The sequence below is a fragment of the Haematobia irritans genome, chromosome 1 (assembly GCF_050003625.1).
Source record: "Haematobia irritans isolate KBUSLIRL chromosome 1, ASM5000362v1, whole genome shotgun sequence".
In the NCBI taxonomy this organism is placed as follows: Eukaryota; Metazoa; Arthropoda; class Insecta; order Diptera; family Muscidae; genus Haematobia; species Haematobia irritans.
In genome coordinates, this window is record NC_134397.1 from 55,827,773 (window position 1) to 56,838,978 (window position 1,011,206).

Consider the following 1,011,206-nt stretch of genomic DNA (forward strand, 5'->3'; position numbering starts at 1 on the left):
GAAAAAAGTGCCAAAATCAACCAAATTTAAAAATTATTAATTTTTTGGACCAATTTTGGTCCAATTGGCAACCCTGGTATGGAGCACCGTAGTAAATTTCGTACCTTTTACCACTACACAAAAAAACTCTGATTCAATTACGAAATTAATTGATCCAATTTATTTTTTTTTTATTGAAATGTCTGCAATCACAGAAATGATAGTATCAATTAAAAATTTAATCGATCCAATTCAAAATTTAATTGATACTATTAATTTTTGTGATTGATTTTTGTTTCAATTTAAAAAAAATTGCTGAATCAATTAAATTTTTAATTGAATATTTTTTAAAACTCAATTATGACTTTAATTAGAAAAAATTAATTAGAAAAAATTTCGTGAATTTTTTTTTTTTCTGTGTAATGTGCATAAATTAGTTTATCCATACGGGGAATTAGAACATTTCTCTCAATTCCAATAGAAATTTGTGAAAACCTAAAGCGTTTGGTGATAGATTGTCTGTGCGGAGAATATACAACATATAACGAGGATATATACGTCACGAGTCGGCCTAACTTTTAATGTCCACAGTTCACTTTAATTAGCGTCATCAACATGTCTATAAGACTTTAGTTCCAATTTTCATGATGTGGAAACAATCAAACAATATTTCATCCCAATTTTATGTCATTTTCACGAGTTATACTCGAGGGGCACATTCACAGAATGAAGCCGACCCATACATATATGTCGGCGGCGGCTGATACCAAATTTTTCCCTCCGGCATCGGAGGGCTAAGTTGATATAAATTTGTCTTTTCGGTGGCGCACAATTATTACATCTAAACATAGACTAGAGCAGCACTCATTGATAACTGAAAAAAATCGCCAATTACAGTAACACAGAGGTCTGAATTGAAACAGTTCAATAGCAATTGATATCGTATTGATCAATTTTTTTTTCAATTCGTTTCCAAAATAGATTGTTGTATCTTTCAATTTCCACAAATTTTCTTCCACTGTCTATTCTAAAACAGAAATCTAAAATCAATAATTATAACTAAAAATATTTTTTTTTATTATTTCTGCCAATTAATTGTTTAATTATCATTTGATTTAAATATAACAAAACAAAAAATAACAACAATGCATTTATTTACGAAACACTAAAGACAAGTATAAAAAAAAAAAACTGCAACATCAAAAACAAAACAATAAAGTAACAAACGGAATAACGAAAAAATTAGGCCATAATTATATAATTATAATCATTCAAATAGTATAGTGGTAAGAATGCATTTTTTTTAAATAATTGACACCATATGTATGTAATTATTTTATCTCACGGTATATATAAACACACACACATATATATATACATACATTTATATAATAAAATGATCAACTAAAACTCAGTTATATTTTTGAAAAAAAAAATAAATCAAATAAACAAATTGTAACTAAAAAAAACAAATTAAATCTTTACTCATGCTCTTACATATACATACATATATTCCACATATCAGCTATCGCTCTGTCTGTTTTTCCAATCCCCATCCACACTTGTAATTGATCAATGAATTAACCTTAGATATATCTGTGATTTAAGTTAGTAGAAGAAGAGTTTTTTCTCCAAAATCGATTGCATTGATAATTCTCATAATTTGCTTTGGTTTTTATTTGAATTTACTCATATTATAAATTTTACTTAAAACACCTCTGGCGAAAATTTTTTTACAAAAAATACTTTGGGCGAAAAATACTGGCGAAATATTTTCTGCCGAAAATACTTTGGGACGCTAATATCGATTGTTAACCGTTTCCTTAGAAAACATAAGAATTACATGGCAAAACTGTATTATTGGTACACGATAACGTCGTTCTATTAGAAATTTCGCTAGCAAAAATAGCTTATGCTTTTCGTATTGGAAACAAAAATTTTCGCTGGAGCTTAATGAAAAGTTTTTTTTTTTTATACAGAACGGGAAAATGTTTCGAATTGTGAGGAACAATATGGGTAACTACCCAATAAATACAGGAATGAGCCTTTGTCATGAGCAACCTTATATCAGTGTTAAAACATAACCAAACGATAGGCGAACATTTTTTCGCAACGGACAAATGTAATGTTGACAATAACCTTGTCAACAAAAATTCTTATTTTCGAGGGGTTTTAATGTCAATTAGCATGATTTTCAATATTCAACTTTGGAGTTGAGTTATTTGAAGATAAAAGAAATTCCACTTAACCAGGCAATAATGAGTTAAAAAATTTGTACGCATTGGCAACACTATTATTGTTTTCTTTTGGCGCCGCTAGCACGGTTGCCACTCGAGTCAAAAATAATCTACCACAATTTGGAGAAATTTTTACCAAAAAAAAACTACAAAAAAATAGATTTTATTTTGTCAAAATTTTATTTCTATAGAAAATTGTGTCAAAATTTTATTTCTATAGAAAATTTTGTCAATATTTTATTTCTATAGAAAATTTTGTCAATATTTTTTTTCTATAGAAAATTTTGTCAAAATTTTATTTATATAGAACATTTTATCAAAATTTTATTTATATAGAAAATTTTGTCAAAATGTTATTGCTGTAGAAAATTTTGTCAAAATTTTATTGCTGTAGAAAATTTTGTCAAAATTTTATTGTTGTAGAAAATTTTGTCAAATTTTATTTCTATAGAAAATTTTGGCAAAATTTTATTTCTACAGAAAATTTTGTCAAAATTGTTGTTACTATTTTGCCAAAAATTTTTGTCAAAATTTTATTTTTATAGAAAATTTTGTCAAAATTTTATTTTTATAGAAAATTTTGTCAAAATTGTATTTTTATAGAAAATTTTGTCAAAATTTTATTTCTATAGAAAATTTTGTCAAATTTTTGTTTCTATAGAAATTTTTGTCAAAATTTTATTTCTATAGAAAATTTTGTCAATATTTTATGACAACAATGAGTTAAAAAATTGGTACGCATTGGCAACACTATTATTGTTTTCTTTTGGCACCGCTAGCACGGTTGCCACTCGAGTCAAAAATAATCTACCACAATTTGGAGAAATTTTTACCAAAAAAACTACGAAACAAAAAGATTTTATTTTGTCAAAATTTTATTTCTATAGAAAATTTTGTGAAAATTTTATTTCAATACAAAATTTTGTCAAAATTTTATTTATAAGAAAATTTTGTCAAAATTTTATTTCTTTAGACAATTTTGTCAAATATTTATTTCTATAAAAAATTTTGTCAAAATTTTATTTGTATAGAAATTTTTTTTATAAGAAAATTTCGTACAAATTTTTTCAATAAAAAATGTTGTCAAAATTTTATTTCTATAGAACATTTTGTCAAAATTTTGTTTCTATAGAAATTTTTGTCAAAATTTTATTTCTATAGAATATTTTGTCAAAATTTTATTTCTATCGAAAATTTTGTCAAAATGTTAATTCTATAGAAAATTTTGCCAAAATTGTTGTTACTATAGAAAATTTTGTTACTATAGAAAATGTTGTCAACATTTTTGATAGTATAGAGAATTTTGTCAAAATTTTTGTTACTATAGAAAATTTTGTCAAAATTTTATTTCTATAGAAAATTTTGCCAAAATTTTATTTCTATAGAAAATTTTGTCAAAATTTTATTTCTATGGAAAAATTAGAATTCTACCAACTGTGGCAACCGTGGCCGCTAGCCGTCAGTTTTCCTGCCGGTATTTCAGGCTTCCCATAAGAAATGCATGCACGTTTTCGCCTATCGCTATGGTCATGTTTGGACACTCAATTTGAGGGTGAACCCCATCCTCAATATAAATTCAATTGGCCTTACAAATTCCTCACTTTCAAACAATTCTCAAATATGTTAGGAACATACATATTAATTTCAATTTGAAATATAAGTATTTCTCCATTGCTTGTGCTTATTGGGTAGGAACTAGCTATTGCTTAAGGCCGGTATACAGCTCTAGCGGAAATTGCAGCTACCCATAAAAATGCATTGCTATATATTAGCTAACGAAAATTCCTTGAGGAGTTATTATCGATCGCTTATATTTTGCAGCCATAAGAAATATACGGGAAACTGTGTTATCGGCACACAACAGGCATTTTCGCTGCATACCGGGATTTAAGATTAACACTTTTTAATACTTATATTAAAAAGTAACCTAATGTTTGATCGATTCACAATAAAACAATACTCTCAGCTTTCTCAGAGAATTAATTGGGTACTTGTGTTAAATTTAAAAATAGAAAAAAAATTGTTTGCCTAAAAATTTGATTAAATAATTTAATTAGACTCTTTAAGTTATTGTAAAACGATTTTATATTGAAAAAAAAATATCCATAGTGTTTTTCTAATGTATTCGATTTTAATTGTTTATTGAATAACATTTTTAATACAAAAAATATTTATATATTTACAGATTTTTTATACTAACACATTTAACTGACTACATTTTTATTTTCATTTCGTGCATTTTTTTAACTAAACTGTTGTTAGTGGTAAACAATTATTTTGATAAGAATTGAAAATATTAATAAAGCAAACAAAAGACGAAACATTGGCAATTTTTTTTTATGTGGATTAAGGTAAGTACAAAGAGCATTTAGTGTTAAAAAGCAATATTGTCATTCTGGAGACCTCTATCTACATAATATGATTAATGCGTCAAAGAGAAAATACTTTCCTCCGGAACGAAACTTTAGACAAACGAAATTCCGTTTTGACCAGTATTTTCTGTCTCTTGTTCCCAAGTTAGGACACTTTCGTACCCAAAACTCCCCTATTTAAACTTCCTCACAAAAATCCCCAATAAATTTTTGACATGTTTTTAGAAAAAATTAATAAAGAAATAGATTCTCCTGTAGAAAATCAAAAAGTATAATATTTTTCTCACACCCAAAACAAAAACAATGCAATAAAATCAAAATACCGAAACACAACACCAGGAGACCAGTGATTGTCTTCCAAATGCTTCCTTTCATATGTTGTGATATGACAATTCGCTGTGCTTCATTTTTAATAATATTAAAAGAATTTCATGTAAACCATTAAAAAAAATTCTGATTCAATCACGAAATTAATTGATCCAATTAATTTTTAATTGCAATGTTTTCAATCACAGAAATGATAGTATCAATTAAAAAATTAATTGAAAGTCAATTTAAAAAATTAATTGATCCAATTAAAAAATTAATTGATACTATTAATTTTTGTTATTGATTTAAAAAAAAAATTCAATTAAAAAATTTGTTGAATCAATTACAATTTTTATTGAATATTGTTTAAGCTCAATTAAAAATTTTAATTGGAAAAATTTTCGTGATTTTTTTCTGTATTATTTATTATACTGAACCTATTTCGAAAAAAATCCCACAAAAACCGACAAATTTACGGAAATTTCCCCAAGCTCAAAAATTTAGTCCCCATCTACGAAAAATATCCCCAATTTGGGGGAAATTCCCAATAGTGAATACACAGGCTTTGACCAGAACTGCCTAAATTATTGTATAGTTGTTAGAAGGCCTAAACCGATATCACGTATCAAATTTCAACCGGATCGGATGATTTTGCCAGGAGGCTCCATAATAAAAGTGGCGTTGGATTTATATGGGGCCTATACATTAAAATGCCTCGATTTGGCACACTTGCAAAACCATCAGACTAGGGCTGTCACCCGGGATAAATCCCGTTCCAAAATCCCGGGATCCCGAGTACCGGGATTTGAAATGTGGCGATGGGTTTATATGAGGGCTATACATAAAAGTGGCTCGATTTGGAACATTTGCAATACCATCAGACTAGGGCTGTCTCCCGGGATTTTTCGGGATCCCGAAAAAATAATTCCAATTTGTTATAATTGTGGCTTTTTATAATTGTTTATTCAGTGTAAACACAAGATCGCGTTTATCTGATAAAAATTTAGATGCCTTGATATATTTACTTAAATCGATGAAGTACAAAAGGATTATAACAAGTATACGAAAATACGCCTAATCCTTAAGATGTTTTGCTGAGTAAGATAGCGATATGAAATGGCTTTTTTATTTATTTTTGTCATAATATTTTTTTTGTTTTTGCTGAGTAAGATAGCGATATGAAATGGCTTTTTTATTTATTTTTGTTTTTCATTTCTTCACAATGTTGAGTTGGTCTAAGTTTTCGTTAAGTATGATAGCAATTTAAAATTGTTTTTTAATTTACTCTTATATTCTTTTGTTGTTGTTTTTGTTTTTTTTGTTAATAAAATTTTTTGGCGCTGTAGATTATTATTACTTAAAATATTTAAAGAATCCCGAAAATTTCCGGATCCCGAAAAAAAATCCCGGGATCTAAGGATTCTATATTTTGAAATCCCGAATCCAGGGATTTTTAAGAATCGAATGACAGCTCTACATAAGGCCTACATCAATAACAACTACTTGTGCCAAGTTTCAATAGGATAGCTAGATCGACTTAGAATTTTACTACGACCAGGAATGTATATACACTGGTAGAAAAATCGCGGTACGTGGCCATTACCGTGTGGTATTAACAAATTGATTCGCGTTACCTTTTAAATTTGATACCACATTGTATCAAATCATTTACATCAGGTATTATTATGGTATTAACAATCACATCGCCGTAAGATATGATATGTAGCCGTTGCGACCAAATGTAATTGGTCGCCTTGGTAGTTTATTTTTTCATATGGGTTGTAAAGAACTATATTTCGGGATAACATGGCTACAGAAAAAATTAATTCTGTGAATATAGCGAAATATAAGTAAGTATAATATTTTTAGCAATATTAATGTTTACGAATGTTCTTTTATTAGATGCCCAAGTGACATACCAAACCCATCCATATACCACAACAGACGACTTGTGGAATGCAGTGCCTGAGGTGTGACATGGAACTGAATTGGTACAAAAACTTTGCATGGAGAAATGATAAGGTGTATGTATGTATGTTATGTATTAAATGAATTAAAGAAACAAAGATTTTTACTTGTGTTTTATTAAACTAAATATTTATTGCCATAATTAATACTGTGTTTGTATTAAAACCCATTACCGTTTGGCATTATTTGGTAATACCGCACTGTTTATACATCAATACATTTACGGTATAAATATTAATACCGCTTAGGCTTTGTGTTTAATACCATATTGGTACTTTCTTAATACCGTATGGTACTTTCAAGCTTTGCGTACCGCCTGTACCGTTTGGTATTGATATTGCACCATACGGGGTTGGCTAACTATCAATAACGTACCGTATCGATTTGAGCCCATATGGTAATAATTTTTCTATGGGTGTACTTTATAGGGTCCGGAATTACAATGGAAAAGGCAATAAAATACCTCTATCGAAAGGCGAGAGGAAGATCTGTAAAATATAGACTATAATCGAACGATTTTTTTAGATACGGACTTTTTTCACAAAACCTTTTTTCTTCGTATATCTGCTACAGTTTAGTGTATATTTAAATAAAACAAGTAAGGAAAGTCTAAAGTCGGACGGGACCGACTATATTATACCCTGCACCACTTTGTAGATCTAAATTTTCGAAACCATATCACCTCCGTCAAATGTGTTGGGGGCTATATACAAAGGTTTGCCCCAAATACATACATTTAAATATCACTCGATTTGGACAGAATTTGATAGACTTTTACAAAATCTATAGACTCAAAATTTATGTCGGCTAATGCACTAGGGTGGAACACAATGTTAGTAAAAAAATATGGGAAACATTTAAATCTGAAGCAATTTTAAGGAAACTTCGCAAAAGTTTATTTATGATTTATCGCTCGATATATATGTATTAGAAGTTTAGGAAAATTAGAGTCATTTTTACAACTTTTCGACTAAGCAGTGGCGATTTAACAAGGAAAATGTTGGTATTTTGACCATTTTTGTCGAAATCAGAAAAACATATATATGGGAGCTATATTTAAATCTGAACCGATTTCAATCAAATTTGGCACACATGACTATATTACTAATTGTACTCCTAGTGCAAAATTTCAACTAAATTGGGCCAAAACTCTGGCTTCGGGGCAATATAAGTCCATATCGAGCGAAAAATATATATGGAAGCTATGTCTAAATCTGAACCGATTTCAATCAAATTTGGCACATATGACTATACTACCAATTGTACTCCTTGTGCAAAATTTCAAGCTAATCGGGATAAAACTCTGGCTTCTGGGTCCATATAAGTGATATCGGGCGAAAGATATATATGGGAGCTATATCTAAATCTGAATCGATTTCAACCAAATTTGGCACGCATAGCTACAATGCTAAATCTACTCCCTGTGCAAAATTTCAACCAAATTGGGCCAAAAATCTGGCTTGTAGGACCATATTAGTCCATATCGGGAGAAAGATATATATGGGAGCTATATCTAAATCTGAACCGATTTCAATCAAATTTTGCACACTTGACTATACTACTAATTGTACTCCTAGTGCAAAATTTCAACCAAATTCGACCAAAAATCTGGCTTCTGGGGCCATATAAGTCCATATCGGGCGAAAGATATATATGGGAGCTATATCTAAATCTGAACCGATTTCAATCAAATTTTGCACACTTGACTATACGACTAAGTGCTATGTTTGTACAAAATTTTAAGCAAATCGGTATTAAACTCTGGCTGCTGGGTCCATATTAGTGCATATCGGGCGAAAGATATATATGGGAGCTATATCTAAATCTGAACCGATTTCTTCCAAAATCAATAGGGTTCTATTCTGATCCAAATTAGGAACATGTGCCAAATTTGAAGGCGATTGGACCTAAATTGCGACCTAGACTTTGATCACAAAAATGTGTTCACAGACAGACGGACGGACGGACAGACGGACATGGTTATATCGACTCAGGGACCCACCCTGAGCATTATTGCCAAAGACACCATGTGTCTATCTCGTCTCCTTCTGGGTGTTACAAACATATGCACTAACTTATAATACCCTGTTCCACAGTGTCGCGCAGGGTATACAAATCGGTGATTGAACGCACTTGGGACAATGAACAAATTGGAGCATAACTGATTGGAGACATATACAATTTTTAATTGTCCTCCAATGGCTATATTTCAATACTCTGGTACTTCCCCTGGTAATTATTATTTTTTTCTGGAATCAGCACTCCAAATACATAATATACGCCAAATTAAAGCAAATCTAGTGAGAAGCCCATAAACATCTGTCAAGTCATTTTTAATGCAAAAGTGCGCGAATATACCTCATATGTATCCATTTATTAATGTGGCAACCCAGGGTTATAAGTGTATCCTAGTGGCAACCTGTCACATTCTACATCATATGTTTCGGAAACAAGAAGAAGACTTCGTTAATGGCAAATTTGGATTTTGCATTATAATTATTATTGCTTTTTGTTGTAAGTTTATAAAAATGTCATACAATAAAGAAGCAACAATGAAGCAATTTAACTATGACATCCTCATTGCAATTAATTAGAGATTGTCTTCAAATGAAATTGGCTGATAGTTCTTAAAAACAAGTCCCCTTTTCCCCGGTATCTTTTGTTACTAATTTGTTTATATTCTAATGTTTTTTTATATTTGTTGCTGTTCTGAATTTGCGACTGGCCATTCGCATATCTTACGTTACGAAGCTGTTATGCAATAGCAATACGAATAATTAGATAAACTGGTATTCTTGCTTTTAGTTTTACATTTTAATATAAACCACAACAACGAAGTGCATTTAATTCATTGTGATACTAGTTTAGAGAATCAAATGTAAGTCCTATCAGTGTTTAGTGGTCAGATCTTATCTCACAAAAATGCCATGTAAAAGTTTGAAAACAGTCAACTCACTCGAAATTGAGTTGAGTAGTTTTTTGTTGCTTGTTTTTAACATTACTTTCAATAATTTTCTCTTCCAGATGTTTAGACAACTTGTGAATAAGAGTAGAATATTTATAAGAAAGCCACATTGCCAACAAAACCTGTGCCATCGTTTGGTTTTAGTTCAACACGATAGTGTAAATAAACGCAGCTACAGTTCAAGCGGATCAAGCATGGATAAATTCGATTTACCTAAAAGATTGCAGGGGAGTGCTCCAAGCGTTTGGTAATATTATAATTATTTCATAATTTATAAGAAATATAAAATTCAATGTATTTTTAGGAATGAATATATTGCCCTTGCTATGGAATATAAACCCTTAAATTTGGGTCAAGGTTTCCCCGATGATGCTGCTCCCGAATATGTTACTAATGCTTTGGCAGATATTGCCAAAGATTCAAATCCCCTATTACACCAATATACAAGAGGATTCGTAAGTTTAACTAAAATCATAATCATTTTTGTAGATTAAAAGCAAGATAAAGAGTAGACGCATTTATTAGTAACAAGTATATACACTAGTAAGTTCGGCCGGGCCCAGTCTTAAATACCCACCACCATGAATCAAATATAATAGTTTCCTTTGAAAATTAAGGGGGGGGGGGGGGGGTTTTGATGAAAGATATTTTCCCAAGCAGATCAGATCAACCAGTACGCTTCCCACAGATAAATGTAAAGATTTTACCTATGAAGACTAGATCAGATTCTGAATTTATAAGAACCATTTTTTGTTTGAGTTTTAGAGGAATCATAAACATCTCTTGTAAGTGTGCAGGAATCATAAACATCTCTTGTAAGTGTGCAAGAAGGGAGCCACCATGGTGCAATGGTTAGCATGCCCGCCTTGCATACACAAGGTCGTGGGTTCGATTTCTGCTCCGACCGAACACCAAAAAGTTTTTCTGCGGTGGATTATCTCACCTCAGTAATGCTGGTGATATTACTGAGCGTCTCAAAACTTCTCATAGTGGTTTCACTGCAATCTGGAACGCCGTTCGGACTCGGCTATAAAAAGGAGGTCCCTTGTCATTGAGCTTAACATGGAATCGGGCAGCACTCAGTGATAAGAGAGAAGTTCACCAATGTGGTATCACAATGAAATGAATAGTCTAAGTGAGCCTGATACATCGGGCTGCCAGCTAACCTAACCTAAGTGTGCAAGAAAATGATGAAATAACGCCTTGATTTGAAATCTATAATCTGTGGATTACGAGAAGTAAAATCTTGCATTCAGTTTCAAGCAATTTTCATGATCAGTGCGCCTTCTATACCCTCAATAGTGAAATCGGTCTTACCAAATGGACCGATAAAACTAAATCATATACACTTTGTTATGGGTCTAAAATGCCAGTATATTTTCAATTTGTGGCAAGTCGGATAAAAACTACAATTTCTAGAAACCCTAGAAGTTAAATCGGGAGTTCGGTGTAATGGGGGCTATACCAAAACATAGAAAGATACACAGAGTATTCAGCACATTTAATTGTAGTTCTAGAATCTAGACCCCAAATTGGAGGGCCGGTTTATAAGGGGGCTATATCAAAAACTGTACCGACACTCAATATATTCGGCACACCCCTTTCCAATTTCAGGCAAATGGGGTAAAAACTACGGATTCTAGAAGCCCAAGAAGTAAAATCGGGAGATCGATCTATATGGGGGCTATATCAAAACATGGACCGATACTCACCATTTTCGGCACACCTTCTTAAAGTCCTACACTCATAGAAAAAAGTCTGCTAAAAACAGCAGTCGATGTCTGCTGTTACATTTTTGTACTTCAGGGCCTAATGAACAACAATTTATAAAATATTTATGTTATACATTTTTCCCCAAAGCATATTTAAGAACCAAAAATAGTTTTTGGTATATTTTTCTCCTGTAATATACTTACAAGTTCCTAAATACGATCAGCAAACATTTTGTTTGCTGTTATGCCTCAATTCGATAAATATTCCGATTTGTGGTCAAATACTACAGATATTCATAAAATATTGTTTTAATTATGTTAGGATAGCTCCCAAGTTGACATTTTTATTCGTTTTAACAAAAATAAAACATGTTTTAGTCTAATCGAGCTTAAAAAATAGCAGGAAATGTTTGCTATTTCAGCAAAAAATGACTGCTGTCCCTTTTTCAGCAGACTTTTCTGCTGTCCCTACTAACAAATTTCTTTGGGCGTAGAATACCTCTAGATTTCCGATTTGAGGCAAATTGGGTAAAAATTACAGACTCTAGAAGACCAAGAAATAAAATCGGGTGATCGGTCTATATGGTGGCTATATCAAACCATGGACCGGTACTCACCATTTTCAGCACACGTCTTGGGTCCTAGAGTACCTCTAGATTTCAAATTTCAGGTCAATTGGATTAAAAATACAGACTCTAGAAGCCCAAGAAGTAAAATCGGGAGATCGGTCTATATGGGGGCTATATAAAAACATGGACCGATACACCCCATTTTCGGCACACCTCTTTATGGTCTAGAAAAAGGTTTCTAGAAGCCCAAGACCCAAATTCGGGGGATGGGTTTATATGGGGGCTATACCAAAACATGGACCGATTCATTCAATTTTCGGCACTCCCATTTGTGGTTGACAAATCGAATAAAAACTACGGTTTCTAGAAGTTGCCGTTACTGGCACTAAAGAGCATCTTTTTTGGCCCTTTTCTGGCTCTTTTTTATTTTTTCTAGCCCTTTCCATATTGGTTTTTCATTTTATGGACTTAGCAAGGTCACATTAAAATACATAGCAGATTATGTCGAACAACTACAACGAAAACTTTCTACATATTTTAAAGGTTTTAAACGCCAATCACTGTTTAATGGCCACTAAACTATTTTCGAAGTCCCAGAATATAAAATCTTGAAACTTAGCGATAGGTTAGGTTTGATGTAATAGAAATTTTTTTCAACGATGAAGAAAAAGAATTAAAATCTTTTGAACCTCTCAAAAAAAAGCATGGCATACAAATGGGATTATGCCAACGCACAGGAGTGTTTATGCCGAGCTTGCTTTTTCTAAGTTAAGCATTATAAAGACTAAGTTCAAGTTTGTGATAAATGAATATCATCACTTAATATGGTTGATTCCGGCCTAGAATGATGGATTCTGCTTTCAGAATTAAGTGATAAATAGCGAAAATCTTTATCTGCAAAAGGAAAATTTCAAAAATCCAAACACAAATTATTTTATTACAAGTGAAATAAACGCAACTTTTTTCAGCAGAATGTAATAATTTTTTATATGCTTTCTTCTAACGAACTTAATTTTTAAGACTTTTTATGAATTTGTGATCTATGGATCTATTTCAAATGCTAAGAAGTTTTCCTTTGAGTGTTTCAAATCATTTCAAAGTTCTTTCATGGTTATCAGAAACGCCGTTTTGACTCGGCTATATAAAGAAGACGTCCCTTGACATAGAGCAAAATATGAAATCGGGCATTCATTTATAATAAAGAGGTTCCCCACCTAAGACCTGAATAGTCTAGTAAGAGAGAAATAAAGGGCTTAGGTGGCACTAACCCTTAGAATGAGATAAAATAGCTTAGTTATACAAAACTTAACCACTTGTGGTGTCACAATGATGATTATACTACATGTCTCTTTTTAAATATATTTTTATTTTTGTTCAATTATGCGCACTCAGGAAGTATATTTCTAGCGTAAGTCACCATATTATCAAGTCACAAACAATCATACTCACGATTTTATTCATGCTCTATATTCAAAAGCTCAATTTTGGGAACTTATGCAGTAATTTATTTCAAGGAAGAGTCCTTTTTATTTAATTACGCACATACATGAGATATAGTTTTAAATATTTTTACGGCCATTTTCATGTAGATCCGTTAGTCTTTAACTCCCAGTTAACATGAAGTGAATTGCTAATATCTTCTTTCCGGTTAACTTTAACTGAAAAATTTTCAGCAGTCAAGTTCCTAACTGGCAAATAGAATATATAGGCAAGATGACAGATATATCCATACAACGATGTAAAAGTTCGTAAACTATCGTAGCACTAACGGATCTTCATGAAACTGGTGGTTAATGTTATAAGAATTTCAAATCACACTTACAATTTTCTTCAGCTCTAAAATCGTATTTCTTTGAAGCCAGTTTCGACAAAAAAAAAACCTTTGGAGGAGCCGTGTGCGATCATGCCATCTAATGTTATTTCTGACTGCTATTTTTAAAGCTATTTTTTTAGTTTTATATATTTTTATAATTTTCAGGGCCATATGCGTTTGGTACAAGCCATTGGTAAGTTATATTCCAAGCTCTTGAAACGCGAATTAAATCCGTTGAGTGAAATACTTATTACATCTGGAGCTTATGAGGCTTTATACTCGGCCATAATGGGTCATGTTGATGTTGGTGATGAAGTAATCATCATCGAACCTTTCTTCGATTGTTATGAACCAATGGTTAAAATGGCAGGAGGTATACCAAAATTTATACCTCTAAAACCGGTATGTTTGTACATATAACGTAGACAAGTAGAAATATAAAATTATGATTTTTTTACAGAAAAAAACCGAAGGTACCATTTCCTCAGCCGACTGGGTTCTAGACGAAGAGGAATTGAAAAAAATGTTCACTAATAAAACTAAAATGATTATTTTAAATACACCTCATAATCCCATTGGTAAAATATTCAATCGCAACGAGCTAAATCTCATAGCAGATTTATGTAAAAAATGGAATGTCCTTTGTCTGTCGGATGAAGTCTATGAGTGGATGGTTTTCGATGGCAATGAGCATATACGCATTTGCACTTTACCAGATATGTGGGAACGTACCATAACTATTGGATCGGCTGGCAAAACTTTCTCCGTCACAGGCTGGAAAACTGGATGGGCTTATGGTCCAGCTAATTTAATAAGAAATTTACAAATGGTCCATCAAAATTCCGTATATACATGTCCTACACCTTTGCAAGAAGCTGTGGCCAGAGGCTTTGAATTGGAAATGACACGTTTGGATAGTCCTGAATGTTTCTTCCATAGCTTACCAAGGGAATTACAGATTAAAAGAGATTTCATGGCAAAATTTTTAACTGATGCTGGAATGAAACCTACTATACCAGAAGGTGGTTATTTCATGTTGGCCGATTGGACACAATTAGGTAGGCTCAAAATATTTCATATGCGAAAGTTCTTATTAATGATATTTCTTTGATTACAGAGAAGAAAATTGACATTAACTCGGAACCTGATAAATATCGTGATTATAAATTTACCAAATGGATGACCAAAAATATGGGTTTGCAGGGCATTCCCCCTAGTGCATTTTACAATGAAGAACACAAGAAATTGGGTGAAAATTTTGTTCGTTATTGTTTCATTAAAAAACAAGATAATCTCGAGAAAGCTTCCCAATTGTTGGAAAAACTGAAAAATAACTAAGACACTCCCTATATAAATAATATGTTGGTAGATGTTCTATTCATATAAATAGGAATTTATATATTTGCAATAAAATTGTGAATGGGTAATTTGTGTTATTTGCACTATATGTTTGTTATATCTTAAAGAAACACAATCAGATATTTGCCTTTCCCGTACACAAATGAGGGAAGAACCCAGTAGGTTCCAATTAAATGGGAACAAAAATTAAAGTTATTGGGTAACAAAAGTTAAAGTGGCAGTCCGATTTATTTTTAGGCTCACTAGACTATTCAGTCCATTATGATAGACAAAAACTACATACTGTGTAATTGAGTTATATCAATGGTAATATTCGTCAAGTCCTACAAAGAATAAAAGAGAAAGAAAAAACCCGCTTGGTCTGGAAGTCGAACGATTGAGCTCGTTCGGCATACAGAAACAGGATGTAAGTCACCACACAGACAAAAGTATGTTCTAAACTAAAATTTTAATTGAATTTGAAAATATTTTCAATTGTAAAATAATATTTTTAAATTTTAAAGCAAATTTTTTAGCCGCAAATAGTTTATTTGTATATACCTGGACTCTAATATCACTAAAAGCTCGCAAATGCGATCAACAGAACAGAACAATTTGCAATCGGCCATAGTTATATTACCATAGAAGATGACACTGAGCCAATCAGTGAATACAAATTGGTGTCTAGAACAAGTATATCTGGGAGGCACATTTTCATTAATAAATCAAATTAGTTTTTTGTTTTTTTTTTTTTACTGTTATACAAATATTTTTTAATTTTTCTGTCAAAAGAAAAAGTTATAAAATTGTTAACAAATATTGAAATGAAAAACTTAAATCCAGTAATATTGCCCCATGTTGTGGAGATTCTTAGCCATAAACCAAATTCATGTCAGTTGAGAGTAATTCAAAAGTGCAATCGAGTTATTTATCACATACTTGCAGGTGAAACCATCGAAAATTTGTGTATTGATGTTCAAAACTATTTGTCCAGGGCAACGGAAGGTTTCAATAGTATTACAGATATCCGCAAAGATCTCACCAATGCCTTACATGCGGGGAAAAATATAGGCGTAATTTCTATAGCAAATAATGTGGTACGTCTTCCTTTCAGTTTCCGCGATGTGGCTACAAAAGTAAACGACACAATACGAACATTCTCTTCGACGCCTACAAATCATAGTTTAACTAGGCGCAAACAGAGTTTGCCCAAGAAGGTTAGCTTTTGCTATTTCAAAATGTGAATCAATATTTATCTTCGCTTTATTTAGCTAGTTAATTTGGAAAGTAAAAGTTCTCGTTTCTTGATGTTGTCACCCAGGCGATATACAACGGTGTTATCCAAGGAAGTTTTGGATATCTATGGAAAATCTTCTACCGTTGGTCGAGGTTATATGACTCGTTCAAAATGGAAAAAGATTATTGGTAACGGAGTACATTTTTCCCGACAACGCCAGTGTATCTATAGACGGCCTTTCAAATGAATGCTTCTGATTTAAATTGTAACATCTCTAAAATCATTGCCTTGGAAAAAATAGTATACACACATATGCAGAAATTAATTTTTATATTTTGATAGCACAAGGAATAGCTCGAAACATATTTAGATGGAACCATCAAAAATATACTTTCAAAAAATATGAAGTACATTTGTTGACATTTTTATCCCTCCATTTTATATAAAATACTGCAAAGAAAACTTACCGGGAATTTAGTGTGGGAATGCGGGAGCAAAAAAATGAGGAATTCCCAGGAACGGGATCCCGAAAAAAACCCTATACATGCCTCCTTTTTCATATTTTTTACTTTTCATTTATGCCCATCAGGAAGTATATTTCTAATGTATGTTACTATATTATCAAGTCACAATCAATCATGCTCACGATTTTATTCATGATCACTATTCAAAAGCTCAATTTTGGGAACTTATGCTGTAATTTATTTCAAGGAAGAGTCCTTTTTATTTAATTACACACATATGTATATGAGATATATTTTTAGCGTTATATTTTGAAATATTTTTAATGTTTTAGGAATTTCAAATCACACTCACAATATTCTTCTAAAATCGTATTTCTTTGACGCCAGTTTCGATAAAAACCATGTTATATTATTTCTCATTGTGTTTTTGTTTTAAAGCCATTTTTAAATGGAACTTAAAAAATATACTTGCGAAAAATATGAAATACATTACTTTGTATCCAACAACGGGATGATTTCTATAACGTCCCTCAAAATTTTAAAATAAATATGAAGCGATTTGGTGAGAAATCAGTTTTTTTTTAAATTATTAAAAATTATTATTGGCAAATTGATCGGATGAAATATAAACAGATCCAAAAAGCAATCATATGGTTTGTATATACCGGTGACCTAAATATTCTAACGTTCGTTACTAAAATTTCATCGTTTTCATTCGACACTTTCTTAAAATATATGCAATTTTTACCTTCAAAATAACCATAGTAGTTAATAAAACTAATGTTTACTATCTTTAATAGAATTTGTCATAATCAAAACATAACCTTACTTTTTTAAATTTGCTTTTGACAAGCTTCCCATCAAGGAACACACAAACAAACCAACGCACACCAATAACGATTACATAAGAAAAAAACATTAGAGAGCTCCTATATGTTTTTACAGCCGTACGCTTTATTGTTTCCAGGATATTTTTTTTTCCTTTTTTCCAAAACCTCCTAAGCGTCTTTCCATTTTCACAAATTATTTTGTTTAATTAAACTAAATTATTTTGAATGATGATTCTCATCATCGACCATTCTCACAAAATTTTTACATGTCAAACACAGACTTAAGAGCCAATTCTGGTTTATCATAATTCAATTCTTCGGGAGTTGGAATACCGAGTTCGGTGAGGGTGGGACGAATGTGGTTTAAGATATAAGGATAAATTTCAGAGGTTTTGTCACCGCACTTGTCTTTAACGCCTTCCAACCATCTGATGGCCAAAGCGATGTCGTTGACACGACGGCAAGCCTTCAAACCAGCATCAACAATATTTGGAGCAGGCACCAAATCCATACCCAACAAATCATTCATGCCCTTGCGAACCTCCCAGCCATCGATATCTTTGCGGTTGAAGTAATCCTCATATTGCTTATCGAATTCCTCGGCAGGAATTTCATGATGGGAAGCACGTACAACACCAACACGGCTGGTTACGCCGATGGAGCTACGGGCAATGTTAGCAAGTTGGCTTGCAGCAAGACGGAACATTCTGTATGAAATAATTTTGATATCGAAATTATAAAAAAATTAATAATTTTTATTGAAAAATGTTAAGTAATCGGTGACTCTACCTGAGTAGTCTGCAGTTCGCGTTAAGAAAATTCCACACTATAGAGAATTAGAGAATAACAAATGTCAAAAAGACCTTCTGACAAAGGGAACGATGGAATTGAACGAATTTAATTGGAAATGTCGTAACGTAAGGTAAAGGAGCGTTGCGTAAACAAATCCTCAACATATTTATGTAATGTGGTGCTTAGATTAGAATAACAAAAGTGCAAATGTTATGAAATTTTTGACAAAAATACGGTTTATGATTCTATTTGAACATTATGTACATGTGTCTGAAGTGTATTCTGTACTGTGTATAATGCATCGTTCTATTATAAGTTTATTCGGACGACAGTGTTCGTGTGGCACATATACCAAATATCGATATTGCACGGAAAAACTTATAGTCAGGACGGCGCATAATGCGCCGTTCATTTTATAAGTTTGTATCGAATGAAATGTCTTTGTATTTAAAGAATTGGAGCGATCACATTAACAAGTTAAAGTATCGATTATGTCAAACATAATTTATGATGTGACCAACATTTGGTATATGTCTCGAAAATTTGGACTCAGGCGTTATCGTACAGATAAACTAACATTATGAGCTGCGCGTAAACCTTAAAGGTTGGTATTAAGTTCGAGTTTAGCCGCTAAAATCAAAAACAAATCAGTAAAAACAATATAAAATTATACTCACCTTAAACTCGAACTTACAGCCAATTTCTCATAACGCTTTCGTTCGACAGAAATGCCAAACAGCTAAATTTCATTCATAAATTCAGCTGTTTTGGGCATCTCAGACGAAAGAAAGAAATCGTTTCGGATATGAGAAATTGACTGTTAATACTCACCTTAAGATTAGTCTCGGATAAGTTCCAAATCGATAATTGCTTCATAGATAATATAGATTGGCCGCATTATCGTTTAAATTTTATATTATTTTGTTTGTTGGCAGTGAGTTGATTTATATGCATTTGCGATTCAGTTGTTCACATGTGTAGTACTTTACTGAATTGTGATCATGGCATTTTAGTATAAATTCAAAGGCTCATAACATAATTCGAGATACTCATATCCATTATGCTGTCAGAAATAAATTTGAGTGTAGTCACTTGACGTTACAGTCGAACGTAAGTGTTCCTTGGGAGTAAGTTCGTGTGAAATACCTATATACGTTAACGCACCACTTTGATTACTCGTCCTTACATTACGTTGAATTATGTCAGGTATGGTAGCCCTACACATTTGACAACAAGTTCAGTTTGACTCGGCAACACTGACGGGGTGCAAAATTCATTCTTCCCAACTTTAACAAAAGGCGTTGAATTTTTTGTTAGTTTTGGGCAAAAGAAGACTTTGATATTTCTCCAACAACACCACTCTAAATATTTTCCAATAATTGAAAATGGCTCCCACTGCAGGGTATGTATTTTATATAAAACACTTTAGAATTAAGATAACAATTAATCATTCAATATTGAAGACCTTTGTGCGTCGCTCAACACGATGATTTAAGTGCATATTCATTAATCAGGGCGGTAGGTTACTAAACCCTAATTTATGTTTCTATGATCGTTATTACTGTGCATGCGATAATCTAATTGCAGTCGTATTCATTAGGGATTTTTGACCCGGATAATATTGATAACTGGAGGCGAAGTTTTATGTTCACAAAATATCTCTCACCACCTCGAAATAAACGCGTGTTCTCTGTGCCCGGCTTCGATATATTGATTTTGCTCTATTTTACACATGCTTTTTGTTGTTGTTATACGATAGTAAAAGTGCCAGTTACAAAGTAACACACTTCCTGTTAATATATTTAAAGTCAATTTCCTTTGGATTTATATTGCATAGAAATTGAAATCGAAAATATTTTATGATGTTGAGGTTATGTTGTCTGTGTCATTTGGCATATTGTCGAATACCATTTGAGGCTGTTGTGCGGGTTCTTTATTTGTGTGTTTGCGCTAGTGTTTGGTGTTATGCCGCTATATCGTTTGTTTTTTTTTTCGTGCAGTGTTGCCATGACAAAACTATATGGGGATCCTCTATAAAGGACTATATTCAAATTTAAAAACTAGGACTTTCGATAAACCCTTGTATCTAGCGCATTGAAGAGGAATTTTAGGTTAAATTATATAGCGTGAAGGGTGTGTGTAATATTTTCATTTTTTTTTTGCTTAATTTTAATTCAATTACTTCAAACTATAGGTATATTGTACAAAAAGGATTACAAACGCAATAATACTGACTATTTTCTTCGCATTGTCAATACCATCATTATGAAGTCTGAGTTCCCACTCGTATTGAAAACTTCTAAAACACGTCCAATAAAACCAAATTACATTTCTAACGAATAATTGAACTACTGCCCATTTTGTCCAGGGTCGTCTAGTAGGTATTAAAGAAGCAGTTGATTGAACATTTGATATATAATTATTTACTTTGGAAAGTTCAATGTGGTTTCAGGACTACATGAAATACTTCTATTCCTTTAACTGGTTTAATGCTGGAATGATTTCATCGTAGTTTTACTTTCTCTAGGCCTAGAAAAAAAACAACTGGAGTACCCCAGGGCGCCATTCTTGGACCAGTGCTCTTCATCATATTTGTTTATAACGATGATAACGTGCAATTGATTTTCAAATACCTTTTTCTTATTCTATTCCTTTAACTGGTTTAATGCTGGAATGATTTCATCGTAGTTTTACTTTCTCTATACTTTAGTCACGGTTAGTAGTCCATTGTAATTTACATAAATTGGAAGCTATGTGGCTTCAAATTACATAATGAAAATAAAATAAAATAAAATAATAAAAAAACAACTGGAATACCCCAGGGCGCCATTCTTGGATCAGTACTCTTCATCATGTTTGTTTATAACGATGATAATGTGCAATTAATTTTCAAATATCTTTTTTAAATTTCTACAATAGTAGACATTAAAATTGATTCTTTTTGCCGATTTTATACCCAAAACGAGATTTATTCATTTTACATCAGCAGTTACAGCTATAAAAAAATATTCGTTAAATAAATCAAAATTCCAATTTCAGCAAAATTTTGTCAATTTACCATTTTTATTGTTTTTTTTTTATAATTATAGCACAGTACCACCACCAGTTTCTTGGGCCCAAAGAAATGACTTGCTTTTTGTAATTATCGATGTTGAATGCAAAGATATAGAACACAGGTAAAGACAATTTGACTTAATAAAATAAATATATTCAATTGAAAACTTTTCTTATAGCGTTACAGAAAACAGTTTCACATTCAAGGGCACCAATGCCTTGGATGCCAATAAGAAATATGAAGTCACATTAAACTTTTTGCATCCCATCAATCCAGAGAAAGTGTCGAGTAAAAACATTGGACGTTGCCTTGAATTTACCATATACAAAAAAGAATCTGGTCCTTACTGGAAATCCTTAACCAATGATAAAACCAAATTACACTTCCTTAAAGCTAATTTCACCAAATGGAAAAATGAGTCCGATGATGAAGATGGTATGTTATATAAAATTTTAATTAAATTGTAGTAATTATATTGGAAATTTAAAAAAAACATAATCGTGGTATACCAATTTTCGCTGCGAAAACAGAACATAGAGACGTAATTCGTGGAACTAAATGATCAATACGGTATTGCTAAATGTGATCTCAATAGTCTCTATTTAGTAAAGATTGGCTTTATTTTGAACCACAATTTTACATGTATGTGTATAAATTAATAAAGATTTTCTGCAGCAGTGTCTATTCGACCCGGGCGAAACTAGTTTATAGTACAATTAGGAGAGAATTTAAAAATTTTAAATGGTCGAATACGGGCGAATAAATTCTATGTGTTAATTAGACCTCGGCTAAAAGTTTAATGCTAGTTACTATTTTTGATATTAACTTTTAATAGCAGAACCCAAAATTATGACAAACTTTTCTCTCTATATTCGCAGATATGGGAGGTGATAACTACATGTTCAACGATATGCTTGCGGGCAGTGATATGGGTGCCAGATTTGATGATTTTAATGTAGATGATGATGACGATTCCGATGACAATATTCCTAGTCTGTCACAGAATGATGAAGATGACGACGACAATAAAGATGGAGAAAAGAAAGATGAACAAAAATAGTTTAACAGCCAAATTATGTTAAACATAAAAAACAGTCTTTATATACATAAACTTCTCTTAATATTAATAGCATGAACATTAATTGCTTTTAAATTAATTTTTGTGGGAATTTTCACTTTGAAAAATACATAAACAAAAAAATATGTTGACTACGGAAAGGAAAAGAAGAAAAAAAAATATATACACACATTTCTTAAAAACAAAAAGAAAACATACCAATCACTTATATAAATAAACAAGATATTTATATTTAAATTATTCTTACATAAGATACACATACATACATACATATATGCTTCAGCATTGTTCAATAACATCTTACATATAACAAAGGATCACCAAACAAAATTTTTATTTTGCAAGCATTTCAATTTGTTTTTATGTATGAATTTCTAAGTTCACATTTTTTTGTTTTACTTCTTTTTTTGTTACTAAAAGACATACTACATATTTTCTCAAAGGCTTTCTTAATTTGTATTCCTTAAATATTGTGTGTTTCCTGTAAATAAAGGAATTATTTTTATTAGCTGTTGCGAATCATTCGTGTGGTAACATTTTTACATATCAATCTAGTGCAATGACGTGACATTAATGGGCAGTTTCTTCTTACCAATGGTTTTGAAATCTTGAATACAAATATAAATCACACACAAAAAATATTTTTTGTCTTCAATCACGAAATTAATTGATACAATTAATTTTTAATTGAAATGTCTTCAATCGCAGATATGATAGCATCAATTAACTGATCCAATTAAAAAAATAATTGATCCAACTAAAAAAAAAAAATAATTGATACTATTCATTTTTGTTTCAATTAAAAAAATTGTTGCATCAATTAAATTTTTAATTCAATTTTTTTTTTCAAAACTATTTGAAAACATTTTCCGGAAATTTTTTTCTGTGTATGTTCTGATATCCAGAATTTAGACATTTCAGTCTTGAGGTTTGGTTGGTTCTCTTAGAGTAGCTCACAGCTACAATCCCATTATTAAATATATAATTTCCTTCAGTGTTTTAAGGTAGTTATTATATAAGTATTAAATAGGGTAATTAATACGTGTTTGAAATCTTTATTTTGTTGGCAAATGAAGTTTAACCCAGCTATGGCACCATTTTTTTTTATATGCGTGTGTGTCATTCAACTGAAGGCTGATTTGATTTGTAAAGAGAATCAAAAAGTCGCGTAAATGCTCCAATGTCGACTCCAAATTTCATTTTTTTTATTAAAAAATAAGGACCACCATATTTCAATTTAAATTTGATTTTTCGGTTTTGTTAATAAAAGTCGACTTTAGCCGACATCAAATATCGATGAGTCGATTTGATCTTCTGGAAGATTACAAAAGGTAGACTTGGGCTTTTTTAACCTAAAAGGTCGAAAATCGACCTAGGCTGATAGATCAAGAATATAAATTTATTATGAACTTTACATTTTCCGGGCATTATTGTTTTCTTACCCTTCGATTACCAGATTTCTAATTAAACTGTATCTATTATATGCAGATACATGTAGTTTTTCAAGATATCGCGAATTCAGACATTGAGAAGCTTTACAAGCTTTTAAAAATTCTAGAGTTTAAGAACGTTAATATATTTGTGAAAATGAAATAATGTAAAGCAATCCAAATAATACCTCAAATAAGATTTCTGTACGTCTGAAAGGCATCCATTAAACATATCTTTAATGTAGCATATTGTTAATGACCAACTTCTCACCGTTGAAAACACTTTTTTTATAAAAATAATCATGCTCATGTTTTTATTGTATTACCCTCAAATGATGTGAAATAAAAATATGGTATGAGAAGGATTGTTAGGTAATGAAGATTTTAAAATTAAGTAAATTACAGATTTTAAACAAATCGTTCACAATGTCATTTGCTATATTAATATTAAAAGTAGTAATTTATCAAACTCATATTTTTTTCGTTGTACCGTTACGCTCGAGGAAGAATTTCTTTGCCAGTGGAGGTTGGACTCATTTGTATGCCTTGTACTGTATTTATATATCTCGCAGCTTTCATATAGCTACAAGGTGGCAACAAGGGTTGCCATAACATTATGTTGCTAAGGTTACATACATATATTTGTTACCCTCATACAACCTCCTCCTCCTTTAGAAGATCATAAGACTCTAAAAAAGGAAATAAAGGATAATATGGTAAGATATATTGGCCAGGTTAAAAAGATAATAAGAAGATTGACTCTCATACTTCAATTTAATAAAAGAGTGTTTATTTTCTACTATATATTTAGCTGTGCTCCCAGACATTAAATGTATTTTTAAAAATATCTGAACGTTTCCGGGCTACATTCGACGTTAAGTGCCCATTATTGCTGCCTGATGCCCTTTACAGACTATCAGTTATTCCGGACGGCAGTGCTCGTTTCGAACATATCCCATATATTGTGCGCATTATCAGTTAAGTCCGAAGGCATAATCGATACTGCTGCATGTTTATAGGATCCATAACACATTTACCGATTATTTAGTCATCGCCGACAAGTCGTATCGATCCGACACACTGTAAGATTCTTTACAAACACCGACATTCCGTCCGGAATAACTGATAATCTGTAAAGCGCATGACTGGCGACGAAGAAGTTGAAGTCGCTTCATCGACAGGAATTCTGCAGCTGTTGTAATAGCAAATACCTCCGCCTGAAAATTGGGAAGTCGCATCTGCAGTTTTAAGTCCTTATCCACATTTTCGCCAAATATGTTAACCCGAATTGTGTTGTAATTATTTTTTTTTTTTCGAATTTTGAAATGTCAATGGTATGTTATCAGCGATCAACACGAGAAGATTTAGTGACGGTCTAATGTGTGTGGTCACGCTAGTACAGCCCGGGTTAAAGCGATGCTGAGCTCTATAAGCTCTGACGTTTTTTAAAGGACATTAACTGCCTGTTCGTGGATTTTTCGTTCGTCTCGAGACGAACGGTTCGTCAAAAATCCCGTATTGATATCTCGAAAACCAGAGTCTGTGGAATTGCAATTGTTTCGGTGTTCGATAGTAAATCATAAATAATGAGTTCATGACAAATTTCAGGATTTTCTAGCAAATATATCTAAAGTTATTTTAGTTTTAATTTAGACGAACGATTCGTCCCGAGTCGATTTTTTGTTTCTTGAACAGGCAGTAAATTTGCATTTTCCTTTGTTTTTTTTCAGTCTCGTCGTTTATCCTTCGTAGCGGATTGGTTCCAAGAAGAGGCTGGTATAAGTAAAACATTTACATTGAGTTATTATGTGGAGAGTAATTCTATTGAAATTGTAAGTTTATTTTAAGATACTGAACATTTGGACATATTTTAAATTAGACCATCTAAATCACAAGTTTGATGCAAAAACCAAAAAGTTATTCCTGAGACGTACAAAAATGCCCGAATTAACGGAGAAGGACTTTTTTGTGGGCTCCAAAATTAATATATTTGGCCGACAATTTGATATTGTAGATTATGGAGATGAATCTACAAGAGTTACTTTGGCCAGATACAGGAAAAAGTAAGCTAAGTTATATGCGATATTAAAATTAATAATTCTAATGGATATTTATTATTTTCAGAACATTTGTGTTGTTGAAGAACAGTATTATGCATCATTTGGGCAAAGTTTTGACAGCATTCAGTGATAGTAATTTTAGTTATAATAAAGCTATGATGGTACAATTCACTGCTGAACAATTAAGGACATTTTTAACTGAAGGTCAAGAAGATGTTCAAGTATCGTACGTAGCACATAGTATTTTTACTATAAGTTATTAAACTCCATCTATTTTTAGATCTCTAATGAATCAATTGTTATCTGGTCCTTCAATTGGTCTTGAATTAATTGCCGATAATGCAGTGGAAAAGCTTAAAATTTGTCAAAGTCAAGTCAAAGAATCAATGAATGAAGATACAATTCCAAGAGCTTTACGCTCTCTATTTCAAAATGAAGAAATTCGAAATGGAATATACTGTTCTCAATCGGATGAAAGTGCCGCAAGGGTAAGGGTATAGATTTCTTTTTCATATTAACAATAAATATACATATATCTATTTTTACTTTTAGGATAGCCATTTATTTTTCAATGGTAATTTAGATTTACAAAGCCCAGTGGCATTAAAAAACTCTACATTGTGTATCATTAAGCCACATGCGATTAAAGAAGGAAATCTTGGAAAAATCATCTCAGAAATTATAACGAACAATTTCAAGATAATAGCATTAAAAACGCATATTTTGGAAAGAGTAAATTGTGTGGAATTCTATGAAGTCTATAAAGGCATTTTGCCGGAATATATTGTAAGTATCTATTTAAATATTGGAGAAAATTTCTATTATCAATTTTTTCACAAATCGCGCGCCCGAAGGAAAACACTGCGACGAATAGGTTTTCATATTATTTTATAATTCGTAATATCTTAAAGATACCGTGCTCAACTACCATTCATGAAATTTACACACATAAAATTCTTGAATTACAGAAGGAATGTGATATATACTTATTAGCCCCAACCATGGAGCGCCTACAAAGTTCTTAAAAAAGTACAATGTGCATATATTTCATGAGTTTTGTAATGTTTGTGCCGTTATTATCTAGTTGACAGGGGATATAGGAATCTGGGATGGCCCAGTTCGAGCCGTATGTAGCACAGTGTTTAAGAACAAGTTTCAAATTTAATAATTCTGTTCGATTAGGATTTCAAAAATATTAAAAATTGCCTTAATCTGGACATTAGAAGTACAGGTGGGATTTTTTAGATATATATTTTTTTACAAATCGATTCAGAATTTGATGTAGATACTTCATACATACATGCAACGTCCGAAATGGAGTTTTAAAAATAAGGTTTTGCGCTGCATGGTATATTTATTGCCATTGAAAGTTAAATATAGTCTTTCTAACTGCTTAAAGATACAACTGAATTTGAAAAATAACTAACTTAAAAGTTCTTAATGATAGATCTTATTGAAAAACGAAAAATACTATCTTCACAGACTATTTTAAGCTAGTTTAAATTCTTGTGTAGCCACCTTGGCTCGTTGCCTCATAATTATTACGTTTCTTTTCAAGCTGGGCAATAACAACATCCGCTCGAAAATTCCATCACCCTGGCCACATATCCTACAATCGCTTTATTTGCGAACCTAGAAATGAAATGTGCTCCATCTTCTATAGAAAACTTTGTCAAAATTTTATTTCTATGGAAAATTATGTTAAAATTTTATTTCTATAGAAAAATTTGTCAAAATTTTATTTGTATAGAATATTTTGTCAACATTTTATTTCTATAGAAAATTTTGTCAATATTTTATTTCTATAGAAAATCTTGTCAATATTTTATTTCTATAGAAAATTTTGTCAAAATTTTATTTCTATAGAAAATTTTGTCAAAATTTTATTTCTGTATAATTTTTTTCAAAATTTTATTTCTATAGAAAGTTTTGTCAAAATATTATTTCTATAGAAAATTTTGTCAAATTTTTACTTCTATAGAAAATTTTGTCAAAATATTATTTTCTATAGAAAATTTTGCCAAAATTTTATTTCTATAGAAAATTTTGTCCAAATTTTATTTCTATAGAAAATTTTGTCAAAATTTTATTTCTATAGAAAATTTTTTATCTATAGAAAATTTTGTCAAAATTTTATATCTATAGAAGATTTTGTCAAAATTTTATATCTATAGAAAATTTTTTCAAAATTTTATATCTATATTTCTAAATTTTTTATTTCTATAGAAAATTTTGTTAAAATTTTATATCTATAGAAAATTTTGTCAAAATTTTATTTCTATAGAAAATTTTTTCAAAATTTTATTTCTATGGAAAATTTTGTCAAAATTTTATTTCTATAGAAAATGTTGTGAAAATTTTATTTCTATAGAAAATTTTCGTGTTCTTAATATCTTCTGTAGCTCCATGCTTTTGATCTCGTTACGGTTATGTCCATCCTATTGCCTACCCTTTTCTGTTTGGTAATTTTTGAAAAATTTCAGATTTTTTTTGGCCATTTTTTGGTCGTCATCATTCATTTTTATACCCTTCACCACTACTGTGGTACAGGGTATAAGTTTGTGCATTTGTATGTAACGCCAAGAAGGAAAAGTCTGACACCCATCGTTTAATATACCGATCGTCGATTTAACGATGTCCGTCTGTCTGTCTGTTCATGTACTTTTGCGCGCAAAGTACAGGTCGCAGTTTAAGTCCGATCGTCCTCAAATTTGGCATAGGGTAGTTTTTTGGAACAAAGACAATCGCTATTGATTTTGGAAAAAAATCGGTTCAGATTTATCTGTCATATATATTTATCCCCGATCTTGTCATAATTGGAGTGTTTATCAACCGATGTTCTTCAAATTCCGTACATACGAATATTCTATGAGTCTTGAAAAACTTGCAAAATATCAGCCAAATCGGTTCAAATTTAGATATAGCTCCCATATTTTTTTCGTCCGATTTGGACTCATATGGCAACAGTTTACTACCGATTTTCGTGAAATATTGCACAGAGAGTCGAATTGACATTCTACCAATGCTTTGTAAATTTGATTGAAATCGGTTCAGATTTAGATATAGCTCCCATAAATATCTTTCATCCGATTTTCACTTATATGGCCTCAAAAGCCAGAGTTTTGCCTTGACTTACTTCAAAGTTTGCGCGAGAGGTACGTTTAACGGTTTAGTTATGTGTGCCAAATTTTGTTAAAATCGGTTCAGATTTAGATATAGCTCCTATATATAACTTTCGTCCGATTTGGACTTATATGGCCTCAAAAGCCAGAGTTTTGCCCTAACTTGCTTCAAATTTTGCACAAGGATTACGTTTAATAGTATCGGTAAGTGTGCCAAATTTGGTTGAAATCGGTTCAGATTTAGATATAGCTCCCATATACATATATCTTTCGCCCGATTTACACTCATATGACCACGGGGACCGAAGTAATTCTTCCATTTACGTGAAATTTTGCAGAGATTGCAGAATTATTCTAACTATGTATGTCAAATTTAGTCAAAATTATTATATATAGCTCCCATATATACCAGAGTTGGGGAAATATGGTAGACTGTTTCATATTTTAAACCCATTTTCAATGGGATTTTCGTCCAATTGACTGGATAGTTTCCACAGAGAATTTATATAGCTCCCAGCAAATTTGAAGTAGTTGAGATGGTAACACGAATGTTTGTCTACATAGTGGTGAAGGGTATAATATAGTCGGCTCCGCCCGACTTTAGACTTTTCTTACTTATTTTACTTTCTAATTTACTGCCATTATAGCAATTATTGTATTCATAAAATATTTTTTATTAACAGTCAATGGTAGCACAATTAGCAAGTGGTTTATGTGTAGCTTTGGAAATTGTATGTACCGACCCCAATAAAAATAGCTATGAAGAGTTTCGCAAATTCTGCGGGCCAATGGATCCGGTAAATATCTTACTTTTATACTCTAATGTTATTGCTAGATTACATATATTAAATGTATTTTTTTAAAGGAAATTGCTAAACTATTGCGACCACATACCTTGAGAGCCAAATATGGGTCTAGCAAAACTTTAAATGCTGTTCATTGTACCGATTTACCCGACGACACTATTTTAGAGCTACAATATCTATTCAAAATACTCTGAGTTTGAAAATGAATAAAACCAAACACACAAAATTCCGTCCATAAAATAAAACAAATTTATTTGAATATTTTTTTTTAAATGTATAAAAATAAATAACAATTATTTCTAATAATACCATTAGACATTAATAAGAGTTGTATTACTAGTACTCGGTGTATCATCATTTCTTTCTCTTTCAGTAGGTTGTAAACCATTGTGTGGAGTTATTGTATCTCTTGAATTTAATTCTATTAAATTTTGGTTACTTCTTTGGGAAACTACACGTTCTTCCAATACATAAACATAAGCTAGATAAGTGTAGAAAATCACAGATACAATCATTAATACAGCATAGAAAAAGAATTCATCATATTGAGTAGGAAATATATTAAGTTCGGTTATTATAACTACAATTAAATTGCCAAATGCATTGTTCAAGAACCAAGCTGCTGTTACAACTGATTTCATTGATTCCGGAGCCTATAAGAATATAAACATTTTTTAATTATTACGAAATAAAATAAAGTCATAGATTTTTTTATTTCATACTAACTTGTGTAAATGCAAATTGTAGACCTGGTATCGAAAGCAAAAGCTCTCCTAGCATTATAAATATAAATTGTGGTATTTGCCATAAAACATTGACAGACCTATATGGCATAGTGTGTATATATCGTTGTAAAACTCCTGCAGAAATAAACGAGAATGCAGAAAAAATTCCTCCCCATGTTACACTTTGTAACGGTTTCAATTCAAATATGAAAGCCCATTTCAAAAATGGTCGTATAAGGTATTGCATTAAGGGTATTAAAATAAATAAAAATATTGGTCCCATAGCTTTTGCTTGATCGGGTTGAATAGTTATTCCATCTGCTATAGTCGTATTCATTAAAGATGCCTGAAATGTCCAACTGGAGTCTTGTTGTGCCAATAGTGCAAAATATATAGGCAAAGGAAGATACAATTTCACCAGCTAAAATAAAATAATAATATTTCATATGAATAAAACTAATGATGCGTATTTCCATCTGTAAAATATTGTTGCTTGTAATAATGTAATAAATTCGCGAGAATTTTGGGATATCGAAAAAGTAAAGGGTGGTTAAATTGTAAGGGCCGATGTTGAATGTGAACCACACCTAAACGCCAAGTTTTTTTCCGAATTTTATTTGACATTTCTCCATTTCAGACTTACTCAGTTTGAACCATGGAGAGATACACAATCCGTCAACGTGTTAAAGTTATCCAGAAATTTTCGAAGAAAATCATCTTCAGCGATGAGGCACATTTTCACCTCAGTGGATTCGTCAATAAACAGAATTTCCGCATTTGGGCGAATGAGAATCCAAGAGTGATTGTCGAAAAACCAATGCACCCACAAAGAGTGACTGTTTGGTGCCGTTTATGGGCTGGCGGCATCATCGGGCCGTATTTTTTCCAAAATGAGGCCGGTCAGGCAGTTACTATAAATGGTGTTCGCTATCGTGAGACGATAACGAATTTTTTATGGCCCGAATTGGAAGATATGGATGTGGACGATATGTGGTTTCAGCAGGACGGTGCCACTTGCCACACAGCTAACGAAACAATGATTCTTTTGCGCCACACATTCAATGGCCGTGTTATCTCACGTAATGGCGATGTCAATTGGCCGCCAAGATCATGTGATTTGACACCGTTGGACTTTTTTCTTTGGGGTTATTTGAAAGAAAAGCTGTACGTCGATAAGCCAGCAACAATTCAAGAGCTAAATGATGAGATAATTCGGCACATTAACGGCACAGAACCTCCATTATGCCTCAGCGTCATCGAAAATTTGGACCATCGGATGGAGGTGTGCCTCCGAGGTCGCAGCGACCATTTGGCCGATATTTTGTTCCATACATAATTGAGTAATACCAATATATCATAATAAAATAAAATTACATTAATTTCCTAAATAGTTTGTGTTTTATTCAAAATCAACATCGGCCCTTGACAATTTAACCACCCTTTATTTCCCCGTTGTTCCGATATTCGGAATCGCAAATCGCAAGAATTTATTTTCTTTTAATAAAAATATAGAAATGCTCTGGAACTCCAATACAATTTTAATTTGATCTTCTCATTAATGAAAACTACTTTACCAAGATTTAAGTTTAAAAATTTCAGGTTTAAGAATTGATGTCCAAGCCAAAGTTTTGCGATTCCAAATTTCAGAACAAGGAGGATTATCTATTTACACAAACAAAAAGAAAATTTTCCGATCACGAAATTAATTAATCCAATTAATTTTTTAATTGAAATGACATCAATCACCAAAATTATAGTATCAATAACAGTTTTAATTACTTGATTAAAGAATTAATTTTTTATTTTATTCAATTAAAAAATGTAATTAATGTTGTTTGCAAAACTCATTTAATTTTTTCATTAAAAACGTAACTTACTTTTTTAACTGAAAATTTATTTCAAAATTTTTAGTTAAAAATTAAACAAAAAACCATCACTTTTTTTTAATTGACTGTCTACCGAGTTTGATAAAAAGTTAATTGACTGTCTACCGAGTTTGATAAAAAGTTAATTGTATCAATTAATTTTTTCATTGAAAAATTTTCAATCATTGATTTCACAGAAAAAAATTTTCCAATTAAAATTTTAATTGATTTTAAAAAATATTCAATTAAAAATTTAATTGATTCAACAATTTTTTTTATTGAAGCGAAAATCAATAACGAAAATTAATTGTCTCAATTAATCTTTTATTTGGATCAATTTATTTTTTAATTGACATTCAATTAATTTTGTGATCCAAGACATTTCAATTAAAAAATAATTGAATCAATTAATTTCCTGATTTTTTGTAAGTTGTAAGAATTTTTTTTGTAAGTAGTAATCAAAGTAATCGAAAAAGATCGAATAAAAAACCAAAAACCACAAATATTCAGGACATTTAGATCAAAAAAACTTTCAAGCACTGTTGCCAGTATTGGGGATTTTTCCCCATATCGGGGATATTTTTTCGTGGATGCGGACGAAAATGTTGAGTTGGAAACTTGGGGATTTGATGGAAAACTTCCACAAATTTGGGGATTTTTGTGTGGAATTTTCGAAATCTGTTCAGCATTGTAAATAAATAAAGTTTGGAGTTATGGTTTATATTTTTTGCTTCTACATGTTTAAAAAAGGGCTTAAAGAAGTACAGAGAATCTTCAAAACATAAAACCTCTTTATTCCACAGCATTTATAATTTTCTGTTTCCTAAGAATTTTTTACTATTGTGAAATTATTTCGTTGGGGACACGGGTTGAAGTGTTGCATCCGCATCTGCGTACATCACTGATTTGCAAAATATATATATATATATCCCACGATCGATTTTTTTCTCATAAATACACATCATGTTGACCGAACTCCAAATTTCATTTAGAATACGATTTGCACAAGATAAAAATTCAATGACTCTTTATACCAATAATTAATTCTGAGGAGGGCTTGCATCGGATAATATTTTGAGCACCCGTCTCCTGGTTTTGTGTTTGGAAATCTTCATCTTATTGTAACTCGCAAACTGGTATAAAAATTTGTCCTTTTTTCCAAAAACATGTCAGAAATTTATTGGGGATTTTTGTGGGAAATTTTAAATTAGATCCGGGATTTTGGGGAAAGCGTTCTAGTTTGTGGACATTTCTTAACTTTTTTCAAAAAACATGCCAGACATTTATTGGGGATTTTTGTGGGGAATTTTAAGTTAGATTGGGGATTTTTGGTGATGAAAGCGTCCTATTTTGGGGACAAGAGCCCGGAATATTCTGGCAACATTGCATTCAGTTCATATAGATCGGATATCGTTTATATATGACCTGTATGAACAATTGAACACATTTAAATTGCAACGCCAATATTTCAGGCAAATCGAAGAAGTAAAATTGAGTAATCTAACCATATAGGGGCTGTATTAAAACTGAAATCATATTTTACCTTAAATATTTTAGCCACATCATTAACAAAAGATTCATCATATCGTCCAATTGCATAGTGCAACCAATAGGATTGAGAAGGTTTATTATCATTTGATTTTTTGTTCCATTTTTGACTCAAGGCATGTTTAACACAGCCATAGAACTTTATTAAAATATTTTCCTCTGCCAGTTTTTCGCTCCTATAGAATAGTTTTCCAATCGCAAATATAACTGTAAATTCCACACAATGTATATTAATATAATTTGGTATTGTAAAATAAATTATTGTTACATACACCATGCCATAAAAAACGAAGATCCCAATGTTCCAAATACAGCAGGATAGCAATCCGGTTTATTATAACAATGAGTATTAGCTCGAATCATGGGCGGTATTATTTTGCTTAAAAAGATACCAATGTAATAGATGAAATAGTACAATGAAAAATATTCGGCCAATTGTTTAGCCTGATCAGGAAGCTGGAACTGAATGGCCCCTAAAGATGTGACACAAGCGCGAGTTGAACCATTTCCGATAGCTATCAATAGTAGGGCCGTTGAAACTAGAAATCTAAAAAAGTAACGAGAAACGTATGAATATCGGATTTATGATAACTATTGCATTTTATTTTTATTTTATTATTGTATCTTCCTTACACTAACGAAACGCCTACATAGGGCAGTGATGTGAATACCAATAAAATCCATCCAAATCCGTATATGAAATAAAGCCTATTTATTGTACGTATATTGCCTATATAACTATCTGCTAGTATAGCTCCAAATATAGGACAGAATTGACCAAAAAAATTAAAAATATGTAAAAGTACTGTAGCGAGGCTTTCACTGAAATATAGGTCATCGCGCAGGTACAATGCCAATATTGCTGAAAATTAAATAAAAGATTTAAATCAATCGTGTTTATGCAAAGATATTCAACAATATTATTTGCCAAAACAAGACTTATCAACAAATTTTTATCAACGTGAAACAATATACTTCTGATCTTTGGCTTGAAATTTTTAATAAATTTTGTCTACGCTGAAAAATAAAGGTTAGTGATAATATAAAAAAAATGTTAGTTGTTTTAGCAGGTTTTTCCGATTCAGCTATCTTCTGAATTCAAAACTTAAAACTGGATAATTTGCTATCAATATTTTTTTGTAGAAAAAGATGTTAACATATTGATTTTCATTTGAAGCTGCGATCATTTGTATGTAAAAAAAGATTTTAACGTATTGGTATTGCATCGAAACTCCTCTCCAACTAAGAGGTACATCAGTTTTCTAATTTCTAAATAAAATTTTGAGAAAATTTTCTATAGAAATAAAATTTTGTGAACATTTTCTATAGATTTTTACTGTTGATAGATTGGTAGAATTCTTCAAGTTTTGGTAGAATTTGCAAAATATTCCTCTCCAACTAAGACGTACTTCAGTTTTCTAATTTCTAAATAAATTTTTGAGGAAAATTTTCTGTACAAATAAAATTTTGAAAAAATTTTCTGTAAAAATAAAATTTTGACATAATTTTCTATAGAAATAAAATTTTGAGAAAATTTCCTACAAAAATAAAATTTTGTGAACATTTTCTACAGAAATAAAATTTTGAAAAAATTTTCTATAGAAATCAAATTTTGAGAAAATTTTCTATAGATATAAAATTTTGTGAAAATTTTCTATAAAAATAAAATTTTGAGAAAATTTATTATAGAAGTAAACATTTGAAAAAAAATTTCTATAGAAATTAAATTTTGTGCAAATTTTCAATAGAAATAAAATTTTGAAAAAATTTTCTATTGAAATAAAATTTTGAGAAAATTTTCTATAGAAATAAAATTTTGAGAAAAATTTCTATAGAAATAAAATTTTGAGAAAAATTTTTATAGAAATAAAATTTTGAGAAAAATTTGTATAGAAATAAAATTTTGACAAAATTTTCAATAAATTTAACATTTTGACAAGATTTTCTATAGAAATAAGATTTTGACAAAATTTTCTACAGAAATAAAATTTTGAGAAAATTTTCTATTGAAATAAAATTTTGAGAAAATTTTTTATAGAAATAGAATTTTTAGAAAAATTTCTCTAGAAATAAAATTTTGAGAAACATTTCTATTGAAATAAAATTTTGACAAAATTTTCTATAAAAATAACATTTTGACAAGATTTTCTATAGAAATAAAATTTTGACAAAATTTTCTACAGAAATAAAAATTTGAGAAAATTTTCTATAGAAATAAAATTTTGTGAAAACTTTCCATAGCAATAAAATTTTGAGAAAAATTTCTATAGAAATAGAATTTAGAGAAAAAGTAAAATTTTGAGAAAATGTTCTATAAAAATAACATTTTGACAAGATTTTCTATAGAAATAAAATTTTGACAAAATTTTCTACAGAAATAAAATTTTGTGAAAACTTTCCATAGAAATAAAATTTTGAGAAAATTTTCGATTGAAATAAAGTTTTGAGAAAATGTTCTATAGAAATAACATTTTGAGAAAACTTTCTATGGGATTAAAATTTTGAGCAAATTTTCTATAGAAATACATTTTTGAGAAAATTTTCTATTGAAATAAAATTTTGAGAAAATTTTCTATAGAAATAAAATTTTGAGAAAAATTTATATAGAAATAAAATTTTGAGAAAAATTTATATAGAAATAAAATTTTGAGAAAAATTGCCTATAGAAATAAAATTTTGAGAAAAATTTCTATAGAAATAAAATTTTGAGAAATATAGAAATAAAATTTTGAGAAATATAGAAATAAAATTTTGAGAAATATTTCTACAGAATTAAATTTTGAGAAAAATTTCCTATAGAAATAAAATTTTTAGAAAAATTTCTATAGAAATAAAATTTTGAGAAATATTTCTATAGAAATAAAATTTTGAGAAAATTTTCTATAGAAGGAAAATTTGGAGAAAAATTTCTGTAGAAGTAAAATTTTGAGAAAATTTTCTATAGAAGTTAAAATTTTGACAAAATTTTCTATAGAAATATAATTTTGAGAAAATTTTCTATAGAAAGAAAATTCCGAAAAAAAAATTTCTATAAAAATAAAATTTTGGGAAAAGTTTTCTATAGAAATAAAATTTTCTATAGAAGTAAAATTTTGAAAATTTTTTCTATTAAAGTTAAATTTTAACAAAATTTTATATAGAAGTAAATATTTTGAAAAAATTTTCCATAGAAGCTAAATTTGACAACATTTTCTATAGAAATAAAATTATGACAAGGTTTTCTATAGAAAAAAAAATTTGACAAAATCCCAGAAGATGGTTAGTGGCACTAACCGAAATATTGGAAATAAATATTAAAACACATCAATAATCAATTTTTTCTATGACCTCTAACCGAACAATATTAATAATCAGAATAATCATAAAATAGGTCAACAATACTCAAAAATACGGAAATAAAATTTTGAGAAAATTTTCTACAGAAATACAATTTTGACAAAATTTTATAAACCCAAAAAATATTTATAAACCCAAAAAAATTGTCACTAATATGACAGATCAAAATATATAATATTGCAAATAAAATAATAAAACATTTCTTTCGAAGAAAAAAATTGTTTTTCATACTAACTACAAAAATTTCAAAATAAAACGATTTAATTTGGATTTTTTTTCTTAAAATTTTGGTACACTCATAGAAAAAAGTCTGCTAAAAACAGCAGTCGATGTCTGCTGTTATATTTTTGTACTTCAGGGCCTAATGAACAACAATTTATAAAATTTTTAGGTTATAAAATTTTCCCCAAAGCATATTTAAGAACCAAAAGTAGTTTTTGGTATATTTTTGCTCTGTAATATACTTACAAGCTCCTAAATACGATCAGCAAACATTTTGTTTGCTGTTATGCCTCAATTCGATAAATATTCAGATTTTTGGTCAAATACTATAGATATTCATAAAATATTGTGTTAATTCTGTTAGGATAGCTCCTAAGTTGACATTTTTATCGGTTTGAGCAAAAATAAAACATGTTTTAGTATAATCGAGCTTCAAAAATAGCAGGAAATGTTTGCTATTTCAGCAAACAGTGACTGCTGTCCCTTTTTCAGCAGACTTTCTGCTGTTTTAGCAGACTTTTCTGCTGTCCCTACTAACAAATTTCTTTGGGTGTAGATTATTTTTAGCACGAGTGGCAATCTTAGAGCAGATACCATGTATCGAAGATGGATGAAAGGATGGGAATGGGTGCATAAGTCAAAAAAAAAAAAACAAATCAGGATTCAAGATCACTTACAATTTGGCTGACTTTCTATTTCGAATAATAGATTTCCTCGAGTGTATGTTACTTACTTCGTATTCCATTTGCTGCGAATGCTTCAAACAATTTGGTTGCTAACACAAATACAATTGCAATAGGATATTTAGGTCGACGATGGGGCGGTAAAACTGTCACCAATCCATAGCCACTTGTTTTACTATTTCCCAGTTTAAGATTTAGAGAAGTTGTTATACCGGCAGGTTGTTTATCATCATTTATACTTAATAGACCCAGAGCAGGTAAAGCTTTATTATTTAGTTTAAGATAAATTAAACAAAACAAATTTGCGATGAAATATAAAAGATTTCGTTATCTTCTAGCACTATTTTAGTTGTTATCTCTTCCCCCAAAAAAACTTACTTTCCTCACTTGCCAGTTGAGTGGCCCGAAACATTTCGAATGTGAATGATGGTCTATCTCTGTCCACGATTAATTTGATGTAAATGTGTAAATGTACCACCTCAACCGCAAATACTATAATAATTTTCAAGTTGGATGGTTGCATACAATCGTTTTGCTGACTTCTCAAATTTCACTGTGGATTTTGTTTTAGAGAAAAATTCACTTGAACACATCAAGGTTTATTAACCCTGGACAGTCATCCTTCGTCAAAATGACGACGCGTAATTTCATTTTCGATTTAAAGTGCTTTTTGGTCGATTGGGAAATGTTAAATTTGAGTTATACCAATACAACCATTTTATGAATTTTTGTGTTATACTAATTAAAAACGGATTGAATAAGGAAATAAACTCAATTGTGGGTCTCATTTTTGCTCACGATGCAAATTATAGCGTCATGAAATAAGCCGTAGTCAAAATGACGAAGGATGACGTTTGTGTACAAAAAATAAGAATGACTTTCCAGGGTTAATCTACTTATGTATGTATGATTTATTCGAGAATTTAATCTATTTCATTTGTTTTTTTTTTAATTTGATTTTATGTTTTTCATTGATTTGATATTTTTAAATAATAGACACCTTTGTTACTTTGACCGTTACTTTGTATTATTGCGAATCTATTTGCTACATGTTTAAGTCGTCCAAAATCTCGCGCAATACTGAATTTAAAATTTTAATTTTACGAGATGCTAGCCATCATCTTTTGTAGACTTTACACTTCGTCTGACAGTGTGTTAATATTCAGTTTTCTTAACGATTGTTCCTTACTAACATCTTCAGATAGATTGTAGATGCGGTTATAGGAGGTCGGTATGCTCAACGTGGTATAAGAACGGAATAATATAAAAATGTCATTCATATCGTCTAAGATGACGTTTATATGACGATTATATATGTTTTAAAGGGTGATACGGTCAAAATTTGGTCAATATAAACTTGACGTATTTCTTTCAATTTTGCATTTAAAAAACCTGAACACCCCTCATTTTGAAGGTGTGTGTGTGTGTAGAATGTTGCTCCTATTTTGATTTTGGAATTCATTCTTCAGTTGTCAAAATACCGTCCAAGCAAGAAGAGCAGCGTATCATAATTTTGCTCGTGCATCGCGAAAATCCGAGCTACTGGCACGCAAAGCTGGCAAAATCGCTAAAAGTTGCCAAATCAACCGTTACAAATGTAATTAAAGTGTTTGGGGAACGTTTGTCGACAGCCAGGAAGTCTCGATCGGGGGGAAATCGAAAACCGGAAGCCGCTGAGACGACAAAGAGAGTTGCGGTAGTTTCAATCGAAACCCTAACCTCTCTCTCTGAGATGCCGCAAATAAGCTGGGTGTATTGTCTACAACCGTGCATCGAGCCAAAAAACGAGCCGGACTATCGACTTACAAGAAGGTAGTGACTCCAAATCGCGATGATAACCAAAATACGACGGCCAAAGCGCGATCCCGGAGGCTGTACACGACGATGCTGACGAAGTTTGACTGCGTGGTAATGGACGACGAAACCTACGTCAAAGCCGACTACAAGCAGCTTCCGGGACAGGAGTTTTATACGGCAAAAGGAAGGGGAAAGGTAGCAGATATTTTCAAGCACATAAAACTGTCAAAGTTCGCAAAGAAATATCTGGTTTGGCAAGCCATCTGTACCTGTGGCTTGAAAAGCAGCATAGCTTCCGGGACTGTCAACCAAGAAATTTACGTGAAAGGGTGATTGAATAAACGTCTGCTGCCTTTCCTGAAGAAACACGGATTTGGCATCTTACCATTACGGTAAAAAGGCCATGGAGTGGTACGCCGCCAACAACGTGCATGTGGTTCCCAAGGACAAGAACCCTCCCAACACGCGAGAGCTCCGCCCAATTGAGAAATACTGGGCTATTGTCAAGCGGAACCTAAAGAAGACCAACAAAACTGCTAAGGACGAGCAGCAGTTCAAGGCAAACTGGCTTTCTGCGGCGAAGAAGGTGGACAAGGTGGCTGTACAAAATCTGATGGCAGGTGTCAAGCGTGAGGCCCGGCAATTCGGATTTGGAAAAGCGAAAGCCTAACTGAATATTTTTCCTGAATTTTATACTAATTGAACTTGAAAAAGAAATTTAATTTGATTTTTTAAATAAACGATTTCACCGATTTACACGCGTTTTCCCTTGACCAAATTTTGACCGTATCACCCTTTAGTTAGGTCAACGACCTTCGTGAATTCGGACAACGTAAAGCCTGTTACATATCTCCAGCGGAAATTTCTTTTGAGTACCAATAAACCGGATTTGCCATATATTCCTTTTGGGAGCAAAATGTAAATAATCGAAAGCAATGTCTCCACTTATCATGGGATTCTCGTGTAGGCAAATCATATTCGGAGGTATTGTTGTTTTACTCTCGTTATTTAACTGATTTCATTTTCATTATCTGTGTTTAAATTCTCCCGTTCGAGCAATTCGTATTATTTTCGTTTTCTATTTATGTTGAATGGCCTTTGTGGGTTTTCGATGCCGAGGAAACATTGACGAGATCTGTTATCCATTTATTTCAGAGATGCAATGGACCATTGCATATGATTCTAAACAGATAATATAAAACACTTTTGTTGAACTGTGGTAAAATTTGCCACGAAATTTAGTTTGTATGCATATAAGGCAGATTTGTTACGTATTTCTATACGAAGAAGTTTAAACAATCGATAACTTCATCTTAGCAAAATTTCGGTAGCATGAAAAAACCATACATTTCATGCGATCAGTTTGCTGTTATGCCTTATTGAAAGAAAACTAGACTTTAAGCACAATGTTGAAGAAATGGCGATAAAAACCGCAATGGTTTTGTACTCGTTCCAAATGCAATAGCGAAAAAGTGTGGACTAAAACCAAAAATTGTGTGTAGAGTGGTTTCACACCCAGAAAAAAGTGACCCCTTCTTTAAGTTAAAATGAACACATAGTGAAGAAAGTTGAACTTCGTATAGCGCCAAAGACATTTTTATTTTTTTGAACGATGTGATTTTCGTTGAAATTAGGTAGAATGCATTCCATATATTAGTTAACATTTTCCTATATTTATGTACCCTTATACTACAAAATGAAAAAATTTAACTCAATTAAATTCATATATGGAATGATTTTATTGAACTTTTTTCATTCATTGGGACAAATCTTACATATTTGTGGTAAACCTTTTTACTTCAAAATTAGAACTGCTTACCTTCGTTTCTAAATACAATTGTATTTATTTATATAGGCAATTTTTTCTTCAATAAAATACACGTTTTATTAATATATTAAATATATTTGTTAAGAATCAACAGCATCGACTGGCCTTGAAATATTAGTTTATTATTACACTGTTTCCAATTTCCATGTAATGTCATCAACTGCAAAACGCATTTTTTCTTCTTCTTGTACCTCTCACTTTTATTAAGTTGCTGCCTAACGATTTTGTCCTCCTTTTACAATTTCAATACCTACAAGTATAAAAAATCATAAACCAATTTTTTTTCCAAGAGGTTGTTAGCCTCACTGAATGGTACACCCAAAGAAATTTGTTAGTAGGGACAGCAGAAAAGTCTGCTAAAACAGCAGAAAGTCTGCTGAAAAAGGGACAGCAGTCACTGTTTGCTGAAATAGCAAACATTTCCTGCTATTTTTGAAGCTCGATTATACTAAAACATGTTTTATTTTTGCTCAAACCGATAAAAATATCAACTTAGGAGCTATCCTAACATAATTAAAACAATATTTTATGAATATCTATAGTATTTGACCAAAAATCTGAATATTTATCGAATTGAGGCATAACAGCAAACAAAATGTTTGCTGATCGTATTTAGGAGCTGGTAAGTATATTTCAGTGAAAAATATACCAAAAACTACTTTTGGTTCTTGGTTCTGCTTTGGGGAAAAATTTATAACCTAAAAATTTTATAAATTTTTGTTCATTAGGACCTGAAGTACAAAAATATAACAGCAGACATCGACTGCTGTTTTTAGCAATCTTTTTTCTATGAGTGTACCTGATAATTGAAGATTCCAAAATGAAGACGAATGTAGGGGTTGGTATTCTGTTTTCTTTCTTTATACACCACGAACATAATTTTTTCTCACTAATTTAAAATAACAAATATTTTATATTATTTTATTTGTTATTTATTATATTATTTTTTAACAATCCCTCCGTATACCATAACAACGCGATTCCAACTAAAAAAACAACCCACGCGCAAAATATCGATTACATCGATGACAGGTATCGACTACAGGTAGATAAAAGAAATATAGGAAAATTTCCTATATTCTAACAAGTGTGTCTCCCTAAGTTTGGAAAGGATTGAATACTTCTTAGTACGAATGAACTAAAATATTATTCTATGCATTGGCGGAGCTAGAAATTTTCTCTGGGGGGGGGCTATGCCCCCCCAGACATCCTTCAAAATTTTGTCGAAATTTCCGAAGCGATAAATTACCCCTATTGATAAAACTATACATCCTCAATTTTATTGCGGTGTTAAAGGCAGCAAAATCAATCAAAAACAAAAAAACTCAATCACAAAAATTAGTTGTATCAATTAATTTTTTAATTGGCTTTAATGATTGATACTATCATTTTTTTTGATTGAATACATTTCAATTAAAAACAAGTAAGTAAAGTCTAAAGTCGGGCGGAGCCGACTATATTATACCCTTCACCACTATGCAGACACACATTTGTGTTACCATCTTAACTACTTAAAATTTGGTGGGAGCTATATAAAGGTTTGCATTTTCAGATACAAATACTTTTAATGGAAACAATTTTTTGTACTTCTGCAAAAACTCTAGAATTAAAATTTAAATCGGCTAACGCCCTGGGATGATACACAATGTTAGTAAAAAATATGGGAAATATGAAGCGAGAGAAATTTTAATGCAATTGTACAAAAGAGATTTATGATTTTTCAGGCGATACATATGTATTCGAGATATAGGACAATTAGAGTAATATTTACAATTTTTGCTACTAAGCAGTGGCGATTTTACAAGGATATTGGTTAGATCTCGCCAAGATATGTGTCGGGCGACTTGGACCCTTATTTAAAACTCATCCGTTCTATGGAAATTTTGGCATTACAGTGTGTAGGATATGGCTAAGATATGGGGAAATCATCACAGAATTTTGTGTAAACTGTGAGAATTTTGGCCATATTTGTATTCTCTGTGGAAACTATCCAGTCAATTGGAGGAAAATCCCATTGAAAATGGGTCTAAAATATGAAACAGTCGACCATATTTCCCCAACTCTGGTGTACGTATATATGGGAGCTATATACAATCTGAACCGATTTTGACTAAATTTGACATGTATAGTTAGAATAATAATTCTGCTATCTATGCGAAATTTCAGGTAAATGGGAGTATAACTTTGGCCCCCCTGGTCATATGAGTGCAAATCGGACGGGAGATATATATGGGAGCTATATCTAAATCTGAACCGATTTTAACAAAATTTGACACACTTAACGATACTATTAAACGTACCCCTTGTGCAAAATTTGAAGCAAATCACGGCAAATCTCTGGCTTTTGTGGCCATATAAGTTCAAATCGGACGAAAGATATATATGGGAGCTATATCTAAATTTGAACCGATTTTAATCAAGTGTACCAAGCATTGGTAGAATGCCAATTCTACCCTCTGTGCAAAATTTCATGAAGATCGGTAGTAAACTTTGGGCTCTGTGGTCATATGAGTCTAAATCGGACGAAAGATATATATGGTAGCTATATCTAAATCTGAACCGATTTGGGTGATATTTTGGAAGATTTGCGAGATTCATTAAATATTTGGATGTACGGTATTTCAAGAAAATCGGTTGATAAACACGCTAACTATGACCACATCGTAGATAATTATATATGACAGCTATATCTAAATCTGAACCGATTTTTTCCAAAACCAATAGCAATTGTCTCTGTCTCAAGAAACGGCCCTATGCCAAATTTGAGGACGATCGGACTTAAATTGCGAGCTGTACTTTGTGCACAAAATTACATATACAGACGGACGGACAGACAGACAGACAGACGGACATCGCTAAATCGACTCAGATTTTAATTCTTACCCGATCGGTATACTAAAAGATGGGTCTATAACCACTATTTCTTGGCGTTATATACAAATGCACAAACTTATTATACCCTGTACCACAGTAGTGGTGAAGGGTATAATTAATTTCATGGTTGAAGACAAAAAATATTTTATTGTGTGTGGGAGCCGGTTCCACGACACCGCTATAAATAATCAAATAGCAACTTACCATTATTTAATATAACAAAAAATAAAAGCATTGCTTTAAGTATGTGTTTGAAAAATATTGTTTGTAATTTATTTTTAATTCAAGACAACAAACATATGAATTTTAAATTTTATTTAAAATGTGTGTTTTAAAACAGGACTAGAATTCATAAAGCACAACATAAACTTAACATATTCATCGTGTATAAAAAATACTAAGAATAAAAAATTAAATAAAAGGCAAAAAATAAATTGAATATTATAAAACGTCTATCTTCGATTAGTTTTTAAAAATTCTCTGAGAACAGAATACAACGAAGCAACTGTCGAGAGCAGCGGTACCAACTCTGTGGATTTTTCGTGATTTTGACGATTTTAGATGGTAAATTGGGCATGTGACGATTTATGATTTTAATGAACGTAGTTATAAATTGACTATTTTTGAAAATGTGCGTCTCAAGTTTCCTTTTAGTGTTTTTATTACGTGTTTTTAGTTGTAATGTAAATATCAATCATACCTGTTCTGGCTCACACCGCATTGTGCACCACACTATACACTTTCTACACACCACACACAAAGTTAGTTGTTCTGAGTCACACGTGTGAACACTTTTTTCGGACTTCTAATCGAAAAATGTGGCAGCTGATTTTTTCTGCAAGCCATATTATTTGCAGACAGAAATTATAAACAAAACATATTTTGCCGGTATAAACATAAAAAATTAAAAGTAAGTGCGTAATTCAAAGCCATAAAATGCCTGCCGGATTTTTGTTAGCAGTGAATAATGTAAGGACAAGAGCAATTTATCAAGAACAAATAAGAAGGCGACAATTGCGTGATGCTTCAAATCTGTTTTGATTTGTTTTTTTCTATCCCTCCTCAATGTTACTCATGAACAAACGATCGCCGGGTCGTTCTCTTTTTTGTTTTTGACGGCGGAGAAGTTTTTATTTTGGTTTTGGTCAAACAGTTTTTAACATCCATACATTAAAGGAAATTTAATTATAGTGAGCATAATTAACTATTCTGTTAAGGTTTTTTCTCATTTGTATAGCTTAAATATTTACAATAATATTTCAAACAAATTTTCTATCGTGGCGGCCTCCATGTGCAGAAAGATAATGGCGGCGTTAGTTTTTTTTAATTGTTCAGTGATTTGTGCACCAAGAACACTTTGCAGAATTGAAGATGCCATATTTTTCATGCAATAAATTTGGTAAAATTCACTTTTCTTAGCCCATTGATTTTGTAAAAGTTATAATTTAATTACCTTATATTTTCAAAAAGACCTTTGATTTGTTTAGGAAAGCGGCTAGTATTCACAAAAATGAAAGATAATTTTGCTTAAAACTTTTTTTTTTTTAACTTTTAAAAATTGTGGCAACATTATACTTTCGAACACACTGAAAATCAGCTGATTAAAACAACCCCAAAATTTATACACCAATCAGAGGAAATTTCGGTTCAAATTTTAGATGGATTTTTAAAATCGTGGTTTCTGCCATATATAAGTGACTTCCTCAATAAAATTTGCAAATATTTATAAAAAACATAATAAAGATTCAGATTCTGTTATTTATTAGTTATAAAAACTTCTAACTTTGCATACGATGGCTGTACACTAAGCCTACACAAAAGAAATGTTCGTGTACATTTTTCAGGTCTATGACGGTGTATAGTGTTGGCCAGAACACCTTTTAAGTGTGACACCACACGAAAATTGTATATGTGTGTACCAGAACAGACACGAATATTAAAAAATATGCTTAACATACTCTCTCTGCCACAATCTTAATTGGATTAAACACATCGCAAAGCTTGAATTAAAATATAAAACAACTGTAGCTTTGATTATTCTGGGGGGGGGGCATAGCCCCCCCCAGCACCCCCCCAGCACCCCCCTAGCTACGCCAATGATTCTATGCCAAGTGTTATTCGTATGTATGATAAGCTTCCTATAATAAAGGAAGTCAGAATTATCATTTTATAAGAAATTTTACTAAATTTGAGGAAACTTGGTTTTAGTTCATATTTTGTTTATTTTTACGAATGCTTTGTTATCAGTGAATAAAATTTTCTTGTTCAGTAGTAAATTCTTATACCCAACGAAGAAAACAGTATTAGTAAAATTCCATGCCTTATTATAGTTAATGAACTATTCCTAACTGCTTTCAGTTTAGGATTTTTTTTACTAAAGCAAATAAATTTTATTATTTTAAACAAAAATTTAACTTAATGGAAATAAAATGGCTAAACTAAATTGATAAACATTTTTTCCTTTAGTTCCGAAGGCACTTTTTTTCTGGGTGCACCGGGAATATCTGGAAATGTTTATATGTAATAGACATGTTTGAACATTACATTGAACATTATCTATGTTAAGTAGAGAAGGAAAGTATTTTGTTACTATTTTTAACCTACACTGATATATGCTAACCATTATGTCATGACAAATGACATGACTGGTGACGGTTATAAATTAAAGTTCAAATTTAGCCGTTAAAATTGCCATTATTAAAGGGTGATTCTTTTGAGGTTAGGATTTTCATGCATTAGTATTTGACAGATCACGTGGGATTTCAGACATGGTGTCAAAGAGAAAGATGCTCAGTATGCTTTGACATTTCATCATGAATAGACTTACTAACGAGCCACAACGTCGAATTTTCAGTGAATGGGCCCTAGAAAAGTTGGCAGAAAATCCGCTTTTTTATCGACAAATTTTGTTCAGCGATGAGGCTCATTTCTGGTTGAATGGCTACGTAAATAAGCAAAATTGCCGCATTTGGAGTGAAGAGCAACCAGAAGCCGTTCAAGAACTGCCCATGCATCCCGAAAAATGCACTGTTTGGTGTGGTTTGTACGCTGGTGGAATCATTGGACCGTATTTTTTCAAAGATGCTGTTGGACGCAACGTTACGGTGAATGGCGATCGCTATCGTTCGATGCTAACAAACTTTTTGTTGCCAAAAATGGAAGAACTGAACTTGGTTGACATGTGGTTTCAACAAGATGGCGCTACATGCCACACAGCTCGCGATTCTATGGCCATTTTGAGGGAAAACTTCGGAGAACAATTCATCTCAAGAAATGGACCGGTAAGTTGGCCACCAAGATCATGCGATTTGACGCCTTTAGACTATTTTTTGTGGGGCTACGTCAAGTCTAAAGTATACAGAAATAAGCCAGCAACTATTCCAGCTTTGGAAGACAACATTTCCGAAGAAATTCGGGCTATTCCGGCCGAAATGCTCGAAAAAGTTGCCCAAAATTGGACTTTCCGAATGGACCACCTAAGACGCAGCCGCGTTCAACATTTAAATGAAATTATCTTCAAAAAGTAAATGTCATGGACCAATCTAACGTTTCAAATAAAGAACCGATGAGATTTTGCAAATTTTATGCGTTTTTTTTTTTTAAAAAAGTTATCAAGCTCTTAACAAATCACCCTTTATTAGCTACAATGCTAATTCTGCACCCTGTGCAAAATTTCAACTAAATCGGTGATAAAAATTGGCCTCTGTGGTCATATGAGTGTAAATCGGGCGAAAGCTATATATGGGAGCTATATCTAAATCTGAACCGATTTCAATAAAATTTGGCACACTTGACTACACTACTAATTGTACTCCTAGTGCAAAATTTCAACCAAATTGGGGTAAAATTCTGGCTTCTGGGACTCTATTAGTCCATATCGGGGGAAAGATATATATATGGAGCTATATCTAAATCTTAACCGATTTTTTCCAAAATCAATAGCGATTGTCTTTGTTCCAAAAAACGACGCTATGCCAAATTTGAGGACGATCGGACTTAAACTGCGACCTGTACTTTGCGCACAAAAATACATAAACAGAAGAACGGACAGACAGACAGACGGACATCGCTAATTCGACTCAGAATTTAATTCTAAGACGATCGGTTACTAAACGATGGGTCTCAGACTTTTCCTTCTTGGCGTTACATACAAATGCACAAACTTATTATACCCTGTACCACAGTAGTGGTGAAGGGTATAAAAAGTTTGCATTAGTTACCAATCCAATTTCATTTAAAATTTCTAAAATTACTTTTTCATAGCCTACATGAGATTTTTTAATCATTTCATAAAATAATGTTTCATCTAGCAACGTATTGAGTCCAATGGGACTCGGTTTGTTGATTAAATAAATAAAATGGAATATATCGATTATTTATAACTTCAAGGTTCCAACCATCAGATTGTTCACAATCACCTTCTTACCACTGATTGTGAAAACCGAAATATGCGCCCTGTCAAAAGATCTTGGGAATTTATTACATACCTACCTTGAGATAATGCACAACATTCGTTATAAAACTTACAAATGTATGAAACTGATGATCAGTCGCCAAAGTCACGCTTTGTTTTTTTTTTATTCCTGGATTATCATTACTTCTTTGCATGATTTGGCCTTTTTTTAATTCGGTTGTATTCGCATGTGACTTCAGGCTGATAACTCAAGAAAATATTCTTTTTGTAATGTCTGGCAAAGTTTGCCTCTTATAGCTGATACGAGAGGGACATCAAAACACCATTGTGTCACATGACATTACCTAGAGATTTGTATTTAATAATAGGATTGCCCTCAAAGAAATTTATAATAAAAGAACAGTATGCAAAAAAATGAGAAAAAAGATAAAGTAAATTTAACATTGTTTGTTAATTTTTTGTAGAATAGCTTTTAAAATATTTCAAAAATAGTTTATACACTCAAATGGAAAATTTAGTAATAAAAACAAAATCGTTTGCTTGCTTCAGATGTATCTGAATTTCCGTATAAAATAAACTTTAACCGTCAATATATTTTTTTAGTAAAGGGATTCTATTCATTTCATTTATTTTATTTGAAGTTGAAAGATAAATTAACAGCTCCTTTTTTAATATTTCGAAATACAGTTCGCTTTCTCGAATCAATTGATGAAAATGTACATTATTGGTCAAAATAGCAGTAATAAGTTTTCAGTTGTAGCAAGCGACACTGTTTTCCCTTTTTTATACCACACTGTGGAACAGGGTATTATAAGTTAGTGCATATGTTTGCAACAGCCAGAAGGAGACGAGATAGATGGTGGTGTCTTTGGCAATATTGCTCAGGGCCTGCCCCGTAGTCGATCTAGCCATGTCCGTCTTTCCGTGAACATATTTTTGTGACCAAAGTCTATGTCGCAATTTTAGTCCAATCGACTTAAAATTTGGCACAAGTATGTGTTTTGGGTCAGAATAGAATCCTATTGATTTTGGAAGAAATCGGTTCAGTTTTGGATATAGCTCGTATTTATATCTTTTGCCCGATATCTACAAATATGGCTCCAGAAGCCAGAATTTCAGCCTGATTTGCTTTAAATTTTGCACAAGGAGTGCAATTTATATTGTGCTAAGTTTGGTTGAAATCGGTTCAGATTTAGATATAGCTCCCATATATATCTTTCGCCCGATATGCACTTATATGTCCCCAAAAGCCAAAGTTTTGCCCTGATTTGCTTTAAATTTTCTGCATTTTCGATACGCATTCCAATTTTGATTTAAATTCGTTCAGATTTAGATATAGCTCCCATATATATTACACTCATATAACCACAAAGGCCACAGTTTTACTCTGATTTATGTGAAACTTTGCGTAGGGAGTAGAATTAACGTTCTCGATATGCATGCCAAATCGGTTCAGATTTAGATATAACTCCCATATATAACTTTCCCCCGATTTTCACTCATTTGACCACAGAGATCAGAGTTATAATCCGATTTACGTGAAATTTCGCATAGGGAGTAGAATTAAAATTGTAACTATACATGCCAAATTATATATGTATGTTTTCTGATTTTGGCAAAAATGGCCAAAATACCAAGATTTCCCTTGTAAAAATGCCACGCCTGTTCCTGTATATCGAACGAAAGAAATTTGATTTTGGTTTCAGGGCATTAAATTTTCCTATATTTCTAATAGTAATAATTCCAAATCTTTAGTTTTTTGGAATTACTTAGCGTATTTATTAAGAATATTGTATTACTAAGCCTAATTCGACAAGGATATTTGAGAACCTAATGTTCATATTAAAACATCAGCAATTTTTAACCAACTGCAGACTTTCTAGCGTGTGCCCGTCCTAGAGTGCTCGATTGGTCTTACTTTCTTTATAAAGCATTTCGGCATTCCCCAAATTGTGAGCCATTCGTTCTAGTTTACTTCTATGGAGATGACGCATTGGATTCTGTTGCGGTCACCCGAATTAGAATCAATTTGGTTTTTTTCTCAATTTTTAAATATTTGCAACTCCTACTCGACAGCAAAATTTTTTACCATTCGAAATAGAAGAAACCAAACCAAATTTCTTTCGTTTGAAATACATATGAAAGTATTCGTATGGGATATGGGAGCAGAGTTACAGAACAGCTAGCATAACTTTTTATTGACAATTAATGATTTCTTCGACGTACGTTTAATTTATTGGTCGCGCCTCGCATTCTCGGAACTAGTATTTGGTATTCCCCATTTTCATGTATTGAGTATATAGCCGGCAAATATGTACAGCTTATCAAACCTTGATATCTACGCGTTTTGTAAGAAAATGGTTTTAATAACACCGATGGTGCTTGCTATTTCACTATGGACGAGTCTCTAAAGGAGATATGAACACAAATATCAGCTGCATTAGATCTCTTTTCTGCTCAATACAAGCAAGCAATGCAATCCACAGTGGCTCTTCTGTGGACACCATGATCATGATGACCAATATCCACCTAGAAATGAGATCTTTTATAAAGATTTATTTAGTTTTCATTTTTTAGCAATCCAAACACGTTGACATATTTTAACATTCGCATAAAAAACGTTTTGTCGTTTTGATTTTGTTAAACCTTATCGTGACATATACAGTGTATTCCTTTATTGATTTTGATCATTTCCAAATACCATAAATTTGTTTAGTTTGGATCGGCTTTCTCCTCATATCGAAGACTAGAATTAAACAAATAAGCTTCGTATTAGAAAAAACATTTATTTAAACTAAAATTGTGGCAAATGTTATTATAAATTTCGATCGCACATTACACAAATCAATAAACTAATGTACTATGTGAATTTCAGTTGGGGTTTACTCAAAATAAAATTAAAAAATTAATTTTCTTTGCATTGTATACTGAATATAGTTTCTTATGATGCGTAAATCTGAATGAGAGAATGAGAGCTTTATTCAGTACTGTTGTTAGGGAGATGTATCCAATTTGGAATCCCATATGTGGAACTAAAAGATGAATATATGAAAAAAATCTTGTAGTTTATGGAAATTACTAATTACTGTTTGTTTTAACACAATCCAAAACATGAAAAACCCATTTGTGACTTTTACACCAATTTCTTTGCCTCAAAGAAACTCTTCAAATGTCTCATTTGCCAAAAGCCCATGCACACCAAGACAACTGTTTGGGCAACAGACCACCACAACACACGGGAGTTTGTGCTTTCACTGGTCTGACGGAAACGTTCTTCACGATAGCGTTGATAGTTTTGTTCTTTAGTGATTTGATCCACCTGATCCAACAATTGGCGAATACGCAATTGCAGTTCTGTTAACTTTTCCTTTTGTGCAACGCTGGCATAATCGATGGCATGTTCTCCGACTTGTATGTCCAAATGGACACGCAATTGAGCACCACTGAACCAGGAAGTACTATTCGAGTACATGCATATCACATGTTCACCGGGCGTGTGAGAGGTAAACGATATGCGGCCCTCTGAGCTATAAACACGAGAAAGAATAATTTTATCATCACTATCCCGTACTTCAACATGCATGCCAATTCCTGGAGAGGAAGGCATGAAACCATTAGAACGAGGATCATATAATTCCACTTTATAGTTGACTGTAACGAAGACAAAAACAGAGTTTTTAAGTATTCAGCGATTGGTTTTATTTGTGGCCTATTTACCTATGACGGTCGTCTCATCGGGCACTTCTTCGATAAAACATTTACGTTCCGTTTCGGCAATGTGGAAATACAAGCCAAATACGCTGTTACATGTACTTACAAGCACAAACAATGCAATTAATTGTTTTAACATATTTCTGATGTGTATTACAGCTAGTTTTCGGTATTTTCATAAAATTATTAATTTTACATCAACACACTCGACACGTCATGAGAAAAATACGATTCTAGAAGAAGAAAAATTTGCCAAAGTGACAGCAAACGAATTGAGAGAGCGTATTTAATATAAGCCGGGGATCTCTAAATAACGAAGTAGAACGATTTTATTATGGCGTATACGTGTGGAATTGATTTGAATTCATAGGCGAATAAATTATAGTAAATTATAAGCATGAGGAATATAAATTGAACTATATTTCGATTTTGAAAACAATAGACTTGTTATAAAATTTCACTTTAAGGTGGGTACTATGTTCGGTTTTCGAATTGAAAATCACTTTATTTTCGCGATTACTCTTCCTGAAATAATCAAAATTATAAATCAAGACAAACATATTCCTGTAAAGTCTAGCGAAATCTAGAGGTACAAGAAATTGCGTATCAATTGAGTTAATTTTACTGCTTTGTATTGAGCTTTTTTAATAAAGTAACCGTAAAAATTTCCACTCAAAAAGCGAACAAAGTACTGACCTTTAACCGCTAGCACCAAAAATAAATCTGTAAAAATTAACAATTTTAAATTGTTTGGTAAATATTATAACTTGGTGGAGAATGATCCAACGCAAAAACTGAAAAGTTTATTTTCTTTAAAATGAATTGTTAAGAAAAGTAGCCTTGAGTATGGCTATTTTAGCGCGATAATGCCAACTTAATGATTTATTTCAAGTTGTTCTAATGTTTCCATGAAACAGTTCCTCTGTATAGTGTTTTCAAAAATCATTCACACTAAGGCCGGAAAATAATTCGATTTTATATGTGAAATTTCATATAAAAAATTCGTATATAAATTTATTTATTTGTGGTGCTTTAGACTGTTTTCAAGGCGAAAATCTACATTTCTGTCATTTGATAAAAGTCGAGTTTTTCTCGAAACGATTTTGTGAACACTGTTTTAATGCTACAAAATCTGAATCACCCTGTGGGCAGCATATCTGTGTGAATGCGATGAATGTCAAAATATTTTGTTGACGTATTTGACGTCTCCATCTAATGGTCATTCATTGGCCACTTTTAATACTTTTACTAAAAACTTCACAGAACGACTATTGATTAATTTCAAAATGTCAATGGTATTATTGATCGGTGTAGCCACAGCTCTCTTAGTAGTTCTCGTGACTTTGCTTTATTTACAAAAGAAGAAAGCCCCAGAAGGTACGTTGTGTTTTTTAAGAGCCATAGCGAATATCATGCCAACTTAGCTGTTTTGCTATATTGCAGGAGAAAACAAACAGCCTCAGCAACGTGGGGTTCCACAGAGGGCCCAAGAAGGAGTGCCGAGAAGAGCTCAAATAGTAAGAAATCAACGCAATCGTCTGAGACAAAATGTGGCAGCTCCAGCTGCTGCCCAGGACAATGCAGCCCAACAAAATGAAAGTGATGATGAGAATGAACAAGGCGAAATACCACAAGGGCAGGTCTTAGATGAAAAAATGGGAGCAAAGAAACGGGCAAAAATGGAAGCTAAAGAACATAAGCGGTTAATGCGTGAGCAGGAAATGAAATTGCGTGAGGAAAAGAAAGCCAAAGAGGCTAAAGAGGAAGAGGAACGAAAAAAGCAAGAAGATCAAGAAGCCGAAATTGAAAGGAAAAAAGAAGAAGCTGAACGACTGGCACGGGAGGAGCAAGAACGTAAAGAACATGAAGAATATCTCAAAATGAAGGCAGCATTTAGCATCGAGGAGGAAGGCTTCGAGGAAGGAGATGAAGAAAAAGAAAACCTATTGGCCGAATTCATTAAGTATATTAAAGACAATAAGGTCGTTGTTTTGGAGGATTTGGCTACCGAATTTAAACTAAAGACACAACAAGCAATTGAACGTATACAAGAGCTACAAGCAAATGGTTCTATAACAGGTGTAATTGATGATCGTGGCAAATTTATTTATATATCTGAGGAAGAACTAGTTTCTGTGGCAAAATTCATACGGCAGCGTGGAAGAGTTTCCATACAAGAATTAGCCGAAAGTAGCAATAATTTGATAAATTTGACACCCGTTACTACAAGCTAGAGAACAAAACCTCTACAAAATTCAATGTAAAAAATGTAGTAGTTGTAAGGATTGTTCTTTTTGTAATTATTGATTTTATTGTATTGTTACAAAAATATTTAAAGTCTGTAGTGTACATTGTAAATAAAATACAATTGGGTAAACAGTAATTCATGTTCAAATTGTCATAAAAAAGAGTAACATTATATCATAACCGTTTGGGATTCACATTATTTCAGTGTATCGAAATAAATTCTAAGCTTTATCGTATTTAGTTGTATTGTTAATCGTCCATGTCGTCATAGTCGTCATTATCCATATCCATATCATCTTCCTCATCTTCACTTGTTTCATCTGGATCTCCAATTTGTTCTTGACATTTTGGACATTGACATAGGAATATATAGTTTTCTTTGAGAATCTGTAAAAGGGGGAAAATAAATCTTGGGGTCAATAAAAAGTTTAGGAGTGGCAAAGGGTTCGATTGGAGAGAAGAGTATTCACAACACCAATTATTTTAATTCATAAGACCCTGCTGAAGAAAACCTTAATATGTGTAAAAAAAAAATTGAAACTAAGTAAGACAAATCAGTTTGGGGTCAGAAATAAGCTAAAGTTAGAGATAGGAGCTCGATAAGTCAGAACGGGAGGTTTGTTTGAACTTAATTGGCCAATGGCCATGCACTTGGATCATTAAAACATCCAAAGAGCAGTGGCACGTCCCGACCATCTCCGATATACGTTTGTGGATGTTAGGACCCAATATATTGATGTCTTAAAAAAGGGTATGTCATACTTATTAACACCATCCTATGGTGGAGGAAATAAACTATTTTATATCCCTAATGTATTGATCTGATTTTTTTTGTTCTAACATACCTTTTGTCTCGAGTGTCTGCTACGTTCAAGTTGGCATTCATCCAGATATGAAATGCATATTTCTTCCCCAGGTTGTATGGCTTTGGTAGCCTTTAATACCACAATATCATTGGAATAAGGGAAAGTTGATTGGGCGTTTGGTATGCAACTATGATTTATCTTACTTTGCAATAAATATAAACCGGAACCTTCGTTATTTAAGAATTCGCCAGCAACTATAAAAAAAATAAAGTAACAATAGTAAATTTTCTAAATGATTTATTCGCTTATATATTATAATTCACTCACATTCCCCTACTTTATCGTATAAATCATCAATGTATTCATCCAATTTGGTTTTATCCGATTCCGACATAGGTAAATCTGATACTTTTTTGACCCATTCCGCTAATACGCTAGTAGCTACACCTTGACTATTTGTTCCAACCAAGCCCATTAAGCTTTTGAATGCTTGTGGTGTAGTGAACTAGAATAAGGAGATGACTCAAAATATATACATATTTTCGACTAATCACTTACCACTTGGAATTCTTCACCCTGGAAAGCTTCACAGAAGGCTGTGTATAACTGTTCCAATTGTTCTTCGAAATTTTCACCCAACATTTTGTGATGAATTTGTTGTTCTTTATTTATTATTAGCGATTGGAATGATTGTAAAGATTCCATAAACTCGGCTTTATTTGAAGATTGTTGGTACATAGCCATTAAGCGAACCAAAAGCATAATGGTAGCTGTCTCTGGGGGATAATGCATTTTCCTAAATATAAATATGAAAGGCTAATGACGAATCATGTATTTAATTTAAGAGCATCTACTCACTTCCATATTTCATTCAATTTGTTAATAGGATGTGAATCATCTTGTCTGTAATTACCCATACAAGCGACCCGGTGATATTTTTTCAATGCCTCAATTCGGCAGTCCTCAGAACAGTAACGTATCTTACAATTCGGGCAAACAGTAAATTGTTCAAGCCATTGTTTTGTAGGATCATGCTCCGTTAGGGGAACAACCAAAGCTGGTTTACTAGCAAGTCGTCTAACATTTTCTGTTAATGTCTCCAGGGGTCTCATACAATGATCGCAACAAGAATAGCCATATGCAGCATTCCATGAAAATTGGCAGGAAACAAATGGTTCTTCTTCAAAGATGGTATCCCCAGCATTAAATAGTTTAGTTGCCACCATAGAACGGCCCTATTTATTCATTTAAATTAATTCAAGGAATCATGCATTTCATTTAAGAGTTGTTACATACCTTTCCTGGTATATCTTTAATTTCAAAAGAATACATTATCCTAGTGTTACAACTCAAATGGTTCGAAGTTGAAAGATAGAATTCTATGGGAAAACGTTGTTTTGATTTTGTTGGTGTGTCAGCATGTGCTTGACAGTGATGCATAATTTTGTACTACATTTGAGCCAGTATTATACAACCTTGATAAAATACCATATGGTGATACGTCTGGGTACTGTAAATTAAACAGTAAACTGCTTGTTCAAGAAATTTCCGTTCGCATCGACTCGAGCGAATAGTGCATTAATTTCTCAACATCCAGGAATTGTCGGGTAAGTAATGCTATAGATTTTTTTTTAATTTATCACTTTCCTATACTTTAAATCGGGATTTTGTAAGAGATTGGGTATATTTCAAAAAAAGGGAGATATTTCAAAAAAGTAAGTATTTCAAAAAGATGATAATCTTCTTAAGTAAAGAAACAATGTATTGTTCCCCAATAAGATACATTAATCATTTTTATCGGTTGAAATTTGCTGCTCCAAGATGTTCTGCAAGTAAAATCAGAGGATCGGCTTGTATGGGTTATATATGGACCAATTTTTGCATGGTTGTTAGAGGGCAGATACTAACGTCATATATCAAATCGCCTGATCCGTGGATCTTCCAAAAGAATTCGAAAGTCAAAATGTAGTCTGATATGATCCATTTGCAATACCATTTGACTTTAGGTTAGGTTAGGTTGTAGAGGAGGACAGCAATTATTGAATTTTATTATTGTTCACTTAGACCATTGTAGTTCCATGGTGATTTTGGTCCATTTCTCAACTGAGAGAGCCTGAAAGAAAAAGGAGTCCAGTATCTTGTTTTTTTTTTTTTTTTTTTCTAAAGGATAATGCTGGAAACTAGCACACCATGTGCAAATGTCATCATCTGTAAGGTATTTGACTTACATATTGGACGTATTTTACCATACGTAAAAAACGTCGTAAACATTCCTAAAAAACTTAGTTTTTATCAATATAAGAATTTGTATGGTACAATTTTTATAGAATCATTTATTTCATACATACATTCTTTTTTTAATTATTGTATTTACGAATGTCTTCCTCAGACGGAGGATATAAACTCCACCATAGGATATTCATTCCATTTGTAACATATCGAAATATTAGTCTCAGACCCCATAAAGTATATATTCTGGGTCAAGGTGAGTACTAAGTTCGAGTTTAGCCGCTAAAGTGAAAACTAAATCAGCAAAAATGGCATAAAATTATACATATTTGTTGCAAATTTTATTACAATTTGGTGGGGAATAGCCCAAAGCAAATTTTCACAAATTTTGTCTTCCTTAAAATGAATTATTAAAGAAAAGTAATCGTGAAAACATTACGATTTTAGCGGCTAAACTGGAACTTAAATACCCACCTTCATGATGAAATTCCGAGTGGACCAATCTAACTTCCAAACGAAACAAGCTATCGACATGAAACTTGACACAATTTGTTATTATTCATGTAGATCTGATAGTATTGCAAATGGGTCATATTTGATAGGTATAACCCTATGTAAACCGGTCCCCAGATTTTTGTTGACCGCTCTGGAAAAGGAAATTTCATTCGATGCAATTGAAATTTGGTACGTGAAAATGGGCGCTCTAATTACCGTGTAAAAATTGGTTTATATCGCTTAATAAACCGGTCAAGAATTGCATTTTCTTATATAGATAATTAATGTATCATACAATTTAGAAGATAATGTTAAGAAGTTTTAAGATACTCTGGAATGGAAATTACTTCTGAGTAAAAATTTCAAAATATTGTTACGAATGTGATATTTCTTGATTTAAGTTTATTTAAATTAGTTTACGTTAATTTAAATTTCAAATTGTAACGATAAATTACGTCATAACTTGTTAGAGTCATTTCTTTATTTTCTAGTAATTTCTTAAACATCTTTTGTGTTTCCAATCGTTCATTGTAAAAGTAACGCCTTTTGTTTTATGCCTGCACGACATCTACCTAATCTAGTAGAATGCACTAGATTATTAGCATAAGCCTAAAAGTATGTGTGCCATATCACCTATAAAGTAACGCCGATAGAATATTCCAGATGGCTGTAGGCAATGAAGATAACCAGTTGAATATGTGGTGTTAGATAAATTGTACAAGATAGTTCTAGATGGTTGTAGGCCAGACTATCCAGAATTTTCGAAATCGTCAAATCACGGTATATAAGCCCCTGGCGGAGGGAGCAGTCAAGTCAGTCGTAAGCTAAAGTTTATACAGTACACATCGTAGAGCAAATAAGTGAAACCAATCAGTTAAACAAATAAATTGTAGATTAACGTTATTGAAAAGAACTGTCTTTTTAATTATCGGGTAATTAAATACGCCTCAATATAAAAACGTAACAATTGGTGTCGGAAGTGAAATAACGAAAAAAAATCTACAATGAAGTTTAATCAGCTCCGAGTGGAAGACTTGAAAAAGGAATTGAGCAAAATGGGGCAGTCGACTACAGGAAACAAGGCTCAATTACAAAAGCGACTACTGGAAGAGTTCGAGCGGCGCAGTATTGATATCGAAACACATGAGTTCGATTATAAGGAAGATCTTGACGAATCAGTAGTAGCCAGCGCCTTGGAAACTCCATCTGTAGCTTCTAATGTTGTTGATTACACATCGATGGTCAATATTTTAAGCAAAATGATGGAAGAAAATTCTCTAAAAATGCAAGAGAACTCAAGAAAAATGATGGAAGAAAATTCTCTAAAAATGCAAGAGAATTCTAGAAAAATAATGGAAGAAAATTCTCTAAAAATGCAAGAGAATTCTAGAAAATTGGAAGAAAAATTCGACGAAAATTCTAAAAAGATGGATGAAAATTCTAGAATTCTAAGTGAGAATCTTCAACATATTGCTGAAGGCATGGAAAAACGTGTGGACCATATCGAAAGCCAAATTGGGGAGCTGGATAAGAAGATTATTTCTGTGGATGAGAAAATTATGGTTCATGATGAGAAGTTTCTACACATTGAAAGAAAAATGTCAGAGCTGGAAATTAAAGGTGGACCAGTGCGCGTTATCGAGGGCTCGAAAACCAAACCTCCTGTTTTCGATGGCTCAACTTCATTTGATGTATTCAAATTCCAATTTGAAATGGTTGCTTCTAGAAATTTATGGAACGACAATGACAAAGCAATTGAACTTCTATTGGCATTAAAGGGCAACGCCGCTGATGTGATACAAAGCATTCCCGCTGCCTCTAGAAATAATTATAATGACGTAATAGCGGCACTTCAACGTAAGTACGGCCGAGAACATAAGCAAGACATCTTCAGAATGGAATTAAGAGGAAGAGTCCAGAAGTCAAATGAGACTCTACAAGACTTTGCAACAGAGGTTGAGCGGTTGGTGCTTTTGACATATCCAGGAGAAAGTCATCCACTTGTGGACCGCATCAAGATCGAGACCTTTGTGAATGGAATTAGAGACCCTGATATAAAATGCGCGACATATGCGTCACAAAAGGCTACATTCGCAGAAACAGTAACATTTGCACTGGCACAAGAAACTGCGAGATTGTTGGCACGACCTCAAATTCACAAGGTACGCAGAGTGGAGACCGAGCAAGATGAATCAAATTCCGTGATTGACTCAGTGAAAGAAGCAGTTAAGCAGGCAATGCAAGAAATGAAGCAGGAGACAACTAAATCCAGAATAAAGTGCTATAACTGTGATAAGCCTGGACATGTTGCTCGTGAATGTAAAGCACGTCGTAAGCGATCAAGATCGAAATCGCCTTCACCGCCAAACAATAGCCATATGTGGGTGAACCCACAGTCCAGTGATTCACATTTAAACTAAATCGAGCTAGTTCAGCGGGGCAAGAGCTGGCTCCCACATGTGATGGCCCCACAATCTCTATAGCAATAGTTCAACAGAAAAATAACAATTTGACTATTGCGGGTGGTATTAATGGATACAAGCGAACTTTGACGTTGGATACTGGTGCATCGAAATCTATTATTAGATCCGATTTAGTAAGAGGAAAAGTTACACCACTAATTGGAGTCAAACTACGCACGGCTACAGGTGAACCCGCAACTGTATATGGAAAGGTTCCTGTAAAGTTAACCATTGCAAACAAATCCGTTAATTATGAATTCATTGTGGCCGATATAGTGGACGAAGTTATAATTGGAGCGGATTTTATGATTGCTTTTGGTCTCAACTTGGATTTGAAGCGTCGTGTAATGACCTGGTGCGATATCGAAATACCGGTAAACGTGGGCTACAGTGAGAATACGCCTGTCAGATATTTGACAATGAGCCAGCCAGAGTCAATACCACCAAATGCCGAAACAATTATATGGGTTTCTATGAATGGAGATTGTGAAGTCGGCAAATTGTGGGTTGTTGAACCAGCAGAAAATAAAAACAATAACATCTTGATAGCAAATGCCCTGGTAACAACAAATGAAGAGGGACTTATACCAGTTCGAGTTTTGAATTTATCTGACCATCAAGAGCAAATTGGAAAATTTTCGGACATTGGCAAATGTACTCCTGCCGAAGCAATAGTCAACTTGGAAAGCAAATCTCCAAAGAAGCATAATGAAGTGATGAAACATCTGGAAGGTTATGTCGAAACTTGGACACGTCATCTATCACCGTCCGAGAAAAATAAAGCCAAGAAATTGTTACGGAAAAATGCCTCCACCTTTGCCATTGAGAAGAAAAATCAAGGGAGAACATCTGTGGTGAAGCATGAAATAAATACCACAGAAGAAAGACCCATAAAACAGGCACCACGAAGTGTCCCTCTAGCAAAACGATATGAGGTTCAAAAGCTCGTTAAGGAAATGGCGGAAAGTGGTGTGATTGAACCATCATCAAGTCCTTGGTGCTCGCCAGTTGTGCTGGTCAAAAAGAAAGATGGAAGTACCCGATTTTGCGTGGACTACAGAAAATTGAATGATGTTACCAAAAAGGACAGTTATCCGCTTCCACGCATGATGACACGTTGGACACACTAGCCGGAACAACATGGTTTTCCACGCTTGATTTGCAGAGTGGATATTGGCAAGTAGAGATCGCCGAGAAAGACAAAGAAAAGACAGCTTTTGGCGTTAATGGCGGTCTTTGGCAATTCAATGTAATGCCATTCGGGCTCTGCAATGCTCCGGCTACGTTCGAGCGATTGATGGAGCGGGTGCTAAAGGGGTTGCATTGGAAGTCCTGCTTGATATACCTCGACGATATCATAGTGATGGGCAAAACATTTGACGAGCACCTTAAGAACTTGAAAGACGTTATCCAGCAATTGTCAGCCGCTGGCTTACGACTTAACGCCAAGAAGTGCTCGCTTTTCCAGCGAGAAGTTAAGTACCTGGGTCATCATGTTACAGCAGAGGGCATATCCACCGATGAAGACAAAATTCAAGCAGTAAAAGATTGGCCACGTCCACGGAATCTCCACGAGTTGCGCAGCTTCCTTGGTTTATGCACATACTACAGGCGTTTCGTACCAAACTTCGCCAGCATCGCCGCAAGCCTCCATAAATTAACGCAAAAAGGTACGAAGTTCCAGTGGAGTGAAGAACAGGAACAGTCATTTCATCATCTAAAAGAACTTTTATGTTCAACTCCTGTTCTGGCGTATCCAATTCCTGGCGAAAAATTTGTTTTGGATACAGATGCCAGTGCTTACGGAATTGGTGGTGTACTATCTCAACAAATTGAAGGTAAAGAAAAGGTAATCGGATATTTTAGCCGAACGTTATCCAAGCCCGAGAAGAACTATTGCGTAACAAGAAGAGAGCTGCTTGCTGTCATAGAAAGCGTGAAGCATTACCACAAATACTTGTATGGACAGAATTTCTTGCTAAGAACTGACCATTCAGCTCTACGATGGTTGCTTCAATTCAAGAATCCGGAAGCTCAGCTGGCACGTTGGATAGAAAGACTCCAAAGCTATGATTTCAGCATCGAACATAGAAAAGGTGGCAAACACGGCAACGCGGACGCCTTGTCACGTCGACCCTGTAATGTCGAGTGCAAACACTGCTCGAAAGCTGAACATAAGGAAGAAATCGTGGATATCAGGCTGTTGCACGTCGAATCTGGAGTGGACTGGCCAGCAGAACAGCGTAAAGATCTCATTTTGAGCAAAATTATTTCGGCGAAAGAAGAAGATAAGAAACCCAGTAAGAAAGACATCGCAGCCGAAAGCCCACTTATGAAATCATACTGGGCTCAATGGGACAGTCTATGTCTGGTCAACGGAACCCTACAACGTAAGTGGGAAAGTGAAGATGGCAAGAATAGCCGCAACTTGATAATCGTGCCAGATTCCAAGGTAAAGGATGTTTTGACGGAATTCCACAATGGACCTAGTGGAGGTCACTTAGGAATAACCAAAACAGCCGAGAAAGTGAAGCAACGATTCTACTGGGTTGGATGCCAGAAATCAATTGCTGAATGGGTGGCAAATTGTGAGAAGTGCATAAAGGCGAAAGGGCGAAGACGAAAAAGTAGAGGTCTTATGCAAGAGTATAGGCCAGGAGCGCCTTTTGAAAGAATAGCAATGGACGTTGCAGGGCCTTTCCCAGTAAGTGATTCTGGAAATCGATATGTCCTTGTGGTCATGGACTACTTCAGCAAGTGGCCAGAAGTTTATGCCATTCCTAACCAAGAGGCGAAGACGATTGTAGATGTAGTCGACAAGAACTGGATATGTCGCTACGGTGTGCCGACCGAGATACACTCAGACCAAGGAAGAAATTTTGAATCGGCCATATTCAAAGAGATGTGTGACTCCCTTGGTATCAAGAAAACAAGGACTACGCCATTGCATCCGCAGTCTGATGGCATGGTAGAAAGGTTTAATCGCACTCTGGAAGAACATCTTCGAAAGGTGGTGGATAACGGCCAACGAGACTGGGACGATCATATACCAAAGTTTTTGCTGTCGTATAGATCAGCCATACATGATTCTACGTCACGAACACCGGCCAAGGTCCTATTCGGAACGGAATTGAAGTTGCCCGGAGATTTGATATTTGGCGCTACACCCAATGAGCTCGCCATGGAAGAAACCAGTAACGACATACCAAACACATTTCGTAAAGTTCACGAATCAGTGCGAAACAAAATAAAAATGGTTAGCAACAGAATGAAGGCGAGATATGATCGTGCAGCAAACACTGAGGGCTTTAGTGAAGGACAACTGGTTCTGCTATTCAACCCGCAACGAAAGAAAGGATTATGTCCTAAACTACAAACACAGTGGGAAGGCCCATATAAAGTCATCAAGAAGATCAATGATGTTGTATACCGCATTCAAAAAGACGACAGCCCAAGGTCAAAGATGAAAGTCGTTCACCTGGAACGTTTGGCTCCATACGGAACGGGTTCTGTGCCTATTCGGGACGAACAGGCTTAAGCGGGAGGCAGTGTTACGAATGTGATATTTCTTGATTTAAGTTTATTTAAATTAGTTTACGTTAATTTAAATTTCAAATTGTAACGATAAATTACGTCATAACTTGTTAGAGTCATTTCTTTATTTTCTAGTAATTTCTTAAACATCTTTTGTGTTTCCAATCGTTCATTGTAAAAGTAACGCCTTTTGTTTTATGCCTGCACGACATCTACCTAATCTAGTAGAATGCACTAGATTATTAGCATAAGCCTAAAAGTATGTGTGCCATATCACCTATAAAGTAACGCCGATAGAATATTCCAGATGGCTGTAGGCAATGAAGATAACCAGTTGAATATGTGGTGTTAGATAAATTGTACAAGATAGTTCTAGATGGTTGTAGGCCAGACTATCCAGAATTTTCGAAATCGTCAAATCACGGTATATAAGCCCCTGGCGGAGGGAGCAGTCAAGTCAGTCGTAAGCTAAAGTTTATACAGTACACATCGTAGAGCAAATAAGTGAAACCAATCAGTTAAACAAATAAATTGTAGATTAACGTTATTGAAAAGAACTGTCTTTTTAATTATCGGGTAATTAAATACGCCTCAATATAAAAACGTAACAATATTATAAAAATTTTTAAATTCTTCATCATGACATTTTTATGCTTTGGGATATTAAAAGCATAGTTTGAAAACAAATTTTCCAATACCTCTGATACATATCTATCGACCGATAATTCATAAAAGCTCTTTTGCCAATTTACCTAAATATTGCTTTAGATTTAAATATTTTTCATATTTTTTACATTGTGTTCCATCCCAGGGCATTAGCCGAAATTAATTCTAAATCTATAGATTTTTTAGAAGTCGAACAAATTTTTGTCCATATCGGATCAGATGTAAATATATGTATATGGTGGCATAAACATTTGTAAAGGGTGATTTGTTAGGAGCTTGATAACTTTTTTAAAAAAAAAAAACGCATAAAATTTGCAAAATCTCATCGGTTCTTTATTTGAAACGTTAGATTGGTCCATGACATTTACTTTTTGAAGATAATTTCATTTAAATGTTGACCGCGGCTGCGTCTTAGATGGTCCATTCGGAAAGTCCAATTTTGGGCAACTTTTTCGAGCATTTCGGCCGGAATAGCCCGAATTTCTTCGGAAATGTTGTCTTCCAAAGCTGGAATAGTTGCTGGCTTATTTCTGTAGACTTTAGACTTGACGTAGCCCCACAAAAAATAGTCTAAAGGCGTCAAATCGCATGATCTTGGTGGCCAACTTACCGGTCCATTTCTTGAGATGAATTGTTCTCCGAAGTTTTCCCTCAAAATGGCCATAGAATCGCGAGCTGTGTGGCATGTAGCGCCATCTTGTTGAAACCACATGTCAACCAAGTTCAGTTCTTCCATTTTTGCAAACAAAAAGTTTGTTAGCATCGAACGATAGCGATCGCCATTCACCGTAACGTTGCGTCCAACAGCATCTTTGAAAAAATACGGTCCAATGATTCCACCAGCGTACAAACCACACCAAACAGTGCATTTTTCGGGATGCATGGACAGTTCTTGAACGGCTTCTGGTTGCTCTTCACTCCAAATGCGGCAATTTTGCTTATTTACGTAGCCATTCAACCAGAAATGAGCCTCATCGCTGAACAAAATTTGTCGATAAACACATTTCGAACCGAACACTGATTTTGGTAATAAAATTCAATGATTTGCAAGCGTTGCTCGTTAGTAAGTCTATTCATGATGAAATGTCAAAGCATACTGAGCATCTTTCTCTTTGACACCATGTCTGAAATCCCACGTGATCTGTCAAATACTAATGCATGAAAATCCTAACCTCAAAAGAATCACCCTTTATATAGCACTGAACAAGTTTGAAGGATTTTAGATGGTATTGAAAATGTAGATCTACAAAGTGGTGCAGGGTATATTATAGTCGACCCCGCCCGACTTTCCTTACTTGCTTTCCTGATCAAATAAGAGAGCTAGTGTTTTTTCTACAAAAACAACTACAAAAGTATATATGGAATGGAAAAGATCCAAGGCATAGATTTTTACAATACTTTAACAACCAGTTAACAGAAAGTGAATTGCACAATTTCTTCTCATCGGTTAACTAACTGGCATATGCAAATTTAGACAGAATTACAGACATGTCTTAGCACGGTTTAAAAGTTCGTTAGCTAATGTAGTAGGCCTAACGGAACTTCATGAAAAAGGACGGTAAGACTATATATTATATTTGATGAAAAATATAAATATTTCTCAAATTAAGGCATAACAGCAAACAAAATGTGTGCTGATCTCATTTAAGAGCTTTAAGGAATTTTGAAAGGCAGGAATATACAAATAACTTTTCTTGGTCCTTGAAAATATTTTGGGTAACATTTTAATATTTAAAAATTTTACCAATCGTTGCTCGTGCTAAAAAAAACACTTAGTGACTGACTGCTATTTTTGCGGACTTTTTCTATGAGTGTAGTGATTCTAGATACAATGCCATACACCCAAATCCATGTAAAATTAACTTCTTTTGAACATAAAATTGATAACAAAAAGTGTTCTTTTTTTAATTAGCACCCACACATCTTTGTTCTAAATTGTGACAGTGATTGTCAACATAGGTATTTGAAATAACCCATAACAATTAGTTATTTTGTCTACAACTAACCCCGCCTGTATAGATATGAAAATTTATTCAACATATATCATTGGCGTAGCTGGGGGTTGTGGGAAATTTTTATTATACAGATCTTTTTCTGACTCTTAAAATGATTACAAATTACAAAACGTAACATGGTGCTCTTGAAACATGTTTGATGTGGTCATATTCCTTCTCTGGGTGTACATATAGAATAGAGTTCGTATCGTGACAACAATGCCTTTTGATCGAATACCCTATTTTATTTCTTGACTATTTAGAACTAAGTTTTAATTCATAAATGCGCATGTTGACCGAATTCCCATTTTTATTTCTCGTGCATTAAGAAGAAATTTGCATAGGATAAAAATTCAATGACTCTTCATCCCAATAATTAACTCAGATGAGTGTTGTATCGGATAATATTTTGAGCACCTGTCTCCTGATTTTGTGTTTCGAAATCTTTATTTTTTTGTAACTCGCAAATTGTTATAACAAAAATTGCATATTTTTCCAAATTTTAATTTCATCCAATTTTTAATTTATTACGAATTTTCTACAGCAGAGTCTATTCCTTTACTTTTTTGTAAAAAAAAACTTTCCAACCTTTTTTTGGGATTTTTGTGGGGAATTTTAAATTAATTTGGCGATTTTTTAAGAATAAAAGAGAGTTCCATTTCAAGAGCCCGGAAAATACTGGCAACATTGATAATAAATACAAATGTTATCAAACTAAAATACTTCGCGTAAGTTATTTTTTTGATTTTACTGGAAATATGAACATTGCATCGAATTGAAAACACTTTTATAATGTAAAGAGTTCATTTATTTATTAATGAGTGCTATCATTTATATTTGGGATTAAATAACATATGACACGAAAAAGAAGCCTTCTTAAACAAATGGTAAAAAAATATTCCAGTTACAAATCATAGGAATTCAATCCGAATATCATCTTGAATAATGAGGGTTATTTCCAACTCGGCACCTTTGCTAATAAGTGAAATTGTCGCATTTGAGACTCGGTGCCCCTCCATCCTCAACGTAAGACGGTTTATGATTTGCAGTTTATGGTCTATAGGAGTTGCTGGATCTATTCCATAGATATGGTTGGATCAACAGTACCAATGAATGGATGATGATTAATAATTTTTATGGATTATTTTATTCATTTTTTTATGGATTATTTTTAACAACTACACGACATACATTCAACCAAACCGTTGCTCCTTGGCAGGAAAAGTTTCCGGGCCAGGCTGTCATAATTACACTCAAGAAAAGGTTACCAACGATTTTGACCTTCCTTTAAGAATTTGGTATTGATTCCGAGCCCGGCTTCTTTAAATAAACATTTTTAGCAAAATATCTGGCTTTAAATCTAGGATCAATAAAATTAAAATTTGGATACGGATCTCATTTGTCGAATTTTCATTTCTTTTGGCGGTATATTAAATCTACGATCAATAAAATTAAAATTTGGATACAGATCTCATTTATCGAATTTTCATTACCTTTGGCGGTATATTAACAAAGTTATTCCCATACCAGTTTAAAAATCCAAATTATAACGGATACTTCAAAGTTAAAAAGGTTTTCTTAATTCGAAAAAACAAAATTTTAAACCAAAGATGCTAAATCCTCAAAATAATTATTAGCCTATTTTTGAAGCCTTTTTTTCCTAAATCTAAAGATTCAATAATACAGTTAATTTAAGGACGATTTCTTTAAATCAAAAATGTGTTTCTTTACCTTAAGGAAATTTAAACTTAGTTCAAAGAGATGTGAAGGACGAAAATTAACAAAATGTGTATTCTAAATTTAATGGAAAGAGCAAAGATTATAAACTTTATTTTAATTAAAATTTCATTATTTAAAAAAAAAAAAAATTCCTTATTATTTTGTAAATGGCGCATCCTGAATTTTAGGTTGCGTAATCTTTAATATCTCGTAAATATTTTTTTCAGTGTAGCCACCAAGATATTGTCATCAGAGAATGAAGCCGACCAATATTTGTCGGCGGGGGATGATACTACATTTTTGCCTCCGCCGCGGCGGATTAAAGGCTAAGCCGATATAGGTTAGGTTAAGGTTAGGTTAAAGTGGCAGCCCGATTAAGATTCAGGCTCTCTTAGACTATTCAGTCCATTGTGTTACCACATTACCTATTACATATGGGCACTTCTAGTTTAAACCGCTGAACCTTCTCGATTATTCTCTTCTGTTGAACCAACCAGATTGTTCCAAAAACATTAGCAGACTGCTTAATTTAACGTTTTCCAGGTCCGCCAGTAATCTGAAGCTATATGCTCAAAAAATTTGCTTATGCCTTACATAAAATGCAGGACACTCACACAAGAGGTGTTTAATTGATTCCTTTTCCTCCGCATCATGACAGCTCATACAATAGTCATTATACTTCGCGCCAATTGTTTTTGCAAAAACGTCTATCAGGCAGCGATCCGTTAAAGCAGATATCAGGCGTGAAATCTGAAGTCCTGAGAACTCTAGCATATCTAGTGTGCGGTTTAAGTTTAAATGGGGCCATATTTGCTTGGTGTCGTTACAACCCTTGCAATTCTCCCATCGAACATTTGCCATCATGACAACCTTATCACGCAGTAAGAGACTACAGGTAGCCAGATGCATACCAACAGATTCTAGTTCCCCTGGAATATGTAAGGTAGTTCCTAGCCTTGCTAGTTCATCTGCTTCGCAGTTCCCCGGTATCTTCCTATGGCCAGGCACCTATATTAGGTGAATATTGTGCTGCTCAGCCATCTCATTGAGAGATTTGCGGCAGTCGATGGCCGTTTTCGAGTTGAGGAGCACAGAGTCCAAGGATTTTATTGCAGGTTAACTGTCTGAGTATATATTAATCCCCACATTTTTTGGAACATTACTTCTCAGCCAATTCGCCACTTCTCTTATTGCTAATATTTCAGCCTGAAAAACACTACAGTGATCAGGTAATCTTTTCGCTATTCGAAGTTCCAGATTAGAATATACTCCGAAACCCACTTGTCCATCCAATCAGTGTAGAAACCTATATATATCTTTTATTCCCCGGGGTCCGTGTACACCACGCCTCACTGTTGGGAATTAGAGTTTCAAACTTTTTGTCGAAAAGTGGTTTCGCCAGAGTGTAATCCACTACTTTAGGCACATCTGGCACTATTTTGAGGACCGAACTGTGACCAAAACTTTTTTCCGACCACAGCGATAGCTGGCGCAACCGCACAGCCGTTGTTGCAGCTGACTGTTTGGCCAAAATGTCTAAAGGCAACAGATGCAGTATGACATTAAGTGAATTTGTTCCTGTCTTGCTGAATGCACCTGAGATACACAAGCACGCCATACGCTGAACTTTGTCTAAACTTGTCGGCTGATGAAGTGCCGGCCACCAGACTACACGGTGTATAGCAAATGCTATATGGTGTATAGCATTATACGTCTAACCACTGCCGTGTATAGCCAATGCACAATTTTTGGTTTTAGTCCCCACTTTTTCCCTATTGCCTTTTTGCACGAGTATAAAGCTACCGTTGCTTTCCTCGCCCTTTCTTCAATATTAAGCTTAAAGTTCAGCTTCCTGTCAAAATAACGCCAAGGTATTTTGCAAACTCACTAAAGGGAATTTCAATACCCCCTAAGGAAATGGGCCAAACCGTGGGAGTTTTGCGATCCTTGCAGTACATGACTAGTTCTGTCTTTGCAGGATTTACCCCAAGACCATTATCTTTCGCCCATTTCTCAGTCACCCGGAGGGCTCTCTGTATAATATCTCTAACTGTTGATGGGAATTTTCCCCTGACTGCTAGCGCCACATCATCTGCGTATGCCACCACTTGTATCCTTTTTTTCTAGGGAAACCAGAATGTTGTTTATAGCAACATTCCAAAGAAGAGGTGATAGAACTCCTCCTTGAGGAGTGCCTCTGTTCACATACCTTTGTACACCCTTACAAAAAATCGCTTCTGTAACATATACTCCCAAACATATTTTGCTTCAAGCATATACATTTTTGGGTATTGCCCAAACATTTATATGTTTGATCTCTTCCAATATATAATATGTTTGAAAGCATATTGGTCTAAACAATATATGTTTGGGTAGTCTAAGTTCCAAACATTTTGTATTTTTGCATCCAAATTCAATAATGTTGTCTTCCAAAAAACAATATGTTATTATGTGAACATGTTATTATGTTTGGAAGCATTTTGCACCCAAAAATATTATATGCTTAAAAAAAATTCTCCCAAACAATATTGTGCTCAAAATTTGATTTATTTATTTATATATTTACAATCATAATGAATTATGAAAATAAACAGGTAATATAGGTGCTAACAACATAGGTTTTCGACCTGAATGCTCAAAATTTTGTTTCTGCCTAATTGTATATTCCCCCACATCTTTCTCACTTCCACGAGATTTTTTAGTTCTTAGCACTTTTTTCTGTGATACAAACATTGTAGAAGAAATTATTCAATTTTATTTTTTTTTTTATTTTTTAATTTTACCCTTTGCCGGACGGGGATTCGAACAGCGGACCACACAGTTTGTAAGGATCAAAGAAGTTGCTGATCAATTGCCCAAGGAAAAATAAAAAAATGTTAATTTTGTAATAACAAGCAACAACCACCAACTTAATTCAATATCGCTCCCTGTTAAATAGCGCTCCAAGCTACTAAACACATATATGTTTATAGGCTATTTCTAAATTAATATATGTTTGATTCCAAGCATATTATATTTAAAAACATTTTATGTCCTAAACATAATATGTTCTAACATATTAACATATATGTCCCAAACATGTTATGCTAGTTTATGAACATTATATGCTTGCACTCAAAAATATTGTGTTTAAAAATTTGTGTTCCAAACATATAATGTTTATAGCCAAACATATGAAAAACAGTCTTTTTCATCCGTGTATGTTTGCTTGTGCTAGTGTGGCTGAAATGCGTCTCTTCCTTAGAAGTTCGTCTAACAGTCTGACTAGTTCATGTAATGCGGTCTCAGTAGACCTGCCCTTCGAAAAAAAAAAAAAAAAAAAAAAAAAAATATATATATATATATATATATATATATATATATATATATATATATATATATATATATATATATATATATATATATATATATATATATATATATAAAGGGTGATTTGTTAAGAGCTTGATAACTTTTTTAAAAAAAAAAACGCATAAAATTTGCAAAATCTCATCGGTTCTTTATTTGAAACGTTAGATTGGTCCATGACATTTACTTTTTGAAGATAATTTCATTTAAATGTTGACCGCGGCTGCGTCTTAGGTGGTCCATTCGGAAAGTCCAATTTTGGGCAACTTTTTCGAGCATTTCGGCCGGAATAGCCCGAATTTCTTCGGAAATGTTGTCTTCCAAAGCTGGAATAGTTGCTGGCTTATTTCTGTAGACTTTAGACTTGACGTAGCCCCACAAAAAATAGTCTAAAGGCGTCAAATCGCATGATCTTGGTGGCCAACTTACCGGTCCATTTCTTGAGATGAATTGTTCTCCGAAGTTTTCCCTCAAAATGGCCATAGAATCGCGAGCTGTGTGGCATGTAGCGCCATCTTGTTGAAACCACATGTCAACCAAGTTCAGTTCTTCCATTTTTGGCAACAAAAAGTTTGTTAGCATCGAACGATAGCGATCGCCATTCACCGTAACGTTGCGTCCAACAGCATCTTTGAAAAAATACGGTCCAATGATTCCACCAGCGTACAAACCACACCAAACAGTGCATTTTTCGGGATGCATGGGCAGTTCTTGAACGGCTTCTGGTTGCTCTTCACTCCAAATGCGGCAATTTTGCTTATTTACGTAGCCATTCAACCAGAAATGAGCCTCGTCGCTGAACAAAATTTGTCGATAAAAAAGCGGATTTTCTGCCAACTTTTCTAGGGCCTATTCACTGAAAATTCGACGTTGTGGCAGATCGTTCGGCTTCAGTTCTTGCACGAGCTGTATTTTATACGGTTTTACACCAAGATCTTTGCGTAAAATCTTCCATGTGGTCGAATAACACAAACCCAATTGCTGCGAACGGCGACGAATCGACATTTCACGGTCTTCAGCAACACTCTCACTATATATATATATATATATATATATATATATATATATATATATATATATATATATATATATATATATATATATATATATATATATGTATATATATATATATATATATATATATATATATATATATATATATATATATATATATATATGTATATATATATATATATATATATATATATATATATATATATATATATATATATATATATATATATATATATATATATATATATATATATATATATATATATATATATATATAATTGTCCGCTGCCAAATAGACATATTTATATATATATATATATATATATATATATATATATATATATATTTATATATATATATATATATATATATATATATATATATATATATATATATATATATATATATATATATATATATATATATATATATATATATATATATATATATATATATATATATATATAAATATGTCTATTTGGCAGCGGACAATTATCGATTATAAAATCCATTTGAAGTTATTCGAAAGGTAATGGGATTAGTTGTACAATCAATCTTACAATCAAATTTACATTTCATACAAATTTTCTGAGCTAAATTTTTGCAAAATTATTAAAGCAGCTTGAAATGCTTGATTTTAATTTTTTTTCGATTTAAACCGATATTTCTATATGAATGGCGACATATTCGGCGGCGGCAGAAAAGGTCGGCGGCGACTGAAATCGGCGGCGTGACTCCACGGCCTTATTTTCTAATTGCCATTTTAGCACATTCTTTTTGTCGCACCATGGGAAAGAAGCCATTAACCCAGCGTCGTATCAATATCTTAAAGACTATCGAGGACAAAAGGAGGTGCCCACTTTACGATTGTAAAATAACATGAAATAGATTTGGCTCATATAGTTTTTCATTTCTTTCATACTTTCTGCTTTATTATGAAACAAACGGCCGATCATTTATCTCAAAAAATTTAATTTTTCTTTGAACACAAAAATACAACCTTTTGTTCGAAATATCTTTACAAAAATTTAGAGTCCTTTGGAAGAACTTCATCGAGTTTGGTTTTACTGTGACCATTATTGCACGTGAAAAACTGCTAAAACAGCAGACAGTGTTTGCTATTAACCCTTTCACTACCGAATTAAACCTAATGTTAAAAACATTCATTTTCCCTCTTTTTCTACTTGTACTAACAGCAAGTAGAAAAAATATTGCAATTTGGAAGGCCTATCTCAATTATTTGTAAAGTTATATGTGTTTGTTCTGAAAACTTAATTCTTGAATTTTGACCAACTGGTCATACGAAACTAAACGCTATTTGGCCTGTAATATCTATTGAAGTGTTGGAAAAATTCAAAAAAAAAAATCTGAAATAATATAGGCTATAGTTCGATTAGATACTAGAGACGTACAGTAGAAAAATTGCCCCAAAACTGTGAATTTTTCGTTTACTGTCAAGAAATATTAAGAAAATTCATTTTAGCCCTCGGCAATATGGAAAATATTAATAGCATATTTAGATAAGACCCTCTACTTTAAAATATCATCGAGAAATAAATCGAAACTTAGTAGGGAATTAGAGTTTGGAGTCGTTTTCGAATGTCCTCTGTGGTGGACATCGGTGGTGAAAGGGTTAACATCAGTCTTTTTTCATTAAGTGAAGGTTGCGTGGTTCCTCACGCTCACGCACACTCACGACTGAAAAATCATACTCACGCACACTCACGCACACTCACGCACGATATTTTTTGGTAGGACACACGCTCACGCACACTCACGAAAAGAAAATTTGTACTCACGCACACTCACGCACGAAAACGTCGTGACTCACGCAAAATACCGTGACTCACGAAAAATATCGTGACTCACGAAGAATATCGTGACTCACGAATAATTTTATGATTAATTTACCTTACCGAAGTGTCTTAAAACATGAGCATTATTAAAATCGAGAGTGTTATTAAACTCTTAACATCCCAGGTTAAGAGTTTTATGTTGGTGAGCAGGAATATTTTCGTGAGTGTAATTCGTTACTCACGCACACTCACGAAGATATTATTTTCGTGATTCACGCTCACGCACGACATTTTGGTTTGTTAATCACGCTCACGCACACTCACGCTGTTGTCATTAGCGTGACTCACTCACGAATCACGAAAATGTTTCGTGTCACGTGCACACCTCTAGTTCCTACATACCAGATGACAATGTCAGCAAAATTTCTTAACTACGCCAATGCCTACAGTACCTCCATTTTACTTTTGGCAACATTTAGATAGCAAACGAAAATTGCATTTGGAGTTGAAATAAAAACTTTGCGCCGATTTGTATTACATTAGATAGTGGCCAGTAGTGGAGTGAATTAAATAAATACAATGCAAGACCAACAAAGAAGATATTTATTTCTCGATATAATTGAAAAATGGAATTTGAATCTATTAAATCTAATATTTATCAGTCTAAGTGCTATCATGTTCTTATTTTTGTTATTATTAAGTGTTATGGAGACTCCTTTGCCACCATGTGTGATGCAGTTCTTTCGTTATGGTAAATTCGCATATATTGCTAAAGATAAAAGTGGGCTCATGTTGAAGCTTGAAGTGCCCAAGTCTTGGTTTTCCCATTTCTATATCTTCGCAATGGTACTGTCGTGGTGGTCAATGTGCTTAGTGGTGCATGTTACACTTTTTAAAAATGATTTACCAGAATATGCTGAAAAATTACTGGACTATGTTGCAGGAGGTCAAAATCGTCCGGTCCTAATAGATTCCACAACATGTTTAGTGGCCGTGACACTTATATGTTTGCATTGTTCGAGGCGCTTCTACGAGAGCAATTTCGTACAAATTTTTTCCAAGAAGAATAAATTCAATATTGCCCACTACGTTTTTGCTTATTTACATTATTTTGGTGCAATACTTGCTGTGTTGGCAAATGCCGAAGGTTTCGTCAAAGGTAAAGTAGAATAAGGGTCGTTTTCTCAAACTCAGCAGGGTTCCCTACACTCAAAAAAAACAAAACATGCCCGGTTCCAAAGATTTTGTCTTTACTTTAAAAAATTTGTTATTGATTCCGAGCCAAAGAAACGGAGAATGCAAGTAAGGATACTTTTACGACATAATTCTCTTTTAAATTTGGGTTTTGTGTACTTGCTTCTAGGAAGCAAATTTAAATTTTTCGCTTTCTCAGCTTTTTTTCTTCATATGCTATCAAAGTCCTTTAAAAACGAATTAACGCAGGTTGGCTGATCAGTACCCGGTCTGACACATAGATGGCGTTGCTAGTATTAAATGCATATTATTTTTATATAGTCCCAACCTTCAACTGATTCATGTCAAAATTTAACGTCTGTAAGTCAATTAGTTTGTGAGATAGAGCGTCTTTTGTGAAGCAACTTTTGTTATTGTGAAAAAATGAAAAAAAAACGAATTTCATGTTTTGATAAAATACTGTTTTCTGAAGGGAAAAAATATGGTGGAAGCAAAAACTTGGCTTGATAATGAGTTTCCGGACTCTGCTCCAGGGAAATCAACAATAATTGAATGGTATGCAAAATTCAAGCGTGGTGAAATGAGAACGGAGGACGGTGAACGAGTTTCCGGACTCTGCTCCAGGGAAATCAACAATAATTGAATGGTATGCAAAATTCAAGCGTGGTGAAATGAGAACGGAGGACGGTGAACGCAGTGGACGCCCGAAAGAGGTGGTTACCGACGAAAACAACAAAAAAATCCACAAAATGATTTTGAATGACCGTAAAATGAAGTTGATCGAGATAGCAGAGGCCTTAAAGATATCAAAGGAACGTGTTGGTCATATCATTCATCAATATTTGGATATGCGGAAGCTCTGTGCAAAATGGGTGCCGCGCGAGCTCACATTTGATCAAAAACAACAACTCGTAACTCGTAATATACCCGAGTTTTTCCGTCGATATGTGACAATGGATGAAACATGGCTCCATCACTACAATCGACAGTCGGCTGAGTGGACATCGACAGTCGGCTGAGTGGACAGCGACCGGTGAACCGTCTCCGAAGCGTGGAAAGACTCAAAAGTCCGCTGGCAAAGTAATGGGCTCTGCTATTTGGGATGCGCATGGAATAATTTTTATCGATTATCTTGAGAAGGGAAAAAACCATCAACAGTGACTATTATATGACGTTATTGGAGCGTTTGAAGGTTGAAATCGCGGCAAAACGGCCCCATATGAAGAAGAAAAAACTGTTGTTCCACCAAGACAACGCACCGTGCCACAAGTCATTGAGAACGATAGCAAAAATTCATGAATTGGGCTTCGAATTGCGACTTTTTCTTGTTCTCAGACCTCAAAAGGGAAAAATTTTGGATGCAATGAAGAGGTGATCGCCGTAACTGAGGCCTATTTTGGAGGCAAAACCGAAGGAGTACTACCAAAATGGTATCAAAAAATTGGAAGGTCGTTATAATCGTTGTATCGCTCTTGTAGCGAACTATGTTGAATAATAAAAACGAATTTTGACATAAGAAATGTGTTTTTCTTTGTTAGACCGGGGACTTATCAGCCAACCTGTTATGATACCCATTTTTAAAATCACTTAATTATAAGGACAATACGACTTCATTGAAAAGTTTACCGACTTTTGGACAAGGAAAAAAACTTCATATTAGCGAAATGCGTCTTCTATGCTAAGCAAAATTTGCATTCGTATTTTAAAGACATGAAATCTTTGACCTCACGACAATATTTTTTTCAGTGTAGTAAAATAGTGGCATTCGAGAAATTTTGGAGGTGTTATAAAAAATATTAATTTACTTTCTATAGACCATATTAACCCTTAAATGCACAAGATCACCGATTCCTCCGAAAAAATATATATAATAGCCCAGCAAAAAAAAAGCTTCCAAAAAAGTAGTTTGGATCCTCAATTTCTGATCCGGAAGTAGTGCAAACTTGGACCATCTTTAATGAATTTTACATGGGGGCTTGTCATAGGACGGAAATACTCCATTTTTGGATCCTTTGCATTGCTTTAGAAGTTGTGCCTTGGAAGCTCATTTGGATGAAGAAATTGAAAAAACTAAAATTTTTTCCAATTTCACTTTTTATTTTTATCAGTAGTTGTTTTGCACTTTTATTTTCTTAGTATCTAATTTTTCAAACTGAAAAACTTCATCGCTTCCACCGGGGGTTGAACCTGGGTCTGTTGGCACCATAACAGAACGCCTTAGCACACTCAGCCACAAACGTCATTGAACACGATGCATCAAAACGTATATTCAAATGTTTGTGATATGAACCTAATATGACCCCACGACATGACTACTTCCTGAGATGTTCTTTATTATTATGAAAGAAAAAAAATAAAGAACAGCGGTTAAAATCTCAACAGCGGCAATGTTTTTATTAAATATTTTTCTAAAAAATTATTTTTGGTGTTATACATCGTTTTTATTTTGTTTTTTTTTTCGGCACATATTTTGTATAAATATATTTTTTTCATAAAAAAAAGTTAAAAATTATCGAAATTTGCAAAACCTCAAAATAACTTCCATGGAAGTGAAAAAGTCAAACGGCACAGGTTCAAATCCCAACGGGGATGATTTTTTTTATATTGTTACCTTTTTTTATTTTCTATTCTTTTTTGCGAAATTTAATTGTTCAAAACTTACATTTTCACTTAAAACGGCGTAATTCCATACTTTATAAGACTTGTCCAAAGGACTGCATATTGATGGGGGATTCCGGGAAGCGCTTTAAAAGAAATGTTTGTGGAACAACTTCCAATTTTTTTGCTGGGATGTAAAATGGTAAAAAAGAACATCTTCATACCACATTTTTTCAAAAAAAATGTATGTGTTTTTTTTGAAAAAAAAAATCATAGTACAGTGCGCGTTAAACTAAGGTTTTATTTACAAATAAACAATTTGATTTAAGTACAGAATATACAGGTATTTTACACAACACAGTTTTTTACCAACATTACTTCCAAATCTGGTAAATAATATTTAACTTAAATAATATTTTTTTTGGAATTTTGGTCTAATTTTGATTTTACATTTTGACTAAAGATTGCTCAGAAATACCACAAAGTTTCCGGAAAAACATATCTGGTAAATATTATTAAATTTCAAATTTGTAGTTTTTTGAATTTTTGGTCAAATTTTGATTTTCAATTTTGACTGCAGATTACTCAAAAGTACCACAAAGTTTCTGGAAAACATATTTTTAAAAATATCCTTATGATGTTGTAAATGCAAAAAACTTGATTTCATAGAATTCGATTCGAAATTTTAAGACGTACGATTTTTTTTCCGATTGTATCTTAAAAGATACAGTGTGCATTTAAGGTTTAAACAAAGTCGGATTTCACTCAAACATACATTCGCATATGTGTGAAAATTTCACATAAATTGGAGTCAATCAGTATTATTCGGGATCAGCTACGCTCCAATTTATTCCAGATTATTACACAGAAAAAAATTTCACGAAAATTTTTCCAATTAAAATTTTAATTGATTTTTAAAAATATTCTATTAAAAATTTAATTGATTCAACAAATTTTTTAATTGAAACAAAAATCAATCACAAAAATTAATAGTATCAATTAATTTTTTAATTGGATCAATTAATTTTTTAATTGACCTTCAATAATTTTTTTTTTAATTAATACTATCATTTCTGTGATTAAAGACATTTCAATTAAAAAATTAATTGGATCAATGAATTTCGTGATTGAATCAGAAAAATTTTTTTCTGTGTGTAGGAATCGAAGAGGATTCACTAGACGGAACTAAGAGAGTTTGAGAACACGGCCAAATGAAATTTGAAAGGTCTATAATATTTTATTTTATTTATTTTATTTTTTCATTTTTAGGCTCCACACCATCCGATATCAAATTATCAAAAATATCATGGACACAGTATTTTTCTATAGGACTCTTTCTATTCTGTTGGTTGTATCAATATAAGTCCAATATAATATTGGTAAACTTGCGAAAGGACGCAAAAACCGGACAAATTGCAACAGATAAACATTTACTACCAAAGGGGGGTTTCTTTGAATTAGTATCTTCACCTCACATGTTATTTGAAATTGGTCTCTATGTTGCTATTCTAATTGGATTCTTATTTGAAAGTTTTACCTGGTGGTTCGTTGTTATTTGGGTCGTTAGTAATCAGGTAATTTTTTTAATTTTTTATTTTTTAATTGAAATGACTTCAATCACACAAATGAAAAATTAATTGATCCAATTAAAAAAGTAATAGATACTATTAATATTTGTGATTGATTTTTGTTTCAATTAAAAAACTTGTTAAATCGATAAAATTTTTAATTGAATATTTTTAAAACTCAATTAAGACTTTAATTGGAAACATTTTCGTGAAATTTTTTTCTGTGTAGGTAACGGATATAAAAAAGTCAGAAAAAAAACGCATTTTTTCGTATATGCGTTTTGTAGGAATTTATTGTTTATAAGAAAAGGTTTCTTTTAAGCATACACATAACAGGTATAAGAAAATTCTTATTGGAATATACATATTTTATAAAAATATAAAATTAAGGAATCGTTTTATAGTTTTCAAATATTTTTATTTAATAACAAAATGGAAATTTATTAACTTCCCAGCAAAAAGTTCTTCCTATGTCATTAATTTTAAAGTACATCGAGAAATGCTCTTCTACCAATCAAAGTTGCCAGTATTTTCCGGGCTCTTGTCTCCAAAATGGAAAGCTTCCAAATCCCCAATTTAAAATTACCCACAAAAATTCCCAATAAATTTTTGGCAAGTTTTTTGAAAAAAGTAAAGGAATGGACTCAGCTGTAGAAAATCCGCAATTATGTAAACATTGGAAAAATATGCAATTTTTGTTATACCAGTTTGCGAGTTACAAAACGATGAAAATTTCAAAACCAAAACCAGGAGGAGGGTGCTCAAAATTTCATTCGATACAAGCCCTCATCTGAGTTAATTATTGGAATAAAGAGTAATCAAATTTTTATCCTACACTCAATAAAAAGTTTACTTGGATCTAAAGATTTTGACCTTCCCTTAAGGATTTTGGTATTGATTCCGAGCCAAAGATGCGGCTTCTTTAAAATAAAGATATTTTTTACGGACCTCTCTGGCTTTAAATCTAGCATCAATAAAATAAAAATTAGATATAGATCTCATTTAACGAATTTTTATTCTCTTTTTGCAATATTTAATAAAGGTATTTATGTACAAACAAATTCCAATTTAAAAATCGAAATTATACCAGGTACTTCAAGGTAAACACAGTTTTCTCAATGCTACAAAAAACTTTTAACCAAAGATGCAAATCCTTAAAATAAGTCTTAGCCTATATTTGAAGCCTTTTTATCTTAAATTTAAAAATTCAATATGTCAATATGACGATTTCTTTAAATTAAAAATGTTTTTCTTTATTTTAAGGAAACTTTGCCTTACTTTAAAGATATACAACTTCAGCAGAGAGTCGCAAAAGTTCAACATTTGTGTCCTAAATTGAATGAAAAACAATTTTGAAGCAAGGATTATAAACTTTCTTTTAATTAAAATTGCATTATTTTAAAGAATTTTGTCCTTAACATTGTGTTAATTTCGAGTCCTAAAATTTAAGTTGCCTAATCTTTCATATTAGGTCAATATTTTTTTCAGCATTTAGATGCAAATCAGAAGGCGATTTGCATCTAAATGCTCGAAAAATAAAAATGGGAGTTCGGTCATACACAGGGTCAAACCCAATTTTGACCAAACACTAAAAAGATTTTCAGCGGGGGATTATCCCACCTCAGTAATGCTGGTGATATTTCTGACAGTTTCAAAGCTTCTCTAAGTGGTTTCACTGCAATGTGGAACGCCGTTCGGACTCGGCTATGAAAAGGAGGTCCCTTGTCATTGAGCTTAACATAGAATCGGGCAGCACTCGGTGATAAGAGAGAAGTTCACCACTGTGGTATCACAATGGACTTAATAGTCTAATGGTGATTTCGATTGGTAAAAAATATGTTGCATATTTTCCACCTTAAGGTGAGTACTATGTTCGAGTTTATCACCAAAACACTAAATTAAAAGTGCAAAAATATATATGAAGACGATAAAATTTTTATCAAGTCTCTGCAAATTATGGATGGAAAAGATCCAAGGAATTGATTGCAAATAATTTTATATTTCTAAATTAGTTAATTAAAAAAAGTAACCGTGAAAACAAGCTGGTTTTCAGCTTGAAAACCGAACATAGTACTCAGCTTTACCCCCATAAATCGAAAATTTTTTGTTCGATTGGAAATTTCAGTGCAGCCTACCCAAAATGTGCACGTTCGATTGACGGGGTGTTACCCATCGCAAGAGCAAAAGTGTAACCCATTTTACACCGTAGCTGGTCTGCGGTGCAGATGGTTACACTTTCAATTAGATGTTGAAGACGCTTTTATTCTTCGACCTAAATAATAGCGTTGTTGAAAATACAAAAGAAAGTGCGTGACGCGTGTATTGCGGTTGCTTTTCAATTTCTTCAACACAGCTGATTAATTTACCAAGAAGAAGCATATCAATGGTTTAGTGCCGCGACAACAAAATTCGATATTAAATATTTTTAATATAATAACAAAATGCAAAAAGCATATGCCTTTTTTTGCCAACACCTTTGTAGATGCGCTATTGGAGAGTAGTTCTTCTGACGACGATGAAGAAGTTACAACATCATTGCTTGGACGAAATGACCAACGGCGAGTTAAAAACTTTGTTGACTTGTAGCATCATTATCCATTATAAAATAGCTGGAGGTTATATTTTCTTTAATGCTTAATTCCAATAATAGTTGTTAAAAATAATCGAAATATTTCCGTCAAATTTCTTTTGTTTTGATTTTATATCAGTGTTGCACCTTTTTTGTTCGTTTTCAAACGCAAACGGTGTGGTCTTTGCAAGGGGTTTCGGTAACACCATAAAATGTTGTACCATTTTTTTATGCAACACTTTTTTCCCCAAACGAAATCACCATAAGTGAGCCTGAAATATCGGGCTGCCACTATACCTAACCTAAACTTAGTTCTAAATAGTCAAGAAATAAAATTGGGTTGTTGTCCCGATATGATATGATATTCTATATGTATGGGATATATTTTCCAAATAAGTGATGTACGCAGATGAGTCCTTACGAAATAATTTCACAATAGTAAAAAATGTCTTAGAAAACACAGTAAATTGTAAAGTAGCTCTTGTGTGCCCAAATAAATGAAAAAACTAAGAGATTTTTTTTTATATTTTGGAGATTCTCTATACTTCTTTAAGCCCTTTTTTAAGCATGTTGAAGTAAAGAATTTAATTTTTTTTTATTATTTCGAAAATGCCCCACAAAAGATTTCGAAAATTCCGCACAAAAATGCCCAAATTTGAGGAAATTACCCACCAAACCCCCAAGTATCCAACTCGAAAATTTTGTCCCCTTCCACGAAAAATATCACTGATTTGGCGAAAAAATCCCCTATAACGTCAACACTGTCGAAAATTTCTGAATTTTACTGTGCAAAGGGATGAAAAATCAAATTTTTAATTTGTACAAACGCGAATAAAAAAATTTACAAGTTTATTTAGTTTATCGACCTTTTTCCTTAATTATTAGCTTTTGTTTTTTAATGGGCTTTCAAGGTCACTTTAAAATTCGAATAAAGCAAGAATTGAATTATTCCATTATTTCCATCCAACGTTTCGCTGGGATTATTTCCAGCCTCATCAGGGATGATTTATTTATTGGATCTGGCAACAACACATGGAATTACATTAGAGCTTAGCCTATATTCTGTTATTTTCCATAAAAGTTTAACTTACATTCAATTTTAGTCAATTACTTATGCAAAAAAATGTATACGTCTATTAATACGACACTATTACAGCACGACATAGAACACATATTTACTAATTGCAAGAATAATTAACTTAATCTAATATCATAGTCAAACTTGTGTTGTTATCACAGATGGTAAATGACAACTAAAATAATACAATGCTGTAGTTGGCGTTAGCATTGTCTTTGTCTTCTTTTCTGTTTATTGCACTTGTTGTTTTTTGTTGTATTCGTAAGCTCTCTAAAGTATATCTCTTATTCTCTCTTCGCTCTTTGTCCAATATTTTTGCATTTTGCAGATCTGCATTGTGTTTGTTTTCAATGCAGTGTTGAGCCAATGCTGTTGTCATCTTTTCTTTCTTTATATCTGCTTCGTGTTCAGCAATTCTGGTGGCTAAGCTACGCTTGGTTGTGCCGATGTAACATTTACCGCATTGCTCTGTTGAGTTTCCAGTACATGTTATTTCGTACACTACATTGCTTTGCTCATATTTTTCTATTTTGGTTTTTGTTTGTGTGTATAGAGAAGAAATGGTTTTGTTTGGTTTGTATGCTAATCTTATTTCTTGGTTGTTTATGATTTCTTGTAAGTGTTTTTGTTCTGTAAGTTTCGGTATGTAGGGAATCCCAAAATATTTGGTGTTGCCAGAAGGGTTTTTTACTTTTTGGGTTAAAATTGTACCAAATTTCAACAATAATGGATTAGAATATCGTAACCGGAAAAAAATATCAGCTTGTAAAATAACGAAGTCGCTATTTGTAAAGGTCAAAATTCAAAATCTGTTTTCTTCCAATGTGTTTGTTTTCAAAGCATTGATCATATTTTCGTATGAAAATATCCAGTCAAACACGTAACAAAATTGGGGATTTGAAGACGAGCGATCCTTGAAATACAATGCAATTTTGGTTTCAAAAATTGGAAATAAGACATTCAATATTTAAAATTAAGTGAGTGAAAACAAATTTTCTCTCAAAAGTTGTCCATGATCTGCCAGAAGTTTCAAAGTTTCGACATGACTTCAGAATCAAGATTAAAGTTCAATGGAAATGCTTCATAAAATCTTAATATATCGTTAGGTTAATGTGTAAAGGTGTTAAGTCAAATTTTTGAAATTTTACAGGAGAGACAAAAAACTTCATAAATTGTGAATTAAACCTATTTTCGAAAAGCTTTAAAAGTAGTTACCATAAATGCTTTCAATACAAACAGTAAACTTTCCGAAAAATCGCACACAAAAAAATTCTTTTTAAATTTTTTAGCAAATCCTACACACAAAGAAAAAAACGTTTGGAAAACGTGTACCGAAAACGGTTTTCTTTTGTTAGAGTTTTTTGAATTGCTTCGAAAAGTATACAATTTTATCATCAAAAAAATTCGTTTGTTACAAAGTGTTAATTTGTTTAATAAAAAAAGTTATTTTTGAACCAACAACACAGTCCATTTCGTTTATATCAAATACTGTTCTTTTCTTACTTTAGGTTTTTAATAAGACACATTTTACAGTTCAAATTTCAATATACTACAATGTAATGTTGAACATTTTTTCGGAATCTTCCTAACATATCTGGAATATATGTAAAAAAAAAAAAAACAAAAAAACTTTGGTCGAAGCAGGGATCGAACCCACGACCCTTGGCATGCAAGTCAGACGTAGCAACCACTGCTCAATGGTGCCCAACTAAATGTATTTTTCTGTGAAATAAACTTTGTTTAATCGGCTCGTGGGCGCCGCAAGCTATGCTATATATAAATATAACTTATATAGGTAATTGTCTGTTGATGACAATAACGGCTACATAGCTCAGTGGATAGTGTGTTGACTTACAAATTGCATGGTCCGCGGTTCGATTCTCCGTCCAGGCGAAAGGTAAAAAAATTTTAAAAATTTATAAAATCGTATAATTTCTTCTACATTGTTTGAATTACAGAAAAGGTGCTAAGAACTAAAAAACTTCGTGGAAGTGAGAAAGATATGAGGGAAAATGCAATTAGCCAGAAAAAATTTTTTTTGAGTTAGTCTTTATGAAATTGTTTTTACATCCTGGAAAAGAATAAACGTTTATCACAAAAAGTATATACTTTTCTTCCAAATACACTTCCTTTCAACGAAAAGCAAATGAGAAACCTTCCACCATGGATTGTGTAGAAACTTCTACGAAAGACTGTCATCCACAATCGAATTACCTGGTTTGTGGTATCTTAAAACTTCTTAACATCGTTTTATAAATTGCGAGTTTGTCCATACGTGTTAGAGCCAGAATTGAAATATGGGGGTCGCTTATATGGGGGCCATATACAATTATGAACTTGATATGGACCAATTTTTTGTGATTGGGGATCGATTTATCTGAGGGCTATATATTACTATGGACCGATATGGACCTAGTAAGGCATGGTTGTTAACGGCCATATACTAGCACAATGTACCACATTTCAACTGACTCGGATGAAATTTACTCCTCCAAGAGGCTCCAAAACCAAATCTCGGGATCGGTTTATATGGGGGCTATATATGATTATGGACTGATATGGACCACTTTTGGCATGGCTATTTAATATCATATACTACCACCACGTACCAAATTTCAACCAGATCGGATGAATTTTGGTTCTCCAAAGGGCACCGGAGGTCAAATCTGGGGATCGGTTTATATGGGGCTATATATAATTATGGACTGATATGAACCAATTCCTGCATGGTTGTTGGATAACATATACTAACATCACGTACCAAATTTCAACCGAATCGGATGAATTTTGCTCTTCCAAGGGGCTCCGGAGGTCAAATCTGGGGATCGGTTTATATGGGGGCTATATATAATTATGGACCGATTTCGACCAATTTTTGAATGGGTGTTTGAGACCATATATTAACACCACGTACCAAATTTCAACTGAATCAGATGAATTTTGGTCTTCCAAGAGGCTCCGGAGGTCAAATCTGGTGATCGGTTAATAGGGGGGCTATATATAATTATGGACCGATATGGACCATTTTTTGCATGATCATTAGAGACCATATACTAACACCATGTACCAAATTTCAGCCAGATCGGATGAAATTTGCTTATCTTAGAGGGTCCACAATCCAAATCGGGGGATCGGTTTATATGGGGACTATATATAATTATTGACCGATGTGGACCAATTTTTGCATAGTTGTTAGAGACCCTATACTTACACCATGTACCAAATTTCAGCCGGATCGGATGAAATTTGCTTCTCTTAGAGGCTCCGAAAGCCAAATCGGGGGATCGGTTTATATGGGGGCTATATATAATTATTGACCGATGTGTACCAATTTTGGCATGGTTGTTAGAGATCATATGCTGACACCATGTACCAAATTTCAGCCAGATCGGATGAAATTTGCTTCTCTTAGAGTCCCTGCAAGCCAACTTTGGGGGTCCGTTTTTATGGGGGCTATATGTAAAAGTGGACCGATATGGCCCATTTGCAATACCATCCGACCTACATCAATAACAACTACTTGTGCCAAGTTTCAAGTCGATAGCTTGTTTCGTTCGGAAGTTAGCGTGATTTCAACAGACGAACGGACAAACGGACATGCTCAGATCGACTCAGAATTTCACCACGACCCAGAATATATATATTTTGTGGGGTCTTAGAGCCCATGTGTTACAAACGGAATGACAAAGTTAATATACCCCCCATCCTATGGTGGAGGGTATAAAAATGGTCTATGTGGAGTACATATTTGATGTCATGAACGTTTTAAACATCCAGTTTGCATTTAAATTTCCCAAATGTTATATTTTATTGCCAGATACACATCGAACTCAAAATGTTAAATGAACATTTTTTATTCCATTCGATTGTAGTTTGGTCAGTACTAGTACCTAAAATATGTGTTCAATATCATTTATATTGGACTTCTCGAGCATTTTGAAGACGAACTGAGTATTTCAAATTGTACCAAAAAGGTCATTGTAGTACCATTGTACTTTTGAGAAGCGGAATGTACGAAATATAGTTCAATTGTAGCAACTTTTACATCCCTGACTGTGAATAAGGCACAGCAAGGACAAAAAAAAAATAGAAATTTCCAACAAAAAAATATTTGAATAGTATGCCGATGCATTTCTTGACTGACTTATAATTGGCGATAAAATATTGGCTAGTATTATTCAAAACAACTTTACGTAGTGATAAAAGTCGAAAATGTAAAGAAACAAATTATTTTTGTAATTTTTTAAAATAAAATCTGAAATATTGATATAGCATCACATCTGAAGAACTAATGCGAAATCAATGCAGCACATGCTTAAAAAGAATACTTGCACCCTATGACAAGCCCACACTGAAAAAAAGCATGAGCGGTTTCAAAGATTTTGTCTTTACTTTAAAAATTTTGGTATTGATTCCGCGAGCCAAAGAAGCGGAGAATAAAAGTAAGGATACTTCTAAGACACAATTCTCTTTTAAATTTTTGTGTTTTGTGTACTTGCTTCTAGAAAGGAAACTTTAATTTTTCGCTTTTTCAGCTTTTTTTCTTCATATGCTATCAAAGTCCTCTAAAAACGAGTTAACGACAACTTTATTTTCCAAATTAAGACTCGACTTCCAGTAGAAATTAACAGGTTGGCTGATAAGTCCCCGGTCTAACAAAGAAAAACACATTTTTTTTGTCAAAATTCGTTTTTATTATTCAACATAGTTCTCTTCAAGAGCGATACAACGATTATAACGACCTTCCAATTTTTTGATACCATTTTGGTATCCTTAGGTTTTGCCTCAAAATAGGCCTCAGTTTCGGCGATCACCTCTTCATTGCAGCCAAATTTTTTCCTGCGAGCATCCTTTTGATGTCTGAGAACAAGAAAAAGTCGCTGGGCGACTTTCCGTGGGTGGGGAAGCAATTCGAACCCAATTCCAGAATTTCTGCCTTCATTATCAAGCCAAGTTTTTTCAACTTTAAAAAAAAAATATTCATATAATCTCATGTGTAGAAACCCAGTGGTGTGAGGGATCAACGAAAAGCCTGTATATTCGCTAGCCCTTTAGGCACTACCCCTGGTCCTACACAATACCTTTTACATGCATTTGGGTGGCGAATTTAACATGGGCTTGTCCTAGGAAGGGGTCTATCGATCCCACATCGTTTACGGGGGACCACCTACGGCGGCACCTACTCCGTTCAGCTCATAGTGGTACCGCACATTGGTGCCCAAGGCACCTGTCTATTGTAGGCACCACATGTGATGGTAGCTCTTAGTAGATACCACAGGGGTATCGCCATTTAGCCATCGTATTAACCGTTTTCTTTTACCGCCCATTTATAAAATTATATTTTCATTGTTTAGTTTATATATACATTTATATTTTTTGTTTATATATTTAGTTAAAAGATTAAAATAATACAAAATTAATTCAAATTAAAGTAAAGTAGTAAAGTAAAAAACATATATAAAAAACAACAAAAAAACTATGTATACATAACAAAACAAAAATTCAATCCAGTATATTATAGAAAGAAAAATTAAAAAAAGAAAACAAAACCTAAAATAAAATCTTATGCTAATCAAATATTTACGAATATATTATTTAGGGCATTGTGGCAAATTTTTATTTATTTTTGAAATCGAAATACTTTTAAAGTGACGCTTCTTTTGCAGCTGTATTGCTTTCCGCAATTCCTCTTCCGGCTTTCCAGATCCACTACACTGAATAGAATCTACAAATTTGTGAGTTAATTAGTATACAAATAACTTTAAAAATTACCAAATAATTATAAAAATATTCAGTTACCTATTAATACACAGTAAAAATTACATAAACCTTTGAGAGATTTTTTCCCTTGCACTCCATCGACGTTGTAATCGTACGTTATCTGCGGCATTAAAATACTTCTCAAATTTTTCTTGATACCATTTGGTTCAATAAGTCCTTTCAAGGTTTGAATCTATTAAAATTATAAATATTATATTATATACAGTATTTTTAAATTTACCGGAAGATACTAACATATTCTTGTCTATTTTCTGCCAATATTGATTCGTTAACTTCCCGTAGCTTTTCTTCTGTATTTATCGGGAACATTCTTTTTAAGGCATCCACGTCGTTTTCTCTGGAGTGTATGGCCTTTAATATTGAACTTTGCTTGGCAATCTCTTCGGCCAGGAATTTCACTTGTTCTGCAATAAATTTGTAAAAATATAAATTTTTATTATAGTTGTACAAAGAAAAATTTGAAAAGAAGTACTTAAAAAATTAGTTGGTCATTATTTTTTTATTTATACTTACCTTGTAATAAAGCATCTCGTTTTTGAAGATCTTCTCTCAGCTTTTTTATTTGTTCTTTTAATTCGCCACAATTGCAATTTTTAAAGTTGATATGCCCGTAGGGGTCATTTACTTTGGATTTACCCTTATATCTTAAATCTAAAGATTCAATATTCAATATAAAAATGTTTTTTCTTTACTTTAAGGAAAATTCGCCTTACTTCAAAGACCTACTGCTTTGACTGAAGGACGCAAATTTCCAAGATTTGTGTCCTAAATTTAAAAAGCCTAGATTTAAAGTTAGAAAGCTCCCTAAAATTGTTTTTGTTTCAAAGAAGCAACATACTTACCTTCCATTAACAATTAAATTCTAATTACAATTTCAACGCAATAAAAAAGGGAAAATCCTCGACTATTCTTCTAAACAACATAAAATTAACTAAAATGTCTGAAAATTTTTATTTACTTGTGGTTACTATGGTAACACAATATTCTGTTTAATAAATTTAGATATCAGTCAGCACGTTTACCAGGGTCCACCTACGGTACCACCTACCCTTTTTATCTCCTAGTGGTACCCTTAATTGGTGGCCATAGCGGCCGTCCATTGTAGACGACATGTGGGTAACCCCATTTCGTTACCGCATTATGCGTCGTAAACACTACTTTTATTTGAATGATTTTTATATAACATTCCAAAAAGTCGCCCTACTTATCCCAGTATCGTAGGCGGTACTTACTGAGCCATAAAATAAGAAATTAAAAATGTGGTGGATGTCAGATATAAAATGCAAAACTAACTGGAGAGTATACGAACCAAATTCAGGGCTAAATATGATGATTTTGCTTCCACCGGTTTATCCCAAGATTCCTGAACCGATATTTTTGCAACAAAATGTTATATACCAATCATATGGTAGAAGTCTCAAAAATAAAATCGGAACGTTCGGCCAACGTTAGATCTGATAAAGCCTTAAGAATTTTATTTAACATGAAATACAAAACTCGAATGAACGTGTCTGCATTATGATTCATTGAAATGCCTATGCTCAATTTTGTAGATATTTTTTGATGATTCGTTGACAAAGAGGTAGGGAAATGCCACTCTAAAAGGGGTTTCTTTTAAATTCCGCCGCGTTATACCCCCGAATAAGGGATACCACATCCTCCTATAAATGGTATATACAAGACAATTGACAATTTCGTATCTCATTCGCGTTAGAACCATATCCCAACTATTCATACAAAAGAGAGAAATTGCAAAGCCAGCCTTAGGAAATGACGGTCCACATTGCGGTAGGGAATAAGCTCACGAAAGGTGGTGAGGAGTTATTACGAGGTCGAAGTTTGTCGTAGAAAAAAAATGGTTTTGTGCAGTACTATGAGGTAGCAATTTAGCTGCCGAATTAGGGATACCACCCGCTCCTGTAAGAAGTATCTACCAGTGACTATGAAAGGAGGTAGGAGTCAATGAGCATACCACTTCACCCGTCAAAAGTATGAATGGTGGCAAATAGGCGACCACTTCGTCACTCTTTTGCGGCAATGGAATATTTTTATACCACTGGGAAATTTTATTTATGCATAGGTATGTATACAATATTTTTATAATATTAAATTGAGCCGACGGGCTTTTTGGGCAGCAAATAAATCAATGACTTCTTCAGTCGGCACATTTATTCGGCGATGAACCGACATTAGTGCCAATCCATTGAGTCTACTCTCGCTAGTCGAATTTCTAAGATACGTCTTTAATCTCTTCATTGTTGAAAACGAACGTTCGGATGAGCACGTAGTAACTGCAGGGATGGAAAATGCAGTACGAAAGTACTTTTTCAATACTTTTTCACCCCGGTCAGTACCGTAGTACCCCCGCGAATGATTTCGTACCTTTTGTGTAGACATTTTTGAGTCGATATCAGATTTATGGTACAATAGCTATGACAAAATATTTTAATATTTTGAGAAAGTCTTTATCAATCCTATTTGCTAATAGTCTTTTACAAATATGGCAAAACAGACATGTTCATGTGGGAAGAAAATCTCGATTTTGTAAAAGACATAGTCAAAAACAGGATTTTATTGAACTTCAAGAATGTTTTAGTCGAAAAAAGAATGCGATTCTATATTATCGATTTTTTATTTCGGTAGAAAATGTTGTCAAAATTTTATTTCTATATAGAATTTTTGCAAAATTTTATTTTTATAGAAAATTTTGTCAAAATTTTATTTCAATTGAAAAGTTTGTAAAAATTTTATTTCTATAGGAAATTTTTGCAAAATTTTATTTCTATAGAAAAAATTTTGCAAAATTTTTTTTCTAAAGAATTTTTTGGCAAAATTTTATTTCTATAGAAAATTTTTCCAAAATTTTATTTCTATAGAAAATTTTTGCAAAATTTTATTTATATAGAAAATTTTGTCAAAATTTTATTTTCTTTAAAATTCAGTCTCTTGACAATAATCTTCCAGAGAAATTTTTGTTGAAATTTAGTAAAAAGTACCTTTCCGCTCAAAAAATACCTTTTTGTACTTTCTTAAAAATTGTATTTTCCATCCCTGAGTAACTGGCAAAGTGACCAAAATTTTTAAAAGAATATGCACGTTTGGAAATATCTCTTTATTGCACTCTCCAAGTGCTTCCATCGCTGAATTAGGCAGGTTCTTTTCGCAGGTTTTGCGCCATTTCATTTACAAACCCTGAATACGGCCTTGATCAGACCGGGGAATTATCAGCCAACCTGTTATGCTATGTTTCAAGTAAATAACGTAATTAAAATAAAGTGTTGAAAAACATGTCCTATAATTGAAAAAGACAACAAATTTAAAGACAATCTCATTAAATTTAAAGAATTTTTTCTGAATTATTAAAGCCAAGTTGACCTTAGTCCAAACATTTTTTCTTTCATGTTATGATACCAATTTTTAAGTGAAATCGCTTAATTATAAGGACAATACGACTTCATTGAAAAGTTTATCGACTTTTGGACAAGGAAAAAAAAACATATTGGAGAAATGCGTCTTCTATGCTAAGCTCAATTTGCATTCGTATTTTAAAGACATGAAATCTTTGACCTCACGACAATATTTTTTTCAGTGCAGGATTTTGGTATTGATTCCGAGCTAAAGATTCGGCTTCTTTAAAATAAAGACATTTTTTAGCGACCTATCTGGCTTTAAATCTAGGAACAATAAAATTAAAATTAGTATGCAGATCTCATTTATCGAATTTTCATTCTCCTTTCGCGGTATAAATTTCCAAAATTTGTGTCCTAAATTTAATGAAAAAAAAAATGAAGCAAAGATAATAAACTTTATTTTAATTAAAATTGCATTATTTTAAAGAAATTTGTTCTTAATATTTTGTAAATTGCACATTCTAAAATTTAGGTTGCGTAATCTTTAATATCAGGTAAATATTTTTTTGCATCACTTCCCGTTCTCAAAATAACATCTTCATTGCTTTTTTGGATACGTTTTTTTGCTGGGTTCATTCTGTCATAAAATAAAATTAACAGCCTGTTTCTGTATGTCGAACGAGCTCTATCGATCGACTGAAATGGGGACAAACAGCTGAATTTATAACCAAAAATCAGCTGTTTCTGTGCACTTCAGTCGATCGAAAGATCTCGTTCGACATACAGAAACAGGTTGTAATTGAAAAAAAACGTGTTGTAGTTTTAAATGTTCTTGTTCGCAAATCCACTTCCAGGAGAATCTCCATATCCGAAAATGGTCAAACGGTCATTGAATTCTCTCATTGATGCTTTGTTTGCTAATCAATTTCATTTCATTCATTACTCATTAAGTACTAAGTGATACAAAAGTCAATAAATAGACCTAAATTATACATCCCAAACATGTTTCAAATATACATATTTTGTCTTATACTTTTAGGTTTATATTGCTTTATGTACCCATTATTGGTATAAGGAAACATTTAACAATTATCCCAAACAACGCAAAGCGATTATACCTTTTATTCTCTAGGAAAACTTTCGATTTAAAAGCAATAAAACATTTAACTAAAATCCATGTAGCTGAGTGTTTTTCAATTTTTATGTTAGGTTACGTTCAGGTCTGTGAAGAATATAATCGGGTATGTTCTGGATTTCACATGAAAGACTTGTGGGAAATTATCCCCGGCAGGGTTGTTCTGCAATATACTTTTCCCCTCACAGATGGGAAAACTTTTAACGGCATTGTTTTTTAGTTGAATCTTTCTTATTTGCAAAAATAAGGTTTTGAAATCGAAGTAAAACTTTTATTTTCATTGTTTCATACGTTTTCTATATGCTTCGTAAGTATTGGGTTTGAAAATAGTATGAAAGTCCTCTAAAACCAACATTAAAAAATATACTACAAATTGTCGAAAATTTCTTTATCACTTGTTGCTAAAAATTGGCGGTTGTTTAAGTTGATTTTATATTTGTTCGAAACTATATGTTAGTAATTTTTGTAATTGAAATTTTTTTTGTTAATGCTTGATAGCTTACTCGTACAACGAAGTATGTATGAATACACACACAAAAATTGTTTCTGATTCAATCACGAAATTAATTGATCCAATTAAGTTTTTAATTGAAATGTCCTTAATAACGAAAATGATAGCATCAATCACATTTTAATTTGGTTAACAAATTAATTGATTTCATTAAAAAAATGTTAATTAATTTTTTAATTGAATCTCATTTTTATACCCTCATAGGATTAACTTTGTCATTCCGTTTGTAACACATCGACATATTGTTCTAAAACCCCATAAAGTATATATATTTTGGGTAGTGGTGAAATTCTAAGTTGATTTAAGCATGTCCGTCCGTCTAGCTAACTTCCGAACGAAACAAGCAATGGACTTGAAAATTGTTATTGGTGTAGGTCGGATGGTATTGCAAATGAGCCATATCGGTTCACTTTTACGTATAGCCCTCATATAAACTGATCCCCTGATTTGGCTTGCGGAGCCTCTAGGAGAAACCCTATTTCATCCGATCCGGTTGAAATTTGGTACATGATGTTGGTATATAGTCTCTAACAACCATGCAAAAATTGGTCCACATCGGTCCATAATTATATATAGCCCCCATAAAAACCGATCCCCAGATTTGGCTTGCGGAGCCTGTAAGAGAAACAAATTTCATCCGATCCGGTTGAAATTTGGTACATGATGTTGGTCTCTAACAACCATGCCAGAATTGGCCCATATCGGTTCATAATTATATATAGCCCCCATATAAACCGATCCCCAGATTTGACCTCCGGAGCCTCTTGGAGGAGCAAAATTCATTCGATCCAGTTGAAACTTAGTACGTGGTGTTAGTATATGGTCTCTAACAACCATGCCAGAATTGGTCCATATCGGTTCATAATTATATATATCCCTCATATAAACCGATCCCCAGATTTGAAGATTTGAAATTTGGTACATGATGTTGGTATATAGTCTCTAACAACCATGCAAAAATTGGTTCACATCGGTCCATAATTATATATAGTCCCCATATAAACCGATCCCCAGATTTGGCTTGCGGAGCCTGTAAGAGAAAAAAATTTCATCCGATCCGGTTGAAATTTGGTAAGTGGTGTTAGTATATGGTCTCTAACAACCATGCTAGAATTGGTCCATATCGGTTCATAATTATATATAGCCCCCATATAAACCGATCCCCAGATTTGAAGATTTGAAATTTGGTACATGATGTTGGTATATAGTCTCTAACAACCATGCTAGAATTGGTCCATATCGGTTCATAATTATATATAGCCCCCATATAAACCGATCCCCAGATTTGACCTCCGGAGCCTCTTGGAGGAGCAAAATTCATTCGATCCAGTTGAAACTTAGTACGTGGTGTTAGTATATGGTCTCTAACAACCATGCAAAAATTGGTTCACATCGGTCCATAATTATATATAGCCCCATATAAACCGATCCCCAGATTTGGCTTGCGGAGCCTGTAAGAGAAACAAATTTCAACGGATCCGGTTGAAATTTGGTAAGTTTGTTAGTATATGGTCTCTAACAACCATGCTAGAATTGGTCCATATCGGTTCATAATTATATATAGCCCCCATATAAACCGATGCCCAGATTTGAAGATTTGAAATTTGGTACATGATGTTGGTATATATAGTCCCTAACAACCATGCTAGAATTGGTCCATATCGGTTCATAATTATAGATAGCCCCCATATAAACCGATCCCCAGATTTGAAGATTTGAAATTTGGTACATGATGTTGGTATATAGTCTCTAACAACCATGCAAAAATTGGTTCACATTAAAGGCCTGCACAAGACGTCTTATAAGACATATCAAGACATTTTTGTCTATTGAGGGTCATTGTTTACTCTCATTTGTTCCCGCAAATCATTGTATTTTTCCCTACACATGAACTATTATCTTGTGTGTACAAATACAAAAACTCACGCCAAACACTATTTACATATTCAGCATTTGCAAACTTACACACATCTCGCGTATTTGCAAGTTTTATATGGTGTACCTATTGTATTTCCATCTCCACGCTAGTAAAATGTATAAAACCACCACCATTTGTTTGGAGTTGTGAGTAAGTGAGAGAAGGAGAAACTGAGAAGCAGAAGAGAGCAATATAATGTCAAGTAGGGATGCCATATCACAATAAAACGAATGCTTTTATAGCTGAAAGCAGGGAGATTGATGGTAATTGCGGTGGTAATCAAATTCCTAAATATTTTTTGGTTTAAACTGGTAATATTACTACTAATAACTGACTATTTTCAGACTATTGCACCAGCAACTAACAATGAAAATATAACGGTTCACATATGAATTCTCTCCAGTAGTGTTACCGCCTATTTTGCCGCTGCATGTAAATATAAAACTCCAAAATCGCAATATTTTCAATAAGCATAGAAAAGACAACCATATTATGTTATTTGAATTTTGATATATAACATAGGTACCTTTATGTTTAAATAACTAATAAACCAACATTCGTTATTTTTAAATTAAGTTTCTTTGCATTTCGATTAATAACATTTAATTAAAGGAGGTGATTCAGAGTCGATCGGTATATATTTTATGGGGTCTAAAATCAATATTTCTGGTAGGCACATTTTTTGTTTTTGTTGTTATTATACCCTGACCACTATTTAGGGTATAAAAATGAATGTAATTGATCGAAACACAGTCAAAAAATACCACTTTTTCTTCCTACAAGTTGGCAACTCTGACTAACAAATGCACCACAAAAGCATAGCAAAGCAAAAAGATGAATCTCTAGGAATACTCGGTCGCTATGCTTCGTGTCCCGAGTATTTGATGTTGTTTTGTGTTATTTATTCATTATCGATGAATGTGTTTATGCATTTTGCCTTTGCAAAGAGAGTATTTGAGTTTGCGGGATCAGGGCAAATATTGGAAGTACGAGTATTTGTTGAAATAAATACACACTATGTTTAATTTGCTCAGAGCTTCTTCGGTTACAAATACTATTTGTACTCTCATTTATACTCTCATGTCTTGACTTTGGCCGTAAACACCATTTGGTATTTGCCTGCCAAATACATTTGTGCAGGCCTCTAGTTCACATCGGTCCATAATTATGTATAGTCCCCATATAAACCGATCCCCAGATTTGGCTTGCGGAGCTTGTAAGAGAAACAAATTTCATCCGATCCGGTTGAAATTTGGTAAGTGGTGTTAGTATATGGTCTCTAACAATCATGCTAGAATTGGTCCATATCGGTTCATAATTATATATAGCCCCCATATAAACCGATCCCCAGATTTGAAGAATTGAAATTTGGTACATGATGTTGGTATATAGTCTCTAACAACCATGCAAAAATTTGTCCACATCGGTCTATAATTATATATAGCCCCCATTTAAACCGATCCCCAGATTTGGCTTGCGGAGCTTGTAAGAGAAACAAATTTCATCCGATCCGGTTGAAATTTGGTAAGTGGTGTTAGTATATGGTCTCTAACAACCATGCTAGAATTGGTCCATATCGGTTCATAATTATATATAGCCCCCATATAAACCGATCCCCAGATTTGAAGATTTGAAATTTGGTACATGATGTTGGTATATAGTCTCTAACAACCATGCAAAAATTGGTCCACATCGGTCCATAATTATATATAGCCTCCATATAAACCGATCCCCAGATTTGAAGATTTGAAATTTGGTACGTGGTGTTAGTATATGGTCTCTAACAACCATGCTAGAATTGGTCCATATCGGTTTATAATTATATATAGCCCCCATATAAACCGATCCCCAGATTTGAAATTTGGTACATGATGTTGGTATATAGTCTCTAACAACCATGCAAAAATTGGTCCACATCGGTCCATAATTATATATAGCCTCCATATAAACCGATCCCCAGATTTGAAGATTTGAAATTTGGTACGTGGTGTTAGTATATGGTCTCTAACAACCATGCTAGAATTGGTTCATATTGGCTCATAATTATAGATAGCCTCCATATAAACCGATCCCCAGATTTGACCTCTGGAGCCTATTGGAGGAGCAAAATTCATCCGATCCGGTTGAAATTTGGTACGTGGTTTTAGTATATGGTCTCTAACAACCATGCCAGAATTGGTCCACATCCGTCCATAATTATATATACACCCAGAGAAGGAATATGATAACCTCAAACATGTTTTAAGAGCAAAATGTTATTTTTGGGTGGTGACCATGTAACATGGTTTTCGCAACCATGTTATTTTCTCGGAAATCATGTTTCTGATTTCAGCAAGCAGGTTATATTTGACGAGAAAATAACATTTTAGTGACAAACATGTTACATTGTCACCATACAAAAATAACATTTTGCTCTTAAAACATGTTTGAGGTGATCATATTCCTTCTCTGCGTGTAGGCTCCATATAAACCGATCCCCAGATTTGACCTCCGGAGCCTCTTGAAGGAGCAAAATTAATTCAATCCAGTTGAAACTTGGTACGTGGTGTTAGCATATGGTCTTTAACAACCATGCCAGAATTGGACCATATCCGTTCATAATTATATATAGCCCCCAAAATAAACCGATCCCCAATCACAGAGAAATCACGATTGCCACTCGAGTTAAATATAATCTACCAAAATTTTATATTTCTATAGAAAATTTTGTCAAAATTTGATTTCTATAGAAAATTTTTGTCAAAATTTTATTTCTATAGAAAAAATTTGTTAATTGTTATTTCCATAGAAAATTTTGTCAAAATTTTATTTCTATAGAAAATTTTTTTAGAATTTTATTTCTGTAGAAAATTTTGTCAAAATGTTATTTCTATAGAAAATTTATGAAGCATTTCATAGTTGGAGAGGAATATTTTGCAAAATCTTCCAAAACATCAAGAATTCTACCAATCAACCAAACAGTAAAAAATCTGCCATTTTTGTTAGACTCGTGTTCATAATTGTATATAGTCCCCAAATAAAGCGACCCTCATAATTTCAATTCTGGTTCTATAATTACCACACAAAAGTTCATATCGGTTCGTAATTATTTCTTCCCTATATATACCGGTCAAGAACTGAATATATACGTATTTAATCGACCTTTCTTTTGTCCCACATAAATATTGGCACACCAAACAATTTTGTTTAAAAGCCATATTTTAAAAGTGATATGAAGCTATTTTAAATTAAAAAATATTTTAATTTGGATTGTAACTGCATTAAGAATATAGATCATTTTTTATTTTAGGAAAAAATTTGTTCTTTCAATATTTAAATTATAAAAAATTAAAACAAAGCACATTTTTTGACGAACAAAAGTATTGGCACAGGTAGTTCAAAATAAGTTTTTTTGGTACATTTAGTACTTTTTTGGCATTCCTTTTTGCTTGATAACATCATCAAACAGTCTAGACAATGAATGGACTAATTTTTTGTTTTATTTATACCTATATTCCCCCGTTCTTTCATCAACACTGTACCAAATTTCATTAAAATCGGTTAATAATAGTAGCCTGCGAACAACAAATACATGTTAAGGCGAACGGACAACAAGGGCTAAACTGACTCAGGACGTGGTTCTGAGTCGATTGGTATATATTTTATGGAGTTTAAAATCAATATTTTTGGTAGGCACATTTTTTTTTGCAGATATCCTAACCACTATGTGATTCAGGGTGCTGTGCCAATACTTATGTGGGGCACTGTATACCGCATGGACTAACTTACAATTTAGAAGATGATGTTAGGAAGTTTTAATATGCCTTGCCATCGGCCGTAACCCAAGTAATTTAATTGTGGATGTCCGTCGATGACCGTACGACTCAAAATTGAATAAAAATATTTTGGTATATACATACTTACAAAATTTTATTGGATGAACCACTGTTTACTCGTTTTTCGAGATGACCTCTTTGGAAATAAATAAAACAGCACATTTCGTTTTAAATTTCAACAATATGTTTCATTTTTTTTGTTTTGTTTCAAAATGTATTTTCCAATGTTAATGTTATTTGTATTTATCTTGTTTTGTTTTTGAATCATCGCCTTGAGTTAATTTTAAGAAACTACACTCTCATTATTTTAGCTTTAAGTTAAATATCACTTAATAATTAATAATATTATTATTATATGTAATATTGTATATATGCACGTATATGTATTGTTTATAGGTTACATTTTTCTTTTATTTATTTCTTTAGTTGTTTATTTTGTATTTATGAAAGTAGAGTAGATTTCATCATTTAAATTGTTTTAAATTTTCCTTTGTATAAGCGCTTTACTAAAAATTAAAAATTTGGTTTTATAATATTTTTTTTTTATTTTCATTGCTACAGAAGAATGAAATTGACAAAAAAATATATATATATTTGTAATGGTGTTTTCCTTTGCTATTGCCTGTGTGTATGCTACTATTAGAATTTGGAGTTTTTCGGTATGTTGTTATTGTATTTTTTTATTTAACAATATCGTGGCGGGATAATTTAATATAAAAATATTTTTTTTTATTAAGGTCTTGCTACTAAAAAAAACATAAAAACTATTTTAATGTATTTGGCTTTAAGTTAATATAATCAATGATCATTTATTTATTATTTTTATTATATTATCCGCTTAAAATAAAATATTTCTATTAAAAAGAAAAAAAAAAAAACAACTCACAATAGCTTTGTTTTTTTTTTAATCAATTATCCAATTTCTTTAGTATTTTTTAATTACAATTTCATAAAAAATGAATATGATTTCTGCTAGGCTTGAATATTTTTCAGTTTTCCAGCAAATCTATTTAGTATATATAATTTACATGAAGTATTAACCATTTTAGATTTTCTAGTTTTGTGTTTTTTTTTTGCGTTTCATCATCTTAAGAGAAGTAAAGAATTTAGTGGCTTTGACAAAAAAAAAAAAAATGATAATAGAAATTTGTAAATTGTTTGGTGGTTCTGGTTTTTGCATGCCATTAGATGTGTTTATTAATTTAGAATAATAAATAAAATGTTTTCATTTAGTTGTTGTTTTCTTTATTTCATTATGATTTGTGTGTGGTAAATAATAAATTCCTTTGCACTAAATTTAGAATTAAAATTAAACAATAATCACGTAAGGTAATAACCATTACTCACTAACGAGGGCCATTTCACGAGGAGCTGTTGTGTTTTGTGTTAGAGAAACAGCTGTCGATAGATCTTGTGTGGGGGGCTCTTCTTCTGTGCTGGATTTTTGTAAACTATCACAATTTCCGCTTATCACATCTTTTGCATCTTCGTCGTCGTCCTCCTCCTCCTCTTCTTCATCGTCTTCATTGTGGGGACTGTTTTCCTCCCCATCCTCTTCGGCCTCATCGGCAAATGATATTTCTGCTTGATTGGCATAGTTTGAAGATTTTACACCTTGCTCTATAACAATATCAGATGGCTTTGTAGGTGGGGCTTCCTCTTCGGGTATATCCTCAATTAGACTACGACTACCAGAGCCAACTGATGGTGATTTATTATCGGAATCTTCAGAATCGGTGGTCTCTTTACGTTTCAGCAGAGGATCTGTAGCACGCAAAGAACTTTCCGAACCGCCCATACCTTCTCCGCTGGGCCTTAGGACCAGATATAATAGAATATCGGATAGTGAAATAATACCAATAACTTTACGATTCTCATCGACCACAACCAGGCGATGTACCTCGGCGCGAACAATACGCTCTAGAATTGTGTATAGTGTCTCGTCCAAATTGCAACATTGAACACCTTCAAACCATTCGTTGCGATGTTCGTTGGCTTTGCGTAAGGACACATCGAGATCATTATAGGTTTTTTCCGCCGCAAGATTCTGTAAGTGAGATGAGATGTGATAAACGTTATTTGCATTTTCCAAAAAGAAAACATAACAAAAAAAATTCTAAAATATGGGTGAAAATAAGAATCGGAGCTTCTTTCGACAGATATATACCTAAACCCGTACTCGGTATGTAATGCAGAAAAATTCTCATTAGTAATAAATACAGCCGTTGGCTTACATACACAGTTGCCATAGTTGGTAGAATTTACAAAAAATGGTAGATTTGTTAATGATTGGTAGATTGGTAGAAAGTTTTGGTAGATTTAGCAAAATATCCCTCTCCAAAAATATATACAGAAACCAAATTTAGACAAAATTTTCTATAGAAACAAAATTTTGACAAAATTTTCTATAGAAACAAAATTTTGACAAAATTTTCTATAGAAACAAAATTTTGACAAAATTTTCTATAGAAATAAAATGTTCACAAAATTTTCGATAGAAATAAAATGTTCACAAAATTTTCTATAGAAGTACAATTTCGACAAAATTTTCTATTTAAATAAAATTTTGAAAAAAAATCTATAGAAATAGAATTTTGACAAAATTTTCTATAGAAATAAAATTTTGAGAAAATTTTCTATAGAAATAGAATTTTGACAAAATTTTCTATAGAAATAAAATTTTGACAAAATTTTCAATATAAATAAAATTTTGACAAAATTTTCTATAGAAATAAAATTTTGACAAAATTTTCTATAGAAATACAATTTTGACAAAATCTTCTATAGAAATAACATTTTGACAAAATTTTCTATAGAAGTAAAATTTTGAAAAAATTTTCTATAGAAATAAAATTTTCACAAAATTTTCTATAGAAATAAAATTTTGACAAAATTTTGCTATAGAACTAAAATTTTGACAAAACTTTCTATAGAAATAAAATTTTGACAAAATTTTGCTATAGAAATAAAATTTTGCTATAGAAATAAAATTTTAACAAAATTTTCTATAGAACTAAAATTTTGACAAAACTTTCTATAGACATAAAATTTTGACAAAATTTTCTATAGAACTAAAATGTTGACAGAACTTTATATAGAAATAAAATTTGGACAAAATTTTGCTATAGAAATAAAATTTTAACAAAATGTTGCTATAAAAATAAAATTTTGACAAAATTTTCTATAGAACTAAAATTTTGACAAAACTCTCTATAGAAATAAAATTTTGACAAAATTTTCTATAGAAATAAAATTTTGACAAAACTTTCTATAGAAATAAAACTTTGACAAAATTTTGCTATAGATACAATTTTAACAAAATTTTGCTATTGACATAAAATTTTGATAACATTTTCTCTACAACTAAATTTTGACAACATTTTCTATAGAAATAAAATTTGGACAAAATTTTGCTATAGAAATAAAATTTTGACAAAGGTTTCTAAAGAAATAAAGAATTTTGACAAAATTTTCTATAGAAATAAAATTTTGACAAAATTTTCTATAGAAACAAAATTTTGACAAGATTTTCTACAGAAACAAAATTTTGACAAAATTTTCTATTGAAATAAAATTTTCACAAAATTTTCTATAGAAATAAAATTTTGACAAAATTTTCTAAAGAAATAAAATTTTGACAAAATTTTCTATAGAACTAAAATTTTGACAAAATTTTCTATAGAAATAACATTTTGACAAAATTTTCTAAAGAAATAAAATTTTGACAAAATATTCTATAGAACTAAAATTTTGACAAAATTTTCTATAGAACTAAAATTTTGACAAAATTTTCTATAGAACTAAAATTTTGACAAAACTTTTTAATTTTGACAAAATTTTCTATAGAAATGAAATTTTGACAACATTTTCTATAGAAATAAAATTTTGGAAAAAAAAATTCTATACAAATAAAATTTTGATTACATTTTCTATACAACTAAATTTTGACAAAATTTGCTATAGAAATAAAATTTTGACAAAATTTTCTATAGAAATAAAATATTGGCAAAATTTGCTATAGAAATAAAGTTTTGACAAAATTCTGCTATTGAAATAAAATTTTGACAAAATTTTGCTACTGAAATAAAATGTTGACAAAAGTTTTTAAAGAAATAAAATTTTGACAAAATTTTCTATAGAAATAAAATTTTGACAAAATTTTCTATAGAAATAAAATTTTGACAAAAGTTTCTATAGAAATAAAATTTTGACAAAAGTTTCTTTAGAAATAAAATTTTGATAAAATTTTCTATAGAAATAAAATTTTTCAAAATAAGATTTTTTGTTGGTAAAATTTTCTCAAAATTGTGGTAGATTATTTTTGGGTCGAGTGGCAGCAACTGTGTCATCAGTTTCACAAAGCATGAAAATATTGCGAATTGTTTATCCAGTTTATCCAACAGACATCCACAAACGTTTGTGTTCTAGACTTTTCTTGAGTTTACGTGTTTTGATTAAAAAATATCCGAAAATCAGCAAAATTAACTGCTTCTATAAGATTGCAGTTGAATATTTAATAATGTTTGCTATTTCAGCGAACAATAACTGCTTTCCCTTTTTCAGTAGACTTTTTGCTATTTTAGCAGACAAATTTCTTTGGGTGCAAGATTTGTAAATATTTTTTATAGAAAAGGAAGATTTATAGCTGTTACAGCAAAACCCTGTTAAAATACCAAAAATTGTGTCAATATAATGTTTGCTGGTCGCTTCGACTTCGAATTCGTAGACCTGACAATGAAGTTCGCTTTTTTACATTTAGTAATACTTACAATCACATCAAATTTGGCATAAATATCAACAAGACGGCCTTCAGTATCCACCAAAGGTAAGGCTGAAACTCTTCTTTCCACAAATTTCTTTAAAGCTGTCAATATACTGGTGTTCTCATCGGCCGTTTCAATGTTGTTGTAGGTGCCAATTTTCAAATCACGCAATTTCTCTTGCATATACGATGGTTTGGGTAATTCATTAATCTGTGAAAATAAACAAAAAAACAATGAACAAAAAATACATAACATCAAGTGCAAATAAAAAACCTAATTAACTTACATATAAAAAGAGGAACCTTAAGATACGTTTATGGGTCAATATATAGAGAACATTGCCTGTCGCTGGATCGATGACGGGTAATCGATGTATACGATTGTGTATGAGTATCTTAATGGCATCGTACAATGAGGCATCTGGTCCAATGCTAACCAATGGCATTACTTCCTTGTGCAAAACGCCTAATTATGAAAATAAAAATAAAATATATGTAGTATTATGTTTAAGGTAATGAATGATTTTTTTTATTTTTTTTTTTTAATTACTTACTTCTCCATGTGTCCAATTTGTGTTCTTCCAATTGTTCCATTGAGGCATTCGGTGATTTATAATACATTCTTAAGATTTTTATAAAATCTGTTATGGTCAACATTCCAACAAATTGTTGCTTCTGCGAATCCCATAGAGGTGCAGCACGTACTCCATTATAGACCAAAGCATAGAAAGCTTTTTTCACCAATAATTGTGTATCAAAAACTACCAATTTTGCTGATGTTGGTATAAGATCGTAGCATTTGTGAAAACGGAAAAATTTAACAAATATTTGGGAATCATCTTCTTCTGCAATGATAAAAAAGAGAAAATAAATAGTAGAGGTTAATTTTCGAAATTTTAATTTTTGTATTATTTAATTTCATTAGATCTTAACGTTCATTTCATCTTATCTTAACTAAGGATTTTAATTTAAGGGTATTTTAAGAAATAAATTAAAATAAATTTTTATATATAAAGGGTGATTTGTTAAGAGCTTGATAACTTTTTTTTTTTAAAAAACGCATAAAATTTGCAAAATCTCATCGGTTCTTTATTTGAAACGTTAGATTGGTCCATGACATTTACTTTTTGAAGATAATTTCATTTAAATGTTGACCGCGGCTGCGTCTTAGGTGGTCCATTCGGAAAGTCCAATTTTGGGCAACTTTTTCGAGCATTTCGGCCGGAATAGCCCGAATTTCTTCGGAAATGTTGTCTTCCAAAGCTGGAATAGTTGCTGGCTTATTTCTGTAGACTTTAGACTTGACGTAGCCCCACAAAAAATAGTCTAAAGGCGTCAAATCGCATGATCTTGGTGGCCAACTTACCGGTCCATTTCTTGAGATGAATTGTTCTCCGAAGTTTTCCCTCAAAATGGCCATAGAATCGCGAGCTGTGTGGCATGTAGCGCCATCTTGTTGAAACCACATGTCAACCAAGTTCAGTTCTTCCATTTTTGGCAACAAAAAGTTTGTTAGCATCGAACGATAGCGATCGCCATTCACCGTAACGTTGCGTCCAACAGCATCTTTGAAAAAATACGGTCCAATGATTCCACCAGCGTACAAACCACACCAAACAGTGCATTTTTCGGGATGCATGGGCAGTTCTTGAACGGCTTCTGGTTGCTCTTCACTCCAAATGCGGCAATTTTGCTTATTTACGTAGCCATTCAACCAGAAATGAGCCTCATCGCTGAACAAAATTTGTCGATAAAAAAGCGGATTTTCTGCCAACTTTTCTAGGGCCCATTCACTGAAAATTCGACGTTGTGGCAGATCGTAAGTCTATTCATGATGAAATGTCAAAGCATACTGAGCATCTTTCTCTCTGACACCATGTCTGAAATCCCACGTGATCTGTCAAATACTAATGCATGAAAATCCTAACCTCAAAAGAATCACCCTTTACAACCAAGGTACCCTTAAAATTTTAACCAAATTTTTTTAGAGATATAAAATTTTTTACAAATTTTTCCATCGAAATAAAATTTTGACAAAATTTTCTATAGAAATAAAATTTTGACAACATTTTCTATAGAAATAAAATTTTGACAATATTTTCTGTAGAAATACAATTTTGACCAAATTTTCTATAGAAATACAATTTTGACAAAATTTTCTATAGAAATAAAATTGACAAAATTTTCTATAGAAATACAATTTTGACAAAATTTTCTATAGAAATAAAATTTAGCAACATTTTCTATACAAATAAACTTTTGACAAAATTTTATATACAAATAAAAAATTTTGACAAAATTTTCTATGGAAATAAAATGTTGACAAAATTTTCTATAGAAATAAAATTTTGATAAAATTTTATTTAGGAATAAATTTTTTTACAAAGTTTTCTATAGGAATAAAATTTTTTACAAAGTTTTCTATAGGAATAAAATTTTTTACAAAGTTTTTTTATAGAAATAAAATCTTTTACAAACTTTTCTATAGGAATACATTTTTTTTAAAATTTTCTATAGAAATAATTTTTTTTTACAAATTTTCTATAGAAATATTTTTTTTATCAAAATTTTCTATAGAAATAATTTTTTTTTTTTACAAATCTTTCTATAGAAATAAATTTTTTTCAAAATTTTCTATAGAAATAAAATTTTTTACAAATATTTCTATAGAAATAAAATTTTGACAAAATTTGCTATAGAAAAAAGTTGAAAAAATTTGCTATAGAAAAAAAGTTGACAAAATTTTCTATAGAAATAAAATTTTAACAAAATTTTAACAAAATTTTCTATAGAAATAAAATTTTTAAAAAATTGTCTATAGAAATAAAATTTGACAAAACTTTCTATAGAAATAACATTTTGATAAAATTTTCTTTAAGGAATAAAATTTTTTACAAAGTTTTCTATAGAAATAAAATTTTTACAAATTTTTCCATAGAAATAAAATGTTGACAAATTTTTCTATAGAAATAAAATTTTGACAAAATTTTCTATAGAAATAAAATTTTGACAACATTTTCTATAGAAATAAAATTTTGACAATATTTTCTGTAGAAATACAATTTTGACCAAATTTTCTATAGAAATACAATTTTGACAAAATTTTCTATAGAAATAAAATTGACAAAATTTTCTATAGAAATACAATTTTGACAAAATTTTCTATAGAAATAAAATTTAGCAACATTTTCTATACAAATAAACTTTTGACAAAATTTTATATACAAATAAAAAATTTTGACAAAATTTTCTATGGAAATAAAATGTTGACAAAATTTTCTATAGAAATAAAATTTTGATAAAATTTTATTTAGGAATAAAATTTTTTACAAAGTTTTCTATAGGAATAAAATTTTTTACAAAGTTTTTTTATAGAAATAAAATCTTTTACAAACTTTTCTATAGGAATACATTTTTTTCAAAATTTTCTATAGAAATAATTTTTTTTACAAATTTTCTATAGAAATATTTTTTTATCAAAATTTTCTATAGAAATAATTTTTTTTTTACAAATCTTTCTATAGAAATAATTTTTTTTCAAAATTTTCTATAGAAATAAAATTTTTTACAAATATTTCTATAGAAATAAAATTTTGACAAAATTTGCTATAGAAAAAAGTTGAAAAAATTTGCTATAGAAAAAAAGTTGACAAAATTTTCTATAGAAATAAAATTTTAACAAAATTTTAACAAAATTTTCTATAGAAATAAAATTTTTAAAAAATTGTCTATAGAAATAAAATTTGACAAAACTTTCTATAGAAATAACATTTTGATAAAATTTTCTTAGAAATACAATTTTGACAAAATTTTCTTTAGGAATACAATTTTGACAAAATTTTCTTTAAGGAATAAAATTTTTTACAAAGTTTTCTATAGAAATAAAATTTTTACAAATATTTCCATAGAAATAAAATGTTGACAAATTTTTCTATAGAAATAAAATTTTGACCAAATTTTTTATAGAAATACAATTTTGACAAAATTTTTTATAAAAATACAATTTTGACAAAGTTTTCTATAGAAATAAATAAGAAATAACATTTTTACAAATGTTTCCATAGAAATAAAATTTTGACAAAATTTTCTATAGAAATAAAATTTTTTATAGAAATAAAATTTTTACAAAATTTGTTATAGAAATACAATTTTGACAAAGTTTTCTACAGAAATAAATTAGAAATAACATTTTGAAAAAAATTTCTATAGATATAAAATTTCACAAAATTTTCTATAGAATAAAATTTTGACAAAATTTTCTATTGAAATAAAATTTTGATAAAATTTTTCCATAGAAATAAAATGTTGACAAAATTTTCTATAGAAATAAAATTTCGACAACATTTTTTATAGAAATACAATTTTAACAAAATTTTTTATACAAATACAATTTTGACTAAGTTTTCTACAGAAATAAATAATAAATAAAATTTTGACAAAATTTTCTATTGAAATAAAATTTTGACAAAATTTTCTATTGAAATAAAATTTTGACAAAATTTTTTATTAAAATAAAATTTTGAAAAAAATTTTTATAGAAATTCAATTTTGACAAAATTTTTTATAGAAATACAATTTTGACGAAATTTTTTATAGAAATACAGTTGTGACAAAGTTTTCTACAGAAATAAATTAGAAATACATTTTTTTAAAAATTCTTCTATAGAAATAAATTTTTTTACAAATTTTTCTATAGAAATAAAATTTGGACACAATTTTCTATAGAAAAAAAAATTGACAAAATTTTCTGTAGAAATAAAATTTTGACAAATTTGTGTATTAAAATAAAATTTTGACAACATTTTCTATAGAAATAAAATTTTGACAAAATTTTCTGTAGAAATAAATTTTTGACAAAATTTTCTATAGAAATAAAATTTTGACAAAACTTTCTATAGAAATAAATTTTTTAAACAAATTTCCATAGAAAAAAAAATTGACAAAATTTTCTGTAGAAATAAAATTTTTACAAAATTTTCTGTAGAAATAAAATTTTTACAAAATTTTCTGTAGAAATAAAATTTTGACAAAATTTTCTGTAGAAAGAAAATTTTGACAAAATTTTCTATAGAAATAAAATGTTCACTTTTCTTTGGAAATATACACTCAGAGAAGGAATATGATCACCTCAAAAATGTTTCAAGAGCAAAATGTTATTTTTGTATGGTGACCATGCAACATGTTTGTCACTAAAATGTTATTTTATCGTCAAATATAACCTGCTTGCCGAAATCAGATACATGATTTCCGAGAAAATAACACGGTTGCGAAAACCATGTTACATGGTCACCACCCAAAAATAACATTTTGCTCTTAAAACATGTTCGAGGTGATCATATTCCTTCTCTGGGTGTAATTTTGCGAAATAAGATTTTTTTGTTTGGTAGTTTCTTGCTAAAATTTTCTCCCAATTTTGGTAGATCATTTCGGGCTCAAGTGGCAACCGTGACTCTTATTCTTCAAGGGTCACTGTCAAAAGTTGGTTTAAGGACGTCCCACGTCGAGTTTTAATGAACCACGTTCAGATCCCCAAACGATCCTTTATTGGCAGGAAGATCATACGATAATGCCCGTAATCATAATTATTTACTGAGACTTTATCAAAGGAATTTGTATGGTAATAGTAGATTTGAAGTTTGCTGTAACTTTTATGAATATGGGGGTAAGTATTCAAAAAATCGCGTGGGTGATGGGTGTAACCTTTGTTTATTCCGGGAAACAAGCTCTATCTTGAGACTATTTAAGAGCAGTATTTGACGCCGGGCACCAATGACTGCACTGCGAGAACGTGTTCCATAATATACGAAGGCTGTGTCATTGGCCGTTTTGGGATTAATATCTAACATTTTCTGGGATTCACAAAATGTAATTCGCATCGAATACCTGTAGAAGGGTAAATGGTCATAATATACTATGGCAAATTATTTAATTCTAACATCTCTCTCCATCATATTCATTCTTTTATTTCAGGATCTCGGATTTTTTAACAAATTAAATTATTAGTTTTTGTTTTTGTTTTTTGATATTTGGTATTTGGACATGTTGTTTAACAAACATCGCCATTATAAAAATGTAATATCTTTTAATCGATATCTTCTCTTCTGAATATACACTTACTATTTTGAACACTTTTCTTTAAAATATCGGCTAGACAACGCTTCCAAGCTTCCGAAACATGTTCGAATTCTTTAATACTCTCTAGCGGATATATATCACACCAACTATCTGTCGATTTCTGACCGGCTCCGATAACCAAACGACCGGCATGATTTGAATAGAAATGAAGTTGTAACATGCGGACCCAATAGTAAGTGTTGAGGCGTTGGTAGCGGCGTCAATGGCGGCCTTACAGATGCCGTTGTTGTATATGATTTTTTAACGGCGTTTGTTGAAAATATCCGAAATGACTTGAGGAGGTGAAGATTAGTGAAAATGCGCGAGAAAAATGTTGCAGCACCATTACCGCCAATGTGATAAACTAAATTGAAAACAATTGAAAACAGCATTTGTTTACGGCGACGGAAACGTTGACTAGGATAATGGCGGACATAACACTGTAATTAAGATTTGTTCGTTGAGATTTTAGTGAACTTTTTTTATGTTCGAGGTGAGCAAACATGAAGACAATGCTTTTTCTATATCCGACGTAGATTTCTTTTAAAATTTATTTATTTTCTTTATTTTTGTTCCTTCCTTCTTTCCCTCAATTTAATTTGATTGCATAGCACTGGGATTCTAATCAATTACGCCATGTGAACCTTTGCAAATGATTTGGCCAATAATTCTTATTTTCTGTTTTTTTTTTGTTTTATTTTTTTTGCAAATGAGACGCTATAGACAATCCCTTTTGGCACAAACATCTAGAGAGGTAGGGGCAGACACACCAAGAGGAATGTCGATAGAAATACAGTTTAGTTCATATGTGAAAGTCTGCAATAAACGTTTTCAAATGTCAAGTGATGTAGCTTTTACTCTGGGGTTAATTGTTTATTTTCGTATACATAATTCGAGTGGGAGGCGGAAAATAAAATCTTAAATTGGAGCGGTTTGATTTTTGTGCTACTTGATAATAGTGACAATTCGCCGCTCTCGAATATGTCAATTATCTAAAGTTCTGGAAACGTTTACCAATATGAATATTTAAGGTTTTTTTGTAGGTACTAATCGTTTGTTAACGAAAGAAAGAAACATACTCGAAACCTTGAAAATTAAATAGGAATTAAAGGCTAAACGCTTTCGCATTTATCAAATGTAGTAAAAAAAGTGAGGGTTTTATGTAAGTACCCACGTATAAATAATATGCTATATTTCATACATTATACGCCCCAAGGAACTTGATATTAATATTACTTATAGGCCATATGGGATTTACATTCATTTTCATCAAAATTGGAATTCCTTATTAAAAAGAGAAAATTAAAGTATAGCCTGAACTCTAGCTAGCAATACAAAATATTTCAGATAATTATTGTCAATAAAATACATTAATTGGAATAGACGAGTTGGGGTTTAATCAGAGCAAAAAAGTCGACGTTTTAATCAGAGCAAAAAATCGACTTTAGACTTTTTCAAATTTAGAGAAAGTCGACTTTTGCGAAGTCGGTCGAAGTTGATTCAATTAAATTGAATTAAATATTATCGATTAATTTATTAGTTGGTTTCGGCAATAAATATTATAATGTCCGCGAATGAATAAATTTAAATTAAACATTACAGTGAATCCTCTCAGAACTGGATATCCACGATCCCTTTAAACTTTGAGAGTGTCCAAGTTTGATGAGTTTCACAGGAAATGTATCAGTTAATTGGCATTTAATTGAAGCCAAATTCTTTCTGTTCAATTAAAACAAAAATAAAAAGCCCAACTGATTATAAATTTAACTTTTTATTAAAAAAAATAAAGATATCTTTTTTTTTCTTTCTAAGGCTGTATCTTAAAAATTTTATAGATTCTATGTAAACTAAAATAGAAGAAAAATCTTCATAAAATTACTCATAATTGGAAGAATGAACTCATATTCATGTTTGAAGGTTAATGATTTCGGACCAAAGATTTTTTCTTTACTTTCAGTTCATTTTTCTTTTATGGGAAGGAGTAATTTTGTATATATAATTTCAATTTATCGCTATAAAATATAATTATGCTAAAGTACTTTTCCGGTACAGCCATTAGCGTCTTCTTTCCATTTCGTTTATGTCCTCACTCAGCGAGGAAATAGTTTCAAGTTCCCCGGAATGATGTCTTGAGTTTTGTGAACAGCGGGAAATCAAATCAGGCAATTACGGTGGTTGGGGAACCATATTGGATGAATTTTTGGCGAAATGTTCGTGATGGACGAGTAAAAGGGTGCAATGTCAAAGAAAAGAAATTTGAACCAGATGTCATCAACAGTCCTGCGAACTCAAGCAAAAATTGACTACCTCGAAAGGTGGGATTTACCTTTTAGTTTAACTTGAAAATTTTACCTTCCCAGCAAAAAAAAATGGAAGTTCTTGGAAGATAGACTTAATTTTCACTTCAAAAGAAGTTCTTTTGAGGTGATTATGAAAATGATTTGTTTTACACTGTTTTTAAATTTTCTAAATTTTACTGTGCATAAAACACAGCAAGGACAAATAAAACAATCGAAATTTCCAAACAATAAAAGTGTTCTGATCCATTTTTCGGTAGACTTTTAATTTGTAGTAAAATATTGGCTAGTATTATTCACAAATCTTTGTGTAAAGATAAAAGTCGAAAAAGATTATAAAAAAATTATTTTTTTTTATTAATTTTTTCCCCTAATTTTTTAATATGAATTCCGAAATCTGAAGAACTAATGCAAAATCAGTGCACTGTATGTTTAAAACGATTACTTCCGCCCTATGATAAGCCTATGTAAAATTCATTGCTTCTGAGCCAACTTTGCAACACTTTCGGATTCAAGCAAGAACATTTTAATTGCTTTTTTGGCTACGTATTTTTTTTGCTGGGTTACTTTTTATGAGATGTCATATTTTTCTACGAGGCCTCCTTTTTTCATTATATCTCTTTCTTTTTTTTACGAAAAGAGCGACTTCATATTTCATAAAAATAAAATTTCGATTGTTATGCAAACGTAAGTGCTTGCGTATAAATAACGTAATATTTCATACATCATACGCTCCAACGTACTTGAATTAATATCACTTATACCACATGTGGGCTTCTATATGGGCTTCTATAAAAATTCGAATGAGGTATTTTAAAGAAAAACCTTAAGTGAAACAGAAAAAATGTGCGAAATTTTCTTTTCATAGGACTCAATCCATTATCTCTTCAATGATAAAATCTTCAGTTAAATAAAAATTACAAAGAAAAAAAGTCAAACTGATGTTTAATTTAACTTATTTTTATTGAAATTAGAACATTAAATTAAACATTTTTTTAAATTTAATTTTATAATTTATTTTATCGAGATTTTCCACTACCCAAGACAATTTCCCTTATCCCTAGTATGTTTTACAAATTTTATGAACTAAATGTCGATATAAAAAATCATTGACCTTGATGCCATATAAGAAGAAATTCTTCGTAGATTAGTAAGAATATACTATGGCTTAGTCATGATTTGGAGTCACTGATGTTTTTTTTATTACTTTTAGTTAATTTCTTTCTTTAAGAGACGGAATAATTTCTGTGAATTGTTTTTGATGGGACCTGAGAACATTTTCTGTCCAATTAAAAGGGAGATCCCACCTTATAATTGAATAGAAAAAACTTCAAAGCTTCAAATTTTTAAATTACACAGAAAAGTCAATATGATGCTTAATTTCAATTTTTTTGGCAATACAAATATTTTGTTTTAATTTATTTATTTGTTTTTGTTTTTATCGAAATCCACAAACCAAAGAAATTATCCCTGTTATGTCTTACAAATTTCATGAACAAAAAAGAATAAAGTCTTCGTAGAATAGTAAATATGTTCTACGGTAAAATCAAGATTTAGCGTCAATGATTTTTTTATGTATTACTTTGTTTATAATAATTTATTTTAATTTAAATAACGATGTTTTTATTTTTTGTTTAGTTGATTTCTTTCTTTAAGAGACGGGATAATTTCAGTGAATTGTTTTTGGTGGGACTCAAAACATTTTCTGTCCAATTAAAAGGGAGATCCCACCTTTTTTATTGCAATACAAATATTTTGTTTTAATTTAATTTTATTTTTTTTTTATCGAAATCCACAAACCAAAGAAATTATCCCTGGTATGTCTCACAAATGTCATGAACAAAAAAAGAATAAAATCTTCGTAGAATAGTAAGAATGTACTTCGGCAAAATCTAGAATTAGCGTCAATGATTTTTTTGTATTACTTTGTTTATAATAATTTATTTTAATTTAAATGGTGATGTTTTTAGTCGACTTCTTTCTTTAAGGGACGGAATAATTTCTGTGAATTCCTTTTGAGGGGACTCAGAACATTTTCTGTCCAATTAAAAGGGAGATTTTACCTTATAATCGAATAGTTTTTTAAATTACACAGAAAAAAAGACAATCTGATGCTGAATTTTGTTTCAATTTAATGTTTTAATTTAATATTAAATTTTTTACCCAAAACCCAAAGAAATTATCCCCGGTATGTCTCACAAATTTCATGAACAAAAAAGAATAAAATCTTCGTAGAATAGTAAAAATGTACTACGGCAGATTTAGTGTCAATGATTTTTTTTATTTTTTTTATGTTAGCCTGATATCAACGCAGGCTCGTTTTTCGTCCAAATCAATTACTTTACATTAATTACAATTTTAACTGAGAGCTAGTTGGACATGAAGGTTAAGGAATTGGTATTATTATGCTATTGAAAAGAAAATTCCACATTTCCATAGTCTCCAGTAAGATCTGTCTGGGTGAGATGATTCAATTTGGGTCTTATATGCTAATTTCTTATGGAAATTACATACGAGAATCATTTCTCCCAAGTTGAATCATTTTTTCTCCACCACTGTGCATCATCTTCTCATTGTTTGTAGCTATATGAGAAGATGATGTACAGTGGTGGAGAAAAAATGATTCAACTTGGGAGAAATGATTCTCGTATGTAATTTCCATAAGAAATTAGCATATAAGACCCAAATTGAATCATCTCACCCAGCCAGATCTTACTGGAGACTATGGAAATGTGGATTAGCCAACACTGAAACATATGTATAGTCAGGCTTGTAAGATGGGTATCTGGCATTTTCTTTTCAATAGCATAATAATACCAATTCTTTAATCTTCATGCCCAATTAGCTCGCAGTTAAAATTGTAATTAATGTACAGATTTTTTTATTTATTATTTTCTTTATAATAATTTATTTTAATTTAATTAATTTAATTTTTATTAATTAACCCCAGTTTGTAAATAATATCTTAAATATTAGATACACCTTTTTCTTGAAAAATACTTATTGTACGATAAGTTTCCTCTCTTAAACTTATTTATATGTTTTGATAATAAGTTATAGCTGACCACACAAAAGGTAATGATTTATAGAAAATGTACAAAAACAAAACAAAAATTGGTTGAAAATGTAAACTAAGGCACACGAAAGCATATATAAGAAATTAATTGATACGAGAAAATTTCTATGTGTTGTACATATTATATTATGTAGAAAATTCACTTAATAATTGTTTGTGGCTAATTAATTTGTTGGCATTTGAAATTAGTGTAATTTTTCATCATCGTATACGGAAAACAGCAGACAGGACTAGTCCAAATACACTTGTCCTATCTTTAGTAATGAGAATATACAGATGTGAATAATAGTGCTGTTCGCTACTTTTGTGTTAGTTTTCAGCAAAGTTATGTTGAAGGTGTTGAGACGATTCGGAGGTGGTGATGCTGTCGATATTTGTTTTGGCACCCCCAATAGCACTTAACACTGTTCTATATAAATGTCTGCTACTACAGGTTTCATTAAAATGGTTTGACGCCGTAAAGAAAATCTCTTCTCTTTGTTTGCATTTTTATCTGTGAAAATCCCCTCTGACAAATCGAAAAACATCAGTGGAGGTCTATCGACAATCGCTTGCGTTGATTAACTTTCTTTAGATGTACCATTTGATGAGATGCATTCAACAGAAATATTATAACAAAATTTATATATGTATAAATTTTTTGGATCTTTACCAAAATCATCACTCGTCTTGGGGATCATTTGTTCGGTTCATATGTATCAAGTTTATAGTGCCAAATTTGAAGTGTGTATTTGAATACCATAGTTGGCTTTTTGTTGGGTTCTATTATAACATCAAAATATTTCGTAAAATATTTTGGAAGTGTATTTTCTTGTAATTTAAATTATTAAAGTCGTTTTCGGCTTAGTTGAGTGGTAGTCATAACATTTTCATATAATTCCATTTATTTTATGTATGCTGTGGGTCGTATAAGTATTGCAATAGGTATTCATTGATTATACGCAGCATTGGACTTCTATTAAAATTACTAATACGTACCAAGGGATTTATTATTTGTACAACCAATTACAGTGAAAAAAAAAAAACACTTTCCCGGCCAAAGATTTTGTCTTTATAATAAAAAATGATTTTGGCATTTATTTCGAGCCAGAGAAGCAAAGAATTGCGCATAGGATGCATTTGAGTTTTGTGTACTTTATATTAGGAAACAAATTTTAATTCATTAGTTTTTTTCTGCTTTTCCATCGTGTGGTATTCAAGTCGTTTAAAAACGTGTTAACCATAATGATATGACAATATAATTTTTCAGTGGAGAAAGAGGAAAATTCAAAAGAAAACATTAATATAATTTGATATGTTAAAAATATGAAGAATATTTAGTAATCAATTCAGATGAGGCCGAAAAAAACAAAAGAATAATGTTTTCAACTTGAAAATTACTACATGAAATTTCCATATCCATGATTATGGACATTTTATTACGCAACTAACGAAATAAAAATTAAGAGCTCATTGCTTGAATTAAAATTGAGAACGGGAACTTTCACAGTTTTAAAATATAGGTATCGATTTAGTACTTAATAGAGGCTTGCAAAATCTGAAGAATTCTACCAAATATGAGGATTTAATCTGAAGAATTCTTCCAAATATGATAGATTTTTTCTGTTTGGTAGATTGGTAGAATATTTGATATTTTGGTAGATTTTAAATTTAAAAAAAAATAAATATTTTCTATAGAAATAAAATTTTGACAAAAAATAAAATTATGGCAAAATTTTCTATACAAACAAAATTATGGCAAAATTTTCTATAGAAATAAAATTTTGACAAAATTTTCTATAGAAAAAAAAATTTGACAAAATTTTCTATAGAAATAAAATTTTGACAAAATTTTCTATAGAAAAAAAATTGAACAAAATTTTCAATAGAAATAAAGTTTTGAAAAAAATTTCTATACAAATAAAATTTTGTGAAAAATTTCTATAAAAATACAATTTTGACAAAATTTTCTATAGAAATAAAATGTTGACCAAATTTTCTATAGAATCAAAATTTTGACAAAATTTTCTATAGAAATAAAATTTTGACGAAATTTTCTATAGATTTAAAATTTTGACAAAATTTTATATAGAATTAAACTTGTGACAAAATTTTCTATAGAAATAAAATTGTGACAAAATTTTCTATAGAAATAAAATTTTGACAAAATTTTATATAGAATTAAAATTTTGACAAAATTTTCTATAGAAATAAAATTTTGACAAAATTTTCTATGGAAGTAAAATTTTGACAAAAATTTCTATAGAAATAAAATTTTGACAAAATTGTCTATAGAAATAAAATTTTAACAAAATTTTCGATAGAAATAAAATTTTAACAAAATTTTCGATAGAAATAAAATTTTAACAAAATATTCTATAGAAATAAAATTTTAACAAAATTTTCTATAGAAATAAAATATTGACAATACTTCCTATACAAATAAAATATTGACAATATTTCCAATACAAATAAAATTTAACAAAATTTAGCTATAGAAATAAAATTTTGCTATATAATTTTTTTTTTACAAAATGTTCTATAGAAATAAAATTTTGACGAAATTTTCTATAGAATTAAAATTGTGACAACAATTTCTATAGATTTAAAATTTTGACAAAATTTTATATAGAATTAAAATTGTGACAAAATTTTCTATAGAAATACAATTTTGACAAAGTTTTCTATAGAAATAAAATTTTGACAAAATTTTCTATAGAAATAAAATTTCGCTAAAATTTTCTATAGAAATAAAATGTTGACAAAATTTTCTATAGAAATAAAATTTTGACAAAATTGAATATAGAATTAAAATTTGGACAAAATTTTCTATAGAAATAAAATTTTGACAAAGTTTTCTATAGAAATAAATTTTTGGCAAAATTTTCTATAGAAATAAAATTTTGACAAAATTTTCTATAGAAATAAAATTTTGACAAAATTGAATATAGAATTAAAATTTGGACAAAATTTTCTATAGAAATAAAATTTTGACAAAGTTTTCTATAGAAATAAAATTTTGACAAAGTTTTCTATAGAAATAAAATTTTGACAAAATTTTCTAAACAAACAAAATTTTGGCAAAATTTTCTATAGAAGTACAAATTTTTACGAAATTTTCTAAAGAAATTATATTTCGGTAAAATTTTATATAGAATTAAAATGTGGACAAAATTTTATATAGAATTAACATTTTGACAAAAGTTGCTATAGAAATAAAAATGTGACAAAATTTTCTATAGAAATAAAATTTTGACCAAATTTTCTATGGAAGTAAAATTTTGACAAAATTGTCTATAGAAATAAAATTTTAACAAAATTTTCGGTAGAAATAAAATTTTAACAAAATATTCTATAGAAATAAAATTTTAACAAAATTTAGTAATTTTTTGGTAAATTTTTCCCCAAATTTTTGTAGATTATTTGTGGCTCGAGTGGCAACCGTGAACACTGACCCATAGTTGCATAGTTGTATTAAAATTTTTGATTGCAACATTTAAAACAAACGATAACTCATTACAGTCAACACAAACCAACCGATGACGATAAAAATTTTAATTACCAACTCGTGTAAGTAAGATATACAAAAAATTTCATTCCATAAACAAAAAAATGTAGCCATAAACAAATAATCTTCATAATACAATTCTTGCAAATCATAGACATACTAAAAACCATAAAATATTTCAATTGTAATAAAAATGTATTTTTAATTTCAAGATTTTGCGGAATAGCAAAATTTACAAAACTTTTAATAAAGCTACCCTCTTCAAATGATAATAAATGTAGAAAGGATTGTCATCTATCTTAAATTAAGGTGGTAGTCTGCAATTTTGGAGGCCTGGTAGCGTCGTCTTTGTGTTTTCTCTCTGTTTTTATTTAAAAATGTTTATGAATTTTGTTTTGTTTATGTGGTTGGTTTTCCTAAACGTATTTAAACATTTTACTTCTATGGTTATTTTGCAATTGATTTTCATTTTGTTGTTTATTGCATTTACGTATAGTATATTTAGAAATAAATCTATTGAAAAAAAATGCATAAGAAATGACGTTGCCAGAAAGGTCTGTTTTATTGGGCAAAAATATTTAACAAAAAAAAAAAATAATAAAAATAAAAAAGAAAACAAAAACAATCTAAAAGAAAAAATATTCTGGCTATTGATAGATTCTTGCTTATTGACATCACTAATTAACATGATCACCTTGCAAATGGGCATTTCTGCAAAACGACAAGTGCAGAAAGATTTTATTTAGTATTTAGTGCATATACTCAAAATATATGGACATTTTGATTTAGTTCTTATAAAAGACAATCCAATTAAGGGTATTTGTTGAAAAAAATGCGGGATTTTAGACTTTAGAAAAAAAAAATACTAATGTAACCACTGTACAGTGCACTAAACAAAATATCGAACAGTTTTTGAAATATTATACAAACTAAATTTCAGGATACACAATATTAATTAATATTTTTTTTCGTTAAATTTTACTTAGCTTTGCGTTAAGTAAAAAAAAACGCCTTTGAAGGTCAAAATCTTTGGGTCTAAGAAAATTTATTCTTGAGTTTGTGTAGAGAGTTTCTATTTTTCTCTTTGGATATATTTCTATAGAAAAACTTTTCAAAATTTTATTTCTATAAAAAATTTTGTCAAAATTTTATTTCTGTAGAAAATTTTGTCAAAATTTTATTTCTATAGAAAATTTTGTCAAAATTTTATTTCTATAGCAAATTTTGTGAACATTTTACTTCTATAAAAAACTTGTCAAAATTTTATTTCTATAGAAAATTTTGTCAATATTTTATTGCTATAAAAATTTTTGTCAACATTTTATTTCTATAGAAAAACTTGTCAAAATTTGATTTCTATAGAAAAGTTTGTCAAAGTTTTATTTCTATAGAAAAACTTGTCAAAATTTTATTTCTATAGAAAATTTTGTCAAAATTTTATTTCTATAGAAAATTTTGTCAAAATTTTATTTCTATAGAAAATTTTGCCAAACTTTATTTCTATAGAAAATTTTGTCCAAATTTTATTTCTACAGAAAATTTTGTCAAAATTTTGTATCTATAGAAAATGTTATCAAAATATTATTTCTATAGAAAATTTTGTCCAAATTTTATTTCTACAGAAAACTTTGTAAAAATTTTATTTCTATAGAAAATTTTGTCAAAATATTATTTCTATAGAAAACTTTGTCAACATTTTATTTCTATAGAAAATTTTGTCACAATTTTATATCTATAGAAAATTTTGTCAAAATTTTATTTCTATAGAAAATTTTGTCAAAATTTTATTTCTATAGAAAATTTTGACAAAATTTTATTTCTATAGAAAATTTTGTGACATTTTACTTCTATAAAAAACTTGTCAAAATTTTTTCTATAGAAAATGTTGTCAAAATTGTATATCTATAGAAAATGTTGTCAAAATTTTATATCTATAGAAAATGTTGTCAAAATTTTATTTCTATAGAAAATTTTGTCAAAATTTTATTTCTATAGAAAATTTTGCCAAACTTTATTTCTATAGAAAAATTTGTCAAAATTTTATTTCTATAGAAAATTTTACCGAAATGCAATTTCTTTAGAAAAATTCGTTAAAATTTGTTCTTCTATAGAAAACGGTTTCAAAATTTTATTTATGTAGAAAATGTTCTCATAATGTTATTTCTATAGAAAATTTTGTAAAAATTTTATTTCTATAGAAAATTTTGTAAAAATTTTATTTCTATAGAAAATTTTGTCAAAACTGTATTTCTATAGAAAATTTTGTAAAAATTTTATTTCTATAGAAAATTTTGTCAAAATTTTATTTCTATAGAAAATTTTACCGAAATGTAATTTCTTGAGAAAATTTCGTCAAAATTTTATTTCTATACAAAATTTTACCGAAATGTAATTTCTTTAGAAAATTTCGTCAAAATTTGTTCTTCTATAGAAAACGGTGTCAAAATTTTATTTATGTAGAAAATGTTCGCAAAATGTTATTTCTATAGAAAATTGTGTCAACATTTTATTTCTATAGAAAATTTTGTCAAAATTTTCTTTCTATAGAAAATTTTGTCAACATTTTATTTCTATAGAAAATTTTACCGAAATGTAATTTCTTTAGAAAATTTCGTCAAAATTTGTATTTCTATAGAAAACGGTGTCAAAATTTTATTTATGTAGAAAATGTTCTCAAAAATGAAAAATTTTACCAAAATGTTTACTTTTATAAAAAATTTTGTCAAAATTTCAAATTCTATAAAATAGTTTGTTAAAATTTTATTTCTATAGAAAATTTTATTTTAGAAAATTTTCTAGAAAAATTTTAGTTTTCTTAGTCTAATAAATATTACTTATACGCCGCAGTATACCATGATTTTCTCAATTTTCACAAGATGCTCTTACGAGTAAAAAAAAAAACAAACACTATAATCTATCTCATTTCAATTATTACATTTTATTTAATTATTTCAAAAATTTCAAAGTATCCCATATATTCAAATATTAATTATATGCAACAATGTATTTTGCATGCCATAGCATTTTTTTCTAGGTATGCCAATAAATCGTACGTTCAATTTGCAGGGCGCGTCTTAACCCAATTAAAATCTTTAAATAATATCTAAATGTTTAAAGAAATTAAATAAACAAAAATAGACAAAACAAAAGATAAAGAGAAAAGAAAAGCCAGAGACCATGGCAATGAGTATGAACTGATTTTCGAACAATTTATTTATGCAAACATAATAATATTGTTTTTTTTTTTTTCACTACAAATCGAAAAACAAGGAATGCTAAATGGTTATATTTTAGGAGCAAACAAACAATAAGGAATTAATATTAAGCTATCTAAATAAATATTTTAGACTTCAGACAAAATAAGAGAAAATGGAGGAGAGAACAAAAAATAAAAAATAATAAATTAAATTAAAATAGAAAAGAAAAGAAAAGAAATGTGCGTGATGCTTTCATTTGCATTCGATGTTTTTGAAAGGAAATTCAGAAAGCAAGGAAAAATGTAAACAAAAAAAATTATAAATGTTTTGGCGTGGCTAAAAGACATCAGAAGTGCCAGAAGTACGCCCACCAACATAAAGTAAAATTCATAATTTATCATCATTTATTATCGCCCTCATTCTGGGTCGAAGGAATTATTGTTTTTCTTTAACTTGTGAATAATGTGGGAGATTATTAAACTACATTAATATTTAAGAATATAAACTTGTTTGTGTCTCTAATATTTCTATACTTATATTATTTTTACGTACTAAAATCTAGTAAAACCAGGAATATAAACAAAAACCGTAAATTCTTTGGTAAGACTAAAAGAAAAGGAATATGTTCGAACTAAGAGCCCGTCCAAAAATATATACATTTGTATTATTCACCTGTTGGCCATATATATTTTTGTTTTTTTTTTCTGTTTTAGTGCCTAATTTGACAACAATAAAGAAAATGTTCTATACACTCAAAAAAATCAAAAAATGTTCTGATTCAATCACGAAAATAATTGATCCAATTAATCTTTTAATTAAAGTGTTTTCAATCACGAAAATTATAGTATGAAATAAAAGATACTTGATTAAAAAATGAATTGACTTCATTACGAAATTGCAATTAATTTCTTAATTAAAGTCATACCTATTTTCACTTAGTGTTTTTAGTGTGATTTAAAAATTAATTGTTTGAAATAAATTTTTAATTAAAAATTAAAAAAAAAAAATCCTTCACTTTTTTACCTTTATAAATTGTTCAATCATTGATTTAATTAACCTTATGTTTCTATCTTAATTAAAAAGTTAATTGTATCAATTAATTTATTAATCGAAAAAATTTTCAATTTTAGCTCTTTGTAATACTACAGAGAAGTAATTTCCTCATAGGACATGCCCTTGCAAAAGAAAACAAGATTTCCATTAATTAGCAATGGGTTACTAATCTACTTCACATTATCGTTGTATTATAACATGGCGTATACGCAACAATAAGGTATTCATCATACGTCACCCTGGACAAATAATTAATATGACTTATACGCACGGTTGCCACAGTTGATAGAATTCTACCAAAAAATTATAGATTTTTTTACTGCTTGGTTAGGTTAGGTTAGGTGGCAGTCCGATGTATCAGGCTCACTTTGACTATTCAGTCTATTGTGATACCACATTGGTGAATTTCTTTCTTATCACTGAGTGCTGCCCGATTCCATGTTAAGCTCAATGAAAACGGACCTCCTTTTTATAGCCGAGTCCGAACGGCGTTGCACATTGCAGTGAAACCACTTAGAGAAGCTTTGAAACCCTCAGGAATGTCACCAGCATTACGGAGGTGGGATAATCCACCGTTGAAAAACTTTTTGGTGTTCGGTCGAAGCAGGAATCGAACCCACGACCTTGTGTATGCAAGGCGGGCAGGCTAACCATTGCACCAGGGTGGCTCCCTGCTTGGTAGATTGGTGGAATTCTTGATGGGCTTCGGTAGATTTTGCAATATAACATATATTTGACAAAATTTTCTATAGAAGTAAAATTTTGACAAAATTTTCTATAGAAATAAAATTTTGACAAAATTTTCCATAGAAATAAAGTTTTGACAAAATTTTCTATAGAAATAAAATTTTGACAAAATTTTCTATAGAAATAAAATTTTGACAAAATTTTCTATAGAAATAAAATTTTGACAAAATTTTCCATAGAAATAAAGTTTTGACAAAATTTACTATAGAAATAAAATTTTTATATTACATGTTAGCCTGATACCGAAACAGGCAATTGACGTCCAAATGCATTATGTCTAATTATACAATTATTTTTCGAGCTTTATGGACAGATATAGATTAAGGAACATGGTTAATAGAGCCATTGAAAAGAAAACGCCAGATACCAATCTATACACGCCTGGACTGTACATGTTTCGGTTCGGGCGAATGAACCTTTCCACAGCCTTTAGTATAGATCTGGCTGGGAGAGATAACTCAATTTTGGGCCCTTTATGCTAACTCCTTATGGAGAAAACATTTGGGAAATTTCCTCTTACAAATTGAATCATCTTTTCTCCCACTGTACATCATCTTTTCATATAACTTACAAGTCCCTTAATCTTATTTTTATTTCGTTTTGTTACATAGTAATGCAACAACACGAAATTTATTTTTAGAAAGCTAATTTGTTAGAATTCACCTAAGTGGTGAACAGTCGAACAATGCTTATTGTTTCTACAGTCAACTACAACATATGACAATTAACAGAAACTGGTTTCCAGGATACAACAACAATTCTAACGCGTACATTAGTCGTGTTTTTCCTAGTTTTACGACGGGCTCATCGTTGCTTATTATATTACATGTTAGCCTGATACCGAAACAGGCAATTGACGTCCAAATGCATTATGTCTAATTATACAATTATTTTTCGAGCTTTATGGACAGATATAGATTAAGGAACATGGTTAATAGAGCCATTGAAAAGAAAACGCCAGATACCAATCTATACACGCCTGGACTGTACATGTTTCGGTTCGGGCGAATGAACCTTTCCACAGATTGGTATCTGGCGAGATCTATACTAAAGGCTGTGGAAAGGTTCATTCGCCCGAACCGAAACATGTACAGTCCAGGCGTGTATAGATTGGTATCTGGCGTTTTCTTTTCAATGGCTCTATTAACCATGTTCCTTAATCTATATCTGTCCATAAAGCTCGAAAAATAATTGTATAATTACAAATAAAATTTTGAAAAAATTTTCTATAGAAATAAAATTTTGACAAAATTTCTCATAGAAATAAAGTTTTGACAAAATTTTCTATAGAAATAAAAATTTGACAAAATTTTCTCTAGAAATAAAATTTTGACAAAATTTTCTATAGAAATAAAATTTTGACATTTTCCATAGAAATAAAATTTTGACAAAATTTTCTATAGAAATAAAATGTTGACAAAATTTTCTATAGAAATAAAAATTTGACAAAATTTTCTCTAGAAATAAGATTTTGACAAAATTTTCTCTAGAAATAAGATTTTGACAAAATTTTCTATAGAAATAAAATTTTGACAAAATTTTCTATAGAAATAAAATTTTGACAAAATTTTCTATAGAAATAAAATTTTGACAAAATTATCTATAGAAATAAAAATTTGACAAAATTATCTATAGAAATAAAAATTTGACAAAATTATCTATAGAAATAAAAATTTGACAAACTTTTTCATTGAAATAAAATTTTGACAAATTTTTCCATAGATATAAAATTTTGACAAAATTTTCTGTAGAAATAAAGTTTTGACAAAATTTTCTATAGAAATAATTTTTTTCGCAGAAGTGGTAACTTTCCCTTTTGGCGCAAACTAAATTCGTTAAAACATTTTAAATTCTATACATTTTAAAATGCAACAACAGAAATTGTAGCCAAAGTGCATGATATGGTATATATGAATGATCGACGAATAAAAGTCCGTGAAATTGCTAATATCATGGGCATCTCAAATGATCGAGTCCATTTAATTTTGCATGAAGAACTACAGATGAAAATGCTTTTTGCAAAATGGTGCCGCATTAATTAACAGTCAATAAAAAACGCATAAGAATGAACATTTCTCAAGCTTGTATGGATCGTAAGCAAAATAAAATGGAGTTTAAGCGTCGTTTCATAACTGTTGATGAGACATGGATCCACCACTATACTCCAGAGACAAAAGAACAATCCAAACAATGGACTGAAGCTGGAGGAATTGCCCCAAAGAAAGCAAAAACAATTCAATCGGCTGGTAAGGTTATGGCAACAATTTTTTGGGACTTCAAAGGTATTTTATTGATTGACTATCTGCAAAAGGGTAAAACAATAAATTCCTAGTACTATTGCAACCTTTTGGATCAATTGGATTTGGATTTGGATTAAATGTACAAATATGAGAAAAACATCCTGGCTTACAACACAAAAAAATAATTTTTCATCAAGACAACGCACCAGTGCCCAAGAATGTTTTAACAATGGCTAAAATCAACGAATTAAAGTACGAGTTGCTTGACCACCCACCTTATTCTCCTGATTTAGCTCCCAGTGACTTTTACTTGTTCCCAAATCTAAGAAAAAAAACCTTGCTGGCAAGCGTTTTACCTCAAACGAAGATGCAATTACAGTTGTAAACCACTATTTTGAAGACCTTGAGGAAAACTATTTTAATCAAGGGATATAATTGCTAGAAAAGCGTTGGACTAAGTGTATTGAAGTTTCAGGAGATTATATTGGAAAATAAAAATATTTTTGAAAAACTAATTATTCTCTTTCATTGATAGGCTAAGAAGTTTCCGAACCGCCCTCGTACATTGGATCCCCAAAACGAAGATGCAATTACAGTTGTAAACCACTATTTTGAAGACCTTGAGGAAAACTATTTTAATCAAGGGATAGAATTACTAGAAAAGCGTTGGACTAAGTGTATTGAAGTTTCAGGAGATTATATTGGGAAATAAAAATATTTTTGAAAAACTAATTATTCTATTTCATTGATAGGCTAAGAAGTTTCCAAACTCAAGTTGTAATAGTTGTTATTTATAAAAATGGCTTTAAAATCCCGAATATTCTTAGTTTGTGTGCTTGAGAGTGGAATAATTTATAATTTATATGTAATGAATTTTTTGTTAATAAGAAAAAATCAAATTGAAACACTAATCATATATATTTCACAGATTCATTGAATTATATTATGACGTATACGTAACTTTAATACGGGTCACCATACGTCACCCCAGACAAATAATTAATATGACTCATACGTGCATATATTTTAGAAAAATTTGATTATTAATGGAATTAACCAATTTCTTAGTTTTTGTCAAATACAAAGAACCCTTTTAAACTAGTGATAGTCACATATTTTTTACAAACACCCCATAATGGACGAGCGCAGCATATTCAATTTTCATCCGAATAACAGAGGGCAAACTTTGGGTAACAGATTACGAAGGACATACAACTCATTGTTAGCTACACCCTTATAAGTTTTTACAAGGCTCTACCAAACACATTTTTTTTTTGAAGACATTCGGTCCCCAAATTGAAATTCTATCAGTTGTTTGCATTTCGTAAAATTTGCCTCAAATTTTTGTTGGTCGCGACTAAAACGGTACATATTGTGTGCATTCGAAACGATGTCATAAACTATCCGTAGCATACCGTCCTGATCAGAGTTGGCCTGTCACAAACTGTGACTTTTGCGACATACATTTGCGACGGTATAATACGTATGTCGCAAAAGTCGTAAGCCTACTGTAGAAAACCTAATTTTGAATAGGAGAAATCCTGAACATTTTTTATCTTAGTTTGACAGCATTCGCTGAGAGTTTCTGCAGAAATTTGTGAAAGTTTTCCCACGGTCAAGCCTATTTCCTTAGGTGGCATCGAAATTCCCGTTGGTGGGTGTGCAAAATATCTTAAAGCTAAGAAAGGACGAGAAAATCCACGGTTACCCTGTACTCGTGCAAAAGGCAATGGTGAAAATGTGGGGACTAAAGCCTTCTTTTCGCACATACCATCGTCTTGGATATCATCGAATTTGCTGCCTAGCTGACGCGACTAAAGTATTTCGAGTTTGCGACTTTTGTTACTTTTTCTACATTTACGACACGTATGTGACGTATACGACGTTTACAACTTTGCGACAGTCGCAAACCTAAAAAAGTTTGATACAGACCATCTCTGGTCCTGATACAAATCGTTACCATCTAAGGTAAAATGGTAACAAAACGTTAGTAAATGATCATAAAACATAAAATTGTTGTGAGTATATCAAAAAAAAAAAAGTATTGCAAATGTACCATATACTGTGGCGTATGAAGTATATTAATTAATATCACTTATACGTAACCATATATCTTCAATTAAAATAAATCATACGTCATACGGCATAAATAAACCTAATGAAAGATAATCTCATAATCTTGGCATATATAGCGAATTTGCAAAAACAAAAAAATCATGAAAAAACCCTACGCCTAAATCCCATACTAAGTAATAAATATTCATTAAAACCAAAGGAAGTATTGAATTAAATTTCTTAGAAAAAGCATTGTCATCATGTCGTAGTTTAAACAATTGCCTTTTGGTACTTATTGTTCTATATACAAGTGAGTGGAAAGAAGAAAAAAAAAATAATAATTGAAACTAATTCGAATTCATTTACAAGTTAATCAAACAAAAACGAAGTGAGAAGAAAAAAAATTGCACAAAAAAAGCGTCACGCCGTTCATCAGTGAAATACCATATGATAGACACACGCGAAAATTATTTTTTCTTTGTATATACAAATTATTTTGATTTTTTGTTTGGATTATTTGTCTTTTTATTTTTTTAGGGGATTATAACAACACTATGTCCACCAAGCGATCGTTTTTTTTCAATTTTGATTAAGTTCTTAATAAAAAATGATTAGCTTATATACAATTTAAAGAGATCATTTGAATGTTAAGATACTATTCACACTTTTTGGCTTTGGATATTGAGGATTATTTGCAAATATATTATTAATATTGTATTATTATATTTTTTTTTGTATATTAATATCACTTTGACCCCGTGGATTTTTTTCTTTGTTATAAACAGAAATTTTCGTTTTGTTTCATTTATTCATAGTGGATTTTTCTTTTATATTATGGGACAATTTGTTTTTTTGTTATACATGGCATATGGAGGAAATTTAGATTTAATTTCGCTTTTTTTATTATTATTTTATATAATACATTTTTCCACACGCGTATATTTTTTCTAATTTGGCTCACAACGATATCGCTCTAAACATCTCGAAAATTCAAAACAAACTGAAAATAAATTGTTTTCAGCATTGATGTTGGCGATTTGTTGTTCTTTATTTCTGTTTTCATATTCAACTATTCTCGTTGTGGTCTGTGATCATTGGAGAGTATAGGTGAATGGGTGGACGATAGGTGGGTGGTAGGACGAATCGTTGGCTACCTTCCCGAGGCGACAAAATAGACGAAAAAATTCTGTCTGTCTTGTGGTGAATTTTAGTGGTTCCTTCATTAATGTAGACACGGACAAATTTCATTGTCTCTGTTTTGAGATTTTTTGTTTGCAAAAAAGCAAAAGAAAGGAAATCACTTCGATAGTCTGGGTAGACAATTTTCCCTAAATTAGTGGACTATATTATTGAATTCAAGTAAACAAATGAAACAATCAACATCAATCGAGAGAAAGAAAGCGAGAGAATGAGAGAGAGAGAGAACATGTTGTAAAAGATGCGATTGTTAATAACATGAGATTACATCCTCAGTATAAGTATGTAGGTCGTCTCAAATTGATATGGACTGATAGCTTTTATTTTGAAATGACATAGAATTAGTCACACAACTATAATGTTAAGTTACAGCGGCTGGTGCGAGGTCTGTAAAATCACCTTTATGTCACGCAATGACGACCAAATGGTTGCACAGTGGGTCTTTATCAAAATAGAAGCCTGCTTTGGGCTTCAAAAATATTGGTTCCAAATAGGAGAATTTTGTTAAAGAATTGATTTATTGAAAATGTTAATTTCATTTGAAATATTTAAGCACTTCGTTAGGTTATAATGACTAAATATAAAAACGAAATCATTGGTCCCTTACGAAATTATAAAGTATTTTCTCCTAGAGAGATTCCATCCGATTCATTACACAAAAAAAAATTCACGAAAAATTTTCCAATTAAAGTCTTAATTGAGTTTTAAAAAATATTCAATTAAAATTGAATTGATTCAACAAATTTCTTAATTGAAACAAAAATCAATCACAAAAATTAATAGTATCAATTATTTTTTTTATACTATTTTTTTTAATGATAGTATAATTTCTGTGATTGAAGGCATTCCAATTAAAAAATTAATTGGATCAATTAATTTTGTGATTTAATAAGAATTTTCTTGTATGTACAATACAATTAAACTTAATTTGGTTAATCTCTATACACAAAAAAAAAAAAAAATTCTGACTCAATCACGAAATTAATTGATCCAATAATTTTTTAATTGAAGTGTCTTCCACCACAAAAATGACAGTATCAATTAAAAAAACAATTGAAGGTCAATTAAAAAATTAATTGGTCCAATTAAAAAATTATTGATACTATTCATTTTTGTGATTGATTTTTGTGGTTCAATTCAAAAATTTGTTGAATCAATTAAATTTTTAATTGAATATGTTTTAAAACTCAATTAAAATTTTAATTGGAAAAAATTTGGTGAAATTTTTTTCTGTGTATTTAATTCAGTTTAATTTTATCTGGTTATTGCAGTGTAATTTAATTTAACTGAAATCATTTTTAACAATTTAGTTTAGTTTAATCCAAACTAATTCTATTCAAAACAACTAAAATCAATTGCCTTTATTTTTAACAATTAAATACGATGATCAAATTAATTATAATCAATTAATTTTAGATTTTGATAATTAATTTATTTATTTAATTTAAACAGATTTCTTTATATGTAATTTAAATTTATTAATTTCATATCATTAATTTCTCATTTTATTGATTATAGTGGATATTATAGCAGTTTAATTTATTTGATATAATCAAACGATCAATTTCATATTAATGAAATTGAATTTATAGAATTAAATTTAATGTAATTTAATTTAATTAAAATTTCGAATTTAATTTAATTTAGTGCAATTTATTTCTATAAAATACAATTTAATTTAATTGCATTATTATATTATTTATTTTATTTTAAATTAATTTTGTTTATTTAATTTTACAAATTGTTCAAGGAATTTTATTTCTTAAAATTCATTTAATTTAAATTTTTTTAAATTCTTTCATTTACATTTATTTCTTTAATGTATTTTATCCTAAGACGCTTTTATAAAATTATATTTAATTTGTTGTCTTGGTATTGTAGCTATAATTTTATTTATAATCTAAATTATAGTAATTATAACTGGAAACATATCAAGTAAATTTTAATTGATTTCAAATGAAATTTATTAATTTCATTTAATTAATTTCTCATTTTATTGGTTATAGTGGAATTTATTGTAGTACATATTTATTTGATATAATCTAACGATCAATTTTATATGAATGAAATTGAATTTATCGAATTACATTGAATGTAATGTAATTTAATTTAATAAAAATTTCGAATTGAATTTAATTTACTGCCATTTATTTCTATAAATTATCATTTAATTTTTGGGTTTAAATATTTATATTTATTCCATTTTAAATTAATATTGTTTATTTAATTTCATGAATTGTCCAAGGAATTTAATTTGTTATAATTAACTTAATTTAAATTATTTTAAATTCTTCACACAGAAAAAATATCACCAAAATATTTCCAATTAAAAAGTTGATTGCAGTTGAAAAGGGTTTCAATTAAAAAATTAATAGATACAATTAACTTTTTAATCCAACTCGGAAGACTAAGTCAGTTTAAAAAAGCGATCGTTTTTTTAATTTTTAAATAAAAATTTATTTCAAACAATCAATTTTTTAATCAAACTAAAAACACAAAGTCAGATAAGAAAGTAATTGAAAATAGTTACGTTTTTAGTTCAAGAAATTATTGAAGAAGAAGAATTGAGTCAATTAAAAAATTACAATAAAATCATTTCTTGCACACCTTGCACATAGAACTACAAAACCTCCAGATTTTCAATTACAGGCGAATTCAAGCCCAAAAAGTAAAATCGGGAGATCGGTCTATATGGGGGCTATACTAAAACATTGACCGATATTCACCATTTTCGGCATATCTTTTTATGGTCCTAAAATACTTCTAGATTTCCAATTTCAGGCAAATTGGAAAAAAAACTACGGTTTCTATAAGCCCAAGAAGTAATATCTGGAGATTGGTCTATATGGGGTCTATGTGAAAACATGGACCAATACTCACCATTTTCGGCACGCTTTTGTATGGTCCTAAAATACCTCTAGTTTTCAATTTGAGGCATATTGGATAAAAACTACGGTTTCTATGAGTCCAAAAAGTAAAATCAGAGACTATACCAAAACGCGGATCGATACTCACTATTTTTGGCACACCTCTTTATGTAGGACCATATACATCTTTATGTAGGACCATATACATCTAGATTTCCAATTTCAAATTGGATAAAAACTAAGGATTCTATAAACCCAAGACCCCAAATCGGGAGGTCAGTTTATATAGGGACTATATAAAAACCTGGACCGATATAGCCCATCTTCGAACTGGACCTGCTTGCAGACAAAATACGAGTTTGTCCAAAATTTCAGCACGATTGCTTCATTATTGAAGACTGTAGCGTGATTACAGCAGACAGACATACAGATGGACATGGTTATATCGTCTTAGAATTTCTTTCTGATCAAGAATATATATATACCCTACAGGAAATTGGTGCAAACTGCCACTGACGGACCTATCACAGAACTGGTACCGGTGCTCCAGTTAGTTGCAATTTTTAAATAGTCGTAATTTATTGATTTCCGCACTCGCTTGATATTAAAATCTTATTAGATCTACACATTTAGTGAAATAAAATTATCAATGTGAGCTACTGTTCGACATATTTCAATAGTTTTTTATTTCGGATGCGATTCGGTTGTCCAAAATAAAACAGATTTCTAAGAGTTTGTCCGGGACTGGTTCCTGAGGACCTGTCTATGGAATGCTCCTGCTAAATTGTCGCAGGACGTGTCCTTTGGAATGAATCCAAGACGTGTCGTCAATGGGATCCACCGTGGTGCAATGGTTAGCATGCCCGCCTTGCATACACATGGTCGTGGGTTCGATTCCTGCTTCGACCGAACACCAAAAAGTTTTTCAGCGGTGGATTATCCCACCTCAGTAATGCTGGTGACATTTCTGAGGGTTTCAAAGCGTCTCTAAGTGGTTTCACAGCAATGTGGAACGCCGTTCGGACTCGGCTATAAAAAGGAGGTTCCTTGTCATTGAGCTTAACATGGAATCGGGCAGCACTCAGTGATAAGAGAGAAGTTCACCAATGTGGTATCACAATGGACTGAATAGTCTAAGTGAGCCTGATACATCGGGCTGCCACCTAACCTAACCTACCTCGTCAATGACAAACCCATGTTAAAGTGACTGGTCCCTTCCATACGGTTTGACCAGAACTGGGACTGGTCCATACACACCAGGGACTAGTTCTGTAGCGATCCTGTGGTTGATCCATTTCCCGTAGGGTACTTTATATAGTCGGAAATTGATATTTCGATGTGTTACAAACGGAATGACAAACTTATTATACCCCCGTCACCATTCTATGGTGGTGGGTATAAAAAAGATTTTAATACAAACATTGTGTAATTTCTTGTAATTAAATCCTTTATTTTAAAGAAATTTGTCCTTACTGCTGTGTAAATTGCGTATCCTAAAATGCCTATGCCCATATGCCTATTTTTTCAGTGTAATGTAATTTACTATTTTATTAGTTTTTAATTGGTTAAGTTTAATTAAATTAAGTATTATTTAAATGAATCGTTTATGATTTTAATGTATTTTATTTTAGTTTATTTTAATTTAATCTAATTTATAATTTTATTTAATTTTAAATATTGTTTTTTTCCCCCGCACATTATTTGATTGCTTAGTAGATACAACATACAACTAATATTTTAAATAAACTTTCATTATGTTGTGCTAAGATTAATGTATTGTTTTAAGATTTTATTTTTTGTTGTTTCCCTAAAATCTTCGTATGTTATATACATACGAAGATTTTAGGGAAACAACAAAAAATAAAATCTTTTTTTTCTATTTCGTTTCAAGAGGAGCAAACTGATGCACATAAGGGTAGAACAAAAAAAAAAAAAATAAAACAGACATTATTCGTATTGTTTGCTGTTTTTGTATTATTTTATTTTGAAGGTGAAATACGATTTATGGTGGAAATAAGCGACAATGATCAATGAAAAATTCGATGTTTGTATATATTTGTGTGTGTGTTTTTTTGTTTTTTGAGAAAATTTAACGACACGCGTCAGAGATAAATGGACGATTTCCATTGAATTAAAGAAGACATATAGCTTAAATTTGTGTGTTTTTAAGTACATGTATATTTTGTTTTGGGTTAAAGAATCAAATTACTTAAAAAAAAAAATATGTATTTATATTTATATACATATATATTTTGGAAGTAACAAAAATTTCGAAACAATTGAAAATTGTATTTTGGAATTTATCTATGAAATTTAACCCTTTCACTACCAAATTAAACCTAATGTTAAAAACTTTAATTTTTCTTCTGTTTTTACTTGTACTAACGCATGTAGAACAAATATTGTCATTTTGAAAACCTACCTCAATTACTTCTAGAGCCATATGAGCTTGTTCTCAAAACTTGATTCTTGAATTGTGACCAAATGGGCTTACGAAAATAAGAGCTATTTGGTCTATAATATCTTTCAAAGTGTGAGAAAAAATACAAAAAAAGAAGCCAAAAAAATATTAGCTATAGTTTTTGTACAAATGTCCATTTACTAGAAACATACAGTAGAAAAATTGTCTCAAATTTTCGTATTTTTTGTTTATAGTTAAAGAAGTTTATAAAAATGTATTTTAGACCTCACCAATATGGACAATATTTATAGCTTATTTAGATTAAAGCCTCTACTTTAAAATAACATCGAGAAGTAAATCGAAACTAAGTGGGAAAATAGAATTTGGTGTCTTTTTCGAATGTCCTTCTAAGTGGACATCGATAGTGAAAGGGTTAATGTGGTATTTAAATATAAATAACAGTAAGAAACGCATTAAATATTTCCACAATAATAATGTGACGATTTTTCTAAACCACCATTCACTTGTTTATAGTTTCTTGTTTTTTTCTTTCTTTTATTCACAAACAATTTGTGATCGTAAAATAAATTTATTAAAAAACAACAACAACAAAAATAAATACAACGACCACCTACTCACATATTAAATGCATGGCGTGCGAACAAGATATAAATGAAATTTCCATTTCAATTATATTCATATGTAGATGTATTTATCACAATATATATAAGAAAAGAAAAACAAAACTACTGCGAAGAAAAACCCATCAATTCAGTGCAAAATAGACAAGTTCATAATGTCTTAAGTGAAATTGAACTGTTTCAGAATTTATATAGAGTTTAAAATCTGAAGACTCATATTTTTCTATTTCTTTACAGAAAAGGGAGAATGAATTTATAAAGTCTACACTGATATAAATTTAACACAAATTATATAAATGTAACACAAATTTATTTAAAGATTTGTTTATTAGAAATAGAAGCTTTTTTTAAAGCCAGGAAAACGATGTTTAATCAAAAATTATCTTTCGCATTTTTTTAAGGAAAACATTTAAATTGATATAATGAAACTTTGCGTTGCATTACACTTGAAGTGAATTTTACACACTAAAAAATCATATATTACTTAGGCCTAAGCCTTTTGATCTTCCTTTAAGGATTTTGGTATTGACTCCAAGTCAAAGATGCGGCTTCTTTAACATAAGAACATTTTTTTGCGTAGCTATCTAGATTCAAATCTGGGCTCAGTGGTTTGATGACAGATATTCTCCTAAGCAGATCAGTTCGAAGATCAATTTAAAGATTCTACCTATGAAGACAAGATCAGATTCTGGATTTATAACAACCGTTTTTTGTTTGAGTTTTAGACGAATAATAAACATCTCGTGTAAGTATGCAAGACAATAATGAAATAAGGCCTTGATTTGAAACCTAACTTTGTCGAAAATCCGAAAATTTTATTTTCAAGTTTCAAACTATTTTCATGATCAGTGCGCCTTCTATACCCTCAAGAAGTGAAATCGGTCTATATGGTTACAATACGTTACAATTTCAGGCAAATCGAAAAAACTACGGTTTATATAAGCCCAAGGAGTTAAATCGGAAGATTAGTCTACTATATGGTTGCTATGGTAAAAACATGCACCGATACACACCATTTTCGGCACACCTATTTTTGGTCCTAAAATACCTATAGATGTCAAATTTCAGGCAAGTTGGATAAAAATTACGGTTTCTAGAAGCCCAAGAAGTAAAATAGGGAGATCGGTCTCTATGGTGGCTACATCAAAACACACAATTTTCGGCACGCGGATTTGTGGTCCTAAAAAACCTCAAGATTTGCAATTTCAGGCAAATTTGATAAAAAGTACGAATTTTAGAAGCCCAAGAAGTAAAATCAGGAGATCGGTCTATATGGGAGCTATATCAAAACATGGACCGATACTAACCAATTTCGGCACACATCTTCTTTATGGCCCTAAAATACTTCTAGATTTCAAATTTCAGGCAAAATCGATAAAAACAACGGTTTCTATAAGCCCAAGACCCCAAATCGGGAAGTCGGTTTATATGGGGACTATATCAAAACCTGGACCGATATAGCTCATTTTCGAACTTGACCTGCCTGCAGACAAAAGACGAGTTTTTGCAAAATTTCCACACGATAGCTTCATTATGGAAGACTGTAGCGTGATTACAACAGACGGACATGGTTATATCGTCTTAGAATTTCTCCCTGATCAAGAATAATTTTATACCCCTATCACCATTCTATGGCGGTGGGTATAAAAACATACGATTTTAAGGGGGGGGGGGGTAAATTTCAAAAATTCATGTCCTAAATTTAAAGAAAAATGTTGGTATTTTGACCATTTTTGTCGAAATCAGAAAAACATATATATGGGAGCTAAATCTAATTCTGAACCGATTTCAACCAAATTTGGCACGCATAGCTACAATGCTAATTCTACTCCCTGTGCAAGATTTCAACTAAATCGGAGCAAAAATTTGGCCTCTGTGGTCATATGAGTGTAAATCGGGCGAACGATATATATGGGAGCTATATCTAAATTTGAACCGATAAAATTTGGCACACTTGACTACACTACTAATTGTACTCCTAGTGCAAAATTTCAAACAAATTGGGGTAAAACTCTGGCTTCTGGGACCGTATTAGTCCATATCGGGCGAAATATATATATATATATATATATATATATATATATATATATATATATATATATATATATATATATATATATATATATATATATATATATATATATATATATATATATATATATATATATATATATATATATATATATATATATATATATATATATATATATATATATATATATATATATATATATATATATATATATATATATATATATATATATATATATATATATATATATATATATATATATATATATATATATATATATATATATATATATATATATATATATATATATATATATATATATATATATATATATGGGAGCTATATCTAAATCTGAACCGATTTCAATAAAATTTGGCACACTTGAATATAGTACTAATTGTTCTTTTTGTGCAAAATTTTAAGCAAATTAGGGTAAAACTCTGGCTTCTGGGCCATATCGGGCGAAATATATATATATGGGAGCTATATCTAAATCTGAACCTATTTCTTCCAAAATCAATAGGATTCTATTATGAGCCAAAACACATACTTGTGTCAAATTTGAAGTCGATTGGAATAAAACTGCAACCTAGACTTTGATTACAAAACTGTGTTCACGGACAGACGGACATGGCTATATCGACTCAGGAGCCCACCCTGAGCATTTTTGCCAAAGACACCATGTGTCTATCTCGTCTCCTTCTGAATGTTACAGTGTGGCGTAGGGTATACAAATGTTGAAGCAAATACTAGAAACCTTGTTCGAATGTAAATTTTTATATTTTAAAGAAATTTGCCCTTTATCTTGTGTAAATTGTGTGTCTTAAAAAAAACTTCCATAATCTTTCGTATTAGCCCAATATTTTTTTCAGTATACTAATTGTGATATTTTAAAGATTTTTCTTAAGAGTTTAGGATTGCTTGTAAAGATGCTGTTTTTTTGTAAATGTTGCTTTATTATGAGGATTCGGTTAGGAAATGTAAATATATTTTTTTAAATTAAACCCTAAATTAAAACCAAAGTTTTAGCAATGAAGGTAAATTTCATTGCAGCTGTAAGAAAAGTTTATGTTTTTAATATGATAATTTGAAATGTATTCAAGTCGACCAGTTAACATATTTGATTTCTTAGTCTCACTACGATTTTAATGGCGGTACGAAAATTTCAGAGAAGGGTATCCTAAATTTTAAGATTTTTTTTAACCACGACAAAAAGTTTTTTTTTATTTTAAGTTAAAAAAATTAAATTAAAAATTCTTAATTTTAAATAAATTTATCCTTAATATTGTGTCTTAAAATAACCTTTCACATCGCTTTTTTTTTTTTAATTTTACTTATTATTTTATAATATTATTTTGCGACTTAGTATGTTTTTCAATCAGTGTTTCCATCGATGTATTTAACACATGAAAAATATATTGGTTGATTGAAATCATTTAGCATATAAAATGGTCAATTAATAAATCATTGATAAAAATTGATTAACTGATGAGTAGCAAATTATGGCAAAATATATAAATTTCTATATTTTGAATATAAATTTTAAATAGATTATATAGATTAAACTTACCATAATCTGAAAGTTTGACTTTCTCTAGGAACGGATCGGCAACAGGTAGCTAAAATAAATAAAAGAGAGAATTAAAATGTGCTTCAACCTTTATTTAAAAAATATTACATAATTGATTAAAGTAGTGTAAATGTTTGATATCACACATCTGACTTGAAACCACAAATAAATAAATATAATAAATGTAATATATTTATATACGGTTTAGATATTTTTAATGTATCTTCCATAGATACATATGGGTCAGCTGTAACAATTAATCAAATGAAGCAAATTCCATAATTAAACTCCTTTAAAATTAGTACAAGATATTCTTTTATGATATTTGATATCATTAATTTTTTTCAAATAATTAAAAATAACAATAAACATAATAAAAACAATTATATACGGCCGTAAGTTCGGCCAGGCCGAATCTTATGTACGCCCCCACCATGGATTGCGTAGAAACTTCTACGAAAGACTGTCATCCACTTGGGTTGCGGTAACACTTGCCGATGGCAAGGTATCTTAAAACTTCCTAACACGGTCTTCTAAAATGTAGGTCAGTTCATACGTGGTATATATTAAACTAAAAAAAGGCCGATTAAATACGTATATAATTCAGTTTGACAAAATTTTCTATAGAAATAAAATTTTGACAAAATTTTCTACAGAAATAAAATTTGGAAAAAATTTTCTACAGAAATAAAATTTTCACAAAATTTTCTACAGAAATAAAATTTTCACAAAATTTTCTACAGAAATAAAACTTTCACAAAATTTTCTATAGAAATAAAATTTTGACAAAATTTTCTAGACCGATATGGACCAATTTTTGTATGGTTGTTAGAGACCACATATTTACACCACGAACCAAATTTCAACTGAATCGGATGAATTTTGCTCCTCCAAGAGCTTCCGGAGGTCAAATCTGGGGATCGATTTATATGGGTGCTATATATAATTATGTACCGATATGGACCAATTTTCGCATGGTTGTTAGAGACTATATACTACACCACGTATCGAATTTCAACCGAATCGGATGAATTTTGCTCTTCCAAGAGCTTCCGGAGGTCAAATCTGTGGATCGGTTTATATGGGGGCTCTATATATATAGTTATGTACCGATGTGGACCAATTTTAGCAAGGTTGTTAGAGACCATATACTTACACGACACGTTCCAAATTTTAACCGGATCGGATGAATTTTGCTCTTCCAAGAGGCTTCGGAGTTAAAATCTGAGGATCGGTTTATAAGGGGGCTATATATATTTATGGACCTATGTGGACCAATTTTAGCATGGTTGTTAGATACCATATACTAACACCACGAAGCAACTTTCAACCGGATGGGATGAATTTTGCTCTTCCAAGAGGCTCCGGGGGTCAAATCTGGGAATCGGATTAAATGGGGGTTATATATATTTATGGACCGATATGGACCAATTTTATCATGGTTGTTAGATACCATATACTAACACCACGAAGCAAATTTCAACCGGATCGGATGAATTTTGCTCTTCCAAGAGGCTCCGGAGTTAAAATCTAAGGATCGGTTTATATGGGGGCTATATATAATTATGGACCAATATGGACCAATTTTTTCATGGTTGTTAGAGACTATATACTAACACCACGTACCACTTTCAACCAGATCGGATGAAATTTGCTTCTCTAAGAGGCTCTGCAAGCCAAATATGGGGGTCGGTTTATATGGGGGCTATACGTAAATGTGGTCCAATATAGCCCATTTGCAATAATATCCGACCTACATCAATAACAACTATTTACGCCAAACTTCAAGGCGATAGTTTGTTCGGACGGCTGGACAAGCTTTGATCGTCTCAGAATTTCACCACGACCCAGAATATATACTTTATGGGGTCTTTGAACGATATTTCGATGTGCTACAAACGGAATGACAAAGTTAATATACACTGAAAAAAATATTGTCGTGAGGTCAAAGATTTAATGTCTTTAAAATACGAATGCGAATTTTGCTTAGCATAGAAGACGCATTTCTCTAATATAAAGATTTTTTCCTTCTCCAAAAGTCGATAAACTTTTCAATGAAGTCGTATTGTCCTTATAATTAAGTGATTTCAATTAAAAATGGGTATCATAATATAAAAGAAAAAAATGTTTGGGCTAAGGTCAACTTGGCTTTAATTATTCAGAAAAATTCTTTAAAATTCATGAAATTGTCTTTAAATTTGTTGTCTTTTTGCATCTTCACTACAAAGCAAAAAATCGTTCAAATATAAGACATGTTTTTCAACACTTTATTTTAAAGACGTTTTTTACTTGAAACATGGCAAAAATTCTACTGGAAGTCGAGTCTGAATTTGGAAAATAAAGTTGTCGTTAACTCGTTTTTAAGGGACTTTGATGGCTTTTGAAGAAAAAAAGTTGAAAAATCGAACAATTAAAATTGGCTTCCTAGAAGCAAGTACACAAAACCCAAATTTAAAAGAGAATTGTGTCTTAAAAGTATCCTTACTTGTTTTCTCCGCTTCTTTGGCTCGGAATCAATACCAAAATTTTTAAAGTAAAGACAAAACCGGGCATGCTTTTTTTCAGTGTACCCTCATCCTTCAATTTACACCTGTTAGGTTAATTTATTTTACGGATTATTGGAAATGTCTTTCTTTCTCACTCTCTCTCAAAAAACAATCCCTCAAATTTCTCAATGTCATTTCAACACTAATTCAACTATGTTTCCAATGTAGGGGTAGACACTGTCTAGATCACAAATTACAATATATGAAAAATAAATCTATAATTTATTCCTAACGCAAAAACAAAGTGTCACATGGTTTTTTTTTCGCAAGTACATTTATATTGCTACGTTTTTCCTGAGCCCAATAAAGACTTATTTAACATTTTACATTGTGTTTTTAATCACAAACCTCAATATTTGTCGAAGATAATTGGAAAAGTACCTGGTGGCACCATAAATGAAAAGAACAACGAAGAAATGAATCCAATGTATAAACAGAAAAATAATAAATATTAACAATAAAATTAAATAAAACTGGGTTGTCGAGTAAACTAGACAACAAATAATCAGCAGCAACCGATAACTGTTTTGAGAACGATAAACTTTACTGCGACATCGAATAATCATAAATAAACAATTTTTTCACGTTATTCTGTAAGTTGTTTTTTTCAATCTCTCGAGAGAAACCTTTTTACTATAGATATTCTCAAATGAAAATAAATGGGCTGGGTTTTACTATGTCGCATTTAGTAGAAATAAAAACCCAAAAAAGGAGAGCCCAACAAATTATATGGTGCCTATTTGCAAATGAACAGTCGGGATAGGGAGAACCAGGGATGGAAAATGCAGTACTATAGTACTTTTTTCAATACTTTTTCACCCCGGTCAGTACCGTAGTACCCCCGCCAATGATTTAGTATCTTTTGTGTAGACATTTTTGAGTCGATATCAGATTTATGGTACAATAGCTTTGACAAAATATTGTAATATTTTGAGAAAGTCTTTATCAACCTTATTTGCTAATAGTCTTTTACAAATATGGCAAACCAGACATGTTCATATGGGAAGAAAATCTTGATTTTGTAAAAGACATAGTCAAAAACAGGATTTTATTGAACTTCAAGAATGGTTTAGTCGAAAAAAGAATGCGATTCTATACTGTCGATTTTTTATTTCGGTAGAAAATGTTGTCAAAATTTTATTTCTATATAGAATTTTTGCAAAATTTTATTTTTATAGAAAATTTTGTCAAAATTTTATTTCAATTGAAAATTTTGTAAAAATTTAATTTCTATAGGAATTTTTTGCAAAATTTTATTTCTATAGAAAAAATTTTGCAACATTTTTTTCTACAGAATTTTTTTTGCAAAATTTTATTTGTATAGAAAATTTTTGCAAAATTTTATTTATATAGAAAATTTTGTCAAAATTTTATTTATATAGAAAATTTTGTCAAAATTTTATTTTCTTTAAAATTTAGTGCAAAAAAAACAGCCGAAAGTGCGAAAAGGCTTCGAATTCTGTTGTGAAAACAGTGCCACGCGTAGAGGTAAATGGCATTTAAATTGGCATATTGCATTTTTAAATTTAAGATAAAATCGCTTCAAATATAGGCTAAGACTTATTTTAAGGATTTGCATCTTTGCTTTAAAGTAGTTTTTTTTTTAACATTAGGAAAAATGTTTTTACTTTGAAGTACCTGTCATAATTTGGCTTTTAAATTGGAATTTGTTTGTACATAAATACCTTTATTAATATATCGCAAAAAAAGGATAAAAATTCGATGAATGAGATCTGTATCTAATTTTAATTTTATTTATCCTAGATTTAAAGCCAGGGAGGTTAGTCAAAGATGTCTTTATTATAAAGAAGCCGCATCTTTGGCTCGGAATCAATACCAAAATCCTTAAGGGAAGGTCAAAATCTTTGGATCCAAGTAAACTTTTTGTTGAGTGTACCTAACCTAGCTTTAAAGTCAAATTACAAAAAAAAAAAATAATCGAATTTAAGACAACGTCAATAATTTAGAATATTTTTACCCAACTTTGTAGGCCGAAATGATCTCAATGAAATAGAATTTTCTTTTATGTAAAGATACCAGTTTTAAAGTCGAATCTCTTCATTTCATTTCATTTTTCAAATTCTTCTTTATTAATTTGATTTTTAAATACAATTCATTTAATGAGATTTTATCACAGTAGATATTACAACAAATGAGACGCTGGCTGGCAATATAAGCTATGTCATTTAAGATACATATTATTAAAGGCAAAAACAGGTTAAAGACCTTTATATGAAATTAAACAAAAGTCAAATATTGTTGAAAATTAACATGCATGCAGAAGATTATCTAATTCAGTAACCTAAAACAAACATATATTTTCAATTTGATAATTTAATAGAAAAAAAAGAAATATTTTAATATACATGCTCTACACAAGACCTTATCAAACAATAAGGGGAAGTTTCAATTTTGGAATCTCTTAACAAAAACGCCTTCTTTGAAAAGTTAATCGAATTTGGTCAAGGAAGAAATTTTTGTATCGGAGAAATGCGTTTTTTTATGTTAAACACAACTAGTATTTCTACTTTAAGGACAAACAAATCCTTGTGCTCAAGACAATAGTTTCTCCAACGATTTTTTCTTTATTCCAATCATATCTCAAAAAAAAAAAAACTATATGAAAGTAAAATTTCAATATTATAGAAATAAGTTCAATTCTAACTAATGCTTAGTACTAAGTTCGTTTCTGCGAAAATATCTTCATATATCTCCGTAAATAATAGTCTCAAACCCAGGGATGTTAACTTATTTATATGAAATAATATGCCTGCCTATTTTTTCGTGGGTAGTATAAATATATGTCTGAAAATGCTCAAAACAAAGATTTCGCATTTATTCCGCTCTAACGTTTTTTATATGGAGTGTAACAGTTTTTCGTGCGAAAACGTGATCTTAGTACTAGGCTTAAAACAGAAGTTTTTCGCACACTTCTCCAAAATAGTAAGAATGGCGCCTAAGACTTATTATTTGTTTTTAGTTCATTTTGGTTTTTCGAGATGGTAGTTAATGGTAGTTAAAAATCGAAAAATTACGGAATTTTTTTTCTTCTCTAAAATGGGCTTTCAAGGTCTCTCAATATCCCAGCAAACAAATTTGGAAGTTCTTCTAAAGGTAGAACTTTAAAAGCACTTACAAAAATGTCCTCCCAAAGATGTTCTTTATTTTAACTACAAAGGAAGTTCTTTTAATTCAATTTTTTATAACTCGCTTTTTTCACATTTTTAATGGGTAATTTTAACTTTTTTTGTTTCAAATAGATTAAAAACAGAGTAAGAATTAATAAAATGGGACAAATTGTTCAAACTTTGTCGATAAAAATACTAGAAAAATTGTGAATTTTTGAAAATAATTGAGGTCAAACGTTTCAAACAAGCGTTACACTAAAAATCATACCAAAAATTCATAAAAAAAATATAAAAATTATTTATTTCATAAAATATCACTGAATTTTTTAATTTACATCCAAAACATTGAATTCGGATCACACCTAAAGAAGTGATGCAAATTCAGTGCAACGGCTGTTGAAATGGTGGACTACCGTCCTATGACAAGTCCATGTTAAATTTATCGCTTCAGCGTCAATTTTGCACCACTTCCGGATCCGAAAAGAAAATTTTCATTGCTTTTTTGGCGACGCTTTTTTTTGCTGGGATGTTAAATTCATCGCACCAAAAAGAACATTTTCACTACTTTTGACGCCTTTTTGCTGGGATGCAAATAAAAGACTTTATTCCATATCTACATCCGACGTTTCGTTGGTGATTTCCAATTTCTTCTGAGATGATTTGATGATGATTTTTATTGAAATATTTAGTCTTTTGTCATATTTTTGATTAGTTTGAAATTGTAAAAAGCAACGGCACAGGAATACCACGACATTAAACAAATATTTTAAATAATTACAAAACTAAATTAAAATATCACAGATGTTTTTCCTTACTACGATCACAGATGATTAAACGTAATTTAATGAATCTTAAAATTTGGAATACAATCTAGTTCAATTTTCTCACGATAGTATATTTCTTCCATAACATAGTTTACTTTTGTTTCGGTGCAAAGCTATGACAAATCCTTTGTATTACAATCGAAATCGCCATTAGTTTAAGCTAAATTAACCAAAATCAGTTATCAATTTTAATTAAATTAACCCTGGACAGTCATCCTTATTTTTTGTACACTAACGTCATCCTTCGTCATTTTGACTACGGCTTATTTCAAGATGCTATAATTTGCACTGTGAGCAAAAATGTGAACCAAAATTGAATTTATTTTCTTATTCATTTTGTTTTTAATTAGAATACAACAAAAATTCATAAAATATTTGCATTTGTATAACTTAAATTTATCATTTCCCAATCGACTAAAATGCATTTTAGATCGAAAATGAAATTACGCGTCGTCATTTTGACGAAGGATGACTGTCCAGGGTTAATTCTTGTCCATTTAGCTTTAATCAATTTAGATTGATTTAAATTGAACGTTGTTATGGTGGAAATTGAATAAATTATAATATAATTTATTCAATTCGCATAATCGGAGTCGTATTAAATTAAATATGCTTCCATTTCTATTAAATTCTAATGACACTTTTTATATTTCCATATTTAGATCTTAAGAAAATCGCTAAAGTGGTAACACTGTTCTCCACGTTGCCCGACAACCTACCTTCAAAGATTGTTGTAAAGGGGGGCAATCGGCAAACGATGGATCATAAAATTCACTGCGTCGTCTTACAAGCAAACAACTATGAATGGGTGAAGAGGCACGACGTTGTGGTGATTTAGCCGAACTATTGAAGACAAGGGGTTGTAGTGGTTTCTGTGTCTGTGGCGATAGTTCGCGTGCAGCAGTGTCATAATGTGAATGACCCCTACCATTAACTGCACTATTGCCATTTTTGTCTTCGTTCAACAAACGTTTGTGAGGCGTTACACCAATACTATTGCCAAAAGTATGTAAATTATTTCGACGAGTCTTGTCACGACGACGGCTTACGTGATGTGAATATCGTAAGCCATCCGTATTGTCATCAGTTTGCGACATTTGATTATAGTTGCTGTCATTTAGAGTATTTGTTTGATGATTAACATTTGAATTCACGTTATTGCGAAGAGGGGAATGTTGATGATGATGATGATGATCTCCGTCATTGGCATTATCACTATTTTGCACCTGCCCATTGTCGTCATAATCATAATAATGATCTATTAATTTGGGTAAATTATCATATTTCTTTTTACGATACACTGGCGAATTGCTGAGTGACCGCGATTTACGCTGTTGTTGTAGAATTAGGGCAATGTGTTTGGATTGTGGCAGCATCTGTTGATTTTCGGGTACCATACCGAGAGAATTTTTACGTATTGCAACATTTTGTTGCATAGGTAAGACGGACATGCGTGGTGCAGCCGATGAATTTTCAAATGCTGAGTAACGGCGAAACATTGTGCAGCTCTAATGCTTTATTTTTCTTTCTCTCACACTTTTTTTGCCTTTTTTAACTCTCTCGTTTTTTTTATCTATGAACACAATATAAATGGCTACACGATGTTAATGATTATTTTTCTTGTATACGTATCTGACAAGTACTCAAAAGTACTTTTAATGGAATATATTTTTGTAATGGAAATATATATTTCTTTATTTTGTATTTATTTTTCTTCTTCTACTATGATCTTTTTTTAACAAAAATTTTCACACACACACACACACACCGATGAAGACTTAAATGCACAAACGCGCAACCGACATAAGTACTCCTTGTGCAACACTAGTCGATCTCGGATGCTATTTTTCTTTATGACCGATCAGTAGTAGCAGTAAATCGAAACTGGTTTCATATAACGAAACCAGATAAACTCATACTCTCACTCTGCCACCATCAACAATGATTAAGCATTGTGCAAAACCTATTGCATGGTAGATAGGTAGGTAGGTTGCTTTACATCTCCCCCCTCCACTATAAAATTGCAAACGATGATTGTGATAGGGAGAATAAGAAACACAAAACAAAGCGTTCACCATTCATGCATGGCATGGAGAGTAATATGAACGAAAAACATACGCAGAAAATTATTGAAAACAGCAACAACAGAAACATAAAAATTATTAGGTGTTGGGTGTGTGAAATGGCCTCTAATTTAAAATTTCAGTCATATCGGATTAAAAACAACCAAAAAGTGACTACGAAATTTTATTTTTACCAAATAGAACGAAAGTACGATTTTTCCCCATACAGTTTTTTTTTAACAGGAAAAACGGAAGTTTACTAATGTATATTTCTCCAAACATTTTATATCGAAAATTTCTCTTAGTAATTTCTTCATGAAAGATAAATGTCTTAAGGTGAGTACTATGTTCGGTTTTTTCACCAAAACACTAAATTAAAAGTACAAAAATAGTTATGAAGACTATTATATTTTTATCAAGTCTTATCAAATAATGGATGGAAAAGATCCAATGAATTGATTGATAATCATATTTCTAAATTAATTAATTAAGAAAAATAACCGTGAAAAAAGCTGGTTTTCAGCTTGAAAACTAAACATAGTACTCAGCTTTACTTACGGAAGCAAATGTCTTACTAGTGTCCTCGGTGGGTCTATTCAGAGATTAAGAAATATCTAAAAACCGAAAGCTATTTCTGTTTAAATAAAAATTATGATCGCCCAGATTTTGAACCTTTAGTTTTAAAGTCACCGGCTCTCCCTCTGTGCTACACACGCTTGTTGGTTGAGTGGCTTTTTTATACCCTCCTCCATAGGATGGGGGGTATATTAAATTTGTCATTCCGTTTGTAACACACCGAAATATTGCTCTAAGACCCCATAAAGTATATATATTCTGGGTCGTGGTGAAATTCTGAGTCGATTTAAGCATGTCCGTCCGTCTGTTTAAATCACGCTAACTTCCGAACGAAGCAAATTTCATCCGATCCGGCTGAAATTTGGTACATGATTGAGCGCTTGACTCTCCCTTATGACTTAAACTCTCTCTCTCTCTCTCTTTCAATAACTGTAATAAGAAAAGTCATATTCTTAACAGACCCCTAATACAATATTTATTACCAGACAAAAGAATGAATCGGACGACACAATTCTGATGCAAGAAAACGCATTGTTAAGAAGGAGTATACGCAGAGTTAAGAGGATTGAAATATGAACCGGTTTTTGTAGGGAAATATTGATACAACCATTCTTTCATTTAATAAATTAAAAAAAAAACGAATACAAAAAATAAAAAAACCTAGGAAATAAGTACTCTCTCATTAGCATTTGTTTATTTGGAATTATTCGTTAAGAGAAAGGTTTTTTTTTTAACTTGAAATCTCCAAGCAGCTACACCCATTTTTTCTTAAACACTACCATATTCAACAATTTTAGCACTTTTTTTTTTAAATTTTGAAAAACAACAACATTATTAGCATTCTTAACTATGTTGAGTCATAGCAGGTTTTTGTTTTTGTTTTTAGCCATAAAACGAAATCAACGCAATCACACTTACCTATCTAACGATTTCTTTGCCATTACGTCAATGTTTGTTTTTGTATACAGTTATACGAATTGGCAACACTGACCTTATACCTCTCACAGTGTTGCCAATTCGTATAACACATTGTATTGGTGTTAATATGTATATGCAGATGTGCGAGAATCCAGAGGGAAGAGGACGATCGTTTTAATTGGTTTTGCAAATGTTGTTGTCATTTTTTGAAACTAGGTGAACATGCTATTCGTAGTTCGGTAGATAATGATAACAAATCGTTGTTGTTTTGTTTAAATTGTTCACAAAAATGTATTAATTGTTGTTGATCATTTTCTGTACGATGAGAGAACATAGAATGTGGAGCAATATTGCCAAATGCTTTTGGAACCTTCCCCTTAAATATTAATAAAATCCTAAATTGTTCTATAAGTTTTATATTTTATATTCAAAATTTTGTCCAAATTTTATTTATTTTATTTACTTCTTCGAAAACCACAATATTTGTTTAATTTTTTTAACAAAAATAATTATCTAATATAATTTAGATGTAAAATATATCTACATTTATTTTCATAGTAAGTTAGCTTTTATTTGAATGTATGTGATTGTTTAACATATACGAAGCGCCATCTATATGTGGAAAAATTCCATGTTAATTCCATCGTTTCTCCTACAGCTCTATAATACATTTAACATGAATGTTAACATTAAAAACTTTTATGTTAAAGTTCTCATATGTTAATCACACTCTCGCTCGTTCACTCACCCTCTCATTAAAGCTTAGCAATGTTCATCTCATGCATACGTGCAGACATGACTGTATTTAAGTACATGATGATGATATGTACACATCAAGGAGACGTATTATTCAACCAAAAGAAAACAAAAAACAACAACGTATGTATATCGGTGAGGATAAGGCATTTTGTTTAAATCAAGGCTATTATGGATCCCCTAGTACTCTCATCATTGAATCTCCAAAGTTTAATAGTTCGAGGTTTATCGGTAGGTACCATTGCCATACTCAATGCAGTTCAAACATTTTCACATTGCAAGGGGAAAATAATTAAAAAAAATAAGGGTATCGCAATAAAATCTAAATAATCAAGGACAAACATTCACATTTTGGAAAACGTTATGTACAAAATATCATTTAGCCAACAGGTAGGGTGAGAAAGAAAAAAGCTAATGAGTTTCTGACAAGGGTGTCTACAGCAGTTACAGATGTTCGTAGATAACACATTTACAATGGCCTATAAAACTATTGCGGTATAGTGCTGTAATTACAATTGAATTGACGTACTCACACATACACATTTTACTGGTTCACGTTGAACTGTAAAGAGGTATGAATGTAAGGGGTAAACTTGACATGTGCAAATTCAGTTTTAGCCGGCATAATAGCATGAACCCTAAGGTTAATTTTTGTTTACTTTCTGGACAAATTCTTGACTGAACTTAATTTTTCTATGTGCTTTCAATAAAAGGAAAATTTCATTATTTCAAGCAATAAATATCGAAAATAAATGTCAAATTTTAGCATCTGTATAGATTTGTTCGAATTGGATATCTTTGGCGCGAATTGTGGCCTTCAAACGACCGACAAAGTCATCACATGCAGTACGAAAGTGGCCCTGCGGTATTTTGTTCCATTCTTGACAAAGAACCGTCTTGAGATGATCGATACATATTTTTTATTGACAGGCGCAAAAGTCTAGCGAACTAAGATCCGGAGATTTTGTTGGCCATTGTTCGAACGAAATGCAACGAAGAACCTCCTTTTTATTCCATTCTTGGTTGACACATGGTGAGTGCGATGCTGGAATGGTCATGATCAGCGGCCGAAGTGTTTGTCTGCCCAGGCAGTGTTGCTAGTATTGAGGATTTTAGGATATTTTTTTCGTGAAGGGAAACGAACATTTTAGTTGGAGACTTAGGGGTTTGGTGAAAAATTTCCTTAAATTGGGGGATTTTATCCAAATGAGCAATAAATCCGGTTTACAATAATGATTTACATGAAATTCTGTTTTTTTTGTACATTATTAAAAAATATATAAAACGGTGCAAATGAAGTATTTGGACAAGAAACGGACACAGAATTTTATTTTGGGGGTCCAAGCGCTAATTTATAATTTTACTCAATTTGTTTAAGGCATTTTTCTACAATTCGAAAATTTTAAACCTTTATCACCAAAAAATTCGTTTATTACAAAATTTTTATTTTTTCAATAAAAAAAAATATTTTTGAACCAACAACACAGTCCATTTCGTTTATATCAAGCGCAGTTCTTTTCTGTCTTTAGGTCTTTAATAAGACACATTCTACAGTTCATAGTAAAAATTTAATATAGTAGTATGTACGACGACCCTTGGCATGCAAGGCGGACGTAGCTACCACTGCTCCACGGTGCCCAACTAAATGTATGTTTCTGTTAAACAAAGTTTGTTTAATCGGCTCGTGGGCGCCACAAGCTATGCTATATAAATATAACTTATATGGATAATTGTCTATTGATGACAATAACAGCAACATCGTTCAGTGGATAGTGTGTTGGCTTACAAATTGCATGGTCCGCGGTTCGATTTTCCGCCCAGGCGAAAGGTAAAATTAAAAAAATTATAATATCGAATAATTTCTTTTACATTGTTTGTATTACAGAAAAAGGTGCTAAGAACTAAAAAACCTCGTGGAAGTGAGAAAGATGTGAGGGAAAATGCAATTAGCCAGAAAGGATTGTTTTTTTTTTGAGTAAGTCTTTATGAAATTGTTTTTACATCCTGGAAAAGAATAATCGTTTATCATAAAAGAAAAGAATCCAAATAAAATTCTTTACAGTGAAAAGCAAATGAGAAACGAACTTTGTCTAAACTTTCGTTTAGCAGGAAAGAATTATTTTTTGCGTGTATTTTTCATAAAAAACTTTTAAATGTTTTTGGGGATTTTTGTGGAGAATTTTAAATTAATTTGGGGTTTTTGGTGACGAAAGCGCACCAATTTGGGAACAAGAGCAAAAAAAAAAAAAACAAGTATATACGGCCGTAAGTTCGACCAGGCCGAAGCTTATGTACCCTCCATCATGGATTGCGTAGAAACTTCTTCTAAACACTGCCATCCACAATCGAATCACTTAAGTTGCGGTAACGCTTGCCGATGGCAAGGTATCTGAAAACCTCCTAACACCATCTTCTAAATTGTATGTAAGTCCATACGTGGTATATATTAAATCAAAAAAGATCGATCCAATACGTATATAATTCAGCTTGACAAAGTAGACATAAAATTTTGACAAAATTTTCTACAGAAATAAAATTTTAACAAAATTTTCTATAGAAATAAAATTTTCACAAAATTTTCTATAGAAATAAAAATTTTGACAAAATTTTCTATAGAAACAAAATTTTGACAAAATTTTCTACAGAAATAAAATTTTAACAAAATTTTCTATAGAAATAATAAACTTTTGACAAAATTTTCTATAGAAATAAAATCTTGGTAGTTTATTTTTGGCTCGAGTGGCAACCATGATTATGAACCGAATAAAATTTGAACCAAATTTTCTATAGAAATAAAATTTTGACAAAATTTTCTATATAAATAAAATTTTGACAATGATGAAAATTTTATTATGAACCGAATAAAATTTTAACAAAATTTTCCCTAGAAATAAAATTTTGACAAAATTTTCTATAGAAATAAAATTTTGGTAGATTATTTTTGGCTCTAGTGGCAACCATAATTGTGAACCGATATGGACTAATTTTTGTGTGATTGGACCAATTTTGGTATGGTTGTTAGCGACCATATACTAACACCACGTTCCTAATTTGAACCGGATCGGATGAATTTTGCTCCTCCAAGAGGCTCCGGAGGTCAAATCTGGAGAACGTTTTATATGGGGGCTATATATTATTATGGACCGATATGGACCAATTATGGCACGGTTGTTAAAGATCATATACTAACACCATGTTGCAAATTACAACCGGATTGGATAAAATTTGCTTCTCTTGGAGACTTCGCAAGCCAAATCTGCGGATCGGTTTATATCGGGGCTATATAATTATGAACCAATGTGGACCAATTTTTGCATGGTTGTTAGAGACTATATACCAATATCATGTACCAAATTTCAGGCGGATCGGATGAAATTTGTTTCTCTTTGAGGCTCCGCAACACAAATCTGGGGATCGGTTTATATGGGCGCTATATATAATTATGGACCGATGTGGACCAATTTTTGCACGGTTGTTAGAGACCATATACCAATACCATGTACCAAATTTCAGCCGGATCGGATGCAATTTGCTTCTCTTTGAGGCTTCGCAAGCCAAATCTGGAGATCGGTTTATATGGGGTCTGTATATAACTAAGGAGCGATGTGGACCAATTTTTGCATGGTTGTTAGAGACCATATACCAACATCATGTACCAAATTTCAGCCGGATCGGATGAAATTTGCTTCTCTTTGAGGCTCCACAAGCCAAATCTGGGGATCGGTTTATATGGGGGCTATATATAATTATGGACCGATGTGGACCAATTTTTGCATGATTATTAGAGACCATATACCAACACCATGTACCAAATTTCAGCCGGATCGGATGAAATATGCTTCTCTTAGAGGCTCCACAAGCCAAATCTGGGGATCGGTTTATATGGGGGCTATATATAATTAAGGACCGATATGGACCAATTTTTGCATGGTTGTTAGAGACCATATACCAACATCATGTACCAAATTTCAGCCAGATCGGATGAAATTTGCTTCTCTTTGAGGCTATGCAACCCAAATCTGGGGATCGGTTTATATGGGCGCTATATATAATTATGGACCGATGTGGACCAATTTTTGTATGGTTGTTAGAGACCATATAACAACACCATGTACCAAATTTCAGCCGGATCGGATGAAATTTGCTTCTCTTTTAGGCTCCGCAAGCCAAATCTGGGGATCGGTTTATATGGGGGCTATATATAATTATGGACCGATGTGGAATTTCAGCCGGATCGGATGAAATATGCTTCTGTTAGAGGCTCCACAAGCCAAATCTGAGGGTCCCTTTATATGGGGGCTATACGTAAAAGTGGACCGATATGGCCCATTTTCAATACCATCCGACCTACATCAATAACAACTACTTGTGCCAAGTTTCAAGTCGATAGCTTGTTTCGTTCGGAAGATAGCGTGATTTCAACAGACGGACGGACGGACATGCTTAGATCGACTCAGAATTTCACCACGACCCAGAATATATATACTTTATGGGGTCTTAGAGCAATATTTCGATGTGTTACAAACGGAATGACAAAGTTAATATACCCCCATCCCATGATGGAGGGTATAATAATGGCAACACAATGCTGAGAGCTTCATGATTGTCTTTGGGACTTTTGCCGATAATATTTGGCTTTTTTATATCTAAAGAAAATTTTGTCAAAATTTTATTTCTATAGAAAAATTTGTCAACATTTTTTTCTATAGAAAATTTTGTCCAAATTTTATTTCTATAGAAAATTTTGTCAAGATTTTATTTCTATAGAAAATTTTGTCAATATTTTATTTATATAAAAAATTTTGCCAAAATTTTATTTATATAGAATATTTTGTCAAAATTTTATATCTATAGAAACTTTTGTCCAAATTTTATTTCTATAGAAAATTTTGTCAAGATTTTATTTCTATAGAAAATTTTGTCAAAATTTTATTTCTATAGAAAATGTCCAAATTTTATTTCTATAGAAAATTTTGTCAAAATTTTATTTCTATAGAAAAATTTGTTAACATTATATTTCCATAGAAAATTTTGTCAAAATTTCAATTCTATAGAATTTTTTTTCAAAATTTTATTTCTATAGAATATTTTGTCAAAATTTTTTCAAAATTTTATTTCTATAGAAATTTTTCTTAAAATTTTATTTCTATAGAAAATTTTGTTAAAATTTTATCTCTATAGAAAAATTCGTCAAAATTTTTTTTCTATAGAAAATTTTGTCCAAATTTTATTTCTACAGAAAATTTTGTCAATATTTTATTTCTATAGAAAATTGTACCTCTTAATTGGAGAGGAACATTTTGCAAAATCTACCAAGACATCAAGAATTCTACCAATCTACCAACAAGTAAAAAATCTACTCAGCCGACTACTTTGTTCGAAAACGTTCCAATTTGGGATGGCTTCTCATTGGAGAAACCCAAATTCGATAACTGATTAGCATGGCCGACTTGTTCAATCCCAGTTTCGACCAACACCAACAAGTTTTTCAGCGGTTTATTATCCCGTCTCAGTAATGCTGGTGACATAAGGAGGTCCTTTGTCACTAAGCTAGACATAAAATCGGGCAGCATTCAGTGATAAAGAAGAAGAAGTTCACAATGAACTGAATAGTCTAAGTGAGCCTGAAATATTGGGATGCCATTGTACCTAAGCCAACCTAACCTAAAATCGTTAACTGGCCCCTTTCGTGCAAGGGAAGCAACTCTTTTGCTCTTTTTAATCTAAATTTTATGTGCATTCTTGCACATAGGCCCACAAATAAGGGGCGACGCTTCACAATGAAAATGAGCCTCATGAAAAAGAGCCCCAACAATATGTATGTTAACCTTTTGATTTAAAATACCGTGTGAAAATGAATCCTATCTGGGGGAAAAGAATATCATGTTTTAAGAAAACATGAATCTCTTTCGCGCGTTAGCCCACTGTGGACTCCACTGTGGTCCAGAGGAGAAAGCCCCACTTAAAACTCAAATGTGATGCTATTCAGAACACCAAAAGTGTGTATAGTTCCCACCATTTTAAAATCCCAGAATGCGAAAATAAGCCCCACATGAAAACGAAGCACAATCCCAAAAAGGAAAATTGGATTTTATTTTCATTTGAAATATTGGGGTTTATTTTCATAATGCAAAACGGGGCCCAAAAATAAAATGAAGCGAGTCCCCAAAAAACATAACAATTTGGTGTTGTTGTTTACTATACATTTTTTAGGATTCTTCTTTTGAGTTTTGGGTCTAACTTTCATGGAGCCCATATTACATTTGTGATGTGAGGGAGATGTTGCTGGTAATTATGTGCTATTTCTTGGAAGATTTTAGTACTATAGTGCGTATGATAATTATTATTTTCTGGTATATGCGGCGTATAAGTAATATTAATTAGAATTTAGGGTTTACCAACAAGGCGATCAAAATGGACAAAATTGTATAAGTGCACCTGAAGTAGCAAACTTCAACTATAAGGTTTCTTTGTGTACCTCTCCATTAAAACTTATTCAGTAAAAACTTGCAAGAGAGTAACAGGTTGGCTGATAAGTCCCCGGTCTGACACATAGATGGCGTCGCTAGTATTAAATGCATATTATTTTTATATAGTACGAACCTTCAAATGATTCGTGTCAAAATTTGACATCTGTAAGTCAATTAGTTTGTGAGATAGAGCGTCTTTTGTGAAGCAACTTTTGTTATTGTGAAAAAATGGAAAAAAGGAATTTTGTGTTTTGATAAAATACTGTTTTCTGAAGGGGAAAAATAATAATGAGTTTCCGGACTCTGCCCCAGGGAAATCAACAATAATTGATTGGTATGCAAAATTCAAGCGCGATGAAATGAGCACGGAGGACGGTGAACGCAGTGGATGCCCGAAAGAGGTGGTTACCGACGAAAACATCAAAAAAATCTACAAAATGATTTTGAATGACCGTAAAATGAAATTGATCGAGATAGCAAAGGCCTTAAAGATATCAAAGGAACGTGTTGGTCATATCATTCATCAATATTTGGATATGCGGAAGCTCTGTGCAAAATCGGTGCCGCGCGAGCTCACATTTGACCAAAAACAACAACCTGTTGATGATTTTGAGCGGTGTTTTGCAGCTATTAACTCGTAATACACCCGAGTTTTTCCGTCGATATGTGACAATGGATGAAACATGGCTCCATCACTACACTCCTGAGTGCAATCGACAGTCGGCTGAGTGGACAGCGACCGGTGAACCGTCTCCGAAGCGTGGAAAGACTCAAAAGTCCGCTGGCAAAGTAATGGCATCTGTTTTTTGGGATGCGCATTGAATAATTTTTATCGATTATCTTGAGAAGGGAAAAACCATCAACAGTGACTATTATATGGCGTTATTGGAGCGTTTGAAGGCCGAAATCGCGGCAAAACGGCCCCATATAAAGAAAAAAAAAAGTGTTGCTTCAGCAAGACAACGCACCGTGCCACAAGTCATTGATAACGATGGCAAAAATTCATGAATTGGGCTTCGAATTGCTTCCCCACCCATCGTATTCTCCAGATCTGGCCCCCAGCGACTTTTTCTTGTTCTCAGAACTCAAAAGGATGCTCGCAGGGAAAAAATTTCGCTGCAATGAAGAGGTGATCGCCGAAACTCAGGCATATTTTGAGGCAAAATCGAAGGAGTACTACCAAAATGGTATCAAAAAATTGGAAGGTCGTAATAATCGTTGTATCGCTCTTGAAGGGAACTATGTTGAATAATAAAAACGAATTTTGACAAAAAAAATGTGTTTTTCTTTGTTAGACCGGGGATTTATCAGCCAACCTATTAAGTACGAAGTTTACTCTCATCCATACCAGAAATACAGCTGGTAATCATGTGAAGTATTTACTGGGTTAAACATTTCCTGCAAAAACTTGAATTTTCTCTATTTCTCAAATGTCAAATTTGATTTCTTTTTGATTTTGATCTTTGGCTGGCTTTTTGAAGTAAACGAACGACTTTCAGTAAAAGTTTGTGACAAATATTAAACTATATCGGGTACGCGAACTAGGCTATTGTAAGTTTTAACCGTTACTTTAATGTTCCCCCCTTATAAAGTCTAGAATAGTTTGGACACTTACCCCTCTTGAATCTCTAAATAATATTGCAGCATGGTGTGGATCCAGAGTACCATCACCACGTAAGCCTCGACTACCAGCACCAACTGAAGCCCGACGTTTTTCTAGATCAGCAGAAGCACGTCGCATATGAGCACCTAAACGATGTTAAAGAAGACCAAAAAACCTGGTTAGTAAAAATATCCAAACAAATCAAACAACAGCAAAATTTTCAAGAAACGAAAATTCTTAATAGTTTGCAAATAAAAGCAAGTACCAAGTTTTTTTACAACATCAAACGCTAGCGCATGTGTTTACCTTTGACATTACCTTCTTTGAGAATTTTATCATAAATTTTATAGGTAGCTCCACAATCTTCCAAAATTCGATTGGGCCTTCTCAATGTATTGACATCCAAACTTTTCGATCTTGAACGAAAATTTTCCTGTGGATCATTTTGGGGTGAGGTGCAAACACTATTTGTTCTATCCGAATCATGATGGGGTTTTCGGGGCCAAATGTGAACCTTTTTACCAAAACTCTTTAGCATTTCCTGTATTGAATTATGGTGATGATGATGATGATGATGGTGTTTGTGCTTATGCTCTTTGGGTGAGGAATTACTCTCGTTGTCATCCTCATTAATACTTAGGGATCGGGCAAAACTGCTATTATCGAAACGATGACGCATATAGGCTCCAATACCACCGCCACCATCCAAGGAGTGTTTCATCGGACTCGAACCATATTCATCAAGGGCTGGAGCTGCTCCAACTCGATGAAATATGGAATTAATTGTGGGTCTTTCCGATTGGCGATGATTGTTCGAGGTACCCGAATAGGTAAAATACTGATGATCATTTTGACCCTCATATATATCGTCCAAATCGTGTGGGAAAAATCCACCCACAGTGGGAGGTGAATTGCTGTAGTCTGCATGGCTCGGCTTTCGCAAACTCTATTCAATGTCAAATCATAAGAAAATGAAATCAGAAATCTCCTTCGGGAAACCATAAGTACCATAAACTTACACTATATACTGCTGGACTATGGGCTCTATCAAATATAGAACGTTTCGATGAGGGCGTTCTCTTAAAACTAGAACTACAGCTGTCATAGGAACTGCGATAATGATTTGTTATAGACCTTTGAGAATCGGGCACCGGCTGTGGACTAGACGAATTCACCCAATTGTTTTCGGAAACTTTATCTAAATTTTATAGAAATTTTTGAAAGATCAAATGTGAGCGATAACTAAGTAGAAGATCGTTTCGGTTAGTATCGAATGACACATGTTCTTCACCATGGATACTGGTGAGGGAACTTCAACAATCTTACAGTCTTCATGAATGGAAATTATCTTTGAAATTCAATCAAATGGATTGGTTAATATTGTCAATGAATTCCAGAACATATATTTCATTATTTGCACACCATTGGAAAAGAGAATACATATAAAATTTCCAATAATTTATATATTTGGAAAGGGAACGCGGAATATCTTAATTTGAGTGATGATTATTGGAAATGAAATTATTTGGGATTTTTTTAAGAGTTTGGGGATTTATTAATTTAATTTAAATTACTCTAATTTAATATGAATTAATGGAATAAAGTATAGTATAATTTAATTTTTTTAATATTCCTTTAATAAATTTATTTTAATTTAATAGAAGCTAATTTATTTAAATGTATTTATAAATTGATAATCAAATTAAACTAAACTAGTTATTTAAATTAGTTAAATTTGATATTAATGATATTAATTATTTAGATTACAAATTAATTTTAAATCTACTTCAAAAAATTTAATGTAAAATAAAAAAATAGTTTAATTAAACTCAATAAATTAAAAAAAAAAAAACAAGTATATACGGCCGTAAGTTCGGCCAGGCCGAATCTTATGTACCCTCCACCATGGATTGCGTAGAAACTTCTACGAAAGACTGTCATCCACAATCGAATTAATTGGGTTGTGGTATCTTAAAACTTTTTAACATTGTTTTCCAAAATTGTGAGTTAGTCCATACGTGGTATATATTAGACAAAAAAGGTATGTATAGGTAAGTCTACAAATAATTACGAATCGATATGGACCAGAATTGAAATATGTGGGCTATATACAATTATGAACTTGATATAGACCAATTTTTGTGTGATTGGGGATCTATTTATCTGAGGGCTATATATAACTATAGACCGATATGGACCTAGTTAGGCATGGTTGTTAACGGCCATATACTAGCACAATGTACCAAATTTCAACTGACTCGGATGAAATTTGCTCCTCCAACTGGCTCCGAAACCAAATCTCGGGATCGGTTTATATGGGGGCTATATATGATTATGGACTGATATGTGACCACTTTTGGCATAGTTGTTAAATGTCATGTACTAACATAACTACCAAATTTCAACCGAATCTGATGAATTTTGCTCTTCCAAGGGGCTCCGGAGGTCAAATCTGTGGATCTGTATATATAGGGGTTATATATAATTATGGACCGATTTCGACCAATTTTTGCATGGTTGTTTGAGGCTATATATTAACACCACATACCAAATTTCAACCGAATCGGTTGAATTTTACTCTTCTTTTGCTCCGGAGGTGAAATCTGTGGATCGGTTTATATGGGGGCTATATATAATTATGGGCCGATATGGACCAATTTGTGCATGGTTGTTAGAGACCATATACTAACACCATGTACCAAATTTCAGCCGGATCGGATGAAATTTGCTTCTCTTAGAGGCTCCGCAAGCCAAATCTGGGGATCGGTTTATATGGGGGCTATATATAATTATTGACCGATGCGGACCAATTTTTGCATGGTTGTTAGAGACCATATACTAACACCATGTACTAAATTTCAGCCGGATCGGATGAAATTTGCTTCTCTTAGAGAATTGGCAAGCCTAATTTGGGGGTCCGTTTATATGGGGGCTATATATAATTATTGACCGATGTGGACCAATTTTTGCATGGTTGTTAGAGACCATATACCAACACCATGTACTAAATTTCAGCCGGATCGGATGAAATTTGCTTCTCTTAGAGGATCGGCAAGCCTAATTTGGGGGTCCGTTTATATGGGGGCTATATATAATTATTGACCGATGCGGACCAATTTTTGCATGGTTGTTAGAGACCATATACCAACACCATGTACTAAATTTCAGCCGGATCGGATGAAATTTGCTTCTCTTAGAGAATTGGCAAGCCTAATTTGGGGGTCCGTTTATATGGGGGCTATACGTAAAAGTGGACCGATATGGTTCATTTGCAATACCATCCGACCTACATCAAAAACAACTACATGTTCCAAGTTTCAAGTCGATAGCTTGTTTCGTTCGGAAGTTAGCGTGATTTCAACAGACGGACGGACGGATGGACATGCTCAGATCGACTCAGAATTTCACCACGACCCAGAATATATATATACTTTATGGGGTCTTAGAGCAATATTTCGATGTATTACAAACGGAATGACAAAGTTAATATACCCCCATCCTATGGTGGAGGGTATAAAAAAAACTTAATTGCATGTGATTTTTATTTGACTTGATTTTTTTTTAATGAATGTAATTTAATTTAGTTTATTTTAATTTAATTTATCATATATTATTTTAAATATTATTAGTGCTTGATTTAATTCAATTTAGTTTAATTTAATTATTTAAAATAATGATTATTTATTTATTAAAAACAACTGAATTAATTAAATGTATTCAATTCGATGTGTCTTTATTATGATGACTATTAATATTAAATCTATTTATTAAAAATTCTGTTTAAACAAATATATACACAGAAAAAAATTTCACGAACATTTTTTAAAACTCAATTAAAATCTTAATTGTGTTTTAAAAAATATTTAATTAAAAATTTAATTGAATCAACAAATTTTTTAATTGAAATAAAAATCAATCACACAAATTAATTGGATCAATTAATTTTTTACTTGACTGCCAATTATTTTTTTAATTGATACTATCATTTCTGTGATTGAAGACATTTCAATTAAAACATTAATTGGATCAATTAATTTCGTGATTGAATCAGAAAAAATTTTTTTGTGTGTATTTAATGTAAAATAAATAAATTTTGTATAACTAAACTTAATTGAATTAAAAAAAATTCATTTATATAATTTAATGTTTTTTTTTTATATTTTTAAATTTTAAATATTTTGAATTAATTTAAGTTGACTTTTATCAATTTATTTTATTTAAATTATTAGTTAAAATTAATAAAATTTCGTCTCAGTTAGTTCAATGTAATTTTAAGAAATTAAATTAAAAGTAGTAATCAATTCCTAAATTTTAATATTTAGATATCAAACTGTTTTTGTAACGTAGTCTACATATAGTAGTAAGATATATACTTAGTATTAAGGTGTAATTATATGTCAAGTTTTTGCAGTCCTTGATTGTAGTCCTAATTATTTTTATAATTTTTTTAAGTAAATTTAATGTAATTCTTTATTTTGAGTATCCCTGTAACCGTATACGGCCATTTCGGCTTGGTTGTAAAATGAGTTAAATTAAAAAAAAAAAAATAAAAAAATAAATTAATTAAATTTAAATTCCATTTCTTTATTTGGTTTTTATCTTAGATTAATATAATAAATTAATTTAATTAAATTTTTGTTATATTTAATTTGACTTTTATAATTTGTTTTATATAAATTATTAGTTAAAATTAACAATATTTTGTCTAAGTTAGTTCAATTTAATTTTAATAAATTAAATTAAATTTAAATTTAATATTTGTGCTTGGATTAATATAATAATGAATTCATTTGTTTTAACTAATAATAATTAATAATAATAATTGATTTTTATGTTGTTATATTTAATTTGACGATAATCACTTAATTTATTTTACACTGGCTGGGTTACCGAATTATTTCATTAAAATTGGGCCAACGAAAAAAAATCGTAAATATAACGAAATTATTATGAAGAATTTTCTGTTAAGCAATGGAACGTTTCGTTATATTAACGAACATTTCCATTATCGTAATGAAAATATTCCGTTATGTAAATATTAATTTAATTTCATTAGATTTAATTTAAATCTACTTTGACTTATTAAATAAATATACATTAAATTGAGATCGGTTTTCATAAGTGAACAATTCATCTTTCTGAAATATGGACAACACGAATTTTCTCACATATAACTCAAATAAAGGAAAAGTCATCATACACACATACAGTCATGCGAAAAATTTCATGCGGTTTTAAATTGATAGCCTTTCGAAAATCTTTGTTCTAAGAAATAGAGAAAAACTCAAATCAAATTGTATTTTTTTTTACTTTTCCCAAATGGAGATAATTCTATCTTTCTATATCTGGGATTTCCTTAGTAAACTGCGAAAGTATTAAATAATTTGTTTAAATATTCATATACATATATATTTTTTAATTTAAACAAATTTACACCTGAACTTTATTTAATTTAATTTATTTTAATTAATTTAAATTCATTTAAATTTCACTCAATTGAGTATAAATCCTTTTTATTTCTCCCTAAACAACAGGGAACTTCATATCTATGTTTATTTCAATTTTCCTTTTCACACTCCCTCTTTCCCTTTTCCAAGGTGCACAATTTTATTTACCACATTATTTATGTATATAGTTCTTCTTACCCTGTGACCAATTGGGCGATTTGGAATTTGTCGATGAACTTGAACTGGAATTTGAGTTGGTGCTATTTAAACGATTAGAACCACCACTTTTCAGGGAACCATTATTGCCATAATCATTGGCTGAGGTATTATTTGTTGTACTGCTGCCCAAGGAAGAACCATTTAAGCTATCACTATCACGACTATAGCTACGTCCATATGACGTATGATGCTGATGGGGGACAGTGCCACCATTTTGCCAACAATCAGCACTCAGCTGTTTTTCAATGGCATGTTGCCGGTATAAATGGGTAATGCCGTGCATGATGTCACAGCGTATGGTACTTTATCTTATTTTTACTTTTGTTTTTCAATTTAAATATATAACAAAAAATTTATTCACAGCCTGCTGTTGTTTGTTTGAATTTTTTTAACAATATTTATTTAACACAGAATTTATATGAATTTAGCACTTAATTATAAATTTAATGAATGCAACACGAACACTTTATATTTATAATTTTTGTTTTCTTAATTTAAGAGTTTCAACAGTTTTTTATTGTTTGCTTTTTTTATTGCGAAATTTAATAAGAAAGTCACATTTTCTTTGATATTTAAAATATTGTCGTTGTCTTTAATTTATGACTGGTTAATATGCAATGTAAATGAAACTATAGTGTCCAGCTGTTGGACTGATAACGAACGCAACTGTTTCAAGACTAAATCCATGCACGCCTATATTTCTGGCTGTTGATGAATGCAAATAAAAACTTACAACAACAAACTTCTCTCTTACACAATCACTCTCTTGTGTGTAGTTTTGTTGCTTCTTATAAAGAAGAAATTCTCTTATTTGTTGTTGGGTTTTGGGGGGCCGGTTGGCTAGGGGGGATAGTAGTAGTGGCTTGCCAGCTTTATGGGCAATATATTGTTTGTATTTTTGGCATATAACTAATGTTTTTCTTGGCACCAAATGGAAGAAAGAGTGATGGACTTCAGTATGTAATAGTTGTTGTTTTTTTCTTCTAATTTTGCTTGGTTACTTTCTCTCTCACTCTCTTTCTCTGACCAATGCTCTGGCTTCTCTAAAGCTATCGTTTACTCAATGCACTGCAAATGTAAACTTAATAGCCTCACTACTGAATCGGGTATACCCGATTTAGTGTTTTTGGGGATTTTGTTGTTATTCTTTATTATGCTATTAACTATAACAACAAAAACGCAAACAATGTCTTGTGTTGCTATTATCACATCATCAGTTGTGGGTGGCTGTGGGGGGTATGTGATGGCTTAAGCACCTAGTTTTTCTTTTTCTTGCTAAAAAAATTGTCGTCTATGCAAAAAACTGCTTGATTTACTTGATGCCTTTGTAGTTGTTGTTGGCGATGGTGTTGCTGCTGCTGCTTACTTGTGTGCATAGACGATGCAATCCCTTGTAATATAGAGAACGAATGTTTGTGCGTTCATATGTATGCCCCAGCTTTGGAGCTGTGTGGCTAAAGACGAGACGACTACGACAACAACAGCAACGACTATGATTTGTATGACAGTTGAGCAGTCGAACGGTGAATGGCCTGTAAATAAGTCAAAGTTGTTTGTTGATGTGTTATACATTCATTGTTGTTATTGGTATTTTTATTTTTCATATTTTTTTTTGTTGTTTTGCAGAATTTTGTTTATCACGAACTCACACATGTGATGCCTTTGCTTATATTTTTATCAAATTCATATTTTGCCGGTTGTTGTTATTGTTGCTGTTGATGGGTATTATTATTATAGCTGTGTTTTCGTTTGTGTGTTGTCTATTTTGTCTACTAAATATATTTTTAGCATTGTCTTGTGGTCATGGGGGAAAAAGGCAAACGTACCTCGAAACTCAACAAATCAGTTATCTATGCGAAGAAAACATTAAAGTGGAATATAAAAATACCAAAATATAACGAAGAAAACATCAAAGTGGAATAAAAAAAAAAAAAATAACAAAATTTAACATATTTGCTCACTTTACGTTGAGAGGTCAAAACTTTTTATAAACAAATACATATTAGGTTTTTTGTGTAAAATAATTTATAAAAATATATATTTCATAGAATATTGTAAATAAATAAAATTAGTCTTTACGAAAAGCTGTGTATATATTAATTAATTTTATTGTAAAGCTTAATTCTGAATTTCTCTATCTTACATCAACTATTTCCAGTGATTTTTCGACAATCTGTGTCATTGTGTATTGTCAATTTTGAGTACTTTTCGGTATCTCAATCACGGTTGCCACAGATGGTGGAATTCTACCAAAAATTGTAGTTTTTTTTTGCTGTCGAAGATTTTGCAAGTTATTCCCCTCCAACTATGATAAAAATAAATTTTTTTATAGAAATAAAATGTTGACAAAATTTTCTATAGAAATAAAATTTTGACAAAATTTTCTACAGAAATAAAATTTTGACAAAATTTTGTATAGAAATAAAATTTTGACAAAATTTTCTATAAAAATAAAATGTTGGCAAAATTTTCTATGGAAATAAAATTTGACAAAATTTTTTATAGAAATAAAATTTTGAGAAAATTTTCTATAGAAATACAATTTTGACAAAATTTTCTATAGAAATAAAATATTGGCAAAACTTTCTATGGAAATAAAATTTTGAACAAATTTTCTATAGAAATAAAATGTTGACAAAATTTTCTATAGAAATAAAATTTTGACAAAATAATCTATAGAAATAAAAGTTTGACAAAATTTTCTATAGAAATAAAATTTTGACAAAATAATCTATAGAAATAAATTTTTGACAAAATTTTCTATAGAACTAAAATTTTGACACAATTTTCTATAGAAATAAAATGTTGGCAAAATTTTCTATAGAAATAAAATTTTGACAATATTTCTATAGAAATAAAATTTTGATAAAATTTTCTATAGAAATAAAATTTTGACAAAATTTTCTATAGAAATACAAATTTGAGAAAATTTTCTATGGAATTAAAAATTTGATAAAATTTTCTATGGAATTAAAATTTTGATAAAATTTTCTATAGAAATAAAATTTTGACAAAATTTTCTATAGAACTAAAATTTTGAGAAAATTTTCTATGGAATTAAAATTTTGATAAAATTTTCTATAGAAATAAAATGTTGGCAAAATTTTCTATAGAAATAAAATTTTGAGAACATTTTCTATAGAAATAAAATATTGAGAAAATTTTCTATGGAAATAAAATGTTGACAAAATTTTCTATAGAAATAAAATTTTGACAAAATTTTCTATAGACATACAATTTTTACAAAATTTTCTATAGAAATAGAATTTTAACAAAATTTTCTATAGAAACAAAATTTTGACAAAATTTCTATAGAAATAAAATATTGACAAAATGTTCTATATAAATAAAATTTTGACAAAATTTTCTATAGAAATAAAATTTTGACAAAATTTTCTATAGAAATAAAATGTTGGCAAAATTTTCTATGGAAATAAAATTTTGACAAAATTTTCGATAGAAATAAAATTTTGACAAAATTTTTTATAGAAATAAAATTTTGAGAAAATTTTCTATGGAATTAAAATTTTGACAAAATTTTCTATAGAAATAAAATGTTGACAAAATTTTCTATAGAAATAAAATTTTGACAAAATAATCTATAGAAATAAAATTTTGACAAAATTTTCGATAGAAATAAAATTTTGAGAACATTTTCTATAGAAATAAAATATTGAGAAAATTTTCTATGGAAATAAAATGTTGACTAAATTTTCTATAGAAATAAAATTTTGACAAAATTTTCTATAGAAATCAAATTTTGACAAAATTTTCTATGGAATTAAAATTTTGATAAAATTTTCTATAAAAATAAAATTTTGACAAAATTTTCTATAGAAATAAAATTTTGACGACAATTTTCTATAGAAATAAAATTTTGACAAACATTTTCTATAAAATTAAAATTTTGACAAAATTTTCTATTGAAATAAAATTTTACAAAATGAAATTTTTTTGTTTAGAAGTTTTTTGGGAAAACTCTCCAAATTTTGGTAGATTATTTTGGGCTTGAGGTGCAGCCGTGATTCCAATCCAAGCGACTTTATTTTATGACCACCACTGTCTATCTAATTACTAGTATAGAATATATTTTGAAAATATATTGTCAGATAAAAAAATATATATACCTATACGTAAATATCGAGATTAAAATTTTCACAAAATTTTCTATAGAAATAAAATTTTGACAAAATTTTCTATAGAAATAAAATTTTGACAAAATTTTCTATAGAAATAGAATTTTAACAAAATTTTCTATAGAAATAAAATTTTGACAAAATTTCTCCTATTATCCTATTAGTAGTCTAGAATATATTTTGAAAATATATTGTCAGATTAAAAAAACAAAAATATACCTATACGTAAATATGGAGATCAAAGTCGTAATTTTATTTATTTTTCTATGGGAAATTATCAACATCTTCGTCACGGGTTGCAATGTTAGGCATTATTAATGATAATATATGTATATAAATGACTAAATTGAATATTTTAATTTTATTATATGGAATTGTTTTTTTTTTTATTTCATTGGAAATATTGATGTCAATCTAGGTTTGGTTTTAAATTTAAAACAATAATAATAATGACAATAAAAATTTATTTATTAATTTAATAGGTTTTTTAAATTAATAAATCGTGAAAAATCTTAAAAAAAAATAAAATAAGTAAATTTGACATATTCTGAAAAAAATCGTACCCAGATCTTGTCTTTATTTCAACTATGTTGGTATTGATTTCGAGCCAGAGAAACTGGAAATTACACGAAGGATACATTTAACACTTTCACTACAGTATATTTACCTAATGTTTGACACTTCAATTTTTAGTCTTTTTCCCCTTGTACTAACAGCAAGTATAAAAATTTTAATTTTGAGGGCCTACCTCAATTAGTTAAAAATTTGTATGAGTTTGTTCTGAAAACTTAAGTCTTGAACCAAATGGTGACCAAATGACCTTACGAAAAAAAAAAATACAAAAAAATTCAAAAATAATATCAACTATAGTTTTTGTATAAATGTCCATTTATTAGAGACGTACCGTAAAAATGACATGAATCTGATAGATATCATTTCAAGATCAAACTATATTATTACAAAAATATATTGTAGGTATATTAAATTGATTAAACAAAATCTAACAACTATGTTCCATTTCTCAAGCAGCGGAATTTAAAAAGAAAAAAAGCAATCCAACCGGTTGTTTGACAATTTCTGTCCAGCGTTAGTTCCACCTACCCTCACAACACAGTCATTAGGGGCTGCTAGTAAAATCACAATCTCTATAGAGTTGCTCCATAGCACTCCCAATGACTTCGCGCTGACTTCACTAAGAAGGTGTCTAAGTTACTGTTAAGCAATCCGTCAGCCACAAAAAAACTACAACAATTGTTGCTTTTCTTATTGTTGTAGTTGTTATTTTTTTGTGTTTATTATTAAACAATACTATAAGTAAAGTGAAAAAACAAACACGCCAACAACTAAAACAGTTCAACAAGGCAAGCAACATGACTGATAAAAGCCTTGAAAGGGGGGTACATGAGTAAATAGGCACAATATATATGAGCCACAATACACTATGAAAATTATTTACGTTTGAGACAGAAAAAAAATACTGATTTTTTATATTGTTGGGATTTCCTATGAAATGTTCAATTTACAAAAAATAATATATAAACTAAAAAATAAATAAAAATAAAATAAAACTAATTTCATTTAGATTAATTTGTTGTAAATAGATGTAAATAAAGCCTATGAAAATCATATTTTTGTTTTAAACAAATATGAATTTGATGAGTAAAATATAAATCTATATTGGAATTTTTGATAAATTGTTTACTTTGATAATTCTATATTCTCTTACATATTTTTTTATATATTTTTATTTTGAATTTTATAAAAAAATCACTTCAGTTGAATACAAATTTCTAAAAGAATTTTAAATTTCATGATATTACAGTAAAACTTCGATTTATACTGAATTTTCACTCTTTGAATTTTCTAAAATTAATTTGAATTATAAATTAAATAAAATTCAATTGACTTAAATCAAACCACTTAAATATTTTAAACTAAATTTAAATAAATTATAATACTTATAATAAATAAATATATAAATATTTTGAGTAAAAATTAATTTTATTTTAATTAAAATCAAAATCAAATTAAACTCAGTAAACTAAAATACATAAAAAAATCACTTAATTTAAATTAAAATAGAATACATTCAATTTAATTTTAATTTGTAATAAAACCAATTTAATGTTAATTCAATTGACTTCAATTAAAAAAAATCACTTAATTTAAATTAAAGTAGAATACATTTAATTTCATCTTAAATTGTATTAAAGCCAATTTATGGTTTAATGTAATTTATTTCAATCAATTGAACTTTATTATTTAATTTTTTAAAACAAAAAAAAACTAATTTTTAAGCTAAAACATAAATAAAACTAATTTTAATTATTAATTAAATAATATTAAATTAAATAAAATTCAATTGACTTCAATTAAACCACAACATATTTTAAATTAATTAAATTAATCTCAGTAAACTAAAATACATAAAAAATTAAGTGATTTTTTATGTATTTTAGTTTACTGAGTTTAATTTATTTAATTTATTTAAATTTAATTAATAATTCATATTAGCTTTTAATTTAATTTTAATTTGTATTAAAACCAATTTATGGTTTAATGTAGTAATTTTAATTAATTACACTTTATTATTTTAAAATACAAAAAAAAACCAATTTTTAAGCTAAAAAATAAATAAAACTAATTTGAAATATTAATTAAATAATATTAAATTAAATAAGATTCAATTGACTTAAATTAAACCACAAAATATTTTAAATTAAATTTAAATAAAGTAAATTAATCTCAGTAAACTAAAATACATAAAAAATCACTTAATTTAAATTAAAATAGAATATATTTAATTTAATTTTAATTTGTATTAAAACCAATTTATGGTTTAATATAATTAATTTCATTCAATTGAACTTATTATTTTAAAATAAAATTAAATAAAATTCAATTGAATTAAATTAGACCACAAAATAATTTAAATTAAAGTTAAATAAATTAAATTAAACTCAGTAAACTAAAATACTTACAAAACCACTTAATTTAAATTAAAATAGAATATATTTAATTAAATTTTAATTTGTATTAAAACCAATTTATGGTTTAATGTAATTAATTTCATTCAATTGAATTTTATTATTTATTATTTAATTTTTTTAGATTAATATAATTTAATTTGTTATACAATTGAGTTATTTTTTTAATTAATGTAAATTAAATTTATTTACTTTCGATTAAATAAAGTAAAGATCCATTGATTTAAATTAAGGAAATTTAATCATAAATTCGTTTAATTTCAATTAAAATAGAATAAATTCATTTAATTAGACAATTTATTTATGTATTTTAGTGAAAAAATAGTGAAATAATTGTGAATAAATTTATTTTATTTCGTATTGAATTAAATTAAGTTCAATTGATTTAAATTAATTAAATTTAACCATAAATTAATGTAAAGTAGAATACTTTTAATTTAAATTAAATTCAAGCTTTAATGTAGTTAATTTAATTTAATTTAATATATATACATTTTTTATGTAATTTTGTTTACTTTGAATTGACTTTAATTTGATTTTAATAAAATGTACATTTATTTTTTTTTAATATTATTCAATTTAATTCAATTTACTTTAGACTTTGATTTTTTATTTTTCCATGAGAAAATCCTCTCTTTTTAACTCGATTCTATTTTAATGTAATTGATAAGGTATCACATTTTTTTGCAGCACAGAAATATTCAAGAATACCTTATTCAAAAAAAAGCATAGCCAAAAAAAAAAAAAAAACAATGATCCGGAAATGGTTCAAAATTGGCTCAGATGCCATGAATTTTACATGGGCTTGCCATAAGGTGGAAGTCATCTTTTAAAGCATCCGATGAATTGGTTTCACATTAGTTCTTCAGACGTGGTGATATTTCGGATTTCATTTTGAAATAAACAGGAAAAACTTTTCTTTTAATTTTTTTTTTTTACTTTTATACAAAAGTCATAAAATTGATTTAAATAATACTAGCATATATTTTAGTGCAATTTCCACGTATGGCTAGAAATGGTATTGGTACACTATTCAAATATATTTTGGAAATGTACATTATTTTATTTTCCTTACTAACATATGTTTTATTTACAATAAAATTCAGAATATGTAATTTTTTGAACTGCGTAAAATAAAGGATTTTTATATATCACCTCAGAAGAACTTCTTGTAAAGTGAAAATAAAGTCCAATACTAGAAGAGCTTTTTGGTCAATTATAGAAAGTTTTTTTTTAAATTTTTTTTTGCACGGTTATGCCGATGTTCTTTAGGCAAAAATATTCAAACATATCATTGAAAGGTTCATACATTATTAAAAATATTTATTTGTATAGGGTAAATATTATAAAAATATATATTTTTCCATGTGTACAACTTGCTTTTATGTATTACTTAAATGCCTATATAAATGTAGTTGTTTTTTATTTATATGCAAGATATGACAAACGGTGTAAAGTGTCTACGCTGTCTCGAGCGAGAAATGTTTTTTTTGAAATCATACTCGTGATGCAGCGATGTTTTTCATATTACGAGGGTGGTATGATAGGAGAAGACAATAAATGCAATATCATTACATATTAGCGCTAATATATTATTATTTTAAAAATATTTTTTTGCAATAAATTATAATAATAATTATTAATTTACATTTTTATAAAAAAAAAAAAATTTCCCACCCAAGAATATTATTATTATTATTAAATATAATATTGATTAAAATAGTATGTTAATTTTTTTTGGATGTGTACTTGTTAAATACTCTTTCTTAATAAACAATCCCTCCTAAATTTTGGTCTTTAATAAAACATATGTATAAAATAATACTTGATTTGTTTTTTTTTTGAATGAGATAAGAATTCCATAATGTATTAATAATGAATTTAATATGCAGCTTAAAATGATGTGAAGACAAAAGTTCAAAATATATACATTTCATACAGTAATACGTACTACTTTAGGCATACAATAAAAATATTGTCATACATATTATATTAAATGCCAGACAGAGAAAGTCAATAAAAAAATACAAAGTAATAGGCGGAAAACCTGAAACTGATAATTTATAGAATCTATAAATGAAATGAATTTTTGGCCATTAATAAATTTTAATTCGTAATAAATGATCGAAAAATGATTTGGTTAAGTATTTATTTTTATTATAATATTCGAATGTATATAAAATTATTTTCTTATTGATTTTTTATCGCAGAGTCATCTTTCGCCAAACATATGAATTATTGATTGATTTTTTTATAAAAGAGATATCTTTAGCAAGTCAAAAAAAAAAAAAAAACAATAATAATAATAATAATAAGTAGCTTATAATATTACCCTTCAATTTGTAATATTTATTGTAGCTTTAAAAAATTGCCCAGCTGATAGTATTAGTTTTTAATTTGTAATATTTTGTGTAGTTTCTCGACCATCATTTTTCCATTTAGTTTTGCGATCATTCCATATTTTGTTTACATTTGATAAGAATTATATTTTACCTTTCTAATTGTCATAGTTTTATTTTGCATTTATATATAGTTGACCCCTTTGTTGATAACATTTTGGAATTCCTATACATAATCTTCATTAGGAAAAAAATCTTTAGATTTAGGTATTTGTTAATGAGACGCTTCATTTGTGAAACAAGTAAAATCTGGAATTTATTTAAAACGTCACATGGTTTGGACATTTGTTCTAATCGAAATTATTCGTAATATATAACATGTAAAAATTCAGAACGTAATTTACTATTATGTATAATGATTAGTTTTCATAAGAGGCAGGTACAAATAAAATGATGTGAATTTTCTATTTATAATAGCCAAAAGGTTATCGAATGTATGTAAATCACAAATGTTTTTCTTTTTATATACTGTAAAAGAAAGGGGAAAAATAATACTATTTATTATTTAAGAATATTTATTTTTAACTAAAAAATATTTAATTGGCTTTCCTTTTTGAGGTTAGAGTTTGAATTCAATTTGAAGTAAAATAGGATAACTGCATCTAGCGGGTATTGCTAGAAATACTTTTGGTATAGCATGCGATAAATTACTTATCAGTTAACGTATACGCATATTCGATTAGGTAAGGATGTTTTTAACAGATGTGAATAAAGTACCCTAAAAAAATATTGTCGTAACAACAAATATGTCATGTCCTAAAAATACAAATGCTATATAGTATAGAAGACGATAAAGTTTTTGTTTAAGGATTCTTTTTTATATTCAAAAATTTTAATTGGCTTTCCGTTTTTAGGTCAACGTTTGAATTCAACTTGAAGCAAAATAAGATAGCGCCGTCTAGCGGGTACTTATCACGGTTGCCACTCGAGCCACAAATAATCTACCAACATTTGGAGAAGATTTTACCAAAAAACTACCAAACAAAAAAATCTTATTTTGTCAAAATTGTATTTCTATAGAAAATTTTGTCACAAATTTATTTCTATAGAAAATTTTGCCCAAATTTTATTTCTATAGAAAATTTTGTCCTAATTTTATTTCTATAGAAAATTTTGTCAACATTTTATTTCTATAGAAAATTTTGTCAACATTTTATTTCTATAGATAATTTTGTCCAAATTTTATATCTATAGAAAATTTTGTCAACATTGTATTTCTATAGAAAATTTTGTCAAAATTTTATTTCTATAGAAAATTTTGTCATAATTTTATTTCTGTAGAAAATTTTCTAAAAATTTTATTTCTATAGAAATTTAGTCAAAATTTTATTTCTATAGAAAATTTTCTACAAATTTTATTTCTATAGAAATTTTGTCAAAATTTTATTTCTATAGAAAATTTTGTCAAAATTTTATTTCTATAGAAAATTTTGTCAAAATTTTATTTCTATAGAAAATTTTATCAAAATTTTATAGTAAATTTATTTCAGCTTAAAACCATACATTGACTAAACTACTAGTGTAGCTTAACCAACAGAGGAAAAGAAAGATTGTTAAATTTATTTGGGCAAAGCCCTATAGACTGCAAGATGGTTGGATGGACGCACGTTTCGGAATTACCACATTCCTCATCAGAATCCTCTACTTGCAGCAAAACTATCAACCAATTATCAGAATAAATTCAGGCAGTTCATTAAACCCAACAATGAACCACACTTGAACCTTCCGAAAAAAGGTTTTGCATGATAGCCGGCATCCAACCATCTAGCAGTCTATAGGGCTTTGCCCAAATAAATTTGACAAACATTCTTTTCCTCTGTTGCTTAAGCTACACTTGTAGTTTAGTCAATGCTAAAATCAAAAAACAACAACAAAATTTTATTTCTATAGAAGATTTTATCAAAATTTTATAGTAAATTTATTTCTACAGAAAATTTTGTCAAAATTTTATTTCTATAGACAATTTTGTCAAAATTTTATTTTTACAGAAAATTTTGTAAAAATTTTATTTCTATAGGAATTTTTATCAAACTCGTTATATCTATACAAAATTTTGTAAAAATGTTATTTCTATAGAAAATGTTGTCAAAATTTAATTCTATAGAAAAATTTGTCAACATTTTATTTTTTTAGAAAATTTTGTCAACATTTTATTTCTATAGAAAATTTTGTCTCAATTTTATTTCTATAGAAAATTTTGTCACAATTTTATTTCTATAGAAAATTTTATCAAAATTTTATTTCTATAGAAAATTTTGTCAAAATTTTATTTCTATAGAAAATTCTGTCAAAATTTTATTTCTATAGAAAATTTGTGAAGTACTGAGCTAGCAAGGCTAGGAACTACCTTACATATTCCAGAGGAACTAGAATCTGTTGGTTTGCCTCTGGCTACCTGCAAGCTCTTACTGCGTGAGAAGGCTGTCATGATGGCAAATGTTCGATGTTCGAGAATTGCAAGGGTTGTAACGACACCAAGCAAATATGGCCCCATTTAAACTTAAACCGCACACTAGATATGCTAGTGTTCTCGAGACCGCAGATATCACTCCTGATATCTGCTATAACGGGTCGCTGCCTGATAGGCGATTTTGCAAAAACTATTGGTGCGAAGTATAATGACTATTGTATGAACTGTCATGATGCGGAGGAAAAGGAATCACCTCTTGTGTGAGTAACTGCATTTTGTGTAAGGCGTAAGCAAATTTTAGGAGCATATAGCTTCAGATTACTGGCGGACCTGGAAAATGTTAACTTAAGCAGTCTGCTAATGTTTTTGGAACAATCTGGTTGGTTCAACAGAAGAAAATAATCGAGAAGGTTCACCGGTTAAAACTAGAAGTGCCCATATGTAATAGGTACTTTTAGTTAATGTGGTATCACAATGGACTGAATAGTCTAAGTGAGCCTGAATCTTAATCGGGCTGCCACTTAACCTAACCTAACCTAAGTACCTCGTAGTTGGGGAGATATATTCGGCAAAATATACCAACGTACCAAGATTTCTTCCAATCTACCAAACAGTAAAAAATATTCCATTTTTGGTAAAAATCTACCAACTGTGGCAACCGTAGTACTGATAGAGATACATTTGGGTGAGGATGATCTCAACAGATGCCAATGAAGTACAATGAACACAATATTGTCGTAAGGACAAAGATTTCATGTTGTAAAATGCGACCAAGTTTTTTTAAGGATACCTTATTCTATCTTCAAAAGATTTAATTGGCTTTCCCTTTAGGTTAGATTTTGAATTCAATGTGAAGTAAAATAGGATAACTTGCTGATTAAATAGGATAAATTTGCTGATTAAATTTAAAAGTGAAGTATATCTTATATATCCTTAATTATTGGCTTCTTTGGCTTGTAATCAATACCAAAATTAATTAAAGACAAATTCCTTGCAACTGGGTGGGCGTGTAGAAAATCTGGAAAATCCGTTGAGAAAATCTATTTCAACGGTTTTCTATTTCACAGTTTCTCACCTTGCACGACGCTAAAAATTTGGCTACTGTGCTTTTTCTATACTTTTAGGCCCCCAGCAACTAATATAAGAGCGAAGTACATCCATCATAACTATCACTCATTTTCGAAATAAAAAAAAAACATATTTTAGCACATCGTTAGTCTCCTTTGTTTTGCCAAGACGATGAGTTAACATTTTTAAAGTTTAATTTCATTATTTTTTTTTATAGTTTTTAGAAACCTTAACATGAAAGAACATTTATCTTGCATACTTATAGGCACCTTAAAAGTCCTCAGCAACTAAAGTAATAGTGAAGTACATCCACTAAAACTATTACTCATTTGAGAAATAGAAAACAAATATTAAAACCTTAACATAGAAGAACATTTATCCTGCATACTTATAGGCGCCTTAAAATTCTTCAGCTATTAATGTAACTTTCCAGAGGACTCGATCGAAATCTATCTTTTGAAGCAAGTATTTTAGCACATCGGTCTACCCGTACTTGTCTTGCGAAGATGATTGGTAAAATTTAAAAATGCTTGTTTTAAAATCTTACTATAAAAGAAAATCTTGCATACCTATAGGCGCCTTAGGTTTAATAAACACAAATTTATATAAACCTAAAAAAAAAAATTCATCCACATTAAACTGCAGCCATAAATATTTCAATACGAAATATGAATAGCAATGACTTTTAAAAATATTTTATTGCTCCCAAAGTAATTTTTCCCCAAAAAAACAAATCCATTAGATAAAAGTCCTTTATTCTCTTAACCCACATAGAAAACATATTTTACGATATCTTTCACTTTCGATTAATATCTACCAACATGCCATTCACATATATATTTTTAGTCATATATCAACATTAGGGAGTTTTGGTATACACACCTACTTTAGAGAACATCATTATTAAGTTGCCACAAAATCTATTTCATTCATGCTACTATGGGTTTTTTGTCTAGTATACATTTGGGAGTTTAGGTTTGTGTGTTGGCAAATAGCATATAAATAGGGATGGCTAGAGTAGTATAGTAAATAGCACGTGGTTTTTATCGTTTTCATGTGTATTCAACCGTCCAGAGGCAATAGATAAATGACTTTTTGGGTTTTACTTTGTGTGAAGATATGTGGGTAACATCTCTTTTTTGCCAACTAAAAAACATTCGCAATTTTATTGTTTATTTAAGAATTTAACCTCAAATGACCCAAAGAAAAACTTATAAAGTAAATGTTGGTTGGGAATTTAGGTTTCGCATCATGTCAACGCTTGGGGGAATGCAAAGAGGAATGTACAAAACAATTCGACACATGTAGAAGAAACTAATTGGGTTGGTTGAATGGTGGAAAGTAGAAGTGGATTTCACATCATTTAAGTTAATTTAATTTAATTTAATTTAATTTAATGTAATTTAATTAATTTAATGTAATTTAATGTAATTTAATGTAATTTAATGTAATTTAATTTAATTTAATGTAATTTAATGTAATTTAATTTAATTTAATTTAATTTAATTAATTTAATTTAATTTAATTTAATTTAATTTAATTTAATTTAATTTAATTTAATTTAATTAATTTAATTTAATTTAATTTAATTTAATTTTAATTTAATTTAATTTAATTTAATTTAATTTAATTTAATTTAATTTAATTTAATTTAATTTAATTTAATTTAATTTAATTTAATTTAATTAATTTAATTTAATTTAATTTAATTTAATTTAATTTAATTTAATTTAATTTAATTTAATTAATATAATTTAATTTAATTTAATATAATTTAATTTAATTTAATTTAATTTAATTTAATTATTTAATTTAATTTAATTTAATTTAATTTAATTTAATTTAATTTAATTAATTTAATTTAATTTAATTTAATTTTAATTTAATTTAATTTAATTTAATTTAATTTAATTTAATTTAATTTAATTTAATTTAATTTAATTTAATTTAATTTAATTTAATTTAATTTAATTTAATTTAATTTAATTTAATTTAATTTAATTTAATTTAATTTAATTTAATTTAATTTAATTTAATTTAATTTAATTTAATTTAATTTAATTTAATTTATTTAATTTAATTTAATTTAATTTAATTTAATTTAATTTAATTTAATTTTAATTTATTTAATTTAATTTAATTTAATTTAATTTAATTTAATTTAATTTAATTTAATTTAATTTAATTTAATTTAATTTAATTTAATTTAATTTAATTTAATTTAATTTAATTTAATTTAATTTAATTTAATTTAATTTAATTTAATTTAATTTAATATAATTTAATTTAATTTAATTAATTTAATTTAATTTAATTTAATTTAATTTAATTTAATTTAATTTATTTAATTTAATTTAATTTAATTTAATTAATTTAATTTAATTTAATTTAATTTAATTTAATTTAATTTAATTTAATTTAATTTAATTTAATTTAATTTAATTTAATTTAATTTAATTTAATTTAATTTAATTTATTTATAATTAATTTAATTTAATATAATTTAATTTAATTTAATTTATTTATTTAATTTAATTTAATTTAATTTAATTTAATTTAATTTAATTAATTTAATTTAATTTAATTTAATTTAATTTAATTTAATTTAATTTAATTTAATTTAATTTAATTTAATTTAATTTAATTTAATTTAATTTAATTTAATTTAATTTAATTTAATTTAATTTAATTTAATTTATTTATTTAATTTAATTTAATTTAATTTAATTAATTTAATTTAATTTAATTTAATTTAATTTAATTTAATTTAATTTATTTAATTTAATTTATTTAATTTAATTTAATTTAATTTAATTTAATTTAATTTTAATTTTAATTTATTTTGTTGTAATAACGAAGCAGATCCACTTTGTTAGTTTTAAGTACTTTATGTTTTTGTTTGAATCACTATAGCGTTGAATTTCAAATATTGCTTTTCATGTATATGTCAAATATTCAATATACACATTTTTCATTCTCATATTTAAACTTCAATAAAATAACTTATATTCCAACTGCCGTTTAAACATTTTAATAGGTTATGGGCCCAGAAAGGCAAGATTAATTGGAATTGTGTAATAATAAGAAAGCGGAAAACGCGAAGTTATTTTAAATCGTCTAATCGCGAAGTTTTGTTGTTTAAATTGAGAAAATGGCTGGTGTAGTTCGTATAGAGCCGTTGAACGCGGAAAACTATGACACGTGGAAAATGCAAATGCGAGCAATTTTAATCAAAAATGATTTGTGGTCATACGTGGATGAAAGTACTACATGTCCAGCGGATGCTGTAGAAGAAGCCAAATGGAAAAGGCAAGATCAGAAAGCAGCAGCGGATATAACTCTTGCGTTGAGTTCTTCCGAATTGGGGCTAATTACAGAATGTCAAACAGCAAGACAAATATGGTTAAGGCTGGAAGCTACATATCAGTCGAAAGGTCCAGCGAGAAAGGCAACTTTACTAAAGAAAGTCGCATTATCTCGGATGCGTGAAAATGATAAAGTTCGGGAACATCTTAATGAATTTTTTGACGCTGTATCAAAACTTAAAGAAATTGGTGTTATAATTGGTGATGAACTTTTGGCTATTTTGCTATTATATAGTCTTCCGGATTCCTACGAAACTTTTAGGTGTGCTTTAGAAACGCGTGACGAATTGCCCAAACCGGAAATTCTTCGAGTGAAAATTTTGGAAGAATCTGAATCGCGAAAATCAAAAGAGGAAAACGATCAAAGTAATGCAATGTATGCCAAGAAAATAAATAAAAACCAGAGTCAATCAAAAAAGAAATTTAGCGGTAACTGTTTTAAATGTGGAAAAACCGGTCACTTTGCGAAAAATTGTAAATTGAGATTCGATAAAAATACACAAAGTGCAAAAAACTATTGTAGAGGGACATAAAGATCCAAATGTGAGTTTTACATCTACCGAATCGGGATTAATGAGTTTTAATGACCAAACGAAATGGTGTTTAGACAGTGGATGTACATCACATATGAGTGCTAGAAAAGAAATTTTCAAAGATCTGTCAAATGTAAATAAAACGCTTAATTTAGCTAATAATGATTCTACAAAAATTAGTGGTGTTGGCAATATCGAAATGTTAATAAACAATGACGGTACTAATACAAATATGAAATTAAAAGATGTTTTATATGTGTCGGATCTACGCACAAATTTATTGTCAATTTCGAAAATTACTGCCAATGGCTATGAAGTGAAATTTCGTAAGAAAGATGCTGTAATAACCGATAATAAAAATAAAGTGTGTCTTCGTGCCGAAAGAGTGGGAAATTTATATTATCTCAAAATTCTGAAAACATTGCAAATTTTGCGGAGCCAAAAACCGAAATAGACTTATGGCATAACAGAATGGGACATTTAAATGAAAATGATTTGAAAAACATGGCAAAAAGTGGGGACATTTATGGATTAAATTTTAAATTAGATATGAAATTATCGACATGTGAAGTGTGTATAAGCGAAAAGCAAACACGAGCTAGTTTTCCAAAGAATACTGATCAAAGGAGCAGTGAAATTCTCGACATAGTGTATAGCGATGTTTGTGGTCCTATGAGATGTGTATCCAACGGTGGTGCAAAATATTTTGTCACATTTATAGATGACAAAACACGATGGTGTGAAGTATATTTTCTGAAAAATAAGTCAGAAGTTTTCTCCGTTTTCAAAAAATACAAAGCTTCAGCAGAAAATTACACGGGTAGAAAAATAAAGGCACTACAGACAGACAATGGCCGCGAATACTGCAATCGTGAATTTGATGTTTACTTGGAAACAAATGGAATTAAACGTCGTTTAACAACAACGTATACGCCACAGCAGAACGGAACGGCGGAACGTAAAAACAGGACATTAGTTGAAATGGCGCGTTGTATGATGAAATATTCTGATTCTCCGCCATCATTCTGGGCAGAAGCCATACATACCGCATGTTACATTAGAAATAGATGTGTTACAAAGGCAAATGGTGAAATACCATATAAATTGTGGACTAAGAAAAAACCGTCGGTACAACATATGAAAACTTTTGGTACTAAAGGATACGTTTTAAATAAAAATCCGTCGAAAGGAAAATTTGAGTCTCGATCTAAACCATGCGTACTAGTCGGATATTCGTCAGAATCAAAAGCTTATCGAATGTGGTCAAATGAAATGAAAAACGTAATTATCACTCGAGATGTGAGATTTATAAACGAAAGAGGATTTAAAGGAAATTTTGAAGAGTTTTACGAAAATATTGAAGTAGAACTTGAAACTGAAATGCAAGAAACTGAAAATCAAAATGAAAGTGAAAATCGTTTTGAAGAAAATATCAGCAATGAAGAAGAATGGAATGTTGAAGATACCGAACCTTCTGAAAAAATTGTTAAACGTGGTAGGGGACGCCCGAAACTACAAAAGTTAGGTCTTCGTGGACGACCAAGAAAGATTTTTCAACCTGCAGACAAAGTAATAGAAGAAGAAGAGAACATTTATTCTGAACAATCAGAAGATGACTTCGAAGAATGCGAATTTGCTTATTTATCAAATTTGTCCGATCCTATGAGTATAGAAGAAGCTATGAAAACACCAGAATCTAAGAATTGGATGAAAGCAATCGAAAACGAATATTTAGCTTTAATTCGTAATAAAACTTGGGAAATTGTTGAACGTCCAAATGATAGACAAATTATAGGAAATAGATTAGTTTTCAAAACAAAAAATGACGGAGCTGGTGGTACTAGCAAGAAAGTTCGTCTTGTTGCTAAAGGCTATGCACAACGTCCTGGAGAAGATTTTCATGAGACGTACTCTCCGGTTGCAAGATCATCCTCTATACGTTTGCTAGCAGCTTTAGCGGCAGAATTTAATCTGGAAATACATCAAATGGATGTTATAACAGCTTATTTGAACGGAAAGCTTGAAGAAAGAGTATATATGGAAGTACCAGACCAACTGGAAACGATATTAAGTAAGCTAAAGTCAGGTAAAATAAATGGTTCAGTATTAGAAAAAAGTCATAAAACACAAGTCGAAGAGACGGGAAGCAAATGGTTAGAAGCTCTCCAGAATATGAACAACCCTGTATGTCTTTTGAAGAAATCTTTGTATGGTTTACGTCAATCGGGTCTTATGTGGTACAATGAACTTACCAAAGAATTAATTAAATTTGGTCTAAATCCAAGCAAGAAAGATCCATGTTTATTCTCGAAGAGAGAAGGTGAAAAAATTCTAATTTTATCAATATATGTTGACGACTTACTATTAGCAAGTAACGAACCCGAATGGATAAGAGATATTAAGGTATTTTTATGCAAATCCTTTGAGATGAAAGATCTTGGTCCGGTTTCACGTTGTTTAGGAATCCAATTCAGGCAGGATATTAAATCAAAAACAGTTTCCCTATCTCAACGTAAATATGCGGAATTAGTTTTGGATCGTTTTGGTATGAATGAGTGCAAACCTGCATCGACTCCTATTGAAGCAAATTGCAAATTGTGTCTACCGGAAAAGAAGGACGAGAAAATAATGTCCAGATTTCCTTATCAAAAGTTAATTGGAGCTTTGATGTATCTGGCGGTAACAACACGGCCAGATATCGCATATGCTGTGAATTTTATGAGTCAATTTAACTCCAACTACAAAGAAGAACACTGGAAAGCGGCAAAAAAAATTTTGAGGTACATTCAAGGTACTCTAGACTACGGCTTATTATACAGAAAAACTGATACGAACTTATATGGAGTAGTTGATGCCGATTGGGGCGGAAATATATCAGATCGTCGATCCTATACCGGATATGCATTTATGCTGGGTGAATGTGCTATAAGCTGGGAGGCGCGAAAACAGCGTACCGTTTCATTGTCAAGTACTGAAGCAGAATATGTTGCAATTACGGACGCAGTTAAAGAAGCTCTTTACATCAAAAGTATACTCAATGACATCGGAATTGAATTTGATGAAGTCACATTATTCAACGACAGCCAGAGTGCACAAAAACTAATAAAAAATGTTGGATACAGTGCAAGAACCAAACACATCGACATTCGACACAATTTTGTACGAGACTGTATTCAAACCAATAATGTATCAATTGAATATTTAAGAACTGAGCTTATGCCAGCTGATGTACTGACGAAAGGACTCAACAAAAACAAGCATCAATACTGTTCTAAAAATTTAGGATTAACATCTTTACAACAGCCGAATTTGTAGTGTCTCTACTTCGAGGGGAGGTGTTGTAATAACGAAGCAGATCCACTTTGTTAGTTTTAAGTACTTTATGTTTTTGTTTGAATCACTATAGCGTTGAATTTCAAATATTGCTTTTCATGTATATGTCAAATATTCAATATACACATTTTTCATTCTCATATTTAAACTTCAATAAAATAACTTATATTCCAACTGCCGTTTAAACATTTTAATAAATTTAATTTAATTTAATTTAATTTAATTTAATTTAATTTAATTTAATTTAATTTAATTTAATTTAATTTAATTTAATTTAATTTAATTTAATTTAATTTAATTTAATTTAATTTAATTTAATTTAATTTAATTTAATTTAATTTAATTTAATTTAATTTAATTTAATTTAATTTAATTTAATTTAATTTAATTTAATTTAATTTAATTTAATTTAATTTAATTTAATTTAATTTAATTTAATTTAATTTAATTTAATTTAATTTAATTTAATTTAATTTAATTTAATTTAATTTAATTTAATTTAATTTAATTTAATTTAATTTAATTTAATTTAATTTAATTTAATTTAATTTAATTTAATTTAATTTAATTTAATTTAATTTAATTTAATTTAATTTAATTTAATTTAATTTAATTTAATTTAATTTAATTTAATTTAATTTAATTTAATTTAATTTAATTTAATTTAATTTAATTTAATTTAATTTAATTTAATTTAATTTAATTTAATTTAATTTAATTTAATTTAATTTAATTTAATTTAATTTAATTTAATTTAATTTAATTTAATTTAATTTAATTTAATTTAATTTAATTTAATTTAATTTAATTTAATTTAATTTAATTTAATTTAATTTAATTTAATTTAATTTAATTTAATTTAATTTAATTTAATTTAATTTAATTTAATTTAATTTAATTTAATTTAATTTAATTTAATTTAATTTAATTTAATTTAATTTAATTTAATTTAATTTAATTTAATTTAATTTAATTTAATTTAATTTAATTTAATTTAATTTAATTTAATTTAATTTAATTTAATTTAATTTAATTTAATTTAATTTAATTTAATTTAATTTAATTTAATTTAATTTAATTTAATTTAATTAATTTTTTTTTTTTTTTTTTATTTTTAATTTTTTTTTTTTTTTTATTTTTAATTCAATTTTAAGTTACATTAATTTATAAATTTCATGTATGTGTATGAGTAAATATAATAATAATTATATTATATTAACCCCGCGAAGCTAAGCTTGTATGCAGGGATTGAAGCGAGATCATTAATACTTTTTATTTTATATTACATTAGAGAAAGGTACAATTGATAACAAAAATATGTAGATTTGATATGTTTCCATTTAGATTGAAGAGCTTCATTGCGTAGATAATAAATGCTTTTTTATTAGCTTTTTTCGTATAAATTTGTTTTTGTTTCTAATAATGTCTATTGGAATTGAGTTTAGAGTTTTTGGTAACTGAATGATTAAAGAATTTTTCCCATATTTGGAATTGAATGCTGGTATTTTAAATCTTCCTTCTATTTGTCTTCGAGTATTATATCTGTGGCTTATAGGCTCTAGAAATGATTCATTTGAAAATTCATTTACAATTGATGACTTGTATAGGTTTGTAACAGTTAAAATTCCATGTTCCTTGCAAAATGTAGAAATGTTCAGGTTGTTGTCTCTTGATCGGTGATTTGTTCCTTCACCCAAATTCTGTTGACTCTGTTGAATGTACTCTCTGTTGTTCATTAGGATCTTGTGCAATCTGTTCTGTGTTTTTTGAATGATTTTTATGCTCGGAGAGCTGCCATATGCCGTAATACCATGTCTTATGGACGATTCGGCGATTGAGAAATATACTTGTTTCACCACCGAGAATGGGGCGCAATTATTTAGGTGGTAAAGGACATATGTAGTTTTTCGAAGTTTTTGGTTTAGAAGATTTACGTGCTCTTTCCAGTTGAAGAACTGATCCAATGTAACTCCCAAATATTTGAAAGAATCTACAGTTTCTACATGGTCGTTGCATTCATCTTCGTCGTTTGGATTGGTGTGTTTGTTAGTGTGTAGGCATTTGTGATTATGGATTTTTATTTGTGTATTTGTGATATTCTGATGTGGTCTTCTAACGTGCATGATTTTGGTTTTCTTGACATTAATTATTAGGCCGTTATCGTGGCACCATCTTGTTAACAAATTGGTCTCTGACTGCATTACCTTCTCAGCTTCAGCTAGGTTCTCGTTAGACACTACAACAGCTGTGTCGTCGGCATAAGCAAATGTGCGGCTCCGAGTCAGTAGGCCAACCAATTCATTAGTGTAAATCAGGTATAAAATGGGTCCAAGTTTGGAACCTTGGGGTACCCCATGGGTGATTGGAACCGCATTGCTCAATGCATTACCGACTTTAACTCGATAACTCCTGTCCACTAGATAACTTGAGAACCAGTCTAGACATTTCCCACGAATTCCGTTTCGTTCTAGCGATTCTATGATTTTTATATGCGAAAGCGTGTCGAACGCTTTGCTAAAATCAATGAATAGGACTAAACAGTGTTGTTTGCTATCCAGACATTGATTGATGTGTGAGGTAAAATTTCCAAGCAATTGGTTTATGTTTTTCTCTTTCTGGAACCCATATTGGTTTCTATTAATGACTTTATGCTTCTTTAAAAACTTTTGAACTCTTCTTACCATAACTTCTTCCATAACTTTTTCAATTGATGGCAGTAAAGATATTGGTCTGTAGTTGTTATAATCACATTTTTTACCATTTTTATAAATTGGTCTTACAATTGATGTTTTGAGCGACTCGGGCACGCATCCTTCGTCAATACTCGAGTTTATTATATGTGTAACGATTGGTGTTAGTTTCTCGGCATTATACCGTAAGTGTTTTGGTCGAATACCATCATTTCCGGGGCCTTTTTGTATGTTTATAGATTTTAGGATATTTGATATCTCAATTTCACTAGCGGGTTCAATATATATTGTTTGGTTTATTTTATTGTCATTAGTTGGTAAAGTTCTAAAGTCACATTCATGTAAAATATTTGTAACATTTTGATTGAAATTTGTAGCAAATGAGTTGCTTATTTGGGAAACATTTTCGGATTTAAAACTTTTTATGATGCTGTCATCAATATTCATCGTTTTTTTACCTATGATTTCACTTATTAATCGCCAGGTCCCTCTTATATTGTTACGGTTCTTCTCAAACTCTTTTTTATGATATTCATTTTTTGCTCTATTAATAATTATATTTAAATGGTTATTGAATGTTTTGTACTCTTTTTCTTTGTTTGCGTTTCCTTTGCTTTTTCTGTATTTTTGATAAAGCTTATCTTTTATTTCACACAGGCGTAATATTTCATTTGTTAACCAGGGATAATCGTTCCTTTTTTTATTTTTTGATTTAATATTTTGTGACTTGTTGTAAATTTCTAAAAATTTTGACTGAAATTTGTTACAGACGTATTCACATTTATTGTTTGTTTGCACAATGTTATTCCAATCGTATTTTGAAACCAATTCACTGACTTTTTTTGAGTTTATGGATATGCATGCATCACTTTCTTGATTTTGACTCGCATCGTTAGCATTACTTTTATCGCTTTTTACATTTATAATTGTGCTGAACAAGCTGTAGTGGTCAGATATTGACGTTGTAATAACAGCTGATTCACCCACTGCAATAGCTTTATTTGTTCTCACATATAAGTGATCTATACACGTCTTTATGTTTTTGTTTACTTCTTCTCTTGTTATTTCTTTTATCATACATGCAAATCCATGGGCAGACATCATGTCACAATAATTTCTTGTTACAGGTTTTTCGTTGAATAAGTTAATATTAATGTCACCTATGATTATTGTTGGCTTATTTTTGTTTATTTTATTTATATTTTGTTCTAACTCTTTTACAAAGAGTTTTGTGCTTGTGCGGGGGGGTCGGTAGACCGGCATGAGCATGATTTGATTTTTGACAAAAGAGAGATCAATGTTAATTGACTCGTATGTTTCTGTATTTGTATTTTCATTTGTGAAGTTTATGTTTTCTTTAATATAAACTGCGATTCCACCCCCGTTTCCATCTCTATTTTTAAACAAACAATTAAATCCGTTTATATTATACAAATTGTTTTCATCATCGGTTATATTTGTTTCTACCAATATTATTATTTTTATTTTATCAAGAACAGGATTTATTGAAGCTATAAAACTATTAAAGTTTTTTCTAAGGGATCGAATATTCATGTAAACGATTGAGAGCGCTAAATCGGTAAATTCATTTTTTGTTTCTTTGAAACTTTCGTATATTTTGTTAGAAATTTCATTCATGTTTTTTGGTATAAATGTATATGTGTTTTATTTGTTTTTTGTTTGTTTGTTTTTTTTTTTTTTAATATATGTGTTGTGTTCAAGAGTCTATTTTCTCCAAATTTTCAATGGATTTTGATTTTATTTAGCTTGTAAGGTATAAAAGTGATTTTAAGTATATGTATATATTTTAAGTAAGTATTTAATTAAACTTTTTAACAAATTAAGTCAATATCACTCTCATTGTTGATTTTAATTGACTTTTCTTTTTCTTCTTTACGCGCAAAAATTTCTCCTTCTCGCACCCACACAAACTTCCATTTCATTTCTTTAGCTTTGTTTTTAGCTAACCATAGAATTCGACGTCTATATGGAGTTAGTTCATCATTCAAATACACGTAATTGTTGTTTTCATCGTCTCCGTTTATGTCCTTCGCGTCTATTCGGTGTTTTTTGACTTTATTCATTATTTCTCTCTTCTTAGTGAGGGAGCAAAATTCTATGATTATTTTGTTTTTCCCCTTTGGGCGATATATGTTTTCTATGTCGTTTTCTCTTATATCAATATTTATGTTTTTTGCAATTTTTTCAATTACTTCATTTGTACTTATGTTATTGTTTTTTATATTATTTATCTCTATGTTTTTTCTTATAAGCTTTTGTTCCAATATTTGTACTGTGTTTTCTAGATTTGTCAACCTTCTTTCTTTTTCTTTGTTTTGTTGCTGCAAATCCGATACTTGAGTATTCAACATCATAAGGTTTTCATTTATTGACGTTAAGGTGTTTTGTTGAAGTTGTAGATGAGTGTTTATTGTTGCAAGCTGTGTTGTCATATTTGACATTGTTTGCATCATAGCTTTCATCATTTCATTGCTATCGTCATTTGTTAATTGTTGTCGTATTTTTATTGCTTGTGGTGTTTCTTTGTTTGGCATATGGTTTTTGAAACGTTTATTACTTTCTTCGAAAACTTCTTCATCTTCAGTATCCGCATCACTTCGTTTTTGTTTTTGTGCAGAGTTTTCATCGTTAGAAACAACAACAAGATATGCCGTGTTAGAGTTTTTTCTTTCCCTACACTTTTTACATTTCCATTCGGATTTTCTTGTAGCGCTCATGCCACCATATGATGAGTGTTGGACAGAACAACAGGGGGCTAAATGGTATTTTGCTTCACAATTATTACATATCATATGTTTTTCTTTTTCTTTAATAACAACTTTGCATTGATCGCATTTGGGCAATGTTTGACCATCATCCATTTTTATTGTTTTTTTTTTACTCTGTTTTATTTATCAGAATACACAAATACAAAAGCGCGCGTCTCGTTTGTACGTCCTTTCTCTATGACAGCAGAAGCTAAACTGAAGCTAATTTAATTTAATTTAATTTAATTTAATTTAATTTAATTTAATTTAATTTAATTTGATTTGATTTGATTTGATTTGATTTGATTTGATTTGATTTGATTTGATTTGATTTGATTTGATTTGATTTGATTTGATTTGATTTGATTTGATTTGATTTGATTTGATTTGATTTGATTTGATTTGATTTGATTTGATTTGATTTGATTTGATTTGATTTGATTTGATTTGATTTGATTTGATTTGATTTGATTTGATTTGATTTGATTTGATTTGATTTGATTTGATTTGATTTGATTTGATTTGATTTGATTTGATTTGATTTGATTTGATTTGATTTGATTTGATTTGATTTGATTTGATTTGATTTGATTTGATTTGATTTGATTTGATTTGATTTGATTTGATTTGATTTGATTTGATTTGATTTGATTTGATTTGATTTGATTTGATTTAATTTTAATTTAATTTAATTTAATTTTAATTTATTGTAATTTAATTTAATTAAAATTGTATTTAGCATAAACTGTTTTATATTCATATACCAACATAACAGCCTGCCTAAGGCTCATTGTCTTCACAAGGATTCATAGACATCATCCAAATAATATTAAACGACATATGCATACCAATGATATCAAATGTGATATGTAATCTTATATTGCTATAAAAAAAATGGAATTCTTGTCATGGCCTTCAAAGTATTAACTAAAGGCTGTACTGAAGAAAAGGATATCATCGTAAAAAACTGTCATGGTGCTTGAAATAACCAAAATAGCATATAATGAAGAAGAAAATAAACTATTTTAGCCTCAAGCCTATAAATATGCAAAGGAATGGTAAATATTTACAAAAAGGAACTATAAAAAGTGAAATATCCTTCAAAACATATGTCATAACTAAAAGGCTTTATTTGCTGGTTGTGTGACAAAGACCTTGAAATGACAAATAGAAGGTCTTAAAATACCATTGTAAGATGAGAATGTATCTAAGAAATGACTGCCATTGAATTTTTCATTCAAAGCCACAAAATAGGCTTTAAATTTTATGTCTATCTTTTTTTGGGGGGTTTTTGATCATGCGCAAACCGTAGATCCTACACAAAAGGAAAGAGAACAAAAGAAATTATATCATTAACAGTTGCTTTATACAATTCTGTGGTATCTCACATAGCCATCTGATTAATTGAAATTTATCAGGTGATGGTGTGAGTTGGGTGTTGGCCCAATAAAAGGACAGTTTGTGTAGGGTCTGCTGTATGTGCCAAAAGAAATTCAAAAATCATTTTATTCTTTATGTGTTTTTTGCCCTTTGTCTTTGAACGACAATAAATGCTACAAGTCAAGAACATTGGCCGTTTTTTTGTTTGTCAACAATTCGGCCAACAAACAAACTGCGCAAAAGTAATTCGATATTGCTTTGAACCACTTTAGCTTGGAAGATAGTAAGTAGAGAATGGTGGTTGGTCATAGTAGTTTATCAGTTTAGTTGAAAGTGTTGAAATGTGAAATTCTTCGAATTTTTTCTCTTCTCTTTGTTTTTAATTTCAGACTTTTTGCTATAAGCCCTTGTCTTCTTTCCAGCACCATTATGTATGGGGTGGGGAACAGTCATATGAGTTAAAAAATCATGTTTCAGTAATCCGAACTTTTGTAAGTCACAATATGGGAGGGCTAACCGTTTGGAGGAAAGCTGAGGCGGTAATGGTCTTAAAGAAAACACTATACTTACTGAGTTTGTGAAGACGTTGCTGAACTTAAATGTGTCTGCCTCATCATATTCACCTTGGGTGTAAAAAAAACATGACTGTACAAAATACCATGCTATGCTGATTATGGTAATTTTTTTTTACCTAAAACTATTGAGAAATATCTAAATGCGCAATTAATATTTTTGCACACATTATAATGAGATGACCTATTTTGTATTGAAGTTTTTTTAATACAACTTTTTCAAAAGCAAAAACCATTTTGAAGAGTAAAAAGTAAAGAGGATTCAGTTTTATATAGATATCGAGACATCGACATTAATAATAGCAATTAATAGTTTTCTTAAATTAAATGCACAAGAACACCGATTCCTTCGAAAAAATAGAATATGCAAAATGGTAAAAAAGAACATTTTCATAGCACATTTCTTGTTCTATTTTTAATTTTAAATTAAATTAAATTAAATTAAATTAACTTAAATGAAATTAAATTAAATTAAATTAAACTAAATTAAATTAAATTAAATTAATTAAATTAAATTAAATTAAATTAAATTAAATTAAATTAAATTAAATTAAATTAAATTAAATTAAATTAAATTAAATTAAATTAAATTAAATTAAATTAAATTAAATTAAATTAAATTAAATTAAATTAAATTAAATTAAATTAAATTAAATTAAATTAAATTAAATTAAATTAAATTAAATTAAATTAAATTAAATTAAATTAAATTAAATTAAATTAAATTAAATTAAATTAAATTAAATTAAATTAAATTAAATTAAATTAAATTAAATTAAATTAAATTAAATTAAATTAAATTAAATTAAATTAAATTAAATTAAATTAAATTAAATTAAATTAAATTAAATTAAATTAAATTAAATTAAATTAAATTAAATTAAATTAAATTTTTGTAAGTTATATGAAAAGATGATGTACAGTGGGAGAAAAGATGATTCAATTTGTAAGAGGAAATTTCCCAAATGTTTTCTCCATAAGGAGTTAGCATAAAGGGCCCAAAATTGAGTTATCTCTCCCAGCCAGATCTATACTAAAGGCTGTGGAAAGGTTCATTCGCCCGAACCGAAACATGTACAGTCCAGGCGTGTATAGATGTGTATCTGGCGTTTTCTTTTCAATGGCTCTATTAACCATGTTCCTTAATCTATATCTGTCCATAAAGCTCGAATAATAATTGTATAATTAGATATAATGCATTTGGACGTCAATTGCCTGTTTCGGTATCAGGCTAACATGTAATATAATAAGCAACGATGAGCCCGTCGTAAAACCAGGAAAAACACGACTAATGTACGCGTTAGAATTGTTGTTGTATCCTGGAAACCAGTTTCTGTTAATTGTCATATGTTGTAGTTGACTGTAGAAACAACAAGCATTGTTCGACTGTTCACCACTTAGGTGAATTCTAACAAATTAGCTTTCTAAAAATAAATTTCGTGTTGTTGCATTACTATGTAACAAAACGAAATAAAAATAAGATTAAGGGACTTGTAAGTTATATGAAAAGATGATGTACAGTGGGAGAAAAGATGATTCAATTTGTAAGAGGAAATTTCCCAAATGTTTTCTCCATAAGGAGTTAGCATAAAGGGCCCAAAATTGAGTTATCTCTCCCAGCCAGATCTATACTAAAGGCTGTGCAAAGGTTCATTCGCCCGAACCGAAACATGTACAGTCCAGGCGTGTATAGATTTGTATCTGGACTTTTCTTTTCAATGGCTCTATTAACCATGTTCCTTAATCTATATCTGTCCATAAAGCTCGAATAATAATTGTATAATTAGTTAAATTAAATTAAATTAAATTAAATTAAATTAAATTAAATTAAATTAAATTAAATTAAATTAAATTAAATTAAATTAAATTAAATTAAATTAAATTAAATTAAATTAAATTAAATTAAATTAAATTAAATTAAATTAAATTAAATTAAATTAAATTAAATTAAATTAAATTAAATTAAATTAAATTAAATTAAATTAAATTAAATTAAATTAAATTAAATTAAATTAAATTAAATTAAATTAAATTAAATTAAATTAAATTAAATTAAATTAAATTAAAATAAATTAAATTAAATTAATATAAACTAATATAAAATAAAATAAAATAAAATAAAATAAAATGAAATAAAATGGATTAGAACAAAAGAAATTATATCGTTAACAGGTGCTTTATACAATTCTGTGGTATCTCCCTTAATTTATCGTGTGATGGTGTGAGTTAGGTGTTGGCCCAGCAAAAGGACAGCTTGGTCTGCTGTAATTGTAAGGAATTCAAAAATCATTTTATTTGTTATGTCTTTGTCTTGAAAGACAATAAGGCTACAGTCAACAACATTGGCCTCTCTTTTGTTTGTCAACAATTCGGCCAACAAATGAAATGATTGAAAATGTTTAGGTTTTTAATTAAAATAATAATTATCCAAGTCAAAAATATTTTCACTTAAAAATATAATTGAACAGTTAGTTTCTAAATATATACCATTCATTGGTTTATTAAATTTTTACTTAAATCCAAAGAAAAAATCTTATAAAAACACAGGAAAATTATTTCATTCAATGCTAAAATAATAATAAATAAATAAATAATAAAACAATAACTAAGTGATTGCCACAATTAAAAAATTAATTTAGTTTTGCTACCAAAATCAATAAAATTTGTAATTGAACCAATTTAAAATGCAATTGAAAATGCCAAAAAAATCAATTAATTTTTTTTCCTAATTAAAGTTTATCATTGAATCTATCATTTTCGTGATTGAAGCAATTTCAATTGAACAATTTCATTTATTTGAAACATTTCGAGATTGAATCAGTAAAGTATTATTGCATATATATTATTGGTATGGCAATCTCTGTCTTTTCTTCCTAAAGGACATAATGTATTTTAATGAGAATAATTTCCTGTTTGTGACATCTCGAAACCTGGCATTGAAAATGCTGTTGGTTACAAACTATTTCCGTTGAAAAAAACTAAGCAAGCAATAATGTAGAAAGCAAAAAAAATACTAATAATTAAAAGTATCCTGAATATGATGGCATTTTGATCGATATGAGAAAAACCAAAGGTCAAAAGTTATACCCACAACATAAATAATGCTAGTGATGGGTTTGAAAGACAACATGGCATACTACATAGGAAATTGTAAATGTCCATAAACGAAAAAGTTCATGGGACCTTAGGTTCTTAGGAATTTATTTATATTTTCCAAGAACATTTATCAAACTGAATTGTTTCTTATATAAATTAGATTCAGAGACCATCGAAACCTTTCGAAAATGGTGGTTTCTAAAAGATTTTCATAAAAATAACTTAAGTAGCCACTGAATAAAGAACTTTTTGAGCAATAACCTTTCGATTCAAAATCTTTATGTATGAAAAAGGTATTACCACCTCTTGAACATTAATACATTTTAAAATACAGTCATGCTCTTAAGTTTTCTAATATAATAGACCTTTGTTCTTTCAATAATAAAACCAAAACGACATCATACAAATTTATACGAAAAACTTTTTCAAATGTAATAACTTTCCATTGCATTGCCATGGTGATGTTTTAAAAAGTTCATGGCATGGAATAATATCGTAGATTAGATGCTATACATAAGCATCCATTCATACTATACAACTACTTTATGTTGACAGATATTCTACTAAAAGATATAATTTAATATAGATCGGTAATTACAATTACCAGTAGAGTAATTATGAAAAGTTTTCTACTCTTGACTTATTTTGCTAGGAATATTCATAGTAGTTTTTAATATATGCACTCTGAGAAAAGTTTGATCTCGGTCGTCTTAAGCCTTTTCTTCCTTCTCCATATAAAAATCATTTGTCGAATTACATCATAAACCATGATATATTTACATTTTACTCCTACAAACGATTGTGTGTCAATAGAACAAAAAAAAAATTAATTATGCGAATTCAAATGCATAAATTATTGCTACATGTTGAGTCATTTTTAAAAACAGGAGACACAAGAATCAAAGTTCACCTCTCAATAGGATGACGTTATAGAAATTACATACACAAAAGGCATTCGAATATGTAACGAAAACACAAAAGTGATGAAATCAGACAACCAACAAACACCACGCATAAATAAAAAATTTACCCAGACAGAATAAGAATATATACAGGCATTTTGAGGTTTTATTGACATACATATTTTAGAGTTTGAGTTGGGATGGAAATATATTTTTGTCTATAGAAAACGCTTTATGGTTCCAATAATATAGAATATAAACAAAATAGAAAAACAAAACGTCTAGAAAAGGTAAATTTGTTTTTACTAAAATGGTTAAAATTGTTTTACGTACGTCTACCCTAATATACATTCGGCTGCAATAAGTGTTTTTTTTTTTTGCATTCGTAGTCTATGTATTTTTTTTTTTAGTTTTTGTTTTAATAAATAAATGCTTTATAGTTCCAATATTAAAAAAAACACGACTCCTAAAAGTATATGTTTTTTTACAAAAATCCTTTAAATATTTATTTTTTACATCTACCCTAATATACATGTTGCAATAGGCCTTTTTATTTCATTCGTAGTTTATGTATTATTATTTTTTATTAAATAAATGCTTTGTGTAACTTCAATGTCATGAATGAATTGCTAAGGATGGAGACGATAGTTGAAGTGTTGGAGGAAATAACGCGATGCCGGTTAGCGTAGTTTCAATTAAGGTTTATAAAGTCATACAACTATCTATATTGTTATCTATATATGGTACTATCTATTATGCTAGTGGAGAATTCTTTTTAAACAATTTGCTACTTTAACTAGAGGGTAAACCAGATTGTAAAATATAATTAATTGCAATTTAATTGAGTTAAACTGTAATGCCATACTTTCAAAGGTTTTTTTTTGACGAAGAAAATAACGAAATTTAATTGAGTTAAACTGTAATGCCAAAGGGTTTTGTTTTGTTTTTTTTTTTTTTTTTTTTTTTTTTTTAATTTAATTTAATTTAATTTAATTTAATTTAATTTAATTTAATTTAATTTAATTTAATTTAATTTAATTTAATTTAATTTAATTTAATTTAATTTAATTTAATTTAATTTAATTTAATTTAATTTAATTTAATTTAATTTAATTTAATTTAATTTAATTTAATTTAATTTAATTTAATTTAATTTAATTTAATTTAATTTAATTTAATTTAATTTAATTTAATTTAATTTAATTTAATTTAATTTAATTTAATTTACTTTAATTTAATTTAATTTAATTTAATTTAATTTAATTTAATTTAATTTAATTTAATTTAATTTAATTTAATTTAATTTAATTTAATTTAATTTAATTTAATTTAATTTAATTTAATTTAATTTAATTTAATTTAATTTAATTTAATTTAATTTAATTTAATTTAATTTAATTTAATTTAATTTAATTTAATTTAATTTAATTTAATTTAATTTAATTTAATTTAATTTAATTTAATTTAATTTAATTTAATTTAATTTAATTTAATTTAATTTAATTTAATTTAATTTAATTTAATTTAATTTAATTTAATTTAATTCAATTTAATTCAATTTAATTCAATTCAATTCAATTCAATTCAATTCAATTCAATTCAATTTAATTCAATTTAATTCAATTTAATTCAATTCAATTCAATTCAATTCAATTCAATTCAATTCAATTCAATTCAATTCAATTCAATTTAAGTTAATTTAATTTAATTTAATTTAATTTAATTTAATTTAATTTAATTTAATTTAATTTAATATAATTTAATATAATTTAATTTAATTTAATTTAATTTAATTTAATTTAATTTAATTTAATTTAATTTAATTTAATTTAATTTAATTTAATTTAATTTAATTTAATTTAATTTAATTTAATTTAATTTAATTTAATTTAATTTAATTTAATTTAATTTAATTTAATTTAATTTAATTTAATTTAATTTAATTTAATTTAATTTAATTTAATTTAATTTAATTTAATTTAATTTAATTTAATTTAATTTAATTTAATTTAATTTAATTTAATTTAATTTAATTTAATTTAATTTAATTTAATTTAATTTAATTTAATTTAATTTAATTTAATTTAATTTAATTTAATTTAATTTAATTTAATTTAATTTAATTTAATTTAATTTAATTTAATTTAATTTAATTTAATTTAATTTAATTTAATTTAATTTAATTTAATTTAATTTAATTTAATTTAATTTAATTTAATTTAATTTAATTTAATTTAATTTAATTTAATTTAATTTAATTTAATTTAATTTAATTTAATTTAATTTAATTTAATTTAATTTAATTTAATTTAATTTAATTTAATTTAATTTAATTTAATTTAATTTAATTTAATTTAATTTAATTTAATTTAATTTAATTTAATTTAATTTAATTTAATTTAATTTAATTTAATTTAATTTAATTTAATTTAATTTAATTTAATTTAATTTAATTTAATTTAATTTAATTTAATTTAATTTAATTTAATTTAATTTAATTTAATTTAATTTAATTTAATTTAATTTAATTTAATTTAATTCAATTTAATTCAATTCAATTCAATTCAATTCAATTTAATTCAATTTAATTCAATTTAATTCAATTTAATTCAATTCAATTCAATTCAATTCAATTCAATTTAAGTTAATTTAATTTAATTTAATTTAATTTAATTTAATTTAATATAATTTAATTTAATTTAATTTAATTTAATTTAATTTAATTTAATTTAATTCAATTTAATTTAATTTAATTTAATTTAATTTAATTTAATTTAATTTAATTTAATTTAATTTAATTTAATTTAATTTAATTTAATTTAATTTAATTTAATTTAATTTAATTTAATTTAATTTAATTTAATTTAATTTAATTTAATTTAATTTAATTTAATTTAATTTAATTTAATTTAATTTAATTTAATTTAATTTAATTTAATTTAATTTAATTTAATTTAATTTAATTTAATTTAATTTAATTTAATTTAATTTAATTTAATTTAATTTAATTTAATTTAATTTAATTTAATTTAATTTAATTTAATTTAATTTAATTTAATTTAATTTAATTTAATTTAATTTAATTTAATTTAATTTAATTTAATTTAATTTAATTTAATTTAATTTAATTTAATTTAATTTAATTTAATTTAATTTAATTTAATTTAATTTAATTTAATTTAATTTAATTTAATTTAATTTAATTTAATTTAATTTAATTTAATTTAATTTAATTTAATTTAATTTAATTTAATTTAATTTAATTTAATTTAATTTAATTTAATTTAATTTAATTTAATTTAATTTAATTTAATTTAATTTAATTTAATTTAATTTAATTTAATTTAATTTAATTTAATTTAATTTAATTTAATTTAATTTAATTTAATTTAATTTAATTTAATTTAATTTAATTTAATTTAATTTAATTTAATTTAATTTAATTTAATTTAATTTAATTTAATTTAATTTAATTTAATTTAATTTAATTCAATAACAAAATAAATTTAAATCAATTTGATATAAATTCAATTAATTTATTAAATCTATATAATTTAATCTACTTTAATTATGTATTTTGTATTGATTTAAAAAGAAACACGCAGTTGCTACATTGCTTTAAATGTGTTTTTTTTTATTATAATTTTCTTAAAAAAAATGGAAATGTTTCCGCCCGTAAATATGTCATAATTTATTAAAGTTGATATGGAACTTCACTACAAATTTATGACATTTATTTTTATTTTATCACACAATTATGTGAATATATTCTTAAGATTTACATTTTACACTTCATTGAACCAATGAATTACAACATGAAATAAGCCATTAATTCTTTGAAGTGTCTCTGTGTAAATAACCGCACATAATAGACGTTTAGAGGACATTGTGCCATAGATGTCTTTAATGCTTGACTGATTTCTAAGTCTAACGAATGAGCACTCAGTTTTGATTAATATTGTATAAAGAATACTAAATGGATATATAAAGAAGAATTTTTAAAGTCTTTGTGGAATTTAAGTAATTTTTTATATTTAGCCTGAAAATATGCTGGATTTTTTTTTAATTAAAAAAAATAAATAATATTAAGGAGTTCTACATTGTAAATTTGATTTTATTATTATTTTTTTATTTTTTTTATTATTATTTCATATATAGCCAAAAATTTCAAATATTACCATAGATAAATATAGCAAATTTTACAAATTAAATATTTTAAACTGCAGTCTGATTTAAATTTAAGAGGCCATTTTTGGCATAAGCTTTGTTCAACAAATTTGCATCATCTTAACTGCCAAAAATATGCTTCACTTTTCTCAACAAGCCATTTACTTCAAAGTACCTTAAGTCTGTATTGATTTCCTTGACATATTTGGCAAAGGTTTTTAAAATTCATGTGGTGGTAGAATATTGACAAACAAATTTCAATAAATATTTTTTTTTGGAATTGGTCTGATCTACTTGGGTTAAGTTTATAAGTAATATAAACTGATTACTATTTGGAATATGAAATATTTCATATTCTAATTTAATATATTTTTAATTTTTTTTATTTAAATTGTTAAAAAAAAAATGTAAAGCTCAATTTGCTCGCTCCTAAAAGTATGCTTCATTTTTTCACAAATGCCATTGACACTATAGCACCAAATGTATGCTATTTTCCTTGACATACTTGGCAAACATTTACTAAAATGAAAATAGCAACGAATATATATAAAATAAATTCTAAGTAACAAAGACCTAATGATTATTTCCCATTGCTTAAGGATTATCACTTTTGAAGGATTTACAATGCAGTAAACAAATGTTATTGCATTGAAGGTATAAGGTAATAGAATAAAAGGGTCATAGTTCTATACACATAGCGGACTATAGATGAAAGGTCTTATATTTGTTTACAAAGAAGCTAAATAGATAAACAATTGTCACCCCATATGGTGTATAGAATGTTTCGGGTAAAATTCCAGTATTCGCTACGCAGTAGTTGACTCACGTTGTGGGGGTTACCTATGGGTCAAAATTACACTTTCTTCTATGATGTGTGATATGCAAATACATATTGTCACACGTGGATTAAAAATAGAAGCACAAAAACCATTACATGCAATATTTAAATTATTTAATTTACCCCCTCCCCAGCCAACACATAGTAATTATGAAGGGGTTTTGAGGTTTCCACTACCAACGTAATGTGGTTTAATGATAAAATAAAATAATTTATACTCGTGGCGAGCCTTCTTTTTTTCTATACTATGTGTCTACATATTTTTTTACCACACAAATAAATAGAAACAATTAAACGAAATTTATTTATTTGCCACAATATTGTTTTATTCATAACCCTTCAGTTGGGTAAGAGAATTCCATAACCAAAGTTGTTATCACTGCGCAGTTTGATAGGTGTCCAATGTGTTACGTAGTTAAGGAAGGAATATATAACTTTTAGATCAAATTGCCAACATCGGAAGATATTCGCAGCTACATGAATTTTTAAATTCATATCGCTTACTGAAAAAATATAACACAGAAAAGAATATCACCAATATTTATTTCGATTCTAAAATTCACTTTTTGCTTTAGTGTATTTTTAAAATTTTAAAGAAATTTTCCTCAGCCTAATGAAATTTTCTTTATTCGAAGTAAGCAGATTATTTTCGTATACTTAAAAAAATATATATAGAAATGAACTATGGTGTTTTTAATATGTAATATAATAATATGGTAATCAGTGTTACTGTTGTGCCACTTTAATGGCAAATTTGCCACTTTTTTCAAGCGCTGATACAGTTGTGCCACCTTTTTTGTTGTACTAGTCTACACCACTTTTTTGTCATGCTGTGTCACTTTTTAATTACATTCATTTATACTGTAATATATTTAACACATTTCGATTGAAAAATTACCGATATGATTAAAATCTTAAATAATTCAGTTTACGAGTTGAAGATGATATTTGTTTTTTTTATACCCTCCACCATAGGATGGGGGTATATTAACTTTGTCATTCCGTTTGTAACACATCGAAATATTGCTCTAAGACCCTGTCGAGGTGAAATTCTGAGTAGATCTGAGCATGTCCGTCCGTCTGTTGAAATCACGCTAACTTCCGAACGAAACAAGCTATCGACTTGAAACTTGGCACAAGTAGTTGTTATTGATGTAGGTCGGATGGTATTGCAAATGGGCCATATCGGTCCACTTTTACGTATAGTCCCCATATAAACGGATCCCCAAATTTGGTTTGCGATTACTCTAAGAGAAGCAAATTTGATCCGATCCGGCTGAAATTTGATACATGGTGTTAGTATATGGTCTCTAACAACCATGCAAAAATTGGTCCACATCGGTCCATAATTATATATAGCCCCCATATAAACCGATCCCCCGATTTGGCTTGCGGAGCCTCTAAGAAAAGCAAATTTCATCCGGTCCGGCTGAAATTTGGTATATGGTGTTAGTATATGGTCTCTAATGACCATGCAAAAATTGGTCCACATCGGTCCATAATTATATATAGCCCCCATATAAACCGATCCCCAGATTTGACCTCCTGTGCCTTTTGGAGAAGCAAAATGCATCCGATCTGGTTGAAATTTGGTACGTGGTGGTAGTATAGGATATTTAACAACCATGCCAAAAGTGGTCCATATCAGTCCATAATCATATATAGCCCCCATATAAACCGATCCCGAGATTTGGTTTTGGAGCCTCTTGGAGGTGCAAATTTCATCCGAGTTGAAATTTGGTACATTGTGCTAGTATATGGCCGTTAACAACCATGCCTAACTAGGTCCATATCGGTCTATAGTTTTGCATGTTTTGTGCTACTTTTTTAAAACAAATGTGCCACCCTTTGATTGCGAATGACACTCTTTGTGCCACTTTTTAACAATATTCCGGCGTACGACTCTTACATTTTTTTGTTAGTGTGTTAGACTCATTCTTATAGGTAAGCACACACAAAAAAATATTTTTGGTCTTCAATCACGAAATTAATTGATCCAATTAATTTTTAAAAGAAATGTCTTCAATCACAGAAATTAGTGAAAAATTAATTGAAAGCCAATTAAACAATTAATTCATACTATTAATTTTTGTGATTGATTTTTGTTTCTATTAAAAAATTTGTTGAATCAATTAAAGTTTTAATTGCTTATTTTTTAAAACTCAATTAAGAATTTAATTGGAAAAATTATCGTGACATTTTTTTTCTGTGCAGGCATTGGAGAAGCTTCTTAATTCCAGAATTAAGTCCTAAAACCAAACTAATCTCATTTTGGATAGAACTTTAATGTTTTTCAATTCACTCAATAACTTTTCTGAGATTTCTTAAAAGAAAATGATAAAAAAGAAGTAAAAAAAGGAATCGTTTCAAACTCCAAAGGTCACACATGTTCATAATCAACCTCTCAAAGTCAATACTTGGGTTCCGAAAAAAATATATTCTCAACAAAATAAATCCATAAAATCATTTTCTTGTATCCATTATTAATCTCTTGTTCATATTAATTTTAATTTCTCTATTATCATTTTACTATACTACGACTTGCCTTTACTATATATACATATATTAGAGCATTCTATTTATCCAAGTCATAAAAAGATATTTGTTAATTTAAATACTCATGCCAGTCGTTAATTTGAATCCAAATATAAGTGCTAAATTGTATGGAGCCCCGTCAACGACATATAAGTACACTTTGATTGATGCAAATTAGCAATTGAATATGTAATGAACTTTGAGCATATATTGTTCGTTGTTGTGGCGTTGTGTCAATTTTCTTCTTGCCATTTGAATATTTTTCGTAATAAATTAATAAATAAATATGAGCTTATATTTTGTTTATTCGCAAAAAAAAAAAAAACAAATTGCAATTAAAACAAGTACATACAAAAACATTGTATTGGGTGTACAAATATCCCTTGAATACGTTGTAATTTTAAATATTTTTAGGCAACAAGGGAAAATAACTACTTCTACAAAAAGGGAGTACTTCTTCACAATGGACTTTTATTTAGAAAAAACAAGTCTCAACATTTTATTCTATAGAGGAAATTTTGATAAACGTTTTTTCCTACAAAAATTTTTTTATAATATTATTTCTATAGAAAATTTTGTCAAAATTTTATTTCTATAGGAAATTTTCTCAAAATTTTATTTCTATAGAAAATTATGTCAAATTTCACTCCTAGAGAAAATTTAATTCATATAGAAGATTTTGTCAAAATTTTATTTTTATAGAAAATTTTGTAAGAATTTTATTTCTATAGAAAATTTTGTCAAAATTGTATATTTATAGAAATTTTTTTCAAAATTTTATTCCTATAGAAAATTTTGTCAAAATTTTATTCTATAGAAAATTTTGTCAAAATTTTATACCTAGAGAAAATTTTGTCAAATTTTATTCCTATATAAAATTTTTTCAGAATTTTGTTTCTATCGTAAATTTTGTCAAAATTTTATTCCTAGAGAAAATTTTGTCAAAATTTAATAATAATTTAAATTTTGTCAACATTTTATTCTATAGAAAATTTTGTCAAAATTTTATACCTAGAGAAAATTTTGTCAAAATTTTATTCCTATAGAAATTTTTTTCAAAATTTTATTTCTATCGTAAATTTTGTCAAAATTTTTTCCTAGAGAAAATTTTGTCCAAATTTCATTTCTATAGTAAATTTTGTCAAAATTTTATTCCTAGAGAAAATTTTGTCAAAATTTTGTTTCTATAGTACATTTTGTTAAAATTTTATTCCTAGAGAAAATTTTGTCAAAATGTAATTCCTAGAGAAAATGTTGTCAACTTTTATTTAAAAACAAAAAAAATTATTAAAATGTTATTTCTATAGAAAATGTTGTCAAAATTTTATACCTAGAGAAAATTTTGTCAAAATTTTATTCCAATAGAAAATTTTGTCAAAATTTAATTCATAGAGAAATTTTTGTCAAGATTTAATTAATAGAGAAAATTTTGTAAAAATTTTATTTCTACAAAAAATTTTGTCAAAATTTAATTCATAGAGAAAATTTTGTAAAAATGTTATACCTAGAGAAAATTTGGTCAAAATTTTATTTCTATAGAAAATTTTTTAAAAATTTTATTCCTAGAGAAAATTTTGTAAAAATTTAATTCATAGAGAAAATTTTGAAAAATTTTATTCTAGAGAAAATTTTGTCAAAATTTTATTCATAAAGTATTGTCAAAATTTCATTCCTATAGAAAATTTTGTCAAAATTTAATTCCTAGAGAAAATTTTGTCAACATTTTATTTCTATAGGATTTTTTTTAAATTTAATTCTATAGTAAGTTTTGTCAAAATTTAATTCCTAGAGAAAATGTTGTCAACATTTAATTAAAAAAAAAAAATTGTCAAAATTTTATTTCTATAGAAAATTTTGCAAAATTTAATACATAAAGTTTTGCTAACTTCAGGGCCCAGTGGACGGGTATCGACTGGAGTTATAAATCTGGGCAATGACCAAGAGTTAGGCCCAATTAGTCGACCTGTCGACAGGTGGCGACACTATGACAAGTCGAACTTTTTCTAAGGTAACGACATCAAAAGGAGGTAATCCCTCACGAAAGAGATTCAAGGAACGCAGAAATGCTTTGTTTATCCTAAAGAAGTTAGGATCAGTCGACCCAAGCACGCTGTCGGCTAAACAAAGCGATTCCTTAAAATGGGCTCAAGGAATTCTTGAAACTGGAAAAAGGGAACGATCGCCGGATGAGCTGCCATCCTCCAAAAGGGATCAAAGATCGTTTGCCTCAGTTGCTAAAGACAGCCTTGTGATGGCTATCATTAATAAAGGAGCATTGGACGGTATGGTTCCAAAGCAAAAATGGGGGGAAATTGAGAATGCTCTGTCTGTCGTCTACTCACAGGTGCTGGAAAAGTTTCCCGGCCCAGATCCTCGACACCAAGAGGCTGGTTGGTATCAAGGACGATTTAAGCTAGTCGCATTTGAGGACCAGAGGTCTATAGAATGTTTTAAAGCTGCTCTGATACTAATTGGTGAAGTTTGGGAAGGAGCTGCTCTAGAGTTAGTCGAGAAGAAAGACATACCGGCTAGACCTAGAGCACATGCGTGGATACCTGCAAACCCTTCTGACCCTGAATATATTTTAAATAGACTGAAACGATGCAATCCAGATCTTCCAACAGCTGATTGGAAGGTTGGCCGTTTGGATGAAGTGGATGGACCAAGACGGCATGCAGTGTTTATATTGAACACTCAGTCTTTGCCACATCTAGCAATGTCCCAGGGCCGTGTATGTTATGGCTTTCATTATATCCAAATGAAGGTATATAAAAACGATCAGCTAAAGGATTCAGAAATGGACAAGCCTCTGTCTGAATCAGAAGTAAGTGGATCCTCTGGCGAAGTCGAAGGAGATACCAAAGTTGAAGACATGGATAGACACCGTATGCGAGAGGAGGTTTCTATAGCCTCAGAACTCACCAAAGTTGAACCTATGGTTATTGCGAGAGTCACCGAGATCTCTGACGAGTACATTCTTGATGACTCGATTGAAGCGGCTGATGTGACAGTTGTTGAAAATCTCGATGGTCCTACGGATCCTCCAGATAAATCTTCATCATTGTAAGGCTGCATGTGCTGCCTTAAAAGTTCTCCTGATGAAAGGGGACATAGATATAGTTCTTATTCAAGAACCATATGTTTACAGAAACAAAATATGTGAATTAAGTACTCCGGGGTTCAAACTATTGCAGTATACTGGTAATGATGTAAATCGAGCCTGTATAATTGCTAAAAATGAGCTCAACTTGTTTCTGCTTCCTTCAATGTGCAATGCAGACACTGTCGTTGCCAGTTTAGAAATAGCCAAATGCAAATATTGGATATCTTCGGTCTACATGGGACATGACAGGGAGATGCCTCCATATGCCGTTAAGACCTTAGTGGAGGAGTCACTGAAAACAATGACGAAACTCATTATGGGATGCGAAGCGAATGCACATCATAGTATATGGGGAAGTAGTGATACTAATGCAAGGGGAGAGCCGCTAATAGAGTTTATTTTGCGTACTAATCTGGTAGTTTGCAACAAGGGAGATGCCCCAATGAGAATACGTCCGAGGCTTCCAGACTACGGAAGGTTCTAGCATCCACCAAAAATTTATTTCTACAGAAAATTTTGTCAAAATTTAATTTATAAAGTTTTGTCTAAATTTTAGAAAATGTTGTCAAAATTTTATTCCTAGAGAAAATTTTGTCAAAATTTAATTCCTGAAGAAAATTTTGTCAACATTTTATTTTATAGAAAATTTTGTCAAAAATTAATTCCTAGAGAAATTTTTGTCAAAATTTAATTCATAGAGAAAATTTTGTAAAAATTTTATTTCTACAGAAAATTTTGTCAAAATTTAATTCATAGAGAATATTTTGTAAAAATTTTATTTCTGCAGAAAATTTTGTTAAAATTTAATTCCTAGAGAAAATGTTGTCAGCATTTAATTCCAAAAATAAAATTGTGAAAATTTTATTTCCATAGAAAATTTTGTCAAAATTTAATTCATAAAGTTTTGTCAAAATTTTATTCCTATAGAAAATTTTGTCAAAATTTAATTCCTAGAGAAAATTTTGTCAAAATTTAATTCCTAGAGAAAATTTTGTCAACATTTAATTCATATAGAAAATTTCGTCAAAATTTAATTCATAGAGAAAATTTTGTCAAAATTTTATTCCTATAGAAAATTTTGTCAAAATTTTATTCCAACAGAAAATTTTGTAAACATTTTATTCCAAGAGAAAATTCTGTCAAAATTTAATTCCTGATAACCATATATATTGGTTCATTTATTAAGGAAAATACTTTGTAGGTTAGGATTACCTATACTTTGTAAAAATTTGTTTCGTTTTAATGTACTATTTTGTTGTGTGTACATAAAACGTTGCCAATAAAAACTTCAATTTGTTGTAAGGCCAAAAAGTCAATATACTATATGATTCAATGTGTAATTAATTAATATTTTCAAACTAAATTTGCAAAACATTACACACAATAAAAAGTCTACTTTTTTTAATCAACAGACACCATGATTAATAACGAACAATATTAGCAACATCAAAGTTGTACTAAAGAGAATAAAAAAAATTAGACTTTATGGGCCGAAATATTACCAGCTATCACAAAATATAAATAAATTTTTAGCTATATTATTAAAAATTTATTTATTATTTGTTACAATTGGTATTATTTATTATTTGTTTTGTACATATTAACATAACCATCTAATGCCCCAATTTTTTTGCCAGCTGATTAAATTTTCAATGTTAACGATACGAAAGCAAGAAAAGTAAACAAGAAAAATTTATACGGTAAAATTCAGTATATGCTGCAAAGCCTCTTGAACAGTTTCAACTAAGATTTCTTTTTATATTACCCATTTTTGTTGTCTTAAGGTGTGTTTTACTAAAAGCTTCCTTATTAAATGAAGACCGCCTAAAGGAGGACTTGGGCATTAGAGGGTTAAAAACATTCAACTACAATTAATACACTTTAATTACATAAAATTAATTTAATTTTTTGTTTTATGTATGTTCTATGTCTGGAAAAAATGTTAGAGGGAATATAAATAAAAACATTAAAATTTGAAAATAATCCTACATTTACGAATTAAATTATTTCTAATTTATTTATAATTATTTTTCAAAAGTATTTCAAGGTCTTTCAAATGAAAGAAATTCAATATTGACACATTGTGTTGGTGCAAATTTTATCTGACGTTTTCCCCCATAATTGTTTTGACATGAGCATTTAGCCAAAGTATCATTCATTACATTTGGATGGATGATAGCAACATAAAACTTCCGTTCAACTAATTACGCATTTCGATATTTTAGCCATTAATTTGTAGCAATTTTTTGTTTTTGCAGAGGAAGCGGAAGGAAATAAGAGTCTTGTAATGCTTTCTTTTTTTCACAAGTTGACATTTTTCTTGTTTTACTTTTGCTTTTCTTGCCACCATTGCTTGATTTCAGTTGTTAGTTGGATAAAGAAAATACAAAAACAAAAAGAAATCATTTAATATATACAATTGCTTAGTTTATCTGCTTTGTGTCTTTTATTTTTACTAATTAGCTAAGAGAAATGTATTTGCTTTCTTTGGGACATGAATGTGTATTTTAATGAATAAATGATGCGGAAATTGAAAATTCGAGGTAAAACTTGATGTATGTCATTCATCAGGTCCGGCGGATGTTTAATATATCCAATAATGAATACACCTACACATATTGTTGTTAGTTTTTTTTACCACAAAGTTTAGAAAAAATATTTACATTCATCTATGTTAATGATATAAGATATTACATGCATCAAGTGTTGTGGTTTAGAGAGTGGAAATATAAAAAAAAGTAATTATAAAACACTATATATGCAATAACTGAAAATTAATAAATCACTCAAATAAACCCTATTCAAATTGAGACTTTACGCTAGGTAATGGTATAACGTAGCAAAATAATACAGATACAAATGTGGTTTATTTATAACAATATTTATTACATGTCTAATTGATATGATAATAACAATTTATGTAAATACAGTTTTTGTATAGAGAAATCATGAAATAACTATAGGTTAGTTAGATAGTTGTACTTAATACGATTATCTATATAGATAATCTACTAAGTTTATATAAAATTCTTTGCCAAAGAAGAAATCTGCCTCAATGTGCTTCAACTTTTTTCCAAATTAAAGGGGGAAAACAAGTGAAATGTTTTATTTTTTTTTAACAAAAAGTATATTTGAAAAATTTAGTTCGTATCTAAACCTAAACTTAATATGCTTGAATATATAATAAAACAATTTTATTGCAACGCAAATGTAACCCAATTAAAAAACTCCACATTTTATAAAAAAAAATTTCTCGTTATAATTTAAAAAAAAATAAAAGATTATACAGTATACACACCTGTTATCATAGAAATCTTCTTGGGAGTATTTCTAAATTTATTGTTAAGGATAAAACAGCTTCCAAAACAAACATAATGCCGAAACATTTTATATGTTAATGCTGTTGGCTAAAATAATTATCATGTACGATGTCTTGTGTTATATTTTTTAACCTAATCAAGAAAACGTGCGGTGAGAAATACATCAGATGTGCTTACGCTTTAGTTGGATAAACAGTTTTTTTTCGCACATTCATCAAAACTTAAATGAGTTTATGATCTAAAAGAAATACTGCTTAACAAAAACCTTTATTACCAAAAAATATTGTAAGTAACTTATTTTAAAGATGATGATCAATTTTTTTTTTATTATTTATTTAAGTTTATTTCAGAACATAATATCAAATTTCGTAGTGCCCCAGCGCCTTATAGACATTTTCGGGGCGAGTTGGCAATGAGTGTTACAACAATAAATATATATTATACAATTTGTAGTTTTTCAGATATTACAGTTCATTTACTTTCCAGTTGTTAAATTACATTAGAAGCATTTCAATATTTTGAAGAAGATATTGTCTTAATTGTGTTTTAAAAGAGGATATTGTACATATTGACTTCAGATGAAAAGGCATCTGATTATATTCTATAGCACCAATGTGTCCAATTCTTTGTTTCGTTAATTCAACGTTCTGATATAAGGATATTGTTGAGTACATACGCGGAAGTTTGTATACAATTCTAAGGGCCTTATTTTGCATTCTTTGTAAGGATTTTAAAGCGCCGCTTTTCCTGTAGGCGTAGACAATAGGCAGGTAGTTCAAGTGGCTATGTATTAAACTATTATATAACAGTAAATTTGTTCTATCACTAAATTTGTTCCTAAATTTGTACAACAGACCAATTGCCGGAGCAATTTACCCCTTAATACTCTGTATGTGTAAATCCCATGCCAAATTGCTCTGTAGATGTATACCTAAATATTTTACAGAGCTACATTCTAGGACATCCCTCCCACAGATCGATACACTCAAATAATTACCCGCTGAATGTGGTCGAAAACGAACCACCTTTGTTTTCTCCGCTTTCAGTACCAACCTATTTATCGTGGCAAATTCCCTGAGAGTCTCCGCGTCCCTTTCAATCTGAGCTCTTAAAATAACGTCGTGATTATAAGGGTAAAATAAGCTAATATCATCCGCATATGCTACCAATTTGCCAAAAAGCTTAAGATTCGCAATATCATTAATATAAAGCATAAATAACAGTGGTCCCAAAACGCTGCCCTGGGGTACCCCATATTGGACATAGGCCATCTCACTTCTACTCTCCTTTATCTGTACGTATTGCTTCCTATCACTCAAAAAACTTCTTATTAATGTCAAAGAATACCCATCAACACTGTATAGTAACAATTTCTGCAACAAAATTTCACATTCCACTAGGTCAAACGCCTTAGAAAAATCGTAGAAAACTCCCGCAACACCACCAAACCCACTGTCCAAACCGTCGCATATCATATCAATCACATTCACAACGGCCTCTTGTGTCCCGCAACCCTTTCTAAAACCAAATTGAAAATCTTGAACAACTTTATGTTCAAAAATGACATCATCTGGCCATACAAAATCCTCTGAAAAATCTTGTCAACCGAAGACAAGAGCGCAATAGGCCTGTAATCCGCGGAATTCTTTGCACCCTTTTCCTTTGGAATAGGGATTACTTTGGCAATCCTAAAAGCTTCTGGATATTGAGAAGTAGTTATCATTTGATTAAAACCATAGGTAAGCGCCGGAACAACTAGTTCCCTACATTTAACTAACATTTTACCTGAAATCCCATCATGGCCAGGCCATTTATCCATTTCAAGAGCTGAAAAACTAGCCGTAACTTCATCCTCTGATATAGTTCTGAAACCGAAAATATGTGGGCTTTAAGTCAAACTATTGAGTAAATTACAGTGATCCCCTGAAAATCGCACAACTTTTTCTTTTAGTAACTTCGGAATCTCAATAAAATAGTCATTGAAAAGTTCGCACATTTGCGAACCCTTAGCTACAAACTCCCCTCTGTCAATTCATTTCATCTTTTTCCTCTTTAACATAAAATTTGTTTAAACTCATTTACAGTTTTCATGTATATGCATCCCGCTTTAAGTTATCTTTCTTAAGGGATTTTATTTAAAACTGAAATTTTTTATTACCAAAAATTCTGCACACCTGAATATTCAAAATATTCAAAAAGCTTATAGCTATAGATATAAAACTCATATTTTGAATTAATAATATCAATTCGTTTCATCCTTAATATCAGTTTCCATAAAATACCCTTCTCGAAATTTGTTCAGTTGGGAGTTTCAATTACAACTGAAATATTTTCATACTTATATTTTGCACACATCTACTTGCTTAAAATATCCAAAAAGCTAATAGACGTACAAATAATACATATTACATACATTATCCATATCAATTCGTTACAGCTTTTAGTACAGGTATTATTAAAAAATTAACTTTAAAACTGACATATTGTTGAAATTTTAAGTTCTGCACACATGGATTTGTTAAAAACATACAACGAGTTCATAATCACAGGAATTATATGTTAATTTTAAATTTCCTATATTAATTCGTACCAGTTATATAACTGTTGAAATGCAGACATAAATCTTGAAATTAATTTTAGAAACTCCATTTTCTATAAAAAATTTCATAACAATTTGATATGAAGCTCTTCAGAAATAATTCAGTGAATTATTTAAATCCATTTACAGTTTCCATGTATACACCTTGCTCCAAATTGGCTTTCTTAAGGAATTTTATTTAAAACTGAAGAATTGAAGTATTTTATTGCTAAATATTTTGCACACATGCACTTTCTTAACACATTCGAAAATATCATAGCTGTAGCTATTGAACACATTATTTAGATTATTGATATCAATTCGTTTCAGGCTTTAGAACAGTTTCCATAAAATAGCCTTCTCTAAATTTGATATTTATTTAATATCGGCACACGTGAGTTTGCTCTAAGAATTCAGAAATCTGTTGCAATTGTATGCATAACATATTAAACATATTACATTATCCATATGAAGTTGTTTTTTCAATACTCAGCAAAAACTAATTATAAAATTGGAAACACTTAAATATCAGTGTTCTTACTGTAGGCACTACTATTCTGCGCAAAATTGTAAGTGCAGAATTCAGCGCTACTTCTTCTAAAGGTGTAAGTAAGTTCTTCGTTTACAGCGGACGACGCACTTAATATTTTTTTATTGAACGCCCGACAAAAAATTTGTTAAAATATGAAAGTGCTGAAATTAGCGCAATTTCGTTGTACTTGATTAAGCAGGTACTTCCTCCTTCCCTTACCAAGTTGCAATTCTGTAAGCAAGAGTTTTTTGTGTTTTTTTTTATCACGACTCCTTACGAACGAACGATTTTTTGCGAATAGATACTAGTAAAAATAAATCAGTTGATGTATTGTGTTTGAAGGATATAGACGTGTTCTGCGGACGATTCAATTCATTTTGTGTGCTCTTGTTTTTTGTATTGTTGCTAGCAACGCGGACCGGGTCCAGCTAGCATAATTATAAAAAAAGGGGGACGGTTACAAATGTGTGTTCATTTCATAATTTTAATGGTATTATATTACCGCTATCTTTACCACCAGATAGCTATTTAGCGCTGTAATGGTTCCAATATTCGAAATTATTATGTGCTTTCTTAAGTATACTAAAGTTGCAATGATTTCCTCATGTAAATGCTTCTGCTTCTGAAAGCGTTGCATTTCATACAAAGAAGAAGCGCATTTAAATGGGACATTTCCTTATAAATTCATCAGTGAATTGACTGACTGACTTTGTCTTCCCTTACAAAGTTGCTTAAAATTCAGCAGGTTTTTTTGCTGGATATGTATAGTTTTAATTAAAAACCCCTCTCCAATTGTGCTTGTTTTTGGTCGCTCTAATTAAAACTGAAAAATTTTCACATTATACTGCACACATAGAAATGCTAGTAACAGTCGAAAAGCTCATAATCAAAGCAATAATAAGCCGTTTTTAAAATGTCCATATCAATTCTAATCAGCTTTTATCTCAAATGTAAAACAAAAATGCCCAAATTTTTATTACGTGTGTGGTATACGTAATAAAAATTTGGGCATTTTTGTTTTACATTTGAGATAAAAGGCCAATAATATTTATATAAATAAATACCAGAGGCTTTTAACCATTTATTCAGATAAATAAGTGATAAGTGTAAATATTTTTACAATTGAAGTGTTCGACTATTGAAGAATTGTACTGTAAAAAAATAATTTTTTGTACTTGAAACGAAACAATATTTTTAGTACATTGTGCTAAAAATTTTCCATTACAAATCGAATCTAAGATAGGTAATGGCAAATGTTAATCACTGTAGAAATTTTTACAATCTTATGTGAAAACACAAAGTGTTTATATAATTTTAATCATTTTAGATTAAGAAACCCTTGAGAGAAATGTGAATAGGGGCCCTTCTCCAATTAGCAGTTCTATCATTTGCTTGTGGAAAGTTGGTATAAATAATGATTTACTGTTCTTAAAAGCAAAGAAGATAAATATATTGGTACATCAATGTGACGCAAAATTCAACTTTTTGACCCTAAACATAAAATTACTTATCTTAGCCAAAGTACTCGATGAGAGAAGAAAAGTATTTTCTGGATTTTGTTAGATTGGTTGCCGTTAGATTTTTATGCTCTTTTAAGGTTTTGTTTTCGCTAAATTCGATTTTAGGCACCTTTTTTGCAATTTTCGCATGGCCATAGTTCGAAAAATGCTGTGATTTTTGTTTGCAATCTTCAGCAAAGTTGTAGCTCTTGAATCGGCCAACAAAAATGCTGAATAGTCGGAAATTTTTCATCTTCATTCTCAACCACAAGAATTTCGAAAAAATTACCACTTTTCCGTTTTTCGACTACAGCTCTTGTTGGCATTTCAGAAGCCCTTAATAAAGAATTAAGAAGGGAGAGATTTATTGTATATTATATAAGTCTTGGAGTAACAAGTTAACAAAATTCGCACATGCCTTTTGTAGTTTTGTAATAATAAGAGTAATTTATTTTTTCTTTCAATAGTAACTTTCGAAACTATTTTTAGATTGCAATAAATTGTAAAATTTATTTCATTATAAACAATCACACAATTTCTGTTTTCCAGCCATCACATTACCATGGTAACCTTTGAAACTAAAGATAGAAGACAATAAGAATAATAAAAATAATCTTTGAATAAGAACTTGTATATTGCGTAGTAATGTTAATATAAATAATTATTCTTTAGATTACAACTTTAATTTAATATGTCGTTCTGGTTTACTACGCAATATATTTTAAAGATGTTCTTAAATATTTCTTAACTCTATAAATGTTTTTAGTGTTTATTAAAGTGTTTTGGCCACGTACTACCATCAGCAAAAAATAATAAAAATAAATCAATTTCTCATTATATTCTTGATTACTATTTAAATGCATTTTTGTAAACCTCATAAGATAAAGAGTATTTGTGCAATTATCTACTTATTAATTGAGTTAAAGCAATAGGTTCTTATCACTACAAATTGATATCTTATCAGTATCTTGGAAAATATGGAAGCTGTTATTGGGTAAATAAATTTTATTCTTAAATTCCCGTCAAGCTTAATAATAAATGACTTTCCATAAGACATTTTATAAAATTCCAAATACACACACCTGTTATCATAGAAATCTTCTTGGGAATCTTTTTAAAATGTATTGTTAAGGATTTAAAACGGCTTCCAAAATAAACATAAAGCCGAAAAATTGTATATACTACGAGTATGTTAATATTGTTTGCTATAATAATTACGATGTCTTGAATTGTTTGTTAACCTAATCAAGAAAACGTGCGGTGAGATGTATATCAGATGTGCTAAATGGGTAAACAGTTCTTATTCGCAAATTTAAACAGTTTGTATTCGCACATTCATCGAAACTTAAATGAGTTTATGATCTACAAGAAATACTGTATAATTAAAACTCTCATTACAAAAAAATATTGCAAATAACTTAGTTTAAAAATTATATCAATTCGTTTCATCTTTAATTGTCAAAACTTGGTTTAAACCCATTTACAGTTTCCATGTATACACCCTCAGCTTTAAGTTATCTTTTTTAAGGGATTTTATTTAAAACTGAAAATTTTTATTACCAAAAATTCTGCACACCTGAATTTGGTCAAAACATTCAAAAAGCTTATAGCTATAGATATTAAACTCATATTATGGCTATAGATATTAAACTCATATGAATTAATAATATCAATTCGTTTCATCCTTTAAATCAGTTTCCATAATATCCCCTTTTCGAAATTTGTTCAGTTGAGAGTTTCAATTAAAACTGAAATATTTTCATATTTATATTTTGCACACATCGATTTACTTCAAATATTCGAAAAGCTAATAGATGTACTAAAAATACATATTATATAAATTATCATTATCAATTCGTTTTAGCCTTTGGTACAGATTTTATTAAAAATACCCTTAAAACTGACATATTTTTATAATTTTAGCTCTGCACACATGGATTTGTTAAAAACATTCCCAAAGCTCATAATCATAGCAATTATATGCTGATTTTAAATTTGACATATCAATTCATATCAGTGATCTATTGAATGACAGACGTAAATCTAGAAATCAATGGCAAAAACTCATAATGATACATAAGCGTGTGAAAATATTGGGATACTTAAATATGATTAAATTTCAAAATTGATCCCTTTAGATGTATGCAGATTTATCCAGATATGAGACCAAATTCGATGTAAATGTATATATAATTCCATATATATTACTAGTTCTAACATCAGATCCAACTATGCCTAGAAATAGATATAATATATGCCTATGCCTAGAAATAGATATAATTTATAGATATATATTTAAGACATTAGATCTAGACCAAGACTGAGATCTGATCAGATCTAATTCCATAGTAATTAGATATGATTAGATATGATTACCAATTTTCGTATCTACTCATATCTAATTGAATCAAATTATATATCTCAATTTCAACTTAGGTGCATTTATTTGTATAAATTTATATTTCAAGATCTGGATTTGGGCCGCCCCAAACGGCAGATGGTTGCCTTCGCTCGTATTCATCGATCGTGGGGTCAAAATAAATGCCGAACGAAAAAACATCCTATAGACAGAATTGAAGCCCTGGATAGGCACAAATTCGGTTGCATACGATGGATATTCCAACAGCGCTAAGCACCATTGCCCTCAGCATGCGTTAACCATGAAACAAAGTTCGCCTCGTTTCATTTCTACCGCACAATGGTCACCAAAATCTCCGAATCTCAATCACGGTTGCACTCTATCCAAAAATAATCTACCATCGTTTGGAGAATTTTGGTAGATTATTTTGTCAAAATTTTATTTCTATAGAAAATTTAGTCAACATTTTATTTCTATAGAAAATTTTGTCAAAATTTTGTTTCTACAGAAAATTTTGTCAAAATTTTATTTCTATAGAAAATTTTGTCAATATTTTATCTCCAAAGAAAATTTTTTCACTATTGTTTTTTTCTGTAGAAAGTTTTGTCAACATTTTATTTCTATAGAAAATTCTGTCAAAATTTTATTTCTATTGAAAATTTTGTTAAAATTTTATTTCTATAGAAAAGTTTGTTAAAATTTTATTTCTATAGAAAATTTTGTCAAAATTTTATTTCTATAGAAAATTTTATCACAATTTTATTTCTATAGAAAATTTTGTCAAAGTTTTATTTCTATAGAAAAATTTTGTCAAAATTTTATTTCTATAGAAAATTTTGTCAAAATCTTAATTTTATTGAAAATTTTGTCAACGTCTTATGTCTACAGAAAATTTTGTCAAAATTTTATTTCTATAGAAAATTTAGTCAAAATTTTATTTCTATAGAAAATTTTGTTAAAATTTTAATTCTATAGAAAATTATGTCAAAATTTTATTTCTAAAGAAAATTTTATTTCAATAGAAAATTGTGTCAAAATTCTATTTCTATAGAAAATTGTATCAAAATTTTATTTCTATAGAACATTTTGTTAAAATTTTATTTCTATAGAAAATTTAGTCAAAGTTTTATTTCTATAGAAAATTGTGTCAAAATTTTATCAAAATTTTATTTCTATAGAAAATTGTGTCAAAATTTTATCAAAATTTTATTTCTACAGAAAATTATGTCAAAATTTTATTTCTATAGAAAATTTTGTCAAAATCTTAATTTTATTGAAAATTTTGTCAACGTCTTATGTCTACAGAAAATTTTGTCAAAATTTTATTTCTATAGAAAATTTAGTCAAAATTTTATTTCTATAGAAAATTTTGTTAAAATTTTAATTCTATAGAAAATTATGTCAAAATTTTATTTCTAAAGAAAATTTTATTTCAATAGAAAATTGTGTCAAAATTCTATTTCTATAGAAAATTAAGTCAAAATTTTATTTCTATAGAAAATTTTGTTAAAATTTTATTTCTATAGAAAATTTAGTCAAAGTTTTATTTCTGTAGAAAATTGTGTCAAAATTTTATCAAAATTTTATTTCTATAGAAAATTGTGTCAAAATTTTATCAAAATTTTATTTCTATAGAAAATTGTGTCAAAATTTTATCAAAATTTTATTTCTATAGAAAATTATGTCAAAATTTTATTTATATAGAAAATTTTGTCAAAACTTTATTTCTATGGAAAATTTTGTTAAAATTTTATTTCTATAGAAAATTGTGTAAACATTTTATTTCTATAGAAAATTTTGTCAAAATTTTATTTCTATAGACAATTTAGTCAAAATTTTATTTCTATAGAAAATTTTATCAAAATTTTATTTCTCTAGAAAATTGTGAAAAATTTTATTTCTATAGAAAATGTTGTCAAAGTTTAACTTTTATAGAAAATTATGTCAAAATTTTATATCTATAGAAAATTTAGTTAAAATTTTATTTCTATAGAAAATTTTGTTAAAATTTTATTTTATAGAAAATTTTGTCAATATTTTATTTCTATAGAAAATTATGTCAAAATTTTATTTGTATAGAAAATTGTGTCAAAATTTTATTTGTATAGAAAATTTTGTTGAAATTTTATTTCTATAGAAAATTTTATCAAAATTTTATTTCTATAGAAAATATTGTCAAAATTTTATTTCTATAGAAAATTTAGTCAACATTTTATTTCTATAGAAAATTTTGTTAAAATTTTAAATCTATAGAAAATTATGTCAAAATTTTAGTTCTAAAGAAAATTTTATTTCAATAGAAAATTGTGTCAAAATTCTATTTCTATAGAAAATTTAGTCAACGTCTTATGTCTACAGAAAATTTTGTCAAAATTTTATTTCTATAGAAAATTTAGTCAAAATTTTATTTCTATAGAAAATTTTGTTAAAATTTTAAATCTATAGAAAATTATGTCAAAATTTTAGTTCTAAAGAAAATTTTATTTCAATAGAAAATTGTGTCAAAATTCTATTTCTATAGAAAATTTAGTCAAAGTTTTATTTCCATTGAAAATTGTGTCAAAATTTTATTTCTATAGAAAATTATGTCAAAATTTTATTTCTATAGAAAATTGTGTCAAAATTTTATTTCTATAGAAAATTTTGTTAAAATTTTATTTCTATAGAAAATTTAGTCAAAATTTTATTTCTATAGAAAATTGTGTCAAAATTTTATCAAAATTTTATTTCTATAGAAAATTGTGTCAAAATTTTATCAAAATTTTATTTCTATAGAAAATTATGTCAAAATTTTATTTGTATAGAAAATTATGCCAAAACTTTATTTCTATGGAAAATTTTGTTAAAATTTTATTTCTATAGAAAATTTAGTCAAAATTTTATTTCTAAAGAAAATTTTATCAAAATTTTATTTCTATAGAAAATGTTGTCAAAATTTTATTTCTATACAAAATTATGTCAAAATTTTATTTGTATAGAAAATTATGCCAAAACTTTATTTCTATGGAAAATTTTGTTAAAATTTTATTTCTATAGAAAATTTAGTCAAAATTTTATTTCTAAAGAAAATTTTATCAACATTTTATTTCTATAGAAAATTGTGTCAAAATTTTATTTGTATAAAAAATTTTGTCAAAATTTTATTTCTATAGAAAATTTTGTCAAAATCTTATTTCTATAGAAAATTTTGTCAAAATGTTATTTCTATAGAAAATTTTGTCAAAATTTTATTTCTACAGGAAATTTGTGAAGTACCTCTCAGTTGGGGAGGAATATTTTGCAAAATCTACTAAAACATCATCATTGTCGGACGTTTGACGGCCATAAGTCGTGGTGTTTTTATTAGATATACAATTCTTGTGAATCTGTGAATTTAATTTAAATATATTTTCAATACAAAATATTTCCCAGTTAGATAATTCAAGTTGATATTTTATTCTATTTGTAAACAATTTTTATACCCACCACCATAGAATGGTGACGGGGGTATAATAAGTTTGTCATTCCGTTTGTAACGCATCGAAATATCGATTTCCGACTATATAAAGTATATATATTCTTGATCAGGGAGAAATTCTAAGACGATATAACGATGTCCGTCTGTCCGTCTGTCTGTCTGTCTGTCTGTCTGTCTGTCTGTCTGTCTGTTGTAATCACGCTACAGTCTTCAATAATGAAGCAATCGCGCTGAAATTTTGCACAAACTCGTCTTTTGTCTGCAGGCAGGTCAAGTTCGAAGATGGGCTATATCGGTCCAGGTTTTGATATAGTCCCCATATAAACCGACCTCCCGATTTGGGGTCTTGGGCTTATAGAAATCGTAGTTTTTATCCAATTTGCCTGAAATTAGAAATGTAGAGGTATTTTATGACCATAAAGGGGTGTGCCAAAAATGGTGAGTATCGGTCCATGTTTTGGTATAGCCCCCATATAGACCGACCTCCCGATTTTACTTCTTGGGCTTATAGAAACCGCAGTTTTTATTCAATTTATCTGAAATTGGAAATCTAGAAGTATTGTAGGACCACAAATACGTATGCCAAAAATTGTGAGTATCGGTGCATGTTTTGGTATGGTCCCCATATAAAAGGACCTCCCGATTTGGGGTCTTGGGCTTATAGAAACCGTAGTTTTTATCCAATTTGTCTGAAATTGGAAATCTAGAGGTATTTTAGGATCATAAAGAGGTGTGCCGAAAATGGTAAGTATCGGTCCATATTTGGTATAGCCCCCATATAGACCGATTTCCCGATTTTAATTCTTGGGCTTCTAGAATCCGAAGTTTTTATCCTATTTGCCTGAAATTGGAAATCTAGTGGTATTTTAGGACCATAAAGAGGTGTGCCGAAAATGGTGAGTATCGGTCCATATTTTGGTATAGCCCCCATATAGACCGATCTCCCGATTTTACTTCTTGGGCTTATAGAAACCGCAGTTTTTATTCAATTTACCTGAAATTGGAAATCTAGAGGTATTGTAGGACCACAAATACGTGTGCCAAAAATTGTGAGTATCGGTCCATGTTTTGGTGTGGTCCCCATATAAAACGACCTCCCGATTTGGGGTCTTGGGCTTATAGAATCCGTAGTTTAAATACAATTTGTGTGAAATTGGAAATTTATAGGTATTTGAGGACCATAAAGGGCTGTGTCAAAAATGGTGAGTATCGGTCCATGTTTTGGTGTAGCCCCCATATAGACCGATATCCCGATTTTACTTCTTGGGTTTCTAGAATCCGTAGTTTTTATGCGATTTGCCTGAAATTGTAAATATTATTTTAGGCTCCCAAAAACGTGTATCGGATTAAGTTTTTATCGGTCCTTTTGGTAATGCCTCCATATAGACCGACTTCATTTCTTGAGGGTATAGAAGGCCCACTGATCATGAAAATTGCTTGAAACTCAATGTAAAATTTTACGATTTCAGATACTTCTCGGGTGAAAATCTACAGATTTAAGATTTCAAAGCAAGACGTTATTTTATAATTTTCTTGCACACTTACAAGAGATGTTAATGATTCCTCTAAAACTCAAACAAAAATGGTTCTTATAAATCCAGAATCTGATATAGTCCTCATAGGTGAAATCTTTAAATTTATCTTCGGGAAGTGTCCTCAAGTCCTCAATCCCTCCTGAAATTTCAAAGGAAACCCTAATATTTGGTTCATGGTGGTGGGTATTTAAGATTCGGCCCGGCCGAACTTAGTGCTGTATATACTTGTTATTCAAATATTTGTCAAAGAACAACACAATGTCTCTAAAACAAATTGGAGCAATTATACACAGAAACCACTTTGTGGTACCTCTTGAATGAAAATCTGTTTAAAAATTTGCAAATATCTAAATACCCATAAAATAATGCTTAAGAATAAAAATAGGTGATATATACAATTGCTATTATTTGTTTTAAAATTTTGCAACTAACTTTGGAGAGCTTCTTTACAGTGAAGTGGAAAATTGGAATAGATTTTGTTTTTTTTTATTTTTACATAACCCCAAAGTAATAAAAATATCTTAAAAGAAAACAAAAAATAAAAAATCAAGTAGATTTCATTACCAGATATCTTATCTAACATTCAATATGGTCTATGGAAAAATTTCTTGCTTCTTCACGAGCCTCTAATCGTTGTCATTGATAATTATTGTATGTGTTTTGTTTTAACATTGAAAAGGTTCATTTTGAATCTTTAGAAAAAAGTCATTATATTTATTGCCATATTTAAAATGTAAAATTATATGAGGTGTTGTAAATTATATTACTATATGTATATTAGAACGATAATACACCAAGCCATAATAATAAAGTTAAATGGTTATTTTTTGACCCTCAAGTACGTTTACTATATGCACCGAACAAAAAAAAAAAAAGAAAACCCTTCATAGTCGGGTCAATTTGTGGGCTTTTTTTTAGAAAATTTTAACTAAAATAATTTATTATTAATTTCAACATAATACAAATAAGTTAATATTTTTCTCAAAGTGAAGAATAAATTTAAAAAAATATTTAAATTAAAAATAATACATGTTTCTATTGTTTAGGAAATTTTCATATTTTGATGGAAAAGATTGGAGTTAAAAAATATTTAAAAAAATTTCAAGACACATAGAATTTAAGTAAAATTTATTTATTTTAGTAAATTAAATATGAATATAATTTAAGGAAGATTTATCTTTTAGAAAATGTGAACTATTTTGCACGAATTCCGATTTTTGGTAAAATTGTCTACTTCATTTATATAAAATGTTTATTTTTTTTCATTTTTATAAAAAAAAAAACTTGCACACATAAACATCATTCCCATAATTTGAATATAGGGTTCATAGAAATCTACTACATCTTATAACCCTTGCCGTATTAATTCGCAGAACGTTAATAAAGATGAAGATATTTTGTTAAACATGATAGTTAATCAAATTTGATTATATTTCAAATTGTCTTTCGCACACATAATAATATCCTACAATGATTGATAGTTGACCCTATAAACTAATAAAAACTATTGCCATATTTTCTATATGAATTCGTTTTTCCTTATGGGAATCTACATTATCCAAACGCCGTGTTTATTTATTTGAAAAATTTTGTGTGAATTTCGATTTTTAGTAAAAATATCTACATCATTAACAAAAAACTTGCAAATATTAACACCCTTGCAATAATTTGATAATAGGGTTCATAGAAATCTACTATATATGATAACCATACCCGTATTAATTCGCAGATTATTACTAACGATGAAGGTATTTTGTTAAACTTGATAGATAGTCAAATTTATTAATTTCATTAAAAAATAATTTGCACACATTAATACTCTTGTAATAATTTGAAAATAGGTTTAATAGAAATCTACTAAATGTTGTAACGATTCCCATATTAATTCGCAGAATGTTACTGAGGATGAAGATATTTAGTTAAATTTAATAGTTAATCAATTCTTTTTTTATATATCATAATTGTCTTTGGCACACATAATCATCTCCTGCCATGATTGATAGTAGACACTATAAATTAGCTAAAACTATTGTCATATTTTCTATATGAATTCGTTTTTCGTTATGGGAATCTATATTATCCAAACGCAGTGTTTATTTATTTCAAATATTTTGTGCGAATTTCGATTTTTAGTAAAAATCTCTACATCATTAACAAAAAACTTACACCCTTGTAATAATTTGATAATAGGGTCCATAGAAATCTACTATATATGGTAACCATACCCGTATTAATTCGCAGATTATTACTAAAGATGAAGTTATTTTGTTAAACTTGATAGATAGTCAAATTTATTAATATCATTAAAAAATAATTTGCACACATAAACACCCTTCACATAATTTGAATATAGGGTTCATAGAAATCTACTAAATGTTGTAACGATTCCCATATTAATTCGCAGAACGTTACTAAAGATGAAGATATTTTGTTAAACTTGATAGTTAATCAAATTTGTTTATATATCAATAATTGCATTTCGCACACATAATCATATCCTACAATGATTGATAGTAGACACTATAAACTAACTAAAACTATTGCCATATTTTCTATATGAATTCGTTTTTCGTTATGGGAAACTAAATTATCCAAAGACCGTGTTTATTTATTTGAAATATTTTATGCGAATTTCGATTTTTAGTAAAATTATCTACATCATTAAAAAATAACTTGCACACATAAACACCATTCCCATAATTTGAATAAAGGGTGCATAGAAATCTACTATATATGGTAACAATACCCGTATTAATTCGCAGATTATTACTAAAGATGAAGATATTTTGTTAAACTTGATAGTTAAACAAATTTGTTTATATATCAATAATTTTCTTTCGCACACATAATCATCTCCTACCATGATTGATAATAGACACTATAAACTAATTAAAACTATTGTCATATTTTCTATATGAATTAGTTTTTTGCTATGGGAAGCTTAATTATACAAACGCCGTGTTTATTTATTTGAAATATTTTATGAAAATTTCGATTTTTAATAAAATTGTCTACTTTATTTGTATGAAATGTTTATCTTTCTCATGTTTAGTACATGACATCAAAGTTAGTAAAAAATATAATATATATAAATATAAATATAAAAAATAAGCAAAAAATTTCCCAAATTTGGTAAATTTAAAATAAAACCTAAAATTTAATTAAAATTACAAAATATAGCAATTTTTGTTGTATTTTTTCTGAGGGTATAAAAATGAAAACCTTAATACGTTGAAAAAAATTATAAATGATTTACAATAAAATAGTCAATAAAAAGTTTCCAATTTTAGTTTTTATATTTATAGTGCAATAACAATTTGAAAATTTATATTTATAAAGGAAATATTGTGCAGATGATTTCATAATTTTTACAGGGAAACCTCATAAAAGTTGCCACCCACGGTCGTCTACATTTTGTCCACATTTGAGAGGTATCTACTTATTAAAGGTTATTTTTAATGTGGTAATATAGCAAAATTCTTATAAACATTTTTTGAGAGGTGTCCCCTTTTAAGAGTGTCCGATAAATATAGTCCTTGAAAACTATTGTAGAAATATAGTCCTTGAACACCATTTTAATATAAGCCTATAAAATCATCTTGTTTTTACTTATTTTCAAATTTCATACATTTTTTCTTTTCATAATTTTTGCAATATCCTAGCCTTTATGGAAATTTAAAATATGGTCTCACCCTAATATATTTCAAAAAAAAAAAAAATGAGTGCGCTCATAAAGGTACTATAAAATAAAAATCTCCAGACAAAATCGATGAGGAAAAAGTATGGCAATCAGACGGTGAGAATTTTAGAACAAAAAAAAAAAAATAAGAAATAAATAAGAAAAGTTATAACACAAAATAATGCGCAGTTGTTTTGAGTTTGTTTTTGGTTTGTGTTTGTGCCAGTAAAATTATGTGTGAGCAACAGATACTTAAGAAATTCCATGATATTTGATTGGAGGTGGGCTAAATGTTGATTACTCTGTCTGGCTATGAATTTGAACGGACGTCTGTCTGCATGTTCTGAGATATGAAAGTGAAATACTTATGTCAACATTGTACGGCTGGTTGGCTGACTGGCGGAAAGACCAAACCGGCAAACATAATGGTAAAAATAATAAAAAAAAAAAATAAACAAGAATTTTTAATAGAAAGGAAAAAAATAAACACTAGTTTGCAAAAACAATTTTGTGGTAGATAATAAAATATGTTGTTGTTTATTTTAAAATAAATGGAACTATAGGACTTTATTATAGGTAATAAAAAATATATATATTATAGTATATAGTGCTTGAATAAAAATAATAGAGAATATTTTCTCGAATAAAAACTTAAAAAAAAACTTAAGTTAATAAAAAACTTTTATTGGGAAGAAATAAATCAATTAAAATTTTAAATGAATTTGTACACATTTTGTATTTAATGATTATTTAATTCAATTCATTTTTAAACAAAATATAATAAGAAACAATGTCTATATATTTTTGTGAATTAAATTTGAATTTAATAACATATTCAATTAAAAGATAAAATGATTCAATTTGATTTTTCAATCAAAAAAAAAAATCATTTACAAAAATTATTCAATTAATATTTTAATTTGGATCGGGAATAGATATTAGCTAAAATTAGTTAAAAACAAGTCTATACGGCCGTAAGTTCGGCCAGGCCGAAGACTACGTACCCTCCACCATGGATTACGTAGAAACTTCTTCTAAGCACTGCCATCCACAATCGAATTACTTGGGTTGCTGTAACGCTTTCCGATGGTACTAAAACCTCCTAAAACCGCCTTCTAAATTGTAAGTAAGTCCATACGTGGTATACATTAAATTAAAAAAGATCGATTAAATACCTATATAATTAAGTTTGACAAAATTTTCTACAGAAATAAAATTTTGACAAAATTTTCTATAGAAATAAAATTTTAACAAAATTTTCTATAGAAATAAAATTTTGACAAAACTTTGTATAGAAGTACAATTTTTACAAAATTTTCTATAGAAATAAAATCTTTCTATAGAAATAAAAATAAAATTTTGACTAAATCTTCTATAGAAATGAAATTTTAACAAAATTTTCTATATAAATAAAATTTTCTATAGAAATAAAATTTTGGCAGATTATTTTTGGCTCGGGTGGCAACCATGATTATGAATCGATATAGACTAATTTTTGTGTGATTGGGTATGGGCTATATATAACAATGGACTGAATAGTCTAAGAGAGTCTGAAACTTAATCTGGCTGCCACTTCAACCTAATTAAAAAAGATCGATTAAATACGTATATAATTAAGTTTGACAAAACTTTCTATAGAAATAAAATTTTGACAAAATTTTCTATAGAAATAAAGTTTTAACAAACTTTTCTATAGAAATAAAATTTTGACAAAATTTTCTATAGAACTAAAATTTTAACAAAATTTTCTATAGAAATCAAATCTTTCTATAGAAATAAAAATAAAATTTTGACTAAATTTTCTATAGAAATGAAGTTTTAACAAAATTGTCTACAGAAATAAAATTTTAACCAAATTTGTTATAGAAATAAAATTTTGACAAAATTTTCTATAGAAATAAAATTTTGGCAGATTATTTTTGGCTCGAGTGGCAACCATGATTATGAATCGATATAGATCAATTTTTGTGTGATTGGGGATGGGCTATATATAACAATGGACTGAATAGTCTAAGTGAGTCTGAAGCTTAATCTGGCTGTCACTTCAACCTAACCTAACTATAGACCGATATGGACCAATTTTGGTATGGTTGTTAGCGGCCATATACTAACATCACGTTCCAAATTTGAACAGGATCGGATGAATTTTGCTCCTCCAAGAGGCTCCGGAGGTCAAATCTAGAGAATGGTTTATATGGGGCTATATGTAATTATGGACCGATATGGACCAATTCTTTGAGGCTGCGCCAGCCAAATTTGGGGATCGGTTTATATGGGGCTATATAAAATTATGGACCGATATGGACCAATTTTTGCATGGTTGTTAGAGACCATATACTAACACCAAGTACCAAATTTCAACCGGATCGGATGAATTTTGCTCCTCTAAGAGGCTCCGGAGGTCAAATCTGGGGATCGGTTTATATGGGGGCCATATATAATTATGGACCGATATGGACCAATTTTTGCATGGTTGTTAGAGACCATATACTAAAACCAAGTACCAAATTTCAACCGGATCGGATGAATTTTGCTCCTCTAAGAGGCTCCGAAGGTCAAATCTGGGGATCGGTTTATATGGGGGGCTATAACAGGTTGGCTGATAAGTCCCCGGTCTGACACATAGATGGCGTCGCTAGTATTAAATGCATATTATTTTTATATAGTACAAACCTTCAAATGATTCGTGTCAAAATTTGACGTCTGTAAGTCAATTAGTTTGTGAGATAGAGCGTCTTTTGTGAAGCAACTTTTGTTATTGTGAAAAAATCGAAAAAAAGGAATTTCGTGTTTTGATAAAATACTGTTTTCTGAAGGGAAAAAATACGGTGGAAGCAAAAACTTGGCTTGATAATGAGTTTCCGGACTCTGCCCCAGGGAAATCAACAAAAATTGATTGGTATGCAAAATTCAAGCGTGGTGAAATGAGCACTGAGGACGGTGAACGCAGTGGACGCCCGAAAGAGGTGGTTACCGATGAAAACATCAAAAAAAATCCACAAAATGATTTTGAATGACCGTAAAATGAAGTTGATCGATATAGCAGAGGCCTTAAAGATATCAAAGGAACGTGTTGGTCATATCATTCATCAATATTGTGCGGAAGCTCTGTGCAAAATGGGTGCCGCGCGAGCTCACATTTGACCAAAAACAACAACGTATTCATGATTCTGAGCGGTGTTTGCAGCTGTTAACTCGTAATACACACGAGTTTTTCCGTCGATATGTGACAATGGATGAAACATGGCTCCATCACTACACTCCGGAGACCAATCGACAGTCGGCTGAGTGGACAGCGACCGGTGAACCGTCTCCGAAGCGTGGAAAGTCTCAAAAGTCCGCTGGCAAAGTAATGGCCTCTGTTTTTTGGGATGCGCATGGAATAATTTTTATCGATTATCTTGAGAAGGGCAAAACCATCAACAGTGACTATTATATGGCGTTATTGGAGTGTTTGAAGGTCGAAATCGCGGCAAAACGGCCTCATATGAAGAAGAAAAAAGTGTTGTTCCACCAAGACAACGCACCGTGCCATAAGTCATTGAGGACGATGGCAAAAATTCATGAATTGGGCTTCGAATTGCTTCCCCACCCACCGTATTCTCCAGATCTGGCCCCCAGAGACTTTTTCTTGTTCTCAGACCTCAAAAGGATGCTCGCAGAGAAAAAATTTGGCTGCAATGAAGAGGTGATCGCCGAAACTGAGGCCTATTTTGAGGCAAAACCGAAGGAGTACTACCAAAATGGTATCAAAAAATTGGAAGGTCGTTATAATCGTTGTATCGCTCTTGAAGGGAACTATGTTCAATAATAAAAACGAATTTTGACAAAAAAAAATGTGTTTTTCTTTGTTAGACCGGGGACTTATCAGCCAACCTGTTATATGCCACAGTTTTTCAAATATATATACTTACCAGGACTTGCCCTTATTTGCATTTGAAGAATTAAGATAACTCTGTGCAATCCATACTTTTGTATTTTTTTTTTCATTTTTGTTGTCTAGTGTTAAAAAAAAAAAACAACAACATTTCAAATTATTTTGCTTTGGCAAAAAGATTTGCATATTCTTTATGGCAGATACCAACAAAAAATGTCTATAATTTATGTTTTCAAGATTATCATTGTTAATTCACATGGTCTGCATGGGATACTATAAATGGAATATATCAACTGTTTTTTACCGGCCGGTATTATTCTTTTTAACAACAATCATCCACATGTGTTAGACAAAATATTATTGTGCATAACTAATGTGATAAACAAATGTTGGATATATTCCTTCAGTCATTTTCCAGAGATAATTAAATTTTTCACATATAAATACTTTGCACACATTGACATGTCTCTTACTTTTTAAAATAAGTTTTTATAGAGAATTTATATTTTGAAATCAATTTTCTGTATTAATTCGTAGTATTCTCTAGGAAAAGAAATATAACCTACAAACTGAAAAACATGTGAATTTTCCCTTTTTACTCAATACAGTCATAATGTAATATGCACACATAAAACTCACAATGAACATTGGAAAGCTGGTTTCCTAAGTGATTTCCTACTTTGGTCCAAACATCTCCATCAATTAGATTTCCAGCAAAAAAAAAAAATAAAAGTTCTTCTTAAGTCATTAATTTTAATGTACACACCAAAAATGCTCTTATAGAGATGGACCTGATTTTCATTTCAGAAGAATTTCTTTGTGGTGATATTTTAGGTTTATTTTGTTCTTAAAGACAATATCTTATAAAAAAGGGGAATTTCATTTGCCTAAAAATTTCGTACCGACAATTTTTTTGGGTATAGAAAATAATTAAGAGACATCTTGCTGGTGAATCCACAATTTTGAAAAGGCGTTTTTTTTTTAATTTTGTGGTCTGGTGTTTTTGAAAAAAAAACGACATAAACAAAAGTTTCAAAACAGTTTTGTTTTTGTCCAGGAGACTTGCATATTCTTTATAGCAGATTCGCACAAAAAATATCTATAATTTATCTTTTCAAGATTATCACTGTTAATCTACATGATCCACATGGTATGCTATAAATGAATATATAAACTTTTTTACCGTCCGGCATTATTCATATGTTCGATAAAATATTATTGTGCAAAATGTGATAAACAAATGTTGGATCTATTCCTATAGTCATTCACCAGAACTATTTAAAATTTTCACATAAAAATACTTTGCACACATTTACATGTCTTGTACTTTTTAAAAGAAGTTTTTATAGAGAATTGATATTTTGAAATATATTTTCTATATTAATTCGTAGTATTCTATAGGATAAGAAATATCTTCTAAAACCTGAAGAACATGCAAATTTTCCCTTTGTACTCAATACATTCATAATGTAATATGCACACATAAAACTCACAATGAAAATTGGAAAGCCAGTTTCCTAAGTGATTTCCTAATTTGGTTCAAAGATCTATATCAATTAAATTTCTAGCAAAAAAATTTAAAGTTCTTCGTAAGTCATTAATTTTATTGTACACGCCCAAAATGCTCTTCTGGAGATGGACCTCCTGATTTTCATTTCAGAAGAATTTTTTGTGGTGATATTTTAGGTTTATTTTGTTCTTAAAGACAATATCTTATAAAAAAGGGGAATTTCGTTTGCCTAAAAATTTCGTGCCGACAATTTTTTTGGGTATAGAAAATAATTAAGAGACATCTTGTTAGGGAATCTACAATTTTGAAAAGGCGTTTTTTTTAATTTTGTGGTCTGGTGTTTTTGAAAAAAAACCGACATAAACAAAAGTTTTAAAACAGTTTTGTTTTTGTACAGGAGATTTGCATATTCTTTATAGCAGATTCGCACAAAAATATCTATAATGTATCTTTTCAAGATTATCACTGTCAATCTACATGGTCCACATGATATGCTATATATGAATATATCAACTTTTTTACCGGCCGGCATTTTTCATATGTTCGACAAAATTTTATTGTGCAAAATGTGAAAACAAATGTTAGATCTATTCCTATAGTCATTCACCAGAAATATTTAAAATTTTCACATAAAAATACTGTGCACACATTTACATGTCTTGTACTTTTTAAATGATGTTTTTATAGAGAATTGATATTTTGAAATATATTTTCTATATTAATTCGTAGTATTCTATAGGATAAGAAATATCTCCTAAAATCTGAAGAACATACGAATTTTCCCTTTGTACTCAATACATTCATAATGTAATATGCACACATAAAACTCACAATGAAAATTGGAAAGCCAGTTTCCTAAGTGATTTCCTAATTTGGTTCAAAGATCTATATCAATTAGATTTCTAGCAAAAAAATTTAAAGTTCTTCGTAAGTCATTAATTTTAATGTACACGCCTAAAATGCTCTTTTGGAGATGGACCTCCTGATTTTCATTTCAGAAGAATTTCTTGTGGTGATATTTCGTGCTCTTAAAAACAATATCGTATGAAAAAGGGAAATTTTCGTCTAAAAATTTCTTTCCGGCATATTTAAAATTTTCTCCATATAAATACTTTGCACACATTTACATGTCTCTTACTTTTTAAATTATGCTTTTATAGAGAATTGATATTTTGAAACATATTTTCTATATTAATTCGTAGTATTCTATAGGAAAAGAAATATAACCTACAAACTGAAAAACATGCGAATTTTCCCTTTGTACTCAATACATTCATAATGTAATATGCACACATAAAACTCACAATGAGAATTGGAAAGCTGGTTTCCTAAGTGATTTCCTGATTTGGTCCAAACATCTCTATCAATTAGATTTCCAACAAAAAAAAAAAAAAATAAAAGTTCTTCGTAAGTCATTAATTTTAATGTACACGCCAAAAATGCTCTTATAGAAATTGACCTCCTGGTTTTCATTTCAGAAGAATTTCTTTGTGGTTATATTTTAGGTTTATTTTGTTCTTAAAGACAATATCTTATAAAAAAGGGGAATTTCGTTTGCCTAAAAATTTCGTACCGACAATTTTTTTGGGTATAGAAAATAATTAAGATATATTTTGTTAGGGAATCCACAATTGTGAAGTGGTTTTTTTGTTTTTAATTTTGTGGTCTAGTGTTTTTGAAAAAATGACATAAAAAAATTTTTCAAAACAATTTTATTTTTATAGCAGATTCGCACAAAAAAAATATCTATAATTTATCATTTCCAAATTATGGCTGTTAATCCACATGGTCTTAAGGGATCCTATATATGGAATATATCAACTTTTTACCGGCCGGCATTATTTATTTCAATAACAAGCACCCACATGTGTTAGACAAAATATTATTTAGCAAAATATGATAAACAAATGGTGTATATTTTCCTACAGTCATTCTCTTCCTCTTTCTCTCTCTCTCCAACCATAAAATTTGTACACAAAAATAGCATTTCAGAAATATTTTGATCAACACACAATAACCATAATTTCGACATAGCATTTATCCAATTATCTCATTTTCTGAATACTAATTAAATAAATAGATTATTACAAATCTCATATAGCCACTTGTGTAGTAATAAATAATTAAGTGTTGTTTTCTTCTTTTAATATATATATATATATATATTTTTGTGCTTACGTCAGTATGAACGTGATTTCGAAGAGTTTGGTTTATATAGATTACAAGTATTGTATATGTATTTAATTGAAAAAAAAAAGAAACAAAAATTTATATTCGATTTATGTAAATTAGATGAAGAAATCATGGAATTTTTTTTCCTAAATAAAATATTGGGTGGTTCTACTTGAAAATATGAAAATTTGTTTGGGATTATTTCAATGTCTTGTCTAAGAGTTACAATAACTTGTAGGTATCATAAAATCAAACTCATTTAGTAAATGGCAATCACTTACGGTTTACGATGTTGTTTACAAACCAAAGACAAAAAATATAAAAATTTAGGTATAAAACAAAAAAAAAAAAAAAGAAGAAAAAAAAAACTGAATAAAAAAGAAGAGAAAAAAATGGCTTCTGATTAGAATATAAGAAAATTCTAAATAAAACTGGAAATACATAAAATAAGTTTTTTTTTTAATGAGAATTTGTAATACAGATACCAAATTTAAAATATTCAGAGTTGATATATTTTAATATTCAAATATACAACAAAAAATAATTTGCATATAAATTTGTAAATTTTTAAAAATTTAGGGACTATTAAAATTGTAATACAAATGGCATATATAAAATATTCAGAGTTGAAATATGTGATTCAATTTATATATTTTAAAATTCAAGAAGAAAAAAAAATAAAATAAAATATGAATTTTTACATTTTTAAAAATTTACGGACCTATTATGTGTGCATAATTAGGGCGAAAAAAAAATCCGAAAGAAAAAAGGAATGGTTACATTTAATATATGTGGCATTTTCGGTAAATATTATTGAAAAGTAATTATTTTTGAATATCGCAAGAAATATATATTTCATCTATAATATAAAACATTTTATTACATAATATCCCAGCAAAAAAAAAATTAAGTTATTATAAAAGCTTAACTTTAAAATCATTCTTTATTTTAACTACACAGGAACTTCTTTAAAATCAATTTTTAAAAACTCACTTTGTTTCATATGTATTTTATATTATATTTAAAAATATATATATATTTTTAATTAATTATTCTAATTATTTTTTATTTTGTTTCAAACACTGAAAAAAATTTTTACGTGGTATTTAAGATTACGCAACCTCAATTTTAGGATGCGCAATTTACACAATATTAAGGACAAATTTCTTTAAAATAATTTTAATTTATTTTTATTTTATTTTTATATTAATTTTAATTAAAAGAAAGTTTATAATCTTTGCTTCAAAAAATTTTTTCATTAAATTTAGGACATACATTTTGAAAATTCGTTAAATTTACATATCTTTAAACTAAGGCAAATTTTCCTTAAAGTAAAGAAACACATTTTTGATTTAAAGAAATCATCCTTAAATTAACTGAAATATTGAATCTTTCGATTTAAGATAAAAACGCTTCAAATATAGGCCTTAGCCTACATTTGAGGATTTAGCATTTTTGGTTTTAGAATTTTTTTTGGAATTAAGAAAATATTTTTTACTTCGAAGTATCCGTCATAATTTGGATTTTTAAACTGGCATTTGTTTGTATGTGAATAGCTTTATTAATATACCGGAAAAATCTATTGAAAATTCGATAAATGAGATCTGGTATCCTAATTTTAATTTTATAGGTCTTAGATTTAAAGCCAGATAGGCATCATCGGGCCGTATTTTTTCCAAAATGAGGCCGGTCAGGCAGTTACTGTGAATGGTGTTCGTGAGATGATAAAGGACTTTTTATGGCCCGAATTGGAAGATATGGATGTGGACGATATGTGGTTTCAGCAGGACGGTGCCACTTGCCACACAGCTAACGAAACAATGGCTCTTTTGCGCAACAAATTCACTGGCCGTGTTATCTCACGTAATGGCGATGTCAATTGGCCGCCAAGATCATGTGATTTGACACCGTTGGACTTTTTTCTTTGGGGTTATTTGAAAGAAAAGGTGTACGTCGATAAGCCAGCAACAAGTCAAGAGCTAGAGGATGATATAATTCGGCACATTAACGGCATAGAACCTCCATTATGCCTCAAGCGTCATCGAAAATTTGGACCATCGGATGAAGGTGTGCCACCGAGGTCCATTTGGCCGATTATTTGTTTCATACATAATTGAGTAGTACCAATATATCATAATAATATAAAGTTACAATAATTTCCTAAATAGTTTGTGTTTTATTCAAAATCAACATCGGCCCTTGAAATTTTAACCACCCTTTATTACAGAAAAAGGTGCTAATAACTAAAAAAGTTAGAAAGATGTGAGGAAAAATGCAATTAGCTAGATTTTTTTTTTTGAGGTAGTCTTTATGAAATTGTTTTTACATCCTGGAAAAGAATAAATGTTTATCACAAAAAGTATATACTTTTCTTCCAAATACACTTCCTTTCAACGAAAAGTAAATGAGAAACGAACTTTGTTTCGTTTGGTAGGAAAGAATTATTTTTTTGTGTGTAAACCTACACCTATCAATTTGTAATATTAATACATATACCAAAATTATTATAAAATATTAAAGACTTGAAATATGTGATTAAAGTTATACGAAATACAAATTTATAATATATTAACCAATGTTGAAATTAAATATTCAAAATTTAAAATATGTGATTAACAAGTTACATATTTTAATATGTAAAACAAGTTCTTAAAAACATTTATCTTATTTCGTATAATTTACCTTTAATAAATGATATAATAAAATCTTAAATTCAATTTAAATTAACATTCATATTGGAAAAAAACAAACTTAAATATGAAATTTAAAATATTTCAAATTTCTTTTCAATCATAAATTCTCAATTTTATTTCACAAAAAAAAACATCAAATATTCACAAAAAACTCGCCAGTAGCTGTCAATTCTTCACTATTTGACTTCATAATTTTCCTTAATAGCATTCAATTGAGTATAGTTTTTTTGAATAATGTCTCAATATATTAACTGAGGGCCACTGTGAGTCAGTCAGCCAGTCACATGTCTCAATTTAATATCATCTAAAATAACAATAACAAAAATCAACTCACACCTCGGTCAGTATAATAAATTATTTTAAATTTCTCAAAAAAAAAAATGAAATGAAAACGTAGTTTTTAAATGTGGCATTAAGAATTGTCGAAACCACTTAGTTGAGGCAAAATATGCAAAAAAAAAACATATTAGACGAGAAAAACAAAACTATAACACTAAAATTTTCCGCTTGTTCCTTGAATAATTGTCATAAATAAGCTCGTCGTTCGTAACTAAATCGTTGAAAAAATATAAAATTTTCTTTTTAGTTTTAGGAAAATTATTGCAATGTCTCAGACGGTCTCTTGATGTATACAAAATTATCTTAAAATTTGTAATGCTAAGTAAAACAAGAAAATCTAAACGTTTTTTTATGGAAAAATATCGCCATATAATTCGCCTATATACACCGAGCAAAAAATACTATATAAACCCAAAAACAAAAAATTCTGAAAAAAAATTTATCGTGAGTAAAAAAGATTTTGAATAGAAGACGCATATCTCTTACATGAAGATGTGACTTAAAAATGTGTATCATTACTGAAAAGAAAATTCCATAGAATTGAGGTCAATTGATCCTTACAATTGGAAATAAATCTTAAATACGATTCAAATTGTCGTTTGATGAGTGTTTGACAAAATCTATGAGAAACCGAGCAGGTTTATATGAAATTCCTATTAATCAAATTGTAAAAAAAGCAAACTAGAAACGGACTTATGATTGCGAAATCATTTTGTGAGGTCACGTGCCCTCTCGATAAGTTTTCATTTCTGATTTGGACAACATATCCCATAAATAGAGAAATGATGAAGATGGTTCACCTTTATATCGTTCTACCACCCAATTTAATTACCTGCATATTTAGAAGTAAATTTTCATTCATAAATACATAGTGACCGAACTTCCATTTTCATTTCTGTAGCATTTGAAAGACGATCACCATAATGTGTTTCGAAATCTTGATCTCAATGCAGCCGGCAAGCTGGTATGACAAAATTTTTTCTGTTTTTTTTTATGAATTTGATATGGACCAATTTTTGTGTGATTGGGGATCGATTTATCTGAGGGCTATATATAACTATAGACCGATATGGATTTAGTTAGGCATGGTTGTTAACGGCCATATACTAGCACAATGTACCAAATTTCAACTGACTCGGATGAAATTTGCTCCTCCAAGTGGCTCCAAAACCAAATATCGGGATCAGTTTATATGGGGCCTATAAATGATTATGGACTGATATGGACCACTTTTGGCATGGTTGTTAAATATCATATATTACCACCACGTACCAAATTTCAACCAGCTCGGATGAATTTTGCTTCTCCAAAAGGCACCGGAGGTCAAATCGGGGGATCGGTTTATATGGGGGCTATATATAATTATAGACCGATATGAACCAATTCCTGCATGGTTGTTGGATACCATATACTAACATCACGTACCAAATTCAACGGAATCAGATGAATTTTGGTCTTCCAAGAGGCTCCGGAGGTCAAATCTGGTGATCGGTTTATATATGGGGCTATATATAATTATGGACCGATTTCGACCAATTTTTGCATGGGTGTTTGAGGCCATATATTAACACCACGTACCAAATATCAACAGAATCAGATTAATTTTGGTCTTCCAAGAGGCTCCGGAGGTCAAATCTGGTGATCGGTTTGTATGGGGGCTATATATAATTATGGACCGATGTGGACCAATTTTTGCATAGTTGTTAGAGACCATATACTAACACCATGTACCAAATTTCAGCCGGATCGGATGAAATTTGCTTCTCTTAGAGGCTCCGCAAACCAAATCGGGGGATCGGTTTATATGGGGGCTATATATAAGTATTGACCGATGTGGACCAATTTTTGCATGGGTGTTTGAGGCCATATATCAACACCATGTACCAAATTTCAACCGGATCAGATGAAATTTGCTTCTCTTAGAGGCTCCGCAAGCCAAATCGGGGGATCGGTTTATATGGGGGCTGTATATAATTATGGACCGATGTGGACCAATTTTTGCATGGTTGTTAAAGACCATATACTAACACAATGTATCAAATTTCAGCCTGATCGGATGAAATTTTCTTCTCTTAGAGTGTCTGCAAGCCAAATTTGGGGGTCCGTTTATATGGGGGCTATATATATAATTATGGACCGATGCGGACCAATTTTTGCATGGTTGTTAGAGGCCATATACTTACACCATATACCAAATTTCAGCCGGATCGGATGAAATTTGCTTCTCTTAGAGGGTCTGCAAGCCAAATCGGGGGATCGGTTTATATGGGGGCTATATATAATTATTGACCGATGTGGACCAATTTTTGCATGGTTGTTAAAGACCATATACTAACACAATGTATCAAATTTCAGCCTGATCGGATGAAATTTTCTTCTCTTAGAGGGTCTGCAAGCCAAATTTGGGGGTCCGTTTATATGGGGGCTATATATATATAATTATGGACCGATGCGGACCAATTTTTGCATGGGTGTTTGAGGCCATTTATTAACACCATGTACCAAATTTCAGCCGGATCGGATGAAATTTGCTTCTCTTAGAGGCTCCGCAAACCAAATCGGGGGATCGGTTTATATGGGGGCTATATATAATTATTGACCGATGTGGACCAATTTTTGCATGGTTGTTAGAGACCATATACTAAGACCATATACCAAATTTCAGCCGTATCGGATGAAATTTGCTTCTTATAGAGGCTTCGCAAGCCAAATCGGGGGATCGGTTTATATGGGGGCTATAGGTAAAAGTGGACCGATATGGCCCATTTGCAATACCATCCGACCTACATCAATAACAACTAGTTGTGCCAAGTCTCAAGTCGATAGCTTGTTTCGTTAGGAAGTTAGAGTGATTTCAACAGACGGACGGACGGACATGCTCAGATCGACTCAGAATTTCACCACGACCCAGAATATATATACTATATGGGGTCTTAGAGCAATATTTCGATGTGTTACAAACGGAATGACAAAGTTAATATACCCCTATCCTATGGTGGAGGGTATAAAAATTTTGTGTGTATCAGTCACTCTGTATAGATGTTTAACACGTACGTTTTTGGTACGCAATTGTACAATACAATACTATGAACATAGACTAACAAAACCATTTTTTACAAAAATCGTTTAGAAACAAATCTAAAGTTTTCCCTATTCCAATATCTTTTTTAATAATGCTTTCTAAAAAGAAAAACTAATCAGCATATTTCTTTTTTATATTTTTTTTTTTTTAGTTGAGGACATGATTGCTTATAATATTTTGTCTTTCCACAAAATATGTCATGGTGTAAACAAAAATAGACAGATATGAAATAAACGAAATATGGCAGCAATTCCTGCATGGTTGTTGGATACCATATACTAATATCACGTACCAAATTTCAACCGAATCGGATGAATTTTGCCTTTCCAAGGGGCTCCGGAGGTCAAATCTGTGGATCGGTTTATATGGGGGCTATATATAATTATGGACCGATTTCGACCAATTTTTGCATGCGTGTTTGAGGCCATATATTAACACCACGTACCAAATATGAACGGAATCAGATGAATTTTGGTCTTCCAAGAGGCTCCGGAGGTCAAATCTGGTGATCGGTTTGTATGGGGGCTATATATAATTATGGACCGATGTGGACCAATTTTTGCATAGTTGTTAGAGACCATATACTAACACCATGTACCAAATTTCAGCCGGATCGGATGAAATTTGCTTCTCTTAGAGGCTCCGCAAACCAAATCGGGGGATCGGTTTATATGGGGACTATATATAATTATTGACCGATGTGGACCAATTTTTGCATGGGTGTTTGAGGCCATATATTAACACCATGTACCAAATTTCAGCCGTATCGGATGAAATTTGCTTCTTATAGAGGCTTCGCAAGCCAAATCGGGGGATCGGTTTATATGGGGGCTATAGGTAAAAGTGGACCGATATGGCCCATTTGCAATACCATCCTACCTACATCAATAACAACTACTTGTGCCAAGTTTCAAGTCGATAGCTTGTTTCGTTCGGAAGTTAGCGTGATTTCATTAGACGGACGGACAGACGGACATGCTCAGATCGACTCAGAATTTCACCACGACCCAGAATATATATACTTAGAGCAATATTTCGATGTGTTACAAACGGAATGACAAAGTTAATATACCCCCATCCTATGGGGGAGGGTATAAAAATTTTGTGTGTATCAGTCACTCTGTATAGATGTTTAATACGTACGTTTTTTGGTACGCAATTGTATGATGGTCTACATAATGGTCTATGAACATAGACTAACAAAACCATATTTTAAAAAAATCGTTTAGAAACAAATCTAAAGTTTTCCCTATTCCAATATCTTTTTTAATAATGCTTTCTAAAAAGAAAAACTAATCAGCATATTTCTTTTTCATATTTTTTTAGTTGAGGACATGATTGCTTATAATATTTTGTCTTTCCACAAAATATGTCATGGCGTAAACAAGAATAGACAGATATGAAATAAACGAAAGATGGCAGCATCCACGTAGCAGTGGAAAACGTGCCGCAAAAACACACAAAATTTTGACACTACCAAAAGGCAGACAGTGAATTCAGTGAAGTGAGTTAACAAAAATAAAAGCGGTAGCAGAATAGAAGAAAAAGAAAAACGAGACACAAATCAAAGTAGTTTGTTTTTCCGCATAGAAAACGAATGTGTTGATATGCCGCTCAAAAATGTAGAAAAACCACATACTCTCATACATGTGAGAGAAGTGAGGTGAGTTTTAGATGAGAAATGAGTGGGGGAGTTGAAGAATTTATATTCGTCACAAAAAAAAAAAAAAAAAAAAAAACAACAACAGAGTGTGAAGAACTTGATTTGGAGAAAAGTTCATTAAACGTTTAATGATTTTTTAAATTTATCATTATTTTCGAGACAAAAAAGGAACGGGGGATATAAATATTTAAAAAACACATTTTGTTTATTTTTTGTTTAGTTCTGTCAGTAATACTCCATCAACATAGTCTGATTTTTTTTTTGACAAAATATGAAGAAACAAAAACACCACATGTTTTCAAATATATGGATAACTAGGAAAGAGAAAAAGAAAAACAAAACTTACGTAATTTTTTGTTATTGTCATCCAGTTTCTCTGCCAAGCTCCCAGTTATAAATCTAGTAGGAAACCTATTTTGAAACTCAAATCTTAGGTTCCTTTCAAAACAAAAATTTAATTATAACTTTTTTTAGATTCTATTTTCTTTACCACTTGATTTTTATAGACTTGTTGGGATTTTGTTGGTTTCTTGTTGTTGTTTGTTTTTTTTTTGTTTTGTTTTAATTTCTGAAGCACTGACTGGAATTTGAACACTTTTGGATCATTTCACAAAACCGGTTTTAAGAAAGGGAAAAAAAACTTAAACTTGAAACATTTGGGGCTAAATTTTTATGATTGTTTTTAATTGATGTGTTTATATTATATTTTGTTTTAATAAAGCTAATTATGGATTTTTTTTATAAAATTTATAATAATTCTCATAAATTATTAATTAATTCATTAAAATATATTTTGTTATATTAAAAGAAAGCTTACACAATTTTTCATAATTTTTTTTACAATTCACATTATTTAAAATAATAATTTTTCATTTTTAAATTGATTTTTTGTATTTATTTTTTAATTTTTTTTTATTCATTAGTTTCCACACATTTCACAATAATTCAAATAAATAATTCATTATTTAAAAAAATATATATAAAATTATGTTTTTAGTAGATGTTTTTATTTTTTACTTCTCATTTATTACTGATTTGATATTCCAATATTAAATATAATATTTATTAAATTACTAAATTATTTGTTGTTTTTGAGTCGATTGATTATTTAATTCCGATATTCAAACATTAGGTTTTATTTTATGGAGTACAATATTAAACATTTCATTATTTTTTCATTTGCATACGAAGCATTTTGCTATAAAATTTCTCAACATTGTTACATGGAATCACAAATTCTCTGGTTTGGTATTACACTGAGATTACAAAATATATATGTGTTGTTGTTGTTGTCGTTGTTCTTGTATTTTACTTCACCCCATAAGCATTTGTTTATGGGTACATTTAGAAGAGTAGATTATTCTTCTATATTATGGATTTTGTTTTTCTCCCTCTCCCTTGGTATTCTCCACTTTAGAAGAAAATATATCCTTATAAAACTTTTATTTTTTTTATTGTATTCTTTTATGATGTTCTTTCTCATCTATTCTTCAATAAGAATTTCTTTGTTAATTTAATGTTGGTTGGTTTATGTGTATTTTCTCTTTTATTCTATTTTCTTCCAGGCGGTTCACAAGTTGTTTGATCGAAATTTCGAAATCGACTGATTCGTTCGTATTAGTGTTGATGCGTTTTGTGATATCAAAACACACAGTAAAAGAAGAACAATATATGAAGAAGAAAGAAAAACACACCCATACATCATGGGTAGGGGGGGCTGTGTGGCAACATGTATACAAGCATATCAAGCAGACTGGCTCGCATGCTGTGCTGTTAAATTACTCTCTCATTCTGTGTAAACAACAGAAAAGTGTTACCAGATTTCGAAAAATGGTGATTTCGTAAAATATACCACAAAATAAGAATGGGTGGGATGTGGCCGAATCTTATATATTGTTCTTTATGGATTTGAATTATTACACTGAACAGAATTCCCAGGAAGGGTTATAAAATAAAAGTAAACCGATTTATATGATTTTCGTAAGGCAATTTTTCCAGTCTTAGCATATTTTGCTAATATACAGTGTACATTCATTGAACATTAACTTAACTCTCTAATGCCCAAGCCCGCCTTTAGGAGGGCTTTATTTAATAAGGAAGCTTTTAGAAAAACACACATTAAGACAACAAAAATGGGCAAAATAAAAACAAAACTTATTTGAAACTATTCAAGAGGTTTTGAAGCATATGCTGAATTTTACGGTATAAATTTTTCTTGCTTAATTCTCTTGCTTTTGTGTCGTTAACATTGAAAATTTAATCAGATGGCAAAAAAATAGGGGGCATTAGAGGGTTAAGGTAGGAAGAAGAAGCAATTGATAAAAATTGGTTAGTGATTACTGTTAATTAAAGGAAACTAGTTTTCTACAGCATTGCGAAGATGTAAGCGTGGACAAGATATAAGCAAAAGTGTTAGTTTACGAAAAATTAACAACAAATGTATTTACTGTGTGCAGTGCTGCCAGCATTGGGGATTTCCCTCCAAATTGGAGATATTTTTTTCGTGAATAGGGACGAAATTTCTGAGGGGGATTTTCTGGGGAATTTCCATAAATTTGGGGATTTTTGTGGGGATATTTTTTGAGAAACAGTTTTAATCTTTCTTAACAAAAATTTATTTCTATAGGAAATTTGGTCAAAATTCTATTTCTATAGACAATTTGCCAAAATTTTGTTTATATAGAAAATTTTGTTAAAATTTTATTTCTATTGACAATCTTGCCAAAATTTTATTTCTATAGAAAGTTTTTTTGTCAACATTTTATTTTTCAAATTTTTCAAATTATTGTCAACATTTTATTCTATAGAAAATTTTGTCAAAATTTTATAACTATAGAAAATTTTGTCAAAACTTTATTTCTATACAAAATTTTGTTAAAATTTTATTTCTCAATCGAAAAATCTACAATTTCTGGTAGAATTGTACCAACTTTGGCAACGTGTCTACCACCCAATTTTACTACTTTAACATTTAAACGTAAATTTTCGTTCCTAAACATGTATAGAACATTTTCTCAAAGTTTTATTTCGATATAGAAAATTTAGTCAGAAGTTTATGTCTATAGAAAATGAAGTACCTCTTTGCAAAATCTACCAAAATGTCAAAACTTCTACCAATCTACAAAACAATAAAAAAAACTACAATTTCTAGTTCACGCAAAGAAAAAAAAAAAACGTTTGGAAAACGTGTACCGAAAACGTTTTTCTTTTGTTAAAGTTTTTTTAATTGCTTCGAAAATGTTAAACTTTTATCACCAAAAAAATTCGTTTGTTACAAAACTTTTCTTTTTTCAATTATTTTTGAAACAACAACACAGTCCATTTCGTTTATATCAAACACTGTTCTTTTCTGACTTTAGGTCTTTAATAAGACACATTTTACAGTTCAAAATTTAATATACTACAATGTAATGTTGAACATTTTTTCGGAATCTTCCGAACATATCTGGAATATATGTAAAACAAAAAAAAAAAAGCTTTGGTCGAATCAGGGATCGAACCCACGACCCTTGGCATGCAAGTCGAACGTAACAACCACTGATCCACGGTGCAAAACTAAATGTTTGTTTCTGTTAAATAAACTTTGTTTATTCGGTTCGAGGGCGCCGCAAGCTATGCTATATAAATATAACTTATATGGATATTTATCTATTGATTACCATAACAGGTACATAGCTCAGTGGTTAGTGTGTTGGCTTACAAAGTGCATGGTCCGGGGTTCGATTCTCCGTCCAGGCGAAAGGTAAAAAAATTTTAAAAATGTATAAAATCGTATAAATTTTTCTACATTGTTGGTATTACAGGAAAAGGTGTTAAGAACTAAAAAAAACCTCGTGGATGTGAGAAAGATGTGAGGGAAAATGCAATTAGCAAGAAAACAATGTTTTTTTAGTTCGTCTTTATGAAATTGTTTTTACATCCTGGAAAATAATAAACGTTTATCACAAAAAGTATATACTTTTCTTCCAAATACACTTCCTTATAGCGAAAAGCAAATGAGAAACGAAATTTATTTGTCTAAAATTTCGTTTGGGAGGAAAGAATTATTTTTTTGCGTGTAGAATTCTACCAATTTTGGCCACACAATTTTACTACTTGAATATTTAAATATAATGACAGAGGGAATAAAAACACAAGAGAACGAAACTGTGAAGCGAAACTGCGTCAGTAGGTGGAAGTCATGAGGAAAATTTCTCTAATATCATGCAGTTTTTGTCGGCGCTTCTCTCAAATATCATACAGTTTGCGTCGGCGTCACACAGTTCAGTTCTCTGCCGACTTTACGAAACGTAAAGGAAATAGGATTTAAAACTTTGTAGTAGGTTAGGTTAGGTGGCAGCCCGATGTATCAGGCTCACTTAGACTATTCAGCCCATTGTGATACCACATTGGTGAACTTCTCTCTTATCACTGAGTGCTGCCCGATTCCATGTTAAGCTCAATGACAAGGGACCTCCTTTTTATAGCCGAGTCCGAAAGGCGTTCCACATTGCAGTGACACCACTTAGAGAAGCTTTGAAACCCTCAGAAATGTCACCAGCATTACTGAGGTGGGATAATCCACCGCTGAAAAACTTTTTGGTGTTCGGTCGACCATTGCACCACAGTGGCTCCCACCGTGGTGCAACATTGGTAGTAACAAATGTTCTTTTTTATAAATGTTTTCATTTTTTGGCAGACAATTTGAAATTATAACTGCCGATGCCTTTATAAACAATTTATCAAAACAGCGCTTCGACCGCAACATCTGTAATACCAAAGCTGCAGGCATTGTGCGACATCTATACGGTTGACATTTGTTGTTTTTGTAGAAGAGAAACTTTCGTCCTCTTGTGTTTTTATTCTCTCTGTGTTACATTCAAGACAATGTGATGAATTGCAATCAAAATTTTCCGGTGATGGCAAGTCATTATTGTCAAGCATACGGTATTGCTGGATGACGGCAAACATTTTATTAGTAAACAGTTTTTCACCACAACTATTATGCATGTTTTTTAAATAAATTTCTATAATATTTTACACGATAGTAAATTGCTCTTATTCTTGCATTAGACAACGAAGATACATATGTACTTATTATATCTGAATATTCATATAGGGGTTTATCGTCTTACATTAAAAACTCATCCTTCAGAAAGCTAAAAAATATAAGTTTCAGGGCAATATGTAGATGTCTTCAGAAATAAAGATAAATTAACAAAACGAAGAGATAATCCTATTGTGAATGGCATAAAAAAGTTGACAGTATAATGGTATCGTCACACTATGCTAATATTCGTCGAAAATTGATGTCAAAATTTTTTCCATGGGTGTTTTCGAAATATCTAGTTACAGAATCACCACAACACGTTTCATATGTTTTCATATTTTTAAAACACCTCAACACGTTGAAAGCAGAATACAAATAAAGCAAATGAACAAGAGTACAAACGACAGTGAAGAGAAATGTCAAAAAATTGAAAGAGGAACGGAAACCGTGAAATTTTTTCTACCCCCTTTGCTTCTCTACACCGTTTGCCAACAAACAAGAGTTGTATGCAATTATTGCACGAAGAAATTGCATCGTGTAAAAGGCCGCTTTTAAAACAATTTTGCAGTGTTTTTAATCGAATCCATTTTGTACTTTAAATTATCTAGTGTTATGGTCCCATTATGTTAGCTAAATTCAAGAGATTGATTTTATTTAACATATACAGCTCTCTGTAAATTGCGTTTGCTCTTTGATACATAATTCTGTTAAAGAAAAGAAAGAGACCGGCAGGTATTCGAAGGTTGGTTTAGTGTGTGTGTGTATGCATGTGGCCGAATAACATTAAATAGTATGGGTGGGATGCGTTAACGTTAACAGTACAGGGGTACTCGTATGTGCAATATTGTTTATATTTGTGGAAAATGTTGTTTTATGTTTAAATTATATGGGTCACTCTACTATACATAAACAAAACATACACAATGATAAGAAATACAATGAAAGTGAAACGGAGAAGGATAATAATAAGTGAAAGAAAACAAAGAACTTGGTTTAATTCTTATTGTTATGGAATATTAAGAGGGAAGGTATGAAGATAACAGAGTTAAGTAATAATGAGATGTAGTTCATAGTCATTTAAAATGAAAAAGGGTTAAAAAAAATTGAAGAAAACACATAGTGTAGTTGTCACAACCCAGTAAATAAAACAAAATTCAAGTCTAGAATTAAAAATGTTCTCAACTTATTATACATTATAAATATTTGGTCACGATCCAACCTAGTAAACAAAACAAAATTCAAGTCTAGAATTAAAAATGTTCTCAACTTATTATACATTATAAATACTTGGTCACGACCCAAATACGTATACTTTAACCTTATGGACCATAGGAATTTCTTTGGGTATTTTGGCTATAATCCAATTATTGGATAAATAAATTTGGACAAATATAAAAAAATATTACCAAAATCACGTAATTCAAATACAATTTTTTTAAGAATTCAATTCATTTTAAAAGCTCATGCTGCGTCATAGCAATTGTTTTTTTTTTCAATATATGCATATCGATTTATTTACATAATATCATACTCTTTACTTTCACCATTTATTTTAATTTTTATTGAAGTGTTTGCTTTTTTTTTTGTTTTTTTTTTTTGTGGTGTACATTTTTCAAGTGATCAACGTCAAAGTGTATAATCACAAAAATAATAAAAACCAAAATACAATGAAATCAAATATTGAAACAAACTAAATAGCCTTGGGTGTAATATAATAAATGGGATGGAATATATGTGTACATTCATAGGAAAAAAATTCTGTAGTTAAACTAACGTTAAATTTAACTTATTTTTATTGGAAAAAAATTATTAAATTTTCCACAGCTTAAAGAAATCTTACTTTTTTTAAGTATGTTTCAAAAATTTTATGAACTAAACGTGAGTATAAAGTTCAATGACCGTACACATAAGTTCAATATGAACTAAAGTAAAAGAAGATTTTCGTACGATTCCCAAAAATAGTAAGAATTAACTACTGTATGGTTAAAATGGTCATGATTTGGCGCCAATGATTTTCTTCTTTACTTTTACTTAATTTTTTCTTCTATGAGATGACTTAATTTCGTGAACTGCAGTTGAAAAGTACAACAGGGCGTTAACATTTCCTGGTTTTAACAATGCTTTGTGGAAATCTCAAAATTTGGCGTAAAATTTAGTTCAATTTTCGTGCGAGGTAGTTCATTCTTCCTATAAAACAATTCACTTTTTTTCGGTGTTTCTTTATGTTTAAAATAAAAATAGTTTGAAATTATTGTATTTTTATTTGAAATTTACCGTGGGAAGATCATACATGTAGCCAGCCAATCAACTACATTCAAAATGTCAAAATATCTTGAAAGCATTAAAATGTTTATAGTATTTATATTTTTTGTTTGTTTTACAATTTGTCTACACTAATTGCCACGTGTTGTATTAAAACATGTTCATGGCACATTATCACCACACACTATGTTAAGTACACATTGTCACAAGGCAAAGGGGTTGGGGGTCTACTATAAAGGGAATGTAACTGTAACTGTAATTCACAATTTCACTTTCATTCGATTGAAGATATGAGAATTATTACATGGAGATGCTGTAACATTTCACACGTAGTAAACAAAGGGTTGGATGTTAAGAGAGTGCGAGAGAGAGAGAGAGCCACAAAGTAGTCATACCAAAAAAAGTACTACAATTAAAACAAGTAGGTGATAGAGAATTTGGCTTGTCTTTCCATTTGTTTACATTGTAAACTGTGGCGCTTTACCAAGTAAATATGTATATGTTTGGTGTACACATAACAAATATTACGTTGAAATTAGCACGTAGACCAAGAACCAACCGCCATAATATATCTTCGGATATATACACACTTTCGTGGGGTCAAGTAATAGTTCACAAAAACAAAAGTTTTTCTATTGCGTTCTATTTAAAGCTATAAAAGGGATATACAATGTTTATATTTGGTTCAATTGTCCTAAACATTGTACATATATTAGTCACACAATTTTTTATAAAATTTACCAATACATATACACACATATAAATTAGCTGTACAATCTAGGACAAATAGACTCCTGTATTAAATACTCCATAGTATGTCATCACTACATTGTATACACATCCCAATCATATTTACCTACAATGTTACGATATTATTTCTCACTTGACATTTATGTGGCATAGGTTAGGAATGATGATAACACGATGCGTAGATACACAGCGGTTGACGTAATAGTATTTTCAATACGAAGGGTTCTTAGTAGCAATGATAGTAGTTGTATATGTTATAAATTGTTGCCGGAAAAAACATTCAACATAGAATTATGTAATACATCATATATGGATATATATGTATATTATGTGTATATGAATATATGTATATTTAGAAGTATAACTCTGCAAATGCTAAGGCTATTACTACTACAACACGGGAGCATGCCTCGACTAATTCACCTCATTTCACCACGTGTTACAATGCTTAGAATGGTCACCTTAATTCAATTCAACTCAGGCAAATTCACTTAGTTTTGGATTAATTCAATTATATTTAAATTAATTTATATTAGATAATCTTTAGTTAAGAACGAAATGATTGAAAATTTTTAATTAAAAAATAATTTGATACAATTAACTTTTTAAGAAAACTCGGAAAACTAAGTCAGTTAAAACAAGTAAGGAAAGTCTAAAGTCGGGCGGGGCCGACTATATTATACCCTGCACCACTTTGTATATCCAAATTTTCGATACCATATCACATCCGTCAAATGTGTTGGGTGCTATATATAAAGGTTTGTCCCAAATACATGCATTTAAATATCACTCGATTTGGACAGAATTTGATAGACTTTTACAAAATCTATAGACTCAAAATTTAAGTTGGCTAATGCACTAGGGTGGAATACAATTTTAGTAAAAAAATATTGCAAACATTTAAATCTGAAGCAATTTTAAGGAAACTTCGCAAAAGTTTATTTATGATTTATCGCTCGATATATATGTATTAGAAGTTTAGGAAAATTAGAGTCATTTTTACAACTTTTCGTCTAAGCAGTGGCGATTTAACAAGGAAAATGTTGGTATTTTGAGCATTTTTGTCGAAATCAGAAAAACATATATATGGGAGCTATATCTAATTCTGAACCGATTTCAACCAAATTTGGCACAAATGACTATATTACTAATTGTACTCCGAGTGCAGAATTTCAACCAAATTGGGCCAAAACTCTGGCTTCTGGGGCCATATAAGTCCATATCGGGCGAAAAATATATATGGAAGCTAATCTAAATCTGAACCGATTTCAATCAAATTTGGCACACATGACTATACTACCAATTGTACTCCTTGTGCAAAATTTCAAGCTAATCGGGATAAAACTCTGGCTTCTGGGTCCATATAAGTGCATATCGGGCAAAAGGTATATATGGGAGCTATATCTAAATCTGAATCGATTTCAACCAAATTTGGCACGCATAGCTACAATGCCAATGCTACTCCCTGTGCAAAATTTCAACCAAATTGGGCCAAAACTCTGGCTTTTAGGACTATATTAGTCCATATCGGGCGAAAGATATATATGGGAGCTATATGTAAATCTGAACCGATTTCAATCAAATTTTGCACACTTGACTATACTACTAATTGTACTCCTAGTGCAAAATTTCAACCAAATTCGGCCAAAAATCTGGCTTCTGGGGCCATATAAGTCCATATCGGGCGAAAGATATATATGGGAGCTATATGTAAATCTGAACCGATTTCAATCAAATTTTGCACACTTGACTATACGACTAAGTGTTATGTTTGTACAAAATTTCAAGCAAATCGGTATAAAACTCTGGCTGCTGGATCCATATTAGTGCATATCGGGCGAAAGATATATATGGGAGCTATATCTAAAGCTGAACCGATTTCTTCCAAAATCAGTAGGGTTCTATTCTGACCCAAATTAGGAACATGTGCCAAATGTGAAGGCGATTGGACTTAAATTGCGACCTAGACTTTGATCACAAAAATGTGTTCACAGACAGACGGACGGACGGACATGGTTATATCGACCCACCCTGAGCATTATTGCCAAAGACACCATCCCAATAAACACAGGATGAGCGTTTTTCAAATGCAACAACTTTTCAGTTTGAGGGTAAATATAATTTTCAACATAAATTCAACTTGACTTGAAATAGCTCATTTTCAATACATCTTCAAATTGTTTGCGAATTACTTCCAATTTGCCAAAATGTTGACGAAATCTTTGAAAAGGTGTTGAAGATAATATGAGAAAACTTTGACAAAACACTACCCTAAAATTCAACGAAAAAACCATGTGGTTTTCAATACTTATTTGTGCAACGAAGTTCGTGGTCAAGTGCAAGAAATAAAAAAAATGGAAAATTTTAGACAAATAACCAAATAGTTTATAAAAATGGGTAAGTGAAAATAAAAAATGAAATAAAACTTTAAGGAAGTCACTAAATGTATATCTCTTTGCAGAAAACTAAAATTATGGATTCTACGTTCTTGAAAACATTAAAAAGCTGACCGGTGAAAAAATGGTGGACAATTAACTGGAACTGCTTCAAATAGTTTATAATAATTGGTACGTCAATATGAAAAATTAAATCAACACTTTAGAGAAGTCACTAAATCTAAATCTCTTTGCAGAAAACTAAAATCTTTGGATGCTACATTCTTGCAAACATCATGACCAATTAAAAATGAGTGGCTTATCGACAAGAAAAAGTTTCCAGAAACATTACAAGTGCAACCAATTAAAATTGTTAAAAACAACTAATTGTTGAAATCAACAACTTCTGGATGAAAATGTGCATCACATCGTCAGTTTAATTCATATGCTATTATCAGTTTAAAATGGATATTTTGTGAATTCCTTCTGCTGGAAATCAATTCTAACACGCGGTCCAGTACGTTCCTAATTTTAAATTACACGCATGTAGTGTAGTGTATTATTATATATTATTATATATTTTATTTTGATGAAAATGAATAAATTATACAAAATTCATAGAATTTTGGCTTTGACTTTCGATTTGAAGTGGGGATATCATTCATACAAATTTAGGTTGAAAAGTATTTGCAACGATGTTAATTTTGAATTTGACTCGCATCGAAAATTGTTTGACAAATTATTGAGTAGCGATGCATTTCAATTTGAGGATAACACTTGAGATATTATTGCTAATGTGTTGAATTTCACTGTTGAGGGTAATGTCTGTTTTTTGTTGAGAACGCGATTTTCTCAACAATTTCTCAACTTGAATATTACCCTAATCCTTTGAAAAAATGTTTGAAAAATTGTTGAAATTTAGCATTTTTCAAACGTTTGTGTTTATTGGGATGTGTCTATCTCGTCTCCTTCTGGGTGTTACAAACATATTCCACAGTGTGGCGCAGGGTATAAAAAGTGATGAAGTTTTTTTTTTTTTTTTCATTTTTAAATAAAAATTTAGTCCAAATAATCAAGTTTTAATCAAACTAAAAACACAAAATCAGATGAGAAAGTAATTGAAAATAGTTACGTTTTTAATTCAAAAATTTAATTATGTTTTACAATCAACGTCAATTAAATTTTTAATTAAATCAATTCCATACATAGCTTTGATATTCTGTATGTAATGCATCTAAATATTGGTCTCAGACCCCATCTATATGAAATCCGAATTATGTTTCAATGTTCCGGGTAACGTCTGAGCCGATTTATTTGAAATTTTTAGATAATGTAGATAATGATCAATCATGTGGTGAAAATAGAGTAGCACATTATTTGATATCTTGTCGGGGAGGGGGACCATCCTTTTGACCGAATTTTTAAAGTACAGTGAAAAAAAATCTTTGATTTACTTGAAATTTACAGAGGAAGTAGAGGAGGTTACGAATTTAATATGGGGCAACTGAGGGATTTAATATGGGCTACCTCCCCTTGCCCGAGATTTTTAAAATTGAAGGAAAGATTCCCGAATTGATTGAAGTTTTGTGGTAAGGTTGAGGGTGATCTCTAAAAAAAATCTCTTCTTTATTTTTTGACCGTCGAAAAGAACAAAATCTAAACTTCTTCGACTTACTTGAAATTTGGAGGGAACGTGGGAGAAGGTATTTAAATTAATACAGTATATATGATTTTGTCGATACCTGGTCGGGAAGGTGAACACCATGTTCCCAATTTTTTGCGCTATGAATTTTTACATAACCTTTCAAATTTGTCTGTATTTACGAAAAAAAAACAAGTTTTCCGATTTGAACCCTGGGGCGAAAATGGGGTAGTACCTGAGTTTTTTGTGCCAGTAAGGGTGTTCTTCGGATTATTAATTTCATGAGCGCTTCATGTTAATAATTTTGCATATCTTTTCTGTTATAGTCAAAAAATTTTAAATTTTCCTTGAAAGTGCTCCAGTGATAAAAGCAGGGTACCATATTGTTCGAACAATTTTACTTTGAATTTACATTTTATTAAAGTTTTTATCAATATTTTATTAAATACCGGTCGCAGAAATTTGAATATACGATATATGAAAGTCTTCCATGAGTGAAGCGGGTCACGACAATTTCGTGTCACATGCACACCTCTACGCTGAGTTAAATAAATAAAATCAAATCAAACTTCAATCGCCAACAAACAAAGAGTTTTAGGCGCCGTTCAGACTATAAGTTTTCCGGAAGAAATGTATTTGTAAAAAATCTTACAGTGTGTCAGACTATAAGTTTTCCGGACGAATTGTGTTTGTAAGAAATCTTACAGTGTGACCAATCGCTATAAATTGTCGGTCAATGTGTTATCGATTATATTAAGAAGCTACAGTTTCGATATGTCGGAAACTGTAGCACGGGCATTATCATCGGGATAAATTTATACCATAAACGGCGCATAACTCACTTCAAGTTGAACAAAAATCTAAATTTTTTCTAAATATTATTTCAATATACATTAGAATTCAATAAATCAAAACGACTTTTTTACGTGTTCCTTAATCAAAGGTCATACTTTAAAATTTTTGTCTGCACCTATAAAAAATTTGATTTGATTTGCACGTTTTAGGTTTTCGATGATATTTCTTATCTCCCTCACTTTAGATGACGTCAATTGAACATGGATGGTAAGGTGCAACAATATAACCCAATTTGATTTGCATCGTGAACATGATGGCAATTTGAAGATTATTAAAAACAACCCAGCAAAAAATTCTGGATGTTATTCTAAAGGTACAATTTTGAAAACACTTTTTAAAATCCCTTTCATTTTAACAACACAGGAAGTTCTTTTAAATCGTGTTTTTTAAACTCGCACTTTTTCATATTTCTAAGCATTAATTCTAACTTTTTTGTTTCAAACATGTTTTGCGATGGCAATCAAGCACGTAATTGAGGTTAACGTTCTCTCATTCGAGCCATTTGTTAGAATCATATACAAATTAAGTAAATACGAAAAAAGGAATAAAAATTCATGTGACATTTTATCCGCTCAATTGAGAATACGTCAAAGCTGTCTCATGACTAAACAATGTGATATGATTTTTGTAATTAAAACAATATTATTTTTTAAATTTTTCAGATCAAATCTAGTCTAGGTTATTACCTTTGCGGGGAATTTATAATTGACCTGCATAGTCAAATTTTTTATCACTTAAATTAAAAATCTGTATATTGAAATCCATCTTTTTTTAATCAAAATTCTACGATCGATGTAAAAAATTAAATTTTCAACTTATATATTTTTTTAAATTATTTTTTTAAGGGAAAAGATCAAAACCAATTGGCAACACTGCCTTAGAGTAAGGTAATTCGACTTTTGAAAAAATAAAATTCCATCCAAAGCAGAGAATGAAGCCGCCGAGTCGCGCCGCCGATTTCAGTCGCCGCCGACCAGTCACAAACATTAATAGTATCAATTAATTTTTTCTTTGGATCAATTAATTTTTTAATTGGCCTCCAATTAATTTTTTAATTGATACTATCATTCTGTAATTGAAGACATTTCAATTAAAAAATTAATTGAATCAATTAATTTCGTGATTGAATCAGAAACATTAATAGCATCAAATAATTCTTTAATTGGCCTTCAATTAACTTTTTGATTGATACTATCATTTCTGTAATTGAAGACATTTCAATTAAAAAATTAATTGAATCAATTAATTTCGTGATTGAATCAGAAAAAAAATTGTGTGAACCGAAAACAATACAATTGTAGTTCTTTAATAAAATATCTTTTCAAGCTAGGCACATTTTTCTTTTTCTTTCACTCGATAATCATTGTTTTTTGATCAGCCGATATGAAAACGAGACGTAAATTTTTGTTTTTTTTTTTTGTTTTTTAATCTTAGTGTTTGAACGTGGTATTGGAGGTTACGATTAAGGCGTTTATGATCGAATTTTAATACAGGGCGAAAATATACAGAAGAGCAACTAAATTAAGACTTCTCAGTGTAGAGAAGGTGACAATTTCATTTTATTTTTCAACTCATAAAACAAAATAAAAAAATTGTACAATTTAAAAGAAGAAAATAAAATGCATTTTTATCAGTAAAATGTCTCACATTAAATACCCCGTTCTTTGTTTTGCTTCGTCCCAGAAAAAAAATAAAAAACAAACAAATGAAATGCCTCCTACAAACCATGATGATAGGCAATGAAAATTACGAGATTCTTGTGAACGAGGAGTAGCAACAACTGTTAAATTCGGCTTGGGCTGCTAAGCAAAAGTAGCCACCCATGCAAACACACACACACTCACAAACGCAATGCCAATGATTAACCCCACCAAAATGCAAGGCAAAGCTTTATTTCGATTTATTAGCACAAAACACACATGTGCATGCACCTACCACCCTGCAAACATTTTCTATCGAAAGTGTATCGAAGTAGTTTCACCCTGGAAGATAAAACTTTCATAGGCGATATCATTTTCTTATCGAGTAAGTGTCCCCGTTCGGGAACAAATGTCCCACTACGCGATAGTGTTCTCGGGGAATCGAACCAGTGACCAAAAGAAGTCAAAAAAGCGATAGTTATTTTTTAAACAAGTATATACAGTAGTAAATTCGGCCGGGCCGAATTTTAAATACCCACCACCATGAATCAAATATAATAGTTTACTTTGAAAACTCTTCGTCGTATTGGGTTACTTGATAATATATAGAATTATAGGGGGTTTGATGACAAATCTTCTCCCAAGGCAGTCAGCTCCCGAAGCCAAACTTTAAAGATTCTACCTATGAAGACCAGATAAGATTCTAGATTTATGAGAACCAATTTTGTTAAACATATCGTGTATATGATTAAATTACGCCTTGATTTGAAATCTTAAATCTGTAGAGTAAAATCTGGAAATTTTACTTTCAGTTTGAAGCAATTTTCATGATCTATTGAGAATTTTATTGCTATTTTAGAGAATTTTAGAGTTGAATAAACGAAAATATTTTTTAAAGGAAAGGAAATTTCGTTTGTCTAAAATTTCATTATAAATTACTAATTTCCAGCAAATCGGATAAAAACTACGGATTCTAGAAGTCCAAGAAATAAAGCCGGGAGATGGGTGTATATGGGGGCTATACCAAAACATGGACCGATAGGTACCATTTGCTACTCACATATTTGTGATCTTAAAATACCTCCAGAATTTCAAACAAATCGGCTAAAAAAACATAGTCTCTAGACGCCCAAGAAGTAAAAATCGAGAGTTCAGTCTATATGGGGGTTATACCAAAAAATGAACCGATATACCTCAATTACGGCACCCTTATTTCTGGTCTAAAAATACCTCTAGATTTCGAATTTCAGGCAAATCGGGTAATAAATACAGTTTATAGAAGCTCAAGAATTTCAGACAAAGCGGATGGTAAATATAGTTTCTAGAAGCCCAAGAAGCAAAATCGGGAGATCGGTCTATATGGGGGCTATACCAAAAAATGGACCGATGGACACAATTTTCGGCACACCTTTTTATAGTCCCAAAAGAACTCTAGATTTTCAATTTCAGGAAAATCGGATAGAAAATATAGTTTCTAGAAGCCCAAGAAGAAAAATCGGGAGATCAGTCTCTATGGGGCCTATATCAAAACATGGACCGATGAGCACCATTTTTGGCACACCTTTTTATGGTCCTCAAATACCTCTAGATTTCCAATTTCAGGCAAATCATACTGTAAATATAGTTTCTAGAAGCAAAATCGGGATATCGGTCTATATGGGGGCTATACCAAAACATGGACCGATGGGCACTATATTCGGCACACTTTTTTATGGTTCTCAAATACCTCTATATTTCCAATTTCAGGCAAATTGGATAAAAACTACGGTTTTTATAGGTCCAAGACTCCAAATCGGGAGATCGGTCTATATGGGGGCTATATCAAAACATGGACCGATACGGAACATTTTCGACTCACCTCTTTATGGTCCCAAAATACCTCTAGATTTTCAATTTCATACAAATCGGATAGAAAATACTGTTTCTAGACGCGCAAGAAGCAAAATCGGGAGATCGGTCTATATGGGGGATATACCAAAACATGGACCGATACGGACCATTTTCGACACACCTCTTTATAGTCCCACAATACCTCTAGATTTCCAATTTCAGGCAAATCGGATGGTAAATATAGTTTCTAGACGCCCAAGAAGCAAAATCGGGAGATCGGTCTATATGGGGGCTATATCAAAACATGGACCGATACGAACGATTTTCGTCACACCTCCTTATGGTCCCAAAATAATTCTAGATTTTCAATTTCAGACAAATCGGATAGAAAATACTGTTTCTAGTCGCCTAAGAAGCAAAATCGGGAGATCGGTCTATATGGGGGCTATACCAAAACATGGACCGATACGGACCATTTTCGACACACCTCTTTATGGTCCCAAAATACCTCTGGATTTCCAATTTCAGGCAAATCTGATAAAAACTACGGTTTTTATAGGCCCAAGACCCCAAATCGGGAGGTCGATTTATATGGGGACTATATCAAAACTTGGACCGATATAGCCCATCTTCGAACTTGACCTGCCTGCAAACAAAAAACTAATCTGTGCCAAATTTGGGGACGATAGCGCCATTATTGAAGGCTGTAGCGTGATTACAACAGACAGACAGACAGACAGACGGACATGCTTATATCGTCTTAGAATTTCTCCCTGATCAAGAATATATATACTTTATATAGTCGGAAATCGATATTTCGATGTGTTACAAACGGAATGACAAACTTATTATACCCCCGTCACCATTTTATGGTGGTGGGTATAAAAATAAAAATGATGATCGGCCGCACCGAGCTTTGAACTCGAAACCTTTCGTTTTCAAATCAGAGGCTCTCCCTCTGTGCCACCCACGCTCGTTGGTTGATAGTGGCTTTTTACACACATGTACTCTCAGAGAGGTGCTATTGAAAAATTTGCTATGTCGATGTATGGAGTCTATATTTAGATTTTTGATCGCTGTTAGAGTCGAATTTGTTTCGAAACGGAAACACCCCACGCGATAGTTGTTTTTATTGTTGCTGTGCTTGAGTTTTTACTACCAGAAAACTTCCTAGCGTTACGAAATAGTGACATCTTAGCGAAAGACGATAAAACTATCACCCAAATGTTGGCAGGGGCATTCACAGTAAAAAATGCATTCTTTGTTGTTGTAGTTTGTTTGTGTGGGGTGATTTTGTTTTTGTATAAGTTGTTGCATTTGAGATTCATTCTTGTTGGTTTTTGGTATTTTATTGTTGCGTCTGCGGTTGTCGATGCCACAGCCTGTCTCTGCTACTTATTTCTCAATGCGCAATATTTATTCCATTTCAAGGTCAACACAAGGTTAGCAGTTAGAAACAATAAAATCCAGGAATCACTGTAGTGAGGGGGTGGGGTAGAGGGGGTAGAAGAGGTAAATATTAAAAAAAAGGAAGGATGCAAAGGAAGAGCAAGAGCAAGTAAAGGCAAAAGAAATTATACTAAAAATGTCAACAAGAAGTTTATGAGATGAGTTGCAGAAAACAACTAATAACACAAGTCTCTCATCTGCTAGTAGTAGTGTATGTAGCATTTCTTAATGGCAATTACTGCAATACACACACTATGTCTATTAAAAATCCGCCAAAAATATCCATCACAAGAGCTATAAGAGATGTTGTCATACAATGCGAAACAGAAAGCAAGTGTTGCATATATAGAAAATGTTAAAAATGCCGGTATTAAAGTGAATAACATTGATTATTATGACATTGAGGTACAGTTAGAGAAATTTATTTGACAATTCAGCGAAGAAAAATATTATATTAAGACAAGTTATTGATACAATGTTAAAGTCATATCTTTGGTACAACTATTGAGGATTCTTTCTAAAATCTGTAAACACAACCCCAGCGACTGTCGGTAGGCTAGGTGTTGTCACGTTAATATCCTTTCCTTATCGCTAATTAAATTAGTGCTGCCATAGTTTATTAATTTTATAAACTCACTGGTATACATTACATATGAAAATAAGTTAAAGTGTACAATTTGGATCTCTATACACATATAATGCGATTTACGAAATCAAAAAATTCGTTATAAAGCATTTTCAAAAATGCTTGAAAGAAATGCACAAAAGTCTCATTAAATATTATTTGTTTTTATTTTTAACCCCCAGACATTGAAAAAAAAAAAACAAATAAAAACAATTTGACATCCGATAAACAAACACTTGATTCTGATGATTAGAAATTTCATTGGCACAGTAAAAAGATTTCTAAAATTCTTATGGGTTTCAGGCGCCAAAATCCCATTCCCAGTATAATATAAATGAAAATGAAAGAAAACACGTATTATATACGAATAAAACTTATTTTTATTTTTATTTGGGGAAAAAAGAATTTTGTAATTACATCGAATGATTACAGCCAGGTCAGATGTATGTCGCACACCCCCAACAAAACAAAGAGTATATGGTAGATTGTAAACAAAAAAATAATTTTTTTTAATAGATTTATACTAAATATTGTGTAAATTTTGTATATCAAAATTAAGTTGCATAATAATTTATATTAGATCTATATTTTTGGTTTTAAGTATAGGTTAGGGGAAGCAAGTTTGAATCTCACTTGCATTTTTTGTTGTTAAAATATTTTTCTTTTTTGAAAAAATTATTTTAATTGAATAAAAAAGGAGAAGAAAACTTGGGAAAAAATTAAATAAAAAACGATTTTTTATTTGTATGATATTTTTATTATTTTTTATGAAATTACTTTTTTTTAACTTTCTGCCAAGAAGTATTTCACTTGCGTTTTTTTTGTTGTTGTTAGAATATCTTTTTTTTTTGAAATTACTATTTGACGCAAAAAAAAATAAAAGAGGAGGGGAAATATAGGGAACAAATAAAATAGAGAAAATTTTTTTATTTGTATGATATTTTTCTTATTTTTTGTAAAATTATTTTTTTTTTAACTTACTACAAAGAACTATTTCGAATATCTCGAGAAATACTTTAAAAAGGATGCCTTTTTTATAATTTTACTATTTGACGCAAAAAAATAAAAGAGGAGGGGAAATATAGGGAACAAAAAAAAAAAATAGAGAAAAATTTTTTATTTGTATGATATTTTGTATTATTTTTTGTGAACTTATTTTTTTAACTTACTACCAAGAACTATTTTGAATGTCTCGAGTAATATTTTGAAAAGAATGCATTTTTTTTATAACTTTGTTTTATTTATTTTTAATTTTTCATTTATTTAAGCTGTTCGAATCCTTTAAGAGGCCGATTTAGCGAACTACAATGTATTATGGAATTTTACAATCTGTATTAGATTTTTTATATTATCTTTTATGTAAGTATTTTTATTCATTGTATAAAAAAGGGAAAATAGGGAAAAATAAAACACAAAACTATGTTTTGTTTGTAAACTATTTTTTATTCTTTTTTGTATAATTATTATTATTTTTTTAATTTCTAAAAATAACTATTTCGAATATTTGTAGAAACATTTCAAAAACAATGCCTTTGCTAGAAATTCCATACAAAATTCGTTTCGATTTTTAGCTCATGTACAATTGTTTTATTCACGGTTGCCACTGGAGCCAACAAATACTATCCAAATTTGGAGAAAATGTTACCAAACAAAAAAATCTTATTTTGCAAATTTTTATTTCCATAGAAAATTTGGTCAAAATTTTATTTCTAAAGGAAAATTTGTCAAACTTTTATTTCTATAGGCAATTTTGTCATAATTTTATTTCCACAGAAAATTTTGTCAAAATTTTATTTCCATAGAAAATGTTTCAAAATTTGATTTCCATAAAAAAATTTTCAAAATCTTATTGCCATAGAAAATTTTGTCAAAATTTTATTTATATAGAAAATTTTGTCAAAATTGTATTTATATAGTAAAGTTTGTCAATTTTTTTCTATAGAAACTTTTGTCGAAACTTTATTTCTATAAAAGAAATTTTGTCAACACTTTATTTTATGGAAAATTTTGTCAAAATCTTATTTCTATAGAAAATTTTCTCAACATTTTATTTCCATAGAAAATTTTGCCAAAGTTTTATTTCTAAAGAAAATTTTATCAAAATTCTATTTCTATAGAAAGTTTTGTCAAAATTTTATTTTTATAGAAAATTTTGCCAAAATATAGAAAATTTTGTCAAAATTTTATTCTCATAGAAATTTTCTCAACATTTTATTTCTATAGAAAATTTTGTCAAAATTCTATTTCTATAGAAAATTTTGTCAAAATTTTATTTCTATAGAAAATTTTGTAAACATTTATTTCTATACAAAAATTTTGTCAAAATTTGTCAAATAATCAGAATAAAATTTTATTTCTATAGAAAAATTTTTTAAAACTTTTATTTAGAAAGAAAATTTTGTTAACATTTTATTTTTATAGAAAATTTTGTTCAAAATTTATTCCTATAGAAAATTTTGTCAAAAATTTATTCCTATAGACAATTTTATCAACATGTTTTTCTATAGACAATTTTGCCAAAATTTTATTTCCATAGAAAGTTTTGTCAAAACTTTATTTCTATAGAAATTTTTGTCAAAATTATATTTCTATAGAAAATTTTGTCAAAATTTTATTTCTATAGAAAATTTTGTCAAAATTTTATTTATATAGAAAATTTTGTCAAATTTTTATTTCTATAGAAAATTTTGTCAAAATTTTATTTCTATAGAAAATTTTGTCAATATTTTATTGCTATAGAAAATTTTGTCAAAACTTTATTCCTATAGAAAATTTTGTCAAAATTGTATTTCTACAGAAAATTTTGTCAAAATTGTAGTTCCAAAGAAAATTTTATCAATTTTTTTTTTCCATAGAAACTTTTGTCAAAATTTTATTTCTATAGAAAGTTTTATGAAAATTTTGTTTCTATAGAAAATTTTATCCAATTTTTTTTTCTATAGAAAATTTTGTCAAAATTTTATTTCTATAGAAAATTTAGTAAAAATTTTATTTCCATAGAAAATTTTGACAATAAATTATTTCTGTAGAAACTTTTGTCAAAATTTTATTTATTTTGTCAAAATCTTATTTCTATTGAAAATTTTCTCAACATTTTATTTCTATAGAAAATTTTGTCAAAATTTTAAATTTTCGAAAATTTTTTCGAAACTTTATTTCTATAGAAAATTTTGTCAAAACGTTATTTCTATAAAAAAAAAAAAAAATTGTCAAAACTTTATTTTATAGAATTTTTTTTTTCTATAGAAAATTTTGTCAAAATTTTATTTCTAAAGAAAATTTTGCCAAAGTTTTATTTCTAAAGAAAATTTTGTCAACAACCTATTTCTATAGAAAGTTTTGTCAAAATTTTATTTTTATAGAAAATTTTGCCAAAATATAGAAAATTTTGTCAAAATTTTATTCTCATAGAAATTTCCTCAACATTTTATTTCTATAGAAAATTTTGTCAAAATTCTATTTCTATAGAAAATTTTGTCAAAATTTTATTTCTATAGAAAATTTTGTAAATATTTATTTCTATACAAAAATTTTGTCAAAATTTTATTTCTATAGAAAAATTTTTTAAAAGTTTTATTTTGAAAGAAAATTTTGTTAACATTTTATTTTTATAGAAAATTTTGTTCAAAATTTATTCCTATAGAAAATTTTGTCAAAAATTTATTCCTATAGACAATTTTATCAACATGTTTTTCTATAGACAATTTTGCCAAAATTTTATTTCCATAGAAAGTTTTGTCAAAACTTTATTTCTATAGAAATTTTTGTCAAAATTATTTTTCTATAGAAAATTTTGTCAAAATTTTATTTCTATAGAAAATTTTGTCAAATTTTTATTTCTATAGAAAATTTTGTCAAAATTTTATTTCTATAGAAAATTTTGTCAAAATTTTATTTCTATAGAAAATTTTTTCGAAACTTTATTTCTATAGAATTTTTTTTTATTTTTTTTCTATAGAAAATTTTGTCAAAATTTTATTTCTAAAGAAAATTTTGTCAAAATTTTATTTCCACAGAAAATTTTGTCAAAATTATATTTCTCTATAAAATTTTATCAAAATTTTATTTCCATAGAAAATTTTGTCAAAACTTCATTTCTATAGAAAATTTTGTCAATATTGTATTGCTTTAGAAAATTTTGTCACAATTTTATTTCTATAGAAAATTTTGTCAAAATTTTATTTCTATAGAATATTTTGTCAAAATTTTATTTCTATAGAAAATTTTGTCAAAATTTTATTTCTATAGAATATTTTGTCAAAATTTTATTTCTATAGAAAATTTTGTCAAAATTTTATTTTTATAGAATATTCTGTCACAATTTTATTTCTATAGAAAATTTTGTCATAATTTTATTTCTATAGAAAATTTTGTCAAATTTTATTTCTATATAAAATTTTGTCAAATTTTATTTCTATAGAAAATTTTGTCAAAATTTTATTTCAATAGAAAATTTTGTCAAATTTTTATTTCTATAGAAAATTTTGTCAAATTTTTATTTCTATAGAAATTTTTGTCAAAATTCTATTTCTATGGAAAATTTTGTCAAAATTTTGTCAAAATTCTATTTCTATAAAAAGTTTTGTCAACCATTTATTTCAATATTAAATTTTTGGTAGAATTCTACCAACTTCGGCAACCGTGATTGTATTACCAAAAGAACACCCTAATGTATAAAGAACAAAAATTTCCTACCATAATTCTAAGATTTAACAATTAGCGTAATTTGAACAAATATTTACTAATAATTTAAAATGATAAAGGCTGGCTCTGTTGTATTTAAAAAAATGTATGGGGTCTGAGCACTGCTTTCTCAAAGGCATGCAATAGGCTCGAGGAATGTTTTCAAAGTCAAAATTTATTTTTATTGCTTGGTTGGTAGTCATTAAAAAAATACAAATAAATAAATACAAATGTATGACAACAATTAAATTTTTTGTTAACACTTGGTACTTGCTTTTGTTTGTATATACGAGAAAAATAAATAAAATAAAAAAAAATACAATATGTACTTACTTTGTACTGCCAATTGCTGTTGATGCGCCGCCACACGCTGAAAAGACAAAAAAAAAAAAGAAAAATAAATAAATTTTCAATAATTTTACAATTGTACAACATTATTATTGTTGTTGTTTATTAAATAAGCTAATCATATTTGAGAAATTTACATTTTGTAACAGCGTTCTTATACCACTTCTTTCCAAGGATTGAACATCCAGGGATTGACTACGTCCACGTTGATTTTTGGTTTGTGGCGATGATGGGGCCGATGAGGAGTTTGATGATGATGCTGCATGAGAATGAGCATGTCGATAAATCCAACGTTTGACAGCAGACATTTTGTTGTTGTTTTTTTAAAACAATTATCTATTTGATTTAAGAGTTCTATTAAAAATATTTTAATTTTGTACTTTTGTTTTAATTTAACACAGCCTATATTTCATCTATTAACGTTTTTTATTTCTCTATTTAATTCGTTTGTTTACATTTTGTTCATACGGTAGCGTAATAACATTTCTGTTAATTTAAAAGGGAAAGAAAGAGAAATTTTAAATGTTATCTCTCAATAGCTTTCACTTTATTTGATGTGAAGAGAACGAGCTAGAGAGATAACGTATAAACAAAACAAGAGCTTTTATTGTATAGCGTTTCCAGTTCGTAGATATTTATGAGTTTCGTAAAAACTCGGGAATTATTAATCATATTTTCATAAATAAATTGCAGGTATTTGGGGATTTTTTATGGACATTTGAGGCCATAAATCTCTCAAGATAATCTGTTCAAATGGTACGATTTTCGAAGATAAAGTTACAATTTTGTGACATGCGATTTTAGATTTGCAGGAAAATTGTTTGTTTATCTTCTAGAGAGTGTCTTAAATTTATGTCTAAACGTCCTAAAAATGTAATGAAAACACCGCCTGAAACCACTTAGAGAAGCTTTGAAACCCTCAGAAATGTCACCGGCATTACTGAGGTGGGATAATCCACCGCTGAAAAACTTTTTGGTGTTTGGTCGAAGCAGGAATCGAACCTACGACCTTGTGTAGGCAAGGAGGGCACGCTAACCATTGCACCACGGTGGCTCCACAGAATATATATTGGTCTGAGACCAATATTTCGATGGTTTACAAGCGGAATGACAAAGGTAGAAAAACCTCTGAAATTTCTATCAAAAATCCATTTTAGGGATTTTTTTTTGGGGAACTTTGGCAATATTTCTTTAAACATTTTTTTCTGCAAACCCTAATATAATGATACCATAATTAGTTTTTAAAGGTTTCAATTCACAAAAAAAATTGTGTTAAAAAAATAAAACAAAAAAACAGAAACGGTCCTTCGAGGTCCAAAATAAAAATTTGGAAAACAAAAATTAATTGCAAGGCCATACATTATGAACTATTAGCGATATTTGCACATTCACGACATCTTTTTTATACACTCAAAAAAAAAGTTTACTTGGATTCAAAGATTTTGACCTTCCCTTAAGGATTTTCGTATTTATTCCGAGGCACTCCAAAAGCGTTTACTTGCATCCAAAGATTTTTACCTTTTCTTAAGGATTTTGGTATTGATTCCAAGCCATAGATGGGGGTTAAATAAATTAAACATTTCAGTTAATTTAAGAACGATTTCATTAAATCAAAAATGTCAAAATTTTATTTCTATTTATTTCTATAGAAAATTTTGTTTAATTTTTATTTTTTTTAGAAATTTTTGCCAAAATTTTATTTCTATAGAAATTTTTGCCAAAATTTTATTTCTATAAAAATTTTTACCAAAATTTTATTTGTGTAGAAAATTTTGCTAAAATTTTATTAATATAGAAAATTTTGCTCAAATTTTATTAATACAGAAATTTTTTTCAAAATTTTATTTCTATAGAAAATTTGTCGAAATTTTGTGAAGTACAAACCCACAATGAAAAACAAAACACGAATGAAGTAAAAGGAAGCACGCTCAAAATAAACCCAGCCAACTGCACTCAAATCGATGATTTGATGGTGGCAAAGGAAAAGAGAAATGTTTGCATGAATTTATTTCGGCATAAGCCGGCTATCATAAACCTTTTTTCGGAAGGTTCATGTGTGGTTCATTGTTGAGTTTAATGAACTGCCTGAATTTATTCTGATAATTGGTTGATAGTTTTGCTGCAAGTAGAGGATGCTGATGAGGAAAGTGGTAATTCCGAAACGTGCGTCCATCCAACCATCTTGCAGTCTATAGGGCTTTGCCAAAATAAATTTGACAAACATTCTTTTCCTCTATTGGTTAAGCTACTCTTGTAGTTTAGTCAAAACAATGGTTTTACAGCTGAGATCAAAACAACAAATAAAATTTTGTTTCTATAGAAAATTTTGTCAAAATTTTATTTCTGTAGAATTTTTTATCAAAATTTTATTTCCATAGAAAAAATTGTCACAATTTTACTTCTATAGAAAATTTTGTCAAAATTTTATTCCTACAGAAAATGTTGTCGAATTTTTTTTTTCAATAGAAAATTTTGTCAAAAATTTTATTTGTATAAAAAAAATTTCAAACTTTTATTTCTATAGATAGTTATAGAAAAATTTTATTTCTATATAAAATTTTTAGAAAATTTTCTTCCTATACAAAATTTTTGCATAATTTTGTATCTACATACATTTTTTTTACAGTTTATTTCTGCACAAAATTTTATGTCTATAGAAATTTTTGTCAAAATTTTATTTATATAGAAAATTTTGTCAAAAATTTATTTCTATGGAAAATTTTGTCAAAATTTTATTCCTTCAGAAAATTTTGTCAAAATTTTTTTTCTATAGAAAAAATTTTATTTCATCAGAAAATTTTATTAATAGAGAACATTTTGCCAAAATTTTATTTTAAAAAATATGTTGTCAAAATTTTGTTTCTATAGAAAATTTAGTCAAAATTTTATTTCTACAGATAATTTTTTCACAGTTTTACTTCTATAGAAAATGTGGTCAAAATTTTATTTCTATAGAAAATTTTAACAAAATTTTATTTCTGGAGAAAATTTAGCCAACATTTCATTTCTATGGAAAATTTTGTCAATATTTTATTTCTATAGAAAATTTGTCAAACTTCTTTTCTATAGATAGTTATTGCAAAATTTTATTTCTATATAATTTTTTTTACAAAATTGTTGCATAATTTTTTTTTTACAGTTTATTTCTGCACAAAATTTTATATCTATAGAAAATATTGTTAAAATTTTATTTCTATAGAAATTTTTGTCAAAACTTTATTTCTATTGAAAATTTTGTAAAAATTTTATTTCTATAGAAAATTTTTGGAAAAATACCGATTTTGTCAAAAATTGTATTTCATCATAAAATTTTATTAATAGAGAACATTTTGTCAAAATTTTATTTAAAAAAAAATTTTGACAAAGTTTTGTTTCTATAGAAAATTTAGTCAAAATTTTATTTCTATAGAAAATTTTTTCACAGTTTTACTTCTTTTTATTTTATTTCTATAGAAAATGTTGACAAAATTTTATTTCTGTAGAAAATTTAGCCAACATTTTATTTCTATAGAAAATTTTGTCAATATTTTATTTCTATAGAAAATTTGTCAAACTTTTATATCTATAGATAGTTATTGCAAAATTTTATTTCTATATAAATTTTTTTTCAAAATTTTTGCTTAATTTTGAATCTATATAATTTTTTTTACAGTTTATTTCTGCACAAAATTTTATATCTATAGAAAATATTGTTAAAATTTTATTTCTATAGAAATTTTTGTCAAAACTTTATTTCTATAGAAAACTTTGTCAAAATTTTATTTCTATAGAAAATTTTGAAAAAATACCGATTTGACGAAAATATACCAAAATCAACCAAATTCCATTTGGTCCGACCATCGAACCAAATTTAAAAATTAATAATTTTCTGGACAACACTGGTTTAGGACACAATTTTTGATTTGGGGACTTGGAGATTTAGTGGGGGTTTACATACATTTTGGGGAGTTTTGTGGGGATTGTATTAAATTATTTTTATTTCTACATTATTAAAAAAAAGAATGACAGGGGGTCCAAGGGCTTATTTTTAATTTTAGTCAGCTTTACTAAGACATATTTTTACAAATGCGAAATCATTTCGAAATCATTTCATTTTGCCCCCTCATCAGTGTTCATTACTGTTTTGGACAAAAAAAGTCGTATTTTGAAGTTTTTGGTCAAAATTTTGTTTCTCTAGAAAATGTTGTCAAAATTTTATTTCTATAGTATTTTTGGTCAAAATTTTATTTCTACAGAACATTTTGCCAAAATTGTATTTCTGTAGAACATTTTATCAAAATTTTATTTCTATTTTGTAAAATCTACCAAAACACCAAGAATTCAAAAGTTACAGAATTTTTCCATAAAAAAGCGATTTGGAACCACTGTGCGATGGTGGGTATCCCCTTGCGAGAGGTTTCACTGTATACCCCCCGTCCTATGGTGATGGGTATACAAATATTTTGTAATAATTTAGTACTCATTAAACACTTGCTGGCCGGGATTTGTTTAATTTCATTATTTACATTTCAAAAAACAATATGGTAACTCTCTAAAGGAAAAGCTTTCCTAAAAGCTTATCATCACTTACAAACAAATGGCAAAATAAACAAACACAACAGATGGCGCCACAATACTTCATTGCTAAGATAAAATTTCGCTTAAATATATAAACAAATAATTAACAAAAAATATTTCTATATTTATATGTCTGTGTAAATATTAATACTTTCATTTATTTTATTTAATATTTGTACTCTTATTTATTTTACATTTTTTTGTATTTATTTGGTGACGATATTTACATATTTTAATTATAAAAGAAACTTTAACCAATTTCCCACGATATGAGAGTGGCTACATAATAACAGCATGTGCGAGGTAAATTTGCTTTCATAAAATATGACGTTTGCGTATTACTTAAAGTATTTAACGGGCTATATATTAATTTATTATGTCAGCTGATAATTGACATTTCTCTTTCTTTTATAGTTAGGGGTTTGTTTTCTTGCCATGTCATCGTAAGCATTTTGTTTATTTTGGCCACGTCGTATGGCAAAAAAAAAATATATATAAATAAAATAACTGTTGAGTTATGAACTTAAGTCTTCATTAAGTTTTTATATTTTATCAAAGCATGCCATGACTTTGAATGTATATAGCATTTGAACTAACATTTTCATATTACTATTTAAATATACTTTATTATTTTGACTTTCTTATTAAGTATCAGTAGGCTATGCTTATGTTTAATATTTAGTTATACATAGGGCTGTAGGAATTTGTAAAGAAATGTTACGAAAATCGTATAACAAGGAAGATTTATATAACTCGTTGTTAGAATACCGAAATACCCCTGTGAAAGATTATAGATATTCACCAGCTCAGTTAATGTTACATAGGCGCATGAGGACTCGCATTCCAATTACAGATAGTTTAATAAGACCAGATAGTAGATATATATTCAACAATTATATAAGGGATGATATAGAAAAGAAAAAGTTAAACTCTCAAAAATATTATAACAGAACCTCACGGGAAAGAAGGATTTTGAATATTGGAGAAGATGTATTTTTCAAAAATGAGGGTTCTCGTGTGTGGGTTCCAGGGGTTGTCATTGGTCATCATGGAACTCCAAGATCGTATATAGTGAAGAGTTTGCTAGATGGGAAGATTTACAGAAGGAATTCCTATCATATAAAGGAAAGAAAATGTACTGATTGCCCTGAGGGTGAGAATGTGAATCCAACGTCTGACAGATATGATGTTGTAGGTCCAAGAAGATCTTCTCGTTTGCAAAAACTATACACTTAAATATTTATTATTAATTATGTAATGTCTCTGAATTAAATTTATGAATTTGCTCATTGAATGTTATTTTATATGTATATATATATAAATACATCTTAGCTTATATTTAATTGGCTATTGGTTGAATTCTTAAAAAGAGGGAGGTGTTGAGTTATGAACTTAAGTCTTCATTAAGTTTTTATATTTTATCAAAGCATGCCATGACTTTGAATGTATATAGCATTTGAACTAACATTTTCATATTACTATTTAAATATACTTTATTATTTTGACTTTCTTATTAAGTATCAGTAGGCTATGCTTATGTTTAATATTTAGTTATACATTTTATGAAAATAAAGAATAAGACAGTTGTTGTCTAAAAGTCAATTATACTACAATAACAGTCCAAACAAAATATTAGCAACACAATGTTAATTTAATTTGTATTTAGTATTTGCCCCCGGCATATGATAGAAATTTATATTCCAGAAAAAAAATCGCCTAGAATCCCTTGTGAATAAAATTTATTTTACAAATAATATAAAAGACGCGAAAATTTGGCTGGGGAGGGGGTGGCAATACTTTTCGAAATGCCATAATTTTGTCTTAATGAAAATGCTAATGAATCCATCAAATCATGGGACAATGAGCAACGAGCACAGAAATCAGTCTCATGTCCAATGTTATGACGGCCTTAATTTGTTTTAATTAGACTTTATGCAAATTTTAGCTACATAGGTTTTCTTTTTTTCTCGTTATTTGTGAAAAAAATGATTGCCTTTATTGCTTTTTATAGGTTGATAGATTTGCTTTTAGAGCAATTAAAAATTTAGCCGTGCCTAAGCAATTATGAGATTTATTTATTTAAACGAAAAAAAAACTTAATTTTTCATTCTGCAATAAGAGAATATTGAGATTTCAATGAACTCAGCCCATATGGAACGAAATATTGAAATAACTGGAAAGGTTTGGTATAGCTAAGCTACACTGATAGAAAAACCCTTCATGATATTAACGAAATTTGTCATTAAGCCAACTAAAAAAATTTCATACACGAAAAAAAATTTTCCTGCTTTGGTAGATTTTGCAAAATATTCCTCTCCAACTAAGAAAATACAGTTTTGACAAAATTTTCTACAGAAATAAAATTATTACAAAATTTTCTATAGAAATAATATTTTGACAAAATTTTCTTTAGAAATAAAATTTTGACAAAATTTTCCATAGAAATACATTTTTGACAAAAATTTTCTATATAAATGAAATTTTGTTGTTGTTTTTATTGCAGCTTAAAACCATACATTGACTAAACTACAAGTGTAGCTTAACCAACAGAGGAAAAGAATGTTTGTCAAATTTAGTTGGGCAAAGCCCTATAGACTGCAAGATGGTTGGATGGACGCACGTTTCGGAATTACCACATTCCTCATCAGACAAAAATTTTCTATAGAAATGAAATTTTGACAAAATAATTCTTGAAGTCTTGGTAGATTTTGCAAAATTTTCCTCTCCAACTAAGAAAATAGAAATAAAATTATGATAAAATTTTCTATAGAAACAAAATTCTGACAATTTTCCGTAAAAATAAAATTTTAGCAAAAATTTCTACAAAAATAAAATCTTGGTAAAGTTTTCTATAGAAATAAAATTTTGACAAAATTTTCTATAGAAATAAAATTTTGACAAAATTTTCTATAGAAATAAAATTTTGACAAAATTTTCTGTAGAAATAATATTTTGACAAAATTTTCGATAAAAATATAATTTTGACAAAATTTTCTTTAGAAATACAATTTTGACAAAATTTTCTATAGAAATAAAATTTTCTATAGAAAATTTTTGACAAAATTTTCTAAAAAAAATAAAATTTTGACAAAATTTTCGATAGAAGTATAATTTTGACAAAATTTTCTATAGAAATACTATTTTGACAAAATTTTCGATAAAAATATAATTTTGACAAAATTTTCTTTAGAAATAAAATTTTGACAAAATTTTCTATAGAAATAAAATTTTGACCAAATTTTCTATAGAAATAAAATTTTGACAAAATTTTCTATAGAAATAAAATTTTGACAAAATTTTCTACAGAAATAAAATTTTGACAAAATTTTCTGTAGAAATAATATTTTGACAAAATTTTCGATAAAAATATAATTTTGACAAAATTTTCTTTAGAAATAAAATTTTGACAAAATTTTCTATAGAAATAATATCTTGACAAAATTTTCTATAAAAATAAAATTTTGACAAAATTTTCGATAGAAGTATAATTTTGACAAAATTTTCTTTAGAAATAAAATTTTGACAACATTTTCTATAGAAATAAAATTTTGACAAAATTTTCTATAGAAATAAAATTTTTACAAAATTTTCTATAGAAATAAAATTTTGACAAAATTTTCTATAGAAATAAAATTTTGACAAAATTTTCTATAGAAATAAATTTTTTATATAGAAATAAAATTTTGACAAAATTTTCTATAGAAATATAATTTTGACAAAATTTTCTATAGAAATATAATTTTGACAAAATGTTCTTTAGAAAAAAAATTTGACAAAATTTTCTATAGAAATAAAATTTTGACAAAATTTTCGATAGACATATAATTTTGACAAAATTTTCTTTAGAAATAAAATTTTCTATAGAAATAATATTTTGACAAAATTTTCTATAAAAATAGAATTTTGACAAAATTTTCTATAGAAATAATATTTTGACAAAATTTTCTATAGAAATAAAATTTTGACAAAAATATCTATAAAAATAGAATTTTTACAAAATTGTTTATAGAAATATAATTTTGACATAATTTTCTATAGAAATAAAATTTTGACAAAATTTTCTATAGAAATAAAAGTTTGACAAAATTTTCTATAGAAATAAAATTTTGACAAAATTTTCTATAGAAATAAAATTTTGACAAAATTTTCTGTAGAAATAAAATTTTGACAAAATTTTCTATAGAAATAAAATTTTGACAAAATTTTCTATAGAAATAAAATTTTGACGAAATGTTCTATAGAAATAAAATTTTGACAAAAATGTCTATATAAATAAATTTTTTTCAAAATTTTCTATAGAAATAAAATTTTGAAAAAAAATTATATAGAAATAAAATTTTGACAAAACTTTCTATAGAAATAAAATTTGGAAAAAGATTTGATATAGAAATAAAATCTTGACAAAATTTTCGGTAGAAATACAATTTTGACAAAATTTTCTTTAGAAATAAAATTTTATATAGAAATAAAATTTTGACAAAATTTTCTATAGAAATAAAATTTTTATATAAAAATAAAATTGTGACATTTTCTGTAGAAATAAAATTTTGACAAAATTTTGTATAGAAATGAAATTTTAACAAAATTTTCTATAGAAATAAAATTTTGACAAAATTTTCCATAGAAATAAAATTTTGGTAGATTATTTTTGTCAAAACCATGATTATGAACCGATATGTACCAAGTTTTGTGTGATTGGGGATCCGCTATATATAACTATAGACCGATATGGACCAATTTTGGTATGGTTGTTAGCGGCCATATACTAACACCACGTTCAACATTTGAACCGGATTGGATGAATTTTGCTCCTCAAAGAGGCTCCGGGGGTCAAATAAAATTTCGACAAAATTTTCTATAGAAATAATATTTTGACAAAATTTTCTATAGAAATAAAATTTTGACAAAATTTTTTATAGAAATTTTTGTCAAAATTTTCTATGGAAATAAAAGTGAACAAAGGTTTCTTTAGAAATAAAACTGACAAAATTTTTTTTTAGAAATAAAATTTTGACAAAATTTTTGTATAGAAATAAATGTTTACAAAATTTTCTATAGAAATAAAATTTTGACAAAATTTTCTATAGAAATAGAATTTTGACAAAATTTTCTATAGAAATAAAATTTTGACAAAATTTTCTATAGAAATGAAATTTTAACAAAATTTTCTATAGAAATAAAATTTTGACAAAATTTTCCATAGAAATAAAATTTTGGTAGATTATTTTTGTCAAAACCATGATTATGAACCGATATGTACCAAGTTTTGTGTGATTGGGGATCCGCTATATATAACTATAGACCGATATGGACCAATTTTGGTATGGTTGTTAGCGGCCATATACTAACACCACGTTCAACATTTGAACCGGATTGGATGAATTTTGCTCCTCAAAGAGGCTCCGGGGGTCAAATCTGGGAATCGGTTTATATGGGGGCTATATATAATTATGAACCGATGTGGACCAATTTTTGCATGGATGTTAGAGACCATATACTAACACCACGTTCAACATTTGAACCGGATGGGATGAATTTTGCTCCTCAAAGAGGCTCCGGAGGTCAAATCTGGAAAACGATTTATATGGGGCCTATATATAATTATGGACCGATGTGGACCAATTTTTGCATGGTTGTTAGAGATCATATACCAATATCATGTACCAAATTTCAGCCGGATCGGATGAAATTTGCTTCTTTTTGAGGCTCCGCAAGCCAAATCTGGGGATCGGTTTATATGGGGGCTATATATAATTATGAACCGATGTGGACCAATTTTTGCATGGTTGTTAGAGAACATATACCAACACCAAAGCCGGATCGGATGAAATATGCTCCGCAACCCAAATCTGAGGGTCCGTTTATATGGGGCTATACTGCGTAACATAACATTTAGAAATTTTTTTCTACAAAACTTTAATTCTTAGAAAATTTTCTTTAGAAACAAAAATTTTGAAAAAAATATCTATAAATTAAATATATTTAAAAATTTAAAAATTGTTAATTTTCATGTTAGATCATATTATGAAAATCCGTTGTGAGTAAGTTATCCTTTTTTGTAGAAGTAGTAACTTTCTCTTGATGGTGTAAGCTAAGATCCTTACATTTAAAAGGCAATACGTTTACAATTCAAGGGATTTATACACACACAATTGTCGCTAATAGGAGAGATCAAAATATATAATAAATAAACTTCTAAAATAAAATAATAAAACATTTCTTGCGAAGAAAAAAAAAAAAATTGATAAACTGCTCAAAATAGGATTATTTATATTTGGTAGATTTTTGTTAAAATTTTCTTGAAATTGTGGTAGATTATTTTTGGCACAAGTGACAACCGTGGTTCTGGTATCATTGGGATGAAAATAATATTGGATAGCAGTCAATGATATGACAGATTCTACCTCTGGGGTGTTTGTGGTATATAAATAATAACCATTTTAAAATTAGGAAAGTAATATACAAAATTCCCTATTTATTCAAAATGAATTTCTTACCAAAACAATTTTAACTCTCATAACCTTGATGATGTGGCCATGAGTCAAAATAGATATCAATTTTTTTGTAACTATATCAAAAGGAGACCTTAATGAAAAATAAACGCAACATTAATTTATTTATTTTTTCCAAAAACCTTGATTACAAATATTTGTTAAGAAATTTATATTTTAAATACAGATAACAATCTGGGCATTTTTATCAACAACTGTGCTCGAGACATACTATACACATAGAGTATAGGGGAATAATTTCACCGCAACCCACCTCTAGTGCAAAAAAACAAACGCTTCGAAAATAAGTTAAATATCAAACGATGGTAAATTATTTTTTATACTCATACCAGATAACTAACTAAATGTTGTTGGTGATGATCGTTTTAGACGACGACGTACAATAAATATTCGTATACTTGAAAACGTAAGTGAATATTTTAAATTAAATTGAACTAATGCGGAAATAATTGAAGTGTTTTAATCTAGCGTAAAACAAAATAGAAAATTTTTAGCCATTTCTAATTATTTTGTTCCGATTTATTGATGTTTTTCTAAAATAGGACGGTGATATAATTTAGGATTATATTCGTAGGGAAAATAAGACAATAAATAAATATAATGGAAATTTTCTGGAATTGGAAATTGTTATCCCAAGACTAATACCTTACCATGCCGTATCAATTTAACTACAGAGAATCCTGCCAGAAGGGCAAACCGCCTGAATTTTGTCTATACTAGGGAGATATATGAAATGTCAATTTTAATGTAATGATATATCACTGGTATTCAAGATATATGCCCACTTTTGTGAGGTTTTCGCTTTTAAGAGTGTAGGACATAAGTTAAATTAATTTAAAAAAAAATTGACAAAATTTTCTATCGAAATAAAATTTTGATAAAATTTTCTATCGAAACAAAATTTTGACAAAATTTTCTATGGAAATAACATTTTAACAAAATTTTCTATAAAAATAAAATTTTGAATTTTCTATGGAAAAAAATTTTTGACAAAATTTTCTATAGACATAAAATTTTACCAAAATTTTGTATAGAAATAAACTTTCGACAAAATTTTCTATAGAAATAAAATTTTGAACAAATAGTTTCCAAAGAAGTAAAATTTTGACAAAATTTTCTATAGAAATAAGATGTTGAAAAAATTTTCTATAGAAAAAAAATTTTTTTGACAAATTTTTCTACACAAATAAAATACTGATGAAATAAAATTTTGACAAAATTTTCTATAGAAATAAAATTGTGACAAAATTTTCTATGGAAATAACATTTTAACAAAATTTTCTATAGAAATAAAATAAAAAAATTTTGAAAAAATAGTTTCTTTAGAAATAAAATTGTGGTATAAAAATAAAATTAATTTTGCAAAAATTTTCTATAGAAGTAAAATTTTGAAAAAATTTTCTATAGATATAAGATTTTGACAAAATGTTGTATAGAAAAAAAATTTTGAAAAATTTTCCTCTACAAATAAAATATTGGTGAAATTTTGACAAAATTTTTAAAGAAATAAATTTGTGACTAAATTTTCTATGGAAATAACATTTTAACAAAATTTTCTATAGAACTAAAATTTTGACAAAAGTTTCTATAGAAAGAAAATTTTGATTTTGACAAAATTTTCTATAAAAAAAAATTTGACAAATTTTTCTATACAAATAAAATATTGATGAAATTTTCTATAGAAATAAAATTTTGACATAAATGTTTATAGAAATAAATTGATGACTACATTTTCTTTTGAAATAAAACTATGATAAAAATTTATACAGAAATATAATTTTAACAAAAATTTCTATAGAAATAAAATTTTGACAAAAATTCTATAAAAATAAAATTTTGACAAAAATTTCCATAGAAATAATATGTTGATAAAAGTTTCTATAGATATTTTGACAACATTTTCTATAAAAATAAAATTTTGACAATATTTTCTATAGAAATACAATTTTGACAACATTTTCTATCGAAAAAAAATTTTGAGAAAATTTTCTATAGAAATAAAATCTTGAAAAAATTTTCAATAGAAAAAAATGTTGAAAATTTTCTATAGAAATAAAATTTTGACAAAATTTTCTATAGAAATAAAATTTTGACAAAATTTTCTATAGTAATAAAATTTTGACAAAATTTTCTATAGAAATAAAATTTTGACAAAATTATTTATAGAAATAAAATGTTGACAAAATTTTCTATAGAAATAAATTTTTTATCAAATTTTGCTATAGAAATAAAATGTTTCAAAAGTTTTCTATAGAAATAAAATTTTGGCATAAATTTCTATAAAATTTAAATTTTTCAAAAATTTTCTACAGAAATAAAATTTTGACAAAATGTTCTATAGAAATAAAATGTGGACAAAATTTTCTATTTAAATAAAATTTTGACAAAATTATTTATAGAAATAAAATTTTGACAAAATATTCTATAGAAATAAAATTTTGACAAAATTATTTATAGAAATAAAATGTTGACAAAATTTTCTATAGAAATAAAATTGTAACAAAATTTTCTATGGAAATAACATTTTAACAAAATTTTCTATAGAAATAAAATTTTGATAAAATTTCCTATAGAAAGAAAATTTTAACAAAAATTTTTATAGAAATAAAATTTTAACAAAGTTTTCTATAGATATAAAAATTTAACAAAATTTTGTATAGAAATAAAATTTTGACAAAATTTTCTACATAAATAAAATTTTGACAAAATTTTCTACATAAATAAAAATTTTGACAAAATTTTCAATAAAATAAATTCTGAAAAAATTTTTTATAGAAATAAAATTTTGACAAAATTTTCTACATAAATAAAATTTTGATAAAATTTTCAACAAAAAAAAAATTTTGACAAAATTTTCAATAAAAAAAATTTTTGACAAAATTTTTTATAGAAATAAAATTTTGACAAAGGTTAGGTTAGAATAGGTTAGGTGGCAGCCCGATGTATCAGGCTCACTTAGACTATTCAGTCCATTGTGATACCACATTGGTGAACTTCTCTCTTATCACTGAGTGCTGCCCGATTCCATGTTAAGCTCAATGACAAGGGACCTCCTTTTTATAGCCGAGTCCGAACGGCGTTCCACATTGCAGTGAAACCACTTAGAGAAGCTTTGAAACCCTCAGAAATGTCACCAGCATTACTGAGGTGGGATAATCCACCGCTGAAAAACGTTTTGGTGTTCGATCGAAGCAGGAATCGAACCCACGACCTTGTGTATGCAAGGCGGTCATGCTAACCATTGCACCACGGTGGCTTTGACAAAATTATCTATAGAAATAAAATTTTGACAAAATTTTCGGTGGAAATAAAATTTTGGCAACATATTCTATAGAAATAAAATTTTGAAAATTTTTTCAATAGAAATAAAATTTTGACAATATTTTCTATAGAAATAAAATTTTGACAAAATTTTCTATAGAAATAAAATTTTGACAAAATTATTTATAGAAATAAAATTTTGACAAAATTTTCTATAGAAATAAATTGTGACAAAATTTTCTATGGAAATAACATTTTGACAAAATTTTCTATAGAAATAAAATTTTGATAAAATTTTCTATGGAAATAAAATTTTGACAAAAATTTCTACATAAATAAAAATGTTGACAAAATTTTCTATAGAAATAAAATTTTTACAAAATTTGCTACAGAAATAAAATTTTAATAAAGTTTTATATAGATATAAAATTTTAACAAAATTTTCTAAAGAAACAAAATTTTGACAAAATTTTCTATACAAATAAAATTTTGACAAAATTTTCTTTAGAAATAAAATTTTGACAAAATTTTTTATAGAAATAAAATTTTGACAAAATTTTCTATAGAAATAAATTGTGACAAAATTTTCTATGGAAATAACATTTTGACAAAATTTTCTATAGAAATAAAATTTTGATAAACTTTTCTATGGAAATAAAATTTTGACAAAAATTTCTACATAAATAAAAATGTTGACAAAATTTTCTATAGAAATAAAATTTTTACAAAATTTGCTACAGAAATAAAATTTTAATAAAGTTTTATATAGATATAAAATTTTAACAAAATTTTCTAAAGAAACAAAATTTTGACAAAATTTTCTATACAAATAAAATTTTGACAAAATTTTCTTTAGAAATAACATTTTGACAAAATTTTTTATAGAAATAAAATTTAGACAAAATTTTCTATAGAAATAAAATTTTGATAAAATTTTCTATAGAAATAAAATTTTGACAAAATTTTCTATAGAAATAAAATTTTGACAAAATTTTCGGTAGAAAGAAAATTTTGACAAAATTTTCTATAGAAATAAAATTGTGACAAAATTTTCTATGAAAATAACATTTTAACAAAATTTTTTAGAGAAATAAAATTGTGAAAAAATTTTCTATAGAAATAAAGTTTCGACAAAATTTTCTAGAGAAATAAAATTTATTACAAATAAAATTTAAATACAATAAATCATATAAATTTAAATATAAGTAAAATGGTACTACATTAAATTAACATAAATCAAAATAAATTAAATTAGTTTATATGATTTTAAATAAATTAGCTTAAATTATTATAATGATTAATGGAATTTCATATAATTTTTTTTCGCCCCAACTGAGTTTAGTATAAATACTAATACTAAAAAAAATTTCTCCGATATTATGGTCATTATATTTCTTTTATCAAAAATTAATAAAAGCAATTATCTTATCTTAGAAATGGATGGTACTTATTATTAAATGATTTCAACCTTTAAAAGTTCTCAAAATGTCTGGAGGTGTTTATATGACTCGTGTTGGCCAATTCATTGTTTTTTATTTTGGTATTTTTTTTACTTTTGTTTAGTAACAAAAAAACTCTTACTTTAAGGTTTTTAGAAACTGAAAACTACAAAAACTAAAAAAGAAATCAAATGTGCTATCACTTGTCAGTATTTATGAAATTTTTTATTATGCATAGCTATTTCGTTGTTGTTTTTTTTTTGTGGAAGTTGAAAATGTTTATAGAGCTTATCTGACCAAGATGGAGAAACCAAAAGATATTGATTGAATTATATAAATATTTTCTTTTAGATTTTTGTTTGTTTCTTTCTTTAATTTCCCAATTAAGTATTTATTGTATTGGTCTATATTCTTAGACTGTATGTAAGTGGCAACAAAGAATAAAGCACTTTCACCCCATCTATATATTGTGCATATATTTTTACGCAAAAATGAATATGACTGTGTCAAAAAAAAAAAAAAACAATTGATACCAGGTAACAAAAAATTTTAAAATCGTGTATATAGAAATTTTCATTAAATTTTTTTTTTTTGGCATAAAAAATTTTTAAAATTTAATAAATATTAAAGCTGAGATGCATATTTTGTTAACTTGCCAATTCTGAAGATGGTATTTGCTTTCCACAATAATAACACATTTTAACAAGTGTTCTTTTTTTGGGGCATTTGCTAAATATACTTGTCAGACAATATACAATGAAAAATATTGGTCAGTTGATGATGACGTTATTTTCTTAAACAAAAAATTAAGTGATTTTTTATCGATATGAGCGATATGATTTTTATGATTTTTTTGTTCTTCATACTTAATGTGGTAGAAACATGAAAAGAATGGTATTTATTAATTTAAAAAAAAAATAAATAAATCCCAAAAAATAAACAATCGGACAGGAAAATTAATACTGGCTACACTCAAAAAAAGTGAATTCTCTATTTCACCAACGCCAATTTAAGTTTATTTTATTTCATGGAATTATTATGTTTCGAAAAAGTTTACTCTACTAATAAGTTAAATGGACTAAAACACGGGAAAAATTATACACAAATAGAGCATGAAGATTTCCTAAATTAATTCAGTATTTCTTTAAATTTGTAAATTTTACCTTGAACTTCGTATGGTACTAAAGACATTTTTTTTGAACTACAAAATTTTCTTTATATATTGATTTATTCATTTTTGTGGCATCGGCGTGATTTGAGCGTTTGTAATAATTTTTTTAGTTAAAATTTTCTAAAAATAATTTAAATTTTCTATAATTAACCAGAATTGGTCTTCGCGTTGAGTTCACTGTTTTTTTCAGTGTAGTAGTAGTTTTTGGTATAATAATAAAAAAAAAAACATTTTTGTTTGTTTAATTAAATATCGTCAAAAAGATTAATTAAAACATATAAATTAAATTTAATTCAATCTAAAGAAAAATTTAACACGTATATACAGTCAGGAGCCGGAAATCATACACTTCTACAAAACAAAATTATTTGTATCCAAAGATATTGACCTTCTCTAGAGGATTTTGATACGCGAAAATTTAGACCAACATCGGTTCTTGTTGTTGTTAGTTTTTTCTTTCACACTAAACAAAGTTCGATGGGGAAACAAAATAAAATTGACAAAATTTTCTATAGAAAGAAAATTTTGACAAAATTTTCTATAGAAAGAAAATTTTGACAAAATTTTCTATACCAAGAAAATTTTTACAAATTTTTATATAGAAATAAAATTTTAGCAAAATTTTCTATTAAATTTTTACAAAACTTTCTATAGAAATAAAGTTTTGACAAAATTTTCTATAGAAATAAAATTTAGACAAAATTTTCTATAGAAATAAAATGTTGACAAAATTTTCTATAGAAAGAAAATTTTGACAAAATTCTTACAGAAATAAAATTTTGACAATTTTTTCTATAGAAAGAAAATTTTGACAAAATTTTCTATACCAAGAAAATTTTTACAAATTTTTATATAGAAATAAAATTTTAGCAAAATTTTCTATTAAACTAAAATTTTGACAAAATTTTCTATAGAAAATAAAATTTTGACAAAATTTTCTATAGAAGTAAAATTTTGACAAAATTTTCCATAGAAATAAAATTTTGACAAAGTTTTCTATAGAAAGAAAATTTTGACAAAATTTCCTACAGAAATAAAATTTTGACAAAATTTTAGCAAAATTTTCTATTAAACTAAAATTTTGACAAAATTTTCTATAGAAAATAAAATTTTGACAAAATTTTCTATAGAAGTAAAATTTTGACAAAATTTTCCATAGAAATAAAATTTTGACAAAGTTTTCTATAGAAAGAAAATTTTGACAAAATTTCCTACAGAAATAAAATTTTGACAAAATTTTGACAATTTTTTCTATAGAAATAAAATTTTGACAAATTTTTCTATAGAAATAAAATTTTGACGTGTTGTTGCATTACTATGTAACAAAACGAAATAAAAATAAGATTAAGGGACTTGTAAGTTATATGAAAAGATGATGTACAGTGGGAGAAAAGATGACTCAATTTGTAAGAGGAAATTTCCCAAATGTTTTCTCCATAAGGAGTTAGCATAAAGGGCCCAAAATTGGGTTATCTCTCCCAGCCAGATCTATACTAAATGCTGTGGAAAGGTTCATTCGCCCGAACCGAAACATGTATAGTCCAGGCGTATATAGATTTGGATCTGGCGTTTTCTTTTCAATGGCTCTATTAACCATGTTCCTTAATCTATCTGTCCATAAAGCTCGAAAAATAATTGTATAATTAGATATAATGCATTTGGACGTCAATTGCCTGTTTTCGGTATCAGGCTAACATGAAATATATAAGAAATAAAATTTTGACAAAATTTTTCGATAGAAATAAAATTTTGACAAAATTTTCTATAGAATTAGATATAATGCATTTGGACGTCAATTGCCTGTTTTCGGTATCAGGCTAACATGAAATATATAAGAAATAAAATTTTGATAAAATTTTCTATAGAAAAAAAATTGATAAAATTTGCTATAGAAATAAAATTTTAACAAAATTTTTTATAGAAATAAAATTTTGATAAAATTTTCTATAGAAATAAAATTTTGAAAAAAATTTCTATAGAAATAAAATTTTGACAAAATTTTCTGTAGAAATAAATATTTGACAAATTTTGCTATAGAAATAAAATTTGGACCAAATTTTCAATAGAAATAAAATTTGGACCAAATTTTCTATAGAAATAAAATGTTGACAAAATTATCTATAGAAATAAAATTTTGACAAAATTTTCTATAGAAATAATATTTTGACAAAATTTTCTATAGAAATACAATTGAAATAAAATTTTGACAAAATTTTCTATAGAAATAAAATTTTGACAAATTTTTTTATAGAAATAATATTTTTACAAAATTTTCTATAGAAATAAAATTGAAATAAAATTTGACAAAATTTTCTATAGAAATAAAGCGTTGGCAAAATTTTCTATAAAAATAAAATTTTGACAAAATGTTCTATAGAAATAAAATGTTGACAAAATTTTCTATAGAAATAAAATTTTGAAAAAGATTTTCTATAGAAAGAAAATTTTGACAAAACTTTATATAGAAATAAAATTGTGACAAAATTTTCTATAGAAATAACATTTTAACAAAATTTTCTATACAAATAAAATTTTGACAAAATTTTCTATAGAAATAAAATTTTGACAAAATTTTGATAAAATTTTCTATAGTAATAAAATTTTGACAAAATTTTCTATAGAAAGAAAATTTTGACAAAATTTTCTATAAAAATAAAATGTTGACAAAGTTTTATATAGAAATAAAATTATGACAAAATTTTCTATAGAAATAAAATTTTGAAGAAGATTTTCTATAGAAACAAAATTTTTACTAAATTTTCTATAGAAAGAAAATGTTGACAAAACTTTCTACAGAAATAAAATTGTGACAAAATTTTCTATAGAATTAACATTTTAACAAAATTTTCTATACAAATAAAATTTTGACAAAATTTTGATAAAATTTTCTATAGAAATAAAATTTTGACAAAATTTTCTATAGAAATAAAATTTACTACAAAAATAAAATCTTGACAAATTTTTCTATAGAAATAAAAATTTGACAAAATTTTCTATAGAAATAAAATTTGGACAAAATTTTCTATAGAAATAAAATTTGGACAAAATTTTCTATAGAAGTAACATTTTGATAAAATTTTCTATATAAATTTTTAAAAATAAAATATTTTTGTTTGGAAGTTTTGTGGTAAAAAATTAAATTTATTTAAACTAAAATTAACTAATATTTAATTTAAATTAAATTATTAAATTGAATCAAATGTGATTAAATTAATTTAAGCCATCTTTGCTCTCTGCGTACCGATTTTACATAGCTTTATATTTTACACATTATTTTCTCATTACTTTCAGACAAACTAAGGAAGCTAGTAAATACGACTGCCCTACCCTCTTGTATTGTATTGTTGTACGATAAAAAAAATTAATTCTGACGAATATTGTGTGCAGTTTTTTATCTATAAATAAAAAAAAAAAACAATTTTTACCGTTCATTTTCTTTGTTTGTTGTTATTTTTCTTACAAATATTTATTTATTTTTTTTTTCGACTGTTTCAAAAACTCAATCATTCTCTATTAATTCGTCATTTATTTGTGTATTTTTTTGTTTTTGTTTTTTGCCCATTTATACAAGTCCATTTCTTCAGATACAATTTTTAATGACAGACAGATTTGCTCTCACTTTGTTTTGTTTATTTGATTTATTGTTTTGAATTGTTTTTTGTGTCTAATTTATTGTTGTTGCAGAAAATTTAATTTATTTTATATTATTATGCCGTTCTATACTGTTGTATTTTTAATTTTCAATTTGGTTTCTCTTAAGGTCATCCACTTACAAAATGGGGAAGCTATCCCAATTATGGGAAATATAATTTATAAATATTTTGATGTATTCCACCATTTGGCAGTAATTTAAAAAAAAAAAATGATATATGCATTTGTAAATTTTGAAAATTCACACGTTTTGTTTATTACAAAAAAAATATATACCCTAGAAATATCAATATTAAATATGGTTTTCTAATGACGAATGTAATGAATTTTCAACCAGCTATTGCTATTGCGAGGCAAAAAATTGAAATTATGGCAAAATGAAATAATTTTAATTTGGTGTAAATAAATTTCACTGCCTCAATATTAGGAAGATACACCATTTAATATAGTAAATTTTAATTAGATTAAATTAAAAAAAAATAGATTCAATCTAATTTAGCTCAATTAAATTTGTTTAATTTTATTTAAATTTGTAAATAGAAATATGACCAATTTGCGAAAAATTATTGGTGGACAAATTTCATTTCCTTAATATGAGCATTCAAATGATCAAATTTTAATATAATTTAACAAATTTAAATAATTTAATTTTAATAATATTCTACGTCAGAGGCAAAATTTATTGTCATTTATTTTAACAGTGTGTATGTTATACCCGTATATGGCACACAATCGACGATACCGGCTAAAAACCCATCCCCCTTTCCACCCTGATTACACATAAAGAACTTTTTCTGATTCAACCACGAAGTTAATTGATCCAATTAATTTTGTAATTGAAATGTCTTCAATCACGAAAATGATAGTATCAATCACTAAAAATACTTAAATAAAAAATTAATTGCTTTCATTGGCAAATTTTAATTAATTTTTAATGGAATCAATTAAAACTTTAATTGATGTTGAGTACAAAACTCAATTAATTTGTTAATTAAAAACGTAACTATATTAAATTACTTTTTTAACTGACTTAGTGTTTTTAGTTTGATTAAAAAATTGTTCGTTTGAAATAAATTTTTAATGAAAAAACTAAGAAATTTTCCTTCACTTTTTTAACTTACTTAGTCTTCCGAGATTGATTAAAAAGTTAAATGTATCAATTAGTGTTTTTTAATTAAAAATTTAAAAATGTTCAATCAGTGACTTTATTAACTTAAAAAGTTAATTTTATCAATTAATTTATTAATGGAAAAAATTTTAAACTTTTTTTTTTTTTTTTTGGTTATATTTGTTTCTGTGTACCACCTCGGAACCGCTTACATTACTCATGTGATCGTGTCCTTGTCAAAAAATTTCTTGCTGAGAACGCCTTCAAGCCCTCTTCGCTGTTCTGACCACCGGCTACATCTAAAGCATGTATGCTCGGCATCATCGGAGCATACTATTATTCTTCATAAATACAATTTTCGAAAGAATTCGTGACCAAAGATTCGCCATAACTGTATGTGCTCTGTCTCGTTCCTCCATTTTTCCTGCCATTTATCTCTCGCCTCTTGTTGGATGTTCGGTATCAAGTCGCTCCTTTTTGTCACTCAATCGCCTGGAGGTCTATTTGGATCGTTCCTGATCACCCATAGAAAATCCAAAATTCCACCCAAATTCCAAAAAATAAAAACCTTTTTTGCTCATATCTCCTAAATCTAGATCGAAAAGGACCGTAATTCGAGATCACCCGTAGAAAATCCAAAAATTTCACACAAATTCCCAAAAAATCGAAATACGACAAGCTTCTTTTGCTCATATATCCTCGTATATCATATATAAAAATGCGTCCCAGACATGGTTGCCACTCGAGACAAAAATAATCTAACAAAATTTGGAGAAAATTTTACCAAAAACAACCAAATAAAAAATCTTATTTTGCAAAATTTTATATCTATAGAAAGATTTGTCAAAATTTTATTTCTATAAAAAATTTAGTAAAAATTTTATTTCTATAGAAAATTCTGTCAAAATTTTATTTGTATAGAAAATTTTGTCAAAATTTTATTTGTATAGAACATTTTGTCAAAATTTTATTTCTATAGAAAATTTTGTAAAAATTTTATTTCTATAGCAAATTTTGTAAAAATTTTATTTCTATAGAAAATCTTGTCAAAATTTTATTTCTATAGAAAATTTAGTAAAACTTTTATTTCTATAGATTTTTTTTTAATTTTATTTCTAAGAAAATTTTTCCAAAATTTTATTTCTAGATTTTTTTTTCAAAATTGTATTTCTATAGAACATTTGGTCAAAATTTTATTTCTATAGAAATTTTTTGAAAATTTTATTTCTATAGAAAATTTTGTCAAAATTTTATTTCTATTGAAAATGTTTTCAAAATTTTATTTCTATAGAAAATTTTGTCAAAATTTAATTTCTTTCATGTTAGCCTGATAATGAAACAGGCAATTGACGTCCAAATGCATTATATCTAATTATACAATTATTTTTCGAGCTTTATGGACAGATATAGATTAAGGAACATGGTTAATAGAGCCATTGAAAAGAAAACGCCAGATACCAATCTATACACGCCTGGACTGTACATGTTTCGGTTCGGGCGAATGAACCTTTCCACAGCCTTTAGTATAGATCTGGCTGGGAGAGATAACTCAATTTTGGGCCCTTTATGCTAACTCCTTATGGAGAAAACATTTGGGAAATTTCCTCTTACAAATTGAATAATCTTGTACATGTACAGTCCAGGCGTGTATAGATTGGTATCTGGCGTTTTCTTTTCAATGGCTCTATTAACCATGTTCCTTAATCTATATCTGTCCATAAAGCTCGAAAAATAATTGTATAATTAAAAATTTAATTTCTATAGAAAATTTAGTAAAACTTTTATTCTATCGGAAATTTTGTCAAAATTTTATTTCTATAGAAAATTTTTTCAAAATTTTATTTCTACCGAATATTTTGTCAAAATGTTATTTCTATGGAAAATTTTGTCAAAATATTATTTTTATAGAAAATTTTATCAAAATATTATTTCTATAGAAAATTTTGTCAAAATTCTATCTCTATAGGAATTTTTGTCAAAATTTTATTTCTATAAGAAATCTTGTCAAAATTTTGTTTCTATAGAAAATTTTGTCAAAATTTTATTTCTATAAGAAATATTGTCAAAATTTTGTTCTATAGAACATTTTGTCAAATTTTATTTCTATAGAATTTTTTTTCAAAATTTTATTTCTATAGAAAATTTTGTCAAAATTTTATTTCTGTTGAAAATTTTGTCAAAATTTTATTTCTATAGAAAATATTGTCAAAGTTTATGTCTATAAATGAACATTTTCTTTTGCTCATATATCCTAAACTGTGTGTCCTAGAGTGAAAAGGAGGTTAATTCGTGATAACGTATGGAAAATCCAATATTCCACCAACATCCGCAGCTTTTTCCGTTGTGTACTCTATCTGTTTGCTAGTTTTGAGTCCAGTCTTAGTAGGGAGTAAGACTACTTGATTGAGTGCTTTGGTGGGATTACCATGTCGTCTGATTTTTTTCGGGTGTATGGTAAGAACTAATTTACTACGCTCTTTGTAAATGCGGAAAGAGATAAGGCCCTAGATTCTCATATTCTATTTCATTGAACTTGAATATTTCCCTCGATTTTCATATAGTGGTGATGTAAAGTCAAAAAAAAATATATATTTTGCAGTTTTATTTGTGATTCTGATACAAATGTCCTCAACTCATTCGAACCACCGCAATGGATGGATGTACTTAGTATATGGCCGGCCTCATTCACCACCCTCGTCATTAACGTATTGTTGTTAAATTGCTTGAATTATGAACTTAATTAGATTTAAAGCCAAAAAGACTCGTGTGCATAACAAAATACATCATCTATGCGCTGATTGTAAGAATAAACAATTTTTCACAAAATATATAACGTGGCGTTGCACTTTATGTTCGAAATAATAGATGTGTTTTAGCTGAATGACAAGAAAATATAGAGGGATGAAGATTGACTTTGAAATATTTTCACCAAGTGCAGTTGTAGAGATGACTTCTTAGACAGGAGGTAAATAGTTCAGCCTCTAAATTCGGAGAGTAATTTTAGCGGCTTCGCTGAGTAATTCAGTATGAACTAAATTATCCATGTATCTTTTGTGACACTTATAAGTGTCTTTAGAGTGAGAGTTTGCATATTTGGTTTGGAATTACTGCCAAAATCATTAAAATGGAGAAAAAATTAGGAAATGCCCTTGAAGCATGGTTGGGGTAATCATATTCCTTCTCTGGGTCCCTTGTCATTGAGCTAAACATAAAATCGGGCAGCACTCAGCGTTTAGAGAGGTGTTCACCACTGTGCTATCACAATGGACTGAATAGACTATGTGAGCCAGAAATATTGGGCTGCCACCTAACCTAACCTGACCTAATCTTCTCTGGATATGGCAGCGTTATAATTTTTTGTTAAAAAACATCACTATTATTATTTGCCAACATTTACACCAAGCAAGTTAAGGCATAATCGTAGCAAAGAAAAATATTTGTAAGCGTGGAAATGCACATTTTATGGAATAAAAGTATTTTAAGTGAATTTGTTATTTCGCCTCACAATAGAAACGACCTTTGTTGGACATTATGAATGTCTAGTTTACGTTTTGCTTGCAGCTCATTTTCATAGCAAGTATAATGATTATTATTATTATTATTTTTTTTGCATACTTTTGTTTTTCTTCACTGATTTGTTTGTTCATGTTAATATTTGTGTAGGCGGCGATAGCACGTGATATTAAGGAAGTGTAAAATGAGAAAGAATGCTTAAAAGACAGATTACTTGAACAATGTAGGTGAATTACATAGTTCAAGTTTAAAATAGGGTTGTTACACAGAGAAAAAATTTGATTCAATCCAGAAATTAATTCGAAAAAAAAATATTTTTCAGATATCTGGTATTTCGAGGGTGTTGAGGCAAAAATTGAAGATATGAGCCAGAAACCTAGTACCATTTTCTCCAATGGGCTTCACCATTCTCGTAGCCTACTATGTGGGCCAATTGCGGTGGAACTTTTGAGGTCTTTATCGCCTGGCTAATGAGCATGGGGGGACTGGCCTAAATATACGGAAGACTAGGCTTGCCTTCGGCTTGCACGGTCTGCAGTCTGGAATGCGTGGAAAATTATCTGCAAAAGTCATTCACTATATGAGTCTCGTACTTCGGATTTTCCCCAAATGAAATTAAGATGTTGTCTTTCCGTTAGGGGTTCGAAAGTTTCCGAATCTGAGACCGCAACCGTTCCAAGATCGGACACCGTCAAATGCTTGTGCCACTTCTCTCCTTCAAATGCTGATGCCACTTCTCTCGTTTATAGGGTGCCAAAAGCCAGTCGATCCCCTCAGCGAGACTCCGTTCTCTCCAATATGCCTCAACATCCTCGTAAGCAAACCATCTGGGGCAATGGCGATAGAAATTTTCGATTAGAACTATTACCACTCTAAGCTGATAAACACAAGTCTCGCTTTTGCCTTCTACTTGCACAGTCTGCAGTCTGGGGGTGCTCGGTGAATTGTCTGCAGAAGGCGCTATATGTGTTTTGTACTTCGGATTTTGGCTCCCAAATTAAATGGAGAGTTTGTCTTTTCGTTTGGGTTTCGAGAGGTTCGGAAACATCGACCACAACCGTTTGGATCCAAGAATGGAATCCTTGAAATGCTTGTGCCATTTATCCCGTTTATAGGTGGCCAAAAGCCAGTCGATCCCCTTAGCGAGACTCCGTTCTCTCCAATGTGCCTCAATATTCTCGTAACCAAACCATCTGGGGCAATTGCGATAGAACTTTTCGATTAGAACTATTGTCTGGAGTACTCACTCCTAGCTGATAACCACAAGTGGGCGGCGTCTGAATTGAGTGCACGGAAGCCTTGCTTTTGCGAGGCTTCCCTGCCACCAATTCCGTGGCCACCACTAAGGATTGGTTCTAATCGAAAAAAAACCAATCGATCCCCTCAGCGAGACTCCATTTTCTCCAATATGTCTCAACATCCTATGTTAGTAACCAAAACCATCTGGGGCAATTGCGATAGAACTTTTCAATTAGAACTATTGCCTGGAGTACACACTCCTAGCTGATAAAAACAAATGGATGGCGTCTGATCTGAGTGCACGGAAGCCTCGATTTTGCCTTCTGCTAGTACAATCTGTAGTCTGGGGGTGCTCGACGAATTGCCTGCAGAAGACATTCGCTATATGGGTTTCGTAATTCGGATTTTGGCCCCCAAATTAAATGGAGAGTTTGTATTTTTGTTTGGGTTTCGAGAGGTTCGGAATCATCGACCACAACCGTTTGGATCCAAGACTGAAATCCTTAGTATAGCATGTACACTAATTGCAATCATACTTTAGATCATAAGTGTATTTATAAACAAAACGTTGTGTGTATATGTGTATTTAGTATTTAGCAATAAGCATAACAGGACTACCGCTCTTGAGTGAATTGGCATTTTGTCATTTTTGCCCTTCTGGCATTGCACACATAATTTTGGGATCAGTCTTTTGAGTTAACTGACAGAGGTTGGAAGCAAGAGCAGTGGTTCTGCTAGTAAATAAATAAAACAAAGAGAAAGCCATTTTAAATTGTTCTTTCAATCCTACAATCTCAGAAGTGGTTCTACCCACGAAGGGCCATTAAAAAACACATAATAAAATTTCTTAATAATAATGGAGGATGTACAAAACTTGACGGAGCTCTCATTAAAAGAGCTCAAGGCTGTTTGCGCACATTTTGAGTTACCGGCAACTGGTACAAAGGCTATGATGGCAGCACGGCTACAAAATGTGCCGCAACATGAACTAAAAAAAATTATTGAAGAAATACAATGTGAAGATATGCCGTTACTGGAAGGAGAAACCCCAATAAACAATACAGAAAAACAAGGTACAGTCGAGTTCTTACAACAACAACAACAAGCTATTAGCGGTGAAACAGAAATTCAAGTAACACAAAATGCCGAAAAAGTTTATGGAGATTTTCAACAACAACATTCTGAGTTCGATGTGCAGCAACAACAAACACAACATGCAGACAAATATCCAGATTGTGATCGACAACAACAAACTATTAGTGCTGGTAAGCGTCACCAAGGTGCAGTCGTCAATGTCGGCAGAGATAATATTCAGTTATATTTGAAGGAAATAGAATTGTTAAAGAGAGAAAATGAATTATTAAAGAGAGAGAACGAACTTCTCAAAACATCTTCATACAGCAGTATGGCAGACGATACTGTTCCACTTAAGTTCGTTTGTAATTTTATGCCCGACTACGATGGAAGCAGCGACGGCCGATTTTGGGTATCACAACTTTGCGACCTGCGGCACCAATACAAGTTGTCTGACAACATGCTTCGAGCTTTGTTTGCAACCAAACTGTCGGGTCGAGCACAAACTTGGTTGCACTCCAGACGATGGTCGGTAGCAGAAAACATAGACGATTTGTTCGAACAATTTTGTCTTGTGTTCGGTGCCAACGAAAGTAAAATGGAATTACGCAAAAAATTCCAGTGTCGATTGTGGAAGTTTGATGAAAGTTTTATGGATTATTTTAACGAAAAGTCTAAGCTGGCCGAAAGACTTTCGCTAGAAGAAGATGAGCTGATGGAATATGTAATTGACGGAATTCCTAATGTACAGATTCGCCGCCAGGCAACGATGCAGCAACATGGGTGCTGCGCAGATTTGTGTAAGTCGATGGCGTTTGTGAAACTTCAACCACCAAAGACAACTGTAACAAATGTTAAGACAGATGTGTCAACGAAAATGAATGTTCGTTGCTACAATTGTAACAGTGTTGGGCATTATGCAGCAGATTGTAGCAAACCAAGACGTACGCCTGGGACGTGCTATGCATGTGGTGTGAGTGGCCACACAGTAAGCGAATGTAGTCAAAACAAAAAGAAAACTGCTGCAGAAAATAATTATGTAAGGTATTTTAATTTTAGTTTTAATGGTAGCAATAATATTCCGATTTCTTTAGAATGCCTAATAGATTCTGGTAGCCCAGTGAGCCTTATTAGACAGGATGTTTTACCGTTCGGAACCCATATTCACAACTCAGAGGGTCAAAGTTTTTTTGGATTAAACAAATCTCAACTAATTTCTTTTGGAAAATGCCTCACTTTCTTAAATACAATAAACAAATCTTTTGAACTTGAACTCATAGTTGTTGGTATAAACTCGATGGGATATTCTGTTTTGTTAGGCCGAGATTTTTTGGAAAAGACTAATAGTAAAGTGTTATTGTTTGATGAAGGTTCAATTTATAAACAATGTGCTGTTGAACGGGGTGATGTAGGGAACAGGGGCGATAATTCTAAGCCTGATGAGACAAGTATTATGCTGGCTGGTGACTACACAAACTACAGTGAAACGTTAGAAGATTTTCAAAATCAGATTATGGCCATAAATCTATCGCAACAATTTACCGAGTTGGACTTAAAAGTTGGTGAGAAAATACCGAACAAATATATAGGCGTGTTAGAAAAAATTTTTCGAAAAACTTATGTTGCAAGGGAACGTCCCATTTTACCAAAAATACGGAGTGAAATGAAACTTGTTTTAGAAAACCCTAAGCCTTTTAACTGTCCACCTCGCAGGTTGTCCTACACTGAGAAACAAGAGCTACAGAAAATATTAGATGATTATTTGGAAAAGGGCATTATCAGAGCTAGTGAGTCAGAATATGCTTCCCCTATTGTGTTAGTGAAGAAGAAAACTGGCGACTTACGAATGTGCGTGGACTTCCGAAATTTAAATAAAATGACAGTGAAACATAATTATCCAATCCCTCTGATTGACGACCTGTTAGAGAGGTTGGGAAACAAGAAATTTTTTTCAAAATTAGACCTTAAGAATGGATTCTTCCACGTCTTTATGAACGACGAGTCAGTCAAATACACCTCTTTTATAACGCCTTTAGGACAATACGAATTTTTGAGAATGCCTTTTGGGCTAAAAAATGCACCCTCCGTTTTTCAAATGTTTATCAACAAAGTTTTTACGGATTTGATTAGACAGGAAAAGGTTATAGTTTACTTGGATGATATTATGGTGGCAACTAAAAATATTACAGATCATTTAGAAATTTTAGAGGAAGTTTTCAAACGAATTACGGACAACAAGTTAGAGCTACGTTTAGATAAATGTGAGTTCCTGCAGGAGAAAATAAGTTATTTAGGTTATACTATAAGCGGTAATGGTATATGTGCGGACAAAAGAGGGTTAGAAGCTATAGAAAATTTTCCTGTACCTGAGAAAGTCCGGTCAGTTCAGAGTTTTTTGGGCTTATGCTCTTATTTCCGACGGTTCATTAAAGACTTTTCTATTTTAGCTAAACCGCTCTACGATTTGACAAGAAAGGACAAGAAATTTTCATTCGGACTGCAAGAGTTAGAAGTGTTTGAAAAACTAAAGAAAAAGCTCCTAGAATCCCCAGTGTTAGCTTTATATGACCCCACGGCTGAAACGGAACTCCATTGTGATGCAAGTGCGTTGGGTTTTGGTGCTATTTTGATGCAAAAAAAGACGGACGGTAAATGGCACCCCGTGTTTTATTTTTCGAAACGGTCCACTGAAGCAGAGTCTAAATTTCACAGTTATGAATTAGAAACGTTGGCCATAGTTTATGCACTTAGAAGATTTAGAGTTTATTTGTGTGGGAAAAAATTTAAAATAGTTACAGACTGCAACTCTCTTATGCTAACTTTAAACAAAAAGGAGTTGAATCCTAGAATCGCTAGATGGGCTTTGGAGATGCAAAATTTTGACTACATAGTGGAACATCGTGCTGGTAAAAGAATGCAACATGTTGATGCATTAAGCAGATCTCAGGAAATTATGTTGGTTGGCACGAATACTTTCGAGGAGAATTTAGTGATAGCGCAGAACAAAGACGCCAATATAGTAAAGATTAAGGACAAATTACAGAATGGTGAGCATAAATATTTTGAGATGAGAGATGGTGTGGTATATAAAAAATTAGATCGTGAGAACTCGTTATTCTATGTACCGAACTCAATGGAAGCGCATGTACTTTATAAATATCATGATGAAATGGGGCATGTAGGTATAAACAAGGTAGTTGAGTTGATTCGTAGAAGTTACTGGTTTCCACATATAAGGACTAAGGTTGAAGAGCATGTCAGAAATTGTTTACAATGCATAGCTTTCTCATCGAAAAATGGAAGGATTGAGGGATACCTTCACAGTATTCCCAAGTCTGATAAGCCTTTTGAAATGATACACATAGATCACTATGGTCCAATAGACAAGAGTACTGCGAAGAAATATCTACTTGTTGTGATAGATTCATGTACAAAATTTGTTAAATTGTATTCGACCAAGACAACTAATACTAAAGAGGTGGTGAAATATTTACAGGAATACTTCAGGTACTACAGTCGGCCGAAATATATTGTTTCGGACAGGGGTTCAAGTTTTACGTCGCACGATTTTGAGAATTTCGTCCAGAGCAGTAATATTCAGCACATTAAGATAGCTACCGGTTCGCCTCAAGCGAACGGCCAAGTTGAACGAGTGAATCGGAGCCTGGGCCCAATGATCGCAAAACTACTTGAGACGGATAATGTTTCTAGATGGGATAGTGTTATAGAGACTGTAGAGTTTACCCTAAATAATACTAGGCACAGAACAATAGATGAATGCCCGAGTGTAATGCTGTTTGGCATAAGTCAAAAAGGAAAAATTTTAGACTGTCTTAGAGAAAATATTATGAATGAAAATAGAAAAGAGTTAGTTGAAGTTAGAGAAAACGCACAATCTAAAGAAAGGAAAGTTCAGAAATATAATGAAAAATATGTGAATTCGAAGAGAAAGAAACCAACGGTATACCAAAAGGGAGACTATGTATTTGTACGAAACTTTGATTGCAGTGTAGGTGCACCTAAGAAATTAATACCAAAATATAAAGGCCCGTACGAAGTGAAGGAAATTTTGGAGAATGATCGGTATGTGTTAGAAGATGTTGAAGGGTTCCAAAGGACCAGAATACCATATAGAGGCATTTGGGCTATACAGAATATGAAACCATGGCGTCAGGTCGGCCGTTTAGGAAAAGATTATGATCTCGATAATAATTTTAATTTTGAATCTGAATGTGAAGATGATATTGATAATGAGATACTGACTTGTGATTTAGGAAATGTAGAGTATACCTAGATTATTGTTATTACAGAAGTATCGGGAGATACTAAATGTCAGGACGGCCGAATTATAGCATGTACACTAATTGCAATCATACTTTAGATCATAAGTGTATTTATAAACAAAACGTTGTGTGTATATGTGTATTTAGTATTTAGCAATAAGCATAACAGGACTACCGCTCTTGAGTGAATTGGCATTTTGTCATTTTTGCCCTTCTGGCATTGCACACATAATTTTGGGATCAGTCTTTTGAGTTAACTGACAGAGGTTGGAAGCAAGAGCAGTGGTTCTGCTAGTAAATAAATAAAACAAAGAGAAAGCCATTTTAAATTGTTCTTTCAATCCTACATTAGTGGTGGCCAAAAACCAGTCGATCCCCTCAGCGAGACTCCATTCTCTCCAATATGCCTCAACATCTTCGTAACCAAACCATCTGGGGCAATTGCGATAGAACTTTTCGATTAGAACTGTTGCCTGGAGTACTCACTCCTAGCTGATAACCACAAGTGGGCGGCATCTGAATTGAGTGCACGGAAGCCTCGCTTTTGCTTTCTGCTACTACAATCTGTAGTCTGGGGGTGCTCGACGAATAGTCTGCACAAGGCATTCGCTAAATGGGTTTTGTACTTCGGATTTTAGCTCCCAAATTAAATGGGAGCTAACAAAACTCGTCTACATTAATCACATACGGAGCTCATGTTCATTCCATTTTCAAATAAATGAACCAAATGCAAAACATTAGTTACACAATTCCCTCTGGGGATATTATGGAATTTAGTAGTAGTCGCAGTAGCCACCAAATGCCACTATTAGTAATGTGGAATAGATTTTGCAAATGAAAAATTTATTATTGTCTTTTTTAAGAACACTGGATTTTTGCAAGATTTCAAATCTAAATTTTTTATTGCAACAATAAAACTTTCGCTTTCATGAATAACAAATAAAAACTCTTGTTTATACCTAAAAAAAATACAAAAACGAAAAACAACTAAAATTGCATTTATATTCATACTTTTGCCCATTGAATAATTTTATTGGTTTTAAAGAGGCAATTGCACTAGAATTTCCTTGAATATATTTGGTTTATTATATGGATTTTTTCATTTATTTTTTGTTAATTATTTTCTATTATTTTTCTTCATGGAATTTTTTTTCATAAACAATTTGTTTACACATTTGTATATTATTATTTTTATTTTATTTTGTTTTTTTTTTTTTACAGAGTACACATTGTATATTTTCTCAATAATAATTCATTATAGTTGTCTTGTGTTATGACATTTCTTTCATTTCGTTGTTTTAATTTAATTCATTTAGTTTTGTATAAATGTGCATATAGGCGACACACTGTTTGGTTGGTAAATATTTTTTTTTATTAATTTTCCATATTTGTTTATTTTTCACCAAGATGTTTTCTTTCAAGAAACTATTACATTTATTGTGGAAATGAAAATGAAAAACAAAAACAAAACAAAATAAATTTAATATAAAAACACCAAAAGTCTCGTCAATATAATTAACACAAAATAAAACAGTATATCACAATTTAAATAAATTAAAAAAACAAAAAAAGATATTTAATTTACTGCATAAAAATATATCGAGAAAAAATTAACGGAAAATAAAACGAAATCACTCAATATTTTGTTTTTAATTAATTAATTTGATTAAATGTTTAATATTTCAACTTTTTGAAGAAAAATATTTTTCTTTATAATTTTCCCTCTAAATAAAATATGTATTTTTTGCTATATTAATTTATTGCATAGTTAACTTACTGAAAAACAAGTTAAGCACAGAATAAAACCATATCACAAACTTAATAATTATTTCATTCAATTTAATCGATTTAATTAAATTATAAAATATATAAAAATAAAACCATATCACACAATTAACCCTTTCACTACCGATGTCCACGTAGAAGGACATTCGAAAAAGACAACAAATTCTATTTTCCCACTTAGTTTCGATTTATTTCTCGATGTTATTTTAAAGTAAAGGCTTTAATCTAAATAAGCTATAAATATTGTCCATATTGTTGAGGTCTAAAAGACATTTTTATAAACTTCTTTAACCATAAACGAAAAATACGACAATTTGAGACAATTTTTCTACTGTAGGTTTCTAGTAAATGGACATTTATACAAAAACTATAGCTGATACTTTTCGGGTTATTTTTGTATTTTTTTCTCACACTTTGAAAGATATTATAGGCCAAATAGCGCTTATTTCCGTAAGGCAATTTGGTCACAATTCAAGAATTAAGTTTTCAGAAGAAGCTCATATAGCTCTTGAAGTAATTGAGGTAGGTTTTCAAAATTACAATTTTTGTTCTACATGCTGTTAGTACAAGTAAAAACAGAAGAGAAATAAAAGTTTTTAACATTAATTTTATTTCGGTAGTGAAAGGGTTAATAATTTTTCATTTAGTTTAATTAATTAAAAATTTTTAAAATTTAAACTTCAGGAAGACAAATTCTTCCTTTACTATTTTCCCTATCTCAAATATTAGCACAAACTACATAACAATAACTTTTTCGTTAAAAATATTTTTTTTATGTTTAAAATTTCACATTTAAGAAGAAAAGTTTCTTCTTCTCTTTATAATTTTTCTTCTCTAAATCAAAACATATACAAAAATAATTAATTTAGTGCAAAAAAAAAAAAAATATATTAAAAAACTCAGCACAAAATAAAACTATATCACACAATTAATAATTTTATCATTTAATTTAATTAATTAATTTTTGGAAAATGTTTAACATTTAAACTTCAGGAACAAAAATATCTTCCTTTATTAGTTTCCGTCTCTCAAATATGTATTTTGTGATTTATTAATTTATTGACAAAAAATTAGCACAAATTATATCACTCAATTAATAATTTTTTCATTAAAATTAATGAATCATTAATGAATAAAATTTCACATATACGAAGACAAGTTTCTTCCTCTCTTTATAATTTTCCTTCTATAAATCAAAACATATACAAAAACAAATAATGTAGTGCATAAAAATATATCGAAAAAAAAATCAGCACAAAATTTTTTTAAATTAATTTGTTTTAATTAATTTGTTTAAATGCTCAATATTTAAACTTTACGAAGAAAACTTTCTTTAGGGCTGTTTTCTTTTAGCACTGGATATGCTAAGCCGTTAAGAACTAAAAGAAAACAGAGTACTCGTTTATCCAGGACATCTCCAAAAATATGCAACACTGTCATCAGCTGTTTAAAAACAATCACAGAAAATAAGTGAAATCTTGCATTTTTAATGTATCAAATGCTTCAATTAGTAATAAATATTTACTGCTGCGATTATTTATGACACTGTATCACTTTGAATTTCATGTTTTTCGATAAAATAGTAACAATAAATTGCTATTGTAAATCGAAGAAGCGTCACTTTATCCAAATACAATCTGGCAACATCGGCGCGACTTGCACTGATGAGATGTTCTGGATAGAACACCAGTGCAACGATGTTCTGGATAGCCCATACAAATGTTGCATCCAGTGCAAAAAGAAAACAGCCCTTTTATTATTTTGCCTCTCGAAATCAAATATGTATTTTTTTTTTTGATTTATTAATTTATTGCACAAATTACTTCACTCAATAAATATTTTTTTCGTTAAAATTAATTAATTATTTATGTTTAAAATTTCACATTTACGAAGAATATGTTCTTTTTGTCTTTATAATTTTCATTCTCCAAATCAAATTATATACAAAAACAATTAATTTATTGCAAAAAAATAGATAAAAAAATCAGCAAAAAATAAAACCACTCAATTAATAATTTTTTCATTTAATTTAATAATTAATTTTTTTTATAATGTTTAAAATTTCACATTTAGGAAGACAAATATCCTCATTTCTTTATTATTTTCCCTCTCCAAATCAAATAATTTACACAAATAATTAATTTATTGTACAATTATTTTATTGAGAAAAAAAATTAGCACAAAATAACACTCAATTAATAATTTTTTTCATAAAATATTAAAATATTTTTCGTAAAATATTCAAAATTTCACATTTAGGAAGAAATATCTCTTTCTTTCTTTATTATTTTCTCTCTCTCTTAATAATTCATCACACTATAGAGAAACACACGAGCAAGAGAAATGAGACAACCGAAAATGAGCAAACCGTATTATAGATCAATGCAAGTAACGTTATAATATACGCGCCCGCTTACTGTTGGCCATCGCATGGATGCAACAGTTGGACTAAAATTTAAATGGAACGACCGCTAACAACCGCTACCACTGCTCTATTTTAGCCCCAAAGGAAGTGTGTCTGTCTGCGTGTGTGTGTCACAAAGTTGTGGATATTATTGTGGGCTAGAAGATTGTGGTAGAAATGCTAAAATGCCAAAATGTTATTCGTATGAGGCTCTCTTTTTTTGCCGACTGCCTATTGTCTGTTGACTGGACTGTGTGCTTTACTCTGTTGATTGTTTATTTATCGGCCGTATGCCTATGTTTTTCTAGTCTTTTCATAGGGGGGACACCCCGAAGATTTCTTTCATTGCTATAAACTCAAAGAGTACTTAGTAGCTAGAAAGCTATTGAGTGCCTTTGTTTTAATGTTGCTCTAAGGCTTCTCTTTGTTAGGTGGTGTAAAAATTTTGGGAAAAAACACATTTTCGACGAAAAAACTCACACTCAAATAAAATTAATTTAATTTAATATAAATTAATATACTTGTGCAAAATTTAATTTAATATAGAATTAATTTAAATTTTAATTAATATTATAAATTACATTAATTTATTAATTTAATTAAAAATTCACATTATATTTAATTTAATTTATAATAATAATTTAGAATAATATAAAACACCTTAATTATATTCAATTAAATAACCTTAAATATTTAATTAAATTAAGCAAAAATATTTATTTATATTGTTATAGATTCATTTTATTAAAAAATCAAGTTTATTTAATTTAATTTATAACAGTAATTTAATATGATAATAAAATACTGCAATCATATTATATTAAATTCAATAAATTTAAACTTTTAATTAAAATAAACAGTTTTTTTTTATTATTATACCCTTCACCGTAGGATGGCGGGAATATAATAATCAAAATTTATTAAATTTAATATAAATTATTTTAAAATTTAAAAAATATTATAATTAAAAACAAATTAAAGTGATGTAGTTTAGTTTAATTAATTAAAAATTCAAGTTTATTTAGTTTAATTTATAATAATAATTTAATATAATATTAAAACACACTAAATATATTTTATTATATTAAATAAACCTATATTTTTTTATTAAATTAAGCAAATATATTTTTTTTATTATAACCTTCACCGTAGGATAGTGGTTATATAATAATAAAAATTAATTTAATTCAATATAAATTAATAATTTTTTTCTAATTTAATTTAATTAAATTTACAATTAATTTAATTTTTAATAAATGTTTCAACATAAAATACATTCATTTATTTTAGCTTAATTTAATTAAAAATCAAAATTTATTGAATTTAATTAATAATAATAATTTTATTATGATATTAAAACACCTTAATTATATTATGTTAACTTGTATTTCTAAATTAAATTAAGCTAAAATATTTTTTTATTACGATGGATTGCGGGTATAAAATAATCAAAAAATAATTTAATATAAATTAATATATACTTGCTAAATTAAATTAAATTAGATTTTTATTTAAATAACAATTTATTTAAATTTTAATAAATATTATAATAAATTTTCAATTTTTCAATTATAAATATTATAATAAAAATTAGTTTATTTTATCTTAATTTAATTAAAAATTCAAGTTTATTTCATTTATAATAACAATTTAATATAATATTAAAACACTCTTATTAAACTATATTAAACTAAATAAACTTTTAATTATATTAAACAAAATACCCTACACCCTAGAATGGTGGTTATATAATAACAAAAATTTATTTAATTTAATTTAAATTAATTAAGATATTTTTGCTAAATGTAATTTAATTTTTTTAATTTACAATTAATTTAAATTTGAATAAATATTAAAATAAAAGAAAACAACATGAGTTTATTTTAGCTTAATTTAATTTAAAAAATCAAGTTTAATTAATTTAATTTACATCACGCAAAAATTAGTTCCCTTTAAATAATTTCTCGGTCCTCCTACTGCAGCAAATGTCAACCAATTCGATTGAAACTTGCAATGTTTTTTTTAGTCAGTACACAGCAAAAAAAATATCACCAAAATATTTCCAATTAAAAAGTTAATTGAAACTGGAAATTGTTTCAATTAAAAAATTTATTGATACAATTAATTTTTAATCAAATTCGGAATACTAAGTCAATTAAAAAAAATGTGTTTTTATACCCTCCACCATAGGATGATACCCCCCATCCATATCTTTGTCATTCCGTTTGTAAAACATAGAAATATTGCTCTAAGACCCCATCAAGTATATATATTCTGGGTCGCGGTGAAATTCTGAGTCGATCTGAGTATGTCCGTTCGTCCGTCTGTTGAAATCACGCTAACTTCCGAACGAAACAAGCTATCGATTTGAAACTTGGCACAAGTAGTTGTTATTGATGTAGGTCGGATGGTATTGCAAATGGGCCCCCATATGGCTTGCGAGGCCTCTAAGAGAAGCAAATTTCATCCGATCCGGCTGAAAATTGGTACATGGTCTTAGTATATGGTCTCTAACAACCATGCAAAAATTGGTTCACATCGGTCCATAATTATATATAGCCCCCATATAAACCGATCCACCGATTTGGCTTGCAGAGCCTCTAAGGGAAACAATTTTCATCCGACCCGGCTGAAATTTGGTACATGGAGTTAGTATATGGTCTCAAACAACCATGCAGAAATTGGTCCATATCGGTCCATAATTATATATAGCCCCCATATAAACCGATCCACCGATTTGGCTTGCGGAGCCTCTAAGAGAAGCAAATTTCATCCGACCCGGCTGAAATTTGGTACATGGTGTTAGTATATGGTTTCTAACAACCATGCAAAAATTGGTTCACATAGGTCCATAATTATATATAGCCCCCATATGAACCGATCCCCCGATTTGGCTTGGGGAGCCTCTAAGAGAAGCAAATTTCACCCGATCCTGCTGAAATTTGGTACATGGTGTTAGTATATGGTCTCTAACAACCATGCAAAAATTGGTCCACATCGGTCCAAAATTATATATAGCCCCCATATAAACCGATCCCCGGATTTGGCTTGCAGAGCCTCTAAGAGCAACAATTTTCATCCGATACGGCTGAAATTTGTTATATGGTGTTAGTATATGGTCTCTAACAACCATGCAGAAATTGGTCCATATCGGTCCATAATTATATATAGCCCCCATATAAACCGATCCACCGATTTGGCTTGCGGAGCCTCTAAGAGAAGCAAATTTCATCCGACCCGGCTGAAATTTGGTACATGGTGTTAGTATATGGTTTCTAACAACCATGCAAAAATTGGTTCACATAGGTCCATAATTATATATAGCCCCCATATGAACCGATCCCCCGATTTGGCTTGGGGAGCCTCTAAGAGAAGCAAATTTCATCCGATCCTGCTGAAATTTGGTACATGGTGTTAGTATATGGTCTCTAACAACCATGCAAAAATTGGTCCACATCGGTCCAAAATTATATATAGTCCCCATATAAACCGATCCCCGGATTTGGCTTGCAGAGCCTCTAAGAGCAACAATTTTCATCCGATACGGCTGAAATTTGTTATATGGTGTTAGTATATGGTCTCTAACAACCATGCAAAAATTGGTCCATATCGGTTCATAATTATATATAGCCCCCATATGAACCGATCCCCCGATTTGGCTTGGGCAGCCTCTAAGAGAAGCAAATTTCATCCGATCGTGCTGAAATTTGGTACATAGTGTAAGTATATGGTCTCTAACAACCATGCAAAAATTGGACCATATCGGTCCATAATTATATATAGCCCCCATATAAACCGATCACCAGATTTGACCTCCGGAGCCTCTTGGAAGACCAAAATTCATCTGATTCAGTTGAAATTTGGTACGTGATGTTAATATATGGCCTCAAACACCCATGCAAAAAGTGGTCGATATCGGTCCATAATTATATATAGGCCCCATATAAACCGATCCCCAGATTTGACTTCCGGAGCACCTTGGAAGAGCAAAATTCTTCCCATTCGGTTGAAATTTGGTACGTGATGTTAGTATAGGGTATCCAACAACCATGCAGGAATTGGTTCCTATCAGTTCATAATAATATATAGCTCTCATATAAACCGATCCCCAGATTTGACCTCCGGTGCCTTTTTGAGAAGCAAAATTCATCCGATCTGCTTGAAATTTGGTACGTGGTGGTAGTATATGATATTTAACAACCATGTGAGTTGAAAATCCGTTAATTTTTTTAATCAAATATTGTTTTTATGTCCAATTAAAACTGCGATACTATCATTTTCGTGGTTGAAGACATTTCAATTAAAAAATTAATTGGACCAATTAATTTCGTGACTGATTCATATATTTTTTGTATAAGCCTTCGAATTTATTTTGTAATTTTCTAATTAAAAAAAGTCTTCATGATCGTATATCGACTACCAGGTGAATATGAATCAATTCCACAATCTTGGAGTTCTACACAGAAAAAAATTTCACGAACATTTTTCCAATTAAAATCTTAATTGAGTTTTAAAAAATTTTCAATTAAAAATTTAATTGAATCAACAAATTTTTTAATTGAAATAAAAATCAATCACACGAATTAATAGTATCAATTAATTTTTTAATTGGACCAATTAATTTTTTAATTGATACTATCATTCTGTGATTGAAGACATTGCAATTAAAAAATTAATTGGATCAATTAATTTCGTGATTGAATCACAAAAAAATTTTTGTGTGTGTACTTTCCATATTCAACGGAATTTGTTGTGAAATTAATTAAAAGTCGAATTATGTCTAAAAACAATAGACATTTTGGAAGATTTTGTTTATATTACAAGAGTTTTATTAAAAAAATACATTACATTTAATTAAAAAAATGATTAACAAAGGCTTATTTATATTTTCATTCTAGCGTTTTTTGTTGATTTGAGCAACCCAGCTGATTAAAGTTAAAAAAGACCATGGTATTTAGGACCCCAAATTTTCAAATTTGTGGATTTGTTGTGAATAGTGGAAATGGATTTGAAGTGGTTATTTGAACATAGGTGTAGGTTTAACCGTAACTTCTGCTCTATATACTTGTTTTTATTGTAATATTATTTAAAATAAATTATTCGAAGTAAATAAAATTTACCAAAAGTATTAATTTTTTGTTTTGTTTTGTATTATGAAATATATTAAATAAAAAATTTATTTTATTTAATATAAATTAATTTTAATTTAAATCAAATTAATTTAATTGACAAGCAGCAAGACAAGGGTCAAGCAGTGTTAGCTTACAATTATATTTTTAATTTTATTGTTAATTAAATTAATCTATAAATATATACATTTAATTGAATGCAATTACATTCAATAAAACTAATTGAATTTTGTAAAATTTATTTATATTTTATTTAATTTCAGTTAATTCCATTGAATTTATGTGAATTAATTGAATGTAACCGATATTTTCATACTTCCCGCGAAGAAAATATTACGCCAAATATCTAAGAAATAAAAACAAAAACAACTAAATACTCGGGCATTTGTGTGCGTCGCTCGCTACCACCTTCATTTAAAGCCGGCTGGCTAATTGCAAAAAAAAAAAAAAAAACAAAAACTACACAAACCCATACAGAGAGAACAACAAGGCAAAAACGACGAAAGCTCTTCGAAAACAGCTGCTAATGAAAATACTAACGAGAAAGAGAGAGGAAGAGCAAATACATTTCTACTATACATTGGCCTACGATCATATGGGAAAGCCGGAAGTAAAAAGCTCAAATACACCACTATTATGTTTTACTCATTTCGTTTAGTTTTCTTAGTTCACCGCACTCTATTTTGTCAGAGGCTAGGTGTGATAACGGTAAACAGCTGAGATTAGAGGAGGTGTTTTTTTTTTTTTGTTCAAGCTATGGATTGTGAAAATAAATCGCATTGACAGCTGTCAGAAACGGTATTTTTGAAATGATCAATGCATAGAATAACGATAACATTAAATATATAATACACTGTTAGAAAAAATTATATAAATTATAGAATATAGAATAAATAAACATAGAATAAATAAATACATACTGTTGAATTTAAATGGAGAAACCCAGGACATTTAAAATTCTAACAAGACTTTGTTAGTACATATTCTAAGTGCTCAGTGCATCATAATAAGTTATGAGAAATTAGCATATGCATTCCTTTCAGGGTTGCCAAGAGTTTTTTGAACTGTATCTAAAACCTAAATTGTTCTAGATTTGTTTTTAAAATATTCTAATTTTCAGAGATAAATGAACGCCTACAATATGGTAACTTGATGGATATACCACAGAACGGAAGCGGAAGAATTGTTGGGTCATATCATTTAAATGCTAGAATTACGATTCCGTGATTTTTCAAGGAATATTTGACATAACTTTCACAAATTGATTAAGTCAAAGGGCTAAAATAAATATAGCATAGCAATGTATCCTTAGCTTTTAGGGTAATATCAGCAGTATCATAAATAAGATATCCAAGATATACAGATATTCACAGTGGAACTGAGATATATTTATAAAATAACAAATTGTTGTTGCCCCACGTTGGGCGCCAGGAACTATATTTTCAATGATAACATTGAAAATAATAAAAATTATATTGTGGTCACTTTGACGGACAGGTTAAGAAGTTCGTTGTCCGGCACCGATCTGTGCAATCTTAGATATTTCCGAAATTCCACACGAACTGCTCAATCTCCAGATAGATAATGTGGCTCACCTTCAAAAGGAGGTAACATTTTTCAAAAGCTCAAAAATAAGAAATCATATACACAATCTGTTCTTCGGCATTGTCAATTTATCATCAGGAACGATTTGAAGCAATATCCCCATAAAAATGTTAATCCAACACAAAATAAAAAATAAAAAAAAAAACAAGTATATACGGCCATAAGTTCGGCCAGGCCGAAGCTTATGTACCCTCCACCATGGATTGCGTAGAAACTTCTTCTAAACACTGCCATCCACACTCGAATTACTTGAGTTGCGGTAACGCTTGCCGATGGCAAGATATCTTAAATCCTCCTAACACCGTCTTCTAAATTGTAAGTAAGTCCATACGTGGTATATGTTAAATCAAACAAGTAAGGAAAGTCTAAAGTCGGGCGGGGCCGACTATATTATACCCTGCACCATTTTGTAGATCTAAATTTTCGATACCATATCACATCCGTCAAATGTGTTGGGGTTTTGTCCCAAATACATACATTTAAATATCACTCGATCTGGACAGAATTTGATAGACTTCTACAAAATCTATAGACTCAAAATTTAAGTCGGCTAATGCACTAGGGTGGAACACAATGTTATTAAAAAAAATATGGGAAACATTTAAATCTGAAGCAATTTTAAGGAAACTTCGCAAAAGTTTATTTATGATTTATCGCTCGATATATATGTATTAGAAGTTTAGGAAAATTAGAGTCATTTTTACAACTTTTCGACTAAGCAGTGGCGATTTTACAAGGAAAATGTTGGTATTTTGACCATTTTTGTCGAAATCAGAAAAACATATATATGGGAGCTATATCTAAATCTGAACCGATTTCAACCAAATTTGGCACGCATAGATACAATGCTAATTCTACTCCCTGTGCAAAATTTCAACTAAATCGGAGTTAAAAATTGGCCTCTGTGGTCATATGAGTGTAAATCAGGCGAAAGCTATATATGGGAGATATATCTAAATCTGAACCGATTTCAACCAAATTTGACACACTTGAGAACACTACTAATTGTACTCCTAGTGCAAAATTTCAACCATATTGGGGTAAAACTCTGGCTTCTGCGACCGTATTAGTCCATATCGGGCGAAAGCTATATATGGCAGCTATATCTAAATCTGAACCGATTTCAATAAAATTTGGCACACTTGACTATAGTACTAATTGTTCTTCTTGTGCAAAATTTTAAGTAAATTAGAGTAAAACTCTGGCTTCTGGGGCCATATAAGTTCATATCGGGCGAAATATATATATGGGAGCTATATCTAAATCTGAACCGATTTCTTCCAAAATCAATAGGGATCTATTCTGAGCCAAAACACATACTTGTGCCAAATTTGAAGTCGACTGGACTAAAACTGTGACCTAGACTTTGATGACAAAATTCACGGACAGACGGACATGGCTATATCGACTCAGGAGGCCACCCTGAGCATTTTTGCCAAAGACACCATGTGTCTATCTCGTCTCCTTCTGGGTGTTGCAAACATATGCACTAACTTATAATACCCTGTTCAACAGTGTGGCGCAGGGTATAAAAATACCGATTAAATACGTATATAATTCAGTTTGAAAAAGTTTTCTATAGAAATAAAATTTTTAAAAAATTTTCTATAGAAATAAACATTTTAACAAAATTTTCTATAGAAATAAAATTTTGATAAAATTTTCTATGGAAATAAAATTTTGACAGAATTTTCAATAGAAATAAAATGTTGACAAAAATTTCTATAGAAATAAAATTTTGGTAGGCTCGAGTGGCAACCGTGATAATGAACCGATATGGACCAATTTTTGTGTGATTGGAGATCGGCTATATATAACTATAGACAGATATGGACCAATTTAGGTATGGTTGTTAGAGACCATATACTAACACCATGTACCAAATTTCAACCGGATCGGATGATTTTTGCTCCTCCAAGAGGCTCCGGAGAACAAATCTGAGGATCTATTTATATGGGGGCTATATATAATTATGGACCGATATGGACCAATTCTTGCATGGTTGTTAGAGACCATATACTAACACCATGTACACAATTTCAGCCGGATCGGATGAAATTTGCTTCTCTTAGAGGCCTCGCAAGCCAAATCTGAGGGTCCGTTTATATGGAGGCTATACGTAAAAGCGGACCGATATGGCCCATTTGCAATACCATCCGACCTACATCAATAACAACTACTTGTGCCAAGTTTGATAGCTTGTTTCGTTCGAAAGTTAGCGTGATTTCAACGGACGGACATGCTTAGATCAATTTCACCACGACCCAGAATATATATACTTTATGGGGTCTTAGACCAATATTTCTATGTGTTACAAACGGAATGACAAAGTTAATATACCCCCCATCCTATGGTGGAGGGTATAAAAAATTATACTAAATAGCAGACAATTTATCCATAGTCGTTTCGGATAATATCAACAGCATCATAAATCAGATACCCAATATATACAGATATTCACACAGAAACCGGGATGTTAATTCGTAATATAGCAAATTGATGTTGACCCACGTTGGGCGCCAGAAACGATTCGAATCAATATCCTCAGTGATAACATTGAAAATAAGTAAAATTGTAAACATTGTAATGATATTAATTAGCAGTATCATATGTATCATATACCCGAGATATACAGATGTTCACAAAGGAACCACGATGTTAATTCGTAAAATAACAAATTGACATTGCCCCACGTTGGGTGCCATTATTATTTATAAAGTAACCCATCTTTTGTAAAATCCTATACCGTAAGTGCGGATACTACCTATGATGCCTGCCGTGTTCGGACCAATGAAGAATGTTCTTGCCCATGTCGGATGGCTCGACTTTATTCTTTTTTCCTGGTGCGATTCGGATGCTCAAACTGAAATAGGTTGTTAACCTTTAACTGTCGACGTGGTGGTAAAATTTACCACCTCCACGCGTGTTTTTTTATTAAGAATAAGACATGTGAAATTAAGTGCCTGTTAATTTGGGAAAGAATATATATCACAAAGTACGCAAAAAAAAATTCACCGCACCAGTTAAAGGTTAACCCTTCTATGCGTGATGAGGTCCCGCTGGACCTTTTTGATTTTTATTCATGCATAACTTTATTCTTTATATGATTTGCAGCGTGATGGTTTGTAACTTCTTATATTAAAGTGTTTTAAGTTGAAAACTTTAAATTTTTATGTGATTGAATCAATAAATCGTTTTTTTATAGGTATTTGAAAATGTTTAGTGCGATTTAGTAGGTCCTTCGGGTATCGCTTCGGGTGTTATCACATACACAAGGGTTAAGAGGTTGTTCCAGATTGATTCATGAGGACCTGTTTTTAGGGTAGTCCTACTTAACCGTCCAATGACGTGTCCTTTGGAATGAGCTCAAGTCTTGCCTTAAAGTGTAAATTTACCCCGTCAATGACAAACTCATGTTAACGTGACCGGTACCTTCCATACGTTATATGGGGATTGGCCCATACACACCTGGGACTAGTCCTGTATCGGTCCTGGGGTTAATCCCTTTTCCGTAGGGATATAGATAGTTAAAAGAATCCGGATGTTAATTCGTAAAATAACAAGTTGATATGCCCCACGTTGGGCGCCATTATTATTTATGTAACGGCCATGCTACCTATGATGCCGGCTTTGCCCAGTGTAATGGGGGATGTTCTTGCCCATGTCGGATGTCACCAACAAAAATGGGTCGGCTTCATTCTCTCCTCATTTGTTAAGAAAATATAATGTTTAACTTCAAAATCGATTTTTAGACGCGAAACGATGAATTGCTGACTATGGACAGCAACAAAATTCGATTTCGATCACTACAAAAAAATTCGATTACTCGAAATAACAAAAGTCAATTAGTCTTTTGAGTCGATTTTGAAAAACATTAAACGTCATTTAATCGATATTAAATATTAAAAAAATGACTTTTTGGGAAAGTTTAGCTTAAAATAAATTTTGGCGGTTTTGACTTTGAGCCTAATAACTACTAAACATTTAAAGAAAAATTTACCAAAATTTTGATTCAGTGTAAGTATATATTGTGTTCATATAAATAAGTTATGGGGAAAAGTACAGAGATAAAATTGGCTAATATAAATCAACATTATGACATATCGATAAACTCTCTGGTTTTGATACGCATGTGATTCCCTGAGATTTGAAATCACATGTGAATTTAATGTAGTGTCACAAATAGACGATTAACTTGTATTTCCTTTTTGGAGTAATTTCTCGCACATTTTCATTATTTCTGTTTTTGTAGATTTTTCACAACAAAACATTTAAGGTAATACTTGAATTCCTTTAGTCTTTTGAGATTCCAAAAAAATGTTTATGGTCAAAGTACATAAGTAATAGCAGGAACTACGTACGCAAGCAATTATCTGCCAAAAAATTTGTCATTGTTTCAATGGCATTGTATTGAGATTAATGCGATAATCGATTGCTAACGAATTGAAATTTATAGTGTAAAAAAATGACGACGTATTATAGTTTGCAAGCAACCTGAAGATAAGGCAACATTTTTAATGATTGATGTGTTTTTTCTATAAATGGCAAAAACATAAGATAGGATCTTTGTGATTAGATTTTGTGACCTACCTTAAGTAATCACTTTACATTTGTTTTCTAGGAATTTTAATGAATTTAAAATCATTTGTATGGAATGGTATCTCATTCTGAGAATGAAGCTGACCTTTTTTTTGGCGGTAGATGGCGGTAAATTTGTGCTATCGGCGGCTGCGTGACGGTTGAGCCTACGTATATACTCGGTGTCAGTCAAATATCCAATTAATTAGCCGTTCATACTATCAGTTTATCTGTACGAAATGTCTGCATTTATGAAAAATCTTACAGTGCTGCCAAACACTAAGCATTGTCGGCGATAAATAAAATATTGATAAATGTGTAATCAATCACATTAATAAGCTGTAGTACCGATTACCGATATAAATAAAGAGTAACCCATTCAACGGTAGCGGGTTATCTTATACCGGATTGACTCGATGTATCCTACTCATCGACCAGCTACTGCCACATAAGTGTACATGTTGTTTTGTCCGCAATTTTGTGTTGGAGGAGGGGCATCCCGGGGAGCCTTCTCCGTTTGCTGTTAGTTCGAGCCCGGATAGTGGAAAACCCCCGGGCCAAGGTAATGTTAAGTCTGCCGAAACCAGTTTCACCACCGTTCGATTTCGTTGAGGTGTAACCGGTGCCCGGTGCAATTCTAATTCAGTTGCAATTCCTTAACATGGACGCAAGGAATTCTTGAATCTGGCAAAAGGGAACGATCGCCGGATGAGCTGCCATCTTCCAAAAGCGATCAAACATCGCTTGCCACAGTTGCCAAAGCCTCAGTTGTGATGACTATCATTAACAAAAGATATTGGACGGAATTATTCAAAAGCAAAAATTTGGGGGGATATTGACAATGCGATGCCTGGTGTCTACTCATAGGTGCTACAAAAGTTTTCCAGACCAAGTTCTCGACGCCAAGAGGCTGGATGGTACCATATAATCGCATTTGCGAGCTAGAGATTTTATGGATTGCTTTAAAGCTGCGTTGATGATAATTGATGAAGATTGGGAAGGAGCCGTTTTGGAGTTAGCTGAGAAGACCTACAGAAACATACATAGATACCTGCAAGCTCTCCTGGTCCTGAATGTACATTAAACTAAAGGAATATAGGTTAGGCTGCCACCTAAGGCAGCCCGATGTATCAGGCTCACTTAGACTATTCAGTCCATTGTGATACCACATTGGTGAACTTATCTCTTATCACTGAGTGCTGCCCGATTCCATGTTAAGCTCAATGACAAGGGACCTCCTTTTTATAGCCGAGTCCGAACGGCGTTCCACATTGCAGAGAAACCACTTAGGGAAGCTTTGAAACCCTCAGAAATGTCACCAGCATTACTGAGGTGTGATAAACCACCGCTGAAAAACTTTTTTGGTGTTCGGTCGAAGCAGGAATCGAACCCACGACCTTGTGTATACAGGGCGGGCATACTAACCATTGCACAACTATGGCTCCCCTAAAGGAATATAACACAGATCTTCCCACCGCCGGCTGGAAGATTGGCCGTTTGTCTGAGGGGGATGGAGCAAGACAACATGATATTTTTATATTGAACATTGAGTCTTTGCTAGATCTAGCCAAGATCCAAGGCAGATAAGAAGTTCGAAACGTCACCTTGCCTCTCCAGAACTGAATGATAAGATATCTGAGTGGCAAGCGCGATACTTCAGGCTTAATTAGACAATTCAATCCATTGTGATACCAGAGTGGTGAACTTCTCTCTTATCACTGAGTGCTCAGCTCAATGACAAGGGATCCCTTTTTTATAGGCGAGTCCGAACGGAGTTTCACATAATGGTGAAACCACTAAGAGAAGCTTTGTAACATTTCGGAAATATCACCAGCATTACTAAGAGGGTATAATCCAAAGCTGAAAAACTTTTTAGTATTTGGTCGAATATGGCCCAAAATAAATTGCGGATGTCTAGTAAAAGCTGCTCTTTCAATTAGTCCAACAATTCGAATCGGGAGATTGGTATTAGAGTGATCACAACCGGCGGATAAAAACTGGTGGATCGGTTTTTATCCGCCGGAGCAGAGCAATTTCGGAACTGCTCTGGCTTAACATCGCTGCAATATTATAGTCATAATGACTACGGAGCAGGATGCTGTGCCAGCGACACCAGCAGATTAGGTGATGCCGTAGCATCTGACACCCAATATTGTTGTAGTCTTTATGAATTGGAAGGGAAGTAGGGTTGCAAGGATCCAAGAGACGACGTTGAATTCCACCATCGTGATGGATACAATGTGTTATGTAAGGATCGCATAAGAAGTGAAGGCTGGCTTTCACAAAAGAACCGGGATGTTAATTCGTAAAATAACAAATTGTTATTGTCCCACTTTGGGCGCCAGCAAAGATTCGAATCAATATCCTCATAAAAAAAGGTTAATCCAACTGTGGTGATAACATTGAATATAAGTAAAATTATAAAAATTGTACTAAAGTCATAGCAATGTAACCTTATTGCTGGTATTAATCAGCAGTGTCATATGTCAGGTACCCTAGATAAACAGATATTCACAAAGGAACTAGGATTTGAATTCGTAAGATAACAAATTGACATTGCCCCACGTTGGGCGCCATTATTATTTATGTAGCAATTCTTCTTTTGTAAAATCCTATACCGTAAGTGCGGATGCTACCTACAATGCTGGCAGTGTTCGGAGCATTGGGGGATGTTCTTGTCCATATCATTAGTTAAAGATCGCATAAGAGGTGGTGGCTGGCTTTCGTATTGCTTAGGATGCAAATCTGGGTCTGTCTAGAATAGAGACATACCACCGGTTGGTAGCGGTGCTCCAGATGGACTTAACTGATTGGTTCAAAGTCCAACATGAACTTTGACAGAGCATATTGATGACTCCATATTTTGAACAGTGAACGAAGTGGCCCGCACTTGTAATATGGGTGATTGCAACAGTTCCCCAGACTGCGCCTGGTTTTATAAATGACGTGCTAAACCGTCAGTTCACTGGGATCAGACCACCTTCCCATAATACCCACCATTGATCGACCCTCCGATTTCATAAACTCTGAACACCGGATGTTTATCAACTAAAAGAAACCCAACTGAGACGACTTCAGAGAATATACAGATCGCCTCTTCAGAGAGCTCCCGTTCCCAGAAGTTGTTCTAGGGCATCATCAATGGAGCATCCGCTCGTTCTTGAAGTGAATCTTCAACTAGGATGAGAGTGATTTGGTGGTATTTTTCGGATAATTTTTGACTGGTCAAGCGCATATCATGTGGCCCTTGGAATTGACCACATGTCGGCTACTCTGCTACCAATCACTTATAGGTAGAAATTGAGGTGGCTGCACTTGCCGTGGGATGTCTCTTTCCTCCTGTGCTATGGCTGACTCGAATAAGGGAGATTCGTACAGACTGATCTCCTTTCTCTCGCTAGTAGCCACTTGAAGCACTACTCCTCCTGAGCCTTAGGTTAAAGTGGCAGCCCAATTTAGTTTCAGGCTCACTTAAATTATTCAGTACATTATTCAGTCCAGTCTTATGCAGAGTTTTCCATCTGCCAACCATCAAAATAGATATGAGCCAACTTAATTGGGGGCGGTGATAAGTCACCATTGACTGACCTTCCGATTTCATAACCTCTGAACGACCAACTTTTATCAACCAAAAGAAAGCCAACTTGGACAGCTTCAGAAAATATACAGATCACCGCTCTCCAATTCCCATGTTGCCCATAGGTTGTCCCGGGCCATCATAATCGCAGAAGCCGCTCGCTGCTCTGCGACTAGGATGGGATGTGTCCAGAGTGATCTGGTGGTGAGTTGGATAGATTTAGCTTGGCTAGCGAAAAGGTGAATCATGTCATGTGGCCCTTGGATGCAGATGGAACACTCTTCAGCTGCTCTGCTATCAATCACTGATAGGTAGGAATTGAGGCTACTGCACTTGCCGTGGGAGATCTCTTTCCTCCGGTACTATGGGTGACTTAAGTAAGGTTATCACAATGGGCTGAATAGTCTAAGTGAGTCTGATATATCGGGCTGCCACCTAACCTATCCTAGATAAGGGTGATTCGTACAGACCGACCCCCCCCCATTCACTACCTTCTCATATTGTTATCACCAGGAAGGCAGCTAAGGTAATACTCATGAGCCTTAAGAGCCTGGACTCCCATGGAAACGCGAAATTCAGGCACACAGAACTTGTTGCTTCAGTTGGGCAACACTTAAGGACTGACTATATGGCGAATCGGTGTGTATATGAGGGCAGGTTGAGATTGATCCTAAGTATAGGCGATTGGGAGATCTGAACATTTATACGGACGGATCGAAAATGGTTTAAGGCACTGGAAGTGGTATTCACTGCGACGAGTTAGAAATCAGGGAGTCATAAAATGAACAGCCCAAGCAGCATCTTTCAGGCGGAGGTATTTACTATTGCAAAAGATATGGAGCTCCCGTTGATGAGGCCGATATTCAGAAGCGATATCTGCTTCTTCATCCACTCTCAGGCACCAATAAAGGCATTCGATAATGCAAACATAACGTCGAAGGTAGTCAGCCGCTTAAGAGCTCTCACTGAACAGGGTACTATTACTCTGAGCTGGGTTCCTGGAAATTACGGAAAAAGGGTTAACGAGGAGGCAGATGTGAGGCTGGCTAAGGAAGGTACACGCGGCACGGATAACATCGTTACGGACGTTTTCCCCCCGATATGTTTATATACGAGTACTTACAGAGTCAATGTCAAATTCTATGATGGACGATGGACATCCTCTGCGGGCTCCGAGCAAACCAAACTGATATGGAACGACAAGGGTAGCAGAAACTCTGGATTTCTAATGACGACGCATAGGAAGGATTTGAGACCGTTAATAGGTATCATAACAGAACATAACGGGGAAGCACACGGTAAAGGTTGGCTTAATGACTGATGATATTTGTAGATGGCGCCGGAGGCTACTCACCATTTTCTATGCCAGTGACCGGCATCATCATTTAAAAGAAATAAGATACTAGGTTCCCCTTTCATTCAGGATATTACTGATGTTTCGGACTGTAATTTGAGGGATATACTTGCCTTTATCAAGCCTTCTGGATGGAAGATCTATAAACCCGCTTAAAAACGCAAATATGACGGGATTGATCCTGGCGGAGCAAGAAGGCTAATGAAGAGGAAAGAAACAACTATGAGGAATTTGATGTCATCCTCTATAACCCAACCTACCTGACCTATTGTAATCTTGAAAGACACTTCTTTATTGTAAATTATGTCAAATGGCAGTACTCCTGAATAATTGCTGTATGGTAACTCATTACTCACCACCATACGGTGAGTGGAAGTAATGATTCTTATAAAATCTCACCGAGATTCCGATGAGATAAAAATGATTAGATTTTTGCCATCATTTTACTTTTATCGAAATTTTATACAAAAAAAAAATCAAACATTATGTTAATTCACTTTTCTTCGAGTTTACTAGGAAATCATCTAAGATGTTTTTTGAAACAAGTGAAATGCTTGTGGCAAGTGTTCCCATTTTAAATATTCGAAAACATTGAAATGAATTTTGGCGCGTGTGGGTGGACAGCCAGCTACATACTTGTCCATTTATCTATGGCTTGTGTAGCTTAATAGTAAAAACTAATTGACAACAAATTCATATTGGAAATCAATTTCAATTGGTGTTTGTTTTTTGTGTTAAAACAATAAATTTGAATGTTAAGTATATCACCAACAATACATAATATTGTTCAATGTCTATTTTTGTTTTTTTTTTTTTTTGGTTGACAATGAGAGTAGCTACTTTACGTTTACCATTTATGGAAGAAAAAAAAAATAAAATTTAAAAATAAATGTGAAATAAGAAGGACGATACTATAATCTCCCTATAACTTCATTGGTACCAAGTATGTAATGAATATATGACTGAATATACACCCAAAAATTAAATTAATTAATTAATAAGTACTATTGATGATGTCATGTTGTAGGTTTGCGGAAAAATTTAGTAAACAAACTAATTGAGATTTGAAATATCAATGGATAGTATACAATAAATTATCACCAAATTTTTGTCAAAATTTCATTTCTATAGAAATTTTTGTCAAAATTTTATTTCTATAGAAATTTTTGTCAAAATTTTATTTCTATAGAAAATTTTATATCTATAGAAAATGTTGTCAAAATTTAACTTCTATAGGAAATTTTGTCAAAATTTTATTTATATAGTAAATTTTGTCAAAATTTTATTTATATAGATAATTTTGTCCAAAATTTTATTTCTGTAGGAAATTTTGTCCAAAATTTTAATTCTATAGAAAATTTTGTCAAAATTTTATTTATATTGGAAATTTTGTCAAAATATTTATTTCTGTAGAAAATTTTGTCAAAATTTTATTTCTATAGGAAATTTTGTCAAAATTTAATTTCTATAGCGAATTTCCTCAAAATTTTATTTCAATAGAAATTTTTTTTCAAAATTGTATTTCTATAGAAAATTTTGTCAAAATTTTACTTCTATGGGAAATTTTGTCAAAATTTTATTTATATAAGACATTTTGTCAAAATTTTATTTATACAGGAAATTTTGTCAAAATTTTATTTATATAGATAATTTTGTCCAAAATTTTAATTCTATAGAAAATTTTGTCAAAATTTTATTTATATTGGAAATTTTGTCAAAATTTTATTTATATAGGAAATTTTGTCAAAATTTTATTTATAACATAACATATAGATAATTTTGTCAAAAATTTTAATTCTATAGAAAATTTTGTCCAGAATTTTATTTCTATAGAAAATTTTCTCAAAAATTTTATTTCTACAGAAAATTTTGTCAAAATGTTATTTCTATAGAAAATTTTCTCAAAATTTTATTTCTATAGAACATTTTCTCAATTTTGTCAAAATTTTATTTATATAAATAATGTTGTCCAAAATTTTAATTCTATAGAAAATTTTGTCCAAATTTTATTTCTGTACGAAATTTTGTCAAAATTTTATTTCTATAGAAAATTTTGTCAAAAATTGTATTTTTATTGGAAATTCTGTCAAAATATTTATTTCTGTAGAAATTTTTGTCAAAATTTTATTTCTATAGGAAATTTTCTCAAAATTGTATTTCTATAGAAGATTTTGTCAAAACTTTTATTTCTGTTGAAAATTTTCTCAAAATTTCATTTCTATAGAACATTTTCTCAATTTTGCCAAAATTTTATTTCTATAGGAAATTTTGTCAAAATTTTATTTCTATAGGAAATTTTTTCAAAATTTTATTTCTATAGGAAATTTTTTCAAAATTTTATTTCTATAGAACATTTTCTCAATTTTGTCAACATTTTATTTCTATAGAAAATTTTGTCAAAATTTTATTTTGTCAAAAATTTTATTTCTATAGAAAATTTTCTTAAAATTTTATTTCTATAGAAAGTTTTCTCAAGTTTGTCATAATTTTATTTCTATAGAAAATTTTGTCAAAATTTTATTTCTATAGAAATTTTTTTCAAAATTTTATTTTTTGTTTCTGTAGAGCATTTTGTCAATTTTTTTTTCTGAAGGAAATTTTGTCAACATTTGTTTTTTCTATAGGAAATTTTGTCAAAATTTTGTTTCTATAGGATATTTTGTCAAAATTTTTTTCTATAGAAAAATTTGCCAAAATTTTAGTTCTATAGGAAATTTTGTCAAAATTTTATCTCTATAGAAAATTTTTTCAAAATTTTATTTCTATAGAAAATTTTCTCAAAATTTTATTTCTATAGAACATTTTCTCAAGTTTGTCAAAATTTTATTTCTATAGAAAATTTTGTCAAAATTTTATTTCTATAGAAATTCTTTTCAAAATTTTATTTCTATAGAAAAATTTCTCAAAATTTTATTTCTATTGAAAATTTTGTCAAAAATATTATTTCTATTGAAAATTTTCTCAAAATTTTATTTCTATAGGAAATTTTGTTTCTATGGAAAATTTTGTCAAAATTTTATTTCTATAGGAAATTTTGTCAAAATTTTATTTCTATAGGAAATTTTGTCATAATTTTATTCCTATAGAAAATTTTGTCAACATTTTATTTCTATGGGAAATTTTATCAAAATTGTATTTCTATAGAAAATTTGGGAGCCACCGTGGTGCAATGGTTAGCATGCCCGCCGTGCATACACAAGATCGTGGACTCGATTCCTGCTTCGACCTAACACCAAAAAGTTTATCGGCGGTGGATTATCCCATCTCAGTAATGCTGGTGACATTTCTGAGCTTCTCTAAGTGGTTTCAATGCAATGTTCCATATGTTCGGACTCGGCTATAAAAAGTAGATCCCTTGTCATTGAGCTTAATATGGAATCGGGCAGCACTCAGTGATAAGAGAGAAGTTCACCAATGTGGCATCACAATGGACTGAATAGTTTAAGTGAGCCTGATACATCGGGCTGCCACCAAACCTAAACTAACCTAACCTTCTATAGAAAATTTTGTCAAAAAGTTTCTCCAAATTTTATTTCTATAGAACATTTTCTCAATTTTGTAAAAATTTTATTTCTACAGAAAATTTTGTAAAAATTTTATTTCTATAGAAAATTTTGTCAACATTTTATTTCTATAGAAAATTTTCTCAAAATTTTATTTCTATAGAAAATTTTGTCAACAATATTGTTTCTATAGAGCATTTTGTCAAATTTTTTTTTCCAAAGGAAATTTTGTCAACATTTTATTTCTATAGGAAATTTTGTGAAAATTTTTGTTCTATAGAGCATTTTGTCAAAAAATTTTTTTCTGTAGGAAATTTTGTCAAAATTTTGTTTCTATGGAATATTTTATCAAAATTTTTTTCTATAGGAAATTTTGTCAAAATTTGATTTCTATAGAAAATTTTGTTATAATTTGATTTCTATAAAAAAATTTGTTTCGTTTTTGATTGTTGGTTTGTTCTTCAATCATATTTGTTGTTTTGATTTCAATTTTTTCAAAATTTTATTTCTATAGAAAATTTTGTCAAAATTTTATTTCTATAGAAAATTTTGTCAAAATTTTATTTCTATAGAAAATTTTGTCAAATTTTTATTTCTAAACAAAATTTTGTCAAAATTTTATTTCTATAGAAAATTTTGTCAAAATTTACTTCTATAGAAAATTTTCTCAGAATTTTAATTTCTATAGAAAATTTTGCAAAAATTTAATTTTTTCAAAATTTTATCAACATTTTTATTGCTATACAAAAATATTGTCAACCTTTTATTTGTATAGAAAAGGTTGTAAAAACTTTTATTTCTATAGAAAAATTTTGTCAAAATTTTACTTCTATAGGAAATTTTGTCGAAATTTTTTTTCTATAGAGCATATTGTCAAAAAATTTTTTTCTAAAGGAAATTTTGTCAACATTTTATTTCTATAGGAAATTTTGTCAAAATTTTGTTTCTATGGAATATTTTGTCAACATTTTTTTCTATAGGAAATTTTGTCAAAATTTTGTCATAATTTTATTTCTATAAAAAAACTTGTTTCCTTTTTGATTGGTGGTTTGTTCTTCAATCATAATTGTTGTTTTGATTTCAATTTTGTCAAAATTTTATTTCTATAGAAAATTTTGTCAAAATTTTATTTCTATAGAAAATTTTGTCAAATTTTTATTTCTAAACAAAATTTTGTCAAAATTTTATTTCTATAGAAAATTTTGTCAAAATTTACTTCTATAGAAAATTTTCTCAGAATTTTAATTTCTATAGAAAATTTTGTCATAATTTTACTTCTATAGGATTTTTTTTTCAAAATTCTATTTATATAGAAAATTTTGCAAAAATTTAATTTTTTCAAAATTTTATCAAAATTTTTATTGCTATACAAAAATATTGTCAACCTTTTATTTGTATAGAAAAGGTTGTAAAAAATTTTATTTCTATAGAAAAATTTTGTCAAAATTTTACTTCTATACGAAATTTTGTCAAAATTTTTTTTCTTTAGAGCATTTTGTCAAAAAATTTTTTTCTAAAGGAAATTTTGTCAACATTTTATTTCTATAGGAAATTTTGTCAAAATTTTGTTTCTATGGAATATTTTGTCAAAATTTTTTTCTATAGGAAATTTTGTCAAAATTTGATTTCTATAGAAAATTTTGTCATAATTTTATTTCTAGAAAAAAACTTGTTTCCTTTTTGATTGGTGGTTTGTTCTTCAATCATATTTGTTGTTTTGATTTCAATTTTTTCAAAATTTTATTTCTATAGAAAAATTTTGTCAAAATTTTTATTTCTAAACAAAATTTTGTCAAAGTTTTATTTCTATAGAAAATTTTGTCAAAATTTACTTCTATAAAAAATTTTCTCAGAATTTTAATTTCTATAGAAAATTTTGTCAAAATTTTACTTCTATAGGAATTTTCTTTCAAAATTCTATTTATATAGAAAATTTTGCAAAAATTTAATTTTTTCAAAATTTTATCAAAATTTTTATTGCTATACAAAAATACTGTCAACCTTTTAATTGTATAGAAAAGGTTGTAAAAAATTGTATTTCTATAGAAAAATTTTGTCAAAATTTTACTTCTATAGGAAATTTTTTTCAAACTTCTATTTATATAGAAAATTTTGCAAAAATTTAATTTTTTCAAAATTTTATCAAAACTTTTATTGGTATACAAAAATTTTGTCAAAATTTTACTTCTATAGGAAATTTTTTCAAAATTCTATTTATATAGAAAATTTGTCAAAAAATTAATTTCTATAAAAAATTTAATTTGTATAAGAAATTTTATCAAAATTTTTATTGCTATACAAAAATTTTGTCAAAATTTTATTTCTATAGAAAATTTTGACAAAATTTTATTTCTATAGAAAATTTTGTCAAAATTTTATTTCTATAGAAAATTTTGTCAAAATTTTATTTCTATAGAAAATTTTGTCAAATTTTTATTTCTAAACAAAATTTTGTCAAAATTTTATTTCTATAGAAAATTTTGTCAAAATTTACTTCTATAGAAAATTTTCTCAGAATTTTAATTTCTATAGAAAATTTTGCAAAAATTTAATTTTTTCAAAATTTTATCAACATTTTTATTGCTATACAAAAATATTGTCAACCTTTTATTTGTATAGAAAAGGTTGTAAAAACTTTTATTTCTATAGAAAAATTTTGTCAAAATTTTACTTCTATAGGAAATTTTGTCGAAATTTTTTTTCTATAGAGCATATTGTCAAAAAAATTTTTTTCTAAAGGAAATTTTGTCAACATTTTATTTCTATAGGAAATTTTGCCAAAATTTTGTTTCTATGGAATATTTTGTCAACATTTTTTTCTATAGGAAATTTTGTCAAAATTTTGTCATAATTTTATTTCTATAAAAAAACTTGTTTCCTTTTTGATTGGTGGTTTGTTCTTCAATCATAATTGTTGTTTTGATTTCAATTTTGTCAAAATTTTATTTCTATAGAAAATTTTGTCAAAATTTTATTTCTATAGAAAATTTTGTCAAATTTTTATTTCTAAACAAAATTTTGTCAAAATTTTATTTCTATAGAAAATTTTGTCAAAATTTACTTCTATAGAAAATTTTCTCAGAATTTTAATTTCTATAGAAAATTTTGTCATAATTTTACTTCTATAGGATTTTTTTTTTCAAAATTCTATTTATATAGAAAATTTTGCAAAAATTTAATTTTTTCAAAATTTTATCAAAATTTTTATTGCTATACAAAAATATTGTCAACCTTTTATTTGTATAGAAAAGGTTGTAAAAAATTTTATTTCTATAGAAAAATTTTGTCAAAATTTTACTTCTATACGAAATTTTGTCAAAATTTTTTTTCTTTAGAGCATTTTGTCAAAAAATTTTTTTTTAAAGGAAATTTTGTCAACATTTTATTTCTATAGGAAATTTTGTCAAAATTTTGTTTCTATGGAATATTTTGTCAAAATTTTTTTCTATAGGAAATTTTGTCAAAATTTGATTTATATAGAAAATTTTGTCATAATTTTATTTCTAGAAAAAAACTTGTTTCCTTTTTGATTGGTGGTTTGTTCTTCAATCATATTTGTTGTTTTGATTTCAATTTTTTCAAAATTTTATTTCTATAGAAAAATTTTGTCAAAATTTTATTTCTATAGAAAATTTTGTCAAATTTTTATTTCTAAACAAAATTTTGTCAAAGTTTTATTTCTATAGAAAATTTTGTCAAAATTTACTTCTATAAAAAATTTTCTCAGAATTTTAATTTCTATAGAAAATTTTGTCAAAATTTTACTTCTATAGGAATTTTCTTTCAAAATTCTATTTATATAGAAAATTTTGCAAAAATTTAATTTTTTCAAAATTTTATCAAAATTTTTATTGCTATACAAAAATACTGTCAACCTTTTAATTGTATAGAAAAGGTTGTAAAAAATTGTATTTCTATAGAAAAATTTTGTCAAAATTTTACTTCTATAGGAAATTTTTTTCAAACTTCTATTTATATAGAAAATTTTGCAAAAATTTAATTTTTTCAAAATTTTATCAAAACTTTTATTGGTATACAAAAATTTTGTCAAAATTTTACTTCTATAGGAAATTTTTTCAAAATTCTATTTATATAGAAAATTTGTCAAAAAATTAATTTCTATAAAAAATTTAATTTGTATAAGAAATTTTATCAAAATTTTTATTGCTATACAAAAATTTTGTCAAAATTTTATTTCTATAGAAAATTTTGACAAAATTTTATTTCTATAGAAAATTTTGTCAAAATTTTATTTCTATAGAAAATTTTGTCAAAATTTTATTTCTATAGAAAATTTTGTCAAATTTTTATTTCTAAACAAAATTTTGTCAAAATTTTATTTCTATAGAAAATTTTGTCAAAATTTACTTCTATAGAAAATTTTCTCAGAATTTTAATTTCTATAGAAAATTTTGCAAAAATTTAATTTTTTCAAAATTTTATCAACATTTTTATTGCTATACAAAAATATTGTCAACCTTTTATTTGTATAGAAAAGGTTGTAAAAACTTTTATTTCTATAGAAAAATTTTGTCAAAATTTTACTTCTATAGGAAATTTTGTCGAAATTTTTTTTCTATAGAGCATATTGTCAAAAAATTTTTTTCTAAAGGAAATTTTGTCAACATTTTATTTCTATAGGAAATTTTGGCAAAATTTTGTTTCTATGGAATATTTTGTCAACATTTTTTTCTATAGGAAATTTTGTCAAAATTTTGTCATAATTTTATTTCTATAAAAAAACTTGTTTCCTTTTTGATTGGTGGTTTGTTCTTCAATCATAATTGTTGTTTTGATTTCAATTTTGTCAAAATTTTATTTCTATAGAAAATTTTGTCAAAATTTTATTTCTATAGAAAATTTTGTCAAATTTTTATTTCTAAACAAAATTTTGTCAAAATTTTATTTCTATAGAAAATTTTGTCAAAATTTACTTCTATAGAAAATTTTCTCAGAATTTTAATTTCTATAGAAAATTTTGTCATAATTTTACTTCTATAGGATTTTTTTTTCAAAATTCTATTTATATAGAAAATTTTGCAAAAATTTAATTTTTTCAAAATTTTATCAAAATTTTTATTGCTATACAAAAATATTGTCAACCTTTTATTTGTATAGAAAAGGTTGTAAAAAATTTTATTTCTATAGAAAAATTTTGTCAAAATTTTACTTCTATACGAAATTTTGTCAAAATTTTTTTTCTTTAGAGCATTTTGTCAAAAAATTTTTTTCTAAAGGAAATTTTGTCAACATTTTATTTCTATAGGAAATTTTGTCAAAATTTTGTTTCTATGGAATATTTTGTCAAAATTTTTTTCTATAGGAAATTTTGTCAAAATTTGATTTCTATAGAAAATTTTGTCATAATTTTATTTCTAGAAAAAAACTTGTTTCCTTTTTGATTGGTGGTTTGTTCTTCAATCATATTTGTTGTTTTGATTTCAATTTTTTCAAAATTTTATTTCTATAGAAAAATTTTGTCAAAATTTTATTTCTATAGAAAATTTTGTCAAATTTTTATTTCTAAACAAAATTTTGTCAAAGTTTTATTTCTATAGAAAATTTTGTCAAAATTTACTTCTATAAAAAATTTTCTCAGAATTTTAATTTCTATAGAAAATTTTGTCAAAATTTTACTTCTATAGGAATTTTCTTTCAAAATTCTATTTATATAGAAAATTTTGCAAAAATTTAATTTTTTCAAAATTTTATCAAAATTTTTATTGCTATACAAAAATACTGTCAACCTTTTAATTGTATAGAAAAGGTTGTAAAAAATTGTATTTCTATAGAAAAATTTTGTCAAAATTTTACTTCTATAGGAAATTTTTTTCAAACTTCTATTTATATAGAAAATTTTGCAAAAATTTAATTTTTTCAAAATTTTATCAAAACTTTTATTGGTATACAAAAATTTTGTCAAAATTTTACTTCTATAGGAAATTTTTTCAAAATTCTATTTATATAGAAAATTTGTCAAAAAATTAATTTCTATAAAAAATTTAATTTGTATAAGAAATTTTATCAAAATTTTTATTGCTATACAAAAATTTTGTCAAAATTTTATTTCTATAGAAAATTTTGACAAAATTTTATTTCTATAGAAAATTTTGTCAAAATTTTATTTCTATAGAAAATTTTGTCAAATTTTTATTTCTAAACAAAATTTTGTCAAAATTTTATTTCTATAGAAAATTTTGTCAAAATTTACTTCTATAGAAAATTTTCTCAGAATTTTAATTTCTATAGAAAATTTTGCAAAAATTTAATTTTTTCAAAATTTTATCAACATTTTTATTGCTATACAAAAATATTGTCAACCTTTTATTTGTATAGAAAAGGTTGTAAAAACTTTTATTTCTATAGAAAAATTTTGTCAAAATTTTACTTCTATAGGAAATTTTGTCGAAATTTTTTTTCTATAGAGCATATTGTCAAAAAATTTTTTTCTAAAGGAAATTTTGTCAACATTTTATTTCTATAGGAAATTTTGTCAAAATTTTGTTTCTATGGAATATTTTGTCAACATTTTTTTCTATAGGAAATTTTGTCAAAATTTTGTCATAATTTTATTTCTATAAAAAAACTTGTTTCCTTTTTGATTGGTGGTTTGTTCTTCAATCATAATTGTTGTTTTGATTTCAATTTTGTCAAAATTTTATTTCTATAGAAAATTTTGTCAAAATTTTATTTCTATAGAAAATTTTGTCAAATTTTTATTTCTAAACAAAATTTTGTCAAAATTTTATTTCTATAGAAAATTTTGTCAAAATTTACTTCTATAGAAAATTTTCTCAGAATTTTAATTTCTATAGAAAATTTTGTCATAATTTTACTTCTATAGGATTTTTTTTTTTCAAAATTCTATTTATATAGAAAATTTTGCAAAAATTTAATTTTTTCAAAATTTTATCAAAATTTTTATTGCTATACAAAAATATTGTCAACCTTTTATTTGTATAGAAAAGGTTGTAAAAAATTTTATTTCTATAGAAAAATTTTGTCAAAATTTTACTTCTATACGAAATTTTGTCAAAATTTTTTTTCTTTAGAGCATTTTGTCAAAAATTTTTTTTCTAAAGGAAATTTTGTCAACATTTTATTTCTATAGGAAATTTTGTCAAAATTTTGTTTCTATGGAATATTTTGTCAAAATTTTTTTCTATAGGAAATTTTGTCAAAATTTGATTTCTATAGAAAATTTTGTCATAATTTTATTTCTAGAAAAAAACTTGTTTCCTTTTTGATTGGTGGTTTGTTCTTCAATCATATTTGTTGTTTTGATTTCAATTTTTTCAAAATTTTATTTCTATAGAAAAATTTTGTCAAAATTTTATTTCTATAGAAAATTTTGTCAAATTTTTATTTCTAAACAAAATTTTGTCAAAGTTTTATTTCTATAGAAAATTTTGTCAAAATTTACTTCTATAAAAAATTTTCTCAGAATTTTAATTTCTATAGAAAATTTTGTCAAAATTTTACTTCTATAGGAATTTTCTTTCAAAATTCTATTTATATAGAAAATTTTGCAAAAATTTAATTTTTTCAAAATTTTATCAAAATTTTTATTGCTATACAAAAATACTGTCAACCTTTTAATTGTATAGAAAAGGTTGTAAAAAATTGTATTTCTATAGAAAAATTTTGTCAAAATTTTACTTCTATAGGAAATTTTTTTCAAACTTCTATTTATATAGAAAATTTTGCAAAAATTTAATTTTTTCAAAATTTTATCAAAACTTTTATTGGTATACAAAAATTTTGTCAAAATTTTACTTCTATAGGAAATTTTTTCAAAATTCTATTTATATAGAAAATTTGTCAAAAAATTAATTTCTATAAAAAATTTAATTTGTATAAGAAATTTTATCAAAATTTTTATTGCTATACAAAAATTTTGTCAAAATTTTATTTCTATAGAAAATTTTGACAAAATTTTATTTCTATAGAAAATTTTGTCAAAATTTTATTTCTATAGAAAATTTTGTCAAATTTTTATTTCTAAACAAAATTTTGTCAAAATTTTATTTCTATAGAAAATTTTGTCAAAATTTACTTCTATAGAAAATTTTCTCAGAATTTTAATTTCTATAGAAAATTTTGCAAAAATTTAATTTTTTCAAAATTTTATCAACATTTTTATTGCTATACAAAAATATTGTCAACCTTTTATTTGTATAGAAAAGGTTGTAAAAACTTTTATTTCTATAGAAAAATTTTGTCAAAATTTTACTTCTATAGGAAATTTTGTCGAAATTTTTTTTCTATAGAGCATATTGTCAAAAAATTTTTTTCTAAAGGAAATTTTGTCAACATTTTATTTCTATAGGAAATTTTGTCAAAATTTTGTTTCTATGGAATATTTTGTCAACATTTTTTTCTATAGGAAATTTTGTCAAAATTTTGTCATAATTTTATTTCTATAAAAAAACTTGTTTCCTTTTTGATTGGTGGTTTGTTCTTCAATCATAATTGTTGTTTTGATTTCAATTTTGTCAAAATTTTATTTCTATAGAAAATTTTGTCAAAATTTTATTTCTATAGAAAATTTTGTCAAATTTTTATTTCTAAACAAAATTTTGTCAAAATTTTATTTCTATAGAAAATTTTGTCAAAATTTACTTCTATAGAAAATTTTCTCAGAATTTTAATTTCTATAGAAAATTTTGTCATAATTTTACTTCTATAGGATTTTTTTTTCAAAATTCTATTTATATAGAAAATTTTGCAAAAATTTAATTTTTTCAAAATTTTATCAAAATTTTTATTGCTATACAAAAATATTGTCAACCTTTTATTTGTATAGAAAAGGTTGTAAAAAATTTTATTTCTATAGAAAAATTTTGTCAAAATTTTACTTCTATACGAAATTTTGTCAAAATTTTTTTTCTTTAGAGCATTTTGTCAAAAAATTTTTTTCTAAAGGAAATTTTGTCAACATTTTATTTCTATAGGAAATTTTGTCAAAATTTTGTTTCTATGGAATATTTTGTCAAAATTTTTTTCTATAGGAAATTTTGTCAAAATTTGATTTCTATAGAAAATTTTGTCATAATTTTATTTCTAGAAAAAAACTTGTTTCCTTTTTGATTGGTGGTTTGTTCTTCAATCATATTTGTTGTTTTGATTTCAATTTTTTCAAAATTTTATTTCTATAGAAAAATTTTGTCAAAATTTTATTTCTATAGAAAATTTTGTCAAATTTTTATTTCTAAACAAAATTTTGTCAAAGTTTTATTTCTATAGAAAATTTTGTCAAAATTTACTTCTATAAAAAATTTTCTCAGAATTTTAATTTCTATAGAAAATTTTGTCAAAATTTTACTTCTATAGGAATTTTCTTTCAAAATTCTATTTATATAGAAAATTTTGCAAAAATTTAATTTTTTCAAAATTTTATCAAAATTTTTATTGCTATACAAAAATACTGTCAACCTTTTAATTGTATAGAAAAGGTTGTAAAAAATTGTATTTCTATAGAAAAATTTTGTCAAAATTTTACTTCTATAGGAAATTTTTTTCAAACTTCTATTTATATAGAAAATTTTGCAAAAATTTAATTTTTTCAAAATTTTATCAAAACTTTTATTGGTATACAAAAATTTTGTCAAAATTTTACTTCTATAGGAAATTTTTTCAAAATTCTATTTATATAGAAAATTTGTCAAAAAATTAATTTCTATAAAAAATTTAATTTGTATAAGAAATTTTATCAAAATTTTTATTGCTATACAAAAATTTTGTCAAAATTTTATTTCTATAGAAAATTTTGACAAAATTTTAGTTATATAGAAAACTTTGTCAAAATTGTAGTTATATAGCAAAATTTTGTCAAAATTTTATTTCTATAGAAAATTTTCTCTAAATTTTATTTCTACAATTTTGGTAGAATTTTACCAACTGTGGCAGCCGTTGTGGTACATTAAACTAAACTTCTGGTTCTCATAAAAGAAAAAGTTTTAGTTTTAAACGGCCCTAACTAGAAAATTTTACTCTTAGAACCAGCGAGATCGCAAGATATGCTTTAGTGACATCTAGTGGTAGATAGTATATTAATCACCATATAACAATTAATATTGCGATGTGGTTATGTCTCTACTATAAACGATGTAATAGAGGCACGAGAACGACGGAATTGATGTGTGGTGTAACAACGGCCACAAGTTAATAATTATTAGCGCCACGAACCCAATCGAGGTGAAATATATTTAAATACGTTGTTAGCGTTAATGGCATAACCCAAACATATTAAAAAGTAACCAAATGTCTTGTTTTGTTAGGATAACATGATTCATATTTATGTTTATGGTCTAGTGATACTTGCTTAATAAACTTTAAGAGTTTCAATATAACCACAGTCAAAGAAATTAAATCCATCAGGGTACTAAAGCAAATTTAATTTGATTTTATTTCATGAAAATTATTATGAATTAGTTAAAATTTCTCAAATATGAGAAATAATCTTTGACTTTAATAATTTTGTTGTGTGCATTTGTTAAATGATCCACAAAAAAGGGGGAAATTATACACAAATGAAGCATAAAAATTTACTAGATTTGTATTTCCTACGAAATAATTACAAATTTCAGCATAAAACAAGATCTACTTTATGAATATTGTCTAATAATTGGAAAAAAGTAGTTTGTCCAATAAACTAAACTGATAAGCATGATGAAGAAATCCCAAGCAGTCTTCCCTCCCATTTCTACAAATTTGTACGATTTACCAAGATTTTTTGTCAAGGTCTAGATTTTAAGTTCTCTCAATTTGGAAAACTCGTCGGTATTTGATGAACTTAGTGTTTAACTAAAAACAAGCTCTGAATAATAAGTTCTTGAGGTAATTTTTTTAAGTCACACAGGACATAAGGTATTTTTTAATAGTGGCTGACTCTGTGAAATAACAAAAAGGATTCAAAATTAATCAATAATGGTGACGTCAATAGCACGTAATTTCCAACAATCTTATTCTAAGTGATAATTATTCCGTTTATATTTCTCCCCTGTTGCTGTTGACATGTCGCCACTGAATCTTTGTCAATGAATTACATGCAGTGTAATTAAATAATCGATATTCTATGGAAAATGATTGTAGAAAGGTTTAAGACCGATTCTCAAGGAGTCGGAAATGGTGGGGTCAACATCCAACCATCGATATGAATGAACGTGTAAGCGCGAAACCATCTAAGGCGCTGGACCCCGACGGAATTTCAATGCTAATGCTGAAGGATCTGGGAATACTGGGAGTTGAGTACTCATTATACCCGATGTCTGGAAGATGGGAAGAGTGAGTCCACTACTGAAGCCAGGCAAAGATTCGAGTAAAGGCGAATCGTACAGAACCGATATCCCTTCTCTCGCCAGTAGCCAAGACACTTGAGGCACTACTCCTCCCCAGCCTTGTGGAGAATTTTCCAGCTGCCCACCATCAAGATGGATTCCGTAAGGTACACAGTACGACGACAGCCTTACATGCCATTTCGACACATATCAATAGGGGACTTAATCAGCCCAAGCCGTGTCATAGGACGGTCCTCGTGGCGCTTGACCTATCGAAAGCTTTCGAGACGGTCAACCATGCCACATTATTCGAGGACATCGAGAACACGTCCCTACCGGCAGGAACGAATCGTTGGGTTCTGAATTATATGTGTGGACGCCAGTCGTACGTGGAATTCAGGGACAAGAAGTCAAAACCCCGTAGAGTTAAACAGGTAGTTCCCCAGGGCGGGGTGATATCTCCGGCACTGTTTAACCTCTACCTATCCTCGATTCCACCCCTCCTGACGGCGTCGAGATTGTGTCTTATGCGGACGATTGCACAATCATGGCATCCGGGCCCATTGTTGATGACATTTGCGATCGATTAAATGTCTACATCGCTGATCTTACCAGTTATTTCACTGCAAGAAATTTGAGGATATATCTCCCACCAAATCCTCAGCCACACTATTCCCTACATGGACGGCGGAAGTACGCAGGCAGTTGAATGTCAGAGTCGATGGCGAAACAATTCCGACAACAAATTACCCCAAGATTCTCGGGGTCACATTCGACAGCCTTTATAAGTCGTCCGCCCATGCCACTGCAATTTGTGATAAGCTCCGCGGTAGAAACAAGGTCCTCAAGTCGCTTGCCGGCAGCACTTGGGGTGCGGACAAAGAAACCTTGTTAACTACATATAAGGCAATTGGCCGGTCAGTGGTAAACTATGCAGCGCCAGTGTGGACACCTCAAACAAGCGATACGCAGTGGAATAACATACAGACCTGTCAGAACGCTGCCCTTAGAACCGCAACAGGATGTCTCCGCAGTACACCCCTGGATCACCTTTATGCGGAGACCAAGATCATCCCAGTGCGTCGACACAACTACATGTTGTCAAAGCAGTACCTCTTGGGTTGCCATCGAAGTTGTCATCCGAATCACCATCTTGTGGATAGACAACCTCCACCCAGGAAAGTAAGGGTTGATCTTCACCTTCTAGAGCCCGAGATCCAGCGTTACAAAAGAGAGCCTCTAGATCAGGCAGCATACCAGACAGGTCTGAACAGGATTCATGAGGATACTGTAGCTGAAGCGGTGAGAAGCTACAAGGTTAATCCTGTTCTCGGAGTCCGACTGTTACAACAACAACAACGTGTTTTTTTAATATCGTATTAATTCAATTTAACGCGTTAAGTACATTAAGCTGTGCTGCTAACTTCAGGGCCCAATAGATGTGTTTCGACTGAAGTTATAAATTTGGGCAATGACCAAGAGTTAGGCCCAATTAGTTGACGTGAATACGGGTCGATAGGTTGCGATACTTTTGCAAGTGAAACCTTTCCTAAGGCGACGACATCAAAAGCAGGTAATTCCTCAAGAAAGAGATTCAAGGAAAGCAGAAACGCTTCGTATATCCTAAAGAAATTAGGTTCAGTCGACCCAAACATGTTGTCAGCTAAGGAAAGCAATTCTTTATAATGGGCGCAAGGATTTTTTGAAGCTAGCAAAAGGGGGCGTTTGCCGGATGAGTTGCCAGCTTCTAAAAGGGATCAAAGATCGTTTGCCTCAGTCTATCGTAAACAGGGGAACAGTTGACGGCATAGTTCCAAAGCACAGGTGGGGAAAATTGGTAGAAAAGTTTACCGGACCTAATCCTCGAAACCAAGAGGATGGTTGGTATCAAGGACGATTTAAGCTTATCGCATTTGAAGACCAGAGGTCTAAAGATTGTTTCAAAGCAGCGTTGATACTAATTGGTGAAGTTTGGGAAGGAGCTGCATGGACACTTGCACATGCATGGACACCTGCAAACCCTTCTGAATAGACTAAAAGAATGTAAGCCAGATCTTTCAACCGCTGATTGGCAGGTTTTAAGTGAACATAGCTTCTCAGCTCATCGCTACATCAGTTTCAAATTTGATGTTCATACCACCAAGACCATAGACGAGTCGACAGGTGGCGACACTTTGACAAGTCGTACTTTTTCTAAGGTAACGACATCAAAAGGAGGTAATCCCTCACGAAAGAGATTCAAGGAACGCAGAAATGCTTTGTTTATCCTAAAGAAGTTAGGATCAGTCGACCCAAACACGCTGTCGGCTAAACAAAGCGATTCCTTAAAATGGGCTCAAGGAATTCTTGAGGCTGGAAAAAGGGAACGATCACCGGATGAGCTGCCATCCTCCAAAAGGGATCAAAGATCGTTTGCCTCAGTTGCTAAAGACAGCCTTGTGATGGCTATCATTAATAAAGGAGAATTGGACGGTATGGTTCCAAAGCAAAAATGGGGGGAAATTGAGAATGCTGTCTGTCGTCTACTCACAGGTGCTGGAAAAGTTTCCCGGCCCAGATCCTCGACACCAAGATGCTGGTTGGTATCAAGGACGATTTAAGCTAGTCGCATTTGAGGACCAGAGGTCTATAGAATGTTTTAAAGCTGCTCTGATACTAATTGGTGAAGTTTGGGAAGGAGCTGCTCTAGAGTTAGTCGAGAAGAAAGACATACCGGCTAGACCTAGAGCACATGCGTGGATACCTGCAAACCCTTCTGACCCTGAATCTATTTTAAATAGACTGAAACGATGCAATCCAGATCTTCCAACAGCTGATTGGAAGGTTGGCCGTTTGGATGAAGTGGATGGACCAAGACGACATGCAGTGTTTATATTGAACACTCAGTCTTTGCCACATCTAGCAAAGTCCCAGGGCCGTGTATGTTATGGCTTTCATTATATCCAAATGAAGGTATATAAAAAACGATCAGCTAAAGGATTCAGAAATGGACAAGCCTCTGTCTGAAGCAGAAGTAAGCGGATCCTCTTGCGAAGTCGAGGGAGATACCATAGTTGAAGACATGGATAGACACCGTATGCGTGAGGAGGCTTCTACTGCCTCAGAACTCACCAAAGTTGAACCTATGGTTATTGCGAGAGTCACCGAGATCTCTGAAGAGGACATTCTTGATGACTCGATTGAAGCGGCTGATGTGACGGTTGTTGAAAATCTCGATGGTCCTACGGATCCTCCAGATAAATCTTCATCATTGTAAGGCTGCATTTGCTGCCTTAAAAGTTCTCCTGATGAAAGGGGACATAGATATAGTTCTTATTCAAGAACCATATGTTTATAGAAGCAAAATATGTGAATTAACTACTCCGGGGTTCAAACTATTGCAGTATACTGGTAATGATTCGAGCCTGTATAATTGCTAAGAACGAGCTCAACTTGTTTCTGCTTCCTTCAATGTGCAATACAGACACTGTCGTTGCCAGTTTAGAAATAGCCATATGCAAATATTGGGTATCTTCGGTCTACATGGGACATGACAGGGAGATGCCTCCATCTGCTGTTAAGACCTTAGGGGAGGAGTCACTGAAAACAAAGACGAAACTCATTATGGGATGCGATGCGAATGCACATCATAGTATATGGGAAGTAGTGATACTAATGCAAGGAGAGAGTCGCTAATAGAGTTTATTTTGCGTACTAATCTGGTAGTTTGCAACAAGGGAGATGTCCCAACCTTTGTCACTAAAAGCAGGCAAGAGGTTTTGGACATCACCTTGGCCTCGCAAGAACTGAATGAAATGATATCTGAGTGGAAGGTTTTAAGTGAACACAGCTTCTCAGATCATCGCTACATCAGTTTCAAATTTGATGTTCATATCACCAAGACCATATTTCCGCCAAATATTAGGAAAGCTGACTGGAATAGGTATAGGGAATCGTTCAATATGATGATACCGGAAATAACAGAGACAAATATGAGAAATGTGCAAGATATCGAACACGCAGTGCAGTGCAGCACTGAAAGCTGCATGCCCTAGAGGGAAGCCAAGGGGGAAAAATCGACCACCATGGTGGTCTACGGAATTAAGTAATATGAGGAAATCCTGCAGGAAGCTCTTTAACAAGGCAAAGTCCACCAGAGCCCCTGAGGATTGGGACGCTTACAAGAAGAATCTGAGAGGATACAAGCGAGAGGCTCAGCATAACTCTTGGAATGATTACTGCAGCAGTATTGAGAATACGTCCGAGGCTTCCAGACTACGGAAGGTACTAGCATCCACGACCTCCGCTCCAGGTTTCATTAAAACATAGGAGGGCAATTGGACAACGTCCAGTGAGGAGACGCTGGAGGTACTATTGGACACACATTTTCCTGGAAATCAGACGGTTGAACCATGTTCTGGCGGTGCCACAGGGGCTCAGCGGTCGTTTCCTATTTAGGAAATTGTATCGGAATCTTGAATAAAATGGGTGTTAAATAGCTTTGGACCATTCAAATCCCCCGGACCTGATAGAATTACTCCGGCGGAGTTACAAGCAGTGACTGGCAGAATCATCCCCTGGTTGTCGGCGATATATATAGAATGTATCAACTTAGCATATATTCCAGGAAAGTGGAGGGAAACAAAAGTCGTTTTCATACCTAAAGTGGGAAAAGCCTCTCACTCGAGTGCGAAGGATTTCCGACCAATCAGCTTATCCTCATTCCTACTTAAGACTCTGGAGAGGATGATAGATATTTACTTTAGAACTAGCGTCGATACAAGTTTGCTCTCGAAACGACAGCATGCATACTCGTAGGGTAGGTCTCCCGAGACCGCATTGCATTGAAACCAGTCATCTTTATTGAAAGCTCACTTTCTGTCAATGAATATACAATTGTGGTTTTTCTAGACATCGAAGGGGCATTCAATAACGTCCATCCAAGCTCGATATTAAATGGATTGACAGCTTTGAATGTTGATCAAGGGATACGTAGGCTGTTAGACGAACCACTAACGAAGAGACGTATTTCAGCCAGACTAGGACAAGCAAACATGTGAACAGAGGCGCACCGCAAGGAGGAGTTCTATCACCTATTCTTTGGAATGTTGATATAAAAAACCTTCTGGTTTCCGTAGAAAAAGTAAGGAAAAAAAGTGGTGGCATACGCAGATGATGTGGCTCTAGCAGTCAGGGGAAAATTCCCGTCCACAATCAGAGATATTATACAGAGAGCCCTCCGGATGACTGAGAAATGGGCGAAAGAGAATGGTCTTGGAGTAAATCCTGCAAAGACAGAACTAGTCATGTACTGCAAAGATCGCAAAACTTCTACGGTTAAGCCCATATCTTTAGGGGATATTGAAATTCCCTTTGTTGAGTGTGCAAAATACCTTGACGTTATTTTGGACAGGAAGCTTAATATTGAAAAACGAGTGAGAATAGCCACGGAAGCTTTGTACTCGTGCAAGCAAAAAGGCAATATGAAAAAAATAGGGACTAAAACCGAAAATTGTGCATTGGCTATACACGGCAATGGTTAGACCTATAATGCTCTATCGTGTTGTGGTCTGGTGGCTGGCACTGCAGATGCCGTGTATCTCAGATGCATTCAGTAAGGCAGGTGTGTATCTCAGATGCATTCTTGTGTATCTCAGATGCTTGTGTATCTCAGGCGCATTCAGTAAGACAGAAACAGATTCCCTTAATGTCATACTGCATCTATTACCTTTAGACATGTTAGCCAAAAAGTCAGCAGCAACAACGGCTGTACGATTGCGTGAACTATAGCTGTGGTCGGAAAAAACCCACGGCCACAATTCGGTCCTCAAAGTAAAGCCAGATGTGCCAAACGTAGTGGATTACACTATGGCGAAATCACTTTTTGACAAAAAGTTTGAAACTCTAATTCGCAACAGTGAAGAGTGGTGCACACAAACTCCTGGGAATAAAAGTTGACTAGATTTCTACATCGATGGCTCCAAATTGAATGGACATGTGGGTTTCGGAGTATATTCTAAAGACCTGGAACTTCGAATAGCGAAAATAATACCTAATCACCGTAGTGTTTTTCAGTCTGAAATATTAGCAATAAAAGAGATGGCAAATTGGCTGAGAATTAATGTTCCAACAAATGTTGACATTACAGTCAACTTGCAATAAAGGGTGATACGGTCAAAATTTGGTCAATTTAAACTTGACGTATTTCTTTCAATTTTGCATTTAAAAAACCTGAACACCCCTCATTTTGAAGGTGTGTGTGTAGAATGTTGCTCCTATTTTGATTTTGGAATTCACTCTTCAGTTGTCAAAATGCCGTCCAAGCAAGAAGAGCAAAATCCAAAATTTTGCTAGCGCATCGCGAAAATCTGAGCTACTCGCACTAAAAGTTGCCAAATCAACCGTTACAAATGTAAGTAAAGTGTTTGGGGAACGTTTGTCGACAGCCAGGAAGTCTGGATCGGGGGGAAATCGAAAACCGGAAGCCGCTGAGACGACAAAGAGAGTTGCCGGTAGTTTCAAGCGAAACCCTAACCTCTCTCTCCGAGATGCCGCAAATAAGCTGGGTGTATCGTCTACAACCGTGCATCGAGCCAAAAAACGAGCCGGACTATCGACTTACAAGAAGGTAGTGACTCCAAATCGCGATGATAAACAAAATACGACGGCCAAAGCGCGATCACGGAGGCTGTACACGACGATGCTGACGAAGTTTGACTGCGTGGTAATGGACGACGAAACCTACGTCAAAGCCGAGTACAAGCAGCTTCCGGGACAGGAGTTTTATACGGCAAAAGGAAGGGGAAAGGTAGCAGATATTTTCAAGCACATAAAACTGTCAAAGTTCGCAAAGAAATATCTGGTTTGGCAAGCCATCTGTACCTGTGGCTTGAAAAGCAGCATTTTTATAGCTTCCGGGACTGTCAACCAAGAAATTTACGTGAAAGAGTGTTTGAATAAACGTCTGCTGCCTTTCCTGAAGAAACACGGTTGTTCCGTACTGTTTTGGCCGGATTTGGCATCTTGCCATTACGGTAAAAAGGCCATGGAGTGGTACGCCGCCAAAAACGTCCAGGTGGTTCCCAAGGACAAGAACCCTCCCAACACGCCAGAGCTCCGCCCAATTGAGAAATACTGGGCTATTGTCAAGCGGAACCTAAAGAAGAACAAAAAAAACTGCTAAGGACGAGCAGCAGTTCAAGGCAAACTGGCTTTCTGCGGCGAAGAAGGTGGCTGTACAAAATCTGATGACAGGTGTCAAGCGTGAGGCCCGGTAATTCGGATTTGGAAAAGCGAAAGCCTAACTGAATATTTTTCCTGAATTTTATACTAATTGAACTTGAAAAAGAAATTTAATTTGATTTTTTACATAAACGATTTCACCGATTTACACGCGTTTTCCCTTGATCAAATTTTGACCGTATCACCCTTTAAAATCGTTGGACTCTGTGTTCCTTAACTCGAAAACGGCCATCAACTGCTCAACGAGATGGCTGAGCAGCAAAATATTGAGCTAATATGGCTGATTGCCACACGAACATACCAGGGAATAGCGAAGTGGATATGTTAGCAAGGCTAGGGAGCCACCGTGGTGCAATGGTTAGCATGCCCGCCTTGCATACACAAGGTCGTGGATTCGATTCCTGCTTCGACCGAACACCAAAAAAGTTTTTCAGCGGTGGATTATCCCACCTCAGTAATGCTGGTGACATTTCTGAGGGTTTCAAAGCTTCTCTAAGTGGTTTCCCTGCAATGTGGAACGCCGTTCGGACTCGGCTATAAAAAGGAAGTCCCTTGTCATTGAGCTTAACATGGAATCGGGCAGCACTCAGTGATAAGCGAGAAGTTCACCAATGTGGTATCACAATGGACTGAATAGTATATGTGAGCCTGCCACCTAACCTAACCTAACCTAAACTAAGGCTAGTAACTATCTTACATATTCCAGGGGAAATAGAATCTGTTGATATGCCTGTGGCCACCTGCAAGCTTATACATCGTCAGAAGACTCTTATGTTACTATGCAGCGCCAGTGTGGACACCTCAAACGAGCGACACGCAGTGTCTCCGCAGTACACCCCTGGATCACCTTTATGCAGAGACCAATACACAAGGTCGTGGGTTCGATTCCTGCTTCGACCGAACACCAAAAAGTTTTTCAGCGGTGGATTATCCCACCTCAGTAATGCTGGTGACATTTCTGAGGGTTTCAAAGCTTCTCTAAGTAGTTTCACTGCAATGTGGAACGCCGTTCGGACTCGGCTATAAAAAGGAGGTGCCTTGTCATTGAGCTTAACATGGAATCGGGCAGCACTCAGTGATAAGCGAGAAGTTCACCAATGTGGTATCACAATGGACTGAATAGTATATGTGAGCCTGCCACCTAACCTAACCTAACCTAAACTAAGGCTAGTAACTATCTTACATATTCCAGGGGAAATAGAATCTGTTGATATGCCTGTGGCCACCTGCAAGCTTATACATCGTCAGAAGACTCTTATGTTACTATGCAGCGCCAGTGTGGACACCTCAAACGAGCGACACGCAGTGTCTCCGCAGTACACCCCTGGATCACCTTTATGCAGAGACCAAGATCATCCCAGTGCGTCGACACAATTACATGTTGTCAAAGCAGTACCTCTTGGGTTGCTATCGAAGTTGTCATCCAAATCACCATATTGTGGATAGACAGCCTCCACCCAGGAATGTAAGTGTTAATCTTCAGCTTCTAGAGCCAGTAAGTAAATATGGTCCCTAGTAAACTTAACCCTAGGATATACTACTTGGTCTGGCCAGACCAAATTTGACTTAGTGATCTTAGTGATCGAAAGCTTATCGCCTATCCTAGGGTTAAACCGCACACTGGAAATGCAAGGCGTCAGATATCACTCCTGACAACTGCTATAACGAGTCTGATAGGCAAGTTTCAACACCTCTTGTGTGAGTGTCCTGCGTAAGCGTAAGTGAATTTTAGGATCATAAAGCTTTAAATTACAGGCGGACCTGGAAAACGTTAACTTTAGAAGTCTGCTAATGTGTTTTGGAATAATCTGTTTGGTTCAACAGAAAAAAATAATCGTGTAGTATCCGGAAACAAGAAAAGATGACATTTTGGCCGAAAATGTTGTTGTATTTGTTTGTCGCGGAAATAGGTTTCGCCTACCGTCTATAGTCAGGGTTATGTCATGGCTTACCACGAAGTCTAGCGGCGTGACGCTCAATTAAAATCTATTATAATTCATTGGCGGAAATTGACATAGTTTTGACATTGATTCCGAATTATGGCTGCCGAGTGTGACATTCTGATGTCAGAAAGACGATCCTGGAAAGATCCAGATACCAAAACAGCTACCACAGGGAAATAACTGCAACGCCGAAAATGGATGAGAGGACGGGATGAGACGGGCATATACGTAGCGGTTGATATTGAGGGCCACAACACAGTTCTGCTGGCAGAAGTGTAGAGGATAACAAAATATGTGAGATGGCTCAGAAATAACACGAGGCCAAATCATGTTCACAGATTCCCAGATATAGGCAGTGAAAGCTATAGCAGATGGTACAGTGCCATCAGTATTACCGTGAAGAATTTCTAAAAATGGTGGCACAAAAGGTGTCACACAGGGTTAGACAGAGGACAAAAGCGATATCAGATGGTATGGTGTCATCGCATTCTGTATTGGAGAATGAAAGATTACTCGAAATCAGCGCTACCAAAAAAGGTGGCGCAAAAGGTGCCACTCACGGATAGCCCGAGAGCAATGAAAGCGATAGCACATAGTAACAGGTTGGCTGAGAAGTCCCCGGTCTGACGCATAGATGGCGTCGCTAGTATTAAATGTACTAATGTAGTATTAAAAGTACCAACCTTCAAATGATTCGTGTCAAAATTTGACGTCTGTAAGTCAATTAGTTTGTGAGATAGAGCGTCTTTTGTGAAGCAACTTTTGTTATTGTGAAAAAAATGGAAAAAAAGGAATTTCGTGTTTTGATAAAATAGCAAAAACTTGGCTTGATAATGAGTTTCCGGACTCTGCCCCAGGGAAATCAACAATAATTGATTGGTATGCAAAATTCAAGCGTGGTGAAATGAGCACGGTGAACGCAGTGGACGCCCGTAAGAGGTGGTTACCGACGACAACATCAAAAAAATCCACAAAATGATTTTGAATGACCGTAAAATGAAGTTGATCGAGATAGCAGAGGCCTTAAAGATATCAAAGGAACGTGTTGGTCATATCATTCGTCAATATTTGGATATGCGGAAGCTCTGTGCAAAATGGGTTCCGCGCGAGCTCACATTTGACCAAAAACAACAACGTGTTGATTCTGATTCTGAGCGGTGTTTGCAGCTGTTAACTCGTAATACACCCGAGTTTTTCCGTCGATATGTGACAATGGATGAAACATGGCTCCATCACTACACTCCTGAGTCCAATCGACAGTCGGCTGAGTGGACAGCGACCGGTGAACAGTCTCCGAAGCGTGGAAAGACTCAAAAGTCCGCTAGCAAAGTAATGCTCTCTGTTTTTTGGGATGCGCATGGAATAATTTTTATCGATTATCTTGAGAAGGGAATAACCATCAACAGTGACTATTATATGGCGTTATTGGAGCGTTTGAAGGTCGAAATCGCGGCAAAACGGCCCCATATGAAGAAGAAAAAAGTGTTGTTCCACCAAGACAACGCACCGTGCCACAAGTCATTGAGAACGATGGCAAAAATTCATGAATTGGGCTTCGAATTGCTTCCCCACCCACCGCATTCTCCAGATCTGGCCCCAGCGACTTTTTCTTGTTCTCAGACCTCAAAAGGATGCTCGCAGGGAAAAAATTTGGCTGCAATGAAGAGGTTATCGCCGAAACTGAGGCCTATTTTGAGCCAAAACCGAAGGAGTACTACCAAAATGGTATCAAAAAATTGGAAGGTCGTTATAATCGTTGTATCGCTCTTGAAGGGAACTATGTTGAATAATAAAAACGAATTTTGACAAAAAAATGTGTTTTTCTTTGTTAGACCGGGGACTTATCAGCCAACAAACCGTATTGGATAAAAAGCCGCTACTCGGAATCATCGCTAGCGTTGAGAAATTCCAAATAATTGTGGCACACATGGATAGCCAATCATGTTGAATTTCCAACACTGTAATTATCGATTTGACGCCTCAAAATATACGTTACGTTTCGCACTAATTAGTCCAAATACTAGAAAATTCCTTATAACTAAAACTTACCGCTTTGCGCTTATCAGCTTCAGAAGCTGCTGAATTGGAACGATGTCTAAACAAATCCATAACTTTGGTCATTGGTGAGCGGGATACGTCCGCACGTCTTACAGCGGTAACAGTGTGATAATACTAAAGAGAATTTTTAACATAAAATGAGTTACCAAAATCCTTATAAACAAAATGAAAACACTTACTTGAGCATCACTTCCCTGATGCGGATGGGCGGAACCATCTTTGTACTTATTCTTTGCGGAGGTGGTGCCATCAGCCGATGTTATCGTTACCGCAGGATGTTGATGATGATGTTTATGGTGACTACCACCGATAAGGCCGGAATTTTGTAAAGCTACTTTCATGGAATTCATAATTGTACCACCGCCAGCACCACCACTAGCCGCTCCCGATGAGTGCGCACTACTGGCACTGCCATCATTACCCGTTGCTGTTGCCGCAGCCGATAAAGGATCCAGCAAAAGTTTATTTTGTCTTTTGGCTTCTGACTTTGCGCGCGGCCTAAAAACATCAAATATTGTGGGTCTACGATTTGGACTAGCTATGCCATGGACTGTCGATTGATTCAATACCGGCGAATCTTCACCACTTCGTCGTCTCTCTAGAGAACCTGAGCGTGGTGTTGCGGCCATACGTTCGGTACTGCGTGAGATCTTTTCAGCATTACGATTGAGTTTTTCCAATTTGGCAGCTTCACGCTCCAAACGTCTGGCGGTTTCACGTTCAATTTTGCGGGCTTCTTTTTCACGGCGACTGGCTTCTTTCTCTTGGCGTCTGCGGGGGGAGGAGGGGGAATGAAGGCATTATGAGAATATATTAAGATAAAGAATGAGTTTTTGGTGTTTGTCACTTACCTGGCTTCTTCTTTCATCTTTTTGGAGGCCTTACGTGCTGCTTTGGAATCTGGTTCAACTGGCGCACTTGAAGGCCTTGAGGCTGGCAGGCGGGCATCTTGTTCCTAAAAAAATAGAAATTACCCAAAATTAGTTTTTGGCTTCTAAATAGATAGCATCATGCATATTCAAATTTTCATAAATGGGACGACATTCATTTCAAGGGCTTCTTCCTTTGTCCTTTTAGAAGCCAAAGTATAGAGAGAAACAATTTCGTATTAGAATTTTTTATAAGGGGAGAATACATTTTCTGGTATTAATTGAGGAATCCTTATGATGTTATTCCCAATTTTGCTGAAATAATATTCTAATAAGCTCGGAAATAAATTAACAATACCATTCCATGAAAGAGGCTAAACGACCTTGTTGTCCTCAATAAACAAAATGAGCCTTGTCCTAAAGGATTCTCTCGACGACACAAGGATGAAGGTAATCAACAGAAATTTTCGAACCCTCGGAGGATAACAGGACATACAGTGGAGTAATGGCGGATGTCGCTATAATCCATGATCGTATAGTGAGATGCCATGTCCACCGAGTGTGACATTCTGACGCCAGAAATATGGTTCTGGAAAAATTCCGATCTCAAAACAGATTCCAAAAGAAAATAACTGCAACACCGAAGATGGGTGAGATAACGGGACTGGGACCTGGTCCTGGTGGACTCAGGAAACGAGATCCTATTATCAATGTCGCGCCTCGGCAGAGTCCTGCAGACAGAAGTGCGAGAGATAACGAGGCCAGAGAACTTCAATAAATTCACGGATTGCTAATAAACGGATTGCGGTGCTATCACAAATCGTAATAAGGCTTATCCTAATGGATTCCTTGGACGACATCGTTACACATGGAAGAATCTAAGCAACAAAACATTGCGATCGATCCATTGTAGGATAATATAGAGATGATGGGAGTAAAAATGGATACCGCTACAATCAATGATCGTATACCTGGCGGATACTGGCGGACCTGGAAAACGTTAACTTAAGCAGTCTGCTAATGTTTTTGGAACAATTTGGTTGGTTCAACAGAAGAAAAAATACTCTGGGATGACCCAACCCAGCAAAAATTCTCTTCACGAAATAACTTTGGCAGTAACTTAGATGAAAATTGATAAGCATTTTCGAAGGCCGAGCCACAGTACAGTCCTACAGACAGACGTTCGGGGATAAATAACTGCGAAATGTCCCAGAAATTGCACAAGGCCAGAAAACTTGAACATTTTCACTAATAGCCAGAGGACAATGAAACCTATAGCAGATATGTAGTACGGTGCCATCGCAAACGGTATTGGAGAAGTAACGGGAGCATCCGCCGGTACTATCCACGTTCGTATTTCTGATGTGGCCATGAGCGCCGAAGGTGATATTCTGACGCTAGGAAACGGTCCTAAAAAATCCATATTCCGAAGAGATATCAGTGGTAAATAACTACAACACCGAAGATGTTTGAGATGACGAAAAAAACGACATAAGCGGTGGACCCAGATACCGAGATTCTATTCCGTATGCCGGCCACAGCACAGTCCTGAAGACGGGGCTGGGAATATACCTGGTGGACCCGGAAAACGAGATCCTTATCAATGCGGAGCCGCGGCATAGTCCTGCAGGGAGAAGTGTGGCGGACAACGAAATGTGTAAAGTGTATCAGGAATAACTCTAGGCCAGAACACTTGGTCTTAATAAGGCTTATCCTAAAGGATTCTCTGGTCCGAATTTGATGAATACGAGACTTACAAATCGTTGTGTAATAGTGCAAGAGTACGAGGAACGGTAAAAATACTCTGGGATGACCCAACCCAGCAAAAATTCTCCTCACGAAATAACTTTGGCAGTAACTTAGATGAAAATTAATAAGCATTTCCGAAGGCCGAGCGACAGTACAGTCCTACAGACAGACGTGCGGGGATAAACAACTGCGAAATGTCCCAGAAATTGCACAAGGCCAGAGAACTTGAACATTTTCATTGATTGCCGGACGGCAATGAAAGCTATAGCAGATATGTAGTACGATGCCTTCGCAAATGGTATTGGAGAAGTAACGGGAGCATCCGCCGGTACTACCCACGTTCGTAGTTCTGATGTGGCCATGAGCGCCGAAGGTGATATTCTGACGCTAGAAAACGGTCCTAAAAAATCCATATTCCGAGCAGATATCAGTGTTAAATAACTGCAACACCGAAGATATTTGAGATGACGGATAAAGCGACATAAGCGGTTGACCTAGATACTATTCCGTATGCCGGCCACAGCACAGTCCTGCAGACGGTGCCAGAAAACGGGACATTTACCTGGTGGACCCGAAAAATGATATCCTGTTACCAAAGCCGCGCCGCGACAGCTCAGGAATAACATGAGGGAAGAGATCTTGGACATATTCACGGACAGCCAGAGGGCTATGAAAGCGATAGTAGATAATACGGTACCATCACAAGCAGTAATAAGACTTATCATAGAGGATTCTCAAGGCGATATAGCTACACAAGGAAGAATGTAACCAATAATACATAGTAGAATAAATGGGAAGTAATGCCGGATGTAACTACAATCCATAATCGTATACCTGTTGCGACTATGACAACCGAGTGTCACATTTTGACGCAAAATGGACGGCCCTGAAAAAATCCCCATACCATAACAGGTACCACAGTGAAATAACTGCAACGTCGAAGATGGGTGAGAGGACGGGATATACGTGGTGAACCCAGACACCGAGATCCTATTCCTGGTCACAACACAGTCCTGCTGACAGAAGTACAGAGGAAAAACAAATGTGTGAGATGGCACAAAAATAACACAAGCCCAGAGAACTTCAACATATTCAAGGTCAGAGGACCGTAAAAACGATAGCAGATAGATAGTACAATGCCATCACAAAACGTATTACTCGGAATCAGCATTGTCGATGAAAATTTCAAAAAAGTGGAACAAACAGTGGCTGGAAAGGGGCTATCGTTAGAGACCTCCAGCATTTAAATGTGATTAAATCCACAATTGCTCGTTACGTTGATACTGGTAGTATTGCATAGCGTCAAAAAAGTGGACAGGAAAAACGGTAACAACACCAAAAATCGCAAATCCTAAATCCCAAAAGTCAAGACCAGATTTGAAAACATGCGAATGTCATAAAAACTTTGCTAAGATGAAAGCTTGGACTACGCCTTTTAAAGTTCCAAAAAGGGCAAGAGCTCACTGACTGGATACAGCCAAGAAGTTTCTTCGCTTGCACCAACATGGTCAGTTACCGAATTTGTTTTTCTGCTATGAAAAGCCATACTAACTTGAGCAGTTTATCAAAAAACCAAAGAGGTCAAATGAAAATGTACACCTTCGATGGATGGATGGATGGATGGATGGTCAGAACTCAAGTGTCGCTGATGGTAATGGTGTGGGCCCCAGTAAAGGCCGATGGTCACTCTCCTCTTCATGGACCATTGGAAAATATCCCGAAGCCCTTGGTACACAAAAGATTTCGGCCGCAGACCATGAATATTCCAACAGGACTCAACCTCGTCGCACTCAGCATGCGTCAACAAAGAATGGCTTCGTCATAATGGAGTGAACGGTCTAGGTGAGCCTGAATCAAATCGGTCTGCCACTTCAACCTGAGTAGGGTTGGCCTTAGAAAATACCGAAGTGACGATCATCTCAAGATATAGCTTCACTGGGAATGGGTCAAACTACCTTAGAGGCACTTTCGTGCAGCGTATGATTTGTCGGCAGTTTGAAGGTATAATTCGTGCCAATAAACATAGCAAATTCGAACAAATCTAAAATGATTTTAAAATTTCATGTTATTTCCGAAATTTAAACAAAATGAAAAAATATAACACTTTACATTGTTGCATTACGTGTCAGGTACCTGGTATAGACAACTTTTGTTGCATAGGTTTAGGCACATGTACATCTGTCCGGGAAAAGTGATCGCATATACAACGTAAATATGCACCGATTATATCAGGTGTTAGTAAGTCATTATTCACAAGCGTACGGTATTGCTGAAGGTATGGCTTCAATGCCTTTGGTAAACAGTTTTCACTTCAATTATGAGGGTTTTTTTTCTGAGAAACAAGGTTAGGTTAGATGGCAGTCCGATGTATCAGGCTCACTTAGACTATTCAGTCCATTGTGATATCACAGTGGTGAACTTCTCTCTTATCACTCAGTGCTGCCCGATTCCATGTTAAGCCCAATGACAAGGTATCTCCTTTTTAGAGCCGAGTCCGAACGGCCTTCCACATTCCAGTGAAACCACTTAGAGAAGCTTTGAAACACTCAGAAATGTCACCAGCATTACTGAGGTAGGATAATCCAACGCTGAAAAACTTTTTGGTGTTCGGTCAAAGCAGGAATCGAACACACGACCTTGTGTATGCAAGGCGGACATGCTAACCATTGCACCACGGTGGCTCAACTGGGGAATAAATACTGAATATCTACTAACAAATCGGACGAGTGACCGTGGGATTCATGACCGTGCACCTAGAGTTTTGGGTATATCTGTTGGATGATGGTGTTTTCGGGTCGATCTTGGGGGAGCAGAGGACCTTAGAATACTACTGAGGTCACTGCAAGAGCTCTGTTTAAAAAGGGAGACTGCACCCAGAGAAGGATTATGATCACTTCTTAGAGAAAAATGTTATTTTGGACGGTGACATGTTTGTCACAACCATGTTATTTTCTCGGACATTATGTGTCTTCAGCGAGAAAACAAAATTTTTGCGGGGAAAAATTTTATTTTCTACCCATCCAATAGCAATAGCATTTTTCTCTAGGTGGTGATCATATTCCTTTACAGAAACAAATTTCACGAAAAATTTTCTAAATAAATTCTTAATTGAGTTAAAAAAAATTCCATAAAAAATTTGATTGATTCAAAAAATTTTTTAATTGAAACAGAAATCAATCACAAAAATTAATTGTATCAGTTAATTTTTATAATAGACTTTCAATTAATGTTTTAATTGATACTATCATTGAATACATTTCAATTAAAAATTAATTGGATCAATTTAATTTCGTGATTGAAGACAAAAAATATTTTTTTGTGTATTCTCTGCGTGTGGAGACAAATTGGAGAAATCGTTGAGGACACAAAGTTCTTAAATTAGATGAGGGGTATAATTGATTGAAAGGACACCAAGTTGGTTGGCTGGCTTATGTGTTATTATGTAGGTCGGTATAAGATTCCCTGTCTTCCTGCATACAAAATTTTCCACCTAACCTACCCTATGTTCTTCATTATCACTTGTTCGTACTCCTACCATTAAAACTTCAGTATAACAGGTTGGCTGAGAAGTCCCCGGTCTGACACATAGATGGCGTCGCTAGTATTAAATGCATATTATTTTTATATAGAACCAACCTTCAAATGATTCGTGTCAAAATTTGACGTCAGTAAGTCAATTAGTTTGTGAGATAGAGCGTCTTTTGTGAAGCAACTTTTGTTATTGTGAAAAAATTGAATTTCGTGTTTGGATAAAATACTGTTTTCTGGAGGGAAAACATACGGTGGAAGCAAAAACTTGGCTTGATAATGAGTTTCCGGACTCTGCCCAGGGACATCAATAATAATTGATTGGTATGCAAACTTCAAGCGTGGTGAAATGAGCACGGAGGACGGTGAACGCAGTGGACGCCCGAAAGAGGAGGTTACCAACGAAAACATCAAAAAAATCAACAAAATTTTTTTTGATTGACCGTAAAATGAAGTTGATCGAGATTGCAGAGGCCTTAAATATATCAAAGGAACGTGTTGGTCATCTCATTCATCAATATTTGGATATGCGGAAGCTCTGTGCAAAATGGGTGCCGCGCGAGCTCACATTTGACCAAAAACAACAACGTGTTGATGATTCTGAGCGGTGTTTGCAGCTGTTGACTCGTAATACACCCGAGTTTTTCCGTCGATATGTGACAATGGATGAAACATGGCTCCATCACCAATCGACAGTCGGCTGAGTGGACAGCGACCGGTGAAGCGTGGAAAGACTCAAAAGTCCGCTGGCAAAGTAATGGCCTCTGTTTTTTGGGATGCGCATGAAATAATTTTTATCGATTATCTTGAGAAGGGAAAAACCATAAACAGTGACTATTATATGGCATTATTGGAGCGTTTGAAGGTCGAAATCGCGGCAAAACGGCCCCATATGAAGAAGAAAAAAGTGTTGTTCCACCAAGACAACGCACCGTGCCACAAGTCATTGAGAACGAATGCAAAAATTCATGAATTTGGCTTCGAATTGCTTCCCCACCCACCGTATTCTCCACATCTGGCCCCCAGCGACTTTTTCTTGTTCTCAGACTTCAAAAGGATGCTTGCAGGGAAAAAATTTGGCTGCAATGAAGAGGTGATCGCCGAAGGTTAGGTTAGGTTAAAGTGGCAGGCCGATTAAGATTCAGGCTCACTTAGACTATTCAGTCCATTGTGATACCACATTAACTAAAAGTACCTATTACATATGGGCACTTCTAGTTTTAACCGTTGAACCTTCTCGATTATTTTCTTCTGTTGAACCAACCAGATTGTTCCAAAAACATTAGCAGACTGCTTAAGTTAACGTTTTCCAGGTCCGCCAGTAATCTGAAGCTATATGCCCCTAAAATTTGCTTACGCCTTACACAAAATGCACGACACTCACACAAGAGGTGTTTTATTGATTCCTTTTCCTCCGCAACCATGACAGTTCATACAAGAGTCATTGTACTTCGCACCAATAGTTTTTGCAAAATCGCCTATCAGGCAGCGACCCGTTATAGCAGATATCAGGAGTGATATCTGGCGTCTCGAGAACAATAGCATATCTAGTGTGCGGTTTAAGTTTAAATGGGGCCATATTTGCTTGGTGTCTTTACAACCCTTACAATTCTCCCATCGAACATTTGCTATCATGACAGCCTTCTCACGCAGTAAGAGCTTGCAGGTAGCCAGAGGCATACCAACAGATTCTAGTTCCCCTGGAATATGTAAGGTAGTTCCTAGCCTTGCTAGGTTAGGTTAGGTTAAAGTGGCAGCCCGATTAAGATTCAGGCTCACTTAGACTATTCAGTCCATTGTGATACCACATTAACTAAAAGTACCTATTACATATGGGCACTTCTAGTTTTAACCGCTGAACCTTCTTGATTATTTTTCTTTGTTGAACCAACCAGATTGTTCCAAAAACATTAGCAGACTGCTTAAGTTAACGTTTTCCAGATCCGCCAGTAATCTGAAGCTATATGCTCCTAAAAGTTGCTTGCGCTTTACACAAAATGCAGGACACTCACACAAGAGGTGTTTAATTGATTCTTTTTCCTCCGCATCATGACAGCTCATACAATAGTCATTATACTTCGCGCCAATAGTTTTTGCAAAATCGCCTATCAGGCAGCGACCCGTTATAGCAGATATCAGGAGTGATATCTGACGTCTCGAGAACATTAGCATATCTAGTGTGCGGTTTAAGTTGAAATGGGGCCATATTTGCTTGGTGTCGTTACAACCCTTGCAATTCTCCCATCGAACATTTGCCATCCTAACAGCCTTCTCACGCAGCATGAGCTTGCAGGTAGCTAGGGGCATACCAACAAATTCCAGTTCCCCTGGAATATGTAAGGTAGTCCCTAGCCTTGCCAACTCATCCGCTTCGCAGTTCCCCGGTATGTTCCTATGGCCAGGCACCCATATTAGGTGAATATTGTACTGCTCAGCCATCTCATTGAGAGATTTGCGGCAGTCGATGGCCGTTTTCGAGTTGAGGAACACAGAGTCCAAGGATTTTATTGCAGGTTGACTGTCTGAGTATATATTAATGCCAATATTTGTTGGAACATTACTTCTCAGCCAATTCGCCACCTCTCTTATTGCTAATATTTCAGCCTGAAAAACACTACAGTGATTAGGTAATCTTTTCGCTATTCGAATTTCCAGATCTTTAGAATACACTCCGAACCCCACTTGTCCATTCAATTTGGAGCCATCAGTATAGAAATCTATATATCTTTTATTCCCCGGGGTCTGTGTACACCACGCCTCACTGTTGGGAATTAGAGTTTCAAACTTTTTGTCGAAAAGTGGTTTTGCCAGGGTATAATCCACTACGTTAGGCACATCTGGCATTATTTTGAGGACCGAACTATGACCGTACATTTTTTCCGACCACAGCGATAGCTCGCGCAACCGCACAGCCGTTGTTGCAGCTGACTGTTTGGCCAAAATGTCTAAAGGCAATAGATGTAGCATGACATTAAGGGAGTCTTTTCCTGTCTTACTAAATGCGCCTGAGATACATAAGCTCGCCATACGCTGAACTTTATCTAAACAAGTCGGTTTCTGAAGTGCCGGCCACCAGACTACAACACCATATAGCATTATAGGTCTAACTACTGCAGTGTATAGCCAATGCACAATTTTTGGTTTTAGTCCCCACTTTTTCCCTATTGCCTTTTTGCACGAGTACAAAGCTACCGTGGCTTTTCTCGCCCTCTCTTCAATATTAAGCCTAAAATTCAGCTTCCTCTCCAAAATAACGCCAAGGTATTTTGCACACTCACCAAAGGGAATTTCAGTACCCCCTAAGGAAATGGGCCTAACCGTGGGAGTTTTACGATCTTTGCAGTACATGACTAGTTCTGTCTTTGCTGGATTTACACCAAGACCATTATCTTTCGCCCATTTCTCAGTCATCCGGAGAGCTCTCTGTATAATATCTCTGATTGTGGATGGGAATTTTCCCCTGACTGCTAGCGCCACATCATCTGCGTATGCCACCACTTTTATCCTTTCTTTTTCTAGGGAAACCAGAAGGTTGTTTATAGCAACATTCCAAAGAAGAGGTGATAGAACTCCTCCTTGGGGAGTGCCTCTGTTCACATACCTTTGTATGTTTGCTTGCCCTAGTGTGGCTGAAATACGTCTCTTTATTAGAAGTTCGTCTAACAGCCTAAGTATACCTGGATCAACATTCAGAGTTGTCAGTCCATTTAATATCGAGCCCGGATGGACATTATTGAACGCCCCTTCGATGTCTAGAAACGCCACGATTGTGTATTCTTAGACAGATAGTGAGCTTTCAATAAAGCTGACTAGTTCATGCAATGCGGTCTCAGTAGACCTGCCCTTCGAGTATGCATGCTGTCGTTTCGAGAGCAAACTTGAATCCACGCTAGTTCTAAGATACATGTCTATCATCCTCTCCAGGGTCTTAAGTAGGAATGAGGATAAGCTGATTGGTCGGAAATCCTTCGCACTCGAGTGAGAGGCTTTTCCTGCTTTAGGTATGAAGACGACTTTTGTTTCCCTCCACTTTTCTGGAATATATGCTAAGTTTACACATCGTTTATATATGACCGTCAACCAGGGGATAACTCTTTCAGCCACTGCCTGTAACTCCGCCGGAGTAATTCCATCAGGTCCGGGGGATTTGAATGGTCCAAAGCTATTTAAAGCCCATTTTATTCTAGATTCCGACACAATTTCCTCGATAGGAAATGATCGCTGAGCCTCTGTTACACCGCCGGAACATGGTTCAACCGTCTGATTTCCAGGGAAGTGTGTGTCCAAAAGTACCTCCAACGTCTCCTCACTGGACGTTGGCCAATTTCCCTCCGATGTTTTAATGAAACCTGGAGCGGTGTTAGTGGATGCTAGTACCTTCCGTAGTCTGGAAGCCTCTGACGTATTCTCAATACTGCTACAGTAATCATCCCAAGAGTTTTGTTGAGACCTTCTCAGTTCTCGTTTATATTCTCTCAGATTCATCTTGTAAGTGTCCCAATCCTCCGGAGCTCTTGTGGACTTTGCTTTGTTAAAGAGCTTCCTGCAGGATTTCCTCATATTACTTAACTCCGTAGTCCACCATGGCGGCCGATTTTTTCCCCTTGGCTTTCCTCTAGGGCAAGCAGCTTTCAGTGAAATGTTGAAGGCCTTAGTAATCCGCTCCACTGCGTGTTCGATATCTTGCACAGTGCTCATATTTGTCTCCGGCATTTCCGGTATCATCGAATTGAACGATTCCCTATACCTATTCCAATCAGCTTTCCTAACATTTGGCGGAAATATGGTCTTTGAAGTACGAACAGCCAATCTGAAACTGATGTAGCGATGATCTGAGAAGCTATGTTCCCTCAAAACTTGCCACTCAGATATCTTATCATTCAGTTCCGGAGAGGTCAACGTTACGTCCAAAACCTCTTGTCTGTTCCTGGTGACGAAGGTTGGTGCATCTCCCTTATTGCAAACTACCAGGTTAGTACGCAAAATAAACTCTATTGGCGACTCTCCCCTTGCATTAGTATCACTACTTCCCCAAATACTATGATGTGCATTTGCATCGCATCCCATAATGAGTTTTGTCTTTGTTTTTAGTGACTCCTCAACTAAGGTCTTAACGGCACAGGGTGGCATATCCCTATCATGTCCCATGTAGACCGAAGATACCCAATATTTGCATGTGGATATCTCTAGACTGGCTACGACAGTGTCTGCATTGCTCAATGAAGGAAGCAGAAACAAGTTTAGTTCGTTTTTAGCAATTATACATGCTCGATTTATATCGTTACCGGTATTATGCAAAAGTTTGAAACCCGGAGTGCTTAATTCACAGATCTTGTTCTTATATATGTATGGTTCTTGAATAAGAACTATATCTATGTCTCCTTTCATCAGGAGAACTTTTAAGGCAGCACAAGCGGCCTTACAATGGTGAAGATTTATCTGGAGGAACCGTAGAACCATCCAAATTTTCAACCACCGTCACATCAGCCGCTTCAATTGAGTCATCAAGGGCTTCCTCTTCACAGATCTCGGTGACTCTCGCAACAATCCGCGGTTCAGTTTTGGTGAGGCTTGAGCCTGTAGAAGGTTAGGTTAGGTTAGGTGGCAGCCCGATGTATCAGGCTCACTTAGACTATTCAGTCCATTGTGATACCACATTGGTGAACTTCTCTCTTATCACTGAGTGCTGCCCGATTCCATGTTAAGCTCAATGACAAGGGACCTCCTTTTTATAGCCGAGTCCGAACGGCGTTCCACATTGCAGTGAAACCACTTAGAGAAGCTTTGAAAACCCTCAGAAATGTCACCAGCATTACTGAGGTGGGATAATCCACCGCTGAAAAACTTTTTGGTGTTCGGTCGAAGCAGGAATCGAACCCACGACCTTGTGTATGCAAGGCAGGCATGCTAACCATTGCACCACGGTGGCTCCCCTGAGCCTGTAGAAACTTCCCGCATATGATTTTCGCCATAGTCTGCAGGTTTTATGTCTCCTTTGGCTTCGCTAGGAGATTTTTCCACTGCTGACTCTACCGGAGGCTTGTCCGTTTCGGAATCCTTTGGCTGATCGCTTTTGTATACCTTCATATGGATATCATGAAAGCCATAACTTACGCGTCCTTGGGTCTGGGCTAGATGTGGCAGCGACTCTATGTTTAATATAAACACCGCATGCCGTCTTGGTCCATCCACCTCATCCAAACGACCAACCTTCCAATCGGCGGTTGCTAGCTCATCTGCTTCGCAGTTCCCCGGTATGTTCCTATGGCCAGTCACCCATATTAGGTTAATATTGTGCTGCTCAGCCATCTCATTAAGAGATTTGCGGCAGTCGATGGCCGTTTTCGAGTTGAGGAACACAGAGTCCAAGGATTTTATTGCAGGTTGACTGTCTGAGTTTATATTAATGCCAATATCGCCGAAACTGAGACCTATTTTGAGGCAAACCCGAAGGAGTACTACCAAAATGGTATCAAAAAATTGGAAGGTCGTTATAATCGTTGTATCGCTCTTGAAGGGAACTATGTTGAATAATAAAAACGAAATTTTGACAAAAAAAATGTGTTTTTCTTTGTTAGACCGGGGACTTATCAGCCAACCTGTTCTATGTAAATTAAGGTAATTCTTCTTGAGACATTACGCACCATAATTCCGTTTTTTTTATAATTGCAGATTTTAGCAATTGGCCTTAATTTTATTTTTTATTTTTATTTTTTAATTTTGTATCTAATATTTTTACAATACATAATATGTTCATTGTTAACTATAATATAAAATATCTTTAATATTACCTTGTCGAGAAGGCAATACATTTTCATAATAATTCCTTAGATCCATAATGCTTGTTAAAGTCGGTAAAACAAAAAAACAAAATACAAAAACCATCAGCCTATGATATTACCACACCTCAAATCACTAACTAAAGTGGAACAATTTATGAGGAAATCCACATAAAATAGCAATAAATATTTGATTTCTTTCTCAAAAAATTGTTCTTTATATGCAGCCAGATATGGCTTTTGTTGTTATTCGATGATTTTGTTATAATAAAGATGTCCGGCCGATGAGGGAATTTGGCTTTTGGGAATTTGTTGTTATTTTTTTTTTCATTTATTCAAAAGAGAACACACACACGAAAATGACGTCAGAATATTGTTAATGAATTTTATATAATTTATGTATATTTTTTATGAACTTAAAAACAAAGTCTGAAGAAAAAAAAAAAAAAAAAACACAAATATAATATGTATTACTTTGCCTAGTATACATATGTTTAAATTTATGATTTATTCGAGGGTAATAAAACAAAAAATCATATGTACTATGTAAATTTTTTTGTAATAGAATTTATAGTTGCTTTATTATAAATAAAAATTTTAATTTCTTTTGTAAAATAAAATATAAAAAATTTAATTGCTAATTTGCTCTTCATCAAAGATATAGTTTTTGTGTTAAATCACTACTGAAGTGAATGGTATACTATTTTCTCAAAGAAAGGGTCATAAATCAAATTTTTTTCTAAACATTTTTCGATTCACTTTCAACTCATATTTTCGACGATTTGTATAGAACAGGAATATATCGAAATATATACTTGTTCGAAAATTTGGATTTTTTAAGCTAAATTGAATTTCTTTTCTGTAAAAAAAAGAATTATCTTCACATTACGAATTATCTGTGTCCTGTTAAAAATATTGGATGGAATTTTTATTATTATTATTATTATTATTATTATTATTATTATTATTATTATTATTATTATTATTATTATTATTATTATTATTATTATTATTATTATTATTATTATTATTATTATTATTATTATTATTATTATTATTATTATTATTATTATTATTATTATTATTATTATTATTATTATTATTATTATTATTATTATTATTATTATTATTATTATTATTATTATTATTATTATTATTATTATTATTATTATTATTATTATTATTATTATTATTATTATTATTATTATTATTATTATTATTATTATTATTATTATTATTATTATTATTATTATTATTATTATTATTATTATTATTATTATTATTATTATTATTATTATTATTATTATTATTTTTTTTTTTTTTTTTTTTTTTTTTGAGGAGGTTCACGAATTAACCTCATTTTGGCTCTAGGACGCATAATTTATTGAATATGAGCCAGTTTTTCATATAATTTTTTTTTGTATTTTTACGATCTGATGGAATTTAAATTTTTTTTTGCTATCTCAAATTAAGTTTTCTTTCCTTTCTTTAGTTGATTTAAGTTAAATTTTGCCAAATGTGAGAACATGTTGCTTATTTTAATCAGGGCTGTGGAATTTTATAGAAATAAAATTTTAAGAAAATTTTCTATAGCAATAAAATTTTGACAAATTTTTCTATGGAAATAAAATTTTAACAACATTTTCTATAGAAATGCCATTTTGAATAAATTTTTATATAGTAAAAAAATTTTGCAAATTTTTCTATAGAAATAATATTTTGACTAAATTTTTTATAGAAATAAAATTTTGACAAAATTTTCTATAAAAATAAAATTTTGACAAAATTTTCTATAAAAATAAAATTTTAACAATTTTCTATATAAATAAAATTTTGACAAAATTTTCTATAGAAATAAAAATTTGAGAAAATTTTCTATAAAAATAAATTTTTAAGAAAATTTTTCGTATATATAAAACGAAATAAAATTTTGACAAAATATTCCATAGATATAAAATTTTGACAAAATTGTCTATAAAAATAAAATTTTGTCAAAATTTTCTATAGAAATAAGAAATTGAGAAAATTTCCTATAAAAATACATTTTTGATAAAATTTTTCGTAGATATAAAATGAAATAAAATTTTGACAAAATTTTCTATAAAAATAAATTTTTGAGAAAATTTTTCGTAGATATAAAATGAAATAAAATTTTGACAAACTATTCCATAGAAATAAAATTTTGACAAAAATTTCTATAAAAATACAATTTTGACAAAATTTTCTATAGAAATTAAAATTTGAGAAAATTTTCTATAAAAATAAATTTTTGAGAAAATTTTTCGTAGATATAAAGTGAAATAAAATTTTGACAAAGTATTCCATAGAAATAAAATGTTGACAAAATTTTCTATAAAAATAAAATTTTGACAAAATTTGCTATAGAAATAAAATTTTTAAGAAAATTCGCTATAGAAATAAAATTTTAAGAAAATTTGCTATATAAATAAAATTTTGACAAATTTTTCTATGGAAATAAAATTTTAACAACATTTTCTATAGAAATGCCATTTTGAATAAATTTTTATATAGTAAAAAAATTTTGCAAATTTTTCTATAGAAATAACATTTTGACTAAATTTTTTATAGAAATAAAATTTTGACAAAATTTTCTATAAAAATAAAATTTTGACAAAATTTTCTATAAAAATAAAATTTTGACAAAATTTTCTATATAAATAAAATTTTGACAAAATTTTCTATAGAAATAAAAATTTGAGAAAAGTTTCTATAAAAATAAATTTTTAAGAAAATTTTTCGTATATATAAAACGAAATAAAATTTTGACAAAATATTCCATAGATATAAAATTTTGACAAAATTTTCTATAAAAATAAAATTTTGACAAAATTTTCTATAGAAATAAGAAATTGAGAAAATTTTCAATAAAAATACATTTTTGATAAAATTTTTCGTAGATATAAAATGAAATAAAATTTTGACAAAATTTTCTATAGAAATAAAATTTTGACAAAATTTTCTATAGAAATAAAATTTTGACAAAATTTTCTATAAAAAAAATGTTTGAGAAAATTTTTCGTAGATATAAAATGAAATAAAATTTTGACAAAATATTCCATAGAAATAAAATTTTGACAAAATTTTCTATTAAAATAAAATTTTGACAACATTTTCTATAGAAATAAAAATTTGAGAAAATTTTCTATAAAAATAAATTTTTGGGAAAATTTTTCGTAGATATAAAATGAAATACAATTTTGACAAAATATTCCATAGAAATAAAATTTTGACAAAATTTTCTATAGAAATAAAATTTTGACAAAATATTCCATAGGAATAAAATTTTTACAAAATTTTCTATAGAAATAAAATTTTGACAAAATTTTCTATAGAAATAAATTTTTGAAAGAATTTTCTGCCTCAAACAATTGTCCATACACCAAACTACTATAGCCGAGTCCGAACGGCGTTCCACATTGCAGTGAAACCACTTAGAGAAGCTTTGAAAGTCTCAGAAAGGTCACCAGCATTACTGAGGTGGGATAATCCACCGCTGAAAAACTTTTTGGTGTTCGGTCGTAGCAGGAATCGAACCCACGACCTTGTGTATGCAAGGCGGGCATGCTAACCATTGCACTACGGTGGCTCCCCAGTGTATATAGGTAAATAAAATTTAAAAAACAAAATCGATTGTTCGAAATATTTCAAATAAATTGTTATGGTGATGGGCATTAAAATGGATCGATTCACCTCATCTGCTAGTCCAACATTCTAGGAAACATAAAATGATCTCCATAATTGGAAGTTGCTTTTCATTTACAGTCATACCGTACATTGATCGAATGAAAAACGCAATGGAAACTAATTTGGGTAAAAACCTGTTTAGTTACAAAAATGTGAAGTGTTTTAAAAAATTTATTTTAGCCGAAGTCGGAGTCGAGCAAAATTTTTACGACTCCGACTCCAGCAAAATCTTCAGAATCCGACTCCACAGCCCTGCTTTTAATTACGTTTTTTTTAATGACGTGAAGTAAAACACAGCTATAGTTTTTCTATGATTGTCCATTTACCAGAGAAGTACACTAGAAAAAAGGTCTCAAAATTGCGCATTTTTCTTTGATTGTTAAAGAAGTTTAGAAAAATGGATTTTAGGGTCATCAATTTGCAAAATATTTATAGTGTATTCAGATTAGAGCCTCTACTTTAAAATAACATCAAGCCATAAATCGAAACTAAGTGGGCAGTTAAAGATTGGTGTCGTTTTCGAATGTCATCAAATGTAGTGCATATCGGTAGTCAAAGGGTTAAATAGTGTCCGTATTGAAATTTTAACAATTTTTAGATTAAATTTTGTCCTTCGTTTTGTTTTGTTATAGTTGGTTTTTTTCCTTTAATCGTTCAAAATATTTAATTTTCATAAACAAAAAAAAAAAGAAAGAAAGAAAAAAAGAAAGAAAGAAAAAAAAAACAAATTTATTCTTTTTAATTAATTTTCTTCAATTTGACAAAAATTATAAACTTATTTGAGTCAGGTTGCAATTAGTAAAATATTTTAGAAAAAAAAAAATAAATAAACTTATTCTCCTTTTACTTTTTTCTGAGTACAATTTTTCCATTTCTGGTGATAAAATTTTTATCAAACTAAAAATGTTCATTTTGATATTTATGTTATTTTTTTGTGTTAAAACTCTCTAGAAATAAATCATTGCTATGGTTAAAATTAATGTTTGCAAGAGGGCAATAAAACATATTTATATTAGATTTATGAAAACACCCAATTTTTTTTTTTTTATAAAATTTGTTTAACAATTCTTAATACACAAGGAAGACTAATTTGTATCCCATAATTTTTCAGTTTAGTTGCTTTTCCTATTTTCCTTGGTAAAATTTTGTAATGAGCAGAATTTCTAATTTTTTGTATTCCCTATTAAAAATTATATTTTTTTGTCTTAAATCCCTCTTGAAGTAAATTATTTGATATGCCTCTGTCCAACAGAAAAGTATGGTATATTTTTGCTGGTTATCCATTGGCATGTCTGACTATTCAATCTGTCCGTCTGTCCACCCATCTGTCCGTCCGTCCGTCCGTCCTTTCTTTGTTTATGCAAAATTTGAACTGAATAGGTTATTAGTTAGCTGGAGGAGCTGATATCGCTTTGTGAGGTCACGTGTTCCATGGCAAAGAATCGATGGAATAGAATTGGAAGCGTGGCGAAGAAAACTAAACCAATTTCTCAGTATGTGTACAAATATATTCTATACACAAATATAACAATTTAAATAAGTGTAAACAAAAATTCTATAGACTTAAAAAAAAGTAAAAAAAAAATATTCGCTGGAATAACGAAAACAATATTCAATGATTCATTCTCAAATATTTCGAAGAATTTTGAATCTAAGTAAATAGTATGTCAATTTAGGCAATGGGATTTTGATGATTAGATGATATGAATGAAAGCTTTGTTCTATCATCAAATTAAAATTAGTTTCGGAATTTAGCATTGATTGCGGGCTATAAAATGTTAACATACAAACTCTCTATGTTCTTTTTATCATCGACCATAGAAATTGAAGGTATACTAAATATAAGACATGTTCTTTTCTATTTCGAAACAAGTTGGAATATTGGTTTCCATTTTGTACTGAATTTTTGACATAAAATCAGGTATGGATTTCCGATATTACAATATATGAACGCTCGAGATAAGGAATATGACCACCTTCAAAAGCAAAATGTTATTTTTAGATGGGACTTATAGAACATATTTTCCGCAAAACTAGGCAAACATAAAATGGTTGGCGAAATCAGAGTCATAATTTCCGAGAAAATAACATGGTTGCGATAAATATGTCACATGTTTCCCATTCAAAAATAATATTTTGAATAGTGATATATTTCATTCAAAAATAAAGTCTTTCGTGATGGATTGCAAGCGTGATAGTGTGATTACTAAATAAAATTTTTACAACATTTTCTATAGAAATAAAATGTTTTCTATAGAAATCAAATTGTGACAACATTTTTTTATACACTGTTAGAAAAATATGTTTTTAATATGTTCCGATATAAACAAAATGTGTTTCGGGCACAATTTTTAAACACAATATATTTAAGTGCAAACATGTAATGTTCCTAAACTAACACAAAATGTTTGGGATACATATGTTAATATGTTAGAATATATTATGTTTGGGGCATGAATGTTTCATAAAAATAATATGTGTGAATGTAAACATATATAAATTTACAAATTTCGAGTAAACATATATATGTTGTGATACTTTATTCAAAGAGCGCCAGAGAGAGAGAGAGTTAGTATAGAGAAATAAATAGAGATGGAAACCGGGATGGTTGAATAAAAAGATATCAACATAACACAGCGATAGAATGAAATGAGAGCAATTTCTGTGAAACCGCTTGTATGTTGGTTCGGAAAACTGTTTCATGATAAGGCCATAAATTTTATATGCTTAAGTCTAATTACTATTTAATTTGAATATTAGAATGAGTATTCAGAATAAAGAGAATATACATTCGGAACCAAGAGAATAGACATTTGAAAGAAAAAACAGCATATTTGTATTACAGAAAAAGATGCGAAGAACTCAAAAATTTCGTGGTAGTGAAAATTATGTGAGGGAATGAGCACAATCTTCTTTGGGGAATTCTTCCAAACATATACTATTTTTGGACTCAAAATGCTTCCAAACATATAATACGCTCAGATAAAACAAACATATTAATGTTTCTGCAGTATCCAATAATATATGTGTTTCCTGCAAAATATGTTTGGAACATATGTTAGAGAAGCGATTTTTTTTGAGGGTGTAGAAATAAAATTTTGAGAAAATTGTCTATAGAACTAAAATGTAGACAAAATTTTCTATAGAAATAAAATTTTGAGAAGTTTTTCTATAGAAATAAAATTTTGAGAAATTTTTATCTATAGAAATCAAATTTTGACAAATTTTCTAAAGAAATAAAATTTGGAGAAAATTTTCTATAGAAATAAAATTTTGAGAAATTTTATAGAAATAAAAATTTATTGTTGTTTTCGATTTCAACTTAAAACGATGCATTGACTAAAGTACAAGTGTAGCTTAACCAACAGAGGAAAAGTATGCTGGTAAATTTATTTGGGCAAAGCCCTGCTATAAATTTGAGTTCCAAACATATAATTTTTACACCGAAACATATGAAAAACGATATTTTCGTCCGTGTAGTGCTTAATTTTATTTATTCTAGTTTTAATTCTAATAAATAATATTTTGGCAAAATTTTCTTTATAAAAAAATAAAATTTTCAAGAAATTTCTATAGAAATAAAATTTTGACAAAATTTTCTATAGAAATAAAATTTTGACAAAATTTTCTATAGAAATAAAATTTTGACAAAATTTTCTATAGAAATAATATTTTGGCAAAATTTTCTATAGAAGTAACATTGTGACAAAATTTTTTCTATAGAAATAAAATTTTGACAAAATTTTCTATAGAAATCAAAATTTGACAAAATTTTCTATAGAAATAAAATTTTGACAAAATTTATTTTCTATAGAAATAAAATTTTGACAAAATTTCTATAGAAATAAAATTTTAACGAAATTTTCTATAGACATAAAATTTTGACAACATTTTTTCTATAGAAATAAAATTTTGACAAAATTTTCTATAGAAATCAAATTTTGACATTTTTTCTATAGAAAAATGTTAAAGTTTTGAGAAAACTTTCTATAGAAATAAAATTTTGACAAAATTTTCTATAGAAATAATATTTTGGCAAAATTTTCTTTAAAAAAAAAAATAAAATTTTGAGAAAATTTTCAATAGAAATAAAATTTTCACGAAATTTTCTATAGAAATAAAATTTTCACAAAATTATCTATTGAAATAAAATTTTGACAAAATTTTCTATAGAAATAAAATTTTGACAAAATTTTCTATAGAAATAAAATTTTTACATAATTTTCTATAGAAATACAATTTTGACAAAATTTTCTATAGAAATCAAATTTTGAAAAAATTTTTTTTTATAGAAATAAATTTTGTTTACAAATTTTTTTATAGAAATAAAATTTTGACAAAATTTTCTATAGAAATAAAATTTTGACAAAATTTTCTATAGAAATAAAATTTTCACGAAATTTTCTATAGAAATAATATTTTGACGAAATATTCTTTATAAAAAAATGCAATTTTGAGACGATTTTCTATAGAAATAAAATTTTGACAAATTTTTTTCTATAGAAATAACATTTTGACAAAATTTTCTATAGAAATCAAATTTTGACAAAATTTTCTATAGAAATCAAATTTTAAGAAAATTTTCTATAGAAATCAAATTTTGACATTATTTTTTATAGAAATAATAATTTGACAAAATTTTCTTTATACAAAAATAAAATTTTGTGAAAATTTTCAATAGAAATAAAATTTTCTATAGAAATAAAATTTTGACAAAATTTTATATAGAAATAAAATTTTGCCAAAATTTTCTATAGAAATCAAATTTTGACAAAACTTTCTATAGAAATAAAATTTTGACAAAATGTTTTCTATAGGAATAAAATTTTCACAAAATTTTCTTTAGAAATCAAATTTAGAGAAAATTTTCTATAGAAAAAAAATCTTGACAAAATTTTCTATGGAAATAAAATTTTGACAAAATTTTCGATAGAAATAATATTTTGGCAAAATATTCTATCGAAATAATATTGTGGCAAAATTTTCTATAGAAATCAAATTTTGACACATTTTTTTCTATAGAAATAAAATTTTCACGAAATTTTCTATAGAAATTAAATTTTGACAAAATTTTTTCTATAGAAATAAAATTTTGTCAACATTTTCTATAGAATTGATTGATTGATTTTGTCAAAATATCAAATTTTGACAAAATTTTCGATAGAAATAATATTTTGGCAAAATTTACTTTATAAAAAAATACAATTTTGAGAAAATTATGTACAGAAATAAAATTTTGACAAAATTTTCTATAAAAATAAAATTTTGAGAAATTTTTCTATGGAAATGAAATTTTGAGAAATTTTTCTAAGGAAATAAAATTTTCACGAAATTTTCTATAGAAATAAAATTTTGACAAAATTTTCTATAGAAATAAAATTTAACAAAATTGTTTCTATAGAAATCAAATTTTGACAAAATTTTCTATGGACATCAAATTTTGAGAAAATTTTCTATAGATATAAAATTTTGACAAAATTTTCTATGGAAATAAAATTTTTACGAAATTTTCTATAGAAATACAATTTCCACGAAATTTTCTATAGAAATAAAATTTTGACAATTTTTTTTATAGAAATAATTTTTTTTACAAATTTTTCTATAGAAATACAATGTTCTTTAGAAATAAAATTTTGAGAACATTTTCTATAGAAAGCAAATTTTGAGAAAATTTTCTATAGAAATCAAATTTTGACAACATTTTCCAAAGAAATAAAATTTTGAAAAATTTTTTATAGAAATCAAATTTTGAAAAAAATTTCTATAGAAATCAAATTTTGACAAAATTTTTTTTATAGAAATTAATTTTTTTTACAAATTTTTGTATAGAAATAAAATGTTGACCAAATTTTCTATGGAAATAAAATTTTGATAAAATTTTCTATAGAAATCAAATTTTGACAAAATTTTCTATAGAAATAAAAGTTTGACAAAACTTTCTATAGAAATAATATTTTGATGAAATATTCGTAATAAAAAATAAAATTTTGAGACGATTTTCTATAGAAATAAAATTTTTACAAAATTTTTTCTACAGAAAATTTTCTATAGAAATAAAATTTTGACAAAATTTTCTATAGAAATCAAATTTTGACATAATTTTCTATAGAAATAATATTTTGTCAAAATTTTCTTTATAAAAAAATAAAATTTTAAGAACATTTTCTATAGAAATAAAATTTTCACGAAATTCTCTATAGAAATAAAATTTTGACAACATTTTTTCTATAGAAATAAAATTTTATTGTTGTTTTTGATTCCAGCTTAAAACCATTCATTGACTAAACTACAAGTGTAGCTTAACCAACAGAGGAAAAGTATGCTTGTCAAATTTATTTGGGCAAAGCGCTGCTATAAATTTGAGTTCTAAACTAGAGGTCTGCACAATTCCATTTATAAATGCAGAGTACACGTGTACTTGCTAAATGAGTACATATATTTGAGAGAGTCGCAAAACAATTGGTACACATTTTAATGAACACCAAAAGCCACGAGTAACTTCTTGTTGCTACTCTGATGTCTTCACTACCAACAAACACATATTCCTCTTTCTCTCTTATTGAAGTGTACTCAGAGTGATCACGTCGAGTATGTTGCGAGAACAAAACTTCATAGAGCACTCCATGTACCACGTGCAGTTTCAGAAATACAAGAAAACAGTTACTCTCCATAATATATGTTTTCGGATTGATATAAAGAACGGCAAACGTTAAGGTAAGTGTGTGACATACATAAATATATGAAATATGTGACATACATACATATCTATGATTAATAATAATGGAAAGTTTTGCTTCGCATATAACTGAGCAATACTTGTGGTACCACGTGAAGTGAAGAGAATCCATGTTGTACTTTTTCTCAAGTACTTACATTTTTATTGTTCCTTTTTTTCGGAACACATATTGTTTCGGATAAGTACTTGGTGGTATTTGACAAGCAAGTGTTCTCTTCACTTCACTACTTGCGCTCTGAGAGAAAGACAGTGTATGTACTATATTCGACAGCGAATTGCATACATGTAGTTAAAAGTTATTCGATGCAGACCTCTATTCTAAACATATAATTTTTACACCGAAACATATGAAAATCAGTCTTTTTCGTCCGTGTAGTGCTTAATTTTATTTATTGTAATGTTAATTCTAATATATATATAGAATAAAACAATAAAATAATAATCCGGTACTAATAGGTTTTGTTAATGATTATATTTCATATACAAAAAATATTATTTTGTTCTAAGGCATTTCTATATGAAAAAATTCAACTATTTTTTATATATACAAATTGAAGAAATTAAACCTGAGGCTTAAGCGAACGTGCCGACAAATGTATTTACAACTCATTTACGCGTTTAAATAGAAACGATAAGTTTATGTAAAATATCACGTTGCTGTTTCAAATGTCATTATTCAATAATTCATTATTAAAAAAAAAAAAATAGTAATAAAAGTAAAATCGTAAAAAATATTAGACGCACTCCCACTATTCGCATTTAAAAAAAAAAAAAAAACTATATAAAATATATCAAAGTTAGTTTAAGGTCATTGCAACTTTGACATGTTTGGGTTTCAATGTATGCCACTAAACAACTGTTTTTTATTGTCACCATAGAGCACGTGATATTAGAATATTAGACAAGCATTTGAAAAAAAAAAAATAATAATAACTATTCAGATAACACCGGTGGTGGTAACAACAACACAAAATTGTATAGTTTTCAATTTTTGTTGTTAGTTTTAAATAATAAATATTCAAAACGAGTTTTAGTTTTAGCCAAGTAAAAACGTAAGTAAAAAATAATAACAAATTGTTAAAAAAAAACATTAAATTTTGTACGTGCCTACGAAAAACATTTAATTTTAATGTTTATTTTTTATTTTGTTTTGATTTTTTTTTTTAATTTTGCATTGAAAAATGTGAGCCGCTAATAATGGAGGCCATAGGCAAGTGATGAGTTACAAATGGAAAAAAAGAATACTTTAAAAATGTCTTAAAATTAACATTTTTAATGAACTCAGCATGAGTTTAAATAAACAGAAAAAAAGGTAATTTAAAATATATTTTTTTTTTTTTGAATATATCAACAAATTATTTTGTTCCTTTTGCTATTTGGAAAAAAGAGAAAATTCAATAAAACCATCAGAGAAAATAAAGCTTCCTCCATAACCTCAAAAATAAAAAAATCATCAGAGAAAATAAAGCCTTTTTCCAAACACGCAACATTTTTAACATTACCCACATATAATTTTTCGTCTTTTAAACAGAGATATAAATTTAAAATTTTTAATTTTGTACTTGGCTAAACAAATAGATTTATTTTTTCTTTGTTTTCAATTTTTCTTAATTTTGTTTGATTTTTGCAATCAAATCTGAGATTTCCTGAGCCTGTGCTGAGACCATAGGCATTTGACGAATTACAAGGCCAAACAAAATATATTTTAAAAAATGTCTTAAAATTAATAATTTCTTTTTACAATCACAGCCAGATAATAAAAATAAAAGATGGCTCATTTAAATAAACTTTTTTCTTCGAATATCTAAAAAATCTTTTGTTCCTTTTGCTAATTGGAAAAATAAAAAAATATACAAAGAACCGAAAATTCAATAAAAAATTTAATAAAAAACGATCAGTGTAAATAAAGCTTTCCCCAAACTGGCAAAATTTTTAAGATTATTGCCACATTCCTTTTTTCGTCTTTTAGATAAATGTATAAAAAATACACAACACCCTAAAATGCGCAAATATTTAATGATTTATGCCTGCTACTGCGGTTAAGAATGTTTTTTTTTCGACCAAAATAATTTTCACTTAATTATTGATGGCATGGCATGATGAGTTTATGAGGTGAGAAATACAAATTGATTCCATGGAAATATTAATAAAATTGTAAATAGAGAGAGCGAGAAAGAGATTTCTTATTTCAAACAAAGAAGTGTTTAATAATTTTTTGCAAGTAATTTTTTTATATACCAGAAAATATTTTTTGGAAAATTTTCGTAGGTTCGAGTTTTTAATGTAAAAACACTTCTTTAGGGTTTGGCATAATTTTAACTTCACAAGAAGTTCTTTTGAGATTATTGGTCGTTTTGTAAATATTTTTTGTTAATTAATCCTTCGATGGGTGGTTAGTTCTCTGTGGAAATGTTAGACTTTTATTATCTCATGACTCTGTATATGACCTGGTGTCAACCATGATTGTTTATGACTACCTGTTCTATTTTGAGCAGCAAGTGATAAATCATCATATTTGAGTTCATATAAAAAACAGATTTATGCATGAATAAAAATCCAAAAAGTCTACAGGGTCCTTACTACAACGGTTGCCACAGTTGGTAGAAATTTACCAAAAATGGCAATTTTTGTTACTGTTTGGTAGATTGGTAGAATTATTGATGTATTGGTAGTTTTTGCAAAATATATCTCATCAAATAAGAGGTACATCAATTTTCTATAGAAATACAATTTTGACCAACTTTTCAATAAAAATAAAATTTTGAGAAAAATTTTCTATAGAAATAACATTTTGATAAAATTCTCCATAGAAACAAAATTTTGCGAAACTTTTCTGTAAAAAAAAAATTTGAGAAAAGTTTCTATAGAAATAAATTTTTGACCAACTTTTCGATAAAAAAATTTTGTCAAAATTTTCAATAGAAATAAAATGTTATATTTCATGTTAGCCTGATACCGAAACAGGCAATTGACGTCCAAATACATTATATCTAATTATACAATTATTTTTCGAGCTTTATGGACAGATAGATTAAGGAACGTGGTTAATAGAACCATTGAAAAGAAAACACCAGATACAAATCTATACACGCCTGGACTGTACATGTTTCGGTTCGGGCGAATGAACTTTTCCACAGCCTTTAGTATAGATCTGGCTGGGAGAGATAACTCAATTTTGGGCCCTTTATGCTAACTCCTTATGGAGAAAACATTTGGGAAATTTCCTCTTACAAATTGAATCATCTTTTCTCCCACTGTACATCATCTTTTCATATAACTTACAAGTCCCTTAATCTTATTTTTATTTCGTTCACAAATTTTTCTATAAATAATATAAATAAAATGTTGACAAAATTTTCTATAGAAATAAGACATTGGCATTTTTTATAGAAATTAATAGAAGTTTTTTAGAAACATTTCTATAGAAATAAAATTTTGTCAAAAATTTTTATATAAATAAAATTTTGACAAAATTTTCTATAGAAATAAAATTTTGGCAAACTTTATAGAAATAAAATTTTGACAAAATTTTCTCTAAAAATAAAATTTTGGCAAAACTTTATAGAAATAAATTTTTTTACAAAATTTTCTATGAAAATAAAATTTTGGCAAAACTTTATAGAAATAAAATTTTGACAAAATTTTCTATAGAAATAAAATTTTGACAAAATTTTCTTTAGAAATAAAATTTTGACAAAATTTTCTATAGAAATGAAATTTTGACAAAATCCCCTATAGAAATAATATTTTGTATACAAAATAAAATTTTGAGAAAATTTTCTAAAGAAATAAAATCTTGACGAAATTTTCTATAGAAATAAAATTATTACAAAATTTTATATAGAAATAAAATTACAAAATTTTCTTTAGAAATAAAATTTTGTGAAAATATTCTATAGAAATAAAATTAGGTAAAAGTTTTCTTTAAAAATAAAATTTCGTAAAAATTTTCTAACGAAATAAAATTGTGACATAATTGTCTATGGAAATAAAACATTGTCAAATTTTTATAGAAATAATTTTTTTAGAAAATTTTCAATATAAACAAAATTTTGATAAAATTTTCTATAGAAATAAAATTTTGATAAAATTTTCTATAGAAATAAAATTTTGGCAAAATTTTCAATGGAAATAAAAATTTGACAAAATTTTCTATAGAAATAAAATTTTGAGAAAAATTTCTATAGAAAGAAAACATTGACAAACATTTTTATAGAAATAAAATGCTGAGAAAATTCTCTATAGAAATAAAATTTTTAGAAAATTTTCTATAGAAATAAAATTGTGACAAAATTTTCAAAAGAAATAAGTTCTTTAGAAAATTTTCTATAGAAATAAAATTTTCTACAGAAATAAAATTTTCTAAAGAAATAAAATTTTGAGAAAAATTTCTATAGAAAAAAACATTGACAAACATTTTTGTAGAAATAAAATTCTCTATAGAAATAAAATATTGACAAAAATTTCTATAGAAATAAAATTTTTAGACAATTTTCTTTAGAAATAAAATTGTGACAAAATTTTCAAAAGAAATAAATTCTTTAGAAAATTTTCTATAGAAATAAAATTTTCTATAGAAATAAAATTTTCAGAAAATTTACTGTAGAAATAAAAGTGGGACAAAATATTATTTCTATAAAAATAATATTTTGACAAAATTTTCTATCGAAATAAAATTTTGGCAAAATTTTCTATAGAAATCAAATTTTGACAAAATTTTCTATAGAAATGAAATTTTGACAAAATTTTGTATAGAAATAAAATTTTGACAAAATTTTGTATAGAAATAAAATTGTGATAACATTTCCTATAGAAATAAAATTGTGACCAAATTCTCTATTAAAATAAAATTTTGAGAAAATTTTCTATAGAAATAAAATTTTGACAAAATGTTTAATAGAAATAAAATTTTGACAAAATTTTTTATAGAAATAAAATTTTGACAAAATGTTCTATAGAAATAAAATTTTGACAATTTTTTCGACAAATTTTTTATAGGAATAAAATTTTGCAAATTTTTTTATGGAAATAAAATCTTGACCAAATTTTCTATAAAAATAAAATTTTGCGAGAATTTTCTGTAGAAATAAAATTGTGACAAAATTTTCTATAGAAATAAAATTTTGTGTACAAAATAAAATTTTGATAAAATCATCTATAGAAATAAAATCTTGACGAAATTTTCTATAGAAATAAAAGTTTTACAAAACTTTCTATAGAAATAAGATTTGTACAAAATTTTCTATAGAAATAAAATTTTGAGAAAATTTTCTATAGAAATAAAATTGTGACAAAATTTTCTATAGAAATAAAATTTTGACAAAATTCTGTATAGAAATAAAATTTTGTATACATAATATAATTTTGAGAAAATTTTCTATAGAAATAAAATCTGGACGAAATTTTCTATAGAAATACAATTTTGTGAAAATTTCTATAGAAATAAAATTTGGTAAAAGTTTTCTTTAGAAATAAAATTTTTTTAAAAATTTTCTAAAGAAATAAAATTTTGACAAAATCGTCTATGGATATAAAACATTGTCAAATTTTTATAAAAATAATTTTTTTTAGAAAATTTTCAATAGAAAAACAATTTTGACAAAATTTTCTATTGAAATAGAATTTTGGTAAAATTTTATAGAAATAAAATTTTGACAAAATTTTCTGTGGAAATACAAATTTTACAAAATTTTCTATAAAAATAATATTTTGAGAAAAATTTCTATAGAAATAAAACATTGTGACAAAATTTTCAATAGAAATAAATTCTTTAGACAATTTTCTATAGAAATAAAATTTTCTACAGAAATAAAATTTTCTATAGAAATATAATTTTGAGAATATTTACTGTAGAAATAAAAGTGGGACAAAATATTATTTCTATAGAAATAATATTTTGACAAAATTTTCTATAGAAATAAAATTTTGACAAAATTTTCTATAGAAACGAAATTTTGACAAAATTTTCTAAAGAAACGAAATTTTGGCAAAATTTTCTATAGAAATAAAATTTTGACAAAAATTTTCTATAGAAATAAAATTTTGAGAACATTTTCTCTAGAAATAAAATTGTGACAAAATTTTCTATAGGAATACAATTTTGACAAAATTCTCTATACAAACAACATTTTGTATACAAAATAAAATTTTGAGAAATTTTTCAATAGAAATAAAATTTCCGAAGATATACAATTTTGAGAAAATTTTCTATAGAAATAAAATTTTGGCAAAATTTTATAGAAATAAAATTTTGACAAAATTTTCTATGGGAATAAAAATTTGACAAAATTTTCTATAGAAATAAAATTTTGAGAAAAATTTCTATAGAAAGAAAACATTGACAAAAATATTTCTAGAAATAAAATGTTGAGAAAATTCTCTATAGAAATAAAATATTGACACAAATTTCTATAGAAATAAAATTTTTAGACAATTTTCTATAGAAATAAAATTGTGGCAAAATTTTCAAAAGTAGTAAATTCTTTAGAAAAATTTCTATAGAATTAATATTTTCTACAGAAATAAAATTTTCTATAGAAATAAAATTTTGAGAAAATTTACTGTAGAAATAAAACTGGGCAAAATAGTATTTCTATAGAAATAATATTTTGACAAAATTTTCTATCGAAATAAAATTTTGGCAAAATTTTCTATCTAAATAAAATTTTGACAAAATTGTCTATAGAAATAAAATTTTGAGAAAATTTTCTATAAAAATAAAATTTTGAAGAAATTTTCTATAGAAATAAAATTTTGAGAAAATTTTCTTTAGAAATAAAATTTTGAGAAAATTTTCTATAGAAATAAAATGGTGACAAAATTTTCTATAGAAATAACATTTTGACAAAATTCTCTATATAAACAACATTTTGTATACAAAATAAAATTTTGAGAAATTTTGCAATAGAAATAAAATTTTCTGAAGATATACAATTTTAGAAAATTTTCTATAGAAATAAAATTTTAGAAAATTTTCTATAGAAATAAAATTTTGAGAAAATTTTCTATAGAAATAAAATTTTGAGAAAATTTTCTATAGAAATAAAATTTTGTGAAAATTTTCTATAGAAATAAATTTTTTAGAAATTTTTCTATAGAAATAAAATTTTGACAAAATTTTCCATAGAAATAATTTTTTTTCCATAGAAATACATTTTTTTCTGATGACAAAAACAAATTCTAGACTTGATATACTCAAAGAAAAAATACTTTCCCCCGTAACGAAATTTTAGAAAACTCTTCTTTCAGTGTAGTGTTTAATAAATAAAACGATCTTTAAAAATCGGCAAAGTGATTTCCTAGAAAATTTGCACATTACCTTACAAACCATACTCACTAGTAAATGGAAAAACTTACATCTTCCGATTGTACAGCTGTGGTACGACCACTCTCAGCCGCACTGTCATCTGTGTAGTACTGTTTCTTTGGCAAAGACGATTCCGAACTCAATGATCCACCGGCCGATTTGGCCGATAAAGGTGGAGTTCTGCTGGCGGTTGTATGCGATGAGGTAGGCCGTTTAATCCACACATCATCCAAATGAGGATAATCACGGAATTTCGATGAGGCCGCCACGGTTGAAGGGCCCAATGTTGCAGCTTTATTGTAGGGTTTTGTAGGGCTTGAGGTGGAAATGGAGGTGGCGGTGGATCTTAAACTATTATCACAGTTCGCATTTAAACCTACGCTATTGAGAGATGAAGTACTTTCGACCGGTGAGCGTATTTCTACCATGGATGTATCGAAAAACTCTTTGGACAAATGAGGCTGGGCCGAGGGGCCTTTATTGCTGCCATAACGTTGCGAAAAGAGACCCTGCACAGAGGAATAACCGCCAAAACTGCTGGGAAAGCTAATGGTTTGGGCATTGGAGTTGGCATTTAAATGTTTCAATTTATCCGCTTCGTTGCGTAGCTGGGGAAGCTCTGGAGTTTCTTGAGTTTTGGTAACGGTAAATTTCCCCTTGATTACCAGCGTAGAGGGGGAGGGAGGCTCTTGAGGCTTTTCGCCCGTCGATGATTCGGTGGCTTTAGGCGAAGTCTGAATTTTAGACGGTGGAGACATAGTCACCGTTGATTTGGGCGAAATGGAAGAAGAAGATTTGGCCGACTCCAGGAGATTAATTAGAGCAGGTGGCAATATGGTTGGCGGTATGGGAGGTGGGGGTGGTGGAGAGCTATGCTCTGGGGCCACTGTAACCGTCTTGATATCCTCCACATTGTTGGTGTTAATGCTATCAATTTTATGCATAAATTGTTGCCTCAAACGTTCTAGGTCCTTGAATTTCTCGGCCGAAGCCTTATCGTTGACTGGGGGTGGTGGTGGCGGTGGTGTGGGTCGAGCCTTACTCTCAAATCGGGGAGCGTTTTGTTCACCCAATTGTGGCTGTGGTGATTTATCACCATCATCTTCATCCTCCTCTTTACATTGGGAAAGACGTCTACGTTCGGTATAGGGATTCAAATAGGGTCTCATTTGAAAGATATCATGGTTGAAGAATTTCGGAGACATACTAAGCACAGCTTGGATTTCTTCGGCCGGGGGTATATCATCGGAGTCGGAATCCGAATCGCTGCTATGATATTCAAATGATTTTGTACGAGGAAAGGTTTGCAGAGTAGCCGTACCCAAGCCACTGGAACAGGTTAGATCATCACTTTTGGTGGGATGCAGGGGTTTTGTCATGCCCTCATCGACATCGCCATTTAGCGAAGGCTCCGAATCCGATTCATAACCATCATTTTCGGCATTATTTTCCAAATCATCCATGGAAGCCTCAAAGGCATTTTCAAATATATCATCACCCATAATGGGTAAGGCACACTCCTGCATGGCTGCCATTGGAAAGCCTCCACCATTGTGTCGCAAAGAATTTCTACTGCCCATTTCCGAGGTGGATAGGGAATCCGATAGGGAACTTTTACTTTGGGATTTCTCCGTACTATCCTGTTTCTCCTCGTGAGTCATAGAGGAAATTGAAGCCGAATTGGACATGGGACATTTTTGATTATTCAAATTTTCCTCAATATATTCACAATTTGTGGCCATTGGTTATGAATTTTTTTGGAGGTGAGGAGATGAGAGAGAGAGAGAGATTGAAATTTTTGTGGAAAAAAAAGAAAAATCCAAAATTTATTAAAAATCTAGTGTTCTGGGGATTATTTTCGATAGTCACAAAAATGACTCGAAGGAAATGGGTTGTGACACGGCTATTGATGGCGATTTAATTCTCATTCGCTTTGCAGTAACACCCGAATGTACAGAAGGTTCAAAGTTAGTTAGCTATTGTTGTTGGAAATCACGATAATATTTTCTCTTGAACGACATTTGAATTTGTTTTCTTTCTATTCGATATGTTTTAAAAATTTTTGCAATAATTTACTTGAGAGTATGTAGGTTGGAGATTTTTCAAACCTGCTGGTGGGTTTTTTTTTTTTGTTTTTTGGTATTACTTCAAAATTAAATTTTTAAGTTTCACTGCACAATTTGTTTTTGGGAAATTAATTTTTTATTTGCTTTGAAATTGCACTTGTCAGAAAATGGATTGTTTTGTTTTCCTTGTAATTTTTTTTTTCGTTGTTTTTTGTTTTATCTGCAAAGTAACCAAGAAAATAATAAAAAAATAAATTATAATGTTTTTGCATTTAATACACTTGGATCATCGAGATGTTTGTTTGTTGATTGACATGACTGCAAAGTAGTAAAATATGTAAAATATTTTTGGGGCACTAAAAGTTCTTTGAAGGGGAAGGAGGAAATTCTTTAAACCACTTTGTTTCATAATATGTTAAATAATTTAATATATTTTTCTAAGGACTCAAATGTTATGCCCCGAACAAAATAACTACGAGAAACGCATGTTTTGAATCAATTGTATAATTTGTTTAGTTACAAATTTCATTGATTTTAATCGCAAAATTAAATTAATGCTTTAATTGAGACCTTCAACTCTTTATTGTATTTTTATACCCTCCCCCATAGGATGGGGGGTATATTAACTTTGTCATTCAGTTTGTAACACATCGAAATATTGCTCTAAGACCCCATGAAGTATATATATTCTGGGTCGTGGTGAAATTCTGAGTCGATCTGAGCATGTCCGTCCGTCCGTCCGTCTGTTGAAATCACGCTAACTTCCGAACGAAACTTAGCACAAGTAGTTGTTATTGATGTAGGTCGGATGGTATTGCAAATGGGCCATATCGGTCCACTTTTACGTAAAGCCCCCATATAAACGAACCCCCAAATTTGGCTTGCAGACAATCTAAGAGAAGCAAATTTCATCCGATCCGATTTGGTACATGGTGTTAGTATATAGTCTCTAACAACCATGCAAAAATTGGTCCACATCGGTCCATAATTATATATAGCCCCCATATAAACCAATCCCCCGATTTGGCTTTCGGAGCCTCTAAGAGAAGCAAATTTCATCCGATCCGGCTGAAATTTGGTACATTGTGTTAGTATATGGTCTTTAACAACCATGCAAAAATTGGTCCACATCGGTCCATAATTATATATAGCCCCCATATAAACCAATCCCCCGATTTGGCTTTCGGAGCCTCTAAGAGAAGCAAATTTCATCCGATCCGGCTGAAATTTGGTACATTGTGTTAGTATATGGTCTTTAACAACCATGCAAAAATTTGTCCACATCGGTCCATAATTATATATAGCCCCCATATAAACCGATCCCCCGATTTGGCTTTCGGAGCCTCTAAGAGAAGAAAATTTCATCCGATCCGGCTGAAATTTGGTACATGGTGTTAGTATATGGTCTCTAACAACTATGCAAAAATTGGTCTACATCGGTCAATAATTATATATAGACCCCATGGTTAGGTTAGGTTAGGTTATGTGGCAGCCCGATGTATCAGGCTCACTTAGACTATTCAGTCCATTGTGATACCACATTGGTGAACTTCTCTCTTATCACTGAGTGCTGCCCGATTCCATATTAAGCTCAATGACAGGGGACCTCCTTTTTATAGCCGAGTCCGAACGGCGTTCCACATTGTGGTGAAACCACTTAGAGAAGCTTTGAAACCCTCAGAAATGTCACCAGCATTACTGAGGTGGGATAATCCACCGCTGAAAAACTTTTTGGTGTTCGGTCGTAGCAGGAATCGAACCCATGAACTTGTGTATGCAAGGCGGGCATGCTAACCATTGCACCACGGTGGCTCCCATATAGCCCCCATATAAACGGACCCCCAAATTTGGCTTGCGAGACCTCTAAGAGAAGGAAATTTTTTCCGATCCGGCTGAAATTTGGTACATGGCGTTAGTATATGGTCTCTAACAACCATGCAAAAATTGGTCCACATCGGTCCATAATTATATATAGCTCCCATATAAACCGACCCCCCCGATTTGGCTTGCGATGCCTCTAAGAGAAGCAAATTTCGTCCGATCCGACTGAATTTTGGTACATGGTGTTAGTATATGGTCTCTAACAACCATGCGAAAATTGGTCCACATCGGTCCATAATTATATATAGCCACCATATAAACCGATCACCAGATTTGACCTCCGGAGCCTCTTGGAAGACCAAAATTCATCTGATTCAGTTGAAATTTGGTACGTGGTGTTAATATATGGCCCCAAACTCCCATGCAAAAATTGGCCGAAATCGGTCCATAATTATATATAGGCCCCATATAAACCGATCCCCAGATTTGACCTCCGGTGCCTTTTGGAGAAGCAAAATTCATCCGATCTGCTTGAAATTTGGTACGTGGTGATCGTATATGATATATAACAACCATGCCAAAAGTGGTCCATATCAGTCCATAATCTTATATATAGCCCCCATATAAACCGATCCCGAGATTTGGTTTTGGACCCTCTTGGAGGAGCAAATTTTAAAATTTGGTACATTGTGCTAGTATATGGCCGTTAACAACCATGCCTAACTAGATCCATGTCGGTCTATAGTTTTATATAGCCCTCAGATAAATCGATCCCCAATCACAAAAAAATTGGTCCATATCAAGTTCATAGTTGTATATAGCCCCCATATTAGCGACCCCATATTTCAATTCTGGTTATCTACGTACCGTGCAAAAGTCCATATCGATTCGTAATTAACAGGTTGGCTGATAAGTCCCCGGTCTGACACATAGATGGCGTCGCTAGTATTAAATTCATATTATTTTTATATAGTACCAACCTTCAAATGATTCGTGTCAAAATTTGACGTCTGTAAGTCAATTAGTTTGCGAGATAGAGCGTCTTTTGTGAAGCAACTTTTGTTATTGTGAAAAAATGGAAAAAAAGGAATTTCGTGTTTTGATAAAATACTGTTTTCTGGGGGGAAAAAATACGGTGGAAGCAAAAACTTGGCTTGATAATGAGTTTTCGGACTCTGCCCCAGGGAAATCAACAATAATTTATTGGTATGCAAAATTCAAGCGTGGTGAAATGAGCACGGAGAACGGTGAACGCAGTGGACGCCCGAAAGAGGTGGTTACCGACGAAAACATCAAAAAAGTCCACAAAATGATTTTGAATGACCGTAAAATGAAGTTGATCGAGATAGCAGAGGCCTTAAAGATATCAAAGGAACGTGTTGGTCATATCATTCATCAATATTTGGATATGCGGAAGCTCTGTGCAAAATGGGTGCCGCGCGAGCTCACATTTGACCAAAAACAACAACGTTTTGATGATTCTGAGCGGTGTTTGCAGCTGTTAACTCGTAATACACCCCGAGTTTTTCCGTCGATATGTGACAAAGGATGAAACATGGCTCCAGCACTACACTCCTGAGTCCAATCGACAGTCGGCTGAGTGGACAGCGACCGGTGAACCGTCTCCAAAGCGTGGAAAGACTCAAAAGTCCGCTGGCAAAGTAATGGCCTCTGTTTTTTGGGATGCGCATAGAATATTTTTTATCGATTATCTTGAGGAGGGAATAAACATCAACAGTGACTATTATATAGCGTTATTGGAGTGTTTGAAGATCAAAATCGCGGCAAAACGGTCCCATATGAAGAAGAAACAAGTATATAAAGCAGTAAATTCGGCCGGGCCGAATTTTAAATACCCACCACCATGAATCAAATATGATAGTTTACTTTGAAAACTCTTCGTCGTAGTGGGTTACTTGATAATATATAGAATTGTAGGGGGTTTGATGACAAATCTTCTCCCAAGCAAGTCAGTTCCCGAAGACAAACTTTAAAGATTCTACCTATGAAGACCAGATCAGATTCTGTATTTATGAGAACCAATTTATTTGAGTTTTAGAGAAATTATAAACATATCGTGTATATGATGAAATTACGCCATGATTTAAAATCTTAAATATGTAGATTTTTTCCGCCTGCTATACCCTGAAAGAAGTGTTTTTTTTTTTTTTGAGAAACGTAATTTTGGACAAGCAAAGTTTTCTTTTGACACAAATTTTAGAGACAATCGTTGAATAAACGAAAATACTTTATAAAAAAAGAAATTTCGTTTGTCTAAATTTTCATTATAGCCCAAGAAATAAAGCCGGGAGATCGGTATATATGGGGGCTACACCAAAACATGGACCGATAGGCACCATTTGCTACTCACATATTTGTGATCTTAAAATACCTCCAGATTTTCAATTTCAAACAAATCGGCTAGAAAATATAGTCTCTAGACGCCCAAGAAGTAAAAATCGAGAGATCAGTCTATATGGGGGCTATACCAAAAAATGGGCACCATTTTCGGCACACCTTTTGATGGTCCCAAAAGAACTCTAGATTTTCAATTTCAGGAAAATCGGATAGAAAATATAGTTTCTAGAAGCCCAAGAAGCAAAATCGGGAAATCAGTCTCTATGGGGGCTATATCAAAACATGGACCGATGAGCACCATTTTCGGCACACCTTTTTATGGTCCTCAAATACCTCTAGATTTCCAATTTCAGGCAAATCGGATAAATATAGTTTCTAGAAGCCCTAGAAGCCAAATCGGGATATCGGTCTGTATGGGGGCTATACCAAAACATGGACCGATGGACACCATTTTCGGCACACCATTTTATGGTCCTCAAATACCTCTATATTTCCAATTTCAGGCAAATTGGATAAAAACTACGATTTTTATAGGCCCAAGACTCCAAATCGGGAGGTTGGTTTATATGGGGGCTATATCAAAACATGGACCGATGGACACCATTTTCGACACACCTCTTTATGGTCCCAAAATACCTATAGATTTTCAATTTCATACAAATCGGATAGAAAATACTCTTTCTAGACGCGTAAGAAGCAAAATCGGGAGATCGGTCTATATGGGGGCTATACCGAAACATGGACCGATACAGACCATTTTCGACACACCTCTTCATAGTCCCACAATACCTCTAGATTTCCAATTTCAGGCAAATCGGATGGTAAATATAGTTTCTAGACGGCCAAGAAGCAAAATCGGGAGGTCGGTCTATATGGGGGCTATATCAAAACATGGACCGATGGACAACATTTTCGACACACCTCTTTATGGTCCTAAAATACCTCTAGATTTTCAATTTCAGACAAATCGGATAGAAAATACTGCTTCTAGACGCCTAAGAAGCAAAATCGGGAGATCGGTCTATATGGGGGCTATACCAAAACATGGACCGATACGGACCATTTTCGACACACCCCTTTATGGTCCCAAAATACCTCTGGATTTCCAATTTCAGGCAAATCTGATAAAAACTACGGTTTTTATAGGCCCAAGACCACAAATCGGGAGGTCGGTTTATATGGGGACTATATCAAAATTTGGACCGATATAGCCCATCTTCGAACTTGACCTGCCTGCAAACAAAAAACTAATCTGTGCCAAATTTCGGGACGATAGCGCCATTATTGAAGGCTGTAGCGTGATTACAACAGACAGACAGACAGACAGACAGACGGACAGACGGACATGCTTATATCGTCTTAGAATTTCTCCCTGATCAAGAATATATATACTTTATATAGTCGGAAATCGATATTTCGATGTGTTACAAACGGAATGACAAACTTATTATACCCCCGTCACCATTTTATGGTGGTGGGTATAAAAAGTGTTGTTCCACCAAGACAACGCACCGTGACACAAGTCATGGAGAACGATATCAAAAATTCATGAATTGGGCTTCGAATTGCTTCCCCCACCGTATTCTCCAGATCTGGCCCCCAGCGACTTTTTCTTGTTCTCAGACCTCAAAAGGATGCTCGCAGGGAAAAAATTAGGCTGCAATGAAGAGGTGATCGCCGAAACTGAGGCCTATTTTGAGGCAAAACCGAAGGAGTACTACCAAAATGGTATCAAAAAATTGGAAGGTCGTTATAATCGTTGTATCGCTCTTGATGGGAACTATGTTGAATAATAAAAACGAATTTTGACAAAAAAAATGTGTTTTTCTTTGTTAGACCGGGGACTTATCAGCCAACCTGTTACTTCTTGGCCTTGTAGAATCCGTAGTTTTTATCCAATTTGCCTGAAATTGGAAATCTAGAGGTATTCTAGGAAAATAAAGAGATGTCCCGAAAATGGTGATTATCGGTACAGATTATGATATAGCCCCCTTATAAACCGGCCCTCCGATATGGGGTCTAGATTCTAGAACTACAATTAAATGTGCTGAATACTATGTGTATCCTTCCATGTTTTGGTATAGGCCCCATTACACCGAACTCCCGATTTAACTCCTAGGGTTTCTCGAAATTATAGTTTTTATGCGATTTGCCACAAATTGAAAATATACTGGCATTTTAGACCCATAACAAAGTGTATATGATTTAGTTTTATTGGTTCATTTGGTAAGGCCTCCATATAGACCGATTTCACTTATTGAGGGTATAGAAGGCGCATTGATCATGAAAATTGCTTGAAACTGAATGCAAAATTTCCAGATTTAACTTCCGGTAGTCATTTAAATAATTAGGATGAAAATCCACAGATTTTAGATTTCAAATCAAGGCGTTATTTCATAATTTTCTTGCACACTTACAAGAGATGTTTATGATTCCTCTAAAACTCAAACAAAAAATGGTTCTTATAAATTCACAATCTGATCTAGTCTTCATAGGTAAAATCTTAACATTTATCTGTGGGAAGCGTACTGGTTGAACTGATCTGCTTGGGAAAATATCTGTCATCAAAGTCGCCCTGAAATTTTTAAAGGAAACTATTATATTTGATTCATGGTGGTGGGTATTTAAGATTCGGCCCGGCCGAACTTACTACTGTATATACTAGTTTTAAATTTTTTTTTTTTGATAGAAAAATCATAATTATTTCCATAAAAAAATTAGACTTAAATTCTAAATGAAATATTCAATATTTCTATAAATTCTGCTTTAATTATTTATTTATATTTTTAAATTTTTGTAAATTTTGTTGCCTGGCCATGACACTTAATTGCCCTACCCATTCTCTTATCAATATGGAAATTATTGTGTGGAGTAATTATTCAAAAATTCTAACAAAAAAAAAAAAAAACAACAAGAACAAATTATTCACTCATATGTATCGTGATCTAATGGATTCCTAATAGCATCATCAGTTACTTGTATATGAAACAATAACCAAAGTGTGGGTGACTTACACTATGTTTACTTATAGTCTTCAATTGTTTTGTGGAGGGTGGTTGTGGAGGGGGTTGAAAGTCGATACCACAACAAACAATAATTACAAACAATTAATCGCCAATTGAGCTGAACTGAACTGAACTAAACTGAGTAGACTGAGTAAGGAAATTAAAACGAAAACCGATGATGCACGTTTTGTTTTTGCTAAAGCTATAAAGATGTACACATACATTTATGAGAGTATAAGGGTAAAATCAGAATAGACTTGAAATGCAATGTGTCATAGACACTTACGATAATATTTCTACACTGAAAAAACAATATCGATCTAATATGAAAAATTATAAAACTTAAATTTTAAAAAATTTTGCCCTAAATTAATTTTTTTTAAGTTTATTTTATTTATTTAAAATAAGGAAATTTTAATTAACCGAGACAATTTTTTTTTGAAATTTTTTTCTTTCTTTAAAGGATAAGAAAAATTGAAATTTTGTATCCTTCTGCTAAAGTCTTATGCCTTGGGAGTATGGAAAATTTTCGTAAAAATAAAGAAAAAACCTTTTTGATTATCTTTAAATTAACTGAAATATTGAATCTTTGGATTAAAGATAAAAAGGCTTCAAATATAGGCTAAAACTTATTTTAATGATTTTTCAAGTTTGGTTCAAAGTTTTTTTTTTTTAAGAAGCCCCGTGTTCCGCCCGGAATCTATACCAAAATCCTTAAGGGAAACTCAAAATTGTTGATTCCAAATAAACTTTTTTTAAGTGTAAAGACACCAGCATCTTCACAATTTTCGATATAGTTTTTCTATAGATACTTGAGATTATTGATAACCATTTAATATGTAATATTAGATTGATGTTAAAGAAATTGAAATAGTGGCATGATATACAATAAATTAATAAAAAAAAAATATTAATTTATATTACACCAGTATAAAGAAATTTGTTTTAATTTAAATATTTCTGCATTAGCACTTACCCATAAACCCCAATTGTTACATATTTTAAAATCAGAATCTTAAATAATTGAAGATTGAATTTACGAATATATTTAATAATTGGATTCTGTTATAAATAAAAAGCTAAATAAAAAAGCGAAAAATTTCGACATTTCCTTAAAGATTTCGGTACTGATACCGCTCTCAAGAACAAAGTTTTCTGGGATCCAATTTTTTTAACTTCCCTTAAGTATTTTGGTATTGCTTCCGAGCGAAAGATTCGACTTCTTTAAAATTAAGTCTAGTTTTTCATAAATTCTAAATTATTGCGAAATAAAATAAAATTTAAAAAATGTATAAATTAATATAAAATAAAAAAATAAAATCAAGTAAAATAAAAGGAAACGTTATATATAAATAAAATGAAGTAATATATGTATGAATATATAAAATAAAAAATAAAATAACAACAAATCAATAAAATTTGAATTTTCCATTTTATTCTTGAAATTTATTAGAAAAAGAATGACACCGTCAAGCAAAAACTAAAAAAAATAATAAAAAGAAATTAAATAAAATAAAATTTAAAAAAAAAATGTATAAAATAAAATAAAATAAAATCAAAGCAAATATTATATATAAAAATAAAATGAAGTAATATATGTATGAACATATAAAATAAAAAATAAAATAATAACAAATCAATAAAATTTGAAGTTTATTTTATGCCTTTAAGTTTGAAAATATTCTGTTCACATTAAAATTACTACTTTACATTAACAAATAAAAAATACCAATTAAATAAATTAAAATGGAATAAAATAACATACAATAAAATAAAATAAAAAGAAAATCAAATAAAACAATACAAAAAAAAAAATAAAAACAAAAATTAAAAAAATCCCTTTATGTGCCTTTAATCCAAAGTTTGAAAACATTAAAGATTACTTTTTGGAAAAAAATAAAATAAGATTTAAAAATTAAATAAATAATTTAAAATAATATAAGATAAAACTAAAATAAGATAAAATACAATATAAAATAAAATATAATAAAATAATTTAAAAAAAATAAAATAAAATATAACAAAGTTATATAAAAAATAAAATAATGCAGAAAGAAGATCAAAGTTGTTTGCCTTTATCAAAAATTTGAAAACATTCTGTTTACATTAGGAAATAAAAAATAAAATAAAAATTATCGAAATATCAATGACAATTTAGAAAGTTAAATCATCCTTTTTTGAAATTTATTAACAATATTGGCGACCAAAAAGAATGACACCTTCAAGCAAAACATAATAATAAAAAAACAACAAAAACAAAATAAAATGAAAATATATAATATATATGGAAATGAAAGGAAATAATATATATGTATATGAAGAAATGAAATAAAATAATAAAAAAAACAAAAAAAAGTTTATTTTATGCCTTCAATCCAAGTTTGAAAACATTCTGTTCACATTAAAAATTGCTACTTTACATTAAGAAATAAAAAAAATACAAAAAACAAATTAAAATAAAATCAAATCAAATAATATAAAATAAAACGAAATGAAATGAAATGAAAATAAAATAAAATAAAATAAAAACAAAAATTAAAAAAAACTGAACCTTTTTTGTCTTTACTCCGACGTTTGAAAATATTCTCTTGACATTAAGGATTACTACTTTACATTAGGAAATAAAAAATAAAATAAATTACGATTTAAAAATTAAATAAATTAAAATGGAATAAAATAAAATAAAACAAAATAAAATCACATAAAATAATATAATAACAAGATAAACGAAATAAAAACAAGTATATACTGAAGTAAGTTCGGCCAGGCCGAATCTTATGTACCATCCACCATGGACTGCGTATAAGCTTCTTCGAAACGGTGCCATCCACAATCGAATTACTTAAGTTGCGGTAACGCTTGCCGATGGCAAGGTATCTTAAAATCTCCTAACACCGTCTTCTAAATTGTATGTAAGTCCATACGTGGTATATAAAGGGTGATTCTTTTGAGGTTAGGATTTTCAAGCATTAGTATTTGACAGATCACGTGGGATTTCAGACATGGTGTCAAAGAGAAAGATGCTCAGTATGCTTTGACATTTCATCATGAATAGCCGAACGATCTGCCACAACGTCGAATTTTCAGTGAATGGGCCCTAGAAATGTTGGCAGAAAATCCGCTTTTTTATCGACAAATTTTGTTCAGCGATGAGGCTCATTTCTGGTTGAATGGCTACGTAAATAAGCAAAATTGCCGCATTTGGAGTGAAGAGCAACCAGAAGCCGTTCAAGAACTGCCCATGCATCTCGAAAAATGCACTGTTTGGTGTGGTTTGTACGCTGGTGGAATCATTGGACCGTATTTTTTCAAAGATGCTGTTGGACGCAACGTTACGGTGAATGGCGATCGCTATCGTTCGATGCTAACAAACTTTTTGTTGCCAAAAATGGAAGAACTGAACTTGGTTGACATGTGGTTTCAACAAGATGGCGCTACATGCCACACAGCTCGCGATTCTATGGCCATTTTGAGGGAAAACTTCGGAGAACAATTCATCTCAAGAAATGGACCGGTAAGTTGGCCACCAAGATCATGCGATTTGACGCCTTTAGACTATTTTTTGTGGGGCTACGTCAAGTCTAAAGTCTACAGAAATAAGCCAGCAACTATTCCAGCTTTGGAAGACAACATTTCCGAAGAAATTCGGGCTATTCCGGCCGAAATGCTCGAAAAAGTTGCCCAAAATTGGACTTTCCGAATGGACCACCTAAGACGCAGCCGCGGTCAACATTTAAATGAAATTATCTTCAAAAAGTAAATGTCATGGACCAATCTAACGTTTCAAATAAAGAACCGATGAGATTTTGCAAATTTTATGCGTTTTTTTTTAAAAAAAAGTTATCAAGCTCTTAACAAATCACCCTTTATTAAATCCAAAAAAAATAGATCAAATACGTATATATAATATATATATATATATATATATATATATTGTATATAATTCAGTTTGACAAAATTTTCTATAGAAATAAAATTTTAACAAAATTTTCTATAGAAATAAAATTTTCAAAAAATTGTTTATAGAAATAAAATTTTGACAAAATATTCTACAGAAATAAAATTTTAACAAAATTTTCTATAGAAATAAAATTTTGACAACATTTTCTATAGAAATCAAATTTTGATAACATTTTCTATAGAAACAAATTTTGACAACATTTTCTATAGAAATAAAATTTTAACAAAAGTTTTCTATAGAAATAAAATTTTAACAAAAATTTTCTATAGAAATAAAATTTTGACAAAATTTTCTATAAAAATAAAATTTCGACAAAATTTTCTATAGAAATAAAATTTTAACAACATTTTCTATAGAAATAAAATTTTAACAAAAATTTTCTATAGAAATGAAATTTTAACAAAATTTTCTATAGAAATAAAATTTTGACAAAATTTTCTATAAACATACAATTTTGACAAAATTTTCTATAGAAATAAAATTTTAACAAAATTTTCTATAGAAATAAAATTTTAACAAAATTTTCTATAGAAATAAAATTTTGGTAGATTACTTTTGGCTCGAGTGGCAACCATGATTATGAACCGATATGGACCAATTTTTGTGTGATTGGAGATCGGCTATATATAACTATAGACCGATATGGACCAATTTTGACATGATTATTAGCGGCCATATACTAACACCACGTTGCAAATTTCAATCGGATCGGATGAATTTTGCTCGTCCAAGAGGCTCCGGAGTTCAAATCTGGGAATCGGTTTATATGGGGGCTATATATAATTATGGACCGATATGGACTAATTTTGGCATGGTTGTTAGAGACCATATACTAACACCACGTACCAAATTTCAGCCGGATCGAATGAAATTTGCTTCTCTTAGAGGATCCACAAACCAAATCTGAGGATCGGTTTATATGGGGGCTATACGTAAAAGTGGACCGATATGGTTCATTTGCAATACCATCCGACCTACATTAATAACAACTACTTGTGCCAAGTTTCAAGTCAATAGCTTGTTTCGTTCGGAAGTGAGCGTGATTTCAACAGACGGACGGACGGACATGCTTAGATCGACTCAGAATTTCATCACGACCCAGAATATATACATATACTTTATGGGGTCTTAGAGCAATATTTCGATGTGTTACAAACGGAATGACAAAGTTAATATACCCCCATCCTATGGTGGAGGGTAAAAATAAGATAAGTATAACTAAACAAAATAAAAAAAAGAAATGAAAATAAAATAAAATCAAATATAATGAAACAGTAATACAAAATAATATAAAATCAAAAATTTAAAAAAAAATGAACTTTTTTTGCCTTCAATCCCAAGTTTGAAAACATTCTGTTCACATTCAATATTACTATTTTACATTAGCAAAAAATAAAATAAGATTTAAGAATTTAATAAATTAAAATGGAATGAAATAAATAAAATAAAAAATTAAATAGTACAAAATAAAATTAAATTAAAAATAAAATAAAAATAAAAAAATTAAAGTGGTTTTGCCTTTAATCCAAAGTTTAAAAACATTCTATTTGCATAAGAAATAAAAAATAAAATAAAATAAAATAAAATAACAAGTGAAATAATACAAAATAAAATAAAAATAACAAATCAAAAAAAAAAAAAAATTACATTAAGAAATAAAAAATAAAATAAAATGAAAATAAAATAAAATAACAAGTGAAATAATACAAAATAAAATAAAAATAACAAATGAAAAGAAAATTAAAGTTTATTTTTTAACTTTAATCTAAAGTTTGAAAACTTTCTGTTCATATTAAAGATTACAACTGGGTCTCATTGCATATATTAAAGGGTGATTCTTTTGAGGTTAGGATTTTCATGCATTAGTATTTGACAGATCACGTGGGATTTCAGACATGGTGTCAAAGAGAAAGATGCTCAGTATGCTTTGACATTTCATCATGAATAGACTTACGATCTGCCACAACGTCGAATTTTCAGTGAATGGGCCCTAGAAAAGTTGTTCAGCGATGAGGCTCATTTCTGGTTGAATGGCTACGTAAATAAGCAAAATTGCCGCATTTGGAGTGAAGAGCAACCAGAAGCCGTTCAAGAACTGCCCATGCATCCCGAAAAATGCACTGTTTGGTGTGGTTTGTACGCTGGTGGAATCATTGGACCGTATTTTTTCAAAGATGCTGTTGGACGCAACGTTACGGTGAATGGCGATCGCTATCGTTCGATGCTAACAAACTTTTTGTTGCCAAAAATGGAAGAACTGAACTTGGTTGACATGTGGTTTCAACAAGATGGCGCTACATGCCACACAGCTCGCGATTCTATGGCCATTTTGAGGGAAAACTTCGGAGAACAATTCATCTCAAGAAATGGACCGGTAAGTTGGCCACCAAGATCATGCGATTTGACGCCTTTAGACTATTTTTTGTGGGGCTACGTCAAGTCTAAAGTCTACAGAAATAAGCCAGCAACTATTCCAGCTTTGGAAGACAACATTTCCGAAGAAATTCGGGCTATTCCGGCCGAAATGCTCGAAAAAGTTGCCCAAAATTGGACTTTCCGAATGGACCACCTAAGACGCAGCCGCGGTCAACATTTAAATGAAATTATCTTCAAAAAGTAAATGTCATGGACCAATCTAACGTTTCAAATAAAGAACCGATGAGATTTTGCAAATTTTATGCGTTTTTTTAAAAAAAAAAACTTATCAAGCTCTTAACAAATCACCCTTTACAAAGGTAGGATTTTCGTAGACATTACAGTGAAATCTCTCAAAAAAAAGGAACACCTCCCGAAAGTGGATAATTTTCACGGTATATTGTCACATTAAAAATTTTATTTTCATTCCATTTTATTTTATTTTATTTGACTTTATTTTGTGTTATTTTACTTTATTTTGTTTTATTTTATGCATTGAAAAAGAATATTGTCGTGAGGCCAAAGATTTCATGTCCTTAAAATACGAATGCAAATTTTGCTTAGCATAGAAGACGCATTTCTCTAATATAAAGTTTTTTTTTCCTTGTCCAAAAGTCGATAAAATTTTCAATGAAGACGTATTGTCCTTATAATTGATTTGACTTAAAAATGGCTATCGTAACATGAAAAAAAAAACTATTTGGGGTAAGGTCAAATTGACTTTAATAATTCAGAAAAAAATTCTTTAAAATTAATGAAATTGTCTTTAAATTTGTTGTCTATCTGCATCTTGAATACAAAGCAAAAAATCGTTAAAAAATAGGACATGTTTTTCAACACTTTATTTTAAAGACGTTTTTACTTGTAACATAGCATAAATTCTACTGGAAGTCGACTCTGAATTTGAAAAATAAAGTTGTCGTTTTTAAAGGACTTTGATGACATAAAAAAACGAAAAATTAAAATTTGCTACCTAGAAGCAAGTACACAAAACCCAAATTGAAAAGGGAATTGTGTCTTAAAAGTACACACAGAGAAGGAATATGATCACCCCAACCATGTTTCAAGAGTAAAATGTTACTTTTTCACGGAAAACATGTAGAATGTTTGTAGGAACCATGTTCTTTTCTTGGAAATTATGTATCTGATTTCGGAAAGTATGTTATGTTTGACAATAAAAGAATCTTTTTGCGACAAAAATGCTACATGGTCGCTGTGAAAAAGTAGCATGGTGCTCTTGAAACATGTTTGAGGTGATCATATTCCTTCTCTGGGTGTATCCTTACTTGTATTCTCCGTTTCTTTGGCTCGGAATCAATACCAAAGTTGTTAAATTAAAGGCAAAATCTTTGATACCGGGCATGCTTTTTTTCAGTGTGAACTCATTGCCTATACAACATATCGGGTTTTCCTAGGCATTAAAGTGAAATATTTCAAAAAAGGAACACCTCCCAAGGGGGGGACAATTTTCATGAGACATTTGGTATTTTGGTATACGAGTATTGTCACATTAAAAATATTATTTTCATTCCATTTATTTTATTTAATTTTATTTCATTTCATTTCATTTTATTTTATTTTATTTTATTTTATTTTATTTTATTTTATTTTATTTTATTTTATTTTATTTTATTTTATTCTATTTTATTTTATTTTATTTTATTTTATTTTATTTTATTTTATTTTATTTTATTTGACTTAATTTTATTTTTTTTTTTCGTGAAGATGTCTTTTGATTTTTTTTGCTTGTCATTATTGTTAATATTTCAAAAATATTGATAAAATAATTCATAGATATCTCGATAATTTCAGATTATTAAAATCAAAACTTAATATTAAATTAGCTTCAATTTTTGTGTAAACTTGTAAACTTGTTATTGAATGTGGCAGCACAGTGAAGCATTATACAGAATATATGGCTGCATTATTATCCTATAGTATGAGTTACAAAAAACTGTCTAAGATTTTCTAAAGAATATGAAATAACACGCTTTTATAATTTTTCTTTCATTTGCAAATAAATGACAATGAAAAATTGTATTTGAATAAAATATCAAAACAAAACAAAAACTCTAAGGAAAGCCATTAATAGGTAATAGAGATAAACAAACGAAATTTATTTTCAACAATATCCCCCAAATAGGGCGGTAGGTTACCACCCCCAGCGTTAAAAAAAAAAAAAACAAACACATTAATGAAACAAATGGTGACACGTGTTGTTTCGTAAAAAATAAAATACAGCAAATAAAAAACAAATGAATAAATTCAACGAAAGAAAGAATGCAATTGTTTTGTTTCTCTATTTATTGTGTTTAATTAATACAAATAACTAAATAAAATATCACAAAGTGCAATATCGGAATTTGTTAGCAATACACAAACGTAAAAGGCGGCTATAGCTCTAGCTGTCGCACTACTACTGGCTACTGCTCAGCAAGAGAGATGACACATTTCACTTAATTAGTTCACCCCACCATTATTAGCGTAGCCGGCACTGTAGGCAATTAATTTCATATGAAGATAATATTTCATGCTAGACAGCGAAACAAAACAAAAAAAAAAACGAATATAAACAACTAAATGAAAAAAAAAATAACTCAGAGATTTATAATTATATATTTTGTAGCTCATTTGTTATCTTTTTGTTACTGTTTTTTTTTTTTTTTTTTTTTTGAGAAGCTAAGATAGCATCAGAAAAAGTGCAATAACAGTTGTCGAAAAACAAATAAGACAATTGTTTTTGTCTATATTTGTTAACAGACTTCTGGTAGAAATTTAAAATTGTTTTTAATTTTTTTTTTTATAAAATTCTAAAGGAAGTAGTAATTAATTCACTGCTCTTGATATTAAAAAAAAAAATAAATAAACTTTAACATATCTTTCCACGATGCTTTAAATATTGTGCTAAAGCTAGAAAAATATATGCCGTACACTCCAAAAAAAAAGGATTACTTTGATCCAAAAATACAGGGGGAAGCTTCAGGGAGTTTGGTATTGATTCTGAGCCAATGATAGGGCATCTTTCAAATAAAGACAATTTGCAGGGCGCTATCAAACTTTAAATCTACTCTAAAAAAAATATTGTTTTATTATGAAAGATTATACAGAAACAAGTAAGGAAAGTCTAAAGTCAGGCGGGGCCGACTATATTATACCCTGCACCAGCTCTAAATTTTCGATACCATATCACATCCGTCAAATGTGTTGGGGGCTATATATAAAGGTTTGTCCCAAATACATACATTTAAATATCACTCGATCTGAACAGAATTTGATAGACTTCTACAAAATCTATAGACACAAAATTTAAGTCGGCTAATGCCCTAAGGTGGAACACAATGTTAGTAAAAACAAATATGGGAAACATTTAAATCTGAAGAAATTTTAAGGAATCTTCGCAAAAGTATATTTATGATTTATCGCTCGATATATGTTATACGTATTAGAAGTTTAGTAAAATTAGAGTAATTTTTACAACTTTTCGACTAAGCAGTGGCGATTTTACAAGGAAAATGTTGGTATTTTGACCATTTTTGTCGAAATCAGAAAAATATATATATGGGAGCTATATCTAAATCTGAACCGATTTCAACCAAATTTGGCACGCATAGCTACAATGATAATTTTACTCCCTGTGTAAAATTTCAACTAAATCGGAGTTAAAAATTGGCCTCTACGGTCATATGAGTGTAAATCGGGCGAAAGCTATATATGGGAGATATATCTAAATCTGAACCGATTTCAACCAAATTTGGCACGCATAGCTACAATGCTAATTCTACTCCCTGTGCACAATTTCAACTAAATCGGAGCAAAAAATTGGCCTCTGTGGTCATATGAGTGTAAATCGGGCGAAAGCTATATATGGGAGCTATATCTAAATCTGAACCGATTTCAACCAAATTTGGCACGTATAGCTACAATGCTAATTCTACTCCCTGTGCAAAATTTCAACTAATTCGGAGCAAAAAATTGGCCTCTGTGGTCATATGAGTGTAAATCGGGCGAAAGCATAGCTACAATGCTAATTCTACTCTCTGTGCAAAATTTCAACTAAATCGGAGTTAAAAATTGGCCTCTGTGGTCATTTGAGTGTAAATCGGGCGAAAGCTATATATGGGAGCTATATCTAAATCTGAACCGATTTCAACCAAATTTGACACGCATAACTACAATGCTAATTCTACTCCCTGTGCAAAATTTCAACTAAATCGGAGCAAAAAATTGGCCTCTGTGGTCATATGAGTGTAAATCGGGCGAACGATATATATGGGAGCTATATCTAAATCTGAACCGATTTCAATGAAATTTGGCACACTTGACTACACTACTAATTGTACTCCTAGTGCAAAATTTCAACCAAATTGGGGTAATATTCTGGCTTCTGGGACCGTATTAGTCCATATCGGGCGAAAGATATATATGGGAGCTATATCTAAATCTGAACCGATTTCAATCAAATTTACCAAACATTGGTAGAATGTCAATTCTACTCTTTGTGCAAAATTTCACGAAAATCGGTAGTAAAGTTTGGCTTCTGTGGTCATATGAGTCTAAATCGGACGAAAGATATATATGGGAGCTATATCTAAATCTGAACCGATTTAGCTGATATTTCGCAAGTTTTTCGAGACTCATAAAATATTCGGATGTACTGAATTTGAGGAACATCGGTTGATAAACACGCCAATTATGACCAGATCGGGGATAAATATATATGGCAGCTATATCTAAATCTGAACCGATTTTTTCCAAAATCTGCAAGCAATTTTAAGGAAACTTCGCAAAAGTATATTTATGATTTATCGCTCGATATATATGATTTAGTAGTTTAGGAAAATTAGAGTCATTTTTACAACTTTTCGACTAAGCAGTGGCGATTTTAACAAGGAAAATGGTGGTATTTTGATCATTTTGGTCGAAATCAGAAAAACATATATATGGGCGCTATATCTAAATCTGAACCGATTTCAATCAAATTCGGCACACATGACCAAATTACTAATTGTACTCTTAGTGCAAAATTTCAAGCCAATCGGGATAAAACTCCGGCTTCTGGGTCCATTTAAGTGCATATCGGGCGAAAGACATATATATCTAAATCTGAATCGATTTCAACCAAATTTGGCACGCATAGCTACAATGCTAAATCTACTCTCTGTGCAAAATTTCAACCAAATTGGGCCAAAACTCTGGCTTTTAGGACCATATTAGTCCATATCGGGCGAAAGATATATATGGGAGCTATATCTAAATCTGAACCGATTTCAATCAAATTTTGCGCACTTGACTATACTACTACTTGTACTCCTAGTGCAAAAGTTCAACCAAATTCGGACAAAAATCTGGCTTCTGGGGTCATATAAGTCCATATCGGGCGAAATATATATATGGGAGCTATATCTAAATATGAACCGATTTCAATCAAATTTTGCACACTTGACTATACGACTAAGTGTTATGTTTGTACAAAATTTCAAGCAAATCGGTAGAAAACTCTGGCTGCTGGGTCCATATTAGTGCATATCGGGCGAAAGATATATATGGGGGCTATATCTAAATCTAAACCGATTTCTTCTTAAATCAATTGGGTTCTATTCTGACCCAAATTAGGAACATGTACCAAATTTGAAGGCGATTGGACTTAAATTGTGACCTAGACTTTGATCAAAAAATGTGTTCACAGACAGACGGACGGACAGACGGACATGGTTATATCGACTCAGGGACCCACCCTGAGCATTATTGCCAAAGACACCATGTGTCTATCTCGTCTCCTTCTGGGTGCTACAAACATATGCACTAACTTATAATACCCTGTTCCACAGTGTGGCGCAGGGTATAAAAAAATAAATAGAAGAACTTTAAACCAACGATAGAAAATCCTAAAAATAAATCTTAGCCTAAAAAAAATCACAAAATTAATTGATTCAATTAATTTTTTAAGTGAAATATCTTCAATCACCAAAATGATAGCATCAATCACAGTTTTAATTTGGCATAAAAAAATACTTTATTTTAAAAATTAATTGATTTCATTAGCAAATTATTTTTTTTTAATTGATTCAATTAAAAATTTAATTGATGTTGACAAAACTTAATTAATGTTTTAATTAAAAATTTAAAAATGTGCAATCATTGATTTAATTAATTTAAAATTTAATTTGATTTAATTAATTTAATTTAAAAATTTAATTGTATCAATTAATTTATTAATTGGAAATATTTTGTTTATATTTTTTCTGTGCAATGATTATGAATTTGTTTTTAATTATAATAAAGAAATTAGTGTTTGGTATTGCGTATTATAAAATTTAGAATGCATAATTGTTCATATTATGTGAATATGTTTTCCAGTGTATATTGGCACTTTCTTATTTTTAAGTCAAAAATTCAATTTTTAGTTAATGTAAAGATTTTTTTTTTAATCAAAATTGTTTTACTTTACTTTAAGGAAAATTAACCTTACTCTAACGAAGGGACTCAAACTTATTATATTATTAAATTTAATGCAATAAATAAATATTAAAACAAAAATTATGAACCTTCTTTTAATTAAAATTTCTTTATTTAAAAGAAATTTGTACTTAATGTTGTAAGGAGGCAAAAGCCTTCATGTTAGTCCATTATTTTTTTTTTTTTTTTCAGTGTAAATAAGATTAGGTTTCATAAATATCTGGGCTTGGTTTCTTTCCTGTTAATTCCAAAGGAAATGGAATTAATTTGCACCAGTAAATACGATTTGTATGAATTTATTCTGACTCGTTGCAATTTCATGCGTAAAGTTAAAGTTTTATGCAAAAAAAAAACAACACACACATAAAAAATTGAAAACTTGAAAAATCCCCTATGATCCGCAACATCGATGAGTAATTAAATAGCACAGACAATTGAAAAATAAAATAAATGTACGCATATTTTTTATATAAGGGGAATGTAATAAAGCGGTTATTGAAATTGGAATCTAATTATTAAATTAAATTTTGGAAAACTTATAATATATCTTTTATTATATTAATAAAACCACACACTTATTTTTCATTGGAGCTTCAACAGAGGAGATAATATTTGCATGTGTGCATTTTCATTTCAATGGATGAATATGGATAAAAAGCACAGAAAATATGCTAAATGCCAGGTTCAGATATTTTTCATAAGCAAACTTTAGATATCTGAACTGATTTTGTATAAATAGATTTTATCCCTGAGGTTAGAAAAAGTTTGGTAAAAATAATAGAATAATTTAAAAACTGCCCCAAATGTATAGAAACTAATTCCAGGTAATGTTAAATATAAAAGCATCCGATTATCTTAGGATCATTTAGTCTAGAGGACACTTCGGTGAACTATATTTAAACAAATTATTTTAATTGATAAAGGAAAACTACATAATGTAGACATTTATTTTTCGATGGTGCTTTAACAGAGTAGTCGATATTTCCATGTGTGCAGTTACATATTCACAAAAGAAAATTTTGAAAACGTCAATCAAAATGAGTTCAGTATTTAAGTTTATCATACAATTATCGTAACCCTTTATTTTAGGCTCATCTAGTATGACCTATGAAAACCTATGTTGTTAGCACCTATATTACCTGTTTATTTTCATAATTCATTATGATTGTAAATATATAAATAAATAAATAAATAAATAAATAAATAAATAGTATGACCACTTGGGTGAACTTCATTAAAAAGAATTGATACAACAAAACTACATAGTTTAGACATTTATTTTTCAATGGTACTTTAACAGAATAATCGACAATTACATGTGTGCAGTTTCATTTTCATAAATGAAAAATTTTAAATTTAGTAAATTTTGGACATGTGGAATTTTAAGTGCATTTTTATTTAAAATAACGTTAATAATAGGCTAAAAAAGAAACCTATTTTACTACGCCATGCTAATACCCGTTTTTCAGTTTTTTATTGTTTTTTCAGTTTATCCTTAAATTCAAAATTTTTACAAATTTTCAGTGTGGCAATGAGGCACATTTTTCACTGTTTAGTAAGATGGAATTTCGGAGGAATCAAATGCCGATGAGAAAAGAAATTTCATTGAAATACAGAAAACCGGTTAACTGATGTTCAAAATCCGGCTTCAGTTTTTTGTAACAGTTTTTTTTTTTTTTTTGAAAAAACAGATTTCAGTTTGCCCATAAATCCAAAGTTTTTAAAAATCGTGTTTCTGGGTTGTAATCACAGTTGCCACACGAGCCAAAAATAATCTACCAAAATTTAAAGAAAATTTTACCAAAAACCCAAAAACATATAGAAATTTTTGTCAATATTTTATTTCTTTAGAAAATTTTGTCAAGATTGTATTTCTATAGAAAATTTTGTTAAAATTTTCTTTCTATAGAAAATTTTGTCAAAATTTTATTTCTATAGAAAATTTTGTCAATTTTTTTTCCATAGAAATTTTTATCAAAATTTTATTTCTATAGACAATTTTGTTAAAATTTTCTTTCTATAGATAATTTTGTTAAAATTTTCTTTCTATAGAAAATTTTGTCAAAATTTTATTTCTATAGAAAATTTTGTCAAAAATTTTTTTTTTCTATAAAAAATTTTATCAAAATTTTATTTCTATAGAAAATTTTGTCAAAATATTATTTCTACAGAAAATTTTGTCAAAATTTTATTTCTATAGAAAATTTTGTCAAATTTTTTTTCTATAGAAAATTTTGTCAAAATTTTATTTCTATAGAAAATTTTGTCAAAATTTTATTTCTATAGAGAATTTTGTCAAAATTTTATGTAGAAAATTTTGTCAACATTTCATTTCTATAGATAATATTGTCAAAATTTTATTTTTATAGAAAATTTTGTCAAAATTTTATTTCTATAGAAAATTTTGTCAACATTTTATTTCTAGAGAAAATTTTTTAAAATTTTATTTCGATAGAAAAATTTGTTAAAATTTTCTTTCTATAGAAAATTTTATTAAAATTTTCTTTCTATAGAAAATTTTATTAAAATTTTCTTTCTATAGAAAATTTTGTCAAAATTTTATTTCTATAGCAATTTTTGTCAAAATTTTATTTCTATAGAAAATTTTGTCAAAATATTATTTCTATAGAAGATTTTGTCGCAATTTTATTTCTATAGAAAATTTTATTTCTATAGAAAATTTTGTTAAAATTTTATTTATATAGAAAATTTTGTCGCAATTTTATTTATATAGAAAATTTTGTCAAAATTTTATTTCTATAGAAAATTTTTTCAAAATTTTGTTTCTAAACAAGAATCATCAAGAATTTTACAGTACAAAATCTACTAGTTTTGGTAGAATTCGACCAACTGGGGCAACCGTGATTGTAATGCGTCAGCTTTTTCATTTCTTCAGTAAGGTGGACTTTCGGAGAAACGTTTCTCCGTACGTTTCTCGTACGGTTAACTGATGTTCAAAATCCGTTTTCGGTTTTTTTATAACAGTTTTTTTTTTTTTGAAAATCCAGATTCAGAATTTTTTTTCAAAATTTTATTTCTAACGAAATTTTTATTTCTGTATAGAAAATTTTATCAAAATTTTATTTCTATATAGAAAATTTTGTCAATATTTTATTTCTATAGAAAATTTTTCAAAATTTTATTTCTATAGAAAATTTTGTCAAAATTGTATTTCTATAGAAAATTTTGTCAAAATTGTACATTCTAAAGAAAATTTTGTCAATATTTTATTTCTATAGAAAATTTTGTCAAAATTTTATTTCTATAGAAAATTTTGTCAAAATTTTATTTCTATAGAAAATTTTGTAAAAATTTTATTTGTATAGAAAATCTTGTCGCAATTTTATTTCTATAGAAAAATTTGTTAAAATGTTCTTTCTATAGAAAATTTTGTTAATACTTTCTATAGAAAATGTTGTTAAAATTTTCTTTCTATAGAAAATTTTGTCAAAATTTTATTTCTATAGAAATTTTTGTCAAAATTTCATTTCTATAGAAAATTTTGTCAAAATATTATTTCTATAGAAAATTTTGTCAATTTTTTTTTCAACATTTTATTTCTAAAGAAAATTTTATTTCTATATAGAAAATTTTGTCAACATTTTATTTTTCTATAGAAAATTTTTCAAAAATTTATGTCTATAGAAAATTTTGTCAAAATTTTATTTTTACAGAAAATTTTGTCAAAATTTTATTTCTATAGAAAATTTTGTCAAAATTTTATTTCTAAAGAAAATTTTATTTCTATATAGAGAATTTTATCAAATTTTATTTCTATATAGATAATTTTGTCAAAATATTATTTTTCCATAGAAAATTTTTAAAAATTTTATTTCTATAGAAAATTTTGTCAAAATATTATTTTTACAGAAAATTTTGTCAATATTTTATTTCTTTAGAAAATTTTGTAAAGATTGTATTTCTGTAGAAAATTTTGTTAAAATTTTATTTCTATAGAATTTTTTTTTCAAAATTTTATTTTTATAGAATATTTTGTCAAGCTTTTGTCAAAATTTTATTTCAATAGAAAATTTTGTTAAAATTTTCTTTCTATAGCAAATTTTGTCAAAATTTTATTTCTATAGAAAATTTTTGTAAAATTTTATTTGTATAGAAAATATTTGCAAAAATTTATTTCTAAAGAAAATTTTGTCGCAATTTTATTTCTATAGAAAATTTTGTCAAAATTTTATTTCTATAGAAAATTTTTTCAAAATTTTGTTTCTATGCAAAAATCATCAAGAATTTTACCAATCTACCAAACAGTACAAAACCTACTAGTTTTGGTAGAATTCGACCAACTGCGGCAACCTTGATTGTAATGCGTCAGCTTTTTCATTTCTTCAGTAAGATGGACTTTTGGAGAAACGTTTCTCCATACGTTTCTCGTATACAATTTGTACAACATATGGCCTTCGAACCCCTTATAGATAAAATAAACCATGATGTGGAACCATATATTGTATATCACATTTTCGAGTATTATATTTTAATATTTTAAATTTAATATTTAATTATATTTGACTAGAATTTTAGAAAATTGCCAAAATATCCCTAAAAAATATCCAAATTATACAAACATATAAATAAAAAACAATATTTTATCTCCAAAGATTTTTATAGTAGCCCAAAATCTTATCAAAAATTTTGTTTGTATTACCAACAAAAAAATCGGAATCGATTTGTTGGCATACAGGTAAAGTAAATACAAGACAAAAATACAACGATCTAAAAAAGATCGATAAATACGATGTGGCTGTATTTTATTTGCGAAAAAAGATCAAAATAAATAAAGTAAACTTAAAATAAACTCAAAAATCCATAGATATATTGAATTGATAAAGAAAACAAAATTTTATTTGCTTTATTTATATGCATAGAAATGATTTCCTTTTTTGCTGCTATTTACTGTCGTTTTAAAAGAATTATAATTTGTTTTTCAAAGATTTTGATATTTAGTAACCAAACTAATAAATGTTAAATTGCTTTATGTATTACAATAATTGTTGACGGTGATATATGTATTTCTAGTTTTTAATTGACTGTGTTCTATAAACATTCAATTTATATTTTCAACATTTTCATTGGAAGTAAACTTCCATTCGACATTCGGTCCCTTTGAAATTAATTAATTCTGTCTGTTTATTGGCATATAACTGCAACAATTGTAAAAAAAACTAATCACGTTTTAAAATAACATTTACATTAATGTGGATTACAGTGATCTAAACAAATAATTTCATAGTAACAGAATAGTGCAATTTACACTTAATTGCATAAAGGAATTAAGTCGCCTTGATGGTGGTTATATATTAAAAAAAATCTTTAGACTTGATGCTGGTACAGCAACCACGGTTGCCACTCGAGCCAAAAATATATATAAAAAATTTTGTCAAAATGTTATTTCTATAGAAAAATTTTTCAGAATTTTATTTCTAAAGAAAATTTTGCCAAAATTTTATTTCCATAGAAAATTTTATCAAAATTTTATTTCTATAGAAAATTTTGACAAAATTTTATTTCTATAGAAAATTTTGACAAAATTTTATTTCTACAGAAAATTTTGTGAAAATTTTATTTTTATAAAAAACTTTGTCAAAATTTATTACTATAAAAAATTTTGTCAAAATTTTATGTCTATAGACAACTTTGTTAACATTTTATTTTTATAGAAAAATTTGTCAAATTTTAATTTCTATTGAAAATTTTGTCAAATATTAATTTCTATAGAAAATTTTGTCAAATTTTAATTTCTATAGAAAATTTTGGCAAAATTTTATTTCCATAGAAATTTTTTTCAAAAGTTTATTTCTATAGATCAACATTTTAAAATTTTTATCAACATTTTATTTCTATAGAAAATTTTGTCAAAATTTGATTTCTATAGAAAATTTTGTCAAAATTTTATTTCTATAGAAATATTTGTCAAAAATTTATTTCTATAGAAAAATTTACAAATTTAAATTTCTATGGAAAAATTTGTCAAAATTTTATATCTATCGACAACTTTGTTAACATTTTATTTTTATCGAAAATTTTGTCAAATTTTAATTTCTATAGAAAATTTTGCCAAATTTTAATTTCTATAGAAAATTTTGTCAAATATTAATTTCTATAGAAAATTTTGTCAAATTTTAATTTCTATAGAAGAGTTTGCCAAAATTTTTATTTCCATAGAAAATATTGTCAAAATTTTATTTCTATAGATCAATATTTTAACATTTTTATCAACATTTTATTTCTATAGAAAATTTTATAAAAATTTTATTTCTATAGAAAATTTTGTCAAAATTTTATTTATATAGAAATATGTGTCAACATTTTATTTCTATAGAAAAATTTTACAAATTTAAATTTCTATGGAAAAGTTTGTCAAAATTTTATATCTATCGACAACTTTGTTAACATTTTATTTTTATAGAAAATTTTGTCAAATTTTAATTTCTATAGAAAATTTTGCCAAAATGTTATTTCCATAGAAAATTTTGTCAAAATTTTATTTCTATAGATCAATATTTTAAAATTTTTATCAAAATTTTATTTCTATAGAAAATTTTATAAAAATTTTATTTCTATAGAAAATTTTGTTAAAATTTTATTTATATAGAAATATTTGTCAAAATTTTATTTATATAGAAAATATTTTCAAATTTAAATTTCTATGGAAAAATTTGTCAAAATTGTATATCATCGACAACTTTGTTAACATTTTATTTTTAAGACTTTCAGAATTTTATTTCTTAAGAAAATTTTGCCAAAATTTTATCTCCATAGAAAATTTTATCAAAATTTTATTTCCATAGAAAATTTTATCAAAATTTTATTTCTATAGAAAATTTTGACAAAATTTTATTTCTACAGAAAATTTTGTGAAAATTTTATTTTTATAAAAAACTTTGTCAAAATTTATTACTATAAAAAATTTTGTCAAAATTTTATGTCTATAGACAACTTTGTTAACATTTTATTTTTATAGAAAATGTTGTCAAATTTTAATTTCTATTGAAAATTTTGTCAAATTTTAATTTCTATAGAAAATTTTGGCAAAATTTTATTTCCATAGAAATTTTTGTCAAAAGTTTATTTCTATAGATCAACATTTTAAAATTTTTATCAACATTTCATTTCTATAGAAAATTTTGTCAAAATTTTATTTCTATAGAAAATGTTGTCAAAATTTTATTTCTATAGAAATATTTGTCAAAAATTTATTTCTATAGAAAAATTTACAAATTTAAATTTCTATGGAAAAATTTGTCAAAATTTTATATCTATCGACAATTTTGTTAACATTTTATTTTTATAGAAAATTTTGTCAAATTTTAATTTCTATAGAAAATTTTGTCAAATATTAATTTCTATAGAAAATTTTGTCAAATTTTAATTTCTATAGAAGAGTTTGCCAAAATTTTTATTTCCATAGAAAATATTGTCTAAATTTTATTTCTATAGATCAATATTTTAAAATTTTTATCAACATTTTATTTCTATAGAAAATTTTATAAAAATTTTATTTCTATAGAAAATTTTGTCAAAATTTTATTTATATAGAAATATTTGTCAAAATTTTATTTATATAGAAAATAAATTCATATTTAAATTTCTATGGAAAAATTTGTCAAAATTGTATATCTATCGACAACTTTGTTAACATTTTATTATTATAGAAAATTTTGTCAAATTTTAATTTCTATAGAAAATTTTGCCAACATTTTATTTCCATAGACAATTTTGTCAATATTTTATTTCTATAGAAAATTTTGTCAAAATTTTATTTCTAAAGAAAATTTCGCCAAAAATTTATTTATAAAGAAAATTTTGTCAACATTTTGTTTCCAAAGAAATTTTTTTAAATTTTAATTTCTATAGAATTTTTTTTTTAAATTTTAATTTTTTTTCTATAGAAAATTTTTTTTAAATTTTAATTTCAATAGAAAATTTTTTAAAATTTTATTTTTAAAGAAAATTTTAACAAAATTTTATTTATATAGAAAATTTTTTCAAAATTTCATTTCTAAAGAAAATTTTGCCAAAATTTTATTTATATAGAAAATTTTGCCAAAAGTGTATTTATATAGAAAATTTTGTCAATATTTTATTTCTAAAGAAAATTTTTCCAAAATTTTATTTCCATAGACAATTTTGTCAATATGTTATTTCTCTAGAAAATTTTATTTCCATAGAAAATTTTGTCAAAATTTTATTTCCATAGAAAATGTAGTCAACATTTTATTTCTATATAAAATATTGCACCTCTTTGCAAAATCTACCAAAACATAAATTATTTAATCAATCTACCAAACAGTAAAACATGTACCATTTTTGGATAGAATTCTACCAACTGCGGCAACCGTGATAGCAACGTAAACACAAATTTCTTTTAAACTAAGAAGTACTTTGTCATATAATTTCGTAATAAAGCAACAACTTTATTTCAGCTAAGAAAACTATACACAGAAAAAAAATTTTCACTATAATATTTCCAATTAAAATTTTAATTGAATTTTAGAAAATATTCAATTAAAATTTGAATTGATTCAAAAAAAAAATTTTAATTAAAACAAAAATTAATCACAAAAATTAATAGTATCAATTAATTTTTTAATTGCATCAATTGAGTTTTTAATTGACTACCATTTCTGTGATTGAAGACATTTCAATTAAAAATTAATTGGATTAAATAATTTCGTGATTGAATATAAAAATTATTGTTTTTTGTCTGTACCCAAAAGGCTTTTTTTAAATTACATCATCTCATAGAAGAAAAAATTAACTAAAAGTAAAGAAGAAAATCATTGGCCCCAAATCATGATCATTTTAACCATACAGTAGTTCATTCTTACTATTTTTAGGAATCGTACGAAAATCTTCTTTTGCTTTAGTTCATATTGAACTTATGTGTACGGTCATTGAACTTTATACTCACGTTTAGTTCATAAAATTTTTGAGACATACTTAAAAAAAGTAAGATTTCATCAAGCTGTGGACAATTTCGATAAAAATAATAAAATTTAACCACAAGCAAATAAATTTTTTCCAATAAAAATAAATTAAATTTAGCGTTAGTTTAACTACGGAAATTTTTTCTGTGTATGGCCCGATGGGAAGAATAGACATAAAATTGGACCAAATCAAATTATATTAAATTTTGCAAAACCAAAATGAATTGAATCAAATGAATTAAATAAAATTAAATTAAAATAAGTAGATTTGATTAACAAAAATTAAATTAAATAAAAATAAATCAATTTAATTGATACTAAATTTGTATAAAATAAAATTACTTAACCTAATAGTATTAATTTCTTTAATCTTCTTGTCCAACAAGCTCGAATAAATATTGTAATAATATGCCGTTAAAATTAAATAATATCAAATAAAATAAAATTAGTTTAAATTAAAATAAAATAATATCAAATATTTTTTTTTTAATTTAATGCAATGAAACCAAGTCAGTAAAAAGATTGTTACAAATTATAGAAAAAATTAATATGTCGCGCCATATGCACAGAAACTCACTTTAGTTAGGTATCATGGCAGAATAGGGATTCCAATGTCAAGTATGGGGTTATTTCAGTGAATTAAATTCTCTCAATTTATTCTAATTGATATATGCGAACTACATTATGTAAATAATTATATTTCGATTATTCTCTAACAGAGTAATCGATATATTCATGTGTGCAGTTTAATTTTCACGAAAGAATTCCAGGAAAAATTTGTTCAGGTTTTAAGTATCCCATATGAGTAAGAGAATTGATTTAAAAAATGTAACAATTCTAGACATTTGTCTAAAATTTATTGATCTACTTCAACGACGATTTTGGAATGTGTGCAGCTTTTAAATATCAGTAATGAAGTTTTATTAATTCGTTTTTTTCTACAACTTCCTTAAATGAATACCAATATAAAGAATTTTAAGGTTAAGAGTTGTGGTATAATTTCTACAATTATCTCTTAAATTATAATTCATTACCCCTCTAAATTTATATTAATCCGCCTAGTAATTTAACAAAAACACACTCAAACAATTCAACAAATAAAACTCATTTCAAATGAAAAGATTTTTGTTAAGTAATTTGTTAAATGAAATGCAATGACAAGTAGAATTTCTAATTAAACACAAATAAAGCTTAAAAATTCACACACACACACACCCAATATAACAGAGAATTATTAACGATTGTTAGAGCAATTCTCACTTTTTGTAATTTATTTTTTTTTTCGAACAACAATGTTAAGTCATTGTTATTTTGTGGATTACATTAAGCCAACAATAATAAAGATGGTGTGAAATTATAAAAAAAAAATATCAGTTTATGCAGGAAACTCAAATATCACATGGAGTAGTGATTTTGGCAAGGATTTACTAATAACGATGATAATTAACAAACATGTGTTTATTAAAATAAATGTTCTTATTTGTTTTATTTGTTTGCAAAAAAAATATATACATAAAAAAAAAAACAAACAATCCACTTTCTTATTGTAGTTATTTGTTGTTTAGCAAACCGGATTCAAAATCATAACAGCTCTGAGACGATTTTTTTCTACACTTATTTTGCATTTATTTGAATATATGTGATTCGTTTACTAATGAAAAATACATTTGAGAAATATTTTTGTTAGTTATGTCTTTTATTATCATTTAAAAATTACGATTAATGACCGAAAAATTTGAAATGCATTTTAATAAAATTAATAAGACCTAACTTAAATTTAAAAATTTTTAAATCAATTAATTTAATTTAAAATCAATTAATTAAATTAGAGATAATTTATTTTAATTTAATAATAATTTTATTTAATTTAATAATAATTTAATTTTTTAATAATTAATGGAATTTAATAGAATTTTTACATTTTCATACCATATTTTTATACCCTGTGCCACACTGGGGAACAGGGTATTATAAGTTAGTGCATATGTTTGCAACACTCAGAAGGAGACGAGATAGACACATGGTGTCTTTGGCAAAAATGCTCAGGGTGGGCTCCTGAGTAGATATAGCCATGTGATATAGTCTGTGAACACATTTTTGTGATCAAAGTCTAGGTCGCAATTTAAGTCCAATCGCCTTCAAATTTGGCACAAGTATGTGTTTTGACTCAGAATAGAACCCTATTGGTTTTGGAAGAAATCGGTTCAGATTTAGATATAGCTCCCATATATATTTCGCCCGATATGCACTAATATGGACCCAGCAGCCAGAGTTTTATACCGATTTGCTTGAAATATAGTACAAACATAACAATTAGTCGTATAGTCAAGTGTGCAAAGTTTTATTGAAATCGGTTCAGATTTAGATATAGCTCCCATATATATCTTTCGCTCGATATGGACTTATATGGCCCCAGAAGCCAGAGTTTTGGCCCAATTTGGTTGAAATTTTGCACTAGGAGTACAATTAGCAGTATAGTCAAGTGTGCCAAATTTGATTGAAATCGGTTCAGATTTAGATATAGCTCCCATATATATCTTTCGCCCGATATGGACTTATATGGCCATAGAAGCCAGAGTTTTACCCCAATTTGGTTGAAATTTTGCACTAGGAGTACAATTAGCAGTATAGCCAAGTGTGCCAAATTTGATTGAAATCGGTTCAGATTTAGATATAGCTCCCATATATAGCTTTCGCCCGATTTATACTCATATGACCACAGTGGCCAATCTGTTACTCCGATTTAGTTGAAATTTTGCACAGGGAGTAGAATTAGCATTGTAGCTATGCGTGCCAAATATGGTTGAAATCGGTTCAGATTTAGATATAGCTCCTATATATATGTTATTCTGATTTCGACAAAAATTGCCAAAATACCAACATTTTCCTTGTAAAATCGCCACTGCTTAGTCGAAAAGTTATAAAAATGGCTCTAATTTTCCTATACTTCTAATACATATATATCGAGCGATAAATCATAAATAAACTTTTGTGAAGTTTCCTTAAAATTGCTTCAGATTTACATGTTTCCCATATTTATATCCTGCGCCACACTGTGGAACAGGGTATTATAAGTTAGTACATATGTTTGTAACACCCAGAAGGAGACGAGATAGACACATGGTGTCTTTGGCAATAATGCTCAGGGTGGGTCCCTGAGTCGATATAACCATGTCCGTCTGTCTGTCCGTCCGTCCATCTGTCTGTGAACACATTTTTGTGATCAAAGTCTATGTCGCAATTTAAGTCCAATCGCCTTAAAATTTGGTGCATGTTCCTAATTTGGGTCAGAGAAGAACCCTATTGATTTTGGAAGAAATCGGTTCAGATTTAGATATAGCTCCCATATATATTTCGCCCGATATTCGCTAATATGGACCCAGCAACCAGAGTTTTATACCGATTTGCTTGAAATTTTGTACAAACATAACACTTAGTCGTATAGTCAAGTGTGCAAAATTTGATTGAAATCGGTTGAGATTTAGATAGAGCTCCCATATATATCTTTCGCCCGATATGGATTTATATGGCCCAGAAGCCAGATTTTTGGCTGAATTTGGTTGAAATTTTGCACTAGGAAGACAATTAGTAGTATAGTCAAGTGGGCAAAATTTGATTGAAATCGGTTCAGATTTAGATATAGCTCCCATATATATCTTTCGACCGATATGGACTAATATGGTCCTACAAGCCAGAATTTTGACCCAATTTGGTTGAAATTTTGCACAGGGAGTAGATCTAGCATTGTAGCTATGTGTGCCAAATTTGGTTGAAATCGATTCAGATTTAGATATAGCTCCAATATATATCTTTCGCCCGATATGGACTTATATGGCCCCAAAAACTAGAGTTTTACCCTAATTTGCTTAAAATTTTGCACAAGAAGAACAATTAGTACTGTAGTCAGGTGTGCTAAATTTTATTGAAATCGGTTCAGATTCAGATATAGCTCCCATATATATCTTTCGCCCGATATGGACTTATATGGCCCCAAAAACCAGAGTTTTACCCTAATTTGCTTAAAATTTTGCACAAGAAGAACAATTAGTACTATAGTCAGGTGTGCTAAATTTTATTGAAATCGGTTCAGATTTAGATATAGCTCCCATATATATCTTTCGCCCGATATGGACTTATATGGCCCCAAAAATCATAGTTTTACCCTAATTTGCTTAAAATTTTGCACAAGAAGGACAATTAGTACTATAGTCAAGTGTGCCAAATTTTATTGAAATCGGTTTAGATTTAGATATAGCTCCCATATATATCTTTCGCCCGATATGGACTTATATGGCCCCCGGAAGCCAGAGTTTTACCCCAATTTGGTTGAAATTTTGCACTAGGAGTACAATTAGTAGTTTAGTCAAGTGTGCCAAATTTGATTGAAATCGGTTCAGATTTAGATATAGCTCCCATATATATCATTCGCCCGATATGTACTTATATGGACCCAGAAGCCAGAGTTTTACCCCAATTTGGTTGAAATTTTGCACTAGGAGTACAATTAGTAGTTTAGTCAAGTGTGCCAAATTTGATTGAAATCGGTTCAGATTTAGATATAGCTCCCATATATATCTTTCGCCCGATATGTACTTATATGGACCCAGAAGCCAGAGTTTTACCCTAATTTGCTTAAAATTTTGCACTAGGAGTACAATTAGTAGTGTAGTCATGTGTGCCAAATTTTATTGAAATCGGTTCAGATTTAGATATAGCTCCCATATATAGCTTTCGCCCGATTTACACTCATATGACCACAGAGGCCAATTTTTAACTCCGATTTAGTTGAAATTTTACACAGGGAATAGAATTAGCATAGTAGTTATGCGTGACAAATTTGGTTGAAATCGGTTCAGATTTAGATATAGCTTCCATATATATGTTTTTCTGATTTCGACAAAAATGGTCAAAATACCAACATTTTCCTTGTTAAATCGCCACTGCTTAGTCGAAAAGTTGTAAAAATTACTCTAATTTTCCTAAACTTCTAATACATATATATCGAGCGATAAATCATAAATAAACTTTTGCGAAGTTTCCTTAAAATTGCTTCAGATTTAAATGTTTCCCATATTTTTTTTAATAACATTGTGTTCCACCCTAGTGCATTAGCCGACTTAAATTTTGAGTCTATAGATTTTGTAGAAGTCTATCAAATTCTGTCCAAATCGAGTGATATTTAAATGTATGTATTTGGGACAAACCTTTATATATAGCACCCAACACATTTGACGGATGTGATATGGTATCGAAAATTTAGATCTACAAAGTGGTGCAGGGTATAATATTGTCGTCTCCGCCCGACTTTAGACTTTCTTTACATGTTTAAATTACGCTAGTACAACATAATTCCTAAAGGCCATTGTCTTTGTCACCTAATGCTTTGAGAAAAACGTTTTTTTTTTTTGTTTACCCAGCGTTATTTTATCCTCTTGTTTTTCGTTTTCATGCCCATGGTGTGTCACTGAAATTATATCGACTTTCTTGTTTCTCTTTTGCCATTTCAATTTTTTGCCTTAAAAAACCAAACAAAATATAAATATGATTAAATTATGTTTAGCTGGTATTTTATTTCATGGCATTGCTTGTATTGCATTTTTTTATATGTTTTTCGTGTTTTTTATTTGAGGCTTTGTTATGAACTTGAGTCTGGAAAATCACGTGTTCTTTTTTGGATTTATGTTGTGTTATTCATTGTCATATTTACTAAGCTCCTGGGAAAGAAATACAAAAGGGGCAAGTTAAAGACCAATGTAGTAAATGTCGATGGTAAAATGAAAATGAAAAGAAGTTGTTGTAGGTATGTAAGATAGTTCCTAGTTTTTTTTGATTTCACTGCAATGTGGAACACCGTTCGGACTCGGCTAAAAAAAGGTCCCTTGTCATTGAGCTTAACATGGAATCGGGCAGCACTCAGTGATAGGAGAGAAGTTCACCACTCTGCTATCACAATTGACTGAACAGTCTAGGTGAGCCTGATACATCGGGCTGCCACCTAACCTAGTTCTGTTAACTAATAGACTTGCCAATTTTCTAGTATAGGCCTTGTGGTCGGGATGGAATATCTGTAATAGTCAATGACCATTTTCAAGTAAGAGAGCCCAGAACGAATAGTTAGGGAGTCCAGAACGAATATCGTTGGAGGCAGAGGTATATGGACTTTCATTAAAATTGGGCCAACGATTTTTTTTATTGATGTAATAAAAAATTTGTGAATGAAGTAATGAACATGTTCAATAATATCATTAATGGTTTCGTTTATTTCTGAAAAATTATTATATTCACGAAAAGTGTCATTGTATTTACTATATTGTTTTATATGCTTCATATTACCGAAAAATTTCGTTACAATTACGAAATTTTTGCTCTTAGTGTCAATATATACTAAAAAATAATTTTGGGAATCAATCTCTAAATAAATTGATCAATTAATTTTTAATTGGAAGGTCTTCAATCACAGAAATTATAGTATCAATCACGTAAGTCAATTAAAAAATTAATTAATACTATTAATTCTTGTGATTGGTTTTAGTTTTAATTAAAAAAAAATTGAATCAATTAAATTATTAATTTAATAATTTTGAAAATTCAATACAAATTATTAATTGGAAAATTTATAAGAAAATAAACATTTTCTCTAAAATTGTTTGTTATAATTGACTAGAACCATTTAAAACAAAATAATTAAAAAAATCTTTCTAAATAAAATTTTGCAAAAATTTTCTATAGAAACAAAATTTTGATAAAATTTTCTAACAAAAATAAAATTTTGACAAAATTTTCTACAGAAATAAAATTTTGATCAAATTTTCTATAGAAATAAAATTTTGATCAAATTTTCTCTAGAAATAAAATTTTGATCAAATTTTCTCTAGAAATAAAATTTTGCAAAAATTTTCTATAGAAATAAAATTTTGATTAAATTTTCTAAAAAAATAAAATTTTGCAAATATTTTCCATCGAAATAAAATTTTTCAAAGATTTTTCATGGAAATTAACATTTGACAAAATTTTCTATAGAAATAAAATTTTGACAAAATTTCTATAGAAATAAAATTTTGATAAAATTTTCCATAGAAAAAAAAAACGTTTGACAAAATTTTCTATACAAATAAAATTTTTCAAAATTTTTGTAGAGAAATAAAATGTTGGCAAAATTTTGACAAAATTTTCTATAGAAATAAAATGTTGACAAAATTTTCTATGGAAATAAAATTGTGCAAATTTTTTTAAGAAATAAAATTTTGACAAAATTTTCTATAGAAATAAAAATTTGAAAAGATTTTCTATAGAAATAAAATTTTGACAAAAATTATCTGTACAAATAAAATTTTGACAAATTTTTCTATAGAAATACAATTTTGACAAAATTTTCAATATATTTTTTTTGCAAAATTTTCCATGGAAATTAACATTTGACAAAAAATGAACGTGAAATAGGTTTTCACAATTAAACAAATCAAATCAAGGAGGCAACATCCTCAAAATGAAACATACAAAGAAAATTTTATTAAAATTGAGTCAATGTTAAATTTCTCTGATACAACGAAAGTTTTTCACTAAGCCAATGAAATATATCATTAGTAGGTTAGGTTAGGTACAAATAAATTTTAGCAAAAATTTTCTATAGAAATAATATTTTTCAAAATATTTGTATAGAAATAAAATTATAGAATTTTTTTTAAGAAATAAAATTTTCCAAAAACTTTCGATAGAAATAAAATTTTGCAAAATTTTTTTATATTAGAAATAAAATTTTTACAAAATTTTCTATAGAACAAAAACGTCAATAATTTCTATGGAAATAAAATGTTGACAACATTTTCTATAGAAAAAACATTGTGAACAAATAAAATTTATTAATAAAATTTTCCAAAAATTTTCGATAGAAATAAAATTTTGATAAAATTTTCTAAGAAATAAAATGTTGACAAAATTTTCTATAAAAATAAAATTTTGACAAAATTTTCTATAGAAATAAAATGTTGACAAAATTGTCTATGGAAATAAAATTTTGGTAAAATTTTCTTTAGAAATTAAAATTTGCAAATATTTTCTATCGAAATAAAATTTTGCAAAAATTGTTCATGGAAATTAACATTTGACAAAATTTTCTATAGAAATAAAATTTTGACAAAATTTCTATAGAAGTAAAATTTTGATAAAATTTTCCATAGAAAAAAAAACGTTTGACAAAATTTTCTATAGAAATAAAATTTTGAAAACATTTTGACAAAATTTTCTATAGAAATAAAATGTTGACAAAATTTTCTATAGAAATAAAATTTTGCAATTTTTTCTAAAATATAAATTTGTGACAAAATTTTCTATAGAAATAAAAATTTGAAAAAATTTTCTATAGAAATAAAATTCTGACAAAAATTATCTGTACAAATAAAATTTTAAAAAATTTTTCCATATAAATTTTTTTTTTATCAAATTTTCCATGGAAATTAACATTTGACAAAAAAAAAGAACGTGAAATAGGTTTTCATAATTAAACAAATCAAATCAAGGATGCAACATCCTCAAAATGAAACATACGAAGAAAATTTCATTAAAATTGAGTCAATGATATATGTCTCTGATACAACGAAAGTTTTTCACTAAGATAATGAAATATATCATTAGTAGGTTAGGTTAGGTACAAATAAATTTTAGCAAAAATTTTCTATAGAAATAATATTTTTCAAAATATTTGTATAGAAATAAAATTATGGAATTTTTTTTAAAGAAATAAAATTTTCGAAAAACTTTCTATAGAAATAAAATTTTGCAAAATTTTTACACACTTTTCTATAGAACAAAAACGTCTATAATTTCTATGGAAATAAAATTTTGACAACATTTTCTATAGAAATAACATTTTGTAAAAAAACTTTATAAATAAAATTTTGCAAAAGTTTTCTATATAAATAAAATTTTACAAAAATTTTCTATAGAAATGAAATTTTGATAAAATTTTCTAAAAAATACAATTTTGACAAAATTTTCTATAAAAATAAAATATTGACAAAATTTTCTATAGAAATACAATTTTGATCAAATTTTCTCTAGAAATAAAATTTTGCAAATATTTTCTATCGAACAAATTTTTTTGTTTTTGTTATTGTTGGTTTTGTTCTTTAATCATTGTTGTTGTTTTTGATTTCAGCTTAAAACCATGCATTGACTAAACTACAAGTGTAGCTTAACCAATAGAGGAAAATAATGTTTATCAAATTTATTTGGGCAAAGCCCTATAGACTGCAAGATGGTTGGAAATTTGGAAAGATATTTTTATTTCTATAGAAAAATTTGCAAAATTTTATTTCTATAGAAATGTTTGTCAACATTTTATTTCAATAGAAAAATTTGTCAAAATTTTGTCAAACGTTTCTTTTTGTCTATGGAAAATTTTATCGAAATTTTATTTCTATAGAAATTTTGTCAAAATTGTATTTCTATAGAAAATTTTGTCAAAAGTTAATTTCCATGAAAAATTTTTACAAATTTTGCATGGAATTTTGCAAAAAATTGCATGGAAATTAACATTTGACAAAATTTTCTATAGAAATACAATTTTGACAAAATTTCTATAGAAATAAAATTTTGATAAAATTTTCTTGTCTATGGAAACGTTTGACAAAATTTCGACAAATTTTTCTATAGAAATAGAATGTTGACAAACATTTCTATAGAAATAAAATTTTGCAAATTTTTCTATAGAAATAAAAATTTCTTTCCAAATTTCCAACCATCTTGCAGTCTATAGGGCTTTGCCCAAATAAATTTGACAAACATTATTTTCCTCTGTTGGTTAAGCTACACTTGTAGTTTAGTCAATGCATGATTTTAAGCTAAACTCAAAAACAACACCAACGAAAAAAATTTTGCAAATTTTTCATGGAAATTAACATTTGACAAAATTTTCTATAGAAATAAAATTTTGACAAAATTTCTATAGAAATTAAATTTTGACAAAATTTCTATAGAAATAAAATTTTGATAAAATTTTCCATAGAAAAAAGAAACGTTTGACAAAATTTTCTATAGAAATAAAATGTTGACAAAATTTTCTATAGAAATAAAATTTTGCAAAATTTTTCTATATAAATAAAAATTTGAAAAAAAATTTTATGGAAATAAAATTTTGACAAAAATTATCTGTACAAATAAAATTTTGACAAAATTTTCTATGGAAATAAAATTTTGACAAATATTATAAATTTTTTTTTTTGCAAAAATTTTCCATGGGAATTAACATTTGACAAAATTTTCTGTTGTAATAAAATTTTAACAAAATTTTTTATATATTTAATAACTTTCAAATTTTAATTTATTTATTTAGCAATTAATTAAATTACAATAAAATTATAAATATAATTGTAAGCGATGACTGCTAGGGTCTTAGGCTTATAAAATTTTTCGTGTAAGGTCATACTATCAAAGTCCATTTGAATAAATTCTCCATTTTTAGATGAAGTAACTTTTCCTGGTTGGTGCAAGCTAAGCTCGTTAAAACGTTTTAATTTGGACAACATTTAGAATTAAACGGATTCTTATACACCCCAAAAATGTTCGCTAAAATTAACATTTGACAAAATTTTCTATGGAAATAAAATTTTGACAAAAATTATAATTTTTTTTTTGCAAAAATTTTCCATGGAAATTAATTAAGTTTTAACAAAATTTTCTATATATTTAATAACTTTAAAATTTTGATTTATTTATTTAGCGATTAATTAAATTACAATCAAATTATAAATATAATTGTAAGCAATGACTGCTAGGGTCTTAAGCTTGTAAAATTTTTCGTGTAAGGTCATACTATCAAAGTTCATTTGAATAGATTCTCCATTTTTAGATGTAACATAGTGACTTTTCCTGGTTGGTGCAAGCTAAACTCGGTCAAACATTTTAATTTCGACAACATTTACAATTAAACGGATATTTATACACCCCAAAAAAATTGTCGCTAATAGGAGAGATCGTTATATATGTAATATTGCAAATACTGAAATTAATTTTTCATACTAATCACAAAAAATTTATCAAAAACTTCAAAATAAGATTTTTTTAATTTGGTAGATTTTTGGTAATGTTGTCTACAAATTTTGGTAGAGTGGGAACCGTGCTCTGAGGCCGACGTTGAGATTATTGCCAAAAACACCGCGTGTCTATTTCTGGGTGTTGCAAATATATTTATATTTATATTTATATTTATATTTATATTTATATTTATATTTATATTTATATTTATATTTATATTTACATTTATATTTATATTTATATTTATATTTATATTTATATTTATATTTATATTTATATTTATATTTATATTTATATTTATATTTATATTTATATTTATATTTATATTTATATTTATATTTATATTTATATTTATATTTATATTTATATTTATATTTATATTTATATTTATATTTATATTTATATTTATATTTATATTTATATTTATATTTATATTTATATTTATATTTATATTTATATTTATATTTATATTTATATTTATATTTATATTTATATTTATATTTATATTTATATTTATATTTATATTTATATTTATATTTATATTTATATTTATATTTATATTTATATTTATATTTATATTTATATTTATATTTATATTTATATTTATATTTATATTTATATTTATATTTATATTTATATTTATATTTATATTTATATTTATATTTATATTTATATTTATATTTATATTTATATTTATATTTATATTTATATTTATATTTATATTTATATTTATATTTATATTTATATTTATATTTATATTTATATTTATATTTATATTTATATTTATATTTATATTTATATTTATATTTATATTTATATTTATATTTATATTTATATTTATATTTATATTTATATTTATATTTATATTTATATTTATATTTATATTTATATTTATATTTATATTTATATTTATATTTATATTTATATTTATATTTATATTTATATTTATATTTATATTTATATTTATATTTATATTTATATTTATATTTATATTTATATTTATATTTATATTTATATTTATATTTATATTTATATTTATATTTATATTTATATTTATATTTATATTTATATTTATGTTTATGTTTATGTTTATGTTTATGTTTATATTTATATTTATATTTATATTTATATTTATATTTATATTTATATTTATATTTATATTTATATTTATATTTATATTTATATTTATATTTATATTTATATTTATATTTATATTTATATTTATATTTATATTTATATTTATATTTATATTAGTACTATATATTGGTCACCCTGTTTTATACCCAAAAGGATATTCTAAAAGTATATTTCTCTCCGAAATTCATTGGGAAAATGAGCTATAATTACGGAAAAATAATATGAGAAGAATTAAAAAAAAAATAAAAACTAAAATAAATTTAATTTATTTAATAAATAAATAATGAATATAATATTTATCACTTAAACGAAGAAAACATCTTTATAATACAAAAATGAAAAACAATAAAAACCCTCCACTCCTAAAATCTATGACCAATAATCATGACCACTTGAAAATTTCCAAGCTAATTTAAGTGTGAAATTTTACACGTTCTCTTTCAGATGGACACAAAGTTTGGTGTTGCATTTGAAAAAAAATGCAAACATCATGATTAGCTGGGGAAAATTAAATGCAAATCAGCGTTACAAATTATTATAGAAATACATATAATATACGGCGTGAACTGAGGCTGTACAGTGAAAAGAAATCGAATCATAGGAAAGATCGACTTAACTAACTGTACTGATAGAAAACGCTTAGTTTTATTAACGAAATGTTCCATTAAAATTGAGTCAGCGAAAGAAACTCGTAAATATATGAAATTACCCATAAGCTATTGGGAAACAAAACAAAACTTTATGGTTTACTTACTACGCACAGGTTTTTAAAATGCTTTTGGGTCTTGACCAATAAGCACTCTTATAAAAATTCCATTGGGAAACTCCTAAACAATTCTATAGTCTAAATAAATGGCCTTTAGAAAAACTTTCTTTGTAAACCATAGAAATTATTAACAAATAAACTTCTAAGAAATCCTATTGCCTTATAGGCCACCTTAGGTATTAACATTGTTTATTTTCCAACGACATTTAAAGCAATGTCCAATTCTTTCCTTATTACCATTCACTTTATTTCTATTTACCCATTTGCAACAATTATTGTGTGAATTATAGTGCTAATGCTAGCCTTATATTAAATATTTAATATCCCTCTAGGCCTTCACACTAACCTAACGTGGTGTTCAGTTATTCCTCTTTTGGTCTATTTCAAGTTATTTGTCATCGTTAATTGTAGCAGAGTCAAGTATAGATGTGGGGGCTTGGTCGATATATAATTACAATTGTCATATTGACATTTAGGATATATGATTTAAGGTTCGTTTTTTCCCAATGGTAAAAAATTAACTAACAAAAAGTGCAAATAATTATGAAATATCGAACAGGTGTCCTAAGTTATAGAAATATATTTTTTTATCATTATACCATGCTGCTACAAGGACACTAAACCAAAGAGAATTTTTCTTTAATCGGTTCTCCGAAATTTAGGGGGTAAATTAGAATAATTACTCCAAAAATTTTCTATAGAAATTAAATTTTTCAAAAATTTTCTAAAGAAATTAAATTTTGCAAAATTTTCTATAGAAATTAAATTTTGACAAATTTTTCTATAGAAATAAAATTTTGACAAAATTTTCTATGGAAATAAAATTTTGACAAAATTTTCTATAGAAATAAAATTTAGACAAAATTTTCTACAGAAATAAAAATTTTAGGAAATTTTCAATAGAAATAAAATTTTGACTAAATTTTGACAAAATTTTCTATAGAAATAAAATTTTGACAAAATTTTCTAAAGAAATAAAAATTTTAGGAAATTTTCAATAGAAATAAAATTTTGACTAAATTTTCTATAAAAATAAAATTGTGACAAAATTTTCTATAGCAATAAAATGTTGACAAAATTTTCTATAGCAATAAAATTTTGCAAAGATTTTCTATAATAATAAAATTTTGCAACGATTTTCTATAGTAAAATATTTTGACAAAACTTTCCACAGAAATACAATTTAGCAAAAATTATCTATAGAAATAAAATTTACACAAATTTTCTATGGAAATAAAATTTACACAAATTTTCTATGGAAATAAAATTTTGCAAAAATTTTCTATAGAAATGAAAATTTTGACAAAATTTTCTATAGAAATAAAATTTTTGCAAAACTCTCATTTTGACAAAATTGTCCAAGAAATAAAATTGTGACAAAAATTTCTATAGCTATAAAATTTTGCAAAAATTTTCTATAGAAATAAAATTTGCAAAAAGCTTCTATAGAAAAACATTAGACAAAATTTTCTATAGAAACATGTTGTATAAAGTACAATTTGTAAAAAATTTTCTTTATAAATAAAATTTTGCAAAACTTTTTTATGGAAATAAAATTTTGCAAAAAATTTCTATAGAAATCAAAATTTTGACAAAATTTTCTATAGAACTAAAATTTTGCAAAAATTTTCTATGGAAATAAAATTTTGACATAATTTTCTAGAAAAATAAAATTTTGCACAAAATTTTCTATAGAAATAAAATTTAGAGAAAATTTTCTGTAAAAATAAAATTTTGACGAAATTTTCCATAATTTATTATAGAAATAAAAATTTGCAAAGATTTTCTATAGAAATACAATTTTGCAGAAATAAAATTTTTCCTATGGGAATAAAATTATCTATAAAATAAATAAAAAGAAAATTTTCTGTAGAAATAACATTGTGACAAAATTTTCTATATAAATAAAATGTTGACAAAATCTATAGAAATAAAATGTTGCAAAAACTTTCTATAGAAACAATATTTTGCAAAATTTTTATATAGAAATAAAATTTTGCTAATAATTTTCTACAAAAATAAAATTTTTCAAAAATCTTTGTATAGTAATAAAATTTTGCACAAATTTTTTATAGAAATGAAATTTGAAAAATATTCTGTATATATACAATTTGAGAAAATATTCTGTGAAATTAAAATTTTACAAATTTTTTTATAGAAATAAAATTTTGCAAAATTTTCTATAGAAATTAAACTTCGCAAATTTCCTATAGGAATAAAATCTTGACAAAATTTTCTATAGAAATAAAATTTTTTCAAAATCTTCTTTAGAAATAAAATGTTGACAAAAATTGCTATAGAAATAACATTTTGCCAACATTTTCTATAGAAATAAAATTTTGACAATATTTTCTATAGAAATAAAATTTGCACAAAATCTTCTATAGAAATAAAATTTTGCAAAAATTTTCTATAGCAATAACATTTTGCAAAAATTTTCGATAGAAATAAAATTTTGCAAAAATTTTCTTTAGAAATAAAATTTTGCAAAAATCTCTGTACAGAAAAAATATTTTGACAAGATTTTCTAAAGACATCTAATTTTGACAAAATTGTCCATAGAAATAAAATTTTGACAAAATTTTCTATAGTAATAAAATTTTGCAACAATGTTCTATATAAAAAAATGTTGCAAACTGTTCTATAGTAATAAACTTTTGCAAAATTTTCTATAGAAATAAAATTTTGAAAAAATGTTCTATAAAAAACAAGTAAGGAAAGTCTAAAGTCGGGCAGGGCCGACTATATTATACCCTGCACCACTTTGTAGATCTAAATTTTCGATACCACATCACATCCGTCAAATGTGTTGGGGACTATATATAAAGGTTTGTCCCAAATACATACATTTAAATATCACTCGATCTGGACAGAATTTGATAGACTTCTACAAAATCTATAGACTCAAAATTTAAGTCGGCTAATGCACTAGGGTGGAACACAATGTTAGGAAAAAATATGGGAAACATTTAAATCTGAGGCAATTTTAAGGAAACTTCGCAAAAGTTTATTTATGATTTATCGCTCGATATATATGTATTAGAAGTTTAGGAAAATTAGAGTCATTTTAACAACTTTTTGACTCAGCAGTGGCGATTTTACAAGGAAAATGTTGGTATTTTGACAATTTTTTTGAAATCAGAAAAACATATATATGGGAGTTATATATAAATCTGAACCGATTTCAACAAAATTTGGCACGGAACGGTACAATGCTAATTCTACTCCCTATGCAAAATTTCAACTAAATCGGAGTTAAAAATTGGCCTCTGTGGTCATATGAGTGTAAATCGGGCGAAAGCTATAAATGGGAGCTATATATAAATCTGAGCCGATTTTAATCAAATTTGGCACGCATAGCTACAATGCTAAATCTACTCCCTGTGCAAAATTACAACCAAATTGGGCCAAAACTCTGGCTATTAGAACCATATTAATCCATATCGGGCGAAAGATATATATGGGAGCTATATCTAAATCTGAACCGATTTCAATCAAATTTTGCACACTTAACTGCACTACTAATTGTACTCTTAGTGCAAAATTTTAAACAAATTGGGCCAAAACTCTGTCTTCTAGGACCATATTAGTCCATATCGGGCGAAAGATATATATGGGAGCTATATCTAAATCTGAATCGATTACAACCAAATTTGGCACACTTGAATATACGACTAAGTTTTATGTTTGTACAAAATTTCAAGCAAATCGGTATAAAACTCTGGCTGCTGGGTCCATATTAGTGCATATCGGGCGAAAGATATATATGGGAGCTATATCTAAATCCGCCACCGTGGTGCAATGGTTAGCATGCCCGCCTTGCATACACAAGGTCGTGGGTTCGATTCCTGCTTCGGCCGAACACCAAAAAGTTTTTCAGCGGTGGATTATCCCACCTCAGTAATGCTGGTGACATTTCTGAGGGTTTCAAAACTTCTCTAAGTGGTTTCGCTGCAATATGGAACGCCGTTCGGATTCGGCTATAAAAAGGAGGTCCCTTGTCATTGAGCTTATCATCGGGCAGCACTCAGTGATAAGAGAGAAGTTCACCAATGTGGTATCACAATGGACTGAATAGTCTAAGTGAGCCTGATACATCGGGTTGCCACCTAACCTAACCTAACCTAACCTATATCTAAATCTGAACCGATTTCTTCCAAAATCAATAGGGTTCTATTCTGACCCAAATTAGGAATATGTGCCAAATTTGAAGGCGATTGGACTTAAATTGCGACCTAGACTTTGATCACAAAAATGTGTTCACAGACAGACGGACGGACGGACGGACAAAGACACCATGTGTCTATCTCGTCTCCTTCTGGGTGTTACAAACATATGCACTAACTTATAATACCCTGTTCCACAGTGTGGCGCAGGGTATAAAAATGCAAAAATTTTCTATAGAAATAATAATTTGCAAAAATTTGCTATAGAAATAAAATTTTGCAAATATTTTTTATAGAAATAAAATTTTGCAAAAATTTTCTATGAAACTAACATTTTGACAAAACTGTCTATAGAAATAAATTTTGCAAAAAATGGAAATAAGATTTTGCAAAAATTTTCAGCAGAAATACAATTTTGGAACGATTTTCTATAGAAATAAACTTTTGAGAAAATGTTGACAAAATTTTCTATACAAAAAGTTGTTGCTAATCACAATGGACTGAATAGTCTAAGTGAGCCTGAAACTTAATCGGGCTGCACTTTAACCTTAAATGTGTCAAACATTTTCTATGGAACAAAAAATTTTGAAAACAAATTCTACAGAAATAAAATTTGTGAAAAAATTTTTATAGAAATAAAATTTTGACAAAATTTTCTATAGAAATAAAATTTTGCAAAAAATTTCTAAATCAAATCAAAATCAATCTTTATCAAAGTTTAAAAAAAATATCTAAAGAACTAAAATGATGACAAAATGTTCTATAGTAATAAACTTTTACAAAATTTTCTATAGAAATAAAATTTTGAAAAAAAATTCTATAGAAATGAAATTTTGAAAAAAAATTTCTATAGAAATGAAATTTTGAAAAAATTTTCTATAGAAATAAAATTTTGAAATTTTTTATAAAATAAAATTTTGACAACATTTTCTTTAGAAATAATACTTTGCAAAATTTTTCTATAGGCATAAATTTTCTATAGTAATAAAATGTTGACTAAATTTTTTATAGAAATAACATTTTGTCAAAATTTAAATTTAATTTAATTAACCTTAAATGTTGCAAACATTTTCTATGGAAAATTTTTTTTAAAACAACTTCTACAGAAATAAAATTTTTGAAAAATTTTCTATAGAAATAAAATTTTGAAATTTTGTATAAAATAAAATTTTGACAAAATTTTCTTTAGAAATAATACTTTGCGAAATTTTTCTATAGACATAAATGTTCTATAGTAATAAAATGTTGACTAAATTTTTTATAGAAATAAAATTTTGACAAAATTTCCTATAGAAATAAAATTTTGACAAAATTTGCTATAGAAATTAAATTTTGATAATTTTTTATAGAAATAAAATTTTGACAATTTTTTTATATAAATAAAATTTTCATTCATTTTGTTTTGTTATTGTTGGTTTTATTTTTTTTCTTCAACCATTGTTGGTGTTTTTGATTTCAGCTTAAAACCATGCATTGACTAAACTACAAGTGTAGAAAAGAGATATGCTTGCAAATTTGTTTAGGCAGCAGCCGACTATCAAACCTTTTTTCGGAAGGTTCAAGTGTAGTTCACTTTGGGTTGAGTGAATTACCCGAAATTATTCTGATAATTGGTTGATAGTTTTGCTGCAAGTAGAGGATGCTGATGAGGAATGTGGTAATTCCGAAACATCTGTACACCAACCATCTTGCAGTCTATAGGTCTTTGCCCAAATAAATTTGACAAGCATACTTTTCCTCTGTTGGTTAAGCTACACTTGTAGTTTAGTCAATGAATGGTTTTAAATCAAAAACAACAACATTGATTAAAGAAATAAAATTTTGACAAAATTTTCTATAGAAATACAATTTTGACAAAAATTATCACTTAAATGAAGTAATAATCTTTACAATAAAAAAAAATTATTAAAAATTTAATTATAAAACATTAAAAACCCTGCACACTATGACCAAAAAAAGGATGATCATGGCCACTGGAAAGTTTTCAAGCTAATTTCAAAATTTCAGTGTGAAATTTTACACATTCTTTTTCAGATGGACACAAAGTTTGGTGTAGCATTAGAAAAAAATGCAAACGTCATGATTAGGTTAAAATCAATGGAAAATATATAGCGTCTGCTGGGAGTGTACCGTGAAAACAAATCGAATCGAATCGACTGAATTAACTGCACTAATAGAAAAAGTTTCGTTATGTTAAAGAAATGTGTGATTAATATTGAGTACCGCAAGAAATTCGTACATATAATAAACTTTTGCATTATTATAATGAATTTTCTGTTAAATAATGAAACCTTTGGTATTATTAACGAAAAATTTCATTAGGTTAAGTCAAGTATAATGACAAGCCCGATATTTCAGGCTCATTTAGACTATTCAGTTCATTATGATAGCACAGTGGTGAACTTCTCTCTTATCACTGAGTACTGCCCTATTCTACGTTTAGTCCAATGACGAGGGACCTTCTTTTTATAGAAGAGATAAAATCATATTAGATTTTTTTGGTTTTTTAAAAGCAATGGGGATATCATTTTCTATATTTAAGTTTTAACAAAAATACTTAATTATGTATAAGTATTTTTTTAACGAGCCCTGATATTTTTAATTAGGTAATTTCCAATATTCCAAATAACATTTAGATTTTTATGAAAAAAGAAATTCTTAATAATAACCGAATAAAGGGCAAACGTTTTTGGAATCTAATATTATCAGATATTAAAATTTTAATTTGCCATTATTTTATTGTATGGAAATTTGGTTTTGTTGCATTTGGGAATATTATTATTTTTTTTATGTATACAAATATCAATCAACCATGAAAATTTCAATTCTGTAATAAATTTACGGTACATTGATATTTATTTTTTTTTTTTGTTTTGTTCACAATGACAATGACCCCCGACCTTTACTCTTCATGTGCTATTCTCCCCCACTATCTGATCGAACAATGTCAAATGCAAAACTATGAGGAATGTGTTATTTGAGGAAAAAAAAAAATACGCATGTGAAAATAAATCTTAGGGACAGTCAGTTACAGTGGTGAATTACTTCATTTTGGTTTTCAAGATAAAATACCTAAGAGTTTACCAAAGACGATGATTTTTTTTTGAATATAATCGAACTGTTTTTTTTTCTAGGAAAATTTTAATACGAAAAACTATTAAAAAATATAGAATTTTGTTTTGTTTAATATAAAGTCCTTAGAAAAAATGTAATTCCAACTGGGAAGTTGTCTCCACCAAGTACATCTACATCATATCCATTATTCAGAGATTTGGTTTATATACAAATCTCTAGCACAACTCTTTGTGTCAGCAAAGAGTGTCTAAAACAAAAACTCAGAGAAAGTCTCCCAGTACGAAAAAGTCTCATAGAGAATTTGTTCCATTCAATAACGTCTCCAAGAGAACTTTTTCTATACACCGAAAAAAAGTGAACTGTTTTATAGGAAGAATGAACTACCTCGCACGAAAATTGAACTAAATTTTACTCCACAGGAAAATTTAATGTCCTTTTGTACTTTTTAACTGCGGTTCACGAAATTACATCCTCTCATAGAAGAAAAAATGAACTAAAAGTAAAGAAGAAAATCATTGGCGCCAAATCATCACCATTTTAACCATACAGTAGCTCATTCTTACTATTGTTGGGAATCGTACGAACATTTTCATTTGTTTTAGTTCATATTGAACTTATGTGTACGGTCATTGAACTTTATACTCACGTTTAGTTCATAAAATTTTTGAGACATACTTAAAAAAAGTAAGATTTCATTAAGCTATGGAAAATTTCGATAAAAATAATAAAATTTAAATATATAATTTTTTTCCAATAAAAATAAGTTAAATTTAGCGTTAGTTTAACTACGGAAATTTTTTTCTGTGTACAAAAAAGACTCTCAGAGAACATTTCTCATTCCGAAAAAATATCCCTAACAATATTTCTATACGAAAAAACCCATACGAAAAGATCTCCCTTATAATTTTCTCTATACGAAAAGATTTTCCACATACTTATCTTTCTCTATGCGAAAAAGTCTCCCAGAGAACTTTTTTAGATGAGATTTTCTTCGGGTGAACGAAGAAGTCACCTATAGAACAGTGTCCATGCGAAAAAGAAAGTTTTCTATAATAAAAAGTCTCCCAGTGAACTTTTTCTATACGAAAAAGTATCCCAAAAACATTTTTTATACCATACGAAAAAATCTCCCACATAACTTTCTCCATACGAAAAAGATCTGCAACATAACTTTCAATATACGAAAAAGTCTCCCAGAGGATTTTTCTATACGAAAAAGACTCCCATAGGACTTTTTCTATACGAAAAAATCTATCAGATTTTTTTCCATACAAAAAACTTTTCTAACATATACAAAAAAGTCTCCCAGAGATCTTTTTTATACGAAAATCTCTTTGGGAGAACGAAGAAGCTACCCAGAAAACTTTTTCCATGCGAAAGACAATTTTTCTATACGGAAAACTGTTCCATACAATTTTTTCGATACGAAAAATCTCTCAGATAACTTTTTCCAAACAAAGAACATTCAGAGATTTTGTTCCACACGAAGAATTCTCCCAAAGAACTTTCTCTATACGAAAAAGATCTCCAACATAACTTTCTATATACGAAAATCTCCCAGAGGATTTTTCTATACGAAAAAAAAACTCCCAGAGGACTTTTTCTATATGAAATAAGTCTATCAGATTTTTTTCCATACAAAAAACTTTTCTATACGAAAAAGTCTCCCAGAGATCTTTTTTTATACGAAAATCTCTTTGAGAGAACGAAGAAGCCACCCAGAGAACTTTTTCCACGCGAAAAAGTCTCCAAGGCAATTTTTCTATACGGAAAACTGTTCCATACAATTTTTTCGATACGAAAAAGTCTCTCAGATAACTTTTTCTAAACAAAGACCATTGAGATATTTTGTTCCACATGAAGAATTCCGCCAAAGAACAGTTTTCCTAGAGAACTTTTTCTATCCGAAAAAGTCTCTCAGATAGGTTAGGTTAGGTTATGTGGCAGCCCGATGTATCAGGCTCACTTAGACTATTCAGTCCATTGTGATACCACAGTGGTGAACTTCTCTCTTATCACTGAGTGCTGCCCGATTCCATGTTAAGCTCAATGACGAGGGATCTCCTTTTTATAGCCGAGTCCGAACGGCGTTCCACATTCCAGTGAAACCACTTAGAGAAGCTTTGAAACCCTCAGAAATGCCACCAGCATTACTGAGGTGGGATAATTCACCGCTGAACAACTTTTTGGTGTTCGGTCGTAGCAGGAATCGAACCCACGACCTTGTGTATGCAAGGCGGGCATGCTAACCATTGCACCACGGTGGCTCCCAAGTCTCTCAGATAACTTTTTCTATACGGAGAAGTTTCTAAGAAAACATTTTCTATACGAAAAAGTCTTCCAAGTACAAAAAGTCTGCTAGATTTATGAAAAAATTTCCCGACAACTTCTTCTATACGAAAAGGTTTCCCCGGCAACAAAATCTCCCAGATAACTTCTCTATATGAAAAAGTCCCCAGGGAACTTTACACAAAAAAAATCTACCTATCTATCTATATTGGTCCCACAGAATTTTTTCTGTACGAAACAGCATTTCAGATAACTTTTCCTATACGTAAAAGTTTCCCAGAAAACTTTTGCTAAACGAAAAAGTAACCGGGAGAACTTTTTCTATACGAAAAGTCTCCGAGAGAACTTTTTCTATATGAAAAAGTCTCCCAGAGAACTTTTTCTATACGAAAAAGTCTCCCAGAGAACTTTTTCCATACGAAAAAGTCTCCTAGAGAACTTTTCCTATACGAAAAAGTCTCCCAGAGAACTTTTTCTATACGAAAAAGTCTCAAAGAAACAGTTTTGTAAAAGAAAAAGCGTCCCAAAAAACCCTCTTCTATACGAAAAAAATCTTCCATAGAACTTTTTTGTACGAAAAGGTCTGTCAGACAGGGTTTTCTATATAGAGAATATTTTCTATATGTTATGAATAAGTCTCCCACATAATGTGAGACTTTTTTCTATAGAAAAAATTCTCTGGGAGACTTTTTCGTATAGAAAAAGTTCTCCGGAAACTTTTTCGTTAGCTAGTGAAAATTTTTTATTCAAAAAAGTCTTCCAGAGAACTTTTTTTCTAAACAAAAAATCTTGCAAAGAACTTTTTCTATATGAAATGGACTCCCAACCAACTATTTATGTACGAAAAAGTCTCCCACAGAAATTTTTCTATACGACAAACTTTTCGGTAGGACTCTGAAGACACCCAGAGAACTTTTTCTATACAAAAAAATCTCAAAGACAATTCTCATATACGAAAAAGTCTCACAGATAACTTTTTCTCAATATGAAAAAGACTCTCAGAGAATTTTTTCTATAAGAATAAATTTCTCAGGGATTTTTTTTAAACGAAGTCTCTCAGAAAATTTTGCCTATACGAGGAAATCTCCAGGAGGAAATTTTTATACAAAAAAATCTCCCATAGAATATTTTTCCAAGAGAATTTTTTCTACAGGAAGATATTTCTAAGAGAACTTTTCCATATGAAAAATTGTCCAAAAGAACGGCTTCCATACGGAAAAGTCTCCCAGACAACTCTTTCTACACGAAAAAGTCTCCCAGTCGAGAGATTGATATCTATACGAAAAAGTCTCCCAAAAAATGTTTATAAATAAAAAAGTCTCCGCATGTATTATACCCCCCATAGGATGGGGGTATATTAACTTTGTCATTCCGTTTGTACATCTCGAAATATTGCTCTAAGACCCCATAACGTATATATATATATTCTGGGTCGTGGTGAAATTCTGAGTCGATCTAAGCATGTCCGTCCGTCCGTCTTTGAAATCACGCTAACTTCCGAACGAAACAAGCTATCGACTTGAAACTTGGCACAAGTAGTTGTTATTAATCTAGGTCGGATGGTATTGCAAATGGGACATAATGGACCACTTTTACGTATAGCCCCCATATAAACCGACCCCCAGATTTGTCTTGCGGAGCTTCTTAGAGAAGCAAATTTCATTCGATCTGGTTAAAATTTGGTAGGTGGAGCTAGTATATGATCTCTAACAATCTTGCAAAAATTGGTTCATATCGGTCCGTAATTATATAGCCACCGTGGTGCAATGGTTAGCTTGCCCGCTAACCATTGCACCACGAATGAATTCGATTCCTGCTTCGACCGAACACCAAAAAAGTTTTTCAGCGGTGGATTATCCCACCTCAGTAATGCTGGTGACATTTCTGAGGGTTTCAAAACTTCTCTAAGTGGTTTCACTGCAATGTGGAACGCCGTTCGGAATCGGCTATAAAAAGGAGGTCCCTTGTCATTGAGCTTAACATGGAATCGGGCAGCACTCAGTGATAAGAGAGAAGTTCACCAATGTGGTATCACAATGGACTGACTAGTCTAAGTGAGCCTGATACATCGGGCTGCCACCTAAACTAACCTAACTTACAATTATATATATAAACCGATCCCCAGATTTGTCCTCCGGAGACTCTTGGAGGAGCAATTTTCATCAGATCCGGTTTAAATTCTGTACATGGTGTTTATATATTACCTCTAACATCCATGCAAAAATCCATGCCCCCAATATAAACCGATCCCCAGATTTGTCCTCCGGAGACTATTGGAGGAGCAATTTTCATCAGATCCGGTTTAAATTCTGTACATGGTGTTTATATATTACCTCTAACATCCATGCAAAAATCCATGCCCCCAATATAAACCGATCCCCAGATTTGATCTCCGGAGCCTCTTGGATGTGTGAATTTCATCCGATCCGGCAAAAATTGATCCAAATCGGTCCATAATTATATATGGCCCCCATATAAACCGATCCCCAGATTTGACATCCGGAGCCTCCTGGAGGAGCGGATTTCATCCGATCCGGTTGAAATTCGGCACATGGTGTTTATATATGGCATCTAACAACCATGCAAAAATTGGTCCAAATCGGTCAATAATTATATATAGCCCCTATAAAAACTGATCCCCATATAAACTGATCCCCAGATTTGAACTCCGGAGCCTCTTGGAGGAGCAAATTTCATCCGATGCGGTTGAAATTCGGTACGTGGCACTGATATATTGCTTCTAACATCCATGCAAAAATTAATCCAAATCGGTACATAATTATATATAGCCCTTATATAAACCGATCCCCAGATTTGAACTCCGGAGTCTCTTGGAGGAGCAAATTTCATCCGATCCGGTTGACATTCGGTATATGGTGTTTATATGTGGCCTTTAAGATCCAAGAAAAAAATTGGTCCAATTCGGTCAATAATTATATATAGCCCCCATATAAACCGATCCCCAGATTTGAACTCCGGAGTCTCTTGGAGGAGCAAATTTCATCCGATCCGATTGAAATTGGGTATGTGGTGCAAGTATATGGACACTAACAACCATGCAAAAATTAGTCCATATCGGTCCATAATTATATATAGCCCCCATATAAATCGATCCCCAGATTTGACCTCTGGAGCCTCTTGGAGGAGTAAAATTCATCCGATTCGGTTGAAATTTAGTACGTTGTTCAAGATACGGCCGCTAACAATCATGCCAAAATTGTATATATAGCCCCCATATAAACCGATCCCCGGATTTGACCTCCGGAGCCTCTTGCAGGAGCAAAATTCATCCGATCATGCTAAAATTGGTCCATATCGGTCTATAGTTATATATAGCCGATCCCCAATCACACAAAAATTGGTCCATATCGGCAAAAATGTAATTCCTATAAAAAAATTTTGTCAAAATTTTACAACTATATAATATTTTGTCAAAATTTTATTTCTATATAAAATTGTGTCAAAATTTTATTACTATAGAAAATTTTGTCAACAATTTAGTGCTATACAAGATTTTGTCAAAATTGTATTCCTATAAAAAATTTTGTCAAAATTTTATAACTATAGAAAATTTTGTCAAAATTTTATTTCTGTACAAAATTGGGTCAATATTTTATTACTATAGAAAATTTTGTCAACAATTTAGTGCTATACAAAAATTTGTCAAAATTTTATGCAAAATACATCTTCCACAGAACTTCTACCAGGTCACTGTACTTAACACCTAGGCTTGCAAACACTTGAAGCATTTTTTTCTAACTTATAATTGAAAGGGGGAACTAATGTTAATAATCATTTTATAGTTTTTTTTTCACATTTTCTCAGATTAGATTTTTCCCTTGGCATATATACATATGTATTTCTAGATTATTTTAATATAAAACTGCTGCATAAAAATTCATTTACAAATACATGCAGGCGTGCATACAACATCACCACCATTATCTCATGTGGAAAAAATAAAAGCGTTTTGTATGCGACTGCAAAAATTCGCACGTATTGCCATGATACCGATGAAATTTGAATGGAGGAATAATAAAACAACTTAGGAAATTATTCTAGGAAAATTCTACAAAAAAAAAATGCCAAGACATTATTTCAGTTGTAACAAGTGATTCGAGTTAAACGGTTGACTAGTAAAAATTCTCAAATCGAGCCGCCTAAAATTGAGGGACAAGCTTTTGCATAGAGCCAAACCCCTATCTCTGAAACAGTCAAAACGGCTTTAGTACATGATTTGCGATTATTTTGCACTTTTCTTAATTTGTGTCAAATTTTGGAACGTTTTAGAAATTTATTTCCCTTGAAAATGCAGATAAATCGTATGAAATTATTAACCATTTCGGGTGGAGTATTAGTTTTTGCCATTTTAAATGGATGGCTAATATTTCCGAAAATTTTACGGGCCATTCTCAAGAAGCAAGTTAATTTGAAACCAGGCTCTGATATTCGAGAATTATGGTCAGATACCCCTTTCCCGTTACATTTCTATATTTATGTATTCAATATAACAAATCCGGAGGAATTTCTCAAGGGTGATAAACCAAGCGTAAATGAAATTGGGCCATTTGTATTTGAGTGCGTTTTATGAAATGAAATTTCCTTTTTTTTAATTTTATTTAAATGTTTTGTTTTTATTTTTTCTATTTTTTTTTTTTGTTCTTAAAAAAAGTGAATGGAAATCTAAATACGATATGGTGGATGATGATGAAGAGGATACTGTCTCATATAATATGCGTAATGTTTTTATATTTAATGCAGAAGCTTCCAAGCCATTGACTGGTGAAGAAGTCATAACAATGCTACATCCTTTGATTGCGGTAAGTTTTAAAAAGGATTTTTTATATTTTAAATAAATATATGTATTTTTTTCCTAAAAATAAATCTGTAAAATTTTCATATTGTTCCATGGACCGTATACTTGATATCAATATTGAGACACCCAGGCGTATGATTCATATTAATGCCAAAAATAATATATTTAAAGAAATATTCAACAAAAATGTTAACTGATTCCATGAGATATCAATACAGGAAATAAAGAGTAATACATTTTTTTTGCTAAAAATAAATCTGTAAAATTTTCATATTGTTCCATGGACCGTATAATTGATATCAATATTGAGACACCCAGGCGTATGATTCATATTAATACCAAAAATAATATACTAATAGAATAATATGCAATTTTTGGTATAATCATAAAGTTTCAAAACAATTGACTGAAGAAGAAATTTTACAAATGTCTTTCTCTATCAAATTTCAATTCTACTTACAGAAATATTCAATAAAAATATTAAATAATTCCATGAGCTACCCATATATAAGAAATAAAGTGTAATTTTTTCTAAAAATAAATCTGTAAAATGTTCATATTGTTCCATGGACCGTATGAGTGTTATTCATGATGGGACACCCAGGCGTATGATTCATATTAATGCGAAACATAATATATGCAATTTTTGGTTTGGTTTAAGTTTCAAAACCATTGACTGAAGAATACATTTTACAAATGTCTTTCTCTATCAAATTTTAATTCTACTTAAAGAAATATGCAATAAAAATATTAACTAATTCCATGAGCTAACAATATAGAAAATAAAGTGTAATTTTTTCTAAAAATAAATCTGTACAATTTTCATAATGTTCCATGGGCCGTATGAGCGATATTAATGTTGAGACACCCAGGCGTATGATTCATATTAATACCAAAAATAATATATGCAATTTTTGGTATAATCATAAAGTTTCAAAACCACTGAAGACGAAATTTTACAAATGTTTTTCTCTATCAAATTTTAATTCTACTTAAAGAAATATTCTATAAAAATATTGACTAATTCGATGAGCTACCAATATAGGAAATAAAGTGTAATTTTTTCTAAAAATAAATCTGTAAAATGTTCATATTGTTCCATGGTCCGTATGAGTGATATTAATGTTGGGACACTCACGCGTATGATTCATATTAATGCCAAAAAAATAATATATACAATTTTTGTTGTTATCATAACGCTAAAGTTTCCAAGCCATTGACTGAAGAAGAAATTTTACCAATGATTTTTTTTTTTCAATTAAAATTTTATTTATATTTGAAAAAATATTAAAAAAATGTTAACAGAATTCCGTGGGGACGACAAGGCGTATAATTTATATTATTTTCAAAACCAGTATACGCATTATTTTAGCAATTATTTTTTAATCATAAAGCTAAAGTTTCCAAACCATTGAAGGCAGAAGAAATTTTACCAATGTTGTTTTTTTTTTTCAATTAATATTTTATTTATTTTAAAGAAATATTAAAAAAAATGTTAACTGAATTCCGTGGGGACGACAAGGCGTATAATTTATATTATTTTCAAAACCAGTATACGCATTATTTTAGCAATTATTTTTTTAATCATAAAGCTAAAGTTTCCAAACCATTGACTGCAGAAGAAATTTTACCAATGTTGTTTTTTTTTTCAATTAAAATTTTATTTATATTTAAAGAAATATTTAATAAAAATGTTAACTGATTCCGTGGAGACATCAAGGCGTATAATTTATATTATTTTCAAAAATAGTATACGGATTATTTTTTTAATAATAAAACACTAGGAACACATACAAATTCTAAAATTGCTACTTCTTAACATTTCTATATAGGTCCATTGGAATGGATTAACTTGTAAATTTTTGACTTGACATAGTTACTTGAAATTATTTTATAATTTTCTCAAAGAAATTTACTCTTATTTCCAAAGTAATTTTCAATTATCTCAGTACCCATGGATCGTATACGAGATAAAAATGTTGTGGTATAGTATTTTCATCTAACGAAAAAGGACTAAAAGTTAATTTTCACTAAAAGTATCTATAAAAAAACTAATTATTATTATTATATCAATTATTATATAAATATATGGGAAATACACGTTTTGCGTGCCAAAAATAATCTACCAAATTATAAGAAAATTTTATCTATTAAGAAAATTATATTTCTATAGAAAGTTTCGATCAAAATTTTATTTTTACCGAAAATTTTGTAAAAATTTTATTTCCGTAGAAAATTTATTTCTATAGAAAATTTTGTAAAAATTTTATTTCTACAACAAATTATGGAAAAATTTTATTTCTATAAAAAATTTTTCAAAATTTTATTTTTATAGAAAATTTTGTCAAAATTTTATTTCTAAAGAATATTTTGTCAAAATTTTATTTCTATAGAAAATTTTGGCAAACTCTCTATGGAAAATCTTGCCAACATTTTATTTCTACAGAAAATTTTGCCAAAATTTTATTTCTATAGAAAGTTTTTACCAAAAATTTATTTCTATAGAAAATTTTGTCACAATTTTAGTTTTATAGAAAATTTTGTCAAAATTTTATTTCTAAAGAAAATTTTGTCAACATTTTATTTCTATAGAAAATTTTGTCAAAATTTTATTTCTAAAGAAAAACTTGTCAAAATTTTATTTCTAAAGAATATTTTGTCAAAATTTTATTTCTATAGAAAATTTTCTCAAAATTTTAGTTTTATAGAAAATTTTGTCAACATTGTATTTCTAAAGAAAATTTTGTCAACAGTTTATTTCTATAGAAAATTTTGTCAACATTTTATTTCTAAAGAAAAAATTGTCAAAATTTTATTTCTATAGAAAATTTTCTCAAAATTTTATTTTTATTGATAATGTTGTCAAATTTTTATCTTCATAGAAAATTTTGTCAAAATTTTATTTCTATAGAAAATTTTGTCAAATTTTATTTCTAGAGAAAGTTTTTACCAAAATTATATTTCTAATGAAAATATTGTCAAAATTTCTATTTCTATAGAAATTTTTGTCAAAATTTTATTTCTACTGAATGTTTTTTTTTCAAACTTTTACTTCTAGAAAAAATGTTGTCGAAATTTTATATCTATAGAAAATTTTGTCAAATTTTATTTCTAGAGAAAGTTTTTACCAAAATTATATTTCTAATGAAAATTTTGTCAAAACTTTATTTCTATAGAAAATTTTGTCAAAATTTTATTTCTATAGAAAATGTTGTCAAATTTTTATTTTTATAGAAAATTTTGTCAAAATGTTATTCCTATAGAAAACTTTTGTTAAAATTTTATTTCTATAGAAAAATTTGTCAACATTTTATTTCCATAGAAAATTTTGTCAAAATTTTATTTCAGTAGAAAATTTTGTCATCATTTGATTTCTATAGAAAAATTTTTCAAAATATTAATTTCATAGAAAATTTTATCCAGCTTTTATTTCTATAGAAAATTTTGTCAACATTTTATTTCTAAAGAAAATTTTGTCAAAATTTTATTTTTACAGAAAGTTGCTACAAAAATTTTATTTCTAAAGAAAATTTTGTAAAAATTTTATTTCTATAGAAATTTTTGTCAACATTTTATTTCTATATAAAATTTTGTCAAAATTTTATTTCTATAGAAAGTTTTTACCAAAATTCTATTTGTATAGAAAATTTTGTCAAGTTTTTTTCAATAGAACATTTTGTCAAAAAATTATTTCTATCGAAAATTTTGTTAAAATTTTATTTCTATAGAAAATTTTGTCAAAATTTTATTTCTATAGAACATTTTTGTCGCAATTTTATTTCTATAGAAAATATTGTCAAAATTTTATTTCTACAAAAAATTTTGTCAAAATTTTATTTCTACAGAATTTTTTTTTCTATAGAAAATTTTGTCAAAATTTTGTTTCTATAGAATATCTTGTAAAAATTTTATTTCTAAAGAAAATTTTGTCAAAATTTTAGTTCTATAGAAAATTTTGTCAAAATTTTAGTTTTATAGAAAATTTTATCAAAATTTTATTTCCATAGAAAATTTTGTCACAATTTTATTTTTATAAAAAAAATCTCAAAACTTTATTTCTAAAGAAAATTTTGTCAAAAAATTATTTCCATAGAAAATTTTATTACTAAAGAAAATTTTGTCAAAATTTTATTTCTATAGAAAATTTTGTCAAAATATTATTTCCATAGCAAAGCTTTTACCAAAATTCTATTTGTATAAAAAATTTTGTCAAAATTTTTTTTCAATAGAACATTTTGTCAAAATATTATTTCCATAGCAAATGGTGTCAAATTTTTATCTTCATAGGAAATTTTGTCACAATTTTATTTCTATAGAAAATTTTGTCAAAATTTTATTTCTATAGTTTTTTTTTTGTAATTTTTATAGAAAATGTTGTCAAAATTTTATTTATATTTATTTATTTATTTATATCCATTCTTTTTGTTTTGTTATTGTTGGTTTTGTTCTTTAAGCATTGTTGTTGTTTTTTATTGCAGCTTAAAACCATACATTGACTAAACTACAAGTGTAGCTTAACCAACAGAGGAAAAGAAAATTTTGTCAAAATTTTATTTCTATAGAAAATTTTGTAAAAATTTTATTTCTATAAAAAATTTTGTCAAAATTTTATTTCCATAAAAAAAAAATTTGTCAAAATTTTATTTCTATACAAAATTTTGTCAAAAAATTATTTCTATAGAACATTTTGTCAAAATTTTATTTCTATAGAAAATATTGCCAAAATTTTATTTCAATAGAAGATTTTGTCAACACTTTTTTTTCTATAAAAAATTTTGTCAAAATTTTATTTCTATAGATATTTTGTCAAAATTTTATTTTATAGAAAATTTTGTCAAAGTTTTATTTCTATATTCATATATAATATTCATATATAATATAATAGGGTGTCTATTAGGTATATTCCATAATTGTATCTTCAAATTATTTTATACACGTTCTTCAAATCAACAGACGAAAATTATAATATGTTGGCGTATAAATTATAGCAATTCTCTGGATGCTAATAAAATGATTTCATAATTCCATTTTATTATGATAATCTTCATAGAAAATTTTGTCAAAATTTTATTTCTATTGACAATTTTGTCAACATTTTTTTCTATAAAAAATTTTGTCAAAATTTTATTTCTATAGAACATTTTGTCAAAATTTTATTTCTATAGAAAATTTTGTCAAAATTTTATTTCTATAGAAAATTTTGTTACAATTTTATTTCTATAAAACATTTTGTCAAAATTTTATTTCTATAGAAAATTTTGTCAAAATTTTATTTCTATAGAAAATTTTTTAAAATTTTATTTCTGTAGAAAATTGTGTCAAAACTTTATTTATAGAAAATTTTGTAAAAATTTTATTTCTATAGAAAATTTTGTCAAAATTTTATTTCTATAAAAAATTGTGTCAAAATTTTATTTCTATACAAAATTTTGTCAAAAAAATTATTTCTATACAAAATTTTGTCAAAATTTTATTTCTATAGAAATTTTGTCAAAATTTTATTTTATAGAAAATTTTGTCAAAGTTTTATTTCTATAGACAATTTTGTCAACATTTTTTTCTATAAAAAATTTTGTCAAAATTTTATTTCTATAGAACATTTTGTCAAAATTTTATTTCTATAGAAAATTTTGTTACAATTTTATTTCTATAAAACATTTTGTCAAAATTTTATTTCTATAGAAAATTTTGTCAAAATTTTATTTCTATAGAAAATTTTTCAAAATTTTATTTCTATAGAAAATTGTGTCAAACGTTATTTATAGAAAATTTTGTAAAAATTTTATTTCTATAGAAAATGTTGTCAAAATTTTATTTCTAAAGAAAATTGTGTCAAAACTTTATTTATAGAAAATTTTGTCAAAATTTTAATCCTATAGAAAATTTTTCAAAATTTTATTTCTATACAAAATTTTGTCAAAAAAATTATTTCTATACAAAATTTTGTCAAAATTTTATTTCTATAGAAAATATTGTCAAAATTTTACTTCTATAGAAAATATTGTCAAAATTTTATTTCTATAGAAAACTTTGCCAACATTTTTTTTCTATTAAATTTTGTCAAAATTTTATTTCTAAGAAATTTTGTCAAAATTTTATTTCTATAGAAAATTTTGTCAAAGTTTTTTTTTCTATATTCATATACACCCTATTAGGTATTTTTCATTATTGTTGTAATATTAATTTATACACTATCTTCAAATTATTTTATACACGTTCTTCAAATCAACAGACAAAAATTATAATATGGTGGCGTATAAGTTATAGCAATTCTCTGGATGCTAATAAAATGATTTCATAATTCCATTTTATTATGATAATGTAGTGGATTATCTATTTCAATCTTCCATCAACCTTTCCTACTAAATTCATGAATAATATTTGAACATTCCCAAAAGGTATTCACCCAAATATTCCCAACCTTTTCAAAAATTTGCCATAATAATATGGCATTAGAGGTTAAGACTTTAAGGATTGCCACATATTAGCGAGCTTTTATAAGTTAATAGATATGACGTGCTGAAATTGTAGGGTTGGGAAAAGGACATGAAAATGAAAATAAATTGCCCATAATGATTAGTTAGGAATGCAAATTTTATAAGTAAGAAAAATGCGGCAAGGTTTAAATGTGATTGGAATTGATTTAAAATTGAATTAAAGAAAATATGTATCGACAATTAAGCAATTTAAAATAATGTATTGTAAAATGATGTCAATGATCTATTATATACTATAATTTAGTATTTTTTTAGTATTTTTTTGTAATTTAAAATCTTTTGTTAAACCCATGTAATAATATCAATTTTTGTATAGTTTTACGTTTTCTTACTTCAAAATACCTTACTTATTATAAATACCTCATTATGGATATTTTTCGTGCACTTTAATTATACGATATACACACAAAAAAATATCAATTAATTTTATTTCCAATACAATTAAAATTGTGTTTAAATTTGAGCTAATGACGCAATTTGTAAATACATTTACCATTTTAGACACATTAACAACCAATTTTGTTATATCAACAAAAATTTTGTTATATCAACAAAAAATTTGTAGAACTTAAAAATTTTCTGTAACAACAATAATGTTAATTGTTAGCTCAAAAATTATAATATTATTTTGTGTGTAGTTCTTGTTGTGCAGGACATAATAAATAAATAGCTAATAATAAATAATAATTGTAATTGTAAAAAAAAAATGATTTCAGTGAACGTCATCTTTGGGATATATTTTGACGGGACTTATAATTTGACTTCTATAGAAATAATATTTTTAGAGAAATAAAATTTTGCAAAAATTTTCTGTGGAAATAAAATTTTGTAAACATTTTTCTATAGATATACAATTTTATATAGAAATAAAATTTTGTAAAAATTTTCTGTGGAAATAAAATATTGCACAAATATTATATAGAAACAATTTTGCAGAAATTGCAAAAAAAAAGTTTTGCATAAATTTTCTGTAGAAATTTGCAAAAATGTTCTATAGAAATAAAATTTTGCAAAAATGTTCTATAGAAATAAATGTTCCATAGAAATGTTTTAAAGATTTTTCAATAGATATAAAATAAATATTAATTAAATATATATTAATTAAATGGAACATGTATGTGTATGATCTATATTAATTATAATACTAAATATACCCATCGAGTATATTTAGTATTATTATTAGGCATGTGGTATACGTTGTTTTAAAATTCAAACATTTTCTAAGGAGGAATAGTCCAAAAATATTGTATTTCGTGGAATTTACAAAATCCTAGCAATGTTTATTCTATCCCATAAAACTTATTGGAAAAATGGATACACTCATTTGACACCAAGCTTGTACTAGATATTAATGAAGTGGTACATTAAGGCGTATGATTTACATTAATTACAAATTCTGTACAGGTACATTCAGGCGTATGATTTACATGAATGAAAAATTCTGTAGAAAAAATTCTGGATTTACACACATATTTGTATTGGGCCATCGGAATATATGGTACAACAATTATCAAGTATTTTCCAAGCGAGAAAAAAACCCAAAAATGCCAATTGGCCATATAATCTATACTCATATAATTTAATTGCAAGTTTATATTGTACCTACGAATGGTATTACGGATTAGTATCGTGGAATAAATTTCCACATATAATTTATATTCTATTTTTAATAAATACCTATGTAATCAAGTTATGGATTTTCGATTATTTGTTACAATCTTGGATATGAAAAATATTGTCTATATAATTTAAAAGAAATATATATGTAATAAATATTTTCAATAGTCCTTTATGGTCTATAAGTTATATTAATTTCTATTCACACCAGCGCGTATAATTTATATGATTAGAAAAAAAAAATTAAAGCACCATCAAAACGACAACCATAAAATTTATTTAAATATTAATTTGGAAATTTCAATAAAAAAACCAGCAAGTATATTTTTAACAACACTATAAACGGACAAATTACGGTAATTCGATGAACTCTAGGGCGTATAATTTATATTATTTAAGAAAATTTTGAAATGTCATCTAATTGCACAATCTTCTAGACTATATATTTCCACAATAGAAAAATATTAAAAATATTTTAGTACAGAATCTGGCAACTAGTAATAGTATCTTCTCATAAAATACTGTCCAACAATAAATTTTGTAATTATTATTAGTTAATTTTTTTTTTTTTTTTTTTTTTCTTCATCGTTTATTTTATTTCATTGAGTATACTTAATTACTAAATAAACAAAAGTAAATAATCTATCTCTATTTATACAATGCCCAAAAAAAGAAACGGGGTCTCTAGTATAATATATTTTATAATAATTAGCTATACATTTAATCGTAAATATTCACTTAGAAATAGATTGAGTTTTATTGCAATGAAAAATTTAGGAAAACATTGCTAGCTGAATTTTGAAGGGGGAGGAGGTCAAGTCTTAAAAGAAGTATTATTGAGAGAGTAGATAACTATGTTAGTTAAGCCACCAGTATTTATTAATATTCGAAGTATATATTGAAATATCTTTAATTGATATGCTCATGCTAAAACGACATTCAGTTTCATTGAATGCATCTACTCTTATAGCTTTTGTTGTAGCTCTACGGTAGCGATGATAAAATATGGGAACACCATTTTCGTTTTGTATCAATTTTCGTTTGTCAAGGAATATAAAGGTTTCAGGTGGCACGAAGCCACTTGATACACATTTTTCAAAATACGCTGTATTCGTGTAGAAGGGGGCACAAATTAAGTTATTTTCGGTATATTTGGTACATCGAGTTATATGGTTTCTTATCAGATGTATAATAAAATTGTCGATCCGACATATGTTGGCCGAATCATAAAGCTCTGAATTCGAAATATATTTCGTGTAGTCGCTTTCTGCAGATCTGTATATAGACGTACAGGCTCGCAGGAATTTCCTCTCACGTACTCTTATCCTCTCCATGTATGATGGTGATATATTAAACCATATTGGGCCTCCGTACGTTATAATCGGTCTTATAAGAGATTTGTAGAGTGTAACTTTTACTCTTGGATATAAGTGTTTCGAGTAAAATAGCGACTTATTGGCGAAGAAAGCATTATTTGCCTTTTCCAATATGTTATTGACGTGTTCATTGAAGTACAGAAATTTGTCCAAATATACTCCTAGATATTTAACCGTTTCTACCACCCTAATTCTTTCATCGGTATATTTCGATACGATGCCAAATGATCTCCAATCTTTCCTAATTCTGTGGTTACATTTATTTACAGGTGGGCGAAATAGAATTGTCTCACTTTTGTCCATATTAATCTTCATGTGCCAGTTCCTTGCATAATCTTCAACTATATCAAAGGCTGTTTGAAGGTTACAGTTAATTTCCTCAATTGTAGCCCCTGGGCTATATATAACTATGTCATCTGCAAATGATATTATATTGTCGATTCTATCCATCAATTCTAATAAGAAAATGTTGAAAAGTAGAGGTGCCATAACTGTACCCTGTTGAAGTCCATTCTGCATTCTGAATTCTTTGCTTTGTGTATCATTTTTCGTAATGACAAAATGTTTTCCATCAATCATATTATGAATTAGCATAGTCAAGTGAAATGGAAAACCATAGTCCAACAGTTTCGCGATTAAGCCAGGTATCCACACCTTATCGAACGCCTTCTCCATATCGACGAAACAGGCACCTGTACAATGTTTCCTATTCCAATCCCAGTAAATGTTTGAGAGTAGCACGTTTATTGCGTTAATTGTGGAATGTCTATATTTAAAGCCGAATTGTTTTTCGTTTATCAGTTCGCTTTCCGAACAAAAATTGGTAACTGTGTTATAAACACAAGCTTCGAAAACCTTGCTTATGTTCGGTAATAAGCTAATCGGTCTCAAATTTTTGGGGTGATTGCACTCCCTGTCTTTTTTTGGAATAAGAACAACTTTAGCTTTCTTCCATACCTTTGGATAGTAAGAATTATTATTAGTTAATTTTCTGAAATAAATCAGCTAGGTGAAATATTTATGGAATTTCGATTATGTGTAACAATTTTGGGTTTGAAAAAAGATTTTAAAAAATGATAATAAATGTTTTCAATGGTCCTTCATGGCGTATACGTTATATTAATTTCTATTGACACCAGGGCGTATAATTTATATTATTTAGAAAGAAAAAAAATACAACACCATAAAAATGGCAGTCATTATATAGAATTTAATATTAATTTTTAATAAAAAAAATATGGTTTAAATTAGGCTTTTTTAACATGTATATTGCTTAATTTTTAGCCCATTGGTGTTGTGGTTAGCCGGGAAAAGGCTGCTATGTTGAAAATGGTCTCAGAAGCCATACGACTTATTTTTAAAGGACACAAAGGTACTTATACCAACACGTTTATGGATATATTCTTTCGAGGTATAAGCGTTGATTGCTCCAATGATGAATTTGCGGCAAAGGCTCTTTGCACTGCCTTCTACACGGGTGAAGTTAAGCAGGCCGTACAGGTGAACGATACACATTTTCTGTTCTCTTTTATGGGAAAAGTAAGTAGTGGATGAAAAACGCTCGATTTCAAATAACAAATTATTCAAATTCAACATTTCCGTTTTTCTATATTTAGGCTAATAATTCTGATGCCGGCCGTTTTACAGCTTGTCGGGGAGTTAAAAATGTTCACAAAATGGGTAAAATTATAAAATTCGAAGATGAACCGGAAATGGATATATGGCCTGGCGATGCTTGCAATCAATTTAAAGGTACAGACTCCACAGTATTTCCCCCATTTCTACATAAAGATGAAGGCCTTTGGGCTTTTACACCGGACCTCTGTCGTTCATTGGGGGCCCATTATGTGCGTAAAAGTTCTTATCATGGATTACCGGCAAGTTATTTTACCTTGGACATTGGAGATATAAGGGTATGTAGAATTTGAATTTATTGCGGAGAAATTTAGAAATTAAATTTAAATTTTCAAATCTGCTGCTAAGGGTAATCCGGAACTGCATTGCTTTTGTGAAGATCCTGAAGATTTAGATACTTGCCCTCCAAATGGTACAATGTCTTTAAATCCCTGTATCGGAGCCCCAATTCTAGCATCTATGCCTCATTTCTATAATGCCGATCCGAAATTATTGGAAGGTGTTAATGGTCTTAATCCCAATGAAAAAGATCATGCTGTCTATATAGATTTTGAATTGGTAGATTGTGGTTGAGAAATAAAATTTAAGAAACAGTTTAAGATATTTTTTTTTTCTTATTAGATATCGGGAACTCCATTACGAGCTGGCAAACGTTTACAATTTAGCATAGACATAAATCCAGTTGCGGAAATAGAACCTATAGCACATATACCAAAAACAGTTTTGCCCATGTTTTGGGTAGAAGAGGGAGCAGCTTTAAATAAAACCTATACAAATATGTTGAAATATACATTGTTCTTGTAAGTATTTCGAAAAAAATCTTATAATTTACCCTAAATTAATTTCCATATATATATTTTAGGGGTCTGCGTTTTAATGCTGGCTTACGTTGGACTTTGATTACCGCTTCTCTGTTGGGTTTAATGGGCAGCGCCTATTTGTTTATGAAGAAATCCGATAGTTTGGATATTACAATTCCCCCAAAACTCGTCGATAATAAAGTAATGTCGGTGAAATCGCCTCCCCCAAATGGTAAAGAGAATTCAATCGAAACACCAAAACAAAGGCCACCTTCGCACTCCATGTCTGAATTAGATCTATCCAATTCAAAAGTGGATAAATTTTAAATAAGAAAGAAAGTAATGAAAAGTGTTTCAACATAGAATAACACACAAATTATATAGTCGAAATTTGATTATGAAATTATGAATTAAGCGCTTTCAAATCTCGAAAATGGTGGATATAGCATAATTACAGGATGTATTGGAATCTGATTTAAATCATCGCAAACTAAAAAAAAACCTTCATGGCGAATAAGTAATATTAATTGATTGTACTGGTTGGCGTATAAGTTATATTATTTAAACTAGTTACTTGAGCTACATAGCGTATAAGCAATATTAATTGGACTAGTTGCCGTATAAGTTGTATTATTAAAGACAAATCATAAGAAATTAGATATAAAGGGCCTAAAACAATATAGAAATTCATATAAAAACCTAACAATTATTATGAAATATATTTGCAAAACTTCGAGACAAAAATTCAAAATCAATTTAATATTTTTAAGAAATAAATATGTAAACATTTAGACACAATTGTAAAAGTTTCTGTAACACACACACATATACAGCGGGACAAAAAATATGTGAGGAAATAAATACATTTATATTTTTCCCCAGTATTAAATTATATTATTTAAATATCAAATTATATATTTTAATAATAATAATAAATGTTAGAATTTAGAAAATCGTGGGTGCATGGAATTCAGACATTAATTTCTATGAAACATCCACACTTTATGGAAAATTATCAGTATACTTAAATCAATAAACATCTTGAAAAATCAGTGTGAAAAAATTATTGAAATAACAGCAGTTATTTTTTGAAAATTAGCAAAGCCATTAGAGAAAGAGAATATCTTGAGGAGGACTACCTAAGATTCCTGAGAAACATTTTGGATATCGGAAACATTTCCAAAATATTCAGAGCATATATAACACCATTAAGGCATTTGCTACTAGATCCCTTAGAATTTATAAATTTTATTTCTACAGCAAATTTTATCAAAATTTTATTTCTATAGAAAATTTTGTAAAAATTTAATTTCTTTAGAAAATTTTTGCAAAATTTTATTTCTATAGGAAATTTAATCAAAATTTTTTTTCTATAGAAAATTTCGTTAAAATTTTCTTTGTATATAAATTTTTTACAAAATTTTATTTCTATCGAAAATGTTTGCACAATTTTAGTTCTATAGAAAATTTTGTCAAAATTTTATTTCTAAAGAAAATTTTGTCAAAATTTTGTTTCTATAGAAAATTTTGTCAACATTTTATTTCTATAGAAAATGTTTGCAATATTTTATAATTTAATTTTTGTCAAAATTTTATTTCTAGGGAAATTTTCGTCAAAATTCTATTTCTATAAAAATTTTTGCAAAATTGTATTTCTATAGAAAATTTTGTTAAGATTTTGATTCTATAGAAAATTTTGTCAACATTTTATTTCTATAGAAAATGTTTGCAAAATTTTATTTCTATAGAAAATTTTTGTCAAAATTTTATTTCTAGGGAAATTTTTGTCAAAATTCTATTCCTATAAAAAATTTTTGCAAAATTGTATTTCTATAGAAAATTTTGTCAAAATTTTATTTTTATAGAAAATTTTTGCAGATTTTTTTTCTATAGAAAATTTTGTCAAAATTTTATTTCTAAAGAAAATTTTGTCAAAATTTTGTTTCTATAGAACATTTTGTCAACATTTTATTTCTATTGAAAATGTTTGCAATATTTTATTTCTATAGAAAATTTTTGTCAAAATTTTATTTCTAGGGAAATTTTTGTCAAAATTCTATTTCTATAAACATTTTTGCAAAATTGTATTTCTATAGAAAATTTTGTCAAGATTTTGTCAACATTTTATTTCTATAGAAAATGTTTGCAAAATTTTATTTCTATAGAAAATTTTTGTCAAAATTTTATTGCTAGGGAAATTTTTGTCAAAATTCTATTTCTATAAATATTTTTGCAAAATTGTATTTCTATAGAACATTTTGTCAAAATTTTATTTTTATAGAAAATTTTTGCAGAATTTTTTTTCTATAGAAAATTTTGTCAATATTTTATTTCTAAAGAAAATTTTGTCAAAAGTTTGTTTCCATAGAAAATTTTGTCAACATTTTATTTCTATAGAAAATGTTTGCAATATTTTATTTCTATAGAAAATTTTTGTCAAAATTTTATTTCTAGGGAAATTTTTGTCAAAATTCTATTTCTATAAAAATTTTTTGCAAAAATGTATTTCTATAGAAATTTTTGTCAAAATTTTAGTTTTATAGAAAATTTTTGCAGAATTTTATTTCTATCGAAAATTTTGTCAAAATTTTATTTCTATAGAAAATTTTGTCAAAATTTTATTTTTATAGAAAATTTTGTTAAAATTTTATTTCTTTAGAAAATTTTAGCAAAATTTTATTTCTTTAGAAAATTTTAGCAAAATTTTATTTCTATAGCAAATTTTGTCGAAATTTTATTTTTATAGAAAATTTTGTCAAAATTTTATTTCTGCAGAAAATTTCGTCAACATTTTGTTTGTATAGAAAATTTTATTTCTATAGAAAATTTTGTCAACATTTTATTTCTATAGAAAATTTTGACATAATTTTGTTTTTATAGAAAATTTTGTCAAAATTTTATTTCTATAGACAATTTTGTCAAAATTTTATTTCTATAGAAAATTTTAGGTAGCCACCGTGGTGCAATGGTTAGCATGCCCGCCTTGCATACACAAGATCGTGGGTTCGATTCCTGCTTCGACCGAATACCAAAAAGTTTTTCAATGGTGGATTATCCCACCTCAGTAATGCTGGTGACATTTCTGAGGGTTTCAAAGCTTCTCTAAGTGGTTTCACTGCAATGTGGAACGCCGTCCGGACTCGGCTATAAAAATGAAGTCCCTTGTCATTGAGCTTAACATGGAATCGGACAGCACTCAGTAATAAGAGAGAAGTTCATCAAGGTGGTATCACAATGGACTGAATAGTCTAAGTGAGCCTGATACATCGGGCTGCGACCTAACCTAACCTTGTCAAAATTTTATTTCTATAGACAATTTTGTCAAAATTTTATTTCTATAGAAAATTTTTTGCAAATATTTATTTTTTGCAAATATTTATTTCTATAGAAAATTTTGTCATAATTTGATTTCTATAGAAAATTTTGTCGAAATTTTATTTTTAGAGAAAATATTTTTTTAAAAATTGTAATTTTCTAGACAATTTTGTCAAAATTTTATGTTTATAGAAAATTTTGTCAAAATTTTATTTTTTTTAGAAAATTTTGAAAAAAATTTATTTTTATAGAAAATTTTGTCAAAATTTTATTTCTTTAGAAAATTTTGTCAAAATTTTATTTCTATTGAAAATTTTGCCAAAAATTTTATTTCTATGTGGTGTCACAATAGACTGAATAGTCTAAGTGAGCCTGATACATCGGGCTGCCACCTAACCTAACCTTGTCAAAATTTTAATTCTATAGACAATTTTGTCAAAATTTTATTTCTATAGAAATTTTTTTGGATTTTTTTTCTAATTTTTTGCAAAAATTTATTTCTATAGAAAATTTTGTCATAATTTGATTTCTATAGAAAATTTTGTCGAAGTTTTATTTTTAGAGAAAGTAGTTTTTTTTAAAATTGTAATTTTCTAGAACAATTTTGTCAAAATTTTATGTTTATAGAAAATTTTGTCAAAATTTTATTTCTTTAGAAAATTTTGTCAAAATTTTATTTCTATAGAAACTTTTGTCAAAAATTTATTTCTATAGAAAATTTTGTCAAAATTTTATTTCTATAGAAAATTTTGTCCAAATTTTATTTCTATAGAAAATTTTTTTTTTAAATTTTATTTTTATAGACAATTTTGTCGGAGTTTTATTTTTGTAGAAAATTTTGTCAAAATTTTATTTCTATAGAAAATTTGGTCAAAATTTTATTTCTATAGAAAATTTTGTCAACATTTTATTTTTATAGAAAATTTTGCAAAATTTTATTTCTTTAGAAAATTTTGTCAAAATTTTATTTTTATAGAAAATTTTGTCAAAATTGTATTTCTATAGAAAATTTCGTCAAAATTTTATTTCTATAGAAAATTTTTTGCAAAATTTTATTTTTTTTAGAAAATTTCGTCAAAATTTTATTTCCATAGAAAATTTTTGTCAGAATTTTATTTCTATAGACAATTTAGTCAAAAATTTATTTCTATAGAAAATTTTGACAAAATTTTATTTCCATAGAAAATTTTTGTCAGAATTTTATTTCTATAGACAATTTAGTCAAAATTTTATTTCTATAGACAATTTAGTCAAAATTTTATTTCTATAGAAAATTTTGACAAAATTTTATTTCTATAGAAAATTTTGTCAAAATTTTATTTTTATAGAATAAAAAAAAAATTTGTCAAAATTTTATTTTTATAGAAGTAAACAAAATTTTGTCAATTTTTTTTTATAGAAAATTTTGTCAAAATTTTTTTTATAGAAAATTTTGTCAAACTTTTATTTCTATATTTTTGTTACAATTTTATTGCTATAGAGAATTTTGTCAAAATGTTATTTTTATAGAAAATTTTGTCAAAATTTTATTTCTGTAGAAAATTTTGTCAAAATTTTATTTCTATTGAAAATTTTGCCAAAAATTTTATTTCTATGTGGTGTCACAATAGACTGAATAGTCTAAGTGAGCCTGATACATCGGGCTGCCACCTAACCTAACCTTGTAAAAATTTTAATTCTATAGACAATTTTGTCAAAATTTTATGTCTATAGAAATTTTTTTGGATTTTTTTTTTTTTATTTTTTGCAAAAATTTTTTTCTATAGAAAATTTTGTCATAATTTGATTTCTATAGAAAATTTTGTCGAAATTTTATTTTTAGAGAAAGTAGTTTTTTTAAAAATTGTAATTTTCTCGACAATTTTGTCAAAATTTTATGTTTATAGAAAAATTTGTCAAAATTTTATTTTTTTAGAAAATTTTGAAAAAAAAATTATTTTTATAGAAAATTTTGTCAAAATTTTATTTCTTTAGAAAATTTTGTCATAATTTTATTTCTATAGAAAATTTTGTCAAAATTTTATTTCTATGTGGTATCACTATAGACTGAATAGTCTAAGTGAGCCTGATACATCGGGCTGCCACTTAACCTAAACTTGTCAAAATTTTAATTCTATAGACAATTTTGTCAAAATTTTATTTCTATAGAAATTTTTTTGGATTTTTTTTTAATTTTTTGTAAAAATTTATTTCTATAGAAAATTTTGTCATAATTTGATTTCTATAGAAAATTTTGTCGAAATTTTATTTTTAGAGAAAGTAGTTTTTTTAAAAATTGTAATTTTCTATACAATTTTGTCAAAATTTTATGTTTATAGAAAATTTTGTCAAAATTTTATTTTTTTTTAGAAAAATTTGAAAAAAAAAATAATTTTTATAGAAAATTTTGTCAAAATTTTATTTCTTTAGAAAATTTTGTCAAAAATTTATTTCTATAGAAAATTTTGTCAAAATTTTATTTCTATAAAAAATTTTGTCAAAATTTTATTTCTATAGAAAATTTTGTCCAAATTTTATTTCTATAGAAAATTTTTTTCAAAATTTTATTTATATAGAAAATTTTTGCAAAATTTTATTTTTATAGACAATTTTGTCGGAGTTTTATTTTTATAGACAATTTTGTCGGAGTTTTATTTTTATAGAAAATTTTGTCAAAATGCATGGCTTTAAGCTGAGATCAAAAAAAAAAAAAAAAAAAAAAAAAAAAAAAAAAAAAAAAAACAATAACGATTGAAGAGAAGCCAACAATAACAAACAAACAGAAAATGTTATTTCTATAGAAAATTTTGTCAAAATTTTATTTCTATTGAAAATTTTGTCAACATTTTATTTTCATAGAAAATTTTGCAAAATTTTATTTCTTTAGAAAATTTTGTCAAAATTTTATTTCTATAGACAATTTAGTCAAAATTTTATTTCTATAGAAAATTTTGTAAAAATTTTCTTTCTATAGAAAATTTTTTGCAAAATTTTATTTCTGTCTATAGAAAATTTTGTCAAAATTGTATTTCTATAGAAATTTTTGTTAAAATTTTATTTCTATAGAAATTTTTGTCAAAATTTTATTTCTACAGAGAATTTTTTGCAAAATTTTATTTCTATAGAAAATTTTGCAAAATTTTATTTCTTTAGAAAATTTTGTCAAAATTTTATTTTTATAGAAAATTTTGTCAAAATTGTATTTCTATAGAAAATTTCGTCAAAATTTTATTTCTATAGAAAATTTTTTGCAAAATTTTATTTTTTAGAAAATTTTGTCAAAATTTTATTTCCATAGAAAATTTTTGTCAGAATTTTATTTCTAAAGACAATTTAGTCAAAATTTTATTTCTATAGAAAATTTTGACAAAATTTTATTTCTATAGAAAATTTTGTCAAAATTTTATTTTTATAGAAGTAAAAAAAAAATTTGTAAAAATTTTATTTTTATAGAAGTAAACAAAATTTTGTCAATTTTTTTTTATAGAAAATTTTGTCAAAAATTTTTTTTATAGAAAATTTTGTCAAAGTTTTATTTCTATATTTTTGTCACAATTTTATTGCTATAGAGAATTTTGTCAAAATGTTATTTCTATAGAAAATGTTGTGAAAACTTTATTTCTATAGAAAATTATGTCAAAATTTTATTTCTTTAGTAAATTTTGTCGGAATTTTATTTTTATAGAAAATTTTATATCTATAGAAAATTTTTTGCAAATTTTATTTCTATAGAAAATTTTGTCAAAATTGTATTTCTATAGAAATTTTTGTTAAGATTTTATTTCTATAGAAATTTTTGTAAAAATTTTATTTTTATAGAAAATTTTGTCAAAATTTTATTTCTATAGAGAATTTTTTGCAAAATTTTATTTCTATAGAAAATTTTGTCAAAATTTTATTTCTATAGAAAATTTTGTCAACATTTTATTTCTATTTCATTTTATTTATTATATTAAATAACTCTAGTACAAAGTTGTAAGACACATGTCTTGATATACTTGATGTTTGTGTCGTTTGTCTTTATGAAGTATTTTTAGGGCAAATTATTGTGGTTTTATTTATGAGTTAATTTAAAAATTAAATTATTATAAAACCTAGCTTATTGTGTTTAATAAAATTAACACCATAATAAACTTTAACCAAAACCTTTTTTAGCCACACAAGAAACTGCTTATTTTATGCAAAACAAATCATCACAAAATAAATCCCAATTTACTCCCAATGGCTTTGAAACTATTCCCAAAAATTTATGGTAACCAATTGAAGATAAGTGATTTATATTTCTTCTACCTGGTATATAAAAGAAATGCCAATAATTTTCTATAAGCCTTAAACTTGCTAATTGGAAACTTATAGCTAAGCAAGATAGCGATAACGCCAAACAATTATCATTAGAAAATAATAATATTGATATTGTGATATCAATAAAGCAAAAACAAAAACTCGAAACACATGATATACTTTGAAGTAACCTGATTTCTTATTTTCAAAATAAAAAATAAAATAACATAATAGGCAGAGATTGATTAACTTGAAAATAAATACCAAATATATGGCATTATGGCAAATATGTGGTTGAAAAACCACATTACAAACAAAATGAAATTAATATGCGAGGGTTTGGTTAATAATACAAATTAATAAAAAAATAACCTAAAGAAACAAGTGTTTGTTGACAGCAAAGAAAGTATTGAGACTAAACAAGGTGACTTAATCAATACGAATAATCGAAATTTATACTCAATAAGACAAAGCACATAGCCTATATGTAGAGGAGTCAAAATAATAATTTTATAGAATCAAGTTTTAACAAATTGAGATGAAATTTAGTCAACATTATTATTATTCTATTTGAGCTTTTTGGACAAAAAAAAAGATTAAGGAATTTCATTAACTGAGACATGGAAAAGAAATGGAAATGAAAGTAAAAGTCAAATAAATCAAAGTAAGAAAATAAAATTAAAATAATTTAAATTAATTTATTCAAAGTATTTAATTTATTTTTCTTCTAATTTTTACTCCGCATAGATGTACTCTCAACGCTAGATTGCCGTTTAGACCGAGCACCAAAAAAGTTTTTCAGCGGTAGTTTATCCCTCTCACTAATGATGTTGACATTCCTGTGTATTTCATAGTTTCTCTTCAGTTATAAGACGGAGATTCCTTGTTATTGAGCTAAATATAGAATCGGGTAGCACTCATTATTAAGAGTAAACTTCACCACCTGTCCAACTGGCAATCCTACGAAAATTTGATCCTACGAAATATTGCCACTAACTGACCTATCACAGGACTAGTACCAGTGCTCGAGTTTGTCGTAGTTTTTTTTTTTTTTTTAAATTTTCACATAATTTATTGGTTTCTATACTCTCTTTATTTTAAAATTTTATTTGATCTAGACATTTACCTATGGGCCAATATAGTCCAAAAGATTTTCTTTGTGGTGCAATTTGGATGATCAAAATAATACCGGTACCTAAGGTTTTTTTTCCAGACTGGTTCATGAGGACCTGTCTAGTCGTACTAAGTTCTCCCAGGTCATGTAGTTTGAAATGAGTCAAAGCCGTGGCCTGCAGTCTAAATTTATCCCCGTCAATGACAAACCCGTGTTGAAGTGACCGGTCCTTTCCATACGTTTCGGCCAGAACTGACACTAGTCCATTCACACCAGGAAGTAGTCCTGTACCGGTTCTGGTGTAGATCCATTTAACGTAGCGAAGCTGCTACTCCATCTAACCTAACTTTACCTAGTTACCCGGCCATTGAATACATGTTTCCAAACATTTTAATGGAATCTAAATATCTTGGGAATGTCGTACTTTGTGGACATTTCCTACGGACTTAAGCCATTCTCACAATCGTCAAATATTGCTGATTTTTATACCCTCCATCATAGGATGGGGGTATATTAACTTTGTCATTCCGTTTGTAACACATCGAAATATTGCTCTTAGACCCCATAAAGTATATATATTCTGGGTCGTGGTGAAATTCTGAGTCGATCTAAGCATGTCCGTCCCTCTGTTGAAATCACGCTAACTTCCGAACGAAACAAGCTATCGACTTGAAACTTGGCACAAGTAGTTGTTATCGATGTAGGTCGGATGGTATTGAAAATGGGCCATATCGGTCCACTTTTACGTATAGCCCCCATATAAAGGGACCCTCAGATTTGGCTTGTGGAGCCTCTAACAGAAGCATATTTCATCCGATCCGGCTGAAATTTGGTACATGGTATTGGTATATGGTCTCTAACAACCGTGCAAAAATTGGTCTATATCGGTCCATAATTATATATAGCGCCCATATAAACCGATCCCCAGATTTGGGTTGCGGAGCCTCAAATAAAAGCAAATTTCATCCGATCCGCCTGAAATTTGGTACATGATATTAGTATATGGTCTCTAACAACCATGCAAAAATTGGTCCACATCGGTTCATAATTATATATAGCCCCCATATAAACCGATCCCCACATTTGGCTTGCGAAGTCTCCAAGAGAAGCAAATTTCATCCAATCCGGTTGTAATTTGGAACATGGTGTTAGTATAAGATCTTTAACAACCGTGCTAGAATTGGTCCATATCGGTCCATAATTATATATAGCCCCCATATAAAACGTTCTCAAGATTTGACCTCCGGAGCCTCTTGGAGGAGCAAAATTCATCCGATCCGGTTCAAATTAGGAACGTGGTGTTAGTATATGGTCGCTAAGAACCATACCAAAATTGGTGCAATCATAATCATGGTTGCAACTAGAGCCAAAAAAATTTTATTTCTAGAAAAAATTTTGTTAAAATTTTATTCCGTTCATAATAAAATTTTCATTATTGTCAAAATTTTATTTCTATAGAAAATTTTGTTCAAATTTTATTCGGTTCATAATTATGGTTGCCACTCGAGCCAAAAAAAATCTACCAAGATTTTATTTTTATAGGAAATTTTGTCAAAAGTTTATTTCTATAGAAAATTTTGTTAAAATTTTATTTCTGTAGAAATTTTTGTCAAAATTTTCTTTCTATAGAAAATTTTGTCAAAATTTTTATTTCTATTGAAAATTTTGTGACAATTTTATTCCTATAGAAAATTTTGTTAAAATTTTATTTCTGTAGAAAATTTTGTGAAAATTGTATGTCTACTTTGTCAAACTGAATTATATACGTATTGGATGGATCTTTTTTGATTTAATATATACCACGTATGGACTTACATACAATTTAGAAGATGGTGTTAGGAGGTTTTAAGATACCTTGCCATCGGCAAGCGTTACCGCAACTTAAGTAATTCGATTGTGGATGGCAGTGTTTAGAAGAAGTTTCTACGCAATCCATGATGGAGGGTACATAAGATTCGGCCTGGCCGAACTTACGGCCGTATATACTTGTTTTTTGTTTATTTTCTTAAGATTAAAAGCGTTTTCGTTAAATTTAACATACATTTTGTTCAACTGTTCGTTATTTATGTTATCTTAGAATTTGGACGTTCGTTATCTTATATCATTTAATTAAATTATAATTATATAGTATAATTAAATTATAATAAACGGAATTTAATTAATAATAGCAAATAATTACTTTTTAATTAATAATTAATTAAATGGAACTAAATTTAATGAAATAAAACTACAATAAAGCAAATTAAAACAATAAAATTGTTTATTTTCGTAAGATTAAAAGCCTTTTCGTTAAATTTAACATAAATTTTGTTCAATTGTTCGTTATTTATGTTATGTTAGAATTTGGACGTTCGTTATCTTATATCATTGAATTAAATTATAATTATATAGCATAATTAAATTATAATGAATGGAATTTAATTAATAATAGCAAATAATTACTTTTTAATTAATAATTAATTAAATGGAACTAAATTTAATGAAATAAAACTACAATAAAGCAAATTAAAACAATAAAATTACCCAAATTAAGTTTAATTTAATTAACTTCACTACAAATTTAATAAGATTGATGTATTAAATAGATTTAATTTATTTTTATTATAATGTTTTAAATTATTTTAATTTATAAACTTTTATTAAATTGTATTAAACTAAATTTAATTAATAATAGTCAATAATTAAATTTTAAAATTAATTTAATGGTCACGTAAGTCCCATCCTCTCAAAAAATTGTGCCGAAAATTTCAATTTTCTGCAAAATTTTGAGACATATGTGTGAATGTAGCTGTGAGTGATAATGCCACAAGTAGGTTGTTTAATTTTAGATAAAGAAAATTGGTCAGGAAGACCATTTAATATTTTTCCTGGTGATCAAAAAATAAATCTATCATTGGTTAAAGCAGAAAATACCTCTGTTGACTCGTTACAGTGCTCTGTTATCTTCTTTATGAAGCTCTGTTAACTAATTAACAGAGCTCTGCAAAAAAAATGGTTTGTGTCTCTGCTAACTTAATTCGGAATTTATCCTCAGGCACATAAATTAATTTATTTATTTAGTGTAAATTAATTTACAAAAAATATAAAAAGTAACATTAGGACTGGTTGCCAGGACCTTCACCTAAACACATAAATTAATTTATTAAATAGACTTAATTAATTTTTCTTTTATATTGTATTTAAATTATTTTTATTTATATTAATTTAGTTTTTATGTATCTAATTTATTATTATATTTAGTTATTTTAATTTTTGTTATTCTAATTTAAATATATGTTTAATAAAATTATTTTTTTAAATAGTCTTAATTTATTTTTTTTTAATGTACATTAATTTATTGTTTTTTATGTATTTACTTTATTTTTTATTTATTATTATATTTAGTTATTTAGTTTTTGGTAATCTAATTTATTTTAATTTAACTACCGTTTTATTTTTTTTTTATTTTTTGTAAGTGTAAATAATGTAATAATACAAAACTATTGTGGCACCAATTATTCAAATGACAAATATAGCCCCAGGACTTCATCTTAATTTGTATGTCAAACAATTCAATTAAAAATTTTGTGCTAACTCTGATTCCTGATTTCTTTTTAACTCAATTACAATTAATTTATTATAATAAAAAATTATTACATTAATTAAAGATTTAATATTTTTTTATTATTTTGTAGTTAAACTTTTTTTTAAATTATATTAATTTATTTTTATTTTATTCATTCACTCTGATTTTTAAACTCAATTAATATTTATTATAATAAAATAAAATTTATTATAATAAAAATACAAAAAAAAATATTATATTCTAAAAAGATTTAATATATTTTTATTTTATGCATATAATTTATTTTAATTTAATTATTATATTTTTATTTTAAAAATATTGTGGCAACAAATGACGAATATACCACAGCACGTGACCATTTCATCTTAATTTGTATGCCATACAATAGAATTAAATATTTTCCGCTCCCTCTGGTTCCTGATTTTTTTTTAAGCCAGTTAAAATTAATTTATTATAATAAAAAATTATTATATTAATTAAAGATTTAATATTTTTTTTTATTATTTTGTTGTTAAACTTTTTTTAAATTATATAAAGTTATTTTTATTTTATTCAATATTCAACTTATCATATTTTTTTTTTAATTTACATTAATTTATGTTAATCAAATTTATCTCAATTTAATTATTACCCAAATTTAGTTTAATTTAATTAACTTCACTACAAATTTAATAAGATTGATGTATTAAATAGATTTATTTTTATTATATTGTTTTAACTTATTTTAATTTATAAACTTTTATTAAATTGTATTAAACAGAATTTATTTAATAATAGTCAATAATTAAATTTTAATTAATAATTAATTGAATTGAACCAAATTAAATTAAATAATATTAAAATTAATAAAACTAAGACAAAAATTAAACTACTTTAAAATTAATTTATTAAATATATATTTGATAAAATTAATTTATTAAATAGACTTAATTTATTTTTATACCCTGCGCCACACTGTGGAACAGGGTATTATAAGTTAGTGCATATGTTTGTAACACCCAGAAGGAGACGAGATAGACACATGGTGTCTTTGGCAATAATGCTCAGGGTGGGTCCCTGAGTCGATATAACCATGTCCGTCTGTCCGTCTGTACGTCCGACCGTCCGTCTGTCTGTGAACACATTTTTGTGATCAAAGTCTAGGTCGCAATTTAAGTTCAATCGCCTTCAAATTTGGCACATGTCCCTTATTTGGGTCAGAATAGAACCCTATTGATTTTGGAAGAAATCGGTTCAGATTTAGATATAGCTCCCATATATATCTTTCGCCCGATATTCACTAATATGGACCCAGCAGCCAGAGTTTTATACCGATTTGCTTGAAATTTTATACAAAGATGACACTTAGTCGTATAGTCAAGTGTGCAAAATTTGATTGAAATCGGTTCAGATTTAGATATAGCTCCCATATATATCTTTCGCCCGATATGGACTTATATGGCCCCAGAAGCCAGATTTTTGGCCGAATTTGGTTGAAATTTTGCATTAGGAGTACAATTAGTAGTATAGTCAAGTGTGCAAAATTTGATTGAAATCGGTTCAGATGTAGATATAGCTCCCATATATATCTTTCGCCCGATATGGACTAATATGGTCCTAAAAGCCAGAGTTTTGGCCCATTTTGGTTGAAATTTTGCACAGGTAGTAGATTTAGCATTGTAGCTATGCGTGCCAAATTTGGTTGAAATCGATTCAGATTTAGATATAGCTCCCATATATATCTTTCGACCGATATGCACTTATATGGACCCAGAAGCCAGAGTTTTATACCGATTAGCTTGAATTTTTGCACAAGGAGTACAATTGGTAGTATAGTCATGTGTGCCAAATTTGATTGAAATCGATTGAAATATATTATTTTCGCCCGATATGGACTTATATGGCCCCAGAAGCCAGAGTTTTGGCCCAATTTGGTTGAAATTTTGCACTAGGAGTACAATTAGTAATATAGTCATGTGTGCCAAATTTGATTGAAATCGATTCATATTTAGATATAGCTCCCATATATATGTTTTTCTGATTTCGACAAAAATGGTCAAAATACCAACATTTTCCTTGTAAAATCGCCACTGCTTAGTCGAAAAGTTGTAAAAATGACTCTAATTTTCCTAAACTTCTAATACATATATATCAAGCGATAAATCATAAATAAACTTTTGCGAAGTTTCCTTAAAATTGTTTCAGATTTAAATGTTTCCCATATTTTTTACTAAAATTGTGCATTAGCCAACTTAAAGTTTGAGTCTATAGATTTTGTAAAAGTCTATCAAATTCTGTCCAAATCGAGTGATATTTAAATGTATGTATTTGGGACAAACCTTTATATATAGCACCCAACACATTTGACGGATGTGATATGGTATCGAAAATTTAGATCTACAAAGTGGTGCAGGGTATAATATAGTCGGCCCCGCCCGACTTTAGACTTTCCTTACTTGTTTTATATTGTATTTAAATTATTTTTATTTATATTAATTTATTTTTTATGTATCTAATTTATTTTTAATTTAATTTATTTTAATTTTTATTCTATTCTAATTTAAATATATGTTTAATAAAATTAAAATTTAATTAATAGACTTAATTTATTTTTTTATAATGTACATTAAATTTTTTTTGTGTATCTACTTTATTTTTAATTTATTATTATATTTAATTATTTTAATTTTTGTTAATCTAATTTATTTTAGTTTAATTACCATTTTTTTATTTTTTGTAAATGTAAATATTTTAATAATACAAAACTATTATGGCACCAATTATTCAAATGACAAATATACCTCAGGACGTCATCATAATTTGTATGTCAAACAATTCAATTAAAACGTTTGTGCTACCTCTGTTTTAATTATTTATTTAATTATTTAATTATTATATTTTTATTTTAATTTTTATATATTGTAAATAGTTTAATAATACAAAACTATTGTGGCACTAAATGACGAATATATGTTACCTCAGCACGTGACCATTTCATCTTAATTTGTATGCCATACAATTCAATTAAATATTTTCCGGTGCCTCTGGTTCCTGATTTTTTTAACTCACTTAAAATTTATTATAATAAAAAATTATTATATTAATTAAAGATCTAATATTTTATTATTTTGTAGTTAAACTTTTTTTAAATTATATAATAATTTATTTTTATTTTATTCATTCAATTTATCATAGTTTTTTTTTAATTTACATTAATTTATGTTAATCAAATTTATTTCAATTTAATTATTATAACTTTTGTGGCACCAATTATTCCAATGACTAATATACCTCAGCACGTGACCATTTCATCTTAATTTGTATGTTAGACAATTCAATTAAAAATTTCCCGCTCCCTCTGATTTTCAAAATTAAAATTTATTTATTATAATAGAAAATTATGAGAAAATATAAAAAAATTATAATAATAATAAAAGATTTAATTTATTTTTATTATATTGTATTTAAATTATTTTAATTTATATTGATATATGTTAGTCAAATTTATTTTAATTTAATTCATATTTTATTTTTAGTTTTCTTAACTTGTATGTTAAATAACTTAATTAAAATTTTTGTGCTCCCTCTGATTTCTAATTTTGTTAAAATTAATTTATTATAATAAAAAATTATAAAAAATATTACAATAATACAATATTTAATTTTTTTATTATATTATAATCAAACTATTTTAATTTATATTAATTTATTTTTATTTTATGCATTTTATTTATTATATTTATTTATTTTAATTTATATTGATCTATTTTAATCTATTTTATTTTAATTTATTTATTAATATTTATTTATTTTATTTTTTTTATTGTAAATAATTTCATAATACAAAACTGAATAATTGGTGCAACAACAATTATTCCAATGACTAATATACCTCAGCACGTGACCATTTCATCTTAATTTGTATGTTAAACAATTCAATCAAAAACGTTCCGCTCCCTCTGATTTTCAAAATTAAAATTTATTTATTATAATAGAAAATTATGAGAAAATAAAAAAAAATAATAATAATAAAAATAATAATAGATTTAATTTATTTTTATTATATTGTATTTAAATTATTTTAATTTATATTGATTTATGTTAGTCAAATATATTTTAATTTAATTCATATTTTATTTTTAGTTTTCTTAACTTGTATGTTAAATAACTTAATTAAAATTTTTCTGCTCCCTCTGATTTCTAATTTTTTTAAAATTAATTTATTATAATAAAAAATTATAAAAAATATTACAATAATACAATATTTAATTTTTTTATTATATTATAATCAAACTATTTTAATTTATATTAATTTATTTTTATTTTATGCATTTAATTTATTATATTTATTTATTTTAATTTATATTGATCTATTTTAATCTATTTTATTTTAATTTATTTATTAATATTTATTTATTTTATTTTTTTTTATTCTAAATAATTTCATAATACAAAACTGAATAATTGGTGAACAACAATTTTTCAAATGACTAATATATCTCAGCACGTGACCATTTCATCTTAATTTGTATGTCAAACAATTCAATCAAAAACGTTCCGCTCCCTCTGATTTTCAAAATTAAAATTTATTTATTATAATAGAAAATTATGAGAAAATAAAAAAAAATAATAATAATAAAAATAATAATAGATTTAATTTATTTTTATTATATTGTATTTAAATTATTTTAATTTATATTGATTTATGTTAGTCAAATATATTTTAATTTAATTCATATTTTATTTTTAGTTTTCTTAACTTTTATGTTAAATAACTTAATTAAAATTTTTGTGCTCCCTCTGATTTCTAATTTTTTTAAAATTAATTTATTATAATAAAAAATTATAAAAAATATTACAATAATACAATATTTAATTTTTTTTATTATATTATAATCAAACTATTTTAATTTATATTAATTTATTTTTATTTTATGCATTTAATTTATTATATTTATTTATTTTAATTTATATTGATCTATTTTAATCTATTTTATTTTAATTTATTTATTAATATTTATTTATTTTATTTTTTTTTATTGTAAATAATTTCATAATACAAAACTGAATAATTGGTGCAACAACAATTATTCCAATGACTAATATACCTCAGCACGTGACCATTTCATCTTAATTTGTATGTTAAACAATTCAATCAAAAACGTTCCGCTCCCTCTGATTTTCAAAATTAAAATTTATTTATTATAATAGAAAATTATGAGAAAATATAAAAAAAATATAATAATAATAAAAGATTTAATTTATTTTTATTATATTGTATTTAAATTATTTTAATTTATATTGATTTATGTTAGTCAAATTTATTTTAAATTAATTCATATTTTATTTTTAGTTTTCTTAACTTGTATGTTAAATAACATAATTAAAAATTTTCTGCTCCCTCTGATTTCTGATTTTTTTTAAATTAATTTATTATAATAAAAAATTATAAAAAAATTACAATAATACAATATTTAATTTTTTTTATTATATTCAAACTATTTTAATTTATATTAATTTATTTTTATTTTATGCATTTAATTTATTATATTTATTTATTTTAATTTATATTGATCTATTTTAATCTATTTTATTTTAATTTATTTATTATTATTTATTTATTTTATTTTTTTTATTGTAAATAATTTTATAATATAAAACTATTGTGAGGACAATTACTCAAATGACTAATATATCTCAGCACGTGACCATTTCATCTTAATTTGTATGTCAAACAATTCAATTAAAATTTTTTTCTGCTTCCTCTGATTTCTGATTTTTCCACATGACCAAATGCATATCATTAAAGAATAATTTTCTGTTGAAAATATGAAATTGTATTTTTTCTTGTCATATGCTGCTGGCCTACTACATAAGTTTCTTTGGGTAGCTTAGGAAGTGTCACGCTTAAAATAAAAGCGTTTCGCCTTTCAATTGTGTGAATATGAAAGAAAAATCAAAACAAAGCGAACGAAAGCAGATCCCAATGAAATGAATGCCTAAATGAAGTCATGTGCGAGCGAGCCTTCAATCAATTGAAAATCAATTAAAAATTATGACCATCTCTAGTGATGGTGGGTAAGTCCCATCAAGACTGAATGCATAGACAAATACAAAAGAGATACACATATAACGTCTTGGTATGACTTCAAATGCAAATTAAGCTTAAAATTGCTATAGAGTCTTTAAGAATTTAAACTCATTTCCAATTCGAATACAGCCTGCGGCAAGCACGTTGAGATTGACGTAGCCATACACATAGACACACACAGACTACGTCAGCTAGGGCAATTATCGACCAAGTCAACCATTTAAACATTTTGATTGTTGTTCATTTTTTTTTTTATTTTTGTTTTTTTTTTTTTTCATTTCTTTATCTTATCTACATTTTTGTTGTTGTTATTTTCTTCTAATTAACAAATACAAACTAATTCGTATAGTAATCTATTTTAGGCAAGACAAGTTGGAGACTTACCTACACATACGGTACTCAGTACACGAGATTATTTAATATGAGATTTACATGTGTACTTATTTATTTGCTAATTAAACGATAAAAAAAACTACATTTGCAATTGTTTAAAAATTAAATTATTGTTATGATATTACCGAAAGGCTGTAGAGAAATGTTAGTAGATGAAATTTTGTTATAATTTTATATTTTAAGTACATTAAATTATTTAATTTAAATATAATTAAATCTATTTTTAATTTATTCATATTCAAATTTTCTAGAACCTTTTTCTAACCGTTATGATGGTCTACGAAATTAAGTCATATGAGGAAATCCTGCAGGAAGCTCTTTAGTAGGACCTATGTCCACCAGAGCTCTGGAGCACCCAGAGAAGGAATATGATCAACACCAAACATGTTTCAAGAGCAAAATGTTATGTTTGAACCATGAACACGGAACATGTTTGGAATGATCATATTCCTTCTCTGCCTGTGGACAATGATGCTTACAAGATGAATCTGAGATGATATAAGCGAGAACTGAGAAGGATTCAGCATAAAGGGTGATACGGTCAAAATTTGGTCAAGGGAAAACGCGTGTAAATCGGTGAAATCGTTTATTTAAAAAATCAAATTAAATTTCTTTTTATACCATCCACCATAGGATGGGGGGTATATTAACTTTGTCATTCCGTTTGTAACACATCGAAATATTGATTTAAGACCTCATAAAGTATATATATTCTGGGTCGTGGTGAAATTCTGAGTCGATCTGAGCATGTCCGTCCGTCCGTCCGTCTGTTGAAATCACGCTAACTTCCGAACGAAACAAGCTATCGACTTGAAACTTGGCACAAGTAGTTGTTATTGATGTAGGTTGGATGGTATTGCAAATGGGCCATATCGGTCCACTTTTACGTATAGCCCCCATATAAACGGACCCCCAAGTTTGGCTTGCGAGGCCTCTAAGAGAAGCAAATTTCATCCGATCCGGCTGAAATTTGGTACATGGTGTTAGTATATGGTCTCTAACAACCATACAAAAATTGGTTCACATCGGTCCATAATTATATATAGCCCCCATATAAACCGATCCCCAGATCTGACCTCCGGACCACCTTGGAAGAGCAAAATTCTTCCCATTCGGTTGAAATTTGGTACGTGATGTTAGTATATGGTATCCAACAACCATGCAGGAATTGGTTCCTATCAGTCCATAATTATATATAGCTCCCATATAAACCGATCGCCAGATTTGACCTCCGGTGCCTTTTGGAGAAGCAAAAGTCTTCCCATCTGGTTGAAATTTGGTACGTGGTGGTAGTATATGATATATAACAACCATGCCAAAAGTGGTCCATATCAGTCCATAATCATTTATAGCCCCCATATAAACCGATCCTGAGATTTGGTTTTGGAGCCTCTTGGAGGAGTAAATTTCATCCGAGTGAGTTGAAATTTGTGGATGACAGTCTTTCGTAGAAGTTTCTACGCAATCCATGGTGGAGGGTACATAAGATTCGGCCTGGCCGAACTTACGGCCGTATATTCTTGTTCAAGTTCAATTAGTATAAAATTCAGGAAAAATATTCAGTTAGGCTTTCGCTTTTCGAAATCCGAATTGCCGGGCCTCATGCTTGACACCTGCCATCAGATTTTGTACAGCCACCTTGTCCACCTTCTTCGCCGTAGAAAGCCAGTTTACCTTGAACTGCTGCTCGTCCGTCCTTAGCAGTTTTTTTGGTCTTCTTTAGGTTCCGCTTGACAATAGCCCAGTATTTCTCAATTGGGCGGAGCTCTGGCGTGTTGGGAGGGTTCTTCTACTTGGGAACCACCTGCACGTTGTTGGCGGCGTACCACTCCATGGCCTTTTTACCGTAATGGCAAGATGCCAAATCCGGCCAAAACAGTACGGAACAACCGTGTTTCTTCAGGAAAGGCAGCAGACGTTTTTTCAAACACTCTTTCACTTCTTGGTTGACAGTCCCGGAAGCTATGAAAATGCTGCCTTTCAAGCCACAGGTACAGATGGCTTGCCAAACCAGATATTTCTTTGCGAACTTTGACAGTTTTATGTGCTTGAAAATATCTGCTACTTTTCCCCTTCCTTTTGCCGTATAAAACTCCTGTCCCGGAAGCTGCTTGTAGTCGGCTTTGACGTAGGTTTCGTCGTCCATTACCACTCAGTCAAACTTCGCATGTACAGCCTCCGGGATCGCGCTTTGGCCGTCGTATTTTGTTTATCATCGCGATTTGGAGTCACGAGCCGGACTATCGACTTACAAGAAGGTGTAAGTCGATAGTCCGGCTCGTTTTTTGGCTCGATGCACGGTTGTAGACGATACACCCAGCTTATCTGCGGCATCTCGGAGAGAGAAGTTAGGGTTTCGCTTGAAACTACCGGAAACTCTCTTTGTCGTCTCAGCGGCTTCCGGTTTTCGATTTCCCCCCGATCCAGACTTCCTGGCTGTCGACAAACGTTCCCCAAATACTTTAATTACAGTTGTAACGGTTGATTTGGCAACTTTTAGCGATTTTGCCAGCTTTGCGTGCGAGTAGCTCGGATTTTCGCGATGCGCGAGCAAAATTTTGATACGCTGCTCTTCTTGCTTGGACGGCATTTTGACAACTGAAGATTGAATTCCAAAATCAAAATAGGAGCAACATTCTACACACACACACCTTCAAAATGAGGGGTGTTCAGGTTGTTTAAATGTAAAATTGAAAGAAATACGTCAAGTTTATATTGACCAAATTTTGACCGTATCACCCTTTAACTCTTGGATTGGATACTGTAGTAATATTTAAAACGCGTCCGAGGCTGCCACCAAATCCGCTCCAAGTTTCATCAAAACTTTAAAGAGCCATTGGACAAACGATATCAATCCCACGGCGGCGGGTTCTTTGCAGCGGATTGACCCGATGGGTCCAATTCATGGGCCACCAGCTGCCACATCAGTGTACACATTGTTTCATCCGTCTTTTCGTGTTGGGGAAGGTGCATACCGAGAAGCCATCTCCGTTTGGTATTGGTCCGAGCCGCGATAGAGAGAAATCTCGGAACATGATACTGCTCGGTCTGCCGAAACCTAATTCAACACCATTCGTTTTCGGTGATGTGTAACCGGGGCTTGGTATGGGGCACTTCCGGAATTGCTCTGGCTTAAAATCGCAGCGGAAGTATAGCCATACCGACCACGTGGCTGGATACTGTGCCAACGACAGCAGCGGTGGGTCCTCAGACATCTCCTTTACAATAATACTCTTCCCACCCAATATTGTTGTACCAGTTCCTGGTAGTGCATTGTTTTTGCAATTTAATTGCAAGGGGCCTAAGTTCCTTGTTATTGCAAAACATTCGGTGTCTTGACGAACCTTAGTTCATCACTAAATCTCGCCAATAGGCATAATATACACAGATAAGTATATTCTTCGAGGTAAGATCAGAGAAATTGTAGAATTTATGAATCGGAAGAAGATCAGGGTCGCAGCGATCCAAGAGTCTAACCTGAATGCCACCTGCAGCCTGCGCCATTGTGATTGTGTAAGGATGGTTTTAACTAAAAAACGGTCATCGATTGCAAATCTCTCAACGAGATGGCTGAACAGAACAAAAGTCATCGATTGCAAATCTCTCAACGAGATGGCTGAACAGAACTATATTCACCTAATATGGGTACCTGGCCATAGGAACATACCGGGGAACTGCGAAGCGGATGAGTTAGCAAGGCTAGGTACTACCTTACATATTCCAGGAGAACTAGAATCTGTTGGTATCCTCTGGCGTGAGGACACTGTTATGATGGCGAATGTTCGATGGGAGAATTGGAAGGGTTGTAACGACACCAAGCAAATATGGCCCCATTTAAACTTAAACCGCACACTAGATAAGCTAGTGTTCTCAAGACTTCAGATTTCACGCCTGAGAGGTGGGTATTAAGTTCGAGTTTGGCCGCTAAAATCGTAATTTTTTCACGGCTACTTTTCGTTACTAATTCATTTTAGAGAATACAAACTTTATAAAAATTTACTTTGGACTTTTCCCCTTCAAGTTATATTAAAATCTGCACCAAAGACTTTTAATTTTATACTTTTTTTATTGATTAATTTTTGATTTTAGCGGCTAAACTCGAAGTAAAGTACTGTCCTTTAGGTTGGGAATAGTGGCAGCCCGTTGTTTCAGACTCATTTAGACTATTCAGTCCATTGTGATACCACAGTGCTGAACTTCTGTCTTACCACTCAGTACTGCTCGATTCCAGGATTAGCACACTGACATGAAACCTACTTTTCGTAGCCAATTCCGAACTGCTCAACTCAATTATTGAAATCGACTTACAAAACCCCGATATGTCGATTAAAAGAAAAATCCCAACCCGAAATATCTTTCTTCTTAAAATTTTTTGACTGCATTTTTATACCCTCCACCATAGGATGGGGGGTATAACTTTGGCATTCCGTTTGTAACGCATCGAAATATTGCTCTAAGACCCCATAAAGTATATATATTCTGGGTCGTGGTGAAATTCTGAGTCGATCTGAGCATGTCCGTCCGTCCGTCCGTCTGTTGAAATCACGCTAACTTCCGAACGAAACAAACTATCGACTTGAAACTTGGCACAAGTAGTTGTTATTGATGTAGGTCGGATGGTATTGCAAATGGGCCATATCGGTCCACTTTTACGTATAGCCCCCATATAAACGGACCCCCAAATTTGGCTTGCGAGGCCTCTAAGAGAAGCAAATTTGATCCGATCCGGCTGAAATTTGATACATGGTGTTGGTATATGGTCTCTAACAAACATGCAAAAATTGGTTCACATCGGTCCATAATTATATATAGCCCCCATATAAACCGATCCCCCGATTTGGCTTACGGAGCCTCTAAGAGAAGCAAATTTCATCCGATCCGTCTGAAATTTGGTACATGGTGTTAGTATATGGTCTCTAACAACCATGCAAAAATTGGTCCATATCGGTCCATAATTATATGTAGCCGCCATATAAACCGATCCCCAGATTTGACCTCCGGAGCCTCTTGGAAGACCAAAATGTATCTGATTCAGTTGAAATTTCGTACGTGATATTAATACATGGCCTCAAACACCCATGCAAAAATTGGTCGATATCGGTCCATAATTATATATAGGCCCCATATAAGCCGATCCCCAGATTTGACCTCCGGAGCACCTTGGAAGAGCAAAATTCTTCCCATTCGGTTGAAATTTGGTACGTGATGTTAGTATAGGGTATCCAACAACCATACAGGAATTGGTTCCTATCAACCCATAATAATATATAACTCCCATATAAACCGATCCCCAGATTTGACCTCCGGTGCCTTTTGGAGAAGCAAAATTCATCCGATCTGGTTGAAATTTGGTACGTGGTGGTTGTATATGATATTTAACAACCATGTGAGTTGAAATTTGTGGATGATAGTCTTTCGTAGAAGTTTCTACGCAATCCATGGTGGAGGGTACATAAGATTCGGCCTGACCGAACTTACGGCCGTATATACTTGTTATTTTTTCATTATAGGAAACAATGAAAAAACAGCATTTTCGGATTTTCAAATTTTCTTCACTTGTCTTTATTCTCATTTGAATTGGTAATACTTCGTATCAGATATGAACTAATGCACGATACAAATATTCAGGAAATTTATGAGCAATATGGTATAAAAATGTTAGTTTACTTTTCGATGAAGTAAAACTTGTTATGATCCAAGTGATGTGTGATTTTATTTTAGTATACATTACATCATTACCTTCGGTAAGGGTATTCAAATGGTGATTTTCCAGGTGATATCTTCAACTTGTTGATATCTCAAACAATTCTCTCACCACTTTTATATATTTTAAAGAGATTTTTCTCTTGTTCTTTATTTGTTTTTTTAAATGCAAAATATTTTTTTCTTAAAATATTTCCACCATTCTGTTAATTTTGGATACACAAAAAAATTAAATTTCATTGATTCCATGATACAATCCCATCTTATCGATGTAAACAACGAATTTTCATTTTCAAATTTTCCGATATTTTCAACCACAAAAAAAAACCGTTAAAGTGATCTATCGCGTTGTAATACTGCCATTGTTAGGTTATTGTGTTTTTCTATTATTCTATTCTGTCGTTTTTGGCAATAATTCAAAAATATATTTTTATTGTTTTAGTTTCTAAATTTGTTACTTCCACTTTTCGTGCTCTTTCGAGGCTTTGTCATCACTGCAACAGTCACTAATCAAACAGAAAAAAATGGGAATTTTCACTTTTAATTTCTTTTGATGTGGAAACACCTGCAAAGGAAATGTTGCTGTTTTTGGCAAAGGCACTGGCATTTTCATCCACGAAATTTAAATTAGAACTAAAGCAATTTTGTTTAATATGATTTAATTGTCATAAACAAATAGAGACATATGAACATTTAATTGTGTTTAAATATTATGGACATACAAATAAAAATGCCATAATTTTTTCGCACCTTATCTGCCAGTAGTTTATATAAATATTTATAAATTTTGTTTTTGTTTTTAGAAAGTGTAGAAAAATTTCCATCATATGAAATGCTTTGCAATGTCTTTTGTATAATAATGAGTTGACAGTTGTGTAATATGATATGATAGCAATAATGTGATTAATTTTTTTTCCTCATTGTTTTTGTTTCCCTTTTTGTCAGAACGTATTTATATCAAATTTGTATTTTTATCACAATTGGCGACATGGATTACAAAATCGGATAAGATATCTGTTTACAAATATAAATTGTTGACAATGAAATCATTTAAACATAGATATTCTTGGCCAGAGCAAGAAAAGGGGAGGGAAAAATTCCATACATTAAGATCATATTTTATATTTTTTATATTTTTATTCTCATTTTATTTTTTAATTTTTTTTATTAATTTAATCTTATTTTATTTCATTTTATGATATTTGATTTATTCGATTTTATTTTATTTTATTTGCTTTTGTTTTATTTTATTTTATTTGATTTTGTTTTATTTTATTTTATTTTATTTTATTTGATTTGATTTGATTTTGTTTTATTTTATTTTATTTTATTTTATTTTATTTTATTTTATTTTATTTTATTATACCCTCCATCATAGGATGGGGGTATATTAACTTTGTCATTCCGTTTGTAACACATCGAAATATTGCTCTAAGACCCCATAAAGTATATATATTCTGGGTCGTGGTGAAATTCTGAGTCGATCTAACCATGTCCGTCCGTCCGTCCGTCTATTGAAATCACGCTAACTTCCGAACGAAACAAGCTATCGACTTGAAACTTGGCACAAGTAGTTGTTATCGATATAGGTCGGATGGTATTGAAAATGGGCCATACCGGTCCATAATTATATATAGCCCCCATATAACGGGACCCTCATATTTGGCTTGTGGAGCCTCTAACAGAAGCATTTTTCATTCGATCCGGCTGAAATTTGGTACATGGTGTTGGTATATGGTCTCTAACAACCTTGCAAAAATTGGTCCATATCGGTCCTTAATTATATATAGCCCCCATATAAACCGATCCCCAGATTTGACTTGCGGAGCCTCTAAGAGAAGCAAATTTCATCCGATCCGGCTGAAATTTGGTACATGATGTTGGTATATGGTCTCTAACAACCATGCAAAAATTGGTTCACATCGGTCCATAATTATATATAGCCCCCATATAAACCGATCCCCAGATTTGGCTTGTGGAGCCTCTAAGAGAAGCATATTTCATCCGATCCGGCTGAAATTTGGTACATGGTGTTGGTATATGGTCTCTAACAATCATGCAAAAATTGGTCCACATCGGTCCATAATTATATATAGCCCCCATATAAACCGATCTCCAGATTTGGCTTGCGAAGCCTCAAAGAGAAACAAATTGCATCCGATCCGGCTGAAATTTGGTACATGGTGTTGGTATATGGTCTCTAACAATCATGCAAAAATTGGTCCACATCGGTCCATAATTATATATAGCCCCCATATAAACCGATCTCCAGATTTGGCTTGTGAAGCCTCAAAGAGAAACAAATTGCATCCGATCCGTCTGAAATTTGGTACATGGTATTGGTATATGGTCTCTAGCAACCGTGCAAAAATTGGTCCATATCGGTCCATAATTATATATTCTCCCATAGAAAACGTTCTCCAGATTTGACCTCCGGAGCCTCTTGGAGAAGCAAAATTCATCGGATCCGGTTCAAATTAGGAACGTGGTGTTAGTATATGGTCGCTAACAACCGTACCAATATTGGTCCAATCACGCAAAAAATTGGTCCATATCGGTTATTAATCATGGTTGCCACTAGAGCCAAAAATAATCTACCAAAATTTTATTTCTGTAGAAAATTTTGTGAAAATTTTATTTCTGTAGACATTTTTGTCAAAAATTTCTTTCTATAGAAAATTTTGTGAAAATTTTTATTTCTATAGAAAATTTTGTGAAAATTTTATTTCTATAGAAAATTTTGTTAAAATTTTATTTCTGTAGAAAATTTTGTCAAAATTGTATGTCTTCTTTGTCAAACTGAATTATATACGTATTGGATCGATCTTTTTTGATTTAATATATACCACGTATGGACTTACATACAATTTAGAAGATGGTGTTAGGAGGTTCTAAGATACCTTGCCATCGGCAAGCGTTACCGCAACTTAAGTAAGGCAGTGTTTAGAAGATGTGTCTACGCAATCCATGATGGAGGGTACATAAGCTTCGGCCTGGCCGAACTTACGGCCGTATATACTTGTTTTATTTTATTTTATCTTATTTTATTTTATTGTATTTTATTTTATTTTATTTTATTTTATTTTATTTTATTTTATTTTATCTGATTTGATTTGATTTGATTTGATATGATTTGATTTGATTTGATTTGATTTGATTTGATTTGATTTGATTTGATTTGATTTGATTTGATTTGATTTGATTTGATTTGATTTGATTTGATTTGATTTGATTTGATTTGATTTGATTTGATTTGATTTGATTTGATTTGATTTGATTTGATTTGATTTGATTTGATTTGATTTGATTTGATTTGATTTGATTTGATTTGATTTGATTTGATTTGATTTGATTTGATTTGATTTGATTTGATTTGATTTGATTTGATTTGATTTGATTTGATTTGATTTGATTTGATTTGATTTGATTTGATTTAATCTTATTTTATTTTCTTTTATTTTATTTTATTTTATTTTATTTTATTTTATTTTATTTTATTTTATTTAACTTAATCTTATTTAATTTTATTTCTATTTTATCATAATTTCCTAGAAAATTTCTTACTCTCGATTTTGTACAAACACAAATGTACCACAAAAGCCATTCATAACTCATCTGACATGCCAGGCGGATCCTTTAACATACACAGCTCATTGAGGCTAAGCATATGACCCTTAATGAAAATCGATTCCAATCAATTGTAAAGAGAAGACCATACAACAAAAACCACTTCAATCATTTACAGATCTTGAAAATGAAACCTCAATCTACCCCTCCCACATTCATATACATTTTCGAGAGACAATTAATCGAAAGTCTCATTAAGTTACAAATAACAATAGTCCCCACCCATATGTATGCAGACATTACACGGTAATTACAATCCAATGCAATCACCGTTGCCACAGTTGGTAGAATTCTACCAAAAATGGTAGATTGTTTACTGTTTGGTAGATTGGTAGAAAATTTTCTATGGAAATAAAATTTTAAGATATTTTTTTTATGGAAATAAAATGTTGAAAAAACTTTCTATGGAAATAAAATTTTGACAAAATTTTCTATAGAAATAAAATTTTGACAAAATTCTCTACACACATGAAAATTTACTGATAAAATTTATGACTAACAATTTATTGATAAAATTTATTACACATAAATAATGGTTTTCACGTGTTAGAGATTTTTTTTAGTTGGAAGGAAAAAAATTGGTGTTCACAATTGCAAGAATGTCTATAGTGACATCCGAACTTCATGATGGATGCATTCTAGCATAATGTATAAGTTTAAAAAAATAATGACCTATATTGTGAGAAATACGTATTTAGTAAATAATTTGTTTATAATTTTTTTCTGTTTTTTAGTTCATCTAACTAACGTACGCAAAAAATTATAGAGTAAAGGGAACTTTCTCCAAACATAATAATTTGATGAACTAAAATAAAGTTAAATTGACTTTAGTGAAATAGAGAGTTCACTTTTTTTTGAGTGTATGGAAATAAAATGTTGACAAAAATTTTCTATGGAAATAGGGTAGGTGGCAGCCCGATGTATCAGGCTCACTTAGACTATTCAGTCCATTGTGATACCATAGTGGTGAACTTCTCTCTTATCATTGATTGCTGCCCGGTTCGATGTTAAGCTCAATGACAAGGGACCTCAATTTTATAGCCGAGTCCGAACGCCGTTCCACATTGCAGTGAAACCGCTTCGAGAAGCTTTGAAACACTCAGAAATGTCACCAGCATTACTGAGGTGGGATAATCCACCGTTGAAAAACTTTTTGGTGTTCGTTCGAAGCAGGCATCGAACCAACGACCTTGTGTATGCAAAGCGGGCTTGCTAACCATTGCACCACGGTGACTCCCATTCTATGGAAATAAAATTTTAACATAATTTTCTATAGAAATGAAATTTTGGCAAAATTGTCTACACAAATAAAACTTTGACAAAATTTTCTATGGATATAAAATTTTGACAAAATGTTCTATGGAAATAAAATTTTGACAAATTTTCCTATAGAAGTAAAATTTTGAAAATTTTTTTAACATAAAATTTTAACATAATTTTCTATAGAAATGAAATTTTGGCAAAATTTTCTACACAAACAAAACTTTGACAAAATTTTCTATGGATATAAAATTTTGACAAAATGTTGTATGGAAATAAAATGTTGAAAAAATTTTCTATAGAAGTAAAATTTTGACAAAATTTTCTATAGAAGTAAAATTTTGACAAAATTTTCTATAGAAGTAAAATTTTGACAAAATCTTCCATAGAAATAAAATTTTACAAAATTTTCTATAGAAATAAAATTTTGAAATTTTTTTTTATAAATAAAATTTTGACAAAAATTTCTATAGAAATAATATTTTGACAAAATTGTCTATAGAAATAAAATTTTTATAAAAAATTTTCTATAGAAATAAAATTTGGGCAAAATTTTCTATAGGAATAAAATTTTGACAAAATTTTCTATAGAAATAAAATTTTGACAAAAATTTTCTATGGAAATAAAATTTTGACGAAATTTTCTATACAAATACAATTTTGACAAAATTTTCTATGGAAATAAAATTTTGACAAAATTTTCTATAGAAATAAAATTTTGACAAAATTTTCTATGGAAATAAAATTTTGATAAAATTTTGACAAAATTTTCTATACAAATACAATTTTGACCAAATTTTCTATGGAAATAATATTTTACAATTTTTTCTATAGAAATAAAATTTTGACAAAAATTTTTTTAGTGAAATAAAATATTGGCAAAATTTTCTATGGAAATAAAATTTTGACAAAATTTTCCATGGAAATAAAATTTTGACTAAATTTTCTAAGGAAATAAAATTGTGACAAAATTTTCTATAGAAAATGTTGACAATATTTTCTATAGAAATACAATTTTGGCAAAATTTTCTATGTATTCTATGTATTTGTTTTTCGGATTCGGAAGTGATGCCAAATTGACGCAGAAGCGATGCGATTTAACATAAATTTTGACATAATTTTCCATGTAAATAAAATTTTTAAAAATTTTCCAAGCAAAAAAAGCGTCGCCAAAAAATGTTCTTTTTGGATTCGGAAGTGATGCCAAATTGACGCAGAAGGCTTGTCATAGGACCATTTAAACAGCCGGTGGGAGGCGAATTCAATGTTTTGGATGTGAATTAAGAAATTTTGTGATATTTTGACAAATAAATAATTTTTAAATTTTTTTTTTATGATTTTTAATGCATTATAACGCTTGTCTGGAACTTTTGTGATTAAATATTTTCAAAAATTCGAAATTTTTCTACAAATGATTTAGCATTTTTTTCGGCTAAATTTAAATAATTGTTTACCATTTTATTTATTCATAATCTGTTTTTAACCTATTTGAAACAAAAAAAAAATAAATTTCCCATTAAAAATATGAAAAAAAGCGAGTTATAAAGAAATTGACTCAAATTAACTTCCTATGCATTTAAAATTAAGAACATCTTTGGGAGAGCATTTTTGGAATTTCTTTTAAAGGTGTGCCTTGAGAAGAACATCCAAATTTTTTTGCTGAGTTTCTATAAGAATAAAATTTTCACAAAATTTTTTATAGATATAAAATTTTCTATTGAAATAAAGTTTTAACAAAATTTTGTATATAAATGTAATTTTGACAATATTTTCTATAGAAATAAAATTTTGACACAATTTTCTATAGAAATAACATTTTGACACAAATTTCTATAGAAATAAAATTTTGACTAAATTTTCTATGGAAATTAAATTTTGGGAACATTTTCTATAGGAATAACATTTGGACAAAATTTTCTATAGGAATAAAATTTTGACGAAATTTTCTATGGAAATGAAATTTTGGAAACATTTTCTATACAAATAAAATTTTGACATCATTTTCTATGGAAGTAAAATTTTGACAAAAAATGTTCTCTGGAAATAAAATTTTGACAAAATGTTCTATACAAATATAATTTTGACAAAATTTTCTATGGAAATAAAATTTCAACAAAATTTTCTATGGAAATAAAATTTTGACAAAATTTTCTATAGAACTATCATTTGAAAAAAAATTTCTATAGAAATAACATTTTGACAAATTTTTCTATAGAAATAAAATTTTGACAAAATTTTCTATAGAAATAAAATTTTGACAAAATTTTCTATGGAAATAAACATTTGACAAAACTTTCTATAGAAATAAAGTTTTAACAAAATTATATACAGAAATGCAATTTTGACAGTATTTTCTATAGAAATAAAATTTTGACACAATTTTCTATAGAAATAACATTTTGACACAAATTTCTATAGAAATAAAAGTTTACAAAATTTTCGATAGAAATAACATTTTGACAAATTTTCTATGGAAATGAAATTTTGACAAAATTTCCTATAGAATTAAATTTTGACTAAATTTTCTATGGAAATAAATTTTTGACAAAATTTTCTATAGAAAAAAAATTTTGACTAAATTTTCTATAGAAATAAAATTTTGACTAAATTTTCTATGGACATAAAATTTTGATAAAAAAAATTTCTATAGAAATCAAATTTTGACAAAATTTTCTATAGAAATAAAATTTTGACAAAATTTTCTATAGAAATAAAATTTTGACAAAATTTTCTATACAAATAAAATTTTGACAAAATGTTCCATACAAATAATATTTTGACAAAATTTTCTATACAAATAAAATTTTGAAAAATAAGATTTTTTGTTTGGTAGTTTTGTGGTAAAATTTTCCCCCAATTTTGGTAGATTATATTTGGCTCGAGTGGCAACCGTGAATACAATGCAACAAAACGATATTTTACTGTATTGTATAATTACGAGAGAGGGAGAAAAATACGCGAGAATCAACAACCACATTAACACTTAACATTAACCATAACCATAACCACATAAGAAATATTTTTTATTCTTTTCGATTTGTAAAAACAACAACAATAGATGATAAAAACAACAACAACAATAGAAAAAAATCCTATGCTGTAAGCATTTATTGCCAGATGTATATGAGTTCAACCACTGCGGTAGGACTAGTACTGCTCAAGAAACACATGTATTGCCACCCAAAAAGCTTGTTGTAGTCACATGGGGGAAAACCAGATTTTTTGTATAAGCAACAACAACACTACCCCAAAATTGCACTTGAAAAATAAAAACAAAAACCATAAAACAACTAAGATAAGCTAAAGACACCTTTTGAGATCTCTAGAAAACATGAATGCTTCGAGAGAGTGGTAGAGAGAAGCTGAGAGGGAAATATTGTGGTGAATATTGCATCTAATGTCGTAGACATTTTGGCACCACCATAACATTTTCAAAATGCATGCAAAGCCAAGAAATCGCGCATTAGTAGCTATGTATGCCAACAGCAGCAATTTTCCGTACATTAGCCAGCTAATATCAGCAAAAACCACCGACTAAAACCATTCACATACAGTCGCGTCATTATGAATAATGACATTTGAGTATAGTCATCAAAGTAATTAGATTTTCCTAAATGACAGATGGAAATAGGAAATGACAATATGACTAGGTACGAACGACGAGCGACGAATGTTGCATAGAAACATAGAGCAAAACAAAAAAAAAATATTACATTGCCATACACATGCATCTTGCTTATTAAGCAAAAGACCATAGAAAATAAAGGAAATGTCTTTTGAGTGAAGGAAGAAAGGTATGAGCAAATATAAACAAAATGCATTGTGATTTATAATAGTAATGGTACACTCAAAGAAATATTGGGGTTTATTTTTATAATGCACACGAGTCCAAAAAATGAAGTTTCTCCCCGAAAAAAAATAAAAAACTAGTGTTATGGTTTTCCAATTTTTAGGGTAATATTTCATTTAGGTTTTGGGGCTCATTTTCATGGGGTTCTTTCACTCATAGCTCCTTTCAAAATAATACACTCAAGAAAATGAACCCTCTATTCTTTTTTGGGGTTTATTGTTTATTCGGTGTGCCAGATCTTCCACCATTGTCAAGTATACTCTGGCGAAACCCCTTTATGACAAGAAATTTAACATTTTTGTTATCCTTTTTGTCATGGAATAGCCCATATAGATAATTTAAATAGAATACCATTCTAGACGAATGTACACTCGAACAAAAGCAAACAATGTAGTATACAACAAATGTATCCAAAATAATAAAAATATTCGACCATAAGGTTGAAGACATACACAAAAACAACGACAAACAAAGAAAGTTATTAATACAACAATTAAATGAAGATTTACACCCACATCCATAGCTAAAGGCACGCTCGTATAATTATCAATAAAAAATGCTTATTTCTGCTATGAATAAAAATATATTTATTTATCAGATGCATTTTCATGCTGATAATTGACAAACGTGCTCTCGGAGATATGCTATTCAGTGCTGCCGCTACTACTTCAATCGAAGTATTTTGCTTCATTTTCACAAAATTTACTTCGTCACTCCTTCTTCCAAAAATCTGCTTCACTTTTTGTTCTGCTTCAAATTTTTAAAATTTTTCCCATATTACCTAATTGCTTTTCCTATTCCTTTAATTACGATGAACAGCGGTTTTAATCATTGAATTATTAACCGATGTGGACCAATTTTTGCATAGGTGTTAGAGACCATATACTTACACCATGTACCAAATTTCAGCCGTATCGGGTGAAATTTGCTTCTCTTAGAGGCTCCGAAAGCCAAATCGGGGGATCGTTTTATATAGGGGCTATATATAATTATGGACCGATGTGGACCAATGTTTGCATGGTTGTTAGAGATCATATGCTGAAACCATGTACAAATTTCAGCTGGATCGGATGAAATTTGCTTCTCTTAGAGTCCCTGCAAGCCAAATTTGGGGGTCCGTTTATATGGGGGCTATACGTAAAAGTGGACCGATATGGCTCATTTGCAATACCATCCGACCTACATCGATAACAATTACTTGTGCAAAGTTTCAAGTCGATAGCTTCTTTCGTTCGGAAGTTAGCGTGATTTCAACAGACGCACGGACGGACGGACATGCTCAGATCGACTCAGAATTTCACAACGACCCAGAATATATATACTTTATGGGGTCTTAGAGCAATATTTCGATGTGTCATCCTATGGTGGAGGGTATAATGAAATAAATTCTATTGTTTTGTTTTCAAAAATGTATGCTACTTCAATTTTATTCAATCTACTCCACTTTTTTCCAAAATCTACTTCACGCAATTTTTCACTAGCGGCAGCACTGATGCTATTCCGCGTTTTGTTTTTTTAATATCATAGTCTATGCCCTAATTGGCAACGCCTATATAGAGAATACGAACAACAACAAAAACAAGAAATCTATTAAAGAAATAATGCCTATGTGAATTAATAAAATTATCATGTTTATCGGAAACAAATGCAATGTCATCCATTCAATTGCAATTTTCATTTCCGTCATCTACTCTATGCATGAAAGAGATTAGGTTGTTGGCGGCAGACAGTTATGCGACATACACTCTCCCACATTATTTGCTCTCACTCTCCTTTGTATAGGCTGCACCAGGGATGGAAAATGCAGTACTATAGTACTTTTTTCAATACTTTTTCACCCCGGTCAGTACCGTAGTACCCCCGCGAAGGATTTAGTACCTTTTGTGTAGACATTTTTGAGTCGATATCAGATTTATGGTACAATAGCTTTGACAAAATATTTTAATATTTTGAGAAAGTCTTTATCAACCTTATTTGCTAATAGTCTTTTACAAATATGGCAAAACAGACATGTTCATGTGGGAAGAAAATCTCGATTTTGTAAAAGACATAGTCAAAAACAGGATTTTATTGAACTTCAAGAATGTTTTAGTCGAAAAAAGAATGCGATTCTATATTATCTATTTTTTATTTCGGTGTTGTCAAAATTTTATTTCTATATAGAATTTTTGCAAAATTTTATTTTTATAGAAAATTTTGTCAAAATTTTATTTCAATTGAAAATTTTGTAAAAATTTTATTTCTATAGGAAATTTTTGCAAAATTTTATTTCTATCGAAAAAATTTTGCAAATTTTTTTTTCTGTAGAATTTTTTTGCAAAATTTTATTTCTATAGAAAATGTTTGCAAAATTTTATTTATATAGAAAATTTTGTCAAAATTTTATTTTATTTAAAATTCAGTCTCTTGACAATAATCTTCCAGTGAAATTTTTGTTGAAATTTAGTAAAAAGTACCTTTCCGCTCAAAAAATACCTTTTTTGTACTTTCTTAAAAATTGTATTTTCCATCCCTGGGCTGCACCTTTTATTGTTGGTTAGAAGAAACAGTCAGTGTATATCCACCACACTCCCCCACATATCTATTCACCCATATGTATATGCAATGTAAACAATTGGCTGAGTGGCTAGCTTATTAGTAGTAGGCGGCAACAGTGTTGTATTTTTGGCGTGTAATTTCGCCTTTGTTGATGAGTGAGTGTGCCATTGTTGATTATTCTTATCATCATAGTTGGCAACATATGCAATTGTTGCTCTTTCAATTGTTTTGCCATTTTGCTGGTAATACAAAGGTGATTTCTTTGATTTGGCTTTTGTTTTATATATAAAAATAAAATGTTTATTCACCTTACCTTTTTAAATGTGCTTTGTTATCATTTTATTCTTTTTAACATAGACAAAGCAGCATTCTGCTTATATTTTACGATTTATAAGAAATATTTTCCGATTTAAATGGATACATTAAAGCTTTTTTTGAAGACAGGTTTTTAGACCTTATTGTTTTGGCTTCGTTTGTTTTGAGTTTCAAACCTGGGGATCACAAAGAATAATTTTTTTATATGTAATGATGTAATTTAAGGCTGCTACTAAAAATCTTTGTTTTAGAGGAAAAAATGTATGGTGTCGGTTGGCAACGCTGGCTACATATTCCTCACTGTATGTATTTCTGATACGTCCCTGTCTTTCAAAAGGGTCAGTTTTACAACCGTTTTTCAGAATGAAAATCAATAATATTAAAAGAAAACAATTGTATCAACCAGATGTCCACACTTTAGCTAGAAATATTAGGGATTTTGTAAAAATCTAAACAATAGGAAAAATTCGTACTTGTTTCTTTTTTGAGATGTTCTTGTCAATCGAATACACAACATTTTGTCGCAGTGATTTGAGTCTGCGAATTCAATATTATTCACACATTACTAAAATGTCGACTGTAGTCTCTGTGCAATTTTTCAAATTTCTCAGAGTGAAACTTTGAGCTCTGACCCCAAATTACAGTTGCCACTCGAATTTTGTCAAAATTTTATTTCTATAGAAAATTTTGTCGAAATTTTATTCCTATAGAAAATCTTGTCGAAATTTTATTTCTATAGAAAATCTTGTCGAAATTTTATTTCTATAGAAAATTTTGTCAAAATTTTATTTCTATAGAAAATTTTGTCAAAAATTTATTTCTATAGAAAATTTTGTCAAAATTTTATTTCTATAGAAAATTTTGTCAAAATTTTATTTCTATAGAAAATTTTGTCAAAATTCAAACATTCTTTTCCTCTGTTGGTTAAGCTACTCTTGTAGTTTAGTCAATGTATGGTTTTAAGCTGAAATAAAAAACAACAACAATGCTTAAAGAACAAAACCAACAATAACAAAACAAAACAAATGGAAAATTTTATTTCTATAGAAAATTTTGTCAAAATGTTATTTCTATAGAAAATTTTGTAAAACTTTATTTCTATAGAAAATTTTGTCAAAACTTTATATTTATTAAAAATTTTATATATTATATATTATATAAATAATATATAAAAAATTTTATTTCTATAGAAAATTTTGTTAAAACTTTATTTCAATAGGAAGTTTTGTTAAATTTTTATTTCTATAGAAAATTTTGTCAAAATGTTATTTCTATAGAAAATTTTGTCAAAATGTTATTTCTATAGAAAATTTTGTCAAAATTTTATTTCTATAGAAAATTTTGTCACAATTTTATTTCTAAGAAAATTTTGTCAAAATTTTATTTCTATAGAAAATTTTGTTAAAAATGTATTTCTATTCAAAATTTTGTTAAAATTTTATTTCTATAGAAAATGTTGTCACAACTTTATTTCTACAGAAAATTTTGTCAAAACTTTATATTTACTAAAAATTGTGTAAAAACTTTATTTCTATAGAATTTCATCAAAATTTTATTTCTATAGAAAATTTTGTCAAAATTTTCTTAAATTTTTGTTTCTATAGAAAATTTTGTCAAAATTTTATTTCTATAGAAAAATTTGTCAAAATTTTATTTCTATAGAAAATTTTGTAAAAATTTTATTTCTAGAGAAAATTTTATCAAAATTTTATTTCCATAGACAAGTTTGTCAAAATTTTATTTCTATAGAAAATTTTGTCAAAATTTTATTTCTGTAGGAAATTTTTTCAAAATTTTATTTCTATAGACAATTTTTGCAAAATTTTATTTCTATTGAAATAAAATCCACTACGGAAATTTATTTTTAGTAAAACCATGGAATTTCAAATGAAGCGTGTGGCATCTCCGAAAACTACTCAGTGGGCCTATGAACATAAATTTCGTTTTTATTTGAAAGTCAATGGGCGAATTTTCTGTATAGAAAATTTTGGCAAATTTTATATCTATAGAAAATTTTGTCAAAATTTTATTTCTATAGAAAATTTTGTCAAAATTTTATTTCTATCGAAAATTTTGTTAAATTTTTATTTCTATAGAAAATTTTGTCTACATTTTATTTCAATAGAAAATTTTGTCAAAATTTTATTTTGTTGTTGTTTTTGATTTAAGCTGAAATCAAATCAACAATAACAAAACGTATGAAAATTTTATTTCTATAGAAAACTTTTTCAAATTTTTTTTCTATAGAAAATATTATAAAAATTTTATTTCTATAAAATGTTTGTCAAATTTTTATTTCTATAGAAAATTTTGTCAAAATTTTATTACTATAGACAATTTTGTCAAAATTTTATTTCTATAGAAAATTTTGTTAAAACTTTATTTCTATAGGAAATTTTGTTAAATTTTTGTTTCTATAGAAAATATTGTCAAAATTTTATTTCTATAGAAACATTTATCAAAATTTTATTCCTATTGAACATTTTGTCAAAATTTTATTTCTATAGAAAATTTTGCCAAAATTTTATTTCCATAAAAAATTTTGTCAACATTTTATTTCTATAGTAAATTTTGTCAACATTTTATTTCTATAGAAAATTTTGTCAAAAATGTATTTCTATAGAAAATTTTGTCAAAATTTTATTTCTATAGAAAATTTTGTTAAATTTTTTTTCTAAAGAAAATTTTTTAAAAATTTTATTTTATAAAAAATTTTGTCAAAATTTTATTTCTATAGAACATTTTATCAAAATTTTATTTCTATAGAAAATTTGGTTAAAATTTTAATTTTATAGAAAACTTTGTCAAAACTTTATATAAATAGAATTTTTTTTTTAATTTTATTACTATAGAAAATTTTGTCAAAATTTTATATCTATAGGAAATTTTTTCAAAATTTTATTTCTATAGAAAATTTTGTCAAAATTTTGTTTCTATAGAAAAATTTGTAAAACTTTATTTCTATAGAAACATTTGTCAAAACTTTATATCTATAGAAACATTTGTAAAAACTTTATATCTATTGAAAATGTTGTCAAAACTTTATATCCATAGAAAAATTTGTCAAAACTTTATTTCTATAGAAAATTTTGTCAACATTTTAGTTCTATACAAAATTTTGTCAAAATTTTATTTCTATAGAAAATTTTGTCAAAGTTTTATTTCTATAGCAAATTTGGTCAAACTTTTATTTCTGTAGAAACTTTTGTCAAAATATTATTTCTATAGAAGATTTTATCAAAATTTTATTTCTATGGAAATTTTTGTCAAAATTTTATTTCTATCGAAATTTTGTTAAATTTTTATTTCTATAGAAAATTTTCTCAAAATTTTATTTCTATAAAAAATTCTGTAAACATTTTATTTCTATAGAAAATTTTGTCAAAATTTTATTTCTATGTGCGATGTGCGAATTTTCTGTATAGAAAATTTTGGCAATATTTTATATCTATAGAAAATTTGTCAAAATGTTATTTTTATAGAAAATTTTGTCAAAATTTTATTTTTATAGACACTTTTGTCAAAATTTTATTTCTTTAGAAAGTTTTGTCAAAATTTTATTTCTATCGAAATTTTGTTAAATTTTTATTTCTTTAGAAAATTTTGTCAACATTTTATTTCAATAGAAACATTTATCAAAATTTTATTCCTATTGAACATTTTGTCAAAATTTTATTTCTATAGAAAATTTTGCCAAAATTTTATTTCTATAAAAAATTTTGTCAAAAATTTATATCTATAAAAATTTTTGTCAAAATTTTATGTCTATAGAAAATTTTTGTCAATCTTTATATATATATATAGAAATTTTTTTTTTAAATTTTTTTTCTATAGAAAATTTCGTCAAAACTTTATTTCTATAGAATACTTTGTAAAATTTTATTTCTGTATAAAGATTTGTGTCTATGGAAAATTTTGCCAAAATTTTATATCTATAGAAAATTTTGTCAAAATTTTACTTTTATAGAAAATTGTGTCAAAATTTTATTTCTATAAAAACTTTTGTCAAAATTTTATTTCTGTAGAAAATTTTATATCTATAGAAAATTTGTCAAAATTTTATTTCTATAGAAAATGTTGTCAAAATTTTATTTTTATAGAAACTTTTGTCAAAATTTTATTTCTATAGAAAATTTTTGGCAAATTTTATATTTATAGAAAATTTTGTCAAAATTTTATTTCTATAGAAAATTTTGTTAAAATTTTATTTCTATAGAATCTTTTGTCAAAATTTAATTTCTATAGAAAATTTTGTCAAAATTTTATTTCTATCGAAAATTTTGTTAAATTTTTATTTCTATAGAAAATTTTGTCAACATTTTATTTCAATGGAAAATTTTGTCAAAATTTTATATCTATAAAAAATTTTGTCAAAATTTTATTTTTATGAAAAAATGTTTGTCAAAATTTTATGTCTATAGAAAATTTTTTTATACCCTCCACCATAGGATGGGGGTATATTAACTTTGTCATTCCGTTTGTAACACATCGAAATATTGCTCTAAGACCCCATAAAGTATATATATTCTGGGTCGTGGTGAAATTCTGAGTCGATCTAAGCATGTCCGTCCGTCCGTCCGTCTGTCCGTCTGTCCGGCTGTCCGTCCGTCTGTGGAAATCACGCTAACTTCCGAACGAAACAAGCTATCGACTTGAAACTTGGCACAAGTAGTTGTTATTGATGTAGGTCGGATGGTATTGAAAATCGGCCATATCGGACCACGTTTACGTATAGCCCCCATATAAACCGATCCCCAAATTTGGCTTGGGGAGCCTCCCGGAGCAGCAAAATTCATCCGATCCGGTTGAAATTTGGTACCTGATGTTAGTATACGGCCTCTAACAACCATGCAAAAATTGGTCCATATCGGTCCATAATTATATATAGCTTCCATATAAACCGATCCCCAGATTTGACCTCCGGAGCCTCTTGGAGGAGCAAAATTCATCCGATCCGGTTGAAATTTAGTACGTAATCTTAGTATACGGTCTCTAACACCCATGCAAAAATTGGTCCATGTCGGTCCATAATTATATATAGCCCCCATATAAACCGATCCCCAGATTTGACCTCCGGAGCCTCTTGGAGGGGAAAAATTCATCCGATCCGGTTGAAATGTGGTACCTGATGTTAGTATACGGTCTCTAACAACCATGCAAAAATTGGTCCATATCGGTCCATAATTATATATAGCCCCCATATAAACCGATCCCCAGATTTGACCTCAGGAGCCTCTTGGAGGAGCGAAATTCATCCGATCCAGTTGAAATTTGGTACATGGTGTAAGTATATGGTATCTAACAACCATGCAAAAATTGGTCCATATCGGTCCATAATTATATATAGCAAAAGTCATCCGATGCGGTTGAAATTTGATACATTTTGTCAATATATGGCCTCTAACAGCCATGTAAAAATTGGTCAATATCGGTCTTTAGTTATATATAGCCGATGACTTATTACACAAAAATTGGTCCATATCGCCAAAAATAATACCAAAACTTTATTTCCATAGAAAATTTTGTCAAATTTTATTACTATAGAAAGTTGTGTCAAAATTTCATTTCTATAGAAAGTTTTGTCAAACGTTTATTTCTATAGAAATGTTTGTCAAAATTTTATTTCCATAGAAAGTTTTGTCAAAATTTTATTTTTATAGAAAATTTTGTAAAAAATTTATTTCTGTAGAAAATTTTGTCACCTTTTTATTTCTATACAAAATTTTGTCAACATTTTACTTCCATAGAAAATTTTGTCAACATTTTATTTCTATAGAAAATTTTGTCAAGTTTTTATTTCTATAGAAAATTTTGTCAAAATTTTATTTCTATAGAAAATTTTGTCAAGTTTTCATTTCTATAGAAAATTTTGTCAAACTATATTATATACGTATTTAATCGGCCTTTTTTTGTTTAATATATACCCCGTATGGGCTAACTTACAATTTAGAAGACAGTGTTAAAAAGTTTTACGATACCTTGCCATCGGCAAGTGTTATCGCAACCCAAGTAATTCGATTGTGGATGACAGCCTTTAGTAGAAGTTCCTACGCAATCCATGGTGGAGGGTACATAAGATTCGGCCTGGCCGAACTTACGGCCGTATATACTTGTTAAATTTTATTTCTATAGAAAATTTTGTTAAAATTTTATTTCTATAGCAACTTTTGCCAAGATTTTATTTCTATAGAAAATTTTGTCAAAATTGTATTTCTTTATAAATTTTTTTTTCAAAATTTTCTTTCTGTAGAAATTTTTGTTAAAATTTTATTTCTATAGCAATTTTGTCAAAAATTTATTTCTGTAGAAAAATTTGTCAAAAATTTATTTCTGTAGAAAATTTTGTCAAAATTTTATTTCAATAGAAACTTTTGTCAAAACTTTATTTCAATAGAAAATTTTGTCAACATTTTATCAGAATCCGGTCGTTGGCCCCATAGTGGAATGCAATGAAACGTTTGGCAACCCTGAAAAAAATTAAACTCATCATTTGTTGTGCGTTGCCAACCTGTGAATATAAATTTCATTTTAACCCTTTGACTACCGATGTCCACTTAGGAGGACATTCGAAAACGACACCAAACTATATTTCACCACTTATTTTCGATTTATTTCTCGATGTTATTTTAAAGTAGCGACTTTAATCTAAATAATCTCTAAAATTTTCCATATTGTTGAATATCAAAATGCATTTTTATAGACATCTTTAACAATAAACGAAAAATACGAAATGTTGAGACCATTTTTCTATATAATTTGGGATTCTATATATAATTGAAACCCTACCACCCCCCCACCCCCTTCGCATTCATTTTACTAAAATCTCTAACTCTTAAACCATACCAGCATTTATGGGAAAAGCGAAAATAAATAAAAACAAAATTTACATTTAACCAAAAAGAGAAATCATTATTCTTATTTTACTATACAACATTGAAAAAAAATTATATACATTCACAGAGAAAAGAAGAAAATTTTAATATATACAATAAATAAAATATTTCACAAGAAGAAACTATTGCCATTAGAAAAAAAATGAAAATTCAAAGAATTCAATTAAAAATTTCGCTCGCCCGATCGCTCTCGCTCAAATTGTTATGGTAACCTGCTGCCATAGGGTTTTATTGAATTGTTCAAATGCCCTCAAACGATTATCCAATTCCTCAATTTTATTGGAGAAATGTGAAAATTTTTGCTCATATATACCCACAATAGCTTTTAATTCGGTGCGTAAAATATCAATATCGGAAACCTGCTGCGACAAATTATCCTCATAGATTTGTGAGGACTCATGCACAGATTCACTTTCGGTTATGGCTTGAGTAAGCTTGGAGGCCAAACGGGCCATCGATAAAGGTTCTATCAGATTATTTTCCAAATCATTGTCGGAAACATCATAACCATCACCGTCATCAGCATCAGCAGCATCATCATTCATGCGATACATACACTTAATACCTCCTATATATTCACCCGGAAAATTATCATCGTAATCATCCATGGTATAGCTAATCTTCCAGGGTTTTATTAACATATCCATGATGATTTGTAGACTATAACAATTCCAATTATTACGATGTATATAGAGATGATCGAGCTTTTCGAAATATTTAAAATCTCCAGGATCAATACGTTTCAGATGATTATTGGAAACGTTGAGGGATTTCAATTTCTCCGATGCAGACAATATGCCAATGGGTATAGTGCGGAGAGAGGTGTTGCTAAGATCCAAAACCTCCAAAGAGTCAGCTTGCCAAAATTCTGGTAAAGTTTGCAATTGAGGATTATTGGAAAGATCGAAATATTGCAAATTGGTGGCTTGACTTAATGAGGCAATTTGCAAAAGAGAATTATCGCTAAGACGCAAAGTTTCCACTTCTTCGGGCCGAGTGAAATACAATTCGGAAATTTGATTAAATTGGAAATCGGCATTTTTCACTCGACCATAGATATTCACTCGTGTTATGGAACAATTACGGGCCCATAGATTATCCACACGCATATTTCCCACTAATGTTTGCAAAGGCTTATTATGGGAGATGCCAATGTATTCCATATCCTCTTGATTTTGGAAGGCATAATCACTAATGGTCTCCAGCGAATTTCTCTCCAAACTCAAACTCACCAAACGGGGATTTTTAATGAAGAGCAAATCGCCTATGGTCTGCAAACGATTACCGGCTAAATTTAATTGCTGCAAAGCTGGCAGATGGGTGAAAACCTCTTCGGGCAAAGTGGCGATACGATTATCATGCAAATCCAGCATATAGAGTTTCTGCAATTCCTTGAAAGAATCACGATGTAGCGTCTCAATATCATTGCCATCCAAAAAGAGAAAAGCCAAATTCTCGGCACTATTAAATGTCATGGGAGGAATTTCCATTAAATCATTATCGGACAGCAATAAAATCGTTAACTGATCAGCTTGCAAAAAATTATCCCAGGTTAGGCTTTGTATGGAACAATTGCGCATATCCAATTCCCGAACTTTCAGCGAATAGAAAAGATTCAGGGGGAAATTGGCAAAACGGGAATCCAAAAATTTCAAGACATCATATTCTTGGGGTTTCTTAAATTTATAGGTTGAGCCCGAGGTAAAGCGTACCGCTGGTTTGGTCTCGAAGAATACCACCTCTGAGGGATCATCGAATATCAAATCTCGGCATTCACCATTGACACAATTCTCATTTAAGGTGGCCACATCGACTTCTTTCAGAACTCTTACAGGATAATCGCCATAGTCTTCACTCATCATCTCTGCTATTGAGCCCTCATCGGTTTCCCCGACATCGTCACTATCACTATCTTGTTGTTCGGATAAACCTTCCGCTTGATCTTCTTGGGAGGTTTGTTGGGCTGATGCCAAGCTTCCCATAACCGTGAAGCTTAGCACGGCAGCCATTAAAAAAAGTTTTGACATTACAGAATATTTTGCAAAAAAGAAAAATAAAACAAAAGCCCACGGATCGTTTTTATTCTCTTCCAGGCGATTTTTTATTTCCTACTATCCGATCAATTCAACGCTTGATGTTTAACTGAACATTTTCATTGGGGATATTTGGTTTTCCAGTAGCCCCATTCAAAGTGCCATTTTGAAATACTCAAAACGCCAACAACAACAACAGCAACATCAACACCAAGCTTTTAATGTATTATTTTCCAAATGTTTCAATATCTGATGCTGATGATGATTTTTCTGGCTCTTGTTCTTGTTGTTGTATTATTATTTTTCCATATTATATTTAATTCCCTACACTTGAATTTTGTGCAAAAAAAAGAACAAGCAAAGCAAAACACCAATGGACAGACCTATACCCATCAAACCAAAAAAAAAAGTAATAATAATTATTATGGAACGATTTTCTATGGCCCGCTTTTGTACCCCTCTTCAAACACAACAACAATGAAATTTCCATTTGAGATCAGAAAAGTCCAAAACTCACATACAATTCTGTTTTTTATTAATACTAATAATGACCATGATGATGATGATGACTCTGGGATCTGTTGTAGAGTAGACTCTTTCTTTATTGTAGTCGTCTATATTTGTTTCCATTTCAGAATGCTCTATATATTCAATGGTCTCTTCTCTAATTGACCTCCACCTATGTCAATACATTCAAATTTGAAATCCATTGGTTTTACTTAATGGTGGATGATCATTACCGGCTATAATTTTGCTGACCAGACACGTCAAGTATTTCATTTAGTCACTGACCGTAACATCATGACATGCAATATGCGGGAGATGAGAGTTTAACTTGAATACCCAAGCAAGCCATGACCAACCATGCAATGCTTAATGATCATGATCATGATTGTAGTATGGAAATTTTGTTCCTGGTATTAAGCTTTAATTTAAAGAAAACAAATGATAGCATATATAAAAAAAAGAAATTTCGATTTTCGAAAATTTGATGTGTGGAAATTCTATTTTCGAAATTTTTGATGTGCGAAAATTCGATTTTCTATAATTTGATTTTCAAAATTTTGATGTGCGAAAATTCGATTTCCAAAAATTTCATTTTCAAAAAGTCAATATTCGAAGATTCGAAGATTCGATGTTCGAAAATTCGATTTCGAAAATTTGATGTTCGAAAATTCGAACTTAAATAATTCGGCTTTCGAAAATGGGAAATTCGACAACTCGATTGGATATTCGAAAATTCGATTTTCGATAATTTGATTTTCAAAATTTTGATGTGCGAAAATTCCATTTCCAAAAATTTCATTTTCAACAATTTAATGTTCGAAAATTCGATTTTCGAAATTTTGATGTTCGAAAATTCGAACTTAAATAATTCGGCTTTCGAAAATGGGAAATTCGAAAATTCGATTTTCGAAATTTTAACGTGCGAAAAATCGATTTTTGAAATTTTGATGTGCGAAAATCGATGTTTGAAAAATCGAGTTTCGAAATTTTGATGTTCGAAAATTTGATTTTCGAAATTTTGATGTTCGAAAATTCGAACTCAAATAATTCGGCTTTCGGAAATGGGAAATTCGAAAACACGACTGGATATTCGAAAATTCGATTTTCGATAATTTGATTTTCAAAAATTTGATTTTCAAAATTTTGATGTGCGATTTTCGATAATTTGATTTTCAAAAATTTGATTTTCAAAATTTTGATGTGCGAAAATTCGATTTCCAAAAATTTCATTTTCAAAAATTCAATGTTCGAAAATTCGATGTTCGAAAATTTGAACTTAAATAATTCGGCGTTCGAAAATGGGAAATTCGAAAACTCGATTGGATATTCGAAAATTTGATTTTCGAAATTTTAATGTGCGAAAATCGATGTTCGAAAAATCGATGTTCGAAATTTTGATGATCGAAAATTTGATTTTCGAAATTTTCATGTTCGAAAATTCGAAGTTAAATAATTCGGTTTTCGAAAATTGGATATTCGAAAATTCTATTTGCGAAATTTAAATGTGCAAAAATTCAATGGTCGTAAATTCGAGTTTCGAAAATGTGGTTTTCGAAAATTCGAAGTTAAATATTTCGGTTTTCGAAAATTGTATATTTGAAAACTCGATTTACGAAAATTCGGAATGTTAATATTCAAAAATATAATTTTCGAAAATTCTATGTTCAAAATAACCTATTTCGAAAATTTGACTTGAAAATTTGATTTTTGAAAATTCGTAGATAAACAATTCGGTTTTCGAAAATGTGATAAAGGGTGATACGGTCAAAATTTGGTCAAGGGAAAACGCGTGTAAATCGGTGAAATCGTTTATTTAAAAAATCAAATTAAATTTCTTTTTCAAGTTCAATTTGTATAAAATTCAGGAAAAATATTCAGTTAGGCTTTCGCTTTTCGAAATCCGAATTGCCGGGCCTCACGCTTGACACCTGCCATCAGATTTTGTATAGCCACCTTGTCCACCTTCTTCGCCGCAGAAAGCCAGTTTGCCTTGAACTGCTGCTCGTCCGTCCTTAGCAGTTTTTTTGGTCTTCTTTAGGTTCCGCTTGACAATAGCCCAGTATTTCTCAATTGGGCGGAGCTCTGGCGTGTTGGGAGGGTTCTTCTCCTTGGGAACCACCTGCACGTTGTTGGCGGCGTACCACTCCATGGCCTGTTTACCGTAATGGCAAGATGCCAAATCCGGCCAAAACAGTACGGAACAACCGTGTTTCTTCAGGAAAGGCAGCAGACGTTTATTCAAACACTCTTTCACGTAAATTTCTTGGTTGACAGTCCCGGAAGCTATGAAAATGCCGCTTTTCAAGCCACAGGTACAGATGGCTTGCCAAACCAGATATTTCTTTGCGAACTTTGACAGTTTTATGTGCTTGAAAATATCTGCTACCTTTCCCCTTCCTTTTGCCGTATAAAACTCCTGTCCCGGAAGCTGCTTGTAGTCGGCTTTGACGTAGGTTTCGTCGTCCATTACCACGCAGTCAAACTTCGTCAGCATCGTCGTGTACAGCCTCCGGGATCGCGCTTTGGCCGTCGTATTTTGTTTATCATCGCGATTTGGAGTCACTACCTTCTTGTAAGTCGATAGTCCGGCCCGTTTTTTGGCTCGATGCACGGTTGTAGACGATACACCCAGCTTCTCGGAGAGAGAAGTTAGGGTTTCGCTTGAAACTACCGGCAACTCTCTTTGTCGTCTCAGCGCGTTCCGGTTTTCGATTTCCCCCGATCCAGACTTCCTGGCTGTCGACAAACGTTCCCCAAACACTTTAATTACATTTGTAACGGTTGATTTGGCAACTTTTAGCAATTTTGCCAGCTTTGCGTGCGAGTAGCTCGGATTTTCGCGATGCGCGAGCAAAATTTTGATACGCTGCTCTTCTTGCTTGGACGGCATTTTGACAACTGAAGAGTGAATTCCAAAATCAAAATAGGACCAACATTCTACACACACACCTACAAAATGAGGGGTGTTCAGGTTTTTTAAATGCAAAATTGAAAGAAATACGTCAAGTTTATATTGACCAAATTTTGACCGTATCACCCTTTATTCGAAAATTCAAATTTCAAAAATTTTATTCTCGATTTTCAAAAATTCAATTTTCAAACATTTAATGTTCCTAAATGAATTTTAACCCTTAAATGCATACTGTATCCTTTAAGATACAACAAGAAGAAAATTCTCCCGTCTTAATGTTTTGATCGAATTCTATGAAATTAAGTTTGTTGTATTTAATACATCATAGTTCTATTTCTAAAAATATTTGTTTTTGGAAAATTTGTTGTACTTTTGAGTAATCTGCAGTTAAAAAAAATCAAATTTTGATCAAAAATTCAAAAAACTACAAATTGGAAGTTAAATAATGTTTTCCAGTGTTAAAAGTTATGTTGGTAAAAGAGATGTGTAGTGTAAACATATCTCTATTCTCTACTAAAATCAAATTGTTTTTTTTTTTTTTGTAAATAAAAACTTAGTTTAATTCGTAACGTACACAAGATACAACCAACCAAAATAAAAAAAATAAAAAAAAAAAAACAAAACACAAAATTTTCTTTTGAAAAAAAAAAATGTGGTATGCAGATGTTTTTTATTCACCATTTCGCATATTATATATTTTTTCGGAGGAATCGACGATCTTGTGCATTTAAGGGTTAATGTTCGAAAATACGATTTTCGAAAATTTTATGTTTAAAATATTCTTTTTCGAAAATTCAATTTCCGAAATTTTGTTGTACGAAAATTTGAAGTTAAATAATTTGGTTTTCGAAAAGTTCATGTTCGAAAATAAAAATTTAAACAAATTTTATTTTTTGTTGTTCGAAAATTCGATGATCGAAAGCGTGATGTTCGAAAATTTGATATTCTAATATATAATTTTCGAAATTTGCTTGCTTTGAAAATTCGATGCGCGAAATATGTTTTTTTGCGGAAAGTCGATTTACGAAAGTTCGCAAATTCGATTATGGAAAACTTCTGCAATTTGGGGTTTGAAAATTTATGTTTTGAAAATTCGATTTTAAAAAATTCAGTTTTTGAAAACTCCATTTTCGGCAACCATTTTATTTTTGATAACTCGGAATATTGTTGTTTGAAAATATCATTTTCGAAAAACTAATGTTCGAAATATTCATTTATGATATTCTAAAATCTAATTTTCAAATCTTTCCAGCTTTGAAAATTCGATGTTTGAAAGTCTTTTTTTCGAAAATTCGATTTTAGTAATTAGGAATAATTATGAGTTCAAAAATTGATGTTCATTAGATTTTAAAATTTAAATTTCGAAATTTGATTTTCAGCTATGCAGATGTCAAAAACTCCATTTTTGCAAAGCCAATGTTCGAATATAGAATTGCGAAGGACATCCGACTAAATTGGATTTGTTGGCTAAGAGCAGACATACGTTTCCAAATGTTTTAATTTGCCATGCCCGAAAAATGTATTTTCTAAATTTTAAGTTCGAAAGTTATTTTGAAATAAATGGCAAATTTTCGATGTTCGAAATAACATTTGTCGATATTCGTAATATCGTGATATCACAAGTTCACCAATGTGGTATCACAATGGAGTGAATAGTCTAAGTGAGCCAGATACATCGGGCTGCCACCTAACCTAACCTAATAACATTTTTCAAAAATTCGATCTACGAAATATCGTTTTTCGATATATCCTTTATCGCAAAATCGTGTTTGGAACAGTTCAGAAATTAATTATTCGAAAATTCGATGTTCGAAATATTCATATTCCAAAAATAGACGTTCGAAATATCTTTTTTTCGAAAATTCGATGTTCTAAATGCTATTATTCGAGAATTTCTTATTCGACTATTGTATTGTATGTTCGAAAATTCGACTTGTTCTTGGAAATTGAATTTGATTTTTGTTGGAAAATTAATCTAGGTGTTCGATGTTCAAAACATAAATTCGATGTTCGAAATATTCATATTCCAAAACTAGACGTTCGAAATATCTTTTTTTCGAAAATTCGATGTTCGAAATGCTCTTATTCGAAAATTCCTTATTCGACTATTGTATTATATGTTCGAAAATTCTATTTGTTTTTGGAAATTGAATTTGATTTTTTTTTGGAAAATTAATCTAGGTGTTCGATGTTCAAAACATAATTTTTTTGAAAATTAGATGTTTAATAATTTCGTTCCCGGAAATTAGATATTCGAAAATTCTATTTTCTAAAATTGAAATTTCTGAATTTAACTATGAAAATTACTGTATTTTAATAAATGCCGTTTTTCAAAATTTTCAAAATTTTATTTTCGAAAATTCTTTCTTTCAAAATAAGATTTCCTAAATTTCGATTGTAATATATCGAAAGGTTTTCTCAATTTTTTAGGAAAGGCAAAGTGGGAAAATTCATCCGATCCGGCTTAAATTTGGAACGTGGTGTTAGTAAATGGTATTTAACAATCATGCAAAAATTGGTCCATATCGGCCCATATTTATATACAGCCCCCATATAAACCGATCCCCAGATTTGGCTTGCGGATCCTCTAAGAGAAGCAAATTTTATTCGATCCGGCTGAAAATTGGTACATGGTGTTGGTATATGGTCTCTAACAATCATGCAAAAATTGGTCCATATCGGTCCATAATTATATATAGCCCCAATATAAACCGATCCCGAGATTTGACCTCCGGAGCCTCTTGAAGGAGCAAAATTCATCCGATCCGGTTGAAATTTGGTACGTGGTGTTAGTATATGGTATTTAAAAACCATGCCAGAATTGGTCCATATCGGTCCATAATTATATATAGCCCCCATATAAACCGATCCCTAAATTTGGCTTGCGGATTCTCTAAGAGAAGCAAATTTCATTCGATTTCTAACAACCATCCAAAAATTGGTCCATATCGGTCCATAATTATATATAGCCCCCATATAAACCGATCTCCAGATTTGACCTCCGGAGCCTCTAAGAGAAACAAATTTCATCCGATCCGGCTGGAATTTGGTACATGGTGTTAGTATATGGTCTCTAACAACCATGCAAAAATTGGTCCAAATCGGCCCATAATTATATATAGCCCCCATATAAACCGATCACCAGATTTGGCTTGCGGATCCTCTAAGAGAAGCAAATTTTATTCGATCCGGCTGAAAATTGGTACATGTTGTTGGTATATGGTATCTAACAACCATTCCAGAATTGGTCCAAATCGGCCCATAATTATATATAGCCCCCATATAAACCGATCGCCAGATTTGGCTTGCGGATCCTCTAAAAGAAGCAAATTTTATTCGATCGGGCTGAAAATTGGTACGTGGTGTTAGTAAATGGTATTTAACAATCATGCAAAAATTGGTCCATATCGGCCCATATTTATATATAGTCCCCATATAAACCGATCGCCAGATTTGGCTTGCGGAGCCTCTAAGAGAAGCAAATTTCATTCGATCCGGCTGAAATTTGGTACGTGGTGTTAGTATATGGTCTCTAACAACCATGCCAGAAGTGGTCCATATCGATCCATAAATATATATAACCCCCATATAAACCGATCCCCAGATTTGACCTCCGGAGCCCCTTGGAAGAGCAAAATTCATCAGAATCGGTTGAAATTTGGTACATTGTGCTAGTATATGGCCGATAACAACCATGCAAAAATTGGTCCATATCGGTCCATAATTATATATAGCCACCATATAAACCGATCCCCAAATTTGGCTTGCGGATTCTCTAAGAGAAGCAAATTTCATTCGATCTCTAACAACCATGCAAAAATTGGTCCATATCGGTCCATAATTATATATAGCCCCCATATAAACCGATCCCCTGATTTGACCTCCGGAGCCTCTTGAAGGAGCAAAATTCATCCGATCCGGTTGAAATTTGGTACGTGGTGTTAGAATATGGTATTTAAAAACCATGCCAGAATTGGTCCATATCGGTCCATAATTATATATAGCACCCATATAAACCGATCCCCAAATTTGGCTTGCGGATTTTCTAAGAGAAGCAAATTCCATTCGATTTCTAACAACCATGCAAAAATTGGTCCATATAGGTCCATAATTATATATAGCCCCACATATAAACCGATCCCCAGATTTGACCTCCGGAGCCTCTCGAAGGAGCAAAATTTATCCGATCAGGTTGAAAGTTGGTACGTGGTGTTAGTATAGAGTATTTAACAACCATGCCAGAATTGGTCCATAATTATATATAGCCCCCAGATAAACCGATCCCCAATCACAGAAAAATCACGATTGCCACTCGAGCCAAAAAACATCTACCAAAATTTTATTGCCATAGAAAATTTTGCAAAATTTTATATTTCTATAGAAAATTTTGTCAAAATTTTATTCCTATAGAAAATTTTGTCAACATTTTATTTCTTTCGGAAATTTTGTCAAAAATTTATTTCTATAAAAAATTTTGTCCAAAATTGTTTTCTATAAAAAATTTTGTTAGAGCTTTATTTCTGTAGAAAATTTTGTCAAAATATTATTTCTATAGAAAATTTATGAAGCATTTCATAGTTGGAGAGGAATATTTTGCAAAATCTTTTAAAACATCAAGAATTCTACCAATCTACCAAACAATAAAAAATCCGCCAAATTTGGTAGACTCGTGTTCATAATTTTATATGGCCCCCATATAAAGCGACCCCCATATTTAAATTCTGGCTCTATAATTACCGCAGAAAAGTTCATATCGTTTCGTAATTATTTCTTTCCTATATATACCGGTCAAGAACTGAATATATACGTATTTAATCGACCCTTCTTTTGTCTAAGATATATCCCGCATGGACTAATTTACAATTTAGAAGATTATGTTAAGAAGTTTTAAGATGCCTTGCCATCAATTGTGGATTACAGTCTTTAGTAGAAGTTTCTACGCAATCCTGGCCAGGCCGAATCTGGTGGACATAAGATTCGGCCTGGCCGAACTTACGACCGTATATACTTGTTTTATATGGACCTTGAATATTCTAACTTCATGGAATAATACATACTTAAGCATTATGCTAATGGTTTAGAATTTCTGAAAAATATACAGTATGGAATTTTTAGCAATTTCATCTTAACACTTCAATTCAAATTAGTTTTTGTTATATTTATTTGGTCTTAATCAATATAGGAAAATTCCGAAAAAGAAAATTTCCATTCCGTTTATGCCATTTATGTAAAAAAATCAAATCTAACAATTTAGAGTAACACTTAACAATTTGTAAATGTGTCAATCATTTAAATAAATAATAAAATAAAAATCCATTTGTCTTCTCTGCTCCAAGAATAATCCACAAATATAGAGATTTTTTTCAAAAACAAAAATATATAATAATAACTAAACAAGAGTACAACAATGAGGCTTTTGTTCCCCAAAGCAATCGAATAAACACAACGTGGAAGAAAAAAGTAAACAAAATTTGCTGATGTACACACAGACGGACACAATGTGAAAAGTATTGCGGAACGACCAATTGTAGATACTGTTCATAAATTCTATCTATCTGTGCCCCTTTCCATGGCATCTTAAACGAATTGTATGTAAACAATTCAAGTAGTAGCAAAATTGAGGCAATAGACAAGATGGATAGTTGTATATTTTTTATTTCTTATTTTTTTGATGGATAGTACGAGGGTCATAGTAGAAGTTTTGTGGTTGCTGGGAGATTGTTCTGAGATCCTTATTAGATGTGGCCGGTAAGAGGATCTTCTTACGCGATTAGAAAAGGATGTGACTTAACTCATGTTTTAAAATTTGGACGTGGAGAAGGGGTCGGCGTTGTGTATTTCTCCATTGGATAATCAAAAACCAGGTTGTTGAAAACTCAGGGTTTCTCGGTTTGAAAGACGATTTAAAAAACCGGACTATTTCCCTAAGCCGGTGGGCGGTGTTATTTTAAAGAAATAACCGGAGTGACTGATCTATTTTCCAAATCCGATGGACGGTGTCGTTCAGTCGTTTTTCGGTTAGGGGTGGCGTTGCCAACCAAAATGATCAAAAGCCGTTTTTTAAGGTGGGGTTTCTCGGTTTTAAAACACCAGACTCTTAAATCGGTAACGGTGTTACAATAGACACCGACACGGCCGGCTTTTTTGAAAGTCTGGTTTTCTCAGTTTTAAAAAACTGGCTTATATTGCTAAACCGGTCTCTTTTTGAAGATCGATTTTTCTTCGCTTTAAAAAACCGGACTATATTTCTAAACCGGTGGATGGTGTTATTTAAAACAAATAACCTTATGATCGGGTTTTTTAAGTCGGTGGATGGTATTATTTTAAACATATAACCGACGTAGCCGGTTTGTTTGAAAGTCGGGTTTTCTCGATTTTAAAAAATCGGACTATTTTTCAAAATCATTTGTCGGGGTTTTTTTTAGAAGAAATGAACGGCAGGAACTATTTTGTTTTTTTTTTTTTTAAGTCGGGTTTTGTCGGTCGGGGTTGGTGGTGTTCTGAAGTGACACAAAAAGCGGTTTCATCAAGTGGGATTTTCTCGATTTAATAAAACCGGAAAATTTCCTTAAACCGGTGGAATGTGTTTAAAGAAAAATTACCGACATGACCGGTTTTTTTCAAAGTCGGAGTTTCTCAGTTGTAAACCGGTTTTTTTCTTGGCGTAAAAACCCGTATAACCGGCATGAACTCTTTTTGTCGGTCGGGAGTGGTGGAGTTCCACAGTAATAAAAACCCGTTTTCCAGTCGAATTTTTTCGGGTTTAAAAAACCGGCAATTTCCTTAAACCGGTGACCATGACATGGTTTTGAATGTTCGGTTTTCTCAGAGTTAAAATACTGGGCTATTTTCCTAAATCGATGAACGATGTTTTTTAATACAAATAACCGACATTATCGTTGCCAACCAAAATGATCAAAAGCCGTTTTTTAAGGTTGGTTCTCGGATTTAACACCAGACTATTTTTCTAAATCGGTAACGGTGTTACAAAAAAAACCAACACAGCCGGTTTTTTTTTTAAGTCTGGTTTTCTCAGTTTTGAAAAACTGGCTTATATTGCTCAACCGGTTTCTTTTTGAAGATCGATTTTTCTTCGCTTTAAATAACCGGACTATATTTCTAAACCGGTGGATGGTGTTATTTAAAACAAAGAACCTTATGATCGGGTTTTTTAAGTCGGTTTAAAAAAACCGACTATTTTATTATTTTAAACAAATAACCAAGAAAGCCGGTTTTTTGAAAGACGGATTAAAAAATCGGACTATTTTTCAAAATCATTGGTCGGTACATTTAGAAGCAATGAACGGCAGCAAGTATTTTGTTTTTTGGAAGTCGGTTTTTTTTCAGTCGGGGGTGGTGGAGTTCTGGAGTGACACAAAAACCGGTTTCTTTAAGTCGGATTTCCTCTGTTTAAAAAACCGTATAATTTCCTTAAACCAGTGGAATGTGTTTAAACAAAAATTACCCGCATGATAGGTTTTTTTGAAATTCGGGGTTTCTCAGTTTCAAAACCCTGGGCTATTTTACTAAACCGGGTTTTTCTTGGCCTAAAAAAACCGGGTAATATTCATAAGCAGGTGGACGGTGTTTTTTAAACGAAATAACCGCATGAATGGGGGTTTCATGGCTTTAAAAACCCGGACCATATTCCTAAACCGCTCGATGGTGTTTTTTAAACAAATAACCATATGACCAGGTTTTTTGTAGGTGGGTTTTAATGCCGATATGGCCGTTGTTTTTTTTTAAGTCAGGTTTTCTCGATTTTAAAGTGGACTATTTTCCAAACTAGAGGGTTAGCGCTTTTTAAAATAAATGACTGTCATGAAGTCTTTTTTTGAAAGTCGGGTTTTTGCGGTCGGGGTGGTGGAGTTCTGAGGTGATAACAACGCCGGTTTTTTTAAGTCGGATTTTCTTGGTTTTAAAAAACCGGACAATGTGGAATGTGTTAAAATAAATAACTGGTATGACCGGGTTTTTTGTTGAGGTCTCAGTTTTACGAATCTGGGCTATTATCCTAAATCAATGTACAATGTGTTTTAATACAAATAACCGACATGATTGGTTTTTTAAGGTCGATTATTCTCGGTTTAAACAAACCGGACTATTGGCCTAAACTGGGGGACTGTGTTTTTAACCGGTTCAACCGGTTTCTAATAAAAACACGTAATTTTGAAAGGAAGCCCCGGTTTAGGAGAACTATTTGCCATGAACGGCAAATAACCGTCATTACCTGTTTTTGAAAGTCGGTTTTTTCGGTTTAAAAAATTGGGCTTTTTTCTAAACCGGTGGATGGGGTTTTTAAAACAAATAATCGGCATGCGGATTTAAAAAACCGCACTATTTTCCTAAACCGGTGGACGTTATATCGGTATATCGGGTTTCCAACACAACAGCCTGTTTTACGCAATTTTACATTGAAATGAAAACAAAACCCGAAACCCGGTTTTGATGCCTTTAAAACACCGATTCTACCGTTTCACCGGCTTTTCAACAAATCGAGCTAAAAAGATAAACCGGTACACCGGTTTTCAGCACTCTATTCCCCACCGGCCTTGTTAAACATATACCCAGCAAAAAAAGCGTCGCCAAAAAAGTAGTGAAAATTTTCTTTTTGGATCCGGAAGTTGGGCAATTTTACATTGAAATGAAAACAAAACCCGAAACCCGGTTCTTGAGGCCTTGAAAACACCGGATCTACAGCTCGACCGGAATTTCAAAAAACCGAAAATCGGGCTAAAAAAGTAAACCGGAACACCGGGTTTTAGCACTCTATTCCCCACCGGCCTTGTTTAACATATACCTAGCAAAAAAAACCGTCGACAAAACAATGTTCTTTTTGGATCCGGAAGTGGTGCAAAATTGGCGCAGAAGCAATGAATTTAACATGGGCTTGAATTTAACATAGGACGGATGTCCACCATTTCAACAGCCGCTGCACTGAATTTGCATCTTTTCTTAAGGTGTGATGTGAATTCAGTGTTTTGGATGTGAATTAAGAATTTTTGTGATATTTTGACAAATATATCATTTTTTAAAATTTTTTTATGATTTTTAATGCATTATAACGCTTGTCTGGAACGTTTCACCTCAAATATTTTCAAAAATTCGCAATTTTTCTAGAAAAGATTTAACATTTTTTTCGGCTAAATTTAAATAATTTGTACCATTTTATTAATACTTAATATGTTTTAACCTATTTGAAACAAATAAAAATAAATTTCCCATTAAAAATATGAAAAAAGCGGTTTATAAAAAAATTGACTCAAATGAACTTCCTGTGCAGTTAAAATAAAGAACATATTTGGGAGAGCATTTTTGGAAGTTCTTTTAAAGTTGTGCTTTGAGAAGAACTTCCAAAATTGTTTGCTGGGATAGCTACAAAATGTAACCGTTCATTTTTAATATAATGGAGGGACCTTGCCTATTTCTAGTGTCGATTGGTAGTTGGAATTTGTAGCGGACCTATGCATGTATGGGGATTTTCTGTGGTAAAAGCAGGATATAAATTTTTTTGGATCCAAAAATTTTTGAACTTCCTGAGCAGTTAAAATTAAGAACATATTTGGGAGAGCATTTTTGGAAGTTATTTTAAAGTTGTGCTTTGAGAAGAACTTCCGAAATTGTTTGCTGTATAGCTACAAAATGTAACCGTACATTTTTAATATAATGCAGGGACCTTCCCTATTTCTAGTGTCGATTCGTAGTTGAAATTTGTAGCGGACCTATGCATGTATGGGGATTTTCTGTGGTAAAAGCAGGATATAAATTTTTTGGATCCAAAAATTTTAACGGGGTTAATAATTCTTTGTCATGTTAGAAGGTTCAATTCGGGAGGAACTTTGCCCTCTCCTTAATTTATTTTATAGATACTTTCTCTATTGCTTCAATTAGCCCCTTTTGCTATCTCAATTGCTTAGTAAACATTTGGAAAGTGAAAAACAAATTCTCGCTTCTGAAATTTGTTCTCTCTTGACCAACTATCGTTCAATAAAAGGGCTACTGTTTCGATTTTTACGCAAAACTAAAATCATAAATAAACAATTTAAACACACTATTTTTTTTTTAGTTTGCTTATTTACTTATTTTTTCGTGTTTTTTTTTTTTTAGATGTTTCAGAGAAGTCATTAAACTTTCAATAATGTTTATTTTTTTTTTTGCAATTTTTGTATTTATTTTTTTGAACTATGTATGGTAGGACAGACATATAGACAAATAAAAAAAATACCAAACTCTTAGCCAATTATCTGCTCCACTTGGCAGAAAAAATATGCCTTGAATGGAGTGCATTTGCGTAGCAAATTGCCTTATCGAAAAAAAATATTCGAAATCAATTTTTTCGTCTATTAAAGTAAAATTTGTAAAAAGAACGCATTAAGCAAAAATTTGGCTTTTGTGCTGTTGTTTTTTTTATTAAAGCAATTATTTTAATTTCACTTTCAGTATAATTTTTAATGTGTTTTCCCCATTTATATGAAAAATGTTTTTTGTTTTGTTTGGAAAATATATATGCACTTATATTGAAGGATAATTTTGGGTTAATGGATGGCCTATGGTATAATAGGGTGGAATGATGTTGATAATTTATAAAAGGAAGGCCTATCCGAAGATAGAAAATAATGAAAAAAATTTTAGTTTTAGTTTTACTCTATTTCAAATACAGTTTGTGAACTTAGTGCCTATATGTAATGCCCAGAAATAGACGAGATAGACGAGACATGGTGTCTTTGACATTAATGCTCAAGGCCGGCCCCTGAGTCAATCTAGCCATGTCCGTCCGTCTGTGAAAAAGTTTTTGAGATTGATTTTGAAAGAAATCGGTTCAGATTTAGCTATCGGCCCATATATATCTTTCGCCCGATTTACACTCATATGGCCACGGAGACCAAAGTAGCAATCCGATTTGCTTGAAATTTTGCACATGGAGTAGAAATAATATTCTAGCCATGTATATTAATTTTGTCCAAAATCGGTTTAGATTTAGATATAGCTTCCATATATATCTTACGCCCCATTTAGATTCATATGAGCACCGTAGGTCAAAATTTCACTCCGATTTGTATGAGTTTTTGTTTTAATAGTAATTAAAATAAAGTTTAAATTTAATAATAAATTAAATTTAAATTCAACATTTTATTTCTATAGAAAATTTTGTCAAAATTGTATTTCTATAGACTATTTTGTCAAAATTGTATTTCTATAGAAAATTTTGTCAAAATTTTATTTCTATAGAAAATTTTGTCAAAATTTTATTTCTATAGAAAATTTTTTCAAAATTTTATGTCTATAGAAAATTTTGTCAAAATTTTATTTCTATAGAAAATTTTGCCAAAATTTTATTTCTATAGAAAATTTTGCCAACATTTTATTTCTATTGAAAATTTTGTCATTTGCCCCTGAGTCGATCTAGCCATGTCCGTCCATCTGTGAACAAATTTTTGTGATTGATTTTGAAAGAAATCGGTTAAGATTTCGCTATAGCGCCTATATATATCTTTCGCCCGATTTACACTCATATTTGCCTTTGTATTAATTTGATTTAGTTTTATTTGAATATAAAATTTAACACAGAACATTTTTTATTTCTATAGAACATTTTTTCAAAGTTTTATTTCTATAGATTTGTTTTCACAATTTTATTTCTATAGAAAATTTTGTCAAATTGTATTTCTATAGAAAATTTTGTCAAAATTGTATTTCTATAGAAAATTTTGTCAAAATTTTATTTCTATAGAAAATTTTGTCAAAAGTTTATTTCTATAGAAAATTTTGTCAAATTGTATTTCTATAGAAAATATTGTCAAAATTTTATTTCTATAGAAAATTTTGTCAACATTTTATTTCTATAGAATATTTTTTCAAAGTTTTATTTCTATAGAAAATTTTGTCAAAATTTTATTTGTACCGGTTTTTTTCACAATTTTATTTCTATAGAAAATGTTGTCAAAATTTTATGTCTATAGAAAATTTTGTCAAAATTTTATTTCTATAGAAAATTTTGCCAACATTTTATTTCTATTGAAAATTTTGTCAAAATTTTATTTCTATAGAAAAATTTAAAATTAAAGTTTAAATTTATTAATAATTTAAATTGTTATTATACTTTTAAATTCGAATTTAAATTTTATTTATTTTTGTGCATTTTATTTTATTTATTGTAAAGTTTCAATTAACTTTTTATTTGGAAATATTTTACTGATATTTTTTCTTTTTATTTTTTATTGATTTGTTTATTTATGAAATTTAAATTTAATTTTGAAATTATTTAATTTCAATTTTAGTTTATTTTGATGTTAATAAAATTACCAATTTTATATTTAATTTTAATATCAATTAATTAATTTAATAACAATTTTATAATTATTTTATTGTAAAGTTTCAATAAACTTTTTATTTGGAAATATTTTACCGATATTTTTTCTGTTTATTTTTATATCAAGTATTTATTTTTAGTTTTTTAATTTTATATTTCTACTTATTTTTGTGTTCTTTCATTTTTTGTATACATTCAGAATAGCTTAATTTTATTTTATATATTTTTTTATTTTTATTCTAAATTTAAACTTAAAAAAATAAAATTTTTTTATTTTTATATTTATTTCATTACTTTCGTTTTTTTTTTTTTTTTTTTTTTAACGCCCTTTCCTACAATCCAACATTATTTACCATTCCCCTCTTATACCTTATCTAATGTTTGTTATATTTCTTATACTATCTCCGTAAATGTATATAGAGTTCATTTTTCGATATGGTTCAAAAGATTTACGCGCACAGCAATTAACTCATCGAACAAAAAATAAAGTAAACATGTTTTTAATATTTTAAGAATACAAAATTAATCGTATTTGACCAAAAATAAATCTAAATGAAAATAGCAATAAATATTATAATAGCATTAAAAACTAATTGCGTATTTTATGATCAAATGTGATAGTATGAAATTTTGTATATTATTGGTTTTAGCAGAAACAAAAAATAAAAATAAAAAACAAATAAATAATGCAGAAAAGAATGTGAAGTTAAAGATACTGTATTTAGCTCAGATATAAACCATAACGAATTTTCTTATTTATTTTTTAATATAGTTTAGCATGTAATTTTAGATAACAAAAGACTTCTTTTAAAGGTAAAGAATTTTCTTCAAAAAAAAAACAAATAAAACAGATTGAAGACAACCATTGCCTCATTTGTCATAAATTCGGGTTTATTTACACATTACAATTTCGTTTGTTTTTCTTTATATTAAAATTTTTGTCACAATTTTGTCAAAATATTATTTCTATAGAAAATTTTGACAAAATTTTCTTTTTATAGAAAATTTTCTCAAAATTTTATTGCTATAGAGAATTTCGCAACAATTTTATATAGAAATAAAAATTTTATTTCAATAGCAAATTTTTGCAAATTTTTATAACTATAGAAATTTTTTGCAAAATTCTATTTCTATAGAATTTTTTGCAAAATATTATTTCTACAGAAATTTTTACAAAATTTTATTTCTATAGAAAATGTTGTCAACAGTTTATTTCTATAGAAAACTTGGTCAACATTTTATTTCTATAGAATTTTTTGTAAAAATTTATTTCTATAGAAAATTTTGTCAAAATTTTATTTCTATAGAAAATTTTGTTAAAATTTTAGAAAAAATGTCTATAGAAAATTTTTGCAAAATTTTATTTCTATAGAAAATCTCCTAACAACTCTCTTTCTATAGGTAATTTTATCAAAATTTTATTTCTATAGCAAATTTTATCAACATTTTATATCTATGGAAAATTTTGTCAAAATTTCATTTACTTAAAATTTTTAAAAAAATTTCTATAGATATAAAATTTTTGCAAAAATTTTTTATAGAAATAAAATTTTGTCAAAATGTTATTTCTATAATAAATTTTGTCACAGTTTTATTTCTATAGAAAATTTTGTCAAAATATTATTTCTAAAGAGAACATTTTATCAAAATTTTATTTCTATAGAAAATTATATCAAAATTTTTGTTTCTATAGAAAATTTTGTCAAAATTTTTGTTTCTTTAGAAAATTTTCTCAAAATTTTATTTCTATAGAAAATTAAATCAAAATTTTTGTTTCTATAGAAAATTTTGTCAAAATTTTTGTTTCTATAGAAAATTTTCTCAAAATTTTATTTCTATTGAAAAGTTTCTCACAATTTTATTCCTACCCAGCAAAAACTCTCATTACCCGGTAATCTTGTAGGTAATCCTATTTAAAAATTAATAACCACTTATTAATTGGCATCGCTTCGGATTACATTTACATACGCATGTCCTAGGAGGGAAGTACTTCTTCACAGGCATACTTTCGGCCATAAAATAAGTAATGCATTTAAAGCATATAATCACCTAATATGTACTGACTTATTCGTAGATACACCAGAGCTTGCAAAATAGCCACTTATTGTCTCAGGCAACCAAATCTCGAAAATATTGATTTCTATCGCCGATTACAATGGATCAAAATGGTGCTGTAATAGGAGAACTACTTGAATAGAAACGAATATTGTATAAATAAACAAAAATTCTAATAAATAATCTAAATAAGATTACACTCAAATTAATTTCACACTTAAAGGTAGGTACTATGTTCTGTTTTCGCGTTGAAATTTTCGCGGTTACTTTATTAAAACAGTTCAATATGAATCAGAAAAATTAACTCACTTGACGCGCAGTTTCTTTTTCCTATAGATTTCAGCGAGACTTTACAGGAATATGTTTATTTTCATTTATAATTTTGATTATATAAGGAAAAGTAATCGCGAAAATAAAGTGGTTTTCAACTCGAAAACCGAACATAGTACCCACCTTAAAATAGAAATAAATGTAGGTTGTTTAAGGTAGTTGGATTCGTGGATTACGATACAATATATCCAATAGCCAATTCACATAAGGTTCGAAATCTACTAAAAGTGGATTTTAAGTCTCTTTTTTATAAGGCTAATGGCATTTGAAATTTAGTTTAAACGCATTTTGGAAGTGTAATGTGAATGAGGTATAAGAAAGCATTTATTTAAAACATAATATGATAATGTCATTAAACACAATTATTATGAAATATTTGTGATAAAAAATTCTTAACGGAAAAATCTTCAGAATTACCGTTACATTACATATTCTTTTTGATTTTTTATGTAAGTGCTCGATTATGTGAATAATTTTATTAACTACAACTGCCTAAAAATTTGAGAATAACAATTCGAAAATTACCGAGAAGTATTTATTTTTGTCATTACAAGTTAGTCATTATAACTCGCCGCAATGTAATGCAACGTGTAATGACAGCTTTACTCCTGGTAATGTCAATTTTAATGAGATGTGGTTACCTAGTTTTTGCTGGGTATAGAAACTTTCGTCAAAATTTTATTTCTATAGAAAATTTTGTCAAAATTTTATTTCTATAGAAAATTTTGTCGAAATTTTATTTCTATAGAAATTTCTATCAAAATTTTATTTCTATGGAAAATTTTGTCAAAATTTTATTTCTATAGAAAATTTTATTTCTATAGATTTTTTTTGCAAAATCTTATTTCTATAAAAATTTTTGGAAAACGTTATTTCAATAGAAAATGTTCTCAAAATTTTATTTCTATAGAAAATTTTTGCAAAAATTTTACATCTATAGAAATTTTTTTCAAAATTTTATTTCTATAGAAAATTTTCTCAAAATTTTATTCCTATAGAAACTTTCGTCAAAATTTTATTCCTATAGAAACTTTCGTCAAAATTTTATTTCTATAGAAAATTTTGTCAAAATTTTATTTCTAAAGAACATTTTGTCAAAATTTTATTTCTATAGAAAATTTTGTCAAAATTGTATTTCTATAGAAAATTTTGCAAACATTTTATTTCTATTGAAAATTTTGTCAACATTTTATTTCTATTGAAAATTTTGTCAAAATTTTATTTCTATAGAAATTTTTGTTAACATTTACGTCTATAGAAATTTTTCTCAAAATTTTATTCCTACAGAAACTTTCATCAAAACTTTATGTCTATAGAAAATTTTGTCAAAATTGTATTTCTATAGAAAATTTTGTCAACATTTTATTTCTATAGAAAATTTTGTCAAAATTTTGTATTTCTACAAAAAATTTTGCCAACATTTTATTTCTATTGAAAATTTTGTCAAAATTTTATTCTATTGAACATTTTGTCAAAAATTTTATTTCTATAGAAAATTTTGTTAACATTTATTTCTATAGAAATTTTCTCAAAATTTTATTCCTACAGAAACTTTTGTCAAAATTCTATTTCTATAGAAATTTTTTATGTTTTGTATCGAAAAACAAGAATGACACATTATACACTTCTCGGCCTCTTAACTATAGCTGGTGTTAAATCTGCTGCTGGCTGTATCTTGATGATAATGATTAATAGCACATTTGTATATATAATTTCTTTTGAATATTTTGTCAACAATTTTATTTCTATAGAAAATTTTGTTAACATTTATTTCTATAGAAAATTTTCTCAAAATTTTATTCCTACAGAAACTTTCGTCAAAATTTTATTTCTATAGAAAATTTTGTCAAAATTTTATTTCTATAGAAAATTTTGTCAAAATTTTATTTCTATAGAAAATTTTGTCAAAATTGTATTTCTATTGAAAATTTTGTCAAAATTTTATTTCTATAGAAAATTTTGTCATAATTTTATTTCTATAGAAAATTTTGTCAAAATTGTAATTCTATAGAAAATTTTGTCAAAATTTTATTTCTATTGAAAATTTTGTCAAAAGTTTTGTTTCTATAGAAAATTTTGTCAAAGTTTTATTTATATAGGAAATTGTATCAAAAGTTTTGTGTCTATAGAAAATTTTGTCAAAATTTTATTATTTCTATAGAAAATTATATCAAAATTTTTGTTTCTATAGAAAATTTTGTCAAAATTTTTGTTTCTATAGAAAATTTTATCAAAATTTTATTCCTATAGAAAATTTTGTCAAAATTTTATTTCTATAGAAAATTTTGTCAAAATTTTATTTCTATAGAAAATTTTGTCAAAATTTTATTTCTATAGAAAATTTTGTCAAAATATTTTTGTAGAAATTTTTGTCATAAATTTCGGGTTTATTTGCTTGCTCCCAAGGAAGACACTTTACCTTAAAAGGCAATTTCGTTTGCCTAAAATTTCTTTTAGGAGGATTTTTTTTTTGTTTTGGGTTTATGACACAATGGTAGTACTGAAGAAAAACTACTCTAACGAAAGCTATTGACAAAATAATAAAAAAAAATACGAGTTAAAAAATATATTGTTTTCATCCACCCAATAGTTTGCTCTCCTCTTTGTTCCCTTTGAGTACTATATAAATAAGTGAAGGGAATTTTTCCATACGCCACATTACTATGAGTGACGAAATATCAAGATATCAAAAATAAACATTTATGACTATAGCTTTTTTAACTGATAACTCAAATCAAACGAAAGAAAAACACAATAATTGTAAAAATATGCTTTACAACTTTTATAATCCAATTTGTGTGTATTTGTTTTTGTTTTTTTAATTTACCCCTGCAGTCATATCAATCAAACTCGAGATCCATATATATAAAATTGTAAACTAAAATAAAAGAAATACAAAACCCACCTGTTATTAATTAAAAAGAATTTTTTTCTCAAAAATCATATTCCGCCAAGTAAATATCGACGACGCTAGATGCCAACAATAAATGGGGCAGGGGAACCACCTTTAAGTTTTGTATCGAAAAACAAGAGTGGCACCTTATACACTTCTCGGCCTCTTAATTATAGCTGGTGTTAAATCTGCTGCTGGATGTATGTTGATGATAATGATTAATAGCACATTTGTATATATATAATTTGGTTTTGTTAATATTTTCAACGAAAACTATTGTAATTTTTAGATTTTTGTAATTAAATTTGTTTTTTTATTTATGGTTTACTTATTTTTTTATTTTCATTTCTTTTGTAATTATTATTATTACACACTTCAACTATAGACACAGATAACATCAACGAATAAACACTCGGGTAAATACGTTGTAGGTTTTTATTATTAATATTTTTTTCGTTCAATTCAATTTCACTGGACTCATTTAAAATTGTTTGTGTTTTTTTGCTCCGTCTAGAAATACAAAAATTTGCTAATGCTATGAAAGCAAATGTCAATGTTAATTATTGATGATTTTTGTAGAAATATTTTGCTGGCGAAATACACAATAATTAAGAAAACATAAATGTTGAGTAATTTTAGATTACTACGGAATTTTGTTTTTATTTTTATTTATTAACCATTTTTTTCTTTTCTTTTAAGGTAGAAAATCTAAATTTATAAAAGGTTTGGAAAATTGTACTGCATTATTTAAAGATTCCCGCTATTGTGGTTGTCTATCGTTCTACTTCTTTAGAAAATTTTTTCAACATTTTATTTTTATAGACAATTTTTGCACAGGTTTATTTCTATATAACATTTTTGCAAACTTTAATTTCTATAGAAAATGTTGTCAATATTTTAGTTCTATAGAAAATGTTGTCAAAATTTTAGTTCTATAGAAAATTTTGTCAAAATTTTAATTCTATAGAAAATTTTGTCAACATTGTATTTCTGTAGAAAAATTTGTTTCTATAGAAAATTTTGTCAATATTTTTGTTCTATAGAAAATTTTGTCAAAATTTTAGTTCTATAGAAAATTTTGTCAAAATTTTAGTTCTATAGAATATGTTGTCAACATTGAATTTCTATAGAAAATTTTTGCAAAATATTATTTCCATAGAAAATGTTTGCAGAATTTTATTTCCATAGAACATTTTTGCAGAATTTTATTTCCATATAACATTTTTGCAAAATTTTATTTCTATAGAAAATTTCGTCAAAATTTTGTTTGCTATAGAAAATTTTATCAGAATTTTATTTCTATAGAAAATTATGTCAAAATTTGGTTTCTATAAAAAATTATATCGAAATTTTATTTTTATAGAAAGTTTTGTCAAAATTTTATTTCTATAGAAAATTTTGTCAACAATTTATTTCTATAGAAAATGTTTGAGGAATTTTATTTCCATAGAAAATTTTTGCACAATTTTATTTCTATAGAATATTTTATGAAAATGTTGTTTCTTTTGTCAAAATTTTATTTCTATAGAAAATTTTGACTAAATTTTATTTCTATATAAAATTTTCGCTAAATTTTATTTCTATAGAAAATTTTATCAAAATTTTATGTGCTAGAGAAAATTTCGTCAAAATTTTATCAGAATTTCATTTCTATAAAAAATTATGTCAAAATTTTACTTTTATAGAAAGTTTTGTCAAAATTTTATTTCTATAGAAAATTTTGTCAACATTTTATTTCTATAGAATGTTTTGTCAACATTTTATTTCTATAGAAAATTTTTACAAAATTTTATTTCCATAGAAAATTTTATGAAAATTTTCTTTTTATAGAAAATTGTGCAAAAATTTTATTTGTATAGAAAATTTTTGCAATATTTTATTTCCATAGAAAATTTTATGAAAATTTTATTTCTATATAAAATTTTGTCAAGATTTTCTTTCTATAGAAATTTTTGTCCAAATTTTATTTCTATAGAAAGTTGTATGAAAATTTTATTTTTATAGAAAATTGTGTCAAATATTTATTTCTATAAAAAATTATTGCAAAGTTTTATTTCCATAGAAAATTTTATGAAAATTTTATTTCTATATAAAATTTTGTCCAAATTTTATTTCTATAGAAAATTTTTTCAAAATTTTATTTCTAAAGAAAGTTTTGTCAACATTTTATTTCTAAAGAAAATTTTGTCAAAATTTAATTTTTATAGAAAATTTTGTCAAAATTTTAGTTCTATAGATAATTTTGTCAAAATTTTATTTCTATAGAAAATTTTGTCAAAATTTTAATTCTATAGAAAGTTTTAGTTTTATAGAAAATTTTTTAACATTTCATTTCTATAGAAAAATTTTGTCAACATTTTATTTCTATAGAAAATGTTTGCAGAATTTTATTTCCATAGACAATTTTGTCAAAATTTTATTTCTATAGAATATTTTGACTAAATTTTATTTCTATATAAAATTTTTACCAAATTTTATTTCTATAGAAAATTTAATCAAAAATTTATTTGCTACAGAAAATTTCGTCAAAATTTTGTTTTCTATGGAAAATTTTGAAAAAATATTATTTCTTTAGAAATTTTTGTCAAAATTTTATTTCTATAGAAATTTTTCGCAAAATTTTATTTCTATAGACAATTTTCGCAAAAATGTATTTCTACAGACAATTTTTGCAAAATGTTAATTTCTATAAAAAATTTTTGCAAAATTTGATTTCCTTAGAAAAGTTTTGCAAAATTTTATTTCTATAGAAAAAAAATTATTTCATAGAACATTTTGTCAAACTTTTATTTCTATAGAAAAAATTATTACTATTGAAAATTTTGTCAAAATTTTATTTCTATAGAAAAGTTTTTTAAAATCTATAGAATTTTTTTTTTAATCTTATTTCTATAGAAAATGTTATCAAACATATTATTTTTTTATTTCTAAGAAAATATTGTCAAAATTTTATTTCTATAGAAAGTTTTTTTTTTAATCTATAGAATTTTTTTTAAATCTTATTTCTATAGAAAATTTTGTCAAAATTTATTTCTATAGAAAATTTTGTCATAATTTTATTTCTATAGACAATTTTGTCAAAATTTTAGTTCTATAGAATATTTTCTCAACATTTTATTTCTATAAAAAATTTTATCAAAATTTTATTTTTATAGAAAATTGTGTCTAAATTTTATTTCTATAGAAAATGTTTGAAGAATTTTATTTCCATAGAAAACTGTGTCAACATTTTATTTCCATAGAAATTTTATGAAAATTTTATTTCTGTATAAAATTTTGTCAAGATTTTATTGCTATAGAAAATTTTGTCAAAATTGTAATTCTATAGAAAATTTTAGTTTTATAGAAAATTTTGTCAACATTTTATTTGTATAGAAAATTTTTGCAAAATTTTATTTCTATAGAAAATGTTTGCAGAATTTTATTTCCATAGAAAATTTTGTCAAAATTTTATTTCTATAGAAAATTTAATCAAAAATTTATTTGCTAGAGAAAATTTCGTCAAAATTTTGTTTTCTATAGAAAGTTTTGTAAAAATTTTATTTCTTCAGAAATTTTTGTCAAAATTTTATGTCTATAGAAAGCTTTTGCAAAATTTTATTTCTATAGACAATTTTTGCAAAAATTTATTTCTACAAACAATTTTTTCTAAATGTTAATTTCTATGAAAAATGTTTGCAAAATTTTATTTGCATAGAAAAGTTTTGCAAAATTTTATTTCTATAGAAAAAAATTTATTGCTATTGAAAATTTTGTCAACATTTTATTTCTATACAAAATTTTGTCAAAATTTTATTTCTATACACAGAAAAAAATATCACCAAAATATTTCCAATTACAAAGTTAATTGAAGTTGAAAATTTTTTCAATTAATAATTAAGTCAATGATTGAACATTTTAAAATTTTTAATTAAAAAATTAATTGATACAATTAACTTTTTAATCAAATTCGGAAGACTAATTCAGTTAAAAAAGTGCTGATTTTTTTTAATTTTTAATGAAAAATGTATTTCAGCCAACCATTTGTTAATCCAAATAAAAACTTTAAGCCAATTCAGAAAGTAATTAAAAATAGTTACCTTTTTTAATTAATAAATTATTTGAGTTGTGCAATCAACATCAATTAAAATTTTAATTCAATCAATTAAAAAATTAATTGAAGTTTGCTGAAAAAAATCAATTAATTTTTTAATCAAGAATTTTTTCTATGCCCAATTAAAACTGTGATTGATACTATCATTTTCGTGATTGAAGACATCTCAATTAAAAAATTAATTGGATCAATTAATTTAGTGATTGAATCAGAAAAAAAAATTTTTGTGTGTAGAAAAGTTTTTTAAAATCTATAGATTTTTTTTTGAATCTTATTTCTATACAAAATTTTATCAAATATATTATTTTTTTTTATTTCTATAGAAAATTTTGTCAAAATTTTATTTCTATAGAAAATTTTTGCAAAATTTTATTTCTATAGAAAATTTTGTCAAAATTTTATTTCTATAGAAAATTTTGTCATAATTTTATTTCTATAGAAAATTTTGTCATAATTTTATTTCTATAGAAAATTTTGTCTAAATTTTATTTCTTTAGAAATGTTTGTCAAAATTTTATTTCTACAGAAAATTTTTGCAAAATGTTAATTTCTAAAAAAAATTTTTTGCAAAATGTTAATTTCTACAAAAAAATTTTGCAAAATTTTATTTCCATAGAAAAGTTTTGCAAAATTTTATTTCTATAGAAAAAAAAATTATTTCATAGAACATTTTGTCAAACTTTTATTTCTCCAAAAAAAAAAAGTTTATTTCTATTGAAAATTTTGTCAAAATTTTATTTCTATAGAAAATTTTATCAAAATTGTATTTCTATAGCAAATTTTATCAAACATTTTATTATTTTTTTATTTCTATAGAAAATTTGGTCAAAATTTTATTTCTATAGAAAGTTTTTTTAAAATCTTATTTCTATAAAAAATTTTGATAAAATTTTATTTCTATAGAAAATTTTGTCAAAATTTTATTTCTATAGAAAATTTTGTTCAAATTCTATTTCTATAGAAAATTTCTGCAAAATTTTATTTCTATAGAAAATTTTGTCAAAATTTTATTTCTATAGAATATTTTGTCAACATTTTATTTCTATAAAAAATTTTGTCAAAATTTTATTTTTATAGAAAATTGTGTCAAATTTTTATGTCTATAGAAAATGTTTGCAGAATTTTATTTCCATAGAAAACTGTGTCAAAATTTTATTTCTACAGAAAATTTTCTTAAAATTTTATTTCTATTAACCAAGAGTGGCTTCGCAGATATGGACGATCCAATATAGCTGATATCGGTGACACTTCAAGATTGCTCTCGAAACCACAACATGCTTACTCTAACGAGTAGGTCTATTGAGACAATATTGCATGAACTAGTCAGATTTATTGCAAGGTCATTATCTGTCAATGCCCTACGGGAAATGGATTGGTACAGGACTTGTACCCCAGGATCGGTAGAGGACTTGCACCTGGTGTGTGTAACAGTCCCAGTTCTGGTCCAACCGTATGGAAGGGACCGGCCACTTCAACATGGATATGTCATTGGCGGGCTAAATTTACACGATAGGACAGGACTTGAACTCATTCCAGAGGATACGTCCTGGAACAACTTAGTAGGACTATCCATGAGCCAGTCTGGGACAAACTCTTAGGAGCCTGTTTCATTTTAAGCAACCGACTCACACCAGAAAGGACAAGTTTTTCGAATATGTTGAACAATAGATTATTCTGATTGTTGTATTTTAGTACATCAATTAGATTTTAATATCAAGAGAGTATAGAAATCAATAAATTATATGAAAATTTAAAAAAAATGTGATAAACTGGAGCACTGGGTACTAGTCCTGTGATAGGTCCATTCGTGTCAATTTGCACCAATTTCCCGTAGGGTGTATGCACAATTATGGTTTTTTTCTAGATATCGATGGGACATTCAATAATGTGCGTCCGGGTGGGTGGAAGTGCCTATATGTAATAGGCGGATGGAAGTGCCTATATGTAATAGGCGGGTGGAAGTGCCTATATGTAATAGATTTTTGTTAGTTTACATGATATCACAATAGCCTGCACTTAAAACTAACGTAAATTTGTGGTACAATTTATATAATCGTTGAGGTTTAAAAATCTATTAAAAAAAATAATTTATTTAAAATTACTGTAAAGAAAATTGTAATAAATATAATTTTAAACTACAATTAATTATAATAAATTAGTATATTCCCACATTGAAATGCATTTCCAAACCCTTTATAAACTTTTTAAACGAAATGCTTGTAAACATGCAGCAAAAAATAATCAATTAAACTCGTTTCACAGTTTCACATATTAATATGGTCGTTTGCGGGAGATTACTGCACTTTTTTAATTGTTTCGATTGTTTTTTAATGAATAATTAAATGTGTTTTTATGACAAAAACAAAAAAAAGCACTTTCAATTGAATGAAGAAAGTTACACATGCTGTAGTAACCCAGCAACACCATACAGTTTTATTACTTCATCATTGTAATGAGAGAATACTACAAAAGAGCAACAAAAGAGGGAGAGAGAGAGCAAGCTGTAGAAATAAAGAGTCAGAGAAAATTCAAGAGATATGCAAATATCTAACCAGCTGTTTATATTCATCCATGATTTAGCTTAAAATGACATTGCTTTTGCTTATCATTCAAATTGCAACTGTTTCAAAAAAAATATATGTACGTATATTTATTTATTTATTTTTTGTTTTATTTAAATGCGTTTACACAAAAATCAACAAGCAGCAGCTATGTAAATTAAAAATGTCCGCTATAGCTTTAGACAAAAAAAATTCCATGACGTTGAAAAAAAAAAAATTTAAATTTGCAATGTCTAAGAAGACGTCACAATACTGTACAGTTAACATAACAAGACGTAAAAGTAAGAGCGTTAAAACAAAACACAATGACTATTGACAATTACATGGAAAAAATATTGTGATACCATTTGCATGTATGTATTGGCATTGTTATGAGGAATCGAATAATCGTAAATACGTACAAGTATTATTGCAAGAGTTAAATGAATTTTTGACAATTTCTTTTATAAACCTTAAGACATAATCTTGGTATATGCTTCGAATGCGTATTATTGGTGGAGAAATGCAATAAGAGAGTCAGCCCTTAATGCAATATTACAATTAACAGGACAATTTAAAAGTCATCTATGAAAAATTCAACAAATCGTGTCTGCAAGTATCTTAGAGCCGCTGTGGTTTAAAAGTTAGCAGGCCTACCATGCATACAAGGGTTCATTGGTTCAATCGCAGTTTCGGCCAAACACCAAAAAGTTTTTCAGCTTTGGATTATAACTTCTCAGTAATGCTGGTAAAATTTCTAAGTGTTTCAAAGCTTCTCTAAGTAGTTTCATAGCAATGTGGAACGCCGTTTGGATTCGGCTATAAAAAGTCTACAGGCAACACTCAGTGATGAGAGAGAAGTTCAACACTGTGGTACCACAATAGTCTAATTGTGGTACCACAGTGCGCCTGAAATATCGGGCTGCGCCTACACGCAAAGAAAAAAAACGTTTGGAAAACGTGTACCGAAAACGTGTTTCTTTTGTTAGAGTTTTTTGAATTGCTTCGAAAATTTTAAACGTTTATCACCAAAAAAAAATCGTTTTTTACAAAATTTTTATTTTTTCAATAAAAAAAATTATTTTTGAAACAACAATGCAGTCCATTTCGTTTATATCAAACACTGTTCTTTTGTGACTTTAGGTCTTTAATAAGACACATATTACAGTTCAAAATTTAATATAGTACAATGTAATGTTCAACATTTTTTCGGAATCTTCCGAACATATCTAGAATATATGTAAAAAAAAAACAAAAAAAACTTTGGTCGAAGCAGGGATCGAACCCACGACCCTTGGCATGCAAGTCAGACATAGCAACCACTGCTCCACGGTGCCAAACAAACTGTTTGTTTCTGTTAAATAAACTTTGTTTATTCGGCTCGTGGGCGCCGCAAGCTATGCTATATAAATATAACTTATATGTATAATTATCTATTGATGACCATAACAGGTACATAGCTCAGTGGTTAGTGTGTTGGCTTACAAAGTGCATGGTCCGCGGTTCGATTCTCCGTCCAGGCGAAAGGTAAAAAAAAATTAAAAATGTATAAAATCGTATAATTTCTTCTACATTGTTGGTATTACAGGAAAAGGTGTTAAGAACTAAAAACCTCGTGGATGAGAGAAAGATGTGAGGGAAATGCAATTAGCAAGAAAACAATGTTTTTTTTTTGAGTTAGTCTTTATGAAATTGTTTTTACATCCTGGAAAAGAAAAAACGTTTATCACAAAAAGTAAATACTTTTCTTCCAAATACACTTCCTTACAGCGAAAAGCAAATGAGAAACGAACTTTGTTTGTCTAAAATTTCGTTTGGGAGGAAAGAATTATTTTTTTGCGTGTATACGTAACTTAATCTGACGTAGACGAATTCGTTTAAAATAGCCATAGATGCCCTTAATGTCATATTACACCTAACAGATCAATGGAAAAAAAAGTCCCCGCGTCCTAAATCTTCACATTATATATAGCACTGGACATATACTTAATTAGGCTGATTCTGGCATAGGCTTCGAAACCCTGGTGGATATTATTGAAAATTCAATATGAAAGGCTTGAGGACATTATTGGTGTGATGCGAATTCAATGTTTTGGATATGAATTAAGAAATTTTGTGATATTTTCACAAATAAATAATTTTTTGATTTTTTATGTGTTTTAATGCATTCTTATGCTTGTTTGGAATGTTTGACTTCAAATATTTTCAAAAATTCGCAATTTTTCTAGAATGGATTTGGATTTTTTTTCGGCAAAATTTAAATAATATTTACCATTTTATTAATTCTTAATCTATTTTTAACCTATTTGAAACAAAAAATTTTAAATTTTCCATTAAAAATTTGAAAAAGCGATTCAAATGAACTTCCTGTGCAGCTAAAATAAAGAACTTCTTTGGAAATTTTAAAGTTGTGCCTTTAGAAGAACTTCCATTTTTTTTTTTGCTGGGACAATATTGGTGAAAATACTGAGAAGAGTCGGCAGGCTTATTGTTTTGGATTAGGATGGGCAGTGCAGACCACGAACACAAGAGCTTTCTAGACTAAGAACGAAATGAGAATGGACTGAGACAAAGACACGAGACACGAACCAGATCCTTGAAATAGGAATTTAATTTTTCAAATTCGAATTTAGTTCATTCATAGGATTCTTTATAATAAAGTCTTATGTGTTTATAAAAGTTGAGCTCAACCCGGTCTTTATACCGCAAGAGTTTTAGTTTTTGCACAGTGGGCCCCATAGTAAAAAAAATGAAGAATGCTCAATTTTGAACATTTCATGCAATCATTTCTAATGAGGTTTTGAAAGATGAGGTCAATCCCTTTCAAATGAGTTTCGAGTCGAGTTTCGGCTGCGGAATGATTGTTCGATTTTGCAGATGGAAGTCCGATCCGAGATATAAATGAATCCATCAAATAGCTCGGCACGGAGGAATGGATTTGGGAGTATACGGGTTGGCCGCACAGACTGTTCTGACAAAATCTGACATTACCAGCCATAGAGCTACAGGATATAAACTTAGAGAACACATTATATATAGCCTCTAAGCAAGTTGGGCTACAATAATGGATAATGGGCACATATACATCAGTATGAAATAGTGATACGGTTGGAAAGTTGACAAGAGCAGCAAGAGGGAGCGTGAGGGGCCTATATAAGAAAATGATTCATAAATTCGGTAGATCGGAGGGCTATACAGACAACAATTTTCTATAGAAATAAAATTTTGACAAAATGTTCTATAGAAATAAAATTTTGATAAAATTTTCTATAGAAATAAAATTTTAACAAAATTTTCTATAGAAATCAAATTTCGACCAAAAGTTTCTATAGAAATAAAATTTTGATAAAATTGTCCATAGAAATAAAATTTTGATAAAATTTTCCATAGAAATAAAATTTTGACAAAATTTTCTATAGAAATAAAATGAAATTTTGGCAAAATTTTCGGTGGAAATAAAATTTTGAGAACATTTTTATAGAAATAAAATTTTGACAAAATTTTTCTTTAGAAATAAAATTTAGACAAAATTTTTCTTTAGAAATAACATTTTGACAAAATTTTCTTTAGCAATACAATTTTGACAAAAAATTTCTATAGAAATAAAATTTTGACAAAAATTTCTATAGAAATAAAATTGTGACAAAAATTTCTATATAAATAAAATTTTGACATAATTTTCCATATAAATAAAACGTTGACAAAATTTTCTATAGAAATAAAATAAAATTTTAACACAATTTTCAATGCACGGTTTCAAGCTGAAATCAAAAAAACAACAACCATGATTAAAGAACAAAACGAATTAAGTAAGAGGAAGCACGCTCAAAATAACCCCAGCCAACAGCACTCAAATCGATGATTTGACAGTGGCAAAGGTAAAGAGATATGTTTGTACAAATTTATTTCGGCAAAAGCCGACTATCACAAACCTTTTTTCGGAAGGTTCAAGTGTGGTTCACCTTGGGTTTAGTGAACTGCATGAATTTTTTCTGATAAATGGTTGATAGTTTTGTTGCAAGAAGAGGATGCTGTTGAGGAATGTGGTAATTCCGAAACGTGCCTCCATCCTACCATCTTGCTTTGCTCAAATAAACTTAACAACCATTCGTTCCCTCTGTTGGTTTAGCTACACTTGTAGTTTAGTCAATGCATAGTTTTAAGCTGAAATCAAAAACAAAAAAATGATTTAAGAATAAACCAACACTAACAAAACAAAACGAAACAAAAGTTTCTTTAGAAATACAATTTTGACAAAAAATTTCTATAGGAATAAAATTGTGCCAAATTTTCTATAGAAATAAAATTTTGACAAATTTTTGTATAGAAATAAAATTTGGACAAAATTTTGTATAGAAATAAAATTTTGACAAAATGTTCTACAGAAATAAAATTTTAACAAAATTTTCTATAAAAATTAAATTTTGACAACATTTTCTATAGAAATAAAATGTTGACAAAATTTTCTATAGAAATAAAATGTTGACAACATTTTCTATAGAAATAAAATTTTGACAAAATTTTCTATAGAAATAAAATTTTGACAAAAATTTCTATAGAAATAAAATTTTGACAAAAATTTCTATAGAAATAAAATTTTAACAAAATTTTCTATAGAAATAAAATTTTAACAAAATTTTCTATAAAAATAAAATTTTGACAAAATTTTCTATAGAAATAAAATTTTGACAAAATTTTCTATAGAAGTAAAATTTTGACAAAATTTTCTATAGAAATCAAAGTTAGACAAATTTTTCTATAGAAATAAAATTTTGACAAAATTTTCTATAGAAATAAAGTTTTGATAAAATTTTCTATAGAAATAAAATTTTGACAAAATTTTCTATAGAAATAAAATTTTGACAAAATTTTCTATAGAAATAAAATTTTGACAAAATTTTCTATAGAAATAAAATTTTGACAAAATTTTCTATAGAAATAAAATTTTGACAACATTTTCTATAGAAATAAAATTTTGACAAAATTTTCTATAGAAATAAAATTTTGACAACATTTTCTATAGAAATAACATTTTGACAAAATTTTCTATAGAAATAAAATTTTGACAAAATTTTGTATAGAAATAAAATTTTGACAAAATTTTGTATAGAAATAAAATTTTGACAAAATTTTCTATAGAAATAAAATGTTGAGAAAATGTTCTATAGAAATATAATTTTGACAAAATTTTCTATAGAAACAACATTTTGACAAAATTTCCTATAGAAATAACATTTTGACAAAATTTTCTTTAGAAATAAAATTTCGAACAAAATTTTTAATAGAAGTCAAAGTTTGACAAAATTTTCTATAGAAATAAAATTTTGACAAAAATTTCTATAGAAATAAAATTTTGACAAAATTTTCTATAGAAATAAAATTTTGACAAAATTTTCCATAGAAAAAAATTTTGACAAAATTTTCTATAGAAATAAAATTTTGACAAAATTTTCTATAGAAACAAAATTTTGACAAAATTTTTTATGCAAATATAATTTTGACAAAATTTTCTATAGAAATATAATTTTGACAAAATTTTCTATAGAAACAAAATTTTGACAACATTTTCTATACAAATAAAATTTTGACAAAATTGTCTATAGAAAAAAAATTTCGACAAAATTTTCTATAGAAATAAAATTTTAACAAAATTTTCTATAGAAATAAAATTTCGACAAAATTTTCTTTAGAAATACAATTTTGACCAAAATTTTCTATAGACATAAAATTTTGGCATAATTTTCTATAGAAATAAAATTTTGACAAAATTTTCGATAGAAATAAAATTTTGACAAAATTTTCTATAGAAATAAAATTTTAACAAAATTTTCTATAAAAATAAAATGTTAACAAAATTTTCTATAGAAATAAAATTTCGACCAAAATTTTCTGTAGACATAAAAATTAACAAAATTTTCTATAGAAATAAAATGTTGACAAAATTTTCTATAGAAATAAAATGTTGACAACATTTTCTATAGAAATAAAATTTTGACAAAATTTTCTATAGAAATAAAATTTTGACAAAATTTTCTATAGAAATAAAATTTTGACAAAATTTTCTATAGAAATAAAATTTTAACAAAATTTTCTATAGAAATAAAATTTTGACAAAATTTTCTATAGAAATAACATTTTGACAAAATTTTCTTTAGAAATAAAATTTCGAACAAAATTTTTAATAGAAGTCAAAGTTTGACAAAATTTTCTATAGAAATAAAATTTTGACAAAAATTTCTATAGAAATAAAATTTTGACAAAATTTTCTATAGAAATAAAATTTTGACAAAATTTTCTATAGAAATAAAATTTTGACAAAATTTTCTATAGAAATAAAATTTTGACAAAATTTTCTATAGAAATAAAATTTTGACAAAATTTTCTATAGAAATAAAATTTTAACAAAATTTTCTATAGAAATAATATGTTGACAAAATTTTCCATAGAAATAAAATTTTGAAAAAATTCTCCTTAGAAATAAAATTTCGACCAACATTTTCTATATAAATAAAATTTCGACCAAAATTTTCATAGAAATAAAATTTTCAAAATTTTATATCTATAGAAAATTTTATTTCTATAGAAAAAACAATTTTGACAAAATTTCCTATATAAATAATATTGCAAAAATTTTCTATAGAAAGAAAGTGTCGACCAAAATTTTCCATAGAAGTAAAATTTTGACAAATTTTCTATAGAAATTAAATTTCTACCACAATTTTCTATAGAAATAACATTTTGACAAACTTTCTGTATAAAAGAAAATGTATGAGTTACAGCATTATTTCAGGTAATACTCAAATAAAAATAATTCCAATGCGTATGGCAAGCGGTCATGCGAACCGTTTTATCATGGCGTGTCTCTTTCATAAGAAAAAGGGAAAATATCTTTTTATCTTAAAAATGTACTTTTCTGAAGTTGTTTCAGTACAATTGTAACCCTCGAATGCCCAATCCCGCCTTTAGGCGTGCTTCATTTAATAAGGAAGCGTTTAGTAAAACACTCCTTAAGACAACAAAAATGGGTGAAATAAAGAGAAAACTTAGTTTAAACTGTTCGAAAGGCTTTGCAGCATATACTGAATTTTACCGTATAAATTTCTTGTTTAGTTTTCTTGCTTTTGTGTCGTTAACATTGAAAATTTAATCAGGTGGCAAAAAAATTGGGGCATTAGAGGGTTAAGAATGCTATTTATCATCCCTGGTCCACACACATATGTTTTCTCCGCGTGTACTCGTATATTAGTTCTAAGCTTTAACTTCTAGTAGGCATGAAACATGGCATACTATTCTCCTGCTTCTTCTCTCTTACTCTCTCGATCACTTGGACTCTCCTAACTGAAGTGATCTTTTTGACATTTGGTAAAAATGACTTTTTATGCCGTATTTATTTGGCTTTATCTCTCTCCCCTTTTTTTTAAAGTAAACACAAAACAGCTGTTTTCTTCGCTTGGTTGGTACATATGCTATGTCTTTCATTGTACTTGGGGAAATGGAAAAATCCCAAAGAAATTTAAAAAAACATAATTATTTTTGTTTTTGGCTTTTTATACATTTTTTTGTTTTTTTTTTTTTTGTATTTCCTTTTTTTTGTGGAAAAGTTAATAAACACTACACGCTCCATTTCATTTACTGGAGAATTTTAATTTTTGGAATTCTTTTTTTTATCTTATAAGCTTGCTCGTGCATTCTTATGATCGTTGGCCTTTTTATTATGCAATTTTTTTTTTTATCAGAGGCCAGTATTTATCTGGTTTTGTTTTCTTTTTTCGTTATTTATTTATTAAATTTTGTTTGATAAACCCTTCTTCTTGACATTAATTTCTTTGATACACATTTCTTGTTTTTTACTCTTCTTTCATTTAAGTTGTCATCATTTACTCTCAATAACACCAATTTTGCTTTGCTAGCTTTACTGGGTTTGTTGATATGTGGTAGATTTTTTTGCCACACACACACATATAACACCACCTCGCCACCCTAGAAGTTTTGTTGTTGTTGTAGATATTGTGATTCAGCTGCTACTTCAACTGTTTTGATCATTTATTGTGGAGTGGAGAGAGAGAGAGAAGAGGTGGTTAAAATAAAAAGAGAGCACTGGGTTTAGGTATAAAGCCCAGCTTTCACATATATTTTTAACTTAATTAAAACGAAATTCATAGAATTTTATTTCTCTTATTAATTATAGTAATTTTTCACACAATTATTTAATTAATTACCCCAAAAAGATGCAGAAGATATTCAATATTTTCTTCTCAATTTTTTTTTATTTTTTTTGTTTTCTTTATCGCTTCACAACTCTTAACGTTGCACGTTTTATGATAACACGCGCTAAGCTTCTTGGTAGGCAGACTTTTTTCGTTGATTTTTTTTTTTTTGTAAGAAAAACACTTGTTCACAATTAATTTTATTACTTTTTTTCTTTGGTCAATGATAGGCGGCTCCAACAGGAAAACACGCAAAATCACCCAGAAAAAAAGGGGTTATACCCCAAATAAATAAAAAAAATCCTTTTATCGGTGATAATACACAACGGAAAAAAAAGGTGACAACGACTGCAACAACCGACAGACAGACACAACGACATACGACGACGATGGCGGCGGCGGCGATGACGACAATAATGAGCGCTCAGTAAAAAAAAAAAACAAAATAACAGATCTCGTGACACAGAAACACTCAGGGAAGAAAACACGTACAAATGCCTCAACAGTTTACGGAATACTAACTGAGAACCAGCTGAGACTGCAATTTACCAATTCCAAAATGTTTTCTTCGGTTTCTTACTTCGTTTCTTATGTAGTTGCTGGTGTTGTTGTACTATAGTGATTATTTTTATTAAAATTCCTCTTATTGGTGTTTTTTTTGTTTGTCTGTCGCTGCTGTTCTCCAGCTATCGATAGCGTTGGTAATAATGATATGGATGTTGTTGTTGCTTTATCACACATATATAAATAAAGCTACAACAACAACAAAAAACGCACTCTTTTGCTCACCACCGCTTTGATGTGGCAGTGTTTGTGTTTGTAATGTGCTGGAGTATAACAACAACAAATTGATGGTGTGGTAGGGGGGGGGGGGCAATAATAGTTGCCACTCTGTATATTATTTACAGACTAGAGCATTCATTTGTAATTATAAATGTGTGTAAAATATTAACCAAACAAAAAAAACCATTCAACTCATTATTTCCTATTGTTGTTGTGTTACGCATAATTTTAAATGAGTTGTCAAAAATTTCCAAGTTTTTATTTTATACTTAGAATTTATTTCTATTGTTTTTGTTGTACTCTTTAGAATTGCGACCTGAGAGAAGAGTTGGCATTTGTGAGTATTTATGTAATTGTGTGGTAAAACAAAAGCAATGCATTATAGTCATGGAGTGCGAGATAGTAACAAAACAAAGAGCGAGTGTTTTAGCAAGAGAGAGAGAGAGCAAGAAACCGAGAACACTAATACATATGTAATTTTTGTTAATAAGCTTCAGAGAGCTTATGGATGTTATTACATGGATACCAGATCGTAACGATCGCAATCTTGAATTCCCAATGATGGGTCATAAAACACCCATAGTTTAACAATTTTTCTGATAAACAAAATTCACAAACTTCAAGTGAATTTTAGTATTGCACTCAAAAACCCACAAGGAAGGAAAATTTTGGATAATTTTAGGAAAATTAGGTTAAATTTTTTACTATACGTAAAATTTCCCAATATGAAAAAAATCCAGTTAAAAAAATTGACTCAAATGAACTTCCTGTGTAGTTAAAATAAAGAACATCTTTAGGAGGGCATTCTTGGAAGTGCTTTTAAAGTTGTGCCTTTAGAAGAACTATCGAACTTTTTTTGCTGGGTTACGGTGAAACCACTTACTGATTTTATACTTGGCAACAAAAATGAGAGACACGAGCTTAAATCAGGATTATACTGAAAATCGATTCGCAGTTCTTAGTCCAATTCAACCCTGGTTCTATGTCTGCGTATCTACAAATGGGTATCAGAAAGCCGCGGTTGCGAGAGAGCAAATTCAGCACCCTTCATTCCAATATTCACAAAAAATATCACCAAATTTTTTTCAATTAAAATATTAATGGAATTCTAAAAAATTTTCGATTAAAAATTTAATTGGCACAACCCTTCATTCCAATATACATAAAAAATATCACCAAATTGGAATTCTAAAAAATTTCAATTAAAAATTTAACTAGCTTAAAAAATGTTTTTATTTGAGATAAAAATCAATCAGAGAAATTAATAGTATCAATTAAAGTTTTAATTGGATCAATTAATTGTTTAATTGTTGTTAGTGATTGATACTATCATTTTTACGATTGAAAAATAAAAAATAATTAGATCAATTAAATGTTGTGTAGATTTCACATGGGATATGGTCCACTGTATGTTTCAAAGTGTTTACTGTCTCCTCTATCTCGCGCACATTTATTTATCTGTCCGGCTAAACCCAAAGAAAAAGTACTTTTCTACGTAACGAAAGTTTCGACAAACGAAATTCCCCTTTCTTATAAAATATTTTCTTTAAGAGCAAATAAGCGATTCAACGATTATCTCTAACCTTTTTTTTAACAGGTTGGCTGATAAGTCCCCGGTCTGACACATAGATGGCGTCGCTAGTATTAAATGCATATTATTTTTATATAGTACCAACCAACCAAATGATTCGTGTCAAAATTTGACGTCTGTAAGTCAATTAGTTTGTGAGATAGAGCGTCTTTTGTGAAGCGACTTTTGTTATTGTTAAAAAAATGGAAAAAAGGAATTCCTGTTTTGATAAAATACTCTTTTCTGAAGGGAAAAAATACGGTGGAAGCAAAAACTTGGCTTGATAAAGAGTTTCCGGACTCTGCCCCAGGGAAATCAACAATAATTGATTGGTATGCAAAATTCAAGCGTCGTGAAATGAGCACGGAGGACGGTGAACGCAGTGGACGCCCGAAAGAGTTGGTTACCGACGAAAACATCAAAAAAATCCACAATATGATTTTGAATGACCGTAAAATGAAGTTGATCGAGATAGCAGAGGCCTTAAAGATATCAAAGGAACGTGTTGGTCATATCATTCATCAATATTTAGATATGCGGAAGCTCTGTGCAAAATGGGTGCCGCGCGAGCTCACATTTGACCAAAAACAACAACGTGTTGATGAATCTGAGCGGTGTTTGCAGCTGTTAACTCGTAATACACCTGAGTTTTTCCGTCGATATGTGACAATGGATGAAACATGGCTCCATCACTACACTCCTGAGTCCAATCGGCAGTCGGCTGAGTGGACAGCGACCGGTGAACCGTCTCCGAAGTGTGGAAAGCCTCAAAAGGCCGCTGGCAAAGTAATGGCCTCTGTTTTTTGGGAAGCGCATGGAATAATTTTTATCGATTATCTTGAGAAGGGAAAAACCGTCAAAAGTGACTATTATATGGCGTTATTGGAGCGTTTGAAGGTCGAAATCGCGGCAAAACGGCCCCATATGAAGAAGAAAAAAGTGTTGTTCTACCAAGACAACGCACCGTGCCACAAGTCATTGAGAACGATTCATGAATTGGGCTTCGAATTGCTTCCCCACCCACCTTATTCTCCAGATCTGGCCCCAAGCGACTTTTTCTTGTTCTCAGACCTCAAAAGGATGCTCGCAGGGAAAAAATTTGGCTGCAATGAGGAGATGATCGCCGCAACTGAGGCCTATTTTGAGGAAAAACCGAAGGAGTACTACCAAAATGGTATCAAAAAATTGGAAGGTTGTTATAATCTTTGTATCGCTCTTGAAGGGAACTATGTGGAATAATAAAAACGAATTTTGACAAAAAATATTGTTTTGCTTTGTTAGACCGGGGACTTATCAGCCAACCTGTTATTTACCGTTGAAGAAACTTTTCGTTCCTCAGAATAGAAAACTCTTCGTTCAGTGTATATATCGAGATTAAAGAACAAAAACAAATAGTAAACATCCAAAAATCGCTTAAATGTTCTTTCAAATATTCTCCATTAAGATCCATACAATTTTACATGCGTTTGAACCAATTATCGCAGCACTTTTGCCACTCTGATTGAGATATTTCCAAAACATGCATTCTGAACGCATCAACTGCTTCATCAGGAGTAGAACTGCAGTTTAATTTCAAGCTCAAAGACGTAAATCCACGTTGCACCACCTGCCACGATGTCATAGATGTATTTTTGGAGATTTTTTTTTTTCGACCAATCGACACTAGCCTTTTTTTGAACAATTGACAAATTGTGTGGGATCCAAAGGGAACAAATTATTTTGATGTTCATACAATTTTGAAAGTATACTGGTCCCACGATAAATCAATATCAGTTGGCGCACAGCATCAATGGTTTCCGGAAAAACTGATTTTGGACGAAATTCGTCATGGAGTAAACTACGACGGAGCCACCGTGGTGCAATGGTTAGCATGCCCGCCTTGCATACAAAAGGTTGTGGATTCGATTCCTGCTTCGACCTAACACCAAAAAGTTTTTCAGCGGTGGATTATCCCACCTCAGTAATGCTGGTGACATTTCTGAGGGTTTCAAAGCTTCTCTAAGTGGTTTCACTGCAATGTGGAACGCCGTTCGGACTCGACTATAAAAAGTAGGTCCCTTATCATTGAGCTTAACATGGAATCGGGCAGCACTCTGTGATAAGAGAGAAGTTCACCACTGGATTGAATAGTCTAAGTGAGCTTGATACATCGGGCTGCCACCTAATCAAACCTAACCTAAACTACGACGTCGGTTGAATTCACCATATGATAAACAAGGACCTGTGGGCCAAGAACGGAGATTCATCGCCAAAAATTGAATAAAGTTCATTGCTGACCTGTTCACGACAGAAATGTTCACGATTTTATTCCATTTTTTTGGCGAGATGTAACTCTTAAGTTACTGTAGACAACTCAAATAGCGTTCGTCAAACCGTTCTGAGTACGTATAACCACAAAAATGCTTTGCGATAGGACTGTCAGTTGGCAGATTACAACACTAGGGTTGCCCAATTCAAAACTACATGGAACCACTTGGAAATACTTTAAATCAAATTTCTATAGTAAATATCGAAGGAGCATCCCATGGTATTTGATGTTTTGCATGATTTGTATTCTAATCTGTTGTTTTCCTGTTGTCAATCTACTAAAATCAATCAAGATTTTTGCCGAAACCTACTTTAAAGACATTTCGATGAACATAGTATTAAGAAACTGCTTCTTTTTTTCAAAACTCAAAAACTAGACATTTGCAAAAGTCGAAATGAGGAAAAGTGCATTTTTGATTTTGCAAAAATTTACCAATTATTATTGTATAATTGTACCCTTGGAATTAATATTTTTTATCATTTTTAATTCGATGAAAATAGACGTCTGTATTCAAATTCATCATTTTACATATTTCTTGCTCAAATTCTCCTTTTAATCGAAATACCACACTCAAATACAAAACATCAATCTGGCCACATCTGGCCAACATTTTTATAAGCTCGCTCTCACTCATGCCGATCCATAAACCAGACAATTCTTCATTTCCATATCGGAAATTCCATTTCATTACCATTCCCTTGGATGGAAATGTTGGCACGTGTTCCTAAAACCAAAACATTCCAATTTTGCATTGTTTACATTTGGTCTATTTCCTTCTTGTTCACAACTATCATCTTTCGTTTGTTTATATCAACAAGCGCCGAGACGAAAGTAAATGTTTAGTAGTTGGATGATGAACACATGGGAAGCAACAAAATAGCAAAGATAACACAAAAAAAAAAGTTGTTTGCGAACGCGAGTGGCAAAACATAAACACACCTCATACCACCCAACCCGGATGACCAGTAATGGTAACGCACAAATGATGGCAACAAAAAAACAAATAAATCTTAACAGTGTTGCCAATGCTTTTCGTCAAAAAGGAAGCTATATAAGATTGGGAGATTATTGGATTTTGTTTGGTTGGTTTTTTAGGAGTTACGCTTGTACAGATTTGTATCTGGCATTTTCTTTTCAATGACTCGATTCATCAATTTGCTTAATCTTCTCTGCCCATAAAGCTCGAATAATAATTAATTATAAACTTTTGTGGCATGTGGCCATCATCGCTCAAGGGGAGAAATGCTGGCAAATCAACTGGCGATCACGGTTGCCATAGTTGGTATAATTCTTCCAAACATGGTAGAATTTTTTAATTCTTGGTAGATTCATAGAATTCATGTTGTTTTGGTATATTTTGCAAAATATTCCTCTCCAACTAAGAGGTATTTCATTTAGAAATAATTTCTATAGAAATAAAATTTTGACAAATCTTTCTGTAGAAATAAATTTGACAAAATTTTCTATAGAAATACAATTTTGACAAAATTTTCTATAGAAATAAAATTTTTACAAAATTTTCTATAGAAATAAAATTTTTACAAAATTTTCTATAGAAATAAAATTTTGACAAAATTTTCTATAGAATTCAATTTTGACATTTTCTATAGAAATAAAATTTTGACAAAATTTTCTATAGAAATAAAGTTTTGACAAACATTTTCTATAGAAATAAAATTTTGACAAAATTTTCTATAGAAATTAAATTTTGAGAAACTTCTAAAAAACATAAAATTTTGACAAAATTTTCAATAGAAATAAAATTTTGCAAAAATTTTATATAGAAATAAAATTTTCTATAGAAATACAATTTTAGCAAAATTTTCTATATAAATAAAATATTGACACACTTTTCTATAAAAATAAAATTTTGACAAAATTTTCTGTAGAAACAAAATGTTTGAAAAAATTTTCTATGGAAATATGATTTTGACAAAATTTTCAAAATAAATAAGATATTGACAAAATTTTCTATAAAAAAAATTGACAAAATTTTCTATAGAATTAAAATGTTTGACAAACTTTTCTATGGAAATATAATTTTGACAACATTTTCACTAGACATAAAATTTTGACAAAATATTCTATAGAAATAAAGTTTTGACAAAATTTTCTATGAAAATTTTCAATAGACATAAAATTTTTTATAGAAATAAAATTGTGCCAAATTTTCTAAAGAAATAAAATTTTGATAAAATTGGTTATAGAAATAAAGTTTTGCAAAAATTTTCTATAGAAATAAAATTTTGCAGAAATTTTCTATAGAAATAAAATTTTGATAAAATTTTCTATATAAATAAAATTTTCTATAGAAAGAAAATTTTACAAAAATGTTCAATGTAAAGAAAATTTTGATTGATGAAAATTTTTATCAAAATAAAATTGTGAAAAAATTTTCTATAGAAATAAAATTTTGACTAAATTTTCTACAGAAATAATATTTTGCAACAATTTTCTATAGAAATATAATTTTGACAAAATTTTCAATAGAAATAATATATTGACAAAATTTTCTATAAAAAAATTGACAAAATTTTCTATAGAATTAAAATGTTTGACAAAATTTTCTATGGAAATATAATTTTGACAACATTTTCAACAGATATAAAATTTTGACAAAATTTTCTATAGAAATAAAGTTTTGACAAAATTTTCATAAACATAAATTTTTTTATAGAAATAGTTTAGCAAAAATTTACATAGAAATAAAATTTTGCCAAATTTTCTATAGAAATAAAATTGTGATAAAATTGGTTATAGAAATAAAGTTTTGCAAAAATTTTCTATACAAATAAAATTTTGCAGAAATTTTCTATAGAAATAAAATTTTGAAAAAAAATTCTATATAAATAAAATTTTGCAAACATTTTCTATAGAAAGAATATTTTACAAAAATTTTCAATGTAAATAAAGTTTTGATAAAAATTGTGAAAAAATTTTCTATAGAAATAAAATTTTGACAAAATTTTCTACAGAAATAAAGTTTTGACAAAATCTTTAATGGACATATAATTTTGACAAAATTTTCTATAGAAACAAAATTTTGCAAAAATTTTCTACAGAAATAACATTTTGCAAAAATTTTCTATAGAAATAAAATTTTAACAAAATTTTATATAGAAATAAAATGTTAACCAAATTTTCAATAAAAATAAAATTTTGACAAAATTTTCTATAGAAACAAAATGTTTGAAAAAATTTTCAATGGACGTAAAATTTTCTATAGAAATAAAGTTTTGACAAAATTTCAATCATTATTGTTGTTTGTTATTTTAGCTTAAAACCTAAACTACAAGTAAAGCTTAACCAACAGAGGAAAAGAATGTTTGTCAAATTTATTTTGGAAAAGCCTTATAGACTGCAAGATGGTTGGATAGACGCACGTTTCTTAATTACCACATTCCTCATTAGCATCCTCTGCTTGCAACAAAACTCTTAACCAATTATCAGAACAAATTCTGGTAGTTCACCAAACCCAAAGTGAACCACACTTGAACCTTCCGACAAAAGGTTTATGATAGTCGGCTTTTGGCGAAATAAATCTTTGTACAAACATTTCTCTTTTCCTTTGCCAATTTCAAATAATCGTTTTGAGTGCAGTTGTGGGGTTTATTTTGAGCGTGCTTCCTCTCACTTCATTCGTTTTGTTTTGTTATTGTTGTTAAAAACAACAATAATGGTTGAAGAATAAACCAACAATAACAAAACAAAACGAATGAAATAAAATTTTACAAAATTTTTCTATAGAAATAAAAAAAATTTCAAAAATTTGTTATAGAAATAAAATTTTGACAAAATTTTCTATAGAAATACAATTTTGACAAATTTTCTGTAGAAATAAAATTCTGCAAAAATTTTATATAGAAATAAAAATTTGACAAAATTTTCTATAGAAATAAAATTTTGACAAAATTTACTATAGAAATAAACATTTTACAAAATGTTATAAAAATAAAATTTTGACAAAATTTTCTATAGAAATAAAATTTTGATAAAATTTTCTGTAGAAATAAAATGTTGACAAAATTTTTCTATAGAAACTAAAATTTGACAAAATTTTCCATACAAATTTGGAAAATAATAAAATTTCGACGAAATTTTCTATAGAAATAAAATTTCGACAAGATTTTATATAGAAATAAAATTTTGAAAATTTTTCTATAGAAATAAAATTTTGCAAAATTTTTCTATAGAAACAAAAATTTGACAAAATTTTATAGAAATAAAATTTTGATGAAATAAAAAGTTTACAAAATGTTATAAAAATAAAATTTTGACAACATTTTCTATGGAAATAAAATTTTGACAAAATTTTCTGTAGAAAAAAATGTTGACAAAATTTTCTATAGGAATAAAATTTTGAAAAATTTTCTATAGAAATAAAATTTTGAAAAATTTTCTATAGAAATAAAATTTTGAAAAATTTTCTATAGGAATAAAATTTTGCAAAGATTTTCTATGGAAATAAAAATTTTACAAAATTTTCTAGAAATAAAACATTTTTGATAAAATTTTCTGTAGAAATAAAATGTTGACAAAATTTTCTATAGAAATAAAATTTTGACAAAATTTCCCAATAAAAAAAAATTTTGACAACATTTTCTACACTCATAGAAAAAAGTCTGCTAAAAACCGCAGTCGATGTCTGCTGTTATATTTTTGTACTTCAGGGCCTAATGAACAACAATTTATAAAATTTTATAAATTTTTCCCCCAAAGCATATTTAAGAACCAAAAGTAGTTTTTGGTATATTTTTGCACTGTAATATACTTACAAGCTCCTAAATACGATCAGCAAAAATTTTGTTCGCTGTTATGCCTCAATTCGATAAATATTCTGATTTTTTGTCAAATACCATAGATATTCACAAAATATTGTGTTAATTATGTTAGGATAGCTCTTAAGTTGACATTTTTATCTGTTTTAGCCAAAATGAAACATGTTTTAGTGTAATCGAGCTTAAAAAATAGCAGGAAATGTTTGCTATTTCGGCTGTTGTCCCTTTCTGATGTTTTAGCAGACTTTTCTGCTGTCTCTACTAACAAATTTCTTTGGGTGTATGGAAATAAAATTTTAAGAACATTTTCTATAGAAATAAAATTTTGCAAAATTTTTCTATAGAAATAAAATGTTGGCAAAATTTCTATAGAAATAAAATTTTAAATAAACAGTGACTGTTGTCCCTTTCTGCTGTTTTAGCAGACTTTTCTGCTGTCCCTACTAACGAATTTCTTTGGGTGTATAGAAATAAAATTTTAAGAACATTTTCTATAGAAATAAAATTTTAAGAACATTTTCTATAGAAATAAAATTTTGCAAAAATTTTCGATAGAAATAAAATTTTGTAAAAATTTTCTATGGAAATAAAATTTTGGAAAATTTTTCTGTAGAAATAAAATTTTGGAAAAATTTTCTAAAGAAATAAAATTTTGACATAATTTTCTAAAGAAATATTTTTTTTTTTAAATTTGGCATTTTCTTTTTTTTTTTGAGTAAAAAGCGGCAACATTGGCAGCCCTGCCAATGAGAGAGTTATACAGAAAAATAACTTATGTTTACTGACATTTGTCTAGCGATAACACGAATAATGATTAGATTGATATATGTAAGTGTAAATGGAACATTGGGTTTTTGTGTCATCTGTTGAGAAGTTCATAGATTACAATTCAAATTTATATGAACATATGCGTACATAGTGGTATATCAAATTAGAAAAGTATCTACCCAAATACATATATCAATTTTAAATGTAGTAGGTTATTTCAAATGATTTTTTTGTATGGATTATTTGTACAGGGTAGGTGACACAGAGTGTCAGCGTTCGAATTTTAGCCCATGATACAATTTATTGCCTTTTTGTAGGTCGTAGTCCAAACGACAAAGGATGACGTTAGTGGACAGAAAAAGAGGATGGCGTACGGGCGCACCCAGGAGAATTTCATCCTAAGAATGTTTGGATTGCTAACACTTTGTGCCAGCTATCCTGTAGTGTATTCACATTAAATTTTTTACAACATAATTTGCCATTTAAAAAGTAGATTGCATAGCAGGCATATCTGGCTGATTACCAAGAGATGCCTCATATCCGTCTAACTGATGTGCGAACAATATGGGCTCTATGCCAATAATTTTATATTTTCATTAAAAGTAAATTAAAAAAAAAAAAAACAACAAAACAATGTGTTAAACTATAAAATTCACATTGTAACATCTAAACATGTGATTGCATTTAATGGAAAATATTTTTAAATAAAAAATTCTCTTAATAGTTTTTTTTAATAAATTAGAATTTTATTTTACATTTGTACATTCCCATTAAAAGGTGCTGGTTCAAACAAAAATCCCATATAATTTATTTATAACACTGTCGAAGATCTATTCCACATTACCACGATATGTCGTCCCATTTATTATTATCGAAAAACAGAAAAAGAAACTTTCTCAACTTACCTGTTCTATATCAAAATCCCATTCTGGTGATGGTGATCTTCGAGATCGTTGTGCTTGTGGGGTACCCTGAGCCGGTGAGCCATGTGGCTCTTCGGGTATCACAGCAAAACGACCTCGTTGTAGTATTGGCGATATGGTGCCATAATTTGCTGAAATATAAAAGTGGATATAAATCATTCAAGTGGATATCGAGTGGGGGATATTTAAATCCAGCTATATGCATTGAAAAAAAAAATTGCGGAAATTTTCTGCATTTTTGGATTTCTAGAGGCTACAGCAAGCAAACGGCTCAATAAATGTCACTTTTAAAATTTTTTATTATTTGCTTGAGCAATTAGCTCAAAGATTGCGCTTTTAGATATTTCTTATATTTACTAATAAATTATTTAAAATTTTGTTTTGTGCGTATACCTTTAAAATTTTCGAAAATTGCCAAAATCCTGACTTCAACCGCGTTGAGCAACTTTTTGGCAAAAGTTTTTCAAAATCTTATTTCACAGTTCTTATTACAATCATTGAGAGATTTTAAAACTGTAAGTGCTCATTAAAAAATGTGAACTTTGGAAATCTGGACAGGTCTAATATATACAGCCTGTAGACGATCTCTTTTTTTAAAGACGTATTTCAACCACTCAACCATTTAAGGCGATGGAAACCGGACCCTTCTCCCAAAGAGCAAATCTATTAGTTTTACTTGGGAAAGGCTCTATAAATAGTCTTTTAATGCCATTAAAAGCAAGAGGAATAAAGAAAATTCTGATATGCAATTAGAAAATGCGATGGAAATCGCTCTACGAGTAAATTAAGGATACAAAATTCTAATAACGACTTTTGACTAACAGTGTTTTTCAAAAGTAGGTTTTTCATGTTTCAGACTTTCTAAGTCGATTTTTCGACATATCGATATTTTTAAACGGATAAATTTTATATTTTTGAAAATCTACACACAGCCAACTTTTATGTCGATCGAAATCCAATGTTAAACAAATCTCTTGGGAAATTCTATTTGGTGATTACGCATACACTAATAGGAAAAATTGCTTACCCAAATCGTGAAGGGACAGTAACAAAATGAAACGGAAACGTTCACGAAAAATCAAAACTGAATGATCACGGTTTCGTCAACGGGTGTTCTTAAAATATTCGTTAGACGATCTTATGGCAACTCCGTCAGTGGTGCAATAAGCTAAGGCGACTGCTAGTGCGTATGATGGTGGCAATCCAGTTACGAGTCACGGTGGCAACTATTTTTAGTTAGTGCATGTTTTCAACACCCAGAAGGAGACGAGATAGACACATGGTGTCTTTGGCAATAATGCTCAGGGTGAGTCCCTGAGTCGATATAGCCATGTCCGTCTGTCCGTCCGTCTGTCCGTCCGTCTGTCTGTGAACACATTTTTGTGATCAAAGTCTAGGACGCAGTTTACGTCCAATCGCCTTCAAATTTGGCACAAGTTCCTGTTTTGGGTCAGAATAGAACCCTATTGATTTTGGAAGAAAACGGTTCAGATTTAGATATAGCTCCCATATATATCTTTCGCCCGATATGCACTTATATGGACCCAGAAGTCAGAGTTTTACCCTGATTTGCTTGAAATTTTGCACAAATATAACACTTGGTCGTATAGTCAATTTTGCAAAATTTGATTGAAATCGGTTCAGATTTAGATATAGCTCCCATATATATCTTTCGCCCGATATAGACTTATATGGCCTCAGAAGCCAGAGTTTTAGCACAATTTGGTTGAAATTTTGCAACAGGAGAACAATAAGTTGTAGTCCGATTTACGTGAAATTTTGCACAGGGAGTATAATTAAAATACTAAGTATGCATATCACGGACCCTTTTTTGAGTGATTCACAAATTGTGTGGGATCCAACGCGAACAAATTCTTTCGACGATAAAATGTTCATGCAATATTTCATGTATGCTTGTCCCACTAATGCCTAAAGTTGTCTCAATCTCAAGATAAGTCACATGATGATCTTGCAATATCAGTTGGCGCACAGCTTCAATCGTTTCAGTAACAACAATTGATTTTGGACGATCTTCACGAAGTTCGTCTTGGAGTAAACTACGACGCAGATTAAATTCACAATATCACTGGTCCTTGACAGAGCTTCACCGCCCTCCAAATTATTTACTCACTTTTCCTCTATACCTTTGAGTTGTTGTTATTGTAACAGTTTATTGTTTTCATCCTTTTTTATGTTATACGCTCTGGTACTTCAGCTTGTGGCTAGATCGAGGAACTCTGCGACTAAGGTGGGGTGCGTCCAGAGTGATCCGGTGGTAAGTCGGGTTTGATTTAGCAGGGCAAGAGAAAAGATGACGCGTGTCGTGTGGCTCTTGGTTGCAAATTGGACATACATCAGCTACGCTGCTATCAATCACTAATAAGTAGGAATTGAGGAGGATGCACTTTCCTGATCTTAATTGGGCTAAAACTACCCCCTCTTCTGCCGTGGGAGGTATCTTTCCTCTGGTGCTATGGGCGGTGGACGGACTCCGAGAACAGGATTAACCTTGTAGCTGCTCACCGCTTCAGCTACAGTATCCTCATGAATCCTGTTCAAACCTGCCTGGTACGCTGCTTGATCTAGAGGCTCTCTTTTGTAACGCTGGATCTCGCGCTCTAGATGATGTATATCAACCCTTACGTTCCTGGGTGGTGGTTGTGTATTCATGAGATAGTGGTTGGGATGATTACTGCGATAACAACCCAGGAGATACCATTTTGACAACATTTAATTGTGTCTTCACACAGGGATGATCTTTGTCTCCACATAAAGGTGATGCAGGATGTCCTCGAATAATGTGGCATGGTTGACCGTATCGAATGCTTTCGATACGTCAAGCGCCACGAGGACCGTCCTATGACACGGCTTGAGCTAATTAAGTCCCCTATTGATATGTGTCGAAATGGCATGTAAGGCTGTCGTCGTACTGTGTACCTTACGGAATCCATGTTGATGGTGGGCAGCGCCACGAGGACCGTCCCATGACACGGCTTGGGCTAATTAAGTCCCCTATTGATATGTGTCGAAATTGCATGTAAAGCTGTCGTCATACTGTGTACCTTACGGAATCCATGTTGATGGTGGGCAGCTGGAAAATTCTCCACAAGGCTGGGGAGGAGTAGTGCCTCAAGTGTCTTGGCAACTGGCGAGAGAAGGGATATCGGTCTGTACGATTCACCTTTACTCGAATCTTTGCCTGGCTTCAGTAGTAGAATCACCCTTCCCATCTTCCAGACATCGGGTATAACAAGTGCTTCCAAGGACAAATTGAGGAGTCTGGTCAGGTACTCAACTCCCAGTATTCCCAGGTGCGTCAGCATTAGCATTGAAATTCCGTCGGGACCCAGCGCCTTAGATGCTTTCGCGCTGTTGATGACATTGGTAACTTCGGCTGCGGTAAATTGTGGTGTGTCATCGGCTCGGAGACCACGTATGCGATGAGTGGCTCTCCTTTTCGCTCTATCACTCTCGGGATGGTCGACAAACTGTCGGTTGAAGTATTTGGCGCATCTCTTCGGCTCAGTCACAGTCACGTCGCCAAAGATGACTGAAATCCTGTCATCCCTTGTGCGGGGTTCGAGAGGGCTCTCACTGTTGACCACAATCTACCTGTTCCTGTGCCTAGGTTACAGTGCTTCAGGTGCTCTAACCATGTGTTCCGCTTGTGCTCGTCGACTATCTTACTAATCTCTAGATTCAGTTCCCTGATTCAACGGTCAGCAGGGTTATCACGACGGCGTTCATCACGCTCGTCTGCGAGTCCCGCCACTTCAGCTGGAAAGTTAGGCCTCACTTGGGTAATTCGACCAGCTGGAATGAAGCGAACGGCTGCAGCGTTGATGATGTCCCGGAACACCCTCTGGGCAACATGAACATGAGAGGGGGAAGGGAGCTCACTGAAGCGGCGATCTATATATTCTCTGAAGCCTTCCCAGTTGGCTTTCTTTTGGTTTATGAACGTCCGGCGTTCAGAGGTTATGGAATCGGAGGGTTGGTTAATGGTGAGAATTATGGGGAGGTGGTCTGAACCCAATGAAATGACGGGTTGTCAGGAAACGTCATTTATCAGACCAGGCGATGCTAAGGATAAATCTGGCGAACTGCTGCAGTCACCCATAATTCTCGTGGGGGCCTCTTCGATCACCGTGCAAAATGTGGAGTCATCTATCTGCTCTGCCAAAGCTATGCCTCTCTGGTCATTACGTACGTGTTATTCCTTTGAGTGAATTGTGGTACCGTTTCCTCATTACTTCGAGGGGATCCCCCATGTATGGATTTGACCATTTCATCTGCTGTCTCTACGTCCAGTCCATAGTCTTTCAGTGTGTGCATCTCTTTTCGTGGCCCCTTCTTCACACCCTATTGTGTGTGCAACCCGTGTGTTATCTAGGTTAGGTTAAAGTGGCAGCTCGATTAAGTTTAAGGCTCACTTAGTCTATTGAGTCCATTGTGATACCACATTTAACTAAAAGTACCTATTACATATGGGCACTTCTAGTTTTAACCACTGAACCTTCACTATTATTTTCTTTTGTTGAACCAACCAGATTGTTCCAAAAACATTAACAGACTGCTTAAGTTAACGTTTTCCAGGTCCACCAGTAATCTAAAGCTATATGCCCCTAAAATTCGCTTACGCCTTACACAAAATGCAGGACACTCACACAAGAGGTGTTTAATTGATTCCTTTTTCCTTCGCATCATGACAGCTCATACAGTAGTCATTATACTTCGCACCAATAGTTATTGCGAATTCGCCTATCAGGCAGCGACCCATTATAGCAGATATTAGAAGTGATATCTGACGTATTGAGAACACTAGCATATCTAGTTAGCGGTTCAAGTTTAAATGGGGCCATATTTGCTTGGTGTCATTACAGCCCTTGCAATTCTCCCATCGAACATTTGCCATCGTGACAGCCTTCTCACGCAGTAAGAGCTTACAGGTAGCCAAAGACATACCAACAGATTCTAGTTCCCCTGGAATATGTAAGGAAGTTCCTAGCCTTGCTAACTCATCTGCTTGACAGTTCTCCGGTATTTTCCTATGGCCAGGCACCCATATAAGGTGAATATTGTACAGCTCAGCCATCTTGTTGAGAGATTTGCGGCAGTTGATGGCCGTTTTCGAGTTAAGGAACACAGAGTCCAAGGATTTTATTGCAGGTTGACTGTTTGAGTATATATTAATGCCAACATTTTTTGGATCATTACTTCTCAGCAAATTCGCCACCTCTCTTTTTGCCTGAAAAGCACTACAGTGATGAGGTAATCTTTTCGCTATTCGAAATTCCAGATCTTTAGAATATACTCCGAAACCCACTTGTCCATCCAATTTGAAGCCATCAGTGTAGAAATCTATATATCTTTTATTCCCCGGGGTCTGTGTACACCACGCCTCACTGTTGGGAATTAGAGTTTCAAACTTTTTGTCGTAAAGTGGTTTCGCCAGAGTGTAATCCGCTACGTTAGGCATTATTTTGAGGACCGAACTGTCACCGTACATTTTTTTCGACCACAGCGATAGCTCGCGCAACCACACAGCCGTTGTTGCAGCCGACTGTTTGGCCAAAATGTCTAAAGGCAATAGATGCAGCATGACATTAAGGGAATCTGTTCCTGTCTTACTGAATGCGCCTGAGATACACAAGCACGCCATACGCTGAACTTTATCTAAACCTGTCGGTTGCTGAAGTGCCGGCCACCAGACTACAACACCATATAGCATTATAGGTCTAATCACTGCCGTGTATGGCCAATACACAATTTTCTGTTTTAGTCCCCACTTTTTTCCTATTGCCTTTTTGCGCGAGTACAAAGCTATCGTGGCTTTTCTCGCTCTTTCTTCAATATTAAGCTTAAAGTTAAGCTTCCTGTCCAGAATAACGCCAAGGTATTTTGCACACTCACCAAAGGGAATTTCAATACCCCCTAAGGATATGGGCTTAACCGTGGGAGTTTTCCGATCTTTGCAGTACATGACCAATTCTGTCTTCGCAGGATTTACTCCAAGACCCTTCTCTTTGGGCCATTTCTCAGTCATCCGGAGGGCTCTCTGTATAACATCTCTGATTGTGGATGGGAATTTTCCCTTACTGCCAAAGCCACATCGTCTGCGTATGCCAGCACTTTTATCCTTTCTTTTTCTAGGGAAACCAGAAGGTTGTTTATGGCAACATTCCAAAGAAGAAGTGATAGAACTCCTCCTTGGGGAGTGCCTCTGTTCGCATACCTTTGTATGTTAGCTTGCCTTAGTGTGGCCGAAATACGTCTCCTCATTAGCAGTTCGTCTAGCTGCCTAAGTATACCTGGATCAACATACAGAGTTGCCAGCCCATTTAATATCGAGCTCGACTAGATCATGCAAAGCGGTCTCAGTAGATCTGCCCTTCGAGTATGCATGCTATCGTTTCGAGAGCAAACTTGAATCGACGCTAGTTCTAAGATAAATGTTTATCATCCTCTCCAGAGTCTTAAGTAGGAATGAGGATAAGCTGATTGGTCGGAAATCCTTCGCACTCGAGTGAGAGGCTTTTTCCGCTTTCGGTATGAAAACGACTTTTGTTTCCCTCCACTTTTCTGGAATATATGCTAAGTTTATACATCCTTTATATATCACCGTCGGCCAGGGGATAATTCTTTCAGTCACTGCTTGTAACTCCGCCTAAATAATTCCATCAGGTCCAGGGGATTTGAATGGCCAATCCGGTGGATTTGAATCGCTCATTTTATTCTAGATTCCGATACAATTTCCTAGATAGGAAATGACCGCTGAGCCACTGTGGCACCGCCAGAACATGGTTCAACCGTCTGATTTCCAGGAAAATGTGTGTCCAATAGTACCTCCATCGTCTTCACACTGGGCGTTGTCCAATTGCCCTCCGATGTTTTAATGAAACCTGGAGCGGAGTTAGTGGATGCTAGTATCTTCCGCAAGACCTTGCGATGGCGTTTCAGTGCTGTTCTTCAGCCGTAAAGTTTCGTATCAGATTCAATCAACAACTCGCTTTTGTAAAGTGGAACATTGTTACAGGCTTCCATCAGGAGCTTTCGATTTTTGCAAGCGGACCGCCCAAGTTCGCCATAAGTCTGTTGATTTGTTACGTTATCTGCATTGCTTTTTTATGCGCCTTTCAGGCTATAAGTTTATCCGGACGACTGTGGTCGTGTCGAACATATCCCATATATTGGCCACATTATAAGTTAAATCCGAAGGCATAATCGATAATCGATTGGACACACTGTAAGATTCTTTACAAACCCAGACATTCCGTCCGGAAAAACCTTATAGTCTGTAAGACGCATAACCAGAAAAGTCTTTTTGGTATTTATCGCCTCACCCTATTGTGTGTGCAACCCGTGTGTTATCGATCTTCTTCTTTCTCAATATGACTTTGCAATACTTTGCGATTGAATTTCAGTGCTGTTGGTCTGCCCTCACTTTTTCTATCAGATTCTGCCCTATCTCACTACCGTAAAGTAGAACACTATTACAGGCTTCCAACAGGAGCTTTCGCTGTTTTGGCAACGGACCACCAAGTTCGCCATTAGTTTGCTGAGTTTGTTGCGTTATCTGCATTGCTTTCTTAGCTGCATGGTCTATTTGCTTTTATATCTAGTCGTTATAGCGTCCTTCGTTTTAATAACGATGCCGTCGACCTGCAAGTTGATCATCGTTAGTACTTGTCGCTTCACTCTATTGTATATGCAACCCGTGTGTTATCTAGGCCGAACTTCTTCTTTCTCAATATGACTTGGCAAATCCTTTTGCGATGGCGTTTCAGTGCTATTCGCCTGCCGTCATTTTTTCTATCTGTCTGTCCATATCTCGCTTCCGTAAAGTAGAACACTGTAACAGGCTTCCATCAGGAGCTTTCTCTATTTTAGGAGCGGACCGCCCAAGTTCACAACTACATCGTCTACTTACATATCTTCGTTGTAACTTTACGGTGTGCCTCTATTTGTGGTTCGCGCTTGTATTACCGCTACGATATCGTCGGCGTATCCAACCAAAAAAGTGTCTACTGGCATCTTACATCTGGAGATCTCGTCACAGCTAATATTCCACAGATCGGGGTCCAGGATTGATCCCTGGGAAGAGCCGGATGTGATTTCAACTCTTCTAGTTACTTCGTCGGTATTAGACATCAATACTCCATCTTTTAGATAGCTTCTTATTATTCGCATAAGGTAGGCTGAAATCCACCGTGGTCCAAGGGTTAGCATGCCCGCCTTTTACAAACAGAGTTATTGGTTCAATCCCAGTTTCGATCAACCACCAAAATTTTTTTTTCGGGGTTGGATTATCCCTTCTCAGTAGTGCTGGTGACATTTCTGAGTGATTCAAAGCTTCTCTAAGTGGTTTACCCACAATTTGGAACGCCGTTCAGACTCGGCAATATAAAAAGGACTGGAGCCTGAAATATCAGGCTGCCACTAAACCTAATCTGGGATCTCGAAGATACGAGCCAATGCTTTTGAAACGTGCTATTCGTCTGTCGTCATTTTTTCTATCAGATTCTGTCGATATCTCGCTTCCGTAAAGTAGAACACAGTAACAGGCTTCCATCAGGAGCTTTCTCTATTTTAGGAGCGGACCGCCCAAGTTCACAACTACATCGTCTACTTACATATCTTCGTTATAACTTTACGGTGTGCCTCAATGGTAGTTCGCACTTGTATTACCGCTACGATATCGTCGGCGTATCCAACCAAAAAAGTGTCTACTGGCATCTCAAATCTGGAGATCTCGTCACAGCTAATATTCCACAGATCGGGTTCCACGTTTGATCCCTGGGAAGGGCCGGATGCGATTTCAACTCTTCTAGATACTTCGTCGGTATTAAACATCAATACTCTATCTTTTAGATAGCTTCTTATTATTCGCATAAGGTAGGCTGAGATCCACCTTGGTCCAAGGGTTAGCATGCCCGCCTTTTACACACAGGGTTATTGGTTCAATCCCAGTTTCGACCAAATACCAAAAAGTTTTTCGGTGGCGGATTATCCCTTCTCAGTAGAGTTGGTGATATTTCTGAGTATTCCACAGTCTCTCTAAGTGGTTTCCCCGCAATGTGACTCGGCTATAAAAAGAACTCGACTGAATGTCTAAGTTAGCCTCGGGCTACCACTAAACCTAATGGGAGCCACCGTGGTGCAATGGTTAGCATGCCCGCCTTGCATACACAAGGTCGTGGGTTCGATTCTTGCTTCGACCGAACACCAAAAAGTTTTCAGCGGTGGATTATCCCACCTCAGTAATGCTGGTGATATTTCTGAGGGTTTCAAAGCTTCTCTAAGTGGTTTCACTGCAATGTGGAACGCCGCTCGGACTCGGCTATAAAAAGGAGGTCCCTTGTCATTGAGCTTAACATGGAATCGGGCAGCACTCAGTGATAAGAGAGAAGTTCACCAATGTGGTCTCACAATGAACTAAGTGAGCCTGATACATCGAGCTGCCACCTAACCTACGAGCCAATGCTTTTGAAACGTCCTCCCATCTGAGATTGTTAATCGATTTTGTTGCGTCTAGGGTTGCCAGTAGTACGACAGGTCTTTGACGTTTACCCCTATGGGCCGCTAGACTGATAAGACTGTAGGAAGAAGTCTTTGCATGGGTCTCCTTTTCAGTACTAGTTTCTGCTCTTTCCAGGTCTCGGGAAATATTCCCTCAGCTATACACGAATTGTACATGCAAAGAAGAATTTTATGGCCGATGTTATGTTATCTTCCCTTCCTCCCGTCAGGACTAGGAACCTTGCTATTTTTACCTTGAAACCACCTAGCTTAAGCTCTTCCTCCTCTTTTCTGGATTGCTTCTTCTAGCCTTGGCTTGATAAGACTGTATAAGAAGGATTCCATTGGCTTAACTTAAGCTCTTCCTTCGTGAATGGAGTGAAATTTGTAGCATCGCCTTCTGTAGGGTCGCATCCCTACTCACTGTGTTTTCCATAGTTTCACCATCCAGTCCTTGTACCGGGTTCCTTGCAATGTTCAATTTCTTCATTACGATTTTATAACTCAAACTCCAAGCGTCTTGGTTGATGTCATTTCGGAGTTCCTCCCATTGATTTTCTTGTTATTTATTTATGGCGTTTCTTACTGCTTTTATGGAGAGTACTCATCGTGCTCTTGTTTAGACGATCCTCTGCGTCGTACTCTTGTGTATATTCGACTTCGTTCTAAGCAGCTTCTTTTTAATTCTTGGATCATCATTCCACCAGTGAACCGTTGTTTATGTCGAGTTTCTATTTCCCATTTCCGTCAAAACCTTATTGCATCCTTCGATTATTGTATCTAGTCTATTTGGTGCCCATCGCCTTGTGTGGCAAACACAGAGTTGACAGTCAATCTCGGTTATTAGATCCGTTTCGGATCTGATAACAAAATAAGGAATTCAGTGGCAAAAAGTATGGCACTAAGTAACACAGTGAATTGTTTCATAGACCTCTTTCTAATACATATTTTTGTTATTAATTACAGTTTCTATCATCCCAAAAATTGTATTACAGTGTTTGAAATCAACACCCGTTTATTCAAATACAGCTTGAATTCAGTTTGTATACAAAAAAAAAATACCCTTAGTAGCTTTTTTTTTTTTAATATCGCAATAATTATAAAAATATTTTCTCATTATTTGGCTACAATTTAAAAAAATTCTCTAACCATGAAAACGGATCCATTACGCTCCCCTCACCTATGAGGTGGAGAATTAAAGTTCGCGTGTTTCTTTATATACTCACATGTTGGCATTAGACGAAATCGCCCTAATGTTGTTTCTGGTGGTCCTTGAGGAGTTGAGGTGACACGAAAACGACCACGTCTAGCGGCGGCTACTTCTTCGTAGCCTCCACCACCGGTATTCGGCATTTTCGTAACGTTAAATTTTATTCACTGCAAAGAGAAACAAAAAAGAAAACAAAATGTAAACTTTAATTGAGGCATTCACACAAAAAAGTATTTTTGTGTGTTTATTTCTTGGCTTAAAATAAACATTGTTGGCGTTGTACAACATTCCATAATAATGGCCAAAGGTCAAAGAAACTTAAGGTCTAAACACGCTGATGTCCTTAAATCATGCAATGCATACAAAGCGTAGGTGGCCCACATTTTTGGGAAGGGTTAAAGGGCTAAAAGTATATTTAAAGGGTATTCTAGTGGCCTTGGATTTCTATAAACGGATTAATATTTTAGGTGTTGGAATTATATTTTCAAGGGGTTTGAGTACATTCCCTCCTCTTGGCTACGACCCTGTCCATTCGAAGCCTATCAACATTGAAGTAATGTGCCAAGCAGAGAAAAAAAACAAAATGTTGTCTGTAAAATCCCAAAAATAATAAAGCCGAGGAAACCATATCGTCATGGTAACCGCTGCAATTTGTTTGCCTACTTACACTGACAAAAATTAAATGTCTTTTGTAATATAAAACTATAATTTTATAGTTATAAGGGAAAAAAAAACATGTCGAAATGAGCATGGAGTAAATATTATGTGGAGTTAGTGGATTTTATTTTATTTTGGTAGGAAGATGATTTATACACCCGACAATACGTCAACCCGGACTCCATCGTAATCGACGATACCGGCTAAAAATCCTTCTCTCTTCCCTCATGGTATAATTACAACCTCGGAACCGCTTTCTCATTACTTCGAGGTGGACCCCCATGTGGTCCGTGACCTTCTCCTTTTAGTCCAGACTATAGCTTACAATTATCATGTCGTCGCTTCCATGTCAACCTTTTTGTCACTGAGAACGTGTTCTACAAAACGCCTTACAGGATTATGTTTCTCGGAGAGGCATGCCCAATTTCATCGTAAACGCTCTCCGCCTTCAGCTCATCGGCTTAATTTAAAGAATGTATGCTCCGCGTCCATGTAAATTTTTTGTTTTCTTGCGAAGAAAGTGGTCTACTAAACGCCTCCCAGGATTATGTTTCATGGAGAGGCATGCCCGATTTCATCTTTAACCCTCCAGCTACATCTAACCAATGTATGTTCCTCCATCATCTGTGACTTCTGCTTCCTCATAAATGCAGTTTCCTGCATTACTCCATACGGTACAAATAAGTTCGAAAGGAGTCGCTCCTTCCATTTATCACTGGTCTTTTATTAGGTTAGGTATAGTGGCAGCCCGATCCATTGTGATACCACAGTGTTGAACTTCACTCTTATCACTGAATACTGCCCGATACTATGTTAGCTCCATGACAAGGGACCTCCTTTTTATTGCCGAATCTGAACGGCGATCCACATTGCGGTGAAACCATTTAGAGAAGCTTTGAAACGCTAAGAAATTTCACCAGCATTACTGAGCGATGGGATAATCCACCGCTGAAAAACTTTTTGGTGTTCCGGCGAAACTGGGATTGAACCCACGAAGGCGGACATTCTAACCATTGCACCACAGTGATGGTCTTTTGTTGAATGATCGGTATCAAGTTTGCCGCACCATTCTATTTGGCCTCGATCACCTTTTTCCTCTCTATTGCCTGGACATCTATTGGGATCGTTACCCTGATAATGTGCGATATGCTGCAGTGATTCTGAAGATTGCCGTTATCAGTACTGAAAGCAGCTTTTTCCGTTTAGTTCGTATCTGAAGGGTTGACGCCCTGATCTCAAATCCATAGAGGAGTATGGTGTTACTCATATGCATTAGTAACCTTATTTCTCCCTAGAGGTCTATTGTGATCGTTCCTGCTATTACTAATGCTGCCCCAATGATATTGTGCCGCATGCTGAAGTGATTCTCTGGGCTGCCGTTCTCTGTACTGAAAGCAGCTTTTTCGCTCTAGTTTGTCTCTGTATGGTTGACGTCCAGATCTCACAACCATAGGGGAGTATACTATTAATCATCTCCATAAGTATCCTTTTTCTGCTTGGAAGAGGACCTCCTCCAATTGAGATTACCCCACTCAGTCGTCGTTAGTTTTGATCCAGTCTCACTCCCAAGTATTTGATTGACTGCTTTATTGGGATTACAATGTCGTCTATGTTCATGTCTATTCCTAGAGACAGATGCTATCTTGTTAGTAGCAGCAGTTCGGCCTTTTGCATGACATACATGCGTATGTCTTTCACACGTATCATGGTTTAGAGAAGTTTACGTCGACGTATGTTGCATTCCAGAGATATGGTCTGAGGATTGAGCCTTCTTGGATCCTGTATGGTGTCATATATGAAATCTCAGTCTTTAAGAGAGTCTTTCAATATTCTCGTTAAATATTATGGTTTGTGAAATATCGTCTCTAGGGTGCATATTACGTCTGCCCATTTTAGGATGTTGAAAGCGTTCGCCAATAGAATGATAGATCTTTAAGCGTGACTGTCCCGTTGTGCCGCCTGTACTGCATCTGATACTTTCTTAAGGGCTCCTAGGTCTGTCTTGCGAACAGAACCCAACAGTCCTGATAGCCTCGTCAATAGCCTGTTGTGATGAGCCGTCCGAAAATTTTTCCATCTGTGTCCAGCATGTACAATGGATGGCAACTAATCTTTGTTCTTTCTACACTTTAGGGCAGATAATTTCTATTAGGCAACATAGTAAGTAGGGTGTCGGGTCGCGTGGATGCTATCTTTTTAATGACCTCTACGGGTATGCTGTCTGGACAGGGAGTCTTGGTGGTATTTTGCAGTTCTTCTGTTGTAAAGACAGAGCTGTTTGTGAGTTCTTCTGTTTCGTACTCTTCTCCTCTGATCTCTTGGAAATAAAGTTTTCATTTTCGCACTTTATTCTAGTCCATTTTGCAGGTATACGTGCTGCGATTCTGCATAACTATTTTGTATCCTAGTCCCTAAGGGTCTGATCTTATCTCTTCCTGGAAGTCTCGCGAGTTTCTCTTCATCGTGTAGCAACACCTTGCAGTCGGAAAGAGATGTATTGGTGGTCGCTTCCTAGGTATGTCTCTAGTACTTTCCATTACCTTATTCTCGGATTAATGACCTCAGGCACAAAAGTACTATCCGGAATGATGCCCTCACCGTCGAGTCGCCCGAATGTGGCTGTAGTGCCTATATTCGCTACAGTCATGCCTATCCTTGCGAGCTTATCTAGAAACGTCCTTCCTCTTGGATCTGTAGTTCTCATTCTCAGCTCAATCGCTCGTGAATTCTATTCCCCCCGCAATAACCAGACTGCAGTGTCTGAGTCATGAAAAGCCCTCGATATCATTTAACTTTGCCTGGAAGCGAGCGATGCTATCAATAGGAGTTAGATAGTAGCTTACAGTCGTGTAATTCGAAATCTGCACCCAAACGAAGACATTGCTGCGACCTTTATCCTTTATGGATGGCCTATAAGTTGGAGACCATATTGGAGCTGTTCCAGTCTCGTCTTCGTGCCAAACCCCGTTTGTCATGCTACTATTTTGCTAACTGATAATAACAAAATCTCTTTCACAATCTGGGACAGGGCAGCGTATGCCATCTTTACTCTGTGCATGTTTTCTTATAAGAACTTCACTAATTTTTATTTTTATTTTAGCTACGGAAGCACATGCCGGGCTTCCGTCTATTTCCGTTCCGATCTGTTGCTTTGCCCTCGCTTTTAGAGCAAATGCAACATTGAATGGCGTTCTTGCATTCCTTGATCTTGTGGCCCATCCTTCCACATTTTATGCAGAGACCCATTCCTTCCCTGTCTGGTCCTTTGCAGTCCCATTGCATGTGTCCCGATTCAAAGCAATGGAAACAGCGTTTGACGTCCTCTGTGCACTTCACACGATAGTTGGTTCTTCTAATGTCTTCTTTAGGCGTCTTTGTCACTTTCCTAATAGACTCCCTTATTTCTTCTTCTGTCGTGAGTGCATCCAGGTCTTGGAACTCTATTGTGAAGTTCGTCTTGATGAGCTTACTAATAGACTCCCTTATTTCTTCTTCTGTCGTGAGTGCATCCAGGTCTTGAAACTCTATTGTGGAGTTCGTCTTGATGAGCTTACTAATAGACTCCCTTATTTCTTCTTCTGCCGTGAGTGCATCCAGGTCTTGAAACTCTATTGTGGAGTTCGTCTTGATGAGCTTACAACGGCCTTAACCTTCGGTTTACCCGTGATCCCATCTCTAAGAGAATGGAATCAGATTTAGACCTCCGAACGGTTTGAACTGCCACATCTGCTTCCTTTGGATTTAACTTATCCCTCAAACCTCTGAAAACGTCCGCATAATTGTGTCCGTCACAGGGTTTAGAAACGACGGCATCGGAACGTTCCCTTGGCTCCATTGTTCATATTTGCATCGGCTGCCGAGAGTGAGACAAAGACTCTCTTTAGTTCTCTGAAATTTATCGCCGTAAGTCGTACAGTCATGCCTTCATTAAGGGTATTTTTCATTTTCCTTTTAGACTATTCTACTTCTTCTTCTGTCGTGAGTACATCCAGATCTTGAAACTCTATTGTGGTGTTCGTCTTGATGGTCTGTACAACGGCCGTATCGTTCAGTGTGCCCGTTCGCTTGGACCCTTTGGTAGTGGTTTCCACTTAGGTTCATTCCCTTTCGCGCCCGAAAACTTTATTTTCGACGCTTTATTTATTCTCGTAGTTGTCAACACTTCGTTCCTGTCTGTCTAGTGCTTTGCAGTCCCATAGCATGTGTCCGATTCAAAGCAACGGAAACTGTATTTTTCGTTTCTTTGCACCTCATGTGACAGTTGTCACATCCCATTAAAATCCTTGTCTGCTTAAGAAGCGTATTTGCATCGGCTGTCGGGAGTGAGATATAGGGCCGTAAATCGTACAATCAGAAGGGTTCTTTGTCTCCCCCTTTTTCACCCACTAAGAGAATGGAGGTAGCCTTAGTCTTCCGAACGGTTTGAACTGCCACCTCTCTGCTTTACTTGGATTCACCTTATACCTCAAATTTCTCACAGGGCTTTAAAACGTCATAGGACTTTATAACGACGGCATCGGAGCGTTCCCTTGACCCCTTTGGTCGTGGTTTCCCCTTTGGTTTCTCCCCTTTCGCGTTCGCAAACTTTATGTACAAAGCTTTATTTTCTTGACAGTGATTGTCTCTGCTGGGCTGGGTACACTTCGCTTGTTCTTGGGTGTCTGAAATGTTGGAGTATCTGCCGCAAGTTTTATATTTATATAATATTAAAAAAAAATTATTCCATATTTTAGTTTTATATGATTTTCTTTTAGAATTTTCGTAAATTTTTTTCCATGTAATATCATAGACCAAGGAAGGTATAGACATCTCAAGTGAATTCACAGCGCTGTAGTTTGTCTGCACACCGTAGATGGCTCTTTCTCGTCTGCAATTGAGTGATTTTTTAATTTGGTTTTAATTTGTTTTCTTTCCTTTGTTCTCTCGTTGAAACACCAAATATTGTGAAAGTTTATAAAATACTGTTCATCCACACCTTTTTTGTAATGCAAATTGACTAATTTATACGGTTATTCTCGTTTTCCAAAAAGAAATTGAGTCACTTGACTGCGCAATTGAGTGGAATGACTGCGCACTGCAAATAAACAAAACCATGGTGAATTATCAAGGTATGTCTCTATATTTTCTTGGTCTATGGTAATATCATATCAGTGACTCACATGACCAGATTAGACTAAAGAAAATATCCTTGCAATTGTTGATTAAATTCTATGATGTCATCGGTATCTGTAGGGCAAACACAGCATAAGGCTTCTGAATAGAAGGGTGAATGCTGATGACAACTTGCTGAGACAAGTGTCATTTTCATATTCATCCGTTGCTTTAGATCCGCATCAACCACAATACTCAAGTTCCGTCAAATTAGTTTTATTTTCTTCATTCTTTTTCATTCCCTACAATTCTATGTCAGGAGGAACATTGTTTACCCAGTGGTATTAGTAATTGCCGGTGTGATGGATTAGTGTCTTTCTGTTTGTTTTTGTATGATGCCATTGTTCCTGTGGCTGCACCAAAAAGGTTTGCCTCTGACATCGGTTATATGATAGCCAGATTAAAACGATAGGTGCTTTTCAAATAATTGGACAAGTTAATAACGTACTTGATTGATATGTGTGTGTGGCCAAGACACGACGTCATGGTAGAGAATTGTTTAAACATTTAAGGGGCAAAAGAACTAAAATTTAGGAATTGTTAAGGAAAAACTTATTTGGTAATTGGATAAGAATTAAATCGTGAAGGTTAAAAGGGGCGAATACATTAAAACCAATGGCTTTCGGGGGTAACTGTAAGCTTTGTCGTAATACTCTCGCCTAATCGATTATGAGCTTACAGATCAAGAGGCAAACTCACCGTTAATAGTGGCACAAAAGGTCTCATTGACAATAAAATGTGGCACAATATTGACAACCTACGTACATACGAATGAATTGTGTCAAGACCCATAGAATTATGAAAACACATTTTCAAAGTAGATACAAATTAACCTTTCTTCGTAAATTACTTCTTACTACTTTGGATTAGCGCGGATTTCTACTATAAAAAATTTTCGTTGCATAGTTACAGGCGGTCGTAGTGTGATCTTCATCACACGGGAGCCATGCGGGGGGTTAGCGTGCGACCCGTTATCAGGAGTGATATCTGACGTCTTGAGAACACTAGCATATCTGGTGTGCGGTTTATGTTTAGATGGAGCCATATTTGCTTGGTGTCGCTACAACCTTTGCAATTTTCCCATTGGACATTTGCCATCCTAAAGCCTTCTCACACAGTATAAGCTTGCAGGTAGCCAGAGGCATACCAACAGATTCTAGTTCCCATGGAATATGTAAGGTAGTTCCTATGCTTGCTGACTCATACGCTTCGCAGTTCCGGTATATTCGGCACCCATATTAGGTAAATATTGTACGGCTCAGCCATCTCGTTGAGAGATTTGCGGCAGTCTCTGGCTGTTTTCGAGTTAAGGAACTTAGAGTCAAAGGTTTTTATTGCAATAACCCTCGATTCAACTTTGGTGAATTTTGAGGCAGTAGACACCACCTCTCGGTGTCCGTCCATGCCTGCAGTTTTAGTATCTCCCTCAACTTCGCAAGAAGGTTAGCTCATTTCTGATTCAGAAAGAAGCTGGTCCATTTCGGAATCCTTTGGCTGATCGTTTTAGTACACCTTCACTTGGATATAATGAAAGCCGTAACATAAACGGCCCAGATATTTTGCTAGATGTGACAAAGACTTAATGTTCAAAAACAAAAAAAAACACCGCATTGTGTCTTGGTCCATCCACTTCATCCCAACCTTGCAATCATCGGTTGGAAGATCTGGATTGTATTGTTTCAGTCTATTTAAAATAGATTCACGACCAGGAAGGTTTGCAGGTATCCATGCATGGTGTTTTAGGTCTAGAAGATATGTCTTTCTTCTAGACTAACTCTACGGCAGGTACTCCCCAAACTTCAACAAATGGTACAAAAGCAGCTTTAAAACAATCATCTTGGTCCTCAAATGCGATTTAATTTGAATCGTCTATGATACCAACCAACGTCTTGGGGTCGAGGATTTGGGCCAGGAAACTTTTCCAGCACCTGTGAGTAGACGCCAGACAAAGCATTCTCAATTTTCCCCCACTTGTGCTTTGGGACCAAAGCGTACACTGCCTGCCCTCTTGACAATAGTCAGCACAAAACTATTCTTTGCAACTGAGGCAAACGATCTTTGATCCCATTTGGAAGATGACAGTTCATCCGGCAATCGTACACTTTGTCCAGCTTCAAGAATTCCTTGCGCTCATTTTAAGGAATTGCTTTGTTTGGCCGACAACGTGCTTGGGTCGACTGCTCCTAATATCTTTATGATAAACAAGTATATACGGCCGTAAGTTCGGCCAGACCGAAGCTTATGTACCCTGCACCATGGAAACTTCTTCTAAACACTGTCATCCACAATTGAATTACTTGGCTTGCGGTAAAGCTTGCCGATGGCAACGTATCTTAAAACCTCCTAACACTGTCTTCTAAATTGTAAGTAAGTCCATACGTGGTATATATTAAATTAAAAAAGACCGATTAAATACGCATATAATTCAGTTTGACAAAATTTTCTATAGAAAAAAATTTTAGCAAAATTTTCTATAGAAATAAAATTTTGACAAAATTTTTCATAGAAATAAAATTTTTACAAAAATTATCTATAGAAATAAAATTTTGAAAAATTTTTCTATAGAAATAAATTTTTGACAACATTTTCTATAGAAATGAAATTTTAACAAAATTTTCTAAAGAAATAAAATTTTAACAAAATTTTCTATAGAAATAAAATTTTGACAAAATTTTCCATAGAAACAAAATTTTGGTGGATTATTTTTGGCTCGAGTGGCAACCATGATTATGAACCGATATGGACCAATTTTTGTGTGATTGGGGTTCCGCTATATATAACTATAGACCGATATGGACCAATTTTGGTATGGTTGTTAGCGGCCATATACTAACACCACGTTCCAAATTTAAACCGGATCGGATGAATTTTGCTCCTCCAAGAGGCTCACGAGGTCAAATCTGGGGTCGGTTTATATGGGGGCTATATATAATTATGAACCATAGAGACCATATACTAACACCACGTTCAACATTTGAACCGGTTGCGATGAATTTTGCTCCTCTAAGAGGCTCCGGAGGTCAAATCTGGAAAACGGTTTATATGGGGCCTATATATAATTATAGACCGATATGGTCCAATTCTGGCACGGTTGTTAGAGACCACATACCAACACCATGTACCAAATTTCAGCCGGATCGGATGAAATTTGCTTCTCTTTGAGGCTCCGCAAGCCAAATCTGGGGATCGGTTTATATGGGGGCTATATATAATTATGAACCGATGAGGACCAATTTTTGCATGGTTGTTAAAGACAACATACCAACACGATGAACCAAATTTCAGCCGGATCGGATGAAATTTGCTTCTCTTTGAGGCTCCGCAAGCCAAATCTGGGGATCGGTTTATATGGGGGCTATATATAATTATGAACCGATGAGGACCAATTTTTGCATGGTTGTTAAAGACCACATACCAAAACCATGTACCAAATTTCAGCCGGATCGGATGAAATTTGCTTCTCTTTGAGGCTCCGCAAGCCAAATCTGGGGATCGGTCTATATGGTGGCTATATATAATTATGAACCGATGTGGACCAATTTTTGCATGATTGTTAGAGACCACATACCAACACCATGTACCAAATTTCAGCCGGATCGGATGAAATTTGCTTCTCTTTGAGGCTCCGCAAGCCAAATCTGGGGATCGGTTTATATGGGGGCTATATATAATTATGAACCGATGAGGACCAATTTTTGCATGGTTGTTAAAGACCACATACCAACACCATGTACCAAATTTCAGCCGGATCGGATGAAATTTGCTTCTCTTTGAGGCTCCGCAAGCCAAATCTGGCGATCGGTCTATATGGTGGCTATATATAATTATGAACCGATGTGGTCCAATTTTTGCATGATTGTTAGAGACCACATACCAACACCATGTACCAAATTTTAGCCGGATCGGATGAAATTTGCTTCTCTTTGAGGCTCCGCAAGCCAAATCTGGGGATCGGTCTATATGGTGGCTATATATAATTATGAACCGATGAGGACCAATTTTTGCATGGTTGTTAGAGACCACATACCAACACCATGTACCAAATTTCAGCCGGATCGGATGAAATTTGCTTCTCTTTGAGGCTCCGCAAGCCAAATCTGGGGATCGGTCTATATGGTGGCTATATATAATTATGAACCGATGTGGATCAATTTTTGCATGATTGTTAGAGACCACATACCAACACCATGTACCAAATTTCAGCCGGATCGGATGAAATTTGCTTCTCTTTGAGGCTCCGCAAGCCAAATCTGGGGATCGGTTTATATGGGGGCTATACGTAAAAGTGAACCCATATGGCCAATTTGCAATATCATCCGACCTACATCAATAACAACTACTTGTGTCAAGTTTCAAATCGATAGCTTGTTTCGTTCGGATGGTAGCATGATTTCAACAGACGGACGGACGGACGGACATGCTTAGATCGACTCAGAATTTCACCACGACCCAGAATATATATACTTTATGGGATCTTAGAGCAATATTTCGATGTGTTACAAACGGAATGACAATGTTAATATACCCCCCATCCTATGGTGGAGGGTATAAAAAGGCATTTCTGCATTCCTTAAATCTCTTTCTTAAGGGATTGCCTACTTTTGATGTCGTTACCTTAGGGAAAGTTCGACTTGCAAAGTTTTCGCAATCTGTCGACCAGCCTACAGGTCGACTAATTGGGCCTAACTCTTGGTTATTGCCCTAATTTATAACCGCAGTCGAAACCCGTCTACTATACCCTAAAGTTAGCAGCCCAGTGGATGACTTTGAACTTCGCTGCATGGTGGCTTTATGTACCACAGTGGTGCAATGGTTAGCATGCCCGCCTTGCATACACAAGTTCGTGGGTTCGATTCCTGCTTCGACCGAACACCAAAAAGTTTTTCAGCGGTGGATTATCCCACCTCAGTAAGGCCGGTGAAGTTTCTTAGCGTTTCAAAGCTTCTCTAAGTGGTTCCACGCCGTTCGGACTCGGCTATAAAAAGGAGGTCCTTTGTCATTGAGCTTAACATGGAATCGGGCAGCACTCAGTGATAAGAGAGAAATTCACCAATGTTTGTTTTTTTTTTGTTTATCACAATGGTCTAAGTGAGCCTGATACATCGGGCTGCCACCTAACCTAACCTAACATGTATCACTTGAAATTCGTAATAAGTACCCAGCAAAAAAAAAAGCGTCGTCAAAAAAGTGGTGAAAATGTTCTTTTTGGAGCCGGAAGTGGTGCAAAATTGACGCAGAAACGATGAATTTAACATGGGCTTGCCATAGGATGGATGTCCCCCATTTCGACAGCCGTTGCATTGAATTGGCATCACTTCTTAAGGTGTTATGCGAATCCAGTGTCTTGGATGTGAATTAGGAGAGTTTCCGATATTTTGTCGAATAAATAATTAAAAATTGTTTTTAATGATTTTAATGCATTTTTACGCTTGTCTGGAATGGAAGTTTGACATCAAATATTTCAAAAATAATTGTTACCATTTTATTAATTCTTAATCTGTTTTGAAACAATCAAATTTTAAATTTGCCACTAAAACTATGAAAAAAGTTATAAAAATTGACCCAAATTAATTTCCTGTGCAGTTAAATTAAAAAAACATCTTTGGGATGACATTTTTTGATGTGCTGATAAAGTTGTGACTTTAGAAGAACTTCCAATTTTTTTTTTTGCTGGGTACTTATAACGACATAATTTAATTAATTCGATATTAAAAATACGTCCGTTTTATTTGACGTTTGAATGTATAACATTCTAAAAAATATGTCATTAGGACTAAAAAATATGCCATTATGGATACGCTGAAGAAAGCCATCGCACAAGAATGGGCTGAAATGGCAACAGACTACATTTATGCATTTTTTTGGCCGCCTCTGATAAATAGTCAATACAAATGGTGGATTTTGAAATTTTTGTGATTTAAACCCATTAAAAATATTTTCACAAATAAATATGACCGTAACACTTAGTGTCAGCTACCCATTAGATAAAGGTAAATCCTTCGACCTTTTCTTCTGATCAATATGTCCAAAAATATGCCATTATGGATACGCTGAAGAAAGCCATCGCACAGGAATGGGCTGAAATGCCAACAGATTACATTTATGCATTTTTTTGGCCGCCTCTGATAAATAGTCAAGACAAATGGTGGATTTTGACATTTTTGTGAAAAATATTTTCACAAATAAATATGACCGTAACACTTAGTGTCAGCTACCCTATAGATAAAGGTAAAAACTTCGACCTTTTCTTCCGATCAATATGTCCACTTTTTTTCTCTATATATCTGCCACAAAGACTTTGACTTACCACACACGCTATTAATGACAGATATACTGTAAGGAAGAATGAACTTTTGACTTTTTTTGTTTGGATCAATAATATGTGCCACGAAAAATTTTTGTGTATTTTTTTGTTTATTTTTCTTGACAAATAAAATTTTTATATATTTTTTTAATTTACACAATTTTATGACGTTCTTAACAAAGCAATTTTTTGACCCTTAAGGTCCATCCTTAATCACTTGACTTAAATAGAAGCAGATTTATTCACTTTCCGAAAAAAAATTGTTTGCGATATCTATTGCCAAAATCACAATACATCAACCGATTTTTTTTGTTTATGATATTGAATATTTTGCTATTTATTTTGTATACGAAAAACAAAACCTTTAGCGATGAGTAATGATTATAAGATATATGCCTTTATACCGATAGGCTTCTCAAAACGCCCGACAAGATACAGTTTCGCGTAAAAAAAAATTCAAAAATTCCTTTTGTACGAAAGAAAACTCAAATCACTGAGGAAAACTATGCACAAATTTTGATTTTTTTTTTTTTTGGTTTTTTGAAATTTTTTCCTCAAATTTCACACAATGCGCTTATAAGCCAGCGACCGTACAATGTTTTTTGGGGCGATTTTATAAACGGTTTATGCAATCTTTTGTTTTTTCTCGCTATTTCTGCTGCTGCTTCTTCTTGACTTTCTTTGTTGTTGTTGTTGCTGCATAAAAATTTTCCTCATTTTCACTTTAGCCACACACAGAGAAAGAGAGTAAGAGCGAGAGAGAGAGAGAGAGAGAGACATAAACAAACCAAACATTCGAGTTAAACCAAGCAACAATAGCAACTAAGTCAACAAGGCGATGCGAAGAAATATGAAATTTTCCTTCATTGCTTTGCTATTTCCCATATACACCACTTTATCAGGTGGTGAGCTAATATCCGCCTTCTCCCCCCGTTCTTTCATATTTGTGGGCCATATGTTTTTATTTGTTTTTCCTTAGCATGTCTCCTCTTGTTTTCTTTATGGTGCATTGTTGCTTATTTTGTTGTTATTATGGTCAAAATAAAAACATTGGCAAAAAATACCCACACACACAAACACACCTTAGCAATAGCTTTAGTGTGAAGAGAGCATTCTCTTTTTGTATTTGATGAAACTGGGGGGTCATTGTCACGCCACATGTTTGAAGCAAAGAGCTTAAGAGAGCGCATGGTTATTGTTTACTATAAACAAAAATAATGAGATTGTTTTTTTTTTTTTTTAACAAAAGAGCTAAGCTAACACATAATGGAAGGTAGTTGTACTCGTATGTTGTATCTGAGGGATATGTTAACGAAACAAGTTTGCGATAAAGTTATTTAGTGGAGACTTAAGCTAAGATTTATGATAACTACATATATAAAGCATACTTTTAGGCTTAGACTACAAATTGCCTTGCCGACCTTGTGTTTTTCATTCAAGGAATGGATTAGTGCGTAAACATAACAATAGACATACTATGAGCGTCAAAAGTGTATCAACATCAAAAAACACTTTGCTTTTCGTAAGTTTATTGAAAACCCATAAAACATATATAAGTTTTATTCAATCAAATATAAAGTTTTATTCAACCTTATGAAAATAAAAGTAAAAAAACAACAATAATTTTGCTATGTTAAAAACTTTGGTTTATTGAACTCTGAATTGGTCTTCCTTTATATTTTCCAGTGCTTTTCGGAGTCAAATATCTATAACTTGCATTCGTCAGTAAAAAGAACGGTATTCAAAATGAAACGTCATTGTTTTTGTACTTTTGAGCATAACTAAGCAGTTTCTGCTTATTTACTTCCGAAATGTATGACTTCTTCCCGCTAACTTCCCAACGAAACAAGCTATCGACTTGAAACTTGGCACAAGTAGTTGTTATTGATGTAGGTCGGATGGTATTGCAAATGGGCCATATCGGTCCACTTTTACGTATAGCCCCCATATAAACGGACCCCCAAATTTGGCTTGCGATTGCTCTAAGAGTAGCAAATTTCATCCGATCCGGCTGAAATTTGGTACATGGTGTTAGTATATGGTCTCTAACAACCATGCAAAAATTGGTCCATATCGGTCCACTTTTGCGTATAGCCCCCATATAAACGGACCCCCAAATTTGGCTTGCGATTGCTCTAAGAGAAGCAAATTTCATCCGATCCGGCTGAAATTTGGTACATGGTGTTAGTATATGGTCTCTAACAACCATGCAAAAATTGGTCCATATCGGTCCATAATTACATATAGCCCCCATATAAACCGATCCCCCGATTTGGCTTGCGGAGACTCTAAGAGAACCAAATTTCATCCGATCCGGCTGAAATTTGGTACATGTTGTTAGTATATGGTCTCTAAAAACCATGAAAAAATTGGTCCACATCGGTCCATAATTATATATAGCCCCCATATAAACCGATCCCCAGATTTGGCTTGCGGAGCCTCTAAGAGAACCAAATTTCATCCGATCCGGCTGATATTTGGTTCATGGTGTTAGTATATGGTCTCTAACAACCATGCAAAAATTGGTCCACATCGGTCCATAATTATATATAGCCCCCATATACATCGATTCCCAGATTTGTCCTCCGGAGCCTCTTGGAGGAGCAAAATTCATCCGATCCGGCTGAAATTTGGTTCATGGTGTTAGTATATGGTCTCTAACAACCATGCAAAAATTGGTCCACATCGGTCCATAATTATATATAGCCCCCATATACATCGATTCCCAGATTTGTCCTCCGGAGCCTCTTGGAGGAGCAAAATTCATCCGATCCGGTTGAAATTTGGAACATGGTGTTAGAATGTGGTCTCTAACAAACACGCAAGAAGTGGTCCATATCGGTCCATAATTATATATAGCCCCCATATAAACCGTTCCCCAGATTTGATTTCCGGAGCCTCTTGGAGCAAAATTCATCCGATCCGGTTGAAATTTGCAACGTGGTGTTAGTATAAGGCAGCTAATATCCATGCCAAAATTGGTCCATATCGGTCTATAGTTATATATAACCGATCCCCAAACATACAAACATTTATCCATATCGGTTCATATTCATGGTTGCCACTCGAGCCAAAAATAATCTACTAAAATTTTATTTTTATAGAAAACATTGTAAAAAATTTTATTTCTATAGAAAATGTTGTCAAAATTTTATTTCTATAGAAAATTTAGTCAAAATTTTATTTCTATAGAAAATTTTGTCAAAATTTTATTTCTATAGAAAATTTTGTCAAAGTTTTATTTCTATAGAAAATTTTTTCCAAATTTTATTTCTATAGAAATTTTTTTCCAAATTTTATTTCTATAGAAGTTTTTTTTCCAAATTTTACTTCTATAGAAAATGTTGTCAAAATTGTATTTCTATAGAAACTTTAAACTTAATTATATACGTATTTAATCGGTCTTTTTTAGTTTAATATATACCACGTATGGACTATGTGGTATATATTACGGTGTTAGGATGTTAACACCATCGGCAAGTGTTACCGCAACCCAAGTAATTCGATTGTGGATGACTGTCTTCAGTAGAAGTTTCTACGCAATCCATGGTGGAGGGACATAAGCTTCGGCCTGGCCGAACTTACGGCCGTATATACTTGTTTTATTTTCTATTTCCACAATATTCGTTTCTACTCAAGTATTGTTCATCTTACAGCATTACACGCCGTATTTTGATTCAATGTAATCGGCGAGTGAAGTCATTATTTTCGAGATTTGGTTACCAGAGTCAATAAGTGGTTATTTTACAAAATTGTGTATATCTACAAATAAGTGATTACATATTAGGTGAACATATACTCGAAATGCACTAATTATTTCATGGCCGAACGTATGCCAGGGGTGAAGTACTTTCCTCGTAGGACATGCGTATCTAAATGTAATCCGAAGCGATTCCAATTTATAAGTGGTTATATCTTTTTCATTGCGATTACCTACAAGATTACCGGGTAATGAGAGTTTTTGCTGGGTATATATGTTTTATGGTTTTTCAATAAACTTACGAAAAACAAAATGTTTTTGGGTGTTGATACACTTTTGACGCTCATAGTAGGTAGACACTTGTTTACGTGTATTTCTTGTGGGAAGCTAAAAACACGCGATTTATTCTACAATTTGATAGGCTTGCTTACATTGAGTTCATAAGTCTCTCAAATTAGTAAATTTTACTAAAATTGTACCTGTCTTAAACTTCGTAAGGCGCTAAAGGCATTATAACAATTTTTAAATCAAATTTTTTCCTTCTGTTTTAATTCGTCTAAGGATGCATGTGTATACACCTTCAATCCGAGTTAGATTAAAAAGTTAATTTATTTAATTAATTAATTTATTTAATAATTAAAAATTTTAAAATTTTCAATCATTGACTTAATTAACTAAATGTTTCTATCTTGATTAAAAAGTTAATTGTATCAATTAATTTATTAATTGATTTTTTTTAATTTCAATCAACTTTTTAATACCACATGATGAAAAGAACAGAAAAAAATATTCAATATTAAGTAATAAATACACATTTAAAAGTGCATTGAGTCTTAAATGCATCCTTAATGCAATTCTCCACATCCTTGGCTCGGAATCAATACCAGCATCATAAATTTAACACACTAAATCACTGGAACTAAACAAGTTTTGTTTGCAGTGTATTATTAAATGTTCCTCCATTTTTATACCCTCCACCATAGGATGGGGGGTATATTAACTTTGTCATTCCGTTTGTAACACATCGAAATATTGGTCTAAGACCCCATAAAGTATATATATATTGTGGGTCGTGGTGAAATTCTGAGTCGATCTGAGCATGTCCGTCCGTCTGTTGAAATCACGCTAACTTCCGAACGAAACAAGCTATCAACGTGAAACTTGGCGTAAGTAGTTGTTATTGATGTAGGTCGGATGGTATTGCAAATGGGCCATATCGGTCCACTTTTACGTATAGCCCCCATATAAACGGACCCCCAAATTTGGCTTGCAGACCCTCTAAGAGCAGCACATTTCATCCGATCTGGCTGAAATCGGTCCATAAAAATAAATAAATAAATAAATTGGAAGAGCAAAATTCATCCGATTCGGTTGAAATTTGGTACGTGATGTTAGTATATGGTATTCAACAACCATGCCAAAAGTGGTCCATATCAGTCCATAATCATATATAGCCCCCATATAAACCGATTGCGAAATTTGGTTTTGGAGCCTCTTGGTACATTGTGCTAGTATATGGCCGTTAACAACCTAGTTAGGCCCATATCGGTCTATAGTTCTATATAGCCCTCAGCCCATATTTCAATTCTGGCTCCCTACGTACCGTGCAAAAGCCATATCGATTCGTAATTATTTGTAGACTTACCTACACATGCCTTTTTTGTCTAATATATACCACGTATGGACTAACTCTCAATTTAGAAAACGATTTAAGATACCACAGCCCAAGTAATTCGATTCTGGATGACAGTCTTTCGTAGAAGTTTCTACGCTATCCATGGTGGAGGGTACATAATATTCGACCTGGCCGAACTTACGGCCATATATACTTGTTTAATGTATCATGTTTACGTCGCCGGTTTATATGTTTCATATCGATCCTAAAGTATATTTTATTTGATTACTATATATTTTAGTAGTACTGGAACAAGGCTATGTGATACGTTAACCATACGTTACTATACGTGGACTAATTTTAATCCTTAATTTCTCATTCTCTTAACTACCGAAAAAAAGAGAGGATATAAAATTACGTTCTTGTCTTTCCTTAGAGAAAAAAGAGAAAAAAAGGCGGTGAATAAAATCATTTGCCGCAAAATATACTATAAAAAATCCAAAGTTAATACCGTTTTAGGTTTTTTTTCTTTTTGTTTTGTGCATTTAACCCAAAACTGTAGAGATAAATATTGCCACATGGTCTGTGAGTACACACACATACACACAAAAAAATTTTTTTCTGATTCAATCACCAAATTAATTGATCCAATTAATTTTTTAATTGAAATGTCTTCAATCACGAAAATGATAGTATCAATCACAGTTTTAATTGGGCATAGAAAAAAATCTTGATTAAAAAATTAATTGATTTTTTCAGCAAATGTCAATTAATTTTTTAATTGATTCAATTAAAAATTTAATTGATGTTGATTGCAAAACAATTAATTTATTAATTAAAAAAGGTAACTATTTTTAATTACTTTCTGAATTGGCTTAGGGTTTTTATTTGGATTAACAAATGATTGTTTGAAATACATTTTTAATTAGTCTTCCGAATTAGATTAAAAAGTTAATTGTATCAATTAATTTTTTAATTACAAATTTTAAAAATTTCAATCATTGACTTAATTAACTTAATGTTTCTATCATGATTAAAAAGTTAATTGTATCAATTAATTTATTAATTGAAAAAATTTTCAACTTCAATTAACTTTTTAATTGGAAATATTTTGGTGATATTTTTTTCTGTGTACATATACATATACAAATTCATATAATATCTAGCCACAAATATGGAGAGAAGCAATTGATTAGAACGACAACAGTATGCAGATATCAAATTGGAGAAGTCCACATTGTTTTGGTTGTAAATTCCAATTTGTTAGAGCTCATTTAAACTGGGGAAGTGGGTGGTTAATAATTATTGTGTTTACTCACTAAACTACTATATGGAATGCTATAAACAATTTGATTTAAGTGAAAAAGTTCCTAACAGAAATATTAGTCCTCAACTCCACTTCATACAAGGGAGGTCCGTCTTACCGTCTCATGCAAGAGCAATTTACTATTATGCTGTAGATTCGCGCAAGTAGCTACTGTTGTAATTTCCGGGCTCCTATTTATCGTTGTATTCGTCGATCTGTAGTTTATCGAAAGCGTACGTACTAGACAGTTGTTGAGCTCCTCCGGCCGCAGTTGTTCGGGTGATGGTTTAAATAGTACTGACGACTACTCATGCTAACTAATCTACGTTGAAGCTGCAGATCCAAATAACTCAGTGCGGGAACTGTTTATGCGAATAACTCTGAGGAAGAGCTTTGGACCTGAAGAAGTCAGTCGGACAACTTTAAATCTAAAAAAAATCAGTGGGGAAACTGTAGATCCTACGAGCTCAGTTGGGAAATTGTTGATCCGAAGAAAACTCAAAATCCAAACAACTCATTGGGAGAAGTGTAGATCCTAAGAACTCAGAGGGGGAACAGTAGATGCAAAGAACTTAAGGCGGCAACAGGAGATCAAAAAAACTCACTGGGGGACTTGTAAATCAAAGAATTCAGTAGGGAAATTGTAGATCCTAAGAACTCAGAGAAGGAACTGTAGATCTGAAGAACTCAGTTGGGAAATTTTAGATCCGAAGGTCTCAGACAATAGGTCAAAAGAACTCAGTGGGGGAACTGTAGGTTCGAAGAACTCAGAGGGGGTGAGGGGGAGTGGAGGAACTCAATGGGGGAACAGCAGATCCAATGAACTCATTGGCGGAACTGTAGGTCGGAAGAACTCAGTAGGGGAACAGCAGATCCAAACAACTCAGGAACCGTAGATCAGAAGAACTCAGCAGGTATCTATAGATCTATAGATCCGACGAACATAGATGGGAAATTGTAAATCCGCAGTACTCATCGGGGTGACTATATATTGGAGAACGGCAACAGAAGGTCCAAAGAACTCAGAGCGGGACTTTTAAATCAAAGAACTCAGTAGGGGGATTGTAGTGCGGGAATTGATATAAACTCTAAATCAAAAACACTCAGTGGGGGAACTGTAGATCCGAAAAACGCAGAGGGAGAATAGTAGATCCACAGAACTCAGTGGATGAACTGTAGAACCGAAGAACTCAGAGGTGGAACTGTAGATCCAAAGAACTTGGTGGGAGAAACTATACATTCAGAGAACTCAGAGAGGGAATTGTTAATCCAAAGAACTCAGTGGAACTGGAGACCGGAGGAATTCAATGGGGAAACAGCAGATCCAAAGAACTCATTGGCGGAACTGTAGGTCGGAAGAACTCAGTAGGGGAACAGCAGATCCAAACAACTCAGGAACCGTAGATCAGAAGAACTCGGTAGGTATCTATAGATCTATAGATCCGACGAACATAGGTGGGAAATTTTAAATCCGCAGTACTCATCGGGGTAACTATATATCGGAGAACGGCAACAGAAGATCCAAAAAACTCAGAGCGGGACTTTTAAATCAAAGAACTCAGTGGGGGAATTGTAGATCTGAACAACTCAGATAACAAATTGTACATCCAAATAAGTCAGAGTGAGACAGTAGGCCCAAAGGATTCAGTGGGGCAACTGTAGAACTGAAGAAATCAGAAGGGTACAGTATATCCAAAAATTCAGTGGGTAAAGTTTAGATCCAAATAACTCAGAGGGAGAACAGAAGATCCAAAAAACTCAGAGAGGAGCCAGTAGATCCAAAGACCTCAGTTGAGGAGCGGTATGAACTCTAAAACAAAACACTCAGTGGGAGAACTGTAGAAGAACGCAGAGGAGGAATAGTAGATCCAAATAACTCAGTGGAGAAACTGTAGAACCGAAGAAGAACTCAGAGGTGGGACTGTAGATCACAAGAACTTGGTGGGAGAAACTGTACATTAAAAACACTCAAAAAGGGAATTGTTGACCCAAAGAACTCAGTGGCGGAACTTGAGATGGGAAGAAATCAATGGGGCAACAGCAGATCCATAGAACTCAGTGGAGGGAACCGTAAATCAAAGAACTCAGAAAGGGAATGTTTGATCCAAAGAACTCAGAAGCAGAAGAACTCAGTGGGGAAACAGCAGATCCAAAAAATTCAGGAACCGCGGATCAGAAGAACTCAGCGGGTAAATCCGAAGAACTCAGCGGGGGGGGGGGGGGGGGCTATATATCGGAGAACAACGACAGTAGATCCAAATAAATAAAGTAGGGGACTTGTAAGTCAAAGAACACAGTAGGGGATTTGTAGGTCTAACGAATTCAGTTGGCAAATTGTAGTTCCGAAAATCTCAGAGGGGGACAGTAGATCCAGTGGAGGGAACCGTAAATCAAAGAACTCAGAAAGGGAATGTTTGATCCAAAGAACTCAGAAGCAGAAGAACTCAGTGGGGGAACAGCAGATCCAAAGAATTCAGGAACCGCAGATCAAAAGAACTCAGTGGGTAAATCCGAAGAACTCAGCGGGGGGCTATATATCGGACAACGACGACAGTAGATCCAAATAAAGCAGGGGACTTGTAAATCAAAGAACACAGTAAAGGATTTGTAGGTCTAACGAATTCAGTTGGCAAATTGTAGTTCCGAAAAACTCAGAGGGGGGACAGTAGATTCACAGAACTGAGATGGGAAATTGTAGATCCGAATAACTTACAGGAGGAGTAGTAGATCCAAAGAACTCAGAGGGGGACAGTAGATCCAAAGACCTCAGAGGGAGACAGTAGATCCAAAGACCTCAGCGGGGGAATTGATATGAGCTCTAAATAAAAAAACTCAGTGTGGGAATTGTAGATCCGAAGAACGCAGAGGGGGAATAGTAGATCCAAAGAACTCAGTGGAGGAACTATAGAGCCGAAGAACTCAGAGCAAGAACTGTAGTTCGAAATACATCAGTCGCGAAACTGGACATCGGAAGAACTCAATTGGGGAACAGCAGATCCAAAGAACTCAGGAACCGCAGATCAGAAGAACTCGTTGGTAAATCCGAAGAACTCAGCATGGGATTATAAATCGGAGAACACAGTGAGGAGGGACTGTAGATACAAAGAACACAGTGCAGGAAAGAACACTGTAAACCCGAATAACCCAGTGGGGAAATGCGGTGAGGGCAACTGTAGATCCAAAGAATTCGAATGGCTCTGTCAGAGAGCTTTAGATCCGAGTGTGAAAACTGTTGATCCAAATGACTCTGTAGGAGAACTTTACGTCGGAAAGAGTCAGTAGGTAGAACTCTAGACCGGAAGAACTCTGATCGAAAGAAGTCAGCGGGTGAATTGGATCGACAATGACTCTGTAGAAGAATTTTGGGTGAGAAGAAGTTAGTAGGTGGAACTCTAGGAAGAACTCGGTAACAGCAGATCCTAAGAACTCGGTGGGGACTGTAGATTCAGTGGGGTAAAGTGTAGATTGGACAAATTCAATGAAGATATTTCAGACCCGAAGAATTTCATGGGACAATATATATAGATAGGAAGAATTAAAAGGAAAACTAAAACTTTGTTTTAGAAAACATCAAAACTAAGAACGACTCAGGAGATGTTAGTCCATCTATTGTTAATGGATTTACTAGTCACGTTAGACTAACTTATAATTATATTGGATTCCTGAGCAATACTATGATTTGATCGTCTCATCCTTCTATTGTGCCGACATCCTTTCGCGGAGAGTAAATTTCTAATCGAATATCACAGTTACAATGTTTATCTTTGTTTTCGCTTAGAAGTCCCGATATGGTATACTCCTTCAATGTCCGCAACACCCACAAGCGATCCTATATTCAACGATATATGATCCCGCCACATTGTTATCGGGTATTGTAATCATTCTAGCTCCTCGAATCCATAATAATTCATTACGATACTGTTTGGCATCATGAATATTCACATAACATCGTCAATATTATCAACAAGCTACAAAACATACAAAAATACGAAATGAGACATCGCCAAAAAAAAAAATGTCCACGAACTTCCTACTCATTCACACCTCTCAACTGACGCACCATGCGAAAGCAGCGACAATGGTAGTGTTAAATTGAAAACACGTGAATTTCATTTAATGTGAAATTTTAACAAAACCACCATTATCCCCATATCATGTATACGTCATTTGTAATTGCATCGATGTTGGATGGTGTGTGGGCCGGTCGAATGGGTTCAACACAGATTATTGTTTATATATCATCCCCCGAAAGCAAGAGATATAGTAAGCAAAGAGAGAGAGAGAGAGAGAGAGAGAATCCAAATGGGAGAGGTGTTCCTGCGAAATGAGCACATTGAAAATAGGGTTGACGTTGTGTCATTCTGCCCTAAGAGAGAATTGGGCTATCACCAAGCAGGAGATGATGAATAATCTCATATTGCACATTTGCGTTAAGTAATGCAATAAGCAGCACTGCTGCTTTAATTTGAAACTACTGTGCTACATTTAGCGGTAATTTAAACTATGATAATTGATGATTCATTCTTTAACTCATTGATATAAAACAATATGTATGGTAGATATTAAAGAGGCTATTGACATATTTCTATGTCCTAATTTCGACTGAATACCAAATAGATTTTCAGCATTGCTGGAGATGATGACATTTGCAGGAGCAATGTTTCTTAAAGGGGTTCACTCATAACGTCATTCGAACTAGGCTATGACCATTCATACTAGGCTAGGTCAGCCTTAGACAATTGAAGTATAGGCGACGATATAGAGTGACTGCTTTAGGTCATTGAGGAGTTTGTAAGTCCCAGACTGATGAAGGATGGGAGGAGAATATGGACATGTTGTTTTAGGACGTGGAGGTGTTTGCCAGTCTCAGTTAGTTAAAGGATAGGAGGACAATATGGACGAATAGAATGTGCTGAGTCCAACTTTAGGCCGTACTACATCTTACTTCTCAGTAAGAAACTTCCCCAGATCGAAATTGATATCAAAATAGTCCATATAAGTGACAATCGAAAGAAGTTCCCCAGTGCCGGTAGCAAATAAAGTTATGGTGGACCTCGTATAGGTTTAGGAGACTTGACAGTTGGATTGGACAGCACATACGTAGAAACTACAGGTACAGTTAAAGGGTGATACGGTCAAAATTTGGTCAAGGGAAAACGCGTGTAAATCGGTGAAATCGTTTATTTAAAAAATCAAATTAAATTTCTTTTTCAAGTTCAATTAGTATAAAATTCAGGAAAAATATTCAGTTAGGCTTTCGCTTTTCCAAATCCGAATTGCCGGCCATCACGCTTGACACCTGCCATCAGATTCTGTACAGCCACCTTGTCCACCTTCTTCGCCGCAGAAAGCCAGTTTGCCTTGAACTGCTGTTCGTCCTTAGCAGCTTTTTTGGTCTTCTTTAGGTTCCGCTTGACAATAGCCCAGTATTTCTCAATTGGGCGGAGCTCTTGTCCTTGGGAACCACCTGCACGTTGTTGGCGGCGTACCACTCCATGGCCTTTTTACCGTAATGGCAAGATGCCAAATCCGGCCAAAACAGTACGGAACAACCGTGTTTCTTCAGGAAAGGCAGCAGACGTTTATTCAAACACTCTTTCACGTAAATTTCTTGGTTGGCAGTCCCGGAAACTATGAAAATGCTGCTTTTCAAGCCACAGGTACAGATGGCTTGCCAAACCACATATTTCTTTGCGAACTTTGACAGTTTTATGTGCTTGAAAATATCTCCTACCTTTCCCCTTCCTTTTGCCGTATAAAACTCCTGTCCCGGAAGCTGCTTGTAGTCGGCCTTAACGTAGGTTTCGTCGTCCATTACCACGCAGTCAAACTTCGTCAGCATCGTCGTGTACAGCCTCTGGGATCGCGCTTTGGCCGTCGTATTTTGTTTATCATCGCGATTTGGAGTCACTACCTTCTTGTAAGTCGATAGTCCGGCTCGTTTTTTGGCTCGATGCACGGTTGTAGACGATACACCCAGCTTATTTGCGGCATCTCGGAGAGAGAGGTTAGGGTTTCGCTTGAAACTACCGGCAACTCTCTTTGTCGTCTCAGCGGCTTCCGGTTTTCGATTTCCCCCGATCCAGACTTCCTGGCTGTCGACAAACGTTCCCCAAACACTTTAATTACATTTGTAACGGTTGATTTGGCAACTTTTTGCGATTTTGCCAGCTTTGTGTGCGAGTAGCTCGGATTTTCGCGATGCGCGAGCAAAATTTTGATACGCTGCTCTTCTTGCTTGGACGGCATTTTGACAACTGAAGAGTGACTTCCAAAATCGAAATAGGAGCAACATTCTACACACACACCTTCAAAATGAGGGGTGTTCAGGTTTAAATGCAAAATTTAAAGAAATACGTCAAGTTTATATTGACCAAATTTTGACCGTATCATCCTTTAACTTGATAATACTACAATAACGTCCGAAAATATTGCCACTGTCTAAAAGCTTAAAGATAATAAATTGTAGGTTAGGTCCTTCCGATATGAGAGAAAGAATCTGATTCAGACTCAGGATCAAACGAAAACTTTTTCTACCATATTGGCGAACCTAACCATTTTACGACGGGATCAATACTATGGTATTTGGAGCACAATGACAAAAGTTGAAAAAGATTATGAAGTAGAAGCTTGCAACTCCTCCCTATCCCAAGGGAAAGAGGAACAGATCATCGATAAAGCAGAACTTTAAAATGCAGGGAACAAAACATAAACGGATTGTGCCTTCAAGTAATCTGTCAATACCAAGATATATCCCCAAAGAGAATCTCAACTGGGCGGAACGGTTAGTTGGAGCCAAGATCGGTCCAGATAGGAAGAAAGCGAGCGCATCCATGGAATCACATCCATCGAGCGCTTCCATCGAATCATCTACGAAGAAGTGTAGCTGTAAACTAACGCAAGGTCAAATTATTAAAAAATTTAATAGAAAAAAGCACTGCTCAATTTTTGTATTACCGTTGAGAACCACAATCGTTGGTCACCCACTGCCTTTCGAAGAAACACGAATGATGAAGGAGAAACTTGATACCCCTTACAATCTCAAGGGAAAGGGAATCCTATCACTGGTAGACCTAAACTTTGAAAAGCCTGCGAAGAAATAAAAAACTGTAAAGAGATTCTCAGCAGGGTAGATTCCATTAGGGATCACCAAGATCGGACAACGGGAGCATTTACCAAGAAGGTTGGTTGCAAAAGGGGAAAAAGACATATATGCCCAATGCATTGAGTATACTTCACCGGAGTGAGAAGATGGGCCCACCATCGAAGAAAATCGGAAGTTGAAGGAGAAGCTTGAGACTCCTCCCATTCCCAAGGAAAGGGTATCACATCGTTAATAGAATAGAACTTTGAAAAGCCCGAGAGGAAACAGAACGGCAACACAACTTCAAGTATTCTGGAAATGCCAAGATCTATACCAAAAGAGATTCTCAGCTGAAAGCGAGGGCACCCACCAAAAGATGTGGAACAACACAAAGACGAATTCGCCCAATTCGTTGAGTATACTTCACCGAAGAGAGAAGCCGCAACCACAATCTTTCGAAGAAAACCAGACGACGAAAGCGAAGCTTCACACTCCTCAAAATCGCAAGGGAAAGATGATAAATCAGAACTCTTAAACGCCGGGGACGAAACAAAAAAGCATCAAACTTTCAAGTAATCTACCAAGATCTCTTCCCACAGAAAATCTTAACTGACTGTAAGATGGCGCCAAGATCGACCCAGACACGAAGCAAGCAAGCACATCCAGAGAATCATCCACGAAAGAGAGTGATTACAAAAGAAGGTAAAGACAAATAGGTATAATGCGTTCTTAACATATAATAGAAAAAATTTCCAAGCACTGCTAGGTTATCGTACCAGTGTTTTTATTGAGAATTTCTAAAACGAGGCGAACCCAACGGGAGGGTGACATTCTCTTTAATTATCATCTTATGGCGTATAGTTCACTGGGTTGAGAAGCAGAACGCGAAACCTTTTGAAGAAGCAGAAGCTTGAGACTCCTCCCAATCCCTGAGCAGAACTTTTGAACGCCGGAGACGATACAAAAAAGCCCCACGCTTTCAAGTATTTTGGCAATACCAAGATCTACCCGCAAATAGATTCTCACCTTAGTATAATCCGGATGCGCCAAGATTGAGCCTCATGTGAAGAAAGCGAATACATTTACCAAGAAAGGTGGTTGGGAAAATACGCAAAGACGAATACGCCCAATGCGGAGCGTAAAGGGGCGCCCATGATCTTTCGAAGAAAACCAGTTGAGGACAGAGATTTGAACCGTCGGGGACGAAAAAAGCACCATGCCTTCAAGTACTCTGGAAATACCAAGATATATCACCAAATAGATTTTCAACTGAGCAGAATCTATTAAGATCCTCCCACATACAAAGAAATCGAGCGCAACTAGCGAATCATTCACCAAGAAGCCACCGTGGTGCAATGGTTAGCATGTCCGCCTTGCATACACAAGGTCGTGGGTTCGATTCGTGCTTCGACCGAACACCAAAAAGTTTTCAGCGGTGGATTATCTCACCTCAGTGATGCTGGTGATATTTCTGAGGGCTTCAAAGCTTCTCTAAGTTAGGTTAGGTGGCAGCCCGATGTATCAGGCTCACTTAGACTATTCAGTCCATTGTGATACCACTTTGGTGAACTTCTCTCTTAGCACTGAGTGCTGCCCGATTCCAAGTTAAGCACAATGACAAGGGACCTCCTTTTTATAGCCGAGTCCGAACGGCGTTCCACATTGCAGTGAAACCACTTAGAGAAGCTTTGAAACCCTCAGAAATCTTACCAGCATTACTGAGGTGGGATAATCCACCGCTGAAAAACTTTTTGGTGTTCGGTCGAAGCAGGAATCGAAGCCACGACCTTGTGTATGCAAGGCGGGCATGCTAACCCTTGCACCACAGTGGCTCCCAGCTTCTCTAAGTGATTTCCCTGCAATGTGGAACGCCGGCTATAAAAAGGAGGTCCCTTGTCATTGAGCTTAACATGGAATCGGGCAGCACTCAGTGATAAGAGAAAAGTTCACCAATGTGGTATCACAATGGACTGAATAGTCTAAGTGAGCTTGATACATCGGGCTGCCACCTAATCTAACCTAACTCTATTCACCAAGAAGGATTTTTGCAAAAGAACATACATACGAATACGCCCAATGCATTGAATGTATTCCAGTGGAGTAGCGCAACCAGCGATCTATGATAAAGCTTCGCCTTATGTTCTCTATGAAGGCGAAGCCTAAGATTCCTCGCAATACCATAGGAAAGATTCTTGAAAAAAAAACTGAAACTCGGAGACGACGGAAACAAAAACGCACCAAACCTTCAAGTATTCCTACAGAGAATCTACCAAGATCTATCCCTAAAGAGATTCTCAACTGAACAGAATTCGTTAGGGACGCTAAAATCGATCCAGACACGAAGCAAGCAAGCATATTCATGAAGGAGAAGCTCGAAACTCCTCCCAATCGCAAGGGAATAACGATCAGTTGTCCAGTAGAGCAAACATTGAATAGGTGTCCAAGAAACGGAAAAACGCCCTGCCTTCAAGAATTCTGGAAAAACTAAGATCTATCTCCAAATATATTCTCAACTGAGCAGAATCCGTAAAGATCGACACAGAAACGAACCAAGCAAGCATATCCAGGGAATCATCCACGAAGAAGGGTCTTATTAAAAATCTACTAGAAAAAGTTTCCACGGCTAAGTTTTCGCATCAGTGTTACATTTGAAAATTTTGAAATATGTTACTAATCTGACGGAGGAGTGACGCTCCTTTAATTAATATCGTATGGTAATTTTTCATGTTTTTTCATCTTTTTTGAGCATTCTTCACCAGTTTCTGCATAATGAGCTTTTGAGTAAAATAATCATCTATTCCAGTCTTGTCTAGGATAATTAAAAAAAAACTTTTATGGGCTTGACTAAAAATTCCTCAACAGGAAGAAATATTTTCGATGTACTTGGCAATCGATATATTTCAATTAAAGATTATTTCGAGTACATATTTGTTTTCTATTGCACAATGAAAGGAAAGAGACGAATCCATCAAAGTATATAATATTCATGACATTTTGTTTTAAACATGCGACTCGTATTGATAAACACAATGCAAACTCTCGGTCAAATTGATGCATTTGTTATTGAGTGTTTGTAATACCTTCAAAAGTATGCCTTATCAGTATTGCAATTGAAAATTGGAGGAGAAATTAAAATTTTATAAACAAAAAAAAAAACAAACATCTACTCAACATCAATAGCAGTAGGACACATTCCTCACAATTGATAACATACAAACATCAGAGTTCTATATAACGATAGAGAGTAGGGAGTGAGCCCATAGTCGTATTCTTCAACAATCAAACCGTCCAATTCCGGTTTTTAGTTCTATAGACATGTTGAAATTAATATAACTTCAAGAAGTATGATATCCGTTTCATACTCTTTCCATTTGGATAATTGTAAATTCCCAAATTGATAGAGTTATGGAACTTAATATACGTACGTGAATTTGAACCTACAAAGCTCCATCAACAAGTTTCGGTACATTCACATACAGCCGGTGGTACCACTTACACAGCTTTAGAGAAGGTGCTTACAGATGCTTGACATCATAAAATAAATCCGATGGAGTTTATTTTCGGTTTCTTGTTCTTGGATCCACAGGTACTGGACTAAGCAAACTTCGAATACGTAAACGACGTACTTGTTTCGAATAAGTGATCGTCTTTTTCGTCTTTTGCGATTATCTGGAACTATGCGAACTCATTTGGCAACATATATTGAAAAAAAACGAGCGCGGACTAAAGCCATTGAAGTTTGGAAAATTACAAGTGTTCACCTATGTACAAAAACAAGTTAAACTGAAAATAATCAAGGAAATGCTTCACTTGCACGAAAGTGACCAGTCACCGAATTTCGTGTTCTCCGACGAGCAGCCATTCTAAATTGAGCAGTTTATGAACAAACAAAATATTTCCAAAAAGTTCAGCTGAAGATGTACTCCTTCGATTGGCCACTAGAACTTAAGCAGTGTCGATGGTCGATGAATACAAGCGGGGTCAAATTCCCCATATGGGTTCAGTATTGAAGCCCTGGGTAGATAAACATATCGGTCGCAGATCATGGACATTCCAAAAGAATGGTTTGAAAAGAAGTTTCCTCGCTTCAAAAGCTTCGTATCTCAATCCGTTGAATATTTGCGCATGAGGCATTTTGGAAAGTTGACACTAGTTTAGGTTAGGTTAGGTGGCAGCCCGATGTATCAGGCTTACTTAGACTATTCAGTCCATTGTGATACCACATTGGTGAACTTCTCTCTTATCACTGAGTGCTGCTCGATTCCAAGTTAAGCACAATGACAAGGGACCTCCTTTTTATAGCCGAGTCCGAACGGCGTTCCACATTGCAGTGAAACCACTTAGAGAAGCTTTGAAACCCTCAGAAATGTTACCAGCATTAATGAGGTGGGATAATCCACCGCTGAAAAACTTTTTGGTGTTCGGTCGAAGCAGGAATCGAAGCCACGACCTTGTGTAAAGGGTGATACGGTCAAAATTTGGTCAATATAAACTTGACGTATTTCTTTCAATTTTGCATTTAAAAAACCTGAACACCCCTCATTTTGAAGGTGTGTGTGTGTGTGTGTAGAATGTTGCTCCTATTTTGATTTTGGAATTCACTCTTCAGTTGTCTAAATGCCGTCCAAGCAAGAAGAGCAGCGTATCAAAATTTTGCTCGCGCATCGCGAAAATCGGAGCTACTCGCACGCAAAACTGGTAAAATCGCTAAAAGTTGCCAAATCTACCGTTACAAATGTAATTAAAGTGTTTGGGGAACGTTTGTCGACAGCCAGGAAGTCTGGATCGGGGGGAAATCGAAAACCGGAAGCCGCTGAGACGACAAAGAGAGTTGCCGGTAGTTTCAAGCGAAACCCTAACCTCTCTCTCCGAGATGCCGCAGATAAGCTGGGTGTATCGTCTACAACCGTGCATCGAGCCAAAAAACGAGCCAGACTATCGACTTACAAGAAGGTAGTGACTCCAAATCGCGATGATAAACAAAATACGACGGCCAAAGCGCGATCCCGGAGGCTGTACACGACGATACTGACGAAGTTTGACTGCGTGGTAATGGACGACGAAACCTACGTCAAAGCCGACTACAAGCAGCTTCCGGGACAGGAGTTTTATACGGCAAAAGGAAGGGGGAAGGTAGCAGATATTTTCAAGCACTTAAAACTGTCAAAGTTCGCAAAGAAATATCTGGTTTGGCAAGCCATCTGTACCTGTGGCTTGAAAAGCAGCATTTTCATAGCTTCCGGGACTGTCAACCAAGAAATTTACGTGAAAGAGTGTTTGAATAAACGTCTGCTGCCTTTCCTGAAGAAACACGGTTGTTCCGTACTGTTTTGGCCGGATTTGGCATCTTGCCATTACGGTAAAAAGGCCATGGAGTGATACGAATGATACAACGTGCAGGTGGTTCCCAAGGACAAGAACCCTCCCAACACGCCAGAGCTCCGCCCAATTCAGAAATACTGGGCTATTGTCAAGCGGAACCTAAAGAAGACCAAAAAACTGCTAAGGACGAGCAGCAGTTCAAGGCAAACTGGCTTTCTGCGGAGAAGAAGGTGGACAAGGTGGCTGTACAAAACCTGATGGCAGGTGTCAAGCGTGAGGCCCGGCAATTCGGATTTGGAAAAGCGAAAGCCTAACTGAATATTTTTCCTGAATTTTATACTAATTGAACTTGAAAAAGAAATTTAATTTGATTTTTTAAATAAACGATTTCACTGATTTACACGCGTTTTCCCTTGACCAAATTTTGGGCCGTATCACCCTTTATGCAAGGCGGACATGCTAACCATTGCACCACGGTGGCTCCGTGACACTAAAAAGTGCCGATTAATCTCAAGACGACCATTGCCCGGGAATGGACCAAAGTGCAGCGTGTGATGGCTTGGTCAGTCGTTTGAAAGTCAAAGGGTCAATTCGAACAAATCTAAAATTTTATGTTACTTCTGACATTTTTTGCTTGTGAACAATAAAATTAAAATTTAAAATAAAATGTAAAAAACATGAATAAATTATAAAGCAATTTACTTTGTTGCATTACATATCAGCCCCCTGTATATTCTTGATGAAGGAGAAATTCTAAGATGATCTAATGATGTCCGTCGGTCTATCTGTTGTAATTACAACATTTGGTCTTCCACTTTCGTTCTGTTCTTCGCATACTCATTCTTTGGCGAATTATCAATCCGACTCGAAGGACCATAAATAATTGCATTGGCCATGGAATTCTGAGCTTAGGCTTACGATAAATCTTAGGTTTCCAGTAAAGGAACTCAGAATCCGGTAACAACTTTTGAATTTGTAGGATTTGGCTCAAGAACTTATATCCCAATGACTGGGAGCAACATTTAACAGGTTTATAAGTCCACGGTCTGACACATAGATGGCGTCGCTAGTCTTAAATGCATATCATTTTTATATAGTACCAACCAACCAAATGATTCGTGTCAAAATTTGACGTCTGTAAGTCAATTAGTTTGTGAGATAGAGCGTCTTTTGTGAAGCAACTTTTGTTATTGTGAAAAAAATGGAAAAAAGGAATTTCGTGTTTTGATAAAATACTGTTTTCTGAAGGGAAAAAATACGGTGAAAGCAAAAACTTGGCTTGATAATGAGTTTCCGGACTCTGCCCCAGGGAAATCAACAATAATTGATTGCTATGCAAAATTCAAGCGTGGTGAAATGAGCACGGAGGCCGGTGAACGCACTGGACGCCCGAAAGAGGTGGTTACCGACGAAAACATCAAAAAATCCACAAAATGATTTTGAATGACCATAAAATGAAGTTGATCGAGATAGCAGAGGCCTTAAAGATATCAAAGCAACGTGTTGGTCATATCATTCATTAATATTTGGATATGCGGAAGCTCTGTGCAAAATGGGTGCCGCGCGAGCTCACATTTGACCAAAAACAACAACGTGTTGATGATTCTGAGCGGTGTTTTCAGCTGTTAACTCGTAATACACGCGAATTTTTCCGTCGATATGTGACAATGGATGAAACATGGTTCTATCACTAAACTCCTGAGTCCAATCGATAGTCGGCTGAGTGGACAGCGACCAGTGAACAGTCTCCGAAGCGTGGAAAGACTCAAAAGTCCGCTGGCAAAGTAATGGCCTCTGTTTTATGGGATGCGCATAGAATAATTTTTATCGATTATCTTGAGAAGGGAAAAACCATCAACAGTGACTATTATATGGCGTTATTGGAGCGTTTGAAGGTCGAAATCGCGGCAAAACGGCCTCATATGAAGAAGAAAAAAGTTTTGTACCACCAAGGCAACGCACCGTGCCACAAGTCATTGAGAACGATGGCAAAAATTCATGAATTATGGATGGGGAATGGATGGGGAAGCAATTCGAAGCGAATTGCTTCCCCATCCACCGTATTCTCCAGATTTGGCCCCCCAGCGACTTTTTTTTGTTCTCAGACCTCGCAGGGAAAAAATTTGGCTGCAATGAAGAGGTGATCGCCGAAACTGAGGCCTATTTTGAGGCAAAACCGAAGGAGTACTACCAAAATGGTATCAAAAAATTGGAAGGTCGTTATAATCGTTGTATCGCTCTTGAAGGGAACTATGTTGAATAATAAAAACGAATTTTGACAAAAAAATGTGTTTTTCTTTGTTAGACCGGGGACTTATCAGCCAACCTGTTAAGGTTTCGAGATATTGGAAAAAAACACATGTCCGTAAAGGAACTCAGAATCCGGTGACAACTTTTTAATTTGTAGGATTTGGCTCAAGAACTCATATTCCAATGACTGGGAGCAACATTTATGCTTACAACCTATCCTTTGAATTAAAGAAAAATAAGTTAACTGACCAAGTATTCTTGGTTAACCAAAAAGACCAGACACCTCGAGCAGAAAGCAAAACACTCAAAAAAATATCAATTAATTTGATTGTCAATATAATTAAAATTATGTTTAAATTTTGGCTAACAACGTAATTTGTAAATACAATTACGATTTTAGTCACTTTAGCAACCAATTTTGTTACATCAACAAACATTTTGTTATATCAACAAAAAATTTGTTGAACTAAAAAATTTTCTGTAACAACAGTTTATTGTTAGCTCAAAAATTATAACATTATTTTGTGTGAAGCACCAAAAGGCTATCCAAAAATAAAAATTTATTCTGTTACAACATACGAGGTTGCCTTTTGTTTGGAGGGATTGGGCAACCCTAACATAGTGTTGCAATCTGCCAACTGACAGCCCTATTGTAAAGCTTTACTTTTTTGAGGTTATACCTACTCAGAACGTTTTGACATACGAGTGATATTTGCGTTGTTTACAGCAAGTACAAAAGATGCATCGGGCATAAAAAATGGAATTAGATCGTGGACATTTTTGGTGGTCATTAGAAAGTGTGTCAACTAATATGACACTTTTTTTATTTCGAAGGATACTTTTTGTCATACTTCTTAGAAATTTCCAATGATGACCCACCTTTGTGATTTCATCATATTTCTGAGAAAAAAACAAGGAAATGAAAGAAAATGTCCAATTAAATATTAAAATAAATTCCATTGAAATTGGCACCTTTTTTTATAGAAATTGGACAACAATCACTTGAAATTTGAATGATTCCAAATGTTTATATTTTTTGCACCATCAATTGAAATTCACTTTTAATTGTTTTTACACATACCCAAATAGAGAAAGCGCGATAGAGATGGACAGATGGCGGTTCAAGACTTTCAAAAGCATCATGTAAAATGCCATGCGGTACAAACAGTATCTACGGAATGAACATTTGTTCTCGATTTGTTTATTATTTTTGATTAATCTATTTATATGGCTGGTTTGTGTCCATATTTCCCATATTTTCACGCGAAATGATTGTAGATACTCTTGGAATATTTTTTTTTATTTCGCATCAAGTCATGTGGGCAAAAACAAAACGTAGAAATTAAAACAAAATACTTTGAATTGCCCATCGTGTCATAGTCACAGTGTAATCATTTTCATTGGTTTGTGGAGCATTTAAATTATTATTTGTAGTCGGGACAGATGAATGGATGTACTCGTATGTCTCGCCAGTTGCTATAGATAGGCGGAAAAGAATTTTTGTTGATTGACACCATATTTCAACATGTAAGGGAAAATAAATCCGTATATGAAAATTCGTTTCAGCGCCACCTATATGTGAAAAAATGAGTTATATACGAATAATTTTTTTTTGCGATATAATCCTCCGTAGAAATTGGCACAAATTGGCCAAACGGGAAGAGATAGAAAAGCCAAATTTTAACCAAAGATAAACTGAAACGATAGCTTTCGATTGGAATGAAAACCCTTTGCCAGAAATCTTCCGAATCGGAGTAATGTTGCATATACGAAACAGAGAGAAAAGTGACCACTGTTGCCAAATGGAAAAAGATGGGGTTCCAGATTTATATGTGAAAGATAGATCTTTTAGTGCTCTATCCGATGGTAAAAACGGATACAGCTAAATGTGTTGGGAGTCTCAATATATGGCTTGGAAAAAAGTGGACGCACTGCTCCCGGAGAGAAAAGTGACCACTGTGGCCAAAGGGAAAAAGATGGGGTTCCAGATTTATATGTGAAAGATAGATATTTTAGTGCTCTATCCGATGGTAAAAACGGATATTGCGAAATGTGTTTGGGAGTCTCAATATATGGCTTGGAAAAAAGTGGACGCACTTCACCTCAAGAGAAAAGTGACCACTGTGGCCAAATGGAAAAAGATGGGGTTCCAGATTTATATGTGAAAGATAGATATTTTAGTGCTCTATCCGATGGTAAAAACGGATACAGCTAAATGTGTTTGGGAGTCTCAATATATGGCTTGGAAAAAAGTGGACGCACTGCTCCCGGAGAGAAAAGTGACCACTGTGGCCAAATGGAAAAAGATGGGGTTCCAGATTTATATGTGAAAGATAGATCTTTTAGTGCTCTATCCGATGGTAAAAACGGATACAGCTAAATGTGTTGGGAGTCTCAATATATGGCTTGGAAAAAAGTGGACGCACTGCTCCCGGAGAGAAAAGTGACCACTGTGGCCAAAGGGAAAAAGATGGGGTTCCAGATTTATATGTGAAAGATAGATATTTTAGTGCTCTATCCGATGGTAAAAACGGATATTGCGAAATGTGTTTGGGAGTCTCAATATATGGCTTGGAAAAAAGTGGACGCACTTCACCTCAAGAGAAAAGTGACCACTGTGGCCAAATGGAAAAAGATGGGGTTCCAGATTTATATGTGAAAGATAGATATTTTAGTGCTCTATCCGATGGTAAAAACGGATACAGCTAAATGTGTTTGGGAGTCTCAATATATGGCTTGGAAAAAAGTGGACGCACTGCACCTCAAGAGAAAAGTGACCACTGTGGCCAAATGGAAAAAGATGGGGTTCCAGATTTATATGTGAAAGATAGATATTTTAATGCTCTATCCGATGGTAAAAACGGATACAGCTAAATGCGTTTGGGAGTCTCAATATATGGCTTGGAAAAAAGTGGACGCACTGCTCCCGGAGAGAAAAGTGACCACTGTGGCCAAATGGATAAAGATGGGGTTCCAGATTTATATGTGAGAGATAGATATTTTAGTGCTCTATCCGATGGTAAAAACGGATATTGCGAAATGTGTTTGGGAGTCTCAATATATGGCTTGGAAAAAAGTGGACGCACTTCACCTCAAGAGAAAAGTGACCACTGTGGCCAAATGGAAAAAGATGGGGTTCCAGATTTATATGTGCAAGATAGATATTTTAATGCTCTGTCCGATGGTAAAAACGGATACAGCTAAATGTGTTTGGGAGTCTCAATATATGGCTTGGAAAAAAGTGGACGCACTGCTCCCGGAGAGAAAAGTGACCACTGTGGTCAAATCGAAAAAGATGGGGTTCCAGATTTATATGTGAAAGATAGATATTTTAGTGCTCTATCCGATGGTAAAAACGGATATTGCGAAATGTGTTTGGGAGTCTCAATATATGGCTTGGAAAAAAGTGGACGCACTGCTCCCGGAGAGAAAAGTGACCACTGTGGCCAAATGGAAAAAGATGGGGTTCCAGATTTATATGTGAAAGATAGATCTTTTAGTGCTCTATCCGATGGTAAAAACGGATATTGCGAAATGTGTTTGGGAGTCTCAATATATGGCTTGGAAAAAAGTGGACGCACTTCACCTCAAGAGAAAAGTGACCACTGTGGCCAAATGGAAAAAGATGGGGTTCCAGATTTATATGTGAAAGATAGATATTTTAGTGCTCTATCCGATGGTAAAAACGGATATTGCGAAATGTGTTTGGGAGTCTCAATATATGGCTTGGAAAAAAGTGGACGCACTTCACCTCAAGAGAAAAGTGACCACTGTGGCCAAATGGAAAAAGATGGGGTTCCAGATTTATATGTGAAAGATAGATATTTTAATGCTCTATCCGATGGTAAAAACGGATACAGCTAAATGTGTTTGGGAGTCTCAATATATGGCTTGGAAAAAAGTGGACGCACTGCTCCCGGAGAGAAAAGTGACCACTGTGGCCAAATGGAAAATTTAGGTTGCGTAAATATTTTTTTTAAGTGTACTACACATTTTTTAATAAAACTTTGACGTAAATCTAAAGGAAAGTCAAACTATAATTAAAATCGCAAATATTTTTTTCAGCGTACTACATATTTTTTAATAAAATTTTGACGCAAATCTAAAGAAAAATCAAACTATAATTAAAATCGCAAATTTATGAGAAATTTAAACTTTTGTAAGATTATAAGAATATTAATTCATCTAACCGACAATTAATTATAAATAAATTAAAATTGGAACAAAAAACAAATAATTTCCTCAATTAAAAACTTAAAACTTAACGTATCTGCCACGTAAAGCGAGGTCTAGAATATTTCGACCAAAATCTGTAAAATTTTTAATTCAAATAGAATATTAATTAATTCAAATAATTTGTGTTTTTATACCTTTCGCCATTACTTCGTTATTCCGGTTTTAACACATCGAAATATTGGTTTCAGACCCTATAAAGTCTATATATTCTAGGTCGTCGTGAAATGTGCGGTCGATCTACCTATCTCCGTATGGTGAAATCACACTAACTTCTGAACAAAACAAGTTATCGACTTGAAAGTTGGCGTAAGTAGTTGTTATTCATGTAGGCCGGATGGTATTGCAAATGGGCCATATCTGACCACATTTAGGTATAGTCATTATATAAACCGATGCCCAGATTTGATTTCCGCAGCCTTGTGAAACACCAAATTTCAGATACGGTTAAAATTTAGTACGAGAAATTAGTGTGTGGTCCCCAACCATCATGAACAAATTAGTCCATATCAGTTCAGTATCATATCATAATTATATATAGCCCCCATATAAACCGTTATTCAAAGCCATATATTGTGACTCCCAAACACATTTCGCAATATCCGTTTTTACCATCGGATAGAGCACTAAAAGATCTATCTTTCACATATAAATCTGGAACCCCATCTTTTTCCATTTGGCCACAGTGGTCACTTTTCTCTTGAGGTGAAGTGCGTCCACTTTTTTCCAAGCCATATATTGAGACTCCCAAACACATTTAGCTGTATCCGTTTTTACCATCGGATAGAGCACTAAACTATCTATATTTCACATATAAATCTGGAACCCCATCTTTTTCCATTTGGCCACAGTGGTCACTTTTCTCTTGAGGTGAAGTGCGTCCACTTTTTTCCAAGCCATATATTGAGACTCCCAAACAGATTTCGCAATATCCGTTTTTACCATCGGATAGAGCACTAAAATATCTATATTTCACATATAAATCTGGAACCCCATCTTTTTCCATTTGGCCACAGTGGTCACTTTTCTCTTGAGGTGAAGTGCTTCCACTTTTTTCCAAGCCATATATTGAGACTCCCAAACACATTTCGCAATATCCGTTTTTACCATCGGATAGAGCACTAAAATATCTATCTTTCACATATAAATCTGGAACCCCATCTTTTTCCATTTGGCCACAGTGGTCACTTTTCTCTCCGGGAGCAGTGCGTCCACTTTTTTCCAAGCCATATATTGAGACTCCCAAACACATTTAGCTGTATCCGTTTTTACCATCGGATAGAGCATTAAAATATCTATCTTTCACATATAAATCTGGAACCCCATCTTTTTCCATTTGGCCACAGTGGTCACTTTTCTCTCCAGGAGCAGTGCCCCCATTTTTTTCCAAGCCATATATTGAGACTCCCAAACACATTTCGCAATATCAGTTTTTACCATCGGATAGAGCACTAAAAGATCTATCTTTCACATATAAATCTGGAACCCCATCTTTTTCCATTTGGCCACAGTGGTCACTTTTCTCTCTGTTTCGTATATGCTACATTACTCCGATTCGGAAGATTTCTGGCAAAAGGTTTGAATTCCAATCGAAAGCTATCGTTTCAGTTTATCTTTGGTTAAAATTTGGCTTTTCTATCTCTTCCCGTTTGGCCAATTTGTGCCAATTTCTACGGAGGATTATATCGCAAAAAAAAATTTATTCGTATATAACTCATTTTTTTACATATAGGCGGCGCTGAAACGAATTTTCATATACGGATTTATTTTCCCTTACATTATTTCAACTTGTTCCACTCGTAGTTCATTATTATGACGAAAGAATAAATTATATGTGCGAAAAGTCTTGCTTGAGTATGTAGATAGAAAAAATCTTGTAAGGAATATGAGCGAAAATAAAGAATCATCACTGAATATTTCCTCAAAAATACTCTACATACCGATAAAGGAATCATGAACGACCTGATGAAGATAAATTTACAAAAATATGGGGAAAAATTTACCAAACAACTACTAAAAAACATTATATTTCGCAAAGTTTTCTAGAGAAATTTTATTTCTATAGAAAATTTTGTCAACATTTTATTTCTATAGAAAATTTTATCAAAAATTTATTTCTATAGCAAATTTTATCAAAATTTTATTTCAATAGAAAATTTTGTCAAAATATTTCTATAGAAAATTTAGTCTAAATTTTACTTCTATAGAAAATTTTGTCAAAATTTTATTTCTATAGAAAATGTTGTCAAAATTTTATTTCTATAGCGAATTTTGTCAAAATTTTATTTCTATAGCAAATTTTATCAAAATTTTATTTCAATAGAAAATTTAGTCTAAATTTTATTTCCATAGAAAATTTTGTCAAAATTTTATTTCTATCGAAAATTTTGTCAACATTTTATTTCTACAGAAAATTTTGTCAAAATGTTATATCTATAGAAAATTTAAATTTAAATTTAGAAAATTTTATTTCTATAGCAAATTTTATCAAAATTTTATTTCTATAGAAAATTTTGTGAAAATGGAATTTCAATATAAAATTTTGTCAAAATGTTATATCTATAGAAAATTTAGTCTAAATTCTATTTCTATAGAAAACTTTATCAAAATTTTATTTCTATAGAAAATTTTGTCTAAATTTTATTTTTATAGAAATGTTTGTCAAAATTTTATTTCTATAAAAAAGTTTGTCAAAATTTTATTTCTACAGAAAATTTTGTTAAAATTTTATTTCTATAGAACATTTTGTAAAATTTTTATTTCTATAGAAAATTTTTTCAAAATTTTATTTCTATAGAAAATTTTGTAAAAATTTTATTTCTAAAGAAAATTTTGTCAAAATTTTATTTCTATAGCGAATTTTGTCAATATTTTATTTCTATAGCACATTTTATAAAAAATTTATTTCAATAGAAAATTTTGTCAAAATGTTATTTCTATAGAAAATTTTGTCCAATTTTTTTCTATAGAAAATTTTGTCAAAATTTTATTTCTATAGAAAATTTTATTTCTATAGCGAATTTTGTCAATTTTTTTTTTAATTTTGTCAAAATTTTATTTCTATAGCGAATTTTGTCAAAATTTTATTTCTATAGCAAATTTTATCAAAATTTTGTTTCTATAGAAAATTTTGTGAAAATTTTACTTCAATAGAAAATTTTGCCAAAATGTTATATCTATAGAAAATTTAGTCTAAATTTCATTTCTATAGAAAATTTTATCAAAATTTTATTCCTATAGAAAATTTTGTCTAAATTTTATTTCTACAGAAAATGTTATCAAAATTTTATTTCTATAGAAAATTTTGTTAAAATTTTATTTTTATAGAAAAATTTGTCAAAATTTTATTTCTATAGAAAATTTTATTTCTATAAAAAAGTTTGTCAAAATTTTATTTCTACAGAAAATTTTGTTAAAATTTTATTTCTATAGAAAATGTTGTTAAAATTTTATTTCTATAGATAATTATGTCAAAATTTTATTTCTATAGATAATTTTGTCTAAGTTTTATTTCTACAGAAAATTTTATCAAAATTTTATTCCTATATAATTTAATTTATTCCTATATAATATATATTAACATTTTATTTCTAAGGAAAATTTGGTCAAAATTGTATTTCTATAGATAATTTTGTCAAAATTTTATTTCTATAAAAACTTTTGGCAAAATTTTATTTCTATAGATAATTTTGTCAAAATTTTATTTCTATAGAAAATTGTGTCAAAATTTTATTTCTATAAAAAATTTTGTCAAACTTTTATTTCTATACAAAATTTTGTCAACATTTTATTTCTATAGAAATATTTGTTAAAATTTTATTTCTATAAAAAATTTTGTTAAAATTTTATTTCTATAGAAAATTATGTCAAAATTTTATTTCTATAGAAAATTTTGTCATAATTTTATTTCTATACAAAATTTTGTCAAAATTTTATTTCTATAGAAAATTTTGTTAAAATTTTATTTCTATAGAAAATTTTGTTAAAATTTTATTTCTATAGAAAATTATGTCAACATTTTATTTCTAGAGAAAATTTTGTCATAATTTTATTTCTATACAAAATTTTGTCAACATTTTATTTCTATATAAAATTTTGTCAACATTTTATTTCTATGTAAAATTTTGTTAAAATTGTATTTCTAGAGAAAATTTTGTCAAAATTCGATTTCATTCGTTTTTAAATTTCATTTCTATAGAAAATTTTATCAAAATTTTATTCCTATAGAAAATTTTGTCTAAATTTTATTTCTACAGAAAATGTTATCAAAATTTTATTTCTATAGAAAATTTTGTTAAAATTTTATTTTTATAGAAAAATTTGTCAAAATTTTATTTCTATAGAAAATTTTATTTCTATAAAAAAGTTTGTCAAAATTTTATTTCTACAGAAAATTTTGTTAAAATTTTATTTCTATAGAAAATGTTGTTAAAATTTTATTTCTATAGATAATTATGTCAAAATTTTATTTCTATAGATAATTTTGTCTAAGTTTTATTTCTACAGAAAATTTTATTAAAATTTTATTCCTATATAATTTAATTTATTCCTATATAATATATATTAACATTTTATTTCTAAGGAAAATTTGGTCAAAATTTTATTTCTATAGATAATTTTGTCAAAATTTTATTTCTATAAAAACTTTTGGCAAAATTTTATTTCTATAGATAATTTTGTCAAAATTTTATTTCTATAGAAAATTGTGTCAAAATTTTATTTCTATAAAAAATTTTGTCAAACTTTTATTTCTATACAAAATTTTGTCAACATTTTATTTCTATAGAAATATTTGTTAAAATTTTATTTCTATAAAAAATTTTTTTAAAATTTTATTTCTATAGAAAATTATGTCAAAATTTTATTTCTATAGAAAATTTTGTCATAATTTTATTTCCATTTGTTTTGTTTTGTTATTGTTGGTTTTGTTCTTTAAGCATTGTTGTCGTTTTTTTATTTCAGCTTAAAACCATACATTGACTAAACTACAAGAGTAATAAATTTGACAAACATTCTTTTCCTCTGTTGGTTAAGCTACTCTTGTAGTTTAGTCAATGTATGGTTTTAAGCTGAAATAAAAAAACGACAACAATGCTTAAAGAACAAAACCAACAATAACAAAACAAAACAAATGGAAAAAGAAGAGGAGGCACGCTCAAAATAAACCCAGCCATGTGAATTCAAATCGATGATTTGACAGTGGCATAGGAAAAGAGATATGTTTGTTTCGAATTTATTTCGGCATAAGCCGGCTATCAATGTAAAACCTTTTTTCGGAGGGTTCAAGTGTGGTTTTTGTTGGGTTTAATAAACTGCCTGAATTTATTCTGATAATTGGTTGATAGTTTTGCTGCAAGTAGAGGATGCTGATGAGGAATGTGGTAATTCCGAAACGTGCGTCCATCCAACCATCTTGCAGTCTATAGGGCTTTGCCCAAATAAATTTGACAAACATTCTTTTCCTCTGTTGGTTAAGCTACTCTTGTAGTTTAGTCAATGTATGGTTTTAAGCTGAAATAAAAAAACGACAACAATGCTTAAAGAACAAAACCAACAATAACAAAACAAAACAAATGGAAAAAGAAGAGGAGGCACGCTCAAAATAAACCCAGCCATGTGAATTCAAATCGATGATTTGACAGTGGCATAGGAAAAGAGATATGTTTGTTTCGAATTTATTTCGGCATAAGCCGGCTATCAATGTAAAACCTTTTTTCGGAGGGTTCAAGTGTGGTTTTTGTTGGGTTTAATAAACTGCCTGAATTTATTCTGATAATTGGTTGATAGTTTTGCTGCAAGTAGAGGATGCTGATGAGGAATGTGGTAATTCCGAAACGTGCGTCCATCCAACCATCTTGCAGTCTATAGGGCTTTGCCCAAATAAATTTGACAAACATTCTTTTCCTCTGTTGGTTAAGCTACTCTTGTAGTTTAGTCAATGTATGGTTTTAAGCTGAAATAAAAAAACGACAACAATGCTTAAAGAACAAAACCAACAATAACAAAACAAAACAAATGGAAAAAGAAGAGGAGGCACGCTCAAAATAAACCCAGCCATGTGAATTCAAATCGATGATTTGACAGTGGCATAGGAAAAGAGATATGTTTGTTTCGAATTTATTTCGGCATAAGCCGGCTATCAATGTAAAACCTTTTTTCGGAGGGTTCAAGTGTGGTTTTTGTTGGGTTTAATAAACTGCCTGAATTTATTCTGATAATTGGTTGATAGTTTTGCTGCAAGTAGAGGATGCTGATGAGGAATGTGGTAATTCCGAAACGTGCGTCCATCCAACCATCTTGCAGTCTATAGGGCTTTGCCCAAATAAATTTGACAAACATTCTTTTCCTCTGTTGGTTAAGCTACTCTTGTAGTTTAGTCAATGTATGGTTTTAAGCTGAAATAAAAAAACGATAATTTTATTTCTATACAAAATTTTGTCAAAATTTTATTTCTATAGAAAATTTTGTTAAAATTTTATTTCTCTAGAAAATTTTGTTAAAATTTTATTTCTATAGAAAATTATGTCAACATTTTATTTCTAGAGAAAATTTTGTTATAATTTTATTTCTATACAAAATTTTGTCAACATTTTATTTCTATATAAAATTTTGTCAACATTTTATTTCTATGTAAAATTTTGTTAAAATTGTATTTCTAGAGAAAATTTTGTCAAAATACGATTTCATTCGTTTTGTTTTGTTATTGTTGGTTTTTTTTTTTAAATTAATTAATTCCAAAAAAACGTTAAACCAAAGACGCTAAATCCTCAAAATAAGTTTTAGCCTTTATTTGAAGCGTTTTTATCTTAAATCTAAAGTTTCAATATTTCAGTTAATTAAAGGACAATTTCTTTAAATCAAAAATGTGTTTCTTTACTTTAAATAAAATTGGCCTTATTTCAAAGACATGCGACTTTAACGGAGGGACGCAAATTTACAAAAATTGTGTCCTAAATTTAATGAAAAAAAATTTGAAGCAAAGATTATAAAGTTTATTTTAATTAAAATTTCAGTATTTGTATCCTAAAATTTAGGTTGCGAAATCTTTAGTATCACGTAAATATTTTTTTCAGTGTATAGAAAATTTTGTCAAAATTTTATTTCTATAGAAAATTTTGTCAAAATTTTTTTTCTATAGAAAATTTTATCAAAATTTTATTTCTATAGAAAACTTCGTCAAAATTTTATTTCTATAGAAAACTTTGTCAAATATTTATTTCTATAGAAAATTTTGTCAAAATTTTATTTCTATAGAAACGTTTGTTTAAATTTTATTTCTATAGAAAATTTTGTCAAAATGTTATTTCTATACAAATTTTTGGCAAAATTTTATTTTTATAGAAAATTTAGTCTAAATTTTATTTCTATTGCGAATTTTGTCAAAATTTTATTTCTATAGAAAACTTTGTCAAAATTTTATTTCTATAGAAAATTTTGTCAAAATTTTATTTCTATAGAAAATTTTGTCAAAATTTTATTTCTATAGCGAATTTTGTCAAAATTTTATTTCTATAGAAAATTTTTTCAAAATGTTATTTCTATAGAAATTTTTTTCAAAATTTTTTATCAACAGGAATTTTTGTCAAAATGTTATTTCTATAGAAAATTTAGTCTACATTTTATTTCTATAGAAAATTTTGTCAACATTTTATTTCTATAGAAAATTTTGTCAAAATTTTATTTCTATGGAAAGTTTGGTAAAAATTTTATTTTTATAAGTAATTTTATAGAAAATTTTGTCAAAATTTTATTTAAACTAAAACGTAATGGCGAGCAAATCAAAACAAGACCATCAGTTCAAAATTGAATTTCCCTGAAGACGGACAACGATGGTGTTCGAAATATTGAAAAGAAAAAAAAAAATAAAACACTATAAAAAACTAAGATTTTATTTTGTTTTATTACAACATGACTTCAAGCCTTACAAACTCTACAAATAATTTTATTTCACTAAAAAATTTTGTCAAAATTTTATTTCTATAGAAAATATTGTCAAATTTTATTTCTATAGAAAATTTTGTTACAATTTTATTTCTATAAAAATGTTTGGCAAAATTTTATTTCTATAGAAAATTTTATCAAAATTTTATTTTTATAGAAAATTTTTTCAACATTTTATTTCTATAAAAGTTTTTGTCCACAGTTTATTTCTATAGAAAATTATATCAAAATTTTATTTCTATATAAAATTTAAATAACTCCTACTTGGAGAGAAATATTGCGCAAAATTCACCAAAACGTCGAGAAATCAATCAATCTACCTAGCCGCATAGAATCTACCAATTTTGGTACAACCGTGATCATATCCCCTCAGCCTATATTGATATCAGGCTAAAATAACAACACTTAAGAAGCAGAAATGTCACCAACATTACTGAGAATGGATAATCTACCGCTGAGAATGTTTTAATGTTTGTTTTAAACCGGGATTGAACCCATGGTCAAGCATGTTAACCATTGTACCACGGTGGCTCCCTTTCATTTTGTATCTCGCTGAGGATCCAACTACACTTAGTGCTCTCTATGACGAGTGTTTATGAAATTTATATGTACTCAATTTTTATTCAATGCCTAACAAATTACTACAATTATTACAATCTACATGTCGGAAACAAATAGAAGAACAACAACAAAACAGTCTAGACCCATAAACATTTGCCATCACATAAATGAGATTATGAGATTTATGTTGGCAAAATTTCCTACCCAGACATTGATATGAATAAAATACGGCCTTAGCCAATAAAAGTTTCTCGTCTATAATGGCCCCATAAACACCGAGGAGGCCTAATTGCCATATGAGAAAACGGTTACGCACAGAGAGATAATTTAAAATTCAAACATTTACTAGTATTTAAAGGCAATCTACACGGATGAAAAAGACTGTTTTTCATATGTTTGGCTATAAACATTATATGTTTGGAACACAAATTTTTAAACACAATATTTTTGAGTGCAAGCATATAATGGTCATAAACTAGCATAACATGTTTGGGACATATATGTTAATATGTTAGACCATATTATGTTTGGGACATAAAATGTTTGTAAATATAATATGCTTGGATGCAAACATATATTAATTTAGAAATAGCCTATAAACATATATGTGTTTAGTAGCTTGGAGCGCTATTTAACAGGGAGCGATATTGAATTAAGTTGGTGGTTGTTGCTTGTTATTACAAAATTAACATTTTATTTTTCCTTGGGCAATTGATCAGCTACTTCTTTGATCCTTACAAACTGTGTGGTCCGCTGTTCGAATCCCCGTCCGGCAAAAGGTAAAATTAAAATAAAAAAATCATACAATTGAATAATTTCTTCTACAATGTTTGTATTACAGAAAAAGGTGCTAAGAACTAAAAAATCTCGTGGAAGTGAGAAAGATGTGGGGGAATATACAATTGGGCAGAAACAAAATTTTGAGCATTCAGGTAGAAAACCTATGTTGTTAGCACCTATTACCTGTTTATTTTCATAATTCATTATGATTGTAAATATATAAATAAATAAATAAAATTTTGAGCACAATATTGTTTGGGAGAATTTTTGTTAAGCATATAATATTTTTGGGTGCAAAATGCTTCCAAACATATTATATGGTCACATAATAACATATTGTTTTTTGGAAGACAACATTATTGAATTTGGATGCAAAAATACAAAATATTTGGAACTTAGACTACCCAAACATATATTGTTTAGACCAATATGCTTTCAAACATATTATATATTGGAAGAGATCAAACATATAAATGTTTGGGCAATACCCAAAAATATATATGCTTGAAGCAAAATATGTTTGGGAGTATATGTTACAGAAGCGATTTTTTGTGAGCGTGTATTGGCCAGTGGAAAGTTGTGGGCCGGAAGTATACGTATGTATATTTCACACAGTAGACAATAAAACCAGGACATTATTAAAATATTGATTTTTTCCGATAGTCTCCAATTGGTTTCTAGGTGAAAATCCATTGTGGAACATTCTCTAGAAAATTTTAGGGATTTTCTTTCACACACACACTCTCCCATTGTATATACCACGATACATGTGTTGTTGATTTAATTCAACATTTTCATTTTCTGGTGGTGGATATTTTTAGAATTTACTTTTGTTGTGTTATATAGATTGCTTTCGGATTGCTTGGCCAAAACATGTGACAGATGACATCATGACGTCCGTTCTTGGCAGGTTGGTTAGCGTCACAACAGACTTCTTTGTCGCCAAAACTCTGGCAATAAAAAAGAATTACAGTTGCCCAAGACCACCAGGTCCAACATTCAAAAAACACCCCCACTAACCAAAAACAAAATAAATGGGGGGTGTACTAGATACTAATGCATGAGTAAGAGAATTTTTCTCTTCTTCTTCTTCATGGGGTAACACATCTCTCATCTCTATGCTATCACTCTTTTTTGCATGACAGTCAAAACATTGTGAGTGAATGAGCAACAATAAGCAATGACAACTACAACTACAACAACAACCCGAAAGGCAATGTGAATGCCGCCTATCACAAAATGATGACTGAATGACTAGCATGCATGGCTGTGAGGATGCATAGGCGAAAAATAGAAATTAGAAATTGCAAAAAAAAAAAACAACTCAAAATAAAAACAAATAAACAAAACTATGCGATAAAAATAGCATGGTTTTGCAAATTTTACGCTGCGTTTAAGACATTCTATTCTATTTAATGTCACTTGCGTTTATTGGCCTTTTGCGAATAGTTTTTCTAGTGTGTGTGAAATTAGGAAATATCGCAGGCATAGGGTGATGAAAATACGAAGGAAAGGAAAGGGGAGAAAATGTGTGTCTTTGCTATATGAGATAATTGGATGGTCCCATAATTTTCAAATTCTAAGAACAATTATAACAAATTGTAACGAAGGAATGAAATAAATACCCATGCATATATACAGAAAAAGAGAACAACAATTTTTTGGAGTTATTTCATGATTTTGGGATTTAACTTTATTTATATTTCGTTTTGAAATAAAGTTCAAAGTGGAAAAAAATATATTAGGTTCCCAATGGCACCCATGAAAATTACCGCCCCAAAATTATATGAAGTAGAACCCAAAAAATTATAAGAAAAACAACCACACCAAATTTTTGTATTCTATAGGACATAATTTCATATTCTGGGCCCGTTTGCGTTATGCAGATAAACACCAATTTCGATTTTTGGGATTGTGCTTCACTTTTTGGTGGATCCTATTTCGGCATTCTTCGATTTGACAATAATGGCAACTTTATTATAAATTAAGAGTTTTGTAGTGTTTAGTTTTTCATTTTTATACCCGCCACCATAGGATGGGGGGTATATTAACTTTGTCATTCCGTTTGTAACACATCGAAATATTGCTCTAAGACCCAATAAAGTATATATATTCTGGGTCGTGGTGAAATTCTGAGTCGATTTAAGTATGACCGTCCGTCTGTTGAAATCACGCTAACTTCAGAACGAAACAAGCTATCGACTTGAAACTTGGCACAAGTGATTGTTATTGATATAGGTCGGATGGTATTGCAAATGGGCCATATCGGTCCACTTTTACGTATAGCCCCCCATATAAACGGACCCTCAGATTTGGCTTGCGGAGCCCCTAACAGAAGCATATTTCATCCGATCCGGCTGAAATTTGGTATATGGTGTTGGTATATGGTCTCTAACAACCCTGCAAAAATTGGTCCACATCGGTCCATAATTATATATAGGCCCCATATAAACCGATCCCCAGATTTGACTTGCGGAGCCTCAAAGAGAAGCAAATTTCATCCGATCCAGCTGAAATTTGGTACATGGTGTTGACATATGGTCTCTAACAACCCTGCAAAAATTGGTCCACATCGGTCCATAATTATATATAGCCCCCATATAAACCGATCCCCAGATTTGGCTTGCGGAGTCTCTAAGAGCAGCAAATTTCATCCGATCCGGCTGAAATTTGGTACATGGTGTTTGTATATGGTCTCGAGAAACCATGCAAAAATTGGTCCACATCGGTCCATAATTATATATAGCCCCCATATAAACCGATCCCACGATTTGGTTTGCGGAGTCTCTAAGAGCAGCAAATTTCATCCAACCCGGTTGAAATTTGGAACATGGTGTTAGTATATGATCTCTAACAACCGCGCCAGAATTGGTCCATATCGGTCCATAATTATATATAGCCCCCATATAAACCGTTCTCCAGATTTGACCTCCGGAACCTCTTGGTGGGTCACAATTCTTCCGATCCGATTCAAATTTGGAACGTGGTGTTAGTATATGGCCGCTAACAACCAAAATTGGTCCATATCGGTCTATAGTTATATATAGCCGATCTCCAATTACACAAACATTGGTCCATATCGGTTCATAATCATGGTTGACACTCGAGCCAAAAATAATATACCAAAATTTTATTTCTATAGAAAATTTTGTTAAAATTTTATTTCTATAGAAAATTTTGTTAAAATTTCATTTCTATTGAACATTTTGTTAAAATTTTATTTCTACAGAAAATTTGGTGAAAATTTTAATTCGATAGAAAATTTTGTTAAAATTTTTTTGTATAGAAAATTTTGTCAAAATTTTATTTCTATAGAAAATTTGGTGAACATTTTATTTCTATAGAAAATTTGGTGAAAATTTTATTTCTATAGAAAATTTGGTGAAAATTTTATTTCTATAGAAAATTTTGTCAAAAATTTATTTCAATAGAAAATTTTGCCAAAATTGTATTTCTATAGAAAATTTTGTCAAAATTTTTTTTCTATAGAAAATTTGGTGAACATTTTATTTCTATAGAAAATTTGGTGAAAATTTTATTTCTATAGAAAATTTGGTGAAAATTTTATTTCTATAGAAAATTTTGTCAAAATTTTATTTCTATAGAAGATTTTGTTAAATATTTCTATAGAAAATTTTGTCAAAATTTTATTTCAATAGAAAATCTTGTCAAAATTTTATTTGTATAGAAAATTTTGTTAAAATTTTATTTGTATAGAAAATTTTGTTAAAATTTTATTTGTATAGAAAATTTGGTGAAAATTTTATTTCTATAGAAAATTTGGTGAAAATTTTATTTCTATAGAAAATTTGGTGAAAATTTTATTTCTATAGAAAATTTTGTAAAAATTTTATTTCTATAGAAAATTTTGTAAAAATTTTATTTCTATAGAAAATTTTTTTAAAATTTTATTTCTATAGAAAATTTTGTTAAAATTTTATTTCTATAGAAAATTTTGTCAAAATTTTATATCTATAGAAAATTTTGTCAAAGTTTTATTTCTATAGAAAATTTTGTCAAATTGAATTATATACGTATTTAATCGATCTTTTTTGATTTAATATATACCACGGATGGACTTACATACAATTTAGAAGACGGTGTTAGGAGGTTTTAAGATACCTTGCCATCGTGGATGGCAGTGTTTAGAAGGAGTTTCTACGCAATCCATGGTGGAGGGTACATAAGCTTCGGCCTGGCCGAAATTACGGCCGTATATACTTGTTTAATTTTAAATATAGACTTAAATTATCTATCACTAAACCAAATATTGTTTATTTAAAAGGTTTAAATAAGAAGTAATTTGGAAGAAATTCATAACATATGTACAGTTTATTTTGACGCTCACTGTACATAAAATATTTATATGACATTTTCTTTGGGAATTTTCATGGTGAACATTTTTAGTATGGGGATTGTTTGGTGATATACTTTCCAACATTTGGCTATCGCTCTTGAAAAAAACTAGCAATCGTGATGGCGACTTTTTGCTTTTGATGATTCAGGTTCGTTGGGTCAGGTTGTTTGTTTTATCTAATTTGGCTTCGTTGATTCGACGTAGCTAATTAAATTGAGCTATCGCATAGGCTGGGAGTGTTAACGCTTTAGCTAAAGCCCGATTTTTAAGGCTCACTTAGACCTACTACATATGGTTTATATTTTCCAGTGTTTTTTCATTGCTCCCACTAAATTTTACTCTCCTGTTGGAGATTCATCACACCGTCTCAGGTTTGAAAACTGGTGCCGTAGTCATTGTACTTCATGCCTACAGCTTTTACAAACTTCCCCTATTAGACAACCACCCTTTATTACAGATATTAAAATTGAAATCTGACGTCTTAACGCGCCTTGTTCGATTTCTTTGCAAATACACAGAAAAAAAAATTCACAAAAATTTTTCCAATTAAAATATTAATTGAGTTTTAAAAAATATTCAATTAAAAATTTAATTGAATCAACAAATTTTTTTAAATTGAAATAAAAATCAAGCACACACATTAATAGTATCAATTAACTTTTTAATTGACGGACAATTAAAATTTTTAATAGATACTATCATTTCTGTGTTTGAAGACATTTCAATTAAAAAATTAATTGGATCAATTAATTTTGTGATTGAATCAGAATATTTGTTTGTGTTTTCTAGTTCAGCTTCCTGTTCAATATAACATGGAGGAATTTTGAATATTCACAAAATTTGAATGCTGCCTAAGGAGATGGAAATGGAGGACGGAATTCTACATGTGGGTGAAGATAAATTAGAATTTGAAACTTGCAGCAAACACTTAGCCGAGACACAAACCTTCACCAACAATTTTTCCAATTTGCGCTTTTCACAAATACTTTTTCTAATGAAGACTTTCGTGGGTATGAAAGCTGAGATCAAGCCGTTTCCAATGAACCTAGTCTCTATATCACACGCGGCTTAGTTTTGGCGCAGTGGGCCCGTTTTAAAAATTTGTTGAAAATTTTACTTTCCAATTTGCGCTTTTCACAAATACTTTTCTAATGAAGACTTTTATGATTATAAAAGCTGAGCTCAAGCCCTTTCCAACGAGCCTAGTCTCTATACCGCACGCGGATTAGTTTTGGCACAGTGGGCTCCGTTGTAAAAATTTGTTGAAAAAGTATTTTCCAATTTGCGCTTTTCACAAATACTTTTCTAAGAAAGTCTTTTGTGATTAAGCTGAGCTCAAGCCTTTCGAATGAGCCTAGCCTCTATACCGCACGCGGCTTAGTTTGTGAATAATAAGCAAAATACTAAAAATCCAAATTCGAATTTTAAAAATATGTTGGTGGTGGTTTGTGTCTCGGCTGAGTTTTTTGCTGCAAATTCGAATTTATCTTCACGCACATGAATTCTACACCCTTTGTAGTAGGTTAGGTTACGTTAGGTTAGGTGGCATCCCGATGTATCAGGCTCACTTAGACTATTTAGTCCATTGTGATACCACATTGGTGAACTTCTCTCTTATCACTGAGTGCTGCCCGATTCCATGTTAAGCTCAGTCCGAACGGCGTTCCACATTGCTGTGAAACCACTTAGAGAAGCTGTGAAACCCTCAGAAATGTCACCAGCATTATTGAGGTGGGATAAACCACCGCTGAAAAACTTTTTGGTGTTCGGTCGAAGCAGGAATCGAACCCACGACCTTGTGTATGCAAGGCGGGCATGCTAACCATTGCACTACGGTGGCACTCTTTGTAGTAGCTAACATAACCAATTTTATCTTCGTATTCGTATTACTTCCCAGCAAAAAAAAATTGGAAGTTGTTCCACAAACATTTCTTTTAAAGCCCATCCCAGAATTTTTCAACTTCCGATGCAAGACAAGTCCACTAACATTTCTTCTAAAGCGCATCGTGGGATCCCCCAATGATTTTTTTCTACTTCCGATGCAGTCCACGGACAAGTATTAGAAAGAACGCCATCAGGCTATTTTAAGTGCAAATTTTGTACAATTAAATTTTACAAAAAAATAGAAAACTAATAAAAAAAAAATAAAAAAATAGAAATTAATAAAAACAAGTATATACAGCAGTAAGTTCGGCCGGGTCGAATCTTAAATACCCACCACCATGAACCAAATATTAGGGGTTCCTGTGAAATTTCAGGAGGGCTTGAGGACTTGAGGACACTTCCCGAAGATAAATTTAAAGATTTCACCTATGAGGACTATATCAGATTCTGGATTTATAAGAACCATTTTTGTTTGAGTTTTAGAGGAATCATTAACATCTCTTGTAAGTGTGGAAGAAAATTATAAAATAACGTCTTGATTTGAAATCTTAAATCTGTAGAAGTAAAATCTGGAAATTTTACATTGAGTTTCAAGCAATTTTCATGATAAGTGCGCTTTCTACACCCTCAAGAAGTGAAGTCGGTCTATATGTAGCATTACTATATATGGCATTACCAAATGGACCGATAAAAACTTAATCCGATACACGTTTTTGTGAGCCTAAAATACCAGAATATTTACAATTTAAGGCAAATCAGATAAAAACTACGGTTTCTAGAAACCCAAGGAGTTAAATCGGGAGATCGTTCTTATGGGGGCTATACTAAAATATGGACCGATACTCACCGTTTTCGGCATACCTCTTTATGACCCGAAAATACCTCTAGATTTCCAATTTCAGGCAAATAGGATAAAAACTTCGGATTCTAGAAGCCCAAGAAGTAAAATCGGGAAATCGGTCTATATGGAGGCTATACGAAAATATGGACCGAAACTCACCATTTTCGGCACACCTCTTTATGGTCCTAAAATACCTCTGGATTTTCAATTTCGCGCAAATTGGATGAAAATTACGGTTTCTATAAGCGAAAGACCCCAAATCGGGAGGTCGGTTTATATGGGGGCTATACCAAAACATGGACCGACACTCACCATTTTTGGCACACCTCTTCAAGCTCCCAAAATATCTCTAGATTTTCAATTTTGCGCAAATTGGATGAAAACTACGGTTTCTATAAGCGAAAGACCCCAAATCGGGAGGTCGGTTTATATGGGGGCTATACCAAACAATGGACCGACACTCACCATTTTTGGCACACCTCTTCAAGGTCCCAAAATACCTCTAGATTTTCAATTTCGTGCAAATTGGATGAAAACTACGGTTTCTATAAGCGAAAGACCCCAAATCGGGAGGTCGGTTTATATGGGGGCTATACCAAAACATGGACCGACACTCACCATTTTTGGCACACCTCTTCAAGGTCCAAAAATATCTCTAGATTTTCAATTTCGCGCAAATTGGATGAAAACTACGGTTTCTATAAGCGAAAGACCCCAAATCAGGAGGTCGGTTTATATGGGGGCTATACCAAAACATGGCCCGATATAGCCCATCTTCGAACTTGACCTGCGCGCAGACAAAAGACGATTCTGTGCCAAATTTCAGGACGATAGCTCCGTTATTGAATGCTGTAGCGTGATTACAACAGACAGCCAGACAGACAGACGGATAGACGGACATGCTTATATCGTCTTAGAATTTCTCCCTGATCAAGAATATATATACTTTATATAGTCGGAAATCGATATTTCGATGCGTTACAAACGGAATGACAAACTTATTATACCCCGTCACCATTCTATGGTGGTGGGTATAAAAAAAAGTAAAAAATAATAAAAAAAAAAATTTCATCCCCGCTGGGATTTGAACCTGTGCCGTTTGACTTTTTCGCTTCCATGGAAGTTCTTTTGAGAAGGTTTTGCAAATTACGAGAATTTTTAATTTTAATGGAAAAAATATATTTATACACTGAAAAAACAGTAAACCCACCAGGAAGAAAACTTTTGATTAATTTTAGAAAATTTTGAATATTTTTAGAAATTTTTAACCAAACTGTATTACAAGCGCTGGCATCGCACCGATATCAAAAAAATAAGTAAATATTTTTCGACAAATTCAAGAAAATTTGTTAGACATAGATAATTTTTTCCCCTTTTTAAAGAAAATTTTGTAGTTTGAAGGAAAAAATTGGAGTTCAAAATTGCAAGAATGTCTTTAGTGACATACGAAGTTCATGATGAACGATTTTGTAGTAAAATGTACAAATTTGAAGAAATAATGAACTATTTTATGACAAATACGTAAATTAGTAAATCTCTATCCTTAACTTGAGTATAATTTTTTCCCGTCTTTTAGTTCATTTAACTAACGTACGCAAAAAATTATTAGAGTAAATGAAACTTTCACCAAATATAATAAGTTCATGAACTAAAATATAGTTAAATTGGCTTTAGTGAAATAGTGAGTTCACTTTTTTTTTGAGTGTACGAAAATATATGCCGAAAATAAAAAATAAAAACGATGCACACAAAAAAATAATTTTTTAGAAAAATATTTGATCAAAAAAAATTGCCGCTGGTGAGATTTGAACCTGCGTTTCTTATTTTTTCGTTCATACTAATAAAGAACATCTCGAGAAGCAATTAGAATGTTATTCCTTGGTGTCGTATTACGATCATATCACAAACATTTGAATTGACCTTTCGACGCTTTATGTTCAATGGCGTTTGTGGCTGAGTCTGCTAAGGCGTTCCGTTATGGTGCCAGCAAACCCAGGCTCAACCCCTGGTCGGAGCGAAAAAGTTTTTCAAATTGTAAAAATTATATAATAGGAAAATAATTGTGTAATAAAACATATGGATGAAAAAAGTGAAATTGATTGAAAAAAAATTGTTTTTTTTTCGCTTTTTAAATTTCTTCATTCAAATTAATTCCAGGGCACAACTTCAAAAGCAATGCAAAGGATCCAAAAAGGGAGTACTTCCGTCCTATGACAAGCTCATGTAAAATTCATTGGAGATGATCCAAGTTTGCACTACTTCCGGATCACAGATTGGGGATCCAAACTATTTTTTTGGAAGCTCTTTTTTTGCTGGGTTCTTAGGCAGCGTCCATAGAGGTAATATACCTGCTAGGGTGAGAGTCCGTGCCGTTGAATGTTTGCTTGAATAAGAGTGGCTAAAAAAACGTCTCTTCATTAGAACTTCGCTGGATCCCCTGACCAACATTTAGAGGTATTATTAATATTATGTCCAGAAATGTCACAATAGTTGATGCAATGCGATCTCAGAAGACCTGTCCATCTAGTAACCATGTTATCGCTATGAGGGCAACTTTGAACCAATACTGGCTCTAGCACAGATATCTACCAATATCTCGGGAGTCATTAGAATCAATGAGGATAAACTTATATGAAGGAATTCCATTATTACAGGTTGACTCAGTATATATGGCAACTTTTGTTCGGAGATTGGACTTCAGCGAAATTGTCATCTCCAAACACCAAAAGGGTCGAGTTTATTTACACACATTGCGGGGCTTCTCCCCGCAAAATTACCGAAGGAAGCCAATATCTGCAACACCACTCAAGGGCTAAGTTACAAGGATTTGTCTCTGATCAGTCAACCGGTTCCAATCATTACAATCCTCAAAAAAATGTTTATTTCTATGGCGAAAATATTCCATCCAATACCACTGTTCGTCACGATAAGATTGTTTATGGCAAAGTGTATAAATTTCATAGCAGTAGTAGTGAAATAAATTTAATAATATTTAATCAATATGTTACCCTTATAGATACCATAAACAATTGGCGATTATCGCCAACGGACGAGTTCGAATTTTCTCAATAGCAAATACAAAATAATGACTAAATTTATTATTGACACCAAACAATATGTCTGTGAAACTCAAACTATGTGTTTGCCACCACTAACTTGTGCAGTGGATTAGATAAATCAATCAAAATAAGCATTTTTTGCGTGGCATTTTGCAAAGTAATATCTAGGTCTATTTTAGAAATAACTAAATAATAAATCAAAACACTTTTCTCATATATGTAGGGATTTATCAGCACTCATCAATGCCAAGTAATATTTAAGATTGATGTCTGTCAACAAATCTTAGATATTGCGTCACTTATGGGTATCGCCATCAAGTTAAAAATATAATCGTAGATGATATCAAAATTAAGGGTACAAAAGTCAAAAATCGAATTTATGACTAATTAATATTTTGTCACAAAATCAAAAACTAAATATCGACTAATAGCCTTTATATATCATTCTTTTTTGAAAATTGAGTCAAAACGGCTTTGGTGTTGATTAAAATGTGGACTAATCGACTTTTTATATTGACAAACTTAATTAATCGAACTTTGCCGGATATAATCTAATTGCGATGAAAGGAGGAGAAGATGTAACATAGCTCTAGATAATTATGTCAACAAAAAGATCAAAATGGCCTACGGGAAATTAGTGCAAATTGCCACTAATGGACCCATTACAGGACTGGTACTAGTGCTCCAGTTTATACACATTTTTAATTGTCATATTATTTATTGATTTTTATACTCACTTGATATTAAAATCTTTTTGAATCCACACTTTTACTACAATACAACTATCAGAACTATTTATTGTTCAACATATTCCTTTCTGGTGCGATACGGATGGAAACAGGGCCCTAAAAGTTTGTCCCAGACTTTTTCAATAGCAGTTGTCTATGGGATAGACCTACTAAGTTGTTCCAGCACGAGTCCTTTGGGATGAGTCTAAGTCGTGTCCTAAAGTGTAAATTTTCGCAGCAAATGACAAACCCATGTTAAAGTGACCTGTCCATTCCATACGCTTGGACCAGAACTGTGACTGGTCCATACACACCAGGGACTAACCCTGTACCGGTCCTGGGTTTGATCCATTTCCCGTAGGGTGGCTACAACAATCGACTTTTCAATATACATAAATTCAGTTTTTTTTTTTTAAGTGGAAAGTGAAAACTTTTTCTCAAAATTAAACTAAAAAACTAATCTCCTTAACTTTATAGTTTTTTTGAAAATTTACTCAAATCGATGATGTTAATTAAAATGAACAAATTCGACAAATCGAACATTGGGGAAATAATAGAATCGGGAGTACAGGGGAACGTGATGTAGCTCTAGTCGAAAATTGGACCTTTGCAAAACTTGAATAATCGAAAGTCAACTTATGAAAATGTCGCCTTTTCAAAATTTGAAAAATTGCCAAGTCCAGAAGTCGACTCTTTTGATATTCATTACAATCTCCAATCTAAATATGATCTATATATCACCTTCAAAGGTGAAAAGTTGTACATAGAAAAAAAAATACCACCAATATTAAAATCCCACGGCGGCAGGTTCTCAACACAGGACTGGCCCAATGGATCCAGCTCAACGACCAGCGCAAACCACATAGTTGTACGTGTTGCTTACGTCTTTCAGTGTTGGAAGAGGTGCATTCCGAGGAACCTTCTCCGTTTGCTTTTGCTCCGAGTTGGGATTTTACTCAATAATCCTATAGACTGAACAGTGCTATAATAGCACTATTCATTCGGCCGAAACCAAATTCACCACCGTTCGGTGAGATGTAACAGGTGCCTGGAGTGGGTGCACTTCCGGAACTGTTACGGCCTAACATCGCTACTATGTATAGTAACACTGACTACGTGACAGCACACCGTACCAGCGACAGTAGCAGTGGGTTATAAAGACTACTTAACCGCTCCTAAATCTCCCGCACAACAGTATTCTCCACCTCAGCATCCGACACCGAACCAGTTCCAGAAAGTGCATCATAGAAATAAAATTCTGACAACATTTTCTATAGAAATAAAATTTTGACAAAATTTTCTTTAGAAATAAAATTTTCTATAGAAATAATATTTTGACAAAATATTCTCTAGATATAAAATTTTGAAAATTTTTTATAGAAATAAAAATTTAATAAAAATTTCTATATACAAAATTTTCCATAGAAATAAATTTGACAAAATTTTAAATAGAAATAAAATTTTGACAAAATTTTCTATAGAAATAAAATTTTGACAAAATTTCCTATAGAAATAAAATTTTGACAAAATTTTCTATAGAAATAAAATTTTGATAAAGTTTTCTATAGAAATAAAATTTTGATAAAACTTCCTATTGAAATAAAATTTTGACAAAAAGTTTCTATAGAAATAAAATTTTGACAAAATTTTCTATAGAAATAAAATTTTGACAAAATTTCCTATAGAAATAAAATTTTGACACAATTTTCTATAGAAATAAAATTTTGATAAAATTTTCTATAGAAATAAAATTTTGATAAAACTTCCTATTGAAATAAAATTTTGACAAAATTTTCTATAGAAATAAAATTTTGACAAAATTTCCTATAGAAATAAAATTTTGACAAAATTTTCTATTGAAATAAAATTTTGACCAAATTTTCTATAGAAATAAGATTTTAACAAAATTTTCTATAAAAATAAAATTTTGACAGAATTTTCTATAGAAATAAAATTTTCACCAAATTTTCTATAGAAATAAAATTTTCACCAAATTTTCTATAGAAATAAAATTGTTACCAAATTTTCTATAGAAATAAAATTTTGACAAAATTTTCTATACAAATAAAATTTTAACAAAATTTTCTATAGAAATAAAATTTTGACAAAATTTTCTATTGAAATAAAATTTTGACAAAATTTTCTATAGAAATAAGATTTTGACAAAATTTTCTATAGAAATAAAATTTTGACAAAATTTTCTATAGAAATAAAATTTTCACCAAATTTTCTATAGAAATAAAATGTTGACAAAATTTTCTATCGAAATAAAATTTTAACAAAATTTTCTATAGAAATAAAATTTTGACAAAATTTTCTATAGAAATAAAATTTTAACAAAATTTTCTATAGAAATAAAATTTTGACAAAATTTTCTATAGAAATGAAATTTTAACAAAATTTTCTAAAGAAATACAATTTTTACAAAAATTTTTCTATAGAAATAAAATTTTGACAAAATTTTCTATAGAAATAAAAATTTGACAACATTTTCTATAAAAATAAAATTTTGACAAAATTTTCAGTAGAAATAAAATTTTGATAAAATTTTCTATAGAAATAAAATGTTGACAAATTTTTCTATAGAAATTAAAATATGACAAAATTTTTTGTAAAAATAAAATTTTTATAAAAATTTCTATATACAATTTTGATAAAATTTTCTATAGAAATAAAATATTGACAAAATTTTCTATAGAAATAAAATGTTGACAACATTTTCTACAGAAATAAAATTCTGACAAAATTTTAAATAGTAATAAAATTTTGACAACATTTTCTATAGAAATGAAATTTTGACAAAATTTTAAATAGTAATAAAATTTTGACAAAATTTTAAATAGAAATAAAATGTTGACAAAATTTTCTATAGAAATAAAATTTTATTAAAACTTTCTATAAAAATAAAATTTTGACAAACGTTTCTAAAGAAATAAAATGTTGACAAAATTTTCTATAGAAATAAAATTTTGACAAAATTTTCTATAGAAATAAAATTTTCTAAAGAAATAAAATTTTGATAAAATTTTCTATAGAAATAAAATTTTGACAAATTTTTCTATATAAATAAAAATTTGACAAAATTTTCTATAAAAATAAATTTGACAAAATTTTCTGTAAAAATAAAATTTTAATAAAAATTTCAGTATACAATTTTGATAAAATTTTCTATAGAAATAAAATGTTGACAAAATTTTCTATAGAAATAAATTTGACAAAATTTTAAATAGTTATAACATTTTGACAAAATTTAATATAGAAATAAAATTTTGACAAAATTTTAAATAGAAAAAAAATTTTGACAAAATTTTCTATAAAAATAAAATTTTGACAATCGTTTCTGTAGAAATAAAATGTTGGCAAAATTTTCTATAGAAATAAAATTTTCTAAAGAAATAAAATTTTGATAAAATTTTCTATAGAAATAAAATTTTGACAAATTTTTCTATATAAATAAAAATTTGACAAAATTTTCTATAAAAATAAAATTTTAATAAAAATTTCAATATACAATTTTGATAAAATTTTCTATAGTAATAAAATTTTGACAAAAGATTCTAGAGAAATAAAATGTTGACAAAATTTTCTATAGAAATAAAATTCTGAAAAATTTTCTATATAAATAAAATTTTGACAAATTTTGCTAGAGAAATAAAAATTTGACAAAATTTTCTATAAAAATAAAATTTTAATAAAAATTTCTTTAAGCAATTTTGATAAAATTTTCTATAGAAATAAAATTTTTCACAGAAAAACAGTAAACTACATTATGGGAAAAAAAGTAAGGAAAGTCTAAAGTCGGGCGGGGCCGACTATTTTATACCCTGCACCACTTTGTAGATCTAAATTTTCGATACCATATCACATCCGTCAAATGTGTTGGGGGCTATATATAAAGGTTTGTCCCAAATACATACATTTAAATATCACTCGATCCGGACAGAATTTGATAGACTTCTACAAAATCTATAGACTCAAAATTTAAGTCGGCTAATGCACTAGGGTGGAACACAATGTTAGTAAAAAAATATGGGTAACATTTAAATCTGAAGCAATTTTAAGGAAACTTCGCAAAAGTTTATTTATGATTTATCGCTCGATATATATGTATTCGAAGTTTAGGAAAATTAGAGTCATTTTTACAATTTTTCGACTAAGCAGTGGTGATTTTACAAGGAAAATGTTGGTATTTTGACCATTTTTGTCGAAATCAGAAAAACACACATATGGGAGCTATATCTAAATCTGAACATATTTCAACCAAATTTAGCACGCTTAGCTACAGTGCTAATTCTACTCCCTGTGCAAAATTTCAACTAAATCGGAGTTTAAAATTGGCACTGTGGTCATATGAGTGTAAATCGGGCGAACGATATATATGGGAGCTATATCTAAATCTGAACCGATTTCAACCAAATTTGGCACGCATAGCAACAATGCTAATTTTACTCCCTGTGCAAAATTTCAACTAAATCGGAGTTAAAAATTGGCCTCTGTGGTCATATGAGTGTAAATCGGGCGAAAGCTGTATATGGGAGATATATCTAAATTTGAACCGATTTCAACCAAATTTGGCACGCATAGCTACAATGCTAATTCTACTCCCTGTGCAAAATTTCAACTAAATCGGAGCAAAAAATTGGCCTCTGTGGTCATATGAGAGTAAATCGGGCGAAAGCTATACATGGGAGCTATATCTAAACCTGAACCGATTTCAACCAAATTTGGCACGCATAGCAACAATGCTAATTCTACTCCCTGTGCAAAATTTCAATCAAATTGGGGTAAAACTCTGGCTTCTGGGACCGTATTAGTCCATATCGGGCGAAAGATATATATGGGAGCTATATCTAAACCTGAACCGATTTCAATAAAATTTGGCTTGACTATAGTACTAATTGTTCTTCTTGCGCAAAATTTTAAGCAAATTAGGGTAAAACTCTGGCTTCTGGGGCCATATAAGTCCATATCGGGCGAAATATATATATGTGAGCTATATTTAAATCTGAAGCGCTTTCTTCCAAAATCAATAGGGATCTATTCTGAGCCAAAACACATACTTGTGCCAAATTTGAAGTCGATTGGACTAAAACTGCGACCTAGACTTTGATTACAAAAATGTGTTCACGGACAGACGGACATCGCTATATCGACTCAAGAGCCCACCCTGAGCATTTTTGCCAAAGACACCATGTGTCTATCTCGTCTCCTTCTGGGTGTTGCAAACATATGCACTAACTTATAATACCCTGTTCCACAGTGTGGAGCAGGGTATAATGAATGACTTCTAATAGACACAAATCCATATAAACCTAATCTAAACTATTTTCTATGCAATCTTTATAACTCAAAATTTACATTTTCAAAAACTAAATTTCTAACACCATCCTTAAGAAATTTCTGGACCGTTGAAAAATATGAGTCATTGTTTCTACTACCCTATATTTGCGAGGGATTGCATCATAGTTTTCAGTTTGTGCATTGGACAGGAAAGGGAAATAAAAAAAGATTTGCATAAGCCATCATCCCTCTCTTATGCTCACATACCGTTAGAATTGAAATCAAACATGCTCTAAGCTACAAACACACAGCTACACACACATAACACACTCCAACCACTTGGCAAATACATAACAGTAAACCGGCATTTGATAATCTCGCATTAGACCAAACAAACTCTCTCTCTCTCTCCTAATCATCTCTCTCAGCCATATTAAATATAGAATTTATGAGTTGTGGCGGCGAGTCATTGTCGCCGACATGGAGAAACAAAAAAAAACACGATAAGAGACAACAGTTTTTTTTCTCAAAGGCCATAAAACAATCAATGCCCATTGTCGTCATTACTGTTGACCGTATAATCTTGAAACTAATGTCAAATTTCTGCATTATGAAATTTAGGGTGAGATGAGTGTATATTTACTTTGTCACCTCGTTTGCAAATATTGTGTAAAAGAAAAAAAAAAATAATCAATTAAAACCAAACAACAAGGAGGTAAAGATGATTTCGTCGAACCCAACAGAATACCGACAAAACGAAAAACAGCTGATTGCCTGTCAATTCAATTGAGTAAGGGTACATTGGGCAGGTTCGGAAAAAAAGCCTAAGTATCCACTGGTGGCATTTTAATAAAATTAAAGCTTTATATGAAAGAATTCAATTAACTATTAATTATTGTTGAAATTATTAAATAAGTGTTTTATGCCGTGCTGTATTAGTATTAGTATATTTTTATTGCATATGTACTTGACAACAAATTGTATATAAAACAAGTTCTCCTTAGGTTAGGTTAGGTTGTATAAATTGTAAGTTCACTTAGGCTATTCATTCCATTGTAGTACCACGAGTGATGAAATTCTCTCTTATTAGAATGACCAAAGCCGGTGGACCGGTTTGTTTTCGTACACCGATTGTCGGTTTTGATAAAAATCATCCCATTTTCGGTTTTTGTATTTTCAATGTAAAATTGCGAAATATAGGTTAGGTTAGTTTAGGTATAGTGGCAGCCCGATATTTCAGGCTCACTTGGACTACACGCAGAGAAGCAAAAATGTTGCAAAATTGTTACCTGTGTAAAATTTCAAGTAAATCGGAGCGAAACTGTGGTCTCGGAGTGAAAATTTATTTTCCGTTGGTCATGTAAGTGTAAATCGGACAATAAATATATATAAGTGTTATCAGAATCTAAACTGATTTTCACCAAATTTTGCACACTTGACTGTACTACTAATAAGACTCCTCGTGCAGTTTGGTTGAAATCGGTTCAGATTTAGATGTGGCGCCCATATATATCTTACGCCCGATATTCGCTTATATGGCTCCAGAAGCCAGGATTTTTCTCTGAATTACTTTGCACAGCGAGTATATTTGATAGTATCGTCAAGTGTGCCAAGTATATACATATAACCGTACTGTACAATTCTGGATGAGCTTCTTGAATAGTGGACTGTTAAGCGATTGCGGTTTAAGAGTCTCCAGGAATTGTAAAATACCAAAAAGAGAAAATATAAAGAAAAGGCAAGATTTCAGGTTTTGTCTGGAACTTTATTGTGATGACAGCTTACCAAGCATGATGACGGTGCACAAGTGAAGTATAAAAAAATGCAATCAGACATATTAAGTGTACAAAATTAGTTAATTCAGCAATTCATTTTAATGGTAGAGAAGGACGAATATCGCTAAGATTAAATTTGAGTGAAAGCTTTCACTGAAGAGAAAAACAAAGAGTTGCCACTTTCTCTATACTAGGTAATTCACAATTTCAATTTGATAGTTCAGTTTTTTCAATTCAATTTGTTCAATTTCATTAAGAGTCCAATTCAAATATAAAATTAATTCAGTAAATACAATTCAATTATACATATACATTATATAGATATTTTAATCAAGGTAAAGATGGTTGAACAGGCTTCAACAGGTACATTTATAGAAATATACTATTTCACCCGAGTTAGTGAGGCGCATTTTACTAAGCGAAGGCCTATGTAAATATATCGTTGAAAAGGTATTTTATGTTATCGAGAAAAACAAAAATTTTGAAAATTGAACGTTTTTGGGGTTAGGAACCACAATTTACCGCAGCCGAAGTTACCAATGTCATCAACAGCGCGAAACCATCTAAGGCGCTGGGCCCCGACGGAATTTCAATGCTAATGCTGAAGCATCTGCGAATACTGGGAGTTGAGTACCTGACCAGACTCCTCAATTTGTCCTTGGAATCACTCATTATACCCGATGTCTGGAAGATGGGAAGAGTGATTCCACTACTGAAGCCTGGCAAAGATTCGAGAAAAGGTGAATCGTACAGACCGATACCCCTTCTCTCGCCAGTAGCCAAGACACTTGAGGCACTACTCCTCCCCAGCTTTGTGGATAATTTTTCAGCTGCCCACCATCAACATGAATTCCGTAAGGTACACAGTACGACGACAGCCTTACATGCCATTTCGACACATATCAATAGGGGACTTAATCAGCCCAAGCCGTGTCATAGGACGGTCCTCGTGGCGCTTGACCTATCGAAAGCGTTCGATACGGTCAACCATGCCACATTATTCGAGGACATCGAGAACACGTCCCTACCGGCAGGAACGACGCGTTGGGTTCTGAATTATATGTGTGGACGCCAGTCGTACGTGGAATTCAGGGACAAGAAGTCAAAACCCCGTAGAGTTAAACAGGGAGTTCCCCAGGGCGGGGTGATATCTCCGGCACTGTTTAACCTCTACCTGTCCTCTATTCCACCCCCTCCTAACGGCGTCGAGATTGTGTCTTATGCGGAAGATTACACAATCATGGCGTCCGGGCCCATTGTTGATGACATTTGCGATCGATTAAATGTCTACCTCGCTGATCTTACCAGTTATTTCACTGCAAGAAATTTGAGGATATCTCCCACCAAATCCTCAGCCACACTATTCACTACATGGACGGCGGAAGTACGCAGGCAGTTGAATGTCAGAGTCGATGGCGAAACAATTCCGACAACAAATTACCCCAAGATTCTCGGGGTCACATTCGACAGCCTTTATAAGTCGTCCGCCCTTGCCACTACAATTTGTGATAAGCTCCGCGGTAGAAACAAGGTCCTCACTTGCCGGCAGCACTTGGGGTGCGGACAAAGAAACCTTGTTAACTACATATAAGGCAATTGGCCGGTCAGTGGTAAACTATGCAGTGCCCGTGTGGACACCTCAAACGAGCGATACGCAGCGGAATAACATACAGACCTGTCAGAACGCTGCCCTTAGAACCGCAACAGGATGTCTCCGCAGTACACCCCTGGATCACCTTTATGCGGAGACCAAGATCATCCCAGTGCGTCGACACAACTACATGTTGTCAAAGCAGTACCTCTTGGTTTGTCATCGAAGTTGTCATCCGAATAACCATCTTGTGGATAGACAACCTCCACCCAGGAATGTAAGAGTTGATCTTCACCTTCTAGAGCCCGAGATCCAGCGTTACAAAAGAGAGCCTCTAGATCAGGCAGCATACTAGACAGGCCTGAACAGGATTCATGAGGATACTGTAGCTGAAGCGGTGAGAAGCTACAAGGTTAATCCTGTTCTCGGAGTCCAACCGCCGCCCATTGCACCGGAGGAGAGAGACCTCCCACGGCAGACAAGGTAGTTTCAATTCATACTTATCAGTGATCGATAGCAGAGTTGCTGACGTGTGTCCCATATGTAATCAAGGGCCACATTACACTCGTTACCTTTTTGCTTGCCCAGCTATGCCTACCCGTCTCACTACCAGATCACTCTGGACACACCCCATCCGTGTCGCAGAGTTCCTTGATCTGGCTACCAGCTGAACTACACAAGCATAGAACAAAATGGATGAAACTACATTAAACTGTTACAAAAACAACTTCTCTCTTATTACTGATCCCTAGATTTGACCTCCGGATCCTCTTAGAAGAGCAAAATTCGTCCGATCCGGTTGAAATTTGGTACATGGTGTTAGTATATGATCTCTAACAACCATGCAAAAATTGGTCCATATCGGTCCATAATTATATATAGTCCCCATATAAACCGATCATCAGATTTGGTTTGCGGATACTCTAAGAGCAGCAAATTTCATCCGATCCGGCTGAAATTTGGTACATGGTATTAGTATATGGTCTCTAACAACCATGCAAAAATGGGTCCATATCGGTCCACAATTATATATAGCCCCCATATAAACCGACGTGGTGTTAGTATATGGTCTCTAACAACTATGCAAAACTTGGTCCATATCGCTCCACAATTATATATAGCCCCCATATAAACCGATCCCCAGATTTGAACTTCGGAGCCACTTAGAGGAGCAAAATTCATCCGATCCGGTTGAAATTTGATACGTAGTGTTAGTATATGGTTTCTAACAACTATACAAAAATTAGTCCATATCGATCCATAATTATATATAGCCCCCATATAAACCGATCCCAAGATTTAAACTCCAGAGCCTCTTAGTGGAGTAAAATTCATCCGATCCGGTTGAAATTTGCAACGTGGTGTTGGTATATGGCCGCTAATAACCATGCCAAAATTGGTCCATATCGGTCTATAGTTATATATAACACAAAAATTGGTCCATATCGGTTCATAATCATGGTTGCCACTCGAGCTAAAAATAATCTACCAAAATTTTATTTCTATAGAAAATTTTGTCAAAATTTTATTCTTATAGAAAATTTTGGCAAAATTTTATTTCTATAGAAAATGTTGTCAAATATAGTATGGACTACGTGGTATATATTACGGTATTAGGAAGTTTTAAGATACCTTGCCATCGGCAAGTGTTACCGCAACCCAAGTAATTCGATTGTGGATGACTGTCTTCAGTAGAAGTTTCTACGCAATCCATGGTGGAGGGTACATAAGCTTCGGCCTGGCCGAACTTACGGCCGTATATACTTGTATCTTCCAGGATTTGTAGAGATTGCAGTTAATAAAAGAAAACAAGAATCGGCCAAAATACTGACCACACTTTGTTAAAATTTTTGCAAAAAAAAATTAATAAATAAATTGTGGGGCCATATCTCGCAAACTATAAAATATATTCGCACATGCAAAGAAAAAGTCACGGAAATCAGTTCATAATTGCGGATTTGACAGCTAAAATAAAATTTGATACCCCCGAGGTGGCCAATTTTTAACGCCTACTGGTCAGCCCCTGGGGCCCACTAGAGACTCACAAACTTAGAGGAAAATACTTCAGCTTTCATACAAAACAAAAATTATGTTGATATTTTTATCCATCCAAAAATTTCTGAATTATTTCCAAAAAAGGAACCACTGTTGTAAAATATATTCGCACATGCAAAGAAAAAGTCATGGAAATCGGTTCATAATTGCGGATTTGACAGCTAAAATAAAATTTGATACCCCCGAGGTGACCAATTTTTAACGCCTACTGGTCAGCCCCTGGGACCCACTAGAGACTCACAAACTTAGAGGAAAATACTTCAGCTTTCATACAAAACAAAAATTATGTTGATATTTTTGTCCGTCCAAAAATGTCTGAATTATTTCCAAAGAAAGGAACCACTGTCTGATGGAGGGTATAAAAATATACACAAATGAAGCATAAAGATTAACGCAGTTCCTGTCACCCACAAAATAGTTAAGAATTTCTTAAAACATGTCAAATATACCAAAAATGCGCCTACCTTGAACTTCGTATGACGCTGAAGACATTTTTGCAATTTTGAACTTCAATTTTTTTTGCTTTAAACTAGGTCGTTTTCTTTAACTAAAGAAAAAAATAATTATGTCTGATAGTATTTCTTGAATTCGTGTAAAAATATTTTCTTATTTTTGTGAGATCAGCGTGACATCTGCGATTGTAATACAGTTTAGTTATAATTTTCTAAAATTAATCTAAATTTTCAAAAATCAACCTAAATTTTTTCTTCCTGCTTTTTATTCGATCCAGCCTAACGTATATGAGGCGAGAGTGTAGTTTAAAAAGAGCAAACTTGACAGCATCGAGAGAAAACAAGAGAGTAAATGTATATGTTTTGACAATTCGCCAGAAAAAGAGTAACCAAAATCGTTGTTATTGTTGGTGCGGGGGTAGAAAGAGGATGGAATGCAGCTCTCCTTAAAATCATCTGGTTAGTATAGTTTTTATGTTTTTTTTTAATTTGTTTTAATAAAACTTACCTTAAATTAGGATAAGAAAAATGATGCAATGTATTTGGTAAAAAGGCACAAATCCACACACACTCACACGTACACACGCACTTTGCAAATAAACAATTTTTTCGAATCACTTGTTTCGTTGTTTCCGATTAAAAACAAATCGCAGGAGAACGCAGAGACGTTTTTTGTGTTGGTCGGTCAGCCTGCTTGGCTCTTTATGCTTTTTTTTATTGAGGAGAATTTGGTCACAAATGCTAAATATTTTTTAGCTTTTTGTTATTGTTATAATATCGAGCAGAATATTTAAAAATACCTTTTAAATGGTTTAATTCAGTGAACCGAAAACGTATGCCGTTTTAATGATTTATTTATATACAAAATAAAACAAAAGCTGACCGCCGTATTACCGTGTTATAAAACGTTAGCCCTTTTTGTTAATTATTTGGATATTTAAAAAACTCAAACACTGCAATGGACTCGATTTATTAATTTATTCTTCTTTTGCCACAGCACTTATTTCTTTTTTTTTTTTATTCTTCGTCAAAGCACTAGAATAACTCCCTTAGCTTTTGGTTGATTAGGCAACCACGACTGTATCCTTTTTTTATTTGCACTTTATTAGGAACACCAATTTGTATAATTTTTTTATATAACGATAAATTTTCTGCTTCTTTTCCGATTTATATTTTCACTTGAAGCTCTTTCTTTTTTTATTTTCTTTAATTCTAAACTTTAAAAAGGATATTCTTTTTGGTTTTTAATATTTTTTCTCTACAGATGACACACACACGACCGCATTTGTCGACATTAAATTCTCGACTTGCAATTGGAAATTCATTCACACAAAAATTATTCTTGTCAGAGTTTATCTTGCGTGTATGTATGTATGAGTGCGTGTGAATTATGCTAGAGAGAGCCCATATGATTACTCTCTCGTTTGCACATTCGCGACAACAAAACAAGAGATTCAACAAATAGGGATGTCCATGAAAGAATGTTAGAAGCCCATCACAGCTGTTTCTTAACCGGTTTGCTGTGATAAAGGAAATGTAATAAGGCCGGTACAGTTAATATAAGAAAATCAAAAACAAATAATAATTTTGCTTCTTATATGCGTTATTTCAGTCTTATAAGTAAATATGCCATAAAAACTTGATTTTTCAATGAAAATAGAACATATTTTGTTTTATAGTTAAAATAAATAACATTAAATTTTGCATTTTTTAGAAGACACTTTGTTTGTTTAGTTAATTTTTTTGAGGATCGGGTGCAAAATAAACCTTTAAGATGTTCAAGGGGTATATCATGATGCTCAAGAAGTTTGATCTGGGCATCGGCCTATATGTGCTCAGCAAACAATTTCATTTCTATAGAAAATTGTGTCAAAATTTTATTTCTATAGCAAATTTTGTCAAAATTTTATATCGATAGAAAATTTTGACAAAATATTATTTCTATAGAAAATTTTGTCAAAATTTCATTTCTATAAAAAATGTCTAAATTTTATTTCTATAGAAGAGTTGGTCAAAATGTAATTCCTAAAGACATTTTTATCAAAATTTTATTTTTATAGAAAATCTTGGTAAAACTTTATTTTTATAGAAATTTTTGTCAAATTTTATTTCTATAGAAAATTTTATTTCTATGGAAAATTTTGTCAAAATTTTATTTTTAAAGAAATGTTATTTCTATAGAAAATTGTGTCAAAATTCTATTTCTATAGAAAATCTTGTCAACACTTTATTTATATTAAAGATTTTGTCAATATTTCATGTCTATAGAAAATTATGTCAAAATTTCATCTCTATAAAAAAATTTTGTCAAAATTTTATTTCTATAGAAAATTTCGTCAAAATTTAATTCCTATAGAAAATATTGTTAAAATTTTATTTTGTCAAAATTTCATTTCTATAGAAAATTATGTTAAAATTCTATTTCTATAAAAAATTTCGTCAAAATTTAATTCCTATAGACAATTTTGTCAAAATTTTATTTTAATAGAAAATCTTGTTAAAATTTTATTTTTATAGAAATTTTTGTTAAAATTTTATTTCTATAGAAAATTTTGTCAACATTTTATTTCTATGGAAAATTTTGTCAAAATTTTATTTCTATAGAAAATTTTGTCAAAATTTTATTTCTACTAAAGATTTTGTCAAAATTTCATTTCTATAGAAAAGTCTGTTAAAATTCTATTTCTATAAAAAAATTTGTCAAAATGTTACTTCTATAGCAAATTGTGTCAAAATTTTATTTCTATAGCAAATTTTGTCAACATTTTATATCGATTGTCAAAATTTTATATCGATAGAAAATTTTGACAAAATATTTTTCTATAGAAAATTTTGTCAAAATTTCATTTCTATAAAAAATTTTGTCAAAATTTTATTTCTATAGAAAATTTCGTCAAAATTTTATTTTTATAGAAAATCTTGTTAAAATTTTATTTTTATAGAAAATCTTGTTAAAATTTTATTTTTATAGAAATTTTTGTCAAAATTTTATTTCTATAGAAAATTTTGTCAAAATTTTATTTCTATGGAAAATTTTGTCAAAATTTTATTTCAATAGAACATTTCTATAGAAATGTTATTTCTATAGCAAATGTTGTCAACATTTTATTTCTATTAAAGATTTTGTCAAAATTTCATGTCTATAGAAAAATATGTTAAAATTTCATTTCTATAAAAAATTTTGTCAAAATTTTATTTTTATAGAAAATTTCGTCAACATTTAATTCCTATAGACAATTTTGTCAAAATTTTATTTTTATAGAAAATCTTGTTCAAATTCTATTTCTACAGAAAATGTTGTCAACATTTTATTTCTATTAAAGATTTTGTCAAAATTTTATTTCTATGGAAAATTTTGTCAAAATTTTATTTCTATAGAACATTTCTATAGAAATGTTATTTCTATAGAAAATTGTGTCAAAATTCTATTTCTACAGAAAATTTTGTCAACATTTTATTTCTATTAAAGATTTTGTCAAAATTTCATTTCTATAGAAAATTATGTTAAAATTTCATTTCTATAAACAATTTTGTCAAAATTTTATTTCTATAGAAAATTGTGTCAAAATTTTATTTCTATAAAAATTATATCAAAATTTTATTTCTCTTAAAGATTTTGTCAAATTTTCAATTCTATAGAAAATTATGTTAAAATTCTATTTCTACAATTTTTTTTTTTTCAAAAATGTTATTCCTATAGAAAATTGTGCCAAAATTGTATTTCTATAGAAAATTTTGTCAAAATTTTATTTCTATAAAAATTATATCAAAATTTCATTTCTCTTAAAGATTTTGTCAAATTTTCAATTCTATAGAAAATTATGTTAAAATTCTATTTCTACAATTTTTTTTTTCAAAAATGTTATTCCTATAGAAAATTGTGCCAAAATTGTATTTCTATAGAAAATTTTGTCAAAATTTTATATCGATAGAACATTTTGACAAAATATTATTTCTATAGAAAATTTTGTCAAAATTTAATTCCTAAAGACAATTTTGTCAAAATTTTATTTTTATAGAAAATCTTGTTAAAATTTTATTTTTATAGAAATTTTTGTCAAAATTTTATTTCTATAGAAAATTTTGTCAAAATTTCATTTCTATAAAAAGTTTTGTCAAAATTTTATTTCTATAGAAAATTTCGTCAAAATTTCATTTCTATAGAAAATTATGTTAAAATTCTATTTCTATAAAAAATTTTGTCAAAATGCTATTTCTATAGAAAATGTTTTTAAAATTTTATTTGTATAGAAAATGTTGTCAAAATTTTATTTCTATAGAAAATTTTGTGAAAATTTTATTTCTATAGAAAATTTGGTGAAAATTTTATTTCTATAGAAAATTTTGTCAAAATTTCATTTCTATAAAAAGTTTTGTCAAAATTTAATTTCTATTGAAAATTATGTTAAAATTCTATTTCTATAAAAAATTTTGTCAAAATTTTATTTCTATAGAAAATTTTGTCAAAATTTTATTTCTCTTAAAGATTTTGTCAACATTTCATTTCTATAGAAAATTATGTTAAAATTCTATTTCTATAAAAATTTTTGTTAAAATGTTATTTCTATAAAAATAAAATTATACTCAGGGCTGCGACTTGAACCAAAAATAATATTGAAAATTTTTTCAAAATGTTATTTCTATACATAACATAATTTTGTGAAAATTTTATTGCTATTCGAAATTTGATTTCTATAGAAAATTTTATTTCTATTGCAAATTTTCTCAAAATTTTATTTCTATAGAAAATTTTGTCAAAATTTTATTTCTATTAAAGATTTTGTCAAAATTCCATTTCTATAGAAAATTATGTTAAAATTCTATTTCTACAAAAAAATTTGTCAAAATGTTATTTCTATTGCAAATTTTGTCAAAATTTTATATCGATAGAAAATTTTGTCAAAATTTGTATTTCATTTCTATAAAAAATTTTGTCAAAATTTCTTTTCTATAGACAATTTTGTCAAAATTTCTTTTCTATAGACAATTTTGTCAACATTTTTTTATAGAAAATTTTGTTAAAATTTTATTTTTAAAAAAATTTTTGTCAAAATTTTATTTCTATAGAAAATTTTGTCAAAATTTTATTTCTATAGAAAATTTTGTCAAAATTTTATTTCTATAGAAAATTTTGTCAACATTGTGTCAAAATTTAGTTTCTATAGACAATTTATGAAGTACCTCTTAGTTGAAGAAGAATATTTTACAAAATCTACCAAAACATCAATAATTCTACCAATCTACCAAACATTAAAACATCTAAAATTTTTGGTAGAATTCTACCAACTGTCGTCTCCCCATGTCACTGCAATTTGTGATAAGCTCCGCGGTAGAAACAAGGTCCTCACTTGCCGGCAGCATTTGGGGTGCCGACAAAGAAACCTTGTTGACTACATATAAGGCAATTGGCCGGTCAGTGGTAAACTATGCAGCGCCAGTGTGGAACTTCAAACGAGCGGCACGCAGTAGACCTGTCAGAACGCCGCCCTTAGAACCGCAACAGGATGTATGCGCAGTACACCCCTGGATCACCTTTATGCGTAGACCAAGATCATCGCAGTGCGTCGACACAATTACATGCTGTCAAAGCAGTACCTCTTGGGTTGCTATCGAAGCAGTCATCCAAATCAATCTTGTGGATATACAACCTCCACCCAGGAATCTAAGGGGTTGATCTTCACCTTCTAGAGCCCGAGATCCAGCGTTATAAAAGAGAACCTCTAGATCAGGCAGCATACTAAGGCAGGTTTGAACAGGCTTCATGAGGATACTGTAGCTGAGGCGGTGAGGAGCTACAAGGTTAATCCTGTTCTCGGAGTCCCACCACCGCCCATAGTACCGGAGTAGAGAGATCTCCCACGGCAGACCAGGGTAGTTTTGGCCCAACTAAGATCAGGCAAGTGCAGCCGCCTCAATTCCTACTTATCAGTGATTGATAGCAGCGTAGCTGACGTGTGTCCCATCTTTAATAAAAGGTCACATGTCACTCGTCACCTTTTCGCTTGCCCAGCTCATCACCAGATCACTCTGGACACACCCAATCCTTGTCGCCGAGTTCCTTGATCTGTCTACTAATTGAACTACCTAAGCATAGAACAAAATTGATGAAATTACATTAAAAATTGTTACAGTAACAACCGAGATCTGGACGTGATGCAAAATTGTCTCAGATGTCATGAGCTTGTCATATGGGCTTTTTAAACATCGGTTGCATTGATTAGTTCTTCAGATGCAATGCTATATGAGTAATTTGGATTTCATTTAGAAAATAAGAAAAAACTTAAAAAATAAATTTTTCTTAGTTTCTCTGTAAGATCATTTTTGGATGTATATTAAAAGTAATGGAATAGAAAGAACATCAATTTATTCTAGGGGGGACATACCCATTAGCGCAGCTAGATAATTGTCCTTGGGGTATAGCCCCCGCCCCTTCCTAATTGCCAAAAACAATAGAGAAAGAAGATTAATATGAAAGGAAATCACACCCTTCCTTTCTTTGATTTTGATATGAAGTTTTTCAATTTCTCGTTTTTCTATTCTATTGTTTTTCATTTTTACTTGCCTTTATTTGTTAGTTAATTATATTTACAATTAAGATAAATATAATCGTTGGCATTGACTGCTAGGGTCTTAGAACTTGCCTTTATCCCTTTTTTTACATATGCAATTTTTTTGTTTTTTCTTATATCATTATTTTTAATTAGTTTGAACTTTATACAGTGACAATGTAAAAAAATACAAAAACATAGTCGAAGATTAGTTTATGTCTGTAAATAAATACAATAATAATTAGTTTTCAAAACTATACAAGAAAAAATAGAAAATCAAATAGAAAAGAATTTTTCAATCGATCGAATCAAGATCGATCTCAAGCTTGAAAAAATCTCTTCTATTTGATACAAAATAAAATTGACTAAAGCCAAATTATCTAATAAAATATAAAATTGCAAAAACATTATACTACTAGCATCATTAATTGTGTTCTTTCCTCGCTTTTTGCAATTACTGTTGCCGAGGAATAGGCTAAACTCTATGATATTAGTTTTTTCTTTTCTTCAGTATCTTTGGTTGTCAATTTCTTGGTGGACGAAGGTGTAGATGGTTTTTTACCATAAAACATATCCGCAAAGAGACCAGCAAATACCAATACAGCGCCAAACCATTGACGAGGCATAAGAACATTACCAAACAATATGACCGAACATAGGACCGTAAAGAATTTACGTGTTGTTGTCACCACAGAACAGGCCAAGGGGCCAAATCCAGAAACCATTTGGAATATGAACAGTTGGCCCAAACCACCACACAAAGCCAACATGGCTAGATGGCCCCAAAGTTCAGGATGACGGGTTGCAAAATAAATGAATTCTTTGCCTTCACCTGAAAATAGATAATAGAGTATTTATTAATACATATATATGTATGTCTTATACTTAATGGGGTTTTAATAAACAAGATGGATACTACTGGTGTAGGAATAGGTCTATCAATATAATGTGAAAATTAGTAACGACCGTGGATTATACTCACGGCTGCGACTTGAACCAAAAATAATATTGAAAATTTTCTAAAAATGTTATTTCTATAGATAATTTTGTGAAAATTTTATTCCTATTCGAAATTCGATTTCTATAGAAAATTTTATTGAAATTTTATTTCTATTGAAAATTTTCTCAAAATTTTGTTTCAACAGAAAATATAGTCAAAATTGTATTTCTATAGAAAATTTCATCAAAATGTTATTTTATTGTCAAATTTTTATATCCTGCTCCACACTGTGGAACAGGGTATTATAAGTTAGTGCATATGTTTGCAACACCCAGAAGGAGACGAGATAGACACATGGTGTCTTTGGCAAAAATTCGCAGGGTGGGCTCCTGAGTCGATATAGCAATGTCCGTCTGTCCGTGAACACATTTTTGTGATCAAAGTCTAGGTCGCAATTTAAGTCCAATAGCCTTCAAATTTGGCACATGTTCGTAATTTGGGTCAGAATAGAACACTATTGATTTTGGAAGAAATCGGTTCAGATTTAGATATAGCTCCCATTTATATCTTTCGCCCGATATGCACTAATATGGACCCAGCAGCCAGAGTTTTATACCGATTTGCTTGAAATTTTGTACAAACTTAACACTTAGTCGTATAGTCAAGTGTGCAAAATTTTATTAAAATCGGTTCAGATTTAGATATAGCTCCCATATATATCTTTCGCCCGATATGGACTAATATGGTCCTAAAAGCCAGATTTTTCGCCGAATTTGGTTGAAATTTTGCAATAGGAGTACAATTAGCAGTATAGTCAAGTGTGCAAAATTTGATTGAAACCGGTTCAGATTTAGATATAGCTCCCATATATATCTTTCGCCCGATATGGACTAATATGGTCCTAAAAGCCAGAGTTTTCGCCGAATTTGGTTGAAATTTTGCACTAGGAGTACATTAAGCAGTATAGTCAAGTGTGCAAAATTTGATTGAAATCGGTTCAGATTTAGATATAGCTCCCACACATATCTTTCGCCCGATATGGACTAATATGGTCCTAAAAGCCAGAGTTTTGGCCCAATTGGTTGAAATTTTGCACTAGGAGTACATTAAGCAGTATAGTCAAGTGTGCAAAATTTGATTGAAATCGGTTCAGATTTAGATATAGCTCCCACACATATCTTTCGCCCGATATGGACTAATATGGTCCTAAAAGCCAGAGTTTTGGCCCAATTGGTTGAAATTTTGCACAGAGAGTAGAATTAGCATTGTAGCCATGCGTGCCAAATTTGGTTGAAATCGGTTCAGATTTAGATATAGCTCCCATATATAGCTTTCGCCCGATTTACACTCATATGACCACAGAGGCCAATTTTTTGCTCCGATTTAATTTAAATTTTGCACAGGGAGTAGAATTAGCATTGTAGCTATGCGTGCCAAATTTGGTTGAAATCGGTTCAGATTTAGATATAGCTCCAATATATAGCTTTCGGCCGATTTACACTCATATGACCACAGAGGCCAATTTTTTGCTCCGATTTAGTTGAAATTTTGTACAGGGAGTAGAATTAGCATTATAGCTATGCGTGCCAAATTTGGTTGACATCGGTTCAGATTTAGTATATCTCCCATATATAGCTTTCGCCCGATTTACACTCATATGACCACAGAGTCCAATTTTTAACTCCGATTTAGTTGAAATTTTGCACAGGGAGTAGAATTAGCATTGTTGCTATGCGTGTCAAATTTGGTTGAAATCGGTTCAGATTTAGATATAGCTCCCCTATATATGTTTTTCTGATTTCGACAAAAATGGTCAGAATACCAACATTTTCCTTGTAAAATCGCCACTGCTTAGTCGAAAAGTTGTAAAAATGACTCTAATTTTCCTAAACTTCTATACATATATATCGAGCGATAAATCATAAATAAACTTTTGCGAAATTTTCTTTAAATTGCTTCAGATTTAAATGTTTCCCATATATTTTTATTAACATTGTGTTCCACCCTAGTGCATTAGCCGACTTAAGTTTTGAGTCTATAGATGTTGTAGAAGTCTATCAAATTTTGTACAGATCGAGTGATATTTAAATGTATGTATTTGGGACAAATCTTTATATATAGTAGAGGTGTGCACGTGAGTAATATTTTACTCACGCTCACGCACACTCACGACGGAAAAATCTTACTCACGCACGAAAAATTTTCGAACCGCTCACGCTCACGAACACTCACGAATGAATTTATTTTAAAAAATCACGCTCACGCACACTCACGATAGAAAAATTCTACTCACGCACACTCACGCACGAAAAAATTCGAGGCATTCACGCTCACGCACACTCACGAAAGAAAATTTTTGCTCACGCACGAAAAATATTCGAGCCGCTCACACTCACGAATGGATTTATTTTAAAAAATCACGCTCACGCTCACGCACACGCACACTCACGAAAGAAATTTTTTGCTCACGCACACTCACGCACGAAAAAATTTCAAGGCGCTCACGCACACTCACGAAGGAATTTATTTTCCAAAACTCACGCACGAAAATTGTTCTTGACGCTCACACTCGCGACAGAGAATTGTTACAAATGCACGAAAAATTTTGTGAAGAATTTACGCACATTCACGACTGTAGAAATGCTAATTTGACGATAAATAATATATATACCCAGCAAAAACTAGGCAACCACATCTCATTAGAATTGGCATTACCAGGAGTAAAGCTGTCATTACACGTTGCATTACATTGCGATGAGTTATAATGACTTACTTGTAATGACAAAAATAAATACTTCTTGGTAATTTTCCAATTGTTATTCTCAAATGTTTAGGCAGTTGGCTTAATTGAAAGGTTGAATACTTCTTAGTACGAATGAACTAAAATATTTTTCTATGCTAACTTAATGGAAATTAAAATACATATATACCGATCGACTCAGAATAACCTCCTGAGTTGATCTAGCTCTTGGTGTCCGTCCATGTATTTGTTGTTCGCAGGATTCCGGTCGCAATTATTAACCGATTTTGATTAAATTTGGTATGTGGCTCTTTATTGGCACAAGGACGAACGCTATTGAATTTAGATATAGCTCCCATATACACAGTCTCACATAAGTTTACATACCCTTGAGGTTTTTGCCTTATAACTAAACATGTTTCTTGTTGTTGTTTATAATCCAGACTAAAAACATCTTCTTGAAAATGGACAAATACTTTGTTTTTCAAATTAATTTACAAAATCTAAAGCATATATATGCATATTTTATTATATTTTAATAATTAAAGAAAATACAATTTCTTAAACCGTATGTAAACTTGTGTAAGACTGTGTATATGTATCGCCCGATTTCGATAAATGGGGTCAGATTGGGCTCATTTACTAACCGATCGGCGTCAAATTTGTCACAATGTAATCCACTGACTCTATGTGCAAAATATCATCCAAATCGGTGCAGATTTGGATATAGCTGTCATATATATGTAGCGCCCAATTTTCAAAATTTGCCCCTTATAACCTTATTGTTGACCATTGTGCCCTCATTTATTAACCGATCTTACTCAAAGTTAGCACAAGGTAATCTCCTGTAATATCAACAAAACCTGCAAAATATAATCCAAATCGGGTCATATTTAGATATAGCTCTTATATATATTTTTCGCCCGTTTTTGAAAAATGTACCCCTTGTAACATTATTTCTAACCATAGTAGCCTTATCTAATACCCGATCGTACTCTAATTTAGCACAAGGCAACCCTCTGTGGTATCAACCAATATATGGATATAGCTCCCATATAAATGCATCGATCGATTTTCCCAAATTTGACCATAATACTCTTATTTATTAACCTATGTTGCTCAAATTTCAAATAAACATGTATTAGCCGATCGTATTGAGACTTGTAAGTAGCTATTACATAAATCTATTACCCTATTTTCAGAAATTTTAATTTATTACCCACACTAATTGAGCGATTTCCAGTTTATTTAATAAACGACTCAATATTAGTAGCATACTAAATAACTCTGTAGGTTCAGAATCAACTATACTCCTATGTTAATATCAGACATTTCTGTTCAGATTATGATAAAACTCCCATGTACCCAGTAATGTTATTAAATGTGGAAATGTGGTTTTCCCCAAACCTATATCATTGATACCCTACAAACAATGTTCACTAATTCAGTAGGGGTGATTTGGGGTATGATGTAGTCGGCCCGGCCCGACTTTCTACACGGATGAAATAGACTGTTTTTCATATGTTTGGCTATAAACATTATATGTTTGGAACACAAATTTTTAAACACAATATTTTTGAGTGCAAGCATATAATGTTCATAAACTAGCATAACATGTTTGGGACATATATGTTAATATGTTAGAACATATTATGTTTGGGACATAAAATGTTTGTAAATATAATAGCTTGGATGCAAACATATATTAATTTAGAAATAGCCTATAAACATATATGTGTTTAGTAGCTTGGAGCGCTATTTAACAGGGAGCGATATTGAATTAAGTTGGTGGTTGTTGCTTGTTATTACAAAATTAACATTTTATTTTCCCTTGGGCAATTGATCAGCTACTTCTTTGATCCTTACAAACTGTGTGGTCCGCTGTTCGAATCCCCGTCCGGCAAAAGGTAAAAAATAAAAAAATAATAAAATTGAATAATTTCTTCTAGAATGTTTGTATTACAGAAAAAGGTGCTAAGAACTAAAAAATCTCGTGGAAGTGAGAAAGATGTGAGGGAATATACAATTAGGCAAAAACAAAATTTTGAGCATTCAGGTCGAAAACCTATGTTGTTAGCACCTATATTACCTGTTTATTTTCATAATTCATTATGATTGTAAATATATAAATAAATAAATAAAATTTTGAGCACAATATTGTTTGGGAGAATTTTTTTTAAGCATATAATATTTTTGGGTGCAAAATGCTTTCAAACATATTATATGTTCACATAATAACATATTGTTTTTTGGAAGACAACATTATTGAATTTGGATGCAAAAATACAAAATGTTTGGAAATTGACTACCCAAACATATATTGTTTAGACCAATATGATTTCAAACATATTATATATTGGAAGAGATCAAACATATAAACGTTTGGGCAATACCCAAAAATGTATATGCTTGAAGCAAAATATGTTTGGGAGTATATGTTACAGAAGCGATTTTTTGTGAGCGTGTACTTTACTCGTTAATTCGAATTTTATTTAATCTACCAATTTTTTATGGTACACTTTTTCGACAATATTTCTCATTTTCGTTAGAAAAAAAAAAACAAAGCAATATTTTATAAAAGGTTTTATCGTTTAAGGAACGGCACTATACTCGGTTTTTGCACCGAAAACCAGCGCTTCAACATTACTTTTTTAATCAATTAATTTTAAATGAAAAACTATTACACAACCCATATATTGGAAGGTTTAGTGTGACCAAAGTCGTGAGTGTGACCAATGTCGTGAGCGTGATTAAAAGCGTGGGCGTGAGTGACATCGTGAGTGCGATTGACATCGTGATCGTGATTCAAATCGAGATCGTGATTCAATTCGTGAGCGTGATTCAAATCGTGAGCGTGATACAAGTCGTGAGCGTGATTCAAATCGTGAGCGTGATTAAAATCGTGAGCGTGATTTAAATCGTGAGCGTGATTAAAGTAGTTATCGTGATTCAAATCGTGAGCGTGATTTTGTTTTCGTGAGTGTAATTATCAAACATTTTTACCCATTCACGAAGAATTTTTTTTCGTGACTCACGCTCACGCACGAAAATTTTCAGCTTGATCACGCTCACGAGATTGACTCCATCGTGACTCACGGCTCACGCGTGAGTCACGAAAATTTTCGTGAGTCACGAAAATTTCGTGTCACGTGCACACCTCTAATATATAGCACCCAACACATTTGACGGATGTGATATGGTATCGAAAATTTAGATCTACAAAGTGGTGCAGAGTATAATACAGTCGGCCCCGCCCGATTTTAGACTTTCCTTACTTGTTTTTCATATCTATAGAAATTTGGTAAACATTTTATTTCTATAGAAAATATTGTCAAAATTTTATTTCTATAGAAAATATTGTCAAAATTTTATTTCTAAAGAAAATTTTGATAACATTACATTCGATAGAAAATTTTGTCGACATTTTAGTTCTATGGCAAATTTTGTCAACATTTTCTTTCTATAGAAAATTTCGTCAAAATTTTATATCTATAGAAAATTCGTTCACAATTTTACTTTTTACCCATTGTGGCAACCGTCTTTCCCAATCATTCACCTTCTACCATGCATTGCGTACAAAATTCTACTAAAGACTGTCATCCTTAATGGAAATACATGGGTTGGTGGTAACAGTTACTGTTCTAAATTGGAAGCTAGTTCAGATGTTGGATAAAAAGGTAGATTAAAACCCTATATAAGCCCTATTAGTTATTGATCGGTTTACATAGAGAAGTCTATGAATAATTATAAACCGATGGTAATTAGAAGACAACATTTCAACCAGATCCAATGAAACTTGTACCTTCATGGTTTATATGGGGGCTATAAAATTAGGGACCGATATTTACATTGCGTACCAAATGTCAACCAGATCGGAAGGAATTTGCTTCCCCCCAAGAGATTTCGTAAGTCAAACCTGATGGGTCGGTTTATGGCCCATCATCGATTCTATGGTAAAATGAAATGGTAACAGAAGACGAAAATTAATTCAAATTCGACAATAATGTTGGAAAAAGATCATTGTCGAAGGGTGTTGGAGTTCAACAAATGTTCTCTAGACACGTCGAAAGGTTATGTTGCGTGTTTGATGAGGGGAATTGGCTATTTCAGACTCTTCATTTTCCTCTCAGCAACAGATAAGATTGAAGCATGCAATAAGAAACAAAAAAAACATCCAGAATTGCTAATCAAAAACAGCTTAACCTTCCATCAGGACAAGGATGGATCACACTAAGTTGATGTCTTGGCAAAAAAGAGGAGAGCTAGCCTGATGCATTTACCATATGCCTTAGGGGAGCCACCGTGGTTCAATGGTTAGCATGCCCGCCTTGCCTCTCTAAGTGTTTTCAGCAATCAGTGATAAGAGAGTAGTTCACCACTGTGGTATCACAACGGACTGAATAGTCTCAGTTTGCCTGATACATCGGGATGCCACCTAACCTAACCTACCATATGCCTTGTTCTTGCACTATCGGCCTGCAATTTATGTCGATCAATGCAGGACTCCATTAATGGAGTAATGTTAAGAGTGTTTGCATTGTGAAAATAATTCCCAATATTTCAAATGAAAATAAACACTTTTTGGAGCTTTGTCCTCGTTTTCAAGTGGGACCTATTTTCGCATCTTGGGGTTTGACAATGGTTGCAACTTTGGGGCTCATGTTCATACTGGGCCCATTCTCATACCGCCCCCACCGATATCTCCTCTTGGGTGCCCAATTTAGTAATTGGGAATTGACAACAATTGGTGGTATCGAAAACAGATCGGAATCTACACATCATACAATACTGGCTAGCGATAGACAATACTACGATTGATCAGTCCGTATCAAGTTTTTGAGAAATAAATTATCAACTATTTGAAAAAATTCCGTATTTTACTTTGCACTCCAAATAAATAAAGATATGAATCAATTTCGTCCAAAATGTGGATAAATTGTTTTTAAAGAAAATATCATCGAAGCCCGCCAGTCCATTGGATATTACTAATTCAAATTGCTTCAAAAAAAAAAAAAAAAGACATGAACGTTAGTAGGCTCAGTGTTGAGAATATAAATGTTGGCTTCAAATGCATATCTATGTGAAATATCACGATATAGTTCCTTCTTAATGCCCTAATATATCAAACTATTAGCTGATGGCCACAGCAGTCGAAATTTTCTTAATTTTTATAGTTGTTGTTGCAATTACTTATCAATAAATAAAAACTCCTAGAAGTAACAGACGGCCTAACCTATGGGGGCGATATCAATACTTTGTCGTCTTAGAAAATATCTTATAGTTTTAAAAAAGTATATATTTTCGATATCCTCACCTTATACATCATTTGATAAATACATACCTGTAACAATCATGGCAAAGCCCAACATTATAGTACTCCAAAAGTTCATGGCATACATCATTTGTTGTCCCGATGGTGCACTGGCTGCACGCATACGTTCTTGTATGGCACCAAGTAAACCATCCATAGTCAAACTAAGAATTAACAATAATTCACCTAATCCCCCCGATGATGATGACGCCGATGATGATGTGGCCTTATTCTCTTTGTACATAAATAGCACTACACCGACTACAATCGTGAATACGCAAGCATAACGTATCCATGAATATGATTTTCTTCCTATAAGCACACCCAATACCATAACTGGTATGGGCTTAGCTGATTTACCCACAACCTGGGTCGGATATGGGACCCAACGCAATGCCATATTAGATGAAACCATAGCCAATAAATAGGTTAAAGCACTGACAGCATAATATCTCTTGGGTGTTACATCTTCATTTTGTGGCCTGACTGTCAGTAAACCTAGAGGTGAAGAAAATTAGGCTTATTTCAAAGGTTTAGAAGAATTAGTCTCTTCTCTTACCTTTGGCAAATAAGAAATTGCACAAACATTGCACCCACACCAGGGCCAAAGCATAGGTGAAACTTTCGCCAACAGTTCCATCTTCATTTTTTTGTTGACCATATCGTCCACGCGTTATTTTCTCTTGGACAATGCCATACATAAAATAGCAAAAGAATATTCCCAAGGCGAATACTAGAAAGCGGCTCTTTTCTGGTATCATTTTCTGTAAGTCTTTTTTTGTTGTATTTTAGTGTAAATATTTTCCTTTTGGCTGCTGTGATGGACTTTTGTACAAAGCCGTTTATTATGTCGGTGGTTTTTTTTATTAACAACTCATTGTTTTGTCTGGAGAAATGTGTTCTTGATTGTGGAAATATATTTTCTACACGTCATATATTTTCGATTACAACAAAAAGGAAAAGTTTTTGTTATGAATACCGTTAGAATGGAGGAATTGCCAAAAAGTGGCACCTTTCTGTTAGTAAGTTTTTTTCCAACCATGGTTTAGTGTTTCCATATTTGGGTATTTGCAGTGTTACCAATTCATGTTTTAATGGGCACATATTAAAAATGTTAAGCCAGCATGTAGGCTTATATTCGACACGGTTTCAAGCATTTTTCAAAGGATTAAGAGTAATAATGGCTTTACCTCTCTGAAAAAGTATTCCTTTTTCAACCAGTGTGCTTATTACATATTCAAACAATATTACTTTATTCTATATGGAATACTGAAAAACTTTCACCATATGCCTTTCACAATTTCATTTCATTTATTTATTTAATCAAACCGAGCACTATTGGACTATATGTTGATATATGAATAAGCATTGTAGAACAATTGAAATATTTTTTATAAGCTTAATAATAAGAAGCTTGTCTTTGGTGCTTCACAAATTATCAAAATGGCTCCTACCAATAAACACAAGCATTGGAAAAATGCTTATATTCAAAAACAAGCATTGGAGAAATGCTTATATTCAATACGCTTTCAAACATTTTTTCAAAGAATTAGCTTAGAATTCAATTTGAGAAATTGTTGAGAAAATCGCATTCTCAACAAAAAAACAGACATTACCCTCAACAGTAGAATTCAACACGTTAGTAACAATTTCTCAACATAGTAGCAACAACTTTTCAAACTAAATTTAATTTTAATGCTTCAAACCCATTGGAAAATTTGATGAAGGCAAGCAATATGCAAGGCCATTTGAACAAATGTTGAAGGTGGGATTCACTATCAAATTGATATGGCGTTACCTACGAAAAATGCTCATCCTTGTGTTTGTTGGGCTGTAACAATAGTAGGGCTGTCAACTGGGATAAATCCAGTCCCGAAATCCCGGGATTTTCGGGACAGCATTTTTTATTTTGAATCCCGGGATTTTTCAGGATCCCGAAAAAATAATTCCAGTTTGTTAAAATACGCCTAATCTAACATAATCCTTAAAATGTTTTGCTGAGTAAGATAGCGATATCAAATAGCTTTATATTTATTTTTGTCATAATATTTTTGTTTTTCTTTTCTACACAATGGTTAGTTGGACTAAGTGTTCGTTAAGTTAATAGCAATTTAAAATTGCGTTTTAATTTACCCTTATGTTTTTTTTTTTTTTAATAAAATAGATTTAACTAAATTGGTTTAATCCCTGCCAACATTTTTTGAATTTGACGGCGCTTCTGAGAATCTCCACCACGTCGAAAACAGTCGTATACCACATCCAGAATATGTCGGAAAAGCGCCGTCACTATTGAGAAGTTTTACCACGCCAAGTTACTACAAAAAAGCATCGCATGAATGCAATTATTAGGTGCCTTATTAGATAAATTTAAAACGACACCAACAAGAGCCCCTTCAAACTATTAGAAAAAGTGAGTTTTAAGATAGTTTTAAAAGAATCATTGTGGTCAAGTAAAACACGATTGTGTAGATGTTTATTTTTTTTGATTAAACACTTATAAATTCTTATAAATATAACATTTATGCGACTATCTCTTCACATTTAGCAAGTTATATGTTACAGCGTTTATCAGCCAGTTTGTTTATTCTCGATGTAGGCCGCGTGCCTGAAAAAATATCTGAAAAACTATCACATAATCCATTTGGAAATTCGGAAATTCTTTACCAATATACCTTTCACAATTTTTAGCGTAGTAACTATGTATTCAGCACTTCATGTTCGTTTTTATTTAAATAAATCATAATAAGCTAGTTGCGCTTGACATTTCATAAAATATAAGCAATAGTGATGGCAAAATACCTTCATGTACATTTCTGATGCGCTTCCCCCATCACAATTGGTGATTGTTGTAGTGCTACCACGAGTTTGTGGTAGCGATGAGGATGAAATGGAACTTTGAAATGCTGGCAGGGCTAACGTTCTAAATTTGATTTTTTTAAATATATGTGTTAACTTGAGTTTTCTGGTGTTTATTGTATGGAAGAAACTATTTAACTTACTTACTAACTTTAGGAAAAAAGAATATTTTTTTTTAAAGAAATAAGTCTTTAGACATAAAAATAAATCAGAATTTTTTTATTTTCGGGTTATTGTTACCCACATTAGTACATAGCATGGCCGGTATTTTTTTAGTGATATGGGTTTCTTCGATATTTAGTATCGCTATCGGAAAATAAATATCGATACTACCTCAAAAATAAAACTATTGATAGTGCTATCGATAGTTTTGCAGCTCTACTGTGGTAGAATATGTTGTCAAAATTTTATTTATATAGAAAAATTTGTCAAAATTTTTATTTCTATAGAAAAATTTGTCCAAATTTTATTTCTATAAAAAATTTTGTCAAAATTTTTATTTCTATAGAAAATTTTGTCAAAATTTTTATTTCTATAGGAAATGTTGTCAAAATTTTTTATTTCTATAGGAAATTTTATCAAACTTTTATTTCTGTAGAAAATTTTGTCAAATTTTTATTTCTATAGTAAATTTTGTCAACATTTTATTTCTATAGAAAATTTTATAAAAATTTTACGTTTAACGAAACTTTGGTCAAAATTTTATTTCTACAGAAAATTTTGCCAAAATTTTATTGAAAATAGAAAATTTTATCAATATTTTATTTCCATAGAGAATTTTGCCAAAAATTTATTTCTATAGAGAATTTTGTAAAAACTTTATTTCTATAGGAAATTTTTGTCAAAATTTTATTTCTATAGAAAATTTTGTCCATTTTTTTCTATAGAAAATTTTGTCAAAATTTTTATTTCTATAGGAAATGTTGTCAAAAATTTTTATTTCTATAGGAAATTTTATCAAACTTTTATTTCTGTAGAAAATTTTGTCAAAATTTTATTTCTATAGAAAATTTTGTCCAATTTTTTTTTCTATACAAAAATTTTGTCAAAATTGTTATTTCTATAGGAAATTTTATCAAACTTTTATTTCTGTAGAATATTTTGTCAAACTTTTATTTCAGTAGTAAATTTTGTCAACATTTTATTTCTATAGAAAATTTTGTCAAAATTGTATTTATATAGAAAATTTTGTCAAATTTTTTTTTTCTGTAGAAAAAATTTTGTCAAAATTTTATTTCTATAAAGGGTGATACGGTCAAAATTTGGTCAAGGGAAAACGCGTGTAAATCGGTGAAATCGTTTATTTAAAAAATCAAATTAAATTTCTTTTTCAAGTTCAATTAGTATAAAATTCAGGAAAAAAATTCAGTTAGGCTTTCGCTTTTCCAAATCCGGGCCCCACGCTTGACACCTGCCATCAGATTTTATACAGCCACCTTGTCCACCTTCTTCGCCGCAGAAAGCCAGTTTGCCTTGAACTGCTGCTCGTCCTTAGCAGTTTTTTTCTTCTTTAGGTTCCGCTTGACAATATCCTAGTATTTCTCAATTTGGGCGGAGCTCTGGCGTATTGGGAGGGTTCTTGTCCTTGGGAACCACCTGCACGTTGTTGGCGGCGTACCACTCCATGGCCTTTTTACCGTAATGGCAAGATGCCAAATCCGGCCAAAACAGTACGGAACAACCGTGTTTCTTCAGGAAAGGCAGCAGACGTTTATTCAAACACTCTTTCACGTAAATTTCTTGTTTGACAGCCCCGGAAGCTATGAAAATGCTGCTTTTCAAGCCACAGGTACAGATGGCTTGCCAAACCAGATATTTCTTTGCGAACTTTGACAGTTTTATGTGCTTGAAAATATCTGCTACCTTTCCCCTTCCTTTTGCCGTATAAAACTCCTGTCCCGGAAGCTGCTTGTAGTCGGCTTTGACGTAGGTTTCGTCGTCCATTACCACGCAGTCAAACTTCGTCAGCATCGTCGTGTACAGCCTCCGGGATCGCGCTTTGGCCATCGTATTTTGTTTATCATCACGATTTGGAGTCACTACCTTCTTGTAAGTCGATAGTCCGGCTCGTTTTTTTTGGCTCGATGCACGGTTGTAGACGATACACCCAGCTTATTTGCGGCATCTCGGAGAGAGAGGTTAGGGTTTCGCTTGAAACTACCGGCAACTCTCTTTGTCGTCTCAGCGGCTTCCGGTTTTCGATTTCCCCCCGATCCAGACTTCCTGGCTGTCGACAAACGTTCCCCAAACACTTTAATTACATTTGTAACGGTTGATTTGGCAACTTTTAGCGATTTTGCCAGCTTTGCGTGCGAGTAGCTCGGATTTTCGCGATGTGCGAGCAAAATTTTGATACGCTGCTCTTCTTGCTTGGACGGCATTTTGACAACTGAAGAGTGAATTCCAAAATCAAAATAGGAGCAACATTCTACACACACACACCTTCAAAAATGAGGGGTGTTCAGGTTTTTTAATGCAAAATTGAAAGAAATACGTCAAGTTTATATTGACCAAATTTTGACGGTATCACCCTTTAAAAAAAATGTTGTCAACATTTTATTTCTAAAAAAAATTTATTTCTGTAGGATTTTTTATCAAAATTTACATTTATATTATATAGGAAATTTTGCCAATTTGTTTTTTCTATAGGAAATTGTGTCAACATTTTATTTCTATAGAAAATTTTGTAAAAATTTAATTTTGTATAGAGAATTTAATTAAAATTGTATTTCTATAGAAAATTTTTGTTTTGTTTTAATGTAACTTTTCTAATTACTTAAAAAAACTAGTTTTGATTATTTATGGCTGCACAATTTAAAATTCTGGTTTAAAACTGCCTCACTTTCTTAGATCTGGTGGAGAAATCAAAAACGTTTCCATCATCATAACCTCTAATCATCATATGCCTGAATTCATTTGATCTAACGAACTATTCCTTTTGTTGGGTATGAAATAAACTTGTTCCATGGCATGTAACAAAATAATCGTTAGATATTTTTTATACTGATAAACGTCTATGCATGTCCACTTGTAGCTTGGCAAGAGCATGGGGTAAATTATGGAATCATTATCTGTTCTTTACACATGTTAAATGTCAATAAGGGTTAAAACGTAATCATTTGTATTTGTAGGAACCACCTGATAGGGTGGACTAATGTGCTACTATGTTAGTACCAATCGATATGCACTGAAAGAAAATCGAAGGAGATTGAATTCAGTTTATCAAAGGACGCAATCTTTTAGAAGCCCTTATTATTACGGACGACAAAAAAAAACGATAACAACACCAGAAATTATCCGAAAAGTGAAGGCTAAATTTGATCGAAGATATCGCGATAATACAGACACATATTATGAAGAATGATCTTGAACTAAATCCATTAAAGTTCCAAAAAGTGTAAGACCTTAAATATGCCCAAACAAACGTTCGACTGGAAAGAGCCAAGGAGTTGCTTCGCTTGTATTTCTATAGAAAATCTTTTCAAAATTTTATTTCCATATAAACATTTTTTCAAATTTTTATTTCTATAGAAAATTTTCTCAAAATTGTATTTATACAGAAAATCTTATTTCTATAGACAAATTTTGTCAAAATTTTGTCAATATTTTATTTATATAGAAAAATTTTACAAAATTTTATTTCTATGGAAAATTTAGTCAAAACAACATTTTATTTCTATAGAAGTTTTTTTTTTCAAAATTTTATTTCTATAGAAAATTTTCTCAAAATTTATTTCTATCAAAAATTTTGTCAAAATTGTATATCTATGGAAAATTTTATTTCTATAGCAAATTTTGTCAAAAGCTTATTTCTATAGAATTTTTTTCCAAAATTTTATTACTATAGAAAACTTTTTCAAAATTTTGCCAAATTTTCATTTCTATAGAAAATTTTGTCAATATTTCATTTCTTTATAAGATTTTCTCAAAATTTTATTTTTATATAATTTTTTTTTTTCAAAATGTTTTCAAAATTTTATTTCTATAGAAAATTTTGTCAAAATTTTATTTCCATAGAAAATGTTTTCAAAACTTTATCTATAGAAAATTTTGTGACAATTTTATTTCTATAGAAAATTTTGTCAAAATTTTATTTCTATAGAAAATTTTGTCAAAGTTTTGTTTCTATGGAAAATTTTCTCAATATTTTATGTTATATCTACAAAAAATTTCCTCAAAATTTGTATACCCTGCTCCACACTGTGGAACAGGGTATTATAAGTTAGTGCATATGTTTGCAACACCCAGCAGGAGACGAGATAGACACATGGTGTCCTTGGCAATAATTCTCCCTGAGTCGATCTAGCCATGTCCGTCCGTCTGTCTGTGAACACATTTTTGCAATCAAAGTCTAGGTCCCAGTTAAGGTCCAATCGCCTTCAAATTTGGCACAAGTTCCTGTTTTGGGTCAGAATAGAACCCTATTGATTTTGGAAGAAATCGGTTCAGATTTAGATATAGCTCCCATATATATCTTTCGCCCGACATGGACTTATATGGCCCCAGAAACCAGAGTTTTACCCTAATTTACTTAAATTTTTGCACAAGAAAAACAATTAGTACTATAGTCAAGTGTGCAAAATTTGATTGAAATCGGTTCATATTTATATAGCTCCAATATATATCTTTCGCCCGATATGGACTTATATGGCCCCAGAAGCCAGAGTTTTACCCTAATTTGCACCAGGAGAACAATTAGTACTATAGTCAGGTGTGCCAAATTTAATTGAAATCGTTTCAGATTTAGATATAGCTCCCATATATATCTTTCGCCCGATATGGACTTATATGGCCTCAGAAGCCAGAGTTTTAGTCCAATTTGGTTAAAATTTTGCAATAGGAGTACAATTAGTAGTGTTGTCAAGTGTGCCAAATTTTATTGAAATCGGTTCAGATTTAGATATAGCTCCCATATATATCGTTCGCCCGATTTACACTCATATGACCACAGTGGCCAATCTTTTACTCCGATTTAATTGAAATTTTGCACAGGGGGTAGAATTAGCATTGTAGCTATGCGTGTCAAATTTGGTTGAAATCGGTTCAGATTTAGATATATCTCCCATATATAGCTTTCGACCGATTTACACTTATATGATCACAGAGTCCAATTTTTAACTCCGATTTAGTTGGAATTTTGCGCAGGGAGTAGAATTAGCATTGTAGCTTTGCGTGCCAAATTTGGTTGAAATCGGTTCAGATTTAGATATAGCTCCCATATATATCGTTCGCCCGATTTACACTCATATGACCACAGTGGCCAATCTTTTACTCCGATTTAATTGAAATTTTGCACAGGGAGTAAAATTAGCATTGTAGCTATGCGTGCCAAATTTGGTTGAGATCGGTTCAGATTTAGATATAGCTCCCATATATATGTTTTTCTGATTTCGACAAAAATGGTCAAAATACCAACATTTTCCTTGTTAAATCGCCACTGCTTAGTCGAAAAGTTGTAAACATGACTCTAATTTTCCTAAACTTCTAATACATATATATATCGAGCGATAAATCATAAATAAAGTTTTGCGAAGTTTCCTTAAAATTGCTTCAGATTTAAATGTTTCTCATATTTTTTTTTACTAAAATTGTGTTCCACCCTAGTGCATTAGATAACTTAAATTTTAAGTCTATAGATTTTGTAGAAGTCTATCAAATTCTGTCCAAATCGAGTTTTTGGGACAAACCTTTATACCCAACACATTTGACGGATGTGATATGGTATCGAAAATTTATATCTACAAAGTGGTGCAGGGTATAATATAGTCGGCCCCGCCCGACTTTAGACTTTCCTTACTTGTTTTTTACTAACATTGTGTTCCACCCTAGTGCATTAGCCGACTTAAATTTTGAGTCTATAGATTTTGTAGAAGTCTATCAAATTTTTGTCCAGATCGAGACAAACCTTTATATATAGCCCCCAACATATTGGATGTGATATGGTATCGAAAATTTAGATCTACAAAGTGATGCATTGTATTATATAGTCGGCCCCTCGCGACTTTAGACTTTCCTTACTTGTTTTTTTTTTTTTAAATTTATTACTATAGAAATTTTTTTTTCAAAATTTTGCCAAATTTTCATTTCTATAGAAAATTTTGTCAATATTTCATTTCTATATAAAATTTTCTCAAAATTTTATTTCTATAAAATTTCAATTTTTTTTTTCTATAGAAAATGTTTTCAAAATTTTATTTCTATAGACATTTTTTTTTCAAAATTTTATTTCCATAGAAAATGTTTTCAAAACTTTATCTATAGAAAATTTTGTGAAAATTTTATTTCTATAGAAAATTTTGTCAAAATTTTATTTCTATAGAAATTTTTGTCAACGTTTTATTTCTATAGAAAATTTTCTCAATATATTGTCTATAGAAAATTTCCTCAAAAAAATTTTTTTATAGAAAATTTTATCAAAATTTTATTTTTATAAAAAATTTTATGAAAATTTTATTTCTATAGAAAATTTGTGAACATTTTATTTATATAGAAAATATTCTCTAAATTTTATTTCTATAGAAATTTTTGTCAAAATTTTATTTTTATGGAAAAATTTCTCCGAATTTAATGTCTATAAAAAATTTCCTCAAAAATTTTTTTTCTATAGAAATTTTTATCAAAATTTTATTTTTAGAAACAATTTTGTGAAAATTTTATTTCTATAGAAACTTTGTGAAGTACCTCTTCATTTACAAAATCTACCAAAACAACAAGAATTCTACCAATCTACCAAAGAGTAAAAAATCTACCATTTTTGGTAGAATTCTGCCAACTTTGGCAACCATGAAAGTGACCCGCTATCTTCCTCATCCTGACGAGACCCGTTTAAAATCCTTTTCACTTATGAACAGAATTATGCTCCAAGCTCCATAAGCATTTCCTGTACACACATTTTTCCAAGTGTACTTAATACAAATAATGAAAGTTATGTTTATATTAATTTCATATTAAACTCTTATCAATTGCTCTTGCAATTGACAACAACAGGGACGAAAAAATAGACAATTTATTGAACACCTGGATTTGGACAATTATGAAAAAAAACTCCGATAAGAACAACAAAAAGGGTCCCAAAAGGAATACCACCCTATAGATATGGACAGAATGGCAGTAATGGTATAAAACAAAAGAACTCTGGAAATAAATGTGTTAAAACAAAAAAATGATGTAAAGAACCACAATAAACTCATAATCATTTACTGCCGAGCAAATGTCGAGGTAATGTCTCCTGTAAATGGCAGTCCTTTGGCGGCAAACAAAATATCCATAAAGGTTTGAAGGAGTGTGGGTGATTGTATTGATGATGACGTTGATTGTTTCATACATGAACCCACACGACACAAATATTTGACCCTCTTTTTGTAGAACGGGACAAACGGCCACTTCATATACTCCAAGCAGGAAGGAAGAAAATTAGCAATCGAGGGATACACGTTAGCAGCCATGAAATGCCATAAAATGACGCCAGCCACACACGCACTGCAATAGAAAATTTCCAAAAATTGACAAGGAGAAAATTATTTCCGCTTTCGATTTGAATTGCTACATTTTTTCAAATAGCCTCTCATTCTTTCATACAAGCATATGCGGGATTGTTTTATCCTCATTTTTTTAAGGATATTTTCAAACAGCGCATCACCATGATGGGTTGTCTTACCTCGAGCTATTCGATTCAAGTAAACACGCACTTTGACCATAAATTTAACCGACCGTTAAATGTTCTGAATTCATCGAATCTTTTGTAAATGTGCACTTTTTAGTGACCGTTAGTTAGTGTGGTGTTAAAAAACAATTAATAAAAATAACAGCCATAGTGGAATTGTTTAAAATTTAACCACGTTTTTATGAAAAATAATGGTGATTTTTTTTGGTCTACATTTGTTTTTGATAAATGATTTGTTTTTAAGTACAAATAGACCCATTTTTAATGGATGGCACTTCATATCACAGCGATGATATTGGAGATTCGATTCGATTAGCCAGATAGGCGGACACTTTACGTGTATTTCTTATAGGAAGCCCAAAATCCGCGACGGAATACCGTGACAAAATTTTCTATAGAAATAAGATTTTGACAAAATTTTCTTAGAAATAAAATTTTGACAGAATTTTCTATAGAAATAAAATTTTTAATAAAAAAAAAATAAAATTTTGAGTAAATTTTATTTATAGAAATAAAATTTTCTATAAAAAATAAAATTTTGAGAAAATTTTCCATAAAAAATAAAATTTTGAGAACATTTTCTATAGAAATAAAATTTTGAGAAAATTTTCTATGGAAATAAACTTTTAACATAATTTTTTATAGAAATAAAATTCTAATTTTTTTTTTATAGAAATAAAATTTTATCAAAAATTTTTATAGAAATAAAATTTTGAGAAATTTTTCTATAAAAATAAAATTTTGAGAAATTTTTCTACAAAAATAAAATTTTGACACAATTTTCTATAGAAATAAAATTTTGACAAAAAAACGCAAATTAAAAAACGCGAAATAAAATTTTATCAAAATTTTTTTTTATAGAAATAAAATTTTGAGAAATTTTTCTATAAAATAAAATTTTGAGAAACTTTTATATAAAAATAAAATTTTGACACAATTTTCTATAGAAATAAAATATTGACAAAAAACGCGATGACGTTCTAACAAAATTTTCTATAAGAATAAAATTTTGATAAAAATTGCTATAGAAATAAAATTAAAAAAATGTCTATAGAAATAAAATCTTGACAACATTTTCTATAGAAATAAAATTTTGACAAAAATTGCTATAGAAATAAAATTCTAACACAATTTTCTATACAAATAAAAGTTTGACAAAAATTTCTATGGAAATAAAATTCTAACAAAATTTTCTATAGAAATAAAATTCTAACAAAATTCTCCATAGAAATAAAATGTAAAAAAATTTTCAATAGAAAAAAATTTTGAAAAAAATTTCTATAGAAATAAATTTTCTTTAGAAACACAATTTTGACAAGATTTTGTATAGAAATAAAATTTTGACAAAATTTTCTATAGAAATAAAATTTTGACAAAATTTTCTATAGAAATAAAATTTTGACAAAATTTTCTATAGAAGTAAAAGTTTGACAACATTTTCTATAGAAATAAAATTTTGACAACATTTTCTATAGAAATAAAATTTTGACAAAATTTTCTATAGACATAAAATTTTGACAAAAATGTCTATAGAAATAAAATTTTGACAAAATTTTCTATAGAAATAAAATTTTCGATTGAAATAAAATTTTGACAAAATGTTCTATAGAAATAAAATTTTGACAAAATTTTTATAGAAATACAATTTTTCAAAATTTTCTATAGAAACAAAAATGTTGACAACATTTTCGATTGAAATAAAATTTTGTCAAAATTTTCTATAGAAATAAAATTGTGACAAAATTTTCTATAGAAATAAAATTTTTGACAAAATTTTCTATAGAAATAAAATTTTGACAAGATTTTCTATAGGAATAAAATGTTGACAAAATTTTCTATAGAAATAAAATTTTTCAAAATTTTCTATAGAAACAAAAATGTTGACAAAATTTTCTATAGAAAAAAAAATTGACAAAATTTTCTATAGAAAAAAAATTTGACAAAATTTTTTATAGAAATACAATTTTGACAAAAGGTTCTATAGAAATAAAATTTTGATAAAATTTTCTATAGAAACAAAAATTTTGACAACATTTTCGATTGAAATAAAATTTTGTCAAAATTTTCTATAGAAACAAAAATGTTGACAACATTTTCGATTGAAATAAAATTTTGTCAAAATTTTCTATAGAAATAAAATTGTGACAAAATTTTCTATAGAAATAAAATTTTTGACAAAATTTTCTATAGAAATAAAATTTTGACAAGATTTTCTATAGGAATAAAATGTTGACAAAATTTTCTATAGAAATAAAATTTTTCAAAATTTTCTATAGAAACAAAAATGTTGACAAAATTTTCTATAGAAAAAAAAAATTGACAAAATTTTCTATAGAAAAAAAATTTGACAAAATTTTTTATAGAAATACAATTTTGACAAAAGGTTCTATAGAAATAAAATTTTGATAAAATTTTCTATAGAAACAAAAATTTTGACAACATTTTCGATTGAAATAAAATTTTGTCAAAATTTTCTATAGAAACAAAAATGTTGACAACATTTTCGATTGAAATAAAATTTTGTCAAAATTTTCTATAGAAATAAAATTGTGACAAAATTTTCTATAGAAATAAAATTTTTGACAAAATTTTCTATAGAAATAAAATTTTGACAAGATTTTCTATAGGAATAAAATGTTGACAAAATTTTCTATAGAAATAAAATTTTTCAAAATTTTCTATAGAAACAAAAATGTTGACAAAATTTTCTATAGAAAAAAAAAATGTTGACAAAATTTTCTATAGAAAAAAAATTTGACAAAATTTTCTATAGAAATACAATTTTGACTAAAGGTTCTATAGAAATAAAATTTTGATAAAATTTTCTATAGAAAAAAAAATTGACAACAATTTTCTATAGAAATAAAATTCTAACATTAGTTTTTACAGAAATAAAAATGTAACAAATTTTTTATAGAAATAAAATTTTGAGAAATTTTTCTATAAAAATAAAAGTTTGAGAATTTTTTCTATAAAAATAAAATTTTGACACAATTTTCTATAGAAATAAAATTTTCACAAAAAACGCAAATCAAAAAACGGAATACCGTGACAAAGTTTTCTATAGAAATAAAATTTTGAAAAAATATGTTCTATAGAAATAAGATTTTGACAAAATTTTCTTAGAAATAAAATTTTGGCACAATTTTCTATAGAAATAAAATTTTTAATACAAAAATAAAATTTTGAGAAAATTTTATTTATAGAAATAAAATTTTCTATTAAAAATAAAATTTTGAGCAAATTTTCTATAGAAATAACATTTTGGCAAAATTTTCTATAGAAATAAAATTTTGAGAAAATTTTCTATGGAAATAAACTTTTAACATAATTTTTTATAGAAATAAAATTCTAAAAAAATTTTGTATAGAAATAAAATTTTATCAAAAAGTTTTATAGAAATAAAATTTTGAGAGATTTTTCTATAAAAATAAAATTTTGAGAAATTTTTCAATAAAAATAAAATTTTGACACAATTTTCTATAGAAATAACATTTTTACAAAAAACGCAAATTAAAAAACGCGAAATAAAATTTTATCAAAATTTTTTATAGAAATAAAATTTTGAGAAATTTTTCTATAAAAATAAAATTTTGAGAAATTTTTCTATAAAAATAAAATTTTGAGAAATTTTTCTATAAAAATAAAATTTTGACACAATTTTCTATAGAAATAAAATTTTGACAAAAAACGCAAACTAAAAAACCCGAAATAAAATTTTATCAAAATTTTTTATAGAAATAAAATTTTGAGAAATTTTTCTATAAAAATAAAATTTTGATTTCCTATAGAAATAAAATATTGACAAAAAACGCGATAGAAATAAGATTCTAACAAAATTTTCTATACAAATAAAAGTTTGACAAAAATTGCTATAGAAATGAAATTCTAACAAAATTTTCTATAGAAATAAAATTCTAACAAAATTCTTTCAAGAAATAAAATGTAAAAAAATTGTCTATAGAAAAAAATTTTGAAAAAAAATTCTAAAGAAATACATTTTATATAGAAATAAAATTTTGACAAAATTTTCTATTGGAACACAATTTTGACAAAATTTTTTATTGGAACAAAATTTTGACAAAATTTTCTATAGAAATAAAATTTTGACAAAATTTTCTATAAAAATAAAATTTTGATAAAAAATCTTTAGAAATATAATCTTCTATAGATATAAAATTTTGATGAAATTTCCTATAGAAATAAAATTTTGATGAAATTTCCTATACGAGTAGAATAGGCCCAAAAATACCCTCATTGCATTGAAAAAAAAAAAACAAAAATATTTCATATTCTAATATATAATTTTATTTCGTTCTTTTTAATGATAAGAAATAGTTTTAGATAATAGATTATACAATAAATACAGCATTAAAAGAATCTATAAATTAAATAAAATAACTTAAATTAGAAATACCACAGAATAGTTTGTTTTCATTCATAGTTACTGAAAATATTATTTTTATATGCTTATATAAAATATTACACAAAAAATTTTCCAAATTTTTGTAGTTCAAAAAAAAATTATTTATTTTCCTTTTTTTTGGTCTTTTTGAATGACTAGATAGAAGTACAAATAGTGAGATCATAAGGGATGACTAGTTTACTCAGCTTTTTAATTAATTGCACAATGTTGATTTCAATTTACTTTATCATTATTAGATATACAGAGAGTTTAGAGAAATAGTAAATTTGTTTTGATACCAATTTTCAGTAAAAAACCATCGAGTATATTTTCTAAACACATAAAAAACTAATTAATTTATTAATTTAACATTTTTTTGGGATATATTTTTCTGTGAACGAAAATTTAAAATAGCTGCCTTCTAGTTGTTAATTTGTTTTTTGTTTTGCTTTGCCAATCATAAAAAATGTTATTGACTTTCAGTTAGTATCAGAAGTTTATCTCATAAAGAGAATTGATGAAGGTGTGAAAATCCGAAAATACCGTCTTCTCGCCAATTTTGTATTTGCTGACGTTACCAACCATGAAAAATTTATTGGCTTAGACAGTAATAGTAATTTTAATTCTACATTCTAATTTTGTCAAAATTGTATCTTTATAGAAAATTTTGTCAAAGTTTTATTTCTATAGAAAATTTTGTCAACATTTTTGTTTCTATAGAAAATTTTATCAAAATTTTATTTCTATAGAAAATTTTGCCAAAATTTTTATTCTATAGAAAATTTTGTCGAAATTTTATTCCTATAAAATTTTTTTTCAAAATGTTGTTTCTATAGAAAATTTTGTCAAAATTTTTTAGAAATTTTGTTTCTATAAAAATTTTGTCAAAATTTTATTTCTATAGAAAATTTTGTCAAATTTTTATTTCTATAGAAAATTTTGTCAAAATTTTATTGCTATAGAAAATTTTATCAAAATTTTATATATTTAGAAATTTTGTCAAAATTTTATTTCTATAGAAAAATTTGTCAACATTTTATTTCTATAGAAAATTTTGTCAAAATTTTATTTCTATAGAAAATTTTGTCAAAATGTTATTTCTATAGAAATTTTTGTCAAAATTTTTGGTTCTATAGAAAGTTTTGTCAACATTTTTGTTTCTATAGAAAATTTTGAAAATTTTATTTCTATAGAAAATTGTGTCAACATTTTATTTCTATAGAAAATCTTGTCAAAATTTAATTTCTATAGAAAATTTTGTCAAAATTTTATTTCAATCGAAAATGTTGTCAAAATGTTTGTTTCTATAGAAACTTTTGAAAAATTTTATTTCTATAGAAAATTTTGTCAACATTTTATTTCTATAGAAAATCTTGTCAAAATTTTATTTCAATTTTGTCAAAATTTTATTTCAATTTTGTCAAAATTTTATTTCATTTTGTCAAAATTTTATTTCAATTTTGTCAAAATCTTATTTCTATAGAAAATTTTGTCAAAATTTTATTTCCATGGAAAATTTTGTCAAAATTTTTGTTTCTATAGAAAATTTTGAAAAGTTTTATTTCTATAGAAAATTTTGTCAAATTTTTATTTCTATAGAAAATTTTGTCAAAATTTTATTTCTATAGAAAATTTTGTCAAAATTTTATTTCTATAGAAAATTTTGTCAAAATTTTATTTCTATAGAAAATTTTGTCAATTTTTTTTTCTATAGAAAATTTTGCCAAAATTTTATTTCTATAGAAAATTTTGTCAAAATTTTATTTCTATAGAAAATTTTGTCAAATTTTTGTTTTTTCTATAGAAAATTTTGTCAAAATTTTATTTCTATAGAAAATTTTGTCAAAATTTTATTTCTAAAGAAAATTTTGTCAAAATGTTATTTCTATAGAAAATTTTGTCAAAATGTTATTTCTATAGAAACTTTTGTCAAAATTTTATTTCTATGGAAAATTTTGTCAAAATTTTATTTCTATAGAAAATTTTGTCAAAATCTTATTTCTATAGAAAATTTTGTCAACATTTTTGTTTCTATAGAAAATTTTGTCATTTTGTTTCTATAGAAAATGATGTCAAAATTTTAGTTCTATAGAAAATTTTGTCAAAATTTTATTTCTATAGAGTTTTTTTCAAAATGTTTGTTTCTATAGCTAATTTTGTCAAAATTTGTGTTTCTATAGATTTTTTTCAAAATTTTATTTCTTTAGAAAATTTTGTCAAAATTTAATTTCTATAGATTTTTTTTTCAAAATTTTTGTTTCTATAACAAATTTTGTCAAAATTTGTGTTTCCATAGATTTTTTTTCAGAATTTTATTTCTATAGAAAAGTTTGTCAACATTTTTGTTTCTATGGAAAATTTGTGATATTCCTCTTCACTGCAAAATCTACCAAAACATCAAGAATTCTACCAAGCAATAAAAAATAGAATTCTTCCAACTGTGGCAACCGTGGTGAAAATCCGAAACGGCTGGCTTCTAGCTAATTTTGCATTCTGTGACGTTTCCAACCACACAAAAAGTTATAATATTAGTTAGAATCTGAAGTTTGTGCCATAAAGTTAACTGACGAGGATGTGAAAATCCGAAACTGACGTCTTCAGTCCAATTGTGCATTTGCTATTGGCTTTGCCAAAAACAGTTGAAATCAGTAGATTGTACCGTAAAGAGAACTGATGAGGATGTGAAAATCCGAAACAGTTGTCTTCTCACAAATTTTGCATTTTTTGACGTTGCCACCAACTATAAAAAATGTTTGTCAATAATAGTTAGAATCTGTAGGTTGTCCTCTAAAGAGAATTAATGAGGATATCAAATTCCAAAAAATCTGTCTTCTCTCCTTTCATTTTCATTTTGTGATGTTGGCAACCACAAAGTTATTGGCTTAAGCCTAGTACTAAGATCACGTTTTCGCACGAAAAACTGTTATACTCCATATAAAAAACGTTAGCGCGGAATAAATGCGAAATCTTTTTTTTGCACATTTTTAAACACATATTTAAACAACCCTGGATTTTTCGCACGAAAAAATAGGCAGACATATTATTTCGCATAAATAAGTTAACATTCCTGCGTTTGAGACCCTATTTACGGAGATAGATGAAGATATTCGTTTTTCGCAGAAACGAACTTAGTACTAAGCATTAGCCAATAATAGTTAGAATCTGAAGTTTGTCGCATAAAGAGAACTGATGAGAAATTGCTGTCGTCTCGTCAATTTTGCATTTTTTACGTTGCCAACCATAAGAGATATTATTGGCTTTGTCAATAATACTTTGAATCTGAAATTTGTCCAATAAAGAGAACTGCTGAGGATGTGGAAATCTGAAACGGTTGTCTTCTCACCAATTTTACATTTTTTGTCGTTGCCAAATATAAAAAAAATTACTGGCTTTGCCAATAATATGTAGAATTTGAATTTTGTCCCATAAAGCTGAGTACTAAGATCACGTTTTCGCACGAAAAACTGTTATACTCCATATAAAAAACGTCAGCGCTGAATAAATGTGAAATCTATATTTTGAGCATTTTCAAATAAATATTTATACAACCCTGGATTTTTCGCACGAAAAAATAGGCAGGCATATTATTTCCCATATATAAGTTAACATCCCTGCGTTTGAGATCCTATTTACGGAGATAGATGAAAATATTCGTTTTTCACAGAAACGAACTTAGTACTAAGCATTACGGAAAAATCAAAACGAAATGTCAGAAAATTAATTTTTGGAACTGACACATTTTTTGTTTAAAGAGACAAGTGGTTCATCTGATGAGAAATTGCTGTCGTCTCGCCAATTTTACATTTTTTGACGTTGCCAACTATAAAAAATTTTACTAGCTTTGCCAATAATAATTAGAATCTATAGTTTGTCCCATAAAGAGAGCTTATGGGGATGTGAAAATGCGAAACAACTGTCTTCTCATCATCTTGGACTGCATTATCATTTTGTCCGTAATACTATAAAAGCAGTAATGCAACAAAAAGCAAATTTCTCGTATCCATTTTATACAACTCATGGTCCTTGAGCTCATCATCATAGATAAAACAAACTATGGATGTAGAAGCACTTTAGAAAAATGGTCCCCATATAATTTTTGTTACTCTACCGATTTGGGAAATTTGGAACTATTCTCTGTGAAATGTCTTAATTTCGCCCTAATAGTTTGCCAACTTTAGATTTATAATCCATTTTGTTGATGCATTTCATTATAGAGTTCATGACAAGTTCGTGTTGCTGTGCTGTTACTGCTGCTATGTGTAGGTGACGATTCATTCAGACATGAATCTGATGAGGAGCTACAGGAATTCGGTGAATTATAACGCTGATGAGATTGATGGCTACTACTGCCACTATTAGCGGTCATATGTTGAGCCGTTGCTGCGGAGGAGGCTTGACCTTGTTGCTGTAGATGTTGAGACACCGAATGGGTTATATGAGATCGGGGATCTTCAGGAGTCCAGGTGCGGGCATATAGTTTACTACCAGGATAACGATCACCACGACGATACCAGGATAAAGAATGAGCCATACCGCCAGCTGTAAGGAAAGCAAGGGAATGATTACATTTATTGTGAAAAATTTTGATTTTTAATTAAAATTAAAAAAAAAATCCTAAAATCATTGAAGAGTTAATAGCCAAGAGAGGAAGTCCCTGGTTTTTTAATCCTTCTTAGAGAGTATCAATTATGTAAAAAAATTAAAACTAGACCTCTTTAGATTTTAAAGGATTAAAAGAATTCTATTGTTTTAAATCTAAGTATACTTTGGCCTTTTCTCTCGTCCCTCAGGAAGACTTTTCCTTTGCTATAGTTTTTGGAATTTCTATTTTTTTTGTTTGATTTTGCAAAACACTTGAGAAAACATTAGTGTCTACATTACAATGCCATTAGTGGTAACCTGGGGTGGTAAAATGACGTTTGAAGTGTTAGAGATTTTCGTATCATCAACCCAACGCCATTATCCAAAAGGGGTGGATTTTTTTAAATCCTGCAGGACGAAATATGATTGTTGTTGCAGCTGCATGCTGGGTATTTAATTGTCTGCTAACAAAATATACCCAACTCATGGCAAGAGATAAAGGCAACTGCTCACTAGCATATGGCTGTCAGTGCAGCTATCCAAAGACAGCGGCAGCTTCCAATCAGAATCGCTCACCAAAATATTTTATTAGAGGGGTGCTTAAAAATCCACAGGACATCATCCATTTCCATCCCATTTCCCCAAAGCTGGCACTTGTTTGTTTTTCAGGCTGACAATTTGTTCTTCATTACGAGACATTTTCCACCTCCCTGAAGAAAGCACTCGAATTATGCGGGTGTGAACATTTTTGTGGCCATACATATGCCAAAGTCTAATTTCATCTTGTACCCTTAAGTTTTATGTAGAGTGTTACTAATGACAACAGAGAAAAAAGGGGCCCTGAAAAGTAATGGGAGGAGAGTTGAAAGAAAAGGGGGCAGTAAAATCCATGAAAAGTAAAAAGAATGTTTTTCGAATAAAACTTGACAAAAGGCGGGGATTTTTGCAATATTAACATATTTTTTAGTTGGCATTGGTCATATATCCTTACTTTAAGGTCAACATTGAAAAAAAAAGAGTCAAAAAATTTTCTTCTTCAAATAACGTTGATTGTCCCCTCAACGTGATGAAAAGGTTCTGTATCCCGTGAATCCCTTTTGAATAAAACAGTACCCCGAGACACGTTTAGTACCGTTTTCATCATTGTTCAACTGGCTGTTCGTGCAACTCGAAATCGACACTAGAATATTTAAAATTGCACAAATTGGAAATATGAGTATGATGACTAAGGCTTTGCCGGAGACTGTCCATCACAATCAACGATACAGGCTAAAAACCCATCCATTCGTATTCGGAGTACGATTACCACCTGGGAACCGCTTTCGCATAACTCAGAGGTGGACGCCTACATGGTCTGTAACAGTCTCATTTAAGTCCACATCCAGTCACCATATCACCCTTCTTCTTACGCAGGACGCAACGTGATGAAAAGGTTCTGTATCCCGTGAATCCCTTTTGAATAAAACAGTACCCCGAGACACGTTTAGTACCGTTTTCATCATTGTTCAACTGGCTGTTGGTGCAACTCGAAATCGACACTAGAATATTTAAAATTTCACAAATTGGAAATATGAGTATGATGACTAAGGCTTTGCCGGAGACTGTCCATCACAATCAACGATACAGGCTAAAAACCCATCCAATCGTACTCGAAGTACGATTACCACCTTGGAACCATTACTTAGAGATGGACGCCTACATGGCCTCTAACAGCCTCATTTAAGTCCACATCCAGTCACCATGTCACCCTTCTTCTTACGCAGGACGTGTTCCACAAAACGGTTACTCTCATTTTATACCATCTTGTGGATTATATTTCTCGGAGAGACATCCCCAATCACATCTTCAAGTGCTCTCCTCCATTCTACCTACCGGTTACATATAAACAATATAACAGGTTGGCTGATAAGTCCCCGGTCTAACAAAGAAAAACACATTTTTTTTTGTCAAAATTTGTTTATATTATTCAACATAGTTTCTTTCAAGAGCGATACAACGCTTATAACGACCTTCCAATTTTTTGATACCATTTTGGTTGTACTCCTTCGGTTTTGCCTCAAAATAGACCTCAGTTTCGGCGATCACCTCTTCATTGCAGCTAAATTTTTTCCCTGCGAGCATCCTTTTGAGGTCTGAGAACAAGAAAAAGTCACTGGGGCCAGATCTAGAGAATACGGTGGGTGGGGAAGCAATTCGAAGCCCAATTCATGAATTTTTGCCATCGTTCTCAATGATTTGTGGCACAGTGCGTTGTCTTGGTGGAACAACGCTTTTTTCTTCTTCATATGGGGCCGTTTTGCCGCGATTTCGACCTTCAAACGCTCCAATAACGCCATATAATAGTCACTGTTGATGGTTTTTCCCTTCTCAAGATAATCGATAAAAATTATTCCATGCGCATCCCAAAAAACAGAGGCCATTACTTTGCCAGCGGACTTTTGAGTCTTTCCACGCTTCGGAGACGGTTCACCGGTCGCTGTCCACTCAGCCGACTGTCGATTGGACTCAGGAGTGTAGTGATGGAGCCATGTTTCATCCATTGTCACATATCGACGGAAAAACTCGGGTGTATTACGAGTTAACAGCTGCAAACACCGCTCAGAATCATCAACACGTTGTTGTTTTTGGTCAAATGTGAGTTCGCGCGGCACCCAATTTGCACAGAGCTTCCGCATATCAAAATATTGATGAATGATATGACCAACACGTTCCTTTGATATCTTTAAGGCCTCTGCTATCTCGATCAACTTCATTTTACGGTCATTCAAAATCATTTTGTGGATTTTTTTGATATTTTCGTCGGTAACCACCTCTTTCGGGCGTCCACTGCGTTCACCGTCCTCCGTGCTCATTTCACCTCGCTTGAATTTTGCATACAAATCAATTATTGTTTATTTCCCTGGGGCAGAGTCCGGAAACTCATTATCAAGCCAAGTTTTTGCTTCCACCGTATTTTTTCCCTTCAGAAAACAGTATTTTATCAAAACACGAAATTCCTTTTTTCCATTTTTTTCACAATAACAAAAGTTGCTTCACAAAAGACGCTCTATCTCACAAACTAATTGACTTACAGACGTCAAATTTTAACACGAATCATTTGAAGGTTGGTACTATATAAAAATAATATGCATTTAATACTAGCGACGCCATCTATGTGTCAGACCGGGGACTTATCAGCCAACCTGTTATGATCGGCATCATCGATGATCTCTTCTTCTTAGGTTAGGTGGCAGCCCGATGTAGCAGGCTCACTTAGACTATTCAGTCCATTGGTATACCACAGTGGTGGATTTCTTTCTAAACACTGAGTGCTGCCCGATTCCATGTTAACCTCAATGGCAAGGGACCGCCTTATTATAGCCGAGTCCGAACGGCGTTCCACATTCCAGGGAAACCACTTAGAGAATCTTTAGAAATGTCACCAGCATTACTGAGGTGGGATAATCCACCGCTGAAAACTTTTTGGTGTTCGGTCGAAGCAGGAATCTAACCCACGACCTTGTGTATGCAAGGCGGGCATGCGAACCATTGCACCACGGTGGCTCCCTACTACTTCTTCTTGGTAAATACAGTTTTCGGAGCTGCATTTCCCATACTTATGAAAGTAGCCGTGACCAGAGAGCATATGAGTCACTTCGCCATATCTTCTGTCTAGCCATAGTTATATGTCGGTTACAAGTCGGTGTGTCCATTTTGCCTTTTGTCTTCCTCCATCTTTCCTGCCATTTATCTTTGGTCTCTTGTTGGTATATAAGTGTGATTAAGTTTGTCACACCTTGTTGTTTGGCCTCGAAAACCTTTAGCCACTCAATCGCCTGAAGGTCCATTGGGATCATTCCTGCTATTACTAACGCCCTGATACTGTCCGGTATACTGAAGTGGTTCTCAGAGCTGCCATTCTCTGTACTGTAGCTGTTTTTTTGCTCTAGTTCGTTTCTGTAAGGTCGACGCCTAGATCTCACATCCATAGAGGAGTATATATGTTAGTCATCTCCAGAAATATCCTTCTTCTGCTTGGCCTCTTATGTTTGCTATTAGCGTGTACAACCGTGACGTCATCATAGCAGCTTTTTTCTTTGAGTACTTGGAGTACGTTAGTTTTGAGTCCCGCCTTAGCCCCAAGTATTCAATTGACTGCCTTGTTTGTATTAAACTTGTTGTGCATTGTTGTTTGGCCTCGAAAACCTTTTTCCGCTCAATCGGCTGGAGGTCTATTGGGATCGTTCCTGATACGGGTATTACTAATGCGGCTTCTCCTGATACTATGCGGTATGCTAAAGGGATACTCACAGCTGCCGTTCTCTGTACTGAAGCTGTTTTTGTTTTTGCTCTAGTTCGTCTACGTAGGATCGATTTCCAGATCACACATCCATAGAGGAGTATATTGTTTGTCATCTCTAGAAGTATCCTGCACAGCCGTGACGTTATCAAAAACAGATTTTTCCGTTGAGTACTCTATCATTTTGGAGTACGTTCATTTTAAGTCCCGCCTTAGCCCCAAGTATTCAATTGACTGGAGGTCTATTGGGATCGTTCCTAATATTACTAATGCGGTTTCTCCTGATTCTTTTCCCAGAGTTGTTTTTCTCTATACTGAAGGTAGTTTTTTTGTTCTAGTTCGTCTCTGTAGGGTCGACGTCCAGATCTCACATCCATATGGGAGTATACTGTTACTCATCTCCAGGAGTATTCTTCTTCTGCTTGGAATTGGGCCTCCTATGTTTGTCATTACATTGCTCAGCCGTAACGTTATCATAGCAGATTTTTCCGTTGAGTACTCTATCGTTATTTTTAAGTCCCGCCTTAGCCCCAAGTATTCAATTGACTGCCTTGTTTGTATTAAATTTGTCGCAACTTGTTGTTTCCCTCGAATTGGGATCATTCCTGCTATTACTAATGCGGCATCCCCTGATACTTTTCTCGGAGATGCAGATATTCTCTGTACTGAAAAAAGCCTTTTCGCTCCAGTTTGTCTCTGTAGGGTCGACGTCCAGATCTCACATCCATAGAGGAGTATACTGTTAGTCATTTCCAGGAGTATCTTTCTTTTGCTTAGAACTGGGCCTTCTTTGTTTGCCATTAGCCTGCACAGCCGTGACGTTATCAAAGCAGATTTTTACGTTGAGTACTCTAACTACTTGGGGTACGTTAGTTTTGAGTCCCGCCTTAGGTTAGGTTAGGTGGCAGCCCGATGTATCAGGCTCACTTAGACTATTCAGTCCATTGTGATACCACATTGGTGAACTTCTCTCTTATCACTGAGTGCTGCCCGATTCCATGTTAAGCTCAATGACAAGGGACCTCCTTTTTATAGCCGAGTCCGAACGGCGTTCCACATTGCAGTGAAACCACTTAGAGAAGCATTGAAACCCTCAGAAATGTCACCAGCATTGAGGTGAGATAATCCACCGCTGAAAAACTTTTTAGTGTTCGGTCGAAGCAGGAATCGAACCCACGACCTTGTGTATGGAAGGCGGGCATGCTAACCATTGCACCACGGTGGCTCCCAAAGTCCCGCCTTAGCCCCATGTATTCAATTGGTAATAAAATTGTCGCACCTTGTTGGTTGACCTCGTAAAACTTTTGCCGCTCAATCACATGAAGGTCTATTTGTATCATTCCTGCTATTACTAACGCTACCTCACCTGATATTGTGCGGTATGCTGAGGTGATTCTCCGAGCTGCTGTTCTCTGTACTGAAAGCTGATTTTTTTGCTCTAAATCTCTGTATGGTCGACGTCCAGATCTCACATCCATAGGGGAGTATACTGTTAGTCATCTCCAGGAGTATACTTCGTACGCTTGGAATTGGGCCTCCTATGTTTGGTTTGCCATTAGATTGCGCAGCCGTGATGTTATTGCATGCCGTTCCATTGCATACTTTATATGTTTGAAGTATGATAGTTTTTAGTCCAGGCTTAGCCCCAAGTATTTGATTGACTAAGGTAGTCTATCAAATACTTGGGTTGGGATTGCCATATCGTCTATGCGCATCTCTATTTCTAGAGGCAGATGTTGTCTTGTTAGTAGTAGCAGTTTGGTCTTTTGCATGGCTAATTGTAAGCCATACGTGTCTAACCAGTCTTTCGCACGTATCATGGTTTTGCGAAGATGACGTTGAGCCTTTTCAGTATTCCTCGCTTTTATCACAGAAGATATGTCATCACCGTTGCCAAAATGGAATGTATCGTCTGGCATGGGTATCTTCAGTAGTTCGTCGTATGTTGCATTCCAGAGATCTGGTCGGAGAAATAACCCTCTAATGCCCCAATTTTTTGCCAGCTGATTAAATTTTCAATGTTAACGACAAAAAAGCAAGAGAACTAAGCAAGAAAAATTTATACCGTAAAATTCAGCAAATGCTGCAAATAGTTTCAAATAAGTTTCCTTTTTATTTCGCCCATTTTTGTTGTCTTAAGATGTGTTTTACTGAAAGCTTCCTTATTAAATGAAGCCCGCCTTTAGGCATTAGAGGGTTATGCCTTTTTAGGGCACGTGAGGTTACTTGCATTCTTCCTGGGCTCTATATAGTGTCATGTATCAAAACTCGGTCAGATAGTCTTTTAATATCCACCTTAGGGTGTTGAAGATGCTCCTAATATCTAGCGTCGCCAGTAGAACTGTAGATCTTGAAGCGAGGCTGTCTTGTTGTACTGCCTGTACATCGTCTGACGTAAATGACGGTAACTTAGATTATGGGATCGTTTTTAAATGTCCTTTGTAATGGGCGTCGGTAAACAAAGGGTTAAATTACTTCCCTTTAAAATAAACTCACACATAAATGACACTTCGTGTCACCTATCTTCCTAGAATATATATCCAGTATTCTCTGTTGTGTATTTCTAAAATTTTCAAATCTAATTTTGTTTAAAGAATTTGTATCAGACAGCTAATAAACAAGTATATACGGCCGTAAGTTCGGCCAGGCCGAATCTTATGTACCCTCCACCATGGATTGCGTAGGAACTTCTACTAAAGGCTGTCATCCACAATCGAATTACTTGGGTTGCGATAACACTTGCCGATGGCAAGGTATCGTAAAACTTTTTAACACTGTCTTCTAAATTGTAAGTTAGTCCATAAGGGGTCTATATTAAACAAAAAAAAAAAGGCCGATTAAATACGTATATAATTCAGTTTGACAAAATTTTCTATAGAAATAAAATTTTGACAAAATTTTCTATAGAAATAAAAACTTGACAAAATTTTCTATAGAAATAAAATGTTGACAAAATTTTCTATGGAAGTAAAATGTTGACAAAATTTTCTATAGCAATAAAATTTTGACAAAATTTTCTATAGAAATAAAATGTTGACAAAATTTTCTATAGAAATAAAATGTTGACAAAATGTTCTATAGAAATAAAATGTTGACAAAATTTTCTACAGAAATAATTTTTTTTACAAAATTTTCTATAGAAATAAAATTTTGACAAAATTTTCTATGGAAATAAAATGTTGACAAACATTGCTATAGAAATAAACTTTTTACAAAACTTTCTATAGAAATGAAATTTTGACAAAACTTTCTATAGTAGTAAAATTTGACAATTTTTACATGGCTGTTAGAGGCCATATACTAACGAAATGTACCAAATTTCAACCGCATCGGATGACTTTTGCTCCTCCAAGAGGCTCCGGAGGTCAAATCTGGGGATCGGTTTATATGGGAGCTATATATAATTATGGACCGATATGGACCAATTTTTGCATGGTTGTTAGAGACCATATACTAACACCACGTACTAAATTTCAATTGGATCGGATGAATTTTGCTCATCCAAGAGGCTCCAGAGTTCAAATCTGGGGATCGGTTTATATGGGAGCTATATATAATTATGGACCGATATGGACCAATTTTTGCATGGTTGTTAGAGACCGTATACTAACATCAGGTACCCAATTTCAAACGGATCGGATGAATTTTGCCCCTCCAAGAGGCTCCGGAGGTCAAATCTGGGGATCGGTTTATATGGGGGCTATATATAATTATGGACCGATATGGACCAATTTTTGCATGGTTGTTAGAGACCGTATACTTAGACCACGTACCAAATTTCAACCGGATCGGATGAATTTTGCTGCTCCGGAAGGCTCCGCAGGCCAAATTTGGGGATCGGTTTATATGGGGGCTATACGTAAACGTGGGCCGATATGGCCCATTTTCAATACCATCCGACCTACATCAATAACAACTACTTGTGCCAAGTTTCAAGGCGAGAGCTAGTTTCGTTCGGAAGTTAGCGTGATTTCCACAGACGGACGGACAGCCGGACAGACGGACAGACGGACGGACGGACGGACATGCTTAGATCGACTCAGAATTTCACCACGACCCAGAATATATATACTTTATGGGGTCTTAGAGCAATATTTCGATGTGTTACAAACGGAATGACAAAGTTAATATACCCCCATCCTATGGTGGAGGGTATAATAAACATATTTCCAATCGTTTTTTGCGAAACTATTTCTCATTTATAATTTTTTCTTAATTATCGATATGTATTTTTATCAATCGAATGTGTTCCTTTTATATGACATTCCCATAATTATTTCATGGGAAAATTCGAAGCTTTTTCCAGCTGCAGAGCTCTGAGACAAAATAACAAATTCATGTTGCCAACCTACTACATGGGCCAACAAAGCGGGCAGACAGATATTTTCCTAAAGTTTGTTATTGTTTCTCTACTCCACTCCCTCGCCAATTCAACAAAAACTTTACATTACCGTGAAACCAAAGTGGGTGGAGGAAAGAGGCAACACGCAATCTAAATTTACCGCCCAATCACCTTTTAGATCAGAATCCCCCTTCCACACACCAAACTGTCTTACTTTTGTGAATGATGTTGTGCTATGTGAAGTGTAAAAGGAAGTTCAGTTTATAATCCTGACAAGAGACACAGCTGGCAATTGTTCACACCAACTTGCAACATAAGAGCTAATGCAAGTACGACTATGCTGATGATTTGTTCTTAATGATAGACATCAATAGCAAGGAGGCAGGGATGCAAGATCAACGGAGCAAATTTATTAAAGATGCTTAATATAAAAAATAAATTTTAATTTATTTAAATTAAATTCTTGGAACCCTCAAGGAAGTATCAGATGCCCTCAGGGCGACACAACACGGAAGTCACTCTTCGACATCTATAATTCTACTGGCGACGTTGGGTATTACGAACGCTTTCAATAGCCTAAGGTGGTGAGACGTAATATACACCCTAGAGTCCATATTCAAAATACCGAAATACACGACGAGAATATTGAAAGTCTACCTCAAGGACCGAGTTTTGATAAACGACACTATACAGGGCCCAAGAAGAATGGAGGTAACCTCAGGTGCCGCACAAGGCTCAATTCTTGGACCAGAACTCTGAAACACAACATACGACGGGATACTGAAGATACCCATGCCAGATGATACATTCCTTGTTGGCAATGCTGATGACATAGCCGCTGTGATAAAAGTGAGAAATACTGAAGAGACTCCACTCAAACTTCGCCAAACTATGATACGAAAGACTGGTTATACACTCATAGCTTACAATTAGCCATGCAAAATACCGAACTGCTACTATCGGGACCGCATCTGTCTCTAGAAATAGAGGTGCGCATAGACGATATGGTAATACCAAGAAAGCATTCAATTCAATTGATCACCATCCAATGTAACAAATTAAACCGCTTAAATAATCCAGCTGTCCCTATTGGAAGTGTAAAGAGTAAAGTTTTTTACTGAGATTGGTAGAGTTTGCAAAACATTCCCCTCCCACTAAGTACCTCTACATAGAAATAAAATTTTGACAACATTTTCTATAGAAATAAAATTTTGACTAACAATATACTCCTCTATGGATGTGAGATCTGTGTGTCGACCCTACATAGAGGGACTAGACCGAAAAAGCTGCTTTCAGTACAGAGAACGGCAGCTCTGAGAATCACTTCAGCATACCACACGGTATCGGGGGAACCCGGGGACAATCCCAATAGACCTCCAGGCAATTGAGCGGCAAAGGGTTTCGAGGCTAAACAACAAAGTGCGACGGACATGATACCGAACATTCAACAAGAGACCAGGGATATATGGCAGGACCGCTGGAGAAACGAGACAAAGGGCAGAGCCACCATGGTGCAATGGTTAGCATGCCCGCCTTGCATACACAAGGTCGTGGGTTCGTTTCCTGCTTCGACCGAACACCAAAAAGTTTTTCAGCGGTGGATTATCCCACCTCAGTAATGCTGCTGACATTTCTGAGGGTTTCAAAGCTTCTCTAAATGGTTTCACTGCAATGTGAACGCCGTTCGGACTCGGCTATAAAAAGGAGGTCCCTTGTCATTGAGCTTAACATGGAATCGGGCAGCACTCAGTGATAAGAGAGAAGTTCACCAATGTGGTATCACAAGGGACTGAATAGTCTAAGTGAGCCTGAAACATCGGGCTGCCACCTAACCTAACCTAACCTAAGGGCAGATGGACACACCGCCTTCTAGCTGGCATAGAGTTATGGCGAGATAGATGGTCTCTGGTCACGGATACTCTCGAAAATATATATGCAGCTGACAATATATATGCAGCCGGTGGGCAGAACGACGGACAACGCTGGCGGATGAAATTGGACATTTCTCTCCAAGAAATATAATGTACAAGATAATACAAAGTGAGAGGAACTGGTAGCATCCCGCTCGTTTTCATTAACCATGGAGACAAAATAAATGTCGAATATAATCGGGAAAATATCCTAAAGACAGTATTTAAGCACAGGGTAGAAAAATATTTTGACAGCACACCATGGATATTTTATGAGGACTCTGCACGCTTTAACAAAAAATTGTTTAAAATGGTTCCTCTCTTCATTTCTACAGCACAATGACCATCAAAATCTACGAATCTCAATCTGATTGAAGTGCGCACCAGGGGAGTTATGGCGTTTTCTTTTCTTATGAAAAATGCGCACTTTTTTTGCATTTTGGCCGGAAAATGTACTTTTAGGTTCTTTTCTAAAAAAACAGGCAAAAGTGCGAAAAGGCTTCGAATTCTGTTGTGAAAATAGTGCCACGCATAGAGGCAAATTACGGGCATTTTCAGCACTGCCAACAAACGAGAGTGCTGCGATTGCCCTGTTTCCTTCTTTGAATTCTTTTCTGCCCGCTGAAATGATAGCACTTTTTTAGGTTGCTGGTAACATTTTAAAAATGCGCATTCTGTACAGACAAAATGACGGCAAAGCACTTTTTCAGAAAAGAAAACACCATTAGATTGGCACCAAAAATTCCAAAGTGTCTATCATCTCAAGGCTTCGCATCGCCGAGAATGAGCTAAAATACCGCAGAGCTATTTTCGTGTGATGGCTTTGTCGACCGTTTGAAGGCTATAAATTGGACCGAAGGTAGTTAACAGGTTGGTCTGACACATAGATGGCGTCGCTAGTATTAAATGCATATTAATTTTATATAGTACCAACCTTCAAATGATTCGTGTCAAAATTCGACGTCTGTATGTCAATTAGTTTGTGAGATAGAGTGTCTTTTGTGAAGCAACTTTTGTTATTGTAAAAAAAATGGAAAAAAAGGAATTTCCTGTTTTGATAAAATACTGTTTTCTGAAGGGAAAAAATACGGTGGAAGCAAAAACTTGGCTTGATAATGAGTTTCCGGACTCTGCCCCAGGGAAATCAACAATAATTGATTGGTATGCAAAATTCAAGCGTGGTGAAATGAGCACGGAGGACGGTGAACGCAGTGGACGCCCGAAAGAGGTGGTTACCCAAGAAAACATCAAAAAAATCCACAAAATGATTTTGAATGACCGTAAAATGAAGTTGATCGAGATAGCAGAGGCCTTAAAGATATCAAAGGAACGTGTTGGTCATATCATTCATCAATATTTGGATATGCGGAAGCTCTGTGTAAAATGGGTGCCGCGCGAGCTCACATTTGACCAAAAACAACAACGTGTTGATGATTCTGAGCGGTGTTTGCAGCTGTTAACTCGTAATACACCCGAGTTTTTCGGTCGATATGTGACAATGGATGAAACATGGCTTCATCACTACACTCCTGAGTCCAATCGACAGTCGGCTGAGTGGACAGCGACCGGTGAACCGTCTCCGAAGCGTGGAAAGACTCAAAAGTCCGCTGGCAAAGTAATGGCCTCTGTTTTTTGGGATGCGCATGGAATAATTTTTATCGATTATCTTGAGAAGGTAAAAACCATCAACAGTGACTATTATATGGCGTTATTGGAGCGTTTGAAGATCGAAATCGCGCCAAAACGGCCCCATATGAAGAAGAACAAAGTGTTGTTCCACCAAGACAACGCACCGTGCCACAAGTCATTGAGAACGATGGCAAAAATTAATGAATTGGGTTTCGAATTGCTTCCCCACCCACCGTATTCTCAAGATCTGGCCCCCAGCCACTTTTTCTTGTTCTCAGACCTCAAAAGGATGCTCGCAGGGAAAAAATTTGGCCGCAATGACGAGGTGATCGCCGAAACTGAGGCCTGAGACCGAAGGAGTACTACCAAAATGGTATCAAAAAATTGGAAGGTCGTTATAATCGTTGTATCGCCCTTGAAGGGAACTATGTTGAATAATAAAAACGAATTTTGACAAAAAAAATTGTTTTTCTACGTTAGACCGGGGACTTATCAGCCAACCTGTTAATTCACGGATGATGCCAAACATACATTCTTTACATGTAGCCGCTGGACAGCACTAGAGGATGAAATTGGACATGTCTCTCGGAGAGAATCCAGAAGATGGTACAGACTGAGATGAACTGGGAGGCCATAAGGCGTTTTGTAGAACACGTTCTCCGCTGGAAAAAGATTGACATGGAGACTACGACATGAGTAATGGATTCTTGAATCTTGATGCGGACTAGAATGAGATGGTCACCGACCACATGGAGTCCACCTCGAAGCAATGCGAAAGCGGTTCCGAGGCGGTATTAGCACCCCGAGGGAGGAACAATGGGTTTTCAGCCGGTAGCCATTTGGCGTCCGACACAAGGGTGGAAACACTGCCAGGTGCATAAAGTATTTTCCTAAATAAATTATTTTGTCCCGGCCTTATAGGTGATTAAGACATAAAAATCTCTTTACAATAAAATCTTTGGCAGTGTTGCCATATGGTCTTATCTTTTCCATAACTTTTGGCGATCTCAAAAGAGCCCAATGCAGCTGGTCAATCGCTAATACACTCATAACCTCAAAACCACTCAGGGTTTTGCGGGCGGATATGCCCAATATGATAAAACAATATTCTAATTAAGCGCATAGGCAAAACAAAATATTGTGATAAACGATCTTTATTTCCCCCGTTTATATTCAAAATCACTATGGGCAACATCATCGATAATATTTTTGCAAAAACATGCAACCATCGTCATGTCCTGGCTCACTCAATCAACGTCAACTAATAACCAATGCTATAGTAAAAGAAGGTGGACTTAATGAATGGCATATGGATTTGGATGGAAAAAGAAATATCACCATATAAAGATGGTTATCTTAAATGCTTTAATGGGAAGAGTGTAGGACAACCCTAGCGTATTTGCACATTCATGTAGCCAGCCACAAATTAGGGATGTTCAGACACAAGGGTCGATTTTTTTTTTTATTTTGTGGTGAATTTGAATGATACCACAACAATTCCTGGTGCTAAATGCACATGGAATAATTTTTCCTAGCTCATCTAAGGATGATTCCATATAGTTCATCATAGTAGCAGTATTCATTCATGGTGCTGTTGCTGATTGCTTACCATGTAGCACGATGTTGATGAAGAAACATCAGTCTGGAACTAATTAGAATTTTTCACACTTTTTTCCCAAATATCCTGTAGGGTATGGGAGTAATAGTGATTGAGGTTGAGGGGAATTGGTATTGCATGTATCACTAGCTAGCGATGGTACATGCAATTTAATTTATTTCTAGACCTTAATGCTCAATTTGTTGCACTTCGAGGATTTCATTTCATTGCAAACCTAAAGTGAAAATGAATTTCCCCAAATTTCGTTATGGTATTTTGGTTAATAATTTTTCTATTCAAAGTTTAAACGCATTATAGAAAAATCGATGGAGATGGAGAGAGAGAGGAAAGGTATCATCATTGGTTATGGTATTAAAATGATTTTCAAATGTTCTTCATCAAAGGGGTTGATGGATGGATTTTGAGAAATGCTTTCCCTTTTTTTCCATAAAAAAAATTCAAATATATTTCTTTACGTTTATGAAAATTTCTTCTAATTCAAACAGTCAAAACATCTATAAATTTATCTCAAATTGGGGAAAAAATCTAAAATTGGATCGTTTTTAAATAAAAAAAGGTTGTACCCTGGGGAATCGTAATTATCATCGAGGTTAGATGGAAAAAGAAGGGAAATACATTTTAAAGCTACAAATTTTAGAAGTACAAACATTCAGCTCGAAGAATTGATACCCTTCCAATGTAACAAATTAAACCGCTTAAATAATCCAACTGCCCCTATTGGAAGTGTAAAGAGTAATTTTTTTTTTACTGTTTGGTAGATTGGTAGAGTTTATGATTTTGGTAGATTTTGCAAACCATTCCCTTCCAACTAAGTAGCAATAAAATTTTGACCAAATTTTCTACGGAAATAAAATTTTGACAAAATTTTCTATAAAAATAAAGTTTTGCAAAAATTTTCTATCGAAATAAAATTTTGACAAAATTTTCTATAAAAATAAAATTTTGCAAAAAAAAAATTGCAAAATTTTCTATAGAAATAAAATTTTAACAAAATTTTCTATAGAAATAAAATTTTGACAAAATATTCTATAGAAATAAAATTTTTACGAAATTTTTTATAGAAATAAAATGTTGACAAAATTTTCAAAAAAAACATAAATTTAAAAAAAAAAATTCTATAGAAATAAAATTTTGACAACATCTATATATATAAAATTCAATCTATGTTTGTTTATTTGTTTGTTTGTTTGTTTGTTTGTATGTACCGAGTTGGTTCCGAAACGGCTGAACCGATTTACTTGAAACTTTCAGAGATCGTAGGGGGCGTTCATGTGGTGAAAATAGAGTACCTCATTTTTTGACACCTGGTCGCGGAGGCGGACCTCCCCTTTGTCGGACTTTTTGAATATTGGACCAAAGTTGACCGATTTGGTTGAAATTTTCGTTGAAGATTGGGGTTGGCATCTAGACAAAGATCCGCTACTTTTTATTTCGATATTTGGTGGCGGAGGGGGGCCTCTCCTTTATTCGACTTTTTTTAAAGTACAATGAAAAAACTAAAATTCTTTAAATTATCTGAGATTTACAGAGAACATGTGGTGAGGTTATGGAATTAATATGGGGTACCCGATGATTTCATATGTGGATGGGGAGGGGGACCTCCCCCTTGTCCTACTTTTTGAAACTTGGAACAAAATTATGCGATTTTCTTGAAATTTTCATTGAATGTTGGGGTTGGCATGTAGACAAAAATCCGCTACATTATTTTTTGATATTTGGTCGGGGACTAAACAAACAAAACTAAACTCCCCCGACTGAAATTTTACGGAAAAAATGGGTTATGAAATTTATATCAGGTTCCTGATTTTTTAATAAAAATAAAAGGGCATAGGGAGACATCCGCTTCACTTAAGTACATACAGAGAAAGAATTAAACTTTACCGAGTTACTTGAAATTTAGAGAGGACTGGGGAGAGATCGTAACCTCCGTCAACCGTAATAGTTGATACCTGATTTTGTGATATTTGAATGGAAGAGTGGTCGACCCTTTAGGCTTATAATTTGCTTGACATTTTCTGGGACGTTTACAAAAGATACGCTACATCACTTTTCGACATTTGGTCGGGGAGGAGGTCCCCGACCAAATGTCGGGGACCTCCTCCCCGACAAAAAAAAAGAAAAATTCTTAAGTTTTCTTGAAATTAACAAAGGCAGTGGAGGAAGGTTATGAACGAAGAGGCAACCTTCCTTGCTCCACACTTGAAGGAAAGCTTCAAGAATTTTCAGGGAAAGTTAGGGGTGCTATTCACTACGGTGTTTGTCGATATTGTATCGGGGAAAGTGACGTCCCTTTAAAACAATAGAGCAAAATTTAAACATCTCCGATCTACTTGAAATTTACAGGGAACGTGGGAGGAGGTGATTAAATGTATACATGATTTTTAAAATAGTATATGATTTTTCGAAATCTGGTTGGGGAAGGGGAAAATTGAAATAAACTTTGTCGATTTACTTCGATAGAATTTGTAGGGACCATTGAATAGTTTGTGAAATTAATATAGGGTATATGATAGTCCGTTTTTTTTCCTTAAATTGAAAGTAGAGGGTTTTCTGTAAATGGGAACTTTACGTGAAATTGGCAGCCAACGTAGAGGGTGCACCATTTTAGCAAATGTTAATGTGGTAAAAATTTTTACTATTTGCTTTTTCCGATTTATTGGATGGGAAATAGTAATTCTTTGTATGTTATTATAATATAGTGCTTAATTTTCAGATATGTTGAGGAGAAGGATAGCTTTCCTTGACAAACCACACTTAAAATTCACAAGAAATATAGAAGATTGTCCAACTACTTGAATACAGAACATTATTTAAAACATTTGGAGGAAAGGGTACACCCTCTCCCCGACATTTTTTAAGACGAACCGTTTTTGTACCTATAAACGAAAAATCACGTAGTCGAATTTGTTTGAATGAATTCAAATCTTTTCGAATTTGTTTTCAGCGCGAAGGATGTGGTTCACTAAGTTAACGCAAAATATTCCTACAAATACGCTTTGGAAAGCGCAGCGAAGCGGGCCGGGTTACGCTAGTTTTCTATACAAATAAAATTTGGACCAAATTTTCTATAGAAATAAAATTTTGCAAAAATTTTCTATAGAAATTAAATTTTAACAAAATTTTCTATAGAAATAAAATTTTGACAAAAGTTTCTATAGAAATAAAATTTTGACAAAATTTTCTATAGAAATAAAATTTGGACCAAATTTTCTATAGAAACAAAATTTTCAAAAAAAACATGAATTTTTCAACAAAAAATTCTGTAGAAATAAAATTTTGCCATAATTTTCTATAAAATTAAAATTTTGACAAAATTTATTTTCTATAGAAATAAAATTTTGACAAAATTTTCTATAGAAATAGAAATAAAATTTTGACAAAATTTTCTATACAAATAAAATTTTGATAAAATTTTCTATAGAAATAAAATTTTGACATTTTCTATAGAAATAAAAGTTTGACAAAAATTTCTAAAGGAATAAAATTTTGACTAAATTTTCTATAAAAAATAAACTGTTGAAATAAAATTTTGCAAAAATTTTCTATAGAAATAAAATTTTGCCTCATTAATCTACGGAAATAAAATTTTAACAAAATTTTCTATAGAAATAAAATGTTAACAAAATTTTTTATAGAAATAGAATTTTAACAAAATTGTCTACAGCAAAAAAATTTTGACAAAATTTTATATAGAAATAAAATTTTGACAAAATTTTATAAAGAATTAAAATGTTGACAAAGTTTTATATAGTAATAAAATTTCGACAAAATTTTCTATAGAAATAAATTTTTGACAAAAATTTCTATGGAAATAAAATTTTGACAAAAATTTCTATGGAAATAAAATTTGACAAAATTTTCTATAGAAATAAAATTTTGCCTAATTAATCTAAAGAAATAAAATTTTAACAAAATTTTCTATAGAAATAAAATTTTGACAAAAGTTTCTATAGAAATAAAATTTTGCACAAATTTTCTAAAGAAATAAAATTTTGAGAAAATTTTCTATAGAAATAAAATTTTAAAAAGTTTTGACAAAATTTTCTATAGAAATAAAATTTTGACAAATGTTCTATTTATTTATTGTTTATTTTAATCATACAGTAAATGTATGATAAAAAGAGAAAAGAAGCATTGGCTGCTAAGGGCATCAGCTAGACCAAATGTTCTATAGAAATAAAATTTTGGCAAAATTTTCTATAGAAATAAAATTTTAAAAAAAATTTTCTATAGAAATAAAAATTTGACAAAATTTTCTATAGAAATAAAATTTTGACAATATTTTCTATAGAAATAAAATTTTAAAAAAAATTCCTATAGAAATAAAATTTTGACAAAAATTTCAATAGAAATAAAATTTTAACAAAATTTTCAATAGAAATAAAATTTTAACAAAAGTTTTTTACAGAAATTTAATTTTGAAAAAAAAAATTCTATAGGAATAAAATTTTGACAAAATTTTCTAGAAAAATAAAATTTTGACAAAATTTTCTATAGAAGTAAAATTTTGACAAAATTTTCTATAAAAATAAAATTTCGCAAAAATTTTCTATAGACATAAAATTTTGACAAAATTTTCGATAGAAATAACATTTTCTGTAGATATAAAATTTTGGCAAAATTTTCTATAGAAATAGAATTTTGGCAAAATTTTCTATAGAAATAAAATTTTGGCAAAATTTTGTATAGAAACAAAATTTTAACAAAATTGTCTGTAGAAATAAAATGTTGACAAAATTTTCTGTAGAAATAAAATGTTGACAAAATTTTCTGTAGAAATAAAATTTGGATAACATTTTCTATAGAAATAAAATTTTAAGAAAATTTTATATAGAAACAATCTGGACTAAACTAAAGATTATTTCCCTTGGTACTTACATCGATCTTTTAGTATTATCTTTTTCGGTGGTTCCTTTTGATATTTCCGCTTCAAAGTCAAACCCGGTTCGTTGCCATTTTTATCCTTTTTCACCATTTCACTCAGGAATGTTATATAGCTAATTGCCAATTTCAAAGTATCCACTTTACTTAAACGTTTCTCATATGGCAAAGTGGGGATGTGGGAGCGTAATCCCTCAAAGGCTTCATTTATGGATTGCATGCGACGGCGTTCACGAAGATTTGCCGCTTGCCGCTGTTGCGCCACTTGTGAGGCACATTTGAGTCGGCGCGTTTTATGTATGCGTCTGCAAAGAAAAGATGGAATAAAAATTAATAAAGAAAGCCCTAATTGAATTCGAAGAGAAACAAATAAGTTTTGTATAAAGAAGGGGAAGCTTTCGAACCCACTATGACAATCCCAAGCGTAGTGAGGAAGCCAAAAATTGAGTCAATACGCGGATTGAGTCAAAAGAAGATGGGAAGAAGTAATGGCTAGTGATGGACAATACTTCGATTGATCATTCCGTTACAATTTTTTTCGAACTAATTTCACAAGCATTTGGAAAAAAATCCGTGATGGTGTCCCTTTACCAGAATCCACCACAATCAACGAGAATAACTAAACACCCACCCGTCTTCCCTTGGGGAATTATTTCCACCACGGAATCGCTTTCACATTACTTCGAGGTGGACACCTACGTAGTCCATGACCGTCTTCTTTAGTCTGTGTCCATTTAAAAGCTTCGACTCCTCATGCCGTCGCGTCCATTTTCTAACGGAGAACGTGTTCGATGAAACATCTTACAGCATCCCAGTTCCTTTCACTTTCTACCATCTTGTGGAATATATTTCTAGTGGAGATATGTTCTATTTCGCCTCCAAGGTTTCGCCGCCGCTATGCCCATCGGCTATGTCTATATAATGTATGCTCGACATCATCCGTGATCTCATTCTCTTCGTAACTGCAGTTGCCTGAGCTACATTTCCTGATACGGTACAGATACTTACGAAAGTAGCCGTGACCAGAGGGCATCTGAGTTATGTAGTATGTCACTTCCCCCTGCCTTCTCTCTCGCCATAATTGTCGGTGTGTCCATCTGCCCTTTGTCTCGTTTTTTGATCGTCCCTGCCACTTATCTCTGGTATTGTTGGGTATCATTTTTTTCGGGCCTTTTTGTTTGCCTCGAACTTGTTTCCACTCTATCGCCTGGAAGTCTATTGGGATCGTTCTTGCTATCACTAATACGCCTTCCTCTGAAACTGTTCGGTAAACTGAAGAGATTCTCAGAGCCACTGTTCTCTGTACTGAAATAAGCTTGTTCGCTCTAGTTTGAGGCCCAAATCTCCCATCCCTAGAGGAGTATACTGTTACTCATCTCCATGAGTATCCCTCTCCGGCTTTGAAGAGGGTCTCTTATGTTTACCATTAGCCTGTTTAGTCTTGTCGTTATCAGAGCAGCTTTTTCCGTTGCGTACTCCATACGCCCGGGTTTGAGTCCAGCCTTAGTCCCAAATAGTGATGTCAGTTTTGGGGCTTTTTTCCAAATTGAGGATAATTTTTCGTGGATGACAATGATTTTTGTAGTGAGGGTTTTGGTGGGGAATTTCCATAATTTTTGGGAATTTTTTCGAAATCGGGTCGGTATAATAAATCAGGTTTACAATAAAGTCATTGACGTCACATGAGTATCTTTAGTCGTACGTTGCATTCCAGAGATCTGGTGCAAGATTTGAGACTTGTGCGGCACATGAGGTAATTTCCATTCTTCTTGGGCCCTATGTAGTATCATATATAAAAACTATCTAGGGTGCTTATTACGTCTGTCCATCATAGGCTATTGAAAGCTTTCCTAATATCTGGTGTCGTCAGTAGGATGATAGATCTTGAAGCGTGGTAGCCCTGTTGTTCTGGTTGTACGTGTACGTCTGATACTTCCTTAAGGGCTCCTACCATTGCTTTTCCAGGTCCGAATCCGTATTGTCTCGCGAATAGACCCAAAACAGTTCAGATAGCCTCGTCCAATCTTGATTTGATGAGCCGTTTGAATAGTTTTCCACCTGTATCCAGTAAGCACAATGGTCTGTACCCCGATATTTGAGCGTCTGATGTTATTAGTAAGTTCAACTGTATTATGTACGTCCATCCAATAGTACCTTATTACCATATCATGCACTTTGGCTACAATTTCTGTTTCTGTTGTTGCTGTTTTTGGACGTCCACTACGTGGTTCATCTTCAATGCTTGTACGACCACGTTTAAATTCAGCAACGCAATTTTTTACTGTTGCATATGAAGGAGCACTTTCACCTAATGCATTCACCATATCATTATGAATTTCTTGTCCCGATAAACCTTTTTTATGTAAATATTTATTGACAGCAAGCATTTCAAATTTTCCATTGTAAAAAAATTGCGGATGCTTCTTTTTCGAAGACCTGTTTCTATATGAAGGAGTTGCCAGATCGAAACAAAATTTAACATGTGTTCATAACAGAGATGGAAGTTTCCAAAACACTTAACTGTTTTCTGTTTATACCGTGCTTTTTGTGCTAAGCTAAGAAGATTCCGAACTGCCCTCGTATTTCTACGATTTTTATACCCACCACCATAGAATGGTGACGTGGGTATAATAACTTTGTCATTCAGTTTGTAACACATCGAAATATTGATTTCGGACTATATAAAGTATATATATTCTTGTTAAGGAAAAATTCTAAGACGATATAAGCATGTCCGTCTGTCTGTCTGTTGTAATCACGCTACAGCCTTCAATAATGGCGCTATCGCCCTGAAATTGGGGACAAATTCCTCTTTTGTCAAATTCGAAGATGGGCTATATCGGTCCAAGTTTTGATATAGTCCCCATATAAACCGATCTCCCGATTTGGGGTCTTGGGTTATAAAAACTGTAGTTTTTATCCAAATTGAAATTGGAAATTTAAAGGTATTTGAGGACCATCAAAAAGTGTACCGAAAATGGTGCCTATCGGTCCATGTTTTGGTATAGCGCCCATATGGACCGATTTCCCGATTTTGCTTCATGGGCGTCTAGAAAGTGTATTTTCTCTCCGATTTGCCTGAAATTGGAAATCTAGAGGTATTCTAGGACTATAAAGAGGTGTGCCGAAAATGGTGAGTATCGGACCGATCTCCCGATTTTACATCTTGGGCTTCTAGAATCCGTAATTTTTATTCAATTTGCCTGAAATTTAAAATCTAGAGGTATTCTAGGAAAATAAAGAGATGTGCCGAAAATGGTGATTATCGGACCATTTTTTGATATAGCCCCCACATAGAACGATCTCCCGTTTTTACTTCTTGGGCTTTTAGAATCCGTAGTTTTTACCCAATTTGCCTGAAATTGGAAATCTAGAGGTATTCTAGGACCATAAAAGGGTGTGCCGAATATATTGAGTATCGGTACAGTTTATGATATAGCCCCCTTATAAACCCGCCCTCCGCTTTGGGGTCTAGATTCTAGAACTACAATTAAATGTGCTGAATACTGTTTGTATCCTTCCATGTTTTGGTATAGCCCCCATTACACCGAACTCCTGATTTAACTCCTAGGGGAGCCACCGTGGTGCAATGGTTAGCATGCCCGCCTTGCATACACAAGGTCGTGGGTTCGATTCCTGCTTCGACCGAACACCAAAAAGTTTTTCAGCGGTGGATTATCCCACCTCAGTAATGCTGGTGACATTTCTGAGGGTTTCAAAGCTTCCCTAAGTGGTTTCACTGCAATGTGGAACGCCGTTCGGACTCGGCTATAAAAAAAAGGAGGTCCCTTATCATTGAGCTTAACATGGAATCGGGCAGCACTCAGTGATAAGAGAGAAGTTCACCAATGTGGTATCACAATGGACTGAATAGTCTAAGTGAGCCTGATACATCGGGCTGCCACCTAACCTAACCTAACTCTAGGGTTTCTAGACAATTTCTACACTCAGAAAATTGAACGCCGTAACTACATGTAAATTCCGTAATCTTGAGTAGTTCAAAATTTTACTCACAGTTAGTTAAATTTAACTATTGATGAACAAAATTAACTCAATGGAAGTAAATTGAACTTACGGCCATTACCAGCAAAATGGTTAAGAACTCCCAATGAGTTCGATGACGTCCAAATTTATGTTCTAAAATTCTCTAATATTCAAACAAAAAATGGTTCTTATAAATTCAGAATCTGATCTAGTCTTCTTATTATTCAACCGTCGAACGGAACGGACGTGTTTTTTAATAGCGGATAAACTCATCGTAATAGGTACCTACTAAGAATTTTAAGTGTGGTGGGATATTAAGCCACCATGCAGCGAAATTCAAAGTCATCCACTGGGTTGCTAACTTCAGGGCCCAGTGGACGGGTATCGACTGGAGTTATAAATTTGGGCAATGACCAAGAGTTAGGCCCAATTAGTCGACCTGTAGACGGGTCGACAGGTGGCGACACTTTGACAAGTCGTACTTTTTCTAAGGTAACGACTTCAAAAGGGGGTAATCCCTCACGAAAGAGATTCAAGGAACGCAGAAATGCTTTGTTTATCCTAAAGAAGTTAGTATCAGTCGACCCAAGCACGCTGTCGCTCCCGATATCTGCTATAACGGGTCGCTGCCTGATAGGCGATTTTGCAAAAACTATTGGCGCGAAGTATAATGACTATTGTATGAGCTGTCATGATGCGGAAGAAAAAGAATCAATTAAACACATCTTGTGTGAGTGTCCTGCATTTTGTGTAAAGCGAAAGCAACTTTTAGGAGCATATAGATTCAGATTACTGTCGGATCTGGAAAACGTTAACTTAAGCAGCCTGCTAATGTTTTTGGAACAATCTGGTTGGTTCAGCGAAGAAAAATAATCGAGAAGGTTTAGCGGTTAAACTAGAAGTGCCCATATGTAATAGGTACTTTTAGTTAATGTGGTATCACAATGGACTGAATAGTCTAAGTGCGCCTGAATCTTAATCGGGCTGCCACTTTAACCTAACCTAACCTAACCTAGTCTTCACAGGTAAAATCTTAACATTTATCTGTGGGTAGCGTACTGGTTGAACTGATCTGCTTGGGAAAATATCTGTCATCAAACTATTATATTTGATTCATGGTGGTGGGTATTTAAGATTCGGCCAGGCCGAACTTACTACTGTATATACTTGTTTTAAAATATTATCATGCAATATGCTTGGACCATCCATTTTTATATGCTATGTTTTTATGTAATAAAAATTAACTTACGTTTTCTCTGTATTCTCCTGATCACTATTAAATCCACTACTATAGGCATCATCTTCATCGGAATCGGTACTATTATCATCGCCAAAGAAAAATTCAGAACTTGATGACGAAGAACCATTTGTGGCCTGTGATCCTTCGAAAAAGTGACGAGCCATTGTTGCTTCTAAATCAAAATTTTCTAAAGAGAACATTGTGTTTGGTTGTTGTTGTTTTTTCTTTTCAAATTGCTTGTTTACACGATTATTATCATCTATTAAATGGCACGTGCGATTTTTGACGCCTAGGACACGTGCAACGATAGCCACTTATGGTTTAGCTTAAACAAATAACCAGTGGGTTGATATGTTTCTGGAAATGCACACTCCAACGACTATATATGAATTTACAACTCTCGTAGGATACACTTTATACGAGTGTTAATAACTTATCTTTTGGATTTATAATAATTTATGATATTTTTTGATAGCAAATCATGTTGTCATAAATGTTTTTTGTGTTCTTTTATTGAAATGTAGTAGACTTTTGGAAGATAAGATAACTGATAAATTCTATAATTCTTTTGTATCGTATACAAAGGACCCTTTGGTACTACTTTTTTGTGGATGTAAACATTTTTATTGAAAAACACTTGCGATTTATTGTACCACTTTTCTAATCGCCTATCTTCAAATTTTTTGTTTACATAATTAACTGGTTAATTCAATCACATACACAAACACACACACGCTTAATTCTCAAAACGTGCCATCAATTATGTGGCACACTTGTCTTATTTCTTGATCTTTTGTCCCGGTATTTGCGTTGGCGTAACGTGTTACCATTAAACAGCCTTGCGTATCCGTTTCTTGTTATAATGGGACTTCCGTTAACAAACACGTTTCAATAGCGAGTGTCGGCCAGCAAGACCCTTACATTGTCCTTATAGTGTTAATTTTGTAATCAGAATTCTCAAAAAACAACAAATACAAAAACAATTCACATTCACTCATTAAGGGTTGGCGTCTAGTGCTTGCGTTGAGTATTCAATTCCCTACAATTGTAGTAGACCACGAAACCTACACAATGGCAACCCCCTTTTCGCTCATAATTCTGCTGCTGGGTAACGGTATAATGTGTCATGGCAGTCTTTTCACATCTACTGCAGTACTTAGGGGGCGGTCCTTTGTGTTTGTGAGTTTAGCCAATCACAGAGAAGAGATTATTTTGGGTGAATGATAAAAGCACCACATCAATGCTTTAAGTTCGGCGGAATATTTGGAGCTATACTCATATACATTTATTGGCAGAATTTTTTGCAAAGAACATTATAAACTTAAGTTTGTGTAAAACTTTGTGCAAGGCCGTATTCAGGGGGGGGGATGAGGGGGATCAAACCCCCCCCGAAATGAATGAATGTTTTTATATAAATAAATATATATTTTTAGCTGATAGAAAAATCTTATCGAAGATGTTGAAGAAAAATTGAAGGTTTTATTTTGAAAAACGCTTACCTATAAAACTTGCACAAATCATAGAATACTAGTTGAAAAGCCCGTCAAACGACGGTCGAAAAAAACAAATTGTTTTTGTTCTCACACCACAAATTTCATTTTTGGAAAATGTCTTTCTGGTTTTTATGTGTGTTTGTTGTTCTTTTTGTGAACATGACTCGCTTTGTTTGGCCATAGCAACAACAACGAAACAGTCAAACACACATGTGTAAATGAAATGGCGCAAAACTGCGAAAAGAACCTGCCTAATTCAGCGATGGAAGCACCTGGAGAGTGCAATAAAGGGATATTTGCAAAAATTTTGGTCACTTTGCCAGTTACTCAGGGATGGAAACTACAATTTTTAAGAAATTTAAGATTATTGTCAAGAGACAGATTTTTAAAGAAAATAAAATTTTGCAAAAATTTTCTATAGAAATAAAATTTTGCAAAAAATTTTACAGAAACAAAATTTTGCAAAATTTTTTCTATAGAAATAAAATTTTGCAAAAATTTCCCATAGAAATAAAATTTTTGCAAAAATTTCAATTGAAATAAAATGTTGACAAAATTTTCTATAAAAATAAAATTTTGAAAAAATTCTATATAGAAATAAAATGACAACATTTTCTACCGACATAAAAAATTAATAATATAGAATCGCATTCTTTTTTTCGACTAAAACATTCTTGAAGTTCAATAAAATCTTGTTTTTGACTATATCTTTTACAAAATCGAGATTTTCTTCCCATATGAACATGTCTGTTTTGCCATATTTGTAAAAGACTATTAGCAAATATGGTTGATAAAGACTTTTTCAAAATATTAAAATATTTTGTCAAAGCTATTGTACCATAAATCTCATATCGATTCAAAAATGTCTACACAAAAGGTACTTAATCCTTCGCGGGGGTACTACGGTACTGACCGGGGTGAAAAAGTATTGCATTTTCCATCCATGCAGTTACTACGTGCTCATCCGAACGTTCATTTTCAACAATGAAGAGATTAAAGACGTATCTTAGAAATTCGACTAGCGAGAGTAGACTCAATGGATTGGCATTAATGTCGGTTCATCGCCGAATAAATGTGCCGACTGAAGAAGTCATTGATTTATTTGCTGCCCAAAAAGCCCGTCGGCTCAATTTTATATTATAAAACAAGTAAGTAAAGTCTAAAGTCGGGCGGGCCGAATATTATACCCTTCACCACCATGTAGACCAACATTTGTGTTACAACTACTTCAAATTTGCTGGAAGCTATATAAAGGTTTGCATTTCCAGATACAAATACTTATAATGGAGACAATTTTTTGTACTTCTACAAAATCTCTAGAATTAAAATTGAAATCGGCTAACGCCCTGGAATGAAACACAATGTTAGTAAACACATATAGGAAATATGAAGCGAGAGCAATTTTAATGTAATTATACAAAGAGCATTTATGATTTATCAGGCGATACTTATGTATTCGAGATATAGGACAATTTGAGTAACATTTACAATTTTTGTTATTCAGCAGTGATGATTTTACAAGGATATTGGTTAGATCTTGCCAAGATATGTGGTCAAGTATGGGTTGTGATATATTATTTGGTCAAGTCGGGCGACTTGGAGCCTTATTTAAAACTCAACCGTTCTGTGGAAAGTCTGACATTACAGTGTGTAGGATATGATTAAGATATGGGGAAATTATCACAGAATTTTGTGTAAAGTGTGGGAATTTTGGCCATATTTGTATAAACCGGAAAAACGAAAATATGGAGGCTTTATCTAATTCTGAACCAAATTAGATCAAACTTGACACACTTAAATATCATATTAAATTTATTCTCCGTGGAAACTATGCAGTCAATAGGAGGAAAATCCCATTGAAAATGGGTCTAAAATATGAAAAATTTGACATGCATAGTTAGAATAATAATTCTGTTATCTCTGCAAAATTTCACGTAAGTGGGAGTTTAACTTTGGCCCCCGTGGTCATTTGAGTATAAATCGGGCGAAAGATATATATGGGAGCTATATCTAAATCTGAACCGATTTCAACCAAATTTGGCACACTTACCGATACTGTTAAACGTACTCCTTGTGCAAAATTTGAACCAAGTCACGGCAAAACTCTGGCTTTTGAGACCATATAAGTTCAAATCGGACGAAAGATATATATGGGAGCTATATCTAAATTTGAACCGATTTCAATCAAATTTACCAAGCATTGGTAGAATGCCAATTCTACTCTTTATGCAAAATTTCACGAAAATCGGTAGTAACCTTTGGCCTCTGTGGTCATATGAGTCTAAATCGGACGAAAGATATATATGGGAGCTATATCTAAATCTGAACCGATTTAGCTGATATTTTGCAAGTTTTTCGCGACTCATAAAATATTCGGATGTACTGAATTTGAAGAACATCGGTTGATAACCACGCCAATTATGACCAGATCGGGGATAAATATATATGGCAGCTATATCTAAACCTGAACCGATTTTTTCCAAAATCAATAGCGATTGTCTTTGTCCCAAAAAACGACCCTATGCCAAATTTGAGGACGATCGCACTTAAACTGCGACCTGTACTTTGCGCACAAAAATACATGAACAGATAGACAGACGGACGGACAGACAGACAGACAGAGAGACGGACATCTCTAAATCGACTCAGAATTTAATTGTAAGACGATCGATATACTAAACGATGGGTCTCAGACATTTCCTTCTTGGCGTTACATACAAATGCACAAACTTATTATACCCTGTACCACAGTAGTGGTGAAGGGTATAAATATTGTATACATACCTATGCATAAATAAAATTTTCTACACATGAGATTATATGAATATTTTTTTTTCTAAATTGAACCCCCCCCGAATTAAAATCCTGGCTACGGCCTTGACTTTGTGTATATTCATGAATTAACCTGGAGAGTTTTAATGTTGATATTTTTAGAAGAATAACCCAGTCAACAATTTTCACTTCGTGGTATTGGACAAATTAGTCCAAATAAATAGCTATCGTGAATCGAAATGGAACATCACTTTCTTGAAATCTGCAAACAAGTATGCAAAAATTTTCAATTGTAGTAAAGAGATCAAAAAATGTACTTTTTGGTTTCAAATTGTACCAACTTTAGTATTTAAGTTTTTGGTATATTTGGTATAGAACCTCTAGAATTTTAATAACAGCTAAAGCTCTTCGCATTAATATAGTGCAAATATCTTCATTAGGGGTTAGAGACAGGGTCGACACAGTTGGTAGAATTCTACCAAAAATTGTAGATTTTTTTATTGTTAGAATTCTAAATATTTTGGGAGATTTTGTAAAATATTTCCCTCCAACTAAAAGGTACTTCACTTTCATCTATCGAAGACCTTAGAAATATGGCTTGCGCTAAATTGTTCAAAACAATTTTGGTAAACGATGGTTCTCCCCTTCCATCCCTTCTCAAGAGGGTTAGAAAGAACAAGAAATTCGAAAATTTGAACTCTACCATCAACCGAATAGTGGCACTATGCGACTCATGAGACATTCCATACAATCAAACTGTTTCTAGGAAAACCCTTTCTGGAAATTTGATACCTTGACTAAAATTACCTCACTTCGTACTCACACAAAGGAACACACCTCACCGGAAGTCTATAGACAACATTTCTGTAATATATTAGACCAATTAACGGGTTACAAAATCATATATACCGATGGCTCCAGGGCTAATGGGAACACTAGTTACAGCATTATAGAGAACAACGAGGTTACCGTTTCAATTTTGCCCAGTTATACTTCTAGTTTTACATGAGAAATTATTACTATCTACGGGACTGTTCAACATGCGAAAAGAACTAATAAAAACAAGTAAGTAAAGTCTAAAGTCGGGCGGGACCGACTATATTATACCCTTCACCACTATGTACACAAAAATTTGTGTTACCATCTCAACTCCTTCAAATTTGTTTGGAGTTATTATGAAGGTTTACATTCCCATATTAAAATATCTATATCTTAACCGATTTGAAAATATGTGGTCTATTGTGGGTTATGATATATTATTTGGCCAAGTCGGGCGATATTTCCACAAGTGGGAGCCTTATTTAAAACTCAACCATTATGTGTAAAGTCTGGCATTACAATGTGTAGGATATGATTACGATAAACCGGAAGAACTTCTATATTGAGCATTTATTTAAATCTGAAGCGAATTAAATATATTCTCTGTAGAAACTATCAAGTCAATTGGAGGAAAATGCCATTAAAAATGGGATTAAAATATGAAACATTCTACCATATTTCCCCAACTCTGGCGTACACATACATGGGAGCTGTATCTAAATCTGAACCGATTTTGACCAAATTTGACACGCATAATAGTAAGAATAATAATTCTGCATTCTCTGCAAAATTTCACGTAATTGGGAGTGAAGGGTGGTTAAATTGTAGGGGCCGATGTTGAATGTGAACCACACCTAAACGCCAAGTTTTTTTCCGAATTTTATTTGACATTTCTCTATTTCAGACTTACTCAATTTGAACCATGGACGTCGTGAATGGGCAGAATGGTTCCAAGAAATGGAAACAGTGGATGATCAATTTTCGAAGAAAATCATCTTCATTGATGAGGCACATTTTCACCTCAGTGAATTCGCCAATAAACAGAATTGCCGCATTTGGGCGAATGAGAATCCAAGAGTGATTGTCGAAAAACGAATGCACCCACAAAGAGTGACTGTTTGGTGCGGTTTATGGGCTGGCGGCATCATCGGGCCGTATTTTTTCCAAAATGAGGCCGGTCAGGCAGTTACTGTGAATGGTGTTTGCTATCGTGAGATGATAACGAACTTTTTATGGCCCGAATTGGAAGATATGGATGTGGACGATATGTGGTTTCAGCAGGACGGTGCCACTTGCCACACAGCTAACGAAACAATGGCTCTTTTGCGCAACAAATTCAATGGCCGTGTTATCTTACGTAATGGAGATGTCAATTGGCCGCCAAAGATCATGTGATTTGACTCCGTTGGACTTTTTTCTTTGGGGTTATTTGAAAGAAAAGGTGTACGTCGATAAGGATGAGATAATTCGGCACATTAACGTCATAGAACCTCCATTATGCCTCAGCGACATCGAAAATTTGGACCATCGGATGGAGGTGTGCCACCGAGGTCGCGGCGCCTATTTGGCCGATATTTTGTTCCATACATAATTGAGTAATACCAATATATCATAATAAAATAAAATTACAATAACTTCGTAAATAGTTTGTGTTTTATTCAAAATCAACATCGGCCATTGAAATTTTAACCACACTTTATATATGGGAGCTATATCTAAATCTGAACCGATTTCAACCAAATTTGGCACACATAACGATACCATCAAACGTACCCCTCGTGCAAAATTTGAAGCAAATCACGGCAAAACTCTGGCTTTTGAGGTTATATGGCAAATCGGGCGAAAGATATATATGAGAGCTATATCTAAATCTGAACCGACTTCAATCAAATTTACCAAGCATTGCTAGAATATCGATACTGCTCTCTGTGCAAAATTTCACGAAAATCGGTAGTAAACTTTGGCCTCTGTGGTCATATGAATCTAAATCGGACGAAAGATATATATGGGAGCTATATCTAAATCTGAACCGATTTGGCTGATATTTTGCAAATTTTTCGAGACTCATAAAATATTCGGATGTACGGAATTTGAAGAAAATCGTTGGATAAACATGCCACCTATGACCAGATCGGGGATAAATATATATGGCAGCTATATCTAAATCTGAACCGATTTTTTCCAAAATCAATAGCGATTGTCTCTGTCCCAAAAAACCACCCTATGCCATATTTGAGGACGATCGGACAGACAGACAAACGGATGTCGCTAAATCGACTCAGAATTTAATTCTAAGACGATCGGTATACTAAACGATGGGTTTCAGACTTTTCCTTCTTGGTGTTACATACAAATGCACAAACTTATTATACCCTGTACCACAGTAGTGGTGAAGGGTATAAATATGCAATATTTTCCGATTCATTGCCTGCCCTTGAAGCAATTTCAAATGTAAATAACGATGACTTATACCCCAGTGCTATAAGGGATATTTTGATCCAACAGAACTCTAAGTGTAAACTTATTTGGATTCCAGGACACTCTAGTATTTTGGCCAATGAGTTGGCGGATAAGGCTGCCAAGTCGGCCTGTAAGCAGCCCCTTCTCTCATCAGTCAATTTGTCAACTATCGGACATTAGTAGACATATTTTGTCGATAATTGAAGCCAGACAGAATAGCATTTGGAACCAAACCTTTGATTGGTATAGAACCTGTAACGCAAAAAAATACCCCCTATCATGCTACCTCAGAAATGATACCTCTCTATCGAGAAGAGAGCAAGTAGTCATTATTCGTTTGAGGCTCGGACATTGTAAATTCACAATTGACAATGTCTTGGACAAAAGTAGGAGAAATTCTTGTGAATTGTGAATTCTTGTGAAAGATTCTTGCAAGGGAATAGTTTATTGGAACTTTAAAAAGAACTCGATAGCTCAGATAAGAAAATGGACTTAATCAAATTCCTCAATGTTAGTAACCTTTACCACTCCATTTAGTATTTTACTTATTTTTCGTGTTCTATAACATAATAATACTAATTACATATAATAATTACATATTATTTTCTTTTTTTTATTTTTTTTTAATCTTTATAATAATATATTAAATTGCTCACCTGTATCTATTTTAATGAATTTTTATCTTTCATTATACAATATATGTCAAGAACCACAAAATTGTGTTAAATACTACAGTAAACTTATATACACATATGCTAAAGCTAAAATCCTTCGATATCATAGCTTTATCCTCATTTATGCTTATAATTTACTTATAAGTATAAATATAAAATAAATAAAATTTAAAAAAAAAAAAATTCTCGAAATGTAATTTTGAAAAAGTTTTCTAGAAATAAAGTTTTGATATATTTTTTTTTTGTCTAGAAATAAATTTTCAAAAAAAATTGAATTTCGAAAAAATAATTCTATAGAAATAAAATTTTGAAAAAATCTATAGAAATAAAATTTTGATAAAATTTTCAATAGAAAGAAAATTAAAATTTTGCACATTTACCATTCAAGGGATATTTGTCGCTAATAGGAGAGATCATTATATAAAATATTGCAAATACTGAAAAAAAAACTTCTAAAATAAAACAATAAAACATTTAGTTTGAAGAAAAAACATTTCTTCACGTTAACTTTATTAAAAATTTTAAAATAAGTTTTTTTTTAACACTTTCACTACCGAAATGAACCTAATGTTAAAAACTTTAATTTTTCTTCGTTTTTTACCTGCATTAACAGCATGTAGAACAAAAGTTGTAATTTTGAGGACTTACTTACTCAATTACTTCAAGAGCTATATGAGTTTGTTCTGAAAATTTGATTCTTGAAATATGACCAAATTCCCGTCCGAAAATAAGAGCTATTTGGTCTATAATAACTTTCGAAGTGTGAGAAAAAATAAAAAAACGATCCTGAAAAAATATTAGCTATAGTTTTTGTGCGAATGTCCATTTACTAGAAACTAGAGGTGTGCACGTGAGTAATATTTTACTCATGCTCACGCACATTCACGACGGAAAAATCTTATTCTCTTATTATTCTTATTTTCAAAAATTTGAAAAAAAATCTATAATTTTCTAACCAACTTATAAGTTTTACCCATTCACCATTTCTTTGGGTGTAGTCTTCTGAGTTTAATTAAAAAGTTAATTGTATCAATTAATTTTTAATTACACATTTAAAAATGTTCAATTATTGACCTAATTGTTTCTAGTTTGATTAAAAAGTTAATTGCATTAATTATTTTTTTAATGAAAATGTTTTCAGCTTCAATTAACTTTTTAATTGGAAATATTTTTGGTGATATTATTAATTCCTTTAGTTTTGTTATTAAGCTCGAGGTGTGTATTGATCACGAGAGTAGTTCCCTGATTCTAATCTCATTTGGACCAAACGACAGAGACTAAATTTCTGCTGTAAGACCATGGTAGCTTTCAGCACACACAAAACAAATTTTCCGATTCAATCACGCAATTAATTGATCTCATCAATTTTTTATTGAAATGTCTTCAATCACAGAAATGATGGTATCAATAAAAAAATTAATTGAAGGTCAATTAAAAAATTAATTGATCCAATTAAAAATTGATACTATTAATTTTAGTGATTGTTTTTTGTTTCAATTAAAAAAAATTGTTGAATTAATTAAATATTGAATATTTTGAATATAAATTGAATATTTTTTAAAACACAATTACAATTTTAATTGGAAAAATTTCCGTGATTTTTTTTCTGTGCAGGCTGTCAGAATTGAGAGTAAGTCCCTGATTCTAATAGTAGCTTGGGGAACCAGTATGAATCTCACTAGGACTTCCCCAATGTGATCCTAGCGTACTTTAACAAACCCACAGGTACGAGTATATCTAGCGCCTACACACATAGAGAGCTATCAAAATTAATTTCAAAGTGCTTACACAGAAAAAAATCCACAAAAATTTTTGCAATTAAAGTCTTAATTGAATTTTAAAAAATATTCAATTAAAACTTTACTTGATTCAATATTTTTATTTTTAATTTAAACAAAAATCAAACCTAAAAAGTAATAGTATAAATTAATTTGTTAATTGGATCAATTAATTAATTTTTTAATGACTTTCAATGAATTTTTTAATTGATACTATCATTTCTGTGATTGAAGATATTTAAATTAAAAAATTAATTTCGTGATTGAATCCGAAAAAATTGTATACAATTAAGACCAAATTTATGGAACTCAATATGTTTTTTTTTCCAGTGCACATTTTTAATTTGAAGTTGTTCTTTATCCTAAGGTCCTTACTATCGAAACCTCGAGTTTTGTACCTTACAAATTCATTTCATCTCTCTCTCTCTCTCTCTGCAGCTCTGACTCAAAAATAATTTTCCATTAACTTTCTAATAAAACGATTGAGAACTAGATTATTATAATATCCATTTGCTGTCATTGAGGCGTAAACCAGAAAGGATTAAAAATTAAATCTCAACGTCAATAGAATCCTTAAAACGAACCGAACATTCAACATTACGCAGGCAGGCAAACAGGCAGGCAGAGACTCAGTCAAATGATTTGCAGGATTGTCACTAACCAGGAGTAGGGGAAGGCGAAGAAAAAGATCCTAGAGTGTGATAAGCTTATTTTGATCTTTTCTGTCCAACAAACCATTCATCTATCTCATAGATCTGAATTTAATTGTTAAGGGGATTTTATTGTGTGTGTGTTTCCATATTAAAAAAAAAAAACGAAAACGAAGGATATCATTAACCGACCGAGTAGTGAATGAGTATTGTGGAGGGCTAGCTGACAAGCAACCCTAGTCACATAGCCTACGTTACAATTGAATAACATTGCAAGCCACATACATGTAATGTCCTCGGCCAAAGGACAATAGCAATTGTTTGTAATGATAGTCCTGAACTATATGACTAAGCGCGTTTTTTTTTTCATTATCTGTGCCATTAGTAAGTACAACTCTTACATGGACATTTTGAGGTGGTTATGCCTGATTGATCTCCAAAGCTATAATTTATATTAGCTCCATATGAACCCAATGAAATTTCCTCTCATATTTAATTACAAATATTCAAAGTTTAATTATAGATTTTTATTTAAAAATTTAAAGTCGATTTTTTTCCTAACTCTGGGAATGTGGTTAAAACTCGATTTATTAATTTCCATATTTCCTTTTCGTGGTTTCCCTCTACTGGCGCCTCACCTCCTTCATGTGTTTTTTTTGTCCTGAAAACTAATTTGTTTATACAGCTGCCAAAAGGACATTGCTATCGCAAAGCAAAGCCAATGAAACTCCTGCCGGCTAAATTTAAAAAGGCTAGAGCAGCTTTTTCCCGGTTGAAGATTTGATGGGCCGAACATCAACATTGTATTCTCTGCGTAAACAAAATAACAAATTTGTTTATTATGGTAACCTTAGTAGAGACGAGTGTAAAAAAATACATGCACACAGAACATCTTCATCATGACAAGGCACAGTGTTGCGAATCACTTCATTTAAACTATTCAGTCTATTGTGATATTACAGTGATGAACTTCTCTCTTATCACGCAGTGCTACCCGATCAGGGTTGCCATTTTGGTCCGATCGGACCAAAATATGTCCAAAAAATTATTAATTTTTAAATTTGGTCCGATAGTCGGACCAAATGGAATTTTATTGCTTTTGGTCTATTTTCGTCAAATCGATATTATTTTTCTGTCGAAATAAAAATTTGACAAAATTTTCTATAGAAATAAAACTTTGCAATAACTTTCTATAGAAATAAAATGTTGACAAACTTTCTATAGACAATAAAATTTTGTCTAATTTTCTATAGAAATAAAAGTTTGGCTAAATTTTCTATAGAAAAGAAATTTTGGCAAAAATTCCTAAAGAAATAAAATTTTGACCAAATTTTCTAATGAACAAAAATTTTAACAAAATTTTCTAACGAAAAAATAAGTTGGCAATTTTTTTTATAAAAAAAATTGACAAAATTTTCTAATGAACTAAAATGTTCATAAAATTATGTATAGAAATTTTAACAAACTTTTGTATTGAAATTAAATTTTGCGAAAATTTTCTATAGAAATAAAATTTTGGGAAAATTTTCTACAGAAATAAAATTTTGAAAAAATTTTCTATAGAAATAAAACTTTGCGATAACTTTCTACAGAAATAAAATTTTAACAAACTTTCTATAGACAATAAAATTTTGTCTAATTTTGTATAGAAATAAAAGTTTGGCTAAATTTTCTATAGAAAAGAAATTTTGGCAAAAATTCCTAAGGAAATAAAATTTTGACAAAATTTTCATGAAGCTCCGTTAGTGCTACGTTAGCTAACTAACTTTTAAACCGATCTATGGATACATTTGTCATCATGTATATACATTTTATATGCCAATTAGGAGCTTAACTGCTCGAAAATTTTCAGTTAAAGATAACTGGAGAAAACATATTTGCAATTCACTTTCTGTTAACTGGCAGTTAAAGCCTAACGGAGCTACATGAAAATGGCCGTAACAAAATTTTCTAACGAAAAAATAAGTTGACAATTTTTTTTATAAAAAAAAATTGACAAAATTTTCGAATGAACTAATTTTAGTTCATAAAATTATGTATAGAAATTTTAACAAAATTTTGTATTGAAATTAAATTTTGCGAAAATTTTCTATAGAAATAAAATTTTGGGAAAATTTTCTACAGAAATAAAATTTTGAGAAAATTTTCTATAGAAATAAAACTTTGCGATAACTTTCTACAGAAATAAAATTTTGACAAACTTTCTATAGACAATAAAATTTTGTCTAATTTTGTATAGAAATAAAAGTTTGGCTAAATTTTCTATAGAAAAGAAATTTTGGCAAAAATTCCTAAGGAAATAAAATTTTGACAAAATTTTCTAATGAACAAAAATTTTAACAATTTTTTTTTTTATAAAAAAAAATTGACAAAATTTTCTAATGAACTAAAATGTTCATAAAATTTTGTATAGAAATTTTGACAAAATTTTGTATTGAAATAAAATTTTGCGAAAATTTTCTATAGAAAAAAATTTTGGGAAAATTTTCAAAAAAATGTTTTTTTGACAAAATTTTCTATAGAAATAAAATGTTATCAAATTTTCTATAGAAATAAAATTTTATCAAATTTTCTATAGAAATAAAATTTTGTCTAATTTTCTATAGAAATAAAAGTTTGGCAAAATTTCCTAAAGAAATGAAATTTTGACAAAATTTTCTAGTGAACAAAAATTTTAACAAAGTTTTCTAAAGAAAAAAATTTTTGACAAATTTTTCTATAAAAAGAAACACTTGACAAAATTTTTGATTGAAATAAAATGTTGAGTAAATTTTCTATAGATATAAAATGTTGACAAAATTTTCCATACAAATAAAATTTTGATAAAATTTTCTATAGAAATGAAATTTTAACAAAACTTTATATAGACATAAAATATTGACAAAATTTTCTATAGAAATAAAATTATGTCTAATTTACTATAGAAATAAAAGTTTGGCAAAATTTCTAAAGAAATGAAATTTTGACAAAATTTTCTAGTGAACAAAAATTTTAACAAAGTTTTCTAAAGAAAAAAATTTTGAAAATTTTTTCTATAAAAAGAAAATCTTGACAAAATTTTTTATTGAAATAAAATTTTGAGAAAATTTTCTATAGGAATAAAATGTTGACAAGATTTTCCATACAAATAAAATTTTGATAAAATTTTCTATAGAAATAAAATTTTAACAAAACTTCTATAGACATAAAATATTGACAAAATTTTCTATAGAAATAAAATTTTGTCTAATTTCCTATAGAAATAAAAGTTTGGCAAAATTTCCTAAAGAAATGAAATTTTGACAACATTTTCTAGTGAACAAACATTTTAACAAAGTTTTCTAAAGAACCAAAATTTTGACAAATTTTTCTATAAAAAGAAAATCTTGACAAAATTTTTTATTGAAATAAAATTTTAAGAACATTTTCTATTGAAATAAAATTTTGACAAAATTTTTCATACAAATAAAATTTTGATAAAATTTTCTATAGAAATAAAATTTTAACAAAATTTTCTATAGAAATAAAATTTTAACAAAATTTTCTATAGAAATAAAATTTTGACAAACTTTCGATAGATAATAAATTTTGTCTGATTTTCTATAGAAATAAAAATTTGGATAAATTTTCTATAGAAAATAAATTTTGGCAAAATTTCCTAAAGAAATAAAATTTTAACAAAGTTTTTTAAAGAAATAAAATGTTGACAAATTTTTCTATAGAAATCAAATTTTGACAAAATTTTCTAAAGAAATAAAAATTTGACAAATTTTTTCTATAAAAAAAAATTGAAAAAACTTTCTAATGAACTAAAATGTTCATAACATTTTCTATAGAAATAAAATTTTGACAAAATTTTCTATGGAAATAATATTTTGACAAAATTTTCCGTAGAATCAAAATTTTGACTAATTTTTTATTGAAATAAAATTTTGACAAAATTTTCTATAGAAATAAAAGTTTTGTTAAGTTTTCTATAAAAATGGAATTTTGGCCAAATTTTCTATAGAAATGAAATTTTGGCAAAATCTTCTATATAAATAAAATTTTAAAAACATTTTTTATAGAAATAAAATATCGACAAAATTGTCTATAGAAATACAATTTTGAGAAATTTTTCTATAGAAAGGAAATTTTGACAAAGTTTTCTATAAAAATAACATTTTGACAAAATTTTCTATGGAAATAAAATTTTGCGATAATTTTCTATAGAAATAAAATTTTGACAAAATTTTCTATAGAAATAAAATTTTGACAAAATTTTATCAAAATTTTCTATAGAAATAAAATTTTGCGATAACTTTCTATAGAAATAAATTTTTACCAAACTTTCGATAGATAATAAATTTTGTCTAATTTTCTATAGGAATAAAAGTTTGGATAAATTTTCTATAGAAAAGCAATTTTGGCAAAATTTCCTAAAGAAATAAATTTTTAACAAAGTTTTCCAAAGAAATAAAATTTTGACAAATTTTTCTATAGAAACCAACTTTTGACAAAATTTTCTAAAGAAATAAAAATTTGACAAATTTTTCTATAAAAAAAATTTACAAAATTTTCTAATGAACTAAAATGTTCATAAAATTTTCTATAGAAATAAAATTTTGACAAAATCTTCTATGGAAATAATATTTTAACAAAATTTTCTGCAGAATTAAAATTTTGACAAAATTTTTTATTGAAATAAATTTTTAACAAAATATTTATAGAAATAAAAGTTTGGTTAAGTTTTCTATAAAAATGGAATTTTGGCAAAATCTTCTATATAAATAAAATTTTGATAACATTTTCTATAGAAATAAAATATCGACAACATTTTCTATAGAAATAAAATTTTGAAAAATTTTTCTATAAAAAGAAAATTTTGACAAAATTTTCTATAAAAATAGCATTTCGACAAAATTTTCTATAAAAATGACATTTTGACAAAATTTTCTGTGGAAATAAAATTTTGACAAAATTTTCTATGGAAATAAAATTTTGCGATAATTTTCTATAGAAATAAAATTTTTATTGTTGTTTTTGTTAAAATTTCTATAGATATAAAATATTGACAAAATTTTCTATAGAAATAAAAGTTTGGCTAAATTTTCTATAGAAATGAAATTTTGGCAATATTCCTAAAGAAATGACCTTTTGAAAAAATTTTATAGTAAACAAAAATTTTAACAAAGTTTTCTAAAGAAACAAAATTTTGACAAAAATTTTCTATAAAAAGAAAATCTTGACAACATTTTTGATTGAAATAAAATTTTGAGAAATTTTTCTATAGAAATAAAATTTTGTCAAAATCTTCTATAGAAATAAAATTTTGAATAGAACTAAAAGTTTGAAAAAATTTCCTATAGAAATAAAATTTTGCCAAAATTTTCTATAGAAATAAAATTTTGAGACAATTTTCTTTGGAAATAAAAGTTTTGAATAGAAATGAATATTTTACAAAATTTTCTGTCGAAGTAAAATTTTTAAAGAATTGTAACTTTTAAATTATATTAATCTAATTTGAAAAAATGGTCCCCTGGTACGAATTTTTGTCCAATTTTGCAAACATTTTGGTCCAAAACAAAAATTCATTGTGTTTAACTCAATGACAAAGGACCTCATTTTTATAGCCGAGACCGAACGGCGTTTCACATTTCGGTGAAACCACTTAGATAAGCTAGGAGATACTCAGTAATGTCATCAGCATTACTGAAAGGGGACAATCCACCGCTGAAAAACTTTTTGGTGTTCGATCGAAGCAGGGATAGAACCCACGACCCTGTGTATGTATGCAAGAAAGACATGCTAACCATTGCACCACGGTGGATCCCATTCATTAAGCTGTGGAAAATTTCGAAAAATTTAATAAACTTTTATTGCTAGCAAATAATTTTTTGCAATAAAAATAAGTTAAATTTAGGGTTATTTTAAATACGGAATTTTTTCTGTGCATTAATAGCGACCATTTATATAGCTAGTTTCGTTAGACTGTTACATCCATTACAAAAACAATGCCAACGTTCCATAGTGTATGATACACAAGCAAAAAGGACATCAAATCCATAGTCATTCGCAGTTACCCTCATTGATGATGAGTAGGCAACAATATTGTATGGGCGAAAACAAATTATGTTTTGACACAGTTCCTTCCACCAAAAAAAAACACACACACACAAGAAAAACACCCTCTATTAATGATTGAATAAAAAGGATCTTCCTGAAGTCCCAATATAAGCGCGAGTGTGAGTTCATTATTTATTTAGTTGTTCGATATTTTTTGTATTTTCCTGCATTTGCAAAAAACCTACATCGATGTAAATTTATGCTGGTCTTGAAACAAATTCAAATATCTATCAAAGATTTTTAACATTACATTTATGGTTACTGTATCATAAAAAAAATTAAATGGAACAATAATTATTACAAATTAATTTTCTAAAGGATTAACAAAAAGATTATGCCCATGGGTGGGAACAAAATTTGGTTTATCATTAATCAACATTTTTCTATATCATCACATATACTGGATAACAAGCACGAAGTGTTACCTAGTTCACACTGCAATTTTTGTCAAATGACAGTTACATTGTATTTGTTTTATTGACAGCTCAATATATTCAGCAAAACCATTTGAGTCAGATTCGAAGAAGCACTCTTCTAAATTACCTTCTCATAACAGGTTGGCTGATAAGTCCCCGGTCTAACAAAGAAAAACACATTTTTTTGTCAAAATTCGTTTTTATTATTCAACATAGTTCCCTTCAAGATCGATACAACGATTATAACGACCTTCCATTTTTTTGATACCATTTTGGTAGTACTCCTTCGGTTTTGCCTCAAAATACGCCTCAGTTTCGGCGATCACCTCTTCATTGCAGCCAAATTTTTTTCCCTGCGAGCATCCTTTTGAGGTCTGAGAACAAGAAAAAGTCGCTGGGTGCCAGATCTGGAGAATAAGGTGGGTGGGGAAGCAATTCGAAGCCCAATTCATGAATTTTTGCCATCGTTCTCAATGATTTGTGGCACGGTGCGTTGTCTTGGTGGAACAACGCTTTTTTCTTCTTCATATGGGGCCGTTTTGCCGCGATTTCGACCTTCAAACGCTCCAATAACGCCATATAATAGTCACTGTTGATGATTTTTCGATAAAATTATTCCATGCGCATCCCAAAAAACGTAGGCCATTACTTTGCCAGCGAACTTTTGAGTCTTTCCACGCTTCGGAGACGGTTCACCGGTCGCTGTCCACTCAGCCGACTGTCGATTGGACTCAGAAGTGTAGTGATGGAGCCATGTTTCATCCATTGTCACATATCGACGGAAAAACTCGGGTGTATTACGAGTTAACAGCTGAAAACACCGCTCAGAATCATCAACACGTTGTTGTTTTTGGTCAAATGTGAGCTCGCGCGGTAACCATTTTGCACAGAGCTTCCGCATATCCAAATATTGAAGGCCTCTGCTTTCTCGATCAACTTCATTTTACGGTCATTCAAAATCATTTTGTGGATTTTTTTGATGCTTTCGTCGGTAACCACCTCTTTCGGGCGTCCACTGCGTTCACCGTCCTCCGTGCTCATTTCACCACGCTTGAATTTTGCATACCAATCAATTATTGTTGTTTTCCTTGGGCAGAGTCCGGAAACTCATTATCAAGCCAAGTTTTTGCTTTCACCGTATTTTTTCCCTTCAGAAAACAAATCACGAAATTTTTTTTCACAATAACAAAAGTTGCTTCACAAAAGACGCTCTATCTCACAAACTAATTGACTTACAGACGTCAAATTTTGACACGAATCATTTGAATGTTGGTACTATATATCTATGTGTCAGACCGGGGACTTATAAGCCAACCTGTTAAACCACATAGTGGTCAGGGTTTAATAACTTTCATCTGCCAAAAAACGTGCCTACCAGAAATATTGATTTTAGACCCCATAAAATATATATCGATCGACTCAGAATCACCTCCTGAGTCGATGTAGCCCTTGATTTCCGTCCGTTTGTCCATGTATTTGTTGTTCGCAGGATTCCGGCGGCAATTATTTACCGATTTTGATGAAATTTTGTACAGGGTGTTTTTTAGCCAAGGGCAAACGCTTTTGAATTTGGATGAAATCGGATCAAATTAAGGGTGTGAAGTTAAAGTTGTTTTTAGCCAAAACACAAATCATCAGAAAAAATTTTAATTTTCACATTCGCAAAAAAAATCAATCAAATTTCCTCTTGATTTGTTGCTGTTTGACTAAAAGCAGTAAAATATGAACAAGTTTTGTTAATTATTTTATATTTAGACCTTTAACTAGAGGGGGTTAAAACGCAAATATATGCCTAAAGTGTGCAAACCTCTTTTTGGATATTTTTGATAGACGACAACGAATCAAAGAGGGTACACGTCGGTAACCCCAACTGAGGAGGGTACCCCAGTGAAAAGCCCATGGGCGTATGTCCGTGTTTTGAATGCATTATGGATACAATTTCTTTTAAATTTTGAAATAAGTAGAAAACCCAGATTGAGAAGAAAACTACAGTTCTATTTCCATAACCGTAGTTTAATTCTATTTGTTTTCTAACTTTGATTAAAAAGCTATGCTTCAGATTTCATTTTTCCATAACCGCGTGTAGATTTATTCTTTCATATTTGAGTGGAAGGACTCAGTTTGTGGATTTGAATAACAGAACCTCTTGTATTTTGCCTTAAAATTCGGGTGTTCCCCAGGGCTCGATCCTTGGGCCGCTGCTTTTCCTTTTATATATGGATGATTTGGGGGATATTTAAGTGCTTGTGCTTGCTCTTTATTTATATATTGATGATGTTGATGATGTTTTCCTTCTCTTTAACTCTCGTCGCGGTTTTTCTGATGTTTTGGAAAGCAACATTAATTATTGTTTGGGTAGAGTAGCACAATGGTCAGGTGATAATTCTTTTGTTATAAACCCGCAAAAAACGAAAGCATTACTGTTTGGCGGTGATAGTGATGTGATCGATGTCCGTTTGGGGATGGATAGGATTGAATTTGTTAGTCAGATTAAGTGTTTGGGAGTTCTAATTGACCAAAATTTAAGTTTTGTTCCTCATATTGAGTTGGTTCTGAATAAATTATATTCTACCTTGCGTCGAATTTATTCATGCAATTTAGTCTTTCCACCTTGGATTCGATACAGACTTGCACATGCGTTATTGTTGCCTGCTATAAGATACTGTCTGGAGATTTTTTCGGGAGTGACTGCTGCCCATTTTCAGCGATTGAAATACGCGATGAATACTATTGTCAGATGTGTCTTCAATCTAAGAAGAAGAGATCATGTTTCAGAATATTGGTGAGGTTCCTTGGTGTATCGTTTTCTCATTATGTCAAGTGTGCCAATTTGCTCTTCTTATATAAAGTTATTCGTAGTGGGGTACCTACACGCTCACAAAAAATCGCTTCTGTAACATATACTCCCAAACATATTTTGCTTCAAGCATATACATTTTTGGCTATTGCCCAAACATTTATATGTTTGATCTCTTCCAATATATAATATGTTTGAAAGCATATTGGTCTAAACAATATATGTTTGGGTAGTCAATTTCCAAACATTTTGTATTTTTGCATCCAAATTCAATAATGTTGTCTTCCAAAAAACAATATGTTATTATGTGAACATATAATATGTTTGGAAGCATTTTGCACCCAAAAATATTATATGCTTAAAAAAAATCCTCCCAAACAATATTGTGCTCAAAATTTTATTTATTTATTTATATATTTACAATCATAATGAATTATGAAAATAAACAGGTAATATAGGTGCTAACAACATAGGTTTTCGACCTGAATGCTCAAAATTTTGTTTCTGCCCAATTGTATATTCCCCCACATCTTTCTCACTTCCACGAGATTTTTTAGTTCTTAGCACCTTTTTCTGTAATACAAACATTGTAGAAGAAATTATTCAATTGTATGATTTTTTTTTATTTTAATTTTACCTTTTGCCGGACGGGGATTCGAACAGCGGACCACACAGTTTGTAAGGATCAAAGAAGTAGCTGATCAATTGCCCAAGGAAAAATAAAATGTTAATTTTGTAATAACAAGCAACAACCACCAACTTAATTCAATATCGCTCCCTGTTAAATAGCGCTCCAAGCTACTAAACACATATATGTTTATAGGCTATTTCTAAATTAATATATGTTTGCATCCAAGCATATTATATTTACAAACATTTTATGTCCCACACATAATATGTTCTAACATATTAACATATATGTCCCAAACATGTTATGCTAGTTTATGAACATTATATGCTTGCACTCAAAAATATTGTGTTTAAAAATTTGTGTTCCAAACATATAATGTTTATAGCCAAACATATGAAAAACAGTCTTTTTCATCCGTGTAGCACTCTATGTGACTATTTTCGATTCTCTCGCTCGACGAGAAATCCTCAGATTGTGATTCCTCGTATCTGTTGTTCTGTATATGAAAAGTCATTTCTTGTGCGAGTCGCTCGTATCTTTTGAATTCGTACTCCCTTACATTATACTTACTTGGCCGGGGGCCCTTTATGAGTTACTCATGTAAAAATTGTTATACAATTTTAAATTTACACACTTATTATTTTATGTATCTTTACTTAGGCTATAGTCATGTAATACATTTTTATACCCTTCACCACTACTGTGGTACAGGGTATAATCACCCTTATTCCTGAAGTCGCCCTCGCTCTCGCCGTCGCTTTTTGTCATCTGTCGCTTTTAAGTCGTCTCGTCATTCAATTGGTATTCCTGTGAAGTGGCGACGGCGACGACGACGATTACTTTTTGTACCAATTACAATACTCGGTAATAAAAGGCCGATATCACTAGAAAACAATCAGCTGATGTGCAAAAAAAAATGAATTTTAATTTTTTCAGCTTAAACTATTTTTATTTCCGACGCAATTCTATGTCGGAAAATCAAGAAAAATAATTAATTTGACGTGGGAAAAAATGTGGATATATATTCAAGGACAGTAAAAGCTTCCAAAACTATAAAAATGGAGACGACGCTTAGATCAATGGCACAAGAATCATCATGAAAGAAAACAATCAGCTGATATACAAAACTGAATTTCAATTATTTGCGTATAAAATGCTATTTGTTTGTAATCCAATTTTGACTTGGAAAATCAAAATAAATGATAAATTTGACTCGGGGAAATTATTTAGATATCTACATTAGGACAATAACAGCATCCGGCATATACAATTGGAACGACGTTGACATTATGTGCCCAAGAATCATTCAAAGTTCGTGAAGGACACATTTGTTATCTATGTTTGGTGCTAAATAAAATACATTGGCCTTGAAGGGTTTCTATTAAAACGTTTACTTTAATTGTACAGTGTTCTTTTCTATGATGTGAATGTGATGACCATACCTGCTATATATACAGATTTTTTCACAATTTTTTGTAATTGTTGAAGATTAGTCACTTCACCTCTTACCAATTTCTATTTTTTAAATTTATTTTTCAATTGTTCGATTAATAAAGTCTAAAAAAACTTCTTCAAAAATTAAACACTAAACTCGTCGCTTGTAAATTTAAAGGCGACAAAAAGCGACGATATTGGTGACAAAAAGCGACACCAGGAATACCAATTTTCTTCGATAGCAGAATATATCGACGAACGGAATACCAATTAGTGGCGACAGAGGAAAAGCGACAAAAAGCGATGGCGAGGGCGACTTCAGGAATAAGGGTGAATAAGTTTGTGCATTTGTATGTAACGCCAAGAAGGAGTAATCACAGACCAACCTTTTAGTTTACGGATCGGCTTAGAATTAAATTCTAAGTCGATTTAGCGATGTCCGTCTGCCTGTCTGTTGATGTATTTTTGTGTGCAAAGTACAGCTCGCAGACGATCCCTATTGATTTTGGAAAAAATCTGTTCAGTTTTCGATATAGCTGCCATATATATTTTTCACTGATCTGGTCATAATTGGCGTGTATATCAACCGATCTTCCTCAAATTCCATACATCCGAATATTTTATGAGTCTCGAAAAACTTGCAAAATATCATCCAAATCGGTTCAGATTTAGATATAGCTCCCATATATAGCTTTCGCCCGATTTACACTCATTTGCCCACAGAGGCAAATTTTTTGCTCCGATTTAGTTGAAATTTTGCACAGGAAGTAGAATTAGCATTGTAGCTATGCGTGCCAAATTCGGTTGAAATCGGTTCAGATTTGGATATATCTCCCATATATAGCTTTCTCCCGATTTACACTCATGACAACAGAGGCCAATTTTTAACTCCGATTTGGTTGAAATTTTGCACAGGGAGTAGAATTAGCATTGTAGCTATGCGTGTCAAATTTGGTTGAAATCGGTTCAGATTTAGATATAGCTCCCATATATATGTTTTTCTGATTTCGACAAAAATGGTAAAAATACCAACATTTTCCTTTTAAAATCGCCACTGCTTAGGCGAAAAGTTGTAAAAATGACACTAATTTTCCTGAACTTCTAATACATATATATTGAGCGATAAATCATGAATAAACTTTTGCGAAGTTTTCTTAAAATTGCTTCAGATTTAAATGTTTCCCATATTTTTTTTACTAACATTGTGTTCCACCCTAGTGCATTAGCCGACTTAAATTTTGGGTCTATAGATTTTGTAGAAGTCTATCAAATTCTGTCCAGATCGAGTGATATTTAAATGTATGTATTAGGGACAAACCTTTATATATAGGCCCCAACACATTTGACGGATGTGATATGGTATCGAAAATTTAGATCTACAAAGTGGTGCAGGGTATAATATAGTCGGTCCCGCCCGACTTTAGACTTTCCTTACTTGTTTTAATTATGGTTTTAACTCGTCTTGACAAACTTCCACTAAGTTTTTTTATTTCTTTTGGAATATCCGACTAATTGTGCTTAACTTGGCTCTAGATCTCATCGCTATTTTTTTTGTGCTCTTTGGTGTAATCTCAAACACCTTTTAACCAGAGACCATAAATTCTCAATGTGATTGAAATCGGGGCTTTGTGGTAGCCTTTTGGGCATTTGAGAACTGTGCTCCGACAACCATTTCCTTATTGTAAGTATGTTTGGATTTGCCGTCTTTTTGAAAAACATTCCTCAATGTAGGTGCAAACCTCCACAAACTCAGGCAAAATTTCATAGCACAATATCAAGGTAGTCTGCTTTTTTCATGATTCCTTATCAATAACCAACGGTCAAGTTTTGTCACCATCCCAGCAAAAAAAATTGGAATTTCTTCTAAAGGCACAACTTTAAAAGCACTTCCAAAAATGGCCTCCCAATGATGTGCTTTATTTTAACTGCACAAGAAGTTCATTTGAGTTGACTTTTTTATAACTCGCTTTTTCATATTTTTAATGGAAATTTTAATTGTTTTTTGTTTCACATGGGCTAAAAATTTTTATTTAAATTTTGCCGAAAAAAAATTCTAAATCCTTTTTAGAAAAATTGCAAATTTTTGAAAATATTTGATGTCAAACGTTCCAGACAAGCGTTATAATGCATTTAAAATTACAAAAGATTTTAAAAATTGTTTATTTGTCATAATATCATAAAATTTCTTAATTCACATACAAAGCACTGAATTCGCATCACACCTTAAGATGTGATGCAAATTCAGTGCACATCCGTCCTATGACAAGCCCATGTTAAATGCATAACTTTTGCGTCAATTTGGCACCAATTCCGGATCCAAAAAGAACATTTTCACTACTTTTTTGTCGACGCTTTTTTTGCTGGGATCCCCATACCATGAAGCTTCCTCCTCTATGGTTTACTGTTTGTGTGATGTGCTGTTGTCATTACCAGTAATGTTCGGAGGTCGTTACCAGTAATGTTCTATGTTATTGCATCAGATTAAAAATGGGTTTGGGTGTTTCATCTGACCATTTAACTTATTTCCAGTCATCAACGACCCAATCTCTGTGGGCCTTACTAAACATTTTGTTTTTAATAACGAATGGAAAAAGTGAAGACATGCACTCGGTTTTGCTTCCCACTGTATATAGTTTATGTAGTCGGAAATCGATATTTCGATGTGTTACAAACGGAATCGTAAACTTATTATATTCCCATCACTCCGGACTCCAAGAGTCTCTGCAAGCCAAATCTCGGCATCTCAATTATATGGGGGCTATACCTTGGTGTTCCGATATGACCCATTTGCAATACCATCTGACCTGCAGCAATAACAACGACGTGTGCCAAAGTTAGCGTGATTTTAATAGACAGACTAATGGACATAGCTAGATCGACTCATAAAATTACCACGAACCATATTATGTATACTTTATTGGGTCTGATACCAATATTACGATGTGTTACAAATAGTAGGACAAAAAATCCTATGGTGGAGGGTATAACAAAAATTAATTAATTAATTTGATATCCATCCCAAATTATGCTATGGACAAGTAGTGAAAATTCTTATAGTTGAAATGGTATAACCACAGATTCGAAAAGCACATTCCTTTTTTTCTCAAATTAGCTAATATGATATCGCTCCACCTATAAAAAATGGTTAAGAATCCACCTTTGGCGAAAATATAATAAAACTACAAAACCAATCATTTCAATTTTATTGAAATTACAAAAGCTAAGACAACTTCCTCTCTACAGGTAGTAGTTCTACAATGCCAATGCTGCAAATGTAGAATATTTATGTATGGGATTATCAATTTTCTCCGCAAATGTTTTTCCCCGAAAGGTAAATTGGGAATTTTCCACCTTATACAATGTCTCAAATGCCAATTTTTCACCAATCTTTTGCGAGAAACGCGATGTAAATGTTGAAATTATGGCTTTAGGTCTTTGATCGTGTAGATGTTCTGGTAACTCTTCGATTTCTTTCTCACATCCATCCTTCAATTTACGACCGTATTCTATCAAATATTCCGTCAATGCTAGTGCAATGCCACGACGTCCATACTCTGGTCGGGTAGAGAGGAAATTTAATTCAATCATACAATCAATGCGCCACTCTTTGCATATATCGTAGGTGTATTCCACGGTATTGAGGTAATTACCCACAGTTTTTAGATTTTCCGTTTGAAAAGAGTCGAAGAGTTCGTCTAAGGTGATATTGGCTGAGGGATTCTGAAATTCAAAAAGACGTGTCCAGAAATTAATCTAAATTGAAAACAAAAAAAATATATTAAAATGGCTTTTCCGACGCTTCCATACTGGCTCCAAAGCAGATTTCTAAATTTGTTCCCGATATTTATTTTTTTGCGCCGTCCAGACTATAAGTTTATGGACGACAGTGCTCGTGTCAAACATATCCCAAATATTGGCCACAATATAAGTTATGTTTGAAGACATAAACGATACTGGAGCTTGTTAATGGAATCGATAACACATTTATGGATATTTACCACCGACAATCCTTAACTGTCGGCCACACTGTAAGATTTTTACAAACACGGCGCATAATGGTAGGAATATTATTTATACAACTGACGAGTGCCGAATTGCATCACAATCGACGATACCGGCTAAAACCCCATCCCTCATTTCTCGGGGTATTAAGGTTGGCTGATAAGTCCACGGTCTAACAAAGAAAAACACATTTTTTTGTCAAAATTCGTTTTTATTATTCAACATAACAGGTTGGCTGATAAGTCCCCGGTCTAACAAAGAAAAACACATTTTTTTGTCAAAATTCGTTTTTATTATTCAACGTAGTTCCCTTCAAGAGCGATACAACGATTATAACGATCTTCTAAATTATTTGATACCATTTTGGTAGTACTCCTTCGGGTTTGCCTCAAAATAGGCCTCAGTTTCGGCGATCACCTCTTCATTGCAGCCAAATTTTTTCCCTGCGAGCATCCTTTTGTGGTCTGAGAACAAGAAAAAGTCGCTGGGGCCAGATCTGGAGAATACGGTGGGTGGGGAAGCAATTCGAAGCCCAATTCTTGAATTTTTGACATCGTTCTCAATGACTTGTGGCACGGTGCGTTGTCTTGGTGGAGCAACACTTTTTTCTTCTTCATATGGGGCCGTTTTGCCGCGATTTCGATCTTCAAATGCTCCAATAATGCCATATAATAGTCACTGTTGATGATTTTTCGATAAAATTATTCCATGCGTAGGCCATTACTTTGCCAGCGAACTTTTGAGTCTTTCCACGCTTCGGAGACGGTTCACCGGTCGCTGTCCACTCAGCCGACTGTCGATTGGACTCAGGAGTGTAGTTATGGAGCCATGTTTCATCCATTGTCACATATCGACGGAAAACTCGGATGTATTACGAGTTAACAGCTGCAAACACCGCTCAGAATCATCAACACGTTGTTGTTTTTGGTCAAATGTGAGCTCGCGCGGCACCCATTTTGCACAGAGCTTCCGCATATCCAAATATTGATGAATGATATGACCAACACGTTCCTTTGATATCTTTAAGGCCTCTGCTATCTCGATGAACTTCATTTTAAGGTCATTCAAAATCATTTTGTGGTTTATTTTTATGTTTTCGTCGGTAACCACCTCTTTCGGGCATCCACTGCGTTCACCGTCCTCCGTGCTCATTTCACCACGCTTGAATTTTGCATACCAATCAATTATTGTTGATTTCCCTGGGGCAGAGTCCGGAAACTCATTATCAAGCCAAGTTTTTGCTTCCACCGTATTTTTTCCCTTCAGAAAACAGTATTTTATCAAAACACGAAATTCCTTTTTTCCATTTTTTTTCACAATAACAAATGTTGCTTCACAAAAGACGATCTATCTCACAAACTAATTGACTTACAGATGTCAAATATTGCCACGAACCATTTGAAGGTTGGTACTATATAAAAATAATATGCATTTAATACTAGCGACGCCATCTATGTGTCAGACCGGGGACTTATCAGCCATTTACCACCGACAATCCTTAACTGTCGGCCACACTGTAAGATCTTTTACAAACACGGCGCATAAGGGTACGAAAATGATTTATACACCGAGTACTCCATCACAATCGACGATACCGGCTAAAACCCCATCCTTCATTCCTCGGGGTGTTATTACCACTTCGGAAACTCACGTGCTCCGTGACCGTCTGCTTTCAGTCTGCATCCAGACTAAAGCTTACATTACTCATGTCGTCGTCTCCATGTCAACATTTTTCCCGCGGAGAACGTTTTCTACAAAACGCCCTATAGCCTCCCAGTTCCTTTCACTTTGTACCCATCACTCTTCCCTCGGGGTATGTCTACCACTTCGGAACCTCACGAGGTCCGTGACTATCTCCTTTCAGTCCGCATCCAGACTAAAGCTTACATTACTCATGTCGTCGTGTCCATGTCAACCTTTTTCCTGGAGGGAAACTTTCTAGCCACCCAGTTCCTTTCACTTTGCACCATCTTGTGGATTATATTTCTCGGAGAGACATGTCCAATTTCATCTTGAAACGCTGTCCCAGGTTCTGCCCGGCGGCAAACAATGTATGCTCAACGTCATTCGTGCAGTGGTGCCAACTGTTTTGGGCTTAAAATCGTTAATTTTTAAAATATTTTTTGTCAAAATCGTCAACTCGTCACATAAAATTCGTCGAAAAATCGTCACCCATGAAATAGTCGAAAACAACGGTTTGGGAGGAAAATAAACGTTTTATTCAAAATAAAAGCATTGCAAAAGCCATTTTAATTCACTTTTATTATATTCTTCAAACGAATTTAAATCATTTTAGTTGATCATGTATAAGTTTTATTATTATTACAATTTATTTAGCATAACTTGGCTTATCGCACGCTCACAAAAAATCGCTTCTGTAACATATACTCCCAAACATATTTTGCTTCAAGCATATATATTTTTGGGTATTGCCCAAACATTTATATGTTTGATCTCTTCCTATATATAATATGTTTGAAAGCATATTGGTCTAAACAATATATGTTTGGGTAGTCTAAGTTCCAAACATTTTGTAATTTTGCATCCAAATTCAATAATGTTGTCTTGCAAAAAAACAATATGTTATTATGTGAACATATAATATGTTTGGAAGCATTTTGCACCCAAAAATATTATATGCTTATATTGTGCTCAAAATTTTATTTATTTATTTATATATTTACAATCATAATGAATTATGAAAATAATGAACAGGTAATATAGGTGCTAACAACATAGGTTTTCGACCTGAATGCTCAAAATTTTGTTTCTGCCCAATTGTATATTCCCCCACATCTTTCTCACTTCCACGAGATTTTTTAGTTCTTAGCACCTTTTTCTGTAATACAAACATTGTAGAAGAAATTATTCAATTGTATGATTTTTATACCCTCCACCATAGGATGGGGGTATATTAACTTTGTCATTCCATTTGTAACACATCGAAATATTGCTCTAAGACCCCATAAAGTATATATATTCTGGGTCGTGGTGAAATTCTGAGTCGATCTAAGCATGTCCGTCCGTCCGTCCGTCTGTCCGTCTGTCCGGCTGTCCGTCCGTCTGTGGAAATCACGCTAACTTCCGAACGAAACAAGCTATCGACTTGAAACTTGGCACAAGTAGTTGTTATTGATGTAGGTCGGATGGTATTGAAAATGGGCCATATCGGACCACGTTTACGTATAGCCCCCATATAAACCGATCCCCAAATTTGGCTTGGGGAGCCTCCCGGAGCAGCAAAATTCATCCGATCCGGTTGAAATTTGGTACGTGGTCTTAGTATACGGTCTCTAACAACCATGCAAAAATTGGTCCATATCGGTCCATAATTATATATAGCCCCCATATAAACCGATCCCCAGATTTGACCTCCGGAGCCTCTTGGAGGGGCAAAATTCATCCGATTCGATTGATATTTGGTACCTGATGTTAGTATATGGTCTCTAACAACCATGCAAAAATTGGTCCATATCGGTCCATAATTATATATAGCCCCCATATAAACCGATCCCCAGATTTGACCTCCGGAGACTTTTGGAGGGGCAAAATTCATCCGATCCGGTTGAAATTTGGTACCTGATGTTAGTATACGGCCTCTAACAACCATGCAAAAATTGGTCCATATCGGTCCATAATTATATATAGCTCCCATATAAACCGATCCCCAGATTTGACCACCGGAGCCTCTTGGAGGAGCAAAATTCATCCGATCCGGTTGAAATTTAGTACGTGGTCTTAGTATACGGTTTTTAACAACCATGCAAAAATTGGTCCATATCGGTCCATAATTATATATAGCCCCCATATAAACCGATCCCCAGATTTGACCTCCGGAGCCTCTTGGAGGGGCAAAATTCATCCGATCCGGTTGAAATTTGGTACCTGATGTTAGTTTACGGCCTCTCATAACCATGCAAAAATTGGTCCATATCGGTCCATAATTATATATAGCCCCCATATAAACCGATCCCCAGATTTGAACTCCGGAGCCTCTTGGAAGAGCAAAATTCATCCGATCCGGTTGAAATTTGGTACATGGTGTTAGTATATGGTCTCTAACAACCATGCAAAAATTGGTCCATATCGGTCCATAATTATATATAGTTCCCATATAAACCGTCCCCAGATTTGACGTCCGGAACCTCTTGGAGGAGCAAAAGTCATCCGATACGGTTGAAATGTGGTACATTTTGTCAGTATATGGCCTCTAACAGCCATGTAAAAATTGGTCCATATCGGTCTTTAGTTATATATAGCCGATGACTTATTACACAAAAATTGGTCCATATCGCCAAAAATAATCTACCAAAACTTTATTTCCATAGACAATTTTGTCAAATTTTATTACTATAGAAAGTTTTGTCAAAATTTCATTTCTATAGAAAGTTTTGTCAAAAGTTTATTTCTATACAAATATTTGTCAAAATTTTATTTCCATAGAAAATTTTGTCAAAATTTTATTTCTATAGAAAATTTTGTAATCTACCTAAACTTTATTTCCATAGAAAATTTTGTCAAATTTTATTACTATAGAAAGTTTTGTTAAAATTTCATTTCTATAGAAAGTTTTGTCAAAAGTTTATTTCTATAGAAATGTTTGTCAAAATTTTATTTCTATAGAAAATTTTGTAAAAAATTTATTTCTGTAGAAAATTTTGTCAACATTTTATTTCTATACAAAATTTTGTCAAAATTTTATTTCTATACAATATTTTGTCAACATTTTATTTCTATAGAAATTTTTGTCAAAATCGTATTGCTATAGAAAATTTTGTCAACATTTTACTTCCATAGAAAATTTTGTCAACATTTTATTTCTATAGAAAATTTTGTCAAGTTTTTATTTCTATAGAAAATTTTGTCAAATTTTTATTTCTATAGAAAATTTTGTCAAAATTTTATTTCTATAGAAAATTTTGTCAAACTAGATTATATACGTATTTAATCAGCCTTTTTTTGTTTAATATATACCCCGTATGGGCTAACTTACAATTTAGAAGACAGTGTTAAAAAGTTTTACGATACCTTGCCATCGGCAAGTGTTATCGCAAGCCAAGTAATTCGATTGTGGATGACAGCCTTTAGTAGAAGTTCCTACGTAATCCATGGTGGAGGGTACATAAGATTCGGCCTGGCCGAACTTACGGCCGTATATACTTGTTTTTATTTTAATTTTACCTTTTGCCGGACGGGGATTCGAACAGCGGACCACACAGTTTGTAAGGATCAAAGAAGTAGCTGATCAATTGACCAAGGAAAAATAAAATGTTAATTTTGTAATAACAAGCAACAACCACCAACTTAATTCAATATCGCTCCCTGTTAAATAGCGCTCCAAGCTACTAAACACATATATGTTTATAGGCTATTTCTAAATTAATATATGTATGCATCCAAGCATATTATATTTACAAACATTTTATGTCCCAAACATAATATGTTCTAACATATTAACATATATGTCCCAAACATGTTATGCTAGTTTATGAACATTATATGCTTGCACTCAAAAATATTGTGTTTAAAAATTTGTGTTCCAAACATATAATGTTTATAGCCAAACATATGAAAAACAGTCTTTTTCATCCGTGCGGTTATGAATAAAGTTAATTTAACTAAATTGAGTTTATTGCATTCACGGCCATTTTCATGTAGCTCCGTTAGGCTTTAACTGCCAGTTAAAAGAGAGTAAATTGCAAATATCTTCTCTCCGGCTAACTTTAACTGAAAAATTTTCGTCAGTTAAGTTCCTAACTGGCCTATGGAATATAAAGGCAAGATGGCAGCTTCGTCTATAATACGGTTTAAAAGTTGGTTAATTAACGGAACACTAACGGAGCTTTATGAAAATGGCCGTCAGAATTCTTTAGCTTTAAGTAGTTTTTGGACACAAGAATATCTTGTAAATTTTAAGTTTCAAAGAAATTCCGAATTTTAATTTTATTTATATTGATTGCTTTGAAAATTATTTCTACATTGGAGACGAATGTGACTGACAGCAAGCTAGATACAAATTACCATAGTATTGAGATTAAAAAAATGCTTGTTTACAGTACAACTTATGAAAAATCGCCAACTTATAACTAAGTTACTTTAAAAAATCGTCAAATTGTCACAACAATTTTTAAAATGAAACACTTGAGTTGAACATTTTCAAAAATCGTCACAGGTCAAATTTGCCATCAAAAATCGTCAAAGTTGGCACCGCTGCATCCGTGACCTCTTCTTCGTAAATACAGATTTCTGTTATGTAATAAGTTACTTCCCCATGTCTTCTCTCTCACCATAATTGTATGTCGGTTATAAGTCGGTGTGTCAATCTGTCCCTTTTCTCGTTCCACCATCGTTCCTGCCATTTTATCTGGTCTCTTGTCGGATGTTCGGTATCAAGTCTGGCCTGGGAAACATTTTGCCGCTCAATGCTTGAAGGCTATTGGGATCATTCCAGCAGTTACTAAAACGGACTGCCGTTCTCTGAACTGAAAGCAGCTGTTTTGCTCTAGTTCATTTCTGGGTCGACGCCCGATGATAAGCCATACTAAGGTTGTTTTTATTCTCTTCAACATACAAATATCGCTTCAGTTAACAGCCCTCGAAACGACAACATTCTTATTCGAAAGGCTGGTCTACTGCGACTGCATTGCATGAACTAGTCATCTCTATTGAAACTCACTATCTGTCATGGCTTTTCTAGACATCGAAAAGGCATTCAATAACGTCCATCCGAGTTCAATAGTAAATGCATTGCCAACTCAAATTTTTGATCAAGAGATACTGAGGCTAAGAGATAAACTCGTAACGAAGATACGTATTGTAGCCACAAGGATTTCGGGCTGCCACCATACCAAACTTAACCTAAATGTATGTGAACCGAGCTACTACCCAAGGACAAGTTCTATCACCCCTTCTTTGTAATGTTGATATAAAAAGCCTTCTGGTTTTATTCGAAAAATAACGCATAAAAGTGAAGCATTAGGAGTCAGGGGCTCAGCACAACTCTTGGAATTACTACTGCAGCAGTATTGAGAATACGTGCGAGGCTTCCAGACTACGGAAGGTATTAGCTAACTCCACTAACTCAGCTTCTGCTTTCATTAAAACATCGGAGGGCAATTTAACAACGTCCAGTGAGGAGACGCTGACGATACTATTGGACACACATTTTCCTGGAAATCAGACGGTTGAACCATGTTCTGGCGGTGCACAGCGGCTCAGCGGTCATTTCCTATAGAGGAAATCGTATCGAAATCTAAAGGGTGATACGGTCAAAATTTGGTCAATATAAACTTGACGTATTTCTTTCAATTTTGCATTTAAAAAACCTGAACACCCCTCATTTTGAAGGTGTGTGTGTGTAGAATGTTGCTCCTATTTCGATTTTGGAATTCACTCTTCAGTTGTCAAAATGCCGTCCAAGCAAGAAGAGCAGCGTATCAAAATTTTGCTCGCGCATCGCGAAAATCCGAGCTATTTGCACGCAAAGCTGGCAAAATCGCTAAAAGTTGCCAAATCAACCGTTACAAATGTAATTAAAGTGTTTGGGGAACGTTTGTCGACAGCCAGGAAGTCTGGATCGGGGGGAAATCGAAAACCGGAAGCCGCTGAGACGACAAAGAGAGTTGCCGGTAGTTTCAAGCGAAACCCTAACCTCTCTCTCCGAGATGCCGCAAATAAGCTGGGTGTATCGTCTACAACCGTGCATCGAGCCAAAAAACGAGACGGACTATCGACTTACAAGAAGGTAGTGACTCCAAATCGCGATGATAAACAAAATACGACGGCCAAAGCGCGATCCCGGAGGCTGTACACGACGAAGTTTGACTGCGTGGTAATGGACGACGAAACCTACGTCAAAGCCGACTACAAGCAGCTTCCGGGACAGGAGTTTTATACGGCAAAAGGAAGGGGAAAGGTAGCAGATATTTTCAAGCACATAAAACTGTCAAAGTTCGCAAAGAAATATCTGGTTTGGCAAGCCATCTGTACCTGTGGCTTGAAAAGCAGCATTTTCATAGCTTCCGGGACTGTCAACCAAGAAATTTACGTGAAAGAGTGTTTGGATAAACGTCTGCTGCCTTTCCTGAAGAAACACGGTTGTTCCGTACTGTTTTGGCCGGATTTGGCAACTTGCCATTACGGTAAAAAGGCCATGGAGTGGTACGCCGCCAACAACGTGCAGGTGGTTCCCAAGGACAAGAACCCTCCCAACACGCCAGAGCTCCGCCCAATTGAGAAATACTGGGCTATTGTCAAGCGGAACCTAAAGAAGACCAAAAAAACTGCAAAGGACGAGGAGCATTTCAAGGTAAACTGGCTTTCTGCGGCGAAGAAGGTGGACAAGGTGGCTGTACAAAATCCGATGGCATTGACACCTGCCCGGCAATTCGGATTTGGAAAAGCGAAAGCCTAACTGAATATTTTTCCTGAATTTTATACTAATTGAACTTGAAAAAGAAATGTAATTTGTTTTTTTAAATAAACGATTTCACCGATTTACACGCGTTTTCCCTTGACCAAATTTTGACCGTATCACCCTTTAGTATAAAATGGGCTTTAAATAGTTTCAGACCATTCAAATCCCCCGGAACTGATGGAATTACTCCGGCGGAGTTACAAGAATTATTCCCTGGTTGTCGGCGATATATACAGGATGTATAAACTTAGCATATATTGCAGGAAAATGGAGGGAAAGTCGTTTTCATACCTAAAGCGGGAAAAGCCTCTCACACGAGTGCGAAGGATTTCCGACCAATCAGCTAATACTCATTCCTACTTAAGACTCTGGAGAGATACACGGCAGTGGTTAGACCTATAATGCTGGTGTTGTCGTCTGGTTGCCGGCACTTCAGCAGCCGACAAGTTTAGACAAAGTTCAGCGTATGACGTGCTTGTGTATCTCAGGCGCATTCAGTAAGACAAGATCAGATTCCCTTAATGGCATGCTGCATCTATTGCCTTTAGACATTTTGACCAAACAGTCAGCTGCAACAACGGCTGTGCGGTTACGCGAGCTATCGATGTGGTTGGAAAATAAGTATAGCTACAGTTCGGTCCTCTGTACAATGCCGGATATGCCTGACGTAGTGGATTACACTATGGCGAAACCACTTTTCGACAAAAAGTTTGAAACTCAAATTCCCAACAGTGAGGCGTGGTGCACACAGACCCCGGGGAATAAACGATATATAGATTTCTACACTGATGACTCCAAATTGGATGGACAAGTGGGTTTCGGAGTATATTCTAAAGATCTGGAACTTCGAATAGCGAAAGATTACCTAATCACTGTGGTTTTCAGGCTGAATTATTAGCAATAAAAGAGGTGGCTTTTGGGCTGAGAAATAATGTTCCAACAATTGCTGGCATTAATATGTACTCAGACAGTCAACCTTCAATAAAATCCTTGGACTCTGTGTTCCTTAACTCGAAAACGATCATCAACTGCCGCAAATCTCTTAACGAGATGGCTGAGCAGCACAATATTCACCTAATATGGGTGCCTGGCCATAGGAACATACCGGGGAACTGCGAAGCGGATGAGTTAGCAAGGCTCGGAACTACCTTACATATTCCAGGGGAACTAGAATCTGTTGGTATGCCTCTGGCTACCTGCAATCTCATACTGCATGAGAATGCTGTTTTGGGGGGTAGCAACGGCACCAAGCAAATATGGCCCCATTTGAACATAAACATATTGATTCTACAGAAGAAAATAATCGGGTGCGTCAGTGGTAAAAAATAGAAGTGCCTATATGTATAGCCTAATATAAAGCCAGCTACCACTTAAACTTATTCATATTCTATTTATAGACTAGTGTGTAATGCACACACACATAAGTGCATTTAAAGAAACTCCGTTTAAATTAAACAAACACATATAGTTGCAAACGTCTGATACATCGCTTCGTACAAACGATAACCAAATAGAACTTTTGGATGGAACAAAAACGAAATTACAATTCCAAAAAAATTCGTACAAATTTTAAAAGGATCAATTTAGAACATGTGGCATTTGTACAGTCCAATATTACATTTTTATCACAATACATCAAAATATATCACATTTTTTAACCTTTTTTATTATTATATTTTATTATTTCAGAAATGTGGGATTTCTATCCATTTGAATCGAGATCCGATAATGTGAGTAAATACTTACAATGATTTTATTTACACATATGGCCGCTAATTCATTAGTTTTCACATCCCTTGCCCCAAGTGAGATATTGTCCTTCAGTATTTCCCTTATCAAATGTTCCATTTCGCTGAGTGTTTCTGGGGATTCGCACAGATCACAGGCTTTGCTTACATTTTCATGCTTCAGGAAACAGTTCATGAAAATCTGAAAGACAATTCAAATATGAAAAATAAAAAAGAAACTAACGACTAATAATTGGTATAAAACAACTCAAGAATTTATTCACGAAAATGATAATACGAATTAAATAATTAATTCGCCAAATTAATTAAATCAATAAAATCATTAATTAAATCATTAATTTGTCAAATTTTGTCAAAATATTATTTCTATAGAAAATTTTGTCAACATTTTATTTCTATAGAAAATTTTATCAAAATTTTATTTCTTCAGAAAATTTTCTCAAAATTTTATTTCCATAGAAAATTTTGTCAAAATGTTATTTCTATAGAAAATTTTGTCAAAATTTTATTTCTATAGAAAATTTTGTCAAAATTGTATTTCTATAGAAAATTTTGTCAAAATTTCATTTCTATAGAAAATTTTGTCAAAATATTATTTCTACAGAAAATTTTGTTAAAATTTTATTTCTGTAGAAATTTTTGTTAAAATTTTATTTCTATAGAAAATTTTTTCAAAATATTGTTTCTATAGAAAATTTTGTCAAAATTTTATGTCTATAGAAAATTTTGTCAAAATTTTATTTCTATAGAAAATTTTGTCAAAATTTTATTTTCATAGAAAATTTTTTCAAAATTTATTTCTATAGAAAATTTTGTCAAAATTTTATTTCTATAGAAAATTTTGTCAAAATTTTATTCTATAGAAAATTTTGTCAACATTTTTTCTATTAAAATATTTGTCAAAATTTTATTTCTATAGAAAATTTTGTCAAAATTTCATTTCTATAGAAAATTTTGTCAAAATTTTATTTCCATAGAAAATTTTGTCAAAATTTTAGGTCTATCGAAAACGTTCTCAAAATTTGATTTCTATAGAAATTTTGTCAAAATTTTATTCTATAGAAAATTTTGTCAAAATTTTATTTCTATAGAAAATTTTGTCAAAATTTTATTTCTATAGAAAATCTTGTCAAAATATTATTTCTGTAGAAAATTTTGTTAAAATTTTATTTCTATAAAAAATTTTGTTAAAATTTTATTTCTATAGAAAATTTTGTCAAAATTTTATGTCTATAGAAAATTACGTCAAAATGTTATTTCTACGTAAAATTTTGTAAAAATTTTATTTCTATAGAAAATGTTTGTCAAAATGTTATTTCCATAGAAAATGTTGTCAAAATTTTATTTCTATAGAAAATTTTGTCAAAATTTTATTTCTATAGAAAATTTTGTCAAAATTTTATTCTATAGAAAATTTTATCAACATTTTTTATTCTATTGAAATATTTGTCAACATTTTATTTCTATAGAAAATTTAGTCAAAATTTTATTTCTATTGGAAAATTTTGTCAAAATTCTAGGTCTATGGAAAACGTTCTCAAAATTTTATTTCTATAGAAAATTTTGTCAAAATTTTATTCTATAGAAAATTTTGTCAAAATATTATTTCTATAGAAAATTTTGTCAAAATTTTATGTCTATAGAAAATTTCGTCAAAATTTTATGTCTATAGAAAATTTTGTCAAAATTTTATTTCTATAGATAATGTTTGTCAAAATTTTATTTCCATAGAAAATTTTGTCAAAATTTTATTTCTATAGAAAATTTTGTCAAAATTGTATTTCTAAGAAAATTTTGTCAAAATTGTATTTCTATAGAAAATTTTGTCAAAATTGTATTTCTATAGAAAATTTTGTCAAAATTGTATTTCTATAGAAAATGTTGTCAATATTTTATTCTATAGAAAATTTTGTCAAAATTTTATTTCTAAAGAAAATTTCGCCAACATTTTATTTCCATAGAAAATTTTGTCAAAATTTTATTTCTATAGAAAATTTTGTCAAAATTTTATTTTTATAGAAAATATTGTCAAAATTTTATTTCTGTAGAAAATGTTATCAAAATTGTATCTATAGAAAATTTTGTCAAAATTTTATTCTATAGAAAATTTTGTCAAAATATTATTTCTATAGAAAATTTTTTCAAAATATTGTTTCTATAGAAAATTTTGTCAAATTTTTATGTCTATAGCAAATTTCGTCAAAATTTTATTTCTATAGAAAATTTTATCAAAATTTTATTTCTATAGAAAATTTTGTCAAAATTTTATTTCTATAGAAAATTTTGCCAAACTTTTTTCTGTAGAAAATTTTGTCAAAATTTTAGGTCTATCGAAAATTTTCTCAAAATTTTATTTCTATAGAAGATTTTGTCAAAATACTATTTCTATAGAAAATTTTGTTAAAATTTTATTTCTATAGAAAATTTTGTTAAAATTTTATTTCTATAGAAAATTTTGCCAAAATTTTATTTCTATCCAAAATTTTGCCAAAATTTTATTTATGTGGAAAATTTTGTCAAAATTTTATTTCTGTGGAAAATTTTAGGTCTATCGAAAATTTTCTCAAAATTTTATTTCTATAGAAAATTTTGTCAAAATGTTTTTTTCTACAGAAAATTTTGACAAAATTTTATTTCTATAGAAAATTTTACCAAATTTATTTTTTATATAAAATTTTGTCAAAATATTATTTCTATAGAAAATTTTTCAAAATATTGTTTCTATCGAAAATTTTGTCAACATTTTATTTCTACAGAAAATTTTGTCGAAAATTTTGTAAAAATTTTATTTCTATAGAAAATTTTGTCAACATTTTATTTCCATAGAAAATTTTGTCAAAATTTTATTTCTATAGAAAATTTCACCAACATTTTATTTCTATAGAAAATTTTGTCATTTTTTTTTTTCTAAAGAAAATTTTGTCAAAATTTTATTTCTATAGCAAATTTTATCAAAATTTTATTTCTATAGCAAATTTTATCAAAATTTTATTTCTATAGCAAATTTTGTCAAAATTTTATTTCTATAGAAAATTTTGTCAAGATTTTATTTCTATACAAAATTTCGTCAAAATTTTATTTCTATAGAAAATGTCTCCAAAATTTTATTTCTATAGAAAATTTTGTCAAAATTTTATTTCTATAGAAAATTTTGTCAAAATTTTATTTCTATAGAAACTTTTGTCAAAATTGTATTACTATAGAAAATTTTGTCAACATTTGATTTCAATAGAAAATTTTGTCAAAATTTTATTTCTATAGAAAATTTTGCCAAAGTTTATTTCTTTAGTAAATTTTTGTCAACATTTTATTGTATAGCAATTTGGAGCACCTCTTAAGTGTAGAGGAATGTTTTGCAAAATCTACCAATACAGGAATGTTTTGCAAAATCTACCAATACCAACTGTGGCATTTGTGCTTCCGGAGTCTCTAGGAGGAGCAAATGATGTCAGTAACAAGCGTTCAAATGTTGGTTGGTATCGCTTCATAATTAGATAGGCGACAAACAGAGCCCCAGAATTTGTGCGATATTAATACATGCCCTCTGCCCTCTAATTATAATGCGAAAATTGGTATTTGTAGACGCAGAGAAGGAATATGCACTCAAAAAAAAATGGACCCTATATTTAATTAAAGCCGATTTAACTCTCTTTTAGTTCATGGAATTATTACAGTTTCCATGACTTTAATATTTTTTGCCTAAGTTAGTTAAATTAACAAAAGCAGAGGGAAAAAATATACACAAATGAAGCATAACGATTGACTTAAATCGTTATGCTTCAGAATTTCTTAACTTGGTAAATTTTGCCAAAACTGTGCCCATCTTGAACTTCGTATGGCACTAAAGACATTCTTGCCATTTTAAACTCCAATTTTTTTCTTCAAACTATAAAATTTTCTTTAAGAAGTGAAAAAAAAAAATTAATTATGCCTAATAAATTTTCTTGAATTTGTCGAAAAATTTTTACTCATTTTTGTGATATCGGCGTGATGTCAGCTTTTGTATTACTGTTTAGTTAAAATTTTCTAAAAATAATCTAAATTTTCTAAAATTTATCAACATTTTTCTTTCTGGTGGGTTCACTGATTTTTTCAGGGTAGTTATGGCTGTAGTCCACACCACTAGTCTAAAATGTGTAAGATAGATATAATATGTCATTAAGAGGGTCCAAATTAATTTAATGTCTATCAGTACATAGGTTAAATTTTTAGCAAAGAACAATACTTATGATGGGATATTAATATTTTTGGCAAGTTTCATTTTTTAAATTGATAAAATTTTTCTTCTTAAATACGAGCATTAATTTTATTTAATTACTATCCAATCATTTTCTTTTTTGGGATGCGATACAAATTTTTTTACTTACATCAACAGCATCATCGTAAAGATCTTCCTTAATTCTAATAATTTCAATGTCACCTTAAACAAAACAAAAAGAGAAACGTATAAACATTCTTCAAAAAACAATATAGGTCAATACGATCAATGATCATAATTCAGCCAATTTGGTAGCCCATGCCAATGATAATTACCATCACATATCAATTTTAAGCACTCTGCTGAAGCCATTCCGTACTCTTTCCTTTCCCTGAGAGTTGTTTGTAATTTAAAAAAAAGGTTCTCTTATTTTCTATTTATTCTAAATGCGTGATTTTTTTTTGTTTGTTTTTTTTTTTTTTTTTGCAAATTAGCACAACCGTTTTCCAAGCACAAATATTCCCAACTAAAATCTATTTTCAGTTTTTCTCTAGTTGCACTTATGGTGCCCCAATCTTCTTCATAAGTGAATGTCATGATTATCGTAATGACGATGATGATGATAATGATGACGATGCTCCCAATTGTTCTCGGTAAGGGCAGAAACTGTATGCCTATTTACTGCTTCAATGATAGTTGTTACACACAGAAATATTACTTAATAACATTAATAACAATAAAACATGCAGATTGAGAACAATTTTCATTTTCCTGCACTGAGAAAAAATAACTTGCAAATTGAACAATATACATGAAATGTATTTTTATTTTATTTATAGTCAAAATTTTATTTCTAAAGAAAATCTTGTCAAAATTTTATTTCTATTGAAAATTTAATCAAAATTTTAGAAAATTTGGTCAACATTGTATTCTTATAAAAAATTTAATAACTACCAAAACTCCAAGAATTCTACCAATCAACGAAATAGTAAAAAATCTACCATTTTTGGAAGAATTCAACCAAACTGTGGCAACCGTTGGTCAAATTTTTATTTCTATAGAAAATTTTTGCAAAATTTTATTTCAATAGAAAAATTTGTCACAATTTTATAGTAAAAAAATCTACCATTTTTGGTAGAATTCAACCAAACTGTGGCAACCGTTGGTCAAATTTTTATTTCTATAGAAAATTTTTGCAAAATTTTATTTCAATAGAAAAATTTGTCACAATTCTATTTCTATAGAAAAATTTGTTAAAATTTTATTTCTATAGAAAATTTTGTCAACATTTCATTTCTATAGAAAATTTTGTTAAAATTTGGTTTCTATAGAAAATTTAATAAACATTTTATTTCTAGAGAAAAGTTTGTCAAAATTTTAATTCGATAGAAAATGTTGTCAAATTTTTATTTCTATAGAAAATTTTGTAAAAATTTTATTTCTATAGAAAATTTTTTCAAAATTTTATTTCTATAGAAAATTTTGACAACATTTTATTTCTATAAAAATTTTTGGCAAAATTTTATTTCTATAAAAAATTTTGTCAAAATTTTGTTTCTATAGAAAATTTTGTCAAAATTTTACTTCTATAGGAAATTTTTGTCAAAATTTTATATCAATAGAAAATTTTGTCAAAATATTATTTCTATCGAAAATTTTGTCAAATTTTTATTTCTGTTGAAAATTTTTGTCAAAATTTTATTTCTATTGAAAATTTTTTGTCAAAATTTTGTTTCTATAGAAAATTTTGTCAAAATTTTGTTTCTATAGAAAATTTTGTCAAAATTTGGTTTCTATAGATAATTTTGTCAAAATTTCATTTCTATAGAAAATTTTGTCAAAATTTTATTTCTGGAGAAGATTTTGCCAAACATAGGAAATTTGGTTAGTATTTTATTTTTATAAAAACTTTGCAAATCTACCAAAACTCCAAGAATTATATCAATCTACCAAAGATTAAAAAATCTACGATTTTCGGTATAATTCTACCAACTATGGCAACCATTTATAAACATTTTATTTCTATTAAAATTTTGTCAAAATGTTATTTCTGTAGAAAATTTTGTCAAAATTATATTTCTATAGAAAATCTTGTCAAAATTGCATTTCTATAGAAAATGTTGCCAAAATTGTATTTCTATAGAAATGTTCGTCAAAATTTTATTTCTATAGAAAATTGTATCAAAGTTTTATTTCTGGAGAAGAAGAAGATCAAAATCTTATTTCTATAGAAAAAATTGCCAAAAGTTTATTTAAAAAAAAATTTTTGGCAAAATTTTACCTCTATAGAAAATGTTGTCAAAATTTTATTTCTATAGAAAATTTAGTCAAAATTTTATTTCTGTAGAAAGTTTTGTCAAAATTTTATTGCTATAGAAAATTTTGTCAACATTTTATTCCTATAGAAAATTTTGTCAACATTTTATTACTATAGAACATTTTGTCAAAATTTTATTTCTATAGAAAATTTTGTCAAAATTTTATTTCTATAGAAAGTTTTGTCAATTTTTTTTTTTTTGCTATAGAAAATTGTCTTCAAATTTTATTTCTATAGAAAATTGTATCAAAATTTAATTTTTATAGATAATTTGTCAAAATTATTTCTATAGAAAATTTTCTCAAAATTTTATTTCTATAGAAATTTTTGTCAAAATTTTATTTTTATAGAAAATTTTCTCAAAATTTTATTTCTGGAGAAGAAGAAGATCAAAATCTTATTTCTATAGAAAAAATTGCCAAAAGTTTATTTAAAAAAAAATTTTTGGCAAAATTTTACCTCTATAGAAAATGTTGTCAAAATTTTATTTCTATAGAAAATTTTGTCAAAATTTTATTTCTATAGAAAGTTTTGTTAAAATTTTATTGCTATAGAAAATTGTCTCCCAATTTTATTTTTATAGAAAATTTTGCCAAAATTTTATTACTATAGAACATTTTGTCAAAATTGTATTTCTATAGAAAATTTTGTCAAAATTTTATTTCTATAGAAAATTGTCTCCCAATTTTATTTTTATAGAAAATTTTGCCAAAATTTTATTACTATAGAACATTTTGTCAAAATTGTATTTCTATAGAAAATTTTGTCAACATTTTATTTCTATAGAAAGTTTTGTCAATTTTTTTTGCTATAGAAAATTGTCCTCAAATTTTATTTCTATAGAAAATTGTATCAAAATTTAATTTTTATAGATAATTTGTCAAAATTATTTCTATAGAAAATTTTCTCAAAATTTTATTTCTATAGAAATTTTTGTCAAAATTTTATTTCTGGAGAAAATTTTGGGAAAATTTTATTTCTATAAAAAATTTTGGCAAAATTTTATTTCTATAGAAAAATTTGCCAACATTTTATTTCTATAAAAATTTTGGCAAAATTTTGTTTTATAGAAAATTTTGTCAAAATTGTATTACTATAGAAAATGTTCTAAAAATGTTATTTTCATTGAAAATTTTGTCAAAATTTGTGTTTCTATAGAAATTTTTGTCAAAATTTTGTTTCTATTGAAAATTTTTTGACAAAATTTGGTTTCTATAGAAAATTTTGTCAAAATTTGGTTTCTATAGAAAATTTTGTCAAAATTTGTTTTCTATAGATAATTTTGTCAAAATTTCATTTCTATAGAAAATTTTGTCAAAATTTTATTTCTGGAGAAGATTTTGTCAAATTGTATTTCTATAGGAAATTTGGTTAGTATTTTATTTTTATAAAAAGTTGAAAATCTACCACAACTCCAATTCTTTCAATCTACCAAACAGAAAAAAATCTACCATTTTTTGGTAGAATTCTACCAACTGTGGCAACCGTGGTTGCAGATATAAACCGATACCCATATTTGTGTTCCGGAGCCTGTTAGAGGAGCAAATTTCATCCACCGGTTCGTTTCCCGGCCGGGTTGGCATTGCTAAAAAAAATTTACCAACGATACATTTCCATTTATATGAATCCAGTCTCGGATAATGTAACAATCCAGGATAGTAAATACCACAGTTACAACGGCGGATCGACGACGGAACTGGGCGCATACGTGGTGGACTCAGACCCCAGGACAGTTCTATAGGCAGAAATGTGGACAACAACAAGATGAGCTCAATGGTTCAGAAACAAGACGAGGCCAGACAGCACGAACATCTTCACGACTAGCTAAAGGAAATTGAAAGCAGTAATGGATATTACAGTGAGTCATGAACCTTAATGGACATTTTTGACAAAATTTTCTATAGTAATAACATTTTGACAAAATTTTCTATAGTAATAAAATTTTGACAAAATTTTCTATGGAAATAAAAATTTGCAAAAAGTACCTACAGAGACAAATTTTGACAAAATTTTCTATAGAAATAAGATTTTGACAAAATTTTCTATTGAAATAAAATTTTGACAAAATTTTCTATAGAAATAAAAATTTTGACAAAATTTTCTATAGAAATAAATTTTTGACAAAATTTTCTATAGAAAAAAAATTTTGACAAAATTTTCTGTAGAAATAAATATTTGACAAAAATTTCTATAGAAATAAATACTTGACAAAATTTTCTATAGTAATAAAATGTTGACAAAATTTTCTATAGAAATAAAATGTTGACAAAAATTTCCATAAAATAAAATTTTGACAAAATTTTCTATAGTAAAAAAATTTTGACAAAATTTTCTATAGAAATAAAATGTTGACAAAATTTTCTATGGATATAAAAATTTGCAAAAAGTGTCTATAGAGAAAAACTTTTGACAAAATTTTCCATAGAAATAAAATTTCGACAAAATTTTCTATAGAAATAAAATGTTGACAAAATTTTCTATGGAAATAATAATTTGCAAAAAGTGCCTATAGAGAAAAAATTTTGACAAAATTTTCTATAGAAATAAGATTTTGACAAAATTTCCTATAGAAACAAGATTTTGACAAAATTTTCTATAGCATTCCATTATTCTGGCTCTGGCTTTGCCCTTCTCTAGTTATACAATGAGGATCACATCCAGAAAACTGTGACAACCACCTTTCCAACTTTTCTAAAATCCATCAGATTATTACCCAAAACCGTTTCTTTTTTTCAGGGTATACGACAAATGTTTTACATATTGCACACAATGAAAATTTCGAACGTTCTCTTTTTATTAAGTGATGATGATGACGATGATGCCTTCATGAACTATCATTGTTTTAGTATTTCGCGTGCGAATGTACATTGCTCACTAAACCTCATAGGGAAAATTAATTGAAATCGATCGAGTTAAATTATTTAGTTTTACTACACGTTCATATGTGCGATACGCATGGGTGTGTGTACATAGTAGAAAATGACCTGAAAGACAAATGTTTGGCCGAAGACGAATTCCGAATTCAGAAGGCGAAATCAGTTGTTTATCTAAAAAATTTCTCTTCTTAGTCCTTAACCCTTTCACCACCAAATTTAATATATTAAAAAACGTTAGATTTTCTTCTTTTTACCTGTACTAACAGTATATAGAAAAAATTGTAAAAATCTATATGAGATTGTTCTGGAGATTTTTTTCTTGAATTGTGACCAAATGACGCTATTTGGTCTATAATATCGGTCAAAAAGTGAACAAATACAAAACAGGATCGAAAATAATATAAGTTTTGTATATTAATTTAGTACAGACGTACAGTAGAATTGGTCTCAAAATTGCGTATTTAGATTACAGCCTCTACTTTAAAATACCATCGAAAATTAAATCGAAACTAGGCAGTAGGGAGTTATAGTTTGTTGTCGTTTTCCAGTGTCCTCTGTAGTGGGCATCGGTAGTCAAAGGGTTAAATGACCGTACCTTAATGCCGACACTTAAATCGGCATCGTTGAAACAGCTGACCCTATTTTTATACCCTCCACCATAGGATTCAATTTGTAACACATCGAAATATTGGTCTTAACATATATATCCCATAAAGTATATAGAAAGTCGTGGTAAAATTCTGGGTTAATCTAGCAATGTCCGAAATAAGCTATCGACTTGAAACTTGGCACAAGTGGTATTAATTGATGTAGGTCGGATGAAATTGGAGATTTTGGGGGCCCTTGTGCGATAGAAATGAAGTCATTCTCATTGGGAGCATGCTGAGCATGGTTGCCACAGTTAGTAGAAATTCAAAAATCTTTTTTTTTTTGTTTTTTTTGGGCCAAATGAAAATACCTATGTTAATTAGACAAAATTCTATAATTTCTTTGAAAGAAAAGGCTTATTCCCATACCAACCTCCAGAATTTGATCAAAAATTTTCAAATGATAATTTCTAATTTTTGTAGATTTTTTGCAGAATTCTTTGAAAAACTTTTTTGGTTATTTTTTTTTTGTTCCCGTGGCAACCGCGGTGCTGTGTCCTCTTGGAATGTCCATGGTCTGCTCATACTGTCTTTAGGACATTTTCCCTATAATATTGGGTTTTTATTTTGTACCCACGCACCAGGGTTCCAAATTGATTTGTTTTTATAATTCTGCAATTTTTGAACGGATAAAGATATGTGTGAAAGCTGAGGTGTTTCCTCTAAGTTAACAAGTTTGTGGGTCCCTAGTAGGTCCACGAACAAACATGTAGGGGTTAAAAGTTGGTCTCCTCAGGGGTATGAAATTTTGTTTTAGTTGTCAAATCCGAAATTATGAAGCGATTTCGATGATATTTTCTTTGCTGGATAGAACTTGTAAAACTATCGCGTGCGTGTGCGAATATTTTTTATAGCTTGCGAGATATGGGCTCCTAAAATTTTTTTGCAAAATTTTAACAAAATAGGGTCAGCATTTTGAATCTAGAAGGTCCATTCCTTGTTTTATTATTTTAATTGCATACCCTACAAAATTCTAAGCATTTGAGAAGAAAAAAAATCTCCACAAAATTTTCCATAGAGATAATATCTTGACAAAATTTTCTATAGAAATATAATTTTGACAAAATTTTCTATAGAAATAAAATGTTGACAAAAGTTTCTATAAAAATAAAATTTTAACAAAATGTTCTATAGAAATAAAATTTTGACAAGATTTTCTACAGAAATAAAATTTTAACAAAATTTTCTATAGAAATAAAAATTTTGACAAAATTTTCAATATAAATAAAATTTTTGACAAAATTTTCAATAGAAATAAAATTTTGACAAATTTTTCTATAGAAATAAAATTTTGACAAATTTTTCTATAGAAAAAAAATTTTGACAAATTTTTCTATAGACATAAAATTTTGACAAATTTTTCTATAGAAATAAAATTTTGACAAAATTTTCTATACAAATAAAATTTTGACAAAATTTTCTATAGAAATAAAATTTTGACAAAATTTTGTATAGAAATAAAATTTTGACAAACTTTTCTATAGATATATTTTTTCTGTACAAAATTTTCTATAGAAATATAATTTTGACAAAATTTTCTATAGAAATAAAATGTTGACAAAAGTTTCTATAAAAATAAAATTTTGACAAAATGTTCTATAGAAATAAAATTTTGGCAAGATTTTCTACAGAAATAAAATTTTAACAAAATTTTCTATAGAAATAAAAATTTTGACAAAATTTTCAATATAAATAAAATTTTTGACAAAATTTTCAATAGAAATAAAATTTTGACAAATTTTTCTATAGAAATAAAATTTTGAAAAATTTTTCTATAGAAGTTTTGACAAATTTTTCTATAGAAATAAAATTTTGACAAAATTTTCTATACAAATGAAATTTTGACAAAATTTTCTATAGAAATAAAATTTTGACAAAATTTTGTATAGAAATAAAATTTTGACAAACTTTTCTATGGAAATAAAATTTTGACAAAATTTTCTATGGAAATAAAATTTTGACAAAATTTTCTATAGAAATATAATTTTGAGAAAATTTTCTATAGTAATAAAATTTTGTATAGAAATAAAATTGGGAGAAAATTTTCTATAGCAATAAAATTTTGACAAATATTATATATATATATATATATATATATATATATATATATATATATATATATATATATATATATATATATATATATATATATATATATATATATATATATATATATATATATATATATATATATATATATATATATATATATATATATATATATATATATATATATATATATATATCATTAAAATTGAGCCCATAAAACAAAATCGATGATAATGACGAAATCTTTCATTCTTGTGAATTTTCTGTTAATCACTGATATTATCCGTACTATTAATGAATAGATTCATTATCGTAATAAAAACGTTTCATTTTATTATTAGCTCACTTTTAATGACAAATTTTGTTAATATAAGGAAGTTTTTCCATCAGTGTAACTCACGCGAAAAATGTGTCCAACATAGAAGAAAATTTTTCAAATTTAAAAAAAATCTATTTAATATCATTTTTTAATCTAAACATAATTTTTTTTTCTAAATCATATAAATAACTTGTTGACTTGTCTTATGTTCAGGTCCTATCCGATCGGCAAATGATTTACCATTATATTTGAAATGTGTATAGGGAATTGTATTCAATACTTTAAAGCCAACTGCTTTACCCACACTTTGTGAGATATTCGATGTCCAGAGGGCAGTGACAGCTTGAGGGCGTCGTGATCTCAGCGATGGATGCATGCATTCTAGACCTATGCCTTCCTTTAGCTCTTTGGCCAATTCGATGGTATGCTTGGCCAAAGTCTTTGCAATACCTTTCTGGCCCCATTCTGGAAGGGTTGCCAAGAACATTAACTCACAGGTGCATTGTAAATTGAAATTTTCGAAAACATCAAATGCGGCGTCGGCCTCAATCATATAATCCATCAAAGATTGAGCTTGTGGTGATTTGGCCTTTTCCTTGCGGAATTTCAAGAAAAATATATCATCGCCATTATCGGGAATGAACTGAAATGAATTGATTTGTCTCATCAATATTTGATATAAGGTTCAAGCATTTGCTAACTTACCTGAATTTTGTTAAAGGATACTGCTATCGGTTTTCCCGTTGCCTTTTCAATAGCAATCAATGATACACCATCTTGACCCGTTATTTTACATAGCTCTCGTAGTTCTTGGCGTGCCTGTACATTTTCGGGAAGGTTGATCTCAGAACCAATGCTAACCGATTCATATAAAAAGAAGGAGCCATTCAAGACCTAAGAGAAAATATATTTTACAATTAAAAATATATTTTACAATTATATAAGCTTAAAATTATATATTGTATGAGTCGTACGAAAATAAGTACAAAAACGCGAACAAACAAAAAAATACAGACCCTTGTTTACTATTCATTTTAACTTCCAAAACGAAATGCGCAATCGTCTTATTATTTCAAAACCACAACATTTTAGAATCTGTTAAAAAGGGTGTGAAGTTAAAGTTGTTTTAGCGAAGACACAAACCACTTTAATTTTTTGCATTTTCGTTTTTGTTGCGAATTTAAGACTTTTTTGCAACAAATTAAATATATTTTGCTTCATTACACATTTTCTGAACGAAAATGCGTGTATACTTAACATAATTTTGAGCAAAAAGTTATTTAGAGTCATATAGATGCAATTCAAAAAAAATATGGAAAGATGGATTTTACATTCATTGGACTTTTTCGGGCATTTCTAGGAAGAGTTAAAAAGCAAAAGTGGGTATAGGGCATTAGCTCGGAGATAGGAGAACTCTCCCGCAAAGAGGGCAGAGGCGTAGGTCATCTAGTTAATGAGATAAAGGGGGGCACGTTCATGTAAATTCTAATAACTATAAACCCGTTCTGGGGCATAGTTTTTAAACAAATTTAATTGATTCTATTAGCTTTAAGGGCGTAGAAGACTATTCTGGAGATTCCATGAGAGTAGCTGGGCTTTAAGTCTGAGGGGGGTCAATTATATTTAGGCCAATTTTGTGGGTCGATTTTCGAGCATTTCTAGGAAGAGTTAAAAGGCAAAAGTTGGTATTTCACTTTAGCCCCAAGCCAAGAGAATCCTCTCTCCCAAATGCCAGAGGCGTAGGTCATATAGTTAACGAGATAAAAAGGGGGACATTAATGTATTTTCTAACAGCTAAAAATCATTGCTGGGCAAAGTTTTTACAAAATTTTAATTGATTCTATTAGCTTTAAGTGTGTAGAAGACTATTCTGGAGATCCCATGAGCGTCTGAGGGGGGTCAATTATATTTAGGCCAATTTTGTGGGTCGATTTTCGAGCATTTCTAGGAAGAGTTAAAAGGCAAAAGTGGGTATAGCACATTAGCCCCAAGCCAGGAGAATCCTCTCTCCCAAATGCCAGAGGCGTAGGTCATCTAGTTAACGAGATAAAAAGGGGACATTAATTTATTTTCTAACAGCTAAAAATCATTGCTGGGGCATAGTTTTTACAAAATTTTAATTGATTCTATTAGCTTTAAGGGTGTACAAAAAAAATTAAAGTTAACTTCACACCCTTTCAGTTATATTTAGTCAAATTATGTTACAGCCAACAAAGTCATAACACGGTGAAAAAAATAGCTCTGCTGTATTCCCGACCAAGCGCCGTCTTTTACATACACTTTTTTAACGCCTCTTACTTAACTTACTCTCCAAAATGCCCTACGTGCAAAAATTCAACGGATTGAAATCCGAAGATTTTGGTGGCCATTGGCGCTAGAAATGAAGCGAACAAGCTCATTCTTAAGTCATTCTCGATTGGCGCTCGCTTATTTCTCTAGAAATAAAATTTTGACAAAATTTTCAATAGAAATAAAATTTTCGACAACATTTTTATAGAAATAAAATTTTGACAAAATTTTCTATAGAGATAAAATTTTTCCAAAATTTTCTATAAAAATAAAATTTTTACAAAATTTTCTATAAAAATAAAATTTGTACAAAATTTTCTATAGAAATAAAATTTTTACAAAATTTTCTATAGAAATAAAATTTTTACAAAATTTTCTATAGAAATAAAATGTTGACAAAATTTTCTATAGAAATAAAATTGAGTGACGACACGACTCTACAGTGACCGAATACCGCAAGTCCTTATCAGCTACTGGTATCACGAGCAGCAAGACACGACATCGTCTTGATACCGCGAGTCCTCACCTGCCACTGGTATCACGATCAGCCAGACACGATTGGTGCAGTGAGTCCTCGACAGCCACAGTCCTTTCAACCGTTTACCACTTTATTAATTGGATACAGTGAGTCTTCACCAGCCACCGTTGCCATCACCTGCTAGACACGACATCAATTGGATACAGTGAGTGGCGTGGCCTACCCAGCTTATTCCACCGTCACCGAACTGAACCGAGAAGTGATACGCCACCGTGAACCGATTAGTCATTAGCCAGATCGATAGTAAAGGCTGCAAGACATTAGTTATGTACCGCCCTGGCAACTCAATTAATTTTCAATAAACACTCACCATAAAACCTAAACCTCTTGTATTCTCTTTGTCTCTGAAATAAACAAATTTCTGTGACAAACCCGGCCCCGTGAGCAACACCCTAGCCTTGGGGCGAAAACCTGTCGTTACAGTGGCGCCCGAGCAGGGACATAGAGACACAACGAAATAGAGGAATCCTTTTCGGACTAGTGGAAGTGAGTGAAAGTTTAATATGAGTGTGCCGTTGCGAGCTTCGTGGGCCTATAGTCTACACAAATAGGATCTCATCAGCTATTTGACGGAATTCAGACGGAAAACTAGTGGAAATGTAGATGAATTGAGACGGCGATTTGGACAACTGATGGGAGAGGAGCATTAGTCCCAAACTTTGAAGCGACTATTATGTTACAGTAACAAGAAAAGCATGACTCGTCATCAACAAATACAGAGGCCAAGTCTATACCTTCAGGCAGGATGTTTATTCTGCAGACCGACGCCAGCGATTACGGCCTGGGTGCGGTTTTTACGCAAAACTTTGAAGAAGGCGAACGAGTAATCGGATGCACAAGTCGGACACTAAACGGGACAGAAAAGAATTATTCGGCAACTGAGAAATAATGCCTTACCATACTATGGGGTGTTCAGAAGCACTTAATGATTACAATCCATAGATAATTCAACTGGTCGATTGGCTCTTGAGCTCCAGCAATACACTTTCACCGTCTCCTACCGGGGCTCAGGACATAGTTGCGGATACGTTGTCTCGCCAGCCCATGGAGACGCTACAGAGAGCGGTGGAGGAAGCTAGCGAGCAATGCGCATGGACGGCTAAGATGATGGCAAATGTGTGTCGTGAGCCTTCAAAATATCCGGGCTACTCGATAATTGGTAAGCAACTTTTTCGGCATATACAACAAAGCCACAGCGACGATCACACGCCATGGAAACTATACGGTCCGGTTCAGTTACAAGAAAGAGTATTGGAGGAGAACCAGCATTCCAAGTGGAAATTTTGTCAAATTTTCTATAGAAATAAAATTTTGACAAAATTTTCTATAGAAATAAAATTTTGACAAAATTTACTATAGAAATAAAATTTTGACAAAATTTTTTATAGAAATAAAATTTTGATAACATTTTTTATAGAAATAAAATTTTGACAAAATTTTCTATAGAAATACTTTTGACAAAATTTTCTATAGAAATAAAATTTTGACAAAATTTTCTATAGAAATAAAATTTTGACAAAATTTTTTATAGAAATAAAATTTTGACAACATTTTCTATAGAAATAAAATTGTCTATAAAAATAACATTTTAACAAAATTTTCTAAGAAATGAAATTTTGAGAACATTTCTTATAGAAATAAAATTTTCACAAGATTTTCTATAGAAATAAAATTTTGATAAAATTTTCTATAGAATAAAACAATCACACAAAATAATATATAAACCGATCTACATACATATTTCATAATTTGTGGGTCCCATAGGCGTATGAAAACATATTGATTGTAGATAAACGAACCGACCTATTATTAGCGCCTAAACACTCATTATCGTCATCAACGTAATAATGACCATTTGATTGTTTTAATTCATTCTACTCACATCTAATGATTCCTCCAACTTGTCTTCTGTTAGAGAACGTATTTCTATCTGGCCTGCAAAATATAATCAAATTAACATAGATTTGTTTTAATAAATCCCAAAATTAAATACCATCACAAATAGTGCTCCAAAGTCTTCCATTAGAGGCTTGCATTTTTTCTAGAAGTTTTTGTTTTTACTTTCTGGAATGTGTAACAAATTCTTATTGATTGAGAAATTCCAGCTTGTTGTGTTACTATAATCCAAAATGTGCGCGGGAGAAATGTTGTAATATTCCGAATAAGTTTTGCTTAAATTAAGAGAAACACGTCTGAACCGATTGATGGTACGAGAGAGACTGATTAAATGGGACGAGACTAAACTAACGCTTTGTGGTAGATTATTCTAATCATCTTATGCTGAAATTGGGAAGAGATAATAATTTGTGTTAAACAAATACCAATACATATGACCATGAATTAGGGTAGGTAGACAAAAATATTTTTCTACAGAATTTTGAAACTATTTCTAAGAAGGATGGATGGACACGAAAATTAAAATTTTTAAAGATATTGAATTTATCGAAAATTTTGACAAAAATTTATTTCTAAAGCAAATGTAGCCAAAATTTTATGTCTATAGAAAGTTTTGTGAAAATTTTATTTCTATAGAAATTTTGTCAAAATTTTATATCTATAGAAAATTTTGACAACATTTTATTTCTATAGAAAATTTTGTCAATTTTATTTCTATAGAAAATTTTGTCAAAATTTTATTTCTATAGAAAATTTTGTCAAAATTTTATTTCTATAGAAAATTTTGTCAACATTTTATTTCTATAGAAAATTTTGTCAAAATTTTATTTCTATAGAAAATTTTGTCAAAATTTTATTTCTATAGAAAATTTTGTCAAAATTTTATTTCTATAGAAAATTTTGTCAACATTTTATTTCTATAGAAAATTTTGTCAAAATTTTATTTCTATAGAAAATCTTGTGAAAATTTTATTTCTATAGGAAATTTTGTCAAAATTTTATTTCTATAGAGAATTTTGTCACAATTTTATTTCTATAGAAAATTTTGTCAAAATTTTATTTCTATAGAAAATTTTATTAAAATTTTATTTCTATAAAAAATTTTGTCAAAATTTTATTTCTATAGAAAATCTTGTGAAAATTTTATTTCTATAGGAAATTTTGTCAAAATTTCATTTCTTAGAAAATTTTGTCAAAATTTTATTTCTATAGAAAATTTTGTCAAAATTTTATTTCTTAGAAAATTTTCTAAAAATTTTATTTCTATAGAAAATTTTGTGAAAATTTTATTACTATAGAAAATTTTGTCAAAATGTTATTTCTATAGAAAATTTTGTCAAAATTTTATTTCTTAGAAAATTTTCTAAAAATTTTATTTCTATAGAAAATTTTGTGAAAATTTTATTACTATAGAAAATTTTGTCAAAATGTTATTTCTATAGAAAATTTTGTCAACATTTTATTTCTATAGAAAATTTTGTCAAAATTTTATTTCTATAGAAAATTTTGTCAAAATGTTATTTCTATAGAAAATTTTGTCAACAATTTATTTCTATAGAAAATTTTGTCAAAATGTTATTTCTATAGGAAATTTTGTCAAAATTTTATTACTATAGAAAATTTTGTAAAATATTTTTTTTCTATAGAAAAGTTCGTCAAAATTTTATTTCTATAGAAAAGTTTGTCAATTTTTTTTTATAAAGATTTTTGTTAAAATTTTATTTCTATAAAAAATTTTGTAAAAATTTTATTTCTATAGAAAATTTTGTAAAAATGTTATTTCTATAGAAATTTTTGTGAAAATTTTATTTCTATAGGAAATTTTGTGAAAATTTTATTTCCATAGGAAACTTTGTCAAAATTTTATTTCTATAGAAAATTTTGTCAACATTTTATTTCCATAGAAAATTTTGTCAAAATTTTATTTCTATAAAAATGTTTCTTAACATTTTATTTCTATAAAAAATTTTGTCAAAATTTTATTTCTATAGAAAATCTTGTGAAAATTTTATTTCTATAGGAAATTTTGTCAAAATTTCATTTCTTAGAAAATTTTGTTAAAATGCTATTTCTATAGAAAATTTTGTCAAAATTTTATTTCTATAGAAAATTTTCTAAAAATTTTATTTCTATAGAAAATTTTGTGAAAATTTTATTTCTATAGGACATTTTGTCAAAATTTTATTTCTATAGAAAATTTTGTCAAAATTTTAATTCTATAAAAATTTTTGTTAAAATTTTATTTCTATAAAAAATTTTGTCAAAATTTTATTCTATAGAAAATCTTGTGAAAATTTTATTTCTATAGGAAATTTTGTCAAAATTTCATTTCTTAGAAAATTTTGTAAAAATTTTATTTCTATAGAAAATTGGAGTACCTCCTACTTGGAGAGGAATATATAAAACCTATCAATTCAATTTTTTTCAATTTCAATTTTAATTTTAAGTTACATTTTTGCCATTGTTCTCAATGACTTGTTGCACGGTGCGTTGTCTTGGTGGGACAACACTTTAATCTTCTTCATCTGGGGCCGTTTTGCCGCGATTTCGACCTTCAAACGCTCCAATAACGCCATATAATAGTCACTGTTGATAGCTTTTCCCTTCTCAAGATAATCGATAAAAATTATTCCATGCGCATCCCAAAAAACAGAGGCCATTACTTTGCCAGCGGACTTTTGAGTCTTTCCACGCTTCGGAGACGGTTCACCGGTCGCTGTCCACTCAGCCGACTGTCGATTGGACTCAGGAGTGTAGTGATGGAGCAATGTTTCATCCATTGTCACATATCGACGGAAAAACTCGGGTGTATTACGAGTTATCAGCTGCAAACACCGCTCAAAATCATCAACACGTTGTTGTATTTAGTCAAATGTGAGCTCGCGCGGCACCCATTTTGCACAGAGCTTCCGCATATCCAAATATTGATGAATGATATGACCAACACTTTCCTTTGATATCTTCAAGGTCTCTGCTATCTCGATCAACTTCATTTTACGGTCATTCAAAATCACTTTGTGGATTTTTTTGATGTTTTCGTCGGTAACCACCTCTTTCGGGCGTCCACTGCGTTCACCGTCCTCCGTGCTCATTTCACCACGCTTGAATTTTGCATACCAATCAATTATTGTTGATTTCCCTGGGGCAGAGTCCGGAAACTCATTATCAAGCCAAGTTTTTGCTTCCACCGTATTTTCCCCTTCAGAAAACAGTATTTTATCAAAACACTAAATTCCTTTTTTTTCCATTTTTCACAATAACAAAAGTTGCTTCACAAAAGACGCTCTATCTCACAAACTAATTGACAGATTTTGACACGAATCATTTGAAGGTTGGTACTATATAAAAATAATATGCATTTAATACTAGCGACGCCATCTATGTGTCAGACCGGGGACTTATCAGCCTACCTCAATGAGATCTTTAGTAAGTCCCGAAGGTCTCTATTGGGATGTGTAGACCTAAAGATAACAGGAGTGAAACTGTTGGACCGTTGTGATGTGAAGATCGCAAGGATTCCGTAGTGTAAACCTGAAAATCTCCGCGGCTGAACTATAGACTCGAAGGTCTCAGTAGCGACACTGTAGTCCGAAAAGTCGCGATCTGGTTTTCAGTGTGTAAATATAACCATAGCTATCGACGAACACTTGGTTACGTGCATTTCTTATGGGAAACCCAAAATCCGCGACGGAATACCGTCAGGGAAAGCGGCGTGTCGTCCAATTAAAAACCAATTACTCATATCCGAAACGAACGCTGATCTCCTTCAAATTCTGTACGTTTTTCAATCTCTAGCAAAGAAATTTGTCTATACCCATAATTAAATTCATAAGTTCGTTAGCTAACCGGATTTTCCTCCTTTCGGCCAGAATTTTTATTATTTCAACAGAAAATTTAATTGTTGATTGCTTTTCTGCTACATCCAATAATATATATTTATTTATGAGTAAAGGGTGATTCTTTTGAGGTTAGGATTTTCATGCATTAGTATTTGACAGATCACGTGGGATTTCAGACATGGTGTCAAAGAGAAAGATGCTCAGTATGCTTTGACATTTCATCATGAATAGACTTACTAACGAGCAACGCTTGCAAATCATTGAATTTTATTACCAAAATCAGTGGCAGAAAATCCGCTTTTTTATCGACAAATTTTGTTCAGCGATTAGGCTCATTTCTGGTTGAATGGCTACGTAAATAAGCAAAATTGCCGCATTTGGAGTGAAGAGCAACCAGAAGCCGTTCAAGAACTGCCCATGCATCCCGAAAAATGCACTGTTTGGTGTGGTTTGTACGCTGGTGGAATCATTGGACCGTATTTTTTCAAAGATGCTGTTGGACGCAACGTTACGGTGAATGGCGATCGCTATCGTTCGATGCTAACAAACTTTTTGTTGCCAAAAATGGAAGAACTGAACTTGGTTGTCATGTGGTTCCAACAAGATGGCGCTACATGCCACACAGCTCGCGATTCTATGGCCATTTTGAGGGAAAACTTCGGAGAACAATTCATCTCAAGAAATGGACCGGTAAGTTGGCCACCAAGATCATGCGATTTGACGCCTTTAGACTATTTTTTGTGGGGCTACGTCAAGTCTAAAGTCTACAGAAATAAGCCAGCAACTATTCCAGCTTTGGAAGACAACATTTCCGAAGAAATTCGGGCTATTCCGGCCGAAATGCTCGAAAAAGTTGCCCAAAATTGGACTTTCCGAATGGACCACCTAAGACGAAGCCGCGGTCAACATTTAAATGAAATTATCTTCAAAAAGTAAATGTCATGGACCAATCTAACGTTTCAAATAAAGAACCGATGAGATTTTGCAAATTTTATGCGTTTTTTTTTTAAAAAAAGTTATCAAGCTCTTAACAAATCACCCTATATATATTGCGAAAACTATGTTAAGCACCCACAGATCGTAGCTACTTAACAATAAAAGTATATCAAATAGTTATCACATTTGAACTTGAGATAGGAAACTATTAAGATTCTCAGCGATATAATATGGTTGACCACGATAATGCTGATTTCACATGTGCGATGATCGAAAGTAACCATATACTGATAAGCCTATTCAAAAGAAAATAATTTTATAAAATCAGATCATTATATATTGAAACGACAAAATCGTTTAGGGAAGAAAATAGTTGGTAAGAAGTTGGAAAATTTGCCCTATTTTCATCGATATATTTTGAATCACAGATCCAATTATACAAGTTTAGTCGTCAACTCAATACCTTGCATTCAAGTACCAACAACGATATAAACAAACATTTCTAGCTCGAGATATGATTTGTTTAGTGAAAAAGACCGAAAAACTAAAAATAATGGGAAACTGTTCCATAAAAAAAAAATTAACCTTCATTTTCGAATTCAGCGGATCAAAATACCCAGAAAAAAATGTAGCACTATTTCAGCAGGATTGCAAGGAAGAGATGCAGTACCAGCTGCTTACAAAACAACCGAATCAGCGCTGATATTTGTGGGTGATGTACCGATTTAGAGCAGCTTCTACATAGCGCTGATATAATTGCTCTTTTCAATAGCAATATTGCTCAGAAGTGATATATAATCTTGAGTATAGCATTGTTGGCGTGAAGGAAAACAGCGCTACCTTTCATACATCTATACTGCATGAATTGGTAGCAATAACGTAAACGAATGATCATAAACTAGTTTGATTACTCGTTTACGTTATTGCCACCGATACATGCAGTGTGGATGCACTGCCTACTTTATTGTATACAAAAAGCGCAAATAAACACTTAGTGCTGAAGTATTTTTTGATGGGTACATAAGAATAGTCACCTCAAGTGAGAAGTTGTACTACGCCAAGTAACTACAAAAAAGTTTCTCATCAGTGCAATTATTAGGTGCCTTTTTAGATCAATTTAGAACGACGCCAATAAGAGCACCTTCAAACTATCAGAAAAAGTGCACCTTAAGGTAGTTGCAAAAGTAAAGTAAGGTCAAGTAAAACACGATTGTGTAGATGTTTATTGATTTGATTAAACATTTAACATAACTTTTTCATACCCTCCACCATAGGATGGGGGTATATTAACTTTGTCATTCCGTTTGTAACACATCGAAATATTGTTCTAATGGTAGAATTACATACCATGCGTTCATGGTGCATGGTGTCAGCATATGATCTCTAATGACCATGGTCCATATCGGTCCATAATTATATATAGCCCCCATATAAACCGATCACCAGATTTGGCTTGCGGAGCCTCTAAGAGAAGCAAATTTCATCCGATCCGGCTGAAATTTGGTAAATGGTGTTAGTATATGGTCTCTAATGACCATGCAAAAAATGGCCCATATCGGTCCATAATTATATATAGCCCCCATATAAACCGATCCCCCGATTTGGCTTGCGGAGCCTCTAAGAGAAGAAAATTTCATCCGATCCGGCTGAAATTTGGTACATGGTGTTGGTATATAGTCTCTAATGACCATGCAAAAAATGGTCCATATCGGTCCATAATTATATATAGCCCCCATATAAACCGATCACCAGATTTGACCTCCGGTGCCTTTTGGAGAAGCAAAATTATCCGATCTGGTTGAAATTTGGTACGTGATGGTAGTATATGATATTTAACAGCCATGCTAAAAGTGGTCCATATCAGTCCATAATCATATATAGCCCCCATATAAACCGATCCCGAGATTTGGTTTTGGAGCCTCTTGGAGGACCAAATTTCATCCGAGTCAGTTGAAACTTGGTACATTGTGCTAGTATATGGCCGTTAACAACCATGCCTAACTAGGTCCATATCGGTCTATAGTTATATATAGCCCTCAGATAAATCGATCCCCAATCACAAAAAATTGGTCCATATCAAGTTCATAATTGTATATAGCCCCCATATAAGCGACCCCCACATTTCAATTCTGGCTCTCTACCACGTATGGACTAACTCACAATTTAGAAAACGATGTTAAGAAGTTTTAAGATACCACAACCCAAGTAATTCGATTGTGGATGACAGTCTTTCGTAGAAGTTTCTACGCAATCTACGGCCTGGCCGAACTTACTCAACAATGTTGAGTTACATGTTGTAAAAATATCTGAAAAATTATCAATTTATTCCATTTGGAAAGTCGACAATTATTCACCAATATATCTTTCACAATTTTAAGCGTACCCTGCCAGCATTTCAAAATTCCATTTCATCCTCATCGCTACCACAGACTCGTAAATGTCACCACAACTATCGCGAACTGTGATGGGGGGAAGCATATCAAAAAGTACAAAATGTACATGAAAGTATTTTGCCATCACTACTGTTAGAAGAGCCATTTTATTTTTTGTGAAACGCCAAGCGCAACCAGCTTGTTATATTTTATTTAAATAAAAACGAAAATAAAGTTCTGAAAACATAGATATTACGCTTAAAATTGTGAAAGGTATATGGTGAACAATTTTCGACTTTCCAAATAGAATAAAGTGATCGTTTTTCAAATATTTTTCCTGGCACGCTGTCTTCATCGAAAATAAACAAACTGGCTGATAGACGCTGCAATATGTAACTTCCTACTTAAAACTCAACATCATTCTTTTATTAATGCAAAAAATTATGTTAAATGTGATGAGATAAACCGAAAAATGTTATATTTATAAGAAATTATAAATGTTTAATCAAATCAATAAACATCTACACAATCGTGTTTTACTTGACCACAATGATTCTTCTACAATTACCTTAAAATGCACTTTTTCTGATAGTTTGCAGGGGTTCTTATTGGCGTCCTTCGAAATTGATCTAAATAGGCACCTAATAATTGCACTGATGAGAAACTTTTTCGTAGTAACTTGGCGTGGTACAACTTCTCAATAGTGACGGCGCTTTTCCGACGAGTTTTTGATGTCGTATATGATTGTTTTCGACGTAGTGGGGATTCTCACAAGCGCCCCCAAATTCAAAAAATGTTGGCAGGATAATAACTATGTTTTCAGCTCTTCATTTTTGTTGTTATTTAAATAAATTATGATAAGCTAGTTGCGCTTGTTGTTTCACAATATATAAAATGGTTCTAGTAAAAAATAGTGATGACAAAATACTTTCATGTTCATTTCGTACTTTTTGATACGCTTCCCCATCATAGTTGGCGATTGTTGTAGTGTCACATACGAATCTGTGGTAGCGATGAGGATGAAATAGACCTTTGAATTGCTGGCAGTGTAAAATCTCTTTAATTTAAAATTAAAAACTTGGTACAACTTCATAATAGTAATGCCATTTATATGATATCGACAAGGTTTTAATATCGTATACGTCTGTTTTCGAGCTTATTGGGGACTCGAAGAAGTGCCTTCAAATTCATAAAATGTTGACAGTGCAGTTCCAAACTGAAAGCTAGTAAAATAATCTGCATCTAATATGATCCTAATGTTAATCAACGTCAGTAAAAATTTCGATTTTTAAAACAATATGTAATTTTCCGTTCATGAATTCATCTTACGTAAGCTTCTCAAATATTAAAAACAAAAAATGAATCCTGTTTTTAAACATCTAATTGTAGTTGCGGAATACGTACATTGTACTGGTATTTTTGCAATAAACACAAGGATGAGCATTTTTCATAGGTAACGCTATATCTTCAACATTAATTCAAACGACCTTGCAAATTGTTTGCTTTCAACAAATTTTCTAATAGGTTTGAAGCATTAAAATTAAATCCAGTTTGAAAAGTTGTGGCTAATGTGTTGAGAAATTGTTGCTAACGTGTTGAATTCTACTGTTGAGGGTAATATATGGTTTTTGTTGAGAACGCGATTTTCTCAACAATTTCTCAAATTTAATTTTAACCCTCTGCAGCTGACGTTGTGGTCTGACAGACACCGCAAAATTAATTTTCTTGCGTATCTTCCTAAAGTACGAAGCATCAATGTCTCCGCTCTCAGTACATTTTTATTTTATTCAATTTTTTTAGATTTGTTTGCTTAATAACCAAATGCTTTTACGGAAAATATGGCTTAAAATTTTTCATCAGAAATGTTGACGTAGGATATCAGTTTATAAATGAGGTCTGCTGAACCCCACGTCAGTTATATTATTAAGATTAGACCACCTCAGTTACAGAGGGTTAAGCTAATTCTTTGAAAATATGTTTGAAAGTGTGTTGAATATAAACATTTCTCAAATGCTTGTGTTTATTGGGTTGTTTGCTACCAACTATCAGATGCTATGGTTTGCAAGTTTTTAAAAATCTCTAGCAAAAACTTGCAATTTCTCTATATAACTGTCAAATATAGTCTCTCTTCGGCTGGCTATTTATTGTAAACGAACGACTTCCAGTAAAAGTTTGTGATAATTATCAAAAATTATCGGGTTCTCGAACGGAGCTTTAATCTGCTGTTTGATTCTTACTACCTTTTTTTGTTAATAATACGCCCATTAATTTAGGTTGAACCAACTAGATGTAATATTAGATAGTTGGCAACATTGGACTTTGCAAAATATCGTCATAACAGCTGAATAAGTGAAAAAAACAACATTGGAACCAACAGGAGTACAGAAGGATGTTAGGAATTTCATAATTTCTGCCTGAAGAAAGTAATCGACAGGAAATATATATTGCAGTCATACTAAATAGTTAAACCAATTCGACAAAGATATCAGTGCATCATGTATAGTTACTATGACAACTAAGTAAGGATACTTGTAAGTGGTGGGTGTTTGCAAATCGCATATCTAAACACGCATTATTTTTAATAGGCATCATTTCAAACTACCACGTAATTGCTAGACGACACTCAGAATATAGAAAAAATGTATATTTTGGATAGAATTCTACCTTTGGTCTTTCACCTTATCAGACCTTTTATAAAATGGTTTTTGCACACATTTACCAGGCTAAGTGAATTACAGGTAACTTGGAATAAATCCAATTTCTAGATTGTTTTACTTATTTTGATTTTATAGCGCATTTGTTATGGTGCCCGTCCTGGTTCCAGTCGTACGAAACAAGTGGAAAGATCCTTGTACTTATCCAAACAACCAGAAATTAAACAACTCTTACACGAACTAGACGAAGCTGCAGAATTTTGCAGTGATGATGAACTTCTTTTACTGCCTGCCAAAGCAGTCGCTGTTGTTCAAAGAGTAAAGCGTATTAAACCAAGAATACATCCTGATTTTGGTGGCTTATTTGGGACATGTGCCTTACACATATGGAGCTATAAACATTTAATGCATCAAGTTGAACGTTTACGATCCGAAATGTATGATTCGCAGAATCTGGAACACGAACAGAAACTTTTGGAACTATGGAAACGTCTAATGCCCGAAGAAGAACTAACTGGCCGCATTTCAAAACAATGGCAGGAAATAGGATTTCAGGTAACTGATGATGAATTTTAGTAAATGTAAGCGGAAGGATTTTCTTCAAAACAGAATTATTATTCTAGAAAAATAAATCTCAATGGGGTAGATATATTTTTTCCCCATTTGGACTGTAACATAATTCTTTGGTGGTACATCGTTGACGTTTCTGTGCAATTTTAAAACTAGACCTAGACATATATTGAACCGAAAATTTAGATGTTTAAGAAAAAATATATTATAGAGCTGCCTTATCGGGATATAAACGATATAGTTTCAGAGTCACTTAGACTATTCAATCCATTGTGATAACACAAGTTGTAAACATCTTTATTATCAAACAGTGCTTGCCTGTATTTTTCTGACTTTTTTTCGACGACGCTTTTCCAAATCAGGTATGAACACAAATGAGGGGGCAATATTTACGCCCGAGTCTTCACGAAATGATTTCACAATTTTCAAAAAATGTAAATAAGCGACAAAAACACGGTCCGTTTCGTTTCTATCCCAAATACTCCATTGCCACCCTGTTCTCTACCATGGAATATTTTTGTTTTTAACTTTCGAAGATTCTCTGTGTTACTTTTTTAATAACGTAGAAATAAATCGAAATTCACGTAAACCTGATTTATTATACTGAAACGATATCGAAAAATCCCAAATTTATGGAAATTCCCAACTAAACCACCATGTCCCTAACTCAAAAATTTGTCCGCATCCACGACGAAATATCCAAAATATTGAGTGAAATCTCCAATACCTCCATTGCCACAGTTGGTAGAATTCTAACAATACCTTGAGGTTTTGGTAGAAAATATTCCTCCTCAACTAAGAGTTTTACTTCAATTTTATATAAAAATAAAATGTTCTATAGAAATACAATGTTGACAAAATTTTCTATAGAAATAAAACGTTGATAAAATTTTCTATAGAAATAAAATTTTGAAAAAATCTATAGAAATACTATTTTGACAAACTTTTTTTTATAGAAATACAATTTTGACAAAATTTTCTATGGAAATAAAATTTTGACAAAATTTTCTATAGAAATAAAATTTTGACACAATTTTCTATGGAAATAACATCTTGACAAAATTTTCTATAGAAAAAAATTTTTACAAAAATTTCTATGGAAATAAAATTTTGACAAAATTTTCTATAGAAATAAAATTTTGACAAAATTTTCTATAGAAATAAAATTTTGACAAAATTTTCTATAGAAATAAAATTTTTACAAAATTTTCTATAGAAATAAAATTTTAACAAAATTTTCTATAGAAATAAAATTTTGGCAAGCTTTTTTTATAGAAATAAAATTTTGACTAAATTTTCTGTAGAAATAAAATTTTGAAAAAATTTTCTGTAGAAATAAAATATTGACAAAATTTTCTATGGAAATAAAATATTGACAAAATTTTCTATGGAAATAAAATTTTGACAAAATTTTCTATGGAAATAAAATTTTGACAAAATTTTCTATGGAAATAAAAATTTGACAAAATTTTCTATGGAAATAAAATTTTCTTTAGAAATAAAATTTTGACAAAATTTTCTATAGAAATAAAATTTTGAAAACATCTATAGAAATAAAATTTTGACAAAATTTTCTATAGAAATACAATTTTGACAAAATTTTCTATGGAAATAAAAATTTGACAAATTTGACAAAATTTTCTATAGAAATAAAATTTTGAAAACATCTATAGAAATAAAATTTTGACAAAATTTTCTATGGAAATAAAATTTTGACAAAATTTTCTATGGAAATAAAATTTTGATAAAATTTTCTATAGAAATAAAATTTTGACAAAATTTTCTATAGCAATTAAATGTTGATAAAATTTTCTATAGCAATAAAATTTTGACAAAATGTTCTATAGAAATACAATGTTGACAAAATTTTCTATAGAAATAAAATTTTGATAAAATTTTCTATAGAAATAAAATTTTGATAAAATTTTCTATAGAAATACAATTTTGACAAAATTTTCTATAGAAATAAAATTTTGACAAAATTTTCTATGGAAATAAAATTTTGACAAAATTTTCTATAGAAATAAAATTTTGACAAAATTTTCTATAGAAATAAAATTTTGACAAAATTTTCTATAGAAATAAAATTTTGACAAAATTTTCTATAGAAATAAAATTTTGACAAAATTTTCTATAGAAATAAAATTTTGACAAAATTTTCTATAGAAATAAAATTTTGACAAAATTTTCTATGGAAATAAAATTTTGACAAAATTTTCTGTGGAAATAAAATTTTGACAAAATTTTCTATGGAAATAAAATTTTGATAAAATTTTCTATGGAAATAAAATTTTGATAAAATTTTCTATGGAAATAAAATTTTGACAAAATTTTCTATGGAAATAAAATTTTGACAAATTTCCTATGGAAATAAAATTTTGACAAAATTTTCTATGGAAATAAAATTTTGACAAAATTTTCTATGGAAATAAAATTTTGACAAAATTTTCTATGGAAATAAAATTTTGATAAAATTTTCTATAGAAATAAAATGTTGACAAAATTTTCTATAGCAATTAAATGTTGATAAAATTTTCTATAGCAATAAAATTTTGACAAAATGTTCTATAGAAATACAATGTTGACAAAATTTTCTATAGAAATAAAATTTTGATAAAATTTTCTATAGAAATAAAATTTTGATAAAATTTTCTATAGAAATAAAATTTTGACAAAATTTCCTATAGAAATAAAATTTTGACAAAATTTTCTATGAAATAAAATTTGGACAAAATTTTTTATGGAAATAAAATTTTGGCAAAATTTTCTATGGAAATAAAATTTTGATAAAATTTTCTATAGAAATAAAATTTTGACAAAATTTTCTATGGAAATAAAATTTTGACAAAATTTTCTTAAGAAATAAAATATTGACAAAATTTTCTTAAGAAATAAAATTTTGACAAAATTTTCTATAGAAATAAAATTTTGACAACATTTTCTAAAGAAATAAAATTGAAATAAATTCAATATCTTTCAAATTTGTAATTTTTGTGTTAGCTCATATTATCAAAGTCTATTGTGAGTAAGTTCTCCCTTTTGTAGAAGTAGTAATTTTCCCTTGTTAATGCAAGTTATAATCGTTAAAAAAAATTAAAAATTCGACACATAAGATTTAGAGAAGTTGTAGTCGATAACAACGATAAAACGTCTGTTAAATTTCTGTTTTGTTTGTTTTTCTTTAATTTCACCATAAAACTATTTTCTCTAAAAAAATCAAATTTATAAAATACAATCAAATTTAATTTTTTGTTTTCTTTTTTTCTAGGGTGATGATCCCAAAACCGATTTCCGTGGCATGGGTATGCTTGGCCTAGAGAATCTTCTCTTTTTCGCCCGTGAATATAAAGAAGCTGCACATCATGTCCTCCTCCATTCAAGACATCCGAAATTCGGTTACACATTTGCCATTGTTGGCATCAATTTAACTGCTATGGCCTATCGTCTACTGAAATCGGGCGATGCCAAAACACATTTCTATAATTTAGCCAATGCCATTAAACAACCATGCTCGCTGAAACATTTTCATAAGCTATATTGCTATTTATTATTTGAATTCGATCGTTTCTGGCTGGAATCGGAACCGACGAATATCATGGATTTCCGTGAAATCTATCAAAATTTCGAAATAACCATTATTGAGGCCTTACATAGGGAAACAACCATATTTAAAACAAATTTAATTGTCGAACATGTTTAAGCACCATGGATTAGTAAATGATTTAGTTAATTGATTTTGGAATACTTAAGAAACATAGAATGGTAAAACTATAACGCTGATAGCCATCATAATCTTGGTAATATTTTTGTCATAAATACAAAGAAATGTTTTCTATTCACATTTATTTATACTTGAGCATAGTGTATTTGTAAAAATCATAAACGAAAATAGAAAATAAAGCAAAGTTTGATTTACATATTTAAAAAAAAATAATATTTATTAATGCGGTGTTAATCAACTTTCGGATTCGCAACTTCAATTACTGGTATTCAACATTAGCGAATCTATTTTTTTGTCCATAAAGCAGGCTTAGGTTAGGTTAAAGTAGCAGCCCGATTAAGATTCAGGCTCACTTAGACTATTCAGTCCATTGTGATACCAATTTAACTAAAAGTACCTATTACATATGGGCACTTCTAGTTTTAACCGTTGAACCTTCTCGATTATTTTCTTCTGTTGAACCAACCAGATTGTTCCAAAAACATTAGCAGACTGCTTAAGTTTTCCAGGTCCGCCAGTAATCTGAAGCTATATGCCCCTAAAATTTGCTTACGCCTTACATAAAATGCAGGACACTCACACAAGAGGTGTTTTATTGATTCCTTTTCCTCCGCATCATGACAGCTCATACAATAGTCATTATACTTCGCACGAATAGTTTTTGCAAAATCGCCTATCAGGCAGCGACCCGTTATAGCAGATATCAGGAGTGATATCTGGCGTCTCGAGAACACTAGCATATCTAGTGTGCGGTTTAAGTTTAAATGGGGCCATATCTGCTTGGTGTCGTTACAACCCTTACAATTCTCCCATCGAACATTTGCCATCATGACAGCCTTCTCACGGGCAGGCTTACATGTCCGCTTACAATCTACCAAAAGTTGGAGCAATTATTATTTTGTCAAAATTTTAAAATTTTGTTTCTATAGAAACAAAAATTTTATCGATATTTTATTTCTATAGAAAATTTTGTCATTTTTATTTTTTATTTCTATAATAAATTTTCTCAAACTTTTATTGTATTTATTTTTATCTATGTTTTGAAGATTTTGTAAAAATTTTATTTTTATAGATAAATTTGTCAAAATTTTATTTAGACAATTTTCTCAAAGTTTTATTCCTATAGAAATTTCTGTCAAAATTTTATTTCTATAGAACATTTTCTCAAATTTTTATTTACATAGAAAAATTTATCAAAATTTTATTTCTATAGAAAATTTTCTCAATATTTTATTTCTATAGAACATTTTCTCAAAAATTTATCTCTATAGAAAATTTTTACAAAATTTTATTTAGCAAAACTATCAACTAATTATCAGAAATAATTCACTAAAACCAAAGTAAATATGTGTGTGCATATAAATTCGAATTTAAAATTGCGACAGAGGCCTTAGCCGAGACACAAACCATCACCTTCAATGTAATTTTAAATTCGAATTTAAATTTAATTTTACAAATGTATCATTTTTTTTTTTTGAAGACACTAAGAGTTTTTAAATGGAATTTGATAGAATCCTAATCCAATTGCCGCTTTCTGAAATGCTTTTTTTTATTGAAATTATTTCGAACCCCGAACGGTTTTTGCACAGTGGTCCTTTTTTTTGTTAAACAATATTTTAAATTTGCCGGTTTCTAAATTATTTTTGTGATGAAATTTGTTCGAATTATGGATGCTTAGGAACATCTTTAACGAATTCTATCAAATTCAATTTAAAAATTCTTAGCGTTTTCAAAAAAAAAAGAAATAATATACCCCCATCCTATGGTGGAGGGTATAAAAATGATACATTTGTAAAATTAAATTCGAATTTAAAAAATTAAATTTTTCAAAAAAAAAATAAATTTGTAAAATTAAATTCGTATTTAAAAAATTAAATTTTTCAAAAAATGATAATTTTGTAAAATTAAATTCGAATTTAAAATTACATTGAAGGTGCTGGTTTGTACCTCGACTAAGGCCTCTGCCGCAATTTTAAATTCGAAGTTATCTTCACCCACATAAAGTAAATTACATTTGAACCTCCCGAAAAAATGTTTTCAAATTTATAAGCATATCACTTTTCCTTTGCCAAAGTCAAATCACTGATTTGAGTGCACTTTTTTAACTTCTTTCTTTTTTTTTTTAATTTTTAATTAATCAAACTTGGAATACTATGAAGTCAGTGAAGAACGTGATTGAAAATAACTATTTTCATTTATTTTTTTTTTATTTAAAAAAGGAGTTTTGTAAGTATTTTTATGTCCAATTAATTCAGTGATTGATACACTCATTTTCGTGATTAAAAATATTTCAATTAAAAAATTAATTGAATCAATGAATTTCGTGATTTAACCCATTACTCCCTCTGTCCACATATGAAGACCCCTGTTTAAAGTCAAACAGCTATGAGCTACCCGTTATTTTTGTTTAGCTTTATACTGCATCTGGTCTATAAACAATTTCATATTCAGTGCGTTATATTCTTGTTATTATTCAGATAACTATCGTACAATACTTTCAAGTTTTTGTCCGGCAGTTTCATGTTACAGTTTAATAATGGGTTAATAAGTGATTGAAGACATAAATAATATTAGTCTCGCACGAGGTAGACATATACAAATAGACCAAGAATAGTATTAATGTGGCAAGATCGAATCCATATACTGCATCAGTCGAAAGGAGTTATTACACTGTGAAAATATTCGAGCGGTAACCCATTCCAACAACGTACAATTCTCACTAGAAAAGATTTAGCAAAAATACTTCTCCTAATACGGGGAACAGTGGATTCCTTGACGAGCGCGAGTGGTGATTTTTTCTGTACTCATTTTCAACTCTATTACCAATTATTTTTTATACCCACCACCATAGAATGGTGACGGGGGTATAATAAGTTTGTCATTCCGTTTGTAACACATCGAAATATCGATTTCCGACTATATAAAGTGTATATATTCTTGATCAGGGAGAAATTTTAAGACGATTTAACCATGTCCGTCTGTCTGTTGTAATCACGCTACAGTCTTCAATAATGAAGCAATTATGCTGAAATTTTGCACAAACTCGTCTTTTGTCTGCAGGCAGGTCAAGTTCGAAGATGGGCTATATTGGTCCAGGTTATGATATAGCCCCCATATAAACCGACCTCCCGATTTGGGGTCTTGGGCTCATAGAAACAGTAGTTTTTATCCAATTCGCCTGAAATTGAAAATGTAGAGGTATTTTAAGACCATACAGAGGTGAGACAAAAATGGTGAGTATGGCTTCATGTTTTGGTATAGCACCCATATGGACCGATCTCCCGATTTTACCTCTTGGGCTTCTAGAAACTGTATTTACTATCCGATTTGGTTGAAATTGGAAATCTGGAGGTACTTTAGAACCATAAAGAGGTGTTGCAAAAATGGTGAGTATCGGTCCATGTTTTGGTATAGCCCCCATATAGACTGTATTTACTATCCGATTTGGCTGATATTGGAAATCTACAGGTATTTTAGGACCATGAAGAGGTGTGCCAAAAATGGTGAGTATCGGTTCATGTTTTGGTATAGCCCCCATATAGACCGATCTCCCGATTATAATTCTTGGGCTTATAAAAATCGTAGTTTTTATCCAATTTGCCTGGAATTGGAAATCTAGAGTTTTCTTAAGACTACAAACGTAGTTTTATCCAAAAATGATGAGTATCGGGCCATGTTTTGGTATAGCCCCCATATAGACCCGATCCCTTGATTTTACTTCTTGGGCTTATAAAAATCGTAGTATTTTTTCCCAATTTGCCTCAAATTGAAAATCTAGAAGTATTTTAGGACCATAAGAAGGTGTGCCGAAAATGATGAGTATCGGTCCATGTTTTGATATAGCCCCCATATAGACCGATCTCTAGATTTTACTTCTTGTGCTTACAAAAACCGTAGCTTTTATCCAATTGGCCTGAAATTGGAAATCTAGAGGTATTATAGGACCATAAAGAGGCGCGCCGAAAATGGTGAGTATCGGTCCATGTTTTGGTATAGCCCTCACATAGACCGATCTCCCGATTTCGGGTCTTGGGCTTATAGAAACCGTAGTTTTTATCCAATTTGCATGAAATTGAAAATCTAGAGGTACTTTAGAACCATAAAGAAGTGTTGCAAAAATGGTGAGTATCGGTCCATGTTTTGGTATAGCCCCCATATAGAGCGATCTCCCGATTTTACTTCTTGGGCTTCTAGAAACTGTATTTACTATCCGATTTGGATGATATTGGAAATCTACAGGTATTTGAAGACCATGAAGATGTGTGCCAAAAATGGTGAGTATCGGTTCATGTTTTGGTATAGCCCCCATTTAGACCGATCTCCCGATTTTACTTCTTGGGCTTATAAAAATTGTAGTTTTTATTCAATTTGCATGAAATTGAAAATCTAGAGGTACTTTAGAACCATAAAGAGATGTTGCAAAAATGGTGAGTATCGGTCCATGTTTTGGTATAGCCCCCATATAGACCGATCTCCCGATTTTACTTCTTGGGCTTCTAGAAACTGTATTTACTATCCGATTTGGCTGATATTGGAAATCTACAGGTATTTTAGGACCATGAAGAGGTGTGCCAAAAATGGTGAGTATCGGTCCATATTTTGATATAGCCCCCATATCGACCGATCTCCCGATTATACTTCTTGGGCTTATAAAAATCGTAGTTTTTATCCAATTTGCCTGAAATTGAAAATCTAGAAGTACTTTAGAACCATAAAGTGATGTTGCAAAAATGGTGAGTATCGGTCCATGTTTTGGTATAGCCCCCATATAGACCGATCTCCCGATTTTACTTCTTGGGCTTCTAGAAACTGTATTTACTATCCGATTTGGCTGACATTGGAAATCTACAGGTATTTTAGGACCATGAAGAGGTGTGCCAAAAATGGTGCGTATCGGTTCATGTTTTGGTATAGCCCCCATATAGATCGATCTCCCGATTTTACTTCTTGGGCTTATAAAAATCGTAGTTTTTATTCAATTTGCATGAAATTGAAAATCTAGAGTTTTCTTAAGACTACAAAGAGGTGTGTCAAAAATGATGAGTATCGGGCCATGTTTCAGTATAGCCCCCATATAGACCGATCTCTTGATTTTACTTCTTGGGCTTATAAAAATCGTAGTATTTTTTCCCAATTTGCCTCAAATTGAAAATCTAGAGGTATTTTAGGACCATAAGAAGATGTGCCGAAATGATGAGTATCAGTCCATGTTTTGATATAGCCCCCATATAGACCGATCTCTAGATTTTACTTCTTGGACTTATAAAAATCGTGTATTTTTTCCCAATTTGTCTCAAATTGAAAATCTAGAGGTATTTTAGGACCATAAGAAGGTGTGCCGAAAATTATGGGTATCGGTCCATGTTTTGATATAGCCCCCATATAGACCGATCTCTAGATTTTACTTCTTGGGCTTACAAAAACCGTAGCTTTTTTATCCAATTGGCCTGAAATTGGAAATCTAGTGGTATTATAGGACTATAAAGAGGCGCGCCGAAAATGGTGAGTATCGGTCCATGTCTTGGTATAGCCCGATTTTACTTTTTGGGCTTATAGAAATCGTAGTTTTTATCTGATTTGCCTGAAATTGTAAATATACTGGAATTTTAGAATTAAAAAAAAAAAACATGTATCGGATTTAGTTTTTATCGGTCCATTTGGTAAGGCCTCCATATAGGCCGATTTCACTTCTTGAGGGTATGGAAGGTGCATTGATCATGAAAATTGCATGTCACTGAATGTAACATTTCCAGATTTTACTTCTCGTAATCATTTAAATAATGGAAATGAAAATCTACAGATTTTAGATTTCAAATCAAGGCGTAATTTCATTATTATCTTGCACACTTACAAGATATGTTAATGATTTCTCTAAACTCAAACAAAAATGGTTCTTATAATTCCGGAATCTTGTATAGTCTTCGTAGGTAAAATCTTTAAATTTATCATCGGGAAATGTATTGGTTGAACTGCTCTGCTGGGGGGAATATCTCTTATAAACCTCCCTGAAATTTGAAAGGATTTGATTCATGGGGGTGGGTATTTAAGATTCGGCCCGGCCGAACATACTGCTTTATATACTTGTTTTTAAATAAAACACAATATTTGTTTTTTTTTGCGTTTTCTTAGTAGAAGTTAGTATTTATTATTCAGATAAATGTCATTATATATCGTAATTTATGATTTATATCTTTATCGTATCATAATAAATCGTAATTCATCGTTGTGAAACGACGATTGTGGGGGGAGGGGGGGGAGTTGTTGTTTTCTAAGAACTGTTACTAATATAGAGCATTGATACACACACACTCATATTCCATATCGGTTATAAGGTGACCATAATGCCCCATTTAGACAAACAATTCCTAGGGAGGGTTTCAAGTTCTTGTTGTTGTTGTTGGTAAAACTTGATATATAGCTGATTGATTCTATATATATAAATTGTTGTGTGTTTTTTGCCACTAAATCCTTTGTCAACTATTTTATACGGTTTTGCAAATTTATAGTTTCAAATCAAAATCAAAATGATAAAGCAAATGCCTAGATGGTGATGGTGGTTAGGCTTTTGCTGATAATGTTTTTTGCTTTTTCTACCTTGTGTTCTGCTTTTTTGTTTTTATTGAATTTTGTATTTAACATTAAAAGGCTAATGGATCTTGTTATTAACCCTTTTATCATTATTTTGTTTTAAATCTATAAATTTGTGTTACTTATTTCCTACAATAGATGTTGGTTTGAGGAGTTATTTGCTTACATTCTAGCCAAGACCTCATATCTTTCGAATTGAAAAAAAATCTCTTGTTTGATTCTTTAATGATTTAAGCCAAAAGGAGCAGATTAAAAAAAATAAATTGGTATGCTTAATATCGCCTATGCATAGCTTTAGATGGTAAGAAAATGTTTATTTTTTAAGCTATTTCTTTAGGGCCTATATACACATATAAGATAGAGATTTTTTTTTAATACTATAGATATGGGGAATTGGAGTACTACTTCTTCGTCTTCTTCATCATCATCTATCGGTTCGTTCATTTAATGTTAATCGCTTACTGGCTAATTGTTGGTTTTCCTTTTTGTTTTATCAGTTTTATATATGTATGTTGTGTAATAATAATCATATAATATATACGGGGGATTTGGGGGAGGGAGGGTCTTTTTTGCAATTAAGCTAACCCTATGTCAGCTTTAACGGATTTGTTTTTGTTTTTTTCACTTGTTTCTTGCTATATGCTATATATCATAGTTTACGTTTTATTTTATAATTCTATTTATGCTTTCGGTTTGTTCATTTACTTAAATGTTTTAGGGTGTTTTTTTTTTGTTTTTATGGAATGATTTGATATACGATCCAGAATTAGGATCGTTTCTTCTGGGGCTTATACCACAAAATTTCTAAAATCTAAATTAATTAATATTGTATGTATATATATATATTTATATGTATATGAATTTTTTTATCATTTTCGTTATTTCTTTTTCTTTAAATTTATCGTTAATATTTTAAGATACTAATCAAATCGTTTTAATATTATAATAATAATTTTATTTTTTATAATTATTAAATAATTTTGTTAGTGTAAATAGGAACATGTGGATTGACATTGAATTGTCGGTGAATTCCACTTCATTTTGTTTTATGTTTTTTTTTTTATTTTTCAAAAAATAATATTAATAATAATAATAAACATTATATGCATGTTTCTGTTTCTGTTTTTGTTTTCTTCTTTTGCTGTTGTTGTAGAAACTTTTTTAGACTCTTTGTTTGCTTCATTTTAAACGTTTTTTTTTGTCTTCTATTTGTTTGCATTTTTATGTATATAATACTTTTTTCATTTAATTTTATGATTTTTTCTCCATATTCTTTTATTTATTTTTTATTTTTATTTTATTTTCATTATGTAATTTTGTTTTTTTTTTTAATCGTTCATGGTATATTTTCTAATATTTAGTTTGTGAATATCGTGTGTCAGTAACTTTTCCATGTCAAAGAAAAGTCGAATTAAGAAACAAAGCTTCACTCCCATATTATTTTATTTTTTTTGGGGGGGAGGGGAATGAAACTTTGTAGATTTCATGTTGAATAACAAAATTTATAATACCATTATAAATTTTTAATATAATTCCTTGGTGAAAATCTAGTTTTTTTATATTAGAATTTTTATTATATTTATAATTACTCATTTGTTATGTTGTTTAGTTTTTTTTTATGTTTTATATATAATTAAATGGGGCGTCGAAACTGTAAGTCCGGTTCAGACAATTGGTCAAATTGGTGACCAATTGTGTAAAATCTAGGTAAAATTTATTTGAATCACAAAAACCATATTAAACTGATCAGGAATAATATGGCCTTTATGTCCTTCAAAAAAAATTAAAAAAAAAAAAATAAAATCAAGTTTATTTTAGCTTTGAAAAAATTTTCCTCTATATATTAATCTAAACTATTAACATTTATTGAATCCCACTTTGTCATGATGGTATTTGATAAGTGGTCTGCACGATTCAATGAAAATAATTAGTTTAGATTAATATCTAAAGAAAAAATTTCCAATTATTAAAAAAAAACTCAATTTTAGGTCATTATCTGGATATACCATAAAAATTCCAAATTTATGGTAAAATTTTAAAGGACTTTTTTTCAAGTGTTGTTTTTTTAAGGTCCTTATTATTTTTTTGCTTTTCTTTTACTTTTTTTCTTACATAACTAAATGTTTGTTTAATGTTTTTTTTTTTGTTGTATTATATATCATAATTCAAAAATTATGAAGCGAGGTTTTGAGTTATTTTATGCGAGTTTCAAGTTTACGAAATTGTTTCGTAATATTTATCATCATCATCATCTATGTTTTCTTATAATTAATATTTATATGTTTTTTGTTTATTTCTCTTAATTTTTGTTTGTTTGTTTTTTGATTTTAAAATCATTATATCATAATAAAAATCACTTATGATTTTCATTGGCAATCCATTTACATTCCATTAATTCCATTATTCATAATCCATAAATTCGTTATAGCCTTAAGTCATGTGTAACCAATAAAATCCTCCATCCCAGGCAATCAAGATCCAAATCGTATTAATCCAAAAATCATATACCCATAAACGTTAAGCCAAAAGTCTTAGTTTTTCCCCAGGTTCCAAATACTTTAATCGTAATCATTATTATCATAGAAGCATAGTCCTTATATCCTTAGCCAGATGTCGTCAATGTTTATTTTTGGGATTACTCGTAGATGGACTAAAGCAAAAACTAGCGATAGAATTTTACTTCAGCCTCTACACAATCCTTCATTAATTCATCCAATTCTTCGGTGACCACTGTATGTTCTGCCAAATATGAAGAGACCTCTTCAACACAGGCCGCTTCCAAGGCCTTCAAATGTTCCAATGCCGATACCTTACGTTGACCATGTAATTTATGTAGCAACGTTATATCACCACCATCTGCTGGAACCTTGGTCAATGGTGATATCTTAGGTTTGGGAGCAAAAACAAATGGTTTAAATACCGATTCGCTGGCATTGGGCGTTGCGGTAAACCAATGCGAAGAGATGCCATTTTTCGTAAGCACAAAGACCGATGCCGAACGTGATGTTTCCTCTTTAGCCGCTGACCTTAAGGTCTCAAACATATTGGTTACCTTAAAAGTTCCATCGTCGGGTGGTTTTTCATCAACCCATTCCGTTGAGGCTTTTGGTGAGCTATCAAAGGCTGCCGCAAAATCAATTTCTCCCTGTGGTAAAAGAAAGCATAAGGAAATAGTAAATTAGAATATAATAAAAATAATAAATTAGAAAAAAAAACAAACATAGACTATTTCCTTGTATTCATAAAACGAATTTATTTGCCATTATTTTCTTTATTTTTTGTTTTGTTTTAGTTGTAAATGCAGAAAAATTTGAATAACCAAAATATGTAGGGGTTTTCAAAGCTATTTAAACTTATTTCTGATATACCACCCTCTCATATTCATGTTGCTGAAATGATTTTTGAAGGACATTATCAATGTAATAGCTGCGTAGATCGAATTCCAGGGGTGAAGATTAACTTCCCTCCAGAACCAGTGTGGCTCTTAGAAGAGCGTTATGGCAATGGACTAGGTCTGCTAATCCCAGAAACATAGAACTTGCATCAATAAGAGAAGGAGAGAGTGTTGTGTAGCACTGTGAAAGTCTTCTATAGCCCCATAGAAAAATAACGCGAAGTCAATCACATTTACCAACGTGGTGGCAACTAACGTTAACCCGCAATTTATCATGCATCCTAAAATTTACAAGCAAAGTATAAGTCGGCAACAGCGACCATTACTACAATCAGTCCTACATACCGTAGTCGAAACAAGTAGTCTCTGCTTGCCAAAGGATCAAATCGTGTCAAAAAGAGACTCCTTCAGACTTAACAATGGTCTTTGGTATTTTTCGGAGGACTTCGCAAATACAATTAGCAGAATTATATATGGGAAAGTCGAAGATAGAGAAAGAGTTCCACAGGCATAAAGGCCAAACCAACTATCACCTAAAATATTCACGAAATTGATGGCAGAACTACACAAGGAGCTGGATGTCGATTTATACAACGCAATATTGATAATAAATTGTCCAAATTTCTCGGGCTCATTTTTAATAGACTTTCAAAGTCAAAAAAAAATTTAGCTTCAAAGTAGAAACGAGTCAAGTCTCTTGTGGGAAGCTCCTTCAGGCTTATCAAAGTTATTTGCTCTATTCGAGGACATCGCAAACACATTGGCGGAATTTTATATGGGGAAGTCAAAGGCAAGTTGAGAAAGAGTTCTACAGGGAGGAGTGATATGTGGCTCAGTCAATCATCTAATCCACATACAGTGACACCATTGATGATATCAAAATTCAATATTTTATTTCTATGGAAAATTTTGTCAGAATTTTATTTCTATAGAAAATTTTATCAAAATTTTATTTCTATAGAAAATTTTGTCCAATTTTTATTTCTAAAGAAAATTTTGTCGAAACTTTATTTCTATAGAAAATTTTGTCAACATTTTATTTCTATTGAAAATTTTGTCAAAATTTTATTTCTATAGAAAATTTGATCAAAATTTTATTTCTATAGAAAATTTTGTCAAAATTTTATTTTTATAGAAAATTTTGTCAAAATTTTATTTTTATAGAAAATTTTGTCAAAATTTTATTTTTATAGAAAATTTTGTCAAAATTTTATTTTTATAGAAAATTTTGTTAAAATTTTATTTTTATAGAAAATTTTGTCAAAATTTTATTTTTATAGAAAAATTTGTAAAAATTTAATTTCTATAGAAAATTTTGTCAAAATTTTATTTCTATAGAAAATTTTGTCAAATTTTTATTTCTATAGAAAATTTTGTCAAAATTTTATTTCTATAGAAAATTTTTTCAAAATTTTATTTCTACAGAAAATTTTGTCAAATTTTTATTTCTATAGAAAATTTTGTCAAAATTTTTTTTCTATAGAAAATTTTGTCAAAATTTTATTTCTATAGAAAATTTTGTCAAAATTTTATTTCTATAGAAAATTTTGTCAAAATTTCATTTCTATAGAAAATTTTGTTAAAATTTTATTTCTATAGAAAACTTTGTCAAAATTTTATTTCTATAGAACATTTTGTCAAATTTTTATTTCTATAGAAAATTTTTCAAAACTTTTATTTCTATAGAAAATTTTATCAAAATTTTATTTCTATAAAAAATTTTATCAAAATGTTATTTCTATAGAAAATTTTGTCAACATTTTATTTCTATAGAATTTTTTATCAAAATTTTATTTCTATGGAAAATTTTGTCAAAATTTTATTTCTATAGAAATTTTTATCAAAATTTTATTTCTGTAGAAAATTTTGTCAAAATTTTATTTCTAAAGAAAATTTTGTCAAAATTTTATTTCTATAGAAAATTTTGTCAAAATTTTTTTTCTATAGAAAATTTTGTCAAAATTTTATTTCTATAGAAAATTTTGTCAAAATTTTATTTCTATAGAAAATTTTGTCAAAATTTCATTTCTATAGAAAATTTTGTTAAAATTTTATTTCTATAGAAAACTTTGTCAAAATTTTATTTCTATAGAACATTTTGTCAAATTTTTATTTCTATAGAAAATTTTTCAAAACTTTTATTTCTATAGAAAATTTTATCAAAATTTTATTTCTATAAAAAATTTTATCAAAATGTTATTTCTATAGAAAATTTTGTCAACATTTTATTTCTATAGAATTTTTTATCAAAATTTTATTTCTATGGAAAATTTTGTCAAAATTTTATTTCTATAGAAATTTTTATCAAAATTTTATTTCTGTAGAAAATTTTGTCAAAATTTTATTTCTATAGAAAATTTTGTCAAAACTTCTATGGAAAATTTTGTCGAAACTTTATTTCTATGGAAAATTTTGTCAAAATTTTATTTCTATAGAAAATTTGATCAAAATTTTATTTCTATAGAAAATTTTGTCAAAATTTTATTTCTATAGAAAATTTTATCAAAATTTTATTTCTATAGAAAATTTTGTCAAAATTTTATTTCTAGAATTCTACCAATCTATCTACCATTTTTGGTAGAATTCTACCAACTGTGGCAACCGTGTATCACAGCCGAAGGCGCCACAATTTTGACAATAAATTACTCCTAAAATTCTAGGCCCTAGTTTCGATAGACTTTCTAGGTTAGGTTAGGTGGCATCCCGATGTATCAAGCTCGCTTAGACTATTCAGTCCATTATGATACCACATTGGTGATATTCTCTCTTATCACTGAGTGCTGCCCGATTCCATGTTAAGCTCAATGACAAAGGACCTACTTTTTATAGCCGAGTCCGAATGGCTTTCCACATTGCAGTGAAACCACTTAGAGCAGCTTTGAAACACTCAGAAATGTCACCAACATTACTGAGGTGGGATAATCCACCGATGAAAGTTTCTAAGTCATCCACTAATGCTCCAAGAGACGATCCAAGGAAGGTATTTGAAGACAAATTAGAAGGCTATTACCCATTAAGTGGAGAGACTCCTTAAATACAATGGAATAACATAAAAGCCTTCTTGGAACATTGGCTTCAAAACTGCAACAGTATGTTTTCATTTCCCTCCAGGGTCTATCTTCCTGTGGAGACTATAGCTATAGTCGACCACTAGAACAGATCAGACAGACAGATCACCTTCTCGATATTGGTATAGGGTAACATATTCCAAAATAGCGCAACGGTAATACTGAGTGGCATTATGTTATAATTACACAAAAACAGTATTATCGACCCAAAAAGAAATTTTACCTTTTAGCCGTTAAATTTTCCATGGGTTTTTATACGGTGCACCATTATGTGTGTAGAAAAATTAAATTTTAAGCTTTTCATTAAATTTTAGTGGATGTTATAGAAACAAAATATTTTTCTTACAACCCTTGAACCATTGAATTATGAATTTTAGTTTGGACCAAAAAAGGAAATTTCACAGTTACTACCCTTTGATAGTCTGTGTCGAAGGACCCTAAAACTAACCTACCAAGAAAATATTGAAAGAAGAAAACATAAACATTAAATCTACTATTACCATATAAATTTCTTCGATAAATTGTTATCAATATGGACATAAATATTTGGATCAGAAGTATCCTCAGGAGACATTTCGGAAAAAAAGGCTGCTTCTAGCCACAAAAATCTCTTCTTAAAGTGGAATAGTCTGTATTAATCCTTCTTCTCTGTTTTGAAATTCATCATGGTCTCAACGTCGGAGCGGAATATTTTGAAAAAAAACCAACAATTCTATCTATCTACCAAAAAGAAAAAAATCTAACATTTTTGATAGAATTCTACCAAATGTGGCAACCATGTTCCTGAGTCCATTTAGCGATTTCTGTCTGCCTGTAGACATAATTTTGCAATGAAATTCTAGGTCTAGGTTAGTTCATATGAGTTGCATTTTTTTACAAGTCCATTTTTGCGACTTGGACTTCAGAATCGACCTATTTTTCCCATTCATATCGTACACCCTATATGAACTTATACAACCCCCAGAGACCAGAATTTTAAGTTTATTTACTTCAAATAATGCAAAGTATCGTGAAGTGTACCAAATATAGATATAACTCTCAACAAAATTGAATGACTTCAAATGCTAACGAAAATATTGGTCCAACCTACAGGTAATATAGTTGGCCCCGTCAGAATTTAGACTTATAGAGAGACAAATTCTACAACAAAGTCTCATACAGTTCTCTAACGAAAATAGCTATAGCAAAAATGCCGCTAGAAGCATTTTATGGATGAAAACGAAAAACTATTTAATGGGGAAAAGGGATTTTACTATTGAATATAGGACCAGGGTTGCCATTTTGGTCCGATCGGACCAAAATTGGTCCAAAAACTATTAAATTTTAAATTTGGTCCGATGGTCGGACCAAATGAAATTTGGTTGATTTCTGTCCATTTTCGTCAAATCGTTAATTTGTTCAAATTCTTTAAATTTTGACAACATTTTCTGTAGAAATAAAAAGTTTACAAAAATTTCTATAAAAAAAAGATTTTGACAAAATTTTCCATAGAAATAAAATTTTGACAAATTTTTTTATAGAAGTAAAATTTCAACAAAATTTCCTTGAGAAATTAAATTTTGACAAAATTATTTTCTGTAGAAATAAAATTTTGACAAAATTTTCCATAGAAATAAAATGTTGACAAAATTTTCTTTAGAAATAAAGTTTTGACAAAATTTTCTATAGGAATAAAATTTTGACAAAATTTTCTATAGAAATAAAGTTTTGATAACATTTTCTATATAAATAAAATTTTGGCAATATTTTTTATAGAAATAAAATTTTGACAAAATTTTTTATAGAAATAAAATTTTGACAAAATTATCTACAGAAATAAAATTTTGACAAAATTTTCTACAGAAATACAATTTTGAAAAAATTTTCCATATAAATAAAATTTTGACAAAATTTTCAATAAAAAAATATTCTATCGAAGTACAATTTTGGAAAATTTTTAACTTTTAAATTATATTAATTTAATTTGGAAAAATGGTCCGCTGGTACGAATTTTGGAAAAATATTGGTCCAAAATAAAAATTCATTGTGGCAATGCTGTATAGGACCGATTGGGTCCCTTTGGGTTGCTCTCTCTCTCTCTCGCGCAAGCAAATCATTGTCTTCAGATATAGCTCTGCTTTATTCTATAATTGAAAATTGATATATTGGTCAACAAGATTAGTAAAAATTAAAAAAAATTTAAAAATTCAATATATTAGTATTAGTTCAATAAAATTTACTTATGAATTTTAGTTTTGTTATAAAACTAATTTGGCAAATTCTTCGTTTTATAAATATAAGGAATTATATTATTAAATAAATAATGGTAAAGTAATACATCCAGATAACCAACTTCATCAGTTCAAATCAACTTTTTTCTTTTTTTAAAGAATTTCTTTGAAAATAATTTTTGGAGAAACTAAGAGTAATATCCCATTCACATTACACTTCCAAAATCCACTTGAACTTGATTTCAAATGGCATTTGCCTTATAAATATGGGATTTCAAATCTCCATTTAGTAGTAGCTTTGGAGCCTAATGTGAATGGGATATAAGAAAATTTATATATTTAAAATTTAATATTTATTTCAATTCGAAAATATTCTCATTCAAAAAGGACAGCCCTTCTTGGAACAGTCCATTTAAAATTTTAACCCATAATTGGTATAATTTTTCTACCTGGATATATTTCTTTTCCTTCGATTTATAATATAATGTAATTGAAAAACAATCTCTATATAGAAAAAATACTCAAAATTGATTTAAAGCTTGTTCATTGGAAAATTCATTTTAGGAAAAAAAACAAGCGCACAAAAAAATAGCACAACATCAATATAAAACAAAAACCCATTTCAATACTGGGTCATTCAAGAAAAATCCATTCACAGAATCTGTCATATTAACAATGAGCCAAAAATACTATTGTGGAGAATGACAAAGTTAATATTGTATCGAAATAATTTTAATAAATTATTTTAAATTTTCATTTTTCTACATAGAAAATGTCCTCCGCTTACTTTGTTTGTTTTTTTATTTTTAAGTACTTATTTAAGTAGACAATTTTTTTAACGTACCGATTTGTATTTTTCTTGAATGAATTTTGGATGAATTAATAACAGAACGATCATCTGTTGATTTTTTTGTTATCACAAATTTTCCAGTTTCCAAAAACCAAGCAAGCATAAAATTTAAAAAGCGGGTTATCCATGAGATAGGAGGAGGAGGATGAGGTGCATTGTCCTTAATTCGTGAGCCAAGGTGTCATCAACGGTATTGTTACAAAACAGGATATGCTGTACGTCTGTATATTTAATGTTCCATAGGCTCTTCCTATACACACAAGCACACACATATACATACAGAACACAAAATTTGTGTTTAGTATTTTTTTGTTTAATGATTTTTGAAATATAAAAATGAATAATGTTCTAATGTGAAGATGCTTAACGTAAATTGGAAGTCTAATAGATGAATTCTTAAGAATCTATATAAATAACTTTTAACATCTATTATTACGATTTTCTAAACTTTGTCATTCGTTTTTGTATAATACTCGAAATTATATTAAATCCTATTAAAAGGTTTTATGTCTTTCTAAGATTTTGTTATAGGTAAGAGTAAGTTTTTCTGTTGAAACTGCAGAAATAGAAAACAGCCAATGTTGAAAAAGAAAATAGCCAATGAAAACAAACAAGCCTTAAGTTCGGTGGGGCCAAAGCTTAAATATCCAACACCATGAATTAAAGATAATAGTTTACATTCAAAACTCTTCGTCGTAGCGGGCTACTTGAAAATCTCGGGATTTAATGACAGATTCCCACTAAGGTAGATCGGTTCATGTAGTGCGCTTCCCGAAGTTAAATTTTAAGTTTTTACATATGGAGACTACATGAGATTTGGGATTTATAAGAATCATTTTTGTTTGAGTTTTAGAGGAATTCATATGATTTGAAATCTAAATTTTATGGAGATTTCTAGAAGCTCAGACTATATGGGGGCTCTGGCAAAACTTGGACCGATAAACATCATATTCGGCACACTTGTTTGTGGATCCATAATACCTCCAGATTTCCAATTTAAAGCAAATCCGATTCATATTGTGATTTCTCTAAGCCCTAGATATACACAACCGACCTAAAATACCTCTAGAGTTTGAGTTTGTTTCAACATTTTCAACATTGGTTACAGCTTTTGCACGGAAAGACTATGGGGAGAAAAATAGTATCACACTCACGGTTGCCATTCTACCAAATAAAAGTACATTTTTTACAATTTTGACAAAATTTTCTATAGAAATAAAATTTTGACAAATTGTACTATAGAAATAAAATTTTGACAAAATTTTCTATAGAAATAAAATTTTGACAAAATTTTCTATAGAAATAAAATTTTGACAAAATTTTCTATAGAAATAAAATTTTGACAAAATTTTCTATAGAAATAAAATTTTGACAAAATTTTCTATAGAAATAAAATTTTGACAAAATTTTCTATAGAAATAAAATTTTGACAAAATTTTCTAAGAAATAAAATTTTGAGAAAATTTTCTATAGAAATAAAATTTTTATTTCTAAAGAAAAGTTTCTACAAATTTTTTTTCTATAGAATAGTTTTTCAAAATTTAATTCTATGGAAAATTTTGTCAAAATTTTATTTCTATAGAAAATTTTGTCAAAATTTTATTTTTATGGAAATTGTTACTTTTATAAAAAAAATTATTTTAATAGAACATTTTGTCAAAATTAAATTTCCATAGAAAATTTTGTCAAAATTTTATTTCTATAGAAAATTTTCACAAAATTTTGTTTCTACAGAATATTTTGTCAAAATTTTATTTCTATAGAAAATTTTGTCAAACTTTTATTTTTATAGAAAATTTTGTCAACATTTTATTTCTATAGAAAATTTTGTCAAATTTTATTTCTATAGAAAATTTTGTCAAAATTTTATTTCTATAGAAAATTTTGTCAAAATTTTATTTCTGTGGAAAAGTTTGTCAAAATTTTATTTCTATAGAAAATTTCGTCAAAATTTCTATAGAAAGTTTTCTCAAAATTTTATTTCTGTAGAAGATTTGGTCAAAAATTTATTTTTATAGAAAGTTTTCTCAAAATTTTATTTTTATAGAAAATTTTTTCAAAATTTTATTTCTATAGAAAATTTTATCAAAATTGTATTTCTATAGAAAGTTTTGTCAAAATTTTATTTCTATAGGATTTTTTTTTAATTTTTGTCAAAATTTTATTTCTATGGAAAATTTTCTCACAATTTTATTTCTATGGTAAGTTTTCTTAAAATTTTATTTCTTTAGAAAATTTTCTAAAAATTTTATTTCTATGGAAAATTTTCTAAAAATTTTATTTCTATAGTAAATTTTGCCAAAATTTTATTTCTATAAAAAATATTCTCACAATTTTATTTCTATAGAAAATTTTCTCAAAATTTTGTTTCTATAGAAAATTTTGTCAAAATTTTATTTCTATAGAAAATTTTGTCAAAATTTTATTTCTATACAAAATTTTGTCAACATTTTATTTCTATAGAAAGTTTTTTCAAAATTTTATTTCTATAGAAAATTTTCTCAAAATTTTATTTCTATAGAAAATTTTGTCAAAATTTTATTTCTATAGAAAATTTTCTCAAAATTTTATTTCTATAGAAAATTTTGTCAAAATTTTATTTTTATAGAAAGTTTCCTCAAAATTTTATTTCTATAGAAAATTTTGCCAAAATTTTATTTATATAGGAAATTTTGCCAAAATTTTATTTCTATAGAAAATTTTGTCAAAATTCTATTTCTATAGAAAATTTTGTCAAAATTTTATTTTTATAGAAAGTTTCCTCAAAATTTTATTTCTATAGAAAATTTTGCCAAAATTTTATTTATATAGGAAATTTTGCCAAAATTTTATTTCTATAGAAAATTTTATCAAAATTGTATTTCTATAGAAAGTTTTGTCAAAATTTTATTTCTATAGGATTTTTTTTTAATTTTTGTCAAAATTTTATTTCTATGGAAAATTTTCTCACAATTTTATTTCTATGGTAAGTTTTCTTAAAATTTTATTTCTTTAGAAAATTTTCTAAAAATTTTATTTCTATGGAAAATTTTCTAAAAATTTTATTTCTATAGTAAATTTTGCCAAAATTTTATTTCTATAAAAAATATTCTCACAATTTTATTTCTATAGAAAATTTTCTCAAAATTTTGTTTCTATAGAAAATTTTGTCAAAATTTTATTTCTATAGAAAATTTTGTCAAAATTTTATTTCTATACAAAATTTTGTCAACATTTTATTTCTATAGAAAGTTTTTTCAAAATTTTATTTCTATAGAAAATTTTCTCAAAATTTTATTTCTATAGAAAATTTTGTCAAAATTTTATTTCTATAGAAAATTTTCTCAAAATTTTATTTCTATACAAAATTTTGTCAACATTTTATTTCTATAGAAAGTTTTTTCAAAATTTTATTTCTATAGAAAATTTTCTCAAAATTTTATTTCTATAGAAAATTTTGTCAAAATTTTATTTCTATAGAAAATTTTCTCAAAATTTTATTTATATAGGAAATTTTGCCAAAATTTTATTTCTATAGAAAATTTTGTCAAAATTCTATTTCTATAGAAAATTTTGTCAAAATTCTATTATGGAAAATTTTACTTTTATAAAAAAAATTATTTTAATAGAACATTTTGTCAAAATTAAATTTCCATAGAAAATTTTGTCAAAATTTTATTTCTATAGAAAATTTTGTCAACATTTTATTTCTATAGAAAACTTTGTCAAATTTTATTTCTATAGAAAATTTTGTCAAAATTTTATTTCTATAGAAAATTTTGTCAAAATTTTATTTCTATAGAAAATTTTGTCAAAATTTTATTTCTCTGAAAAATTTTGTCAAAATTTTATTTCTGTAGAAAATTTCGTCAAAATTTCTATAGAAAGTTTTCTCAAAATTTTATTTCTGTAGAAGATTTGGTCAAAATTTTATTTTTATAGAAAGTTTTCTCAAAATTTTATTTTTATAGAAAATTTTTTCAAAATTTTATTTCTATAGAAAATTTTATCAAAATTGTATTTCTATAGAAAGTTTTGTCAAAATTTTATTTCTATAGGATTTTTTTTTTAATTTTTGTCAAAATTTTATTTCTATGGAAAATTTTCTCACAATTTTATTTCTATGGTAAGTTTTCTTAAAATTTTATTTCTATGGAAAATTTTCTAAAAATTTTATTTCTATAGTAAATTTTGCCAAAATTTTATTTCTATAAAAAATATTCTCACAATTTTATTTCTATAGAAAATTTTCTCAAAATTTTATTTCTATAGAAAATTTTGTCAAAAATTTAAATCTATAGAAAATTTTGTAAAAATTTTGTTTCTATAGAAAATTTTGTCAAAATTTTATTTCTATAGAAAATTTTGTCAAAATTTTATTTCTATACAAAATTTTGTCAATATTTTATTTCTATAGAAAGTTTTTTAAAAAATTTATTTCTATAGAAAATTTTCTCAAAATTTTATTTCTATAGAAAATTTTCTCAAAATTTTATTTCTATAGAAAATTTTCTCAAAATTTTATTTCTATAGAAAATTTTGTCAAAATTTTATTTTTATAGAAAGTTTTCTCAAAATTTTATTTCTATAGAAAAATTTTTGCCAAAATTTTATTTATATAGAGAATTTTGCCAAAATTTTATTTATATAGAAAATTTTGCCAAAATTTTATTTCTATAGAAAATTTTCTCAAAATTTTATTTCTATAGTACAATTTGTCAAAATTTTATTTCTATAGAAAATTTTGTACAATTCTATTTTTATAGAAATTGTTGTCAAAATGTTGTTTCTGTAGACAATTTTGTCAAAATTCTCCCAATTCTTTTTATGTAGAAAATTTTGTCAAAATTTTATTTCTATAGAAAATTTTCTAAAAATGTTGTCAAAATTAAATTTCTATAGAAAAGTTTCTCAAAATTTTATTTCTATAGAAAATTTTGTCAAAATTTCTATTATATGAATTAGCTCTTAGGTGGAGAGAAATATTTTGCATTTTTGGTAAAAATTCTACCAACTGTGGCAACCGTGATGCCAATTAATCGGTGGAACTCTATCTAGTGCACAGTCGATCTTTTATTATGCAAAAATAAGGAAAAAATGATAGATTTATTTTTGATAATAAATCTATCATTTTGTCGGAAACGCAAATCGCAAGAATTTAGTTTTCTTATAAAGAAATAAAATGGATATATATAAATTTGTATGTTTTAGAGTTAAGAAAATAACGAAAATTTTGCTATTTGCGTTTCCGAATATCGGAACCTACCCAATGGGGGTATTGCAACATATTGCCAATTTTATATTGCTCTTACATTTGGTGATATTTTTTTTTTTTCATAATAAACATTAATCTAATTTTGTATAAACCTTGGCAAGTACTGTCTAATCTGTCGCAATTCAATTTAATTAATTTATTAATAAAACTAATGTTTAGCACTTATTCCCTTATATAACAAATAACCCAAAAGAACTACCTTATTGTATCTAGTTCATATCCATTATTTTTAAATACCTATAACCCCGTGTATCATTTGTTTAATTTGTGATAAAACTCATTGAGATCATCATGAAAATACTGTGATTATTCACATATTCACTTAATATATGGGAGAATATGGATATGAATTGCAGCAACTGGCGGATGGCTGCCTGATGATCTCGTTCTCCTCGTTCTTTACATCACACATAATCTGATAATGAATGAAACTCATTGAAACTATTTATCCAATTAGTGGACAAAATCTATGAAAGGAAACATAAGAGAGTGTGAAATGATAATCTGCCATCCGTTGTGTCGGTGGTGACGACGAATGGGTCGCTAAAATTTTTAATCTTTAATTGAAATTTGTGATGAGATGTTACTTATTAAGTGTAATACGAATAATGTGTATAATATGTATACACTCAAAGAAAATTGTTGGTAGACATAGCAAAAAAAAGTAAGCTGTTAAATGTTGTCAACTTGACTCCAGAAAGCCTAGTTGTGGCTGATGCCAATACACGAATACACATAAATGTTATGTAGAAATAAACTTACAATAATAAAACAAAATCTGCTAAAATCAGTCATTTTCTATGGAAAATTTTACATATAAAATAATAAAGTCTGCTAAAATCAATCATTGTTTGTTAATATAGCAAATTTTTGAAAATTGAAATTTGAAATTATATTTTTGCTGCTAGAACCTAAATTTACCTCAAATCAGAAACATAAAAGCAAAAAAAATTTTTTTATCTTAGTTGGTGGTTTTTACCCTCATAAAAACCAAGCTGCTAATAAAAGCAACTCACGACTGAGACTTTTCAGCAAACGAATTACAGATATTTTAAAAGTTATTATTGCTGTGTTACAATAGCCCCTAGATTGTTTGAGTCGAACTAAAGCATGTTTTACTTAAATTGAGTTAAAAAAATAGCACAAAAATTTTCTATTTCAGCAGACTTTGGCTGCTTTCTGTTTTTCAGCTCACTTTTTGGTGGTTTTAGCAAAATTTGCCTGGCATATGGCATATTTTTTCAAGAACGCTTAATTCAATAGAGATGTTTGATAAATCAATATTCTTACGTTGCTGCACATTTTTCTTATTTAGTAGAAACAGCTGTTCTAGCAAACTATACTGTTTTCCATTCTTAAGCAAAAAAAAACAATTAACTTTCTTCTTGGTGCAATGGTTAGCATACCTGCCTTGTATACACAGCGTTGTGGGTTCAAACTCAATTTCAACCAAACAACAAAAAATTTTCAGCGGTGGATTATTCTCCTCTCAGTAATGCTGGCAGCATTTCTGAGTGCTTCAAAGCTTCTCTTCTATAAAAAGGAGGCATTTGAGCTAAACATAGAATCGGGCAGCTCTCAGTGATAAGAGAGAAGTTCACCACTGTGGTACAGGGATGGAAAATACAATTTTTTAGAAAGTACAATAAGGTTTTTTTAGCGAAAAAGTACATTTCACTAAATTTCAACAAAAAATTCCCTTGGAAATAATTGTCAAGATCTCCTTTAGACTGAATTTTAATGAAAATAAAATTTTGTTAGTCAACTCTTTTTTTTAGTTGTATATCCGCTTACAAAGACTACCGTAGTATTGTAATCACGGTTGCCACAGTTGGTAGAATTCTACTGCTTGCTTTATAAATTTTCTATAGATAAATAAAAATAAATTTTTGACAAAATTTTCTGTGGAAATAAAATTTTGACAAAATTTTCTATAGATATAAAATCTTGACAAAACTTTCTATAAAAATAAAATGTTAACAAAATTTTTTTTATAGAAATAGAGTTTTGACAAAACCTTCCATAGATATAAAATTATGACAATATTTTCTATAGAAATAAAATTTTCACAAAATTTTCCAAAAGGAAAAAAAATTGACAACATTTTTTGAAGAAATAATATTTTGACAAAATTTTCTGAAGAAATAAATTTTTGCAAAATAATTTTTTTTTTTTTTTGTAAGATTTTCTCCAAATGTTGTTAAGATTATTTTTATCTCAAGTTTCGAACGTGACCGTATTTTAGGACGCGATCGATAACTTCTTAGAAAGTGTTCGTGTGGAAGCGTAATATAGAATCGCTTGCTTTTTTCGACTAAAACATTCCTGAAATTCAATAAAGTCGTGTTTTTGACTATGGCTTTTACAAAATCGAGATTTTCTTCCCGCATGAGCTTGTCTGTTTTGCCAAATTTGTAAAAGGCTATTAGCAAATATGTTTGTTAAAGACTTTCTCAAAATATTAAAATATTTTTTGTCAAAACTATTGTACCATAAATCTGATATCGGCTCAAAAAAGTCTACACAAAACGTACCAAATCATTCGTGGGGGTACTGCGATACTGCCCAGGGTGAAAAAAATATTGAAAAAAGTACTATAGTACTGCATTTTCCCAACCCTGCTGTGGTATCACAATGGACTGAATAGTCTGAGTGAGCCTGAAATATCGGGCTGCCACTGTTCCTAACCTAACTTAACCTAACCTAACCTTCATATTATTAACTTTTTCTTTTGAGTGTACGAGTATTTGTAGCATTAAATATTCAGAAGAAAAAAATATTTTATTTATTTATTTACTACTTAATTTATTATAATTACAACTAGCAACTAGGGGGGGCTATCGTCCAAACGACGACTTTTTTCTATGAGTGTACCCATGGGTGCGATATACATATGTTTGAGTTTCTGTATTAATCAACAAATACCCCTGGCTAATATAGATGTGCAACAAATTAAAATGTCCAATGATCTCGCGGAATAAATTAAAAAATATTTGTTCCTCCTCTTTAGCTTTGGGGAAGTCTAGATTTCAAAAGAGACAGACATACATTGAGAGGAGAAACAAAAAAATGAGAAATAGCTAAAGTAGGATTGATCTACGTATGTCAATTCAACTGAATTAGCTGATGTAAAAAATCAAAACTGTCGAATCTACTTTTAACGAAAAAGTCCAAAAGTCGACATTGGATTAAAAGGGAAATATTCACCCTTATTCCTGAAGTCGCCCTCGCTCTCGCCGTCGCTTTTTGTCGTCTGTCGCTTTTAAGTCGTCTCGTCATTCATTTGGTATTCCTGTGAAGTGGCGACGGCGAGACGACGATTACTTTTTGTACTAATTACAATACTCGGTAATAAAAGGCCGATATCACTAGAAAACAATCAGCTGATGTGCAAAAAATGAATTTTAATTTTTTCAGTTTAAAATATTTTTGTTATTTAATTTCACGCGGGGAAAATGTGGATATATATTCATGGACAGTAAAAGCTTCCAAAACTATAAAAATGGCGACGACGCTAAGATCAATGGTACAAGGATCATCGTGATAGAAAACAATCAGCTGATGTGCAAAACTGAATTATTATTTGCTTTTAAAAATAATAACTGATAAATTTGACTAGGGAAATGATTTACATTATGGCTTAAATCTACTTTAGTAAAAGTGGTCCGATTGGTCCAATTTTTGGCCAGCGTGTAGACTTTTCGATTCTAAACACAAAATGTAATATATATCACTTTTTGGCGGAAAGACCTATTTTCGGAGTTACGGGCCCCTAAAGTTTTCATCGCCACGTATATTGGATTTAGTATCCATCGCACTTAATCATCCTAAAAGTAATATATTTAGAATAACATGGACACGGAGAGGTCCTGGGTTCGCTTTAGCCCACTATGGACTCTGTCCATAGAAGAAAGTCTAAAACCCCGGCCGAAGGCCTGCTACCTATCATCTTTGGGTTCACGTTAGCGCACTTTGGACCCTGTCCATAGGAGAAAGTCTCAAACCCCGACCGAAGGCCGTCTACCTATCCTCTTTGGGTTCGCGTTAGCCCACTTTTGGACCCTGTACATAAGAGAAAGAGTCAAATCCTGGCCGAAGGCCGTCCACCTATACCCAATTTTAAAGGGTCGGTATCTCGAAAACTGCGCTCTTCCGACAAAATTTAAATGTACTAAAATGTACTATTTTTAACAAATACGCAAAAAATTGAATTTTTTTCATTTCATGAAAAATTGTTGTCAGAATTAAGAAAAATATAAAGGAAAATACCGATTTTCAGATGTCGATATCTCGAAAACTAGGCTTTTCCGCCAAAATTTTTACTTTACATTTCCCATTTGAAATCCCTTCTCATACACTCAAAAATTTGTTTATTTTTAACAACTTGTGCTAAAGTAGATTTTTTCTTCAAAGAGTGGAAGCTGGAATAAATACTTGAACAATATAGATTTTTTATTATTTATTTATTTATTTTTTTATTTATTAAACTTATAGTAAATATAAGAATAATAGAGAAAAAAATCTAGCATTAGCTACTTAGGCTATCAGCTATTTTTTTATTAATAGTTACAGCTTTTCTACCATTTGTTACAATTTGTCTATAAAGTTCAAAGGCATTGAACTACAAACCATTTGTTCCAACCGGTTTTAAATCGTTGGAGTCTAGCTGTCTAGCTCATCTAATGGCGGATCTCTAGTTCCTTTTTTCCCCCATTTTTTTGTAAGGGGTCACTTTACCCCTTACCAATTTCCATTTTTAAAATTTGTTCAATTGTTCGATTAATAAAGTCTAAAAAAATTCTTCAAAAATTGATCACTAAACTCGTCGCTGGTAACTCGTCGACAAAAAGCGACACCAGGAATACCGATTTTCGTCGATAGCAGAATATATCGACGAACGGAATACCAATTAGTGGCGACATACGAAAAGCGACAAAATCAGATGCGATATCAGCATTTTCATCGATAGCCAGGCAGCTATAAAGGCCCTGGGCAATACGAACATAAGGTCAAAGGTAGTCAGCCGCTGTCGTAGAGAGCTTACGATTCTCACTGAACATCATGATGTAACTCTGTGCTGGGTACCTGGACTGGGAATGAAGAGGCAGATGTACTGGCTAAGGAAGGCGCAGATGGTATGGATAACGTTATTTCGGACCTTTTTCTCCGCTTTCTTTGTTTATTTACAGGATCAATAGTAAATATGAAGATTTATAGGCTGTGAACAAACGAAACTGATATGGGACGAGTATAATATTAGGAACTCGAAATCCTGGTGTCATTGCAAAGAGAGGATGTGATGGCAATAACAGGCATCATAACAGGTCACAACACTCTGGGAAAACACATGGTAAGAATCGGTCTAGCGAATGATGATATGTGTAGGTGGTGTCTTCTATAGGCTGTGAACAAACGAAACTGATATGGGACGAGTATAATATTAGGAACTCTGAAATCCTGGTGTCATTGCAAAGAGAGAATGTGAGGGCAATAACAGGCATCATAACAGGTCACAACACTCTGGGAAAACACATGGTAAGGATCGGTCTAGCGAATGATGATATGTGTAGGTGGTGTCTGGACCCCGAGGCTACGGAAGATTCATTTCACTTCCTGTGCCAGTGTCCAGCACTATCTTTCAGAAGAAACAAGATACTGGGCTCTTATTTCTTTCAGACTATGACCGACTTGCGAGAATGCAGCCTGAGGAGTATTCTCGCCTTCATCAAGGCATCGGGGTGGAGAACCTAAGGGCATCCGAACGACACATCATAGAATGGACTCATTCCGGCCGAAGCGAGACAGACATGAAGAGAAAGATGGAAAGAAGTTTGAGGAACCGCAATAGACCAACTATGGTCTAAGTGGACACAAATCCGCTAGTTCGGATTCGTGTCATCCTCCATAACCTAACCTAACCTAAAGCGACAAAAAGCAACGGCGAGGGCGACTTCAGGAATAAGGGTGATTACGTAAATAACAGGTTGGCTGATAAGTCCCCGGTCTGACACATAGATGGCGTCGCTAGTATTAAATGCATATTATTTTTATATAGTACCAACATTCAAATGATTCGTGTCAAAATTTGACGTCTGTAAGTCAATTAGCTTGTGAGATAGAGCGTCTTTTGTGAAGCAACTTTTGTTATTGTGAAAAAAATGGAAAAAAAAAGAATTTCGTGTTTTGATAAAATACTGTTTTATGAAGGGAAAAAATACGGTGGAAGCAAAAACTTGATAATGAGTTTCCGGGCTCTGCTCCAGGGAAATCAACAATAATTGATTGGTATGCAAAATTCAAGCGTGGTGAAATGAGCACGGAGGACGGTGAACGCAGTGGACCCACGAAAGAGGTGGCTACCGACGAAAACATCAAAAAGATCCACAAAATGATTTTGAATGACCGTAAAATGAAGTTGATCGAGATAGCAGAGGCCTTAAAGATATCAAAGGAACGTGTTGGTCATATCATTCATCAATATTTGGATATGCGGAAGCTCTGTGCAAAATGGGTGCCGCTCGAGCTCACATTTGACCAAAAACAACAACGTGTTGATGATTCTGAGCGGTGTTTGCAGCTGTTAACTCGTAATACACCCGAGTTTTTCCGTGGATATGTGACAATGGATGAAACATGGCTCCATCACTACACTCCTGAGTCCAATCGACAGTCGGCTGAGTGGACAGCGACCGGTGAACCGTCTCCGAAGCATGGAAAGACTCAAAAGTCTGCTGGCAAAGTAATGGCCTCTGTTTTTTGGGATGCGCATGGAATAATTTTTATCGATTATCTTGAGAAGGGAAATACCATCAACAGTGACTATTATATGGCGTTATTGGAGCGTTTGAAGGTCGCGGCAAAACGACCCCATATGAAGAAGAAAAAAGTGTTGTTCCACCAAGACAACGTACCGTGCAACAAGTCATTGAGAACGAAGGCAAAAATTCATGAATTGGGCTTCGAATTGCTTCCCCACCTACCGTATTCTCCAGATCTGGCCCCAGCGACTTTTTCTTGTTCTCAGACCTCAAAAGGATGCTCGCAGGGAAAAAAATTTGGCTGCAATGAAGAGGTGATCGCCGAAACTGAGACCTATTTTGAGGCAAAACCGAAGGAGTACTACCAAAATGGTATCAAAAAATTGGAAGGTCGTTATAATCGTTGTATCGCTCTTGAAGGGAACTATGTTGAATAATAAAAACGAATTTTGACAGAAAAAAATGTGTTTTTCTTTGTTAGACAGGGGACTTATCAGCCAACCTGTTATGTCTATGGTAGATCTGAGAGAATTTTGTTATAAGCGAAAATAGACTTTTCGAGTTTTTCAAACTTTGAAAAACTTTTATATATTTTAAAAACTCGAAAATCGCCTTTTCCAAATTTTAGTCGGAAAGGAAGGACTTCCTCCCGAAAGATTTAAGTGGCAGCTCATTTTATTTCAAGACCACATGCACTATTCAGTCCATTGTCAAAAAAATTTTATAAAGACCGACAAACAAGCCCAAATAAAAATTTATTCAATATAAAATATATTTGCACTATTTCCGGATTGCAAGTTCTGTATGCAAACTACATTTTTTTGGAACTTGTTGGTTAATAAAAACATATTTCCTACATGCTTATATGATGAATCTCTATTCCCCATAGATTTTTTTTCATACGTAATAAAACGCGGAAATCATGGTAACTTTACCTACTCATTGAACTCATTAAATAATAAAATTCCCATAATTATTGCTATGTAGTTTTGTTCACATGTCATTCTATCTTTCAAGTAACTCAAAAACTATTCTATATTCACTCAAAGAGTATGCAATTTCAAATACAAATATGAAATATTTTTCTCCGCTTTTATTAACAGTGATTCCTGCACATAACCTGGCTAAAAGGCAGTATAAAAAAAAAGTTCGCATACATCAAGCATTGCATCTCTTATTAATCAGCACCACAAACAAATCCTCAGCAGCTACCTCCTCCACCACCTTTCCATACATCTCTCTCCCACACAAACACACACACACACACAAATAAAACTACAACTACAATATACACGAAAGAAGTCCTTAAATACTGTGGCGGCGACGCAGCATAAAATGTGATGATGTGGGTCTGCTATTTTCTTTCATTTTTTTTTTTTTGTTCTGTGTTGGCTGTTGATGAGAGGCAACAAGGGTATTTTCCATGTATCAAATTGTGGTGATACATGACAATTTGACTTGTCTGTAAGTGCAAATAACAGAAAAAAGTAGTCTATCTGGTTTTTAATCTACCCATCATTGAGGGAATTGATTGATTTCTTCAGGTTAGGATTAGAGGAACTATTGGAAATTACAAATTATTCTTGTTCTTAATAATTTTACAAATTGTGAATATAATAACAAATTGTTATTATAATAGAATAAAATTTGAATTTAAATAGATTCCATTTCCAGACTGGCTTGTGACCAGAAACCATTACCCTTTGTATGCAAGGTGGATAAGCTAACCATTGTACCACGGTGGCTTCTAAGTGACTTCACACTTAGTATGACACCACGTCGAGACTCGAATATAAGAAGGAGATCCCTTATCATTGACTTCAACATAAAATCCTGCAAGTCATGTGATAGAAAATAGGATCTGACTTCTATGTATAATTTCAAAAAGTCGATAAGGCAGTTTAAACGTGTTTTCGCACCTTTAATGAATATCGCTACCCATACGTATTTTTACGACCGACAGTCCGATATGCTCCTATAGCCTGGTAAGCAGCTCTTCAGAAATTGATGAGTATGGCAATAATACTGTTTTGCCATATATTGGTTAGAGAGGAGCAAAATGTAAACAATCGATAATAATGTCTCATTGAATTTCCGTTAGCAAACACAACAATGTACTACCAAAAAAATGTATAGATAGCGAAAATTTCGTTAGAGGTGCATACCGGGCACATAGCAAAATTCTTCTGACTTTTGACGAGTTTTTCATATGGAACCAAGATGGAAAAAACAATCAATACGAAGGAGAACGAACTTTTTTTTTAGGGAAAATGTTCTACTGTCAAAATTATACCTCTAGGGGGAAATGGTTTTGTATTCAGGTTTGCTACATAATTGCAAAGCAAACCAAAAAAAAATCAAATTTAAAATTACTCTTTTCAAACGAAAGAGAATTTATTTGGGTTTCTCTATTTCGACAGGAAAGTCACTTCATAATAGGAAACGAACGTCGTGTTAGCAAAAAAGTAACAACATTGTTAACATTTTCATGAATTTAATGATTTTGATAGTCAATGTATTCTCATTCTCATACAAACAAAACGAACTTCTAAAAATAGAGAAACCCAAATTGATTCGAATGGCTGTTTTTTTATTTCGGCTGGGTTTTCGTCCGTTGTACAGAAACAGGGCGAAAACTAATTATTTAAAAAAAATCGGAAAAACCGAACCGATCTTTTCTCTTACAGTCCGATATGCCCTTCTAAAGAAATTTTTGCTACCCTTAATAAATCAGAAAGAAATATTTTTTGTTTTCAATCACGAAATTAATTGATCCAATTAATTTTTATACCCTCCACCATAGGATGGGGGGTATATTAACTTTGTCATTCCGTTTGTAATACATCGAAATATTGCTCTAAGACCACATAAAGTATATATATTCTAGGTCGTGATGAAATTCTGAGTCGATCTAAGCATGTCCGTCCGTCCATCCGTCTGTTGAAATCACACTAACTTCCGAATGAAACCAGCTATCGACTTGAAACTTGGCACAAGTAGTTGTCATTGATGTAGGTCGGTTGGGCCATATCGGTACACTTTTACAATTTAGAAGATGATGTTAAGAAGTTTTAAGCCTTTTAAGCCTGGCCGAATTTACGGCTGTATATACTTGTTAATTGTTAAAATGTCTTCTATCACAGAAATGATAGTATCAATCACCAACGTCAATTAAAAAACAAGTAAGGAAAGTCTAAAGGCAGGCGGGGCTGACTATATTATACCCTGCACCACTTTGTAGATCTAAATTTTCGATTCCATATCACATCCGTCAAATGTGTTGGGGCTAAATATAAAGGTTTGTCCCAAATACATACATTTAAATATCACTCGATCTGGACAGAATTTGATAGACTTCTACAAAATCTATAGAGCTATATCTAAATCTGAACCGATTTCAACCAAATTTGGCACGCATAGCTACAATGCTCATTCTACTCCCTGTGCAAAATTTCAATTGAATCGGAGTAAATGATTGGCCACTGTGGTCATATGAGTGTAAATCGGGCGAACGATATATATGGGAGCTATATCTGAACCGATTTCAATAAAATTTGGGACTCTTGACTACGCTACTAATTGTACTCCTAGTGCAAAATTTCAACCAAATTGGGGTAAAACTTTGGTTCCTGGGACCGTATTAGTCCATATCGGACGAAAGATATATATGGGAGCTATATCTAAATTTGAACCGATTTCAATAAAATTTGGCACACTTGACTATAGTACTAATTGTTCTTCTTGTGCAAAATTTTAAGCAAATTAGGGTAAAACTCTGGCTTCTGGGATCATATAAGTCTATATCGGGCGAAATATATATATGGAAGCTATATCTAAATCTGAACCGATTTCTTCCAAAATCAATAGGGTTCTATTCTGAGCCAAAACACATACTTGTGCCAAATTTGAAGTCGATTGAACTAAAAGTGCGACCTAGACTTTGATTACAAAAATGTGTTCACGGACAGACGGACATGGCTATATCGACTCAGGAGCCCACCCTGAGCATTTTTGTCAAAGCCACCATGTGTCTATCTCGTTTCCTTCTGGGTGTTGCAAACATATGCACTAACTTATAATACCCTTTTCCACAGTGTGGCGCAGGGTATAATTAATTGTTCCAATTAAAAATCATTTGATACAATTAATTTCTGTGATTGATTTTTGTTTCAATAAAAAATTTCTTGAACCAATTAAATTTTTAATTGAATATTTTTTTAAAATTCTATTAAAATTTTAATTGGAAAAATTTTGGTGAAATTTTTTTCTGTGAAAAGGTGAGTGTTAAGTTCGAGTTTAGCCGCTAAATTTCAGTAAAGTGAAAACTAAATCAGTAAAAAAAGCCATAAAATTATACATATTTGTTGCAGATTTCATTATAACTTGATGGGGAATATCCCAAAGCAAATTGTCACAAAGTTTGTATTCCTTAAAATGGATTATTAAAGAAAAGTAATTAGTAAGGAATTATGGTTTGGAAAATATCCTAAGAGATGGATAATTCCAAAGCCATTTAGAAGGAGAAAATTTCGTAGGTAAGTACTATATTCAGTTTTCAAGCTAAAACCCAGCTTATTTTTACGATTACTTTTTTTTAACCAATTAATATAGAAATATTAAATGTTTCACAATCAATACATCGGATTTTTCCCATTCATAATTTGACAAGACTTGATAAAAATTTAATCTTCTTCAAATAGTATATTATGGCACTTTTAATTTAGCGTTTTGGTCAAAACCCCGAACCTAGTACTCTATGTGAGAAAATTGTAAATAGTCGATAATATAGGATATTTCGATAATATAGTATATAGAATATTTTGAGTAATTCACTTTATAAATGTAATAATGATTTACTCAGGTTTTGTTATAAGTAATATAATTTAATTGGCCTTATAGGCTTTGTATTACGGAATTTTTGAAATAAATAAATAAAGGACATCATAATACGAAATCAAAGACCGAAAATTCGAAACATTTAATTTTTTTACTTTTTAGACATAAATTAACAATCAACAAGTATATACGGCCGTAAGTTCGGCCAGGCCGAATCTTATGTACCCTCCACCATGGATTGCGTAGGAACTTCTACTAAAGGCTGTCATCCACAATCGAATTACTTGGGTTGCGATAACACTTGCCGATGGCAAGGTATCGTAAAACTTTTTAACACTGTCTTCTAAATTGTAAGTTAGCCCCTACGGGGTATATATTAAACAAAAAAGGCCGATTAAATACGTATATAATATAGTTTGACAAAATTTTCTATAGAAATGAAAACTTGACAAAATTTTCTATAGAAATAAAATGTTGACAAAATTTTCTATGGAAGTAAAATGTTGACAAAATTTTGTATAGAAATAAAATGTTGACAAAATTTTCTACAGAAAACAATTTTTTACAAAATTTTCTATAAAAATAAAATTTTGACAAAACTTTCTATGGAAATAAAATTTTGACAAACATTTCTATAGAAATAAACGTTTGACAAAACTTTCTATAGAAATGAAATTTTGACACAACTTTCTATAGTAATAAAATTTGACAAAATTTTCTATGGAAATAAAGTTTTGGTAGATTATTTTTGGCGATATGGACCAATTTTTGTGTAATAAGTCATCGGCTATATATAACTAAAGACCGATATTGACCAATTTTTACATGGCTGTTAGAGGCCATATATTGACAAAATGTACCAAATTTCAACCGCATCGGATGACTTTTGCTATATATAATTATGGACCGATATGGACCAATTTTTGCATGGTTGTTAGATACCATATACTAACACCATGTACCAAATTTCAACTGGATCGGATGAATTTCGCTCCTCCAAGAGGCTCCTGAGGTCAAATCTGGGGATCGGTTTATATGGGAGCTATATATAATTATGAACCGATATGGACCAATTTTTGCATGGTTGTTAGAGACTATATACTAACACCACGTAGTAAATTTCAATTGGATCGGATGAATTTTGCTCCTCCAAGAGGCTCCGGAGTTCAAATCTGGGGATCGGTTTATATGAGAGCTATATATAATTATGAACCGATATGGACCAATTTTTGCATGGTTGTTAGAGGCCGTATACTAACATCAGGTACCAAATTTCAACAGGATCGGATGAATTTTGCCCCTCCAAGAGGCTCCGGAGGTCAAATCTGGGGATCGGTTTATATGGGGGCTATATATAATCATGGACCGATATGGACCAATTTTTGCATGGTTGTTAGAGACCGTATACTAACATCAGGTACCACATTTCAACCGGATCGGATGAATTTTTCCCCTCCAAGAGGCTCCGGAGGTCAAATCTGGGGATCGGTTTATATGGGGGCTATATATAATTATGGACCGACATGGACCAATTTTTGCATGGGTGTTAGAGACCGTATACTAAGACCACGTATTAAATTTCAACCGGATCGGATGAATTTTGCTGCTCCGGGAGGCTCCCCAAGCCAAATTTGGGGATCGGTTTATATGGGGGCTATAGGTAAACGTGGTCCGATATGGCCGATTTTCAATACCATCCGACCTACATCAATAACAACTACTTGTGCCAAGTTTCAAGTCGATAGCTTGTTTCGTTCGGAAGTTAGCGTGATTTCCACAGACGGACGGACAGCCGGACAGACGGACAGACGGACGGACGGACGGACATGCTTAGATCGACTCAGAATTTCACCACGACCCAGAATATATATACTTTATGGGGTCTTAGAGCAATATTTCGATGTGTTACAAACGGAATGACAAAGTTAATATACCCCCATCCTATGGTGGAGGGTATAAAAAGGGGACATGTAAGGATCTCGTGCCGTCAATACAGCTTTTTGTATGACGAAAATCAATATCCTATCTTCAATATTCCATTGTCTTTGATACAGATCTTATAAAAGCAAAATATAAGAAAATCGTTAACAATATCTCTTGGAATTATTGCCTGCGAAATACCTATCCACCTACTAGAGGTAGACAAGAGTTCGCCCAAGGTACATAATGCAAATTTCCATCGATTACAATGTGTTGTTTTTCTTGTGTGAGAAAATTTAAAATGTCGATAATAATGTATCTGGGAATTTTCAAAGCAATAATATCTAACGATTTCTTAAGGGTATCAAAAATTGCATATCGATCTTAATAAAGAGTGATGTTCATATTTCCGGATGTGAACTCGTTTCTATTTGTGCCAATAATTGTCAGTATATTTAAAATCCATGAAATTAAATAGATTTGAAAGAAAAGTAAAGGTGATAAATGGTCCATTGTCATCCCAATTAGAGCAGTAAGTATTCTAAATATTTCATTAGAAAAACAGCGATGACGATAATTTCTCTGGAACGATATATCGGTTTTCAGACGGAATAATACCGATATCAGATTTTATAAATATCGTACAAAATTATCACAAAATATATAAATAAGGACGCATAAAACGACATTGCTACCAAATATCTTTAACCCTAGAATACTAAACGTAGCCTGTGAGGTGAAACAATTTTTTGTTGTAATATTTCCCAATTGCACACTCGTGTCAAATTAATACTTTTTTTGTTAATTTATGTGTCATAAAAAGCAGTTTAAAATTTTGTAATAATGTTTTTTTTTTTATGAAAGTCACCTTCCAGGCAAATTTTAACTTTTTGAGGCTAAAACTAGGTTTAGTATTCTAAGGAAACAATGTTAATTAAAAGCCTGTTTCTGTATGTCGAACGAGCTTTATCGATCGACTGAAATGGAAACAGACAGCTGAATTTATAACCAAAAATCAGCTGTTTCGATCGATAGAGCTCGTTCGACATACAGAAACAGGCTGTAAAACATGAAAGCAATTCATGATGTTTTAAATTCAATTTAATTTCAATTTTTATCAAAATGCGCCTCTTATCAAATATACTTTCATCATATGTATTTTATTTAAAAAATGATTTGTTTATTTATTTTTGTTACTTGATATGTAAAAAACTTGTTTTTGTTTTAATAATTTTTAAGTGGCTTCTTAGGCTTATGTTTAGAATTCTAAAGTTGAATTATAGTGAAATCGTAATTTAAATTAAAAGATAAAAACAACAAATTGTTGAATTATAATTTGTCCACGTAAAAATAAGCAATTCATGTTTTAAATTTATGAAAATTAAATTCCCATTTTTTTTTCTAAATTGAAAAGGCATTTATTATTATTTTTATTTATTATTTTTTTTTTTGTTGAAAGTCCAATGCCATTAGAATATTTCCCAATTAACAATTGAAAAGCCGTTAAAAGGTATGTCCAATGGGACTTTCTAATAGCCCTAAGGATATTTTAGGTAAATCAAACGAAAAAAAAACAATGTCCTTATATAGATCTTTACGTATACTGAAACATTATTCATAATTCTCCATCTTGTGATAACAATCTAATTATATATTCCTTTTATTGTCCCCGCCACACATCTCCCACCACCCCCCTCTTTACTACCCTACTATATACGTATGTTAAAAAAAAAAAAAACTCGCAAAAAACTTCATGTACATCTTTCATCAAGTGTTTTTCTTTTTTTTCTCGTATGCTTCCTTTCATTGTGTGTCTTCCCTTACTAATCTGCAACACCAAATGGAAATCTTCAACCACCACCACACACCACGACATCTTCTCCTCCCACATATTTAGTAAATACATACGAAAAAAAAGTCCTTAACACATCTCTAACGACAACGTTGAAGCCTCCTCCACCCCGTCCCCGTCATTGTGCTTCTACCTTAGTTGCTCCTGCTCTTCCTTATAAGAACATATAAGAAATAAGAATAATGATGGAAGGAAGAAAAAAAAACAAACAGAACAGAACAGAAGAGCAGAAAAATTATTCCTCTTATGTACAGGAGGCAACTTTTTCTTATACAAGAAAATATTCCTGAGAAACTTTTTTATTCATAAAAAGGGAAGCAACAACAACAACAACGACAACAAATTGAAGCAAAGAGGAAGTCCTTTTTGCATCTCATTACTTTGTGGAGGCCGCGAGCTGCTGATGCTGCGGCAACTGCAGAGTGAATGTGAGGTGAAGTAGAATTCGTTATATGGTTTCCCCCCTTTTTTAGAATATTGATGCTGGCATAAATGCAACCCTGTGTGTTGTTTTTTCTTGTTTGATGGTGGGGCGAGGAGGGGACTACTACATACAATAGAAAGGAACTGTAGGAATGTGCTAATTATTGCAGAGTTGTATTTCGAGTGGATATATTTTTTTAGGGGGAGTATGAGAAGGTAGAGAGAGTACGCATGTTCTCATTATCACCATCATCATAATGACAATGATGATGATGTTATGGATTGTTGTTATTGTCTCCCATTAAGAGTGGCGTTTAATGTAACACAGAAATTCCTCAAAAACGAATAATTAAATTTTAATTTGCTAATATAAAAGAATAATTTCGCCAAGTGTATTAATAAGGCGCGTTTATTATATTTCCAATTTGATCGCATACGCTAATAACAAAGCTGGCTTACACGCACACATTGTATTCCCTCCCCACGATACCACCTCTCCCCATATAGCACTTTACCCATCTACCCATATACTAGACATGATGATAGTATGTACTCACAATTATAATTGGAGGTTAATTAAAAATGTCTCATTGGATAATAAATCGCAACGAGTACGAGTTTCTTCTCCGTAAAGGAATTTTTTGTTTACACTTTCCATAAACGTTTCCAACAACAATGTTGATTGTTTTTTTGGTGTTGCTTTATATGGATTGGTGGTCATGGGTAAAGGTAAAGACTTTTCGCTAAAAAAACAGAATTTCTAAATGGAATTTTTTTGGAATTCGTCACCTATTGGATTATTTCATTTAATTCACTTTTGGATGATTTCTTTCATATCTAATTGGCTTGTTTTACATTTCACCTTACACTGTTACACTTGTTTTCGCTTTGGAGTAGTATATTGGCACTTTGACTAAGTTTTACAGAATTCTGCTAAGAATCATAAGATCGTTTTTAGTTGTTAGAGTAATCATTTTGAGTATCTTTATCTATAGGAAAATGACAATAACATAAAAAAATGGTCACGAGATTTTTTGAATTTTCTTAAAGTTCTATATACGGTTTTGTTTTTTGTAATTAATTCATATTTACCTCTCCATCCCAGCGGGCTTTCTTTCTTAGCGTTTCACCCAAATCCTCGTTAGATTTTTCAAAATTTTTCGTTACAGCCAAGCCGTCATTGGGTAAATGATGAACACCTTTCATGATTTGTTGACCGGCCCAATTTTTACCAGCACAACTTATTATCCAGACTTTGGTGGGATCACCAACAATCAAGCTAAACTTGGCATCGTCATCTCCATAACGGGTTACCAATTCCAAGATGCAATCGAAAGCATCATCGGCCGTCTCAGAGGATCCCAAAGCCAAACGGATCACATCGTAGACCGAAACATCACCTTTGATTTCATTAGCCCAGGTTATGGCAATGCTAACACTACGCTCATTGGAGCCACAATCACCTCCCCATATACCGGGCATGGGTTTTTGCAAGACCACTCTCAAAGGGGTGCAGTCATTCACCAACAAATGTTTCTATAGTTTTTGTTTTTTGTTTTGGAAAGGAAGGAAATTTATAAACAAATGGTTAAACACAGACAGACACATAAATATTACAAAACAATGAGATGATGTTTCACAAAATTATTTTCACACAACACACAACAACAAAACGATTTCCCTAAAGCATAGCAAAACATTTTGCAACCACATCAACAAAAATATACATACCTTCCCCTCCAGAGATTCATTGGGCTCATAGTAGGCCACCTCTTGAGCCACACCCACAAGTTTTTCATTTTCCGAATTACGTCCAATGATGACAGTGTCCGGGGCCGTGTTTGGTGGCATGGCCACAAAACAATTGCCCTGAGTGCTATCACTCATTTTCAGGCGGCCGTCGTTGTTGTTGTTCTTGGTAGTAGTTAATAGATGGAGGCTTGATGGATGTCTTCTATTCTTCCGTTAAATTTGGAGTAAGCTCACCAGAAAATTCCAGACAACTATGAAGAGACCGCAAGATACCACGACTACGGAACGGTACGGGTATAAAGACGACGACGACAGCGACCACGACGACTACTTGCTCGTTTGCAATTAAAGTTAAAAAGTAATTCTCGCAGATAATTGATTTTTCTCTACTAAAAAAATCATACGTCGTCGTTGGGGATCCCAATCAGCCAGCCAGCCAGTGAGCCAACAACAAGAAGAACGTCAATGTATCGTACAAACAAAAGCAAACCCCGAATTAGAGAAGAGACAGAGAAATCCATCCACACACAAATCGGCACACACAACAACTCACACTAACTCCGTTTAATGAGATTCACTAGAAATACAAAAAAATTGATAATAATTTTTAGCACCTTGTTAAGATTTTCACTTTGTTTATATGCATTTTTCTTCTTTATTTTTTTAATAATTTTTCATTTGCAACAATTTATTTGTTTTAAACCCTTTTTGCTTTTTTATTATTAATTTTTTAATTACCTCGCGAAAGAAGACGACTACGACGACGACTTTTTCGTTTTTAATTGTATACACCATAAGACGACGACTTTGTTTCTATATTCCAATCAGAATCAGGAATGAATGAGTGAATGAGGGTGGTTGTTTGTAGGGTTGTTGAAGGCAAGCAAACAAGCGACCGCTGCTGCCGTTGCTGTTTGTAATTGCAAATGGAAATGTTGCGCGCCGCGCCACGCTGCTACGACGATGGGTAATTAGGGTAAAAAAAGGCCTGCTGAGATTAGCATTTTGCTCTCTGAGTTTTAGAATGAAATGTCGAAACAAAAACACAACTACGACTACGAGACGACGGTTATGCAAAGTACTTATAATAGCTGCATAGAGTGGAGAGAAACCCCATAACATGCGTTTGAGTAGTAAATCGAGCGTATGTGCTAAATAGTATGATATTTTATATTGTTTACATATGTTGGGAAATATTTTTAATTAAGCTTTTGTTTAATTATTTGTCTGAGATACATGCGTAGTACAGTGCTAAATGCAACTCTGTAATTAACACCTTCGTTTCTAGTGAAGGCACACAGTGTTGCATTTTAACACCTAAGTACTCATTCCATTGCTCTATTCTCATTTCGCGCTCTCATTCTCTTTATTTCTAATTACTCTCTCATGCTCATTTATTTCTCAGTTCAAGTGTTGCCAATACGAGTGATGTATTAATTACAGTATTTGAGTTCAAGGACTTTGTCCAAACTAAAAAAGATTAGAGAATAATATATTTGACATCTATAATTTCCGTTATTATAAAAAAAAGTAGCAGCGAAACTAAATTCCACTCTGAAAAATCAGTAATAGCTGTAAAAAACCAAGTTTTACCAATATGGGGGATATTAAAATAACATGAACTTAATTCTTATATCAAAACTCCAAACTAATGTTATATTTGACACTTATATTTTTAATTGTTTAAAAAAGTGAGGCAAAACAAATCTGTATTAAGTAGTCAGTTAAAAAACTTTCCCTGCCAGCATTTCAAAGTTCCATTTCATCTTCATCGCTACCACAGACTCGTAAATGTCACTACAACCATCCTACTGTGATGGGGGGCAGCATATCATAAAGTACAAAATGTACTTCATACATGTATTTTGCCATCACTACTTTTACAAAAGCCATTTTATTTTTTGTGAAACGCCAAGCGCAACCAGCTTGTTATATTTTATTTAAATAAAAACGAAAATAAAGTTCTGAAAACATAGATTTTACACTTAAAATTGTGAAAGGTATATTGGTGAACAATTTTTGATTTTCCAAATGGAATAAAGTGATTGTTTTTCAAATATTTTACAGACACGCTGCCTCCATCGAATAAAAACACTGGCTGATAGACGCTGCAACATGTAACTCGCTACTTGTAACTCTACCTCATCATTAATGCAAAAAATTATGTTAAATGTGATGTGATAGTGGTATAAATGTTATATTTTTAAGAATTTGTAAATAATTAATCAAATTATTAAATATCTAAACAAACGTGTTTTACTCGACCACAATGATTCTTTTACCACTATCTTAAAATGTGTTTTTTCTGATTGTTTGGAGGGTCTCTTATTGGCGTCGTTCTAAATTGATCTATAAAGGCACCTAATAATTGCACTCATGCGAAACCTTTTTGTAGTAACTTGGCGTGGTACAACTTCTCAATAGTGACGGCGCTTTTCCGACGAGTTTTTGATGTCGTATATGATTGTTTTCGACGTAGTGGGGATTCTCAAAAGAGTCCCCAAATTCAAAAAATGTTGGCAGGGTTAATGCTCATGAAAAGGTTATGTCATATATAAAATTCTGATTTATTGTATTGGCCCATTTTAAAATTCTCATTCAAATTTGACATAATGCAATCTATGTATTATCCCTTATGGTGAGTAATACTCACTAATGCTCACTGAGTATTAAGTTCGAGTTTAGCCGCTAAAATCGCTAAAGTGAAAACTATATCAGTAAGAAAAATGCATGAAATTATACATATTTGTTGCAAATTTTATTATAACTTGATGGGGAAAAGCCCAAAGCAAATGTTCACAAAGTTTGTATTCCTTAAAATGGATTATTAAAGAAAAGTAATCGTGAAAAAATTACGTCTTTAGCGGCTAAACTCAAACTTAATACCCATCTTTAGGTTGGGTTATATATAGCGGTGAACATCTCTCCTTTCGCTGCACGCAGAGATGGAATATGATCACCTCTATCACGTTTCAAGAGCAAACTGTTAGTTTTTATATGGAGGACATGGAAAAATTTTGCAGCAAAAATTTGGCATAATGCAATTCTTTGTAGGTTGGGTTATATAGCGGTGAACATGGAATATTATCACCTCTATCACGTTTCAAGAGCAAAATGTTAGTTTTTATATGGGGGGCATGCAAAATTTTTGCAGCAAAAAGTAACATGGTTGATACAAACATTGTTATATGTACTCCATCCAAAAATAATAGTTTGCTCTTGAAATGTGTTTGAGGTGTTGGTGCTGTCCGATTCCATATTTAACCAAATAAGAAGGGACCCTTAGAGAAGCGTTATTACGTTCAGAAATAGCACCAGCATTACTAAGAGGAAATAAACCACTGCTAAAAACCTTATTGGTATTTTGTCGAAGCTGTGAATGCACCAATGATGCTTTGAATACAAGACGGGCATGCTAACCATTGCTCCACGGTGGTTCCCTTAATGATTCTACCGCTGGTACTACCTCCTGCAAAGATAATAAAACCCGTCCAAAGAATCCTCTTAAACATTCGACGTGAAGCTTTATTACAATTTTTTAGTAGCTTTACCTCGTTTTCTAGAAAGACTTATCAAATTTTAAAGAATTTTTTATTTTGTAAACAAATAAATGCTGCACAAGGTAAAATTTAAATTTTTATACCCTCCACCATAGGATGGGGGTATATTAACTTTGTCATTCCGTTTGTAACACATCGAAATATTGCTCTAAGACCCCATAAAGTATATATATTCTGGGTCGTGGTGAAATTCTGAGTCGATCTAAGCATGTCCGTCCGTCCGTCCGTCTGTCCGTCTGTCCGGCTGTCCGTCCGTCTGTGGAAATCACGCTAACTTCCGAACGAAACAAGCTATCGACTTGAAACTTGGCACAAGTAGTTGTTATTGATGTAGGTCGGATGGTATTGAAAATGGGCCATATCGGACCACGTTTACGTATAGCCCCCATATAAACCGATCCCCAAATTTGGCTTGGGGAGCCTCCCGGAGCAGCAAAATTCATCCGATCCGGTTGAAATTTGGTACGTGGTCTTAGTATACGGTCTCTAACAACCATGCAAAAATTGGTCCATATCGGTCCATAATTATATATAGCCCCCATATAAACCGATCCCCAGATTTGACCTCCGGAGCCTCTTGGAGGGGCAAAATTCAACCGATCCGATTGAAATTTGGTACCTGATGTTAGTATATGGTCTCTAACAACCATGCAAAAATTGGTCCATATCGGTCCATAATTATATATAGCCCCCATATAAACCGATCCCCAGATTTGACCTCCGGAGACTTTTGGAGGGGCAAAATTCATCGGATCCGGTTGAAATTTGGTACCTGATGTTAGTATACGGCCTCTAATAACCATGCAAAAATTGGTCCATATCGGTCCATAATTATATATAGCTCCCATATAAACCGATCCCCAGATTTGACCACCGGAACCTCTTGGAGGAGCAAAATTCTTCCGATCCGGTTGAAATTTAGTACGTGGTCTTAGTATACGGTTTTTAACAACCATGCAAAAATTGGTCCATATCGGTCCATAATTATATATAGCCCCCATATAAACCGATCCCCAGATTTGACCTCCGGAGCCTCTTGGAGGGGCAAAATTCATCCGATCCGGTTGAAATTTGGTACCTGATGTTAGTATACGGCCTCTAACAACCATGCAAAAATTGGTCCATATCGGTTCATAATTATATATAGCTCCCATATAAACCGATCCCCAGATTTGAACTCCGGAGCCTCTTGGAGGAGCAAAATTCATCCGATCCAATTGAAATTTAGTACGTGGTGTTAGTATATAGTCTCTAATAACCATGCAAAAATTGGTCCATATCGGTCCATAATTATATATAGCCCCCATATAAACCGATCCCCAGATTTGACCTCCGGAGCCTCTTGGAGGGGCAAAATTCATCCGATCCGGTTGAAATTTGGTACCTGATGTTAGTATACGGCCTCTAACAACCATGCAAAAATTGGTCCATATCGGTTCATAATTATATATAGCTCCCATATAAACCGATCCCCAGATTTGACCTCCGGAGCCTCTTGGAGGGGCAAAATTCATCCGATCCGGTTGAAATTTGGTACCTGATGTTAGTATACGGCCTCTAACAACCATGCAAAAATTGGTCCATATCGGTTCATAATTATATATAGCTCCCATATAAACCGATCCCCAGATTTGAACTCCGGAGCCTCTTGGAGGAGCAAAATTCATCCGATCCAATTGAAATTTAGTACGTGGTGTTAGTATATAGTCTCTAATAACCATGCAAAAATTGGTCCATATCGGGTCATAATTATATATAGCTCCCATATAAACCGATCCCCAGATTTGACCTCAGGAGCCTCTTGGAGGAGCGAAATTCATCCGATCCAGTTGAAATTTGGTACATGGTGTTAGTATATGGTATCTAACAACCATGCAAAAATTGGTCCATATCGGTCCATAATTATATATAGCAAAAGTCATCCGATGCGGTTGAAATTTGGTACATTTTGTCAATATATGGCCTCTAACAGCCATGTAAAAATTGGTCCATATCGGTCTTTAGTTATATATAGCCGATGACTTATTACACAAAAATTGGCCCATATCGCCAAAAATAATCTACAAAAACTTTATTTCCATAGAAAATTTTGTCAAATTTTATTACTATAGAAAGTTTTGTCAAAATTTCATTTCTATAGAAAGTTTTGTCAAAAGTTTATTTCTATACAAATGTTTGTCAAAATTTTATTTCCATAGAAAATTTTGTCAAAATTTTATTTCTATAGAAAATTTTGTAATCTACCAAAACTTTATTTCCATAGAAAATTTTGTCAAATTTTATTACTATAGAAAGTTTTGTTAAAATTTCATTTCTATAGAAAGATTTGTCAAAAGTTTATTTCTATAGAAATGTTTGTCAAAATTTTATTTCTATAGAAAATTTTGTAAAAAATTTATTTCTGTAGAAAATTTTGTCAACATTTTATTTCTATACAAAATTTTGTAAAAATTTCATTTCTATACAAAATTTTGTCAACATTTTATTTCTATAGAAATTTTTGTCAATTGTATTGCTATAGAAAATTTTGTCAACATTTTACTTCCATAGAAAATTTTGTCAAAATTTTATTTCTATAGAAAATTTTGTCAAGTTTTTATTTCTATAGAAAATTTTGTCAAATTTTTATTTCTATAGAAAATTTTGTCAAAATTTTATTTCTATAGAAAATTTTGTCAAGGTTTCATTTCTATAGAAAATTTTGTCAAAATTTTATTTCTATAGAAAATTTTGTCAAACTAGATTATATACGTATTTAATCGCCTTTTTTTTGTTTAATATATACCCCGTATGGGCTAACTTACAATTTAGAAGACAGTGTTAAAAAGTTTTACGATACCTTGCCATCGGCAAGTGTTATCGCAACCCAAGTAATTCGATTGTGGATGACAGCCTTTAGTAGAAGTTCCTACGCAATCCATGGTGGAGGGTACATAAGATTCGGCCTGGCCGAACTTACGGCCGTATATACTTGTTTTAAATTAATTTGTAGTTAAAAAATATTTCTTGATTTTCATTATTTTTACTTTAACGACATGAAGTCAAAATAAGAACAACAATTTTACACAAATGAAGTACACACTTTTACCAAGTTCGATTTAGTCTTCTATTTAGTATATCACTTGGGACATTCTAAAAATGTTTAATTCCAATTATTTCTTCAAGATACGCAATTCTCGTAAATAATATGAAAAGCTTACATATGTTTAAAAAAATTCTTCAAATTGATTAAATCTTATCTAGTTATTGATTTGAAGGGCCTTTGCTGCTATTGATAGAGAAATTTTTTGAGTGTAATTTTATATCGGTGTTTTCTTAGAAAATATTGCATTCCCACATTTAATACAACGCTAAATAGGCATTATTGAAAGGGTCCAAACATAAAACATGACTAATAACAATAACAGTGGCAACACTGTTCACTGTCTCTCATCCTATAAATCAAGTTGGAGAGTTCAAATGAATTTTAGCGTTTTTTCGTCATAGCTTCTTTTGTTCATCAAGACCACGTAAAACAAATGAGTGTGGCGCGAGGTAAATGAGTAATAAAACAGTGTCCCCATCCTTTGAAAGTACGCATGTAAAATGTAATGTAATGTACGCATGTGAGACTAAAGATATAGAGATAGAATAATATGCAAATACTCATATTAATTACTCTACTATGCTCTTCATTTGGGTATGTATAATTATTTTTCTTCATTTATTTTTACACTTTCAATTATTTGCACATTTGTTTCAAGAAATGAAGAAAAATATTATTAATATATAAATTTAATTGATTAAAATAAATAGAACAATATTATAACATATTAGTGAAGGAATTTGAATTCATAAAAAAATTCTAATTTTTCATCACTTTTATCGACAGAGTGTGAGGGTGTTTTCCACTCATTTGAACCCTGTGATAGGTGGGTACACCGTTACATGCGTACTGCATCATTCAAAGTCTAATGAATAGATTGACATTCCTCGCCTTTGTTTTAAGAAATTGTAATAAAATATATGGATACATCAGGCGAAGAGATAAATTAAAGGGTATATATTTTTTCTTAATAAAAATAGACATTAGTTTTTTTGTTTTTTAACTTTTTAAACAAAAAATTAACTATGCTTAAAGAAGACAATATAGATTTTTCTACACCTTTGTAAAAACAATAATTTTTTAATTGCAATTTAATTTCCAATTAGTTAAAGATTTTTTTTTTTTCATTTATTTCACTATTGAATGTTTTCCTTATTTTTTAAGAATTAATTTATCTTCTTCACTTTATGATATATTGGAAATTTAATTTTATCTCTTTACTTACAATAGCACAAAATACTATTTTTTTCATTAAGTCACAGTTAAGAGTCACACACCACAGTCAGTTAAGATGTAAAGATGTTTTAATTGCGGCGAAAAATCTGTTACTGAGTCGATCTGAAAAAGAAAGGATTGTTGCAAATAAGTTCTCCATAACTGAGAACTCATTTTATGAGAACTCGCGTTTGAGAACCTTAATGAATATATTTTTTTCACATATGCAAATTCTCATAAGGATGGTTATTGTGGTGGTGGTGGTGTTAGTGGAGCAGGATATATGGGGGTAATGAGACAACAACATCATCCATCTTCTAAAAAAAACAACCTCCTTCGCAAAGCCGCCACCAACTTACTCTCTTTTTGCTCACATACAAACAAAAACAAAGGTGTAAGGTGTTTGACGGAATTAATTGTTTAAAAAAAAACGCCAAAATGTCGCGCGATACAATGTTGCAGTGATGACACATTGATTTGTTTTTATGGTACTGAAAATAGTACTGAATCATTGTGAACGATTTTAAGTTATTTTTTAAAGCAAGGCATGCAAAATTCGGTGAGGTGCCATCAAAAATGCATGGTACTGTTCATGCACATTGAGCCGCATCGAAACGAAAATCTTTTCATGTTTTTCTTATGGGATGAGCATCTCTTTTTTAATCTCTGCAAATTGACATTGACACTAATTTTCTGACTGGACACATAATAATGATCTAATAGAAAATTCTAATAAGATCAAGGCGATCACGTTTCGTACAAGCTATAGGTTTGTTGTGCATCCATGTATTAAATTGTACTAACTGGTTGGTTGTGATTATCGATTACTCCAAACTTTTTTAAAAATTTTGTAAATTTTTATTCCAAAGATGGTGAGAATAACTAGCAAAGGTACAACTTTGTAATATATTTCTTAAAAAAGGCCATCAAAGGTATAAATTTGCCATCACTTATGAGAGAAAATGAGAGAGTTAGAGAGCATCAAAGCAGAATACTCAAAAAGAGCATTTGAGAACATTACATGTTAACCTGCCTTCCTTCTTAGTGCGTCGTCGTTGTATTGTGGCAAAAGAAGAAATCAAATAAACAAATTCAATAAAATCAATTTTTAAGAAATTTAGTATCAGTTTGTAAGAAAATTAGTGTCGTTACTAAAAACATAAACAACAAGTGAAATATTAACACTACAAGTGAATGCCTAAAAAGTTATAAAGGGGTATGTTCAGTGGTAACTGTTATTCTACAGTACAAAATGCATACAAAAACAGTACATACTTTTGTCTCTCTTGCACTTGTAGTATTTTCTAATTAGATGCCATATAAACATTGTCAAAGACCAGCTGATTATGTTTTGCATATGATTTCATGATAAAATAATGAGGTAGGGACATTACAATGGGCTGTCATTCTGGATTTCAAAATATAGAATCCCGGTGTTTTTGGTACAAATCTACTTTAGCACAAGTTGTTAAGACTAAACAAAATGTAAGGTAAAAAATTTGACGGAAAAGCCTAGTTTTCGAGTTTATATTTTTGTTAATTCTGACATCAATTTTAATGAAATGAATAAAATTCCATTTTTTTCGTATATAGTACATTTTAAGCAGAAAATACGAAGTAAAAATTTTGTCGGAAGAGCGTAGTTTTCCAGATACCGACCCTTAAAAATTGGGTATAGGTAGCCGGCCTTTGGCCGGGGTTTTTGAGACTTCCTCCTATGGACAGAGTCCAAAGTGGGCTAACGCGAACCTAGGACCCCTCCGGGTCCATGTTATTCTAAATATATTACTTTTAGAATGATTATGGCTATGGATACTAAATTAATATACGTGATAATGAAAGCTTTAGGGGCCCGTAACTCCGCAAATAGGGTATTTTCGACAAAAAGGGTATATTACATTTTGTGTTTAGAATCGAAAAGTCTACATGCTGGCCAAATTGGAGCTACTTGTACAAAAGTAGATTTAAGCCAAATTGTTGTACATTATGCGCTTTACAAACTGTCAGTTATTCCGGACGGAATGTCGGTGTTTGTAAAGAATCTTACAGTGTGTCGGATCGATACGACTTGTCGGCGATGACTAAATAATCGGTAAATGTGTTATCGATCCCATAAACATGCAGTAGTATCGATTATTCCTTCGGACTTAACTAATAATGTGCACAATATATGGGATATGTTCTACTCGAGCACTGTCGTCCGGAATATCTGATAGTCTGTAAAGCGCATTAAACAATTTAGTTTAATTCAATTTTATTAACAAAAGAAAATAAGAGTTAATAAAAAACCAATTACAAATTGCTATCACACTTAACGAACACTCCCAACAAACACAAGGATGAGCATTTTTCATAGTAAAGTAAATTTGATAGCGAATCCCATCTTCAACATTAATTCAAAAAGCCTTGCAAATTGCTTGCTTTCAACAAATTTTCCAATAGGATTGAAGCATTTCATAGTTTGAAAAGTTGTTGCTAATATGTTAAGAATTTGTTGCTAACGTGTTGTATTCTACTGTTGAGGGTAATGTCTGTTTTTTGTTGAGAACGCGATTTTCTCAACAATTTCTCAAATTGAATTCTAATCTAATTCTTTGAAAAAATGTTTGAAAGCGTATTGAATATAAACATTTCTCCAATGCTTGTGTTTATTGGGAATGATTGAAAGCGTATTGAATATAAACATTTCTCCAATGCTTGTGTTTATTGGGCTTAGTCCAACTGAACAATATGAAGAAAAGAAAAACAAAAAATTATGACAAAAATAAATTAAAACCCAATTTCATATCGCTATCCTACTTAGCACAACATATTAAGGATTTTGTTTAGATTGGGTTTATTTCCCTACACACAATTTCAATGAAAATTTGTTGATTCAATTAAATTTTTAATTGAATATTTTTTAAAACTCAATTAAGATTTTAATTGGAAAAATTTTCGTGAAATTATTTTCTGTGTATACTTTTGTTAATCCGTACTCCATCATTTGAAGTAACTTCTTGGAAATATCAAGGCATCCAATTTTTGTTTTTTTCAGATAAACGCGATCTTGCCATATTGTCGACGGACCTTATATCATTGATTTTTATATGATGTGGCACAAATTATATTTCTCATGAACTCATTGTTTAAAGGAGGACGTTATGGTTTAGTTAGGTTTTTTCCTTAAAGGCCGGTACTCTGTTCGGTTTTCGCGTTGAAACTCCATACAAAACCAAAAAATGCGAAAAATTTGCGAAATTTTTTCCATTTGTGATACTTTGTTTTTTCGTGTTGAAAAACTGACGTTTATAGCACGGCGCCATTTGCAATGTGAATTAAGAAATAATTTATTTATTAAAAACGATTTGTGCGGGTTTATAAATCAAACACGGGCCATATTTTTGTTCCGAAACTATACAAAGGATCAAAGGAATAGCAGATAAATTGCCCAATGAAAAATAAAATGTTTATTTTGTAATAACAAGCAGCAACAACCAACTTAATTCAATATCGCTCCCTGTTAAATAGCGCTCCAAGTTACCTAAATAAACACCGCTTTCTATGTGCGAAATAATGGTTTCCATAAACATTTTTCGCAAAAATGAACATAGTACCGGCCTTTAATAAAATAATGATGTTGAGTTACAAGTAGTTACAAGTTACATGTTGCAGCGTCTATTAGCCAGTGTTTTTATTCTCGATGGAGGCAGCGTGTCTGAAAAAGTATCTGAAAAACTACCACTTTATTCGATTTGGAAACTCAAAAACTGTTCACCAAAAAACTTTTCACAATTTTAAGCGAAATAACTATGTTTTCAGCACTTCATTATCGTTTTCATTTAAATAAATTATAATAAGCTAGTTGGTGTTTCACAAAATATAAAATGGCTCTCGTAACAATAGTGATGGCAAAATACTTTCATATACATTTCATTCTTTTTTATACGCTTCCCCCCATCACAGTTGGCGATTGTTGTCGTATCACTTACGAGTCTGTGGTACCGATGAGGATGAAATGGAACTTTGAAATGCTGGCAGGGAAATGTTGAATGAAATGAGTGCAGAAACAGGCCTATTAACCAAATTAAAAATTCTTCATTTTCTTTTCTTTTTTATATTCGTAACATCATACCCATTTTTTCCAACTCTCTCATACATATATGGACCTAAACTCATGAGCCTATTGGAAAAGAGGAAGCATATAGACATCTTGTTAAATCAGATAATCGTTGGGTATATCGGTCTTTAGTCATCGCATAGGTAGATGCTTACCGGGGCAGTGCTATTTGTTGACGGCGTTGCTTAAGTCAGTTATCGGTATAATAAAAGCGCTCCAATAGCACAACTTACACCCCCCCCCACACGTCTTACCTGTGACAATCATCGGCCCTTGGGTGTCGAAGATCTTAGTCAGGCCAGACGTATTCGTGATGCAGTGAGGAGGACAATGGAACGCTTTTGAATTAGGATAGAATTTATTTAGACTACGTTCCTCCCAAGCGAAATGGTGTCCGAGTGGAAAAGTTAAAAAAAAAAGTGTTTTTTGATTCGAAAAAGTCTAAATATCGGCATAAAAACGCAGTTCTATAGCTCAATACCATCGTGGACATAAGATACAATAAATATTTGCCATATTTGGTCCCACATTTATGAGAAAAATATGTTCAAAGGGTGGTGAAGAAAAAATCAATACTCTATTTTGGACTTTAAAAAAAGTGAGTTTGTGCCTATTTGACAGAAAAATATTCGAAAATATTGGCAAATAGAAAAGCTAAAAGCGGAAATAAACTACAATTGTGAGTTACAAAATATGTAAAATGTTTCATCCGTTCTCTATTGGAAAAGGCGTGTTACGTTTTCGGTCTGTGTCCGCTTTTTCTCTACGTGATATATGATGGTGTTTCTTCGTGGGTTCTATTTTTCACAAAAAAAAAATACACAAACAAGCGTTGTTTGACCACTTTTAACATTTACAAGAGAAATTTACGCGCTTGTTTTTTTTTCGTTGCTTAAAAAATATTACAATTTAATTTCTATTCTGTTTGTGCTACTTTATTTTTATAGTGTTACATTTGGAAATTATTTGAAAAGAAAAATCAATAGATATTTAGTATACTTGCACTCCCCGGCCTCATTCAGCTTTAGCGAAGCATGTCGTTCCCCCCTATTTGTAAAAAAAGCGCCCTTTTTTGTTATAGTTGTATCTCTTATTCTTATTATCCTCTTACTTCCTGGTACATACATCCTCCCCCATAACCGTTCCCCTTAAGTTTCTTCTTACTTCGCCTGTTTGTATTCTTAGCAGGTTCGTTTGGGTACGGTGTTTTGTTTTCTTCTCGAGCTTGTGTGCGCATATGAATGGCTGTATGTGTGTGTGTGTGTGTGTGCATCCATCATCATTCATTGTTCTTCTCTTCTATTCTTTGCCTTCAGTTTTCTTGGTTCTGTTTTTATTCGCGTTATTCTTTTTTCTGTTTAGTGTTATGTCAGCGCATTTTATTTATACCCTTTAGAATTTCAAAAAAATGTGCAGGGCAAAAGTAATTGTATAGAAATAATTCCGTATACAATTACTCCAAAAACGGCCAGTGAAATGAATATAGGGTAGTTAGTCCATTTATCTTTAAATATAATGACAATAATTAGTATTTAACCGGAGGATAAAGCATGACTGATAAGTACAACTTAGGGACTAACTGTTTTATCGACCCAAAAAAAAATAGTTAAAAGTTTAGAGAACGTCTCATGGTCATTATAAAATCCATCAAACCTTTTAAAAAGTTTTTTTTTCCTTTTTGGTCAGATAGCCGGTATTGGAAACAGTGGCTATGAGCTTCTTGTAAAATTGCGTATGCAGTATGTTGTGTAAATCTAACGAGGGATCCATGACGATTTATTAGGAGACACGCGAAAAAGTGACTAAGTTGTATTCCAACGACCATAGTTTAAAGATGGACAACAAGTGCCATCATTAACAGCGTTCCTCTTGAATGCTTGTGTACCGGCCTATAAGCCTTCTTTTTTAGGTTTTTCAAACTATGTAATGTGTTTATAGACCACTAAGTTCGCCATGGGTCATGTGTCCAGATCGAAGACTCGATGACTAAGGATGTATACTAAAGAACATACACGGAAAGATGGCTTTGGAAACGTGAACCAACTTTACATGAAGATGGAACATAGTTTACTCTGGAGATAACCTAATGCAGCTCGAAGGGCAAAAGTCCTGATAGGTCTAAGGAGCTAAATACAAAGAGATGTACCAGATACCCTGACGCAGTTGGAAGGACAACGTCCTGATATGTCTATATACAAAGATAAATGCCAGATATTGTGATGCAGTTGGAAGGACAACGTCCTGACAGGTCCAAGGAGCTAAACGTAAACAGTAGCAATGACTTCGGCAGAAAGGCTGTCGAATGTGACCCAAGTAGAGATACTATGACGCAGTATGAAAGGCAAAATTATGATAGGTTGAAGGGCCTTAACGTAAATAGCAGTAAATTTGGTACTAACATATAGAAAATTTTGTCAAAATTTTAATTCTATAGAAAATTTTATTTCTATAGAAAATTTTCTAAAAACTTTATTTCTATAGAAAATTTTATCAAAATTATATATCTATAGAAAATTTTGTCAACATTTTTTGTCTATAGAAAATTTTGTCAAATTTTTTTTTTGTCTATAGAATATTTTGTCAAAATGTTTATGTCTATAGAAAATTTTACCAAAGGAAAAAAAGATATGCTTGCAAATTTGCTTAGGCAGTAGCCGACTATCAAACCTTTTTTCGGAAGGTTCAAGTGTAGTTCACTTTGGGTTGAGTGAATTACCCGAATGTATTCTGATAATTGGTTGATAGTTTTGCTGCAAGTAGAGGATGCTGATGAGGAATGTGGTAATTCCGAAACAGCTGTACATCCAACCATCTTGCAGTCTTTAGGGCTTTGCCCAAATAAATTTGACAAGCATACTTTTCCTCTGTTGGTTAAGCTACACTTGTAGTTTATTCAATGCATGGTTTTAAGCTGAGATCAAAAACAACAATAACAGCCCATGGAAAATGTTGTCAAAATTGTTTGTGTACAGAAAATTTTGTCAAAATTTTTTGTCTACAGAAAAATTTGTTAATTTTTTTTTTGTCTATAGAAAATTTTGTCAAAATTTGTTTGTCTATAGAAAATTTTGTAATTTTTTTTTCTACAGAAAATTTTGTCCAAATTTTTTTCTACAGAAAATTTTGTGAAAATTTTATTTCTTTAGGAAATTTTGTAATTTTTTTTTGTCTATAGAAAGTTTTGTCAAAATTTTTTGTCCATGGAAAATGTCAACATTTTTTGTCTACAGAAAATTTTGTCAAAATTGTTTGTCTATAGAAAATTTTGTCAAAATTTTATTTGTCACAATTTTATTTCTATAGAAAATACTGTCAAAATTTTTTTTGTCAAAACTTTATTTCTATAAAAAATGTTTGTCCACATTTTATTTCTATAAAAAATGTTTGTCCACATTTTATTTCTACAAAAAATTTTGTCAAAATTTTATTTCTATAAAAATTTTGCTAAAAATTTATTTTCTATAGAAAATTATGTAAAATTTTTTTTTCTATAGAAAATTTTGTCAAACTTTAAGAAAAATTTTATTTCTATACAAAATTTTGTCAAAATTTTTTGTCTATAGAAAATGTTGTCAAAATTTGTTTGTCTATAGAAAATTTTGTAAATAACAAAACAAAACAAATGGAAAAAGAAGAGGAGGCACGCTCAAAATAAACCCAGCCATGTGAATTCAAATCGATGATTTGACAGTGGCATAGGAAAAGAGATATGTTTGTTTCGAATTTATTTCGGCAAAAGCCGGCTATCAATGTAAAACCTTTTTTCGGAGGGTTCAAGTGTGGTTTTTGTTGGGTTTAATAAACTGCCTGAATTTATTCTGATAATTGGTTGATAGTTTTGCTGCAAGTAGAGGATGCTGATGAGGAATGTGGTAATTCCGAAACGTGCGTCCATCCAACCATCTTGCAGTCTATAGGGCTTTGCCCAAATAAATTTGACAAACATTCTTTTCCTCTGTTGGTTAAGCTACTCTTGTAGTTTAGTCAATGTATGGTTTTAAGCTGAAATAAAAAACAACAACAATGCTTAAAGAACAAAACCAACAATAACAAAACAAAACAAATGGTAAATTTTTTTCTACAGAAAATGTCCAAATTTTTTTTTATACAAAAAATTTTGTCAAAATTTTATTTCTGTAGGAAATTTTGTCAATTTTTTTTTTGTCTATAGAAAGTTTTGTCAAAATTTTTTGTCCATGGAAAATGTCAACATTTTTTGTCTACAGAAAATTTTGTCAAAATTTTTTGTCTATAGAAAATTTTGTCAAAATTTTATTTGTCACAATTTTATTTCTATAGAAAATACTGTCAAAATTTTATTTTGTCAAAACTTTATTTCTATAAAAAATGTTTGTCAACATTTTATTTCTACAAAAAATTTTGTCAAAATTTTATTTCTATAAAAATTTTGCTAAAATTTTATTTTCTATAGAAAATTATGTAATTTTTTTTCTATAGAAAATTTTGCCAAACATTAAGAAAAATTTTATTTCTAGACAAAATTTTGTCAAAATTTTTTGTCTACACAGAAAAAAATTTTATGAAAAATTTTCCAATTAAAATCTTAATTGAGTTTTAAATAATATTCAGTTAAAAATTTAATTGATTCTAAAAATTTTTTAATTGAAATCAAAATCAATCACACAAATTAATAGTATCAATTAAGTTTTTAAATGGATCAATTAATTTTTTAATTGACTGTCAATTTTTTAATTGATACTATCATTTCTGTGATTGAAGACATTTCAATTAAAAAATTAATTGGATCAATTAATTTCATGATTGAATCAGAAAAATATTTTTTGTGTGTATAGAAAATGTTGTCAACATTTTTTTGTCTACAGAAAATTTTGTCAAAATTTTTTTCTACAGAAAATTTTGTCAAAATTTTTTGTCTACAGAAAATTTTGTCAAAAATTTATTTTTGTAGAAAATTTCGTCAAATTTTTTTTGTCTATAGAAAATGTTGTCAAAATTCTTTGTCTATAGAAAATGTTGTCAAAATTTTATTTCTATAGAAAATATTGTCAAAATTTTATTTCTATAAAAAATTTTGTCAAAACTCTATTTCTATAAAAAATTTTGTCAAAATTTTATTTCTATAAAAAAATTTGTCAAAATTTTATATCTATAAAAAATTTTGTTTTCTGTAGAAAATTATGTAAAAATTTTATTTCTATAGAAAATTTTGCCAATTTTTTGTCTATAGAAAATTTTATCAAAATTTTTTTGTCTAAGAAAGTTTTGTCAAATGTTTTTGTCTACAGAAAATTTTGTCAATTTTTTTTTGTCTACAGAAAATTTTGTCAAAAATTTATTTCTGTAGAAAATTTCGTCAACATTTTTTGTCTATAGAAAATTTTGTCCATTTTTTTTATTTATTTATTTAACTCATTTTACAACCAAGCCGAAAAATTTTGTCAAAATTTTATTTCTGTAGAAAATTTTGTCAACAATTTTTTGTCTATAGAAAATGTTGTCAAAATTCTTTGTCTATAGAAAATGTTGTCAAAATTCTTTGTCTATAGAAATTTTTGTCAAAATTTTATTTCTATAGAAAATATTGTCAAAAATTTATTTCTATAAAAAATTTTGTCAAAACTCTATTTATATAAAAAATTTTGCTAAAATTTTGTTTTCTGTAAAAAATTGTGTAAAAATTTTATTTCTATAGAAAATGTTGCCAATTTTTTGTCTATAGAAAATTTTTTATTTCATTCGTTTTGTTTTGTTATTGTTGGTTTGTACTTCAATCATATTTGTTGTTTTGATCTGAGCTTAAACTAAACTACAAGAGTAGCTTATGACTCCATCAATATTTTTATGCCCAAATAAATTTGATAAACATTCTTTTCCTCTGTTTGTTAAGCTACTCTTGTAGTTTAGTCAACGCAATGGTTTTTAAGCTGAGATCAAAATTTTATATCTATAAAAAAATTTGTCAAAATGTCATTTCTGTAGAAAATTTTGTCAACATTTTTTTGTCTATAGAAAATTTTGTAAAATTTTTTGTCAACATTTTTTTGTCTATAGAAAATTTTGTAAAATTTTTTGTCAACATTTTTTTGTCTATAGAACATTTTGTCAAAATATTATTTCTATAGAAAATTTTGTCAAAATTTTATTTCTATAGAAAATTTTGTCAAAATTTTATTTCTATAAAAAATTTTGTCAAAATTTGATTTCTATAGAAAATTTTGCCAAACTTCAAGAATTCTACCAAATGTGGCAACAATGATTGCAATTGAAAAAACGGTACCCAATTTTTATACACATTAGACAATGAACAGTTTTTGTAAATTTCTGTTTTTAGATTGTACCATTACATATTTTTGTATCGACCTATACCTGTTTTTTTATTTTAGTATGTCAATCTTAAAAACCAAATTCTTGAAGGCTTTTACCTACTGGTTATATATTATTTATACATATATGGAATCTCATTATTGTTGATTTCTTCACATTTTTTAAGTTTTTCTTCATTTCTTTTACCATTTTTAATTTATTCATTCGCTAGAGAAATGTTTGCCGGCTGTTATTTTGAAAATTAGAAATTCTATCTTCCCTTTACTTTATGTTTGACCATTTAGTTCCTCCTTGGGCATTTAGAGGCATGGTATGCATGTGGTTTTGTTTGTTTCTGTTTGATTTTTTTTTTATTTCGATTGAAAAAAAAGAGAAAGAAAAAACAACATTCCCAACAACACTGTTGTTTATTTTTGCCTAAAACAATGTTGTTTTGTTGGCAGCCGCTGAAGAGTTCATTCACTTTGAAAACTGCTAGTGTGATTATTTTGGTTCGATTCATTTGATTTGAATACAATAGTATTTTCATTTTTAAAAACTATTAGCGGCAATTTTGAATATTTTTTTTTTGTTTCAATTCAGGTTAAGCCTAAGCCTTTTGTCCGATTAAGTTCGTTAGTCTATGATTGGAAGTGAGTGTGTCAGTACTTGAAGCAGTAACATATGACTCCATCAATATTTTTATGGCTTAAACGATTATTACCAAAACCACTATCATGCCACGATATAATAGCTTTAACCTGTGTTAGACGTTGTCTAGCAGAAATATTGGTTCTAGACTCCCAAAATAAAGGTCGAACTCTGTTTTTGTTTTCAGAAATATTTGGAAAAAAACCTAACAAAAATTAGGAAGAAAGACTTCGAAAGAAAGCACGATTTTTATCTTTTCCATTAAATAGTCGTACTGCAGACCCAAAAAAGATCAGCTTTACATCGTTCCTTCTTAAGAGTTGAATACAATCAAATCTAATACATACGTCATAGCCTCCAATGAAGCATAATTCATTTTTCTGCTTAAATTCTATTTGCATATTATTATGTACTAAAATTGTTCTTATTTAATGTTTGTTTATTTCTTCACCGTGACATTGTGCAAGGCTATTTACTTTGTATGATTTGATTGTATGACGCTAATAATAGCCAACAATTGTTTTTATTTTCTATTCTTTTTTTTTGATTTTTTTTGTTTTCATTATTAACTATAATGACATTCACCTACATTTCAAATTAGCATTAGCATTGTTTTGCTTTTAGTAGTAGATGCAATAGAATAGACTGGAAAGGGAAAATATTTTCATTGTTTTCACGTGATTTTAAATAAGTTATGGAGAAGTTTTATGCTTGCTAGGAGGGATTATCATGGATAACTAAGGGTACAAGGGCTGTCTTTTACATATCGAAATAGGACAATCCTTCAGCTCTATCGCAAAGTTTGATATTTTTTAGGTTACACGTACTCAAAATTTTTTGGCATACAATCCCTATTTGTTTTTCAGAAACTTGAAAGATTTATCACGCCCGTCGTATAAAATTGTTAAAATTTTGGTTCGATTATATTTTGCAATTTTTGGCATGGATTAACTCATCAGCAGGGCATCGATGAATGTGTTGTTTGTTTGGCGTTGAACTCCGTCAAGGACCAGTCTATAGAAATAAAATTTTGACAAAATTTTCTATAGAAATAAACTTTTGACAAAATTTTCTATAGAAATAAAATTTTGACAAAATTTTCTATAGAAATAAAATTTTGACAAAATTTTCTATAGAAATAAAATTTTGACAAAATTTTCTATAGAAATAAAATTTCGACCAAATATTCTATACAAATAAAATTTTGACAAAATTTTCTATAGAAATAAAATTCAGACAAATTTTTCTATAGAAATAAAATTTTGACAAAATTTTCTATAGAAAGAAAAATTTTCTATAGATTATATAGATTTTTTGGCATACAATCCCTATTTGTATTTGTTTTTCAGAAACTTGAAAGATTTATCTCGCCCGTCGTATAAAATTGTTAAAATTTTGGTTCGATTATATTTTGCAATTTTTGGCATGGATTAACTCATCAGCAGGGCATCGATGAATGTGTTGTTTGTTTGGCGTTGAAACTCCGTCAAGGACCAGTCTATAGAAATAAAATTTTGACAAAATTTTCTATTGAAATAAAATTTTGACAAAATTTTCTATAGAAATAAAATTTTGACAAAATATTCTATACAAATAAAATTTTTACAAAATTTTCTATAGAAATAAAATTTTTACAAAATTTTGTATAGAAATAAAATTTTTACAAAATTTTCTATAGAAATAAAATTTTGACAAAATATTCTATACAAATAAAATTTTTACAAAATTTTCTATAGAAATAAAATGTTGACAAAATGTTTCTATAGAAATAAAATTTCGGCAAAATTTTCTATAGAAATAAAATTTTGGCAAAATTTTCTATAGAAATAAAATGTTGACAAAATTTTCTATAGAAATAAAATGTTGACAAAATTTTTCTGTAGAAATAAACTTTTCACAAAATTTTCTATGGAAATAAAATGTTGACAAAATTTTTCTATAGAAATAAAATTTTGACAAAATTTTCTATAGAAATAAAATTTTGATAAAATTTTCTATAGAAACAACATTTTGACAAAATTTTCTGTAGAAATAAAATGTAGACAAAATTTTCTATAGAAATAAAATTTTGACAAAATTTTCTATAGAAAGAAAAATTTTGACAAAATTTTCTATAGAAAGAAAAATTTTCTATAGAAATAAAATGTTGACAAAATTTTTTTATAGAAATAAAATTTTGTCAAAATTTTCTATAGAAATAAAATGTTGACAAAATTTTTCTATAGAAATAAAATTTTGACAAAATTTTTTATTTCTATAGAAAAATTTGTAAAAAATTTTATTTCTATAGAAAATTTTGTCAAAATTTTATTTCTATAGAAAAATTTCGTCTACATTTTATTTCTATAGAAAAATTTTGTCTACATTTTATTTTTTTAGAAAATTTTGACAAAATGTTATTTCTATAGAAAATTTTGTCAAAATTTTATTTTTTTAGAAAATTTTGACAAAATTTTATTTCTATAGAAAATTTTTTCAAAATTTTATTTCTATAAAAAATTTTTTTCAAATTTATTTTCTATAGAAAATTTTGTCAAAATTTTATTTGCTATAGAAAATTTTGTCAAAATTTTATTTCTATAGAAAATTTTGTCAAAATTTTATTTCTATAGAAAATATGGTAAAAATTTTATTTTCTATAGAAAATTTTGTCAATATCTAATTTCTATAGAAAATTTTGTCAAAATTTTATTAATATAGAAAATTTTATTTCTATAGAAAAATTTATCAATATTTTATTTCTATAGAAAATATTGTCGAAATTTTATTTCTATACAAAATTTTATTTCTATAGAATATTTTGTCAAAATTTTATTTCTATAGAAAATTTTGTCTAAATCTTATTTCTATAGAAAATTTTGTCTAAATTTTATTTTCTACGGTAATTTTGTCAAAATGTTATTTCTATAGAAACATGTTGTCAAAATTTTATTTCTATGAAAAATTTTGTCAAAATTTTATTTCTATAAAAATTTTGTTAAAATTTTATCAAAATTTTATTTCTATAGAAAATTTTGTCTAAATCAGAATTTTATTTATATAGAAAATTTCGTCAAAATTTTATTTGCTATAAAAAATTGTATTTGTTTTTTTTTTCTTTAATCATTGTTGTTGATTTTGATTTCAGCTTAAAACCATGCATTGACAAAACTAAAAGTGTAGCTTAACCAACAGAGGTAAATAATGTTTGTCAAATTTATTTGGGCAAAGCCCTATAGACTGTAAGATGGTTGGATGGACGCACGTTTCGGAATTACCACATTCCTCATCAGCATCCACATTCCTCATCAGCACCAACCAATTATCAGAATAAATTCAGGCAGTTCACTAAACTCAAAAGTAAGTTTAGTCAATGCATGGTTTTAAGCTGAAATAAAAAAACAACAACAATGAAATAAAATTTTGACAAATTTTTTTATAAAAATTAAATTTTGATAAAATTTCTATAGAAATAAACATTAAAAATACGACTATTCAATTAATAACAAGTCGAATAATCGACTTTTATTATAATTACAATCCATACCACGGATGGATGGGCTTCCTCTACAATAGGCGGAATGAAATTTTTGGTATTTAATCGATTATAGAGAATGTGCTAAAACTAAAGCTTGAAGATTTCCTTTTCTATTTACCTTACTGATCGATTATTGCCATTTATTAACATATATAATTTTTATTTTTTTTTAGGCTCCCCTCCGATTTCTATTCGATAATAGAAACACTACGAAAAACAAACAACAAAAACTTTATATAGTAGCTCACATTAATATTCTGTTCTATTTGGTATGAAGAATTACCGCAAAAATAGATTCACGCAAGCGTAAAAGGTTTTTGCAGACCACAATGAAGGAGATGGTCGGTGGATGTTGTGTTTGTTCCGATGAGCGTGGATGGCCCGAAAATCCACTTGTGTATTGTGATGGACAAAATTGTACAGTAGCTGTACATCAGGCATGCTATGGCATTGTCACTGTGCCCACTGGGCCATGGTTTTGTAGAAAATGTGAGAGTCAAGAGCGTTCGACACGAGTACGCTGTGAGCTATGCCCCTCACGTGATGGGGCTTTGAAGAAGACGGATAATCAAGGATGGGCGCATGTAGTGTGCGCTCTATATATACCAGAGGTACGATTTGGTAATGTAACCACAATGGAACCCATTATATTGCAATTAATACCCCAAGAGCGTTATGGAAAAAGTGAGTTGTAGTCATTCTACTATGAATGAATCTGGTGGATAATTATTTTTTGTTTTCACTTTCAGATTGCTATATTTGTCAGGAGTTGGGAAAACCTCATCGCGCAACTGTGGGCGCTTGTATGCAGTGCAATAAATCGAATTGTAAACAACAATTCCATGTGACTTGTGCCCAAAGTTTGGGCCTGTTGTGTGAAGAGGCTGGCAATTATTTGGACAATGTGAAATACTGTGGATATTGCCAACATCACTATAGCAAATTGAAAAAGGGTGGCAATGTAAAAACCATACCACCCTATAAACCAATTAGTCATGATACTTCATCGGATTCTGGATCATCGCCGGAAAAAGAAATCGATTCGACCATGAGTGCTATGGCTTCTTCCACATCGGCTACCAGCATTAAGATTACCACTACGAATATTTCCTCTTCCTCGTCATCGTCATCGTCGAAACAGCGTAAATCTTCGAATGCCACAAAACAGTCATCGTCTTCAAGTTCGGCGGCATCATCGTCATCGGCATCGGGACCAAATAGTTCGGGCAATCTTACAAGTTCAGTGCATAACCTTAGTGGAGGTTTGGGTGGAAACGGTTCAGCTAATCTAAACACCAATACCTCTAACACATCTTCTTCTTCTTCAGGTTTTGGGGGTAGTAGCACTACTTCTATGGCAATAGGTGCTGGCACCAATTCAACGAATACAAAGTCATCGGCCTCGTCGTCGGGCACATCGTCGAGCAGCTCCAGTTACAAGGATAAAGATGGTAAACATAGTAAAAATGTTAATAAAATATCCAGTTCCAGTAAAGATAAGGACAAGGAGGGATATTCATCATCGTTTTCATCGAGAGATTCTAGAGACAAGTCTTCAAAATCATCGAAGAGTAAAGATGCAACTTCCTCGAGTAGTAATACTAACATAAATTCCAATATAACTACAAGCACAGCAACAGCAACTTCATCGTCTACATCATCATCATCATCAGCATCCAATACCTCTGCCAATATATTTTCCTCAGATCATGCCAATCAAGGTGTACAAAATCTATCCACCACTTCTAATAGCAGCAATTTAACTCCCTTTGGAGGTGTTTCATCGGCAACATCATCTTCAAATATCCACGGTAATCTGGGCTCTTCATCTTCGACGAGCCAAAAGGATAATACAAAAAATCCATTTTCCTCTTCAGCATCATCGTCCACATCAGTTACCACTACAACTCAATCTTCCACAAGTTTCCTTTCTGATCATCATTCGGATGCCACTAATCTAACACCTATACCTATGGATATTATACCACCTAATAATAGCAGCACCAGTGGCGCTAATAACTCCAATTCCAATATGCCAACAAATTTGTCCTCGTCATCATCCTTTAATAAACATTCGAATAATTCAATGCCTAGCATTAGTGGCAATGGTGGTTCAAATCCCAATATACATGGTGGTAGCTCATCTTCACAACCCTCATTTACATCATCGAAAAAACGTAAAAGTGATGTGAAATCGAATAGTTTTGCCTCAGACGATGTAAACAGGTTCGTATGTAGTTGCTCTGCAATTGATGAAGTTTTCTAAGGGGATTCCGCTTTCAATTTTAGCTCTTTCCGTGATATTATTAAAGATGTTACCGTTACATTAACCCCATTGACAGATTTTGAAAAGGAAATTGAGAAGAGTTCGAAAAAGGTAAGTTCCATACATTGAATTCGATCTAACAAGAATCAAGAATCTTTGGCTGTATTTCACCCTCACCTAAGATTGTGCTCTCAACATTATGGTGAAATTTATGAAATGGAATTTATTTCTAAAATCTACCATTTTTGGTAGAAATCTACCAACTGTGGCAACCGTGCTTCGGATGCAGCGTTGCCCCCGACTTTTCTCAAAAAAGAGCCAAATTTACGAAAAAGACCCAAATTTTAAAAATTAATTTTATTGGAAGAAAACCTATTAAGAATCCAGGCACAAAAGAGTACATTTTTTGCTATACGTTTTTGAAATTTTAATTTTGCAGAAAAAGGTTATAAGTTCAATCTGAAATCAAAATCCGTGCTTCTTGGTGGTCAGTATCACCCAAATTAAGTGCTGATATTCATTCATAAGAAATCTTAATTTAGTGCATCGTTTACTTTACTTTTAATAAGGTTTAACTTAGAAAGAGGATGCTCCGCACAAGCACTGCTGTACGTGGGCATAGTCTCTTTTATTAGGGCATCAATTTTGTTGAGGGTTTCAGAAATTTTTAAAAATTTAATTGATTTAGAAAATTTCAATTAATTTTTTAATTGATTCACTTAAAAATGTAATTGATGTCGATTGGAAACACACATTTTCTTAACCGACTTTGTGTTTTTATTTTGATTAAAAATTTATTGTATCACTTAATTTTTTAATTGAAAATTAAAAAAAAAAATGCAATCATTTTTATAAGTAGCTTAGTTTCCCGAGTTTGACTAAAAAGTTAATTGTGTCAATTATTATACCCTCCACCATAGGATGGGGGGTATATTAACTTTGTCATTCCGTTTGTAACACATCGAAATATTGCTCTAAGACCCCATAAAGTATATGTATATTCTGGGTCGTGGGGAAATTCTGAGTCGATCTAAGCATGTCCGTCCGTCTGTTGAAATCACGCTAACTTCCGAACGAAACAAGCTATCGAGTTGAAACTTGGCACAAGTAGTTGTTATTGATGTAGGTCGGACGGTATTGCAAATGGGCCATATCGGGCCACTTTTACGTATAGCCCCCATATAAACGGACCCTCAGATTTGACTTGCGGAGCCTCAAACAGAAGAAAATTTCATCCGATCCGGTTGAAATTTGGTACATGGTTTTGGTATATGGTTCACAATTATATGTAGCCCCCATATAAAGCAATCCCCATATTTGGCTTGCGGAGCCTCTAAGAGAAGCAAATTTCATCCGATCCTGTTGAAATTTGGAACATGGTGTTAGTATATGGTCTCTAACAACCGTGCCAGAATTGGTCCATATCGGTCCATAATTATATATAGCCCCCATATAAACCGTTCTCCAGATTTGACCTCCGGATCCTCTTGGAGGAGCAAAATTCATCCGATCCGGTTCAAATTTGGAACGTGGTGTTAGTATATGGCCGCTAACAACCATACCAAAATTGGTCCATATCGGTCTATAGTTATATATAGCCGATCTCCAATCACACAAAAATTGGTCCATATCGGTTCATAACCATGGTTGCCACTCGAGCCAATAATAATCTACAAAATTTTATTTCAATAGAAAATTTTGTTAAAATTTTATTTCTATAGAAAATTTTGTTAAAATTTTATTTCTATAGAAAATTTTGTTAAAATTTTATTTCTATAGAAAATTTTGTCAAACTGAATTATATACGTATTTAATCGGTCTTTTTTGATTTAATATATACCACAATTTAAAAGACGGTGTTATGAGGTTTTAAGATACCTTGCCATCGGCCAGCGTTACCGCAACCCAAGTAATTCGTTTGTGGATGGCAGTGTTTAGAAGAAGTTCCTACGCAATCCATGGTGGAGGGTACATAAGCTTTGGCCTGGCCGAACTTACGGCCGTATATACTTGTTATTTTTTCTTCTTCACCGTTGAAAAATATTTTCAATACATCAAACCTGTAAGATTTTATGTTCTGGGACTTCGAAAATGTTTTTGTTTTCCTTATGATATGGTCACACTGGGCAAATATTTCATCGTTGAAAAAAATTTTCAATACATCAAACCTGCAAGATTTTATGTTTTGGGACTTCGAAAATGGTTTTCTGTTTTCCTTATGATATGGTCACACTGGGCAAATATTTGACAGAAAAAAAAAGAATTCGTGGCTCCAATCAAACCAACAAACATTTTTACCTCATATTGAATATTACATCACAATAGGAATATTTTCCAAAAACGGTATTTAGATGTTTCAAAAGTGATCCAGGAAAAAAAAGTTTGGCACTTATTTTTGGCAAATATTTGCCTTAAACCGAAATTGGCGCTTAGAATTTCGAAATATGTATAAAGATTTCGTTGTAGTTGTTAGACGTCATCAGGGTTATGCATTTTAGTGTGGCCTTGTTAACCAAATGTATAGAATGACAAACTCATCCAAATGGAACAGATTTGGGACTTTAGTCTTTAACATGGTTACTTCTCCATATTTCAAGCGAACCTCAAAACCTTGCTTTACATTTTCTTTGCCACTTGTTTTTTGATTGTTCCTTCAATTTAGTCGCTTTAATTAGAAATAAACTAAAAATGAGCCAAAAGGAGCCAGAGAAATTTAAAGAGTCAAAATTGGAGCAAAAAAAAAAAAAAGAGCAAATTTGACTCTTTAGAGCCAGTAACGGCAACACTGTTCGGATGTACTTGCACGCAGAGAAGGAATATGATCACCTCAACCATGTTTCAAGAGCAAAATGTTATTTTTGGATGGTGACCATGTAACATGTTTATGGCAAAAATGTTCTTTTCTCGCCAAAAATAATATGCTTGCCGAAATCAGACACATAACCTCCGAGAAAATAACATGGTTGCGACAAACATGTTACATGGTCACCATTCAAAAATAACATTTTGCTCTTGAAACATGGTGGAGGTGATCATATTCCTTCTCTGGGTGTGTCTTTGTATATAACGTCCTCATTTTATATAACTTCCTCATATTCGTCGCTCTCGCTTCAGATATCCCCCACTTGTTATCCCCGATGGTAGCCTGAGCTCAGTCTCTTGCTAACCATTGCACCACGATGGATCCCAATAATACAGCTATCGTTCTGTAATTTTTAAATTTATGTTGACTTTATTTTGTAATTTAACACAAATTATTTAAAATCAATATTTTAAAATCAAGATAAAAAGAAAAGCTTATACTAATTTTAATATTAAGTTGACGCAAATTTTTTTTTTTTGTCTGCAAGCAGGTCAAATTTGAATATGGGCTATATCATTTGTGATTTTTTATATACAGCCTGTCTTTTAAGCCGACATCCCGATTTGGTTTCTCTAGACAGGCAATTTTTATCCCATTTACATGAAATTAAAAGTGTAGAGGTATTTTGGGCCCAAAAATAGGCGTGCAAAGTGTGGCGGGGTGTGTATCGGTTCAAGGTTTGTTATAGAGACCACAGATTTCCAACAGAGCCAACAGATTTCCCGATTTGACTTCTCGGTCTTCTACACACTATAATTTTTTAATTTTTTTTAATCGATTGGAAATCTAGAGGTATTTTAGTTTTGCCGACAGTAGGTTGTATCGGTCCATTTTTTTTGTATATCCTCGATATAGGCCCATTTCTCTATTTGGTTTCTTGGGCTTATGGACACCGCAATTTTTATCCGATTTGTATGGGAATTGGAAATCTGTAGGTGTATGAAATATGGTGTGTATCGGCTCCTGCTTTGATCTAGGCTCTTATTTGACTCCTTGAAGGCCAATTACAGGCAAATAGAATTTTTATCCTATTTGCTTGTAATTGGAAATTTTAGGTCCACAAATAGGTGTGCCGTCAAAGAGATGTATCGGTCCATGTTTTGGTATATCCCCGATATAGACTCTTCCCTCGATTTGGTTTCTTGGGCTTATATACACCGCAATCTTTATTCGTTTTGCCTGAAATTGGAAATCTAGAGGTATTCCAGGTCCACAAATAGGTGTGCCGAATATGATGTGTATTGGTCAATATTGTGATATAGCCTCAAAGGAGAACCATCCCATAACTTATATTTTTTTGGGTTTATAAACACCCAAATTGCAAATCTAGAAGTATTTTAGGTCAACAAAAAGGGGTACGGAATAAGGTGAGCATCGGTCCGTGTTTTGGTATAGGCCCCGTATAGACCAATCTCCCATTTTGACTTCTTGGGATTCTAGATATCGTAATTTTTATCCGAGGTATTTTTGGAATTGTATTGATGACAGAATAAATAAAATACAATAAAAACAAGTATATACGGCTGTAAGTTCGGCCAGGCCGAATCTTATGTACCCTCCACCATGGATTGAGTAGAAACTTCTACTAAAGACTGTCATCCACAATCGAATTACTTGGGTTGTGGTAATACTTGCCGATGACGTTGCCATCTTAAAACTTCTTAATATCGTCCTCTAAATTGTAAGTTACTCATACGTGGCATATATTAGTAAAAAAACAGATTAATTACGTACTTCTAAACCTCGCTTTGCGTCGCAGATACGTTCCAAAAAAATACACGACGCAAACTGAAACAACGCAAAGTGAATTATGAGTTCTTATGGTAAACCATGCAAAGATTGCAGATACATAAAAACGCAGCTTCGAAAATCTAACGACCCAAAGTGAAAACTAGTACTGATTCAGCAACTTCGCAACAACGCAAAGCGAGGTCTAGGTGTATATAATTCAGATTTTGACCCGGTATATGGTATATAGGGAAGTGTATAAATAATTACGAACCGATATGGACTTTTGCGCGGTAATTAGAGAGACAGTATTGAAATATGGACATAGCTTTATATGTGGACTGCATATAATTATGAACCGATATGGGCCGATATTTGTGTGATTGGGGATCGGTTTATCTAAGGGCTATATATAACTATAGACCGATATGGACCAATTTAGCATGGTCAAATCTGGGGATCGGTTTATATGGGGACTATATAATTATGGATCGATGTGGACCAATTTTTGTTTGGTTGTTAGAGACCATATACTAACACCATCTACCAAATTTCAGCCGGATCGGATGAAATTTGCCTTTCTTAGAGGCTCCGCAAGCCAAATCTGGGGATCGGTTTATATGGTGGCTATATATAATTATGGACCGATATTTACCAATTTTTGCAGGGTTGTTAGATACCATATACTAACACCATTTCAGCCGGATAGGATGAATTTTGCTGCTGTTAGAGGATCCGCAAGCCAAATGTGGGGATCGGTTTATATGGGGACTATATATAATTATGGGCCGATATGGACCAATTTTTGCATGGTTGTTGGAGACCATATACTTACACCACGTACCAAATTTCAGATCGGATAGGATGAATTTTGCTGCTCTTAGAGGATCCGCAAGCCAAATCTGGGGATCGGTTTATATGGGGACGATATATAAATATGGGCCGATATGGACCAATTTTTGCAAAGTGAACCCATATGGCCAATTTGCAATACCATTCGACCTATATCAATAAGAACAACTTGTGTCAAGTTTCAAGTCGATAACTTGTTTCGTTCGGAAGTTAGCGTGATCGACTCGGAATTTCACCACGACCCAGATATATATACTTAGAGCTATATTTCCATGTGTTACAAATGGAATGACAAAGTTAATATACCCCTCATCCTATGGTGGAGAGTATAAAAATCTTCAAGTATTTAGGTCCACAAATATGCGAGTCGAATATAGTGTGTATCGGTCTAAGTATTGCTATAGCCCCTATGCAGACCGATCTCCCGATTTGATTCCTTGACATTCTAGACACCATATTTCTTATCTGACTATAGTGTGCATCGGTCAATGCTTTTAATATAGTCTCGATATAAACCCAACTCTCGATTTGACTTCTGGGACATATAGACACGCAATTTTTATCCGATTTGCTTGAAATTGAAAATATCTCTTTATTAGATCCACAAATAGATGTGTGGAATGTGGTGTATACATAAGCGTAGGAAGGCCTCTGGGGAGAGGGCTTAGACCCCTCCAGAAAAATTTTAGCCCCCCCCCCCCCAGAATTTGAAAACCTATTTACGATTTTCCATTGTTTTTATATATCCAGCAAAAAAGCGTTACCAAAAAAGTAGTGAAAATGTTATATTTGGATCCGGAAATGGTGGAAAATTGGCGCAGAAGTTATGAATTTAACATGGACTTGTCCTAGGACGGATGTCCACCATTTCAACAGCTGTTGCACTGAATTTGAATCACTTTTTAGGGTTTGATCTGAATTCAGTGTTTTGAATGTGAATTAAAAATTGGTGTGATATTTTTTCAAATAAAAAAAACAAGTTGTAGAAATTGAGTTTAAAAGCTTCCTGTATAGCTAAAACAATTAGCATCTTAATAAGGACATCTTTGGAAGTGCTTTTACCATAAAGTTGTGTCTTTAGAACAACTTCCATTTTTTTTTTGCTGGGAAAAATTATGGAACTATTAGTTGCTTTATTATAAATTAATTGTCTAGTTATGTTGAAGTCTGACTTTTTATTCATTTTTATAAAATAAAATATTAACCCTCTAATGCCCCAATTTTTTGCCACAAGAAAAATTTATACGGTAAAATTCAGTATATGCTGCAAAGCCTCTTGAACAGTTTTAACGAAATTTTCTTTTTATTTTACCCAGGTTTGTTGGCTTAAGGTGTGTTTTACTAAAGGCTTCGTCATATAACGAAGCCCGCCTAAAGGCAGGATTGGGCATTAGGGGGTTATAGCCCCCCCCTAGGAAATTTGTCTAGCTACGCTAATGGGTGTATATCGGTCCAAAGTTTGGTATAGCCTTCATTTAAACTGATCTCCGGATTTGAACTCTTTGGCATATCCTCAACCTCAATTTACATTCTATTTGCCTGAAATTGGAAATCTACAAGTCTTTGATATAGCTCACATATATGTATACCGGTCTAACGATTTAACTTTTTCAGGATGTAATTGAGGTTAGGTTGGGTTAGGTATAGTTTAATTCTCAATTTAGACCATTCAACCCATTCAGATAGCCTTCCACAGAAAGGGGCACTTTCTGTGGAAGGCTATTGCTCATTCGAATAGTGGGGGTAAAAAATCTAAAAAATTAGATTTATCCACATCACATTCAATATTTTATCAAGTAACCTGTTACGACGAGGGGCTTTAAAAGGAATCTATGATATTTGATTGATTGTGAGTGGTATTTAAGATTCGGCCTGGTATATACGGTCATATATATTTTTTTAGTCCTTATTATGCTTTTTACAATGCTCCACATAGAAAAACCAATCAGATTGGAATCTGGCGAACTGGAGAGAATAATCGGACAAAATACGGAACATGATTTGTTAGTTATGGTTGATATGTTTATGTACCACGGCTCTAAAGCAGTTTTTTTAATTGTTTGACGCATAATAAGTCGCATTCGTATGCTTAATTAAATTTAAGAATTTCTCTGTTATAAACTTCTTTCTTGTCAGAGAACACGAAGTTCACAAATTCACTACGCTGGTGCAACCCCTCAAACCATATTTTTTGGTTTTAATCATATGCTTTTTGAATTTGAATTTCCCTTGAGCTCCTCTCTTCAATACATGATGTGTTGCATACTTTGATCGAATATTTTCAGATATGTAGCCATTTTATTTCCAATACCATTGAATTTTTTTATGTGTTTGGGGACACGGATGCAAAAGTTGATTTTTAATCAATCATATTCCCGAGAGCATTTCAAAGTTAAACACAAATACTAATTGCAGATGTAAAAATTTGTCTAAGAAGGTAGCATAATAAATATAACGTTTTTGTTTGTTTTGTTCAACACTTGGTAATAAAAAATTGTTTTAAATTTAAATTTGCTTATAAATGCTCCTTAGACCTGTGAAAACTTCCACTATTATAAAACCTGCAGAACTTAGCGTCCTGTATTTCCTATCACACGAATCTGTCTACCTTTTCATCAGTTTTGATTTAATACAAAATAAAAATATTAAAATATGCCTGAAACGTTTTTCTACTTCAAATTTACTGTTAATTGTCTTTCGTATGTTACGACCATTGTAATTAATTTGCATAATTCATATTTTCATCTTTGTTTGTCATTAATTCATTAAAACCCACCGCTTTAACCATCAATGCCGCCTAAAGGTAGAAATGATCACGTGTGTATCGATCAGATGAATGATTGATATACGATGTACGTATACGAATATGTATTTTTACTACACTTAAAAAAAAGATTAAAATTACATGGTTACATTGAAAACAAAATAGGCTACTTTAGGAAAACATTAATGTAGATCGTCTGGTATTCCATAAACGCATCCCAGATTTGACTTTTGGCGATGGAAGCAAAGTTCATCCGATCCGGTTGAATTTTGGTACGTGGTGTATGTATATGCACCACGAATTTTTGAATGTATTTAAGGTCAGACGTAAATACATCCAAAACACTTAATTCAGATCACATCTTAAGAAGTGATGCAAATTCAGTGCAACGTCTGTCGAAATGAAAAAACACGTTTCAAAAAATCTTATTTTGTTAAAATTTTTTTTCTATAGAAAATTTTGTAAAAATTTTATTTCTGTAGAAAATTTTGTCAAAATTTTATTTCTGTAGAAAATTTTGTCAAAATTTTATTTCTGTAGAAAATTTTGTCAAAATTTTATTTCTATAGAAAATTTTGTCAAAATTTTATTTCTATAGAAAATTTTGTCAAAATTTTATTTTTATTTCTGTCAAAATTTTATTTCTATAGAAAATTTTGTCAAAATTTTATTTCTATAGAAAAATTTTGTCAAAATTTTATTTCTATAGAAAATTTTGTCAAAATTTTATTTCTATAGAAAATTTTGTCAAAATTTTATTTCTATAGAAAATTTTGTCAAAATTTTATTTCTATAGAAAATTTTGTGAAAATTTTATTTCTATAGAAAATTTTGTCAAAATTTTATTTCTATAGAAAAATTTTGTCAAAATTTTATTTCTATAGAAAAATTTTGTCAAAATTTTATTTCTATAGAAAATTTTGTCTAAATTTTATTTCTATAGAAAGTTTAGTTAAAATTTTATTTCTATAGAAAATGTTGTCAAAATTTTATTTCTATAGAACATTTTTGTAGACATTTTATTTCTATAGAAAATTTTGTCAAAATTTTATTTCTATAGAAAAATTTTGTCAAAATTTTATTTCTATAGAAAAATTTTGTCAAAATTTTATTTCTATAGAAAATTTTGTCAAAATTTTATTTCTATAGAAAATTTTGTCAACATTTTATTTCTATAGAAAATTTTGTCAAAATTTTATTTCTATAGAAAATTTTGTCAAAATTTTATTTCTATAGAAAAATTTTATCAACATTTTATTTCTATAGAAAATTTTATTTCTATAGAACATTTTTGTCAAAATGTTATTTCTATAGAAAATTTTGTCAAAATTTTATTTCTATAGAAAATTTATTTCTATATTATTTATTTATTTCTATAGAAAATTTTGTCAAAATTTTATTTCTATAGAAAATTTTGTCAAAATTTTATTTATATAGAAAATTTTGTCAAAATTTTATTTCTATAGAAAATTTTGTCAAAATTTTATTTCTATAGAAAATTTTGTCTAAATTTTATTTCTATAGAAAATTTTGTTTAAATTTTATTTCTATAGAAAGTTTAGTTAAAATTTTATTTCTATAGAAAATTTTGTCAAAATTTTATTTCTATAGAACATTTTTGTAAACATTTTATTTCTATAGAAAATTTTGTCAAAATTTTATTTCTATAGAAAGTTTAGTTAAAATTTTATTTCTATAGAAAATTTTGTCAAAATTTTTTTCTATAGAACATTTTTGTCAAAATGTTATTTCTATAGAACATTTTGCCGAAATTTTATTTCTATAGAAAATTTTGTCAACATTTTATCTCTACAGAAAATTTTGTCAAAATTTTATCTCTACAGAAAATTTTGTGAAAATTTTATTTCTATAGAAAATTTTGTCAACAGTTTATTTCTATAGAAAAATTTTGTCAAAATTTTATTTCTATAGAAAAATTTTGTCAAAATTTTATTTCTATAGAAAATTTTGTCAAAATTTTATTTCTATAGAAAAATTTTATCAACATTTTATTTCTATAGAAAATTTTATTTCTATAGAACATTTTTGTCAAAATGTTATTTCTATAGAAAATTTTGTCAAAATTTTATTTCTATAGAAAATTTATTTCTATATTATTTATTTATTTCTATAGAAAATTTTGTCAAAATTTTATTTCTATAGAAAATTTTGTCAAAATTTTATTTCTATAGAAAATTTTGTCAAAATTTTATTTCTATAGAAAATTTTGTCAAAATTTCATTTCTATAGAAAATTTTGTCAAAATGTTATTTCTATAGAAAATTTTGTCAAAATGTTATTTCTATAGAAAATTTTGTCAAAATTTTATTCTTATAGAACATTTTGTCAAAATTTTATTTCTATAGAAAATTTTGTCAAATTTTTATTTCTATAGAAAATTTTGTCAAAATTTTATTTCTATAGAAAATTTTGTCAACATTTTATTTCTATAGAAAATTATGTCAAAATTGTATTTCTATAGAAAATTATGTCAAAATTTTATTTCTATACACCCTCACAAAAAATCGCTTCTGTAACATATACTCCCAAACATATTTTGCTTCAAGCATATACATTTTTGGGTATTGCCCAAACATGTATATGTTTGATCTCTACCAATATATAATATGTTTGAAAGCATATTGGTCTAAACAATATATGTTTGGGTAGTCTAAGTTCCAAACATTTTGTATTTTTGCATCCAAATTCAATAATGTCTTCCAAAAAACAATATGTTATTATGTGACCATATAATATGTTTGGAAGCATTTCGCACCCAAAAATATTATATGCTTAAAAAAATTCTCCCAAACAATATTGTGCTCAAAATTTTATTTATTTATTTATATATTTACAATCATAATGAATTATGAAAATAAACAGGTAATATAGGTGCTAACAACATAGGTTTTCGACCTGAATGCTCAAAATTTTGTTTCTGCCCAATTGTATATTCCCCGACATCTTTCTCACTTCCACGAGATTTTTTAGTTCTTAGCACCTTTTTCTGTAATACAAACATTGTAGAAGAAATTATTCAATTTTATGATTTTTTTATTTTAATTTTACCTTTTGCCGGACGGGGATTCGAACAGCGGACCACACAGTTTGTAAGGATCAAAGAAGTAGCTGATCAATTGCCCAAGGAAAAATAAAATGTTAATTTTGTAATAACAAGCAACAACCACCAACTTAATTCAATATCGCTCCCTGTTAAATAGCGCTCCAAGCTACTAAACACATATATGTTTATAGGCTATTTCTAAATTAATATATGTTTGCATTCAAGCATATTATATTTACAAACATTTTATGTCCCAAACATAATATGTTCTAACATATTAACATATATGTCCCAAACATGTTATGCTAGTTTATGAACATTATATGCTTGCACTCAAAAATATTGTGTTTAAAAATTTGTGTTCCAAACATATAATGTTTATAGCCAAACATATGAAAAACAGTCTTTTTCAACCGTGTAGAAATACTATAACCATATGTAATAAACGATTTTATTCAAATTTAACAAAATCAAATTTTTTATCCGCTTAGATTTAGCTCTATTTGTTTTAACACAAACCATAATTGAGGTATTCTTGTATACAAGTAAACATTTTTTATGACTATATACCCACTGCAGATGTTTGTTTATACACATGTGTTAACAGAGCCTATATGCGTGCATGCAATATTCGATTAATAGTACGGGGAGAAAAAAACACAAATGTGAAAATCAAAAATCACGTAGCCCTAATTTCTGCCCTCACACCGTCCACTAAATCAACAATCAATGCAATAAGAAGTCAATGGAACAACATTTATGAAGAAATTGTAGTTTTTGTCATTTTGAGTTACCTATCCCATTTAAGGTGTATACCTAAATATTCGGGTTTTCTTTTTTATATTTTGTATTTAAATTAAGTCTTATTATTACCTGGAGTGGTGCATGGCAACAATAAAAGTTACACGCTATAATTTACTAATAACCTTTTCGATTTAACATTTAGTGGGAAAAAGGGTCACAGTCAATAAATTTTATTGCTTCTTAAAATTTTTTGAAGGAATTGGATTTTTTTGTTGAAAAATTGATAAAAATGTTGCTACTTTAACGAACATACCTGCTGTAGAATTTAGTGCAGCAATATCTTCATCTTCCTTTTTAGCAGTGAAAAATGTTGCTGTTGTATGTTCCTGTCGCCAGACATCCACATTAGGCGAATAATGAATCATTCAACTGAATTGTTGTCATTGAGTTAAATACACTCAAAAAAAGTTAACTTTGATCCAACGATTTTGTCCTTCCCTTAAGGGTTTCGATTTTGATTCAGAGCCCAAGATGCAAATTCTTTAAAATAAAAATAGGAACATAGGTCTCTATCTAGTTTTAATTCTAGGAGCAATAAAATTAAAATTCGGTTACAGATCTAATTCACTTTACGTCCAATCTTCTATGATCGTAGTCATAAGGAAAACATCTGTGATATTTTAATTTAGTTGTATAATTATTTTTGAAATTATTTTAAATATTTGTTTCATGTCGTGATGTTCCTGTGTCGTTGCCTTTTACAATTTAAAATTAATTTTAAAAAATATGACAAAAGACTAAATATTTCAATAAAAAATTCATCCCAGAAGTAGTTGGAAATCATCAACGAAACGTCGGATGTAAATATGAAATAAAATCTTTTTATTTGCATATTGAGAGACCTTGAAAGCCGATTTTAGAACAGATCTAAAAAAACAATAATTCACTGAAGTTTGACTCTATTTTTGCAATGTATTAATAAAACTATTCACGTAGACACATATGCCAGTTTAAAAATTCAAATTTTAACGAATATTTCAAATAAAAAAAAAACTTTAAACCAAGACACTATGGCCGCAAACGCATTTTTTGAGGCAAAAAGTCAGTTTTTCATAAATTTAAATTTTTAATATTTTCTATCACACAAAGACAATTAAAAAATTAATTGATACTATTACTTTTTGTGGTGGAATTTGTTTTCAATTAAGAAAAATTTGTTGAATCAATTAAAATTTTAGTTGGAAAAATGTTCGTGACATCTTTTTCTGTGTGGGAATTAAGAGAAATGATTCGAATTATTTTTTACAAATTACATACTGAAATCTGACGGTTTGAGGTATGAATAAGTCTTTAGCTTCGTTCCTCAGAAAAGAAAACTCTTCTTTCAGAGTTGTCATTCGACTTTCCAATTTTTAAAAAGTCGAGTAAGTTTTCACAACCCAAAAATGTCGTGGAGAATATGACTTGCAAGATCTTTTGAAATGGAAACTGTCTCAGCAATTCCTCCGAACTTCAATCACTCTATCAGGTTAGGTTAGGTTAGGTGGCAGCCCGATGTATCAGGCTCACTTAGACTATTCAGTCCATTGTGATACCACATTGGTGAACTTCTCTCTTATCACTGAATGCAGCCCGATTCCATGTTAAGCTCAATGACAAGGGACCTCCTTTTTATAGCCAAGTCCGAACGGCGTTCCACATTGCAGTGAACCCACTTAGAGAAGCTTTGAAACCCTCAGAAATGTCACCAGCATTACTGAGGTGGTAGGATAATCCATCGCTGAAAAACTTTTTGGTGTTCGGTCGAAGCAGGAATCGAACCCACGACCTTGTGTATGCAAGGCGGGCATGCTAACCATTGCACCACGGTGGCTACCTATCAGTCTATCAATAGGAGATCGAAAAAGTTTGATAGCCATTTTCAGAAACGTACGAACGAACATAGTGGAACTCGTTAATCCCAATATATGCAACATGGCATTAGGAGACATCTTTCTTTGGCGAATTTATTCCTACACCATGATGTGAATCGCTTTGTGGAAGCTATCTCCAATTTATAGTCGAAAAGTCGACTTTCCAAATTTTAAAAAAGTAAAAAATTCGAAAAGTCGACTTTTCCACATTTTGAACGATTCGCCAATATATGCAACTTGACATTAGGAGCATCTCTACACGGAGACATCTGTCTTTGGCGAATTTATTCCTAGACAATTATGCGGATGGCCCTGTGGTAGCTATCCCCCCTTCATAGTCGAAAAGTCGACTTTTCAAATTTTAAAAAAAGTCCAAAATTCAAAAAGTCGATTTTTCCAAATTTTGAAATTTTCGCTAATACATGCAACTTGGCATTAGGAGCATCTATACAAGGAGACACATTTCTTTGGCGAATTTATTGATATACAATATTGCGAATGTCCCTGTGGAAGCTTTCTCCAATTTATAGTCGAAAAGTAAAACATTCCAAATTTTGAAAAAAGTCAAAAAATCGAAAAGTCGACTTTTCAAAATGTTGAAAGAGGCTCAAAAGTCGACATTTCTCACTTTTTGAAAAAAAAAAAACGAAAATTCGAAATTTCAACGTTTCCAAAATTTTAAAGTGTCGAGCAGTTTTTACTATGTTTACGATCCCCCCTATATCAGTATTGTGTTAATTGGTGGTTTGGGTCTCCGCCAGATCAAATCCGAATGTATTTTCAGTGACATCAAGAAAAACCAATGTAATTATGACAAATTGTAAAAACCTGTCTTCGAAACGATAAAAGCAATTTATTCGATATTCGAAAATAAAACGCGGTTTTATAACGCCAAGCTAATTACCCTAATTAAATGATTATTAGAATACTATTCAAATAACCATAAATATGTTAAGTAAACTTAATATTTATATAAAAAATATTATTCGATATAAAAAATTGTAGAATTTCTGCAACTTAAATTGTTACTGCTTTTTAACGCCTTCACCATCCACCCAACGTATTTATTGTTTGCTCTTTTTTGTGTGGAATTTGTCTAGGGCCAATGAGAGTTTATTGTTATGTATTTTATGCATTAACATCCATGTTTTCATCATTTCATCCCTTGTGGGTTATTTAACTCGGCTATTCAAATGTCTGGCTATATGTCTGGGTTTTTGTGTGAAAGGACAAACACACATAGGCATGTAAGAAATGTATCCTTTTGAACAAGGTTGCTGCATTACACGTCTATTGAGAAAATTCTTTCTTTAAAGTCAGCCTCTAAATTTAAAAATTTCTATTCATCAAATATTTTATGGTCCTTGAAATATATACAAATGTATTCGATAGGATATTTTAGTTTGGTTGCTTGTTTTATTGTGAAGACTAATGGATTGTCATCACGTTTGCCACTCGTGCCAAAAATTATCACGGTTACAACTCGTGCCAAAAATGTTAAGAAAATTTTACCAAAAATCTACCAAATATATATATTGAATTTATAGAAAATCTCGTCCAAACTACTTTTATTTCTTTAGAAAATTTTGTCAAAATTTTATTTTTATAGAAAATTTTGTCAAAATTTTATTTCTATAGAAAATTTTGTCAAAATTTTATTTCTATAGAAAATTTTGTCAAAATTTTATTTCTATAGATAATTTTGTTAAAATTTTATTTCTATAGAAAATTTTGTCAAAATTTTATTTCTATAGAAAATTTTGTCAAAATTTTATTTCTATAGAAAATTTTGTCAAAATTTTATTTCTATAGAAAATTTTGTCAAAATTTTATTTCTATAGAAAATTTTGTCAAAATTTTATTTCTATAGAAAATTTTGTCAAAATTGTATTTCTATAGAAAATTTTGGTCAAAATTTTATTTCTATAGAAAATTTTGTCAAAATTTTATTTCTATAGAAAATTTTGTCAAAATTTTATTTCTATAGAAAATTTTGTCAAAATTTTATTTCTATAGAAAAATTTGTCAAAATTTTGTTTCTATAGAAAAATTTGTCAAAATTTTATTTCTATAGAAAATTTTGTCAAAATTTTATTTCTATAGAAAATTTTGTCAAAATTTTATTTCTATAGAAGGTTAAAGTGGCAACCCGATTAAGATTCAGGCTCACTTAGACTATTCAGTCCATTGTGATAATTTCTATAGAAAGTTTTGTCAAAATTTTATTTAGAAAATTTTGTCACAATTTTATTTCTATAAAAAATTTTGTCAAAATTTTATTTCTATAGAAAATTTTGTCAAAATTTTATTTCTATATAAAATTTTGTCAAAAGTTTATTTCTATGGAAAATTTTGTCAATATTTTATTTCTATAGAAAATTTTGTCAAAATTTTATTTCTATAGAAAATTTTGTCAAAATTTTATTTCTGTAGAAAATTTTGTCAACATTTTTTTTTTTTTCTATAGAAAATTTTGTCAAAATTTTATTTCTATAGAAAATTTTGTCAACATTTTATTTCTATAAAAGATTTTATCAAAATTTTATTTGTATAGAAAATTTTGTCAAAATTTTATTTCTATAGAAAATCTTGTCAAAACTTTGTTTCTATAGAAAATTTTGTCAAAATTTTATTTCTATAGAAAATTTTGACAAAATTTTATTTCTATAGAAAATTTTGACAAAATTTTATTTCTATAGAAAATTTGGTCAAAATTTTATTTCTATAGAAAATTTTGTCAAAATTTTATCTCTATAGAAAATTTTGTCAAAATTTTATCTCTATAGAAAATTTTGTCAAAATTTTATCTCTATAGAAAATTTTGTCAAAATTTTATCTCTATAGAAAATTTTGTCAAAATTTTATCTCTATAGAAAATTTTGTCAAAATGTTATCTCTATAGAAAGTTTTGTCAAAATGTTATCTCTATAGAAAATTTTGTCAACATTTTATTTTTATGGAAAATTTTGTCAAAACTTTGTTTCTATAGAAAATTTTGTCAAAATGTTATTTCTATAGAAAATTTAGTCAAAATTTTATTTCTATAGAAAATTTTGTCAAAATTTTATTTCTATAGAAAATTTTGTCAACATTTTATTTCTATAGAAAATTTGGTAAAAATTTTATTTCTATAGAAAATTTTGTCAAAATTTTATTTCTATAGAAAATGTTGTCAACATTTTATTTCTACACTAAAAAAAAGCATGCCCGGTTCCAAAGATTTTGTCTTTACTTTAAAAAATTTGGTATTGATTCCGAGCCAAAGAAGCGGAGAATACATGTAAGGATACTTTTAAGACACAGTTCTCTTTTAAATTTGGGTTTTGTGTACTTGCTTCTAGGAAGCAAATTTTAATTTTTCGCTTTCTCATCTTTGTTTCTTCATATGCTATCAAAGTCCTTTAAAAACGAGTTAACGACAACTTTATTTTCCAAATTAAGACTCGACTTCCAGTAGAAATTATGCTATGTTTCATGTAAAAACCTTCTTTAAAATAAAGTTTTGAAAAACATGTCCTATATTTGAACGATTTTTTGCTTTGTAGTCAAGATACAAAAAGACAACTAATTTAAAGACAATTTCATTAAATCTAAAGAATATTTCTGAATTATTAAAGTCAAGTTGACCTTAGCCCAAACATTTTTTCTTTCATGTTATGATACCCATTTTTAATTCAAATCACTTAATTATAAGGACAATACGACTTCATTGAAAAATTTATCGACTTTTGGACAGGGAAAAAAACTTTATATTAGAGAAATACGTCTTCTATGCTAAGCAAAATTTGCATTCGTATTTTAAAGACACGAAATCTTTGACCTCACGATAATGTTTTTTTCAGTGTATAGAAAATTTAGTCAAAATTTTATTTCTATGGAAAATTTTGTCAATTTTTTTTAGAATTTTTTTTATTGAAAATTTGTGAAGTACCCCTTAGTTGGAGAAGAATATTCTGAAAAATCTACCAAAACAGCAATAATTCCACCAATCTACGAAACAGTACAAAATCTACCATTTTTTGTAGAATTCTACCAACTGTGGCAACCGTGGTTGTCATAATCATCAATTTATCTCCTCATATAATCTACAAGCATGCCATACCTACAATTAATGATAAATCCTATAAAAATTGCTACTATAGATGCTCCAGATGTAAAATTTGGGAATCCCGTCTATCCTTACATTCAATGGGGGAAAAAGCCTTTACCAAAATGTTGGCCTAAAAAAAGTACCTTTTTAAAGCTGATGCAGTTCAATTTCAAGAAAGCTATTTATCATCCCTGATATCCATTGTAATACCACAGACGATAGATTTCGCTCACAGAATAAAATATCACTGAAATATTTCCAAATAAAAATTTGATTGAATTTGGAAATGTAATCAATTAAAAAAATTAATCGATACAGTTAAATGTTTAATCAAATAAATAGAGGCAATTAAGAAAAATTCTTGAATATTTTTATATTTTTAATTAAAATATTAATTATCTCAATTAACATTTTAATAAAAAAATATTTCAAATTAAAAACATAATCATAAATTTTGTTCGGAAGTAATGGACTCAAATCTAAAGAAAATTCAATCGGAAAAGTCGATATAGAAGGTATAAACTCTTGTGAAATTATAATAAATTCATTTAATCTAAAGGAAAGGTAGAGTAATCTTTCTGCTTTGTTTTTGCATTAGTTATTACGGTGTGATGCATTTCAGTATTTCTGATTTCATTAAAAAATATATAGGGAAGAAATAAAATATTTTACACAAAAAAATCTGATTCGATCACGAAATTAATTGATCCAATTAATTTTTTAAATTGAAATGATTGTAGACACGAAAATGATAGTATCAATTTCTTTTTGTGTTTGCATTAGTTATTCCGGTGCGATGCTATTTCAGTATTTCTGATGTCATTAAAAAATATATAGGGAAAAAATAAAATATTTTACACAAAAAAATCTGATTCGATCACGAAATTAATTGATCCAATTATTTTTTTTAATTGAAATGATTGTAGACACGAAAATGATAGTATCAATCAGTTTTAATTAGGTATAAAAAATATTTGATTTAAAAAAATTAATTGATCTGTTTAAAAAGCAAATTTCATTTAATTTCTTAATTGAATCAATTAAAAATTTAATTGAGGTTGTTTTTAGTTTGATTAAGAATTGATGGTGTAAAAAAAATTTTTAATTAAAAATTAAAAAATTTTCCATCGCTTCGTTTTTAACTTAGTCTTCCAAGTTTGATTAAAAAGTTATTTGTATCAATATTATAATTACCCAGCAAAAAAAAATTGGAAGTTCTTCCAAAGGCACAACTTTAAAAGCACATCCAGAAGATGCACTCCCAATGATGTTCTTTATTTTAACTAACCTGAAAGTTCTTTTAATTCAATAGGTTTAAAACGGAGTAAGAATTCATAATATGGTACAAATCATTCAAAGTTTGTCGAAAAAAATGCTAAATCCAATCTAAAAAAAATGTGAATTTTTGAAAATATTTGAAAATATTAGCTTTTTAAAAATAAATTTCGTGTTGTTGCATTACTATGTAACAAAACGAAATAAAAATAAGATTAAGGGACTTGTAAGTTATATGAAAAGATGATGTACAGTTGGAGAAAAGATGATTCAATTTGTAAGAGGAAATTTCCCAAATGTTTTCTCCATAAGGAGTTTGCATTAAGGGCCCAAAATTGAGTTATCTCTCCCAGCCAGATCTATACTAAAGGCTGTGGAAAGGTTCATTCGCCCGAACCGAAACATGTACAGTCCAGGCGTGTATAGATTGGTATCTGGCGTTTTCTTTTCAATGGCTCTATTAACCATGTTCCTTAGTCTATATCTGTCCATAAAGCTCGAAGAATAATTGTATAATTAGATATAATGCATTTGGACGTCAATTGCCTGTTTCAGTATCAGGCTAACATGAAATATAATTATTTGACGTCAAACATTTCCGACAAGCGTTAGAATCCATTAAAAATTATAAAAATTATTTATTTGACAAAATATCACAGAATTTTTTAATTTACCTTCAAAACATTGAATTCGGATCACACCTAAAGAAGTGATGCAAATTTAGTGCAACGGTTGTAGAAATGGAGGACTTCCGTCCTATGACAAGCCCATGTTAAATTCATTGCTTCTGCGTCAATTTTGCACCACTTCCGGATCCAAAACGAACATTTTCATTACTTTTTTGGCGACGCTTTTTTTGCTGGGTAATAATTTAAAAAAAAAATCCAATCATTACATTAATTAACTTAATGAACTAATTACCATCGTGATTAAAAAGTTAATTGAATCTTCATTTGAAATGTAAAAGGATTTATTTGAAGTGATGCTTTATTATGGTTGCTGCAACTGTTATTTGTATCAATATTTTAATTAATAATTTAAAAAAATCCAATCATTAACTTAATGAATTAATTACCATCGTGATTAAAAAGTTAATTGAATCTTCATTTGAAATGTAATGTGAAGCGATGCTTTATTATGGTTGCTGCAATTGTTTTTTTTTTTTTATTTTTGCGGGTTTTCTTCAATTAACGGAACTTGTTATCAACTCTTGACAACACTGGTCCTTAGTAAAACTCTCTCGCTCTCTATCTCACCATAATGACAATCATTCTTTTTCTCCCCTAACGGTTGGTGTGTGGTTAATAAAAAAAAAGCTGAAATAAAACAAACTTCAGCGGAAATGATATAAAACTAAAAATAGTTAAAACAACTAAACAACAAGTATTACGGCTACTCACAATCACATTTCATGAGAATAAAAGCGAAGAGTCACACATCTTCACACAACAAACCATAAATAAAAACAAACACTGTGGCGGCTGGTGGTGTTTCGAGGAAGATGGCGGTGAAGACGATGGATGATTAATACAAAACTATTTTCTATTTATTGTATTGTTTGTGTCTACATACATATATATATATTTTTTCTCCTCATATGGTGTGGTGGTGTTATAACCCACCGTTGTCTTACATCTAAACTTAAGCTTTTACATACAGACAGACAGACAGACCGACAGACGGACCAGCCTTGTAGTATAAACATACAACGTGTATGTAGTGCCATCATCTCCATACTAAATAAGCTTTGAGCAACAAAACAATATCACCAAAACAACGACAACAATAACAACAACAACATAACGAAAACAACCATAAAGAGTCATAGTGTGTAAAAGAATAAAACAACAAAAAGGGCACTGACATTGGACAAATCTATACAAATTCACATGTACGTATGAGCCGGCCAGGCCAGTCAACATAAATTCAGATGTATGTACGTGCGACGACACAACGAAATGATGACGATTCGTAAAAGTAATCGTCGTCGTCGCGCCTTCTCCCGACCCAGCCGCCTTTGCTGGAAATACTCTCGAACTAGAGAAGTGTTCTAATTTCGTGTTACTCTCTAGCCGATGGTTTTTGTTAGTGTAGTTTGTTGCTGTAGCTTTTCGATGGACTTGTATTATTATTACAGTGTTTCTAAAATACTTCCTGCCGCCGTTGTAATCTTGACAAACCGTAAGATAAGATATGTATAAATATCACCAATGCATAATATCATCACACACACCCATGTGTGTGCTACATTTGTATGTATGTAGGTGTATATGCTGTTTGTGTTTAATAGTGGACTGAATAAAGTCTTTGTAATTTGTTTGAGTTACAATTATTGTTGCTTATTGTGCTACAACCCACTTTTATTGTCATTATCTAATAGTAAAGTATATTCAATCTATTATTACATACATGTAAAAAATGATTACTTTTTTTTTAGCCAAGGCTAAAAATAGATAACAATGTTAGTCATAGATCCCTTACAATAAAACCAGCAGAAGTTGTGAAAAAAAAGCTAATCGATTTAAAAGATTTATGTGAAGTTAATTTTTGAATTAATTAATTATTTCACCTGATCCTATTTGCACCTTGTTCTCTTACTTCATAGTATCATTATGTGACGTAAGAGAAATATGGCCTATATTAATTGATCATGGAAGTAGTATATGTTAGTATAGGTGAATTTGGAATCATGAAAAACCGATTAGTCGAAATACAGACAATCAAAACATCTGCTGCAACATGACATAAAAATCATGTTGCAATAATAGAAAAATTAGGGAGATACATTTTAAAAAGTTGATATTTGCTTTGTGGTGCTATAGCCAGCCCTTCAGGTACCGAAAAGTGGCGCAATTTTAGAAATTCAACGAATGGAATGCTCGCATTGCAAATACTACCTTAAGGCGATTCCGTCTTGGTGAAAAAGTGTAGCCCTTATCCTAAAAAGGTTACTATTCGGGATATTTTTTCGTAGATGTGGATGAAATTTTAGAATTGGGGATTTAGTGGGGAATTTCTAGAAATTTTTCAAAATCCAGAAAAAAAAACAAGTATATACGGCCGTAAGTTCGGCCAGGCCGAATCTTATGTACCCTCCACCATGGATTGCGCAGAAAATTCTACTAAAAAGACTGTCATCCACAATCCAATTACTTGGGTTGTGGTGATACTTACCGATGGCAAGATATTTTCTTAACATCTTCTTAACATCATCTTCTAGGGAGCCACCGTGGTGCAATGGTTAGCATGCCCCCCTTGCATACACAAGGTCGAGGGTTCGATTCCTGCTACGACCGAACACCAAAAAGTTTTTCAGCGGTGGATTATCCCACCTCAGTAATGCTGGTGACATTTCTGAGGGTTTCAAAGCTTCTCTAAGTGGTTTCACTGGAATGTGGAACGCCGCTCTGACTCGGCTATAAAAAGGAGGTCCCTTGTCATTGAGCTTAACATGGAATCGGGCAGCACTCAGTGATAAGAGAGAAGTTCACCACTGTGGTATCACAATGGACTGAATAGTCTAAGTGAGCCTGATACATCGGGCTGCCACATAACCTAACCTAAGCTAACATCATCTTCTAAATTGTAAGTGGACCAATTTTTGTGTGATTGGAGATCAGTTTATCTGAGGGCTATATATAACTATAGATCGATATGGCTTCTCTAAGTGGTTTCACTGGAATGTGGAACGCCGTTCGGACTCGGCTATAAAAAGGAGGTCCCTTGTCATTGAGCTTAACATGGAATCGGGCAGCACTCAGTGATAAGAGATCACTTTGCATGGTTATTAGAGACTACATACGTACACCACATACCAAATTTCAACCGGATCGCATGAAATTTGCCTCTTCAAGAGGGTCCGGAGTTTAAATCTGGTTTTTAGAGATCATATACTAACACCACCTACCAAATTTCAACCGGATCGGATGAATTTTGCTCCTCCAAGTGGCTCCGGTGGCCAAATCTAGGGATCGTTCGGACTCGGCTATAAAAAGGAGGTCCCTTGTCATTGAGCTTAACATGGAATCGGGCAGCACTCAGTGATAAGAGATCACTTTGCATGGTTATTAGAGACTACATACGTACACCACATACCAAATTTCAACCGGATCGCATGAAATTTGCCTCTTCAAGAGGGTCCGGAGTTTAAATCTGGTTTTTAGAGATCATATACTAACACCACCTACCAAATTTCAACCGGATCGGATGAATTTTGCTCCTCCAAGTGGCTCCGGTGGCCAAATCTAGGGATCGGTTTATTAGGTTGCTACATATAATTATGGACCGATATGGACCAATTCTTGCATGGTTGTTAGAGACCATATACTAAAACCACGTACCAAATTTCAACCGGATCTGATGAAATTTGCTTCTCTAAGAGGCTCCGCAAGCCAAATCTGGGTCGGTTTAACATGTTGGCTGATAAGTCCCCGGTCTAACAAAGAAAAACACAATTTTGTTGTCAAAATTCGTTTTTATTATTCAACATAGTTCCCTTCAAGAGCGATACAACGATTATAACGACCTTCCAATTTTTTGATATCATTTTGGTAGTACTCCTTCGGTTTTGCCTCAAAATAGGCCTCAGTTTCGGCGATCACCTCTTCATTGCAGCCAAATTTTTCCCTGCGAGCATCCTTTTGAGGTCTGAGAACAAGAAAAAGTCGCTGGGGCCAGATCTGGAGAATACGGTGGGTGGGTAAGCAATTCGAAGCCCAATTCATGAATTTTTGCCATCGTTCTCAATGACTTGTGGCACTGTGCGTTGTCTTGGTGGACCAACACTTTTTTCTTCTTCATATGGGGCCGTTTTGCCGCGATTTCGACCTTCAAACGCTCCAATAATGCCATATAATAGTCGCGCATGGAATAATCTTATAGTAAATTATTCCATGCGCATCCCAAAAAACAGAGGCCATTACTTTGCCAGCGGATTTTTGAGTCTTTCCACGCTTCGGAGACGGTTCACCGGTCGCTGTCCACTCAGCCGACTTTCGATTGGACTGAGTAGTGTAGTGATGGAGCCATGTTTCATCCATTGTCACATATCGACGGAAAAACTCGGGGAGTATTACGAGTTAACAGCAGCAAACACCGCTCAGAATTATCAACACGTTGTTTTTGGTCAAATGTGAGCTCGCGCGGCTCCCATTTTGCACAGAGCTTCCGCATATCCAAATATTGATGACTGATATGACCAACACGTTCCTTTGATATCTTTAAGGCCTCTGCTATCTCGATCAACTTCATTTTACGGTCATTCAAAATCATTTTTTGATGTTTTTGATGTTTTCGTTGGTAACCACCTCTTTCGGGCGTCCACTGCGTTCACCGTCCTCCGTACTCATTTCACCACGCTTGAATTTTGCATACCAATCAATTATTGTTGATTTCCCTGGGGCAGAGTCCGGAAACTAATTATCAAGCCAAATTTTTGATTCCACCGTATTTTTTCCCTTCAGAAAACAGTATTTTATCAAAACACGAAATTACTTTTTTTTCCATTTTTTCACAATAGCAAAAGTTGCTTCACAAAAGACGCTCTATGTCACAAACTAATTGGCTTACATACGTCAAATTTTGACACGAATCATTTGAAGGTGGTACTATATAAAAATAATATGCATTTAATACTAGCGACGCTATCTATGTGTCAGACCGGGGACTTATCAGCCAACCTGTTAGGAGAAATATCTCTTGAGTTCGCCCCAAAGGTTTTTAAACCGATTGATGTCGGTGGACTGACTTGACCACTCAAAAACGTTCGATTTATTACCCCGAAACCATTCACTCACCAACTTTGATTAGTGTTTCGGGTCGCCAGTTAAAGGTTAATTTAAATTGGAGGTTTTTGAGGACTTTTACAATATGGTGGTAAGAGCCAGGAAAATACTGGCGACACACCTTAAACAAACAATTTGGAAATTGTTGCAGTTTTTATACCAATCGAAATCGCCACTAGACTCATTGCGCAATAATGGTGATAAGTTCGTAAACACAATCATAGCGATGAGGATTTTTTTTGTTTGCGACTATTAAATACAATAACCTTGTCAACGAAATTGTACTCTTTCCTTATTTGCAAGTGTTCTTGAAAAAAAAATAATTTTCACGTGACCAGAAAACAAAAGAAGGCGTAATAGGCAGTTAAAAAATTTGGAAAGCAATGACAACACTATCCCATTTTCCGTCTATGAATTGCAGTTGATTTTGTAATTTGGCGACACGCGTATTTTGGGCTTCCAATAAGAAATACACGTAAACAAATATTCACCTACTGCCTATCGCTATCGTTGTGTTTACATACTGAGTATCACAATGGTAGAGCAGTACGAATTTACTTCAAAATAAATATTAATAGTCATCCAATGAACTCAATCTAAATACCTTCTGAATGCAATAACACACGAAAAGTACTTTTGCCATTTGGACATAAAGCACTTGTTTCAATATCAGTCTATACTGTAAAGTAATTTATTTATTTTATTTTTTAATTTATTTATTTTTTAGTTTTGTTTTCAAATAAAAATATTTTTATTTTTGTATTATAATTTGACACGAAATATTTCTTTATTTTTGTATTAAAATTTACCCCACAAAACACCTTGATTGGCAACATTCTGCCGATTATTTACACTCTCTTCTTTGAGTAATCTCTTATTATTTTTATGTTTACTCTTATATGCCTTCTAAAGTTTTATTGTGCTAGTATGAGTTTCTCACAGCGAGAAGAAGAGAGGGTATTTATAGTACTTTCTTACCACAACTGTACAGCTCGTATGTCAGTTTGTTTTGCTTTTTCGTTTACCTTCTAACAAAAGACTGACGTAGTTATAGAAAATATGCCTACGTGACGAAGACCGGCAATGGCTCTAATAGTTTCTGCCTACATTGGTTTATTGGCCATTTAAACGGCAGAGTGTTTGTATATGTGTGTGTGTGGTGAGTTTTAAAGAGAATATATTTTACTTTGATAAGAATAAAAGAGTGTAAAATTTCATTCTTAATAGAAGAGTAACTCTTAAAATTTATTAAACAGATCTTATTCTCGTTTTTTAGTATTTTACCATAAAACTTTGTAACTTGAGTAATTTGAATAGACAGCATCGAGGTTTAATTTTTTCTTCAAAATACACACTAATTTTATTTGAAAAGAATTTATGTTATGTTGGAAACAGTGTTAAATTATAATAATGAAATAATGAAAATTCCTTGGTCAAAATTCTTCACAGAAATAGGTTCTTGAATTTTCGGGCAAAAGTTGATTTTCAATTTTGGTTTCAGATTACACAGAAGTACTATAGACTTTTAGGAAAAACATATTTTTTTAAAACTGCGTTATGTTTTAGATGCAACAAACTTGATTTCGTAAAATTCAGTCAAAATTTTAACCCTCTAATGCCCCAATTTTTTGCCAGCTGATTAAATTTTCAATGTTAATGACACAAAAGCAAGAGAACTAAGCAAGAAAAATTTATACAGTAAAATTCAGCATATGCTGCAAAGCCTCTTGAATAGTTTCAAATAAGTTTTCTTTTTATTTTATTCATTTTTGTTGTCTTAAGGTGTGTTTTACTGAAAGCTTCCTTATTTAAAGAAGCCCGCCTAAAGGTGGGATTGGGCATTAGAGGGTTAAGTCATAAGACTTTTTTCTGGTTGTATCTAAAAAGATACAATACGCTTTTAAGGGTTAAATTTTCTTTAAAATATACATTTTTCTTATAAATTGAGTTTAAAAAAATATTCAATTAAGTTTAATTAACATTTTCTTTAAAGAAAGTTTACATATTTTTATTTGTCAATATCAGACTAAAATGAAAAATTTATATATTTTTCTTAAAAATTTATATTTACACAGAAAGTATATATTTTTTCAATTAAAATCTTAAATAAATTGCAAGATATATTCATTTAATCTTTTAGTCGAATCAAATATTAATCATAAAATTTAATTGAAACAAATTTTTAAATTACGATGATTGATGTTATCATTGAAACAATTATTATTAATGGACTTTGTATTAGTATTGTTTAAATGGTGTGTCCCTAAATGAATTTGACATATACATATATTTTTTCAGTGTATGCGAAATGTTAGAGATAAAATTTGTTTCGAGATCACCTGCTGCATTATTGTTAAATCGCTAAATTTGCTTGGCTAAAACACAGGGTTGGCAATATTGGTCATTGGCTGTTGTTTATTACCCTCAATATTTCTCTTTCTCTCTCTCTCATCCATTCCAGAAGAGAGTATCTCTTATTATTTTACTTTTAACATTTTTATGAGATATTAGAAAATACGTCCACAATATATTTTGTTATTCCTTTTATTTTTGTTTACATGTGACTCAATACTATTGCACACGTGTACGAGCGAGCTATGTTTGCTTGTGTGTGCACATTAAGAGAGTAAGAGATTAGAGAAATGGAGATTGAACATGAGCGTATAGAAGGAAATCATACCTTGTGGATTTTAACAGCTCATGTTTGAGTCAGTCGTTTAGTTTCAGACGCAGCATTAAAACGTTGAAATTGTGTAGTACGCTTGTCGTCATTGTCTTTCGTCATCATCATTAGCAACAACATTATTGCTATCACGAGTCGCGTGAATACAATACAAAAAAACGAAATCTTTTATTTTATTAATCGTGTGTGTATTTCTTTGTGTAGTGTTGGTGTTTGTATATTGTTTCATTTTAAGAAGAGTAACAAAACGAAAAAATAAAGAACAAAAGAAGCAAAAACAAAATAAATCGGGTATTTTTATTTGGTCTATGTATTACACTACGAGAGTTCGTATTGAGTTTCTTTTCAAACTGCTGTTCGTCTTCTCCGGTTTTTGTTTTTTCAATGTGTGATTATTGCTTTCGTCATATATACACTACCGCCTTCACTGTTATCGCCGCCCGCAAAACTTGCTAGACGACGTCATTGTGCCTCTTGTAATCATCGCGTAACGCCGTCGACAATGTTGTGCTTTTCTGTGCTTGCTTAAATGCTACAGTGATTTTTTTTGTGTTGTTTTTTTTTTTTATCACCACAATCATCTGAAAAGTGTATGTGTGTGTTTGTGTGCTTTTTTTTGGTCTTTCAACGTGTTTGGGGACCTCTTTTATTCTTGGAGCATTGTATGATGGTTGTGTGTGGTTTACTTACCTTTGGTGTAGTTTATCGTCATCATCGTCAATTGTCTCAATTCTTAATTCTTGTTTCGTCTTGGCTTTCTGGCTGGCTGACTGACTGGTTGGCTGTGAGTTTTTCAGTTTGGCCTTTTTCGTGTTATGGTATAATGTGGTTAAAATGTGGATACTCACTCACTCACTCGTCGCCACCATTGTTTGTCTCTCTGTCGTGTCTTTTATGCTCCAAACCATAAGAGGCCAACAACATATTTGAGTTAACAACAACAGGAATAATAAACGGAAAAATATCAACGTCGCCACAAAAAAAAAAAAATGAGTAAAAGAAAACACAACGAAAAACAAAAAACGCAAACAAACCAAACGATTTGAACGACAAGCAGCCAGCCGCCATACAGCAAGAAAAACAAAAATCAAGTCTTACCTTGTTTTTTTTTGTACTACTACTATCCATAGGCCCAGACACCACAAAAAGGGCAAAAAACAAAAAGAAAAAAAAAACAGATTCTTGATATGCTGCTTTTATGTTGTGTTACCAATAATAAACGGCACTGTTGCCATTATGCTATGTGGCAATGATAATTACGATAATGACGATGACTAAAACTTTGCTTTCAAAACAACTAAGCCAAGTCAAGATTTTCATTTTAAATTGCATTGTTTGTCAGATCCTTCACCATAGGATGGGAGCGGTATACTAAATTTTCGATTATGTTTGAAACACATCGAAATATTTGAAGGGTTCCATAAAAAGTGGCATTCGCAATTATAGTTCAAATAGATTAACGTATTATTTTAAAAGTGACACACTTTTCTATAAAGAAAAAAAATGTGAATTGTTACAGGACACGTTCAAACCTATAAACTTTTTGGAATACGCAAAATTACGAAAATAAAATTAGGTCATTATATAAAGAAGTGGCACATCTGTACAAAAAGGTGACACAAAAGTGGAAACAATGTGACAATTAGTGATACAGTACTAAAAAAGTGAATGTGGTTTGGTACCATGGTACCAAAAATCACAGGCTATTATTTTTTTTATCACCCCAGCAATATCTATAGACTTTGGCAATTAAAACATCTAGGTATAGGCGCCAGACATTGCATTCATTTTATAACAGCATTTCTGTTTTGGAACCATTTCGTCACCTTGTTTTTAAAAAGGCAACACGGACTATCTTTTGGCAAATGAGGCAAAAGGTCTTTGAACCCTTCTAAATGTAGATCTAAATATCATCTGAAGTTTTTCAGCGGTGGATTATCCCACCTCAGTAATGCTGGTGACATTTCTGAGGGTTTCAAAGCTTCTCTAAGTGGTTTCACTGCAATGTGGAACGCCGTTCGGACTCTGCTATAAAAAGGAGGTCCCTTGTCATTGAGCTTAACATGGAATCGAACAGCACTCAGTGATAAGAGAGAAGTTCACCAATGTGGTATCACAATGGACTGAATAGTCTAAGTGAGCCTGTTACATCGGGCTGCCACCTAACCTAACCTAACCTAATCATGCTCTATTTATGCGTCAAGATCAAGAGAAACGTCCATATCCCGTTCTTGAGGGATTACCCTCTTTAATTGAATTAAAAAACGTTAAACTTATCAAAAGAATATCACAAATAGTTAACTCGTATGTATGGTATCTTTTAGGATCTAACTTTTGGTTACTTCCTGATTTGATATATTCAATAAAAATCCCCTTTGCAGTTGGCACCTAACATCTAATCTGATATAGCCACCATTTAAAACGACTTTAAACGGTTTAATGTCTCCAGTACATGCAGTTGGCTTATGTCCACAAACTTCAGTAATATCTGGTCTTATTGAAATTCTATACTTGAAATTATCTTATGCCCTCAAACAACGAAGTTTTACAAAGAGATTGACAATTTGTTTCTTGTCTTATGTTCTTAAAATTCAGCACAAAATGTTGGAATTTGAAGTTATCTTATGCCCTCAAATTGTCCTAGAGATTGACTATTAGTTTCTCGTCACAAAATGTTGGTTTTTTTAAGCATAAGACCTCTCGTTCGTCCCATGATTTGGGAGAATCGACAAACGATCTTTTTTATTTTAGCAAACAGTGGCTGCTTTTGCTATTCTTTTGTTAGCAGTCAGTTGTTATTTTCGCACATTTGATATCTGTGTCCAATAATAAATTTAGTTGAGCGTATGGTCCAAAAAGGTAACAACAGACTGATGTTTTTAATAAATAATATATTTGATTATAGACTCTGAGCAGACAAAAAAAATCTGATTCTGAAATTAATTTATCTAATTAATTTTTTAATTAAAATGTCTTCAGTCACAGAAATGATAGTATCAATAAAAAAATTTAATTGAAAATCAATTAAAAAAAATAATTGATCCGAATTAATTGATACTATTAATTTTTGTGATTGATTTTTGTTTCAATTAAAAAATTTGTTGAATCAATTAAATTTTTAATTAAAAGTTTTTTAATGCTCAATTAAAACATCAATTGCAAAAATTTTCGAGATTTTTTTTCTGTGAAGTATGACTTCATAACTGTCATATTCTTTGCAAAATCTCAGAAAACAGAGTTTTTTGCAGCAGTTTTTCTGGCGTTTCAGCAGACTGCTGTTTTTATTAAAAAAAAATAATTTGAGTATAGGCTCTGAAGTTTGACTTCGTAACTCATAAGCATACAGTTTTTTTACTAATTAATTTATTTGAGTTTAGGCTCTGAAGTTTGATTTTTTAACTGTTATATTCTTTTTTTGCTAAATCCGAGAAAACAGTGTTTTTCAGAAGTTTTTTTTGGCGTTTCAGCAGACTGCTGTCTTTACTAAAAAAATTATTTGAGTGCAGGCTTCGAATTTTGACTTCGTAAATGTCATATTCTTTAATGCATTTTTTCCCTAAATCGGAGTAAACAGTATTTTTAGCAATTCCGGCAGACAGCAGGTCTTTACTAACAAAATTATTTGAGTGCGGGCTCTGAAGTAAGTTTGACTTTGTAACTGTCATATTCTTATATAACTGTCATATTCTTCAACGATATTTTTTTGATAAGTACCTATAGAAAAAAAACATCTGCAAAATTCAGCGGCAGATGTCGGCTATTAAATTTTTTGCAATTCTTGGTCCAAAAAATTGCAAAATTCCTAAAGAATTAAAAAAAAAAAACATTTTGTATTAATTTTTCAGACCTCAAATATTTTTAACCCTTAAATGAGCACTGTATCTTTTAAGATACAACCAAAATTCTAACGTCTTAAATTTTGACTGAATTCTATGAAATCAAGTTTGTTGTATTTAATATATCATAGCGCTATTTCTAAAAATATGTTTTACCGGATTTTTTACTTCTGAGTAATCTGAAGTCAAAAATAAAAATCAAATTTTGACAAAAAGTTCAAAAATCTACAATGTGGCATTAAATAATATTTACCTAACCTCAGACCTCAAATATTTTTAAAGGCTAAACAATTTTGCACTTTATTTGTTATTATGTCTTAATTTGTGGAAATGTCAGGTTTTAGGGGACACAAAATATCAGGCCGACACATTCTTTGCTTTCGTTGATTTACTATAGCCCTGGTTTTAGCAGACATCTTATTTTACTAACTTATTTATTTGAGTGGACCCTTGTAAAGTGTAGAGTGACTTCGCGACTGACACATTATTTAATGCTTTTTTTTTTGGCTATATTCCTATAGAAAATGTCTTGGTTCAAAAAAATCCTATTAAAAAAATTGCCATTTTAGCAGATATTCATGCTATCTCAACAAAAAATATATATATATATATATATATATATATATATATATATATATATATATATATATATATATATATATATATATATATATATATATATATATATATATATATATATATATATATATATATATATATATATATATATATATATATATATATATATATATATATATATATATATATATATATATATATATATATATATATATATATATATATATATATATATATATATATATATATATATATATATATATATATATATATATATATATATATATATATATATATATATATATATATATATATATATATATATATATATATATTTTTTTTTTTTAGAGTGCGTCATTAATTTTTTACTCTTGCCAAATTACAAATAATATCGCCGTGATTTACTGTTTTTGTTTTAAATGTGTAAGATCCAGGGTGAAGGGTCTATAAGAAGTTTACTTATTTTCTTGTCTTTTTTTCTTAGTTCATTGTTTGAAGTGAAACCCTATAATTTGTAAATAAACTTACTCTTGTACATACAAATAAAAAACAAAACAACAACAACAACAAGAACAACAATGAAAACAAAAACTAGATCTTATTGAAATACCAAAAAAGACTGATTTAATTATAATAATGAAATAAAGAAAAAAAAAATAATAGAAAAAACAACAAACAAAATGAATAAATATAAATATTTTTATACAAAAGGCTTTTAGCTTTTATACAAAAGAGAAAGAAAACACGCAGCCAAAGTTAAGAATTTGCTGTGATTAAAAAAGTGAGTGTGCTAAAGAGTGAAATTGAGAAGGCGAGAGAGAAGAGAGGGAGAGATCTTATTATATAAAATATATTACACTCTTTAGAAACAAAACTGTGATATAAAAACTAAAACAAAATAACTGTTACAATTTCAAAATCACAACTCAACACATAAAGTGAGAGTAGGAGAGCGAGAGACGTCGCTCTCTCAACAACAAACACATCTTTATTTTCCCACAATTTCATTGGATTACAATTTTCACAACGTTGAACGCCGCATTGCAACTCCACCTCATTCTTCAAAATGATGATGATGGATACCGTAGACAGCAGTACAACTGTTATATCATCACAAACTCCTACGGTTACAGGTATAACAGCCATGGATACTACACCCCCACATGATGTCAACGATCAATTGGCTCCACCTCATACGGCCACCTCTACAGCAACGGCTGGTGGTACAACAATTGAGGCTGCTTTCACTGTTGTCTCAATGGAATCGAATAACAACATGGATATGATGAATTACAAAGAGAGTCGTAAACATAAGAAAAAGAAACGTGAGAAACGAGAAAAAGATCGTAAACATCGTGAGCATAGAGATAAAGATCGAGAACATCGTGATAAAGATCATCATCGTCACCATCATCATCATCGAGAGCATCGTGATAAAGATCTTGGGGAGAGGGAATTACGTAGTGGTGGTGGTGGTGGTGGTGGTGGTGATTATCACCATCATCATCCCTTGATTTCAACATCTGCCTCGTCTTCACCTTCATCATTGTCAACGTTGTCGGCTTCAGCATCACCTGCCTCGTGTTCTCCATCATCAGCTGGTGGTATTGGTAATAGTGGTGGTATATGTGTAACAAATGCCACTGCCACAGCCACTTCATTTCCGCATAATTTAAAAATACGTTTCCTGTTGTCTGGGGTAAATATTATTTCAATTATTTTTGTTTTTTTTTTTTTTTTTGAGACTTAGTTTAGAATTAAAAAAATAAGAGTTGAAGTAATTTGACTGATTTCTCTAAAAATTGAATCTACAAATAGAAAGAAAGCAGTTTTATTATGCTATGAAAATAAGCTAAAAGGGAGTGCATCGCTATCCTATATACACAGAAAATATGTATATTTATTTATTCACGAAAATAGAAAGTCCTAGGGTAGCTGCCACGAGGTGTTACTAATTCAAGCGATCTTATTTTTTATATGAAAATATTTTTTTATTAATTCATTTGTTGAAACTATGAGGACATAATTTAAATCTCAGAAACCATATTATATATTTTCTGGGAACAGAAATTTCGACCCACGAAGTTTTCTTATGTTAGCAATATTGTTTCTTTCAACTTAAACAAAGTTCGATTTTCATTATATTTAGGATACTCATCTGTAAAATGATCGATCCTACATTAAAGACGAATGTATGTGATATAAGGAAATTTTTCCTAGAATATGAAGAAACCCATTTTTGCTTTAAAGACAATTTAAAATATATGAGATTTTGTATCTCTGGATTACAAACAACATAAATCTCTTAATCATACAGGCAAAGACTTTTTAGAAGATGTTACATATTTGATTTAAAGATTTTTTGTACCTCTTTTACTTTGAAGTTTATAAAAAGTAAATTTTCTAAATTTACCAAACAATCATTGTGTCCCCATGTCATATTTCAGAACATAATGAATGAATTAAAAAGTGGCATAACATGACAAAAAGGTGGCACAAAAATATAAAAAATATGGCATTTATTGGCACAAAAATATCACCGCTACAAAATGTGGCAAATTTGCCACGAAAGTGTAACAATGATAACATTGTTGATACGTCCTTTGCCTATGATCAGTATTTTTCCCGATAGTAAATCGAATTTGCTTTGATGTCAGACTTAAGTTGGATAATTTCTACGGGTTGCAGCCACGGTTGCCACTCGAGTCTAAAATAATCTACCAAATTTTGAAAAAAAAATTACCACATCAAAAAGTCTTGTTTTGCAAAATTTTATTTCTATAGAAAATTTTGTCAAAATTTTATTTCTATAGAAAATTTTGTCAAAATTTTATTTCTATAGAAAATTTTGTCAAAATTTTATTTCTATATAAAATTTTGTCAAAATTTTATTTCTATAGAAAATTTTGTCAACATTTTATTTCTATAGAAAAGTTTGTCAAAATTTTATTTCTATAGAAAATTTTGTCCAAATTTTATTTCTATAGAAAATTTTGTCAAAATTTCATTTCTATAGAAAATTTTGTCAAAATTTCATTTCTATAGAAAATTTTGTCAAAATTTTATTTCTATAGAATATTTTGTCAAACTTTTATTTCTATAGAAAATTTTGTAAAAATTTTATTTCTATAGAAAATTTTGTCAAAATCATTTCTATAGAAAGTTTTATTAAAATTTTATTTCTATTGAAAATTTTCTCAAAATTTTATTTCTATAGAAAAATTTGTCACAATTTTATTTCTATAGAAAATTTTGTCAAAATGTTATTGCTAAAGAAAATTTGTCAAAATTTTATTTCTATAGAAAATTTTGTCAAAATTTTATTTCTATAGAAAATTTTGTCAAAATTTTATTTCTATAGAATTTTGTCAAAATTTTATTTCTATAGAAAATTTTGTGAAAAATTTTATTTCTATAGAAAATTTTGTCAAAATTTTATTTCTATAGAAAATTTTGTCAAAATTTTATTTCCGTAGAAAATTTTGTCAAAATTTTATTTCTATAGAAAATTTTGTGAAAAAATTTATTTCTATAGAACATTTTCTCAAAATTTTATTTCTAAAATTTTGAGAAAATGTTCCTCAAAATTTTATTTCTATAGAACATTTTGTCAAAATTTTATTTCTATAGAAAATTTTGTCAAAATTTTATTTCTATAGAAAATTTTGTCAAAATTTTATTTCTATAGAAAATTTTGTCAAAATTTTATTTCTATAGAAAATGTTATCTCTATAGAAAATTTTGTCACAATTTTATTTCTATAGAAAATGTTGTCTAAATTTTATTTCTATAGAAAATGTTATTAAAATTTTATTTCTATAGAAGATTTTGTCAAAATTTTATTTCTATAGAAAATTTTTATTTCTATAAAAAATTTTGTCAAAATTTTATTTTTATAGAAAATTTTGTCAAAATTTTATTTCCATAGAAAATTTTGTCAAAATTTTATTTCTATAAAAAATTGTGTCAAAATTTTATTTCTATAGAAAATTTTGTCAAAATTTCATTTCTATAGGAAAATAAAGATATAAGATTTTTGTTGGAGTGGGGGGTTCAACCCGCGACCCTATGTATGCAAGGCGGGCATGCTAACCATTGCACCACGGTAGCTCCGCTATGGGATTTGTTTCCACTATGGGATAGGCGGTTAAACAAAAAAACCCACAAATCCTTTTAGATGCTTCACAGAAAAAAATGTCAACAAAATATTCCCAGTTAAAAAGTTGATTGAAGTTGAAAATTTTTTAAATTAAAAAATTAATTGATACTATTACCGTTTTAATCAAACTCGGAAGAGTAGGACAGTTAAAAATTATAGATATATAAAGTCAATTAAGTCAATGATTGAAAGTTTTTAAATTTTCAATTAAAAAATTAATGAATACAATTAACTTTTTAATCAAATTCGGAAGAGTAGGACAGTTAACAAATTATGGATATATATTTTTTTTAAACTCAACGCAGTGGCGAGCAAGTCACTCCGTGTTATTAAAAATATTAAAAATGTAATTTCCCTGAGGACGGACAACGATGGTGTTCGAAATATTGGAAACAATTAAAAATAAAACACTATAAAAACTAAGATTTTATTTTGTTTTATTACAACATGACCCCAAGCCTTACAAACTCTACAAATAATTCTTAAAATTTAAAAATTGTTTTGAAACTATGAACTATGAATCAAACCAGAAAGAAAGTGGTTGGAATATAGTATAACGATTAAACACAATTTCATTTTTAATTAAAAAATTAATTGAATTTTGCAATCAACATCAATTAAAAATTTAATTGGATCAATTGAAAAATTAATTGAAATTTGTGAATGAAATCAATTTTTTAATCAAGTATTTTTTTTTTTGATGCTCAATTAAAACTGTGATTGATACTATCATTTTCGTGATTGAAGACATTTCAAATAAAAAATTATCAATTGATCAATTAATTTTGTGATTGAATCTAATAAAAAAATGTTTGTGTGTTGTAAACTATATAGTGCACTGTCCAAGTGAAAACGTAGTTAGGTTAGGTTAGGATAGGTGGCAGCCCGATGTATCAGGCTCACTTAGACTATTCAGTCCATTGTGATACCACTTTGGTGAACTTCTCTCTTATCACTGAGTGCTGCCCGATTTCATGTTAAGCTCAATGACAAGGGACCTCCTTTTTATAGCCGAGTCCGAATGGCTTTCCACATTGCAGTGAAACCACTTAGAGCAGCTTTGAAACACTCAGAAATGTCACCAGCATTACTGAGGTGGGATAATCCACCGCTGAAAAATTTTTGGTGTTCGGTCGAAACAGGAATCGAACCCACGACCTTGTGTATGCAAGGCGGGCATGCTAACCATTGCACCACGGTGGCTCCCAAGTGTAAACGTAGTACTACTTTCATGTCAGCCACATTGTATAGTCTCCAAAGTCATAGCTAGTGATGGGCATCATAGTTCAATGAAATGAACTACAATGCCGTTCAGTTAGTTCACTCGTTCGATGTCGGTCAGTGAGTGGTTCATTTCAAGTTGTTTTCTGGTTCATTTCAAGTTCATAATAAATTACAAGTATAAGCTTTGCGATGGTTTTATTCATCCCACAAAAATACATACGAAAATAATGACGAATATTTTATATGCCAAAAAAAGCGATATGAGTTTAAAGACGGAAAACTATGACAATGCCAAGGAAAGCGAAAATAACTGAGCGAACAAAGTGCTTAGTTAGCTGAACTGACATGGTGAACGAAAAAGAACGGTTGATGTGAACTAGTTCAGTCCGTTCATTTCAGTGATCCTTTCAATTGAACTGGTTCGTTCGCGAACTACCCAACTCTAGTCATAGCACATTGCTCCTCTTTTCATCGAGACAATATTGTTGGGCCTCTTTTTTATGTTGATATGGGAGAAGTTTCCTCTTCTAGCATCTGGTAAGTTCGATCAAAACACATATGTTCATTATGGGACACAGCTGCCAAATCGAGAATTTCCTTTCCTATGAATAAAATCTTCTCACCTATCAGGAAAACAATTATCGTTTACCTTAGACAATAAACATTAGATTGTGGTAGTTGTTAATAGCAATTTAGCTAAGATAAAAAACAATCCTTCTAGACACTTCGATATATGTTCTATTTGATTTGAGCGCGATTTTTTTCTCCTGCTTCTGTACTCTCGCCCATAACATTCGTCATTCGATGATATTTCAACCCTTTAAATTTTTGACGAGAAAGAAGGTACGCCGCCATCAGAGTATGGAAATCCATAATGTTTGTCTGTCTATCTAAGACAACGACCCGAACCGGCAGCATGCCAGTCAGTCAGGCAGCCAGAAAGCCAAGCCATTTCGCTTTATGTCATTGTATTGTGACATACCGTATTGCTGACAAGGCAAGGCATTCTGTCAGCCAGCCAGCCAGCCAATCCCCCATCTCACCACAACTGGCATTCGTTTTGCAGTTTATGTTGTTTTTGTTTTTCTTCCTTCCTCTATAAATAATAATTGAATTTTTATTTCTATAAATTATTGAGAACGTTGGTTCGGAGCAGCGAACTTTTGTTATAAATGTGGGGGTTGTTTGTTATAATAACGCAATAGCAAGGGAACGTGTAACCATTAATCCAGCAACCATCATTATTCCAATATCATTCGAATTCGAAGGAGTAGTAGAATAAACAGGAGTTGATGAGAAAAAACAAAACTGAAGAAAAAAAGAACGTAAGAGACGCCGGCTTTTGTGGCATAGTCGTGAGACTACTTGTAACATCATTTGTTTAGTTTGGAAATTCTCTTTCTGCTTGACGATTTATACCGGAACTTCATTTCAATATTGGATTAACAATAACAACAACATCGACATCGACAAGGCCTTTTTCCTCTTCTCCCAAAATATTTCTCTCACACATGCACTTCTGCTTCTTCTCGTTCTCTCTGTATTTTTTGTCTTCTTGTATTATTTTTATTTTCTTTCGTTAGTTCTTCCCTATTGTTGTTGTTGTTATATATTTGGTCACTTGTTTTGGAAAACATGTTGTAGTAGTAGAGCAGCAACAGTACTAGATAGTACACACAAAATCGATGACAGTGCAATCAAAATCTCTTTCTCTTTACCAATATGTTTGGTAAATGTCCTTCTCTCTGTTTTGTTCTCAATCTCTCACTTATATTAACAACACAAACTCTCCCCTTTTGTTGTGGCAGTTTTTTTTTTTCATTTTGGTGTACGTGACTTAAATAACATCTGCGCAGAAATTCATATCCTGGTTCCATCAAATATTTATGATACCCTTCTTTCCAATTTTATTATGACGACGATGAGAATGATGATGGTGGAGGGGAAGAAATAAGCGGGAAAAGGCAAAAAAACCACTTCACCAAATGAGTTGGATAAATATTTGTGTAAAAAATATTTACTAGAAAACTGAGATGCATTTGTAGTTTTTAAAAGAAGAAAATGAAATTGATATACTATGGGGGGCTATAGAATTTCGAAAATAAATCATGGAAAGGATTTATTTTAATAAAGGATTTACCAATAAGGTGATTGTAAACTACAATAAGATTATTCAATTTTTTTAGACATGAGATCCTTTGATGATTGGGATATTTACAAGGCTTTTGGCAACGAGACCGTTTACAAAAGACTATCCCCCATGTTACGATATTCAAAAATTGCAAAATTTTCTTTTAGTGATATTTTTCTAATTCCAAAATATATAAACTTAACATTTGGAAATATAGTTCTCTTTAATGAGATCATAATAAAATTGTATTTAAGTTTAAGTGTATCCGAATTTTCTAGTTGTAAGAAATATAAATTCTTGCGATTTACGATTCCGAATAGCGGAACATGGGGGTATGAGTTAGAAGAGCTGTTTCAGAATATACAAGAGTTTATGAACCCAGACAAAAATATCACCAAAATATTTTCAATTAAAAATTGAAATATGGGGGTCGCTTATATGTGGGCTATATACAATTATGAACTTGATATGGACTAATTTTTGTGTGATTGGGGATCTATTTATCTGAGGGCTATATATTACTATAGACCGACATGGACCTAGTTAGACATGGTTGTTAACGGCCATATACTAGCACAATGTACCAAATTTCAACTGACTCGAATGAAATTTGCTCCTCCAAGAGGCTCCAAAACCAAATATCGGGATCGGTTTATATGGGGCCTATATATGATTATGGACTGATATGGAGCACTTTTGGCATGGTTGTTAAATATCATATACTACCAACACGTACCAAATTTCAACCAGATCGGACGAATTTTGCTTCTCCAAAAGGCACCGGAGGTCAAATCTGGGGATCGGTTTATATGGGAGCTATATATACTTATGGACTGATATGAACCAATTCCTGCATGGTTGTTGTGGTGCAATGGTTAGCATGCCCGCCTTGCATACATAAGGTCGTGGGTTCGATTTCTGCTACGACCGAACACCAAAAAGTTTTTCAGTGGTGGATTATCCCACCTCAGTAATGCTGGTGACATTTCTGAGGGTTTCAAAGCTTCTCTAAGTGGTTTCACTGCAATGTGGAACGCCGTTCGGACTCGGCTATAAAAAGGAGGTCCCTTGTCATTGAGCTTAACATGGAATCGGGCAGCACCACTGTGGTATCACAATGGACTGAATAGTCTAAGTGAGCCCGATACATCGGGCTGCCACATAACCTAACCTGCATGTTGGATACAATATACTAACATCACGTACCAAATTTCAACCGAATCTGATGAATTTTGCTCCTCCAAGAGGGTCCGGAGGTCTGGTGATCGATTTATATGGGGGCTATATATAATTATGTACCGATGTGGACCAATTTTTGATGGTTGTTAGAGACCATATACCAACACCATGTACCAAATTTCAGCCGGATCGGATGCAATTTGCTTCTCTTAGAGGCTCGGCAAGCCAAATCGTGGGATCGGTTTATATGGGGGCTATATATAATTATGGACCGATGTGGACCAATTTTTGCATGAATGTTAGAGACCATATACTAGCACCATGTACCAAATTTCATCCGGATCGGATGAAATTTGCTTCTCTTAGAGGATCGGCAAGCCAAATTTGGGGGTCCGTTTATATGTGGGCTATACGTAAAAGTGGACCGATATGGCCCATTTGCAATACCATCCGACCTACATCAATAACAACTACTTGTGCCAAGTTTCAAGTCGATAGCTTGTTTCGTTCGGAAGTTAGCGTGATTTCAACAGACGGACGGACGGACATGCTCAGATCGACTCAGAATTTCACCACGACCCAGAATATATTTACTTTATGTGGTCTTAGAGCAATATTTCGATGTGTTACAAACGGAATGACAAAGTTAATATACCCCCATCCTATGGTGGAGGGTATAAAAAGTGTATGTGTATGTACACATACGGCAAAACTCCGCCGAATTTCTGTTCCACTGGGCTTGTATCACAGAAAAAATGTTCACCAAAATATTTCCAATTAAAAATTGATTAAAGTTGAAATCGTATTTAATTAAAAATTTAATTGATACAATCAAATTAAATCAAATAATCCCAATTAACTTAATCAATTATGTTTTTTATTTCTACTTAATTCTATTATTGATCATTTTCGTGAAAAAAAAACGAATAGAGACAATCGAAGTAACGTTTCCCTACGAGAGATGGATCAACCCCAGGACCAGTACAGGACTAGTCCCTGATGTACATGGACCAGTATCAGTTCTGGTCAAAACATATTGAAGGACCGGTCATTTTTATATGGGTTTATCATTGACGGGCTGAATTTACACTTTAGGACACGATTTGAACTCATTCAAAAGGCCTCTGGGTCAAACGCTTCAGAAAGTAAAAACGTTTGGAATAAGTTGAATAATAAATTATTCTGATAATTGCGTTTCAGTAAATGTTTTTTTTCTAATAAGATTTAAATATCAAGAGTGTATAGAAATCGATAAATTACCCATGGTCATTTGCACCACAACTGCGTGGAGTATTGATTCTCAAAACAATTTTTTGAAAATCAATTTAAAAAATTTAAGACAACGCTGGCCAAAAATCCGGGTTTATTTGTTATTAGTTGTTTGACTTTAAATAGGTTCCTCATATGGGGACAGACGGCGTTAATAGGTTAATGAAAGTAACCAAATGTCAAAGATAGATATCCTAAGTTCAGTTAAAAATTTAAGAACAAGTTTATAAAAGTTTGAAGGTTAGGTTAGGTGGCAGCCCACTCACTTAGACTATTCAGTCCATTGTGATACCACATTGGTGAACTTCTCTCTTACCATTGAGTGCTGCCCGATTCCATGTTAAGCTCAATGACAAGGGACCTCCTTTTTATAGCCGAGTTCGAACGGCGTTCCACATTGCAGTGAAACCACTTAGAGAAGCTTTGAAACCCTCAGAAATGTCACCAGCATTACTGAGGTGGGATAATCCACCGCTGAAAAATTTTTTGGTGTTCGGTCGAAGCAGGAATCGAACCCACGACCTTGTGTATGCAAGGCGGGCATGTTAACCATTGCACCACGGTGGCTCCCAGTTTGAAAGTTAATGAAAATATCTTTCTTTGAAAGACATTTTCCTTTATTATTATTATTAAAAAATTTTTGTTCTAAATTTTATTAAATATATTCTATTATATTAAATTGAGATCAAGTTGATGGTGCCAAATGTATAATCACAAATATTCATTTGAGCTCCAAAAGGAGAAAAGGCAAGTTGGATAGTAACAAACAATTTTATAAAAAAAAATTCCAATCTTAAAGGGAAACAGCTGTGCTTTCTGGAATAATCCTATTCTTCATATTCCCCCATAACTGATCATTGTTGAGAAACCTAACATCTGCTGATTAAGCTGTAAACAAAATGGAAAAAATCGTATTATATAACTGATCATCAAACATCCATTCACTTAAGAACAATCCTTCCCTAATAAAGTATGTATAACATATATATCCTGCCTTAAGGATAAGCAGAAATTTAAAACCCTGGGATAAAGACCGAGAGCGAGAGAGGTAAAAAGGGGGAAACTTTCTTAGGGCAAAAAAAAAAGAAAATAGTTTTATTCACGAAATCATTCACAGCTGCCCGGTTTGAGGTACAACACAAGAATGTGAATAATGACTAAGGTTCCCTCTTTTTGATAGGCGCATACCCTCATGTCCTGTGTACCAAAATGTCTTAAATGTGTGTGTGTTCTTTTTTGTTATCCCCATCTTATTACGAAAACTACTTTGTGTGGTAAAAAAGGAACAAATGTTTTGTTGTTTTTTTTTTTTTTGCGTTTAGGTAGTCAGGATATTTTCCAAGTAGGATGTTACTTGCATTTTCTCTATATATTTTGTTATTGTTTTCTTTGGTCCTGTTCTTAATATTTCCTTCTTATAGCTGTTATCTTACAAATACCATGTGTAATCCTTGGTAATTTCATGTAGCCGGTGTTTTTGTTGTTGTTGGACATGGCAACATGGCACATGTTTACCTTCCTTTACTGACAATATAGTGAAGGGTCTAACCAAATAATTTTAGATGTCTATATATAAACACACAAGCCTATAACGTACTATTTATCTGACAGGTGTTTATGTTTATTTTGAGTTTTGTCTTTGTAATTTATTACAATATTGCACTTTATTTATTATTGGTTAATCGATATTTCCAGTCTCTGTACACAGTCTCTTTTAAAAGATGGTTGGCAATTCGTTTGATGTTAAACATTTGTAGTAGGCAATCAAAAGAAGGAAAATAAGGTTGGCAACCTTGCTGTGAGATAATTCAGAAAGAGTGCGAGGTTTGCTTGCATAGAGAGAACCAAAATGTCCGTCCCGTCGATTTTTTCATAAGCAGCTCTACCAAATAAAAATATAATCCAGTATTAATACACTGAATTATTGAAAATTAACGAAATCGTCTTTAAATTGCTTGACTTTTTGTTGATAGGAGAATGCCTAACAACTCTTTATTTTAAGATTTTTTACATGAAACACAACTTCTATTTGAAGTGAAGTCTGACTTTGGAACTTTAAGCTGTAGTTAAGTCGGGTTTAAAGGACTCCGATAGCACATGCATTTGAAATTTTCCTCCACACACAAAAACATTTTTTTCTGATTCAATCACGAAATTAATTGATCCAATTATTTGTTTAATTGAAAAGTCTTCAATCACGAAAATGATAGTATCAATCACATTTTAATTGGGCATAGAAAAAAGTATTGATTAAAAAAAAATAATTGATTTCACTAGCAAATTTCAATTAATTTTTAAATTGGAAAATTTGAAATATTTTATTTCTATAAAAAATTTTGCCAAACATTTTTTTTCTATAGAAAATTTCGTCAAAATTTTATTTCTATAGAAAATTTTTGCCAAAAATTTTATTCCTATAGAAAAAATTCCAAATTTTTTATTTCTATAGAAAATTTTGTCAAAATTTTATTTTTATAGAAAATTTCTCCAAAATGTTAGAAGGTACCAAATTTATGAAGGTACCATGAATTCTACCAATCTACAAAACAGTAAAAACAACTATCATTTTTGGTAGAAAACTGTGGCAACCGTGATTACAATATTACGGTAGTCTTTGTAAGCGGATATAAAACTAAAAAATAAAAAACAATATTTAAAATTGAGGAGTTGAAAAACAAAATTTTATTTTCTTTGAGTCTATAGGAGCTCTTGACAATATTCTTCTAATGGAATTTTTGTTTAAAAATAGTAAAAAGTACTTTTTCGCTCAAAAAATACCTTTTTTATATTTTCTTAAAAATTTTATTTTCCATCCCTGAATTTAGGCGACCAATGGTGTTCACTTCTGAGAGGTTTCACTGTGTATCAAAGCAACAAAATATTCTCTTAATTAAAACAACGATGCAAAATTATCAAAATAAGAGAAGGGAAGCAAAGATTTTTGCCCTAAATTTTATATATAAAATTTAAAGCAAAAATTATAAACTTTCCTTTAAACTAAAAAAATTCGCTAATTATTTCTTTAATATTAGGTCAATATTTTTTTCTGTGCAAAAATTTATTCAGTATTCGTGGTCAAGCTGAGCAAGTGGTTTAAGCTGAGACGAAATTATATTTAGTAATTGCACACAAAAAATTGTTTTTCTAATTCAATTACGAAATTAATTGATCCAATTAATTTTTTAATTGAAATGTCTTCAATCACGAAAATGATAGTATCAATCACAGTTTTAATTGGTCATAGAAAAAATTCTTGATTAAAATATTAATTGATTTCATTAGCAAATTTCAATCAATTTTTTAATTGATTCAATTAAAAATTTAATTGATGTTGATAGCCAAACTCAATTAATTTTTTAATTAAGAAATGTAACTATTTTCAATTATTTTCTGAATTGGTTTTTATTTGGATTAACAATTGATTGTTTGAAATACATTTTTAATTAAAAATTAAAAAATATTCATCACTTTCATTAACTGACTTAGTCTTCCGAATTTGATTAAAAAGTTAATTGTATCAATTAATGTTTTAATTAAAAATTTTTAAATTTTCAATCATCGACTTAATTGACTTAATATTTCTATCTTGATAAAAAAGTTAATTGTATCAATTAATTTATTAATTGAAATTTTTTTCAACTTCAATTAACTTTTTAATTGGAAATATTTTGGTGATATTTTTTTCTGTGTGGTAACATATCGCAACGTTTTTAGAATCAAAAACCACATTATTATAGTTATATGAATATTTTTGTCGAATATAGCTTTACTTTTATTTTGGAAATGCTTCTCAGTTATATTAACCACAAACCTTTACACAAACATTCTAATTGAATGACTATAGAAATGCAGAATATGCGTCTTTAGTGTGTTCATGTTTTATTTAATTGAGAAAAACATGCAATGGATGAATAACAATAAACTCAGGCGGTGATGACCCATTACAGGCAATCCAAATAATCTATCCATCCATCATGCGTCATATGGTGGTGGTGCTGGTATGCTGTATTGTATAGCTGTCGTCCTGTCTATATTCCGACTTTGACCGCACATCCTGTGATGTATGATGCGTGTCTTTTTATTTGTTGCAAACTTATTGTTAGTCAATTATTGGTGTTTTTTTTTGTTTTACCCAATTTTGTTTGCTGTTGGCCAAATCGGGTTTTGCAAAATTGACTGCCGGCCGGTCTCTACTATGGCTTGGTTGTTTTAGTTTATTTTTTTCGTAACCCTTTAGGCAGTTTAAACCACAAAAATTAGTGAATACGCAGACACAGCAATATGCATGCGAAGAAAAAAAAAAAATAGCCAGAAAGGAAATAAAAACAAAAGTGAACGAATTTATGGGCAGGCAAGATATAATATCGAGCATACACCCAGAAAAAAATAAAAAATTACGTTTATATACATCTTTTTTATTAAAATTTTAATAGTAGGGTCTACTATACACTCAAAGAAAAAATACCTTCCTCCAGAATGAAATTTTAGAGAAATGAAATACTCTTTTGTTATAAAGTATTTTCTTTAAGAGCAAATTTATAACAACTGTTGTGAACGATTGTCTATATTTTGTATTTGTTTCTAAATAAATTTTTTTTGCATCCTAAGAAAAAAATTTTTTGATTCAATCACGAAATTAATTGATCCGATTAATTTTTAATTGAAATGTCTACATTAACTAAAATGAATGAATCAATTAAAAAATTAACTGAAAAATTTGTTGAATGAATTAAATTTTTAATTGAATGTTTTTTAAAACTTTTTTTAATGGAAAAAATTTTCGTGAACATTTTTTCTGTGAATAGAAAACTCTACTATTTGACTGGCAATGCCGTTTTCTTAATCCTTGATTATTTATTCTGTCGATGAAACAGTTTAACGGATTGAAAATTTTATTAAACTGTGCTTTATTCTATGACATTGTCGCCAGTATTTTTTAAGCTTTTGTCTCCAAATTGAAACGATTTCACCCCCAAAAATCCGACAAAATTTTATTTCTATGGAAAATGCTGTCGAAATTTTATTTCTATAGAAAATTTTGTCAAAATTTTATTTTTATAGAAAATCTTGTCAGAATTTTATTTCTATAGTAAATTTTGTCAAAATTTTACCTCCATAAAAATTTTTTTTTCAAAAATGTATCTCTATAGAAAAGTTTGTCAAAATTTTATTTGTATAGAAAATTTTGTCAAAATTTTATCTATAGAAAATTTTGTCAAAAATTTATCTCTATAGGAAATTTTGTCAAAACTTTATCTCTATAGAAAATTTTGTTAAAAATTTTATCTCTATAGAAAATTTTGTCAAAATTTTATCTCTATAGAAAATTTTGTTAAAAATTTTATCTCTATAGAAAATTTTGTCAAACTTTTATCTCTATAGAAAATTTTGTCAAAATTTTATCTCTATAGAAAATTTTGTCAAAATTTTATATCTATAGAAAATTTTGTCAAAATTTTATCTCTATAGAAAATTTTGTCTTTGTTTCTAAATAAATTTTTTTGCATCCTAAGAAAATTTCCTAAGAAAAAACAAATTTCTGATTCAATCACGAAATTAATTGATCCGATTAATTTTTAATTGAAATGTCTACAATAACTAAAATGATAGTATCAATTAAAAAATTAATTGAAAAATTTATTGAATCAATTAAATTTTTAATTGAATATTTTTTAAAACTTTTTTTAATGGAGACAATTTTCGTGAAAATTTTTTTTTTGTGAATAGAAAAGTCTACTATTTGACTGACAATGCCGTTTTCTTAAACCTTGTTTATTTATTCTGTCGATAAAACAGTTTAACGGATTGAAAATTTTATTAAACTCTATTTTATTCTATGGCAGTGTCGCCAGTATTTTTTAAGCTTGGAGACACCAAATTGAAACGATATTCTGTCGATAAAACAGTTTAACGAATTGAAAATTTTATTAACCTGTGGTTTATTCTATGGCAGTGTCGCCAGTATTTTTTAAAGCTTTTGTCTCCAAATTGAAACGATTTCACCCCCAAAAATCCGACAAAATTTTATTTCTATAGAAAATCTTGTCAAAATTTTATTTCTTTAGTAAATTTTGTCAAAATTTTATCTCTATAGAAAATTTTGTCAAAATTTTATCTCCATAAATTTTTTTTTTTCAAAAATGTATCTCTATAGAAAATTTTGTCAAAATTTTATCTCTATAGAAAATTTTGTCAAAATTTTATCTCTATAGAAAATTTTGTCAAAATTTTATCTCTATAGAAAATTTTGTCAAAATTTTATCTCTATAGAAAATTTTGTCAAAATTTTATCTCTATAGAAAATTTTGTTAAAAATTTTATCTCTATAGAAAATTTTGTCAAAAATTTATCTCTATAGAAAATTTTGTCAAAATTTTATCTCTATAGAAAATTTTGTTAAAAATTTTATCTCTATAGAAAACTTTGTCAAAATTTTATCTCTATAGAAAACTTTGTCAAAATTTTATCTCTATAGAAAATTTTGTTAAAAATTTTATCTCTATAGAAAATTTTGTCAAAATTTTATCTCTTAGAAAATTTTGTTAAAAATTTATCTCTTAGAAAATTTTGTTAAAAATTTTATCTCTATAGAAAATTTTGTCAAATTAAGGAAATTAATTATATAAAAGTTTGTGAAATACCTCTTAGTTGGAGTTTGATATTTTGCAAAATTTACCAAAACATCAAGAATTTTACCTATTTACCAAACAGTAAAAAATCTACCATTTTTGTAAGAATTCTACCAATTGTGGGAGCCACCGTGGTGCAATGGTTAGCATTGCACCACAGCCTTGCATACACAAGGTCGTGGGTTCGATTCCTGTTTCGACCGAACACCAAAAATTTTTCAGCGGTGGATTATCCCACCTCAGTAATGCTGGTGACATTTCTGAGGGTTTCAAAGCTTCTCTAAGTGGTTTCACTGCAATGTGGAACGCCGTTCGGACTCGGCTATAAAAATGGAGGTCCCTTGTCATTGAGCTTAACATGGAATCGGGCAGCACTCAGTGATAAGTTCACCAATGTGGTATCACAATGGACTGAATAGTCTAAGTGAGCCTGATACATCGGGCTGCCACCTAACCTAACCTACCAATTGTGGCAACCGTGGCTAGGACCCCTGTTTCCATTTCTAGTCAACAGGCTCCATTTGCAATACTCGCTGCATATTAATCCCAAAATTTCTAGAAATTCCCCCATCAAATCCCCAAGTACCCAACATAAAAATATCGTCCACAGAGGGAAATCTCCAATTTTGATAAAATTGCTCAATAGTGGCAACACTGTTCTATGGTTAATACTAATCGAAAATTAACGAAATGTGTCCCTAAGATTGAGTCAATAAAATAAATTCGTTTATGTAACGAATTTATTTCGTTACTATTACAAATTATTTCTTAACCAACAATTCGTTTCATATCATTAATGAATAGTTTCATTGCCCTAACGAAAAGGATTTGTTATATCAATGAAAATTTTACGTTAGCTCAATTTTAATGAAATGTTCTTAATGTGCAAAGACTATGTATACCTACATTTTATGATATGTGATATGATTGTATATGTAGAAATAGTAGCTGGACCGCATTTTTAAGTGGTGCATATTTGTAACTTATGGCGATTTCGATTTGCAACATTCTCGAAATTGATTGCAAAATATAAAGGACACCGTCATAGCGTTTGGGTCCTGCATCCCTCACAATATTATGAATTAACAATAACTTTAGAATGACACTATCATGTGGACGAACATACAATGAGGAAAAAAGTATTGTAACACCAAGGCAACATTTTTTTTTTGCGAAACCAAAACGCCCTTAGACAGAGTTCAGTTGAAATATTGAAAATAATATTCAAAACAATTTCCTACATTTGAGTCAACAGTTTCAGACATATTCTAGATATTTCCAGATATTTTTTTTTGTGTTCCTTAAATGAAGTGAACTTTTTTTTACAACAAAAAAACATATTCCAAACTTTTTCCATCTTATTTGGTCAATATTTGCTTTTTTTTGTATAATTAGAACGATTCATTTCCCCTAAATATGTCTTCCACATGCCGAGATTTTGTGAAACATACCACACTTGGTTGCATTGAATACATGGGACGTGTGTATTATAAATCCCGGAACACTTTCATCGATTCTAATATGCGTATGGATATAGCTAGATAGGCATTGTGCCGACAATTCTCATATTCGTTAATGTGATTATGTCGTGCATCTACCACCCCATCCATATTTGAACTATATCCTCCTCTACACCCAACACTTCCCAAAGTATCCTCCCTCTACCCAACAAACCCCAATTTTCCCGTTTATCGAAAGATGCACATGCACAGTTACACACACATACACATACGCACTCATAGATTTATTTTTGTTACTCTCTGCTTCACTCTTTCTATGCCTATGCCTATGTCTCTTTCGCTGTTTGTTTTTGTACCTTTCACTCTTAGTACATTCAACCTGTCGCTCAAATGCATTTTTATCGTTATTATTCATGTTTTTGTGCATTGACTGTGTCTACAAATACAATCTATCTGTGTTATGTATCTATCTATAAAAATCATTTTGACCAACCTCCACCCCCTTCCTCCACCCATAGGCATAAGGTATAATAAGTTATAGCATACTATACGATGACGTTCGCTATTGCAACATTGACTTTTGTTGCAGTTACGATTTTATTTCGCTTTGTCTATTTCTGTTACATCTTCCGCCATTGCCTCATCCCACTCTCGCTATTAAACAGTTTGGGTTGTCAATTGCAATCGTTTTTCATCGGCCTTTTCATTTTTCTCTATCCGGCAGTGATATCAATGTAGCGTTTTATGAAAAACCAAAATATTGCGAATTCTTTTGGTAATCTGTAGATGTTAACACTAACACTAAAAATACAAAAAAAGGATAGAGATACTTTGCACAACCCAACATAACTTGTGGAAATGATCTAAAGCTTCTATTCAAGCAACCCTGTAATACTACATATTTTTAGGAAGATATTTTGGGTATAATGGGTACTAACAGGTTGGCTGATAAGTCCCCGGTCTAACAAAGAAAAACACATTTTTTTTTGTCAAAATTCGTTTTTATTATTCAACATAGTTCCCTTCAAGAGCGATACAACGATTATAACGACCTTCCAATTTTTTTATACCATTTTGGTAGTACTCCTTCGGTTTTGCCTCAAAATAGGCTTCAGTTTCGGCGATCACCTCTTCATTCCAGCCAAATTTTTTCCTTGCAAGCATCCTTTTGAGGTCTGAGAACAAGAAAAAGTCGCTGGGAGCCAGATCTGGAGAATACGGTGGGTGGGGAAGCAATTCGAAGTCCAATTCATGAATTTTTGCCATCGTTCTCAATGACTTGTGGCACGGTGCGTTGTCTTGGTGGAACAACACATTTTTCTTCTTCATATGGGGCCGTTTTGCCGCGATTTCGACCTTCAAACGCTCCAATAACGCCATATAATAGTCACTGTTGATGGTTTTTCCCTTCTCAAGATAATCGATAAAAATTATTCCAAGCGCATTCCAAAAAACAGAGGTCATTTGCCAGTGGACTTTTGAGTCTTTCCACGCTTCGGAGACGGTTCACTGGTCGCTGTCCACTCAACCGACTGCCGATTGGACTCAAGAGTGTAGTGATGGAGCCATGTTTCATCCATTGTCACATATCGACGGAAAAACTCGGGTGTATTACGAGTTAACAGCTGCAAAATCCGCTCAGAATCATCAACACGTTGTTGTTTTTGGTCAAATGTGAGCTTGCACAGAGCTTCCGCATATGCAAATATTGATGAATGATATGACCAACACGTTCCTTTGATATCTTTAAGGCCTCTGCTATCTCGATCAACTTCATTTTACGGTCATTCAAAATGATTTTTTTGATTTTTTCGTCGGTAACCACCTCTTTCGGGCGTCAACTGCGTTCACCGTCCTCCGTGCTCATTTCACCACGCTTGAATTTTGCATACCAATCTATTATTCTTGATTTCCCCGGGGCAGAGTCCGGAAACTCATTATCAAGCCAAGTTTTTGCTTCCACCGTATTTTTTCCCTTCAGAAAACAGTATTTTATCAAAACACGAAATTCCTTTTTTTCCATTTTTTTTTCAAAATAACAAAAGTTGCTTCACAAAAGACGCTCTATCTCACAAACTAATTGAATTACAGACGTCAAATTTTGACACGAATAATTTGAAGGTTGGTACTATATAAAAATAATATGCATTTAATACTAGCGACGCCATCTATGTGTCAGACCGGGGACTTATCAGCCAACCTGTTACTATACCGTTGTTCAAAAAGAGCATGGGCAGCACTACTTATGGCCTACCATCTGCTTTAATATGAGAAAATTTTGTTTTCCCTGCGAATATGAATACTTGAAAAATTTATGCATTTTCCTTCTTACTGTTCAATAACGAAAAATACATCAAAAGTAGAGAGTCTATATTAGAATAAACTATGGACTAAATTACATTGCTAATTTTTATTTGTAATTTAATATCAAACTTTACACTCTCATCTCAAAAATTACTCTCTTCAAAAGATCTTCCTGTTTACCTGAGTATCACTATGTCTCTTATCTCTTTTCATCGCTCTTAAAACAATTTATTGTTACATTGAGTTGTAGCACATCCCACCTTGTGTTGTTGTTGTTTTTTATTATTACGAAATACAATTTGTTGGCAAAATGCAAAAAAAATGCTTTTGTCGTAATTTTCATTTCACTGTATGCGTATGCATTGAGTAAACATGGAATAGGTTTTTTTCAATACTTGTCTTATTCCCAGAAAAGCGGAAATGTATACATAAAAGCGTTATTTTTTGTCATGCCTTTTCATTACTATTCATCGTATTATGTATATGTCTCCATTCCATGTTGTTCTAATTATGAAAACAAATAATAATGCTAAAATTATGTATATGAACTCAATTATTATAAGGTTAATTAGCGATTATACAAAAGTAATTGCATTTGCTATGATGAGTGATGAAGTATTCATGAAAGCCTATCATCTAGGAGATTCTATGCAGGGAAAATCAAAGATTTTTTTATATGTGAAGGTGGGTGGGTACTATGTTCAGAGTTTTCACTAAAACTCAAATACAAAACTTTGTATGACGACGGTTCTATTATAAAATCTTGTAAAAACTTGAATGGAAAAGTTTTAAAGAATTGATTGCGAACAATTTCTTCATAAAAGTAACCGTGGAATCGTAAAATCTGTTTATCGGCTTGAAAATAGATCATAGTACCCATCTTGATATATACTCTCTCCTCTCTCTTTTATCAATGTCAAAGTGTGGCAGTGTTGCCAGGTTAGGGGTTTCCCCCCCAAATTTAGGGGGTTTTTTCATGTTTAGGGGGATTTTTAGGGGTAAAATTTATTTGGGGGGATTTTTGGGGGTAAAAAATTATTTCAGACCTTATAAAGTGGAGCAATTCTCAAGCAAATTCGGAACAATTATAGCATGAGTTATGGGAAAAAAGATGCGGAAAGTCCACAAGAAGATCCTAAATACAAACAAGTATCCAATAGCATTATTTTCGTTATCTTTTTTAAACTCTTCTGTTAAAAGGGCATTTTTAATATTTGACAAAATTAAAAACAATCGTATTTTATCTTAGCGGCTGAAAGCTTTTTAAGAGTAAGCCCGCTCTTTAAATTGATATACATATTGTATTATTACATCCATAAAAAAATAATTTCCTCAGGGATGAAATTTTAAATAAACGAAAATCTCTTTTGTTTTAAAGTATTTTCTTAAATAGCAAATTTTATTTTTTATTTCAAACGAAAAAAAATTTTGGCATCAAAAGAAAACTTAGTTTTTCTAAAATTTCGTTTCTCAGGAAAGAACTCTTCTTTCAGGATATATATTTGTGTTAAATTTAATTTTTAAAGTGTATCACTACAGGATTTTTTTCACGTAATTTTGGGACCACTTTTTGTACTTTTATACTCTGAAATTTTTTTGGGGGTTTTTGAAAAAAGCTTAGACCAATTTAGGGGTTTTTTTCTTAAGATTTGGGGGGAAGAATCAAAAATCACCTGGCAACACTGAAGTGTGGTGAGGCATATGAGAAGAAATTGCTAATCTGTCAAATTTTCCAATAAATATTCACTTTCACTTTAAATTTTCGTCATAATTTTTACACAATTATATCTTTTTTTCTACCAAAAAAAAACTACCAAACTATAGAAATAATGTCAATATTTTATTTCTATAGACAATTTTATTAAAATCTTATTTCTATAGTACATTTTCTCAAACTTTTATTTCTATACTAAACTTTGTCAAAATTTTATTCACAAAGAAAATTTTGTCAAAATTACGTATCTATAGAAAGTTTTGTCAAAAAGTTACTTCTATAGAATATTTTAACAAAATTTTATTATAGAAAATTTTGTTAATATTTTTTTTTTCTATAGAAAATTTTGTCAAAATTTTATTGCTATAGAAAATTTTTTTCTATAGAAAATTTTGTCAAAATTTTATTCCTATAAAAAATTTTGTCAAAATTTTATTGCTATAGAAAATGTTGTCAAAATTTTATTTCTAAAATTTTTTTCTTTTTCTATAGAAAATTTTGTCAAAATTTTATTGCTATAGAAAATGTTGTCAAAACTATTGCTATAAAAAATTTTGTCAAAATTTTATTGCTATAGAAAATTTTGTCAAAATGTTATTGTTATACAAAATTTTGTCAACATTTTATAACCATAGAAAATTTTGTCAATATTTTCTTTCGATAGAATATTTTGTTGATGTTTCTATAAAAAATTTTGTAAAATCTTTTTCTATAGAAAATTTTGTCAAAATTTTATTTCTATAGAAAATTTTGTCAAAGTTTTATTTCTGTAGAAAATTTTGTCAATGTTTATTTCTATAGAAAATTTTGTCAAAATTTTATTTCTATAGAAAATTTTGTCAAAATTTTATTTCTATACAAAATTTTGTCAAAATTTTATTGCTATAGAAAATTTTGTCAAAATTTTATTGCTATAGAAAATTTTGTCAAAATGTTATTGCTATAGAAATTTTTTTCATAATTTTATTTCTATAGAAAATTTTGTGAAAATTTTATTTCTATAGAAAATATCACATATTATTGCTATAGAAAAATTTGTCAAAATTTTATTGCTATAGAAAATGTTGTCAAAATTTTATTGCTATAGAAAATTTTGTCAAAATTATAGAGGAGGATGTTGTTGCTATAGAAAATTTTGCCAAAATTTTAGTTCTATAGAAATTATTGTCAAAATTTTATTTCTATAGAAAATTTTCTTGGAGAGGAATATTTTGCAAAATCTACCAAAATATAAAGAATTCTACCAATCTACCAAACAGTAAAAAATACAACACATCTATCAATCGCTCGAAATGCTGTAATTCACATTTAAATGTATAACTTTAAACCACTTTGAACCGATTTAATTATAAGTTGCAGTCGCAGGGTGTAAAACCATAAATTTGAGCCAGCACAAGAATACTTTCATTATCTTGTCTGAAGTTTTCATGTTTACGTTTTTCTTTTTAGAAATCTATTTTAGTATTAAAAATCTACACTAAATATTGTATGCAATAAAATTAATCGATATCTATTTCATCTCTTTTTAGCAAAAAACCGAATTAAGTCCACCCGCACATCAATCGGTTTCCAATGTTGAAACTTCACAAAATAGCCGAGAGGTTACTGCTGCTTCTCTATCATCAGCGAGTAGTAGTCAAACATCGGGACATCATAAATCTACAGGAGGAGGACCATCGTCTGGTGGTGGTGGTTTAGGAGGAAATGAAGCCAAAGTTAATTCTAATGCCATTCTAGGGGGAGGATCATCTGGTACAAATACTTCAATATCACATAAAAATTCCAATACATCAGCCAAGGAGCGAGAAGAGCGATATGCTGCAGCACAAGCTGCATTAGCAGCAGCAAATGGTGGAGGCAATAATGTAACAACCAGTACGGCGCAGCAATCATCTGCCTCGGCGGCGGGTAATAATGCACCTAGTTTATATGTATCCGTGCCATTGTCAAATGCTAATGTACCTGGAATTAATATACCCACAACAACGTCAGCAACAGCCCCAACTTCAACAGTGAATCAAGGTATGACTATTAATTTGTTTGTTGAATTTTTATATTAACCTTGTTTTCCTTTTGTAGATCCTTCAACTACAACACAAAATACACGATCGACTAGTCAACAACAACTGGCTGTACCAACCTCCTCATCAACACCAACGTCATTAGATCGTCAATCTCCATTTAATGCGATATCTACAACATCCTCCTCTATACCTTCACCGGCTAATCATCAACAACAATCTGGAAGTGGTGGTGGCGGTGTAATCTACCAACCACAGCAAAGTGGTAAATCGCCAAATCCTCAAACATCAGCGACACCTTCGTCATCCACCACGGGTATGAATTTATCAGCTTCCTCAACGGAAGCGTCCAATTTGAAAGTCGGTTATGAAAAACAAAGCTCCCGTGTCAGTCAAATACAAGAGCAAGAATCGGCTCCCATAAGACGAAGCAGGTTAGTACACCAACTCCATCCAAACTTCTTTAGTTTGGTAATTTCCATTTAAAAGATTTGTTTTTGGACCCGTATACACCGAATCTACTAACGCCTTTTTATTTATTATTGATTATAACAAATAAAAAACTATTATTTTTATATAGCATGTACATTTTATATAGATTTTCTCTCTTTTTATTTTGTTGCTAGTATTTAATTTTTTTTTTTCATCCTTCCTTTGTTGTGATTGTCGCTATTATTGTTCTTTTTTTATCAAAATTATTTTCTTTCATGCTCTTTCAAATGAGTGAGAACTTTGAGACAAAAATTTTGTTGATGTTGTTATTTAAAAATGCAATGAAATTTATAAGCTTTTGTTGTTGTATTTCATTTTTCGATTGATTGGTTTTGCTGACTATTTTTTTGGGGGGAAATATTGAAGATCTTCTTTTCTCGAAGATTTCCAGGAACAAAAAATCATTACATAGGAGCAACTATTGTTTTTTTTTTCACTACAGCCAGCAAATAAAACTACAAATCCAACAGAAACATTTTTCATACCATATCATATTTGGTTAGCCCACTGTTCTAGAAATTGTAGTTAGAATTAAAAAAATATACTTTTTGACCTTTCAACTTTTTTTCTTTAAATTTTGTAAACGTCGACTTTTCCACTTTTCAAAATTAATCCAAAGTCGGGTTCCTTTTCGTTAAAAGTCGATAAGGCAGTCTTGGCCTACATGAAAAGTTTCTTCGTTGATTGTATCATCTACTTGCAGCTGATGCGGAATGTGGTAATTCCGAAACGTGCGTCCATCCAACCATCTTGCAGTCTATAGGGCTTTGCCCAAATAAATTTGACAAACATTATTTTTCTCCGTTGGTTAAGCTACACTTGTAGTTTAGTCAATGTATGGTTTTAAGCTGAAATCAAAAACAACAACAATGATTAAAGGAAAAAAACCAACAATAACAAAACAAAACGAATGAAATAAAATTTTGACAAAATTTTCAATAGAAATAAAATATTGACAAATTTTTCTTTAGAAATAAAATGTTGACAACATTTTCTATAGAAATCAAATTTGGCAAAATTTTCTATAGAAATAAAATTTTGACAAAATTTTCTATAGAAATAAAATTTTGACAAAATTTTCTATAGAAATAAAATTTTGACAAAATTTTCTGTAGAAATAAAATCTTGACAAAGTTTTCTATAGAAATAAAATGTTGACAATATTTTCTATAGAAATAAAATTTTGACAAAATGTTCTATAGAAATAACCTTTTGACAAAATTTTCTATAGAAATAAAATTTTGACGAAATTTTCTATAGAAATAAAATTTTGACAAAATTTTCTATAAAAATAAAATGTTGCCAAATTTTCTATAGAAATAAAATATTGACAAAATTTTCTATAGAAATAAAATTTTGACAAAATTTTCTATATAAATAAAATGTTGACAAAAATTTCTATAAAAATAAAATTTTGACAAAGTTTTCTATAGAAATAAAATGTTGACAACATTTTCTATAAAAATAAAATTTCGAGAAAATTTTCTATAGAAATAAAATTTTGACAAAAATTTCTATAGAAATAAAATGTTGACAAAATTTTCTATAGAAATAAAATTTTGACAAAATTTTCTATAGAAATAAAATTTTGACAAAATTTTCTATAGAAATAAAATATGGAAAAAATTTTCAAATAAATTGTCGACAAAATTTTCTATAGAAATAAAATGTTGACAACATTTTCTATAGAAATAAAATGTTGACAACATTTTCTATAGAAATAAAATGTTGACAACATTTTCTATAAAAATAAAATGTTGACAACATTTGCTATAGAAATAAAATTTTGACAAAATTTTAGAAATAAAATTTTGACAAAATTTTCTATAGAAATAAAATTTTGATAAAATTTTCTAGAGAAATAAAATTTTGACAAAAGTTTCTATAGAAAAAAATTGGCAAATTTTTCTAGAGAAATAAAAATTTGACAAAAATTTTGACAACATTTTCTATAGAAATAAAATATTGACAAATAAAATTTTGACAAAATCTTCTATAGAAATAAAATTTTGACAAAATTTTCTATAGAAATAAAATTTTGACAAAATTTCCAATAGAAATAAAATTTTGACAAAATCTTCTATAGAAATAAAATTTTGACAAAATTTTCTATAGAAATAAAATTTTGACAAAATTTCCAATAGAAATAAAATTTTGACAGGATTTTCTATAGAAATAAAATTTTGACAAAATTTTCTATAGAAATAAAATTTTGACAAAATTTTCTATAGAAATAAAATTTTGACAAAATTTTCTATAGAAATAAAATTTTTGACAAAATTTTCTATAGAAATAAAATTTTGACAAAATTTTCTATAGAAATAAAATTTTGACAAAATTTTCTATAGAAATAAAAAATTGACAAATGTTTCTAGAGAAATAAAATTTTGACAAAATTTTCTATAGAAATAAAATTTTGACAACATTTTCTATAAGAAATAAAATTTTAACAAAATTTTCTATAAGAAATAAAATTTTGACAAAATTTTCTATAAAAATAAAATTTGGTAGATTTTTGGTAAAAATTTCTTAAAATTTTGTTAATGTATTTTTGGCACGAGTGGCAACCGTGATCACAATATTATCGTGGGACTGATAATGAATATAAGTAAATTTCAAACTAGTTTAAAGACCCCAGGGATTTCGTGTTATTCAAACTTATGCTCAGACTCTCAAACTGTTAAAGTTTTATACAATATGACAAGGTTTTATTCAAATTGATTAAGAGGTCTCCACCATGAATGACATTGGCAAACTCGAATTTACATCCCAGAATTTATAGAGGCCTAAAGGTGATTTTTGAAAGAAATTTTTTGGAGAATTCAAGTTGTTATATTTCAGGAGCATTTCCTGTTGCTCTATTTTTCTCTAGGTTATTACGAAATAGAGCAAATTGAAGTACATATTCTTGAGTGGACGAATATACATGGATCTCCAAATATTGCAAAGGCCAAGGAATTCGTGACTTTCAAACGTTTGCACAGGCTCTTAAACTGTTGTATCGGTTCGTGCACACAAAAATTGATCCAATTATTTTGAAATGTCTTCAATCACAGAAATGATAGTATCAATTAAAAAATTAATTGAAAGTCAATTAAAAAGTTTATTGATCCAATTAAAAAATTAATTGATACTAATAATTTTTGTGATTGATTTTAATTGAATATTGTTTAAAACTCACTTAAGAAAAAATTTTCGTGAATTTTTCTCTGTGTGTATATTTGTATGACACAGTTAAAATTTTATACAAATCGACGTTGGCCCAAATTAATTGTCAAAGTCATCTCCTAGAATTTGTAAAGGCGCAAAGACTAATTTCCAAAAAAAAACAAAAAAAAATACAAAATTTAATTAAAATTTAAATAAATAATTTTTCAAATTCTATTACTTGAAAAAATATTGGATGGAATTGAAAAAGAAGCGATTTTTATCAAATAAGGGACGAAAATATTTTTTTAATTTAAATATTTGACCTATGCCAATAATCGAATCGAAATTAAAATATTTCTTGACTGGATTGTAACGAGGGAAATACAGTTTTCTTGGACAAAAAAAAAAAACAATTTTTGTAAGACATTATATATATTTTTTTTTTCATTAATTCAAAGAATATAAATACATCGTCCGATTTTTTTGTGATACATATGGAATTATATGTAATATATTAGAATTGTTTTTTTTATCACTTTATATAATTTTTTTTCTCCTCATTTCGATAACATTTTGTGTTGTGTTGAAAATTCGAATTATTTTTCCTAAAAACAAACAAAATAATAATGTTCTTAAATTGAAAACAACAACAACAACAACAGAACCTTCATTATAATATCCCAAAAGCATTCCACCTTCTTCCCCCTTTCATATATACATACATACATTGATTACACATTTACACGCACACACATATAATAACTATGTTAAGCTGAATGTACTTTTGTATGGCAAAGAAATATATTTGATTTCTTTTTCGATTTCTTTCTCTCTCTTCTTCCCAACTGTTTTTGTTTGGTCAAATAATCACACTTCTCGAAATGCAAAAAACAAACAAAAAAAAAACAAAACCCAAAACTAAAATGTTATAAAACATTGGATGTTTGTTATGTTTGTATGTTTGTTCTCGTCCCATCATCACATCACAAAACAAAAAAAAAAAAATATATATGTAATTTTATGGATTCGATAATTCGTCTTGAAACAAAAAGATCGCGCTCAGGTGAAAGTAGTATGTTGCAATCACAGCAGCAGCATGTTCATCATCAACAGCATCATCAGCAGCAACAGCAACAACAACAACAGCAACATAACTCTTCACAAAAACCCACATCACGATCGGGTAAAAAACGTGCAGCATCGGCTAAATCGGGTCTTGCCAGTGGTGGTGGCACATCGAATAATAACGATGCGGGGAATCCCACACAAGAGAAGCTAACAAAATTAACATCTTCCTCATCATCATCACCGGGCGCTACCAACAATATCACCACAAACTCCGGCACTGCAAGCACTACTAATTCGCCTGGGCAACAGCACAACTATCATAGTGATTTAACAATACCGACACCACCTCCTTCAGCACCTTCACCCTTATCATTACCACCGCCCAGCAATACACCAACACCATCTACACGTACGCCAACCCCTACATCTACACCCTCGGTTACACCATCACCATCACCCATTGTAATGTTACAGGGGGGTTCTGCCTCGTCGTCAGAACAACGTAATGCCAATAATCAATCACCCAATAGTGTTGGTGGGGCTATAGGAACAGCTGGAGGAGTAGGAGGAGGTGGAGGTGGCTCCTCTACTAGATCATCCCCTCAGCCTTTGGGCGCCACAAATTCAAATTTCATTTCAAATAATGCCACGAATCATGGTATAGTAGGGGGAAATAGTAGTTCGGCTGCCACAAATCTTTCGAAAAACGATAATAGCAACAATCACAACAACCACCACCAAATGCACAGTGATCAAAGCCATAACTCTTCTAAGAGCAACAGTAGTAATAGTAGTAGTAGCAATAATAATTCTTCTAGTACAGCTTCGGCTACAACAAGTAGTAGTACTCTTATATCTAGCAGTAATAGTAGTAGCAACAATAGTAGTTCATTAGCTGATGTTTCGGCAACATCCAATAGCGGTGGATCTGCTAACGCCACAACAACAACAGCAAAGCCTCTAAATAAAAAGATGCTGAGAGCCCAACAGGCCCATATGCAACAACAGCAGCAACAAGTTGCTGCTAGTTCTTCTTCGTCGAATTCATCACATAAAGGGCAACAGCAAAATGCCTCGCCTGAGCGTAATAACAAATTGGCGAGCCATAAAACTTCCTCGTCTTCTGCTTCTTCTTCTTCTTCTACTACTAATAATAATAATAACACTACAACAGCTTTTTCAAATGTTTCGAATACTTCAACTTCTTCCCCTAATACCACCTCCTCTTCTCCTTCCTCATCTAATTCTACTTCTACAACATCTAATACTACTACCACCACTACTAATAATAATAAGAATTCCAATAAATTGAGCAATCAACAACAACATCCGCAGCAGCAACATGTTGTTGCTACTGCAAATAACAGCAACAACAACAACAGCAATAATAATAAATCCAAAAACAATGATAATACAAATGATGTTATAGAAATTTTGCCATTAACCACAAATTCTTCTTCAAATTCTCTTTTGTCTTCTACTTCTACCAATACCATCACCACCACAACTACCATCCAATCTTCCCCAAACCATCACCCTAATCATTTGTCGTCATCAATATCCACCAACAATACTGCTACTACTTCAATACCAACACCAACAACAATATCAAATGCAAACAACAAACACAATTCAACAACGAAAATGAAATCACCAACAACAAATGTCAATGTAAACAACAACAACAACAACGGATCTACATCCTCTGCAATGACCTGTGCTTCTTCCACAAATTCCACTGTAACTCATACATCGTCTTCTTCGATGCCGATAAACTCTTCTACTTCCTCGTCCAGAACACCGGATAGTGGTGTTTTCTCATCATCCTCCTTCAATATCAGTAATGCCAGTACAGCCAGTTCATGTTCTTCGTCATCGATGGGAGGCGGTGGTCTGAAATTCTCATATGAACCACAAATTGGAAGTAATAGCCTCTTACCACCATCTATAGATACAAGTTTGCCCATAGCTGCTACCGTCAAAGATTCACCGCCAAGTTCACCTGGTTCTGAGGCGGGCACAGCACGCAAACGAGGACGACGATCCAAGGAGAATACTACTTCTTCCACCATAGCTGCATCCACAGTAGCCAATACCATACCTAACGATCTCAAAGACATTAAAGTATTTCAAAATGGTTTATTACCTCCACAATCACAACAACAAATGCCCTCCACATCGTCGGCGGCTGCAGCGGTAGCCGTAAATCTAACATCATCCTCATCAGCAACAGCGGCAGGATCATCAATAACAGTGACATCAGCCGCCCATATGTTGGGCAATCAACTAAATCCCCATAGCAGTGTTGCTCAAAAACTTTCCGAACAACTTAGTATGGAAATTCAAGATCATAATTCATATACGGGACCCGAAGCTGTAATGCCACAATTTGTTGGTGTACCATTCCCTGGGAAAATGGTAAGTCTAAGCTATAAGTTATAGTAAAATAGTACATATTATATAAATTTCTAAATAGGCGATAGACTTAAAGTGATTCTCAAATTGTAACCATATAGACTAGACATACCAAATAATTTTCCAAAGTAGTGTGGAAAATTATATTTTACCTCAATTTCTGAAAACTTCAGAATTTGTATTCACCATAGAAGGGATTGTACTCAGAATTAAAATTAATTTTCTTAAAAATTTGAAAAAATCGAGTATCCGACTTTTTTAAAAATTTGAAAAAATCTTCTTTGAGCTTTCGACTTTTTTAAAAATTTTGAAAAATCGACTTTTCGGCTTCCTGACTTTTTAAAAATGTTGAGCTTCGGCTAAACTAATTCCCAAAATTAGCTTTATTACAATAACCTTTTAAAATAGTTCCTAAAAATTATTCCCCAAAATCTTTGGTTTTAGTCTGCCTCGAGATCATAAATGAAAAAAACTCCAGATGTCAATCTTCATCAAGGTCAGGTACTAAACCAATGTTGACTTTTTCTTTAACAGTTGATTAACCGATTTTCGCCAACATCAAAAGTCGATTTGAGTCAATTATCAAAAATATCACTAATTAGACGAACTTGATAATTACAAACAATCGACTTCGACTTTTCGGCATTTTTGATAAAAATTCCGTTAGTCTTTCGATTTTCAATCAGTCGACCTTTCTATGGCGTAGGTACCAAAATTTGGAATTGAAATTGAAATGAAATTTAGAAAAAATTTTAAAAATTTTATTTCTATAGAAAATTTTGTCAAAATTTTATTTTCTATAGAAAATATTGTCAACATTTTATTTCTTATCGAAAATTTTGTCAAAATTTTATTTCTATAGAAAATTTTCTCCAAATTTTATTTCTATAGAAAATTTTGTCAAAATTGTATTTCTATAGAAAATTTGCCAAAATTTTATTTCTATAGAAAATTTTTTCAAAATTTTATTTCTATAGAAAATTTTGTCAAAATTTAATTTTCTATGGAAAATTTTGTCAACATTTTATTTCTATAGAACATGTTGTCAAAATTTTGTTTTCTAAAAAAATTTGTCAAAATTTTGTTTTCTATAGAAAATATTGTCAAAATTTTGTTTTCTATAGAAAATTTTCTTACAAAGGTTCTATAGAAACTTTGCCAAAATTTTATTTCTATAGAAAATTTTGTCAAAATTTTATTTCTATAGAAAATTTTGTCAAAATTTAATTTTCTATGGAAAAATTTGTCAAAATTTAATTTTCTATGGAAAATTTTGTCAAAATTTTATTTCCATTCGTTTTGTTTGAAAAAGAAGAGGAAGCACGCTCAAAATAAACCCAGCCAACTGCACTCAAATCGATGATTTGACAGTGACATAGGAAAAGAGATATGTTTGTTTCTAATTTATTTCGGCTTAAGCCGGCTATCATACAAAACCTTTTTTCGGAAGGTTCAAGTGTGGTTCATTGTTGGGTTTAATGAACTGCCTGAATTTATTCTGATATTTGGTTGATAGTTTTGCTGCAAGTAGAGGATGCTGATGAGGAATGTGGTAATTCCGAAACGTGCGTCCATCCAACCATCTTGCAGTCTATAGGGCTTTGCCAAAACAAATTTGACAAACATTCTTTTCTTCTGTTGGTTAAGCTACACTTGTAGTTTAGTCAATGTATGGTTTTCAGCTGAAATAAAAAACAACAACAAAATTTTATTTCTATAGAAAATTTTGTCAAAATTTTGTTTTCTAAAAGAAATTTGTCAAAATTTTGTTTTCTATAGAAAATATTATCAAAATTTTGTTTTCTATAGAAAATGTTGTCAAAATTTTGTTTTCTATAGAAAATTTTCTTACAACTTTTTTCTATAGAAAGTTTTGTTAAAATTTTCTTTTCTACAGAAAACTTTGTCAAAATTTTCTTTTCTACAGAAAATTTTGTCAAAATTTTATTTTTATAGAAAATTTTGTCAAAATTTTATTTCTATAGAAAATGTTGTCAAAATTTTGTTTTCTAAAAAAAATTGTCAAAATTTTGTTTTCTATAGAAAATATTGTCAAAATTTTGTTTTCTATAAAAAAATTTTCTTACAACTTTTTTCTATAGAAAGTTTTGTTAAAATTTTTGTTTGTACAGAAAATTTTGTCAAAATTTTCTTTTTATAGAAAATTTTGTCAAAATGTTTATTTCTATAGAAAATTTTCTCCAAACTTTATTTCTATAACAAAATTTTGTCAAACTTTTATTTCTATAGAAAATTTGCCAAAATTTTATTTCTATAGAACATTTTATCAAAATTTTATTTCTATAGAAAATTTTGTCACAATTTTATTTCTATAGAAAATTTTGTCAAAAATTTTATTTCTATAGAAAATTTTCTCCAAATTTTATTTCTTATCGAAAATTTTGTCAAAATTTTATTTCTATAGAAAATTTTCTCCAAATTTTATTTCTATAGAAAATTTTGTCAAAATTGTATTTCTATAGAAAATTTGCCAAAATTTTATTTCTATAGAAAATTTTGTCAAAATTTTGTTTTCTATAGAAAATTTTCTTACACCTTTTTCTATAGAAAGTTTTGTTAAAATTTTCTTTTCTACAGAAAATTTTATCAAAATTTTATTTTTATAGAAAATTTTGTCAAAATTTTTATTTCTATAGAAAATTTTGTCAACATTTTATTTCTATAGAAAATGTTGTCAAAATTTTGTTTTCTAAAAAAAAATTGTCAAAATTTTGTTTTCTATAGAAAATATTGTCAAAATTTTGTTTTCTATAAAAAAATTTCTTACAACTTTTTTCTATAGAAAGTTTTGTTAAAATTTTCGTTTGTACAGAAAATTTTGTCAAAATTTTATTTTTATAGAAAATTTTGTCAAAATTTTTATTTCTATAGAAAATTTTCTTCAAACTTTATTTCTATAACAAATTTTGTCAAACTTTTATTTCTATAGAAAATTTGCCAAAATTTTATTTCTATAGAACATTTTATCAAAATTTTATTTCTATAGAAAATTTTGTCACAATTTTATTTCTATAGAAAATTCTGTCAAAATTTTATTCCTGTAGAAAATTTTGTCAAAATTTTTATTCTAGTTTGTCAAAATGAGGCCCAATTTCAAATGAAACGAAGCCACGAATGTGAGGCGACATTTAATAATGAATATAAGCCCAAAAAATGTAACTGAACATGAAAATCGACCCCAAAATAATATAATTGATAGTTTTCACTTTTGATTTAAAAGTAATGAATCCTAACTGATGAAAATGAATCCCAACTGATGGCAAACTGAAGAAAGAACTATACACACTTTTGTTACGAAAAGCATTGTATCGCATCAGATTTGAGTTTTGTGAGGAGACGTTCCCCTATGGGCTGATTCTAAATCAGGAACATATATTTAATTTTTTCTTACAATGTAATTTTTTCGATCAGTTAGAATCCACGTTCATTAGTTAGGGTACATTTCTTTTAAATCAAAAGTGAAAATGAGTCCTACTTTTATTTTGGAGTCGATTTTCATGCATCAGTTACATTTTGATGGGACTCATATTCATTATGAAAATTCACCCCACATTCGTGGCCCCATTTTATTTTCATTTGAAATATTGGAGTTTATACTAGGGAGCCACCGTGGTGCAATGGTTAGCATGCCCGCCTTGCATTCACAAGGTCGTGGGTTCGATTCCTGCTTCGACCGAACACCAAAAAGTTTTTCAGCGGTGGATTATCCCACCTCATTAATACTGGTGACATTGCTGAAGGTTTCAAAACTTCTCTAAGTGGTTTCACTGCAATGTGGAACGTCGTTCGGACTCGGCTATAAAAAGGAGGTCCCTTGTCATTTAGCTTAACATGGAATCGGGCAGCACTCAGTGATAAGAGAGAAGTTCACCAATGTGGTATCACAATGGACTGAATAGTCTAAGTGGGCTTGATACATCGGGTTGCCACCTAACCTAACCTAACCTAGGGTCTCAAAAATAAAATAAAGTTACTCCAAAAAAAAAAAAAAAAACATAAAAATTTTGACTTGTTGTGTTTCATATAATTTTTGGGGGTCCTACTTCATTTAGGGGTTCATTTCCCTGGGGCCCATATTCATAGTGCCAGAGAGGATATTTTTATTTTATTCGGCTTTCCGTTGGTTGCACCAAACCTTTAATTTCTTTATCATTATGTTCCCTTTGCACAGCGTAATACATCAACACCTGCAGCAGCAGCACCCGTTGCAGCCCCACCATCTGTAGGGCCAAGTCCTTTGGCTTCAATGTTTGGCAGTGGGGCGAATGGTAGTTTGGCCATACCTCAAAGTTTAGAACAACTCTTAGAACGGCAATGGGAACAAGGATCACAATTTTTAATGGAACAAGCTCAACATTTCGACAGTAAGTGAAAATCATCTGCTACATGGAAACAATTACGGCATAACTAATTAATGTTTGTTTTTTCTCTATTTAGTTGCATCATTACTATCATGTCTACATCAATTACAAACGGAAAATGTCCGTTTGGAAGAGCATGTATCAAGTTTGATAGCACGTCGAGATCATCTGTTGGCTGTTAATGCACGTTTAGCTATACCATTGAATGCTGCCACAAATACAACACAGAGTCAAGGTAAGTAAGATATTAGCAACAACAACATCCCCCACCCATCATCGCACGCGCACAATTCACACTCTTCTACGTATGATCACCATCAAGTAGCATATCTAGCCAGAGAAAGGCAAACATAAAAAATTGAATATGCATGTGGCAAAAAGAATATATTTGGCCAAGAGGCACACTGTGGGATGGAAAAATAAAAAAAAAAAACAAATCGGGATCTGTTCAATAATATCTTACAAATTCCAAAACTCTGTGTCTATAAGCTTCAAGAATTACCATGGTCTAGAGGATATAGTTTACTGGGGTTCATTTTTTAACCTTAAACGGCCTATATACCGCTATTGTTCTTAATTCTCAAACAATTTGGAAATGGTTTGACTTTTCATTAAGGATGGAACAGTCTTTAGTAACGTACAAATATTAGAAATAACTAAATCTAAATTAACATCTAGATATATATTTTAATTTTTAAGAATTATTTAAAAATTATAATTATATGCCTATGAAGAAGGGTTATCGTTTTTGTTTACATCCTCCACTTTAATACTTGCTGTATACATATGCTTTATAAATTGTTTATTTTTTTAAATTTTTATTTTTCTTTTTTTTTCACAAAAAAAAAAGGAATTATATTTTGGACATACTATTGAAATTATTATTTTTTTTTAAAATAAAATCTTTTGTATATAAATATGTTAAATCTGACTTTATGAATGGTATGTTCTTATTTCATAAATTAAATGTAAATTTATAACAAATGTATTCTTAATTTTTTTCCTTTTCGGGCTGCCATTATTTCAAATATTTCTGTTTTTTACTATTAAATGATTATTTTATTTTCTTGGGGGGAGGATATCCCTATATGTTTTCTCTTGTCCTTAACAAGCCACAATAAAAATTAATTTAATTGATTATAATTTAAGTTTTATAGGTTATTATAAATGTTTAATAAATTTTCCTATACAAATTTTATTTGTTTACAAAATAAATAAAACCCAAATTAAATTAGTAAAAAAAAACGCAAATAATATTTTATGTCAATAAATGAGCAACTTATTAAAAACAACAAAATTCAAAATCTTGCATTTTAAAATATATTTGTTTTTATTTCTATATCATGGTGGTTTTTCCTGTCTGTTTTATATATTTTTTTTATAATATTTGGATATTGGACTATTTTCTTTTTGGCTCTTGGATCCTAAAATTCTATCATCCCCAAAAAATTATATAATTTTGGTGTATGGTTTCGTTAATCTATTATGATGTATACATATGTACATATGGAAGATGCAGTATCGTGAATTAAGGAATGAATGTTTTTTTTTTTTCAAATATATAACCATTAATATTATTAACATATTAAAAAAAAAAAAATAATTATTATACTAAAATACCCTCCTCTTATGGCGGAGGAGAAGGTATACTAACATTGTCATTCTTTTTGGAAAATCATTGATATATTCTTCTTAGAATTTAGAGTCGATCTAGGGGCATGCCCGTCTTTCCGCCTTTCAAATAAATAGAGATATCGACTTGATACTGGATAACAAAAACTGTTCATTGCTGTACAGTAGTTCGTTAAGAATCTTAGATCACATTCATAGTCATAGACCATATGTAAATATTTTCGCTAATCTTCATGTAAACTGTTTCTCAGACCCAAATTTCACATATTGAGAATTAAACTTCAGATAAAGGGTGATACGGTCAAAATTTGGTCAAGGGAAAACGCGTGTAAATCGGTGAAATCGTTTATTTAAAAAATCAAATTAAATTTCTTTTTCAAGTTCAATTAGTATAAAATTCAGGAAAAATATTCAGTTAGACTTTCGCTTTTCCAAATCCGAATTGCCGGGCCTCACGCTTGACACCTGCCATCAGATTTTGTACAGCCACCTTCTTCGCCGCAGAAAGCCAGTTTGCCTTGAACTGCTGCTCGTCCTTAGCAGTTTTTTGGTCTTCTTTAGGTTCCACTTGACAATAGCCCAGTATTTCTCAATTGGGCTCTGGCGTGTTGGGTGGGAGGGTTCTTGTCCTTGGGAACCACCTGCACGTTGTTGGCGGCGTACCACTCCATGGCCTTTTTACCGTAATGGCAAGATGCCAAATCCGGCCAAAACAGTAAGGAACAACCGTTTTTCTTCAGGAAAGGCAGCAGACGTTTATTCAAACACTCTTTCACGTAAATTTCTTGGTTGACAGTCGCGGAAGCTATGAAAATTCTGCTTTTCAAGCCACAGGTACAGATGGCTTGCCAAACCAGATATTTCTTTGCGAACTTTGACAGTTTTATGTGCTTGAAAATATCTGCTGCCTTTCCCCTTCCTTTTGCCGTATAAAACTCCTGTCCCGGAAGCTGCTTGTAGTCGGCTTTGACGTAGGTTTCGTCGTCCATTACCACGCAGTCAAACTTCGTCAGCATCGTCGTGTACAGCCTCCGGGATCGCGCTTTGGCCGTCGTATTTTATTTATCATCGCGATTTGGAGTCACTACCTTCTTGTAACTCGATAGTCCGGCTCGTTTTTTGGCTCGATGCACTGTTGTAGACGATACACCCAGCTTATTTGCGGCATCTCGGAGAGAGAGGTTAGGGTTTCGTTTGAAACTACCGGCAACTCTCTTTGTCGTCTTAGCGGCTTCCGGTTTCGATTTCCCCCCGATCCAGACTTCCTGGCTGTCGACAAACGTTCCCCAAACATTTTAATTACATTTGTAACGGTTGATTTGGAAACTTTTAGCGATTTTTCCAGCTTTGCGTGCGAGTAGCTCGGATTTTCGCGATGCACGAGCAAAATTTTGATACGCTGCTCTTCTTGCTTAGACGGCATTTTGACAACTGAAGAGTGAATTCCAAAATCAAAATAGGAGCAACATTCTACACACACACCTTCAAAATGAGGGGTGTTCAGGTTTTTTAAATGCAAAATTGAAAGAAATACGTCAAGTTTATATTGACCAAATTTTGACCGTATCACCCTTTATGAAGTCTTGAACTCTCTCTTTATCCGATCTACTTTAATTTTAGGATATGAAAAAAATGTCCAAAAATTAATATGGCGACCATATATACCGATTCCAAAATTTGACTTCCTGAACTTCTGAGGGACAAAAAAAAGTTTGTTTCCACCTTTTTGCCCAATAAAATCGTTGGCCAATAAATGACCAGATATAGCCATTTTAAGTTAACAATTGATTGTTGGATTTGAATATTTCGTTATACAGGTTAGTTGACGCGAAAATTTGGCACATACTCGTGTAAAAGCTTTCTTCGTCCATATAATCCATATAATATGATGGACAAAAAATAGGATCACCACATTTCTTCGGTTTTCGAGCAGAAAATCCACTATTTCCCACTGTTACTTTTTTGAATAAAATAATTTTTATAAAAATATATTCGTAGTCATATATATTTTACCATTTTTAATTTCGAGTTTTGGTTGAAAAACCGACCATAGTACGCACCACGGCTAGGAGATTCGATCAAAATACCAAAAAGTTGTTCTGTGGTGCATTATCTCTTCTCAGTAATGCTGGTGACATTTCTAAGTAGTTTTACCGCAATGTGAAACGCCGTTCGGACACGGCTATAAAAGTTCACCCCTTGTGGTATCACAATGGACTGAATAGTCTAAGTGAGTTTATAATTTAGTGGTGCCACTAAACCTAACCTAACCTACCCAGTTTTATGGATAAACAATTTCATCATTATTACACAGAAAAATAATATCGCCAAAATATTACCAATAAAATAGTTGAATGAAGTCGAAAACTTTCTCAATAAAAAAAAATAATAATAATAATTTAGACAAACAACTTTTCTTTTAATCAAACAAGTAACATTAAGACAATGACTGAACATTTTTAAATTTGTAATTAAAAACCTAATTGATACAATTAACTTTTTAATCAAATTCTGAATACTATGTAAAAACCAATATACGTAAAAATTTTTAAATTTAAATTAAAAATTTATTTGAAACGATAAATTTTTTAATCAAATTAAAAACACTAACCCCCATTTTCATGAAGCTCCGTTAGTGCTACGTTAGCTAACAAACTTTTAAACCGTGATATCTACATATCTGCCATTTTGCGTATATATTCCATATGCCAGTTAGAAACTTAACATTTTGCAGTTAAATTTAACTAGAGAAAATATATTTCTATTTGTCTTTCTGTTAACTGGCAGTTAAAGCCTAACGCAGCTACATGAAAATGGCCGAAAGTCGGTTAAAAAATTGATTGAAAATTTTGTCTAAATAATCTTGGAGGTAACTTCGTTCAAAATTGGTGAGCAATAAATGGAAACCTTGGCCACTTTCGTAAAGTCAATTTCTATGTGGAAAGTAGTTCTCTGCAGCATTACCAAGAACTAAATTGTAAATGCAGACGGGGATATGAGCAAACGACGTGAGTAATAAATAACAAATCGATATACTACGTGGTAGTACTCATGAAAATTTGATGTATGGTAACCGAAACCGTCCTGTAACGGTAAGCCATTGTTCTCATGCAAATGGTATTTTTGGCGGTATGGCACAAATGCTTTTGGTAAGCAGTTTTTCACCTCAACTACTTATCCAGACATTGCTTTTGCATTAATTTCAAGCAATTAAAAAGTGGGAAAATATTAAAATAATTCCGTCGATTGAAGTCCTCGTGGGCACCAGCTCCGATGTGATCGCATCATCAGATTTATGCCCATGTTCCCAAATCCACTTCCAGGTGAATGTGAATCAATTCCACGATTTTCGTGTCATACAATCCACTTTCACCGGAATTTTCGTGAAATCAATTTACTTGCAAAAGTCTTGGTGAAAGTTGAATTATGTCCAAGATATGTGTATTTCCGGTTAAACAAAAAGTACTCGCGTAAAAAATTTGAAATGTTTTATATTTAATACATGAGTTTTATTAAAACCGTCATTTTTAATTAAAAAAAATTATAAATTATTATAAGTCTATTGATTCCACTTATTTTGATTTCCGCCTTATTGAATTTTTGGGTGATTTCTGCAACCCAGCTGGTTACTGAAAAGTTCAAAAAAGAACGTGAAATTAAGAACACCAAATTTTCACGTTCGTGGATTTGACGTGAATAGTGGAAGTGGAATTGAAGTGGATATCGGAACATGGGTGTTAATTTAATTTCCAGTAGAGAAATATATTTTGTAGATGTTCACCGTGATCTACCTCTTGACATTTTTCCTAATAACCCAATAAATACTAGCACTGGAAAAATGCTTATATTGAAGATGCTTCCAAATATTTTTCCAAAGAATTCCCAGCAAACAACTCTTGATACCAGATAATCCAAAATCCAAAACTTATCCCGTTTTTGATGGTTTCAATTTTATTTTTTTTTTTTTAATTATTTAAATTATTTATCAACATCGAACAAAAAATCGAACTATTCAATACTATGTGAATATAATTAAGGCATATTTCGTAAAGAATTAATGACGTAAAGAATTAAATTGCAATTTAGTTTTGCAACCAAAAAAAAATAAGTTTGAATGTCATCGATTTCTAAAAAATTGCAAAGAATTGTTGTTGCACTGAAAAAAATATTTTTGGTCTTCAATCACGAAATTAATTGATCCAATTAATTAGAGGTGTGCACGTGACACGAAATTTTCGTGACACGCGTGATTCACGTGAGTCGTGAACAAAATCCAAAGAGTCTCGTGAATGTGCGTGAATGGGACTAAAATAAATATGTCATGCGTGAGAAATAAAATCGGTTCGTGAATGTGCGTGAATAAAATTTCTGCAAAATCACGCTCACGAAAAAAATCTAGATTAATTTCATACTCGTATGTTAACTGAAATTAATTTAGATCTCGAACTATATTTTATTTTTGAATTTTTTTACCATTGCTGATTTCCGTTTGGAAAATGTCGTGAGTCTCGTGAATTTGTCGTGTATCACGTGAATTGTCGTGAATCGTGCGTGAACTTGAGTCATGAGTACTGGTTTTCATTTCGTGAATGTGCGTGAGTGGGATTGGCTACCACACGTATCGTGCGTGAGCGTGCGTGAATGAACATTTTGCTTCGTGAATGTGCGTGAGTGACATTTCAGTCACGCGCACACCTCTACAATTAATTGTTAATTGAAATGTCTTCAATCACAGAAATGATAGTATCAATCACCAAAGTCAATTAAAAAGTTAATTATTTCAATTAAAAAATTAATTGGTACAATTAAAAAATTAATTGGTACAATTAATTTTTGTGATTGATTTTTGTTTCAATTAAAATTTTTTTTAAACCAATTAAATTTTTAATTGATTATTTTTGAAAATTCAAATAAATTTTTAATTAAAAAAATCTTGGTGATATTTTTTTCTGTGTGGATAGCATGTCCTGTTTATATACAAGGTTAGGTTAGGTTATGTGGCAGCCCGATATATCAGGCTCACTTGGACTATTCAGTCCATTGTGATACCACATTGGTAAACTTTATATACAAAGGGTCCTGGGTTCAATCGCAATATCGACTATGTGGATTAGTACAATTAATTTTTGTGATTGATTTTTGTTTCAAATAAAAAATTTGTTGAACCAATGAAATTAAATTGGGCACATTATCACTTTTATATTTCGGTATTAGAGAAAAAACAACTACTAATCATCAAAAATCGCTGTCCCCCAACAAAAAAGTTGCTGAATTCTCATCAGCTTTGTAAAGTAAGAAAGGAATTCATCGATGAATTTATAAAGAAATGTGCCACTTAAATGCTAAGTACTATGTATGAATTTTAAGGCTTTCAGAAGCACAAAATATGAATGTGGAAAGCATGAAATCGTAACTGCCACATAGTTCGTAAGAAGTCGCGATAAAGTACACACTCTTCTCTACAGGAGTGCAACCTAGCAAACGAGAGACGAAGCACCCGCTTAACGTAGTGCAACTCAGCTGCACTAATTTCATCACCACCATTATTTACATATTTTAAGTACATTGTTCGTCTTATATGTGTCGAAATAAGCGTTGTATTCTGCACTGCAAATGTTGTGAGAAAAAGTAGTGTCTACAGCATGGATAATATTACTGCTTCCAAATTTACAATTAACATATTTTTTGCTGGGATTGTTTTTCAAAATATTCCCCATTCAGATCTATACACTTTTGCATGCGATTGAACCAATTGTCGAAGTACTTTTACCACTCTGAGGTATCTCCAAAACATTTATTCTTAACACATCAACCGCTTCTTCAGGTGTCGAACAGTCGTCTGCTGTTTACTTTTGGACTCATAAATCCACGATTCATAACCTGTCAAGATGTCAAAAACGTTTTGCGTAGCACTGCGATCAGAATTTTAGAGTATTTATTTCAACCAATCGACACGAGCCTTGTTTGAGCGATTGACAAAAAATTTTTAACGCTTAAATGTTCATGCAATATTGAATATAACAGGTTGCCTGATGAGTTCCCGGTCTAACAAAGAAAGACACATTTATTTTGTCAAAATTCGTTTTTATTATTCAACATAGTTCCCTTCAAGAGCGATACAACGATTATAACGACCTTCCAATTTTTTGATACCATTTTGGTAGTACTCCTTCGGTTTTGCCTCAAAATAGGCCTCAGTTTCGGCGATCATCTCTTCATTGCAGCCAATTTTTTTCCCTGCGAGCATCCTTTTGAGGTATGAGAACAAGAAAAAGTCGCTGGGGGCCAGATCTGGAGAATACGGTGGGTGGGGAAGCAATTCGAAGCCCAATTCATGAATTTTTGCCATCGTTCTCACTGACTTGTGGCACGATGCGTTATCTTGGTGGAACAACACTTTTTTCTTCTTCATATGGGGTCGACCTTCAAATGCCATATAATAGTCACTGTTGATGGTTTTTCCCTTCTCAATAGTCGATAAAAATTATTCCATGAGCATCCCAAAAAACAGAGGCCATTACTTTACCAGCGGACTTCTGAGACTTTCCACGCATCGGAGACGGTTCACCGGTAGCTGTCCACTCAGCCGACTGTCGATTGGACTCAGAAGTGTAGTGATGGGCCATGTTTCATCCATTGTCACATATCGAGGAAAAAATCGGGTGTATTACGAGTTAACAGCTGCAAACACCGCTCAGAATCATCAACACGTTGTTGTTTTTGGTCAAATGTGAGCTCGCGCGGCACCCATTTTGCACAGAGCTTCCGCATATCCAAATATTAATGAATGATATAACGAACACGTTGCTTTGATATCTTTAAGGCCTCTGCTATCTCGATCAACTTCATTTTACGGTCATTCAAAATCATTTTGTGGATTTTTTGATGTTTTCGTCGGTAACCACCTCTTTCGGGAGTCCACTGCGTTCACCGTCCTCCGTGCTCATTTCACCACGCTTGAATTTTGCATACCAATCAATTATTGTTGATTTCCCTGGGGCAGAGTCCGGAAACACATTATCAAGCCAAGTTTTTGCTTCCACCGTATTTTTTCCCTTCAGGAAACAGTATTTTATCAAAACACGAAATTCCTTTTTTTCCATTTTTTTCACAATAACAAAAGTTGCTTCACAAAAGACGCTCTATGCCACAAACTAATTGACTTACATACGTCAAATTTTGACGCGAATCATTTCAAGGTTGGTACTATATACAAATAATATGCATTTAATACTAGCGACGCCATCTATGTGTCAGACCGGGGACTTATCAGCCAACCTGTTATATGCTTGTTCCCCACTAATGCTTAAGGTTGTCTCAATCTCACGATAGAAATACCTTGACGATTGACGCACAGCATCAATGGTTTCTGGAACAAAAAAATGATTCTGGACGACCTTCACGAAATTCGTTTTAGAGTGAACTACCATCTCGTTTGAATTCGCCGTACCAACGACAAATACTGTTTTATGTTTATCGCACGGAATGTTCACGATTTAGTTCCATTTTTGGGGCGAGAAGAATCTTTTCAGTTGGTATAAATAAAAGAAATAACGCTCGTATGTTAAAACTTTTTGAGTACGTATAACCTTAAAAATGTCAAGCTTTACGATAGAGCTGTCAGTTGGCAGTATCACAATATGGTATCACAATGGACTGAATAGCTTAAGTGAGTCTGACACTATACTGAATTAAAAGTGTACGATTTTTTAGTCGAAACAGGGTTAATTAGTTTGCTGTTTTGGGAAACAAGACTTCCTCCCCTTGTAGGCAGAAAAAAACTGTTGAGACCACAAACTTCTTTGCGGTTATTATTAGCAATTTCTTTTAAGTGTGAAGCAGGGATGGAAAATACAATTTTTAAGAAAGTACAAAAAAGGTATTTTTTTGAGCGAAAAAGTACTTTTCACAAAATTTCAACAAAAATTCCATTGGAAGATTATTGTCAAGAGCACCTTTAGAGTAAATTTTTAAGAAAATAAAATTTTGTTTGTCGAATCCACAATTTTACATTTTTTAGTTATATATCTGCTTACAAAGACTACAGTATTGTAATCACGGTTTGGTAGATTTATAGAATTCATGGTATTTCATAAATTTTCTGTAGATAAATTGAAATAAATTTTTAACAAAATTTTCTATAGAAATAAAATTTTGACAAAATTTTCTATAGAAATAAAATTTTGACAAAATTTTCTATAGAAATAAAATTTTGACAAAATTTTCTATAGAAATAAAATTTTGACAACATTTTCTGTAGAAATAACATTTTTGCAAAATTTTCTATAGAAATCAAAATTTTGACAATATTTTCTATAGAAATCAAAATTTTCTATTGAAATAAAACTTTGACAAAATTTTCTATAAAAAAAAAATGTTTGATAAAAATTTTTATAAAAATAAAATTTTGACAAAATTTTCTGTAGAAATATAATTTTGACAAAATTTTCAATAGAAACAAAATTTTGACAAAATTTAATATAGAAACAAAATTTTAACAAAACTTTCTATAGACATCAAAATTGTGACAAAATTTTCTATAGAAATCAAAATTTTGACAAAAAAATAAAATGAAATTTTCCAAAAGAAAAAAAAATTACAAAATTTTTTGTAGAAATAAAATTTTGACAACATTTTTGCGAAATATTTTTTTGGTAATATTTTCTCTAAATGTCGGTAGATTATTTTTGTCTCAAGTTTCGACCTTGAATGGTTCGCATTTTTTTTTTTTGTACGCGATCAATAACTTCTTATCTATAAAGTATTCGTGTGGAAGCGTAATATAGAATCACATGCTTTTTTCGACTAAAACATTATTGAAATTCAATAAAATCGTGTTTTTGACTATGGCTTTTACAAAATCGAGATTTTCTTCCCGCATGAACTTGTCTGTTTTGCCAAAATTGTAAAAGACTATTAGCAAATAAGTTTCTTAAAAACTTTCTCAAAATATTAACATATTTTGTCAAAACTAGTGTACCATAAATCTGATATCGGCTCAAAAATGTCTACACAAAAAGTACTAAATCATTCGCGGGGGTACTACGGTACTGACCAGGTTGAAAAAGTATTGAAAAAAGTACTATAGTACTGCATTTTCCATCCCTGGTGTGAAGTGGAGAATATTTTCACATATCAATGACTTTATGGTAATGGTAATTTACTTGCTGGAATTTGGAATCTTGTAATTTACCTGATGGAATCTGGGTTAAAGAACTGCGTTTAATTATTTGATTAACCTAAAATTTCATGGAAAATTATTTCATAGGGTCTTTGAATTAATTGAATTATACACAATTTTAAATACAATATTTATAGCATTCACACATGAACTACACTAACATCCTTTTGCATCCATATGACAAGATCTACTATATATCAAAAAATATATATAAATATAAAATATGTATTACAGCTGCCCAAGGCACTAGTGCTATAACAACATCGAACTCCTCCTCCTTATTAACATCGTCGTCAACCACTATGGTGACAGCTTCCTCAAATCCCACCAATTCATTGGCGACAGCGGCTTCATTGGCCACTGCAGCAACAACATCAATTTCCAGACAATCAATTCCTTCCTCCTCCACGCAAGCAAGATCAAGTGCAGGAGGTGATTTATCCGTATCCGATAGAGATAGAATACGAAGTAGTGGACATGGAAACCCATCGTCAAATAGCAGCAATTCAAATACTAGTATTATGGAAAATGGTTTAGATTTTCGACAGACATCCTCCTCCTCAACGGTGTCTCTAAATAATCCATCAACAGCAGTGGGACAAACAACAGGAATGGGGTAAGCTAAGTAGAAACAAAAAGACACAAAAAACCAAAGGAATAAATTATCAAAAAATATTTTATATTGAATTTGTTTTTTTGGCACTATTGAGAAGTCTCTCTATGTAGTTTGTCGAAACGAATTAATCCCTTTACCCTGAGACCCCTCTTTTTGCTAATATCCTTAACCCACCAAACCCCAAAATAATAACACATTTTTCCCCCCGAACCTTGAAGCTTCTTTGCGCGCCATTTTATTCTATCGTATTTTCAAAAAATTAAATCAAAACAAATCAGCGAAAAATAATACTACTCTCTCGTTTCTATATATGTACCTTTTTTTATTATTTGTGTGTAAACATTGCGCTTATTTGCCAAACAATTTTTAGTAGACACCCTGGAATTGCACCAACTACAAATGCAGCAGCGGCAGCTCTAGCCTCTCATTGTAATAACAATAATTCGAATAATTCCAGTGGAACACAACAGCAGCACCAGATATCACAGCATCATAATATGCATACGCACTTACCACAGTCCTCCTCGTCCTCTGCGTCTAGTTCGTCGTCTATACAGCAGCAGCAACAACAACAGCAGCAACAGCATCATCATCAGCAGCATCATCCATCATCCCATTCTATGACCACATCCCGTATTGGAGGTAATGTAGCCACTTCTAGTAATATAAATTCAATCAACACTGCAGGCAATCGTGTAATGGGAGGAGGATATCACCAGCATCATCATCACCACCACCACCACCTTACACATACCACAACCACCTGTTCTACTACTACTACTACTACAACTGCTTCATCCTCCTCCTTTAACTCGACGTCATCCATAATTGTAATGAATGATGCTGGTTCTACTAATAATAACAATAATAACAAATATGCTGCTGGTGTTAGTAGTGGTGGTGCCATATCAAGTAGTTCTTGTTCTTCTTCTGGTTCGAATCCTAGTTTAACGAAACCATCCCCTAAGGTTAATCACACAAATAACAATAATGGTTGCATTGGTGCAAATTTCATAAGTTCTACCACCACTTCGGCCAACATCGCCGTTACAAATTATCCAGGGCCTTATAAGCCTCATCTTCAGGTAGTTTGAAAATTAAAAAAAAACAAATTAAAACACAACAACAACAACAAATCCAAGAAAAACAACTATTTCCAATCAATCCAAACAGACAAATCAACGTCTAGTATTTCTCTTCTAGTAATTATATCAGAGCATATCTTGAACGTTGTTTGTTTCTTTTTTTTTAATTCTTCTAATTAGACTTTGGTTTTTGTTGTTTCTTCTCATGCTCATCACCAATAGAGTCATTATGCTTGCTTCCGTTTTATGTTCCAAAAACCAAAAACAAAGAAACTTGAAAATCACAATCATCTTCCATGAATTCATCTTCATCATCCATCCAAACATCATGACATCTAGTTCATATGTCTTTAGCGCAAAAACCAATTTTTTACAAGCGAGAGAGTTATTTTTTTACAATTGATAAAAAAATTCTTAAAAAAAACACCAAACAACCTCGAAAAAGCTTGTCATCACTTAACCCCAAGGCAGCTTTTTCTATGCAAATGCGCGTTTCACATATATATAGTTGATTAACCCATATTCATCAGTGTGTGTGCGTGTGTGTTTATGTATATATAAATTTTTGTGTGTGTGTCTCCCATATAAAGATCATATCAAAAATTTTCAATCAACAATTGAAATGAAATGTTTAGTTTTATGTATAAAAAAAAAACCTAAATTTTTTGCTTGTTATCATCACCAAGAAAACCACCACTCAAAACCTAACAACCAAAAACCACCCACCCACCACAACAACCACTACTAAACTGAAAATTTTAAATCAGTATTTTTTTTTACCCCATTTTCCCAGCAAAATATACTCTTTGTTATATTATATTTCGATTATATGTATGTAGAATGTATATAAATTCATAATTAAGTTATAATAAAAATTTAAAAAAAAATGGAACTGATTTGGTATAAACATTCGAAAATTCTAACAACTATATCCAAAGGGATTATCATCACGGTTGCGAAAAATGATCTAACAAAATTTAAAGAAAATGTTAACACAAAACTACCAATTTAAAAAAAAATGTGCCAAATAAATTTTTATTTATTTTTATAGAAAATTTTGCTCAATATTTTATTTCTATAGAAAATTTTCTACAAATTTTATTTTTATAGAAATTTTTCTCCAAATTTTATTTCTATAGATAATTTTCTCTAAATTTTATTTCTATAGAAAATTTTCTCCAAATTTTATTTCTATAGAAAATTTTCTCTAAATTTTATTTCTATAGAAAATTTAGTCAAAATTTTATTTCTATAGAAATTTTTTTTCAAAATTTTATTTCTATAGAAAATTTTGTCAAAATTTTATTTCTGTAGAAAATTTTTGTAAAAATTTTATTTCTGTACAAAATTTTTGTCAACATTTTATTTCTATAGAAAATTTTGTCAAAATTTTATTTCTATAGAAAATTTTGTCAAAATTTTACTTCTATAGAATATTTTGTCAAAATTTTATTTCTATAAAAAACTTTTGTCAAAATTTTATTTCTATAGAAATCTTTGTCAAAATTTTATTTCTATAGAAAATTTTTGTCAAAATTGTATTTCTATAGAAAATTTTGTCAAAATTTTATTTCTATAGAAATTTTTGTCAAACTTTTATTTCTATAGAAAATTTTTGTCAAAATTGTATTTCTATAGAAAATTTTGTCAAAATTTTATTTCTATAGAAAATTTTGTCAAAATTTTACTTCTATAGAATATTTTGTCAAAATTTTATTTCTATAAAAAACTTTTGTCAAAATTTTATTTCTATAGAAATCTTTGTCAAAATTTTATTTCTATAGAAAATTTTTGTCAAAATTGTATTTCTATAGAAAATTTTGTCAAAATTTTATTTCTATAGATATTTTTGTCAAACTTTTATTTCTATGGAAAATTTTTGTCAAAATTGTATTTCTATAGAAAATTTTGTCAACATTTTATTTCTATAGAAAATTTTGTCAAAATTTTATTTCTATAGAAAATTTTGTCAAAATTTTATTTCTATAGAAAATTTTGTCAAAATTTTATTTCTATAGAAAATTTTTGTCAAAATTTTATTTCTATAGAAAATTTTGTCAAAATTTTATTTCTATAGAAAATTTTGTCAAAATATTATTTCTATAGAAAATTTTGTCAATATTTTATTTCTATAGAAAATTTTGCCAAAATTTTATTTCTATAGAAAATTTTTTTCGCAATTTTATATCTATAGAAAATTTATTAATTATTATTATTAATTAATTAATTTTTTTTTGTTAAAATTTTATTTCTATAGAAAATTTTGACAAAATTTTATTTCTATAGAAAATTTATTAATTATTATTATTAATTAATTAATTGTTTTTATTCAAATTTTATTTCTATAGCAAATTTTGACAAAATTTTATTTCAATAGAAAGTTTTTGCCAAAATTTTATTTCTATAGAAAATTTTGCCAAAATTTTATTTCTATAGAAAATTTTGCCAAAATTTTATTTCTATAGAAAATTTTTGTCAAAATTTTATTTCTATAGAAAATTTTGTCAAAATTTTATTTCTATAGAAAATTTTGTCAAAATTTTATTTCTATAGAAAATTTTGTCAAAATTTTATTTCTATAGAAAATTTTGTCAAAATTTTATTTCGTTGTTGTTGTTTTTTATTTCAGCTTAAAACCATACATTGACTAAACTACAATTGTAGCTTAACCAACAGAGGAAAAGAATGTTTGTCAAATTTATTTGGGCAAAGCCCTATAGACTGCAAGATGGTTGGATGGACGCACGTTTCGGAATTACCACATTCCTCATCAGCATCCTCTACTTGCAGCAAAACTATCAACCAATTATCAGAATAAATTCAGGCAGTTTATTAAACCCAACAAAAACCACACTTGAACCCTCCGAAAAAAGGTTTTACATTGATAGCCGGCTTATGCCGAAATAAATTCGAAACAAACATATCTCTTTTCCTATGCCACTGTCAAATCATCGATTTGAATTCACATGGCTGGGTTTATTTTGAGCGTGCCTCCTCTTCTTTTTCCATTTGTTTTGTTTTGTTATTGTTGGTTTTGTTCTTTAAGCATTGTTGTTGTTTTTTATTTCAGCTTAAAACCATACATTGACTAAACTACAATTGTAGCTTAACCAACAGAGGAAAAGAATGTTTGTCAAATTTATTTGGGCAAAGCCCTATAGACTGCAAGATGGTTGGATGGACGCACGTTTCGGAATTACCACATTCCTCATCAGCATCCTCTACTTGCAGCAAAACTATCAACCAATTATCAGAATAAATTCAGGCAGTTTATTAAACCCAACAAAAACCACACTTGAACCCTCCGAAAAAAGGTTTTACATTGATAGCCGGCTTATGCCGAAATAAATTCGAAACAAACATATCTCTTTTCCTATACCACTGTCAAATCATCGATTTGAATTCACATGGCTGGGTTTATTTTGAGCGTGCCTCCTCTTCTTTTTCCATTTGTTTTGTTTTGTTATTGTTGGTTTTGTTCTTTAAGCATTGTTGTTGTTTTTTATTTCAGCTTAAAACCATACATTGACTAAACTACAATTGTAGCTTAACCAACAGAGGAAAAGAATGTTTGTCAAATTTATTTGGGCAAAGCCCTATAGACTGCAAGATGTTTGTTTCGAATTTATTTCGGCATAAGCCGGCTATCAATGTAAAACCTTTTTTCGGAGGGTTCAAGTGTGGTTTTTGTTGGGTTTAATAAACTGCCTGAATTTATTCTGATAATTGGTTGATAGTTTTGCTGCAAGTAGAGGATGCTGATGAGGAATGTGGTAATTCCGAAACGTGCGTCCATCCAACCATCTTGCAGTCTATAGGGCTTTGCCCAAATAAATTTGACAAACATTCTTTTCCTCTGTTGGTTAAGCTACAATTGTAGTTTAGTCAATGTATGGTTTTAAGCTGAAATAAAAAACAACAACAATGCTTAAAGAACAAAACCAACAATAACAAAACAAAACAAATGAAAATTTTATTTCTATAGAAAATTTTGCCAAAATTTTATTTCTATAGACAATTTTATCAAAATTTTATTTCTATAGAAATTTTTTTTTGCAATTTTATTTCTATAGAAAATTTAGTAAAAAATTTATTTATTACAACATGACCTCAAGCCTTACAAACTCTACAAATAATTATACTAAAAGGTCAACCATACAACAACTACAACAAATTCTATTTCTATAGAAAATTTTGTCAACATTTTATTTCTTTTGTTTTTTATTGTTGGTTTGTTCTTCAATCATATTTGTTGTTTTAATTTCAGCTTAAAACCAAATTTCAACAACATTTTCTATAGAAATCAAAATTTTGACAAAATTTCTATAGGAATAAAATTTTGACAAATTTTTCCATGGAAATAAAATTTTTACCAAAATATTCTATAAATAAAAAATTTCTACAGAAATAAAATTTTGACAAAATTTTCTAAAGAAATACAATTTTGACAAAATCTAAAGAAATAAAAATTTGACAAAATTTTCTATAGAAGTAAAATTTTGACAAAATTTTCTATAGAAGTAAAATTTTGACAAATTTTTCTATAGAAGTAAAATTTTGACAAAATTTTCTATAGAAGTAAAATTTTGACAAAATTTTCTATAGAAATAAAATTTTGACCAAAATTTTCTATAGAAATAACATTGTGACAAAATTTTTTTATAGAATTTGGAGAAAATATTCTATAGAAATAACATTTTGACAAAATTTTCTATAAAAATAAAATTTGTAGAAAATTTTCTATAGAAGTAAAATTTTCACAAAATTTTCTATAGAAGTAAAATTTTGACAAAATGTTCTATAGAAATAAAATTTTGACCAAAATTTTCTATAGAAATAAAATTTTGACAAAATTTTTTTATAGAAATAAAATTTGGAGAAAATATTCTATAGAAATAAAATTTTGACAAAATTTTCTATAAAAATAAAATTTGTAGAAAATTTTCTATAGAAGTAAAATTTTGACAAAATTTTTTTATAGAAATAAAATTTGGAGAAAATATTCTATAGAAATAAAATTTTAACAAAATGTTCTATAGACAAAAATGTGGAGAAAATATTCTATAGAAATAAAATTTTGACAAATTTTTCTAGAGAAATAAAAATTTGATAAATTTTTCTAAAGAAATAAAATTTTTACAAACTCTTCTTTAGAAATAAAATTTTTACAAAATTTTCTTTAGAAATAAAATTTTTATATGAATACAATTTTGACATTTTCTTTAGAAATAAAATTTTTACAAAATTTTCTTTGAAATAAAATTTTGACAAATTTTTTATAGGAATAAAATTTTGACATTTTCTTTAGAAATAAAATTTTGAAAGTATTTCTTATAGAAATAAAATGTTGACAAAATTTGATGAATTTTGATAAAATTTTCTATAGAAATAAAATTTTGACGAAATTTTCTAAAGAAATAAAATTTTGTAAAAATTTTTCAAAAGAATTTAAATTTTGACAAAATATTTTAAAGAAATACAATTTTGACAAAATTTTCTATAGAAATATAATTTTGACAAAATTTTCTAAAGAAATAAAATTTTGCAAACATTTTTCAAAAGAAATAAGATTTTATAAAAGTTTTTCAAAAGAAATAAAATGTTTAAAAAATTTAAAGAAATAAAATTTTGAAAACTTTTCTATAGAAATAAAATTTTGAAAAATTTTCTATAGAAATAAAATTTTGAAAAATTTTCTATAGAAATAAAGTTTTTACAAAATTTTCTTTAGAAATAAAATTTTTAAAATTTTTTTATAGGAATTAAATTTTCTATGGAAATAAAATTTTGACCAAATTTTCTATAAAAATAAAATTTTGACATAATTTTCTATAGAAATAAAATGTTGACAATTTTTTATAGGACTTAAATTTTCTATGGAAATAAAATTTTAACAATTTTTTTAGAAATAAAATTTTTACAACATTTTCTTTAGAAATAAAATTTTGACAAAATTTTCTTTAGAAATAAAATTTTGACAAAATTTTCTTTAGAAATAAAATTTCGACAAAATTTTCGATAGGAATATAATTTTAACAAAATTTTCTAAACAAATAAAATTTTGTAAAAATTTTTCAAAAGAAATAAAATTTTGTAAAAATTTTTCAAAAGAAATAAAATTTTGACAAAATTTGAGGAAATTACATTTTGAAAAATTTTCTATAGAAATTTTCTTTAGAAATAAAATTTTTAAAATTTTTAATAGAAATAAAATTTTCTATGGAAATAAATTAAAAAAAAAAAATTCTATAGACATAAAATTTTGACAAATTTTTTATAGGAATAAAATTTTGACAAAATTTTCTTTAGAAATAAAATTTCTACAAAATTTTCTATGGAAATTAAATTTTTACAAAATTACCTAAGAAAAAAAATTTCGACAAAATTTTCTACAGGAATAAAATTTTTTCAAAATTTTCTAAAGAAATAAAATTTTGAATATTTCGATGTTGTACGGACGAAATGACAATGTTAGTATAGCCCCCATCCTATGTTGGAATGTAAAGGTTAGGTTATAGTGGCAGCCATAATTATTTTTCAGGCTCACTTAGACTATTCAGTCAATTGTGATAAGGGTATACAAATGTTGGAGGGTATACAAATAGCAGACAATATTTGCTATTCTAGTAAATAATGACTGATTTCATTTTTCAGAAGACATTCTGCTGTTTTGGCAAATTTTTCTGCTCTGTATACATACAAATTTCTTTGGGTGTAATACTCCATCGCCATTAGTGAACCCCATTGGCGTAGTTAGGGGGATGAGTCACCCCCAAACAATTTAACCCCCAACAGAATATTTATCGGTATAAAGTCTAAAAAATGTAAACCTTAGTGACAAACATATGTGGGGAGTACGACGAGTCGAAATGAATGACAAACTTATACCCACATCACCATTCTATGTTGATGGGTATAAAGATTTTGGAAATTACTATACTTGAAGCGACAATCAGACCAACCAATATTCATGGCAATAAAATAACGTGACCTTTTTCGTGGCATCGGTTTATATGGGGGCTACGTAAAAATTGGACCTATTTAGGCCATCTGCGAACTTGATCTGCCTGCGATAAAAAGGAATCCACCAAATTTCAGTAAGATAGAGCTATTATTACAACAGACTGACAGATGGATATTGTTATATCGGCTCCCTGATCAGAAATACATACCTTATATAGTCGGAAATCAATTTTTCCATGTGTTATAAACATTTATGCCACTACATGGCTAATTAGAAACATTTCTTATGGTAGGTTTGATTCATAAAACTTTGGAATTCTGTTTGTAACAGATCAATATTTCACTGATCTGTTCCGGCAGGCTATTTATATATCTACTCATAATAACGCATAAAACATTGGTATAGGGATTATAAAGAGAATCAAAAAGTCGAATATTCAATTTTTTACAAATTTAAATAAATCGACTTTTGACTTTCCAACTTTTTCCAAATTTAAAAAGGTCGATTAAAAAAAAAATTTACATTTCGAACGCCGCGACTTTAACCTAAAAATAACATTTAGCTCTTGAAACACGTTTAAGGTGATCATATCGGTTTTATACCTGCACTTAAGAAAAAATTATATTATAATTTTCGAATGTTTATAAACCTCAGTCCCTTTTCTATTTTCTTTCTGTGTAAATCAATAATATTCATTAAAATGATAACTAAATTTATATTATCTTCCACTTATATTTAGTCACTAAGGCGAGACGATAACATACCAAAGGCCAGCTGAAATTTATACTCACATGAAAAAACATTCAAATCATCTAAAAAATTCAATTCATTAAAATCCTTAAAACGTAAAGAAGAATCCACCGGAACGAAGAAAGTGGTCAACACAAAAGAAGCAGGAGGAGATAGCTGCAATAAAAAATCGAAAATTGATCTTAAACCAAATGAGATTATAAATCTATCTTCGGATGAGGATATAGATGACAAACATGAGCAAATTTCATCAACTGTCAGTAGCAGTAGTAGTTGCATTCCGAATGATAACAGACAGGGTAAACATCCCAAAATTAAGGATGTAAAAGAAAAACACGTAGCAATAAATAAATTGGATGAAAATAAAAATTCTTTGGTTATAAATGATACGGATAGTAGTGAATCATCTACACATACAACTACAACAACATCATCGTCACGTCATTCTGAGAACTATGAAGCTGAAGATGAAAACGAATCCTTGATGAAGGCCAAACAACAAACGCAACAAGAAACCCAAACCCAACAGCATCTAATGCAAGTACAGAGATTTCTCAAAAGTTTTGATGATAATCCCTCCAATAAACACCACCAGAATCCACAAGAAGATTTATTTGAGGATCATTCTCTATCATCATCATCATCATCGCTTCAGCATCAAATCAATATGGAAAAATCCAATCTCAATACATTGACTGAATTGAGAAATTTTCGTCATGCCAATAGTAAAGGGGGCCATCAGCAACATCATTTGCTAAATAAACCGGGAAAATTTAATATTTCTACGAAATTTTTACGTAAATCACGCAACAAATTGAAATCGCAAATCGCACATCAACATCAGCACACAACATCAAGGAAGCATGATGGCCAAGGAGGACCATCATCTGCAGAGATAAATTTAACTAATTGCGATGAGTCGTCTATAGCAAAATTAAGAAAAGATTTCTCCATCGATTCTTTACTAAATAATTAAATAAAATAAATTAAAAATTAAATAAAATTAAATTATTTTAAATCTAAAGATAATACAAAAAAAAACTATGAGTATGTATGTAGTAAATACCACAGGCAAAACAAAAATAGTAATTGTTTTATTATTATTATTATTTTTTTTTTTCAACATAAACAAAAAAAATATTTAATAAAAGTACGTTTTAAGTACTAATTATGTATCTACTTTTTAAATAATTATTAACAAAAATACCCAATGGTTTTAATATCGCAACAAAAAATGATTTATCACCTTCATTGGGATACCCTTTACCGATAACACCCCAAGCACCACATGGTCAGAGCCATAAAATACCAGCATCAACATCTACCACCATGTAGTTTTCCAAAAAAAACAACTGATCAACCAACCAGAAACCCTTGTTCCTCTATTTTATATTTTAAACACAACAAAACATAAATACTACGAGTAAATATATATATAGAAATAAAACTATTCAACCATATAATGAATTGTATTATTACATGTTATTAAATTTTATCAATTTAAATGCAATTGTAATTTTATATAAATGAAGTAGACATATTTTTTCTTCTTCTTCTCATTTTGTATATTTCTGAATTTCTCTATGTTTTTTAGTTTCTTTTATTAAAATTGCAATATTTTTCAATTTAGTTGTGAATTTTTTGTATATTTTTTTATTATATATTTTTTGTTTTTCAAATGAGAAAAATATATATACAAAAAAATTATTAATGAAACAATATGTAAAAAAATAAAAATACTTATAGCCCATATATCCAAGTGTTTTTTTTTTCACAACGAGGAAATTCGAAAATTATTATTGTCTAAACCCGATGCATTTTGAATGACGTTGGTATACAGAAAAAAAGTCCGTTGTTAAGACAAAAATTCAGAAATCTCACTAAATTCTTCTTATTTTAACAACGCATTATGGATATCTTAAAAATGGAATCCGATTTAGTTACATTTTCGCACGAGGTAGTTTATTCTTCCCATAAAACAGTAGTTTTCTGACTCTTTTTTCCCCAAATTGGGACGCTTTCGTCCCTAAAAACCCCCAATATAAATTAATTTCTCAAAGAAAATTCATAATAATTTTACAAATAAAAAAATATATATAAAAGAATATATAAGACCAAGTTTTCGAACACACAAAACCAGAAGGCCGATGATCGGATTCCAAATGCTTGAGGAATGAATGACAGTGTGGTCACTGTTCGAAGGTCAACCATATTCATCAGTTCTGTATATACTGGAAATATTTTCCAAATCAGTGATGAACCCTGATTTAGGCCCGAGTCCTTACGAAATGATTTCACAATAAAGAGAATAAAGAGGCACAGGTTTTTCAATTTTTCATAATTTAGAAAAACAAAATTCCCCAAATTTATGAAAATTCCCCTAGGCCCCAACTTCAAAATTTCGTTCCCATTTACGAAAAAGTATCCCCACTAGCCATCTATATTGATATTGAGGGGACTTTTAACATATTTAACACCAAAGAAATAGGAGGATAAACTGTGGATCGCACGATGTGACCAATAACGGCCAATATAGATCGGGAAACTCCACACGGATGTATAATATCGTCACTACACTGTGGCTAACAACTATACACGGCTAAGCTAACATAAGTAGAGATTGGAACTCGTGTGTTATGCAGACGATGTCATATTACTTCTGCAGGGAATGGATCTTAAAAAGAAATTCTGCTGGAGGGCAGAAAGCCAATAGAGGCAGGCAATACGAGCCGAGCTGGATGAATGTGCACGGGAGAGACATAAGGCGATGTGAACAAATGCAATGGTCGCAAACACGACGAAAATACTATGGGGTGACCCAGATAAGAAAAATACTGGCAAACTACTCAATGAGAGTAGGACGACAGTCAGGAGTAGGTATAATGACCGGGCACTTAGAATTGAGAGCAAGCACATACATCTGTGCCGAATACGAGAAGCAGAGGATGGTTCATGTAGGGCGTGTTTTGAGCACGATGAGACATTGAAACACTAACTTTGTCACGGTCCTGTATTTACCAGGCAAAGATTTAACCATATTGGTGGAGAGGTGATTCGGGACCTGATCCAGCAGGGACTGGAAACAAATTGGTATATTAGTTAGGGACACAGAGATCCTGGAATAAAAGTCGGTTTTGACAACATTTTCTATAAAAATAACAATTTTACAAAATGTTCTATACAAAATACAATTTTGACAAAATTTTCTATACAAACTAAAATTTTGAGAAATTTTTCTATACAAACTAAAATTTTGAGAAATTTTTCTATAGAAATAAAAATTTGAGAAAATTTTCTACAGAAATAAAATTTTGTGAAAATTTTCCAAAGAAATAAATATTTGACAAAATTTTCTATAAAAATAAAATTTTGAGAATATTTTCTATAGAAATAAAACTGTGACAAAATTTTCTATAGAAACAAAACTGACAAAATTTTCTATAGAAATTCAGCACCTGACCCAGCATGGACTGGAAACAAATTGGTATATTCGTTAGGGACACAGAGATCCTGGAATAAAAGTAGGAAAGTTTTGAAAAAGTTGGTTTTGACAACATTTTCTATAAAAATTACATTTTTACAAAATGTTCTATACAAAATACAATTTTGACAAAATTTTCCATACAAAACAAAATTTTGACAAAATTTTCTATACAAACTAAAATTTTGAGAAAATTTTCTTTAGAAATAAAAATTTGAGAAAATTTTCTATAGAAATAAAATTTTGTGAAAATTTTCCAAAGAAATGAAAATTTGACAAAATTTTCTATAAAAATAAAATTTTCAGAATATTTTCTATAGAAATAAAACTTTGACAAAATTTTCTATAGAAATTCAGGACCTGACCCAGCATGGAATGGAAACAAATTGGTATATTCGTTAGGGACACAGAGATTCTGGAATAAAAGAAGGAAAGTTTTGAAAAAGTTGGTTTTGACACCATTTTCTATAAAAATAAAATGTTGACAAAATTTTCAATACTAAACAAAATTTTGAAAAAAAATTTTATACCAAAAAAAAAATGACAACATTTTCTATACAAAATAAAATTTTCTCAAAATTTTATTGTTATAGAAAAAATTTGTCATAATTTTATTTTGTATAGAGAGATTTGTCAAAATATTATTTTCTATAGACAATTTTGTCAAAATTTTAATTTTGTCTAAATTTTATTTCGTTTTGTTTGTTATTGTTGGCTTCTCTTCAATCGTTATTGTTGTTTTTGATCTCAGCTTAAAGCCATGCATTGACTAAACTACAAGTGTAGCTTAACCAACAGAGGAAAAGTATGCTTGTCAAATTTATTTGGGCAAAGCCCTATAGACTGCAAGATGGTTGGATGTACAGCTGTTTCGGAATTACCACATTCCTCATCAGCATCCTCTACTTGCAGCAAAACTATCAACCAATTATCAGAATAAATTCGGGTAATTCACTCAACCCAAAGTGAACTACACTTGAAAAAATTTTATTTCCATAGAAAATTTTGTCAAAATTTTATTTTGTATAGAAAATTTTGTCAAAATTGTATTTTGTATAGAAAATTTGAGAAGTACCTCTTAGTGGGAGAGGAATGTTTGGCAAAATCTACTAAAACGTCAATATTTCTACCAACTGTGGCAACCGTGATTACAATCCCTACAGAAATGTTCCCCTTTTTATACCCTCCACTATAGGATGGGATCTTAGAGCAACACATCCCATAAAGTATATATATTCTGGGTCGTGGTGAAATTCTAAGCATGTCCGTCTGTTGAAATCACGCTAACTTCCGAACAAAACAAGCTATCGACTTGAAACATGGGACAAGTAGTTGTTATTGATGTAGGTCGGATGGCATTGAAAATGGGCCATATCGGACCACTTTTACGTATAGCCCCCATATAAACCGACGCTCAGATTTGGCTTGTTTTGTGCTGAATAAGTAGTTTTTTGCTGTATCTACCATTTTCTTGCAGCGAATATTTCATATTTTGAGAAGATATTTCCTGTACGTGCAACATCATGGAGACATCCTGCTAATCACCAAATTTATGATTAACTGTCATCACGTAGAAATATTTCTTATGTGACTTACTCATTCATATCTTGATAGTAAAAGATCGATACGTATATGTAATTATCAATAAAATGGAGGTGGTATTGCACATAATAAAGAAGACCTTCTCGGGAGATAAGAGTTGCTTCTTGGTACAATATAATTACCTTGTAATGAAATGGAGATATGGTAATTAGTTTTATCTATATTCTATATGAATATGAATCTTCATGGGAAATTTGCACACCAAGATACATTTGCACATAGTATATTAGGTAGACGGGCAAAAATGTAGGTGCTCGAAAAGTTCATCGATCAATCATGAACCGTACTCGCCCACTCATTAATTTAGTTTTTCGTCAGACTTTGAAGCAATTAGAACCCTAGAAATTATTCGTTACGAAAAAGTTGAATAGTTGTCAAACAACTAACGGCGGAAATAAATTATCGCAATAAAATGACATATATAATAAGATTCCAATATGAGTGCATCATAGTGAGAATGATGATAATTTTTGCGATTGTCTTAAGTTATACGAAATATATACAGTGTCAAGGTATAACATATATCGAAATACATCGCATATGAAGTGATTATATATAAAACCAACTCGTAGACTGGGGTCCGTTTTTTTCAACCTCCGATACATGTGTATATTAGCTCTTTTGAAAACAACGTTTGGAATGCCTTTAAATGTTAGGTTAGGTTGTATCAGGTTGATCTATTCTTGGATCGAAATGACTTGTTTATATGACAAGCACTATGAGGATTTTCTATAGAAATAATATTTTGAGAAAATTTTCTATGAAATAAAATTTTGACAAAATTTTCTAGAGAAATAAAATTTTGACAAAAATTTCTAAAGAAATAAAATTTTGACAACAATTTCTATAGAAATACAATTTTGACAAAATTTTCTATAGAAATACAATTTTCATTCGTTTTGTTTGTTATTGTTGGCTTCTCTTCAATCGTTATTGTTGTTTTTTTTGTTTTTTGATTTCAGCTTAAAGCCATGCATTGACTAAACTACAAGTGTAGCTTAACCAACAGAGGAAAAGAATGTTTTTCAAATTTATTTGGGCAAAGCCCTATAGACTGCAAGATGGTTGGATGGACGCACGTTTCGGAATTACCACATTCCTCATCAGCATCCTCTACTTGCAGCAAAACTATCAACCAATTATCAGAATAAATTCAGGCAGTTTATTAAACCCAACAAAAACCACACTTGAACCCTCCGAAAAAAGGTTTTACATTGATAGCCGGCTTATGCCGCAATAAATTCGAAACAAACATATCTCTTTTCCTATGCCACTGTCAAATCATCGATTTGAATTCACATGGCTGGGTTTATTTTGAGCGTGCCTCCTCTTCTTTTTCCATTTGTTTTGTTTTGTTATTGTTGGTTTTGTTCTTTAAGCATTGTTGTTGTTTTTTATTTCAGCTTAAAACCATACATTGACTAAACTACAAGTGTAGCTTAACCAACAGAGGAAAAGTATGCTTGTCAAATTTATTTGGGCAAAGCCCTATAGACTGCAAGATGGTTTGATGTACAGCTGTTTCGGAATTATCACATTCCTCATCAGCATCCTCTACTTGCAGCAAAACTATCAACCAATTATCAGAATAAATTCGGGTAATTCACTCAACCCAACGTGAACTACACTTGAACCTCCCGAAAAAGGGTTTGATAGTCGGCTACTGCCTAAACAAATTTGCCAGCATATCTCTTTTCCTTTGCCAAACTCAAATCATCGATTTGTATGTATTTGGCTGGGTTTGTTTTTGAGCGTGCTTCCTCTATCTTCATTCGTTTTGTTTGTTATTGTTGGCTTCTCTTCAATCGTTATTGTTGTTTTTTTGTTTTTTGATCTCAGCTTAAAGCCATGCATTGACTAAACTACAAGTGTAGCTTAACCAACCAATTTTGACAAAAATTTCTAAAGAAATAAAATGTTGACAAAATTTTCTATAGAAATAAATTTTTGACAAAAATTTCTATAGAAATAAAATTTTGACAAAATTTTCTATAGAAATAAAATTTTGACAAAGTTTTCTATAGAAATAAAATTCTGAAAATTTTTTCTATAGAAATAAACTTTTGACAAAATTTTCTATAGAAATAACTTTCTGACAAAATTGTCTATAGAAATAAAATTTTGACAAAATTTTCTATAGAAATAAAATTTTGACAAAATTTTCTATAGATATAAAATTTTGACAAAATTTTCTATAGAAATAACATTTTGACAAAATTTTCTATAGAAATAAAATTTTGACAAAATTTTCTATAGAAATAAAATTTTGACAAAATTTTCTATAGAAATACATTTTGACCACATTTTCTATAGAAATAAAATTTTACAACATTTTCTATAAAAATAAAATTGTGAGAAATTTTTCTAAAGAAATAAAATTTTGACAAAATTTTCTATAGAAATCAAATTTTGACAAAATTTTCTACAGAAATAAAATTTTGAGAAAATTTCCTATAGAAATACAATTTTTTGCTAAAATTTTTATAGAAATAAAATTTTAACCAAATTTTCTATAGAAATAAAATTTTGAAAAAAATTTCTATAGAAATAACATTTTGACAACATTTTCTAAAGGAATAAAATTTGGACAAAAATATCTAAAGAAATAAAATTTTGACAACAATTTCTATAGAAATACAATTTTGACAAAATTTTCTATAGAAATACAATTTTGACAAAATTTTCAATAGAAATAAAATGTTGACAAAATTTTCTATAGAAATTAATTTTTGACAAAATTTTCTATAGAAATAAAATTTTGACAAAATTTTCTATAGAAATAAAATTTTGACAAAATTTTCTATAGAAATACATTTTGACCACATTTTCTATAGAAATAAAATTTTACAACATTTTCTATAAAAATAAAATTGTGAGAAATTTTTCTAAAGAAATAAAATTTTGACAAAATTTTCTATAGAAATAAAATTTTGACAAAATTTTCTACAGAAATTTTCTATAGAAATACAATTTTTTGCTAAATTTTTTATAGAAATAAAATTTTGACAAAATTTTCTATAGAAATAACATTTTGACAACATTTTCTATAGAAATACAATTTCAAGAAAATTTTCTATAGAAATAAAATTTGACAATATTTTCTATAAAAATAAAATTTTGAGAAAATTTTCTAAAGAAGCTACACTTGTAGTTTAGTCAATGTATGGTTTTAAGCTTCAATCAAAAAAACAACAACAATGATTAAAGAACAAAAACCAACAATAACAAAACAAAACGAATGAAAGAAAGAAGAGGAAGCACGCTCAAAATAAAACCCAGCCAACTTCATTTAAATCGATGATTTGACGGAGGGTTCAAGTGTGGTTTGTTGTTGGGTTTAATGAACTGCCTGAATTTATTCTGATAAGTGGTTGATAGTTTTGCTGCAAGTAGAGGATGCTAATGAGGAATGTGGTAATTCCGAAACGTGCGTCCATCCACCCATCTTGCAGTCTATAGGGCTTGGCCCAAATAAATTTGACAAACATTCTTTTCCTCTGTTGGTTAAGCTACACTTATAGTTTAGTCAATGTATGGTTTTAAGCTGAAATAAAAAAAAAAAACAACAATGATGAAATAAAATTTTGACAAAATTTTCTATAGAAATAAAATTTTAAGAGAATTTTCTATAGAAATAAAATTTTGCTAAAATTTGTTATAGAAATAAAATTTTGACAAAATTTTCTATAGAAATAAAATTTGACAAAATTTTCTATAGAAATAAAATTTTAAGAGAATTTTCTATAGAAATAAAATTTTGAAAAAATTTTCTATAGAAATAAAATTTTGCTAAAATTTTTTATAGAAATAAAATTTTGACAAAATTTTCTAAAGAAATAAAATTTTGACAAAATTTTCTATAGAAATAAAATTTTGAGAAAATTTTCTATAGAAATAAAATTCTGAGTAAATTTTCTATAGAAATAAAATTTTGAGAAATTTTTCTAAAGAAATAAAAAATTTTCTATAGAAATAAAATTTCGACAAAATTTTCTATAGAAATAATATTTTGAAAATTTTTCTATAGAATTAAAATTTTGCCACAATTTTCTATAGAAATAAAATTTCAATTATATTTGCTTAGTTCGGCTTGAGGTCATTTTCGACAAAATTTCGACAAAATTTTCTATAGAAAAAAATTTTGACAAAATTTTCTATAGAAATAAAATTTTGACAAAATTTTCTATAGAAATAAAATTTTGAGAAAATTTTCTCTAGATTTTGGTCGATTATTTTTGACTCCTGAAGCATACAGGGAGGAGTATACTCTGCCCAAGCCTGGGGATTTCTATGGGTCGAAACTGTCTGTAGCGCATTTACCTCTCTTTGGGAAATTGACAGTGGTTGTTTGTTTTAATCGAATAAACGTACGAAAATTTCGGCATACGAAAGGCTATCCGAAGTAATCTTTATCTCAAGTGCTAGTATGGGCAACTGTGACCGTCAATGGCCGCTCTCTAAATATTTAGCCATCGTGGAGATGGCTTGACGAAGGAACCGATTGGCGCCGTTCAATTATCCACTATAAAATCAAATGGAAGAAATCCGAATCGTTTTGAAATGACCCTGCCAACATTTTTTGAATTTGGGGGATGGTGAGGCAAGTTTAAAAATATGAAATTTCATAAAAATATTGCTTTTAGATTTGTACATTTATTATCAATTTGTTTTGGAAATGAAATTGCCACAAATATTGAAGAAATCTACTCTTCAGATTTATGATTGCCAATGAAATGAAAACGTCAAGAATGCTTTGCAATTCGCGGACGGAAAAATTCTTGCTTTATTGAGTTCTTCGTAAAGACTAAAAAAATATAAATGGGGCTTAATAAAAAGAATATCTATATATTTATATAGATACAGTGATACCTCTCAAACTTGGATGCTCTGAAAACCGAACACCTCTCAAAAGGTGACAATTGTCTTTTTGACTTTTGCTTTATTAATACATTGGAGGTGTCCTCTCATAACTGGACACCTCCAAAATGTGGACAAAAATGCGGCGACAGTGGATATCTACTTTTGTGAGGTTTCACTGTAAATAGATACGTTAAGTTAAATGAGATCAAAATGAAATTATAAGACAAAATTGCGGATGTTGAACATGGCTTCAAGAGCTGACTTAGAATGGCCCTATCGCTAAAAAAAATCCTGGCAATAGGGATATCCTAGTGGGCAGGCAGTCAGTGTTTGTATCCTTTTATCAAGGCAGTATATTTGGAAAAATAATTGTTAAATACCGAAAATAAAAATTATACAAAATTTTTAATGCATAAATTCTTCAAAGATTACCAGATATTTGCTAGAGCGATTTATTTGACATTTTAATAATGTTCATTTTAATGGACAAGTTAACCACAATAGCTATTACGAAACGAACTAATGGGAAGTTTGGAATAGCTATTACGAAACGAACTAATGGGAAGTTTGGAATAAAACACTTGACAATAATATTCGGGAAAGCGTATACAAATACTGCATCCACTACTAAAAAAACACACCTAATATTTGTTTAAGTGCTTCATTTACCCAAGAACGTTTATTTCTGAGAAAACGGTCCGATTTTGATTTAAAATTGTCTAATTTTGAATATACAATAATATTTTCATAACAATCCTTTCTGCAGTATATACCAATCGTACCGTTAGTCGTTATGCCCAAATACGAGAATTATATCCGAAAATAACATCATTTGGTGAAGCCCGTTTCTGGCGTATGACGAAAAATGATAATTTTGAGATACATCCTTGTAAACGTGAATGCGTGCCCAATCAACATATGACCTGTTACTATTACATGGTTGTACATTATGATGAAACAATGGGTCCAGCATGTGACGAATATCTAAAACCTCAAAATCGTTACAAAATTGGAAATGGTGAATACATAAATATTTACAATATGAAAAATAATAAAATGTCAACACCATATGATGATTGTAAATATGCGGATGGAGTGCAAAGTGAGATAATGGTGGTGAATGGACAATTACCAGGTGAGTTTATTCAAAAAAGGTTTTTGCCGTATATAAATCATATATAAAAAAAACTCTGCAAACATGGAGTGCCAAGTTTCAGCGGATATAACACAGTCAGCAAAAATTCAGGTCATTAAAGCAAATATGGAGTACGGAATACAGAAAGCGAGTCGGCTAGTTTATGCAAAGCAGTATCGTTATATTTCAATAACGATAACTGAACAGACGCGACGATTATCACCGTAATATGTACCTATTTCGAACGTGGTTGTACAACTACACCCTCAAAAAAATCGCTTCTCTAACATATGTTCCAAACATATTTTGCAGGAAGCATGTATATTATTGGATACTGCCTAAACATTAATATGTTTGTTTTATGTGAGCATATTATATGTTTGCAAGCATTTTGAGTCCAAAAATAGTATATGCTTGGAAGAATTCCCCAAAGAAGATTGTGCTCATTCCCTCACATAATTTTCACTTCCACGAAATTTTTGAGTTCTTCGCATCTTTTTCTGTAATACAAATATGCTGTTTTTTTTCAAATGTCTATTCTCTTGGTTCCGAATGTCTATTCTCTTTATTCCGAATACCCATTCTAATATTCAAATTAAATAATATTTAGTCTTAAGCATATTAAATTTTTGGCCTTATCATGAAACAGTTTTCCGAAACAACATACAAGCGGTTTCACAGAAATTGCTCTCATTTTATTCTCTCGCTGTGTTATGTTGATATCTTTTTATTCAACCCTCCCGGTTTCCTTCTCTATTTCTTTCTCTATACTAACTTTCTCTCTCTCTCTCTGTCGCTCTCTGAATAAAGTATCACAACATATATATGTTTACTCGAAATTTGCAAATTTATATATGTTTACATTCACACATATTATTTTTATGAAACATTCATGCCCCAAACATAATATATTCTAACATATGTGTCCCAAACATTTTGTGTTAGTTTAGGAACATTACATGTTTGCACTTAAATATATTGTGTTTAAAAATTGTGCCCAAAACACATTTTGTTTATATCGGAACATATGAAAAACATATTTTTCTAACAGTGTAGAAACCAACTTCAGGGCCCTGTAGAATGGTTTCTACTGAAATGATCAAACTGAACATCCACCAAAAGTTAGGTACCTGCAGACTGGTCGACATCTCTTTGCCAAGTGTAGATCGACCAAATTCATTGACATGAAAAAAGTAGTAATCCTTCAAGAAAGAGGTTTAAGAAATGGTGAAATGCTTTGATTATTCGTATGAAATTACCCAATGTGAAACGGAATCCAAGGACCGGTACGAGACTAGCCAATTACAACATGACTTGGACTCATTGGAAGCAAAGTACACGGCCTGTCCATAGGCAGGAGTCCATGAACCTGTGTCATTTTGTGACCAGTAATGAGTTGGGTGGGTAAAGAAAGGTATGTGTTTTTTATAGGGAACACTCAGTTTTTGCCACGTCCAGCTAGGTTCCAGGGCCGGGTGACTTATGGCTTCAATGATATCCATATCAGTAGGTTAGGTTAGGTTAGGTGGCAGCCCGATGTATCAGGCTCACTTAGACTATTCAGTCCATTGTGATATCACAGTGGTGAACTTCTCTCTTATCACTGAGTGCTGCCCGATTCCATGTTAAGCTCAATGACAAGGGACCTCCTTTTTATAGCCGAGTCCGAACGGCTTTCCACATTGCACTGAAACCACTTAGAGAAGCTTTGAAACCCTCAGAAATGTCACCAGCATTACTGAGGTGGGTAATCCACCGCTGAAAAACTTTTTGGTGTTCGGTCGAAGCAGGAATCGAACCCACGACCTTATGTATGCAAGGCGGGCATGCTAACCATTGCACCACGGTGGCTGCCATCCATATCAGTAAGGAGTGAACAATATGGAATCCATTTTGATGGTTAGCAAATGGACAATTTTCCAGGATTGGTAGCCAATGTGTCGTGGCTATTGGCGAGAGAAGAGAGATCTCTCTACGATTTCCCCTTGGTCGAGCCTTTGCCTCGCTTCAGTCTACCCATTTTACAAAAATCAAATATAAAGAGTTCCCACGACAAATTGCGGAGTCTGAATAAGTACTCAACTGCCAGTATTCCCGAATGCTTCAACATTAGCATTAACACTTTTTTGAGTGCCTTGGATGGTTTGCGCACTTGCTGATATCGTTAACTTCGACTGGGGTTTGGCGAATGCGACGAATAACCAGGCTTCAGTAGTGGAATCACCCTACTTGTTTTACAGAAATCGGATATAATGAGTGATTCCAAGGACAAATTGAGGAGTTTGGTCAAGTACTATACTCCCGGTATTCCCGAATGGTTCAACATTAACATTGAAATTCCTGCGGGGACCAGTGCCTTGGATGGTTTTACGATTGATGACTTCGGCTGGGATAAATTATGGTGTGCCCCTGGCTGGGAGTAGAGGTGTGCACGTGAGTAATAGTTTACTCACGCACGATATTTTTTGGTAGGACTCACGCTCACGCACACTCACGAAAAGAAAATTTTGTACTCACGCACGAAAACATCGTGACTCACGAAAAATATCATGACTCTCGAATAATTTTATGATTAATTTAGCTTGCCGAAGTGTCTGAAAACATGAGCATTATTACCATCGAGAGTGTTATTAAACTCTTAACATCCCATGTGTCACTAAAATTGTAATTGAATTTAACTCTTAAGCGTTTTATGTTGCTGAGCAGGAATATTTTCGTGAGTGTAATTCGTTACTCACGCACACTCACGAAGATAGTATTTTCGTGACTCACGCTCACGCACATTTTGGTTTGTTAATCACGCTCACGCACACTCTCGCTTTTGTCATGAGCGTGACTCTCGACTCACGCACGAATCACGAAAATGTTCGTGAGTCACGACAATTTCGTGTCACGTGCACACCTCTAGCTGGGAGACCGCGAATACTTCGAATGGCTATCCACGAACGTTACAAGGGATGATGGGATTTTTTCATCTTTGACGACATGACGGTGAACGCGTTTTTTACCCGACGTTTTATTGATCCACGAATGCGCCAATTGGCATGGCTTCAGTAGTCGAATCACCCAACCCGTTTTGCAGAAATCGAATATAATGAGTGATTCCAAAAACAAACTGCGGAGTCTCAATTTGTTTTTGGAATCACCAGCATTCCCGCATGATTCAACATTAACATAGAAATTCCTTCGGAATCCTGAGCCTTGGATGGTTTTACGCTTGATGACTTCGGCTGGGGTAAATTATAGTGTGCCCGTGGCTGGGAGACCACGAAGACTTCAAAAGGCTTTCCTCAAACGTTACAAGGGATGATGGGATTTTAGTCAACTATGGCAACGTGACGGTGAACGAGGTTTTTACCCGACATTTTATTGAGCAACTGTCGGTTGAAAACCCCCTGCTCATCTCTTCGGATCATTCATGTCGCAAAAGTTGACAAACTCGTAGCGGAGTTTGAGAGAGTTCCTATTGTAGACCACAAATTACCAGTGCCTGTGCCTAGATTAATTTACTTCAGGTGTTCAAACCATGTGTTCCGTTTATGCTCGTCGACTATCGTACTTATATTCAGATTCAGGATCTGCGAGTCCCGTCGTTTCTATATACTGCGATCCGCAGCTTCCTATCGGTAGTTGGGCCTCACCTGGGCAATTTGAACCACGAATGCACCAAATGGCCTGACTTCAGTAGTGGAACCACCCTACCCGTTTTGCAGAAATCGGATATAATAAATGTTTCCAAGGAGAAATTGCGGATTGTGATCAAGTACTCAACTGATGATGGGATTTCAGCCAATTTTTGCCACGTGACGGTAACTGATCCAAAGAGATGAACGAGGTTTTTAGCCGAAATTTTATTGAGCAACTGTCGGTTGAAATCCCCCGGGCATCTCTTCGGATCAGCCATGTCGCAAAAGGTGACAGAGATCCCATCATCCCTTGTAGTGGAGTTCGAGAGATTTCCTATTGTAGACCACAACTTACCTTTGCCAGGTTAAATAGCTTTAGGTGCACAAATCATGTCTCCATGCTCGATTATCGTACTAAAATGCAGGATCTGCGAGTCCCGTCGTTTCTAAGTTCTGCGATTCCGCTGCTCCCTATAGGTAGTTGGGCCTCACGTGGGCAATTCGATTCGTTGGGCATCTCAAGAGTGATATTTCGCTCTACCACACTCGAGATAATCATTGAACTTTCGGATCGACCAGCGCGTATGAAGTGAGCGCTAATGCGTTGATTATGAGCCGGAATAGTTTTTGGACAACATGAATATACTTGGCTCTATCTCTCTCCCGAGATGATCAATAAACCTCGTACTTCCCCGCACCAAAGTGACTGAAATCCCTTCATCTTTGTGGGGGATTCGGGAGAGCTCTTACATTACCGCTTCTACCCGGAAGTTGGGCCTCACATAGGCTGCTCAATAGGTAGGAAGGATCTCGAGATATTCAATAAACTGGCACTCTCAAGATACTCAATAAATCTCGCACGTTTCCTCGTATCAATCACCATCACGTCACCAAAAGTGACTGAGATCCCTTCATCCTTGTGGGGGGTTCGAGAGAGCTCTTGCCTCTCTGCTTCTACTCAGATGTTGGGCCTGCTGTTTTGAAGATGTCTCGGAAGAACCTTGGGGCACCAGAGGGGTTCCAGAAATTCAATGGGTATAAAACGAGTGGTTGCTGAGTTGATGATGACTCGGAATAGACTCTGGGCAACATGAACATATTTCATTTTGTCTCTCTCGAGATGCTCAATAAACTGGCACTCTCGAGATGCTCGAAAAAAACCTCGTGCTTGTCCTCGTATCAGCCACCATAACGTTGCCAAAAGTGAATGACATCCCTTCATTCTTGTAGTTGGGTTCGAGAGAGCTCTTAACTCTCGGCTTCCGCACGGAAATTGGGGCTCACATAGGCTGGTGTTTTGAAGGTGCCCAAACAACCTCTGGGAACCACGATCATGAGAGGGGACCACAATTTAATATCAATGCTTTAAAATTAACATTGGAATTCCACCGCGGCTCAGTGGCTTGGAAGGATCTCGAGATACTCAATAAACTGGTACTCTCGAGATGCTCAATAAATCTCGCACTTCTCGTCATATAAGTCACCATCACGTCACCAAAAATGACTGAGATCCCTTCATCGTTGTGGGGGGGTTCGATAGAGCTCTTACCTCTTCGGTTCTAGACATGATGTCGCTGCTGTTTTAATGATGTCCCCGAGCAACCTCTGGGTATATGAGAGGGGGTCCATAATGCTTTAACATTAATATTTAAATTCCGTCACGGCCCAACGCGTTGGAAGATTTTGCACATTGTCAGTAAAAACAACCTCGTGCATCTCTCTGGACCAGTCACACCACCAATGGTGACTGATATCCCATCATCCCTTGTGGCAGAGTTCAAGAAAGCTCTTACTGTAGACATCAACTTACCTGTGCTTAGGTTATATTGCTTCAGGTGCTCAAACCATGTTTTCCGTTTATGCTCGTTGACTATCGTACTAATATTCAAATTAAGGATCTGCGAGTCCCCCCGGTTCTTGGTTCTGCGATCCCGCAGCTTCCTCTCGGAAGTATGACCTCACGTGGGCAATTCATTCATTCATTGAGCATCTAGAGAGTGATATTTCGCTTTACACACTCGAGATGTTAAGTGAACTGTCGGTTCGACAAGCGGGTGAGAAGATAGCAGGCTGCTGCTTTGATGATGATCTTGAGCAACATCTGGGCAACACGAACATATTCCGCAAAATCTCTCTCTAGAGATGCTCAATTAACTGTCAATCTCGAGATCGACGAAGACAGCAATTTAACTTGGTTATATTGCTTCAGGTGCTCAAACCATGTGTTCCGTACTAATATTCAGATTCATGACCTGCGAGTCCCGCCGTTTCTAGATTCTGCGATCCCGCGCTTTCCTTCGTATCAGTCACCAAAGGTGGCTGAGATCGCTTCATTCTTGTAGCGAGGTTCGAGAGAGCTTTTACCTCTCCGTTTCTACTCGGAAGTTGGACCGTTTTGAAGATGTCCCGGAACAACATGATTCGGAGAGTGGGACCAGAGCTTACTGAAGGGTCGATCGGCCATTGCTCAACTTGCTAACTTACGTAGAAATCTTTATGCTTCATTTCAATATCGCTGTTTACCATCCAGACCTTCTTACACTTCCCCACTGAACTCTTCATCTTCAAAATGTTGCCTTTCTTTTTATACCCTCCATCATAGGATGGGGGTATATTAACTTTGTCATTCCGTTTGTAACACATCGAAATATTGCTCTAAGACCCCATAAAGTATATATATTCTGGGTCGTGGTGAAATTCTGAGTCGATCTAAGCATGTCCGTCCGTCCGTCTGTTGAAATCACGCTAACTTCCGAACGAAACAAGCTATGGACTTGAAACTTGACACAAGTCGTTGTTATCAATGTAGGTCGGATGGTATTGAAAATGGGCCATATCGGTCCACTTTTACGTATAGCCCCCATATAAAGGGACCCTCAGATTTGGCTTGTGGAGCCTCTAACAGAAGCATATTTCATCCGATCCGGTTGAAATTTGGTACATGATGTTGGTATATGGTTTCTAACAACCATGCAAAAGTTGGTCCATATCGGTCCTTAATTATATATAGCCCCCATATAAACCGATCCCCTGATTTGGCTTGTGGAGCCTCTAAGAGAAGCATATTTCATCCGATACGGCTGAAATTTGGTACATGGTGTTGGTATATGGTCTCTAACAATCATGCAAAAATTGGTCCACATCGATCCATAATTATATATAGCGCCCATATAAACCGATCCCCAGATTTGGCATGCGGAGCCTCAAAGAGAAGCAAATTTCATCCGATCCGGCTGAAATTCGGTACATGATGTTGGTATATGGTCTCTAACAACCATGCAAAAATTGGTCCACATCGGTCCATAATTATATATAGACCCCATATAAACCGATCTCCAGATTTGGCTTGCGAAGCCTCAAAGAGAAGCAAATTGCATCCGATCCGGCTGAAATTTGGTACATGGTGTTGGTATATGATCTTTAACAAGCGTGTCAGAATTGGTCAATATCGGTCCACAATTATATATAGCCCCCATATAAAACGTTCTCCAGATTTGACCTCCGGAGCCTCTTGGAGGAGCAAAATTCATCCGATCCGGTTCAAATTAGGAACGTGGTGTTAGTATATGGTCGCTAACAACCATACCAAAATTGGTCCAATCACACAAAAATTGGTCCATATCGGTTCATAATCATGGTTGGCACTAGAGCCAAAAATAGTCTACCAAAATTTTATTTCTATAGAAAAATTTGTCAAAATTTTATTTCTATAGAAAATTTTGTCAAAATTTTATTTCTAGAGAAAATTTTGTTAAAATTTTATTCGGTTCATAATAAAATTTTCATCATTGTCAAAATGTTATTTCTATAGAAAATTTTGTTCAAATTTTATTCGGTTCATAATCATGGTTGCCACTCGAGCCAAAAATAATCTACCAAGATTTTATTTCTATAGAAAATTTTGTCAAATGTTTATTTCTATAGAAAATTTTGTGAAAATTTTATTTCTATAGAAAATTTTGTTAAAATTTTATTTCTGTAGAAAATTTTGTCAAAATTTTATGTCTACTTTGTCAAACTGAATTATATACGTATTGGATCGATCTTTTTTGATTTAATATATACCACGTATGGACTTACATACAATTTAGAAGATGGTGTTAGGAGGTTTTAAGATACCTTGCCATCGGCAAGCGTTACCGCAACTTAAGTAATTCGATTGTGGATGGCAGTGTTTAGAAGAAGTTTCTACGCAATCCATGATGGAGGGTACATAAGCTTCGGCCTGGCCGAACTTACGGCCGTATATACTTGTTTTAAATACTCTTCACATTCAACACCTAATGGCTCATCATTATTTTGATTTGTATTCCTATATCTTTTGCAGGTCAATCTATTGAGGCATGTGTGGGCGATACCATTGTTGCAGATATAATAAACAGCATGTATGAAACTACCACATTTCATTGGCATGGAATACATCAAAGCACCAGTCCCCATATGGATGGTGTGCCTTGGATCACGCAGTATCCCATTGAGCCTGGCCAGGCATTTCGTTATCGTTTTGAAGCTGATCATGTGGGAACTCATTGGTGGCATAGTCATACAGAACATCAAAGGGCTTTCGGCTTGGCTGGACCTTTAGTTATAAGACAACCACGTTCCGACAATTTCCATGCAACTAGCTATGATTTCGATTATTCCGAACACACAATTATGATACAAGATTGGATGAGTGATTTCGATGAGACAATGCCAAAGAGTATCCTAATAAATGGTATGGGTCGCAATATAAACGGAACATTTACAAATCCTACGCTCTATTCCATATTTGAAGTGGCCCGAGGAGGACGCTATCGTTTTCGTGTCATCTACAATGGAAATACCAACTGTCCCGTATCATTGAGTATAGATCAACATGATCTCTTGGTTATTGCCAGTGATGGTAATGACATTGAACCGATATTAGTTCAAAATATTACCTTTCATGGAGGAGAACGTCATGATTTCATATTACAAGCCAAACGTCCCGTTGAAAACTATTGGATTCGCATCAAAGGTCATTCGTTTTGTGCCATAAACGGACTGCATCAAGAGGCAATTCTACATTATATGGGTGCAGATCAAATGAAAATGCCTAAGGGCGTGGCGCCATCATATGCCTACGAAACTCCAAATGCTGTTACATTCAATAGCATCGATATAAGTCCCTCGAAGAATCGAAAACGTTATAGTTTTATGGACGTTAAGGCTTTATTGCCAAATAAACTCATCAAGAATTTGAAACCATTTCGCACCTATTACACCAGCATGAATGTCGTGAAGAGAGGTGACTCATATCTCTTTCAAATGGATGACATTACATTCACTATGCCAAAAATTTCTCTGCTCCAAACACGAAATTTGGGAATCGGCAAATTTTTCTGTAATCGAACGCAGCAAATGCAATTGGGATTTAATTGTCAGAAAAGACATTGTCGTTGTACAAATGTTATTGGACCAGTGCCTGCATATCAAATGATTGAAATTGTCATTTCCGGTAGGTCGGATACAGCACATCCGGTACATTTACATGGTTTCACATTTCAAGTAGTCGGAATGGGAGTTTTGGGCGAAGATAAAATCAATAAGGTAAATATAAAATATGATGAAATAGTTGATTACAGCTTATTGCTGAAATTTTGTTAAAATTTTATTTCTATTGAAAATTTTTTTAAAATTTTATTTCTATAGAAAATTTTGTCAAAGTTTTATTTCTATAGAAAATTTTGTCAAAATTATATTTCTATAGAAAATTTGGCCAAAATTTTATTTCTAATGAAAATTTTGTCAAAATTTTATTTCTAATGAAAATTTTGTCAAAATTTTATTTCTAATGAAAATTTTGTCAAAATTTTATTTCTAATGAAAATTTTGTCAACATTTTATTTCTATAGAAAATTTTGTCAAAATTTTATTTCTATAGAAAATTTTGTCAAAATTTTATTTCTATAGAAAATTTTGTCAAAATTTTATTTCTAATAAAAAATTTGTCAAAATTTTATTTCTATAGAAAATTTTGTCAAAATTTTATTTCTATAGAAAATGTCAAAATTTTATTTCTATAGAAAATTTTGTCAAAATTTTATTTCTATAGAAAATTTTAACAAAATTTTAATTCTGTAGAAAATTATGTCAAAATTTTATTTCTAATGAAAATTTTTTTAAAAATTTTATTTTGATAGAAAATTTTGTCACAATTTTGTTTCTATAGAAAATTTTGTCAAAATTTTATTTCTATAGAAAATTTTGTCAAAATTTTATTTCTATAGAAAATTTTGTCAAAATTTTATTTCTATAGAAAATTTTGTCAAAATTTAATTTCTATAGAAAATTTTGTCAACATTTTATTTCTATAGAAAATTTTGTCAAAATTTTATTTCTATAGAAAATTTTGTCAAAATTTTATTTCTATAGAAAATTTTATCAAAATTTTATTTCTATAGAAAATTTTGTCAAAATTTTATTTCTTTAAAATATTTTGTCAAAATTTTATTTCTTTAAAATATTTTGTCAAAATTTTATTTAGAATTCTACAAGTGTGGCAACCGTGGTAATCTCAATGAGCACATGTACCGCCTGAAAGTATGCAATTCATTCAATAAATATTTTTGTGGACAGAACTGTGTTGCTTCCTTGTCAATTTTAGGAGTGATTTATGATGACATTACGATAAAATGATTGTTAGGATAATTGATATATAATTTCAAAACAAAAATTAATTCAACAGAATTTAATTTCGCATTTCAATTTTATAATTTTTCAGATACAAGAAATTGATCGAAAAACACCTCTACCGAGACGCACAGCGAAAGCCCCTCTTAAGGACACCGTTCAAGTTCCTGCCTATGGTTATACGATAATACGTTTCTATGCAGACAATCCCGGTTATTGGATTCTACATTGTCATATATCCATACATTCTGAAAATGGTATGGCTGCCATCATAAAAGTTGGTGATGATGTCCAGATGAAAATGTGCCCTGTCAGTAATTGTGGACTTTGTAATTCGGTCGTTTAATAAATATAATGAGAATATACAATGAGAGAACGATATGGTATATGGATATAAATTTTGTGTAATTGAGTTTTCTTAGATGAAGAAATATTCGCAATTGTTAATTTTTTCTATTTGGCGTGCACTGCCATATTATTAAGTTCAAGGCGGAATATTATATGGTCTTTGCCATGGAACGAATACCAAAAATTATTCTAAACAAAATATGTCACGTGGTGCAACAACTGATGTGGTTAGTTTAGCTTTGATTATAGTGACAGATCGTATGATACCAAAATTTGTCTTCGATGAATACATAAAGCAGTGCATTTACCAGACGTACTTAATTGATAATTTTTTTCATGCTGCATGCATTCACAGATATACTCCAAATACAATCTAGGTTGTCTTTGTAACTAGCGTTACCGTTGAGAATTTCTAAAAAGTATCACTTTTAGTAAAAAATGGCACACTTTTTTATAACAAAAAATACAAATTAAATAATTTTTAAGTTTTTTTTCTGTGAAATGAAATCTCGTTTTTTTTCAAATTAAATCTAAATAAACCCAACTATCATTTTATCTCCAATCAATCCTTGAAATTAACATTCATGGAAGTAGACGGTTTAGTTGCAACATAAAATTTTCTTTGCATATTTTCAGGCATCACAATGGTTTGTGGCATTAGTTCGATTTTATATCACATGGGTAATTTTAAATGTACCCGAATAAAAATTTACTATTCCACTAAGAAAGGAATTAAGTAGAAAATGGCACAATATGGCACAGAAATGCAACTAGTGTTTAGTGGCAAAAAAAAAACCTGAAAATTCGCCACTTAAGTGGCACAACAGAATAACTTTTGTAAACCAATATACCTTTGGTATTTCGGCAATGTACAAAATCAAAAAAAAAAACACATATAATAAAACACATTTTCATAAATTTAAGCTCTAATATTTATAATTTAGTAACTACTATTCTTTTTATGGAATTATAATTAATTACTATAAATCAATCCCTTCTTGAGCTGCCAATATTGCTTTGATTTTCATGAGTAATTCCTTTTTAACGGCATCCGGTACAAGAGCTCTTGCTTTTGGTGTTACTTCATTAATCAATTGTTCCACTTTCACATTATTGCCTTTTTCTTTAATAATACTACGGAACATCAAACGAACTTCATCTCGCCAACCACATTCTGCTAGTCGATTGCAAAGTAAATCTTTGAGTCTGAAATAAGAAATATTTAAAAGTATATAAACAACTACTTAAAGAAATCCAAATAGATATAATGAATTGAAAATATAAACAATTATAAATTTGATGAAAAAGTTGATGAACTATAAAACCCAAAGTGGGGATATGACTCCCTAAACCAATGCAACTGAGCTGTAAATAAGAGACATTTTGCGAATTTCAAAATCGAACATGGCTGATATATAATGCAAAGAACTAAATCCCTAATTTGTTTTTAATTTTATTGTTCAAAAGCAGTTTTGTCGAAAATAACATCAAATTTTAGATTTTGTATAGATTTTTTCGAATTGGCTAAGTTTGCAACCTTTAAATGGCCGATAAAGGTATTGCACGCTACACGCAAGTGGATCTGCAGTTTTTGAACATTTCCCGCCGAGAGCTACTACTTTTCTATAGAAATAAAATTTTGACAAAATTCTCTATAGAAATAAATATTTGACAAAATTTTCTTAGAAATCAAATTTTACAAAATTTTCTGCAAAAATAAAATTTTGACAAAATTTTCTGTAGAAATAAAATTTTACAAAATTTTCTAGAGAAATAAAATATTGACGAAATTTTTTATAGAAATAAAATTTTGACAAAATTTTCTATAGAAATAAAATTTTGACAAAATTTTCTATAGAAATAAAATGTTGACAAAATTTTCTATAGAAATAAAATGTTGACAAAATTTTCTATAGAAATAAAATTTTGACAAAATTTTCTATAGAAATAAAATTTTGACAAAATTTTCTATAGAAATAAAATTTTGACTAAATTTTCTATAGAAAAAAAAACTGATAAAATTTTCTAACAAAATTCTCTATAGAAATAAAATTTGGACAAAATTTTCTATAGAAATAAAATTTGGACAAAATTTTCTATAGAAATAAATTTTCTATAGAAATGAAATTTTGACAAAAAATCTATATAAATAAATTTTTGACCAAATTTTCTATAGAAATAAAATTTTCGTTTTGTTTTATTATTGTTGGTTTTGTTCTTTAATCATTGTTGTTGTTTTTTTGATTTCAGCTTAAAACCATGCATTGACTAAACTACAAGTGTAGCTTAACCAACAGAGGAAAAGAATGTTTGTCAAATTTATTTGGGCAAAGCCCTATATACTGCAAGATGGTTGGATGGACGCACGTTTCGGAATTACCACATTCCTCATCAGAATCATCTACTTGCATCAAAACTATCAACCAATTATCAGAATAAATTCAGCCAGTTCATTAAACCCAACAATGAACCACACTTGAACCTTCCGAAAGGTTTTACATGATAGCCGGCTTATGCCGAAATAAATTCGTACAAACATTTCTCTTTTCCTTTGCCACCGTCAAAACATCGATTTGAGTGCAGTTGGCAGTGTTTATTTTGAGCGTGCTTCCGCTTCTTTCATTCGTTTTATTATTGTTGGTTTTGTTCTTTAATCATTGTTGTTGTTTTTTGATTTCAGCTTAAAACCATGCATTGACTAAACACAAGAGTAGTTTAACCAACAGAGGAAAATAATGTTAGTCAATTTTGACAAAAATTTTAGAGAAATAAAATTTTGCCAAAATTTGTTAGAGAAATAAAATTTTGACAAAATTTTCTATAGAAATACAATTTTGACAAAAATTTATTTATTCATTCATTCAGAGCATGTAATTCTAAACCTATTTGGCCAAAATAAAATAATTACAATGGACTACTCTTTATAGAAAAAGATTAAAATTTCTCAAAATTTTGGTAGATTTTTTTGGCTCGAGTGATTGATGGAGATTTTTGTGGCCATTGCGCGGTTGAGATGAAGTGAGGAACCTCCTTTTTAATACATTCTTGGTTGACGCGTGTCGATTTTGCTGAGGTATGTCCATGGACTGCAGCTGAAATATTTGTATTCCCAGGTATACAATACTTTCTTTAGGAAAGTAGTCGGCATTTATTTTGGTTACGGTCGATGAATACGACCATCGGCCGTTACCACATAGGCCCACACTATTATCATAGGCGGCATTCTAGTTCTGGGTGCCAATCGAAGGTGTAAATTTTCATCTGACCTCTTTGGCAAGTAAACCTGATCATTTTGTGCTGCTCAATTTTGCTTATTGTCAAAAATAACCAAATTCGGTAATTGGTTTAGTTCTTTCCAGTCTAACATTTCTTTGTGCATCTTGTTTGGAACCAATCTAATTCTTTTTTTAAACAAGTACAGTGGAACAAGTTTATAACATACCCAATTATATCGAACTACAGGTTATAACAGTTTTTGATGTTTTGATTATAAAGAATTAATAAAGTTAGATAAGCAGAAATGTAGTACAATACCAACTAAAGTACAAGATATTAATGCTATCGCAAATGTAATTACAAGTCAAATTTTTAGAAAATTTGAAGATACCAAAATCATTCAATATATCATCATTGTTCTTTACTACAGTTATACCATAACTAACTAAAAGGCCGGTCCCTGGGAGTACGTTATAGTCGCGTTCACATAAATATTTAATCCTTCTCGTAAGCATATTTCCAGACGCGGCTATAATAGGAAGAATGTTCCGGATCGAGAGCTAAACATAGAATCCTGCAATGGGCTTTGAAATCAACAATCTAACAAAGTAAAAAGAACGTTCATACTACATATTTCATTCTTTTTGATTGCATTTTAATATTACCGGTGTATAGAACAAACATTATTATTCTTTTAAGATAAAAAGTAATATTTTAAACTTACTTTGATCTATCGCCACTTAAAATAGTCATTTGATCAACCGTTTTTGTTAGGGTCATTCTTTGCACAAATTCTTAAAATTTCTTTGAAAACACTTTCCAGTCGAGAATGTTAAACAATAACAAAATTTTATACACATATTTGACAGCCAATCAGTGCTGCCAAATTTGGACGGAACCCACTTACATTGTAGGCAGTATCCAATAGAGGTCGTCGTTGAATATTGGTCCAATTTTACACTCATTGGAAAAGTTCATTTCTGATCTTAAGGCCGGTATTGTGTTCATTCTTGCGAAAAAATTTTAAAGAAACTATTCGTGTCTGTTCTGGTACACACATGTACAATTTTCGTGTGGTGTCACACTTAAAAGGTGTTCTGGCCAACACTATACACCGTCGTAGACCTGAAAAATGTACACGAACATTTCTTTTGTGTAGGCTTAGTGTACAGCCATCGTATGCAAAGTTAGAAGTTTTTATAACAAATAAATAACAGATTCTGAAACTTCAATATGTTTTTTATAAATATTTGCAAATTTTATTGAGAAAGTCACTTATATATGGCAGAAACCACGACTTTAAAAATCCATCTAAAATTTGAACCGAAATTTCCTCTGATTGGTGTATAAATTTTGGGTTTGTTTTAATCAGCTGATTTTCAGTGTGTTCGAAAGTATAATGTTGCCACAATTTTTAAAAGTTAACACAAAAAAGTTTTAAGCAAAATTATCTTTGATTTTTGTGAATACTATCCGCTTTCCTAAACAAACCAAAGGTCTTTTTGAAAATATAAGGTAATTAAATTATAACTTTTACAAAATCAATGGGCTAAGAAAAGTGAATTTTACCAAATTTATTGCATGAAAAATATGGCATCTTCAATTCTGCAAAGTGTTCTTGGTGCACAAATCACTGAGCAAATTAAAAAAAAAAACTAACACCGCCAATATCTTTCTGCACATGGAGGCCGCCACGATAGAACATTTGTTTGCAATATTATTGTAAATATTTAAGCAATACAAATGAGAAAAACCTTAACAGAATAGTTAATTATGCCCACTATAATTAAATTTCCGTTAATGTATGGATGTTAAAAACTGTTTGACCAAAACCAAAATAAAAACTCCTCCGCCGTCAAAAACAAAAACGAGAACGACACGGCGATCGTTTGTTCATGAGTAACATTGAGGAGGGATAGAAAAAAAAAAAACAAATCAAAACAGATTTGAAGCATCACGCAATTGTCGCCTTGTTCTTGATAAATTGCTCTTGTCCTTACATTATTCACTGCTAACAAAAATCCGGCAAGCATTTTATGGCTTTGAATTACGCACATACTTTTAATTTTTTATGTTTATATCGACAAAATATGTTTTGTTTATAATTTCTGCCTGCAAATAATATGGCTTGCAGAAAAAATCAGCTGTCACATTTTTCGATTAAAAGTCCGAAAAAAGTGTTCACACGTGTGACTCAGAACAACTAACTTTGTGTGTGGTGTGTAGAAAGTGTATAGTGTGGTGCACAATGCGGTGTGACCCAGAACAGGCATGATTATTTCGCACATAGAAAGTGGTGTTTATTTAGGAGACAGCGATCGCTATTTAATAGTGAGCGATATGGAATTAAGTTGGTGGTTGCTGCTTGCTATTGCAAAATTAACATTTTATTTTACCTTGGACAATTGATCTGCTACTCCTTTGATCCAAAAATATAATCCGTGTTTGCGTTATGCGCTTTACAGACTATCAGTTATTCCCCTGCCAGCATTTCAAAGTTCCATTTCATCCTACCACAGACTCGTAAGTGACACTCGTAAGTGAAATTCAATCAATAGAGCTTTAGTATTCCAAATAAAAACTTAACCTTATAATTAAAACGAAACTAAAAAAACTTAAAATTAAAATCCTAACGCACAACCCTTTATACATAGCAAACAAGACGTATTGAGTTTGAAATTGTCAGTGAGATGATAAATATTTGCATTATAGATTAGATAAATAATTTAACAAATTCCTTTTAAATGTAAAAGGACCCTGCCAGCATTTCAAAGTTCCATTTCAACCTCATCGTTACCACAGACTCGTAAATGTCACTTCAACCATCATGAAAAGGTACATCAAAAAGTACATGCAAGTAATTTGCCATCCCTACTGTTAAAAAAGCCATTTTTTTGTGAAACGCCAAGCGCAACCAGCTTGTTATATTTTAATTAAATAAAAATGAAAATAAAGTTCTGAAAACATAGATTATACGCTTAAAATTGTGAAAGGTATATTGGTGAACAATTTGGTGATTTTCCAAATGGAATAAAGTGATTGTTTTTCAGATATTTTACAGACACGCTGCCTCCATGGAATAAAAACACTGGTTGATAGACGCAGCAACATGTAACTCGCTACTTGTAACTCAACATCATCATTAATGCCAAAAATTATGTTAAATGTAATGTGATAGTGGTATAAATGTTATATTTTTAAGAATTTGTAAATGTTTAATCAAATTAATAAATATCTAAACAAACGTGTTTTACTCGACCACAATGATTCTTTTACAACTAACATAAAATGCACTTTTTCTGATTGTTTGGAGGGTCCCTTACTGGCGTCGTTCTAAATTGATCTATAAAGGCACCTAATAATTGCACTCATGCGAAACATTTTTGTAGTAACTTGGCGTGGTACAACTTCTCAATAGTGACGGCGCTTTTCCGACGAGTTTTTGATGTCGTATATGATTGTTTTCGACGTAGTGGGGATTCTCAAAAGAGTCCCCAAATTCAAAAAATGTTGGCAGGGGAGTAATAGAGAAATTTTTAAGGTGATGAGGTAGCGAGTTCCGTAACCTGGCTACACGTACAGAAACCGATCTCTCAAAGACAAGATGGTGAAAATGATCCAACAGCACCTGTGTATTTCTAGTCTTATTCAAAAACGTTATTGACTCCATCAAATACAGTGGTGAACCAAATTTCACCACACAGAAGAAAAAATACAAGCATCTCAAGTTCAAAAAGTTGTCAAATGAACAACCCAAAAACTGAAAGAGTAGAAGTCGTAGTTATCACGCGCATGTGAGCCATAAACGTATCTTAAAATACCATGAAAACAAGAATGTAATTTACGTAAGTTCGATGCATTAGTACCTGAATAAACCTCCAGTCCATACAAAATATTCGGCATGGGTAGGACCTGAGCTAGTCTGTGTCGTACATCAATCGGTAGAATAACATCAATACTATATAACTTCCTTAGAGTCAGATTCACTTTTGAGCAGAAAGAGGAAATATGACCCGTGAAACTCAATCCGGAATCAATCTCAAATCCTAAACAGGAAACGGAAGTAGAACAAGGTACAACAGAATTCTGTACCGTAATATGTACCGTATTGGTGAACAATTTTTGACATTCCAAATGGAATAAAGTGATAGTTTTTCAAATATTTTTCCAGACACGCTGCCTCCATTGGGAATAAAAGCACTGGCTGATAGACGTTACAACATGTAACTCAACATCAATCATTTATTAAAGGCCGGTACTATGTTCATTCTTGCGAAAAATTTTTATAGAAACCATTATTTCGCACATAGAAAGCGGTGTTTATTTAGGTAACTTGGAGCGTTATTTTACAGGGAGCAATATTGAATTAAGTTGGTGGTTGCTGTTTGTTATTACAAAATTAACATTTTATTTTCCTTGGGCAATTGATCTGCTGCTCCTCTGATCCTTTGTATAGTTTCGGAACAAAAATATAATCCGTGTTTGTGTTATAAACCCACACAAATAGTTTTAATAAATAAATTATTTCTTAATTCACATTGCAAATGGCGCCATGCTATAAACGTCAGTTTTTCAACTCGAAAAAACAAAGTACCACAAATGAAAAAATTTCGCTAGTTTTTCGCATTTTTTAATTTTGTATGGAGTTTCAACGCGAAAACCGAACAGAGTACCGGCCTTAATGCATAAAAATATGTTAAATGTGATGTGATAGTCGTATAAATGTTATATTTTTGAGAATTTATAAATGTTTAATAAAATTAATAAACCTCTAAACAATCGTGTTTTACTAGACCACAATGATTCTTTTACAACTATCTTAAAATGCACTTTGTCTGATTGTTTGAAGGGGCCCTTATTGGTGTCCTTCTAAATGTATCCAGAAGGGCACCTAATAATTGCACTCATGCGATACTTTTTTGTAGTAACTTGGCTTGGTACAACTTCTCAATAGTGACGGCGCTTTTCCCAAGGCATATTAATTAAAGGTAAAGTCACGAGCAAACGTGTGTACCCCCCCATGATATTTAGAAAGTCAAACTAAAATGGCAGGTCACTTAAGTTGACATTTGTGTATGTGTATTGTTGTTGTATTGTAATATTTATGTACACAAAGAATGTAAACAAACCTACTAAACGTAAACAAAGCCTTTGACAAGATGAATGTCGATATTAGTCACCTGATTGCATGACTTTACCTCTTTAATATGCCTTGCGCTTTTCCGAGGAGTTTTGGATATCGTATTCGACTGTTTTCGACGTAGTGGGGATTCTCAGAAGCGCCCCCAAATTCAAAAAATGCAGGGTTCGGACGACAGTGCTCGTGTCGAACATATCTCTGATAGTCTGTAATGCGCATTACAGACTATCAGTTATTCCGGACGGAATATCGGTGTTTGTAAAGAATCTTACAGTGTGTCGGATCGATAAAACTTGTCGGCGATGACTATGCCTTCGGACTTAATGCGCATAAATGGGAGCCACCGTGGTGTAATGGTTAGCATACCCGCCTTGCACACACAAGGTCGTGGTTTCGATTCCTGCTTCGACCCACCTCAGTAATGCTGGTGACATTTCTGAGGGGTTTCCAAGCTTCTTTAAGTGGTCTCAATGCAATGTGGAACGCCTTTCGGACTCGGCTATAAAAAGGAGGTCCCTTGTCATTGAGCTTAACACGGAATCAGGCAGCACTCAGTGATAATAGAGAAGTTCACCAATGTGGTATCACAATGGTCTGAATAGTCTAATGCGCTTTACAGACTATCAGTTATTCCGGACGGAATGTCGGTGTTTGTGAAGAATCTTACAGTGTGTCGCATCGATACGACTTGTCGGCGATGACTAAATAATTGGTAAATGTGTTATCGATCCCATAAACATGCAGCAGTATCGATTATGCCTTCGGACTTAACTTATAATGTGCACAATATATGGGATATGTTCGACACGAGCACTGTCGCCCGGAATAACTGATAGTCTGTAAAGCGCATTACTCTATCAGTCTCTCTTTCCCTTTATATTAGAAGTAAAAAAGTATCAACCATCTCTCTTTCGCACACACAATGCAAATTAGTATTTTTTTCCTTCAGCCGTAACAATTGGAAATCGTCGTCATTTTCGCAGTTCTTTGTTGCTGTTAGATTTTGTTTGAGAATTTGTAGAGAAATTAGTTTTGCGATGATATATCGAACTTCTCTTATTATTCTCCAATTATACTATTGAGAAAAGAAATTCTCTAAGGCGTCTTGGTTCAAATTGATGTCCTGGCAATTTTCAAAAATATCCGATGCCAATGCCATCATGTTGCGTATCGTGGTTTTTAAACCTTCAAGGCACACGATCTTCTTACTCCGATATTTTACTGACTTCATATATTCTATTGCTTTGTTAACTCGTTCAATTTTTTCGGTTGATGTCCGTGTAATCGGCAAATTGTTGGGGTTTCTCGAGAAGTATGTTTTGACGTTCAATTCGTCAAATATGTCATTCATGTTTTTTAAAAATGTTTGTGTTTTTGACGCTGTTTGATCCAACCAGCCTGAATCTATCCCAGTCCGTATCGCGGAAGCCATTGTGTTTCTCAGTAATTGAGAAGCTCGTGATACTGACATTTTTTCCCAAATTCCGAATAAACATGTTTATACGTTATTTCTGGACACATTTTAAAATTAACGTTATGTTCATCCACCTTCTCTATTCAACCGTCATACTGAACGTAATAAGTACTTATTACGAATTTCAAGTGTGGTGGTACATTTTCTTCTACTTTTCTTTAACCCTCTAATGCCCCAATTTTTTTGCCAGCTGATTAAATTTTCAATGTTAACGATACAAAAGCAAGAGAACTAAGCATGAAAAATTTATACGGTAAAATTCAGCATATGCTGCAAATCTTCTTGAATAGTTTCAAATAAGTTTTCTTTTTATTTTGTCCATTTTTGTTGTTTTCTTAAAAGCTTCCTTATTAAATGGGCTTGGTCATTAGAGGTTTAATAATCCATAAGGAATACAAACTTTATGAAAATTTGCTTTGAGATATTTCCCATCAAGTTATAATAAAATTTGCAACAAATATGTATAATTTTATGCCTTTTTTACTGATTTAGTTTTTACTTTAGCGGCTAAACTCAAACTTAGTACTCACCTTTAGTGAACAAACAGTGGCTTGTGAAGAAAAGCCTTATAATGCGAACAAAAATTATCTCCAGATTGGTATAACTAAAATATTATTTTAATTGTATTATATCTGAAAATCTTTTGACGTATTTGATTGATAAAGCATTAACATAAGACTTTAAATTGGCCTAGATTATAAATAAAATAATAAACAATAGATTTACCCCATTCTTCTGATGTGGTTTTTTTTATATTTACGAATTTATAATTGTATCACGACAACACTGTTCATTCAAAAGTTCATTTCATTTGAGCGTTTTTCGAATCCAGTATTAATCTATCTGTCACTCTTTCCCTTTATATTAGAAGTTAAAAAAGTATCAACCGTCTCCCTTTCGCACCCACAATGCAAATTTATTTTTGTTTCCTTCAGCCATTACAATTGGAAATCGTCGTCATTTTCGCAGTTCTTTGTTACTGTTAAATTTTGGTTGAGAATTTTCAGAGAAATTAGTTTTGCCGTGATATATCGAACTTGTCTTACAGTTGGGTGGGAGTTATTCCCCAATGATACTCGTAATTGGGAAAAGAAATTCTCTAAGGCATCTTGGTTCAATTTCCCAAGCAGTATAGAATTGATGTTCTGGTAATTTTCAAAAATATCCGATGCCAATGCCATCTGCGTATCGTGGTTTTTAAACCTTCAAGGCACGCGATCTTCTTACTCCGATATTTTACTGACTTCATATATTCTATTGCTTTGTTAAGTCGTTCAATTTTTTCGGTTGATGTCCGTGTATTCGGCAAATTGTTGGGGTTTCTCGAAAAGTATGTCTTCACGTTCAATTCGTCAAATATATCATTCGTATTTTTTAAAATTTTTTGTGTTTTTGACGCTGTCTGATCCAACCAGCCTGAATCTATCCCAGTCTGTATCGCGGAAGCCATTGTGTTGCTCAGTAATTGCGAAGCTCGTGATACTGACATTTTTTCCAAAATTCGGGATGAACATGTTTATATGTTATTTCTGGACACATTTTAAAATTAACGTTATGTTCATCCACCTCTCTATATACCGTCGTACTGAACGTAATAAGTACTTATTATGAATTTCAAGTGTTCTGGTAAATTAAGCCACCATGCAGCGAAATTCAAAGTCATCCACTAGGTTGCTAACTTCAGGACCCAGTGGACGGGTATCGACTGAAGTTATAAATTTGGGATGTGACCAAGAGAATAGCCTAAGTAAACCTGAGAATGAATCGGGCTGCCACTTTAACCTAACGTAGCATATCCACCCTAAACACTTTTTCCAAAACTTTGAAATCCACGAGACCATCTTTCGTTTCATATCCAGCTGACATAAAGTTGTTTCTTATATTTTTGATTGAATAAGGATAATCATACAATCTTTATGTACGACATACATGTCTTTGGTGGGACTAATACGCTTAAGAGCTGCACAAATACTCAGTCCTTGATCATAAAATTTGCCTTCACATCAAGGCCAATTTCACACGCCACACCAATATTCTCAAAGAGGAGGTCCTCGATTGTTACATATAGCTTGTTGACAGGGTAATAGCTAAGAAGCCATCAACAATATCTTCCGGAACGTTGTATTTCAAAGTTTTTTTTTTTTTGTCAAAAGCATATTTTGGCAGCAAACATTTAATTTATTACAATCATTGTGTGCGTAAAAGTTTTAAAATGTCTGTAAATAATAAACAATTTATTTGAGGAATATTTGGAACATATATTAACAATTTTTAAAAGCTATTAGCTGGTTTAAAAGTTGTGTACACAGTCCTGTTTTTTTTTGTCTACAATTAAATAAAGTCTACAATTATTGCTACCGAAAATTTCGCTAGAGGTGCATACCGGCCTTTAAAGAAAAGTAATCGTGAAAGAACTTAATACCCACCTTAAGTCATTAGCCCTACACTTCAATTTTCTCACCAGTTCTTGTAAAAACAGACATTCTGCCCGGAATAACTTATAATCTGGACGGCGCAGTATGTGCACACACACACATACATCTATAGTGAAAATTGGGGCAGGGTTACAAAATACGTATTTTTAGTACTAAACCACAATTGCACACGGCAGTATAGGGGATTTTAAACGAGATTTTGCTGAAATCCTCTACGAGCCAGCTGATACTTTCCTATCAGAGAATGAAGCCGCCGAGTCGCGCCGCCGATTTTAGCCGTCGCCGACCCGTTTTTAGCAGTCGACGCCGCCGCCGAATATGTCGACTCATCTCGACTCAAATTTAGCCGCCAATTAATCTAAAATATTGGTTTATATTTGATTTATTTTGTTTCTTGTTCGATCTTTTTCAGTTTAAATCAGAAAAATTTAATAATATTTGATATAGTTTTTGCCAAAATTTTGAACTTTCCACCTTCAATGAATTATAATCAAGTTGCTATAATAGTTTTACAAAAATTTAGCTCAAAAAATTTGAATGAAATGTAAATTTGATTGTAGGATTGGTTGTACAACTAATATCATTACAATTCGGAAAACTTCAAATTGATTTTATAATAGATAATTTTGCGCCGCCGAATAGATAATTTTTTATCGGCTTAGCTGTCAAGCCGCCGCCGCCGGAGGCAAATATTTAGTGTCAGCCGCCGCCGACAAAAATGGGTCGGCTTCATTCTCTGTTTCCTATTGAAATCTATGAGGATTTCGACAAAAATCCTCTTATGAGGAAGTTCGTTCAACAAATCTGTCCATCTAAACTGCCCATTAGTACCCCTCCAACGCAAACATAAATGCTGCCATTTTATTACTGAACAAAGCCGCAGCAGTAGGGGCAACATTGCAAATACATGTGTTCGTTGTATTTTATAATTTTTTTCGTTAAAACGAAGTAGGCGTCGTCAACGCATATAAATAGAAGTAGTAACTTCGACACGAAGTCATTCGATATCAAAGTTTGGAAAGCTTCATAGCCGGCTGCACCGAACTTACGTCAATACAACAACAAATTTTTATATACTCTTGTCTTGTGTGTTAAAAACTAAATTTCAACATGGTAAGTAAATGGATTAGTGAATGAAATAAAACCGAAAATTTGGCGTGTGACCATAAAAATGATTGTGAAAAGATGAGTGAAACAATTTGTCATAAGAAATAAAATTATGTTTAAATGAAAATTAAGAAAAATTGAAAATTATTGGAATGAATGAAAATTGTTTCTTCAGAAAATTCTTGAAAATTAGATCTTTCGGAAACATTTAATTAATTAATTTCATAAATGAAAATATCGCTTTTACTTCCTGCTTGAGCATAAAATTGCCGGTGTGCAGCAACGAAAATTGTGTTTCATTAAGGTGTACATACACATTTACAAAATTTCTCTATATGTTGACGCCGGCCGCGCCCCATAATCACAAGTTGACGTCATTTTTCCTCAGTCAGCGTCATAGAAAAAAATGTCACATTTTTTCAAAGAATTTCGATGTCTTATGATAATTAGCCTAATTTGTTCTTTTTCATTGCCCCCTGTATTAATCATCTCGTATAAAATTTTCTCTTCCTACAGCGTGAATGTATCTCTATCCATGTCGGTCAAGCTGGTGTCCAAATTGGTAACGCCTGCTGGGAATTGTACTGCTTGGAACATGGCATCCAGCCTGATGGTCAAATGCCTTCTGATAAGACTGTCGGTGGTGGTGATGACTCTTTCAACACCTTCTTCAGTGAAACTGGCGCTGGCAAACACGTTCCCCGTGCTGTCTTCGTAGATTTGGAACCCACTGTTGTAGATGAAGTACGTACTGGTACCTACCGCCAATTGTTCCACCCTGAACAATTGATTACTGGCAAGGAAGATGCTGCCAACAACTACGCCCGTGGTCATTACACAATTGGCAAGGAAATTGTCGATTTGGTTCTTGACCGTATCCGCAAGTTGGCCGATCAATGTACTGGTCTCCAAGGTTTCCTCATCTTCCACTCTTTCGGTGGTGGTACCGGTTCCGGTTTCACTTCCTTGTTGATGGAACGTTTGTCTGTCGATTATGGCAAAAAATCCAAATTGGAATTCGCCATCTACCCCGCTCCCCAAGTATCGACTGCTGTGGTTGAACCCTACAACTCTATCTTGACCACCCACACTACTTTGGAACATTCCGACTGCGCCTTCATGGTCGACAACGAAGCCATCTACGATATTTGCCGTCGTAACTTGGACATTGAACGCCCCACTTACACCAACTTGAATCGTTTGATCGGTCAAATTGTTTCCTCCATCACAGCCTCGTTGCGTTTCGATGGTGCCCTCAATGTCGATTTGACTGAATTCCAGACTAACTTGGTGCCCTACCCACGTATCCATTTCCCCTTGGTCACCTATGCCCCCGTCATTTCGGCCGAGAAAGCTTACCACGAACAATTGTCTGTTGCCGAAATCACCAATGCCTGCTTCGAACCAGCCAACCAGATGGTCAAATGCGATCCTCGTCATGGCAAATACATGGCCTGCTGCATGTTGTACCGTGGTGATGTTGTGCCCAAGGATGTCAATGCCGCCATTGCCACCATCAAGACCAAGCGCACCATTCAATTCGTTGACTGGTGTCCCACTGGTTTCAAGGTCGGTATTAACTACCAACCACCCACTGTTGTGCCTGGTGGTGATTTGGCCAAGGTACAACGTGCCGTCTGCATGTTGTCCAACACAACCGCCATTGCTGAGGCTTGGGCTCGTCTCGATCATAAGTTCGATTTGATGTACGCCAAGCGTGCTTTCGTCCATTGGTACGTCGGTGAGGGTATGGAAGAAGGTGAATTCTCTGAGGCCCGTGAAGATTTGGCTGCCCTCGAGAAGGATTACGAGGAAGTCGGTATGGACTCTGGTGATGGCGAAGGTGAGGGTGCCGAAGAATATTAAGCAAAAGACATTGCCGCCCCCACACAAAGAAGAAGTTAATTGAAGATTCTAACCTTTTCCGGAAAACTACTTCGAAAAAACATTTAAAAACTTTGACGAATCATTTTTTGATAAATTTTAAAAAAAGAAAAGAATGCAAAAAAAAAAATCTTCAAAAAGAAGATACAAGAAAATAAATGAACACGATTGCACTTCAATGAAAAGAATATCTTAATTTGGTATTTTATTTATGGACAGGAGGAGGGACCATGTTTTACAAGGCTGGGGAAATTTTTGTTGGTGCTCTACTAGTAGTGCAACGAACTTTTGTTTATGATTTCCAATGCACCAGCAGAATGGAAAGATTTTATGATTTTCTATTAGGAAAAGAGAAAGCTAGCAAAAGAAAATGAGGTATAATCTTCATTATTTTAAATTTCATCCAAGCATATACATTCACTCTGGGCATATGGTACTAATGAGTCATAACAACTGAGTTTGGTGGGCTTCATCATTTCATGTTGAAAGTAGATATCGCTGCCATGGTACAGTATTTCAATTTTATTTGTAGCTGACACGAGTGTAGGTAAGCAGAATTCATGAGATATGTGTGATTGTAACCGTTCGTTTGTATTTCTAAATGCTGATGTGCTATTTTCGGTTTTAAAGAATACCTCTAAACAACTCCATAAATTCTATCTATACTCAACAACCAAGCAGCCAACCAACCACACACACAGATTGCCTTATATGGATGTTAAAAGACAAATAGATGATGATTTCATACGTACAGATTGAGCAAGTCGTCGAACTGGCGTAGGTTTTTCTTTGCATGAGCGTGGTTGTTTTTTTTTAGAGAGCTGGTAAGGGGTTGAAGAGTGTGTTAGGGGGGGGGGGGGGGGGGGGTCAAATTTTTTACACGAAGTTGAAACATTCAAGTGAGTTTGAATGGAATAGATTAGATTTGTTCCATTATATTTACACCCATTATCGCATGATATATTTCAAGGAAATTACTAATCTGAATAATTCTGTAACAAAATGATTTATTTGTTTACACTCATCTTAAGATGGACTTGAAACGTGTCATCACAAATTAATTAATAGATTTAATAAAATATATTATGAATAATCAGAGGCTTCATGTAAAAAAAAAAAACAGCGAAAAGTGCTAATAGATCTACATACGTCGAAAGCCATCAATTTATTTAATTTGACTACACAAATAGCCAAAACTGAGGCTAAAAATGTAAATAGGAAAAATCTTTGCATCAGAAGGTGAAAGAGTTTCATGGTTTGGTATGCTATTGGACTTCCTGATATATGTACATACATATATGCAGGTTTTGCTTGGGTTTAAATTTAGCTGCTAGTCACTTTCTAGATGTGGAAAAATTATGTTCATAAAAAAATCATTTGACAATATGTCATAGATTCTTGTGAACAACAACCAATTGGTTTTGCAACCAACAGCATTGGGACGCATGGCAATTTAGGTCTGTGGAATATTGAAATTCTGTATCAATCTGCTGAAAACCCAATGTCCAATATTCGTACTGAAGGAGAGTACGTTAGGTTAGGGTTTGTGATAGCCCATAATTTCAAACTCACTTAGAGTATTTAGTCCAAGCAACATCTCCCTTATCACTGAGAGCTGCCAGATTCTAGGTTTAGCTCTCCATTTTATAGACGAGTTTGAACGGAAACTCAGAAATTAGTATTACGTGGAGGGGATAATCCACCGCTACAAAAAAAAACAACTTTTTTGGTATTCGTTTGAAACTCGGGTTGAGCCCATGAGCCTTTGTGTGGGCATGCCAAGCATTGCACCACGTTGGCTTTCAAGGAGAGTAAGATACAAGATCTAATGACCAAGGTTAAGTATAGAACCTTGAAACACTCAGAAATATCACCAGCATTACCGAGAGGGGATAATCCACCGCTACAAAAAAAAAAAAACTTTTTTGGTATTCGGTCGAAACTCGGATTGAGCCCATGATCCTTTGTATGGAAGGTGGATATGCTAACCATTGCAGCACGGTGACTCGGAAGGAGAGTATGACAAAAGTCCTAACGACCAATGAGAATCATTACCGGCATCATAGAGTTGAGAGTACATCTATTCCTATTAGGATCAGCAAAAGATAATGTACACACAAAAAAATTTCACGAAAATTTTTCCAATTAAAATTTTAATTGAGTTTTAAAAAATTTTCAATTAAAAATTTTATTGATTCAACAAATTTTTTAATTGAAACAAAAATCAATCACAAAAATAATAGCATCAATTAATTTTTTAATTGGATCAATTAACTTTTTAATTGACCTTCAATTAATTTTTTAATTGATACTATCATTTCTGTGATTGAAGACATTTAAATTAAAAATTAATTGGATCAATTAATTTCGTGATTGAATCAGAAAAAATTTTTTTTTGTGTGTATGTAGAGCGTATTGTGAGGAGATTTGGAGCCCGCCATATGGGGAAAAGCCAATTCCGAACCTGGTCCAATATGGAAACAGGGACTGGGAACTAATTGAGAAATTCGTTAGGAATGCGGTGTTCATAGAGTAAATGAAGTGTAAGATTTGATGGATAATCTAGAACGCACAAGTCTTCCTAAGACAGAATCCTCTTTTCAGCCTAACCTAATCTGAGCTAGCAACCATACAAAAACTAATCGATACCGGTCCAGAATTAGCCATAAGCAGATCACAAATAATTTTTAAAGGACTAACCCCCATTTTCAGGAAGCTCCGTTAGTGCTACGTTAGCTAACGAACTTTTAAACCGTACTATGGACATGTCTGTCATCTTGTCTATATATTCCATATGCCAGTTAGGAACTTAACTGCAAAAAAAAAAATTCAGTTTAAGTTAACCGGAGAGAAGATATTTCGACTTAACTTTCTGTTAACTGGGGGGTTAAAGTCTAACGGAGATACATGAAAATGGCCGTAAAAAGTTCTTTGTTGTCAACCCCAACTGTCAAATGTTCCCAAAAGCTATTGAAACCATTGTTTATTGTGTCGAGATAAATGGTAACCAAATTTCTTATTTCAGTTTTCCAGCAGATTTTTTCTACTGTTTCAGCATATTTTTCTACTGTACATACGAACAAATTTCCTTGAGCGCATGTAGATATTTGTGAGTCTAAATAAGTTTTGTTCTAAAAGGAATACTAAGATTTTTCGGGAAACCTCAAATGGATGAATAATTTTGGTGTTTGCTTCGTCTCTCTTCGCATGTCTGACCTGTCTCAAGCTGTTCTAGGATCGGTTTCAATCGAATCGAATGAAACGTAAGGAATCAAACGTGCGGCTATAACAATAGCAGGCCAAACCAATTTTCAATAGTACACCCCCTCCCCATAATTTGGGGAAGAGTACAAAGAAGACATTGTCTTTAATGCAAGCATGGAAGAATTAGGAAGGTATTTTCAAGCTATCAGGTGATTAAAATTTTTTCATTTGAGCAGAACTTAGATTGTCTATTGTGTTTACCAAGTGTGTTTACAAACAAAACAATGTGTTTATTTTAACTGACAACAGTGACAGTTAAAATTAAAATTTCAATCAAGACATATTTAGGCATATTTATTCTGCCATGATTTCAATTAAATATTTTGTTTTGTGAAAATAGGTAAAATAAAATGAGAAAGTGTCGCGTGTGTGGAAAGAGGGATGGCCGTAGTGAAAGCTGCTCTTTTCACAGAGTGCCAACAACAGATGAGGCCCTTCTAGAAAAATGGTCTCAGTCTGTTGGAATAAGTTTGGAGAAAAACCAATACGTATGTGAGGACCATTTTTTTCCATCCCATATTGTTGAAGGGAATAAAAAAAATTTTCTCTTGCCGGGAGCAATACCAATTAGAGGAAATCCACGCAAGCGTTCCCGTTTGGAGTAAGTGGAATTAATATCCATAATATATGCTACTAATATAATATTTCATATTTAGTAAGGATTGCGCATCAATAGATTGCCAAAGTGACATCGGTTTCCAAGAGAAGGAAATGGTAGAAAATGAAAAACAGTGAGTAACAAGAAGTAGTTTAATTTTGACCAAATGTTTGATCTGAAGTTGGTTCCTATGTTCGTGTTTCAGAGAATTTTTGTAAAATCAATTTTTTTTTAAATAGTAAATTTTCGTGTTTTTAATTTCTTAGAGTCTGTTAAATTAAGTTAGATTAAAATACGATCACAGTATACAACTTAAAGAAGATTTGTTTCTCTCGTCTGCCATAGGTTAGGTTAGGTTAGGTGGCAGCCCGATGTATCAGGCTCACTTAGACTATTCAGTCCATTGTGATACCACATTGGTGAACTTCTCTCTGCCATGAATGAAAGGTTTATAAAATTAATATATAATAAAGAATAAATAAATAAATAATGCTAGGTTTCAATCGCATCGAAGTGATAAGTCATCATTGTGGGCAAGGAATCAAACGTGCGGCTATAACTGTAGCAGGCCAAACTAATTTTCAATAGTACACCCCCTCCCCATAATTTGTCTTTAATGCAAGGTTTATAAAATTAATATATAATAAAGAATAAATAAATAAATAAATAATGCTAGGAAAGTGATCTATGGAAATTTCCGGTGTACGATAACTTGGAACTGCTTTAGGTATCAAACTATGTCAAAAATCTGACCATTCTTCCGCCTGTTAGTTGCTCGCAATAAATAGGTCGAAGTTTGTTCCCAATCTAGGAGAATTTGTTTATTAATTTATATGTATATAAGAATTTATTTATAACAATTTGTACAATAGTCAACGCTATTGATTGCGATATTCAGGGAAATCTGTCATTCTTCTCAATAATAGCAAACTTTGTCTGTTAAATGTGTATGGTCTAATACATGTCTTATGTTGACGAAAAATAACAAAAAAATATATGAAAAGCTATTGTATAACAATCTATATAAGGACATATCCTGTGATTGCCCAAAAATCAGCATAAGAGAAAACAAAATATTTCCTACTCCCATTTGCATAATTATCTCAACAATTCCAAAATTATATTATTAGCTGAACACATATTACTAAATTGAGTACATTACCGTATTGCAATTCTGAAATCCTTTTCAATATGCATTAAATTTGTATATATGTATTACCTATATTTTACACGCAAATCATTTGTCCTTCTATGGAACAGTTTATGTCCTTCAAATAGGGTAGGTAGTAAACGAAAAAAGGAATATGTACATATAGTATGGCATTAGTCATCATCACCATCTGTGTATAACAGCTACATAATACCACTCCTTAAACAATGTGTTGAATGTATAACAATTTCCTCTGATGTGTACATCATTCTATAAACCAACCATCTGCCAACCACTCCCTTAATCCTATTTGTATTAAGTACCAGACGCAAATGCTATGTAGGTATCTATAGTTACAAAACAGCAATGGCATATAGACCTAAAACGGAATATGTATGAGTATCGATTTTTTTCGTGGTTGTACAAAAACAAACGAAAGGACCTCAATGAGTCATGATAATGCGGATGGCAAGGCAAAAAGAAAATTGGCTACGAAGGTTACTTACACTCAAAGCAATTTCTTAGTAAGAGCTCATCGAAAATTCGGAATATCTTTTAAAAATAAATACTGCTACTATGTGTGTTATTGTACACAAATTCAGTAGATAATATTTATACCCTGCACCACACTGTGAAACAGGGTATTATAAGTTAGCGCATGTGTTTGCTACACCCAGAAAGAGACGAAGTAGACATATGGTTACTTTGACAAAAATGCAATTTTAGTCCAATCGTCTTCAAATTTGGCACAAGTATGTATTTTGGGCCAGAATAGAACCCTATTGATTTTGGAAGAAATCGGTTCAGTTTTAGATATAGCTCCCATATATATCTTTCGCCCGATATGCACTTATATATGGCCCCAGAAGCTAGAGTTTTGTCTTAATTTGCTTTAAATTTTGCTCAGGGAGAAGAATTAATATTGTAGCTATGCATGCCGAATTTGGTTGAAATCGGTTCAGATTTAGATATAGCTTCCATATACATCTTTCGCCCAATATGGACTTATGTGGCCCCAGAAGCCAGAGTTTCGTGCTAATTTGCTTTAAATTTTGCTCAGGGAGTAGAAATAATATTGTATCTGTGAATGGCAAATTTGGTTGAAATCGGTTCGGATTTAGGTATAGCTTCCATATGTTATATATGATTTTCCGATTTGGGCAAAAATGGCCAAAATAGCCACATTTTTCTTCTGGTAAGTCGAAAACAATTAAAACTGACTCCAATTTTCCTATAATTCTAATACATATCTCTCGTTGCCTCAAAATTGGTTCAAATTTAAATCTTTCCCATATGTTTATACCCACCACCATAGAATGGTGACGGGGGTATAATAAGTTTGTCATTCCGTTTGTAACACATCGAAATATCGATTTCCGACTATATAAAATATATATATTCTTGATCAGGGAGAAATTCTAAGACGATATAATGATGTCCGTCTGTCTGAAGCAATCGTGCTGAAATTTTGCACAAACTGTCTTTTGTCTGCAGGCAGGTCAAGTTCGAAGATGGGCTATATCGGTACAGATTTTGATATAGTCCCCATATAAACCGACCTCCCGATTTGGGGTCTTGGGCTTATAGAAATCGTAGTTTTTATCCAATTTACCTGAAATTTGAAATCTAGAGGTATTTTATGACCATAAAGAGGTGTGCCAAAAATGGTGAGTATCGGTCCATGTTTTGGTATAGCCCCCATAGAGGCCGATCTCCCGATTTTACTTCTTGGGCTTATAGAAACCGCAGTTTTTATTCAATTTACCTGAAATTGGAAATCTAGAGGTATTGTAGGACCACAAATACGTGTGCCAAAATTTGTGAGTATCGGTCCATGTTTTGGTATGGTCCCCATATAAAACGACCTCCCGGTTTGGGGTCGTGGGCTTATAGAAACCGTAGTTTTTATCCAATTTGTCTGAAATTGGAAATCTAGAGGTATTTTAGGACCATAAAGAGGTGTGCCGAAAATGGTGAGTATCGGTCCATATTTTGGTATAGCCCTCATATAGACCGATTTCCCGATTTTACTTCTTGGGCTTCTAGAATCCGAAGTTTTTATCCTATTTGCCTGAAATTGGAAATCTAGACGTATTTTCGGGTCATAAAGAGGTGTGCCGAAAACGGTGAGTATCGGTCCATATTTTAGTATAGCCCCCATAAGAACGATCTCCCGATTTAACTCCTTGGGTTTCTAGAAACCGTAGTTTTTATCTGATTTGCCTGAAATTGTAAGTATTCTGGTATTTTAGGCTCACAAAAACGTGTATTAAATTTTTATCGGTCCATTTGGTAATGCCTCCATATATACCGACTTCACTTCTTGAGGGTGTAGAAGGCGCACTGATCATGAAAATTGCTTAAAACTCAATGTAAAATTTGCAGATATTACTTTTACAGATTTAAGATTTCAAATCAAGACGTTATTTTATAATTTTCTTGCACACTTACAAGAGATGTTAATGATTCCTCTAAAACTCAAACAAAAATGGTTCTTATAAATCCAGAATCTGATATAGTCCTCATAGGTGAAATCTTTAAATTTATCTTCGGGAACTGTCCTCAAGTCCTCAAGCCCTCCTGAAATTTCAAAGGAAACCCTAATATTTGGTTCATGGTGGTGGGTATTTTAGACTCGGCCCGGCCGAACTTAGTGCTGTATATACTTGTTTTTTACTAATATGTGATCCATGTTAGTTGTTTTTTTAGTAATTTTTTTCTGCTGAAAAAAGGAAAGCAGTCTCGAGATTCATTAACAATTTTTTTGTGGCTATTTTCAACAAATCTGCTATTCTAAAATTATAAATATCTTATTGTTACACTCATAGAAAAAAGTCTGCTAAAAATAGCAGTCGATGTCTGCTGTTATATTTCTGTACTTCAGGGCCTAATGAACAACAATTTATAAAATTTTTAGGTTATAAATTTTTCCCCAAAGCATATTTAAGAACCAAAAGTAGTTTTTGGTGTATTTTTGCACTGTAATATACTTACAAGCTCCTAAATACGATCAAGCTCCTAAATACGAACATTTTGTTTGCTGTTATGCCTCAATTTTATAAATATTCAGATTTTTGGTCAAATACTATAGATATTCATAAAATATTGTTTTAATTATGTTAGGATAGCTCCTAAGTTGACAATTTTTTTAGTGTAATCTAACTTCAAAAATAGCAGGAAATGTTTGCTATTTCAGCAAACAGTGACTGCTGTCCCTTTTTCAGCAGACTTTCCGCTGTTTTAGCAGACTTTTCTGCTGTCCATACTAACAAATTTCTTTGGGTGTACATGCACTTATAGAAAAAATACACTTGTTAATAGCAAACATTGACTGCAGTTTTTCAGCAGACAATAAACTGCTGTTTAGCAGCTAAAATATCAGCAATTTGTCTGGTTAAAACAGCAGTGGTGTTTACCATTACTGAATGGCCGATATGTATTGAAACCAACTTCAGGTTGCTATAATTTCTAAAATGCTTGTATTAAGCTTACAAAAAGAATTTTGTTCTATTGCATTCAGAAATAAATTTATTCGTCATTGTGTGATTGCTATAAATTTGCCTGGAAAAACACATGTGGCTATGGTTAGAGCCCTCCAGCTTTTAAATCTGAATACGTGAAACCTCTGAAAGGTGGACACTCACGGTCACCTAAATTTTGTCCACATTTGTCTTAATATAGCTAACGTCCCCAGACAACTGTCCCTATTTGGGAGGTGTTCGGTTTTCAAAGTGTCCAAGTTTGAGAGGTTTCACTGCAAATCCTTTGTTTGTGTATCGCGTCCAAAACGTGGATTAAAATAATCGGTAACAACACCAGAAATGATCCGAAAATTGAAGGCCAGTTTTGATCGTAATAAAGGGTGGTTAAAATTTCAAGGGCCGATGTTGATTTTGAATAAAACACAAACTATTTAGGAAATTATTGTAATTTTATTTTATTATGATATATTGGTATTACTCAATTATGTATGGAATAAAATATCGGCCAAATGGGCGCCGCGACCTCGGTGGCACACCTTCATCCGATGGTCCAAATTTTCGATGACGCTGAGGCATAATGGAGGTTCTATGCCGTTAATGTACCGAGTTATCTCATCCTTATCGACGTACACATTTTCTTTCAAATAACCCCAAAGAAAAAAGTCCAACGGTGTCAAATCACATGATCTTGGCGGCCAATTGACATCGCCGTTACGTGAGATAACACGGCCATTGAATTTGTTGCCCAAAAGAGCCATTGTTTCGTTAGCTGTGTGGCAAGTGGCACCGTCCTGCTGAAACCACATATCGTCCACATCCATATCTTCCAATTCGGGCCATAAAAAGTTCGTTATCATCTCACGATAGCGAACACCATTCACAGTAACTGCCTGACCGGCCTCATTTTGGAAAAAATATGGCCCGATGATGCCGCCAGCCCATAAACCGCACCAAACAGTCACTCTTTGTGGGTGCATTGGTTTTTCGACAATCACTCTTGGATTCTCATTCGCCCAAATGCGGCAATTTTGTTTATTGACGAATCCACTGAGGTGAAAATGTGCCTCAAGATGAAGGTGCACGATATGCATTTTGATTTGAACGCCCATTTTCATAATAAGTCTGAATAACTTTAACTCGTTGTTGGATTGTGCACGCAGAGAAGGAATATGATCACCTCAAACATGTTTCAAGAGCAAAATGTTATGTAACATGTTTGTCACTAAAATGTTATTTTCTCGTCAAATATAACCTGCTTGCCGAAATCAGATACATGATTTCCGAGAATATAACATGGTTGCGAAAACCATGTTACATGGTCACCACCCAAAAATAACATTTTGCTCTTAAAACATGGTTGAGGTGATCACATTCCTTCTCTGGGTGTGTATCTCTCCATGGTTCAAATTGAGTAAATCTGAAATAGAGAAATGTCAAATAAAATTCGGAAAAAAACTTGGCGTTTAGGTGTGGTTCACATTCAACATCGGCCCTTACAATTTAACCACATGCCGCAGTGGTAGGAAGCTTTCTCGTGAGCTGAACATACGAGTATAACGTAAACGAATGCAACACATATTGAGAAATGAATTTGGACTAAAGCCATTGAAGTTCCAAAAAGTGCTAGAGCTCAACGATGCAAAAGTTAGACATGGAAAGAGCCAAAGAGTTCGTTTGCACGAAAGTGGCCAGTTAACATATTTGGTTTTCTCCGATTAGAAGCCGTTCCAAATTGAGCTTTTAGGAACAATTTTGTTTATTCGGCGTTATTTGCCAAAGAGGTGAGCAGAAAATTTACACCTTCGATTGTCCACAAGAACTCAACCGTCGCCGACAGTAATGTTGTGGGCCGCCGTAAATGGCCCCACTCGTTTTCATTGACAATGGGGTCAAAATAAATGTCGCATTTTATCGGGAAAAAATATTGAAGTCCTGGACTGAATACTTTTTTTTTGCCGCAGATCATGGACAATCCAAGAGGACTCCATATCTATTCTCGCCTTCAGCACGAGTCATTCAAGAATATTTTATAAGGAGGTTCCTCGTTTCATTTTTTCAGCACAATGGCTATCAATAATACCAAATTGTCAATTATCACGAGACTTCGCTTCACCGGGAATGGACCAAAATGTTAGAATATATTATGTTTGGGGCATGAATGTTTCATAAAAATCATATGTGTGAATGTAAACATATATAAATTAACAAATTTCGAGTAAACATATATATGTTGTGATATTTTATTCAGAGAGAGCCAAAAAGAGAGTATAGAGAAAGAAATAGAGATGGAAACCGGGAGGGTTGACGAAAGATATCAACATAACAAAGCGAGAGAATGAAAAAAGAACAATTTCTGTGAAACCGCTTGTATGTTGTTTCGGAAAACTGTTTTATGATAAGGCTAAAAATTTTGATATGCTTAATAAAGAGAATAGACATTCGGAACCAAGAGAATAGACATTTGAAAAACAAACTGCAATGTTTTCGCCTTGAGAGCAGCATTTTATGCATGTGTGAACATGTGTTTTGTTTATCATTTTGGCATTATGGGCACAATTTTTCGTTAAAATAAATCAGGGGTCTTCATAAAAATAACGAAAGGGCACTATACTCTTTTTAGAGTTGGGACAGTAAAATGAAATAAGGAGGAAATAGTGAAAAATTACACAGTAAAATGTAAAAAAACAAACTTTAGTTCCTCTTTATTAAAAAGTAGTCCACGAGGAGTTGACGGACACCATCAAATATAAAAGCGGGCATTAAGTTCGAGTTTTACAGCTAAAACAATTTAAAAAGTTTATTTTCTTTAAAATGAATTATTAAAGAAAAATAAAAGGAATTTTAGAGCGATGGTGTTAAATGCAAGTAAAAAACTGTTCACTCCTAAATAAATTTATGTTTATATTATAAAATTATGTATGTATGTTTATACTCGACTCCACGTTCTTTTGTTAGTTTTTGAATCCCTTCCAAATTTTAAAGTTTTGTACAAAAACAGATTTTTATTAAAAAATTGTTATTTTTGCAATAAAAAATAATATTTTATCCAAAAATCAGTCAATTTCGTTTATATCAAGCACTGTTACTGACTATAAATCTTTAATAACACACATTTCGAAGTTTCATTTAAAAAAATTTAATATAGTATAAATATTAATTATTATTATAGTATAATTATTAAAAAAAAAAAAAAAAAAAAAAAAAAATGTTCGGTCGGAGCAGGGATTGAACCCACGACCCTTTGTATGCAAGGCAGACATGCTAACCACTGCTCCACGTGGCAAACAAATGTAAGTTTCTGTTAAATAATGTTATGTTTGCATGGGCTCGTGGGCGCTGCAAACTATGCTATATAAATGTAACTTAAAACGATAATTATCTACTGGTGACTATAACAGCTACGTAGCCCAGTGGATAGTGTGTTGGCTTACAAACTGTATGGTCCTCGGTTCGATTCTCCGTGCAGGCGAAAGGTAAAATTTAAACAATTTATAAAAGTGAATAATTTCTTCAACATTATTTGTATTACAGAAAAAGGTGCCAATAACTAAAAAATTTCGTGGAAGTGAAAATTACGAGTATGTTAGGGAATGAGCACAATCGTGTTTGGGAAAAATTCTTCCAAGCATATAATATTTTTGGCTCAAAATGCTTCCAAACATATAATATGTTCACATAAAACAAACATATTAATGTTTCGGCAGTATGCAATAATATATGTGCTTCCTGCAAAATATGTTTGGAACATATGTTAAAGAAGCGATTTTTTTTTAGGGTGTAATACAGTTTAGTTAAAATTTTCTAAAATTAATATATTTTTTCTAAAACTAACTAAAATTTTCTTTCCTGGTGGGTTCACTGTTTTTTCAGTGCACTGTCATGCAGCATGTGAAGACTTTTCCCGGCGTTTGAAGGTCATAATTCGTGCCAAAATTAGGTAATTCGAACAAAACTCTATTGATTCTCAAAGTTTATGTTATTTCCGATATTTTTTGCCTTTGAAAAATAAAATTAAAAATAATAAAATATATAGTGCTTTGTTGCATAACATATCAGTCACCATGTGTTGAATTTTACTCATGTGCTTGTTATTCGAGTTTTATAAAATAGCTCTTTTAGTAAACTGTGGTTGCTTTCCCCTTTTCATAATACTTTTGGTAGCAAGTCTGCTATTCCATTTGATCTGCTTAGGATTTCACTCCACCATTAATGGTGGATGAAAAAATCTATTTGTCGTTTTTCAAAATACATTCATTCAAAATCTAATATCGATAATAACGGCATAGGTATGCTCCATCTTTCCTTTCCCTAACTAAAACCAAGAACCCCCACACAAAACCCATCAAATAAAAAAAATAACTCTGTGGGCGAGGTGAATTCTAGACTGCAGCGAATAGACAGAGTTTTCAAACCATTTTTGGTAACCTTACTCAATAACACCAAACGCCATCAAGCAAGTGATTTCAGTATCACCAACCCCCACACTTAAATCCATTTAACAATCACAAATAAAAAAAAATAAAATCACGTCATTTGGAAACTGGTTTCGTTTCATTCAATCAAATCAAAATTTATCATTCATGTTGCAAGAGAAGCATGTTGGTATTCTTATGAGTAAATTTATTTTTCCGATTAAGTTTGGCTTTATATCCAAAGAAAGTCGATAGTTTTCATTTTGTTGTTTTGTCTGCAGCAAATTTTTTGCTAAATTCTATAACAATTGATGAGATTTTCAGACTTTTGTAGGCAGGTGGTGATCCGAGAATAACATGAATTTTATAAATGATTCGATTCAATTACTCAATTGTACGCATCAACTAAAGGTCAAAATGATATCATACATATGAACATACATATAAAATGAACAAGTGTTTAATATACACTGAAGGAAAATTATTAGTGGTAGAGTGACAGAAAATTCTGCTACAGGATCAAAAAATCTTCTCAAATAAAGACAGTTGGATAAACTAGTGAAAATATAAAAAATATATATTCTGGGCCGTGGTAAAATTCTGAATCGATCGAGCGATGACCGTTCATCTGTTGAAATCACTCTAATTTCAGAACGAAAGAAGCTATCGATTTGAAACTTGGCTCAAGGCGCTGTTATTGATGTAAGACAGATGGTATTGCAAATGGCCTATATCGGTGTAGTACAGACCCATTCCACTGTGAAGGGTATAAGGTCGCCCCTTTTCATATAAAAATTTGGGTTCATTTTACAATCAAAAAAAGTGAGTCAACTATTTCACACTCAAAAAAAGTGAACCATCTATTTCACTAAAGCCAATTTAACATTATTTCAGTTCATGGAATTATTATTTTTGGAGAAAGTTTCCCTTTACTCTAATATTTTTTTGCGTACGCTGGTTAAATTAACTAAAGAATGGGGAAAAATATACACAAATAAAGCATAGAGATTTACCAAATTCGTATTTCTCACAAAATAGTTCATTATTTCTTTAAATTTGTAAATTTTACTACAAATGCGCTCATCATGAATTTCGTATGTCACTAAAGACATTCTTGCAATTTTGAACAAACAAAATTTTCCTTAACAAGTGAAAAAAAAAATATTTATGTCTATCAAATTTTCTTGAATTTGTTAGAAAATATTTACTTATTTTTGTAAATATTTCACGCCGATGCTAGGGCTGTGGAGTCGAGCCAATTTTGCTCGACTCCGACTCCGAATCCAGCATTTTTCATCAGCTCGACTCCGACTCCGGAGTCGACTCCGGGTAATATAACTAAATCTCGTTTTAATACCACTAATTTGTAGTTCTATTGTGGGGGTACCGTAAGTGGATCGATATAAAGTATCGTATTTATTTATGTGTGCAAAACAAGGTCTTAATTTCACATTAGATGCCAATTGAACTCTATATTTAAAATTTAGGGCAATGTTTAATAAATAAAATAATGATATAAATACCCATCATAATATGAGAAGATACCAAGAGTATATGTATTTGTGGACCAAAATTATTGATACTATCTCAAATCCTTTAAATTTGTGAGTATCAGTGAGCATACAATTTTGGAAAAATTAGTAAATAAAAAATAGAAATAAAATTTTGCAAAATTTTCTACAGAAACAAAATTTTGACAAAATTTTCTATAGAAATAAAATTTTGGCAAAATTTTCTATAGAAATCAAATTTTGACCAAATATATAGAAATAAAATTTTGAATAAAATTTTTATAGAAATACAATTTGGCAAAATTTTTTATAGAAATTAAAGTTTGGAAAAATTATCAATAGAAATACAATTTAAAAAAAAATCGCGTAGCAAACAAAATTTTGCAAAATTTTCTATAGAAAATAAAATTTTGCAAAATATTCTATAGAAACAAAATTTTGACTGAATTTTCTATAGAAATAAAATTTTGACTAAATTTTATATAGAAAAAAATATGTTCTATAGTAATAAAATTTTTAATACATTTTTTTATAGCAGTGAGTATCAGTGAGCATCAGTAAGAAAAAAAAATTGAGAAAATTTGCTATAGAAATAAAATTTGACAATTTTTTCTTATAGAAATAAAATTTTGAAAAATTATCAATAAAAATACAATTTTAGAAAAAAATGTGTGTAGTAAATAAAATTCTGCAAAATATTCTACAGAAACAAAATCTTGACTAAATTTTCTATAGAAATAAAATTTTGACAAAATTTTCTAATAAAAAAATCTATTACTAAAAAATGTTGGCAAAATTTTCTATAGAAATAAAATGTTGACCAAATTTTCTAATAAAAAATCTATTACTATAAAATTTTGGCAAAATTTTCTATAGAAATAAAATTTTGACTTAAATTTTTATAGAAATAAAATTATCAATAGAAAAAAAATTTTGAAAAAAATTTTGTGTAACAAACAAAATTTTTGCAAAATTTTATATAAAATAAAATTTTGCAAAATTTTATATAGAAATAAAATTTTGCAAAATATTCTATAGAAATAAAATGTTGACTCAATTTTCTCCCTTTTTTCATTTAAAATTTTGGGTTGATTTTACACTCAAAAAAAAGTGAACTCTCTATTTCACTAAAACCAATTTAACTTTATTTCAGTTCATGAAATTATTATATTTGGAGAAAGTTTTCCTTTACTCTAACAATTTTTTGCGTATGTTAGTTAAATGAACTAAAAAACGGGAAAAATTATACACAAATGAGACATAAAGATTTATTAAATTCGTACTGCTCACAAAATAGTTCATTATTTCTTGAAATTTATAAATTTTACTACAAATGCGCTCATCTTGAACTTCGTTTAGCACTAAAGACATTCTTGCAATTTTCAACACAATTTTTTTTCCTTCAAACTAAAACATTTTCTTAAAAAAAAAAGAAAAAATAATTATGCCTAATAAATTTTCTTGAATTTGTCGAAAAATATTTACTTATTTCTGTGATATCGGTGTGATGTCAGCGTTTGTAATACTATTTAGTTCAAATTTTGTAAAAATAATCTAAATTTTCTAAAAATAACCAAAATTTTTTCTCCTTGTGGGTTCATTGTTTTTTTTCAGTGTAGGATATTAAAGACAATTTTGATTTTGTTGGGATGGTCACGAATTAATGTTGTAAGGCCGGTACATGTTTCAAGCTAAAATCACAATTTTTCACGATTACTTTTATAATCTATTTCATTTAAAAGAAGAAACTAATTTATTCTATTGCCTTACATACATATTTCAAAAATGTACTGAAAATAACGTTTTTATGGTAACTTGGCAGCATTGATCTATGATTACTAATGATTGGCAATAATGACTGAACATCTTGTTAAAAATGTTGGCAGCGGAACAGTGATTGCTTTGCCAATGTATAGTCGCAAAAATATTGATAGGCAACGCTACATATGTTTTGAACAAAATATGTAACGGTCATGAGAGATATATTGAACGATTTAACACTTATATGATAACTGTTCGATAAGCTTAAACAATATTATTATTATTAGTGTTATTACTATAATAGAGTTTTTATTACTTATTTATTTATGTTTCGAGAATATGTTTTAAATGTCAATCTCTGGTGTTAAGTTCGAGTTTAGCCGCTAACATCAAAATCAAATCTGTAGAATCAGAACGAAATTATAACTTTTTTGGCAATTTTTATTATAATTAAACTAGTGGTGTTTTCTTTTCTGAAATAAGTGCTTTGCCTTCATTTTGTCTGTACAGACTGCGCAACCTAAAAAAATGCTATCATTTCAGCGGGCAGAAAAGAATCCAAAGAAGGAAACAGGGCAATCGCAGCACTCTCGTTTGTTGGCAGTGCTGAAAATGCCCGTAATTTGCCTCTATGCGTGGCGCTATTTTCACAACAGAATTCGAAGCCTTTTCGCACTTTTGCCTGTTTTTTTAGAAAAGAACCTAAAAAGTAAATTTTCCGGGCAAAATGCAAAAAATGTGCGCATTTTTAACGCCATAAGTTTTTATTTACAAATAAACAATTTGATTTTAGTAGAGGATAGATATGTTTACACTACAAAGTTTTTTTTACCAACATTACTTTCATTTGTGGTAAATATTATTCAACTTCCAATTTGTAGTTTTTTTTAGAATTTTTGGTCTAAATTTGATTATTAACTTTTACTCCAGATTACTCAGAAGTACAACAAATTTTCCGGAAAAAACATATTTAAAAAAAAAAATTATATACTAAATACAACAAACTTGATTTCATAGAATTCGGTCAAACTTTTAAGATGTAAGCATTTTTCCTGGTTGTATTTTAAGGGTTAAAGTCATAAATATTTATAATTTATTTTTGTTTGATTTGATTTAAATTAATTATTACACCCAAAAAAAAGTGAACCCACCATGAAATAAAATGTAGGTTTATTTTAGAAAGTTTTAACTAAAATAGTTTTTTAATTACAACGTGTTACAAATAAGTTAATACTTTTTGTCAAATTGAAGAAAATTTATTACAAATACAATGAAAAATAGTGAACCCGTCAGGAAGAAAACTTTCGGTTAATTTTAGAAAATTTTGAATATTTTTAGAAATAGAGAGTTGAGAGAGTGAAATAGAGAGTTCACTTTTTTTGGGTGTAATATTTTTCTGTTGTTTAAGAAAATTTCATATGTTAAAGGAAAAAAAACTGGATGGAAAATTGTTAAAATGTCTTTAGAGATATACGAAGTTCAAGACAGGTACAATTTTAGTAATTTAACTTTTTCACTACCGAAATTTTTTTCGTTAATGTTAGAAACTTAATTTTTTCTCCTGTTTTTACATGTACTAAGGGCATGTAGAAGGTTAGGTTAGGTATAGTGGCAGCCCGAAATTTCAGGCTCATTTAGACTATTCAGTCCCTTGTGAAGCCACAGTGGTGAACTTCTCTCTTATCACTGAGTGCTCAATGTGAGTGAGTCAATGACAACCTTGTCATTGAGCTTAACATAGAATTATAGCCGAGCCCGAACGGCGTCCCACATTGCACTGAAACCACTTAGAGAAACTTTTAAACACTCAGAAATGCATTACTGAGGTTGGATAGTCCACCACTGGAGTTTGGTTGAAACTGGGTTTGAACCCACGACCATACAGCAAAAAAATTTGGAAGTTCTACCAAAGGCACAACTTTAAAAGCACTTCCAGAAGATGCACGCCCAATGATGTTCTTCATTTTAACTACCCAGGAAGTTCTTTTAATTAAATTTTTTATAACTTGGTTTTTTCATACTTTTAATGGATAAAATTTTAACCTTTTTTGTTTCAAATAGGTTAAAAACAGAGTAAGAATTCATAAAATGGAACAATTCATTTAAATTTTGTCGACAAAAATGCTAATTCCAATCTGAAAATATTGTGAATTTTTGAAAATGTTTGAGGTCAAACGTTTCCGACAAGCGTTAAAATCAATTAAAAATTATAAAAAATTATAAAAATTATTTATTTTACAAAATATCACAGAATTTTTTAATTTACATCCAAAACATTGAATTCGGATCACACCTAAAGAAGTGATGCAAATTCAGTGCAACGGCTGTTGAAATGGAGGACTTCCGTCCTATGACAAGCCCATGTTAAATTCATCGCTTCTGCGTCAATTTTGCACCGGAGCCGGAGCCAAAAAGAACATTTTCATTACTTTTTTGGCGACGCTTTTTTGCTGGGCCATTAAAGTTTCATTCATTAAAGTATCCTTAGAGCATTTCCTCACCTCTTTGGCTCGCAATCAATACCGAAGTCATTTAAGTAAAACAGAATCTTTGTCAGTGTATGCTCTCATTTGCATGGCGTGAAATCAATTTCTTTTAAAGTAAAACGCAATTAAATAAATGTAATAATAGCCCAAGAACCTTCCATTATTCATATCATTACGGTTTTTATCGAAAATACAATTAAGGTTATAAATCAATTACACATGCATAAATTTGCTCTGACACTCCTTTATTCTATACATGATTTTCACTATCTTCCATCTGTTAGCGATGACGATGATGACGACGACGACGCTGAACCTACCACCCTCTCAATCTTCTAGCGATCAAAAGGACAGGCCATAGCTATGTATGTAGTATAGACCAATACGACCACCCATTCATGGAAAGAAACGACAATGTTTGCAACAAGCCGGCATATATCAAAAGAGCCACTATTTGACGCTTGACCGCATTTCAAATCAATTTTTGCAATAGCACTAGGCTACTATGATGACAACAACAAACCTATAACAACATTCATAGGAAAACAAGAAATCTTAAGATTCGCGTGCTCGTATAAAATTAAAAAATCACATAAGAGAATGAGAGTTAGGAGAGGTAGTTGTGTCTAAACACGCTTTATCATAATCCGAAGTATCATATACAGTATCCCGTCAAGATATGAGCACGAACCAAAGAGAGAGACAGAGAGATGAACTATATTTTGAATTTGGATTCTCTGGCGACAGATTAACCTTTTTCCTTCAGGCATTTTCCAGTAATGTGAATGGCTCTCTGAATGCTTATTTCTCCTCTTTATCGTTTTTTTCTTTTCTAAGGAACGTAAACGACTGAATATGTCAACAATACAAGAGAAAAGTGATAGGTTAAAAGGGCTGTCTTTTATATTGCGGGATCAGAGAACAACAACAAATATTAATTATCGAAAATAGCTTTCTTCTCTTTCAAAATAGTCCCAATTAAGATCTATACACTTTTGCATGTGTTTGAACCAATTTTCAAAGCACTTTTGCCCCTCTATGATTGAAGTATCTCAAAACATGAATTTTTCAAGATATTGACTCCTTTTCTACAGAAAAATTTGTCACAATTTTATTTCTTTAGTAAATTTTGTCAACCTTTTTTAAAGGGTGATTTGTTAAGAGCTTGATAACTTTTTTTTTAAAAAAAAACGCCTAAAATTTGCAAAATCTCATCGGTTCTTTATTTGAAACGTTAGATTGGTCCATGACATTTACTTTTTGAAGATAATTTCATTTAAATGTTGACCGCGGCTGCGTCTTAGGTGGTCCATTCGGAAAGTCCAATTTTGGGCAACTTTTTCGAGCATTTCGGCCGGAATAGCCCGAATTTCTTCGGAAATGTTGTCTTCCAAAGCTGGAATAGTTGCTGGCTTATTTCTGTAGACTTTAGACTTGACGTAGCCCCACAAAAAATAGTCTAAAGGCGTCAAATCGCATGATCTTGGTGGCCAACTTACCGGTCCATTTCTTGAGATGAATTGTTCTCCGAAGTTTTCCCTCAAAATGGCCATAGAATCGCGAGCTGTGTGGCATGTAGCGCCATCTTGTTGAAACCACATGTCAACCAAGTTCAGTTCTTCCATTTTTTGCAACAAAAAGTTTGTTAGCATCGAACGATAGCGATCGCCATTCACCGTAACGTTGCGTCCAACAGCATCTTTGAAAAAATACGGTCCAATGATTCCACCAGCGTACAAACCACACCAAACAGTGCATTTTTCGGGATGCATGGGCAGTTCTTGAACGGCTTCTGGTTGCTCTTCACTCCAAATGCGGCAATTTTGCTTATTTAATTGTTTGCTCACTTGGTCGATTATGTAGACCATAAATCGGACGTAAAGCGCGAAACACATTTCGAACCGAACACTGATTTTGGTAATAAAATTCAATGATTTGCAAGCGTTGCTCGTTAGTAAGTCTATTCATGATGAAATGTCAAAGCATACTGAGCATCTTTCTCTTTGACACCATGTCTGAAATCCCACGTGATCTGTCAAATACTAATGCATGAAAATCCTAACCTCAAAAGAATCACCCTTTATATAGAAAATTTTGTGAAAATTTTATTTCTATGGAAAATTTTGTCAAAATTTTATTTCTATAAAAAAATGTTGTCAAAATTTTATTTCTATAAAAAATGTTGTCAAAATTTTATTTCTATGGAAAATTTTGTCAAAATTTTATTTCTGTAGAAATTTTTTTCAAATTTTTTTTCTATAGAAAATTTTGTCAACATTTTATTTCTATAGAAAATTTTGTCAAAATTTTATTTCTATAGAAAATTTTGTCAAAATTTTATTTCTTACAAAATTTTGTCAAAATTTTATTTCTATACAAAATTTTGCAAAAATTTTATTTCTATAGAAATTTTTGTCAAAATTTTATTTCTATCGAAAATTTTGTCAAAATTTTATTTCTATTGAAAATTTTGTCAACATTTTATTTCTATAGAAAATTTTGTCAACATTTTATTTCTCCGTTCCGTATGAAAGTAATTTTTCTTTGGCTGTAGGAAACTTTAACTATATCCTGAAAATAATTAATAAAGTTGAAGACGCCTATGTTTATTCAACTGGTGATTGCGAGTCAATATCGTATATTCTTAGAAATTATGCATCTGATTTCGGCATGTATGTAAATGTATGGAGAGTAAAAAATATGTTTGCAACAAATATTTTCCATGTTTCCCATGAAATTATATTCACTCTCGATGATTGCATAAACGGAAGACGACAACATCTCTTATGTGTCGGCCATAGGCTGTAATGAATATGGCTGGAATATGGAATGCGAAACACAAACACACCGAACGGAAAAGTTCAGTGAAATATTACAAGATTGTTAGTTGCTTCACTTCCATCCGATATTTATATGTACCTTAAGGCGGAAATAGCACAACAAAGTGATCATTTCACTTCTAGAATAATATGGACGACACTCCATTGAACAGGAAACCGACAAAAAATGTTTTGTGGATAAAAATAGATTTTAACGGTGTTTAGATTTTGTGGCCGCCATCATTAATGCTCTCACACTCACCATTCATCTTCCATGAATAGGCCAAATATTTCACATATGCTAAAAAAATCATACAAAAGAAAAACAAAATCGAGGTGAATGAAAACAAATGATCAACATTTTTATGATGCGAATGAGTTAGGCATGTTTGTGGCCTTTGGAAGTATTTCCACTGTACAATGCAATATGGCTACGAATTCAGTTGGTTTCTTGCATAGAAATCTTGTTTGCTCCAGCCTTCCCATACATGCAGAGCTGCTGTACTCTTAACTCAACTATCCAAATATGTGGAGCCTGACAGCCAGCCTATGTCTAAATGTAGGGAGAAAATAAATATTTGCAGTTAGTTGTTTTGTTTTGTTTTCTCCTTGGCCTAAGGAGTCTGATGTCACCATACACAGTGGTGACATATGGGCAATTTCAGAATACTCTGAAGCTTCAGAATAAAATTTCATGTCGGAAGAAATGCATACACATGAATGGAAGGATAATCTTGTGTTTCCATACACGCAAAAAAAAGAAAGGAAAATTTTATTTCTATAGACAATTTTGTCAAAATTTTATTTCTATAGAAAATGTTGTCAAAATTTTATTTCTATAGAAAATTTTGTCAAAATTTTATTTCTATAGAAAATTTTGTCAAAATTTTATTTCTATAGAAAATTTTGTCAAAATTTTATTTCTATAGAAAATTTTGTCAAAATTTTATTTCTATAGAAAATTTTGTCAAAATTTTATTTCTTTAGAAAATTGTGTCAAAATTTTATCTCTATTGAAAATGTTGTCAAAATTTTGTTTCTACAGATCATTTTGTCAAAATTTTATTTCTATAGAAAATTTTTTCAAAATTTTATTTTATTTTTATTTTGTCAAAATTATATTTCTATAGAAAATTTTGTCAAAATTTTATTTCTACAGAAAATTTTGTCAAAACTTTATTCCTATAGAAAATTTTGTCAATTCTTTTTCTATATAAAATTTGATTCTTAAATAACTTCAGAAGTCTTATGTACAGTATTTGAGATATAGCGTCGTCAGATATCGGCTATATATAGCCCCGATATTGGATCGTTAATATCTTGAAAACGGCTCTCGGTGAATTGACCGTACAAAATGCCAGTAATAGATATAAATGAGGACAAAACCCCAAAATTAAAAAATAAATAGTCTCATGTACAGTATTTGAGATATAGTGACGCCAGATACCGGCTATATATAGCCCCGATATTGGATCGGTAATATCTCGAAATCGGCTCTTGGTGAATTGACCAGACAAAATGCCAGTAATAGATATTAGTTATGGCAAAAAACCAAAATTAAAAAATAAAAAGTCTCATGTACAGTTTTTGAGCTGTATTATCGTCAGATATCGGCTACGTATAACTCCGATTTTGGATCGTTTATATCTAAGAAACCATTTGAGAGGAATTGACCAGACAAAATGCCAGTAACAGATATTGGTTATTACTTCAAAAGTCTCATGTACAGTATTTCAGATATCGTGGCACCAGATATCGGATATATAGATATTTGGAAATATTTTTTAATGGAATTTTTAATGGAAATTTTGGAATACGTGCCACAAGATAAATTTGTTCCACAAATTTGAATTTAGTTTAGCCGAGACACAAACTACGAATTTAACTCGCGAATTTATCTTTATATCCTTTAAAATATCTACCATTTTTGGCAACCGTGATTGGTATTTCAGGATCACTTAGACTATTCAGGTCATTGCGAAACTATAAGTAGTGATCGTCTCTCATATCAATGAGTGCTGCCCGATTATGTGTTAGGCCCACTGATAAGGGACCTCCTTCTTATATATGAGTCCGAACGGCATTTCACATTACTGTACAACGACTTTTAGAAAGATTTGATGCAGTCAGAAATTTCACCAGCATTACTGATAAGGGATAATCCACCGCTGAAAAAATGTTTGGTGTTCGGCCGATTGAAACCATGAATCTTTGTAAGTAAGCCGATCATGGAAGCAATTGCACCACGGTAGCTGTGCAATGGTTTCCTCTACTCTTATGGCATGTTTACTCCTATTGCTGCGACGCGTTTGGATGTGGTTTCACGTCGGTTTCCGATAAATTACGTTTAGGAGCCCCAAAAAGTGCTTCAAAGTAGCAAAAATTAAAAAAGAAACATTTAAGATTTCTTATTGGAAGTCCTCCAATTGATGGAACGAATGATAAGATAGACATTTTAAAAGATCGCATGGGATTTATCCAACAAAATTTTGTAGACATACAAAATCTGTGGGCGTGATGGGTGCCACGTATAATCAGTGCAGACATTATAACCTGGAGAGTTTCTGCATCGTTTAGCAGCAGTCGATAAACATGGTTCCATTGATACAAATTGAAATCAAGGAGCAGATCAAACGGATGACAGCACCCAGCCAAAGTGCTCCAAAATAGGCGAATCCCATCGATCGAGAAGATGATGACAATCGCTTTGTGTTATTCTTTCATTCATACACTTTATTGAAGAAATCCCAGTCCAAATTGGCGAAGAAAAAGTCCAGTCCAAATTGGCGAAGATAAAGATACCATGGGAACTCACCGGCTACACCCAGAGAAGGAATATGATCACCTCAAACATGTTTTAAGAGCAAAATGTTATTTTTGAGTGGTGACCATGTAACATGGTTTTCGCAACCATGTTATTTTCTCGAAAATCATGTATCTGATTTCGGCAAGCAGGTTATATTTGACGAGAAAATAACATTTTAGTGACAAACATGTTACATGGTCACCATACAAAAATAACATTTTGCTCTTGAAACATGTTTGAGGTGATCATATTCCTTCTCTGCGTGTATGCTTCGCCATCTTCACATTGGTCGAAATGAGCTATGAAGTGGTGCCCTAACCCCCATATTATCCAGCGCAGTCCACATACGACTTCTTTTTGTTTCCAACTTTACAAAAAAAAACATTTGTTGTGAACAAATTTCAGTAGAATCACCGCCGCCTCGGAGGTCTGTTATCTGTTATTATAGTTCCCAGGAATATGTAAGGTAGTTCCTAGCCGTGCGAACTCATCCGATTCGTAGATATCTGCTATGTTTCTTTGCTCATGTCATTGTACTACTCAGTCATCTCGTTGAGAGATTAGCTCTAGTCTATCTTCACGGTTGGATTTCCAAACAGAAGCTTTCATTGGCTGATACCGCTGGTTCTCTTATTCCAGTTTGGAGGGCGTTAGTGCATTATACCGTTGCTCTTTCATTCCTGCACGGTTGGTAATCGTACCCCTAAATATATTCACGACGCAAATTAGTCGGCTTCATTCTCTAATTAATCCTTTGTAGATTTAATGAATACTATTTTTGGGTTCTGACATATAAAATACCAACGTAAAGATCACATGTTTTTGTAGTAAAACAATTTTCCAAACTACTGTGCAATATTTTTCCTAAAAAAAGTGTCGGGCAGCATCATTCGTAGATGAAGGAGGACAACCATGCCTATATCTGCCAGTCTAGAATATTTCAAGCATTTTTTTGCGTTTTATTTCTCTATTACCACTACCAATAGCAGATAGACATACAGGCAGCCTGCCAACAACAAAGACTGTTAATTATAAACAACCTCGTCTTACATATACATGTATACATACAAATCACACGAGAGTACAATTTGCACATGCAATTACAATGTTAGATGTATCTATAATGTATGTGTGGTACATTCATGAGAAGAAACAAAAAAAGTGTTTGACGTTGTTTAAAATGTATTGTTGTTGTCGTTTATAACACAGGCGAAAGTGAGAGCTGTCATCAATATTTGCAAATCACGATGCACGACCATCGCATATTTTCTTCTGAGAGTAAAGTTTGCTGAATGATGTTGATGCTAATGTTAATAATGAGGATCTGTTTTGTGTACTACAGAGAGTGATTTGTGACTATATTTTGCCTTCCACTTTTTCATGGTATTATGGCTGGCGTTTAGAAAAATGACGTTCAAACACAAAAATTTTAATATATAAACAACAGATGTTCGAATGGATGAAAGAGAGAAATAATAGTAAACACAATGAATACACCGATTGTCTTTGCAATTATATATCTACAGCATTATATGCATTTCAATACGATATATTTAAGGAATCTGGGGAAACCTACCACATTGGTGTATCGTCCCACCCTTCGTCAATCATTAAAGATTTTCAAAGGAAAAAAAAGGCAATCCAGAAACGAAGGACACGCCATTCTTTTCCCAAAACTTCATTTGAGTGTCAAATCTCTATTTCGATACGTTACAAACAGAGTGGCAAATTTAGTCTATATCCTGTAGTGGATGCCCACCACATATGTGTATTTGGTCTTACTATAAACCACATGTGTGTGCTTAAAGATATTTCCATATACATATGAAATTATGTATGTATGTATATATTCCAATATACATTCATACACACATAAGAAATATGCAAAACTTACAATTACGCTTTGTTGTTGACATTGAGAGTTCATTTAGGTATCTTACACGGAGTAAGTCTGCAGTCATTTACATTCATACAATGTCTATATGTATGTGGTACGAATATGACAGCCTAAAGAGAGCGAGGGCCCCCACAATTTGTTTTATTTACGTGGAGGCGAACATATGTCAGTATCTTTTGTTTTTTTTGCCGACAAATATGTTAATGTCAATAGTAGAGAGCTGTGACGCTAAAGGTAAGCCAAAGGCGATCGTACATTTTCATTCATATTATGTTTACAAATTACAACAAAACTTTGCTTACTTATTAAATACTATATATTATAATGAATGGTTTCACTCATTAATTAAATACTGACAGACATACCAAACATAATATGCCTATAATTGAATAAATCAACAAATAAATGTTGTGTACGTGCCGTCCATAAAGGCTACCCTCTATATGAGTTTACAATCAAATTTAAATACATATGTCTATAGATAGATAATCAACTAATTAGAAACATACATAAATTATAATAACTTGTCTGATCTTACTATAATAATAGAGAATAGAATATTAGAAAAACAACAACAATGATAAATGAAATAACCGAATGATGTGCTCATCATCAATTGATTTATAAAGTGCATATATTTGCAACAAAAAAAAAATTAAATATTGGGGAGAAAGAGCTGAGGTCGAGAGGAGCCGATTAGATGATACCCTAAAAGCAATCTACATTGAATAGTATATACGAAATTTTAGTATAGAAATGTACACAATATTAAGGAAAAATTTTTTAATAAAAATAAAGTTTGCAATTTCTGTTAAAATAACCCTCTCATGCCCGAATTAAAATGAACGGGTCTAAACATTTTTAATGCGCTAGGGATGCTAGACGTGTTCTTTTAAAGAGAACGTGTGCTCTTTTTTGCAAAATGTACTCTTAAAATAAGATAAGCCAAAAGAGCACGCAAAAGTGCTCTATTTTTAGTTAAGTGTCCTTTTTATGCATTACAACAAATATTACTCCAACGCGATTCAACAAATGGTAAAAGTAAATCGAACATACGTAAATGTCGCACTACGAGAGTTTCCTACGCCGTTATTTTCTAATTAACTAATGTTTTACTTGATATATTTATCAGAGTCGCAGAAGATCACGCCGAATTTACTTCTTCACTTTGTAATCTGTTCTAAATGTAAACAAACTTCTTTCAATAACAAAAACACCAAAAAATGACTTACAAAGTATTGCAAGAAAATTAGCTTGAGTTGAAAGTGGGTTATTTTATGTTTATGTTGTGAACTTTCTTGTTATGTTTAAATGAATTATATTTCAATAAATTGTAATTAAATGTTTTTCTTTTGTTTGAAAAAGTGTGCTCTTTTAATAAGCTGAATGTGTTCTGTTTGCCTCTTGAAAATCTGGCATCCCTAGTCCTAACTCGCACATGAAATGAAAAAAATTCAAAGTCCTTGCTATCCTGGTTCGTCACATAATGCAAAAAATCGCATGTCGAACAAATCAAAATAATGGGACTTAGAAGCATATAAACATAATATTGGCTATAAGCAACATTGAGCATGAGAGGGTTAAATTTATTTTCTTTGAGCTAAAATTTGATGTCCTTCGCCATACAATAAAATAATTTTTAACAGAATTAATCATCAATTTAACTTGGATTATATTAAAATCTTCACAAATAAATTGAGATTTATTTTGAAGAAACAATTTTTAAGTAATAACATAATAATGCTTCTCTTGTAGTTTTTTTTCTATTATTATTATTACTATTGATTTTGTTTAAAAAGTAAATATTAGTAATATTACGATTAACTCATTTCTGCCAACTAGCCTCAATAATGTCTGTAAGACGATGAGGCATCTCATTGAAAGTAAGCAAATAAAATGTACTCGTATATTACTTCGAAGTGTCTATTATAATTTGGAATTTTGAGAAGAAATTGTTCGTGATAAGCTTTATTAAAATACACCAAATAGAAATTGGAAAATTCAATAAACGACATACAGTATGTCAAGAAAGTCTTTTGACATTGCCAACTATTTCAACTTCTAGAAATAATTGAAATATTAAATATTTTATTAAATTTTTAATTCTGTGTACGTATGTATACTTTGCAAAATACATAATAAAATATTTTTTTTAAATTTCATTATATTTAATTTTGGAACAAAACATAATTTTTATCCCATTGTCAAAACACTTTCTTGACAAACTGTATGTATCCCAGCTTTATGTATATTTATGTGAGTCAAATAGAACGGCCAAAATGAGTTGGCTAGGTTCATTGGTATATTTATAAAGTAGAATATTAAAACATTATATCTAGTAGATGCATTTTCATCCCAACTACAGTTATTAACATAGGGATGTAGGGTAAACAAACATCAGTCTTTATACGCTCATAACAAACATCATTGACGAGATCACACAACAATCCAAACAATTATACGACCCTGTCGTCAAAAGAGATGAAGAGAGCGCATAGAGTAGAGTAGATCAGATCAAACCGGAGAATTGTAATACAATAAAAAGAAAACACCGATGCACACCGATAGACCACAGACAATGGAAAAATTAGCTATAACAAATAACAAAATGCTTTGACTTGCTGCTGTTCCCCCGCCCTGTGATCGTTAAAAACACCCAGAAAGAGATAAACTTCTAACGAATGAGTTTAGCAAAGTACTGAGTGAATGATTTACTACGGCATTTATTGCTCAGACTCTGTTTGCTCTCTTTTCTCCTTCTTTTTCTGCAGAGATAGTTTGCAATTTAATAAATTTGTATGTGTATATATTTTTGTTGCTTGTGCTGTGGTGGTGTTGTTATGTGAGCCGTACACATCACTTAAACAAGTTTAAAAACAACTTGTGTACCGGATGACATCACTAGCGAAAAATACGTCGTCGTAGTCAATCGGCCATCCATTCTCGTGGTTGGCGCTGCTATTGTTGTTGTTGTTGTTCTTATTGTCTTCGTTAAAAACAAATACAACATGATATTCGTTAACGAAAAGCAATTTATCCAATATACGAGTACGAACTTTTGTATGGTATGTATGTAAGTTTGTTTATACAAATACCTACTATGTGTATCCCCCCCCACTAACTGTTATAGAAGGCGACCTAGCTAGCCGCTTTTACTCTGTTGTCTTTATCTTAAACACCTTTGCAAAAGGCACACTTCATACACCCATACAGACAGACACAAATAGATAGTGGTGTTGGTTTTTCTGTTTGTTTCTTACGAGATTGTAGGGGCTCCCTTCGTCATTCAAAATTTTCGCTCTAATGTCTACATTTTGTTAAGATAATTTGGTGCAGGGCTGTAATACTTTGGTGGGAGCATCATGAGGTGTGTTAATGCCTCATGATAGATAGATTATTTTCTGATTATATTAGCTAAAAACTCATTTATGAAATTGTTTAAGTGTAGTCCCTAAACAATCCTTTCGATCCGATTCGAGGTATAGAAGGCACATGTTTAATCTGAAATTTTTAGATCCAAAAAAGATTCGAATATATACAATTATTTTGCCTTCTTAATGATACCCAAGTCGATTTTCGAATTTCTCTTGTAATTTTCGTAGTCAAACAATCGACTTTTGATTTTTTTAAGAAAGAACTTAAATCACAGTTTGACCAAGGGCAGTGCTATCAGTAATACTAAGGGGTTTAACCAACCGTTATAAATATTTAGCTGTTTAACTAAAATATTTCATAAATTAAAATAAAAATTATCATAAACAAACACGAATTCATTGGACATGAATAATAATTTAATATTTAATATACAATTTAATTTATGTCGTTGTCTTCATATCAGGAAAATGCATTATTCATCTTACAAAACAAAAACCACATCTAATAAAGTTGTCTTAATAGCACGACAGGTACTATTGTGGTCAAAATCATAATACCTTACAAATATCCAACAATAATTCTCTTAGAAGATATTCACGCCATTGTATATTATGGCGTATGAACAATGTATGAAGTACCCTAAAAAATAATCATACGTATCAAAGTTCAACTGTATCATATGTTTTTGTTGTGGATTATTACAATTCACAAGCCATCATACGCTCCTTTACTATTCTAAAGAAACTTCATGATTGCAAATTATAGAAAACAAAACAAACAAAACAAGTATATACGGCCGTAAGTTCGGCCAGGCCGAATCTTATGTACCCTCCACCATGGATTGCGTAGGAACTTCTACTAAAGGCTGTCATCCACAATCGAATTACTTGGGTTGCGATAACACTTGCCGATGGCAAGGTATCGTAAAACTTTTTAACACTGTCTTCTAAATTGTAAGTTAGCCCCTACGGGGTATATATTAAACAAAAAAGGCCGATTAAATACGTATATAATATAGTTTGACAAAATTTTCTATAGAAATGAAAACTTGACAAAATTTTCTATAGAAATAAAATGTTGACAAAATTTTCTATGGAAGTAAAATGTTGACAAAATTTTGTATAGAAATAAAATGTTGACAAAATTTTCTACAGAAAACAATTTTTTACAAAATTTTCTATAAAAATAAAATTTTGACAAAACTTTCTATGGAAATAAAATTTTGACAAACATTTCTATAGAAATAAACGTTTGACAAAACTTTCTATAGAAATGAAATTTTGACACAACTTTCTATAGTAATAAAATTTGACAAAATTTTCTATGGAAATAAAGTTTTGGTAGATTATTTTTGGCGATATGGACCAATTTTTGTGTAATAAGTCATCGGCTATATATAACTAAAGACCGATATTGACCAATTTTTACATGGCTGTTAGAGGCCATATATTGACAAAATGTACCAAATTTCAACCGCATCGGATGACTTTTGCTATATATAATTATGGACCGATATGGACCAATTTTTGCATGGTTGTTAGATACCATATACTAACACCATGTACCAAATTTCAACTGGATCGGATGAATTTCGCTCCTCCAAGAGGCTCCTGAGGTCAAATCTGGGGATCGGTTTATATGGGAGCTATATATAATTATGAACCGATATGGACCAATTTTTGCATGGTTGTTAGAGACTATATACTAACACCACGTAGTAAATTTCAATTGGATCGGATGAATTTTGCTCCTCCAAGAGGCTCCGGAGTTCAAATCTGGGGATCGGTTTATATGAGAGCTATATATAATTATGAACCGATATGGACCAATTTTTGCATGGTTGTTAGAGGCCGTATACTAACATCAGGTACCAAATTTCAACAGGATCGGATGAATTTTGCCCCTCCAAGAGGCTCCGGAGGTCAAATCTGGGGATCGGTTTATATGGGGGCTATATATAATTATGGACCGACATGGACCAATTTTTGCATGGGTGTTAGAGACCATATACTAACACCACGTACCAAATTTCAACCGGATCGGATGAATTTTGCTGCTCCGGGAGGCTCCCCAAGCCAAATTTGGGGATCGGTTTATATGGGGGCTATAGGTAAACGTGGTCCGATATGGCCGATTTTCAATACCATCCGACCTACATCAATAACAACTACTTGTGCCAAGTTTCAAGTCGATAGCTTGTTTCGTTCGGAAGTTAGCGTGATTTCCACAGACGGACGGACAGCCGGACAGACGGACAGACGGACAGACGGACGGACGGACGGACATGCTTAGATCGACTCAGAATTTCACCACGACCCAGAATATATATACTTTATGGGGTCTTAGAGCAATATTTCGATGTGTTACAAACGGAATGACAAAGTTAATATACCCCCATCCTATGGTGGAGGGTATAAAAACATTTATGATATCAATAAATTAATTAGGAAATGTTGTTGCAAATTATCGAAATCTAATCAAATATTGCTTATCAATTAAGTCACTTCTGTCCCCTTAAACAACTACAACACTGTCTGTGGCCCCCAATACAAATTACATGGGTGATGTTTGTTCGGTAGTGTGAGCGTTGACTTAAGCAAGAGCAAAGGAGAGTGAAAGACACTTGAAGTAAAAGCAAATTTACACTCTACAAAACTCACAGATAGTAAATAGATGATGTTAATCGAGAGAGAGAGAGAGAAAGAGAAAATAAATTTATGATGCTCATCAAATATACCTATATACAAACACACATATGACCTAAGCAAGATTTGCTCACCACATCACTCAGTTACACACATATGTTAGCATGTAGGTATTTTGCTCATTGATTTTGGCTAAATTCAATGAACAAAAAAACACAAACACAAGAGTGAGCACATCAACGAACGAAAGTTTTATTGGAGAATGGAGCACATATGGCAGTCTTGAAAATATTCGCGAACTATGCGGTCGCATTACGATGAATTATACGCTTCGAGTAGCGGTGAAACGACGACGAATAAATTTTTGAATACTAGTACTAGCCATAATAATAATAGTAATAACAACAACACCAACTACACCAGCTACAACAATAGTAGTAATGGTACGATACCATATCACGCCCGTGAAAATTCACTTCCATTCAGTTACGGACAAATTAAAACCTCAACGCCATCGTTAAGGCCAACAACAAAATCAACGGCGTCGTCATCTTTGTACAATAAAAACGGTGTTGAACATGATTTAGACTTTGATTTCGATTTCGGTTTGAGTTCTGGTCGCAATGGTGGCGGTTTCGCAAAAACCTCAAATAACAATAATAATAATGGCCTGATCATCAATAGTAATAATGGGAGTGGCAAAGATGTCAATTACAATTTGAAACAAAATACAACAACAAATACGTCTACAAGTATCGATCGTGCAAATAAACGTAGTGAATTTTTTTCTAACGGTAGTGTTGGTTTAGGAGAAAATTCCCATAATTCCCCCACGTATAGAGCAGGAGGAGGTGGAGGAGGAAGTGCAGACACAGGAGACTTTGGTTGCACTCAAACATTGAGATATAATAAAATAGCGACGTCATCATCGGGGGTGGAAACACCAGATGCCAGTATGATTAAAGTCCAACCACGTCTCACTAGTCCTTTGCTAGTGCGAAAAACTTTAAGTGGCGGCGGCAGCAGCAACAGCAGTAGATCACCTACGCGCTCCAATACCAATACCATTGCAAATACATACCACTACAGCTATGGTAGTGGCGGTGATGGAGACAACTTTGACAAGTTTGGCGTAAATGGCAATATCAACTATAAGAACGATGCCAAAGGCAGTTATGGACACAATTCAACGCTATACAGTGGTAGTGGTGGTGGTAGCAGTGACATACTCACAACAAAAACACCAGCTCGACATGATTTTGATGAACTGCTACGTGAGCGCCGTGAGAAGGTTTACAATGAATACCGTTCCACGACACAAGAAGTCATAGCCCCCTCACCAAATAGTTCCCCCTTACCACCGCCAAGGCGTTTCATGAATGGCACCGTACAATTGCCTTCAACATTGCCGCCATCGTTGAGACATCATAATGGCAATAGTAATGGCTCCGCCACCTCGGCATCACATCCTCCCCAAATACCCCAACGTAGTCAAAGTCAAAATGGCAAATATAATTTTGATTTTCAATTTAATCTTAATTTGGATGACCAAATACAAAATAACGACAATGATTTTTTGAAAAGGCGACAGCCATCATTGGATCGTTCGCCACAACGATCAGCGACAAGTCGTAGCTATCAACAGCTGCATGTCATCGATCATCATCGTGATGCTGATGGTGATGACGACATTCTGAGAAGGCGAAATCAGACATTGGATCGTTACAACATGACGACGACGTCGCAACGGCAGACGACAAGCTATCAGCAGAGACATTTGCAACAGGACGACCACGATGATGTTGACTTTGTAAGAAGGCCAAATCAACAATTGTATCAAACGCGCGACATTCCTTTGGATTCATACAATGTGGAACGTAATTATCACACTTCATCATTGACCACACATGCCAAGAATCAATACAACAACAGCGACAACACAAATCGTATTAATGGCAGAGAAACTCTAAGTCCATCCTCTATGTTGGATATCTATGCTACACCTTATGATGATGAACGCAACAATCAACGTCCGCGACCAGCACAGCCACTGGAGGCAAACATGAGCAATAATAACCATAATACCACCGCCGCCACAACAACAACAACAGTACGCACAATACAACATTCAAACCACTCGGGCACTCCATATGGCCATGCACCAGTATATGGAGATGGTAATGTTGGTCAACAACCACCAATGCCGGATAGAGATGCATCACCTATTTATGCCACCAGTACGAAAAAGGTAACAACCACTAACTCGATGGCATCGACGTCAGCATATCGCAATGCATCACAACAGCAGCCAGGCATTTTAACATCACCCAAGGCAGCCACATCAATGAGCACTTTAACCATTATGGATTATCCATCTCCTTCACCAACATTGAGGCCAGAAACGCCAGCGTTTCCTGTTACACCGCGTACACCATTTGCTGCAGGCAGCAATACCCCAACACTTGCCAGATCCTCCAACCTTCACCTGAACTCCAACACCACCGAATTGCAAAACTATTCAACGGAAACTATCTATGGCACTAACTATAGGCCTCGTCTGGCTTCATCTCTCTCCATGGCTAATAGCGAACCCCAGGAGGTGGCTGCCCATTTGGTGAAATTTGCTAAAGATTCATCGAAATTTTGGTATAAACCAAATTTGTCACGCGAAGAGGCCATATCATTGCTGGTGAATGCTCCCCCCGGAACATTTGTGGTGCGTGACTCGACCACCTATAAAAATGCCTATGGATTGGTATTGCGTGTCTCGCAACCACCACCAGGATCAACGGCAACAGGAAAACCTGATGAATTGGTACGCCACTTCCTGATTGAGCCCACCACAAGGGGTGTACGGCTAAAGGGTTGTGCTAACGAGCCAGTTTTCACTTCCCTTTCCGCTTTGGTCTATGAGCACTCCATCAATCAATTGGCCCTGCCTTGTTTATTGCAAATACCAGATCGTGACATTGTCACCCCATTGGTGGAACCCACCCCGGCCCAAACACAACTCCTGACCCAGGGTGCTGCCTGTAATGTTCTTTGGCTATTTTCATGCGATACGGAATCTCTAACGGGCGAAGAAGCCATACGTAAGGCCATCAGGCAAATGTATGCTCCCAATACAAATGTCTCACCCACCGAGGTCCATTTCAAAGTCAGTCATCAGGGTATTACACTAACGGATAATACACGCAAGAAGTTCTTCCGTAAACATTATACCGCCGATATCATCTCCTTTTGTGCCATTGATCCCGATCATCGCTTGTGGACCATGCAAGAGCACGGCAACGATAAGACCACCATTGTGGGGGCTCTTAAGAAAACGATATTTGCTTTCGTAGCTCGACGCTCAGCAAGTTCCAAGGATAATCAGTGTCATGTATTCTGTGATTTGGCCATAAATCAGCCAGCATCTGCCATAGTGTCATTTGTGAATAAAACTTTACCCACGGAGAAACAGAGGAACTATATACTTTGAGAGCGGCAACATGAATAGAGGCAATTAGCTACTGGAATCATAATAACCCCTCCAAGAAAAACAAAAACAATTAACTAATCAAATATCAATAAAATTAACGAATTTCGACCGAACGCAAATGAGAAGAGATTCTACAATAGATGAAAAAAAAACAAACAAATAATAGAATAACCACGAATTATAACAATGGAATGAGAAAAGAAGAAACGTGTAACATTATTACTATATATATATATTTTTTTTTTGCTTTGTAAACAACCAAACTAACGTAAATTTTAACTGTAGATTTAGAGAAAACTTCTCTCTATATATATATGTGTATATGCGATATCTATGCTATAAAATATATGTATGTATATGTGCATTATCATTATGTATGTGTATGTGTAACGATGAAATGTAATTGAAATGAAATGGAATGAAGAATGGTGGTTCTCCCACCTATTTACAATTACTTCAATATTTTTTCTTCTTCTTCTTTTTTGTTGTTGGTTTTTTTTTGGTTTGGTTTCTATGTTCTCTTCGGTACGTATCTCTCATTCTAGTGGTTGTGTGTGCTGGTTGTGATTCGAAGTCAATGTGTTGCCAATCATCATCCATTTATTGGTAATTGTGTATTTTAGGAGTGAAAGTTTTGCAATACCCCATAATCGTTTAACCTTGTGTCTGTATTTGGAATTGTTTACGTATAGCATAAAATTCTTAAAAGAACTTTAATTTCCTGCCAATTAATTGAAATACCATACATACAACGAAACGCAAACACCTTGAAAGTAACGGTCTAACAGCCATCTGATCATGTCGGTTTATGTAAATTTCCTTTCAAAATATGGTGCCTTCACAATTTCCGCCAAACCAACGCTATTGTTTAATGGCGGGCTTACCTCATTAGCCATTTGTGTAATGTTCTCATTTGTCATGTAACACATGTGGGAGATAAATTTTCTGTCCAGCGATATTGACTTTATGCTAATTACTTATAGAACAACTACACAATATTAAATTAATTCGATACGTTTTTTTTAACGTTTTACGTGAGATGTGTAATGATTCGTCTCGAATATTAGAAATTAATTTTCGTCTTAACACATATTTTGAATGTGAGCAAGAATTTGTACTTGGTAAGGTAAAAAATAACTATGCTTACAAATTTGCATTAGATGGAGTTCAAGATCGTATTATAACAGATTATTTAATCTGGATGCTCTGGGATTTAGAAGACTATTATTGTATAATAATCAGTAATTAATTAAAATTATTTAATTGAAAAGTCCTGGGGCAACTATAGTCATCAGTTTTGCCAGTATTGAAGATTTTACCCAAATTGGGGATATTTTTCGTAGATGGGGACGAAATTCTTGAGTTGGGGATTTTTGTGGGGAATTTTCGAAATCTATTCAGTATAATAAAATTACTTCTACATTCTTAAAGAAGTACAGAGAATCTTCAAAATGTAATTTTGGGGGCTTAAGAGCTACCTTAAAATTTACTCTGTTTCATCCGCGCACATCACTGATTTGGAAAATATATACCAACGCCTTTTGATCGATTCATAAATACACATGTTGACCGAACTCCAACTTTTATTTTTCGAGCATTTAGTAATTTGCATAAGATAAAAATTCGATGACTGTTTATACCAATAATTAATTCTGACGAGGGCTTTTATCGGATGATATTTTGGCATCGTCTCGTGGCTTTGTGTTTTGAAATCTTCATCTTACCGTAACCAGGGCTGTGGAGTCGAGCTAATTTTGCTCGACTCCGACTCCAGCATTTTACATCAGCCTCGACTCCGACTCCGGGTAATATAACTTAATCTCATTTTAATACCACTAATTTGTAGTTCTATTGTGGGGGGTACCGTAAATGCGAGCTATATAAAGGTTTATATTCCCATATGCATGAATTTGAACCTGAACCGATTTAGACGCTTCTACAAAATCCATGTACTTAAAATTTAAATCTAACGTTATGGAATGAAACACTATTTTAGTAAAAACCAAATAACGAAAGTCTGAAGTTGGACGGGGCCGACTATAATATACTCTGCACAACTTTGTATTTAGATATACATTTCTATAAAATCTCAAATAAAGGGTGATTTGTTAAGAGCTTGATAATTTTTTTAAAAAAAAAACGCATAAAATTTGCAAAATCTCATCGGTTCTTTATTTGAAACGTTAGATTGGTCCATGACATTTACTTTTTGAAGATAATTTCATTTAAATGTTGACCGCGGCTGCGTCTTAGGTGGTCCATTCGGAAAGTCCAATTTTGGGCAACTTTTTCGAGCATTTCGGCCGGAATAGCCCGAATTTCTTCGGAAATGTTGTCTTCCAAAGCTGGAATAGTTGCTGGCTTATTTCTGTAGACTTTAGACTTGACGTAGCCCCACAAAAAATAGTCTAAAGGCGTCAAATCGCATGATCTTGGTGGCCAACTTACCGGTCCATTTCTTGAGATGAATTGTTCTCCGAAGTTTTCCCTCAAAATGGCCATAGAATCGCGAGCTGTGTGGCATGTAGCGCCATCTTGTTGAAACCACATGTCAACCAAGTTCAGTTCTTCCATTTTTGGCAACAAAAAGTTTGTTAGCATCGAACGATAGCGATCGCCATTCACCGTAACGTTGCGTCCAACAGCATCTTTGAAAAAATACGGTCCAATGATTCCACCAGCGTACAAACCACACCAAACAGTGCATTTTTCGGGATGCATGGGCAGTTCTTGAACGGCTTCTGGTTGCTCTTCACTCCAAATGCGGCAATTTTGCTTATTTACGTAGCCATTCAACCAGAAATGAGCCTCATCGCTGAACAAAATTTGTCGATAAAAAAGCGGATTTTCTGCCACTGATTTTGGTAATAAAATTCAATGATTTGCAAGCGTTGCTCGTTAGTAAGTCTATTCATGATGAAATGTCAAAGCATACTGAGCATCTTTCTCTTTGACACCATGTCTGAAATCATACGTGATCTGTCAAATACTAATGCATGAAAATCCTAACCTCAAAAGAATCACCCTTTAGTTCTATTGTGGGGGGTACCGTAAATTTGTAGTTCTATTGTGGGGGGTACCCATATGCATGAATTTGAACCTGAACCGATTTAGACACTTCTACAAAATCTATGTACTTAAAATTTAAATCTAACGTTATGGGACGAAACACAATTTTAGTAAAAACCAACTAACGAAAGTCTGAAGTTGGACGGGGCCGACTATAATATACTCTACACAACTTTGTATTTACATATATATTTCGATAAAATCTTAAATACATCAAATTTTGAGAAAATTTGTTATAGAAATAAAATTTTGACCAAAATATCTATCGAAATAAAATTTTGACATTTTCTATAGAAATAAAATTTTGACACAATTTTCTATAGAAATAAAATGTTGACTAAATTTTTTATAGAAATAAAATTTTGACAAAATTTTCTATAGAAAAAAAAAATTGACAAAATTTTCTATAGAAATAAAATTTTGATAAAATTTTGTAAAGAAATACAATTTTGAAAACATTTTCTATAGAAAAAAAATTTTGACAAAATTTTCTATAGAAATAAAATTTTGACTAAACTTTCTATAGAAATAAAATTTTAACAAAATGTTCTATAGAAACAAAATTTTGGCAACATTTTCTATAGAAATAAAATTTTGACAACATTTTCTATAGAAATAAAATTTTGACCAAATTATATATGGAAATAAAATTTTGACAAAATTTTGTATAGAAATAAGATTTTGACAAAATTTTTTATAGAAATAAGATTTTCACAAAATTTTCTATCGAAATAAAATTTTGACAAAATTTTCTATAGAAATAAAATTTTAACAACATTTTCTATAGAAATAAAATTTTGAAAAAAATTTTCTATCGAAATAAAATTTTGACAACATTTTCTATCGAAATAAAATTTTGACAACATTTTCTATAGAAATAAAATTTTGACAAAATTTTCTATAGAAATAAAATTTTGAGAAAATTTTCTGTAGAAATAAAATTTTGACCAAAATATCTATAGAAATAAAATTTTTAAAAATGTTTCTATAGAAATAAAATTTTAACTAAATTTTTTATAGAAATAAAATTTTGACAAACTTTTTTATAGAAATAAGATTTTGACAAAATTTTCTATAGAAATAAAATTTTCACAAAATTTTCTATAGAAATAAAATTTTAACAAAATTTTCTATATAAATAAAATTTTAACAAAATTTTCTACATAAATAAAATTTTGACTAAATTTTTTATAGAAATAAAATTTTGACAAAATTTTTTATAGAAATAAGATTTTGACACAATTTTCTATAAAAATAAAATTTTGATAAAATTTTTTATAGAAATAAATTTTGATAAAATTTTTTATAGAAATAAAATTTTGACAAAATTTTCTATAGAAATAAAATTTTAACAAAATTTTCTAATGAAATAAAATTTTGACAAAATTTTCTATAGAAATAAAATTTTGACAAAATTTTCTATAGAAAAAAATTTGACAACATTTTCTATAGAAATAAAAATAGAAATAAAATTTGAAAAACTTTTTGCTGTTTGGTCTGCCTTCTAACAACCATGACAAAATTGGTCTATATCGGTCCATAATTATATATATAGCTATCATATAATCTATTCCCAAATTTGACCTGCGCAACCTCTTGGAGAAGTAAGTTTCATTGGATCCTGTTGAAATTTGGTACACGATGTTAGTATATGCCCTCTAACAACTATGCAGGTTAGGTTAGGTGGCAGCCCGATGTATCAGGCTCACTTAGACTATTCTTATCACTGAGTGCTGTCCGATTCCGGGACCTCCTCTTTATAGCCGAGTCCGAACGGCGTTCCACATTGCAGTGAAACCACTTAGAGAAGCTTTGAAACCCTCAGAAATGTCACCAGCATTACTGAGTTGGGATAATCCACCGCTGAAAAACTTTTTGGTGTTCGGTCGAAGCAGGAATCAAACCCACGACCTTGTGTATGCAAGGCGGGCATGCTAACCATTGCACCACGGTGGCTACAACTATGCAAAAATTGTTCTATTTTTATATATAACCCTCTTATAAAACGATTCCCAGATTTGCCTTACGGAGCCTCTTTGAAGAGCAAATTACATCCGATCCGGTTGAAATGTGGTACGTGATGTCAGAGAGAATAAAAAGACAAGAGGACGAAGCGAAACTGCGTCAGTAGGTGGCAGTCATGAGGAAAATTTCTCTAAAATCATGCAGTTTTTGTCGGCACTTCTTTCAAATATCATACAGTTTGCGTCGGCGTCACCCAGTTCAGTTCTCTGCCGACTTTACGAAACGTAAAGAAAATAGGATTTAAAACATACTTTGTAGTAACAAATGTTCTTTTTTATAAATGTTTTCATTCCATTAAATTTTTTGGCAGACAATTTGAAATTAAACTGTCGATGCCTTTATGAAGAATTTATCGAAACAGCACTTCGACCGCAACGTCGGTAATACCAAAGCTGCAGGCATTGTGCGACATCTATACGGTTAACATTTGTTGTTTTTGTAGAAGAGACATTTTCGTCCTCTTGTGTTTTTATTCTCTCTGGTGATGTTAGTATATGCCCTCTAACAACTCTTGTGTTTTTATTCTCTCTAGTGATGTTAGTATATGCCCTCTAACAACTCTTGTGTTTTTATTCTCTCTGGTGATGTTAGTATATGCCCTCTAACAACTACGCTAATTAATTGTTCCATTTAGGTTCATAATTACATACAGACCGTATATAAACCGGCGATCCAAGATTGAACTTCAAAACCCTCATGAAGGAACAAATATCATCTGATCCGGTTGAAATTGTAATCCTCTGATTATCATGCTAAAATTTGTTCATATCAAGAACTAAAGAGGCTCATATATCTATTTATTCAGTCTTTTCAGACCTGACCGAACTATCGATCGTGTTTTTTCTAATTTTAAATGGAGCCCCTCGAAATCTTGCTAAAATTTTTAGAAAATATTCCATCGAATTCTATAAAAAAAAGTATTTTGACTAGTGAGGTCCATTTCCATCTTGGTGGCTACTTTTACAAGAAAAAGTGTCGCATTTGGGGCTAGGAAACCCCAAAAGTCTTTGTTGTTTTGGAGCCTCCATTGGTTCTTACCTAGGATATAGGGCAGTCATTTTGACATACGATTTGATTGCACAAAATGCCATAAAAATGATATGTGTTTAATTTCCTCTGAAAACCAAAACAACACCTCATATTTTTGGAAATCCCTTTCTATACCTCAATCAAAATTTTCTAATCATTATTGACATGAATATCATGGAACATTTCTATACAATTTTGCCATAACACTGTTCGAGGTAATGATGATCTCAGTATGGAAAACTCTGGACTTTTTACATTTTGCAAAACGTTCAATGTTCAGAGGGTTCAAAATAAAAACAAACACAGGTTTCTTTCATATCAACTATAAATAAATAAATAAGCATTGTTCAATAATTTTCAATTTAGCCTTTCATGTTTGTGTGCATTAGTGAGTGTATTGGGAATATTATTTTGTTGTTGTTGTTGTTTTTCTTATTCTATATAATAGAAGGGTATTTAAGCGAGTATATGTGGGTGTGTGTGTGTGTATGAATGTTCGATTGCTGTATTAAATCGAGAGAAAAAAGAATTTTTTGTTTATGGGTGTGAATGTTTACATTTAATGTACTTTGTTGGTATTGTTGGTATTGTTGTTATTTCGTTTATTTTTTTATTTTTATATATATATATATTTTTCATGAGTAGTTCAATCCATTCGTTCACCTGATAACAAATCAATTAGATTATTTAGGTTGAGTATAGTAAAAATCAAAACAAACATTTTAGAAATTGTTTCACATTTTTATACCCTAAACCACATAGTGGTCAGGGTATAATAACTTCACCAAAAAAGTGAACCCACCGTGGAAGAAAATGTAGGTTTATTTTAGAAAATTTTAACTAAAATAGTTTTCTAATTGCAACATGTTACAAATAAGTTAATACTTTTTGTCAAATTGAAGAAAAATTATTATAAATAATTAATTTTTCTGTAATTTAAGAAAATTTCATATGTTGAAAGAAAAAATTGGATTTAAAAATTGTTAAAATGTCTTTAGCGCTGTACGAAGTTCAAGCCAGGTACAAATTTAGTAAAATTTATTCATTTGAAAGAATTATGAACTCAATTTTAGCAAACTTCTGCTATTTTAGGAAAATATGAACTATTTTATTTTTTTGTAAAATTGTGCACTATATTTGTATACATCTTTTTTTTCTTAATTTTAGTTCACGTCATTAAAGTTAGCAAAAATTATTCAAATAAAGAACATTTACTCATATTGTGCAAAATTTAACTAAAATCAACTAATCTTCATGAACTAAAATAAAGTTCAGTTGGCATTAGAGCCCCTTTTTTCTGGGTGTTTGATCTGCCAAAAAATGTGCCTACCAGACATATTGATTTTAGACCCCATAAAATATATACCGATCGACTCAGAATCACCTCCTGAGTCGATCTAACGCTTGGCGTCCGTCCTTCTGTCCATGTATTTGTTGTTCGCAGGGTTCCGGTCGCAATTATTAAGCGATTTTGATGAAATTTGGTACAGGGTGTTGTTTTGGCACAATGACGAACGCTATTGAATTTGAAAAAAAAAAATCGGATCAATTTAGATATAGCTCCCATATATATGTATCGCTCGATTTCTTTAAATGGGCCAGATTGCGTTCATTTACTAACCGATCGGCGTCAAATTTGCCTATAAATAAATAATTTTGAATAATTTATTGAATAATACCCGCACAACAAGAATACAAAGTTCTTATAATTATAGTACGGGAGCGTACATCCAATATTTTTAACCCTGGACAGTCATCCTTCGTCAAAATGACGACGCGTAATTTCATTTTCGATTTAAAATGCATTTGGTTAGTGTACAAAAAATAACGATGACTTTCCAGGGTTAAAATTTTATAGCTAATGCAGTTATATAAAATATATTAAGATATAAGGTTAAAACTACAAGTTACGATGGAGAAAAAAACAAGTTTAAATCTAAAGTTTGAAAAATAATAATAGTAATATATCAAAGTAAGAATATCCTATAATTCTTAACAATATAGAAAAGAGAATATAATGAATAATAAAATTAAAATAAAATAAAAGTAAAAAAAGAATTAAAAATTAAAAATTAAAAAACAAAAAAAAAATAATATAATAATAATAAATTATAAAAAGAAAAGAAAACAAGTATATACGGCCGTAAGTTCGGCCAGGCCGAAGCTTATGTACCCTCTATCATGGATTGCGTAGAAACTTCTTCTAAACACTGCCATCCACAATCGAATTACTTAAGTTGCGGTAACGCTTGCCGATGGCAAGGTATCTTAAAACCTCCTAACACCATCTTCTAAATTGTATGTAAGTCCATACGTGGTATATATTAAATCAAAAAAGATCAATCCAATACGTATATAATTCAGTTTGAAAAAGTATACATAAAATTTTGACAAAATTTTCTACAGAAATAAAATTTTAACAAAATTTTCTATAGAAATAAAATTTTCACAAAATTTTCTATAGAAATAAACTTTTGACAAAATTTTCTATAGAAATAAAGTCTTTGTAGATTATTTTTGGCTCGAGTGGCAACCATGATTATGAACCGAATAAAATTTGAACAAAATTTTCTATAGAAATAAAATTTTGACAATGATGAAAATTTTATTATGAACCGAATAAAATTTTAACAAAATTTTCTCTATAAATAAAATTTTGACAAAATTTTCTATAGAAATAAAATTTTGGTAGACTATTTTTGGCTCTAGTGGCAACCATGATTATGAACCGATATGGACCAATTATTGTGTGATGGTTGTTAGCGACCATATACTAACACCACGTTCCTAATTTGAACCGGATCGGATGAATTTTGCTCCTCCAAGAGGCTCCAGAGGTCAAATCTGGAGAACGTTTTATATGGGGGCTATATATAATTATGGACCGATATGGACCAATTCTGGCACGCTTGTTAAAGATCATATACTAACACCATGTTCCAAATTACAACCGGATTGGATGAAATTTGCTTCTCTTGGAGACTTCGAAAGCCAAATCTGGGGATCGGTTTATATGGGGGCTATATATAATTATGAACCGATGTGGACCAATTTTTGCATGGTTGTTAGAGACCATATACCAATATCATGTACCAAATTTCAGGCTTCGCAAGCCAAATCTTGAGATCGGTTTATATGGGGTCCATATATAATTATGGACCGATGTGGACCAATTTTTGCATGGTTGTTAAAGACCATATACCAACATCATGTACCGAATTTCAGCCGGATCGGATGAAATTTGCTTCTCTTTGAGGCTCCGCAAGCCAAATCTGGGGATCGGTTTATATGGGGGCTATATATAATTACGGACCGATGTGGACCAATTTTTGCATGATTGTTAGAGACCATATACCAACACCATGTACCAAATTTCAGCCGGATCGGATGAAATATGCTTCTCTTAGAGGCTCCACAAGCCATATCTGGGGTTCGGTTTATATGGGGGCTATATATAATTAAGGACCGATATGGACCAATTTTTGCATGGTTGTTAGAGACCATATACCAACATCATGTACCAAATTTCAGCCGGATCGGATGAAATTTTCTTCTCTTTGAGGCTCCGCAAGCCAAATCTGGGGATCGGTTTATATGGGGGCTATATATAATTATGGACCGATGTGGACCACTTTTTGCATGGTTGTTAGAGACCATATACTAACCATATACGTACCAAATTTCAGCCGGATCGGATGAAATATGCTTCTGTTAGAGGCTCCACAGGCCAAATCTGAGGGTCCCTTTATATGGGGGCTATACGTAAAAGTGGACCGATATGGCCCATTTTCGACCTACATCGATAACAACTACTTGTGCCAAGTTTCAACTTGATAGCTTGTTTCGTTCGGAAGTTAGCGTGATTTCAACAGACGGACGGACGGACATGCTTAGATCGACTCAGAATTTCACCACGACTCAGAATATATATACTTTATGGGGTCTTAGAGCAATATTTCGATGTGTTACAAACGGAATGACAAAGTTAATATACCCCCATCCTATGATGGAGGGTATAAAAATATATATAAAAATCCGTATTCATTCACTATTCAGAAAGTTGAATCTACAGACCCATTGTAAAATTCCCACACACAAAAACAATTTCACGAACATTTTTCCAATTAAAATTTTAATTGAGTTTTAAAAAATATTCAATTAAAAATTTAATTGATTCAACAAATTTTTTGATTGAAAAAAAACCAATCACAAAAATAATAGTATCCATTAATTTTGTAATTGGATCAATTAACTTTTTAATTGACCTTCAATTAATTTTTTAATTGATACTATCATTTCTGTGATTGAAGACATTTCAATTAAATATTAATTGGATCAATTAATTTCGTGATTGAATCAGAAAACAAATTTTTTGTGTGCAATGTTTACGTTTGAACATTGCCGAATTGCTGAGAGTTTGTAATTCATTTGGTAGAGAGTTCCAAAGACGTATTACGAAAATGAAAAACTGCCATTGCGATATTAGCTTCCGATGTAGCATAGATATAAGTTTCCTACCTCTATTCGATCGGGAAAACTCAACTTCCAATACAAATATTGTGGCGTGCGCGTATAAATTATCTTGTGTAAGTAAAGGGTGATTCTTTTGAGGTTAGGATTTTCATGCATTAGTATTTGACAGATCACGTGGGATTTCAGACATGGTGTCAAAGAGAAAGATGCTCAGTATGCTTTGACATTTCATCATGAATAGACTTACTAACGAGCAACGCTTGCAAATCATTGAATTTTATTACCAAAATCAGTGGCAGAAAATCCGCTTTTTTATCGACAAATTTTGTTCAGCGATGAGGCTCATTTCTGGTTGAATGGCTACGTAAATAAGCAAAATTGCCGCATTTGGAGTGAAGAGCAACCAGAAGCCGTTCAAGAACTGCCCATGCATCCCGAAAAATGCACTGTTTGGTGTGGTTTGTACGCTGGTGGAATCATTGGACCGTATTTTTTCAAAGATGATGTTGGACGCAACGTTACGGTGAATGGCGATCGCTATCGTTCGATGCTAACAAACTTTTTGTTGCCAAAAATGGAAGAACTGAACTTGGTTGACATGTGGTTTCAACAAGATGGCGCTACATGCCACACAGCTCGCGATTCTATGGCCATTTTGAGGGAAAACTTCGGAGAACAATTCATCTCAAGAAATGGACCGGTAAGTTGGCCACCAAGATCATGCGATTTGACGCCTTTAGACTATTTTTTGTGGGGCTACGTCAAGTCTAAAGTCTACAGAAATAAGCCAGCAACTATTCCAGCTTTGGAAGACAACATTTCCGAAGAAATTCGGGCTATTCCGGCCGAAATGCTCGAAAAAGTTGCCCAAAATTGGACTTTCCGAATGGACCACCTAAGACGCAGCCGCGGTCAACATTTAAATGAAATTATCTTCAAAAAGTAAATGTCATGGACCAATCTAACGTTTCAAATAAAGAACCGATGAGATTTTGCAAATTTTATGCGTTTTTTTTTTAAAAAAGTTATCAAGCTCTTAACAAATCACCCTTTAGATAAGTGCCCTTATATTCAGCTTATCATGGATACCAACCCCATATAGAGCTCGGGCGTTGCATATACGAGGGCAGTTCGGAATCTTCTTAGCCTAGCACAAAAAGCGCGGTATAAACAGAAAAAAGTTAAGTGTTTTGGAAACTTCCATCTTCGTTATGAACAAATGTTAAATTTTGTTTCGATCAGGCAACTACTTCATATAGAAACAGGTGTTCCAAAAAAGACGCATCCGCAATTTTTTTACAATGGAAAAATTAGAAATGCGTGCTGTCATTAAATATTTACATAAAAAAGGTTTATCGGGACAAGAAATTCATAATGATGAATGTGTTAGGTGAAAGTGCTCCTTCATATGCAACAGTAAAAAATTGGGTTGCTGAATTTAAACGTGGTCGTACAAGCATTGAAGATGAACCACGCAGTGGACGTCCAAAAACAGCAACAACAACAGAAATTGTAGCCAAATTGCATGATATGGTATTAAATGATCGACGAATAAAAGTGCGTGAAATTGCTAATATCATGGGCATCTCAAATGATCGAGTCCATTTAATTTTGCATGAAAACTACAGATGAAAAAACTTTCTTCAAGATGGGTGCCGCATTTGTTAACAGTCGATTAAAAACGCATAAGAATGAACATTTCTCAAGCTTGTTTGGATCGTTTTAAGCGAAATGAAATGGATTTTAAGCGTCGTTTCATAACTGTTGATGAGACATGGATCCACCACTATACTCCAGAGACAAAAGAACAATCCAAACAATGGACTGATGCTGGAGGGAGTGGCCCAAAGAAGGCAAAAACAATTCAATCGGTTGGTAAGGGTATGGCAACGGGTTTTTGGGACTTCAAAGGTATTTTATTGATTGACTATCTGCAAAAGGGTAAAACAATAAATTCAGACTACTATTGCAATCTTTTGGATCAATTAAATGTACAAATTCGAGAAAAACGTCTTGGCTTACAACAAAAAAAAATAATTTTTCATCAAGACAACGCACCAGCGCACAAGAGTGTTTTAACAATGGCTAAAATCAACGAATTAAAGTACGAGTTGCTTGACCATCCACCTTATTCTCCTGATTTAGCTCTTTTACTTGTTCCCAAATCTAAAAAATTCCCTGCTGACAAGCGTTTTACCTCAAATGAAGACGCAATTACAGTTGTAAACCACTATTTTGAAGACCTTGAGGAAAACTATTTTAATCAAGGGATAGAATTGCTAGAAAAGCGTTGGACTAAGTGTTTCAGGAGATTATACTGAAAAATAAAAATATTTTTGAAAAACTAACTATATTGATAGACTAAGAAGTTTCCGAACTGCCCTCGTATATGGGAGAAATTTGAAAAATTTCTCCCCAATAAAAATTCCATGAACTAAACTAAAGTTACATTGGCTTTAGTGAAATAGAGAGTTCACATTTTTTGAGTGTGTTAATTCAGTAGGGGTGGTTTGCGGTTTGATATAGTCGGCCCCGCCCGACTTTCTACTTTACTTTCTTGTTTTTACCTATAATGTACTTACGCTTCGTTTTATATATTAGGCTCTCAAAGCTAATGTTAGTCATATATTATACACTCAAAAAAGTTTACTTGAATCCAACTCAATAAACAAGGCCTGGAATGGTAAAGCCTGCGAAGCTAAAATTTAAAATTCTGTAAATTATTATGAATATGGGCATAAGTATTTATCGGTCCAGCCTCGTATGTTCCAGCAATACCAAAGTAGGTTCCGGCCCTAGTACATTCAAGGAAAATGTTTCCGATAAACGAAATTTTCTTTTGACACTAAAGTTTCCGTTGTCTAAAATTTCGTTTCAGAGGAGGGTTATTTTTCTATGTGTGCAAAAGCTATAAAATTTGCAACTAATATTCTGTCTTCGCCTTCGTAGAACACTGTTTATTCTCCTTAGCACCTATGGGTCTATGTACACATGTATGTACCGTGTACACCCATCTCTTTATGTCTATTCTACTATCTATAGTAGCATTGGTATAATAATACATAATTATATATATCGACGTAAACACTCACACACACATTTTCCGATGAGTCATAGGCTTGAGGGTCTGAGGCATTTTATGGCTATTTTGTGATTTCTTGCTCTACCCCACTGTAATATTTCGAACTGACAGTATTGAGAAATTATGCAATTTGTGAAGAGAACAAACAAAACAAAAAACGTCACCGCTAAAGTTCAAGGTCATCGAGAAATGAGCATTGATTAAATGGATTTATTTTACTCGATTGCCTGATTCATGATGTTGTTGGCTACTTTATGTTATTTGAAAAACATACGCACTAACTTATAATACCCTGTTCCACAGAATGGTACAGGCTATAATGAGATTAGTGTCGAAAACTAGAATAGACAATTTATTAATTTCAAGTTTGCGATAATTATTAACAAAATGAAAATAAAATATTTAACTCCTTATTAAAAAAAAAAAAAAAGTTAACGTAAACTTTAAAGTGGTTTTATATAGTACATACAAATCACATATATTGAAATTACGAAAAATGTGATCGAGCTGGGCTGACTCCGTTCGAGAACCCAATAATTTTTGATAATTATCACAATTTTTTACTGGAAGCCGTTCGTTTACTCCAAGAAGCCAGCAAAAGAGAGCCAGAGAGAGAGATCCATTTTGACATTTGAGAAATAGAGAAGTTGCAAGTAAGCTTTAAATGAGAAATTTATTCTAATAAGTTTTATATAGTCTAGATTTAAAGTTGAGTTGTTTCCTTATAGTTTTTTTTATTGTAAAGAAGCCTTTGGCTTGGAATTAATACTAAAACTCTTATGTGAAGTTTAAAATCTTCGGATCAAAGTACACCATTTTGAAGGCCAATATATTATTCTGATATAAGTGATATAGTATTTGCTTGATAGGGGAGTTATGGTTTCAATAAAATTTTTGTCGATAACTAACGCCGTTAAAATCATCTAGCCAACTTTGACACATGATCATTTGACATTTTGCAAAATTGAAAGCTCCCAAATATTGTCATAAAAAGAAGTTGTACATTATGCCTTCGATTAAAATATGTTCCATTAGAATGGAAAGTAGCCGAGATTCTAGTTATAAAAAGTCAGGTAAACCTTAACCATAATTTCCAAAATATTAAACAAATTCTCCTTATATGATTGCAGCCCCTGATAAATACCAAGAACTTGATACAAAACCACCAATTTAGATTCAGAAACCAACATTCCCCTGTCCATAAGATTCATCGAGTTATCAATGTAACAGAAAAATCGCGGGGAAACAAGCAGATCTGCTCGTCAGTATTTTTAGATATAGTTCAAGCTTTAGACAAAGTTTGACATCAAGGTCTCTTAACAAACCTGTAACACGATCTTCCAACCGAGCTATAACATGTTGGCTGATAAGTCCCCGGTCTAACAAAGAAAAACACATTTTTTTTTTGTCAAAATCGTTTTTATTATTCAACATAGTTCCCTTCAAGAGCGATACAACGATTATAACGACTTTCCAGTTTTTTGATACCATTTTGGTAGTACTCCTTCGGTTTTGCCTCAAAATAGGCCTCAGTTTCGGCGATCACCTCTTCATTGCAGCCAAATTTTTTCCCTGCGAGCATCCTTTTGAGGTCTGAGAACAATAAAAAGTCGCTGGGGCCAGATCTGGAGAATACGGTGGGTGGGGAAGCAATTCGAAGCCCAATTCATGAATTTTGCCATCATTCTCAATGACATGTGGCACGGTGCGTTGTCTTGGTGGAACAACACTTTTTTCTTCTTCATATGGGGCCGTTTTGCCGCGATTTCGTCCTTCAAACGCTCCAATAACGCCATGTAATAGTCACTGTTGATGGTTTTTCCCTTCTCAAGATAATCGATAAAAATTATTCCATGCGCATCCCAAAAAACAGAGGCCATTACTTTGCCAGTGGACTTTTGAGTCTTTCCACGCTTAGAAGACGGTTCACCGGTCGCTGTCCACTCAGCCCACTGTCGATTGGACTCAGGAGTGTAGTGATGGAGCCATGTTTCATCCATTGTCACATATGGACGGAAAAACTCGGGTGTATTACGAGTTAACAGCTACAAACACCGCTTAGAATCATCAACACGTTGTTGTTTTCGGTCAAATGTGAGCTCGCGCGGCACCCATTTTGCACAGAGCTTCCGCATTTCCATATATTGATGAATGATATGACCAACACGTTCCTTTGATATCTTTAAGGCCTCTGCTATTTCGATCAACTTCATTTTACGGTCATTCAAAATCATTTTGTTCTCCGTGCTCATTTCACCATGCTTGAATTTTGCATACCAATCAATTATTGTTGATTTCCCTGGGGCAGAGTCCGGAAACTCATTAAGTTTTTGCTTCCACCGTATTTTTTTCCCTTCAGAAAACAGTATTTTATCAAAACACGAAATTCCTTTTTTTCCATTTTTTTCACAATAGACGCTCTATCTCACAAACTAATTGACTTACAGACGTCAAATTTTGATACGAATCAGTTGAAGGTTGGTACTATATAAAAATAAGTTATAGTTCAAGCTTTAGATAAAATTTGACATCAAGGTCTCTTAACAAACCTGTACAACGATCTTCCAACCGAGCTATATGAAATTTTAGAGTCATATATTACAAGTCGACATTTCAGAGTAAAAATAGAGGATACATATTGTAAACTACAACCAATTCAGGGAGTGGAGTGCCACAGGGGAGTGTCCTGGGACCAATGTTGTACCTTCCGAATAAGCTTCGCGCAACTAGTGCTACGTTTGTCAATGATACTGAAGCCACTTCAAATCCAGAAAACTCAAAACGCTATTCATCGTATCATCGTCAATGCGCCATGGTACATTCATACGAGTAATTGCATCGAGATTAAGGAGTGACAACAGTTTCTGAAGAAATATCAGTCAATGATAGAAAACATAAAAGTAAGCTCCAAAATCACCCAAATAACGACTTAAGTGATATATATCCAAAGTACTCCACCACTAGAAGACTCCAGAGGATTGTCCCTCTGGACCTGGTCAATTATCCTAGGAACAGTAAACAGCTAGGGTATAGTTAGTGAACTATTTCTCTTCGGATAGGTACTCGTTGGTATTTACTAAATAACTGTTCTCTTCACTTCACTGTTTGAGAAAGAGAGTGAATGTGCTGTATTCGAAAGCGAAATGCATACATGCAGGGAAAAGTCCTCTCGTCATAATTACCATTAGGTAAGAAATCCTATTAAAATTTAGCATGGTTTATTCTTCTTAATTATATTATTGTTAGTCATACCGACTTTAGCTCCTTTTTAATTTTGAATTTAATTAAGAATAATTTTTCAATCTAACGAAAAGCTTGTCAGTGTAATGACTACTGAAGCTATTCAAACTTGAAGGTGTATTTATATTCAAACTGTGCATGAAACTAGCATCTATAAGCAATCGGTGAACATACACCAAAAAAAATATTACCAAAATGTTTTCAATTAAAAAGTTGATTGAATTGAAAAAATTTCCATTTAATAAATTAATCGATACAATTACTTTGTAATCAAGATAGAAATATTAAGTTAATTATGTCATTGATTAAAACTTTTTTTTATTAAAAACTTAATTGAAGACTAAGTCAGTAATTTAAAATAGTTACGTTTTAATTTAAAAAATAATTTAGTTTTGTAATCAACATTAATTAAATTTTTATTTGAAAGTATTAAAAAATTAATTAAAATTTCCTAATGAAATCAATTAATTTTGTATGCCCATTTAAAACTTTAATTGATACTATTATTTTTGTGATTGATTCAGAATTTGTTTTTGTATGAAATACCTAGATGTATGTTGTCTAATTTTCAACATTCATCCCGTCTCCATTTCAAGATTTAAAATAGTATCTCATTATTCTAATGTTTATTCGCATCATAAATTTCTTCTCAAAGTAGTGGTGAATATGTTTAAAATCAAAATACATGGCTTTTGTTACTCTTTCTTTGATCAACTTGACATCATCACCTCCAGTAGCTGTTTTTGTTGGTTTAATTTTAACACTCTCTTTGGTTTGTGTGTATCATATATAATCGCTATAAAATATTAAAATAGGTATGGGTAAATGTTACAGGTTATTCAAGTACGACATTACAAAATGCCAGATTGTGGGTAGGTTCAAAAAACTTTATCTTTGAATTGATTCAATATGAGATTCAACAAAAGACTACGAAAAATATATATCGTATCATGAAAGATATAAAGAATAAAAGGTTTACTTATTGCATATGTAATTATTTAACGAGGAGGTCAGTGGCTGAGTGTAACTTCCCACATTTTTTATTTTGGTGTAACTGAAATACTTGTAAACCTAATGGGGAGAAACTTAAAGGCCCACCTAAAACTCACAAGATATGAACAGGGTGTTCTTACTTTAATGATCGATGTTAATTGTATTCCTGTACGGTTTCGTAGCAGAAGTACAAAAATATCTATAGAAAATTTTGTCAAAATTTGAATTCTATAGAAAATTTTGTCAATATTTGAAATTTTCTCAAAATTTTAATTTTTATAGAAAATTTTGACAACAATTTATTTCTATACAATATTTTGTCACAATTTTATTTCTGCAGAATATTTTGTCAAAATTTTATTTTTATTGAAAATGTCGTCAACATTTTATTTCTATAGAAAATGTTGTCACAACTTTATTTCCATTGAAAATTTTGTCACAATTTTAGCTCTATAGAAAATTTTGTCAAAATTTTATTTCCATTGAAAATTTTGTCAAAATTTCATTTCTATACAAAATTTTATCAAAATGTCATTTCTATAGAAAATTTTACCAAAACTTTATTTCTATAGAATTTTTTTCAAAATTTTATTTCTATAGAAAATTTTGTCACAATTTTAGTTCTATAGAATTTTTTTTTTCAAAATTTTATTTCTATAGAAAATTTTATCTAAATGTTATTTCTATAGAAAAATTTATCAAAATTTTATTTCTATAGAACATTTTGTCAAAATTTTATTTCTATAGAACATTTTGTCAAAATTTTATTTCTATAGAAAATTTTGTCAACATTTTATTTCTATAGAAATTTTATCAAAATTTTATTTCTACTGAAAATTTCATCAAAATTTCATTTATATAGAAATTTTTGTCAAAATATTATTTCTGTATGTTCTGTTGTTATTTTATCAAAATTTTATATAGGAAATTTTGTCAAAATTTTATTTCTATATATATATTTTGCAAAATTTTACTTTTATAGAACATTTTGTCAACATTTTATTTCAATAGAAAATTTTATCTAAATTTTATTAATATAGAAAATTTTGTCATAATTTTAGTTCTATAGAAATTTTTTGCAAAATTTTATTTCTATAGAAAATTTTGATAATTTTTTGATAATAATGCACTCAAATCGATGATTTGACGGTGGCAAAGGAAAAGAGATATGTTTGTACGAATTTATTTCGGCATAAGCCGGCCATCATGTAAAGCCTTTTTTCGGAAGGTACAAGTGTGGTTTACTTTTGAGTTTAGTGAACTGCCTGAATTTATGCTGATAATTGGTTGATAGTTTTGCTGCAAGTATAGGATGTTGATAAGGAATGTGGTAAATCTGAAACGTGCGTCCATCCAAACATCTTGCAGTCTATAGGGCTTTGCCCAAATAAATTTGACAAACATTTTTTCCTCTATTGGTTAAGCTACACTTGTAGTTTAGTCAATGCATGGTTTTAAGCTGAAATCAAAAAAACAACAACAATTATTAAAGAAAAAAAAAACAACAATAACAAAACAAAACGAATAAAATTTTAAATTGTGACAAAATTTTACTTCTATAGATTTTTTTTCCAAAATTTTGTTTTTCTATAGAAAATTTTGTTAAAATTTTATTTCTATTGAAAATTTTGTCAACATTTGATTTCTATAGCAAATTTTATCAAAATTTTATTTCTATTGAAAATTTCATCAAAATTTTATTTATATAAAAAATTTTGTCAAAATTTTATTTCTATAGACAATTTTGTCAAAATTTTATTTCTATAGAAAATTTTATCAAAATTTTATTTCTATAGAAAACTTTGTCAAAAATATATTTCTATAGAATATTTTGTCAAAATTTTATTGGCGTTGAAAATTTTGTCAATATATAGAATATAGAATATTTTTTTTCAAAATTTTATGTTTGTACGAATTCATTTCGGCATAAGCCGGCTATCATGTAAAACCTTTTTTCGGAAGGTTCAAGTGTGGTTCATTGTTGGGTTTAATGAACTGCCTGAATTTATTCAGATAATTGGTTGATAGTTTTGCTAATGAGGAATGTCGTAATTCCGAAACGTGCGTCCATCCAACCATCTTGCAGTCTATAGGGCTTTGCCCAAATAAATTTTTTAATTTGACTTGTACTTTAGTCAATGTATGGTTTTAAGCTGAAATAAAAATAAAAAAACAACAACAAAATGTTATATCTATAGAAAATTTTGCCAAAATTTTATTTCTATAGAAAATTTCGTCAGAATTTTATTTCTATAGAAAATTTTGTCAAAAATATATTTCTATAGAATATTTTGTCAACATTTTATTGCGGTTGAAATTTTTGTCAAAATTTTATTTCTATAGAATATTTTTTTCAAATTTTTTTTTCTATAGAATTTTTATCAAAATTTTATTTCTATGAAAAATTATGTCAAAACTTTGTTATTATAGAAATTTTAATCAAAATTGTATTTTATTTCTATAGAAAATTTGGTCAAAATTTTATTTCCATAGAAAATTTTGTCCAAATTTTATTTCTATAGACAATTTTGTCAAAATTTTATTTCTATAGACAATTTTGTCATAATATTATTTCTATAGAAAATTTTATCAAAATTTTATTTCTATAGAAAATTTTGTCAAAATTTTATTTCTATAGAAAATTTTGTCAAAAATATATTTCTATAAATTATTTTTTTCAAATTTTTTTTCTATAGAATTTTTGTCAAAATTTTATTTCTTTGAAAAATTATGTCAAAACTTTGTTATTATAGAAATTTTAATCAAAATTTTATTTTATTTCTATAGAAAATTTTGTCAAAATTTTATTTCCATAGAAAATTTTGTCCAAATTTTATTTCTATAGACAATTTTGTCAAAATTTTATTTCTATAGATAATTTTGTCAAAATTTTATTTCTATAGAAAATTTTATCAAAATTTTATTTCTATAGAAAATTTTGTCAAAATTTTATTTCTATAGAATATTTTTTTCAAATTTTCTATAGAATATTTTTTTCAAAATTTTATGTTTGTACGAAAATTTTATTTCTATAGACAATTTTGTCACAATTTTATTTCTATAGAAAATTTTGTCGAGATTTTATTTCTATAGAAAATTTTGTCATAATTTTATTTCTATAGAAAATTTTGTCATAATTTTATTTCTATAGAAAATTTTGTCAAAATTTTATTTCTATAGAAAATTTTGTCAAAAATATATTTCTATAAATTATTTTTTTCAAAATTTTTTTTCTATAGAATTTTTATCAAAATTTTATTTCTTTGAAAAATTATGTCAAAACTTTGTTATTATAGAAATTTTAATCAAAATTTTATTTTATTTCTATAGAAAATTTTGTCAAAATTTTATTTCCATAGAAAATTTTGTCCAAATTTTATTTCTATAGACAATTTTGTCAAAATTTTATTTCTATAGACAATTTTGTCAAAATTTTATTTCTATAGAAAATTTTGTCAAAATTTTATTTCTATAGAATATTTTTTTTAAATTTTCTATAGAATATTTTTTTCAAAATTTTATGTTTGTACGAAAATTTTATTTCTATAGACAATTTAGTCAAAATTTTATTTCTATAGAAAATTTTGTCGAGATTTTATTTCTATAGAAAATTTTGTCAAAAATATATTTCTATAAATTATTTTTTTCAAAATTTTTTTTCTATAGAATTTTTATCAAAATTTTATTTCTATGAAAAATTATGTCAAACTTTTGTTATTATAGAAATTTTTATCAAAATTTTATTTTATTTCTATAGAAAATTTTGTCAAAATTTTATTTCTATATATTTTTTTTTGTCAAAATTTTATTTCTATATATTTTTTTGTCAAAATTTTATTTCTATAGAAAATTTTCTCAAAATTTTACTTCTATAGATAATTTTGTCAAAATTTTATTTCTATAGAAAATTTTGTGAAAATTTTATTTCTATAGAAAAATTTGTTAAAATGTTATTTTTATACAAAATTGTGTCAAAATTTTATTCCATAGAAAATTTTGTCAAAATTTTAGTCCATAGAAAATTTTGTCATAATTTTTTTTCATAGAAAATTTTGTTATAGTTTTATATCCATTGAAAATTTTATTTCCATTGTTTCGTTCGGAAGCTAAGGCGATTTCAACAGACTGACGGACTTCGCTAGATCGAATCAGAATTTCTCCTCGATCCTTATACTTTATGGTCTGATACCAATGTGTTACAAATGGAATGACAAGGTTGGTATACCCCACCCATCCTATGATTTTTGTAGTTATGAACATCTTCCATTATGGCTGGCCCACTCTTTAATTTTAAAGTGGCGTTTAGTAGATGAATAGACACTTTTTCTTTTCCTCAGAGCATTCTTCACAGTTTTGGTCCACGAAAAAGCCATGTCGTTTTAACTGAAATTTTGTGACAGGGTGTAATGTGAATCAATAATGCGCTCATTCAGGCTTTTATTTTTGTTCATACTGACGCATGAATTCATTGTACTGCCAAAGACAATTATAATTATGATGATCATGATATCTCTCTCTCGGTCTTCATAATTGCTTATTTCAAATGTAAACATTTGTTGGACTAAAAATAGATGTGGCATACAAAGAATATCTATCCCACAACCCCATTGCTGCCAGTCCATGAGGCATACCTATCGTACATACCTATATACTATACACGGTTCATAAGACATTCCATCTGTTTTTTTTTTTTTTTTGTATGAGCCAGCGCGCATACCTTTCAATAACGCCTTTAAAAGAGAATGTACTACGTCTTCTGGTGGTTTTCTCCGCACGAATCATCTGTGGTCCATTTAACATAAATTCAAGCAAGTCAGTCAGCATGCTAAAAGACCAAGGAGGTTGCTTAATTTTTTCTTAAATTAAAAAAAGAAAACAACTTAAATACGTAAATGAAAGAAAGATTTTTTAATTCTTTATTTGTTTATTTGTTTGTGTCTCTGCGAGATGGTGGGGTTCTACGCAAAGACTATTAATAAAGAAGACATGAGATCAGCTTGCTTTTCCTCTTTTTCTTGAAAAAACAGAGATTAATATCATACATGTTCCATGAGACGTTGCAACTTTTTTTCGGTTTCTCTTTTCATTTTGCATTCGTAACAAAAATTAATTCGCTTATTTTAGCAATTTTTTTAACTCTTAAACGAACAAAAACACTTTGTGAAACATTTTATTAATAATTTAGTGCAACCGACACAGAAATTTGCGTGAAATGTTGGAGAAAATAGCTAAATAAAAATTGTCTGCATCAAACCAGTAAGTTCGGAGTGCTTTTCCAACAAGTATGATATTAATCTCTGTTTTCTAGTACTAACACTATCAAAGCCCATTTCATGTCTTCTTTATTAATAGTCTTTGGTTCTACGTGGATGTTCAATGGCAACAAAACACAAGACTACAAAGTGTTGTCATTATACTGGAGATGCTAAAAATACGTCATAAATTAAAGGGGTGAACGTGAAAGGTGGTGAGGCTCACAGACATCTAGCACGTGTGTTTAAATCAGCTGATGGTCTTATAAGTCAAAAAATCCGTACTATATAGCATTACAATCCCAAATAGAACTTACATCTTTTTAGTTAATTTATTTAACGTGACCTAAAATAGAGTTAACCCTTAAATGCACAAAGTCACCGATTCCTACGAAAAAAAATCTATAATAGGCAAAATCATAAATAAAGAACATCTGCATACCACATATTTTTCAAAAAAATATTATGTTTTTTTTATTAATTAAACCAAGTCTTTATTTACAAATAAACAATTTGATTTTAGTAGAGAACAGAGATATGTCTACACTACACAGCTTTTTTTACCAACATTACTTTCAGATCTGGTAAATATTATTTAACTTCCAATTTGTAGTTTTTTGAATTTTTGGTCCAAATTAGATTTTTATTTTTGACTGCAGATTATTCAGAAGTACAACAAATTTTTCGGAAAGACATATTTTTAAAAATAGTACTAAGATGTATTAAATACAACAAATTTAATTTCATATAATTCGGTCAAAATTTGAAGACGTAAGAATTTTTTTCTGGTTGTATCTTAAAAGATACAGTGCTCATTTAAGGGTTAAATTGGCTTTAGCGCCCTAAAGAGTTCAGTTTTTTTTTAAGTGTGGAATAGACAATAATTGTAGACAAATTCTCTGCCAAACTGTGTAATAATTTCATTCGAACTAGAAACAGTTTTTGTATATTCATGTCGATTTTTCGGCAAATTTTTTTTTGTTTATATTCTCCCATATCCGTTGATTCGCCGCGCATTTTTAAATAATTTAGCATAAATGTTTCTTAACGCCTTCATTGTTTTGCCATTGAAATAGTTTTCTTGTTACACATTTGTACATTTATTTACGATAAAATTAGAAAAACTAAAAGTGGAAAACCTATTGAGTCGCACAATCGTCGGGAAATGAAAGGGAGTGGGTGCGTGCGTGTGTCAAAATTACACACAGAGGTATATGTGTGTACATATCATCCTCACATGAGGGGTATCATTTAACAAATATACATATTTTTTGTTTTTATTTATTTGGTTTTTGTTTTGTTGTTGTTGTTTTCATATGTGTCGTTTCCATTGAAAAATGTCTATGACCGCATAATTGAATACAATTCAATTATGAGCGACCACATTGTTGTAATAAACAAAAAACCACAGATCAACTTTGTTCTATATAAAATTCAATGTATTATTAAGTTTAAATGTAACAAAAACACAAAAATAATCTACGCCATTACATCCAAGAAATTTATGAGATTTTGCAGAAGATAATGCAATTAATATTTCAACCGGATCGGATGAAATTTACTCCTACAAGAGGCCCGGAGGCACGGTTGCCACAGTTGGTAGAATTCTACTAAAAATGGTGGATGTTTTGGCAGATTTTGAAAAATATTCCCTACCAACTAAAAGGTACTAGAAATAATATATTGACACAATTTTTACAAAATTTTCTATAGAAATAAAATTTTGACAAAATTTTCTATAGAAATAAAATTTTGACAAAATTTTCTATAGAAATAAAATTTTGACAAAATTTTCTATAGAAATAAAATTTTGACAAAATTTTCTATTGGAATAAAATTTTGACAAAATTGTTTTAAAGAAATAAAATTTTGACAAAATTTTTATAGAAATAAAATTTTGACAAAATTTTCTATAGAAATAAATTTTTGACAAAATTTTTTTATAGAAATAAAATTTTCACAAAATTGTCTATAGAAATAAAATTTAGGGAAAAAAATTCTATAGAACTAAAATTGTGACAAAATTTCTATGAAAATTTTGACAAAATTTTCTATAGAAATAAAATTTTGACAAAATTTTCTATAGAAATAAAATTTTGACAAAATTTTCTATTGGAATAAAATTTTGACAAAATTGTTTTAAAGAAATAAAATTTTGACAAAATTTTTATAGAAATAAAATTTTGACAAAATTTTCTATAGAAATAAATTTTTGACAAAATTTTTTTATAGAAATAAAATTTTCACAAAATTGTCTATAGAAATAAAATTTAGGGAAAAAAATTCTATAGAACTAAAATTGTGACAAAATTTCTATGAAAATAAAATTTTGTAAAAAAATTTCTATAGAAATAAAGTTTTGTAAAAAAATTTCTATAGAAATAAAGTTTTGTTAAATTTTCTACAGAAATAAAATTTTCCAAAAAAATTCTATAGAAATAAAATTTTGCAAAACATTTCTATAGAAATAAAATTTTGACAAAATTTTCTATAGAAATAAAATTTTCACAAAATTTTCTATAGAAATAAAATTTTCACAAAATTGTCCATAGAAATAAAATTTTCTATAAAAATAAAATTTGGACAAAATTTTCTATAGAAATAAAATATTGATAATATTTTATGGAAATAAAAATTTGGCAAAATTTTCTTTAGAAATAAAATTTTGAGAAAATTTTCTATAGAAATAAAATTTTGACAAAATTTTCTATAGAAATAAAATTTTGAACTAAAATTTTAACAAAATTTTCTATAGAAATAAAATTTTGAGAAAATTTTCCATAGAGATAAAATGTTGGCAAAATTTTCCATAGAAATAAAATTTTGATAATATTTTATGGAAATACAAAATTTTCTATAAAAATAAAATTTGGACAAAATTTTCTATAGAAATAAAATATTGATAATATTTTATGGAAATAAAAATTTGGCAAAATTTTCTTTAGAAATAAAATTTTAACAAAATTTTCTATAGAGATAAAATTTTGAGAAAATTTTCCATAGAGATAAAATGTTGGTAACATTTTCCATAGAAATAAAATTTTGATAATATTTTATGAAAATAAAAATTTGCCAATATTTTCTGTGGAAATAAAATTTTGACAAAATTTTCTATAGAAATAAAATTTTAACAAAATTTTCTATAGAAATTAGATTTTGAGAAAATTTTCTAAACCATCTTGCAGTCTATAGGGTTTTGCTCAAATAAATTTGACAAACATTCTTTTCCTCTGCTGGTTAAGCTACACTTGTAGTTTAGTCAATGTATGGTTTTAAGCTGAAATCAAAAAAAAAAACACAACAACAATGATTAAAGAACAAAAACCGACAATAACAAAACAAAACGAATGAAAGAAAGAAGAGGAAGCACGCTCAAAATAAAACCCAGCCAACTTCAGTCAAATCGATGATTTGACGGTGGCAAAGGAAAAGAGAGACGTTTGTACGAATTTATTTCGGCATAAGCCGGCAATCAATGTAAACCCTTTTTTCGGAAGGTTCAAGTGTGGTTTATTGTTGGGTTTAATGAACTGCCTGAATTTATTCTGATAATTGGTTGATAGTTTTGCTGCAAGTAGAGGATACTGATGAGGAATGTGGTAATTCCGAAACGTGCGTCCATCCAACCATCTTGCAGTCTATAGGGCTTTGCCCAAATAAATTTGGCAAACATTCTTTTCCTCTGTTGGTTAAGCTACACTTGTAGTTTAGTCAATGTATGGTTTTAAGCTGAAATCAAAAAAACAACAACAACAACAATGATTAAAGAACAAAAACCAACAATAACAAAACAAAACGAATGAATTTTCTAAATGAATAAAATTTTGAGGAAATTTTCTATAGAAATAAAATTTTGACAAAGTTTTCTATAGAAATAAAATGTTGACAAAATTTTCTATAGAAATAAAACTTGGACAACATTTTCTATAGAAATAAAATTTTGATAATATTTTATGGAAATAAAATGTTGACAAAATTTTCTATAAAACTAAAATTTTACCAAAATTTTCTATAGAACTAAAATTTAGAGAAAATTTTCCATAGAAATAAAATGTTGGCAAAATTTTCTATAGAAATAAAATCTTACAAAATTTACTATAGAAATAAAATTTTATATAGAAATAAAATTTTGACAAAATTTTGACTTGGACAACATTTTCTATAGAAATAAAATTTTGATAATATTTTATGGAATTAAAATTTTGACAAAATTTTCTTTGGAAATAAAATTTTGAGAAAATTTTCTATAGAAATAAAATTTTGACAAAATTTTCTATAGAAATAAAATTTTGACAATATTTAACATACTATAGAAATAAAATTTTCACAAAATTTTCTATAAAAATAAAATTTTCACAAAATTTAACATACTAAGAAGTAAAATTTTCACAAAATTTTCTCTAAAAATAACATTTTGAGAAAATTTTATATAGAAATAAAATATTGATAATATTTTATGGAATTAAATTTTTTTCTATAAATTTTACCAATATTTTCTATGGAAATAAAATTTTGGCAAAATTTACTATAAGAATAAAATTTTCACAAAAATGTCTACAGAAATAAAATTTTATATAGAAATAAAATTTTGTCAAAATTTTCTATAGAAATAAAATGTTTACAAAATTTTCTATAGAAATAAAATGTTGACAAATTTTTCTATAAAAATAAAATTTTGAGAAGATTTGCTATAGAAATAAAATTTTAACAAAATTTTCTATAGAAATAAAATTTTAACAAAATTTTCTATAGAAATAAAATTTTGATAATATTCTATGGAAATAAAATTATGGCAATATTTTCTATGGAAATAAAATTTTGACAAAATTTTCTATAGAAATAAAATTTTTACAAAATTTTCTATAGAAATAAAATTTTTACAAAATTTTCTATAGAAATAAAATTTTGAACAAATTTTCTATGGAAAAAAGATTTTAAAAATATTTTTTTGGCAGAATTTTCTTCAAATTTTGGTAGACTATTTTTGGGCGGAGTGGCAACCGTGCCCGGAGGTCAAATCTTAGAATCGGTTTATATGGTTGTTAGAGGGTATATACTAGAATCGCGTACCAAATTTCTACCGGATCGAATGAAGTCAAATCTAGTGGTCGGTTTAGATGGGGGCTATACCTAAAAGCGGCCCGATATGGCCCATTTGTAATACCATCTGACCTACATCAATAATAACTACTTGTACAAAGTTTCAAGTTGGTAGCTTGTTTCGTTCGAAAGTTTGCGTGATTTCAACAGACGAACGGACAGACATCGCTAAATGTGCTCAGATTTTCATCACGACCAAGACTAAATAAAACGACAAAGTTATTATAATTGAAAATTTTGTTCGAAAATATGTAATTACATTAAAAAAAGTGAACCTTCTATTTCACTAAAGCCAAGTTAACATTATTTTAATTCATGGTATTATTATGTTTGTAGAAAATGTCCTTTACTCTAATAATTTTTGGGTACGTTAGTTAAATGTACTAATAAACGGGAAAAAATTATACACAAATGAAGCACAAACATTTACTAAATTCTTACTTCTCCCAAAATAGGTCATTATTTTTTGTGATTGATGCAATTTTTATTAAAAATCAAGTGGATAATTAATTTCGTGATTGAATAAAAAAAAATCGGTGTATGTGGACAAAAAATAATCATTTTCTCCATATGTAAAAACTGACCCACCTTACTGTACCTGCAGAAGTATGATTGGTATATACAAATATTTTAATTCATTAATTTTTGAAAATACATTTGCGGTCATACATCATTTCAAAAAGAAATCAAAACTAACCAATTCCATTTCTATGATTTATGTCACAAAAGTATATATGTATGTGTGTATGCTGTTGAGTTATACTACTAAAATTCTATAAAGCTAATTTAATAATGCTCAAACGAAACTTTTTTTATCTCAGATGTTTTTGTTTATGATAAATATTGGCAAAAAAACTAATAATAACAAAACATGTCCTCTCTCTCTTTCTTACACTCACACGAAGCGAGGTTAGTATCTACTTATTTCAGAAATTTCAAAATTATGTAGGAGTAAAACAAAGATATCGAGAACATACAATTTTAACGATCAGATTAATTATTTATTACATCACCCAAAAAAATTAAAGCACAATCCAAACCATATAGAGTTTTTCCCATTGCCTTACAATGCATTGATCTAGCTTGTCTGATCGGTGATTATTTATTGTATTTGTCCATTATTAAGAAATTAAAGCAATTATACATTGTATGTAGGTATATAAGTAGTTGAGAAAAAAATACTACACATTTTTCTAATGTCCATCAAATGGATATTTAATGTTTAAATATCTGTCAATCAACTACACACATGATAATGATGATGGTAAGAGAATAAGAGAGACACTTGTAGCAGTAACTAAGTAAACTAACATAGCATACGTTGTAATTGTATTCTCTCTCTCTCTTTCTTATTCAATAGTTAACATTGAATTTCTGTTAGCAGTCATTTTGATCGTTTAGTTGTTTACATTGCCATCCAATGTAAATGTTTGAGGTGAGTTAATGATAAAGCGAGTTCAATATGCTCACCCTGTACATTAACAGAATTAATTTCTATGTCTGTTAATTTTAATTCTATTGGAATAAATATGTATATTTATGTGAGAATCTATTAAATCTCATTTACTCTAGTTAATTAAATCACAAAACAAGATTTTTTCATTTTCTGTTCTCGAATTTCAATTGGATAATAAATCTGTATCACATGCTATCAGTGTGGCTATTTTAGCAATTTTTGCAACTAAATTTAGCATTTATATTATGTATTTAGCCACAATACAATATTTAGTCACAACACAATATTATGGAGTTGCCAAATATAACTCATCAAATTTGTTAAATTTTAAAAGTAAAAAAATATGTCGCTAGAAGCCGTTTGGGAAATAAAAAATTGAAATTACCTTTATATTTTCGACAACAAATTGCCGATTTCACAATGGATCGCAATTACTACTTTAGGAAGACAAATGGAAATCTAAGTATGTGCATCTGCAAATTTCTGAATACACGCAAAAATAATACATTTATTTTTTGAATAGTGTTCACAATAACTTTCCAAACACGGAATTCATAAATTGAATGAAAAAAATCATAAAATAAAAATACTGATTTTCATTGACTACGAATGAAATGTTTAATATTATAAATGAAGTATACATATTTTTCGACATTGCCAGTAATTTTGGATATATTATGTAAAGTTTCATTAGTTTTATGAAAAAATCCACGCAAATTACAAATTTCATAATTTAATAACAAGTATTTGCGAAAAAATATATTTCGCAAACGTACATCTAACATATTTTATGGAAGAGTCCATAAATTTTTAAAAATGTACAAATTCACATTTTATTTTATTTTTACGGAAATTTGAATTATCCAGCGATGAAATATGTTTAGTTAGACTTGTCTTGCATTTTCTTTTCAATGAATTAATAGTATCTATTCCTTCATCTTCTTGTCCAATAATCGACTTACAAAATGGTCAAAAGGTGAATTGGACAAAGATTTTTATTATGGGGACTCATGAGCTAATTTATTATTTTACTAATTTCGTGAGGATTCGGCCCGAATGGTTGGCCCCACATCAGTCCAATACTGACTTGGACAGTATACCCCACAAATATAGAATATGAAGATGGCTCACATTCTCAATTTCGAATATCGGAACATGGGGGATTGAGTTTTATTACTTGAGAATTTAAAAGCAAATTTTCTTTCATAATTACACGGTGACCGAGGTCATATTTGGAAGATCTCCTGGTGTTATATTTCGAAATTTTGATTTTGTTGGAGCTCGTAAGCTGGTATGGCAAACATTTTATATATACACCAAAAAAAAAGTGAACCCACCATGAAAGAAATAGTTTTCAAATTGCAACATGTTACAAATAAGTTAATACTTTTTGTCAAATTGAAGAAATTTATTAAAAATAATTTATTGAATAAATAAATAATAAATTTATCTACACGAACGAAAAAGACTGTCTTTCATATGTTTGGATGTAAAAATTATATGTTTGCAACTCAATTTTTTTAACACAATATTTTTAAGTGCAAACATATAATGTTCATAAACTAGTATAACATGTTTGGGACATATATGTTAATATGTTAGAACATATTATGTTTGGGACACAAAATGTTTGTAAATATAATATGCTTAGATGCAAACATATATTAATTTGGAAATAGCCTATAAACATATATGTGTTTAGAAAGAGAGACCTAGAGAGTATGCTGCAAGTAAAATAATGGAAGTAACCAATTGGCGCTTTAAAAATATATGCACACAAAAAAAAATTTTAACTACCAGTGTATGTCCTAAGGTGAAACATAATATGTTTGAACAATACAAACAATATTTTGTTTGGACCAATCCTGAATTTATATATGCTTGAAGCAAAATGTGTTTGGGGTATATGTTACAGAAGCGATTTTTTGAGGGTGTACTGTTATTTAAGAAAACTTTATATGTTGAAGAAAAAATTGGAATTAAAAATTGTTAAAATGTCTTTAGCGGTGTACAAAGTTCAAATGTAGGCTAAGTTCAAGACGAGTACAATTTTAGTAAAATCTATTTGAGAGACTTTTGAACTCAATTTATGCAAACTTCTTCCATACTAGGAAAATACGAACTATTTTATTTTTTAGTAAAACTGTGCACTGTATTTATATACACTTTATTCAAATAAGGAACATTCGATCACATTGGGCAAAATTTAACTAAAATCAACTAATACACTTTTTTGAGTGTATATTTTTTCAATTTTTAAATTATTACTGATGAGAACATATTTCTTAAATTATTATTATTATTTTTTTCACAAAAAAAGCAACAATTGATTTGGGGACTTTTGTTAGGATTTTAATGTTTTGAAATTTTGGATTTTTAGGGACGAAAGCGTTCTAATTTAGCGACAAGAGCCAGAAAAATACTGGCAACACTGATTGTGACGACAAATTCACTTTTTTCTCACAGATTTGACAACAATTATTTTAATTAAAATAAAAATTAATCTATAATTTTTTAATTTACGTTTGTGATTGAAGAAATTTTAATTAAAAACAAGTATATACGGCCGTAAGTAATCCTATGTACCCTCCACCATGGATTGCGTAGAAACTTCTACGAAAGACTGTCATCCACAATAGAATTGGGTTGTGGTAATACTTACCGATGGCAAGGTATCGTAAAACTTCTTAACATCGTCTTCTAAATTGTATGTTAAGTTAGTCCATACGTGATATATATTAGACAAAAAAGGTATATATAGGTAAGTCTACAAATAATTACGAACCGATATGGAATTTTGCGCCGTAATTAGAGAGCCAGAATTGAAATATGGGGGTGGCTTCATATGGGGGCTATATACAATTATGAACCGATATGAACCGATTTTTATGTGATTAGGGATCGGCTTATTTGAGGGCTTTATATAAGTATAGACCGATATGGACATAGATTGGCATGGTTGTTAGCGGCCATATACTAGCACAATGTACCACATTTCAACTGAATCGGGTGAAATTTGTTCCTCCAAGAGGCTCCAAAACCAAATCTGGGGATCGGTATATATGGGGGCTATATATGATTATGGACCAATTATGGCATGGTAGATAAAGATCATATACTTACACCACGTATCAAATTTCAACCGGATCGGATGAATTTTGTGCCTCCAAGAGGCTCCGGAGGTCAAATCTGGGGATCGGTTTACATGGGGGCTATATATAATTATGGACTGATATGAACCAATTCCTGCATGGTTGTTAGAAACCATATACTAACACCACGTACCAAATTTCAACCGGATCGGATCTAAGAGGTTCCGCAAGCCAAATCTGGGGGTCGGTTTATGTGGGGGCTATATATAATTATGGGTAGATATGAACCAATTTTTGCATGATTGTTAGAGACCATATACTAACACCACGTACCAAATTTCAACTGGATCGAATGAAATTGCTTCTCTAAGAAGCTCCGCAAGCCAAATCTGGGGGTCGATTTATATGGGGCTATATATAATTATGGACCGATATGAACCAATTTTTGCATGATTGTTAGAGACCATAAACTAACACCACGTACCAAATTTCAACCGGATCGGATGAAATTATTTCTCTAAGAGGCTCCGCAAGCCAAATCTGGGAGCCGGTTTATATGGAGGCTATACGTAAAAGTGGTCAAATATGGCCCATTTGCAATACCATTCGATCTACATCAATAACAACAACTTACGCCAAGTTTCAAGTCGATAGCTTGTTTCGTTCGGAAGTTAGCGTGATTTCAACAGACGGACGGAGGGACATGCTTAGATCGACTCAGAATTTCATCACGATCTCGAATAGGTATACTTTATGGGGTCTTACAGCAAAAACCCAATTTTAACATTAGTTTAGTTCATGAAATAATTCGTTTGTAGTTGTAATTTCCACACTTTAAGAATTTTTTTATTATTATTTATTCTAGGGGCATTTGATCCAAACACGAAAACAGTTTTGTACATACAATAGATATATTTTTACTAAATTCGGATTTTTCACAAAATATTTCATAATTTCCTAAAATTTGTAATTTAATTTAAAGTTTTTTTTACTGTAATAAAAATTCACCCTTTCTAAGGGAAATCTTATGAAATTACCACTTTGCCGTAACATTTCCCCAAAACACCATACAAAGTGCACACAATGACCGGTCAATGTCTGATATTAAGAAAATCTATGAAAATTTATAGCTAAGATTTTTTGGAATTAGTGCAAGCATCGCAATACAGCGATGGTTGATTCCAAAATACTCAAAATATTTTTGTAAAATGGTCATCTGTTTTTCAAAATGTTTTGCATCTATCTGTGTAAGATTTTTTTGTTTTTTGGCCAAGTGGAATTTATTTCAAAATAATTATGTATATTTACGACCTGTCAAATTTCAACGTGAAAACGAATAAAATTGAAAAGCTGTCAATATGACTTATGCTTGACTATGAAATGTAACACCATATGACATACTATATATATATATATATCCACGTGTATTTATGTTCTCAGCTCATTATAGAAATAGTGTATATACTAACATTATATGTATAACGAGCCCCTGGTTATTAAAAAAGTTTATTGTTTTTTTTGTTATTGTTTGTGATATTCTTAGATTTTTGTTCGAACTTACAACCTCTACCGTTCAATGAGGGAATCTAATAACTTTACCATTGCGTTGGAGCACATCACAATATTAATAGGGGAACCCACACAAAAAAATATATTTACGTGATATTAAAGATTACGCAACCTAAATTTTAGGATGCGAAATTTACAAAATATTAAGGACAAATTTCTTTAAAATAATGAAATTTTAATTAAAATAAAGTTTATAATCTTTGCTTCAAAAAATTTTTGTTGTCATTAAATTTAGGACACAAATTTTGTAAATTTGCGTACCTCCGTGCCTTTCCTCGCATGCCTTTGAACTAAGGCTAATTTTCCTTAAAGTAAAGCAACACATTTTTGATTTAAAGAAATTGTCCTTAAATTAACTGAAATATTGAAACTTTAGATTTAAGATAAAAACGCTTCAAATATAGGCTAAGACTTTTTTTTGACGATTTAGCGTCTTTGGTTTTAAGTTTTATTGGAATTAAGTAACCATTTTTTACATTGAAGTATCCGTTATAATTTGGATTTTTAAACTGGCATTTGTTTATGCGTGAGTACTTTTATAAATAAACCTCGAAAAGAGAATGAAAATTTGATAAATGAGATCTGTATCCTAATTTTAATTTTATTGGTCCTAGATTTAAAGCGAGATAGGTCGCTAAAAATATTCTCTATTTTAAAGAAGTCGCATCTAAAAGCGACGCATCTAAAAGCGAGATAGGTCGCTAAAAATATTCTTTATTTTAAAGAAGTCGCATCTTTGACTCGGAATTAATACCAAAATACATGAGTGCATAATATATAAAATGGTGCAGGTGCAGTGTGCCCAGCCTGAATTTTGTCTCTTCTTCCTTGTTTTTTTATATCCTCCACCATAGGATGGGGGTATATTAACTTTGTCATTTCGTTTGTAACACATCGAAATATGGTTCTACGAGGGCGGTATAAACAGAAAAAAGTTAAGTGTTTTGGAAACTTCCATCTCTGTTATGAACACATGTTAAATTTTGTTTCGATCTGGCAACTCCTTCATATAGAAACAGGTGTTCAAAAAAGACGCATCCGCAATTTTTTACAATGGAAAAGTTAGAAATGCGTGCTGTCATTAAATATTTACATAAAAAAGGTTTATCGGGACAAGAAATTCATAATGATATGGTGAATGTGTTAGGTGAAAGTGCTCCTTCATATGCAACAGTAAAAAATTGGGTTGCTGAATTTAAACGTGGTCGTACAAGCATTGAAGATGAACCACGTAGTGGACCTCGATCAAGAACGCATAAGAATGAACATTTCTCAAGCTTGTTTGGATCGTTTTAAGCGAAATAAAATGGATTTTAAGCGTCGTTTCATAACTGTTGATGAGACATGGATCCACCACTATACTCCGGAGACAAAAGAGCAATCCAAACAATGGACTGAAGCTGGAGGAAGTGCCGCAAAGAAGGCAAAAACAATTCAATCGGCTGGTAAGGTTATGACAACGGTTTTTTGGGACTTCGAAGGTATTTCATTGATTGACTATCAAAGCAACAGGGCAAAACAATAAATTCAGAGTACTGTAAGTTCGGCCAGGCCGAATCTTATGTACCCTCCACCATGGATTGCGTAGAAACTTCTACGAATGACTGTCATCCATAAATTTCAACTCACTCGGATGAAATTTGCTCCTCCAAAACCAAATCTCGGGATCGGTTTATATGGGGGCTATAAAAGATTATGGACTGATATGGACCACCCTTGGCATGGTTGTTAAATATCATATACTACCACCACGTACTAAATTTCAACCAGATCGGATAAATTTTGCTTCTCCAAAAGGCACCGGAGGTCAAATCTGGCGATCGGTTTATATGGGAGCTATATATAATAATGGACTGATAGGAACCAATTCCTGCATGTTTGTTGGATGCCATATACCAGCATCACGTACCAAATTTCAATCGAATGGGAAGAATTTTGCTCTTCCAAGGTGCTCCGGAGGTCAAATCTGGGGATCGGTTTATATGGGGCCTATATATAATTATTGACCGATATCGACCAATTTTTGCATGGGTGTTTGAGGCCATATATTAACATCACGTACCAAATTTCAACTGAATCAGATGAATTTTGGTCTTCCCAGAGGCTCCAGAGGTCAAATCTGGTGATCGGTTTATATGGCGGCTATATATAATTATGGACCGATATGGACCAATTTTTGCATGGTTGTTAGAGACCATATACTAACACCATGTACCAAATTTCAGCCGGATCGGATAAAATTGGCTTCTCTTAGAGGCTCCGCAAGCCAAATCGGGGGATCGGTTTATATAGGGGCTATAATAATTATGGACCGATGTGAACCAATTTTTGCATGGTTGTTAGAGACCATATTCTAACACCATGCAAAAATTGATCCATATCGGTCCATAATTATATATAGCCCCCATATAAACCGATCCCCAGATTTGACCTCTGGAACCTCTTGGAGGAGCAAAATTCATCCGATCCGGTTGAAATTTGGAACGTGGTGTTAGAATATTTATTTATTTATTTATTTATTTCAGTCTATGGAATAACAAAAATTCCTTACAGACTAGGACTTAAAACTAAAAATATATAATATCTAATAAATTAGCGAATTTTTCAATATTAAACATTAAATCCAAATTGTATTCATTGATTCTATTGAACTCTTTTAAAGCCCTTGTTATAGGCTCGTTACAAGAATAATTCGTTCTATGTAATGGAACGTAAAAGAACTTATTATGACGCAGAAGCCTTGGAGGCACATTCAAATGCAAAAGTTTAAGCAAATCAGAACAATCTACTAGACCATTTATAATTTTATACAGAAACATTTGTGACTGAAGCATTCTTCGATTCTCAAGTGTTTTAAGTGATATAAGCCTGCATTTGTCCAAATAAGATGGTTCAGGAGTAGAGAAATTAATTGACCTAAGAGCAAATTTCAAAAACCTTCTTTGTATCTGTTCAATTCTATTACAATATTTACCCACAAGGATTCCAAATAATACAAGCATATTCCAATCTTGACCGCACTATTGAGGAATACACTAATTTAAAAGTATACGGATCGTTAAAATCTTTACAATTTCTTTTAATAAATGCAAGAAGAGCATAAGCCTTAGGAACAATATAATCCAAATGACTAGTGAAAGAAAATTTGTAATCAAAAAAGACCCCAAGGTCCAAAACTTCATTAGAACATTTAACTATACATGAGTTGATAAAATAATCACAGCAAATAAGATTATTAGATTTACTAAAAGAAACTTTGCAACATTTAGACACATTAATCGGTAAACCATTTTTAGAACACCATAACGAAATAGCATCCAAATCAGATTGTAAATGAAGAGTATCCATATGGTTTAGAATATGGTTTCTAACAACCATGCAAAAATTGGTCCATATCTGTCCATAATTATATATGGCCCCCATATAAACCGATCCCCAGATTTGACCTCTGGAACCTCTTGGAGGAGCAAAATTCATCCGATCCGGATGTAATTTGGAATATGGTATTAGTATATGGTATCTAACAACCATGCAAAAATTGGTCCATATCGGTCTATAGTTATATATAGACGATCTCCAATCACACAAAAATTGGTCCATATCGATACATAATCATGGTTGCACTCGAGCCAAAAATAATCTACCAAAATTTTATTTTATAGAAAATTTTGTCAAAATTTTATTTCTATAGAAAATTTTGTCAAAATTTTATTTCTCTAGAAAATTTTATCAAAATTTTATTTCTATAGAAAATTTTGTCAAAATTTTATTTCTATAGAAAATTTTGTCAAAATTTTATTTCTATAGAAAATTTTGTCAAAATTTTATTTCTATAGAAAATTTTGTCAAAATTTTATTTCTATAGAAAATTTTGTCAAAATTTTATTTCTATAGAAAATTTTGTCAAAATTTTATTTCTATAGAAAATTTTGTCAAAATTTTATTTCTATAGAAAATTTTGTCAAAATTTTATTTCTATAGAAAATTTTGTCAAAATTTTATTTCTATAGAAAATTTTGTCAAAATTTTATTTCTATAAAAAATTTTGTTAAAATTTTATTTCTATAAAAAAATTTGTCAAAATTTTATTTATATAGAAAATTTTGTCAAAATTTTATTTCTATAGAAAATTTTGTCAAAATTTTATTTCTATAGAAAATTTTGTCAAAATTTTATTTCTATAAAAAATTTTGTTAAAATTTTATTTCTATAAAAAAATTTGTTAAAATTTTATTTCTATAAAAAATTTTGTCAAAATTTTATTTCTATAGAAAATTTTGTCAAAAGTGTATTTCTATAGAAAATTTTGTCAAAATTGTATTTCTATAGAAAATGTCAAAAGTTGTCAAATTTAAAAAAAAAATTGTCAAAATTTTATTTCTATAGAAATTTTTGTCAAAATTTTATTTCTATAGAAATTTTTGTCAAAATTTTATTTCTATAGAAAATTTTGTCAAATTGGATTATGTGCGTATTTAATCGGCCTTTTTATACCCTGCGCCACACTTTGGAACAGGGTATAATAAGTTAGTGCATATGTTTGCAACACTCAGAAGGAGACGAGATAGACACATGGTGTCTTTGGCAAAAATGCTCAGGGTGGGCTCCTGAGTCGATATAGCCATGTCCGTCTGTCCGTCTGTCCGTGAACACATTTTTGTAATCAAAGTCCAGGTCGCAGTTTTAGTCCAATCGACTTCAAATTTGGCACAAGTATGTGTTTTGGCTCAGAATAGAACCCTATTGATTTTGGAAGAAATCGGTTCAGATTTAGATATAGCTCCCATATATATATTTCGCCCGATATGGACTTATATGGCCCCAGAAGCCAGAGTTTTACCCTAATTTGCTTAAAATTTTGCACAAGAAGAACAATTAGTACTATAGTCAAGTGTGCCAAATTTTATTGAAATCGGTTCAGATTTAGATATACCTCCCATATATATCTTTCACCCGATATGGACTAATACGGTCTCAGAAGCTAGAGTTTTACCCCAATTTGGTTGAAATTTTGCACTAGGAGTACAATTAGTAGTGTAGTCAAGTGTGCCAAATTTTATTGAAATCGGTTCAGATTTAGATATAGCTCCCATATATATCGTTCGCCCGATTTACACTCATATGACCACAGTGGCCAATCTTTTACTCCGATTTAATTGAAATTTTGAAAAGGAAGTGGAATTAGCATTGTAGCTATGCGTGCCAAATTTCGCCCGATTTACACTTATATCACCACAGAGGCCAATTTTTTGCTCCGATTTAGTTGAAATTTTGCACAGTGAGTAGAATTGGCATTGTAGCTATGCGTGCCATTGAAATCGGTTCAGATTTAGATATATCTCCCATATATCTATAATCGGCAAGTGTTACCGCAACCCAAGTAATTCGATTGTGGATGAGTCTTTAGTAGAAGTTTCTGCGCAATCCATGGTGGATGGTACATAAGCTTCGGCCTGGCCGAACTTACTTGTTTACTGTTTTGTCGATCTAGAGAAATCCCAATAAAAAATTAGCTTTTCTTGGCTGGGAAGTAATTTATTTTTCATAGAATCCCAAAGACTTGACGACTCATGATAAAGGGTACCTTGAATTCGGTCTAGTCAAACTTTCGGCCATATAGTTTTTTTTTATATTCTTAGATTTTGTTTTCATTTTTCAATTTTATTTTTAGATACATTTATCACACATAATACCCTGCCATTGACAGCGAGATTCAACACAACAAGTGTCAGCATGACGTGTGTCAACCAAAAATATTTAAATTATTATATTTTCATTTTTTTATATATAATTCTATCATTTTTTTCTACCATATTCGACTATGTGTGTAACGTAAGTGTATGTTCGCTTTTGTTTGGATAATACAAGTTTTCACGCTCCATGTCATCGAAAATAGAAGTGTAAACACACTTTCCAAGTTTCTGAAGTGTTTGAAACAAAAAAACAAAAATAATTGTTTCCACTCAATTTTAGTGTTCCAGTTTTGTTTTCATTTTCGTCGTAGTTTTGTGTTTTTTTTACATTATTCAATTTCAAATGTTTTTTGTTTTGTGTATTGCAACAATTTCATTTACAATTTATGCAAGTAATGTATTTAACAACATCATCACATCACACAGTGAACAAAAGAAATGCGAATAATTTAAATGGGATACAAGTAGCTGTAGCACATCTGTATGGATACATTAGGGTGATTAGGGTGATTTTTGTTTGTTTGTTCTTTTTGTTTTTCAAATTACAGAAGGCAATTGACAACAAGCATGATGTAATAACAATTCCCATTCACATTATATATGCTCGAAATTTACTTTAATTGGATTTTGGTTGAAATGTATATAGATATAAATGTGCGTGAAAATAAACCCAATTTAACTTTATTTTAGTGCAGGGAAATTATGAGGATTTACTTAAATATTCCCCACTATAAGAAAGTTTCTTCGACCTTTTTGTTTAATACCTTATGTTTTCTTTTAAAAATTTAAGTTCGAGGTTAAAGTTTTATTTTCTCTTTTATTTTTTATTTTTTATAATTCGATCGAAATCTCCTTCGGAAATCATCGACGGGAGTAAAATATATAAATAAAGTTAAAATAGTCTATGTCACTGCACCCAAAAAAAAAAATAAACTGTTTTATAGGAAGAATGAACTATCTCGCACGAAAATTGAACTAAATTTTACTCCACATTTTGAAATTTCCACAAAGCGTTGTTAAAACCAGGAAAATGTAATGCCCTTTTGTACTTTTTAACTGCGGTTCACGAAATTACATCCTCTCATAGAAGAAAAAATTAACTAAAAGTAATGAAGAAAATCATTGGCTCCAAATCATGACCATTTTAACCATACAGTAGTTCATTCTTAATATTTTTGGGAATCGTACGAAAATCTTCTTTTGCTTTAGTTCATATTTAACTTATGTGTACGGTCATTGAACTTTATACCCAAAAAAAGTAAAATTTCATTAAGTTGGGGAAATTTCAGAAAAAATAATAAAATTTAACTTCTAGCAAATAATTTTTTTCGAATAAAAATAAGTTAAATTTAGCATTAGTTTAACTACGGAAATTTTTTTCTGTGTGGTGTTGTCCTCTTATTTATGTTGCTGCTACCAGCAGTTGAGTTGGGGGCTTGGGGATTTGGTGGGGAATTTCCATAAATTTTTTCAAGAAATCGGTTTAATTTATTTATTTAATTTTTATTTCTATAGGAAATTTTGTCGAAATTCTATTTCTATAGACAATTTTATCAAAATTTTATTTCTATGGAAAATTTTGTCAAAATTTTATTTCCGTAGATAATTTTGTCAAAAATTTATTTCCATAGAAAATTGTCAAAATTTTATTTCCATAGAGAATTTTGTCAAAATTTTATTTCTATAGAATTTTTTGTCAAAAATTTATTTCCATAGAAAATTTGTCAAAATTTTATTTCCATAGAGAATTTTGTCAAAATTTTATTTCTATAGAATTGTTTGTCAAAATTTTATTTCCATTGAAAATTTTGTCAAAATTTTATTTCTGTAAAAAATTTTGTCCAAATTTTATTTCCATTGAAAATTTTGTCAAAATTTTGTTCCTATAGAAAATTTCGTCAAAATTTTATTTCTGTAGAATTTTTTGTCAAAATTTTATTTCCATTGAAAATTTTGTCAAAATTTTATTTCCATTGAAAATTTTGTCAAAATTTTATTTCCATTGAAAATTTTGTCAAAATTTTATTTCCATTGAAAATTTTGTCAAAATTTTATTTCTGTAAAAAATTTTGTCAAAATTTTATTTCCATTGAAAATTTTGTTCCTATAGAAAATTTCGTCAAAATTTTATTTCTATAGAAAATTTTGTCAAATTTTTATTTATATTGAATTTTTGTCAAAAAAAAAATTTTTTTTTCGATAGAAAATTTTGTTAAAATTTTTTTTCTATAGAAAATTTTGTCAAAATTGTATTTCTATACAATATTTTGTCAAAATTTTATTTTTATAGAAAATTTAGTCAAAATTTAGTTTCTATAGAAGATTTTGTCAAAGATTTATTTCTATAGAAAATTTTGTAAAAATGTTATTTCCATAGAGAATTTCGTCAAAATTTTATTTCTATAGAAATTTTTGTCAAAATTTTATTTCCATTGAAAATTTTGTCCAGATTTTATTTGTATAGAAATTTTGTCAAAATTCTATTTCTATAGACAATTTTATCAAAATTTTATAGAAATAGAAAATTTTGTCAAAATTGTATTTCTATATAGATTTTTTTTTAATTTTATTTCTGAATAGAAAATTTTATCAAAATTTTATTTCCATGTAGAAAATGTTCTCAATTTTTTTTCTTTATAGAAAATTTTCTCAAAACTTTATTTCTATATAGAACTCCCATTTTCATATCTCCAGCATTTGGAAGACGATTACAAGTCTCATGGTGTTGTGGTTTCGAAATCTTGATTTTATTGCAGTTTTCTGTATTTGACAAAATTTTAATTTTTAAATGATTACTTACTACAGCAGAGCCTATTGCTTTATGTTTTTTAACTTGTCAAAAATGTATTGGGGATTTTTGTGAGGAATTTAAATTTAAATTGAAGATTTTTGGGGACGAAAACATCATAATTTGGAGACAAGAGCCAGAAAAATACTGGCTACCAGAAATAAGAGAGAGAGAGAGAGAGAGTGACAGCAACAGAAATGGGAGAACAACACCAGTGACATAGATTTTAACTTTATTTATTTATTTTATTCCCGTCGATGATTTCCCCCATACTTAATACCTATAATTCGGTCCACCTAATGTACACCAGGTGTGTATGTTAATATGATCCCTCAATCTCCATAAATAATTTGCTGTTTTTTTGCTATGCATCATTTTAGCTATTTTTTGCAATTGGTTACGCCATAGCTATCCAGCGACAGTTTTAGGTTCCATTTTAATTACGCCCGTTTTGTTTTCATTACAGTTCGCAAACAGTTGTCTTTATTTTTCGCTTACCCTACTGAGGAATTTATACACAATTTTATTGTGACGGACTGCTGTCACATATTAAGTTAGGTTTATTTATACACGTATTTACTCCCATGTAAAAGTAAATGCGAAAAAAGTAGAGCGGGTGAATAGATCGACTGCGACGAATTTTATATACCCTCCGCAAAGGATCGCACTTAAGAAATCCATCAAAAGACAAAAACTCACAACCGCATCCATTTATGGTTGGTGTCATAATAGAACTGGTAGAAGGTTTAAGCTTAAGTTCTATCGTGGACATCTTTGCAGCGAAAGTCCTTTCTCTACCCACAAAATAAATATATTTTTAGGGAGCTATTTAACATTAAATCTAAACATTTTGAATTTGGATACAGATCACGGTTACCAATCGAACCAAAAAATTTTGGAGAAAATTTTACAAAAAAAAACTACCAAAAAACAAACTTATTTGTTTTATTTCTATAGCAAATTTTGTAAAAATTTTATTTCTATAAAAACTTTTGTCAAAGTTTTATTTCCATGAAAAATTTTGTCAAAATGTTATTTCTATGGAAAATTTTTTTTAAAATTTTATTTCCAAAAAAAAAATTTGGTCAAAATTTTATTTCTATAGAAAATTTTATAGAAAAAGAAAATTTTATAGAAAAAGAAAATTTTATCAAAATTTTATTTCTATAGAAAATTTTGTCAAAACTTTATTTCTAAAGAAAATTTTTTCAAAATTTTATTTCAATAGAAAATCTTGTCAAAATTTTATTTCTATAGAAAATTTTGTTACGATTTTATTTCTATAGAAAATTGTGTCAAAATTTTAATTCTACAGAAAATTGTGTCCAAATTTTATTTTTATAGAAAATTTTGTCAAAATCCTATTTCTAAAGAAAATTTTGTCAAAACTTTATTTCTATAGAAAATTTTGTCAACATTTTATTTCTAAAGAAAATTTTGTCAAAATTTTATTTCTATAGAAAATTTTTTTAAAATTTTATTTCTATAGAAAATTTTGTCAAAATTTTATTTCTATCGAAAATGTTGTCAAAGTTTTATTTCTATAGAAAATTTTGTCAAAATTTTATTTCTATAGAAAATTTTTTAGAAATTTTATAGAAAAAGAAAATTTTATTTCTAAAGAAAATTTTGTCAAAATTTTATTTCTAAAGAAAATTTTGTCAAAATTTTATTTCTATAGAAAATTTTGTCAAAATTTTATTTCAATAGAAAATCTTGTCAAAATTTTATTTCTATATAAAATTTTGTTACAATTTTATTTC

The 1,011,206-nt window shown here is 30.6% G+C and overlaps 26 protein-coding genes and 3 long non-coding RNA genes across 51 annotated transcripts; 16 read left to right on the forward strand and 13 right to left on the reverse strand.

Annotated features, from left to right (window-relative positions):
* Positions 1–9,257: 9,257 nt before the first annotated feature.
* Kyat (Kynurenine aminotransferase) lies at positions 9,258–15,351 on the forward strand. 3 transcript variants are annotated; one of them, XM_075290388.1, is made up of 7 exons: positions 9,311–9,379; positions 9,617–9,743; positions 9,890–10,077; positions 10,135–10,285; positions 14,090–14,326; positions 14,385–14,982; positions 15,042–15,351. In XM_075290388.1, the coding sequence occupies exons 3-7, from the start codon at positions 9,890–9,892 to the stop codon at positions 15,260–15,262; spliced, it is 1,395 nt and encodes a 464-aa protein (XP_075146503.1). In that variant the 5' UTR covers positions 9,311–9,379; positions 9,617–9,743; the 3' UTR covers positions 15,263–15,351. The 3 variants fall into 3 exon arrangements, with proteins under 3 accessions (XP_075146504.1, XP_075146503.1, XP_075146502.1); XM_075290389.1 differs by lacking the exon at positions 9,617–9,743 and having other exon boundaries at positions 9,258–9,379; XM_075290387.1 differs by lacking the exon at positions 9,311–9,379 and having other exon boundaries at positions 9,492–9,743.
* A 640-nt stretch (positions 15,352–15,991) lies between these two features.
* Positions 15,992–16,911, forward strand: LOC142220950 (uncharacterized). The gene is made up of 3 exons (XM_075290390.1): positions 15,992–16,153; positions 16,208–16,479; positions 16,534–16,911. The coding sequence occupies exons 1-3, from the start codon at positions 16,087–16,089 to the stop codon at positions 16,744–16,746; spliced, it is 552 nt and encodes a 183-aa protein (XP_075146505.1). The 5' UTR covers positions 15,992–16,086; the 3' UTR covers positions 16,747–16,911.
* A 984-nt stretch (positions 16,912–17,895) lies between these two features.
* Positions 17,896–18,732, reverse strand: COX5A (Cytochrome c oxidase subunit 5A). The gene is made up of 2 exons (XM_075290391.1): positions 18,583–18,732; positions 17,896–18,500 (listed from the first exon to the last, which is right to left on the reverse strand). Exon 2 carries the CDS (start codon positions 18,497–18,499, stop codon positions 18,056–18,058), a length of 444 nt encoding a protein of 147 aa, XP_075146506.1. The 5' UTR covers position 18,500; positions 18,583–18,732; the 3' UTR covers positions 17,896–18,055.
* A 1,082-nt stretch (positions 18,733–19,814) lies between these two features.
* p23 (cytosolic prostaglandin E synthase) lies at positions 19,815–22,782 on the forward strand. Its single transcript, XM_075290392.1, has 4 exons — positions 19,815–19,987; positions 21,675–21,761; positions 21,819–22,075; positions 22,519–22,782. Exons 1-4 carry the CDS (start codon positions 19,971–19,973, stop codon positions 22,698–22,700), a joined length of 543 nt encoding a protein of 180 aa, XP_075146507.1. The 5' UTR covers positions 19,815–19,970; the 3' UTR covers positions 22,701–22,782.
* A 1,941-nt stretch (positions 22,783–24,723) lies between these two features.
* Positions 24,724–30,461, forward strand: nmdyn-D7 (nucleoside diphosphate kinase homolog 7). 2 transcript variants are annotated; one of them, XM_075290399.1, is made up of 8 exons: positions 24,724–24,864; positions 25,879–25,980; positions 26,045–26,211; positions 26,273–26,434; positions 26,489–26,696; positions 26,761–26,994; positions 30,014–30,127; positions 30,196–30,461. In XM_075290399.1, the coding sequence occupies exons 1-8, from the start codon at positions 24,862–24,864 to the stop codon at positions 30,328–30,330; spliced, it is 1,125 nt and encodes a 374-aa protein (XP_075146514.1). In that variant the 5' UTR covers positions 24,724–24,861; the 3' UTR covers positions 30,331–30,461. The 2 variants fall into 2 exon arrangements, with proteins under 2 accessions (XP_075146514.1, XP_075146513.1); XM_075290398.1 differs by lacking the exon at positions 24,724–24,864 and adding an exon at positions 25,459–25,482.
* Positions 30,363–39,657, reverse strand: LOC142220953 (peptide transporter family 1). Of its 4 annotated transcripts, none has more exons than XM_075290393.1 (8): positions 39,403–39,655; positions 38,894–39,117; positions 38,566–38,778; positions 34,908–35,136; positions 34,547–34,821; positions 34,270–34,481; positions 30,863–31,282; positions 30,363–30,789 (listed from the first exon to the last, which is right to left on the reverse strand). In XM_075290393.1, exons 2-8 carry the CDS (start codon positions 39,036–39,038, stop codon positions 30,448–30,450), a joined length of 1,836 nt encoding a protein of 611 aa, XP_075146508.1. In that variant the 5' UTR covers positions 39,039–39,117; positions 39,403–39,655; the 3' UTR covers positions 30,363–30,447. The 4 variants fall into 4 exon arrangements, with proteins under 4 accessions (XP_075146508.1, XP_075146510.1, XP_075146511.1 ...); XM_075290395.1 differs by having other exon boundaries at positions 38,894–39,097; positions 39,516–39,645; XM_075290396.1 differs by having other exon boundaries at positions 38,894–39,068; positions 39,516–39,596.
* Positions 39,658–52,194: 12,537 nt separating this feature from the next.
* eca (transmembrane p24 trafficking protein eclair) lies at positions 52,195–53,381 on the reverse strand. 2 transcript variants are annotated; one of them, XM_075290401.1, is made up of 3 exons: positions 53,146–53,381; positions 52,515–53,079; positions 52,195–52,460 (listed from the first exon to the last, which is right to left on the reverse strand). In XM_075290401.1, exons 1-2 carry the CDS (start codon positions 53,276–53,278, stop codon positions 52,562–52,564), a joined length of 651 nt encoding a protein of 216 aa, XP_075146516.1. In that variant the 5' UTR covers positions 53,279–53,381; the 3' UTR covers positions 52,195–52,460; positions 52,515–52,561. The 2 variants fall into 2 exon arrangements, with proteins under 2 accessions (XP_075146516.1, XP_075146515.1); XM_075290400.1 differs by having other exon boundaries at positions 52,195–53,079.
* Positions 53,382–54,323: 942 nt separating this feature from the next.
* Ddrgk1 (DDRGK domain containing 1) lies at positions 54,324–55,522 on the forward strand. Its single transcript, XM_075290404.1, has 2 exons — positions 54,324–54,516; positions 54,583–55,522. The coding sequence occupies exons 1-2, from the start codon at positions 54,426–54,428 to the stop codon at positions 55,371–55,373; spliced, it is 882 nt and encodes a 293-aa protein (XP_075146519.1). The 5' UTR covers positions 54,324–54,425; the 3' UTR covers positions 55,374–55,522.
* Smyd5 (SET and MYND domain containing, class 5) lies at positions 55,425–57,648 on the reverse strand. Its single transcript, XM_075290402.1, has 6 exons — positions 57,489–57,648; positions 57,051–57,427; positions 56,751–56,988; positions 56,520–56,697; positions 56,232–56,446; positions 55,425–55,773 (listed from the first exon to the last, which is right to left on the reverse strand). Exons 1-6 carry the CDS (start codon positions 57,630–57,632, stop codon positions 55,636–55,638), a joined length of 1,290 nt encoding a protein of 429 aa, XP_075146517.1. The 5' UTR covers positions 57,633–57,648; the 3' UTR covers positions 55,425–55,635.
* Positions 57,649–75,942: 18,294 nt separating this feature from the next.
* Positions 75,943–83,395, forward strand: LOC142225213 (polyprenal reductase-like). The gene is made up of 3 exons (XM_075294990.1): positions 75,943–76,608; positions 80,511–80,815; positions 83,261–83,395. The coding sequence occupies exons 1-3, from the start codon at positions 76,029–76,031 to the stop codon at positions 83,393–83,395; spliced, it is 1,020 nt and encodes a 339-aa protein (XP_075151105.1). The 5' UTR covers positions 75,943–76,028.
* A 13,617-nt stretch (positions 83,396–97,012) lies between these two features.
* Positions 97,013–97,722, forward strand: LOC142220960 (uncharacterized). Its single transcript, XR_012717933.1, has 2 exons — positions 97,013–97,426; positions 97,496–97,722. It is a non-coding gene; the product is annotated as an uncharacterized LOC142220960 (long non-coding RNA).
* Positions 97,723–102,188: 4,466 nt separating this feature from the next.
* SNF4Agamma (SNF4/AMP-activated protein kinase gamma subunit) lies at positions 102,189–616,778 on the reverse strand. Of its 7 annotated transcripts, none has more exons than XM_075290408.1 (13): positions 616,538–616,778; positions 547,120–547,270; positions 536,357–536,505; positions 344,413–344,516; positions 343,741–344,332; positions 343,553–343,675; positions 265,303–265,339; positions 159,599–159,732; positions 140,703–140,751; positions 106,283–106,573; positions 106,016–106,194; positions 105,736–105,939; positions 102,189–103,013 (listed from the first exon to the last, which is right to left on the reverse strand). In XM_075290408.1, the coding sequence occupies exons 2-13, from the start codon at positions 547,244–547,246 to the stop codon at positions 102,306–102,308; spliced, it is 2,697 nt and encodes an 898-aa protein (XP_075146523.1). In that variant the 5' UTR covers positions 547,247–547,270; positions 616,538–616,778; the 3' UTR covers positions 102,189–102,305. The 7 variants fall into 7 exon arrangements, with proteins under 7 accessions (XP_075146523.1, XP_075146524.1, XP_075146522.1 ...); XM_075290409.1 differs by lacking the exon at positions 616,538–616,778 and adding an exon at positions 559,219–559,343; XM_075290407.1 differs by lacking the exons at positions 536,357–536,505; positions 547,120–547,270; positions 616,538–616,778 and adding exons at positions 374,284–376,519; positions 510,417–510,716.
* Positions 292,314–294,115, forward strand: LOC142220962 (uncharacterized). Its single transcript, XM_075290416.1, has 2 exons — positions 292,314–293,881; positions 293,937–294,115. Exons 1-2 carry the CDS (start codon positions 292,625–292,627, stop codon positions 293,943–293,945), a joined length of 1,266 nt encoding a protein of 421 aa, XP_075146531.1. The 5' UTR covers positions 292,314–292,624; the 3' UTR covers positions 293,946–294,115.
* On the forward strand, positions 431,812–445,668 carry Snmp1 (Sensory neuron membrane protein 1). The gene is made up of 7 exons (XM_075290405.1): positions 431,812–432,299; positions 432,394–432,541; positions 443,312–443,566; positions 443,644–443,940; positions 444,011–444,220; positions 444,284–444,462; positions 444,525–445,668. Exons 1-7 carry the CDS (start codon positions 432,031–432,033, stop codon positions 444,787–444,789), a joined length of 1,623 nt encoding a protein of 540 aa, XP_075146520.1. The 5' UTR covers positions 431,812–432,030; the 3' UTR covers positions 444,790–445,668.
* On the reverse strand, positions 487,355–489,517 carry LOC142220959 (uncharacterized). Its single transcript, XM_075290406.1, has one exon. It carries the CDS (start codon positions 489,390–489,392, stop codon positions 487,560–487,562), a length of 1,833 nt encoding a protein of 610 aa, XP_075146521.1. The 5' UTR covers positions 489,393–489,517; the 3' UTR covers positions 487,355–487,559.
* Positions 616,779–622,938: 6,160 nt separating the features above from the next.
* meigo (Solute carrier family 35 member B1 homolog meigo) lies at positions 622,939–632,491 on the reverse strand. The gene is made up of 3 exons (XM_075290417.1): positions 632,128–632,491; positions 631,599–632,066; positions 622,939–623,409 (listed from the first exon to the last, which is right to left on the reverse strand). Exons 1-3 carry the CDS (start codon positions 632,327–632,329, stop codon positions 623,060–623,062), a joined length of 1,020 nt encoding a protein of 339 aa, XP_075146532.1. The 5' UTR covers positions 632,330–632,491; the 3' UTR covers positions 622,939–623,059.
* Positions 632,492–648,794: 16,303 nt separating this feature from the next.
* On the reverse strand, positions 648,795–675,844 carry Fer1 (48 related 1). Its single transcript, XM_075290418.1, has 3 exons — positions 674,966–675,844; positions 669,730–670,037; positions 648,795–651,031 (listed from the first exon to the last, which is right to left on the reverse strand). Exons 1-3 carry the CDS (start codon positions 675,154–675,156, stop codon positions 650,673–650,675), a joined length of 858 nt encoding a protein of 285 aa, XP_075146533.1. The 5' UTR covers positions 675,157–675,844; the 3' UTR covers positions 648,795–650,672.
* A 24,300-nt stretch (positions 675,845–700,144) lies between these two features.
* On the reverse strand, positions 700,145–715,832 carry LOC142238629 (uncharacterized). Its single transcript, XM_075310321.1, has 4 exons — positions 715,664–715,832; positions 715,498–715,550; positions 711,129–711,311; positions 700,145–700,684 (listed from the first exon to the last, which is right to left on the reverse strand). The coding sequence occupies exons 1-4, from the start codon at positions 715,698–715,700 to the stop codon at positions 700,217–700,219; spliced, it is 741 nt and encodes a 246-aa protein (XP_075166436.1). The 5' UTR covers positions 715,701–715,832; the 3' UTR covers positions 700,145–700,216.
* A 7,814-nt stretch (positions 715,833–723,646) lies between these two features.
* LOC142220965 (uncharacterized) lies at positions 723,647–728,599 on the reverse strand. The gene is made up of 4 exons (XM_075290419.1): positions 728,357–728,599; positions 728,246–728,298; positions 724,242–724,430; positions 723,647–724,179 (listed from the first exon to the last, which is right to left on the reverse strand). Exons 1-4 carry the CDS (start codon positions 728,397–728,399, stop codon positions 723,709–723,711), a joined length of 756 nt encoding a protein of 251 aa, XP_075146534.1. The 5' UTR covers positions 728,400–728,599; the 3' UTR covers positions 723,647–723,708.
* A 9,121-nt stretch (positions 728,600–737,720) lies between these two features.
* Positions 737,721–742,564, forward strand: LOC142220967 (ELMO domain-containing protein 2). Of its 2 annotated transcripts, none has more exons than XM_075290421.1 (4): positions 737,721–737,937; positions 737,992–738,144; positions 738,199–738,615; positions 741,899–742,564. In XM_075290421.1, exons 2-4 carry the CDS (start codon positions 738,046–738,048, stop codon positions 742,328–742,330), a joined length of 948 nt encoding a protein of 315 aa, XP_075146536.1. In that variant the 5' UTR covers positions 737,721–737,937; positions 737,992–738,045; the 3' UTR covers positions 742,331–742,564. The 2 variants fall into 2 exon arrangements, with proteins under 2 accessions (XP_075146536.1, XP_075146535.1); XM_075290420.1 differs by having other exon boundaries at positions 737,722–737,925.
* A 5,891-nt stretch (positions 742,565–748,455) lies between these two features.
* On the reverse strand, positions 748,456–789,229 carry LOC142220968 (secernin-2). Of its 2 annotated transcripts, none has more exons than XM_075290423.1 (4): positions 789,127–789,229; positions 781,236–781,833; positions 780,597–781,040; positions 748,456–752,084 (listed from the first exon to the last, which is right to left on the reverse strand). In XM_075290423.1, the coding sequence occupies exons 2-4, from the start codon at positions 781,389–781,391 to the stop codon at positions 751,602–751,604; spliced, it is 1,083 nt and encodes a 360-aa protein (XP_075146538.1). In that variant the 5' UTR covers positions 781,392–781,833; positions 789,127–789,229; the 3' UTR covers positions 748,456–751,601. The 2 variants fall into 2 exon arrangements, with proteins under 2 accessions (XP_075146538.1, XP_075146537.1); XM_075290422.1 differs by lacking the exon at positions 789,127–789,229 and adding an exon at positions 781,995–782,398.
* Positions 789,230–790,164: 935 nt separating this feature from the next.
* Positions 790,165–894,062, forward strand: Alh (coiled coil domain containing protein Alhambra). Of its 8 annotated transcripts, none has more exons than XM_075290432.1 (13): positions 793,573–793,813; positions 803,842–804,352; positions 804,418–805,479; positions 805,546–805,894; positions 805,958–806,045; positions 861,707–862,199; positions 862,257–862,632; positions 868,705–869,326; positions 873,516–873,708; positions 873,782–873,940; positions 884,753–885,134; positions 885,505–886,219; positions 893,923–894,060. In XM_075290432.1, exons 2-13 carry the CDS (start codon positions 803,998–804,000, stop codon positions 893,959–893,961), a joined length of 4,833 nt encoding a protein of 1,610 aa, XP_075146547.1. In that variant the 5' UTR covers positions 793,573–793,813; positions 803,842–803,997; the 3' UTR covers positions 893,962–894,060. The 8 variants fall into 8 exon arrangements, with proteins under 8 accessions (XP_075146544.1, XP_075146547.1, XP_075146546.1 ...); XM_075290431.1 differs by having other exon boundaries at positions 793,574–793,813; positions 804,418–804,930; positions 804,997–805,894; XM_075290429.1 differs by lacking the exon at positions 793,573–793,813 and adding an exon at positions 790,165–790,332 and having other exon boundaries at positions 804,418–805,894.
* On the reverse strand, positions 826,197–827,224 carry LOC142220974 (uncharacterized). Its single transcript, XR_012717935.1, has 2 exons — positions 826,628–827,224; positions 826,197–826,558 (listed from the first exon to the last, which is right to left on the reverse strand). It is a non-coding gene; the product is annotated as an uncharacterized LOC142220974 (long non-coding RNA).
* Positions 894,063–899,327: 5,265 nt separating the features above from the next.
* On the forward strand, positions 899,328–915,667 carry Mco4 (Multicopper oxidase 4). The gene is made up of 4 exons (XM_075290425.1): positions 899,328–899,528; positions 904,643–905,011; positions 912,965–914,208; positions 915,383–915,667. The coding sequence occupies exons 1-4, from the start codon at positions 899,429–899,431 to the stop codon at positions 915,635–915,637; spliced, it is 1,968 nt and encodes a 655-aa protein (XP_075146540.1). The 5' UTR covers positions 899,328–899,428; the 3' UTR covers positions 915,638–915,667.
* Positions 915,668–916,547: 880 nt separating this feature from the next.
* Positions 916,548–919,735, reverse strand: e(y)2b (enhancer of yellow 2b). Its single transcript, XM_075290426.1, has 2 exons — positions 919,580–919,735; positions 916,548–916,845 (listed from the first exon to the last, which is right to left on the reverse strand). Exons 1-2 carry the CDS (start codon positions 919,633–919,635, stop codon positions 916,620–916,622), a joined length of 282 nt encoding a protein of 93 aa, XP_075146541.1. The 5' UTR covers positions 919,636–919,735; the 3' UTR covers positions 916,548–916,619.
* Positions 919,736–921,610: 1,875 nt separating this feature from the next.
* On the forward strand, positions 921,611–922,119 carry LOC142220973 (uncharacterized). Its single transcript, XR_012717934.1, has 2 exons — positions 921,611–921,848; positions 921,906–922,119. It is a non-coding gene; the product is annotated as an uncharacterized LOC142220973 (long non-coding RNA).
* Positions 922,120–928,877: 6,758 nt separating this feature from the next.
* Positions 928,878–931,083, forward strand: alphaTub84B (alpha-Tubulin at 84B). Its single transcript, XM_075290435.1, has 2 exons — positions 928,878–929,017; positions 929,528–931,083. The coding sequence occupies exons 1-2, from the start codon at positions 929,015–929,017 to the stop codon at positions 930,875–930,877; spliced, it is 1,353 nt and encodes a 450-aa protein (XP_075146550.1). The 5' UTR covers positions 928,878–929,014; the 3' UTR covers positions 930,878–931,083.
* Positions 931,084–934,447: 3,364 nt separating this feature from the next.
* On the forward strand, positions 934,448–934,960 carry LOC142238637 (uncharacterized). Its single transcript, XM_075310332.1, has 2 exons — positions 934,448–934,760; positions 934,816–934,960. Exons 1-2 carry the CDS (start codon positions 934,510–934,512, stop codon positions 934,892–934,894), a joined length of 330 nt encoding a protein of 109 aa, XP_075166447.1. The 5' UTR covers positions 934,448–934,509; the 3' UTR covers positions 934,895–934,960.
* Positions 934,961–963,374: 28,414 nt separating this feature from the next.
* On the forward strand, positions 963,375–967,036 carry by (focal adhesion protein tensin). Its single transcript, XM_075290437.1, has one exon. It carries the CDS (start codon positions 963,403–963,405, stop codon positions 966,580–966,582), a length of 3,180 nt encoding a protein of 1,059 aa, XP_075146552.1. The 5' UTR covers positions 963,375–963,402; the 3' UTR covers positions 966,583–967,036.
* Positions 967,037–1,011,206: the final 44,170 nt, after the last annotated feature.

Coding starts and splice junctions, on each gene's coding strand:
- Ddrgk1 (XM_075290404.1), top strand. CDS start 54,426: ATGTCAATGGTATTATTGATCGGTGTAGCCACAGCTCTCTTAGTAGTT. Junction 54,517..54,582: donor AAAGAAGAAAGCCCCAGAAG/GTACGTTGTGTT, acceptor GCTATATTGCAG/GAGAAAACAAACAGCCTCAG.
- COX5A (XM_075290391.1), bottom strand. CDS start 18,499: ATGTTCCGTCTTGCTGCAAGCCAACTTGCTAACATTGCCCGTAGCTCC.
- by (XM_075290437.1), top strand. CDS start 963,403: ATGCGGTCGCATTACGATGAATTATACGCTTCGAGTAGCGGTGAAACG.
- LOC142238637 (XM_075310332.1), top strand. CDS start 934,510: ATGAGAAAGTGTCGCGTGTGTGGAAAGAGGGATGGCCGTAGTGAAAGC. Junction 934,761..934,815: donor CGCAAGCGTTCCCGTTTGGA/GTAAGTGGAATT, acceptor TTTCATATTTAG/TAAGGATTGCGCATCAATAG.
- nmdyn-D7 (XM_075290398.1), top strand. Junction 26,995..30,013: donor GCATTTTGCCGGAATATATT/GTAAGTATCTAT, acceptor TTTTATTAACAG/TCAATGGTAGCACAATTAGC. Junction 30,128..30,195: donor TCTGCGGGCCAATGGATCCG/GTAAATATCTTA, acceptor ATTTTTTTAAAG/GAAATTGCTAAACTATTGCG.
- LOC142238629 (XM_075310321.1), bottom strand. CDS start 715,700: ATGGCTTCAGCAGAGTGCTTAAAATTGATATGTGATG. Junction 715,551..715,663: donor CTTAAAATTGATATGTGATG/GTAATTATCATT, acceptor GTTTTGTTTAAG/GTGACATTGAAATTATTAGA. Junction 711,312..715,497: donor TTTACGATGATGCTGTTGAT/GTAAGTAAAAAA, acceptor ATTGTCTTTCAG/ATTTTCATGAACTGTTTCCT.
- Alh (XM_075290429.1), top strand. CDS start 803,998: ATGAAGGAGATGGTCGGTGGATGTTGTGTTTGTTCCGATGAGCGTGGA. Junction 873,941..884,752: donor AAATACAACACAGAGTCAAG/GTAAGTAAGATA, acceptor TATGTATTACAG/CTGCCCAAGGCACTAGTGCT. Junction 886,220..893,922: donor CTTATAAGCCTCATCTTCAG/GTAGTTTGAAAA, acceptor ACTTATATTTAG/TCACTAAGGCGAGACGATAA.
- Fer1 (XM_075290418.1), bottom strand. CDS start 675,156: ATGTTCTCTTTAGAAAATTTTGATTTAGAAGCAACAATGGCTCGTCAC. Junction 670,038..674,965: donor CAGGAGAATACAGAGAAAAC/GTAAGTTAATTT, acceptor TTTTCTTTGCAG/ACGCATACATAAAACGCGCC. Junction 651,032..669,729: donor GATAATACTAAAAGATCGAT/GTAAGTACCAAG, acceptor CTTTCCTTACAG/CTGGCGGTATGGCTCATTCT.
- Smyd5 (XM_075290402.1), bottom strand. CDS start 57,632: ATGCATCACTGTCAAGCACATGCTGACACACCAACAAAATCAAAACAA. Junction 56,698..56,750: donor AGGGTGAAGAATTCCAAGTG/GTAAGTGATTAG, acceptor TCCTTATTCTAG/TTCACTACACCACAAGCATT. Junction 56,447..56,519: donor ATACGATAAAGTAGGGGAAT/GTGAGTGAATTA, acceptor TTTTTTTTATAG/TTGCTGGCGAATTCTTAAAT.
- LOC142225213 (XM_075294990.1), top strand. CDS start 76,029: ATGCAAGACCAACAAAGAAGATATTTATTTCTCGATATAATTGAAAAA. Junction 76,609..80,510: donor TGCCGAAGGTTTCGTCAAAG/GTAAAGTAGAAT, acceptor TTTCATTTTTAG/GCTCCACACCATCCGATATC. Junction 80,816..83,260: donor TTTGGGTCGTTAGTAATCAG/GTAATTTTTTTA, acceptor AAATGCAAAAAG/CATATGCCTTTTTTTGCCAA.
- meigo (XM_075290417.1), bottom strand. CDS start 632,329: ATGATACCAGAAAAGAGCCGCTTTCTAGTATTCGCCTTGGGAATATTC. Junction 632,067..632,127: donor CAATTTCTTATTTGCCAAAG/GTAAGAGAAGAG, acceptor CTTCACCTCTAG/GTTTACTGACAGTCAGGCCA. Junction 623,410..631,598: donor CTTTGCCATGATTGTTACAG/GTATGTATTTAT, acceptor ATCTATTTTCAG/GTGAAGGCAAAGAATTCATT.
- LOC142220965 (XM_075290419.1), bottom strand. CDS start 728,399: ATGCAAGCCTCTAATGGAAGACTTTGGAGCACTATTTGTGATG. Junction 724,431..728,245: donor AGTTGGAGGAATCATTAGAT/GTGAGTAGAATG, acceptor ATTTTCTCTTAG/GTCTTGAATGGCTCCTTCTT. Junction 724,180..724,241: donor TATCCTTTAACAAAATTCAG/GTAAGTTAGCAA, acceptor AATTCATTTCAG/TTCATTCCCGATAATGGCGA.
- Snmp1 (XM_075290405.1), top strand. CDS start 432,031: ATGCAGATAAATCGTATGAAATTATTAACCATTTCGGGTGGAGTATTA. Junction 443,941..444,010: donor TGGACATTGGAGATATAAGG/GTATGTAGAATT, acceptor TCTGCTGCTAAG/GGTAATCCGGAACTGCATTG. Junction 444,463..444,524: donor TTGAAATATACATTGTTCTT/GTAAGTATTTCG, acceptor TATATATTTTAG/GGGTCTGCGTTTTAATGCTG.
- eca (XM_075290401.1), bottom strand. CDS start 53,278: ATGTTAAAACAATTAATTGCATTGTTTGTGCTTGTAAGTACATGTAAC. Junction 53,080..53,145: donor CGATGAGACGACCGTCATAG/GTAAATAGGCCA, acceptor TCTTCGTTACAG/TCAACTATAAAGTGGAATTA.
- LOC142220962 (XM_075290416.1), top strand. CDS start 292,625: ATGGAGGATGTACAAAACTTGACGGAGCTCTCATTAAAAGAGCTCAAG.
- LOC142220950 (XM_075290390.1), top strand. CDS start 16,087: ATGAAAAACTTAAATCCAGTAATATTGCCCCATGTTGTGGAGATTCTT. Junction 16,154..16,207: donor TAGCCATAAACCAAATTCAT/GTCAGTTGAGAG, acceptor ACATACTTGCAG/GTGAAACCATCGAAAATTTG. Junction 16,480..16,533: donor AACAGAGTTTGCCCAAGAAG/GTTAGCTTTTGC, acceptor CGCTTTATTTAG/CTAGTTAATTTGGAAAGTAA.
- Kyat (XM_075290389.1), top strand. CDS start 9,890: ATGTTTAGACAACTTGTGAATAAGAGTAGAATATTTATAAGAAAGCCA. Junction 10,078..10,134: donor GGGAGTGCTCCAAGCGTTTG/GTAATATTATAA, acceptor ATGTATTTTTAG/GAATGAATATATTGCCCTTG. Junction 14,983..15,041: donor GGCCGATTGGACACAATTAG/GTAGGCTCAAAA, acceptor CTTTGATTACAG/AGAAGAAAATTGACATTAAC.
- LOC142220967 (XM_075290421.1), top strand. CDS start 738,046: ATGTATATTTTGGATAGAATTCTACCTTTGGTCTTTCACCTTATCAGA. Junction 738,145..738,198: donor CCAGGCTAAGTGAATTACAG/GTAACTTGGAAT, acceptor TTGATTTTATAG/CGCATTTGTTATGGTGCCCG. Junction 738,616..741,898: donor GGCAGGAAATAGGATTTCAG/GTAACTGATGAT, acceptor CTTTTTTTCTAG/GGTGATGATCCCAAAACCGA.
- LOC142220968 (XM_075290423.1), bottom strand. CDS start 781,391: ATGAGTGATAGCACTCAGGGCAATTGTTTTGTGGCCATGCCACCAAAC. Junction 781,041..781,235: donor ATGAATCTCTGGAGGGGAAG/GTATGTATATTT, acceptor CAAAAACTATAG/AAACATTTGTTGGTGAATGA. Junction 752,085..780,596: donor AAGCCCGCTGGGATGGAGAG/GTAAATATGAAT, acceptor CTTTTACCACAG/GGAGAAATTGATTTTGCGGC.
- LOC142220953 (XM_075290393.1), bottom strand. CDS start 39,038: ATGCAACCATCCAACTTGAAAATTATTATAGTATTTGCGGTTGAGGTG. Junction 35,137..38,565: donor CGCAGCAAATGGAATACGAA/GTAAGTAACATA, acceptor TTTAATTTTCAG/CAATATTGGCATTGTACCTG. Junction 31,283..34,269: donor ATGTGGCTAAAATATTTAAG/GTAAAATATGAT, acceptor ATTTTATTTTAG/CTGGTGAAATTGTATCTTCC.
- Mco4 (XM_075290425.1), top strand. CDS start 899,429: ATGACATATATAATAAGATTCCAATATGAGTGCATCATAGTGAGAATG. Junction 899,529..904,642: donor GAAATATATACAGTGTCAAG/GTATAACATATA, acceptor TCCTTTCTGCAG/TATATACCAATCGTACCGTT. Junction 914,209..915,382: donor GCGAAGATAAAATCAATAAG/GTAAATATAAAA, acceptor ATAATTTTTCAG/ATACAAGAAATTGATCGAAA.
- p23 (XM_075290392.1), top strand. Junction 21,762..21,818: donor TGCAAAGATATAGAACACAG/GTAAAGACAATT, acceptor CTTTTCTTATAG/CGTTACAGAAAACAGTTTCA. Junction 22,076..22,518: donor TGAGTCCGATGATGAAGATG/GTATGTTATATA, acceptor CTATATTCGCAG/ATATGGGAGGTGATAACTAC.
- SNF4Agamma (XM_075290407.1), bottom strand. CDS start 375,975: ATGGCCACAAATTGTGAATATATTGAGGAAAATTTGAATAATCAAAAA. Junction 106,574..140,702: donor AGTCAAACTTTCAGATTATG/GTAAGTTTAATC, acceptor TTATCATTGCAG/AAGAAGATGATTCCCAAATA. Junction 106,195..106,282: donor CAAATTGGACACATGGAGAA/GTAAGTAATTAA, acceptor TTTCATAATTAG/GCGTTTTGCACAAGGAAGTA.
- LOC142220959 (XM_075290406.1), bottom strand. CDS start 489,392: ATGTCAAAACTTTTTTTAATGGCTGCCGTGCTAAGCTTCACGGTTATG.